We start from the raw sequence: 1,153,433 nt of genomic DNA, 5'->3' as shown, positions 1-1,153,433 counted from the left end.
AGTCAGAGAAGTTGCATGGAGTGATTAGCATACTCGAGAAACACTGGAGTAAACTTTCTAGCAGAGGCAATCCGCCGACCAAGATGGCCTCGCGGTATTTAGGCTGGGGGTGTGGCCAATCCGCCGACCAAGATGGCCTCGCGGTATTTAGGCTCAGTCGGCCGTTCCAGCTTCTACGCATTATCCCTAGGGGAACACTGATGCTATTGCCCTGCGTCCAGTAGCGCTGACTCGCTGCACTCATAGTGAACATGACGCTATAATTTGAAAGCGGAGAGCGGAAAGGCACCCTCTACGACGATTCCCAGTGTTCGGCGGCCCGAGAGGTGGAGTGACTGGCTGCGTAGGCTGGGTCGTCCACCATGCGAGCCTGCGGATGGGAGAGAACACGAGGAAATCAACGTCTGGCAGGGTAGGTGTTCCGCTGTTGCGGTGAGTGCATCTGGTGCAGGTCTGCGGCGGTGCCTTCCCCCCCATGTGCTCCCAGCTATGCTGGGGGGTGGTCGCGTCTGGCTACACCCGACCCCAGTGGCCACGCGGGGACAGGGTCCTCCTTTGAGCTTGTGAGGCACCCACCTGGACGAGGGCGGGTGTGGAGCAGGGGGGTGTTCAGTGACGGCCTGCCGTGGACTTCGCTTGGCTGCCCTGTGCCGCAGTTCACGATCCACGAGCCCCCGGATCCACTGCTAGGCCCGTGCAGCCCAGACGATCCACAGGATCCTGCCTCTGCACCACGCTGTTTCACAGCGATATACCACATCCCTCCAGCTATATCGACATCACTTGGCTTTCCGCCTACTTCCGACCCCCTACACGTTGCTATAGGTGCCTGGTTCTTCCTGGAAATCGGAGGCCTGGGCCCGTCCACTGCATGGCGCTGCGTTTACGAGCCTACATGTATGCCTGCTCAGAGGCACTGCCCTACACCTTGTGCAATACCTGCTGCTGACTCACCTGCTTTCGGTAGGGCCTCATTACCTCTAAAAGTTGAGACCTGAGTCTGGCAGCCTCACCGCTCCTGGACACTCTTACAACTGTCTCTGCTCCTTGGAAGCCCACTTCTCTCTGCTCTGAGTGACACTGGCAGTTTGGCCGCTCATGCCAATGTCTCCCTGAACCCTAGCACTGCTTTCTATTGCTCCTGATCATTGCATTGTGCTCAGGCCTACACTCCTACGGCAACCAGCAAAAGGCTCGCCTTTCCACTGCTCCACTTGGTTTGCCTTGACCGAGCATGGGCCACAAAGACCCCAAATAGAAGACCCTCCACTTTGCAAAACTCGCGGATAAGGCTCGAGGAAAGCACCAGCATGGCCGAGAGTGCCCAAGGTGCAGATCCCTCTGACTACCCCTCGGCCCCATCCATATCGCTGCTACAAGAGATGAGATCTGGCTTCTGGTCACTGGATGGAAAGTATGATGCCCTAGACAAGAGTCTAGCCCGCATGGGTGCCAAAATCGTGGTCCACGCCAGACACCTGGATGTAGTTGAGGCACGCATCTCTGACATCGAAGATGGCACTGCACAGTCCCTCAAAAGGTTGGAGCGTGTTGAGCGCATCCTTAAAGATGTTTCGATCAACAACGAAGATCTGGAATTGCGAAGCAGGTGCAACAACATTCGCATCTTGGGATTACCGAAGACCACCGCCACGGGATGCATGGACCTCTTTGTTGAGACGCTCTTGACTGACCTGTTTGGGAGAGACTCCTTTACCCCCGGCTTTGTGATGGAGCAACCCGCCGGACTCTGGGGTCCCGACCCAATCGAGGTTGCCCTTCTAAACCCATCATTGCATGCCTTACAAACTTTCAAGACTGTGACACTGCTCTGCACCTCGCCAGGGAAAGTGGGGACCATACATGGCAAGGCTCCAAACTTGCTTTTTTAAAAAAAAAAAAATATTTAAATTTTTTATATAAACAAAGTAATTTGGACAGTTTTGCACATATTTGTTTACATCACATAATCGTGCTTCATCAGGCATCGCAGTGGAAGAATGTTCCCTTCTCCCCACAGTTACGCAGGCAGAATTTGTGCGTAGCTTTCCCTATTTTGTATAGGGTCGTCCTAGTATACTACGTACGATGCACCAACTTCAACCTGGAGGGAATAACAGTTTTCCGTGGTGAGGAGAGGGCCTCCTGCCATTCAGAGTCTTCAAAGGAGCCCACCTCCACAGACCAGTTCTGTTTCAATGCGGACGTCACGTCTGGGAGGTTATTAATGAGTTTCCTGTAAATGAAGGAAGTGGCCTTGTCCTGCATGTGTTCTGTCAGGAGTCTATCTTCGAGGGGAGATGACTCCTGCAAGATGGTGCCTGTCGGTATAGTCGACTGCAGTGCATGCTTAATTTGTAAGTATCTAAACCTCTCCGTCTGCGACATCTCATACTGTGTTTGAAGGTGGGCAAATTCCACCACTTTACCCTTCTTCCAGAGATCACCCACCACCAATATATCTATGGCATCCCAAGCCTGGAACTCCTTACTATTACGGAGGAAGCCCAGTTGGTAGGAGTCCCACAGTGGGTGTCATTTGGGTGATGGTTCCCAAGCATTTAAGACGTCTGTTGGCTTTGTACCATAGCTGCATGGAATGCTGTGTCGGACCCATCAAGTCTGGGGGGGGGGGGGCGGCGGCAGTAAAGATTACGAAGCAGTCCCTTGCCCTCCAAAGAGTTTATATCAGCGAGGTATGCCGGTTCGGTTTGTGAGGCGTGCAGCCAGAAGTTAATCTGCTTAAGATGTGCCGCCCAATAATATAGTTCAATATTTGGGAGCGCTATCCCCCCATCATACCATATTCTAGTTAACTTGTCTTGCGCAATTCGGGGTGGCCTCCCGCCCCACAGCAGATGGGATACTGTTGCTGCTATAGCTTTGAAATATGCTACAGGGACCATTGATGGGGTGTTTTCAAGCACATACAGAAAGCGCGGAAGCGCCATCATTTTATATAATGCCGCCTTGCCCAAAAGTGTGAGAGGGAGAGTCTGGTATACTTTAATGTCGCGTTTACCCCTCTCCAGGAGGGGGCGGAGATTTAGAGTGTAAAATTCGTTGGGGTCTGGTGTAATGAAGATATCCAGATATTTGAATGCTGTCGTTGAGGTCCTCAGGGGGCAGCTCAGGGTTTAGACAGGTGGGGGGTCCACGAGAACATAAAGGATGGACTTAGTCCAGTTGATCTTGTAACCAGACACTCTACCAAACTTCTTACAGACATTTAATAACTCGAGAATAGATTTTTTGGGGGAGCTGAGATATAGAAGGATATCATCCGAGTATAGGGATATGCGATCCTCCCATACATCGGTCCAACAGAGGTCTTTGATTGAGGGGTGCCATCTAATCCAGATCGCAAGTGGCTCCAAGATCAGTGCAAATAGCAACGGAGACAGTGGGCACCTCTGTCTCGTGCCTCGGCCAAGAGGAAAGTCTTATGAAATGTGTCCATTGGCGGCGACATGCGCCAGCGGTTTAGTATACAACAAACGAATCCAGGCGCAAAATTTGGGGCCAAACCCCATGTGCTGGAGCACTGTGAATAGGTAAGGCCATTCTACTGTATCGAATGCCATAGTAGCATCTAGTGAGAGGACAACTGCAGGTTCCTTGATATGTGTGGCGCGCGCCAGGACCGCGTGGAGCCGGCGGAGGTTAAGGGCTGCGCTCCGATGTGGCATGAACCCTGACTGGTCCGGGTGGACCAGAGACTCGAGGTGTGGAGTCAGTCGTGACGCCAGCAATTTGGCCAGTATCTTAGGCTCCACATTTATGAGAGAAATCGGACAATAGAAGGCACAGTCTGTCTTTGATCTTCCAGGCTTGTGAATTGCGACAATCGTGGCTAGTCGCTGATCCCTCGGCAGCTCCCCTTTCTCAAGGCTGTCGGATAACATATTCAGGAAAAAGGGGGCCGTCGTTTGCACCGTTCTCTTGTGCAGTTCAACTGGGAGCCCGTTTGGTCCCAGCGCCTTGCCGGACGCGAGTACGTAGGTAGCTGCCTGTACCTCGTCAGTGGTAATGTCCGCCTCCAACAGAAGCGCTGCCTCTGGGGAGAGTTTAGGTATCGTGAGATCCTTAATATAGTCATATTCCTCTGCGATCGTATAGGATGCCCGGGGAGCATAGATTTGTTCAAAGTGGTCAGCTAAGACATTGACTATATCATCAGGGTCAGAGACCATGGAGCCTTCAGGTGATTTTAGTTGCGCAATGACTTTATTCGCTCTTTCTTTTCTATCTAGCCAGGTCAGCGTTTTTCCCCGCCATGTCTCCCAACTCGTACACCCTAGGCCGAGTGGCTTGGATCTGAGTGTGTGCCATTTTTTTTGGAGGGTCAGAACTTCAGTTTGTTTAAGACGAACCGCACGGGCGGTTCCTAGAGAAGGGCGGGCCTCCTGCTCCGCAGTGGCCATGATCAGTTCAGTCTCAAGTCTGTCCAAGTCCACCCGCCGCTCCCGTTTATGACCTGTGATTGAAGCCATTGCCTGTTCCCGAAGGACCGCTTTATATGCCTCCCAGAGCACACTGGGTGAGTCCACCGAGTCCTGATTTTCTTGAAAGAATTGGTTAGTAGTAAGTGTGAGTTTCGATATGATAGGTGCAACCTGGAGGAAACCAGCGTGAATCGGGAACATGCGTCTCCTACAGGTCTGGTGGTAGGTATATTTTAACATTATTGGGTAGTGGTCTGATATGCCCCTAGGGCATATAGTGACCTCCTCTACACCCTGTAGGGCATCTGCGGATATCAGGAAATAATCAATGCGCGTGAGACAGTTGTGTACTGAGGAGTAAAAAGTGAAACGTGTCTCATTTGGGTGCTTAAATCTCCAGCTATCTGTAAGTCCCAGGGCGTCTACAAGACCAAGCAGACGGCTCCCACCCTGTGTGTCCTGTCTAACAGGGAATCTGTCCTGTGTGCCGTCAAGTATATTATTGAAGTCGCCCCCTATCAGAAGTGTTGCTACCGGTAGTGTCAACAGAAATGCTGTGAGAGCTGCATGGGCTTGCGTGTGGAGTGAAGGCGGTTTATAGACAGAGACAAGATTAAGTAACCGTCCTTTCCATTGACAGGTCAGGGCCGCGAAGCAGCCCTGATCATTGACTCGTGTTTGCTGCACGACTAGTGGGAAGTTTTTTCTAATAAGTATACCTGTGCCTCTGGAGCCTGAGGAGAATTCTGCGTGGGCTATCATCTTATACCCCCATCAATCCATAGCCCGGACCGCGGATCCTACCAGGTGTGTTTCCAGCAAGAAGGCCACTGCGGGACCGCAGCGTTTCAGATATTGCAGAACCAGACCCCTCTTCACCTTGTCCCCTAGCCCACGGACATTCCAGGTAAGTAGAGTGAGGGTTGTCAGTGGAGCCTTCAGCTCTTGCGAAGCGGTGTCAGCCATTAGCAAAGGTGAGGTGTGTCAAACATCTAAAGTTACATTTGTCCCGTAAAGCTAAAATAGCATACCACATTGCTGTCCTATCCAGATTGCATTCAACAAAACTAAAAAAGAGAACCACATATGTAATAAAATCAACATAAGTGAGAATATCAGTTACCTTCCCAACCCCAGTCCCACCCACCCTCCCTGCCTCCCTGCTTAGCGAACCTACAACTGCCCGCCACCCCAACTTAGCAGAGTGCTCCTTCCCTCCCATAGCTGCAATACTTGCGTGTCGGGGGAGAGAGCCCTACGAGGCATCAGCCTTTTGGAGTCCCCCAGGCTCGCCCCAGTCCAAGAACACAAGTCAGCTCGAACGTAAATGTCCATATTTCCGCATCAGGTACAAAGAATTGTCTGCAGCACGGCAGATGTCATTCCTCCTCTTCAAGGGGCAATTCGCGGTGGGCCTTGAGGCTACCAGAGCCCATGTCATCTGAGGTATCTTCTCCCTCTCGGCGGCGGTGTGATCTTGGTTTTTGGCCCATTCTGTTCATTGGACGCCATCCCTCCAGCCAGTCACGTGTCGCCTCTGGTGAGTCGAAGAACCAGGTCTGCCCTTGAGCTGCCACCCGTAGTCTTGCAGGGAAGAGCATGGAATACTGTAACTCCCGAGCCAGGAGTAGTTTCTTAACTTCGAAGAAGCTGGGATGTCTCCTCGAAAAGGCCGCCGTGTAATCCGGGAAGAAGGAAAGGACCGAATTCAGTATCCGGATAGGGGGGGAGATCCTCGCCGCCTGTAGAATTGCATCTCTATCCCTGAAATTAAAAAGACGGGCCAGGACCGGTCTTGGGGGGCCCCCAGCTTTGGCCTTCCACCAGGCACTCTATGAGCACGTTCGAATGAGAACAAATGGGAGGGTCCCTTAGGCTGTAACCTGGTTTTTATCAGTTCCTCCACATACAAATCCATTCCCTTGGCCCCCTCCGTCTCTGGAATACCTATAATCCGTACGCTGTTGCGTCTAGCGCGCCCTTCTTGTTCGTCCAGCTTTTCTGCTAGGGTCTTGTTTTCCTTTTCCAGGCGGGTCATCGATATTTGGAGTTCTGGCGTGTCCTGAACCAGGGATTTTGCCACTATCTCTACTTCTTTCACCCTATCCGCCATTTTGTGGAAGTCCGCCTGCAGCAGAGAGACGTCCGTGGAGATTGTTCCGACTGTCGTCTGTACATTTGCTATGGCCTTCATGATATCCTCCAGCGTGACCTACCTTTTTCCCTCAATCGCCCTCCTGCTTTTTGCCATGAGGTGGCGTTGTGCTTGACCCTTTTTCGTAAGCGTATTTGTCCAGCTTGGCCTGGACAGCCTGATTTCTGGGCCCTCTGCCCGCCATGCTAACGTGGATTGTAGGATGCGCAACAGATGTAAATGGAGGTGATCTACAAGTTGAACCAATAGTATCAGGGTACTATATTTGGTGCAAGGAGGTCCGGGATGGCGAGAGTCACTGTGCGGTGGAGGGTGGGGGGGGGAGAGAATGGGCCAGTGTTGGAGTAATTACCCCCTTGGCAACTGTGTTGGAGCCGCTTCGTAACACCAAGGGTCCTGCAGGCTGTCACACTCCGGGCCAGTATTTAGTCCCACACCCCCCGGAGGCGAAGTATGTCCGGCTGCATCAGCAATTCTTGGCAGGTGCACCCCCGTACTTCAGCACCCCCATTAGTCCAGCGTGGGACCCAACGTTACTCAGGGGCTGTATCTCAGGGCCTGTACCGCCGAGTGTAAGTAGACGTTGTGGGTCCCACTCGTTGAGCAGGTGTGTTTTGGGGGACCAGGGTCAGCGCAGTCCAAAGCAGCAGAAACGGGTCGCTGAGAGGCCGGCCCGAAGCCGCTACAGGGAAAGTGAGGGGATAGAAAAGATGCGGGAGACTCCAAGGTGTCTCCGTCTCTCACCCTGGTCTATCCGCCTTGGTGTCGTCAGGCTCACACCGGAGCCGGAGACTGGAGCCGGTCAGTGCAGCAGCACCTCGGAGGAATCTGGCACAAGTAGCAAGGTCTCCACCTCCAGGATTAGGGCAGACACTGTAGGAGGCAGCGACGGGGGCGGAATCACCGTTTATATGCCCCGGGTGTGTGGCGATGTTGAGTTCTGCGCCTCCAGATACCCGCCGCCGACCACCGCCATCACTTTAGTCTCTGGTCTTGTGGGCCCTGCTACACCGCGTGGATTCGGGCGGCTATAACTACAGATGGTGGTGACGGATTTTGATCGGAGTACATCCGATATATGTTGCTTGAGTTCCGATGCCGGGGGAGCCCTTCAGTAGACTCCAGTTCTTCGGATTAGTGCACGGATTTCAAAGTTAGGGCTGAAACGACCTCGGAGCTCCGGGACTAGGCGGCCATTTCCCTCGGCCGGTAGTCCTGCCCCCCAAACTTTCTTTTTACCCGGACTTTACCATCATGGTGCAGGAGGCCAGCCGCAAGTATACTGGTGTCAAGGCCACCCTTAGGAACCTGGGTTTGAGATATGGAATGTTGTGCCCTGCCAGGCTGAGAGAGGAAGTTAATGGAAGGGCTCACATTCTTGACTATCCAATCGAGGTGCAGTAGTTCTGCACACTTACAAACAAAACAACATTAAGGCTGATACAGCGGGAGGCGGTAGTTTAGGAAAAAAGGGGGCCCCTGCCTAATCGAATGAACCCTGGCAAGGAAACAGCATATGGGGGTAAGGTCAGAACAAAAGTGCACCGGGTTATGTGCCTGGTAGAAGAAGGGAAGGAAAACTAACTAACTAATGACTGGAAACACTTTAGTGTTGATTTCTTATGATATTTTATTTTTATAACATCTTTTTTTCTTAGCAATTGTTTTTCTTAATTCATTATACGTACAAATTATTATAGGTAAAAAAGACAAAACATGTGCAAATGGTGAGAGACTAGACAATTTGATTGATTATTAAAAAATACAGAAGTGCATTCCTTTTCATGGGAATGCACTTCTGTATTTTTTAATAATCAATCAAATTGTCTAGTCTCTCACCATTTGCACATGTTTTGTCTTTTTTACCTATAATAATTTGTACGTATAATGAATTAAGAAAAACAATTGCTAAGAAAAAAAGATGTTATAAAAATAAAATATCATAAGAAATCAACACTAAAGTGTTTCCAGTCATTAGTTAGTTAGTTTTCCTTCCCTTCCTCTACCAGACACATAACCCGGTGCACTTTTGTTCTGACCTTACCCCCATACAGCGGGAGGCGGTCCCTCCCCACCTGCACAGCTGCTCCGATGCCAGCATAGATCTTTTTTTCTTGTTCAGGCACTGGCTAACAATGTATCGTTCCTCCTTTTTCTTTATTGTAAATACTGCTTAGGGATAGTGTTCTTCATCCGTCTGTTATGTTTCAAATAACTGGTTGACTGGCGTGGCTTTGCCACCCCTCATGGTGAATACCTTGGGTTTGTTCTTGAGCTTACAGATGTACCGCTTTAGGGGTTACTCACTCAACTGTAAAGTCAATTGGTACTCTATGTTCTGCTTATTGCTCTGGTTTTGCCTCGCCTTTGTCATAGTGAGGTTGGGTGGGGGGATAGGGGGAAGCATCATTGCATAGATGTTTCTAATTGCTTGCAGGTTTGCTCACTGTCATAGCTCTCATCTCCTCATAGTGATGTACAAATGACATGCTCACCACGCCAGCCTGATGGCTCAACTGGGTAATACTGATGGCTCGTCTGGCCTGTCCTTGATGTCCTGGAATGTCAGCTGTCTTAATGACAATCACAAGAAGCGCCATGCTGTTCATTATCTACTCAGATACAAGGTAGACATTGACTTCCTCCAGGAGATGCATTTACCTAAATGGACTCGGCCGGCTTTGCTGCTAGCTGGGGGGCGCACAGATATTTTGCCAACTTTAACAATTATGCCGGGGTACGGCCATCCTTATCCACAAAAGGGTCCCCTTTAGCCTCAGCTTGGTTGTGGGGGAAGGTAAAGGCAGATACATCATCATCGCGGGATCTCTTATGGGGCACAGCACTGCTCTGGTGTGCGTGTACACCCCAAACACGGATTCCCCTGATTTGTTTCACTCCTTGCATGCCCAGCTGTTGAAGTTACAGCCCTGCTCACTCTTAATTGGGGAGGATTTCAACTTGCTACTACACCCCGGGTTAGATAGTACTGCCACTTCTCCTGACTCTAAACCACAAGCGCGCCGCATGCGTGAACAATTGCCTTTCATGGACATTTGGCGGCTGCGCAATCCCTCCCACACTGAATACACAAATTATTCTGGCCAGCACAACACCTGGACTAGAATTTACTTCTGGCTCGTTTCCACTGGTATCTCTAACTGGTTCCACTCACTCAAGACACTCCCATTCTGACCACTCTCCGGTCCAGCTTTTCCTAAAGGTTCCCTGATCGGATGGGTTTGAACGGCAGGGGCATTTCGCTCTTAATACTGGCTTGGTGACACTAGCGCAGTCTTATGGGAGGGTTTCAAGGCATACATCAGAGGCGTTTGCATTGCCAAGCATGCTGGAGATCTTAAAGATCTCCGCAATACACGCTCTCGGCGACCTTGCTGACTTAGATAACACAGCGCTGCACTCCTCCAACCTGACTACGATGGGACAACGATTGGCCCTCCCTATCGAATACAGAGAATCCGCAGACCGCAAGATAGTATTCTTAGGCAAGTATCAACCTGCCAGGCGATACGGAGAGGGAGAATGACCTGGCAGGGTGTTGGCACTTATAGCAAGCCTATGTTACTGAATTGTGCTCTAAAGCAAATCAGACACTCACCTCTACCTCAGAGATTGGTGATGAATTTCTGGATTATTTTACAACTTTATACACTACTAAAGTAGGGCAAGATCCCTCTGCACAAGAAGCTGATTTGTCCGAGATTGTGTTGTTCTATCTGGAAAAAAATATGTAAGACAGTTAGTTGGTAGAAACAATTTCCGAGGCCGACGTCCTCGGAGCCATAGATGCCCTGCGCGGCTCCTCTGCCCCCGGGCTAGACTGCTTTACTGGGTAATTTTATAAGGCATACAAGGACCTGCTGGTGCCGCATTTGATCGAAGTCTATGCAGAGGCCCTTGAAAAACAAATACTGCCCTCCAATCTTCGGGAAGTGGTCATTATACTCCTCCCTAAATCTGGTAAGGAATCATCCTTAGGTGGGTCCTACAGACCATTGTCCCTCTTGAACTTAGATTACAAAATCTTTGCCAAAATCATTGCCAACCGCCTCTCCCAGTTGATGGAATTCATGATCTCCCCAGCCCAATCCGGCTTCGTCCCTTGCTAATCTACCTCTCTGAATCTTAGGACTCTTTTTTCAGTCCTTCATAGAATTAACCCTGCGGTTCCAGGCGCTGCAGTTCTATTAGACACAGAGAAAGCTTTTGATTCTTTAAAGTGGCCATTTTTCATTTCCGTCATGCGACGCATGGGCATGCCCGTCGGATTCATATCCTCCACAGCATTGCTATATAACTGCCCCACAGCGAGACTTCACCTGAATGGCACTCTATCTCATCCCTTTTCATTATCCCGCGGTACACGCAGGGCTGTTCCCTATCCCCCTTATTGTTCATCCTGGCTATGGATTCCTTAATTCACCATTTCCAGGAGAGGCATCTGCAGAGAGGCCTAATGTTCACAGCAGGCCCCCTTCTGGTATCGCTCTACGCTGAAGATACTATCCTCTATGTTAGGGATCACCAGGTAAACTTAGAGCCGCTCATTAGAGAAATTCCTTCTTGAATGGTGTACTAACTCCGTTAAGTATCTGGGCATCCATGTGCACCTTGACACCGCCCCGATTCTTCGCCTCAATTACAGGCAAGTGATTGGAGCCCTTGAAGCTCAAGTGGAGAGATGGCTGAAATTACCTCTGTCCATTGCCGGCAGAGTAGCGATTCTTAAGATGGTGGTGCTTCCCACATTTTTGTATCTATTCAATATTATCCCTGTACCCCTCCCAAACAGTTTTTTTAAATGTTACGCACACATCTTATCAGACTGGTTTGGGGGGGCAAACATGCTCAAATACGTTGGCAGATCCTCACCCTCCCCTATGACAGAGGCGGGTATGGCGTGCCAAATTTATACTTATATTATCTGTTGGCCCAATGCTGCTACGCCTTTGCATGGTTTCATCCTGATGCCAGAATCCAATTTCTCTGCACAGAGGAAGACTTTGTCCTCCCTGAGCAGCTGTCCACTGTGTTACCCAAGGGCGTACCCAGAGAACCAAAGAATATACAGACTGTGTCCACTACCAGCTGGGCCTGGGTTAAGCTGAAACAGATCACTGATGCCACTACATTATATTCCTCTGCCCTGCCTCTCCCCATCGCCTGCTGGCTACCGATTATGGGTGAAAGGCTGGTGCAGCGCACTTTAACAAACTGGGAGATTTATACCCTGGTGGTCACATCTACTCAGTGTCTGAGGATGCCCGTTTCCAGCACGTCACCTTTAGGGACAGCTTCATACTGGGTCAGATACGCTCAGCTCTACGCTCCACACTGCCCTGTTTTCCCATAGAACCTGACTCTTTCCCTCCTCTCTCGCTGATCATTAAGAGTGTTACTAGGGCTCATGTAATATAAAAACTCTACAAAACATTCTCTGGGATGGGACCAGTAAACGACGACAGGGTCCATAAAGACTGCGAGGTTGACCTATGCCGCCCCATCACAGATGAACAGTGGGTTAAGTGCGGAACAGTCACAAAGGAAGTCTCTCTCTACAGTAGGCACAAACTACTCCATTTTAAGTTCTTACGTAGGGTTTACACAACTCCTGCCAAAGCACACAGACTGGATCCCTCCAGACCGCACAAGTGGCATAAATGTGCTGCTCCACTTGCAGATTTTGCACACCTCACATGGACCTGTCCAAAACTCCAGACCTACCGGGAGAAGGTACACGACACACTAGGTGCCATGATTAAGCTATCTCTCGTCCCAATACCGGAAGTGGCGTTACTGGGCTACACGGTCAACTTCCCCAGAAGTGTTAGAAGGTTTGCATCCCTATGTTTGCTGTTGACCAATAGAGAAATAGCGATACACTGGGGCCGCAGATCAGCTGCCACTTTGCAAGGCTGGCTACATAGCCTAGCTCACTGCAACATTAACAGTGAAGTCTACGCCAGCATAATGCCTAGCTCCTCCCACCCTAAAGACATCTGGGGCCCAGAAAGTCCTATGTGGAAACTATTCAACAAGCCACCAGCTCTCAACTCAACCGGAGTATAGTCATTGAAGGTGTGGGTAACTCGATTACAGGCATCTTGCTGCTGGCTATGTATTCCTCCTAGCACCTTCTCTATGTACACGGCTCTTAGACTATGTGAATTTCTATGTCTGGTGATTGCAGATATTCCAGAAGACCTGCTGTTGACTCACTACGGCTACTTGGTGTGGGTTGAGGAGGGCCTATGGGACTGTGTTTAGGTGTTTTGCTGAGCCCTTTATACTGCAAGTCACATGACGTGTCCAATGTATAAAATTAACCTGCAAGATTTTCCATTGTTATTTCAACTGTACTGATGCTGACAGTGAACCTCTATCCTGAAATGTTTTGACATGTACCAAAATGGTAATTAAATGTTTAAAAAAATCCAGTAAGATTATACTGACAGGTAAGAGATTATAATACACAAAGCATCTATAGTGATTATTACAGAGATTGGGCCTCACAGTCATAAGTGATTAAGGGCCAGATGTAGGTAATCCAGATTACAGATTCTTAAATACCGAATCATACCGATTCGTTATTTAAGAACAGGCAAATGGGATGTAGGTAATTTTACCAAACAAATTACCGAATCGGTAAGTTTCGGTAATTACCGAATCGGCATTTACCGATTCGGTAATTGCCATTCATTCCTATGGGCCTGGAGGCCCATAGGAATAAATGGCAATTACCGAATCAGTAAATACCGATTTGGTAATTGGGGGAAACATTGAAGGGTGGCAGGGTGTCACTTTGACACCCTGTTGCACCCCTCAATTGTGCATGGGTGCACATGTTGCAGACATACATGCCCTAAGGGCATGTATGTCTGCAACATGGCACTGTTGGAAAAGCAATAAAAATGCTTTTTCAAGGGTTTTCATTATTTACCACCAACTTCTAGTTGGTGGTAAATAACGAATCCTTAACTGAGGAATGCACTAACTTAAAAAAAAAAAAAAACTCTTTATTTGCGTGACTTATCACATTATACAATTAGGCATTTCCAACAGTGTACAGTCTTTTCTCTTTTCACCCAAAGCAAACTTCAACAGACTTAGATGATAACGGTCACAATACTACTTCTGAAACGTACCGGAGATCACTTAGTCATAATCAGTATAAAAGAGGTGCAATAATTATCTATGAGGTGAACTTTCCATGTACTGCCGTATATTACACCCAAGTTGTATAGCATTGATCTTGGAAAACTTAAGTCTTAACATTTTCCCGTCCCTCCCAACTCTCCCCACCCCATCTCGTACGTCTGCTGGTCCCTCCATCTACAAGGCAACCTTTCCTGGCACGGAAAACAATCTCAACTGGGATAGTGTGCTCGCACTCGACTGACTAACCTGTGCGCTCTCTGGGTCTATTCCTTACATGACATCCCCACAACCCTCCTCCATATGTTCGTAGCTATGGGTTGTCTGCCTGTGATGGCATCAGCTCCATTTCCTCCAGGGCAAGCAGCATCCGCTCCCAATCCTGCACTATTGGGTATTTTTGTTGCCCTTTCTCTTCCTCCCTACACAAAACAGCACCCTCCGCTCTGCCCCACCGCAACAGATCGGATCGCCATACCTCTAGGTCTGGAGGCCTAGCGGACTTCCACCTCATTGTTAAAGCTCTGATTGCCAACAGCAATGATAAATCGAGGAGTTTCGTCTGGGCTTTATGGTGTTTGGGGCGTTTCCGGTGCCCTATCAGGCAATAGCACGCCTCCTCCGGTACCTGCAGGGTCGTGACTGTACGTAATATATGACAAACATCCCCCCAGTATCTGTGTAATCCTGGGCATGCCCATATCATGTGAAGGAGGCCGGCCTCGTCTGCCTTGCAACGGGGACAGCAATGGGGAGAGTCTGGGAACATTCTATGAAGCCTTTGAGGGGTGAGGTACGCCCTATGTGGTACCATAGCCTGTATAAATTTGAACTTAACATTCTGGGACACCTTCCTGGGATGTTCAAGGATAATCTTCCAGGCACCATCTGTTAGAGCCTCTGTCCAGTCCAGTGTCCAGGTGTCTCTGAGTGCGTTAAGAGATATGGCGGCATGTTCCCTGACTCCAGTGTAGAGCCATCGCACTAAGTGTCCTCCAGTTCCCATGTAATGGAGTAGATGTACTAATTCGTGCTGTGTGGGTTTAATCCGTTGTGGGGCCCATGTGTGTCGTACGTAGTGTGATATTGTGGCGTGTAGAATGTATAATCGCGGGGGAGCCCCAGTAAGTTGCAAAAAGGAGTCATGGTCTAACAGTGTGTCATCTCCAAAAAGGCCTCCCACTGTGTCCACCCCCACTTCCATCCAGGGCTGCAATCTACATTGTGTCAGTCGTCCCTGCGGTGTTGGGATACCTAACAGAGGGACATTGTCTGTGTAAGGCTTGGTCTCAGACGTGTACGCCAGCGCTTTCCGCCAGCACATCAGGGCAGTGTATAAAAGAGGGTGGCAATTTCGAGGGATCTTGGTCTTACGTAATAGTAGGGAATGTAGTTCACTGCGTGCCAATCGACCTGTTGTGAAGTCAATCTCAAGGAGATTCCTACCCGCCGCCCATCGCACAAGCCACTGGAGCTGACTGGCATAATAGTAACCACGTAGGTCCGGTACTCCAAGGCCTCCCACTCTGGTGCTTAGTTGTAATTTTCGGAGACTGATTCTCCTCAGTCCAGAGCCCCAAATGATCAGGATCGTATTTAGTGTATTAAAGATTTGTTGTGGGAGGAGAACCAGTAGATTTACAAAGTAGTATAATATGCGAGGGAGCATGACCATCTTGGAGAAGGCAATTCTACCCATGACGGACAGGGGCCAGGACGTCCAAAATCCCACACTGCTACGGAGACTATTAATGGCCCTGGGTACATTGCCCTCAATCTGGTCCTCAGGCAGTCTAAAAACATTAATGCATAGGTACTTGAATGTGGTCTGCGCTATTGGAATCTGGTATCCACCAAATTGAATGCGGGGAGGGTGTTGTATTTCCCTAAAATAAAAGCCTATAGATTTTGCAGGCTTAACGGCCAGGCCAGACACGGCTTCAAAACGATCAAAGATGTTCACTGTAGGCGAGTGGTCTCCGTCCAGGTACCGGAAGTACAATAAGATATCGTCAGCATATATCGATATCAGGTTATGTGTCCCCCTAATGGAGATACCTACCCTATCCGCATGAGCCCGGAGGGCTATAGCTAAGAGTTCCAGAGTCAGGACAAATAAGAGGGGCGACAGCGGACAGCCCTGTCGGGTACCTCTGTGAACGGAGTAACTGTCCGAGATATATCTGCCAGTACGTGCCCTGGCCGAAGGGTCCGTGTATAATAGCCGTACCCATTTTAGCAGTGACTCTGGGAAGCCAAAACGCCGTAACACTTCGAACATGAACGTCCACGACAGGGAGTCGACCACCTGCCGAAGGTCCAGCGCGATACAGCCTGCCCGGGGGAGGCCCTGCGGTGTGGCAGACATGAGGGCATGGCGTCTCCGCGTGTTTTGGGAAGGACTCCTACCCAGGAAGAATCCACATTGATCCGGGTGTATCAGGGCAGGGAGCTGGGTCTGTATCCTCAGAGCAATGGCCTTGTTGAGTATCTTGTACTCTGTGGATAGCATCGAGAGGGGTCTATAGTTAGTCAGCTCCAGGGTATCCCTGCCAGGTTTGGGTATAGATGTAACTAGCGCCTGCATGGTCGAGACAGGTAAATGACCCGACTCACACGATGTCTTGTAGATTTTCTCTAAAATAGGCACCAGGGTTGCAGAGTAGGTCTGGTAAAACTCCACTGGTAGCCCGTCCATGCCTGGCGTCTTACCGCGGTTAAGGGATCGGATAGCCATCCGGATTTCCTGCTGCGTGATGGGCCCGTCCATCCCAGCCTGCTCGTCTCGAGTCAGGACTGGGAAAGGTAAGTCCTGTAAGAAGTCGAATATCCTGCTCATGTCGTCCATGGGAAAAGGGGCGTATAATGTTCACAGGTGGTCTCGGAATGCACTGTTAATTTCAGACTGCGTATGCACGATTCTCCCAGACCCATCTCGGATCTATGTAATTACCGGGGGTTCAGGGCTATCCCGTTCTAGGCGGGCCAGTAGGGCTCCCGACCTGTCTGTTTCGGCTTGCTGACGTCCCAAATACTCTTTATGGTCTATGACCCGTAGTGTTTCCAACAGCTCTGCGTTTTCTATATTGCCAATCTGCAGCTCCCCCTTCCGCCCCGGGTCCACGCTCGCCTCCCTCTCCAAGATTTTCAGACGGTCCTCGACCTCGCAAAGCTTCTTGTGAATTTCCTGCCGGGCCCCCACTAACTGTCCTATGGCAACCCCCGTATTACAACCTTCATGGCATCCCAAACCATCAAATTAGACGTTACCGTGTCCCAATTCTCCCAAAAGTAGTTGTCTAGGGCATCCAACAGTGACGTGCGAAAGGGACCATCCTCTAGTAGCAATGGGTTAAGTCTCCAAGTGGGCACCGGGGACGGCACCTTACCCCATTGCAGGTCGAGTGTCGGTGGCCTATGGTCGGAGAAAGTTTTAGCTAAGTATTCTGATAAATTACACTTGGAAATAGAGAACTAGTGCACAAAAACCTGTCAAGTCATGTATGTAGGTTGTGTACCGGGGAGTAATAAGAGTATTCTTTGTGGGTCGGTTTAATGCCCACCATACGTCCACCTGCCCCCATCCCGCAATCCAGGTCTGGAATGATTCTGCCAGTCTATGCACTCTGGTCCCCTGAAGGGGAGGCTGCGACCTATCTAGGTCTACATCTAATACCATATTCCAGTCCCCTCCCAGGATCCAGGGGATATCTACCCAGTCAGCCAAGGCCCGTCCTACTTTGGCAAGGAATACATCTTGTTCAAAATTCGGGGCAAACATACTGCCAAGAACAAGCAGTGTACCATCTAGTGTGCCTTTTACCAGGACATAACTCTCCTCGCCATCCACTCTCTTCTCCAGTTCTACAAAGGGAGTGCCATGCCGCACCCAAATGGTAGCCCCTCTGGAGAAGGCAGAATAAGAAGTAGAGAATATGGTTCCCCTCCATCTCTTCCGCAAAGTGTGTACTTCGGACACTGTTAAGTGGGATTCCTGTATGAACCTTATTTGGGCATGATGGCGTAGTAAGAATGTGTGGATCCTGTGCCTCTTCTGTATGGCCCCAAGCCCCCGCACATTCCAGTTAGCCAGCCTATACTTCCCTATAGTGTCAGCCATAATCGGACTCAGGTGAAGCAACAAAATAGTGCCATGCTCTTCGCAGCATATAGTGTCAATAACAGCCATGAGACGTACTTCTTCCCACCCAAAAACAAAACTATTTTGGCGCAGCTTGAGAACATTGCTGTGCTGAAGAAGAAGACCTTAAACATAACAAACCAAGTACTGGTGCATGCGCCATTGGGGGGGTGGCCAAGCACTGTTCTAGTCAACTTAACCATTCGTTTCTGCGCTGTCGGCTCAACGGTGCCGCCAGGGATGTAATTATCAGGAGATTAATTCCATGTAGCTTCTGGGGAATCCCAATCGAGGGATGTCAGAATCCATCGGGATCCTGTATTTATATTAGGTCTACCCTCTGTAGTTACTCTTTAGGGAAGTGCATATAGTCTGTTCCTGGGCCCATCACATACATTACAGTGTAAAGATAGCCTCCCGGCCACCCAATTGCCCTCCCATACTGTGTAGGTACTAGCAGCAAACAAGTAACAGAAAAAGGATATCAGTGGTCCTTAGGATATGCAGTTCACATACCATTGGAAGGTTACTCCTGTCCATTGTCCAGTATTTCATCTGCTGCTCTGGGCGTTACAGTCGGGAATAAGACTATGCTGTGTTCTGAGTCCGAGTGTATCGTGCTGTCGTCCGTGTCCGTATTGATTGTTTCCCGATCCTCTCTGAAGTTTCCCACCAAGGGGACGGCTCCTAGCTGATCCTCCTTCTGTTGTTCCCGGGAGGGTCTTCGCCGACCCGGCCCTGTCGCCGAGGTGAGAGATGTTCCATCAGTACGTTCCGAGCCTTTCCGGGAACAACTGGCTGATGCACCTTGGGCCGTTACTTGGTTACCTTCGATGTCCATCACCTCTAGCCACTCCTCCGCGTCAGTAGGGCTTTCAAAGAAATGTGTTTTTTTGTCGTACACTATCTTGAGGCGGGCTGGGAATAGTAAAGCGTAACGTAGCTTGGCCTTCTGGAGTCTCTTCTTGACCTTAAAATAAGAGGAGCGTTGTTTTTGTACCACATTGGTGTAGTCCGGGTACAGAGAGATGCGCCGGTTTTCGTATTCTATGAGGGATTTTTCCCGGGTCTTTTGCAGTAGGATATCTCTATCCCGGTAGTTAAGTATCCGGACGATCAATGGGCACGGTGGTTGGCCAGGTCTAGGCCGTCCAGTGGGGATGCGGTGTGCCCTTTTCACACAAAAGAGTGGTGACAGGCCCTCTGTGGTCACATGGTCTCGGAACCACTGTTCCATGAAGTCTGTTGCGTGGGTCCCCTCACTGCGCTCCGGAAGGCCAATAACGCAGATGTTATTGCGCCGGTTGCGGCCTTCCGCATCCTCCACGCAGAGATGCCACCTGCTGCTGTAGTTGTTGGACGAAGGAAGTCTGGTCCGTCACCGTCGGGGTCAAATCCGCTATCACAACGCCCTGGTCTTTAACTTTGTCAGCCAGTTTATTAGGGTCTGCTTTTAGTAAGGAGAGGTTGGTAGTGAGGGCCCCCAACTGTGATTCCATTGCTGATCTGGACTCTCTAATCTCTTTTAAGATCAGGTCCAATTTGTCCATGTGTTGGACCCCAGTAGGACTCAGTTCAGTCGTCCCTGGTAGGGTCTCCTCTGGTGCATTCTCTTGTGTGGGCACCGTAGCAGCGGGGCCATCCCGGCAATCTAGTGGTTTGGCCCCTTTCCGGACCATGGCTATCGCAAACGGGGTATGTCCAGCACTATGTGAGGAAGCACTGTCGAGAATATGTCCTGTGGCCCAGGGCGGTCCTTGTTGGCTGCGTCCTCTATGTCGTGGCGCCAATCACTTTAGGTTGGGCCCCACTAGGCTATGCAGGGGTCGTCTGGGCACCCCCACAACGTGGTTGTGTGGTCGGTGTCTTACACCCCCTCACCTACTGGCATCTCCGGGTCATCATCAGTGGCCAGGAAGGATAATCATTCAGGGCGCCTGGCTAGCCGGGCGTGTCTCTTCCGGGTGTGGCGTACGGGAGTGCCAGGGGACTCCAATTTGTTTCGGGGCGTCAGCGGTGTCTCCGTAGTGTCTCGGGGTCCCGCTATGTAGCCATCCAATGGCAGTGGTGGCGGCTGGTATCGGTGCACCTCATCGGTTACGGCCTTCCAGGCAGGGGAGGAAGGAGGGGGCTAGAGATAAGGCCACTGAATATCCCCCCAGGTGTCACCAGCCTTGCCCCCCTACCTTCTGGTCTGCGTCACAGGATCCGCGCTCCAGCGCGTAGGGCCACCAGACCTCTTCACTCCTCAGAGCCTGTCGGCCATGTCTCTCGCCGGCTATTGGGCTCGTTTCCCCTGGGCTCCCACTGCGTGTGGGCCTGCCAGTCTGCAGGGCATTTCCGTCGTCTCTCTACCCCCAGAAGGCAATCTAGGAATCAGGGTTTCCCCGACGGCGCTCCGAAGTCAGGCGCCGGCACTTCTGGCGCCAGGCGCCCGGGGCCTCCCGGACACACTCCTAACTTTAGTCCTTGGCTGCCACCGGGTGGGAAGGCCGCATCAGCATCGGGTCCGTCCGCTGTCAGTCGCTGCCCCCCGAGACATCAAAAACGTCCCGGAGCCTCCGGGGGACCTAGCGGCTCGGGAACCGCTCGTAACAGCTGGTGCTGGGCCCACCAGAAGCACTCGACAGGATTTCAACTCCCCGGCGGCTCCGGAGCTCTAGCAGACTCTGTCCGCCATCATGGCTCGCTAGCCACGCCCCCTCGAATGCACTAACTTGAGTGCTTCCTACATCCTGGATTCGGTATTTTACCGAATCGGTATGTTAAGAATTCGGTATTTTACTGAATTCTTAAATTACCGATTCAGTAAAATACCGAATCCTTAACAAATGTCACCTACATCTGGAAAGCCCAATACCGGTCGGCTACCTACATCTGGCCCTAAGTGTTATAGGTTAAAAGTGCATGATTTTTTAGTCATAGATTGAACTCTTTTAAGGAGGGCGTAAGGTGACTGTCAGTCTTAAGCAAACTGATGAGATTTTTATCTAAACTGCAGATCACAATGTGGAATTAAATTTAGACCAACTAAATATGTCATGATTCATTTTTTTTTTTTTAATTTTTTTTTTTAAACCTTTATTCATCAAATGCACAATACACAGCGTCTGCCTACAACCCAATCGGGCCGGCCGCTATGACACACATTCGAAAGATAGAACACAGTATGTATCAGGGGTGGCCGCTTCGCAGTCCATTATGGTGCAGTGCATAACACAACAATCAAAAGGATATTAAAGGTTTAATTTTGTAATTTTGTCGTAATGAAAAACAAAAAAGGAAACAAACACATGGTAAATTAATGACAAGGCTCACAGGAGGGGGGGGAAACGGGAAGCAATGGAAAAGAATGGAAGCAAACTACTATGGGAGGGGTCGTTGAAGGGAATGTAGAGTAAATTAGGAAAAGGAACGCAATTTATGGGGAGGAGGGAATGGCCTCGGCATAATCAAGCGGAGGGGTACAAATATCACCTCGGTAAGCATTCCATTGCGCCCAGATGTTATTCCACTTCCTAGGGTGACCCCGTGCCTCATACACCGTCTTCTCCCGAAACATGCACCAGTCCATGTTTTCTTTCCAGGCACTGAGCCTAGGCGGTCTATTGGAGCCCCAGAGCTGAGCTATGTCTCTCTTGGCGACCATGTTGCCCAGAGTGATCCAAAAGGTCTGAGCAGCCGTACAGTCCGTAGGTTCCCACACATTGAGCAAACAGCGTCGTACCTCGGGAAGGAGGGGGACTCCAGTAACACGTCCCATCACATCATGGACCCTGGACCAAAAGGCGGAGATAACCGGGCATTCCCATAACACATGCAGAAAGGTACCATCCATACCACAGCCACGTCTACACAGTCCGTCCGTCGCAAGCCCCATCCGTACCAGACGCGTACCGGTCACATACACACGGTGGAGGATCTTTAATTGGACAAAACGAAGCCGTGTCGGAATAGCCACCTCCTTAGGGGAAGAAATAGCCATTTGCCAGTCCTCGTCATCTAGTTCAAGGCCATCCGCCACCCAGGAAGCACAAAGCTTTTCCAGCAGGTCAGCCCTGTTGTTGATAAGTTTTTTATATATTAAGGAAATCGTACTGTCGGGGACGTGGCCATCAAGAATGCGGTCCTCCAGCGGGGATGACTGGGGGACGTCAGTCCCGGGGGGAAAAGCGGATAATAGGGCATGTCGCACCTGAAGATAACGAAAATATTCCCTGTCATCTAGTTGGTATTCTACCTTCAGGGCCTCAAAGGATTTCACAGTACCTCTGGCCCAGAGATCCTCCACCTTGCTAATTCTGATCATATCCCATCTATCAAAGCCTTTCGTCCGCCACAGGTTGCCCAATCGTTCAGAATCATACAACGGGGTCATGCGCGTCAGTCTGCCGCCCCAACCTGTAGCCACAGTAGCATCCTTCCAGGCACGCACGGCACATTTCGTAGGACCAGTCAGGAGACGAAGTGGTGACTTCGAGTACAAGGCTCTATTAAAGTTGCCGCCTGGCAAAAGGAGTTTATCCAAGGCAAAAGCGGGAGCGGGCTCGGAAGAATATGTCACATGATTGATTGCACTTAAATGTGAGGCCCAGTAGTACCGTTTAATGTCGGGTAGAGCGATACCGCCGTCATACCAGGGGAGTGTGAGTTTAGATAATGCAATACGGGCACGTCCATCCCAAATCAATTGCCTCTGTAGGCTTTCGATTTCACGGAAATAGCGAGCGGGGACAGGGTCGAAAAAATTCTGTAAGGCATAGAGGAACCTGGGGAGCGACATCATTTTAAAAAGTGCCGCTCGTCCCAGTGGGGACAAGGGCAGTTCACGCCACAGCCGCACGTCCTGCTTGAGGCGGCGGAGGGGAGCATAAAGGTTCCGATCGTATCGCATCGAGGAGTCCATGGAGACAAAGACCCCCAGATACTTGAAACCGTCTTCCTCCACCTGGATAGGAAACCTGCGGGGCAGCGGAGGTAGCACCCCCGCTATGACATAAACACATAATTTGGTCCAATTGATAACCAGCCCGGAGTTCTTACCGAAGGAAGTGAGAACGTCAAAGAGCACGTTCAAAGACTTCTGGGGAGACGTGAAATAGAGAAGGATGTCGTCGGCATAAAGCGAGACGCGATCCTCCAGATCCGGTGCCCACCGGATCCCTTTAATCGAGGGCTCCCACCGAAGCCACGCCGCAAGGGGCTCAAGCGCCAGTGAAAAAAGGAGTGGGGAAAGCGGGCACCCCTGACGGGTGCCACGTCCAAATGGAAATGGATCGGAGCTTCTGCCGTTCACTATGACTTGAGCCAACGGTCGCTCACACAGGAGCCTCACCCACGCAATGAAACCCGGGCCAAAGCCGAACTTGGAAAGGGCCGCCCACAAATACGGCCATTCTATGGTATCAAAAGCCATTGTAGCGTCTAGGGAGGCCACCACTGCAGGCCCAGTAAGAGTTCCGGCTCTCGCGAGAACTCCGTGGAGTCTACGCAGATTAAGGGCTGTGTTTCGATGGGGTATAAAACCGGATTGATCCGGATGGATCAGGTCACAGATAACAGACAACAACCGATTAGCCAGGACTTTGGCAAGAATTTTGGGCTCAGCATTTAGTAATGAGATGGGGCGATAGGAGGTGCAGCGGTCCCGAGGCTTGCCATCTTTATGAATGACCACTATAGTAGCCAGGCGCTGGTCAGATGGAAGGACTCCTGCTTCAAAGGCATCCAGAAACATGGTACGCAGGTGGGCGGCCATTTTGTCCGGTCGAAGTTTATAGAGCTCGATAGGCAAGCCATTGGGCCCCATCGCTTTACCCGACCGCAAGGATCTAATGGCAAGAGCGATCTCGTCTATCGTAAAAGGGGCTTCCAGGGCTGATCTGTCCTCCTCTGAGACACAGGGAAGAGCAATATCACGCAGCAGTAAACGAGAGTCAGCCTCATCTCGGTCACTAACCGGACTGTAAACCTTCCGAAAATGGTCCACGAAACAGTCAACAATCTCACCGGGATCAGATACATTCTCACCAGTCTCGCGGGTAATGACGGGTACAACACGATTCATTCTTTCGGCCTTATCCAGCCATGCAAGGAGCTTGCTAGCCTTGTCACCCACATCATACAAACGGCCCAGCTGATTCACACGCATCACCTTAGCAGCATCAGTTACACAAGCTCTATAGTCCGCCTGCTTCAGTTCCAAGGAGTGGAGGAGCGCAGGCGTATCATCCCCACCTAACTCATTTTCAAGCGCAGTTATTTCGGTTTCAAGGGCGAGTACCGCCTCCCTCCTGACTTTCATTTCAGCAGCAATAAGAGACAGGGCGGAACCTCGTATAACAGTCTTGAAGGCCTCCCAAAGAACTGTAGGGGAAGCTACTGAACCTACATTCTCATCGAAGTAGCAATCAATCGCCTTAACCAAGTCTGAGCGGAGCTGAGGGTTCCGAAAGTGCCAGGGCGGGACAGGGGGAACCCTGCTTCCAAAAATACCTCCCACGGAAACTTCAAGCAATAAGGGGGAATGATCTGAAATACCCCTGGGGAGATGACGAACTCCCCGCACTAAGGATAAGTTAGAAGCCAGCATAAAAAAGTAGTCTATCCGTGAGAGGCTGCCATGGGCACCAGAATGGAAAGTGTATTGAGTCTGAGAGGGGTTTAATGATCGCCAAACATCCGCCAGATCAAAAGTTTCCGTCATGTCAGCTAGCCACGTCTGCGACACTGGCAGAACTCTAGGGGGCAGCCGATCACATTCACCCGACATTACCGAGTTAAAATCCCCACCCATGATCAGCAGGCCATCAGGGAGCCCCAGGAGAGTCCTGCCGAGGTCAGCATAGGTGGTAACCTGCAGCCCCGGGGGAACATAAACAGCAACTATTACAATTAGCTTCCCCTCCCATCTCCCCGAGACAGCTGCATAGCGACCCCGATCATCAAGGGTGACATCATCTATCTCAAGGGCCAAGGAGGATTTTACCATTATACCCACCCCTCGGGAGCTGGACGTAAAACCAGCATGAGCGACAAGCCGGTAACCTCGGTGGTCGAGAGCTTTACAGGCATTACCAATCAAATGGGTTTCTTGGAGTAAAACAACATCAGGGGCATGACGTCTTATAAATTGCAACACAATACCACGCTTAATCCTATCTCCCAAGCCATTGACGTTCCAAGAAAGAACCTTCAACTCACCCCCCACATCCCAAAAAGAGTGTCCCAGCCCGACCCCCTCCCGGAACCTCAAATCAAGGATGTATGCAAATAGTAGAAAACCATGTGTAAAAAGAAACAAAAAACACGCAACACAACCAAGTCCCCACCATCCACCCCCCAACCATGAACCCGTTACAACGCCCCCTGCCCTGCAACCTTGCTGACTAAAGAGCCACCCCAAACTGCAGTGTGCCTGTCGCCCCATCTGATCTACGCAAAGAAACCCCTGAGGAGGAAGGGAGAAACTGCCCCAACCCGCCCCACCCCGGACATAAACAGAAAGCACATGATAAAGTTACTCTGTAAAGATTACGATCCAAAACCGGACCTCAGGGGCCCAAATTCAGTCCTGCGCCGATGCGCCTCCGTCCGCGCCTCCGGGGCCTCCGCTTTCGGTGTCGTCCTTCGGCAATGAGTCCAACCAGTCACTGGCACTGTCCGGCTGATCGAAGAAGTAAGCACGGTCCCTGTATTCGATCCGCAGGCGAGCGGGAAACAACATCGCATATTTTAGTCCCAAATCCCTCAAGCGGCGCTTTACTCCGAGGAATTCAGAATGTTGCCGTTGCACTTGAGGAGTGAAGTCAGGATAAATCGAGACAGAGTTGTTATCGAACTTCAACGGGCCGTGCTTGCGAGCGGCCTGAAGAATGGCGTCCCTGTCTCGAAAGTGAAACAGCCTGGCGATGATAGGCCTCGGGGGTGCCCCCGGCTTGACTTGCCCACCTGGGAAGCGATAGGCGCGCTCGACCGCAAAGAACTTACTAAGTCCTGCGGGAGCGAGTTTAGCAACAATCAGCTCTTCGACCAGTAAATCGGTCGAGGCAGCGCCACTGTCCTCGGGCACCCAGACTAGGCGGATGTTGTTTCGCCGGGCCCTATTATCGTATTCTTCCATGCGTTTGGTGAGCAGGTCTTGCGATGAACGCAGATTCCCAATCTCCGACTGCGCTTCCGCCATGTCTGTTACCAGGCTGGATGCCTTCAGGTCCGGTGCCTTGACCCTCTCATTTGTCTTGGCCAGATCCGCTCGAATAAGGGTAACATCAACCGCCACCGTGTCTATCTTGGACACGATGGCCTCATATTGCTGGCCCATATCAGCCTTGAGCCCCGCAATGGCGGCCAGTAGGTCTTGAAGGGACACTTCCGAAGATGTCGCCATATCCGTCTTTGGGTCCACCGAGCCGTGGCAGGCAGCCCTGGGGGAACCTCTCGGCTGCGTATAGCGATCGATCACGTTAGACTGGACCGATCCCCCACGGGTGGTGGCCTTCCTGCGCTTCTCCACCTCGGGTTTCGTCGCCATATTGAATTCAGCACCTCACTTGGACCTCCCGGGTGCGATAGGATGGCAAAGGTCCTCGAACCCCGAAAGCCTGATTTTTGCAAGAAAAAGTTACAGACCACTGAGCCGGCGCTGCAGAGGAAGCGTGTTGCCAGTGAAAGCACCAAACCAGGTGTATAAAGCAAGTCTCAGGCAGTCAATACAAGGGTGGACCAGAAACCGAAAGTGAAAGTGGCACATCATCGGCGAAGCAAATGCCAGGCAGCCGTTGTTGTTGCATTACTGCTCGGCCATCCGAGGCAGCAGAGTCCCCGGTCCCGTCCGGGGCTAGGCCATAAAGCTTGAGACAACGTAAAAATGGTCCCCGAAGTCCGATCCCGGCCCAAAAAAGTTCAGCAGCATCAGGAAGAGTAACACTTCAAAAGCCCGTCGAAGTGACCAGGGAAGCAGAAGGATAAATCAATAAGGGCGGCGCGGGTCTCGGGATCCCTCTGCTCACGCGACCATCTTGGATGCCCGCGTAGCTCCACCTCCATGATTCATTTTTAACTAAGGCAGTAGATTTTTATTGCAAAATATTTAAAGCTGTTTCAACAAGATATGAATAGCCCATTGTTTTTGTCCTTCAATTTTCCCCCTGCCAAATGGCCTCCTTTTAACGGTCTCAAATTGAGAAAAACCACATTCAACTCAAGGCCCCAACAATAAAAAAGCACGTCTCCTAATAATAAATGTTTGAAAAGAGGGACAGTTTGCACATTAAAATGTAACTGATAGGGCGGCGGAGCTTGGCTGCCGACATAGATGGTTGTCTGATGACGAGTCTCCTGGCCCCCTCTGAATACCAGTGAGAATCCTAGTCTATCCGGGCGTCATCTGGGAACCAATTGACACCCCTGGACGTTTCCCATGGCCTTATGGGACTGACCTTTACCCCACCTCTGGAGATTCAACTTGACCATTGTATCTGCACCCGCAGACCGACAAATAGAGACAAACGCCACCTGATCATAGCACGCTTCTTGAGACACCTAGAGGTCTGAAAAATCCTATTGGCTGCTCACAACCATTCACCCTACAACTACGAAGGTCACAAAATCCACCATACAGAAGCAAATATCTCTAGTGTGATGAAGAAAAACCTGAGGGATTTCTTAGCTTTTCGACCCATGTTGTGCAAATGGGACATTAAATATGGACTGCTTAAACTTGGCTGTGGTGAAACTCACACAAGAATCAGGAAGGGACAAATCTGGCTTGTCGCTGAAAACAATTGGGACTTCCGACAAGGCTAATGACGACCGACATGCTTCCCCACGACACCCCACAGCAGTGAATCAATGAGTACCCCAGTTTCTCTTGTAGTCTCTGTCTCCATCTTTGCATATTCAAGTATAATAGTTTCAAATGTTCTTTGTTCTGTGATGCTGTATGATGCTATGAGTTGTTTACTACTGTACTGTACGATGCTGTGTAGTGTTTACTACTGTACCATATCTTACATGAGGTTTTTCATGGTTCTGTTGTTTATCTACCCTCTTTCAGCTGGTCAGTTTGTTTCGATAACGGCCCGCCCCACCCGCTGTATTCCTCCTGGGAGACTCAAGGCTTCTCATTGATGGAGATCCTTCTGTGCCACTAGCGCTCCTTCCAGGGACGGAAAGGGCGAACTGGCCATACCGGCCATCAGACATTTCCCCGGGATGGTGGGGGCCAGTTTTGCAGGGGGGGGCATGTTTTATTACTGGGATAGGTTTTTCAGTGGTGCTGCTATTTCAGCCCCCAGGAACAAAAGCAGTAAGCAAGCTTTTCCAGCCTACCCGGACCAGGCAGTGCTTCCCTAGGGGCTGGTCTGAGAAAATTGCCAGGGCTGCTTTGGGTTCCTAGTCTGACCCGGGCTCCTTCCCCGGTCAGCAACATTACCAATCACTGAGTCTCTGCCACCTCCATCCCCTAAGTGGGCCTCCCCACCTCTCTTTGACTGCAAATGGTGCCTCCTCGCAACGACAAATAATCTCTTTTATTTCCTTTCTGGGGTTGGCTAGGCACCCAGTAAATTGGCACATGTGAGGTTTTAGCCGGACCGTCTAAAGTATAAAATCCCACACACACCCTTCCCAGCTACCCTGCTTGCCTTGTGACCCTGTATATCTACACCTCTCTCCCCTCCTCCTCCTTTTCCACTTGGCCTTAGTCCACATGCCATCATCTTTACAGGCGGCCCCTCTTTCCCCTACCCCTGCTTGATCCACCACCCATTTGTCATGTCTCCACATTCATGGCGGTTTTATAATGGAACGTCCAGGGCCTCACCCACTATATCAAATGCCAAACAGCCCTTGCCTACCTTAGTCCCAAACACGCAAACATAGCCCTACTGCAGTAAACCCACCTCAGAGGCCAGAGGCAGACAAACTTAACCCTGACTTGGTGGGCAAAGTAGTCCATAGCAGCTGATCTTCCTAGTTGGCCAATGACAATATGCCTACAAGCGAAAAGGTGGAGTGGCCATTCTATCGTACAAATCACTCTTCTGACCCACACTCAAGACATTGACAGATCCTGGGGTGAAGATATGAAATTGCTCGCCTTAAGATCTTAGACAAGATCCTGTGTGTGGGGTCGATCTATGCCTTATGGGAACTAAAGCAACATTTTGCCTTTCCTTAATTGCAGCCTCACAAAACTGGGCACCACGCCTATGTCCTTAGGGCGTACTGAAACATGGCCCCTGCTGCTGTGCTGGACAATACTGGCCACTAGATAGGGTCAACAATGCAGACAGAGAGATCCTGCGAGACATACAAGTGGGCCAGAGCATCATTGACATATAGTGCCTCCTCTATCCGACTGAAAAGTCATACACCTATGTCTCACCTGTACACAGCACCCAGTCCAGACTTGATTCCTTTCTCATCTCCAAATCCCTCATGCAACTGGTGCTGGATGCCTATAACCTGGAAGGCTTGCTCTCTCATCATTTCATGATTAACCTACTGCTTAACCTAGGACTATTGCGAGGGGTGCAAAAGCCTTGAACGTTTAACATCTCTTGTTACAAGATGCCTGAGAGGAAAGTGCGAACAACTTGGCAAGTGAAACTACACATTGACTGTGAAGAGGAGGACAAGGCTGAGATCCTTATAAATCTGGACTGAGGGGTCAGGCAGTATATGATGAAATTCTGTCTTACTAAAATGGTGCAGGGTGGGTACTGGACTACCTCGAAACTGAAGCACACAAGACGCTGACACCAATTGCTATGCCGACGATGCAACCACTTGAGCTGCGACACAGCACATATTCAATATGACTGTGGACCGCAGTGACAGATAACTCAGCAGAATATTGCCTCTTCCCTCCCCTGATACCTCACCAAGTCGTGCTTCTTCATGAGACAAAGGACATCTCCCCAAAGACACACCATGAGCACCGTTTCATTGCTTTGGCATTGTCCTTAGCCAAGCTCTGCTTCCTACACCATTTGTATTCCACACACACTCCCACACATATTGAGTGGCCAACTGAAATGTTTAAGATGGCCTCCTTTGAGACACACATATATATATATATCATCATTCGTAGTCTATATGTTGAGATGTTGCTGCGGAAAGGAATACATAGGCAGCACAAAATGCCCTTTGAAAAAGAGAATACTGGAACACATCCGGGCAATTCAGAACAATGATAATACATATGCCATGGCAAAACATATTAAAACTCATATCGGAAAAACATGGCAAGACATAAAATATCTGGGCCTGGCAACAATCCCAAAACAAGAACGAGGGGGAGACAGACTACTAAAATTGAGAAGACTGGAATCCAAGCTAATAATAAAATTTAAAACAATGCATCCATTGGGTCTGTATGCAGATGAAGAGATGCATGTCCATCTGTAGAAATGGTGAAATGACATTGAAATGACAATACTGTTATAGCATGTACTGTTTGATCATAGTAGGAACTACTGTACGGATTGAAGCACGAAAGTAAAAAATGAAAGGGCCTTAAATAATGAACAGCATATGAGTGGGTAATAGGCGGGGTAAAGGGCACTCAGCCCGAGTAATCTATGCGATATCACCCAGTGAATACTCAAAAAATTATTTTTGCTTAACAATAGCATTGATGATTTTCCATGATCGAACACGTAATAAATATCCTACTAAAGGATTATACGTGTCAAAGAGTATCACTCTAGATAAGCATCCCCACATCAATCCCAGCTGAAACATATTGAAAATGAACTATAACAAATAAAGTTGTGTTGACAAAACTACATGGCCCATAATGCATCACCCTGAAAGCTAAAGGGTGAGAGTATAAAATGTGGAAATTGAAAAGGGACTAATGTAGAACACTGCCGTGATCAAGAACGTTTGTTCGAAACGCGTAGGAGTTTTGCTCTAGACCTGTGAAATAAACGAAATAACTGCTGCCAAGAAGTGTGCTGCGTGCTTTCTTGTTTCTGAATTAGACGGAGACACGCTCCCGGTCTCAGACGCGGGCACCGACAAATTGAGTTCCCTCTGCGTCGGGAACAGTTGAGAGGAAATATATATATATATATATATATTCCAACTTTTCGTCCACAGGTTAGAAAGAACGATGTCCAAGCCTCAGTTGTATGCAAAAATGGATTTAATTCACATCCCACTCGACGCGTTTCGGTAAAGCCTTCCCTTTGTCGTGACTTTGGCACTGAATGGCAGTGTAAAAGCACTCAAAGTCCTAAGGCTAGCACGTAGGTCAGCGGGAAACCAGGAGGGACAAAAGCAAAAAGTCGAAGGAAAGCACCCCAAAAAGGGCCATTCCCAACATCATAGCTTATTAGGCAACATTTATTCTTGAATGTCATGAACTTCCTTTTTTTCGTATGTTTCCTATAATATTTGAATAGGCAAGGAAGTTCTTTGGCGCTAAGCTGATCTGGCCCCTTGCAGCGGCGGGCTTCGGACGGGATCGCCAATCTCACAATACTCCAACTTTTCGTCCACAGGTTAGAAAGAACGATGTCCAAGCCTCAGTTGTATGCAAAAATGGATTTAATTCACATCCCACTCGACGCGTTTCGGGAAAGCCTTCCCTTTGTCGTGACAAAGGGAAGGCTTTCCCGAAACGCGTCGAGTGGGATGTGAATTAAATCCATTTTTGCATACAACTGAGGCTTGGACATCGTTCTTTCTAACCTGTGGACGAAAAGTTGGAGTATTGTGAGATTGGCGATCCCGTCCGAAGCCCGCCGCTGCAAGGGGCCAGATCAGCTTAGCGCCAAAGAACTTCCTTGGAATATATATATATATATATATATATATATATATATATATATATATATATATATATATATATATATATATATATATATATATATATATATATATATATATAGATATATATACGCTCGCTGATGAACTGGACACATATCAACAGGTGTGTGCTCCGTTCTTGAGTGCTCTGCTACCAGAAGACGGATAGCATGGACTGTACCCATAATTTTATTTATTCTCTAATCTGTTTTAGTTTAAGCCCTTTCTTCCACGATAAATTCTTTTTCTCATTGATGAACCTTTAAAAATGTGTATTAGGAGTCAAAGAGCAAGTTAGACATCTCAAAAAACAGTTTATGTTCAGTCAATGATGAGAGTTGTATTGTTGTTTTAAAGGCTTTATTTCCCATTAAGAGAATAGTAAAGATCTTTATTTATTTTTTATCTATCTTTATTCATTTACTTTATCAATCAATATTATTACAGAAATCTCATCAAAGAATAATCTTTTGATCAGTTCATCAAAAGAATCAAATGCCATAAAGCTTGTACCATAAAGGAATAAGTTCCCTATTCCTTAAAACTTTTGGTTTCAAGAACTCATAAAGAGTCCGAAATAAGATGGAAAAAAATGAAATGAAAGGAGCATAAAGCTTCAAAGTCAAATGGAAGTGGCATAACTACCCATAAAAAGCAGTTCACAAGACTCAGCAGAGACTTTATGAACAGAATTAAAGCAGCACACAGTTGCAGTTGCAAGCTGTAGAACAAAAAGCAAAGTAAGGCAAAGAGGGAAACAGTAGGAGCAGTAGCCACCACCATCTAGGATATGGTTCAATCCTCCAAAAATAACTTAACCTCTACCTAGGAACACGCACTAATATAAAGTCAAGAGAACATATCGAAAACATTGTAGCTGTCTGATTTCTTCACAAGCCAATCAGTAGAACGTTCTCCAGTAAGCAGGTTCAGCACCTTTCCTACAGAAATACATATGAAATAAACTTTTTATGGTACAGTTAGCTTCAGACCATTTTGCGTGGTTAGGTTTTGGAAACATCAGGCAAAGTTCCCATAGGCCTTTTTACATCCATTGACCTTCTATATCTCTACGTGTTTCATTGCAAGAACAGTGAACTACTAACTGAAAGACAGATCCTGGTTAGGTAATGCATCTTTTTACAATGACAGTCATTGTTTATATGCACAAGCTTGCCTATTCAAATATTATAGGAAACATACGAAAAAAAGGAAGTTCATGACATTCAAGAATAAATGTTGCCTAATAAGCTATGATGTTGGGAATGGCCCTTTTTGGGGTGCTTTCCTTCGACTTTTTGCTTTTGTCCCTCCTGGTTTCCCGCTGACCTACGTGCTAGCCTTAGGACTTTGAGTGCTTTGACACTGCCATTCAGTGCCAAAGTGCTGTGCTTGTCACATGCATACAGGTGATTGGTGTATACTTGATTGGCTGATTTGAGTTAGCTGTAAGTTCCTTGTCCAGCGGTAAGACATATACCTAGGGTGCTACTCCGTGGGCCTGCAGCACTGGTTGTGCCACCCACGAAGTTAGCTCTTTCAAGGTACCACAGGTTTGGCATGGTGGGGCCTGTATGTATAGGTTATTACAACTCAGCTTGACATTTAAAAGCTACTTGCCAAAGTTCTGCATGTCTCACGCGAAATCTGAGTACTCCCTGGAGGAAGAGGCCACATGTGTGCTACATGCCCTAGTAGTGAATACCAACGGATGGTGTGTTCAGTACTGTGAGGCCTGCTTCTTGCGTTGATTAACATGTGAGATCTATAGAATGGCTATTGAGCTGTATCTCTTATGTGCAGAAAACTATCAGTATGGTGTTCGGTATCAATGGATTAGTAATGTCAAATCCTCTCTGGTAATGAGAGTTGACTTGACATTACTTATGTCAAAATGCCATTTTGGGAAAGTGGACATTTTAATGCTTGTGGCTCTATCTGTGCCAGTCAGCCTGCATACACTCCACATCTGGGTGCGGGGGGACAAATATATCTGTATATTCCTGATAGACTGCCATAAACTAGGGGCACTCAAGGGAAACTGCAGACCTCTGGCTCTGAGGGGACTTCCTATGATGCATAAGAGGGGTAGGATTGGCACCTGCATTCCAAAGGGCCCCACTAAAGATATTGATCAATCCTCCCAGGGTAGCATGGCAGACAGTGCTACATTTTGAGGGGGCCTGTGCATTTCAAAAGTGGCCCTTTGAACTGATCTCATCTTTGATGTCATCAGTGATGTCACTGACCATGTCATGAGTGATGTAATATATGACGTCATTAGCAGTGCATTGTGGGAGCACAAGTTATAGTTAGCTCAGCTGACTATAATGGCTGAATTTATCTGGTTTTGTACAAGGGAAATGTCAGCCTAACTAGAACATCCCTGAAACCTGTGTTTTTTCCAGTGAATATCTAAGGTTTTTTAAATGCTAATTCCCAACTATAATATCCCTGAAACCTCTGGGTTTTTTCAGTGGATTTCTAAGGTTTTTTTAAATGCTAATACTAACTATAACGTCCATGAAACCTGTGTTTTATTTGGTGAATTTCTAAAGTTTTTTAAAATACTAATTTCTAGCTATGCCTACATAGATAGGACATGTACAGAAAGAGGAACAAAGGCACAGAAAGAAGCAAGAGAGGTGCAGAAAGATGCAAGAAAGGTACTGAAAGAGGAATTAATGTGTAGAAAGAAGCAAGAGAAGTGCAGAAAGAAGCAACAGAGGTGCAGAAAGAGGCCTACTTCGACTGTACCTTTCCATAAACTCATACAAAGTAGCCTAATCACTAATCCTTCTCCCAAGATGCCTTAAACCTCACTTTTCTCTTGACGGTTTACTATTCATCGACTGCTCAGAATGTTAGGCCTACCAAATGTAAAACAGCAATCCTAACCATATCACTGTTGTAAGTCTGACCAAGATTGTGAAGGTATACATGCGTGCGTCTCTGCTTTTACCTAGTGACATGTTACATAAAAATAAACATAAAAATACTTGAATACCTGTGTTTCAAACAGCATACTCTAAATTTGTGTACAAAAATGTGTATGTACTTCTTTCTGCTCATAATACAGGGCACATGAGTATTCAATAGTATATTTGAGGGGCTCTATAATACCTATACACATAAAACATGTCTGCCTATGCAACCAAATGGCAGAGCAGAACTGAGAAGATTTAACCATCTATATGAGAATTTACATGCAAGTAGATATGTACCTCAGTCACGAGAGCACGCAGACCTTTAAACTTGACAGCTTGCACTTCATACTTGAGTACAGAATGAGGCAAGAGAAGTACAGAAAGAAACAAGAGCAATGCGGAAAAAAACAACAGAGGTACAGAAAGAGTAACACATGAGAAGAAAGAAGCAAGAGAAGTGCAGAAAGAAGCAAAAGAGGTACAGAAAGAAGCAAGAGAACTGCAGAAAGAGGCCAGAGGGGTGCAGAAAGAGGCATGAGAGGTGCACAATGAGAGAAGATGAGTGCAAAAAGAGGCAACAGGGTTCATAAAGAAGCAAGAGAGGTGTTGAAAGAAGCAAGAGAAGTGTAGAAGGAAGCAACAGAGGTTCAGAAAGAGGCAATAGAAGTGCAGAAAGAAGCAAGAGAGGTACTGAAAGAGGCAAGATAGGTGCAGAAAGAGGGAAGAGGGGTACAGAAAGAGGCAAGAGGGGCGCAGAAAGAAGCAAGGGGTACAGACAGAAGCAAGAGAAGTGCAGAAAGAGGCAAGTAAGTTATAGAAAAGGGTAAAAGAGATGCAGAAGGAGAGAACAGGGGTGCAGACAGAGGAAAGACATGTGCAAAAAAAGGAAGGAGGGATGCAGAAAGAGGCAAAAGGGGTATATAAATTTGCAAGAGAGGTGCAGAAAGAAGTAAGAACAGTGCAGAAAGAACCAACAGAGGTGCAGAAATAGGCAAGGGGGGTCAGAAAGAGGCAAGAGCAGTACAGAAAGAAGCAATAGAGGTGCAGAAGGAGGGAAGAAAGGTGCAGAAGAGCAAGAGGCGTGCTGAAAGAAGCAAGAGAGCTGCAGAAAGAAGCAAAAGACATGCATAAAGAAGCAACAGAGATGAAGAAAGAGGCAAGAGAGGTGAGAAACAGGCAAGAGGGGTGCCAAAGAGGCAAGAGAAGTGCAGAAAGGAGCAACAGAAGTGCAGAAGGAGTTAAGAGAACTGTAGAAAGAGGCAGGAGAGATGCAGAAAGAGGCATGTGAGGTGCAGAAACAGGCAAGAGGGGTGCAGAAAGAGGCAAGAGAAGTGCAGAAAGAGGAGAGAGAGATAGAAAGAGGCAAAAAGGGTGCAGAAGGAAGCAAGAGAGATGTGGAAAAAAGAAAGAGAAGTGCAGAAAGAACCAACGGAGGTGCATAAAGAGGCAAGAGGGTGTAGAAAGAGGCAAAGGAAGTGCAGAAAGAAGCAACAGAGGTGCAGTAAGAGACACGAGAACTACAGAAAAAGGCAAGAGAGGTACAGAAAGAGGCAAGAGAGTTGCAGAAAGAGGGAGGAGAGGTGCAGAAAGAGGCCAGAGGGGTGCAAAAAGAAACAATAGATGTGCAGAAAGAAGCAAGAGAAGTGCAGAAAGAAGTAACAGAGGTGTTAAAGAGGGAAGAGGGTTGCAGAAAGAGGCAAGAGGGTGCAGAAAGAAGCAAGAGAGGCGCAAAAAGAAGCATGAGAAGTGCAGAATGAAGCAACAGAGGTGCAGAAAGAGGCAAAAGGGGTGAAGAAAGAAGCAAGAGAGGGGCAGAAAGAAGTAAGGAAAGTGCAAAAAGAAGCAAGAGAGGTGCAGAAAGAAGGGAGTTGCAGAAAGCAGAAAAGATGTGCAGAAAGACGCACAAGAAGTGCAGAAAGAGGAAGAAAGGTGCAGAAAGAAGATAGAGACATGCAGAAAGAAACAAGAGAGGCGCGGAATGAAGCAAGAGTGGTTTGCACACCATTAGTACCAATTTAACAACCACATTTAGCAATAAGTAACAGGTGACCATTTCAGCTTTGCAAAGGACCTTCCACCACGCTGTAACACTTGTCAGTGCATTTTTTGGTAACGTTGGAGCTGCTTGAGATAGGAACAAGGTTTTTTTGTTCAAATCTGCAGATTATGTGGCAGATGATGAACTATGTGACAAACTCGGAAAATGTCTAATTATGTAATATTCGCTGCGTCTGAACAGTCGCATAATTCCAGTGGCCCTGCTCATACTTCTGACTAGATCGAGAAATGCTCCTCAGTGGTTACTTCTTTTTTGTGTCTCATTGAGTTTATAGTTTAGCTTCTTTGGAAATGAGGAAGACTAAACCTGAGGTTACCACTCCACAACACAGACTATCAAAGCACATAATTACTCTCCATAACACATAATCCCACTCTACGTGATTCCTATACACTAAATACCACATACTTTCTATCTACATAATTTCACTCCACAACATACCACATAATTCCAATACACACAACATACATCCACTCCACTCCCCAAAAAATTAGTAAAAAATGTTTAAATTCACAACGCAAATAGCTCTAATTCTCACAAATGCGAGACCTATTACATTACAAATTCTCCTTTAATTAATAGCCACGTTTGCAGAGTGTCGGAGAATGAGGGCTGGGACTCCGACCAGAGTGGTTTGCACACCATTAGTACCAATTTAACAACCACATTTAGCAATAAGTAACAGGTGACCATTTCAGCTTTGCAAAGGACCTTCCACCAGGCTGTAACACTTGTCGCTGCATTTTTGGTAACGTTTGAGCTAGAAACAAGGTTTTTTTTGTTCAAATCTGCAGATTATGTGGCAGATGATGAATTATGTGGCAAATTCGGAAAAAGTCTAATTATGTAATATTCACTGCTTGTGAACAGTCGCATAAATACAGTGACCCTGCTCATACCTCTGACTAGATCGAGAAGTGCTCCTCAGTGGTTTCTTCCGTTTTGTGTCTCATTGAGTTTATAGTTTAGATCCTTTGGATATGAGAAAGACTAAGCCTGTGGTTACCACTCCACAACACAGACTATCATAGCACATAATTACTCTCCATAACACATAATCCCACTCTACATAATTCCTATACACTAAATACCATATACTTTCTATCTATATAATTTCCCATCACAACATATCACATAATTCCCCTACACACAACATACATCCACTTCACTCCAAAAATTCCACTCCATTAGTAAAAAATGTTTACAGTTACAACGCAAACAGCTCTAACTCTCGCAAATGTGAGACCTATTGCATTACAAATGCGCCGTTAATTAATAGTCCCGTTTACAGAGTGTCGGATGATGAGGGCTGGGACTCCGACCAGTGCTCTGGAATTCTGCTCCGGAAATCTTACAGGATGCACCAGGTGAGCTTCTTCTCCCCCAAAGTCCCTCAGGAGTAAACTGGACTTTATCCCCTAACCAGTAGAGTGCCAGTAGGCATGTTTGCAGAGTGATGGACAAAGTAGGGTGTGGCCTCCATAGACCTCTAAGCAATCCCACTGAGTAGGACTTACTGGAGGTAACAGATGGGGTAGTTGGCCCCCAAGGAAATCCTTGGGGGCCAACTAACCCTCTAACCCCCAACTAAGTCTCACACAGCAGGATTGCTAAGTTTTGAGTTGGGGGATGAAGTCCCATTACCTCTTGAGGGTCCCTTGGGGCCAACTAGCCCTCCTGCTACCTCCAGTAAACCCCACACAGCTGAATTACTGACAGGTAGTCAGAGGCCACACCCAATTTTTACACCACTCTGCAAATGCGCCGTCTGGCACACTGCTGCTTACGGGATGAAGTCCACTTTAGTCCTGAGGTACCCCCCCTGTGCACCTCCCACCCCCGCAACGGGCCCCCGCATGCAATTCCTGCATGCCTTTCCGTGGCGGCAATGCCGCCACAGAAAGGCATGTTTCCACCCCATAGTAATATGGCTGGCGGTGTCTAACAGGCACCGCCACCATATGAAACTCTTTTCCGCCCAGTAGACTTGTTGACCGGGTGGAAAAGCGGCGGAAGGTCTTCAGTCCGCCGCAGCCTCCCCCGCCATATTAAAATGGGTGGCGGGCGGGGACAGGTCTCGGGTGGATCTCCACCGCCATTTTGGGGGTGGTGATCCACCTGAGATCCTAATTACCCCCTTAGTTTTCAAAATAAGCCCCGGATAGGTGGCAGTCACCAGGGCTGCGGGGGCCGCATTTAGAGCATAGAGCCCCAGGGAGGTGGTGGTCCCTTGGACAGTGTGTGGGGGCTCAAGCCCCCCACACTTAGTTTTTAAAATAAGCCCCGGAGAGGTGGCGGTTCCTGGGGCTGCGGGGGCCACTTGGCTACCCGCATTTAAAGCATATAGCCCCGGGGACGTTGTGGTCCCTGGGACAGTGTGGGCGAGCAGTAGCCTCCCCACACTCCATTTAATTAATAAAAGCCGTTGGCAGTCCCTGAGGCTTTGGGGGCTTGCGAGGCCCCCACCCATAATTAATTAAAGCCCTGTGGAAGTGGCGGCCCCCGGGGCAGTGTGGGGGGGGCAGGAGCCCCCTCAAACATTTTTTTTAATAGCCCCAGGGAGGTGGTGGTCCCTGGGGCTGCAGGGGGGCCGCATGCCCCCCATATATCATTAGCATTGGTCCATGGAGGTGGGGCCTCCGGAACTGCGGGGGCCCCGCAGGCCCAGGGATCATAACTAAACATTACCCCCAAGACCTGGACCACCAAGACCGTACTTCCTTTAAAAAAAAACATTTCGAGGATTTGCGGACCCAGCATGACTTCCGCCATAATCATTTAAAAAAAAAAGATTTGGCTGGTCCTTGGGGTCAGGCCTAGGGGGTCAGGGTGTTTCTACCCTTCCGCATTTTCACAATTTTTCACCTTTTTTCTTGTGACTAGCTTCAACAGAGTCACAAGATGGCGTCAACACTTTCTTTTTAGAACTGCTGGCAGCCAATCAGATTGCAAGGCTCAAGATCGGGAGGGTCAGCGGAACCTTCGCATCCATATATAGATATCTGTAAATATTTACATTCCTCAGGACCTACTGAACAGATTTACACCATTTAACAAAAAGGTCACTTTCTGAACCAAGAGCTACCTTTTTACCAAATTTGGTGAAATTCCGTTCAGCCGATTGGGCTTTAGTCTTTTCTAAAGTTTCCTATAGAAAATAACATGCCAAAAAAACATTTTGGGACCTCCCTTTTTTCTCGCCCCCCGCTTGACGAATCACCCCACACTTTCAAGGCAGGAGCTGACCGGAGCGCCTCATTCATTTAGAAAATTTTGCAAAGATTCGTCAAACAGCACCAAAGATATTGGCAAATCAAAAAAACACTTTTCCTATGGAAACTAGGTTCTAACTATAACTACCTACTGGTGAACGCCAGTAGGTTTTATATATATATATAATTTCCTTTTTCATCGCGTTTAGTGCAACCTTTCCTTTCGATTGAAGCAGGCGCGAACCACAAATAAGTGCATCAGTTTCCATTTTATTTCATGTCGGCCATAACGCATTTCGGCCCAGCCAGACCTTGATCACATGACAACACCGATTTGTTTTTCCGCCCCTTTTAAAGTGACAAAGTGCAAATAGTGATTGATACTGACTACTAGACATGGAAAACATACTATCCCCTGTTCTAGCATAGAGCCTCGGAACAACGCAGTTGTTCTATTTGCAATATTGGCAATTACCTTTCAAGTGTAGCACAAATTTTATTCCTCTTCCTGTTTAAATACATTGAAAATAAGAATTGATAAACATAGTTAAAGACAAAAATCATGATGTGATGAATAGCAGCAGTACATTAATGAATAAATACATAAATAGGTACATACACGAATAGTTATTCATTAAAAGGTTTTTTTTTTTTAAATCAAAAAGATTGTAAAAACCAACATCCTTAAATATGGAATTACAATTTAGCACAGGCCATTGGGGTAATGGCCCTCCAGTTTTCTCAGTAATCTTTTCTGTACCGGAAAAGTGGTTGATCCAATGTACCACTTATCACAGGGCCTGTGATAAGAAACCACAAAGTCGGTTTTACACATGATCAATGTAGGAATTTTCCAGTTGACTCTCTCAAGTTTGGTATCTGACACATTGTTGCTGTGTCTGCATGCTTTGAAGGCCCCATAGCTTTTAAAACCCTTTATTTGTTCAAGCCTATTTGTGTTTTTAGGTCTCAAATGGCTTTGAACTACCATGTGTTTGAGTGACATATGCCATTTGTATGTGATGCTGGGGGTTATCCCTATTTTACTCTTCAAAACTGTGTCCTGAGTTAGAATTCCCCATCTTTTCCTGAGAATGACCCTTAGCTTGCCTAATTTGTTGGTGTATTGACAGATAAAACACCCTCCTTCGCTTTTTTCTAGGTCTCTGTTGGGTGTGGGGCGAAATAAAGCCTGTGTTCTAGGGATACCATCTGCTCTCTTTCTGTGAAGTAGTGTGGCTCACTGGTTAGAGGCGGCAGACCCGAGAGCAGAGGACGGCCCGGGACCAGGGTTCGATTCCCGGCGCGGCAGGTTTCTGGACCAGGGTCAGCGGACTCGATAATTCTCTCGCCTCGGTGCCCACTCTGATCAGCGATCACACTCGGCAACTCTGGGCATTAGCTTGCCTCATCTTCACTAACGGCCCCACCAGACCGCCGGGGATGCCTGGTCTCACCCTGGAGATACCCATTAAGGGGCCATCTCTCAGGGAAGCCAGGAAGGGTTTCGCAGCGGTCGAAGCGCCTTGGGACCCTACGGGTAAGTAGTGCGCTATATAAATGCCTATACATTTACATACATTTCTGGCAAAATCCAGTTTATCTCATGGGTAGACCCTTGCATGAAATCTATCGAGCATCTCTGTTTCTCTGTTTCTAGTTCTTAACTAGCTTAGGTCTGAGCTACAGTTTCTCTTAGCTTTGAGGAACTCACTGTACGGAATACTCCATCGGAAACTGGACGGATATCAGCTGCCTGAATGCAGACCGAGTTTCCTGTGGTGGGTTTCCATAATAGCTCAGTTTGTAGGTTAAACAAATAAAGGGGGTTCCCTTGAGTTGCTACTTTCTTAATTTGGACTGGTCAGTCCACTGTCCAATGTATGACCCGCAAGCATTCAGTTACTTCAAACTTACATGGAACCATCAAAAAGAGCACTTACAGTCTAAAATCTTATGTAATACGTAGCCGGAAAGTTTGTATGTTGTAGACAAATTAATTTTTATTGTTATTTATAAAAACAAGCCAAATATAAAAAAGCTTTTTAGTTAAAAACATGTACATACATATATTTCTTATGACAGTTATTCTTATTTGCATCAGTGCACTGTTGGTTAGAAAGCACTCTGTCAATTTACAGGTATATTACTTCATGGCAAAGATTTTTTATAAGCAATACATTCATACACATTCATTTAAAAATTGATTAAAAACCAAGTTGACGCGTTTCGGTGGATCTCTGCTGTGCGCACCACCTTCTTCAGGACAAGATTAAACAGTTCTTTTAGGTTGTCTTTGTGCAACTTTAATCATAGACCTCCTAATCAATTGAGGTGCTGATTCCAGGTGATTTAATAATTCTAGTAGGAATAATGACCCACGTTAATTCATTTATTCGTTCATTAGGGGCTTTCCGTCCCCGTGATGGGTTGAGTCAGTTCTTTAGAGTACAGGAGGGCACCGGTTTAAAAAGGTGATTAGCTGATATAAACAGTTTATTTCTTTACATCTGAGGTTATGCTGGGGGTTGCTTCAGTCTTCACTCTTTTAGCATACAGTTCTGGTGCCTCTCTGTGCGTCTCGTCTCTCATGGGTTCTAGTGGGTTTGGGATTTTATTTCACACCACAACAGTTTGTAGGTTACCAACAATAATGCTTACTCTTGTGCCTAGAAATTAAACAAAATTCTGGCTGTGATGCATAGTAAATTTCAAATTCACATCATTGATATTACATTTCTGTACAAAAACAATCAAGTCTCTCTCATTCCCTTTCCATACAAAAAACACATCATCAATGTACCTCAGCCATATTCTGATCACTGCCCCAGTGTACCTGCTCTTAATCTGACTACAGGTGGATGACCACCTGGTATGTACCCATTAGTGTACACCAGGGGCGGATTGGCAAGGCGGGCATTCGGGAATGGGCCGAAGGGCCGGTGCCTCAGTGCCCTCTGTGGGCCGTTTTTTTTCTCCCCTGTCCCAGTCCACAGAGAGTGGACTAGGAAAGGGGAGAAAAAAAACCGGCCCACAGAGTGCACGGAGACAGAGACCAAGAAAATGAAAGCAGCCTCGCTGCGCGGCCAGACAGCGATTGTTAGCTGTGGGCTCTCCTTCACCCCTACCCTGCCAAGCAATCAAGCTGAGGCTGGGCTGGGGAGGGGTGATTGCTTGCAATAATCGGCCTCCCTGGGGGCAAGGTGTTTCTCAGGCCTTTGAGTCATTTGCACCACGGCCCCCTGGCGCCCATGCAGCCCAGAAACGGTGTTCGTCTTAACACCTCGCCCACAGCCCTTCACATTCAGGGCATAGTGGGCGAGGAAGAATGGGTCTTGCTGTGGGGGCCTAATGATGTTTGGAATTTTTTTGTTTTATTTATTTATTTATGCGATTTTATATAGCACAGACTTTACCCGAAGGTGTCAGAGCGCTTCACACTAGGAACAGCAATAATACATGAGGAGGAAATTATAAGTGGACAAATTACAAAAGCAAACGTTAAGTTACATGAATCAAAAGTGACAATAGTGATCAACCAAAATACAAGAGGAGCAAACGATACATTACAGGAGGAAAAAGAGATGTGTGCAGGTTACAAAAGTATACAAAATATAAGTAGAGGTATAATACTGCAATTAATGGCAGACACTCCAGCACAAGAACAAACGTTACGTAGGCAATGGTGGCACTTGTGCAAGTATCTAAAGCAAACAAAAGTGAGAGGTAGCAAACAGTGTGTTACAAGAGAAAAGTGACTTGTGCAAGTTACAAAAGGGTACCATACACAGGTACAAGGGTAATACTACAGTAAATGGTAAATACTCAAACTGCCAGAACACACTGGGAAGGCACCAGCTTCACCTCAGCCTGACCCCTGGCTACCTGGCTACCTGGCTACCTTGGATGACCCATAAAGCTGTGTTTTGTGCTCCCCTGCCAGGACATTTTCCCAAGGCCTGGAGGGTTGATTAATTTACTAATGGCAGGGGCCTTACCTCTGTTCATGTGCTCCTGAGCTGAAGGTCTTGGGAGGGCTGAGTAGGTTAGTAATAGCAGGGGCTTTGCTGCTTTTCAGGTGCTCCTGTGCTGGAGGGCTGGAATAATTTTGTGACAAAAAGGGGCCTTGCTATTTTTTTTAGTTGCTCAGCATGTAGGCCATTGTCACCTTGGCCCTGTGTTGTGTGCAAGAACAGTATCCTCCCACTTTCATTCCTTGTCTGTGCAAATGGTGTTTCATGAAAGGGCACACCCCTTGAATGTGGGCCACGCCCCTTAAATATGGGCCACGCCTCTTAAATGTGGGCCACTTTTTTCGTCAGTGCCCGGGCCGAATTGTGATCCCAATCCGACCCTGGTGTACACACCCACATACCACAGTACTTAAATGGAAAGAGTAAGTATCTTGATGTGAAATGGTCATGGTATGGGCACGTCCTGTAAATGACATGCAGTACAGCAGTATATTCAAAGACATAGTGCCCAGATTGCACTGCTGCAAAAGAAACATATTGCACGGGGGAGGATATTCGACTACAAAAGTGCTAGCGAGGGCAATGTTATTGCTTTACATAGTCAGGGTTTGCCCTGGGAGTCCTTGTCTGGGTCTTTCATGGAGTTCCCTTCCAAAGGATAACGGTAGAATTGGACCCAGAAGGTCGTTATGTACTAATAGTGGGTCAATTAGATGGCACACCTGTCCTGCTAGGGAGTATATATGCTTCGAATGTACCTCAACCAGCCTTTTTCTCTCGCCTGTCCACTATACTTACACGTTTGGCCCAAATGCCATAAATATTGGGTGAGGACTTTAATTGTCCCATAGACACGCAGTTGGACAGCTCCCACCCACGTTTACTAACAGCCCCAGTGGTGACAGCCACTGCTTACCTTTCTCAATGGCTTGCTCATTGGTCTTTACTAGTGATGGAGCGAGGATGAAAACAAACATTTTTGTATACCCCTCGTAAAATCACTTCTCCATAACAGTAATATGTATTAATCGTGTGGTTTTGAAAATAACCAACATAGAATAGAATGCACACACACAAATACACGTGGAATACTAACTTGCTTATGTTGCGAATCATAATTTACTAATTAAGTGAAATTGTTACACTAATTTTGTGCGCAAATTTCATAATCTAACCAAAATCTGTGTTTATATGCTTTCTGTATGTCTAATTGTGGCATAAATGATGGAGAATGGTGAGTAAACCATGCATATTTGTTGCCAAATATGCTAGGTAATAACTAACTGGGTTGCCTTACAATGGGGGAGGTAAACAGAAGGGCTATACTTCGAAAATTAACGTTTAATTGTGTTTGTTTCTATAATACTTCCCATTATGGCCTATGCGGCCTATAAAAAGATGGAGGTTTTCCGCGACTCCGAGTTTGTGATGATATACGCTTGCGCGACTAAGTTCGAGAGAAGTGCAAGCAGCCTGTGCCTGTACAGCGTGGGTCAAAGACAGCGTGGCCTGAATGTTCGAGCTGGTGCCAACAATTTGAATGTCCGCATCGTGAGCATGGGAAAATAAAGAGAAATAACAAATTAAAGGACACAAGCGGAAAGGACTGCTAAAGGACAATTGAGACTTTATTTTTTTATTATAACAATGACTTTGCAAAAATATGGACAATGAGGAGATGAGGTTATGCTCATCCACCCCTTGATTTAACCAATCAGAATGAATGAAAACCCCAAAAGGTATGAGATTTAGATAGATAAGTTAGGGGAAAAGGGTATAAAAGAGGACGTTTGGAAGTAAGAAAAAAGCGTACTTTTCGATTTTATTTCACACCACGACATGCTGTTGGATCGATTAATTTTTATGGTGCAAGGACTTTAAAATGTTTCTGGACTTTAACTCTTGAATAAATCAAGAAATAGAGAGGTGGTTTTTTGGAACTGTTCTGTCCCTATGCTGATGTCCATGTCCTGAAATCTTGGTAATATAATTTTGACTTATTTTTCTGAACTGGTATGCTAATAAATTTAAATGTTTGAATTTAACTTCTTTTTCTCTCTAGGTTATTAATGTTTAGAATGATCATTGAAACAGAGTGAATACAAGTGGGGTCATGCTAGGACATTTAATCTTTAAAAAAAAAAATTAAATAAATGGAGAATTAAGCTGGTCTTGTTGTCCATTAGTTAACTTTTACTAGCAGATCTATTGACAATAATGGTGGGTTGTTTTAATGTTTCCTGAAATAAAACCATGGTAATATCGATAAACTGCAGAGGTATATAGTGTATAAAACGTTAAGTATGAAATAGGACACTCCGCTAAAATCCAGCAGCTCTCCTCTAGTCTTCACTAATCCTGGGAGCAGGGTGAATGTGTGTATAAATGACTTGTGGTGTTATCCACCCCACTGACGAGTAATGTGAGAATAGCTCATTAGGAGTTCGGTGATGGTTTGCAGGTAATTTCTGGTGCCGCGCTGGATCAGTTTTACTTGGTAGCAGAGCAATGGTTTCTGTAGGTTAACTAGGATAAGTAATGTTTTGGGGTAGAGCCCTAGAACTGGAGCCCTTCTAAACTGATAGACTGGAAGGGATGTAAGGTTGCATTTAGGGGGAATTGTATCTGCGCAGTGGTGGGGGTCAGGGCAGACCTGCAGAAAGATTTAATACATATTGAAAATTTATTGGGTGTACTAGATGCAGAGGCTCAGATCGACCTAGAAACAGGGAGAATTAATAGAGAGACATGCTCAACTGATAGAACAATTATGCTCCTTAGACCTTCGGGTGGATCAAGCCAAAATGCATGCAGAAGGTGTCAATTCAGGCCGCCTATTAGCATGGCTCCAGCGCAGTGCTACACCACCTACATATATCACTATGATCAGAATCACCATGACACTCATGGTTACCAACAAGTGAACATTTATGTTCCATTTACCACTCACTATCAAGCCTTATATGATCCTCCTTTCATTGACCGCCGGGCTGACATACCATTTCTTACGTTGGCTACATTAACCCCTATCGATCCTATGGATATGGAGGAGCTTACTGCACCCATTACACTGCAAGAAGTGAGAGGGGTGATACAAAGTGCAACTCCTAATAAACCCCCCGCCTCCTCCTCCTAAGCTACACAAAACGCGTTCTGGAACCAGGTCCACCTCCTACAGGTGTCGTGCCAAACCAGCTACCTTGGACCAAAAGAACAAAGAGTTTTCCTTACTGAGACCTCCACTTACACTAAACTATGAATGACAAGGCCTCACCTCTGTGCCTTTCGAATTTGTGAAGTTCCTGGAACCTCTCTAGCAGTTCTTCCTGTGGTCATATGTATCACACTCTCCAGCCCCACTCCATCCTGTCACCAGGTCTAAGACATTGTTTGTGTTCAAGGGGTAGTTTTCACACCTCAATAAAGTCACTGGCAAAGCAGCTACTGTGAAACTAATGCAAATTAGCCTCCAGGAGCTTATGACATGGAAACGATAACTTTCTAAAAGTTACTTTTCCTAAATGTCTATTAAAAATCTAACTTTATTTAGACTGGAATTAAATCCATATTAAAATATAGAGCTTGAATAATATTTCTAGCTGATCCCAAACCAGAGGTATCAGAAATAATATTTTAATCTGTACTCTAGTTTTATCATAGGATAGCCAGAGTTTTACACAGTGAGAATAGCTTTTAGAGGGGGTTGTCACTGCAGGGACATGCTAACATTAAGATTCTTTATGTCCCACTTTTAAATAATGTGCAGCCTACCTTGTGTTGTAAAACTCCGATATAGGGGTGACTTACTAATATTTAAAAGGAAGGGTTTTCCTCTGTAAAAAAAACAATTCTTTGTCACACTAGTAGATGGTACAATAAGTGCTGCAGTGCACAGGTGAAATTTGGGCTTTAATGCCACGGCTGTAGCTTCTACACCATACTACGGCCTTACAGGAAAATTAAACATGCCAATCAGAGATTACCCAATTTTTACATGTTTTAGGGGTTAGAGCATAAATACTGGGCACTGTACGGCAGCACCCCAGTGAGCTGAGTCTAAAAACAGCAATTAAGTTCAACAAAAATTAGGGATTACCACGCTAAAAGAAGCATTTTCTCACAGAATACAAATAAGGAGCTACATTTACTAACCATCCAAAGGAAGACCTAACAACTTAGAAAACTTCGTGCTAGACAAGGAAGGATTTCATTCATTTCGAGGTGTATATATAATAATTGAACATACTTCAGACAAAAAAGTTCTAATTTAAACATGGCTGCTGGCTGGCAAATTTGCTCTACAGTGCGAGTCTCCCCAGACTTCGATGTTTGACTTTCTGCTGAGTCAGAAGCCACAGTGGAATACAGAGGACGTATCTCCAGATTAGAAAAAACGAATTATGACAGTGGCTTAGCTTGTCTGATGTGAAGCTTTAGGAGCCTCTCAAGAACTCTGCATCTTCAAACACACGGCAGGATGTACCAGAGGCAGAAACTATCCAATCACCCGGCTGCTGAACCACACAGCTGTGACATTTACTTTCAACAAGACTAGAGATGCTGTATCTGATGGCAGGTCATGATGGATCTTCTTCATGTAAACAGAATAAATGATCCTTGCTCTGTAGCTCCCAAGGTGGTCGCTAAAGCCTAGAGTGGGTAGATGGAAAGGTTTGTCCTCTTGCTGATGGGAGGTTTCAGAGACAAAAGCAGCTCAGAAAGGGGAATTTATAGCACAATGGAAGGGCTGCCGGCCTGGGTGTAGAAGAGAAACAAAAAAATGCATAGAAGCAGTACATCAAAGGATCGCCTAACATCTGGAGACCTCATATAGGCTGTTTCAAACTGCCTACTACTTGAAAATAAAAACACAACTGGCCATTTAATTTAATAGAATTACCCGGCAGTGCAATGGGCCGGGAGTTACTCAAGAGCAGCTGATGTAATCAGATGTGTAGCAAAAGAAAGCCTGTTTAATCCTAGGAAAAATTCTCTTAACTTAAAGACAGATCTCGTAAGCTATTGTGAAAAAGTTGGTATCTCCAGGGGTATTCATCCTGATATCTGAATTGTGGTATGCTCGCGAGGAGCAGCAGTAAACACTTGGGAAGAAATAGTGGAGTTGCCGCTTTTTTAAAATACGGCTTTCCTAATGTTGTGCAGTTTTGGCACTGTTTGGCTGACAGACTAGAATGTGCTGTGGCAGATACCACTAATAAAGTTGCAAGAGTCAACCAGTTTAAGATTTGCATTGATTCCTGGTATGCCGCATATAGCAGGTTGCCCAAACGTTAATAGGAGCTTGACCTGACTGCCATCAAATTGAGTGTGCAGCTGAAAAATATTGGAAACAAGCATTTGCAATGCCATATGTCTCGCATTTGCAATAGTTTATGCTATTCTCATTGTAAATGACAATGCCTTTTATTTATCTGTTTGATAATTAACACATAAATAAAGGCATTGTCATTTACAATGCCAATAACTCAAACTCTTGTAAATGCGAGACCTATTTCATTTCAAAGAAGCGGCAGCCATTATCCAGGGCTGCTCGGAAAGTGAAAGCGTGCATGGCGCGCTGAATGCTACAGGAAAGCACGTTGAGCCTGCAGTAGGAGAAACTCATTAAAGAAAATAGTGCTTACAGATTAAATAAGACATACCATGTAACAACAGAAGTAAAAGGGTCATACCTCATGGGAGGTTACAAATGAAGAGAAGGCGGTACTAAGGAGGGATTAACAAGCCTATTAATGAATGTGAAGCCAGCATTTGCAAAGGATAAAGACACAGCCAATGAAAAATATGGGCGTAGAGCGGGCTGAGCTTCAAGTCCTTACTCGAATACAGCATGCCAGCAGAGCAGAGCAGGTGCTGCACAGGCTCGACCTAAAAATGCTTGATACTAGATGGGGTAATTAAGTTACAAATCTGTTAGATTTGTTTGGAGCTGCTTCCCTGGAGTCAAGCTATCCTGTCTGATGAGGGGTGAAACCCCGAAACTGGTCCTTGGATGCTTAGTTTCAGTCCACGGAGGAATTGGCCTCACAGTTTGGGCTGGACTGTTCCCATTGGGCGCAGGTTCAAAACTGATTTCGGGTTCAAAATGGAATGGCATGGGGGTCAAAAAAACGATGGGTTTAGGCCCAGATCTCTGTACTGGGGTGAATGTATGATATTGTTCTGCATTCTGTCCATCAATTGTTCTTTCTTATCCCTGCTTTTAGCAAGCATTTTGAAAACGCATCTAGGGACAATTCAGGGGTTGTGAGAGACCGTAATAAATACAAAGGTCTTTTTGAAGAAACTGTATCCTGTCCTTTTGTGAAAGATTTTGGGCTAATGTGGGATGCCTCCAGGATCTCAAAGACTTATCACAGCCTCTAGATATGCTGGACATCACAATTGTATGTGCTCAGAGACTTTTCGGAACACCAGCACGTATATTCACAGCAATGAACAATTTGCCTGGCCTGTTTGCTTTGGCAGCACAGAGACCAGAGGATAAAGCAAGAATCAAGAATGCCCCCCTAGCCCCGCTACCAGGGAAAGGGCATCTCTACTAAAAAGTATTTTTTTATCAAAGTATATGGATATCTATGGCTGAAAGAGTCACTCCAGATTCAGATGAAGGCCCCAGAGCCGCCTTCAGTGCACTGGATGTTGAAACATGTCTTATGGTGATGAATGTGCTCTTCAAGGAGCAAATGAAGTCCATACAGGGTTATCAGAAGGTCAGCAGCCAGCAAGAGTGACTATCCAAGCTTTCAGACTGTTTAAAGATGTTGGTAGCAGGAAAATACCTGATACCTTTAGAAAATATGTTCTTTATTCAGAAAACTGCCAGCAAGCAACGTGGACTGTGAAAGGGGCTTCAGCACAATGAACCTTATTGCTTCCCCAGCAAGGGCCTCTCTTCATGTGGACACCATTTTATCATGCTTAGTGCAGAAACGGAATGGTGTTCCACTTCAGTGTTTGAACAAAAGACTTCTATAAAGAGTTGGCTAGCAAAAGAAAGAGGCTATGTGAATGGAGGATGTATTTTCAGTGCCTCGAATGAATGTTAGTAATTTACCCCATGTTACTGACTTTTAAATTGACATTGTCATGTGCTTTTATTGCTTACGACCTACAAAAAGTTTGCTAAGTTGATCAGAGCACTTTTAATGTTAGTGAATAATTGAGGAGCTTGCCCCATATTCAGTGGTGATTAGGGACCTTCTGACACAGTCCAAGGTTATTACAATCCCCTGGTTTAGTACCCTGAGAGATCTGTTGAGGAAATCAGGGATGGAGGTTTATTGCTCAAGTCCTGAGGAGTTGCGTTCAATTCCGAAGAGTAGGGTAAAAACCCTCTATTGGGAGTCCACCCTGGTGAAAGACGTGACAAATCTGGTGGACACTCTGACCCAGGAGTTTATTAAGTTTAAACCTCCCCCATAGTTTAAGGAAACAATCTATTAAATTGTTCCACCCCTCGCACGTGAATTATTCCTCCAACTCAGATATAAGTCCCTTCCTACTAAACTGTTTTGTAATATGTAGCGCACTTATGATTCCTCTGATGATAAGGGTCCAGCTTGTAAATTAAGCCCTGAATCCCTAGTCCATCTGTTATTCTTCTGCCCCCATTATAAGTAGATAATCCCCTTGTGTAGGCATATCGGTCCTGGCCACTACCTCGATGTGCTGAGAATTTTTTCTACAGACACCCGTACAGAAATAGTCTTTGGCTTAGCTAAATTTTTGTTAGCTCTATGGATCACACATTAAAAATGTATTGTAGATTCATTTTTATTGCATTTCTAACTGCATACATGGAATAGATGTTATTTTTTAAAGTTTTTATGTCTTGATGCATCGTTAACTTGTTTCTTTTTCAACCTACTTTTTAAGATTCTTGTGTCCCAGGCCTGAACGTATCCACAGGATCGAACAGATGATCCTAAGGTCCCACCTCTCGACAGCCCCATTTCTGGATATGATTACACTCAGACGTTATGATGGTCAAGCGGGGTAAGGGAAGGATGGGGACCGTGGGGAGGGAGACCTATGAACAAAAGAGGAAATAATATCAGTCACGTTCCTTCAGCTGAGATGACTTTCACCACTCCCTCAATACCTTTATGTACCCAACCTTCCACTAACCTGTAATGAAAGAAAATGCTGCTGGACAGAAATGGGTGGTGAGCAGATGACCTCTATTCCTTACACGGTATACTGCAATGAACAAAACAGAAGATTCTATAAACTTTATATGATCTATCTCACCTAAAGATCCCTGTAGTGTGTGAGGAAACTAACGCTGGGTTTTAACACCTACCCTTGATATCAGTGTAAGAGGACCGGATACATTAACTAAAAGGACCACCTGCATATGACCACCCCTGTGGATAAGTAAACACAATACATAGAAAGAAGTGAAGCAATTTTTGTTCAAAAGAGGTTCAGTCGAAATCATAGGCAAGCAAGGGAGTCATAAACAATCATGTCATGTTTTCCAGAGTGATGGTTATACAGAATATCTTGAAATGAGATAGCAAAGTAAAAGTCATGAGAGTTCAATATCACTCTCTGCATGGTTATAAAGCCCAGTCACTAAGTAAGGCTACAAGAACCTTCCCTGCATGAGTCACTGCCACGAATTTCCCAACAGGGAAGGAATGACGATAGCCCCCAACAGGGTAATGCGTTATTTTATGTGATCAAAGGTTTATGCACCAAATCAATAATACTATCCCCTCGCATGAGTCCCATAAACAGAATAACAAATTAAAGGGCCTGCCAATACAGGGAACATATGTAAACAAGCACCGGAACAACCAGCCACTCTGAGCACAATAGAATAATGACCTCCTCGGTCTCCAAGTACAAATGGAAATAAGCAGTGCCCAGCGGCATTCTTACCCAAACAGGGAATACACGGTCTGCTGCGGATCAAGATCACCAAGAACAGGAAACCAGCAATATTCGGCAGCATCTCCTGCCAGTTCCTATCTCTTCACTGGTTCCGGACGACACTCACAACAGTGTGTCTGATGTCAGATGTCTGCTGATACCGCTGGGAGGTGCAGTTCCCCCGCACGGCGTCTATCACCCGAATCACCCGAATTTACACATAAAGTTATTCTAGCCCCTGTAATCTTTCAAATGCTGTTCCTAGCAATTGATAAAGACCAAAATGCTGGTTTACACCAAATTTGGCAGAAAGCTAGATCGTGGTCCACAAAGAGTGTTTTTTTTTTTATTTGGTGTAAATCCATTCAGTAGTTTGTGAGCAATTAATACTCAAAAACATTATCCATCTAGGGTTGCAGTGCATCCGCGGATCCAACAGATCTCTTGCTGAGATCTGATTGGCTGCCACCACATCAACAACATACGAACCAAGCTACCTTTGTTGTGGTTTTCTATCTGGTGGAATGAGGACGCTCCATTAACTAGGGCCATAATTAGCTATAGCCTGAAATATGGCAAAGGCATGTCAAGCCCATGGTTGGCCTATGTGAAAGGTTCCCTCGATGAGATTGGACGCTTTTTCTGACCGCCACTTCATGAACATCCATTACTAAACAGGAAGTGTCAATAATGCTATTAGCACAAATATATAACAAAAGGGGCGCAGAGTAGTTTCGGAAATTAATGAATGAGAAACATATCTCCTGGAACTCAGAGGTTATACCAGATAGTTACATACAGAAACCCATGAGGATCTGGGAGCGTTCCCAACTATTTAGGTGCCGCTCGAGGCTGCGGACATTGTTTCCTTATCTTTGGCCAATTCCCCAACTGAAGGGACGTGCAATCTGAAGCAGCACGGACATTGCTGCCAATATCCTTTGCCCTTGCTTGCTGACCCAGGATCATCGAATCGGACCTTTTACCGGGCGTGTAGTGGGACTCCGAGGACCAGGGGGCCAAGCAACACCTTGACCGGCCGCACATGGGTCCCCTTCCCGCCCCGCCCCTACGGCCTTAACAGCGCCTCGCGGCCCCCGCTACGCGCGAGCCGCTCGAGGCTGCGGACATTGTTTCCTTATCTTTGGCCAATTCCCCAACTGAAGGGACGTGCAATCTGAAGCCACACGGACATTGCTGCCAATATCCTTAGCCCTTGCTTGCTGACCCAGGATCATCGAATCGGACCTTTTAGCGGGCGTGTAACGGGACTGCGAGGACCAGGGGGCCAGGCAACACCTTCACCGGCCGCACCTGGGTGCTCTTCCCGCCCCGCCCACATGCGGCCACGCCTACCGCCCGCAAAGTATAAAATCAGTCTTTCCCCCGCGCCGCGGGACGTGCGCGGGCGGGCGCCGGGTGAAGCCCGGGCAAAGGGGGGGCCATCTAAGGCCGTCCAAGGATTATCAAGGCCGGGCTGGGCCACTCGCTTTTCATTGACTTTTTCCTGTGTGGTTACTGCACTAAATTAAGTTTTGTTATATTCTGAAGGCCCACAGGTACGAGTGTGATTGCTATTTAAAACTGTGGGCTGGTTCTGGTCATCAGTAGTATGTCTCTACGGTCTGGATAAAACCGTCATGTAGCAATCCCCACTTCCGGTGGGGTGATTACTAGCACTCTGGATAACTTCTTCAAGAGAGCCTCTACCATACTGGAAAAGGAGATTGCCTATGTTGAAAAGCGTCTCTCCCTGGATTTAGTAATGGGGAAGAGCTCGTCTTTAGGGCGCGTAGGCACGAAGGTTTCCCCTGCGCCAATTTACACCGCAGGGGATGAAATTAGGCTGGTGGATGTGGGGGATGTATCAGACAGTTCGAACCTAAATTTATCTTCCCTAAGCCCGGCCCCCAGCAGTGACACCGCTGGGGTGCATAATTCCCCAGGGCCTGTTATCCAATCTGTTCACAGTTTGTCTCAAGGATCCCCATATAGGCTAAAAATTAATAGCAGGAAAAGAAGGGGCAGTTCACTACTGGCCAAATCGCTTAGCAACAAAAGAATTAGATTCGTCCCCGAAAGCGGTCCCCCAACCCTCTATCTCTCCTAGGCCCGGCACAGACGTCACAATCCCCTTTGTCTGTCCAACAGTCCCTGAAGGTGATCTCCTGGGTAAAATCGAGATCCTGATGAAAGCCCTTATGCTGCTACTTCTAGAGAGAACCAGGATGATCAACTCTAAGTTAGATCAGATTGAAAAGCAGGTTGGAGAAAATTCGCTCCTATTAGCTGATTTGGCCAAGGTTAATGCCCATAATAGACCATCGGGATTACCAAAAGGGGCCTGGGCCCCAGTACTGCAACTGCTGGGGCTGTAGCTGAGGAATCTAAAAAATAACCAGACAAAAAAAAAGCAAATACACCTATCCCAAAACCTGCACTGAAGAATCAAGTAGGTACATCAAGGCAGGGTGGGAAGGTAATGGACCCGGTACGTGCAGCTAAGCCCTTATTCAGCGGTTTACCTTCAGACAGAAGGCTAAATAGGCAACCCCAGCAGGATAAGGAAGCTAGTAAAGACCAACTCCCTAGTGTAAACCTACCGCCAGAGGCAGCACCTTATACAATAGTTTTAGTGGGTGTGCGATCTCTGGGGCTGGAAATTTCGAATCGCATAGGGAATTAAAGAACAAGGTGGTCTTTTGGCTAGATAGGAATAGGACCCTTCCTACAGCCTCGAGTACAGAGATATTGGGTGTCAGAAGGGTACACTGGGTGGGCAACAACCCTAAAGACCTTGAAGGGGATTGTATCATAGGGAATTTTAGAGACACTTGGGCTGTAGACTATATTCGGAGAGTACCTAGATTTGTCCGAGAGGGTGATATCCAATCTCTGGGCCTTGAGTACTTTTACCCAAGGGGTATGAACAACGGTCCCCAAAAATCTTTTTCTACTTTCCGTCAGAGAGGATTTCGTGGAGCAAACCCATTCCATAGGCTAGTGCAACCTTTATCGCTTTACAATAGGTTTGATCCTTTAAAGGATCTGGAGGGTGTAGACTGACTCCCTAAACTAGCCGTTGAGAACACTGTAATTAAAAGCCAAATGGGTTCACCGGTCCCCCCCTAATACAAATAGCGAGGATACGATACACCTAAATGGACCAAGTAGCCCACTCGCTATGCAGGCATTACCTTCTCTGGCTGTAAATGGGGTTAAGAAGCCTAGAATAATAGCGAACAAGGAACATGGCTCCCTGTCAATTGTTTCCTGGAATCTGGCAGGAATATCAAATAAATTCGACTTACCAGACTGGGGGTCATTCATTGACTCACAAGATGTCTGCCTATTCCAGGAAACTTGGGCCAAGGACGACAATCACCGCACTAGTTTGCCTCATTTTCTATCGAGGCAAAATGGGATAGGAAGGGACGCCCGTCAGGTGGACTACTCATTTAGGTTTAGAGCAGACAAAGTAAAATAACTACTCTGTTTTCAAACAGGATATCAGCCCAATCTAGACGCAATAGCATGCCCATGTAGCAACAGTGCCACCCAGTCCATGATGCACTTCCTTTTCTTTTGCAAATTTTACATGTTATATACTAAAAAATGTTGGGCCCCACTAATGAGAGAAGAAATAGTGCCCAGGCCATTCTCGTATTACAAGGTCTCTCTGATAATAAAATATGTGCTGCTTTAATTTGCTTTCTTTGCACTGCTGTCCGATATTCAAGAACCATGAATTATGTTTAAAAGATGTCAGATCGGGGGCGTGGCCAAGATGGCGGGGTGAGCGGACGCTTCTTCCCGCAGCTCCTCAAGCCCGACTAGGCTCGAGCCCTTTTCTTCAGCTTTTCTCCCCCCGCTGATGCTCAGCGGACGAGAGGAGTGCAGCTGAGAACCTGGTGCACGCATTGATGCCACTTTGGCCCTGATCGCTCCGGTGGAAGTGCCTTAAAAGTCCGATCGAAGTTCGAGAGACGACGGAGCGCCTGGGAGGTGGAGCGTATCGGAGTGCTGTCCATGCGCCTCGGCTGGGCCTAGTGCTGAAAGTTGGCGATCTAGGTGGGGACCGTCCCGGCGCTTGACGGAGGTCGAGGGAGAGCCACCGCTGGGGAGCCCGCAACGCGGAGGACTCTGAGTGCGCGCTTTGGTGCTTGGACTTGAAGCGGTGGCTCCTGCATGGCGAGGTCCCGGTCCCGGGATTGGAAGACGATTGACTTGAGACCGGGGCCGGATCTGCTGACTCTTCTAAATAACCGAGCGACCCTGGCTGTGGAACTTCTCGGATTGCCTGGTTTCTGGAGTGGCCCGGTGGTGTCACCGGGCTCGGACGATCTGCTTGGCCCCACCCAGCCGCCATTTTGTCCCCGAGAGGTCGGTGTCGCTGGCCTCCTTTGGAGTAACTTGACGGCGGACTCTTGCGCCCTCCGCCTCTGCACAGCTATCTCCCTGTGAGGCGTACCGGCCGGGGTCCCCCCGGTGTAGATTCCAGCTGCCGTCCCGACTGGGCGGCCACGGCTTGTAGTGCCCGGACTGACCCGCCATTTTGTCGTCTGTGGCGCAGATCCCCGGCTCAGCCGGGAGCTCCCCATAGCGAGTACTTGCTGGTGGCTGGGCGTACCCCGGAGCGGTCGGGCCGGTGCCCGCTCTTCAGTTGAGGTGCTTGAGATGTCTGGAAGAGGTGGTTCGAAGAAGGGAGACCGCACCCTGCCGGATATGCTTGGCAGGGCCCAGCAGCTACGGGACAGAGCACAGCCGTCGCCGGGGTCTTCCCAGGCCTCGGCGGACGCGCCTGGAGGAGAACGCCCTGTCACGAGATCTTTCATGGAGGAGCTGTTCAGTTCCCTTAAAGAGGAATTCCAGACGCTGAAACGGGAAGTGGCTAGTGAGGTCCGTGAGGTCCGCAGAGAGGTGGAGGGCCTCGGTGAACGGGTTGAGACGGTGGAGACGGCGGCCCAACGCCGGGACGACGAGATTGTCCACTTACAACAGGACGTCCTACGTCTCCGGGAGCAATGCGTTGAGCTCCAGGCCCACTCCGAGGACCTTGAGAACAGGTCCAGGAGAAATAACATTCGAGTGCGAGGTGTGCAGTCTGCGGACGAAGGGACTGACCTGGTGGGCTATCTGCAGAACTTGTTCCGGGAGATCCTGGGGGAGGCCGTGGACTTCCCTATCCGCATTGATAGAGCTCACAGAGTTGGTCGACAGCGCCAGTCATCGGCGCCCCCGCCGGACATCTTAGCTTTCCTGCCCGACTTCCCGCTGAAGGAGCGCATCATGTCGGAAGCCCGTAGGAAACAGCCACTGACTTTCCGGGAGCGGCCTGTGGCGCTCTATCAGGACCTGTCCGCCATCACACTGCAGAAGCGCAGGTCCTTCAAGATTGCCACTGACTTCTTGCGTGAACAAGAGACGCCGTACTCCTGGGGGCACCCCTTTCGCTTGATCTTTCGCTGGAACGGAGTGCTGCACCAGCTACGCTCCTTGCAGGACATTTGCAGTGTCCTAGGGCTCACGGCTACGGAGGAGGATGGATCCACGCCATCATGGAGACGATCTGAGAGAGGGGGCCGACGGAGATCAGCGAGGAGGTGATCGACGGCGAGCGCTGGGCGTCCTGATTCCCCTACCATCAGGGCGGATATGGCCGATGCCTTGAGGGCGGCGGCCAGGGACTTGGCCGACTCCAATGGCGTGGCCTTGACGGCCTAGACTCACTCCGGGGGGAGATGAACACAGCTTCTTCGATGCCAGGTTTGGGGCTGGGGGGGGACGGGAGGGAGCGGATGGAGATGAGTGGCCGGACGTCCACTTTTCTAATTTCTACGGACTTGCCCGTTTTGGGGCTTGACTGAGACAATGGGTTGTTTGAGTTGGCATTTGGCTAGTTGCCATGGGTGTGTTTGGGGTGGGGTTGGGTGTTGTTCTAGAGTTGGGGAAGTCCCGTCTGATGTTGTCCATGCCCACGCTTGGCCTGCTCTGGCCTGTCCCGCGTGATCGCCCCGCGCCCCCCACCCTCTAATTCCTTGCCCGCAGCATAGCGTTCCTGGTCCCTGGGAGACATGTCATCCCTGAAGGTGGTGACCCTTAATGTTAAGGGTCTGAATAATCCTGTTAAGCGCAGGGCGATTTGTCTCTGCTTGAGGGGACGCAGGCTGACATCTGCCTTTTGCAGGAGACCCACTTATTGTCCCACGATTGCCAAAGATTGCGCTCTGCTAAGTTCCCCACCCAGTTTTTCTCCTCTGCAGCGACCAAAACAGCGGGGGTGGCCATCTTCATAGCGAGCTCCTTTAGAGGGGAGGTGCTATATAAATATGCTGAGCAGAAGGGGAGTCTTCTGGCATATCGCCTCCGCCTGGGAGGTATAGCGTTTACAGTTGGCTCTGTCTATAGCCCGAATGACCACCAGGAACGCTTTTTGGACTCAGTACTGGTGGATGTCACTGCCTCTCCTGATCGACATGTTATTTTGGGGGGGGACCTTAACATCGTCTTTGATTCCATACTAGATAGATCAGCGCAGCGGTTTCCACAGACTGGAGAACTTTCCCAGGCTGTGAAGGCCCGGATTGCGGACATGGATTTACACGACCTTTGGCGCACCATGCACCCCAAAGATAGGGACTACTCCTATTTTTCGCATGCGCACCGAACCTACGCACGGTTGGATTATCTTCTGGTTAGTGGGCCGATGCGCGCCGCTGCTACGGCGACGGACATTGGGGTCCTGACTCTGTCTGACCATGCGCCGGTTACTGGAGCGTTTGAGTGGCCGGCGGCCTCCCCCTCTCGAGGGGTGTGGCGCCTTAGGGACACCCTTTTACACAAGAAAACGGTGGTGAAACGGATTGTAGAGGTCATACAGGATTATCAGACACACAATAGTAACACCGACACTTCACTAGCGACACAGTGGGCTGCATTGAAGGCGGTTCTTCGGGGGAGTTCATTTCCATCTCCTCGGCGGAAAATAGGGAGCGGCAACGGAAGAGGGATGAACTGACTACTCAGGTTCGGGAGCTTGAGCAGGTCCACCGCCGCACGGGTGCTCCGAGGGTTTGGAGGCAGCTGAAGGCAGCGAGGAAGCTCCTGTCGGCGCTGGACCTGGATAGAGCCGCATACTCTGCCTTGCGCTTGACACATGCCTACTACACAGGGGGGGACAGGTGCGGCAAGCTTCTGGCACATCGGCTTCGGGTCGCGCAACAGCGCAACGTAGTGAAGGAACTTTTGAGTACAGACGGAGTGGCCGTTTCCGGGGACGCGGAGGTGGCGGAAACCTTCTGCAGTTTCTATGAGGCGCTGTACGCTGGGGAGCCCTCCTCGTTGCGGGACACCGAGGAATATCTAGAGTCGGTGCCCCTTCCGGCGCTGGCTCCCGCTCAGGCGGAATATCTGGAGCGGGATATTCACGTTGAGGAGGTGATTTCCGCTATAGCTCGGTTGAAACACGGGAAGGCCCCGGGCCCGGACGGTTACACGTCCCTGTTTTATAAGACCTTTTGCCCGGTTGTGGCCCCTGTCTTAACTCGGCTGTTTAATTCCTTCTCCAGCCCGGGAGCCATCCCACCGGATCTCCTGAGTGCGACGGTCTCGGTGATTCCGAAGCCCGGGAAGGACCGGGCTTTATGCGGCTCGTATAGGCCCATCTCGCTACTAAAAGTCGAACTCAAGCTGTACACGGGAATTCTGGCGTCCAGGCTGGCCCTGCACCTCCCCGGTTTAGTTGAGGCCGACCAAGCTGGCTTTGTGCCAGGTAGGCAGACGGTTGACAATACCAAGCGGGTGACGCACGTTTTAGAGAAGGCTTCGCGGATCCCGGGGGAGCGGATGTTGCTGGCGGTGGATGCCGAGAAGGCCTTTGATAGAGTTCACTGGCCGTACCTCGAGCTAGTCCTCAGGAAACTGGGAATTGGCGATAAATTCCGCACAATGGTCTTCAACTGTTATAAGTATCCTTCAGCGTCGGTGCGAGTCAACGGGTGTAGCTCCCGTAGTTTTGCAATTGAGCGCGGCACGAGGCAGGGCTGCCCCCTCTCCTTTTTGCTCTTTACATGGAGCCATTCGCCCAAAGGATCCGCCACAATCCGGATGCTATTGGGATCAGGATGGGCCAGTATGTCCACACGGTTAGCCTCTACGCGGACGATGTCCTGCTGACCCTGGACGACCTCAGGAGGTCCTTACCCGCCTGCATCCACGAGTTGGATGCCTTTTCACATGTGGCCGGCTTTAAAATGAATATGAGCAAGTCGGTGGCTTTGGATGTGTCTTTGGCTGCGGACACTAGAAGGGACCTTCAGCGACTCTTCCCTATGCAGTGGTCTTCGTCCCTTGTACCATACTTGGGGATCCTACTGGCACCCACGTTGCCAGCGATGGTGGCGGCCAATTACACTTCTCTCAGTAAAAAGATCAGGGAGGAGCTCAGCCGCTGGAGCAAGGGCCTACTATCTTGGCTGGGAAGGATCGCGGCGGTTAAGATGACGGTATTGCCCCAGATACTATATCTTTTCCGGGCCCTGCCTCTTCAGCCTCCAGTGGGCTGGATTAGACAAACGCAGGCCGACATCTCCTGCTTTGTCTGGCAAGGCCGCAAGCCGCGGATGAAGCGGGCTCTCTCCACGCTTGCCCCGGAAGCAGGGGGCCTTGGTATTCCGGACCTCTGTAAGTACTTTCAGGCGGCGCAACTGCGATACCTTGTAGAGTGGAGCAGGTGGGAGTCCGACAAACATTGGCTTTTTCAGGACCAGGCGGTGGCGGGCCGCACTTTGCAGGAGGTTCCGTTCTTACGCCGTGCTCACCGCCCCCCCAACCTTTACGCTTCTTTCGTTACGCGGGTTACCTTGAGGGTGTGGGACGCAGTTTGCGAGGCCCGGGACCTTACCACTTTCCCTTCGCCATTTACACCCATAGTGGGTAACCCTGACTTCTCCCCGGGGATGGAACCGGGCGCCTCTTCCCATTGGAGGACTGCGGGCTGCCGGGCGCTCTTTCAGGTCTATGGGCCGGAAGGCGTGGTTCCCTTTCGGCAGCTTCAGCAGGAATTCAGCCTGACGGAGTTGGATAGACTACGTTACATGCAGGTTCGACATTGGGCCCTCCAGCCCCAGGTGCGGGACACCGCTGATCGTCAAATTACACCGTATGAGCGGTGGCTGGTGACCCGAACCTAAATTGATTACTGATCTTTATAAGCATCTACAGCCCCCTCCGTTCCACTATTATAACCCGGGGAGGGAACGTTGGCACAGGGAACGGGGCAGGACTCTCAGCCACAAGGAATGGGACCAGATCGCACACCGGGCAAGACACTCTGCGTACCATACCGGCCTTACGGAGACATTTACCAAGGTGTCCACGTACTGGTATTACACCCCGGAGAGACTGTATGAGATGCATAGGCACACTGATAGAGGGTGCTAGAGAGGTTGCGGGCAGGTGGGGACCCTCACACATATTCTTTGGGATTGTCCCTTGCTGGCTGCCTATTGGAAGGAGGTTCTGGATGAGGTGGATAAGCACTTTGAAATTGAGCTCCCGCGCTTTCCGGCGTATGTATTACTGGGACTCCCTAATGGCCTAATGTATCCACTGAAGTCACGCAGGGGCAGACAGATAGCAATCGCGCTGGGGTCTGCGGTCCAGAATATCCTCGTCCATTGGCGCACCACCACTGTCCCCTCCATCACGGGCTGGTTACATAGACTCTGGCACGTGTTGGGAATGGAGAAACTGTCGCTCACGGTGGCAGGGGGAGATAGACCAATTTGATGAGCTGTGGCAGCCCTTCCTCGCGCTGCTAACCACCGAATTCAGGGAGCTCACCTGCCCGAGGTACCTCAGGCTTCTGAGGTTGACGCCGCCGGCGACTCCGGCAGACTAGACTAGATGGGGGGCGGGTTCTGAGTGGGGGGGTGTGGTTCTGGGGCGGATAGTATTGGCAATGGGCCATTGGACGGGGGGGTTGGGGGGAGTTGGGGAGTTGTTTTTTCTGTGGAGCGGGGGTTATAGGGGGGATGGGCTGTGCTTTTTTGTGTTGATTTCATTGCCTTCTTTGCTTAGATCTGGGGTGCTGGATATGCGCAGAGTGGAGACACGAGTTGCATTTCATTTTTTCATCTGCCATTGCTTCCCCTCTGACTTAACGCCATGTTTCACGAGCACGCTCCTGACACTACGATTCTTCTTTATTGTATTGTATGTAACCCTAACCTCCTGTTCCCTCTCCCCGTATTCTTTTGTCTTAATAAAATGCTTTAAACCTAAAAGATGTCAGATCATGACTATTGGTATGGACTACCGTTAAAAAAGGTAATTTTAAAACCACTTATAAAGAACTAGCAGCCCGTCCCGACGTTGTCCGGGTATGAAATAGAATGTGTGTAATGTGTGTATTCAGATACGGTCATTCGCGTGTTCCCCCCGCTTGAGGCCCAGCTGCAGCCCTGGTTGATGTTAGCAAGCGCGTGTTCCCCCGCTTCAGGCCCAGCTGCAGCCCTGGTTCATGTTAGCAGGCGCATGTAATTAGTGTAGTGATCTGCCGCCTGAGCCCAGCTACAGCCCTGGTTGATGTTAGCAGTCGCGTGTAATTTCGTTTAATGAGAGCGTTAGCAGCCGTGGGTAAATCTGTTTAATTTGAGGGTTGAGTGACAGCGAGTAGGAGAGGCTGCAGTAATTGTCCCAGCAGATACGCTCATTCGCGTGTTCCCCCGCCAAGTTGCAGCCTGGTTGATTTTAGCAGTCGCGTGTAATTAGTGTAGTGATCCCCCGCCTGGGCCCGGCTACAGCCCTGGCTGATGTTAGCAGGCGCGTGTAATTTGGTTTAATGTGATAGTTCAGTAACAGCGCGCATGAGAGGCTGCAGTAATTGTCCCCGCAGACACGCTCAGTCGTGTGTGCCCCGCTTGAGGGCCAGCGGCGACCGTCTAACAATTAGAATTGTGTGAGTCTTGAATGATTGTTTCCCGCTGTTCTTATTTTATTATGACCCACACAGACGCTTGCTTTTTAGATGCACCCAGGCCAAGCCACACACTGCGTTCGGCCCTTTCAGACGCACCCAGACCAGCACACACTGCATTCGGCACCCCCAGTATGTGTGAGACAACGGGCAGTCCCCCAAGGGAGTCGAGCGAATGGTTACTTACCACGCTTCAAGGTGAACTCCTTTGTGATGCCCCCAGCACACAACCACAGCAGACGATCTGATTAATGAACGACCCAGATGGCATGAAGTGCGAAACGTAGCACACCCCCCCCAGTGTTTGTCACGTCCCCAGCGTGCCACTTGATGCGGCGCAAATGTGTAATTGGCGCTTCACATGCATGAAGGGCGGATGCACGTCCACAGAGCGGACACACGCCCACAGTGTTTGTCACGACCCCAGTGTGTCACGCCTGAAGGGCGGAACGTACCACACGCCTCCAGCGTTTGTCACGCCCCAGCACACGCCCACAGCAGAACGCAGACACGTCCACAAGGGACTACTTTGCTGGCACGGTTCTTTTACCTTTTAAATGTTTATAGTGGCCGTCTGCATAGCCTATGTCCTTCTGCTGCAACTGCCCTTTCCAACGCTGTATTGGGTGTTGTGATTGGTGCTGTGGTTACTGACATTACCCGCCTCAAAGGTTTGGGCTCTCTCTTTATAATATTAGTATGGATACGCAATCGGCACGCTACATTCTGACCAGGGTCCTGCGTTTAGCTCTCGAGCTTACAAGGAGGCCATGGCCAGCTTGGGCGTTGCATTGCAGTACTCAAGTCCATTCCATCCTGAGGGAAATTCGGTTGTGGAAAGAAAAAAACGTGACATAAAGCAATCTATAATAGCTAGGGTATTAGGTTCGGGTGGCGGGTGGGTCAAACATTTAACAAGTGTCCAACGTAGTCTTAATAACCAGCCTAGAAATTCTCTGGGTGGAATCACTCCATATGAAATCCTTTTTGGTACTAGAATGATGGTTGAAGACCTCGATCGTCATACTTAAGTGGTGGAACAAAAACCCTTTGATATCAAAGATCGTTTGGCTGTTTTACAGGACTTAAATGAAACAAGAAGAAGTCTAAGCAACACCATACAAAAGCTCCAGAGATTTCAAAAAATCCGGATGCGATACCAACAATTGACAGAACTGCATCTGGCTATTTTATCAACTTCGATACCTTTTCTGAGGATCCTAGTGAACCTGAAACTACACCAGCAAACAAAACTTTCAAGGAACAATTAACGGAACTTGGTCATCAGCTTACAAATACATATATGGTTTCACCATGGGTTGAATTTTGGATTGGGTTAGGTATACTTTTTCTCCTACTTTGGCTCATTCTTGTTTTAAGTTTGGGAAAGCTGATAGATGGAAAATATAGTAAAATGGACACAGCAAGTAAGAACATCAACTTGCTCCTAAGCCGCACAAATCATCTCATCGTGAACGAGACCTGTCATCAGTGAACATCACAGCTGTTCCCCTATCTGGTGGAATAGCATGGGATAGAACTGATTATGACATTTATGGCCCAGTTGAGCTGTTGAAGATTCCACACCAATTTAAGGTTTCCTTGAGTGATTTTCTTTCACCAAGTACATTTTCTGATGATTGGGATTTTGAAACTGTTAATAACATGATGGCAGACTTAGAAATGTCAGCAAAATTTGGAATACATGAATACTTAGAAGGTTCATCAAATAATGAAGAAATGTATTGTTTTAATCTTTTTGGTCATCGTTATTTGCTTATAATCAATGGGAACATTGTCCAACGCCTCTAAAAGGTAGCTCTAGAACATTCTATAGAAAATGTCCATACTTTACAGGTTTTAATTTCACAAATCCAGAAAGCTTTTACTTTAAAAATGTTAATAAGACAGGCATGAAAACTATGTTAACAAATACTAAACAGATTTATTCTGCTGCCTTTTATGCTCAATTTTCCACATTAGGCTTTAACTTTTGGATAGACAACATTGAGACAAAAACTGTTTGGGGCACAAAAGGCTGGCAGGTACAAGGTTTAGAAGCATTGTTCAGAGCCTGCATCATCCCAGAACAAATACTGTTCTTAAATGAAACTGTTCAACAGACATCTTGTCTTGGCCTGGCTAAGATAAATGATTTAAACAAACCATCAATACCTAAGCCCACACCAGCTAGTAATAGAACTATAGATGAGAAGCTAGACGTAAATTATATTTTACAACAAAACAGTACTAATCCTGAATCCTGAATGGGAAACAATGGTTAATCTGACAAGAATAACTGTCAAGAAAGATTCCTGAAAAAGACACAAGGATTTACAGTAACTAGGCCAGATCCAAGATATATCCAGAGAAAACGTCCAGGGATAATAATGACTTACATTGTAGGTAAACTGTGCATTGAGTGGCTGCAAAAATCCACACTCCCAGCAATAAAGCAGCACTTAACTTTACTGAATAATGACATTGATTTATGAGAATTCTTACTTGGGCCTTGCAAACCACTTCATAAATGTTTCATATACGCCGGTATTTCTGCTGCTTACAATGAAGCATGGAAATTCACGCAAATGGAAACTGCAGAGCGAATACGAGAAATTGATCATATTAATTTAGAAAAAGCACTCTCTGTAGTTGACAATGGATCCACAATCTATTCTTTGAACAGCATCGTATCTTTTGCCATAGACATAATGGGACAAGACTTGCTAATGTTACAACATGGCCAGTCTCAATCACGTTCTATAATGCTGCTGGGCTGGATGTTACAAAACCTTCGTTCTGGCTATGTGCCCTGGCGTCTAATCAATACCATTTCATTGCTTTCTGTATTTAACCTTACAGATAAACAAATCTCTTTGGCACAGAAAGGAGCAGACTATACGGTGCGGAGCATAAAAATACTGGAGAGATTACAATTGACCCTTTCTGAGAAACCATCAGTCGAATGGATAATACATGGCACCATCACGATACCAGTGACGATTTTCCAGTTTCAGTATTGTTTAAAACACATACCAGCAGGCCTATATGAAAGGTTGGGTAAGGAGTACATAAAGTGGACTGGGGATTTACCATACACACACAAATGTTGGAGTGGGGGAAAGGAGGTATTTCTTAATGGTAAAAATTGCAAAACCACTTTAAGCGGTACACTTCTATGTCAAGGCATTAATTTACATGGAGCCTGTGAGGGTTCTTCAAACAACTTATCATGCCAACTGCAGGGTTCCCCGGCAGCAGTGATAGATCCAATTTTTAGGCAGCTTTCCAATGGAAGCTACATAATGCTGAATGATCACAGCTGTTGTGGAATGATGCCAGGGACAGCCTATCTCGTTAGAGTGTAAGCCAGGGTCACTTGTTGTATGCAAGTATTGTTTCCAAGAACTAAGACAGACGGGGAGTCGCCACTATGGCCTTCTCTGAACATCTCTTCTATACGAATTGATACTTTAGCAGAATGAAAACCATTCTTTTACAAAAAACTGTGCCACTGACCTCGTCCAGAGAGACGTGTGATCTGCAAGTTGCAAGGTCCTCTGCGGAGATACATGCATTATTATCAACAAACTGCCCCATACATTTCGCAGAAATATTAGGTCATATCTTAAACATGTCTGATACCAGTGGTATCGTACATGTATTTAAGACGATTTTTTCGGGATTGTTAGTCAATCAGTCAATCAATCAATCAGTCATTTGTTAAGTGCACTACATACCCACCAGGGTCTCTAGGCGCTGGGAGGGGGGGAGGTGGGGGCCGCTACTGATCGAACAGCCAGGTCTTTAGTATCCTCCTGAAGGTCAGCAGGACTTGGGTCTGTCTTAGGCTCAGTGGGAGGGTGTTCCATGTCTTGGCGGCGAGGTGGGAGAAGGATCTCCCACCGGTGGTTGTTCTTCGGATGCGTGGGGCGGTGGCGAGTGAGAGGTCGGCGGAGCGTAGCTGGTGGTTGGGGGTGTAGAAGGAGAGCCGTCAGGTGAGGTAGGCTGGGCTGGTCTTGTGGAGTGCCTTGTGTGCGTGAATGAGGAGCTTGAAGGATATCCTCTTGTTGACGGGGAGCCATTGTAGGTTTCTAAGGTAGGGGTGATGTGGCCGTGTCGTGGTACATCGAGGATCAGTCGTGCCGAGGCGTTTTGGATGCGTTGTAGTCGATTGATGAGCTTGGTTGGGGCTCCCGCGTAGAGGGCGTTTCCGTAGTCGAGTCTGGTGCTGACGAGGGCCTGGGTGACTGTTTTTCTTGTATCTGTCGGGATCCATCTGTAGAGCATGCGGAGGGTGTTGAAGCAGGAGGAGACGGCGTTGACTTGCTTGGTCATTGAGAGCGTTGAGTCGAGGATGATTCCCAGGTTGCGGGCGTGGTCGGTGGGGATCGGGCTGCCACCAGTGCCGTTGGCCACCAGGAGTCGTCCCAGGCTGACGGGTTGGAGCTGAGGATGAGGGCCTCCGTCTTGTCCGAGTTCAGCTTCAGACGGCTGATCTTCATCCAGTCAGCAACAGCCTTCATTCCTTCATGGAGTTTGGCTTTGGCGATGATGGGGTCCTTGGTGAGGTAGAGGATCAGTTGGGTCTCGTCGGCGTAGGAGATTATGTTGAGGTCCTGCTGTCGGGCGACGTGTGCGAGCGAGACCATGTAAATGTTGAACAGTCTCGGGCTGAGGGAGGATCCTTGAGGTACGCTGCAGATGATCTAGGAGGCTTTGGAATGGAACGGGGGAGACGGACGCTCTGGGTTCTGTCGGAGAGGAGGGAGGTGGTCCATTCCAGAGCCTTGTCTCGGATCCCTGCGGTGTGGAGGCGTGCGTGTAGTGTGCAGTGTCAGACGGTGTCGAAGGCAGCGGAGAGGTCTGGAAGGATGAGTGCTGCAGTCTCCCCGTTGTCTAGCAGGGTCCTGATGTCGTCGGTGGCGGCGATGAGGGTGGTCTCGGTGCTGTGGTTGCTGCGGAACCCTCACTGGGAAGGGTCCAGGATTCTGTTCTCTTCGAGGTATCGGGTTAGCTGTCTGTTAACGATTTTCTTGATGACCTTGGCCGGGAAGGGAAGCAGAGAGATGGGTCGGAAGTTCTTAAGGTCTCTTGGGTCTGCCTTGGGTTTTTTGAGTAGGGTGTTCATCTCGGCGTGTTTCCAGCTCTTTGGGAAGGTTGCGGTCTCAAGGGAGAGATTGATGACGTTTCGTAGGTGGGGTGCGATGGAGCTGCTTGCTTTGTTGAAGACGTGGTGCTGGAATGGGTCTAACGGTGAACCGGAGTGGATTGTGCTCATGGTCTTGATGGGTTCATCGACGCTCATGCTGGTCCTCTCGGCGTGTGTCCAGCTCTTTGGGAAGGTTGCGGTCTCAAGGGAGAGATTGATGACGTTTCGTAGGTGGGGTGCGATGGAGCTGCTTACTTTGTTGAAGACGTGGTGCGGGAATGGGTCTAACCTTGAACCAGAGTGGATTGTGCTCATGGTCTTGATGGTGTCATCGACGCTCATGCTGGTCCAGGCTAGCAAGGGGATGTGGTCGATGGTGTGCGGAGGGTCTGTTGTGTTGCTGTCTGTTGGGGCTGTCTGGGTGTTGAAGCTGTCGTGGATGTCTGCTATCTTGCGGTGGAAGAAGGTGGTGAGGGGGTCGCACAGGGCTTGCGACGGCCGGATGTCGTTGGTGTTGGAGCTGGGGTTGGGGAGCTCCTTCACGATGTTGAAGAGCTCCTTGCTGTAGTGTGCGTTATTGTCGAGGCGGTCTTTGAAGGAGGTCTTCTTGGCAGCCCTGATGAGGTGGTGGTGGTTGCAAACAGCGTCCTTGTGTGCTGCATGGCTGTCCGGAATTTGTTCACTGTGCCATTTCTTCTCTAGTTTCCGGCAGGCTTGCTTGGAATCTAGGAGTTTTGGGGTGAACCAGCTAGACCTCTTGCTGGTGTCTCTGTGGTGGGGTTTCTTCAGCGGGGCGAAGGTGTTTTGGTGCAGTCCTTGATCCAGCATCTGAGGTTGTGGGCAGCGACATTGGTGTTAGTGGGTTCGGTGGGAGGTCTGAGAGCAAGGTTTGCATGTAGTTGATCTTCGGTGATTTTGCTCTAGCAGCGGCAGGGGATCTGTTGGGTGCGTGGTATGTGGTGGGTTTCTGGAAGGTGAAGTGGATGCAGCGGTTGTCGGTCCAGAGGAGTTTGGTGGTGTGGCTGACGGAGACGTGCGGGCTTGAGGAGAAGACGGGGTCGAGCGTGTGGCCGGCGGAGTGGGTGAGCCTTGTGATGAGTTGTCTCAGTCCGAGGTTGGTGAGGTTATCGATCAGGGTTGTGGAGTTGTTGCGTTGTTGTTCTCAAGGTGAAAGTTCAGGTCTCCGAGGAGGATATAGTCGGTGGAGGTCAGGGCGTGCGTGCTGATGAAGTCGGCGATGGAGTCGCTGAACTGGGGGCGGGGTCCAGGGGGTCGGTAGACGAGGGTGCCTCTGAGGGTGGAGTTAGGGTCTGTGTGGATCTGGAAATGCATCTGTTCGGCGGTGCTGAGCGAGTCGTCGGTGCTAGTCGAGACCCTGATGCGGTTCTTGTGGACGATGGCAATTCCTCCTCCGAATCCCTTGGTGCGGTCTCTGCGGGTGATCTTGTTGTAGCCATCTGGGATGGCTATGGCGATGTCGGGTGCAGAGGAGTTGTTCTATCAGGTCTCTGTCAGGAAGGCGACGTCTGGGGAGGTTGTGTTGAGCAGGGTCCCAGAGCTCGACGGCGTGCTTGCGTGTGGAGCAGGTGTTCAGTAGTATGCATCGGAGGTGGTTGAGGTCTTTCTTGGCAGGTGGTTTGTCGGTTCTGTGGCTGGTGTAGCTGCAGTTCCGGCAGGTGAAGGACCGTGTGTGCGTTTCGGGGTGGCCTTGAAGCAGTTGTGGGTCCGTCCGGGGTTGAGAACGTGCAGAGTGCTGGCGTCGTAGTAGTGGCGGGTGTGGGGGCCAGGGGTTCTGGCGCTGGGCGCGGTCCAGGCGTGGATGGGCGCAGACAGGCATGCCGCGCGCCAGTGGCGTGACCGTGCGGCGGCCGGCATGTGTGGGGAGGTGGGAGTGAGGAGCAGCTGGGATGCGGGGGCAGCGAATGGGCATTCGCAGGGGATGCAGTTGCGAGGGCGGTGAGGGGCGACGAAGGAAACAGAAGGCAAAAGGGCACAACAATTGAGGGGGAAATGAGTGGCATAGAAGGCAAAAAGGTCACAGGAAGGGCAAAAAGGTCAAAGAAACCGGGGGGGAAACGAGTGGCACAGAGGGCAAAAGGTCACAAGAAAGGGCAGAAATGTCACAAAAAACGGGGGGAAACGAGTGGCACAAAAGGCAGAAAGGTCACAGAAAGGGCAAAAAGGTCACAAAAACGGGGGGGAATAGAGTGGCACAGAGGGCAAAAGGTCACAAGAAAGGGCAGAAATGTCACTAAAAACGGGGGGAAACGAGTGGCACAGAAGGCAGAAAGGTCACAGAAATACAGGGGCAGCTAAGCAACAGAAAGCAAAAACGGTCAGAGTGACACGGGGGCCGCGAGGGGAACAGAAGGAAAAACCGGGCAGAGAGACACAGGGACAGCGAGGGGAGCAGAAGGGAAACTGGGCAGAGAGACACAGGGGCAGAGAGGGAGAGAACGGGCACAGGCGGTGCTGTGCAGAGGGGGAGCGACCTACCTGGAAGGGCCAAGGGTCGCTCTCCTCACCACGCAGCGGCCGGCCTATATGGGGAGGTGGGAGGGAGGAGCAGCGGGGAGGCGGGAGGTGGGGGCAGCGAATGGGCAGTCAGGGGGGCAGGGACGCAGCGGCGAGGGGCAACGAAGAAAACAGAAGGTAAAAGGGCACACCAAATGAGGGGGAAACGAGTGGCACAGAGGCAGAAAGGTCCCAGGAAAGGGCAGATAAGGTCACAAAATATGTGGGGAAATGAGTGGCACAGAGGCAGAAAGGTCCTAAGAAAGGGCAGAAAAGGTCACAAAAAACGGGGGGAAACGAGTGGCACAGAGGCAGAAAGGTCCCAAGAAAGGGCAGAAAAGGTAAAAAAAAAGGGAGAAACGAGTGGCACAGAAGGCACAAAGGTCACAAGAAAGGGTAGAAAGGTCGCAAAAAAGGGGGGAAATGAGTGGCACAGAGGCGGAAAGGTCGTAAGAAAGAGCAGAAGAGGTCACAAATAATGGGGGAAATGAGTGGCACAGCGGCAGAAAGGTCCCAAGAAAGGGCAGAAAAGGTCACAAAAAAGGGCGGGAAACGAGTGGCACAGATGCACAAAGGTCACAAGAAAGAGCAGAAGAGGTCACAAAAAATGGGGGGAAACGAGTGGCACAGAGGAAGAAAGGTCCCAAGAAGGGCAGAAAAGGTCACAAAAAACAGGGGGAAACGAGTGGCACAGATGCACAAAGGTCAAAAGAAAGAGCAGAAAAGGTCACAAAAAAACGGGGGAAACGAGTGGCACAGATGCACAAAGGTCACAAGAAAGGGCAGAAAAAGGTCACAGAAAATGGGGGAAACGAGTGGCACAGATGCACAAAAGTCACAAGAAAGGGCAGAAAAGGTCACAAAAAACGGGGGGAAATGAGTGGCACAGAGGCAGAAAGGTCCCAAGAAACGGCAGAAAAGGTCACAAAAAACACGGGGAAACGAGTGGCACAGAGGGCACAAAGGTCACAAGAAAGGGCAGAAAAGGTCACAAAAAACAGGGGGAAACGAGTGGCACAGAGGGCACAAAGGTCACAAGAAAGGGCAGAAAAGGTCACAAAAATTGGGGGGAAACGAGTGGCAGGAGGAACTGAGAGCCGGGTGAGGTGGGAGGGCAGAGCAGGGAGTGAGAGCCCGGGTGAGGGAGGTGGGAGGGCAGAGCAGGGAGTGAGAGCCTGGGTGAGGGAGGTGAGGGGAAATGCAGGGAGTGAGAGCCAGGTGAGGTGGGAGGGCAGAGCAGGGAGTAAGAGCCCGGTGAGGTGGGAGTGCAGAGCAGGGAGTGAGCCCAGTGAGGTGGGAGGGTAGAGCAGGGAGTGAGAGCCCTGTGAGGTGGGAGGACTGAGCAGGGAGTGGGAGCCCGGGTGAGGGAGGTGGGAGGGCAGGGCATGGAGTGAGAGCTCGGCCGTGGGAGGTGGGAGGGAAGCAGTGAGTGAGAGCCAGGTGAGGTGTGAGGGCAGAGCAGGGAATGAGAGCCCGGTGAGGTGGGAGGGCAGAGCAGGCAGTGAGATCCCTGTGAGGTGGGAGGGCAGAGCATGGAGTGAGAGCCCAGGTGTGGGAGGTGGGAGGGCAGTAGTGAGTGAGAGCCCGGTGAGATGGGAGGGCAGCAGTGAGTGAGAGCCCAGTGAGGTTGGGAGGGCAGCAGTGAGTGAGAGCCCAGTGAGGTTGGAGGGCAGCAGGGAGTGAGAGCCCATGAGGTGGGAGGGCAGCAGGGAATGAGAGCCTGGTGAGGTGGGAGGGCAGAGCAGGGAGTGAGAGCCCGGGTGTGGGAGGTGGGAGGGCAGAGCAGGGAGTGAGAGCCCGGGTGAGGGAGGTGGGAGGGCAGAGCAGGGAGTGAGAGCCTGGGTGAGGGAGGTGAGGGGGGAAGTAGGGAGTGAGAGCCAGGTGAGGTGGGAGGGCAGAGCAGGGAGTGAGAGCCCAGTGAGGTGGGAGGGCAGAGCAGGGAGTAAGAGCCCTGTGAGGTGGGAGGGCAGAGCAGGGAGTGAGAGCCCGGTGAAGTGGGAGGGCAGAGCAGGGAGTGAGAGCCCGGGTGAGGGAGGTGGGAGGGCAGAGCAGGGAATGAGAGCCCAGGTGAGGGAGGTGAGGGGGGAAGCAGGGAGTGAGAGCCAGGTGAGGTGGGAGGGCTGAGCAGGGAGTGAGAGCCCGGTGAGGTGGGAGGGCAGAGCAGGGAGTAAGAGCCCTGTGAGGTGGGAGGGCAGAACAGGGAGTGAGAGCCCGGTGAGGTGGGAGGGCAGAGCAGGGAGTGAGAGTCCTGTGAGGTGGGAGGGCAGAGCAGGGAGTGAGAGCCAGGTGAGGTGGGAGGGCAGCAGTGAGTGAGAGCCGGGTGAGGTGAGAGGGGAGCAGGGAGTATGAGCCTGTTGAGGTGGGAGGGCAGCAGTGAGTGAGAGCCGGGTGAGGTGAGACAGATAGAGATAGAGACAGATAAAGACATATACAGACAGATAGAGGCAGAGACAGATAGAGACAGGGACAGACAGAGCTAGATAGGGACAGAGACAGATAGAGGCAGAGACAGACAGCGATAGACACAGACAGTGATAGAAACAGACAGCGATAGAGACAGAGAGAGAGACAGACAGCGAGAGAGAGACAGACAGAGAGAGAGACAGACAGAGAAAGAGACAGACAGAGAGAGAGAGGGAGACAGACATAGGGAGGGATGGAGACCGACTGAGAGAGACAGACAGAGGGAGACAGACAGAGGGAGAGAGGGAGACAGACAGGGGTAGAGAGGGAGACAGACAGAGGGAGACAGACAAAAGGAGGGAGACAGACAGAGGGAGGGAATAGACAGAGGGAGATAGACAGAGGGAGGGATACAGACAGAGAGAGGGTGGGAGACAGAGGTAGGGAGGGAGACAGACAGAGGGAGGGATGGAGGGAGACAGAGGGAGGGAGACAGACAGAGGGAGACAGAGGGAGAGAGGGAGACAGACAGAGGGAAGGAGACAGACAGAGGGAGGGAGACAAAAAGACAGAGGGAGACAGACAGACGGAGGGAGGGAGACAGACAGAGGGAGGGAGACATACAGAGGGAGGGAGGGAGACAGAGGGAGGCAGAGGGATAGAGGGAGACAGACAGAGGGAGGGAGGGAGACAGACAGAGGGAGACAGACAGAGACAGACAGACAGAGGGAGACAGACAGACAGACAGAGGGAGGGAGACAGACAGACAGAGGGAGGGAGACAAAGAGAGGGAGGAAGGAGACAGAGAGAGGAAGGAAGGGAGACAGCCATAGGGAGGGATGGAGACAGACAGAGGGAGGGAGGGAGACAGACAGAGGGAGGGATGGAGACAGACAGAGGGAGGGAGGGAGACAGACAGAGGGCAGACGGAGGGAGGGATTCAGAGGGAGGGAGATGGACAGAGGGACACAGATAGAGGGAGACAGATGGAGGGAGACGGAGAGAGGGAAGGAAAGAGAGGGAGGGAGACAGAGAGAGAAAGAGCGGTAAGACAGAGACATAAGGAGACAGACAGAGGGAGACAGAGAGAGAGGGAAGGAGGGAGCGAGAGAGAGAGATAGAAGGAGGGAGACAGAGAGAGGGAGGGAGAGAGAGAGAGAGAAAGAGAGATGTGTGTGTATGCTGGTCTGTTGGCTCAGTGGATGAACACGTCAGCTGCAGGGGCCTGTGTTCAACTTCATGGTCACAGTTTTTTTCTTTCTAGCCCCTTCTCCCTTCCCCACTGACCCCGCATCCACCGGTGCGGCCCTCGGCCACAAACCACACTGTAAATGTGGCCCCCGAGAGAAAGTTTGTTAGTACCCATGGTCTAACACTTCCATCAGCAATGCCAACGGATGTCGACGCATTACTGGGTCCAGTAACGGCTCATGTATTGTGTTTCCCCCAAAGGCTACCAATCCTGATGACGGCATTCATTGCGATCTCACCGGCAATTCCAGCTGTAGGTGTGAAAAGCGGACCAACAGGCACACAGGTACCATCAACTGCGAACATTGCTAAATGCGACTGACACTGACGGCAATGCTTCTCATCTGTGTATGATTGATCTACTTAATGAAGTGGTTCAACTTTCATCTACTGTGGTAGACGATTTCTTTGCCAGCCTAGACAAATTAATGTTTTCTCCTGGCACAGAGAATAACTTTTGAAGTTAGTACACAACGTTCTTTCAACTCTGAAATTTGACCTTCACTTTCTTAAAACAAAGAGCTCTATTTTTTTTATTTGACTTTTTTCAAAAACACAATGAACTTTGGCACAAAGCAATCTACTTAAAGTAGAACTATTCTTAGAGAACAAGAATTCTTTGAACACTTCCTAGAAACAATATTGAGATAATCGGCAAACAAAAACAACTTGTATATTCTGCTATGGGATGGTCTCGATTTTTCTTCTGTAACCAAGAGCCATTTCATAAATGTAATTTCGTGATTCATTCGGTTAGCATTTCCAAAATGATATTATGTGCTTATGATTAAATCATTGCTCTTAAATACGCTCAATACAAATGCCCATTTCTTCGTGTGCAACCATTTTAAATGAATTTTTTATGTATTTTGGGGTGGGATTGTAAACACATGCTTTAAATTATACGTTTTAGTGATTGAACTTAGTTAAACATGAAAATGTGGAGTGGGTGTTGTATAACATTTTAGGACCCTATTATAATTTTCCCGATTCATGTTCTTATATAGGTGTAAATCACCATATCCTTATATAGGCATAGAAATCATAGCCATATTTAGACATAGCTCATGAAGTCCAATTATGGCAGGGCTACTTCCACTAGTTCCGAAAATCCACAACGATTTCTTGGAAAACTAGGCTTCAGCAGCTAGGGACTTCCCCTTGCTCGAATACTGACTTGCCCAAGAACTCATGGAGTTTTCAAAGAACTGAGGGGCATATTATCAAGGGGGTTTATCTCCGCTTTTTTGGCTTTAACACCTTGGCTGCTAATGGTTTTCCCATCCTAATCGAAGCACATTGTTCATGACGAGCTCAGCTCGTCATAAGCACAGCTCCACTGTGCCTCATGACGAGCTGAGCTCGTCATGAGCATGGAAGGGGTTAAAAGCCAAGAAAGCGGAGATAAAATTATCTCCCTATTACCTAGCTGTCGCTAACACCAGTTAGCGACAGCTAGTAGGAGATAGCGATCATCTTGGGCCCCACTTTGCATGTCAGTGATATTTATCACTAATGACATGCAAAGTGGGCGTGCCAAGATGTTAGCGACTGGAAACAGTCGCTAACATCGCTATCTCCTATTACCAACTTTTGGAGATATTCGCGCTAAGCCGAATATCTCCAAAAGCTAACACCTGCCCTGAGCAGTTCTTAGCCATGTTATCCAATGGGAGGTGGATAACATGGCTAAGAGCATTAGCTCGGTAATGCATGAATATCACTGACTTTTCAGCGATATTCATGCATTGCAGCTGATTTTTATCGCATTTGCGATAAACCTTGGTAATACCAAGGTTTATCTGCGATAAAAATCGCTGCAGCTCAGCTGTAAATCTTTGTCTCTAACCAAGCAATAGCGATAAATATCGCTATTGCTTGGTAATATGCCTCTGAGACTCTTTAATGACGCTAATATGTCCACCTTTACGTCAAACTCGGTACCTTCAAGGCATAAATATGCCCACACTTGCTATAGCAAACACACGGTGGTTTGGAGCAGTTTGACTATCTAGTTGCCCGATGCATCCTGCTACAGCAAGTGCCGAAGGAAGCCGACCCTCCAGCAGACACACTGAGAGAGACGCTGTCTTTTCTCTTGCCAAGAAATTCAGCTCCAGTGTTTCCAAGCTACCCTTGCGGGTTGTTGGGAAATCGAGTCCTGAGACTGACCTTCTTCATTCTACCAGAAAAGTTATGTGTTGGGAGCTACCCTTTCTGTCAGGAAAAGGACTGGGTCAATAACTAAGAAAAAACAGGTTGCCTTTTCCTGAATGTTGTACCTTTCTAGGTGTGCCTCTTCCACTGGAGGTGGCCACCTCTGTATTAACCGGAATTGTGCAATCTTATCTAGGTTACCAAATTTACAACATAGGTTGTCAATCTTCCAATGTCATAAGGGACCATGTATGAAGCATAGATTTGTTAAAAAATATAATTCATTTATTCAAGATAAAGTTTTTGTTTAAAAAGTCATAATGTTACAAAACTGTTGCATTAAAAACCGTTCCACGATATATGTTCAATGTATATAGACAATATTACTAGCACATTTAAAAGACAATATCTAATGAATTTTTAAAAAAATTTCTTATACAACATAATTTTCAAAAGCATATTCATAAAAAACACAAATGTTAGGAACAAAACTGTCGACGCGGCGTTTCGGTGCCCCTGATGTTCTTGCACCTTCTTCAGGACTTGTTCCCTGATTGGTCACATCTACAAAGACATATATCACAATATATTTCATTAGGTCCCGTCTTCTATTATCAGTTACATCTTCTATTATCAGTTGCATTTATTCATTACATCATTTGGTAAATCTAACATTTGGTAACCTATATAGTCTTTTCTGCACACCCCAACTTGAGATTTGTTACAACTCTGTTGGTATACTTATTCCATTTATCTGTAAACTTAGAAGCTTCTAGGCTGTATTTTCTCGCCCACAAGGATAGATGACTGACTCGGTCTTTTATTTACTCTACTGCACATTCTTACAGATGTATCTCGCTGACGGTCAATTAATACCAGTCGTCTGGTTCTAGAGTACGACTCTTTCCACTCTAGTTTTGTTGGTCACTACTTTAGTTATTATTAACTTACCCAGGTTGTGTTCCCTGGGCCCTTTTGATCATATGAGTCTGTTTAACATCTGCTCATATCCTCTTTCCCTTCTTTTAATATGGGACTTCTTCTCAATCAGTTTTTTGGATGTTCTGTAGAGACTGTGGAAATTTAACCACTTCAGTACTGTCAAGTAAAAAGAAAACTGTTATATATCTTCACTTCTTTATGGCTACCTCCTATTTGATTTTAGAAGTAGGTCTAGATGATCCTCACCGGTTTTTATTTCCACTTGTTACTTTATGTTTCAGGAGGATGCCTCTGGGAGCTCCCTTTCTTATTGGTTGGATACTTCCCGCCCCTGCTCCGTCTGAGGATAGGATAATCTTTGTTAGTGTGTCTCTATTATTCATATATTTCATATAAAATTGTTCCTTTCCTGTTATTTCTTACCTTATTAGATCTTTAGAGTTACTCTTAGTTTACTTCACTCAGGTGGCTGATGATCTTTGGATAGATGCCTTTTAACTTGGCTTGAGTTTCTAAAAAAGGGGGGTGAATATTAAGGCTAAGTCAGAAATTGTCTATTTCTTTTAAAAGAGACTTACTTCTCCTAATAGCCTTCCCATAACCCTGTCTTTACTTACTTGCTGAAGGGAGCTGAACTGCGTGGCGTCCTCCTTGCCTCTTGAATGTTCTCGATCTAATGAGACTGACTCCTGTTTGGTATTTATACCATCACTGATTGGTTCATTATCTGTCTTATCCCTCACACCTGGTTGCTGTTTGTGGGTGTTAAAGCATGGTGACCCGATTGTGGCCGCCATCTTGTAGTGGGATTGAGTTATGTTTATTTATTACTATTTCATACTGCTCTCATTCCTGTTCGATCTCTCAGCGTTGTTTACCATTTTCATTCATGTCTGCCTCTTTCGACCTATTAATGGGACTTTGTTCGGTTCCTATGCTGTTTATTTCTAATAGTAATAAATTTCTTTCTATTATTTATAGATATGCCGTGTTTATTTCCTACTAGGTCGTCGCTGGTTCTTTTCCCTGTTTAAGCGAACAACCTTCCTACACAAGTATTGTACCTCCCTCGGTGTCACCCGATCGAATCACGCTCCTTTCGCGAGCGCCATTTTGGATTGGGAAACCATTTATTATTTACTCGACCCCTTCGTGGTTTAGATCTCGGGTCTCTGGTATCCTGCTAAAATGTCCTGGGTTTTTGTTTCCTAACAGGTCGTCGCTGGTTCTTTTTTCTATTGTCGCGAGCAACCATTCTTAACCCGTTTATTTCTCACTGGGTTTAATTAGATCGAATTACTCTAATTCCGCGAGCGCCATTTTGCATCGGGAGACTGATTTTAGTAACTGAACCCTATATTCTTAGCGAGCTCGGGTTTATACTCTATATAACATTAGGTATTATTATTTTAAACACATTTTTTCGATTGGAATGTTTTATGGCATCATATACAAACTTATAAGAAGCTTTTATGAAAAAAACTTATTGTAACCAGTTTAGTTATAGTATTGCCATTTGGATATTCGACATTACAACTATGGTGATAGAGCCTATTATTCCGTTTTGTCCCATGTTTCAGAAGGTTTCTAAGCCTTAATATTTGCACTGATGCTTCGGATTTTCATCTCTGCCATATCCCTTACCTATTGCCCTACCTACTGGGATTTTTAGGTTCTCTTAATTTTTGGTTTTGGTACATAATTTTTCTACAATATTCTTTCCCAGTCTTCTTTGTTATTTAGACCTATTTTATGGGAGTTAAATTTGGACATATAGTATTGTTCTCTTTGTTTTCGTTTTTTGGTTAAGTCTCCTCCTCTCTTATTTATCCTGACTTGTTCTATCACACACCACCGTATGTCTTCCACTGTGTGGCCCATTTCTATCCAGTGGGCTACCAGGGGCGCTGTCAGTTTTTTAGTTTTTTAGTCCGGACTATTTGGGCATGTAAGGTATTGGAGAAGGGGTGTCTCCATGGGGAAAAGTATATCCCCTGTGAAGAAAGAAGTGGGCTTCCTTTTTCCCCAGTGTAGAGCAAGTACACTGTTAAAGGCTCTGTCACCCTCTGGCTGCCATTACGGATCCCTTCTCTTCGGCGGCAGTTTACTCCAACAGGGTGTAGACCCTTAATACACCGCTTATGTTTCTATTCAAGACAGTGTAGGAGTGTTCTTTCCATTGTAACAATCACTCTTGGTCGCTTCCATTCTTATATGTCTTCAGTTACTCTTACAACACGTGTTTGGCTCCTTAGAGCTGTCAAGTCTGTGGCTTTCTCAAGGCTTAATTATGCAGTTCAATATCATCATGTTCTTTGTTAAATCAACGTCACATTTCTGTGTGCATCTGTAACAGCATCTGTAACAGCACTGTAAGCTTTCTTTTTTTTCGCACAATTTTTTCACGAACTTCAGCCTAAAAGTCCCTTGTCCATTAGTGATTTTTAATAAGGCTGTGTGTAAGCGATCGTAGACTCTACACAGCTTGAATAGGATCCCAAGTTAGCCAATCAAATTTTTCCCTGTGTGCAGTTCTCAGCGATCGTAGACTCTACACAGCTTGAATAGGATCCCGCTGATAATGTCTCATGATCCTCCCCAAAATACGCTAGGAACTATTTGCCTGGTGCAAGCACAACATCAGATGTACTCCCTGGTGTATTTCTGTGAAGGTTTCTAGATTCCTGAAATTGGAATATTATGTCCAAGTGCAAGGCTAAGACACGGGTTGAAAGGGAATGGTGTGGATGCTCAGGCACCTCCATATTAGTGTTATCCCCCATCCCCCTAAATACAGGAAGCATGGCTGGCAAGTCGAAAGATTGCTTTCAAAGTATAAATTAGCTCATGTTAACTTTCTTCATCTCTACAGCATGCTAGTTAAAAGTAAAGGCATGCGCTGCATTGTGAAACAAACTTGGAAACATTTCTTTTATTTTCAAATTTCCAAATGGAACTGCAAGTGCACGGTTATCTACAAAAATTATATACTAACTTGTTTTTATGTAATCTTTCATTTATAATCAGCAACTTGTGAAGCACCCAGTCGTTGTCAGAACTCAGCTGTAATAAGTTATTGTAGTCGTGTTGCCTAAGCCAGCAGCCGAGGTGAATGGCAGGGTAGGTCACATAGCAGCTGTTTAAAGCAACAAGACTGAAAGGTTGCTTTTCTTCTTTCTGCTCTATTTTTCTAGCTTGCAGTGACTAGCAGAAATAACATGCTTATTTTTGGAATTCCTCACATAATTGTTGAAAAGTTAGAATCTTTCTGAATGTTTCTATACATTTTAAAGTACTGCAGCTTTTTTTTAAACTGACGTTTATTGATCTGTTTCTAATATTTTCTTCAACAAACATCTCACTGGTTTTTAATATGTTTAATTTTTCACCAAAGGTTCGATTCTTAATCATCTTGTTTGCAAACATTCTACGCACCAAGATTTTAAGTGGTTTGTGGGAATGATGATGGTGTGACCATGTATTATATGGAATAAAGTACCCTATGCCGTACAAGATAAGGATATTGCAAGTCACCTCCTAGTTCTATAACCTTATACATTTTTACCTTTGGCCTTGTTTCTATATATGGTTATGGAACTCCTCTGTGACTTTTATTATCCATGTTTTAGGTCTAGTTTAATTGTTTTATAAATTGCAGAGAATCAGAAAATACCAAATCATATTTGATATTTGGCTGTGATTGATTCCTTTACTGATAGGTAAAATGGCTGGTTTCATTAGAATCTTTCCTAATATTTGCTATCATATTTACCCATAAAGTATGTGTAAAAACCCTTGATACATCAGCCCCCAGTTTCTAGTGAGTCAGTATTGATACAATCTGCATTGCCAACATCTCAGGCTTTAAATATTCAATGCAAGGTATAATGACAAGTATATGTGGAAAGAGTGATATCGCTAAGCATCTGGAATAGTGGTGAAAACAGGAAACCAGGCCTTTGGAATGCTGGTGCTAAAAGGTTATTTCCAAGTTCAACAAAGATTGGAGAGATAGTGATTGAATTTGCAGTGATTTAGCTACATAAGTTGTGTGATGACCTGTCAAAATCGATACCTGAGCTGAAGTGCTTCTCTGTAAGAGATCCTTGCCACTTGTTAGATGGTATGCTTAAAGGGGCATATTACCAACAACTACCGATGATTAACGCTATGTTGGTTTAGCGGCAATATTAATATCGCCGAGCTCAGACGATTTTTATCGCTTAGGAGCCTTGCTATTATCAAGGTTTATCTCCTACGCGATAAAAATCGGCCGAAATGCAAGAATATCGCTGTAAAGTCAGCGATATTCATGCATTACCGAGCAAAAGCTCTTAGCCATGTTATCCACCTACCATTGTATAACATGGCTAAGAACAGCTCTGGGCAGGGGTTAGCTTTTGGAGATAATTCCAGTCACTAACATCTTGGACAAGGTAACTGCCAAGACAGCGCACGATTTAGGCAGCGCGATTTAAGCAGCGGCCAGAAGAGAATGGAGGTCAGTGCTAGGCTAAGGGAGAGACCAAGCAACAGAGGTCTCGGGACAAGGCCGACACCCTCGGCCACACAAATTGCCACACAAATTGCGGGGCAATAACGGGGGGGAACAGGCCCAGGCGCCCAGCGGGCAATACCAAGTTTTAAGCAGTGACTTAAGCAGCGGCCAAAGAGAGCGGAGGTCAGCGCTAAGGCCAAGAAAGAGACCAAGCAACAGAGGTCTCGGATCGGATAAGACCAGCAATCTCGGCCACACAAATTGCGGGACAATAACAAAGGGGGATAGGCCATACCTCAGCACCAGACCAACCCAACTGACATCAGCGCAAAGAAGCTGAAGCAACTAGGAGACCACACTCAAGCAGATAGAGGGGGACCCAAGAGACCGGATCAACTCTGGCGAACGAGACAAGGCAAACGCTGGAGGGGGTAAGGTCAAAAACAAAGACCCGACACATTAAAGCACCAAGCAGATTCCGCCTCAACTTTGCCATAAGAACCACAAACCAAACACAGGGCAGACAGCGCGTTGACACAAGGTCAGCTGACGATTCACAGCATAGACCAAGCAGCCCGAGCAACCATCAACTACAGGAAATGGCTGTGGGAGGAAAACCCCCAAATTACCAGAAAAAACTTAAAAAAGACATTATGGAGTCATCAGCAAAACCTAAGGCAGAGACTGCGACACTAGAAACTGTACTGAAAAGAATAAATGAGGTGAAAGATGTCGCAAAGGAGACAAAAAAGATAATTGACACAATGCAACTTGAACTGGCCGCAATCCGAGCTGACCAACACAGCACAAACACCAGGATGGAAGCGGTGGAAGGAAGGATGAGAGAAGTGGAAGATGCAACAACCATGTATATCAAGGCCACAGATGAACACGCAAAGATTGCAAAGACAATTCAGAAGCAAATGGTGGAGCAGGACGACAGAGCAAGAAGGGGCAACATTAGAATACTGGGGGTCCCGGAGGGCCTGGAGGAAAAGGAGAAATCATGCGCGGCAATGCTGGAGAACATGCTGCCCAAACTCACCGGCCTGGTCTTCGATAGACAGTTTGAAGTTAATAAAGCATACAGAGTACCAGCGAAGAAACCAGCCACAGGGAAGACCCCAAGAGCAATAATCTGCACTCCCCTAAGAGCAGACCACACCGACGCAATTTTCGCCTTTGCAAGGAAAAACCAAAACCTCACATGGGCGAGCAGCAAAATCGTGCTCACACAAGATTATTCGAAACCCACAGCTGAGGCCAGAAAAGGCTTTCTAGCCATGAGAGAAACACTGCGAAAAAGAAACCTCAACTACTCCTTCACAGGTCCTGCCCGCTTTAAGATCACAGATAACTGGAGGTCACTGGTCTTTTTAGGCGATACCTAAGAGGCCCACCGACAGGAAATGGATGCCAAAGGCCAAAGTGCCCCGAAAAGAAGTGCCTCACCAACCGACGAAAGCAAAGGGAAATAGAGCGGAAGGACAACACTAAGTACTCGCCTAAATAAGTCTCTGTGTAACTTCCAGGAAACGAAGCATAAACAACACTAAACCGATTTCTATCTCAAGCTCAAGCGTCAATGAACGTGAAAGGTCTTAACCACCCAGTTAAAAGGAGGAAAGTCCTAGAGCACCTGGCAAAACTGAAGAGTGATATCTATGTGCTGCAGGAAACAAGGCTTGGGGGGGAAGACATAGACCGCCTTAAAGCCAGCTGGATAGGTTACGTATTAGGTTCACCAGCAAAGAACAAAAAGAACGGAGTCATCACAATACTAAGCAAGAAGTCAAAACTCACACCAGACAAAACAAAGACAGATACGGAAGGAAGGCTAGTCATAACAAGCCTGCTAAGGGGAGAGGAACCGATACATGTGGCAAATATCTATGACCCCAACACCGAAGATAAAACATTCTGGGAACAGATAGGGAAAGAACTAGAAGCACTTCCCCTGGGGGAGCTCAAAATAGTGGCTGGAGACATGAACCAGGTTCTGGATCCAGCCATAGACAGACACCCACAAAGGCAGAGTCAAAGTCAGAACACAATGAGAGGCAACCCACTACGGATCATGTGCGCAAAAATAGGACTAGCAGACCCGTGGAGACTACAGAACCCAGATGAAAGAGACTACACCTTCTACTCAAACCCACACAACTCATACAGCAGAATTGACTATATACTCATATCAGACACACACACACAGCTTATTGAACACACAGAGATTGGCCCAAGGACGATCTCAGACCACTCTCACATCAGCCTAACACTAACGGGCAAACACAATGAGCGCCCGGCACGCAGATGGAGGTTCGATGACGACCTTCTTAAAAACACAAAGAGCCAAGATGAAATAGAACTAGCCATAAAAGAATACCTCGAACACAATGACAGCCCAGACATTGAAAGAGAGACGCTTTGGGACGCACTGAAAGCGACAATACGGGGAACAATTATCAGTATCAAGGGGAGACAGAACAAGGAGAGAAACAGGAAGATAAAGGACCTAGAGAGCGAAATCAAAAAACTAGAATCAGGCCACATAGCCAACGTAGAGGACAGGAACACTCTCACGATCCTGACAAAGAGGAAGTACGAGTTGAACAAGATCCTCAGCGAAAGGGCGGGGACATGGATCAATAAATACAAAGCAATAAACTTATGCTCGGCTAACAGGGCAGGGAAAGCACTTGCTGCGTACCTCAAAGGTAAACAGAGACAACACACCATAGCAGCCGTCAGAGACAGTACAAACAAATCACACACGACAAACAAGGGAATACTCGACACCTTTAGGGACTTCTATGAGCAACTCTATAAAAGAGATGAGACGCTAAGTGCAGACGCGGGGAAAAAACTATTGGAGCACATCACAACACCAGAACTGACAGAGGATCAAAGGGAGAGACTAGACTCAGAAATAACTAGGGATGAAATAGAAAGGGCGGTCAAAAGTCTGAAGGACAAAAAAGCACCAGGGCCAGATGGCTTCACAGCCAAGTTTTACAAACACTACATCACCACACTCCTGCCAACGATGACGTCAGTGTTCACAAGCTGTGTAAACAATGGACGCATGACGCAGTCGATGGCAGAAGCCAACATCATAGTGATACCCAAAGAAGGCAAAGATACACAACACCCGAAAAACTACAGACCAATCTCACTAATTAATGTAGACTGTAAAATTTACGCCAAGATCCTGGCGACTAGACTCAATACGTACCTACCCTCCCTCATACACCAAGCACAAGTGGGCTATCTGAAGAACAGGATTTCTCACGACAACACAAGGCTACTATGTCACATAATCAATCACACTTCCAAAAGCAACAATGCTGCGGTCATGATAGCCCTAGACGCAGAAAAAGCATTTGATAGGGTGTCATGGCCATACCTAGACCAGTGCATGCAGAAATTCGGCCTAGGTCACAACTACAGGAGGATGGTGATGGCCCTATACAACGAACCAAAAGCCCGGGTGGTTGTTAATGGGTGTACGTCAGACCTGTTAGAACTAAACAGGGGAACGAGACAGGGCTGTCCGCTATCCCCGGCCCTCTTCCTACTGGCAATAGAACCCCTACTCAACATGATACGATCAAACCCCGACATCAGAGGAATACCAGTAGATGGAGAGTCTTTTAAACTGGCAGCATACGCGGACGATGTCCTAATTGTAACAGAAGATCCGGAAAGATCTATAAGCGCTCTAGTGGACACTATAGACCGGTATGCCCAGGTGTCGGGGTACAAACTTAACAGAGAGAAGTCAGAGTGTAAGCCACTGAACATCCATACCTACAAGACAGTTCTGGGATCCTCGGGTCTGACCTGGCAGAGGAAAGCCATTAAATACCTGGGCCTCCTTTTCGAAAGAGAACTGCGAACAACATTAGACCAAAACGAACTAGCAACTCTAGGCAAAATCAAGGAGAAACTAGAGGGATGGTCGCCCAAATTCACTACGTGGTGGGGTAGGATAGAGACCATTAAGATGATGATCACCCCCATGGTCAACTACATGCTTAACATGCTGCCTCTAACCAACACTTCCGACTTCTATAAGAAGTTAGACAAACTACTAAACACCTTTCTATGGCGAGGGAAGAAACCCAGAATCAGCCTTCAGAAACTGAGACTCCCCAAGGAACTAGGAGGCCTTAATATAACAAATTTCAAGACCTTCCAAACAGCCTGTATGGCAAAACAGGGCTTGTACTGGCTATGCCCAAAAAGCGACTACACCCCGGCCTGGCTCTCCCTAGAGCGCAACCTGCTAGGAGGGATGGAACCAGTAGCACTACTCACGGCGTCAAAGCACCCCGCAATCAAACAAAATGCAATACTAAGGAACACAAGAATGGCCCTACTTAAGGTAGATAAAATACTAGACACAAGCATCAGACAAACTCACCTAGAGTCCCTATGGCACAACCCTAAGCTAAAATACAAGAACAATACACTGAACATGCACACATGGTACCGTCATGGCATAACAACGGTGAGCCAACTACAGAGCAAAGGGAATCAAATAGCCTTTGACACACTCAAAGAACGATACAAGTTTGATAGCACAGAGCTCTACAACTTCCTCAAGATAAGGGTAGCAATCGCCAAAGCAGGATTAAACAATCTCACCCCATCAATAATACAATATGCCACCAGCCTGAACATTATAGGACACCAAGTAGCGCACATATACAGAGCCCTGAGCCCCAAAGCGTCTAAACTAAATAATAAAGCTATAGCCAACTGGGAGGTAGTGGCAGGGAAAGTGCTCAGTGAGGAGGAAAGAGCGGACCTCTGGTCTTCATCATCAAGAAGGAAGGTGACAACGACTCTAGACCAGACAAAATTCTGGCTGTTACACAAAGCCTTCTGGACCCCGGCACGCCTGGCCGCCATGGGAATCAGAGAAAACGATTCCTGCTGGAACTGCAATAGGCAAAAGGGGGACCTGGCGCACCTACTCTTCCACTGCACTAAAACCAGGAAATTCTGGGACGCAATAAACACGTTCATTAACGACCTAACAGGTGCCACACTAATACTGGACTTTCACTATCTGGTACTGGGATACACAGACCCATCAATAACATCTGGGAATGACAGGGACCTGATTGACCTCCTGCTTACAGCGGCGGTCAAGATAGTGCTGATGAATTGGAAGGACTCAGCAAAAGCAACTTTCAAAGCCTGGTTCAACTGGGTCACGTTCCTACGGGCAACCGACACCATAACAACGAACAGCCTACCGAACTCCGGGAAAAAAAGCGAGATGTGGATGTCGCTAGACAACTACCTGTCCTCCCATAAGCCTCCCTGAACACCCAGATTAGGCAACGCTCACAATCCGCATGCATCACCTACTCGGTGACACAATTGCTCTCTACACTCTCCATATCTCTACACCTCTCCTTCTCCTTTCTCTTCGAGCCGCCAGGGGGGTAGAAAGACAACCAAACAGCACACAAGAGTTGCGGGGGAAGTCTAAAGGAATGATAAGAGGATGAAGACAACGTGAGAACATGGACTATGCACTTACAAGCACAGGCCAACAGAGACAGTGTTCGCACGACCCCCCCTCCTCTTTTTTCCCATTCCCAATGTGTTTTACTCTGTACCTTGTATATATGTCTTTTTTCAATAAAAACTACTGAACTAAGAAAAAAAAAAAAACAGTAAAACTTTTTTATTCAAAAAGAATGAAGATACAAATGATATTGTTATTCATATTTATTGTTATTTTAGTTAATTTTTTTTTAAAGGTTACAAGTTGGTCAGTGATCTAAAACATGTCTGTATTGTCCACCACTAACACAAAGATTAGTACAATGAAGAGACAATTGTCTACATTTACAAGCATGGGTATACAAGATTTTACATCTATACTTAACAAGCTCCTTGCAGTATTTTGAAGCATCAGGCAAAAGTGACCACAGAGGATCATATCCAAAATCTTGCCTCTGCCATCCCCACTGAGCTGGATTAGGTATATCAGGATACACATTCCAACACTGAGACCACACATTACTTGCTTGGAAAATATCTGTCTTGCTGTGCTGTAAAAGAGCAACCTCACTTAGTGGCATATTTTCTAGAGCGCAATTAAGTTTGGTCATCATCATTCTTCGACACTCATTAGCAGAATCTGTTTCAATGTTCATATTGAATAATCTAATAACAAATCGCTGAAGCTGACTGAAACAGTTATTTGAAATATCTGGTGGGCAAATGAGAGAGCTCAATAAATGTTTCTGTGACAGCCTGAAAATGTTGCCACGTTTCCCAACCTGTTTACTTGCCACGACCTGCAAATGCAGATACAGTGTCGCAACCTGTAACTGCATGGAAAATAAAATACCATCACGAACACTTTTGCCAAGCTTATTAGCATACTCATGGATAGGCAGTAACCTTAGATGTTTCACAACACTAAAATCAATCCACAAATTTGAAAGATTTAAGCTGCTAAATGCATAAAGAGCGATAACTGCTACATCAGAATCAACAGTATCTATAGCTATAGAATTCTGGCCACTTTCATTAGCATGATTTACATTTGTTAGTATTCGAACTTCTTCTTGTTAACATGGTCTAAATGCAGATATGTTCAGATGTTCAGGAATATTCACCACATTATCATCCTTTGTCAGTACTTTTTACCCTCTGGTACTGAAGACTCAAAAAGTTAGAAGGCCAGAATTGAAACAAATCATTTTTGTTATCTTCATTTAGTAAAAAAGTCATCCAGTTATTTGTTGAACCTTTTACACAATAGCGTTGACCAAAACTTCACCGATTTCTTTCTTCCTTTTTCAGAGACCCCTCTATGTAACGGTCAAATACTATATCTACTCATTTTGATTTGTTAAGTATGTTCATTACATAAGGCTGGAGTATGTATGTGCTGTAGTCTTGAAAATTGCATATGTTGTCGGATTTTATGAAATGGATAATTGTTGATCCATCCATAATAACAAAACTTGCAGTGCCTGGAATGTTATTCATGTTATCTACAGCACTATGAATCTTTTCCAAACAAGAGATTATGTCAGACTTTGTCCCTTTTCTTAGCAATCCTCCATCAGAAAGTGATGGGGGATAATCAATATTCTCATGGGCAAAAAAATCCTTTAAATTGCCTTCTCTATCTTGACAAGCAATATACAGTCTAGTGAAAAGTGAGCAATCACTTGTCAAGTTGGATACTTTGTGGTTCACAGATTTTGGGACCACCTTATGAAATAAACATAGCTTGTTTCTAGGAATTTGTTCAAAAATAGATTTTTCGTAGCGTGCCAAGCATTCTTAAACAAATGTTCCATTTTGAGTTCTCCACACGTCGTCAGCAATGAACACATAATTATTTGCATTATCACTTGTGATTAAGTTGGATGCAATATTCATATGATTTTCACCAATATCACAGGCTTAAGGATTTTGGTTATCATGCAAAACACTTGTGTAAGTTCCTTACCATCATTTACAAATTGAGTGTTGCAAGAGATGTCTTCATGTTGAACTCAGTTATTTTTGTTTTCACTTAATCCCATTTCTTCATTGAATTGTCCCTGTAAATTGGCAATTAGAGGTCCAGACTCCTTGCATTTCATCAATGCACTAGGATTATCAAGAATACCAACTGCCCCGCCGTCTGCTTTTATATCTTTGCTACACTGCTCACTCATCTGTTCATGAGATAAACAGGAATAATGTCTACCACTTTTACCAGCAGCAAAATATGTATTGAACATTCTTCATAAACATCTGGAATTCTTGTTTTCAGCTCCACAAGCGTTTTAATGAACACTACCATCCACCTAGCACAGTGGGTGTGGTCCATTGCAAACATCCAAGGACAGGGCATTTGCAGGGTCACAATAAAGTTCTCAAAATTTGCTGATCGAATGGTATCAAGAAATTGGAAAAGCAGTAATTCTAGTTGAAGTGTAATATACCAATATTTGAAATTAACATACTCTGCAACTCTTCATGTAATCTATTCTTTCATGGATATTTTCCCATCAGTAGATACATCATAAGCCTTCTTAGGTATATAGAGTAATGCAACACTAACTTCTTGTATGTAGCGGGATCATTTTACATGAGACCCTTTTTGACATTGTCCAACTTTACTCTCACTGGTAACATTGGCTTCAAATAAAATATCAATCCAGCCACTACCATCAAGCCAATCTCCTAAAACTTCAAGTAATGATATCTCAATGTGTAATACTCCCATCATGACTACCATTTTGTCATCCCCATACAATTCTGAAAGCAACGACTGTAATTTTTTAGCCGTCGCATAGACTGGTAGATCGCATGTCACTCAGGAGTCTGATTAGGATTAATTGTGGACAGTGTACGCTTTAGTATATCAAAGCAGTGGCATAACATAGGAGAATTTAATGACTCATTTAATAAAGGTAGCAATACAATATGGCATTTTGTGAAAGGACCACTTCTGTTGAAGTGGAAAGCAGTCCAACTGGTGTGGCTTATGTTGGTTAGATAATGGAGATCAAGAGTTTGAATCATGTGCAGCTATTCACCTGATATATAGGTTCATTATGAATAGGAGGAGTCTGGAAGGCATTGATATTACTTACAGGTACGCTTGGCTGTTTTTTTGTCACTGTACATGGTAACTGCAAATACCACTCTGGTAGGGATGAAGTATATTTCTAGGTCCACTCATTGTCTTCAATTTTTAAGAAGGATGATGTACCCTGTGAATCAGATTTTCCCTGTATCAGAGATATGGCTGTTCCATGGAATGACTGAGTGGCTGAAGATGACGAGGGATTGTGATCAATATTGTCTATTGCAGCACAAGTGAAAGTGGAGAGTTTAAGACCTGTTGGACACACTACCCTGTCACTACATAATTGCTTACATTGTTTGTTAGTTATTTTTGCTGACACTTCTCTAACATGCTCATATGACAAGCATGCGCATAATTTGTGCAGTTTGTCAACTAATTCCTGTTTTCGAGTTTTAGCATGCACCATTAATCCAATTTAAAGAGGTAGTGGAGTTTCAATATTTTTTTGGGGGAGTTGTTTCCTTTAGGATTTGCCTTCTTACAGTTACTGGTATGATACTAAACAAGCTGTGAGACTGACAAAGCTGCAATCCTCACATCATTAACTGTGCTGTCATTTGAAATGTTACTATCTTTCATAATAATTTGTATTATATTTAGCATAGCAGTCCCTACTGACTTTTCTTGGCAATTTTGCTCACACTGTCCACTAAATCCATCTACTTCAAGTTGAAACATTTATTTTTGAATAATGGCAGCTGCATTGGCCAGGAAGAGACCATCCTGAAGAGCATTTTGTTTACAGATACTGAATATATTGTCTAATGTTTGCGTATTGGAAGAACATCTTATTGTAACTTGATTATAGCCTCTCCTTTCTCTTGTGCATTTCTTCCCTACTGCTCAGCCAGGATGAGTGTTGGAATGTGTGGTGATGCCATGGAATGCTTGGATGCCTGGGTTATGATTGTGTGTCAGTTGGTGAATGCAGGGAGGCTGCTCCTGGTGGGGTTAGCTTTAATCTTACTTACCATCTTATTTACTATCTACTTCATCTGGAACTGGATTAATATACCTTCTTGAAACTTACTACCTGGCTACATCTGGACTTCTTTTACCTACGTATGAATATGGCCTGGTATCGCTAGATAACCAGGACTCTAGTGCGCACTAGGCATGGGCGGAAAATCCGTTCCGCTCGCGGATTTTGCGGATTTTCGGGAAATCCGCAATCCGCGAGATTTGCGAATTTCCCGCAAAATCCGCAAATCCGCGAGCAGCGGATTTTGCTCGCACTGCTCGCACTGTTCGCGTGAGTTCGCGCCCCGCGAATAAGTGCAAAATTGCAGAAATACGATCTTAGCAAAGCTGAAAGTAACTACTTACCAGGTTCAAAAGTTCAGGCTCATCATTAGTAGCCATTTCCTGGAGTGCTTCCTGAGGGGCCCCTCCAGAGTTCAGTTGCCAGTTGAAACTATTATGTGACCCTGCTCTGAACCTCAGAATAGTTACACATATGCCACAAAGGTCCTGAATTACAGCTAAGGGAGACAAGCAGGAGCCCGGCTGGAAGTTAAAATCCATTAATCAGCCCCTAATTCATTATTGTCAGTTGGGGCAGGGCAGGTGTTGTAACTAATTTTGCAACAATGAAAGCACTTAGCAAGTGCAAAAGATCACTAATCAGGGCGCACTAAGGAAGCAGGTGCCAGCTAAAAAAATATTCTGTGACACATGAATCAGCCCCAAATTAATTCAGGTCACTTGAGGCAGGGAAGGTGTGCTTTGCTTTGCCGAAAATAATGTACACTGGACAACCAGAGGGTGTGGTGATGAAACAGAGGGTGGCATGGGTGGGCCAGAGGGTGGCATGAGTAGTCAGAGAGTGGCAGTGGTGACAGAGAGTGGCAGTGATGAAGAAGAGTGTCCCAAACAGGCTGGACACGTAGAAACAACAAGTTCGCGAAACTTGCGACCCGACAGGTAAGTTCGCAATTTGCGAAAGTGTACAAAACCCTCGCGAACTGGCAGAAACACGGGCGAACACAAAAAAAAAAAAATCCGCAAATTCGCGGGAATTCGCGGATTTTGCGGATTGCGAACCCGCAAATCCGCAAAATTCGCGAACGCGAGATCCGCAAAATTCGCTCATGCTTAGTGCGCACAACGGGTTATGAATTTTGCAAATGAAACCATTTTTCAAAACATATTTTATCATTAGATTGTCATGAATTTAGTGAATAGAATTCATTTTTATCAATTTAAACAATACATAAACAATAGAAAATCATTGCGAATAAATCATATACAATTCTCAAAACAACTGGTATACAACACAGTTATATGTACAACCCAATGCATTTTGGGGTTTATACCCCTTCGTCGGGGGTCTAAAAGAGAAGAAAAAAGAAGAAGGAAACTTGATTAATCTAGATGCTTTGGAGATGTGTGTTCCATGGCCTTAAGTATTTTGTCAATGTCTTACCAAAATTACTGGTTGTTCCGTTGTTGTGTGTGCTATAATGGTATGATAAATCTAAGAAATCGATAAAAAAAGGGGGAGGGAAGAATCAATAACCTGATTCATATGTAAAAAACTCTATGAAGTAGAAAAGGGTAATCAAGTGAATTACCTGTATCCTAAGGTCGAAAAGAACCTATCTGGAAATAATGAAAAATACGTGTCAAGTAGTATCTTTATAGTGCCTATTCATGTAATTTCATGTGGACTAAAACACGAAGCTCACCTGCAGGTCTTGCATGTGTAGCCGCAGAAATATAGAATCTATTGGAATAAATGAATGAAAATTGCTTAAAGCCTATTGCGAACGATTCAATTTGTTGCAATGTTACCAAAGTCTAATAGGACAAAAGTTTACCTGCGAGCCTCGAGTTTAAACTTTAGGGTCCCGCTCGTATCGACGTTCCTCCCATGCTGGAGAAAATGAAAATAAACAAATGCCGAATTTAGTATACAGTTGCCCTGGTCGATGGCCTTCACGTATTAGAGCTTATGGAAGTCGACTTACCGGGAGAAAGGTAAACCGGCTGCGTAGCGGCGTTCCTACTCGAATGTTTGTGCCGATAGCGGATTCATGAGGGAAGTCCTTTTTCTATATCTGCTTGTTTGAACTCAACATTGAAGAAGGACTAATTGAGGGGATGGTAGCGGCCATTACTGAACGGGAGATATCACTTGAACTTAGACGTCTTTTCAAAAAACGTGGGGATTGCAATGGTGTTTATATTGTGAATTAGTCTCTCTACTGTTGTACAAGTGAAAGTGATAGGCATCAGTTAGGTGAAAGAAAGAAAGGGATAAAGATACACTTTACATTGTGGATATCAAATGTTAAGGCATACAAAAAAAACAACGAAATGTCATATTACCATGAATCATTAGTTTAGAAATCATAAACATTCAAAATGTACGGTGAGATATATAACTTATGATGGACAACAGTATTGTGTTCAATGAATGTTGTTATGGCCTGTTTTACTTATACATGTATCACTGTGCTGATGGATCCCTTAAGAACTCGGCTACGTGCAATTGTACCTAAATTTATGTCTATAAGAAACAAATCATTTCTAATTTATCATTCAACTCATCTGGGGCCAAGGTCTGTAATCTGCGAATCCAAAAGGTCTCCATCCTGAGGAGGATTTTGGCATTGTCTAATCCTAGACGTTGCGGAACCTGTTCAATGATTTGAAAGAGAATTTGTGCTATTGTGTGTCCCATTTCAATCCAATGTCTTGCAAGTGGTGATGTTAAATTTTTATTTCGGGTTCTACTCTTGTGCTCAGATAGACGTGTTTTTATTTTACGGTCGGTTTTTCCAACGTATAACAGCCCGCATGGGCATTTTATTGAGTAGACCACATGTTCTGCATTGCAGTTTGCTGAATGTCTTAAGGTAATCCTTTCTCCTGTTCGCGGATGCGATAACGTACTACCAGTGATTACATTATTGCAGTTCTTGCAGTTGAAACACTTCGTTGTTCCTTTAGGGGTGACTGTGCAGAGTTCCATATCTCCTGGTTTATTAAGGAGTTCCTTCAAGTTCCGTGACCTTTTATAGGCAAACAATGGTTTTTGTTTGTAGAGTTCTCCAAAATCACTCTCTATTTGTAAAAATTTCCCACCTATTAGTTACAGTTCTTTTTATGTCCCTTGATGCGGTGGAGTATTTTGAAACAAACACCATTCTTTTGTTTGGGACCTTGATTTTTTTCTGCAATAGTTCCACTCGCGGCATTGTTTGAACTCTTTCCATTTGCATTGTGATGAGTTTTTCAGGATACCCTCTTTCAAGATAGCATTGCTTTTGATGTTCGAAGCTCTTTGCACATTGCTTTTCATCAGATGATATTCTTTTGATTCTCATGAATTGAGATATTGGGAGTTGGTTGGATGGAAACTTCCAAATTGTAATGATGTGTTTTTATCAGTAGGTTTTTTATACAGTTCAGTAATGATAGTGCTGCCATTTATTCCAACTGAAACATCCAAGAAGGGAATTGATGTGGTACTGATCTGACTAGTGAATTTAATCCTGGGATTCACAAGGTTCAAACTGTCAATATTTCTCTTTAAGTCTGCGATTGGTTTCTTCCATATTAAGAAGATATCATCAATATACCGTTTATAGTATAAGATGCCTTCATGCCAGGTACTGTCTTCCAATATGTACTCCAATTCAAATTTCGCCATGAAAATGTTTGCATAGATACATGCTCCCGGAAAGCCCATGGCAGTGCCGCTCAGTTGAGTGTAGTATTCATTTTGCCAAATGAAATAACTGTTATTTAAACAAAATTCCAACAATTGCATGATCAAATATTTCATTTCTACAGGTTTGTCTGTCCTCAAGAGAGCCCATTCCATAGCCTCGAGGCCCAGTTTGTGGGGAATCGATGTATATAATGACACTACGTCGATTGTACAGAGTGTTAAACTCCCTTGTTCTTCCAAATTAAGGGAAGTTAGACTTCTCAAGAAATGCGAAGTGTCCTTCAGATATGTGGGCCAATTTTGCATGAATGCTTTCATGTGGGAATCAATGAAAATACCCACATTTTCAAAGATTGACGAGCAACCTGATACGATAGGCCTGATAGGCGGATTCTGCAATTGTTTGTGTACTTGATAGAATTCACTTTTCGATGCTCTAATTACCCTATGATGACGTGTGAGTTAGCATCATATGACTAACTAATGCATTTCGTATATACACCTATGCTGAATACATATTCTTACTTATTGCTTATATTCAAATGTATGCGTGACCATATTAGCTTCTTAGCTTAGCCTGTGTGCCACCATTTTGTGTAACTCTCTGTGCCTGCGGGCTCTGCTCGCTCATGCCCCTCCCGCAGGAATACAGAAATATACTAAGACAGCAGTTTTCGTTTCTCGGCTTACTGTGGTCGAAACTAGCAAGTTTCGTTATCAGTAATGTTCTCATGCCCAGAGACGCCGAAGCCTGGCTCCCTGGCCTTGAGCAGAGATAATAATGTATCCCTTGCAGGTGCAGATGCCTGCTGTATGAGAGCATTGTCCACTAACTTGAGGCTCGGTAACTTTCCACAAGGGGCGTACCCCATTTACTGTATTGCATTATAATGTATTGCTGTGATGCAGAGAGTCAGTCCTCTCGTTCGCACTCCTAGGAGTGAGGTCGGACAGGGCCCTCTCATATGAGTGTTGTTTGGCCTAATAAAGACTTTTGTTTATACTTCTCCACTGTCCGGCTGACTTCCTATAAGGTAATTATAGGTGAGTGCTTTAAGTCACTCCAGTGGATTTGAGCCACGCTTATCAGATGGCGCCCGAATAGGGACCCCGCGATAAGAATCTTTCTCACCCGTAAGTGGGTAGCAGAAGACCGGGGACCCGCTGGTCGGCACGGTGGGCCCGGGATCCCATTTGATGCCGAGCTTGGTTCTCGCAGCGCTGCCCCACCCTGCTGATCGGGAGAGGTCCCGGTTTGGATCTTACGCCGGGGTCCAGAAGGCGGAACTTGAAGCTGACCGTGTTGGTCCTGGCAGCCGGAGGTGGAGAACGGTAGAGGTCGGTGCCGCCAACGGAAGGTGAGTGGTCCACCTGTGATTGCTGCAGGAACAGGAGTGTTCCGGGAGACTAGAGTGTCTCCGATGGTTTGAGGAGCTGGTGTGCTCCTGGGGCTAGTGTGCTCCGGGGAACTCAGAGTACGAGTTGGTGCTCTGACAGACTTGATGGGGTTGGGGACGTATTTTGAGGTAATTGTGTGTAGTGATCCGACCGGATGGTACTGTGGTGAAGGCGTGGCTCATTGTGGGTAGACTCTGGTGCGCTTACCCTGAACTCCTAGTGTGGTGATTCAGTGGAGGTGTGATCCGGGTCTCCCGCGGTAAAGTGCGCAGTGATCCGCAGTGCCGCACGGGTGGCGGATTCGTTCTCCTTCCTCTGAACAGTTAGTGTACTGTTCGGTCTGCGGTAGAGTCCAGGTTCCCCAGGACTTGGTCGACGGGCCTTGTCCCATTTGGTAACACGTGTTTTGGAGATATTGTATATGTGTACGTGGTTCGTCTATATGTTTATGTGTGAATGAACTTGAGCTGTGATTCGAGATAAAGCAAAGATGCCGTGTTTTAGCAAGTTGCGATGTTTTGGATGCTGTTGTCGACCCTCAGATACCAGACTGGCCGAGAGCCAACCCGCACCCCCTGAAGGGACACCGAGTTTTGATATGTATGTTAAACATGGACTGGTCCCGATCATGTTTGGCACTTTGTGGCATCGATACACTGCTGATAATGTGGATTTACAATGGCCTTTGACGGGTTCTTTTGATGAAGCTAAATTGGATTATTTGCAAGATAAACTGTTTGCTAGGCGTAGTCGCCAGAGTATGTTCGACTCTTTGCGAATATGGCAGAAAGAGGTCAGGAAACGTAAGATGCGAGAGGAGAAAGAGGAGTATAAAAAGTCCACCCAGACTATGGCGCAGAAAGCGAGAGAACAGGTGGGGAATGAGAATGCATTACGCATGGAGCGCGCAGATAGACTTTGTAGGTTGAAGGAAAATAAAAGTTACGTAGTGAGAGAGGACGACCCAGATGAGATGGAGGACATTTTGAATGCCCGACCCCCTCCCCCTTATGCCCCGCAGCCATTGTACCCCTCATTGCCACTTTCGGCCCCTAGTAACGCCATTCCAGGTCCTTCAGCGAGTGCCCCCCAACAATCCCTGCCCTCGACTCCCCTCGTTTCTCTACTTCAGCCCACTTCACCCGCCCCCTCGCCATTTTCTCTAGCACTCCCTACTGTCTCAGCTAGCACCACCCCAAGTCAGGAGATGCTAACACCGAGTCGCGGCGCAGGTAGCGGATTGTTCTCACAGGTACGGAAGCTGCTTACGCGTTCTACTGTTGGTTTGGATGAAAAAAGTTTGGTGGCTAACCAGGCATGTCAATGGGCCAGGAATAATATTTATTCGTTTGATGATATCTGGTCCACCATGAAAGATTTTGAGCCATTAATGCAGCAGCACGCTTTGTGGCACATGGCTAGTGTATTGATACCGTTATGGGAGCAGGGCTATGGAGGTGTGGCTCCGGCGGTTTTGCGGGATATACAGGCTGGAGCGTACAGAACGAACACAGGGGTGAAGGAAGTGATGAGTAGTTTGCGCGCGCTTTTGCAATACAGGAATGAATTGCCCTCTGCCGGTACACCCCATTTCCCAGGTCTCCACCCAATGCGAGAGGTGCACCCTATTTTTCATCCTGAGGTCCCCGAGTTGTTAGACCCACTCACGAGGGCTGTAACAAGGAACAGAATTGATGCGCATTTTCAGGAGCAATGGGTGTATACGCCATGGAAGAGAAGTGAGGTGCTGTCATTGAAAGCTCAGCTGCCGGATTCTAGAAAGAATCCGACCGCCTATTACAAAGAGCTTACGGAAGCGGCGTCTTCTGCTGTGATGACGTTGGCTGATGTTGAATTGTTTTTCGGGCTTTTGGTCCCGGTTGATGTGTGGCGACAAGTGAAAGGTACGGATCATACGGAGGAGCTGGGTGGTACATGGCAGGAGTTGAACGATTGGGACAAGGAGCGTAAGCCAGGGGAGAAGCCGAAGGCTGAGATATTGGCTTTGCCAGGGCGTATTATAAAATATATGCATTCCCTCATCCCCCCGAAAAAGGTAGATTGGGACAAATTGACGGCTTGCAAGCAGAAAAAGGATGAAGCGGTCTCTGATTTCTTTACGAGGTTTGAGGAAACGTATATGGATTTTAGTGGACAGGATGTGTCACAGGATGGAGGGTTACGGCTCTTCGTCAACAGGTTTGTCACAAACTTATTGCCTGAGATATCGGCCAGACTGCAAGCATCGGAGAGCACGTGGACAACGTCCTCTCCTTCGGGAATACTAAGTATGGCGCAATATTACGAGCACAGGGAAAATGAAAATAAGGACAAGCAGGAAAAGAAGGCTAAAGATTTGAAGACGAGGGTTTTATTGCAGCAGGTGGCAAGAGGCAGAGGAAGGGGTGCAGGGCCGAGCCGCGGAGGTGGATTTGGAAGAGGCGAGAGCAGGGACAGGCTGGGACCGAATCAGTGCGCGAAGTGCAAGCAGGAGGGGCACTGGTGGAGGGATTGCCCGCTGCTTCAGGCAAGCGCTGGTGTAGGGCGCGGACGAGGAAGAGGTGGCGGTGATTTCGGGAGACAGGCTGCGCGATCAGAAGGAGGCGGGAGACCGGGAGGCAATTACTTTGACAACGGGACAGATAGACAACAGTCGCAGAGGAGCGGGGGCCAGTATTACAATGATGATTACTCAGTTGATGATTTGACAGGGTTTTCCTACAACTAGGACAGCGTAGGACAGAGCATGGGACCAGTACTTATGGAAGTTGATCAGAGGGGACCTTATGTCGAAGCCGACTTACTAGGGTCTCAGCAGAAATTTCTAGTGGATACGGGTGCAATGAAAAGTTCAGTGGCTCGTTCTCGGGTCCCAGGGGCGGCTCTGTCTGGCAAGAATAACATATCCGTGGGTTTCGCAGGAACTTCGGTGATTAGCCCCATTTCTAAACCACTCACGCTAACGATTGGTCCTTTTACTGTTGATTCACCGTTTTTGTTGACATCAAATTGTGGTGAAAATTTGTTGGGTTTAGACCTATTGAAGAGATTGCATGCTACCATCTATTGTTCCCCGGATGGCGTGTACATTACTCTAGGCCCCAATGTTGCCCGCCCACTACAGTGTTTTTCAAAAGACGACCCGCTGCCACCTGAGTTTCGAGGCATCCCAGACGGCTTGTGGGCCGTCAGTGATAATGATGTGGGGAGAATGGACATTGCCCCGGTGTCAATTAGAGTGAAGGTGGGAGCCAAATTGCCCAGAATACCACAATACAGAATACCTAGAGAGGGTGAGAAGGCCTTGTTACAGATAATTCAAGAATTGATACAGTCTGGAGTTGTAGAAGAGACTGATTCGAATATATGTAACAGTCCTATTTTGCCTGTACTTAAAAGACGGTCACCTGATGCAACTGATGATACTCCTGATGTCTATAGATTTGTGATCGATTTGCGGCAGGTGAATAGGGTAGTCGAGCCACAGTATCCGGTGGTCTCGGACATCACTACGATATTGACAATGATTCCACCCTCAGCGAAATATTTCTCTGTCCTGGATTTGAAAAACGCTTTCTTCAGTATTCCAGTACATGAAGATAGCAGGTACCTTTTCGGATTCTCATTGGCTGGCCGTAGCTTCCGCTTCAAGAGAATTCCTCAGGGGTACACTGAGAGTCCTAGTATATACAGTCAGGCTCTAAAGGCACAATTGGATGATTTGGAACTTCCACCTGGCAACGTGATGTTGCAGTACGTGGATGATATCCTCATAGCATCGGACGACGAACAGGGTTGTCGAGATGCTACTGTGAAATTGTTACACCATTTGGCTAATAGGGGGCATAAAGTGACCCTTCCGAAATTCCAATACTGTCGAACGGAGGTCACCTACCTCGGTCACCTCCTTTCGAAAGTGGGGAGGAGATTGACGCCGGAGCGCATAAAAGCGATCAATAACATGAAGGTACCTAACACGCAGCGAGAGGTGCGCGCGTTCCTAGGCATAACATCGTATTGTCGTCAGTGGATACCTAACTATGCGTTACTAACAAAACCCCTATTGTATCTGACTACCAAAGAAGTGCGCGAACCCTTACCCTGGACCCCCGCATGTCAGGAAGCGTTTGAGTTACTAAAAGAGTCTCTGTGTTCTGCGCCAGTTCTTGGAACACCTGATTACCAGAAGCCTTTTGTTCTTTATGTGCACGAGGCGGAAGGTTGCGCGTTGTCTGTCCTAACTCAGTGTTTTGGGGGGAAGCAGAGACCGTGTGCGTATTTCTCTGCAATGCTCGATAATGTGGCAAGAGCGCTGCCGAGCTGTTTGAGAGCCACGGCGGCCGCTGCGGTCTCTATAAGACAATCGGCAGGGCTCGTGCTGGGAACAGATCTCACAGTAATGGTACCGCATGCTGTGGATATCTTACTAAACAGGACACAGACGCAGCATTTAACAAGCGCTCGTCTGACGGGTTATGAGATGACTCTTTTTGCGCCCCATGTAACAATTAAAAGGTGTGCCACATTGAACCCTGCCACCCTGTTACCTATCCCCACAGATACTGACACTGACACAAATGATGACGACATACATGACTGTTTGTATAGGACTGAGGAGGAGACAAAGGGGAGGGTGGATCTGACAGACAGGCCCATGGAAGAACCAGACGGGGAACTGTATGTTGATGGATCCTGTTTTAAATTACCAGACGGGACATCGACAGCAGCATATGCAATAACGACATTACAGACGGTGGTAGAGACTTCTAGAATACCTTACAATTCTGCTCAGGCTGCTGAGATTATCGCTTTACTGAGAGCATGTGAGTTGAGTGAGGGGTTGGATGTGAACATTTACACCGATAGCCAATACGCCTTTGGCGTGGTTCATAATTATGGGCGACTTTGGGCAGAACGGGGATTCTTGACCTCCCATGGACAGCGCATCCAACATGGTCCACTGATATTACGACTGCTAACGGCACTGACTTTACCCAAAAGATTGGCTGTGATAAAATGTAGTGCACACAAGACGATAGTGGACGATGTCGGACGAGGCAACGCTTTTGCCGACGAGACAGCAAAAGAGACTGCTAGAGACAAATTACCACGAATGTTTGTGGCAGGGCCAGCACGATGGGTCCCAGATAATTATATGTTCACAGACACGGTACAGAGTGTCAAGAACATACAGGGCAAGGCGACGGATGAGGAATTGAGAACATGGAAGGATGGGCAGGGACGACTGGATGCGGATGAATGTTGGACAGATGTGACAGACAAGAGACGATGGATGTTACCGAATGCGTATGTACTCCCAGTAGTGACAATGGCACACGGGCCTGCCCATGTGAGTGCGAAGGGTATCTGCAAACTATTGGACCCGGTGTGGAGCAATAAAAACATCTCTAAGATGGCCACCAATTTGGTTCGTCAATGTATGGTGTGTTTGAGACACAATCCTGGAAAGGGTACCCCTGTCCCAGTGGGAAATTTTGCACCCCCCTCTTTCCCTTTTGAGGTGATTCAGATGGATTACATCGAAATGGAAAGAGTCAACAACTTGAAGTACGTCCTTGTAGTTGTATGCGCCTTTAGTAGGTGGGTGGAGGCGTTCCCAACTAAGGACTGCACGGCTATGTCTACTGCAAAAATGTTGATAAAGGAGTATTTCTCCCGCTTCGGATTACCTAGGGTGATCTGGAGTGATAATGGCATGTCCTTTAATGCTGAATTAGTGAAGAACATATGCAAAGGTCTACACATCACCCAGAAGTTCCACTCAGCCTTGCATCCTCAGGCAGCAGGACTGGTGGAACGGTTTAACGGCACGCTGAAGTTAAAAATGGCCAAAATATGTGAGAGTACAGGTCTCCGTTGGCCAGATGCACTTCCCTTAGCTTTGCTTTCCACAAGAGTCACTGTAAATGCAAAAATGGGCGTCTCCCCGCACGAGGTGGTATTTGGCCGCCCGGCCAATATCTGGGGAGTGCCCCGACCTAAATGTTTCTCAGAAGTTCCTTATCCTCTGTTGACAGATTATCTGTATGCTTTGACTAAAGATCTTCGTTCTATTCATCAGCAGGTAGCAGACACTCTGAAGCCGTTGCCGGAGGGGCCTGGACACACCATCCACCCAGGGGATTGGGTCGTGGTGCGACGATACCAGCGGAAGTCCTGTTTGGAGCCGAGGTGGTCAGAGCCTCGTCAGGTGCTGCTCACCACGCGCACGGCACTACGGGTCGACGGCAGAAAGGCGTGGACCCATGCCTCTCATGTAAAAAGGGTCCCGCTCCCGTTACCCTATGATCAATGGGTACGAGACGGCATCGCTGACCAGGAGTGTGAACATATTCCGAGGTATGTTCCTTTCTCGGATGCTTCATTGATTGGAGAAGAGCAAAGCAGAATTGAAGATACTGAGAGCTCTACCACTCCTGTTGTTGCTAGCAAAGAGATATCGGAAAGTTCAGCATCTGCCACTGATACACCTGCTTTGTTTTCTGACCACGAAGTGCCAGGGAGCACTCGTTACAATTTCCGGCCCCGAAGAAAATAAGTACAGTGCTGGAATATGATGGACTAAATACTGGAAGAAGGGCTTAGTGGACATTTTGAAAAAGAAGATTTAGTGGTAGGGATGGACTTGTAAGAGCCCTGGTGTTTAGCCGAAGATTGTGTTCTCTGAGACTGAAAGCGTGGTGCGGGGCCCGAATTAAGTGCTTCCCTTATTTCAAAGTATTGATGAGCGACGTGGGAGTAGGTATGAACGGTAAAAGCCTGCCTGTGAGGCTTTGAAGGACACAGGGAGAAGATCCCTTTTTAAGGGTTGAAGAACCCCTCTGGCCGGTTGAGGATTGTCTGGGACTATTTTTTTAGTAGTAGGGTGATTTTTATTTTTATTTTTGATTTTGGTGTTGATAAGTATACAGAAGGTATCCCTTTGGGCGGCCAATTATTGATGAGGAGCTGCCTTTTGCAGCCCCCCCGAGACGTGAGCCTGATTCCCCCTGGTTGGCCCTTTCCCGAAAAGGGAAAATTGGAGTGCTAATTATATTTTTAATTGCCTTTTTGGTGACTCTTGGCATACTGTTTTTCGTTGATAAATACTATCCTGTGCACACATTTGCACCCACACCTACTGCTGTTCCGGAACATGCAATGTTAACTGTTGAATATGGTGAAAGAATGATACGTGCAAATTATAAAGATAATGTTTTTATTAAAACACTGCATCATGCACATGCCACTACCAACATGACAGATTGCTGGGTTTGTGGGCTTTTGCCCTCTGCAGCCTATAAGAAAGATAGATTCCTTGCTCTTCCTTTGACTCCGGTAAATAGTTGTGTGGGATGGTACACCCTTATAGGTCTAGTTAAATATTTCCAACAGCCAGATTCCCTCACACCCCGACTACAGAATAGGGGGTGGACAATGACAATGCGAGTACGACCTTTGCCTTCAGCTTCCCTTGGACGGATATACACTGACGGACGTTTCGACCAGACTTTTATACAGACATGTGAGAAAAAGTTGGGTCGCTTCTTGACACCAAATGATACTGATAGGCTAAGGGATAGTTTCATGAAACTGAACGCCACCTTGTCTTATAGGCATCCCCCTAGGAGTAACGACAGCTCCAAAAGTTTGATACCCTTGGCTGTGGTGGGTCCTCCTCCATTTTTCTGTATAGAGGGAAGGGGTCCCATCAAGGTTGGAAATAGCTCTTGTAACGTGACTGCTTCAATACGCCTGCCCGTTAGCCCCTCATTGATTGCCCCACCCAGTGTCTATTTTGTATGCGGTGAAAATGGATACTTATGGTTGCCCGAGGGTTGGGGTGGGGTGTGCTACCTGGCTTATCTGATTCCTCCCGTGTATGTGGCTCCCTCTGATTACCACAGAACTCATCGACGATTCCCCAATACTCCAGAGCAGCCGCAGGGGCAGCGTAAAAGGAGGGACCTTCAGGTAGAGGACGTTGATCAGACAGATACCTCGTATCAGCAATGGACTGATTTTTCTAAGGGTCTGCTTCCTTTCTGGGGTCCTATATTCAATAGTAGAGCTATCAGACGACTCTCTAGGGTAATGGAAAAGGTGGTTCTGGTTGAGGCTGACATTACGACTAACATCTCTGTTGAGGTTCAGGCTATGAGATTATTTACGATCCAGAATAGGATGGTCCTTGACGTCATACTAGCTGATAGGGGCGGGGCCTGCCGCGTCATCGGGACCTCTTGCTGCGTTTATATCCCTGACTCCGCCCCGACTGTTAACTTGGCAGTGCAAAAATTGCATAGATTAGCGACTGAACTGCACCAAGATAATGGAACTTGGTCTCTCCAAGGGTGGCTCTGGGGTGCCTTTTCTTCCTGGGGCTGGAAAATACTGATGGGTTTGGTTGGAGTGGTTAGTGTGATACTGTCATGCTGCCTTTGCATATATTGCCTTCCTCCATGTTGTTCAATGTGTGCTGCAAATATTCGTCCGAAAAAGAAGTTACCAGGTCAATATACGACTTCTATGATTACTGAAATTCCTGCTGATGCAAGTTGGTTAATGTTTATTGCAGAAGATGTTCTAGACTGAAGTAGTAAAGTCCTGCCCCTAGAATGGATGTCGGCACTACCTTTGGCAAATAAATGAGGCTATAGTTAGCCAATGATGCTAAAAGGAGGGTCTGATAGAATTCACTTTTCGATGCTCTAATTACCCTATGATGACGTGTGAGTTAGCATCATATGACTAACTAATGCATTTCGTATATACACCTATGCTGAATACATATTCTTACTTATTGCTTATATTCAAATGTATGCGTGACCATATTAGCTTCTTAGCTTAGCCTGTGTGCCACCATTTTGTGTAACTCTCTGTGCCTGCGGGCTCTGCTCGCTCATGCCCCTCCCGCAGGAATACAGAAATATACTAAGACAGCAGTTTTCGTTTCTCGGCTTACTGTGGTCGAAACTAGCAAGTTTCGTTATCAGTAATGTTCTCATGCCCAGAGACGCCGAAGCCTGGCTCCCTGGCCTTGAGCAGAGATAATAATGTATCCCTTGCAGGTGCAGATGCCTGCTGTATGAGAGCATTGTCCACTAACTTGAGGCTCGGTAACTTTCCACAAGGGGCGTACCCCATTTACTGTATTGCATTATAATGTATTGCTGTGATGCAGAGAGTCAGTCCTCTCGTTCGCACTCCTAGGAGTGAGGTCGGACAGGGCCCTCTCATATGAGTGTTGTTTGGCCTAATAAAGACTTTTGTTTATACTTCTCCACTGTCCGGCTGACTTCCTATAAGGTAATTATAGGTGAGTGCTGTAAGTCACTCCAGTGGATTTGAGCCACGCTTATCATACTTTTGGCAAAAAGTAAATTCTAGGCCTTCTTGGGTATAATTGTCTTAGATATCTTTTTGTTGCAAGGGTGATCCAACCCAATTCCTCAGCCTTATCAAGAATTTGATCCAGATTATGTGATATCTCATTTGTCGGGTCTTGTGGAAGTTTGAGATAAACTTCATCGTCTTGCACATGTTCATTACCTTTCTTGATATACAAATCAGTGTCCATGATGACAAGGCCTCCCCCTTTGTCTGCCTACGACACATCTCTACCTTTTGGTTCAGCTGTAAATTCTGGTATGAACGCAAGAATCTTGTTTTTTTAAATTGTGTGCTGTGTACATATTTGTCTGCATTTTCTACACCAAATTCTGTTATATGATGAACTACGAGTGATTTTATGTTTACTGGCGATACTTCAGAATTTTGAAGTGTATCTTGGAGTTAATGTAGAATTTCTCCTAATACCATGCAATAGATTTATGTCAATTTGTTGTCTTCCCTTTTTTTCTTTGTTCTGTATTTGCAAAAGCTGGTTTTGAAAACTAGAGAGACACTTTTTACGGTACTTCACTTCGGTCACAAACGTATTACCACCACTTAACATGTGGAGTACTTTTGAGTCACATAATGCAACTGCAGCATCACAAACTTGATTACTCAATTAAAGTGTATGCACATTTATAAGCTCTGCCCTGACTCCTCATCACAGAAGAAACACTTATCTTTCAAATCACCAACTATAAGTAAAGCATGCATACACCTTGAAGTACTCTCTTGAAAACTGTCTTGAACTAGTTTAGGTTTTTTTGAGAACGTTCCAAGTTTGTATTCGTCACATATTTTTGTACACGTTTTATGGCATTTTCCACAGTTACATCATGATTTTTTAACAATTTTGTCTTGATGATTGATGGAAGTCCTTTTATTTAATTAAAAACTAGCAGATCGTCACGCAAACTTTTGTATCCAATTCCTTTATCAAAAGATTTACTATTAGCTGGACACATTAAAACTTCTGATAAATCCTATTGACTCAATACTCACAGATCCCAATCAATCTCAGTTCCAACACTGTGTTTCCTACATATAAACTGTTCATTAATAGTTACAAACTAAAATCTTCTTGGTAACATTTTTACTCACTGACGTTGGATAATCTTTTAACAATTTCAGAAACCTACTACTACAAAAATTATTTTGTTAGTTTACAAGGGCAGTACAACATACCTTTTTTTTACATCATAAGGTATTTACTTACTGGAAGAATTAAACATTTCTCATAGTTTGTCAAGGGTCAACTAAAATACAGAATTTGTACCACTTTTGGCATTCCCAACCAGAAAAATGTGTGAAATTATGTGATTGATGCCTACCACTAGATTCATAATCGCTATACAAATAATAGCGATGGCCATCTCCGTTTATGACATTATATGAATAAACTAGCCATACAATTTTTGGGGTCTATATCATCACTCATTTTTCACCTTATTATTAAGCCTGTGCAATGTTTCATGCTGGTATCACATTTTGCACGATTCTAATGCTCAGCTGCCTCACTACAAGCAAGTCGGCTGAACTACTGGACACGAAAACATTCCAGCAGCAAGGGGTGGGTTTAACTCAGATTAGGCCCTTAAGAAAAAGAAAAAAAACATTGACAAAGCCAAAAAAATGGTCCACTTTTCCTGACATTGAGGCGCAATACTTTTCAGGCATCTATGCCCATGTGAGAAGGCCTACTGCGTCACTCACAGTGAAAGACAGCCATAAACTGAACCTTTGCCTCATGCTTTATGCTGCTGTGGGCGGTAGTAAAACGTGAATGACACTTCAACAGGCCAATGGATGAAGAGGGATGATGAAGCCCTTTTTTGTATGCATATGTTTTTTAAAAATTATTATTGAAAAACATGAGGTTGCGAAGACATCTAAAGCTGTCTCTATGCCAGAGCTGAAGACAGGTCACTTTCACTAGAAGGGACAGGCAACACTACATGTACTGCTACTGGTGGCGTTAACATTTTTTACACCAATCCAAAACAGAACACCCTTCTAAATCATGACACTACAGAGACTAATGACTACTGACACTGGCCCTATTCCAGAGCTCAATTTTCCACACCATTTATAAAACTTTTCCCCCAATCTCCACTATAACGTCATATTTAAGAAACATCAGTTTTCACCAGTAACACCGGCCAATTGTGCTTTGGATTGTAGCATTATCCCAATATGCAAAAAGAAAAATTGTGGACAAGAACCTAAAATAAGGGCTTTAAGTGGGATGAAACAATGGGGGTGGGGAGTTTCCCTAAAAACGGCGATGCCTGTGTAACAAGGGGCATGGTTTAAACACAAAAAACTACATGGTGTGAAACACACACAACATCCTGTAAATAGCTAACACGCTTAGGGAATGCAAGAGTAAATAAAAAAAGGAAATATAAAGAGGAACGAAACTGCTAATGTGGATTACAGAAACATTTTTACATACATTTTTCAGAAATAAATCAGTGTTTTGGTACTAAAATTATGACATGGATACAGTCCCCTAAAGGGACCCATTTCAATGTCCTTTTTTAAATACCCCGCCCACTTAAAGCCTGCCTGAAAGCTCCCCTGGAAGGCACTCTTGACACTATAAAAAATTATGATCAATGTAACTGTATCTGTATGCTTTATATTGCATTATGGGTTCTAAATCATCACCATGCAAACGACCTCAAATGGCACCTCATCCTTATGAAGCTGTCTCTTTGCTGAACCCTCAATTAAAAGTTGACATGTGTGCTAAGCAGATCCTTTAAAAGCACTTTAATGACTTTGAGAGCATTTTGGGGCACCGGCCATCAACATGGCCTGGATAGGCCGTCCTTGTCCCTCTGTACTTACAGCCTGGTGCAAGGAGAGCCCCCTCGCTTATCCCATACACTGGTTTGCCTTGCACCAGAGGCTCGAGCCGGAGCTACACGCATATTTTTCAATGTTTTAGGCCACTGAGGAGGGCGAGATTGAGTGGTCTTGGAGACTGAGGCCATTGTACTCAATTGAGGTTAAACAATTATGGAGGCTAATGTAGGTTTCCAGGGTGGTGCAGTGTCCTGCTGGACACGTTCTAGTGCTTTTCTCTGTGTTACACTCACACTAACACCCACCCATCAGAGGAGTCACCAGTCAGGTGACCCTGCTAATAAAACGGGCCGGGCACACGTGCCCTGGGCCAGTTCCAGTACCCTACTACCGTGTGTCAGCTTGACCATTTACCCAGCATGTGGGCCTAGGGCTAGGGCTAGGGCCCAAGACACTACAGGTGGGTTATCCATTTGAATCGCATGGTTGCCATTTTCCAGACTAGGGGCTGCAGAAGATTCCGAAGAGGATGGCACATAGAGAGTTGTTTAGAACCAGGGAAGACTGCAGGTGCCAGTTCCTTGGGCCACCATCAGGGGTGTCTGGTGGAATTTGAAACTGATGGGCCGTATGCAGATGAATCAACATATGTGAGAAAGCGCAGTGAGCAAGGCCGACGGGTTCTCCCCCGTGAAGAAATCTTTTAAAAATTAGCATCTTTTTGGTGCGATTTTCAGCACTATTTCTGTGATTAATGGACTTAAAATTCAGTTCTTCTAGGCATTGATAAAAGAAAACTCATACATTATTTCAGAGAATTCCTGGTTGCCAAGCAAGTCTGACTTCTGAAGAGGGCTAGGGTACTAAGCAAGATTGCTTTGGCTCTACCATTTTCATTTGGAAAACATTAGTTAGCCATGTGAACAAGTTCAATGGACAAACCTGGGGTCTAGGGAGAGTCCCTCTCCTGAGAAAGAAATGTAAAAAAGATTGGCAAATGGTGAATTTTAAAGCAAATGAATGCAGCGATAAAGCAAGGCTTGTTAAGCAGTGGGAGTGTAGAGTCTTGAAATATAAAACACATTAAAAACTACCCCGTATCTTCTTGCAATCATTTGTTCAACAGTTACTGTAATATGTAAATTGTTCTGAATGACAACTTTAGCCCTTTAAAATGTATGCTTGTCCAGTGTCTTGTACTGCAGGCAGCATTACCTTTGGAAAAATATGCTTTAACCAGACTTGCGGAAACACCCACAGCTACTGGCTGTAACCAACCAGTCATATAGAAATATGTGCAGACAGGTCTTTAAGTGAGATGAAAAAAGTGGGTGCTCCCTATAAAGGAACATGCCAAATACATTTCTGTGATTCCCATAGTGTGCCATCAGACCAGTATTTTGGTTTCTCTCTGAGATATAATTGTATCCAGATAAATGGCATAGCAACTGACATACGCCTAAAGCATGTCAGTATGATTGGCTTTATCACTGGGTGTTAGCTATTTAAGATAAATGAGTAACAATGATTTTTTTATAAATAATTAACATTGACAATGTTTACATTCTGAAATTCTGAAATAGTTAGTCTGTGAACTAAATAGCATTGAGGCATGTGGAAGGATTTTTGGCCTTCAATTATGTGTTATTTATGTTAGATATGTATCCTCTTTTTCTCTGCATATCTTGTCCTTCTGCACATCTTCAATCCCCCCTCTCTTTCCTCTTCGGCATCCTCTTTTTACTCTTCCCCGAATGCCCTTCCTCACATCTCTGTCACTTCACCGCCCCCAACATGCACTGCACTCCCTCAAATATAAGCACTTTAATTTCTCTTACTTTTGCCTTGCAAATATTTTGACATCAGTGTACCCCCTCCACACACATTTCCACAGAATTTCAGTTGCAAATAGAACACAAATATTGTGCTGTGTGCTCTGCAGAGAGCCCAACCCTCTGACAGGCACTTTGTTTGGCTTTAGCCTTAGCGCCTGGTTGCTCAATCAAAGCCCCTCATAAACACTTGGCATGGCTCGAGCCTCAAAGTATGCACTGAAAATAATACAGATAAACAACAACTGTGAGAAAGGGGCTCTATATATACTGGACCAAAGTAAGGTACAGTGTGTATAGAGACCACAACCCCGAGAGGTATAACAGAGGGTAAAGTCAGGGCTGACCTTACTCTCTAAAGTGGTAGCTTGGTCGAGCAGTAAGGCAGTACCAGAGGACAGTGTAAAGCATTTGTTGTACACACTCAGTCAGCAAAAGGTTTCACACACTCAAGGACTGAACTCCAGGCCAATTGTTTTTAAATCAAAAGATATAGTTGTTTTATTTTTAGAACCAACAGGTATCAAAATATACTTTTCTCAATATGAGTGATCTCAGATAATTACTTTGCAGAAACTTTGTAAACACAATAGGTACAGGGATTGCAGTAGGCAACACAATTCTAAACACAATTTAACATTGAGCTCAATGGGTTTTTCTACATAAATGCAGTTGATTACTGTATAGATTACTTTTGTAACTGCAGGACTGGATCCTAGATTCAGTCCTGGGGTCTAAGCTGAAAACAGTTTAGTAAAAACGTTTTGGTTATTGCAATGATTTTTAAAGAATATATATAGGTATTTTAAAAGTTGACACTTAGAGATTTTTCAGTAAAAAGCTAGCAATGTTATCCTATGGAAGGAAATGTAAGTCACAGGTAAAGTAGGTTCTCTTTTTTTTTTCATAATTCTTTTTATTGAAGTCCTTTAACATCATCGCAGATTAATAGCAAAATACATTCCACCGTCATTTATTAAACTCAAAAAATGTACATAGGTCTTTTTTGGATAAAGCAAGGTCTATACACCAAACATTATAGCACAGCACTTAATTACAATATACTCAAGAGAAGAAAAAAAAAGAAACTCTCAAACAGAAAAACAATAATTCCTCTCAAATCTAATCGAAGAATGTTCACCAAATCCTATCAAATCTTTTAATCCCCCTACCCGCAGTGCAAAAATCTGCTTACTAGCTTTAACTCGTCTCATCGTTTGTAGCCATTCATACATGCATGGAATTTGTTCTGTACGCCATCGCTGTAAAAGGAGAGATTTGGCCACTGCCATAGCAATATATAATAATTTAGCCATCTGATCGGAAAGCAAAAGATCAGGGTCAAAACCATACAGGATTAGTTTCTCGTTCAATGTGATCGTGATATTACATTTGTTCTGACAATAAATAAAAATTTCTTCCCAAATTTCCCAATCTTAACGCATTGAACCATGACATGTGACCAGTTGGCGGGGGAATGATGAGTACATCTAAAACAGTGTGCTGAATGATTAGAATACATTTTATAGATAGAAGCAGGTGTACAATAGAGTAACCATTTACTAAAAAATAACATTCTCCGCGAATTAGCCCCACGCAGTGTACTAAAATGAAATCTATTAATGACTGACCAAGTATTCAAGGGCATTGCGTGGTTCTCCAGATCCTGCCATTTTTTAATTGCCTTCTGACTTAGCTCAGCCCTCCTATTCTGGGCGAGACAACGCTTCAAATCCCCAGGTTTTTTATCAGATTTGATAATTAACAGTTCATTAATCAATTGACTTGGTTGACCCAGCTGAGTAATCAAAGTCACAGGTAAAGTAGGTTCTCGTTACTTTTGTAATCCAGGTCTGGACTCCTAGGTTCAGTGCTGGGGTCTCTACCTAAGACAAGTAAGTATTTACATTCTAGTAGTTGATATGATTTTTAAGGAATAGTTGTAATTTTCAAAAGTAGACAGAAGAAATTTCAGAGAAAAACAGTTTCCTATGGGAGAAAATTCAGGTTATGGGTAAGTACAGTTCTAATTACTTTTGAGGGTCAGTACTGGGCTTAGAGGTACAATACTGGCTCCTCTCCTGACTCCAGGTGAGTAATTTCAAATGTGTTACTCGGGTGATTTTATAGGAATATTTTAGAGTTTCAAAACTTCACAATTAGAAGTCTTTTCGAGTCAAACCAGTCAAGGTTATCCAATGGCAGGAAAGTGAGTTATCGGTTTCCAGGTGAGTACTCGGCTGGTGAAGCTAAGGTTCTGGGCATAGACTCAGGGTTCTCCCAGGGTCGGGAAGGTACAGTAGTTACACCATCAGCGGCACAGGGGCAGCCGGGTGCCGAGAGAGTAGGCCCAATGCAATCCAATGGCGGGGAGGGGGCCTTTGCTTGGTGGCTGCAAGCAGGTCCCGCGGCTGTGGGAGCTGAGCTTCTGGTCACTTACTCAGGCAACTGGGGAAGTAGAGTAGGGTAGTAGTTGCACCTCTAGCAGCACTCGGACGACTGGGTACAGGGTGCTTTTGAGCTGTCGGCGCTCAATGTTAGCCAACGGGAAAGTTCAAAAGTGAACAAAGGCTGCAGGCTCTGGGACGGAGATTCTTCAGGTGCGACCACCACTCCGAGAGGTAAGTTGGGATCTTGGAGAAGAGGTAGGTACCCCAAAGGAAGAGACAGGGGACCGTGGGGTGCCGGGTGCAGGGGTATCTTTTGGCATTGGGAAAGCTTACCCTCAGCTGGTCGCGGTTGTTGGGGGTCCCTGGTCCTGAAGCTGCAGGTGGTATCTGGGTCATCGAGAAGGATCTTTGGGCACTGGACTTTGGGTCCCAGTCACCGGGGGGACGTCCTCGTGGTTTTGGATCACTCAGGCATGGGCCGGGCTTAGCGGGTGCAGAGTGGGCTGGTTCGCGGTTCCTGGCTGGCACCAGGGGTGTTGTTGGAGCAGAGTCTCAGCTCAGGGGAGTCTCAGTCTATTAGCTGGTCAAGGCAGGCAGGTCCTCCAGGTTGTCCAAGGTTGCTGCCCGCAGGAGTCACCGGGATTAAGCAGGAGCAGGTTCCAGGATCGACAGGCTGGTAGGGTTGGAGCCAAGTCAGTTAGTGTTGTCCTGTTGTTAGCAGCTGCACGGCGGGTCTTGTTCTTGATCTTCTTTCTTCTTTTCTTATTGGGATCTCAGAAAGGAAGGTTCAGGGTGACCCTAAATACTGAATTTAGGGGGTTACAGGTAGGGCATGGGCAGGGACCATGGGTCCCTGTCCTGGGGTGGGTACACCTAGCCTGTTCCTTTCCTGTGGGAGGGGGCAGGAGCCTAACTGTGATTGGGCAGGCCTCCCCATCTTCAAGATGGCCGGAGCCCGGGGTCGTGCTTCAGCTCACCTTTCCCACCTGAGGGGTGGGGTTGGCACAGGCTGGCACACCCCCCTTCCTGACGTAGGGTTTCCCGACAGTATTCCCGCCAAGGTGGGGGTCAGAACTGGTGGTGGCTGAGTACAGCAAGTGGTCTAGTGAAGCTCACAAGGGTGGCAGGTCTTTGAAGCTTCCCCCGGCCCATCATGGGGGAGGAGACTAGCACCTTGCCCAGGATGTTCATTGTTGCAGGCCCAAAAGAGCGGGGGGCTCTCCACCCAGGGGTCCAGCAACATGTCTGCTGTTTGGCAGCCTAGGCAGCCTCTCAGATCAGACGTGGATTGTAGGTTAGGATTTCAGAAGGCCTCTCTAAGATGCACTCTGGTGCATCTTACATTAAATCCCACACTGGCATCAGTGTGGGTTTAATGTGCTTAGAAGTTTGATATTAAACTTGTCAGTCTTCAGTGGAGCCATTATGGTGCTGGGGAGTTTGTAATGACAACCTCCCAGCACCATATACTCTTAATTGATTCACTGCACTTACAGTGCCCAGGAACGGCCCTGGGTATTGTAGAAGCACAGGGCTCATGCACCTGTGCCCACACCACTGGCATAGGGCACCCAGCTAGAGGGGTGACTGAGGTGTGCCAGGGCAGTGGGTCTTGTGGGGATGGCACACAGGGATGTGTGCCATGTCGACTCTTTGTTTAGTTCTGTACTTAGACACTCAGCCAGCAAAGGCAGTATATGGGTGTCAGGGTTCAGGGCCCCTAAGGGTGGCACAATAAGTGCTGCAGCCCATAGGGTTCTTCTCTGGTCACCATGCCCTGGGTACCTAGGGTACCATTTACTAGGGGCTGATAGGTGGCCAGAGATGCCAATTGGGGTTTAGTTTCAACACAGTTTTAGGGAAGGAACCAAGTCCATGGGCACCTGGTTGGCAGGAGCCCAGGGCACACTCAGTCAAAGCACATCAGCAGTTCAGCAAAAGTGGGGGCATACCAATGCAAGAAAGATGGCACGTTCTCACAACAACATTGTAAAATAGCTAACTCGTGAGTACCAGACAGACACAACACAGTGAAGCGCAACCAGTAAAACGCTAGAACAGTGTAATAGCAGCAGCGCACAAAGAAACGAGAAGACGAACACAAGCATGTAATTTGCAGCTAATTGTCTTATGAGTGGAGCTGGACATTGAGCGCTGGGCTCTAACTGGGTTGGCACAGCAATGTCATGGCTGCAGAGACAGACCCCTCCCTGATGCCTGTCACGGTAATCTCTATCCCACTCACCAACGCATCCAAAACGAAAACTTGTCATTTTTACGGGAGGATAGTTTTGAATGAAAGCACATGACAAAAGCGTTGTGGGGTTAAAATTTAAACATGAAACACTTGTCACAAAAATACAACTTTAAATTAGACACTAGGATGAGAGAGCTGAGTATTCCGGAGTTGAATTTGATTGGCATTTGTGAAAAATAGCATTATTACATTTTGAAAATAAAAAAGTCTGACAGCACATAAAGACATAAGGACCACCATTTTGCAACAGGAAAATAAAACATTTCTGGCAGCACACAAACATAGGAGGACCAGAATTGTGTAACGGGGACACAATTGACAGCGCTCAGCTACATAGGAAACGCAGAAAACGAGGAACTGAGCAATTTCAGTGCATCCTTTAAAGTAGTAAGAGCTATATAAATACACGTACTTGCCCTCACAGTTTACCCACTATCTTCTATCAAGGGCACACACTTCCTTCTGCCTGTCTTCCTTCTGTAGGGGTGCCTGCCCCCCACCCTTTATCACTGTGCAAGGTCGGTCTCCACTGTGTGTTGTGTACACTGGAGGGTACACACGCACAGCGTAGACTTGCACTAAGGATAAACTGCCCCCACAGGGGCAGCGTGAAGCACCAAGAGTGCACGTCTAGAGAAAGTGCTGAGGTGAGAGTGTCCTCACAGGATGGGGGATAGAGACTGTAAACTCCAAAACACTGCCAAACCCCAGAACATTCGCATTGCACACCCTGAAAAAGCTCCAAACACGCCCAACAGCCCAGCGCTGTCACTTGTCAAGCATGCAGGCCACAGTAAAGTGCACCAGGTAGTAAGTTTCAATACGATGACTCCACGTCAGAAGCAGGCAGTAAAGCAGGCTGCAGTCAGACACCACATCTGGCAGGGATGCTAATTAGACAGAAATCCTCAGTACTACAGGAACAAACACTAACTGCAAGAAACCCCTTGCAATGGGAACTTTCCAGGGCCCGCCAGCACGTGCACACGAATCTGCCACCCAGGCACCGCACAGCAAACACGTATTGAAGGTCACACAAATGCAAATCAGCCAAGGCTGTATTCGCTATCCCATACCATGCAAGAACTGCCTCTCGATTCAATAATATATGCAGCGACGGCTCGTGGAGGGAGTTACGGTGGGGCAGGAGGGTGGGGAGGGGGAGGGGCAGGGTGGAGGTTGCTAAAAACCGGCATATGGATAATTGCAGGTAAGTAAACAATTTAATTAATAAAACGAATTTCGTAGCTCGCACTGCATTGCATTTTGCGATGCAAGGCGCACTACGAAATTTGTTTTATTAATTAAATTGTTTACTTACCTGCAATTATCCATATGCCGGTTTTTAGCAACCTCCACCCTGCCCCTCCCCCTCCCCACCCTCCTGCCCCACCGTAACTCCCTCCACGAGCCGTCGCTGAATATATGACGGACTTACCCCGGCATGGCACACCAGGATCAGCCGCGGCCGGCATGCTCGCAGAAGGGAGTGGAGGGGGTGTGAGACGCGGGTGGGAGGGAATAAAACATAAAATTTAAAGTTACTGCGCTGCAGGGTACTGCTACCATTCTGCCTCCGCTCCTGGACGCTGTTATGGTGAAGCCGGAATCTGATCCCTGCCTGCGTGTTCTGACCTCAGGAAAAAATAAGCAGGCAGCCTCCCTCCTCCTGCTACCTGTGATTGGCCATACCGCTTCAAGTGTGGCAGTGCTGTGCCACCCACGCGCGGCACCCAATAAATAGCCAGCCCTCAGACTAGCAGTCACTGCGCTGTGTCTCTCACTCCCTCAGCCAATCCTGACGCTGCATTAGCAGCGCCAGGATTGGCCAGACCACAGATGCCCCTCGCCCATTAGGAGACCCGGGAGCCGTGGGGTGGGGGGGCTGCTGCATGAAGCAAGCAACACTCGGTCCCTCGCTCTCCTAAGGGGAAGGCAGCGGCTAGTAGTGCGCATGTTCGGGCTGGTCTTAAAAATGACAATGCCCAAAACCGAACATGCGCACTATTGCTGCTCTCACAGTAACAACAACTGCTTGTTGTCTGTGTCAGTCACCGTCAAGTGGGCGTGGCCCAGTCAGGTGCCGGCCCGGAACAGCTGCGCAGCGCGCCGCGTGACTCGAGTTATTTCAACACAACACAATCAGATAAGATTAAGTAGAAGTGCGAGGACGAATGATGAATGGGCCCTGGGGTCATGGGGGAATGTGGCATTAGTGGCAGGCGGGGTAACGTCCCAGGACCCAAATGGACACACTGCCCCTAGCCCACCAGCCAGATCTTGTTGCCTTTCAAACTGCAGGCAGAACCAGGTACCTGCCTAACATACAGGGTACGATTCAGAAAAGGGGGTGGTGATGAACAGAGTGTCTGAATTAAGCAGACCACTCTTACCCAGTCCAAAGATCAGGGCTTGATCCATCACCATTATTTATCTCACTGCACCATCCCAGCTCAGAACCTGGCTATATGCAAATCAGTCTGTCCCTGGCCCAGTGCATCATGGGAACAGGGCAGACTAAACTACCAAGCCAATTCTTCACCAGAAAGGAGACAAGCTACCGGGGAACGGTTTCTGGCATTTCAGCCGTCTTCGGCCCGGCTTGCTTGAATCCTGATGGTGCAGTGAGAAAGGGACTCATGTCTGAGTATACCCTGCCACACCTATAGTGGCCAAAAACGATTCAGAAAAGGGGGTGGTGATGAACAGAGTGTCTGAATTAAGCAGACCACTCTTATCCAGTCCAAAGATCAGGGCTTGATCCATCACCATTATTTATCTCACTGCACCATCCCAGCTCAGAACCTGGCTATATGCAAATCAGTCTGTCCCTGGCCCAGTGCATCATGGGAACAGGGCAGACTAAACTACCATGCCAATTCTTCACCAGAAAGGAGACAAGCTACCGGGGACCGATTTCTGGCATTTCAGCCGTCTTCGGCCCGGCTTGCTTGAATCCTGATGGTGCAGTGAGAAAGGGACTCATGTCTGAGTATACCCTGCCACACTTATAGTGGCCAAAAACGATTCAGAAAAGGGGGTGGTGATAAACAGAGTGTCTGAATTAAGCAGACCACTCTTACCCAGTCCAAAGATCAGGGCTTGATCCATCACCGTTATTTATCTCACTGCACCATCCCAGCTCAGAACCTGGCTATATGCAAATCAGTCTGTCCCTGGCCCCGTGCATCATGGGAACAGGGCAGACTAAACTACCAAGCCAATTCTTCACCAGAAAGGAGACAAGCTACCGGGGACCGGTTTCTGGCATTTCAGCCGTCTTCGGCCCGGCTTGCTTGAATCCTGATGGTGCAGTGAGAAAGGGACTCATGTCTGAGTATACCCTGCCACACCTATAGTGGCCAGAAACGATTCAGAAAAGGGGGTGGTGATGAACAGAGTGTCTGAATTAAGCAGACCACTCTTACCCAGTCCAAAGATCAGGGCTTGATCCATCACCATTATTTATCTCACTGCACCATCCCAGCTCAGAACCTGGCTATATGCAAATCAGTCTGTCCCTGGCCCAGTGCATCATGGGAACAGGGCAGACTAAACTACCAAGCCAATTCTTCACCAGAAAGGAGACAAGCTACCGGGGACCAGTTTCTGGCATTTCAGCCGTCTTCGGCCTCGGCTTGCTTGAATCCTGATGGTGCAGTGAGAAAGGGACTCATGTCTGAGTATACCCTGCCACACCTATAGTGGCCAAAAACGATTCAGAAAAGGGGGTGGTGATGAACAGAGTGTCTGAATTAAGCAGACCACTCTTACCCAGTCCAAAGATCAGGGCTTGATCCATCACCATTATTTATCTCACTGCACCATCCCAGCTCAGAACCTGGCTATATGCAAATCAGTCTGTCCCTGGCCCAGTGCATCATGGGAACAGGGCAGACTAAACTACCAAGCCAATTCTTCACCAGAAAGGAGACAAGCTTGTATACGGTGGGGTACCCAAGATCAGAAAACTGCCAAAATCCCGGTAAACAGAGGTGTTCGCCAGGGATGCGTCCTGGCGCCCACCCTCTTCTCATTGTTTGTAAACGGTGTTGTCTCCTTTTTATCCGATATTGATGCTGATGCCCCGAGCCTGGCTGGTGTTAAAGTGCCCGCCATGCTCTTTGCCGATGACACGTTATTAGTATCCAAAACACCTACGGGGCTTCAGAAGCTCTTGGATCGGATATCCACATTCTGCAATCAAAGGGGCTTGGTTATAAACACAACAAAAACCAAGCTCCTTTATTTCAACCCTAGCAAGAAAGCCAACTGCACGATTACTCTTGATGATGTGCCCCTAGAGCGTGTTAAAGTCTTTGATTATTTAGGGATAAGGATATCGGATCAACTTAAATGCCAGCCACATATTGAGAAAATGGCCCTGAATCACAAACGTGTTTTGGGTGCCATTGGGGGGGAACACAGAGCCTAAATCTCCAGACCCATAGCTCCGGTACTGGAGATCTATTCTGCAAAAGCTATAGGTAGCGCTTTGTATGGAGCCGAGCTCTGGGGTTTTAATAATGTTGACCCCCTCGTTATGGCTGAAAACAAGTTTTTTAGGGAGCTCGTTTCACTACCTAGGGACACCCCAAACAAACCCGTCCAATATGATCTTGGTCGCCGATCCATTAAAGACCTTATTACCTTGCGCCCGCTTCTCTATTGGGCTCGTTTATGGCGCACACCCAAATTATCTAGCTATGCAAATGGCCTTAGAGAAGTGATGAATATGCAGGGGTCCCATAAAATCGTTTGGCTCACCAGGGTCAAGAAGCTTTTACTCGCTATTGGTTTTAACATTGCTTGGGAGACAGGTATGTCGATGTCCAAATTGGAGATTAAGAGAGCTTATTGGCCATGGGTTGATGCCCAGGATTCTAGAGACACCAACCTGGGCAGGTTTACAGATGAGTTCCGCTTACACGAGTCCGTACATCGTCTTGAACCCTACCTGGATTTCATTAGGAAACCCAGAAATAGGGCTTTATACATTCAATTCAGGCTGGGTACTTTTCCGGTCCGTGAACTTACTTGTAAGTGGAAACCTCCCAACCAAACACCTACCAATTGCCCGTTTTGCACCGACACACCCAAAACCATACCTCATTTCTTTTTTGTATGTAGTGCCTACAAGAATCCTAGGTCGAAATGGTTAAGACCTGTCTGTTAACAAGAAATAATTTCCCCCTTGACCTCAAAAATTATCATGGTATATATCCAACACTGTGACTCTAATACTTTAGTACAATAGGGCAAACAACAAGAAAGAGTTTTTTTTATAACTTTATCATTTTATTCTTTTTTTCTTTTTAGTTGTATTTCTTAGTACAAAAATAGTTTTTCCATTTATCAATTTATCACATCAGTTCATATGTTTTATCAGAAAACACATAATATAAAACACATCATTTTGTAATCTCATCTGTAAAATACTGATTTTATGCAGGGAAGACAATATACAAAACAGACAACACTCTCACAAAAACAACCATTCCTTATTTATCATACATACTACATTCATTCTTAGATTCTGCGTCTGAGGGATCGCAGATGGACGTGCAATTGATACGCAAGGTCGACGCGTTTCGGCAGTGTGGACCGCCTTCCTCAGGACCTGTATTGCAGAATGCTTAGACATAAACAATATTTCTATGGCCCCTGCATAATTAGATATCTTTTGTTTGAAGGAGAGGATTCCTTGTCCGATTTGCAGCAGTGGTCGTCACAATTTTATTTTTGTAGTACTGCCTATTTAATCAGAAATTAAAAGGCGTCCTTGGCAGCGTGAGCAGGAAGTTCTGGACCGGACGACAGTGGATCCTAATACAACCAAACAAAGTCTCCCTGAAACCGTCAAAGGAGGAGCTCTACTTCGTATCGCTTGTTTCCCTTCACCGCTGAATACTATTTCCAATGAGAACATGTGTCAGACTTAAAAAGAAGACTTTGATCGGTTCCACTATAAGCAATATAGCGACTATTAGCGTTTGTACTCAACAAAAGAATAACCCTACATATCAAGTCCCAGATATTGTGATAACAAGTATTAAGCCGGATCCAAAACACCCATAAAAAACAAACCTTTGCACCTACAAGATAAAAAAAAGGAAAAAGATAATTTCTGATTAAATAGGCAGTACTACAAAAATAAAATTGTGACGACCACTGCTGCAAATCGGACAAGGAATCCTCTCCTTCAAACAAAAGATATCTAATTATGCAGGGGCCATAGAAATATTGTTTATGTCTAAGCATTCTGCAATACAGGTCCTGAGGAAGGCGGTCCACACTGCCGAAACGCGTCGACCTTGCGTATCAATTGCACGTCCATCTGCGATCCCTCAGACGCAGAATCTAAGAATGAATGTAGTATGTATGATAAATAAGGAATGGTTGTTTTTGTGAGAGTGTTGTCTGTTTTGTATATTGTCTTCCCTGCATAAAATCAGTATTTTACAGATGAGATTACAAAATGATGTGTTTTATATTATGTGTTTTCTGATAAAACATATGAACTGATGTGATAAATTGATAAATGGAAAAACTATTTTTGTACTAAGAAATACAACTAAAAAGAAAAAAAGAATAAAATGATAAAGTTATAAAAAAAACTCTTTCTTGTTGTTTGCCCTATTGTACTAAAGTATTAGAGTCACAGTGTTGGATATATACCATGATAATTTTTGAGGTCAAGGGGGAAATTATTTCTTGTTAGTATTTTGCTTTTCCCCTCTTTCCCCGACCATTAAAGTAACATTAGAGGGGGTCCCAACTTTCATGCTAAGACCTGTCTGTTGTCAGCTTAAGACCAATGACCATGCCACTGCTCTTAGAATCTTGCAGACGGACCCCAATACTACCCTAGCCTGTGGAGTGGCCAAATTTCTCAGTTGGGCATGGCTGATTAGAATGAAAGACCTTAGATAATCTTATATGGTGACTGCTTCTCTTTTTTGTTCAAAGCTGTAATTGGTTTAATGACTTTTTAATTGTAGTTATTTGGTCTAAGTATTTATCCAAATGTTTTTTATAAATGTATTGTATTTTAACTGCATTGTGCTTTTAAGATATTTCATATCGAAATAAAGCTTTGTGAGACTAGGTGTTACGAAGTACAGGAAACGGATTTGGCAGTTGGACAGTGCACTTATCCAGGCTGTAATTTCCAGCCAACAGTACGCGCTTCTTATTAGTTGAACCCCTTACTATGAAGGGGGCCGGCTTCCGACTCTCTCGTTGGAAATTATTTATAACAGGCGCTAATAGCACTGTTGCCACTAGATGGTAGTGTTGCATCAGTTTTAGTTATGGTGAAGCTCGAAGGTTTCAAAGGAGTCAGAAAAGACTGAGCAAGTGTTCTGTGCTATGCTGCTTTCAATCACTCATGTTTTAGGAATACATAACTTATACACTTGCCCTGAAATGTTTGGGTATGCATTAACACGAGCAAATGTAAACTGCATGAATGCTGTCCTTCGCATGGGCATGCATTAGCACTCAAGGGAGCTAAACTCTCAGCTGAGTGCACGGTGGAAGTACAGATGCGCACGCAGCATCTCATAGATTTTCAGGGAACTGACCTGTGGAATTCTGGTTCTACCCCAGGGGCCCGGCCTGCTGCTGATGGCCCTGTCTTAGGTATTAGCCCTGAGCAGCCCAAGTCATACAGAGACGTCACAGAGGTCCTAAACCATGGCTAACCTTGAGCAAGAGAGGCGTGCAGGCTAATGACGCATTGCATTCAATGGCAACTGGCTGTTGGCGAGGTCCACTGAGCCCCTCTGACCTGTGACTAGAGACGCAGGGAGGCTGCCTGGAAGGCTCACTGTGACCTGTACCGAGCAGACAAGTCACAGTTGTACTATCCGGGCAATGCACATTCAACAGGAGCGACGGTGGCATCCATGCCCCTGAACCCACTGATGAACGTGCAAAGCACAGCTATGCTGGCCAGCGGCTGGAGTATAGGACAAGGGGGACTGAAACAGAGACACAAGATATCTTCATCTCACCTGTGCTGCGGAGACACTGATATCTACAGAACTAATCATTATTTTAATATGTTTACAATTATATTACAGTTCACTATTTCTGCTATGACATCTAGTATACCTTGTCGTAATCTTTGTTTAGCCCATTTACTGGGGTTGCTGAAACCTATGACGTCCAAGAGCTGAAAGATCTAAACAACGTTTTAAATAATGTACAGAACAACCTGAACTGGAATACATTTTCCTGTAAATGCTTTCTGCAATTTGAAATCAAGTCTGTGATCGGAAAGATTATCAGTACACATAGCTCATCAATTGTAACACACTGGATGCTCATTGGTGCCGCGCTTTCACTCGCAGCAGTAAACCTGCACTTCACCACCATTATGGAAACATTACATTGTGATTCTTCACTTTGATACATGTTTATGCAGCAGGACCTTGTAACTGTTGGTGAATACTAGCTATTAATTCACCATCCGCGCTGTGTTGATTCCTTGCTCTTACGTTCTAAGCTTCGCGAATATGATATATTCACAAAATGTCATTTTATTGCTAATGTGTGCTTAGTGTATTTCTTTTTTATTACACTACTTCATTTAGAATTACCAGTTTCCTCAAGAGGTTCCCACTGTCCATGAAGAATACTGGTTTTCATCGCCGCATTACACCTGGTAGTCTCGTACTGTGGGGCATATTACCAACAACTAGCGATAATTTTTGTCTCTAACTTGTTTAGAGACAAAAATTATCGCCGCACATCGGCGATTTTTATCGCAGATAAACCTTGCTATTAACAAGGTTTATCGCAAATGCGATAAAAAACGGCCGAAATGCATGAATATTGCTGAAAAGTCAGCGATATTCATGCATTATCGAGCAAATGCTCTTAGCCATGTTATCCACCTCCCATTGGATAACATGGCTAAGAACTGCTCAGGGCAGGTGTTAGCTTTTGGAGATATTCCCGCTTAGCGCGAATATCTCCAAAGGTTGGTAATAGGAGATAGCGATGTTAGCGACTGTTTCCAGTCTCTAACATCTTGGCACGCCCACTTTGCATGTCATTAGCGATAAATATCACTGACATGCAAAGTGGGGCCCAAGATGGTCGCTATCTCCTACTAGCTGTCGCTAACTGGTGTTAGCGACAGCTAGGTAATAGGGAGATAATTTTATCTCCGCTTTCTTGGCTTTTAAAGCCAAAAAAGCGGAGATAAACCCCCTTGATAATATGCCCCTGTGTTTTTTAACACAGTACTCTGCTCATTTGGCTGTCAACTTGTTTTATGTATGGGACAAACCGCACTTCTGCCATTTATAAATAGGATAAACAGCAGATATTACTATTAACAAATAAATGGTGCTTAATATACTGACCTTGGAAGGGTAAAAGACCAAGGGGCATATTATCAAGGGGGTTTATCACCGCTTTTTTGGCTTTAAAAGCCAAGAAAGCGGAGCTAAAATGATCTCCCTATTACCTAGCAGTCGCTAGGTAATAGCTAAACACCGTGCCCTGAGTTTGCCTTTCCGGCAATAAAAAGTCATGGGGGCATATTACCAACAACTAGCGATAATTATCGCTATGTTGGTTTAGCGGCGATATTTTTATTGCCGAGCTATGGCGATTTTTATCGCTTAGGAACCTTGCTATTATCAAGGTTTATCTCCTAAGCGATAAAAATCGTCCGAAATGCATGAATATCGCTGAAAAGTCAGCGATATTCATGCATTACCGAGCTAATGCTCTTAGCCATGTTATCCACCTCCCATTGGATAACATGGCTAAGAACTGCTCAGGGCAGGTGTTAGCTTTTGGAGATATTCACGCTTAGCGCAAATATCTCCAAAAGTTGGTAATAGGAGATAGCGATGTTAGCGACTGTTTCCAGTCGCTAACATCTTGGCACGCCCACTTTGCATGTCATTAGTGATAAATATCACTGACATGCAAAGCGGGGCCCAAGATGGTCGCTATCTCCTACTAGCTGTCGCTAACTCGTGTTAGCGGCAGCTAGGTAATAGGGAGATAATTTTATCTCCGCTTTCTTGGCTTTTCAAGCCAAAAGAGCGGAGATAAACCCCCTTGATAATATGCCCCTCGATCTTTAGAACACTGCATTTGTCAGCAGTGAGCATTCCAGCTTACTGAGTCATCTTGCTGACTACTGTGAATATATTTTAAATATGAATGGGCTTTAATTATAGTATTGCACCGTTACACAACTCTGACTGTATATTCCTACTTTATTGCAAATGTGGTAACTGTTTCCTGTACCTAGAGTTGACCCACACCTCCCTTGAGTTAAGTCATGGCTATTCATTCACGCCTACCCAAAGAATCTCTGATGCTTAGGTGATGCCCACATTCTGTTGCAGGCTTGGTATTGTAAATTTTGGTTGCTAGGAACTGATTATTTCCTCCCAAAGAAAGCCCAGTAGTTTAAAGCAAATCCACCAAAAGGTTAAAAAAACTATTAAGAAGTTATTGAGTACTACAGAATGAACAAAATAGTGCAAAATGAAAAAAAGGGACGTTCTCATCCAGAGCTGTATTCAGCTATCATCAAAGGAGACATCATGCTCCATTCAAATATTGGGAAAAATCTAAAAATGAAGAGGGTCATATACTTGTGATACAACTTACTACATAAATGTAATCGAGTATCCTTGCGTGAAGGCAAAGGTAGAGAATACAACAAGGAAAGCAAAACTCTGATGAACAGAGAACGCATGTAGCGTCCACAAACGGAACAAATGTTCACCAGTGCTTTTCACCTCATAAAAGAGGCCACATTTTAAATCAAATAAGACTTCAGATCATTGAAGATGTGATCATCAGACCAGATGTGAGGATAGGAAGATGTTATTGACAAGAAGAGAGAAGTAGTGGATTAAATTCCTACACACATTATATCCGGGAGACATCTATTACAGCGCAGGCAATACAACGCAATGCCTTTAGATTACAACCATTACAATGCAGACACCATTGCATCGCAAGCCATTACAATGAATGCTATTACAACGCATTTGTAAGTATCGGATGGTAAGTATATTTGTTTGGTAGTTGTTTTATTATTATGATTATTATTATTATTTGTTTATAAAATATTTTATATTTTTAGAAAAGGTAGATATATATCAGTTTTCTAAAGTTCTAAATATTTCTCTTCAAAGGATAATTAACATATAGGACTACATATAAAAAACACAACAGTTTACATTAGGGAGACACACTGTAAAGTCCTTGTAAACATGGAGACCATCGCTCTGCGCTATCCCTCTAGGACATAATGGTCAGATTATCTGCTCCTCGATCTCTATCAAGTAACATTCTCAATCATCTGACCTTCGTATCTGTGTATAAAGGGCCATGTTCTCACATGTGCCTCATATTACTCCTTGCCAGTTCCAGCTGTGATTCCACTGCTTATCATCTGTAACTGCGGCACCGTCCACTCTGACTGGTCTTTCCCGATCTTGTGGCAAAAATCATAGTTTAATTGACGTTTTCCGTGGGCTATATTTTTCTTTCTCTTAGTCCTTTATTTATTGTGGACAAGAGGATTTCAGCAGCCTTGTTCCATTGGGGCTATGAGACAGAAGGTTTTCTCATGCAAATCCCAGGGTGCCAATGTCAAGAGGAGAAACTATGGGTTAGACTCGCCCTTTTCTCTGCTTTTCTGGTTGCGTCTTGTTATCTATGCATTTCTGGCTGTGTTTTTCCTTACCTACTTTTACTGGCTGTGTTATGTTGCCAGCGGGTCTTCAGTGTGTTCCAAACTCATGTAAAAATTACATTGAGGGCCGTATTTATAAGATTTTGCCGTAGGGCAGCACTGCTGGTCTTTCTGCAACGCTGCCCTATGGCAAAAGAAAAATGCAGGAATGCGCTGGATCTATCAGACACAGTGCATTCCTGTCCATGCGCCATCGCAGGCACCTTTGCGCCATGGTACAAAGGTGCCAGTGTTGCAGGGTTGAATGTTTTTGTGCAGGAAGGAAACCCTTCCTGCACAAAAACAATCACAAGAGGCTTTTTCCCCTTTCTATGTGCGCCTCAGAATGCAGCACACATTCAAAAAGGAAAACATGAGGCAAAATAAAGGTATTTCTCCTCGTTGCGCCTCCCTGGCTCTTCCTCAGAGTTATGATTCTTTATAAATCTGGTGCAGTGTCAAAAAGCCATGAGAGTTGCTGGGAACGCCCACAGCAACACCCATTGCCCACCGCTTTAACTCACAAAACGGCATTAAAGGGAACAATATTTACAAGGCCCCATTAAGCTGTGCAAGGTGGCTCAGTGTCGCCTGGTAAATATGGAACAGACCCTTGCGCCACCGAAGCGTCACAGAAAGTGACGCTCCGGTGGCGCAGCCTCTTTGTAAATGAAGCCCTAAGTTGTTTTATAAGCATTACGGAACCTGGGCCTTTCACTTCCCGTGCCTCAGCTAGGCTTCTTTTCTATGAGATTTCTCTTTTTTTTTTTGTGTCATTATTTTTTATTGAAGTAAAAGCGTACAGCAGGATTTAAATGTAATAGTGAACAAAAAGGAATGGGGGAGGGAAGAAGAGCAAGATGGCAAAGGGGGTGTACCAGACCCCGGCGATGGTCATGGTATAGTGGCCATAGGCATTTCTCCCATTACAATCAGCATGAAGGGTATGGAGAAAGGAGTGGGTATCCGGGGGTCTTTGCGCTGGGCCATGGAGGGGTTAGAGGGCAGGCCGGGGAGGGGAAAGAACGACATCTATGTCTCAAGGTGGAGTGGACCACAAGCCCCAAACCATGAAGAATGGACCACAATGGGGGGAGGGGTAGTGGGGAGTGTTCAAGGGGTTCTTTAAGTGGATCAGAGGGGGGAGTTGGGGGTTCTAGGTCACCTGTTTGTTGGTGCGTACAGTATTCTTGAGAAGAAAAAAAGGGGGGACCATGAGAGGGTATGAATGTACGACATCGGGGGTAACTGCAGAGGGGGAGGATCCGTATATCTGGATGCCCAGAAGGGGTGGGGGGGAGGAGAGGATGAGGAAAAGACAGAGGGATATGGATGGAGGAGGGGACATGGAGAAGGAGAGAGGGGAATACTGCCCAGGGTGAAAAGGAGGGGGGAGATGTCAGTGAGGGAAGTGGGGGTGGGTGTGGGGGCCAGGGACCCAACCAAGAGAAGGAGAGTGGGGCCCATACCACTACGGTCAATGTCAGGTTGTCTTCTGCACCCGTCAGGAATGGGAGGGGGGGGAGAAAGATGGTGTTGATGCGATCAGCCTTAGGGAGCATCTTGGAGGAAGGACGCCCATGTCTCAGTGAACATCTCGGCCTGGTCTTGCATACCATAGATGACTTGTTCAAGGGACGCCGTTTGTATCATTGCCACCATTCAGGCTTCCTGAGAAGGAGGTGTGGGCGAGCGCCACTGGTGAAGGATGCAGAGCTTGGCTCTGGACAAAGCCATGTGCAGGAGGAGGCCCTTCGGTCGGGATAGGTAAGGGCAGCCTCTGAGATCGTGTAGGAGGATGAAGGAGAAAGTAAAGTAGAGCTGGAGAGACGTGGCACCCCCAGGGTGTCCCCTATGCAAGTCCAAATGGACTGGAGTGAAGGGCAATCACATAGGATATGGGTGAGGTCACATTGGTTGGGCGAACACCTCCAGCAGTTCGAGTGGAGTAGGAAGCCAGCCCTTTGCAGCTTTTGCAGGGTCCAACGCCACTCATGGAGGGATGTATGTCGTTACCACGCATGCTTTTTCCAGGCATGCCTTTACAACGCAGGTTTTACAACGCAAGTCGTTACAACGACTTGCGTTGGGGGGCGCTGGATAGTGAATAGTTTAATTTACTATTCCAACTCCAGTCCCCGTGGATAGTAGGGAAGGTTTTGAATAGTAAATTAAACTATTCCCTATCCTACAGCGCCCTCCAGCGCAAGTCGTTGTAACGACTTGAGTTGTAAATCCTGCGTTGTAAAGGTACTGCGTTGAAAAAGTTTCGTTGTAAAGGATGTTTCTCCTCATGGAGCGCCTTGAACAAGCAGGATTTCAATCATGCTTCCCGGGCGCCTCTGTTCAGGGGTTCCAGTTCTCAGGATAGCCCTCTTCTTCAATGGTAATCTGACGGCCGTCCTGCAACTTGGTGTGGAGGCTACGGGAGTGGGGTTGTGAGAAGAGGTGGTTCGTGAGCATGCTGTAAAGCCCAGACATCACGCCCGATGTTGGCCCCACATGAACAAGTGTTCCACCAACGGTGAGGGATGTAAGGTCCCTGGGTGGGGACCCAGGCAGCGCCACAGGCAGTGTTGCAGTTTCAGGGACTGTCAAGCCTGTTGAGGGTGGAGACCAAATTCCTCCTTCAGGTGGTGGAAAGGTTTCAGGTTGCCATCCAGTAGTACCTGCTTCAAGGTATGTATGCCTGCTTCCACCCAACCCGGCCAGAGAAGGGCCCGGCCCACCAATGTTTCTACAACACCTTCGCGTTTCAAGAGGCTCCTCAGTCAAACATCTGCTCATGATGTAGGTCTAATGCCCTGCATTTATCTCATGTTTCCACTGGGTGGAAACGTAACCCCATAAAACCTAATAATGGCACGTCTAAAGGCAGTTCTCAAGGGAAAGCCCAAACCACTTCAGATTGTTTTGATATGCTCTGAGCCTGAATAAGAATTGGTAATTTGGTCTTGCAGCTTGGAGTTACAGGTACCCCGAGCAACCTCCTAGTTCGATCTTAAAATTATCAACCTTTGGAATAGACATGGGGCGCTGGTGGAATGGGTGAGGGGGGGCTGCAGCACCCCAAGATAACCCCGCAGAAGGTCAGAAGGGAGAATGAGCAATAAAGAGGCCTTTCAGTTTAGTTTTCATTTTGTGGAATTTGCTGCGAGTTCAAAGCCATGGATCTAGTACCAGACAACATCTTCTTACAAACTGCAGCTTATTTTACATGAAGATTGGTGTTTAATGTTCCTTTAATTGAGTGGAAAGTGAGCGAATGTTATATTGACTATGTGTCGATCTTGCTTGGGTACATGAAGTATGATAGCAAAAGTTGCAGGATGTTAAATATTTTCGAACAACAAAATGTAAATACTTACAAATGAGCTTGACAATAATTCTAATTATATCAGCAGCAAGAAACCCTACAAACGAGGCACATTTTTTGTAAATCTGAGGTGTGATGGAAACAAGGATTTTTATCAGATGCAAACAAACCAAGGCACTTTACGTGTATAATGTGCAGATGATAAATATGCACAGAAATCCAATTGCTGCATGTTATTGTGTGCGCCCTGCATAGGTTTAACATTAAAGCGGCATGCACATTTAGGCCATTTCAATGGAAAGTGTGCTCAATGTAAAAGTAAGTCCTCTAGCACGTCATGCTTTATTCATTTCTTTAGTGCAGTGTGCTCCAACATGCACCACTGGACAAACACTCCTCACCATTCTCCTGCTGAATGGACGTGGCTCTTACTAGCTTTGTGTTGCACTTGGATTGTTCACAACCCCTATGACTTCATTGTCATAACAATGATGGCAGCCCTCCCACTCCTAAAACTATTTCAGCATTACTGTAATACACTCTATCAGTAACATATTTGCCTTCCACCTGTCACTTTCTATAACATTCCTCGTACTTGAGTTTATTTTAAGTCTGTGCTCTCAATAAATATCTTTTGGGTAGCATTTGTGTCTTACACGAGGGTACTGAGGCTAGAGTTCAGTATATTATCTAAACTTTATTCTGACAGAAGCAAAGAACACATTAATATTCATGATAAATGGGTAGGAACATGTGAACTACATCTTGCAATACATCAGGTCCTCTCCAGCCCACACCTAACCTGGGTGGACGCCTACAGAAAGTCCCCATTATGTCGGACCTTCTCTTTGCTGTTACATCAGTCAAGTAAGTTTGTTTCTATGCTGCAATGTGTGTCTAGCATTCTGAAGGTTTCTACATGTTTCTAAATGTTATTAGTTCTTCAGTGCTTGGAAAGGGACATTTTGTCCCTGTTGATTGGGGCTGAATGGCCTTTGTTAGAATTCCACGTCTGATCACTTAAGACTCGCGTATTTCAGGTCAAGGGGTAGGATCACTGGACGTGCATCGACGCTGACACTTGCCGGCATTCCTAGGGCCTCATTTATGAGAAATGACGCATCGCTGCGTGAAAGCAGCGATACGTCACTTCTCAGTGCGCACTCCTTGCGACATTCCTGATGCGTCATATTTAATGTATAACGCATCATGTCGCAAGGAGTTACAGATACGTCAGTATTTCTGACGTATCTGTAAGCGAAAAATTGACGCATTGCTGGAGTGTGTCACAAAAGTGACGCAACTCCAGCAATGCGTCCTTTCACATGGGACAAGCCCCATGTGAAAGGGCCTGCGTCAGTCTTACGCCTGCTGTGAGGCAGGCGCAAGATTCTGACGCAACGGTGTCCTAAAAGTGACGCTGTGAAATCTCATAGATTTCACTGCGTCACTTCTGCGTCAATACGCCCCCCTTGCATACATTATACCTGGCTCAGGTATAATGTGGCGCAGGGGTTTACAAAGTGACGCATCTACCTAGATGTGTCACTTTGTAAATATGGCGCAACAAGGTGCATTTTTTATGCCACTGGTGCATCACAAAAAGTGACGCACCGGCGGCGTAAAAGTGACGCACGGCCTCATAAATGAGGCCCCCGTTTTTTTGCCCTGAGCTGCGTCCTTATGGCAGCACTTTCTGCAATTCTAAAATTACAACTTTTCATGCCTTCCTAAAGATACTGGGGGGCTTTATAATTTTCCCCTTAATATTCCAAGACTGGAGCTAAAATAGTAAATAAGTCATGGAGTATTTGGGGGAAAGTTGCCCTTTCCCCGAATATTCTAGGACAGGAGTTAGAATAGTACATTTGACCTTCCAGTGTCGGCCACGCCCACTGCCGCCCTGAGGGTAGAGTTCAAGGCAAGAAACATGAAGGAGCTGATTCGTAATGGGAAGAGCCGCCATTTTGTCTAAACCTTGCAGCTGTCGTGGCTTAGGTGGGGGGGAGGTGTACTGTGGTTGAGACTGAGTGGTTAATTACTTTGAATTATTAATATATTTCTTCTTTCCTGTTGAGCAGCACTCCTGAATAAGGAATGGACGTTTTTTCTCAGGTGAGACATATCTATAATAGATGATCCTGCTGAGGGTACTTCAGGGATTTCCTGGCTTCAGGGAATTCCTAATAAATGGTCCTTCTATTTGATGGCAGTTAAATATCTGACTGCTGACTGGCACCAGGCCACTGTATATAACTAATATTTATGGTAAAAACTAAAATGTGAAAATCGAAAAATGATGGCAGATGTCACTAAGAAAAAGGCACTTCATATGAAATGCACTCTTAAAAACATAAGGAAGTTATTCGAGCTAAAAGAAATGGGGTACACACAAATTTAAATATTTATTTGAAAATGAATTTGGTGGGGAAGAGCTACTGTTAATGTGACTATTCCTGCCTGAGAGAGGCAAAGAAGGGAGGATATGTCTTCTGTCTCCTCTGTCCCCAGGGATGCTTTTCTTACTCCACTGGCGTAAGTGGGGTTTATGCAAAGTAGTGATACACACTTCATCTGCTTGCAAAATAATTGTCCTAAGCTTTAGTCGTGTGTGCTTCTTTGAGACACATTGTGTGTCTGTTTCAGGAGTCTATGACGTTCCTTGCTGTGCAAGGATTATTTAGCCCTCTAGCATTCCAGGACCGGGGGTGTATGTAACATGCATGCCTTTTTCTGTTAAATGTAATCATATTATTGTAGTTGGCTCACACATGTATCGCTGAGTAAGACTATGACACAACGTATGCCTTGAAAGCAGTAATATTCCCTTAAACACTCACCCTCCTCCTACACTCATCTTCCCAATTTATCAGTGAATCCATTTTCCAAGCCCCAAAAAAATAAATGAACCACTCCATCCGGTGGTGTAGTATTTGCCAGCTGGGTTTGGTCAACACAACAAGGGACTTGAAGCACGGGAGGCTCAGAGGCCAGGGCAGCGACACACCACTCACAGTTGAGGAGTAAATTAAATTTACAGTGATTCCCATTCACGCCCATAAAATCTGGCGTGAGCCTATGAGGTGGAGTGGGGTAGGCACGAATCTTGTTGGGATTGTTGTTCAGATAATTATTTTGTCCCATATAGCTCTGCTGTCATTCTGGGACCAGAACCATATATCTAGCTCCCAAGTGTGCCATCCTGCAAAAGGGTATCCTTCCGGTGAGGCACAATACAGAGGACAGACAGCTGGTGGAGACAGTTCAGGCATAGTGAGTGTTGAAAAAAGAAAAAAGAAAAGGGTGGGCGGTGCACACCGTTTTACTAATTAAGCACGAGTGTTTTTTAAAAAAGATAAAAAGAATGTTATCTGAATAGAAATGTTGTAGGTGCGCTACACTGTGTATGTGGGCTGCCTGTCCCACACTGGGAATAATTGTGTGAAAATCAAGAGAGCTCTCACTTGATTACCCGTGTGCACCACTGAGAAAATGTCTGTATGATAATCAGCTTTGACCAAATTTAGACATATTCATCCCAAAACAATATATCAATGTACGCAAACAGATGAATGACACAAATTGAATTCAACTTAAATGTGTTATTTGCACAGTTCACAAAATAATGTCCATGACCATATCAATTATTGACATTTGACATTGATGCCAGCAATGTCAATTACACAACGATCTGCACAATATATGCCTGTGCAGGTATTGGCGTAACGAAACTCGAGGAGTCCCCCCAGCAAGGTACATGAAGGCCCCCCCTCTGGACTCAATCAGGAGCTCTCACACCAGGGTCTTGTGCTGAGGGGGCCCCCTGCAGATCCGGGGCTCCCCTGCAACACAAGGGTTGCGGGGGCTATGTTACACCACTGTGTGCAGGGCTACTCTAGCCTAGGGGATATCTTCACCAGTGTTAATCTTGACAGCCAGCAAATTGTGCTGATACAATGAGTACTGTATGTGAAATAACGCTCCCAGGCATATAATCAATTACACAATAGATTAAACAAACAAACTAGTGCAGTTTAGAAAAAATAAATTTTTGATATGATTAAAAAGGAATAATAAAAATCAGTGCATTGATCAGACTTGATAAAATAACAATATAGTGATACATATGTATTCACAAGAAATTAAAAGAGGTTAGATGGCATCCAGTTGACGCGTTTCGACATTAAGAATATGCCTTCATCAGGACTTTAACCATCAATTTCTGTAAAAAAGATCATAACAATGTTTTACTATTTTCGTCTCATATCATCAAATGATATAACTGAACTAGTCTCATGTTTGTTACAAAAATTCTATTGGTAAGAAAAATATTTATATTTATGATATACCGCTTTTTATACACAAATATCAGACACCTATGCGTATACACAATTTTCTAGAACAAGCCATATTGTGTTTTGTATGTGCAAACAGGGAGGTACACTACAAGAAAATATATTTGCATTGGTTCAAACTTGTCCCTTTTCAACAGAAAAAAATCTTAATGTATTTTAACACTGGCAGAGACAATTCTCATATTCACAAATTCAATGAATTAGTTTGATGGTTATTTGTTCTTTTTTTCTTGATACATTTACTCATTTTAATTACATCAGTTTGCATATGACTGTTGTTCTGAAATAAACCCTATTAGCTGTTAAGCACAAGGATAGTAAAAAGATAGAAAAAAGAAGAAGGAAAGATGATCGTAGTATAGTATACATTTCTTCTACGCTGACCCTTACTATGATTGCCTAAACAAAAACATAATTTCCTACATTTTCTTTTCTTACCTAAAGTAGTACTCATGTGCAAAGACAATACTGTTCTCTTGTAATATGGCTGTATTTGGGTTGTATTATCGGATTCCAGACTTGGTTTTGCAACTTTCTAAAGAGATAAGGTTACACGCAGGTAAATACTCTAGATTCCCTATCTGCACTTTATAGATCTACGTGAGAAAATGTATAAAACCGCTCACCTTGCATGTATGCAAATATCTCTATTTATAATATCCAGTGTGGGACATTCATAGCATGGATTTATATAAGGTCCAGAGAGATGAAACTTCCCTATAAATAAAAACATGCATTTTAGCTATTTGCAACTATATTCCTATTTATGTATGGGGTGGGCATGATTAAAATTAACTTACCCCTAAAGAGTTATGGTACGATCTTCATCTGGGGTCTATTTTTCGGTATGGCACCACGACTATGTACTGTTGTACAGAATAAAACCTAATAATATGAAATAAACAAAAAAATGGACGGATGTTCTCAGTAGAGCTACCTCTTTTTTTACAAAATAAATACAGCTATTGTTACCGCTTACCAAGAATTATTCAAGCGCTGTCTCTTAGCGGTGCCACTCCTTCCTCATGATATGGTTAAAAAAATGTATGTGTATATCTTGGGCGTCGTGTCTACTGTTCAACTAGACTGCCGTTCGCACATTGCTCCTAATAACAGAGAGAGAGGGCACGGGGTTTGAAACCGTTTCATTGTCAATTGTATTCAGCTGTTACGCAAGTTTGTTTTAAAATAGCGGGTCTCTGCCGCTGTTAAGCATCGCCACACCTGTTTCTCCCATGACCGTTATCGGTTTAAACGAAGGGACTGATATGGGCAGCTTAACTAAATATGCGCTTGCGGTTTAAAGTACTTCGTGTCCAAAACCCGTTTACCTGTATTTGATGAAGCGTTGTTTGTTTGTAATGCCGCTACCCCTCGTAGTCAAGATTCTTAGTATACGGCGATGGCGTCGCAATAACTACTTTCTTTTAGTGCCGTATGCACGTTACTCCTAAACAAAAAAGGAGCAAAATATTGATGTGCGCATAGAATAGATCTAACCTTATTTTAAGCTACGCGACGGGCGTGATCTCTTACTGGGACAGGCGAGGGAAATGCTGATTACGGATACTCTTCCAGCGAGTCAGCTTTCAAGGAGGACAGCCCTGATTTGCCATTTGGAGGTCCTTTTAAAGAGGGCGGATATTATTGGTTAGCGTAAGAGCTAGGTTCTTAAAGGGGAAGGAATTCATTCCGCATGTTTATTCTTCTGATCTAGTCAGGTCGGTTCCTTATTACATTTTATATTATTGCCTGGTTTAAAAACAATTGCTCCATGATAGTCGATATTAGGGTGTGGATAAGTGTATATTTATTTATTTATGGTTTTGTCATCAGATTACTGCTAAGGTCAAAAGTGACGAGTATTTAAGTGTAGATAGGACCTTTATTTTTCATATCGAGTCGCTGATAGCACCCTAATACTGAATAGAATGTATGTTTTCCATATCACAGCGGTGTTTGGGTAATCACCCAGAACTACTCCACCTATTCTTTCTTGTTACATCAGACCATATTTATTATTGGGACTACTTCATCTATTCTTTCTAGTTAAGTTGAGCCATATTATTTAGAAGTCAGATCTTAGTATCTTTATGGTTTCTATAGTTCTCATAAAATTGCATTTTCCCAAGGCAATTCATTATTGAGGCCATGGCTGAAGGTCTTAAGGGAGAAAATCCAAAAAACTTCTCGTTTTTTTCGTATTTTCTCTCCTCCCTTAGTGCTGGGTGTATGGATCTTTTCCAAAATGCGCCAACGTATATCCGATGGGGCATGCAGAAAATCTATGAAATGTGCAACAAGTGGGGCTGCCAATTTCTTAGTTTTGATTGCTGACCTGTGTTCGGTTAACCGAATTTTAATTGTTCTCGAGGTTTCGCCTACATATCCTAAATTGCAAGGGCATGTGAGCAAATAGATTACATTGCTGGTGTTGCACGTCCACAGCTCATTTGCTATGATATTATATCCGTTCAGTTGAAATGTCTGTCCTGATATTATACCATTACAAGAGTGGCAAGAGCCACATCTTGATGTACCTTTTACAGGGTTCGAACCCTGTATAGATTTTTGTACGAATGGAAGTCTTTCAGGGGTACCAGTATATCTGGATCTAACCACAAGATCTTTTAGGTTTTTGTTTCTCCGATGTGCATACATTGGTTTCTTGAGCTTTGGTTTGGATGATTCTATGTTTAGTAAGTGCCAATTGGCATTCACTACCTGCCTAATAGTTGCATTTAGTGTTGAATGTCGTGTGACACACACTAATTTTGGTTCCTGGGCTTCTTTTTTTGAATATAAGAGTGCATCCCGATCATAATATCGGGCCCTCTTATACGCCTCACGAACTAGGCGATGAGGGTATCCTCTGTCGAGGAATTTTTTCTTCATTCTTTCGGATTGGGTGTCGTAGTCTTTGATATTCGTACAGTTTCGTCTCACCCTAAGAAACTGGGAGAAAGGGATCCCATCTTTCTGAGTCCTAGGGTGATAACTCGAGAAATGAAGCAAGGTGTTTCTTGATGTAGGCTTGGAATATAGGTCCACTTCTAGTTTGTTTTTTTCGTTCCTGATATAAATATCTAAGAACTCAACTTTGGTAGTGTTGACGTGGGCAGTGAAATGAAGGTTTTCATCTGCAAGATTGATCCACGCCAAGAATTCTCCCAGAGCCTGTTCCCCACTGGTCCAGATGAAAAAAATATCATCAATGAACCTGTACCAGTGGGAAACAGACTCATAGAAGGGGGCCATCTCATTGTGTATATTGCGGGCTTCAAACAGAGCCATATATATATTTGCTATGGACGGAGCCATGGCTGCCCCCATGCTCACGCCCTTTATTTGTTGATATAAATGGTCTCCGAACTGGAAGACATTCTCCTGCAATACTATTGAAAGGCACTCATAGACAAACTGTTTGTTGCAGGGTATCTGGTGTAAATCTATAAACCACATAGTGGCATCCAAAGCTCCTTTCTGTGGGATATTACTATATAGCGCTTCAACATCAAGCGTGACCAGTAGGTCATTGTTATCGTTGAATTTTAGGTTTTCCACCTTTGCAATCATTTCTCCGGTATCCTTGATATAAGATGGAGATAGTGAAATGTAAGGTCTCAATATATTGTCCACATATTTTGAAAGGGCCTCCGTCGGGGTGCCGATCGTCGAAACTATAGGTCGGTAGGGTGGGTCCTGTTGGTTTTTGTGCATTTTTGGGAGACCATAAATACATGCTAATTTACCTTGCGATTTGTTTAGAAACTCATATTCCTTTCTGGTTATAATGTTCCTATCTAGTGCTCTCTTTGTTGTCTGCTGAATCTTTTTAACTACCTTATCTATTGGCTTGTTAGTGACTTCTTTATAGAACATAGAGTCATTTAGCATATTTAACATGTTTGCTTCATATGCATTCGAGTCAATGAGGACAATACCGCCTCCCTTATCACTGCTTTTTATTATCAGAGATTTATTATTTTTCAAATTAAGCAACGAATTGTGTTCCTCTTTAGAGATATTATATTTTGGTTTGGGAACATATCTAAGAGCTTGATCTAATTTTGCTAAGACAACTTTTTCAAACATCGCCACCTCCGGGCCAAGTTGGTCCAGTGATGGTGTAAATGTTGACGGAAGGGCTACAATATTATTAGTAGTGTTATCCTGATCTATTTCTATTCTGTCCATGAAGAATTTTTGTAGTCTTATTTTTCTGAAAAAAGAGTGTATATCTTGGTACAATTCAAATAGGTTTACATTAGCATGTGGAACAAAAGTTAAACCCTTTGAAAGTAAGGATATGTCTGAGGCTTCTAGGTTATGCTTGGAGAGATTGAAGATCGGTATCACATCCACTGCCTCTGATATTGCCTGCTGCGAGTTTCCAGGTAGTGTTGGGGCTGAGCTTCCATGGGGTGTTGATACGTTTGATGTTGTCCCCGGGATGACGGCTGAAAGCGAACTCTCTGCCGCCCCCGTTTCGCTCCTCGATACCCTAAAAAAGGTTGGCGCATGTTTCTACGGCCATTTTGAGGATTGTAATGACCATCCTCTTGGTAGTTTTGTTCATTATCAGATTCAGGGTCCGAGGAGTCGGAGAAATTGTTTATTCTCTGTTGGTTATAGCTTCCTTCCCCCTGTTGATTATCTGGTTTATAGAAGTTTTCTCCTAAGTAGGGATATGCACGCTCTAAGGTGTAGAATCTCTTATCCTTTGTAAATTTTTCTTGTTTTCTCTTGGTGAGATATTCAGCGAAGGACAGGATATCTTTGTTTAGAGATTCTAGTTGCTTCTCAGCATCTGTTATTACTGTAGATGTTTTAATCTTATTTTCTAGTTCTTCTATTTCTTTTTTTATCTCCGAAGCCAGTTCTTTAGAGGTGGAGATAATGAGAATCATTAGGTCCCTAGAGCACCTACTAGCTATCATACTCCACTTGTGTAGAAAAGATTTTATGTCTACAAATAACCCCGGGATATTCCTAACCCGTAATCCCAGTGGGATGATAGCAGCTTTCAAGTAATTTAACATAAACTCACCATGAGCTTCAATCCTTATTAGTTTTTTTTTCAAGTTTGATAGCTTCACTAAGTCGCTGTTACTTTGTGGTTTGGACATAAAATTTGAACCAGATGGTACAGCAGTCCCGACCAGGGTGGCAAAATCCTCGTCAGAGAAACCAAATGTTTCCATGTGGGCCATTTGGAATCTAGGACGGGAGTATTGATAATAAAATCAGTAGGAGAGGTAAAGTCAGAAATGATAGAAGAAAACACTAATGCATAGGTATAAAGCAGCGGTAAATTAATACAAAAATAACCAAACCGGTCCCACACGGAAAACCGTGGGTAATACTATGTTAGCAACAAGGACCCCCTGGTAAGGATCAATATCCTGGGACAGGGTAAACAATGTATGTGAAATAACGCTCCCAGGCATATAATGTTTATGTTTATGTTTTGTCATTTATACCGCGCAGCTATCGCTCCAAGGAGCATCTTGGCGCCCACTTGTATGGCTGATCAGATAGAATTCTTACACTAGGGATCTGGCAGTAGTGTCAGGTAGGGTAAAGATCCAGGTTTTTAGTTGTTTTCTGAATTCAGTTTCTCTATCCAGAGCTCTTATTTGAGGTGGGAGGGTGTTCCATGCTTTTGCACCTAATACCGCGAGGGACTTACCTCCTCGAGTCTTAAGCCTGAATGATTGGACTGCCAGAAGATTGGCGTTAGTCAAGCGGAGAATTCGGGTTGGATGATATCTGATGAATTTTTTCCGCAGATACAGTGGTCCACGTTTATGAAATGCTCTGAAAGTGATGAGCAATATTTTAAATAGAATTCTTTTAATGATAGGTAGCCAATGTAGAGTCTTAAGGGCTTCTGTCGCTGATGATCTTCTGGGCCACTTTAATATGAGTTTGGCCGCCGAATTCTGTACCATTTGGAGCCTATGGGTGACCTCCTTATTGGTGCCTGCATATAGTCCATTACAGTAATCAAGGTGAGATGTAACCAGTGCGACCACTACTGTTTTCCTGGCCTCCAAAGGAAGGAGATCGAAGAACTTTCTCAGACTCTTTATAACACCAAAGCACGTACCTGCCACTTTCAGTGCCTGCTGTTTAAAGGACAAATTCCTATCAAAGGTCACTCCCAGATTGCGGGCCGTGATAGCAGTATTAGGTGGAATTTCTGCTTTCTCAGGCCACCACAGTCTGGGTATAAATTCATTGTTTGGGCCCATCGGTATTATCTCCGTCTTCCCGGTGTTACATTTCAAATGATTAGTTTGCATCCATTCAAAGGTCGCCGTAAGGCAGCCCTTGAGTTTCTCTTCCCAGTCCTGGTTGTCTTTGTCCATGGTCAGGATCAGTTGCGTGTCGTCGGCATAGGCTATAGCTTCTATGCCAAACGAAGCAATCAAGCTGATTAGGGGTGCGGTGTAGACATTAAACAATGTCGGGCTAAGACTAGAGCCCTGAGGTACTCCTGTCGTGAGTCTTTTCTCCCCAGATTGAAATTCTCCTAGCGTCACTACCTGTCTTCTTCCACTCAGGAAGTTCTTGAGCCATTCAAGTACCACGCCAGTGATGCCAAAGGATTTCAGACGGTCTATCAGAATGATATGTGAGACCGTATCGAAGGCCGCCGATAGGTCTAATAGAATCAGGACGGCCTTCTTCCCTTGGTCTAGGGCTGTACAGATGGTATCTGCAGTATGCAGGAGAGCAGACTCCGTTGAGTGCTGTGCTCTAAAACCTGCCTGGTTGGGGTGCCATGCTTCACTCTCTTCTAAGAACCTGGTCAGTTGTTGATTGACCATAGATTCTGTGATTTTGCATAGAGCAGGAAGTAAAGAAATGGGACGCAGATTAGATAATGTGGTGGGATCAGGGAGCTGTTTTTTTTGAATGGGTCTCACTGCTGCAATTTTCCACTCTGAGGGGACATTGGCTGTGGCCAGGGAACTATTTACAATGTCATTAATGACAGGGTTGGCAACCTCCACAATAAGGTGCAGGAGTTTAATAGGGCAGGGGTCAAATGGAGAACCAGATTTGGTGCGGAGTATAGTCCGCCGAGATTCCTCTAAGCTGACAGGTTGGAAGCTCGCCAATTGTTTCTCTACCAATCTCTCCTTTTCGTTAACTTCATCACTGGTCAGGCTGGGGATTACGAAATCCTTAGTCAGGCCCTGTACTTTAGCTTCAAAGTACTCGGCGATGGCCTCGCACAGAGTCTCTAAGGGGGGGATTTCTTGTGTTAGGAAGTCAGGTTTGTTAAATCCCCTAACAATGTTGAAGATGGCTTTCTGTTTGTTATTTGCAGCCTCCACTGCCTTACAGTAAAAGGTTTTTTTTGCCAACTTAATATGTTCATGGTATTTTTTTTTAGTAGCGTTATATTTGGTGCGTTCTAACATGCAGTAGTTCTTACGCCATCTGCGCTCTGCTCTGCGCAGTTCTCCTCGTCTTGTTTTAAGATCTTGGTTAAACCATGGGGCTGACTGCTTCTTTTTTTTGCCTTTGGTCTTCCTCATGTTTCCCTGCCCACCCATTCTTTTTAGTACATTCATCCATTCCTTGAACGTATTAGGGTCCGTATTCAGGGATCCTATCTTATTAGGTCTACATTGCATTGCCAATCTGGCAAGGTCTGGGTGGGTTATTAGTTCCTTCCATTCTTCATGGGTGGACTGAAATTGCTGATCGCGATTTTTACATTTCATGTTATGTTCAAGCATGAGGGTAAACGGTAAGGGTAAACGGTAAACGGTAAACGGAATTATTCAAGCGCTGTCCCTTAGCGGTGCCACTCCTTCCTCATGATATGGTTAAAAAAATCAATTACACAATAGATTAAACAAACAAACTAGTGCAGTTTAGAAAAAATACATTTTTAGTATGATTAAAAAGGAATAATAAAAATCAGTGCATTGATCAGACTTGATAAAATAACAATATAGTGATACATATGTATTCACAAGAAATTAAAAGAGGTTAGATGGCATCCAGTCGACGCGTTTCGACATTAAGAATATGCCTTCATCAGGACTTTAACCATCAATTTCTGTAAAAAAGATCATAACAGTGTTTTACTATTTTCGTCTCATATCATCAAATGATATAACTGAACTAGTCTCATGTTTGTTACAAAAATTCTATTGGTAAGAAAAATATTTATATTTATGATATACCGCTTTTTATACACAAATATCAGACACCTATGCGTATACACAATTTTCTAGAACAAGCCATATTGTGTTTTGTATGTGCAAACAGGGAGGTACACTACAAGAAAATATATTTGCATTGGTTCAAACTTGTCCCTTTTCAACAGAAAAAAATCTTAATGTATTTTAACATTGGCAGAGACAATTCTCATATTCACAAATTCAATGAATTAGTTTGATGGTTATTTGTTCTTTTTTTCTTGATACATTTACTCATTTTAATTACATCAGTTTGCATATGACTGTTGTTCTGAAATAAACCCTTTTAGCTGTTAAGCACAAGGATAGTAAAAAGATAGAAAAAAGAAGAAGGAAAGATGATCGTAGTATAGTATACATTTCTTCTAGGCTGACCCTTACTATGATTGCCTAAACAAAAACATAATTTCCTACATTTTCTTTTCTTACCTAAAGTAGTACTCATGTGCAAAGACAATACTGTTCTCTTGTAATATGGCTGTATTTGGGTTGTATTATCGGATTCCAGACTTGGTTTTGCAACTTTCTAAAGAGATAAGGTTACACGCAGGTAAATACTCTAGATTCCCTATCTGCACTTTATAGATCTACGTGAGAAAATGTATAAAACCGCTCACCTTGCATGTATGCAAATATCTCTATTTATAATATCCAGTGTGGGACATTCATAGCATGGATTTATATAAGGTCCAGAGAGATGAAACTTCCCTATAAATAAAAACATGCATTTTAGCTATTTGCAACTATATTCCTATTTATGTATGGGGGTGGGCATGATTAAAATTAACTTACCCCTAAAGAGTTATGGTACGATCTTCATCTGGGGTCTATTTTTCGGTATGGAACCATGACTATGTACTGTTGTACAGAATAAAACCTAATAATATGAAATAAACAAAAAATGGACGGATGTTCTCAGTAGAGCTACCTCTTTTTTTACAAAATAAATACAGCTATTGTTACCGCTTACCAAGAATTATTTAAGCGCTGTCTCTTAGCGGTGCCACTCCTTCCTCATGATATGGTTAAAAAAATGTATGTGTATATCTTGGGCGTCGTGTCTACTGTTCAATTAGACTGCCGTTCGCACATTGCTCCTAATAACAGAGAGAGAGGGCACAGGGTTTGAAACCGTTTCATTGTCAATTGTATTCAGCTGTTACGCAAGTTTGTTTTAAAATAGCGGGTCTCTGCCGCTGTTAAGCATCGCCACACCTGTTTCTCCCATGACCGTTATCTGTTTAAACGAAGGGACTGATATGGGCAGCTTAACTAAATATGCGCTTTCGGTTTAAAGTACTTCGTGTCCAAAACCCGTTTACCTGTATTTGATGAAGCGCTGTTTGTTTGTAATGCCGCTACCCCTCGTAGTCAAGATTCTTAGTATACGGCGATGGCGTCGCGATAACTACTTTCTTTTAGTGCTGTACGCACGTTACTCCTAAACAAAAAAGGAGCAAAATATTGATGTGCGCATAGAATAGATCTAACCTTATTTTAAGCTACGCGACGGGCGTGATCTCTTACCGGGACAGGCGAGGGAAATGCTGATTACGGATACTCTTCCAGCGAGTCAGCTTTCAAGGAGGACAGCCCTGATTTGCCATTTGGAGGTCCTTTTAAAGAGGGCGGATATTATTGGTTAGCGTAAGAGCTAGGTTCTTAAAGGGGAAGGAATTCATTCCGCATGCTTATTCTTCTGATCTAGTCAGGTCGGTTCCTTATTACATTTTATATTATTGCCTGGTTTAAAAACAATTGCTCCATGATAGTCGATATTAGGGTCTGGATAAGTGTATATTTATTTATTTATGGTTTTGTCATCAGATTACTGCTAAGGTCAAAAGTGACGAGTATTTAAGTGTAGATAGGACCTTTATTTTTCATATCGAGTCGCTGATAGCACCCTAATACTGAATAGAATGTATGTTTTCCATATCACAGCGGTGTTTAGGTAATCACCCAGAACTACTCCACCTATTCTTTCTTGTTACATCAGACCATATTTATTATTGGGACTACTTCATCTATTCTTTCTAGTTAAGTTGAGCCATATTATTTAGAAGTCAGATCTTAGTATCTTTATGGTTTCTATAGTTCTCATAAAATTGCATTTTCCCAAGGCAATTCATTATTGAGGCCATGGCTGAAGGTCTTAAGGGAGAAAATCCAAAAAACTTCTCGTTTTTTTCGTATTTTCTCTCCTCCCTTAGTGATGGGTGTATGGATCTTTTCCAAAATGCGCCAACGTATATCCGATGGGGCATGCTGAAAATCTATGAAATGTGCAACAAGTGGGGCTGCCAATTTCTTAGTTTTGATTGCTGACCTGTGTTCGGTTAACCGAATTTTAATTGTTCTCGAGGTTTCGCCCACATATCCTAAATTGCAAGGGCATGTGAGCAAATAGATTACATTGCTGGTGTTGCACGTCCACAGCTCATTTGCTATGATATTATATCCGTTCAGTTGAAATGTCTGTCCTGATATTATACCATCACAAGAGTGGCAAGAGCCACATCTTGATGTACCTTTTACAGGGTTCGAACCCTGTATGGATTTTTGTACGAATGGAGGTCTTTCAGGGGTACCGGTATGTCTGGATCTAACCACAAGATCTTTTAGGTTTTTGTTTCTCCGATGTGCATACATTGGTTTCTTGAGCTTTGGTTTGGATGATTCTATGTTTAGTAAGTGCCAATTGGCATTCACTACCTGCCTAATAGTTGCATTTAGTGTTGAATGTCGTGTGACACACACTAATTTTGGTTCCTGGGCTTCTTTTTTTGAATATAAGAGTGCATCCCGATCATAATATCGGGCCCTCTTATACGCCTCACGAACTAGGCGATGAGGGTATCCTCTGTCGAGGAATTTTTTCTTCATTCTTTCGGATTGGGTGTCGTAGTCTTTGATATTCGTACAGTTTCGTCTCACCCTAAGAAACTGGGAGAAAGGGATCCCATCTTTCTGAGTCCTAGGGTGATAACTCGAGAAATGAAGCAAGGTGTTTCTTGATGTAGGCTTGGAATATAGGTCCACTTCTAGTTTGTTTTTTTCGTTCCTGATATAAATATCTAAGAACTCAACTTTGGTAGTGTTGACGTGGGCAGTGAAATGAAGGTTTTCATCTGCAAGATTGATCCACGCCAAGAATTCTCCCAGAGCCTGTTCCCCACTGGTCCAGATGAAAAAAATATCATCAATGAACCTGTACCAGTGGGAAACAGACTCATAGAAGGGGGCCATCTCATTGTGTATATTGCGGGCTTCAAACAGAGCCATATATATATTTGCTATGGACGGAGCCATGGCTGCCCCCATGCTCACGCCCTTTATTTGTTGATATAAATGGTCTCCGAACTGGAAGACATTCTCCTGCAATACTATTGAAAGGCACTCATAGACAAACTGTTTGTTGCAGGGTATCTGGTGTAAATCTATAAACCACATAGTGGCATCCAAAGCTCCTTTCTGTGGGATATTACTATATAGCGCTTCAACATCAAGCGTAACCAGTAGGTCATTGTTATCGTTGAATTTTAGGTTTTCCACCTTTGCAATCATTTCTCCGGTATCCTTGATATAAGATGGAGATAGTGAAATGTAAGGTCTCAATATATTGTCCACATATTTTGAAAGGGCCTCCGTCGGGGTGCCGATCGTCGAAACTATAGGTCGGTAGGGTGGGTCCTGTTGGTTTTTGTGCATTTTTGGGAGACCATAAATACATGCTAATTTACCTTGCGATTTGTTTAGAAACTCATATTCCTTTCTGGTTATAATGTTCCTATCTAGTGCTCTCTTTGTTGTCTGCTGAATCTTTTTAACTACCTTATCTATTGGATTGTTAGTGACTTCTTTATAGAACATAGAGTCATTTAGCATATTTAACATGTTTGCTTCATATGCATTCGAGTCAATGAGGACAATACCGCCTCCCTTATCACTGCTTTTTATTATCAGAGATTTATTATTTTTCAAATTAAGCAACGAATTGTGTTCCTCTTTAGAGATATTATATTTTGGTTTGGGAACATATCTAAGAGCTTGATCTAATTTTGCTAAGACAACTTTTTCAAACATCGCCACCTCCGGGCCAAGTTGGTCCAGTGATGGTGTAAATGTTGACGGAAGGGCTACAATATTATTAGTAGTGTTATCCTGATCTATTTCTATTCTGTCCATGAAGAATTTTTGTAGTCTTATTTTTCTGAAAAAAGAGTGTATATCTTGGTACAATTCAAATAGGTTTACATTAGCATGTGGAACAAAAGTTAAACCCTTTGAAAGTAAGGATATGTCTGAGGCTTCTAGGTTATGCTTGGAGAGATTGAAGATCGGTATCACATCCTCTGCCTCTGATATTGCCTGCTGCGAGTTTCCAGGTACTGTTGGGGCTGAGCTTCCATGGGGTGTTGATACGTTTGATGTTGTCCCCGGGATGACGGCTGAAAGCAAACTCTCTGCCGCCCCCGTTTCGCTCCTCGATACCCTAAAAAAGGTTGGCGCATGTTTCTACGGCCATTTTGAGGATTGTAATGACCATCCTCTTGGTAGTTTTGTTCATTATCAGATTCAGGGTCCGAGGAGTTTTATTCTGTACAACAGTACATAGTCGTGGTGCCATACCGAAAAATAGACCCCAGATGAAGATCGTACCATAACTCTTTAGGGGTAAGTTAATTTTAATCATGCCCACCCCCATACATAAATAGGAATATAGTTGCAAATAGCTAAAATGCATGTTTTTATTTATAGGGAAGTTTCATCTCTCTGGACCTTATATAAATCCATGCTATGAATGTCCCACACTGGATATTATAAATAGAGATATTTGCATACATGCAAGGTGAGCGGTTTTATACATTTTCTCATGTAGATCTATAAAGTGCAGATAGGGAATCTAGAGTATTTACCTGCGTGTAACCTTATCTCTTTAGAAAGTTGCAAAACCAAGTCTGCAATCCGATAATACAACCCAAATACAGCCATATTACAAGAGAACAGTATTGTCTTTGCACATGAGTACTACTTTAGGTAAGAAAAGAAAATGTAGGAAATTATGTTTTTGTTTAGGCAATCATAGTAAGGGTCAGCCTAGAAGAAATGTATACTATACTACGATCATCTTTCCTTCTTCTTTTTTCTATCTTTTTACTATCCTTGTGCTTAACAGCTAATAGGGTTTATTTCAGAACAACAGTCATATGCAAACTGATGTAATTAAAATGAGTAAATGTATCAAGAAAAAAAGAACAAATAACCATCAAACTAATTCATTGAATTTGTGAATATGAGAATTGTCTCTGCCAATGTTAAAATACATTAAGATTTTTTTCTGTTGAAAAGGGACAAGTTTGAACCAATGCAAATATATTTTCTTGTAGTGTACCTCCCTGTTTGCACATACAAAACACAATATGGCTTGTTCTAGAAAATTGTGTATACGCATAGGTGTCTGATATTTGTGTATAAAAAGCGGTATATCATAAATATAAATATTTTTCTTACCAATAGAATTTTTGTAACAAACATGAGACTCGTTCAGTTAAATCATTTGATGATATGAGACGAAAATAGTAAAACACTGTTATGATCTTTTTTACAGAAATTGATGGTTAAAGTCCTGATGAAGGCATATTCTTAATGTCGAAACGCGTCGACTGGATGCCATCTAACCTCTTTTAATTTCTTGTGAATACATATGTATCACTATATTGTTATTTTATCAAGTCTGATCAATGCACTGATTTTTATTATTCCTTTTTAATCATATTAAAAATGTATTTTTTCTAAACTGCACTAGTTTGTTTGTTTAATCTATTGTGTAATTGATTATATGCCTGGGAGCGTTATTTCACATACATTGTTTACCCTGTCCCAGGATATTGATCCTTACCAGGGGGTCCTTGTTGCTAACATAGTATTACCCACGGTTTTCCGTGTGGGACCGGTTTGGTTATTTTTGTATTAATTTACGGCTGCTTTATACCTATGCATTAGTGTTTTCTTCTATCATTTCTGACTTTACCTCTCCTACTGATTTTATTATCAATACTCCCGTCCTAGATTCCAAATGGCCCACATGGAAACATTTGGTTTCTCTGACGAGGATTTTGCCACCCTGGTCAGGACTGCTGTACCATCTGGTTCAAATTTTATGTCCAAACCACAAAGTAACAGCGACTTAGTGAAGCTATCAAACTTGAAAAAGAAACTAACAAGGATTGAAGCTCATGGTGAGTTTATGTTAAATTACTTGAAAGCTGCTATCATCCCACTGGGATTACGGGTTAGGAATATCCCGGGGTTATTTGTAGACATAAAATCTTTTCTACACAAGTGGAGTATGATAGCTAGTAGGTGCTCTAGGGACCTAATGATCCTCATTATCTCCACCTCTAAAGAACTGGCTTCGGAGATAAAAAAAGAAATAGAAGAACTAGAAAATAAGATTAAAACATCTACAGTAATAACAGATGCTGAGAAGCAACTAGAATCTCTAAACAAAGATATCCTGTCCTTCGCTGAATATCTCACCAAGAGAAAACAAGAAAAATTTACAAAAGATAAGAGATTCTACACCTTAGAGCGTGCATATCCCTACTTAGGAGAAAACTTCTATTAACCAGATAATCAACAGGGGGAAGGAAGCTATAACCAACAGAGAATAAACAATTTCTCCGACTCCTCGGACCCTGAATCTGATAATGAACAAAACTACCAAGAGGATGGTCATTACAATCCTCAAAATGGCCGTAGAAACATGCGCCAACCTTTTTTAGGGTATCGAGGAGCAAAACGGGGGCGGCAGAGAGTTCGCTTTCAGCCGTCATCCCGGGGACAACATCAAACGTATCAACACCCCATGGAAGCTCAGCCCCAACACTACCTGGAAACTCGCAGCAGGCAATATCAGAGGCAGTGGATGTGATACCGATCTTCAATCTCTCCAAGCATAACCTAGAAGCCTCAGACATATCCTTACTTTCAAAGGGTTTAACTTTTGTTCCACATGCTAATGTAAACCTATTTGAATTGTACCAAGATATACACTCTTTTTTCAGAAAAATAAGACTACAAAAATTCTTCATGGACAGAATAGAAATAGATCAGGATAACACTACTAATAATATTGTAGCCCTTCCGTCAACATTTACACCATCACTGGACCAACTTGGCCCGGAGGTGGCGATGTTTGAAAAAGTTGTCTTAGCAAAATTAGATCAAGCTCTTAGATATGTTCCCAAACCAAAATATAATATCTCTAAAGAGGAACACAATTCGTTGCTTAATTTGAAAAATAATAAATCTCTGATAATAAAAAGCAGTGATAAGGGAGGCGGTATTGTCCTCATTGACTCGAATGCATATGAAGCAAACATGTTAAATATGCTAAATGACTCTATGTTCTATAAAGAAGTCACTAACAATCCAATAGATAAGGTAGTTAAAAAGATTCAGCAGACAACAAAGAGAGCACTAGATAGGAACATTATAACCAGAAAGGAATATGAGTTTCTAAACAAATCGCAAGGTAAATTAGCATGTATTTATGGTCTCCCAAAAATGCACAAAAACCAACAGGACCCACCCTACCGACCTATAGTTTCGACGATCGGCACCCCGACGGAGGCCCTTTCAAAATATGTGGACAATATATTGAGACCTTACATTTCACTATCTCCATCTTATATCAAGGATACCGGAGAAATGATTGCAAAGGTGGAAAACCTAAAATTCAACGATAACAATGACCTACTGGTTACGCTTGATGTTGAAGCGCTATATAGTAATATCCCACAGAAAGGAGCTTTGGATGCCACTATGTGGTTTATAGATTTACACCAGATACCCTGCAACAAACAGTTTGTCTATGAGTGCCTTTCAATAGTATTACAGGAGAATGTCTTCCAGTTCGGAGACCATTTATATCAACAAATAAAGGGCGTGAGCATGGGGGCAGCCATGGCTCCGTCCATAGCAAATATATATATGGCTCTGTTTGAAGCCCGCAATATACACAATGAGATGGCCCCCTTCTATGAGTCTGTTTCCCACTGGTACAGGTTCATTGATGATATTTTTTTCATCTGGACCAGTGGGGAACAGGCTCTGGGAGAATTCTTGGCGTGGATCAATCTTGCAGATGAAAACCTTCATTTCACTGCCCACGTCAACACTACCAAAGTTGAGTTCTTAGATATTTATATCAGGAACGAAAAAAACAAACTAGAAGTGGACCTATATTCCAAGCCTACATCAAGAAACACCTTGCTTCATTTCTCGAGTTATCACCCTAGGACTCAGAAAGATGGGATCCCTTTCTCCCAGTTTCTTAGGGTGAGACGAAACTGTACGAATATCAAAGACTACGACACCCAATCCGAAAGAATGAAGAAAAAATTCCTCGACAGAGGATACCCTCATCGCCTAGTTCGTGAGGCGTATAAGAGGGCCCGATATTATGATCGGGATGCACTCTTATATTCAAAAAAAGAAGCCCAGGAACCAAAATTAGTGTGTGTCACACGACATTCAACACTAAATGCAACTATTAGGCAGGTAGTGAATGCCAATTGGCACTTACTAAACATAGAATCATCCAAACCAAAGCTCAAGAAACCAATGTATGCACATCGGAGAAACAAAAACCTAAAAGATCTTGTGGTTAGATCCAGACATACCGGTACCCCTGAAAGACCTCCATTCGTACAAAAATCCATACAGGGTTCGAACCCTGTAAAAGGTACATCAAGATGTGGCTCTTGCCACTCTTGTGATGGTATAATATCAGGACAGACATTTCAACTGAACGGATATAATATCATAGCAAATGAGCTGTGGACGTGCAACACCAGCAATGTAATCTATTTGCTCACATGCCCTTGCAATTTAGGATATGTGGGCGAAACCTCGAGAACAATTAAAATTCGGTTAACCGAACACAGGTCAGCAATCAAAACTAAGAAATTGGCAGCCCCACTTGTTGCACATTTCATAGATTTTCAGCATGCCCCATCGGATATACGTTGGCGCATTTTGGAAAAGATCCATACACCCATCACTAAGGGAGGAGAGAAAATACGAAAAAAACGAGAAGTTTTTTGGATTTTCTCCCTTAAGACCTTCAGCCATGGCCTCAATAATGAATTGCCTTGGGACAATGCAATTTTATGAGAACTATAGAAACCATAAAGATACTAAGATCTGACTTCTAAATAATATGGCTCAACTTAACTAGAAAGAATAGATGAAGTAGTCCCAGTAATAAATATGGTCTGATGTAACAAGAAAGAATAGGTGGAGTAGTTCTAGGTGATTACCTAAACACCGCTGTGATATGGAAAACATACATTCTATTCAGTATTAGGGTGCTATCAGCGACTCGATATGAAAAATAAAGGTCCTATCTACACTTAAATACTCGTCACTTTTGACCTTAGCAGTAATCTGATGACAAAACCATAAATAAATAAATATACACTTATCCACACCCTAATATCGACTATCATGGAGCAATTGTTTTTAAACCAGGCAATAATATAAAATGTAATAAGGAACCGACCTGACTAGATCAGAAGAATAAACATGCGGAATGAATTCCTTCCCCTTTAAGAACCTAGCTCTTACGCTAACCAATAATATCCGCCCTCTTTAAAAGGACCTCCAAATGGCAAATCAGGGCTGTCCTCCTTGAAAGCTGACTCGCTGGAAGAGTATCCGTAATCAGCATTTCCCTCGCCTGTCCCGGTAAGAGATCACGCCCGTCGCGTAGCTTAAAATAAGGTTAGATCTATTCTATGCGCACATCAATATTTTGCTCCTTTTTTGTTTAGGAGTAACGTGCGTACGGCACTAAAAGAAAGTAGTTATCGCGACGCCATCGCCGTATACTAAGAATCTTGACTACGAGGGGTAGCGGCATTACAAACAAACAGCGCTTCATCAAATACAGGTAAACGGGTTTTGGACACGAAGTACTTTAAACCGCAAGCGCATATTTAGTTAAGCTGCCCATATCAGTCCCTTCGTTTAAACCGATAACGGTCATGGGAGAAACAGGTGTGGCGATGCTTAACAGCGGCAGAGACCCGCTATTTTAAAACAAACTTGCGTAACAGCTGAATACAATTGACAATGAAACGGTTTCAAACCCCGTGCCCTCTCTCTCTGTTATTAGGAGCAATGTGCGAACGGCAGTCTAATTGAACAGTAGACACGACGCCCAAGATATACACATACATTTTTTTAACCATATCATGAGGAAGGAGTGGCACCGCTAAGAGACACCGCTTGAATAATTCTTGGTAAGCGGTAACAATAGCTGTATTTATTTTGTAAAAAAAGAGGTAGCTCTACTTAGAACATCCGTCCATTTTTTTGTTTATTTCATATTATTAGGTTTTATTCTGTACAACAGTACATAGTCGTGGTGCCATACCGAAAAATAGACCCCAGATGAAGATCGTACCATAACTCTTTAGGGGTAAGTTAATTTTAATCATGCCCACCCCCATACATAAATAGGAATATAGTTGCAAATAGCTAAAATGCATGTTTTTATTTATAGGGAAGTTTCATCTCTCTGGACCTTATATAAATCCATGCTATGAATGTCCCACACTGGATATTATAAATAGAGATATTTGCATACATGCAAGGTGAGCGGTTTTATACATTTTCTCACGTAGATCTATAAACTGCAGATAGGGAATCTAGAGTATTTACCTGCGTGTAACCTTATCTCTTTAGAAAGTTGCAAAACCAAGTCTGGAATCCGATAATACAACCCAAATACAGCCATATTACAAGAGAACAGTATTGTCTTTGCACATGAGTACTACTTTAGGTAAGAAAAGAAAATGTAGGAAATTATGTTTTTGTTTAGGCAATCATAGTAAGGGTGAGCCTAGAAGAAATGTATACTATACTACGATCATCTTTCCTTCTTCTTTTTTCTATCTTTTTACTATCCTTGTGCTTAACAGCTAATAGGGTTTATTTCAGAACAACAGTCATATGCAAACTGATGTAATTAAAATGAGTAAATGTATCAAGAAAAAAAGAACAAATAACCATCAAACTAATTCATTGAATTTGTGAATATGAGAATTGTCTCTGCCAATGTTAAAATACATTAAGATTTTTTTCTGTTGAAAAGGGACAAGTTTGAACCAATGCAAATATATTTTCTTGTAGTGTACCTCCCTGTTTGCACATACAAAACACAATATGGCTTGTTCTAGAAAATTGTGTATACGCATAGGTGTCTGATATTTGTGTATAAAAAGCGGTATATCATAAATATAAATATTTTTCTTACCAATAGAATTTTTGTAACAAACATGAGACTAGTTCAGTTATATCATTTGATGATATGAGACGAAAATAGTAAAACACTGTTATGATCTTTTTTACAGAAATTGATGGTTAAAGTCCTGATGAAGGCATATTCTTAATGTCGAAACGCGTCGACTGGATGCCATCTAACCTCTTTTAATTTCTTGTGAATACATATGTATCACTATATTGTTATTTTATCAAGTCTGATCAATGCACTGATTTTTATTATTCCTTTTTAATCATATTAAAAATGTATTTTTTCTAAACTGTACTAGTTTGTTTGTTTAATCTATTGTGTAATTGATTATATGCCTGGGAGCGTTATTTCACATACATTGTTTACCCTGTCCCAGGATATTGATCCTTACCAGGGGGTCCTTGTTGCTAACATGATACAATGAGTACTATCAACATTTCCATGACCCATAAACCAAACACAAGTCATCAGCATCTCTCCTGGCCAACTCAGACCAAGGGACAATAAAGTCAGTGGTGCTCGTCATTGCTGAGACGAGAAGTTGTGAATCAATCTTGCTACTTCTGACGAGCAGGCTCTTCAGTCCTATTTTTCTTCAGAAAGACTAAGCCCTGCTGATGATTGGTGAATATATGTGATTTGCTCTGCAGCATTAACCATGGGTGGGCTTAATATAGCATAGCAGTTGGCACTCTTTCTTTTTGTAGGCTTTTATTTTTAATTGATACAAAAGTTCCATTTTGCCTCTTGGTCCACAGTGGTAAAATCAGTTTAAATGAAGATGGGATTCCTCGGCTCAGGTAAAATTTTCCTAACACCAGCTCAATCTTGTGCACTTTTAGTATTTCGTGTTACCCAAAATTCCTGAAATTGCTCTATTACGCCATGTTGCATACTTACAAGACGTTTGTGCCCTGCTCAGCCTGCACACACCAACTGACACTCCACAGTTCACCAAGCACCCAACATTCCATGACATCATCATACATCCAACAATCTAGACATCTTCAGGCACACCAACACTCACACTGGCTGAGCAGTAGAGAAGAGAACCATAGAGAAGGGAAATGCAGCAGTAGATTATAACACATCCCCCTCCCTAAGGAAACCAAACACAATGAAGAATAATAAAAGATGCATGAAAATACACTGAGCAAATGAATCAAGTACATATAACATAAATGAAAATGCACGACAATCCAAAATGCCAATGAAATCACACACCTTGAATCACAATAAAAGAGTTCCCGGAAAGCATTAAACTTAGACAGTATAATAATCAATCCAACATAACACAGGTAAAACCAAAAAAAGACTCATAACCAGGTAAAACCTAAAATTGCTTCAACGCAAACATTTAATAAGTAAGAAACAGAGAAAACTCACAAGAAAGTGTCATCTGCAACACAATCTTATCCAGGATAGCACTTAAAGAAAGTACAGGAAAAGCCATTCACCCACAAACCAAACAGTGAGTGTACACGCGGAGAAACCTCATGTGAAGGTGTTTACTCTACGCAGACCAAACCACAATACTCAACCAGGAAAACCATTCACCCACAAACCAAATAGTGAGTGTACACGCAGAGAAACTTCATGTGAAGATGTGTACTCTACGCAGACCAACATAAAACATTCACTCACCCAATCCAAAAGTGAGATAAATCAACAAACTAATGTCAACCAGGATAAAACAAAAAATGTGAATCATAACACATAAAATGTGAATCCATAACCACAAATAAGTGGTTGATAAACCAAAGGAAACAGGCAAACAAGGGATAAGTACTATACCCCCAAACTCAAAGCAACCCGTAGCGGAAAACCACACCAACCTTAATATGAAGGCAAAAACAACAAAGACCATACACACAACCTCCTCTCCTTCCATATAAATTCACAAAAAACAAACAGAAAGAACCTGTGACAAGTGCAACATGCCCCCATACAATACTGCAACACACCATTGTAAATAGGTAAAAACAACAGTAACACAACAATTAAAACAATAAACGTAGTCACCGTTGTCTATGATCGGTGAGCGATTTCTCACCCGAAATCCTTGTTGCCTCTCACCCGAAGTCCATGTGGTACAGGCCAGATCCAGTGTTTCCAGATGCACGCAATTGCGCCACTAGTACCACAGTCCCAGTCTTGACGACAACGTTCCAATAACATCTTGCTTTAGTGTGACTACCAATGACCATCCTTAGGCGAGGGTGTCCACACCCAACATCTCTCAGAACAAAGTCTCCAGCAGTGGCACCTATCAGTCCACAAATTAAAAACTCAGGAAGACCAGTGTTACAAAGTAGTCTGCAGGCTGAAGTAGTGAGAAGTTGTATTTATTATAACAGCCCCACACTGTGGTGGTGCGTGGGTAAACGGAACATCAGTAATGACAGTTGGTCTCAACGTTATCAGCTGGGGAAAGAAATGGAATGTGGGGGACCAATGGGAAGGGGAGAGTCTGGAGAGGTTCACGCGCAGGGGAAAGGAAGGTACCATGCGCAGGGGTGCAGGGGGGGGTGGCATGGGTAAGATACTACACATCTTCCTCTCTATAGAGTTTTGGCAACAGCGCCACGGGATGTGGTGGCAAAAACAGGAGGGTGCATAAACAGTTGGGTAGTTAGCCACACTCATAATCATCCAAACGTTTAGGTCTACGGATGGTCCTACCAAACCTTCCAGAGGCCGCTGGTAAGTGTGGTGCACATTCGGTGTCCGAATGAGAGTCAATGTCAGATCTGCCGAACCTACCACTGAATCTGTGACCATCAAACACCACTTCAGAATCCGAATGAGGGTCATCCTGACAACTCCGATTACAAGTCGAAGTGCTGGGATGGACACCTGCAGACCGATCTGTCGATTGACCATCATCAGAGTCAGAGTCAGGTTGGAGGTCACGTGTGCTGTTGTTTCTAGACCTATTATTCTCATCAGCACTAGATCTATCGACATCTACCCACAAATCATTGCTAACGGTAACATGCTGCTGATGACCCTGGGCCTTGTCACTGGGATGATAGTTCGCCAGTCTGCTCATGTGCCAGACCTTCCCATCACTGAGTCTTGCCGCATTGTTAAACAGTTCGTCAATGCGAAGTGGGGCGGTAAATCTGCTTTCTCCTTTCTTTACTTTTTTTTCCAAACGAACTTTCACAAGGTCGCCAACCTTGAATGAATGATCTTTTGCGCTGTGTCTAGAATCATACCATTCTTTGTAGTACTTCTGTGCCTTGATGATGTTTTTTCTTATGTTTTCAGGTGACCATTCGATTTGTTTTGATTCAGACATCCATCCCAGATCAACGCTCATGGGCTGTCTGCTTCTCATGAGAATGAATGGTGCTGTGCGTGTGCTTGCACAAGGAGCAATCCTGAATGCCCAGATGAGTTTGTATATTTCCTCTTCCCAGTTTAAGTTTGCATTTCTGGATAGTTGAATGTGTCCTTTCAAGACACGGTTGAAGCGTTCAGTGAGGCCGTTTCCTTCTGGGTGATAAATTGAAGTGGTGTGGTGGGTGATGCAGTTTCTAGCAAGGAATGACTTGAATGCTTCAGAACAGAATTGCCGGCCATTATCGGTGAGGACGGATTTTGGTAAACCTTCACTGAGAAAGAGCTTGTCCAAGAAGTCTATACATTTGGAGCTGTCAATTTCCTCTACGATCTTAATTTCTGGCCACTTGGAGAAGTGATCTATAGCCACCAAGATGTACTTGATTGCTCCATCATGTCCTTCTATGGGCCCCACTATGTCCAAACCTAATTTCTCCCATGCCATTTGTGGGGGTTGAATCGGAGAGAGACTGACTTTTGACGTTTTGAGAGTTTTGTCTGAGTCACAGCATTCCATACAGTTCCTGACCTGGACCTCGATTTGCTTGTCAATACCCGGCCACCAATAACTTGCCCTGACACGCTGCTTGGTTTTGGTGATGCCAAGGTGGCCAACGTGGCACAAACTTAGGATTTTGTCTCTGAGCGTGGCAGGGGCTATGGCTTTACCCATTCTGTACAACACGCCGTTTTCCAAACTGAGTTCATTTCTAGTTTCCCAATACACCTTGACATTGTCCTGTAGGTTGCGCTTATCTGGCCATGCAGAGTTGATGAATTGGCATACCATTTGCAGAGTGGAGTCGCGCGACATGTGTTGACTCCATTCTTCCGCTGATATTCCATCCAGGTCCGTGTTGAAGAGCAGAGCAACCTTCTCCTCGTCTTCTTGAGCGATCATGCTTTCCATGTGAGGCAGAGGTAGTCTGCTGAGGAAATCCGCAATCTTGTTTTTCACTCCTGGCCAATATTCTGCCGAGTAGTTGTAGTCCAGCAACTTGATCGACATTTTGCTGAGTCTTGGTGAAGCGTTTTGTAGACCTGAGGCTGTCAGTATTTTAATTAACGGTTTGTGGTCTGTGCGGAGATGGATTTTGTAACCCCACACATAAGCTCTGAAGTAATTGAGCGCCCACGAACAAGCCAGCATTTCACGCTCTATGACAGAGTACTTTTCCTCCGCAGAGGTGAGCGACCTGGAGGCAAAGGCTACAACCCATTCTTGGTTAGATGAGTCCTTCTGTGCTAGCACAGCTCCAATGCCTTTGTTGCTAGCATCTGTGGTGAGGTAGATATCTGCTTTGGGGTCAAAACCTTTGAGGAAGGGCGCCTCGCTGATTTCCTTTTTGATGGTAACAAAGGTGTTCTGACAGTCCGATGACCAGACAAATTTGGTTTTGTTTTTCAATAATTGTCTTATGCTGTAGGTTTTTTCAGAGAAATTCCTTATGAATTTGGAGTAATACTCCGTCAAGCCGAGAAAGGCTCTTACGTCCTCTTTGCTTGAGGGACATGGGGCATTGAGGATGGCATCCACCAAACCTTGTTTGGGTTTGATCCCATCACGGCTGATAGTGTGCCCAAGGTAAACCACTTTGTCCTGTGAAATTTTACATTTGTCTAATTCTACTGTTAAACCATGCATTTTCAGTTTGCAAAACACTTGTCTAAGGCGTGTGTCATGTTCCGATTGGTTGCTGCCCATGACCAGGATATCATCCTGGAAAAACCTGATACCATCAACACCTTCCAGAATGGATGTCATGACCCTTTGGAAAAGTGCTGCGGCAGAGGCTAAGCCAAATGGTACCCTGGTAAACCGATAGCAACCAAAGGGTGAGATAAAGGTAGTGAATTTTCTACTGTCTGCATGCAGAGGGATTTGGTGATATGCGGATTTTAAGTCAATTATGGAAAATACACACATATCATTGGTGGCACTAAACATTTCACAAATACGTGGTAGGGGATATTGATCAACAATAATGTTCTTATTGAGGTCCCTGAGATCGATGCAGAGTCTGATTTTCCCGTTGGGACGTTTGACAACAACCAAGGGGGAAACCCACTCTGCCGATTCCACTGCTTCTATAATGCCATCCTTGACAAGTCTGTTTAGTTCTGTTTGGACATCACTTCTCACAGATACTGGTAGATGTCTTACCTTGTGAATGCAAGGAACAGCAGAGTCCTTGAGTTCAATCTTGTGTTCGAAACTGTTAAGCAGACCAACTTTACCTGAGAACACTTCGGGGAAGTCTTTTTGTATAGACAGTTTACAGGAATCATTTATGGACAAGACGGGATCATCACTATTGGGATCGAGCATGATGCCTAGATCAGCTTGGTCACTCCAGCCAAGGACAGAGGGGCCTTTTTTTGCAACATACAGACGGCAAAATGCTCTTCGATTTTTAAATTCAAATTCCAGATCACGTGTTCCTAGGAATTCAATGTTGTTTCCCGTGTAGCTTCTAGCAATAACTTTGGGTTTTTCTAGATTAGAGCCAATTTTATCCGTGAATTGCTTCCAAATGTTTTCGTTGATAATCGTGAAGGGAGACCCAGAGTCTGCCATCAGATTGACTGTCACCCCTCCCAAACTGACATCACACATGGGTTTTTTCTTCTTTGTGGGCGTGACTTCTAACACGTCATATTCAATTGAGAAAACATAACTGACATTGTCGGAGTCGGAATACTCCGAGTCCTCTTCGGTGGAATCACTCTCTTCTTGAATTTGTCGTACCTGTCTGCTTTGTTTGTACATTTTTTTGTTGCAAACCTTAGCGATGTGGCCAGTCATTCCGCAAGACAAGCATTTTTGATGTAGAGCTGGGCACTTTTTAGAATCGGCAAGATGGGTTGGGGACCCACAGCGATAGCATTTAAGTTCAGGAAAATCATTGTCTCTTGTATTAATGCGTCTATCACTGCTATGTTTCGATCTGATAGATTCACTTCTCTTGTAATGATCATGACTCATTTCTTTTTTGTTTCCTTTCTGTTTGTATTTACTTGCATTGGAGGATCTAATAGCTTTTATTTCCGCTGGTTCATCAATTACTGCTTTGGCACATCTGCCAGTAAGTTCTGCCTTCTTGACAAGGGCAACAACCTCCTTCAAGGAAGCCTCGCCATTGACCCAGAGTTTATCTTGGATGTTGGGGTTGCTCGCATGCATTATTATTTGATCACGCACAAACTCTTCCTGCAGTGCTCCGAATCTGCAGGTTAAGGCCAAGTTATTCAGAGCAGCCACATAATCCTCCACGCTTTCATCTTTTCCTTGCTTCCTTCTTGAGAACTTGTATCGATCAACAGCAACACACACTATTGGCGAGAAGTGATCGTCCAGATCATCTAGGGCATGTTGGTAAACATCATCACCTGTTCTTACCTTCTTCTCAATGTTATTGTAGGTCTTAAGACCACCAGGACCCAAACAGTACAAAAGTACTTTTTTCTTCTTTACAGCAGTGAAGTCATCATCCTCAACTGTCTCAATGTAATTGACAAAATACTCTTTCCACTCTTTCCAAGGCATGCAAGGTGCACCTTTAAGAGGTAGAAATGCCTGAGGTTGCGAAAGATTCAAGGAACTGAGAGCACACATGACGGTTGATTAATATAGGCTCAAGATTCACACTGCGAGGATTCCAATGACACTTTGTACACTATTCTTGTGAAGAGATCAGGCTAAACGACGTGCTTGCTCACTTGTGTGTGACACTTTTTTTTTTTTTATTAGCACATCTCACAAAGTCAAACGAGTTCGGAGCTTAGGCCAGGCTCGAACACTGACTTGAAGAAAACGAGTGTTTTTTTTTCCAAAATGGCACCCAGCGCTGCGTTCCAGTGACGTCACGCGTCACCAGGCATGCGCAGATGCGAGGAATCACAGGCGCGAAAGCAGCTGACAGGAATTTCCGTTTTGAATGCGCCGGGAAAGAACAGTGCGCCACTGACAGGAATCGTACGTCAAGGGCACCTCAGCCAGGGAAGAGCGTCGAGCACGTACAGAAGGCACACACGGAGGGGAGTCCCCCGAGTACAGTAGCGGTCCTACCTCCGTGTGGCGCAGCAGCCGGTCGTTGTGAGATGCTCAAATCTCGGAAGAAGATACACGGCCACTTCACCCTCGACAGCTGTGCGGTTCACGTCTTCGTTCGCCACGAAGAGAGGGCACAGGAATTCCCCAGGTGAGAAGACTTGCTCCGAAGGATTACCGATTACAGCAAAGTGAAAGTCCATCAGCTGTACCACGGTGTGAGGCTGTAGTTCCGCTGATGACCTCGTCGCCACTGTTACAAAGTAGTCTGCAGGCTGAAGTAGTGAGAAGTTGTATTTATTATAACAGCCCCACACTGTGGTGGTGCGTGGGTAAACGGAACATCAGTAATGACAGTTGGTGTCAACGTTATCAGCTGGGGAAAGAAATGGAATGTGGGGGACCAATGGGAAGGGGAGAGTCTGGAGAGGTTCACGCGCAGGGGAAAGGAAGGTACCATGCGCAGGGGTGCAGGGGGGGTGGCATGGGTAAGATACAACAACCAGTGACAAGGGTCAGCACCAACAAGGACACGACAATCCCACCATCAATAAGCAAAGTCAATCGCTGCATCCCATGAGCAGAACGAATGACGAGGAGTCGGATGAACATCATGAAAGAAAATGGAGCGTTAAAATGACTTGAAGTCCATGGAACAGTAAACCTAAGCGGTTTTTCTTTTTTAAAACAAAAACGTTGTGATCCTCAGCAAACTAGAAAGATCCTTCCCAAAGTGTTAAGATGGCCGCTACAACGTCGTTTGGCGTCGTTTTCTAAAGGAGATGGGTCTCGTTTTTACCCAAGAATCACCTTCACCAACACGCTGATGAACTCCAACGACGTCATCAATTGGACGCCAGCAGGGGAACAGAGAAGAGCTCAGCCGGCCAACCGTCACCGACAACAAACGGTGAGTCAACGAACATGTAGAGATTGCTGCGAGTGCCCAAAACACATTGAAATGTCCTGCTGAGTAGACGAATATTACATTGGCCCATTTTAAATGTAGAAAATCATTGTCACTGCCAAAACACGCTGCAAGTGCACTAAAAAGTCCTTCTGAGTTGACGACATTACATTGGCCTGTTTAAAATGTCCCACTCTCTGTCCCACTGTGATGCTTAACAGTGCGCAGACACCGATCTCTCCACAGGCAGATAGAGGGTGTGCCTCCACTAGTCCATAGCTGATGTCCGATGCACGCTCATGTAGAATCCCTCAGGCTAAGGTCACAAACAAACGAGCACTACATCAATCAGCTGCCAATACAATTTAACTGCGCAGACGTCACGAAGGTGTGAGACGCCTTGGGCAGTAGGATGTCCAAATAACCACAAAAAAAGGAAAGGTCTGTAACAGCACCAATATCCAAATTCCAGCGAATTACACACGGGCAGACACTTTAGTTCACAGGTTACTGGAAAGCCAAACAAACGTCAAACGCTCTGGTCTGCAGGCTGTCCTGTTGACAAAGAACACTGGTGGGGCTTACCAGAGCGTAGTTTATTGAAATCTTCTTTCTTGAAAGTGTAGTTGATCAGTTCCTGTTGTTAATCAAAACCTTAGTTCCAGGGTAATCCAGGGTAGTCCAGGGTAATCCTTCACCAACACACAGTTTCTTTTACCTCTTCGTCAGTATTGTAAATAAGATAGTCTTCAAAGACCAGATGATGAGTAGATATATTCATAGATTTATTGATAAGACAATAACATCAGTAAGTCGCTGGAAGATGATAAGTCCATGTGATGCCCCACCAGGAGCAGCCTCTGCCCTGCTCAGCCTGCACACACCAACTGACACTCCACAGCTCACCAAGCACCCAACATTCCATGACATCATCATACATCCAACAATCTAGACATCTTCAGGCACACCAACACTCACACTGGCTGAGCAGTATAGAAGAGAACCATAGGGAAGGGAAATGCAGCAGTAGATTATAACACAGTGATTGAGTGTTCTGAACGGTTTTTGGTTCAAAATGGGCCCTTCCCTCTAAATGTGGATGTGAGGGTGGATTTAGCTAAAAAATAGTGCCAAATTCAATTTTTTTATTTCGCTTAATTTCACATAACTTCGTGTATTGTTCCAACATTTTGCATAATTGCACAAAACAAATTATGCACATTTTTTACACTTTTTGCACCAGTTAATGCATTCCTCTTGCCACCAGAGCACCAGAGGGTGTGTTTGCTGTACCACATAGTAGCGAGAAACAGAGAATCAGACAAGTGATTCAGTGAGCTTTAGTGCTATCAATTCTTCCATGTTGCCAGAAGTTGCTGATTCTGGTTTACATGTAAGGCTATTCCTTTCCAGCTGGCTTACAGGTCTTCGATTTTAGCCTTGATATTGTCGAGGACTATGTCCTTTTGGATTTTTTTTTCTGCAGTTTGATTCGACCTCTATGTCAGATATTAATCTTACTGTCATCGCTAAGCAAGTGATCTGTTTGTCTTGGTGTACTTACATAAGGTCCACCTCATCCATAATGGACAGGCTTTTCTGCATTCCAGAAGTAGTGTCTTAACATATAGTTCATGTTCTCGTTCCACTGCATTAGCACTCAGTTCCGCAGACTGGTGGCTCTTTCTATCTCTTGTTCTGGTACTGCATCTGGTGTTGCATCTGGGGTGAACAAAAGTTTAGACTGCCCCATGTCTGCTTTCCTACTTCAAGGATGGGGTTTGAGCTTGGATCTGATAGGAGTCTGTTTCCTGCGTGGTAGAACAGCTGCATGGTGCCCTTGAAGCTATGTTCCAAGCACGTTATATATAGTGGCGCATGCTTGCAAAGTGTGTGCTGTGCACTCCAGAGCTTATCTTGCTGCAACAGACCTCTGTTCTGCTGCTTCATTGACTACAGTGTCGCCTTCAACAGGCTGGATCTGAGGAGGCTGTGGGAGAAACTAATGGCATGCGGGGGTCCCCCTTTGCTTCTCAAGGCGATAATATCTTTATAAAAGGAGACCTGGGTCCAAATAAAAACAAGCCCCAGCACGGCCACCACCAAGGAGCCTACTATGACCAACGTGCTCAAACAGGCTTATGTGCTGGCCCCATTCCTTTATAAGCGCAACACTGCGACCTGGGCACTGCATTGGAAGGTGCCAGGTTAATCATGCCAAGACTGGGAAGAGTGTACCTTCTAATCCTGCAGTATGCAGAAGACAGGAGCCGGGTCTGGTGGCGCAGTGGACTAATGCATCCACTGTAGGGGCCGGTGTTTGACCTCATGGTAACAGGTTCTAATCCTGGCAGGTCCACTCAGCGTTTCATCCATCTGAGGTCGATAAAATAAGAACCATTGAGTTGGGTAACAATATACATCTGTTATTCAGCGCCTTGAGACCCTTGGGTGATACGTGCGCTTTACAAATACACATGTTATGTTATGTTTTAAGACATCACAATCCTGGACCACTCCAGAGCTGTCCTACAGAGAGCCCATAGCACCCTCTATTGCTACAAGCAGGAGAACAATCTTCAGGTGAACCATGGAAAAATATAAGTTATCGTTTTGGGCAAATACACACATAGAAAACAAATTCACTGGCAGCAAGAAGATTTCCAAATTTCAACAGCACCAAATACTTAGGTGTTTGGTTCACAGAAGAGGCCAAACCGGCTGCCCACCTAAGGCATCTCAGAAATAAGAGCACCAGAGTCGTTCATAGTCTGAAATATCTAAATGGCCACTTAAAAAAGTCTAACACCTGACCCAATGCTGAAAGTCTGGAGAGCAAAATTTATTTCAGCTTCAAACTGTGACCATTTAACTTTTACTGGTGCTTTTGACATGCACCTCAAGAACTCTCAAATCTCTGCATAAAAAAAATCTTCCTTGCACCCCGGCAGGCCAGAAGAACAAGGCTGACACTGGAGTTGGATCTCAGGAGCCCAGGCCTTACATGTCAAGGGGAGCTAGTAAAATATTACATCTGGGTCCTACGGCCACAGAGCTCACAGTTAAATCCCATCTCAAAACAATCTTTGAAGAGGACGGTGCCCCATGGCATACACAGGTAGCAAAGGCAATCAACAGCCTGAAAATCGAGGCTGCCAATCTGCACGCCCAGGAAATGCCATACTCAGTTTGGAAAAAAGCTGTGAACAGGCAGGACATGCAAACATCATTCAAGCGGGACACTGAAAGGCTTTGGCATAGTCCGATTGCAGTCACTGGATGCTTGTAACACCCTGGGCAGGGCTCAGCCTTACCTTCAACAAACGCGCTCTACCGAGGCACGGAGGAAAATCCTCTTTATGAGGCTCACTGCCCTGCCAATCACGGTCTTTAACCCCGCTTGGGCGAGGCATGATGATGCAATCACATGCAGACTATATAATTATTGCAGAGAATCCTGGGGGCATATTACCAACAACTAGCGATAATTATCGCTATGTTGGTTTAGCGGCGATATTTTTATCGCCGAGCTGCGGCGATTTTTATCGCTTAGGAACCTTGCTATTATCAAGGTATATCTCCTAAGCGATAAAAATCGGCCGAAATGCATGAATATCGCTGAAAAGTCAACGATATTCATGCATTACCGAGCTAATGCTCTTAGCCATGTTATCCACCCACCATTGGCTGACATGGCTAAGAACTGCTCAGGGGCAGGTGTTAGCTTTAGGAGATATTCGCGCTTAGCGCGAATATCTCCAAAAGTTGGTAATAGGAGATAGCGATGTTAGCGACTGTTTCCAGTCGCTAACATCTTGGCACGCCCACTTTGCATGTCATTAGTGATAAATATCACTGACATGCAAAGCGGGGCCAAAGATGGTCGCTATCTCCTACTAGCTGTCGCTAACTGGTGTTAGCGACAGTTAGGTAATAGGGAGATAATTTTATCTCTGCTTTCTTGGCTTTTAAAGTCAAAAAAGCGGAGATAAACCCCCTTGATAATATGCCCGAAGGTTCTGAAGAACTGGGTTTTAGAACCCAGCGGCGCATGGGGCACGCCCAATGTCTTCGTGTTCACCTGTCTTAGAATACAGAGACACGGTATACTTCTCGGTGACGTCAAAGACCAAATTTATTGGCTGCAACCAGGAACAGAGATCTACGAAGCACAACAAGGGTGGTTCGTCAGAGACTGTACAATTGTAGTATTGCGAGACATCGTCTTTTATGCCAAAAATCACATTCCTGACTAGCATCAATTATTTCTGAACTGCCCAATCACACAGTGACATTTCAAAAGATATTGCAGAACGACAAGCCCACTTTCAGTTGTCCAGCCCACCATAAATGACAAGGCAAAATCCAACATTCTTGCTCGGACAGGCCGGACAAAACCCATAATAAAAGGACCTCAACCCAAACCATAAATAGGCCATAAAAGAAGTAACAGAAACAGATGAGAAACAAGATAGAAGGGTGTGTGCATGTACCATAAACTCAGCAATGTCCTGCTCTTTGATCTCTATCTGACCAGCTGCCTAACAAGGAACTGGCTCAACAAGGTCAGCTTCGGGCAATGGAGTCAGTTCGCTCAGGTCACACAGAAGTCAGCTAAAGGTCTACGTGTCCCAAAGACTCGTTCGGCCGTAGTCATCGGCCTATGTGAGGGCAACCACAAAATGGCTGCCGCGCACAAAATGGAACCCGGAGGTTCGAACGAAATCCCTGAATATGCAGTGTATCCATCAATCGAACATGACGAAAACACTCGTACATACCGCACTCGTTATTTGCGGTCCGCTGATACCAAAATCGTCTTGATACGACGACCTTTATTGAACGGGTTCAGAATCATGGAATCTCAGTTCCGTAAGCTGTGTGGTTGCCCCAATCTTCCAGCGATCACCTCCGTCTTCTACTTTCACTATTGTGGGCTAACAGCATCAGACTGTGCAGAGAGACAACAGATCTGTTCTTCTCCAATAACTCAACAAATACCCCAGCTAGACTGGGGAAATTGACAGAGGCCATCCAATCTGCACTCCACAATATATCCACAGGCTGACAATGGCATCGTCGAAGTGCAACTCAGGCACTCTCTTCATTGTGCTCTTTATAGTAAATTCATAGACTGTATTTTATATTTTTATAAACTTTTTTAACAAAAACTGCTGCTTACTGTATTAATGCAAAACTGTAGTGCATGGCCATTTACATGTAATGATGGTAAATAATCGAGCATGAATGAAAATGAGGATGATATTGGCACCGGTATAGGTTATAGAAATAAGAGGAACCACCAGCATCCACAAAGATGATCACACGCACCATTGTTTGAATGGTGTTTACCACTATCGCACACCGGATGAAATTAGGAATAATACAGCAGCCATTGGATCACGGGAGGAAACACCGATTGGGACAACCTATGCCTTGCCTTTAATTAAAGCAGCTAGGAAAGAAATTTGTGAGAAGTGTTGCATCGCTGCGTGACAGCAGAAATGCAACACTTCTCAGTGCGCCCTCATTGTGACATGATGGATGAGTCATATTTACTGTATGATACATCATGTCGCAAGGAATGACAGATATATCAGAATTATTGACTTATGTGTCAGCGCAAAAGTGGCGCATTGCTGGGGTGTGTCTGAAAAAAAAAGCAACTCAAGAAATGTGTCCTTTCACATGGGGCAAGCCCCATGTGAAAGGGCCTGTATCACCCTTACACCTGCCATGAGCCACTGGTGTCCTAGAAGTGGCACAGTGAAATCTTATGGATTTCACTGCACCACTCCCACTACCCTTTCTTGTGGGGGAATTGCCCACCCTGCATACATTTTACCTGATGCAGGTATAATGTAGCAAAGGGGTTTATGTAGTGACGGATACCTCTAGATGCGTCACTTCATAAATAAGGCGCAACATGGCGCATTATTTACATCGCTGCTGAGTCACAAAAAGTAAAAACAACAATTGCAGAACAATGTCATACATTCACCCCAGTACAGAGATCTGGGCCTAAATCCATAGTTTTTTTGCTCACCACGCAATTCCAGTTTGAACCCAGCCATATACAAATCAGTCTTGACCCTGTGCCCAATGGTTACAGTGCAGCCCGAACAGCCAGGCCAGGTCCTCCCTCGACTGGAACCAAGCATCTTAGGACCGGTTTCAGGGTTTCACCCCTCTTCTGCCAGGATAGCTTGATACCAGTGGCATGGCAAGCATGGGACCCACGTCTAGGCATACCCGTCCCACTCGGGGTGACAAATGCAAAAACAACAACTGATGGACAGAATGCAGAACAATGTCATACATTCACCCCAGTACAGAGATCTGGCCCTAAATCCATGGTTTTTTGCTCACCATGCCATTCCAGTTTAAACCCAGCCATATGCAAATCAGGCTTCACCCTGTGCCCAATAGGAACAATTTTGTGTCTTTTGCGTCACAAAAAGTGACACAACAGCAGCGCAAAAGTGACGCAGGAGCTCATAAATAAGGCCCCTGGTATTTTGCATCAAGACCTGGATGCTACAGTTTACTTTCCTCTCACTCCTTGACCGTGGTTGAAGCTTGGATCGGTTCAAAAGGCACACTACTTTCTCCCACATACCTGCCAACAATAGAAAAGGAGGAGGAGTGGACTTCCTCCTCAACAAGACACTTACAAGCACACTTGCTAAAAAGAAATTACTCAGACCTTTCAAACCCACTTGGCAATCCACTTGTCCTTATTCTGCTGTCCAAAACACTCACTTATTCTCTATTTACCATGAGCCCATTTCTCTCTCATGATACCATCATACACAGTTCAGTGGCAATTCCGCCCACCTCGGCCCTCCCACCCAAGAATACCATTGTCACTACATACACTTCTTAAACTTCCTACCTTCATTCCTAAATCAGATTCACGATAGCCTATCACCACTACTAAAGTGCACCTCTTTTGCAAAACTCAATGATGCACATTTAAATCATTTAGGGCCTAATTTATGAGGTTTTGCGTAGGGCAGCACCGCAGACGTTCCTGCAAAAGAAAGAGCAGGAATGCGCTGTATCTATCAGATATGGCGCATTCCTGTCCTTTTCCACCGCACCAGCGCAATGGGCTGCTGTGCGCCAAAGCAGGAACCTTTGGACCATGGTGCAAGGGTGCCTGCTTTGCGGGGATAATAATTTTTGTGCAGGAAGGGAAACCTTCCAGTATAAAAACAGTCACAAGAGCAGAATGCAGCACACATAGAAAAAGGAAAAAGGATGAGAAATAAAGATATTTCTCCTCATTGTGCCTTCCTTACGCCTCCTATTAGCAGGCGTAAGTTTTTGGCGCTGCCTCAAATTTACAATTTCTGGGGCAGTTCAAAAACCCATGGATGTTGCTGGGAACACCAAAGTCATAAAAAGAGTCCCCTTCGGGTAAATTCACACTCACCACACCACTTTGCCACATACAACCTTTATACACCAGTAAAATGAAAATGAACAAAGAGGAAATGTAATCAGACAAATAAAAACATTGGTTAAAAAGATGCAAATGTATTCAGAAAATGGTTGGAGCCATATAGAACACAGTGTTCAATATATTTCATGAACATTTAGCAATCCCAACTTAGCATGTATAAAGATATTAAAAACAACGACAATAAAAAACAAATCAAAAATCTAGTCACATTTATACATCAAAAGTCTTATTTAAAAAAAACTAAATTGTTATACACAATTGGGAACACAAAAAGGAAGACTGATTCCTATTTGCAGAGAAACACTACTAAATGAAGCGCAGATCAATTGTAATCACTGTTATTATTATTCCAGGTATTTCATCCAATACAATTATCCCCTTAGATTTTACATAGTTTTCTCTTCTAAGAGCATCGACGCGTTTCGGTGGGCACTAATATATGGCCAGCACCTTCTTCAGGAAAACAACATGAATTCCCAATAACAATATCAAAATAGATAAACATAAAAAGGAACAATTTAAAAAACACATAATAGCGTATTATTTGCCCCCGCTGGGAACACCCCCGACCACACCCCTTGCACTTCCCTTTAATGCAGAAAACTGTTTTAAAGGGCACGATATTTAGGAGGCAGCATTAGGCCAAAAAAGTGGCTTAGTGCTGCCTCGTAATTTTGTGGAGCAGGCTCCTGCGCCATCGGAGCGTCACACAAAGTGACGTTCTGGCAGCACAACGGGCCTCATAAATGAGGCCCTAAATTAGCACTGTCCTGTCTGTATATTCACCCCCTACAGTGCCTCACCCACTGCATTGAATCACTCCATCTATCGCAGCATTCAACAAATGAAATATGTTCACTTCTACGCACCTGTAGAAAATATCACAACCACTGAACACCTCAGAACCTACCAACAAGCCTTGAACGCAGCAAGATCTTCCCTCACAACAGCCAATTCCTCCTATTTTCGCTCACTTGATGCAAAGTGTTGTAAACAGCAGCATCTATTAACTCTAAAGCGGTAGATATATATAGTGTAGAAAGTAGGTCTTCGCGCAGCACCTAAATTGCTTTCAGCAACTAAGGGCTAACAAACTGGTGATATATGCAAAGGGGCATTTCTGGGGTGATTCAGCACAAACACTCCTAGATTTTGTCACAAAGATCAACGAAAATGACGTAACCTAACTTTGCATCGAAAATCTAATGCCATGTGAAACCAGGCATAAATGATGGGGTAAGTGTTAATTCGAACCTTAAATGTGATGAGTGATGGACTCAAAGTGCATCATCATCAAATACTTTATTCGACTCAACTGAGCCATACAAGTCAGAGCAAACAAAGGAAAACCACATACAGTATTCAGCATCATAAAGCACACATCTTACATGTTTGACCCTTCTACCATTGTCTACACCTCGTAATTGTACTGGAGGGTAGACATCTATTACAATGCACGTCCATTTGTGCCACGATACTAATCTGTAGGCTGTGCAAAGGAGGCCATTTTTAGCACGAGTGCCATTGTTGACATCATCAGCAGGTGACTGGTAACATGGCACTATGTTGCTTTCTATTATTTGCACAATGCAGCATAATAATTTTTTATACCCTATGCTCCAAGTCATGAAGAAAAGTGCATTTGCATCCTAATCTTTTCATAACATCTTTATCCTAAAAGTCTGCCATCAATACTCTTCTCTCCCCTCCTCACTCGCCTGTCACTCATTCCTCTCTCTCTCTCTCTCAGCTAAATTGTTGCATCTTGTATTTTAGTATCTCTTTGCCCACTTTTCCTTCACACTCTCTACCTTCTTTCTAAAAAAACCTTCTATCACTCAATTTTTTTACAAATGTTAAAGACTGCAAAGTTGTCTTTTCTAAGAAAATTAAAATTTGGTTCGGCTGAATCGAAATACACTACAATGTGCTGGCTTCTCTCTTTGAATTAATGTTTATATTGATTAAATAAAGACAAGAACATTTCTGCCATAAAAAGTTTAAATGTTGATATAAAGTCCACACAGAAAATTCAATGTCACTACAATCTTTTCTCTTAATAAGTTCTATGTGAATACTTGTTCCAAGGTTTCTTGTTGACATCTGCAACTGAACTAATACCCATACTTAAAAGCTGCCAAACCATAATGCACAGTGCTGGATTGTTTTCGTACCCAAAGCATACAACCATCAAACTCTATCCACTCAGGTCTCTACATTGCTTGGCATCTCTTGTTAATCACTCTTTCAGCACAAGCACTTATACACCTTGCTTTAAATAAGCAGTACTCACAATTCTGTTTAAAATGACCATCATCAACCCTTTTATTCCTACAACTACCACCCTGTATTCCTACTGCTATTTTTCTCAAAAAAACATTAACTATTTGTTGTAACTACTGTCATATTCCTACTTGTATCCCTATTTTCCCAAATAGTTCATGCCAGCTTTATCACCTTTCCCATTCCCCACCCCTCCTTTCCTCACATGGCACCTACTGTTACAATGCGGGATGGGAGCTTGATATAGAATGTTGGATGAGTTGAGAGCTGGAGTTTAACTGTCCTGGTCTAATAAAATATCTATTTTCCTCGATGACCGTCAAATTCTTCTTCTCGTTATATTGGCGACGAGGATGGGATTTGCTGTGCATCTCCACCCCTAAGAAGTTTTCTCGCCTACCTTGTGGTTCTGGTCTTACAGTGGGATCTAGGTGTAAGGCTCTATATAGCTCCAAATCAGGATAATACTTCACCAAAAGAATACCCAGTGGTCCTTTAATCAGACCTTTGTCTGTGCCCAGTTGAAAGTGAAGATAAGGAAGTTCCCTCCGTGCCTGCAGGTTGCTGTGCCAAACACAATGCAGACAATGTGCAAGTGCTGCTGAGTTGTGTCCCAGTGTCGTAATGACACCAGGACAAATTCAGCATATTTCCTTGCAATAGCTTCCGGAACCTAAATATGAGGGGATTCACCTGCTTTCCAGCACTGAATACTAGTAATATATTGGTAGGTGCAAACAGTTGCCTTTATGTGTGTAAATAATTGGTATTCCCCAACAATAGAAACTACTAATCAGTACATAGGGATCCTTCAAGCCATAGCTACATTAACCCAGGAGCCTATTTCAGTGACCTATGGCTATCATACCCTCTGTTCCTATTCCACAAAGATTCCCATTCTCCCTTTGGGCTCATCTCTGGTGTTACACCTGTCAGCCTCTAGGGTGGTCTTCCCCTCAACTTTTTTGCTTCTTCCTTCACTTGTTTGACCTCCTTCTGCTGGTATTAGGACTCTGAGCACTTCACCACTACTTACCAGTGCTAAAGTGCATGTGCTCTCTCCTCTAAACATTATAATATTGGCTTATCCCCAATTGACATATGTAATTTACAGATAAGTCTCTTTTAAAGTGCTCTGCATGTTCCTGGGGCATGTAAATTAAATGCTACTGGTGGGCCTGCAGCACTGATTGTGCCACCCACCTAAGTAGCCCTTTAAACATGGTTCAGGCCTGCCATTGCAGAGCCGGTGTGTAGTTTTTAACTGCCATTTCATTCTAACATAATACATCTTTTGCCAGGCCCAAACCTTCCTTTTTAATACATATAAGTCACCTCTCGGGTTGGCCTTGGACAGCCGAGAGGGCAGGGTGCAATGTTTTAAAACAGCAGGACATGTACTTTTAAGTTTTAAATGCACTAGTAGTGAAGAACTCTTACATTTGTTTTCACTAAAAGCCTATATTTCCCATAGGATAACATTGGGATTGCCTTGTTACCTCTTATAAGTGTAATTTCCGAATGGTAAGAAAAAACTGGTTCAAGTTTTATGTCTCTGGAATCCTAATTTAAAATCCTAACTTATAGTGAAGTTGGATTTTTATGTTACAATCACCAATGCATCTCCTCAGCTGAGCGGCGCATTCCTGAGTACAACCAATGCATTGCTGCTGATGAGTGGATTGGAACTGCTGCAAAAGACTCACATCGCCCCTGCAACCCACATCTTGGGAACAATGCATTGCCTTCTGAACTGCCACTGTGCAACACATTCCCTGGCGCAAGTCCTCTCATCTCTCAGTAACGGCAACCTAGATAGCGATGACAAAATGCACCATTCCAGCTTCTCTGCTCATCGGAATCAACTCATTGCATCACCGACACCAGACTTTGCATCACAAGCCCCGTCGATGGGGTACACTGTGTTGATGCAACACTACCTCGCACCGCAACCTCATCACATCTCAGAAGCAACGCATCGCATTGGCTGGGTGATGCGTTATTTACATGCATCCTCACAATGCTCCGCAACCAGGATTTAAGGTACTCTGTTCATGGGGCCCAACTGTGCCCCTATAGCCAGCCCATGCTCCATCGCAGTCAGCCTGAACTTCTGACTTTGTTCTGGTCCCGCGTGACCAGATATCCCCTAATAACTCCAGTTCTACTCTTTGTATTTTCATCTTAATGGCCCTGTTTTATTTATTAAACAACGTTCTATTTTTCTAACTAGGTGTGGGATCCTTTTGTGTGGTGTTTTCACTGTTTATTATTTGAAGTGTTGCACAAATACTTTACACATTGTCTCTAAGTTAAGCCTGACTGCTCTGTGCCAAGCTACCAGAAGGTGAGAACAGGTCAATTTAGGGTTTACCTGTAACTTACCCTGACTAGGATTGTGGTTGCTGCTTGGCCAGGGTTCACACACTAGTCAGACAGTAAACTATTTTTTAACACCAAAGATAAATTTTTGATTGTGAATTGTTTAACCCTTTGACAAACACATCAGAAGTAGTGAAGGGAGGATAGAGGAGGGAATATAAGGAGGCTGGGTATTAACTGTTGGGATGTGATGCTATCATATGGATTCCTGAACGCCTTTCAACGAAATAGTGACTCTCAAAAAAGCCATGCCTCAAGTGTCCTGTCTGTATAACATCTGTATGTTAAGGATCAGCAAAATGATTATCTACTATACTATTGTGGGCAGAATAAGGTGTAACAGAAATACAGTAAAGGCAAGTATATACAGCGAAGTCTGGTTTTACTAAAATTATCTCCACATACATGTACATTGATGATCTATGTCTTCAAAGTGGACAGACGCTCAATAATGAACAGTAAATCTATACTTACCAATGTAATATTTGGGCTCTTGATATTTAAAGCACAATAGTTTTCCCCCTCAATAGCCTGAGAAATAACTATTAATATATGTCCCCTAGGCCACTATTTAACTAATGTGACAAATATCAAACCAATGTTATAGTCATTGTAGTTTTATAACCAGATTTCCTATTTTTGGAGTACATGTATTTTTAACTCATAGACTTTGAGGAAGCAAGAAACTGAACCCTCTCTATTTAAAATTTTTAATAAAGATGGTTTCTACATCCTGTTAGGGGGAGGTGTGCTAAAGACTTTGGGCCTGATTGTGAGTGCCACTTGTTGGGCTTGACAATAACCTTAACCGATAAAATCTGACCCATTCATAATTGTGATCTCAGCTTTTTGGCACCCTTCAGACTCGTGGTATTTGTAGCAGATGGAATATGAGATTATTCTTCACATAAGATCATGAGATGTGAGAGACAAAGCACAGCAGTTCAACAACAGCACAAGATATCAACATAACACAATTCCAAAAGCAGATACTAAAAGGAACAAGCTAGATTACAATACCACTTCTGATGATAGGATGATGGAATCAGTCAGTTGCACAGCTGTGCAGTAGCAATAGATGCATCTGAAGTATATCAGTAGTGACATTCTGGAGCAGTGATCAGTTCCGATGGCAGAAGTGAGTAGGGCGCCGCCCATGGCAATAGTCCTAAAAAAGACGTGGGGAGACTAACCAAGTTAGGCAGTATGCAAGTGAATCATGGCATGTAATATCAGAGCACATGATATCCAGCATGCGACATCACACATGGCATCAAAGCTTGCGAAATCACAGATGTGGCATCACAACCCGTGACCTTACAGGAAGTGACATGACAAGAAGTGACATCAGATCTTAAGACCACACACATATGTTTAGCAGGTCTATTTATTAGTACATTTGAGCGCATTACAAGATTCAACGTCAGAGATTTTGCGTCGGAGTTGTGCCAAAAAGTGATGCGACCCTTATGGAAAATCTGGGCCGCAACTTATTTTAAATTAGCAACAATTAGAATTGTGGTAAATCTGTTCTCCTTAAATGATTGCAAAGTCTGATTTTAAAATATCTTATGGGGTCAAGGTACCTGCTGCAAAGATCGTTGTGTGGCCAGTAAACTTCAGGGAATAATAATAATGTGAGATAACTCTGGAGGTTAATGCATTCGCTCAAGAGATCTGTGTTTTGACAAGTTCCAGGTTTGAATTAAAGTAGCATCGAGGGTTAACGTGTCTCCAGCAAAAAAAAAAAAATCATGTACCATTCAGATAACAGATTGTTTTTTTTATGTAGATATCTAATTGGTTTGCTGCTTTTAACACAGATCCTTTTGTTACTCTCAGTTCATAAATTGTAATCCATCTAATATAGCACAGTGAGCTATGATGGACATGTGACACCCTCACTGTTTTATGTAACACATCCTGTACATTGATTTACACACTTTTATGATTTATGGTCAATATATAATGTGTTCGTGTGCTAGGATACTCAACAAAAGGAGGCCTGATGGTCCATTAAATTCAGCCTTTGTTTTGGGCCAGCTGGAATTTAAAATAACAAAGCCCCCTCCCGCCTGTAAATTGCTCCTGGGAACGAAAGCAGTCAAAGTGAGGGCGCTGCTGAATGTTTCCTGGTGTCTGAAAACACACCGGGACGAGTTTAGCATATTCCAATGGGCCCTAGCTTCTTGGCAGAGTGGACGGCGAATAGTGAGTTGATGCCGTCTAACCATGTGTATCCCCAACTTCTGCCCTGGTGCTGCCCCCATAAAAGCTAGTTTTGACCTGGCCCTCATATTTTTCTACGAAATTCAGCTTGGATCGATACAAGAGTATGGAGTTGTAAGTGTTGGATTTTCTGGTTGGTTCCTGCCAAAATTCGTGGTACATGTTGTTGTTGTTGGTTGTTGTTGGTTGGTTGGTTGGTTAGTTAGTTGTTGATTGGTTCCTGTTGGTTCCCGTTATGTTTGGTGGTACTTGTTGTAAGTATTGGATTTGTTGGATTTGTTGCTGGTTGATGAGCATCCACTGTACTGCTAGAAACAGTTCGCATGCTTTTCATTTCTAATTATAAATGTTAATGTGTTCCTTTCTGCAGACAGAGTTAAGTGAAGAGAAAAATGGTGAGATTGATACACAGCTAGATTTTATATCTGTGCCTTCTCTCTCAACCTACTTTACCGTTCGGGGAGGGGTGATGAGGTGTGCAAACCACTTGCGTTTGACATTGACAGACATTTATATTTTAAATTAATTAATGAATATGACAGGCTTTTGCCAAAACCCTTTTTGCTCAAATACCGTATTAAGAAAATGACTCACAGAGTGTATTTTCAGTAGGTAAAGTTTCCCTCTGTTCTCCGATGTAATCATTTCCTCTGCAGAAGAACCTGTCGCGAACTGAGATTAGAATCATTTGATGGTCTTAGTGTTAAGAAGAGCCGAAGACAAAGAAACGTTTTCTAGAGCTTTATCGGCGTACTCAGCAGAGAGTAACTTTTATATTGACTTGCAGCACTTCAGATGAGGAAACAGACAGATCTAACTGCTGATTACTTGGAAGTCTATCTCTTTCTGTGATCACTGACGTACAATCTAAATATGTTTCCAGCATTTTTTTTTGCTTCAGGATTTTGCATGAGAGTAGTAGAACCCCTGCCACCGCCTCTGCTCAGAACTGAATGCCTACAGAGGTTTCGAGGTCTGACTTCTCAGCAGTTGGGTAGAAAATAAAAATGTGTCTTACATACCAATTACAATGGAATTTGCACGAAATGGCAAAGAGAAACGGAAAAAGATTTTCCACACAGATTCCTTCATGTCATTCCCAAATTCCAAGGCATAGGAAACTTGTCACCGGTAATCACCCGCAATAGTTTTCCCGCGGTATTAACATGTGAAGTAATACTGATTTGGCCAAAAACTCCTGGGCCTCATTTATGGAAAGTGACGCATCGCTACGTGAAAACAGCGATGCGTCACTTTTCACTGCACACTCCTTGCGACACCAATGATGCGTCATATTTAATGTATGACGCATCATGTCGCATGGACTTGCAGATACGTCAGTATTTCTGACGCATCTGTAAGCTCAAAAGTGACGCATTGCTGGAGTGTGTCACAAAAGTGACGCAACTCCAGCAATGCGTCCTTTCACATGGGGAAAGCCCCATGTGAAAGGGCTTGCGTCAGTCTTATGCCTGCTGTGGGGCAGGCGCAAGATTTTGACGCAACAGCATCCTAAAAGTGACGCAGTGAAATCTCATAGATTTCACTGCGTCACTATTACGAGGCTTTTTGCGGGGGAACGCCCCCTCTGCATACATTATACCTGACGCAGGTATAATGTGGCGCAGGGGTTTAAAAAGTGACGCATCTACCTAGATGCGTCACTTTTTAAATATGGCTCAACTTGGCGCATTTTGTACGCCGCTGGTGCGTTACAAAAAGTGACACACCGGCGGTGCAAAACTGACGCAAGGCCTCATAAATAAGGGCCCCTGTTTCTAACCAAGTCTGCGCCAGGAGACTACTCAGAATGAGGGCCCTATGGTGTGTATTCTAACAGTGGAAAGAGTGAGTAAAATGGCTTTCCAAACCATGTTTCACTTCTAATACCAGTACTTAACTTTTATGTATACACTCTCCTATCCGGAAATAAGAGACTTTATTGGGAACTGTGCAAACATGTACATACGTTGACTGGTATGGCAGTTGGATAATAGAAATATACAGTGCCAAACAAGTTGAACAGGATGTGTTTGCTCTTCCATTATCTAAGAGAGTGCCTGATCTTACTTAAAGCTTTTAGCTGAATACATTTTAATTAAATCTTAATTAAATTATTTGGTCTATTTTCGGGGGGAAATCTTGATAGTTCTCTCACAGTGGAGGGGCACTGATGCTGGAATAATCGTGTGGCTTGAGTCTGGCCACTGGCGCAGTCGAAACTAGTTGGCAGACAGGGAGATATTTTCAAGAGCAAAAAGTCAGCAATTGCATTCAAACTGAGAAAGTTGTCTGCAAAGTCCTCCTGACCGGTGAGCCTTGAACAGTCTGGGAGCAGCGGGACTCCCAAAGCGAAAGGGTTAGAGGGTCTTGCACATTCATTCCCGAGCAGAGCACACTTGAGATCTGGAGCCTTGGCTCATCTCTTACGGCTCTCTTGAACCCAGAAAGTCTACTTGGAATCTTCATCCAGCACCTCCCCTCTCTTGTAGACCCACCCTGTGTCATCCTTTTTGTTATAATTTGGTGGTCTGCTAGCTGTGCATTCACCCATACACTCAGACAATTTATTTATTTATTTCATATTTTTATATAGCTCAACTGGACTCTGTGCTTTTAGGGAGCTTCACATTGAAAAGTGATCGAGATAAAGATAGACAGACATGGGATTGAACTGCTGCTGCAGGGCTCTGGGCCCATTCTCCTACCATTTATCCTCCAATGGGTCTTTTCTTTTCCAACTTAGAGGTGATGGGAGTTCACATAACATTTGTCGAATGCGAATTAACAGTGTAACCCATTTGGCCACACAATAAGGACCAAAAATCAGTGACAATAATTTAGAAGATTAATTACAAGGTAGCAGTCAAGTTAAGGTCCACGAATCTCAGCACCATGCTATAAAGATGCAGTATAACAACTGGAAAACCCAACTTCCTAAAGAAGTTAAGGCTTGCCAGTATTAAACAAACAAGAAGTTCAGTCACAGCAACACAAAAGATTAGCAGTAGTATCTGGTGCTGGTGCTTAGTCTCTCCTATACATGAGTACTATCTAGAATCATCTAAGTTAAAGCCCAAGCCAAGAGGATGGTTTTGAAACCTAAAGGAATCTCAAAAACCAAGGAACTACAGAAAGTTTGGAAATGGGGAATAAGTTACCGAAGTAGAGGGAAGGTGTCATAATTGCAGAAGCTTAGTCAAGAGTCTTATTGGGTCAAGAAAGTAAGTGTTAGCCTAGCCTAACTCTCAAAGGCCAAATAAAAGTGTGGTTAAAGGGTCTGGAAAGGTTCTGAAGGCGTTCTGAGTGAACACTAGGTTATAACGCAAGAGTCACAAGAGTCTCTTGAGCAACACCCCTCTGTGCGCATCATCAGGGGCACCATTGTCCTTTTTCACTCTCATGTTGTAATCTGCAACATTTGCAAAAGATCCCACCCTGGACATGAGAACAACTTCGTCCTTGCTTCCCCAGGCTATTTTGCGAAAATGCTGAATAGACCTTTCAGATAACGCTCTGGCTCTCCATGTTCTTTCATCAAGGTCTTCTACTTAGGCTCTCTCATTCTATCAATAGTACGGCAATGCATCTATTCTTCAACTAACAGCATGAGAATTGCACTTGCAAGGGAAAGTCATGTAAGCAGAAAATGGAAAACTGTATATTATGCAGCATGGAAAAACATGCCTAGTTATGTCAATTTAAAACGATAACTCAATAGTGCACATTTACTATGAGTTTGCACATTTAAACACAAATAAATGTAAATTGTCAGTACATTAGATTCATCTTATACGTGGCATACAGTAAAATCTTAAAAGTATCTGTGTAAGTATGGGTAAGGACTACAGTTGAATGCGATATATGAAACACTAGTGCACGCATTACATAAATTGATTTTGATTGTATATTGAGTACACGTCTACTGAGTAAGAATGGTTTATTTATCACGACTTCAAATTATACATCATTTAATACGATTAAGGCACACAGTATGAGTAAATTCTATAATCCTACAGTGAATGTACTTTAAAAATGATATCAAGTGCAACGCTTTCCATTAGTCGGTGAACCACACAATAAACTTGTACTAAGAGCACATTTCCAGTATGTAATTGTGACATGTTAAGGTTGGGTCCAATTTATGATGCACCACTGCTAAGACATGATGGTACAGGATGCCTGATAAGGAAGAAGAGGGGGACAATTTGGGGAATCAGTCAACATATATAAGAACAAGTTCAACACACTTAAGACCTCATTGCGACTGTATTAGTAATTCCAAGCGGTAATTATAAAACCACTCACTATTAACTACCTTTTGGAATATGCTCTCCACTGATTTCCACAAAGAGTCACATGGACTGGAATATTCAATTCTGCTCAGCTCCACAGTTCTGGCTGTAACAGGGGGTTTAGCCGATCCCCTCATAGCATCCTGGGGCTACACTCTTGATTGCTACAATACTAATCCAATACTTGCATTAGCAAGGGTTGTATGGCATTACAACACAGGCTTTTACCCCGCATGCCATTACAACGCGGGGATTACAACGAAAGTCGTTACAACAACTTTCGCTGGAGGGCGCTGGATAGTGGAATAGTTTAATTTTCTATTCCAACTCCAGCCCACGTTGACAGTAGGGAAGGTGTTGGATAGAAAATAAACTATTCCCTATCCAACAACGCCCTCCAGCGATAGTCGTTGTAACGACTTTCGTTGTAATCCCTGCGTTGTAATGGCATTGCGGGGTAATCCCTATGCTGTCATGGCTGCTCACCATTAGCAAGTATAACATAATTTCCATTAACATTAGGATAGATCCTATTTTTACTTTGATGAACAATTTTTACAAGCTCCTTTTACAGAAACATGTGCTTTATTATGAAAGAAACTTGGTGCATTAAACCTGAGTGGGCTTGCTTACAAGACGTCCATGATACTGGGATTCCTGCGCACCTATTCATTCCGGGATTTGAATTGCATGTGATGCTATATTTATTGCGATAAAGAAAACCTGCAGGAATTTAATGAGGGGAAAATGCCTGGTTTATTTTGAATGTTTTCATAGAATTTTTAGGTAATGGTCCACAAACCTAAAATTATGCCAAAATGTAATGTCCTTATCATCCACAGTGCCAACTTCTCATGTTTCCTTCTTTTTGTTTTCAGTTATAGTTTTTAGGTCTTGCCTGAGACAGTGTTTGTGCTGTTTGCTTGCAGGACATTTGGTCTACTAAAAAGGGGTTAGAGCCCGCCCATTGCTTACCAGTTGTTAGCTTTATTGTCACTCATATTTGCTGGTTCCTGATTGGTCAGTGTATGCCGGTTTTGGTAACTTATCCCTTCTGTTGAGCATTCCCAAGCACTGGCAGCTTCTTTTTAATTAGAGTCCTTCCTCTGCTAGCACTGGGATTTAGGTGCTCTTCCCAACACTTTGCTAGCGCTGTGATTGAGGTTTTATTTTTTCCTCCCCCGATTGCTCCCTGTCCCCCGACTCATATTTGTATGTGTACCACCACCATCCTACTACCATCCTACTACCACACTACCAACACTCCCTACAACCACCAATCCACCATCTCCACCCTACCAGTACAACACCACATTGCATCACCACCCTACTTTTACAAATAAGATTCACACACGTGGTCAATTAGTAGGATTTAATAATAGTATCTGAAAAGGCTCATGGGAGCTCACCAATGCAGCTGCCAGCTATGACCTGAACTCTTCTGTCTGAGTAGTTACATTCCAGAACAGAGTCTAGAGCTCTACTACATCATAGCACAGCAACAGTGACCAGGAGACCAATGGTGAACACATTATACATAGCATGTAATGAACACATTATACATAACAAGGACGGACATAACACCTATCCCCTCCACCACCATACCTCCATGTGGTGTTGATACATTCCATGTTTGCAATGTATCCTGCATCACCAAGTAGAAAATTGAATTAATGTGGGAAGGGGATTCTAAGTTGGACAGTTGAAAGGATTTTTGTGAAAATGAGCTGGAGAAGTTAGATGCAGTGTTGCCAATAAAGGATTACTTATATACTCATTGTAGTCGGGGGAGATGTGTGGTGTTGATACATTTGATGGAGCAAGATGAAGAACAAAATTTTGTTCAAACCTGTGAAGTTAATCTCCCATAATGATTAATTAAACTAATAAGCTTGTGGTGAAATCATTAATCAACTTAGTTTAAAATTGCAATCATCAGTACATGCGGGATAAAACGAATATGCTTTGTGTTGCAAACGCGAAGAAGAAAAATAATAAACTAACCTTATCTATTGTCTTTGTCAGTATTAAATGTGGCTGTTTAACTAATGGCATGTGCTTATTATGTGTGCTATAGTTATGTCTTTTGTGACAAAAGCCTATGGAGTCCGTGTAGTTTCTGGAGGAAGAGTAAATATAATGCTGCCTACTTGTGCTTCTGCTAGGTAACACAATTAACAGGGTTAATTAGCGAAGGGGGAGGGTAACAGAATGGGACTCAATTCTTTAATTAATTGACGTCTTGTGTTTGTTTAATAATAGTTTTTAAAGTGAGGCCTAAAAGGTGGCTTAGAAATATGGCTGACAGCACAGCGGACGTGAAACCTTGTCCAGAGTGATTTTTGCTGCACTGACATTATTAATTGAAAAACAGTTTTTGGTCAAGATGAACGTGCACATGAAGAATAAGCTTCAAGGACAGGATTTCTAAAAGTCTGCCAATGTTGGGAAGTGAAAAGTACAAGACTGGAAGAAAAGTTACTCTATTGAGGAAGCCAAATATTGTTGAAATGAAAGACAATAGGGCTTATGTGAAGCCGGGACTTGGTCGAGGATCGGAGATGATGTAATTTACTTTATTGTGGTCTGACACAGGACAGCCAATGGAAAGCTTGGATTCGATCTAAAGAATGTGAAATGTAGAAAGTTTAGCTATAGAAAAAGGTATGAAACCTGACACTTGGGGTAGGGAAAAAACTCTCTTGCTTCCCGACTCCTGAATGACGTGACGTGCTGTTGGACTTTTTGGCGCACGTAAGGACAGCAGTCTTTAAATGATATTTTCCTTTTCAGGTGAAGTGAGAAATAGACAGGGAAATAGATTTAGGGTATGGAAACTGTTAATTTGCTAATATTTCATGTTTCTGAATCTGCTTAAATAATGTCAGTTTATTAATTCATTTCCTAATAAAATGCTGCTTTCTTATTTGCTTATGAAATAAAGATTCTAAAACGTAAATGCTCCTTCTTTATGAAGAATAAAGTTAATAAAAATTAGATTTGAAAAGACAAGCTGGTCTTGTTTATTCATGGTCTAGTTACCATCAGTTGATCCAATCGCCTTAAGTGGTCTGATTTATTAAATGACAAACGCTTAAATCCATGGTAAAAGATGATAAACTGCAGTTGTATATAATATTGTAAATATTATGTGAATAGTTTTATAAATCACACCACTATATTCAGTTGCTCAAATATTGTCTCATTGGTTTTATGGGCCTGTATAAGTGTTTCATGATTAATGGTGAGTATTGAGGTGATAGGTAGCATTTGTGAGACAGTTTTTCAATAGGAGCGCTGGATCACATTCCATGTTTGGAATGTATCCTGCATCACCAAGTAGAACATGGAATTAATGTGGGAAAGGGATGCTAAGTTGGACAGTTGAAAGGATTTTTGTGAAGATGAGCTGGAGAAGGTAGATGCAGACTTGCCAATAACAGATTACTTATATACTCATTGTAGTGGAGAATACTTTACACTCCACCACCCTATCACCACTACCTTATTACCATGTTGAGTACAACCATTGCCCTAACCACCACCCCACCAAACCACCATCACTCCCACCATCCCCACCACCACCCTACCACCACCACCCTAACCCCCACACTAACCCCAAACCACCACAACCCTACACTAACTACCACCACCCTATCTGCCACAACCCTCACCACCACACCTCCCTAATCACCACCACTCTACCCTAACTACCACAACCACATTACCATAATCACCACCACCCTAACCTCCACTACATCCTAAGCGCCACCAGCTACCTAAACACCAACACCTTAACCACTAACTAACCACCACCACTATCCCTACCACCCACCACCACCATACTAAGCACCACCACCTTACTAACGACCATTCCCTCCCTACCCTAACCACCACCACCACCCTACAACCCTACCACCCCACCACCCTAACCACTTCACTACCATAACTACCACCATCCTACTCTAACCCTCACCACCTGACCCCAATAACCTACACCCTTCCACAACCACCAACCTAATCACCCCCACCTTCACCACCCTCTCCCCAAACACCATGATCCTAACAACCACCACCACCCTCACAACTACCATCCTAACCATGACTCTAACCACCACCTGAACCATTACCACTACCCTAACCACTTGCATATATTCATCAACCAAACTCCGTTTTCAAATACACATAGCTTTAGTTTGGCTGAGTTATTTTCCAGTGTGAGCCTCAAACAGGCTGCATATTTCTCGACTGCTCAGTCTCCATCACTCACATACTGCTCCGGTATGTTGGAGGTTTGGCCGTTCGACTGCCCGCCTGATTTAGAGTGATGGTTGAATGATCAGTTTTTACTCTACCTTAAAGAGCATAAACGTTTAAATGATCCCCACTCCATGGTACCCATACCGAGAGTAAGCCTCTGTCTCGACTAGTTAATGCTAAAACTGATAGATTACTTGACCTTCTTCCCTGACCTCAAAGTTAATTGTATCATTTTAGCATTGTGCTATGAACACACAACCAGAGGATACATTGTAAAAAGTGGACTTACCATACCCACGGAGACAATTGTTCAACTGGGCTTACGGCATAACAGGCATTTCCTGACCAAGCAGTGTTATGGAGGTGAATACACCGCACGTAAATAGTCACAAAGACAATTTCTGCAAATTATTCCTTAGTACACTGGGTGAAAGTTGGAGCTTGTTTTAAAATTGACCTCATGTTGTTCAGCAATAGTATTTCCTCATGGGGTTTTGCGCACTACAAATATGGCCAAATAATGTCTGTTCTTATAATCAATGCTGCTGTATTCGCTGTGTTTTCATGCTGTGTTGAGAGCTTTGGGCCATATCATGAACGTGTGCTCGCGCAGATCACACCACTGTTCCAGTTTTTGTGCAACTGCATTGTCTAAAGTGTACACATTTACCTTGGAAATTCTCCCAGTTAGTGTAAGAGCTGCCAACAGGACAGTTCCGGAAATCCGGAGTTAAATGTTTGCACTTTACGCTGTGCAGTTGCATAAAAACAGGCTGACAGCTGTGCCTTGAAGGAGTGCACACATTCATGGTATGACCTCTGACGCCAGAAACCCAAGCCACTTCTCTATGTGTAGAATAGATTTATAAATATGTACATGTAATCTTTTCATCGGTTTCCACTGGTTTTTGTCTTGGTGTCTTTACCCATCTGAATGCAAAGAAAAGTAAATAACCACAGTTTATCATCAAAAAGTGTTCTGTGAAGCAGCATCCCTTGTCAGATGGCAACGTGGCTGAGTTTTAATTCAACTTCCTCTTTCGCTGCCACACTTTTAGTTTTGCTCTTATTGGTCTACACATTCAACCACGGACCTTGTTTTCGTACAACCTAGTTGTAATAAATGAAAAAAGAAAAGCAGGTTTTTGACAAAACCCACAATAGCCACAGGGCACGCTAGAGAATGCACTAAAAAAGAATAAAGTAAAACAATACAGAAAGGCAATATGAAGTGTGCAGCATGAACAAGAGGCCACAGACACAGACACGAGTTCCATGATGTGGTTACTCATCCTGGTGCTATGAATCTAAGGTCGGAAATTCTAATTCTAGAGGGTGATCCTCAAAATATACTACCATGGAAGCCAGACACATTAGAAATCCACCTGTGAATGGTAGAAAAAAAGCACGATATTAGCAAATAATAATATAGGCTATCAAAGTGAACAACCTGTAGATTGAACAATAGGGCATCTGTGGTAACGTGGGACTGAAGATGGACTATGCGTATGTCACATTTCAGTGCAATCATGCTGGGAAGGTAATGTTCCAGGGAAGAATGTGTGGTATTCCTGCGTTATGATTCATACTCTATGTTACCATGTCCGAGCTGCTCAGCCTGTGTTTGTTTTTTCTTTATGGAATGTTGGTGAATGGGCCATGAGTGGAATGCTTGGGTGACTGGATGAGTGGTGACAGTTGGTGAGAGGGGCTGAGGATCTAGCAGGCTGCTATACACCTGCTGATGAAGATTTATACTACTTCTGCACTTACCTGAATAAACCTCCATGGATTACAACATACCAGCGTGGTCTTAATGACTACATTAATTTTGGCAACGAGTTGGAGAGCTCCCCATGCTCTACACTTGGTACAAGTAGCCTGAAGAGACTTAAAGATGCCTTCTACAACATGTTGGGAAGAAGCTACAACAGGGAGAGAACAACAGGTGCAGACTACAGGAACTAGATGCAAAAAGCCGGCGCTACAAGATGAAACAAAGAAACTTAAGGAGTCACAAAGGGACCTTAAAGAGCACGCAAGGCAGCCCCACACAAGTGTGCTGTACCTACAACGACAAGAACTATGCTTTCATGTAAAGTATGCCATCACTCTTCTTTCAGGGATGCTATGCTGTGTGTCATTCTCCATGCCAACAACTTGTTTCCATACAATGTGTGTTTTGGAGGGGACAGGTATTTACGGTGTGTACTTGCTACCATTTTGGTAGGTGGTGGTGTTCCTTTGAAACGTCTAGCTACTTGTAATGTAACTTCAAGTGAAGTGTCAACACAACGTGAGTGTAGCCAACAAGGTGGAGAATTTTCTAAAGGGAAGCAACTGGTTTCTTGTGTGATCTTGTTCGGATCGGCTTCAGTTTAACCTCCTCAGGGGTACACGTTCATGTGTTATCACCACCTTGAGGCACACATCCTAGTACCAGCTGAGCCAGTTTCAAAGGACAGGACTCGTGGGCATAGTCAGGTGAGACATATTTTCTGTCCTTGATTTCTGGTCTACGCGGAGACCTGACGTCTGCAGTGTTTATCAACTGCTGTTTCCTAATTTAAAAGTAATTTGAAAAGAGCTCTAGTCAGCGCGTGCAAGCTTACCTCCTTTGTGAATAAACGCTGCCCAGCCTCTTGCCGTTTCTTCGTGGGCTCTTCTGTGACGACATGGCTTATTCCAAGTCTTGGGCTGCTTCTGGAAGCCTGCAGGCAGCGTCACATACGTGTGGCCATCTTGGGGTTGGTTTCCTCATTTTAGTGTACTTTTACCTTGGTTCTGGTTTGTTTTATTGCCAACCACGAGTCACTCATATTTTGATGTGTCCGTTAACGTTGCTTTTGCTGCTATACGAGTTAGTGCACAGTCCTCTATTATTGGACTGCATCGGAGTGGCTTAATATATCGGCTTGCAGAACCTTCACACTTCACGTCTGCTAGGGTAGGATTACCCTCGTCCATTTTGTTTTTGTGTTGTGAAGAGACTTTGAGACTCTCTTTTCGGCTCATAGAGTGATTGTTTAAACTTTGTGCTATTTCCAAGTTGTGTCAATTTCAAACAGGCTGTTCTCTCTTCAGACTTTTACTTCTGTGAGTGAAGAGTACACAACGGTCACAAGTTATTTGGAGAACAATCTACCTCCATAAAGTCTCTGAAATCTTGAGTCCAATTAAGTCAGTGTCACGCAGTGTCCTGAAGTCTGTGCAGCTAGTCATTTTACAGTTGTAGTGCTTGTATGTGTTACAACGTGTTGAGAATTCTTCTAGGGATTGTCATGAAAATGTTTTTTCCACCTACTTTTTTGAGTTATGTTATTATGTCTAGTTCTATTCGGGTGAGAGGTCGCTCACTGGCATGGGTTTTAGCATCAGGATGTACTATATTACGAGTTTTTGCATTTCTTTGAAGAAAGTTTTGTGTTTCGTGATGCCACAGATTTACGTTCTTCTTTTGTATTGGGTTTGTGTAGCATTTACTTAAGCCAGCCTAGTTACCCTTACATGAGGGATGTGTAAACCTTTACACAGGGTATGTTTAGGGGGTTTTCTACATTTATAGTATGTTTAACCCTTATGCAGGGTTGTTTTGTATGGGTCTTGTCCCTATTAAGTTCCCGTTTACTAGGACCTTGGCTTTGGGTGCTCGATAGAGTTCTTTAATCGTTCTTTGAAAGTTTTCTCCCAGATTATATTTTTTTAATATTGCGTTCAAAAATGCCCAGTTCACTCTATCGAACGCTTTAGCCGCGCCTAAGGTTATTATGGTCAGTGGAGTTTTTTCGGCTGTCGCTATGTTTATTGACCTGATAAGTTCTTGAGTTAGGTCTTGCAGATGCCTGACTGTAGTAATCCAAGAGTCAGGTGGATTAAATAGAAGAGGTTTATTTGATAAAATCTACACAGCTCATCATCTGCCAGCATCTTCAGGGTTTGCAGTTTCTCAAGTGTTGAATCATAACATTCTACCATGTACAAGATGCAGATGACATCATAAAATAATGGACAGCTGAGCAAGACCATCCACTTAAAGTGACAGCGTACAACTCAACAAGTTATGAAATATAACATACCTCCTTTCCTTCCGAAGAAAGAAACCAATAAAACAAAAGAAAAGATAAGCAGGTATTAAGCACATATCAAATAAGAAGTGAAGAATTCATTTCAAATGGAGAAACAAAAGAAAAGAAAATAACAACAGTACAACGAAAGTCAATAAAGGAAAATTGCTACTGACGAAACCTACAAGGCAAAATAATAGGTCTAGTACTTTTCCTACGAGGAGAATTCATATTGTTGACATACATATCACATTTTTGAGAAACTCCAAGATTTTCTTTAACTTTTACCACTTTTGAAATGTTCCACCAATGCCCTCCCTCAACTTGAACAGCATTTCCACCAATTCTCACAATCTTGATAGGTTCACTGTATTTACTCCTTCCTTTCTTTGTGTGAGTAGGATTATTTATCTTAACAAAATCCCCCACACACAATGTGACCATCCTGGCATTTTTCTTTTGATCAAACCAGATTTTTTCCTTATTCTGTGCCAAAATGGAATTAGACTTGACTGTTTCTAAAACAGACTCAAAATCAACTAAGGGACAAGACCATTTTGACATCCAACTGGGTCTAAAACTGGTATTGGCTTTCCTCCCTCTTAATACTTCAAAGGGGGAACTTTCGTGGAAGAGTGAGGTGTCGTTCTATAAGACCAAAGCATGCTTTCAAGAGATGCAAAGACATCATGCCTCCCCTCGACTGCCCACTTGATGCAATCACCCACAACACGGTTCATTCTCTCAACAAGACCATTTGTTTGTGGATAATAGAGTGAACTCCTAAGGTGTTTGATTCCACAAGACTTAAGGAAAGATTGGAACTGAAGACTAACAAACTGAGTCCCATTGTCTGAAACGATAGATTCAGGAAACCCTTCTCTCAAAAATGTTTCCTTGAGAAACTTGACCACAGTAGAAGCACTGACCTCCTTTACAACCTTAACCTCAGGCCACTTCGATGTATAGTCCATCAAGACAATAATGAATCTCATGCCTGAGGGTAAAACTTCAAAAGGACCCATAATGTCGATCCCTACCTTAACCCAGGGACTGGTGGGACACTCAATGGGAGACAAAGGAGGAACAACAACTTTGAGTGATTTTTCAGACAAAGAACACACTGGACAGTTTTCAACAAAAGTACGAATCTCATTGTCCATACTTGGCCACCAAAAATCTTGTCGAACTCGACGTATAGTTAGAGAAATACCCAAATGTCCCTCATGAGCTTCCTTCATAATAGTAGGTCTGAGACTATGAGGTGGAATAAGTTTGTCACATCTCACCAATAAACAATCTTCAATTGAAATTTCAGATTCAATCTTCCAATACGGTTGCAACACAGAAGATAAAGACTTCTCCTTGGGCCACCCATTTTTGACAAAATCGAACACTTCCTGCAACACCTTGTCCTTTGACAAAAACTCTCTCCAATCTTCTTCAGACCCCACAGCTAGGACTGGAACATCTATTGACGCCACAAACCAGTCCTCTTCATCTTCATCATTCAAATCATGGAAACCTGTACCTTCGCTCACACCGTCATTCTGAGGAAAACGTGACAAAAAGTCTGCATGCGTGTTTTTGCCACCCGAAATGTGTGTGATATCAAACTGATATTGAAGTAATTTGGTCACCATTCTTGTGATCCTGGGTGTACAACATTTACTAGGACCAGCAGACAAAATAGACACCAATGGCTTGTGGTCAGTGATCAAATTAAAATGTCTACCCCAAACATAGGGTCGATATTTGTCAATAGCCCACACACAGGCTAGCAATTCTTTCTCTATAACAGAGTATTGAACTTCAGCACTCCTAAGAACCCTGGAGGCAAAGGCAACAGTGAATTCTCTCTCACCAGAACGTTGAGTGAGAATAGCTCCCAAACCCACCTTGCTTGCATCTACAGTTATATAACAAGGCAAATCTGGGTGAAATGGAGTAAGAGCATCACCCTTCTTCAAAATGTCTTTTACTTCCATAAAGGCACGATCACATTCACCTGTCCATGAGAATTTTGTGGAAAGTTTGAGCAAATTACTGATGGGTCTAACAATAGACGCATAACCAGGCACAAACCTCGAATAATATTCTAACAATCCAAGTAAAGACTTAACCCCAGACCTATCCTTAGGTACAGGTGCTTTCATAATGGCGTCAATTAATCCTTGTCTAGGTTTGATCCCTTCAAAAGAAAGTAAATGACCAAGGTATTCAATCTCACTGCAACTAAATTTACATTTCTCTGTTTTCAAAACGACACCACTTTCCTTAAAAATTCCCAAGACTTTCCTTACAATGTTATCATGGGTTTCATCATCCTTAGCATAAATTAAGACATCATCTTGAAAAACAAGAACACCCTCAACATCTCTCAATAAATTCTGCATCACCCTCTGAAAAACAGAGGCTGCCGAGGCCAATCCAAAAAGGCATCCTTTTGTAACGGAACGTACCAAGTGGCGACACAAAAGCAGTTAGAGATCGTGATTCAGGGTGAAGTTCTATTTGGTGGTAGGCACTAGCCAGATCTAATTTTTAAAAAATGTTAGCACCTTTGATACTGGTAAAAAGATCCGTAATTTTGGGTAGAGGATGGGAGTCAACCCAGATGTCCTTGTTTAAGGACCTAAGATCCACACAAACTCTGAGTTTTCCATCTCTCTTACGTGCGACAACAAGAGGAGACAACCATAGTGAAGATTCTGTGGGTTCAATGATCCTTTTTCACCAAGCATGGTGATTTCTTTATTAAGATCTTCCTTAATGCTAAAAGGAACACTCCTGAGTTTGTTGCACCATCCTTAACAATTATTTTGTGTTTGAAACCTATGATCTTCCCAAGTTGATCACTAAAAACAGAAGGAAATTCGTTAACCCACCTTGTGTTTTCTTCCTCACAAGAAACAAGTAAAACTTGTTCTTTCATCCCTGGTCTAAGCTGCATCCCAAAAAGACCCTGATGAAACCATCCTAAAATGTTAAGTCCTTCGACAGCTACATAAACTTTACCTCTGATTCTCCTACCCTTAAACTCTAGATAATCCTCGAAAAATCCTAAAAGGGCAATTTTACGTTTTTGATAGGAAATAGGTTTTCTGTCAGGAGGGAAAAGTAATCTACCACCCCATGTCTCACGAAACAACTCATTGGTAATTATAGTAATCCTTGCACCAGAATCTTGCTAAAAGATTACGTTTCTCGTCGCCAAAAATATGTAGTAATCCAAGAGTCAGGTGGATTAAGTAGAAGAGGTTTAGAGGTTTATTTGATAAAATCTACACAGCTTATCGTCTGCCAGCATCTTCAGGGTTTGCAGTTTCTCAAGTGTTGAATCATAACATTCTACCATGTACAAGATGCAGATGACATCATAAAATAATGGACAGCTGAGCAAGACCATCCACTTAAAGTGACAGTGTACAACTTAACAAGTTATGAAATATAACACTGACCTTTATGAACCCTTTCTGGTCTTCTTTTATCAGGTTTCCTGCAATTTTACCTAACCTTTTTGCTAGAATCTGCGTGAAGATCTTGTAATCACAGTTAAGTAGGCTTATGGGGCGGTAGGATTCACATTTTACAGGGTTCTTGCCGGGCTTTAACAAGATGCTTATCGTTGCTTCATTCCATGAGTCAGTCAGTTTTTCCTTCTCTATATAGATTTTATTTAGCAGGTTCGTGAGTGGTGTAGCGAGAACGTCACTTAATTTGGAATATAGCTCGTTAGGAAGAGTGTCCGGCCCGCTGCTTTCCCTCTCTTGGAGCCTTTCAATGCTTCTATTACCTTCTCTTTAGTAATCGGGCATTCAACTCGTCTTTTGCCAGACTTGTTGCTTCCGGGAGTTCCAAGTTTTCCAAGTACTTATTAAGGTCCTCACTAGAGGGAGATATATCTTCCGTGTACAGAGATGAGAAGAAATCAACACATTCTTTCCTTATTACAGATTCTTCTGAGCTTGGGCTTGAGGCATCTTGCGGAAGAATTTTAAGTATCTTATTTCTGCTAGCGTCCACCTTTGTTTTCCATTCTAGGAGCTTGCTGCACCCCTCACCATACTCATAATTAGCTAGTCTGCTCGCTTCCTATCTCTCTCTTACTTTGTTCTCTAAAACACACGTTAGCCTTTTTTCTTGGATTCCCTTATCCACTACCCACTTCTTTTTTTTTTCAGGGTCCAACTCAGCTTCTATTAAGAATTCCAGGTTTTTGATATTGGTTTCTAACGTTCCTATTTCTGGTTGTGTTGCTCTTGTTTTGTTTGTCGCTAGACTGAGTACTTTCCCCCTTATTACCGCTTTGTACGCATCCCATCTGACTTTCTGGGATGTTCCCTCTTTATTATTCTCAAAATACTCAACCAAGTCTATTTAAAGTTGATCCATGATTAACATGTCGTTAAAAATAGTTCGATCCACTGCCCATCTCCCTACGGATTGTCCCTCACCCAGGTGAATTGTAAGTGAGACGGAGGAGTGGTCCGACAGCAGGGCTGGCAGATGTTCAACTTTGTGTATCTTATCAACTAGTATTTTATCGGACAAAAAGAAGTTGATTCTAGATTGTATACCCAGTGTTTTATTCTTGAAGGTGAAGGGGTATCTTTTGTCCCCTTTCTCCTTCCAGATATCCATCAAGCCCAGATATTTCTTTTATACATTCCCAGCCAGTCCCTCATTTTAAGTAAGTTTACTTGTTTCATTGGGGGCCGGCAGTCTATCTTAGGGTCCGGTATTAAATTGAAATCCCCCCCTAGTATCACTAGGGAGGCGAATGGCAACAGCTGAGTAAACAGGTTTTGTAGGGGGATAGGGTCATCCAAGTTAGGCCAGTAGTAGACTGCTATGGTGTATAGGGAATTATGGATCCTTACCCTGGTGATAGCCCATCTGCCTTATTTATCCAGCTCTATCTGCTCAATTTTGGCTTTTACCAACTTCTTAAAAAGTATAGTGATTCCCTTTACAACACACTCCTGATCTGTGCATACATAGCTGTCCACCCAGTGCAGTTTTTTTATGATTCCTTCCCATTCCTTTTTTAACAAGTGAGTTTCTTGTAAAATAATGATCTCACTGTCTGCCACCCTCAAATATTCCAAGATTCTTCGCCTTCTACTTGGTATTTTAAGCCCATTTACATTCCAAGATAAAATATTTACCTTTTTCCCCATCTATTCCCTTTTTATTTACTCACCGCCTTCCTGTATTTTTCCATTACTGTATGAGGCGAGCCCTGATATCTCCTTTTTTCATTTTTACATTTCAAGGATGTTTTTTCAGTATTTTTCCCTCATTTGCTCCCTACCCCTGTGCATTTTTTCTTTTGGTTTTGTCTTAACAGAGAATATATCAATACTTAGAGGGACCCGACAGGGATGCATCTTATCCCCACTCTTATTCAACTTATACATCGAACCGCTGGCAAACAAGCTCAGAGCTCCCACCGAAATAACCCCGTTTACTTACCGCGGATGGGAAAAAAAATAGCCTTGTATGCAGATAATCTGATGATCTTTACCGACAGCTATGCAGGTTCTATCTATGCAATCGAGGAAACTCTAAAATACTTCGGGAAGGTATCAGGCTATCAAACAAATCGAGCCAAAACAGAGATCATGAGCTGGAATACCCAGGTAAATAGCAACTTTTCCAGAGAAAAAATCAGATATTTAGGAATAGAGCTGGTTAAAACCTAGATAAGATAACCAAGACAAATCTAGATAGGGTAACAGCGGAGGTGAGAAAGCTATTAAAAACATGGGGAGGCCCACCCTTGACTTTCCTTGGTAGATCTAATCTAATTAAAATGTCTATTCTACCCAAATTTACATTCCTATTTAGTGCAATACCCTTGGAGTTTAAGAAGGAAATCCTGTAAAAATACAAGGAGAGCTAGCGAGTTATATTTGGGCGTCCGAAAGTACACTAATAGCCTGGGCAAAACTGCGAAGACGCAAAGCAGAAGGTGGATTTGCCAGTCCTGACCTATTTGAATATTATAGGGCCTTTCAATTTAAGCACATGAGAATTCTGCTGGGTAATTATGATCTATATCCGAAACATCTAAAAGCAATGACCGAAAACACCGGTCACTTCCTATTCAAATTTGGGCATCCTAAGTACTTTAAGAAAGTTCAACTAAAGACGTTAAGTTCAGCTGCAAAACTCTGGTACCAGATAAGGAGCACTTGGAAAATACCCTATTACAGTGAGTCTGCGCCAATATGGGATTCTCCAGGAACACCAGAGTGTCTCAAGGATAAGCTCGCTACACCTTTGAAAACATCAGGCTTTCAGGTTTGGGGCCAATTAATGGTGGGTAACAACATAATAGATTGGAAAACTCTGTCTGAAAATACAAACGCATCCCTCTCAAAATTCAAATTCTACCTGCTCACTGGATGGGCAAAAACAATAAAAGAGAAAAACGCCGGAAACAAGTCCATAGAAATAAACAAAGTGTGCCCCGTTGAAAAAAGAAATAGCATTATGGTACTGGGCCCTTATTGAAGCTGGGGAAGAGAACTTCCTAATTCCAGAAGCAACCTGGGGGAAAAACTGCCGTCGCTGGATCTCCAAAACCTGTGGCAAGTATCTATGAGCAAATGTTGGTCCATTGCGAAATCTGCTACTTTAAGGAGAAATCACCTCTTTACTACCCACAGAGCCTACTGGACGCCAAAGCGACTATCCAAATTCAGTGGACCAAATATGAAAGCTTGTCCCAAATGTGGCTTAGCAGGGGCGGATGATGTGCACATGTTCCGGCAGTGCCCCCAGATTGATGGTTTCTGGCAGGAAGTAAGTAAAATCATAGAGGCAGTACTGAGAAGACCAATAATTGTAAGTATGGATCTTGTTATCTTTGGGCTTAGCAGGCATGAGGGGGTAAACTTTTTAACACTTAAAGAAGAGAATCTTTTATTTATGTTGATCTTACTAGCTCGCAGGGAACTCTGTATTAAGTGGATAAAACCGGTTGCCCCTACACATCTAGAATGGGTGGCCTCTATAAACTGAATAAATAAATGGGATAGAAAAGGAAAACCCAGCAGGAAGCATGATTATTGGGAGATTTGGGAAGAATCTCAGTTTGTGAATTAACCGGTTACTAACACCATTACCACGATATGGCCCATATATTTCCAATGATTATGCAATAGCAATAAAAAACACAAACAGTATGCTTTATTGAGTGGCCAGGATGGCCAGCTCCCCCAGTTAGAGACTGAAGTGTTAAGGACACAAGGGGACCTCACTCTGAAAATACGAAACATGAACACCTCCGAACCCATGGGCCGTGATGGAACAGAAAACAGAGAAGCGGGTCCCTGATAACTCCAATTACACTCTATTGCAGAATGAGGAAAAAAAATGGGTCTTGTCCCACTACATTAGGTTATTGGTAGAGGTCCCATTTATGTTAAACGTGTTGCAAGGAGACACTTTCCTTCAGTGTGTAAGACACCTAGTGCTGCACAATCAATTTTGATGCAGGGTTGGGTTCCCTGTATGACAAGATATCTTATGCCCCACGTTATTTGTTTGCTTCAGGGGTGTGTACCCTGTGTGCGTAAGACACCTTGTGCCGCACATTTTTTTGTTGCAGGATATTGTCCTTGTGTGCCTCCTCACACGGAGAGCATATACGCTACAGGTTGTCCCTTGTTAATGGTGGGGGCAGTCCCTTTAGTCCACAGACATGTCTCCTTACATGGAGAGTATATAATTAACATTGTTGTCCCTTGGATAAGTTGGGGGCAGGATATTGGGTTTCAGTCCCTTTGGTCCACATGACTCTTCTCCTTACATGGAGAACTTACATCTTGACGTTTATTTTTCCTTACTAGAAGAGGGGGATGGGTATTCTGTATCCATCTTTCCTTCTTGTCTTTAGTTTGTTACCATCTCATGATGCTGTGTACCCGTCCTCCCCGAGTCTGAGCATTTGACTCTTATTCTAATAGTTAATTTCCACTTTATGATGCGGGCGTTGTTTCCTTCATCTTTGGGTTGTGGACTGTTAATTGTTTCCTGTAATTTCTTGTTTATAGTTTTCCTTTCATTCTCATGTTTTTATGTTTTGTTTTTGTTCTTCTTCTGTTTATTAGGGAAGAGGTATGTAGTATTTCTGTGTTATGATTCATGCTCTATGTTACCATGTCCTAGCTGCTCAGCCTGTGTGTGTGTGTGTTCTGTATGGAATGTTGGTGAATGGGCCATGAATGAATGCTTGGGTGACTGGATGAGTGATGACAGTTAGTGAGAGGTGCTGAGCATCTAGCAGGCTGCTCCTGGTGGGGCTGCCCTACAGCACCTATACACCTGCTGATGAAGATGAATACTACTTGTGTACTTGCCTGAATAAACCTACTTGAATTAGAACAAACCAGCGTGGTCTTGATTACTACAGAATGTTTTTGTTTAAGTTGTGGAATAGGAGACAGCCTGAATCGATGCCTGGAATGGTTCTCCTCAAGTCTGAACTTTGAATAAATGTCTTTACAGCATATGTTCTGGTGGAGACTCTTCTGTATCTGAAGATTATACATTGTAACGTTGGTGACAAGGAAAATTCATGGTCTTAAAGAAAGAAAAGAATAAGGAGAGGAGGAGAAACCATCTCAACATCGAACTGAGTTTCGCGTGCACTGAAGGTGAGATTGCACGCTATGGTAGCAACGCACACTGAAAGACATATGGCAAGTCACAGCATTGAGGATTGTGTGGACACATGCGAGTCTTCAAGGAAGCAAATTGTGGTAAGAAACAAAAAGTGCCCACCTCACACTTCTTTTGAAATTACTTCAACCGCTGCTGTTCTGTGGTTCCCTTGTAGCTGCAGGCTCCAACCACTGCCATTGAACATTACGCTTCCTCTTCATCACCACCCCCTTTTGTAAATCGATTTTGGCCACTATAGGTGTGGCAGGGTATACTCAGACATGAGTCCCTTTCTCACTGCTCCATCAGGATTCAAGCAAGCCGGGCCGAAGAGGCTGAAATGCCAGAAACCGGTCCCCGGTAGCTTGTCTCCTTTCTGGTAAAGAATTGGCTTGGTAGTTTAGTCTGCCCTGTTCCCATGATGCACTGGGCCAGGGACAGACTGATTTGCATATAGCCAGGTTCTGAGCTGGGATGGGGCAGTGAGATAAATAACGGTGATGGATCAAGCCCTGATCTTTGGACTGGGTAAGAGTGGTCTGCTCAATTCAGACACTCTGTTCATCACCACCCCCTTTTGTAAATCGATTTAGGCCACTATAGGTGTGGCAGGGTATACTGAGACATGAGTCCCTTTCTCACTGCTCCATCAGGATTCAAGCAAGCCGGGCCGAAGAGGCTGAAATGCCAGAAACCGGTCCCCGGTAGCTTGTCTCCTTTCTGGTAAAGAATTGGCTTGGTAGTTTAGTCTGCCCTGTTCCCATGATGCACTGGGCCAGGGACAGACTGATTTGCATATAGCCAGGTTCTGAGCTGGGATGGGGCAGTGAGATAAATAACGGTGATGGATCAAGCCCTGATCTTTGGACTGGGTAAGAGTGGTCTGCTCAATTCAGACACTCTGTTCATCACCACCCCCTTTTGTAAATCGATTTTGGCCACTATAGGTGTGGCAGGGTATACTCAGACATGAGTCCCTTTCTCACTGCTCCATCAGGATTCAAGCAAGCCGGGCCGAAGAGGCTGAAATGCCAGAAACCGGTCCCCGGTAGCTTGTCTCCTTTCTGGTAAAGAATTGGCTTGGTAGTTTAGTCTGCCCTGTTCCCATGATGCACTGGGCCAGGGACAGACTGATTTGCATATAGCCAGGTTCTGAGCTGGGATGGGGCAGTGAGATAAATAACGGTGATGGATCAAGCCCTGATCTTTGGACTGGGTAAGAGTGGTCTGCTCAATTCAGACACTCTGTTCATCACCACCCCCTTTTGTAAATCCTCTTCAGGCACAGCATTCTCAGAGTCTCCACCTGAATGGGCACGATGAAAAAAAAGGGAATTGCCTACAGAAAAAGTCGATGAGTGGTGGAGCCTTAGAACAAGCCCTAACTCTTTTACTAAACAGTATTACACAACATCGATGCAGCCATATTGAGAATTTGGGTTTACTTTCATTACTTTTCTGTAGCATTAGTGTGCTGAACCCATTTGTGTAATGTTAGAACCGGGGGTCTCTAGTTGGCACAGGTAAGTACCTTAGACCAAGTAGGGACCCTTGCTTCTAGTCAGGGTGAAGGAATAACCCTCTGAGATAACCCCCGCTCACCCTCAAGGTAGCATGGCGCGAGCAGTCTAGGCTAAACAGAGGCAACGTGGATAATATTTGCACTTAACACAACAATAATCCCCAATCCACCACAAACTGAGACCACACAGGTAAGTATATTTTATAAAAATATATAACTTTATCTAGTTTCAGCATATAAACGAAGCAGTTGCATGATAATCACTTCTGTAGACAACTTAGCCTTTTATCTTAAAGGTTGCACTTAATTCTTAATGGTTCTTGTAAATAGGCAGCAAAACAAAACAGTCTCAAGTCCCTTAAATCAGGTATTAAAAATAATGCCCCTGATTTCTGAATGATGCGCTCTCAAAACGAGCAGTCCAAACAATGCCAGCGTTTAAAAGATATGCCAGTGTTATTGGGTTGACAATGCTCTTCAAATGAGCAAAGAAACAATGCCAGCGTAAAAGAACCTATGCCCCAATGGTCCCCTGGCTTCAGGGACCACAAGCGCTTCAAGCGCGTCTCACCCGGTATCCTGAGGGAGGGGGGACTTCTTTCCCCGTGCTCGCGGTGACGCGGGTTCCCCAGGGGCACCTCGCGGGGGAAGGCTCAGTGTTGCTCCCGCCCGGCCGGTCTCAGGACGCTCTCCGCCCGCTCTGGATCCTTCAAAGAGCAGCGGGGAGCAGAGACGGCAGGCCAGGGGCTGGAGCACTCGCGGAGATCCCTCGGCGAGGTCAGGTCACTTCTTCCCGGGCCCGGCGGTGATCGCGTTGGTTCCTCGGCTTCTTCGGCTGCCTCAGCAAAGGCAGCCAATCCCTTCGCGGCTCCTCAGGCGAGCCTCCACAGCACCCGGGAGTCAGCCAAGGGCAGCGCGGCTCCCGGGCAAGCACACAATGACGATCCGCTTCCTCGGCCAATCACGGCCCACCTCTTCCGATGACGCTACGCCGCACGGGCCAATCCCGTCGCGGCGTTAGTGAGGGGGCTCGGCTCCCTCCACCAATGGGAGCGCGGCGGCTTCGTTCTTCGCCGTTTGAGCTCCGATCGGGATGGCGCTTCACACAGAGGTTCTCTGGCCCCGGGCAGCGGCGGTGATACGGCCAGCAATTGTTTTTCAGCGCTCCTCGCGCTGCAGAGGCTCACAGGTCTCAGGTCTGCCCCACACACGTGTCGATGAACACGTCGACTTTGGCAATGCAGCAGGCTGGGTCAGCGCGGCGCTCTCAAGCAGTAGAGAGCAGCCAATGCGCTAAACAGGCAAACCACACGGTTTCACGATCTCCTCGCCACACAGCAGCTTCAGGGGGGGGGGGCACAGCAGATTCTTGTAGCCTTGGGCAACCTTTATGTTCCTGGGTTGCAGACAGGGAGCCAGCTCTTCTCAGGCCCTTGGAGATTCAAGTTGTAGACACAGCATACAGCAAAGTCTCTTTAGTTTCAAGCAGGCAGGGACACAGCCCACAGCAAAGTCCCTTTCTCCTCCTCAGCTTCCAGTGATACAGCAGAACAGGTCAGCCCTTAGAGCACACAGCAAGGCAATCTTCCTTCAGTTCTCTCGCCGTCCTCCTTCCAGCCGAGGGTCCTTCTTGATTGTAGAATTTCAGAATCTAATCTTCTGTAGTAAGGGTCCTTCCCTTATACCCCTGAACGCCTTTGAAGTTCTTTGTGCAAGGGGGTCCTTGGCTCTGGAATGTTTCTGGTGTTCTTCTTCCTGACAGCTTCAGGGCCAGGGGTGACAGTGGGCCGGCAGGGGAGTTAGCCAGCATGGTGGTCAGGCAGGCACAGCCCAGCACTATCAGGCGCTTCTCTCTCCCCTTCCCCGGGCAACAGATGTCGCCTTTCACCCCTGGGCCGACTCCAACCCCCTCCGGGGCCCTGCAGCTCCTGTCATGCAGGCATTCCACACACACAGGCCCAAGCACACAGAAAGGTTTAAACAAAAGAACAGCCACTTTCTAAAAGTGCTATTCTCAACCCCAGGATCCAAAAACAACCTTCACTAAAAGTTGTGTCATTTAATTCTGAGTCCAGGGATATCTTTCATTGATGTTCCATCTTGTTCCTATAGGGAGATAGGCTGGGGTCCAATGGGACCATCCTCCCCATGTTACCCTAGGGAGCCTTACAGCCCTACAGCAGTTAGCACACAAAGTGGCTGCTGCTCTCCACCAGTGCATGTTACCTGCACTAGTACATGCTCTCCCCTATCCATACACTGCACCCTGCCCAGGGGGGTACCTGGAGCCTTCCATAGGGGTGGCTGATGTGCACAGACAGGGGAGGGTTAAGCCCAGCCAGTGGGGACACTGGCCAGGCGGACATGACAGTCCACTGACTGCACACAGGCCCTGCGCTGGCAGGCCTGAGACACCATTTTAGAGCTACTCATGTGGGTGGCGCAATCTGCGCCGCAGGCCCACTAGTAGCATCTGTCATCACCAGCCCTGGCACACACAGTGCACTTTACTAGGGACTTCATGGTGATACAGATATGCCAATCAGGTATACCCAATCAATATGACAATTTAAAGAGGGAGCACTTACCCTCTGACACTGAACAGCAGTGGCAGAGGGTCCAAAGCATCTAAATCAGCAAAAACGAAATCCAGCACAGCATCAAAAAATACATGAGTCAGAGGCAAAAAGATGGGGGAATAACCACGCCAAGGATGTCAGGTCTAACATGTATCAATGATTTGACTATCATATTCTTTATCCCATTTTACCCTTTGCTACCTCTCAAATATGCTTATCCTTCCGTTGGAGCTTGTTCTGTGCTGAACTGAACTGAAATACTCAGAGGATAGGCATTTATCGAATGAGGACCAGGAATAAGATAATTGCTACATATAATTTTATACTCATATTACTCAGAAAACCCACATTTATAAACAAGAAATGAACATTAGTCAAATGAATTTACCCACAAGTAAATATTGAGTCAGAACCAGTAGAGTTTAGTTGAAATCTTGAAGTTTTAGTATTTCATAAGAAACTTTAAATGAATGGCATACAATCTTAAATTAAGCTTATTCAAGTTTAATAAAGCATTACCAAACTCTGCAAGATTACAAGGATGTAGAAGATGATCTTCCTCAGCCGAGGGAGATTATTATTGAAACAAAATTAGATGTACAGGAAATCAGTTGTGCCTCATACAAACCCTTAGGAGAGTTCAATGAGTTCCAAATGATCAGTTCAAATTCATTTAAGACAGGAAATCTGTCTCTGTCCATTGATGGAACATTAATGTCACAGTAGTATGATTCAAACCCTTTCAGCCGAAAAGGTTCCACTACGCTAACATACCAGCCGGCAGCAGATCGCAGAATTACGTTACATTTCACGTTGTTCTTGGAAGTCCAAACTGTCAGTCTCAGTGCTGCCAAATGGGGAGTAAGTCTCTCTAAATCAGTTCCAAAATCTGTGCTATTATACTTCATTAGTTCCAAGGGGACACCCCTTGACATCGCCGAATTTGTCAGACCAATCTGCCCCATTAGTCATCTTCAATAGGATGAGATGATGTTGTAAGTAAAAAGTATACAACTCGGAAGAATTAATTGATTTAGGTAACGTAGCGTCCTTAAACTATTACAAGGTTAATCATATGAACAATGTGACACTCAGTAGATAGATGAGTTTTTGCTCTCATATTTTGTCTGCTATCTCTGAAGCATTTGCTCTAGCATGTATCTGTTTTTGTTTCCTGTTCTGTCAAACTGTGCTACAAATGTCAAAGGGACAATTGATAGCTAGAACACAATGGGCAACATCACAAAAAGTTCCCATAAGCTTCAGACTACTCAGTTCATAAGTTCATATTAAAAAAGAAGCTAAATTTGAGGCCTCTGTGAAATACAGCTTGTGCACTATGAAATTATGCTAAAATATGAATCTCACATTGCATAGCATGAAATATTAATCTTACACATTGTTTAAATCATAGCATAATTAATTCATGTAAGTATAGGGTACACTTACATTTTTGAGAATGTCTCTGTTACACACATATAGATAATATGAGTTTTTCTTTGCACATATGTTTACAGGGGTAAACAACCCTTACAACGAAACTTTTACAACGCACTACCATTACAACGCGGTCTTACAACGCAAACCATTACAACGCATTGCGCTGGGGGGCGCTCTAGGATAGGGAATAAGTTTAATTTTCTATCCAACACCTTCCCTAGTGTCCACGGGGACTGTAGTTGGAATAGAAAATTAAACTTTTCACTATCCAGCACCTCTAAGTGCTATGCGTTGTAAAGGTATGCGATCTAAAAACTACGTTGTAAAGGCAGGCGTTATAATAGCCTGCGTTGTAATGTCATATATCCGTTTACAGGCACATCAAAATAAATATTTATCAAAAAAACAAATGTAGCTAAACTCTTGTAGCACTTACTTTTCTTTTGCCATTTTCAGTGCGCAAGCTATACAATTTAATTTACTATTTATCTCAAATGCGTGAAACATAACATTTTTACATATGAATTTCTTGGTTACCCCTATCAAATTCTCTAATCACAATATCACATGTCATTAAACTTTTAAAATTCACATCTATTCAGTCAATGCAACATAAACTTGTTCTAACATTCTGCATGCTTTTACAATGCAGTATATAAATCAAAACTACCTTTTGTCATTTCTACAAACATGGAGCTTAACACACGTTGTCATTTCCATGTAATGTTGTGTCACAAATCATTTTTCTTTGTAAATTGTCATAAATTAGTGTGAGGAAAACCTCTACTCTATTACCTTCATTCATTGTGCCTGTCGGTGATCAGGCACAGTGATAGGCACTCCTTAACAAGCATGGAAAGTTCACTGTGTCTACATCCATGCCTTTTTGATGTTGTATGTTGTGGAATGCTCGCAATGATAGGTCAAGTGACTGGAAACTAACACAGTGATAGGCACCCCGTATATAGATGTGTCTGTTGGAATTTTGAATAGCAAGTAGTACCTGTGGCAATGTAAGATGGTGTTAGGTGTATAAATTGTGCCTTTTGGAGAGGAAATTGGTAGCTCAAGATTTTTGGGAGACTTGCTAATTACTGGTATTGGTTGTATTTGTCATATTAGCTGAAGTTTTTTTTGTTTTGATTGTTAAAAAAATGCAGAATGTCACAGCACCCCCATTTTTCTTACTGTCACCTGGCGAACCCAATATAAAATGGAGTAAATGGAGGGAAGTATTTGAGAAGCATGTTAGGGTAAGTGGGTCATCTTTAATTCTGAACGCAAAAACAGCTTTGTTATTACATTGTTTGAGTCCCGAAGGGCAAGAAGTGTTGGATCATCTCTCTTTTTCTGACAGCAATGCGCTAAACTTAAATGAGTATGAATTATATGTTAGAAAATTAGACAACTATTACTTGCCAAAGTTATTATTATACTAGAAAGGAACCGCTTTGCTAGAATGGTACAAAGAAGTGGGGTATCTGTGGAGGACTTATCACAGACTTGAAGAAACCTGCATAATCATGTACATTTTTGGGAATGGCGGAAGAAGGAATAAGGGACCAATTCATGCTGGATTGTAACATAGACAACGTCAGGGATGAGTTGTGGCAAAAGGATAATTCTACACTGGATGAGGTATGAGGCACTGCCAAGAAAACCGAACACTCTTTGAAATGTGTAGATGTTATTAAGAAGGTCTTTGAATTAGATGATAGTGTGGTGAAACAGAAATACAATCGACAAGAATTGAAACCTACCAATCAGAGGAGCTGTTTTAGATGTGGAAGCAAAAACCACATCGCTTTTCACAAAGAGTTTCCAGCGATAAAAGCTGTATGTAGATATTGTGGAAAGAAAGTTCATTTCAAATATCAAAGAGGTGGATGTAAGGCATGAGGAAAGTGAGTGTGAGATTTACTGTGGACAAATTGTTCTACATATTGAGAATGGTGATAGAAAGAGACAGTTGATAAAATCCAGTTAGAAGGGGAGAACACAAGAATGTTGTTTGATTCTGAGGCGAAAATAACATTTGTGTCCAATACATTCTATAATCAAACACTTGAGGAAAAGTTGAAGTTGCAGAAACCTGACAGCAGGCCATATGCTTATGGTGGGGAGCCAATAAAATTAGAAGGTTACTTTGTAGGTGTGACTGAATGCAAAGGAGTGTGTATGTCGAGATTAATATGTTTCATCAAGAGGGATAGCATCCTTAGTTGCTTTCACCAGAAGGATATAGGTCTAATGATGGACTCTAATAAGGATCCCCCAATAATTGTGAAAGAATAGTGCCAGGCAGGGAGGTCCATGGAGGATGAAGTGTTAGATGAGAAATTTGCACTGAAATTGACTCAAGAGTTTCCTTCAGTGTTCAGGAAATGAAATTAAATAAAAAATGTATTTATAACGCCCACTAATACTCAGAGGTGTCTAGGCGATGCTTCTCGATTGGGAGAAAGAAAGTAGACAGAAGCACGGACTTTAAAGAAACCATTAGCTATTATACAACCAGGTTTTTAAAGGTTTACAGAAGGAGTGGAGGTCAGATTCTTTGTTAAGAGCCAGAGGCAAAGAGTTCCACAGCCTGGCTATGCCAGCTACAAAACGTCTACCCCATCACAGGGCTTTTTTAGTCCTGGGGATTAACAGATTTAAAGACAATGAGGAGGGGAGCTTCCTGTTTGGGACATGCCAAAGAGTATGTTGTTTAAATTAGTCCGGATCAAGCCCATGCAGTGCTTTAAAAGCAATGCAGAGGGACTTAAATTCTATCTGTCTTCTAACTGGAAGCCAATGCAATAATGGCAAGGCATGAGATACCGACTGATATTTTGGAACGGAAAGCAAAAGGCGTGCAGCCCCATTTTGGGGAACCCACAGTTTGTTTAAAACTTTTGATTGTATGTTAAGAAAGAGTGCACTAAAGCTGTTAATCTCTGCCAATATGAGTGCCAACATTGCCGACATTGCGTTTTTCTTGCCTGTCAGAAGGGATAATGGGTAAAACTCTCCTAAGAGATTTTATCATGAGAAACCAAGAAGAGGTTATGGCATTTACTTGACCTTCAAAGGAGAGCATGTCATCAAAATAAACTCCTACTGGGGTAGGAAGATCTCCCATTCCCTGCGCCCACCAACTGCATGTCCAGAAAGAAGTGTCCCGTCTAAATAGTAAAACCTCAGTCTTTCATGATTTAAACTTAAGACAATTACTGGACATCCACTTTCCAATTTCATGCACACAATCATGGAATCTAGAAGCTGTGTCATCAGGATTCCGGGCCAGTGATGCCACGATTTGCGTGTCATCGGCATATGACACCACTGTAAAGCCAAATTATTTTATTAGGATGGCAAGAGGGATGAGATAAAGATTGAGAAGTGTTGGGCTTAACGGTGAGCCCTGGAGAACCCCACATGGAAGAAAGAAGAGGGTAGACCTACACCCATCTAGCTCCAGGAGTTAGATTGTTTGAAAGGGTATGTGCACAAGTTCAAGTTAAGGGTAGGCGTGCACCCGGTTTGTGGAGAGGTGCATAATGTGCGATTTTCAGTGAGAGCAGATGTGCAAGCTGAGCTTGACAAGTTGTAAAAAGAAGGTGTGATAGAGGAAATAGAGGGTAAAGAATGGTTAACACCGGTGGTTGTAGCAAGAAAGAGTAATGGTGATAAAAGGCTGTGTCAAAGTATTTTCTTCTATAGACCTACAGTCAGCATATCACCAGATAGAGCTAGATGTAGAATCCAAAGTTGCAACTGTTTTTGTTATACCTTTTGCCACTTTTAGATATAGAAGGATGCCATGTGGACTGGTGCCTATGGCTTCAGTCTTTCAGGGGGCAATAGAAAGAGTTTTGAAAGGATTGAAGGGGAGTCAACGTATACCAAGATGCTGTGCTGTTTTTTTATTCTAATGTAGAAGAACATAATGAACGAGTGAGGGATGTCCTCAGGAGGTTGGAGTGGGTGAATTTGACAATCAAAGGGGAGAAATGTACATTTCGGCAATCTCAAATTGATTATCTAGGGCATGAGATTTCAGCTGATGGCGTAAAACCAAACACCAGCTTGACTGGAGCCATCAATGGACTGTCATCACTTCGAAGTAAGGAGGAACTTCTTAAGTTCTTAGGTATGGCTGAGTATTAGAGCACATTTGTGCAGAATTTTGCCATGAAATGTGTGAGGATGAGGTGACTGCTGAAGAAGAGTTTTGAGTTTTTGTGGGGTCAAAAGGGTGAACAAGAGTTTAAGTTGATAAAATTAGGGCTAGCTGTGGCCCCTTTTCTGAAGAGTTTTGATATGACCATAAAGTCCACCTTGATACCTGATGCTAATGTGGAATGGTTGGGGACAGTGTTGGTACATGGAGATGGAATAAATGAGAAAACTAATCAAGCATATGTTTTAAAACGTACAATATTTCCTAAAAACATGCTTCATCTTAAAATGACAATAAAATGTTTTGTGAGTAAAAAAGACCTATGTGCAGTTATCCTACAATAGCTTTTCTTGCCCGGGTAGCCTATTTCAGAAAGGCACAAACACAATAACAAATTTCAGGCAAACTTAAAAACTGTAGGGAAAGCAAGGCTACTAAACACCGTCGGAACCCTAGTTTACATAACAAGGATTTCAAAAAGTGCTTACGTGTGCAAATTACAGAAAAGCATAAAGTGCAATAGTGTTTGCTCAGATTGATTGTAACAAGGGCAAAATCTGGGACACTTTTAAAACATAATGATGACCCATAAACTGTGCCCGCCCTGAAATGGAAACAAAGTGAATGCAATCATTGTGTACGAACAAGAGACAGATACATAGTAGGCTCTCCAGTAGCTAAATATCTATAGGAATTCAGGACTGAGCATTTGGCTAGTTTGTTTTTCATTCTTTGATCTTCAGATTGTTCCAAGTATGTTGCTTTCACCTTTTATCCTGTCTGCTTTAGAAATGCTTCTAGGCTTAGTGAACAGACAAGACAATCCCAGGGTAACTAAAGTGTCCCGGATATAACTCAGCCATGGAATAGAAAAATCATTTTCAAGGCAGAGGTGGTTGAGAATAATATCCCAGCATACTGTCGCTGCGGGTTTGACCACATACTGACAACCAATGTCCTTTTCCAAAGGTACTGATAGTAGGAGGTTTTCCAAAGGTACTGATAGTAGGAGGTAATGGAATCATAATGAAAGATCCATCGAGAAAATCGTTGTTGGACTTGGCCCTCTTGGCAGGGTCATCCCTGAACTTTTTGCCTTCCTCCAATATTCTCTCTGACCTGTTTTTGTTGGTTTAATGACTCTGGGCACTTTACCACTGCTGTCCAGTGCTAAAGTGCATATGCTCTCCCTATGTAAAATGTAACTGTGATTGATTTCCATGATTGGTTCATTGGATTTACTATCAGTCCCCAGTAAAGTGCACCAGGAGTGCCAGGGCTTGTAAATGCCAATGCTGCTAGTGGGCCTGCAGCGCTGGTTGCACCACCCACAGAAGCAGCCTGTGAAAATGTGTCTAGGGTCTGCCATTGCAGAACCTGCATGCAGTCTGGGACTGTCATGCTGGCTGGGCAAGTGCACACACTTGCCAGCCTCTAAACCTTCCCTTAACTTCATATTAGTCACCCCTATCGTAGGCCTTAGGGCAGGGTGCATTGTAAGTGTAAGGTAGGACAAGCCCTGATGTGTGTGGCATGTCCTAATAGTGAATTACAGCCAAATTCGTTTTTCACTATTGTAAGGCTACCTGTTCCCTTTAGGCAAGATGGGCTGCTGGAATTATTACACTCTATAATCCCAGCAGGCTCGGGGAACATGGTAGAAAATAAAGTTTAGTATGCCTGAACTCAGAATAAGAAAATACTTATTTTAGTAAAGTTTATTTTAATATCCTGTGTTTGCAAATGCTACTTTTAGAAAGTTAGCATTTGCTTGCCTAACCATTTCAGCCCGCCTCTGCTAGTATGTGTATCTGACTGTCTGGGATGTGTGAGTGACAGGGCTGGGGGATGACAGGTGGTGAATGCAATGATTACACCTTAGTGGGAGGTAGTAGTGCCCCTGGACTCTTAATAGGGCTGTGCTCTGCCACCACAATGCTGGCTCCGCCCCCTGGGGAGCGACTGATGACTCAGCCTGCACCTGGTCCAGGAAGGGCGAAGCACTGTCATCAAGGTACTCCTGGCTGCCCCTGGCCACACAATGCTGGCTCCACCTCCTGTGGAGCGTCTGATGTGCCTGCCACTCACACTGAAAGCAGAAGCCAGATTACACCCCACAAAGTGCTCAGAGACTGAAAGAAGGTATGCAAAGGCCCCCCTGGCCTGAGAAGACAAAAGAAATGCTGTATAAAAGTAGGAGCCCTGCTCCTTGTAAATCAGAATCCTGTTTCCCACAACGAACCTCTGCCCAACTAGAAGGAGAAGAAGACGCTGGAAGGACTGGCCTGCTGCTTGCCTTGCTGAGGAAGGAGAGGAGAGGAAAAGACTTGATAAAAAGACTTAGCTGATTTGTGCTGAAACTTTCTCCAAGGGCTTGACTGAGCTTGCCCCCTGACCTGAGCCACAGGACCATCTGGCTCAACTGCTCTCTGCTCGTTTGCAAGGACTTCTGCCCCGCCGGAGAAGTGATCTTTGGTGACCCCAGCCCCTCCGTTAGGCCGTGACCAAACTGTGTTTCCCCGTCCCCGCCGAGGAAGAGCCCCGCTCCGTCGAGTCGCTCTCCCCCCGCTGAGGGAAATCGCAGTGTCACCTCGCCTTGGAGGCTCGCTGCCGTGACCTTTGGTGCCCCCCCAGCCCTCCTCGAGGCAGTGATCAACTGTGTCCCCCTCGTCCCCACCGAGGGAGAGCCCCGCTCCGTCGAGCCGCTCTCCCCCCCGCTGAGGGAGATCGCCGCATCACCGCCATTGGAGGCTCGCTGGTGCACCCCCACGCTCCCGCCTGATGTCTGCACCAGACCCAGAGAACAGACCCATCGAAAGCCCGGACGCCTCGGGCGCCAGCCTCGCTCTGACCGGGAGCCGCTGTGCGCCTCGCATCTGCCTTCGTTGGAATCACCGCCAAGAACCGAGTCGCACTGCCCACGCACGACTCGGCCTAAGAAGAGAACCACTATTCTGAGGTACGTTGCAAGCACCAACGGGCTCGGGCCCGCAACGTTTTATTTCCCCGTTCGCCATCCGCTCCGTGTGGCCGTGAGTAAACTTGTGCTTTGAGCTCTCTTGCTGACTGCCTTGTACGCCCCGCATGTGAGGAAGTGAGCGGGGCGTGTCTGTGCTGAAGAGAGAACAGTACGCTGAGAACTGAATCATTTCACACTGTACCCTTCGCCTATGAACTGTCTTGCTGGACGCTGTGTACCTTTCATTGCAATCCTGTACGCTCCGTGCCCTGCATTTCCCAGCTGTACGCGTCGCATAGGAACTGCCGGACTGTATGCTCCCTAGTGTATTAAGTGAACTGTACGCCGCGTACCCGGCTCACGCGAGATGTGTGAGACTTGGTAGGGCCGCAGGTACGCAACTCACGCGATATGCGTGAGTCTTGGTAGGGCCGCAGGTGGATGACTCACGCGAGATGCGTGAGATTTGGTAGGGTGCCGTGATTTCTCCCGTCCAGAGCGCCCAGAAATGCTAGGAAGCGTCCAGCTGGCCCAAGAGTGGCCCCAAGTAACTAAATACCCTAGAAAAAGCATTTTTAAGGACCAAAGAACATTGTCAAGTAAAATTAACCTGTTGCTAACGGAACTTTGATCTTTTGAACTGTAACTGAAAAGAGAACACTTGCTTATTTATAACCTTGTGGCTATAGAAAAGCGTTACCTATGGTCTTGTGATAAATACTTGCCTGCATATATATTTTTACATAAAGTGAACGTATTTTTATATATAATACTTGCCTGGTGTCCATTTGTGGGGGGATTGGTAAATTTTACTGTGTGTGTTATTACAAGTGCTTAACTCCATAGCGCCTGAGGAATAGCCTTGGCTGCTCACGCCACGCACCTAGAGGGTGAGCAAGGGTAATTCTAAGGGGTCATCCTTCGCCCTGACTTAGAGGAGAGGGTCCCTGCTTGTCACAAGTGCATACTTGCACCAACCAGAGACCCCAATTCCAACATTGGACGCAGCGGTGAGGATTTGCGAATTTGCATTTGTAGTTGACATACAGTGAATTGCTGATCACCACATAGTGAGAGCAGACCTATAACGCAGCCACAGATTTTATTGTTTTATAATTTTGCTGGGAGATCTCCATGTGTTTTTGAAGACGTCATGCCTGGTTCAGTGAGGATGGAAAAAGCAGCAACCAGATGCCTGTCGCCAGAGGAGTTGGCAGACAGGGCAGCAACCAGGGAACATGAAATGGAGATGGCGAAATTAAAAGGACAAATGGAAATGGATAAGCAAAAATTGGCAATGAAAAGCCAAAAATTAGCCATGGAGGCGCAAAAACGCCAAAGAGATCACTACTTGAGGATAAGAGAACTTGATTTGGAGCTTGAAGCCAGAAGGGCTTCTGCCCAACATCCAGAGATTTGTGTAGCTCACAGATTGAGCTTTGCTGAGTTGGAGTCCAGCTCAGCTGGTGGCAGCAGCATTCAGGTATCTAGTGCTGACAGCATAGTGCGCGCACCTAGAGATATGGCACCTGACTTGGAGGGGGTTAACTTACACCAGGAGGTTCAAGGGCATGAGGTAGCTCCAGTAGTACGCAGCGTCCCAGAAGGGAATAGGGTAGCTGGCGTAGGAGTTCATGGTCCTAGTGGTGGGAGGAATTCCCCCATGGTTGAGGTCCTGGTGGGTGAGTGTAAAGACCGCCCAGAAGAGTGTGGGTTGTGTGACAGAGACAGTTCGCTACTGTCTGGCCAGTCTCAGAAGAATGGTGTGGAGTATATGTTTGAGGCACTGGATGGAGAGGTGAAGGATAGTTTGGTTAACCCCGCTAGGGGGCTGTGTAATCCAATTGTGGGAGAGCATACTTTAAGTCCCAGTTTTCCAGAGCTATGCCAACACCTGTTTGAGAGTGAGTTCTCTGACCCCAGGGAGCTCCCGTTGGAGGCAGATCTTGTGGTGGATTCCAGAGGGTCTGGAGAGGCATTGGGGTGTGATCCTGTGAGGAATGGCTCAGGTATATTCCAGCCCAGAGTGGTGGAAGTGGCACAGAGTAGCCCAGCTAGGTCCTGTAGTAGTGAGAGGGGTGTAGGGCCTCACGTCCTGTCCTTAAGGGGAAGGAGTGAGAATGGGTTTTGTCCCAGTAGTGCCCAACCTCAGTCTCAGAGCCTGGATGGTTCTTTAAGGGAACACCAGGTGGGGAGCCTAGGCTGTCCGGATGAGTCACCCTCTGAGGGGGATCCCCCAGTGGCTAGAGAACGTGGAGGCTCTGTAACCAGAGCTCCAGTAGTTCTGGTGTCTGGCAGTACTCCTCCAGTTGGGAGGGTGCGGAAGTCCAGAAAGAGGGGCGAGAGGGGGAAAGAGTCCCCAGTGGAAGAACCAGTGGGTCAGGGGCCAGCCAGCAGGACTGTGTCCCCAGTGAATGCCCATGGGGACACCACTTCTGTCCTGGGTGATCTTCCCACACTGTCAGAGGCGCAGGGGTTGGGAGATCTGCGCCAGGCAGACTGTTGCACAGCACATGAGCTATGTGCCACCCTCAGGGGCGGCATGCGTGCTCCCTGGGAAGTCCTGGTGTGCCAGGCAAGTGTTCAACTACAGGGTTGGGTCCCTGAGTTGGAGAGCCAGGTTCAGGTGTTGTCTGACCTGGAGGGGGGGACCACTGTAATCAGTGTCCTGACCCATATCACTTCTGGGGTTACCACTCCATTGGGGAGTGGGCAGTACTCAGGAAGGGGGTGCAGAGGGAGGGAGTCCTTGCCTCTGACCCTGGTACAGTTTGAGGGTTTAGACCCTAAGATAGAGGGCCAGGTGCAGGGTGCCCCCCTGACCTGGTGCCCCAGTTGCAGGATAGCACCCCTGAACTGGTGGGCGAATTGTGCAGGTCACCTGCCACAGGTGCCCTGACAATTCTGGAAGGGGGTACCAGTCCAGGTGGGAGGGTACAGAGCCCCAAGGAGGAGGACCGGGTGTGGGAGAGCCCACCCCAGTCTTTGCTTCAACCGCCAGGTACAGGCCTGGGGCTGGTGGGTCAGTGCCAGGAGGACATACCTGACCTGACAGGAGGGAGAGTGGACAAAAGGTGCCAAGCACCTGGGGCTACTGCCCCCCCCCCCGCTCCTTAACGCCACAGAGGTTTGAGAGCCCTGAGAGGCATGAGGCCTGGGTCTCAGCCCTGACTACTGTCAGTGGCCACTGTGATTTGATGACTGTCTGTTGGGACACACCTGTGAGCAAGTTAAGGTTAGATGCTGCACAGGTGGTGTCCATAGAGGAAGAGAAGGGTGCCCCATGGAGTAGCTGGGTGGACCCTGAGATTATGGACAGAGGATTTGAAATAGGTTCAGATTGGTGTAGAACTGGAATGTGCCCCAGCTGTTGCGGGCCAGGTCCATGTTCTATCGCCCGAAGCAGGGAAGCCCATCACAGTGGTGATTGGTCTACCCTGCGTTTTGGCTGGAAGGGGGTTGTGTTGGACTTGGCCCTCTTGGTAGGGTCATCCCTGAACTTTTTGCCTTCCTCCAATATTCTCTCTGGCATGTTTTTGTTGGTTTAATGACTCTGGGCACTTTACCACTGCTGTCCAGTGCTAAAGTGCATATGCTCTCCCTATGTAAAATGTAACTGTGATTGATTTCCATGATTGGTTCATTGTATTTACTATCAGTCCCCAGTAAAGTGCACCAGGAGTGCCAGGGCTTGTAAATGCCAGGGCTTGTTGCGCCACCCACAGAACCAGCTTGTGAAAATGTGTCTAGGGTCTGCCATTGCAGAACCTGCGTGCAGTCTGGTACTGTCATGCTGGTTGGGCAAGTGCACACACTTGCCAGCCTCTAAACCTTCCCTTAACTTCATATTAGTCACCCGTATGGTAGGCCCTAGGGCAGGGTGCATTGTAAGTGTAAGGTAGGACAAGCCCTGATGTGTGTGGCATGTCCTAATAGTGAATTACAGCCAAATTCGTATTTCACTATTGTAAGGCTACCTGTTCCCTTTAGGCCAGATGGGCTGCTGGAATTATTACACTCTATAATCCCAGCAGGCTCAGGGAACATGGTGGAAAATAAAGTTTAGTATGCCTGAACTCAGAATAATAAAATACTTCTTTTAGTAAAGTTTATTTTAATATCCTGTTTGCAAATGCTACTTTTAGAAAGTTGCATTTGCTTGCCTAACCATTTCAGCCCGCCTCTGCTAGTATGTGTATCTGACTGTCTGGGATGTGTGAGTGACAGGGCTGGGGGATGACAGGTGGTGAATGCAATGATTACACCTTAGTGGGAGGTAGGAGTGCCCCTGGACTCTTAATAGGGCTGTGCTCTGCCACCACAATGCTGGCTCCGCCCCCTGGGGAGCGACTGATGACTCAGCCTGCACCTGGCCCAGGAAGGGCGAAGCACTGTCATCAAGGTACTCCTGGCTGCCCCTGGCCCCACAATGCTGGCTCAACCTCCTGTGGAGCGTCTGATGTGCCTGCCCCTCACACTGAAAGCAGAAGCCAGATTACACCGCACAAAGTGCTCAGAGACTGAAAGAAGGTATGCAAAGGCCCCCCTGGCCTGAGAAGGCAAAAGAAATGCTGTATAAAAGTAGGAGCCCTGCTCCTTGTAAATCAGAATCTTGTTTCCCACAACGAACCTCTGCCCAACTAGAAGGCCAAGAAGACGCTGGAAGGACTGGCCTGCTGCTTGCCTTGCTGAGGAAGGAGAGGAAAAGACTTGATAAAAAGACTTTGCTGATTTGTGCTGAAACTTCCTCCAAGGGCTTGACTGAGCTTGCCCCCTGACCTGAGCCACAGGACCATCTGGCTCAACCTGCTCTCTGCTCGTTTGCAAGGACTTCTGCCCCGCCGGAGCCGTGATCTTTGGTGACCCCAGCCCCTCCGTGAGGCCGTGACCAAACTGTGTTTCCCCGTCCCCGCCGAGGAAGAGCCCCGCTCCGTCGAGCCGCTCTCCCCCCGCTGAGGGAAATCGCTGTGTCACCTCACCTTGGAGGCTCGCAGCCGTGACCTTTGGTGCCCCCCCAGCCCTCCTCGAGGCCGTGATCAACTGTGTCCCCCTCGTCCCCGCCGAGGGAGAGCCCCGCTCCGTCGAGCCGCTCTCCCCCCGCTGAGGGAGATCGCAGCATCACCGCCATTGGAGGCTCGCTGGTGCACCCCCACGCTCCCGCCTGACGTCTGCACCAGACCCATCGAAGCCCGGACGCCTCAGGTGCCAGCCTCGCTCTGACCGGGAGCCGCTGTGCGCCTCGCATCTGCCTTCGTTGGAATCACCGCCAAGAACCGAGCCGCACTGCCCACGCATGACTCGGCCTAAGAAGAGAACCACTATTCTGAGGTACGTCACAAGCACCAACGGGCTCGGGGCCCGCAACGTTTTATTGCCCCGTTTGCCATCCGCTCCATGTGGCCGTGAGTAAACTTGTGCTTTGAACTCTCTTGCTGACTGCCTTGTACGCCCCGCATGTAAGGAAGTGAGCGGGGCGCGTCTGTGCTGAAGAGAGAACTGTACGCTGAGAACTGAATCATTTCACACTGTACCCTTCGCCTATGAACTGTCTTGCTGGACGCTGTGTACCTTTCATTGCAAGCCTGTACGCTCCGTGCCTTTCATTTCCCAGCTGTACGTGTCGCATAGGAACTGCCGGACTGTATGCTCCCTAGTGTATTAAGTGAACTGTACGCCGCGTACCCGGCTCACGCGAGATGCGTGAGACTTGGTAGGGCCGCAGGTACGCAACTCACGCGAGATGCGTGAGACTTGGTAGGGCCGCAGGTGCGCGACTCACGCGAGATGCGTGAGATTTGGTAGGGTGCCGTGATTTCTCCCGTCCAGAGCGCCCAGAAGCGCTACGAAGCGTCTAGCTGGCCCAAGAGTGGCCCCAAGTAACTAAATACCCTAGTAAAAGCATTTTTAAGGACCAAAGAACATTATCAAGTAAAATCAACCTGTTGCTAAAGGAACTTTGATCTTTTGAACTGTAACTGAAAAGAGAACACTTGCTTATTTATAACCTTGTGGCTAAAGAAAAGCGTTACCTATGGTCTTGTGATAAATACTTGCCTGCATATATATTTTTACATAAAGTGAACGTATTTTTATGTATAATACTTGCCTGGTGTCCATTTGTGGGGGGATTGGTACATTTTACTGTGTGCGTTATTACAAGGGCTTAACTCCATAGCGTCTGAGGAATAGCCTTGGCTGCTCACACCACGCACCTAGAGGGTGAGCAAGGGTAATTCTAAGGGGTCATCCTTCGCCCTGACTTAGAGGAGAGGGTCCCTGCTTGTCACAAGTGCATACTTGCGCCAACCAGAGACCCCCAATTCTAACAATCGTCAACATGCAACTGGCCCACCACCTGGAAGACAACAACATCTTGGACCCGTCCCAGTCTGGGTTCAGACGAAACCACAGCACAGAGACAGCCCTCATCGCCGCCACAGACGACATCAGGCGCCAACTAGACAATGGCGAAACATCAGCCCTCATCCTCCTGGACCTGTCAGCAGCCTTCGATACGGTCTGCAATAGCACTCTAAAGACACGCCTCCTAGAAGATCCAAGAGAAGGCCCTGGACCACGTCCTTCCTCTCCGGCAGAACCCAGAGCGTCCGCCTCCCGACCTTCCGATCCAAGGCCACCGACATCATCTGCGGCGTCCCCCAGGGTCATTCCTCAACCCGACGCTGTTCAACGTCTACATGGCCCCCCTCGCACAAGTGGCCCACCAACACAACCTCAACATCATCTCCTATGCCGACAACACCCAGCTCATCCTCTCCCTCACCAAGGACCCGCACACCGCCAAAACCAACTTTCACGAGGGAATGAAGGCCGTTGCCGACTGGATGAGGAACAACCGTCTGATGCTGAACTCAGACAAGACGGAGGTACTCATCCTCGGACCCACCCCCTCAGCCTGGGACGACTCCTGGTGGCCGACCACACTGGGAACAGCACCGACACCCACGGACCATGCACGCAACTTAGGATTCATCCTCGACTCCTCCCTCTCCATGTCTAAACAGGTCAACGCCGTCTCCTCCTCCTGCTACAACACACTCCGCATGCTCCGCACGATCTACAAGTGGATCCCAACCGAAACAAGAAGAACGGTGACACAGGTCCTCTTCAGCAGCAGACTGGACTACGGCAACGCACTCTACGCAGGAATCCCAGCCAAACACCCACGATGACTACAACTGATCGCCAACGTCCCCTGCCGCAGCCACCTCACCCCCCACCTGAGAGACCTACACTGGCTCCCCGTCGACAAGAGGATCACCTTCAAGCTCCTCACCCATGCACACAAAGCACTCAACAACGCCAGACCAGCCTACCTGAACAGCAGACTCAGCTTTTACACCCCAACCCGCCAGCTCCGCTCTGCCAGCCTCGCCCTCGCCACTGTCCCCCGCATCCAACGAACAACCTCTGGCGGAAGATCCTTCTCCTACCTCGCCGCCAAGACCTGGAACACCCTCCCTACCCACCTACGGCAGACCCAAGACCTACTCACCTTCAAAAGACTCCTCAACACCTGGCTCTTCAAGCAGTAGCGGCACCCCCTCCCCTCAGCACCTTGAGACCCTCACGGGTAAGTAGCTCGCATTACAAGTACTCTGATTGATTGACTGATTGATTGATTGATTGATTGTAAATGAATCACAAATCAATTGAATCTTAGCCAAGGAATTACCTGTAAAATAGGTAAACATTATTGAATGAAATAATCCAAATAATCCATTGAACTAAGAGGAGACTCTAGACAAGACTCTTCATCTGAATCCTCTGAACCATTCACCTTGAAAGGAGGAGGGCAAGGAATAACCCAGATGTTTTCAATTCTATTCTAAAATAAAAAAGAAGGCTACACTGAAAGTAGAAGTGAAAGCATTAGTGATCTCAAAGAATGGAGAATGACAAAATTGACAAGAAATGAAGATACAGATGCAGCCATACAGACTAATTCTCATTTGTCATAACGAAAGGATAACGTTTTACCCCAGTCGAAGTTAGTGCGAACCAACACCCATTTGAGACTAATTATTACAGGAATCATTTTGACCAGGATTTCATTTCAGAAATTTTGAGGAGATTAGCTCCACTTGTTAACTGTAAAAATGCAATTCTGCTGACCAATACCATTGCTCCTACACCTATGAAAAGGGTAGAGAAACTTAAATATCAACATCATAAAGGTCTGGTGGCCATACAAGAATCTGATACTATCGTGTTTCAATGGAAAGAGGGAGAGTATCCAAAAAATACAGTGATTTCAGATCATGATTGTTTCTCTTGAAGTGTGCCTGCTAGCAGTAATGCGGCAATTAAACAAAATTGACTATGAGTTACAAGTAGATGAATTGAAGTTGCACTGATTAAATAACGGTACCAAGAGAGTTGTGAGAAAGCGAGTTGTTGGTTGAGTTGAAGGTTAATCCAACTCAAGTGACAGCCACAATCCCTGTCATGGTGAACCACTAAAGTCAGAAAATTAATCTGTGCTTAACCTTCTGGTGGCTTGACACAAGCAGTCAGGCTTAATTTAGAGGCAATGTGTAAAGTATTTATGTAGCACACAAACAGTAATAAAGTGAAAACACAACACAAGAAAAATCCTACACCAATTTAGAAAAATAGAGTAAATTGTAACAGATTATTTGACACCAAAAATCTAATCAGTAGGCATTGAGTTATGATTTTTTAAAGTTAAAAGTTTCCTACTATGTGATATCTGTCGCTCGCTGTGTTTCCATGTTCTTATCTGGTTTCTGGTTGCGCTGGGACGCCTCGTCGCTGAGGCAGCCATGCGCATTACAAATCCTGTAATAAATAAATAAAAGTAAAATCTTTCACCTAAATGATCAAAGCACCAACCATGGATATCAAGTCGGGTGAGTCTGGGTCAAAGTTGAAAGTTAAGGCCAACTGCGATGGAGCGTGGGTCAGATACAAGTAGTGGATTGTGCCTGGTCATCACTTACCTTCAGACTTAGAAGAAATTGTGTGGAAACATGTCTGAGAAGGTAAAGTTCAGCGGGGTAAGACTGCTGGTGGTGTCCAATGAGGAGGTGTCATGGTCTTGGAGCCGCTGAACAAAGTTACGGTGAAGGTTTCTACATTCAGACATAGTCTCTTTTTTGGAAGTTGAAAATCCACAAAATCGGATAGCCCTTCTGCAAGAGTCCACCGAACAGGATCTGCTGGTGTGAAGAAGAATGTAGTGGGAGCTGCTGCATAGTCAGGTCGACAGATGATGCACTTTGGGTGGATTGACGAGCAGGTAGGTCCGGATCTCCGGTCAGTTGTCAGAACACTTTTTAGCCAAACATTTTCAAAATCCTGAGTTTTGGGTTTTGTTTATCTGGGCACCTATAGCACCACTTCCAAGGGTCCAGGACTGGGGAGGCACTACTTGGAGGGTCCAGACTCACTCAAGCTGGGTAAAGGTGTAGGTTCAAGATAGTTGGAGCCTTTTCTGTTCCTGAGGCACTGATCAGGAGGCCAGCCAACTGGCCCTTGGAATCACACTGGTAGTCCTGATTCAAGCAACAGGGCAGGACAATGAGGGTGCAAGGCAGGTTTGAGGCAGCAAAGCAGTTCTTCCAGGTGTGGCAAAGAGATCTTCAGAAGCACACAGCAGGTCAGAGCCGCAGGCAGTCCTCTGAGAGTCCTTCAGCAGGCCCAGAAATTGAACTGAAGAGTGGGTCTGTGGTTCCTATTTTTATACCTGATGCCTTCTTTTTTTTTTTTCTTGACATTTTCCGTTGAAGTGCTTGAAGTTTCCTGCTTCCCTTGCCCAGGCTCCATTCTGACTACAGGAACAATTAGGTAGAGTTAAGTCCTTTGTGTGAAGGCAGGACACAGCCTTTGATTTTCAAGTGGGGCTGTGCCCAGTTCCACCCCATCATCCTTTCAGTGATGGCACATCCAGGCACACCTAATCCCTCTATTGTGTGGCTGCCTGGGAGGAATAAACAGAGTACAACTGCCAACTACACTTTTATATGTCACCCAAGAACAGGCCGCAGGCACTTAATAGCTAGGAAAGGAAAATGACAACTTTCTAAAAGTAAAAAAAAAAAAATAGAGAATGGAATGAGCACTGCTTCTGTTCGTATGTTTTTTTCTGGTTTACTGTGCTCCACGGTCCACTCCCCACTCAGGAGTGGTTAGGTAACAAAAAATAAAGCAGGCATTGTACGGATGGCGATAGTAAGTAGTATTAATGATTTAAACTTTGTTTCACAGATCCCTTGACAAAGGCGCCTCCGCGCCGAAATGCATTGGGAGGATATCTAATGTCAATAATATAAAGAAAGTCAAGTTGTTGACATATTGTGAAAATTGGATTGATGTGAATTAACATTATGAAATATGGAAAATACCATGGATTACAATGAAAATGAAAATATAGAAATCAATTATGGAATTATTGATTCACTAAATTATTGCTGGAGATCCAGCCCATACTTGTGCCCAGGGAGACAAGTTGAACAAAGACTTGCTTTATTTTTTGTACCTTTCTAAAAGTGCCATTTCAAAACTGTGACTTAAAATCGGACTTTAACATTAAACATAGTTTAAATTCCAACTTCTTAGACACCATACATTGGGCCCGATTCACAATACTAACTTAAGACAAAATCCTAAACTTACTACCATTTTGGTATTCACAGAAGGCACTTACTCATTTTGGTATTCACAGAAGGCACTTAGTCATTTCGGTATTCACAGAAGTTAGTAGTCCTAACTTTAGGACTCCTAAATGCCTTCTGTGAATACCGAAAGTCTTAAAGTTAGGATTTTTCTCAATTTACTACTACTAAATTGAGAAAAATCCTAATTTTAAGACTTTCGGTATTCACAGAAGGCATTTAGGAGCCCTAAAGTTAGGACTACTAACTTTACTACTACTAAACTGCGAAAAATCCTAATTTTAAGACTTTTGGTATTCACAGAAGGCATTTAGGAGTCCTAAAGTTAGGCGTCCTAACTTTTGTGAATACCGAAATTAGTAAGTGTCTTCTGTGAATACCAAAATGAGTAAGTGCCTTCTGTGAATACGAAAATGGTAGTAATTTAGGATTTTATCTTAAGTTAGTTCCGTAAATCGGGCCCTATATTCCCTACCTTCTCCTAATCAAAGGGTATCACCTATTAAATGTAATAAAGCAGCCCGGTGTTATTGTATGGGTGAGGTACGTCTCACAGTAGTGAAAAACCAATTTAGAGCTTTTTCAATATAAGGACAAGAAATGCGTAAACGTACTGCACCTTGCCCGATGGGCTACCTATGGCCTGCTTTAGGGGTTACTTATATGTACTTAAGTGGATGGCACAATAAGTGCTGCACTCACTCATTCGTGTTTCGTGCCCTGAACTTTGGCCCCATGACAGCAGAGCTTGTGGCGGACACTTTAATTTCAAAATGACTATCCTAACCCCAGACCTAAAATATCAAGGGAAAGAGCAACTTTCCCCTTAATATTCCAGGGGGTTATTTACTATTCCACTCCTGAAGTCTTTTTGGAAAAGTTGTACAAACCCCAAGTATTTTTAGGAATAGTTGAAAAGTGGTAATTTTGAACAGCAAAAAGAGCTGCCCTAAGGGCTGATTATCCAGAAACCGGTCCCAGTATGCTTGTTTCTGGTCCAGGGAAGACATGACTTGGCAGTTCGAGCTGAACTGTTCCCATGAGGCACAGGGTCAGACTGATTTGCATATGGCCATGTCTGAACTGGGGTGGTGGAGTGAACTAAAGAATGATGATGGATTAAACCCAGATCAGTTGACTGGGGTGAGTGTTTGATTTGCTCCAACGCTCCGTCCATCATCCCCTTTGGTATCGCTGGGTATATCACTTTACTAGGGACCTATAAGTAAACTAAATATGCCAATATGGTGTAAGCCAATTATACCATGTTTTAGGGAGTGAATACAAGTGCTTTAGCACTGGTTGGCCAGCAAAAATGAGTTCTGAAAAATAGGAGGATGAAGGCAAAACGTGTGGGGGAGTCCACTTTAAGGCTGACAGTCTAACAAGAGTGAAAAGGAAATACAGGAACAAGATGAGTTATTGTTGGCCACATTTGAAAGGGGAAACGTACCTGGTAAAGGCAGATTTACAAAATAAAGTTAAGACCATCATGGTCCTGGCTGACTTGGATAAGTAAAGAAGTGCAATTAATGACTGATACTAAAAGGAAGTGAAAAATTGGACCAGGACTAATTTGTATCCCATAACAAGAAAAGGGGCAATGCCTTTTAATTCCTTTACTCCTAATGATGTGACGGGACGATGCCTATTGACTGTGACAATACAGACAAAGACATTGTCTAATGTCTTCTAAGTAGCTAAAAGATCCTTAATAAAATTTGACGCTATATTTTGCACCATTGGCAGCAGTGCTGCATTCGATCAACAATAAGCTTTACTTTACTGTGCAAATAATCAAGTATCTTAAGAAATTCTGCACATTTCAGTTAACAACAAATCCCATTGCTCAAATTGTTAAATTATCTTCCAGTTGAGAAAGCTGCTACTGTTGTCAGCATGTGAAAAATAAGCAAGATCTATACTTGTTATCTCATGACATAAAGTAGGACAATGCACATAACCCACACTCAATCTGGAATAAGGCACTATTGCCCCATGTAAAGCCAAACCTACTTGACTTTAGTCATCAATGGTTATAGAAAAGAAAGCATTTGCCAATCAGTAACATGCCACTCTACCACTTCTACCACTTCTCTAGTCAGTGTTTTTACGACAATTATAACGTCAGACACTATAGTTGTCAACTCCATTTAGCACATGCAGATCTCGAGCACTGCTCTACCAAGTCACCCACATAATGGGTCTCGCTTTTGTTATATTAGAGTACTTATGACATTCATCATTGTGTCCTTTCCTCTCACAAAACCCTCATAATATCTACCCACATAATATCCCGATAGGCAGGCTCTCAAAAAAGGAGATTGCTAGCATGATTTTCTACATGTAACACCAGTGGCGGCTAGTGACTATTGAAAGTGGTGAGGCTTAAAAGTCATATTCGTCTTTTACTGAGTGACCAGAGCGTGTGACACAAGCTGACTCAAGGGGTTTCTTGTTGAAGAAAATTGTTTCCACATTCACCAGGCAGGCAGATGTATGCACATGGGCCATGACATAACCCACTGCTGACTCCGTCGGAGGAAGAAACTCCCCGGTCGTTTGACACTGGAAGCTATACAAGCTCCACCATGTTAAACTCAGGAAGCTCATAGTGCCAGTTTATGTTTCCCATATGGCACGCTATTTTCGTACTTGATAATCACAGGACGTACACAGTGCCAGCTTCTGCATGGTATTTGACACTCCATTCCATACGTAGTCTGTTGTCCATTGATTCATCTACCTCCACGACTGTGGCAGTTCAAGCACTTTTTTTAACTACAGTGAGAAGCTCCCCTTGTGGTGTTTTCTTCGCCTGTTAGCATTATATATTCGGGGACTGCGAAACCCCCTTCCAAGAGAACACCTCTACTCGTTTATGGTCTTATGAATTCGAGATTCCTTTGATTGTCAAGTTTTTTCAGTGTTGCATTTATACAATTCTATATACTTGAATGTTATGATACGAAAACCCCTTACCACCGCCCTATATAAATTGTTCTTGATCCACTGACAGAATTCTGATTATACAGCAAAATTGTATCCGCTGCGCCCTGACAAAGGAACTGTTGGAAAAGGTTCCACTCCGAAACGCACGTTGGCACTATTCTAAGTCTTGAAATTACTTTTGTATTTCAATTATTTATGTATAATGTATATGGCAATTGTTTTTTGTTTTTTGGTAGTTCATTTGTTATGATCACATTATGTCTTGCTCAGTTGGGATGTGTATGGTATGAATGATGGTTGTGTGGTGCTAAATTGTCTTTGTATATTTTTTGCATTGTTCTTACTTTGGGGTCTTTCTGCTTTTGAATCAAGATTGTTGTTCTTTCTATATTAATGAATTTACATATATATATATTTTTAATTAGATCTTTCATACAACTATAATAGTAATAAAACACTTTATAAATAGCTGCTCTGTGGAACTATGGGACTGTTTTCTCATTTAGGATCTATGACCTATGTAATAATTAATGTTTAGGGAGAGGTTTCTGTTTTTATCTCTTGTTATTCCCTGCTCTCCTCTCCCTATACTTAGAACCTCAGGGACCATCTTTAGTTTTTTGAGCATGGCATAACCCACAACATAAATCTGAAGACAACTTAATTGAGTAAATGTTGGAGCACATTTAGCCTTTTCTCCTAATTCGCCCAGTTACTACATGAATAGGGCACTGTTTATCCTTTCACTTGCACATTCATTGCATACCAGTTTGGCTCCAGAAATCATGGTAAAGACATCGTAAAATACTTTTTCAGGCGTTTACTACAGAAGCCCTTGAGTGACTAACTGACCACTGAAGAAAAGGCATTTTTTACGAGCAGAAATCAAGTTCATGGCTTCTAGGCAGCAGTGTTTTAGACACCCTAAAATAGAAAAGGACATTGGATTGGCATTCATCTGACAGGCAAATGTATCCATACAGGCTTTATGTGCAGTAGCAAGATCACATGTTACTGTTTAGACTTTCTATACATGATGGTGGAATTTAGTTTTGTACCCATATGATGGTGGATAGTGCCAGGGGCTACCAAATAAAATAATGTATGGGCTGCTATGACACAATTATGCCCAGAACCTTGTAGGATCAGTTTGTCCACAGTGCAATACACCAAGTCTCCTTGTGACTTTGAAAAAAGAAATGGTGTTTTTTAAATGATAAGCACAAGGAGCAAGGCCTTCTGTAACCAGAAAATGTTTTACCCTGATTGGCATGTGAAAAGCCTGTACTTACCTACGTTAGCAATGCAATGAGCGCTTCATCCCGCCTCTGCTGTAGAGTTTCACAATAAACGTGTGACCGTCAACATCGTGCGCATTATTTTCTGTCCCTTGGCATGAAAGGTGTTATTAAAGAAAACAATCCTGAATCTAGCCATCATTTGTAAAGGAGTTGGTGAAAACAAGTGAACATGTTGATTTGAAAGGCGTTTCTCAATGTGTCTGTTTCACACACTGTTTATCTGTAATTAGGGCAGTCAGACTCAGCTCCTGCTTTGCAATTAATTGCCACCTCTACCCCAGGGGGACTTTCTTTAGCTCATAAACACACTCCAGGTGTGCACTTGGGGCTGCAGGTGTGCTACCTGCCGCTATGCACTGTCGGGGCTGTCAGCACAGACCAGAGTTTGCTATGGCTTGGCGGGAGCGGTGCTCCTGCCAAGCCATAGCAGACTGCACCCTAGGATACTGCTGGACCTGGGAGAGCAGGCTCATTGCAACACCACAAATCTTGAATGCAGATATCATTCGATGCTAAAAAGGAGCAGGAATCAGCGTCTGTGAGTAGTTTTGAGAGGCCTGTGAAATTCCAGGAGAGCAGAGCGAGCACTTCATGCTTAATATCACGTGACCAACCCAGATGGGCACTCTGGTCATAAAGTGTCTGGCCTTGATTAAGAGCTGTTGTGTGCCAGCTCCAATCCTCGCCCTTATATTGGGATTAGCTTGTGTTTTGTTGAGAATGCACAAGTCTCCCTGTCCTCAGAGAGCATTTCATGGTAGATCATGTATTGGAGAATAGGCAGTGGTAGTGCCTTGGCAGCCTTTAAGGATCCAAGTAGAAGTGTTTTTGGCACTCAAGGACTCATAGCACTGTCATTGATATGTTCAAGCATCTAGCTCGGATTGGCGTGGACATAATGATCCCCCAAAAGTGGAATTTTCAAAACAAGACCTAGAACTTTTCTACTTCTGCAAGTGACCTCTGTGAGGTCTTGGTCCGGAAGGACGACCCTGTCTACGAACTCAGTACTCTCAATATTTAACCGATTTAACTCAGGGAGGTGTTTGGGCAATGTGAGAATGTTCCCTCTATTTACCCTATCCTGTCACCCACTTGTCTTGTACACTGGTGTCAGAAGCAGTACACTGCTAGCTACAGTAGCAGAACCTGGCAGGCGCGGCCGGCACAGGTAACAACGGTGGGGCGGGCGATGAGTGGACAGACGACGGGACAGGTAAAGTAAAGTAATAAATAAAACTACTTACCTTGCACTCGTCGGGTGAGTGTTTAAAAAAAAGTATTCTACTTTCCCTATCCTGTCATCTGACCACTCGCCCCCACCCTCTCCTTACTGCTATTACCTGTGGTGGCTGTGCCTGCTGGTTCATCTTTAGTATTATCTAGAGAGCCTGATGAATCCGATTCCTTATAAAGGGATTTGGAGAGATGGAGCGCTGGAGCGCAAGGAGGGTGAGCCTCTAAAAGTGGGAGAGCTCTCGGGATAGGCAAGTGTGGTATGATGGTGACTGAGTAAAGTGGATGCTGCATGTTGTGTAGAGTCGGATTTCTCGGAGCCCACAATATATTTGACTGGAGGAACATCCACCCTTCTAGAGTTCACCTTTAATAGGCATTGCATTAAAGTAGAGTCAACTAGTCGAATTAACTTGGTTGTTTACCAGGAACCCAAATGCAAGCTGTTTGTTGACTGGAGTGAATGTCAATTGAATACAATGTTGTAACAGTGGCCTCTTGTTTTACCTAAGCCAGAATTGAAAGATTAGGACACTTTGTCCTGTGAGGTTGAATGGGGTTCTAGTAAATCCGGTGAGGCTAAAGTTAGAAAAATAAGAATATCTTTATTTTCAATTGAAATCAATATCTTTTGGGCTTCCTGCCGGGGTTTAGGGGAGAAAGAGAGGCCAATAAACTCTTTAGTGTAGGTATAAGAGATGGTACCTAATTTGCAGGTAGTGAAAATTAGGTATATTTTAAGATTTGACCTCGGGTTTGTTAGAGAGATCAGTAGGGCTTTTGAGCACTTACTGTTTGTATTCTTACTAAGCTTTTTTTTTTTAGTAGTTTAATTGCCTGATGAGTGTGGTGGTGGAAAGCATACCGCTAGGTTCTGCAGTTGGCTCCTATATTTAGACAGCCAATTGAGTAATTGGTGGAGGATCAAAACTTAACTTAGATTGAGCCTCTAAAATGGCAGCCGGTAGGTTGTCAGGCAGCTCCACTACAACTTTTGAAAGCATTCAGTGACCAAAGATTTGAAAGGGGCTGATGCTTCTCACGTGGTTTACCAAGGAGCTAAATAGGAAGGGCAAGCCCACTAACGTATCAATTATGGGACAGCAGTTGTACAACTGGTGTGTGGACCTTGATTCTGCAAGAACTGAAGATATGAGTGAACTCAAATTGGAAATTTTGCTGTCTATAGAAGCAACAAAGATAACTGTTACACCTGCCAGCCTTAAAGTGGTCTTACCCCAAAGTGTTTGCCTACCGTACTCATGTTTGCTGAAATTAGTTTTTATTGGCTTTATAACTCTGTGTACTTTATCACTGCTGACAGTACTAAGGTGCTTCTGCTTACTCCTTAAAACAGGTCCTGTATATTAAATGCTGCCTGTGGGTCTGCAGCACTTATTGTGCCACCAGCTGAAGTAGCCTGGTAAAATAAGACTCAGGCCTTCCATTGCAGCCTGTGTGCAGTTTTAAACTGGCAATTTAACCAGTCAAAATCCCTTTTGCAAGTCTTACAACCCCATTGTATTACACATACGTCACCTCTAACGTATTCCCTACCCAGTCCATAGTGCAAGGTGCATTATATTTTAAATGTTGGACATGTACTTTTAAGTTTTATGTGTCCTGGTAGTAAAAAAAACTCTTAAATTCGCTTTTCACTCCTCTGAGGCCTAACTCTCTGTAGGATAACATTGGGTTACCTTGTTACATTTAATAAGTGATAACTTTTGTTTGGTAACAGGTAGAAATGTCATGTTTGGCTTCTAAAGAATTGTAATTTAAAATCCTCTTTATTGGTAAAGTCAAATTTTATGTCACAATTCTGAAAATGACACTTTTAGCAAGTTGGCATTTTCTTGCCCTAACCATTTGGTGCTTGCAGCCTGTGCTCCTGTTCTGTTGTTCTGTTCTAAGTTGCAGGGACACAAAAAGTTGTAACAGCTTTAACCCTGCTCCTGGACCCTGCCTGGAGTGAGTCCTGCCCTCGAAGTGGTGCCCACCCAGTCCTGGACCCTTCGAAAAGGTGCTAAAGGTGCACAAACCACCTAACCCTTGAGATTTAGAAAATGTTCTGCCAAAAATGTGCCTTGAGAACAGAAGCTAGACCGGGACCTACCTGGTCGTCGATCTGCCCATGGTTCATTGCTGATCAGTCTGATTTCAAAGTAGCTCCAGCTACCTTCTACATCCACAGAAGGAAATCTTGTTCAGCAGCTACTCACAGAAAGGGTATCCAGCCTTGTAGAGCTCTCATAGGCTACAGCCTGCAGCTTCATCTGGCTGGAGATTTTCGACTTCCAAAAAAGATACTAAGTCTGAACGTAGAAATCTGACAGCGACTTTGGTCTCTTGGGCCCATTTCTGGTGCTCTTTCTCCTCTTTTTGTGTCCGTAATTAATTATGCTCTCCGCTTCTCTCCTCACATCTGGATTTCCACCCTCATCCCCCCTCCCTTGGTCTTCCCGCCTTCCTCCCCCACTGTACTTACCTGCTTCTCGTGCCTGCCTTCTCCTGCTGCTTTACCACACCTCCCTAGCCCTGTCTCCCCCGCACTACTCCCCTCCTAGGATCTACTTAACAGCAACCTGTGTGAGACCCCATTGAGCAGGTGCCTAGTGATCAGCTCCCACTTACCTTGGACTTGTTCTCCGACCAGTCTAATGCCCTTCTGGACCCAGCTGTCTGCCTTGAGGCCTCACCTCACTGTGTTCCTCCTCTTTGTTTGTTTTCACTCCCCAATACTCTCACTTTAATCCGGTGTTCTGTCTCTTGTGCATGACTTTTTGTGTCTGTTTGCATCTGTGCTTTGGTTTTTGTGCGCTTTGTCTTGTGTGCCTGCTCTGTTCTTTTGTACTTTTTGGCCGTTTGTGTTTTGTTTTGCTTTGCCCAGTCTTTCTGCCTTGAATTTTGTGCCTGTTTGTGCCTTTACTACCTGTTTGTCCTTTTTATCCATTTTGTCTTTTGTGCTTTTGTGCCTGTTATATCTTTTGCCCAGTCTTTTATACCATTGTTTTGTCCTCTTTCTCCTCTTTTTGTGCCCATGATTGTGCTCCCTGCTTCTCCCCTAATGTCTGGATCTTCCCCTTCTACCACCTCCTGTGCTGTACATGCCTCACTCTTTCCTCCTCCCCCTCTCCTTACCTTCTCCTGCGTGCCTTTTCCTACTGCTTTCCCCCGCCTCCTTAGCCACCCCTACGCTCCTCCCCTCCTAGGATTGACTTAATGGTGGATCCTAGCGTGCCAAAGGCAAGGGTGTCTGTGCTCATCCGTGCCTGGACCGCAACCAGCGCCACGGTTCCTGGTCCACTGATTGCCACCGCTACACTTTAACTGACCAGCTAACGCTCAACACTGGATGCCGAAACAACTTTTGCCCCTCACCACACTACATTGCACGGTAGGACCCTTCTCATGCACTCACTACTGCTTCTCTTGCAGTGTCCCTCCCACTACACTCACCACACACACCACATCCCACAGCCCACGTCACCTGCATGCTCCTCAACATCAGACCACATTGCAAACACGCCATCAAGGTTTGGGACCTCATCGTCACAATCTTCTCAGACATCCTCTTTCTCACTGAAACTTGGCCCAACTCGTTATCCACCCCTGGCATCACTGTGGCCACCCCACCCATGGGCTACGAGATCGTCCATCGTGACAGACTCCACAAACCTGGAGTAAGCCTAGCAATCATCTACAAAGGCACCATCACCTCTACTATTTTAAAGGAATAACCATCTACGCTCATGCAACACTTGTACTTTCAACTGCATCTCAACCACTCCACGACCATCTCAGATAATTCATCTACTGCCTGCCTGGATCCAGCAACACTTTCAGCAGACTCCTCACTTCATCACTCCTATTACAATCAGATCAAATGACTTCTTCCTGCTCGGCGACCTCACCATCCATCCTGAGATCCTACGGACGGAGTCAGGGGTCCACAGCAACCACAGCACGGCAACTGCCCCCCTAGCAGCAACAGATGCCATTTGATCCTTCATGGACAGAGGAGAAACCACCGCCCTCATTCTGCTCGACCTCTAGGCGGCATTCAACACTGCCTCCCACTGCATCCTCATAGCCAGACACTAGGACTTAGGTACCCAAGGGCCTACACTGAGCTGGATCACCTCCTTCCTCTCCAACATGACACAAAGAGTCAGACTCTCAACCTTTACCCCAAACAGAAGCTAGTCTGTGAGGTTTCCTTAGGACTCCTCCCTCAACTCAACCCTGTTCAACATATACATGACACTCCTCGCACACATCATAAGAACCCATGGCATCAACACTGTCTCCTACGCCATTGACACTCAGCTCATCCTGTCCCTCACTTATACGAACGACACCACCAGGACCAACTTCACCACCTGCATGTCCAACGTGACCAGCTGGATGTGAGAGAACGGAGTACCTGATCTTCAGAAATAGGAACTCCCCCTGGAACTCCTTCTGGTGGTCACCTGACCTGGATCCCTCCACCACAGACCACGCCAGAAACCTTGGCATTGTCCTGGATGACAAACTGACAATGAACAAACAGGTCAGTGTCGTGACCTGTTGCCACATTCTTAGAATGCTCTTCCAGATCTTCAAATGGTTTCTCGTGTACACAAGACGCACTGTCACCCAAACCCCCAGACTTTGAATACAGATTCACACACTACGTCGTCATCTCCACCATCTCACACAAGTACTCCAGACCACCAAAAACACCACCACCAGACTCATCCTACACATCCCCAGAAACACCCACATCACTCCCTAGCTCACTAAACTCCATTGGCTTTCCATCTACACTGCAAGTTCAAGCTGCTTATCCACACCTACAAGCCCCTCCACAACACAGGGTCAGCTTACCACAATGACCGGCTCCAACTCTACCATCCAACCAGACAACTACGATCCACCTTGCTCTCCCTTGTATGAATCCTGTACATCCACAGAAACAAGAAAGGAGGGAGCACTTTCTCCTTCATCGTAGCCAAAAACTGGAATGAACTTCCTCTACACATCAACACTCCTCAAGTTCCATAAGAAGCTGAATACCTGGCTGTTCAACTAGGAGCACTGCAGGGCCCATGCTGCTGCTCCAGCCCCCGGATACCCCCCATGGGTGCAAGCTGCACCATACAAACCCCCCTAAAACAACATAATATTTGTCCAGTGGCTCCCTGAATATGACACCTCCTCCACAGACACCGCCAGCTCCCTTACCCTGCTGAGCTTTACCTTCTCAGACTTTCTTCTTCTAAAAGTCTTCTAAGTCTGACTCATATTAGCATTGGTCATATCTACAGGCAATTTACATGAATCTTGAAAAGAGATTTCGGGAGAGACAATAGATCAGTCCCTAAAGAAGTCCCAAAGACCATGGGTGAAGAGTCTGGAAGTTCTGACATCATAGATGATGTCTCTTGGGGTATAGATGTTAGGGTATGTAATGGTTCAATCCATGAACTTCATGGAGTGCTCTCTGTACATTTACCATGGGAATAGGATTGTGTAGCTGATCCATGCATGTTTAATTGAGTAAGTAACAGAGTGCCATTTGAAGGGGGTATGTACCATTGCCTGAACCCCTAGTTTTATTAGCTAGAGGAGCACATGCATCTAGCCCGTTATTCTGCTCTTAACCATCTTATTCCTTTGATACAGAAGCCTCTGGTGTGTGATCCAAAGCAGTTGACTGCAAAAAAGGCAGCCTTTGGTCCAGCATTGGACGGCTGGGGGAATAATTCATTGAGGCAGTATTTGAGAAAATATGTAATGAGGGCCTCTTTACTTATAGAAAAGCCCAGAATCATTGGTGAAATGTAAGAGTCTTGCTTCTGGTTGTTATCTTTTTGCAATGTGCTGGCTTCAAGGATCTTGTATGTTTGGCATGGGTCATGGTGATATGCAGAATAAGGTATATAAACCATTCAAAACGTTTTTGACATACCGCTTGACTCTACGTGTATCTCAGCAGTAAAAAACTCTGTAAGTACTACAAGCAGAGATTGTGGGAATCAAGACAATCTATATAGAAAATATGTGGTTACAAATCACACAAATAGGCAAGGTGGGTCTTCAAAAACGTTTTTGCAGTTCATAAATACATTGGATACACAACATACCTTCAACTAGGGTAACGCCATTTTAGAATCAACTTGGGTTACCCAGATTGAGACATGATATACTGACCAGTCCAAGTGCTGGGTCTGCCCATTCCACCTGCCTTAACAGCCTCTATCGTGGCGTATGGTCTCGTGTAGGCAGAAATTAAACTCTCAAACCCCAATGGGCCACCCAGCCCCAAAAGTCTTTCAAACACTTTATTTAAACACAAGTCTGGGCTTCAGTTCTCACTAGCCTATCCACTTATACGTTTGAAATGCAGATTGTTCCTGCATCGTGGCAGGGGTCTATTCTTCATCCATTCTTTAAGAAAGGTAACCCTTCCATACTATTTAATTAGAGGCTGATTGCACTACTTGGCGTAAAAGACAACTATTATGCCATACTCCTCTTAAAAGAATTAGAAAGTTGGGCAGAATTCAGCAACTTAATCTTGCCCACACAAACATGCTTCAGGGGAATTAGCAATTCTACACATAATCATCCTTAGTCTCTCTGTGTTAAAATATGCATCACTAAAGGTAAAAAGGTGTTGTCTGTTTGCCTACTTTACAGTTCTCCAACTTTTTTGGCAGTAAGAGCTACTTATGTTCAATCAAAATAATCCAGAGCTACTAATATTTAGTCTGGTGCTCACTTCGAACCAGATTACTTTAGTGGCTATCCTATGCAAGTTTACCAGCAGTAAAATAAATGTCTATGCATCAAGCAGAGTGGCCAGCAATAATGTAATAATGGCATTTAGAATGCTTTGTCATGTGTACTGCATAACAGCCATGGCTGCAGTACCCATGACTCCAAGATAGTAATGTTAGTAATAAGTGTCCCCAAATCAATGACAGATTTATATATATATTTTGGAAGTTCTGTGATTTTTCCCTGACAACATCAGTCTGAAAGTACACATTTTTTTGTCTCAAAAACACTCTTTTTGATTTTGGCAGACCTATATTAAAATGTAATTGATCCAGGCAAAAGCTTCTTATTTATTAGGCTGCACTGCACACGGAAGAGCCACTTACAGTAGATTACGAGCTACTGATTGGAGAAACCTGTTATAGATCATTGAAAAGCGTTTCAAGGAGTGTACTCGATTCTTTGGTCCAAACTCCAAAGGTAGGGATTTTACTTTCCCCTCCCCACCCTTGCCCAACTATTGGGAGCCGTTCAGTCTCTACACTGGAACAACTGGGCCCAGATTACACTTGTACACAATGGGCATATTTCTGACAAAATAAAAATCAATAGATGTCTCAAACAGAGCTGTGTGCTGGCACCCCTGCTTTTTAACGTATACAAAGTGGATTTGCCTGATGTGCTTGAGGCCCAAAGGTCCCATCCCCCAAAGGTCACATCCCCCCCTGAAGGACTCCAGAAAGCTCTCAATGGATTGAATACTTACAATTCCATCAGTAAATTAAGAATTCATTCAAAATATCATCTGTGTTAATTTTCAGTGACAAGCACTGTATGTTGAGTAGGTGGCGGATTGGGGAAACTACAGAAGAGAGTCCAAGAAAGTATTGTTATCTGTACATCTCGGTTGACAATGAAGGTTCCCGTAGAGAACCTTAGACACACTTAAAGTCTAATGCTGCCTCAGACACCTACACCATTAACAACTTTATAATAATCTAGCTTCTCCTTTGCCAGCCCCTTCTGCCTTACATTGAGTATGATAATATCAATCAAGAACAAACCCACTGCCTGAAAGTAATTAATGAAAGAGCTAAACGTCACAGATAAAAAGAAGGGAACTACGTAATTCCATCCCCCAGAGGCAGAGATGCAGTGTGCAACAGCAAAGGCGATATACTCTGGACCTTTGTACAGCAGATGATTTTAGTTCCATGTTTTCGCATAGTTTTAGAAAGATCTTTTTAGGATGAGATCAAGCCCATATCAAGGAAAGTGAGTACTACAAGTGTTAATTTAGGATATGCTGTGTTACTAGTTGTGAAGGATGGGGTCATTCAAGTGCAATAAGTCTGCAACCTTCAGTCTACTAGCAACCAAGTAGCCCACTGTAGCACTTGTTTTTTTCAAGTTCTCGAGGCACAGCAGTCAAAGCCCTACTCGAGGGAGGTCGTGTGGGCTAGTACTCTAGTCTGTAGCGCAATAAACAACACCCAATAAATAATTGTCCAGCCAGTGCTTTTACTTATAAAAACGAAAAGTACTTCAGTACACACACTACTTAATACTAAGCATTAATTTACAAATATGTACAAATGGGCATATGACACCCTCCTAACAGTGCTCCCCCTAGCAAGCCCTGAACACTAAACCCACAGTATCCCCACATTTATATAACACAATCTAAAAGGGAATATTTATGAACGCAGCCCTACTAGTTTTGTCAAGGTGTCACTACATTAGTAAGAGCTGAAATATGCCATATTAACTAAAATAAATACCAATATGATGACTAAGGATGATGCCATCTTACATTGACAGTCATGATAGCACCTAATGATTCACTGTTAACCCCACCGAAGGGACTTAGGATGATGTTTGCAAAACTAATGAGGGGGCTCCCTTGGGGCTGCAAAGCTTTTGGTAGCCTTCAGAAATACTTTATGTCACGTTTGTGGTCTCTGGGGCACCACTGAGAGAAGTTATGCAAATTGTTGGGTGCCCTAGAGCCATCTAGGCAGTTGTTAGGTCTCGCCTGGCGTTAGCAATGTACATGTGCTGCCCCGCAATGCGAGGGGTTCTTGGAATCGATCCAATTCCAGAAGTCATGTCTGAGCTCCGCCTGTACTTTTCATTGGTGTACGTCTTTTGGCATCATTGAATATGCTGAACAGAGTGTCATATTGTACCAAAGGCTTTGTAGTCCCCCTTGGTTGCCACCCTGTCAACTTTTGGCCCCGCCCCGGGTCTGGTTCTTTTACTTGCGGCAGAACACGGTGAGTTTTATAATGACTTTTGTCACTTTTTTTAACATTTGTTTGCGTGTGGGCTGTGCCTTTACTCATTGGAGTGCTTTACATGAGACCCAGTTACGTTACACAAGGACACATTCAATTTTGGTAGGCACAGAGTACAAAAATAGTCGTGCCGCGCTGTTTGTGTAGTTTGGCACATTACCCGTACCTTTACTAAGAACATCACATGGTTCTTGACCAATTGGAGCAATCCGCCTGAAAGAGGAACAAAAGCACCAGTAAACACAGTTCATATATACAGCGTGACATACATCCAGGAAACAAAATCACTCACAGCTGTCATACGGGCTCGCGGGCAGCCATACATTCGGCACTCAGTGATACCAGCAGTTAATCTGGGCGCCAATACTGCACTTAGAAACTGAACAATTTTAACAAATCTATAGACCTATTCTTTCATCCCAACCACCATCACCACCACGTCCAGCACCACCACGTTCACCACCACTACCATGTCCACACCATCATGTCCACCACCAACACCACCACCACATCCACCAACACGTCCAACACCACCATGTCCACCACGTCCACCACCAACACCAACACCAGCACGTCCACCACCACCACATCCACCACCACGTCCACCACCACCACGTCCCCCACCACCACCATGTCCAACACCACCATGCCCACCACCACCAGCAGCACATCCACCACCACATCCACCACCATGTCCACCACTACCATGTCCACCACCAACACATCCACCACCACCAAGTCCACCACCACCAAAACCACCACCACCAGGTCCACCACCACCACGTCCACCACCACAACGTGCACCACCACGTCCACCACCATCATCACCACATCCACCACCACATCCACCGCCACATCCACCACCACCAGCTCACCGACCACCACACCCACCACCACGTCCACCACCACCACATTCACCACATCCACCACCAACATGTCCACTACCATCACCACGTCCACCACCAGCAGGTCCTCCACCACCATGTCTACCACCACCATGTCCACCACCACCACATCCAGCACCACATCCACCACCGCCACCACTTCCACCACCACCACTACCATGTCCACCACGAGGTCCACCACCACCACGTCCACCACCACCACCTCCCCCACCACCATGTCCAACACCATATCCACCACCACCAAGTCCACCACCATGTCCACCATCATGTCCACCACCACCACGTCCAACACCACCACATTCACCACCACCAAGTCCTCCAACACCACCATGTCCACCACATCATCCACCACCACCCTGTCCACCGCATCTACCACCACCACCACATCCACCACTACCACATGCACCACCACTACATCCACCACCATCACCACCACATCCACTGCCACCACATCCACCTCCATGTCCACAACCACCAGGTCCACCACCACCACCACCATGTCCACCACCACCATGTCCACCACCACATCCACCACCACATCCACCACCACCACATCCACCACATCCACCACGCCCACCACCACCACATCAACCACCAAAACGGCCATTACCACCACCACATCCACCACCACCCCATCCACCACCACATCCACCACCACCACTACATCCAGCACCACATCCACCACCACCACTAACAAATCCGCCACCACCACCACGTCCACCACCACCACTACGTCCACCACCACCGCATCCACCACCACCACATCCAGCACCACCATATCAACCACCATCATGTCCACCACCAACACCACCACCACATCCACAACCACCACCACGTCCACCACTACCACTATGTCCACCACCACCATGTCCACCACAACCACCACCACCAGCACATCCACCACCACAAACATCCACCACCATCACGTCCCCCACCACCACCATGTCCACCACGTCCACCACGTCCATCACCATGTCCACCACCACCACCATGTCCACCACCACCATATCCACCACCACCACATCCACCACCATCAGCATTTCCACCACCACATCCACCACCACCATGTCCAACACCACATCCACCACCATGTCCACCACCACCACATCCACCACCACGTCCACCGCCACCACATCCACCACCACCACGTCCACCACCACCACACCCACCACCACCACATCCACCACCAGGTCCACCACCACCACACCCACCACAACATCCACCACCACCATGCCCACCACCACCATGTCCACAACCACCATGTCCACCCCCACATCCACAACCACTTCCACCACCACCACGGCCACCACCATGTCCACCACCACCACGTTCACCACCACCACCATGTCCACCACCACCAAGTCCACCACCACCACATCCACTACCACAACATCCACCACTACCATGTCCACCACCACCAAGTACACCAGCACGACTACATCCACCACCACCACGTTCACCACCACCACACCCACCACAACATCCACCACCACCACCCCCACCACCCCCACCACCACCATGAACAACACCACATCCACCACCACCAAGTCCACCACCATGTCCACCATCATGTCCACCACCACCACGTCCAACACCACCACATTCACCACCACCAAGTCCTCTAGCAGCACCATGTCAACCACCACCATGTCCACCACCACATCCACCACCACCCTGTCCACCACATCCACCACCACATCCACCACTACCACATGCACCACCACCACCATGTCCACCACCACATCCACCATCACATCCACCACCTCCACATCCACCACATCCACCACGCTCACCTCACCATGTCCACCACCACCACCACATCCACTACCACAACATCCACCACTACCATGTCCACCACCACCAAGTCCACCAGCACCACCACATCCACCACCACATCCACCACCACATCCACCACCACATCCACCATGTACACCACCACCACCATGTCCACTACATCCACCATCACATCCACAACCACCACGTTCACCACCACCACACCCACCACAACATCCCCCACCACCACCACATCCACCACGTCCACCACCACCACCATGCCCACTACGTCCACCATCACATCCACAACCACCACGTCCACCACCACCACATCCACTACCACAACATCCACCACTACCATGTCCACCACCACCAAGTCCACCACTACCACGTCCATCACCACCACATCCACCAGCACCACCAAGTCCACCACCAACACGTCCACTACCACCACCACGTCCACCACCACCATGTCCACCACCACGTCCACCACCTCAATGTCTACCACCACCATGTCCACCACCACCACATCCAGCACCACCTCTTGGCAGGTCGCTCCCCACGCCGCACAGCACCACCTGTGTGTTGTGACCTTGAGCCCCTGCTGCCGCTGCTGTCTCGCGTTCGAGGCCCTGGTAGGCCATAGGTTTGTTTTGCTTGCACCGTTTTTTGGTCTGCAATCGTTCTTTTATTGTGCTTGTTTTTCTTCCTTCCATTCCCCTTTTGGCTTGTAATTGTTCCTTTATTGTGCTCCTTTTTTTTCCTTTCATTCCCCTTGTATTGTATTTTTGCGGTGCCCTTTTTCCCTTCTGTACCCTCGCCATTCTGGTTTCCTGCCACTGCGTCCCCTGTGGCCCCGCCCCCACTCACATTCGTCCACTCCCACCTCCCAGGTGCTCCTCCCTCCCACCTCCCCTTCTTATGGCGGCCGCTGCAGGGTGAGGAGAGAGACCCTTGACCCTCTTGGCACGTCGCTCCCCACGCCGCACAACACCACCTGTGTGTCACGCCCTTGAACTCCTGCTGCTGCTGCTATCTCTCATTCAAAGCCTTGGTAGGCCGTAGGTTTGCTTTGCTTGCACTGTATTTTGGTCTGCAATCGTTCTTTTATTGTGCTCATTTTTCTTCCTTTCATTCCCCTTTTGGCTTGTAATTGTTCTTTTATTATGCTAGTTTTTCTTCCTTTCATTCCCCTTGTATTGTATTTTTGCTGTGCACTTTTTCCCTTCTGTACTCCTCGTCGTTCCTGTTTCCCGCCGCTGCATCCCCTGCATCCCTGCCCCGCTCCCATACCCTCCACTCCCACCTCCCAGCTGCTCCTCCCTCCCACCTCCCCTTCTTATGTCGGCCAAAGGCGCGCCTAAGGCATGCCTGTCTGCGCCCCTCCGCGCCTGGACCGCGCCCAGCGCCAGAACCCCTGGCACCAGCCAACGCCACAACCCCCATCTCCACTACGATGCCAGCACCCTCCACGCACTCAACACTGGATGAGCACACACCTGCTTCCAGGCCGCCCCGAAGCGCACCCAAGGACTCTTTTCCTGCCAGAACTGCAGCTTCACCAGCAGCAGGCCCGTCTATCCACCCACCAGGACAGCATGCAACCACCTCAGATGCATACTCCTGAACACCCGCTCCGCACCCAAACACGCCGTCGAACTCTGGGACCTGCTCGACACGTCCTCCCCGGACGTCCCCTTCCTGACAGAGACCTGGATGAATGACTCCTCGGCACCCAACATCGCCATAGCCATCCCGGACGGCTACAAGATCACCCAAAGAGATCGAACCAACGGAGTAGGAGGTGGAATCGCCATCATTAACAAGTCCACCCTCAAGGTCTCAACCAACTCCGATGACACCCTCAACATCGACGAACACCTGCGCTCCCAGATCCTCACTGACCCCAACACCACCCTCAGAGGAATTCTGATTTACAGCCCCCCCCCGGACCCAGGCCACAGTTCAGCGACTCCATCGCCGACTTCATCAGCATGCATGCCCTTGTATCCACGGACTACATCCTCCTCGGGGACCTGAACTTCCACCTCGAGAACAACAACAACACCAACTCCACCTGATCGACAACCTCGCCAACCCCAGACTCAGACAGCTCATGACAACGCCCACCCACTTCACCGGCCACATGCTTGATCGCATCTTCTCCGCAAGCTCCCATGTCTCCTTCAGCCACACCACCAAACTCTACTGGATCGATCATCGATGCGTCCACTTCCCCTTCGAGAAGCCTACCACACACCACCACACCCAACAGTTCCCCCCGCTGCTGGAGCAAAATAACAGAAGACCAACTACACACCGCCCGAAGCCCGAAGCCCACCCACAGACGACCCCGACGCCGCCACCAGCAACCTCAGGCGCTGAAAGCTAGAGAAGAAATGGCGCCATGAACAGACAGCGGAAAACCTATCAGCCCACAAGGACGCCATGCACCAACACCATCACCTCATGAGATCCGCCAAAAAGACCTCCTTCAAGGACCGCCTCGACAACAACGCACACAACAGCAAAGAGCTCTTCAACATTGGGAAGGAATTTTCCAACTCCAGCTCCAACACCAACAACATTCCACCATTGCAAGACCTGTGCAACTCCCTGGCCCCCTTCTTCTACCGCAAGATCGCAGACATCCACGACAGCTTCGACAACCAGCCCACCACAACAGCCAATGACACCTCAGACCCCACTGCCACCACCCATGGCGACCCCCTGCTCACCTGGACCAACATCAACGATGACGACACTATCAAAGTCATGAGCACTATCCAATCCGGCTCCCCGTCAGACCTGTGCCCTCACCACAACTTCAACAAAGCCAGCGCCACCATCGCACCCCACCTCCTCAAGTCCATCAACATCTTGAGGTTCTGTGACAATTGTAAGTGGTGTTTTCGACTCGCACGAATATGGTCGAGTCTGGTATCTATGAACCGCAAATGACGAGTTTAGTAAGTGTGCGCAGTTTCGCTGTGCTAACTTAAACCGTTCGTTTGTTATGTGGGTTTTTCATCTGTACCCACGGGTTCCATCTTAGATACGGCATCCATTTTGTCTCTTGCCCTCAAGTAGCCAGCGAACGGACGCTGTCCGCTTCGTGACCCTGGGACTCCCAAGATATTTGCGGAAGACACATGTCCTTTGAAAGTGTCTTTATGACGAGGGGGATGCTACTGTAAAGCAGATGGCGCCGCTCGAGGCTCATCTTGCCGCACGGACTTATTGTCTCAGCCGTGCATCTCATTAGGCACGTCCCTTTGATGCCTGTATCTCGTGTTTCCCGATACCTCCCCTTTTACACCCTTTTCGATCTCCCCACTGTCTCCGTCTTCCTCTGCACCTGTCTTTGTTCCTATTTCGATCTGTTTTACTGCCGATTGGAATGCACTAATGTTGGGAAGATGGGTTTTTGCAGTTGGGAATCAGCAAATGTTTCCGCACATATGTTCCGGACCTCATGTGTATCAAAGTGACCAAAGCGACCCCTCTGGGGGATAATGGTGGGAACCGGGTTGTAAACTTTTGTGTGCCATGTTGTCCTATGGGTAAAAACTGTATAAAAGGAGCGATCCACAGAACCAATTTGAAGCAGTCTCCCCGAACTACACTCGGTGTACTTCCTGTGATTTCTGTGTTCCCTGCAGTAAATAAACCTTGAATCTTTGACGCCGAAGGAAGTGTCCCGTGTCTCTGTCATTCGTACGCCGGAGCAGGTTACCCATGAAGGTTTCATGTGTTGTGCCCTGGCACCGCTGGGTCTTAAAGAACCCAGTCCTTCAGTTGGCGCCCAACGTGGGGCTGCATCAGTGGTACCGGTCCAAGCCCGACGATCGTGAGGAACTTCGTGTGAAATCTCCGAGGGAAGGTGCACTCCGCTTCATCGATCCTGTTGTCGAAATAAGTGGCCCGAAGACTTTTCCCGCGAAGATTCCCGCCTCCTGACGGCTGCGACGGACTGCTGCCCTGACTGTAGACCTGTTTTGGCGCCTGGCGTAGACCTTGGTATAGCGAGACGATTGACGGGCCTTCCTGGAGACGCCATTGATCTTTGAGTTAAGTATTTGTGGGTCGCTCCCAGAGTTCTTGGTTGTTGACACTTTAGCAAGTGTTTTTGTTGTTGATGCTGTGTAAGTGTTTTTGTCGGTGACACTTTGCTAGCGTACTTTGTTGTGTTGTTTGACGACTGCAGCCGCCAAAAACCGAGGGTTTTGTTCTTTGCTGGGACTTGGTAAATCCCGTAACCCTTGAAGTTTGTGAAACTCGGCTAGTGTGCAAGATGCCTGGTCGCAGTACTTTGTTTAGTTGTTTCAGGCCTTGTGGTATGGATTCCCGACTGGAGGACTCGTGTTCGATACCTCCAGTTGGAACTCCCACGTATGAACTATATAGCAAACATGGGCTAGGCCCGATTACTTTTAATGAGTACTGGATCAAATATACGAAGAAAGATGGTGACCTTCGCTGGCCACCACATGGTAGCTTCGAGGCACCGATCTTAGATAATTTAGAGGTTAAATTGTTCGCGAAAAAGTCAAGGCCGGCCATGTTTGATGCCTTTCGGTTGTGGCGTAAATAAGCCCGACAGAAAGAAATCAGACAGACTAAACAAAATCAGCGAGATAGTGCTGGTACCATTGTAAAGAAAGCAGAGCAGTTCCAGCATGATAAGGAGGTTAGGGAAAAGGAAGTGTTTGACAGATTACAGCGTATGACTATAGATAAATGTTATCCTACTTTGCCTACGGAGTCAGAAAAGAAGGAAGAGGCAGTTGAGGATCCTTTAATGTCTTATCTTATGAAGTCGCCCCCTCCGTACGTACAGTGTACCACAGCCCCTGTGATTCCCCCTGTACCTGTTCCTGCACCTATTCTTCCTTTGCCTGTTCCTCAACTTGCACCCGTTCTTCCGACTGTTCCTGCTCCTTCGTCTGTTGCTATTCCTACTGCTCCTCCGCTTTCACATACTCCTGCTCACGCTACTGCTCCTGCTCTGTTAACCCCTGCTGTTGTTTCTGTTTCTACTCCTTCACTTGTTAGTCCTGTGTCCTATACTTCTCCCTCTACTCGTAGTCGCAATTCTCCTCTTGCGTCTAGTTTCTTTCATTCACTCGGACCTGTTCTTGGGTCCGCTGGTTCAGATGGCCCTCAGAGACGTAGTCAGCTTCCTGGTGGAAGGGAACGTGCTTCATTATACAATATGGCGATGGGTTGGATGACGCACCCCCTTAGAAATCCACCTCGTATCGTACTCAACACATTTTGTCAGTTCAATATACCAACCCAAAGATTTGTGTTCGAGGAAATGTGTAAGGTTCTTCGTGATCAGATATCGGCCGACGCACCTGACGAGGTGCTGACCGCGTTGTCTGATCTACAGCTTCAGTTTTCGACTGGACTGATAGTGGATACTAATGTTCGACGTGCTGTTGAACGGTTGCTATCTTTTCGTCCCACTCCTATACCTCAAGCCTTGTTTGTCGAGGATGTCGAAAGACAGACAGATGGGTCTGGTCAATTTCCTATGCGTGAGGTTCCACCAGTGTGGATGCCAGGCGATCCTACTGCTAACCCCATTATTCCTCCATACTTCCAGAGAGTGTGGATACATCTCCCGTGGAAGCGATCGGAAGTGTTGCAGGTGAAACAATCTTTGCCTGACCCTCGCAAAAATCCTGTGGGGTATTATAAAGAACTATCGCAGCTCGTAGACGCTACGGTAATGAATCTTGCCGATATTGACATGTTGTTTGGTAATGTTGTACCGCAACCTGTATGGGCTAAGATTCGTCAGGAAAATCACGCGAACGAATTAGGTGGTGATTGGGCGGCCATTATAGCAGCGGATGGGTTACAAACTGGTGGTGCTAAACCCGAACAGTTGATTATTGACCTTCCTCAAAGAATTATAACGCTAATGAAAACTCTTATGCCAGCTATGAAGGTGAACTGGGATAAATTGTCGGCTTGTAAACAGAAAAAGGACGAGAGTGTTTCCGACTTCTTTACGAGGTTCGAGGAGGCATTCATCGACCATAGTGGCCAGGATATGAGCACGGAGGGTGGTCAAAGGTTGTTCGTGGATAAATTTGTTTCGAACTTACTGCCCGATTTGAGCAATAAATTGAGGAATTCAGAAAGTGCATGGGCCGTTTCTACTTCAGCTCAGATATTGGCTACGGCACAATATTATGAGAATAGAGAGAAAGAGGAGAGCGACCGTGCTGATAAAAAGACCAAAGAGCTAAAAACTAAAGTGTTGCTTCAGCAAGCGTATCCTCCACGCTCAAATCAGAATAATTCGCAACAAAATAGATCGCAGTCGCAATCGAACAGATCTCAAACTCGTAATGACTCCTCCTCCCAAAGATCCTCGTTAGGGTACAATCAATGTGCTTATTGTAGACAGGAGGGGCATATTAAATTCAATTGTCCTGTTCTAAATGAACGTAATAATGGTAACTCGTCTAGAGGAGGTCGGGGTGGTTCGCAGCAGGCACCACGTGGTAGAGGTCGTGGTACTCAGAACGATCGCTCAGATAACTCATCAAATTCATCAAATTCCGATAATTGTTTCGATCAACGTGGATCGTCGCAAGGACGATCTGCGCAGTACAATGTAGACGATTATTACGTCGATCAGGGAACTGACGACTGTAATTACTAGGACAGCCATAGACAAGGAGAGGGAGTGGTATCAGTTCCGGTTGATCAGAGAGGGCCTTACGTCGCAGTTGCTACATCGGGCGTCGTTGAGCCTTTTCTGTTGGACACTGGTGCAGCGAAAAGTTCCATTAAGCATTCGAAACTCCCTGGCGCACCTTTGTCTGGCTTAACAAATGTTTCCGTTGGATTCTCTGGCGCCCCTGTTAGCAATCCAGTTTCGCGCCCTTTGCCCCTTAAAATTGGGCCACGTGAGCTAGAAGCTCCGTTGATTTTGACTACGGGCTGTGGTGAAAATCTTTTGGGCCTGGATTTGCTTAAACGTTTGTATGCGACTTTGTATTGTTCTCCTGCGGGTGTAAAGCTTACGTTAGGAGAGAGGGTTGTCTCTCCCATGTACTTGTCCCTCGATAAGCTCCCACCGGAATTGAGTTCTCTTCCTGCGTCTTTGTGGGCAACGGGTCCCAATGATGTGGGCCTACTTGATATCTCCCCATATGTTGTACAGTTGAAATCTAATGTGCGATTGCCACGTATTCCCCAATATCGTATCTCCCTTGATGGTGAACGAGCACTGTTAGCGATCATCTATGATCTGATCGAGAAAGACGTCATTGAAGAGACTAGGGGAAACGTGTGCAACAGTCCTGTACTACCCATTCTTAAACGTACTGATCCTTCAAAACCCCCTGTTTATCGCTTTGTTATCGATTTACGGGAGGTGAATAAAATTGTGGTTCCTCAATTCCCTGTTGTGCCTGACATCACGGCGCTACTGACTCTGATTCCAGCTTCTGCATCATGGTTTTCGGTGATTGACTTGAAAAATGCGTTTTTCAGCATCCCGATTGCCGAGGAGAGCTTCCGGTTCAAACGCGCTCCTCAGGGCTACTGTGAAAGTCCATCTATTTACAGCCAAGCCTTGAAGGGTCAACTGGATGCGTTTAGGTTGCCGGCCGGTGCGGCCTTAATCCAATACGTCAACGACTTATTGGTGGCTGCTGATACTCAGGACATTTGCAAAATTGCTACGGTGTCGTTGCTGCAACATCTCTGTGAGTTAAATCACAAGGTGTCGCCCTCTAAACTCCAATATTGTTGTCAAGAAGTCACCTATCTAGGTCACTTATTGTCAAAGGAGGGAAGGAGGTTGACCCCAGAGAGAATTGCAGCAATTGCGCGCATGGCTGTGCCAACAACCCAAAGAGATGTGCGTGCCTTTCTAGGTATCACGTCGTACTGCAGGCAATGGATTCCTAATTTTTCATTGCTAGCGAAACCATTGGTGGCTCTTACGTGCAAGGATGTTTCAACTCCTTTACCATGGACGGAACAATGTCAGAAAAGTTTTTCTGAATTGCGTGATTCATTATGTTCGGCTCCTGTGTTGGGTACTCCCGACTACAGCAAGCCGTTTACATTATATGTTCAAGAGAGAGAAGGTTGTGCTTTGAGTGTCTTAACGCAACCTTTTGGTGATAAGCAACGTCCATGTGCATATTTTTCCTCGACCTTGGACCCGGTAGCTAGAGCATTGCCGAGTTGTTTACGAGCAACAGCGGCAGCCGCGGTCTCTATCCGACAATCAGCAGGATTGGTTATGGATAATATGCTTACGGTGATGGTTCCGCATGCAGTCGATACCCTTTTGAATCGGACGAAAACTCAGCACTTGACGAGTGCGAGGTTGTCTGGTTACGAGTTGACGCTGTTGGCAAGCCACATTCAAATAAAACGTTGTAATGTTCTGAACCCGGCAACTTTGTTACCAATTAGCACGGACTCAAATGAAGTAGCAGAACATGATTGCTACTTGAGGACAGAGGAGGAAACAAAGGGTCGAGTGGACCTTAAAAACACCCCATTGGAAGATCCAGATGGTACATTGTATGTGGATGGGTCATGCTTTAAGTTGCCGAATGGCGATGTGACTACTGCTTATGCTGTGGTAACGTTGAATACTGTTGTTGAGACTGCAAGATTAAATCAGAATTCTGCCCAAGCTGCAGAGCTGATTGCTCTTACTAGAGCGTGTGTGTTAGCAAAAGGGAAACGTGTGAATGTGTTTACTGACAGCCAATACGCATTTGGCGTCGCACATAGTTTTGGACAATTGTGGAGAGAGAGAGGTTTCTTGACGTCGCATGGTACGAAGATTCAGCATGGCCAGCTTGTGAATGATCTCTTGGATGCACTGACATTGCCTAAGCAAGTAGCGATTGTTAAATGTAGTGCGCATCGTAAGGTGACGGATGATGTTGGTCGTGGTAATGCGTTTGCGGACGAGATTGCTAGGGAGACTGCCCGGAACCTTAGCACTCGAATGTATGTGACGAGTTCGGTTAGGTGGCCTACAGAATCGAGTATGTGTGAAGACACTATCGAAAGTGTGAAAGAAATTCAGAATGAGGCCACCGAGACTGAGAAGGCGAAGTGGAAAGAAAGTACGGGAAAGTTGGATGCGAATGGTTGTTGGATTGATTTGTCGGATCAGAAAAGATGGATGTTACCGGATGCGTATGTGCTGGCCGTTGTGACAATGGCGCATGGGTTAGCACATATTAGCGCGAAAGGTATTTGCAAATTATTGTCTCCTGTGTGGAAGAATGATGGTATCACGAAATGTGCTGAACGTCTGGTGAAGAATTGTATGGTGTGTATGATGTACAATCCTGGCAAAGGAACCCCAACTCCTCCTGGCAGTTTTGCTCCCCCTTCATGCCCCTTTGAGGTGATTCAATTGGACTTCATCCATATGGAGCGATGCAATAACCTGAAATACGTCTTAGTTGTGGTTTGCGCATTCTCCCGATGGATCGAGGCCTATCCTCTCAAAGACAATACTGCTTTGTCTACTGCGAAAATCCTACTGAAGGAATATTTTCCTCGGTATGGAATGCCTAGAGTCGTGTGGTCAGATAACGGAAGTGAGTTTGTGGGTAGTGTGATGAAGAGTGTGTGTAAGGGCCTTGGAATTAATCAAAAATTCCACAGCGCCAATCATCCCCAGTCAGCTGGTTTGGTTGAGGGGTATAACGGCACCCTCAAACTAAAGCTAGCGAAGATTCAGGCTACGACTGGTCTTTCGTGGCCTGACGCTTTACCTTTAGCATTACTGTCAACTAGGGCGACTGTACACTCCCGAGTAGGGCTCAGTCCCTATGAAATAGTGTTCGGCCGTCCTGCGAATGTGTGGGGGGTTCCTAGGCCAGGAATGTTCTGTGATCTTGAGTACCCAATGTTGATCGATTATCTTCATGACTTGACTGCTAAACTGAGGTTAATTCACCAACAGGTTTACGACGCATTGCCGACGCAGAAGGAGGGTCCAGGCCACCAGCTCCAGCCCGGAGATTGGGTGGTGACGAGAAATTTTTCACGCAAGAATAACCTGGACCCGAGGTTTACTGGACCATATCAGGTTCTCCTTGCCACGAGGACTGCTGTTCGTCTCGAGGGACGCAAGAATTGGGTGCATGCCACCCATACCAAAAAGGTCCCTATCCCTTTGCCGACAGACCCGTGGGTAAGGAGAGGCATTGCATCAACTGAAACCGAAGGATTGCCGGTGTTTGTACCTTTTAGTGACGCGCAGCCTGTTGGAGAATCCCCAGCACAGCAGAAAGACATTGTTGAACAATTATCATCAAAAGACTCAAGACCAAACCACTCAACTGATCAGCGGGACGCTGTCTCTTCAACGGATCCTTTGTTTGACGAGCAGACACGTCCTGGGAAAACTCGATACTTTCTACGATCTAGCACTAAAGACTAATAAAAGATCCTGCTTTTCTGTATTGATAACTGCATTATCCCGTTTTCCATGATCAGTTTGAACATTCGTACCATTGTAATTATTTTTGTACATATATATTGAGTTTCATTCCTTATACTTTTTGCTTTCACAGCTGAGAGACTTTGTTTTTGCATATATACATATTGTGCATTAAAGGCCGTAGGGCCACGCGCGTACTTCCTTCTGGATAGTAGGTCTTGACGCTAGGTTAAAGGCCGTCGGTTCCTGGGAACTCCTAATGATTGACTATTGCTACACAGAACGAAGTGCGTCAAGAAACGTTGCGGACGGTCGTAGGGAATGGCATTCTCGAAGCTGAATGATTTGGAAGGAGCTCAGGCTCATAGATTCAAGTTGCAGCAACTCAGTCGTACCAAATGTTTTATATTCCAACTGTTTGTATTGTTTTTGACTGCTTCTGCATTATTGGCGGGTGGGGTGTATTACACGATGTCTTACTTCTTACCTTCTACTACATCTACTCCTACTCCTGACCCTAAACCTACCTCCACAGCTTCTCCTCATTCCTTTCATATGTTACCGGAACACGAACAGGCTAGACGTGTAGAATTCCGCAACAATTCCTGTATTCAGCTCCTTCATCAGCATCAGTTAGTGGTTAACACTACTAATTGTTGGGTGTGTGGGTTGATGCCACATACTACGGATAAGGGGATTCCATATCTGGTGTTACCGTATAGTTCCCAAGGGTCAGCTCGAGCATTTCAAACAATGTTTCGAAGCGCACTGGGTTTCCACCCCATTCGAGAACCACGTTCCCCCTACTCTGGTCCTACCTCGTATCAAAAACCTTTGTCGATAGCAATAGAGGATTTAGATAGTGATATCTATGATCCCTCGCTTATTCCCGAAGAAGAGGTACAAGCCTATAGGGTCCTAAGTAGAGGTGAATATAGTGTGTTCACTAGCGAAAAGCAGCTTAAAAGCTCGCCTCCGATATGGGTCGTACCCCACACTGGTAATCTTTGTCTTATGGGTCGTGGCCGAAGATCGCAAGCCCGACTTGGAGCGAGTGCTTGCACTGAAAATTACATTCTGCCGATGTTCTCGTCCCCTGTGTTTCTGGCTGCCAAGGGTACATACTTTATCTGTTATGATCGTGCATACGCATGGTTGCCCGCTGACTTCATGGGCTCATGTTTCATTGCAAATTTGTTGCCTCCGACGTTCACTGTAGATGCCGATTATCATAAGACTAGAGTTGTGCGAGGTGTAATTAGCGAAGAGGATACTGCCGGTCAAGAGGCAGGAGACTTTTTCAAGGGTTTCCTCCCGTTTTGGGGACCTATGGTTAATAGTAGGAACCTGAGACAGTTGACTCGAGTGGTAGAATCGACAGCTAATATTACTGCCAGTGCCCTTGGTAATATCACCACAGAACTTCAGGCGGAGAGACTTATGACGTTACAAAACCGTATGGTTTTAGATGTCATCTTAGCAGATCGAGGTGGGGTATGTAAGGTGATCCATTCGAGCTGCTGCATTTTCATTCCAGATAACGCTCCAACTGTCTATCAAGCCATCTCGAGGTTGCATAAGATCTCCGAATCCATACACGTGGATGTAGGGGATTGGACGCTACTTGGGTGGTTTTGGGGCCTGATGTCGACTTGGGGTTGGAAGATTCTGATGATCATCGGAGTCGTTGTAGTGTTCCTGTTCACGTGTTGCCTTTGTGTGCAGTGTGGTCCTGCCTTATGTGGCCTCTGTGCTACAACGTGTATGAGACAACCACCTGTTACCAAGGGGACTCGGTTGGACAGAGCTATGCTACAGCAACATCTAGATGGTCTGATGAATATCGAATATGATTCCGACTAGTGCTTGCCTACATGAGGGCAAAAGGAGCGTCTGAGGTTCTGTGACAATTGTAAGTGGTGTTTTCGACTCGCACGAATATGGTCGAGTCTGGTATCTATGAACCGCAAATGACGAGTTTAGTAAGTGTGCGCAGTTTCGCTGTGCTAACTTAAACCGTTCGTTTGTTATGTGGGTTTTTCATCTGTACCCACGGGTTCCATCTTAGATACGGCATCCATTTTGTCTCTTGCCCTCAAGTAGCCAGCGAACGGACGCTGTCCGCTTCGCGACCCTGGGACTCCCAAGATATTTGCGGAAGACACATGTCCTTTGAAAGTGTCTTTATGACGAGGGGGATGCTACTGTAAAGCAGATGGCGCCGCTCGAGGCTCATCTTGCCGCACGGACTTATTGTCTCAGCCGTGCATCTCATTAGGCACGTCCCTTTGATGCCTGTATCTCGTGTTTCCCGATACCTCCCCTTTTACACCCTTTTCGATCTCCCCACTGTCTCCGTCTTCCTCTGCACCTGTCTTTGTTCCTATTTCGATCTGTTTTACTGCCGATTGGAATGCACTAATGTTGGGAAGATGGGTTTTTGCAGTTGGGAATCAGCAAATGTTTCCGCACTTATGTTCCGGACCTCATGTATATCAAAGTGACCAAAGCGACCCCTCTGGGGGATAATGGTGGGAACCGGGTTGTAAACTTTTGTGTGCCATGTTGTCCTATGGGTAAAAACTGTATAAAAGGAGCGATCCACAGAACCAATTTGAAGCAGTCTCCCCGAACTACACTCGGTGTACTTCCTGTGATTTCTGTGTTCCCTGCAGTAAATAAACCTTGAATCTTTGACGCCGAAGGAAGTGTCCCGTGTCTCTGTCATTCGTACGCCGGAGCAGGTTACCCACGAAGGTTTCAGGTGTTGTGCCCTGGCACCGCTGGGTCTTAAAGAACCCAGTCCTTCAGTCTCCTTCAAAACCGTGACCTTCCCGGAGAATTGGAAGCACGCCGAGATCAACGTCCTGCCCAAGATACCCAAGGCAGACCCGAGGGACCTCAAGAACTTCAGGCCCATCTCCCTGCTCCCGTTCTCTGCAAAGGTCATCGAGAAAACTGTCAACAAACAGCCGACCCACTACCTTGAGGAGAACAACATCCTGGAACCGTCCCAGTACGGGTTCCGCAGCAACTACAGCACCAAAACGGCCCTCATCGCCGCCACTGATGACATCAGGGCCCTGCTGGACAACGGTGAGACGGCGACCCTCATCCTCCTGGACCTATCAGCCGCATTCGACACGGTCTGCCACCGCACGCTACGCACTCGCCTCCACGACGCAGAATCCGAGGCAAAGCACTGGACTGGACCACCTCCTTCCTATCTGGCAGAACACAGAGTGTCCACCTCCCTCCCTTCCGATCCAAGGCCTTCAAGATCATCTGTGGCATACCCCAAGGATCTTCCCTCAGCCCGACGTTGTTCAACATCTACATGGCCCCGCTCGCCCAAGTCACCAGACTGTGCGACCTCAGAATAATCTCCTACGCCAACGACACACAACTAATCCTCTCCCTCACCAAGGACCCTCTAACCGCCAAAACCAAACTCCACGAAGGAATGAAAGCCGTCACCAAATGGATAAGGAACAGCTGTCTGAAGCTGAACTCGGACAAGACGGAGGTCCTCATCCTCTCCTCCACCCCATCTGACTGGGATGACTCCTGGTGGCCGACAGCCCTGGTAGCAGCGCCGACACCCACCGACCACGCACGCAACCTGGGATTCATCCTCGATTCAACACTCTCCATGGCCAAGCAAGTCAACGCCATCTCATCCTCCTGTTTCAACACCCTCCGCATGCTCCGAAAGATCTACAGGTGGTTCCCCACTGACACCAGAAGAACCGCCACCTCATCAGCAGCAGACTGGACTACGGAAACGCCCTCTACGCAGGAGCCCCGGCCAAACAACTGAAACAACTGCAACGCATCCAAAACACCTCTGCACGCCTGATCCTCGACATCCCTCGCCACAGCCATATCACACCCCATCTGAGAGACCTGCACTGGCTTCCCATCAACAAGAGGATCACCTTCAAGCTCCTCACCCACGCACACAAGGCACTCCACAACACTGGACCAGCATACCTCAACAAACGACTAATCTTCTACACCCCAAACCGCCAGCTCCGGCAGCAGATCATTCTCCTACCTCGCCGCCAAGTCCTAGAACACCCTCCCCATCCTCCTACGGCAGACCGAAGACCTACTAACCTTCAGGGGGTTACTCAAGACCTGGCTGTTCGAGCAGTAGCAGCACCCCCCCAAGCGCCTTGAGACCCTCACGGGTGAGTAGCACGCTTTACAAATGTATTGATTGATTGATTGATCCACCACCACATCAACGTTCACCACCACCATGTCCACCACCAGGTCCACCACCACCAGGTCCTCCACCACCAGTCCACCACGTCCACCACCACATCCACCATCACGTCCACCACCACCACATCCACCACCATCATGTCCACTACACCATGTCCTCCACCACCACCATATCCACCACCACCACGTCCACCACCACCATGTACACCACATTGACCAATACCACCACCACAAGCACATTCACCACCACCAAGTCCACCACCATGTCCACCACCATATCAACCACCACATCGACCACCACATCCACCACCACCACATCCACCAATACCATGTTCACCACCACCATGTCCACCACCACCACATCCACCACCACAACCGCCACCACCATGTCCACCCCACCATGTCCACCACCACCACCACCAGGTCCACCACCACGTCCACCACCACCACATCCAACACATCCACCGCCGCGTCCACCACCACCACATCCACCACCATGTCCACCACCACCATGTCTACCACCACAACCATCACCACCACATCCACCACCACCATGTCCACCAACACCAGCACATCCACCACCATGTCCACCAACACCACGACCACCACTACCACGATCACCACCAACATGTCCACAACCACCACCACTTTGTCCACCACCATGTCCACCACCAACACATCCACCACTACCATGTCCATCACCACCATGTCCACCACCACGTCCACCACCAACACCACCACCACGTCCACCACCACCATGTCTACCGCACACAACCATCACCACCACATCCATCACGTCCACCACCACATCCACCAGCACATCCACCACCACCATGTCCACCACCACCACGACCACCCACCACCACGTCCACTACCAACAGGTCCACAACCACCACCACATTTGTGAAAAATGAATACAATCTTGGTGAACATTATCTGCGCCATCTTGCCCCCCCCCCCTTTTCGAGCCCATTCGTGCGCGTAAGCGGCAGCCATTTTGAATGCCATGGCCTCCCTGCCCCTCGCTAATAGCCAGCGTGTCTCTCTCTCTCTCTTAACCTCGCAAGCATCCCCCGCACGCTGACAAACCCCCCGCTCTCTCATGCCTTGGGTCATAAACCCCTCTTCAGCGCAGCTCCACCACTGAATCCCATCCTGTTCCCAGCGCGACACCTCCCCTCATTCCTTTCATGGCCTCAAACCCTTTTGATGCAAACCCCCTTTTTCCTGCGTCCCCGTTTGTCTTCCCTGTTCCCAGGCCGCCACCTGGCTCTGCGGATACTGTTTATTACCCCGTACAGTAGGAAGCTTCCCCCTCCCCATCAAAAGACCCCCGAACCGATCAAAGCCCCCACCCCATGAGATCCGATCAACCCCATGCATTCCGTGAATCGGCGGAATGCCCTGCTGTGCGACAACCAACACCTGTTGTGACCGGGGTGGGGAATCCAACTGTAAATGTATGTGGGAACGGGTCTGAAGGGGAGATTCCGAGGATGTTCTTTCTAGTACTAAAAGTATTGCGAGAATGTGTTATGTGTAATAAAGGTTGTAAACTCCAGTATAAGAGGCCAGGCCTCAGAGATGTGGTTAGAGCACCTCGTGACGATACTTGCTGTCTGAATTGATGTGTTCTCCTCCGGAGAGAATAAAATCCTCGTTTCCCGCCTTCCAGTCTCCAGCGCCTGCTTCTTCATTGATTAATATTGGTGGGTCATAGAGGCGATACTGCCGGGCAACATAAAAGGGTCTTTGGTTACCGGTTGTCTTTGGAACCCTTTTTAACAATTGGCGTCCCAAACGTGGGGCCCATCAGCGACTCGTGGATCCAGTGGGAGAGGTCCCGACGACAGAGTGAACGACTGCAACGATCGGAAGGTACCCTGTCCGATAGACCCTTGTCTGACAGCCGATCATCCGAACTTCACTGGCTCCGAACAGACCTCTCTCGAGTGATCTGCGGTCCTGACTGGGAACCATCAGGAGTGCCACGAGAAGTACAAAGAGAAGAGGACGATCGGGCGCTGGATTCGGAAGACGAGAAACTGTCCATGCGGTCCGGGTAAGGTCGTGTAAACACGACGAATTGCGAAAGTGATAGATAATTGAAAATAATTGATAATTGTTGAGAAAATACTAGTATTACTTTTTGTTAATTTATTGGAGATTCACTGTCTACAAACGGAGAAACAACAGGCTCTCCCTTTATAAACAGCGAAGGATAGGTACGCACCCGTCGGACCTATCTTTCTCCCCCACTGAACAATTGCCCCTTCCCCCTATTGATTAACTGTTATAGATTGTTTTCTGGAGATTCTCTGTCTGCAAACAGGGAAAAATAGGTCCCCTCTTTACAGATAGTGAAAGGGTAGGTGACGCGAACCTTTGCGAGCCTACTTATTCTCCCCATTGACCATATTGATTTTTTATTTTTGACCTAACATTGATTGATTGCTCAGAATTGGTTCATGAGGTATTCACTACGTGCAAACAACGTAGAATAGAAATATTCTGTCTAGTCTTTGCGCGCAGTGATAAGATAGGTAGTGCTGACTATTATCCCATTGTGATCTGTCATGCCTGTCTTCTCCCCACTGGTCAATAGCCTGTTTAACCCGGACCGCTTATTAGAGATGAACCATCCGGCTCCGCTGGAAGGCACCCCTAATAAGGACATGTTCATGAAGCATGGATTAATTGCTATAGCCTATAGTGAGCTGTGGCATAATTATACAAAAAGGGATCGAGAAAGACAGTGGCCACTGAGAGGATCCTTTGATCTCGACAAAATAGAAACAGTAGAAATAGCCCTTCGTAGGAATGAAACAACACCCATTATGCTCGATAGTCTCGGTATGTGGCGCAAAGAAGCCACGCAACGAAGGAAAGACGACGAATTTAGAAAAGGTGAAGGGACACGACGGACAACCCTCCAAACGTCTAGTAGGCAAAGGGAAGGACCAGCGATGGCACTGCCCCGAGGAGTAGACATGAAAAGCGAATGGTGTAAAGGGATGTGCCGACAAGCCAACCCCGGAACACAACGACCCGAAGGTAATCCCCCGACATTACGCACAGGACGGACAGATTTAAAACCAAACCAATGTGCTTTCTGTAAATGTCTTGGACACTGGAAAGCCCAATGCCCGACTCTGCAAAGCATAGGTAAGAATGGAAGGTTGACAGAAAGGACGGACCGACAGAAAGGAAAAAGACGTGAGATAAAAACCAAACAGACTAGTGCAGACAGAACAGACAGGACCACCCCGTTTGATTATGCTCGGTGGCACAGATTTCGTCAGGCCAATTTTAACGACATGTTAGAGTTCTGGGACTGATTGCTCTCTGTTGCTCCCCCACTCTGAAAAACAAACACAACTGCAGGTCAGTGTAAACAACCCCCCGTTAAAGAAAAGACTCAAGGAAGCCAAGCGTCTATTATATAAACTTAGGATTTAATTACGGTAAAGAAAACACACAACCAACGGTAAATAGAATAACTAGTAGAACTCTCACTAAAAGGCAAACTTGACTAATAGGAAAAATACAAAACATGTTATGCTCACTCCGGAAGTCCTCCAATGTAACAGTTCGATGGTCCCGCCCATCCGAAACACATAGCACGTGTGGGGCGGGGCCTGCCAGCAGCCATGAGCCAAAAGGAGATCGCTGGCGAGAAAGTCCTGGAGGCTCCGCCAAGCAGGCAATGAAATGGTCTTCCCATACCGCCCTTCCAGGGATGGCGTCCCCCGGGCCACAGGTAGGGAGGGGGCGACTGCAAATGACCCCCTCCCTCGTATCTTCTGGTCCGGCCATCACGAATTCCTCCATCGAACGGATGCAGGGTGGGCAGGGAGGAAGAGGCGACGCGGACGAGCCTCTTCCACCTCCACAGGTAGGAGGCTTCCCTGCCCTGGTCCGGCGCCGATGTCCTCCAGCCGGGCGACGGCCATATACCTACGCTGCACAGGAAATATAATGTCCGGTTGGTATATTTCCGCAACACAGGACATACAATGCCCGACTCGTATATTTTCTCAGCACAGGACATACAAGACCCGGCTGGTATACTTGCATAGTACAGGACACACAATGTCCGACGGGCATATTTGCGGAGCACCGGATGTACAGTGGTCCCCCAAGAGTCGGAATCAGGGGTGTAGGGTGGTCATCATGTGCGCCCCTGATTCCAAGAGACGGTGTAGGATGCACCGGGAGAGGAAGACGGCACGGTGAGCCTCCCTCACCTCCCCAGATGAAGGCTCCACTGCTGCACCCTGGCGCCCCGAACCAAAATGTCCTGCTCCAACCGCATGATGCTCTGTTTTTCGCCATCACAAGAAGTTTTCCTCCACTCCTGATGGATACGGCAAAGGTTGCTGCAGGGCCTCAAAATGGCGTCTGGGCCCTCAAAAGGCGGGTCTAGGCCGCTGGAGTAACTTTGTCCGAAATTGCAACTCGGGCGCTTGCCCACCTGGGCGCAAGCCCCCACCATCGACAAACATCCCCTCGACTTTGAAGATTCTACCAAAGTCCCAAGAGCCCTCGGCCCCTTCAGGCTTCCGGTGAGGAACAGTTGCATTGATCTCAAATGAAATAACCACGGCACAGCAACAAGATGGCGGTGCTCTCGTGTCTGCATCAGCTTCCGTCTGAACCACCCAGGAACATTATGGGCTAACGAACTCGAGCAAGTTCCGGTTGAACATCAACATGACCCGGTAAGAGAGACTTTACCCCCTCCCTCACTTGATTGACGGTCCACACCACCAGCCCCCTTTGTTAGCACAGTTTTCTTTTGGACTACCGAAAGGGACTCTGGTCCAACCGCCAATTGGCGGGGATATTTTGCCCCTGATGCTACTTCCGGACTAAACCGGCCTCGCCCAAAATGGCGCTGGCATCAATGGAAACTAACGGATGCCTCGTGGTATTCCTTAGCTAATGAAACTGGGTGTACTAAGATATATATATATATATACGAACCATTGCGCACTCGATGTTAAAGGGAGGAGGGTTCACTTGGCGAACATTTAAGAAGGGTTCCGTAAAAATGTTGATTTCAATGAACAATTTATTTTTAATATTTGTTGTAACTGATACATAACGTCGCTCATGATGCACGCCCGCGGTTTTGCATTTAGGAAATGTGATTACGATGAGCTTGACTGTGTTTCCATCTATGAACTGAAATGCCCCTGATTCCTTCGTCACGCAATGAAATGTTTTTGGTTACTTACAAATAATTAATTAGACCTTTTTACATGTTCTTGTACTACAAAATAACCCCCTACTGTATGTGCTTCCATCGACGACATGTCAGGCCAAAATATGAATTGCGCTCTCACATTTTACGTACTGAATAATTCTACAAATAAAAGTCTTAAAAAACTATGGATAGGCATCGCGTACTTTTGTAAATACGGGTATCGGTGGGAGGGTTTTTCTGTGCGCAACTGTTCTGCTCTCTTTTTAAGGTTATCCGAGAAATAGTTGTTCGGCCCTGGGTTGATGGTCAAATCGAAGGTATGATACGCTGCCTCCAAGATATGCGACTAAGCTCAGGAACTGACGTATGAAGAAGGACCTCGACTTCAGGGAATGGGTAAAGTAAAATGGTGTGATTGTTAAATTGTTATAAGGATATGGTGGTCGAAGGTACTAAGGTACAGGGTTGAACGAAGAACTGGTATGCCTTAAGAACATCACAGCTTTGGGAATGATTTAGGGACCCCGATGACCGGATACATCTACGAAACCGGGTACCTCACGCTAGGCACCTCTGATTCCTCTTTTTAGCGTTTTTTACTACACACGATCCTTAATGCCATCCTCGAACCTCCCCATGAACCACCTATCACATTGCCTGCCCCCATGACTTTAAGAAACCAGAACCCTAAGGGATTATATCCCGAAGAGACAAATACGAGTATGTGGTAAGTAAAGGATTTTCTTGCCCTTACATTTGATGTGTTCGAATGTTGTCCCCCTACCTCCCCTATTCTCCCCCTTTTCCCTCTGCAGGTTACATTAGAATCCCGATTAGAGTATCATAAGGGATCTGGAACCACGTCACGCCCGATGCATGAAGACGGACTAACGCTGCAAAATGACACAACAAGGACGCCCTCACGACCTTTTTACCAAATCTAACGCTTTTCTGTCCCAAAACTGCATGCTTCCTACCTCCTAACACAGACCCGAAACGTCTAACGTTAGGTCACGCACTGAATAGCCCAAACAATACACGGTCATTCCCCATGTCACACGTGTACTGTTTGGCCTATTGTCTCTCTCTCTCTCTCTCTCTCTCTCTCTCTCTCTTACTCTCTCTCTCTCTTACTCTCTCTCTCTCTCTCTCTCTCTCTCTCTTTCACTCACTCTTCCACCCCTCCTCACTTTCCCTCTTCATAGCAACTGGCACCTAATTGGCGAACCTGGTGCACCTCCTGATTGGCCCCAAATACCACAAGTATTTGCACAAATTTGTCCTAAATAAAATTGTATCGATACCACGTTACTACCTCTCCTTTTCTACTAAAATATGGATGAAATTTAAATTGGCCGGTAGGAAAGGGACAGGTAAGACGACTAAGGTTCCCTAAATTTGACCCACTCTCAGGGAACTATTTGTCAGTGGCTCCTATGATAGAAATGTGTCTGTGGTAATGCGACCATCCCCATTGAAAATTGTCTCCGTACCCCAAGCTGTAAGAAATGATCGAGACACCCCCATCTACCCAAAATGCCCCCAGTTTGGTATCCATAAGATCCCTCCTTCCCCGAGGATAAGTTTAATAATTATTGCAAACCACCCCTCCCGAGTTTTTGTAGTAACCAGGTTGCGAGGATTTATATAGAAAGTTAGAAGGATGTGTGCAAAGTTGAAAATTAGATTGAAAAACGAAGGAACTTGTTGCAGTAAGCATGGTTGAAAATAAGATGCTTTTATGTAATGCAGACTTGTTTAGCCTATGTTCATCCCTCAGAAGGATGCCTATCAGACTATGGTGAATAGCACGTTGCACTTTTTGTAAAATACAAGGCCCTGAAGACCAGCCTAGCCTTTCAAGACTTGTACTAGGGAAATGGGTCTCTGCCAGAAGAACTGACATCTACTATACTAGACATATGACAAATGAACGAAATAATCATCAAAGCGCCAAAGAATTAGCCAGCGAAAGGAAATTGTAAGGAATCCAGCAAACCCATCATCAATTATTTATACGTTAGCCGCAAGAATCTCTAATGTAGCGAGTGCTTACCCCAGTTGCTTGGTGTTGGGAGAGAAATAGACTTATGTAATTACCTTCTTCTGCAAAATCTCTAAAGACTGTCTTTTCAAACTCATTTAAGGGTATCACTGTCGGAGGAGAAAGAGATCGGATGTGGGAGCACGCGGCCTGACTACGGATCGTGGAACATCAGCAACGGAGGCCGAGGCGAGACCACAGCAGTAAGGAGTCGCAGGACGGGGCACTGTTTCAAACAAAGCTAAGGAAAGGGCTGACCTGAAGCCCCTGCTCTATGATCAACGTGTGCCAAGAGTCCCCGCTCTCTGAACATGGTTACGGACTCGCCTGTCGCAAACTCTCCGCCTCCCCCTGATCTACTCCCGACTTGGCCTTGCTCCATCCCCTCCTCCTCCGACCTACCATAAGGACTGTTCACACCCACACCTTTCCATCCGAACTCCCAAGTTCCTCCAAATCCTACTGAGCTACCCAGAGAAAAGTACTCCCTGCGTCAGAAGGGAGGGAGCTCCGACTAAATAGACCACGAACTATGTTAAACCCCAGAACGGTGACCTAGAACTCCACCAAGGGTCGCCCCCGAAGAAAAGCTAAACAAAGTCTGTGGTTCTGCCCGCTACCAAACACCCTGAAGATGATGGAAGCAACAGGAAATGCCCGCCACAGAGACTCAAGATACGAACAGATCTCACAATTCTGGAACAATCGCATTTTTTATTGCAAATCAATGCTCTGCGCTACAAAAGAAAGTGCACCTGTTCCAAAACCGTAACGCATTGCTCCTATGGGGTCTGGCGAAACTAAGCAAAAAGTACCCCTGCCCGCAGACCTCCAACGACTCAATCCACATGAACATTTTTTGTTGATAGGTAATCCAGGTGCTCAACAGTGCTGACAGAAGACGACAAAGGACAACGAGAACTCTGACATTTTTACTGTATCTCCTTTCTCTCCCAATCACCATTGGACTGACTATGCGCCCGCCGTTTACAAAAAGGACTTACTTATATGATAACTCACCAGTTCTTATTCTATGATCTGTACCCAACGCCCTCACTGCGTAATTCTAGTCTGATATTGCATTACGATGATTTTTTTTTCTGCAACCAACTTAACAATGAACCCGCTTACTAGATGATGAGATTTTTCAATGTGATGTTTATAAAATAATGTGTATGCGCAGTTCCTTTGCCTAAGCCCCTCTCCCTTACTTATGATCGCTGCATATAGGTGTAGATAGGAAATAGGCCAGCAAGATGTCTTGGAAATGTTAAAGGGAGGACTGTGAAAAATGAATACAATCTTGGTGAACATTATCTGCGCCATCTTGCCCCCCCCCCCCTTTTCGAGCCCATTCGTGCGCGTAAGCGGCAGCCATTTTGAATGCCATGGCCTCCCTGCCCCTCGCTAATAGCCAGCGTGTCTCTCTCTCTCTCTTAACCTCGCAAGCATCCCCCGCACGCTGACAAACCCCCCGCTCTCTCATGCCTTGGGTCATAAACCCCTCTTCAGCGCAGCTCCACCACTGAATCCCATCCTGTTCCCAGCGCGACACCTCCCCTCATTCCTTTCATGGCCTCAAACCCTTTTGATGCAAACCCCCTTTTTCCTGCGTCCCCGTTTGTCTTCCCTGTTCCCAGGCCGCCACCTGGCTCTGCGGATACTGTTTATTACCCCGTACAGTAGGAAGCTTCCCCCTCCCCATCAAAAGACCCCCGAACCGATCAAAGCCCCCACCCCATGAGATCCGATCAACCCCATGCATTCCGTGAATCGGCGGAATGCCCTGCTGTGCGACAACCAACACCTGTTGTGACCGGGGTGGGGAATCCAACTGTAAATGTATGTGGGAACGGGTCTGAAGGGGAGATTCCGAGGATGTTCTTTCTAGTACTAAAAGTATTGCGAGAATGTGTTATGTGTAATAAAGGTTGTAAACTCCAGTATAAGAGGCCAGGCCTCAGAGATGTGGTTAGAGCACCTCGTGACGATACTTGCTGTCTGAATTGATGTGTTCTCCTCCGGAGAGAATAAAATCCTCGTTTCCCGCCTTCCAGTCTCCAGCGCCTGCTTCTTCATTGATTAATATTGGTGGGTCATAGAGGCGATACTGCCGGGCAACATAAAAGGGTCTTTGGTTACCGGTTGTCTTTGGAACCCTTTTTAACACATTGTCCACCACCACGTCCACCACCACCATGTCCACCACCACCACATCCACCACGATGTCCACCGCCACCATGTCCACCACCATCACCATCTCATCCACCACCACAATCACCACCACCACCATGTCCACCACATCCACCATGTCCACCACCACAAGCACGTCCAGCACCACCACATCCACCACCAAGTCCGCAACCACCATGTCCACCACCACCAACAATTTTCACCACCACGTCCACCACCATGTCCACCACCACATCCACCACCACGTCCACTGCCCCCACCTCCACCACCACCACCATGTCCACCACCACCACATTCACCACCACCAGCACCAGTACCACTGCCACCACATCCACCGAGTCCACCACCATATCCACCACCACCAGTACCACCACCACATCCACCGCCACCACATCCACCACCACCACTTCCTCCACCACCACATCCACCCGATCACCATGTCCACCACCACATCTATCACCACCATGTCTACCACACACAACCATCACCACCACATCCACCACATCCACCACCATCAGCACATCCACCACCACCACCATGTCCACCACCACCACGACCACCACCACCACGTCCACTACCAACACGTCCACAACCACCACCACATCGTCCACCACCACGTCCACCACCACCATGTCCACGACCACCACATCCACCACGATGTCCACTGCCACCATGTCCACCACCATCACATCCACCACCACAATCACCACCACCACAATGTCCACCACATCCACCATGTCCACCACCACAACACGTCCAGCACCACCACGTCCACCACCAAGTCCGCAACCACCATGTCCACCACCAACATTTTTCACCACCACGTCCACCACCATGTCCACCACCACATCCACCACCACGTCCACTGCCACCACCACCACCACCATGTCCACCACCACCACATTCACCACCACCTTGTCCATCACCATCACCAGTACCACCACCACCACCACATCCACCGAGTCCACCACCACGTCCACCACCACATAAACCACCACTTCCACCACCACCACCAGTACCACCACCACATCCACCGCCACCACATCCACCACCACCACTTCCTCCACCACCATATCCACCCCATCACCATGTTCACCACCACATCCATCACCACCACCACATCCACCACTGCATCCACCTCCACATCCACCACCACCACATCCACCTCTACCGCGTCCACCACCACCACATCCTCCACCACCACCACATCCACCACCCCCACCTCCACCGCCACCACATCCACCACCACGTCCACCACCACCATATCCACCACATCCACAACAACCACATCCACCACCACCATGTCCACCACCACATTCACCACCACCCCCATGTCCACCACCATGTCCACGACCACCACATTCACCATGTCCACCACCACCACGTCCACCACCACCATGCCCACCACCACCTCCACCACCACATCCACCACCACCATGTCCACCACCACCACTACCACATCCACCACCACCACATCCCCCACCACCACATCCACCACCACCACATCCACCATCAAATCCACCACTGCCATGTCTGCCACCACCACATCCACCACCATGTCTACCACCACATCCACCACCACCAACACCAGCAGGTCCACCACTATCACATCCACAACCACTACGTCCACCACCACGTCCACCACCATGTCCACAACCAACACCACCACCACGTCCACCACCACCACCATGTCCACCACGTCCACCACCACATCCATCCACCACCACCACATCCACCACAACCACATCCACCACCACCATGTCCACCACCACATTCACCACCATGTCCATCACCATGTCCACCACCATGTCCACCACCACGTCCACCAGTTCCACCACCACCACATCCACCATGTCTACCACCACCACATCCACCACCCCCACGTCCACCACTACCAAGTCCACCACCACCTCCACCACCACGTCCACCACGTCCACCACCACCAACAATACATGTCCACCACCACCACCACATCCACCACATCCTCCATCACATCCACCACCACCATGTCCACCACCACCACATCCACCACCATGTCCACCACCACATCCACCACCACGTCCACCACCACGTCCACAACCTACACCACCACCACTTCCACCACCACCAACACCACCACCACCATCATGTCCAAAACCACCACGTCCACCAGCACGTCCACAACCAACACCACCACCACATCCATCACCACCACATCCACCACGTCCACCAGCACGTCCACCATCATCACATCCACCACCAAGTCTGCCATAACCATCAACACCACCATGTCCACCACCACCACATCCACCACCACGTCCACCATGTCCCCCACCACCACGTCCACCACCACCACATCCACTGCCACATCCATCACCAGCACCACCACCATGTCCTCCACCACCACATCCACCACCATCTCGTCCACCACCACCACCACATCCACCACCACGTCCACCACGACATCCATCACTACCACCACCACATCCACCACCACGTCCACCACCACCACATCCACCACCACCACATCCCCACCACCACGTCCACCACCACCACGTTCACCGCCACATCCATCACCAGCAACACCACCACATCCATCCACCACCACCACATCCACCACAACCACATCCACCACCACCATGTCCACCACCACATTCACCACCATGTCCATCACCATGTCCACCACCATGTCCACCACCACGTCCACCAGTTCCACCACCACCACATCCACCATGTCTACCACCACCACATCCACCACCACCACGTCCACCACTACCAAGTCCACCACCACCTCCACCACCACGTCCACCACGTCCACCACCACCAACAATACATGTCCACCACCACCACCACATCCACCACATCCTCCATCACATCCACCACCACCATGTCCACCACCACCACATCCACCACCATGTCCACCACCACATCCACCACCACGTCCACCACCACGTCCACAACCTACACCACCACCACTTCCACCACCACCAACACCACCACCACCATCATGTCCAAAACCACCACGTCCACCAGCACGTCCACAACCAACACCACCACCACATCCATCACCACCACATCCACCACGTCCACCAGCACGTCCACCATCATCACATCCACCACCAAGTCTGCCATAACCATCAACACCACCATGTCCACCACCACCACATCCACCACCACGTCCACCATGTCCCCCACCACCACGTCCACCACCACCACATCCACTGCCACATCCATCACCAGCACCACCACCATGTCCTCCACCACCACATCCACCACCATCTCGTCCACCACCACCACCACATCCACCACCACGTCCACCACGACATCCATCACTACCACCACCACATCCACCACCACGTCCACCACCACCACATCCACCACCACCACATCCCCACCACCACGTCCACCACCACCACGTTCACCGCCACATCCATCACCAGCAACACCACCACGTCCTCCACCACCACCACATCCATCTCCACCCCGTCCACCACCACCACCACATCCACCACCACGTCCACCATGACATCCATCACCACCACCACCACATCCACCACCACGTCCACCATCACATCCACCACCACTACATCTACCACCACCACATCCACCACCACCACATCCACCACCACCATGTCCACCACCACAACGCCCTCCACCACCACCACATCCAACACGTCCAACACCACCACATGCACCATCACCACCATGTCCACCACCACCATGTCCACCACCACCACATCCAACACCACCACTACCACGTCCACCACATCCACCACCAAGTCCACCACCACCACATCTGCCACCACCACCACCACGTCCACAACCACCACATCCACTACAACCACATCCACCACCACCATGTCCACCACCACCCCATCCACTACCACCATGTCCACCACCACCACATCCTCCACCACCACCACATCCACCACCACGTCCACTACCACATCCACCACCACTACATCTACCACCACCACATCCACCATCACCACATCCACCACCATGTCCACCACCACAACGTCCTCCACCACCACCACATCCAACACGTCCAACACCACCACATGCACCATCACCACCACATCCACCACCATCACGTCCACCACATCCAGCACCTCGTCCACCACCACCACATCCACCACCACCACGTCCACCAACATGTCCACCAACATGTCCACCACCACCACTATGTCCACCACCATCACATCCACCACCACCATGTCCACCACCACCACATCTACTACCACCATGTCCACCACCACCACATCCTCCACCACCACCACATCCACCACCACATGCACCATCACAACCACATCCACCACCATCATGTCCACCACATCCACCACCACCACGTCCACCACCACCACATCCACAAACATGTCCACCACCATGACCACCACCACCATGTCCACCACCACCACGTCCACCACCACCACATCCACCACCACCACTACCACGTCCACCACATCCACCACCATGTCCACCACATCCACCACCACGTCCACTACAACCAGCATATCCACCACCACCACAACCACCACCACCATGTCCACCACCACCATGTCCACCACAAACGCATTCACCACAACCACCACAACCACATCCACCACCACCATGTCAACCACCACAACCACATCCACCACCACGTCTGCATCCACCACCACATCCACCACCCCCACCACCACTTCCACCACCACATCCACCACCAAACATCCACCACCACATCCACCACCACCATGTCCACCACATCCACAACCCCCATGTCCACCACCACATCTACCACCCCCATGTCCACCACCACATCCACCACGTCCACAACCATGTCCACCACTACCACCATGTCCACCACCACCACCACATCCACCACCACCATGTCCACCACCACCACGTCCACCACCACCAACCGTAACAGGTAAAGTGTCACTGGAGGGCAGGGGTAATAGAAGTGTCAACCCCAGCTGTGCATGGGACATTTAAGGATGCATTGGGTGCGAGAATAAGGGAATAGGGGCTAGAAGTATTACACCAGACCCAAGATACATTTTGAAGAGGCGCAATGTCATAGGGGCTCCTGTAAATGCACTTGCAGCACCTTTACCTCACAGTGGCATACCTGCACAAGGCACTCACTCAAAACAAGCAATGGCATAGCCAATAGGTCTCACCTTTGGGACCTTCTAAATGTTTAGCCCTGCAACACTTGATGTTGTTGCGCCAACGATATTGTGCTGGATAACTAAACACTTATAAGGTCCCAAAGGCGAGAACTATTGGCTATGCCAATGCTTGTTTTTCCAGCTGACGTGGCCATGGAGACTTGTGAGACAATCCCCTGCGGCCATGCTTTTTTTCCTTTGTGTTTTTTCAACATACGGTCTTCTTCTGGGCTTCTTCTTTAAAAGTCAGGTGCTACTTCCCAATTGGGTACCATTTGCTACTTTTGTAAGGGACTGAAGGGGAGACTCTACAGCCCCTATGGTCCCAGCCTTCTCCCCATGAGCGCTACAAACTTCCTGGGAGTTACCCAGAAGTTGCAATCTGATCTTCTTCATCGCCTGACTTTGTCCACTACAGCAGTAGCAGTGAAGGGCTCTCAATCCTGCTACAGCAGCATGAGTGACATTGGTCGTGCTGGGTGCCCTCCGGTCCCACAAACACAGGGAGCAGGGAACGGCACCCAGCGATGCATGGAAATTTGGCTGTACCTGCAAGTCCCTTCCCTTTTTTGGTTCCCAGGCCACTAGGGGAAGTAAGGGACCAGGTTAATATTGAGCACAACTGCGCTCAGTGTCAATTTGGTCCTTTCACTTTTGAAGGAATATGCACACCCAGGCTATTTTCCCCCTAGGGTCCTTGGCCCTCCCCGGGGAATTCAGGAGCTCCACAAAAGGAGCACTCCACATGCCATGTCCTGGTCGGTCCCACCTGGGGAAGCAGGCTTCCTATTTTGTTTTCTCTGGCCCCGTGGGACAATTTACATGGGGCAGGTCTTGTTTTGTTCCTGGTGGCAAGCTCAAGCCAGCAGGAGAGTTTTCTTCAATCTCCTGGCTTTTAAACATGCGTATTCCATAGAGAGCAGCATTTCTCTTTGTTATTGTTCTCTCCCATAGGACCTGTCCTCTGTCTATTTGCCTGGCACCACTCCTTGGCCCAAGGTTTTCCTCAGCAACTCCCCAAGCCCAAAGACAGAGTGCCCTCGTTTAGCTACTTGCAGAGCCCCTGGGAGTAAGGGCCACTCTCCTTCTGGAGGTCACACTTCTGCAGGGCCAGTCCACAGAAGATCCCAGTGGAGCCCTCCAAGTCCCCTCCGGGAGGTCCATCTAAATAAACACTGTCCCTCAGGGGGTGCAGGAGGAGCCAGCACCAATGGCCAGGTGGAACCTAATCAAGTCCCTGGGTGCCACTGAATTTAGTTGTCCTTGAGTTCATCCTCGCCGTAGGGGTCAGGGGTCTTTGCTCTCCTATCTGGTCATTGTGCTGGCATCGCTTCCTCTAGGTCTAGACTGCCCTCAAAAGCTTGTCCCTTGTGCAGAGGTTTTTAAGTTGGTGTGGAAAATTCTAGATGGTATGCGCCTCTGCCCAATTCCTTGGTGACACATCATCATTCCAATCCTGTGCCAACCTGATGTAATATGGAATGTTAGTCTCTGGAAACCACAGTTGGAGAAGGGCTGAGCGCCTTGCTGGCTGCTCCTGGTGGGGCTGTACTACTACTGTATTACTGATCTTGTAACTAACATGAATAAATCTTCCTGAACATTATCTACCTGCGTGGAGTGATTACTACATTTTTATGGGGCGCTCTGCCCTTCTCCAACTGTGGTTTCCAGAGACTAACATTCCATATTACATCATCTCCACAGTGTTCCACTGGAGGAGCAGTGGGTGACATGAAGAGCACTAAAACCAAGATACTACATATCCACCTTTCTTCCGGAAGGAAAACAGAAAAGAGAAATATAGAATCGATGTAGAAGCTAGAACATTGAAATCGAGAGGAGCGTACTAGAGAGAAGCAAAGCAAAGGTAGAGAGAAAGAAACCAACCAAAAATCTTAAAGAAACATATAAACATAACCTGTTTCCCATCCTCCTTTCTATAAATGAGAAAAAGAAATAAAGAGAAGAAAGAGAAATCATCAATGAGTACTCTCTGTACACCAACTGGCCAGGTAAGTATGCGAGAGAGCAATCCACATCAGGAGAATAGAAGATGACAGAGAAGAAGAGAAAAAAATAATAAAACTCATTCTTCTCCATAATATACAAACATTTGAGTTAAAAACAAAATAGAAAAGTACTGGGCTACAGTATAGAGCACAAAAAAAACAAAGTTCAGACAAAAACGCCCAGTCTAACATGAACCAATGCACTATAGTTAATAGACAAGAAGCAAAACCATACACCCTAGTGGGTAACAATATGAACGGGCAGAGGCAACAACAACAACAAAAATCAAATTAATGTGCACTGTAGAATAAAACAAACAACCCACACTAGACACCTTAAGTAAGGTAAGAACGTGCACTGGAGTGAAGGTTTAAAGCATGTAGTGTCATATGTAATGACATGACCGTATAAGGACGCACCTCGACTGGAGGTGAATGTGTATGCATAGCTGAGGACCATCCTGGCTGCTCCTGGTGGGGTCTTGTATCGGATTTAAAAACTGGATGACTTGTACTATCTACAAATAAACACCTAAAGATCCTCTACACATCAGGACTGTTACAACACAGATGTATACACATGTTTGTCACACATTACCACTGACAGAACCTGTTTTCGTTATGAAGTGGTAAAAGATGCCTGCACCAAACACTGCCTTAACTTACCACTAAGCACATGCACAAGTGTCAATCAAAAATGTTTGGTGATCAGGCACCCTGGTGTGTTCTTGGCTTGCGCTTTTGCAGCCACTGAACACACTCTCATCATAGTCGCTGCACGTGACTTCCTGACAATCAGTGAGAAGATGCAGGGAAATAGATAGCAGTTTCTTTGACGAAGCTCGGGCGAGCGGTGGTGTCCTCTAGGGGTTGAAGGAAAGGGCATCAGCCAACCATCAGTGAGACAAACACACTTGAAGGAGTTTAGGTGTCGGTCGGTTTAAGGGGAGGGGTCACGCGTTGTAGGGGAGCGCTCAATATATGCAGCCGCAAACCCGCACGGCGTGGGCTCTCGGTGCACTGGCCAGAAACCACCCGCCTGCGGGAGAGCCCCTGAGGAGAGAACGTGTTTTATTTACTATCATTTCGGGATGTGATTGTAGATTGAGCTGTGTGGGGAGCTGCTGTAATAAATAAAGAGCATCAGACAGCCCGGATGCGCGAGTCGCTGCTGCCCATCACCTCGAGAGCCACAGGTCAACAGTAAGTACACTCGAGGTCGAGGACAGAGGGGAACGCTGGGGCGAGTGTCAGTGCCGTGGCCCTTGTGCACGTGTGAGTGATTTCACCGCATGCTCCCAAACTACGCAATGAGCTGCCACTGGGTATCTATCACTTAACGAACAACCATGAACGCCAAAGAAATTACTGTGGAAAATGCACTTCTTAATGTATGTTATGTACTGTGATGTATTTAAGTAGCATGCAGGTGACGTTAACCTGCATTGGGACGGATTTATTAGCATTTTATTTTTCTAAAGACACCATCCTGTAAACAATCCCAAGACTAAAGTTAAACTAATACAAATATTTCGGACATTTTCATAAATTACATTACGTTTAAGTTAGAAAATGAGACTTAGGAGGATGGTTTTTCAGGTTGGATGGGAAATAATGAAATCATTTTCGGTTAATACTGGTAGATGTTTGACTGTAGTAACGAGGGCTCACGTAGAACATTGCATACATGAATTACATGTTTAAAATTCTCTGTATGATGCCAATTAAAATATTTGCTAGTCTATTCTGCAAGGCTTATGACATGTCTGTAATGTAGTCCATCGTCTCGTCATAGATAACAAGAGTCCCATGTCATGTGTGACACTCAGGTAGCCCTATATTTTTTGTTATCCAGCTACCCTCGTCGTTTGAGACATATTACCTGGTTTTTGCAATGCGCAAAAAAGAAACTAAAAGTCACAGGATGAAAAATGGTGGCTATTAACAGCGCAGGTGAAAGGTTTTACGTATGACATGACTGAACCCAATAGTCTGCGAACCGTTTCAGCCAGGGTCACTTTCCATTCTGGCACTTTCCGGTTTGTTGTCCTCATTTTTAGTGCGATCCCACAAGGCCATCCTTGCTGAGCCTGATTGGATAAAGACAGGTCAAGGTGACAGTATACTTGCTTAGGCCATTCAGTGATTGGTTGGCATCCATAACCGTAAACGTAATATCTCTCACTCTTTTGCATTTGAAGAGCTAAACATTACTGATTCCACGACCCGTTTCAGAATGTGAATGCGTAAGACTTGTATGCTAGTGATTTTGGATTACCGGAGAGGCAAAGATAAACGCATCATTCATTGCCAGTCCTTCTTGGGGTTTGCTCTGTTTTGTCGGAAAGACCACATCACACGTCGCCTTCGCGCCCGCAATGCGCGTGCAACAACACAAGGAAACTAACAGAACACGCGGCTGGCTCGCGCTTTTGCAAAAGGATGCCAGAATGTTAAACCTCGAGGGGCCGGACTGTCACACTTCCAGCAAGCACTGTGATGAAAACGTCACCATTCTCACACAGAAGACTGTGTCAGCGCCATCGGGTGGCTTTTCGGATCCTCTCTTGTGCTGAGGGCGCCCAAAGAAACGGGCCCTGATTGTGTGTCTTAAGGGGAGGTGCTAGTATTTATCAGAATCGGATTGGGAAGACAATTAGACCTAGGATTTCCCCAGAAAAGTGACCCACATCCCCGGACCGTGCCCTTTCATGAAACACCATTCGACGAGTCTCCTTGGACTCATTTATAGAGAAATGTTTGCTCATTTAAATATTTTAAGCCTTCTTTCGCATTGGTGAAAACAGGAAGCGCTGCATGATGGCCAGGCCGGTGAGGTCACATAACAGGCCCGAGGGCCTCAACACCTGATCTGGCTAGCGCTGCCACCTGGCCGTTGCTTTACTGGCATGACCAGTATTGTAATATCCTGGCCGGTACGAAAATGAAGAAAATCACCCAAAGTCAGCACTTCTTCCTCTAATGAGTATGTACTTTAAACAGTAAACGTAAGGCAAAAACACTTTAAAATGTGGTCTAAAGCTGCTCTATAGTTTGACTGATAATAGGGGTGGGCGTAGCTCGCGAAGTAGCGCTACGCGAAGCCACGCGAAGTGCACTTCGCACTACGCAAACTTCGCGTAGCACTACGCGAGCTGCGTAGTAGCATGTTCGGCTGTGCAAGATGCGTTTTCAATGATTGCACAGTGCGGACAAGCATCCGGCACCGTGCAATCATTGAAAACGGCATCTTGCACAGTGCGAGCTGTAGTTTTCTGCTGCTCGAGTAGATTATTACTCGAGCGGCAGCTTTCTCAACGCAAACTGGTAGTTTCTCATTGAGAGCAGTCGCGAGCATGCGCAACCACTCACAATGAGAAACCTGACCTCCCCGCGTTGAGAATCTCGCCGGGATGTCATTTTGCTTGCTCGCGATTGCGAACATGACGTTGAGGACCGCGAACAAGCAAAAAATGACCGCTGCACTACGCTATACTACGCGTGTTCGCACTGTGCTACGTGCAGCTCGCGTAGTGCAAACTTTGCAAACTCCGCAAGCGTAGCGTAGTGCTTCGCCCAGGGTTAATTTAAAATAGACAAAGGCAGAAAAGACATGTTAAAGGAGACTATGGATGTTTTTATATAAATAGTCCACTTTAATTATCATGCTCTGGCTTTTACAGAATCTTAAACATAAACAAATGGACAGTTATTCTTTAATTTTTGTGTGTGTAGATTTATACATGATGAACTCCCCCTAGGGTATTGGAGCTATTTACATGAACACCAATTACACTACATAAGTTCACATTCATTTTTATTTCAGGCATGGGAGATTAAGTGATTTGACCAGAATCAGAGTTTTTTTTAAATGTGCCATTACCAAAAGAAAAGTGATGTTGTTTTAGTTGCAAGCATTCTTAGATGTGCCAGGGTAATTTATGAGATGCCCACCCTGGACCAGATCTTCTGAGGAGTTTGTCAAAACTTTTGAATTTCACCCTTATAGGTTGTTAAACTTGGTCATTCACAAATGAGATTCTCTTATTCATTTAATATTTATTGTGAGGATATTATTTTTCTAAGATTTTCATATTTATTTTTGCTCCATGTATTAGGTAAGCATGTCATGTTGTTATGATAATTGAGATACTAATGTGGTGTGCCGTTTTGACTGCTTTTGTAGCCAAAATAAAGTTTTTTGATACAATGATACAGTATTACTACCTTTAACCGCTTCGCTGCGGCCGTACATGTGCGCAGTTCGGACAGCCCCCGGCCGTCCTCCGCACACGTCCACCGTGACGTAAGACGGCCGGGGGCGCCCGACGCACGGAAGAGGTCAATGCCCACTCATGTGTGACACCTTGACGCACCCTTAATGTTTTAGCCAAAAACAAATACATCCTTGGACTAAGTTTCCTACTTTAAGTATAGTAACTCACATCTCAGAATGTAAAGTGTAGTTGGCTAGCGTGAATCAAATTCCATGTGTTCAGTTCATACTTTATTAATGTTTAGACACCGTCTTTAAAACATACATTCCTTAAAAACAATAACATTTAATATATAATTACACCATATACATACCAATTCATCATACTTCAGCTAAAATCCCCAAACTCATACTATCTAACACTATAATATATATATTTTTTTAATTTAGCCAGTGCACAAGCCACATCAAAGAATTCCATCCTTAACAAAAGTGCCAGTGCGTCATTTCAACAATATGTATTATATTTTTTTAAAAGAGGTTTCAAAATCAAGCAACGGAACCTATAAAAATGACAAAAATCAATTAAAACATGAACACTGAAATTATGAGACGGCAGTCTGCATGGTCAGTTATTCTCTTGATCTAGAAGGGCTTGACATTTCTCAGCTCAGCTCTTACATAACGCACATTTAGTGCAACCTGGAACTTTAGTAGTAATAATCGTAACCGGGCATCTGGAAATGCAGGTATGTACGGAAATACATAAAAATTTTCCCCTGAATCTACCATGTATTTTGCGGAGGGTTTATTCCTTACATATTTCAAGTCCGCCAACCTAGGGTCTTTTTTATAGGCTGTTTTTACTTCTGCCTTAGAGAGTGAGGCTTCAGGTATTTTTAATTCTAATTTTTAGGTTCCTGCATTGTTTTCCACTCTTTTCTTTACCTTCTTTCCCACTGTAAATCACTTCTTTCAATTTCAGTGCCACAACAGGCTGATATCTTCTGAGTGTTCGGGTCCAAAAGTTTATCCCAGAAACCCAGGGTTGATTTATAGGCTAGAAAATTCCAGGCTTACAATTTAGCTTCTAACCTTATTGCCTGGGACATTGCACCTTTGGGGAGGGTCAACAATGTTTTCAGACATTTCCTTTCACACCTCTCCCAACTTCCCTCCGTGACTAACAACTCGGCCCCATAGAGGCATTGCGTGGGGACCATTGCGCTATAAGCAGTTAAAAGCGGAGACCAAGAGGGGCCACCATAAGTCTTTTTAAAATGAACAAGTCCCCCTATCGTGGCTAATGCCCTCGACTCCACCAATTCTTTATGCAAGGTCAGTTGACTGGTAAATGTCATGCCCAGATACTTGTAGGAGGGTACAACCTCTACCCTACAATTGTCTAACTGCCAGTAATACGATTTACTTTTTTCCCCTACATCATTACTTTTGTTTTCCCATGTTTATCTTCAATTTATTAGCCTCGCTATAATGATTAAACTTTGTTAACTTCCTCTGCAGGCCGACTTGGGTCACGTCCAGAATTGCAAAGTCATCTGTATAGAGTAGGCACGGCACATGTCTTACTCCCATTTTTGGGGAAATAGAATGAGTCGCTGCCAGCACTCCTGGAAGGTCAGCTAAATATAGGGAGAACAATGTGGGGGCCAGGACACAGCCCGGCCTTAATCTATTTCCTAAGGAAATACTCCTGGAGAGGGCCCGTCTAAGTCAGGTTCTACTTGGGTCCAATTCCTGGTATGCAATTCCTGCAAAATTGCTATTAAGCAATTAGGAATACCCTGATATATTAGTTTCGTTCAAAGTATACTACGATCAACCAAATTGAACGTTGAGCTGAAATCAACAAAGCAACAGAATAAGTTCCCTGCTGTTTCTTTTGCCTTTTTCTCCAAAGCCCATAAACTGAAACAATGGTCTATTGTAGAGTGCCCGCTTTGAAGCCTCCCAGCTCCATTGGAAGAATTCAGTTTCCTTCTATCCAGTTCTTTAAAGCCTTTAATATTACTTTGGAGTACACCTGTGCACCTACATCCTACAGACTTATCAACCGGTAATTCCCTGGGTCGTCCTTAGCACTTTTTTTACGTACAGCTTTATTTATTAGTTAGTTAAGAAGTTAAGAAGGGGACCCAACCTGCTTCTGACACCATGCATCTTTCTGGAGGGACAACCATACCACATCCCTTCTGGACCAATTTCCAGAATTTTTTCATATCCTTTTCCTGAAGTGTCCTAATCATCACATCCCAATTCAACTCAGATCAAGCCCGCTTCTTTCTCATTACCAGAGCTTCACATTCCCTTTTCTTACAGAGGTAGATATCATCTAGCTTTGCTTGACCTTCTGATCGCCTTGCCCTTCTATTTCCCTTAGCTCCATCCTAGCAGCTGCACACTCCTAATCGAACCGTTGTTGGTTGCATACCCTGCACCATTAGGCTCTCCTATGGCTCTATCCTGGATCATATTATTGATTAATTGATTTTGCATTAACTGCTCCATATATCTCCCATCAATTCTTGTTGTTAAGCGTTTGGGGAAATCTAGTGCCATTGGAATAGCTTGTTCTCTCACTAATGGAGCAATCTCTATATCTAATTTTAGCCCCCAGTGAACACTTCCCTTTAGTCGTAGCACCATAAATCCCCTACAGAGATTAAAATACTATGCCTGTATGAACATGTAGTCAATGGGGCACTGTTGTTTCCTATATAAAAGCGTTTGGTCTGCTGAGTCGTCCTCTTTGAAACAGCCATTTAGGCATAAAAACCCTAATTCTGCTAAAAACTTCACTATAATCCTAACAAACTTCGACACATTTTGGAAAATTATGATAGGAATGCTGTAACACTCTAACATATCTGAGATAACAGAGTCAGCCTTCCTTGTATCTAAATGAAGATTAAAGTCCCCTAGTAACAAAATAGGATATTCCACCAGGAGCTCTATTCGATTTACCAGGAACATTTCCCATGCCTCTTCCTTAGATTCCTTCAGATTTTTGTAAACATTCACAACCAACAGCTTATTTTGTTGCAGACCACCCTCATTGAGATCCAGTAGGCAAGCTAAGACAAATTAAAAAAATGTTTGCCCCCTTACTGGATTTAGTAGATATCAGCGTCATTAGGCATCCTTTCACTCGCCTCGTACCCGATTTGGTTCCATCTTTCCTAAAATGTATGATACAATTTTGATGAAAATCCTCACCGCCAACCTGGAAGCAAATTATCTCGTTCCCCTCCCATATCTCTACAAGCTCTGTTGTTCTTATTAAATTGTTTAATCCATGTACATTCTAGGAGACAACCCCCAAGCCGGCGGGTGTGTCGGCTCCCTAATCTACCTCTTCCGCCCATGAGAAAGTTGACTCCCCATCAATGCTTAGATCCGCAAACCTATTGTGTACTGAGATCAGATCTGACAAACACTCTCTTTCCTGAGAGGATATAGTAGTTCTGGGACAGTCAGTATGCTGAATGGGTGCTGGTGCTGATGACTGATATTGAATAGCCATGTTATTCCCTCTGGTCACTTGTCTTTCTAGGGATGGCAAAGTCAGTTAGTAACTCTAGGAGGTGGTAGGGGTTGGAAACAGTAATGCAGCACCAGACAACAAATAAACCTAAAAAACCCTCAATATTTAGCCAGTACTACAACATCTATCTAAGGACTAAGGTGCTGCACAAGCTGCATGTGCCCCACAATGTTCCTGTATTCCCAGAACTTTTCCTATTCTTTTCCATTTTATGTATGGACAACAGTTTGCAATGGTTCTAATGGTTTGTAAACTGTAAATTGGTACTATCAAGGTCCCACTTAGCCTCCTTGGATGTATTACTTTAATTTTTTGAGACTCACACATTATCACTTCACAAACAATTGTGTGTGGGGGTAATATATGTTGATACAAAGAGTGTAATGTGTTATTTATTACAAATGGTAGAGAAGAGGCGCCTTCATTTATGAGAGGTAAAGCCTCAAGTCGGTCATGAATTACATGTTACACTCAGTAAATGTGCATGTATGTATAGCTAATCCAAACTGTTTTTTTTTACACGAGGCACTATTAAAATACATATACTGACTCATTTGCAGGAAACAAGGGTTTACTTCTGCTAAAGTAAGATTGAATAACCATAGCTAGACCTTGTGACTGAGGCCCCAATAATGTTTTGTAAAGTGATTCTAGAATATGATTTGTGAAGCTTTATGCATGGAAATCTGAAATTAGTTAAATTACAGTTTGTTAATAACAGATTTAAGCCGTTCGACTGTACTAATAAGTAGGTGAATATGCATTTATAATATGTAGAACTCTGCAATCCAAATATAAAAAACCAGTCTCAAATTTCCTTAATACAGTTAAGTTCTTACATCTCTAGTCACCTGTATTATGAAGATTACATATAGGCTGACCTTGGTCAACACGCCTCATTTAGACAAAGGAGGACTGTAAGCTTTCCATTGGCAGAGCCACCATAAGCCCTGTTGACCAAAAGCTTTCTCCAGGGTAAGCATGAGCGAATTTTGCGAATCTGGCGTTCGCGAATTTTGCGAATTTGCAAACTCGCAATCCGCAAAATCCGCAAATTCGCGCAAATTTTTTTTTTCTGTTCGCAAGGATTTCTGCCAGTTCGCAAGGATTTCTGCCAGTTCGCGAGGGTTTTGTACCAGTTCGCAATTGCGAACTTACATGTCGGCTCGCAACGGTCACAATTATGTTGTTTCTACGTCTGGTTCATCATCACAGGTTCCCAGCACCCTCTGTTTCACCCCTGCCATCCTCTGTTTCACCCATGCCACCCTCTGGTACATCAATGCCACCCTCTGGTTCATCATCACTGTAGAATATGGGGGGAAAAAGCAAGCACACCTGCCTGCTTCAACTGACATGAATTAATTTGGGGTTGATTTATTAATGTGTCACTGTTTTAAAATTCCAGTCTGGCACCTGCTTCCTTATCTGTAATTTGCTTTCTTTTGCAGTGAAATTTTTTTTCCAGGACCTTTGTGGCCTACTTGTAGCTATTCTATGAGCCTGCTGTGAGGGTCAGAGCAGGGTCATACAATTGTTGCAACTAGCAACTGAACTCTAGAGGGGCCCTTGTCAGGAAGCACTACAGGGAATGGTTACTAATGATGAGTTTGAACTTTTGAACCTGCTAAATGCTTTCACTTTTGCAAAACTCGTTTTTCTGCAGAACAGCATTACAGCAACTGTAATGCCCCAAACAAGCTTATATGAGAAAGTTGATTTCTAATCCAAAAGTTATCCAAAGAAAATCAAAAGGCCTCAAATCCAAAAAAGTGCAGGCAAATGTCAACCTGAGGAGTTATTCTGATAAAAATCATCATTTTCAGACGGTCTATGCTGCTTGCTAGTAGATTTTTTGTGCAGATTTGCAATTTTTGTAATTTCGCGAGTGCGAGATTGTTGCTGCCCGCCGCACCTACATGTTCGCAATTGCGAACTTACACCGCAGGCCGCAAAATTGAATCACCAAGAAAAAAAAATCCGCTGCGTGCGAATTTGCGGATTTTCGGTAAATTCGCGAGCGTTCGCGGTTTGCGAATTTACCGAAAATCCGCAAAATCCGCGAGCAGAACGGATTTTCCGCCCAGAGTACAGCTCTCATTCCATCTGCTCTATTTAGAGCTGACAGTGTGATATCTTTTTGTAGGTCGAGCCTGGGCAGCGCATGCGCTGCTGCGAGGCATGCTGTATAGAGGTATGGCATACAAGCTCTGCACATTTCCCGCCCATCTTTTTATTTGTCTCCTGCTACTGTCCTTCCTAAGTCATTGCTTTTCATTTGTGAATAGGCTTGTTAGTCCCTCCTTGGTACCGTCTTGTCTGCAATTGTAACCTCCCATAACGACTAGAACTTTTACTTGTTTTGTTACACAATCTGCTTTTTAAGTCAGTGAGCACTATTTTGTTTAATGAAAAATAGAGAAAATGGCTGGCTGCTTCTTGTATTTGCAGCATGCCCACAGAGCACTTGCTGGACAATGTTGGCTGCTTCTTGTTGGAGTGCTATGTGCGCTTTCACTTTAAAAGTGGCTGCCCCACCCCACCCCCTACACAGCACACGCGGGACAAAGACAGCCGCTTATTGTGTTTAAAACTTGGAAGCTGAGCGTAGCGCTAGCTTCAAGCACACTGCGCTTTTTAATTTTTTTTACTTTATTGCTGAATGCGGCACCCATTTCAGGGACACCACGCTCTGTTTCAGCTTTTTTTTTGTTACTTTTAACTTTAATGGTGAATGTGGCATTACAGTTTAAGGTAAAAAAAATCGCTAAAACAGATTGAGGTGTCCCTGAAGTGGGACACCGCGCTCCCTGCAATGCAATAGGTCTTGCATTTTCCAAAGCTTGACCTATTAGTATTGTAAAGGACAATGCCTTTATTATTCCAGGTTTTTAAACCCATAAATAAAAAAACATTGTCATTTACAATGCCAATAGATCAAAATCTCCATTGCAAATGCTTGTTTCTGTCTGTCACCACCATGAAAAGCCTGGTGCTGAGAAACAGAGAAAAGCAATAATGCCCTCTACCTCCCGCACAATTGGATGTTGTGTTCATTAGTTTTTTGTTTTTCAGAAACAAACTCTCCATTTGGCAGTTTGTTTCTGGAACAAAACAGGCTAAAAGTTTGGTGAACTGGAACTGTTCCACCCACTATACCTTTTATACCTTAAAAGGAACCAGCGTGAAGGCAGTGCTTTTAACACCTTGGCTGCTAGGTGTTTTCCCCTCCTGTGCTGACTTTTCATTATTTCCTTTGTTTCATGACGAGCTCAGCTCGTCACCAGCACAGCTCAACCGTGCATCATGACGAGCTGAGCTCGTCATAAGCATCGAAAGGGTTAAAGGTACTGTGATCATCACTGGGGTGGCATTCATCTCTAAATTTGATGGGCAGAGTACAGCTGTGATGGTGAACTTAATATCCTCTGTCGTCCCAGCAGATACTACTCCATCCATTAAATAAAAATTCGGCCTATAGCGCTTCAGCTAAATTGTAACCTCATAATGCCTGCTCCAAAGCAAACAGTCAGGGTGAAAGGCATAATTGCAGCTGCACTTTAAACACTTTTCATTATTATGATCTACTTTTCTAAACTTAGTAGAATGGTGAGATGTATGGCAGTAGGTGTTTATTTTTCCATTCAGAAAAGAATGAATTTCTTTACACGTTACTACTCATTCTGAAACGCTGCCTTTTTAATCGAATTTGCATTAAACTACTTCAAATGTGTTTTTATAGCAAATTGCTAACTGTACCTTTTTGTGTGTTTCATTTTTCATTACAGATCCTGTTTTATTAATCATGTCTGCAACAATATTATCTCTTTCATGATATGAGAAAGACACAAAGAATTTAAATGGTTTGTGGGATAGGTGACGGTGTCACCATGTATTATAAGGAATAAAATACCCTCAGCAGTACGCAAAAAGAATATTACATGCCACCACGAACTTCCATGCCCTCATAAAGGAACTCGTCCTACAAAGACAGAGAAGAAGAACAAGAAAGAGAGACTGGAAAAATCTGCGGTACGAGTAAGGTGTGTTTTTTTCTGCTTATAGCACTTTTCTAAATGTTTTAAAAGCCTCAGAAATGTCATTCAAAAACTACAAATAATGTAATGCAAACCATACCAGGTGTGCCTGATGCTGTCTAAAGGGCCATGCTTGGCTGCATTTTAGTAGGAGGCCCATAACATTAAGGAAGGCTGGGACCATGGCCTGACGCCATCCCTCCAGAGATGGTTGAATTGTGTGTTCAGAATCCCCTCTCCAGAATCCCAGTGATATATCCTTTGTACACCAAGTCTCCGGCCATCTAAAAGCCAAGCCTAGGCAGCTCAGGGGACATAAGGCAACAGTTCATGTTCCAGGTACATCGATTAGTACTTATTGAGCTATTACATTGACTGTCATCATTTTTTTACAATTGTCTTAATGGTGCCAGGTATGTTAGTTGGAAGTGCCCACTGTTTCTCAGGGCACAAGTTGTAAAAAAAGAAGTGGGGGGGACGCTGTCACGGAAGTGACGTCACGACCGGAAGTGGCGTCATGGAAGGTGCCGAGCTCCTCGTCCCAGAGAGGCCAAAGAGTGAAGTCCAGCTGTTTGGCAGGGGGGATTTTGTCCCCCCGGTAAAATAAGTGGGGGGACGCCGTCCACCCGCGTGGTACTGAGACTCGAGCCCTGCTGTTCCTTCTACCTTCAATCTACAGCATATTTTCTTTTTAGAAGATGCTATTAAACTTCACCAAAATCCCCCACACTTTTAAAAGTAACAATACACTCTGTCCCTCCAGTAACATCCAAGTATACCTCAGACAGTGCTTGGACATAATCAATCAATGAAGAATGTAATCTGTCCTACATAATTCAAACTAAAGAAAGTATCACTTTATATGACATTTATTGATTTGAAAACAGCACTCAACTCAAGTGGACAGGAATCCATTTATTATTGGAGGCCCTGCAGACATGAGGATGAGAATGCATGATTGGGGTCTTCAGATCTCTCCATTCAAGCACGTGATTGAAACATACAGTTTCCAGTCCTTACTGGGGTTCGCCAGGGATTCGTGGTAGCGGCCCTCTTGTCAAGACTATTTGTAAATGAAGCGGGAACATACCTAGAAGCTTTACACCTAGATACACGGAAAATAGAAGAGGTAAACCACATCATATCTTAATTTTTGCAAACTTGGGCCTATGACTCTATGTCACACATTCAACAACTATATATTGTGCAGTGGCTTCATACATTTGGGCAGTGCTTAGGGTCATGGAGGAAACAACATAGGAGCTTAAGCATATTTTAAGTATTCTCTAGATATGTTTTTATTAATATTTGGTATTGTAATGGATAGTGACAAACCTTTACCCCGTTTACACATGTATTGTATATATTTTTGTATGACTTTTAGTCGAATCATAAAGTGCTATATCAAATGTACTGGTTGATACACACGAATACACTTTGATACTTTATTGATTGGAAAATAGAACAATACTCCAGCTAAAAAATATGAAAATAATACATCTGACAATAAAAATCTATGCACCTAAAAGTTCCTCAGTGTTTCTATTTTTTCATGATTTATGCTTATTTTAGATTTGTCTGGCGATTTATTTAGTCCAGGGTGAATGCTGACTAAAATGAAATCAGGGTAAACATTTACTAATTATGTAAGTAATTTCAGTCTGAACAAATGTCACACTAACCTTATGCTCTATTTTTAGGGGGCAAGATGAAGCTTATCCTGTCTCTCCTGTTAATGACCTGGCTAAAAGGAGGTACTGTGAATACTGGAATACACTTTTGTATTTCTTCATTTTTACCATATCATTATCAACTGAAGTTAAACTTTTGATCCGTTAAGTTTTACTTCTATTTATGTGGTAATAATGTTTCTTTCAAAAAATGATTATTCATCATATTTAAGGTCATCATTTCAGAGGGCCATGACACACATATGCACGTAAGATTCAGTAGGCCTTTTCTTGAAAAGTAAGGTTAGCTTTACAATATGTTGATTTTCTGAGCTGTCATTGACATCGTTATTTTCCTATTGCCTTCTCGGCAGGCAGTGTATCAGGTGTCTCTATCTGCAGTAATGGAGGTGATTGGTAAAGGCTAGTCCCTGTAGATTCGCAGTGCACTACACTCCATGGCAAGCTTCCATGACCAGCAGATACAAGCTGGGACTGTCAGCCATACCTGATTCCCAGTACAAGCAATTTAGTCAGTACTTAATTTGTAAAAAAAATAAGTGCCAGGGCCCTGGTCAGAAGGTCACCCCTGCCTACACCACCCACAGCCCCTGTCAGTGCTGCCAATGACCGCGCTGGCAGGGGCTGTGGGTGGTGCAGGCTGGTGTACGAGTTCCACTCTGTCTCAGAGCAAGACTACACTAGCATTAGGGACAGACTATAAAATGACAAGTGGTATTCAGAAATATTTGGCTACCCGTGCTAAGGTAAAATATTTTTCTTCATTTTGGAATGGAAAAACAAAGGGGTCCATTCACAAACTGGATTTTGCAATACATGAATCATTTCTATGATAGTACTGCTGACGTACTACTAAATCCTGCTCACTAATGTATGGGGAGATCATGACCAATGTGGCAGAGATTTCTGCACACATAAGTATACATTTTGTAGTAAATGTGAGATAGACGAGATGGAGTGTTTGGAAAATGGTGAATACCTACTACAAATAGGAAGGGTTTAAGGGGAAGTTAGAAGGGGTTTAAGGAGACTGGTAGGGAGGGACATGTGAATTCAAGCAGCCACCCAAAGAAGGGTATGCCCATAACTATTCACAAACTACACTTCTGAAGTTACAACGGCCCAGAAGGCCACAAAACAGCAGAAAACGTACTTCATCAAGTTTAATGGGGCTACCCAGTGACCCTCAGAACCTGGGTATCTGAAATCTAAGGTAATGTAGGTTCTGCCAGGAATGGAATAATTACTTTAACTATATCTTAAACATTTATACATGAAAAGAAAAAAAGGACACACACCTAGATTGATATAATCAAGAGGAATTGTATTAGCAAATTAATTCATTTTTCGTTTTACAATTTTCTCTGGTTGTGACGCAGTCAGGCTGTCACAGAAAACAAAACATTATTAAAAAAAGACGCAACATAAACTAATCTGTGATAAGGTGATCTAGAAGTGACAAAGTGCTTTGGGTTAATAACATATATACAGTGCTGTACAAAACATATATAAAATGTTCATTCGATAGACATCAATCCCTATGCACTTGTATCTCCAATCCATACACATGTCTGCTATTAGGTGGATTGGAGAGAGTAGGAATGGTGGCATGTCGACGTTTCCACCCAGAGGGTGCGTGATTCAAATGGAGTCACAGCGGGTCTTCTTCAGGACATGGCGGGACAGCCTAATGAGAAATGAACCATAAGTCTGGTGTGATACATAATGTGAAATGATTGACAGGTGGTTGTGGAAACCTACTAGTTCAGGTAACAATCAAAGGCCTGATGAGTGCTTCAATTGATCGATCCACTAGGAGTTGGATTCTGGAGAAATAACAATAGGTCAAGAATGAGATTAGGCTCCAAGGAATGGAAAGAAAATGACCAGACCGAAGTAATGGTCGATTACCTAGTTAAGGATGTCTAAATGTTTTAGATATAGTTAAAGTAATGTTCCATTCCATACCGCACCTACCTTACCGTAGTAAATATACTGCAGCCCTGCCTTGAAGTAAGTCTAGCACCACACATGGCGACTCACAGGTACTGCAACAAGCTCTCATAGAAAATAATGGAGCTAACAGAAAGAGCAAGGAAGCAGAGTCTAGATTGGCGCGGGAACAGCCGGGTGAGGCTGGACCTGGAGAAAGGTTGCTGGTTCCTTGCTCGCGGCACGCCTGGCGGCAAAGTCACGAGTGTTCAGAGTCAGACAGCGCCGAGAATACGGAGCGGACGGTGGGTGTTTTAACTTTTATTCACACGGGGTGAAGAAGGGCCTTTAAATTAATTTCAGGCCCTCTGACAAGACTTGTCAGTAACTACTTGGGAGTATAGAAGAATGTCTGTTGTGACTGACTCTGTCACAGGCATACTAACATTTGAAGGCACAGAACGGAACTGGAAAGCGATCAACCTTTCAAAAGCATGCACCACTCAGAAACATGCTTCAGAAATTCTTAGCTCCCACTGGTCTTACAAGGGCAGAGATGTCCGAAAAGTGACTGAGTGTTACACCGCCACAGCAACATTTGTTCAATGGTGAGAGAGCGCAATTTGAATGCAAAGTATATCATAGCCATATCTAGACGTATATGTCATAAACGTAGGAATGAAACGCACATTGTAATGTTAAGTTGGCGATTATAGCATAAAGGCCAACGAATGTGATAACATGGTATAGAAGATGTAGATGTATTTACATGATAAAATGCATTAGATTTAGAAGGCCCGTATACATGATGGGTAATGTAGAAATGCTTAGGAAACGTGGAACGTGCACAGTAGAATTCGTGTACGCGTGTAACTTTAAACATGTGTAACTTTAAATGGAGAAACGTGGATAAATGTATAAGAGAATTCACATAAAGATGTAACCAAGGAAAATGCATAAGTTATATTCTATGCAGTCGTATTCTATGTATTACTTATATTTGATGTAGAATGTATTTAAGTATAACGAAGGCTTTTGCAAAAATACGGATATATAAATGTATGCCAAAGGTTGTACTGTGTAGAGGGTTTCTGTAGGAATGTTGGAAGAGTTTAGGTCATTTGTGTTTGTAACCTAACTGGTCAAGAGTTCGCAGGAGCATAGTCAAATGTATGTAATTTAGTGGGCTTGTAAAAGTCGTAAATAGCTTGATGTGGACGTGAGAGCCAAGAAGTCTAGCACTTGTTAGATTTAAGGTGACAATGCCGGACGGAGCTTATTGCTCGAACGTGAGGAGAGACACTTTTGAATGTGGACTATGTTTTGACAAGACCATTCACAGGACCTAGCAGGGTCAAGCTAAGAGACATAGAGTTAAAGCCTTGTCTAAATTCGTATGATACCTGATCTGAAAGAATCAATAAAAGTCGACGATGAGATGATGAAGATGACATCTAAGAGAAGGGTCAACTTAACGAACGACGCAAGGAGTGGACCAATGGAAGAAGCAGGAAGTTGACATCATCGGGGAAAGTCCGTGGTGGGGGTCAAGGGGCGTTCCACCCACACTGTGATTGTGTATTTTAGGGACAGCACCCCGGGGAGGAGGTAGCAATTGGGAGATTAGGAACAGCGAGACGAATTGCTCAGAGAAAGGGCGAAGGTAGATGCCTTGAGCAGATGTGCTGAGACATCAGAGCACGAGGGAGCAGTAAGCCGAGGACCCTTAGAGAGCGGATGGGTAGGCAGATAGGGTACTGCTTCTGAAACTTAAGATTTCCTTTAGAGGCTAAAGAGAGTTTGAACTTCTTTGGAAGTCAAACTGCTGACACCTTTTTAGGGAAGAAACTTGCGAAGTAGGATTGTCACATAGCATAGAGTAGGGACAGATTAACTTGATGATTTTTATCTTACTGCAGATGACGCAGAAGGAACCACTTCACATCGAAGCTTGAGCAGCTGATATTGTAACCGATTTTGTATTTTGTATACTTTGAGATTTTATCCTGAGTGGATTGTAACGCATTCAAAATAACTTTATATAAAAACTCTTAAAACTTTATCAGTTGTAAGTGGTTCTTCAGAGTGGCGTCAGTTAATGGGGTTTGTCTAACCAATGCGGGGGTGGTCCTTTCCTCAATGACAGATACAAGCGGTCCAAAACAGATGAATGGGATTCTTTATTAAATTTATCATAATCATAAATTGATATCAAAATCTCATTCCCCGCAGTTGGTAGCAGAGAAATGATGGTTATCTTCTTGAGGAAGACGACCTAGGCCAGGTTAGTTTACCCCAAGGTCCCTAGTCATCGTCGACCAGAAGAAGAATTGCAGCTGGAGACGGTGCTGATGGTGCGTCGAGAGAAAAGCAGCAGAGTCGGTCGAGAGTGAGTATAAGGGTCATGCGTTGTAAGATTGCGGTGTTTTATGTTGTTCCTGTGTTGTAATGTCAAGCGGAGTTGAATGCCTGTAGTGTGATTGGGGGAAGGTTGTGAGCGCGCGCAACCGGATGAAATCTTATGTCCAGAGGACTTAAGTGGTCCGGGTGTATCGAACACCCAGAGTAATTTGACTACCATTGAAAGGGGGTCATGAGGTACCATTGATTTCCCGACAGACCGATGATAGGGGGAGCGTATGTGTGAGTGAATGAGTAGCGGACGCTGGTCGTACGTTTACTGTGTGTAAGTAACCTATCAGTTGAGGCAAGTGTCCGACCGTAAGAGGAAAGACGCGGTGCCAGTTGAGGTAGCAATTACAGTTAGGCTGTGGCCGTACAGTCAGAGAAAAGTGATCGCTTGGACGGAAGTAGTCATTTTTCAATGTATGAATGAAAACGCATGTGAAATCGTGAGACGAGTTGAGAAACGAGGGAAGCTGCTGAAGAAGAGACGAGTGACGTCAGCATAGAACCGCGCTGAGATTGGTTAGTTTGTCAGACGTTAGCGAAGAGTCGCACTGAGATAGGCTGATTAGCGAGAGTCGTACAGGGATTGGTGGTTGTTATCAAGACGCAAACAAGGAAAAGAATTAGCAAGGATCAAAATGAAGTGTTTTAAGGGTTTAGGAAAAATCTTTAAAAAGAAAAGGAGAAATTTATATGCCGGAGAAGAAGCTCCACCAGAAGGCACACCAGCATATCAAATGGCAGTAAATGTAGGCTTACACTCGATATTATGGATTTCCGAGTGGCACAGGCTAACTGAAGGGCAGAAGGAACTGGCGTTTCCAAGATTCGGAACGTTTAAATTAGAAGTGTTGAACCAACTGAAGGCGACGATGCTTTCAATGAGACCTCTACCGAGGCCAACACAATTTGAAGCTCTTGGTGTGTGGTTTAGAACAGCACACGAAAGGGGCGTAAAGAGGCGCCAAGAAAGAGTGAGAAGATCGGTAAAAGCAGTGCAGGATGCTAAATGGGACGATGAAGCTAAGAAATGGAGGGTGCAGAAGATAGAAGCAGATAAACTGTACCCGATGTTGGAAGTTACGGGAGAAAGGAAACCTCTAGAACAAGAAGACGAGGAAAGCGAGTCGGAGGAGGATCTGATAGAGAGGCTATTGACAGACAGACCACCTCCATACAGCGGTGAACTTGCGAGTCCCATATTACCGCAAACGGACGGAGCTAGGTGGGGGGAGTATAAGTCGATCCCGGTAACAGAGTGGGACGCTAACAAGACTGAGGAAATACCCCAAACCAGTTCTGAACAGAGAGTAGTGGGAAGATTTGTGGTCCAGAAGGTGCCGGAGACGCAATGCGCTAGGTCATACCAAATGCCGGACGCTTTGCAGGTCCCGGTCACCATAGGCCCTATTGTGTCAATCTACAACCCAGAAGGGGTCCAGCAGGAGGAACAGGCACGATGGGACAATGAAAGAGCAGAAGAGGAGAATAGGAATGCCACAATGAATCCCCACAGGCAAATACGAGCACCAATAAGTCGGAGTACCCCATTGGATTCCGCAACGGGTCCCAGGGTAGAACAGGGAGGTCGAAGAGGACCAATGGATTTGAGGGGTCCTAAACCGAAAACCCATAAGGAATTAAGGGAATACCTGAGAGAATGGGACGCTGCCGAAGAAGCTCGGAATAGAAGTTTAGAAACGGGATCCGAATGGAGAGAGCAGGATAACAGGATTCTCTCTCATTGTGGAGCTGGCGAAAGCAGCCCCGAGTGGGAGAGAGGAAGCCAAGAGAGCAGAAGAGATACTTATCCCACTGATAACAGCAATAGGCTAATGTGCGAAGACAGAAGTGCAGGGTGTGGCGAAGTGCCTCGCGTCACCTTCAGTGAAGGGGAACGTAGGACACAGGAGTACCAGAATACCTTTAGGTGCACACACCATGCCCCAGGTGAGAATGTGAGACATTGGAGTCACGGAAACATGGAGAGTCGCGAAGCGTCTCGACATGCATCCGGGGATAGTGGAAGGAGTCATGAGAATTTAGGGAGTCGCGAAACGTCTCGCCATGCATCCGGTGATCACGAAAGAGATCACGGGAACGCGGAAGACCGGCGAGGGCCTTTCATTTTATTAAGCGACACCAGACAACAAGCAAGTTATAATGGGTTAGAACCGAACGGTGGATCTTATCTCACATCTGGAGAAACCGAGCCTAAAAATCGGAACATAGGGTTGGGGGACGGAGCATTATTCCACCATACCCCACGTGGAGATGGAAAGGCTTGGGATCTAGAAGGGTGGGAACGAAGAGATGGAAGGAAGACTCCTCATAACTCACCTGTGCTCAGGCGTAGGGCGCATAGTGGAGGTGAGAGGGATATGAGAGAAGAACATAGAACTGAAATGCTGAAAGCTGAAATAAAAGCAAAACGGCTTGACGTGATGAGTTTGAAGGCAGATCTGGATGAATTGATTGATGGTACAGTGCCATTGGAGAGATTAGCCTCGTATACACCAGATGAGATACTGTTCCTATCCAAAGATATTACTCGGAGGGCGAGGTCAGCTCATGAGAACTTATCTAATTTGGCAAACAGGTACATGGTAGACCTGTCACGAACTAAGGCTTTACAGAGTAACCATAGGCTAACTTGCACGGATCAGGATTTGGATGATCGCAGAACAATCGCACTGAAAGTACACATAAGGGAATTGATCGTAAGTATCAGAATATGGAGGGATTTAGATAGATGGGAGGAAAGATGGTCCAGAAAGGGCTCTGCCAGACGGAGTGTGCTTGAGGAGTCCCAGGACGCAGGCTTGATGCGAATGGAAGCCTTCCCTTTGCGAGAAATCGCGAATGGAAGCTACGTTCATGTGCCCTGGAGTAGGGGGGATTTGGCGGCATTCACCAATTCCTTCCCAAAGCTTAGGGATAATCCCGTCGAGTGGTACAAGCAGGTAGAAAGATTCGTGAAGATCTCGAAGGTACTGTGGATCGATTTGAACACACTGTTCGATATCGTAGTACCCGGAGATTTGTGGACGGCGTGCAAGCTTAGTGTTGAATGGCCTACTTGCGAGCCTCCGAGAGATACCCGGACGAATGGTCCATCAGTCAGAGTCATGGAAAAATACGAGAGAGTAATAACATGGCTAAAAGAGAAGGTGCCGGTGCAAGACATAGACTGGGTAAAGATAGATCGAACTACTCAGGAGCCGAAAGAGACAGTTCATGAGTTCTATGAGAGATTACTGAAAGCGTTCAAGCAATACAGCGGGTTGGATGTGATGGATCCCAAGGACATAGGACAGTTTGTTTCGAAGTTTGTCCTCGGATTAAGACCAGAAATATGTCTAATGATCCAGCAGCATCTGATCTGTTGGCAGAACAAACCTTTAGATGAAATTCTGAGGTATGCAAGGTACTGTAGTGACGAAATAGACTCTAAGGCAAAGAAGCTTAAAGAAAAGTTAATGCTAGTGCAAATGCAAGCTGCTGGAAAGGATAAACCGCGGCAGCAGGGAACAGGAACGCAGGCAAAGAAACAGAATAATCAGAGCAGAGACGAGGAAGAAAGACCGAGACCGAGAATGGATATCGCGACACTGAAAAAGACGACGAGATGCCATCAGTGTAATGAGGTGGGACACTGGCGACGCGAGTGTCCTTACAATGTTGAGTCAGGGGAATTAGAGCAAGAGGAGGAAGAGGTTCAGAACAACGTGGTTAAGGGAGCCACAGTCCCGAAGGGCAGGTTTGTCAAAGGGGGGACTCAGACTCCTCGAGCCCCGTTTCCTCAACCACCTCGCATCTCAAACGGAGGGAAAACCTACAGACAGATGCCATTGTTTGTAGGAGGAGAGGAATGCTACTACGTTGATCCTCTTACAGGGCAGCGGGCGAATAGGGAGGAAGATTGTACTCTAGGAGCCGCTTTGGAAGTAGATCAGAGAGGACCATACGTAGAGGCGGAAATAGCGGGATGTCCTACGACCTTTTTGGTGGATACAGGGGCCACTCGATCCACGTTAAGATCTGCGGTAGTCCCGGGTCTGCCAATATCAGGAGAAACGGTTCAGGTGGTAGGAGTCGCGAACAAAAGGATGACAAATCCCTTGACCGAACCAGTGTCAGTAAGGATAGGGAATTACAGTGACGAACATCAGTTTGTGATCTGCGATTCTAGTCCTGTGTGCTTATTAGGGAGAGATTTGCTGTGCAAACTGAATTGCACAATACATTGCACACCTGAGGGGGTAGAAGTGCAGACCAATGATGAGGACGCTGATTTTAAAGTTGTAAACTCAAAGGAGTGTGTGGAACTTTATCCTACCTTAACAGTGGAGGAGCTTCCACAAGACTTGAGAGAGAAAGTCTCAGCTGAGGTATGGGATTTTACTGGGGAAGAAATAGGATTGATCAAAGGAGTGGAACCGGTAAAAATCTTGGTAAGACCCCATGCTGAGTATCCAAGAACACCACAGTATAAGCTAACGCCAGAGACGATTGCAGGGATCAAGCCTGTGATCGAATCCATGATTAAGCAGGGAATACTGAAGGAGATCGTGGGTAGTCCATGTAACTCCCCGATCATGGGTTTGCAGAAACCTAGTGGAAAATACAGAATAGTGCAAGATCTTCGAAAGATTAATAACATTGTTGTCTCATGTTGTCCAGTGGTACCGAATCCATCAGTGATATTATTTCAGATACCGTTCCAAGCTGAATGGTTTACCGTGATAGATTTGTGCCAGGCTTTCTTTTCGATACCGTTAGACGAAGAGAGCCAGTATCTTTTCGCTTTCAAGCTGGAAGATCGCGTTTTAACATGGTGTCGTATCCCTCAGGGGTACACAGAAAGCCCGTCGATCTTTAACCAGTTATTGAAACGAAATCTTGAGAGTCTAGTACTGCCTAAGAAGTCAGTTCTGGTCCAGTACATAGACGACCTCCTAGTTGCGTCAGAAACTGAGGAAGCTTGCAGAGAAGACACCATCACCTTGTTAAATCACTTGGCCGAGAACGGACACAAGGTGTCTCCAAGTAAATTGCAATATTGTAAGACTGAGGTGCAATACTTGGGCCACAGGATTGAAAAGGGAAAGCGGAAGGTGTCTCCAGACAGAATAGAGGCGATTATGAAAATGAACGCGCCTACGACACAAAGAGAAGTCAGGATGTTTCTAGGCATGGTCGGTTACTGTCGACAGTGGATAGCCAACTTCTCACTGAAGGCAAAACCGTTATTACAACTGACGCACAAGGGAGTAAGTGATCCGGTACCATGGGACAAAGATTGTTTGATGGCGTTCTTGCAGCTGAGGGAGGACTTATGTCGTGCCCCGGCGTTAGGAATGCCAGATTACACTAAACCTTTTTTGCTTTACTGCTGCGAGAGAGAGGGATGCGCTTTAGCGGTATTAGCACAGGTCCATGGAGATGCGCGCAGGCCAGTGGCGTATTTTTCGGCTACATTAGATCCAGTAGCCGCAGCGTTGCCCGGATGTCTCAAATCCGTAGCTGCAACGGGTGTCAGCATTGAACGATCTGAAAGCGTAGTTATGGGTCATCAGTTAGAAGTGTATGTACCACATTCTGTAGAACTGTTAATGACCAGGACTAAGACTCAGCATCTGACGAATAGCAGGCTCACACGCTACGAGCAGGTCATACTGGCTGCCGAGAATGTGACCCTAAAGAGATGCTCTGTCTTGAATCCTGCAACCTTGATGCCACTTCCGAATGAAGTGGACGACGAAAATTGTACAGAACATGACTGCCTCGATGTGACTGAACTATGTACCAAACCGAGACCTGATATCGTAGATGAGCCATTGACAGACCCAGACGAAATTTTCTTCGTTGATGGTTCATGCGTAAGAAACGATGTCGGTCAGCTGAGAGCCGCTTATGCAGTATGCACGATTACCAGAGTTATAGAAGCCGCTTGCCTGGAAGGAGTACACTCCGCACAGGTAGCTGAAATTGTGGCTTTGACTCGTGCTTGTCTAGCAGGCGACAGACTTCGAGTCACTATATACACCGATAGCCAGTATGGTTTCGGCGTAGTTCATGATTACGGGCAGTTATGGTCTCAAAGAGGTTACATGACCTCCTCGGGTTCTCCTATTAGGAATGGAGAATTCGTGAAACTACTGTTAGAAGCTTTGCAAAAACCTATGGCCATAGCTGTGGTCAAATGTGTAGCACATACAAAAAATACGGACTTTGTATCACTAGGAAACAAATACGCAGATGAAGTAGCGCGTTACTGCGCAGAGCAGGGATATTCTCACACTGATGCAAAAGTGGGGGGAATCCAGGAAAGAACGGAATTGACCATGTTGTTAGACACGGTGGATACGTGGGATGAATTGAGAGCTGTACAGGAAAATGAACCAAATGATGAGAAAAAGAGCTGGGAAACAGCAGGGTGTGAAAAAGGTGAGATGAATTTCTGGGTTTCTGCCGATGGGAGGGCAGTTTTACCAAATGAGCTTGTTAGTCCAATGGCAAGGAAATTGCATGGATCAGCACACATAGGAAGAGATGCTATGGTGAGAGTATTCAGACAGACGTGGTTCAATCCTAAGTTTAGAGTAGCGGCAGAAGCAGTGTGTCAGCGATGTACGATCTGTCAGCAACTAAATGTGGGAAAGAGAACACCAGTTACCTTGAGTCACATAGGAAGGTCTGGGGGGCCTTTCAATAGGATGCAGATTGACTTCATAGAAATGCCTCCATGCAACAGACTCAGATACGTGTTAGTGATTGTCTGCATATTTTCTAGATGGGTTGAGGCTTACCCTACACGTAGGTGCGATACACTTACAGTAGCAAAATTGTTACTTAGAGAGTTGATACCGAGATTTGGGGTGCCATCCTCTTTGGAATCGGACAGGGGAACTCATTTTAATAGCGAAGTGGTGAAGATGCTGTGTTCAGCTTTGAATATCGATCAGAAGTTACACTGCAGCTATCGACCAGAAGCTTCAGGGATCGTAGAGCAAATTAACAGTACTATCAAGTCCAGATTGGCTAAAGTTTGTTCATCGACATCCCTGAGTTGGCCAGACGCACTTCCAGTAGTTCTTATGAGCATACGTAGCACACCTGATAGAAGAACAGGCCTCTCTCCACATGAAGTGCTAATGGGGAGAGCTATGAGATTGCCATCGGTTCCGACTGCAGCGCTAGTGAACATCACAGACGATTTGATCTTGGACTACTGCAAGGGACTATCTGATGCCGTAAATTCTGTGTCCCTCCAGGTCCAGGCTGCAGAGGTTCCATCAGTACAAGACTTGTGCCATGACCTGAGTCCAGGAGACTGGGTCCTGGTGAAGAAGCATGTCAGGAAGAACTGCTTAGACGTGCGTTGGCGAGGACCGTTTCAAGTCATACTTGTAACGAATACCGCAGTGAAGTGTGGAGGTCTGCCAAACTGGATACATGCCTCACACACCCGAAGAGTACCAACACCTCCAGAAGAAACAGCTCCTCTCTCGGATGAGAATCCGGCGGGAAGCGGAGAAGCCATAGAGGGGGAAAGCCAAGCTGTGGAGGTGATCGAAGAAGCTGAAACTGTGTTGGAACAGGACGACGGAGGTCAGGACATTAGTGAGACCGAAGTCGCCTCAGGAGAAGAAAGTAATTGGGAGTCCGACACAGATATCGAGCAAACTGGGAGTGACCAAGAGACGGGTCCTGGAACAAGGAGCGGAAAGACGGAAAGCAACGAAGCCAGTTGGCCGGAGAGAAGGAAAAGGCCAAGTTCGGAAAGGAAAAAGGAAAGAACTCTTGCCCCGATCGCTGAAGAATCGGATCAGGAGGAAGAGACGACAGATTCAGGAACTGAGAGTCCACGAAGATCGAGAAGGGTACGTGTGCCCTGCAGAAGGTACGCCACCCCAGAGTGGACTTATCTAGCAGATGTATTGGGGACAGAAATCTGGGAGAGTGAAGAGCGTGAAAGTAATCGATCTCGATCCATTTGTGGCAGTGGAGATATGGATGTTGGCGCCTGGACTCGAGACTGAGGGGTTACTGACTTTCACACTTCCTATACCCCCACGTCTGAGTAAAATCCAAGATTTAGTGCTAAAAAGACTACAATTTCCAACAGTTGGTCAGCAAATGACAGAAGAAGAAGAAAAAGTTATTCGCTTTGAACTGTTAATAATTGTTGTGAAAGCTGCAGGTCCGAAAATAATTGTTGATGCATAAAAGACTTTGTACGTATGTCATAAAGGAGAAGATAACCTAGCACCGAGTGGAAAGAAGAATAAAATTAGGGATTACATTTAGAGGACGGAGAAGGGCTAGGGTTGTCTGCTGCTAAGAAGAGAAAAAGACATTGTGGTGAAAAAGATACCTGTTGACAAAAAAAAAGGCACTTTAAAGACTGTGAAAGCAAACAAGCAACCAAAGACTGGAAAGAGAATTTTCGCTAGAGAACGAGGTACGCTGTTTTGATAACATGGAGAACGGCAACCCAAACAGGAAAGCTAGATGTATAGTAGGTACACTTATAGCAATAGTGATATTTCTCATAATCATAGTAGTAACAATATCTTACATGGCAGGACATGAGAATGATAAAAGAATAGCAAATGTAAAAATTGTAACGACCTTGAAACCTGCTCTTGTGGGAAAGAAGGAGGAGAGCAATGTTATACGTGAAAAGGCTTTACTTACAGATGAAGCTCGTAGATTACACATAGACGAGTCACAGGGAAACTTTAGGTCAAATGCATATGCTAAATTATTGTACGAATATATCGATGCCATGGAGGCCAAAGATTGCTACGTTTGTATGCAATTGCCGGCTTCTGTAGACGAAGGCATTAGATATCACCATCTCCCATTGACTTATGGGATAACATGTAGTTTACTGCTTAGTATATTTTATGGTAGAGAAGGATTTGAGTACTACTTTTCAAATTATGATTCGGTACTGCCTGAAGTTCCGAATTATAAGCAAATGAATAAGTGGGACTACTACAAAAAGGAAGATAGACTGGCTAAATTCTTTCTTCCTTGGGATACATTAGATACATCATATGCACGGAGAAATAATCTGACTTGCAAAGTAGCAGAGGTAGAGAAGAGGTTTATAGCACAAGTAGATGATCGATGCAGACGGCAGAAGATTCTAAAAATGTCAGGACAATGGAAAACAGACTGGACAGAAGAAGAGAAGGCACATAAAAAGAAAGGTAGCAATGGTCCAATAGCATTGGATAGAACGCAGAAGGGAAAGTTATGTTTAGCTCGAAGTAAGACGTATTATGAGAGCGAATTTGTAGGTGAAGTTAGTTGCGAGCACTCTTTTAAACTAGAGTACTACACGAAAGATTTTATGAAAGGGATGCAAGCTATTCCGAATGTGTATTTTGTTTGTGGGAGAAATGCCTATGTAAAACTTCCAGACAATTGGTATGGTTCGTGTTACTTGGCAATTGTCTTCCCCAAAATATATCATGCAAAGGATTTAGCGATCATAGAAGGAAAGGCTTCGAGGAGAACGAAAAGGGAAGTAGGAGATGCAGAAGTAGTAGGAGATGTATTTGGAGCGATGTTTCCATTGTTAGGTTTGATTCTTAACGATGTTAAGATTAGAAGGTTAGCGACAGTCGTCGATAGATTGTCTGCTAGTACTGCAAGATCATTGATGTTAGTAGAAGGTGAGATGCAGTCGATTAGAGCGATGGTTTTACAGAACAGACTTGCTTTAGATGTGATATTAGCAAAGGAAGGCGGAGTTTGTAAAGCTTTGAAGGTTCAGGAATGTTGTACCTATATTCCTGATAATTCAAAACCACTTGAGAAAGTCATACAGAACATTACACAGATTCATCAAGAAATTGAAGATTTATCAAAAGTAAATGTTTGGGAAAAAGTAGGAAATGGAGTGGGAAAGGTTGGAAGTTGGTTTGCTAATCTAGGCAAAGGTATAGTTTGGTATATTTTAAAGCCTGTATTAATAGTATTAATTTGTATAATTACATTATTGGGATTAGTAAAATTGTATAAATGGTATAGGTCGAACCAGTTACAAAGATCGATGAGAGACCAAGAAAGGAGACTAGCTGTTCTACAAGATCAACAGTATAAAAGTTTGAGAACACTTGAATCGATAAAAAGAGGAACTGATGTAACTAGTTCGGTATAAGAGATGTATTCAAATTGCTTTTAGTGATGACTCCTAAAAAGTCATCAAAGGGGGGAACTGAGAGAGCGCAATTTGAATGCAAAGTATATCATAGCCATATCTAGACGTATATGTCATAAACGTAGGAATGAAACGCACATTGTAATGTTAAGTTGGCGATTATAGCATAAAGGCCAACGAATGTGATAACATGGTATAGAAGATGTAGATGTATTTACATGATAAAATGCATTAGATTTAGAAGGCCCGTATACATGATGGGTAATGTAGAAATGCTTAGGAAACGTGGAACGTGCACAGTAGAATTCGTGTACGCGTGTAACTTTAAACATGTGTAACTTTAAATGGAGAAACGTGGATAAATGTATAAGAGAATTCACATAAAGATGTAACCAAGGAAAATGCATAAGTTATATTCTATGCAGTCGTATTCTATGTATTACTTATATTTGATGTAGAATGTATTTAAGTATAACGAAGGCTTTTGCAAAAATACGGATATATAAATGTATGCCAAAGGTTGTACTGTGTAGAGGGTTTCTGTAGGAATGTTGGAAGAGTTTAGGTCATTTGTGTTTGTAACCTAACTGGTCAAGAGTTCGCAGGAGCATAGTCAAATGTATGTAATTTAGTGGGCTTGTAAAAGTCGTAAATAGCTTGATGTGGACGTGAGAGCCAAGAAGTCTAGCACTTGTTAGATTTAAGGTGACAATGCCGGACGGAGCTTATTGCTCGAACGTGAGGAGAGACACTTTTGAATGTGGACTATGTTTTGACAAGACCATTCACAGGACCTAGCAGGGTCAAGCTAAGAGACATAGAGTTAAAGCCTTGTCTAAATTCGTATGATACCTGATCTGAAAGAATCAATAAAAGTCGACGATGAGATGATGAAGATGACATCTAAGAGAAGGGTCAACTTAACGAACGACGCAAGGAGTGGACCAATGGAAGAAGCAGGAAGTTGACATCATCGGGGAAAGTCCGTGGTGGGCGTCAAGGGGCGTTCCACCCACACTGTGATTGTGTATTTTAGGGACAGCACCCCGGGGAGGAGGTAGCAATTGGGAGATTAGGAACAGCGAGACGAATTGCTCAGAGAAAGGGCGAAGGTAGATGCCTTGAGCAGATGTGCTGAGACATCAGAGCACGAGGGAGCAGTAAGCCGAGGACCCTTAGAGAGCGGATGGGTAGGCAGATAGGGTACTGCTTCTGAAACTTAAGATTTCCTTTAGAGGCTAAAGAGAGTTTGAACTTCTTTGGAAGTCAAACTGCTGACACCTTTTTAGGGAAGAAACTTGCGAAGTAGGATTGTCACATAGCATAGAGTAGGGACAGATTAACTTGATGATTTTTATCTTACTGCAGATGACGCAGAAGGAACCACTTCACATCGAAGCTTGAGCAGCTGATATTGTAACCGATTTTGTATTTTGTATACTTTGAGATTTTATCCTGAGTGGATTGTAACGCATTCAAAATAACTTTATATAAAAACTCTTAAACTTTATCAGTTGTAAGTGGTTCTTCAGAGTGGCGTCAGTTAATGGGGTTTGTCTAACCAATGCGGGGGTGGTCCTTTCCTCAATGACAGATACAAGCGGTCCAAAACAGATGAATGGGATTCTTTATTAAATTTATCATAATCATAAATTGATATCAAAATCTCATTCCCCGCAATGGTAAATGACTGCATGTAACTGGCCTCGTCCCAGCCCAACCTTCAGATGTAAAGGTCTGCCATGTGATTCCACTCATGTTGCAATATGTCTTGAAGTACGTGACTGTGTCTCAGCCCTCCTGCTAAGAGGCATCCTCATGGGATGTGGCTGAGTTTCGCAAGCTCTACCGCCCTGATATGTGAGATACAAGCCGTGCCTGCCCGCTGATACTTCAATTGTCACCACAGTCTATTTGAGCCCAAGTTCTGCACATTACATAGCAAAGCTTTTCATCAGGAACTGTACCCACTGGTCTATCACTCAGCTGCTGTGTATTCAATGCCAGAGCTCTCCCCTGCCCCCAGGCTGGCTCCCTTCCGAGGTAGATGAAAGGAGTACTGTCCGGCCCGTCCGTAGTCGTCACACAGTGTCTTCTTGTTTGAAATAGGCACAGGCATCAGTTGTAAATATGGTGTGAAGTCGGAGTCGAGGGGTGCACATTTTACTGCTCCACTGTTTTTTTGCAGTGTTATTGATCGACATTGAAAATTTGAAAAATGAAAGTCTGAACTAGCCAGCTCTTCCTTCATTCGAACCTGTCACCCAAATGTTAGCGCATGTCTCAGTCGCAAATGCTTAACCTTCTGAGCTATCCTGCTTGTTTGGCAAATTTTTTTTATTTGAGAGCCCTCGTCTTCTGTTTTCTCTACTCTCTTCCACCTTTAGCTCCAATTTCATTGCACAACTGACTGCCATGGTTTGGACATGCTCCTCGTGGTTCTCGTTCGCCTGCAACCTGGCACCCAGCAGGAGGGGTTACCTCTATTGTTTAAAGTACCAGACTGCTCATGGTCAAGAGGTTTTGGGGTGCTTGGGCACGCCCTGGCCGTGGGTCTTGAGGTGCATTTAGTGGGGGAGCCACTAGGGATGTATGGAGCACAGTTGAAATGGGCAGTGACCTGGCACCTTAAACCTGGCACTTCACACCCACGCTTCATCCTAGCACTGCCTGCCTACCTATCAGCGTGTAGAGAGGTCGCCTTACCTCACTGACACGAGTCCTTCATTAACACATCCTGGGTTAATAGCAGCCCTCCTTCCACCCCTAGTTTTCGCTTATAACAGTTTAGACACTCTGCTCCTGGTCCTTATTGCTCAAATTCTCAAATCATTGTACACGTCAAGCGTCCACATAGATTTCCCAGTCCTATTTTATTACATCCTTTGCCTTGTGATATACGTACATATCATTTCAAAGTACATGTATGACTAGATGTTGTGAATAAATAGTAAATGACCAGCAACGACAACTGGAGGCCTCTGAGTTTCTGACGAAAACCCCATACCTTCTGGTTTATCATAAGTGAACTTGACATGTGAATGACTCTTTCAGATCTTTCAGGATATGTAGTTTTGTGGGTGTGAAACTCTGTTTTTTTATTACTGCCAGGGATTTTTAGTTCTGATTTAGTTAGATTTTTAGTTTCGTTTTAGTTCTGGGACCAGAACTACTGGTCCCAGAATGCCAGACTGAATGAGTTACTCATGCTTGGAACTAGAGAACGTGAGAGCTCTGCGTTTTCAAAACCCCGCTGTTCTGACAGATGCGACAGACACCGTACTGCCCTCCTGGGTTTACAGAAATAAGTGCCAGTTATGTGACTGACTCTATACCAGGCCCAACTTGGGGGAATTCACATTATTGTCTAATCTAACTGACTCCACCCGGAGCCTTCTGGCATTTCAACTGCACGGGCCTGTGACTTACTTTTTAGGTCTCGCCTCAGCAGCACATGCGCTGCCCTGCGAGACATTTAGTAAGTGGGTTTTGAAAGTTCTACCACAGGCTTTTGCTAGACTCAAGCTTGCGGATACGCACACGTGTGCAGCGCGCAGCCACCATCTGTCTTTCCTCCGTCACGGGTTATTAAGTGCATCGCGATCACTTTCACTTTCGCGGCCGCGTCACTTTCACGGCCGCGCGGCCAATGCTTGTTTTCTTTTAGCGCACGCGCACACAACTCCCTGGCTTGTTTCCCAATGGAATCCAAATACAAAAGTAAAATAATTGTGTAAAGTAATTGTGAACCTCTCGAACATTTTTATTTGCTTTCCTGTAATTTAACCATCCTGGTTTCATTAATGCTTTTTACTTTTCTCTTACCTTTCTTTTGGGCTTTCATTTTCCTTTGCTATCCTTTATTAAGAGAACCCGCCCATGCTGCACAAACAGTGACTACCCACACTGTAGTGGCCAGAATGCCTAGCTCCACTGTAGTTTAGAACACTGTACATCATTTTAGGTACTGGGGAACGGCCTACATGATGCATTGGACACATGGGTCGCAGATGCCTCTTGAAATGTGTGTCTCATTCGTGCAAGCCTCACAAATGCCGTTTTCCATTGGAATGTTACTGTGCAAAGACACAACACCTCTGTCTCTACGGCCTGCATGATAAAAATGGTTTTCTTCGCACCTATTTGCTCTAATCATGCTAGAGCTTTTGTTCTAACAAACGTCTTTAAGACTTCGAAACATAGATCAGCTTTTGATGTCTGTGAGTTAATCTCAATGTGGGGTCATAGCCTAATCGCACCAATGAAGCATTGAGTACTAGCTGTATTTGCCACTCGTGCTCCAAGTACGCAAATATTGATTTCCAAAATTCTTAGATAGCTGCACATTGCCATATGAAGTGGGGTCAGTTTGCTACTCCCCTCAATACCCATTTTAAACAGCATGAATCTAATTTGCGACCAAATCTTTACTGCTCAATACTAGACTAATATCAATCGTCTTTAATTTAGAAATTCTGCACTGTTCACACTTTAATTTCTGACCAACTTTTCCACCTGTCCCCGTTATAAACTCAGTCACCTTGGTAAAACCAATGCACCATTTCAAAACTATACTCTGATCCATCTTTTCCCTGGGACCCCAGGCTAAATCCAAACGGCGTGTGACAGCATTAATGTAGGGCTATAGAATCACACTTAGAGATCCAATTGCTCTCACCACTTGCATTACCGAAGTGCTTGGTTTTATGGCCCATGAAGCAATTGGCATATCCATGCTCTGTTCCCTCAATGCCTTGGTTTTCTCCCGGCCGGGACAAATCAAAAAAATGCAAAAAACGGAGACCGGCAGCACCTGCACTGTTGCCATCTGCAGCAAGGGTCCGAGTTCTGAATCTGGCATCATCAGCTGGAAAGAAGCGGGTGTTGCCACGTGTCCCTCACTTTTAGTTACCAGTTAGTGAGGCTGGCTCAGCCTAGCAGAGGCCACCATGAGATTGAGCAGATGAAGAAGAGGGTACAGGAGGATAAAGGACTCTTGCTTCTCGATGTATTTGGGTCCTAAACTGGTAGTAGCATGGTGAATCCTGTGCACATACAGAGTCAATGTGTACAAATGTCAATATAATGAAGTTATAGTCGCAAAACAAGATGAGAGCAGCGATGTTTACAACAATGCTTTAGGAGCAAGTCAGGTGAACAAGTTTAAATTAAAAAATGGAAACACAAGCGCTCATGTCTAAAATGACTCAGTCTTTAACTAGCACTAAGGGCGGAGTCACAAAGCAGTCCAGATAAAAACAGCCTTGCTTACAACGGCACTCTCAGAGCAAGTCGGGTGAACGTGTTTAAAAAATGAAAACACAGGCTACTCAAAACGCAAGCGCCTGTGTTACATCCAGAAACCAACCAAAAACAAGCATTGGTATAGCCAATAGGTCTCGCCTTTAACTTAGTATTATTTAGTTATCCAGCGCAATATCCTTGGTGCAACAACATATACTGTTGCATGGCTAAACACTTATAAGGTCCCAAAGGCGAGACCTATTGGCTATGCAAATGCTTTTTCAAGTCGCTGCCAGCCTTTCAAAGTCCAGCCTCTATTACAACAAGCCTGACAGTCAGAGGAACTAGCCTAGCTGACTGACTAGATCCAGCCCTGCCTGCCTTTCTGAAGTACCAAATTGCTGCACAATCGTCTTTTCCCTATGAGCATATGGCGTCCTGTCCTGGAAGGTTTTGGACTCGAGGCTGGTAGCACCGGTCTGCACAGAAAGCCTTATAAGGAAGGGCATAAATCTACCTGATCTAATGATCCTGTCTATAGCTCACTGGGTTAAGTCTCTTGCTGCATTGAGCTGTGTAGAAAACAAGCTCTAAATTGGTAGAGCTGTCCAAGACTTTCATCTTTCCAAGGCAGATAAAATGTATACAGCACAGTGCACACTTTATCCAGATTTTATATTGTGCATCACCAGGTTATTTAAAGTGGTTCTGAGTTGTGTCTACTCCTACAGCATTGAAAGCAGCCTGTACAAGCACATTATAAGCCAACTTCTGCTGTTCACTATGTTGCTTTCCATTGTCCTTGGACTGCATTTTTCATTTTTATCCCACTGGGTAATATAGTTCAGCATTTAGCGTGTCCCTTTAAAGTTGAAGCATTTAAGTACTGAGTCCACTTTTCATCTTTATGAAGTCAAAAGACTAACAGTGAGTTAGGAAATATTAACCCCATTTGTTGAAATGTGTTAAAATGATGCCATGTTATGTTATCTAGGATTCCTATAGAACATAACTGTCACCACTAGGGTATCATGGCAATTAAACTCTCAGGGGGTGTGGGGAGGTAATTACAGGCGGACATGTATGTGCGGTTGGAGAGGCCTGTGGTTTTAATATGTTGTATGTGGGCAGATTTTGGTGTCACGAATATGGTCACCTTCATTCTGTCCTTCTTGTGGGGACACTCCTGTCCTTTTTGACAACGAATATGGGCGTAAACATTGGCCTAGTTTGTTGTGGCAAACTTGTGGCTGCCTGCATCTGCGTCCATTTTTTTAATAAAAATGTATTGGAAAAGCTTCGATCTGGGACATACACACATAGTCAACCATTTCACACGCACCGCAGTTTTTGTTATTTTTGCATGTGTATAGTGTGTTTGATATTTGGATTCTTGTCACACAGAATATTGCAAGCTATACTCAAGCCCAGGCAAGCATGCCACTCTAGGTTTTCTGTGTTTACATAATAAGGAACAGAGGAAATATTTTTGTCACTATTAAAAAGGAAAAGAATTAGACTGTGTTTGAGGCAATTTTTTTATTTTTCTTGAATGAGCAGTTGAAAATAGTAAAAAAAATATGTTTAGTACAAAGAGTTATTGTGAGTTAGGGTTTCTTTGCTAACTTCTGTTACTCATTCAACTTATTACTAGCCACGGATGTGGTAATTATGTTTCAGAATCGGTTTTCTCGATTGTTTTGCTTGAACAGTGTTTTTCTGTGTTGTAAGCCTGAGCCAATTTTGTTTATATTCTGTTTGGATCAGCATCAAAATGTGTGCAAATTTATTATTTATTTGACCTGTGTTTTTTTCTTTTTTTCAACTTCCTAGAGTTTCTGTAATACTGCCTTAGGGTGTTAGTTGATTTATTGGAGAATATTTTGCACCCACAGTCACTCTGTCTATCACAATCATTTAAAAAGTCCTCTAGAACTGAAATGTCATTAACTGCCCATGTTCTGTCTGAACTGGCACTCCCAGCTATGGAAGTGCAGTGTAATGCAGCTCCTACCTCTTCTCTCAAAACCACTGGAACTGAAATGTATTTAACTGCTTGCAATACTTGGCCTGTATCTATATCTAATCTACCAGGACTGAGATGCAACTAAACTGCAAGTGACCTGCCAGAACAGCCCATGTTCTATGGTTACAGACCTATTCCCAGATTACAATAGTATATGGTAGCTGTATGATGGCCTGTGCATGACGTAATGCACTTTCACAATTGCTTTATTAACCTTCTTGCTTTCTCAAAAATACTTCAAAATGTCCTATTACTTATCGGTATTCTTCAATACTTCGGGTCCCGTTGTCCTCGTCCCAGTCCTTAACTAAGTGGAAATGACCATCTCCGTGACAGAAAAAAAAGAACAGGAGCATGCTGGGATACCCAACCCACTCCCCCCCACTGGGAGTACATAAGCGGTACCAGCCCAGCATGCAGCCTGGAAATACAAAGCCAACAACCTGAAGGCTAGCCGCCAGGGAGGGAGGTAGGGGGCGTAAAGAATGGGATGAGGACAAGTATTAGGACATTACCCCCAGGTCCCTCCAGTCCTGGTCCCATTCCTTAACTAAGTGGAGAATACCAAAGCAGAGAACCCGGCCTTCCGGAACCCCACCAATGCCAAGGGCACCAGACCGAAAAACGGCCCCCTACAGAAGCAAAAAGGAGCCCACATGAAGGAGAAAAACGCTGGCAGGAGCACACAACCAAGCATGCCCCCAACCCATCGGACAGAGCTGAGACCCCAAAACCATCAGGGGATGACCAGAGAAAAAACACAAGAACCCCCCCAGGCAAGCCAAATGGGGGCCACACACGCAGAGCCAAGCCCTGAGGGAGCAACCAGAGGGGCCAAAACCAAGCCCCCCATTACCCGCCGAATGACCAAAGGAAGTCTGGGAGAAACCGGCGCACCCCAACGGAGAAACTGAGCCAGAAAAGGCAAGCGACCAGGGAGAAACCCCAAAGGGCGAAGCCCACTGACCCAGGCACCTCCAGGCAGCCACCCAACCAACCAGGGACCAAACAGGCCAACCCAGCCCAATGGCCTAGAGCAGAGGAGAACAGACAAGGGCACAACCAAGAATGACAACAACAGAGCCCCAACACGGAACCGGGGGAACTAAAACCCCAGAACCGGAAACGAGGAAACAACACCAGCCAATAGCCGACCAACCGCCGGGAGGAGAAAGGAGGACACCAAGGAACCACCGAAGGTGAACCCCGAGAGGTAGAAGGGCAAACAGGAAAGACCAACAAGGAGGCCAACAGCCCAACCCCGTAGGAGACCAACAAGTCCCGAAGAAGCCAGCCGGAGAACCGGCAGGCCAACCAGCCAGCCAGGAGGCACACAACACAGTACAACCAGGACCCTGACGGAGAGGCAAAAAGAACCCCCAACCAAGAAGGGGCACAGGGAAAGGCACAACAGCCAACCACAATACAATGAAAAAAACTCCCTCAGGACCTATATTTCTTTTTACTGATTCAGCACAAATTGAACATGGGCTGCGCATAAAGTTTAAACAACAGCAAAGTGCAAGAACCTACACATATTCTTAATATTGTTTATTTATTTTCTTTCTTTTATCAAAATTGTTTTTATCATTTCTTTTATCAACTTTACACATAAAATTACTCTAATAGACATATACACATCTTATTACAATATAATGACATTGTCATTTATCAACATCGAATATCCCCAGGTAAAGAGACAGTGAGCAACCTTTCAACAAATGTTCATTCATACACACCCCTACCGCTAAATTTGTACCACATTCATAACTACATACATCTGGAAAGTGGGAGACAATAGATTGTTTTTGGTCTTCACGACCATTTAAGGCTACTGCATATAGCAGGATCTGAATAGCATTGGTCGACGCGTTTTGGTGGCTTGAAGTGTAAATAGACACCACCTTCCTCAGGACATGCCAGATATCAGACCAAGGTCACTCTACTCAGGGGGAACTCACAATCTTACTCCACCAGCAATTGTTTAATTTCGTCTCCTATGCCACAAGTATTATTTTTACTGCATTCTAAAATTCTCTAATTTGTTGTGCGGCAAAAACAATATAAACAAGCATTTGCAATGCAATAGGTCTCACATTTACGCGGGTTTGAACTATAACAATGCCTTTAATTTTGTTTTAGTTTTTAAAAAACATAAAGTAAAGGCATTGTCATTTACAATGTCAATAGCTTAAACTTGCATAAATGCGATTGCATTGTAAATGCTAGTACACTTTGTGATCCAACAGGAGTTTTGCGCTCCCTGAAGTATTCACATTTATGTCTTTTACGGGTGGGAGAGATGTATAATTTACTACACTTAGGATGTCTGTCTCATCTGGTGGGGTGGGCCTGGGGCTGTTTGAGGAGGGGGATTATAGATGAAATACCGCCAGAGACAGACATGCGAGGGACCTAGGTGAGACTTCACATATTGGAAGTAAAACCTAACATAGTGCCTAAAGTCTGAATATTGACAAGGCGCTCTATCGTTTCCTCAGCCAGTGAGTGGGATCACGTTCAGAGTGGGCTCTTTGCACTGTTATCTGCCTGCTGGGGCACCTGATTTCCATGCCGGACTTTCATTTTCCGAACTATTTCAACCTCGTCAGGTTGGTTAATGGAAGCGAATCAAGACTACAACTCCCAGAATGCATTAGGATGTTGGCTGAAAGAACGGGACTGGAGCCAGGCTCTCTATACTGGAAGGAACTATAGATTTTTTTTTTTATATTTGCATGGCAAAAATAAAGTTGCCGGCCAGTACCGGTCCACAGACACCTAAAGGCTATTTTTGGGCACTGCCACTGGGTAGCGCTCTAGTGCAGCTGCCTTGCCTTGAAAACTACAGACGTAATTTGGTGAGTGTTTAAAATCATCTACTTCACTCTCTAATCTTCAAGGCGACTGGTGGGTTCAATTACTTGGTATAGTTTCCTGTAGCGCTTGCCGTGCGCTCTGGTGCCTATGCCTCTCCGTTTTCCTTCGTTAGCCACACCGTGTGATCCTGGGAATAAAGGTTAATTTCACGTTGTTTCAGGAGACCATATCTGCAGCAGTGGGAGTGCTTAAAACACAGGCTTAGACCTGCTATGTTGCGCTGTTGGAGTGACTGAAAGTTCACTTAAGTAGACAGTGCCCTACACCACCAGGTGCACTATGTACAGAAGATGCCACTTCACCCGAAAAATGCATTTTTGTGCAGGAATACACTTTATATTTTCACTCTTTTATGGTAGCTTTAAATATGCGGCGTGAAATGCCCGAACTTCCAAATCCTTTCTAGGGAGCTCGAGGGGGTGCGAAGGAGCAAACATCAAGCATTACACAGAAAGTAAAGAAAAGGGGAGAAGGGTGGAGAATCCGTAGCATATTCGAAGAGAAGAAAAAGAGAAGAGACTGGAGCAGACCAAATATTGAAAGAGGAGGAGATAAAAGTAATATAAACGCACGGAAACAAAAAGGTATAGCATTCGGTACCACTCATTTTATCTACATCAACTGGTTGAACAACTATGTCCTTGTGCATGATTTCGAACCCGCAGCAAAAAAATGCCCGCACTAATCTGCCACAGCTGCATTAACTCGCTGAGCTATCTTAATGCGCTTTGATAAGCATGCGCGGCGCAGAATGGGATGCACGCCCCTGCAGGGCACGTGCGGTATTGGGGGGGTGTTCATACCCGCACGTGGATGGTTGCGTTAAAGCAGAGGTCTTCAAACTCTTTTGCTCAGAGCCCCCCCTAAGTAAAATGTTTTGGAGTCGGGCCCCACTCCAAAAATTATGGCAAGGATTATCTCTCTGAAGAAACGGTCTCTAACCATTTGTAAGCATACAAATGAGCCCCCATACAGTGCTCCCTATTCTAAGCCTTCTCTTTGACAATATCTAGTATCTCAATCATTTCCTCTGTCTCAAAGACCATTACTGTGAGGCCCCTGGGGTTGAGAAGAGTAGGGCTCTGCATCTGAATGCAACCCTGCTGGCCTTCTACCTGCTACCCATGGACTCCGCTTTCACACGAAAAATGGCCCCTGAATGGTTGATGCTAACTTTGAGGAGGCTCTGCCTGAAAGTGAAAGGTGGGGTGGTAGTGCACAAAGTTAATGAAGAAACCAGCCTTCTTACCAGCCATTAATTGATTAAGTCCCTTAAAGTCAGGGCCACAGGAACTATGGGGTTCTGCAGCAGCAGCGTTTTCCACATAATTATTAAGCTGTTCTTACATTATTTTATGCTCACTTAATTCACTGTGAAAACACAAAACACTTTGTATTGTAATTGCATTTACATAGCTTTTGCTACCCCTGGTGGGGCGTTGAAGTGCTTTTTTGGCGAGTAGCATGCTACTCTGGAACCCATACAGTATAAGTGGTGAATTATGAAATTAATTTGAGTGGTAGACATGTTAGTCTGTTTTTTGGATTGAAAATAATAGTGGAGGTATAGAAGAGGGAAGAATTGAATTTTCTTTTTTGTGTGGAGCTCATAGCAGTAGGAGGCTAGGTATGAGTAAAAGGGAGGCGAAGGGGGATGAGGGTAAAGACATGCTCCAGTAGAGAACGCAATAGTCCACCAAGCCACTAGACCCAGCATTGCTTTCCGGAGGGAGCGATTTGAATTTCACATATTTCTAAACCTACCGATTTCCCCCCCACCCCCCCCCCCCCCCCCCACACACACAGCTCCCCCTTGCTATGTTACTCGTGGCAAGAAACAATCAGAAGTTCCCCTGGTGTGCACCCAATGTGCGCCAGCTCTGCCAGTTCCAATTGAATACACTGTCGAGTGTGGTAATATCAAGGAAAATTCACGCTTGCTTAGTTTGCATTCAGATGTGGAGCACTGTAAAAGGCCTAGTGTTGTGACAGATGTAGAAGAGCACCTAGAGAAGGCGGTATTTAATTTGACAGAACATTGAATATAATATTACTCTGTTTCGGTCATAAACATAAAAAAATGAAAACATTTTACATAGTACAGACACTGGTGATACAAGCAGCAAGAAGATGGAAGCTTTGGCGTTTCAAGAAAGAAAGCCGGTAAATATTTAATATTCGTTTTCTACCAGCAAATTTGTATGGTGGATGCAGCTCATTTTACTCAAGTCTGTCATTTTCTAGGTGAGTTTAATCACACTCCAATTATTCCATGAGTCAAATCTTTTCTGTCACGTTTCATTATTTTAGCCAATACTCAAAAAAGAATATTTCTTTTCTTTGAAGAACCCCAAATAATGCTAATAAATTAGGGCAATGAGCTCCCAAACAAAACGCAGTGGCTAGAATATTCTTCTTATGTAATAACAATCTTCCAGACTCTCACCAAATAACCGTCGACACATTTGCTGAAAGAAACACACTGTTTTTCAGAAGTTTTCAAAATGTGTTATTCACATGCAACCACTGACTGTGGGCCTGCTCGTGCCCTCCAGTGCTGGCCCTCTGGAGTGAGGCAGAACATGCAGATGAGGCCTCACGGTGGCCCTGGGACTCGACCTCATCCTGCTGCCATCCAGCTGAACACATCAAGCTAATATTCTACCTTTTTCAGAGCGTGCCAATATAAAATTAGCCTACAATGCTACAGCTTGGAGGCTTTTTTTTTTTTAGCAACTTCTTGACCCTGCCAGCACATTCACTGACCCCCGCCCCCACTTCACGCTTCTTGGCTCCGAGTAAATGAAGACAGCCTGGAAATGCAGCAAATAAACATTGCTTCACTTCCAGGCCATCTTCATTTACATATATTTGCAGAGGTATTTGCGCCCCCCTGGGAACCCATCGACGGCCCCCCAGGGGGGCGTGCCCCACAGTTTGAAGACCTCTGCGTTAAAGGGTAGGGGGGTGTCTTCTGGTGCGTCTGGTGCGGCCCATTTTGCCTTCTGCTCAGGCGGCAGCGCTTCCCAATGGGTGGGTTGAAGCCTGCCCTGATCTTGAGACCCGGGAACAAGGAGGGTTTTGTTTGGGTGCTCCTCCACTCTGCGAGAGGGAGGTTCGGCGGATGATTTCAGGGAGACCGCTTCCAACAAGCCATCTGCTCAAGAATGCGGACACGTCTTGTGTGCAGGGTGCACAATGGGAGGTGGCAATGGGGGGCTGGCACGGTGCATGGACCTGCATCAGCACGTTGTCTGAAACCTTGACCAAGCAGGATTACATAAGGCTGCAGTTGGCATGGGCTCTGGCGGGGGTGGGCCTGGAGCTGTTTGGGAGGGGGATTATAGATGAAATACAGCCAGAGACAGACACGCACCGCCGTTTGGGCGGGTTTGGTTCTGGGGTGGGTGCCCTGTCCGGTTTTGGCCGCCATATTGGAGTGGGGTGAGTGGATCGAGGTGTCTCTAGCCTCCAGCGCTTCAGTGCGCAGGAGCAGCCTGGGAACACCTACTTAAAGCTCCTCCCCTAGCGCAGCGGGATCGCGCAGCGGGCGTGTCCTCGCGTGGCCGGAGTCGTGCCCGTCTGCGCCCGTCCGCGCTAAGGACACGCTGGACGTCGCGGTGCTCTGGTTAAGGACTATTATTCCATCTTGGGGCCACCATGCTGACTTACTCTCGGGAGTGCCTGTTTGCCATCGGTCAGGTAAGCCGCTGCTGTACCTTACCACCGGTACACCCATTGCGAGGCCCGTATCATTGCCCTTGTAATGGGTGGGATCTTGACTCTCCGCGTCCTCTCCCAAGGATTATTTCCCTGGAGACTCGCCGTATTACAGACATTCCTTCTACCCTGCGGATCCTGAATCTGAATGTCAGGTTTGCGCTGAAACACCATCAGAACATCTATGACCTTATTGAGGAGGAAGCACCGGACATATTTGCCATGACCGAAACATGGCTACAGGATGCTGACACCGCTATTACAAATCTAGCCTGCCCACCCGGCTATTCTATGTACACCTTGAATAGGCTGTCTAGGGGTGGGGGTGTAGTGTTAGTGGTTAAGTCCATCTATTCCTGTGTCTGGAGTGCCCTAAACATCTCTGGGTGTGAAAGTGCCTTGTTTAAGGTCTCTGTCAGCCCTGAGTTTACCCTGTCCGGGATGGTCGTTTATCGTCCGCCCGGCAGTGATGTGGCGTTTAGAAATGCTTTCCCCGATGTTGTTGGCCCTTTGGTCGCAGACTGTGCCAACTTTTCTATCATGGGCGATTTGAATCTGCATTTCGACACCCTCTCTGGCTTGACAGTGCGTTCCATCTCTTCTGACCTAGAGGCCTTTCAACTTCCCCAGATGGTCTCCCAGCCTACCCATTTGGGGGGGCATATTCTGGATCCCTTGTTTACTAATCTGCCGGGGACTCAAATCACCTCTATTTCTCCGGTGGAATGGACAGACCACTTCTTGGTGTCCATCCTATGCCCTGTCTCTGCCACCCCTTCCATCTCCACGGCTAGACGGGTCCAGAAGAGGGCCTGGAAAAAGCTTAGGTTAGAAGACTTCCACCGTCTTCTACTAGAGGAGCCGCTGGGCCCTTTGACGGATGTAGAAAAGGGGTGTGACCTCTTCTGTTCCTGGATCACTAGGGCCCTGGACTCTCTGATACCTATTGTATCAACTAAAATCAACTCCAGAGAGTCGAGTCCCTGGTACGATGGCGCACTTCGGGCCCTAAAAGGTGCCTGTAGACGGGCTGAGAGGGCTTGGAGGAAAACCTATGGGGCTGATCTAAAAGCTGCATACGCAAGGTCCGTCAAGCTCTACCATCGTGCCATCTGTCGAGCCCGTGCGGCTTTTTATGCCACTGAATTCCGGAACAGCTCGAATCCGTCGAAAGCCATCTTTAAGGCCGTAAAAGATCTCATGACGAAGCGGACTACCTCTATGACCGTAAGCTCCCTTTCCCACTGTGAATCCCTTGCCTCCTACTTCTTGGGGAAAGTCCAAGCCATCTATCGGACATTCCCTAGCATAGGGTCCAGTCGGGAAAGTACTAATGGGACCCACCATCAGACTACTCTGCTTGTCTTCCCCCCCCTTACCTTGGAAGGCTTTGACAAACTTGCGTTGCAAGTCAAATCTGGATCTCCATCCGATCCAGTAAGGCCTGCTCTCTTCCGAGATCAGGCTTTTATGGGACATCCAGCTGTATGTTCCCTTGTCAATCTTTCCCTGGAAACGGGAGTTGTTCCAGCTAAGTGGAAGCAAGCCGTGGTGTCCCCAATTATTAAAAAGCCCACCCTGGACCCGTCCAAGCCTGAAAGCTATCGCCCCATTTCGTTGCTACCCTGGCCAGCCAAGATTACTGAGGCCCATGTCAATCTGGCCCTGTCGGAACATCTGGTACGGACCAATGCCCTCGACCCCACACAAAACGGATTCCGTGCTGGGCACAGTACGGAAACCGCGTTACTTGTAATGGTGGAACATCTCCGGGCAAGGTTGGATGCTGGTCAAACGGCGGCGCTTATTTTGTTAGACCTCAGCGCCGCCTTTGACACGGTAGATCACAGCATCCTCCTGCATCGGCTCGAGGAGACTGGCATTGGCGGTCAGGCGCTGCAATGGTTCCGCTCCTTTTTAGATGACCGCTCCTTCTGTGTTGCCATCCCTCCCTTCAAGTCCAATTACCAACCGCTGGCCATGGGGGTTCCGCAAGGGTCCTCGCTGAGCCCCACATTGTTCAACCTTTACGTGAGACCGCTGGCTGATGTCGCTAGGCAGTGGGGCCTAACTTTGGTCTCATATGCCGACGACACACAGCTGGCGGTTACTCTCAGCGGGGATGCGGAGGTTGAGGCCCCCAGGTTTCAGTCTGGACTGAAGGCGGTGGCTAGCTGGCTGACAGGCAACTGCCTTCAGCTAAATGCCACAAAAACGGAGGTGATGGTTGTCGGTAAAGGAGTGGAGCTGTGGGGTGACCACTGGTGGCCCTCAGAGCTGGGACCTACTCCGGTCTCGGTATTGGAGGTGAAAAACCTGGGGGTATGGCTGGATGCGGGCCTCTCCTTTGTAGGGCACACTAAAAAAACTGCGGCCTGTTGTTTTGGACTTCTAAGGGGCTTGAGACCTGTTCTCAAGTTCTTTGACGCCCCAACCAGGCAGCTGGTGATCCAGGCTACTATCATCTCTCGCCTGGACTATGCCAGCTCTCTCCTGGCTGGGGCTAACCAGGCCGAGCTAACCCGTCTGCAACGGGTTCAGAATGCTGCGGCGAGGGCGATTGTTGGCCTGCCCAGATTCAGCTCGGTGGCAGGTGTCCTTCGCTCCCTACATTGGCTTCCTGTTAGGAAGCGCATCCTCTTTAAGGTTCTCTGCCTTTCCTTCAAGATTCTGAGAGGTATTGGTCCGGAAATCTTATCGAGTTGTCTTTCCTTTTATGTTCCCTCCCGTAACCTCCGTTCCCAGGGTTTGGCCCTTGCGGTGGTCCCCAGATTTAGGCTCAGTCGCATGGGAGGCCGCTCGTTTAGGGTAATGGCCGCGTCAGCATGGAACTCCCTGCCTGTCGAAATCCGGCTGTTGGAGGACCTCTTGACCTTCCGGAGGGCTATAAAAACCTTCCTGTTTTAGCTGTTTTTTGTTCTTATTCTCCTGTTGTGTTATGGTCTACCTTGTCTCTGCGCCGGGACGCTCCTTGTCTGGAGTATCTGTGCGCACAATAAATTATCGTAACATAACATAACATAACACGCGAGAGACGTAGGAGAGACTTCACATATTGGGAGTAAAACCTGACATAGTGCCTAAAGGCTGAATAGTGACAAGGCATTCTATGCTATAGACCTAATTTGGTGTGCGTTTAAAAAAAGTCTACTTTACTACTCACTACAGTCTAATCTTCAAGGTGACTGGCAGGTTCAATTACTTGTTATAGTTTCCTGTAGCGCTTTGCGCGCAACGCTACAAACCTCACAAACACTGAATTAACCAGTAGACATTAGACATTAAAAGTAGCAGTCAGCCAACAAATGTTTACGAAGCTTTTAAAATACTGTAAGACTTGTGTGTTTACAGTTAGGCAGCCTCATACTGACTACGACGGCCGTGGGCTTAAAATGTCTAAAGCTGGAGTATTTAAAAAAACACAACGTTTTGTAATTGGCCTTCGGTCAAGCCCTGCAATGGAAATAAAAAGGGCGGCTGCAGAAGTGAAACTCGTGCGGCAACATAATTAAATAAACGGCAAGTGCGGCAGCAGACTCGCACGGCAAAATAATTAAATAAACAAACTGTTGCCACGCAATCCAAACAGAGATAAAATGCTTACGGCAAGGATGTTGGCAAATTAACATGCATTTAATCAGTAAGACGCAGCAGTTCATATCTTTAGGCAGGTATGTAGGGTGTAAAATAGCTGATATTCTTTAAATGAAAGATCATGCAGTGAAAGATGGCTGCTCTGTCGGTCAGTACAAAGTAGTAAAGATGACAACATTTCACAGCAGTCTGGCTACAGGAGTAAAATGAAACAAGAAAAGCGCTCGCGCGGCAGCAGGGGGGAGGGATTCACTCGCAGGAGCGATAATTGGGACCAGCAGGGCCTCGCGCTCCCGCGAGTGGATCCCCTGACTTGCACGTGTTACCTTTGAAGGCAATGGCAACGCGTGCACGTGCTTGGCTGAAAAGCCTAAGCGCTAGGAAAAGGTTGTTTTCCCTTGCAGCGCATGCGCTGCGAGCGCTCCCACGAGTGGATCTCCTGACGTGCACGCATTGCCATTGAAGGCAATGGCAACGCGTGCACGTGCTTGGCTGAAAAGCCTAAGCGCTAGGAAAAGGTTGTTTTCCTTTGCAGCGCATGCGCTGCAAAGGCTCGACCTAAAAATGGGTGTTTAATTGCAAAAGTACTTTATTTGACGTACCATGCTATGGTTCCCCTATTGTGAAGCCAGTCAGGACTTTAGACATTGTCTCACGCATTTCCATATTTAAGATGTTGCCCTAAAAAGACTGGTGAAACACATGAACTTAGGATTTAATGATCCTCTGAAGTGACGGCTAAAGGACTGCTCCTTTTGCGATTAAACACCCACTTTTGATATTGTTTTTGCCAGCGGCAGACCCACAGGGACCGACCACAGCCCAGACGCTATTGTTTTTGCCAGCGGCAGACCCACAGGGACCGACCCCAGCCCAGACGCCAACCAACAACAAGCGCTGAGCAAGCGAAAAGCCAGAAGGCCAGGGAACACACAAACCCCGGAGGAAACCCCGAAGGACCCCCCCCAGGCAGAACACCCCAAAAAGGGCAGTGACCCGGGGAAACCATGGCCCAAGACAGGACAGCGAAGGTAGGAGAGCCCACGTCGCAGGCAGCCAAAGATGTCGAAGGACCCCTAGGAACCCGGGAGCAGATGGCAGCAGTGGCAGAGAACCAGGCCTGAGACACTAAGGGCTTAAAAACAGAACTTAGAAAGCACTTAAATAGCTGACTGGAAGAAAAGAGGGCTTGTTTGCTATTGCCTGGAACTTTATAAACTGGGTTATACAGTGATGGATTGTTAACGAATACATTGTAGTCTAGTTCCAGGTTTTCTTGGTAATGTAATCTATTCTTACTTTCAAAGTTTAAAACTACACAGTTCCTGGATGTAGGAGTATGCATCTGAAGAGTTACAACTCTATTGAGATTAATCAGTAAAACATTGTTATTTTATACTTATATCGAGATGCTGCCTATTTGTGTTCTTTGTTGCTTGCAGTTGATGAGCTCTGGATAACACTGAAATATTACAATTCCTCAGATTTTGAAAGTGTGTGACTTTGAAGGCATCCACTGAAAATCTTCTCATAACTGTTACACTGTCTATTATTTTGATACCCTGTCTCAATATGTGATGAATTGTCACACCGAACATTCATGTTTTTGAGCACCTAAGTTTAAATTAAGGGCACAAAGAAAATAATTTGCCTTGGTAATTTCAAATCCTTTCACAAAGTCATAGTTAACTGAATTTCGCCCTTACAGATGTCCTTTGACCATGCAGACATTGCACGAGAATGGTAAATTTTGAACATACTCAGGAGGCGGGGTGGACTTGGGACTTTCCTGTGTTGGAGAACCTGCAAAAGCATGTGAATCCACAAAGAAGTGTAGGCTTGTGCATTAGCATGCCCACCCCTTGCATGTAGTTGAATACCTTCTCTGCCCATACCTTCTGATCACGGGCAGTATGCTTTCAGATTGGGAGTAGGAAGAGAAACCCACATATTTAGGCCAGATTTACTAAGACTTTGTTCAATTTTGTGTTATGTTTGTTACACAAGCCGGGCAGTGTTCTGATGGAATTTACTTTATAACACAAATCATGATTTGTACAGGAATGCTGGTCAAAGTTATGCAAAGTTTATGCTACTTTGCACCAAAGGGGCTTTCCATGGTACATGGACATTCTCGTGCATCCACCCATGGGTTTGGTGCAAATCCCTTCCTACTAAAAAGTGTGCCACAACCTAATTTCACCTCAAAGCAGGCGTAATGGAGGAGAAATGTCTGAGTTTCTATATACTTTTCAAACTTGCTTTGTGTGGTGCATTGTACAGTACACAAAGTAGCAAAAGTATCATGTCTTATTTATTGTTTCACAGGATGCGCTCTCCCTTGCCATATAGTGCAAGTTTATGTGTGTTTGTGCTAGGCAGTCTAAAGATCTCCAGCACTGGGGGAGAGAAACAGCACCATACATTAATACATGTTGTTTTGCACTCTCCTTTTGGCACAACACTGCAGAGCAACTTTAGTTGCTGTGGTGGATTGCACCACATTTTAGTACATTTCCCCCTTAGTGACACTATAAGAAATAGGAAAGTAAAATGTACTAAAGACTAGTTGCATAATATGCCCATAGGCGCTGGAAGTAGGGTGTGGGAGTGCTCAAGCACCCCCAAAATACCTATGCTAGAGTGCTGAAGGTGAAATAGCAATAAAGATCCCTGTACATTTTATTTTTATCTTCTCACATTTGCTGCGCTTCAAAGACAGGTCAAATCACTGCTTAATTTAAGCTGGTAGTTTCCGGTGCTCAGCACCGGCACTTAATTGTCAACACCAGTGCATGTGACAGTCTGCCACAAGTTGGCGCTGTCTCGCTAATTTAGAGATGACCATAACAACAGTAATCAGATGTATGTCTGATATTTTTGATGAAGAGGATGAAAGTACGAGATGGAATACAAACTTAGCTGTAGTCTGGTAAGAGACCACTTTCTAGCTTTCGAAGCTAAGCTTTTGTGCATCGGGGCAGCAGCGGGGTGGGAGGGGGGTCGACAGACGACAAAATAGGGAAAATTAAATAAATAAATACTATTCCGTCATCTGTTGATATCCCCACCGCCCGACCTGCCTCACCACACTTACCTGCACTGTCCGCTGTTGCTTTGGGCAGAAAGTTTGAAACATTAATGCAATGGGAACTTTTTTCTGAAGTACAACCAGTCCGTAAATGCCAATTTTACATGAATAAAACCTTAGTGATCACCTTCTTTTCTTGACCACAGGTCCTTTGGCTTGCTCAGAGTGTGATCTTCAAGAATGCAAGCAAGACCCAGGTAAATTACACTTTTTCTTTCATTTCACATTGCCGTGGCTGCTATTTGACCTCTCAAGTTGGATCTAAACATAGTATGTCCTATTAAAGGAAATAAGTTATACCATGTTAACTTTTATATCAGTGACACGAATAATACAAAAATGGTAATTGTTTGGTATTATCTACATTGAATTCTCTATCTAACCATATTTCATTGACTACCAAATTCTTTTTTTACTAAGGCTTGTATTGTAGGGAAGCATATTTTTGTCCTTTTTATATTACAGAACTGGATGCTACAAAGAGTTAGCATCTCGCCGCCTTTCTGGATGAGAAATAGGGTGGTTTTCCCTTACATTTCATCCTACTTGCTTACATATATCTCTTCAACTCCAATGCTCTCTCACAAAGAGCATTGACTCGTGTACTGATCCCTTGAAGCCATCCCCATGTCAAGTGCAGGATCTATCAGCAGATTTAAATAGCGTGAACAAGACTGAGTCTTTACAAAAGAACTCCTTCAGCGAGAGGAAAGTGACCATAATGCCCTATATTATGAATTAACGAGGGGGCCTTTAAAATGTTGTGAAAGAGTTCTTCCACAGACTATGTCATATACAAAACTTCTGACTACAAAAATTAACAGATGAATGTCTAGCTACATTAGCAAGCTTCCAACAGAATGTAACCTTGAAGGAAGTTACTGATCGGAAGATTTTATGGTTTGAGGATAAAATTAATCAGATAGTACAATGTCTTAGAGTTGACCTGAAAGAGAAGGAAACGGAAGTTAAAAACAAAAGATCACCTCTTAGAAGGCAAGCTGGTTGGTTCGATCCTGTGTGTAGGGGGAAAAAAAGGATAATAAGGAGAGTAGAAAGGTCCCTACGGTTAAGGTATGATCAGGAGGGTCTAACTAAACTAAATAACTAATGAAAGAATATCAAATGCTGGTAAGGACTAAGATGAGAATTTTTAAAGAAAAATGTTGGGAGAATTTACTGGAAACAATAGAAATAAAAAATGTGAAAGGGTTCTGGAAGCTGATCTAGGATGCCTCAGGTCGGACCCCTGTAACCCTGAGCTGTGTAGTCGACGAGGCAGTATGGGAGGAGCATTTAGGTCAATTATATATGGCTAGTAATGTGCCAGTAATAAGCAAGTGTAGGGTCCTTAAAGGAAGGGAAGTAAAAGAGCTAATTCTATCCTTCTCAGTAGAAAAAGTGAAGGAAATAATCAGGAAGCTATATCTAACTCGAGCTCCCGGCCCAGATAATTTGACTGCTGTGATAATTAAAACTCAGCTAGACTGGTGGGCACAATTTCTTTCCTGGTTTTAGCTGTTTTAGAGTCAGGTACTATCCCAAAATCCTGGAGGGGGGCCGTTATTAGGCCTCTGCACAAGAAAGGTGATAGGAACGATCCTAAGAACTATAGATTAATTAATCTGCTAGATATTGGAGTGAAAGTATTCTCAAAAATAATACTGGGCAGATTAAAAGACTGGGTGGACTCACATTCAATCGTACTGGTCGAACAAGGAGGCTTCAAAGAGGGGCACTCAATGATAGATCATTGTTTTGCCTTATGGGCATTAGCACGTAAATCTATGGAACAGCAGGGTAGATTATACTGCTGCTTTCTTGGTTTCCGTGCAGTATTCGACCTTGTGGATAGGGAGTGCCTTAGGAAGACACTAAGAAGTCATAATATTCCGGAGCATCTCCTAGCAATAATTCAAGACTTGCATAGACAGTACTGGGGACAGGTCATTAAAGATATAAGAGGGGGTTTGACTCCGGAAATAGCTATAAATAATGGCCTTAGACAGAGTTGCGCATTGGCCTCACTTCTATTTTCGATCTTTCTCACAGACCTACCATCTTCCTTGATGACCGATAGAAGTGCAAGCCCAAAAGTTAATGGGAAGCATGTATCTTGTTTGTTGGATGCAGACGACTTAGTAATATTAGATCAAACGGAGTTGGGTCTGCAAAGAAAGTTAAATGCGTTCAATACATATTGTGCATCTAAAGGCCTTATAGTGAATATGGAAAAAACAAAAATTATGTGCTTCGGTAAGATAAATCAAAAATTTACTTTGGGCAAACGAAATTAGAAATTGTCAACTATTATAAATATCTTGGGATTTGGTTTGACAAGTCTCTAACTCCTACTTGCTTACATATATCTCTTCAACTCCAATGCTCTCTCGCAAAGAGCATTGACTCATGTACTGATCCCTTGAAGTCATCCCCATGCCAAGTGCAGGATCTATCAGCAGCTTTATATAGCGTGAACAAGACCGAGTCTTTACAAAAGAACGCCTTCATACAAAAAGAGGAAAATAAAATAGTAAATACTGCAATATATAATATAATACAGTGCAATATTTAACAAAATGCAGTTATATTGGTCCATAGATTATACGGTGTGAGTAGCAAGCGGTAGGACAGGATATTGTTATGTAAATTACAGCAAGAACAAGAAAATTGTCTTTCAACGTTGGAAGCGATATTGAAATAGCAGGTCTTTAGTTCTTTCATAGGCAAACGTCTAACTATCAATTGTCACAATCTCCCTCCTCCCCAGAGGAACAAGCACACACACGCACATGCACACACACGCACACATTTGCTTGCTTACTTGTTATACAGAGAACCAGGGATGGTGCCTCTATAGTTATGGCTAGGTCTGACTTTTCAATTGAAAAGGCATTTTTGTTTTCTTAATAACTTTGATGCCATTAAATCTGCACAAAACTTTCCCATACATTTTTTTTGTGCCAATTTGTGTTCGGCATGGCAGGCTTCTTGCAGATCTATAAAGTTGGGGGCCAAATAACAGGACAGGCCCACAAATAAAAGGGCAAGGCAAAAAAATGGCATTTGCCATATCAATTGCTTTAGGATTCTTTACTCTCCTGAACAGGAAAAATGGCTGTATCGAATCATACCCAACTTGACATGAGCTTCACCCGTGGAAGTCCATTTGCTTGGGTTGGTGTAATTGCATTCAGTAGTTTGGGAAAATTAGCGTTTAAATGTTTTCGGGTGGACTTGAAAGCATTACAAGGTAGTGAAGTGAACCTGGTCAGTTCATTTGAGGATCCTTAATGGCTTTGCGTATCCAACAGCGGCGGCTGGCACAGCTAAACGCTGTAAGGCGGGGCAGAGGCGGGGCGGGGTAGGAGCAGGGGGAAGTCAACAGTCAACTGAATAGCTAAATAAATAAATAATGCGTAGTCTATTGGCTTCCCTCCAGCCGCTACCTGCCCGGCCACACCACGTTTACCTGTGCTGCATGTATCCAAATAGGATTTGCAATCCAGTTAAAAGAATAAAGGCACACCAGTCGACAAGGGAACTTTTTCTCTTGCTGTCATTTTAGGATTCACAAACTGACTGCAGGTTTGCGTATCTGCTGTGCTCTGATTGACTGACTGCCACAGAAAAATTTCTCTTGTGGCTGCCATTATCTTACACAGTGCACCGAACACAGTAATGAGAACAAGCTATTGCTTTTTTTTGCAATTTTATGTAGCGCGAACTCGACCCGAGGGTATAAAGCCCTTTACATGAGCACCAGGTCACATTCGTTTTTCAGGTACAGGGAGATTAAGTGATTTGCTCAGAATCACAGAATGTTTGAGCATCCCTGCTCACACTCGAACTCGGTTCCCTAACGTCAATGTCGGCCGCTCTGGCCGTTACGCCACACCTTCTCTGCGACCTATGTACCTGACGCCCGCATGACAGCCCGTGTCCCAGCTCTTCTGACACTCAATGGAATAGACGTGGATCGTTTCTGTGCATCCATTTCTCTCCGGCCCCCGTCTCCATGTCTGGCTCTCTCTGTTTGCGTTTCCAACCCTAAGCCAGTTATTATAATGCGAAAAAGTCTGTTTCGGAGGAGGGGAAAATGTGACGGAACTGGTGCGGCGGGGGGCTCTGAAAGGAGCGCAGTCCTCTCACGGGCAACAGCGCACAAAAATGACGTTGAGGCTGACAAAAAAAGGTGACTGGATATTGTCTATACTGGGATAGTTTGCCATTATTGTGTTTCTAACTGCCTGCCCGTTTTCTCTCACCTACATTTATATGTTTTTTGGGCTCTGCGTTGTTACTAAGGCCAAATTCATCTGGAATGACAAGATTGAGTTGCATTACAACGAAGGTGAACAATTTCGCAAAAGAAAATCTGCGAAAAAGGGGAAAAAAAGTAAACTGGAATGAGTCAACTATTAAATTTGTGAGCGGGCGGAGCCAGGCATCTCCAGCACGGCGTGTTTGGAAAGGAGAAACGGAGAGAGAGCTGGTTGTGGGGGCCACGCCAAAGGTAAATGCCGCCTCGCTCGCAGATCGCCTGTTTCAAACAGCTGTTAAAATGCTCTAAATTACGTAGCAAAAGAGCCCAACAAAACTCCCTTTTAGGAGGGAGCCACAACATAAAAGTTTTAATTTCAAATGCTCTCGCAGCACACGTACACTTTGCATCCTATACAGTCAGTTCGCTGCGTGTCTCTATGCAGTCTATTGCTTGCTCTGGCTTAATCGTGCTACAAATGAGGAGAGCCCAGCATTCGTCAGGGAAATCATTCTTGTCAGGAAATAATTACGTTCTCAACTCTTCGGTTTGTTTGGTTGTGGGGGAGAGGTAGGCGGCTGTGCTTGATCCGGAGCTGCTGCTGCTTCGGACTCCATTTCGTCAGACTTTGTACAGCGCTGAGGCTATCGCGTGCATAGGACGACTACGGCTCCTGTCTGTGCTGGATGTGAAGTAGAGACTCTCTTTTGCTTCAAGTCATAGACGTTGATTGGCTGATGAAATATTTACAGAAACACAGTAATACCCACCTTTATTGAAAACCAGCCTCCCCCGCCGCCCTCGGTGGAGATACGAGAGGAGGAGGGAAGGCGACGGATAAGGCTGGAGGAGAGAGCGAGATGCGAGGGGAGGAAGCAGAGGTGACGGCAGGAGGGGGTGAAAAAGAGGAGGAGTGGGTCACAACCAATGATGTACCGTCTCCTTGCAGTGACAGCAGGGCTGCCGCACACCTGCATATGAAAGTCCTGGGCGCGAGGCACAGATCGCCCACAAGGACCGGCCATTGTGTCGGGTGTTAAAGCGGACCACGCCATGAAGGCTACTACCCGGCCGCCATCTTCAGAGAACTGACCAAAAGAAACCTAAAAAAACACACAAAAAACACCGCCCACCGCCGCATGACATACGAAAAGGGGTGGGCTGAGTAAAAACCGTGGGAACGCCCACGAATCTGCTCCGGCAATGATGGACAGATCGCTCTTCCAAAGGCTAGCCTCCATTTATGGAGCTAGCCAATGGAAGAGCAGGTGGGACAAAGCCCCTGTACTGTTCTGGCATTAGATTTCGCATGCGCGAACGCTGCTGCGCAGCGAATCGCCAGGCGAAACCTAAAAATGAGGGTGAGCCTCCCCTGACCCCACACGCCATGGGTATTGAAATAAATGTTACAAAATGTATTTATTTTTATTGCAAAATGTAGACTTCCTGTGCGAGATTTGCAAATCCCAGATCCAGAAAAAAACATAGAAAAAAATTCATTTAGTTGTCGACAGTTTCGCATCAGCAGTTGCCCTATGTGAGGGTTGGCCATAAGATCAGGTTAGGCACAAGGCCTTTCCTTCAGCTGAGTGCAGTGATGGTTGGCCTCCAGCAGATCGTTGGCCCTTAGGTGGAAGGAACCCTGTGACTGTGCGCAGTGAGATTAGCCACCTGCAGCAGTTTGGGGAAGGGTTTTGTTCTGTACTTTAATATATCTAGGTGGGGAGAATCGATTGACTAGAGGTTGGTGTGTGTGGGTGTCAGTAAACACCAGGTTCTTATTCTAATGTGGGTGTGGAAGGGTGGTAATTACAGAGGGCGGTTAGGGTGGGACATTAGGCACTTTTTAAATATTGGACGAACTGCTGAAGGTGGTGAATGGGCGTGATGTCAAGTAGCCTTCTTGGGGAAGAGGGTCATGATGGTCAAAGGGTTCCACTGCTGTGTGGCAGGACAGCAGGCATAACACGGGTAAGGGGGCTTAAGCAGGGTACACCATGATCTGTATGAGTCCCTCATGAGTCCTGAAGACTTTGGTGGGCCATATATATTATAAAATTGTATGTGGGTAACAATGAGTAGTGGTTATGCTTTCCCTTGGGGTTCTGAGTGACATCATAGACAACTGGAGCTTGCTCTCATAGTGTATCTGTCTCTTTTGAAAAGAGAAATCATGGATTCTTCTGATCATCTAACGTTACCCTGTGGGTTAGTAAATCTTATAGGATATATGGCTTGAAGTGGCTGGGAAAAGATGTGGAATGTCCTGCCAAAGACCGGCATTAAAATTTCCACATCGTTATCTTTTTTAAGACTAGGGTGAGAGCTTATATGCATTCACAATAGAATTCATCACATTATTTCAAGTTTGGTGAATACTCTGTTGAAAGGTAGCAGATATCCCATCTGCCCTACTACAATTGCCATAGACTATAATGCACTTCTAATACAGTGAACGAGACATGCATCATATTTGTGATTGTGTATCCTATCGGCTAAACACTAAATAAGACCCTGAGATTTCTGTTGTGTCAATTTTCTAGTTAGTTAGCTCTAATCTACCTTGTACTTTTTTTTTTTTTTTTTTTTAGCAAACCTTTATTTGACATTTCAACCAAGTACAAACACGGGCCTACAACCCCCAGGGCCGGCCGCTAAGCAGTTGCAACACAATAAAACAATCAAAACCTAGACTCAGCATCCCGGGGAGCAGATTTGCCACGTCCACCATACGTACTGGTTGTAAAACATATCAAGTTGGTAACAGGATAAAAAGGTTCCATTTTATAATATAAGATAGAAGGATCAGGTGCCATACAATATCTCAAGTTGCGGAAAAAAAAGGGGGGGGGGGCGAAATAGCAATATGTCCACAGTTAAATCATCCTCGTGTAAGTCAGTGGCGTTAAAACATACTATTCAGGATTAAGCGAGCGTGCAAATACAGTTCGCGCCAGCTGAATGTCCACCCAGTAGCACTGAAACATCGCGAGAATTGAGGCACATATGAAACAGCAGAAATGGCCATAAAAATGAACCCATTACACTGACCCGGAAAGGAAGAAAAGAAAAGGGCAAAGAAAGATAAGAAGAAAAAAGGCCATAGAAATAAAACGAAAAACAAAACACCCATCCTCCAACCCCCCACCCTGCATCCCTGCAGATGACTACGGCCTACCCCCCTAGCAGCGTGCCTGTCGCCCAAGAACTGAGACCCGAAATATAGAAAGACCCAGAGAAAGACAGAAAGAAATGAAACCCCACCCAAAGAGGGGAAATGCAGGAGGGCTATCTTCTACGTGCTCCCGGTCTCTCCCCCCCCGCCCTAACAAAGGGGTCCCCCCGAAACTGTCACATCTGAATATTCCAAACTGAGAAAACATCCCGGGGGGAACCACCAACCCTGTCCCGGACTCCGTTAAGCTAATGAAGCAGTCCCGTTACCGATAAAACCACAATGAACAACCCAAACAACAGTCTCAGCCTTGGCCCCGTCGATCGAATTACCTTGTACTTTTAAATTATTTTATTCTATTGATGTTTGATTTGTTTTTTTGTATAGTTGTATTTATTGAATTATTTTTGATGTATGTATGTTATTGTTGTAGTTTTGTTATTTAAAACACCTTGTATTTTTGGGGCTTAGGCAGAACAACATAGTGGGGCAGACGTGTGTTCCTAGGGATCTCGCTACTGCTCTTTAATCCTGCAGAATCCTGGCGAGGGAGGCCCAATGTAGCACTGTTGAATGCCACTAGAGGTGCTTCATAATGGGGATGACTTCCGCTGAACTGTCCCATTCGCAGAGCGTGGTATGCCGAGAGGCATAGCATCGGGCTAGTTGCAGCCCTGCTTTCTCGAGGGTAGCCGGCAACTGAAGTGACAGCTTGCCAAGTCAGTGGAGGTGCAGTGGAAGTGGATGTGTGGTGAGGCATTGCAAAGAGCTGGGCTGGTACCAACAGAAGATCTGCTGGGCAGACTGTTGACTGGAGGGCAGCTGAACATTGTACTACCCCCACCACATTTCTGAAGGTGGGGTGGTGGGGTAGGGGAGGGGTAAATCGAATGGAGAAAAAAAACTGTACTTACCTGAAATGGACGACAGCCGCCTCTCCTCCGTCCTCTTCATCTTCCGGTCACAGTACCGGCCGGCAGCTGCAAAAGGAAGCACCCGGGCAGCAGGATTTCCTGAGCCAATCACAATGCTGCAGTGCAGCATTGTGATTGGCCTTTGTAGCCAATCACAATGCTGCAATATATTGTTGTGATTGGTATGGGCACCGTGGTTCGGTGCTTACATGGGTACAGGGAGGCTTTGCATGATCCTCACCAGGCTCTGCAATGCAGTCTGGTGGGAAACATGCAAAGTGCTTCAGGGCCAGCCCAAGCACTTAGGGAGTGCGAACCACTCCTCCCCCTGTGCTGCCCAGACCTCCGACGAGCCACTGGATTACCAGTGAGGCGCCGTTCCTCTGCCTTAGTGGAGGAGCCGCCACTGCTGGTGGGTGCAGTTGATGGTGCTCCTGCTGCTGCCCCAAGATTGAATACTGTGTAGCCCTAGGGATCCCAGAGACAGAGGAGCAAATGAATGGTAAGAAATGGTGGATGTCAATGGACCTCCCTCCAATGCATGAAGAGGCATATGAAGACCCACAGCAAAGCTGTGCGGGCAATGGTGACCTTCTGGTTGTGACCAATGGTGTCGCCTGGGTTCCACCTGCTGGGACTGACATCTCAATACTCCTGAAAGTGGCTTCCTGGAGAGTGTTTAGGGACACTTTTGAACAGTGCAGAAAATAGGATGGCGAATGGTGTATGGTGGCCCGCATAGTGAAGGTGAGCAATATACTGTACCTGTGGAAAAAATACTAGAAGAGGCCTGTTATACTGTCCCCATTGAATTTGGCAATTCACTACTGTTGTGAGTGGCTAATTGGGGAGTATGTGACTTTTAGTTGCACACTGGTGCAGTCCCTCTCTGACACTTGCAATTTAGCAAAGTGGCACTACCAACGGGGGCAGTGTCATTTGAGGGACATTTGAACTGCCATCGACTGAAGCATGCTGATTTTGGCCCTTGCTCTTTACTCCCTTAGAAGGAGTGACAATGAGTAAGCAGGAACCCATGTCTACCACCTATGGACGATTCAGACCACCCAAAACCCTGTAAATCAATATGGAATAGGTGGGACATGAGCCTCCATCTGCAGACAAATTGGATCCAAATCCGGCCATGATTAGGGAAAAAACAGAGGCCCTGGAGTTGAAAATTGATTAAGTGACCACTGATCTCGGTTTTCTGGGGGTGGACTAATGCAAAATAGCTAAAAGAGTGGTCGACATAGAGTCATCACTGGCCACAATGCTACCCTCAAAGCAAGAACTCCGTGAGCATGTCAGGAAACTGCAGCAAAGGGTGAAGTGTATTGAATATAAGGTACAGGCCAGGTTCAGAAGAAATAGCATGTGCCTAGATGGGCACCTCAAGAGGACAGACATAGACTTTGACCTGGTGTTAGTTATGGCTATCCAGGGTGGCACCAGAAGGGTTGTGCAAATTCCTTCCTATATAGAGAGAGCCCCCAGATTTCCTGCAACACGTCCACATATCCCTTTCTCCTGGTGGTGGCAAGCCTACAGAGATAAGAACAATCTACTACAGCTTCCTGGCATGATTACCCAAATGTGGTGCGCTGTAATAAGGAATCCCTGGTCCTGGATTTCACTACCAATGTGTAACAACAGAGAGGTAAATCTGGGAAGGTCATGAAAGTCTTCTGTTCCCTTAAGCTGAAATACATACTGCTGTTCCCTGCTGTTCTTACCTGTGAAATGGATAATTTTGGATAGAACAGCATAACATTCTTCATGGATCTCTCCATAGTACACACATGCGTGGAAAAGTGAGCTAAACAAAATGCAACTGAAACATTGCAAAGAACCTATCATGGAGTAGCAGATGGAGAAACACAGGACTGAGGTAGAGATATGGATGCAATCCATTGGAGGAGCAGGTCATGGAGGTACACCAGTATCATCAGAGAAACTGTTATTTAGCTAGTTGTTGGTTTTCTGTGTTTTTGGAGCAAATTTGTCCCACCCTATATTTCTTTCATGTGCCAAACACACAGTCTCCTTGGCACTAGACCCTCTGGGGGTTAACTCACCTGTTGTTCTTATGAGAGAGGCATTCCATAATACACTGACTGAGTGCCCAGTACTCAATAAAACCTTGACTTACCAGATCAGGTGGTAAGGTAAGATGATCTCAAATAAACGGATAACCCCCACATGCATTCAGTGTTCCTCAGGGCACTGCAGAGGACTATAATGTTTTCCAGGCAGCGGATTGTTGTTTTGATTGTTGTGCTAGCTTGGATTGTGGTGAAAGGATGTTGGGAGAGGGGCATTGACATAGGGTGAAGCATTTGCTCCTATGAAAGACCAGTGGGCTTCCAAAACCTGTTGGATAAATTCATAGTATTTTGTGGGACCAGTGATCTTGAGCTGAATTGTTCCAAAACAAAATATATGATTTTTCTGCAAGGGATTATCTAGAAACAACTTTGTAAAAGCTGGAGCTGATAAAAATTGACAGGGTATTTAGGTTTGATTATTTGGGAGTTACTTTATCAGACAAATTTAAATGGAAGCCCCAAAAAAACAAGACTCGAAGTACTGCATTGTTTGGAGCTGAAATTTGTTGGTTTAATGACACTCATAATTTGGTAGTCAGCTGAGAACATTTCATAAGGGAATTAGTTGCAGTGCCAACTAGCACCAAATCCACTCTGTTATGACCTAAGTATAGAACACGTTTCCGATTTGGCCCAACCTAAGCCACTTTTATTTTGAATAAGTATTTGGTTGACTCCGGAGTTATCTGATTATAGAGACTTCTTACGAGGTTTAACGAGACAAAGGTTTCTTGATTGAGGTCCATTCATAGTTAGTGCAAGAAGTTAGGCTTTTCCAATATTAGAGATGCCCCTGAACAAATCCATAAGGCGGATGGGCAGGTCTTAAATTCAATATATCGGTGTCATGTATATGAACAACAAATGAGAAAGGGGAATTTTGGACAATTGACTGAATGGTGTCTGGAGGTTAGACCAGTTCTGGCTATAGAACACTTCCTAGATACAATTACACCACCCCTTGCCAAAATCCGTTATGTAAGGTTCAGATTTGGCTCTTTACCCTTAAGAACATTTAGCAGCAATTGGAAAAGGCTTCTGTCATCTGCCCTGCTTGTGGTTTGGACCGAGAGAAAGTGGAATATATTATGTCTGCTTGCCCTGGGTACCGTGGATTGCACCAACAGTGGTTACGGCCATTCTATCTGAATATGGGGCGTACCCATAGCCATAAAACACAACGAATATTGCAAACTGATACATATGGCCCCATTGTGTTCTCATTCACTCATTTCCTACTTAATGTTTGGTTTAAATGTAAGAACTTTTTAAAACAAATTTTAACTACAGGAGTATAACTCGAAGTATGCCGCTCTGTTAGCTACATTCTATGTATTATGCATCTTGTTTCCTGAAATTAATCCAAAGCATTTTAGCTAATGCTCCTCCATTGGAAATAATCAGATAGCATTAGAGTTTATACGTTAAGATTTTATTTTTCGTAAACAACAAGATGTTACTATTATTTCTGCCATAACAAGTATTAAACCTATACATTTTTGAAACCAGATGTGTCAAATTTGTTCTATTTTTTTATCTGCTGTAAGACGCAGGATACTTTATATGCATTAGGTGAGTCGTTTGAAATGCAAAAAGTGTGTGGCATCTACTTACTGTACTATTGCAAAAATGTTAGCAGTTAATGACTCTGTTTTTTTGTTCGAGCCTGAGCAAAGGCGCATGCGCTCCTCTGCAAGGCTTCTTGTAAGCATTCTCAACAACTCCGTGTGGGTCTGGCTCCTCCCACACACAGTATTGGCTTTTGCGTGTGTCTTTCAGAAATGAAAGCACGCAAATGGCTGAAGGCGGGTGCATATCCCACATTGTTGTTTAATGTTCACTCCCACTGCGTTTTGCTCTCAGTAGCGAGCAGCGGGGCATAGGGTAGCAGCTGCATTCCTCGTGGCTCAGGTTACCCACAACGCGCCGTGCTTTCGCTTTTGCTTGTTTTCCAGCAACAACGGAAGCTTGACTGCATCCCCTATTTTCTTAAGGTGCAATCAATTTCAGGAGCAAATAAAGGAAATGCTGTAGATGGTAAAACAAGTGTCTTGGTCGGGGACCTTTCTCATGTGACAAACTAGACATAACACTGATTTCAAAGAGTAACCCTTTTCCCATATATCTTGATTCTTGAGTTAGGCATGTGATGATTATGGCCATCAGCTAAGGTTTTAATTGCAATAGTTAGATACAACTCGGATGTGAAATAACCCTACAGAGATTTCATTTCCCAGATTTACTTTATATTTGGTTTATATCGAAACACAGCCACTCCTTTCTATTAACTGAGATTTTGTATATGCCAAGCAGCATTGTTAAAATCCATAAACAATGCACAGCTGCAGGGTGTATATTTTCTTTAAAAAGTAACACATGTCATCATCTGTATTACTCAGCTTATGATGGTCACATCCTTCTGGTGTAAACAAATACAGCTCTCTCCTGCTACTCTGGCTGTTTTTGTTATGTGTGGCTACTGATAAGCGAACGAGAACCTCAAATGTCAGTCACGAAACAGCAATGTGTGCTACCGCATAGGTGGCAATATACGCAAATTTCCAAAAGAAAACATTCGACAGAACACATTGTAACCATCCAACACTGCAGAGATGTGTCGTATAAACTGGACTATAGTCGGTTCATTTAACTGAGATATGCGCGATAACTTCAGTCAACCCTAAAGGAGGTGGGGCTGGCTTTATAACGAAAGGCTGGCGATGTGGAAAAATGAAACTTATCATAAACAAAACTTACCAGAGGTATATAACCCCTTCGATGCTCATGACGGAACGGTTCCGTCATGAGCGCCGGTTGGCCTGTGTTCATGACGGAACCGTTCCGTCATGAGCCCGTTGGCTCATTAGAACCTTCAGCACAGCGCGAAAATTTGCGCCGCTCTGAAGGTGTTAAGGCTGTGCTCCAGGGGTTCCAATCTGTTTGTCCCCTCGGACCACAGACTGGTTACAGGAGCATCATCAACCACCCACCCACCCGGGAGAATGGTCAAAGCTTCACGAAGGCGGAGCGCTGACAGTTTACAACAAAGGGGGATGCACAACAATGGAGGTGCAGCCATTCGTTGGACATCTGGAAGGAGTAGATTCCATGAGTGCAGTGGGTAGGCGGGGAGGAGGACTGACCTGACGGTAGTCTTGGACTCTACTGACCTAACCCACCACGTTTGGACTCAGTACAATCTTCTGGAGGATGCCTGTGTTAAGGTACCCCGGAGGGCCGGTGCGGTATGCGGTGCCCGGGATGTCAAGTAATGCAACCGTTGGTTGTAGCGCATTGGGGACTGACGGCGCAAGGTGCGCAGCTCAGTGGGACTTTGGCGACCTAGACGGCCAAGTTCAAATGTATGGCCAAGTTCTTGTGTTCAGCCTAGTTAAAAGTTAAAGTGTAAGTTTGAAATGTACAGCCAAGTAGTTCTAGTGTACGGCCGAGTTAAATGCTAAAGTGTAATGTCGCACCTAATTCCCTAACTGCTCTTGACATGTTGATGTAGAAAAAGTGTGATGCTGGGAATCGTTCATATATATCTAAGAAGGTTACTTTTCCTTGGTAATGGTCTATGGTGATTCACTTGGATTGATGTGAATGAAAGGCTACGCCGTAGACAACATATCCTGATTCCGAGAGTTGTTGGGCGTAGCGGGTGGTAAGGTGAAGGAATTTGAGGAGGAGGCAATGCCCCGATGTGCGCATACTAAGAACCAGGCTGCAGACAATTTGGAAGAATAGCCCACTTGAGGTAAGGAGTATGCACTGAGATTAGGACAGGAAAAACTGCCTTGAAGGGGTGTCAGTCAGAAGACACCAAGTCATGCAATACATAAAAATTAGAGCAGGCCTCGCTGCCAGCGCCTCACCTTTTTCATCAATGCCTTGGGTGCACACATGCCAACAGAGACGTCCGCAGGGCACTTGATCCGTTTGCAGTTTTATATTGATCTTATTTATTGCGAACTCTACCCAAAGATGTACATTAGTGCTAGTAAGTATTATCTTCACTCCTTCCTACCTTCAACCTAGGCTTCCCAGAAGTGTCAGACCTTGTAAAGATAAATTGCCTTAGAACAGGCTGAATATGTTATCATTAAAATTGAAATTAATTTGTAAGCGCACAGCTTCAAGCACAAGTGGTTAAACAATTGTCCAGTGCAACTACCACTTTTAAACGAAATGTGACAGGTTGCTCTGTCTTCTTTCTGATGTTTGTAGTCTTGCAGCTTGTGTGCTGCATGGCTAACCACTTATAAGGTCCCAAAGGCGAGACCTATTGTATATGCCAATGCTTATTAAGTAGTATGGTGTAATATTATTTTTTCTGAAAGTTTCATTGCTGTACTTTGATGGTGTAGTATAATAATAATAATAATAATAAACAAGTTTATAAAGCACATGTCTACACTAGCTAGTGTGTCCCTGCGCTGCAGCAGAGAGGACCAGGTGCCGGGCAATAAGGACAGAAAGATTAGACGTGGGGTCTTACAGATGGAAAAAGCCAGGTCTTAAGCTTTATCCGGAAAATTGTCTCTGAAGACTCCAGCTGGAGCCCTATGGGGAGTTTATTCCAGTGTGTGGCAGCTAAAAAGCGGAAGGAGCGATCTTCCATCCAAGCTCTTCTGATTGTCGGCATGCTAACCTGCCCGTCCCACTTGATCTCAATCGGCGGGTAGGAGCATACGGGGTAAGTAGGTCATGCAGATAGGTGGGCCCTTTCATTTGTAGGATGCGGTGGCTGACACACAAAGCTTTAAAAAGAATGTGTTCCCTAACCGGGAACCAGTGAAGGGAAGCCAGGGCCTTGTTTGAGGGAGCTCTCCTAGGAAGCATTAGAACGAGACAAGCCGTTGCATTCTGAATGCATTGGAGTCTCCGGACAAATTTCATCTTTGCTCCTAAGTAGAGGACATTCCGGAAGTCCAAGTGTGATGTCACCAGGGCATGGACCATCGTTTTCCTCGCTGTGACAGGGAGTAAATCTAAGGTCTTCCGGAGTCCTCGCAGAACCCCGAAACAACTACCCGCCACCCGCCTGGTGTGAGTTGCAAAGGAAAGTTTGGTATCCAACCACATCCCCAGGTTCTTAACCTGATCCCTAGTGGGGAGGGTGAGGGGGGTCGGTCCCAACATCTGAGGCCACCATGCTGAGGACCAGATCGAGGGTGATTTGCCTATCACTAGTACCTCTGTTTTATTGCCATTAAGGTTAAGGCAGTTATAGGCCATCCACAACACCAGTTCTTGTAGGCACGTTAAGAAATTAATGGCTGCCATATCATAATCTTGAGTTAGGGTCACCACCAATTATGTGGCATCAGCGTATGACACAACACTGACACCAAATTTCCCAATAATCTCTGCCGGCGGTGATGTAGAGATTGAAGGGGTTAGGGCTAAGTATGGCTAAGTATGGCCAAGGGGTCCAGCTTGATGCTTTTGGAGTAAAAAGGTTCCTGCGACACCTGGAAGCTACAATCATGTAGGAAGGACCTTAACCATTCCAAGGCTCGGCCCGCCATACCTACTTTCCTGAGACGCTGAAATAGCATATGATGGGCAACAGTGTCAAAAGCGGCACAGAGGTCTAATAGGACTAAAGCAACCGTCTGTCCCTCACCTACATGTCTGCGAATGATTTCTGTAGATAAGAGCAGTGCCGATTCAGTAGAGTATGTAGCACGAAAATCCGATTGAGTGGGGTGAAGTAGATTATGTTTATTGATGTGAGCTATCAATTGGATGTTAACCACCTTCTCTGCTATTTTGGCGAAATAAGGCAGCAGTGAGATGGGACGTAAATTTTTCAGCTGGCTCATGCTAACGTTCGGTTTCCTTATTAAGGGGTTGACGATCACCTCTTTCCATATTTTAGGGACTGTTCCAGAGGTAAACGAGAGCTCAAGAAGGTGTCCAATATAATGCTCTAGTACATCCAGACTCCCTCTTAGAACCTTAGGGGTGGCCCGATCTCTAGGTGAGCCTGACTTGATACTTAACCCCTTCTATGCTCATGACGAGCTCAGCTCGTCATGAGTTACGCCTCTCGTACACTTATGACGAGCTGAGCTCGTCATGTAACGCAGGTTTTTCAAAAACCCAGCGCACAGCGGGAAAACCGCTAGCGCGCAAGGTGTTAAGGCTACGTCTTTAAGCAGGTCACCTGTGGGGGCTACAAATTCACATAGACATTTCGCTTCTGCTATGTTGGGTGTCCCCTCACTATCCGAGCACCTGTTTCGTGCTGTGTCAGGGAAGGTAGAATAGATCTTTCCCACCTTCTCTGCAAAGAAGTCTGCCACCAGATTGCAGGAGTCAGCTGAGCTGGTATTAGGAGCTGTGACTCTTGCTAGTGAAGAGATCTCTTTAAAGATGGTAAAGAGTTCCTTCAAAGAGTTCTCCGTTGTCCCGCTGTCCCAATCCTATCATTATAGTAGGTGGCCCTCGCTTTCCTGATAAGAGAGTAATATTTTTTAAGACTAGATTTATATTCAATTATCCTAAGCTCTGAGAAATTTCTCCTCCACGCTCTTTCAAGGAGCTTAGAGGTTGATTTAGCTATTCTGAGCTCACTACTGAACCATGGTGCGGTTTTTAATTGCCTACCCGATACTCTCGAAGACCATGGAGCATTATTATCTAATGCCTCCACGATTCGTTTGTCAAGTATACTGAATAAAGTATTCTTGATGATGAACCGTTCCACACAGAACCTTTGTTGTACATATATTTAAACGCCCCTGGTTCCAGGTGGATATGGGCTGTCCTTATGCATTTCATTATTTGTTGTATTTGGCACAGTCTGTGCTTGATGCAGGCAGTATGACAACAAGTAGGGTATTACATTCCAACCTTATCACTCAAAGTCTGCCTAATCTTTCAAGAGATGTGGACCTAATCCTTATTCATGAGGCAGCTAAAGCAGCTAAAATGTCTAACTGCAAAGCACTTAGGGCACCAATCCATTACATGCCTCACTCCAAGCATTGAGGGCATACTTCCGTTACACGCCTCACTGCAATGCATTGAGGGCACCCTTCCATTACAACCCTCACTCCAAAGCATTGAGTGTACCCTTCCATTACATGCCTAACTCCAAGCATTGAGGGCACGCTCTGTTACATGCCTAAGTACAAAGCATTGTAGGCACTCTTCTGTTACATGCCTGACTGCAAAGGATTGAGGGCACCCTTCCATTACACACCTCACTCCAAAGCATTGAGGGCACCCTTACATTACATGCCTCACTCCAAGCATTGAGGGCACGCTTCTGTTACATGCCTGAGTACAAAGCATTCAGGGCCCCCCTCCGTTACATACCTCCCTCCAAGAATTGCTGGCACCCTTCTGTTACACGCCTCACTCCAAGCATTGAGGGCACCCTTCTGTTACATGCCTCACTAAAAAGCATTGAGGGCACCCTTCCATTACATGTCTCACTACAAAGCATTGAGGGGTCCCTTCCATTATATACCTCACTACAACGAATTGAGAGCACCCTTCTGTTACATGCCTAACTGCAGAGCATTGAGGGCACCCTACCGTTATATGCCTCACTCCAAGCATTGAGGGCGCCCTTCCGTTACATTCCTAACTATTAAGCATTGAGGGCACCCTTCCGTTACATGCCTCACTCCAAGCATTGAGGGCGCCCTTCCATTACATGCCTAACTTTAAAGCATTAAGAGCACCCTTCTGTTACACGCCTAACTGCAAAGCAATGAGGGCACCCTTCTGCTACATGCCTCACTACAAAGTATTGAGGGCACCCTTCCGTTACATGCCTCACTCCAAATATTGAAGGCACCCTTCCGTTACATGCCTCACTGCAGAGCATTGAGGGCACCAATCCATTACATGCCTCACTCCAAGAATTGAGGGCACCCTTCCATTACATGCCTCACTGGAAAGCATTGAGAGCACCCTTCGGTTACATGCCTCACTCCAAGCATTGAGGGCACCCTTCCGTTACATGCCTCACTAAAAAGCATTGAGGGCACCCTTCCGTTACATGCTTAACTCCAAGCATTGAGGACACCCTTCTGTTACATGCCTCACTCCAAGCATTGAGGGCACGCTCAGTTACATGCCTCACTACAAAGCATTCAGGGCACCCTTCTGTTACATTCCTCACTACAAAGCATTGAGGGCACACTTCTGTTACATGCCTCACTCCAAGCATTGAGGGCACCCTTACTTTACATTCCTCACTCCAAGCATTGAGCGCACCCTTCAATTACATGCCTCACTACAAAGCATTGAGAGCACCTTCTGTTACATGCCTCACTACAAACCATTGACAGCACCATTCCGTTACATGCATAACTGCAGTGCATAGAGGGCACCCTTCGGTTACATGCCTCACTCCAAGAATTGAGGGCACCCACCCATTACATGCCTAACTACAAAGCATTGAGGGCACCCTTCTGTTACATGCCTCACTACAAAGCATTGAGGGCACCCTTCTGTTATATGCCTCACTCCAAGCATTGAGGGCACCCTTCTGTTACATGCCTCACTACAAAGCATTGAGGGCACCCTTCCATTACATGTCTCACTAAAAAGCATTGAGGGGTTCCTTCCATTATATACCTCACTACAACGAATTGAGAGCACCCTTCTGTTACATGCCTAACTGCAGAGCATTGAGGGCACCCTTCCGTTATATGCCTCACTCCAAGCATTGAGGGCACCCTTCCGTTACATGCCTCACTACAAAGCGTTGAGGGCAGCCTTCTGTTACATGTCTCACTCCAAGCATTGAGGGCACCCTTCCGTTACATGCCTCACTACAAAGCATTGAGGGCACCCTTCTGTTACATGCCTCACTCCAAGCATTGAGGGCACGCTCTGTTACATGCCTCACTACAAAACATTTAGGGCACCCTTCTGTTACATGCCACACTACAAAGAATTGAGGGCACACTCCTGTTAAATGCCTAACTGCAAAGCATTGAGGGCACCCTTCTGTTACATGCCTCACTCCAAGCATTGAGGGCACGCTCTGTTACATGCCTCACTACAAAGCATTGAGGGCACCCTTCTGTTACATGCCAAACTGCAAAGAATGGAGGGCACCCTTCTGTTACATGCCTCACTACAAAGCATTGAGGGCACACTCCTGTTAAATGCCTAACTGCAAAGCATTGAGGGCACCCTTCTGTTACATGCCTTACTCCAAGCATTGAGGGCACCCTTACTTTACATGCCTAACTCCAAGCATTGAGGGCACCCTTCAATTACATGCCTCTCTACAAAGCATTGAGAGCACCCTTCGGTTACATGCATTGAGGGCACCCTTCCGTTATTTGCCTCACTCCAAGAATTGAGGGCACCTGTCCATTACATGCCTCACTACAAAGCATTGAGGCCACCCGTCTGTTACATGCCTCACTGCAAAGCATTGAGGGGACTGTTCCATTATATACCTCATTACAAAGAATTGAGAGCACCTTTCCGTTACATGCATAACTGCAAAGCATTGAGAGCACCCACCGTTACATGCCTAACTGCAGAGCATTGAGGGCACCCTTCCGTTACATGCCTCACTGCAGAGCATTGAGGGCACCAATCCATTACATGCCTCACTCCAAGAATTGAGGGCACCCTTCCATTACATGCCTCACTGGAAAGCATTGAGAGCACCCTTCGGTTACATGCCTCACTCCAAGCATTGAGGGCACCCTTCCGTTACATGCCTCACTAAAAAGCATTGAGGGCACCCTTCCGTTACATGCTTAACTCCAAGCATTGAGGACACCCTTCTGTTACATGCCTCACTCCAAGCATTGAGGGCACGCTCAGTTACATGCCTCACTACAAAGCATTCAGGGCACCCTTCTGTTACATTCCTCACTACAAAGCATTGAGGGCACACTTCTGTTACATGCCTCACTCCAAGCATTGAGGGCACCCTTACATTACATTCCTCACTCCAAGCATTGAGCGCACCCTTCAATTACATGCCTCACTACAAAGCATTGAGAGCACCTTCTGTTACATGCCTCACTACAAACCATTGACAGCACCATTCCGTTACATGCATAACTGCAGTGCATAGAGGGCACCCTTCGGTTACATGCCTCACTCCAAGAATTGAGGGCACCCACCCATTACATGCCTAACTACAAAGCATTGAGGGCACCCTTCTGTTACATGCCTCACTACAAAGCATTGAGGGCACCCTTCTGTTATATGCCTCACTCCAAGCATTGAGGGCACCCTTCTGTTACATGCCTCACTACAAAGCATTGAGGGCACCCTTCCATTACATGTCTCACTACAAAGCATTGAGGGGTCCCTTCCATTATATACCTCACTACAACGAATTGAGAGCACCCTTCTGTTACATGCCTAACTGCAGAGCATTGAGGGCACCCTTCCGTTATATGCCTCACTCCAAGCATTGAGGGCACCCTTCCGTTACATGCCTCACTACAAAGCGTTGAGGGCAGCCTTCTGTTAAATGTCTCACTCCAAGCATTGAGGGCACCCTTCCTTTACATGCCTCACTACAAAGCATTGAGGGCACCCTTCTGTTACATGCCTCACTCCAAGCATTGAGGGCACGCTCTGTTACATGCCTCACTACAAAACATTTAGGGCACCCTTCTGTTACATGCCACACTACAAAGAATTGAGGGCACACTCCTGTTAAATGCCTAACTGCAAAGCATTGAGGGCACCCTTCTGTTACATGCCTCACTCCAAGCATTGAGGGCACGCTCTGTTACATGCCTCACTATAAAGCATTGAGGGCACCCTTCTGTTACATGCCAAACTGCAAAGAATGGAGGGCACCCTTCTGTTACATGCCTCACTACAAAGCATTGAGGGCACACTCCTGTTAAATGCCTAACTGCAAAGCATTGAGGGCACCCTTCTGTTACATGCCTTACTCCAAGCATTGAGGGCACCCTTACTTTACATGCCTAACTCCAAGCATTGAGGGCACCCTTCAATTACATGCCTCTCTACAAAGCATTGAGAGCACCCTTCGGTTACATGCATTGAGGGCACCCTTCCGTTATTTGCCTCACTCCAAGAATTGAGGGCACCTGTCCATTACATGCCTCACTACAAAGCATTGAGGCCACCCGTCTGTTACATGCCTCACTGCAAAGCATTGAGGGGACTGTTCCATTATATACCTCATTACAAAGAATTGAGAGCACCTTTCCGTTACATGCATAACTGCAAAGCATTGAGAGCACCCACCGTTACATGCCTAACTGCAGAGCATTGAGGGCACCCTTCCGTTACATGCCTAACTGCAGAGCATTGAGGGCACCCTTCTATTACATGCCTAACTACAAAGCATTGAGAGCACCCACCGTTACATGACTAACTGCAGGGCATTGAGGGCACCCTTCAGTTACATGCCTAACTGCAAAGCATTGAGGGCACCCTTCCATTAAATGCCTCACTAAAAAGCATTGAGGGCACCCTTCCGTTACATTCCTAACTATTAAGCATTCAGCGCCAGGAAACCCACGGTGTCAGTGCGCTTTATAAATCCCATTTAATAATAATAATAATAAGCATTGAGGGCACCCTTCCGTTACATGCCTCACTCCAAGCATTGAGGGCGCCCTTCCATTACATGCCTAACTTTAAAGCATTAAGAGCACCCTTCTGTTACACGCCTAACTGCAAAGCAATGAGGGCACCCTTCTGCTACATGCCTCACTACAAAGTATTGAGGGCACCCTTCCGTTACATGCCTCACTCCAAATATTGAAGGCACCCTTCCGTTACATGCCTCACTGCAGAGCATTGAGGGCACCAATCCATTACATGCCTCACTCCAAGAATTGAGGGCACCCTTCCATTACATGCCTCACTGGAAAGCATTGAGAGCACCCTTCGGTTACATGCCTCACTCCAAGCATTGAGGGCACCCTTCCGTTACATGCCTCACTAAAAAGCATTGAGGGCACCCTTCCGTTACATGCTTAACTCCAAGCATTGAGGAAACCCTTCTGTTACATGCCTCACTCCAAGCATTGAGGGCACGCTCAGTTACATGCCTCACTACAAAGCATTCAGGGCACCCTTCTGTTACATTCCTCACTACAAAGCATTGAGGGCACACTTCTGTTACATGCCTCACTCCAAGCATTGAGGGCACCCTTACTTTACATTCCTCACTCCAAGCATTGAGCACACCCTTCAATTACATGCCTCACTACAAAGCATTGAGAGCACCTTCTGTTACATGCCTCACTACAAACCATTGACAGCACCATTCCGTTACATGCATAACTGCAGTGCATAGAGGGCACCCTTCCGTTACATGCCTCACTCCAAGAATTGAGGGCACCCACCCATTACATGCCTAACTACAACGCATTGAGGGCACCCTTCTGTTACATGCCTCACTAAAAAGCATTGAGGGCACCCTTCTGTTACATGCCTCACTACAAAGCATTGAGGGCACCCTTCTGTTACATGCCTCACTCCAAGCATTGAGGGCACCCTTCTGTTACATGCCTCACTACAAAGCATTGAGGGCACCCTTCCGTTACATGTCTCACTACAAAGCATTGAGGGGTCCCTTCCATTATATACCTCACTACAACGAATTGAGAGCACCCTTGTGTTACATGCCTCATTCCAAGCATTGAGGGCACCCTTCTGTTACATGCCTCACTACAAAGCATTGAGGGCACCCTTCCGTTACATGTCTCACTACAAAGCATTGAGGGGTCCCTTCCATTATATACCTCACTACAACGAATTGAGAGCACCCTTCTGTTACATGCCTAACTGCAGAGCATTGAGGGCACCCTTCCGTTATATGCCTCACTACAAAGCATTGAGGGCACCCTTCCATAACATGCCTCACTACAAAGCATTGAGGGCACCCTTCTGTTACATGCCTCACAACACAGCATTGTGGGCACCCTTCCATAACATGCCTCACTACAAAGCATTGAGGGCACCCTTCTGTTACATGCCTCACTACAAAGCATTGAGAGCACCCTTCTGTTACATGCATAACTGCAGAGCATTGAGGGCACCATTCCATTACATGCATAACTGCAGAGCATTGAGGGCACCCTTCCATTGCATACCTCACTACAAAGCATTAAGGGGACCCTTCCATTATATACCTCACTGCCAAGAATTGAGAGCAGCCTTCCGTCACATGCCTCACGACAAAGCATTGAGGGCACCCTTCTGTTACATGCCTAACTACAAAACATTAAGAGCACCCACCGTTACATGCCTAACTGCAGAGCATTGAGGGCACCCTTCCGTTACATGCCTAACTGCAAAGCATTGAGGGCACCCTTCCTTTACATGCCTCACTACAAAGCATTGAGGGCACTCTTCTGTTACATGCCTCACTACAAAGCGTTGAGGGCATCCTTCCATTACATGCCTAAGTACACAGGATTGAGAGCACTCACCGTTACATGCCTAACTATAAAGCATTGAGATCACCCTTCTGTTACATGCCTCACTCCAAGCATTGACGGCACCCTTCCATTACATGCCTAACTGCAAAGCATTGAGAGCACCCGCCGTTACATGCCTAACTGCAAAGCATTGAGGGCACTCTTCCGTTAAATGCCTAACTGAAAAGTTTTGAGAGCACCCTTCCATTACATGCCTCACTCCAAAGCTTTGAGGGCACCCTTCCATTACATGCCTAACCATAAAGCATTGAGGGCACCCTTCTGTTACATACTTCACTGCAAAGCATTGAGGACACACTTGCATTACATGCCGAACTGCAGCCGCGGTATCGTGGGTGGCTGGAGGTGTCACGTCGATCGTTAGCTCAAGGACAGGATAATACTACCCTGAGATATATATGACCAATGCGCAGAGCATCTTTGGAGCAATATAAACATCAGGTGATGAATTCTGCGATAGATACCTACAGGTTCTGACCAACTAGTGAGCACACCATCTATCCAGCACCCAGCCCCCTGTGAGAATTGACAAAGATGCTACATCTAACAAAATAGATCTATCGTGTACTACAACACTTCTAAGAGAATACTGCTTTTTGCAGATTATATTATCTAATCCAACAAAGCGTACTTCAGTAAACTGCACCAAGGAAAGCGGTTCTTTTATTTATAAAATGTAAAGGACCCCCTGATTTTAAATATATGTGTATTAGCTTTTGTCTCTTGTCGGCCCTGATGAAGGTGATAAAATAAGCTCACCGAAACGTACGTAGGCCATATACACCTGAGACCCCTACACAAAAAGATAAGAAGGAGAAAGAAGCTTATGATTAAATGACTCATAAACTGGATATGATCAAGAAAAATGAAATGGACACTTAGCTACAAAGAATCAATTGGGATCTCAGATGTACTGTTGTCCTTTGTTTGTTTCCATTGTACTTTGTTATAAGTGTGAGTATGCAAGATTTAAAATTAATGATGTGGAATGATTGATGGATGTTTTTGACAGCACTTTATAGTTTTTCTTTGTGGGGTTCAAATCAAATTTCTTATTGCCAATAATGAATTTCTTACACTGTAGTATTTATCTGTTTTTGTCTTAAAAAACATGAAACATGTGATAAAAAATGTTTCTTGATCTCAAGGTATGAAAATTAAGATATATGGAAAACTAAAGTATAACATGCCTATGTGAATATTTCCACCCATGTAGCATCCTCTGTGAAATAAATTAGATTTATTCTATGTTTTGAAAAACAAATAGGTCAGTTCAGAGGTTCTATTTCTCTCCCTTGCATTACATGCCTAACTGCAGAGCATTGAGAGCACCCTTCCGTTACATGTCTCCCTCCAAGAATTGAGGGCACCCTTCCATTACATGCCTCACTACAAATCATTGAGTACACCCTTCCGTATTGAGGGCACTCTTTCATTACATGTCTCACTGTAATGCATTAAGAGCAGCTTTTTGCTATATGTCTCACTCCAAGCATTAAGGGCACACTTCTGTTACATGCCTCACTACAAAGCATTGAGGGAACCCTTCCGTTACATGCCTCACTTCAAGTATTGAGGGCATGCTCTGTTACATGCCTAAGTACAAAGCAATGAGGGCACCCTTCTGTTACATGCCTAACTGCAAAGCATTGAGGGCACCCTTCGGTTACACACCTCACTCTAAAGCATTGAGGGCACCCTTCTGTTACATGCCTCACTCCAAGCATTCAGGGCACCTTTCCGTTACATACCTCACTCCAAGCATTGAGGGCACGCTCTGTTACATGCCTAAGTACAAAGCATTGAGGGCACCCTTCCGTTACATGCCTAACTGCAAAGCATTGAGGGCACCCTCCCTTGACATACCTCACTCCAAGCATTGAGAACACGCTCTGTTACATGCCTAAGTACAAAGCATTGAGGGCACCCTTCTGTTACATGCCTAACTGCAAAGCATTGAGGGCACCCTTCCGTTATACACCTCACTCTAAAGTATTAAGGGCACCCTTCTGTTACATACCTCCCTCCAAGCATTGACGGCACCCATCCATTACATGCCTCACTACAAAGCATTGAGGGCACCCTTCCTTTACACACCTCACTCCAAGCACCGAGGGCACCCTTCTGTTACATGCCTCACTAGAAATCATAGAAAGCACCCTTCCATTACATGCTTAACTGCAAAGCTTTGAAGGCACCCTTTCATTACATGCCAAATTATAAAGCATTGAGGGCACCCTTCAGTTACACGCCTCACTACAATGCATTGAGGGCACCCTTCCGTTACATGCCTCACTCCAAGCATTGAAGGCACCGTTCCATTACATGCCTCACTACAGAGCATTGAGGGCACTTTATGATACTTACCTCACTGCAAAGCATTGAGGGCACCCTTCCATTACATGCCTCACAGTAGTGCATTGAGGGCACCCTTCCATTACATGCCTAACTGCAGAGCATTGAGGGGACCCTTCTTTTACATTCCTCACTCCAAGAATTGAGTGCACCCTTCCATTACACGCCTCACTAGAAAGCATTTAGGGCACCCTTCTGTTACATGCCTAACTGCAAAGCATTGAGGGCACCCTTCTTTTGCATGCCTAACTGCAAAGCATTGAGGGCACCCTTCTGTTACATGCCTCACTACAAAACATTGAGGGCACACTTCTTTTACATGCCTAACTGCAAAGCATTGAGGGCACCCTTCTGTTACATGCCTCACTCCAAGCCTTGTGGGTACCCTTACATGACATGCCTCACTCCAAGCATTGAGGGCACCCTTCCATTACATGCTTCACTACAATGCATTGAGGGCACCTTATGTTACATGCCTCACTACAAACCATTGAGAGCACCCTTCTGTTACATGCATAACTGCAGAGCATTGAGGGCACCCTTTCATTACATGCCTAACTTCAGAGCATTGAAGGCACCCTTCCGTTACATGCCTCACTCCAAGAATTGAGGGCACCCTTCCATGACATGCCTCACTACAAAGCATTGAGAGCACCCACCGTTACATGCCTCACTCCAAGTATTGAGAGCCCCCTTCTGTTACACGGCTCACTCCAAGCTTTGAGGGCACCCTTCTGTTACATGCCTCACTCCAAGCATTGAGGGTACCCTTCCGTTACAGGCCTCACTACAATGCATTGAGTGCACCCTTCCATTACATGCCTCGCTTCAAAGCATAGAGGGCACCCTTCCGTTACATGCCTAACTGCAGAGCATTGAGGGCACCCTTCCATTACCTGCCTCCCTACAAAGCATTGAGGGCACCCTTCTGTTACTTACCTCACTGTAAAACAATGAGGGCACCCTCCCATTACATGCCTCACTAGAATGCATTGAGGGCACCCTTCTCTTACATGCTTAACTGCAAAGCATTGAGGGCACCCTTCTGTTACATGACTCACTCCAAGCATTGAGGGCACCATTCCGTTACATGCCTCACTACAAAGCATTGAGGGCACTCTTCTGTTACATGCCAAACTGCAAAGCATGGAGGGCACCCATCTGTTACATGACTCACTCCGAGCATTGAGGGCACCATTCCGTTACTTGCCTCACTACAAAGCATTGAGGGCGCTCTTCTGTTACATGACTCACTCCAAGCATTGAAGGCACCATTCCGTTACATGCCTCACTACAAAGCATTGAGGGCACTCTTCTGTTACATGCCAAACTGCAAAGCATGGAGGGCACCCATCTGTTACATGCCTCACTCCAAGCATTGAGGGCACCCTTCCGTTACAGGCCTAACTGCAAAGCATTGAGAGCACCCACCGTTACATGCATAACTTCAAAGCATTGTGGGCACCCTTCTGTTACGTGCTAAACTGCAAAGCATGGATGGCACCCATCTGTTACATGACTCACTCCAAGCATTGAGGGCACCATTCCGTTACATGCCTCACTACAAAGCATTGAGGGCACCCTTCTGTTACATGCCTCACTCCAAGCATTGACGGCACCCTTACGTTACATGCCTCACAACAAAGCCTTGAGGTCACCTTCCGTTACATGTCTCACTACAAAGCATTGAGAGCACCGTTCCGTTACATGCATAACTGCAGAGCATTGAGGGCACCCTTCAGTTACATGCCTCACTCCCAGAAATGAGGGCACCCGTCTATTACATGCCTCACCACAAAGCATTGAGGTCACCCTTCTGTTACATGCCTAACTGCAAAGCATTGAGGGCCCCCTTCCATTACATGCCTCACTACAAAGCATTGAGGGCACCCTTCCGTTACATGCCTAACTGCAGAGCATTGAGAGCACCCACCGTTACATGTCTAACTACAGAGCATTGAGAGCACTCTTCCGTTACATGCCTAACTGCAAAGTATTGAGGGCACCCTTCTGTAATATGCCTAACTGCAAAGCATTGAGAGCCCCCACTGTTACATGCCTCACTCCAAAGCATTGAGAGCACCCACCGTTACATGCATAACTGCAAAGCATTAAGGGCACCCTTCTGTTACATGCCTCACTACAAAGCAATGAGGGCACTCTTCTGTTACATGCCTAACTGCAAAGCATGGAGGGCACCCATCTGTTACATAACTCACTCCAAGCATTGAGTGCACCATTCCGTTACATGCCTCACTACAAAGCATTGAGGGCACCCTTCTGTTACGTGTCTCACTACAAATCATTGAGGGCACACTTCTTTTACATGCCTAACTGTAAAGCATTGAGGGCACCCTTCTGTTACATTTAACAACAAGGGGTGTTTATGGACAGAGCTTCTGAATTAAGCAGAATACTCTGACCCAGTCAAGAGATCAGGGCTAGATCCAACACCGTTTTTTAGCTCACTGCACCATCCCAGCTCAGAACCTGGCTATATGCAAATTAGTCTGTTCCTGTCCCAGTGCATGATGGGAACAGGGCAAACCAAACTACCAATCCAATTCTTACACTGGGAAGGAAACAAGCTTCCGGGGACCGGTTTCTGGCATTTCAGCCGTCGTCGGCCCGGCTTGCTTGAATCCTGATGGTGCAATGAGCAAGGGACTCACATCTGAGTATACCCTTCCACGCTTATGGTGGACAAAATATTTAACAACAAGGGGTGGTGATGGACAGAGCTTCTGAATTAAGCAGAATACTCTAACCCAGTCAAGAGATCAGGGCTAGATCCAACACCGTTTTTTAGCTCACTGCACCATCCCAGCTCAGAACCTGGCTAGATGCAAATTAGTCTGTTCCTGTCCCACTGCATGATGGGAACAGGGCAAACCAAACTACCAAGCCAATTCTTACACTGGGAAGGAAACAGGCTTCCGGGGACCGGTTTCTGGCATTTCAGCTGTCATCGGCCCGGCTTGCTTGAATCCTGATGGTGCAATGAGCAAGGGACTCACATCTGAGTATACCCTTCCACGCTTATGGTGGACAAAATATTTAACAACAAGGGGTGGTGATGGACAGAGCTTCTGAATTAAGCGGAATACTCTAACCCAGTCAAGAGATCAGGGCTAGATCCAACACCGTTTTTTAGCTCACTGCACCATCCCAGCTCAGAACCTGGCTATATGCAAATTAGTCTGTTCCTGTCCCAGTGCATGATGGGAACAGGGCAAACCAAACTACCTTGCCAATTCTTACACTGGGAAGGAAACAAGCTTCCGGGTACCGGTTTCTGGCATTTCAGCCGTCGTCGGCCCGGCTTGCTTGAATCCTGATGGTGCAATGAGCAAGGGACTCACATCTGAGTATACCCTTCCACGCTTATGGTGGACAAAATATTTAACAACAAGGGGTGGTGATGGACAGAGCTTCTGAATTAAGCAGAATACTCTAACCCAGTCAAGAGATCAGGGCTAGATCCAACATCGTATTTTTAGCTCACTGCACCATCCCAGCTCAGAACCTGGCTATATGCAAATTAGTCTGTTCCTTTCCCAGTGCATGATGGGAACAGGGCAAACCAAACTACCAAGCCAATTCTTACACTGGGAAGGAAACTGATCTGTTGACTGGGTACGAGTGTTCTGCTTAATTCAGATACTCTGTCCATCACCACCCCCTTTTTCTGAATCGTTTTGTCCACCATAAGGGTGGAAGGGTATGCTCAGACATGAGTCCCTTGCTCACTGCACCATCAGGATTCAAGCAAGATGGGCCGAAGACGGCTGTAATGCCAGAAACCGGTCCCCGGAACCTTGTTTCATTTCCAGTATAAGAATTGGCTTGGTAGTTTGGTCTGCCTTATTCCCATGATGCACTGAGCCAGGGACAGACTAATTTGCATGTAGCCAGGTTCTGAGCTGGGATGGTGCAGTGAGCTAAAAAACGGTGATGGATCAAGCCCTGATCTGTTGACTGGGTCAAGTGTTCTGCTTAATTCAGATACTCTGTCCATCACCACCCCCTTTTTCTAAATTGTTTTGTCACCATAAGCGTGGAAGGGTATGCTCAGACATGAGTCCCTTGCTCACTGCACCATCAGGATTCAAGCAAGCCGGGCCGAAGACGGCTGTAATGCCAGAAACCGGTCCCCGGAAGCTTGTTTCCTTTCCAGTATAAGAATTGGCTTGGTAGTTTGGTCTGCCCTGTTCCCATGATGCACTGGGCCAGGGACAGACTAATTTGCATGTAGCCAGGTTCTGAGCTGGGATGGTGCAGTGAGCTAAAAAACGGTGATGGATCAAGCCCTGATCTGTTGACTGGGTACGAGTGTTCTGCTTAATTCAGATACTCTGTCCATCACCACCCCCTTTTTCTGAATCGTTTTGTCCACCATAAGCGTGGAAGGGTATGCTCAGACATGAGTCCCTTGCTCACTGCACCATCAGGATTCAAGCAAGCCAGGCCGAACACGGCTGTAATGCCAGAAACCGGTCCCCGGAAGCTTGTTTCCTTTCCAGTATAAGAATTGCCTTGGTAGTTTGGTCTGCCCTGTTCCCATGATGCACTGGGCCAGGGACAGACTAATTTGCATGTAGCCAGGTTCTGAGCTGGGATAGTGCAGTGAGCTAAAAAACGGTGATGGATCAAGCCCTGATCTGTTGACTTGGTACGAGTGTTCTGCTTAATTCAGATACTCTGTCCATCACCACCCCCTTTTTCTGAATCATTTTGTCCACCATAAGCGTGGAAGAGTGTGCTCAGACATGAGTCCCTTGCTCACTGCACCATCAGGATTCAAGCAAGCCGGGCCGAAGACGGCTGTAATGCCAGAAACCGGTCCCCGCAAGCTTGTTTCCTTCCCAGTATAAGAATTGGCTTGGTAGTTTGGTCTGCCCTGTTCCCATGATGCACTGGGCCAGAGACAGACTAATTTGCATGTAGCCAGGTTCTGAGCTGGCATGGTGCAGTGAGCTAAAAAACGGTGATGGATCAAGCCCTGATCTGTTGACTGGGTACGAGTGTTCTGCTTAATTCAGATACTCTGTCCATCACCACCCCCTTTTTCTGCACCCTTCTGTTACATGCCTCACTCCAAGCATTGAGGGCACCCTTACGTGCCTCACAACAAAGCATTAAGGTCACCTTCCATTACATGTCTCACTACAAAGCTTTGAGAGCACCCTTCCGTTACATGCATAACTGCAGAGCATTGAGGGCACCCTTCCGTTACATGCCTCACTCCCAGAATTGAGGGCACCCGTCCATTACATGCCTCACTACAAAGCATTGAGGGAACCATTCTGTTACATGCCTCTCTCCAAGCATTGAGGACACCCTTCTGTTACATGCCTAACTGCAAAGCATTGAGGGCACCCTTCCATTACATGCCTAGTGAAGTAGTGTGGCTCACTGGTTAGAGGCGGCAGACCCGAGAGCAGAGGATGGCCCGGGACCAGGGTTCGATTCCCAGCGCGGCAGGTTTCTGGACCAGGGTCAGCGGACTTGATAATTCTCTCGCCTCGGTGCCCACTCTGATCAGCGATCACACTCGGCAACTCTGGGCATTAGCTTGCCTCATCTTCACTAACGGCCCCACCAGACCGTCGGGGATGCCTGGTCTCACCCTGGAGATACCCATTAAGGGACCATCTCTCAGGGAAGCCAGGAAGGGTTTCGCATCGGTCGAAGCGCCTTGGGACCCTACGGGTAAGTAGTGCGCTATATAAATGCCTATACATTTACATTTACATTTCACCACAAAGCATTGAGGGCACCCTTCCGTTACATGCCTAACTGCAAAGCATTGAAAGCACACATCGTTACATGCATAACTGCAGAGCATTGAGAGCACCCACCGTTACATTTCTAACTACAGAGCATTGAGAGCACTCTTCCGTTACATGCCTAACTGCAAAGGGTAGGGAGACAAAATATCAAAATTTAAATATCGATATACAATAATATCGATGTTTTAATTTCGATAGTATAGAATATCGATGTCCAGAATATCGACAGACAGAATATCGTTTTTATGGTATGTATGTTACTAATATCGAAATTTAATAATATCGAAATTACGTTTAGTGTTTTGTATTTTATTATGTTGTTTATATGTTTGTTAAATATGTTATTAAATGTATGTTTGAAAATTGGTAATTTTGTTTACATTTTGCGTTTTAGTATCAGAACGGGTTGTGGGTTTATAGGGGAATAGGGTGGGAAGTAATTTAATAATAATTAATTAATTAATACATATTTTAAAATATTTTTAAATAATAATTAATTGCTAATTGATTAATAATAATTAGTTGATTACATTAATTAGAGTTAATGTGCTAGTATAATTTTTTTGTTATTGCTAATTCATAATTAATTGGTAATTGTTATTGGTAATTAATAATTATTGGTATTAATTAATATTAATTAGTTAATTACAATAATTAGAGTTAATGTGCTAATATATGTTATTTTTTTAATGTTAATCAATAATTAATTAGTAATTAAATAATATTCATTATTTAATTAAATTAATTAGAGTTGATGAGCTAATATATTTACATTTATGTTATTGTTAAATAATAATTAATTGGTAAATCATAATTATTAAGTGATTAAATGATATGATTTATTTATGTGTAATGGGTTGTGTGTTTATAGGGTAATAGGGTGTCATATAATGAATTGTAATTAATTAAAGAGATTGTATTTATTTATTGGTATTTATTGTTAATTAATTGGTAATTAATATGTGTTAATAGTTCAATTTAAATTAGATCAATTTAATATAAATAATTGTTATTAATTGATTATTTGATATTTCTGTTAATTGTGTTTTTTTGTATGTGTACTCTGTTGTGTGTTAAAGGGGGGTAGTGTGTGAATTAATTTTTACCCCCATGCTATCCAATGCTTTCCCTACTGTTGCACCCTCTGGAGTGGGAATAGTAATTGTAACCCCTATGCTATCCAACCTTTTCACTACTGTTGCACCCTCTGGAGTAGGAATAGTAACTTTTACCCCTACGCTATCCAACGCTTTCCCTACTGTTGCACCCTCTGGATTGGGAATAGTAATTTTTACCCCTACGCTATCCAACGCTTTCCCTACTGTTGCACCCTCTGGAGAGGGAATAGTAATTTTTACCCCTACGCTATCCAACCTTTTCCCTACTGTTGCACCCTCTGGTGTAGGAATAGTAATTTTTACCCCTAGGCTATCCAATGCTTTCCCTACTGTTGCACCCTCTGGTGTGGGAATAGTAATTTTTACCCCTACGCTATCCAACGCTTTCCCTACAGTTGCACCCTCTGGAGTGGGAATAGTAATTTTTACCCCTACGCTATCCAACGCTTTCCCTACTGTTGCACCCTCTGGAGTGGGAATAGTAATTTAAACCCCTACGCTATCCAACGCTTTCCCTACTGTTGCACCCTCTGGAGTGGGAATAGTAATTGTTACCCCACGCTTTCCCTACTGTTGCACCCTCTGGAGTGGGAATAGTAAGTTTTTACCCCTACGCTATCCAACCTTTTCCCTACTGTTGCACCCTCTGGAGTAGGAATAGTAATTGTAACCCCTATGCTATCCAACCTTTTCACTACTGTTGCACCCTCTGGAGTAGGAATAGTAACTTTTACCCCTACGCTATCCAACGCTTTCCCTACTGTTGCACCCTCTGGATTGGGAATAGTAATTTTTACCCCTACGCTATCCAACGCTTTCCCTACTGTTGCACCCTCTGGAGAGGGAATAGTAATTTTTACCCCTACGCTATCCAACCTTTTCCCTACTGTTGCACCCTCTGGTGTAGGAATAGTAATTTTTACCCCTAGGCTATCCAATGCTTTCCCTACTGTTGCACCCTCTGGTGTGGGAATAGTAATTTTTACCCCTACGCTATCCAACGCTTTCCCTACAGTTGCACCCTCTGGAGTGGGAATAGTAATTTTTACCCCTACGCTATCCAACGCTTTCCCTACTGTTGCACCCTCTGGAGTGGGAATAGTAATTTAAACCCCTACGCTATCCAACGCTTTCCCTACTGTTGCACCCTCTGGAGTGGGAATAGTAATTGTTACCCCACGCTTTCCCTACTGTTGCACCCTCTGGAGTGGGAATAGTAAGTTTTTACCCCTACGCTATCCAACCTTTTCCCTACTGTTGCACCCTCTGGAGTAGGAATAGTAATTTTTACTCCTATGCTATCCAACACTTTCCCTACTGTTGCACCCTCTGGTGTGGGAATAGTAATTTTTACCCCTACGCTATCCAACGCTTTCCCTACTATCCACCCTCTGGAGTGGGAATAGTAATTTTTATCCCTACGCTATCCAACCTTTTTCCTACTGTTGCACCCTCTGGAGTAGGAATAGTAATTTTTACCCCTACGCTAGCCAACCTTTTCCCTACTGTTGCACCCTCTGGAGTAGAAATAGTCATTTTTACCCCTACGCTATCCAATGCTTTCCCTACTGTTGCACCCTCTGGTGTGGGAATAGTAATTTTTACCCCTACGCTATCCAACGCTTTTCCTACAGTTGCACCCTCTGGAGTGGGAATAGTAATTTTTATCCCTACGCTATCCAACGCTTTCCTTACTGTTGCACCCTCTGGAGTGGGAATAGTAATTTTAACCCCTACGCTATCCAACCTTTTCACTACTGTTGCACCCTCTGGAGTAGGAATAGTAATTTTTACCCCTACGCTATCCAACGCTTTCCCTACTGTTGCACCCTCAGGTGTGGGAATAGTAATTTTTACCCCTACGCTATCCAATGCTTTCCCTACAGTTGCACCCTCTGGAGTGGGAATAGTAATTTTTACCCCTATGCTATCCAACGCTTTCCCTACTGTTGCAGCCTCTGGAGTGGGAATAGTAATTTTTACCCCTACGCTATCCAACCTTTTCCCTACTGTTACACCCTCTGGAGTAGGAAGAGTAATTTTTACCCCTACACTATCCAACGCTTTCCCTACTGTTGCACCCTCTGGAGTGGGAATAGTAATTTAAACCCCTACGCTATCCAACGCTTTTACTACTGTTGCAATATGTGTAGTAAGTATATATATTAATTTAGATGTACACTTTTTAATTTATTTTAAATGTATATGTATTAGTTATTATTTTTTAAATATGTTTTAATGTTTTTATGTAATAGTAGTAAAATTATATGTATTTTAAAATTATTTTTACATTATTATTAATACATTAAAAAACGATATATTTAATTTCGATATCTTTGTACTACAATATTTTTTTTCCGATATTTTTGTACTTACCTTTATGAAGATATAACTCCGATATTTTTGCTGTCGATATTTTTGTGTCAATATTTTTGTATGTAGATATTCTGTCTGTCGATAATATGTCAGACATTCACTGCAAAGCATTGAGGGCACCCTTCTGTTATATGCCTAACTGCAAAGCATTGAGAGCACCCACTGTTACATGCCTCACTCCAAGCATTGAAGGCACCCTTCCATTACATGCCTCACTACAAGCATTGAGGGTACACTTCCATTACATGCCTCACCGCAATGCATTGAGAACAACCTTTTGTTACATGCCTCACTCCAAGCCTTGAGGGCACCCTTCCATGACATGTCTCATTCCAAGCATTGAGGGCACCCATCCGTTACATACCTCACTCCTAGCATTGAGGACACCCTTCCATTACAAGCCTCACTCCAATGCTTAGAGGGCACCCTTCCGTAACATGCCTCACTCCAAGCATTGACGGCACCTTTCCATAACATGTCTCACTCCAAGCATTGAGGGCACTCTTTCTTTACACTCCTCACTCCAAAGCATTGAGGGCACCCTTCCATGACACACCTCACTCCAAATCATAGAGGTGCCACAGCTGTTGCTGATTGAGTGGAAGGAGCATCAACACTAGATTTCTCCTCACTTCCACCAGGACACCTAGCAGACGCCATCTTGAGAGGGAGACGGTCTAGTATCTGCATAGGTGTACCTAACTCACAGTACAAGACAGGGGAATGGTGCCAACGCGCAGAGGATGCGTGCAGCGGATGCGCCGCTTGTGTGCCAAAGGCGTACCAAAGGCAAGCCCGTCCGCATCTGGACCATGGCCAGAGCCAGTCATGCTGCCGGTTTCCATCCAGATAATGTATTTTCGTCGACTCACTTAAGACATCTAAATAATAACAGTCAATGTATCCACCACATGGACGTAGACAAAATCAGAGGCCCTGTAACTTGCTGGGGATGTCGAGCGGAGTTACCTTTCATTGAAGTAAAACACACAATGGTAGGAAATAGAGCAGCCAACCATCAGGTTCTAATAAAGGTGGGATTAATCAATGCACGTTCCTTAGTCAAACATGCACTTGATATCAGAGAGCTAATCGTAGAACAAGAAATAGATTTTTTATGCATAACAGAAACTTGGTTAAAGGAAGATTGTAACCCAGTATTGCAATTGCTCTTCCCCCCCAACTATACGATCTTTAGGAAAGGCAGAGAATATATTAGGGAGGAGGGTTGGCCATTATCCACAGAGACTCAATGCAATGGAAGCATTTCGACCTGCATACCCTTAAGGGAGCAGAAAGCCTCAATTACTGCTGTGCTATAAATGGCTCCCTTTCATTCTCTGGGGCATTAATATACTGCCCTCCTGGCCATAGTAGTGCCTTTCTTGACTCATAGGGGAAACACTCAGTGACGCCCTGCTCAGATACGCCAATTTCACCATGATCGGTGATATTAATCTGCACCTAGAATACGGTAACAACCCGGGGGTCGCCACCTTTCCGGAAATAACTACTCCCTGGCTTAAATCAACTAGTTAGGGCGCCGACACACCGGGCAGGGCATACACTGGTTGGAGTTTGTTCCAACTTCACCTCACTCATTACAGATATGCCTACTCCTCAGGCCGGGTCAGATCATTGCTTTATCCCCTTGATCATCTTGATGCCTAATACTGCACAGCAGCTAAGAATACTCCTTTGGCGGTGCTTAGGAGCAAATGGCATCTGTTAGCTGCCAACCCCAACCTGCCCAAAATTGCCCTAGAAAACAAGCAAGTTTTTACTGGTGATCCCATAAAGGATTCTTACCATTTCCAAACATGGATGACGGCTATAAGTGAGGAATTAATCCCATCTAAACACGCTACTAGAAGGGGCAAAGCAAAATTGCATAAGGACCCATGGTTTACAAAAGATCTAGCGAAGCAGCACCTACACTGCAAACAACTAGAACGTAGATGGAGAAGGGCTTTGAGTTAGCCGATTTGCATGTTTTTAAAATTCACAAAAACAATATCCTACTGCTATCAAATTAGCAGAAAAAGAAAATTTTTCTAACAGAATAGCTATTGCCAAGCACAATCAAAAAGAGATATTCTAAATCGTAAAATCTTTTATTGACCCCAAAGCGGTTCTCCCCTCTCAGACCCTCTGCAATGATATTACAATATACTTTGAGGACAAGATTAAAAATATCAAAAAGGATTTTAGAACATTAAGTTCACAAGAACTCGTCAACGATCATGAATTGGACCATATGCACAATAGGCCCTCCTTGCATGCCTTTCAACCTGTCACTCTTCAGCTTACACAGACAGCAATTTTAGCCTGTAAATCAGGCTCACCGTTGGATGCATGCCCCCCTGTGATATTACTCCGAATCTTGTATATAGTAAATCCAGTGATTAACCACATTGTGAACACCTCTCTTGTCTCCGGCACGGTACCTGATGAGTGGAAACTCGCCATAGTGAAGCCACTAAAGAAAAATCAAAATGTGGACTCATCCAACTTTTCCAATCTTCAGCCAATATCCCTACCGCCAATTTTGGGTAAAAGAACTGAAAGAATGGTCTATAATGAGCTCTCAAACTTTTTTCAAACCTCTCAGACCTTCCACCCTCGCTAGTCAGGTTTCCGCCCCCAACACTCCTCAGAATCTGCACTGCTAGAGATAACAGACATTCTGAAATTCATCACAGATAATGGCAGGAAGGCAGTGCGGATTCTGCTTGATTTGTCTGCCGACTTTGATACCATCTCACACTTCATACTTATGTCCAGACTAAAATCTTGTGGCATTTCTGACACTGCACTGGCCTGGATCAAGTCTTTCCTGACCAACCGGAGGCATGCGGTCTCTCTCGGCCCCTTCCTGTCCTCAGAACGCACCATTTCTGCAGGAGTCGCACAGGGCTCCTCACTCAGTCCACTTCTATTCAACATATACATTGCTCTACTTATCTGCCTTATTTCATCATTTGGAATTGAAATAACATCTTATGCTGACAATAGACAGCTGATCCTGTACCTTGATAAAAATTCTACAGACGCAGAAGAAAATTTTAAACTCTGCCTTACGGAGGTCATTAAATGGATGAAAAACAACCACCTCCGATGTAATACAGACAAGACAGAAATCCTGCTGATAGGAAAAGACAATCCCTTTCAACCTAAGGCCTGGTGGCCTGAGGATGTAGCAGCCCACCATCCACTGTGGAAGTGGCTAAAAATCTGGGAGTGTTGTTCGACTCCTCTCTCTCTTTTAAACCCAATGCACTGAGGGTGGCTGGCACCTGCTTTGGTTTAATTAAAACCTTGAAAAAAATATTTGATCTTATTTCTCTCACAGCCAGTAAAATAGTTGCGGTGGCCGTGATACTTTCGCGCCTAGACTATTGTAACAGCCTTCTGGTAGGTGCCAACAAATCAACACTGAAGAGGATACAGGTAGTGCAGCATGCAGCAGCCCGATTGGTCTTGAAACTTCCTCGGAGCTACTTGCCCACTGGGGACAGTATATCTTTAATCAAAATTCACAAAATATACTACAATGAGGCTACTTAGATCTTCGTCAGCAAACCTCCTCAAACCGCTGGGAAATCTGCAGCCTTGTTAGGTGCAAAGGCCTGGAATCTAATGCCAAATAAATTGAGATCTGTAGAACCTGAAATTTTAGGAAGGCCCTTGTTATGAAGTTAGCATACTAGTAGTTGGGAGTGGGCGGAGCTAGGGGGCCAGAGGAAGAGGAGGAGCGGACACAGGAAAGGGGCAGTTAGAGTAGGGACAGGGTAGAGATAAGTAACTGTGAATAAAGCTCCTTTAATTAAGAACCTGTGTTTGTGGTTCTTTGTAGCAGTTTTATATTGTTCGCCACCATTTTTATACATGCTTTTTTGTATAAATGTGTTATGAATATAGTACCTATGTATTATTGATTGTTTTTTATAAATATTGAGTTCACATGTTTTTGCACTAATTGTTTTTTAATATGACGATGTACATTTATGAATAAATTCAACTTGTGCTTTTTAATCGGTTGTTGTGCTTTTCATACTGTTCCTTTCCCTGGTTATATTATCAACTGTTTTTTCACACAGGGTCAAGATATATCACCACCTTTGCAACCCATCTGGGGTTGTTTAGATATAAAAGACTGAGCTTCAGCGTTTCCTCAGCGGCCGAAATATTTCAGGAAACCATTAGGCAAGTCATTCAAAACATTCCTAACACGCTCAACTATAGCGATGACATCCTTGTCTATGGTTCTGATGTACGAGAACACGATATCCCACTCAATTGTGTCTGTCATGCCCTATTGGAGGCAAACCTGACTCTGAACAAAGAGTAGTGCGAGTTTCACCAGGCCACACTGAAGTTCTTTGGACATATCTTTTCTGGAGCTGGCATGAAGCCTGACCCTGACAAAATTGTGATCTTAAACAACACCAAGAGTCCCCAAGATGTCAGTGAACTCAGGTTGTTCCTTGGAATGGCCAGCTATTGTGCTCGTTATATTAGGGACTACGCAACGATCAGCCATCCCCTCCGCATGCTAACCAAACAGGGTCAACCGTTTGAATGGACTCCCCAATGTGAGCAGTCATTCAAGGAAATCAAGAAAGCGGTGGAATCAGCGGATCACCTGTCATACTTCAACCCAAAGCGAAAGACTGAGATAACTGTGGATGCCAGCCCGTGGGGCTTGGAGCGATCCTGGCACAATATGAGAATGACTCAGATCAACGCCGTATCATTGCCTACGCGAGTCATAGTCTGACTGACCCGGAACGGGCCTACTCACAACCCGAAAAGGAGAGCCTAGCCGTAGTATGAGCATGTGAACATTTTCATGTTTTCATATATGGCAAACATTTCACTTTAATTACAGACCATCAAGCTCTTATCACCATTTATGGAAACCCACGATCCAAGATGCCCCCGAGGATTGAAAGGTGGGGCCTACGGTTACAAGAATATACTTTCACCATAATCCACAAACCGGGGAAGTCTGAAAATCCAGCGGACTACATGTCCCGGCACCCACTTCCATCGTCAGCTTCCAATTCATCCATCGCAGAAGAGTACATACATTTTGTGACTGACCGAGCTCTACCTCCAGCTATCCCCATGGATACCATTCGGGAGAGTACGGCACAGGACGTCATCCTGCAGAATAGTCCTTCACAGGGTTCGAAACAATCGATGGAGACACGACCCTCAGGATGAGAATACCGACTCCTCTGTCCAACGTGAAATGCAGGCCTTCCGGCATGTGAGTGGCGAACTGTCGGCCACCACTGATGGCATACTGTTGCGAGACAGAGGATTGTAATCCCCACTCAACTGAGACAAGGAGTGTTTGCTCTTGCACATGAAGGGCATCGGGGGATTGTGTCAACCAAACGAGCACTATGGGAACGAGTGTGGTTTCCATACCTCGATCAATTGGTGGAAGCCACCTTGAAGGATTGTCATCTCTGTCAACTCACTAGCAAGAGCGATCCCCCGGCACCATTACACATGACCACCCTACCCAGTGGTGTGTGGCAAGAGATCGCTATTGATTTCTATGGACCCCTGTCATCGGGCAAATATGTACTGGCCATCATTGATGAATACTCTAGATATCCCATTGCATGCTTTGTACCGTCCACAAACGCCTCCAGTACTCTTAAAGTACTTGATGAAGTCTTTTCAACGTGGGGGGTTCCCAAGACAGTTAAATCAGACAATGGGCCCCCTTTCAATGGGAAAGACTTTGCAGCCTTTGCGAAACACCTAGACTTTCATCGCCGTAGGATTACACCCCTCTGGCCACAGGCAAATGGGACAATTGAGAGATTCATGGCCACGCTCAAAAAGACCTTCCAACATGCTACTGCGGAAGGAAGGGATCTTCAAGCAGCACTCAATGAAGTCCTCCAAGCTTACAGCACAACTCCTCACGCAACGACTGGCCAGTGCCCAGCGACACTCATGCTGGGACGTCCCATGAGGAATCGCATTCCAACGTGGGATGGAGCCTTGAAAGCATCATCATCTGCAAAAGATCCACATGAAATAAGAGCAACTGACGAACGCAACAAAGGAAAAATGAAGGCCTACGCAGACCACCGGAGAAGAGCGAGGTCACTATCGTTACATGAAGGGGACCATGTTATCGTCAAGCAGGAGCCACAGAAAAAGACCGACTGTCTATTCAAGGACGAACCATTGGTGATCACGAAAAGGAAAAGAACTATGTTGACGGCGGAGTCCGAGCAGCGGCGAGTCACGAGAAACATCTCGCACTTTAAGAAACTGCCACAAGATACCTCCAGAACCATGATGAGTGAAATGGACACTCCCAGTTCGGCAGAACTGCATTCAGATGATCGTGAGAGCACTGCTCCGATCATTGAGACACTGAATACTAATAGTCCGAGAGCCAGGTCGCCACGACCTCATCGTGACGTACATCCACCCAAGAGACTGATCGTAGAGATGGACTGAGAAGTCAGTATGTTTTGTGTGTTTTGTCACAAAGGGGGGAGATGTTATGAAGTTAGCATACTAGTAGTTGGGAGTGGGCGGAGCTAGGGGGCCAGAGGAAGAGGAGGAGCGGACACAGGAAAGGGGCAGTTAGAGTAGGGACAGGGTAGAGATAAGTAACTGTGAATAAAGCTCCTTTAATTAAGAACCTGTGTTTGTGGTTCTTTGTAGCAGGATGCTACAGCCCTAAAGACCTGGATCTTTGGAGCATCAGATGAATTCTGTCAAGCCCTCATCTAGGTCTCTATACTCCACTGCTAAGCTTGTCTCTATCCGTATAGCGCCAGGAGACTCCTTCCGGCGTGACAGTTTGCGCTTTATAAATATCCCATTTCATTTCATTTCAGAGGGCACCCTTCAATTAATGCATAGCGACTCGCTGTACAGTGGTAAATTGAAAAAGGTATGGTAAACGAGGGATGAATTCAACAGAAATGATAACAAACATATCAAGACACTGTTTGGGTAGTTCACTCCCATCTCCCAGACTAATGTTCGAAAAAATAACAAATGGTGCTCTTTATTTGTGGTTGCACGTGCGTTTTCCTTCGCCCACTTTACATGTCGTTATTGACCCTTATAGAATTATAAATGCTACACTGTGCGCATCATTAAGTCACCTTTCTTCCACCCAATTTATCATGGGAACTTGTGCACTCCCTGCATTGGTGCACAAATTCTTAACCTAGCAACTCTAGCTGTGGTATCTAAAAACCAAAGCTAACGGAAACCCACAGCAGTCAGTGGTCACCGAAGACAGAAACATAAACATTGTGGTGCGATGAACTCCCACCTGCTCTGTCTTCTGAAAGATGAGTGCTGTTTTATGTCAAAGCAAACCACTGCAACCGTCCTGTTCCGCCCTGACCCCAGATGTTGGGTCTAGTAAACTCAGTGCCCTTTTTCAGTAGTGTACTGTCTGTAAAGTCGTGAACTTAGGTAAAAAAGCACTATATTTGTGCCTAAGGATTATGTGCTTAAGTCACAGTTGCGTGGGAGCGTGTGCCTCCAAAATAGATTAAATCTTTTGGCTGTGCCAATGAAGCCGATGTCCGTTCGACTTTTTATAGACCTTCCCTGCACGAGGAGGCATCTGTGTCTCTGTAGGAAGCAATCATAAAAGAAAAAGAAACAAGTGGGTGCGGGAGGGCACACCATACAGTAGTGGAGGCCAGAGGGCACAGAGTACATCAGTGGAGGCGGTAGGGCAAACAGTGGATTAGTGAAGGAGGGAGGGCACAGAGTACATTAGTGGAGGCGGTAGGGCACACAGTGCATTAGGGAAGGCGGTAGGGCACAGAGTACATTAGGGGAGGCCAGAGGGCACAGAGTACATTAGGGGAGGCCAGAGGGCACAGAGTACATTAGTGGAGGCAGGAGGGCACGCAGTACATTAGTGGAGGCAGGAGGGCACAGAGTACATTAGTGGAGGCGGTAGGGCACACAGTGCATTAGTGAAGGAGGGAGGGCACAGAGTACATTAGGGGTGGCCAGAGGGCACAGAGTACATTAGTGGAGGCAGGAGGGCATGTAGTACATTAGTGGAGGCAGGAGGGCACAGAGTACATTAGTGGAGGTGGAAGGGCACATAGTGCATTAGTGAAGGCAGGAGGGCACAGAGTACATTAGTGGAGGCGGTAGAGCACACAGTGCATTAGTGAAGGCAGGAGGGCACAGAGTACATTAGGGGAGGCCAGAGGGCACAGGGTACATTAGTGGAGGCAGGCGGGCACGCAGTACATTAGTCGAGGCAGGAGGGCACAGAGTACATCAGTGGAGGCGGTAGGGCACACAGTGCATTAGTGAAGGCGGTAGGGCACAGAGTACATTAGGGGAGGCCAGAGGGCACAGAGTACATTAGTGGAGGCAGGAGGGCACGCAGTAAATTAGTGGAGGCAGGAGGGCACAGAGTACATCAGTGGAGGCGGTAGGGCACACAGTGCATTAGTGAAGGCAGGAGGGCACAGAGTACATTAGTGGAGGCAGTAGGGCACACATTGCATTAGTGAAAGCGGGAGGGCACAGAGTACATTAGTGGAGGCCAAAGGGCACAGAGTACATTAGTAGAGGCAGGAGGGCACGCAGTACTTTAGTGGAGGCAGGAGGTCACAGAGTACATTAGTGGAGGCGGTAGGGCACACAGTGCATTAGTGAAGGAGGGAGGGCACAGAGTACATTAGGCGAGGCCAGAGGGCACAGAGTACATCAGTGGAGGCAGGAGGGCACGTAGTAAATTAGTGGAGGCAGGAGGGCACAGAATACATTAGTGGAGGTGGAAGGGCACACAGTGCATTAGTGAAGGCGGGAGGGCACAGAGTACATTAGTGGAGGCGGTAGAGCACACAGTGCATTAGTGAAGGCAGGAGGGCACAGAGTACATTAGGGGAGGCCAGAGGGCACAGAGTACATTGGGGGAGGCCAGAGGGCACAGAGTACATTAGTGGAGGCAGGAGGGCACGCAGTACATTAGTGGAGGCAGGAGGGCACAGAGTACATTAGTGGAGGCGGTAGGGCACACATTGCATTAGTGAAGGCGGGAGGGCACAGAGTACATTAGGGGAGGCGAAGGGTACACAGTGCATTAGTAGAGGCGGTAGGTGCACACAGTACATTAGTGGAGGCGGGAGGACACAATACATTAGTTGATGTGGGTGGGCACACAGTACATTATTGAAGATAGGAGCGCACAGAGTACATTAGTGGAGACGGGAGGGCACACAGTGCATTAGTAGAGGCGGTAGGTGCACACAGTACATTAGTGGAGGCGGGAGGGCACACTGTACATTAGTGAAGATGGGTGGGCACAGAGTACATAAGTGGAGGCGGGAGGGCACACAGTACATTACAGAAGGCAGAAGGGCACACAGTACATTAGTGGAGGCGGGAGGGCACAGAGTACATTAGTGGAGGTGGGAGGGCGCACAGTACACTAGTGGAGGCGGGAGGGCAAACAGCACATCAGTAAAGGCAGGAGGGCACACGGTATATCAGTGAAGGCAAGTGGAGGCAGGAGGTCACACAGTCAGTTGGTGGAGGCAGGAGGTCACACAGTACATTAGTGAAGGCAGGAGGGCAAACAGTACATTAATGGAGGCTGGAGGGCACACAGTACATTAGTGGAGGCGGGAGGGCACAGTACATTAGATGTGCAGGAGGGCACACAGTAGATTAGTGGAGGCAGGAGGTGACACAGTACATTAGTGGAGGCGGGAGGGCACAGAGTACATTAGGGGAGGCCAGAGGGCACAGAGTACATTAGTGGAGGCAGGAGGGCACGCAGTACATTAGTGAAGGCAGAAGGGCACACAGTACATTAGTGGAGGCGGGAGGGCACAGTACATTAGTGGGTGCAGGAGGGAACACAGTAGATTAGTGGAGGCAGGAGAGGGACACAGTACATTAGTGGAGGCGGGAGGGCACAGAACATTAGTGGGTGCAGGAGGGCACACAGTAGATTAGTGGAGTCCACAGTACATTAGTGGAGGTAGGAGGGCACACAGTACATTAGTGGAGGCAGAAGGGCACGCAGTACATTAGTGGAGGCGGGAGGACACAGTACATTAGTGGGTGCAGGAGGGCACACAGTACATTAGTGGAGGCAGGAGGGGCACACAGTACATTAGTGAAGGCAGAAGTGCAAACAGTACATTACTGGAGGAGGGAGGGCACAGTACATTAGTGGGTGCGGGAGGGCACAGAGTACATTAGTGGATGCGGGAAGGCACACAGTACATTAGTGGAGGTGGGGGGGGCACACAGTACATTAGTGCGATGAACTCCCACCTGCTCTGTCTTCTGAAAGATGAGTGCTGTTTTATGTCAAAGCAAACCGCTGCAACTGTCCTGTTCCGCCCTGACCCCAGATGTTGGGTCTAGTAAACTCAGTGCCCTTTTTCAGTAGTGTACTGTCTGTAAAGTCGTGAACTTAGGTAAAAAAGCACTACATTTGTGCCTAAGGATTATGTGCTTAAGTCACAGTTGCGTGGGAGCGTGTGCCTCCAAAATAGATTAAATCTTTTGGCTGTGCCCATGAAGCCGATCTCCGTTCGACTTTTTATAGACCTTCCCTGCACGAGGAGGCATCTGTGTCTCTGTAGGAAGCAATCATAAAAGAAAAAGAAACAAGTGGGTGCGGGAGGGCACACCATACAGTAGTGGAGGCCAGAGGGCACAGAGTACATTAGTGGAGGCAGGAGGACACAGAGTACATTAGTGGAGGCGGTAGGGCACGCAGTACATTAGTCGAGGCAGGAGGGCACAGAGTACATCAGTGGAGGCGGTAGGGCACACAGTGCATTAGTGAAGGCGGGAGGGCACAGAGTACATCAGTGGAGGCGGTAGGGCACACAGTGCATTAGCGAAGGCGGGAGGGCACAGAGTACATTAGGGGAGGCCAGAGGGCACAGAGTACATTAGTGGAGGCAGGAGGGCACGCAGTACATTAGTGGAGGCAGGAGGGCACAGAGTACATTAGTGGAGGCGGTAGGGCACACAGTGCATTAGTGAAGGCGGGAGGGTACAGAGTACATTAGAGGAGGCCAGAGGGCACAGAGTACATTAGTGGAGGCATGAGGGCACGCAGTACATTAGTGGAGGCAGGAGGGCACAGAGTACATTAGGGGAGGCCAGAGGGCACAGAGTACATTAGTGGAGGCAGGAGGACACAGAGTACATTAGTGGAGGCAGGAGGGCACGCAGTACATTAGTGGAGGCAGGAGGGCACAGAGTACATTAGTGGAGGCGGTAGGGCACACAGTGCTTTAGTGAAGGAGGGAGGGCACAGAGTACATTAGTGGAGGCGGTAGGGCACACAGTGCATTAGTGAAGGCGAGAGGGCACAGCGTACATTAGGGGAGGCCAGAGGGCACAGAGTACATTAGTGGAGGGAGGAGGGCACGTAGTACATTAGTGGAGGCAGGAGGGCACAGAGTACATTAGTGGAGGTGGAAGGGCACACAGTGCATTAGTGAAGGCGGGAGGGCACAGAGTACATTAGTGGAGGCAGTAGGGACTGAAGGCGGGAGGGCACAGAGTACATTAGTGGAGGCGGTAGGGCACACAGTGCATTACTGAAGGCAGGAGGGCACAGAGTACATTAGGGGAGGCCAGAGGGCACAGAGTACATTAGTGGAGGCAAGAGGGCACGCATTACATTAGTGGAGGCAGGAGGGCACAGAGTACATTAGTGGAGGCGGTAGGGCACACAGTGCATTAGTGAAGGAGGGGGGGCACAGAGTACATTAGTGGAGGCGGTAGGGCACACAGTGCATTAGTGAAGGCGGGAGGGCACAGAGTACATTAGGGGAGGCCAGAGGGCACAGAGTACATTAGTGGAGGCAGGAGGGCACGTAGTACATTAGTGGAGGCAGGAGGGCACAGAGTACATTAGTGGAGGTGGAAGGGCACACAGTGCATTAGTGAAGGCGGTAGTGCACAGAGTACATTAGTGGAGGCGGTAGGGCACACAGTGCATTACTGAAGGCAGGAGGGCACAGAGTACATTAGGGGAGGCCAGAGGCACAGCGTACATTCGTGAAGGCAGGAGGGCAAGCAGTACATTAGTGGAGGCAGGAGGGCACAGAGTACATCAGTGTAGGCAGTAGGGCACACAGTGCATTAGTGAAGGCAGGAGGGCACAGAGTACATTAGTGGAGGTGGTAGGGCACACATTGCATTAGTGAAGGTGGGAGGGCACAGAGTACATTAGTGGAGGCGGTAGGGCACTCAGTGCATTAGTGAAGGCGGGAGGGCACAGAGTACATTAGGGGAGGCCAGAGGGCACAGAGTACATTAGTAGAGGCAGGAGGGCACGCAGTACATTAGTGGAGGCAGGAGGTCACAGAGTACATTAGTGGAGGCGGTAGGACACACAGTGCATTAGTGAAGGAGGGAGGGCACAGAGTACATTAGTGGAGGTGGTAGGGCACACAGTGCATTAGTGAAGGCTGGAGAGGCACAGAGTACATTAGTGGAGGCGGTAGGGCATACATTGCATTAGTGAAGGCGGGAGGGCACAGAGTACATTAGGGGAGGGGAAGGGCACACAGTGCATTAGTGGAGGTGGTAGGTGCACACAGTACATTAGTGAAGGCGGGAGGACACAATACATTAGTTGATGCGGGTGGGCACACAGTACATTATTGAAGATAGGAGCGCACAGAGTACATTAGTGGAGATGGGAGGGCACACAGTGCATTAGTAGAGGCGGTAGGTGCACACAGTACATTAGTGGAGGCGGGAGGGCACACTGTACATTAGTGAAGATGGGTGGGCACAGAGCACATAAGTGGAGGCGGGAGGGCACACAGTACATTACTGAAGGCAGAAGGGCACACAGTACATTAGTGGAGGCGGGAGTGCACAGAGTACATTAGTGGAGGTGGGAGGGCGCACAGTACACTAGTGGAGGCGGGAGGGCATACAGCACATTAGTGAAGGCAGGAGGGCACACAGTATATCAGTGAAGGCAAGTGGAGGCAGGAGGTCACACAGTCAGTTTGTGGAGGCAGGAGGTCACACAGTACATTAGTGGAGGCAGGAGGTCACACAGTACATTAGTGAAGGCAGGAGGGCAAACAGTATATTAATGAAGGCTGGAGGGCACACAGTACATTAATGGAGGCGGGAGGGCACAGTACATTAGATGGTGCAGGAGGGCACACAGTAGATTAGTGGAGGCAGGAGGTGACACAGTACATTAGTGGAGACAGGAGGGCACGCAGTACATTAGTGAAAGCAGAAGGGCACACAGTACATTAGTGGAGGCGGGAGGGCACAGTACATTAGTGGGTACAGGAGGGCACACAGTAGATTAGTGGAGGCAGGAGGGGCCCACAGTACATTAGTGGAGGCGGGAGGGCACACAGTACATTAGTGGGTGCAGGAGGGCACAAAGTAGATTAGTGGAGACAGGAGCGGCACACAGTACATTAGTGGAGGCGGGAGGGAACAGTACATTAGTGAAGGCAGAAGGGCACACAGTACATTAGTGGAGGCGGGAGGGCACAGTACATTAGTGGGTGCAGGAGGGCACACAGTAGATTAGTGGAGGCAGGAGGGGCACACAGTAAATTAGTGGAGGCGGGAGGGCACAGAATATTAGTGGGTGCAGGAGGGCACACAGTAGATTAGTGGAGGCAGGAGGGCACACAGTACATTAGTGGAGGCGGGAGGACACAGTACATTAGTGGGTGCAGGAGGGCACACAGTACATTAGTGGAGGCAGGAGGGGCACACAGTACATTAGTGAAGGCAGAAGTGCAAACAGTACATTACTGGAGGAGGGAGGGCACAGTACATTAGTGGGTGCGGGAGGGCACAGAGTACATTAGTGGATGCGGGAGGGCACACAGTACATTAGTGAAGGCACAAGTGCGAACAGTACATTACTGGAGGAGGGAGGGCACACAGTAGATTAGTGGAGGCAGTAGGGGCACACAGTACATTAGTGGAGGCGGGAGGGCACACAGTACATTGGTGGAGGCGGGAGGTCACACAAAACATTAGTGGAGGTGGGAGGGCACATAGTGCATTAGTGGTTGCGGGAGGTCACACACTACATTGGTGGTTGCAGGAGGGCACACAGTACATTAATGGAGGCAGGAAGGCACACAGTACATTAGTGTAGGCGAGAGAGCACAGTACATTAGTGGAGGTGGGAAGGCACACAGTACATTAGTGGAGGAAGTAGGGGCACACAGTACATTAGTGGAGGCAAGAGGGTGCAGTACATTAGTGGGTGCAGGAGGGCACAGTACATTAGTGGAGGTGGTAGGGCCACACAGTACATTATTGGTTGCGGGAGGGCACACAGTACATTAGTAGAGGCGGGAGAGCGCACAGTACATTAGTGGAGGCGGGAGGGCACACCAAACTTTAGTGGAAGCACTATGGGCACACAGTACATTAGTGGAGGCAGGAGGGCACACAGTACATTAGTGGAGGCAGAAGGGCACACAGTACATTAGTCATCGAGTAGCCAAAAGCCTTTTGGCTACTGGATGAGTTTACTTGGATGATTTGAAGATCTCCATATCTGTTTGTTAAGAAGATTTTTCTGACTGGAAGAATAAAATCAACACAAAAGAAGACTGACTGAACTTTACATTCACGGTGGAGTTGTGCTCAGGACATACACAGTACATTACCTGAGGCGGGAGGGCACAGGGTACATTAGTGGAGGCTGGAGGGCACACAGTACATTAATGGAGGCAGCAGGGGCACACAATACATTAGTGGTTGTGGGAGGGCACATAGTACATTAGTGGAGGTAGGAGGGTAAACAGTACATTATTGGAGGCTGGAGGGCACACAGTATATTAATGGAGGCAGTAGGGGCACAAAATACATTAGTGGTTGCGGGGAGCACACAGTACATTAGTGGAGGTAGGAGGTTCAGTACATTAGTGGTTCCGGGAGGGTACACAATACATTGGCGGAGGCGGGAGGGCACAGTACATTAGTGGTTGCGGGAGGGTACACAGTACATTGGTGGAGGCAGGAGGGCACAATACATTAGTGGAGGCAGGAGGGCACACAGTACATTAGTGGTTGCGGGAGAGCACACAGCACATTAGTGGAGGCAGTAGGGGCACACAATACATTAGTGGAGGCGGGAGGGCACACAATATATGAGTGGAGTCGGTAGGTGCGCACAGTACATTAGTGGAGACAGGAGGGCACACAGTACATGAGTGGAGTCGGTAGGGGCACACAGTACATTAGTGGAGTTGGGAGGGGCACACAGTACATTAGTGGTTGCGGGACAGCACACAGTACATTAGTGGAGGCTGGAGGGTACACAGTACATTCGTGGAGGCGGGAGGGTATGCAGTACATTAGTGGAGGTGGTACAGGCACACCGTACATTAGTGGAGATGGTAGGAGCACACAATACATTAGTGGAGGCACGAGGTCAAACAGTGTATTAGTGGAGGCAGGGGGCACACAGTACATTAGTGAAGGCAGGAGGGCACACAGTACCTTAGTGTAGGCAGGAGGGCACAGTACATTAGTGAATGCGGGAGGGCACACAGTCATTAGAGGAGGTGGGAGGGCACACAGTACATTAGTGGAGGTGGGAGGGCACACAGTACATTAGTGGAGGCAGTAGGGGCACACAGTACATTAGTGGAGGCAGGAGGGCACCCAGTACATTAGTGAAGGCAGAAGGGCAAACAGTACATTAGTGGAGGCAGGAGGGCACAGTACATTAGTGGGTTCGAAAGGCACACAGTGCATTAGTGGAGGTGGGAGGGAACACAGTAGATTAGTGGAGGCAGTAAAGGCACACAGTACATTAGTGGAGGCAGGAGAGCACACAGTTCATTAGTGAAGGCAAGCGGGCACACAGTACATTAGTGGAGGCAAGAGAGCACAGTACATTAGTGGAGGTGGTAGAGCACACAGTACATTAGTGGTGGTGGGAAGGCACACAGTACATTAGTGGAGGAAGTAGGGGCACACAGTACATTACTGGAGGCAGGAGGGCACACAGTACATTAGTGGAGGTGGGAGGGCCCAGTACATTAGTGGAGATGGTAGGGGCACACAGTACATTAATGGTTGCGGAGGGCACACAGTGGATTATGGGTTGCGGGAAGGCACACAGTACATTAGGGGAGGCGGGAGGGCACACAGTAGATTAGTGGAGGCAGTAGGGGAACACTGTACATCAGTGGATGCAGGAGGGCACACAGTACATTAGTGAAGGCAGGAGGGCACACAATACATTAGTGGAGGTGGCAGGGCACACAGTGCATTAGTGGAGGCAGTAGGGGCACACAATACATTAGTGGTTGCGGGAGGGTTCACAGTACATTAGTGGAGGCAGGAGGGCACACAGTACATTAGTGGAGGCAGGAGGGGCACACAGTACATTAGTGGAGGTAGGAGGGCACACAGTACATTAGTAGAGGCAGAAGGGCACGCAGTACATCAGTGGAGGCGGGAGGACACAGTACATTAGTGGGTGCAGGAGGGCACACAGTACATTAGTGGAGGTGGGAGGGGACACAGTAGATTAGTGGAGGCAGTAAAGGCACACAGTACATTAGTGGAGGCAGGAGAGCACACAGTTCATTAGTGAAGGCAAGCAGGCACACAGTACATTAGTGGAGGCAAGAGAGCACAGTACATTAGTGGAGGTGGTAGAGCACACAGTACATTAGTGGTGGTGGGAAGGCACACAGTACATTAGTGGAGGAAGTAGGGGCACACAGTACATTACTGGAGGCAGGAGGGCACACAGTACATTAGTGGAGGTGGGAGGGCCCAGTACATTAGTGGAGATGGTAGGGGCACACAGTACATTAATCGTTGTGGAGGGCACACAGTGGATTATGGGTTGCGGGAAGGCACACAGTACATTAGGGGAGGCGGGAGGGCACACAGTAGATTAGTGGAGGCAGTAGGGGAACACTGTACATCAGTGGATGCAGGAGGGCACACAGTACATTAGTGAAGGCAGGAGGGCACACAATACATTAGTGGAGGTGGCAGGGCACACAGTGCATTAGTGGAGGCAGTAGGGGCACACAATACATTAGTGGTTGCGGGAGGGTTCACAGTACATTAGTGGAGGCAGGAGGGCACACAGTACATTAGTGGAGGCAGGAGGGCATACAGTACATGAGTGAAGACAGTAGGGTACACAGTACATTAGTGGAGGCGGGAGGGCACACAGTTCATTAGTGGAGGCAGTAGGGGCACACAATACATTAGTGGTTGCCGAGGGGCACACAGTACATTAGTGGAGACTGGAGGGCACACAGTACATTAATGGAGGCAGCAGAGGCACACAATACATTAGTGGTTGCGTGAGGGCGCACAGTACATTAGTGTAGGTAGGAGGGTACACCGTACATTAGCGGAGGCGAGAGGGCACACAGTACATTAGTGGAGGCTGGAGGGCACACAGTACATTAATGGAAGCAGAAGGGGCACACAATACATTAGTGGAGGTAGGAGTGCACAGTACATTAGTGGTTTCGGGATGGTACACAGTACATTGGCGGAGGCGGGAGGGCACCATACATTAGTGGTTGTGGGACGGTACACAGTGTATTGGTGGAGGCAGGAGGGCACTGTATATTAGTCGAGACGGGAGGGCACACAGTAAATCAGTGGTTGCGGGAGAGCACACAGCACATTAGTGGAGGCAGTAGGGGCACACAATACATTAGTGGAGGCGGGAGGGCACACAGTATACGAGTGGAGTCGGTAGGTGCACACAGTACATTAGTGGAGGCAGTAGGGGCACACAATACATTAGTGGAGGCAGGAGAGCACACAGTACATAAGTGGAGGTGGTAGGGCACACAGTACATTAGTGGAGGAAGGAGGGTACACAGTACATTAGTGGAGGCAAGAGCGTACACAGTACATTAGTGGTTGCAGGAGGGCACACAGTACATTAGTGGAGGCTGGAGGGTACACAGTACATTTGTGGAGGTGGGAGGGTATGTAGCACATTATTGGAAGTGGTAGGGGCACACCATACATTAGTGGAGGCAGTAGGGGCACACAGTACATTAGTGGTTGCGGGTGGGCACACAGTACATTAGTTGAGGTGGGAGGGGACACAGTACATAAGTGGGGGTGGAAGGGCACACAGCACATTAGTGGAGATAGGAGGGCACAGTACATTAATAGTTTTGGGAGGGTTCACAGTACATTGGCGGAGGCGGGAGGGCACCGTACATTAGTGGTTGCGGGAGGGTACACAGTACATTGGCAGAGGCGGCAGGGCACAGTACATTAGTGGTTGCGGGAGAGCACACAGCACATCAGTGGAGGCAGTAGGGGCACACAATACTTTAGTGGAGGCAGGAGGGCACACAGTATATGAGTGGAGTCAGTAGGTGCACACAGTACATTAGTGGAGGCAGGAGGGCACACAGTATATGAGTGGAGTCGGTAGGGGCACACAGTACATTAGTGGAGGTGGTAGGGGCACACAGTACATTAGTGGTTGCGGGAGGGCACACAGTACATTAGTGGAGGCTGGAGGGTACACAGTACATTCGTGGAGGCGGGAGGGTATACAGTACATTAGTGGAGGTGGTAGGGGCACACCGTCCATTAGTGGAGGCGGTGGGGGCACACAGTACATTAGTGGAGGTGGTAGGGGCACACAGTACCTTAGTGGAGGTGGTAGGGGCACACAGTACATTAGTGGAGGTGGTAGGGGCACACAGTACATTAGTGGTTTCGGGAGGTAACACAGTACATTGGCGGAGGCGGGAGGGCACCGTACATTAGTGGTTGCAGAAGGGTACACAGTACACTGGCGGAAGTGGGAGGGCACAGTACATTAGTGGTTGCGGGAGGGTACACAGTACATTGGCGGAGGCGGGAGGGCACAGTACATTAGTAGAGGCAGGAGGGCACACAGTACATTAGTGGTTGCGGGAGAGCACACAGCACATTAGTGGAGGCAGTAGGGCACACAATACATTAGTGGAGGAGGGAGAGCACACAGTATATGAGTGGAGTCGGTAGGTGCCCACAGTACATTAGTGGAGGCAGGAGGGCACACAGCATATGAGTGGAGTCGGTAGGGGCACACTGTACATTAGTGGAGGTGGTAGGGGCACACCGTACATTAAGGGAGGTGGTAGGGGCACACCATACATTAGTGGTTGCAGGAGGGCACACAGTACTTTAGAGGAGGCGGGAGACTACACAGTCCATAAGTGGCGGTGGAAGGGCGCACAGTACATTAGTGGAGACGGCAGGGGTACACCGTACATTAACGGTTGTGGAAAGGCACACAGTATATTAGTGGAGGTGGGAGGGTACACAGTACATAAGTGAAGGCAGGAAGGTACACAGTACATAAGTGGAGGCAGGAGAGCACACAGTACATAAGTGGAGGCGGTAGGGCACACAGTACATTAGTGGAGGAAGGAGGGTACACACTACATTAGTGGAGGCAGGAGGGTACACAGTACATTAGTGGAGGCAGGAGTGCACACAGTACGTTAGTCGAGGTGGGAAAGGAACACATTACATTTCAGAATTGTGTCACTGATACGTTCATAAGCAAGTCAAAGAAAGGCGCAAAGGTACAGCAGCAGGCACGCAACACCCATATGGCTAAAAGGGCTTCAGCTATCTCCCCTTCGCCCTCCCCCGGCCGTCATGTCTCAGCCCAGGCGTCTGCTGGTATGGGTCGGCTGGGCAGTGTCTGCAGTCTTTACTCTGGCACGCCCGAGTTCACCGGTCTTTAGAGACCATTTGCATATTTACATACCTTTGTAAACTGGTTTCCAAGGTTTCGTTTTTTTTTTTGGTTTCAAACCCCCTGGGCCCCCCACTCTGCCTTATTTTGTATTTTACATTTACTGCTGTAGTGTGCAAATGCAGTTCATGAAAAGGAATATAAAGTAGGGTTGCCATTAGAAAAATGCCAGCCATGTGTTTAAAGAGCCGGCAAAGACCTTGTCTTGACCCTAAATAGCGTTATAAATAAAAAAGTATGTAGTAATTTGTAATGTGACTTTTCTGTGTTTGCTCCTTTTATTTATCAGTCAAGGATCATTCAGGCAGCCCTAGCGCACAATTATAAGTGCTTTCTATTTTTATTTGCTGTCCGAACTAGGATCAGATAAGTGGTGAAAATACGGCTTTAGGCGACTGCTTATTTTTATACCATCTGTGACATCAAAATAATGAGCTGGCAACCCTAATCATAAAACTGGAAGTTTGTTGCAGGATGAGCACATTATTTATTTTCTCCAACCTCAATCCCTGATTAATGCCATAATAGCAATAGTTTAACCTATTTCTGAAACCCTACACCACTGTCAATAACATGCTGAGTTACTTCGTGTCAGGGAATGCACCCTGAATTCAGCCAACTCACCCCTCATTCCCGCCTTTCACTTGCACGCTGACCCTGCACTCACAGCGATCACAATGCACTCACACTGATCACCATGCACTCACACCATTCACCCGCTCACCCTGCACTCACAGTGATAATGCTGCACTCACAATGCACTTGCTCTGGTCAACCTGTACTTCACCCTGCAGTCACACAAGCACACTACTCACCCTGCACTCATGCGACACTTCACTTACCTGTCCCTCTCACTGCTCAATCTGCAATATCAATCAAACAACCCCATCACTAACCATGCATTATTTCGTCCCACTCTGCATTTACATCTGCACCCAAATTCCTATGGTCACCCCACTCAACCTGCAGTCACTCCTCTTACCCTACTCTCACACTGTCCCATCTCTCACCATGCACTCACATGGGCACTCCTTTCACACACACGGCGCAGAGGGTTAATGGTCCTACAATGAACGTGGACCATGCAGATCACAGATCTGAGTGTGAATAAACTATGAGTAGGACTATAAAAAAAATGAAATGTTTGTCAGAAAGGTGCTATAGAGAGATGAAGTGCATTGTTGGTGATTGGTAGTGAGGGAATTCATGGGGAAGGAGAAAATGGGGGAGGGGGTGCCAAGAAAGACTTGCAACCAGTGCTAGGGCTAGCCCTGGCTAGGAGTGTTAGGCCCCCCCGCCCCTCCTCCTCCGATGTTCGGGGCTAGTTGTGCCCCTGAACAGCAGTAACCACCCTGTCCGTCGCATGGCTCGGTGGCATTAAATGATTAATGGGCACTCACAACACACCCCTAGCATTACATGTCCATTTTACAGCGGAAATCTGCCAGGCGAGGAAATCCTGCCACCCTCCTCCGCGATTTCATAGTGGCGCCTCCCATGGTGCTGTGCGCTCATCACCGTGTGCTACTTTCTGAAATTTACCAACCTCTGTAAGCTAAAATGCTCGGGCGCCCTCGCTAGGATTTTAACTCGTGGCCTGCAGCTCAACGCACGTGTAGGCAGCAACAGCCTGATTCATCATACTCCCGTTTTGCGAGCCCCTAATAGCGATTCATAGCGAATCGCTATTAAGGACTCGCTAAACGGGATGCATGTAGGAATATGCAAAAAAAATGCGATTCCTACTAATTCCTTATTTGCGATTAGCAAATTGCTAATCGCAAATTAGGAATAACTCCCCATTCATTCCTATGGGCCAAAAGGCCCATAGGAATGAATAGGGAGTATTTCATTCATGTTCCCATTCTTCAAGCACCTGCATAGGTCTAGGATTTGATTTCAACAAATTCATTTGTCTCCTCAAACTCTCCTAAATTCTCAAATTAAAAGTAACATGCTCTGGTAATGCTAAAACGCCATCATCCTGTGTATACCTCACTCAGTTCTTCAACCATGTACACGCATAATACCCACACTCTAACATCATAAAGGAAGCAGGCGATCTTGGAGGAGGTACAGGAATTCCCTCTCTAGTAACCATCGGCGTATCTTTTTTGAAGAAATCCTGAATCGCTTTTATCAACTTCATTTTCAACTCTCTCTTTTTATTAAATATTTCAGAAATCAAGGAAATCCATCCGTATTTCTGCTTACTCTATTGGTTCGCACTCATCCAATAACAGCGTGACTCACACCAACCAACCAATCACTGAACAATACACAGCCGCTATTCTGACAAATGCCAGCGCTGCTTTTCGTGACGTCAGTATAACTCCTATGACTGACCCTCCCTTCACCAAATAATACGGCAATGTACTACAACGTTTTTCTAAACGAATTCTTATTAGAAACAACACAAAATGCTGCTACTTTGTCTGCTCCACTAATAAAGAGTTAGTTCTATTAATCAAAAAGATTCTTTTTACTTCCAGTAAAATAGCGAACAGCGCCACTCTACTCTACTCTCAAGTGAAAGAGGTCTTGGTACTCCATTGGGGATACTAGCCAAAGTTTCGGAAGAGAACCTTTAGAAAAGAGGTTTTGGTACTCTTTCGGGGATGTAAGGCCAAAGTTTCAGAAGCGGAGTTTCACTATTTCATACAATCTTCTTATGACAGAATAGGTCCCTTACTATAATATCAACAGCATTTCACTGTTTGATATTACCACAACAGACAAAGTACTTCTGCAGTGTGATATTTCTTCACACTATGACTCTACCACAAGGGCTTAAATAAACATCCCGGAATCTTAGGCAACTCCGTACCCGTATTTCCAGACAACATGAAGCAAAGGCGGAAACTTTTCATATTAGTAACCAAAATCAATAATTCAACTATTAATTTGCCAAAATAATCAACACTAACCACAGGCTGCTACCAAAACTGATCTAGGACTAATACATTTCTTATAGACAAGGCCAAATTTCATTACCCCATAAGTCTCTTCACGCTGGGTTAGTGGATTTCTTTATATGTACCAAACTTACCCATCACCAATTTGTATCTTCATTTTAGTATACCAATTATGGCTACGCTATCTTTTTATAGTTGACAGGGTTTGGCAAACTAATTCTTAGGTCAAATAATAATACTCATAATCTAAATATATACACCTCTAAATAAAGACAGACTCATATGTATATTTATAATGTTTATCTAAATAACGTGAAATAATGCTCATCAGTACCAACATACAGTACAAATCATAGATTGTCACAGATCAAACAACATTAGAAGAGAAAATGACAAATTAATATCAATGACAACACAAATAGGAGTGGAAAGGTGTAGAAACAAAGGTTTCAAAGACAAAAAAAAATTTGCAAATGATTATTCAAATTCAGATTTCAGTCTATACTAACCCAAAGAAGAATAGGAAATCTACTCTCGGGCCATGAGAGCAGCAAGGCCCCTCAAAGAGATTTGAAGCGGCAAAGACTAAGTCAGGAAATGAGGTAGACAGGAACTAGACAGAAAACTGACGACAGCAACGATCTCCCAAACAGTCTGATCACCTCAACCATCAGAACGTAAAAAATCTAACCCCTCCCTCCAGTCACCTCAATTATACCCGAAAACCCAAATGTCCTATGGGCCTTTTGGCCCATAGGAATGCATGGGGAGTTATTCCTTATTTGCGATTAGCAATTAGCTAATCGCAAATAAGGAATCAGTGGGAATCGCAATTAATATTGTGATTCCTACATGAATACCGTTTTGCAAGTCTCAAATAGCGATTCCTTATGATTCGCTATTTGAGCCTCGCAAAACGGCCCGTTCATGAATCAGGCTGTACATCTTTTAGTTGAGTTTCATTCAACCTGCATTTCCTTTTCTGAAGTCATAATCACTGGTGCTTGGTGAGACACTATTGTACCTCCTATCATTTAACTCATTACATCTTTATCTTAAGCATTGTGTATCAGAATGTATTCTGCCCAGTTTTATAGACCAGCATAGTTAGTGAGAGAAAAATCACGAATCGCTGTGAGTGGGATAAGATTGTCCCAGAAATCCACAAGAAGGCTCTGTAGAAGCCTATGCCTGTCACATGGCAATCACCATTTCAGATAAATGGTGAAGCTCTCCAGGCACTGTTAAAATGAAATCTTACACCATTTTTTTAACAAGTGTTGTCTCCATCAAGAAGTTTTCTCAAGAGCATAAACTATTCGTACTCTAACTGTGATCATAATCTGCATTGTTTAATAATTACACGGCTCGTTTTGTAGGGAAAATGTCCATTTAGATGTATTGCTTCCCCTAACTTTGCAGAATAAAAAAGGAGAAAGAAATCTACTGATCGTAGCACTTACACAGGTTGTCAAGTTACACTCTAATAGACATTTATTTAAGCAACGCACATATCAACCTCTTGAAACACCTCTGAATTATCTTGTGTTTGATTTCTTTGCCTAAACCCCTTATTAAAGTTCTTCATTAACTAAAAATTGAGAGCAACAATTTCTTAGCCACTTCCAGGACTTTGGTAATGGTGGAGAGACTCTTGGGATTTTATGAAATCCCTGTGGTGGACCAACGGAGCCTCATAATCATTCATTTTACAACTCAGGCAAACTCAATAGAAATACAGGACTGTGCATGAAGAAGGCCACAGCCCCAGGCAAGAAGCGAAATACATGTTTTAGGCTCACCTTACTGTATGTCTTCGGACACAGTCTAAGAACTACAACACTATCTGCAGGATTCATTTTGTTAGACTTACCAAACATTGATAAGAATGTACAGTTCACGAGCTTTCAAAGTCATAAACACATTATGTTCAAATAGGTCATTTCACTGAGAAGCACGCGGCCTGACAGATCCTGTTCTAAATTCTGGAAGGGTGATTCCAACAATGTTTGTTAGGTTGTATGTGTCTAATTGGGACAGATCCCCTCGAGAACCTGTTCTACTGAAAAATGTCAGGCTCATAAGACAGAAAAATATGACTTGTGTATATGGGGCATATTATCAAGGCGGTTTATCTCCGCTTTTTTGGCTTTAAAAGCCAAGAAAGCGGAGATAAAATTATCTCCCTATTACCTAGCTGTCGCTAACACCAGTTAGCGACAGCTAGTAGGGGATAGCTACCATCTTGGGCCCCACTTTGCATGTCAGTGATATTTATCACTAATGACATGCAAAGTGGGCGTGCCAAGATGTTAGCGACTGGAAACAGTCGCTAACATCGCTATCTCCTATTACCAACTTTTGGAGATATTTGCTCTAAGCGTGAATATCTCCAAAAGCTAACACCTGCCCTGAGCAGTTCTTAGCCATGTTATCCAATGGAAGGTGGATAACATGGCTAAGAGCATTAGCTCGGTAATGCATGAATATCGCTGACTTTTCAGCGATATTCATGCATTGCGGCCGATTTTTATTGCATTTGCGATAAACCTTGGTAATACCAAGGTTTATTTGCGATAAAAATCGCCGCACCTCAGCGGTAAATTTTTGTCTCTAACTATCGCTATTGCTTGGTAATATGCCCCTATGTTTTTTGAGCCCACACAGTGAAAAACTATTTCCAGGGCTCTGGGTGGATCTGTTCTGCATTCAACCTGCCAACTCATTAAACAATTGCCTTTTTTCAGGCGCTGTCAAGAATGGTGTTAGACCTGACCCTTTTGACAGGTTTATTCCTAAACGTTTTGCCTTTCGCCTCCTATTTTCTGACCGTGTTTTCATTGGCTATTGGATTCTGGGCACTTTACCACTGCTGATCAGTGCTAAATTGCATATGCTCTCTGTGTAAATTGTGAATATGATTGGTTATCCTTGATTGGCATATTTGATTTACTGGTAAGTCCCTAGTAAAGTGCACGGTGTGTGTCTGGGCCTGTAGATCAATTGCTACTGGTGGGCTTGCAGCACTGGTTGTGCCACCCACATGAGTAGCCCTGTAAATGTGTGTCAGACCTACCACTGCAGTGTCTGCACGCCCAGTTGTTAACTGTCATGTTAACCTGGCAAGTTCACCCATTTGCCAGGCCCTAACCTTCACACTCCTTACATGTAAGACACTCCTTAGGTAGGCCCAAGGTACCCCCATGTCAGAGTGCAGTGTATGTGAAAGGTAGGACATGTACGGGTGTGTGATATGTACTGATAGTAAAATATTGTGTATTTTGGTTTTCACTGTTGAAAGGTGATCATTGGGGCTGCACTGTAATATTTTACATGTGTAACTTTCAATAGAGACAAAATAGAAAAATTGAGTTTAGGCTCTGTGAACTCAGAATTTATTAACGTACCTTTTGGAAAAGGTGGTTTTTAAATTGTGTGTTTGAAAATGCCACTTTTAGAAAGTGGGTATTATCTTGCTTTACCATTCTGTGTGCCTCTGACTATTATGTACTCAGCATCTGGTTTTGGAATGACATGAGCTGGGGGGGGGGGTGCATTCACTCTAGACAGTAACTGGGGGGTTGAGGTGTGCCCTGCCTTGCCTGGGTGACTCTTAACTAGGCTGAATAGACCTGGTCTGCATTTAAAGTGGTGGCAGGAACTTTGCTACCACCTGAATAGGCTGTGTCTCTTTTGCACAACGTTGTCTCCACCCCCTGTGATCATGCTGCTCCAGGGAGGACAGGACTGGTTTGAGAGACGCTTGCCACAAAGAGAACAGTGACAAAATGGACTATAAGTATGAGACCTAAAGCCCCAGGCTGTGTCATCAGGAAGCCAGTCAAGGGAAGATGTTGGGTTGATGCCGTAGCTGGGAGGCAGTACAAAAAGATGTGGTCACTGTAGCAAAGAACTTCTATTCAGACAGTATATAGTAGCAATCACTAACTATTCGTTATGGCATGAGTCCAATTTATTTACTTTTGAACAGAAGCCTCTAATGCAATTATATTCAAAGCATTAGCAGATAATGGCAACACTGTTGCTCAATATGATTACAGTGCATTATATTACAGTGCTCTTGGCGCGGAAAGAGGAAGGGAATGGATGTTAAGTGGTAACATGTGGGTGGAGGACAGGGAAAAGGTATTTGTGACATATATACATCAGTTATGCATGATGAGAACTTTTCCAGCCTAGGGTAGGTTAAATGTTCCTAAAAGTACACATAGCCTAATGGACAAACACTTTTTATAACATTGTCGCCAGAGTTTGTGTTGTATGATGTCTGTGTGTTGTTGACGTTTCGACCTCTAGGTGCAGGATTAAATGGTATCCTCACGGTGGAGTCTTCATCAGGACTGGACTGAGAAGAGCACTTAAATACAGCGGCAGGGATCTTCGCCGTGTAGTAGGAATGTGTGGGCTTGGTTTAGCTCTCATCCATGAATAGGGAGAAACATGCAGCGGTATCTCAACAACTTGCAAAGCGGCGGGAACCAATCATGTGGTATCTGTCTCTAGGCCGGAATGCTCGGAAAGGGAGAGGCAGACACACAGAAGTCTCCCGAACACCAGATAATGGAGAGATCGGAAGAGTAGATGATAGCTGTGATTTAAGGGATGTAGGATATAGGTGAGACATAGTGGAGATTGAAAACTGTTGAGAAACTGAAAAGATACTCTGCGGCACCTAAGGGCGGATGTCAGCAGCGTTAACGGTTGGAGCTGAACAGCTTCTGTTCATCTCTGGTGCACTGAAGACGGTTGAGAGAGGCGCACAAGTGGTTTGCATGCCGGCAAATACTGGAGGTTGCTCTGCAGGTGGTACCGATATCGGTATCGGTATGGATATGCCACGGGCAGCGAGGGGGACGACCGCTCTACGAGGAACTTCAAAAGTGAGTAAGCCAATGTTGAAATTGCTTCACTTTGGCAAGGCTGTGGATCTGCTTTCAGCTGGTAGATTATTAGAGCCTACGGGCCAAGAGAGCAGGTGCTCTCTTGGAGGCATTCCCAGACATTCAATCAAGGAGGATCAGAATGTTGAGACAGGTGATTCTGAACATATCTTGGCCCCTCAAGGAACAACAAACACTGACTATAAGATACAACAAGCTGAGGATACAATGAATCTGCATGAATCACTAATTAAAAATGGAAACATTATAGCAGCCAGAACGGGCCTAACTGGCAGAGACAAGCAAAAAGAGATGGCTACCAATTTAGATGCGGAAAGCTCTGCAGCTGGAAAACTAGATAAGCAGGCAAGCTATCTAAATGAAGGAACACCTATCCTTAGTGAGGATCCTCCCGCACAGCTGACACTGCAAGCCTCGTCTTTTAGCAGCAGGGATGAACTGTGTGATGAGGGATGTGAAGCTCAAAGTAATGACAACCCTGTACTGGCTAAGCAGCAACATTCTATACAGGTTTCCACAGTCTCACCAGCCTCGCCAGTCTCGACAGCTGTATCTAACAAATCGGCAGACAAGGTCTTTATCAAGATTCCTCTGAGCTCATCCTCAGCGGAAAGGAGGAAAATCTCAAATAACTAAGGCCGTAAAGAAGACCCCTGAAAGTTTTGGCACACAATGACATAACAGTGCTACGTTACGTAACAAAGCCCGCTCAGATGGCAGTCCCCTTCACAAGTGGGCGCAAGCGAAGAGTGAAGTCAAAGCAATGATCTTCCGGCTCTCGGGCGCAAGACTTACAGACAATACAAGAATAAGCAACAGAACAACCATCAGCCCGGAGCCTATAATGCCAGCTACCGAGGCACCTAGCTCTGGACCATAGAATCTACCACCTATAGCTGCAATCACAAATGAGGCGGCAGAGAAACAGAATCCTAAAATTATACAAGATAGTAGTGAACCAGTATTTTCTCTAATTCTGCAGGCCCTACACAACCAAAGACTGAAAGCACAAGAGCACTGCGCACAGGCCAGGGAAGACAATGCTAGTATCCAGCAAGCACTTAGTGAAGTAACAATGAAGATTGGGACAATAATAAGTGACATATCGGAATTACAACAAAGGGTTTTCGAAATCGAAGAAGCAACTACTTCAACATCCAGTTCAGTACAAACGCACCTGATCCAGATAATAACCTTGCAGTCCAAGATAGAAGATATGGAGAATTGGCAACGCCGTAATAATTTAAGATTATTTGGGGTTCCGGAGGGTAAAGAGCGTTCAGATCCTCGTCCGTTTGTAATTCAGGGATTTCAAAAAGCTTTTCCCGACTTTGCGGATTGGGACTGGGATTGCCAGCTACAATGTATGCACAGACTACCAATGGATGTGCACAAGCAGGGGTCTCAATATCCACAGCCTCTGCTAATTGTTTTGGTCAATTTCTTACTCCGGAAAGCTTTATCTCTAAAGGCTCGTCCTAGCTCTCCTGTAAGTGTTGATTCTTTATCTATCTGTATGAGATTGGATTTATGCAGAACGACTATGGATAAGCGCTGGAAATTAAGGCAGCGTATAGATCTGCTGAAGGCTGAAGGTGCACAAGTCTTCTTACAAGAACATGCATGATTAAAAGTCATTGAAAGGGGGACAATCTTGCTTCTTTTTCACGGAAGAGGAAGCCAAGCAGGCACTACTTAAATTGCAAGCAGAGACAGCAGGGACAAAGAGCTAAAATACTGGATTTCTAAAGACACGGAGCTATCTCTTTGCTGATGGCAATTAATGCTATTGTCTTCTGAATGTTTTTCTTATCTCTTATCATTTTTATTATTTGCTTTCTTCATTCTTATCTCTGTTCCTTTTCTTTAGGTTTGTGACACATAGGGCTATACTGGTGTGTATGGGCTAATGTGGGGGTGCTGCTTCCCCGCAGCTACCTATTGATCGGCAACGTATAAAGGGATAGATTCCGTTGGCACAATACAGGGTGGAGGGTGGTCGAACAGGGGGTGGAGGAACTGGGTGGGAATGAGGGAAAGGGGGTTAAAGAAAATGTCAGCAGGGGTATACAAAAACATTAGGAAAAGAAGGCATTAGATGGGAGGAGGGACGTCAGTACTTTAAATGGAGGGAATGGACATAACAGGTGGGGGTTAGGAGGTGTACGCTATATATAAGTTTCGGTGATACGAATTATACTTATCATGCTACAGATTAGATGTATGGCCTGGACTGTAGCAGGCCTGAATAATTGAACTAAAAGACAACTTGTTCGAGAGGAATTGAAAATGTATAGACCTCAGGTTGTTATACTTACAGAGACACATTTAGCCTACAAGGATCGTGGTCTTCTTAAACATTTGGAGTATAAGACAATCATATGTACAACACAGAATGCTTCTATAAGTGCACAGCTATCTTATTTGATAAGAAGTTTGAGTATAGAAACATCAAGACTTTAGCTGATCAACAGGGGAGATGGGCGATAACACACTAAACGATAAATGGAAGAAAATATATTTTTTGTGTAATATACAGCCCTTATGTCGATGACCTCACTCTGTTTAATTATTTTACTATTTAATTGCTATAATGTCAGGGGGAATACTTAATTATGGGGGATTTTAACTGTGTCAGGGATTATTCCATTGATTCAATGAACAGAGCATCCATTTCAAGAATGGGGAAAGTCAGGTCTGAAATATTAGAAATAGGGCGGATACATGGCTTACGGGACACATGGCGGCAACTCCACCTAACTATCCCCGGCTATACTTATTACTCTCCTCCACATAAGCAATATTCCAGAATTTACATGGCATGGGTCTCGGAGAAAATGATCTGCAGATATTGAAGTGAGTCCCAGGATTACTTCCAACCATAATTCTATTTTACTGTCCTTTCAGGTTGAAGCGGCTCATAAGACAGCTAGATCCTTTTCATTCCCATGCAACTTATTTGGCTAGTATTCATAAACAACTAGAAGACTTCTTACTAGATAAAACAGGGACGGCTTCTCTCTTAGTTGTATGGGACGCCATGAAGGCATTTATAAGAGGGGTCACCCAACAATATATTTGGCAAGAGAATAAGAAGTGGGAAACTTTAAGCAGAACAGCTATTCAAACTTTACTTGTTGCTGAGATACAACATGCAGAAGCGCTTCACAAAGGGCTGCTATCAAGACCAATTATATATCTCTTTGGTGAATGCAAGCATAGGTATGAGTCAGACATTAAGGGAAAAAGTGACTGCGAATTATAACAAGTATATGTTTTTACAATATGAATATGGGGAACAAATTGGGAAAGTGCTTGTTCACCAGGTAGCAGTAAATAGGGCTAAATAAAGGCTGTAGAAGGGACACATGGAACTTTCCTTACATCGTCGCAGGCAATTGTGGATCAATATTCTAAGTTTTACCAAAAACTATATGCACAACTTACATTACCAGAGGAGGGTGATTTACAACAGTATCTTCAAGGTAGCTCTCTACGGACTTTGAGACAGGAGGATTTGGCTCCATTGGAGAAAGAAATCTTGCAAGACGAAATTGTTGAAGCAATATCTTCTCTTCCCTCTGGGAAAGCAGCCGGGGTGGATTCTATTCCTGCCGAGTTCTATAAAACTTTTAAAAGCCTCATAGCTTTACCTATGTTTGTGGTCATACAACATATCTGCTATCATGGCAAGATACCAGAGTCCTGGAACATGACAAATACAGTCTTCTTTTTAAAGAAAGACACATCTCCTGAGGAGTGCGGTTCTTACCAACCAATCTCACTTACCAATTCAGATGCAAAGGTCTTTGCTAAAATCTTGGCTTCCCGTTTTGCCCCATTAATGCCCGGATTAGTATCCAAGCAACAACATGGCTTTATGCAAGGCTCATGTTAACACTGCTATTGGGGCCATTGGCCTGGCCAAGAAGTCAGCCAAAAGCTTAGGCATGGTCCTCTTAGATGCCGAAAAGGCTTTCAACAGGGTGGTGTGGAGTTATCTGTGGACAACACTCATCGACGTTGGGATTAGAGGGAAATTTAGCCTATGGGTAAGGGCTTTGTACAATAAACCTCAGGCAGAACTGCTTTAACTAGGCTTACAAGCCACAATTTTCCCTATATTAAGTGGCACCAGACAGGGGTGCCCTTTATCTCCCCTTTGGTTCGTTCTACATATGGAGCCATTTATCCGGGCACTACAGGCTAAAATACAAATTACACCATTGATTTCTGGAGACAATCAAGTGAAAGTAACTGCTTACGCGGACGATATCGCTGTTTTCACTACTGATCCAGAAACAGGTATTAGCCTTATTGAAGAGGAAGCGAGCAAATTTGGCCTCCTGTCAGGCTATAACCTGAATGTTAAAAAGACGCAAGTGATCCTTAATTTCTGGCCTTCCAGAATTATAGCAGGTTTGTGCTCTGTAGCCACATACCCTGGGGTGCGTATTTCAGCACAGATTGAACGTATAATTACATTGAGCTATGAGCCCTTGTTAAAACCCACAGATAAACAATTGAAAGGCTGGCATAAGCTCCCCATTGGCATTGCAGGGAGGTGTAATATTATACAAATTAAAGTACTGCCTACGTTTTTATACTTATTTCGTTCAATTCCTCTTCTTGTACCCAATGTTTTTTTCAGGCAACTAGAAGGTGTGCTAGGTAGCTTTATTTGGGTCTACAAAAATGCACGACGAGCAATAGATTTATTGACACACCCGTATAATCAGGGGGCTTGGTATCCCGGATTTTAAAATGTATTTTTGGGCTGCATTCGCGAGTCATCTTCACAGTCTCTTAGATTCCGAAGATCAACTTTTTTTTCACTGATTGGTCTTGGGACCTGAAGGTCGAATGTTTTTATATAAAACTAGTGACACCAAATACTTTAAAAGAGTCAGGTTCAAGACTATAGAGATAGTATGCACATCTGCTGAACTATGTCTGCTAAGTTTAGTCTCTCATTCTTTCATGAAAAACTTCCACAATGGGGTAATCCCTTGTTACCAGAGGTATTTCATGATACTTCCAGTAGGCGCTGGTCTAGGTATGGGATCCAATGTCTGGGTGAACTGGACGATTATAATGGCTTCAGTACATTCGAGAACTTGCAGCTTCTTTATAACCTCCCTGGTAACATATGCTCACGTATCTTCAAATTAGGCACTACTTTGTAAAACACCTAGCCTTAATGGCAGTATCTAATTCAGAAGTATGATACTGTTTGTATAAGTAAAAATAAAAATCAATAATTAGTAGGATGTATCAGTGTTTCAGCAACTTTAGACAGAACGGGTGTCAAAAGTTGGCGGCAAGATGGACTAAGACCCTGGGTATAAATGTTACTCCTAAAATCATTGCTCTGGCATTAGGAAATACAGGGGACTCAGTTCGCTCTGTTAAACTCGGACTAAAGCAATTCCATACAATTTGCATGCTTTACTATACTCCAGGGAAGATTGCTAGCTGGGCTCAGGAGACTCGGCCTAAAAGGAAAAATGGCCTAAATGTGGAATGTATGCTGCAGACCTAATACACATGTTTGCCACTTGTCCAGAGCTAGAAGCTTTTTGGCAGAAGATGTTAGACCTGGCTCCGTTGGCGTGAGTCTCCCTTCCATTGTTGACGGATTGCCTCTTCTGTTTTGATATGTTTTTGCTGGTCATATGCTTTGGGCAGTGTGCCACTGCTATTCAGTGCCACAGTGCAAGTGCTCCCTATGTTAAATTGATGTACTAATTAGTGATTCCATGATTGGGTTATTTGATTTACTTGTCAGACCCTAGTACAGTGCACCATGTGTGCCCAGGGCTTGTAAATCAAATGCTGCTGGTGGGCTTGCAGTACTGGTTGTGCCACTCACAGAAGCAGCTTGTAAAGTTTGTCTCAGGCCTGCCATTGCAAGGCCTATGTGCAGTCTTGCACTGCCATGTCGACTTGGCCAAGTGCACCCACTTGCCAGTCCTTAAACCTTCCCTTTGCTTCATATCAGTCACCCCTATGGTAGGCTCCGGGGCAGGGTGCATTGAAAGCATAAGGTAGGACATGCTCTGGTGTGTGTAGCATGTCCAAATAGTGAATTACAGCCATTTTCGTTTTTCACTATTGCAAGGCTACCTGTTCTCTATAGGCTAGAATGGGCAGTTAGATTATTACATTCTTATAATCCTAACTGACTCAGGGAACATGGTAGAAATTTGAATTTAGTATGCCTGAGCTCAGAATGATAAAATAAATATTTTAGTGAAGTTGGTTTTAACATTCTGTGTTTGAAAATACAATTTTTAGAAAGTAGGTATTTTCTGGCCTAACAATCCAGGCCAGCCTCTGCTAGGTTGTGTATTCCTTGTCTGGGTTTCTGAGTGACAGGGCTGGGGATTTCCTTGAGACAGGCTTGGGAAGCCCAGTGGTGAATAGAGAGATCTGCATCTTGATGGGAGGGAGGAGTTTCACCTGTGACCTGATAGGGCTGTGCCTTCCCTCTACAATGCTGGCTCCACCTCCTGTGGCATGTCTGATGTGTCTGCCCTGCATTGTGAAAGGAGAGAAGGAATCCTGTCAACAAAGTGCTCCAGAGCTGTGCCTTTCCTCCACTGTGCTGGCTCCACCTCCTGTGGGGCAGCTTATTTCTCTGCCCTGCACAGTGAAAGGAAGGAGAGAGTCATGTAAACAAAGTGCTCAGGAAATTGTTTGGATTAGGCAAAGGCCTCTCTGCCTTCAGAGAACAAAGGATTTTGAGGTATAAATAATATAAATATTGGGACCCTGATCCCAAGAAATTAGATCACTTCTGGAACAAGAAACCTTTTGCCAAGGAGAAGAACCAAGGAAGCTGCAGGAGTTTGACTGCCCCTCTGCCAGTATGCTGTTTGCTGGGTTGGTCTGCAGTGGTTGTTTCATTGCCAAGGAAAGGAGAAGGAACTTTTTTTGGATTTTCATTATCTACAGAATATTCTCCAAGGGCTTGAACTGTGCTTGCCTCCTGCTGAAGTCTCAGGGACAAAAGATTTCATCTCCAGCTCCCCTCTGAATTTCCTTGCTGGGAATTCTGACTACAGACATTTGCATGTCGCCTCGGAGCTGGAAGCACGACGCATCTAGAGGAAGCGTGTCGCCGATGCAGCTGAAATCATCGCATCGCCGGAGAAGCGAGCCTTCGCCGCTGTTGCATCACCGGAGAAGTGTGACGCCATCGAGATAGTCGCCAGTGCATCACCAGAGAAGCGTGTCGCAGGGCCTGTCGCGGCTCCAAAGTACAGTCATATTTACAACAAGGGGTGGTGAGGGACAGAGTCTCTGAATTAAGCAGAAAGCTCTCACCCAGTCAAGAGATCAGGGCTAGATCCAGCACCGTTTTTTAGCTCACTGCACCATCCCAGTTTCAGAACCTGGCTGTATGCAAATTAGTCTGTTCCTGTCCCAGTGCATGATGGGAACAGGGCAAACCAAACTACAAAAGCCAATTCTTACACTGGGAAGGAAACAAGCTCCCGGGGACCGGTTTCTAGCATTACAGCCGTCTTCGGCCCGGTTTGCTTGAATCCTGATGGTGCAATGAGCAAGGGTCTCACATCTGAGAATACCCTTCCACGCTTAGGGTGGACAAAAATATTTACAACAAGGGGTGGTGAGGGACAGAGTCTCTGAATTAAGCAGAAAGCTCTCACCCAGTCAAGAGATCAGGGCTAGATCCAACACCGTTTTTTAGCTCACTGCACCATCCCAGTTTCAGAACCTGGCTGTATGCAAATTAGTCTGTTCCTGTCCCAGTGCATGATGGGAACAGGGCAAACCAAACTACAAAAGCCAATTCTTACACTGGGAAGGAAACAAGCTCCCGGGGACCGGTTTCTGGCATTACAGCCGTCTTCGGCCCGGTTTGCTTGAATCCTGATGGTGCAATGAGCAAGGGTCTCACATCTGAGAATACCCTTCCACGCTTAGGGTGGACAAAAATATTTACAACAAGGGGTGGTGAGGGACAGAGTCTCTGAATTAAGCAGAAAGCTCTCACCCAGTCAAGAGATCAGGGCTAGATCCAACACCGTTTTTTAGCTCACTGCACCATCCCAGTTTCAGAACCTGGCTGTATGCAAATTAGTCTGTTCCTGTCCCAGTGCATGATGGGAACAGGGCAAACCAAACTACAAAAGCCAATTCTTACACTGGGAAGGAAACAAGCTCCCGGGGACCGGTTTCTGGCATTACAGCCGTCTTCGGCCCGGTTTGCTTGAATCCTGATGGTGCAATGAGCAAGGGTCTCACATCTGAGAATACCCTTCCACGCTTAGGGTGGACAAAAATATTTACAACAAGGGGTGGTGAGGGACAGAGTCTCTGAATTAAGCAGAAAGCTCTCACCCAGTCAAGAGATCAGGGCTAGATCCAACACCGTTTTTTAGCTCACTGCCCCATCCCAGTTTCAGAACCTGGCTGTATGCAAATTAGTCTGTTCCTGTCCCAGTGCATGATGGGAACAGGGCAAACCAAACTACAAAAGCCAATTCTTACACTGGGAAGGAAACAAGCTCCCGGGGACCGGTTTCTGGCATTACAGCCGTCTTCGGCCCGGTTTGCTTGAAGTCTGTTCATCACCACCCCCTTTTTGTAAATCGTTTTTGGCCACTATAGGTGTGGCAGGGTATACTCAGACATGAGTCCCTTTCTCACTGCTCCATCAGGATTCAAGCAAGCCGGGCCGAAGAAGGCTGAAATGCCAGAAACCGGTCCCCGGTAGCTTGTCTCCTTTCTGGTGAAGAATTGGCTTGGTAGTTTAGTCTGCCCTGTTCCCATGATGCACTGGGCCAGGGACAGACTGATTTGCATATAGCCAGGTTCTGAGCTGGGATGGGGCAGTGAGATAAATAACGGTGATGGATCAAGCCCTGATCTTTGGACTGGGTAAGAGTGGTCTGTTTAACTCAGACACTCTGTTCATCACCACCCCCTTTTTGTAAATCGTTTTTGGCCACTATAGGTGTGGCAGGGTATACTCAGACATGAGTCCCTTTCTCACTGCTCCATCAGGATTCAAGCAAGCCGGGCCGAAGAAGGCTGAAATGCCAGAAACCGGTCCCCGGTAGCTTGTCTCCTTTCTGGTGAAGAATTGGCTTGGTAGTTTAGTCTGCCCTGTTCCCATGATGCACTGGGCCAGGGACAGACTGATTTGCATATAGCCAGGTTCTGAGCTGGGATGGGGCAGTGAGATAAATAACGGTGATGGATCAAGCCCTGATCTTTGGACTGGGTAAGAGTGGTCTGTTTAACTCAGACACTCTGTTCATCACCACCCCCTTTTTGTAAATCGTTTTTGGCCACTATAGGTGTGGCAGGGTATACTCAGACATGAGTCCCTTTCTCACTGCTCCATCAGGATTCAAGCAAGCCGGGCCGAAGAAGGCTGAAATGCCAGAAACCGGTCCCCGGTAGCTTGTCTCCTTTCTGGTGAAGAATTGGCTTGGTAGTTTAGTCTGCCCTGTTCCCATGATGCACTGGGCCAGGGACAGACTGATTTGCATATAGCCAGGTTCTGAGCTGGGATGGGGCAGTGAGATAAATAACGGTGATGGATCAAGCCCTGATCTTTGGACTGGGTAAGAGTGGTCTGTTTAACTCAGACACTCTGTTCATCACCACCCCCTTTTTGTAAATCGTTTTTGGCCACTATAGGTGTGGCAGGGTATACTCAGACATGAGTCCCTTTCTCACTGCTCCATCAGGATTCAAGCAAGCCGGGCCGAAGAAGGCTGAAATGCCAGAAACCGGTCCCCGGTAGCTTGTCTCCTTTCTGGTGAAGAATTGGCTTGGTAGTTTAGTCTGCCCTGTTCCCATGATGCACTGGGCCAGGGACAGACTGATTTGCATATAGCCAGGTTCTGAGCTGGGATGGGGCAGTGAGATAAATAACGGTGATGGATCAAGCCCTGATCTTTGGACTGGGTAAGAGTGGTCTGTTTAACTCAGACACTCTGTTCATCACCACCCCCTTTTTGTAAATCCAAAGTACAGTCAGCGCAAGGCTGCCATAGCACCTACGCATCCTGATCGCAGCGCCATCGCATCGTTGCATCAAGGGCACCATCTTCTCGCATCGCATAGCAACCAGATCATCTCATCGCATCAAGGTGCCATCTTGCGCATCGCATCATTTCCCCTCGATCACGGAATCAACGCATCTCCCCTTATGCAAGCCTTTTGTTCACTTTGCGTTAAGCATCCAGGTTCTTTGTTGAGAACTTTGTCGCATTTATCATCAACTTGAACTAAGCAACTTTTATCATCTTTAAGTCAACTTTAAGTATAGTATTGTGTATTTTTGTTGTTTGGGGTCTTGTGTTAAGTCTATATAAAGAATACTTATTTTTATAATACCTGTGTTGTGTCCATCTGTAGTGTTTTCACTGTATTACTGTGTATATTCACAAATGCTTAACACACTGCCTTTGAGATAAGCCTATCTGCTCGTGCTAAGCTACCACGGGGGTGAGCAGGGGTTATTTAGGAGTGTAATCCCATTATCCTGACTTAGAAGTAAGGGTTCCCATTTGGACAAAGGTGCATACCATTGCCAACTAGAGACCCCCAGATCTAACAGAAGATAATTCAGGTGATAAGGCAATGATTTGGGGTTGTTTCTACCCCTACAGTCAGTGAAATTATGGTGGGTTATAAGGAGGAGGATCAAGGTTTTAAGTGGCTTACTTCAATATTATTGGTTACTGCCCGACTCATCCTTGCCAGGCTTAGATCTCTCCTAAACCCCTCACCATAAATAAATGGTGGGTTGCAATAAGGGAAACTTATGAAATGGAGAATGCTCTAGCTCGAGTGAGAGGAATTTGCTCTCTTGTAAAACTATACACGATATGGGGCCCTCTAGCATTAGATATATAAAGCTTAACAGATTAGACTGTGTAAGTGTGTAATATATCATTTGAAGGGAAACCCCCCGGAGGAAGGAATTGGAATTTATTAATGATTTGATTTGCACTGTACTTTACTGCCTCTCTTGGAAATGCTTATATATTTGTCTAGATGTATTTTTTTAATGAAGACTTCTATTATTTAATTTGTAATGTTGTTCCCTTGATGAGAATAAAAATATTCATTAATAAAAGAGACCTAAAACCCCAGGACTGTAGATTACTTCAAGAAACAAGAGGACCCTGCCAAAAAGAAGAGTGTAAGAGCTATGTGAGGGGCTGCCTTTTCTGTATGATGATTGGGTTGACCTGCAGTTGCTGCTTCTGTCTGTGGTGGCGGAAAAAGACTGCCTTTTTTTGCTCTGCTGTGGTATCCTGCTTGTAGAAAATCTTCAAGGGCTTGTGTGTGCTAGCAAGGGCCGGAATGGCCATGGTGGAAACAGGGTGATTGCCCCGGTGGGCCGAAAGGGTGGGAGACAGTTTTGTAGGGGTGGTGGGGGTTTTTTGTTTTTGTTCCTGGGGCCGGTTTTGCAGCAGTCCTGCAATATTGGCCCCCTGTAACAAAAGCTGCAGCATTGTTTACCACCAGCACCACACCCATCCCCTCCCCCTACTCCGGGCCGGTCCGACTTAATGTCCAGGGCTGGTTCTTGTTTTAAGTCAAGCCATGGTGGCGGCTTCCTGTTTTGGAAGACTCAGGGATATCAAAGTCTTCCTCCATTGTACTATACCTTTACTGGAAGTTCCTGGTGATTATTAGTACTTCCCTGTGCTTTTACCTTACTAGAGGTTCCTGGTGCTTATTGGAACTTCCTTGTGGTTCACATTTTCCTTGTGAACTTCCTAAGTGCTGGTCCCGTGTGCTGTGCTGGGCTAGGATCTTTGTATGCTTGCTGGGAGCTCCATGTGTTTTCACCACTGGGGAGGCTCATTGGCACTCCTTTGATTACACTGCCGTGGACCCGAGTTCTGGGCTGAGCCCCCACCCGCTGTGCACCGGCCCGAGAGAATGGAGAAACCAAGTGCGGCCGCTCGTCAGCTGAACGAGTGCCGCAGGAGTCCAGGCGTTACTTGGCAACCGCCCAAGATGAAGAAGCGGCCAGAAGGAGGACTGCATGTCGCAGCCCCTCCTCCTCTGCGAAGGCCGACTAAAGCGGGATGCTCTCTGAAGAAGGGAAGCCTGAACCTTGCAGCCGCACCACGTCTGCGTGCTGCAGCCCCGCTTGCCACAGGAGAGGCTACTTGGGACCAGAGTAGGTCTCCACCATCAATGCCCTCAGGCGTTGAGGGCCGACAAGCACCGGGCAACAGGAGCTGCACTGCGTGTTAGCCGGCAGCCCCCTTTGGTGAGTCCTGCCTGCAGAGGACCCTGCGAGGTCTCCCCGCCAACAGTGATGGGGCGTGCCTGTCTCCTCCGCGCCCTAGCCCGTATCTTGGGAGCCAGGATTAGTTGGACGCTGCATCACGTGGCGGCGGGCAGCTGCCGGGGCATGATTCATCCTGCTGGAGACTCAACTAGCTCTACCCGCCAACAGGGTCCTTATTTTGAGTAAATTACTGCATTGTGATTACGGCATTACAGGGGTACGGCTGACCCCATTAGCCTGAGCAGAGTGGCTGGGCCCCTGTTGGCCCCTGCTGGGTCTCTACGGCTGTGCCACATGTCTGTGGGCAGCTGCCTTTCACTGTTGGTGGCATTTATTCAGATGACCGCATTTGTGTTTTAGCTCTGCCTGCAATCACTGCATGTGTTATGAGTTATGCCAGTTGCACTTGACAAGGGTAGCATAACATGTCTCCTTCTCAGAAACTGCATGGTATATACAGTGATGCTGTAAGAGGTTATTTTCATAATGTTTTATGGCATGTGCAACTTATATATGACAATTGCCTTATGGCAAAGTGATTTATGATCTATGTATTGGTATGACAACTGCCTAGTGGCAAAGTGGTTTATGTGATTATGGTATAATATGTTTTATGTATAATGCAAAGGATATTCCTACAAAACCTTGTTTGGAGTCTCTTTTTGTGTTGTGCCTAGTTTGTCACTGGTGTGTGTGTGTGTTTGTGTTGCACAACCGGTTTACACATTGCCTCTGGGATAAGCCTGACTGCTCTTCCAAGCTACCAGGGGGGTGAGCAGGGGTTATCTTCGGTGTGTAACTCTCTTACCCAGACTAGAGTGGTGGGTTCTGCCTGGCATAGATGCATACCCTAGCCAACCAGAAACACTATTTCTTTCAACAGGTCAATGAAAAGGTCTTTTGAGAACCCTTCTAGACTGAAATGTCGACTCCTCCCAACAGAGAGGGTGCCACCATGCACAGAATATTATATGTAAATTGTCTCTTTTAGAGTGTCACCATTAGGAGGAAATCCCCACAAAGGACAAAAAGCTCCTGTGGCAATTTGGTAATTCTCAATTGAAGATGGAGGTACAGTAAGAGAAATCAGCAATGCCCCAAACTACGCCTGTCATCAGGAATGAGGAGAGAGGTAAGTGCTGGGCTATGCCAAGGGAAGATTCCACAAAGAAAACGATTCAACCTGCTTAAAGCAAAAATTAGGAACAAAAGTGGTAGCAGGGGGCGAAGATTTTGACGAAAGATATTGAAAGGAAATGCATTGTGACGCATCTTCCTCTCATAAATCCTTTTTAACACATACTTTATGCAGAAACTGACACCACAGAAAAAGTCTCTATCACATCTTAGATTGGGAGACTCTGACACCCTCCAATGAACTGACTGCCGTTTTAGGAAGGTATATTTTTAAGGTCTGTTCCCACCCTTTCCTAGGAGCACATGGAATTGTTTCAACGCTGAAGAATCAGCCCAGGTTTGACATACTTCACACTGAGCAGTCATCTAGAGTCTCACTGCCACCCTTCAAGCCTCTCTCTCCCCGCGACTCTATGAGACGCCCTGACCACAGAAGTGCGGGACCATACCAGGTGCTGGGAACATTCAAGAGCGGTCAGAGTCATATCTGACAGCACACTGATGGAGCACTTGCAATGCATCTTATCCATATGAATCTAGGAATACACTAGAGTGCTCTTTAGACTGTTGTCTGCATGGATCCGGGCAGTGGCCGCCATTACTCCTCCTAATATGGACATTTTGTCTCTCACAAGACATACTTTCAATGCCTCTCAGCAGACATCCCTCATGCCTAGGGGAGGGGCGCACTTAGTTGCGCCACGGGTCCCAGACTCCTCCAGAGGCTAGCAGCTGGAAGGGGATGGATCCCTGCTGACGCTTCAGTTCGTAAAGGAAACCGAAACTAAATGATGCTATTTAAGGCGGCATCCCGGGGTCTCGTCCTCTTTGTCTTCTTGGACGCCAGAGAAGCCGCAGGAGCGTTGTAAACCACCCACCCACCCGGCAAAAGAGCAAGGTGGTGCGCTGACAGATAACAGAAAAGGGGCATGCAAATCGATGGATGTTCAGGCACTATATGGACCCCAGGAGAAGCTAGGGTGGAAGTGTGCAGAGGGTAGGCGTGGAGGGGACTGACCTGATGGTGGTCCTGGACTCTACTGCCCTAACCCAGTAGGCGTGGAGGGGACTGACCTGCTGGTGGTCCTGGACTCTACTGCCCTAACCCAGTAGGCGTGGAGGGGACTGACCTGCTGGTGGTCCTGGACTCTACTGCCATAACCCGCAATGCATGGACTGAGAAAAATTTTGGGGAGGCGGCCTGTGTGCAGATACCCCGGTTGGCCGGTGCGCTTTGCAGTGCCCAGGATTTCAAGTAATGCAACTATTTGCTGTAACGCATTGGGTCCTGCTGGCACAATGTGTAATGGAAATGTTTGCTGTAGCGCTTTGGGGCCTGCTGGCACAAGGTGCGCAGCTGAGTGGGACGGCCGAGTCGGCCAAATTCAAGTCGAAGTGTACGGCCAAGCAGTAGTTCAAGTATAATGTATGGCCTAATTTCCTTACTGCCTTGACATGTCGGCCGAATTGGCCAAATTCAAGTTGAAGTGTACGGCCAAGCTGAAGATCAAGTGTAAAGTCTGGCCTAATTTCCTTACTGCCTTGACATGTGGATGTCGCTAGTGCAATGCTGCGAATAATGATATATGCACAAGTGGAATACATGTACTCTTGTGTTGGTTTGTGGTGATTATTGGATTTTGTGAATAAAAAGTCTACGCCTTGGCAACATAACCTGCTTCTGAGAGTTCTTGGCCCCCGCGGGGGCGGTAGAGTGTCAGAGGTGGGGGAGGAGTGAGTGTTACGTTGTGCGCACACTATCACCAAGGTTGGAGTCCAACTGCATTGGAATAACAGGTTCTGCGGTGCATTGCAAAGTGATGAGCTCCCAGGCAGAAGATGCCAAGACACTCTGTTTGCCTGGAAATGTCCTAGTTTCAAAGTTGCACTCCGTGTTTAGTTGATGTGGGACTTTAATAATGGGTCTAGGCAAATAAATCAAACACCAGATAATGCAGAGGTGTTGTGAGAGGTTGCTGTATTCATTGCTTTAACCCTTTCGCTGCGGCGGCTATTCCGCTGCAGCGCTAAATGGGCGGGGCGACCGCGCGGCGGCCGCATGCTGGTGACAGAACCGCTCCGTCACCAGCCGCGGTTGACCTGTGCTGGTGACGGAGTGGTTCCGTCATGACCCGCCCAGCTCAATACAACGGCCGCGCAGGCGCGAAATCAGCGCCGCGCAGGCGCGGCAGCCGGGCCATGACGGAACCGCTCCGTCATCAGCACAGCCCAACCGTAGCTGATGACGGAGCGGTTCCGTCATCAGCAGGGGAGGGGTAAATAAATGGCTATTAGAGTGTAACTGAACAAACCGTGAAAGTGCTACGATCAGCAGACTTCTTCCACTTTGTAATTCTAAAACTTGATGGGCAATTAATAGGTAAATACCTAAAGTGGTGTTTTATGCAAACTTCTTACAACTTTTTAAAAACTAACTGATCCCCGAGGCTTTTTTGCAGGGTTCCGGATTAAACCAGTCTTTAATATATGCAGTTTTCTGCGGTTTGTCACTTCACCATCATGGGGCTCAAATACTTTACGATAGCACGTGCCCTGTTAAAGTCTTTCAGCGCACGGAATACGTTCTTTCTAAGTAATTTTTTTGCATGCCGAATGGTGGGGTTGCTCATCAGCAAAAATATTCTTTTTTTCATTTTTCACAGGAACCGCAGAGAGGTGGAGGGAGGAAACCGGTGTTTCCACTCTCACCCCCGGCCACAGCCACCAGCCTTTCACGGTACCGCAGATATTCAAATAAGCCGCCCACCACAAGCAAACATGAAATGCACCCTGATGAACCGGAAGTACTGTGATCTCTTGAAGTCAGAATGCTCCAGCGGTTAGACATGATTAGCTCTAACGTAACTATCCTGTATCATAACATAAGGATGCATAATGGGGGCATTCTTAACCTTTAATAATAAAAAATAACACATTGAATACGAAAATCCCTCAACCTCTTTTTTATTTTTTTAATTTGTCAAATCTCCCACACATATTTTGTTTTCAACATCTGATAAAATTCACGTTTCTTCCACTTTCTATTCAAAAAGTACCAGAAGCACTTGTTTTTATGTCACATAAGAAACACCCTGCACTTCCAGTACACCCTTGACTGTGTTTTTGCACTCGAGCTTTAGCTCTTTTGCACCGTGCGACAGTCTTTACCACTTCGTTCTCTATATTTCTCATGCCTGTTTGTCTGTTTTTGTTGTATTTTAGTTTTCACATTGCGCGAACCCGACCCGAAGGCATCTATGCGCTTTACATGACCAACAGCTGCGTTACAGACGGACACGTTAATTTTATTAGGATTCGTTAGGCACAGGGAGATTGAGTGATTTGCCCAGAATTATAGGATGTTGGGCGCCCTTGCCGAGACTCGAATCACCTGCCGCCCGTGGTGTTAGAAGAACGTCACAGAGACCATATTATAGAGATCATAGAGCGCATAGATGTCGGATAAGTTATTTGACGTTTGTTCTTGGATGCCCAAAAACTCTCCGGGCCACCGTATGTGTGCGCTTTGGCATGTTTAGTCTTTTTCATGGGCAGATGCAGAGCCCTCTTTGACAAAACAATTGTGTCCGGCCCCAAAAGTAACATAAATATGTAACTGCAAACGTTTCCACAGACTGCATAAGGAGTGTGTGTGGCTAACGGAGGGCCCGATTCACAGAACTAAGACAAAATCCTAAACTTACTACAATTTTGGCATTCACAGAAGGCACTTACTCATTTTGATATTGACAGAAGGCACTTACTCATTTTATGTATTCACAGAAGTTAGGAGTCCTAACTTTAGGACTCCTAAATGCCTGCTGTGAATACCCAAAGTCTTAAAATTAGGATTTTTCTCAATTTAGTTGTAGTAAAGTTAGGACTCCTAACTTTCGGACTCCTAAATGCCTTCTGTGAATACCGAAAGTCTTAAAATTAGGATTTTTCTCAACTTTACTACTACTAAACTGAGAAAAATCCTAATTTTAAGAGTTTCGGTATTCACAGAAGGCATTTAGGAGTCCTAAAGTTAGGACTCCTAACTTTACCACTACTAAATTGAGAAAAATCCTAATTTTAAGACTTTCGGTATTCACAGAAGGCATTTAGGAGTCCTAAAGTTAGGACTCCTAACTTCTGTGAATACCGAAATGAGTAAGTGTCTTCTGTGAATTCCAAAATGAGTAAGTGCCTTCTGTGAATACGAAAATGGTAGTAAGTTTAGGATTTTGTCTTAAGTTAGTTCTGTGAATCGGTCCCTCAGTGCTTAATTTGTAAAGGATCCCATGCCCATAGTGCCAATATTGGCAACAGACCCCACCCACACAACAACAGAGCATGCATGCTGAATAAATAAAAATACATCACAACTTTTGTTTGGAAAAATATTGCTGCAGGTTTATTCCATACAAAAGTATGCAATATGGTGGGTTATCTTATCGGCGATCAGGGCAGGCAGCTGTAACCAACCTCTGCTGCCATGCCTGCCTGATGAGCCAAGCACTGTGGAGAACCCCCCAATCAGTGCTGCACCTTATGGGGTGATCCTCTTTCCGGATCACGTGACACATTGGTCCCTTATTACTCATGCCCCTTTCAGGGCGGAGCGTAGCAAGGCAAGCCCCATGTTGTTGAGGCACACAATAGCCTGAAGGACTAACGGGGCGCTGACGCGGTTTTCCAGGAACATGCCATGAGGCTCCTGGTATTTGGCTCTGGCTTCCTGATTGTGCAGCACAGAGGTACCCTTCTGTACCCATCTGCTTCCAGATAACCCTGTAACTCCGCATGCAACACAATAAGGAAAACATTACAAAATTCTATGAAACTTGCTTGCCACCCTCACGCCGAGTAAGAGGTAGGTTGGGAGATGGCATGCCTGGTGCACCAGAGGATGCCAGGATGGCGGGGGAGCAAATATACACTCCCCAGTTTCTTGTTGCACAGGAAGTGACGTGCCTAGCGAGCCACAGGCAAAGGGAGACTCCTCCCTGTGAGGTTCCGTGATTCTGAACCCGTTTCATAAAGGTCATGGTATCGTTACGATTTTGGAAGTAGCGAACCGCAAATGACGAGTGCGGCAAGTACGAGTGATTTCGGCATGTTCGATCGATGGAATCACTATGTATTCAGGGATTTCGTTCTGAACCTTTAGGTTCCAATTTGTGCACGGCAGCCATTTTGTGGTTGCCCTCACATAGGCCGATGACTACGGCCGAACGAGTCTTTGGGACACGTACACCTTTAGCTGACTTTTAGATGACCTGAGCGAACTGACTCCTTTGCCTGAAGCTAACCTTGCTGAGCCAGTTCCTTGTCCGACAGCTGGTCGAGATAGAGATCAAAGAGCAGGACATTGCTGAGTTTATGGTACACACACACACCCTTCTATCTTGCTTCTCATCTGTTTCTGTTTCTTCTTTTATGGCCTGTTTATGGTTTGGGTTGTGGTCTTCTATTATGGGTTCGTCCGGCCTGTCCGAGCAAGAATGTTGGGTTTTCCCGTATAATTGATGGTGGGCTGGACAACTGAAAAGTGGGCTTGTCGTTATGCGATACCCTTTGCAATGTCACTTGTGATTGGATAGTTTGTAAATAATTGGTGTTTGTCAGGAATGTGATTTTTTAGCATAAAAGACGATGTCTCGCTCTACGAAAATTGAGCAGTCTCTAGCGAACTACCCTGTAGTATGTTGTAGATTTCTGTTCCTGGTTGCAGCCAATAAATTTGATCTTTGACGTCACCGAGAAGTATCCCGTGTCTTTGTATTCTAAGACAGGTGACCCCGAACACTTTGGGCGTGCCCCTGGCGCCGCTGGGTTCTAAAACCCGGTTCTTCAGTTGGCGCCCAACGTGGGGCGACTTCGGTGGTACCGGTCCAAGCCTGAATATCGTGAGGAGCTTTGTGAGAAAATTCCGGAGGAAGGCCAACCACTTAATCGACCCCTGTATGTCGTTGTGGTCCGAAGGTTTTTGCTGCGAGGTTCCCCGCTTTCCAACGGCTACGAGGGACTGCTGCCCTGACTGTCGCCCTGTCTTGGACCCTTTCACGATTTGTAGAGCGAGACGATAGACAGGTCTTCTGGTGACTTGATCGATACCTCAGTTAAGTATGAGTGGAGCGTCTTCCAGTCCTTCGTTTTTGGTATCCTTCGGGATCTTTGATTTGGAACTTGCAAGTGCCAAAGCCGAGGGACTCGTATATTTGCGAGACTATCGAGTTTGGTAATCCCTTGAAGTTGGAAGCTAGACTAGTGAGCTAAGATGCCTGGTCTTAGCAGACTTGGAAAGGTATTTTGTTGTGGTTGTAATAGGGATTTATGATTGGAGGATTCGTGTCCGATACCTCCGGTTGGAACTCCGACTTATGAGTTCTATTCGAAACATGGTGTGGGCCCCATTACGTATAATGAAGTGTGGATCCACTACACTAGGAAGGATGGTGTCCTAAAGTGGCCCCAACATGGTAGCTATGACACGGAGATTTTAGATAATCTGGAAGTTAAACTATTCAAGAAGAAAGCCCGGCCGGCGATGTCTGACTCTTTCCACCTTTGGCGAAAGGAAGCCAAACAGAAAGAAATTAAACTAGCAAAGAGAAATAAAAGAGAGAAGGGTATATCGATAATGCAGGCTGCTATACAGTTTAAAGATAATGAAGAAGAACAAGCGAGTGAGCAGTTGCATAGGCAACGTAAAATGGCCATTGATAAATGTTATCCAGCTTTGTCACCTCTTCAGCAAGGTGCAACGAAGGACCTTGAAAAGGATCCTTTAATGTCACATTTGTTGAGTTCTCCACCCCCTTATGTGCAGAGTGCTACAGCACCTCCGCAACCTTTAGTTGCGCAACCTCTAGTTGGGCCTCCGATTGTTGTTCAGCCGCCAGCTCCTCTTCAGTTGGCTCCTATTCCTTTGACGCAGCCTTCTCAAGGGCTGCCGACTTTGCTATCCGTTCCGCCTCAAACTCCTACGACTTTTTGTCCTGTACTTGCTATTTCTTCTGCTACTACTCCTACGTTTGTTTCATCTCAGAATACTTTGTCTCCTGTCCTTATGACAGCTTCTCCTTCTGTTCGACAGAGAATGACTGATACTGTTACTGATTTTTTGTCTCCTTTCTTTGGGTCATTGAGTATGACCCCTGTTTCTGCGCGTAAACAGTTATGTAGTCAATTGCCTGGTCCCGAAGAGCGGGCAGTGTTGGATCATTTGGCGCGTAAATGGGTTACTAATCCTTTGAGATATGATTTAGAGTCGGTTATGGATGTTTTCCATCAATGGGAAGCACCAAAGCAGAGGTATGTCTTTGATATAATGTGTACTTTCCTCCGTGAGGAATGGGAAGATGGTGAGTTGGGACACACTACGTCTGAGTTGTTCGGTGTACAGTCCGAGTTTGCGAAAAGGACGATAGTGGGTCTCGAAGTTGAAAAAGCAGTTGCAACATTGCTTTCGTTTGGGAGTGAGCGTCCTTCTCAGTCGTTGTTTGAGCCTGATTCTTCTGTTGGGAGAAAAGTGCGACAGTATCCAATGAGAGAGGTTCCTCCGGTATGGAAAGATGCAGTTCAGGCCGACGCCATTGCTGGTATTCAAGCTGTACCGGCCCATTTTCAGCGTGTTTGGGTACATGTTCCGTGGAAGCGAGCTGAAGTTTTGGCCCTTAAGCAGATTTTACCTGATCCCTGTAAAAATTCTGCAGGGTATTATAAGGAGTTGTCACAGACAGCAGACTCATGTATTATGAATCTAGCTGATATAGATATGTTGTTTGGGAATGTGGTTCCTTAGCCCTTATGGGGAATGATTTGCCATGTGGATCATGCGCAAGAGCTAGGTGATACATGGAATAATATTACTGCAGCAGATGGTCGACAAGGTGGTGGAGCTAAACCTGAACCTTTAGTTGCAGAACTCCCTGGTAGGATCATTACTTATATGAAGACTTTGATGCCTGCTATGCGAGTGAATTGGGATAAATTGTCTGCATGTAAGCATGTAAGCAGAAGAAAGATGAAAGCGTGTCTGATTTCTTCACTAGGTTCGAAGAGACGTTTATCTACCATAGTCGTCAAGATATGAGTACGGAAGGTGGCCAACGGTTGTTAGTTGATAAGTTCGTGCATAATTTGCTTCCCGAGTTGTGTACTAAGTTGAAGGATTCAGAGAGTTCATGGGCTGTTTCTTCGTCGGCGCAGATGTTGGGTACTGCACAATATTATGAGAAATAGGATAAGGATGAGAAAGATAAGGCAGATAGAAAGACTAAGGAGTTGAAGACGAAGGTTATTTTGCAACAAGCGTATCCGCCTCGTAACAATACGCGTGATTATCAGCAACCTCAGCAGTTTCAGATAATTCACAAAGGTTCGAGCCTTCTCAACAGCGTTTTCCTGTAGGCCCTAATCAGTGTGCATATTGTAAAGAAGAAGGTCATTTCAAGAATAGTTGTCCGGTTCTGTTACAGCGTACAAATGGTGCTTCTGGTGTGAGAGGTTGAGGTGTTCAACAAGTTCCTAGAGGTAGAGGACGTGGTGTGTTCCCCCAGAATGCACGTTCTTTTCCTCCGCAGAATACGATGAATTGCTTTGATCAACAGAATGGTGCGTCAGGTAGGACGACTCAGTATTATGCTGATGATTACTATGTCGAAGGTGAGAATATTGACGGTAATGATTGCTAGGACAGCCATAGACAAAGAGAGGGAGTTGTGTCACTTCCAGTAGATCAGAGTGGACCTTATGTTGAAGTGATTACATCAGGTGTGTCAGAGCCTTTTCTGTTGGATACTGGTGCTGCAAAGAGTTCTATCATGCACTCTAAACTCCCTGGCGCACCTTTGTCTGGCTTAACGAATGTTTCAGTAGGTTTTTCTGGCGCCCCAGTTTGTAATCTGGTTTCTAGTCCTTTGTCTCTTTCTGTTGGACCTTGTGAATTTGAAGCACCCCTCATCTTAATGACAGGTTGTGGTGAGAATTTGTTGGGATTGGATTTGTTGAAAAGATTGTATGCAACATTACATTGTTATCCTTCAGGAGTACAGCTTACATTGGGTAAGAGAGTGATTTCTCCGATGTATTTGTCAAAAGATCGACTTACAGTTGAATTCCCTGATACTCTTTGGGCTACTGGTCCTAATGATGTGGGTCTTTTGGAGATTCCACCATATGTTGTGACGCTGAAAGCAAATGCTAGATTGCCAGGTATTCCCCAATATCGGATTTCTAGTGATGGTGAAAGAGCACTTTTAGCGATCCTCTATGATCTCATTGAGAAAGGTGTGATTGAAGAGACGAGAGGTAATGTGTGCAATAGTCCAGTTTTGCCTGTTCTGAAATGCACAGATTCTTCTCAGCCGCCTGTGTATAGGTTTGTGATCGATCTCCGCGAAGTGAATAAGATCGTAGTGCCACAGTTTCCTGTTGTTCCGGATATTACTGCTTTGCTGACTATGATTCCAGCTTCTGCTACCTGGTTTTCGGTTATTGATTTGAAGATTGCTTTCTTCAGCATCCCGATTGCCGAGGAGAGTAGAGATATTTTTGGCTTCTCTTTAGGAGACCGAAGTTTCCGGTTTAAGCGCGCTCCTCAAGGCTATTGTGAGAGTCCAACTACAACACATACAATTATGAGGGACCCTAGGGCTAATTTAATGACCAGCTCTGAGTACATGCCCTATCAAATACTCATCACAAAAAGGGTATCAGAGGATCAGAATTTCTACAAGTGATTATTGGAGACAATAGTAGTGAGTTATTACCACTAGCCATACAACAGATCTTTTGGGTGAAAATAACAAGAGCCAGGACAGGTCAGTGTCTGGTCTCTAGCACCCATCAGTCACCACTCGGAACCGCCCTTCATCAATTGGGGCTCCGAGGACCAACACAGCGCCTGATCTTATCTCTAACAGGAAAGGGCTGACCTTCCTGTAGGCAGGGCGCGGTCGCTTTCAGTTGGAAAGATATGTATGAGTGATGTAACTGACGAGGTGAAAAGTGCAGTGCAAAGAACAAAGTGATATCAAAGGATAAAGAAAAAGTGAATAAAATTGGTTTAGGAAGCAAAAATTTTTTTCATTGGATATAGCTCCCAATACCAATATTAAAAATAGCCAAGACAAGGAAAAATATATAAACTGTCTAGTGGTGGAACGTGGTCAACATGTTTCAGCAAATAATGGCCAAGTGGCCTTGCTTTCTTCAGGACCTTTAAATGACGCTACTGCAAACAAAAAAACCCCGAAGTGTGAAGAAGTGTTTTTAAAAAAAATTTTTTGAACAACTTAGATACTGATATATATGTCACATGAACCTCCTAGGTGTACTTGTTCCGTATCTTCTCACAATTTCAGTTGTCCACTGATTTGTAAGAAGTAGAGACCTCACCCCACCTGGCTGCGGCTCAGGACATAGGTGAAGCACCGCTCTCTCCGTCGGTACTCCAACGCGGCATCTGTGCCGTCTGGGGATATCTTTCCAACTGAAAGCGACCGCGCCCTGCCTACAGGAAGGTCAGCCCTTTCCTGTTAGAGATAAGATCAGGTGCTGTGTTGGTCCTCGGAGCCCCAAATAATGAAGGGCGGTTCCGAGTGGTGACTGATGGGTGCTAGAGACCAGACACTGACCTGTCCTGGCTCTTGTTATTTTCACCCAAAAGATCTGTTGTATGGCTAGTGGTAATAACTCACTACTATTGTCTCCAATAATCACTTGTAGAAATTCTGACCCTCTGATACCCTTTGTGTGATGAGTATTGTGAGAGTCCATCCATCTATAGTCAGGCTTTGAAAACATAGCTTGATACGATTGTCTTACCTGATGGTGCTGTTCTTATTCAGTACGTCGATGATTTGTTAGTTGCTGCTGATAATGAGGAGATTTGTAAAGAAGCTACTCTTTCTTTGTTGAGACATTTGTCTGACTTCCATCATAAAGTGTCACTTTCGAAGTTGCAGTATTGTCGACAAGAAGTGACCTACTTAGGTCATCTCTTATCGAAGGAGGGAAGAAGATTGACCCCGGAACCAATTCAAGCGATTGCGAAAATGAATGTGCCAACCACACAGAGAGAAGTGCGTGCTTTCTTGGGTATTACTTCGTACTGTAGACAGTGGATTCCACATTTTTCGCTTCTTGCGAAACCTTCGTTAGCACTTACTGTTAAGGATACTCCGAATCCTATTCCTTGGACTGACGAAGGCCAGAAGAGTTTTTCTGAATTGCGTGATGCGTTGTGTTCGGCTCCTGTGTTGGGTACTCCCGACTACAGTAAGCCTTTTACACTCTATGTTCACGAGAGAGAGGGATGTGTATTGTCAGTTTTGACACAGCAGTTTGGCGATAAACAACGTCCTGGTACGTATTTCTCGTCGACTTTGGATCGGGTAGCTAGAGCATTGCTGAGTTGTTTGAGATCTACAGTGGCAGCAGCTGTTTCTATCTGACAATCTGCTGGTTTGGTGATGGATAATACGTTGATTGTGATGGTTACACATGCAGTGGATACATTGTTAAACAGGACTAAGACACAGCACTTAACTAGTGCTCGGTTGTCAGGTTACGAGTTGACACTTTTGGCGAGTCATGTGCATATAAAGAGATGCAACACGCTGAATCCAGCTACGTTGTTGCCAATTTCTGTAGAGACAGATGTTTCTGAACAGCATGATTGTTTTCTTAGGACAGAGGAGGAAACAAAGGGTAGAATAGACCTTAGGGATACTCCTCTTGCAAAGTGTGATGGTACCTTATTGGTAGATGGTTCGTGTTTTAAGCTTTCGAATGGGGATACGACTGCGGCATATGCTGTTACGACTTTGCAAACGATTGTTGAAGCTGCACGTATCCCACAAAATTCAGCTCAAGCAGCAGAATTGATTGCACTGACAAGAGCGTGTGTGTTGTCGAAAGGAAAACGAGTGACTGTGTATACCGATAGCCAGTATGCGTTTGGTGTGGCTCACAGTTTTGGACATTTGTGGAAAGAGCGTGGGTTCCTGACTTCGCATGGTACGAAAATACAGCATGGTCAGTTGGTGAATGAACTTCTTGAGTCGCTTACGTTACCGATACAAGTTGCGATCGTGAAATGCAGTGCACATAAGAAGCTTACCGATGAAGTTGGTCGTGGTAATGCGTTTGCGGATGAAGTTGCGAAAGAATTGTATGGTTTGTCTGATGTATAATCCTGGCAAGGGAACTCCAACTCCAGCTGGTCATTTTGCGCCTCTGACGTATCCGTTCGAGGTTTTGCAATTAGATTTCATTCACATGGAGAGGTGTAACAACCTGAAGTATGTCCTTGTGGTTGTTTGTGCCTTTTCAAGATGGGTAGAGGCATATCCCCTGAAAGATAATACTGCCTTGTCCACAGCTAAAGCCCTAATTAAGGAATTCTTCCCTAGGTATGGTTTGCCGAGAATGGTCTGGAGTGATAATGGGAGTGAATTTGGGGTCAAGTGATGGAGAGAGTATGTGATGGTGTAGGTATTCGGCAGAAGTTTCACGCTGCAAATCACCCCCAGTCAGCTGGTCTGTTTGAGTGCTATAATGGCACCCTAAAACTGAAACTAGCCAAGATTCAGGCGAGCTCTGGCCTCCAATGGCCCAATGCTTTGCCATTAGCACTTTTGTCAACTAGGACGACAGTACATTCTCGAGTGGGACTTAGCCCTTCTGAAATTGTATTTGGCCGCCCGGCCAATATATGGGGAGTGCCGAGGCCGACAAAGTTTAGCGAAATTGAACATCCTGTTCTGATTGACTATCTGTATGATTTGACGGCTAAATTGCATGTCTTACACCAATAGGTTCATGAAACATTGCCACAAGCATTTGAAGATCCAGGACACGCCATCAATCCTGGTTCATGTGTCCTGGTTCGGAATTTTCAGCGGACGAAGAACGATCAGCCCCGCTGGACCGGACCCCACCAAGTTTTGTTGTCGACACGAACTGCAGTGCGAGTGCACGGTAAAAAGAACTGGATCCACGCCGTACATTGTAAGAGGGGCCCCTTTGCCTCTGCCGTACGACTGGTGGGTCCAGGAAGGTATTGCCGATTCAGAGACTGAGACCGTGCCCCATTTTGTGCCGTTCAGCGATGCACGTTTAAGTGGGACAAGTTCTGAGTGTGAAAGCGACAACCTTTTGCAAGAAGCTGTGCCTCCATCAGTTCGGCTGGACACTACTGAACCTGAACTGTTGTTTCGTGAACAGACATTGCCTGGTAAAGGCCGCTATAATTTACGACCGAGAGTCGATGGACAAATAAACAAATACATTATTTTCTTGCTATTTTTGAAACTAAGCCCTCCCATCTGAGAAACTGTTTTGATCGATTTTTGTTTTTCGAACCGCCATCCGGGTTCAGCTGTAGGGTCGCGGTATAAAGACTTAGAGGGTACGGCCGTGTAGACACAAGGTCAACGGTTCTGGTTTGTTCTAGGGCGTTCCCTGGGACATTCAGAGGTGCACTTGAGCGAATAGAACCAACTGCCGCGAACAGCACAGTTAGAGGATGGAGTTTTTCGAGATGGAGAGAGCCGTTGAAGAAATGAGTTTTAAGACACGAATATGTAAAATAATGAGTAGAAAATGTTTTCTGATAATATGTCTTTTAATGCTACTTAGCATAACGATGTTTTGATGGGATATGTTATATTCTCTTTTCAAGTGACATTTGCACCCACTACACAACCTATGCCTTTTCCGACTATTTCTTCGCATTCTTTTCACCCTTTGCCTGAACATGAGTCCATTAGAAGATTGGAATTTGCTAATAACTCTTTTGTTCAACTACTACACCAGCATCAGCTAGTAGTTAATACCACTAATTGTTGGGTGTGTGGTCTAATGCCTCGCACTACTGATAAAGGCCTGGTCCTGCCATTTAGCTATAATGGTTCTGTGTGGGCATACAGAACAATGTTTATCTATGCTCGTGAAGTTTACCCCATGCGTTCTGTGAGAGACAATCCAAATAATAGTGCTTTAGTTAAGGTAATAGTAGACATGATTAGAGGAATTGACTCCTATGAGACTAGCCCGAAAGATGAGACACTAGCGTATATTGGATGGAACGTGACTGGATATGATGTTAGTCTGAGTGAAAACCAGCGAGCAAAAAGATCTTCTCCGATTTGGATCGTACCCCATCGTGGTCATTTTTGTCTACAAGGTAATGGCAAGAATCCGAGGGATCAGTTAGGGAAGAGTATTTGCACTGAGACGTATCTTTTTGTGTCCCAGACTTCCCCATCGTTTTTAGCAGCTAAGGGTACTTATTTTGTCTGTTACGATAGAGCATACACATGGTTGCCCCCTACGTATACTGCTGCGGCAGATTACCATAGGACGAGAGTTATTAGAGGTGTCTTCAGTAAGGAAGATACTGCAGGACAAGAATTGGGAGATTTTCTGAAGGGTTTTCTGCCGTTTTGGGGACCTATGGTCAACAGCAGGAACATACGGCAATTGACGAGAGTGGTTGAGTCCACCATAGTTGAGACTGCTGGTGCCCTTAGTAATTTGACTGCTGAGCTTCAGTCGGATCGTCTTATGAGATGTCAGACTTGCAGATAGAGGAGGGGTAGGCAAACTGATTCAATCGAGCTGCTGCGTTTTCATTCCAGACAACGCTCCGGCAGTGTACCAAGCCATTTCCAAGCTACATAAGATCTCTGAGTCTATACATGTGGAAGAAGGAGATTGGTCGTTAATGGGATGGTTTTGGAAATTGTTATCCACTTGGGGATGGAAGATTCTGATGATCATTGGGATGGTTTTAGCTATTCTTTTCCTGTTCTGTCTTTTGTACAGTGTGCTCCTGCTATATGTGGCCTTTGTGCCACTTCGTGTGTAAGGAGACCTGTCCAGAGAGAGTTACTAAGTAATAGGATGATGCTACAGCAACATCTTGATGATCTGATGAATATAGACCTGGATTCAGATTGACGTGAGTTTAGGTTATTGCCTATGTAAGGGCAAAAGGAGAGTCTGAGGTTCCGTGATTCTTAACCTGTTTCATAAAGGTCATGGTATTGTTACGATTTTGGTAGTAGCAAACCGCAAATGACGAGTGCGGCAAGTACGAGTGATTTCGGCATGTTCGATCGATGGAATCACTATGTATTCAGGGATTTCCTTTGGGTTCCATTTTTTGCACGGCAGCCATTTTGTGGTTGCCCTCACATAGGCCGATGACTTCGGCCGAACGAGTCTTTGGAACACGTATACCTTTAGCTGACTTTTAGATGACCTGAGCGAACTGACTCCTTTGCCTGAAGCTAACCTTGCTGAGCCAGTTCCTTGTCCGACAGCTGGTCGAGATAGAGATCAAAGAGCAGGACATTGCTGAGTTTATGGGACACGCACACACCCTTCTATCTTGCTTCTCATCTGTTTCTATTCCTTCTTTTATGGCCTGTTTATGGTTTGGGTTGTGGTCTTCTAGTATGGGTTCGTCCGGCCTGTCCGAGCAAGAATGTTGGGTTTTCCCGTATAATTGATGGTGGGCTGAACAACTGAAAAGTGGGCTTGTCGTTATGCGATACCCTTTGCAATGTCACTTGTGATTGGATAATTTGTAAATAATTGGTGTTTGTCAGGAATGTGATTTCTTTAGCATAAAAGACGATGTCTCGCTCTACGAAAATTGAGCAGTCTCTAGCGAACTACACGTGTCGTACTTCGTAGATTTCTGTTCCTGGTTGCAGCCAATAAATTTGATCTTTGACGTCACCGAGAAGTATCCCGTGTCTCTGTATTCTAAGACAGGTGAACCCGAAGACTTTGGGCGTGCCCCTGGCGCCGCTGGGTTCTAAAACCCGGTTCTTCACCTGAGTCCCGTCATCAGAGGGGGTGGATTGGTGCCCAAATGGCACTAAAAGGGCAGTCCACTTAGGGTGGCCCCCTGCGTGGGCCGCCGACAGCCGCATAGTGCCAATATTGACAACACACCCCACCGACACAACAACAGAGCATACATGCTGAATAAATAAAAACACAACACAACTTTTGTTTGGAAAAATATTGCTGCAGGTTTATTCCACACAAAAGTATGCATTATGGTGGGTTATCTTACGGACGATCCAAGGGCAGGCAGCTGTAACCAACTTATGCTGCCATGCCCGCCTGATGAGCCAAGCTCTTTGGAGAACCCAATCAATGCTACACCTTATGGGGTGATCCTCTTTCCTGATCTCGTGACACATTGGTCCCTTATTACTCACTGCCCTTACAGAGTGGAGCATAGCAAGGCAAGCGCCCAGTTGTTCAGGCTCACAACCGCAAGAAGGACTAAGTGGGCGCCGATGCAGTTTTTCAGGAGCCTGCCTTGAGGCTTCTGGTATTTGGCTCTGGCACCCCTATTGTGCCGTGCAGAGGTACCCTTCTGTACCCATCTGCTTCCAAATCACCCTGTAACTCCGCCACAGCTCTGGAGGTGGCCCCCGTCAGCACCAGAGCCCCCCACCAAAACAGCTCATTTATCACCTACAACCTGCTTTCTAGGGCCTCTTGCATGTCCAGTGGAATGTGTCCATGCCCTCCTGTGACAAATGCACCCCATGTTTGTCAACTTAACCTTAGCGTATACCTGCATGGCCCGTGCCACCAAGACAGCTGTCTTATCACTTGCCACCTCTCATTTCCTGGGCCCCCACATAAAGCTGGGAAGGAAGTAACACCACCGGTGATAGATTCCATGCCTACTCAACCCTGAGTTACACACACTGGTAGGATGTATCGTACCGATTTTTTGAGCGTTTAAAAGATTTTTTTGCACAGTTGATTTGTAGTAATTGCAGTAGCGAAGTTTCCATCTGGTCCTGAAGAAAGCCTGGTTAGTGACACCTTTTTGGCTGAAACATGTAGACCTTTGTCTCTATTGCTTTAGATAGTTATTTTTTAAAACTATTAGGATTGTTTTTAATCTTGACACTAAGACAGCGTTTATTAAAGTTTTTTGTTTCTTAGTAGTTAATTTTAGAATGTTTTTTCACCTTTTGCTTTACACTGTTTAGCACTGCAAATCATCAGCACCACTGAATACAATGTAACTGTGGTTGGAGGAGTAACTGGTAATGACTAAAGTGTAGCCGCCTCCCTGGAAAGGTGTGGGCCACACCAGTCATATAGTTCATAACTACTCCCAAATGACGATGCTCCGCCACTGTGGTGGGCTGATGGGATTTAATTTTCAGTGATTATGGGTTTACATTGTCTCTGATGTTACATGTTCTAGTCTTTCTTTGTCTTGACACTTACAGACCGGTAGTTCCCTTGTTGTTGTTGCAGCTACTATGCCCCTTATCCGTGATACTTGTATTAGATCGATAAGTGTAATTAAATTATATGTACGACCTTCGATAGAGAGGGCTTCAAGGAAAGCCATCTCTCTTGAGGGGGAATGATGCACAGTAGAACCGGTGGCCATTCATGTTACTACTGACTGCATATATTATGCTCAGGAGAGGCAACCCTTGACCTATAATCCCCTGTACTCTTGTCTGGCATTCTTTTATGCCCGGATATACCAAGCGATAATGCTCTACTTGGTCATAATGACCCAAAAGACACCTCAATCCAGCAGAGTTCTGGCACTTAAACCCTTGGTTGGACAGCCCCGGGTGAGAAACCTTCATCTAGAAGGGCTGCCAGCCGGCAGACCACCTCCAACACTAGAGTGTCACTCTAGTGTCACTCAGCCACACCTTAGCCTGTATACTAAACCATGTATAGTTGATATTATAATTGACAGAGGCACATTGCAAAACCTATTAGAACTGTAAGCTTGCCCGCGACTCCCAGGTCTATATTTGCGCTCCCCTCTCACCACTGGCTTAGGGTGTATCAAGTGCATTCAGAGCCAGCTTCACAGGCTCAGCGAGATCCCTTGAGAACCATTGATAGGAGTGGAGCAGTGCCACCTCTGGCCTGGCGCTTTATGCCATTGGGGGGGCGAGGGGTTCAACACTACCTTCACACCTAGTCTGCAAATTGTGCCCTACTGCAAACCTATAAATTGTTTACAAGCCTTTGCTACTCGGGTTGAGTTACCACTTTTTGCAATCCTAACTGACAGTAGCCTATTTACTACTAAGAGTTATTCTTGTTGGTTGCTTAGTCTGCACTGCGCACTAACCATAAACCTGCTTGTGAATAGCTGGCACTGTAGACAATGAGGCTGTGAAATTATGTAACAGAACAGTGGTCATTGTGCTGTGCCCCCGCATTGTACGAACCCTACTGCACTATTGACCCATTAGTTGACTTCTCTATTCTATCGGGCTGGCGAAATAGAAATCACACGCCGTCTCGACTGTCCTGGGCCAAAGAATTATTTGGCTTCCAGCACTATCATCATGCTTACAGAGTGCGAGCCACCTGCGAGTCACGAAGCAGGCTGTGCTTTGCCAAACCAGACTGATTAACACATACCAGGTGAGCCTTGGCAAGAGCACCTCAGAATGTCTCATCACACCAGCCACAGAGATTAATGCAATGCCCAGTGTGAACCTTTCATGAAACAAGACATGTTTATGATAATGTATCCTATCTAAATATACCTTGCGAATACCTGTTAGTTCGTCGTCAGTGCAGCTCAATGTAAAAGTTTTCCAATTAGTCAAGTAGCCCAGAGGTTTGCACAGGGCAGCTGTAAGCTAATGCCCCCGGTGAACCCCCTATTGGATTCCTTGGCCCAGAGTGCGCAAGTCCTGTTTACAGTGGCCCAGTAAGCACTCCATACATCGCGAGGCCGGCTCCCACGAAGGGACAGAGCAGCATAGGAGCCAACACACCACATGGAATGCCGCCCCCCTCAGACCCCCCGGGCAGACCGACAGGCCCACCAGCAAGTGGTAGTAGGAGCAGGGAGGCTGAATCGCGAATTTACGTGCAAGGAGTATCGTGCTAACATAAGGAAGCAACCTTTAACACAACGTCAATTGAAAAGGTCGTGTTAAGTTGGGGATCCAGTAATTCAAATTCTGGCTCTACAGAAAACCCATATCGGTGGCTCCTACTACTAGAGCGCAAAATCAGTTCATGAAATTACAAGGTATCACAATCACGTAAAGACATATGTCTATACCTGGTAATATGCAGCATTTTTGAGACCCGAAAAGTATATCTGGGCAGAGAGTCCTCCATGATTTATCTGGATGACAGTTTCTGATAACTAAGAACTTGGTCCTGAAGAAGGTTTTAATTGTTTCTCCAAAACTGAAACGCCGCGTCGACCCCTGTTCTTGTGAACTTTTTAATCATGTATAAACTATTTGCTTATTGTGTATGCCAATGATTTTGCAATGTTTTTAAACTTGTTACTGTAAAAATTGTTTTTATTACTTGTGCTTATTGCGATTTACATGCGACTCTGAAATAAACACACAATGTTATATTTTTCTAAAAACTTAATGTCCTGTCCTCTTTAAGCTTGATAAAATCAAGGAGAGTACGAGTTTAGTAGGTATTAAATACATCTGATATTTGTTGCATCACTATGTTGGCTGATATATAATCTAAGAAAGCTACAAATAAGATTTGGTAACAGTATTGTTTGATTGGTATTAGTAAAAAATAAGACTTTGGGCACCTACAAAATAATACTAACCAACTAGGGTTACTTGTGGGACTTCCCTGTTTTTTCAGCTAATCTCCCCTGTCCCAGAACTGACAGATAAGGGGGCCTCCTCCATTTTTCCTTGTTTCCACCAGCAAGTGGGCCATCTGTAACGACATGTTAGTGGTGGGAAGTTTGCGCCGGCTACCCGTCAATCCACCACGCAGAGCATTAGTGACAAAACACTTCCAGTATTTGAGCGTGATTTTACTTATGCCTGCATTACCTTTAACGTTTCACAAGAGATGCAAGTTCAATATTCATGGCAAGGAACATGGAACCCTCTTAAAACATCACCTACTGCAACCACTTTACATGAGTGAAAGTAGTTTGTGAAATATCACATCGCACAAATAGCTCGACAAATACTATAAAGGGACATACCGAACCGCTTTAGCCTTAGGTGCCACAAAGGATTGGCCAGGCCCCATCTGATCGTCGTTAGCGAATACCTGTACCCAATAGGCCCCAACCAGGGCCCCAATGCACTGTGGCCGACATCTTGGAACATGCGCTTACCCTAAAAGGTCTGTACCTCTGCACCCGTAACAATGCCCTGCCTAAAGTGCCCAAAGCCCAAGGTCAGCGGCACCAGTGAACCGGGACCACCACCACTGCAGGATGCTCCATGGCACCTCCACCCCCGACATAGGGCCCCCCGGTAACCAACTGCGTGCACCAGGCACCGTAGCTCGGCCCAACAATTACGCACCATGCCTCCCCCTAGTGGCACAGAACAGGGAAATACCTTGATTTTGACCGCAAAGCACCCATGCATATACCAGAGTGCTGCTTTCCGCACTGTTGCCACCACTGATCAGCGCCAGGGTGCTTCTGGCCCGGAGTCGCCCCGCATTGTGATAGTGTGCCCCAAGAAACCAATGAAACACCAGGAATTGAACACCCAACTCTGAAGGTAAGAGACTAATCTCATAACCACATGACCACAGTGGTGCTGAACAAAGTAACATTGCCTTTTTATTTTGGATTGATGACTCACAGCCATTGAAACACCAGGTTTTGAACCCAGAACCTCCTGTGTGAGAGTCCGAGACCTTGGCTGCTAGGCAATGGTGACCTACGAGATGCGGCCTCCGCCCAGACAACCTGCTCGCCGCTGCGACGAGACCTGCACACCGACCACGCCAGACCCAGAAAACAGACTCGCCCCACATGTGTCAGCACAACCAAAACCGGCAGTGGCACACACGCGACATACTGCCCAGCGGAGAACCCCCACCGCTGCTCACTCTGCCATGACCCCCACACTTGCTCAACGAGAGCCACGCGCCGAGTGGCCCAGAGGAGCCAGCCCTGCGCATCAGGTGATTGGCGTCGGAGAACATAGACACTTCAGGGCAACAGGACCCCCCACCCCACACTTAGCATGCATCCCGCAAATAACACACTAGACACCAGTGTTAGATTGGGGAAAAATTGCTGCAGGTTTATTTTATTACATACAACGTTATGTAATCATAGTGGGTTATCTTACGGGCAATCCAAAGGCAGGCCGCATTCTCGCCACCTGCCCGCCTGATGAGCCAGGCAGCACTGTGGCGAACCACCATGTGCTGCCCCTTATGGTAAACATAATACTCACGCCCCTTGCGGGGCGTTCATCGGCAAACCTCCGGTTGCACAGGCCCACAACCGCCCGAAGGACAAATGGGGCACCGACACGAGTTCCTTGAACCTCCCATGAGGCCCCAGGTCTTAGGCTCTGGCACCCCTATGTGCCTGCTGAGGTCCAGTGCTGAACTTCTCTGCTTCCGGATTGACCTGTAACTCCGTCTGCAACGAAAATAAGAACATTAAAACATTCAAACTGTCCTCCACAAGCTGACACACAGGGTGAGAGGTCGGGAGGGAAAATGTGTGTCCCACCACGAGGACACTATGACGCGTCCGGTGCGGCAAAGAGGCAGAGAAAATGGCGAGGGGGGCTTAAGTACCCCTCGCCCCCTGCCTGCCGCGCCGGACGTGACAATCCAGCTCCTCCTAGCTCCCCTCGGGCTCCGCCTGCCCGGGGGAGGAGAGAGGCTAGAGAGGGGCGGGTGGAAGCCCTCAGTGTCTAAGGGGCCGCCCTCCTGATGGCCACTGCGTGGCCTCGGGCAGACGCATAGACACTTCAGGGCAACAGGACCCCCCACCCCACACTTAGCATGCATACCGCAAATAACAAACTAGACACCAGTGTTAGATTGGGGAAAAATTGCTGCATGTTTATTTTATTACATACAACGTTATGTAATCATAGTGGGTTATCTTACGGGCAATCCAAAGGCAGGCCGCATTCTCGCCACCTGCCCGCCTGATGAGCCAGGCAGCACCGTGGCGAACCACCATGTGCTGCCCCTTATGGTAAACATAATACTCACGCCCCTTGCGGGGCGTACTAGGCAAACCCCCGGATGCACAGGCCCACAACCGCCCGAAGGACAAATGGGGCACCAACACGAGTTCCCGGAACCTCCCATGAGGCCCCAGGTCTTAGGCTCTGGCACCCCTATGTGCCTGCTGAGGTCCAGTGCTGAACTTCTCTGCTTCCGGATTGCCCTGTAACTCCGCCACAGCCCGGCCGGCGGCAACCGACGCTGGACAGGCCCCCCACTACTTAGCCTCCTTCCTACCTGCAACCTTTGTACGTATGTCTATCCAATAACCTTTCTCAGTTAGCAGTGCATCCTGCTTCCTGCTGGTCAGAAGAAAGGTCCCTCCCACAAGGGGGGAGAGAACCTATCCCTGCAAAATAGGCCGAAGCTGTTACCCAGAACATTATTGCCGGCCAAGGCCACTCAAGCTGACATAGAAGGACTATGTAATCCTACGCTGTGCACACTTTATTTACTTAAGACTGAAGGGTGAATGCTATCCTTCTGCCATATGAAGTTATGCAGCTGAGTTCCATAAGGATCATACTCTGACCCCGTGAGAAGTGTGTAGCACACCCTGTCATCTCTAACATAACTGTGAGGTATGCGGCATAGCCTACATTTAAACGTGATTGCCTGCACAGGCATCTCACTTATTCCAAGGCAAACGGCATAGTAAGCCCAAGATATCTGTCAGTCTGCGAGAGCCGGGGCATTATGTACTCCTGCTGTGCTCGAGCCTCGTACACATCAACTGCCCACAATGCTTGCTTGATTCCTGTAAACCCGACATAATCGCCGGCCAAGGCCCAGACACAACTGCCTCAGGTGAGGCTGTCGTACACAGTGCTTTGGTTTAAACGCTTGTGCTTCTATACTCAAGAATACAGGCGAATATTGTAGGGATAAATACCAGAGTATTTGATAAAATAACTCGTGAGGTGTATCTCCCTTATATAAAACAGGATAGAAAGGAAAAAACAGCTGGCTCCACATGCCCTCTTGAGTTTCGCCTGAATACTGCTTAGTCCATGCTACCTCTAAGATAGCTTGTCTAAAGTTGACTTACAACCACCCACGTAAGGGATTGCTTAGGCTGGTACAGGGTGCCTCCAGGAATTGGAGACATCAAACATCAGGCCAACAGCTCACATTTGGGAGGGGCTCCATTAGAATCTAAGGGTACTCCAGTATACACACGAGGCTGTTCCGACACAAGCCAGGGGAGCCCAGCCACACGTAAACGTGTTTATGACGCCGAGCGTCCCATTCCTGAAAGAAACACTCTGAGCAGAACCACCCCCCCTCTGAGTTAAACAGGCAAAAAAGGTGAAAAGTTACCCGACCGAGCAATCAGGTCCCCCGCAAAAAATCTGGGAAAAGTGTGAGGGCCACTTTCCAATGAGCGCCACAGGCGAAAACGCCCTGACGGCAAGTATGTTAAATGTATAATTTCAGGTGGCCAGGAAATTATCGCACAGCAGTAAAGGCTGCCAAAAGACTGATAAGGCAATACCAATAGCTAAATACACAGGAGTGTCCAGCAATAAATGAACCTCCTTGTACACCTAGGAGAAGACCGCGTGGTGTCCTAAGGGATTTACAGGTCCAGGCTGGCCTCCCGTCTGCTCGGGCAAGGATGCCTCCACATCCGGCCATCTACCATTACTTACTGTACGAGCAGACAATTACATGTGCACCATCCCTGACGCATCCATACCCCGGATAATGAGACTGTATAGGAATAGTTCCCCCATTCTTAGTCTTAGGGATTGGGGAGGATTGGGCACTGATGTGCTCATAGTGACTGCTCTGTACAGCGTCCCTTACTTTGTTCATGCTGCTCTCAGCCATCTGCTGCGAGTATTGTCACCTCGCAATGGCCCCAGGGCCCCAGGCAAAATTGCAGAGATCCAAGAGTGAGGCTGGCCCTGTTGAGGGCTGAAGTGAACACCAGAAAAGTGTGGACCCACTGACACAGAAAGTGTTGCTGTGCCGGAAAGGCAGCAGCATCTGACTAGGTTACACTATCTCCTCATTGAGGCGCAGCAGGACATCCAGAGCCCCTCCTCCAGGCAGTCAGAATGAAGCAAGATCCCACTCCCACTGGGCAACAATGGCCATGCCATATGGAACAGGGGCACCATGCCCGTAAGTCTGCAGTAGGGAACATGAAAAGTCCCTGCATCCCCTGTCCACCACCACAGGTGGTGATCCTTAACCCCCTACGCCCATGTATAACCTACAGGGCCCATGCTTTAAAACACCGGGAGCAACCAAGAAACCACTAAGTGGTCGAAACCACTGAATAGGGTGAAAGACTTTGCGTGCCGGGGCGATTAATTCCCATGCCCTCATCCAGAGTCACTGTGCAGCCCACTCACAAGCCTCGCGCTTGCATGTAAGCTCCTATTTCTGTCAGCCCCTGTGCAGTTCTCCCTATCCCGTGCATCACTATTGCCCACAACCCAAGGAGGTTCGAGCCACCGCGTCCCAAAAGGGGAAAATAGGGTGGGGGGGTTGCAGTTTAAAACCTGCAATGGCTCTTCCTGGCCCGCACTCACCGCAAACCAAAACGAGTTGAACCCGTCAATGCCGATACCAGCGGGACTGGACCCATGTCCAGAGGGGCACATCGGCGGTATGCTCAAAGATGGCATGCCTTGCGCAACAGAGGACGCCAGGATGGCTGGGGGGGGCATATATACCCTCCCCAGTTCCTTGTCGCGCAGGAAGTGACGCGCCTAGCGCACCACAGGCAAAGGGGGCTCCTCCCTGAGTCCTGTTATCAGAGGGGGTGGATTGGTGCCCAAATGTCACTAACGGGTGGCCTCCTGCTTGGGCTGCGGGCAGCTGCAAAGTATTTCCTCAGAAGCCCATGGCCGGCGCTCCTGGAGGTCGGGTGCTGAATACCATAACTATGTTCTCTGATTCCACCTCATGCCTCTTTAATCCACAACTAGCCGCTCCCCTTTTGTGTCATCATGATGGAATTTTTTTCATCCCTGTTTTACCCCTTTTGTCACCTTTTCTCTCTTTTTCTTCCTCTTTGTGTTTTATATCTTTCTCGAACAAAGTATGTTGAGGAAACGTGCTGCTTGTCAGTGGGCCTGCTCAAATTAAGCACTGGTATATGTTGAAGTATCATAACAAATATGTTTTCTGGGGGTGCTTGTACCCACCTTCCCTCAAATAATTTAATGTAAAATGTGTCCAACGGTATATACAACAACTGACTGCAGTTCAAGCTTCCCTCACACATATACGTACACACACGCATTATCTGAACTATTAGTGCAGCAGGTGAAATGGCACTGGGGCCCACTTCCTCCTATTATCCCTCTCCTTTACGATTCAAGTTGGGCCATGAGTCCCTCATACAGATTTTAACTCCAGTGAGGTAGCTCAGTGCATTTGTTTCAGAGATCATTGTGTGACAACTGCTCCCGAGTTTCAGTCTTGGGAAACAGTTCAGTATATTATGCACATGCTTCAAACATCTGCATGTGACCAGCTTGGCTTAGGTTTGAATGGTCATTGACCTAATTAAATATCATAACCGTTGATAAAGTTAATATCAATGAGTAGGTTAGTAATATTATTAAATACCAAAAAATACAGTTTGTAGTGTGTACTTTACAAATGATCACAATTAAATTAAGGAAAGCCGCTCATCTCTTCTCTGGTGTATGACACTACTTTTAAAGCGCTATGACATTACCGCAGCGCACGTAGCTCTCACATTTTATCAACTCCCCTGGCTGATACAAACTCATATATGACAAATAGTTGTTATCTTCCCGGAAAATTGCATCATTTTGGAAGCTATCAGTTATGATTCAGGCAGATCCTCTAACTGACAGACATTTTGACACAATATATGCTGAGTTTAACTCAACCGCTCACCCTAGTTCTTTATCTAGGTTGGGTTATAACCTCCCAGATTTGCGGTACATATGAAACTGGTCCTCTTGAACTGGACATTCTTGGCAGGGTTTTCCCCACCTTTTTGCCTTCAGTCCTCCTGTTTTTGATGACTTTGTTTTTGCTTGCCTTAGGACTCTGCACACTTTTCCACTGCTAACCACTTTTAAGTGCCTGTGCTCTCCATCCAATGGGCACATTTAATTTACATTAAGTCCCAAGTAAAGTGGTATTACATGTACCCAGGACCATATTTAAACAAAATGCTACTAATGGGCCCGCAATTCTTATTCTGCCTCCCACTTAGTTAGCCATTTAAACATGTCTCAAGCCTGTAATTGCAGCCTGTATGTGCACTTTTGACTGCCATTTCGACCTGGCGGAATAATTCAACTAGCATTTCTACCTGGCCGAATAAATCTTTTGCCAGGCCTGAATCTTCCCTTTTAATACATTTAAGTTGCCCATAGGTTAGGCTCTAGACAGCCCATAAAGCAGGCTGTAGTGTATTTAAAAAGTTGGACATTTATTTTTAACTTTTACATGTCTTGGTAGTGAAAAGCGAATTTTTTTGTTTTCACTACTGCAAGCCCTACCTCTCCCTTAGATGATATTGTTTTACCTTATTACATTTAATAAGTGTTAACTTTAAAATGGGGGCAGGTAGGAATGTTGAGTTTGGTGTCCAAAGAATTCTACTTTAAAATCCTCTTTAATCGAAAATAGGATTTTAAGTCACGATTCTGAAAATGCTACCTTTAGAACATTGGTATTTTCTTGTCCTAACCATTTGGTGCCTTCAGCTTATATCCTGGGTCACATGCCTAGGTGTAGTTGGCAGTTGGGCTTTGTGTATTGCTCACAGACAGTGAGAAAAAGGGGGAATAGGTATTGTCCTGATGGGCCACCTCTGACTTTATGGAGGATGGAGCTCTCACCTAGCACACTTGCACAAAAGCATCGCCTGACCACACTGACAAAGGGTTTCACACTAGTCTTTTGTGCCCCCAGACAAGCTGGGTCCAGGGCTGGGAGGGAGGAAATTTCAAACACCTTTGGCGGAGGAATTCTCTGGAAACTGCAACTACTTCAAAGCTGGCACCAAGAATAAATAGTGGACCCTCCGACCCAACTCTTCAGTTCACATCTGGACCTGTGGACTGCTCAGAAGGACTGCCTGAGCAAGAAAGACTGGACCTGCATCTTGAATCCAGGAACACCAGAGTGACTCCAAGGGCTTGTTGGCTGGCCTCCTGATACGAGCCCAGAACAGAAAAGGCTTCATCCAACATGAACCATGCATCTGGACTCAGTCTTCTGTGAGTGTTGTGCCAGAAGTGGAGCCACCCCAGTCCTGGACCCTTAGCAGTAGGCCTATAGGTGCTTTGCCAACCCAGTTGTGGTGTTTTTGGCTGAATCGATGCAGCGCGGTGCATCTCCTTGCAGCTCTGCATCAGAACTGCCACTGCTCAATGCATCCCTGATTCAGGACCCCGCAGCTCTTCAGAATCACCACTGCGTGACCCCTTTTTGAGGCAGGGCCTCGCATCACAGGTCTGTAGCTCCTCGGATACATTCTCGAAGCAGGGTCACGCTTCACTGCCCGCAACTCCCCAGACTCACAGTTGCACTATGCATCCTTGATGCGGGACCTCGTATCGCAGGCACAATATTTACGGAACCGCCACAGTACAATGCATCCTCGAAGCAGGACCTCGCATCGCAGTCCTGCAGCTCTCCGAAATCGCCACTGCACCACGCATCCTTGACATATTGCTTTGCATCATAGCATGCAGCTCATCGGAACCGAGAAATCTCACAACACTTCTCAAACAGGATTTAAGGCACTTTGTTCAGCTGGCCTAACTTGCTCTCTGTATCCAGCGCACGCTCCATCGCAGTCAACCTGAACATGTTCTTTCATCCCAGTCCAGCACGACCAGATGACCACAGGTGGCACTTTGTACTTTTAAGTACTATTTTTGTTTAAATCTTTAAAATTGCATATCTCTGGTTTTACTAATTGGATTTTTGTCATTTGGTGTCAAATAATTTATGAAATTGTACTGTTTTCTAAATTGATGTGCGATTTTTCTTATGTTGTGTCTGAGTAAATACTTTACACAGCTGTGCAAAGCTGCCAGCTTGTTAAACACAGGTTGATTTGGGGTTTGCTTGTGTTTCACTGTGTCAGGAATTTTGGTTGCTACTTGAGTAGGGTTTCACCCCGTCCACCAGTAACCCAATTTTCTACGGGTCCTTTCTGTGCTTCCTGGCATGTCTGAGATTTACATATTCTCCCTAAGTAAAACTGTAAAATCTGATAACCCCATTTGATCCCTGCCCCATCATAATATCCCTTGAATACCATTGCTCCTATACTGGCATCACTAATAAGTGCTTCCTTACATTATCAGTTGCTCCCTCCAGCTTGACAAAACTCCAATCATTCCTTTATTTAAAAAAGCATCTCTGGATTCAACCACACTTAAGAACTATAGATCTATGTTGATACTTCCATTTATGGCAAAGGTTGCAGAAAAAATTGTGAATGTGCAGCTAACAATATCTATTGCAGCTAATAACATCTTGGAAAATGAGCGAATTTAGAGCTTCTGATCTCTCAGCTGCATTTGACACAGTGTCGCACACCGTGATGTTTACCCGTGTAGTGTAATCAAGGTAGATATCAAGGTAACAGCACATGACAGGTTTATCTCATATACAGTATTGCAGATGCTATTACTCTGTCATCCACATCTCATTTTAAGGAGTGGCCTCACGGAGCTCCTAAGGGTTCATCACTCAGCGCTAACTTATTAGTATCTACCTGGCTCCACTTATGAAGCTAATACATTCTTTTAGTATGGAACTCATGTCGGATGCTGATTGCATCCAAATCATACTCTGGTTGGATGGAACATGCGATCTAAAAAAAGCCAACATTAAAGCATGCATGACTGCTGATGCATGTAGTATGCAGAAATTAATATTTAATACTTAACTCGGAGACAACAGGGATCTTGATTATTGAGGGGTCTGTGGTGCCCCTCCCTTTGCGCCTCTAGAATTCTGCTTTAAGGTTATACGTGGTACATTTAGCTCCACAAGGTCCAGACTACAGAAACTCCAGATAATACAAACCTTAACTGTTAGAAATCTCTTAGCACTTTCAAGCTAAACATCATTATCTGACCATTTGAGAACGCTACACTGACTGCCTATTGAGGAAAGAGTCAAATTTAAATGTCTCTGCATTTGTCACAAGGCTATATATGGTCAAGCAGTTGCAATGTAATAGGTCTCGCATTTAGGAGAGTTTGGGCTATTGGCATTGTAAATGACAATGCCTTTTTTATGTGTTGTTTTTAAAACAGGTAAATAAAAAGCATTGCCATTTACAATGTCAATAGCTTAAACTCTCGCAAATTCCAGACGTATTGCTTTGCAAATGCATTGGTGCTATAAAATTCTTTAAAAAGCGTGTGGGAGATCATGTCCTGGGCAGGACAACACTATTTGAGAAAATAGTGCTCTGAGGCTGTAATTAAAGCTTGCGAGTAACAACACAATTAACAGGGGGTGTCACCATGGGAGGTTACAAAATGAGACAAGGCAGTACTAAGGAGGGACTGCTAAGCCTGTTGACCAATGAACAGCTACAGTTTACAGTGTACAATGACACTCGCCAATGAAAAGTATGGGTGGAGCTTCAAGTCCCTAACTGATTACAGTATGCCTCGCAGAGCAGCGCACGTGCTGCCCAGGCGTGACCTAAAAAACACCCAGTTAATGCACAACATAAAATCCGTAATGCACTTTATGTTGGCTCCTATGGGACTCATGACTTTTTTTTTAATTACTTCATCCAGAAGCAGTAGCTGTGCGTTCTCATATGTGGCTACCCGACTCTGGAATTCACTTTCTTAAACTGTTCACCTCCGTGAGATTCATTTCAACTTCAGTATTATAGTTGCACTGTCTGTCTGTGTGAAATTGCGAGTGATGCAGATACAGGAGTGAAAATATTAAGGGTGCTTTTTGAATAAAGTCTGTGGTCCATATTCCAGTTGGTCCTAGGAGTAGGTTTTGTTTACTGCACTGAATACTATCCAACTGCCCGGGTTTCGGAATTTATACGATGCAATAAATGGGATTTATTTTGAGGTTATGGGTATAACATGCAGATTTTGCCTAGCACACCAAAATACGTATGTCATGATAAAAACTCTATTGTATTTCCCTGTTAAATTCTGGCATAGTTTGGCTTGCAGATATTTAACATAGAGGGTGAGATATTTAACACTTCTGGTAATTAATTACCAGTGTGGTACATACTGCCCAACTCAGAATTCCAACGCCTGAGCAAATGGGTTTGCACCAGGGTCAGAAAACTCTGACGAGTTCAGAATCAAGTCCACAGTGTTTTGTATGTGCCTCACAGTGCTAGAGATGTCCTGTGAGGACATTTGCATATGCGGGTAATTCTTTTTATTCAATGGTCTGTGCAAGTTCCTTGTTAAATCTGGTGCCTTACAAGATGATTGATGTGCAACCCAATGCAGTCATATGGAATGAGGGACATTTTGGCAGCTGCAGTGTGTCAGAAGAGAAGAAGCAGAGTCAGCACCGCTATTGCAGGAGAATGCAGTGTGCCCGGATGTCTTTTTAGGTCTCGCCGACCCAGCGCCCATGCGCTGCATAGGCAAAAGACCTTTTGCAATCGCTTCAGCTTTTCAGCCAAAAACGTGCATGCGTTCCATTGCCTTCAATGACAACGCATGCACGTCTGACGATTCCCTTGCGGGAGCGAGCAGCTGGTGCCATATGTTATCAATTAGCGCGTTGCTACTCGCTCCCGTAAGATATTCGTGCAGGCCCCCTCCTCTCTCCCCTCCTCCTGCAGCCGCACGAGGCGCGCACGCTTGTTAAACAAGCCCAGGACTTGCTGTTGTTTTTAGGCACAAGCTAAAACTCGCGGCACACTATTTTTAAGGCATGTTCATTAAATATGTTTTGAGAATCTGCTCATTTGATATACATATTTTCTGGTATTATTCGATTTTCGATTAAATATTTATCACTTGCAAACTTTTAAAAAACGGAAATTCCCAGTTACAGGACAAAAAAAACATACTAAAGTAGCTACACTCCTTATTTCAACCCCATACTAGAGAGCTCACTTCAAGTCACGGAGACAATGTCCAAATCTGACGGAATATTCATGAGCCACTTCCTTGCCTTTTAACCAATTAGCAGCCAAGTCTAGATCAGGTGACCCGGAGAGCTAACCGACAAAATAGCATAAACATTTATTTTGGGAGAGTAATGCACATTCAGCAAAAATGACTGGTGTTACCAGCTTTCAGTAAATGCTTTTACGATGGAATAAGCAACTTAATCAAACAAAAATGTGTAATCAAATTCTATTGTGAATTTGGCCACTCGTTGTATTGTAATTTGTCACCTGTACAGCGCACCACTGCCGCTAGTGTGGCATCATGGCACTAACTGTCCATAAAGATTGTAGATGGCCTGCATGTTTGGTTGCAGAAGTATGTGGCTGTTGCATGATCTATGTGGGAAGAAAAGTTGAGTGAGGAGCTGACACATGGTTTGACAGTGGTTTGGCGCCGTTACATGTGTGCTCATAATTAAAGGGTACATGAGAGAGAACTCTTGTTTAATGCAGATCTATTTTAACATAAAACTATTTGAGTACTTGTCTTCAGGAAATATTACGCTTTTCTAATTTTTTTATCTGAGTGGAAATATTACGCGTTTCTAATTTCTTTATCTGGGTGGAAATATTACACTTTTCTGATTTCTTTACCTGGGTGGAAATATTACGCTTTTCTAATTTCTTTATCTGGGTGAAAACATTATGCTTTTATAATTTCTTTATCTGGGTGGAAATATTACGCTTTTCTGATTTCTTTACCTGGGTGGAAATATTACGCTTTTCTAATTTTGTATCTGGGTGGACATCTTACGCTTTTCTTATTTCTTTATCTGGGTGGGTCGAGTGTTCCGTAACTTTTTTTAATATGACGCAGCTTGGGCTTTGCCACAATTTGAAATGGCAAAGTTGAGTGCAGTGTAAACAAGCCTTGGCATAGCCAATACGTCTCGCCTTTGGGTCCTTATAAGTGTTTAGTCATGCAACACTAAACACTTATAAGGTCACAAAGGCGAGACCTATTGGCTATGCCAATGCTTGTTCTTAATGTAAGTGCAGCAAATCCACTTCCCCAGGGGGTTCTTTCTCAGTTTGAAGACCAGTGCATTATGCGCATACCTTCCTCATACTTGAGATCAGAACACATTTTTGTGAGTTTTTCGTTCTTTTTCATGTGTCAGGGGTTTCAGGTGGTTTGCACTGAATCTGACTCGCTTTGAATTTTCAAATGTTTGCACTCTTTCCTCCATTTATGTTACATGTCGCACTCCTGCATGGTCCAAACATTGAGACGTTTGCTCATCTTTTGTATCGTCAGAGTGGCTTGATACTATACAGTCCAATCTAAACATATCTTCTTGGTTTGCTGTTAAATGAAACTATTGTTGTCTACCAATTTATTCCAAAAAGGAAGTCAACTTGCCACAGGCAGAGGAGCCAGAAGGACCACCAGCAGCATGTGTCAAAAGGGCACCTTCATGATCATGCGCCCTATGGCCAGGCATTTGAGGTCAAGGGGCAAACTAACAATTGCAGCCTAAGGATGCAGAGGCACATGGAAAGGCTGTCATGAGGTTTGATTCACCAAGATGCCAGGTGTAGCAGAAGGTACATCTGGCACACTTTAATATCAATACCTTTATAGGAAGTGTAGTCAAATGGCAGAAATGTCTTCCCAGGACATCATGCCATGGTTTATCCGGCCCTGATGATATTACAGCTGTAAGAAATTGGGTTACTGGTTGAGGGATGTGAATGCTATAACTATAATCCTTGTCTGGGTGAACCACAAAATGCACTAAATGAACCTGTGCTTAACCATCTGGTAGCTTGGCACCAAAGCAGTCAGGCTTAAATTAGAGGCAGTGTCTAAAGTATTTATGCAGCAAACAACCTGTAATAAAGTGAACACACAATGCAAGAAAATCCCAAACCAATTTAGAAGAATAGAGAAAAATGTAATAAATAAATTGACAGCAAAATAATTGACATCCAATCAGTATAATAGGGGTTATGATTTTTTACGTTGTTTAGAGTAAAATAGCATCCACCATGGGCTTCTGGTCGCACAAGTCCGGAGGCAAGTCGAAGGTTAAGGCTGACCACGATGGAGCGAGGTTCAGATACAAAGGGTGTATCGGGCCTGGTCTCAGCTTACCTTTAGACTTAGAAAATGTCTTCAGGGAATGTCCAAGAGAAGATAGAGTTCAGTGGGGCAAGGCAGAAGGCTGTGTCCGAGGAGGAGTACTCGTCACTGGGGAGCCGCCTGACAAAGTCTTGGTGAAGCCATAGCTGATGGTGGGAAAAGGCTCTAAGAGGGAAAAGCTGGATTTTGAAGCCAAGGAGGTTGTCACTGATGGGGAGCTGTTTGCCATTAAGCTCAGTGAATATTTGTACCTTTGTACTTAAACAACATTTTTGAATTCAAAAACTTCCGGGGATGGGGGGGCGAAGCTGTAGGCTGTAGCAGAATAGGGCTTCACGAGGCTGGATACCATCGGCGAGAGTCCACGCTGAACAGAATTTACTATTGCAGAGAACGTAGCAGGAGCTACCATAAAGTCAAGCCGACAAGCGATGCACTTTGAGCGGATTGGCTGGAAGATAGGTTTCTTTCTTTAAACAGTCCTGTTCTTCTCTTGGTTCTCCTGGAAGTTTGTGGTGAACATTTTTCTAAGACCCAAATTTTAGGATTAGGCTAGAACAGCACCTCTAACACCACTTCCAAAGTCCAGGACATGATCTCCGGATCTTATGTCTCTATATCTCACACAGGAGTCCAGGCAACTTTCTCTTGGAGTCACTTCTGGTGGTTCTGGGTTCAAGGAGTTGATCCAGTTCTTCAAGCAGCATTGGGTCCTTCAAGTATCCGGGTAGTCCTCTGGTCGCAGAAGCCTGTCCTCTGGGGTTCAAAGCAGTAATTCTGAAGTCTTCCCCAGATCCAGGAGTGTACTGAAGAGGTGGCATAAGGGTCTAATATTTATATGTGGTGCCAGCCTTTGAAGTGAGGTAATTCCCTAAACTTTCCCCCACATTTGGTTATGGAAAGTTCTTCCCTTTCCCTAATAAGGCTCCACGAAGTATGGGTGACAAAAGGCTGTGTTAGAGTCTATGTGTGTTCTGGAGGCAAGTCCTTTGAAGTGTAGGTGAGGCAGCAAATAACTCCACCCCCATCTATCTTGGCAGGATTTCCCATCCTGCCCACATTTAGTCCCTCATTGTCTCACTCTCTGGGAGAAATACATAAATCCCAACAGCAGAGCCATTTACAGTGATATGACCTAGGACATTGACAGAGGCACACATGGTTAGGGCAAGAAAATGCCAACTTTCTAAAAGTGTAAATTTTACAATTGGTATTTAAAATGAGAATTTACCATTAAAGACTGTTTTACCTGCCCCCAATCAATAGTTAGCATTTATTTAGTGTAATAAGGCAACCCAGTTTAAGTCTATGGAAGAGATAGGGCTTACAGTCAAAATCTAGCCAGCGCTATATCAAACTTCTTAAACAAATAAATAAATAAATAAATAAATAAATAAATAAATAAATAAATAAAACTAATTTAGTAATTTTTTACTACGTGGACATGTAAAACTCAAACCCACATGTCCTGCTTTTTTTTAATACAATACACCCTGCTGTGTGGACTTTTAGATCCTATGTGAGGGGGTGATACATATGTATTAAAAAAAGAAGATTTAGGCCTTTCAAAAGATTTTTTTCCAGGTCGAAATGCCTACCATCTGCAATGGAAGGTAGGAGACATATTCTAAAGTGCTAATTTAGTGGGTGACACAATGTGTGCTGCTGACTCACTAGTTGCATTTAATTTTGAGGCCCTGGGTACATGTACCATATACTCATTGGTGTAATAAAACTTGAGGGACCCCCCTACAAACTGCATGAAGGGGCTCTCTTCCGAACGTACTCGGGAGCTCCCAGGCCAGGCTACTGCCTTGATGGAGCCCCATGGAGCTCTGGGGCCCCTCCGCACTGTTGGTGTCCTTTGTTGCGCCCCTGCATATGCTAAGGACTCATAGGTACATTAATTGTGCCTAACAGGTGTAGGCCAATTTAACCAGGTTTTAGGGAGAGGGAACAAGCACTTTCATACTGGTTAACAGTGCTAAAGTGCAGAGAGTCCTAATACCAACAAAAATGGATTTTCAAAAACAGGAGGGATGAAGCCAAGAAGTTTGGGAGAATATCACACCAAGGATGTTGAGTCTATTTGGACAATCAGCTCTCCCCCGTCGTACAATCTCTTATCAATCTCTCTCTCTCAGAGGGCCATGTCCCACGGGAATGGAAGGTTGCCCAGGTCAGACCCATCCGCAAGAAATCTAATATTCCGTGAACTGACTTCTCTAACCTCTGTACCATCTCACTTCTTCCATTCTGGAGCAAGATAATGGAGAAACATGTGAATATTCTTCTTTCCAACTATGTCAAACTGACTGGATGTTTAGATCATTCCCAGCCCGGTTTTAGGCCCAAATACAGCACCGTTGCTCCCGTGCTCCCTGCTCCTCTGTGGTATTGTTTTTTTTATTTTTTTTTATTTTTGGTAAACCTTTATTATCACATAAGGCAAATACAACATCAGGCCAGAATAAGCACAGCCGGCCATTATTCCAGAGACGGTCAATGCAAATCAATAAATCCAAACATATACATTCCGCCTCCTCAATTCCCCTTCGACGCCCAGGATACTAGAGGTTTTTTTTAAAAAGTTTAAAGGTAGAACAGGATCCGATGTCATACAATCTAATAATACCAGAACTGGGGGATATCACAAAACAGGATATTCACATTCGGGACCACTGCAGGCAGGGCGTTGGCGCTAACGCACATTAAACAGGATAGACAGTAAATAGTACATTACGCCCCCCAATACAGCACACGCCCGCCGTATCTAAAAGCTCTATTATAACATCCCCCATTACGGTTTGAGACATAAGAACATCCGGCAAGCCACCTACCACTCGGAATCCCAAAGATAAGAAAAAGGAAGAAAGGAAAGAAAAAGCCAAGCAGAACAAGAGAGGAAAAGGGGCCCTAGAGACTGAAAAAGGGAAAGAAAACAGAGAATACCCCTCCCCCCAACCCCCCTCCCTGCACCCCTGCCTCCGGCTACGGCCTCCCCCTCAGCAGCGTGCCTGTCGCCCATTGTATGAGACCCGAAATTTAGTAGAGAGAGAAAAGGAACTACCACCCACCTAGACTAAAAGAAGAACCCAAGTGAGGGAAGGAAAAGAAGGAAATGAAAAAACGGAGGAGAGCCCCCTAACAGTCCCCCGGCCTCTCCCTCATGCAAGTATCGTATGTGGACAGGACGTAAAACACTTCTGCTAAAATCAGTACAATAGAATAGTGCACTAGGCACAGGATCAGCCCAGTATGTCAATAAGTAAAACAATATGCCGCACATCCCTCATAAACCCGTAAACAGAAAGTATCAACACGGAGGAAACAGCATTTATCTTTTTCCAGTCCTGCGCATATCGTGATGGCCCACCAAATTGTTGCACTCCAAATCAACAATCGTAGGGAATCGGAATACCAGAGCAAACCCAGACAGCAGCAAGTCTGCAGTGCTGCGATGTGACCGGACCTCATCCGAGCCCGCTTCCTGCCAGCGTGATGAACCCAACCTGGCGCAATAACATGACCGCACCATTTCGATCGGCAAAACAGGGCAGGGGAAGATCATCACAATGTCAAAGCACGGTTGGAGCAGAACCAGAGACACTAACAGCATGACGTGGAAAGGAAGTCCATCGCTCGGTTCCAAGCTAGGGCCCACGGACAGTTCTAGATCACCGACGTCACTAACTGGAGATGGCTCGAGAGTCTGTGTCCCGGATTTTTCGGTGTCAGTGGCCGACGCCATATTGTTGCGTCTGGGTAATAAGTGAGGCATCTCACTGTGCGTCCACGAACCACCCGGTCTCATAAGTTCCGCCACAAAGACGACATCATCCAGTTTATCCCCCATTGATCGGGCATCCTGCTCCAAGGTGTCGCGAAGGTCAGCTAGGGCAGCCAGGAGATCGCCAAGGTGTAGTTCTGCTCCGTGCCCCCCTTTTGTCAAGCTCCCTTTCTCCATATGATGTACATCAGGTCGGGACTCGGTCTCCCAGAAGCTGCACTCTGGCCCCTCGCTACGTTCCGGGGAAGCACCATCATGGATAAGGGCCGGAGCACACGCAGCGGGGCGTCAGGCGTCATGATACCACCAGCAGGTCACCTAAACAGTTAAGGTGTAGCCAAAACGCAGCCGCCGATGGAATCCGCGCTATTAAAACGCGGCTGGGCACAAATTCGGGATTCTCCCGCAGTTAGCGGGACGGGTCTCACCACGGTTCCCGGCGGCAAGCGAGCAAAGTTCCAGGAAAGACACAATCCACTCAGGGGAACTATGAAAGGCTGATCCCCGACTCATGCCCCCAATCAGCCAAGCGAATGATCCCAAAAATCAGCCGTTCCGCTTTGATCCGGAGCCGACCGGCCCCTCACTGCAACTGGTGGCCGCTGTTGTTCACTTGGTGACCGGCCCTGCAGTCCAGACGAGTCCCCGGTCTTTGAGCTGCCGCGGGCCGCAAACGCCGCTGGCTGTTTCGGTATACAACGTTTAGCACGCATTTTTTACCACGCACTACCCTTACAACGCAGGCATTACCACGCATACCATTACAACGCATTGCGCTGGGGGGCGCTCTAGGATAGGGAATAAGTTTAATTTTATATCCAACACCTTCCCTAGTGTCCACGGGGACTGGAGTTGGAATATAAAATTACCACTATCCAGCACCTCAAAGCGCTATGCGTTGTAACGGTATGCGTTGTAAATACCGCGTTGTAATGGTATGCGTGGTAAAAGTATGCGTTGTAACGTCATACATCCGCTGTTTCTCCCCGTGTGGAGCTGGTACGAACCTCGGGGACGCGCCATCGATCGCCGGAACTGGTCCTGCACCCGTGTGTGCCTTTTCAGGTCAGGATATCAGACAGAAGGTACCCTCGGGAGGAGATGGTACTCGGAGCCGAGGGACTGGGCGGCCATCGTGGACGCCGGCTTGGCTCCTCCATCCTCTGTGGTATTGTTGGCTGCATCCACTGCAGTCTCATTCTGCAATTGTGTCCGCTAGCTGCCACTTGCTAAAGCGCTACACTGATTGAAGATTGCTTGCCATAGCGCTATAATTGCATAACTGTATCGAGTGATTCTTTTTTACTGCTGTATGTTCTGCGCAGGCTCAGGCTCATTGTCCAGTGTTCATAAGCTCGATCCTAATCTAGCTCCGCTCGCTTGTACACAGTGAAAAATCGTAGCGCTTTGTTGTGAGAGTGTTTACAGATCCCCCTTTTGTCTGTGTGCCCCTTCCTGCGCCCGATTTGTTATTGCGGCCATCTTGTTGTTATTGTGACCCGGAGCCCCGTCCTCTTAGCCTCGCTCCCGCCTCCCAGCTGACCCTCCCTCGCCCCTCCCCCTCCACTATCCACATATGACAGATGCCTCTGCGTGCAGCGGTAACGCGCAGCGATCGCGCCCCATGCGCGCCGAAGGTGTGCCAAAGGTAAGCCCGTCTACGCCCGTCCGCGCCTGGACCGCGCCCAGCGCCTGTCCCCCTGGTCCGCACAGCACCCACACCCACAGACCATGCACGTAACCTCGGCTTCATCCTAGACTCCTCTCTCTCGATGTCCAGACAAGTCAACGCAGTCTCGTCCTCCTGCTTCAACGTACTTCGCATTCTCAAAAAGATCTTCCGCTGGATCCCCCTCGAAACAAGAAAGACTGTCACCCACGCACTGGTCACGAGTCGACTGGATTATGGTAACACACTATACGCCGGAATCGCAGCAAAATTACAGAAAAAACTCCAGCACATCCAAAACGCGTCAGCGAGACTCATATTAGACATCCCTCGCCAAGATCACATCACCGGACATCTAAAAGACCTCCACTGGCTTCCCGTCAACAAAAGAATTACTTTCCGCCTTCTCACCCACGCACACAAAGCCCTCTACAATCTAGGACACGAATGCCTCAACACTCGACTGTCCTTCTACAAACCCACCCGCCAACTAAGATCGTCCAATCAAGCCCTCGCCGCAGTCCCGCGCATCCGAAAATCCACCATGGGTGGCAGATCCTTCTCCTTCCTGGCTGCCTAGACCTGGAACTCACTCCCCACCCACCTCCGCCTTACTCCGAACCACATCTCCTTCAGAAAAGAACTTAAAACCTGGCTATTCGACAAATAATGAACCCCTTCCCCTAGCGCCTTGAGACCCTCTGGGTGAGTAGTGCGCTATACAAATGCCCGAACTTGAACTTGAACTTAACGGATAACATCAGAAAGACCCTAGATAAGGGCCATTCTATGATTCTGGTGCCTTTGGACCTATCCGCGGCCTTCGACACAGTTACCCATGGTGTCTTGCTCAGAAGATTGGAGGAAACTGGGTTAAGAAATTCAGCCCTATCTTGGATGAAAAGTTTCTTGTCGTATCGCTCTCAGATTGTTCATCTGGGCCCGTATCAGTCGGCTCCGATGGATTTGACCAAGGGAGTACCTCAGGGCTCATGTTTGAGCCCAACTCTTTTAAACATCTATATTGCTCCCTTGGCCAACCTCATGAGGACTTATGGGTTTATCCACATATCATATGCCAACGATGCCCAGCTTCTATTCCCATTCAATACATTTTCATCCTCTGTGCAATTGGCCTTCTCTAATGGGATGAGGGCCATATCGCACTGGATGCGGAATAATTTCCTCCAGTGCAATGTAGGAAAGACTGAGATCATGCTTTTTGGAGAGGCTCCCCTCCTGTGGACTCTGGATTGGTGGCCAACGGACCTGGGCCCCCTTCCCTCTCCCAAACTCACAGTTAAAAACCTGGGGATTTGCTTAGACCAAGACCTTAGCCTGAAGGAACAGATTACCCAAACAGCTGGTTCCTGCTTTCATGTAATCGGTCTGCTCCGTCGAGTCTTCCCCTTGCTCCGGATTCTGCCCATAAAACCCTAGTCCAGGCGATGGTATTAAGTCGCCTGGACTACTGCAATGGTCTGCTGATTTTGGCAAATGATGCCTTGCTTGGCAAACTGCAGGTGGTGCAGAACACGGCGGCACAGCTGGTCCTTAATGTTCCACCTCGGACCCCATCCCTTCCCCTTCTTGTGAAATTGCACTGTATCCCCATCCGTCAACGGATTAAATTCAAACCATGCTGCATCATTCATAAGGCTCTGGTTAATCCGGGCCCTTTCTACCTTGCCGAAAAATTTCTGCCATATGTTCCCCCCCCAGATCCCTACATTCAGGTGCTAAACACCTTTTGGTGGTACCTCGAGTGAAAAGGGCCAGATTAGGAGGGCGAGCGCTCTCTTATCTCAGGCCCCACCTTTGGAATGAGCTTTCGCTCCCCTTAAAACAGTGTTCCGAACATTTTCAGTTCAGGAAGATGCTTAAGAGCTTCCTCTTCTGTCCCTGCTAATCCTGCTGGAATACGTTGCCTCTCCTCACAGTTCTGCTTAAGCGCAGAGATACCCCTTCGGGGGTCGATTCTAGCGCTATACAAACAAATACAAATAACAGAAAGTACATAAGAATTGTTAAGAATTCTTCAGTTAGTCCAAAATTAATACAATACCACAACAATTACCAAAGCAAATGTGTATCTAATGCCAAGAATAATTAAACAAATTTGCTGGCATGATAAGTAAGGAAAGCACCTTTCACCTGCCCCCTCTTTTTTTCCAGTTATCCTCACCCTCATTCATGCACCTTTATCTCTAGTTGTCGCTTGTTCAGCTACATCTCTCCACTTTCCCTCTCAACTCCTCCTCTCTTATTCTCAAATACATATTCCATTTTCCTGTCACCCGCAGATCTTGAATTCTCTCGACCCAGTCCTATTTCATATTAATTCCTTTCTTTGACCGCTAATTACCGCTCTCTCCTCCTTTTCCCTCTTACTCCCACTTTTAACCCCTTCATGCTATAACCTTTATTGTGAAAGTCAGTTTCTCCTTTGTTTTTATCCCTGTAATCTTCTCACCTCTAGATCTCTCAGTTTCCCAGTAACCTCACCTTCATTTCTAGTCTCTCTCACATCAGTTTCCCAGATTCCATCCTCCCTATTACAATGCTAATTTATTGTCTGCCCTCTTATCTCAACCTTTCTCATTGTTGTCTCAGCTCACTGAAGCCCTGCTCTTTCGGTCCCTACTTTCTCTTTCATTTGTCCGCTTCCCATCTGTCTCCATCACTCTGTCCCTCCCTGTGCATCACTCCACTCAGCTTGCTACTTTTCTGTTCACACCCTCATATCTCCTTATCCACATTGCACTGGATGGCTCTCCCCTTTTCTCTGTAGGTCTACACTCTCTTGGCATCCCTTTCTTGGTCTCAGTCTCTTCTGGGTTTGTGCCCCTCAGAAGGAGGGAAAGAAAACTATTTTCATATTACCCGAGGTTCGAAACTCAGAATGGTTTGATAATTGCACACTCATACTAAAATGGTAAAACGAAAACAACAAGCCCCTGAATTATCCGAATATATGTTTTTTTACAAGCTAGGGCTACATGAAACTGTAACATATAACACAGGCCCATTAGACGACTTTCTCTGGCCATGCAACATCTCTGAACGATATCAGGCATCAATCCTTAAAAGAGAGAATTAAAGAATGACTCACTGCAGTTACACTCAGAGTGGCATCAAATATTTCAATTCTGATTTTCAGATTTTTAAAATGCACTTTTAGGCCAGTAGGGGATCGTTAAGAGCTTCAACATATACGCTTCTCACCCATCTTCAGGGCTGACCAGGAGAATTTCGAAGAACCTTTTTTGTATTTTATTGATCTTTGGAGTAGGCATTTCTGCGAGTCTGGACCACGAACAAGAAATGTTCAGCCCACACAGGATTATTCAACTATAGGAAATTAAACATTTACAGTGAGCAGAAAGCCCTGTGGTCTAGAGAAACAGTTCAGCAAGATGGCCTCACTGTAGAAGAGACACAGAACACCAGACAGCAGGGGGAAACAGTATTTACAACGCAGCATGACCACACGCTAAAGTTAAACGCAGGCGTTACAAGAAATGCGTTTTTAATACGCATTCCTTTACCACGATTTTCGTTATTTAAAGTCCAACACTTTCCCAACTGCTGTGCAGACTGGTATAAGAATAGTAAATTATACCACTCCAGTACTTTCCCTAAGGCATGGTGTTGTAACGATATGCATGGTAAAGGAATGCGTGGTAAAGATGCATTCATTGTAAAGACTGCAGAGTAACGGCATGCGTGGTAAAGGCATGCGTTGTTCTCCCGTACAACTGGCAGTAGGACCTAGATTCACCATAACTTCATGCTAGACCAGTGGTAGAAGTGGGCTGGATCGGCAGGGCACGGCGTGCCCTTACTGCTCTAATTTCACTGATTCCGTTCCCCTACTTTCTTATTTTAAACATGCCTCCCAACAGGGTCGGATTGGCAGGGCGGGCAATCGTGCCGAGGGGCCTGTGGCAAAGGCAAACGTGTGGCCGATTTTGTTAGTCCTGTGGCTCAAGCAACTTTGTATAACTGGGTTCAACTTTCCAATCTTTTTCCAGCTTCAGGGTAATTTGAGCAGGCCATTAATTGTTACTTGTGGAATGACAATACAGCATCAGGAAGACGGGCATCATGTGGTGCACCTCTCTCCATCCTGGGCCCACAGAAGGTGTCAGTGAGCCTTTGAGAGAGGTGTGTCTTTGGAGCAGTGCAATTAACAAGTCGCCAGTGTGAGGAGGAAGCTTTTGTCCCCCACAGCAGGTCCCAAGGATCAGACAGACAAGCCTCAGGTCCATCAGACAGACAAGCCGCCGGTGCCTGCTGCCAGTTTTCGCCCATTGAGGTTAGGAGTTTAATTCAAATACTGTGCAATGGAATGAAGCAATGGAATGAGAGCCCAGAACAAGAAACACAAACGTTTTGTTCAACTTTTCAATTTAAAAACAAATCTGACTCGAAACGGATGCCTTTTTTTTTGGCATGAAGGTTTGCAAATTGCAATTGTGGGCCACTTTTTTTCGGGGTGCCCGGGCCAATTTTTTATCCCAATCCGACCCTACCTCCTAGATGCCAGAAATTCGAAGGCCGATAGTTCAGCCTCGGCTTTTGGGGACGGGAGGAACGGGCAGAGAAGGAAAAATAGACTGTCTTTTCATTCGTGCCAACAGAAGACTAGGACAGTGTCCAGTTCTCCTGCTGCTGGCAACTGCCCCCCACCCCCTCTTTGTTTCCCCTCTTCCCTTTCTTTCTGTCTCGCTTCTCATCAGTTAGTGAAAACCGAGACTTCAAGAAACGGGTATTACCCTCTTTACTCTTTCCTCCTTTTGATTATTTGCTCCCCTTTGAAATGGATCCAAAAAAGAAAAATATTTTTGCTGGAAACATTGTCTTTTACTCACATTTTTCAAAATCTAAGTGCAGTGTCGGGGTGCAGAGAAATAAAACATTCCAACTATGAAAAATAACTAACTAACTAAATAACCAACTAATTAAAGCAAGACAGATTCGTTGCAAGGTGGCCAGATTGATGTATTCCCACCTAAACACATTAGCGCCACTTTACAGTGTTTGCCAGTGAAGCGCTACTTTTGTTTTCTCCGCTCTCTTTCAACAACGTTGTTTTCCCTGGGTGGGAAAGTGCACCTTTCCTGGAGGTACTGAAATACCTGCTTGATGAGTGAATTGGAAATCAAAATGTGTACAACGGCTGTGTGATCACGAATGTGTTTTTAAAAAAATTCATACTGCCTATGTATTGAAAAGATATACGCAATGGGCACTGAAACGGGTCACTTCCAGGCCATGTAGTCATGGCCTTAACTTGTCATGTAAAAGCACTCACTAATTTCTGAATAATGCGTGGAAAAGGAAAAAGGTAACCATGTTGTTCCTGCTTACATTTCACATGTTTACTTAATCTTGAATTCCCAATGAGTGTTTGCTTTTTCTAGGATGTTGTTCATTTTTTTAGGCAGCAGATAGCTCTTGTCTAGTGCGCAATTTGAATTGAGTCATATCCAGTTGTTTATAGCGGGTCAGTGAAGTGCAAGTTTCTCTAAGTGGGGCAGTATGGTGTTCAGTGGAGGAGAGGATGTGGCACTATGGTCAGAGCTGCTGAATTTGGAACTGGGGATCCAGGTTCAGCCTAAATGACCAATCCACCCGACCACTCTCCTGAGAGAGTACATTTCCATGCTAGACCTTAGAAGGCTTTGCAAGACCTTAGAAGCCCTGTTTTTTCAGCACCAGCAGGTGGACCCTAGCGGTGGCAAGTGTGTTTTAACCTTGAAGGCCTGTCCACCACAATCCATGAAGTTCACCTCCTGTCTTGGGGACAGACCTAAGAAGCAGCACACCATAGAGTGACAGTGACTCTGTCACTGAGGTCACAGGACTCTTGAGCAGGGTGGCTCTAGGGCAGTGCGACCACGCCGGGGACTAACTTCGGGTGGGGGCATTGTGTTTGTAAATATAATATGGTTTTAAAAGCACTTGCTGCCACCTTCCTGGCCTCCGACAATTTTCTGAAAAAATAAAAATGTCATGATCACTCTGGTGATTAATGTTCTTAGTAGAGAAAAATGGTGTTTTGTCTAGTGGAAGTTTTGACTCTTGAAAAGGAACGTCAGAGGTTTCATGTGCCTGCTGCTAAGAACTTTTACCATGCAGATCACAAAGTGCACATAATGTGAATAGGTCAGTGGGTTACTTCTTTTGTCAGTGAGACCCTATTGTTACTTGCAGGTAAAAGGTTAAAATCCTAACATAGAACAGTGAGCTATTAACTGTCATGTAAAAGCTGCATGCAAACTCCAAGGTATAAATTAGAGCGTTAGAGCGTTTTCCACAGTCTTCGATTATCCTAATGTTGCAAAAAAGGGTTCATTTCAGTAGAAATCAATTCTGATTATTAAAGAGAACCCCCAACCATGGTATTACATTTTAAATTCTGAGTTTGTGTTTCTCCAGACTAATCACTATTAAACTATGCTGCCTACTAGTATGGTTGTTATGTGACTCCTACACCTTGTAGTCCTTTGTCCTATGTAACATTTCCTGAAGAGTGATTTACACACGTATGATTGATTGTCTCTGTGTAATATGTGTGATATAAAGTGCTCTGACACCCTACACTGATATTAGTGGTGCTGTAAATTTTCTGATACTTTATTATTTTGAAATTTTTACACATGCTAGCAGTCTCTGCAAAGATTTTTCCTTATTAGTAGTAGTAGAACATACAACTGCAGCAGTGAGAAAGGTGACCAGTCAACCTTTGCAAAGGGCCCTCCACTTCACAGCAGCACAAGTCACATTTTTTAGTAACTTTTGATCAGTTTGAGCTATAAACTTAAATTATAGTTAAAATCATCAGATTATGAAGTGGATGATGTATTATGTGGCAAATATGGCAAACCAATAGGTATGTGGAAAATATTTTGCAAACTAGGATATTTTGCAATTCATTTGCTGATGACAGAAACTCTATGGCTAAGAGACAAATGGCATGCGATTCCATTTTTAAGGATCTATGGGACATTCTGTGATTGAAAACGTATCCCACTTTGTGAATGTATTTTAATGTCAATAACTCATATTAAACCTTAAATAAACATGTGTATCTATTGGTTAAATTAAATAACGTAATAAGCTGTAACTGGTTGGTAAAATGGGAAAAAACTACTAAAAAGTGGGATATTTTGCTCTTTCTGACACACATCTGACTCTGCCCACTGACCCAATCCACTGGTTATTCCCGCCCTCTGACTCTCCGCCCACAGTTCCCCTACTTCCCCCCCCCCACTTCGACCACTGTGCTAGACCCACTCCTATTTCCAGGCAAGTGACAGATCTGGGGATCAGTTGTCTGCTGGGCTTGTTTTTCTCCTCCTCTCCTGGGGGCCTTGCTTTGCAAGGGCACGTGTGACCTACAGCAGCAAAGAAAGTTAAATACATTGAGCAGCTGCGGTATACCCCGGAAATATACTGGGGTGTTTCTTATGCCCCTACAAGAAAACCACATTGTAATGTATTTGATAGTTCATGCATGCATTCATTTTGCATTCTTAAGTGTATTGCACGCTCCGATGAATTACAATTCCCTAGTTCTTGTGGAGAAACAGAAAGTAAACAGGACTTATGAGACCCTGTTTTGCTCAGGTTCCGGTCACCTCCTCTGTGATCTGAGGTCAGAGGTTGCAAGGGCAGTGGCAGGAGTTCCACGGGGCACACCAGGGGTCTCGACCCTTATCGACTCCCCAATGATACCCATGCGGGCTGTGGAGGCTGGTAGCCATTAAAACAGAGGTGGAGAGGAGAAGCGAGCAAAGGTGACTAATAACTGATATTTGCTACTGCAGATAGGAGCAAACTGGCACTCAACACTGTTATACAGTAAAGCCGCACGTGGGAGCAGTGTGACAGTGAGCATCGGGTTAAAAAACAGTTTTTAAATTCCCTGCTATATCTAGCACTTTTAGAATCACACTGTGTTAAGTAAGGAATTATAGTCAGAGATTGCAGTTGTTAAGCTGACAATTAGAAGGTAGAGGTACCACTTGTCAGAGAGTTAGGCTCCAATTATGATTAGGGGGGGGGGGGGGGGGGAATGCTGAATTTCGCATAAGAACTCTGCAAGGTTCTGCGGAGTTGCTCGTGCTGTAATTTTAGTTCCAGTGGAGAGTTTTGCGCTGAAAAATCAGTGCAAATGACACCATGCTATTTTCAAATTGATTTTGCTGCTGTTGAGCAGAAAATCTACTTGGGTAGCAGCCACGACCACTCACGTTTGTAAAATCTCTCGAAGTCCTCTTAGCTACCGAAAATCGCACTAAGAGATGCCAAATCTTACTCACCAGCTAGCATTCTGAAGTCTCGCTTTGTTCCCATTGTCATCACTTTGCAAATTCCGCCACACGGCGATTGATGGAATTTGGCGGGAACTCCGCGTTACAAGAGTAACACAGAGGTGACAACTTCTCCAATTCCGCCCACGGAATTAAAATTCCGTCCGAGCCTAATTATTATAATGTTCCTTCCTTGCCCCCACAGCATACACTTGAGCCTCTATATCTTCGTAACACCTTTATTGCATTTAATACATCTTCCACTAACATAGAGCGCCGAGCGTCTTATTCCGATCAGCTCCGGTCGCCAACTGCCGATTATCCTTTCGCGCCTTTGCCTACATCATCGTCTGCGCAGGCGTGCGCCTGCCGCTCTCGTCTACGGCGTGACGCGTCCTCGCGTACACGCTCGTAGACTAGAGCGCATACCACATATCTCCCCCCTTTAACAATAACAATAAAACAATGTTCATCTCCGGTCTAATGTCCACTCATTTCAAAGTCTCTATATCTGGAGGGCATGGTGACTGCCCTCCCGCTGCGGGTGTACCTTACCGGTGTGTTGTCTTCTGCTTCTCTCTCCCCCTGTACTCTCTCACCATCTCTCTGATCTTCTCCTTGTGCTTCACCAGCCGGTGTGTAGTCCCTGTTGTTGGACTCTGTGATGGGAGATTCCATTTCTCTGTCCTCTTCTACACCTTCACATTGTTCGTTGGTGTTATGAACCCGGGCAGGTCTTATTTCTCCGGACTCCTCTTGTATCTCCTTTTCCTCTGATTTGGGCCACCTTACAATCTTGTTGACTCTAGCCATGCGGTCTTGGGACCACACCTTGCCGTCGCTGAGGAGAGCTGCCCTGCCTCGCACCTCCTTGACCTGTAAGGGTTGACTATATTTGCTTTCTCCTTTCTTTTGTAGTGTGGGCAATTTTACCTTGACCCATTCTCCCTCTTCCAGCTCTGTATCCTTTGTGTTTCGTCGTTTGTCATAATGGGCAGCATAAATCTTCTGTGCGTTTCAAGATTGTGTTTAACCACTGCCGGGGACCACTTGCTTGTGATGGTCTTCTCCCTCCACACGACATTGTCCCGGGTGAACGGGAGTCGCCCTCTCAGCACTTGGAAGGGGCTGTACCCCACCACCGTGGGGGTGATCCTGTAAGCCCACAGCATGCTCATTACTTCTGTCTCCCAGTCTTCTCCCTGCGAGATGGCTGCTTGTATGGAGCCCATTAGCACACGGTTGAACCGCTCCGCTTGGCCGTTGCACTCTGGGTGGTAGATGGCTGTGTGCTTTGATTCGATCCCGTTCCTCTTCATAAATCGTGTCCACTTGTCCGATACAAATTGCGGTCCATTGTCACTAAGAATGGATTTAGGTATACCTTCTCTTACGAACAAGGACGTCAGAAATTTCAGTACTGTGTCCGTGTCCATGGATTCTTGTATGTCCACTTCAGGCCATTTTGAATACTTGTCTATCACTACACATAGATATTTGTTTACACCTCTGCTGTCCAGGACAGGTCCAAGTATGTCGATGGCCACGCTCTCCCAGGGGTTTTGTGGAGTTTCGAACCATCCCAAGGCTGGTCTGAGTGGTCGTAGAATTTTGTCCGCTCCTTGGCATTGCCCGCACTCTCTCACTTGTCTTTCAATGTGGGCATCCATGCCTGGCCACCAATACATTTGCTTGACACGTGCCTTGGTCTTTACGATGCCCAAATGTCCTTCATGTAGTTGTTTCAACAGTCTGGGTATTAGTATTTCCGGTGGTACTACTCTTTCTCCTCTGTATAGGAAGACTCCAGAATCACTCAGGGACAGTTCCTCTCTCATCTCGTAGAACCTCCGCACTCCTTCTGTGAGCTTCTTCTTGTCCGGCCATCCAGCCGTAAGGTGTCTTTTTACCTCTACTTTCTCCGCATCCTGGTCGTAGGCAGCCGCCCACTCTTGACAGCTGATCGTCATCTCATGGTCTTCCATGCTGGCTACCATCTACTCTTTGTCCGGGCCGCCTCCGGCGCATCCTCCATCGCCGCAGCTCGGCTGAGATAATCCGCCACTCTGTTTTGCGTTCCCGGTAGGTATTCCACGTCGTAGGTGTAATTCAGTAGTTTTAATGTCATTTTAGCAATTCTTGGGGTCACAGTATCATGGCCCGAAGACGTCAGGACCTTTATCAAGGGCTTGTGATCAGTTTGGAGTTTGAATCTTGTACCCCAAATGAACTGTCGGAACTTGCCCATGGCCCAAGTGACTGCCAACATCTCCTTTTCAATGACACTGTACCTTTGTTCCGTCGGAGATAGAGCTCGTGAAGCAAAACTGATGGTTTCTATGGATCCATCCTCCCTCTCCTGTGCCAAGACTGCCCCTAAGCCTTTGTCACTTGCATCAGTCGTCACTATAGTTTTTTCTGAGGGGACGTATCCTTGCAGTGGAACTGCTTGGCTGATGCAGTCCTTTACCGTCTCAAATTCATTTTGCGCTTCTGAGTCCCACTCAAACTTCGCCTTGTCCCTGATGAGTTGACGCATTTTGTATGTTCTGGTGGCAAAATGCCTCACGAACTTGCTATAATACTCGGCCATTCCAAGGAATGACCGCACTTCCTCTTTGGTACTCGGGGCTTTGGCATTCCTGATAGCCTTCACGTTTTGTTCCTTCGGGGAAATACCATGTGTCCCAATTTCGTGTCCTAAGTACGTGACTGAGGGCATTCCGATCTTACATTTGCTCCACTCTGCTGTTAAGCCTTTGTCTTGCAACACTTCTAGGACTCTGGTTAGTTTCTTGTCGTGATCCCTTTTGGTGGAGCCCATCACCAGAATGTCATCCTGGAAGTACTGCACCCCTGAGATGTCCTTAAACAGCCGATGCATCAGCTTCTGAAATACGGCTGCTGCAGATGCTAGACCAAAGGGCATCCTTCGAAATTGATAACAACCAAATGGCGTGATAAAGGAGGTGTACTTCCTACTCGTGGGATGCAGCTCAATCTGGTGGTATGCCGACGTGAGGTCTATGGTGGAGAAATGGGTGATACCTTTAGTTCTTGCCAGCATCTCCTCAATTCTGGGAAGGGGAAACCTCTCCACGATGAGGCATTTGTTGAGCTCTCGGAGGTCCACACAGAGACGAACCTTCCCATTAGGTTTCTTGACTACCACCAAGGGGGATAGCCACTCCGAACTGTCCACCGGCTCTATGATGCCCTGTTTCTCCAGCCTCTGAAGTTCTTGTTGCACAGCTTCACTTGTTGATATGGGGATGTTCCTGACTTTGTGTACTACTGGTACTGCCCCCTCCTTGAGGACCATTTTGTGGACAAATTTGTCCAGTTTTCCAACTGTACCCTCAAATACCCTGGGGTATGCAGATTTCCAGTCTCCTTCTTTCGTGAGGGGCCACTCATCCGTTAATAGTATCTGTTCTTTCCCTCCCGGGTTGAGTATGATTCCTAGATCCCCTGCGTCTCTCCATCCCAGTACCGACGGGCCTTTCTCTGCGACGTACAGAGTGCATGTAGCTGACCTCCCTCTGAATTCGAACGTGAAGTCTCGGCATCCCACCAATGGAATGGCGTTCTCTGTGTACGAGATGGGCCTGATGTCCGGCGGCAGTAGGTCTGGCCCCACTACCGGTGCGAAGTCTTCATCCCATATAGATCTTTGTACGATGGTCCATGGCGAACCTGAATCGACAGCCACGTGTACTTTCACTCCCCCTATAAGCATGTCTGTGCGGGGCTTATCTCTGCGCTTTCCTGTCACCTCCAGCACTTGGTCCTCAATACACAGCACCATTTCACCGTCTTCTAGGTCGTCATCCTCGCTGATTTCCGCAGTCGCAGCTTCCACACACTTGACCGTGGACCTCTTTCCCTTCTTGCGGCATACTTTTTCAAAATGGCCGACCAGGCCGCAGAACGCGCATCTGGCGCGAAACGCAGGACAACGTTTATCCTGCGCAGAGTGCGCTGTGCTACCACATCTATAGCACGAGAATTTGCTTTCTGTGCTGGTGCGGCCCGTCTGTTTCCCGGTCCATTTTGTCTCCTTCCTCTGTTCTCCATACGTTCCTTTTTGTTTGCTGGATGTTGAGGCCTCATCTATTTTGTTAATCATCTGCCTCTGCGTGTTTTCTCTTTTGGCCGCATCTGCGCCACGTTTTGACATTTCCGCCTTTTTTACCATTGCCATGACTTCCTTGAGTGAGGTCTCATTCTGTGCCCATAGTTTGTCCTGGACTGCCCTGCTGGTGGTATGCATGACAATCTGGTCTTTGATGTACTCATCCTGTAGGGCACCATATTGGCACGTGATGGCCAGGCGACGGAGCGCAGCCACGTAGTCGTCTATGGACTCGCCTGCCTCTTGCTTCCTTTGTTGAAAATTGTAACGGTCAATGGAAACAAAGACCGCTGGGCGGTAGTGGTTGTCCAAGTCTTCCAGTGCATTTTTGAAGACATCCGTCTCTGTTGCACCCCTTTCCTTGGGCACTATGTTTGCGAACACTCTCACCCCTTCCGGGCCTAGATTGTGGAGTAACAGTCTTTTTTTTCTAGCTGGGGTGTATTCCTCTCCATTTTCGTCCTCTAGTGCCTCAATGTAGTTCTTAAAGTATTCCCTCCAATCCTCCCATTTTAACTGGGGTTCCCCTGGTCTGGGTAGGAAGGGGATGGGGGCCAACAGGGCCGATGCTTGATTCGCCATTTTGGCTTCACCTCTGTGGTCCACCTCTTGAGCTATGGGTTGGTTGGGCCCCCTGGATGCTCCTGCACTCCCTGCCGTGTCACTTTGACCCCTGGGGCTCCCTGGGGTGTTGTCCCTTATTGCCTGCGTGAGGTTGTCTGTTTGCGCCCCCTACTCTGGCTGTTGGGTGGTGCCTTTGGTTGCCAGGGTGCTGGGTGTGTGCCCTTTTCCTCCTGAAGCACTGACCTGGTTCTTTGTGGCTTGTGTCCTTGCATGGGCTGCCTTTGCGCTGCTGCCACGCTCTATGCTTGTGCCGGTTTTCGAGTTGCTGTTCTGTCCCGCCGACTGGTGTGGGGCTGGTGAGGTTGGTTGCTCCTCTCCACTGTGCTCGGTGGTGTCCGTATCCCACCCTCGTCACTAATATAATGTTCCTTCCTTGCCCCCACAGCATACACTTGAGCCTCTATATCTTCGTAACACCTTTATTGCATTTAATACATCTTCCACTAACATAGAGCGCCGAGCGTCTTATTCCGATCAGCTCCGGTCGCCAACTGCCGATTATCCTTTCGCGCCTTTGCCTACATCATCGTCTGCGCATGCGTGCGCCTGCCGCTCTCGTCTACGGCGTGACGCGTCCTCGCGTACACGCTCGTAGACTAGAGCGCACACCACAATTATGAGATGAGTCTGATTTTTTGTGTGGAATGTGGCCCGATTACAAGCCAACATAGCGGGGCCTTCCTGGCCTTTCAACTCATAGTTACTGCTCTCTTAGAAAGTTGGAGGGCAAGGTCTGGGAAACAGGCTGTTACTGTATCCTTCTTGGAGCGCTCAAAGAGACCCTGCTGTTCAAATTAGTTTGACCTGTGATCGCAGTTAACTGGTCGGTGATGTCTGTCCAGAAGTGCATTAGAGGTCTGCAGTGCCAGAGGGAGCTGAGCAGCGAGAGCAGGAGGCATTAGTGCCAGGAAACATTGTGTCGATTTTGTGGGGAATAAATAAGCTCTGTGTAAAACAATACATTGAATATATTTGAAACGTGCATTGTGGGAGATGGCATGGGGGTGTCTTCTTCTACTCCTTATCACCGAGCGATCTCCCCAGTTTGGCTTCCCACATGTCACATAGAACCTGCATACTTGTGTATGAGCATGCAAGGTCCTGTTTATTCACCTAATGTGCCTTCTACCCTTCACCTTTCTGGATAAGACTTGTACCAGTGTGTGGCTTTGAGGTGATCAGTAATGATACTCCACTTCACCCGAAGGGCATATGCCAGACTCCATAAGTCAGAAATAAGCCCCTGTGGATGTCATACTCTTCCTTGAGCATGGCAAAGTTGATGAGCTGTCTGTTATGAAACATAGTCCACACTGGTGTGAGCGCAGCCTCCAGTGTCTCAAGTCTCCAGGTGTAAGATGTCCCCGGTGTTAGGCAAGGCCAAATAAGGGATAGTGAAAGTATACGTTGTAATGTGTCTGGTAATCAATAACTTATGAAGAAGGAGTTCAGGGGTCTGTTTAGTAGTCGGGACTATCCTGACTGGGGTAAGAGAAAGGGCTTGCGTAGATTGCCCACTTGTCCAGTGCCAAGGAAGTGCCCCCTAGGGAGAGGCCCAAGAACCAACCACACATCCACTGCAGTTAAGCCTCTAGATAAGACTTTTCAAAATTCAGGGCTTCCAGCACACCCTACTCTGCTTGGAGACATAGTTTAAATAATGCCACCCTGCCATTGCACCATACTAGTTGGCCAAGCATTGGGTTCAAATTCCAGAAACTAGTTGCCCAAGCATTGGGTCCAAATCCCAGAAGAATTTCCTTGGGAGGAGCAACGGAAATTTGGCAAAGGAGTAGAGTAGATGGGGCAGCATTACCATTGCCATCTTTGATAAAGCGATGCGGCCAATGACAGAGCGTGAAATGGTCCCACAGATTGTTATCTGCACTTGCAGCACAGACACAGCTCTGCTAAAGTTCCTGTCAAGCGTATCACATTCGGCTTGATAAATCCTGATCTCCAGATATCATAAGGGTTTGCCCTCCCATTAAAGAGTACTATCCCCATATGTATCCACACCACAGTAGCTTTTGGATGAAGCGTGAACAATCAGGACTTGGGCCAGTTAACTCTGTGTCTGGATACCGTATCAAATTTCAAAAGTTGGGTGCTAGCATGATCTGCACCAAGGTTTCTGGCATAGATAAACATATTGTCAGTATATAACAATATCAAATGGGTTCTCTGTGCTAGAGGAATACCCCAAGCTTCTCCATCTATGCGCAATCTGGTGTCAATTTGCTCCATGCCCTGGGGATGTATGGCACTCCTGTCAAATCCCTGTAAGATTTTGGAAGGGGACAGACATAAGGTTGATGACTCGGACTCTGGCCGCCTGCAGGTGTAAAGCAATTTGGTCGTTCAGATTATACGCTCTAAGTCTGAATTTTATCACCACTTGAAACAAATAGTTCCAGTCTAAGGTTTCAAATACCTTCTTCTCAGTCATGGACCTGAAAGGCTGAACAGGCCATAGAGTGGGGGCCGCCTCCATTATTTTATGGATCCTCCTTATATTTAGGGAGGTGTTCATCCCAGGAACAAAATCATTCCGTTCCGGGTAAATGATATTAGAAGTTTTCTGCAACATTCAGCCCACAATAAATTTGCTAAGTATTTTATAGTCAGTATTAAAAATCACCAATGGCCTGTATAAAGAGGGCTCTGTAGGACTGTGTCCTGGTTTAGGCATAGAAATGAAATAAGGAAAAGTTACCTAACTGACATAGGGAAGTTTCAGTGGATACCTGCTTCTGTGGGAGTATTGTACTTGCTAACAAAGATACTCACTAAAAAGTCACTGCCGCAATAATAGGATAAAGCGTGTGGGGAGGTGCGATCAGTTATAACTTGTCTGAATTAACGAGAACAACAACTTCAATACCAAGAACAGAGAGCAAACAGCCAACTGCCCAGGCCTCCTGATTATGCTATTGCATGAGGCACAGGGTCAGACTGATTTGCATACGGCCATTTCTGAACTGGGGTGGTGTGGAGTGGATTTAGGCCCAGATCTCTGTACTGGGGTGAACGTATGACATTGTTCTGCATTCTGTCCATCAATTGTGGTTTTTGCATTTGTCACCCGAGTGGGATGGGTATGCTCAGACGTGAATCCCATGCACTCCACACCACTGGATTCAAGCAAGCCGGGCTGCAGACGGCTGGAATGCCAGAAACCGGTCCTCGGTAGCTTGTTTCCGGTCCAGGGAAGGCATGGCTTGGCAGTTCGGGCTGGACTGTTCCCATGAGGCACAGGGTCAGACTGATTTGCATATGGCCATGTCTGAACTGGGGTGGTGTGGTGTGCAAAAAAACGATGGATTTAGGCCCAGATCTCTGTACTGGGGTGAATGTGTGACATCGTTCTGCATTCTGTCCATCAATTGTGCTTTTTGCTTCTGATTAGTCTAGACACCATCTTAAGGGCTGGGTTATGTTGCTGGCCTCTATGATTGCCCCTGCCCGGGAGCTCCAACACAAGCTGAGTTGACCAGACAGAGTAGTCGGAGCCAGGGAATGAGGTAGCAAGCAAAGAAAGCAAAGCGTATAGTTGGCGGTATGTTCAAAACATGTGTGCCTGCCGTAAGGACACAGGAGTCAGACATCTTATGATAGAGGTATATTTTAGTTAGAAGGGCAGATGTTAATAGTAAAAATCTTTAATATGGCTCTAGCTGAGGCATTTAGTCCTGCAACAACTTTAGCCCTGGCCTCAGGTGGCAATCCTTTTATAAGATTGTCATCAGTCTGAGTGTACGAATTTGGGTTTCTGGTTGAGGGAGGTAAAACCCTACTCGAGCAGAAACCACAATCTGTTTCAAGGAGAAGTCGATATCAGCCCTCTGGAAGATTGGCACAGAGCAGTCAGGCTTAACCTAGAGGCAGTGTGTAAAGTATTTTGTGCAACACTTCAAACAGTAAAACTGTGAAAACTCACCACAAAAGGATCCCACACCAGGTTTAGAAAAATAGTTTAATCTTTAATAAATAAAACACAGCCAAACAACAAAAATCCAATCAGTAGAAATAAAGATATGCAATTTTAAAGAGTATAGTGAAAATAGCTCCCAAATCACAAAGCGCCAACTGTGGATATATGGTTGCACCAGATGAGACAAAGTCACAAGTTCAGGCCGACCGCGATGGAGTGTGTGCTGGCTACAGGGACCCAGTTAGGCTTGCTGAACAAGAGACTGTAAATCCTGGTTGCGGAGCGTTGCGAGGTCCCGCTTTGAGGATGCATCGCGCAGCCAAGGCGATGCATCGGTTCCAAGGGACTGCAAAGCTGCGATCCGAGAACCGGCATCCTCATCAAAGATACCATCGGTGAAAGATCTGCGATGCAAGAGCCTGTGTCGAAGAAGCTTTGCATAGTTACGGTTGCTAGACAGGTGACGAGATCGATGCAGAGTCCTTGTGCTGAGAGAACAGGGAAGCAGGGGCGATGTTTCAGTTCTGCTCAGGATTGCCCTGTGCAGCAGAGGAAATGCATTAGTTCTGCTGAGTCCACAGACGGGCTGGCAGAGCACCATCAGGCCCAGTTCCGAGGGTCCAGGACTAGGGTGCCACCACTTGGCAGGGTGGGACTCACAGATGGGGTCCAGGTACTGGGTACAAGGTTGTTGGACCCTTCTGTCCCTGAGACTCTAGTCAGGAGGTCCGCCAACTAGCCCTTGGAGTCACTCTGGCGTCCTGGGTTCCACAGACGCTGGTCCAGTCCTTATCACCCAGGAAAGAGGGCAGAAGGTCAGTTAACCAAGGCAGCAGGTCCTCACACCAGGGCAACAGTCATTCAGAGCAGCAGTCCAGCAGAGTAACAGTCCTTTCGGCAGCACAGCAGTCTTTCTTGCTGGAAGAGTATCCACAGGTCCAGAAGTGTACTGACAGCCACTATTTATACCTGGGCCTTCCTTTGAAGTGGGAGAAGATGTTAGAGGCTTCCCATTGAAGTCCACAGGCTTCTTGCCTTCCCTGAAAACTGCACACACAGGCTGCAGTGGCAGACTTCGAGACCTGTTTGGGGCTACATAAGTGTATGGAAGAATAAGTGCTGCAGGCCAACTAGTAGGATTTAATTTACAAGCCCAGGGTACATGTAGTGCTACCTTACAAGAGACTTATAAGTAAATTAAATATGCACATTAAGGATAAGCTAATGTTAACATATTTTAAGGAGCAAGTCCATGCACTTCGGCACTGGTTGGCAGAGGTCAAGTGCACTGAGTTCTAAAGCCAGCAAAAACTGGATCAGCAAAAATAGGGGTGAAGGCAAAAGGTTTAGGCGAAGACCACCCCAAGGTTGACAGGTCTAACTATGAGAAATTAATTTAGGAAGCGTTTCAAAGCCCCATGGAGATGTCGACGATGAAGAGCTTTTGTCTTCACTGGTGGTGGTGTCAGATTGAGTAGTGAAAGAAGCCTCTTTTGTCTATTATGATCAAAGCCACCGCCATGAACGGCTAATTTAGACTGTCTTCGCCCTGTTTTTTGGATGGAACCATGAACTGAATTAGAAGCGACTCTGGCTTCTGTTTGGCTTTTTTACATTGAAACTTATTTGTCTATTGCTTCCATTTTCATGGTGTGTCTCTCTGTGACAATGTCTCTTGTCGCCCGACCCAGTGCTTGGCTATTACTGGCTCACTAGTGGAAAAGGTGTTTTGGTTTGTTGCAACCTTAAGTATGGGGTAGAGTAAAGAGTACTTTAATCCCATCTCCTTAAGTTTGTGCTTAGCTACCATGAAAGAGGCTGGTTGGAGCTAGACAGCTCAGGTGTAGCAGGTAAGACAAGGAGCTGATGGTTATCTGTTTCTAATCAGGCCACTTGGCTGACCTCCTGGAAGATCTTGTCCTGGTCTTTGCAATGCAGCAGATTTACAATGATCAGTAGGAATAGAGCCCTCTGGGTAGCCACTGCCCTAGAACCTGGTGGGTTTTCTCGATAGAGAAGAAAGAGGAGAGTTTGTTGGGAGGCAAAAAGGTTTTTATCCAACTTTCTAGAAGTTCTATCATGTCTTGTCATTCGTCGGAGCCTTCATGCATGTCACCAATTCTAAAATTATTGTTGTTGCGGCCTTCAGCATCCTCTACCCTCCCCCATAAGAAATGCATGCAGTCAGTTCTTGAAGCTGTTGTTGTATCTCAGACACCTGTGGCTCCTGTTTCAAACATTCCCAGTGGATCACTTTCTCGGCCACTTTCTTCTAGTATTCTCTCACGAGACCACATCAGTGGCTGCAGTGTCAAAGTTTGCCATGAGAGAGGCGCTGGTCATTGCATTTGCCTCCAAGATTGCACAAAGTTAGTCAGGCTGCGGCTGCGCTCCTTTGTTAGAATACTGAGGGGGTCAGTCATTTATTGATCGAGGCATGCATGGTCTTCCTGTCCAACTTGCTGTTGAGGATACAGAGGATAGTTAGTCTGTTTTAAGTCTCCTCATTCCAGCTAGGTGCCTAAGTGTCGAAAACTGAAGACGTGTAGTGCTTAATAATAGGTAATCAGTAACACTCGAGGTTGCAACCAGTCTCACGATTTGTAGTTAGTAACTATCAGATTAGCTTACCATTGCAAGCCAGCCCACTGGGGAGTGACCGGTAATCGCAGGATAAGCAGCCTGATGGTACTAGGGTAGACTATCTTCGAGGTCGGTGAGTCAGTGTTTATTGCGGGCGTGGACCCGCCCATCAGATATTTCTTCCCCCCCCCCCCTTTATTATGGCTGGTGGTTTCGTTCCTGTAGCACTATAAATTACCCTGTAACCAGGCCTCTGCAGCAACAACGTGCTGCATCTGCCAGTGCCGCAAAGTTGTAACATAGGAGAGGGTTGTGAGTGAGTCAGGGGGCTCTCCAGTCCAAAGCAGCAGCACTTCCAAAGGGAGGGAACTGCAGTAAGGCCAAAAGTTAGCCATTGTCCATCCTCAGCTAATAAAGCGGCCGCCCCTGCATCAAAGGTTCTAGATAGCAGTGCTCCTGATGACTAAGCCCACCTCTGGCGGGTCTCAAGAGATGTGCTCGCCCCGTCGCCTCAGGCCTCAACTGGAAACACCTTGCTTTGCAGATAGTTTCGATGCCTGCTCCCTAGCACCAGCCTTAACACTTAGAGGTAAATATTGTGTTGCAAAGGAACGTCCATTCATTGCCATACTACTCTATATTATTGAATCAAAAACAATGCCTGAGTGTGGACCTCCTTCCCTCTTCTGAGGACTAGGGCTTTGATTGCACTGCTACCCTGTAGACAGCGCGCACTGCTGCCCTGTATACAGCGCGCATTAAATAGCGTCCCGGCCTGGTAGGGGTGGCAGGAAATATACATTTACATGTTGTACTCTTTCTTTATCGTCCACAACTTGAGGAAGTGTTAAAAATGGCACACAGTGGATGAAGATTGTATGCTGTAAATGCTGCATTCATATTTTATTAACCTTTCTTGGGACCTTATGGTGATAGGATAGCGTAAGATCCCGTTAGGACCCTACTAGAGCCTGAGTTCAGTATCCAGTGCGCTGCAGTGGTTAGTAAAAGATGGCTAAGACAAAAACACATGTGACTATTGCCCAGCACAACATGTGTTGCTCTGAGAGCCAATGTGTGTGGTGTGACCACCACCCTGTATCGTGTCACTGCTCCCCATGCATCAGTTTGATAAGCCACTCTGCGTGACCGTGATGTGCATGAAGGCCCTTGGGACCCCGCGTCCTTCGTATCGCCCTGAGAGGAGTATATGTGCAACCACAACCCTGAGCGAAGGACTGTATGCCTCCATATTTGTCATCTTCATGACACTGCATGAGGGTCTGTGTGGCTCCGCATCAGTCGCTTCTCTCCCTGAGGAAGTGTCCATGTACCCGGGAGGGTCAGTGTGGGCGCCCTGAAATCCTGCTTGTCAGCCCATGGGGCCACTCCTTCCTTGCTTTGTCCCTGAGACACCAATAAGCAGCTCTGACTTTTCATCCTGACATGAAGGTCAGCCGTGCCAAGGGTCAAGCATTTTAATGCTAGTGTCCACATCACAGCCTTTAAAATGCATTATCACGCATAATAATGAAAAGTTCCTTTGAACAAGGTGCTGTAACTCTATCCTCAGAGCACCCAGTGCCCTTCTGTGTATGCTGCCCAGGACTGTAAGGCTGGGCCCAGGTCGTGCAGAAGGTAAGTGGCTGCTGTGGATACCACCTCTCTGCCTGGGCCCAGCTTGTTTACTAAGTGTGGCACACAGTTATGCAACAAGATTACTGGCAGAGGAGAGGGGCTTCCCCAATCAATCAATCAATCAAGACACTTATAAAGCGCACTACATACCCGTTAGGGTCTCAGGATGCTGGGGGGGGCGGGGGGAAGGGGTGCTGCTACTGATCGAAGAGCCTGGTCTTGAGGAGTCTTCTGAAGGCCAGTAGGTCTTGGGGCTGCCGTAGGTTGGTGGGGAGTGTGTTCCACGTCTTGGCGGCGAGGTGGGAGAAGGATCTGCCGCCGGCGATCGTTCTTCGGATGCGCTGGACTGTGGCGAGGGCGAGGCTGGCGGAGCAGAGCTGCCTCCGGCCCTCTCCTCATGTGTCAACCTGATCTGGCTCTGTGGGCTCTTGTGCCTTTTGGTGCCCTAAATAGAGACGTAAATGTCTCTTCCTGTCACTCCACTGGCCCCGGGATCATCCATGGAAATGTGAAGAGTGATCAACAACATTCTTTGTGCATTGAATTACTTTATGGATTCTATGGCTTGCTTACTGTTACCATTTACAGTTCCAGAGAAGTTCTGATCAATTTCTCAAGATTGACTAACATCCCTAAAGGTATTCTATGTCAGCAATGCAGCCCATTTTACATTTCTGATGCTTTATTTCATCTTTCTGTCCTGAAGAGTATTTGCTTTTGCCAGATGTTGTGTTTCAGTAGTTCTTTTCAAGCAACATACACTGCATTCTATGACCAAGTCACTTCTAGTCGTCTTGGTGTGATTTTCTCACTGTGCCTTTCAGAAGGTCACACCACCTGTTCACAGGCCCGGTGCAGTGAGGGACAGAGGAAGGAGTCCCATGGGCCTTCCATAGCTGCCAAGATTTTGGATGGCTTTTGTGACATTTCTATGGTTTCAGAGTGTACATGAGTGACATTTTACGGTTTTCCAGTGTATTTGTGATATTGTGAATTCTGAGCCCAGCGGGTTTCCAGTATCTTGTAGACACACTACTGCCGAGGTGAAATTGTGCTCTTGTTTTTTTGTGATCATGGGCACTTTCACTCCCATTATAGGTCTTTTGTCTTCAAGGAAACTTATAAATGTTCAAAGAAAAGCTGTAAACATTTGCATCAAAGATTACTTTCATTAGAGTACATGCCAAGAATAGCACCACTGAGTTTGTGAAGGGAAAGAGAAACTGACACTGTGCAGAAGGGATATTCTGCCGTCTTTTGCTTGTGTGTACTTTTAAAAGGAATTGTTCTCAAGTTGTATCCTTTTGAACTTTTTTTTGTAAACAAGGAAGGAACCAACTGTAAGTAACACAAGCACCCACGGTGGTCCCACCAGCGCCAAGGAGCCACAGCTGGTCTGTGGGGGAATAGGCCACTTCTGCAGTGCCACGCCGGCACAATGGTTAGAGAGCGTCATCGCTGTTGCCTGTGTCCCCCTGTTGGTTGGTCACAAGTGTCTCCCAAGCTCGTGAGGATTCCATATCCCTGCTGCCTGACGCACTTCCCACATCAATGCACCTCCCTCCCAGTCCGTCCACTGCAGAAGGTCTGCACCCCAGCACTCGATGTTAGGTCCCGTCAGCTATTTCCAGTGCATTGTAATTTTACGCTTAGCCTAAACTAGGGCCATATTTATTAACCATGCTGTGATTTTAATAATTATTAATTTTAATAGTGATTTTGTGTTTAGCCCGTCGGGGGTAGAGGTCTAGTAGGCAGAATTTAGGCAAGGCGGTCAGGGAGCGTTCGGTGACCTCAACTAGCGTGTCCACCACTTCTGTCCAGTAAAGGGATTAAACAAGTAGAACTCCATAACATGTGCAACAGATCCCCAATACCAGAACTGCGACAAGGGCATTCAGGGGAAGCTGGCAGGAAATAGACGCCTAGCTTCTAGGAATGAGGTAAGTTTGGTGCAAAATATAATAGTGGATAAGCTTGAAATGGTCATTGCAGGGTATTTTGGGGGCGGCCTCTCATATTTTAGTTCAACAAAAGGAGTACAGAGTTCCCCAAAGGAGGTGAGCTTAAATGGCTAAAGCAATCCTATCTCTTTGTGAGCAAGTAAGAAGGGCATATGGTGATCCCTTGACGGAATTAAGGATGCCTCACACAATGCAAAGGTTGGACGACTGTTGTCATCCCACCCGATGATCGTATCGTGTCATCATTGGCTTCCTGCTCCCACGGCAGGCTGGCGGTGCAATGCCTGTCGGGTAGCACAGGGCGCTACACTTTTGCGGAGTTCTTTTATTCCTTAAGCCAATGGGTGCATGTGTGTGAGGGGCCAAAAAACAAAAATGATGTGTAGTAGTGAGCGTGAGTGAGATTAAAATTAAAAAAGGTCAGCAAAGTCCATTTAGGAGACCTTTAATAGCATGGCTCGCTGCCTTATTAAAATGGGTGAGAATGAGGGGTACTGAGGCGCAACAGTTAGGGATGATATGGCCTCATTCAACCCTCAATTGTGGTATGGTCGACATGTTTCATGCCACTAGGGCAATTCTTCAGGACCTTAAAGCTCATCAACTTATTCACGCTCCCCCTAATATTAGGAGAAGCGAATATACGACCTGGGGCGTGTCGTGGGATCAATTCCTACGTTGATTCCCCCTAAAAGGAAACAAAGAAGAAGAAAAAAAAAGTACAGTCAATATTGTGTCTGTGTGGTTTACAGGTATTCAAATAGGTGTTACAGGCTAACAGAGTTATGGTAAGATTTTTATAACCCCTGTGAGGTGATAGTGCTTAGGAAAGAGAAGGATTGCTTTATCAAGTGAGGAGGGAGTTGTTTTGGGAGGGCAACAATCATGCTGCAAATCACGCATGCCATTAATGGTAGTGAAGGCCTCATTTTTTACATCTATGGCATACTACATCACGTCACATTACACGTGTGTGTCATGCAGTAGAATAATTTTTGTATTTACTCTGTGATGGTTCTGCCGATATTTGACCGCGTGTTAATTCACACACGCAGGATCTACTGCATGACACACACGTGTAATGTGACGTGATGTAGTATGCCATAGATGTAAAAAAATGAGGCCTTCTCTACCATTCACCCCTTGAGTGCATTATAGTTGATTTTGTGGAGTTAGGCACAGTTATAAAAAGATGTCTTACCATTACCAAAGGCCAAATCAAGAAGGAAAATGTGGGTTGGTTTGATAGTATGTGCACTAAATCTCTACTGGAACTTAAGCAGGCACTCACTAAACAACCCAGAGACAGGGAGGCCATTATATCCCTCAGACTGACATACAAAACCCATCTTATACGCAGGAAACAAGAGCTAAGGGAACAAGCTTGGGATGCTCTTAACAAAGCAGCTATATTGCATGATAGTAGGCTCTTTTGGACCACGGTTAATAGCCCCTTTCTTGTAAAAGAAGACTTCCCTATATTGTCAGCCCAGGTTAGTGAAGCGAACTGGGTTGCACACTTTTCCGGAATTTTTAATCCAACCAGGGAGGATTGCGCCAGTTTCTCCCCTCCTATGTTCGAAACAAAGTTATCTCTGCACATTACACTACAAGAAGTGGATACTGCTATTAGTCAGAGTAAAAGGGGAAAGGCATCGGGACCTGACGGGGTCCCGGTTGACCTGTATAAATCTAACCCGACACTTTGGAGTCCACTCCTAACACAGGTGTTTAACGCCTCAGTCATGGAGAGTACACCACCTACCTGGAGTGAATCCATAATCCTACCCATCTACAAGAAGGGAGATAGAGGAGAGGCCAAGAACTACCGCCCTATCTCCCTTCTGGATTCCTCCCTTAAGATTATGAGTAGGGTTCTCCTGATGCGTTTGGAGGAATGGGCGGAGGAAAATAAAATCCTGGCCGTGTCCCAATACGGCTTCCGCAAAGGCCTCAGGACCACAGAGCAGTGTATCAATCTCGACCTCCTTATCGGAAAATACACGAAAGCGAAACAGAGCTCTCTATTTCTCTGTTTCGCTGATCTCTCGAGTGCCTTTGATTTAGTGGACCATACTTTGTTATGGTCCACTTTATTGGACATGGGAGCCCCCCCCAGCAATTATATACTTCCTGGCCAGACTCTACAATAATTTATCGGCTCAGATCCGTTACGGCCAGGCAGGTGAATGCACTGGGAAAATTAGGGTTAAGTCAGGCATAAGACAAGGCTGTGTGCTGGCCCCTCTGCTTTATTCCCTTTTTTATAAATTCCATGGAGTCCGAATTGAAGAGGGTACAGGCTGACTCCCCGCAGGTTGGTGGCTACCCTGTGCCAGTCCTGCTATATGCCGACGACATGGTTTTACTCTCGCGTACTCCGAACGGGCTCCAAAATATAATGAACTATTTTTATGACTTCATTAAGAGGAGAAAACTGAAAATCAACAACTCCAAGACTTACATTATGGCCTGTGGTAAACGGATGAAACTTTCCAAGCTGTTTCATTTTAATAATCACAAAATTGAGGTGGTGGACAGATTTTGTTACCTTGGAGTAACATTTAATAACAGAGGGACTTGGGCACCTGAGATATCAAACGTGAATGCTAGGATGGGCAAAAGCTTCTCCGGAGTTTTTCGCTTTGCATCTAAGTTAGGTAGTCGCCGTATACCAGATATGTTAAATATCTATAGGAATAGATGTGTATCTATTGCTCTATATGGTTCTGGTATATGGGGCTATTGTAAGCACAGGGAACTTCAAGTCACCAAGAATCGGTTCCTTAAAAGACTCCTTTGTTTACCCTCCTCAGCACCCAATGAACTGTGCCATAGCCAGGTGGGCATGAACCATCTTACAGACCTAATGGGAATGAGACCTTTAATGGTCTGGAGGTCAATCCGGGCTAAAGATGAGACTAATTTCACCAGGCGGATTATTTTAGATTGTCTCAATTTGGACAACGCCCGCAAGATTCCCTGGTTAAATTACGTTTCATCTTCCTATAGTGAAATCTTTAACCTGGACATTGTTAATGACCCCCATAGTGCTGTTATTGTATCAAAAAAAGAACTCAAAAATGTCTTTATTGGGACCAAATCTAACTTGCGCAGGGCGAAATGCAGCCTCATGTCAACTCATGTATTTTATTATTCTAATATGTTGGAAGACAGGGGCATGCCAATGTACCTTAAAACTATTACCAAGCAATCGCACCAGTTTGTTCTCACGAGGTTGAGACTTGGTATTGTACATAATCTAGTGGCTTTTCCAGTGATGAAAATTCATAGCCAATCCCCCTGCCCCTGTGATGGTCTATCCAGGCAAAGCACCTTGCACTTTATGCTTATTTGCCCTCTTTATATGCACCTTCGTCGTTATTATCTCAGACCTGTTTTTAAGAAATATTCTGTGTATACTACAGCCCAAGCATTGAAACTGTTATTTGCACTTGATACCATAGATATGTTTTTTTACTGCTACCTTTTTACTTAAAGCTGTTTCACATAGGAAAAGCTTGGTGTTTTAATCCTTTCTCCCATTATTGATGAGTTGTTTTCTCCACTGAAATGTATGTTGCCTGTGTTTTATATATTGTATGCTTTTGTGATTGTTTTTAATAATCGAATAAAGCCTTGAAATTGAATTGAATTGAGTGCACGTCAGCACGTATCACATTGTGTAAGCCCGAAACCAGCCTGTGGGTGCTAGTAGTATTGCAAAGAACTTGGCAACTATGGAGCGGCTGCAGTTCTTCCTCCCCCATATTCACACGCCATCGCCGTAGTTAGGGTACCATACAAAAGGAACTGCCCTGCTGGGAAGCCAAACATCTTGTGCAGATCATCAAAGGGGAGCAGGATGCCATCTGCATAAAGTGCGCCCACCAAATACAGGCCTCAGCCCAGTCCATTAGTCAACCACTCTGAACTCCTTCGACAGGGATGACCCGAAGTTGGAGGTTCAGGGGTTATGGGGGATTGAATTTGCACCCTTTAAAGCACCCTCAACTAGCAGGACCGAAGTACCAGCAGGTCTTACTTTCCCAGAGAGGGGGCTCGCTTGAGATGAAACATGAGGGTCCATAACTGAGCTTGGTCAGGAGGGTCCTGCTGTTCTAGCTGCCCCGGGGCTTCCCGCTTGCTAAGCCATTTCATGACCCACTGCAGCTGCACCTCCAGGTAATAATCCTCAAAATCTGGTGGATTCATCCCCCGTGTGAGGAAGGTCTTTGTAACTTAGCCAAAATGACGCACCGTCAAACCTTGTTCCAGATTAAATGAAGCAAGATCGTGTTGATGTCTTGAAACTTACTCCGCGGTGCTACAATACAGAGGACAGCAAAGAAATAGAGGCAAGGCAGCTCTATCATCTCAGCCATGGCTTTCTTACTCATGACCGATAAGGACAGCATCTTCCAGAAGCTTGAGCTTGCCCAGAATGTCACCATTACTGACGCCACCTTGCCCTCCAAGTGAGGGATCATATGGTATGTCTGAACCCTTAAACACTTTACTGCATCTTCCTCCCAATTCATGCCACAAAAAGCTGGGGGCTCAGTCCAACCCTGCGAGCCGGGATTAGGTTGGTCAACAGCCAATCAATGCTGAGGCCGGTAACCTCCCCAAAGGATGTGAGCCGGCATACCACCCTGTCAGGTTCTGTGTGCAGGTCCTCTAGGTAAAGCACCAGGTCATCAGCATAGAGAGTGATATGGTGCAGTAGGCCTCCTGATGTTATTTCCATGTGGCGCTAGCCATTAACCAGGCCCTAGTGACGTCGGCAAGCAGAGGACCTATTATCCACATGAGCGGTTGGAGAATCCCTTAGAGGAGGATGGGAGTGATCTAGGTCTACATTAGAGACACCGTTGAAGTTGCCCTCATTAAGTAGCATGTGTAGTAACAAAGGGGCCAGCGCGAAAGTCAGCATGTCAAAGAGCAGAGGTTGGTCAACATTGCGCACATAAACATTGACAAAAGAGATGTCCTGGCCATCTAGGAGGCCCATAAGAACGGAATGGTTCATCTCAGGGTACACCCTCTAACTAGTAACCTGGAAGGGGACTCCCAGCCGTTCCCAAAAACAAGGTCCCTCTAGCAAAGGTGGAGTTTGTAGTATAGACCCCATGCCCTCTCCATCGCTCACACAATGGCAATCTCCTTCTTGGCAATTAAATGGGTCTCTTGCAATAGCGCTATGTGAACACCTCTGCGCCGGCCGCAGATAAGCCTTCACTTTATAACCCCTAACCTTATTATTCAAGCCCTAGACATTCCAGGAGAGAAGCTTGTAGGTAGGAATGTTATCCACCTTTGTAAGGCAGTTTCTCCAGCAGCAGCCCCCACTTGGTGTATGAAGGCAAAGGACGGTGCCACCACTATAGCCAGTCATGGACAGGGATAGAACAGATTCAGTGCAACCCATACTATAAGAACAAGAGAAACCTCCACTATCCAAAGCCCTCTACCCAGGACCGCAAGATATCAGCCCTCATCCAAACAAGAATACTCAATCAAACAAACCAACATGCCAGAAAGTCACATACACTTAAGTACGGGGGGTGATAGGAACAAGTCTGAACCATCGAATAGAAATGAGCCCCTGTGGGGTGGACCCACACCTGGTCCTGGAAACAAAGGAGAACACACCCCTTCACCCTAGGGTCCCTGTGGACAAACAAAAAGGGCAGCCAACACAGGGGAGGAAATCAGGCCTCCTCCAACCAGTTGTGTTCATAAAGCCAAAGCTAGTTCAGGGAAAGATATCAGCCCTATGTGGGGTGACCTGGGGTAGATGCCCACTCTGGGCAGTGTGAAGCATGGAGTTGGAGTTGTGGCCCACATCCCAGCCAACCGCCCTGTCCCCAACGGTACACAGTCAAAATATCGAGTATTAAATATCGACCTACCAAAATATTGTGTTAGAAATTTCGAAGGTGCAGAATATCGATGTCAAGAATATCGTTGGACAGAATATCGACACTAAGGTAAGTAATATCGAAATTCTTTATATTGATGTAAGTAATATCGAAGTTAGTAATGTCGATAGCATATATATATCGATGTTACTAATTTCGATGACACTAATATCGATATTTATATTATTTTTTTGTTTTTTATTATGTATGTGTTATATGTTTTACTTAAGTATTTAAAATAAATAATATTATATGTGTATTCATTATATATATTAATAAATTTATTTATAAGCAAATTATATGTTTTAGTATCGGAGCGGGTTGTGGGTTTATAGGGGAATAGGGTGGGAAGTAATTTAATTATGTTAAATTGATTATTAATTAGTAGGATTTATTAATAAATTGTAATTAATTGGAAATTATTTTTAATTAATTGGAAATTTATTTTAATTAATTGATTAATTGATAAATATGTTCTGTAGCGGGTTATGGGTTTATAGGGAAATAGGGTGGGAAGTAATACAATTAGGTTAAATTAATTAATAATTAGTAGTTAATATTAATTAATTTTAAATAATTGGTAATTACATTTAATTAATTGGTAAATCATTTTAATTAATTGATTAATTGATAAATATGTTCTGTAGCGGGTTGTGGGTTTATAGGGGAATAGGGTGGGAAGTAATTTAATTATGTTAAATGAAAAATTAATTAGTAGTTATTATTAAATAATTTTAAATAATTGGTAAATAAATTTAATTAATTGGTATTTCATTTAAATAAATTGATTAATTGATATATATGTTCTGTAGTGGGTTGTGGCTTTATAGAGGAATAGGGTGGGAAATTACTTAATTATGTTTAATTAATTATTAATTAGTAGGAATTATAAATTATTTTAATTAATTGGTAATTAATTTTAATTAATTGGTAATGAATTTTAATTGATTGGTAAATAATTTTAATTAATTCATAAATAGATAAATGTATTCTGTTGTGGGTAGTGGGTTTATGGGGGAATAGGGTGGGAAGTAATTTTAATTTAATTAAGTAATAATGTTTTTAAATTAATTTTTTTGTTAATAATATAATTGTTAATAAATTATTAATTGGTAATTAAATATTATAATATGGTATTTTTTATATTTATTTTTGGTTAAATATATTTAGCTAATCATGTTTTTTTTAATTATGTATAGGTATTGTATATGGTTTATATTTATTTAATAGTTTATATTATTATAATTAAAAAAAGCTTTTATTTATAAGTATGTTATTTTAACCCCTACGCTATCCAACACTTTCCCTACTGCTGCACTCTCTGGAGTTGGAATAGTAATTGTTACCCCTACGCTATCCAACACTTTCCCTACTGTTGCACTCTCTGGAGTTGGAATAGTAATTGTTACCCCTACGCTATCCAACATTTTCCCTACTGTCGCACTCTCTGGAGTGGGAATGGTAATTTTTACCCCTGCGCTATCCAAAGCTTTCTCTACTGTTGCACTCTCTGGAGTGGGAATAGTAATTTATACTCCTACGCTATCCAACGCTTTCCCTACTGTTGCACTCTCTGGAGTGGGAATAGTAATTTTTACCCCTATGATATCCAACGCTTTCCCTACTGTTGCACTCTCTGGAGTGGGAATAGTAATTTTTACTCCTACGCTATCCAACAATTTCCCTATTGTTGCACTCTCAGGAGTGGGAATAGTCATTTTTACCCCTACGCTAATCAACGCTTTACCTACTGTTGCACTCTCTGGAGTGGGAATAGTAATTTTTACTCCTACGCTATCCAACGCTTTCCCTACTGTTGCAATCTCTGGAGTGGGAATAGTAATTTTTACCCCTACGCTATCCAACGCTTTCCCTACTGTTGCAATCTCTGGAGTGGGAATAGTAATTTTTACCCCTACGCTATCCAACGCTTTCCCTACTGTTGCACTCTCTGGAGTGGGAATAGTAATTTTTACTCCTACGCTATCCAAAGCTTTCCCTACTGTAGCACTCTCTGAAGTGGGAATAGTAATTGTTACCCCTACGCTATCCAACACTTTGCCTACTGTTGCACTCTCTGGAGTTGGAATAGTAATTGTTACCCCTACGCTATCCAACATTTTCCCTACTGTTGCACTCTCTGGAGTGGGAATAGTAATTTTTACCCCTACACTATCCAAAGCTTTCTCTACTGTTGCACTCTCTGGAGTGGGAATAGTATTTTTTACTCCTACGCTATCCAACGCTTTCCCTACTGTTGCACTCTCTGGAGTGGGAATAGTAATTTTTACTCCTACGCTATCCAACAATTTCCCTACTGTTGCACTCTCAGGAGTGGGAATAGTAATTTTTACCCCTACGCTAATCAACGCTTTACCTACTGTTGCACTCTCTGGAGTGGGAATAGTAATTTTTACTCCTACGCTATCCAACGCTTTCCCTACTGTTGCAATCTCTGGAGTGGGAATAGTAATTTTTACCCCTACGCTATCCAACGCTTTCCCTACTGTTGCACTCTCTGGAGTGGGAATAGTAATTTATACTCCTACGCTATCCAACGCTTTCTCTACTGTTGCACTCTGTGGAGTGGGAATAGTAATTTTTACTCCTACGCTATCCAACGCTTTCCCTACTGTTGCACTCTCTGGAGTGGGAATAGTAATTTTTACCCCTATGATATCCAACGCTTTCCCTACTGTTGCACTCTCTGGAGTGGGAATAGTAATTTTTACTCCTACGCTATCCAACGCTTTCCCTACTGTTGCACTCTCTGGAGTGGGAATAGTAATTTTTACTCCTACGCTATCCAACGCTTTCCCTACTGTTGCAGTCTCTGGAGTGGGAATAGTAATTTATACTCCTACGCTATCCAACGCTTTCCCTACTGTTGCACTCTCTGGAGTGGGAATAGTAATTTATACTCCTACGCTATCCAACGCTTTACCTACTGTTGCACTCTCTGGAGTGGGAATAGTAATTTATACTCCTACACTATCCAACGCTTTCCCTACTGTTTCACTCTCTGGAGTGGGAATAGTAATTTTTACCCCTACGCTATCTAAAGCTTTCCCTACTGTTGCACTCTCTGGGGTGGGAATAGTAATTTTTACCCCTACGCTATCCAACGCTTTCCCTACTGTTGTACTCTCTGGAGTGGGAATAGTAATTTTTACTCCTATGCTATCCAAAGCTTTCCCTACTGATGCACTCTCTGGAGTGGGAATAGTAATTTTTACTCCTACGCTATCCAACGCTTTCCCTACTGTTGCACTCTCTGGAGTGGGAATAGTAATTTTTACCCCTAGGCTATCCAACGCTTTCCCTACTGTTGCAGTCTCTGGAGTGGGAATAGTAATTTGTACTCCTACGCTATCCAACGCTTTCCCTACTGTTGCACTCTCTGGAGTGGGAATAATAATTTTTACCCTTACGCTATCCAACGTTTTATATAATTAATTGTAAAAATATTAAAAGTATATTTAATTTTTTATATTTTTTACATTTTATTTATGTTATTGTTTTATGTTTGTAAATGTATTTGTAATTTAGAATATACTTTATTAATTTATAAATTAGTAAAATAATTATTACAACTTATTGTTCAGTACATATATATTATTTATTTACTGTATATATTTAATTAATGTTTTATTATTATATATGTATTATTTATTAATTTTAAACATTATTAGATACTTTTAACTATGTAGATTTTATTTATTAGTGTTATATACTTTATTTTACATTTATATTTTAAAAGAAAAAAAAACGATATTTTTAACATCGATATTTTTTACATCTATATTATTTTTTCGATATTTTTGTACTTACCATGTTGTAGATAGGATGTCGATATTCTTGCCCTCGATATTTTTGACTCGATATTCCTGTAGGTCGATATTTTAGAGGTCGATATTCTGTCAGTGATCCGTCCCCAACAGATGGCGAAAACTGCTTCATCTCTGAAGCTGTGAGCTTGTCCGCCACCTCCACCACACTCCTCTGGACACCTGTCCGGGCACCTCCCTGCCCCGACAGGTCTGGATCGTGGGCACCTGGCAGCCCTCCTTTCCTCCGAGCTCAGCTTAAGCCAGTCCAACACCTCCTGATACTCAGAGAAGGACACAGTACCATGAGCAGTAATAACCCACAAGCGCGTGGGGTATAGCATGGTGTATTTATTGTTCAGCACCCTGAGATACCACATGGTTGCCAGAATTGAGGCCCTTTGCCTCTGCACTGCAAAGATGAAGTCTGGGAAGATTATCACCCTGACTTGTCAACATTGATTTCCTCCAAGTCACTGGCGCATTTCAGGATGTGGTTGCGTTTCTGAAAATGCAAAAGGCAGGCTACAATGGAGCAGGGTGGCCCGCCAGGTGGTTGAGAACATGCCTGTAACCTGTGTGCCTGCTCCAGGGCGAAGAAAGAGGAGAGGCCCTTTGTGGCCACAATGCAGTGGAGCCAATCTTCAAGAAATGCAACTGTGTCCGTGCCCTCCGCTGTCTCAGGGACCCCACCACTCGAATGTTGTTTCTGCTGGCCCAGCCTTCTGAGTCCTCAGTCCGCTCTTACATTATGTGGGCCCTACTTGTTACATCCTCCAATCTGGCTTGAAAGTCCCTCATCATTGGGGCTATTATCCTGCAGGGTTGACTCTGTTGTTGCGATGCGGTCAGCTAGTTTACGATGCCGGCTCTGATCAGGCATAGGTCCGTCACCACTGTATCAATCTTTAGCTCCAAAGTTTCCTTTGAATCCCTGTTGACTAGGAGGATAAAGCCCAGCTTGTCTTGCGTGACTTGGACAGCCCTCCAAAAGGGGCAAGCACATGTCCAACTGTGGCATGGTCCTTCACAGCCTGTACCAAAGTTTTCTCTAGTGATGTTGGCGCCACATATTTGAGAGGGGGGGACAACAGGGCAGCATGATGGTCTGGGCGCCAAGTATGGAGGAGGGGGTATGCCCCATCCAGTGCAAAGCCAGAGAGGCTCCACCAGGGCAACCCTCAGTGTCTCAACCAGGAGAGATTGCCAGAAGTGTCATATAGTGATGGGCAGAAATATACGGGGGAGCTGCACATAGTGCAGGAGCACTCACACAGAGTGGTCTCAGGGAAGTAGGCAGGACGTGCAGGGAAAAAGGAAGGTCCAATTGCAAGGGTAGCCAGCAGGATGTCACACCAGCCACAGTGTTTCCAGTCTTCTCAAAAGTAGCAAAACATAGCATAATACAACAAACCATAGCATAACAAAACATAGCATACATGACAAAATATAGCATAGCAAAACATAGCATAGCATAACAAAACACAACTTAGCATAGCATAACAAAACACAACACAACATAGCATAACAAAACAAAGCTTAGCATAGCATAACAAAACACAACATAGCATAGCATAACAAAACACAACACAACATAGCATAACAAAACAAAGCTTAGCATAGCATAACTAGCATAACAAAACAGAGCATGACAAAACATAGCATAACAAAATATAGCATAGCATAATAAAACACAACAAAACATAGCAGAGCATAACAAAGCATAGCAGAGCAAAACAGCATAGCATAAAAAACATAGCATAGCAAAACACAACAAAACATAGCATAGCATAACAAAACAAAGCATAACAAAACAAAGCATAGCATAGCATAACAAAACATAGAATAGCATAACAAAACATAGCATAACAAAACATAGCATAACATAACAAAACATAGCATAACAAAACACAACAACACATAGCATAACAAAACACAACAAAACAGCATAGCTTAACAAAACACAACAAAACATAGCATGGCTTAACAAAACATAACAAAATATATAATAGCATAGCAAAACACAGCACAGCATACCAAACACAGCAAAACATAACATAGCATAACAAAACATAGCATAGCAAAACAAAGCATAGCATAATAAAACACAACAAAGCATAGCATAGCATAAAAAACATAGCATAACAAAGCAGAGCAGAGCAAAACATAGCATAGCATAACAAAACATAGCATAGCATAACAAATCATAGCCTAGCAAAACACAACAAAACATAGCATAGCATAACAAAACACAACAAAGCATAGCATAACAAAACAAAGCATAGGATAGCAAAACTAAACATAGCATAGCATAACAAAACAAAGCATAGGATAGCAAAACAAAACAGCATAGCATAACAAAACATAACATAACATAACAAAACATAGCATAACAAAACACAACAAAACAGCATAGCTTAACAAAACAGAACATAGCATGGCTGAACAAAACATAATAGCATAGCAAAACACAGCATAGCATACCAACACAACACAACATAGCATAGCATAACAAAACATAGCATAGCAAAACAAAGCATAGCATAATACAACACAACAAAACATAGCATAGCATAACAAAGCATAGCAGAGCAAAACATAGCATAGCATAACAAAGCATAGCATAGCATAGCATAACAAAACATAGCATAGCATAACATAGCATAGCATGGCAAAACATAGCATAGCATAGCATAACAAAACATAGCATAGCATAACAAAACAGCATAGCATAGCATAACAAAACACAACATAGGATAGCAAAACAAAACATAGCATAGCATACATTATCACTCAGCACCACCACAGCATCACTCAGTGGCACCACAACATCATTGAGCTCCACCACAGCATCAATCTGTGCAACCATTCAACAACAACTGGTTCAAATATGTTATCTCAATGTTTCAAGCTTTATTACAAATGTAACAAAAAGATGTTAATATTTGACATATGTTCTTGGATTTTCGTCACAATAAAATACACTGAACATAATCTTCACAAATGTTATTTACAAAAGTTTAAGCTATTGCCGTTATAAATTATAATAACTTTTATTTAAGTATTAATTATTTAAAAAAAATTAAAAACCATTGTTATTTGTAATATCAATACATGTAAGTCACGTAAATACAAGACATATTGCATTACAAATGCTATAGGTGTCACATTTGCGAAACTCATAACTATTGGCATGGTAAATGACAAAGCTATTAATTTCGATATTTTCAAAAACAAAACCTAAATAAAAAAATTGTCATTTACAATACCAATAGCTCAAACTTTCCTAATACGAGACCTATTGCATTGCAAATGCTTGTTTTTTAAAGAGTCCTTTTATAGTCTTTCTCTTTTTTTTTTACTATGCCTTTGTTGTTTTTATTCTCATCTTCGTCTTGCCAGTACTTTTATCATTTTTTTAAATGATATCTTGCATCCTCTATATCAGTAGAAGTGAAGGGTGTGCTGCCTATTCTATAATTCCATGGGTTCACGTGTTGGTGCTCATCGCCTGTAGTAATGACTCTTGAAAATAGTGTTTAAGAAGTCAATAAAGATGTTTATTCCTCAAATGGATCCCATCCAGATAAGACCTCCTAACAGCACTCACAGCAAGCTTCAACTTCCAAATTTGAACACGCAAGTCAAGGCCTGTTGACCTAGCCAAATCAATAGTCTCTTTTAACACACGGTTAAACCTCTCAACCATTCCGTTGGTTTCTGGGTGGCATAGGGAAGATTTTTTGTGTTTAATACCATGCTTACACAACAAGGACTCCATCTCTCTGGACTCAAATTGGACACCATTGTCCGTAAGAATAGTAGAGGGTATGCCTTCCCTGGTAAATAGTTTTTCTAAGAAAGAAATGACATGTTTGGTTTCAATTCCTCTAGAGATGCCTATCTCAGGTCACCTTGAATAAAAATCAACTAAAACAAAAACATGCCATTCGGAACCAGAAGACTGTATTGGGCCACGAATATCTAGCCCAACTTCTTTCCAAGGTGCATTAGGTCTGTATCTAATAATCATGGGTTGTACCTTAGGTTTGACAACTCTCTCACTCAGAGCACATTCAACACAGTCTCTTATTTTGCGCTCCACCTGTAAATCCATTCCTGGCCTCCAATATGACATTCTGAGTGTGTCTTTCGTTTTAGATATGCCTAGATGTGTCATATGTGCAAGGGAGATAAGTCCTTCTCTGATAGAAAGGGGTGGAATTAGACTCAAACCCCTAAAAAGGAAGCCATCACACTCAGGCCCGGACTGGCCGTTGCGGGTACTGGGCAATCCCCCGGTGCGCCCCATGGGTGGGGGCCGGTTTGGGGCCCCTGGGGGCCGTTTTTGTTACAGGGCCGTAATTGCAGCATAGCTGGAAAATCAGCCCTGTAACAAAATCGGCTGAAAACCGGCCCTGGCAACGAGCTCAGCCGCACCCCCGGACCACCCCTTCGGGAGGGGCGAGGGGGGGCCGGCCGGAGCACTTTGCCAGGGCCGGTTTTGGTTCCCAGTCCGGCCCTGATCACACTCAGATAATTGCTCTCTGACGTGCCAATATTTCTCCATATGCTCATTATCCTTGGGTTTACTTTTCCAACCCATGTTAATGTTCTGTAGAACTCTTGTCAAAACTCCATCCTCTAATAGAGCTTTTTTCCCATTTTTCTTTATCAATTATGCTCTCATCAATGGCACAAACCGTTTCCTCATCCTCCTCAATGTCATCATTCTAGTGCATTTCTTCTTTAACAACTAGCCTAGACAACGCATAAGCTACGTTTTTTCTACACCAGGCAAGTATTTGATGTCAAAATTATAGTCCTGCAAACTAACAACCCATTTTGTTATTCGACTTGAGACAGCATCTATGCCTTTCTTTGTAAAAATCTCACACAAAGGCTTGTGGTCAGTTCTGACCTCAAACTCAGTGTCCCAAAGAAAAGTCTTCAATTTTTTAATTGACCAATATACAGCAAGAGCTTCCCTTTCCACTACTGAGTACAGTAACTCACCACCTCGCTAACCTCTTGATAAAAAAAGTATAACACATTCTTGGGAGTCATATGTCTGAACAAGCACAGCACCAAGCCCTTTTAAACTTGCATCTGTAATCAAAATGGACTTCTTTTCTGGGTCAAATCTACATAATCTGGGAGCAGCTTTTAACTTGTCCTTGATCGTACAAAATTCTTGTTCACATTCATCATCCCATAGAAATTAACACCTTTTACGGAGTAAAGCCCTCATGTGGACACACAAAGAAGCAAATCCACCAATACATTTACTGTAATATTCTGACATACCTAGGAAGCTCATTAACTCCTCTTTATTAGTGGGAGGTGCCATCCTCTGTATTGTGGCAACCAAACTATCTTTAGGCAAAACACCACCTTCTGAAATTGTATGGCCTAAATATTCAATTGAACTCCTCTTGTATTTGCATTTTTAAATTTTTACTGTTAGATTGAATTCATTCTGTCTATCCAACACTGTAAAAAGTCTCCCATCATGTTCACAGTCATCCTTCCCAAAGATCAAGATATCGTCTTGATAGACTCTTACACCTACCAGTTCTTTTAAAACATTTTCTAAAGCTCTTTGAAAGACTGAGGCCGCTGAAACTAGGCCAAAAGGTAGTCTAGCAAACTGAAATGTACCAAAAGGGGTAACAAATGCTGTTAGGTCCTTTGAGCTTTCATCTAGCTTGATCTGGTGATATGAGGACCTCAAATCTATGGTACTGAACACTTTCGCTCCCTTCAGCAACATCAACATATCGTTGATTTTTGGAAGCAGGTATCTATCTAGCACAACATTTTTATGCAGTTCTCGAAGGTCCACACACAGACGAAGAGATCCATCCCCTTTTTTAGCTGCGACTACCGGAGCGACCCATTGGGTAGCTTCAACATCTTCCATAATACCTTCTTTTTTCAGCCGCTCTAACTCAGCTTTTACTTGTTCTCTAACTGCAATAGGTATATTGCGAACTTTGCTACATATAGGTTTACCATTGTTAAGCAAACTAATGTGATGTACATAACCCTTGAGACATCCTAATTTGTTTGAAAAAACTTTTGGAAATTTACTCTTAAAATGATTAGAGAATTCTAAATTACAATTGTCAGTTACAACAGAACTCAGACTTGACTGGAAATATTTTTTTTTAAAAATGGAGATGAATTTGGATCTAACATCACACCCAGATCCCTTAGGTGGAACCAGCTCAATATGCTGTCACCATTTTGCGAAATATACATTTTTGCGCTAGCTAACCTTTGTTTATAGTCAATCAAACCCCAGAAGTAGCCAAATAATTTAATGGGTTCACCCACATATGCAAAAGGTCTTATGTCTGGCTTAACATTTTTAACTTTGCCTTGTATTTCCTTGATGTAAAATTCTTTTGAAATGATAGTTATTTTGGCACCTGAGTCAAAAAGGACTTTTTTTTGAGAGGCAAGATGGCGTCCACGCGAGTGGACGTGTAGGCTGACCGCTCCTCTGCACACCTGCAAGCCTGAAGAGACGGTCTGGGAGAGACGAAGCCAGAGCCAGAGCAGGCCGAGCACGGAAGAGAGTATTGGCCGCGAGCATCAGAAACCAGTGTAGCGGTCTTCGTCAGCCCGGTGGGGCGACTTTTTCATTCCAACAGAAGCCGCTGCGGCTGTGACGGCTCTGGGCACGGCGTTCACGGTTACTGGGGAGGACTACGGTCTCCATTTGCTGCGAGTGTAGTGGCTGATCGGCGGACTCGATAAGCGGCTGGGCGGTGAACGGCGAGCTTGGATAGCGGAGCAGTAAGCGTGGTTGCAGGTAGAAAATCTGCAGAGCGCCGGCTATCAGTAACACCTGGCCGGAAGTGTGAACTGCTGCAAAGCCGCCGAAAGGTAAAAGGGGTAAGCCGCGGATACTCGAGGAGCAAGGAGAGAGTGGCACCCCTGCTGAGGTGAGCAGAAATACAACTACCCCTACACAACTAACTGTTAAGAACGCCAAGGGTCTCTCTGATACAGTGAAAGCAAAGGGAGGGGCACCCGACAAGAACAAAGTTACACCGGGAATTTTCGCCACCGCCGCATTAGGGAAGGATAAGTCCAAGGGGGGCCCTGCAAAAGGGGTGATAGACGCATCTGCCCCCAAAGTCATTCCGAATTCTGCAGAGACTCAACAGTTTAGGGACAGTTTATCTGCAGATAAAGGCGCTCCCTTGCTATCAGGAACCTACAGTGGGGGTAAAGATCAATTAATACAACAGGATGCAGACTCTGGAGATTTTTACTCCATGTCGGAAACTTCTTTACCCTCATCTCTGAGGACTTAGTTGCCCAATATGCCCAACATATGAGCATGGAAGGGGAAGGCGGCTGCCCAGCCAGCAGTATCTGCCTGGATGACTCTGTGGTTATAACGGAGGATAGCTCATCTACTGTCCGTAAAAATGTTGTTAAAACCCCAGGCATTTCAGGCGAAATGGGGCGCTGTACCACTCCCAGGAGGACTCCCCTAATGCTACAATGGGGATATTTCACTAGCCCTGATTTATGAGTCCATAATGTCCCTTCGTGATGAGACAAGGGCAGAAAGTCAACGGGTTCAAAACCTTTGTCGCAAGCTCCAGAGCTCGGTTCGGCGGATTGCGAAATCGCAGGCGGATTCTGCAAATAGGTTTAACGAGGCTGAGACCCGTATCTCCAACTTAGAAGACATGGCTGATCAACAGAAAGGGGTAACAGATGCATTACAGGGAATAAAGGAGGACACTCAATGGAAATTAGCGGACTTTGAAAACAGAGCACGTCGCAATAATTTTAGGGTCCTCCAAGTGCCAGAAGGAAAAGAGGGGCAGGATCCGCTTAAATTTATAGTAGACTTATTTAAGGATGCCTTTCCTGAGCTAGGCAAATGGGATTGGGAGAGGGAAATCAAAAGGGCACACCGTTTCCCTTTCCATGCTCAGGAAACCACTGGTCAAGTCATTGGCAACTCAGGAGAGAGAAATCGGGGTAGACCCAGGATATTGCTAATTTCCTTCAACAGCTTCTTAGCTCATGAAGACGTCTACAGACTAGCTAGACCAAATAAGCGGAGACCAGGTCCTGGTTTTGATTTTTTTGTCACCCCAGATTTTTGTAAATACACCATGGAAAATCGCTGGCAGCTTCGTCAATTAATTACCCTGTTCCAACCCAAAGGAGCACAAGCCTATATTCTGAACCCTGCAAAGTTAAAGATCATATATATTGAAAGTACACGATATTTCACCGCTACAGGGTCAGCTAAGGAGTTCTTGAATAACATGTAGGAAACTATGGTTCTTCTGGCTAACATGGTAAAAAGACTAACGGGGCTTCAATATGGACTGTAATATCTGTATTATTTGTAAGGACATCTCTCCAACTTGGTACTCATTCTTGTTGGCTCGATGTAATTGGAAGTGTTTACCCTTTTCTCTTTTTTTGTTTTTGGTCTTTTGATGCTTGTATTGTTTTTCTCCCAACTAGGGGTGAAATTAGGATAAGAGAGGGGGTTTATGCTTAATCTACTTTGCATATGTAGTCTAGTCTCTCCTGATAATAAGGAAGGAGTTTTCTTCTTGTTTTTTTTATTACTATAGTGCATCAGAGGGCGTGTGGGTGCGTATGAGGAAGCGGGCAGCTGGCATCTGCAGGACCATAAGTCCTAAGGCCTCGTTATTGGTTTGGAAGGGAGGGGTTAGGGGTTAGGGGGGTCGAGCGGGTTTCTGGGTGTAAGGGAGGTGGGGGGGTACAGTGGTGGGGTAAAAGGGGACAAAAAAGTCCACACTTTCAGACAAGGAAAAAAATAATAAAATGAAAAGAGATTTAATAAAAAGTTTTGTATGCAGCGGCAGAGAAAGGTTATTTATGGGACCTGTACTGCTTATTTGTGTTAAACATCACTGGGGAATTTTACTAGGGAAACATGGCTGCTAGGGATATTCGAATACGCTCCTTAAATGTGTCAGTTTTAAATAATTTTAATAAACGGAGAAGGATAGCTGCTGAACTACGGTATTTCTCCCCGGATATTGTTTGTGTCCAAGAAACTCACCTTCCATGGAATAAGCATCATTTGTTAGCAGAGCTGGGGTTCTCTGTTTTAGCCTCTTCACAACAAGCAGTAATGACGCGAGGGGTGGCTATCTTAGCTAAAAAGAATATGTTTACAGCACAACGGAAATTAGCCGTCAAAATGGGTCGATGGGTGATAGTTGAATGTATGGGTCGGTCTGGCATCTTCACGCTATATAATATATACGGGTCAAACTTAGATGAGCCTATGATTTTGGAAGAACTTCATATCGTGCTTGCATCCTGGCCCACCCCCTTAATTATATGTGGGGACTTGAATATTAATCTCACTAGTTTGGATATTGAAGGAGGGATAAAACAAATATAAAGGGCGGAAACCACAGGTGTGTAAAGCGCTCTTTAATATTTTAAAGGATTATGGCTTGGCGGATGTCTGGAGTACTTTATTCCCTGCAGATCCTGGATTTACTTTTTATTCCCACCCCCATAGAAAGAAAGTGAGATTGGATTACTTTTTCATAGGCATCATGCAATTATCTAAAGTTAAAATGCATATCTACCCTAAAACTGCATCAGATCACTCGCCTATTGTCTTAATATTTCCGGGGCTGGGGGTATTGGGTACGGCTAGAAAATTTTCATTTGATTGGAAATTGTGTCTGAATGATAATTTTTTTTTTTTTTAAAAAACCTTTATTGAGGAACATGAAGATACAATAGCAATCATACAGCCACATCGGGTCGGCTGGCAACAGGTCCAAAAATACATATCGGGATGAATAAATACACAGCCCATCAGCCGACAACCCTAGGGCCCGGCGGCAATTAAACAATCATGTTGTGTCGTACATTACATCACAGGAGGAATCAGGTTTTTGTTTTTTGTTTTTTAGAAAAAACCAACCAACCAAAAAAGAGAAAATAACTGCAGAGGCTATACTGAAGACCGAGACATAAGTGATCCTTCTGGGGAGGGAGTACAACATCCTCAACTGTTTCATAGTCTATAGGAAGAGGAGACGGGAGGGGGGGGGGGGAAGAGAGATAGCCTGCGATATATAGACAAATCCAAACCAGAAGGAACATCACGCTAGGGGGAGTGAAGCACTTCCGGTGGCGGCTCAAATGGGGGGGTACAAATTTCGCCACGGTATTGATTCCACTGATTCCACACCCTCCCCCATTTCTTGGGCCTGCCCCAGGCGATGTAAACTGTTTTTTCACGAAACATGCACCAGTCCATGTTTCTAGACCAGGCCGACAGGCTGGGCGCCCTAGATGATCCCCACAGTTGCGCAATGTTGCGCTTAGCGATCATATTTCCCAAGGAGGCCCACTGCGTCTGCGCCACATTATAATCATTAGGCTCCCATACATTCAATAGACACCTTTGGGCCTCGGGCAAAAGCGAAACACCCGTCACCTCAGTCATAACACCATGCACACGATTCCAAAAGAACGCTACCGCAGGACATTCCCACAAAATATGATGGAATGTGCCCTCCATGCCACGCCCACGCTTACACGAAGCATCAGAGACATACCCCATCCGCAACAGGCGAGGACCCGTCATATACACTCGGTGTAGGATTTTTAACTGCACCAATCTCAGACGGGCCGAGATCGCTACCTCCTTCGGGGAGGTTACCGCCGCCTGCCAGTCCTCATCATCAAGTTCCAGTCCATCGCCGGTCCAAGCCGTACGGAGCCGTAGAAGAAGGTCCGCTCGATCGTTTATCAGCTTCTTGTATATAAGAGAGATTGTACTATCCGGGACGTGTCCATCGAGTACTCTATCCTCCATGGGTGAGGATTCTGGAACAGGCGTGCCAGCCGGAAAAACAGAGGAAAGGGCGTGTCGGACCTGTAGGTACCGAAAGTATTCTCGATGACTGAGTTTGAATTCTAGTTGCAACTCTTCAAAAGACTTTATCTTTTCTTTCTGCCAAAGGTCCCCCACCAATAAGGTCCCATTTATCAAAACCCTTGGTAGTCCACAGATTGCCCAACCTCTCAGCAGCGTAAAGTGGAGTCGCTCGAGTAAGAGCATCCGACCAGCCCATAGCGGCATTAGCGTTGTACCAGACCCGTACCGCAACTCTGGTAGGCCCGGTCAAAGCCACATCGGACCGGTTGGAATAAAGCGCCCTGAATGATAAATTTAGAGAGCATATGACAGGATGGTTAAAGGAATTTTTTGATAATAATGAGGACACTGCTAATATTAGTATTGTGTGGGACACCTTTAAAGTCTGTTTTATGGGGGAGGTTTTAGGTTTTGGGCTAGCCAGCCAAAGAATTTTGAAATCTGAGATGGAGAGGTACTATGTGGAGCTGCGACTGGCTGAGGAGAATCTGACTCTGGGAATAGCCATGCAGGGTAATAAAGATAATTTAGAGGAGGTGGCCAGAAAAAGGGCTAAAATTCTGGGAGTATGGGATACTGAGAACGCGAGAAAATATGTGGCACAGAGGAAAATCTGTCATGAATATGAGGAAACTGTAGGAAGATCTTTAGCCCTAAAATTGTGTATGAACGAAGCAAGTCAAAACATTGTAGCCTTAAAAGATTATACTGGGGTGTAAAGGTATGATACAAAGGAGATCTTGGCCATCTTTCATCAATTCTATTCTAATCTATATACTACTGAACAAAGTGCTACTGCGGAATTAAATCTCGCCTCATTCGGGGAGCTCGCCAAATTATATCCTGAAACAGCAGATATGCTGGATACTCCGATAACGTTGGAGGAGTTAACCATCGCAGTAAAAACGTTGCCAATGGGGAAAGCAGCGCGCCCGGACCAACTACCCGGGGAGATTTATAAAGTTTTTTTTGATGAGTTAAACGAGGTGATGCTGGCCACGTTCAGGGCGGCTCAAATCTGGGTAGTACCAAAGACATGGAATGAGGCCTCAATAGTAGTTTTTAGTAAAAAAGGTAAAGCGGTAGAACTTCCGGGTTCATATCGGTCAATTTCACTTTTACATTGTGATGGGAAAATATATTCCAAGATCTTAGCTAATCGGCTTTCTAAAGTCATATCTTCCCTAGTATCTCAAGATCAACACGGCTTTATACCGGGTAGGGGGACGGCGACACATATTAATAAAGTTATCACTTTGTTCGACATCGCTGAGGTAGAGAGACAGTAACTTGGGCTAATTCTGCTAATCGCAGAAAACGCGTTCGACCGTGTGCAATGGCAGTACTTATGGCAGTACTTATGGTCACTAATGGAGAGTATGGGATTTCGTCAAAAATTCATGACCGCAGTACAAGCTTTATACGAAACACCGATAGCTAGAATAGCATCAATGGGATTAACATCAGAGATAGTGCGAATCACTAGAGGCACGAGGCAGGGGTGCCCTTGCTCTCCCCTACTCTTTGCTTTATACATAAATCCTTTCATTGAAATGCTCTCTAGTACTCGGTTCATTAAACCCTTTGTGGTACGTAGTATCCCCCATACAGTATTCGCATATGCGGAAGACATTGCGATAACATCAGAGGATCCGGCCTCCGCATTGAAGGAGATTGAGCGGCTAGCAGGGGAATTCGGTCGTATTTCCTGATACAAGTTAAATGCCATGAAAACTCAGCTTGTTTGTACTGACAGTGTGGTAGTAGATGATCCAAGAGTTGTTGTGGAGGCTACATATCTGGGAGTTAAGATCGGGCATCAATGTCTGCCGTAGTGGAGGTAAATTACGGATCACTATATAGTAATATCGCAGATTCTTTAGGGAGGTGGGGGAGGCTGCATTTTACCCTGATTAGTCGAACGAACATATTGAAAATTAATATTTTGCCACGAGTGCTATATCTTTTCAGATCAATGCCATTAGAAATCTCGGCAATTCAGCTTCAGAAACTACAGACTTTATGCTCTAAATTTCTTTGGGCTCCTGGGAAGCCGCGAAGAGCAGTGAAACTTATGACATAACCAAGATCCAAGGGTGGTTCAGCAGTACTTGATTTTGTTTTATATTACTATGTTTGCTTTCTTCAAAAAATGGTAGGTTTATTATGTGGAGTGGATGATTACAATGTAACAACAAGAATTTCTAGTAGCTCCATTTATCAATTAGTCTTAGGAACTGAAGTTAATCGTAGTTTATTCCGGGAAATTGATTGGAGCTACTTCAAAAGAACCAGGTTTAAGACCGTAGATGCAGCAATCAAAGTCTGGAAAAAGTGCGTAAAATTTAGGGGCACTGTCTTATTATACTCCGATGAGTGCGACAAAATTGCTCCCTTCCATATTTGATGATAGGGCGGGGAGGGTTTGGCAGGAAAAAGGAATCGGGCTACTAGGTGATTTGTATGATCAGAGGGGAAATATTAAACAGTTTGAGGACCTAGCAAAGGCTTATAATCTGCAACGGGCACAGTTTTCTTAAGTTTCTACAAATGCGTGACTTTTTGCTAAAAAGAAAATTAAAATTAATTTCCAATCCCTTGATTGGGGCTATAAAATCTCAGAGCAAAATAGGGGTGCTATGCAAGATTTTAAGTTTGGGAAAAAAGGATGATCTGGAAAAGCATACTTTACAATGGTCAGTGATACTGGGGGAAAACGAAGCTGATATACCATTGGACGAGGCTCTCATAAGATCAAAAGAAGTTCTAATGTCGGCAAACTTAAAAGTTCAATTTTATAAAACCTTATTTAGATTATATTATACACCAGCACGGATGGAAAAGTGGGGTAATCGGTATAATGGTAAATGTTTCTGCTGTGACGCAGAAAAGGCCGATATGGAGCATATCTTTTTTAGTTGTGCTAAAGTGAATTTTTTTTGCGTGATATGGAACGTTTCTCAACTATTTTCTTAGGGAACCCACTCCGTATCACTTCTGCCTTGATGCTTTTAGGGATGGGGCAATCAGTCTCAAAAGGGGGTATTATGCATAAACATAGAATGTTTCTATTTGTTGCTATGACGGTGGCCCATTTATGTATTGCAGCGGATTGGTTACGCCCTGAACTGCCAAGGTTTGAAGTTTGGAGGGCGAAAATGTATAGATTAGCCAGCCTGGAATTTAGTTTATATTCATTAAAGGGGGTAAGGAAACGAAAATTAGGACTGATGGTATGGGAACTTTTTCTTTGCTCATACAAATAATTGAGTACATGATTATTTAGGTATATACGATCGTATGAGTGTCAAATGTGTGTCCTTTTAAAAAAGCTTCCCTTTCCACTACTGAGTACCGTAACTCAGCACCTTGCAAACTTAAAGTATAACACATTCTTGGGAGTCATCTCTCTGAACAAGCACAGCACCAAGCCCTTTTAAACTTGCATCTGTAATCAAAATGGACTTCTTTTCTGGGTCAAAGCTACATAATCTGGAAGCAGCTTTTAACTTGTCCTTGATCGTACAAAATTCTTGTTCACATTCATCATCCCATAGAAATTCACACCCTTTACGGAGTAAAGCCCTCATGTGGACACACAAAGAAGCAAATCCACCAATACATTTACTGTAATATTCTGACATGCCTAGGAAGCTCATTAACTCCTCTTTATTAGTGGGAGGTGCCATCCTCTGTATTGTGGCAACCAAACTATCTTTAGGCAAAACACCACCTTCTGAAATTGTATGGCCTAAATATTCAATTGAACTCCTCTTGAATTTGCATTTTTAAATTTTTACTGTTAGATTGAATTCATTCAGTCTATCCAACACTGTAAACAGTCTCCCATCATGTTCACAGTCATCCTTCCCAAAGATCAAGATATCGTCTTCATAGACTCTTACACCTACCAGTTCTTTTAAAACATTTTCTAAAGCTCTTTGAAAGACTGAGGCCACTGAAACTAGGCCAAAAGGTAGTCTAGCAAACTGAAATGTACCAAAAGGGGTAACAAATGCTGTTAGGTCCTTTGAGCTTTCATCTAGCTTGATCTGGTGATATGCGGACCTCAAATCTATGGTACTGAACACTTTCGCTCCCTTCAACAACATCAACATATCGTTGATTTTTGGAAGCATGTATCTATCTAGCACAGCATTTTTATTCAGTTCTCGAAGGTCCACACACAGACGAAGAGATCCATCCCCTTTTTTGGCTGCGACTACCGGAGTGACCCATTGGGTAGCTTCAACATCTTCCATAATACCTTCTTTTTTCAGCCGCTCTAACTCAGCTTTTACTTGTTCTCTAACTGCAATAGGTATATTGCGAACTTTGCTACATATAGGTTTAACATTGTTAAGCAAACAAATGTGATGTACATAACCCTTGAGACATCCTAATTTGTTGGAAAAAACTTTTGGGAATTTACTCTTCAAATGATTAGAGAATTTTAATTACAATTGTCAGTTACCACAGAACTCAGACTTGACTGGAAATCTTTTTTTAAAATAATAGATGGAGATGAATTTGGATCTAACATCACACCCAGATCCCCTTGGTGGAACCAGCTCAATATGCTGTCACCCTTTTGCGAAATGTACATTTTTGCGCTAGCTAACCTTTGTTTATAGTCGATCAAACCCCAGAAGTAGCCAAATAATGTAATGGGTTCACCCCCATATGCAAAAGGTCTTATGTCTGGCTTAACATTTTTTAACGTTGCCTTGTATTTCCTTGATGTAAAATTCTTTTGAAATGATAGTTATTTTGGCACCTGAGTCAAAAAGGACTTTAGTGGGTTTTCCCTCTACCAAAATCTGATCCAAAGGACAATTCTTTCCTTCCACATTTTTAACTACTTGTACTTGAATTTGTTCACAATCAACATCTTCTTGAGATTCATAAGTGTCATCAATATCATAAAACACTTCATTAACTTTACCTTTGTAATTCTTACCCTTGCAAATAGCTGCAAATTGTCCTTTCTTTTTGCATTTAGTACACATGGACTTCCAACCAAGACATGCTCTGTCATTTGCAAAATGACCCATTCTGCCACAATGAAAACACCTTACTTTTGTAAAATCACATTTTTTAGGAGGGTCTTTATGACTTCTTTATAATTTGAGTTCACTGGGGAAAACGTTTTGACAAGTTGGATAGAACCTTTCTCTTTAGACTCCCCATTTTTCTTTATAACATCAACACATTTGAGAGAGTGCTCAATTCTCTTTGCAATTACAATCACATCCTCCAGTTCTTCCCTGACATGTTCAATGCTGCAACCCAGCATAAACTGATCACGTATCCTTTCATCTAAGGTCACCCCAAATTTACAGGATGACGCCAACTTTCTGAGTGATGTGACATACTGTTCAACAGTCTCTTCTTCTCACTGTGCCCTGCGTCCAAAATGATATCTCTCAAGGATCGTACTCACCTTGGGTAAATAATGTTTGTCTAATTTGGCTATGCAAATTTCAAATTCATATAGACTACTATCATCAAGTTCAGGAAGGTGGTCAAAAACTTCTTGACCTTCCGATCCCAAACAATGTAAGAGCAAAGCTGTTTTTCTTTCTGCGCTTAAAGAAGATCCGCATACACATGGGTATCTTTCAAAGACTTTGCGCCATTTTTGCCACTTAATAGGAGGCTCTCCTGGAGATGAAAAAAAGAATGGTGGTGCAGTGACATTCTGCAAGTTGCTGTTTTTAAATTAATAAATGTAATTCACTAAGTGGCCGCCACGTCGACGTGCAAAACGTTATGATGTCAGGTGCGTCCCAGAATGCACCACAGAAGTGGCGTGCAAGAGGCGGGAAGACTAATTGAAGTGCGGCGTTCGAGTGAAGATCGGCGTTCCAGAAGACCACGAGCAGGCTGACTCGGGCAAAGAACTTGCTGGCTCGTAAAGAATGAACAAAACAGTTTGCCAGTACTGTGAACTGGATTGACTGGATTACCTTTGAAGAGCTACCAATCGCTCTCTCAAGCTGACCTCTTTTTCCGTCACTACAAATTCAGCCACAATAACTTTCAGAATCAATGTTTATTAAATTCAGCATATAAATTTAAATCTATTTTTTATTTTTAGATTATGTTTTTTGTCATTTGTTTTTTCAGATCATCTTATTCACAAGATCATGCAATATATACAATGAACAGTCAGTTGGGAGGAGAACCAATTGAAAGTTCCAGGGAAGGGTCAATAGCACAATTAGGGCAACACTTAGACACTTGACATACAGTTAGACACTAGACAACATATATGAGTGATACATAGAGATTAGGGTTGGTAGAGGTAAATGGCATTATTTACAACTTTATACAAAAAAGCAGCTGTATTATATTCCCCTAGATGCAAGTTGTTCATTGGAATGAATAAAGCACATTGATAATTTTCTTGTCACTCAATACATGAGCAGTTTAAATAAAGTTTCAACAAGAAATCAAATTTTTATAACGCCTACAATTGGCCTTAATATTCACAAAACAGCCATCATACTGGCGCCACCATACATCTACCACCGTAATGATATATAAGTCAATAATTCATAGGTCGACGCGTTTCGAATCCTATCTAATTATGTAGGATTCTCTTCAGGACCAAACCAACTCAATCTGTGAAAAATAAGTGAGAAAAAACTTGTGTCAGTGAAAACTAAAGAAAGACTCTCGTGTCACATTCAACATCCAACCACTCTCAATGAATTACCTGTCATCCTTTCGACCTTGTTTATAGGCGTGATTGGTATCGCGCTTCCCAAACCGTCCGCGACCCATATTGGAGGAGAATCACGAAGCCTCAAGGTAAACAGAACCCGCGATCTAGCTAAGAAACGCGAGCGGAGTTGCACAGTAAACTGGTGCTCTCTGGCTCGCTCATCAGATCGGTCTAGCGATCACAACGGAATAACCATCTCCGTTGTTTTTCAATTCTAGATTGAGTACACGAGGCGAACTCGACCCCTCATTTGAAACAAAAAATCAACCAATTGGACATGTAATCAAGGGGGAGGCTTTTTCCTTAGGAATATGTAAGTACGAATTCGACCGTCACTGAGTTGTTTCTCAAAAAAAATTTTAACTTATGTGCACAACAACTTACTGAAACACAATGTTTCGATTCTTTGCAGTAAATTCATCACGCCTATAAACAAGGTCGAAAGGATGACAGGTAATTCATTGAGAGTGGTTGGATGTTGAATGTGACACGAGAGTCTTTCTTTAGTTTTCACTGACACAAGTTTTTTCTCACTTATTTTTCACAGATTGAGTTGGTTTGGTCCTGAAGAGAATCCTACATAATTAGATAGGATTCGAAACGCGTCGACCTATGAATTATTGACTTATATATCATTACGGTGGTAGATGTATGGTGGCGCCAGTATGATGGCTGTTTTGTGAATATTAAGGCCAATTGTAGGCGTTATAAAAATTTGATTTCTTGTTGAAACTTTATTTAAACTGCTCATGTATTGAGTGACAAGAAAATTATCAATGTGCTTTATTCATTCCAATGAACAACTTGCATCTAGGGGAATATAATACAGCTGCTTTTTTGTATAAAGTTGTAAATAATGCCATTTACCTCTACCAACCCTAATCTCTATGTATCACTCATATATGTTGTCTAGTGTCTAACTGTATGTCAAGTGTCTAAGTGTTGCCCTAATTGTGCTATTGACCCTTCCCTGGAACTTTCAATTGGTTCTCCTCCCAACTGACTGTTCATTGTATATATTGCATGATCTTGTGAATAAGATGATCTGAAAAAACAAATGACAAAAAACATAATCTAAAAATAAAAAATAGATTTAAATTTATATGCTGAATTTAATAAACATTGATTCTGAAAGTTATTGTGGCTGAATTTGTAGTGACGGAAAAAGAGGTCAGCTTGAGAGAGCGATTGGTAGCTCTTCAAAGGTAATCCAGTCAATCCAGTTCACAGTACTGGCAAACTGTTTTGTTCATTCCTTGATAGGCGTAGCCTTACTGTGTTGTACGCCAGACCCTACTTGTTCCTTAGGCTCGTAAAGAAGGCAGCGCTCACACTTAGACAAAGAAACTTGGCTTGAAGGTAGGCGTTATTTAAAAAATTCAAATGATGCTGACAGACACCTTTTGGACTTGCGAACAACGAAGGGCTTTCACTGTTTTCCTTGGATCGAAACAGCTCAATGCTACACGTTTAATGTTCAGCAGAAGTTAAATGTACAGCATAACCAATAAGATAAGCATATTTTCGAGTAAAATTACCAAGAAGACTTCAACTGTAGCCATACATTAGAGTCAATTGTACAGTTGGGCATCAGAGAAAAACTCAATCACTCGAAACCGATCCCAAATTGGCATCCATAGATAAAATCACAGTCAGAATTTTCTTGTAAAGATGGTAAAGATAATCAATAAGATCGCTGTAGAGAAAGCAATAGAAAAACGACTGCCAAGAGATTTATCCTTCAATAAAGGTGCTATCCTTGAAATAATCGTAAATGTTGTTTTCTGTATCTCATAAAAATCGTAGTTATAAATCCAAAAGTAGTACAGAACATATGAACAGTACCTTAGGCTTGTAGAGATGAAAATTAGATAGTTGGTCCAATTCCTAATTGTAGAGGTAGTGTTGAGATCCTTCCATTGAGGCCATCCTCTGTCGCCAAAATGTAGTAATGACTCTTGAAAATAGTGTTTAATAAGTCAATAAAGATGTTTATTCCTCAAATGGATCCCATCCAAATAAGACCTCCTAACAGCACTCACAACAAGCTTCAACTGTCCAGTCACAGTTCTAATACAAGCAACTTGTATGACATATAACAACACAATAACATTCTGAAGCAACTGGCAACAGGAGTAGAGAGCCAGGATGGAGACATCTCAAGATGGAGACATCTTAAGATGCCACATCGCCAAAATGTGTAAAGAATTCAGGCTTGTATTGTGGTAAATAAAGTATTACCCTGTCATAATTTCTATAAATAAACAAAGGGTCATGCATAAAGTGAGAGGCAGAGTCCGTGATGTCCGATTCAAAAGGGCTTTATTTCAATAACTCGAGTTAGGGGAGAATCGGTTCCATCACCACTAAGGTTCAGGAAGGGTCTTCTAAACTTTTTTCACAGAGTACAATATTTATACATTCAATTTCGCATATAGGGAGGAGCGCTCCAGGCAGAGCAAGAGAAAGAGAGATAAGAACATGTGGGCGTGCATGTGGGCGTTCACTTGAGGAGTCATAGGTGAGTCATAGGTGGGTGGATACATGAGGGGGGTTGCATGGCCAGCTGGAACTTTGCCCTACTTGTGTGCGCAACTTGATCATGACGTGCAACTGACGTGTAACTGGGGGGAGCTGACTTTTGGTCTGGTAGGGAGGCCTTCAGTGTCAGGACGACCAGCACGTCTGGTATTATCTGATATCTTAAGTCCGGGGATGTATTATCTGAAGCAAAGGTCGCTCATCACCAAGAGCCAGTGTGGGCATCTATTTCTTCGTTCATTGCGTGGGGGTCTTGAGCTTTCTACGGACGCGAGCTCTGCAAATCACTTAAACGGAGACAGAAAGGCTATGCCATATCTCTGCAGACGGGTTCTGTTTACCTCCTTCACCAGGCAGGAATGTGATTCTGTAGAGCAAGCGGATAACTGTTGTGCACAATACTGTCTTGGCACCCCATGCTGGGCCCCTCTCGGCTTAGCCAAAAGTATGCGAGGTCAGGGATACGTAGATGCAGCCCTCAGAGTGTCTGGAGGCATGAAACCTCAATTCGGGGACTGGCTGAGCCACCAAATGGAGAAATGGGTTCTTCGCGATATATTAAAAGTGCACAATGCAAACACATGGGCCACATGGGCCTCAGTGCAAAAGTAACGTTTCTTTTATGGAAGACTTGGTGACTGGCATCCTAATGTGGGACGTAAATGCAGAGGCATCATTAATGCAGGCCAGAGAGGGAAAATGCATGGGTGACATGCACGTACACTAAACGTTGGGGTACACGCAGGGGACATATTGGCCATGTAAAATTTATTTTTCCTCATTCCCTCCTTGTCCCCTACTGTACCCTTCAGGTCACATCTATTCTCATGAGACCGTCGATTTGTTCATACAGCATCATTTGTTCATTTTTGATCCTTTGTATATGTGGATGTGGAACACAGGCAGTCGCACACAGGCCGCAAATGGCCGGGCCACACTGCAGACAGAGACAGCAGCCGAATATCATAAGCAGTATCATTCCTAGGAACGACAACACTTTCCATCCCCATGCCGATATTACACCCCAGAGCCAACTGGACCAAGTCTATGTGCCTGGGTCTTGATGTATATCGTGAGCAATCTTGTGGAGCCTTGTTATTGCTGCGTACATAGATGGCGCGTTATTAGGTATGAAAATGCAGCAACTGGAGCCGATCACCCTACAGGCCCCGCCCCTATCCGCCAGGATGACGTCAAAAACAAGGCGGTTCTGAAGAACAACCAGTCGTATGGCAGACTGTTCCTGGGTCAAGTTCGCCAGGGCAGATGCAGTCTCATTCACAACTGCTTCCAGAGTCCTTGTTAACCTGCGTATGAGTTTACTGTTTTGGACGGGACCTATGAAGAAAAAGAATCCTTTGTTGAAATCTGTATATTGCTCCCAGGCTGTCTCAGTCTGATCAATCTCTGAGGCATCGGTCTCTCTCCTGTGTCTAACATGCTCTAGACGTGAATCTCGATAATAATTGGATGGGACCAGAAAGACGGGTGGCAGCAGGAACGCTATATAGCATGTCCCACCCCAGTCTAAGGGCAGATGTACATACGCTGTCTGACCGCAAATGAAATAGGTATGGCGAGATGCTTTGAAAGAAGACTTTCCTTTATCATTAAACTCTACTACAGCATTACACTTGCTGTGTCCCATATGTACTGATCCTATCTTTCTAACGCACAAAACACCTTTTACTGGTAGGACTGAAATAGACGGTGGACCCGCATTTTGCATGGGCTGAACATTCAGCATTATAAAGCTGAGGGAAGCATTTCCTTGTTCGTACTCTTCATTTTCTAGATCGGTCCCCTTCCTTTGGGGAAGTCCGTCTTCGTCTGGAAAACATACCTCATTCATTACTTTATTCAAGTTTCCCCATATCCAGTCACCCTGGTAAACTGTGGACTTTTTGTCGATTGATGTCATTAAGGCAAACCATGCTCCGCACGAACTATTGTGGGAGAACGGAAAAGGGAAGAGAGGCAGAACTCCCTTCATCTTTTGATAAGGTGGGAGTCGGCCACATACCCAGCAATCTGTCGCATTGCTGGTCTGATGAGAACGGTGCAACATTCGAATAAAAGTATTGTTGCACAGGGTCAGTCGATATGACAGTTCATGGGGTGGCAGATCACTAAATGTATGCTCTACGGTGTCATTAATGGAAGAGTGTATATGTGAGGCAATAGGAGGAAAGAAAACATGTAGTATTAAGCTGACACAGATTATAGTGATGCACAGAAGAGACCGAAAAATCTGAGATACTATACATCTACTACGTAATATCTTGCAGTATTTTTCTTTCATTTTGCTCTTTGTACTATTATTGTCCGTGATCTTATGCATGGCAGAAATCTTGTTCAACCGATTCACCACCTAGTGGACTTAATTGATCAAACGTAGTCTGGCTTTCTAGATCGTAATTTGGACCTGTACTCTTGCTGTGGAGTCTTTTCTAGCAAAGGGGGCTCAAAGTCTGTAATGTCTTTTTTCTTTACTAAAGTTCCAGAGTCTCCAAAGTACCGTTTACAATGATGGGCGTGAAGCCACCCTTTTCTCCCTTCGACTTTGATGGCTGTCCTCGTCGTCAATAACACTAACTTCGGCGCCTTCCAACGTGGCTCAAGGGGGCTTGATCGATCAAAATTCCTGATGAGCACATAGTCCCCTGGGGCTATGGCGTGCTCCTTGACCTGGGTGTTGTCAGGGAAGGCGGCGGCAACCTGTGAACGACAAGAGAGTAGTGCAGACATCAAGGAAGCCAGGTATCTTTAAGCTTGTTACTGTCAACATCAGTTATTTTCTTAGGCATAGGCGTACCCCACATGTTCGGCGGTCTACCGAAAACCACTTCATATGGTGATAGGCCTGTTCTTGAATGGGCTACCATACGCATGTAAAAGAGGGCAACCGGCAAGGCTACCATCCAATCCACGCCTTTGTCTGCACAGATCTTTGCTAGTTTTGTCTTTATTGACTGATTATGCCTTTCTACAAAGCCTGCTGCTTCAGGGTGTCGCACACAATGGAACTTCCAGTTATATCCTAACAGAAGAGACACTTGTTTCATTAATTCAGAAGAAAAAGGCTGACCATTGTCTGAGTAAACGACACGGGGCAATCCGTATCTAGGAAAGAATTTGCGCACCAATTGCCTGGCGGTTGTCACAGCAGTATAATCTGGGACTGGATACGCTTCTGTCCATCTAGTTAGTGCACACACAACTACCAGGACATACTTGTAACCTCTACATCTGTCCATTTGGATATAATCCATCTGGAGGACCTCAAAAGGGTGGTCAGGAGGATGAAATCCGCCTTGTTCCACCGGGATGCCTTTACCTGGATTGAACTGACAACAGATCATGCATGTTCTTACTTTTTGTTTCGCTGCTGCACGCAGGTGCTTGTTAAACCAGATATTCTGTAAGCTGTCCATCATTGCCTTCTCTCCCAAGTGTGCTGGACTATGTGCTGTGTTTATGATCACTTGTACCATTGAATCAGGAAGAAACCATGTTGCTTTGCCCTTAGTCATCCAACCTTGGTCAGTCTGGACCCCTCCTTGTTCAGTCCATTTCTTTATTTCATCTGAAGTGGCATGTGTCTGTATGTCGAGTACATCTTGAGAAGGATCCCTGACTGTCATACTTTTTGTCAGTAATGGTACCTCTGTCTTTGTCGTGTCTGTTTGCGTCTGGGCTGTAAGTTTAGCAGTTCGGTCTGCCAGGTCATTACCCTGGGAAATGGTGTCTGTAGCTTTGGTGTGTGCTTTGCATTTCAGGATAGCTATGGCTGCAGGTAAATGTATTGCTTCCAACAGGGCCTGAATAAGTGGGCCGTGCTGAATTTTGGCCCCATGAGAGGTCAAGAAACCTCTCTCCCTCCATAGTACTCCAAAATCATGAACTACGCCAAAAGCATATTGTGAATCTGTATAAATGTTCACTTTCAAGTGCTTAGCTCTTATGCAGGCTGGTGTCAGAGTGATAAGCTCTGCTGCTTGTGCTGACAGTATGTCTATTCTTTGTGTCTCTATGACTTCAGTAGCAGTGGTCACGGCATATGCTGCCACTAATTCTCCCGCCCTCGTCCTCATGCATGATCCATCTACATAGAGTGTTAGGTCAGGGTCTGGGAGTGCAACATCTGTCAGGTCTTGTCTTGGTTTCGTCACTATATTCATTATTTCCACACAGTCATGTGGTGCGGTGTCTACTGTACTTGAGGGCAAAAGTGTAGCAGGATTTAGTATGTTACATCGTCTGATCTCTATGTGTGGTTGAAATAACGTCAGTTCATATCCTGTTAGTCTCGCTACGGTCAAGTGTTGTGTCTGTGTCCTGTTCAAGAGAACTTCCACTGCATGCGGTACCTGTACTGTCAGGGGGTGTCCCAGCACTATTGAGTCACTTTGTCTTATGGCTAGGGTTGTTGCCGCAACCGATTTCAGGCACGCAGGCAGAGCCTGGGCCACTGGGTCCAGTGTACTAGAAAAATAAGCACAAGGCTTGTGTTTTCCTGCTTGATCTTGTGTGAGGACAGATAATGCTGTTCCATCCCGTTCAGTTACGAAAAGCATAAAGGGTTTGCTGTAACTAGGAGTCGCTAAAACTGGAGCTTGACATAAGGTTCTTTTTAATTCCTCAAATGTCAAGGTGTGTTCTTGTGTCCAAGGGAGGACAGTCGAAGACGCTGCCTCCTGTGTTGTCAACTGTATGAGTGGTTTGGCTAGATAGGCATACTGGGGAATCCACTGCCTGCAGTATGAAGTGAGGCCTATGAAGGCCCGCACTTCCTTTTGTGTCTTGGGCTGTGAAAGGTTAGAAATTAACTGCCTACGTTCTTGTGTCAGCTGTCTACCCTTCTTGGACAGCAAGTGCCCAAGGTACGCCACTTGCTGTGCACAGAATTGTAACTTTGAAGGGGACACTTTGTGCCCCTTGTCTGCCAGAAAGTGTAAAACCGTCAGTGATGCATCTTCGCAGTCTGTTTCTGATCGTGCTGTAATGAGAATGTCATCTACGTACTGTATCAGTGCTGTGTTGGTAGGCATATTAATACTGTCCAGCTGTCTTTTTAACGCTTGACTGTAAACGCTAGGACTCTCTGTGAAGCCCTGTGGTGCTCTTGTAAATCTAAAACTGCGTCCTTTTAAACTGAATCCGAAAAGATATTGGCTGTCTGGATGAATCGGAACGCTGAAAAAGGCATTCTTCAAGTCAATGACTGTAAAGAACGTTGCCTCAGAATCAATAGCAGTCAGTAATGAAGAAATGTCTGGGACCACTGGGTATTGTGGGACTACGCAGTTATTTAATTCTCGAAGGTCAACAACTAGTCTGTAAACTGGTGGTGCTGAGGTTCCGTGACGATTTGAACCCGTGTTTTCAACATTGTCGTAACCCCATAATTTTGGTACCGGTGAACCGCAAATGGTCCATTTAGTATATCCTGGTGTTTTCGCCATGCTACGAACAAGAGCACTCCTGTTATAACCACATTTCCGATACACCGATGGCATCCATTTTAGATTATGGCATCCATCTTGTATTCTTGCCCTCACATAGTCAATGGACACGCAGTGACCTCTGATCAACTCATTTCACTAAAGGACACGTAGGCATTAGCCGGCGATTCACCTTGCTAGTGACACGTGCACCTTAGGACAGAAACGCTGTGGCCGCATGACTCGGCAGAAGCTGCCTCCTCTGCCCGAGGACCAGTCCTGCTATACTGGTTCTCGTGTTCGTTGGCCTGATCATGATTAGGCGGCCGAAGCTGGTAGCCTTGCCCATTTACGACCCACAAACATCTCTTATCCTGTTTTTCTATCTTCTGCACCTGGCTCTGCTCCTTTCCTTCTGGGCCTTTATTAGGAGGAGGTAACGAAATTTACGATGAGGCGGTCCGGCTCTTGAATGAAAAGATGACATGGGATTATGATGGAACAGTGGGAACCTCTCGTTCGTAATGTTTTGACATCAGATATTGTTGACGATTCCCGTGTAACGCCAAATATTTATTGTTTAGGACATAAAGGTTAAGAAATGTACTAGTATGTGGAGAATGTTGCCCCCAGCTAAATAATTTGTATTTAAGAAGCAACCAACTTAGTGCAAATTGAACAGGCTCCTAGAATCTGCCCGTGCGTAGTTTCTGTGACTTCTGTGTCCCTGCAGTAATAAACCTTTGGTCTTTGACGCCACCATCGAGAAGCCCGTGTTTCTGTTCATTTGTGCACCGAGACAGGTAGAACTCAGGGGTCTTCGGGTGTTGTCCCTGACACCTCTGGACCTTAATAAAAGTCCAGAACTCCAATTGGCGCCCAACATAGGGCGACGTCATTCGGTACCGGTCCAAAAGCCTGAAGAGTTCGAGAAGCTTCGTGTGAAGATTCCGGAGGGAGGCGCCCCACTTCATCGATCCCGGCATATCGCAAAAGTGGCCTGACGTTCTCTTCCACGAGGGTTCCCGTTCAGACGGCTGCAGTGGTCCGTTGCCTTGACCGTCACCCTGTCTTGGACCCGAGGTGCAGACCTTAGTACGGCGAGACGTGACGGGTTTCTCCTTGGTGACGTCTTCAGTGCCTCAGTTAAGTATTAAGTGGCTGCTAGTTGTTTGGTTACTTTGTAAGGGTTTGGATAATCCTTTTTAGTTCCTTGGTTTGGTTTGGTTTCGTAAGATTATCACTGGTTGTTCTAGTTACGATAATCTTTTGGTTTGGTTTGGGTATCGATACATTTGTTCACTTTGGTAGGCCTAAGTTCTTAGTTCGAGTGCGCACCTTTGTTTGTGTTTGTTCTGTGTTCCGGTTTATAAAATGGTAAGTCGGAGAAGTTGTATGTTTTCATGTTTTGGTTGCAACAGGGATTCCCGGTTGGAGGACTCGTGTTCGGTTCCTCCGATTGGAACTCCTCTTTATGATCTTTATTGCAAGTTTGGTGTGGGCCCTATATCTTATAACGAGGTATGGATCCGCTACACGGAGAAAGATGGTGTCCTTAGTTGGCCACTACATGGTAGTTTCGAACCTGAAATTCTCGATAATTTAGAAAGAAAGTTGTTTAAAAAGAAAGCCCGGCCGGCAATGTTTGATTCTTTCCGTTGTTGGCGAAAAGAATCCAAACAGAGAGAGACTAAAAAGTTGAAGAAAGAGCAGAAAGAGCAAGAGTTGACTTTAGAACAGTCTGCTAAGCAGCTGCAACTCAATGAATCTGAAAAAGCGATAGAGGTAGCCGATAGAGAGCGTAATTTAGCGATAGACAAGTGCTACCCTGCCTTGCCATCGAGTACAGCTAAGATAGTGGAGGACCCTGAAAACGATCCTCTGTTGTCTTACTTGTTGAGGTCACCTCCACCATATGCACAGGGTGCTACAGCTCCACCTCTGCCGAATGTTGTGTTACCGGTTGCTGGACAGCCTGGTATACCTGCCCCTGCTCCCCTGAATCAAGCTCCTGCATTTCCTGTGGTTAACAATGTTCCTCCGGCACCCCCTCTTCCAGGGTTGCCAGCTCCTCTGCCTATGCCTGTACCGCTGATACCTGTTGTTTCACAAGCTACTTTGCCTCCTACACCTACTGTTGCTGTCTCTTCTGTCCCAACTACCACTCTACTTCAAACTTCCTCTAGCTATATGACTCCGCTTTCTGTTCGTCGGAGAATCACTGAATCTGTTTCTAATATTCTATCTCCCTTTTACAAAACTCTGATTAAAAGTCCTGCCTCTGAATCAGTTCAGAGACGTAGTCAGCTTCCTAGTGTTGAAGAACGAGGAATATTAGATTCCACTGCTCTTAGGTGGATTTCGAAAGTTGGAAGGTATAATGTACGTGATGTATTAGATACATTTATGCAATGGAATGAACCGACCCAACGCTATGTGTTTGATGTTATGTGTTCCCTTTTACGTGAGGAGTGGGAAGAGAATGATTCTGAACAAATTCCAGACGAATTAATTCATTTTCAACAAAAATTTGCTGCAGGTATGATAGTTGGTCAGGAGATAAAAGAAGCAATGGAACTGATTCTAGGTTTTAGGGTTGATCCTTCCCTCCATTCACCAAGAGATTTAGAGAAAGGTAGCGCAAAGAAAGGTCGTCAATATCCTATGAGGGAGGTTCCGCCAATATGGTGCGAAGCCGTTCAAGCCGATGCAGTGAATGGTATTGTAGCCGCTCCGGCCCAATTCCAGAGAGTGTGGATACACATTCCGTGGAAGCGAGCTGAAGTGTTAGCAGTAAAACAGGCCTTGCCAGATCCGCGTAAAAATCCCGCTGGATATTACAAAGAGTTGGCTCAGACGGTTGAAGCTTGCGTAATGAATCTAGCGGACATTGATATGCTATTTGGCAATGTAGTACCGCAACCAATTTGGGCTAAAATTCGTAGAGAAAATCATTCAGTTACCCTAGGTGGTGATTGGGCAGCTATAATTGCGGCAGATGGTCAACAAATTGGGGGTTCTAAACCTGAACCTTTAATTGCTAATTTGCCCGGTAGAATAATCGATTTAATGAAAACCCTGATTCCAGCATTGCGTGTTAACTGGGACAAGTTGTCGGCATGCAGGCAGAAGAAAGACGAAAGCGTCTCCGACTTTTTCACCAGACTTGAAGAAACTTTCGTAGATCACAGTGGTCAGGATATGAGCACGGAAGGAGGCCAGAGATTATTTGTTGATAAATTTGTGCACAATCTGTTACCAGAGCTCAGTAATAAATTAAATAATTCTGAAAGTGCGTGGGCTGTCTCTACGACTGCACAGATACTTGCAACTGCCCAGTACTATGAAAATAGGGATAAAGAAGAGAAAGAAAAATCAGATAAGAAAACAAAAGATTTAAAAACTAAAGTCCTTTTGCAACAGGCATATCCGCCTCGCACGAATCAAAAGAACACACAGCAAGGGCCATATCAGAGGACCGACTATGGTTCACAGAGACCGCAGTACCAATGGAATCAGTGTGCTTATTGCAAAAAGGAAGGTCATTATAAGAATGAGTGTCCGGTACTGGCACAAAATAATGCTTCAGCAGCTCAGAGAGGTCGTGGTGGTTCTATGCAAAATTCTAGAGGTCGAGGACGAGGTGCTATGCCTCCACAAACGAATGATCGCCCTTCTAATTATTTTGATCAACGGAATGGTCAATCTACACAGCCAGCTAGATCTCAACAGTATCATGTTGAGGATTACTGTGAAGTTTGTGAGGAATTTCAGCAAAATGAGTACTAGGACAGCCATGGACAAAGAGAGGGAGTAGTATCAGTTCTAGTAGACCAGAGTGGGCCTTATGTCGCAGTAGCCACATCAGGTGTAGTCGAACCGTTTCTGTTGGATACTGGTGCAGCAAAAAGTTCTATCATACATGCAAAACTCCCTGGCGCACCTTTGTCTGGCTCAACAAATGTTTCAGTAGGTTTTTCAGGCGCCCCTGTTCACAACCCTGTTTCTGGTCCTTTGTCTATTTCTGTTGGGCCTTGTAAATTGAAAGCACCTTTGATTTTGACGACCGGTTGTAATGAAAATCTGCTTGGTTTAGACTTGTTAAAACGCCTGTATGCGACATTGTACTGTTCTCCTTCAGGAGTACAGCTTACATTAGGTAAGAGAATCATCTCCCCGATGTATTTGTCAATGGATGCGCTCCCACTGGAGCTGCGTTCTCTCCCTGATACTCTTTGGGCGACTCGTCCTAACGATGTAGGTCTTTTGGAAATCCCACCTTATGTAGTAACGTTGAAAGAAAATGTCAAATTTCCACGAATCCCTCAATACAAGATCTCTAGTGAAGGTGAACGTGCGCTCTTATTGATAGTGCAAGATTTGATCAAGAAAGACGTAATAGAGGAACCTAGAGGAAATGTCTGTAATAGCCCTGTACTGCCTATTCTAAAACACACTGATCCCTCAAAACCTCCAGTCTATAGATTTGTAATCGACCTTAGAGAGGTTAACAAAATTGTGATTCCACAGTTTCCTGTGGTTCCAGACATTACTGCATTGTTAACGTTGATTCCTGCTACAGCCACGTGGTTCTCAGTGATCGACTTTAAGAATGCCTTTTTCAGCATTCCGATAGCCGAAGAAAGCAGAGATATTTTCGGCTTCTCTCTAGGAGGCCGAAGCTTCAGGTTTAAACGTGCTCCACAAGGCTATTGTGAAAGCCCATCCATTTACAGTCAGGCATTAAAAAGTCAGTTAGATTCTTTTGTACTTCCTCCTGGTTCTGCTTTAGTGCAATATGTCGATGATCTTCTAGTGGCTGCCGATGACAAGGAAACTTGCAAAGCAGCTACAATTTCCTTATTGCATCATTTGTCTGATTTAAATCACAAGGTGTCACCTTCCAAAATTCAATATTGTTGCCAAGAAGTGACCTACCTAGGTCATCTCTTGTCAAAGGAGGGAAGAAGGTTGACCCCAGAGAGAATAAAAGCAATTACACAGATGAATGTTCCTAGCACACAGAGAGAAGTGCGTGCGTTTTTGGGTATTACATCATACTGCAGGCAATGGATCCCAAATTTTTCACTTTTGGCAAAGCCGTTGGTGGCTTTGACTGGGAAAGGTGTTCCGAGTCCGGTGCCATGGTCTGACGAATGTCAGCAGAGCTTTTCTGAGTTACGAAACGCACTATGTTCAGCTCCTGTGTTGGGTACACCTGACTACAGTAAGCCATTTACACTCTATGTTCACGAAAGAGAAGGTTGCGCGTTGAGTGTTCTGACGCAACAATTTGGTGATAAACAACGCCCTTGTGCGTATTTTTCATTAACATTAGATCCGGTAGCCAGAGCGTTGCCTAGTTGCTTGAGAGCTACAGCAGCAGCTGCAGCGTCCATTCGACAATCTGCTGGTTTGGTCATGAACAACATGCTAGTGGTCATGGTTCCACATGCCGTGGATACACTCATGAACCGAACAAAGACGCAGCACCTTACCAGTGCTAGATTATCAGGCTATGAGCTGACACTGTTAGCAAGTCATATTCAGATTAAAAGATGCAATGTATTGAATCCAGCAACATTGTTGCCGACTAGTCAGGAGTCGAGTGATTCTGAACCACATGACTGTTATTTTAGAACTGAGGAGGAGAAATAAGGACGAATTGATCTTAAAGACACTCCGTTATCAGACCCAGATGGCACGTTGTATGTTGACGGGTCTTGTTTTAAATTGGAGAATGGTGATGTAACAGCTGCTTATGCAGTAACAACTTTGAGTACGATTGTGGAGACTGCAAGAGTGAGTCAGAATTCTGCCCAAGCTGCAGAATTAATTGCATTGACTAGAGCGTGTGTTTTAGCTAAGGGAAAGAGAGTGAATGTGTTCACAGATAGTCAGTACGCGTTCGGTGTAGCCCATAGTTTTGGCCGATTGTGGAAGGAAAGAGGTTTTATTACGTCCCATGGGACTAAGATCCAGCATGGTCAGCTAGTCAATGACTTGTTGGAATCTCTAACCTTACCAATGGAAGTTGCGATTGTGAAGTGCAGTGCTCATCGAGCAATTACGGATGATGTTGGTCGAGGAAATGCCTTTGCTGATGAGACAGCTAAACAGACAGCTAGGAATACGATGAGTGGGATGTATGTTGCAACGTCTGCAAGATGGGTTACTGATTCGGGAATGTGTGAGGACACAATGGAAAGTGTGAGAACGATTCAGGAAGAAGCGACTGAAGAGGAAAAGCTTGCATGGAAAGAGAAAACGGGTAAATTGGACTCGAGTGGATGTTGGATTGATTTGTCGGAACAGCAGCGTTGGATGTTGCCTGATGCGTATGTGCTTGCGGTGGTAACGATGGCGCATGGAGCAGCGCACATCAGTTCTAAAGGGATTTGTAAGATGTTGGCTCCAGTCTGGAAGAATGATGGAATTAGTAAGTGTGCAGAAAGAGTGGTGAAAAATTGCATGATATGCCTGATGCATAATCCTGGCAAGGGAACCCCCACACCTACTGGTCACTTCGCTCCTCCTTCTTGCCCCTTCGAAGTGATCCAGTTAGATTTCATTCACATGGATCGATGTAACAACCTTAAATACGTTTTAGTGGTAGTCTGTGCTTTTTCAAGTTGGATTGAAGCAAATCCACTAAAAGACAATACTGCCTTGTCCACTGCCAAAATTCTCCTAAAAGAATACTTCCCCAGGTACGGCATGCCACGGATTGTATGGTCAGATAATGGAAGTGAATTCGTAGGGAAAGTTATGCAGAGTGTGTGTACAGGCTTGAGTATTAAGCAAAAGTTCCACAGTGCGAATCACCCCCAGTCAGCAGGTTTAGTTGAAGGGTACAATGGTACCCTCAAGCTGAAACTAGCAAAGATACAAGCCTCCACGGGCTTGTCCTGGCCAGACGCATTACCTTTGGCCCTGTTATCCACAAGAGCGACTGTGCATTCCCGAGTAGGGCTTAGTCCCTATGAGATTGTGTTCGGTCGCCCTGCCAATACCAAGACCTAGGGAGTTCAAACAGCTGGAATACCCAATGCTAATTGATTACCTTTTTGACTTGACTGCTAAATTGAGTCTCATTCACCAACAGGTTTTCGATGCATTGCCAAAGCCTCCGGAAAGTCCAGGTCATCAGCTGAAACCCGGCGACTACGTTGTCATCTGGAACTTTGGACGGACCAGAAATCTCCAACCCAAGTTCGTCGGCCCGTTCCAAGTACTATTGGCAACAGGACTGCTGTACGTGTGGCTGGAAGAAAAAACTGGGTTCACGCGACACATACTAAACGTGTTCCCCTTTCCACTCCCTTATGATAATTGGGTTAGACAAGGAATTGATGCCTCTGACACAGAACCGGTTCCGAAATATGTTCCTTTCAGTGATGCAGAACTGATAACTGATCCACCGAACTCTGACTCTTTTTCTGATGCTGCTCCTTTGATCACTGACCAGAACACTGCATCAAATGAAAATTTGCCCTCTGCGAACTCGAACATTGTCACTCCTGCTGAAAACAGACTATTTCCGGATCAAACTACGCAAGGAAAACTGAGATACAACCTACGTTCTCATTCTAAGGACTAATAAAGCAGGAAACTGCCTATTTTTTTCATATTTTGATCTAATACATAGCCTCCAGCCAGGAAGTTTGCTGAATATTTTGTATTTCTCTGTATATTTCTATTGTTCTTATTACCTTTCCGTCTGGGTAGCCGTAGGGTCGTGGCTTTGTGCCTGGTTGAATCTGCGGGGGCCATACACAAGGTCGGTCTTTCTGTCAGTTCTGGGATCTCCCAGGGCTGGTAGAGGCATTTTCAACTACGTACATACCATCAGTGGTCGTGACGGTTGTAGAAGATGGAGCTTCCTGGGCTGCACCGAGAGAATGTAATTTATGTTCGCAGAAATAGATTATACAAAATTCTTCATAACAAATGTTTTATGATGCAATGTGCCATTACGTTTTTGATTGTTTTAATAATGTTGGTGGGTGGAATCGTCTTTGGTATCCATTTAATTTTTGCACCGATAACAACTACAGTACCTCCCCTTGATCTTGTTTCTTCTACTGTTGCTTCTTTTCATTCCTTTCATCCGTTCCCCGAACACGAGCAAGCTTGACGCTCAGAATTCATAAATAACACTTTTGTACAGCTCTTGCATCAACACCAACTGGTAGTTAACACAACAGACTGCTGGGTATGTGGTCTGATACCACACACTATGGATAAAGGCATTCCCTATCTGGTCTTGCCTTTTAGCTATAATGGATCATTTCAGCCCTTTCAGACTATATTTGTTTATGCCCTCGAGACCTATCCCCCGCGTCCACCACGTTCCGCTAAGTATAACTCCGCTAATAAAGCTTTAATCAAGGGAATCATTGACATGATTAAAGACGTCAATAACACCCCATCTTATCCTAAGGATGAGCTACGAGTATATCTGAGTTGGAATTCTACGGAGTATCGCATTAGTTTGGGTGCAAGCAAGCGTAAGAGCTCCACTCCAGTTTGGGTCGTACCTCACCGAGGTCAAGTCTGTTTGCAAGGTAATGGGAAAAATCCAAGAGCTCGGCTAGGGAAGAGTGACTGTGTTGAGACTTATGTGTATCCGTCAAACTCTTCCCCTGCCTCCCTAACTGCTAAGGGTACTTACTTCATTTGCCGAGATAGGTCATATACATGGTTGCCTACTGACTTTTCAGGTTCATGCTATATTGCTCAACTGTTGCCTCCAACATACACTGCTTCCCCAGATTATCACAAGACCAGAGTAGCAAGAGGTGTTTTCAGCAAAGAAGATACCGCTGGTCAGGAAGCCGGAGACTTTTTCAAAGGTTTCCTTCCGTTCTGGGGGCCTATGGCCAATAGTAGAAACCTACGTCAGCTAACACGGGTAGTTGAATCTACTATTACAGAAACTGCGGGTGCCCTTAGTAATTTAACAGCTGAGCTCCAGGCGGATCGTCTCATGATGTTACAGAATCGTATGGTTCTTGACGTAATACTTGCAGATCGAGGTGGGGTATGCAGAATGATCCAATCAAGCTGCTGTGTTTTTATCCCCAATAATGCTCCGACCGTATACGAAGCAATCTCTAAGCTACACAAGATTTCCGACTCTATTCACGTAGACAAGGGAAATTGGTCCTTAATGGAATGGCTTTGGACTCTACTATCAGCGTGGGGATGGAAGGTTCTGATGGTCGTTGGTATTATCTTAGTATTCCTATTCTCGTGCTGCCTTATTATCCAATGTGGTCCCGCTTTGTGTAGCTTCTGTGCTGCAACCTGTCTTAGAAAACCGCCTGTATTTGGAGACAAGGTGCGAGAAAGGATGATGATGCAACAACATATCACTGGCCTAATGAACATTGAGATAGACTCTGACATAGACTGAATAATTGCCGATGTAAGGGCAAAAGGAGGGTCTGAGGTTCCGTGACGATTTGAACCCGTGTTTTCAACATTGTCGTAAACCCATAATTTTGGAACCGGTGAACCGCAAATGGTCCATTTAGTATATCCTGGTGTTTTCGCCATGCTACGAACAAGAGCACTCCTGTTATAACCACATTTCCGATACACCGATGGCATCCATTTTAGATTATGGCATCCATCTTGTATTCTTGCCCTCACATAGTCAATGGACACGCAATGACCTCTGATCAACTCATTTCACTAAAGGACACGTAGGCTTTAGCCGGCGATTCACCTTGCTAGTGACACGTGCACCTTAGGACAGAAACGCTGTGGCCGCATGACTCGGCAGAAGCTGCCTCCTCTGCCCGAGGACCAGTCCTGCTATACTGGTTCTCGTGTTCGTTGGCCTGATCATGATTAGGCGGCCGAAGCTGGTAGCCTTGCCCATTTACGACCCACAAACATCTCTTATCCTGTTTTTCTATCTTCTGCACCTGGCTCTGCTCCTTTCCTTCTGGGCCTTTATTAGGGGGAGGTAACGAAATTTACGATGAGGCGGTCCGGCTCTTGAATGAAAAGATGACATGGGATTATGATGGAACAGTGGGAACCTCTCGTTCGTAATGTTTTGACATCAGATATTGTTGACGAGTCCCGTGTAACGCCAAATATTTATTGTTTAGGACATAAAGGTTAAGAAATGTACTTGTATGTGGAGAATGTTGCCCCCAGCTAAATAATTTGTATTTAAGAAGCAACCAACTTAGTGCAAATCAAACAGGCTCCTAGAATCTGCCCGTGTGTAGTTTCTGTGACTTCTGTGTCCCTGCAGTAATAAACCTTTGGTCTTTGATGCCACCATCGAGAAGCCCGTGTTTCTGTTCATTTGTGCACCTAGACAGGTAGAACTCAGGGGTCTTCGGGTGTTGTCTCTGACACCTCTGGACCTTAATAAAAGTCCAGAACTCCAGTGCATTAGGGTCTGATCGTTTAAGGATAGGAAGGACAGGTGAGTTACACACATTCGAGTCAGTCTCCACCACCACCCCTTGTGCAATGAGTTCGTCAATAATTTTTAATAAGGCCACTTCGGCATCAGGTGGTATTTTGTATTGTCGTATACGCGGTAGTACTACTCCTGCTTTGAGAGTGACCTGGTGAGGTGTTATGTTCATGTAACCTACGTCAGTCGGACCTTGTGCCCATAGGTGCTGTGGTACATTCTGGAGTCTGTGGTCAAAATCTGTCAACACATAATGACCCTTAAAATCACGTAAGAACAATCGCACACCCTCCGGAGAACAACAGATAACTGCTCCTAGTACTTTTAATGTCTTTATACCAAGTAAGTTTTCTGGACATGATTTATTAAGTAGCAAGTCTGTGGTACGTGACAGTGGACCAACCACCAGGGAGACTGGTTTCGATACTTCATTAATAGTAGGCTTTCCTGAAAATCCCAGGGAAATATTCTGTGAGCCCGAGAGGGGTGCCCATGGAACCTCGTCATGGCTGATGGTAGTTCTGCTCGCCCCTGTGTCAATCAGAAACTTTCTGTCCTGTCCCAGTACACGACCATGTACATAGGGACCCTCTTGATCTACAGGAACCGGAATAAGGGGCAAGTCATCTTCCCTCTCAAGGCTGTTTCATGAGAATGATTGGTATTCTGGATAGTCTGGCTGCGTGTTCTGATACATTTGTGGTGTGGCATGAACAGGCGGTGGTGGGGGTGAAAAAGTCGCTATTGTCTGTTGTGTGCTCTGTTGGGTGCTTTTTTGCCTAGGAGTGTGTGGTCGTTCTTTTGTTTTGCCTGTAGCTATATTGTGCTTCAGGACAGCACATTCCTTTACATAGTGACCTGGTTGTTTGCAATAATTACAGTTCCCCTTGACAGGTGTCGTGCCATTTTTGTTCGTGTTTGCTGGTACCGTTTGGGCAACCAGCACCTTCATTTTTGTCTCTTTCATGCGTCTCTTTTCCTGATCCTGCTCTTCTCTAATCCTGTTCTGGTGATATTGTAGCATCTGCAACATTTGTGAAGGGCTGTTTGCTTGCCAAGTACTCTCAACCTTCAGTACTCTATTCTTGATCTGGGGTAGGGAGTTCTCTACCAATTTGCTCACGAAAAGATGGGGATATGATTCGCTGCCAGGCTTAAGGCCACTATTAATAGCAAAGCATTTCTCCGATCTAGAATAGAAATCGCTTGTGTCCTCTTCTTGTTTTTGTTTACAGGCTGAAATAGCATCCCAGTCTTCCTTTTTAGTAGTCAATAGTCTCGGCAAAACCTGTATTAGGAGTTCAGGTAGTTCTTTAGCTTTGTCACCCAGACCAACCCCGGGGCTCTGCCTTTATCCTCTGTTTCCAATTCTTCCCAGCTTAACTTTTTCTCTCCCACCTCCCAGTCTTTTTCCTTAAGCTTTTCATAAATGCCTGCTGGCAATAGTACTTTCAATAGTTTCAGAATGTCAGCGTACGTATAATCTCCGATGCGGAGAATGTCTTTTAATTCTCGGTGAAACCCCCCCGGGTCTTTATCATGGGAGGGCAACATCTTTTTCATTTCCAGTATTTCTAATTTCGTCAAGGGGGTGTAAACATACACCCGTTGAAGCTCATTGTTTGCATTTTTGACGGGATGTACCTCTCGTAGGGGGTTCTGTCTGTCTACGTATAGGTGCTTTCTGTCGTGGTATGGGGCGGGAAGCATGCATGTGGTCAGAAAATGTAAGTACTTATGTCGTTGATCCAGGATGACGTTAATTAATTCAGTACCCAGGCCTGTCCATCTGTCTAGAACTATGTCGTCCAGTAATTTATACCATTGACCGGGATCGGAATATTGATTTCCATGCAACGTTATTAAATGTTGGACCATGTAAATACCGGCCAAACGCTGTTCGTTCGGCGGGAGGCTCAAGAACGTTTGGGCCACTATATCATTGCTATATATATTAGAATTGGACACCCACTGGGTAGCTGACGGGGCCAACTCCATTTCGTGTGGGGTGTGAGATCGCTCGTTCTTTATCCGTCGGTCCAGTGTTTTTTCTGTAGCTTGGAATAGATTTTCAAGGGAATATCTTTCTTTTATAGCCGGCCCCTGTTTACGGTAGTTGAGGCACTTAGGCCTGTCAAACCGTCGTGCATTGCCTACATAATTTATCCTGTCCTTCCCCTCGTCTACCTCTTCCGTTGATGACTCATCCTTATCGGCAGGCTCTACTTTGTGTGTTGCCATTATTTCCTTTCGTATTTTGTTCATCATGCTGTCTGTCTGTCCCGTTTTATCATGCCGACCGGCATCTATGTGATCACTCATTCTATCAAACCAGGCTCTACATCCCCTGTCTCCTTCGTCTTTTTCCCTGATCAGGCAGTTAATAATAAAACGGAGGATGTAGTTCTTAACCCCCACCTTTCTGTTTTGCATGGCCTGTGCTATACTCTCGGGTCCCTCCCCCGTCCTAATGAAACTGTATATTTTATCTAGGTGGTCTTTCATATCTGGTAGTTTGTCCAAATATGCGACGGCCTGTCTTAGTCTTAGTGAAATCACGAGCATTGAGCCCTTTCCCGTATATACAGTGGGGGATTGCTACATCTATAGTAGGCCCCCCTCCCCCTACTGCCCCGGGCCCCTGGTCGTCTTTCACGAACAGCTGGAGCTGTTCCGCTGGTGGGGGCGGAGGGAAATCTGGGTTTGCGTAGTCCGGTGGGGACTCTTCAAGATAGGAGGAAATAAACGCCTCGGATGCTGTCGGCTTTATTCTACGTACTCTATAGGGTACAGGTGGTGGCGTTCGCGATCTACGGGGTGTTTCTGGGGGGGTCACTCTAGCTCGTTCCTCTGAGAGGACGGGATAAATACCAGTAATGACGGCATTTCTTTCTCTATCAGCCTGTTCTGCTTTGACCCGTTCCCCCTCCTCCCGCAGCTTTTTTTCTTTGGCTTTTTCCGCTGCTTGTTTAGTTCTCTCTGCTTGGTTGAATTCTTTCTCTGTTCTCCTATGTGCTTCTTTGCGCCATAACTCAATGGCATCTTTCTGAGAGGGTCTTGATTTCTTTTTCCATAGCGCTTCCTCTACTCTCATAATGCATTCAGAATCCCACGTTCCCGAGACAGGCCACCTGTACTTCTCCTCCAAATCCTTTGTGTAATCTACCCATAAGTCTAAATACAATATGGCATCTAGCCCATGTTTGTTATACATATAATGTGGAGAAGTGTGGCTCACCGGTTAGAGGAGGCAGACCCAGAAGCAGAGGTCGGCCCGGGACCAGGGTTCAATTCCCGACGCGGTAGAGTTTGGAGCCCAAATGTCCATGGACCTGATAATTCTCGCTTCGGTGCCTACTTGAATCAGGGGTTCACGCTCTGCAACTCTGGGCAATAGCTTGCTCAATCTCCACTATGGCCCCCGCGGCGGGATGCCTGGCTTTCACCTTGGGGGTGCCCAGCTGGGCTATCCCACAGGGAAAAACCAGGATGGGTTCCCTAAGCAAGCGCCGAGATACCCTTTGTGGTGATACGTGCGCTATATAAGAAACTACACTACCATTTACCATTACATTTATATAATGACCAGGTGTGTCTCTAGGCGGGATGTTAACTGGCTCTTCTAGTATACCTTTCCTGGTCCCTATCTGACGTAATTTTGAAAACAGTGGCATGTTGAAACCAACTTAATGAAAACACAATACACACCAAAATAGTCTGACTGAAATAATCATTAACACTAAAACACTAAAACAGATACAGTTTAACTCTATGTACGTGAAAACAGTTAACTTTATGCACTGAAATACAGCACAACCATACCGGTCTCGTAAATGAGACACGTCTTTACCGTGTTCGTGTGAACGAACCCGTCTTTACCGTGTTCATGTAGATGAACCTGTCTTTATCTTTATGCGTTCCCAATAGTAGTACTCACCGGGAAGCAGAACTTGAAGGCCTCGGATACTTGATACTGCGCATGCGCGGAACAGGTGGACCTCTGGAAACCTCGGACCTTGCTCTCTCACGGGTTGGGCTCTGGTTGGGATGATCCGCGATCCTCACCGCCTCGTGTGGATGCCTGGTCGCAGTCCGTCCTCCTCCGTGGGCCTGAGGGAGTAAGCGGGAAGTCCCGCTGGCGTGTACACTTTGAAGTCCGTCACAGCTGTAGTAGGGGGCAAGGGCTGGACCTACATCTCTGGCGCGTGGGGAAGGGGATTTGTCCCTATTCGGGCACCATATTTATGTGGTAAATAAAGTATTACCCTGTCATAATTTCTATAAATAAACAAAGGGTCATGCATAAAGTGAGAGGCAGAGTCCGTGATGTCCGATTCAAAAGGGCTTTATTTCAATAACTCGAGTTAGGGGAGAATCGGTTCCATCACCACTAAGGTTCAGGAAGGGTCTTCTAAACTTTTTTCACAGAGTACAATATTTATACATTCAATTTCACATATAGGGAGGAGCGCTCCAGGCAGAGCAAGAGAAAGAGAGATAAGAACATGTGGGCGTGCATGTGGGTGTTCACTTGAGGAGTCATAGGTGAGTCATAGGTGGGTGGATACATGAGGGGGGTTGCATGGCCAGCTGGAACTTTGCCCTACTTGTGTGCGCAACTTGATCATGACGTGCAACTGACGTGTAACTGGGGGGAGCTGACTTTCGGTCTGGTAGGGAGGCCTTCAGTGTCAGAGCGACCAGCACGTCTGGTATTATCTGATATCTTAAGTCCGGGGATGTATTATCTGAAGCAAAGGTCGCCCATCACCAAGAGCCAGTGTGGGCATCTATTTCTTCGTTCATTGCGTGGGGGCCTTGAGCTTTCTACGGACGCGAGCTCTGCAAATCACTTAAACGGAGACAGAAAGGCTATGCCATATCTCTGCAGACGGGTTCTGTTTACCTCCTTCACCAGGCAGGAATGTGATTCTGTAGAGCAAGCAGATAACTGTTGTGCACAATACTGTCTTGGCACCCCGTGCTGGGCCCCTCTCGGCTTAGCCAAAAGTATGCGAGGTCAGGGATACGTAGCTGCAGCCCTCAGAGTGTCTGGAGGCATGAAACCTCAATTCGGGGACTGGCTGAGCCACAAAATGGAGAAATGGGTTCTTCGCTATATATTAAAAGTGCACAATGCAAATACATGGGCCACATGGGCCTCAGTGCAAAAGTAACATTTCTTTTATGGAAGACTTGGTGACTGGCATCCTAATGTGGGACGTAAATGCAGAGGCATCATTAATGCAGGCAAGAGAGGGAAAATGCATGGGTGACATGCACGTACACTAAACATTGGGGTATACGCAGGGGACATATTGGCCATGTAAAATTTCTTTTTCCTCATTATAAAGAAGTAGTGAAGTTAGTACTTCTTTATTTGAATAACCCAACACAAGCTCCGCGGAGTGCAGAGCCTAGGGGACACAACCGCTCCTTGAGTCACCAGCTGTCAGCTGTCAACATTCCAAGACTGACAGCTGGTGACAGGGAATGCATATATACGGTGTCCGAGAAAGGACACAAGGATGCAGATCACAACAGTATGCTTTGGCAGTGGAGATAATTTTAGTGAGAGCGACCTCTCTTTTCACATTGAGACCAAAAACAACAGCTTACTTTTCCTTTAATTCACACAAGCTCAATAGTTTGAAAAGATAATCGGCATTTCTATCTGTGACACTTGATGTCATAACACCTTGTGGCCTTTGTTAAACCTTAAGGTTTTTTGGGATTTCCAGAAGTTTAACCCTTGGCCTGCCTATACACATCAGGGGCTTTACTGATGTGGCAAATGTCTTTGTTCCGTTGTCACAAATGAAAGAAGGGGTATCCCAAAGCATTCTTTTGGTCTCACTATTCCACTCCAGCCCTGTGGAGAGATGACCTGCCTCTCCTCTACTACTTCACTTACTTCTTAGAGGGCTAAAGATTGTGTCCATTTGTTGCCACAATAAGGAATACGCACATTGTTGTGGACAACACCTTGCTCCGCCCACCAAGCACTGTTTTTGCTCTGGAGCTGTTCATTGGCTGCCCTAGGCTTTGGGTGGAAGGTGAAGCTCAATGAGTGGTCCATAATGACATAACAGTCTGTCTATATGTTGGGGTTGTTGTGCTTGTTGTCAGCCGGCACTCTCTCTTGTGGAAGATGTTAGACGTAAAAGGGTTTGCTAAGAGCTCTTCTAGACTATTAAACTGCAGGGAATACTAAACTCCAATGCGCAAGGAATTACAGCAGTGAGGTAACTTATCATAGAAGGTCTTATGTACTAATCTGCATTAAACTGGAATGGGCAAGCGGCAGTGAAGCAACCTGCCCCTCTGGTCCTCTGGGTACTGCATCCATTCTGCCTGCCACCTTGAGGAGGCCTGATTGAAAATCAGCCCTCTGGCCTGAGGCTAATGTCCCTTAATAAGAGAGTAGAACCCGAGGGCCTATAGTAGGAATTTATTACGCCCAATATTATGTCCATCTGGAAAAATACTTGCTGTGCCACATCTACGAATGACCAAATTATATTCTTCACTAAGCCAATGTGAGAAGCTACATACAGAGACACTCTCCAATGCTTACAGTCATTTAGGGTCAAGTATGATGTTGGTTTTGCTTGCATTCAGGAGCCGACCTCTTTCTATACCTGCTTTGTGTCAGACAGGCTTACGTACATCAGAAGATTTCCATTGACTGTACTAACACTTTGCCTTATCACAAATTCCACTTCATGTATTCTCTGAATATTCTGGAAGTCAGCCATGCTTAAGATCATGACCAGCCTGCCAAAACCTTGATTCATACCAAAAAAGAAGTTGTGCCTCAGTTGCGAACATCTCATGAAATGAGACCTCTGAAATTCAAGGTCTTCTTGTGAATCTGAAAAAGTAAGCTTCTGAGTTTAGAATACCACATCTTTTACCTGTTTAACACCAATAAAGTACCACCTGGAAAAAATGTGAAGATTTGTATTCTGAGGAAGGCATGTACCTGCTCACAATGGAGTCTCATCTGTTAGCTTGTGATCCTATTGATTGGGACAAAGAGCTTGGATGCCCGGGCATACACCTATGAAGCTTCCCACCATATAATAGTGCAGAGTTGTAGTCTCCCCCACAGCTGATTTCAAAGTGCTACAAGCTGGGTCTGACTGAGAGCCAAAGAGACGCTCATTAAAGACAAGGAGGTGAGATCTAGAGGTCCATCTTACAGAGACAACAATCATGTGAAGTTTTACAAAATGTGGCCATTGTGACTCATATGACCCTGCCCCTTCTCCCCACAGTAAACTTATGAGAATATACATGGTGTAAGTAATGATGGTAATGTTGCAAAACACATTGACGTTTTTGAAAAGAAACCATTTTACCTCTCCTGTGCAATCCATGATGAATAAGGGAAGGGATAGATTTCCTTTGACACAAATATTTCCTCTTATCTAAACCCCATTCTCCACTCACAGTTCAGTAACCCAGCTGATATCAGTGGGTAATTCCTGTATTAGACAGACAGCAGAGTTACAACAGTTAGCATGTAAACCACTATATTGGACAAACATAACGTTTCCAACTAACAAATCCAGTGAAATTCACCAAGTATCGCAGGCAACAATAATTTGTGCCCTAAAGTAACTTTAATTCATGTCCAGCCACACACAGTGATGTTATCAATTTGGAATTTCAGATGTCATTAGGGAGTTTATCAGTGCAGTCATTTAACATGTACTGAGTTATGTAATATGCAAGGCTATAAGCAATGCATGCGAAGGACGTGAGCTATAGTTACTTTAGGACATGAGTTGTTGCTGCTAGATATAACTAAACCGGTGAATTTCAGTGGTTTTATTATATTAAAATGTTATGTTTTGACAGGGATTTTCACCTAACTATTACACCACTTTAATGTGTTATTTTTTTTCAGTGGTTTTCTATGTTTTTTTCTTTTTTAACTTACAGTAATGTGTCCATTCCCATGCGCTGCATGGGGTTGGTGCCCAACCCTCTGTCGCCCACGGAAATTGGCCGTGTGAAGCGGGGATCTGGCACATGGCCAGGCCCTGCGCTCTAACCCTCACTGGCAGCCAACCCATGCTGTGCGTTACTTGATGTTAAGCATCCAACCCCCGTGCAGGCAGGCAAGCCCAGCAGGTGGATAATGTCTCGACTTTTTAAAATATTTTTTTTGCTGCTGTTTGATAAATCTTTGCAAATATTCCCCAAAAAAGTTCAACCACCTCAGCTCCTTCTTTGAAAGTTTCTGAGTGGTCTCTCAAGGGGGGGCCAAGAAAACAAATGTAATTTTGCTTTAATGCCCATTAGAAATTTTGGGAAGGGATATGGGAAAAATGACTGAACAGAATTAAGCCAAATTTAGCAGGAAGTTAGAATTATACTCAGTAAGTGTACTTTTTGTTATTTCATGTAAATCTGTTCAGCTGTTTTTGAGAACTTTGGGGCATATTAACAAGGGCTTTATCTCCGCTCTTTTGTCTTTAAAAGCCAAAGAAGAGGAGATAAAAATATCGCCCTATCAACAAAAGTGTGCTAACATGCAAATTCACATGTTAGCACCCTTTTTCACTACGCTTCCCTTTGCATCTTTAATGAGATGCAAAGTGGGCGTTCCAGCGCAAAATAATAGGAGAAATGTTGCTAAGCGACATTTCTCCTATTTTCAAGCTTCACGCTAACCCTGTTAGAGACAAAAAAAGCAGCACTAACCACGGTTAACGCTTCTTTTTTACGTCAGCTAATTTTCAGACTTAGTCATGTCATCCAATGGGAGGTGGATTACATGGCTAAATCCACCATGGGCTATCAACAAGGATATCCCTATCCTTGTAGTTTTATCGCTGCATTACCAGCGATAACCTCCCAAAATGCCGCTATCGCTGGATTTTTTATCGCCTAGGCGATAAGCGTTTTTAATAACGCAATAACCAGGTGATATTATCCAGCGATAGCGGGTGTTAAAAAAATGAACGCTAAGCGCCCTTAGCGTTAATTTTCCCTGTTCCTTGTTAATATGCCCCCTTGTGTTTAAAGAGGTGCTTAGCTGGTCATGAAGAGGTTAAAAAATGGCTATAACTGGACAGTTGGTCCCGCCGTGTGCTGCAGGTTGTTGGCCACCCACGAGAGGTTGGACGCAGGCACTGAGGCCCGCTTCACACAGTGCATGACCAAATGTAGTATACAGCAGTGGAGTTGTCGGATTGAAGGCCATCCCTGGTGGGGGTTTGGCCACCTGCTGGGGATTGGTGCAGAGCCTGTCTGCAGGGCAAGCCCAGAACCGAACTTACTGGTGCTTACACGTAAACAGAGTCTGCCGTGAAAGAAAGTGCAAATATCTGTACATGTAAATCAAATGAAGAGCCAGCACAGACTCTGCACAGGTAGAAAGGGAAAGAGAATCTGGCACAAATCCTCAAAACATCATCTTTAGTAGGGTTGTAGGCAAATAAACCCACACACGTTTAGTTAATTCTAATGGGGGGGGGGTGATATAACAGTGCTACATTAACTAGGATACATTCATTTAAATCAATCACTTTTCAAATACATAAGATACATCAAATGATATACATCTAGTAAACACCTGCTGTGCTGCTTATTAATTAAGATGTGTGCATAGAATATGAAGGAGATGGCAGTAAATGTCTATAAATTAGCAAACAATAGCCCATTCAGTTTGAAAGACTCTCATTCAAACATAGGAAAAGGGCCTTGAATGTTATGAAAGCAATAACATGCTGGAAATGTTTTCCTAAAAGGAAGGCACATTAATACAATTACCTTTTATAAAATGAACATCTCCAATAACAAATCTTCTGTTTTTCTGATGTTTCTTAAATGAAAAAGCACACAGTGAAACCCAAGCATGTGGGGAATGAATTGCCCTTTCTTTTTACAAATATAAAATTATTTCAATGTAAGATGTTCGAGGCCTTGGGAGGCTAACATAAACACCTCTACATTAAGTATTGTTATCAAATTGATTAAAAACACTTTCAGAGCTTTAACTTGAGCCCCCATCTTGCACTGCTTATGACCTCACATATTACCTTAGAATTCGCAGTACCCATTTGTCATTTTAAAAATAGCGCTCTTTCATATTTAGGTGGCTCCTCTTTTGGGTTCCTCGGTGCTCAGGCCTGGAATGCGCTTCCCGCTTCATTGAGAGCGGTGTCTGACTTAGCTACCTTTAGGAAGCTCCTCAAAACTCTACCTTTTAATCAATGATTGAATTTCCCTTAGCTTCTTCTTTTTTCCTTCTTTTCTCTTTTTCTGTTCTGTAATCGAAGTTGGTGTAGTTGGTTGCTCTCTGGGACTTTGATGCGCCAGGACACTCTTTTGAGTAGCTGTGCACTATTTAAATGCCTTTATTCATTCATTCATTCATTCATTCATTCATTCATTCATTCATTCATTCATTCATTCATGTAAATTAGTATATCATGAATGATGTCAAGTGGGATCTTTAGCAGTCCCTAATGATGGCACAAATGATAGTTAATTGACTAATTTATAACTGACCTATTGCAGTGTTTTGGGGTTTTTAACGTTAGATTGTGCCTCATTTCAACACTGAACTATAACAACACTTTATTTTTAGTTTTTGTAGTCAGTTTCTGCATTTTTATTATCATATTGTAATTTGGCCCACTGAGCGCCGAACCAGAGAGCGCCAAGCATGTGTAAGGCCATAGGCGTGCCCAGTGGGTGCTGGCTTCAGGGCCTGTGCCGAACCCATGCTGAAAACAACAGCAGCCATGTGCAGTGGGGGTTGCCCACTGAGCCTTTGCCCAATCCTCCACAGGCATCTATCTGCAAGCATCCAACCACCACTTATGGGAAAGAGCCCATGTTTGCATGGTTGCCCCCCACTTTTTGCCTAATGTTGATGCACTTTGACTGAGTGTGCCCTGGTTTCCTTTCAACCAGGTACCTATGGCCTATGTTCTTTACCTAAACTGTACAGTTGCAAAACCCAAATGGCAACTCTCTAGCCATATGTAAATTACTTGTAAAAGGTGCCATAGGTACCAAGGGCACTGTGATCAAGGAAGGCCTCTAAGGGCTGCAGAACCTATTGTGCCACCCTTAGAGGCCCTGTACCTTTACACACACACACACTGTCATTGCAGGCTGCATGTTTTGGTGCAGAACAAAGTGAAGACTCGACATGGCACACATCCCTGTGTGCCAAGCCTACAAACCACTACCCTGGCATAGGTAAGCCACCCCTTTAGCTGGGTTTGCTATACCAGTGGTGAGGGTACATATGCATGAGCTCTGTACCACTGCAGTGTCTGAGTCCATTCTTAGACAATGTAAGTGCAGTAATGACATAAAGAGTATATGGTCTGGGAGTTTTTCAGTACGTATTCCACAGCTCTATAATGTCTGTACCGTAATCTGGGAAGTTTGATTTCAAACTTCTCAGTACATTAAACCCACACTGATACCAGTGTGGGATTTAATGAAAAATGCACGCAGAGGGCATCTTAGAGATGCCCCCTGAGAAACAACCTAACTCTAGAGTCCTGGCTGAGTGGCTTGCTGTCTTTGTGAGCTACCCCAGCCATTTGCTGCTCCCAGCAACTGGCTCCCACCGGTTCTGACCCCCACCTTGGGTGGGAGAATCGTGGGAAAACCATGTTAGGACGAGAGGTGGGCCCACCTTTGCCAGTCCCATCCCTCAGGTGGGGGAGGTGAGGTGAAACACAACTCTCAGTCCCAGCCAACCAGAGTGAGGCTTATGCCCCCCCTCCCTCTGGAGGTTGGCATAATATTGGGTGTATCTCCCCAAGGAAGGGACTATTTGTCCCGACCTGTACCTACCTGTAACGCCCCTAAATTTAGTATTTAGGGGCAACCCTGAAACTTGCCTCCTCAGACAGGAAGAAACAATAAGAAGAAGGACTGAAAAGCCATGCTGAAGAAGAAGAGGTGGACACCAACTGACTTGACCCGAACCCTACCGGCCTGTCCCGACCTAGACCTGCTACAGAAAATTCCTGGTGTGTCCTGCAGGCAGCAGCCCCTAAGAACCTGTAGGACCTGCCCTTCCTTCCCAAACCTGACTTTGTCTCCCGTGAGCACCGAATTTGCTCAACTACAGACTCTGGCTCCGGCCAAATCCATGAGTCTGCCCCACTCTGCGCCCGGCACCCACAGCTTGAGTACGAGTGGCCCAACACCATGAGGAGGTCTTCCCAGCGATCCTGACCTGGAATGTGGTGATCCCTGACCCACCTCAAGTCTCTAACCAACACCTGCAGCCCCCTTCTGGAGGATCCCCCCAACAACAACCAGAGCCAGAAAGAAAAACCTGACGCAAAAAGGCACCTCTGCACCCGAAGTTGTGGCCCAACCGACGGTGTTCCAGCGTTCCAACTTACCTGTCCAGCCGGTGGTCGCCTCCAGAAGATCTTCGTCCTTGAGACTGCAGTGTTTGTTGCAACCGGACAATCACCATTGAAAACAACAGGGCACCAGAAGCAAAACAGCACCCTGCACTTCGCCGCCCCTGTGCTGCTGTGCGTGCACCTTGTGTGCTGAATCGGACCCCCCTTTACCCTGAGCCTAAGTCCAGGAGCTTTGCTCCCACAACCTTGTGGCCTGCTCGTGAGTAGCCACCAACCGGAGGCCCCCTATCCCCTATTGGATAACATTGGGCCTCAGCACTCTGCACCCCGCCGCCCTGGTGCCACTGAGGGTGCTTTGAGAGTGCATCCTTGATTGTGGGGGAACCCTAGGTCTAACGCCAGAAAACCAACTCCAAACCTAAGTACTTACCATTAAGTCGATAACATTGTTTTCTCTCATAGGACTGCATTGACTGCTTTATTGTGAAAATTGTTTTAAGTGTGGAGTTGGTTTGTATGAAACCTAGACAAACTGAATATATACAAAAACTGATGTACTTACCTTTTGTCTAGGAAATGCCCCAGTGTTATATCTAGGCATATCACAATGACTAGAAGAAGTAACTAAAAAGTAATCAGAAAAGTGATTCAAATTGTTTTAGAAACAAATTACTTACCTCTAACCAATCCAGTTGCATTCAACTGCATTGAAACTGTATTTAACTGCATAATTCTTGCAAAGTATTATTATACTTACCTGTACCAGGTCTGCCTTGGTTCTAGAAAAATAAAACACAACTCAATAATATTTCTATACAAACAAATTGGTCTGAGTTCAGTCTTTGAGTGTGTGACATCGTTTCTTGCCTGAGTGTGTACAATAAATGCTTAACACTACCCTCTGATAAAGCCTTACTGCTCGCCCACACTACCACAAATAGAGAGTAAGGTATTATCTACTTTAGCCTCTACCTACCTTTTGGGATCCACTGGACTCTGTGCACACTATACCTTACTTTGGTATAGTATATACAGAGCCAGCTTCCTACACCACTACACACAAACTGCATTGGGAGGGTTGCCCACAGGGCTTTGCTTTACAGCCAGACCATATGGCCAACCCTCGGCAGGCAGCCAACACCCACTGTACGCAAACTTTCTCTACAAACATTCTTATTATTTTACACTTAGAGAGCCATTAAGGGACTGAAAAAAATTGGGTAAGCTGATTAAAAAAGATTTGGAAAGGGGATTCTGTACTCCAGCATATGTCTCCCATAATTATTTGTATCCCCTTTAAATACCCAATACCTTTCCTCTCATTTTAACCCCCTGATTCCATACCTGCAGTAATATCTCAATGCTCATTTACTGCAGTCTGCTCCTCAGGAAAGACTTTAAACTCAACAGCTCTTTTCACAACAAAATAGCATTCAAGAGTATATCACTTTCATGTTGAATAGAAAATGTTCACTGTCTAGTTGTTCTTTAGAACTTTGTGGTGAAGCTGCAGTTGGTCACTACAAGTTGACTGACAGGTTGCTGTTGGTGTTGGAAGTACATCTTTCATTCTGTATGCCAGAATGTTTTACTGACATGTATGAGGAAGCTAATAATTACTCTGATGGCGATTATCGTTAGGTCACACTTCCCATAGAAAAGCCATTTTTTGTGTTCTTAATAACTTTGGTCCAGTTCAACAAATCTGCATGAAACTTACAACACAAAGTTTATCCGCTTCCTGAAAAGTTTTGTCTCCATTATATTATATTATTTAGTTTGATTTGAGATTTTCTGACATCCCAGTCCATATACGTAGAACAGATATTATTTCAACAGGTGGTAAGTCCATGTTAATCAATAGAAGACCTCTCTGAAAAATGTATCCTATATGAATAGCAACTTATTTTTTGATAATTCAGAGTGCCTTGCTTATTTTGCATGTGGGCTCACTTCTTTCTGAGAGAAAAAATATTAGAAGCCAGCAACATTCAACGGTCTTTTATATAGGATCCAATTTTCATCTTTTACTCAGCCACATAGATATTTTACTCCAAACACTAGTTTGGCACAGAGATTTATTTGCTAAAAATCTATATATTGGGGTTGAACTAGAGGGTTGAACTAGAATAAGATTTAGTAGTACACACAAGGGGTCTGTACATAGCATTTAAGAGATTTATTCACAATATTTCTGTAGGTACTTTGTAGGGAATAATTTGTCAGAATAGTTCTTAGTTTTAGGAGTAATACATGTTTCAAACTTTAGATGGCAAATATGCCTTTGTTACAACCTAATAATAATTTGCTCTAAAGATCCAGATGAGGAGGCAAGAAGATTATTCTAAAGGTTGGAAAATCATGCAGCCAAAGTAATCTAAGTGATTTATTGTTATATAGCAATTTCTGTCTATTGTTTCAAAATATGGATAACTAGTTTTGTAGATGGAGCATGGACAGATGGCAGTTCTTTCATAGTGCATGGCTCTTTATTTGAATTGTCTGGGTTTCAACATTGGTTTGAACTGTGTAAAAAATGTCTGGAGTAATCCATATTACCAAGCATCACTTTTGGTTGTCACATTACATACGTTTTCATGTGGTAAATACTTTAGAGGCTTTTAGCAAAGGGATCTTAGAGTTTGGTAAATCTTCAAGAAAGAGATGACAGTCATCTGCATATAATCCAATCTTCATGCCCAATACATTAGAATTATTACATATTCACTCTCCTGTACTGGAACTGATAAGGGCCAACCACATTTATGAATGATAAAGAGAACCCATGCCTTTATTATGCCTTAACCTGTAATGGGAAGATCTCATTGTATTTATCAAACTCAAACTAAATTAGGAGCACTTTTGCTATATTACTATACAGCCTAACCATTGTACAATTTATCTCAAGCCCAGGAAAAACGAAATATGGCAGATAATATACAACAGTGAAATAACAGATCCTGTTGTTAAACACATGTGAGAAATATCTTAGTACAGTACAAATTTAACAGACTTTTAAATGGTTCACAATACACAATATTTGATATTCATATATACTAATATATTATTTATTCCTTTTGCAGATTGGCATGATCAGTTGAAGTGCTATTCTGAGCAAATTAATACTTCTATTCGCTACATGATTTGCTCTTGGCAGCCTTATCTTTTCAGCAAAGAAAACACTACATATACACTACATTTAAAGTGGTAAGTATTAAAGATATTAATAAAATTCAACAAGTCGAGCACTGTCACTGAGATCTAGTGTGGTCTGCAGTTCACTGGTTCCAATGCAGCTTTGGTTTGCACAGCCTTTCACCCTATCAAGTGTTCTTAATTTGTACTTGTTTTGACTGAGTAATAATAATTGCATATGAAAGTTCTTTAAATAATCTTCTACACTTTATTGTTATCTGATAGTCTATTTCTCTTCCCGATGCGATGAAAAACAGCTATAATGTATTCGTTTGTGCTATCCCATAAATAGATGTAAGGTTCTGGCAGGGAACTGCAAGACAGCTTTGCACTGAAATTAACTTCTACCTTGTCTTATTTGCAGATATATTTTTCATAATCTGAGAATGTAAAGCACATTTGTTAGGTGTTTATTCACATTTTTATATTCTGCCTGTTGAGAGCCATTAGATTTTGAAATGAGATATCCAAGGCATAATGGTGTTATATGCATTGTTTTCATGTTATAATTTGTAAGTTTAAATGTTTACTTGTTTGAGTCTTCCAAGAAACACCAATGATGCACTAGAAAATTACAGCACATTACTGCAAAGAATGCAACATCATGTAAATGTAGTCTGATGGGATCCCAGTGTTCCTTTAAAGAATGCCTCGAGGAGCACAGATTAAAGAACTAATTCCAGTGTCATTGTACTTTGAACAGATAACATTGTGTACTTTATGATTTTGTTCGTTTTAATAAAGGTTAATTAATGTGCTTTCTGCCCACTTATGCTCAGCTTGAAACTGAAAAAAGAAATACAAGTTCTACGGAAGTACAATTAGGTCATATCTTTAAGTCTATGCTGAGGGACTCCTTTGTCAACCAGTCAATGAGTTGTGGCCTAGCCAAGAATGGTATACAGGGTGGGTAAGCATTTATTGGTAGAGTTTTTCAAATTGGTCCAGTAGTTCTGGTCACAATGTATAATAGATTTCAGACGGTCGACATGTAGTAACACAGTTTGGATCTTTTACAACTGCAGACCTCAATTCAGATTGTCAAATGCTGCATTCATATGGAACATAAGATTTACTTACCAGTCAAACCAAGAAAAGATCAAGCATTATAGGAGACTGAAGACAGACCTTTAGGATTTGAGAAAGTAGGCTATGTTTCTGGGCACATTTATCTACTTATTCAGAAAGAAGTAATGGGCATATTTTGAGTAGTTTAGTTTAGGAGGGATACCAACTTGATATTTTCTAAGTTGCTCATATCTTATATAGGAATCATACCACTGCCCTTAAAGCAATGCATATGCAAGGCATCTACTGTGCAACAAAGTTAAAAGTTCTATCATCCACCAGAGTATAATCTTCAATTATGAAATAGCTACATAATTAGTTCTAGCTGCTAATAAAACACTCGAAATGAAGCACAATCTAAGTAATTGTGGGAAGGAGCAAGCTTGAGAAATGCTGCTCCTGTTCCTCCAAACTGGTTAATTATAAATTGCGTCAACGTTGCATGGGTAGCTCTTTTTTGAAAGAGGGAGGTGAAAGATCAATAACTTCTGTAGTATCCACACATTTTTGCCCAGTTCTTTTAAAGTTTTGTGTTCATAAAATATGTTTGCAATGACAACCCTGATTTTCCAATAAAGAAGAAACTTTTTTGCATCTCCAATAGCTGGTCTTTCTTTGTGACATTAGCTCCTCTTCCGTTGCAATCTACATCAAACTGTGTTTCACACGAATTTCAGACATTGCTTTCTTAAAATGAGTACACAAGCCTTCTCATGACTTTTAGTAGTGATGATCATGAGGTAGCTGTAAGAACGTGGAGAATCTAAGGAAATTTGCAAATTCACTGACTTCCCTGAAAAGTCCATACATGAATCGTAATAAATCAAGTACTTTACATCGCAATTACACAAACTAAAACAGGGGTCAAAAGAGCGATAAGATCACCTAGCACAAGTCCATTTACAAAACAAGGCAACTAAATATCAGTTAATTCACTGCATAGATCCAGGGTCTTTCCTGTCAAAACTCCAGCCTCTAAACTGTAGTAGAGAAATATTATCCCTTTAAAAAAAATGTTTTATTGGTCATTATATTTGGTCACACATAACCTTGTATTACATATATTGTACCTTAGGCAATACACAAAGCAAGATGAAAAAAAAAAACATGAAGAGATACACCATAAATGCAGAGGAGGACTAAAAAACACAAGGGAAGAAGAACGCATACAGTGGAATTCATACAACAGAAGTGGGCTAGAGGCAGTCTTTTCATATTAAGAAGAAAGCCAAGAGCTATAATTTATACATTAGGTCAATATTACATATTGATGATAAGAGGGATCCATCTAAATGTATTCCAGATCTTTTCAAATATTTTCAAAGAGGCGTTACCTCTGGCCTAAGCCAAGGCCAGCTCCGCCTCATAAATGTGACGCACAAGGACCTTCCATTCTGTAACCTTAGGGGCATCTAAGGAGATCATTGCCCTGGCTATACTTAGCCGTGCACACACCAGCATGATCGTTAAGATACATTGAGTACCTCCCTCGCAATCATGCTTGACCCCCGTCATTTTTTCCTTAATAGTTAATGTGCTCAAGTGGCCCAGGCTAAAAATCATTGCCTGGCTCACCCCTACCCAGAATTCTTGAAGAGCAGGGTAGAGTTCAAATATGAGTATTATGTCAGCAGCCAGAAGTTTACATTTCGGGCATTTAGTCTTATGTAGCACCATTTGTTCCCCATTTGAGTATTTTCTTCGGGGTATAATATAGAAGACAAATGGTCACAATTGCTGCAGTTTTAGACCTACTGAGTATATGGAATGATCTAAAATGTTAAAGGAGTTGTGGATCTCAGAAGCCGACGTTTCTACTGAGACTAGTCAGCTCCATTTGGCTGCTAGTGCCGTAGTATCATCTGCATTTAGACAGGAGAGACCCCGGTAGGCGGTGCTAATTGATAGTTTAATACTTTATTTAAAATAGTATAGTGAAAGTACAGCACCCTCAATATCTATTTTATATTGGCAACCTAACTGAATATAGCCTCTCACTTAATTTAAAAAAAAGATGTCTTGGAAGCCCATATATTTTCTGCAACCTCAAAAAGGGCCTAAGGCCATTTGCATCATAGAGCAGACCCATTGTTACAACACTGCTCCGCGCCCAGACCCTGCAAGTTGCATCCTGAAAGACCAATAGGAATGCTAGATTATTCTAGAGTGGTGTTTCTTTGTTTATAAAGGTCAATGAGTATTTAGAACCTATCTCCTTCCATATATGTATGATGTCCCTCAATACCTTAAACCGTACCATCTTGTAGTAGTTGGGATCTCCTGGTCGATATAGATAAAGCCTGCACTTTGCCCCTGCGGCTAGTCTGTAGAAGTTAGATGCTAAACCGGGATTGTCACGATACAATAAGCTGCGTAGACAGGCAGTAAACGCCGCCCACAAACATAGCATAAAATTTGGGAGTTAGAGTCCCCCCTGCTTAAGTGGAAGCTTCAAGCATATGGCTCTCCTTGCACGCCTATATCTCCAAAAGAAGCTGCTGATAATCCTCTCCAGGCGCTTAAAGAAAGAGTCTGGGACCCTTAAGGGAATGGCCCTAAACAGATAGAGGAATTTGGGGAGAATATTCATTTTAATAATATTGGTTCATCTGATAATTTTCAGAGGTAGTTTGTTCCATGATTTTAATTTAGAGTTAACCATAGATTACAGAGGTTCATAGTTCAGTCTAACAATGTTGTATACTTCTGAACATAGCTTGATACCTAAATAAACCACAGTATTAGTTACCCCTGGGGTAAAAGAATCTGGTTTAAAATTCAAGAGGAGCTGAGTTTTCGATATATTACGTTTATACCCTGCGATCTCATCAAACCTGACCACCTCTTTAGAAACTTGTTTAATTGCCGCTGGAGGATAGCAATAGAAGACTGCCACGTCGTTATCATATGCTACTAATTTCGGCTGTTGCTGTTCCCTGGTGTAATGTCCGGGACCGCGGAGTCAGCGGTCTAGTTACTCGCGCACCATGAGGTGCGCATACGCGAGCGCGTGACTTAACGCGCTCGCTTATAAAAATAAAGGAGGCATGGCCGGAGTTAATCCGGACCACGCGGTGAACCAGAGCCCATGTGTCCCGAGTGTCTTTTACGCAGCTGCGCGCTTATCATCCTGCGCCTGCAATCCAGAGACACGACAATGGCGACGAGAGTCTAAATAAACAGAACCCATGCTCAGCCCCCAGGTAGCTCTCTGGCGACTGATCTCGGCGGCGCACGGCAGTGCGTTGCCCCGTCCAGCGGTTGGGCCTAGTGCGGGATGCTACGGCGGTGTGCCGACTCCGCGTGCAACCCTGGCTTTGGGCGGAAGACTCGCAGCAGATCTCACAGAGCCGCTGGCAAGACGCCCACTCGTCTGAAGTACAGTGCCTGCTCCTAGAGGGCAGGAAAGAAGGTTTGAGGCCACCGGCTGATTTCCAATGGTGTGAAAAGGAAGGGGCAGATGAAGAGAAGAGAAGGTGGCACACCCAAGCATCATAGCCCGAGGGGGCGGACGGACAATAAGCCACGGCGACGGCAGGTCAGTGCCAGTGCGTGAATGGACCAAGCTGAGTCACGAGCTAAAGCACATGCCCCCCTACTCCACACCAGCACATGAGGCAAGGCTGCACCTGTTCAGAACCGGGGCTACGCTGCGTAGAGTGATCCAAGCACCGAGCTAGGCCCCCTCCACCTGCCAAAATGGCGGCGTCCATTCCCGCCATTGAGCTGTTCGTGGTAGATGGCGCCCCAGCATCCCTAGCGCCTCGCTGGAAAGACTGGACAGATCGTCTGCAGATACATTTCGAGGGCGCTGGGACAGCGAGGAAACGCCGCAGGGCCCTTCTCCTGCACCTGGGTGGGAAAGACATACACAGGATTTACAAGACCATTGTAGAGGCCACTCCAAAAACCTACATAACGCTCCTCAATGCTCTCAATGCACACTCCCATGGCCAGCAAAGACTATGAAAGGTTCATCTTCCGACAGGCAAAGCAGGAGGCCGAAGAGTCACTTGATGCATTCCACGGCAGGCTCAACGAATTAGCCAGCAAGTGTGGATTTCGCGATGAGCAAGAGGAAATTCGAGGACAGATCATACAGGGATGCTACTCCTCAAAGCTGAGAGTGACGATATTACAAGAAGATGGGAAACTGCTGGCGGATATCCTGAAGCTAGGGCGCTCCAAAGAGTTATCCCAGGCAAGGGCGTCGCACATGGAATCGGCTCTCCACCGTCCAGTGAAGGCAGAGCAGGTCAATACGGCCGAACAAATCAACGTCGTAAGACCCAAGACGCGCCAATATGGCGGAAAGAAGCCACAAGACAAACGCAGCAACTGCGGATACTGCGGGGGTCAACCACACCGCATACAAGATTGCCCGGCACAAGGAAAAAGATGCAGCTCGTGTGGGTGGATGAACCACTTTGCGGCAGTATGCAGGTCGACTAAGTCCAAGAAAGAAGCTGCTCACACCATAAACGAAAGTCAGGACAGCGAAGACATGGACGACGACACTAATGCCTATCCCGTCCACTACGTTTTCGCCATCGATCAACCCCTGCGGAAGAAGAGGCACCTCCCGAAGTGTCGCATCAGGATACACAACTAAGAAGTGAGGGCTACAATCGACACCGGAGCATCCATAGAACTCATGGCGGCGGATGTGTACAACCAGCTGAGAACCAAACCACCATTGCAAGCCGCGAAGATCAGGGTATTCGCATATGGACAAAAAACACCGATACCACTGATAGGCTGTTTCCGGACAGAGCTGCAGCACCAAGAGTTGAAGGACCCGACGACCATATATGTCACCAAAGAGGGCAGCGGCATGCTTATTAGCAGGTAGGCGGCAGAAGAACTCAGACTAATCTCTTTTGCTATGGCGGTGCTGACGGAAGAACTGGATACGATTTTGGAGGATTTCGAGGATGCGTTCCGGGGCATTGGATGCCTAAAAGGGAAGGAAGTATCTCTTCACATTGACCGGTCAATCCAACCTGTCGCACTCAGGCACTGAAGAATCGCTTTTCACCTCAGGAAGAAAGTGGAGGAGGAGCTGGAAGCCCTTGAATGACAGGGCATCATCGAAAAGGTCAGCGGACCGACACCTTGGGTGTCCCCGATCGTTATAGCACGCAAGCCTAAACAACCCGGTCAAGTCCGCATATGTGTGGACATGCGCCTGCCCAACGCAGCGGTCAAGAGAGAGAGGCATCTGACTCCGACAATCGACGATATCTTAGGAGAGTTAAATGGAGCGCGATGGTTCTCTAAAATGGACCTCCGGTCAGGCTATCATCAACTTCCTCTCCACCCATACTCCCGCTACATCACCACGTTCTCCAAGCACGTCGGCCTCAGACGTTACCGACGTCTCAACTTTGGCATATCCAGTGCCGCAGAAGTCTTCCAGAACACCATAAGGGAAGTGTTGAGTGGACTCCCAGGCGTCCTGAACGTCAGTGATGATCTACTGGTCCACGCCAACATCATCGAGGAGCACCACCAGAGGCTAAGGGGAGTGTTGCAGCGGATCAAAGAATCAGGTCTAACATTACACAGAGAGAAGTGCCAATTCCTCCAGAACAAAATCAGTTTCTTTGGATACACTTTCTCCGACCAAGGGGTAGCGCCAGACCCGACAAGGTGAAGGATGTGCAGAATGCGCCAGCCCCCTCCAACATATCGGAAGTGAGGAGTTTCCTGGGCATGGTAAATATCTGCGGGAGGTTCATGCCCGACCTGTCAAACCTCACCCGACCTCTCCGGGAACTGACCAAATCGGCGACCCCCTGGCAATGTGGTGAACAGCAAGAGGCGGCATTCAGAGACACCAAAGCGGCGCTGTCCGCAGAAAGAACTCTGTGGTACTTCGACCCGGCTAAACTCACCAGCATTGCCGTTGACGCCAACCCCTACGGCCTGGGAGCAGTTCTCACACATCGCCAAGGAGATGAGGAATGGACCCCCATAGCCTACGCCAGCCGATCGTTGACAGACACGGAACAAAGATGCTCCCAGATAGAACGAGAGGCTATAGCAATCCACTGGGCCTGCCGACACTTTCATGTCTACGTGTACGGACACCCGTTCTCTGTGTCAACAGATCACAAGCCGTGATGGAGAGATCGAGAACCCTGCCCATGAGTCTGGAGATGATCATTGATGCCACTAAGAATGATGAGGTGTTACAGCTGGTGGCGAACGCCATCCAATGAAACGACTGGCGAGCGGTTCAAGCCTCAGTGAGCAAGTGAACACCACAAGCCAAAACCTCCATAGAAGCATTTCTCAAAGTGAAAGAGGAATTGTCGCTTGACAATCAAGGGTGCCTGTTAAGAGGTCTGAGGATCGTGATGCCCGAGAGCCTCGCCCAGCAAGCGGTAGAGCTAGCCCATCGAGGACACCAAGGCATGGTCAAAACGAAGAGCAGGCTCCGGGCCAAAGTGTGGTTTCCTGAGATGGACCACATGGTGGAACAAACGGTCAAAGCATGCCAGTGGTGCCAAGCCGCAGGACAGCCGATAGACCACCCCCAGTCATCACGGTAGACAATCCACAGAGGCCGTGGGAGTGTGTCAGCGCAGACTTCGTGCACCTCCCAGATGGAAGATATGTACTTGTCATCATCGATGATCTCACCAAATACCCTGAAGTGGAGGTTGTAACAACCCTTACTGCCAAGGAGGTCATTGCAAAGTTCGAAAAAACCATAGCCACGCATGGCATTTTCGAGAGCGGAGACAACGGACCGCCTTTCCAAGTACAGGAGTTTGCGGAGTACCTGAGAAGCTGGGGAATTCATCACCGGAAAGTGACCCCCCGCTGGCCCCAAGCCAACAGGGAGGTAGAAAGATTCACACGCACGCTGAACAAGGTAATCAGAATTGCCCATGCAGAGGAAGTCTCGATGGAAAAAGCAATATACACCTTCCTGAGAGAGTACCGCCTTATGCCACATCGAACCACCGAAGCGGCGCTAGGCCCATCCGCTCTAGGTCGAGTGGTCAGAGACACCCTTCCTAGTCATCCTAACTGGACTCCGAACCAGGCAGGCCCGAAAAGGACACTCTCCAGAAGGACCCGGTCCAACAACTACGCCAGCTTTAGGCGAAGGGCCAGAGAGCCAGAGATTCATGAGAGAGACCGTGTATACGTGAGGGACAGATATCCAGTTAGCAAATTCCGGCTCCCATTTGAACCTCGGCCATGGACTGTTACACACCGCCGGGGTACCATGGTAACAACTCAACGGGGACCTGAAAAGGTCACTCGAAATGTATCCTTTTTTAAGAAAGCTCACCCGGATACTCCGAGCTCCCCAGTACAGGAACAGGAAGAAGAAGCCCCCAGCCAACCGGACGAACCCAATGGAGCTGAGGGGGAAAATGATCACAACACCTAGGATGGAGGCGGTGAGGCAAGTTCACCATCATTCAGAACCCCCAGACCCAGTCCCCACCGATCCTCAGAGGAGCCCAGGTACATATCAGCACCCCCTCAAGCGATCCCACGGAGGGTCCCTGCCCGAGGAGAGGTGGCGGGATATTGCCTGCGAAGAAATCCGGCTCCGTCGTCCCAACTTGCAGACTTTGCTGTGGGCTCACCGTGAATAGTCTTCTCATCATGCTGGTACCTGGCTGTCCGGCCATTTTCAATTCATTATGACTCTATTGACAGTACTTTTGTTTTGCTGTTGTTTAAAAAAAAAAAAAAAAGTTAGAAGGAATGTAATGTCCAGGACCGCGGAGTCAGCGGTCTAGTTACTCGCGCACCGTGAGGTGCGCAAACGCAAGCGCGTGACGTAGTGCGCTCGCTTATAAAAATAAAGGAGGCGTGGCCGGAGTTAGTCCGGAGCACGCGGTGAACCAGAGCCCATGTGTCCCGAGTGTCTTTTACGCAGCTGCGCGCTTATCATCCTGCGCCTGCAATCCAGAGGCACGACAATGGCGACGAGAGTCTAAATAAACAGAACCCATGCTCAGCCCCCAGGTAGCTCTCTGGCGACTGATCTCGGCGGCGCACGGCAGTGCGTTGCCCCGTACAGCGGTTGGGCCTAGTGCGGGATGCTACGGCGGTGTGCCGACTCCGCGTGCAACCCTGGCTTTGGGCGGAAGACTCGCGGCAGATCTCACAGAGCCGCTGGCAAGACGCCCACTCGTCTGAAGTACAGTGCCTGCTCCTAGAGGGCAGGAAAGAAGGTTTGAGGCCACCGGCTGATTTCCAATGGTGTGAAAAGGAATGGGCAGATGAAGAGAAGAGAAGGTGGCACACCCAAGCATCATAGCCTGAGGGGGCGGACGGACAATAAGCCACGGCGACGGCAGGTCAGTGCCAGTGCGTGAATGGACCAAGCTGAGTCACGAGCTAAAGCACATGCCCCCCTACTCCACACCAGCACATGAGGCAAGGCTGCACCTGTTCAGAACCGGGGCTACGCTGCGTATAGTGATCCAAGCACCGAGCTAGGCCCCCTCCACCTGACAAAATGGCGCCGTCCATTCCCGCCATTGAGCTGTTCGTGGTAGATGGCGCCCCAGCATCCCTAGCGCCTCGCTGGAAAGACTGGACAGATCGTCTGCAGATACATTTCGAGGGCGCTGGGATAGCGAGGAAACGCCGCAGGGCCCTTCTCCTGCACCTGGGTGGGAAAGACATACACAGGATTTACAAGACCATTGTAGAGGCCACTCCAAAAACCTACATAACGCTCCTCAATACTCTCAATGCACACTCCCATGGCCAGCAAAGACTATGAAAGGTTCATCTTCCGACAGGCAAAGCAGGAGGCCGAAGAGTCACTTGATGCATTCCACGGCAGGCTCAACGAATTAGCCAGCAAGTGTGGATTTCGCGATGAGCAAGAGGAAATTCGAGGACAGATCATACAGGGATGCTACTCCTCAAAGCTGAGAGTGACGATATTACAAGAAGATGGGAAACTGCTGGCGGATATCCTGAAGCTAGGGCGCTCCAAAGAGTTATCCCAGGCAAGGGCGTCGCACATGGAATCGGCTCTCCACCGTCCAGTGAAGGCAGAGCAGGTCAATACGGCCGAACAAATCAACGTCGTAAGACCCAAGACGCGCCAATATGGCGGAAAGAAGCCACAAGACAAACGCAGCAACTGCGGATACTGCGGGGGTCAACCACACCGCATACAAGACTGCCCGGCACAAGGAAAAAGATGCAGCTCGTGTGGGTGGATGAACCACTTTGCGGCAGTATGCAGGTTGACTAAGTCCAAGAAAGAAGCTGCTCACACCATAAACGAAAGTCAGGACAGCGAAGACATGGACGACGACACTAATGCCTATCCCGTCCACTACGTTTTCGCCATCGATCAACCCCTGCGGAAGAAGAGGCGCCTCCCGAAGTGTCGCATCAGGATACACAACTAAGAAGTGAGGGCTACAATCGACACCGGAGCATCCATAGAACTCATGGCGGCGGATGTGTACAACCAGCTGAGAACCAAACCACCATTGCAAGCCGCGAAGATCAGGGTATTCGCATATGGACAAAAAACACCGATACCACTGATAGGCTGTTTCCGGACAGAGCTGCAGCACCAAGAGTTGAAGGTCCCGACGACCATATATGTCACCAAAGAGGGCAGCGGCATGCTTATTAGCGGGTAGGCGGCGGAAGGACTCAGACTAATCTCTTTTGCTATGGCGGTGCTGACGGAAGAACTGGATACGATTTTGGAGGATTTCGAGGATGCGTTCCGGGGCATTGGATGCCTAAAAGGGAAGGAAGTATCTCTTCACATTGACCGGTCAATCCAACCTGTCGCACTCAGGCACTGAAGAATCGCTTTTCACCTCAGGAAGAAAGTGGAGGAGGAGCTGGAAGCCCTTGAATGACAGGGCATCATCGAAAAGGTCAGCGGACCGACACCTTGGGTGTCCCCGATCGTTATAGCGCGCAAGCCTAAACAACCCGGTCAAGTCTGCATATGTGTGGACATGCGCCTGCCCAACGCAGCGGTCAAGAGAGAGAGGCATCTGACTCCGACAATCGACGATATCTTAGGAGAGTTAAATGGAGCGCGATGGTTCTCTAAAATGGACCTCCGGTCAGGCTATCATCAACTTCCTCTCCACCCATACTCCCGCTACATCACCACGTTCTCCACGCACGTCGGCCTCAGACGTTACCGACGTCTCAACTTTGGCATATCCAGTGCCGCAGAAGTCTTCCAGAACACCATAAGGGAAGTGTTGAGTGGACTCCCAGGCGTCCTGAACGTCAGTGATGATCTACTGGTCCACGCCAACATCATCGAGGAGCACCACCAGAGGCTAAGGGGAGTGTTGCAGCGGATCAAAGAATCAGGTCTAACATTACACAGGGAGAAGTGCCAATTCCTCCAGAACAAAATCAGTTTCTTTGGATACACTTTCTCCGACCAAGGGGTAGCGCCAGACCCGACAAAGTGAAGGATGTGCAGAACGCGCCAGCCCCCTCCAACATATCGGAAGTGAGGAGTTTCCTGGGCATGGTAAATTTCTGCGGGAGGTTCATGCCCGACCTGTCAAACCTCACCCGACCTCTCCGGGAACTGACCAAATCGGCGACCCCTGGCAATGGGGTGAACAGCAAGAGGCGGCATTTAGAGACACCAAAGCGGCGCTGTCCGCAGAAAGAACTCTGTGGTACTTCGACCCGGCTAAACTCACCAGCATTGCCGTTGACGCCAACCCCTACGGCCTGGGAGCAGTTCTCACACATCGCCAAGGAGATGAGGAATGGACCCCAATAGCCTACGCCAGCCGATCGTTGACAGACACGGAACAAAGAGGCTCCCAGATAGAACGAGAGGCTATAGCAATCCACTGGGCCTGCCGACACTTTCATGTCTACGTGTACGGACACCCGTTCTCTGTGTCAACAGATCACAAGCCGTGATGGAGAGATCGAGAACCCTGCCCATGAGTCTGGAGATGATCATTGATGCCACTAAGAATGATGAGGTGTTACAGCTGGTGGCGAACGCCATCCAATTAAACGACTGGCGAGCGGTTCAAGCCTCAGTGAGCAAGTGAACACCACAAGCCAAAACCTCCATAGAAGCATTTCTCAAAGTGAAAGAGGAATTGTCGCTTGACAATCAAGGGTGCCTGTTAAGAGGTCTGAGGATCGTGATGCCCGAGAGCCTCGCCCAGCAAGTGGTAGAGCTAGCCCATCGAGGACACCAAGGCATGGTCAAAACGAAGAGCAGGCTCCGGGCCAAAGTGTGGTTTCCTGAGATGGACCACATGGTGGAACAAACGGTCAAAGCATGCCAGTGGTGCCAAGCCGCAGGACAGCCGATAGACCACCCCCAGTCATCACGGTAGACAATCCACAGAGGCCGTGGGAGTGTGTCAGCGCAGACTTCGTGCACCTCCCAGATGGAAGATATGTACTTGTCATCATCGATGATCTCACCAAATACCCTGAAGTGGAGGTTGTAACAACCCTTACTGCCAAGGAGGTCATTGCAAAGTTCGAAAAAACCATAGCCACGCATGGCATTTTCGAGAGCGGAGACAACGGACCGCCTTTCCAAGTACAGGAGTTTGCGGAGTACCTGAGAAGCTGGGGAATTCATCACCGGAAAGTGACCCCCCGCTGGCCCCAAGCCAACGGGGAGGTAGAAAGATTCACACGCACGCTGAACAAGGTAATCAGAATTGCCCATGCAGAGGAAGTCTCGATGGAAAAAGCAATATACACCTTCCTGAGAGAGTACCGCCTTATGCCACATCGAACCACCGAAGCGGCGCTAGGCCCATCCGCTCTAGGTCGAGTGGTCAGAGACACCCTTCCTAGTCATCCTAACTGGACTCCGAACCAGGCAGGCCCGAAAAGGACACTCTCCAGAAGGACCCGGTCCAACAACTACGCCAGCTTTAGGCGAAGGGCCAGAGAGCCAGAGATTCATGAGAGAGACCGTGTATACGTGAGGGACAGATATCCAGTTAGCAAATTCCGGCTCCCATTTGAACCTCGGCCATGGACTGTTACACACCGCCGGGGTACCATGGTAACAACTCAACGGGGACCTGAAAAGGTCACTCGAAATGTATCCTTTTTTAAGAAAGCTCACCCGGATACTCCGAGCTCCCCAGTACAGGAACAGGAAGAAGAAGCCCCCAGCCAACCGGACGAACCCAATGGAGCCGAGGGGGAAAATGATCACAACACCTAGGATGGAGGCAGTGAGGCAAGTTCACCATCATTCAGAACCCCCAGACCCAGTCCCCACCGATCCTCAGAGGAGCCCAGGTACACATCAGCACCCCCTCAAGCGATCCCACGGAGGGTCCCTGCCCGAGGAGAGGTGGCGGGATATGGCCTGCGAAGAAATCCGGCTCCGTCGTCCCAACTTGCAGACTTTGCTGTGGGCTCACCGTGAATAGTCTTCTCATCATGCTGGTACCTGGCTGTCCGGCCATTTTCAATTCATTATGACAGTACTTTTGTTTTGTTGTTGTTTAAAAAAAAAAAAAAAAGTTAGAAGGAATGTAATGTCCAGGACCGCGGAGTCAGCGGTCTAGTTACTCGCGCACCGTGAGGTGCGCAAACGCAAGCGCGTGACGTAGTGCGCTCGCTTATAAAAATAAAGGAGGCGTGGCCGGAGTTAGTCCGGAGCACGCGGTGAACCAGAGCCCATGTGTCCCGAGTGTCTTTTACGCAGCTGCGCGCTTATCATCCTGCGCCTGCGATCCAGAGACACGACACCTGGGTGAAGGATGATGGCGGGTTGGGTCCGCGATGGAGACCGCTCGTCCCCGCCATTCTGTGTAGGCCACCGTCAATGATGCTAAAGTGACTGATGCCGAGTACCGAGCTGCAGATTTCCGGTTTGCGCTGACCTGGTCACGGCCGCTCCGCTCCACTGACTGCTTGCTTCTGGGTGTTTCTACCTGAATGCTGCAGCTTTCTGGCCGCCGTGTTCTCAGCTGATGCAGAGCTGTTCACAGCTCCTGGCTGCTCCATTTTTAATTCCAAAGGTACGGGGGCAGCATCTCAATGGCGTCTGAAAAAGAAATCCCCCCGTGGAGCCAGAGGGGGGATAAGACTCGAGTTACCAAACCACAAGGGCAGCAGGAGCAACAGATGCTGGTGGTGGGGGAACCAGATACCCTTTTATCTGGGCTGGAAAATACATAAGTTGAGCTTCCAATATTAAAACTACTTCGGTCCGGCGTTATTAGGGAGATTATACAGTCGAGTCGGCAATTTCCGATAAGGGGCTCTCGTTGGTAGCAGTCACAGCAGGAGCTTCACCCGGCGCGGAGGATAAGACTGATGGCGAAGCAACACTTCATCTTTTGAGAAATATTTTCCCTATGAGTAAATGAATAATCTATAGACTTTGCTCTCTCAAGGCCAATGATGCTGAAAATAAGCATCAAAAATCTGTTCTGATTATTTCAATGTCTTTGTCCAAATACCTCAGTGGCAGCTACAAGCTAAAAAACATTAGTTTCCCTTTATCCATCCAAAGTTTCCCCTCAAGACCATATCAGCAGCAGATACAAATGAATTCATAAAGACTGTGTAATTTCTTAGCATACCTTGAGGATTCCTCAATAACAGACATCACTAATTCCCCACTTGGGCATAGTGGAATTTCATGCAGCATTATTCCAAAATCGGCCAAACTATAGTCATTACTTAAGCAAGGCTTCATGTAACACGATCATGAAGTACTGGAAACAAAAGTTAATTAAAATCAGAGTCTTCTGAATATCTTTTGAAACCCTATACTATTTCACAAGAGGAAAGTTAGATTGGGGGTGTGGCTAACGAGCAAATGGCGATGGACGCGTGAGCTTGGAGCTCCGTGCCGGCTTGCATAGTTATCCTGTTTCATTGCTCTGGGGCTAAGCTGAGCCATCTTATCGCTGCAGCCTTTCCATTGTATGAGCTGCCGGTGGGGGCCTTACTTTCGCTGAGCGGCCCAGAGGTCACTCACTGCTGGCAGGGTTGGTGCATTTGGAGGCAGGCTCCATTTTGCTGATAGTGCGGCGGGCTGGGACCCACCTCTGCGACACCACTGAAGCTCTTGTACCCACCTTGGCAAGCTAGAACGGAGGTTTCCTATGGCAGGTGGTGAATGGAGGTGGGGTATCACACTGTGTCCCTGCTGGTGTGAGTACTGCTGCTCCTATCGGGGGGCAGGAGATTGAGACTGAGATTCCTCACCTGTGTGATGTGCACCCCTTCCTGCTGCTTGGGGCTCAGCACTGCGGACTTTGAGCATAAATCCTCGGGGGTCTCTGACTCTGTGAATCCACGGACTGAAGAAGAGAGCGGCCGTGGTCCGGTTGTCGCTGCGAGATTCCTGGTCCTCTTGGGGGGAGAGTGTTTGATCCTGCTGAGGAAACGGCCAAGCTCCATCCCTGCCAGTGTCGCCCCATGCTGGGCTTCTTGCCCAGAGAGAAGAGGGGCACGTGTCATCGAAGTGCACCTTGTCTCTGGCCTTGGACCGGCTCGTGGTGACTGGACACTGGTGCGTGGTCATTCGTGCTCCGCATGGACAACAAATAGGGTTGATACCTGGACGACACTATCACCCCGATAAGTGGGGGCTGTAATACGCACCGGTTCCGGTGACTACGCTGGTGGGCACCACTGTTCATCTATACTTGGCTGGTGGTGTTGCACCCCCGGGGGCATGGGGAAACCCAGGGGCAAGCAGATGGGGGTTTCCAGGACTAGGATGAGTCGGCTTTGGAATGCAGACAACAGGATTCACCCGAACCGCCAGTCGACAATTTAATACAGCAGCAATTGGCCTAGATCTTGCAGGCTATAGCAGATACCAAAGACACTCTAAATCAGGATACTGCCAATGTGGTGGTGGGGCTGGAACTCCCGCAAGCAGAACACACCAAGCTGGCTGACTGGGTGAAGCAAACAGAGGCCTTTCTGGTGGACATGGAGCCAGTGCAGCAATCCTCCTCTGCCCAGATGGGGGATATCTCCCACAGAGTTCAATCACTGGAGAAAAGAGCTGAGGATGCTGAAGAGCTTAACCGCAGAAACAAAATAAGTGTGCTGGGCCTGCCGGAGGGAGTGGAAGGCGCTAATATGATCGACTACCTGGAGGTCTGGCTTCGGGATGTGGTGGCACCTGCTAGATTGATCCAGTTCTATACCCAGCCCGACCCCAGGCGCCGGGGAGGCCCCCTTGACCGGTGGTCCCTCTACTCCATTACAAAGACAGGGATTTCCTACTTCAGAAAGCGTGCTCATCAGTGCCCTACACAGTGGATAATAGCAAGGTGTCGATCATCCCTAACTATACGTTGGAGGTCCAACGCCGCAGTACGTCCTCTTTAGCAGTCAAGAGGGCCTTGCGCGATGAAGGAATCCTGTACTCCTTGATGTTCCCGGCTCAAATGCGGATAGTCTTAGACGGCAAGACTCACTTTTGTGATGATCGCAAGGAGGCTTGGGACTGGATTGAAGCCTAGATAACTGGCCGTGGACCGTCGGAACGCTGAAGCACGCCTCCCCCCGCGGAGCAACGTCCGCAAAGAACTCGACGGACAAGGCATCGTCGCAACCCCATACGAACGCAGAGTGCATCCCAGACGGAGAGAGAGAGAGGTCCGATGCTCTGTGGGTGGTATCGGAATTATTGCAGGACCATAAAATGCCGTCTGGAGCAGAAACTGGGTCAGAGAAGGCATCCAGTGGTTCGGCCTCAAATGAGTCCCAAGCTGACAGTGTTAAGTTACCGCATGTTACTCCGGGAACAGCTGATGATATTTTTTGCCTGCTCTGCTGCCTTATACCAGCTCTGCCTTGCTCTTTCTCCTCCCTCTTGTCTGCTGCTTTTTCGTTTCCCAGGCCTCCCAGCTCTGCACTGTCTTTTCGTACACCATTGAGGTGGCGAGGGGAGACATCCAGGTTCATTGTTATGCGCCCCTGGATATGGAGCAATGGGTGCTGTTAGAGGCATAGGCGCTGCATTGGGTGTTGTTTACGTTGCAAAGCAACGCCGGCTCGTAGCCGCTTTACCCTCTGATCCTCTGTAGTTACTAGAGGATACCGAGCGTATAGTTACTTTGGATGGGGACTAGTGTTTTAGTGCCTGTTATGAGGAGAGAGAGTTGTGTTTTTTTCCGTTTTGTAATGGGATGTCTTTGGGGCCTCGGCATGTCACATTAAGAAGGTTACTCGGGTTCATCACTTGAATTAAAATGCATAACATGGAATGTCAGGGTCATGCATACAATGGTGCGCTACCACAAGATACATGCATACTTAGTGGGTAGAGGGGTCAAAATTGCCTTCCTTCAGGAAACGCCCATCATACGTCAAGAGGGTCTCGCCCTGCAGCGTAGATGGCGGGGTCAGGTTTGCTATACAATTTACTCTTCCTTTGCGCGGGGAGTATTAATATGGTTCAGGGCGGGGATTCCTTTCCAGCCTACGCAGCAGCTAACAGACCCAGAGGGGAGATATGTAATGGTTGCAGGTCGACTCAATGGCAGGGATGTAGTGCTGAGCAGCATATATGCGCCCAACATGGAGCAGCCGGCCTTTTTCACCCAGTTATCCAGGAAACTGGTGTCACACCTGACTGGATCAGTGATCATGGGAGGGGACTTTAACTCTGTTCCTTATATTTTCCTGGATAGGTCTCATCCACCTCTCTCTGATGCACCCATTCATAAGATCTCTAAGGCTAGAAGTGATTGGCAACATAGAAAGGGGGTTAGTTGATACATGGAGGGCACATCACCCGGGAGTTCGTGATTATTCCTTCTTTTCAGCACTGCATGAGCTCCATGTTCTTTTAGATGCAATACTGTGTTCCCCAGATATCCACGCAGCAGTAAAACATAGTTAGTACCTCATCAGAACACTCCCAGATCATAACCCATTACTCCTACGGATACATTGGGCCCAGGCGCGTCCTAAAATCCCAGAATGGCGCTTGTCTCCAGAACTGTTAGAAGACCAGGCCTTTCGCGAGGTGGTGGGGGCTGGCGCTACACAATATTTTCTCGAGAATACTGGCACGGCGTCCTCATCTGCTGTGCAATGGGATGCCTTAATACAGTGCTATGGGGTCACTACATTACCAACATGATGGGGGTGCATAGGACGCTATTACAAGAAATAGAGACCGCGGATCAGCGCCTGCGTGAAGCAGAACAGGAACGACCCGGGCAACCCAATAGACAGGGCTTGCTGGAGGCAAGGGAAGCAGTAGCCACGCGGATTGGGAGGCTGCGCTGTTTCAATATTAAAAAATAATTAGCGTGTGCTCATGCTGAGCGTGACATATCCGGAGCGTTGTTGGCTTGGTTAGCCAACCCCAATAGACGGGGGACGGTCATACTAGAATTGTGTAGCCCAACGGGAGAAATTTGCTATACCCAGCAGGGGGTTAATAATCAGTCCCTCGCTTAGTATACGGATCTCTAGCAGAGCAAGTTGATGTTGAATGATGATGTCCTTGGGGAGGTTCTCACTGCAGCTGATCTTCCAAAACTTGACAGGGCAAGATATAACAATTGGAGAAGTTCGGGGAGCAATCAAACATATGGTGCGGAAAAAGACACCTGGGGCAGATGGCCTGCAGACTGAGTTTTATCTGACCTACATTGATCTTCTGGCTCCTAGGTTAGTGATACTTTATAATAAGGTGAAGCGCACGGGGCAACTGCCTGCCACCACTGCCACCACTCGCAAAGCCATAATTAATCCACTACTGAAGCTAGGGAAACTGCCTTCTGATAGGACCGTTTATCGCTCGCTATCCATGCTTACTGCTGATTATAAGATTTTAAGTCTGATCTTAGCAACCTGGCTGCTCCCACACATGGTCCACTTAGTACACAGGGATCAGGCGAGATTTATCCAGACAAGGAACACAGCCATAAATGTGAGAGGACTGATTCGTATATTAGAAGCTGACACTTACCAGAAAGCATCAGCTGCCATTTTCTCGGTAGATACAGGGAAAGCATTCAACAATTTAGAATGGCCCTATTTATTTCAAGTCACACGCAGTTTTGGCTTGGTGATACTTTTGTAGCCTGGACGGCATTATTATACAAGCATTCTACTGCTCGGTTTAAAACAGGTGGACTGATTTTGGATGCCTGCGCTGTGAGCCATGGGACAAGGCAGGGCTGCCCTCTCTCCCCTCTGTTATTTGCCCTGGCCATGGAACCCCTAGCGGCCCAGGCCAGGACGGGGCTGACTTACTGGAGGGTAATGTGGGTGGAGCATCCGAGGCCTTAAAAGCAATCTTGAATTTTGGGGAACCCTTGCCTCTCTCAGTGGCTGGCCGAGTGGCTCTCCTTAAGATGGTGACCCTCCCCAGGCTGCTGTACTATTTTAGACCCCTATCAGTCTGGATACCTGCGTTGATTTTTAAACAGCTTCAATCGATGATTACGGGTTTTCTCTGGGCTTCTGGGAGACGGAGGGTGGCGTTGAAAACACTAATGAGACAGAAGTCTGAAGGTGGTTTGGCGGTTCCTGACCTTGAAACATACTGCTTGGCGGCCCAATTACAGTGGCTTACCCAAGCTGTAGCATTGGAATTTCAAGGGCGGTGCGAACGGGATGGAGGGCAGGCCTATGGGCAGGTACTCTCCCAAATCATTTTACAGCTGCCGCTGTCGCTCAAGGCACTCACTAACGAGTTGCTGACGTTTCAGCTTTGCTGGAACAGGAGCCAGAAGAGAGCGCAGATCGTGCGTCCTTATGCCCCTGAGATCCCTTTAGCCATGTGCACTGCTCTACCCCATGGGGGCAACTGGACTGCGCTGACAGACTGGAAAGAGAAGGGTCTGTATACACTAGGGGACCGGTATGAGGGTAACACCTTCCTTCCCTTCGGTACATTACAGGACAGGTATGACCTGCCTCGCGGGGACTTCCTATTCCACTCTGCCCTCGTTGAGGCCATCCAAAAGCATTGGAGAGAAGGGTTGTCTGAACCGCAAACCTCAATGGCCTGCCAGTATGGAGTGTTATTGGCGGGAATCTTTAAGGCTGTTACCTGCCTATATAGTTGTATGACGCACGAGGCACTGACTCTGTTGCTGGTGCTACGACAGAAGTGGGAAGAGGACTTGGGTGAAGAGATTCCAGAGAAAGTGTGGGCGGAGCTAGTTGAACGGCGTGGAAACGTTCTAGAAATGGCAGTTTTCAACTGGTGAATTTTTTTATTCTGCCCAGGGCGTACCTCACGCTGGCAAAAATTAATCAATACTTCGACACGGATACAGCAATGTGCCCTCGATGCAACACAGAGGGTGCGGATTTCCATCACATGATGTGGGACTGCCCCCAGGTTGGGACATATTAGGAAGAGGTGGTTACGCTCTTGTGGGACATTACTGAGAGAGAATTAGAGCCCACCATAGCCCTTTGTCTGCTTCACTGGTTCCCCCTTACGTCTAAGAACAAGATCACTAGTACGTTTTTGGACTTGGGGCTTCTCTTGGCTAAAAGAGACATTACAGCACATTGGAAATCCAAGAAGGGCCCAAGTGTTCAAAGATGAAAGGCTGAGCTGCTTAAATGGGCAGAATGTGAAGGCACCATTAGATTACAGCTGGCTAACCGAGAAAATAGCGAGAACGCTTTGTAGGCAGCAAAGGCTTGGGAGGCATTAGTAGTCTTGCTGAAAGTTCCAGAGGTTGATCTGGATGCAGACTCCACGATTGAAGACCCGGCTATTTTGCCCTGACCAAAGTATATTCAATAATTGGCTGTCTGCACTTATTGTACCCCTGACTACATCTGCCTCTGACGCTGCAGAACTCTCTGATATTAGCTACAGTATACCTGTATTGTGTTCCTTTGTGCTACACCTTGCTATTGCCATAAGTTTTGTTATGTGAGATACCCCTGGGAGGGGGAGGGATAAGAGGGAGAGGGGAAAGGTTTGTTTTGTATTCTTAAATGTGCAACACAGGTGTCTCTCCCCTGTTTCTCATAAGTAACTGGTCGCTATTAATATGTTTGCTTGTCAATGATCTTGTTAACAGTTAGTACTATTATAGTGAAGAACGGAACAGGTATCTGTTTGTCTTTGTATTCTGATCATGAGTGCATACTTCTGTTTTAGAAATAATAAAAACATATTTTAAAAAAAAAAGAGGAAAGTTAGATTGGTCAATTAATGATTTAAGCCATATCTTGAGTATCCAAACTAACCAAACAATGTAGGGAATTTAAATACCACTAGTCTTCTTGAATCCAGCACACCGGAATAATCTTAAGTAGGGTTTCTTAGCAATTGTCAATTGCAATTGAGTTTAAAGAACTAGTCTTCATGGCACTCCATTCCCACCATGAAGTGGTATGAAAGGAAGGCAGTTGCACAACATGAAGTGAGTTTTAACATAATTTTAAAGACATGATTTTGGCATTCATTCAGGCCTGGCTTTTATCTAATAAGTATGTATTACTAATTGAGCCTTGCAACACATGACACCGTTGTCAGGATACATCTTAAGCTTTTCACATAAGATATGGGCCGCAGTAATTTCACTTCCTGCTTCCCTGCTTGTTTTACGCAAATCTGTAATGTATTTACATTGTCACAGTTTCAGAGTTGCTTCACATCTTGTGCAGTACTGTTTGTGTAGTATCGAGGCACTGAACACAGGACACCGCCTCCAAAGTTCAACACAAAAACACCGGCATCTCGGGTAGGGCAGGAGAGTCCTGGACCACCAGCAGGTCAGTCCCCCCTCCAGCCAGCCCGGAGCCCCCATTGAATACTCACCCTGTTCCAGGGTCAGACAGTCCATGCAAAAAAGAGTCCACACCATTTTGGTGCCCGGGACCCAACCAATCTAGTCCTTATTCTTAGGGATGGATGGGTGGGTAACTTGTTGCTGGTCCGCCGCCACAGGAGCTCCTGGAAAAGACAAAGAGGGCTTCCTTCCCCCTCGGCACGGCTTTTATCCTTGTCACTTTTCACTTCCGGCCTCCCCTCGTGTCCCTCCTACTGAAAAGGACAGAAATAATACAGGCTCCTGCCCGTGAAGCTACTAATGGCGCCACTCCCCTAGGTGAGGGTGGCGCCGCTTAGAATCCCATCATGTCTATTCTAAAAGAATCAAACTACAGCTGGGTCTAACACATTTAATGTGAACTCTAAACCCAGAGACATTCTAGTCAAATTAAGGTTTGTTTAGCGATTTGGCATAAATCCCAGTTGATCTTAGTGGATCAAGGTGCTTAAAACCACAAGCAAGCTATTGGCAAATATTTTGGCCAAAATTCTGTCTTGTTTGCATTAAGCAATGATATAGGCTAATAGGAAGGAAGGTCTCTTTTTTACTTTAATTCCTTGTAAATTACACTACAGTGGCCGGTCAAAAATCACAGGGTACCTTTCCTGGTTTTCTACATCATAAATCAAGCAAGGGATGTGTTAAAGACTTGGCACCAAACATTGAAAAATGTCAATCTAAAATCCTTTAGAACTTGATGATTTCTTGGTATGCAGTTGGCCAATTGCTTTTGTCCCTTCATGAACTGATACTTCCCCTTCTTCAGTTGTTTATCAAATTCTGACAGTCAAGGTAGCCGTAGCCCATCAAGGGATGATTCCAATTCTGTTTCAGTTAAGCTTACCCTAAAAGTATACAAGGACCAGCAGAAGGTACCAGACGTTTGCCCTATATCTTTATTATCTTATCTCTTTCACCATTGTGCACCTTGATCCTACCAGTCCATCTATCTTCCACTTATTGGGTTTGTTTGTTGGTTAATATTTGTTATATATAGAGTTGATATACCCTTTGAGCAAGTGGATTAAAAGAGAGTGAAATCTCACCAATCAAATTCCAGAGTCTCACCAGTAAGTTTCTAGGAGACTTTCACCCAGTAGTTCCAGTCAGTGGTACATATAATCTCTAGTGGTGTACATCATCGGGTCCCCTACCTGACCATGGGATCGTTCAGGTAGGTAACACCTCCACCAGGATGAAGAGTTTCTGGATATAGAATAAGGTAGGATCTGTAGAGATGGTTCAAAATACCTCCTATCCTGGAACAGACAACTTTAATACAAAATTGTAAAGGGGTAAGGTTAAAAAACCATGAGATGCATGGGGATGCATTACTAGTCCTTCACATCTCACATCGGAGTTCGACACGTTTCATCCATCTATGCCCTTTTTAGTCAGTAGGCTTTCATCAGGACCTTTATGAGGCAAGATCCCTTTTACTGTGTAAGGACAGTCCCTACCAGTTCTATCTGCAAGTATTAATTTAAGTACATTCTCTTTTGTATCTTCAAAAAAAAAGTGATTGTCGCCGATATCCTGGGGAGACAAGACAAAAACTGTTGAAAAATGCACAACCCTAAATGTAAATTTTACAAGCGGTCATGTTCAGTGTCAGCCCAATATTTAGTCCACCTTTTGAGTGCCCTATGGCGAATAGTGAAATAGTAAGTAACAAACAATCAGTACTAGTGACAATGACAAGCTTTATTGTATGTGTTGCATAAAGCATTCTCACAATGAAGAGGCTGCAATGATGGGGTTGGAGTTGTAGTAGTGCTGGTTCTCATCATTAGTCTTAGTACTCCCAAGGTTTCTTTCTCTATTAAGGGTCTTATTCTGATGTGGTTAGGAAATCTTCCCAACCGAATGGGTTTGGGAATGGTTTCCAACCCACTCGAGTCGGGAGAGACTGATCGACCGAGTACGGTACATCTGGAGGCTTCCAGATACGATTGGGTTGGACTCCCATTGACTTCAATGGAAGCCTATGTTCCGACCGAATGCATAGGCTCCTATAGAAGAAAGGGGTGGCTGGGGAAAATCAGGCAACCTGTAGCGGACACCCCCTGGTGCCTGCCACACTGTGCATAGCTGGTAAGGGGGGACCCATGGGTACCCCCACAGGCCTGATTGGGAAGGCTCTGGGTGCAGGGGGGCCCGCTACGGGCCCCCAAAGTCTGATTCCTACTGCTGATTCGAGTCGGATGTCACGATTCGGAAAGGCTGTCCGAATCCAGCATCGTACTCGGTCGTTTGGCAACGCGGCCCGTAGAAATGTACAATTCTGCTCAGTACAGCTCGGTCATTCCGAATGCTGTCAGGTTCGGATAGGGATAGTCCGAACGCCTAACTCGCATCATACTCGGTTGGTCGAAACCTTTCCGATTTGGTTGCAAAGACACGTTCCCGATCCAATACGGAAGGAGAAAATGCCGTTGGTTTGGATTGGTCTGCTTAATTCAGACACTCTGTTCATCACCACCCCCTTTTCTGAATCATTTTTGTCCACCATAAGCGTGGAAGGTATACTCAGATGTGAGTCCCTTGCTCATTGCACCATCAGGATTCAAGCAAGCCGGGCCGAAGACGGCTGAAATGCCAGAAACCGGTCCCCGGAAGCTTGTTTCCTTCCCAGTATAAGAATTGGCTTGGTAGTTTGGTCTGCCCTGTTCCCATGATGCACTGGGCCAGGGTCAGACTAATTTGCATATGGCCAAGTTCTGAGCTGGGATGGTGCAGTGAGCTAAAAAACGGTGATGGATCAAGCCCTGATCTTTGGACTGGGTAAGATTGGTCTGCTTAATTCAGACACTCTGCTCATCACCACCCCCTTTTCTGAATCGTCAGGTTCGGATAGGGATAGTCCGAACGCCTAACTCGCATCATACTCGGTTGGTCGAAACCTTTCCGATTCGGTTGCAAAGACACGTTCCCGATCCAATACGGAAGGAGAAAATGCCGTTGGGAGGCCTTCCTAACCGCATTGGAATAGGTCCCTAAATGTCAAATGAACCTAAGTACTAAGTGGCACAAGGCCTTTGCAAAAATTCCAAAATGCATCATACAATATCAAAATACAAGAGGTTTGAAAAATAAACAAATATACTTCATACTTGAATGCTGCAGACTAGGCTTGATGGAGAACTATTTTGAATTTGAGGGTCCATTGTTTCTACAGACCCATAGAACATCAATGGGCAGTACCTTCGCCCCTAGCTTGGCAGGACTACATGTCAGCCATTTCGAGGTAGAACACATACTGACTGACTCCATCCCGTACAAACAAAGGATTATCTTTGAGAAACGTTACATAGACAATATACTCATCATTTGAGAAGGAAATGTAAACATTGTGCAGAAATTTCAAGCATGGCTGACACTTTTTACAGCTTACTGAAATGTAAATACTCTATGAGCAACACCATGCTACCATTCCTAGATGTCACCATCTAATCAGAAGGAACATGGTTGAAGACAAAAACATATTACAAACCAATCAACAAAAACAGCTTGTTGATGTTTAACAGCTTCCACCCACCTCCCCTGAAAGAGAACCTCTGAAGGCTGTACGCGGCGGCAGCTGGATTAATGTGTGGTAATTAAATATTACCTTACGTTAAAAATAACACAGAAATTCACTAAACAGAGGTTATAAGGATGTTATAGTTACGTTCAGATTTTGAATACACAAAACCATATAAATTCAACAGTTATACTTATCTCAAGGAACTATAACTTGCGCCTCAGTGTAACTGTAACTCACGCCCTCACCATGCACGGCCAATTATCCCACATCAGTCATGACATCTTCTATGACATAATTGATAATGTCACGATAACATGTCCAATAAATGTATTGATAAGAAAACTGTGTATGGCGGGGCTCGAGATATCTTAGGGCAAGAGTTATAGTTTCTTGAGTAAAGTATAACTATAACTTCTGAATGTATATGGCTTTGTGTGTGCAAATTCTAGACTTACCTATAACATCCCTGTAACCTTTGGCTTTTTTGGTTATATATTTTTGGTATATATATATATATATATATATATATATATATATATATATATATATATATATATATATATATATATATATTACATTTCAATAGCACCACAGTAATTTTTCATGGAGTGGCATGCCCTAGAGGGGCGTGGAGTGGACTGGATTGGCGTAGAGTGGTATGCAGGGAAGTGGAGTATAGTGGGAAGTGAGGTAGAGTACAGTGGTGTAGAGTGTAGTGGCATTGTGAGGAGTGGAGTGAGGTAGAGTGGCATTGTGTGAAGTGGATTGGCATGGTGTAGAGTAAAATAGTGTAGAGTGCAGTGGCATAGAGTGTCTTGGAGTGGCATAGAGTGAACTGGCATACAGTGCCGTGGCATAGAATGCAGTAGAGTAGTGCAGAGTAGAGTGCAGTGGTGTGGAGTGCAGTGGCATTGAGTGGTGTAGAGTAGAGCCGTGTATAGAGCATTGAGGAAGAGTGACATGGAGTAGAGTGGTGTAGATTAGAGAGGTGTAGAGTGCAGTAGCATAGAGTAGAGGGGTGCACAGTGCAGTGGTATAGAGTGCAGTGGCATACAGTATAGTGCAATAGCACAGAGTGCAGTGGCACAGAGTGGTGTAGAGAGGCGTGGACTGCAGTAGCATATAGTGGCACAGAGTACAATAGAGTGGCATAGAGTGCAGTGGTGTAGAGTAGAGTGGTGCAGAATAGAGTGGTGTTGAGTGCAGCGGCATAGAGTAGAATGGTATAGAGAAGAGTGGTGTAGAATGCAGTGGTGCAGAGAAGAGTGCAGGGGCACAGAGTTGAGTGATGCAGAGTAAAGTGGGATAGAGTTCAGTAGCACAGAGTGGTGCAGAGTAGAGTGCAGTGGTATAGAGCGGTGAAGAGTAGGATGGCATAGAGTACAGTGGCATAGAGTGCAGTGGCGCAGACCAGTGAAAAGTATGGTGGCGTAGAGTGCAGTGGCATTTTGTGGGGCAGAGTAGAGTGCAGTGGCGTAGAGTGTAGTGGCACAGAGAAGAGTGTTACAGAGTAGAGCGGTGCAAAGAATAGTGACTCAGAGTGCAGTAGTGCAGAGTGGCGTTGAGTGTAGTGGCATAGAGTGGTGTACAATAGAGTACAGTGGCATAGTGTGGAGTGGTGTAGAGAGGTGCAGAGTAGTGTGCAGTTGCATAAAGTGCAGTGGTGTAGAGTCCAGTGGCGTACAGTAGATGTCAGACTCCATGCTGCAGGATCCGGATGATGCACATAAAACTCCACCTCCCGATCTCACCAACACACTGGTAAAAAACACAGTGGGTTCGAGCGATAGGGCGAGGGAAAAAACAGGAGACCAAGGAAGGGAAAGGAAGGGGGCAGCTGGGAAGGGAAGGCTGAAAGACAAGAAAAACAGTGTACTGGTTATAACTGGACACTTCGAAAACCCTATCTCTCTTCCTCTTTCTCTATTATGATAAAGGGTTCACCTTTCTTCAATCAACGCTCTCCACCTCCTCCCTGTAACCTGGGTATGTGTATAGCTGCACCAATAATTCCTATGGAATATAAACAACAATTATTTGTAATTCACCCCTAGAAGAAAGGTACAATTATTTGTAACATGGCTATACCTACCCCTCCTTGAAAAGAATGTGCTTTAAATTAAACGTGTGAATTTCCACCAACTAAGTGTTCTCAAATCATAAATGTTATGCTCTTCCAATGAACATGTCTGCGATGCCAAAATGTACAATATATTCCTTCGGGAAATACGGCAAGATGTAGCCTCCTACTACTGTCTTCCGCTCCCTTTCAACAACTCCAAATGTCTCTCAAATGAACACGCTCCAAACACGGCAAGATGTAGGATTTCCCACTATCTTCCGCTTTGGCAATTAAATCTGGAGACACTAGTGCCTTACTTCGTAGGGGCAGTGCGCAGAAGGCTGGCCCCACTACACTCCGCTCTCAGTGTGAACACAACAAGGATTCCAATACTATTCTAGGCAGTCATTAGGTCACAGTCTAAGCATCACAGTTCAACATTTCCAAGCAACGCGTTAATCTCACGCGTGCGTGTAACTCACAGCACTGGAGACACTTCCTGACGGTCCGCTCTTATTCCTTGGCTCGTCCCTCTCCTTTCAGCCAAGATGATAAATTGACGGCATGAAATTCAGGCGAACAAACAAAGGGACAGGAAACACCGTTCCCGCTTCTAAGGCAGAAGTAATAAAGCACTCTGCAATAATAGCGCGTTCCGAATTAACTCGCGCTGGAATCAAAAACAAAACGGACAAAACTTCTCTGATCCAGATTCCAGAGAAGACAAGAAACCAATTTCCTCTATGAAGCAAACTGCAGGTCACAAAATCACGAACAGGAAGCAATGGGTCCACCCAGCTTATATAGGACCACGCCCCCTGTATAGGCATTCTGGGAGTTGTCGTTTTTTAATGTTAGGTAGGCGCCTTGGCAGACCCTGACAGTATGTCCCCCTCCCTAGCGCCTCCTAGGGCCAGGTTTAGTAGGGAATCTCCGGTGGAAAGAGCGCACCGCCGACGGAGCATGCACATCCGAACACAGCTCCCAGGAATCATACTCAGCGGTATACCCCTTCCAGGAAACTAGGTATTTCAGAACACCCCGGCTCCATTTCGAGTCCCTTATGCTCCTCACCTCATATTCCATTCCCCCATCACACAACACTGGCGGAGGGGCCGCCCTACGAGAGGAAAGAGCAGGTTTCAGCAACTGTACGTGGAACACAGGATGTATGCGCAAGGAACCTGGCAATTTCAGCTTGTATGTTACAGGGTTCACTTGTTTCACGATGGAGTAAGGGCCGATATACCTGGGGTGGAACACGCTGCGCAACTTGAACTTAATGTTCCTGGTAGACAGCCAGACCTTATCGCCCACCACATACTGACGACTCTCTATCCTGCGGCGATCCTCCCACCTCTTGTACACTTCCTTTGCCCTGTTCAAATGTACCTGCACTCCCTTGTGTACCTTTCTCAACATCAATACCCTTTCCTTAACAGAGGGCTGGTCTTGGAGATCGGGGGGTATGTCAATCGGCAATGTTTTTGCATCAAATACGAAATTAGCCTTGAATGGCGACATTCCCGTTGAACTGTGCCAGGTGTTGTTGTAGGCAAGCTCTGCCATCCACAAAAGATCTACCCAGGATTCATGAGCTTCTTTAGAGAAACATCTCAAATATTTCTTTAACGTCTGATTTAGACGTTCGGTTTGCCCGTCTGTTTGTGGGTGGAAGCTGGTAGACAGATTAGACTCAATATTCAGAGCAGGACACCACATGCGCCAGAACCTGGCGATGAACTGGGGTCCCCTGTCGGACACTATCACCCGAGGAATACCATGCAAACGGACAACGTTGCTAGCTAGAAGTTGTGCCGTTTAGCTGGCATTCGGAAGGCTTTTACAGGGGATGAAGTGTCCCATTTTGGTGAGGCTGTCTACTACCACCAAAACAGCGGAAAACCCCTTGTCCAACGGAAGGCCAGACACAAAATCCAAACTTATATGCTGCCAGGGTTGATTGGGAGTAGGCATGGTAATAAGCTTCCCCACTTTTTTAGAGGTTACTCCCTTTGCTCTAGCACAGATATCACACCTAGCCACCTATGCCTTGACATGCTTAACCAGGTTAGGCCACCAGAAATGCCTTTGGACAATCTCGAGGGTTTTACGAACACCAGGATGTCCCGCCAGCTCTCCCTCATGACCCCAAACAAACGCCTTTTTCTGCAACGGTATTGAGGGCAGAAATAATTTATTCTGATAAAAAGGCAACCCATCTCTCACCTTCCTCTCTGCTACGCCATGAGCCCATGACATCCAACCTCCAGGATACTGATAAGTTCGTACATCATCCAAAAAGGTCTCAGCTCTGACTATGCATAGGACTTTCCCTTCCGGAATGATGGCCTGTCTCTCTTCCACACTATCTGCTGGCATAGACTGTCGTGATAGGGCATCTGCCTTTCTATTTTCAGACCCTGGACGGAAGGTGACCACAAAATTATATTCGGCAAAAAAAAGCATCCATCTCATTTGCCTTTGGGTTAAGTGTCTAGCAGATGACATAAATTGCAAATTCCGGTGGTCTGTATACACTGCGATGGTATGAAGGGCCCCCCATAGATACTGCCTCCACTCCTGAAAAGCCCTCTTGATCGACAACAACTCTTTCTCAGCTATAGTATAGTTGAGTTCAGCCGAACTCAACTTCTTTGACAGAAAGGCCACCGGGTGCAACTGCCCTGTACCCACATCTCTCTGTGACAACACCGCCCCGATAGCTTCATCCAAAGCATCAGCCTCTACAATAAAGGGATGTTCTAGATTGGGATGTGACAACACAGGGGCTGTAATGAATGAGGTTTTAAGCGTTTCAAAGGCCTCACCTGCTTCCCTGGTCCACTCGAAGGGCTTACCCTTTCTCAAAAGTCTGGTAATCGGCACAGCAGTCAACGAGAAATGCAAAATAAAGCACCGATAGTAATTCGCGAAGCCCAGAAAACTCTGGACCTCTCTCACATTTCTCGGAACAGGCCAGTCACGCACTGCCTCCACCTTACGTTCTGACATTTGCAACCCCACTGGACTGATCATTACTCCCAAGAACTCCACACTATACACTCCAAACTCACATTTGCTGAGTTTCACAAAGAGGCTATGTTCTCGCAACTTGGCCAGTACCTTGCAAACATGTTCCACATGACAGTTTTCCTCCATCGAGTACACCAGGATGTCGTCTATGTACACGACTACAAACAAGTCAATGAACTCCTTCAGCACATCATTAATCAGGAACTGAAACGCCGCAGGGGCATTACAAAGCCCAAACGGCATGACTAGATATTCGTATAGTCCATACCGCGTCTTGAAAGCCGTCTTCCACTCGTCCCCCTCTCGAACCCTGACCAAGTGATAAGCCCCTCGCAAATCCAAGCGAGTATAGATCACGGCTTCCCTCACTTGATCGATCAACACGGTAATGAGGGGGAGAGGGTAACGGTTCCGGATGGTATTTTTGTTCAAGACGCGGTAGTCCACACATGCCCTCAAATCACCATTGGCCTTTGCTATAAAGAAAAGTGGAGAGGCTGCAGGGGAACGTGACGGTCTTATGAATCCTATGCTCTCATAGTGATTGATGTACTCCTTTAAATGAGCAGTTTCGGGTACAGACAACGCATATATACGACACGTAGGAATCACTGCCCCATCAATCAAATCGATCCTACAGTCGTAGGCCCTATGAGGCGGTAGCTTCTCGGCTCGGCTTTCGCTAAAAACATCCTGAAAAGTTTCATAATGTTTCGGAAGCACCACCTCCTTCTCGGCCGCTGTAGCCACCATAAATTGCAAGGCTAGCACTGCCCCTGGAGAAGATACATAAGGTACCAAATGTTCCTTGCAGAACCCTGAAGCGAAATGCACTGTACAGGATTTCCAGTCAATGGAAGGATTATGGTATATAAACCATGGCATTCCCAAGATTATTTCATATTGTGGAGCATCTATGATATTCAATTCCACTTTCTCCACGTGTCTCCCTTCTGATACCTCTATGGACAACTCCACCTCAGCAGTTTTCTCGGTTATGAGACCCGATTTAATGGGCTGCCCATCGACTGCTAAAACCTCCTCAGGATTGCCTCGGGGTACTCTAGGTAACAACAGACGGTTCACCAACCCGTTGTCGATGAAATTTCCGGTCGCCCCTGAGTCTAACATCACCATTACAGAATGGATTTTTTGCTCGCACTCTAAGGACATCTCTAACACCAAATGGGACTCAGTTTCCCCTATCCCAGAGGATGACAAGGAGGTAAGTTTCCAGTCGGGAATCTCTTCCGCCTTAGTCAAGGATGATTGCACTTCTTCCGTCTCTCTTGCCGTGCTAGAAGCCGCCACCCTTTGATTCTTATTCCAAGTATTTGAGGTCTTGGGTTTTGAAGGGCATTCTCTTACATAGTGTCCCTTCTTCCCACAATACATGCAGAGACCTTGGACTCTTCTGCTTTCTCTCTCAGTTTTTGATAAAGGGGGCCTAATAGCTCCTATTTCCATCGGTTCCACCCCTGCCTCTGCAGAACCCGTAGCCCTAGAAGGAAAACTTACATTACGGGCATAGCCCCTGTCCCATTTCCTTCTATCCCCACTCTTCTCAGTCAACCTACCATCCAACCGCAATACCAAGTTCACCATATCTATACAAGTAGTGGGCTGCGGGTCTATGTGTGCTACTGCATCCTTCAGTTCATCCCTTAAACCCTGATAAAACAGGGACATTCTTTTACCCTCTGGCCATTCCGTTTCAGCTACTAAGCGATTGAAAGTAGTTAGATAGGTTATCAAGTCGCTTCTCCCCTGTCGCAATGATAACAACTCCTTGTCCGCACTGAAATTAGTGGCCCTTCTGTCAAAGACTTTCTCAAACTCCTCCCTGAACACATTCCAGTTGGACAGCATGGCATCGTCTCTTTTGACCAAGGGCACAGCCCAATTGGCTGCATCCCCCACCAAATATGACATGGCAAACGCAACCCTGGAGTGATTCGTAGGAAAAGACGCAGGCTTACAAGAAAAATGCAGCAATATCTGCGTCATGAAAGCCTGTGTTTTGCGTCGATCCCCCCCATACCGTTCGGGAGTAGCTAAAGGGATAGGGGGAGGAACAGTTACTTGAATCTGTGATGCACCTGAAGAAAAAGGGTTCTTGGATAATTGTTCAACCCTATCCTTCAGAGCAACCGCCTCAGCCTTGGACGCTACTAGTTCTTGTTGAACCAAAGCCAAAGCTCTCAACACATCATCCAAGGTGGCCATATGTACACCAACCGGACCAGGCAGAATGCAATTCGTGGGTTCGTGATTCTGTCAGACTCCACGCTGCAGGATCCGGATGATGCACATAAAACTCCACCTCCCGATCTCACCAACACACTGGTAAAAAACACAGTGGGTTCGAGCGATAGGGCGAGGGAAAAAACAGGAGACCAAGGAAGGGAAAGGAAGGGGGCAGCTGGGAAGGGAAGGCTGAAAGACAAGAAAAACAGTGTACTGGTTATAACTGGACACTTCGAAAACCCTATCTCTCTTCCTCTTTCTCTATTATGATAAGGGGTTCACCTTTCTTCAATCAACGCTCTCCACCTCCTCCCTGTAACCTGGGTATGTGTATAGCTGCACCAATAATTCCTATGGAATATAAACAACAATTATTTCTAATTCACCCCTAGAAGAAAGGTACAATTATTTGTAACATGGCTATACCTACCCCTCCTTGAAAAGAATGTGCTTTAAATTAAACGTGTGAATTTCCACCAACTAAGTGTACTCAAATCATAAATGTTATGCTCTTCCAATGAACATGTCTGCGATGCCAAAATGTACAATATATTCCTTCGGGAAATACGGCAAGATGTAGCCTCCTACTACTGTCTTCCGCTCCCTTTCAACAACTCCAAATGTCTCTCAAATGAACACGCTCCAAACACGGCAAGATGTAGGATTTCCCACTATCTTCCGCTTTGGCAATTAAATCTGGAGACACTAGTGCCTTACTTCGTAGCGGCAGTGCGCAGAAGGCTGGCCCCACTACACTCCGCTCTCAGTGTGAACACAACAAGGATTCCAATACTATTCTAGGCAGTCATTAGGTCACAGTCTAAGCATCACAGTTCAACATTTCCAAGCAACGCGTTAATCTCACGCGTGCGTGTAACTCACAGCACTGGAGACACTTCCTGACGGTCCGCTCTTATTCCTTGGCTCGTCTCCTTTCAGACAAGATGATAAATTGACGGCATGAAATTCAGGCGAACAAACAAAGGGACAGGAAACACCGTTCCCGCTTCTAAGGCAGAAGTAAAAAAGCACTCTGCAATAATAGCGCGTTCCGAATTCACTCGCGCTGGAATCAAAAACAAAACGGACAAAACTTCTCTGATCCAGATTCCAGAGAAGACAAGAAACCAATTTCCTCTATGAAGCAAACGTACTGCAGGTCACAAAATCACGAACAGGAAGCAATGGGTCCACCCAGCTTATATAGGACCACGCCCCCTGTATAGGCATTCTGGGAGTTGAAGTTTTTTAATGTTAGGTAGGCGCCTTGGCAGACCCTGACAGTAGAGTGGTGCAGAGTAGAGTGACATTGCATGCAGTGGCATAGAGTAGAGTGTTGCAGAGTGCAGTAGAGTAGAGCTGTAATGCTATACCCGTTTATGCAGCAATGTGTACAAAAGAAGCTTGGATGATGTCATCCGTGATGTCATCAATGATTTAATTTGAGATGTCATCAGTGATGTCATAAATGATGTCATAGAACATGTCATGAGTGATGCAATATGTGAGGTCATAAGCTGTGCATAGTGGGGGCGAAAGTTATTGTTAACTGGTGAATTTGTGTTTTTTTTTTACTTCAAACGTTAATGTTGTTACTGACATATTCACCTAACTATAATGTTACCTTAACATTTGATTTTTTCAGTAAATTTCAAAGTTGTTTTTTAAACAAAAACAGATCTTTTATTACACCTAACTATAACGTTATTTTAGCCTTTTGTTCTTTTAAGTGAATTTCTAGATTTTTTTAATGTAAAGTAATATGTTATTACCATACGTAAAGCCAGTCCCTGCTGTGGGGAGGTTTTCACAGGGCCTTATGGTTTTTAATGGGGTGGGGGCCACGTGGCCCCCTCCCCATCCAAGCCTTATTAAGCCAGAGAGATTCCATCCCCTAGGGCCCTTCTTTTTCAATTGAAGGTGAAGGGGCCGTGTGGCCCCCCCTACCCGAGCCTTATTAGGCCCTGAGGAACCCAATGCCCCAGGGCGTTTTATATTTGAATGGAAGGGGAGGGGTTCTGCGTGGCACCCCTCCCTAAGCCTTAGTAGGCCCTGGGGACCCCATCACTCAGAGCTGTTTTTTTATGAAAGGGGAAGGGTGCCACATAGCCTGGCTAGTACCCTATCCCCCAGGGCTGTTTTTGTAATGAAAGGGGAGGGGTACCGCATGCTCCCTGTCCCTGAGCCTTATTAGGCCCGGGGGATCCCATCCTCCAGGGCCATTTTTATAATGAGAGGGGAGGGGGCCATGTGACCCCCTCCTCAATCCTTATTAAGCCTTGGGGGGCCCATCCCCATGACTTTTTTTTATATGAAAAGGGAGAGGGGCAGCGTGGCACCCCTCCTAGAGCTTTATTAAGCTCATGGGACTTCATTCCCCCAGGGCCACTGCTTAAATAAAAGGGTGGGGGCGCACAATTTTAATATGGTGCTCCCACAAGAGTCTCTTATGTCTCTCAATGACCCAACTGCCTTAATATACAATTATGTTTTTGTTTTCCCCTAAATTTCTTTAAAATGGGAGCAGAAAAAAAAAGGAGTGTTCCAAAATGCAAAATCTCCCTGCATTTTCCATAGACTTCTTTAATACGGGCAACAGCAAAAACTGCTAAATGGAATTTAATGCAAATTCAGCAGAAAACCTAGATCTTGGTCCACAGATTGTGCATTTTGTGATTTGGTGTAAATCCGTTCAATAGGTTTTGAGAAATTTGGGATAACAAATAATTGTCTTGAGACTCTTGCAGGAGCACCAGCTTAAAAATAGTGCTTTCTGATTGGCCCAGGGAGCTTTATTTCCCTTGGGACGTCTTGCTCCCATGGTAGTCGAGCCTTCTGATTGGCTGCCAGAAACATGAGAAAAATATTTCTGGCAGTCATTACTCTGGGATTTAATTCCCCTGTCCTGAAGCTATAAAAATATAAAGATATATGGGGGCAGGTTAGGGATACCCAGACTACCTAGGCCTCTGGGGGGAAGCCAGAGACCCTCCCCCGACCCCAAAAATAAAAATTGGCAAATAATGCATTGAAAAAAATTAAATGGCTGTCAGGCCGCATTTATAAACTATAAGCCCTGTTGAGCCCACATTCCCACTGTATTCATAAGGGGGAGGGCGGCTGCATGGCCCCCTCTCTGAGCCATTAGAGGACCCAGTGGTCCACTGCCGGGGCAGACATATTTTGTATGGGGGTGCTCATCCCCCTCCCCAAGCTTTGAGAGGCTCCAGGGAACTCAGAATATTCTTTATATGGGAACGGGGCCTCCCTGAGCTATTAATGGCCCGGGGACCCCCCTCTCCCGGGCCGGCTCAAATTGCCCTAAAAAATATCAGCCCTGGGGGTGGGGTCCCCAGGCCCTAAAGAGGCTCTGGGAGGGGGCCACGTGGCCTGACACCGCAGGCAGCCCCTGCCATACACGGCCAAAGGTGAATATTGATTCTGCCCTGCACTGTCCTTTGTAGACCAAGCTAAAACTGTGACAAAGAGCTGTTTCTTCCAACTCTTCTCCTTCAGAAGCATTCTATTCAATTTCGTCTACCGATCATTAAAGCCTTTGTCTCCTTTTGATTATTGTAACTGTTCATATCTTGGGCTCTCTGATAATCTGCTTTGTAGACTTCAACTCATCAGAACCTTGCAACCATACTCTCGCTTCGATTGAGGATAAGAGATCACATTACTTCTACTCTGATCTCTTCTCATGGCTGCCAGTGAAAGCACACATTCTGTTTTAGTCTTTCTGTTTGCAGGGGCAGCTTTAGGCTCATGGCGGCCCTGGGCAGGGAGCGTGGGTAGGGGGCCCCCGAAGGAACGCAGGCACGGAGGCCAGTGAAGAGGGGGGAGTCATGGTGTTTGGAAATGGAACAGAGCCGGAGGCCCCAAAATCCCTGCCAGGGGCCGCCACGCAAATATGTATCCATCCTCAGAGGATTATAGTATTAAGGATATATATTGGCGTGGTGGCTCCTGGGGTTTGGCGGCCCTGTGCAGGTGCACAGCTTGCACATGCCTAAGGCTGCCCCTGCTGTTTGGAACATAGATCCATCTTCTCACTAGCAAACTCTGTCGTAAGCGCTCCATTTTCTCCATGTCACCGGCTACAATATCTTAGCTCAAAGAACACGTTTCTCCTTTTAGTCCGTAAAGTTCCCTGTCAAACTTTTAGAAGCCGATTTTTTTACGTGATAGTTTAAAATGGACCTCTTTAACTCAGCAGCTTAAATAAAATTGCAGATTCAGGAAAGAGCTTAAAACGTGGCTGTTATAAAGATATTTGTGGAAATTCCTGCAGTGGGCCTGTGGTTGAGATATCGGCTCAGGGTGGAGGTAATTTGTAGCACCATGATACCCCTCTGGGGTGAACGGTGTGCTCTTTGAATCCACAAACGAAAATAAACTAAACTCCTCTGCCTTCCGACCCCTGCTGCGTATAGCCTTTTTTCAACCTTTGTCTGTCCATAGTCGTCTGGCTTGCAGGGCCTGGCCCTGCACCCCACACTTTGTGGGTGTCTGATCCCTGCTATGCCTTTGGCCTGGTGTGGCCTATGGCAGGGGTGGTGGTGGTTGATAGGGCCTGGCATCCGACCCCCTTTAAGCGAATGCAATTGGGAATGGACTGCAAGGCCTGGACTCCAGCCAGTATCTACATCCCATGCTCCAGCAGAGGGTGGGGTGCAGGGCCTGCTCTGTGAGCAATGCAAAAGCAACAGTTGATGGACAGAATGCAGAACAAAGTCATACATTCACCCCAGTACAGAGATCTGGGCCTCAATCCATCGTGTTTATGCTCACAATGCCATTCCAGTTTGAACCCAGCCATATGCAAATCAGTCTTGACCCTGTGCCCCATGGGAACAGTCCAGCCCGAACTGCCAAGCCAGGTCCTCCCTGAACTGGAAACAAGCATCCAAGGACCGGTTTCGGGCTTTCAGCCCTCATCAGCCTGGATAGCTTGAATCCAGTGGAAATTTGCAGCATGGGTGGGTTATAGAGCCAAGATTCTGGGCAGGTCCTACATCCCAACCACCAGGCAGATAACTCACCACTGCACACCACCGTTAGCCGTATGCAGTGGTGTGGGTTAAAGGGACTGCACACAGTCCAGTACGTGCAGCTTATTTTTTATGTTTTGGGAGTTTTTTTGTTCTTATGTTGGAACTTTATTTTGGTGGGCTTTATGTTACATGTTTCTAGACATTATAATTATTTGCTTTTTTGGTAAACTATATTAAGCTATTTTTTTACTTTTTGTTCTTGATTCCCTCATTTATTACACCTTTTGTAAAAAGATGTGGGGAATTTTCTTAGATGGGCGTTCATTGCCTGAGAGATCTCCTGCCTGTTCATTTTCTCCTGCACAAATAATTGTATTGCTGTGGTTGCAAAAGGTGGAAAATACTGGCGTTGGTGGTCTTTCTCGTTCTCTACCTCTTGCTGGACAGTTCGTGGCAGAGTTTCTTCTTCTTTGTCCTCTTCCTTCCTCCACGGTCTTTGAATCTCAGAATGGACAACTTAATTTGGTGCATGGCCCATAGGCGTTTCCTCATGCCACTGGCCCCAAATTAGTACATCACCGGACAAAGGTTACATTCTACTTTCCAGGCATTTACTTTTTTTCTGCCCTGCTGGGTGGGTAAAGAATTGCCACACCAGTGAATCCCTCTCAGGATGTGTGGCAGCACAGGCCGTCAAAGTGGTGGCAACCTCCACAACCTCATCGTCTTTTTGTGGTTGCAGAGTTGATGGTCCTTCTGTAGCCCTGGTTGCATCCTGGATTGCTTCTATGGGCTGAGATGCTGTGACTGTAATGGATGAGATGTGGATGGCTCTTTCAAAAGACATAGGCTGAATGGTGTCCTGAGGAAGGTCGATGAGTGTTCAGACTGGTGGTAAAAAGGTGCGCGGTGGAAAAAATATTGTCTACTGTGCCTTTGTTTCCAATAGCTGAGAATGAAAGATTTTTTATGGGGTGGCAGGAGGGCGTATGAGACTATGTCAAACTAAAGGAAAGGCCAGTAAATGTCAAAATGGACGACAGATACGAATAAACCTGTGGGTACCCAGGCTAGGAAAAATAAAAACACAGACCGGACTTTTGATGCCTCTGGTGTCAGAGTAGCTACAACACGGTGTGGTGTGGCAAGTTGTAAAACAACAAAAAATCGTAGAGGATATAAACCCTCAGATGGACAACAGGGAAAATATTTGTAGCTTGATAAAAATTCCTTTCTTCACAGGATGGTCACGGGTATCTAATCATTGTGGTGCCAGAGGAATGCCATAATCTACCATGTCTTTCACAGTTCAACACCACATAGTGCAATGTGTTCATCAGTGGTTCGGGCAGCTAAGGGCGGTGGGGCCAGGTTGGGGGAGGGGTTGGAGGTGATTTGGAAAGACGACGACGAGGGAAAATTATTTATTTAATGTTCCCTCGTGCTCGTCTGTTGGATTCCCCCTAACCCGGCACACGGCTCCACTGCTCTTACCTGCAAGGGCCTCTCCTGAATGTGTTCTGTTGCAGACCCTTTGAGTAGCTGCATTCTTTTGTACATGCATTTTTTTCTTGCATCCTCTATGCTACCAAATTTACTACTTTACATTTACACCTGACTGTTTTTTTTTCAACTTAGGCTATCAGTTGATCCAACACAAAATAACTGTATTCAGGTTACTACAAATAAAACATTTCAGAAAATTGATAGAAGTCAACTTCGAGTGAGTAAAAATGCGACGGTCTGGGTATCAACATGTCACCTTAAAAATGCATGTTCAAGAACCATGAATATCTACATTATACCTGGTAAAATAGGTAAAGTTATTTTCATTTACTATATCACTTGAAAACTGCCTGCTCCTGACTGAAAGATATTTTGTTTAGAAAGTGTTTCATTGTTGTCTACTAATTAAAGTAAAAGGGTTTGTTTAAAGTTGTACCTGATCCAAATATGCACTTGTGTGTGAGAACTTGGAGTTACATTAGATGTGTTCCAGAAAGTGGCTCTCACCCATTCAATTCAGGCTTACAAGTATAGCTTGATTGTTACAATCAAGGATATTTCTTTGAAGTGTAATGTAAAGTTATGTTGTTATGTAATGGTAATTTGTAGAGCTCATTCACACCAAATGGGTTCTTGGCACTAAACTAAACAACTGTGAGGAAGTTAACTGAAAAAAGCCTGATAAAAGAGCCATGTTTCGAGAGACCATCGAAATGCACGGAGGTTGGGTTCCTTGTGAAGTTCAGAGAGAAGATTCCACAAGCATAAGGGACAGATGGAGAAACTGCTACCACCACTGATGGTTTTACGAAATGTAGGGACAACCAGATTGGTGTCTGAAGAGGAGCGGGGAGCGCCATTAGCCAATCAAACGGAAATGAAAGCAGCGGCAGTCCCATGAACTGCTTTCAAAACAATGCAGAGAGATTTAAGCTGAAACCTGTGTCATAGTTAGGAAATACAACTTTTGCCGTAGAGGGCGGGCATAGCAAATCTAGGATCATTTAATATCCGCTGTGCAACAGCATTTTGTACCATTTGAAACCTGTTAAGGAACATGGTAGGGGGCCACACCTTCTCATACCTGGTCCCCAAAACCCAGAATGGCCCCTCACAACACATTAAAGCCTCCTCTTTTCTTGACATTCGCGAGAAGCTGAAGACCTCGCTTGGCGAGTAAGCTCCCTTTTCCAGTAAGGGCAGGTTTCGCTCACCTATGGAGCGCCTGGATAACCTCCCGGGTGATTGGTACTCTATGAAAACCCCAATAACTTGACATAACTTAGGGAAGCGGGATAGAGCGAGTTGGCATAATATAATCAAGAGAAAGTAATCACGGCAGCTGTAGCTTTCTTTCCATATTTCATTCTAAAAGGAAGTCCTTTCCTCAGAGCCCTGAGATGGATATTCAGGGGGAGACCACCTAAGACACCTGGTTAGACGATCGACAGGGGGCTGTCGATCTTCACACCAACCTTTTTCATTACAGCAGAGGGCAACAGCAAAGGACCCATGTGCACTGGCTTCTAGGTGTCAAACCCGAGATCAGATTTGCCATTGCTTACTAAATCCTCTGGTTTTATTTACATGCAACTGAGCACTGTTACTTCCCATCCAAGCTCAGACAAAGGACATAAGTCATCAAAATGCTTCATGGGAAGAGGGATTGTTGTCCTGACGCAGCATGATTTGTTGTTTAGTCTGACTGCATGTATATTTTACAGGCCATGGTGGCTAGGGCTTTTGCCAGGGAAATACATACTTATTGAACAAATGAGGGGAAAACGCGAAGCATTGAGGCTCCCTGCACGGTACTAGAGTATTGCTAATATTGAAACAGGTAACTTTCATTTACAGCTTGAAAGCGTTCCAATAAAAGGCCTGAAAGAATTTAAAGCCACTGCTCTGGAGCCCTCCTGCAACTGAAAAGTTGAGTAAGATGGTGCGATCAGATGATACGGTCTGATGACGGTCAGTGCATGGCATGGCCGTGGCCACGGTCTAGTTTTAAATTGTGCACGATTGACAAAAGCACAGATTCAGTGTTATGGGCTGTCTGAAAACTGACTTGAAAACTTGACTCTAGTAGATGGTTTGTCACAGGGGTTTACCCATAGGTTTGTTGATGATTTTTGTGCTGATGGGACTAAAGGAATCTGATGATAAATGTTAAGCTTGGGCTTTGTCAGCAATGGAAGCAACGCTGCCACTTTAAATGAGCTTGGAACTAATCCTTGATCTAAAGTAAAATGTTTAAGAGAGGAGAATAGGTGCAGAGATGGTGGCTGTGAATTGTTAAATAATCTTGTACATGCAAGGGACAAATGGGAGCCAGACTTAAGCACGACAATGGGTGAAAGCAGGTCATCTTTTTGACATTTGGTTTTAAGGATTGCAATTTTGTAGACTAGATTGCAGAGTCAATGAGAGCTGGTGAAAAATGCCCCTTATCAGTTTCTTGCCCAATTTTAAAGATCTTATCCACAAACTACATATTCAGCTGACCACGTAAAAAGATGGAATGGGCATCCTTCCTGGGCAAATATTGACCATATCTGTAAGCCCCTTCACTATGGCAAATACCTTCTTCTCCATATTTAAAGAACAATTATTTTTTTTATTATAATAAGCTTTCGTGCCATTAAATACATTTTTTTTGTAGATAGGCATCCCTGTGTTAAACTCTATTTTAGTGAGTCGTCATCGTTTTCCAGCTAGTTTAGTAACCCATGTAGAGATCATGGGCGCCTGACTATGGGCTATCTCAATAACCAAATGGAAAAGGTTTTCCATGAAAAAACTTGTGTCCTTAGAGATGAAGCCAGAGCCGTAAAGTTGCCTTTGCCCCACTTCCAACACGAGGCCATAAGTCTATTAGGGGGTGCCTTGTGTAAGAATATAAAAATGTGATGATGTAATGCCACGACCAAGTGCAGGGATGAAATGTCAGACTACATAAGGGCAAATTATGAGACTGTACGTGGTACAAGACATGATTGTTGTCTTATGTTAGTTGGTGAATCATTTGCAGTAAATTAAATGAGATCATTAATCAGAAAAGTCCCTGTCTTTGGCTGTCTCATAGATATTCTCCTCTCAATAATTAGAATCTCCAACAATCAACAGAGGGGAACAATGGCAATTAGCCATCAAAATAATTCATAACATTCTAACGGGAACGGTGGGCATTTTATGAGGATGTGAATAAACAAAGTAGGATTAAAGGACCCATGTCAACACAAATGAATTTGCTTCCATGTCCTTAATGAGACTCACAGTTGTACTGTCAAAGAGAAGCCATTTCACACAATGATGACCTCCTCCCATGTAATGTACAGGGTTGTAGGTTTCTTATATAAACAACTTGCACATATAGATGAAATGTGCTTGTATCTCTCATACAACCAACATCGCGCCAACATCGAAACCTATACTTCCATGACATATTTCTGGCTCATCAAAGAAATGTTGCCACTCTTTCTAACTAGCAACAAGAACAGGACATTAAAGAGGTATCTCCTACTATGTGCAAGCCACAAAGCAATATATCAGTGGTATATATAGCATTGCAAATGTGGTCGGAAATCATCAACAGTTGACGACTATGTGCTTCGGTGGTAACTGATTGACAATGGGACAAAAAAACTATTCCCATTCAGAAAATGAGAAGACTGTGATGAAGGTCTGCTGTCCTTCCTAGGCCTTCATAATGTCACAGCCATTCAAAGGTGGATTAAAAATGTATTCTGCCTCATTTATTTTCAAGATGAAAATACATTTTGCAATGCAACTGATTAGTACATCAGTCAAATTGCAAAATGCTGGGTAGCTCGCAAAAAGTTCTTGTAGTTTTTGCACCCACTGTTTACGCCATTCCCGATTGTACAGGAGGCCCAACAATTCAAGATCTTAAGAAATTGACATTGCACTATATCATGTGTAATGGCATACGTGTCTGCTTTTCAACAACTTGTTGGCATGTGTTATCCCATACATGCATCTATCCTTAAGTTGCTCAATGATTGCTTGGAACATTATACCTGACAGTGTGCGATCTAGCCCAACCAGGTAGAAGAATATGGATCTAAATTAAATGGTTCTGAAAGTATGCGGACTATTTTATGCCACTTACACACTGCTAAAAATGTCACCCTTCTGAAGCTAAGTAAGGTACTAATGTGCCCCCATTAACCAAAAATATGAAAATGGGATGCTGGGTCAGCCTCCAACCCCATTAACAACAGGATTACAAAAACAGCAGAGAAGGGTGTAGCCATGGGTGACACTTCCCATTTAAGAAAAGAAGATGGAAGGAATTAGGAGGGTGGTCACTTAGCCAAAAATGGCTTCATATCTGCACTGCGCCTGCCTCCATTTTAGCATGGCCTACCCCACTAAAACACGTGGGTGAAGATAAAACAAAAAGAGTATGTGGAATGGAGGGGATTTTTAAAGAGTAACATGTGTTTATGTGAGCTATTGAAGTGAAAAGTCCAAAAACAACATGTGCTAATTCCCTATTAATTGGCACATTACATTTTGGCTAGCTACAGTAAAGTTAGCCCATGTTCTTCCATATGCCACCCAATATTTTTTAAAGTGAACTATTGTAATGATAGAGCGCGCAGGTCACCCGACTAACTTTATTACCAAATATTCACACTTGGGCCCATAAAATATTTTCATTACACTTTAATCAGGTAACCTACACTCTACTACCAGCAATTCAGTTCCTTTCTATTTATTCTGTGTACCTGATTTACCAATCCTCGTCACAGGTACCTAAGATCACAATGGATCAAGGAGCTAGCTGTGAAATAAGTAGACAACACAAAAACCATATACAAATTAAATAATGTTTGTACTCCTTATAATAACCACAGACTCAGGAAGTTTTGAAAACCTTTATCTAATCATCATCATATGCCATGAGCAAAAGATTTACACAGATCAAACTATCTATAACTAGAATTAGAAATATCGTATAGCTATGAATGAGGCAAAGAATCATTTAGAAATCGAAAATTAAAGGGAAGGAGAAAATAAGGAACACGCTATTTTAGATCAACAGGCTTTCACAACTTCACTAAAGGCGGGTAAAGAAAGGGAACATGCTAATCAAAGTAGACTTTCGAAATTCACTAACGGTTCAAAGGAAATGAAACTTATGAAATTTGGTTAATCCAGATGTGCTTAGTCTCTTTGGGGAGGGTAAAAATGGAACATTCTATATATACAAAATGATTTAGCATTTAACTAAAGGTAGGTAGAAAATTGGAACATACTAATAGACAATTAATGCATGAAAATCTCATTTATAGAGAGACAGGGAAGAAAAGGGAGCATTTGCAATTATGCTTTATTAGAGATGTGAGGAAGGCAAGTTTTAGATAAACAATCACCCAACAGACTTTATATTTACTTAGGATAGAGTGAAGACCAACCCTGGCCACGGGTCAGTTTGGAAAGACGGGAAAGGACCCTCAAGGACTTAGATTGCCAGTAGGCAAGCAGGTACAGCTCATGAACCTACTTCTATCTTTGTAGAAGCCCCTCCTTCCAACCTCTGGGTACCCGTTTGAGACGGTAACAATTTAGCTGATGAAAGGTATGTACCACGAGTATAATTTTGGCATGTAGGGGCACTTTTATCAAGAACGAATCACAACAGTTCCCTTTTTCTGTTGTTACATATGATAACAGTTTGAAACCCCAATAAAATAGCGGTGACCATACAGACAGCTATACAAGTAATAACAGTAAGCATTACTACTTCACAATGACTCCTTTTTAGTCCAGACCTTTGTACACCTTATTAAGCAACACGCTTTGAGAGAACTCTAGGAAACCTCACAACTTTAGAGTTACCTCTACCTCCTGCTGTATATCATTGGAGGTTCCCATTTCATTGTTTGTTTACCAGTATGAGTATGTGGTTGATGTCCCCTAGAGATAGGGAGTCCTACAGCGAAGTTTTTTACTTTTGACTTAAAACTTTTTAAACTATATTTGACTCGTGCACAAATCCTTATGACCCACACCCTAGCAATGCAATTTGTGTTTCACCCACAGGTCCAATTTTGACCTTCATTAAAGAGTAGACTTCTGTCACTCTCTACACAGAACTCACCTGGTCCTGAAGAAAGCCGTACCGACCCCTTGGGCAATAAGGCTGAAACATGTCGACCATTGTTTGAACACTGGAGGATTGAATATGTGTGAAACGTAACCATTTCTTTAACGTATTCTGTCATATCCTCAGCCACCAATTCAATCCCGGACAATAAAATCATATTCCTCCCGGCATGATTGGATTGTTTTAAATATATTCACTCACACTTCACCTATAATCACTGATCACTACTGTTTTAACCTAGGGTGTTCTCCTCCAGGTGGAGGGTGCATACCAACTGACCCCATGATTCTGCACAGACGTGTAAACGAAGGCGGAGAACCAAGATATACCGCCCATACCACCATGACTACACCATGACTACACATGTATGAGGGTCTTTTACCAAGGGTCATTCCAGTTAGAACTGTACCCAGGTTACACAGGACAAGTGATCCCCCCTCCCCCCTTCTTGATTAGCAGTATTTAAAGCCAAGGAACTTGGTGGGATCACTAACATTCCTTCTCCCTATTCTTGATTGCTACATGTTCAGCTGCGAACAGCAGTGGGAGCTACGTAGACACACTACCTCTGTAGGTGTCAACAAAAACTTTGAACTTTGAATAGTAGGACCAATAATACCATGGCGTCCAATTTTGGCCTGAGCTATTCCATTGAGGAGATCGATGAGATACTCGCTAGACCCCAACTTCTGGCGGACGCTAATCTGACTCAGACCCTGGTGAACAAAGATGAATGGGACGAACTTACAGAGCTGAAGAAAGAACAAATAAGAACCGCGGTACATGGTATCATTATGACAGAATATCTACGTGTGAATGCTGCACCCAGAGGCCTTTGGGTGACAAACAGTCCGCGAATTTTCCTGAAAGACCTAGCCTTTAGGAAGGACTGGTCGTCAATTTCGTGGAAGTGTACTAGGGACTATCTAGAACTTATCATCAAAACAGCCACACGGCTAACAGATGAATTGAGACCAAACTAAACACCATGGTAGACATAAGAATCTACAAACAGAAATTAGATGAAATCAACAAGGAAATGAGCGACAATCAAGAATACCTCACACAATCAAAACTCCAAAAATTATCAAAGGAGCTAAAGAGGTTTTCTATTGAACGGATACATCCGTACAGCAGTAAAGATTTCAAGAGCAATGACAATGCTTCCAATCACAGCACCAACAGCGGCTCTTCAGTGGATGGGTCTGACAGTAGTGGGGACGACCAATACAGCAACAGAAGAAGAGGCAACTTTAACAAGCGGGGTAACCGTTGAGGTAACAATATGTGGCCACACTACCAAATGGGTCCCCCCATGCCTTTCCAGCCGTACAACCCACATTTTCAGAACTGGATGAACCCTTATTTCCAAGGCCCCCCTATGAATCACCAGCAACAACAACAGTTGGGACCTAATTTCAACCAACGTCCTTTTTTAGGAGGGGGCCGTACACCACAAAGACAAAGAAGAAGAGGAGTGACCTGGTCCGACCAACCACGCCAGGTACAGACCAGGAGTGTCACCAAAGCCAAAGCGGGGCCGAGTACAGCGACCTGATTGTTAACTTAACAGAGAGAACACTTACTCAAGATCAAGTGAGAGTACTCAACAAGGGCCTCGGGTATGTACCCACACCAAGCCTGGACATTTTTAAAACCAAGTGCGAAATATCAGAATTTTGTCGGAAATTGAAACTGAAGGCCTTTTTTGGGGAACAAGAAATGCCTACTACGGATGGTGATACCTCGCTCAGAAAAAAGTCAAGATTCTGTCCCTTGAACTCACAGATACCAATTGAAATACAGACATTTGAACAAGCGGTGATGCATGAACTTGATGATCTAACAACTCTGGTAAAGAAACCATTCCAGAACATTTCAAAGAAAGAACAACAAGCTCTTCTAGAACTGAAAAATGACAAGGATCATCTGGTCATAAAACCAGCGGACAAAGGTGGAGGGATTGTCCTGCTCACAAAAGAGAGATATCATGAACAATGTTTGGAACTACTATCTGACAACACCTTCTATGAAATTATCACTGTAGATCCTACACCCAGGCTACAACAAACAATAACATTGTTGATCGAAGAGGCTGAAGCACATAACTGGCTTTCTAAAAAAGAAGCAGAGTTTCTACGAACTGACACCCCAAGAACACCATATTTTTACTCTTTACCGAAGACACACAAAGCTATGAGTCCACCTCCGGGACGCCCCATAGTGTCCGGTATTGGGTCAGTTCTGGAGCCCTTGTCCCAGTTTGTAGATGAGTACTTAAAACCTTTGACCCAACAAACTCCCACGTACCTCAAGGATACTAGAGACCTTCTTAACCACCTCTCCACCGTGACTTTTTGTGAAACAACCATGATCCTTGTAGGGTTAGACGTGGAAAGTCTCTACACGAGTCTCCCTCAAGAGAAGACACTAGATACCCTGGAGAACATATTATTTAATATGGATTGGAACTTCAAAACACCAAGACATTTCATACTGGAGTGTTGCAGACTTGCACTAACAGAAAATTATTTTCTTTTTGAATCAACCATGTATAAACAACGACACAGAACCTCGATGGGCAGCACATTCGCCCCGAGTGTGGCCGGGCTGTATGTCAGTAATTTCGAAGAAATGTTTGTCAACAACCAGTGTAACCCCTTCCAGAAACAGATCCGTTTCTGGAAGCGTTACATAGATGACATTCTCCTCATTTGGGAAGGGAGTGCTGACAGCCTGACACAGTTTCACAGGTGGCTAAATGACCAAGCTCAATGGCTTAAATTCACATACACATCAAGCAAGGATAGTCTAGATTTTCTGGACATCACCATTTATGTGGAAGAAGGCATACTACACACAAAAACTTTTTTTAAACCTACGGCTAAAAACAGCTTATTGTCGTTCAATAGCCATCATCCACGACCGCTGAGGGAAAACCTCCCCTTCAGCCAGTTTCTACGCTTACGGAGGAACTGTAGCAAAATCGAAGAATATCAACTCCAAGCAGATGATCTATGTGCTAAACTCTCGGCCAGGGATTACCCCAAGAGAGTGATTAAGAACTGCAAAAAGAGAGCCAGGAACCAAAACCGTGAAAGTCTTCTGGAGACCAATCCAAGAGCTCAAGATCAAGATCTAATGACCTGTGTCACGACATATAGTCCGGCTTCCAACCAAATCAAGAAAATAATTAATAAACATTGGCGAATCCTAACCTCGGCGAACCTGTCATGGCCTAAACCGAGATTTTCCAACAAACGGACCCAGAATCTCAAGGATATTTTAGTCCACACCAGACCTCAACCTGAGCAACGAATGAAACAAACACAACTTTGGGACCTTCCACCTGTCCAAGGTCACTTCCCCTGTGGAAGTTGTTCGGTGTGTCATTTGACAACTACAACAAAAATGATTCAACTATTACCAGATCTGAAATGGTATATTAAAGCCCACACAAATTGCAATTCCAGTCACGTGATCTATATGATCACGTGCCCCTGTAGCATGCATTACATTGGAATGACATGCAGGAAGATACGACAAAGGATCTGTGAACACAGAAGTAATGTGAAGTGTAAGAAAGCTATGACAAAAATGGCCAATCACTATCTGGAGAAGGGACACACTGTGGAAGACCTCAGATGGGTTATCTTAGAGACTCTGAGCATTAAAGATCACAATGCGGAACGCATCTTGTTCGAAAAGGAACAGAGATGGGTTCACCGTCTGAGAACAGACCAATGGGGACTGAATGACAACGTCCCTTGGCTGAGCTTGAATAGATGAACCATTCCCCTATAAATCCTTCTGGATACTGTGATTATAGCAATAGTCTAAATGACCTTCAACATCTGAATACAATCAGATTAATTAAGAATACTGAAAGTTCTAATAATCACAAACCACCATTTCATCATCCTTTATGAACTCGTAAAATAACCCCCACCACCCATAAAGTTGTTAATCACAACAATACGGGAGTCTTTCTTCACCAACAGTCCCTTTGGTGATATCAATCCTCCCGTTAAAAAACTACTGCTGGTCTGTATAAATTCACCACTGTTCTGTGCAATAGGGTTTCAATGTTAAATTATACCTCACGATTAATATCGCATTAATTACATTTGCCATAATCTCTGTACATTTACCAAAATCCTTTTTTTATACCAGCGGTGATTCCGCGACTTTCCTCACAGTCTTTCTCCTCTTTCCACACTGAGAGTCGAGCATTTAACCCGGTAACGCTGGCTACTGCCATATCCGGGACCGCGAGAGGAAGAGACAGCACAAGCTGCGTGTTCGAGAGCGGAGCAATGAGGTATGGCGCAGATAGACCAGGCGACCAGGATACTGAATGGAGATAAGTACTCACCCGCTCCCTTACTTAAAAAACCTACTTCTATCTTTGTAGAAGCCCCTCCTTCCAACCTCTGGGTACCCGTTTGAGACGGTAACAATTTAGCTGATGAAAGGTATGTACCACGAGTATTATTTTGGCATGTAGGGGCACTTTTATCAAGAACGAATCACAACAGTTCCCTTTTTCTGTTGTTACATATGATAACAGTTTGAAACCCCAATAAAATAGCGGTGACCATACAGACAGCTATACAAGTAATAACAGTAAGCATTACTACTTCACAATGACTCCTTTTTAGTCCAGACCTTTGTACACCTTATTAAGCAACACGCTTTGAGAGAACTCTAGGAAACCTCACAACTTTAGAGTTACCTCTACCTCCTGCTGTATATCATTGGAGGTTCCCATTTCATTGTTTGTTTACCAGTATGAGTATGTGGTTGATGTCCCCTAGAGATAGGGAGTCCTACAGCGAATTTTTTTACTTTTGACTTAAAACTTTTTAAACTATATTTGACTCGTGCACAAATCCTTATGACCCACACCCTAGCAATGCAATTTTTGTTTCACCCACAGGTCCAATTTTGACCTTCATTAAAGAGTAGACTTCTGTCACTCTCTACACAGAACTCACCTGGTCCTGAAGAAAGCCGTACCGACCCCTTGGGCAATAAGGCTGAAACATGTCGACCATTGTTTGAATACTGGAGGATTGAATATGTGTGAAACCTAACCATTTCTTTAACGTATTCTGTCATATCCTCAGCCACCAATTCAATCCCGGACAATAAAATCATATTCCTCCCGGCATGATTGGATTGTTTTAAATATATTCACTCACACTTCACCTATAATCACTGATCACTACTGTTTTAACCTAGGGTGTTCTCCTCCAGGTGGAGGGTGCATACCAACTGACCCCATGATTCTGCACAGACGTGTAAACGAAGGCGGAGAACCAAGATATACCGCCCATACCACCATGACTACACGTGTATGAGGGTCTTTTACCAAGGGTCATTCCAGTTAGAACTGTACCCAGGTTACACAGGACAAGTGATCCCCCCTCCCCCCCTTCTTGATTAGCAGTACAGCTCATGGACAGTCAGGACAGGATAACCCCAGAATTTGGATCAGGACATGGTTCACCAAAGGGTACGACCAACACCCGCAGCTTCGGTTGCCATGCCTGCGCTACTCCCTCTCTGCAAGGAATCAGCCAATAACCCCGATTGGGTTCTCGACCTCCCAGCAAAGTGCTTCGCCAGCACTTAAGGTTTCCCAAAACCCCGAGTGGGTCTGTGGAAATTCGGACAGAGTGCTCCGCAGCTCTCTGTATCAGTCACCTATAGAGTACGTTGGGTCAGTGACAGGTCAGCTATTTGGACAAGTCGGACAATTTCTCTAGCTAAACCTAGGCTAGTTATACTGTTTTTCGGGTCAGTGTACCACCCCCAAATGTTGCAAGTGTAAGGATCCCCAATGCTGATTGGACAAAGGAGGAGGTTAAGTCATCATACTACCTACATTTTAGACTTTCTCAGGCTTAATATTCAGTTTTCTTACCCACCCCTTAAATTCTAGTTTCCCATAGCATATGTTTTACAGAGAACAATAGAGCATACAGCAGTCTATTACAAATGTAACAAATTCAGGTACAGTTCAGCTTCGTCCTGCTGGGTTACAGGTCGATTCCCAGGAGCATCTTGGGCGAGGCTGCCAGCTGGCTGGGTTCCACTGCATGGTTTTCTTTTCCCCCAACACGTGACTGGTACCATACGGGCTTCCAAGATGGGGTAGTAAGCACCTCCCAGGCCCAAAGAATACGATACATGAAAAGTAATCGAAAACAATTTAGAAACACAGAATAAAAGATTACACTGTATACCATGAAATGGCTATACTATATCCCTTACTTTATAATATCTATTGCATATGGGTAAGTTCAGAACAAACAGCTTTGCGAAAGCGGCAATACAAGCTTACAGCATGTGAGAACACAAAGCAGCCATTTTAGCTGTATTGCGCCTGAGCAACAAATTCCCACCAGAACTGCGAGTACGTCACATCACATGGGTAGGACCGACGCATGTGCAGACTAAATTCCTGCGTAGCAGCGGCCATTTTACTGCAAGCGTATTACAATTTGTAAACACATAGGCAAGCTTCACTGGGACACATCATGTACTGTCGAAATGTGCAAAATTAGTAAGACAAACATGTTGATTAGTTAATTAGAGTTATTCGAGGTTCATGAATACAAGCAAGTCGCCTAATGTGCGAATCCTTGCTCCATCAGTAAGACATTACTGTTTTAGCTAATCAATTTCGGACTGTCAGGGTGAGCCCTCAAAGTCACTAAATTAACCTGAGGTCAACCTCCTTGTAGCTATGGCATAGAGGAGACAGGTTTAATTTGCAGCAATGTGTATAGTTTATATGCAGTAATAAACAGTAAAAATTTGAAAATGCTATAATTATTAAAATTTCAAAATGAATTAGAATAATAGAGTAAAATTTCATAAACAACACCAGCATGACCAAACTCCAATGAGGGGAACAGGAGATATGATTTTTTTTTTAAAGTAGAAATAGTGTCAAGGAGCACAAAGTACCAATGATAGCCAATGGTTGTGGTAGAACAGAACCTAGGCCTGATTTGACACTGACTGCTTTGGAACCTGGGTGGATACACTACCAGGTTCATTATGGCCAAAGATTTTACCTTCTGACTTTAGTCCTTTCAAATCTAAATTCACCACAGGAATACACTTCTAAAGCCCCAAGCACCAGTTTATATTAATTTTATGCTGATCAACTGGGGAGTTGCAGGAAAAGACCCCTTGTAGCTTGTTGTAACCCCGTAGATGGAACAGGAGGCCAGCCTTGTCACCCTTGGTGTACCTTTCTTTCTCTTGGGTACAAGAGAGAAAGCAGGTCCAGTGCTTCCGGGCTCTTCTTAGATTACAGATGGCAGATTCATTCCTCTTCTGATCTTGCTTAGGTCCATGAGTGTTCTGAAGAGAGTTGGATGGAATGCTTGAATTGATCTTAGCCACTGGTAATTACTTGGGAGCGTCTCCCAGTCTATTGTTATTTTCCACACCTAATAACTCAGTTTGGACCCAGCCATATGCAAATCAATATTGACCCTCTTCCAATGGCAACACCCCAACCCGAACTGCCAGGCCTGAAGCAGAACACATGCAGCTCAGGTCCGCGTTTGTCATTGTTAGGGCTCATCTGCCAGGAATAGCTCGGTTCCAATGACACAGTGTGCATGAGACTGACGTATGGGCTCACATGTCCCACTTAGGGTGGCACTCTAACAAATACAAAAAAGTTACAGGATTATTATTTCTCAGTAATTCATATTTTACTGAAATATACTTGTAATGCATTGTTACACTTAGAAAACTCAACACTGATTACAAAAAGGAAACAATCCATAGTGTGGCAATCTCTAACAGCATAAACCATTCAAAAAATTAAATTAATCGACATAATGGGATATGAAGAATTACGAGCAGTAGGTTACGTCTATGAATTTCCCATGCCCAGCTCAGAATAAGTCACACGCCTTTTAAAGTAAAAAAGTGTTCCTTGCAAAAGATATCTTATGTTACTTTTAAAATGGTTCAGTTGGGCAATGGCTTCAAGTTTGTGCTGACTATATGTGTATTTCTTGTATTACCTGTTTTATTTTATTTGGTGTCTATGTAAAACACTACACGCTCTTAATACCTTCAAGCAAACGGTCCAAAGGTGGTGTTGGCCTGTATATTCCTTGGCTGATCAGCACAAGAGAGCTCCAGCATTGAAATAGGTAGACGAAGAGCTGGATACCGTTCTCTCTGAATCTTCCAGCAGTCCATCTGGTAGAGGGTAGCATGATATGAAAGCCTTTGTGGAAATAGTCATAGGGTGTAGTGCCGTAGCCAAAGCATTGGCTGATACTGTGAAGTCGTCTTATGTACCTAGCCAATGTTGATGCATTTAGAGCTGGTGCAATGTATTGATTATATGTATTTTAGCACCGTGACCTAAATCATATACAAGAAGAACAAGTAGATTTGTTCCTATTGATAAATCCCATTCATGTGTTTTAGTGAAATGTGATCCGCCTGCCATATCTGGCCACCAATCTTCAAATAAACTGATATTTACATGGAATCCAAGTAAAACATTACATGAATTACGTTACAAGGAAATATCATCCTTCTCCTGGAATTATGTAAGTAGATATACTGATATACAACTTTGTTTTACAGAAATGTATTTACCCAAAGCAACTGTACAATTATACAAAAGTAAGATAAATAGAAATGTAAGTAATCATAATTACCATTTTCAGCTAATTATGATTTGAACCTGGGTGTCTCTTTTCAGTGTTCACCCTGTTGACATTCAAGTGCTTATCTGGCTCACCAGTACTCAGACTTACTCTACACTGACCTTTCATTCCTGTCTAGTCTCCAATGCTGACTGGATGGCTGCCAATAAGTTGAAACTCAAATCTAATAAAACTGAGTTGGTGTATTTAGTATCTCCTCTCCATCTGGATGACTGTTTGGTGGTTGGCATGTCTTGGCTCTCTCCATCTGTATGATTGCTTGGTGGATGGTTTGTCTTGGCCCTCCGCCAGCTCAGTTCCTACTGCTCGCAGTCTTTGAGTATTGCTGAGTACACTCAAACACAGCAAGAGTGCTAAGTATGTCCCTTGTTAGTTTGCTCTGTCATTAATGCTAGTGCTTATATATTAATGAGCATTCAAGCTCACCTCATTGTGCTGCATCACTTATTATTCCAGAAGTATGCTGACAATACCCATTGCCACCTCAAACCAGGCTGCATAATTCTAGGAATCACTTAACAGGCATATTCTCTAGACCGCTACAGTAACTGTTTCACTTGAAGACTGTTATTTTGCTAGGAGAATGTATAGGAATGTGGCATCATGGTGCCTCTTAATCTTCGGCATGTGTAATTGAATATCACCAACCTAAACTGCACATTGGTGGAGTATATGATATGGCATGCATTTTTTAATGACAGTCTCTTGCTCCCAAACACAGAGATTTATGTTACTACAGTTGCACATGATACGTCAATGACAAGACACTCTGAGAAATGTAGTGTGGCATTATCTTAACTTTATATATAACATTTCTCATGTAATTATTGGGAACAGAATGTATACTATATTTTGTTGCTTGATGCCCTGGCCTTGATTTAGAATTTAGAATGTGGTGATGACTAAACAAATTGACTATTACTTTTATTGCTAGTGTTTCTTCTACTGTCATGCAATTGCAACTAGAGTTTTTGTTGTATGGGGGAAAAACAATACATTATTTTTTATAATACAGATTTTTTGGGTAAAGTTCAATATTGGTTAGAAAGTAGAATTTCAATATAGGGGTTGATTACAATGCAGTCCAGAAAGGCTCCAAACGGGATTGGGATTTGGCAAATCAGATTTGGAACCTATGTTTCTGACCGAATTTGACAACTTTCCGGACGGCCGATTACAATCCAAGGAATCCATTCGGACTGTCCGAATTGGTTCCGAACAGCATTCGACAGCCCGAGTTGTTCAGAGCCGAATCGTACAGCTCTACGGACACGGTTTACAAACGAGCGATCATGATGACTGATTCAGAGAGCAGATCCAAATCGGTCTGACCGAGACGAAAAGGCTGTTGGAATCTGACTTTGGGGGCCTGTAACAGGCCCCAATTCACCCAAAGCCCTCCAGTTGGGGCCCGTGAGGGTACACATGGGACTCCATCTTTACCACCATGCAGAGTGTGGCAGGCACCATGGGGTGCCCGTCACAGGGTGTATGGTTTTCCTCAACAACCCCTTTTTGCAATGGGAGCCTGTGTTTTTGTTCGGAATACAGGCTCACAGTGAAGTCAAAGGGAGCCAGACCGAACAATGTACCAAAGCATTGTAATCGGTCGGTCGGACTCACAGAACCCGATTCATTCAGAAATTATTCCGAAACTGATTCGGTCGAAAGAGTTTCCAAACAAGATCGTAATCGGTCCCGTAGTCTTTAAAGATAATCGATATTGAAGTCTGTTGTTTTTGTCTATACTTACTTGTACATTTATTCTAATAAAATGATGGGCACATTGTTCTGTCTCTGAAAAGGCTTGGAGAATCCAAGGCATATTGACTTCTGTCTTAAAACACGATGAGAAGTGAATTTTGAGTTCTCCTCTACATTTCAATATGAAGCTGGTGGTAATATATAGGCGTAGTTTTAGTTAGGCCAGCAGTTCCATAGGAAATACCTTTTTTGGTTTAAATCACCTTGCCACCTTAGACCTTGTGAGGGGGTCCCAAAATTAATTTGAAAAAATTTGAAAGCTGCCATTCTGCAGGACTCCTGCAGGATCGCGGTTTTAATAAGAAAGCGCTGTCTGCATATACGTCCACATCCATTAGATTGAGGGCAGATTGTGCAGAACTCCTACAAGATGCTAGCCTTCCCACATTAGCATTGGAGGACCAGTAGAAGCTGGACAAAGATGTCTCCGCCGAGGAAATAGCGGCACGATTAGAGCCCTGCAGTCGGGCAAGGCTGCCAGACCTATGGTGCCTTAGAGCACATGAGTATTTTTGATTAATTCGATTAATTTGTTGAGACATTTGTGTCTGTTGTTGTGCTCCATGTAGGTTGTGGTTATCCATAGCCTTCACAGTTTAATAGACCTAATGGTCTGCCAGCTGAACTATACAAGGAAGTCGCAACGTTGGTGGCTCCACATATTCTTGGTATGTTCCGGGAGTCATTTGAACGGTGCAGTTTACGAGTAGGCCAGTAGCTAGCCACGGTGGTGGTCATCCCAAAGCAGGGCAAACCCCTGGCGGAATGTACTTCCTATAGGCAAATCTCACTGCTAAACAGTGAAGCAAAGGTGCTGGCCAAGGTTTTAGGGACCAGACTCAAGAGAGTGATAACTTGCATAATTCACCCCAAACAATTGGGCTTTATGCGCCATAGAATCACTAGACTTAACTTGAGATGCCCATACTGGGTATTGCACATTACTAGGTGTAAGCTGGAAGAGTATGAGGTGCTCCGGTCATTAGACGCTCATATGGCATTTTATAGTATCGAATGGCCATACCTGTTTGCTGTATTGGAGCATTTTGGTTTTGGTCCTTGGTTTTGTGCTTGGGTTATGAACCCTATGGCCACGGTGAGGGTGAGCGGAGTGATGTCTAGGCAGGTGGTGCTTTACAAGGGTACAAGCAAGGGGGCTCCCTCTCCCCCATGTTTGCAGTGTCCAAGGGAGCCCACCCCTTGGTTCCCTGCCCAACGTGGCCCCTGCAGGTAAGAGTGGTGAGGCAGGCTGGGAGGGATTTCGAGAGACGACCAGGAGAGAAAATTAAAATATTTATTTAATTTTCCCTTGTGATCGTCTCTCGAAATCCACCCCCAGCCGGCCCCACCGCTTTTACTTGCAGAGACCACGGCAGTTTCTGCCAGGGAGAGTGCGGGCATTCCCTGCCCAAAAACTCGAGGTCTGGGAATTCCACTTTACTCCCGTTCAGCAGTAGCAGTAGAAAAATGCTGCTCATGCTGGGGCGAGAGCACAGGAAAGGTGCCAGCTCCTGCAGCACCCATCTACCTGGGGAGCTGGCAGGGCTGAGGGGGGCCATTGTTCTCCCCAAGGCCCACAATCTAGTGTTTTGTTGATGCCCCAGTTGGGCATTGGGGCTTCCACATGAGACCACACAGAGTCCTAATGAACACCTAGAGCATTAAGTGATGTTAATGTTAGGTTAGACACATGAGACCACACTGAGTCCTAATGAACACCTAGAGCACTAAGTGATGTTATAGTTAGGTTAGACGCTAAGATCTTAACCTTTGTTACAAGAAAACCTAGACATTCACTGAAATTCCCAATGCTTTAAGTGACGTTATTGTATGGTGTTAGAATGAGACACAAGCTAACCTTAAAAAACAAAAAACACTGAGATGCAGCAGTTACAGTTTAGTGAATTAACTCTAACTTGCACCCCATCATGCACTGCTTATGACCTCGGTGAGTATATATCTATATCTACATATATAGACATGGTTAGGATTGTTTATAACACCATAACGTATGTTTTTAAAAAATCATCTGAAATTCACTCACAAAATACAGACTGATCATACACATAAGTAAGATGTTCATGCTGCATTGCAGCAAACACAATACGGTGGAGGGGGACCTGGGGGAGATTTAAAGACCAGGCTCTGGGTACTATCCCCAACAGAACCAATAAACAACAAAGGTACCAGAGGGTCTCAGGTAAAAGTGCCCATAAACACAAAAAAAACAGTCAAGAACTCACCCTTACAACCAGGTTATGTCACAGAGAGCTCTCCGTGGATGAGGAAAAATACCCATCAGTCACCATTCGGATCCGCCCTTCATCATTTGGGATTTTATCCGTACCACCCGTCAGAGAATTTTGGTACTCTCCTAGGAGGTCAACCCGGTGGTAGGGGGTAGCCTCACTAGAGTAGAGAGATGACAGTGTGGTATACCACTCGATGTAGGTGAGTGGTGGAAAAAGATGGGACTGGGGTGTGCAGTGCAATAGAAGGTGTAAAGAAGATCTAAGCAGACAACTTGTGGCTCGCAACTACCCACCCAAACTAGTGAAGAGATCTATGAAAAGGGCAAAGAACAACAACCGGGAAGCCCTTTTGGAACCGAGACCTCCCAAACCTGATCTAGATCGGCTCACGTTTGTCCATACATTTGGGAGTCTTTCAAATGGCATTCAGAGGGCGGTTAAGAAGCACTGGCCTATATTGAACTCCGGGCGCCTTACGCTTCCCCGCCCGCTTGTCTCTTTTAAGAGGGGCCCAAATCTAAGGGACCGACTGGTTCACACCAGGCCACGTGAGGAAATGCCCAGAGCGGTTGGCACATTGTGGAACCTACCTCCTGTTCAGGGGCATCACCCCTGTGGCAGTTGCCAGGTCTGTGCACAGACTAAGAAGTCGCTGGAAATAGATATAGGAACCACCAGACCGTGGAAGCAAGTTAAGTTTACCAACTGCAACAGTGACCACGTGATTTATCTTATTACCTGCCCATGTGGTTACAGGTACGTGGACATGACAACAAGGAAGGTCCGCATACGTATTTCGGAGCACAAGAGCACGATCCGGTGTGCGAGACAAGCCACCAAACTGACTGCCCATTTTCTTGAAGCCAAACATCAAGCCACAGAATTTCAATGGACTGTCCTCGAACAGCCGTTCATCCCCGCGCACACCACAGACGTGGCTAATTATTTGCTCAGAAAAGAACAGAGATGGGTCCTCAAACTGAAGACACACAGAGAGGGACTGAATGACGAAATTCCCTGGTCTTCTCTGTGATCGCAATACTGTCTTGCCAGAGCTCTGTTTAATACTGTACTGCTTGTATGATTTGTAGCTAGAGGGAGATAGTTACACCAGTCCCTCGGAGAATATTACATCAAGCCCTTAGGCCTCTGTTCATATGGGTGAATCATGGGCCATCTTATGCATCTTTCATACTTGGCCTCAAACCAACACCCTAGGGTGATACTCTGTTTTCTGCTAGGTCTTCAGCTGAAACATGTTCTGTAGCTCTAACATCTGCCCAGTAACTATAGTATGTTGACTAGACATCCTGTAATTTAGCTAAATACCCTGTCTGTCTTAGGTACTCAGCGCTTTAAGATTGTTAGCGCCTATTTTTTGGTTACTAATATCATGCCCTCGTTACAAGTGTTAGATCCCTCTTTACCTGCAACCAGTATAGGTTGACTAGACACGCTATTCCTGGACTAGATACGTTATAGTCCATTAAGTGCCCCATTCGGTCTGAGACAGATAGCGCAATTACATCATTAGCGCATTGCATCTACATCGAATGTAGTTAACATCTCTGTGCATTTCTAGCACGTGTCACTACCTTGTTTGTGTGTTTCTGTTTGCCCCCGTCGCTTTGGAGACGGAGGCGGGCCTGGTAACGAACAACCGATATGACACCCAATAGACGTTAAGCTCATTTGTCATCCAATAGGAGCAATGTCCTAGACGGGGTTTTGCCCAATTGGAACACGCGAGTTATACGCGTCACACCGCCGCGCTCCCAATAGCGGCGCTGGTGTGATTGTACCTTCGCCTTGTCTGCTGCTGATTGGGCTAACTCGGCAGCACACAGTTGCACCATTTTACGGGAACAAATGCCGATCAGCAGACACGAGTGAGTACCCCACGTGACCTTTTCTCCAATTACGGCAAGGTTTATTAACACTCCCCCACCACCTGTCGGTACCTCCCCAGATGGCCAGGACGCCGGCCAGGAGTACCGACGGTTAGGTGAGGTGAACCCACACGCCATTGCTATCATATTTACAACAGGGCTGTCTACCTACGCTGGGCTCGCCTGTTTTAACATCCAGTTACTCGGATTGGTCTAGATGACCATTTATTCTCTGCTATTGTTAGCTTTGGGAGCCTTGTCTATATTGCGTGCATTTTATGTGTTAATGTGTGTATTACATGTTTTCTAGAGCGGTGCTTCATTTTCCCCTGAGCCACAGCCAGGTGGGGTGAGGCCATCTGACCTTACATGTTAAGGTAAGAGTTCACTAGCATTTGGTATAACAAACTTTTGACCCAAATGTACCTAATTCTCGTTTGCATTCAGGTAGTGCATTTTTTAATAAATAGTTTAGTTTAAATCCAAATCATACTTGATGGTTGGACCACTCAGCCCATATATCATTTTAAAACCTTCTCCTCACTTTCTTCCCACAGTGTCTTGCACAGATAGTAAGGACACCCAGAACGTACAGGTGACTGTATGCACTTGTTTTGTTTCTAGGGTGCGACTTTGTTCACTTGGTGTAGTAGCTTTTATATTTTAGTTTTTGGTCCTGAAGAAAGCATTGACAAAATCAGTCCTTTAAATGCTGAAACTAGTCGACCATCTCTTGTCCTGAGGCTGTCCACATAATTAGACAGTCAGCGGGCGCACTGTTTTTAACATTGGTATGGCAAGCACAATTGAAATAAATCTTTGTTTGGTGCTTATTCTTAACCAATTTTAAACCCACTTCTTTTGGTTTCTCTCCTTTACACCTTCTATTGCACTGCACACCCCAGTCCCATCTTTTTCCACCACTCACCTACATCGAGTGGTATACCACACTGTCATCTCTCTACTCTAGTGAGGCTACCCCCTACCACCGGGTTGACCTCCTAGGAGAGTACCAAAATTCTCTGACGGGTGGTACGGATAAAATCCCAAATGATGAAGGGCGGATCCGAATGGTGACTAATGGGTATTTTTCCTCATCCACGGAGAGCTCTCTGTGACATAACCTGGTTGTAAGGGTGAGTTCTTGACTGTTTTTTTTGTGTTTATGGGCACTTTTACCTGAGACCCTCTGGTACCTTTGTTGTTTATTCATGCTGCATTGCAACAATTCCTGATACAACAATAAAGTAGACTAGAGCACGGTAATTATCCCCACTTCAGGTGTCATTTTTTTTAAAATATGTTTTTATTGATTTTAACCCTCACAACAACAAACAGATCCTACATCTTTACCAATTCCTCATAGTCCTTATGGTCACAGTCCCATTAGTCAATCCAGTTTCAATACAGTTTCGAATTTAACTTGACTCTATTCTGTGGTTCATCCCCGCGGTTTTGATACGCATACATCCTGCAGTATACTAGCAAATATCTGTAGTAGATTATTAATAATGGTTACGCAGTCCATGACCATTAAACAATATAACCTAATAATAAAACAGCCACCCCCCTCCCACCCCACCCACTGCCACCGGTGTGTCCCTACTCTCAGCTGCTGTTGCAATTTAGAACAAGAACTTCATTCAGCAGTAATAAACATGTCACCATTAATACGGTGTTTCTCAATCTCAATTTGCATTATTTTAAGTACCCCACATCATGTTTGCGCCCGGGGTATGCTTCGGGGTAAGCCCGTTGATGCACTCAGGACCGAGTTGGTATCTGTATCCCTCTCTGACGCCTGCAGTGACTGTTCCAAAGCCTCCCACGCCCTTGCAGACTCCAGCACCTTATCGTTATCCATCCGTTTTGCCTGCTGGTGTCTGACTATACTTTCACTTGTTGCCCATTTAATTAGTTCTGCCTTCCATCTCCTAATGCTAGGCTCTCCACTCGATTTCCAGTGCGCTGTAATATCCCTCTTTGCCAACAATAATCCCAGGTCCACCCACTTCAGGTGTCATCTCCCTCAAATAACAAAAGTAATTTCTTATATATTATAATGACACTAATAGATCCCCAGATACCTGTGGATCACTAGGTTCTTAACACCTTGGCTGCTAGGTGTTTTTACCTCCTGTGCTGATCTTGGATGATTCCCATTGTTCATGACGAGCTCAGCTCGTCATCAGCACAGCTCAACCGTGCCTCATGACGAGCTGAGCTCGTCATGAGCATGGAAGGTTAAATACCTTTAATGTTGCAGATATCAGGCAGGCCTTTGATTCAATGTGTATTAAAGCTGGTCAGTGTCAGACTATCTGGAAAAAGTCTGCTTTTGGAGATTTGCAGCTTGACATCCTGGAGATCTGGGAGTAAAATAGCTTCTTGAAAGAATATGTATAGCATTCAGGTTCTTATTCTAAATTACAATATATTGGTGATTGGATTCCAGTACTGTCAAACATGTGGTTTGCGTTGTTTTCCAAGTAACCTGAACAAGCAAAGATGATCAAAGATGACCCAGGCATGAACAGACAATCCAGCTACCTTTACAGATTTGTGGCCACAATGATGCTTGGCTTGGATTACATGAAACTACAAGAGCACTATCTTCTAGACCTTTCAAGGTTTTGACTTGACAAGACTGAATTTCGCACTGCTTCCATATCCCACCACAATCATTCTCGGCCAGCTACACATGCCTCAGAGCATGAAAAAAAATCAACGCAGACAGCACCGTAAGTGATAGAGTGCCGTACCTACGAGAAGGCAAGACTTTATGACCTAGCTTGTAACAATGGTGCTGGATTAGGATTTGTAAATGTGTTTCGTAGAGCTGCAATCTGAGTGGTGCATGGAGTGACGAGTGTTATCTACAGAACTAGCCCCTCATTCGGAGATGCATGGCACAGGCTGCGAGCTAAAATCGAATGTGATTTTACTCTAACTGCAACATTCGCACAGAGCAAGGTGGGACATGCATGGACCCCGGGGTGGAGTAGGGGAGAGTGCCAAAGGGTGGAGGAGCAGGGCAAGGTTCTTTCTGGCATTATGTGCTCCCCGTCTGACAAAAAACGTGGAATGAGGCTTGACTGCTGCAGCAGGCAGCCACAGCTTCATGCAGTTTTACTGTGCAGAATTGCCCACAGTGTAAAATTGGGTCTAGTTCTCACCCACCCAGAACAAACTGGGGTGGAAAAACTCTCCCAATTGAAATTAGGCAGAACAGAATTCCATAAATTAATTCACTCCGCCTAATTTTTAATGAGAACCTTAATGCCAGTTTTGGGAATTGGATGCCCACATTAAGGACTAGTGGCAGCTTGCCCTGCTCTGCAACCTTCTTTGTTGTATTTTTTATTTGCAGAAGTGGAAGACACAGTAAGGAGTGGGTAGCCAGTGCACAGTTATTGTTGTTATATGACCAGTCAGAGGGCTTCATTGTCATGCAGCTGGATGTGAATGTCCATGATGCCGAAGACACGGAAAGTCAGATTGGGTCAATATGAGATTTGTCCGGACATACCAAAGCACACATGTGAATGGGTGAGGAAGAGAAAGTAAAGTGAAAAGGGAAAAGCAGCAATGGCTGCTGAACATTGCTTTGGCAGCTAAGAAGATACACACATCTAGTTGTCAACAAAATACAGTTATTTCTCGTCAGGACCGAAGAGAGCCAATAGTGTGAGTAACTCTGCTCACAATCTAGTTACTCACAACATCACAAACAAACTTTCTTCACTGCTGTGTCCATTAGCATGATTAACCAGATTCAAAATTAACTTATTCACTGCAGTGGGAAACAAATGTTGTCTCCCACTAAAGTAATTTCATAAAGGAAAGCATTGGCTTATCCAGTGCCAGTAACATATTCCCCCGTTAGAGCAGGTCTGGAGAACGTACAAATTTAGGTGCACTGGAATTTACATGTCTTAGCTCATCCTAGAATGAGATGCTGGTCCACGGCCTAGGCAACGCGTAACATGCTTCTATAGTTTGTCACATTTTGTGGGCCCCTTGCCAACTCCCTCGCGAAAAGCCTATGGTAACAGTGTGTTATACCATACACACCACCCAGCTCTCCATCCAGTCATGGCAGGAGGATTGCAGCAGTCAGACTCATACGTGTGTCCAACCACTCACATGCTGTGCTTTCTAAAAGCCACTTGTAACACTCTGCGCGTTATTTCATACCTCAAAGGATGTTAAACACCACATTAGAAGCTCCCTACTTCAAAATCAGCTTCCAAAGGATTCTCGGATTCGCCTTTTTTGCTCGTGACTGTAAAACTTTACTATCACAAAATTGCTCCTATTCAAGCTTTCTATTAAGAAATAGGAAGTGACACATTTGGTTCCTCCCAAGACATCATGGTCACACGCACAGTCTGCACTGTTGTCACTTCCCAACCTATCATGGCAGCATGCCTTTCTGTACATCTCTTCCCTTTTCACCTCCTTCCTGTTTCACAGTATAAAAGGAGCTGGGACTCTCACTACCATGTTTCACAATTGCTCCAGAAACTGTGGTGGTGATTTTCCCTCCTGGTTACTTACTTGATCCCGGTTACCTATGTTGTCCTGCTTCGTCTCCCGGATTTCTGCTCTGTCTCCTGTGCTCATGTCTTGGAATCCTTGCTTCATCTCCTGGAAGTCTACTCCTGCTTCATACACTCCTCATCTAGTCTGCTCCAAGTGTTGTAAGTGCCAAACACAGCACTGCTCTACTTTGGATACTCTGTCTGCCGTTTGCATTCTGCCTCAGGGCTTTTTCCTCCAACCAGTGACTCTTCAATGGCACTCTGATTGTTTACAAGTGATATTATTCCTAAGTAGTGAGCATCACAGAGGGTGAAGGAAGGATCACCTTTGTTTCCGGGGCATGACGAGAAAGAATGTGCGACCACTGTGTCCAGCAATTGACAGAATGGTATTTCGGCACAACACCATTAAGTCAATGATTCCATAGTTGAACAATATTACAAAAATGACTTCCCTGCCTAATTTTCCTTTGAGTGGCAGACACAGACAACCATAGCACCTGAGACTGCAGAAGAAATAGGTCTGATGGTGACAACTTCAGCAAAGGCAATCTACTCATGCATGCTAATTCAATGTCACACCTATATTTGTGGATGTGTGGGAGCGAGACTTTATACCCCCCTCTCCCACTAGAACCGACTAGATAGAAGGAGACGGACATTGGGAAAACCACCTATACCACGAATGACTCCAAAATATTATTTTGACTCTTAAGACTCAATTCCTTGCATCACAAAAAACGTATAAAGGAAACTCACTCGATTTAAACTTTGAAAAGGCCCCAGTTCAGCCATCCGCATGAGCAAATCGCACGGTGGCTGTACAGGGATCAGTAAGATAAATTGTCTCCAATGGTTGTAAGCCTAGAAGAAAATATACGAACGTCAGTGAACTCGAATATTGGTGTTCACCCTCAAGCAAGCAATTTGAATTTTCTTGAATGAATGATAACAAGGAACATTGATCAGGATGTAGTCATGCATACGAATGAAAAACAAAGGTTCAATATAGATGTGCTACGGACAGATTAAAAACTTTGGTATTGTGAGAATCTAAAAAGTTTATATTAGAGGAAAACACTCATTTAAAAAAATAATTAAATTGAGTTTTAAATTGAGTTGTAGATGTTGCCTGACCGGTTAGCTCATAAAAACCTGTTTGGCGAGCTTTAGAATTGCAAATTGCAATGAAATATCGAATCATACCTTGCTGCCTAGTTAAACACCATTTTTATGAAAAAACGCGGCTGACCCTGTGTCCCTCAGAACCTGGGTAGTTAATGATTAAATATAAAGTGGTTCTGTCGGGTGACAACACAAATAATTTGCAAATGCTATTACATTGCAATGAAGAAACCTCCCTCTGACAAAAACTCACAACAGGTTCTTACAATGAATGGAAAGAAAGCCTGTGTAAAGCTATAAATTAATTCAAAACAATTCAAAAATGACTGTCAATATATTGATAAAAGTGCAAAAAGTGACAATAGTGAATAGTGATCACGTGACAGAAGCAATATGTACAATAATGATGAGTTTCAATATAAACAATCTATACAAATATATACAAGTTTGATTTTCATAAAGGCCATCAGCTAGTATGATTTTTCAGAATCCTATTTGTTTCTGTCAGTTTGTTGGGATTCTGGAATTCTAAGGCCTCTAGGGAAATGTAAGAACCTGTTGTGAGTTTTTGTCAGAGGGAGGTTTCTTCATTGCATGTAATAGCATTTGTAAATTATTTGTGTTGTCACCCGACAGAACCACTTTATATTAGTTAAACACCATGACATCCTAATCTATGCTGCTCAGCTGATAACCTGCCTACGGTTCTCTAACCACACTTCTCCTGCTATTATATCTCCTAATTGGCTCCAAAATAGAGAATTCATTTTGTTTAAAATCATATGCCTTGTGGATTAAACTCTACATGGTGAAGCTCCGTCCTATCTCACCAAACTGCATCTGCCACATTGACTGACCAGATGCCAAAGGTCGGCCACTCAAACACAGCTTGCTCTACAACTTGTGAACTGCTCTGCTTTGGTGACAGATGATTCCACGCTCAAAGTTCTTCCTTTGGAATGTGATTATTTCTTGAACATAATTTCTTAAAATCCAGGTAAATTCTTACAATCTTCCCTCTTCCTATATGCTCTTTGTCTGCTTTTGTGATGGTAATCTGACTTTTTGCAGCTGCTCTCCTTTAAAGTGACAGTGTTAGCTGAACAGAGTTATGCAAACATAATGAATAAAATAGATTAAATAACAAATCTTTTTCTCTCTTTCCCTCTTAGGATAATAGATGTGTTTTCATCTGTACTATGTAGGATAGAGGGTTGAATGACAGTGCTACTGATTAATGACTTGTCAGATTCACACAGCGTAGCAGGGATATTGTTGTACTGTGTATGTGTATATTTTTTCTCAGGCTGTTTATGGTAAGAAATAGATCTCAGTGCAGCTGCAGGATAGACGGTGTTAACATCTGCATATGATTGACAGACAAGAATCATTGTCTTACAAATCAGTCAGGACTCTAAACCTGTCTCCAAGAGGCCTTATGAGGATGTTGACAAGAAGGAATCACATCCAAAATGTTTATCCTTCATGTAGGATTTATCTTGGGGAGGCCGGCAAAGATTCATGTCCATTTTAGATCTGGTGTAAACTCTTTCAATATAGATAGACACCAATCTTATTGTACTGTGTGACAGTTTACTGACCCCAATTTACAGGCTTGGTAAGCTCCAAATGGAGACACATTGCCCATGAGATGACCTTTTCTAGTTAGTCAGAGACCACAATAGTAGACTTGGCAAGAAGACAGGAGTAGGCAGTTCTGCAAATCCACCCTGCACCCTAGGAATTATTGAAGGGGAGGTGTTTGCAAGAATATCTACGAGGGTAACAGGCTACAGTATCCAACTTAGTCACGGTCTGACTCTTTCTTTTGAAACTTGTTCTTAATCTTTGAATACTATTTGCACCGCTCACCTGCACTGTTCTGAGTATTCCCTGGACCCCCGCGGCTGGTGCCGTTTGTGCAGAGGGGACTGACTCCGCCATTTCTCCCTCACAATCCCAGCTTGAGGTTAGTGCTCCAGACACTGTGCCAGTCTCGCCCACCTCCTTGCAGCCAAAAGGGAGTGCCCCAAGCGGACGCGCAGCTGACAACAGACACTATGAGGGTAACAGGCCACATTTTCAGACTCAGTCACGGTCTGACTCTTCTTTAGGTCTCGCCTATGCAGTGCGCATCCGCTAGATAGGAAAAAGATCTATAGCAATAGCTTCAGCTTTTCAGCCAAAAACGTGCACGCTTTGCATTGCTTTCAATGGCAATGCATGCATGTTTGGCGATTCCTTTGAGAGAGCGAGCTTTGGCAACATATGTTTGCTCGCTCCCACAAGGGAATCGCTGTGTGTTCTCTCTCACTCTCTCCACCCCTCCCACTTGTTAACCCAGTACTATTTCACTTTCTGCGGCCTCAGGGCAGCGTTTGTGTTTCAGCGCTTGTTTTTAACTTTAGTGCGCTTCACCTTACGTTGTCATGTGAGGAACACGCTCAGGAGGAGGAACGGACCCGAGACCAGGAACACAAAACTGAGGGCACCCAACAAAACGATAATTTCTACACTACCGACGAAGATCCGGCACTAAATACGTCTGCTGCAGTCAGAATGGGCTTATCTGCACGATGTATCCCTCCGCTTACCGTGGTTCTTCTCGCGCAGCTACTTTCGGCTTCACTGGCCGGTGGGGACAGCTACGAGCCTACATGGGAATCTCTAGACTCCAGACCCCTCCTGAGCTGGTATGACTAAGCCAAGTTCGGGATCTTCATCCACTGGGGGTGTTCCCTGTACCCAGCTTTGGAAGCGAGTGGTTCTGGTAAGTCGGCCTCATATGCATCATGGGAAGTGTAGTCCGGGGTGGGGTGGCACTGGCGCGATAGTGATGTGCAATATATTATTTTCTTTGACGTCCGCTATATAACGCTCTAGATATTTGTACAAAAGTGTAGTGTGAGTAAAACGGTTGTACATAGTCAGATTAACAAAAATTACAACATTAACATTAGGGCCGTGGTAGCCACGGGCGATGTGGCAAGCGGTGCTAGCCCAGTCATTAGCGTGGCCCCCCTAAATGCGATGCAGTTTCGAACTTTCCAAATCTGGCATGTTTCATTGCATTGCTGTTAGCTTCCATTCCTTCATGCTTATGTAGTCCCAATCTCTGGCTTGAGAATTAAACAGTCCGCTGTTATGCCTCAGGCACTAGCTTGACACGTCTGAATATGGATTAGTGGAGGCTGATGGGAGCATCATCATGCCTGACAATGCTTGGCCTACATGTTTAAGTTTGGCCAGCTTCGTGCACAGCGCCCAACTGCTGCCAGCATACTGGAAAGAACAAAGTAAACCACTGCAAAAGCTGAGGCTGGTGTTGGTTAGTGTTGTGCCCTTATCTTTCTCATTTATTTTTTTTTTGGCCCAGAGATAGAGTCAGAGAGCCCTAAGAAGCTGTGAAAACAGATAATGGCCCCATGAAAAATACGCTGACAATTGCGCGTCAATTAACACGAAGTATCAGCGGTTTCTTGCAAATCCACCGCCAGATGTTGGCAAAACCGGCGGCCCAATGTTGTAAGGAATACCTAAAACAGGCTGAATAACCAGGAAATGATTAGTGAGCACTCAACTAAAGAACGTACAGGATAAGAAAAACAACCCCAGAAAAAGAAAATAAAAGGTGCAAGCACACGCAATAAGAGGACTGCCTGTGTAAGAGACATCAAAGGCAGGTAGCAGAATAGAAGGACATCCTTCCCTCATAGAAAAGAAAGCGAATCTGTGGATCGACTGTTGCTGGAAAACAGACAAGTTAAGAACAGAGCCCTGATGAGAACCCGAAAATTTACATGAGAGGGTTCGAAACGCGTCGGCACATTGAGAAGCAATTGACTTGGAAGTCCTTTAGACTAATTAATTCATGTGTGGTCTTATAGAGCGATTTGTTGCTCAGAGTATTTTTTACTTTTTCCCTTGCATTAAGTTGTTATGGATAGTAAATGAACTTGGTGTCAAGATAGGGCACCCCACAATAATTGATGTCTGTTGATGAAATTGTCTCTATGTGATGAATTCTATCTCTATATATTGTTTAATGTTGTAGAATATATATGTTGTTTTGTACAAATTGTAAATATGTATGTATAGTGTTTTTTCTTAGTTGAGACAATACAGAAACATTTAAAAATAATGAAATAAAATAGGTATGAACAAAGTATACCTTACAAACTCCAATTGATATTGATTTGTAGTTCTTAAATGTGAGACATGAAAGAAATGTGCAGCTGGTAATTCTTTGTATAAGTACTTATCTTTCTCATAGCACTCCATCAGTGGTTTTGGGATAGCAGAATGAATTAGGCTGGAATAGAAGCAACGGTAGGGTGACCACAATTTTACTATATCCCTTCTCCCTGCCCCGGCCAAAATGCTTGAGGCCCACCTCAACTTCCACCCCAGCGCCTTTCTTGACAATGCTAGTCTGCTTGATTCTTCACAGCATGGCTTTTGAAAGGCGCACAGCACTGAGTCTGCGCTCACAGTGGTGGTCAACAACATCCGCGCTAAGGTCGACAGAGGTCATTCTACCATCTTGATCCTGCTCGACCTTACATCCGCTTTTGACACCCTGTCCCCCTCCATCTTATCCAGGCAGCTCGTGAGATGGGAGTTGAAGGACCAGCTCTCGGTCTCTTGACATCCTTCCTTAACCATCGTGCCCAACAGGTCCAGCTGGGTGACTTCCTTTCCTCTGCCAAGCCTTTGCATTGTGAGGTCCCGCAGGGCTCCTCTTTGAGCCCTACTCTGTTCAACATATATGTGGCCCCACTTGCAAGGCTTGTCAGATCTTCTGGAATGGAAGTCCTTTCGTACGCCGACGACACCCAGATAATGGTCTCCCTATCTTATTCTGTGGAGTCCACGGCCCTTAACTTTAAGAAATGCATGGAAGCCGTGGCAGGTTGGATGTCTTAAAACTTCCTCAAGCTTAACGGGGAAAAGACAGAGAATCTTATCTTTGGTGCCAAACAAGATCTATGGTCGGATGACTGGTGGCTCCCCTCCCTTGGAACCTGTCCCAAGCCGTCCCTGGCCGCCAGATATCTGGGGGTCACCTTTGACACCACACTGGCATTTGATAAACAAGTGAATAAAACTGTTTCGACCTGCTGTGGAGTTCTAAGGATCCTTAGAAAACTTGTTCACTTCCTCTCCCCTGAGGCTCGGAAACAGGTAGCAGTAGCCCTCATCTCACCTCGCCTGGACTATTGCAATGCCCTTTATCTTGGCATTTGCAAAAAGCTTATTCAGCGCCTTCAATTCATTCAGAACGCTGCAGCCAGGTTCGTGGTGAATGCCCCTAGGTGCGCCTCTGTTACAGAAATCAGAAAAACTCTGCACTGGCTACCGGTCCAGGCCAGAATTAACTTTAAGGTTCTGGTTCTGACCTATCGTGCCTTACACGGCCTGGGTGCCGAGGACATTGGTTCTCTCGTATCCTTCTACATCCCGGGCAGGTCCCTGAGATCGGCTCACAAAAACCTGCTGGCGAGCCCCCGGATCCTGAAGGCCAGATGGGGAGGGAGAGCCTTTTTCTCCCTCGCCCCGAAACTGTGGAACGCTCTTCCCGCTGATCTTAAGGGACAGCCAACTCTTGCCCTTTTCCGGAAGAATTTATAAACTTGGCTATTCGCAGAATCCTACCTGTAACATTTGCTCTCTCCTCCTGCCTCTGATCACTCAGTTGTATATTTTCCATCTTATGCGCCTTGATGCCTCCGGGTTTATTTGCGCTCATACAAATCCCTTTTCATTCATTCATTCACTATCCTAAAACCGGGATATTTCATAACAAGCATTGGCACAGCCAATAGGTCTCGCTTTTGGGACCTTATAGATGTTTAGTTATCCAGCACAATATCCTTTGTGTAACAACATTAACTGTTGCATGGCTAAACACTTATAAGTTTCCAAAGGCGAGAACTATTGGTTATGCCAATGCTTGTTGTTATTAGTGCTTGCCTGCTACAAATTAAATACACCCAGGCTAATTTGCCCAGATTGACTACCCAGATAAGTGGGTAGCACCTGGTCTTTAGCCAGAGATTAAACCCCCCTGATTATCCTGTGAGCCTTTGCCAATCCGGTGAATAGATGTAGCACATCCTGGGCAATGTGATACTGGCAGTGCAATGTGCTGACATGCTACTTCATTTAGATTTAAGGAGAACCACCCTAGTTCAAGGCGAATTGTCATTTCATTGCCCAGCATAATGCAAGTGTTCTGGACAGTGGTGTAACGAAACTTGAGGGGGCCCCTCTGTAAAGTACCTGGAGGACCCTCCTCCGTACTCACTTAGGAACTCTCAGCCCAGGGTATTGTGCTGAGGGGTCCTCTGGAGCTTGCCGCTCCCTGCACTGTGGGGGTTGTGGGGGTCATTGTTACGCCACTGTTTCTGAAAACGGTTTGCAGAAACTGGTCATAAGGTCTTACATTTCCTTGCCATTTCTAAAAACAATTGCTCCAATTTCGCTAATCTCCAGTAACAGTTTTACAGCCATGCTGCGACGACCGGCTTCCCATTCTGCAGCCTAACCCACTGACCAAGGCAAACAGAACACACTACCGATTAGCATCTTGTTTTCTATTTGTTCTGCATCTTATCATCAACCTTTTATGATGTCATGCTCATCCTACTTTGGAGTGCAACGCTGGGTTTCACCCTTTCAGCTTGAGTCCTGGAGGACATCTCCTCTCCCATCACTGTAATATAGGGCACCTCTTCACAACAGGCGTCAGCCACCAAAGCCCAGCGTTCATGATTTTATTCCTTTTTTTTAGGGTATCTGCAACTTCTGCCACACATCGCAGAGTACCAGGGGTACAGGGGGGTGAGGGGGGGTGCCCAAAAGAGCCATCTTCTTGATTCAGAGGACAGGTTCAAATCCACAGATACGTGGAGTAGGACTCCACAAACTTGTTTTAGAAATATTAGTCTTATAACCATTCACAGCTCAAACATTTGTTAAAGATCCATATAAACATATTTCTTCTTTCTATAATCCTTACAGAAAAATAAGGAACATCTGCATATAATAGTAATGTTCCCATATTCTCTCCTTCGATATTTATCTGATACCTCTTTTGTCCTAATTGTGAGGGGGTTAATGTAGAAGGAGAACATCATGCAGTACAGGAGGCATTCTAGCTTTCATTTCTTCCTCATTTCAAAATCGCCTGGCATCTATTGATTCTTTAGCATTCTTCTACATGGCCTTCAGTACATTACCAATGTGGTTTCAATACACAAACGAGGCAAACAATACCTGGCAAAGATACACACAAATACTGCTTGGCCACACAGTTAATTGCCTTCTGAACATTAATGCTTACTGTTATATCCTTGGACAAAAATCCAGAGCACACTTCGTATATCAGATTGAATTTCAAACCTTAAGCGGTCAAATGGTTAAATCGATTGGATAGCTCAAAAACGCATAAGTAAATCAAAACGAATTTTATTGTTCCACAGTGTTCTTTCCTCAGAATCACTGTATGTATCACTCTAGCCTACACGTGTTTCATCACAGCATGTGGCTGTGAATCTTCAGGGCTGATCTGAATGATCAAGGCGCGTTATCGGGAGACCGGTGATAATTCCGTCCCGGTCCTAATCGGGTAGTTTTTTGTGGTTAATGGGTGAGAACGGTACCGTGAGTAATCGGTAGCCGTTTCTTCAACAATATGGATCGTGTGTAACAGTTCACACAGCGTCGGTGTTAATCGGGCTGTTCGCCCGTGGATTGAGCCGAAATGCAGCTCCTGTTTCCGCATTTCGGAAACAGGAGCTGCATTTCGGCTCAATCCACGGGCGAACAGCCCGATTAACACCGACGCTGTGTGAACTGTTACACACGATCCATATTGTTGAAGAAACGGCTACCGATTACTCACGGTACCGTTCTCACCCATTAACCACAAAAAACTACCCGATTAGGACCGGGACGGAATTATCACCGGTCTCCCGATAACGCGCCTTGATCATTCAGATCAGCCCTGAAGATTCACAGCCACATGCTGTGATGAAACACGTGTAGGCTAGAGTGATACATACAGTGATTCTGAGGAAAGAACACTGTGGAACAATAAAATTCGTTTTGATTTACTTATGCGTTTTTGATCTATCCCATCGATTTAACCATTTGACCGCTTAAGGTTTGAAATTCAATCTGATATACGAAGTGTGCTCTGGATTTTTGTCCAATTACATTAGAGAGAGGTCTCTGAACCTCTTCTCTCACAGAGGTTAAGGTTTTCCTCCGCCAAGAAGCACCTAATTCTATACCACGAGATATTAACACTTACCGTGAGAAGCTGAGCGCCACACTCCTGAACACTTAAAAACCTAATCGCTGACTTTACTGTTATATCCTGTTGTCTCCTAGTTCCTTTTTGCTCAGCTTGTGAGAATGTGATATAATAGAATGTTCATGAGTGCATGGTTTGTATGAGTGGTCCGTTGGAATGGGTGGGGCTGAGCAGCAGGATACTGCTCCCGGTGGGGCAACTTTCTTACCATCTTACTTGTAACTGACTAAACCTACTCATATAATCTACACTACTGGCTACTGGACTGATTACCTACAAGGGCCTTACCTAGTTTACAAAAGTGGCGACAATTGGAATAACAAACCGCACATGAAAAAGCTAAGAAACTACAAAAGAACCTAAGAGAAGCTCGCTGAGTCTGAAGAGAAAGCTGATCAACTCTCTGGATGACCCACTGGTGTCCACTACAACAGACAACTTACAGAATTAAAGTTAAGGGTGTTTGACCTTGTGACTTAGACCAGACAGCCTACGGAATCAAAAATTAGCTAGCTATCATGCCAAGAATTTTCAATTCTATTAAGGACACGGAGGCAAGGATTATGCTTCTCTTTCTTTACTGTTAAAATCACAGCAGCCAATAAACACAGAGTTCAACATGAAAAAACGACATTGTCCATGATGCTTAGCCTTAGCCACACCTCCTTGGCCCTCATAAGAACCCTGGTAACATTCCCAGCTTCCTCTTTCTTTGCTCGAACTTGCAGAAAAAGTCCAACAACCAAACAGTCTTAATATTCTCCAACATGGAAATAACTGGAATTCAGATCCAACTCAAATCTTCAACGTAAGAATCTTCATTCTTTTTGCTTGTCAGCGCCTGGAAAAAACACATATGAACTACCCGTAACTTCTGGTTAATATCAGCATAAGCTACATCACAACGGGCGGGTAAGCATGATCAACATTGAACATCCTCGCCTCCATGTCCTTAATAGAATTGAAAATTCTTGGCGCGATAGCTAGCTAATTTTTTATTCTATTACAGGACTGGAGGCTTCGGATTATGCTAGTTTAACGCTTTATCAAAAACAACAGATCTAATGTCTCCCCCCGGCTTATGATAAAATTGTTTGAATGTCGACTCAGACGACCAATCTGCACAATGCAAAATATCTTGAATGTTAGCTCCTAACAAATATGACTTGGATGCCAGGGCACCACGTACCGAATGTGCCCCAAACAAATGAACATCAACACCAGCCTCTTTCATGATAAATTTAAGCCACTTGGCAATGGTGGCAGCTGACACAGGTTTGAATGGTTTCTGCACAGCAATCAAAAGTTTGGTGACACCAGTCGGTCTGAGAGAACGAGTACATTCCTCGTAAGTCTTCAAGCATTGGACCACACATAGTTTGGTATTATTGGGAAAAGCATTATATTCAACATGCCTAGATAGAGTTTTTGTACGACCAGTAATAGTAAAAGAAACTTCCTCTGGAGTAAATACTCTACCTGTAATCTCCAATGCGCGAACAACTGACGAACGTCTGCAAGCTGACAAACATAACAGCATAGCTAACTTTGCAAACAAGAAGGCCAGGAATCGAAGACATTGATTACTAAGGAAACATCCCACCACCCAGAATACTTGGGTTTAGGAGGATTTGCTACTCGTATGCCCTTAAGTAGTTTGCATATCAAAGGGTGCATACCCACCGGTTTCCCGTCAATGTGGAAATGGCCGACCGGAAATTATTCACCGATCTATAGGCCAAACCACCTGCCGCCTTTTCCGACAGAAAATTTGCAACATGGGAAAGTCCTGCCCCCACGGGATCCAAGTCCCGTTCCACGCACCAACCCATCCAGCTCTTCCAGGCTGATGAATAACGCTTCCTGGTGGATGGGGCCCAAGCCTGTTTGATGAAATCAGAAGCCGTTCCCGAAACTCCAGGCAAGTCCCACTGTTGCCTGAAAGCCTCCATGCCATCAGCGACAGTCGCTGTGACAGAATCAACTGGTGCTACTCCACGAGAGGTCCCAGGAGAACAGACTCCGACCAAGGGAGCATTCTGGGGAGATCACAACACATCCCCAACAGAACCGGGAACCAAGGCTGGGACCTCCACAGAGGCGTCACTAACACAATCTCCGCTCTCTGCTTGAGAACATGAGAAGTCACTCGCGGAATAAGAAGGAAAGTTGGGAATACATAGTTCACTGCTCCCGACCAATCCTGCAGAAATGCATCCGTCGCTGCAGCCGCTGGGTCCGGCCTCCAACTGAAAAACCTGTTGAGTTGGCGGTTCAGCCTGGATGCAAAAAAGTCGATCTGGAACGGACCCCACAGATCCTGCAACCATTGGAACATTCTGGGAAGAAGCTGCCAATCGCTGTAATCCCTGAGATGTTTTGAATTCCAGTCCACTACGACATTGGACTGCCCCAGAATGTACTCCGCTATCACCGTGATCTGACGATTGAGGCAATAGGGCCAGAAGTCCTTGGCTATCTCCACTAACATGGACGATCTCGTCCCCCCCAATTTGTTTATGTACCTTACCGCAGACACGTTGTCCATTCGAAGGAGAATGCAACACAAGGTCTGCTGGGGGGACAGGGTCCGAATCGTGAACGATCCTGCGAGAAGCTCTAAACAATTTATGTGTAAATCGAGCTCCTGAGGCGACCAGCTGCCTCCTGTGGAAATCTTGCCGCAGCGCGCTCCCCAACCCAAATGCTGGCGTCGGACTCTATAACCACCTCGGGTTGAGAGCCGAAAATGGCTCTGCCGTTCCATGCCTCTACATGGCTCAACCACAAACGCATCTCGTCTCTCACCTCTTGCGACAGAGGAACTAGATCTGTATAAGCCAAACCTCTCTGAAGATGTTGTATCTTGAGCCTCTGAAGCGCCCTGTAATGAAGGGGGGCCAGGAAAATTGCCTGTATGGTTGACGCCAACAACCCCACTACTCTGGCTATCGTCCTGAGTGAGACCGTCTGTTTGCCGAGAAGAGAGACAATCTCCTTCTTCAGGTCCTTCAACTTGGACTTTGGAAGGCTCAACTGAGCCGACAGGGAATTGATCACAAAACCCAGAAAATCCTTCGACTGCGACGGGGTCAGAGCCGACTTGGCCTGATTGATCACAAATCCTAGACTCTGAAGCAATGAAATGGTCATCTGCAGATGTTGGGATACCAGTTCCGGACTGTGGGCCATGATCAGGATGTCGTCCAGATAAATTATCAAACGCACTCCCTGTTCCCGGAGATGTGCGACCACCGGCTTCAACATCTTGGTGAAGCACCAAGGAGCCAAGGAAAGCCCGAAAGGAAGGGCCAAATACTCGAACCACCGACCGTTCCAGTGAAACTGAAGAAAACGGCGGTGAGGAGGATAAATGGGAATGGACAGGTAAGCGTCCTTGAGATCTAACCTGACCATCCAATCGCCTTGCTGCCGCAAATCTGCCAACAGATGGATCCCCTACATCTTGAAATGGTTGTAAACCAGGAAATAGTTGAATTCCCTCAAATTAAAAACCTGTCTTTGAGTCCCACCTTTCTTCTGAACAAGGAAGATATTGCTGCAAAATCCGTGTGGACTGTAGTCGCACACCACTATGGCGTGTTTTCGAAGCAATTCCTTTACTTCGTTGTCTATAAAAGCTCTCTCTTGTTAGGAAAAATGGAGATCCCTCTGTAGTACCTTCTGCCAGGGCGTTTCGTAAAAATCTTAGTGAAATCCCTGAACTGTCTGCAAAACCCACGCATCTTGAGTAAGAAGACTCCAGTTGTGAAGAAAAAACTGAATGCGACCCCCCAATAGTAAAAGACAACAGTCTAGAGCGCTCATTTGATGAATTCTGGGTGTGGAAACCAGCCCTGTTGCTACCTCCTTGGAACCTGCCTTTGGAAAATCGGCGCCGGGTGAGATAAAAGGTGCCTCCTCTCGTAGAGTCCCAGTCTCCTCTACCACATCCATATCCACCTGTGGGGGGACCCTGATTGGCGAAGCGGCCTGCCGAGCGTCCCCTGCCTCGCCCGGCCCTGTTAAAAAGGTCCTGCTTGAATACGCGCTCGTATCAGATTCGATATCTGATTGCGCTTTTTTTAAAGGGAGGTGAAGGTGCCCACATACTTAGATACATCCTTCACAAAGCGCTCCCCGAACAGGTTGCCCTCGGCCAATGGTCCTGGTTCCGCTGCCGCTAACTCAGTCAGGTTAGCGTCCATTCGCATAAGTAAGGACTTGCGTCTCTCAGTATTGAGCGCACAATTGGCATTGCCAAGCAAACAAATGGCCCTCTGGGTCCAACCAGCGAGAATGTCGGGGTCAATCGGAATATGAGCTTCTTTGGCCGCCAAGGCCATCTCCAAAGTCTTAGCTAAAGGACCCACCACATCAAGCATCTTGTGGTCTATCCCCTTTTTAGGGTCCTTGGCAAATTTCTTTAAGAAGGTGAGCAAACTGACATCGATCTCAGGCGTCTCAGCTACCTTATGAGCCCGATCTGGTCGAGGACACTCCGACCTCAGCCGGTTCCTAACCTCCTTATCAAAACCTTTGCGACGGTTCTCTTGAAGATACTCTGCCACTTCTGGCGCAGGAACCCAGTCCGAAGATCTGGGATGAATAATGTCACTGGGATTAAATGTAAAAGGGGTGTTAAGAGGAGGAGCAGAACCTGAAGAGGCAGTTTTCTTCACCTTCTTTTTCGGAGGAGCCTCCTCATCGGTATCAGTAGTGTCAGTGCCTGTCGTGGTGGTAGTATCCGTGTCCACACAGACCTTCTGTTTGCTTTTCGCCTTGCCGCTGGAAGCATATGCATGATCCTGGCCCGATGCCGGGGGCAGTGAACCTAAGGCACTGGCGTGAGGCCATTGACTAACCTTCCCTGACTCTGTAGCTGGTGGAGCATCTTTGCTAGCCCTAATCTTCGTAAACCCATGACGTTTTGCAAAACTTTCAAGCTGCTTGGTGATCGGTTTCAGAGCAGCTGCCAATGCTTGATGCACAGTCGCAGGCACTGCGCTTTCAATTGCCTTATTAACTGAGGATTGGACTGAAGCGTCCAGAGCCTCCACAATCTTATCCTCAACAACAGCCCCAGGTTGTTCCTCATAATATCCATCCTCTGCCTCCTCATCATAATACACCCACTCCTCCATAACCTACACTACAGTGGGGCAAAAAGTATTAACAATGCTCACGGGAGGGAGGCAACTGGAAGAGTAATGGGGTGGCCCAACTGCACACAATATATAATGAACCAATACCAGACCACCTCAGCAAAGCTGTAATCAAATTCTTGCAGCCCAATAGGGCGTAGGAGCCAAGAAAATTAATATAAGGAGCGTGTGCGCACTCCAGAATAGGCAAAACTACTACTACAACCAGTCAGGTGTCTTTCTCCACCAGCTTTATATAAAACGCGGTGAAAAGTGTGTAAAAACGGGCAAACCAGCGTGTGCAGCCCAACTCGCGCCCAAATCCTACCAAATGCAAGCCCAATGGGTGCGCGTCATGCTGCACGCGCTGGCCGGGTGGTTTGCGGCTCCAGGAGCGCTTCGGGCGATTAGGGAGAGCCCACGCGCCACCTACTAAGCGGGGGACCCGCTAGAAACAAGGAAAACGACCTCACTGCGGCCCGGTACTGTACGCGCTGAAGCGCGACCCTGAGGGAACAAGCACAGAGATCGGAGCGCTCGTTAAGAAAATGCCACACCCGGCAGCCCCCACACCAGCGAAAGGTAGATAACAGCGCGTGGAGCGCTCGCAAACAAACAGTGAGTAAACACAGAAACCACAAATGTGTAATAATAGCCAAACATTAATATAGCAAAGCAATGTCAAGTATAAGCGCAAAGCGCTAGAATCATACCACATAAAGCAGCATGCCAAGTAGGATTATATAAGCAATAAAGAGTCGAGCACTTATCTCTTGCTGTGAGCAGCAAAGAAAGAGGTAGCTGGGAATGTTACCAGGGCACTTATGAGGGCTAAGGAGGTGTGGCTAAGGCTAAGCATCAAGGACAATGTAGTTTTTTCATGTTGAACTCTGTGTTTATTGGCTGCTTTAATTTTAACAGTAAAGAGAGAGAAGTATAATCCGAAGCCTCCGGTCCTGTAATAGAGTTAAAGTTATGGGTGTTTGATCTTGTGACATGAAGACAGACTGTCTGCTGAATTGTTTTGAGCATTTCATTTTGGTGGCAGGAAGTCAGAGAAGCCAGCAGTCATCATATATTTGAAAACCAACCCGTAGCATTGTATTAGAAAGCGCACATTCAAAGAACCGGCAGCGTCGTTATATAAATAAAACTTGAAGTTGAGAAAAATACGAGCCATGGGTTGGCTTTTGGTCCTGTGACCTGTTTTGGCAATCAACTACAAGCGAATATGTTTGGCAAGAGGTGTTCACGTGGGGCCAAAGTGCAGTCTGGATTCAACTCTGATGGGAGCAATGGGTGTAAAATACATTTTGTACCTGTGAAATGTAAAGGACACACTCATGAGTCCTTCAACGGCAGCATGGACTGTGGCATGTGAGCGGCGTTATGAAGACTTCACTGTAGGCAAATTCCTGTTGTGACGTTTGGACGCTGCCAGGTTACACTTTGATGAGCAGGTGTGCTACTGTTCTGAGGTTGGGATCGAGCCTCAGTAACGCGTGTGCAAACATCCATGTTATGCTTTGAATTCATGTTGCGCATCCCTTACCTTACTGGAGGCATTCTGACCTACATGCAGGAGTTCATTGCGGGCGCCATACAGTCTAAGGATTCCCCTTTGTTTTCTTCTTGTTCGCAAACACACTACATGAGTGTCTCGCAAGCACACTTACGTGGGCGTGTTGAGGTTGTTGCCCTGACAACGAGGAACATTTCGATGTGTTGGCTGCATATCTAAGCTGGGAGGATTGTGGTGGAGCCTGAGAGCATCATTCCTCGAACATGGTGTTGATTTCAAGGATCGAAGGGAGAATAGAACTGAGGAGAAATTCCATCTTCATTTTTTTTTTCCTGGGTCAGAGGTGATCTTATACTGTACTATTCTGGCAGTGGCCCGGGTGAGAGGTCACGCACCTATAGTTTGACTGTCATTGGTTGCGGCTGTCCTGCGACACACTATGTATTTCGTTTTCTAATACTATGCCTATACATATTGTTATTAAGGGTTTGTTGAATTGTTTGTTTACCATGCGTAATGGGCTGTTGTCTGCTGTGGGTGCGTGGATGAGGTTGCGCTTTAGGATGATGAGAGGCGGTCATTGTCAAACTGTAATACGCAGAACGTGATTTACACCATTGAATGTCCATGTCCTAAACTGTATGTGGGGCAGACCACACAGAAAGTGAAGACCCGCATCTGCCAACATCGGAGTAAAATCAGGTGCCACACCGTCAATGCACCGCTTGTGGATCACTACAATGAAGCAGGGCATAATGAGAATGACATCAAATGGACTGTGTTGAAAGTCGTCAAACCACCACCAAGAGGCGGCAACCTGACTCAGATGCTCAACAGAGAGGAGCTGAGGATTATGATTCAATTTAACACCATCCGCAATGGTCTAAATCGCGCGGAGGACTGGACAACATTATTGTGAATGGTCTAATTTGAAAATACAGAAATCTCAATGGACTGGGCATCATGTATTTGTGAATGAGGAAATGAGTTTGCCCTATGGCTACTAATTCTTTATATATGAAAATTTCTTTATATATGAAAATTAATGAACCGTATCTATTGTAAATAGCCTATGTTTTTAAAAAAATTTTAATCACTCTATCACTGCGCCGATAACTATAATCACTTGTGCACAATTTCACGCTCTAAACCCTTGCTGCAGCATATCCCAATGAACATTACCCCATTCAAAGATGGCGCCCATGTGCGTCTAGTCCTTTTTCCATTTTTTAAGTTGCACGCTTATCTAGCGTTCTGACCGTCTGGCCCCAGTGACTGCGACTCGGCAGAGCACCCAGGGACCAGAGACACCGCGGAGGCATCGCCTCCCATTGGTAAGCATATTGAGTAATTGGCGACTAACGCTATGCTGGCCCCCCGCATTCTGATACTAAAACTGAGTTTTTATTGTAGACTCGTTTTGAGTATAACCGGACCTATCAGGCCGATCCCCTCCGTGAGGTAAGCTCGCTTTCTCCCCCTTTTTATAAAAACGGCTGTCTTGATTGCAAATCCTTTGACTGATAGCAGCCCCTGTAAACATTTATTTCATAGATAATTTTGCCCTAACGAAAATTGAGGTGGACATAACGGTACGACCTGTACCATACAGGTAATAGCCCTTGCTGTTGCACGCGATCTTTAAACCTTAGGCAAATGAACCCCTAGCGCTCATAAATGGCTTACCACTTGTTATCCCCTTCCAGGCGAATACCAATATCAAAACGAGGACCCATTTATTAAAATCCCTGTAAACCCCCCGACCCATATGGGTAAGTGTTCACTCTAAGAGGTGTTGAGTGTGTGAGCACGAATGTGCATGATACAACAGCTAAAAAAGCGGACAAGAGTGCACATAAATGCTGAATAAATGTGAGCGGAATTGGCCCAGTAATATGTATATAATTCTAAATGAAATTGTTAATCACAGTGAAGTATGATCTCCCACACACACGTGTCACGCACCTCACCACTTGTATGATTCAAGGCTAGAGACACGGACTACAACAACCACGTGTTCCAAGGCTAATGATACCACTTGCATGATTTAACGAACACGATAAGTCGGTTCCGATTATAATGCATTGTCAGTTCTTTCAGAGTACACCCAAGTGGGTTTGTGCATATTTATTTCTCATTTATTCTTTTTTTTCTTTTGTTTCCCAACCTGTCTCCTTATTCCTTGTTTCTATTAGGCGGTTGTGTGTTTAACTTTTTATACCAGGCAAGCAAATGTATGTATTGTTAGTCCTGATGATGGTCCCGCAACATTGAGCATATGGGATCGAAACGTCGACTTGTTTTTAGTGTTTTCACAGCCCTACTATTATGTCTAATTCATGCTGTGTCTAGCACTTTTATTGGCACTACTTTCAATGTCTACTGAAGTATAAGTGGCCAACTATGCTCCTTCTTGCCTAAAAAACTCCCCCTGTTTGTTCCTGGAAACGGTACAGGACTGTGCCCTTCCACACCCCAGTATTTTTCTCATTGTAAAAAATAAACTACCCTGTCCGGCTGGACAGTGGCCAATATAGTTCCCATTGTGGACTATTATTTATCAGACTTTGGATTTATATACTCTTGGGGACCACTGTTGTTTCTAGACTGCGCTTTAGGATGAGGCATGTGATTTTTTTTGCGGTGTACGGTAAATTAGTTTTTTGTGTAGGGGTGTGTTTTGGTTAGGTCTTGTTTTGTGACCATGTGTGGAAGATACCTATAATTTTGCAGTAGTGGAAACATGAGGGTTCCTTTGTCCTGCAATGTCTGCAGTAGTGGAAACATTAGGGTTCCTTTTCCTGCAGTAGTGGGAACATGAGGGTACCTTTGTCCTGCAGTGTGTGCAGTACCGGGAACATGAAGGTTCTTTTTTCCTGCAGTGTGTGCAGCAGTAGAAACGTGAGGGTGCCTTTGTCCTACAGTGTGTGCAGTAGTAGGGGTGTGGGAGTTCGTCTGTCCTGAGAGGTGAGAAATGATATATGTACAAGTTGTTTCCTGATAGTTTCAGCACGTTATAGTTAGAAATTAACATTTAAAAAAACTTAGAAATTCACTGAAAAAAACATTGGTTTCAGGGACGTTATAGTTAGTTGGACATTTCACTCGTACAAAACCATAGAAATTCCCCCGTTATAGTTAGTTCAGCTAACTATAACTCATGCCCCCGCAATGCACTGCTGATGACATCATATATTACATCATTCATGACATGGTCAGTGACATCACTGATGACATCTCAAATGACATCACTGATGACATCATCTACGTGAAAATCTGATGCACCTCCTCACACTTTAATATAACCTTTAATACACCCACTGTAATATACAGAGTACCATTTTCGAACCCATCAACACACCAATACCAGTTACCAGATACGCACTCACTGATTCCCAGGTCTACACACACATCCACTCATTCACCCATACAATCACTCATACATACAGTCACTCATCAATGCAAAACTATCATACACACTCATACACCAATACAGAAACTCACAGAACGCCACTCATCCATGGAGTTACTCACACACCTAGTCAGTCATGCAAAGAATCAATAAGTACAGGATGCTGGATGGCTGATTTGAGGATTGCATGGGTAGTGACAGAGGGATTTCTGGTGTGCATGGGTACAACCTGGATAATTGGAGGAGGGAATCACTACTGTGTAGGTGGTTAGAGGTCTGCATGGGTAGTGACAGGGGATTGTAGCAGTGCAGGTGTTAGTGCGTGGGTCATTCCATGAGTACATGGGTACTGACTGGAAGATTAGAATACTGTAAGGACAGTGCATGGTGAATTTATAAGTGCTTGGGTTTTGATGGAGTGATTGGATAAGTACATGGTGCTGGTTGGGTGATTGAAAGAGTGCATGGGTACTGACAGGGCAATGGCTGGACTGCATAGGTAGTGCTAAAAGGATTGTAGCAGGGCATGTGTTAGTGCCTGGGTCCTTGCATAAGTACATCGGTACTGATTGGATGATTAGTGTACTGCAAGGACAGTGCATGGTGAATTTATAAGCGCCTTGGTTTTGGCGGAGTGATTGGATAATTACATGGTGCTCGCTGGGTGATTGGAGGAGTGCATGGGTAGTGACAGGGCAATGGCTAGACTGCATGGGTACTGCTCAGGGTATTGTCAACTCTGATTCACTCGGACACAGCCCCGCCAGCTCCATTGTAAGAGATTGATTCTCCCGCCACCGATCACACTCGGATCGGAGCCGCAAACCAGCCCCGTGGTATTTCCCCTACCATCCCCCATTTGCCTAGCCTTCAGATTTATCCTTGTGCCCATGATCACCACTGGATCGGATTCCTGATCGCGCCCAACGGGACATCCTTTACTATCCCTGATTCGCCCTTCCTTCAGGCATTCTACAGATCACCCTGATTTATCTTACTTCATAGTGAACACCGCCAGGAGTTTCTACCAGCACTGATGACAAACCAACCCAGTCCTGATGAAGATCCCAAATTATGAGGATCGAAACGCCGTCGACCACTCAGCGCAATCATAGGTGCAACACACAAGGTGGTTCAACCAAACTACAACCAGCCCAAAGTAGAACCATTTTTACATAGGGAAGGGTAAACCCAATGGTACTGGGACCTGGGTGAAAATTGGTACGCTATAGAGTGGCAACAGTAACTAAGGACAAAGTAAGGTTAAAAATGAAGAGACATGTAAGTGAACATATGAATCTACAAAGAGTCCAGCATGAGGGAATGTTATTTAATCACATTACCACATTAAAAACCATTTGACATATTTATGCAACCTTCAATCATCACAGTTTAAACAAGAGGTGCCCAAAAGACAGAAAAAAGAAAGGGAGGGGGTGAATTTGATGTGAGGATCGTGGTCATATAGGAAAAAATGGAAAAGGAAGTTAAATCAATAAATCATTTCGCTATTAGAGTTCAGTCAATAATTACAAGCCAAAGCTACATGAATTCGTATATACATTTGTACACCACTATGCCCTATTCATGGAACACAGTAAGAAATCTCTGTTGATACAAGGGCTAGTTGTTAGAAAAGGAATGTCGACGTTTCGACCCCGTAGAGACAACGTAGGTTTGTAGACACCTTAAAATGGGGTCTTCATCAGGACAGAGGTGTGTGTAGGTGGGCACCAGAAGACCTTCTACTAGGACACTGTATGGAAGCAGGGCCAGGTGGCTCCTAAGGCGTAGAGGGCGACATCAACCCTAAAGGGATCCCGTCTTAGACTGCGGCATTCTGGTGAGTAGCGATTGGTGCACCGCTTAAGTTTTTGGATGCTCGAATTTTGAAGTTTGCTTATCCATTGACTGGATTTACGCAACGTGACTTAGAAGGCATCCTTTTGGATTGAATTCCATGTTTAAGCGGCAAAAAGTCTTTTAAGACATTTGAAGTTGAATTTGATTTATACTAAGAAGGGACAAGTTGCTTGTCCCACACACTCTAGGGTTAATGTCGCCCTCTACGCCTTAGGAGCCACCTGGCCCTGTTTCCATATGGTGTCCTAGTAGAAGGACTTCTGGTGCCCACCTACACACATCTGTCCTGATGAAGACGCCATTGTAAGGTGTCTACAAACCTACGTTGTCTCTACGACACCCTGTATATATTATTGCACCAGTTACCTTGCGCTGTTTTTGCTGATCACATTGTCACTTGCGTCGCCACCGTGTATATGACTTGCACAAACAGAGCACCAAGTACAATTAGGGTTGTATTATTTATTTAACTACCGTGCTGCTACAACTGTAACTTGTTCATTCCTTGTTTTGGATAAATATAATGCCATGAGTACAATTATAACTAAGAAAGAGTCTCCTTATTTCCTTTCTGATAATGTTTATAGCATATCCACTTTAACTGTCTTCTAATAATACCAGTTGGGATACTATATGTTGATATTATATTATTTACCCCAATTCCAACGTGGTTGATGGGTCTTTGCTCCTCTGGTTTATACAGGGTATTGTAGCAGTGCATGAGTTAGTGCATGCGTCATTGCATGAGTGCAAGGGTAGTAACTGGATGATTAGAGTGCTGCAAGGAGAGTGCATGGTGAATTTATAAGTGTTTGGGTTATGGGTGAGTGATTGCATAAGTACACACATGTCATATCAGGCCCGCCCCCTCCCTTCACCACTGTGCAAACGCCCCCCTAGCAGGTTTTAACTTGCTGGATTAATTCCCCTTGAATCCTGAGGGTCCCTGGGGGCCAACTAGCCCACCAGGTACTGCCAGTAAGTGCCACAGAGCTGCGTTCTAGAGAGGTGGTCCGAGGCCACTCCCCTTTTTATACATCTCTGCAAAGCAACTCTGTGGTGCTTACTGGACATACCTGGTGGGCTATTTGGCCCCCAGGGACCCTCAGGATTCAAGGTGACTTAATCCCCCAACTTAAAATGCGCCACAGGGCGTGTTTGCACACTTGTCACATCAGGCCACGCCCCTCCCAGCACCACTGTGCAAACGCGCCCCCTGGAGCGTTGTAAATTGGGGGATTAAATCCCCTTGAGTCCTGAGGGTCCCTAGGGGCCAATTAGCCCACCAGCTACCTCCAGTAAGCACCACAGAGCTGCATTGCAGAGAGGTGTAAAAAGGGGCATGGCCTCTCAACACCTCTCTGCAGCAGCTCCCTGGTGCATACTGGAGGTACCTGGTGGGCTAGTTCGCCTTCAGGGACCCTCAGGATTGAAAGGGACTTAATCCCCCAATTTACAATGTGCCAGGGGGTTGGTTTGCACTCTTGCTATGTCAGGCCCCACCCCCTCTCTTCATGACTGTGCAAACACGCCGCCCTGGTGCGTTTTAGTTGGGGAATTAATTCCCCTTGAGTCCTGATGGTCCCTGGGGCCAACTAGCCCACCAGGTACCGCCAATAGGCGCCACAGAGCTGCGTTGCAGAGTGGTTTAAAAAGGGGGCGTGGCCTTGGATCACCTCTCTGCAATGCAGCTCCCTGGTGCTTACTGGAGGTACCTGGTGGTCTAGTTGGCCCCCAGGGACCCTCAGGATTCAAGGGGACTTAATCCCCCAACTTAAAATGCACCACAGGGTGCGTTTGCACACTTGTCACATCAAGCCATGCCCCCTCCCTGCACACCTGTGCAAATGCGCCCCCTGGAGCATTGTAAATTGGGGGATTACATCCCCTTGAGTCCTGAGGATCCCTGGGGGCCAACCAGCCCGCCAGCTACCTCCAGTAAGCGCCAAAGAGCTGTGTTGCAGCGAGGTGTAAAAAGGGGCGTGCCCTCTCAACACCTCTCTGCAACGCAGCTCCCTGGCACATACTGGAGCTACCTGGTGGGCTAGTTTGCCCCAGGGCCCCTCAGGGTTGACGGGGACTTAATCCCCCAATTTACAATGTGCCAGGGGGTGCCTTTGCCCACTTGCTATGTCAGGCCCGGTCCCTCCCTGCACCACTGTGCAAAGGCGCCAAAATAAAAAAAATAAAAAATGTTTTGGGCCCTGGGGGTCCTTCTGGGACCCCCTGAGGATCCTAGGGGACCAGGGGGTTTCTACCATGCCCCCTTCTCTTGTTTTATACCTTTGATTCTCTGTTTTCTGGTGACTCACTTCTACGGAGCCACAAGATGGCTGCCAACATTTTCTGGTTTGGACTGTTGACAGCCAATCACAGTGAAGCTCATGCATGGGAGTTAGGCTCCGCCCAGATATCAAAACTTTTATTTTTCAAATTTCTCAAAAACTACTGAACGGATTTACACCATTTAAAAAAAAAGTCGCTTTCTGAACCAAGCTCTACCTTTCTGCCAAATGTGGCGTAATTCTGTTCAGCAGTTCAGGCTGTAGATCGTCGCAAAATTTCCTATGGAAATTAACATGGGGAAAACATGTTTTAGACCCCCCTTTTTTCTTAGCCCCTGCTTGATGAATCACCCCCAAACTTTCAGGATAAGAGCTGACCTGGATAGACTTTTTTTTGGGAGAATTTCGCAAAGATTCCACAAACGACGCCAAAGTTATTAGCAAATCAAAAAATGCTTTTCCTCTGGAAACTAGGGTGTAACTAGAACTACGTACTGGCGACCGCCGGTAGGTATTATATATATATATATATATATATAAATATATATATATATATATATATATATATATATATATATATATATATATATATATATATATATATACATATATATATATATATACATATATATATATATATACATATATATATATATACATATATATATATATATATATATATATATATATATATATATATGTATGTATATATATATATATGTATATATATATATATATATATATATATATATATATATATATATATATATATATATATATATATATATATATATATATATATATACACATATATATATATGAGGTACGTGTAGTTCCCAGTACGGCGCAGCGCAGCGCAGTCAGCCACACTGTCAGTCAGGAACAGGCAAGACCCAAACGTGGTGCAAATGAATTTATTTAAGTTTCAGCCCAGCACCAATCCGCTATATATATATATATATATATTTATATATATATATATTACCTACTGGCAATAGCCAGTAGGTATATATAGTTAGGATTAATTCCCTATGGGATTTCTGAAAATTCTATGCCTAATAACTTTGGCGTTTGAGGACGGAATCGGCTGAAATTTTCAGGAAAATGGCACATTTTGTTTCTGAGCAGCCCCTGAAAATTTGGTGGAGTTTCGTCAAGGGGGGGCTGAGAAAAAAGGGGGGTCCCAAAACGCGTTTTTTCCATTCATTTTTCCATAGGGCGGTTGGACTCACTTTTAGCTCGAACGGCTGAATGGATTTGCACGAAACTTGGCAAAATTGTAGGGACTGTTAGCCCGATGTGCCTTTGCTAGGTCTCAATATATGTGCTCCAGTAGTTTTTGAGAAATTAACGTTCAAACCAAGATATATATCTGTAACAGCGCTCCGGGCAGCGATCCGGTCCGCTTACTTTTCGCTTATCGGAACTTTGCGCGCAGAAAGCTGATTGGCTCTCCGGTGTCTGTCAACATTCTAAACAGTCCGGAGCGGCCGCCATCTTGTCTCTCGGTAGGATCGAGAGAGAAGAAGAGGTGGAAAACGAAGGGGGAATTTAATGAAAGGGGGCAAGGTATCCCCCTCTTGACCCCCTAGGAATGTTGTTGGGGTTATTAAAGGGTCCCGTGGGGAAAAAAAAAAAAATGATTTTTCACGGTAGAAGCGCGGCCGCGAACTGGTAGCGAAACGGGAATTCGCCATTTTGTGCTTCGTAAATTAAATTACTAGTTATAAGTGGGTGCGGGAGACGTATCCTAATCCCCTATGTTTCCTGAGGGTGGCTGAGGAGGCTGATATATGTTGATACATCTCTTCCAGCGGCTGTGCGTGAGCTTTTTTTTTTTTTTTGCTGCGTGACAGTCCGGAGCGGCCGCCATCTTGTCTCTCGGTAGGATCGAGAGAGAAGAAAAGGTGAAAAACTAAGGGGGAATTTAATGAAAGGGGGCAAGGTATCCCCCTCTTGACCCCCTAGGAATGTTGTTGGGGTTATTAAAGGGTCCCGTGGGGAAAAAAAAAAAAAATGATTTTTCACGGTAGAAGCGCTTCACGGGCCGCGAACTGGGCCGCAAACTGGTAGCGAAACGGGAATTCGCCATTTTGTGCTTCGTTAATTAAAGTACTAGGTATAAGGGGGTGCGGGAGACATATCCTAATCCCCTATGTTTCCTGAGGGTGGCTGAGGAGGCTGATATATGTTGATACATCTCTTCCAGCGGCTGCGCCATCTTGCCTTTTTTCGAATGCCACAATTTTGTCGTGCACGGCAGCCATTTTAGATGCCAGGCTGGTTCCAGGCTATCACCTAACCCTGCGGATGTAGTTTATGGCCCCAGCTGTAGAGAATTCAGACATGCCAATCCTCCTGATTCAGGCGTGTGAGTACTGATTTCAGTGCTAGTCTCCCGCCTCCCGATTTCTGCAAGCAAAAACCCGGGGGCATATTACGAACAACTAGCGATAATTTTTGTCTCTAACTTGTTTAGAGACAAAAATTATCGCCGCACATCGGCGATTTTTATCGCAGATAAACCTTGCTATTATCGCAGAAAAGTCCGCGATATTCATGTATTATCGACCTAATGCTCTTAGCCATGTTATCCACCTCCCATTGGATAACATGGCTAAGAACTGCTCAGGGCAGGTGTTAGATTTTGGAGATATTCGCGCTTAGCGCGAATATCTCCAAAAGTTGGTAATAGAAGGTAGCGATGTTAGGGACTGTTTCCAGTCGCTAACATCTTGGCACGCCACTTTGCATGTCATTAGTGATAAGTATCACTGACATGCAAAGCGGGGCCCAAGATGGTCGCTATCTCCTTTTAGCTGTCACTAACTGGTGTTAGCGACAGCTTGATAATAGGGAAATAATTTTATCTCCGCTTTCATGGTTTTGTAAAGCCAAAAAAGCGGAGATAAACCCCCTTGATAATATGCCCCACGATTCCTTGGGGGTTTCAGCTGACAGGGCTTGGTATTGTGTTACATGGTAATTTTTCCAGGAAACGTCAGAGGGTCGATGCAGGGGTTCTAGAAGAGGTGATAAACCATTTAAGCCTCATGAACAAGCGCATGGTCTTTTAAAGATTTGTGAAGTACTCGGGGCGGCGGTGTGTGTGTGCCCTTTTTCAGGAGCGGGCGGGGGGGCACTGCCAGCAACTTGCCAGGTCAGGTAGTGTTCAACACGTGCATCACCCTTTCTCTGCCTGCTATTGCGCTCCATGCTTCGGAAAGGTAAGAAAAAGAACGTGCATTTGAGTTTGAAATGTCCGATCCTGCAGCAGCACACTTCCAAAGCCCACACATGACAATAACCCGATTCAAGGCCCCATTCACCCGTTTTTAAAAAAATAGATAACACTCCAACAAAGTAAGGTTATAAAACTTTATTAACTACTAACTTTAACAAACGGAACAAAAACTAAAAACATTTAAACATTTCTCAACACAAAAAGCAACAATAGTTAGAAGCTGTCTTTTGTGCGAATAGTCCCAAGGCAGCACAACGTGCAGAGTTCTGGACGGCACCCAGGTGATGTCGCCTGGGTGCCGCACTGGTTTAGGGATCCTACAATGCAGCTCCGAAAATTGGCGTGGGGCGTCCCGGGTGGGGCGGGGGGAGGCCTCGTCAGTAGCGGTCTGTTGTGCGAATAGTCCCAAGGCAGCACAACGTGCAGAGTTCTGGACGGCACCCAGGTGATGTCGCCTGGGTGCCGCACTGGTTTAGGGATCCTACAATGCAGCACAGAAAAACAGCGTGGGGCGTCCCGGGTGGTGCGGGGGGAGGCCTCGTCAGTAGCGGTCTGTGTCCAGTGTCACATGGCTGACACAACATGTACGACAGGCACCCAGGTGATGTCCAGTAAACTGCCGCACTGGTTTTGGTATCCTACAATGCTGCTCCGAAAATTGGCGTGCGGCGGCCCGGGGGGGGGGCGTGGGGGAGCCGGCGTGAACGGGCCTCCCCAGGTGGCGGCCATCTAGCTGAGTTGCGCTCGCTCTTGCGGCCACAGCGTCTCGCTCACCATGTTGTTGAGTTGCTCCCACTCTTGCAGTGCAGCGATAGGCGGCTGCCACATGGCTCTTAAAATGGCGGACAGCTCCTCGGTTTTAGGCCTGGTCCACTAAAATGGTCCTGGGACACTTTGGAACTCGGACGCTTGCCTGCTAGGGCTTGGGTTCCATTCTCGAAAAGCGTCCCCTCAGCCGTGAAGATTGTATAAAAGTCTTGGGGGCCCCCGACTCCCGCAGGCTTCCGGTGGGGAGCGGCTGCCATGATTGCTCGCGGAATGACCACGACGGAGCCACGAGATGGTGGTGCTCTCATGCTGACGCCAGCTTCAGTCTGAATGATCCAGAAACAAGGTGGGGCTTTCATCGTTTGGGAAAAAAAAATGTTCTAAACCAATGAAAAGTGTTATTTTTAGGTCATATGACCAAGCCTTCCATCTTTAGGAAACCAAAAGTAAAATGAACCAATGAAAAGTTTTATAAACAAGTCACATGACCTGTTATGCGACATAGGGCTACAAAAAGCGTAGAAAATCCGTTGGCACGTGAGGCGGCGTCAGTAGCGGACCGATGTGCGAATAGGCCGAAGGCAGCACAACGCGCCGAGATCTGGATGGCACCGAGGTGGTGTCCAGCAAATTGCCGCACTGGTGTGGCCATCCTACAATGCTGCGCCGAAAGACGGCGTGTCCAGCTGAGTTGCGGTCACTGTTGCGGTACAGTGACTCGAACGCGCCGAGATCCGGATGGCACCGAGGTGGTGTCCAGCAAATTGCCGCACTGGTGTGGCCATCCTACAATGCTGCGCCGAAAGACGGCGTGTCCAGCTGAGTTGCGGTCACTCTTGCGGTACAGTGACTCGAACGCGCCGAGATCCGGATGGCGCCGAGGTGGTGTCCAGCAAATTGCCGTACTGGTGTGGCCATCCTACAATGCTGCGCCGAAAGACGGCGTGTTCAGCTGAGTTCCGGTCACTCTTCCGGCACAGTGACTCGAACGCGCTGAGATCCGGATGGCACCGAGGTGGTGTCCAGCAAGTGGCTGCACTGGTGTGGCCATCCTACAATGCTGCGCCGAAAGTCGGCGTGGGGTGCCCCGTTGGCTTATGAGGTGATGTCAGTAGTGGACTGATGTGTGAATAGGTCGGAACCAGCACAAGGCGCCAAGATCCGAATGGCAAGTCCTGGATGTTGAGTGCCTCAGTTGAGATTTCTGAGCAGTGCTTGTAGGACTGTCTGAAGCTTATTTGCACCTGTTGCAGCTTCACTAGGTCCGGCGGAACTTTTTGCCTTTTCCTTTCTGCTTCTTTTCCTACAATGCGTTTCATCTGAAGACACGACCAGGTCCCTGAATGTGTGCAGGGGGACGCTATTGATTGAATGAACACGCCGAGATCTGGATGGCACCGAGGTGGTGTCCAGAAAATTGCCGCACTGGTGTGGCCATCCTACAATGCTGCGCCGAAAGTCGGCGTGGGGTGCCCCGTTGGTTTATGAGGTGATGTCAGTAGTGGACCGATGTGTGAATAGGTCGGAACCAGCACAAGGCGCCCTGCACTGTTGAGCCTTTTTCAATGTCTCTTTTTTGTTGTTTCCCCTCCATCAAAAACAAAACAAAAATACAAGGCGCCAAGATCCGAATGGCAAGTCCTGGATGTTGAGTGCCTCAGTTGAGAGTTCTGAGCAGTGCTTGTAAGACTGTCTGAAGCTTATTTGCACCTGCTGCAGCTTCACTAGGTCCGGCGGAACTTTTTTCCTTTTCCTTTCTGCTTCTTTTCCTACAATGCGTTTCATCTGAAGACACGACCAGGTCCCTGAATGTGTGCAGGGGGACGCTATTGATTGAATGAAAATGGCGGCTTGACACAAAGCTGACTCAAGCGTTACTGTTGGTGCTATACAGACAAAAATTGGTTTTCAGTTTGTACATTCTTCAGGTTTTTTTTTCTCCATCCAAGTCTGATTGAGAGTTTGTAGAAAAATGGCTTCAGATTTTCCACATACTACTCTTCAACATTCTTCCTAAATGTAACAATGTGAAACTCACTAGGAGAACGGCTGTTTCTGTTTCCTTTCAAAATGCTGCCACCAATATTTTCTGAATGGAAGACACCATCTTGTAGCATAAAGGGCCGAAAGGGGTTCTGGTCTGGCCGATGGTTGGTGGAGACATTTTGACTATATCTTGGACCTGCCCGGCCTCGCCCAAAATGGCGCCGGTATAAATGGGACTCGTAACTCTTTGCCCGCAAATGTATATCTAGAAAATGTTATTGTAAGTGGCCCTGTCGTATTTTAATTACAAAATGTACGTCCACCGATTCCGCAACTGTTAGACACCTTTGTTCTTGTCACCTAATGGCCCGCTCGTTACGTTCTTCTACAGTGTAAATGTCTCCTCATCATATACGATTTCAGTTTGCTCCGTGGCCGGCCCACGTGGTTATAGGCCCGTATTTGTATACTGACATTTTCACAATAAAGGTTTTTAAAACAAAACACGGTAGTAGTATTTTCATTTGTAAAGTTTTTACTTTTAGTGACTGTTTTCGAATCAGTAAAAGGCAAGTGAAATAAAGCAGTCCAATTACATGACGGATAAAAGGTATAATATGTAGGAACGCAGTAAAGATAAATGGTGAAGGGCAGTTGTGTTTTTCATGTCTGCAACATAAAGTGATCGATAAGAATCTGATAATCAGGCGTATCGGCGACTAAGACAGCAGGCCGAATCTCTTTTACTCAACGGCTCCGTCATGGAAGGAAGAAACGCCCTCTTTCTCGAAAAAGGAATATATTTTACTTGCAAGACAGTTGGAAATTTTCCGGGAAAGTACATTAGCCTGGAATATTATAACATATGTTTGAAAAAAAAATATTGTTCGAAAATAATAAAAAGCGTAATTTTTAGGTCATATGACCAAGCTTTTCATCATTAAATTAACAAAAGTAAAATGAACCAATGAAAAGTTTTATTAACAAGTCACATGACCTGTTATGCTTACGTTACGCGCTGCGCGCCGCGCCTCGGATCACTTCCGGGTGCGCTAACGCGGCGTGTCATAAAACGCATTACGCGACAACGTAGGTCAAGAATATAGTCTAAATGTCTCCACCAACCAGCGTTCAGAACACAACCCCTTTCAGCAGTCCAAAAAGTTCTGTTAAATGACAACAGAGGGGACAGGCAACAAGAACCATCAGTCAAAGAGGGGAGGGCAAGTTCTTCTCTTCCGGGTCATGTTGGGGCGCTACCGGAACTGATCGAATTGGTAGTCTACAGTGTTTCTGGATGTTTCAGACTAAAGCTGGCGTCAGCATGAGACCACTACCATCTCGTAGCTCCGTCGTGGCCATTCCACGAGCAATCATGGCAGCCGCTCCCCACCAGAAGCCTGCGGGAGTCGGAGGCCCCCAAGACTTTTGTAGAATCTTCACGGCTGAGGGGACGCTTTTCGAGAATGGGACCCAAGCCCTAGCAGACAAGCGTCCGAGTTCCAAGGTGTCCCAGGGCCATTTTAGTGGACCAGGCCCAAAACCGAAGAGCCGGCCGCCATTTTGAGAGTCCTGTGGCAGCCGCCTATCGCTGCACCGCAAGAGCGGGCGCATCTCAACTACATGGTGAGCGAGACGCTGTAGTCGCAAGAGCGGGCGGAAAACAGCTGAATGGCGGAAGAGGCACAGTGTAGCAAAAGCGGGCGGAATAGCAACTAAAACGATAAAGGGGCGCACCACTACAGCTTGTCTTCAGGTCAAACGGATTGTGGGACAAGGTCCAGAATTGAAGAGTCATCAAAAGGCAAAAAGTTCCGCCGGACCCCGGGAGCCGGCCGCCTATGTCGGGGGCGATCTCAGGCTACACCAGTGCTATAAGACTTGGGGAGGGTGTCGGAGCCAAGCGTCTTCTCCGAGTCCATGGCCATCACACCGCCCCTCAGGGGCCTCCGTCAAGCTGTTTAGGAAGGTAACATATCACATTGTTTTCTAATGCAGTCAGGTCCACAAACGACACTCACTTACTTTGAGAATAGTGAAGCTGCAGTAGGTGGAAATAAGCTTCAGACAGTGTTACAAGCACTGCTCAGAACTCTTAACTATGGCACCCAACATCCAGAACTTATGCTATTTGAGAATGGTAGTGACATCGAAGCATCTCAGGGACCAAAACCATTAACGTACTTTCACGTATGAAAATCTTACTTGGGGAGGGGGCAGGAGCGAAGCGCCCCCTCCCAGTCAGCGCCACCACACCGTATGTTGAAAATCTGAAGCCATCGTTCTACAAAGTCAACCAAACTTGGATTGAAAAATCTAGAAAAATGTACAAACTGAAAACCAGTTTTGGTCTGCATAGCATCAGTAACAACGTTTGAGTTAGCTTTGTGTCAAGCCGCCATTTTGATTCAACAAAGCACAGGCATTCAAAAAGGCTGAAATTCAGAACTCTAAACTATGGCACCCAACATCCAGGAGCTTGCTATCCGGATCTTGGAGCCTTGTGCTGTTTTCGATCTATTCACACATCGGTCCACTACTGACATCATCTTATAGACCAACGTTATGTAAATAGTTTTTTAATAAAATGTTTTACCCTGTTTCTTTGCTGGTGTGTTGTCTATATTTTTAATATTTGCATAGGGTTTGTCGTTATTTTGTGCGGGATGGGTGATGGAGCCGAGCTGTCTTGCAGCCCTCATGGTGTGGAGCTCAGTTCATCTCACTATTTTCGTATTTCTCAAGAAGGGTTGTTCCTAATATTTCTATTTTAGCGAGGTCAAAAAGAGATCCAATTAGTGGCCTACTGATTTTGTTCGATTACTTTTATTTTTTTACACGATTTTTCACTATCTGCAAAGACTAAACAGAGTATTGCGACTTTGTGCTTGTTTGTAAATAGAGAATGATCCAAAGAGAACCAATTCTAAAACAGTAAATGCTTGGACAACAATCAATCAAATGGAGAGACAAGGAGGCACGACGGATTACAACGGGGGTAAAGGCCTGCGTTAACTACCCTTCAGTATCTGCAAAGAGAGAGTACTACTAAGGCAAAAGAGGGGAGGGGGGGGGGGGCAGCGTACAAAGCACATCAGCGTGCATAAATACGAAAATGTTTTTATCTATCACGTACTTGACATTTTAAAGCTTTTCATATTTGCTATTAAAAAACCAATGAAATTCACAGAAAAAACCATAGGTTATAGTGGATATATAGTTAGGAATTTGCATTTACAAAACCTTGAAAATTCAATGAAAAAACCATAGGTTATAGGCCATATATAGTTAGGAATTAGCATTTACAAAACCTTATTTTACTCGCATAAAACCATTGAAATTCCATATATAGTTAGCTAACTATAAGCGCTAACTATATATCGCGCACCCGCAATCCACTGCTGATGATGTCACATATTACATCATTCATGACATGGTCAGTGACATCACTGATGACATCACTGATGACATCTCAAATGACATCACTGATGACAACTCAAATGATATCAATGATGACATCTCAAATGACATCACAATTGACATCACTGATGACAACTCAAATGACATCACTGATGACATCTCATTTGTCATCACTGATCACATCACTCATGTGATAATACAATGAACCTCTTCAGACTCTAATATAACCTTACATACACTCAGTATAAACAGACACTCACAGACTGTCACTCATCCATGGAGTTACTCACACACCTAGTCAGTCATGCAAAGAATCAATCACACCTCCATTTCCTCAACTATACAGTTATACACATCTTACTTATTCAAACATATAATAACACATATTTACTCTCTTATATAATCCCTGATACAAGCTCACAGTGATCGATACAGCCACTCACACATTCACTGGCTCTTATGTTCAGTTATTTATATATCTCAACTCTCACATGTATTGTGTTTTACATACGTACTTACTTGCACATGTAGCAATGAGAAATCCATTCACTCACCAACACACCCATGCACAGTCAACCGCCCATATAGCTGTTTCCACATGCACTCTTGAACTCATACTCCTAGTGAATCAACTGCTTACACATCTATGCACAGAGTCACGCACCTCCCAGCCACCCACACACACACTCAGCCTCCCATTCAAATACTTGGGCAACCAATCAATAACCCATATGGCCACTCTTATAGCTACTGATCAACACATGCAGCAGCTTACACAACAACAAACATACTGATGCACGAATTAAGACAGTTTAGTCACTAACCCATGTACTCAGTGAGACACATTTAATCACTCACTCATACAGTCAGTCATGCACCTACTAAATTCTTCATCCAGACACTTATACATCCACTCATTCTTCAATATGTGAAACATATTTAAACTTTACAGACACATACAATCACTGGATGTTGTGATCAGTGATGTCACTGACCATGTCATGAATGATGTAATATGTGACATCATCAGCAGTGGATTGCGGGTGCGCGATATATAGTTAGCGCTTATAGTTAGCTAACTATATATGGAATTTCAATGGTTTTATGCGAGTAAAATAAGGTTTTGTAAATGCTAATTCCTAACTATATATGGCCTATAACCTATGGTTTTTTCATTGAATATATATATATATATATATATATATATATATATATATATATATATATATATATATATATATATATATATATATATATATATATATATATATATATATATATATATATATCACTTAAAAAACCATAGGTTTCAGGCCTTATATAGTTAGGAATTAGCATTTAAAAAACCATTTAAATTGCTCCTATATAGTTAGTTGAACTAACTATATTTCACGCACCCGCAATCCACTGCTGATGATGTCACATATTACATCATTCATGAGATGGTCAGTGACATCACTGATGACATCACTGATGACATCTCAGTTGACATCACTGATGACATCACTGATGACATCATCCAGTGACTGTGTGTTTCTGTAAAGTTTAAATATGTTTTACATATTGAAGAATGAGGGGATGTATAAGTGTCTGGATGAAGGATTTAGTAGGTGCGTGACTGACTGTATGAGTGAGTGATTAAATGTGTCTTACTAAATGCATGGGTTAGTGACTAAACTGTCTGAATGTGTGCATCAGTATGTCTGTTGTTGTGTAAGCTAATGCATGTGTTGATCAGTAGCTATATGAGTGGCTATATGGGTTATTGATTGGTTGCCCAAGTATTTGAATGGGAGACTCAGTGTGTGTGTGGGTGGCAGGGAGGTGTGTGACTCTGTGCATTGATGCGTGAGCAGTTGATTGACTAGGTGTATGAGTTCAAGAGTGCATGTGGAAACAGCTTTATGGGCGGTTGACTGTGTCCACGGGTGTGTTGGTGAGTGAATGGATATCTCAGTGCTACATGTCCAAGTAAGTACATATGTAAAACACAGTGCATGTGAGATTTGGCATATATAAATGACTATACATGAGAGCCAGTGAATCTGCGAGTGGCTGTATGGATCATTGTGTATTTGTATCAGCGAATGTATAAGAGAGTAAGTATGTGTTAGTATATGTTTGAATAAGTAAGGTGTTGTGTGTATAACTGTATAGTTGAGGAAATGGAAGTGTGATTGATTCTTTGCATGACTGACTAGGTGTGTGAGTAACTCCATGGATGAGTAGCAGTGTGTGAGTGTCTGTATAGGTGTATGAGTGCATATGATAGTGTTGTATTGATGAGTGACTGTATGTATGAGTGATTCTATGGGTGAATAAGTAAATGTGTGTTTAGAACTAGGAATCAGTGAGTACGTATGTAGTAACTGGTATTGGTGTGTCAATGGTTTCAAGAATGGTAGTCTGTATTTAACACTGGGTATATCAAAGGTTATATTAGAGTGTGAGGAGGTGCATCGTATTATCACATGAATGATATCATCAGTGATGTGATCAGTGATGTCAAATGAGATGTCATCAGTGATGTCATTTGAGATGTCATCAGTGATGTCACTGACCATGTCATGAATGATGTAATATGTGACATCATCAGCAGTGGATTGCGGGTGCGCGAAATATAGTTAGTACAACTAACTATATAGGAGCAATTTCAATGGTTTTTTAAATGCTAATTCCTAACTATATAAGGCCTGAAACCTATGGTTTTTTAAGTGAATTTGCAAGGTTTTTAAAATGCTAATTCCTACCTATATAAGGCCTGAAACCTATGGTTTTTTAAGTGAATTTGCAATGTTTTTTAAATGCTAATTCCTAACTATATAAGGCCTGAAACCTATAGTTTTTTCGGTGAATTTGCAAGGTTTTTTAAATGCTAATTCCTAACTATATCAGGCGTGAAACCTATATTCTTTTCAATAAATTTCAAAGGTTTTGTAAATGCTAATTCTATTAGCGGATAACGTTTATATATGTTATTATCCTTCTGGGACCACCTGAGCAGCCATCTTGTTTCTCAGGAGAAGTGAGGCACAAGAGAGCACAAAACAAGAGTGGAAAACGCGAAAAGGGGGCAGGGTAGAGACCCCCTGACCCCCTAGCCCTTCTCAGGGGGGTCCCAGAAGGATCACCAAGGGCAAAAAAAAAAAAAAAAAAAAAAGATTTTTTTTTAAATCGCGGGGTACGCGCACGGTACGTGTACCGTACGCGTACGGTGTGCGCACCCCTCGATTCTTTCGAAATTTTTATTTTATTTATTTGTCCTTGGGGTTGGGGGGTCTCTACCCTGCCCCCTTTTCGTGTTTTCCACTCTTGTTTTGGGCTCTCTTGTGCCTCAGTTCTCCTGAAAAACAAGATGGTGGCCAACACTTCCTGGTTTGGACAGTTTGGAATGTTGACAGTCGACTGGCAGCCAATCAAAAACGCGCTCGCGCACGTAAGGGTACGCACACGTACGCGTACGGTATGCGTACCGTACCGTACGCGTATGGTGCGCGTACGGTGAGCGCATATAGATATATAATTTGCTCAAATTCAATTTTCTCAGCAACTACTGGAGGGATTTTCACCAAATATAGAAAAGGCACTACTGCATACCTGTCCCTACCATTTTGCCAAGTTTGGTGTAATTCCGTTCAGCCGTTCGGGCTGTAGCCGTGTCTAAAGGTCCCATAGAAAATGCCATTTGAACAATTTCAAATTCAATTTTCTCAAGACCTACTGGAGGGATTTTCACCAAACATAGCAGAGGCACATGTGCATACCAGGCCCTACCATTTTGCCAAGTTTGGTGTAATTCCATTTAGCCGTTCGGGCTGTAGCCGTGTCTAAAGGTCCCTATGGAAATTAACATGGGGAAAAACGTTTTGGGACCCCCCTTTCGGCCCCTGCTTAACGAATCCCCCCGAAACTTTCAGGGAAGGAGCGGAGCGGAGCTGGCCAAAATTCTGGGAAATTACACGCAGATTCCTCAATCGGCGCCAAAGTTATTCCCAATAGAATGTTGAGCGCATACAGATATATAATTCGCTCAAATTCAATTTTCTCAAGAACTACTGAAGGGATTTTCACCAAATAAAGAAAAGGCACTACTGCATACCAGTCCCTACCATTTTGCCAAGTTTGGTGTAATTCCGTTCAGCCGTTCGGGCTGTAGCCGTGTCTAAAGGTCCCATAGAAAATGCCATTTGAAAACTTTCAAATTCAATTTTCTCAAGAACTACTTGAGGGATTTTCACCAAACATAGCAAAGGCACATCTGCATACCAAGCCCTACCATTTTGCCAAGTTTGGTGTAATTCCATTCAGCCGTTTGGGCTGTAGCCGTGTCTAAAGGTCCCTATGGAAATTAACATGGGGAAAACACGTTTTGGGACCCCCCTTTTTTCTCGGCCCCCGCTTGACGAATCCCCCTGAAACATTCAGGGAAGGAGCGGAGCATAGATGAGCAAGTTTAAGGAAAATTACACGCAGATTCCTCAATCGGCGACAAAGTTATTCCAAATAGAATGTTGGGGATTTCCTATGGTATAACTAGATCCTAACTATATATACCTAATGGCGACCGCCAGTAGGTAATATATATATATATATATATATATATATATATATATATATATATATATATATATATATATATATATATTATAGATAGATATAGAGAGAGCGAGAGAGAGAGTTAACTAATATTTTTATTACTCATTTAAGATAACCCCCACACACCCCATATATATATATTTTGCAACAACTTCTCAACAAAAGAGAAAATGAGCCGCTACTCCTCCCGGTTTAAAATTTATTTTTCAGTCGGCATGCTGTCTTTCTGTCTAATGCATTTCGGTCATGTCCATGACCTTCCTCAGAGACGACGCTTCCGCAGCTCATAGTGAAAGGCAGATCACTTCACCTCGACCGTAGCTTCAATGTTCGATTGTTAATTTATGCCACCTGGTGGATGCCGAGTCAGGCGGTTGCACTGCATGCTGGTCTATGTAGTGAACAGTCCCCTCTAATATGTTTTCCACGATGATTTTATTGCCATTCCGGGAACCAGGGATAAAGTCCTTTTCACTTTTAACAAAGTTATTAGCAAATCAAAAAATGCTTTTCCTATGGAAACTAGGGTGTAACTAGAACTACCTACTGGCGACCGCCAGTAGGTAATATATATATATATATATATATATATATATATATATATATATATATATATATATGTGTGTGTGTGTGTGTGTGTGTGTAAATATATATATATATATATCTGGTGTTCTCTTGCGATAGCAGAAGATATATATGTGATGTTTATGTAATGTAATCTTATGTCGTCTTTCTTTACAATTCAAAGAATCTAATGAGTCATGCAATGTGATCTTATGTAATATAATTTTACTATACAATCTAAGAAATTGAATCATTTATGTAATGGGATACTACATTCTAATTTAAGGATTTAGTTACTTATATTTACAGGAGGTGTGGAATGTGTATTTTTCTTCCTCTTAGCTTCCTTTCATTTCTTTTGTTCTGAAGGTAGTATATATGTTCTGTCCTATTGACTCCCCTAGTTCCTTTCTTCTCAACCTGTGAGAATGTGATGTAATAGAATGTTCATGAGTGCATGGCTTGTATGAGTGATCAGTTGGAATGAGTGGAGCTGAGCAGCAGGATGTTGCTGATGGTGGGTCAACTTTCTTACCATCTTACTTGTAACTGACTAAACCTACTTGTATAATCTACACTACTGGCTACTGGACCAATTACCCACAAGGGCCTTACTTTCTTTACAAAACTTACTACATTCAAGAGTAACTTTTCTTGCTTAACATTGCCATTGATTGATGCCGGTATGTAGGTATGACCTGTTTGATCGCAAACAGGCACAAACGTGGTTGATCCAAACCATTTATTCTAAGTCTTAACTCAGCCAGCCTATTTAGTAAGAAATACAAAATGTTAGATGGTTACTGTTAAAAATACTTTCAATTTTAAAATTGGAATATAAAAGAACTCAAATTGTCACTATACTGCCATTAGTCCACAGTATCATAATAATGAGAGGAGATCCGAAGGATGCCTCCAAAGCCTCAGATGGATTAAAAATATATTCATGTGATGTGACGAGCCACAGAGTTAACCTTTAAATTCATGCTGTTTAAATTAACTATGGCCACACAATCATCAAATGTGTCTGTTGTTGAGCTTCATACCAGTAAAAAGATTGTCTAGATGCAAAATCTACAAATTTACAACTGGAATAAAGGTATCTGAGTCTTCAGCTCAGGCATATGTCTGTTAAAAATTCAGAAAATGTCCCATCATAAGATTTGCAAAGACATGACTGTGCTTGGACCACACTGCTACAGTTAGATTTGAACAAGGCAAATTGCCTCATTTAGAGTTTGGCGGACACAATACTTGTCCACAACTTTTTCAGAGTACCCTGTCTGCCAAAATGGCTGTTCTTTTTATGGGCATACGGACCATCATGTTTCCGCCAGGAAGGAAAGATCTCTTAATAGGGCAGGCAGTAGTCCACCAAGGCAGCAGTGGTCAGCAGGACACCCACCAAGCTCTAAAAGAGGGCCTTAGTTATTGTCTAGTGTGAGTGATGCTATCAGTAGAAGCATGTTGATTTTTTCAAAATGGGCAAAAAAATAGGATGCTGAAAGAAAAAAAAACTATGACACTCAAAACAACAATATGCTCAATAATGGTATATGATCATACTGAATTCATGGTTAATAACAACCAGTCTTGTTCAGTGGCCAATCCATCCAGTTTCATAATGATATTTGGTGTCTCTACTCCAGGAGCTGAGAAAAAATTAAAACAACAGGACTGTGTTTAAATATTTGGCTATGTTCTCTGTCAAAGAACCAATGGAGCTGACGATGAGTCTCCGGGTGTTGTCTGAAGAGTTTGCATATTTTACGTAAAAATACAATACAGGTATAAAAGAGGGAGCGACTTTGAAAAAGTTGTATTCCATATTCTCTCATAAATCTGAATGTGCCAAAATTCCTAAGTTTATTCAATTTTACTATTAAGTGGATAGTGGGATCATTATAAAGGGCCTTATTACGAGTTTGGCTGTCCGTGAACTGCCATACACGCAGTCGCAGTCTGGCTGCTGTGAACTCAGTGGTCCGACCACCGTATTACAAGATAGGCGGATTGCTATTGCAAATGCTGCAGCTGAACCTCTGACACCGCAGCACACCGCAGACCGCTAGGTTTGAGGTCGGGGAAAAGCAAATGCAATAGGGTGATACAGAGGAGTTTCACCACCGTCTGTATTATGAGTTGGCTTTCCGATGAGCCGACCGCAGTGATGGGACCACCAGCTACAAGTCAGCAGAAATGAAGGATTTGGGTTGCATACTCACCCCTTTCCTGTTATTTCAGTCAGAGTCTATGTGGATCCCTTTCTTTAGGTCCCCTTTCACAGCAGCATTTTCACCCTAAGGATTACGACCCTCTTTGCGGCGATATACAGGTGAGTCCTTTTGTACCACATACCCATTGCCTGGACTGCCCACATATAGAACAGACTCCGGCAATGGGTAGGTGGTATTTTTCCACATGTATCATGCTTATCTGTGCATTCGACACATATGAAGTGGAAATGTTGACACTATCATCAATACATAAGGAAAACTAATCTCCACTGTCGCAAGATCTCTGCAGCCACACCGTCGGCATTGTGGTAAGTGCGTAATACAGTTGTCAGAAGGCCCCCTGGGAGGTGGTCTTCTGGCAGATGCCGCGTTCAGGCGATCAGACTTCTACTCTACTCTAACATGTAACCTCCCTGTTGTAAGTCTGCTTTATCCAGGTACACCTCTAGGATTATCACCACTTTTACCTCATTGTCAAAGGGTTGAGTCTGAATTCTGGTCCTCAATTGCATTAAACTGAGGTTTAGTTATATGAGGACTCCCTTTAGAATATTTAGTAAACATGTGTCTACAACCTTCACATACTTTTCATTCAAAAAGTACTGCTCAGTTAATCATGAACTAAATACAAAATGTGGATATGAACGTAATGTCACTCTCTAGATATTTTTGAATAATGCTTCATTGTCCAAAGGCACCCATGTTAGCCCTAAATTCTAATTCTATAGTACATACTAGAGTCTCTGAATCATACAGGTTTAAATTATCTTTAGGATCAATGGCAGGATGTGTTATTCATAGGCATCTTCTGAGCAAAATATTTGTATGACCGTAGCTTCCTGGAAAAGTTTAAGAGATCAGACCTTAAATCTGCCAAATTCATGTTCCGACAAGAGCTAAAGGTTTTAGGGCTAAACAAAACACCACATATTAGTATAGATAGCTTATGTTAATTTAATTATCTAGAGGAGAGGGTAACAATTTGAAGAACATCATATCCATCGCCTATTTATTTCTGGTCTGTCTCTTGAGTTAACTAGGAAGAGCGATCGCTGATATGGTGTGGCACAGCAGTTTATTGAGTTCACAAAAAGCACAGGTTGGCGACTCCAGCATTCTTACCCCAAACTAACTGCCACCTGCAAAACCTGCATAGAATACATGCTTTTTTAGGTCTCACTGGTGATGCAGCGCGAAACGCTGTCGCCAGCAAGACTTATTGTGATTGTGTTGCCTTCCAAGTGGAACAGACCGGTGCATGAGAAGATTGTGGTCTGTGGACGCGCACGTACAGCCACGCGCACATCGCCAGCATACAGTTTCACTTTCGCGTTCGCGCTACAGCCATGCGCACATTTCCTGCCCAGTGTTGTTCACTTGTAATCTTCTCCTCATTACTGTTCCTTTTGTGAAGCACTCTGACGCCTTCAGGTAAAGTCAGCTCTACATAAAAATGCATAAATAAATAAGTGTAACTTTCGGGCTATTGACTCACCCGGACTACGGGGGTGCTCCTAAACGGTGGCTGGCTGCAGGCGGAGCACTCCAGCTCTTCTACAGTTAATGCTGCACAACGAGGAGCTCTCTCCACAGGCATGGGAGCCACGCACTGCTATATCCTGCTCTTCACCCGGGTCCCCTCCTGGGAACCGGGACTTCAGCCCCCGCACTTCCTCTCTGGCGCCGGAGCTCTCTTTGAGCATGGCATGGGAGCCCCGGAAGGGCCAGTCGCTGCCTGCGCGAGCCCCAGGGCACGCAAAAGTTGCAGGACAGCGCATGTGCAGGCAGCCCTCCCCCTCCCAGGTCTCCTCCCCGGGCTGGATGTCAAGCTGCTTTCTGTTTTGCTTCTTTCTAGTCCATCGTAACTGGGCACAGCGGACTGAGTGCATTGCGGGCGACGCGCTCCCAGTCTATATGCTGGGTCTGGGATGAGGAGCCTGGGGTCTTGTGACTCCGTCTATCCTCAGGCCGTTGATGAGCCACTGGGCCGGTATCTGAACCTGCGGCCAGTGTAGGGTGACACGCGTTTCTGGGAGACTGCACATTTTTGTCCTGGTTAGAATCTTGCAGGAACCTGATTTTTTTACTGGGCTTACACTTGTACTGATATAACTTGTTGCTGTTCCCTTTCTAGTTCTCTTTTCTATCCCTATTTGGCTCTCCTTATATTCATCTACTTTTCAGACAAGTTTTCTTCTCCTCTTTTTCCTGTTTTCCGTTACTATCCTTCGTTTCCTCTCTCATATCCATTTCTAAATACTCCTCTATCATTTCCTCCCTAACCCTTCCACCCTGCACTCCTACCGCCACAGTAAACACATTAACAAACTTGTGAACTCTTAGCTTGTTTTCCTATTGCGCGTTGACAACAGTTTAATGCCCCCAGGGGCTAAACATGGTGCTAATTTCTGTATCGCGGGAAGTAAAAATTTGATTGTTTGAATTGGCCCCTCGCCCTGACGATTATTGTTCGATTACGGATAACCTCCCGCCTCACAAGTTGTGGGTCTGCCTCCTGTGACACATGACGTGTGATCTGACATGCCTCGTTACCAGAGTCTGTGTTCTGTGGGTTAACGTCCTGGAGGAAGGGAGGCACCTACATTCCTAAATAATGACCCCAGCGGGGAGAATAGATTCAGGACTTCGTACCTCGCTCCCCCAGATGCCCAGAATGCCCCTGCTTCGCCTCCATGTTGGATCTGGGCCCAGGGAGATCTGTGCCTAGCGGCGAGGCAGAGGGGGAGAGAGCCGGGGTGAGAGGGCAGCCGGAGACCACGGGTGTTGGTGCCCTATCTCAGCCAGAAGGTCACACCCACAAGCTAGATATAAAATTATACAAGGGGAAGCGATAACGCCCCCTCTGAAGATATGCAGTCTTTGAACACCTCCATCCCTGTCATCTCCAGAACTGTAATGGGTGCAGCAGACATTCTGAAAGCGCCTCGGTGACTTGCACCTGGTAGAAGTGGGCTACACAGATGTATGTAACTCAACAAGGGACCCATTTACTTGCAGTTAATTCAAGTGTAAGACTTTTGCGCAGTAGGTGTTTTCCGCTACATGTGGCCCGGCTCCAGCCCTCGTGGCCCAATGCTGGACATCCTTGGTGTGGGTCCTGGAATAATTGTGGTTTGACTGCGAGCTGCAGGTAGACTTATACACGGTCGGCACACCAGTTGAACAGGATGACGTGTCTCATGATTTTAAATAAGGGTTTAGAAGGCATATCTGTTTTTTACAGCAGAAGTGATCTGTGGGGTGCGCTCACGTGACCTCGATCTAGCTAGTGATGAATAATGTTGAATGAGCAGCCGTCAAGGGAGGAGGAAATCTAGGGAAAGGCTGGTTTTGAGATGGTACCAACATGGGAAACTCATTAGAAGAGGCTACTATCAGGGCTCGAGTCGGGGTCCCACGCGGGTGGATGGCGTCCCCCCAGTTAATTTACCGGCAGCTCGATAACTGGAGCAAATGGAGACAAACATTCACTCTTTGGCCTCGCTGGGGCGAGATCAGAGCCCATTCAGAACGCTGCTCACGCAATGATCCTCCACGCAAAACAAGTTTCAGACCCCGCGCTTCAACAAAGCCAAAATGGGCGGTCGCTCGTTTGCGCTACTCGCACCCTCTCTATGGAACTCCATGCCTCAATTCCTGCGATCTGAAATTTGCTACCTGAAATTCCGCAGAGGAATTAAGACTTGGCTTTTTAATGTTTAAAATGCGTGCTCATTCCTTCTCAGCTTAGCTTACCTTTTGTTTGCTTTTAGCGCCGGGAAACCTCCGGGTAGCTGTGCGCTCAATAAATGCAATTATAATAATAATAATAATAATGGCTTTTCTGATGCAATCGCATCAAAAGGGTGAGCAAGGGGAGGCAATGAGTCCGATGGTGCAAGCCACCTTTCGTGACATCGCTTCCTGTTGTGACGTCAGCGTCAACCTTTTTTTATAAAGGTTCCTAAAGAAAAAGGAGCCAAACCCGGATTGTTCATAACCCGAAACCATTCCCAAGCAGACCGCTGTGCACTGTCCTGTGCTGAATAAGCTACTGGTCTCAGCTCAGTTACCAGCACACCAGAGTTCACATCACTGAAAGCACCATCACAACTGACGTTAGTTGGAGCGACGGCTCGGTTTCCTTCATAAAATGCGCCTACCTCGAGACTTGATTGGCCATCGTTTGTGTCTACATATCCGCCTACCAACAAATGTCAGTGCACACTTTTCCACCAGGCAAACACAACACCAGCCTTCAGTGCATGCTTCCAGGCACACACACCACGAGCTGTCAGTGCACGCTTTGCCACCAGGCGCACACACCACCAGCCGTCAGTACATGCTTTCAACAGGCACACACACAGCACCAAACGTCAGTGCACGCTTTCACCAGGCACACACACACACCACCAGTCGTCAGTGCACGCTTTCACCAGGCACACACCACCAGCCGTCAGTGCACACTTTCACCAGGCACACACACCACCAGCCGTCAGAGCACGCTTTCACCAGGCATACACACCACCAGCCGTCAGTGCACACTCACCAGGCACACACACCACCAGCCATCAGTGCACAATTTCTACAGGCACACATACACACAACCAGCCGTCAGTGCACTCTTTCACCAGGAACACACCACCAGCCGTCAGTGCACTCTTTCACCAGGCACACACACCACCAGCCGTCAGTGCACGCTTTCACCAGGCATACACACCACCGGCTGTCAGTGCACACTCACCAGGCACACACATCACCAGCCATCAGTGCACAATTTCTACAGGCACACACACACACCACCAGCTGTCAGTGCACGCTTTCACCAGACACACCCACCACCAGCTGTCAGTGCATGCTTCCACCACACACAACACCAGATGTCAGTGCATGCTTTCACCAGGCACACACACCACCAGCTGTCAGTACACACTTTCGCCAGGCACACACCACCAGCCGTCATTGCACGCTTTCACCAGGCGAAAACATCACCAGCCGTCAGTGCACGCTTACACCAGGCACACCACCGGCCGTCAGTGCACACTCACCAGGCACACACACCACCAGCCATCAGTGCACAATTTCTACAGGCACACACACACACACCACCAGATGTCAGTGCACGCTTTCACCAGGCACACACACCACCAGCTGTCAGTGCACGCTTTCGCCAGGCACACACCACCAGCCGTCATTGCACACTTTCACCAGGCACACACATCACCAGCCGTCAGTGCACGCTTACACCAGGCACACACACCACCAGCCTGCAGTGCACACTACCGACAGGCACACACACCACCATTCATCAGTGCACGCATCAATTGTTAACGCATCCACAATTAACTATTGTAGCAATCGCAGTATGGAACACTTTACTTTTAAACATGACAGTGCACGCTTTTCCACCAGGCACACACACCATCAGCCTTCAGTGCACGCATCCAGACACACACACCACCAGACATCAGTGCACTCTTTGCCACCATGCACACACACCACAAGCTGTCAGAGCACGCTTTCAACAGGCACACACACACCACCAGCCATCAGTGCACACTTTCACCAGGCATACACACCACCGGCCATCAGTGCACACTTTCACCAGGCAAAGACAACATCTGTCGTCAGTGCACGCATTCACCGGGCACAAACACCACCAGCCATCAGTGCACGCTTTCACCGAGCACAAACACCACCAGCCGTCAGTGCACGCTTCCACCAGGCACATACCACCAGACGTCAGTGCACGCTTTCACCAGACACACACCACCAGCCAATAGTGCACGCTTTCACCAGGCACACACACCACCAGCCATCAGTGCACGCTTCCACCAGGCACAAACACCACCAGCCATCAGGGCACAATTCCTACAGGTACACACAACACCAGCCATCAGTGCACACATCAATTGTTAACGCATCCATAATTAACTATTGTAGCAATCGCAGTATGGCGCATTTTACTTTTAAACATATTCATCTAAAGCTCAGCATGCCACCATTGCTACAAAAATAAATACACATGTTTTTGGCCTACAATGTATAGACTTTTGTTGCAATTGGTGTTGCAATATTTCGCAATGCCAATGGCTCAAACGTAATTAATGCGAGACCTATTGCATTGCAAATGCTTGTTTAAACCTACCTCTAGGGTCCAGTTCACTCAACAGCTATTTACATGCTTAGATTTTTAAGACACACCTTTATTGATTTAAAACAAAAACGTACAAGTCCCAGAACTCATTGGGCCTTGTTATCTTCGCAGGAAGATACCGAGCTGGATTTAAGGATACCAGCCAGTGTCTTCCTGTGATATAATGGGGTTTTGAATGTTTTCCCCTACAATGGGAAATATGTGTGGTACTGACAATACCGGGTACGGTTCTACATGTTTTCCAACTTCCATGAGAAATAACTAGACCCTATCGACAGACATGTACCACCTCCTTGGAGTAGGTGCTATATGTTTCAGGGTTCTGTTCTAGGTTGGGGGTTAGCCCTGGGGTGGGGGAGCAGGAGGGTAGAGATCCTGGCACTTCAGCTTGGGAGAGCTTTTTATGTTCCCCTTTTTTAGGTCTCACCTACGCAGCGCACATGAGCTGCATAGGAAAAGACCGTTAGCCATCGCTTCACTTTTGCAGGCAAAAATGTGCACGCGTTGCATTGCTTTGAATGGCAACGCATGCACGTTTGGCGATTCCCTTACGGAAGCAAGCTTTCAAAACCATCTTTTAGTAATTAACAGATGGTTCCTGCTCGCTCCCACAAGGGAAGCAGGTGTCGGCCCCCTCCTCTCTCCCCTCCCCCTGCTGCCTCCTTTCAGCGTGAGGCGCGCACGCTTGTTATTGTTAAATACCGTCCATTCTTTTCAAAATATGTTCGTTTTGGGCTTTGATTAGTATAACTTGCGCTTGTTTTGGGCTTCCTTTCATGAGGAGCTCATGCTTGCTTTCGGATTTCAGAGCTGGAATCACCTAATATACAGTTCGGGGCTTGACAACGCAGTCTGTCTGATGAGCTTGCACCTAGTGTAGAAAGCAGTTGGAAGCCTTCAGTGACTTGCGTGAATGAGAGTAGTGCTGGTACGTTGTCTTAGGTTGACGCAGTTTCATTTGGCTCAGGTTTGGATCACCTTCTCTTGGCTTTCTTCGTCACAGGAGTGCCACCCGCCCTGTGCATATTCATGAGCGTGTCACCTCCTGCTCCACTCTTGCTTACTCGACCTCTGCCATTCCCCACTTGTACTTGGGGTCTCCAATTGCATCTATCTTAATCTGTACCAGCGGCTGGAGGAGGTCTTCAGTGGGTGCGGAATGTTCTCCTCAGCTCCCTACTAGGCAGGTATCTCTCCTACTCAGTTCCGCCAATCTCAGTCTGCTTCAGGCTTGTGCCAATGGCCTCTGTCACAACAAATGATATCAGTATATCTTGTCTACGGATTTTCTTTCTCCTTCCCCTGCCATCCTTGTTGCATTCTTTGCTGCTGCATGCTGGTCATCACGGTGCGGAGGAGTGTGTACAATCTTCTTGTATGCCATGTAAAAGGCATGTCTCTCATTGCCGATGGCAATCCATAAGTCATTTGGAGGACAGGCATTTCAATGTGCAGCACACATGGGACTAAAGCAGGGCACCCTTGCCGGCCGTTCTTTGCATCGCTCATTGCATCGCTCAAAAGGCAGCCAATTCAATCCAGGGGGGCTCACAGAAAGTAGCAAGCATTGTTTCTTATGCTCGGGTGATACTTGTGAACAATGGTGCTGGGTGCTGTCTTATCATAATTCTGCTTAGAGCTCTTTAAAGAAAGTGTAAATGTTTTGGTAAGGGCCTTTACAGAGCTTTTTAATATGCTTGCTTTGTTGTGCTTCTTATTGGAATTTATATGGATCTCAAGTACTGGTGTTCATTTCCAAAGAAACTGTGAATTGAGAGTGAAGTGCTGTAGAAGTCCTCAAGTGGTGCCTTTGTTTTATTTCCCTAGTGCTGTGAAGTGCTCAGCAGATTGAAGGCGCCTGACTTTTCTTTTAACTATTTCTTATTGCGGGGTAAGAAACCAAGGAATCTATAAGGGATTATCAGGCAGCAAAGACCTGCTGTGTAGGGCATAGTTGTGAAACATTTCCTCTGATTTGTGCAAATGGCGCAAACAACAGGTTGCCAGCTATCATAATCTAGTCTTTGCTCTAATAATGTCTTATTACTTGCATAAATATAGTGGGCTCCACTGCGTCGATGCGCTAATGCATTACTTCTATTCGCTTCTATTTTTCGACAGAATGTGTGCTAAAAGCTGGGTGTTAGTGTGCATTTTGTTATTGGGTCGTGTTTCTGCCTTTCACTGAGATTTGGTTGTTTACATATTTGTTCCAATTTCATTTTACATTTCTTTTGTGACGGTAAAATTGTCCAGATGTGTCCAGTTTGCTTCTTTACTTCGCGTTGCTTTGTTCTGTGAGGGAAGATGTTCACGATGTGCTTAAAGGAAACAGGCTTTAAAATGCAGAGAGCGATGTACTCGAAAGCCTGTGGTTTGATGAACTAAAATCTCAGACTTTAATACAGCAGGGAGAATGGGTGCCCAGCTCCGCTCTCACTTTAGTTCTTTCTATGCTTGCACGCTGGTTCGATCGTGAAGTATTGCAGGGATCTCGAAAATGAGGGGAGCTTCAGTATGTGGCCATGATCTCTTCTCCCAATTAGGGTCACAGATTATCATTTTGACAGAGGCCTGCTTGCAGCAGCATATGAGGAAGATCGTTTTCCTGCTTTGATTTTTGTTTTAAAGGTAGTGAGTTTGAAACATTCAACTTTTATTCACAGGTCCATTAACAGTATTTATACTGACCACATCTTTAGCCTTTTAAGTGTCAAGAATTTCTGCTGATATCTGTTTTCAGGTAGGAAGCGTTGAAACATTATTGTTCTTGTCACATTGCCCGACAATCAGGACTCAGTGCCACTTTTGAGACGCTGCTGTATGTTTTATAAAGTATTTACAGGTTGCCGTGCTCCGCGTACTGTGGGTGGGGAAACTGTATTTACTGTGTTTTGCAGGTTCAGTCACCACATAGCTATTTTCTTTGAAACACATTTTTCAGGGGGTTAATTTTAAAAAATGACTGCGTCCATAATTTTTGAAGGGACACAATTCACTTTTTATCTCTTCTTTCTACCAGTTGCTTCTCCCCCTTCCTCTCCCAATTCGTGTTGCTTCTTTCTCTCCCTGCCACGTACATGCTGCTCCTTCCCATCCCATGCCCCACGTCTGTGGTCTGTGTTACCTGTAATAGGTCTCGCTTTGGGACCTTATAAGTATTTAGTTATGCAGCACAATATCCTTGGTGCAACAACATTAACTGTTACATGGATAAACACTTACAAGGTCCCAAAGGCGAGAATTATTAGCTATGCCAATGCTTGTCTGAAATATGAGGGTGGATGGGCTGGGCATAGGAGCTGCTTTAATCCCCCGAGAGGTCTTTGGCTCTGGTGTGTCGGGCCTGGAATTATCTGGTCCAAAGTTTGAGGACTAACTAATTTCAGCCCTGAGGCACTAGCTAGAAAACTTGTTGTTACCTAGAACAGAATGCTCCCAGAGGTTGACCACATCCTGAAGACGCCACTGGAGATATTTTGGCCCTGGGATTCTGTAATCCCATATAGCGACTAGTGATTTGCTCAGTGTGTTTCATAGTACAAGTAGATGTGATTATGATATTATTTGTATTTTGATGCTGCGTGCTTGGTTAGATGCACCCATGTAAGATATAAGATTACATTCCTCTTGCTACACTATAATTCTCGGATGTTTCCCCCACTGCTTTATAACACTCTACTCTACTGACATCTCTTGATTGCATTGCTCTTTAGGTGAACATAACGAAGCCTCAAGTAGAAGTCACAATCCCACAGTCCAGCATGTCTTCATCATTCAGTGCTCAAGTGAAATGCATCCCAGACCAATCATGCTACCACTGTGTTTGGGGAACCGAAACTGTAATTATTCACAGTAAGTTCTTAGTTATATTTTCACTCGATGAACCTCTTTTAAACAAGTATTCATTCTTTTTTTTTGCCTACTATTTTATTTTTTTACCAGGGCTCACAGAAATGCCAAATGTGACCAAGCCAGTCATTGAACCTCTGTCAGCAGGTAGAAGGGCAGTCTCCGTCAGCTGGGAGGTAATTATGAACTTACTTGATCTTTTATGAGCATCAGATAGTTTATTGGTCGAGTCGTGTTTTCCTGATTCAATAACCTCTCCTTCACAGCATTCTTTTATTTGAAATGGTTTATTTTGAAATTGATATGTGATCTTATACACAGGAATGGCTAATGATGCACCACCTATGAGGCAATGTGTTCTTATATGACTAGGAGCTGTTCTGGTGCCTGATTGACTGACCACATATGTTCGAGCAGCTGTAAGTAGAAGATTTTGATGCTTTAAATTATCTGAGAAGTGGTCTTAGGAGACAGCAGACTGGCGATTCCGGGTGCTGACCTTGTGGCAGCCCTACAGGGCACCAGTCATGCCATCTGTGGCAGGCACCTGCCATCATCCCTGAAAAGGGAGTGCCCCGACTGACTGAAACCCCAAGCCTGACATGAAGGAACAGACTCTATGAGACCAAATGGTTGAACAGACCGGCTTTGGGTCGCACTCAGCCACCAATGTGAACATTTTCCAAGACTCTTTGTGTTCTAGTGTCTGTCCTTGCCAGGTTTGGAGGCAAAGAAAATAGAGACAAGTTGCTGGATTCTGACCCACAGTTTGGGTATTAAATCAGTGATGTGCACAGAGTCACCACAATGGACTACTAACCTCCGGGTTTGGTACTGGGCACCAGGTGGGTAGAGGGGGTTATACAAAGGATCGTCTTCCCTCACAGGCTCTGACCAACAGCCAGTCATCGCCCTGCCTTTGTTTTCCAAGCGAAGGAGCATTGGTAAAGCTCGACATTCAGGTGGAACCAGAGAGTGATGGTGAAAGGAAGAGTCCTACTTCTATTTAAATGAGTTGTTCTTCACTCCACTTGCAGTTCACGAACTAAAGTAGATGTGGAAAAATGGTGGGAAAGATAACTGCCACTCAGGAAGGGTCGAGGTGCCCCTACCTGAGAGGGAGTGGTGAGAGAGGTTACCTTTCTAGACAAAGTGAGTCAGTAGTGCTCCCTACGAGTGAGGGGCCATGTGGTGGCACCTCGTAGGTTTAGTTATAGTACGCCCAGCTTTCTGGAGACCCAATCCCACAACAATTTCACAAAGGGCATCTTTTTGAAATAAACTATTGTCATCCATACAATGCTTCAGACTAATATATTGAAAATATAAATAAATCACAAGAAAGATATGGCCAGTAATAATCCAAAAATAGTTATTTAATATTCTTACAATCAAGTGAACACACAGTGCTTGTGAAGTGCATGTGGACGGCGCAAGGTTATAGACATAAAGTAAGATAATGGCGAAAAGTTATAATGATCCTGTGCATGAGTAAAAATCGGTGGCCTCATTTATGAGAAATGACGCATCGCTGCGTGAAAGCAGCGATGCGTCACTTCTCAGTGCGCACTCCTTGCGACATTCCTGATGCGTCATATTTAATGTATGACGCATCATGTCGCAAGGAGTTACAGATACGTCAGTATTTCTGACGTATCTGTAAGCGCAAAAGTGACGCATTGCTGGAGTGTGTCACAAAAGTGACGCAACTCCAGCAATGTGTCCTTTCACATGGGGCAAGCCCCATGTGAAAGGGCCTGCGTCAGTCTTACGCCTGCTATGAGGCAAGCGCAGGATTTTGACGCAACGGTGTCCTAAAAGTGACGCAGTGAAATCTCATAGATTTCACTGGGTCACTTCTACGACCCTTCCTTGCGTCAATACGCCCCCCCTTGCATACATTATACCTGGCGCAGGTATAATGTGACACAGGGGTATACAAAGTGGCGCATCTACCTAGATGCGTCACTTTGTAAATATGACGCAACAATGCGCATTTTTTACGCCACTGGTGCGTCACAAAAAGTGACGCACCGGCGGCGTAAAAGTGACGCAAGGGCTCATAAATAAGGCCCCATGGAATAAATGTTGTCGTATGTGCCATTCTACAATAAATATCTTTGTCAGCCGGAAAGCTTCCGCAATTGATCTAGTCATTATCGGGACAAAATGGAGCTGTGGGATTGATTGCTGCCTGTTTGAGCTCCGAAGGATAAGAAAGATCAGAGGTGTCCGCTCAATGAAGGGCCGAGACAAGAGAGCCTCCGTAAACCAAGCAGGGCTTCACATCTTAGCTGTGAGTTAAGCTGTAGATAAGGATTCCACGCACAGCATAAGCAACGCCGAAAACCCTAGCACAAGCATTCGTGTCAGCTTTCTGGAGAGAGGCAGCCTCTGACGTCTGCACTAACTTCCACTTGAAGTGCAAAGCCCAGATGACTTGTTCCCATTTTATTGAAAACTGCACAAGGGGATAGCTATCAGTTACTTAACTTATGCACTTAGTCTTCTTCTACCCTACTGGACTGCTGTAGTTAATTCATCACTTGTACAGCAGAGGTTAACTTTCTGCTGCAAAATAACACAGATCTCTCCATTTCTTAAGAACTTGTCAGTGATGCTAGTTACCCAAACAACGTCGTCCCTGTGTGTCAGGATTACCTTTGATTGGGAAGGTGATTGACGGTGGTGCGGCTGGTCTGCTATTTCGTCATATACTTGTTAACTAATTCCTAGCTAATTTTCTATCAGTCATGGCAAAATCTCTTCTACAGGTTGAAGGTGATGCATTATGGTTTCTTATTAACATCCTTAAAGATCGAGCCTCCTACTTATCAAGCTAATCCCAATCACTTAAAATCATTAATTCTTTATCCAGCCATTTCAGTCAGCAAAAAGTGGGATTCTCAAGACTCCACACAGTCTCCTGCCCTTTTCAATGAATATATGGGACGACTTTTGGCTACTCTTATTAAATCAGGGATCCTTTATTGTCTGTATACTGATGGTATACAGTTTACCTCATGGTATCTTCTCTCACTGATACAGCACTCCTCTCTAATTTCCTGGAGACCCTTCCACAATGGCTGATTCTTCGTTGCTCAGAATTCAATGTTTTAAAAGCAGGATTTATGTTAACCTCTCTTAAAAAAAATAACTACCTGTTCAACGATGGAAGGACTCTTTTAATATCTTAGACTGCCAATCTGCTATTCTTGATAACACACAATCGTTGTCTTTTCACTGATAATTGACATAGCCTAAAATATCAAATAAATGCCATGGCAAGGAACGCAAAATTATTGCCTTATTGCCCGCCGTAGCAAGCTATACCGGCTATCAAAGGCCCGTTGCAGCGTTAATGGTCCTAGCCGAAGGCGAGGGACTTTAACAAGGCAGCGGAACTCTAATAGCTGGTATAGCCCAGCTACTAAGTTTGTTAGAGCATTCGACAACTAGACGGCAGAATCCTCTAACAAATTAAACAAAGGCTTAAGAGAGCGCAAGGGGATTGAATTTCCATCGGGCTCCCTGAAGCCTTAGTTCAAATGTGGTAAATATTTGATTTACCGTCCTAATTTCTATGCAGGTAAGTACTTAACAAAAATAACTCAATCGGAAAGAAAGAGGCAGAGTCCGTGGTGTTAGAGTTTCTTAGGGGTTTTATTCCTTAAAAAGGAATGGTCATGGTACCAGATCGGATATCGGGTTCCTGCCACCACTGGGGTGCAGGAAGGGATAGAGCATACTTTATTGACAAGACATAACTTTTATACTTAAACCATAGAATGAATACCAATACAGTAGGCGTAACAGCTGAGAGAAACAAGATAACAGCATACACGTGTTAGCAATACGTAATCAAAAGGCGTGAACTAGGCGTGGGCATAGAGGTGTGTGCTAGAAACGTCACATGTAAGTGTCACGAGTAGGTGGGTACTTAGCAGAATTTGGCAATGTCAGCAGAAATCTGAGGCCTGGATGCGCGCGCAGCTGCATGACGCGTGAATGACGTGGAACTGGAGGGAGCAGGGGACTTGACATTTACACTAGCGGAAAGAGACAGAAGTCTGGCATGTCAGATCAACTCGTACCTATATCATATCTGATATCTAATGTTTGGGAACCATATTATCTAGAGGAAAAGGTCTCTTGGGCAGAGGCTATTCTATACTGACTGTGAGTGCGTGTATAAGCGTCTAAGTGTCTGCATGAGATGCGAGGGGGCATGGGCCTACCATGGTAACAGAGGCTATGAATTACTTGCACGGAGACAGTGAGGCCGGGCCCTTTGCTCTGCAGCTGGAAGATGTTTACTTGAACTAGTAGGCAGGAATGTATGTTTGAGGAGCGGAACAGATAATTCGAAGGTTGAATACAGTGTTGGCAGGCAGCAGGCTGAGCTAAGCGCCGTTAGCCGCACAGGGAGTAAGGCAGAGGTCACGGGTACAGAGACAGCCCAGGCTGAGGCGTTCAGAATCAAAAGGCAGAAAAAGGCTCGATGGCAGAATTCAGGGCCTACTTCGCCAGAGCTGAAAAACGTGTAAAGTACACCACAAAAAGACGTTGGCATGGCATACTTAGGAACGGAATATTCAACCCGTTCAGGGTGGATCTGAAAGAGGACATGTTAACGTTGGACGCAAATGTATTTGCGTCTTCATAGCTGGCACAGGAGGGAAGTTACATGCACTTTAAGCTGGTACATGGAGACGGTGGGGTACACGTTAGGGAACATTTCTCGACCATAAAATTTATATTTCCTCATTCCCTCCTTGTTCCCTACGGACCCTTCATGATATATCGATTCTCATGAACCGATCAGTCTGTTCTTGTAACATTATTTGCTCTTCTTTCTTCTTTTCGCGTTTTAAGTGAAAACTGGAATGTGCAATACATGAAGTGGCGCACAGACCACAAATCGCTGGCCCACACTGTAGGCACAGGCAGCAACTGAATACTATGACAAGGGCAATGCCTAGGAAGGATAGGATCTTCCATCCCCAAGCGGTCAACGTTGTCCAGAACCAACCGGACCAAGTCCAGGTGCCTGGATTCTGATGTATCAAACTTGCAATCTTATGAAGACGTGTAATAGCTTTATATACTGTAGGCGCGTTTTCTGGAATGAAAACACAGCAACTTGACCCGATGACCTTACAAGCTCCGCCCCTATCTGCTAGGATGACGTCAATAACAAGACGATTCTGGAGAACAACAACCCGCATGGCAGATTGCTCCTCTGTTAAGTTGCCTAGAGCGGAGGTAGTTTCATTCACTACTGCTTCGAGTGTTCTAGTTAATCTTCGTATCAGTTTACTATTTTGGACGGGACCTGTGAAGAAAAAGAATCCTTTATTGAAATCTGTGTATTGCTCCCATGCTGTTTCAGTATAGTCGACAATCGGGAGATCTCTTCGGAGTCTATTCTTTACTAGATTTGTATTTCTGTGATAATCAGGAGGGGCTAGAAAAACAGGTGGCAGAAGGAATGCAATGTAACAGGTACCATCCCAATCTAGAGGTAAGCGTATGTATGCGGTATGGCCACAAACAAAGTAGGAATGACGAGTAGCTCTAAAGGAAGATTTGCCTTGATCACTGAATTCGACCACGGTAGTACATTTGCTATGACCTAAGTGTACTGAACCCTTCTTTCTGACACATAAATCACCTTTGACTGGTAATACTGACATAGCGGGGAGAACTGGTGCAGCTTCGGATTCGACAGTAAGAATCATAAGGTTAATTGTATAATTACCTAATCCATATACTTCATTTTCTAGATCAGTTCCTATTCTAGTGGGAAGTCCCTTTTTGTCAGGATAACAGGCGTTAAGCAGAACTAAGTTCAAGTTTCCCCAAACCCAGTTTCCTTCGAAAACAGCAATATCAGGATCTAAGGAATTAATTATTCTAAACCATGCTCCACAAGAGCCATTGTGTGTGAACAGGTACGGAAAGAGGGGCAGAACTCCCTTGTATTTCTGATAGGGAGGGAGTCGGCCACATATCCAACAATTCGTAGCATTATTAGTCTGATGGGAGTGATGTAACATACTAATGAAGGTGTTGTTGCGCAGCGCAAGTCTGTAAGATAGTTCATGGGGAGGTAATTCGCTAAAAGAATGTTCGGCAGTGACATTGTAAGCAGATTGTTCACGCTTGAAGATAGGGTAGTATATGGGAAGCAATATACTGGCAACAATAATCAGAAGACTTAGAAAAAACATAATCAATAATGTCACTATACAGTGACTACGGAGTGATTTACAATATGCATGTTTCTTGAGTTGTCTCTCTCTCTCTCTCTATCTTGATCTAGGGGATACATGTCAGAAACTATTTAACCGATTCACCTAGGGGAGGACTTAAACAATTAAACTGTCTGACTTGCTAGATCGAAGTTTTGTTCGATACTCCTCTTGGGGAGTTTTCTCTCTTTTTGGAACTTTGAAGTCTTTAGTATCGAGGCTGTCCTTTGAGGGGGTGGACGAGTCAGTTTCTGGCAATAGTTCATTACATTTTTTAATATGACTCGTGTGGATCCACCCCTTTCGGCCTTCCACTTTGATTGTGGTCCTCGTGGTAAGAAGGACGATCTTCGGCTCCTTCCAGCGGGGCTCCAGCGGGCTTTTCCTGTCGAAGTTGCGAATTAAGACTGTATCCCCGGGACGGACATCGTGTGGCTTTACATCAGTGTTGTCGGGGAAGGCTGCAGCAACCTGTGAACGACATGATTGGAGTGCAGACATCAAGGAGGCAAGGTAATCTGTCAGCATATTACAATCAACATCGGTTATTTTCTTAGGCATGGGCGTCCCCCACATATTCGGTGGTCTGCCAAAGACCACTTCATACGGGGATAGTCCTGATCTCGAATGGGGGACCATTCTCATATAGAACAGTGCAACTGGCAGGGCGACTATCCAGTCGACCCCTTTCTCTTTACAGATTTTAGCAAGGCGTGTTTTCAGTGTCTGGTTATGCCTCTCTACAAGGCCAGCGGCTTCGGGATGTCGGACGCAGTGGAATTTCCACTGATATCCTAGCAGAAGGGAAACCTGTTTCATGAGCTCGGATGAGAATGGCTGTCCGTTATCTGAGTACACGACACGAGGCAAGCCGTACCGTGGGAAGAATTCTCGAACCAGCTGCCTGGCAGTGGTCGGGGCAGTGTAATCTGGGACTGGATATGCTTCGGTCCAACGGGAAAGTGCACAAACAACTACGAGGACATACTTGAATCCTCGACAACGGTCCATCTGGATATAATCCATCTGGAGGACTTCAAAAGGGTGATCGGGAGGATGGAATCCACCTTGTTCTACAGGAACGCTTTTACCTGGATTGAACTGACAACAGATCATGCAAGTACGCACTTTCTGTTTCGCTGCTGCTCGTAAATGTTTGTTGTACCAGAGATTCTGTAAGCTGTCTAACATAGCTTTTTCTCCTAGGTGTGCTGGACTATGTGCTGTATTTATTATGACTTGAACCATAGAGTCGGGGAGAAACCATGTAGATTTTCCCTTTGTCATCCAACCTTGATCTGTCTGGATCCCTCCTAGTTCAGTCCATTTCTTGATTTCATCTGGAGTAGCATGTGTCTGAATATCGATTACATCTAGTATGGGATCCCTAACTGTCATACAATGTGTCGGTACTATTGTCTTTGTCATATCAGTTGTCTGGGTGTGAGTCAATGCTGTATGTTTTGCTGTTTGGTCTGCCAGGTCGTTACCCTGGGAAATGGAATCTGTAACTTTAGTATGTGCTTTGCACTTCATGATGGATATGCCTGAAGGCAGATGTATTGCCTCTAATAGTGCTTGAATGAGGGGACCGTGTTGGATCTTGGCACCGTGAGAGGTCAGGAAACCTCGTTCTTGCCATAACACTCCGAAGTCGTGTACAACTCCGAAAGCATAACGTGAATCTGTGTATATGTTAACATTTCTGTTCTTGGCTAGTATACAGGCTCGGGTCAGAGCGATGAGCTCTGCTGCTTGAGCGGACAGTGTATCAATACGATATGTTTCTTTAACTTCAGTTTCAGTGGTCACTGCATAGGCGGCCACTAATTCTCCTGTGTTTGTTCTCATACATGAACCATCCACATAAAGTGTCAGGTCTGGATTTGTCAGTGGAACATCTGTTAAGTCTCGTCGGGGCTTTGTTACTGCATTAATGATCTCTATATAATCATGCGGGGCTGAATTAGTCATAATCGAAGGTAACAATGTTGCGGGATTCAGGATGTTACAGCGTCTGATTTCTATGTGTGGCTGGAATAGTGTCAGTTCATAACCTGTCAGTCGTGCTATAGTCAAGTGTTGAGTCTGAGTTCGGTTTAGAAGAACCTCTACAGAATGTGGAACTTGTACTGTTAATTGATGTCCTAAAACAATTGAATCGCTCTGTCTGATTGCTAGGGCTGTCGCTGCAACTGACTTTAAGCACGCAGGGAGTGCCTGGGCTACTGAATCCAATGTACTTGAAAAATAAGCGCAAGGCTTATGTGAACCTGCTTGATCTTGAGTGAGGACAGACAACGCTGTACCATCACGTTCTGTAACAAAAAGTGTAAAAGGTTTGCTGTAACATGGTGTTGCTAAAACTGGTGCTTGACATAAAGCTTTCTTTAATTCCTCAAAGGCCTGTGTATGTTCCTGAGTCCAAGGAAGGGCAGTCGAAGTCGCTGCCTCCTGTGTTGTCAACTGAATGAGTGGTTTAGCTAGAAATGCATACTGGGGAATCCATTGTCTGCAGTACGAGGTGAGGCCTATAAAGGCCCGCACTTCCTTTTGTGTCTGGGGTTGTGGCATATTTACAATTAACTGGATGCGGTCAGGAGTGAGCTGTCTCCCCACTTTGGACAGCAAGTGACCCAAGTACACAACTTGCTGAACACAGAATTGTAGCTTCGAAGGAGACACCTTGTGTCCCTTGTCGGCCAGAAAATGTAGAACTGTCAGTGATGCTTGTTCACATTCTGGTTCACTTCGTGCGGTGATCAGCAGATCATCGACGTATTGTAGTAAGGCGGTGTTAACTGGCATTTGGATACAATCAAGTTGTCTTTTTAGTGCTTGACTATAGATGCTGGGGCTTTCTGTGAATCCTTGAGGTGCGCGTGAAAATTTGAAACTTCGTCCATTTAAACTGAATCCGAAGAGGTATTGGCTCTCTGGATCAATGGGCACACTGAAGAAGGCGTTCTTGAGATCAATTACAGTAAAGAATGTTGCTTCTGAATCAATAGCAGTCAATAGGGAAGAGATGTCGGGAACCACAGGGTACTGTGGAACAATGCATTTATTCAGTTCTCGTAAATCAATCACCAACCGATATACTGGCGGTGCATTGGGATCAGTACGTTTAAGAATCGGAATGATAGGGGAATTACAGATATTGGAGTCGGTCTCTACGACCACTCCTTGGGCAATGAGCTCTTCAATGATTTCCAGTAAAGCCACTACAGCATCGGGTGGTAACTTGTATTGTCTGATTCTTGGTAAAACAACTCCTTGTTTGAGTGTAACACGGTATGGTGTGATGTGCATGCAACCTACATCGGTCGGGCCTTGTGCCCACAGGTGCTTCGGTACATTTTTCAATCTGACATCAAACTCTCGTAATACATAGTGACCCTTAAAGTCACGCAAAAAGAGTCTAACTCCTTCCGGAGAACAACATATCACAGCTCCTAGAGCCTTCAATGTTTTGATACCTAACAGGTTTTCTGGACATGATTTCGTGAGTAACAAGTCTGTAACACGTGATAATGGACCCACAGCCAGGGGGACTGGTTTCGATACCTCATTTACAATAGGCTGTCCTGAAAAACCAAGGGAAACCTTCTGTGAGCCTGAGAGGGGTGCCCCTGGGACTTCATTATGGCTGATTGTTGTGCGGCTTGCCCCTGTATCAATTAAAAACTTTCTGTCTTTTCCCAATACTTGACTGTGTACATAAGGACCCTCTTGATCTACAGGAATCTCAATAAGAGGCAAGCCAACCTCCCTCTCTAGGCTGTTTCATGTGTATCGTTGATAATCGGGATAATCAGATTGGGCATACTGGCACATCTGCCGTGAAACTTGCTGCGTTGCGGCTATGGGCTGTGACTGTGGCTGTGATACCGCTGCTGTCTGTGCTGTATGTGGTGGAGCATGCATAGATTGTGAATTCTGTGAAGTCTGTTGCTGACCCTGGTCTTGTCTAGGCGGATGCGGTCTTTCTTTAGTTTTACCTGTTGCTATATTGTGTTTCAGGACTGGGCATTCATGTACGTAGTGACCTGGCTGCTTGCAATAATTGCATGTCCCTTTAACGGGAGCTGCGGCATTACCTGTCTGGGTCGTACCCTTTCTCTGGCCGTCGGCTGGAACCGACTGGGCCACTAACATTTTCATTTTCGTGTCTTTCATACGTCTCTGTTCGTGATCCTGTTCTTCTCTAATTCTGTTCTGATGGTATTGTAACATTTGTAACATCTGGGATGGCGTGTTTGCTTGCCATGTACTTTCAACTTTATATACACGGTTTTTGACTGCTGTCAGGGAATTCTCGACTAACTTTGATACAAAAAGATGCGGGTACGACTCGCTACCTGGTTTTAGGCCACTATTAATAATGAAACATTTCTCGAATCTTGAATAGAAGTCACTAGTATCTTCATCGTGTTTCTGTTTACAGGCTGAGATTGCGTCCCAGTCTTCCTTTTTAGTGGTCAGTAATCTTGGCAGAACCTGTACTATCAAACCTGGTAATGCTTTAGCTTTCTCCCCAAGGCCTAGCCCTGGAGTACGAGTTTTTTCCTCGTCTCCTATTTCTGTCCATATAATCTTTTTGTCTCCCACCTCCCATTCTCTTTCCTTGAGTTTCTCGTAGATGCCGGTGGGCAGCAGTACCTTTAACATTTTCATGATATCTGTATATGTGTAATCTCCCATGAGTAACATGTCTTTAAGTTCTCTGTGAAAACCTGCAGGGTCTTTATCGTGACACAGTACTAGTTTCTTCATCTCCAATAGTTCTAACTTGGTCAGAGGTGTGTGTACATACACACGTTTCAAGGTATTATCGGTACCCATAACTGGATGTACTTCTCGTAAAGGGTTCTGCCTTTCAAAACGCTCCATATGAAACATTTTTCTTTCTGGGGGCGGAGCGGAAACATATTGTGGGCCTAAGAAAGTGTTGTATCTGTGCCGTTGTTCTAGAATTATCTGGATTAACTTGGTACTTAGGCCTCTCCATCTATCCATGAGTAGTGCTTCTAATGTATCGTGTAAGGGACCTGGATCAGAATGTTTATTTCTGTATAACGTGAGGAGGTGCTGAATCATATATATACCTGCTAATTTCTGCTCGTCTGGGGATAGGTTCAGAAATGTCTGCGCTACTGTGTCATCATTGTATATATTAGGATTGTCAGCCCATAGTACTGCTGACCGGGCTAGTTCTTGTTCATCCATAGAATTGAGTACATGGTACCCCATTCGTTCTCGAAGCATTTTATCAGTGTCTTGAAACAGATATTCAGGAGAATTCGGTTTTGATATGCCAGAGAGAAAAACTCTCTTGCTTTCTGGACGAATGCCTTTCCTAAGGTAATTTCCCTTACCTACATATGCTATCGTATCTGTAGTCGTTTCTTGTTCTTCAGGTCCTTCCTCCTCCTCGGAGGAGGCATTCTTGTCACTTTCTTTTTCTTTTTCATGTATTTCTATTACTGCCTTTCTGATTTTCTTGTACATACTAGCTATACAATTCACTTTATCATGTTTTCCCTCGGCTATATTTTGACCCCACCTGTTTAGTGCTTCCATTTCATCCTGGTCTGTCTCAGGCCTGTCTCGATCTCTTATTAAGCAATTTATGAAAAAACGTAATATATATGCTTGAGTGTCAACTTTCTGGTGTGCCAGGGCCTCCTTAATACTATCGGGATTTTCTCCAGTCTGGACAAAATGGTATATTCTATCTAGATGATCAGTCATCCCTGGGAATAACATTAGGTAATCTGTAGCTTGTCGCAAGCGTAGTGACGCTATCAACATTCTATCGTCTTTGCCGGGTACTGGATCGTATCTGCAAACTGGAAGTTGTTCTTTGAGTATGTCGAGACGGGGTGATTGGAGTGTAGGGTGCTTCTGCATGTCCCTAAGGTGTAATCTGTGTGTTGCTGGCGGGGTCTGGAAACCCCCGGTCGCACCTCCTGAGGCGGAGGCTTGGGCATTATCCCTCTGTGGAGTCTGTATGTGTACTTGAACTTGTCTCTTAATAGGATCAGGCAAAAACAGATTTGGTATCTTAACCTTAGGTGTGGGAAGTGGTGGAGGTGGAGGAACAAGTGGAGCAGGCTGTCGAACGGGGGAACCTTGTTGCGGTAATGGCGGGGTATGGTCTGTAGGCGGGTTGCCACCTCCGTCCCCGTCACCGTCAGTAGGCGGGGCGCGTGAATTGGTGTAAGCGGGTGCTACATCATCTAGATAGGAATTCAGAAATATGTCTTTAGTAGTCCTGTGATTTACTTTAGTTGGAACCAATGGTGACGGCAGATCTTTCGGTATTTCTGAAGTGGCTTCAGGCGAACCCTCGGCCACAAGATACATGCCATTTACAAGATTGTTTCGTGCGCGGTCTACTTGTTCTGCTTTTACTCGGATTCCTTCATTAACTAATTAGTTCTCTCGGGCTCTATCTGACTCTTCTCTATGTCTGTCTTCTCTACGGAGCGCTCTTTCAGCACGTTTATGTGATTCTTTACGCCAAAATTCTATGGCGTCTTTCTGAGATTGTCTGGCTTTCTTTTTCCATAGCGCTTCTTCTACCTTCACGATGCACTCGGCATCCCATGTTCCTGTAACGGGCCATCTGTGTCTCTCGTCTAGATGCTTAGTATAGTCAGCCCATAAATCTAGATACAATACGGCATCTAAGCCATGCCTATGGTACATAAAGTTTCCAGGAGTGTCCCTAGGGGGGATAGGAATTTCTTCCTCTAGTATCCCTTTCCTAGTTCCTATCTGTCTTAGTTTATTGAAGAACGGCATCTTGTTACTTAGTACTGGATACTTGGTACTGGTTACTTATTCTGAACACAGCTAGTTACACAAAAACACAATAATGCACATTAAACAATCACTCATACCACGACATTAATCACATGAAAAACATTTTGAACATATTTCTCTACCCTAGATACTGGATGTACTGCTAAACAGCACAGATACACTGTCGAAGACAGTGCAAGAACTTGAATAACTGATATACTGCTAAACAGTACAGATACACTGTCTAAAACAGTGCAGACCGCGTTTGTGTACCCAAACACGTCTTTACCGGATACATAACAATGCACCCGTCTAGATACGTCCCAGCAATGGTACTCACCGGGAAGCACGGAACAGAAGGCCTCGGAAAACTCGACTGGACTGGACCGGACTGGACTCGACTCGACTCGACACGTGGATACTTCGGAAACTGGTGGGCCTCTTGACACCTCGGGCCTTGCTTCTTTCGGCTAGGCTCTGGTCGGGATCCTCCGCACTCCTCACCGCCTCGTCTGGGTGCTGATCGCAGTCTCCGTCACCTCCGTGGGCCAGAGGGAGATACAGGAAATCCTGCGGGTACGCGTAGTTCCGTCTTGACTGATGGCAGGGGGCAAAGCTTGCAACGCACCAACCGGCGCGTGGGGTGGGGGAGGGGTCCCTATTCGGGCGCCAAAATAATGTGGTAAATATTTGATTTACCGTCCTAATTTCTATGCAGGTAAGTACTTAACAAAAATAACTCCATCGGAAAGAAAGAGGCAGAGTCCGTGGTGTTAGAGTTTCTTAGGGGTTTTATTCCTTAAAAAGGAATGGTCATGGTACCAGATCGGATATTGGGTTCCTGCCACCACTGGGGTGCAGGAAGGGATAGAGCATACTTTATTGACAAGACATAACTTTTATACTTAAACCATAGAATGAATACCAATACAGTAGGCTTAACAGCTGAGAGAAACAAGATAACAGCATACACGTGTTAGCAATATGTAATCAAAAGGCGTGAACTAGGCGTGGGCATAGAGGTGTGTGCTAGAAACGTCACATGTAAGTGTCACGAGTAGGTGGGTACTTAGCAGAATTTGGCAATGTCAGCAGAAATCTGAGGCCTGGATGCGCGCGCAGCTGCATGACGCGTGAATGACGTGGAACTGGAGGGAGCAGGGGACTTGACATTTACACTAGCGGAAAGAGACAGAAGTCTGGCATGTCAGATCAACTCGTACCTATATCATATCTGATATCTAATGTTTGGGAACCATATTATCTAGAGGAAAAGGTCTCTTGGGCAGAGGCTATTCTATACTGACTGTGAGTGCGTGTATAAGCGTCTAAGTGTCTGCATGAGATGCGAGGGGGCATGGGCCTACCATGGTAACAGAGGCTATGAATTACTTGCACGGAGACAGTGAGGCCGGGCCCTTTGCTCTGCAGCTGGAAGATGTTTACTTGAACTAGTAGGCAGGAATGTATGTTTGAGGAGCGGAACAGATAATTCGAAGGTTGAATACAGTGTTGGCAGGCAGCAGGCTGAGCTAAGCGCCGTTAGCCGCACAGGGAGTAAGGCAGAGGTCACGGGTACAGAGACAGCCCAGGCTGAGGCGTTCAGAATCAAAAGGCAGAAAAAGGCTTGATGGCAGAATTCAGGGCCTACTTCGCCAGAGCTGAAAAACGTGTAAAGTACACCACAAAAAGACGTTGGCATGGCATACTTAGGAACGGAATATTCAACCCGTTCAGGGTGGATCTGAAAGAGGACATGTTAACGTTGGACGCAAATGTATTTGCGTCTTCATAGCTGGCCCAGGAGGGAAGTTACATGCACTTTAAGCTGGTACATGGAGACGGTGGGGTACACGTTAGGGAACATTTCTCGACCATAAAATTTATATTTCCTCACAAAGCCAGAGCCGTGAACAAAGAAGCATTGGAATGATGAAGCTCCGGGCTTATACCAGCCATTATAAACCCGGAGCTACTCCATTGTTTTCAATGGAGCTCCCAACATTCCAATGTTCTAATCGTCCTTCGTTGTTATAGATAATGGCTTTAATACAAGCCCTTGTTCGCTTCAGACTGGATTAAGATAACTCAGTCCTGACTGGACTACCAAAATTCCTTCTCAGCGAAAGCATACAGTGGCAGGGTCTGTAATAACCTGTGTGTGGCGGTATCGCTAGTGGCACCAAAAAACGTTTTGCTTTTAAATAATGATCATTCTTATTCTGCACTAAAGCTGGAATCTGATGCCGGATCGTTTTTAAAATATTGAATCTGCACTGAGTTGTTGGGGGGGTTGTGCGACTGCTGATACTCACGGCTGGTAGCTCGGCAAGGCAGCTGAGCCACAGTTCGGTTTCCCGCCCTGGTCCGTCCCGGCGATCTTGTGCCGATTGTACTGAGGGCTGGGAACAGCAGCAGAGCGCTTCCGGTTTCCCAGGCAGAGCAGCAGTTAGGGCTCTAGTGGGGAGGTGGAAGCACCTACTTAAGGCGCATGCCGGAGCGAGCGCGCAGCAGCGAAAGCAGACAGTGGCAGGGTCTGCAATAACCTGTGTGTGGCGGTATCGCTAATGGCACTAGAAAACGTTTTGTGTTTAAATAATGATCATTCTTATTCCGCACTAAAGCTGGAATCTGATGCTGAATCGTTTGTAAAATATTGATTCTGTACTGAGTTGTTAGGGGGGTTGTGCAACTGCTGATACCCATGGCTGGTAGCTCGGCAAGGCAGCTGAGTCACAGTTGGGTTTCCCGCCCTGGTCCGTCGCAGTGATCATGTGATGATTGTACGGAGGGCTGGGAAGAGGGGCACAGTACTTCTGGTTTCCCAGGCAGATCAGCAGTTAGGGCTCTAGTGGGGAGGTGTAAGCACCTACTTACGGCGCATGCCGGAGCGAGCGCGCAGGAGCGAAAGCAGACAGTGGCAGGGTCTGCAATAACCTGTGAATGGTGGTATCGCTAGTGGTACTAGAAAACGTTTTGTTTTTAAATAATGATCATTCTTATTCTGTACTAAGGTTGGAATCTGATGCTGAATCTTTTTTTAAATATTGAATCTGCACTGAGTTGTTGGGGGGGTTGTGCGACTGCTGATACTCACGCCTGGTATCTCGGCAAGGCAGCTGAGTCACAGTTCGGTTTCCCGCCCTGGTCCATCGCGGCGATCTTGTGCCAATTGTACGGAGAGCTGGGAAGAGAGGCAGAGCACTTCCGGCTTCCTGGGAAGAGCGGCAGTTAGAGCTCTAGTGGGGAGGTGGAAGCACCTACTTTCGGCGCAGCGAGCGCGCCAAAGGCAAGCCTGTCTGCGCGCGTCTGTGGCCGTCCGGGGCTAGGGGCCAGAACTCCTGCTCATTTTATGGAAATTCTCAAATACTCCTCAGAACAATTGCATACATTACACCCTCACATCACAGACATATGTATGCATAGTATAAAAGTAGGACATAGCGCGCAGAACTGCAGCCACTGCCCTTACATGATGAGGAATAACCTAGAACAGGGTAGGCAGGAACAGAAATTCAACTTAATTCTGGCTAACTGTAGATCACCTAGTAGGCATAAACATGAGATTCATGATTGCCTGGTTGATTGTCAGCCAGATATCATGTTTCTCACCGAAACCTGGCTAAATGAGGAATCTGCACCTGAAATTCTTGAGGCCTTTCCCATGAATTTCGTGATTATCAGGCTGGATCATAAATTGAACAGGGGGGTGGGGGGGTAGCCATTATTCATAAATCTAGCAGTAAATTGCTCCTTAGATCTGGTGGAAATTGAGGCTAGTGAGGCGGGCTTCTTCACAATTAGGGCAACCGAGAGTTACATCATTAAGTGATATCTAACTTATAGTCCACCGGGGCCGAGCATACTGTTTACGTCTAGCCTCAGAGAACAAGTCATATAGCCGGCACTCCGGTGTTCCAAATTGCTGGTGCTGGGGGACTTGAACCTACCTTTTGAAGATAAGGATAACCTCGCAGCACAAGAGCTCTGTCAGGAACTGGCTGCAGTACAGCTGGGACTGCAATCCTCCCTCCCTACCCACCAACAGGGCCACTTATTGGACCCAATCTATGCCAATTTTGGGGGGGCTAATAATTGAGAGATCTACAGCGGTTCCATGGACAGACCACTACCTGATCCCATTTAGTGCGGCAGTACTCAAACCCACTCCCCGAAGGAAGGTGGGCACTGGAAGTCTTAAGAGGAAATGGGCGAAGTTCTCCCCGGCCAACTTCAATTATGCCCTTCAGATGGGAGGACCACCAGGTAGTAATGATATCAATCAATCATAGCATTTGTAAAGCGCACTACATACCCGTGAGGGTCTAAAGGCACTGGGAGGGGGGAGTGCCGCTACTGTTTGAAGAGCCAGGTCTTGAAGAGTGTTCTGAAGGTCAGCTGGTCCTGGATCTGCCGTGGGTGGACGGGCAGGGTGTTCCAGGTCTTGGCAGCGAGGTGGGAGACGGATCTGCCGCCGGAGGTCACTCTTCGGATGCATGGAACAGTGGCGAGGGCGTGGTCGGCGGAGCGGAGCAGGCGGTGGGGGTGAAGAAGCTGAGTCGGCTGTTGAGGTACGCTGGTACGGTGTTGTGGAGTGCTTTGTGTGCGCGGGTGAGGAGCTTGAAGGTTATCCTCTTGTTGACGGGGAGCCAGTGCAGTTCTCTCAGGAAAGGTGTGTTGTGGCTGCGGCGAGGGATGTCGAGGATCAGGTGTGCGGAGGCGTTCTGGATGCATTGGAGCAGTTTCAGGAGTTTGGACGAGGCCCCTGCATAGAGGGATTTTCCGTAGTCCAGGATGCTGCTGATGAGGGCCTGGGTGACCATCCTTCTTGATTCGGTGGGGTTCCACTTGTAGATCCTGCGGAGTATGCAGAGGGTGTTGAAGCAGGAGGAAGAAACGGCGTTGACCTGCTTCGTAATGGAGAGAGTGGATTCGAGGATGACCCCTAGGTTGCGTGCATGGTCGGTGGGTGTTGGAGCTGTTTCTAGTGCAGTCGGTCACCAGGAGTTGTCCCAGGCCGAGGGGTGGAACCGAGGATGAGGACCTCCGTCTTGTCCGAGTTGATCTTCAGTCGGCTCTTTCTCATCCAGTCGGCGACGGCCTTCAGTCCTTGAAGGAGATGTTGATGGCTTTCCAGGGATGGGGTGCAATGCTGGTGCTGGCTTTGTTGAAGATGTGGTGTGGGCATGGGCCCGACGTCGATCCGGAGTGGACAGTGTTCATAATCTTGATGGTGTTGTTGTTGTTGATGTTGGTCCAGGAGAGCAGTACAAAAGGGGGTGGTGATGGACAGAGCATCTGAAACAATCAAACACTCACACCCAGTCAAAAGATCTGGGTTTAATCCATCACCGTTCTTTAGCCCACTCTGCCACCCCAGTTCAGAAATGGCTATATGCAAATCAGTCTGACCCTGTGCCTCATGGGAACAGTCCAGTCCGAACTGCCAAGCCATGTCTTCCCTGGACCGGAAACAGGCTTCCGAGGACCGGTGTCTGGCATTCCAGCCGTCTTCAGCCCGGCTTGCTTGGTCCAGGAGAGCAGGCAGTTGGTGCGGGTGGTGGTCGTGTGGGCGGAAGTCTCCTGGTTGCCGAAGCTGTCATGGATGTCTGCGATCTGACAGTGGAAGAAGGTGGAAATTATCAAGAGTGGATAGGACACTTGTAACCACTTATACCAAGAGAAATAATGTAAAACCCTCATTAACGTTGTGTATATCGAGAAGCGGTATATCTTGTTCTCCGCCCCACACAAACGTTATGGCAGCAATCATTGGGTTTGACAAATTGTATCTTGCCAGCCTCACCCGAGGCGTTCTCTGGTTTTTTCGTGGCAGTCTCCAGAGAATTACGAGTCACCCCACAGAAAAGGCACAAAAAAGAGATAAAATAGTTTCCAGTCGATATGGGTACTTTTTATTAGTATCGCTGGACTACTAATTAAAAAGTTCGGTATGCTCATTGGAAATTTAGGAATCCATAGCATGTGTTAATAGTATTGAAAGAACGTCGACATGTTTCTGCTCTATTGGCCAAAGGAGCATTCGTCAGGACAAAGACAACACTGAACATTGAAAAATTAGAAAAATTAGAAAAATTGCATATCACCATTTGTGATGTAAAAGGGTAGAATCTTAATATTCACAGTCTTACCCTTATGAGGTTCTATGGAGTCACCTCTAAGTTGGGTGAGCTTTGAGTGAACCTTAAATATGTTAAGAAAAGGTTCCCTCAGGAGGTATGGACAAACTGTCCCAGGCCGCAACGGAAGCGTGTTCCGCGTCTTGTGCTGACTCTGCCTCCTGGAAGAAGGTGGCCAGCGAGTTGCAGAGGTCTTGTGAAGGTGGGATGTCGTTGATGTTGGTGCTGGGGTTGGAGAGTTCTTTCACGATGTTGAAGAGCTCTTTGCTGTTGTGTGCGTTGTTGTGTAGGCGGTCTTTGAAGGAGGCCCTTTTGGCAGATCTGGTGAGGTGGTGGTGTCTGCGGGTGGCGTTCTTGTGGGATGTGTAGCTTTCTGGTGTTCATTCACGGATCCAGTTCTGCTCTAGCTTTCGGCAAATTTGCTTGGAGGCCTGGAGGTCCTCAGTGAACGAGCTTGCTTTCTTTCTGGTATGGCTGTTGGAAGGTTTCTTGAGTGGGGCGAGGGTGTTGGCACAGTCGTCAATCCACTCTCTGAGGTTGCGGGCGGCAGCGTCTAGGTCGGTCGGGTCTGCGGGTGGGCTCTGGGTGAAGGTGATGGTTAGCTGGTCTTCGGTGACTTTGCTCCAGCAGCGGCAAGGCATTGTTGGGTGCGGTGGTGCGTGGTGGGTTTCTGGAACATGAAGTGGATGCAACAGTGGTCGGTCCAGTGGAGTTCAGTGGTGTGGTTGAAGGAGACGTGGGAGCTAGCGGAGAAATGGGGTTGAGCGTGTGGCCGGCGGAGTGGGTGGGTGTAGTGACAAGTTGTCTGAGTCCGAGGTTGGCGAGGTTGGCGATCAGGGTGGTGGAGTTGGTGTCGTTGTTGTTCTTGAGGTGGTCGAAACTGCATGCACTGCACTTGGCAATAGGATTACAGAGGCACTAGATTTAGCTGCTCCCTGGTCGGCTAGTGCCCCCAGGAGACAGTCAAAAACTGCTCCATGGTTCAATGATGAACTTAGGAGAATGAAGTCCTCGTGTAAAAGCACAGAACGGAGAGACTCCTCCGAACATAAGAAGGCCGAATATAAAACAAGACTGAAAGCCTATCACTTACTAATAAGAAGGACTCGAGCAACTTATTATAACTCGAGAATAGTGCAGGTGAAAAACTCGCCCTGAGAACTATTTGTAGTTTTTAAGGACATATCGTCACTAACTAGAACTACGATGCCTAATAGTTGCTCAGTAGAGTCCTGCGACATGAGTTTTTTTCAGAGAAGGTAGCAAAAATGTACACCACCTTCCCGGACAAGGCACGCAACGGAGGTGGGGAGGGAGTTGATGGGCCTATCATGGAGAAGGCTCAAGGCCTCTCTAGCTTTGTTCCCCCATCATTTGATGAGCTTAAAAGCATTGCCTTTGTCATTAAGTTCGGCTCACCTAAGGACCCAACAAAACCCCAAGACCCTGAGAGAGAGTATGGAGATCTTGGTACCCTACATTGGACACCTCCTGAAACTCTCCTATGAATTAGGGATTGTCCCAAAGCAATGGAAGGAGACAGTTGTCATCCCAATCAAGAAAAAGCCAGGGGTGAAAGCAAGCCAGTTGGATAACTACCGACCAGTCTCGCTCCTTCCATATTGTGCAAAAATTGCAGAGTAGATGGTTAACATGCAATTAACCTCGCACATGAATAAGCATAACCTGTTACCTCCCACTCAGTCGGGCTTCCGGGCTTCTCATTTGACAGAGTCAGGACTGCTTTTATCTACTGAAACAATACTTAGGCATGCAGATGACAGCCAGACCGTGGCGCTAGTACTGCTGGACCTCAGTGCCGTATTCGGCACCGTCAACCATGCTCTGCTCCTACAACGCCTCAAAAGAGGAGGGCTGGATGAACGGGCCTTGGAATGGATGAGATCCTTCTTACAAGATCGGAGTTTTCAAGTGTATTAGAGTCTGTTCTACTCGAAAAGCATTAGGCTGACTCAAGGAGTGGCCCAAGGGTCTATCCTTAGTCCCACCCCTTTTAACTTATATATGGCCCCCTTAGCTGACATAATTGTGAAATACGACATTAGTGTTGTGTCATACGCGGATGACACGCAACTAGTGGTATTGCTATCGCAATCCCATGATAAGGCAGCCATCAACTTTTCCACTTGCTTACAGGAGCTAAATGTCTGGATGGCAGGCAATTGCCTTAAATTGAATGGAAACAAGATGGAGGTTCTGATAGTGGGCAGGACTCCATCCATATGGTCCTCAATGTGGTGGCCTCAGTCCCTGGGTTCCACCCCCGCCCAAAGGACCAGGTTAAGAACTTGGGGATGTGGCTGGACCCAAAACTCTCCTTTGACCATCACACCAGGATTGTTGCCGGGAAATGTTTCCGAATAATGAAGGGCCTCCGGAAGACACTCGATGTGCTCCCCGCAGCCGCCAGAAAAACTCTGGTTCATGCACTGGTAACATCTTGTGGACTACGGGAACGCGCTATATCTTGAGGCAAATGGGAAAGTGTGTTCAAAGGTTGCAGTGCTTTCAAAATGCAGTGGCTCCCCTTGTCTTGAGGTTACCCAGAAGAGCTCCATCCAAGAACGCCCTCACAACCCTACACTGGCTCCCGGTAAGGGAAAGAATTGTGTTCAAAACACTATGCATTAGCCACCGCATCTTGCAGGGAAAGGGTCCTAGCTACCTACACAATCTACTGACCTCTTATACCCCTACCAGGGCTTTGAGATCTGTGGGGACAGGAAGGGTAAAACTACCAGTAATTAAAAGAGCAAGACTGGGGGTAAGATCTTTCAGATGGCTGGCTGCTAAACACTGGATTGACCTTCCTCATTTACTCAGGTCTGAACCATCGGAGAGGACTTTCCGAAAAAATTAAAAACCTGGCTCTTCCACATATAGGGCCTCTGTGTTGTCAGGTGCATCTTCTGATACCAAATCATTATGGGGGTCTAGCTGCAGCGCGGGGACATACTAGGTAGTATAACCAGGCGCTTTAGAAACTCATTTATTATCATTATTATTAAGGTACTTTTAGACATAGAAGCTCCCAATATATCTGGATGCAAAACATTTCTACCACATTAATGATGCCACAATAGCTTCCAAGTAAAGCTAGAGCTCAGTTTAAGGCCTTATGCATTATCCATAAAGCAGTTCCTGTCAACTCCTATTTAGTTGACTACAATATGAAAATTCTAGATGTCAGTGGATCTATGCAATGCAGATACTCTTCTCATAGAGCCACGAGTCTTCAAACAAAAATGTCCAAGGACACAATGGTTTGTAGACAGCACAGTTAAAGTTTGCAATTCCCTTCCATGCATTGTGCATCATTCTCCATGGATAGTGGAATTCACAATTAAGCTGGAATCCTCATGTGCTGAAGGCATATTTTGGTCATGAATAATCACTAGCCCACAAAACTCTACATCTCAGCTGCCCACAGCTCTGCACACAACTCACTATTCATACAACCTGCTAACCTTACCTTTCCTGTATTTGCTCTGAATCACTGTTGTCTGAGCAGTCTTAGCCTCTATAACTCAAAGGTATATGGTAATCTAATAAAGTTCCACTCATTGACTATTCTTGCTTCTAGTGCCTGGCTTTATTGCGAACTGATTAGTGCTTCTGTTTATTGTTGCTATATGTCATACCCATGTCTACTACACTTTACTGGTTTTGTTCTTTTATTTTTGTTAAGTTATACTGTAAAACTTGAAAGTTTCAGTTGGGCAGTGCACTAGCACTCTTGGGCCATGTGTGCACTATAGAAAAAATCATGAATCAATAAATAAATGGTTGTGTTTTATTTACATTTACATTTTGCTATTCAGTTGCAAAAATAAGTTTAATAAAATGATATTGAACAATACAGCATAATAACATACATTTAAGTGTGGTTATGAGATAAAAAAATTATCCAAGTAGAAGGTTGATTATACATGGTATAAAAGAAAAATAAATTGTCTGGAAATATATATAGAGTTATAGAACTATAAAACAATTAAATACAATCAAGTATTCATAGTAATTAGAGTAAGGAATGCCAAGGAGGCTGTAAAACATCTTGTTGCAGGGGAATAAAAGAATGTTTTGCATTATTATCAATAAACTTTATGACAGAGGACCATAAAAGTAAACATTTCATAGCAAGATAGATAGGATATTAAACTGCCTAAAACAATTAGTAATAGAAAAAGAAGCCGTAAAATGAATTATTAAGTTAGTCTGAGTCCAAACACATTTCCAAAAATCATGAATGAAAGGACAAGCAAAAGGTAAATGCTTTAAATCAGCGTACATTGAGGAGCATGTCCAGCAAGTTTCAGAAATACTAATATTCATCTTATGTAATTCAGTAGGGGAAAGAAAAAGTCTATTAGATATAAAAAAAAAGTGTCTGTATTGCATTTTATCGCTCTAGAAGTTTTCCTAATTTTGGTCTATGTTTTATTCCTTATGCGAATAGACCATTCCCCACCTAAATCCCATTCCCAGGTTATCTCTACAGTAGTTTAGTCACTAGTAATACTGGGCATGCACAAATGAGAATATATAGTGGAAGCCATGGGGCAGGTATTAAGAATATTGCGTAACTGACTAACATGTGCTGGAGTAGAGAGGGTATGTGAATTAAATTGGGCATATGCGAGATATAAGACATTTTGTAATAATTGATATTTATTCCGAGAAGAGGAGGGGAGGTCAAATAAAAGGCAGGCATGAGAAAACAATTTAACAGTATTATTATGGGTGAATCAAATAATTGATTCACCCCAATTAGACCTCTTTGTCTCCAAGCTTTCCAGTAAAAAGGTTTACTACTAATCAATATGAATTTATTATGCCATAGAGCAAAGAAAGGTTTCAGAATCTGCAGGCAGAAATAGCAAAACAGATTCTAGTAACTTACTCAAGCACGTAAGAGTGGGAGTAGATAAAAGTTGTGGTTTACGAGTAAACAATAAATATTCTTGAAAAGAGAAAGGAGAAAGATAAGATTGTTCAAGCTCAACCCAAAGTGGATAATCTAGTGAGGAGTCTGAAATCCATTTAGAGGACTGACAAAACAAAAACACTTTATGATAGTTAGAGAAATCAGGACATATTACCTCTCATTCTGATTTTGGACGCATGAGTTTTGATAATGACATGCAGGAATTTTTATTACTTCATAGGAAGAAAGATAATATAGAATTATTTTTCTTTAAAAACTTAAAAGATATAGCTATTGGTATGTTAAAAATGGGGAGCATGGCCTGATGGGAAGGAGAAGGGAGCTTTAGCCCATGCTCCCTTCTATGATCTTCCATCCAGTGCCATCCTGACAAAATTGAGGGGTGCTGAGGCAAGCATAAAGAGGGACCAGACCCCCACTAAGGTGCAGACACCCATAAACTAGCAGCGGGGACTATTAGAGTGAAGAAAGCCATTTGCCAGGGCCATTTGCCATGCCTGAAAAGCAGAGCCGCGCGGAGAGGCAAGATGGCGCCCGCGATGACTGACTAACACAATATAAGAGACCCCAAGGCGTAGCGGACACACTGATTGGAAACCGACAGAGTGGGGCAACGGGCTTTCCGGAACCCCCGGAAGACTGAGCTGGGGGCGAGCATCAAAGCCCGGCTTCTCCACTCCAGAGTAAGACTATCAAACGAAAAAGGCGGCCACAGACTGAATCTAAGCCGCAAGTGAGATCGGCACCCGACTACTGTACACATAGAGGGAGAAGGCTGACGCTGGAGCTGGAGCTGGCGGACCCGAGGGAGGCGGACGGACGGGCGAGTCGGACCCTAAGAAGGAAGAGCAGTGGGGGTCTTTCTTGACATCCGGACCTCTCCCTCAGAACTGAAGATGGCCGCAAGTCCTCGGAGGCCGGGGCCTGGAAATAAGCCACAAGGACGGCCAACACACGACTTCTTCACAGCACAAGGAAAGAGGCTGCTGCCGGGGCATGTGGTCCCAAGCGGGGCCGACGAGCGGCTCAACCCCAGAAGCACTACATATAAGGTGAGCCTTGCTATCTGGGCAAGCCCCCTGGGGGTATAGGGAGGACGCATGATCATGGCACCTGAGGCCGGGTTTTGAGCCACGACCACTCGCATTACACAGGAACACAGGAGACCCACAGAGGGGCCTAGGGACCAATGAGAGGCTGACGTGGCACCCCGCGAAAAGAATCCAGACACGGAGGGGGTGCAATCGGAGAAGGAGAGGAACATCACGGATCGCAGCCTTGCTAAGGGTGGAGAATTCAGCACCACGAGTCACATAATAGAGAAGCAGACAAAGGCAAGTGCCGGATAGTGCAGTGCTGCGAGTGGCAAAGGTGACTCTCAGCCAGAGAGTACAGGTACAGTGGGGGAGAGGCGCATGTAAGGCAAAACTGGCAGCGGCCCAAAGGTGGAACCGATACCCTGCAGGACAGCACAGTGAAGAGGGGCTCATCTAGGTGGAACGAGAAAAGGAGTGGGGAAACTAAATAATTAAGGCCCAGGCCTCTATTGCTGAGACCCTCTGGAGCTGTGACCCAAAAGGACTTGAGGAGCACTGCATCGAAAGGAGAGAAGAGAGGAGCCAGTGCGCTCCGGCCGCCCTGGACACAAAGGAGCCCGCCGGGGCACACCACACCGATAGTGAGTCTCCCAGAGTGGCGACAGACATTGTAGGTACATAGCCTCCTGGTAACTAGACTCTAGACCCCAAACCGGCCTGGGCTGCGGGACGAGACAGCAGAACAAGAAGAGGGTGAAGACGTAAGGAGAGAGAAGTGCATGTACAAAGGTAACCCACCATGGGGAAGGTGTCCAGGAGAAAAGACCCAGAACACCAGGAGCAGACGACCGATCCCTGACATACATGCCCTAACAGAAGGGGTGGAGTACCTAACATGTATGATATCGGACAACAACCCCGTCTTGATGAGGCTAAAATAGGGAATGAAATACCCCCCCATCCCCAAGGTTCTATTCTCAGTCCTTTATTCTTCAACCTTTATGTTAGACCTCTTGCTTTTCTTGCTGAACAGGCTGGACTTTCTATTTTTTCTTATGCTGACGACACTCAAATCATTTTTTCCCTTTCTTCTAATCAGCACTCCCCCTCCTCCTCTCTTTGTTCTGGACTCACTGACATCGCCAACTGGATGCTGACGAACAAACTAAAGCTAAATGGCGACAAAACAGAGCTTCTCCTGTTTGGGCCGGACTCTACTCTCTGGGGCCCGCAACATTGGCCTCAGCAAATGGGACCATTGCCGGCCCCAGCAACCACAGCACGCAATCTCGAGGTCCTCTTTGATAATCAGCTATCCATGAGACAACATGTGGTCAAAGTCTCAGCCACCTGTACTACCATCATCAGGTGGTTGAGGAAGATCACATGGATGCTTCCTCCAGACACCCAGAAGTCAGTGGTCCAGGCCCTAGTGACATCTCGCCTGGACTACGGTAATGTACTTCTTCTGGGTGCCTGCAAAGAGGTCACCCGGAAGCTCCAAGTGGTTCAGAACATGGCTGCCCGTTTACTTTGTAACTTGCCTAGAACTACCTCAGTCTCCTCTTCCCTGCGCAGCCTGCATTGGCTGCGCATAGAATCCAGGTCCAAATTTAAGGCACTATGCTTTATGCACCGTATCAAAGCTGGAAAATCCCCTCACTATCTATCCACTTTAGTCCAACAATATCGTCCTTCCCGCACCCTTAGATCCTCCACTCACTGCAGATTCTCTGTCCCCCGTTTCAAGCGTGCTAGAGTTGGTGGGCGCTCTTTTTCATACCTGGCACCCACGCTCTGGAACTCGCTTCCCATCCCTTTGCGGTCTGAAACATGTTACCTTAAGTTCCGCAAAGGAGTGAAAACCTGGCTGTTCTCTCTGTAACCTGTTCCTTATATTCCCATTTGCCCTCTATTACTTCTGTTCTCCTAGCGCCGGGAAACCCACGGGTAGCTGTGCGCTCTACAAAATCAGATATAATAATAATAATAATAATCCCTACATGGCGCCTCAAGCCGGAAGCACTAGAGGACCAGGTCTTCCTTCAGGAGACTAGGGAACACATAACTTCATACTTCACTGATAATGCCGATTAGAGAAATGCTCCATTAGGATTTCAAAATAACTTATATCTATACGTATAGAAACAGGAATTATTTGCCCATCATCTTTACTTCATATGTATATAGCAGGTTTGTGGTTTTTATCTGCTAAACTGCAGAGTCAGATTTCGGCGAGGGATTTGCCTGGACACGTTTTATCTTCTCTAAAGTGGATCTGTGTGTACACTGGTCAGACAAATGACGAGTGTACACACAGATCCATTTTAGATAAGTAAAATATGTCCAGGCAAATCCCTCGTCGATGATGGGCAAATAATTCCCGTTTCTAGACCTACTAATATAAATTATTTTGAAATCCTAATGGAGTATTTCTGATCCGTCTTTAAAAGGAGGTATATATATGTTTCTACTCACATATTGAATGTTGAAGTGATGATAATCGTGTCATTTTCACCACTGTTGTACACAGGAGCCCTGACGAAAATAAATATATTGAACAAAACACATTGGCTGGATGTGTTTTATGTGCATGGACTACGTATGAAGATTATATAAGAAAGAAGATAAAAGAAATAAAAAGGAAAATCTACTAAAATTGTCTGATTTACTTCTGTGAAGAGAACCTTTGCCCAGTGCACCATTCCATTTCGAATTCTAAGCTTCTGTGAACACTTTTCTATGTTGAAAGAAATTGAGGTTTTGAATGATGAGGAAAAGTATAAAACCAAATACTTTATATGTTGGGCATTCCACACAAAATTGGATATATCAAAATTATCTTTGTAAGTACATTTAGTTAAAGGCATTATTGCACACTTATCATTATTTAATTTGTAACCAGATACAAATGAGTATGAAGTTACATCTTGTAAAAAGGCAGGAAGGGAAGAATGGGGTTGTGAAAGAAATAATAAGATATTCTCAGTGTATGCTGCTAATTCAATTTATGAATTATTAGATTTATAGCCATAAACAGTTGTATTTTAGATAAAAAAAGGTTCCAATGCTAAATTAAAGAGAAAAGGGCATCCTTCTCGGACTCCGCACCTAAAGAAAAATGTGAAGAGGTAAGGCTATTAGCAAAAATTGCCACTTTAGGGTTTGAGTAAAGAAGAGAAATCAAAGTTATAATATTTGAACCAAAACCAAATCAGTTAAGTGTTCGAAAATAGAATGCCAATATGAATATACCCTGTCAAATGCTTTTTCTGGGTCCAGGGCAACTGCAGCAATAGAATCAGATTAACGGGAAATTTTGGATATAATCTAAAAAAATAAACAGTATTATCTGTAATGAAACATCCTTTACAAAACGATATTGCTCTTTACCAAGTAGCTCAGGGAGATACGACTCCAGCCTCCAAGCTAAAGCTTTGAAAAAAATATTATAATCAACATTTACTAGAGATATGGGCCTATAATTTCTGCAATAATGTAGGTCTGTTCCTTCTTTGGGGATGAGGAAAATCAAAGCATCTAAAAAAGAACCAGAAGATTTACAAGAATGTGAAAAGGAAGTTATGAGAGCATGCAATTTTGGAAGAAGCAACTGAGAAAAGTATATGAAAAATTCCACAGTAAACCCATCCGAGCCTGGTGCTTTATTATTTTTGAGGGTATGTAGTGCAATGCTTAATTCTTCTTGTGAGCCATCAGATTCCAATGGTGCAAAATCAAGTTGTGTACCAATGGATATTTGAATAGAAGAGAGGTAGCGTATAACGTCAGTATCTGAAGGTAATGCCTCCGGCGTATATAAAGACTTATAAAACCGAAGACATTCCTCTAAGGTTTCTGAATCTTTATATTTGGGTGTTTGTTGAGCATCTATAATTGATTTAATATTACATTTATTGTGTTTGACCTTAAGATAATTCACCAGCACTTTGCCTGATTTATTCTGACCAGCATAGAATTTTGCACTAGATGTTAATAAATATAATAAAGCATTGTCAGTCGATTCCTTGTTAAACTGAAACTTAGGGACTATAATTTCAAACAGACATTCTTTCCATTTGGTAGACTGATAGAAATGTTCCAGTCTCTTTATTTTTGCAGAAAATTCTGTGGGGTGCTTGTAAGCAGTGTTTCGATTTTTAGAGACGTAATTAATATTAGAACATTGGAATGTTGGGAGCTCCATTGAAAACAATGGAGTAGCTCCAGGCTTATTATGGCTGGTATAAGCCCGGAGCTCCAACATTCCAATGCTTCTTTGTTCATTGCTGTGGCTGTGAACAAAGGCTTCAGGGAGCATTAGGGGGATTTGAAACCCATCGCTCTTCCTTAAGGCGTTGTTTTATATGTTAGAACATTCTGCCCTCTAGTGGCAGAATGTTCTAATAGACCAAAAAAAGACATAAACCCTGTTGTGAAGTATTTAAGAAAAGGAGAAACCTCCTTATTAAACACAACAGTTTCACCTGTATTTGGACGTGGGATAATATCTACTTTCTCAACCTTATCTTTCATTACACAATGCGTTTTACCACTATATAAAGTATCACAGTACAGTACAATAGAAATGTTCTTAATACAGTTGTAAGAATGTTAAAACTTCACTTTATTCATTAAAACCACAGTATATATTCATGTCCTCATTCGTATACCTCCCTATGGGTTACAATCTAATTATACAGGTATTTCAACCATACAGAGAGAATTTATTAAAAACAGTCGACGCAGCGTTTCGGTGTTGGGCGAATACTTTCACCTTCATCAGGATGAGAAATTATTATTTTATTTTTTTCCTGCCACTAGCGATACCGCCACACACAAGTTATTGCAGACCCTGCCACTGTCTGCTTTCGCTGGGAAGGAATTTTGGTAGTGCAGTCAGGACTGAGTTATCTTAATCCAGTCTGAAGCGAACAAGGGCTTGTATTAAAGCCATAACCTATAATAACGTAAAGACGATTAGAACATTGGAATGTTGGAAGCTCCATTGAAAAAAATGGAGTAGCTCCGGGCTTATAATGGCTGGTATAAGCCTGGAGCTTCAACATTCCAATGCTTCTTTGTTCACAGCTCTGGCTTTGAACAAAGGCTTCAGGGAGCCTGAGAGAATTTCAATCCCCTCGTGCTCTCTTAAGCCTTTGTTTAATTTGTAAGAGCATTCTGCCCTCCAGTGGTAGAATGTTCTAATAGCTTTATCGCCCTTCGTAGCAGGGCTATACTGGCTATTACAGTTCTGCTGCCTTGTTAAAGTCCCTCCCCTTTGGCTCGGGCCTTTAACGCTGCAGCAGGCCTTTAATAACTGGTATAGCCCGCAACGGTGGGCTATAAGGCTATAATAAAATCTAAAGCATCCACTTAGAAAACGTCCCAAATAGTATAAAAAGATACGTTTTCAGTTTGATTAAAATGAAAATATTCACTGAAAAAAAGAAGTAAAGGAGGAGGTAAATACAGGATCTAAAGGTAGGGAATTATTGAAACACGAGTGTTTACGGAGATTAGGCTTATTAAGTATATCAAATTGAATGGAAATGGGAGCATTATCAAATATTAGTATAGAACTTATATCAGCAGACTGCAAGGACTGAGTAATATTGTGTGATACAAAAAAAAAATAGATTTTTGATTGAGTCTGATATACAGGGGAAAAGTTATCTCAGGTTGGGATTACACAATCGCCAGGCATCTATTAATTTGCGCTTGGTATTGGTTTGTACAAATAGCTTATGAGCTTTATTTGGTGTGAAGAAAATCAAAGAATTACCATCAATAAAATGATCAATAATCTTATTGCAATCAACCGCTAGAATAAGGTTGTCATCAGAACACTGTAAAGGTTTCTCGGTGAGGTTAGACAAACTTTTATAAACAAAATGGACAAGCTTTTCTACTGGTTTTTTGCGTCAATGGTCTTGACAGAAACCTTTTTGAAGGAAGTGGAAATCGCAAACAACTGCAAGTAGTTGTAGGAAACCCCTCACCCACCTACCTAGTAGGTGGCATGCTTCATCATCGGGGGCCCAGCTGGATTACCTAGCGCAATCCAGCTGTGCTTCAACTCCTGTGCTACAGCGGAGCGGGTTGTTGTGTGAAGAAAGTGAAGTGCTAAGTGAGGTTAGACAAATAAAAGAATCACCAGTAGTTGGGGCATATATATTAAATAAAGAGACTGGAATCCTCCCAATCATCATCTCAGTAAACAACCAGCAACCGGAATCATCAGAATTTAGAGAAATTAACATAACACAAAGCGACAAAGAGTACCAACTCCATTTCTTTTACCATCCCCAGGAGAAACGAAAACTGCACCTACCCAAACCCTTTTTTAATGTGAAAGATTATTTTTCCTTAAAAAGAGATTCCTGGATTAAAGCTATATCAGCTACTAATTTAGATACGTTCCTCAAAACATGGTGTCTCTTAATAGGAGAGTTCAAGCCTTTGACATTCCATGAAATCATTTTTAACGTCATAAAAATCTTGCCATACAGAAGAGATACGTTAAGCCAGACATTTTATAAAAGTAGCACACTGTAAACCATGCAACCGCTAGTATAAATGTGAATGTAACAGAGAACATTAGGAACAAAATGAGAATTAGATAAGGATAAGGAAACAGGATAATATACTGAGGTAGGAAATACATCAAGAAAAGAGGGGAAAGGGAAAGTCCAAAAAGAGATAGAGGGAAGAACAAAAAGGGAACAATAAGAAGGGGATAACGCATACCTAAAATATTCCCAAAAAGATGGGGGAATGAACTCACATCGACAGATGATATGTCCAGACTCGGCGGAAGGGACACATGGATGATCGCAGCCTGTGAGGCATGAGAAAAGGGCAAGCACAAACAATAGGATGTCTAAAAGGGAGGAGAAAAAAAAGCAATTTGTAAGGGTTAACAGCAATAGGAAATCTGAAAAGTCACAACATTACATGAGTAAATAATAGCATAATGATAAATGAAACGCAAACAAATAGTCATGGATATCAAATGGAATCCAAACTTAAAATAGATTGAGATGTTGAAGCTCTTGAATTGTCTATGTTTTCTATCTTGCAAGAGTTTATGAAACTCTTCAATTTAACAGGATCCTAATAAGTGGTTGTCTAAATCTTATATGTGACTTTGAAGAGGCAAAGACGAAAAAGACCATATTGAGCACCTAGAGACAAAGGTCTGGTCTCATCCTCAAGAATTCTCTGCATCTGTCAGCTGTGCTTTTGGTGTTGTCTTGAGAGAAAAACAATGCATGACCTGACCAGGAAATATGCTTTGCTGATTTAAATGGCGGAGAGAACTTTAAGGAGATGAGTATATTCTAGAAAATACAGGATCACACCTCTTGGACGCTTTGAAGTGGAAACATTGGCTGGTGGATGACCCAATCTGTGTGCACACTAAATGTTAAGAGAGGTATCTTCTGACAAATGTAATAACTTGAGAAGAAAAGATTTGAAAACAAGTGAGTGGTTCTGATCCCTCTGTGCCCTCCGGTAATCCGTATATGTGAAGGGTTTTTTTCTGTTACTATTTTCAAGGTCCTCAACTTTTTCCTGAAGTGAGGACACTTGAGATTGAAGGGAACTAACTTTAATGTCAGTTTTACCATAAGAAGTAATATTCTGCTCTACTGAAATCAGTCGTTCACCCATCTGAGACAATCTGTCAGTAAGGTGTTGTAATTTGGCATTTGTTTCCTCCATGTAAGGGAGCAAAGTTTGGATCTATTCAAGCAGCAAGTACATAGGAGCAGGAGGAGGCGATTTTGCAGGAGAAGGTGGGTCTTTTTTCAGGCCTTTAGTATAAACGTTCCCAGAAGTCACTGGGACAGAAGCCATGTTCATGGTTGAGCCCCTCTTAGACGTACACGCTAAAGAGTCTTCCATTGCAGCAAACTTTGAAAAAATGGTGGAATTTTTATTAAACCTATGTGTTGAGGACGACACAGAGGAGTCAAATATTTTCACTCTTCCCATAGCTAAAGCAACAACTCAGAAGAACCTCCAAAGTTAGCAATAGGACCTGTGCTGAATCAGCTGAATAGGCAAACAAGTCTGAAGCATATGAATAAAAAAAGTAGAGTTTGAAGCTGAAGAAATATTATGAAGCACAAACATGGAGAGAAGAAAAAGAACACTCTTGTTACCATATATTTGAAAAAGGAGAGATTAGCAGTGGAAGTAAAAATAAAGAAAAGAAACAAAATTGCCTATGGAAATCCATAGTGACCATGTGTCGCAATGAGCTTTATGAGACACTCTTCAGTCCTCCAGAACATTACTTATCAAAAAGTCAAGAGAACTCCTTGAAAAAAACAAATGAGGCATACCCTTGTGTACATTATCAACAGAAACTGCTGCTGACAGAAGCCTTGCCAAGCGCGTCACTTCAGTGCTGAGCTCCAGTGAAAAGAAGCAGCTGCATCCTTAAATGGCACTGCCTCTGAGGGGAAACATCACTACCTTGAAAGGAAACAGTTCTGTGATGGCAGGAAAGTTACGAGTGAAGAAAGATATGCATATGACTTCCCACAGCACTGGACCAGTATAGAGGCTTGGCAGGAGGTCCAGATGTCAACTATAGTCGCCTCCGTTCCACACCGATCCGACAGGAGTCACATAGACAACGCCATCTTCCTTGGGCATCAAGCCACGCCCCCTAAATAAACTTATAAGTATAGCACCCGGCAAGCTCATGAGTGTTGTCCTCGGGTTTGGATGACTTTAGATGCCAGTATAGAATTGATATTATACTGTTGTAAGTAAACAAATGAGATACACTTGACTACTTGGAGACAGGAATCTGTTCTTGTAGTGCCAGGAAACCTGTTAACCCGCTCACTGACAAGATGTTGGATTCTGGAGTGCTGGTTCAGATGCTTTAAAGTATGTGAGAAGAAGGGCTATGGGTTACTGTGGACTCAAGTCCTATAATTGGAGTGTGAGCGACCTGGTAGACCTAATAAAATTATAATAGGGTCCGTCCAGCACTCTGTTTTTATATTTGTATTCTTTTCAATCTGATCCTTTCGTTGTTGTGCAACATTACCTGGTGTTTTAGTCTGAAAACACTTAATGAATATATTGCCAAAAGTGAGACACTGGGAAATCCCGTTGTCTAGATGGTAATGATCTGCACACTTTAACTTGAACCACTTGGTTCTCCTCAGGTATACTTATAAACGAAAATAATAATGATGATCCATGAAGTACTTCTTATTTCAAAGATTTCTGTTTCTTTTTTCTTTTTTATTTCATATAAATCCTTTAGTTTCCAGGACAATTCAAATTAACATCTCCCATTTACCCAATGCATTTCGGGTCTATGGTGACCCTTCTTCGGGGGTCTCGTTGACATCAGCTATGAAGTAGACGTCAAGGGTCAAGCCTGGCAACGCAGTTCAGCCTTCAGTCATCATCCCGTTGTTTGTAAACTGGATAATATTAAATAACAGCGACTAAAATATAAAACACAGTGCCGCTCTGAGAAAGTTCCCTTATATCAGTCATTCGCCGACGCCGTTCCTGCTGTCCTGCCCAGGCTGTTCGGGCCTCAGGACAGCATATCCAGTTATCTTTGCCTGCGGCACCGCTACTGCAGCCATTTAGGAACAGCGGTGCCGCAGGCAAAGATAACTGGATGTGCTGTCCTGAGGCCCGAACAGCCTGGGCAGGACAGCAGGAACGGCGTCGGCGAATGACTGATATAAGGGAACTTTCTCAGAGCGGCACTGTGTTTTATATTTTAGTCGCTGTTATTTAATATTATCCAGTTTACAAACAACGGGATGATGACTGAAGGCTGAACTGCGTTGCCAGGCTTGACCCTTGACGTCTACTTCATAGCTGATGTCAACGAGACCCCCGAAGAAGGGTCACCATAGACCCGAAATGCATTGGGCAAATGGGAGATGTTAATTTGAATTGTCCTGGAAACTAAAGGATTTATATGAAATAAAAAAGAAAAAATAAACAGAAATCTTTGAAATAAGAAGTACTTCATCATTATTATTTTCGTTTATAAGTATACCTGAGGAGAACCAAGTGGTTCAAGTTAAAGTGTGCAGATCATTACCATCTAGACAACGGGATTTCCCAGTGTCTCACTTTTGGCAAGACCTAATAAAATTACATGCTGCAATGCAGATATTAAAGTATTACCTATATGCGGATTTGACTAACGACATACTAGATGCTGCATAGAATTAAAAGGTCCTGAAAAATATTGATTAGTTGTGTGTTTTAATTTGGAACTTGTCTGGTGTGGAATAGCCATTATGTTTATTATGCACAAGAATAGGACATAGGTATGTGGATGCTTGGTTGTACATACTGACCTTATACGTAGGTAGACCTTCATTTCGCAGAGAACATCACATGTATAGGTCATAAATGAGAGGTCTGTTAGGCATGGGCAGAGTCGGATGAATGTGGGATTTGTGGACCAAAGCGGTTTCCAGACAATTGTGTTAGCACAGGCATGCTTCAAATAAGGTAGCTGGTATCTGCATGTGTTAATGTGGATACATAATCAGTCCAGAGGCTGGCTCAAGATGCGTAGGAGAGAGTATGTTAGTATGCTCTAACCTTGTGCTTGGAGTTGAATGCAATGCAATGGAAACAATGCACTCTTCTGTCTGATACTGGCTTCACAAATGACTACATACCCAGTTGATTCTTGATGGGCAGTAAATCGCCAACTTCCACCTCGAAGGGCTACTTACTAATCTCTGAGGGCGAGCACAAATCAAATGTATAACTAATGTTTTTCAGACAAAACCTGAGATAGTTATTCAAGTGCTAGGGAGAAATGTTAGTGAATATATATTTAAGGTGCTCATTTTTTAATTTTCCCACACACACTGTGCCCTATAAATCTTCTGGGGAGAAATAGCCACTAGTCAGCGAGGCATGCTACTACTAACATAGTGCTGTGTGTAAGGGACAGGCAGTATGATTGTGTTTATCCACTGAATGTATTGTTATGTTGCATTTGGCTTTTCAGTGAGTTATATGCTTTTTTAATGTACCCCACTGTTGAGTTTAGGAATGTATTTCCACTTTGCTTAGATCTTCCAATGCCTCAATGCAACACAGCCTTTCTATGCAGTTCCTAGGTACTATTAATGAGAAATCAGTGTTTGCAGTTCAATATTTTTCAGTAAAAATATTTTGCAAGAGGAGCTCTTTGGATGCTAACAAAATACGATATATAGAAGTTAAACCTACAATTATCACATATTTATCAAGCAACTATAATTAGGGACAGGGCTTGGTTGTATTAATGGTATATATACATGTATGTATGTTTTTTATGCAAGTATGTATGTATGTGGTATTTGTATAACTGAAGTGCAGCGGGTGCTGTACTAGATCACAGGCAAGGTTGCACTCAGGGAGTGACTGGGTGAATAGCTAGGTGCTGAGTGTGCGGGTCAACTGCTCTTTCCCAAATTATAGCTGGTTTGAGGAAGTTCTGGTGTATATGAGATGTCATTCTAGACTCCAGGAAAATAAATGGAGAATGCCTTTTGCATAATTTCTTTCTTTCTTGCACTTCTGACGATGTCCTGGCTGTGGGTACGCCAAGATCCTTCATAGGTGGTGACCTTGCCAGCCAGAATGCATGGGTGCCACATGTAGTGGCTTTGTAGATGATGTGGCACGTTGTTCAGATGTTGTGGGCAGTAAAGAGAGCCACTAGAATTCCATCAGAAAAGGAGGAAACAGGCATATTTCTAATCGATGTATGTTTTTAATTAGCCAGAATTTAGTACGCATTTGTAAAGCACAAACCCAAGGAGAACACTTACACAGATGTTACTGAATTGTCTGATAAATGATGGTCACTTACCATAGCTAGAATAGATGTCACTTTGAGCTGTGGAATGAACTAAAACATAGTATTGGGCTCATAATATTCTGGCCAGGTTGGGCCTATTTGCAGGCGATATGCATACATGAAAATTGTGCGTACTTCCTGTCTTGATCTGGAGAACTTAACTCAATCTCATAGTTCTCAATTTGGTGTTAGGTCGAATGTCAATATTAAAGTGAAAGTCTATTTCAGGGCAATGAAAAGAGAATGGGCTAATGCCAATATCTCATAGGTATCTTGTGCCTTTTAGGGTTTAGTTTTTATAGCTGGTGCACACACATTTCGAAACAAAATGGATAAACAAACCTAAAAAGGTTACCACAAGTAACTCACTTCAGATTCACATATTTAATAAGCAATGGCTTAAGGATTCACTTTCAGAATCGTAATCTATCATTGTGTTTCAACATGTCGTTTTTTAGGTCGAGCAAGACCGGCTGTAGACCCGCTGTAATCGGCTCTATTCCCACCTGCTGCTTACCCATAGGCTCAGTGAAGGGTCAGTCTTCTTTCCTGCCTCCTAATTGGTTCCTGGAGCCAATGCCTCACTTCCGTTTAATGGTGAGGAGCACCGGCCAATTACAGTTTCCCTGGGCCATCATTCTTCATGTGCTGTCTGCAAGAACTTTCTTTTTATTAAGGTTACTTTCCGCCGCTCACTGCTAAAGCGCGGTGCCCCTGGTGATAATATGAAAGCAGGCGCCGTGCAGCAGCATCGAGTTTCATAAAGATCATACTTCACCCTTGTGCACGCTTTCATGTTATCAACATGGGTGCCACGCTTTAATAAAGTGCGGCATTTGTACTGATAATACGAAAGCGGGCACTGTGCTGAAGTATAAACGTTATGAAACTTGATGCTGCTGCACGGCCCCCACTTCTATATTATCAATACGTGAACCACGCTATATTAAAGCATGGCGCCCATGTTGATAATATGAAAGCGGGTGCCGTGCTACAGCATAAAGTTTCATAAAGTTTATACTTCAGACCGGCGCATCCTTTCGTATTTTCAACACAGGCTCAGCGCTTTTGCCCCATTTCAATTATAGAAATGTAGGAGAGCAAAGTGTGAGAGCTACAGGTGGGTCGTGAGTGTGCTGCAGCTCAGCAAAATAGATTTGTTTTCATGACTTATTTTATTGAAACAAAATCATAGCCACATATGTTTCAGCTGAAACCGATAGGAGGGAGGGGTATCCCAGCCCGAGAGTTTCCTCACCAGCTGACATCAGGCAAGCAAACAGCAAACTGAAGCCAGTATGCCGGCCATGGCGTGGAACCACCCCCACAGTCTGGCATAGGATACAGGCAGCCCACAGGTTTGAGCAGGAAGCCTCTCGACCAGTAAACACTGGCATTTCTCCTGCGTTTCCTTATATGATGTCAAATGGTACGGGGTGTGCAGTCTGTTCATAGACCTCGTAAATGGGGCAGAGTGGGGGACGGCTACATTTTGCGCAACCGACAACACCTCGCCAAAGAAAGCTGTTGTGGGGGAGGGAGACTGCAGGGTGCTATCGATTGTTTTTCGTGAGGAGTGGTCACATTCTACACTATATTGATTTCCTATCCCGAAGTAGCATTTTCTTGATTTTTATTCTAGGAGGAGGTGATCATTGATTTCTTTTCCTGTGGTTTGCCCTTTTCTGGAGTAAGTTGGGGTCTCTCCTGATGCAGATCCGATAGCATTAGCTTATTTCGACAATAAAGATCCGTATATAGTCCTAACAATATATACAAAAAGACTTGCTGAGTATTCACTTTAAAAGACTAAGGGGCATATTTATGTTAACTGGCGCATCCCCAGGGATGCGCCAGTTAACATGCGCCACAGTGCGCCACAGCTCCGCCAGCCATGGTGCGCCGCATTTATAATGCGGCGCACCATGGTGCAAAAACGGCACAGATGCGTGACGCATCTGTGCCGAAAATGTGGCGCATTGCTGGAGTTGCGTCGCAAGCGCGACGCAGCTCTAGCAAGGCTCGGGGGTGCCCCATTTTAACAATGCTGCGTCAAGACCTACGCCTGCTTCAAGCAGGCGCAGGCTTTTGACGCAGCATTGGCTTAAAAGTGACTGAGTGAAATCTCATAGATTTCACTCAGCCACTTTTGCGAGGCGCACCTGCCCCGGAACGCCCACCCTGCGCCGGAACGCCCACAAGCGGCGCAGGGCTTTACAACGTGACGCATCTGCCTAGATGCGTCACGTTGTAAATCGTTCGTAGGGATGCGCCACGTTTACGCCGCCTTGCGTGACGCAACAGCGGCGTAAACGTGGCGCAAGGGCCTCATAAATCTGCCCCAATATTCATAACAAGTACATTGTGTGGTTGGGGTCACGCATTTGGTCCCACCTTCTTTGGTGAGAAGGGAGCACAGCATTGGTTGTTCCTCTTGGCCCTGGAGAGGTGGGGGGTGGAGGGGTGGAGGGTTTTGGGGTACTCCATTGATTCCTTGCTTGGGGTTTCTATTGGTCACACTCACTTGATTAAGACTCGCCTTTTCGGGAAGGTGCTGGGGTACTACTGTTATGTATTTCCTATTTCTGGGTGCCAGAGCACACTTTCTGCTGATTCCTACAGGTTGCCCTTAGTATTGACTCTTACCTCGAGGCAGCTCTGTATTGACACCTCTGTTCTTTGCGGACATTGCTTTTCCCACGGGTAGGGTAGTAGGGACCATACTCTACATAGATCAACCTATTTTACACTTGTTGTATATTGCCTTTTGTTATGTGAAATTTCACTCTGCATTCGATTTTCTTACGTGGGCTGTCGGTCACTTTCTAGAGTCACCCGTTTCTCCTAATTACCTAATTTCCTGTGAGGGGTCTCACTCAGCCGGAACTCGTTTTACCGGAGGACAAGGTTGTGTTAATTACCCCTTTGCTGTTCAGGGTGGGGGATGGAGATGGCCCAGAGGACTCTACTATTTCATTTTAGCTCTCTTTAAATAAATTGTGGGAAGTTGAGAAACCTCTTTCCTTCTTTAATTTCTCCCCTCCACCTCAATTTCCTTCTCTACTCCGAATGGGCACTTAACAATTACGAACCCCAATATTAAGCGCAACGTAAGTAAGCACATCACAATTAGCGTTGTTGTGTCACTGCCCTCCTCCCCCTACTCTGGTAGAGAGATGGACCTTCCCCGAATTGCCTCTGTTGTGTTACAAGGGTTGGACAAATATCAGAATGTTTTTAGCGTTCCTGGGCGAGACAACGAAATCTACAACAAAACTTTCCGACTAGCCGAAAGGCTGCATGTTCACATGCCAATTTCAGAAGGGAACTCGTGATGAGGGCCACTGGAAAAATGCAACATAATACAACCATATTATTCGGCAGGGTTGACTAAATTTTGCAGCTAGAAAAGACTAATTATGCAGTGTAATCCAGCACATTTTTTATAGTATTTATTAGTTTTTGTCATTTATTGTTATTGTTGTTATTGTTATTGTCAGTTTGTATAGCGCCAATTCACCTGCAGGTCTCAGGGCGCTTTGACCGCAAAACACAACAACCGAGTTAGCCGAAAGGGAGTGGAGGAACTGGGCAAGACTATGCTGTTCTGAGCGTTGCTCTGAATAGAATTGTTTTTAGGGCTTTCCTGAAACGGAGTAGATTGCCATCCTTGTGGAGGGCCTCAGGCAAATCGTTCCAGAGCTTAGGTAGTAGGACGGAGAAAGATCTCCCGCCCCTTGTGGCCAGTCTGAACCGGGGACATAGAAGCAGTTGGGCGTCGGAGGACCTGAGACTTCTTTCAGGTCTGTAAATCTCCAGCCGTTCATTGATGTACGCCGGGGCTTATCCATAGATGGATTTGTGGGCTATACAGAGGCTTTTGAAGACTGACCTTTGCCCAACTGGCAGCCAATGAAGGCTCTGTAATAGCGGGGAGGCATGTGCTCTTCTTGGGAGTTTGAAGATGAGTCTAGCAGCGTCGTTTAGGACCACCTGCAGTCTGTTAATTAAAGTTTTTGGTAGGCCCAGGTAGAGCGCATTTCCGTAATCAAGCCTCGACAGTATGGTGGCAGAAACTACTGTGCGAAGCATTGACTGGGAGAGGAGTGGAACTAATTTGCGCAACTGCCTTATGAGGCCAGTGCAGGTTCCAACCACAGTGGAGATCTGGCTGACCATTGAGAGGGCACTATCTATCTTAATGCCTAGACTTTTGACCGCGTCAGCTGGCTTAGGGGTCGGCCCAATTCCTGAGGCCAGTACAGATCACTCCAGGGCGAGCAATTTGATGAAACTATCAGCACCTCAGTTTTTTAAGGGTTTATTTTTAGGAGGTTCGTGGACATCCAATGGACTGTGTATCTGAGCACCTCCTGTGCATGTGACTGAGCCTGTATAGTGTTGTCTATGCTCAACAGCAACTGTGTATCGTCGGCATAATTGAACACATGGCAGCCCATCTCAGCTAGTGTGTTTATCAGAGGTTGAAGATATAGGTTGAACAGGAGTGGGGACAATGCTGAGCCCTGGGGGACTCCACATGTCAGGTCTCCCACTCCTGATATCCTGTCTCCCAGCTGAATCCTCTGTGTTCTCCCGGATAGAAAGGATTCCAACCATCGGTAGGCATAATCCCGGACCCCAAAACCGGCCAACCTGTCCAAAAGTAGGGTGTGGCTGACAGTATCGAACGCCGCTGAAAGATCTAATAATATCAGGGCGCTCGGTTTTTTCTGTCATCCATCCCTCTGAGCTCGTCCAGCACCGAGAGCATGACTAACTCGGTGCTGTGATGCGCACGGAAACCTGCCTGCATCTCATGGAGAAGATGGTTGGATTCCAGGAATGATGCCAGGGATTTCAGCACATGTTGCTCGAGCACTTTTGACAGGAACGGTAGCTGGGAAATGGGCCTGTAGTTTTTCAGGACCGGCTTTTTTTAGTAGTGGTTTCACTCGCGCTTCTTTGAAGCTAGTAGGAAGCCGTCCAGTATCTAATGATTTATTTAGTAAAGTCAGTATGTGATCCTCTAGACTGGGGCGGGCTAAGCAGAACACACTTGGGGGGCATGGATCTGCTGGGGAGCCAGACTTTGTCTTCCTCATCAGGGATTCAAGGATTAATGGGTCAATCGGGGGGAAATTTGACATAAGAATTCCTGCCGGATTTATGACAGCCTGTTGCTCAATGGGATCGGCCACCGTACTTTTTATTTCTTGTAGAATGATGTCGACCTTTTCCAGAAAGTATTTCTGGAAGGTGTCGCAGCTAATATTGGTTTCCGTATCTTGCGTTCTTTTGGTTAGTTCCGTGAGGATTTTAAATGTTTCTTTCTTGACATTGCCCGCCTTATTTATGCGGTTTTCATAGAATGTGGCTTTGGTGTCCTGAATTCACATGGGTATACTGGTGGGGCAAATATTTCTCCTCATTGGTACCAGTTTAACAAGCACATACAGACATAAGCAACTGAACAATCTGCAAAGCTTTGCAAAGGGCCTTCCACTGCACGCAAACACGTTGGTACGTTTTTTGTAACTTTTGATCAGTTTCAGCTGGAAATAAAACTAGTTTTGCTAAAATCTGCAGATTATGCAGCATAAGGTGAATTATCTGGCAAATGTGGTGAATCCATAATTATTTTTAAAAAGCTGCAGAATCACGACTCCAGTGGCCCTGCTCATTATATATCCAGAGAATCGAGAGAAGACAAGAGAAGGATAGAGTGTCCCCTCTCACAAGCACACTCTAGCATTCTTTGAAGCCTTCAAAAACATGTATAGAGACTGCTATGTCCTGTCAGTTGAATGAAGGCTTTCGACTAGAAAGTATCCAATGCAACAGTCCAAACTCACCATCACCCACAAAATAATTTCAAAGTTCCTATTATTCCCAGACGCTCCTAATCTGAGATTTTATTCTCTTTTATCCTAATCTTTGTCCTAGCTTTGTTAGTTTCTGCCGTTTAAGGGACAGTGCATTTAAGATTGCCATACTTCGCTCTTTATTTTCACACTTTAAATAAAGGAAACTTTTGCTATGTTCAGAGACTAATTAGGTCAGCTCACTTTCTTTTACTGTCTTTCAGCGCCCAATCCTAAAATTATATTTATCTCAACAAGCTTACTGTTTCGGTCGAGCCTCTGCGACGCATGCTGTATTGGCGTACAGACTTGAAGCCCCGTCCACTCTCAGCCCATATTTGTCATTGGTTGTGTCATTCTCCTTCGTAAATGCTGGCCTCTGATTCGTTAATAGGCTTGTTAGTCCCTCATTAGTACCGCCTTGTCTTCATTTGTAATCACCCATGAGGACTGGACCTTTTACTTCGGTTGTTACACAGTACGTCTTATTTAGCCTTTAGGCACTATTTTCTTTAATGAGTTTGTTCTACTGCAGACACGACATGCTTTCCTGCAACATTCAGCGTGCCATGTGTGCTTTCACAAGGCCCTTTTTAAAAAAAATACATTTGTTTGACAACTTGACAATCAAATACTTTTTCTGGTAAAAGCATCCCATACCGCGCTTTCACTTTAATGGCGCCCGTTAACCTTTCCTTAGACACGGCTCGGCTAAAGAAAAGGCATCTATTAACGTCAAAGCACAGCATGGGGTGCATGTAAACAACAAGCATTGCGTTTGCAATGCAATAGGATTCGCATTTTAGAAACTTTGACCTATTGGAATTGTAAAGGACAATGCCTTTTATTATTGCAGTTTTTTCAACACATAAATAAAAGGCATTGTCATTTATAATGCCAATAGCTCAAAATCTCGCAATTGCGAGACCTATTGCATTGCAAATGCTTGTCTTTATAGTTTTGAGAACTAGGTTTAAAGGGGAGGGGGCACGTGCCCCTTAACCCAGAGCCAATATTGGCCCTGGGGACCCAATGCCCTAGGGCCTTTTTTATTTTAATTGGAGGGTGGTGCATTTCCCCCTCCCCAAACTAAAATTGGCCCAGGGGACACCATCCCTGAGCGGGCACGCAGACCGCATACCCATGCCTCATTGACAGGGCTGGACTGGGAACCAAAACCGACCCAGGAAAAGTGCTCGGACAGCCCCCAAGAGGGTTCGGGGTGCGGCCAAGCTGTTTGCCAGGGTCGGTTGCTGACGATTTTGTTACAGGGGCCGATATTGCAGCTATGCTGCAAAAATGGCCCTGTAACAAAAATGACCCCACTAGGGGCCTAAAAACGCCCCCCACCGGGGAAATGCCTGGTGCCCACATGTGCCAATCCGGCCTTGCCCATTTAGGCCCCTGGGAACCCTTCCCCCAGGGCTGAAATCAAATGAATGGGTAGGGGACACCTAGAGTGGACTAGGACCCTGGGGGTGAGCCATTTAAATATATAGTCTGTCATGATCAGGAGGAGCAGAATTCCAAATGATAATTCCGCTCCCTCTGACTCATAATCAGGGTCTCAGAGTTGATGGTGCTTTGGACTGCTTAACAGGATTTTGATGGTTTATGAATCTTTATATTCGAGATTGCCAAATGCCAATGAGCCCCCAAAACAAAAAAGACTGTTTTTAACAGTCTACTTTGATGCTATGAATTTAAGCATATATTCCCCAAGCCTCATCCAGAGACCACACTATGTTTAGTATATGAAGGAAATTACTGTCACAGATAAGAATCTTTTAAAGATACTGCTGTACCTTGGCAATCATTGTGTTTTCTACAGCTCTGGAAGAACATTACAGCATTATCTTGAACTTTCTATTCATAAACACAAAAACTCTACCAGTCTTGGATTAATATCCGGTTTCCCCAGAGAAGTGCCATGCAGAATGCATAGCTGTTGACTTCACCAAAGAAGAAGCACTCTAGAGATGGCCAATGGACCTGATATAGCACTGTGCCCTCCATCAAACTTTCCCTGCGAATAACCATTTTTAGGAGCCAAAGGAATAAAAGGGGGTTACATCATTCACAAGCTCAATTTACAATGCAACCAATTTGGCCACACAGTGAGGACCCAAAGTCGGTAAATAATATTAAGTGTGGTTTTATTATAAATTCAAAGCCAAACTGATGTACACTAATCTCAAACATACATTGTAGAAATACAGAATTACAACAGGCAGACCAAATCACCAAACAAAGTTACGTTTCAGCAACAAGAAACACTCGAGTAACTCCGTAATGGCAATGCAGAAAATGAGAAACAGGATCCAATGATCAGAATATGATTTGCCTTCCTCTCGCCTAGAAATGAGTAAATCCAAGTTACCTAAACTGAGCCTACTCTGTGTAGCACTAACTGGGGAACCCCTAAATAAATCCAACAAAGCAGGAAGTTGTCAGCATTACAGAGACTTCTGTAGAAGTTGTCCAAAATCAGTAGTTAATGCATAACATAAAGCCACACAGCAGAGGAAAAACAAAGAGGTCTGTACCCCTCTGGGCCTAAAAGGAATGTTACTAAAGCTGAAGTGTAATCACCAATTAAAACCACGAAAAAAATTCAAGAATCCCATATCATACGGTAAACCTGGCAACTACACTAGAAACGCCTTACCTTTGGTCCGCACATCAGCACGTCTTTGGATTCCTTCTGAATCCCAATTCAGCATGGACAGTAGTCCTCCCTTTGTTTAGTAATGCTTCTCGTCCTTGCAAAAAGTACTCATCCCAAGCGTAACTATCTCGCGTACACAATGTGCCTTTCTCTGTTCATGAGGTCCAATGATTGCACCTGCAGAGGATAGAAAAACATTGCACCCAGAGCAAACATTCACATTGAAGGTTAAGCATAAAATCCAAATGCTAAGGCCTTTGGTCAAGTTAACGTGGCAAGCACGTTTAAATGCATGGTTATAGATACATATTTGGTTATAAAATAAATGCAGAATACTGTTCAAATGAGTACCTGAATATTTAAGAATTAACACTATTATTCGAACCACACAAGTCCAGATATATATGAGAACTACAAACTGATCACACTGTAAGGAAAAAATTAGTATGCACACTCATATAAATGTCGAGGTTACACAGTAAATGCACTTTCAGTATCTGTTCAAGTGCACTACATTAGGTTAATGATATTAAATCCAACAATTGCATTAAACCTTGTGTACATATTTAGTATGGTCAAACATATTAGGGTGGAGCCAAAATTATGCTTCTCCAGATAGTACTGCAGATTTTTCCAGATTTGTTAAAATATGCAGATCTTTCTTCAGCTTGACCAAAGGATATCCCCCACTATAACAATGCATGAAATGTGATAATTAATCTGAAATATCTTACTTCAAATTACATGATCCTCTTAGTTTCAGATGTGTGTTATAATTATAGCAACTCACCATGCTTATCAAGAATCTACTACTCCTCTTGCATTGACCTATGCACATCCACAATTACCCTACATTCTCTATGGCAATGCTTGTCAAGATGATCTACATGGGACTTTATATGAATGGGGAGATTACGAAGTAGGACTAGTCTCTGTCCCCAGGAAAGAATTTTCTGTTTGAAAAACCCCACAAACAAGAGTTCTTGGCACTAAAACCGGTAATAACTGAGAAGTTTCATGGCTCACTGCATTCTTCTTTATTATTCTGACTGGTAGAGCGCATGGCTGCCCCATCACAGCTTCCTAGCGCTGATGCAACTCTTGGCGCAGAATGTTAGAACATAAAAATGGGGCTAGAATAGCTAGGTTTTTAAAAGCTTCCTGAACCTCTCATGGGAGGTGCATATTCATAACATAGGAAGAAGGGAATTCCACATCTTAGGTCCCAGAAAGGCAAATGAGCACCCTTGTTGTCTAGCTAATTTAACTCGGATAATCACAGCTTTGACTGCCAGAGCACAGGAGTTGGTCAGGAGAGTAAGCATGGACAAGACCCCTCAGAAACTTTGGTCCATACCTTGTCATAGCTTTATGCATATAGCAAAGAACATTGAACCCAATACGCTTATCTATCAAGAGCCACTGAACATTCTGAAGATGAAAAGAAACAGAAACATACTTTGGTATGTGTCATAAAAGGCGAGCGAGCTGTCGTATTCAGGATAATCTGAAGCCTTTTCACAGAGGATTTGGCAGCCCCCAAGTATAGTCATTGCCAAACCCAGCCAGGAGACAATTAAGGCCTCGACATTTTAGTTAAAGAGGACATTAGCCGTAAGATTTTTCTTGGGCATCTAAGTAAACAAAAAGGCTAGCAGCTACCTTACTTACTAGATTGTCCATGGAGAGTTTTTATCCAACCAAATCCCAGGGCTTCGACAATTTGATTTGGACTGAAAATCTTCAGGCCACCATTTGTGAGCCCCAAAAATGAGATTGGTTCCCAACCACTTGAACCTCAGTCTTGTTGCTATTAAGTTTTAAACAGTTTTTCCCATCCACGGTACAAATTTAGCCAGCCAGCCATCCACTGTGCAACAAGGTCCTATCCAGTGTCGCGCTTTCTGCTAATCTCCATAGAAGCAGTGGATGAGATACCACATCGAATGATGTGCTCAGATCCAGACCAATAAGGGCTGCAGCTCAGAATCAATCTAATGCACTCTGTTGCCCCTAAAAGCACAGATTCTGTGCTATGACCAAGAAAAAGGGCCGATTCTAAATGCTCTGACAATTGATGATTAATATGTTTTTAAAGAATCGTCATACATATAGGCAGCATCAAAACTGGATGGAAATTTCCTGGCTCAAATCCATCCAAGTCGGTTTTGTTTAGCAAGGCACCCACCACAGCATGTGTCCAGGCTTTAGGGACCATGCAATCTGTCATAGAGGTATTCAGCAATTTCAACAAGGCAGGGGTTACAATGTGACTAGCCATTTTTAAAATCCAGGTGGCATAGGTCCAAAGGAAATCCGGACTTAATAGCACCTAGAAGAGCTAGAAAATTAGCTTCATCAAAGAGTTTAAACTTGGTATCAACACAGTAGCCAATTCCTCCACCGTAAAACTATTGAAGGAGGCATGAATGTTGGCCACCTAAAACAAATCTGCAAGTTCATTGCGTCTTGCCTGTGAGAGAGAAAGGGGTTGAGAGACATTAGTAGGATCCATGAGTAACTTCACTATTTGGAAAAGTTTTTTTAGTACAGTTGTGGGCCTTGTAATATTTTTCAACATAAAAAGCTGCTTGGGCAACCTGGCAAGCCGTGTTATATTCCTTAGTGGCAGTTGTGAGCTTATTGTTGTCAACCTTGAGTATCGTGCCTGTACTAGACGCGCACCAGGTGTTTGCAGTTTTTCTTCAGAACTAAAAGGGAGTCACTAAACCAAGGGACTGGTAAGTAGTCATTATACTTGGTGCCAGGTGACAGAAAAAGCAGAGTATCTAATGTGGAATTAATTCAGTTGTCGACTGCACTTGTGCAGTCAATCCAGAGCCTTCTAAATCAGGAATATGGTCCTAAAGATGACTGCAGGAAGCTGTAAGGTTAAGTTTAGACCACTGCCTAGAATAAGCAGTGGGCCAAAAGAAACAGACCCTTCTGCCTCAGAAATAAGTGGAAAACCGGAAAGGCAAACTGATCAGACCTTATTGAGGAACAGGAGAGTCTAAAGTAAGAGAAGGCTTATTTGTAAAGAGAGGATCAAATGTGTGTCCCGCCATGTGAGTAGGGACATGGTCTAATTTCTGCAGTGGAGCAAAGTTCACTCTGAGAACACCCCATTTATCTATGTGCTCAAGAGAATCACAATGATTGAAACTGGATATAGATGGCTCAATTACTCTCCTGTATGATATCTAAAATCAGGATTATGTGGTGTTAGACCTGTCAGCCTTAGGGTGACTTTTCCCCAAACATTTTGCTTTACTCCTCCATTTTGGCTCATCTCATTTTTATTGGCCTTAGAACTCTGTGCGTCTTACCACTGCTAGGCAGTGCTAAACAGTGTGTATTCACTTCCTTAAACATAGTAAAATTGGCTTCTATCCAATGGGCACTTTTACTTGTAAGCCCCTAGTAAAATAGCCCACACATTAAATACAACTAGTGGGCCTGCAGTACTGATTGTTCCAGACACTTAAGAAGCCTATTACACATGTCTCAGGCCTGCCACTGCAGCCAGTGTGTGAAGTTTTAAACTGCCATTTCTACCTAGCATATAAATCTTCAGCAGGTCCTTTCTTTTTAATAAATATAAGTCATTCCTAGGGTAGGCCCTAAACAGCTCATAGGCATGGTGCAGCGTACCTAAAAAGCTGCAGATGTACTTTTATCTTTTACATGTCCTGTAGTGAAAAACACTTACATTTGTGTTTCACTACTGCAAGGCTTGCCTCTACCATAGGATAGCATTGAATTACTGTATTGCATTTCATAAGTGATTTGGAGCAGGTATGGATGTCGAGTTTGGTGTCTAAAGAGTTATAATTTAAAACCCTCTATAATGGTAACGTCAGATTTTTAGTCATGACTCTGAAAATGCCACTTTCAGACAGTGAGACAAAGGGGGAATAACTGTTGGCAGTAAAGGCCATCTCTGACTTGATAGGGGAGGAGCTGAAATCTACAACACTTGTATATCACAAAGGCTCTGCATCAACACACTCGCAATGGGTTTCACACTAGTCATTTGTGCCTCCAAAGAAGCTGGGGCCATGGCAAGGAGGCAGGAAATTCCTAACACCTCTGGGGTGGAAACTTCAAGAACCTTCTTCTACTTCAAAGCTGGCACTGAGTATAAATATTGGAACCTCAGATCCAACTCTTCAGTACAACTCTGGACCTGTGGAAGACTCTGAAGAACTGCTGTGCCACTCTGCTGTAAGAAGGACTGCTACTCTATTGCCCTGCTTCTCTGATGCCCTGCTGCCTGAGTGAGAAGGACTACACCTGCATCTTGAACCCAGGATTACCAGAGTGACTGCAAGGGCTGGTTGGCTGTCCTACTGATCAGAGCCTTGGACAGAAAAGGCTCCAACTACCTTGATCCCAGCACCTGGACTCAGTCTGCTCCTGCTGTACACTAAATGTTGCCAATAATTAAATTAGTATTTTAAGAAAACATTGGTTCTTGCAGGGCCGGATCGGTCCCAATAAAACAAGAGCAGTTGGGTTTAAAGCAGTCTTAATCAATATGCTTGTACCAAAGGGCATACACAGGCAATTAATGCCGGACAGAGCAAGAACCAATGTTTTCTTAAAATACTAATAACCATCCCAGGTTTGAATATTGGAGTTCCCTTGTTTTCTCCATATACAATCATTCAATCAGGGCCTCATTCCGATGTCGGTGGTGGTCCACCCGACATCTAGTGTATTGGTCGGACCACCTGATTACAATTCCGGTGGTGGGGATGGTTGGGGCGATTTGGACAGTGGGGAATTACCGCGGCCTTCGACAGGCTCAAGGAGCTCATTGGGTTGGCAGTCCGAGCCTAATCCCCATTCAGCATTAGGACATCCCATTCCTTCAGCCTTTACATGGTTGTCCCAACAACCTTTAAAGGAACTCTTTTGGTTTCCCGGCTGTTTCTGAGCTTTTCTCTTTCTTCTCCTGATGTCTGTTCTTTGGATGCCTGCCTGGGATCTTCTCTGGTCCTACATGCTCCTCAGTCCTCTTCTTTTGTTCCATTGTTGACTGTGGACGTCAAATTCTTGTCTTTCAAGGTGGATTTTCTGGTGGCCAATACTTTAGCCCAGTGGTTAGAGAAAAATTCTGCTTTGCGTTATTCTCTCCCTTTTTTCTAGTTTATGGAGGAAGCTGTGGTTTAGCTTTTGGATTCTTGTTTTCTTCCTAAAATTCGTATTCGTTCTACGTTTCTTACCTCTCAGGAATTGATGTTGCCTTCTTTTCTACCCTTCACCTTCTTCTCCTGAGGAAGACTTTTTGTACTCTCGGGATGTGAAGCATCTTTTGTGTGTGTATTTGGACATGTCTGCTACCTTTCGTGCTTCGGACAGTCTGTTTGTGACTTTTAGGCTGTTGGGCCATGGGAAGGCTGCTTCTCAGCTGACCCTCGGTTGGTGGATCATGTTTGGCTTATCAGGGCTCTGGTTTGCCGTGTCCTTCGGGGGTCCAGGCCCAGTCCACTCGGGGTGTCTTCTGCTGAGACTTGAGCTTCTGAGTCTACCTTTATTCAACACTACAGATGACTGCTTGAATGTTTTTGGTGTGGTGTTTTGCATGCTGTGGAGCCAGTTGCTGCTCCTTGAGTCAATTTTCATGCCATTAAAGTTAACTGTGGTGTGCTGCTGTCCTGTGAGTTGTCTGGGTTTTCTGCTGGTGTTCCATAGACCTTTCTCTTTGGAGGGGTCTGCTTTGGTATGCCTCACGTGTTATGACTGGGTCGAGGACGAGGGACTTAGAGGTACTGTCCAGATTACTTACCAGTAACCCTCATTACTCTTAGTCCTACTTGTCCGTGACCCAGTCATCTTTCCCACCTACCCTCCCTGGCTCAGGACTTTGTTGTGCTTGGTATGTCAGGGAGTACTTTACACTGGCTATATTATTATAGCCCCTGGCAGGAGGGTGGGTGGGATTAGCAAGCGTTTCCTGTTGTATTTCTTGTCAGTGAATATTACCTCATGTGTAATAACTGGGTCAAGGATGAGTAAGACTAAGAGTATTGAGGATTACTGGTAAGTAATCTTGACATCAGCCACCATGCCTTTACTTTGCCCATCCATATTTTCCAAAGTTTTTTTATTTTTCAAAAACAAACTCTCAAGGGGTAAGTTTGTTTGCGGAAAATAAAACCTAATGGTCCCAACGCCATGGTAATTTCCTTCCATGGTGTGGGGGTATTTTTTTTTCTAGTCCCTCACCATCTGGTTTTACCTGGTGGTAAGAGAGGAAAAGAATTCAATACTGGCGTCCGCCATAAAAAGGGTAGATCATGTTGTGTGCCTCCATCTAAGACCCCCACACCATTGATGGATGGTTATGATGATGGAGTTAATTGTATTCAGTCTGCGTAAACCTGGCAATCTGCCTGATTCAAAATCGGATGGAGGATTGGGAGTTTGACAGAGAGAGTACTCTTTTGCCCTTGCAATGGAGTACCCTCTCTGCCAAACTGTAAATCGAGCCCTACATTTTGTTTACTATGTTATAGCATTCAGCTTATATTATAACGTCTGCTTGATGCAGGTACTACAACTGAAAGAGGCTGTATGGATTATATGATCATTGAATATATATCGTTTAACAGGTTTCTCAAAGAAGGCATGTTGAGAAATACTGCATCACTGCTGGCAGACTGGCTAAGACAACACGGTTACAGCCAATAGAAGTCAACGTAACAGAACCTCAACTGCAATTGCATCTTTCCATGGGATATTATCGGATCACGGTCAGAGCCTACAACAAAGCTGGATACTCACCAACAGCCAGTGTTATTGTCCCAGGCACACCCCTAAGAGGTGTAGTACTTTAACGTATTTATGAATTCTAGTCTCAGATCCATACTCACTTAACATGCAAACTTTAGCCACCAAATCCAAGCCTTCCATGAACACATCTGAAAAACATGTATGCGCTTGCACCAACATGGAAGGCTTTTAGTTAAATCTTAATAGGGAGCAGTCTAAACAGTTTGTGTACGTAATATGAACATGTTAATGCAGTAATGTTTTGAAAATAGCCATAGGTACTGCATACATACTTTGCATCTGAGTTCAGTAAGTTCTACCTAAAAAAAATGCTAACATTTTGCAAAATGCATAACAGGATAAAAGCATAATATTAAACATTTGAACCAACAGTAGTCATATATTGATCATTGGTTGTGGTTTTACCACTATTTGTTATGCTTTTTATTTACATATGCATCCTTGTGTTTATGACGAGTGCTAATTTCTAACATTCTATTTGATGAAATGTACTTTCCACATTTGAAATTTACTCTCGATGTTTTGTCTACAAGGTAGAAATTAAAAAAAATAAAGGCTGGACATGTTTCAATTAATCTTAATTTCTCTGGGCAACATTCCATGTTATCTTTTTTTTGCACACCGTACCATTAAGAATATAGATATGTTAGTCGAACTCAAAATGATATGCCAGGTCTATTCTGAATGGGAACCCAATCAAACATAGACATGCATACTGCGTGAGCAAATAGTGGTTTGAATATTTATTTTGGTTATTTTGTGTCTTACTTTGCATGGTTGCACTCTTTTTTTTTTATTTATTTTTTTTTGAAAACCTTTATTAAGCTCTTAGTACAATACAAATACGGGCCCACAACCATCCGGCCGGCCACAGCACTTCTGAAGCTTGATAGCAAAGTATACGCCCACTCGGTGGCGCGGCAGCACAGTACATCATACAATCCACTTTACATCAGATCTACGTGCACCGAGTGGCAGGAGACATTAAGGTTAATTTTAAAAATTTTGTATGTAAGGAGAAATAAAAACAATACGGATCAGTGTACAGTACAGACGGTCATATGACATATGGGTAACAGCCAACAGGAGAGTCAATTAACAAGAAACACATCTAAAATGGCGGCACGATACAGTAACATCAGGATAGAAATACACAGCGAAACGTGCCTCCCAGCCACTACCCTTCTAATACCAGTCCCCACCACTGACCCTGGAAAAGATAGAAGAAAAGACGAAGAAAGAAAAAGAAGGCCCATAGAAATAAAAACTTACTGAAGAAGACCCCCCACCCTACACGCATGCCGAGGCTATGGCCTACCCCCCCCCCCTAGCTACGTGTCTGTCGCCCCAGAAGAACCCGAAATGTAGGAGTAAGAAAAAGAAGGAAAAAGGACCATAAGATCACGATTGAACCCAGGGAGAAAGAAAGAGTACATTACCCTACTACTCCCAGGAAAAGGAAAAGGGAAAAGGGAAAAGGGAAAAGCGAGGAGGAGCCCACCCAACAATCGAGCTCCCGGACTCCCATGTCGCCCATACACCCTGCGCCAAGCACAATACAGCAACAAGTGACCCCCGTGGACCCGGTGATTCCGAGTCAATACCACCCAACACCTCAGCTCTGCATAGATCCTCGACCCAACAGGAATAGGAAACAGGAGAGGAGATCAGTAACATGTATTACAACCCAGGATATCAAAACACTACTCAGCCCATATTACAAAACGTGTGCCAGTCCAATTCTCCGCCAGCCAGTCCAATCACAGCGACACCGGTCATGTCGTCACCCCTGTCCGGACCGGCAGATGTGATGCAGGTCTGTCCATCGCTGCGAGCCTCCTCCAGCCAGGACAAAGAGGCAAGATGGCCGCTCTCGAGGGAGGGGGACAAAGAATACGTGTCGCTCCACGGGGCCCCAAACACAGCGGTAGCATGCCACTGAAGTTCCACCAGTAGGTACAGCCAGGGCAACGTCGGGCAAGCGGCGTGGAAAGTCAGGTCTCGACAAGTGGTGAAGAGGCAAGGGCACAGCATCCAGAACAAAGGGTGTCTCTGCAACAGTTTCCGTGTCGACAGGGTGACGCGACACAATGTAGCCAAGAGGACTCCGCACCACCATCTCTCCGCTCTGCAACAGTATTTCACCCCCAAAAGAATGCGTGGGCGGCGGGGGATCCTCCAGTCGGGAACGGCCCGTTGCAGCCAGTGCCTCATCGAGGCTCCGAGTCAGCACCCGGCCAGTACACTGCATCTCCGCTTTCAAGGCCACGAGGGCGGTCAACACCTCTCCACAGGTCGGGTCCCGCAGCGCCGAGCTGCGATCCGCACGCTCCCTCTGCTCCCTCGATACGGCACTCAGCTCCGGGGCACAAGGGCGCGCAGGCACTACGAAACCAGGGGCAGTCCTCGTCCCGGCAGGATGAGCAGGCGCCATTGTCTTCTCCGATGCGGGCGAGTAATGGCGAGTGAAAAAGCCACTTGTTCCGGAGACACTAGTGTGCAGTCCCCAAAGAATGTCCGTGCGCCCCTCAAAAGATGTATAGGGCGAGAGAGCCCCCCGGGTACATGTAAGCCAGCAGTGACCGCAAGGGATACCCCAAAATGGAGTCCGCTCGCTTTTCGACGGGGTGGCGGAGGAGAGAGAGCATCAGAGGACTCCAGCGTCGTCTATGCCACCGCCGTCACGGGGGGTCCGACCCGGGTGGAAGGGTACGAAAGCAGTCGTGCAGCAAGCGTGGCCACCCCCGCGATCACCCACCGTACTTCAGCCCAGCGTACCGTCCACAGCCTGCGGCATCCGGTGGCGACCATCTCCGTGGGGACAAAGGAAAGCATCGGAGGTTGAGGTAAACACCATCAATCCAGCCGATCAAGGTGACAGAAGAACGCCGGTCGCTTCAGCGCCGGAAATCCACGGCGAGAGGGCGGCGCAGTACAGGAGAATCGTGCAGGATAGACAAAGAAAGCCGGACGGTCCACGGAGCCGGGAGCTCAAACGTCCGTCCCGGCCGCCATCTTGGCTCCTCCCATGGTTGCACTCTTAATTTGAATCACAGAACTGGCTATGAGTTTGTAGGATACTACAGTATTAATCAGATATGCACTTGCTTCCCAACCTTGTAGGGAAATCCACTAGAAGGCTATATATGAGAGACATCACAGTCTTGATGTGAGCTATGGCTGAGCTGTTATACTACCAAATACTTAGAGCCACAGCAAGTTTAAGTAAAAAAATAAAATGAAACTAAGACAAGGGGTTCGAAATGTTTAAATATGTACGGAAAAAAAAGTATTGTTAAAAATAGTCCCCTGGAGATCTGAGTGGGGGTTCGATATCAAATATGGCCCACCCACAAGTGCACTAAGTCAGATCAAAGGTTTGCCTAAGATTTCAATTATGAGGAAATAACTTCTAGTTTAGAGTCCATCGCAAGATGGAGGGTTGGAGGGTACTTGGGGGGAAGGGTGTTAAGTTCCTGGAAGTCCAGGTTCCTATATGTGGTCAATCTTATGGAACATAATGCCAGAGAAAATTTGTGTGATGGTGGTCTATGGTACTTGGTTGATTTGATGTTGGATACCAAAATATTTTCTTTGCTAGAAGGTTAGTGCAATAGGTAGTCAAGTCAAGTCAAGTCAAGTTAAAATTTGTATAGCGCACTACTCACCAAGAGGGTCTCAAGGCGCTTGAGGGAGGGGGGGAGCTTTACTTATCAAATATCCAAGTTTTTAGTTGTTTCCTGAAGGAGAGGTGGTTCTGTGTGAGGCGGAGGTGGGTGGGGAGGGAATTCCAGGTCTTGGCCGCCAAGTAGGAGAAGGATCTTCCTCCCATGGTGGATCTTTGGATGCGTGGAATTGCGGCGAGGGCTTGATTGGACGATCGAAGTTGGCGGGTGGGGGTGTAGAAGGACAGGCGCGTGTTGAGGTATTCTGGTCCTAGGTCGTAGAGGGCTTTGTGTGCGTGGGTGAGGAGGCGTTATTCTCTTGTTGACGGGGAGCCAGTGGAGGTCTCTCAGGTGACCGGAAATGTGAGCTTGGCGGGGGATGTCTAGGATGAGTCTGGCTGAGGCGTTTTGGATGCGTTGGAGTTTTTTCTGTAGTTTAGCTGGGGTTCCGGCGTAAAGGGTGTTTCCATAGTCCAGTTGGCTTGTGACCAGTGCATGGGTGACCGTCTTTCTTGTTTCGGTGGGGATCCAACTGAAGATTTTGTTGAGCATACGTAGGATGTTGAAGCATGATGATGAGACGGCGTTGACTTGTCTGGTCATCGAGACGGAGGAGTCCAGGATGAAGCCCAGGTTACGTGCGTGGTCTGTTGGTATGGGTGCGGTTCCCAGGGCCGGTGGCCACCATGAGTCGTCCCAGGCGGAGGGGGATGATCCTAAGATGAGGACTTCCGTTTTGTTAAGTTAAGTTTTAAACAGCTGTTCTTCATCCACTCGGCTACTTCTTTCATCCCTTCGTGTAGGTTGGTTTTGGCGGTGTTTGGGTCTTTGGTGAGGGATAGGATCAGCTGAGGGTCGTCTGCGTAGGAGATAATGTTGAGGTTGTGTTGGCGCGCAATGGATGCGAGGGGACTCATGTATACGTTGAAGAGGGTGGGACTGAGTGAGGATCCTTGGGGTACGCCGCAGATGACTTCGGTGGCCTCTGATCTAAAAGGGGGGAGGCGGACTCTCTGGGTTCTTCCGGCGAGGAACGAGATTATCCAGTTCAATGCTTTTCCTTGTATTCCGACGTTGCTGAGGCGTTGTATGAGGGTGCTATGACAGACCGGGTCGAAGGCTGCGGAGAGGTCAAGTAGGGTGAGGGCAGCAGTTTCTCCGTTGTCCAGTAGAGTTTGAATGTCGTCTGTTGCTGCGATGAGGGCGGTCTCGGTGCTGTGTTTGGCTCGGAAGCCGGACTGTGAAGGGTCGAGGGATTTGTTGGATTCGAGGAAGGCGGCGAGTTGACTGTTGACGGCTTTCTCAATGACTTTGGCAGGGAAAGGGAGGAGCGAAATGGGGCGATAGTTCTTAAGTTCAGTGGGGTCTGCTGTAGGTTTCTTCAAGAGGGCGCTGAGTTTGGCGTGTTTCCAGCTTTCGGGGAAGGTGGCGGAGTTAAGGGAGCAGTTGATGACGTCTCGGAAATGGGGTGCGATAATGGAGTCTGCTTTGTTGAAAATGTGGTGGGGACATGGGTCGGTTGGCGATCCTGAGTGAATGGTGTTCATCAGGCGGATGGTGTCTTCAGTGGTGATTGGGTTCCAGGCGTAAAGGTTGTTGAAGGGGGGTTTTAGTTCGGAGGTAGGTGGGGTGGGCTGGTCTCCAAAGCTGTTATGTATGTCAGCGATTTTGTTGTGGAAGAACAGTGCTAGAGAGTCGCAGAGGTCTTGGGATGGAGTGATGTCGTTGGTGCCGGCGGTGGGGTTGGTAAACTCTTTGACGATGTTGAATAGTTCTTTGCTGTTGTGGGCGTTGTTGTCGAGTCGATCCTTTAATGCTGATTTCTTGATGGATCGGATCAGTTGGTGGTGTTTGCGGGTGGCGTTCTTGAAGGTGGTCAGGTTGTCAGTGGTTGGGTTTTTTTGCCAGGCTTTCTCGAGGGTGCGACAGATCTTCTTGGATTTCTTAAGGTCATCATTAAACCAGGGGGCTTTTTTGCTGCCTTGTTTGATTTGATGGCTTTTCAGGGGTGCTAATTCGTCAGCGCTGTGGGTGATCCATTGTGTGAGGTTGGTGGCTGCTTGGTTTGGGTTCGATGATTTTGCAGGAGGGTTTTGGTGGAGTGATGTGAAGAGCTGTTCAGTGGTTATTTTATTCCAGTTTCTCCAGGGAATAGGTTGTGGGTGGTTGTGGGTCGTGGTCTTTTTGTAGTTGAAGAGAACGCAGCTGAGGTCCGTCCAATGTAGAGCTGTGGTGTGATTAAAGGAGATGTGCTTGCTTGAGGTGAAGATTGGGTCGAGCGTGTGCCTGGCAAAGTGGGTGGGGGTGTCGACAAGTTGTTTGAGTCCGAGATTGGCGAGGTTGTCCAAAAGGGTGGTGGTGTTGCTGTCGTTGTCCTTGGAGGGGAGGGCGTGAGGGCTGATGAAGTCAGTGATGTCTTCGCTGAATTGTGTGCGGGGTCCGGGTGGTCTATAGATGAGGGTGCCTCTGAGTGTGGTCTTAGGGTCGGTGTGAATCTGGAAGTGAAAGTGTTCGGTGGTTGTGAGGTTGTCATCGGAACTGGTCGTGATGCGGATGGTGTTCTTATGAACGATGGCGATGCCTCCTCCTGTTTGGTTGATGCGGTCCTTTCGGATGATCTTGTAGCCGTTCGGGATGGCTTTGGCGATGTCGGGTGCTGATGAGGCGTTCATCCAGGTTTCTGTGAGAAAGGCGACGTCCGGCGATGTGGTGTCGAGTAGGTTCCAAAGTTCAATGGCGAGTCTGTGGACCGAGCGGGTGTTGAGTAGGATGCACTTCAGGTGGTTAGTGTCGGAGCTCTGTTTGGAGTCTTTGGATTTGGTGTGGGTCCTGATGCAGTCGAACTTGAAGGAGTGGCAGGTGAAAGGTCCATGGGTGTGTCCTGGGGCGGCTTGGTAGCAGTTTGGGAGTCGGCCGGGGTTAAGTGCTGAGAGGGTAGCGGAGTCGTACGTTATGCGGGTGGAGAGGAGTTTGCGGGGGCCAGGGCGTCTGGCGCTGGGCGCGGTCCAGGTGCGGACGGGCGTAGACGGGCTTACCTTTGGCGCACCTTTGGGGCGCATCCGCTGCGCGTTAACGCTGCGCGTCTGTTGCATTGACATATGTAGATAGTGGAGGGGGGCGGAGCGAGGGAGGAGCAGCTGGGAGGCGGGAGCGGGGTGGAGAGGCTGGCTACGAGGCACAACAACAAATATGGCGGCGAAAGCAAAACTGAAACAGGACGAGATTGGGGGCAGAAAGTTGGATGTCGCTATGGGCAGTGGCACCGGCACAATCAGGCAATAATTGGTAATTTTAAAATCAGGCAATGCGAGCGCTCCAATCTGTTTATTCGCACCCCAAACTAGAGAGAGAACAACTACGGTCCTGGTAATAGGTGGGATTTTAACCTAGTGATGGTGAATGGTTGGACCATTATCTAGCAGCTAGGACAGGGACATCATATTCAAGGGAAGCATCAAAAAAGCCCCGGGGGTGTCTGAATTTATGGAGGGAACTCATGAACAGAACAGCAGTTCAAATACTACTCAAATACACACATTTTCCTCTCATGGTTAGACTGCTTCATTATACTCTGTAAAGATCATGGTATGTTTGAGGACCTCTCGCTAATAGCTAGGGTGGTTTCAGACCACTCACCAGGTGCCTTTGAATCTTTGAGATTCTTATGGAGCGTCTGTCTTTGGGTTCAAACACTAGGTAACTGCCTAGAGTGTGTCACTGTGTTAAAGGCTAGGAGTCAAACTCAACTTTCGTCTCCAAATGTCACCTCAGGACCTTCCAGTTGTTTCATCTTCTTCATTTCAGATACATTGCACCATTGTTTCTCTAAGCTGCTTCCTCTGGATAGCCAAACACCAGTGGTGCTAGCCTTGATGGTCAAGGTTGGACTACTGTAATTCTGTTAAGATGGGTATAAAGTTCTCATTACTGGCCTAACTCGTAATTCTTCAGAAACAAGCTGCTTGCTTAGTCTTCGCTGCCCGAGAAGAAGCAATTCCATCTCTTTGCTCTATACTCTGCATGGGCCTCCTATTTACCAATGTGTTTCTTTCAAAATAATGTGCCTAATACATAAATCAGTGCATGATAATCTAACTTTTTTCTAAATTGTAGCTAATCTACCTCCCAAACATACTCTTCTGCAGATTACTCACTTTAAAAGAGATAGATTTGGTGGGAAACGTTTTTGCGTTCCCCTTAGAATTATACACCTTAGGTTCTCATTTACACTTCTGGAAAAAACTCAAAATTCACATTAATTGATATAGCTGATTTATTCTTCCCCTGCATCTTCAGTAAAAGGAGGCTTTGTGAGGTGACAGAGCACGTTATACATGTTCCTATTGCATAACATTTCAGGTATCAAAAGAGATGGGTAAAGTTAGATGCTTGAGAGATGGTTGGGAGTGTAAAATCCAGAGACGTTAGCCTGATTGTCACGAGCCATGGCCAATCACTTCCAAGAGAATGTGGGATCTGCAGATTCACACATAGCAATTTGATAATCATACAATACACTGGTTAGGCGGCCCGCCATATTAAATAAGTCAGAACTAAGAAAAGCCCAGCATGAGCAGCCAGTTGAAATGCAGGTAATGAGAGACTTAAGGGTTAAAGAGCATTAATAAAGAACAACAGCAAGGATTTATATCTACGTAACACAGACATTGTATGAAAATGAGAACAAGGTGAGTAATGTCATGACATGAGACAACAGAAGGGACACGGCTGTGAAATGGATTTGTAAGCCCATAAACACTGAGAGGGTTGAGAACAATAAGGGATAGGGCAATAGCAGACACTTTAACCACTTGGCTGCGGCGGTAATTCCGCCGCAGCGCTGGGGGGGAGTGGGGACACGCGGCGCCGCCATGCTTGTGACGGAACCACTCCGTCACGAGCCACGGGCGGGCTGTGCTTATGACGGAGTTGTTCCGTCACGGCTCCGCCCACTCACTAATTCGCCCGCATAGGCGGGGAATCAGTGCCGCGTGGGCGGAGCGGCCGCGGCATGATGGAACCACTCAGTCATGAGCACACGCCAACTGTGGCTCGTGACGGAGTGGTTCCGTTACAAGCATGGAATAAGTTAAATGCCTCTATGGAACAAGACCATCATGCGCTTACCTGCTGCCTGTTCATTCCGCCAGGGCCCCTGTCCACCACGGGTGTTCCCGATTGCTGTGGAGGGAGCCGGCGAACAGCTGCAGTCTCTGCCCCCATTGGCCTCTGCGGGTCACATGGGCCGCGACACTCAAGCCCAGCACTATTTCAGTCTCTATGGCTCTCTCCGCGCCCAGTGGACGCGCACAGCGGACTCGCGCCAAAGTCGCGCCCAAGGCCAGCCCGTTTGCGCCCGTCCGCTCTGAGTCAGCGCCAGGGGCCATGCAGGCTGGTTCCCGGTTTTCCATCCGCCAGGGAAGTAGCCTCTATTCTACTGATTTTCTGCTTTCCTTGAAACCGTCTAAAAATGCCTGCCACCATTCCGTTCTACCCGACGCCCTCCCCTAACTGCACTGTGGCATATGTCATCCTGCCCCCTGCAGGCTATGGAAGGGTCGGAGGGGCTTCTCCAATGTCGGGGTGCTGAGATCTACTATCCCGGAGAACGAAATAGGTTTTCTGATAAACGCTAGATCCCTTATTAAGAACAACATTGCTTTCTGGGACTTTGTGTCATTAAGGAAACCCTCTTGGGTGTTCATCACCGAGACTTGGATCTCGGCATCATTCGGCCCGGACCTTGTTGAGGCTATCCCTGGGGGCTATGTTTTGACCAGGATGGATAGATCTGGACGTAGAGGAGGGGATCTGGGTATTTTGCATAAAGGCTCTTCCATCTGTCGAATTGAGCATCTTTCCACTCCCGTAGATGCCTTTGAGGCCTTGTATTTTTCCATCAACTCCACTCCTACGGCCTCTTTCTCCAGCATCTTGGTTTACAGACCCCCAGGCCCCAGAACATCCTTCTGTCAGGATCTAATAAGGATTTTAGAACCCCTTATTGACAGACCCAACCTCACCATCCTGGGAGATTTTAATTTTCACTTAGAGAACTCGACTTCTAGGGACACTCTGTCCCTGATTGAGTCCCTGCAGGCTTGTGGTCTTATGCAACTTGCGGAGGGTCCCACTCACCTGGCCGGTCATACACTGGATGGGGTTTTTTCTAACGATCATAGACTAATGGTCGGTACTCCATTCCCCTTAGCGTGGTCAGATCGACTGGCAGTCCCTCTTGAGCTTAAGTGTTACACTAATTCCTTCCCCTTCTCTGACTCAAAGAAATGGCAACTCAGAAGGAGCTTTAAACACATTAACAACGAAGCGCTTGCGCCGCTTTTGAACAGCTTCAGCCCCCTTATTAACAAGGACACTGACTCTGCTGCTGCAGGCCTTTTCAACACCATTTCGGGGGCTGTAGACATCTTAGCCCCCGTCAAGCTTCACTATTCTGCCAGGAAGAGTCCTTCTGCATCTTGTTACTCCGACAGACTTAGAGGACTGAGACAGGGTTACAGAAAGCAGGAGAGGCTTTGGCGCGCCAATCTGAGCTCTGTTGAGAATAAATGTCATCATAAACTCCTTCTGAAAGAATATAAATTGGCTATCATCAAAGAAAAAAAGTCCTATTTTCTTAACTTGACCACTTCTTTGTGTCCCTCTAGGGAGCTTTTCAAGATCATTGATTCCCTCTCGACCCCTCAGAAGGTGGACTCCATAGTAGAATCCCAGGAGCTCTGTAACAAGATCTTTACTTTTTTCTACGCGAAAATCGCGGATATCCACAGCTCCCTGGAGCTCCTCAATCAAGGACTCACTCAGGGGTCAGACTCCTCCTTCCCTTTTGTACCGGTTAATGCAGTGTCGGACCGTGTTGCTCCCAGCCCGAGTCTGCTCACTTTTCCTCTCCTTACCCTTGATGAGTCAAATCATCTCCTTGACAGGATCAAATCGGGTTATCCTTTGGACCCCTGTCCCCTGAAAATTCTAAAAAGCTGCAGGGAGGTGATCTTGCCCCCTCTTTTAGAGGTGCTCAACCTTGCCATTACTGAAGGGGTTTTCCCTCTTCCCTGGAAGATGGCAGTGGTTAAGCTGCTTCTGAAGAAAGCCTCACTGGACCCTGGGGTCTTGAAAAACTTCCGACCCATTTCCTTGCTTCCGGCCCCTGCTAAAATTCTGGAAGCCCACCTTAATTAACATCTTACCACCTTTCTGGACAACTAGAACCTTTTAGATATCTCACAGCACGGTTTTCGAAGACCCACAGTACCGAATCAGCTTTGACTGTGGTTGTTAACAACATCCGTGGGAAGGTGGACATGATCCAGATCACCCTGCTGGTGTTACTGGATCTGATGGCGGCCTTTGACACCCTTTCCCCCTCAATCCTGTTTCCAGGCTTGGGGAGATGGGTGTCGGGGGTACTGCCCTCAGACTCTTAGCCTCCTTTCTCCATCAAAGGGAGCAGAGAGTTAAACTGGGTGATTTCCTGTCGCCTCCCACCCCTGTGCAGTGTGGGGTCCCCCAAAGGTCTTCTTTAAGCCCGACCCTTTTTAATATCTATGTGGCCCCTCTTGCCAGGCTGGTGAGATCCTACGGGTTCGAGGTTCTATCTTATGCCGATGACACCCAAATTATGGTCTCCCTCACCCAGTCGGTAAAAGACTCTGCCCTCAATTTTAAAACCTGTATGGAGGCAGTTTCCCACTGGATGGTACAAAACTTCTTAAAAGTTAACAGTGAAAAGACTGAACTTTTGATTTTTGGGGGCGGCCAGGATATTTGGTCCTAGGATTGGTGGCCGGACTCCCTCGGGGACTGTCCGCTTCCCTCTCATTCGGCAAGAAACCTGGGGGTGCTGATTGATACTTCCCTTTCATTTGATCCTCAGGTTAGTAGGACAGTGTCCACTTGCTGTGGGATCATTAGGATCCTCAAAAAGATAGGTTCCTAGCTTTCCTTTGAGGCGAGGAAGCAGGCGACAGTAGCACTGGTCTCATCGGGACTGGACTACTGTAATGAGTTATACGTGGCCATGAATAAGAGCGCTGTCCATCGACTACATATGGTCCAGAATGTGGCGGCCAGGTTGGTGCTCAATCTTCCCAGACTCTCCTCAGCTTCCTTGGCCAGGAAAGATCTGCACTGGTTGCCTATTCAGGCCAGGATTTCGTTTAAGCTTCTCTGCCTAGCCCATGGGGCCATTTATGGCTCTGGGTCAGAGGGCATTAGGTCTCTTCTTGTTCCCTACCTCCCAAGTAGAGCTCTTAGGTCCTCCACTAAAAATGTCCTTCAAGTGCCAAGATTTGCCAAGCCAGATGGAGGAGGGGGGGGGAGGCCTTCTCCGCTCTGGCTCCGAAGCTTTGGAATGCCCTTCCGCCCGATCTGGTGGGTCAACCCTCGCTGACACTTTTTCGTAAAGAGCTAAAAACGAGGCTCTTCCGGGAGGCTTATTCCTAATTTATGTACCCGGCTGTTTGAGACCTGTGATTTCTATCTCTGTTTTGTCAGGCGCCTTGATGCCCTTGGGCTAAGTTGCGCGTTAAAAATTTAATTTAATTTTATTTCATTTCATATGATGAGACTGAGGCCAAACAGTTTGACCGACCTGAGTACCCCTAAACAAAGAGCCGTATTACGAGTTTGGTGGTCTTCGGCGGGGACCACCATTGCAACAGTGCAGGAAGATTGCCAAGCCTATGGTGCACTGAGACATGGGGTGGCATGGCAGCATCTTTGTCACATCCTTCATACCATCGCAAGGAGTAGCAGGCGTGTTGAGCTAGTGACTTATACCCAGAATTCTGTCGTTCGTCACTTGAAATTGTAGATCAAAATGGCTTCACTGGTTTAAAGAGTTTCAGAAAAACACACTGCCCTGGCTGACAGTTATTGTTCAGTTAAGATACCAGTGCCCTAACTATTCTCACAAAAACGTGTTTGCATGCAATAATGATGACTTAATAGAAGCCGGTGGCAATCTGTCTTACAGTGCAGTGCCAGAGAAGTGGGAATTTACAGTAACTCGCGCAGGTGATGGGGGGGACAGGCAGTAGAAACAGGGATATAGTATCAAGGGGCTTTATAGTGGGGAGGGAAAGAGGATTGGATAGGGTCAGTGAGGGCAGTAGCAGAGATGCAAGAGGAAGAGGAAGGAGGAAGGGAGTGCGTTGGAATGACTAGCAGTGGAATTTTGTTGTGGGTGGTCCACCATTTAGGTGGTGAAGCCGCACCCAGGGCTGCTTAAAGAGATACACTTTCATTTCCACACAGACGTGGAGAAGTGGTAGAGCCTGTCGAATATGGGCTAGGATGGCATTCTAGGTCCTATTGATGGTCACCAGGTATGGATGTATACCAGTGCTGACTGACTTGTAGACGACAGCGGTTCTTCCAGGCAGTGCAAGCAGCCTCTGGGCATTCTCTGAGAGTTGTCTACTCACAAAGACCTTTGCGCAATAACTACACTCCACGCTGTTACTTGAAGCGTAAAAGGCCATTTTTTTAGGACAAGGTTGCAACAGTTAAATTTTAATAACAATACTTAACTGCAAATATATAACTATATCATAACGACACAGCCCATTCTCCCCAGGCATTCTCAACCCATCTGACCTGTTTCACTCCTCCTTCATATGCCTGTTCTATTCTTCACTTGCCCTCCACACACCCTCTCTTGAACTTTTTCTTTGCTCATTGCATCCTGCGCCCCCGCCATCAGTCACATGTGTACCCTTCCACACTGAGGGCGGATCTGCCTGTATGTGACTCACCACCTCTCCAAAGTACTGCCAACCAGGGAGCCCCCGTAGAGCGTTTACCTACACCCCCCACCGATGCTGTGCACCTTTTGTCCTCCTTCACTATTCCCTGAGACACCGGATGGACTCATTCCATAACTTACTAATCGCACCCCACATTTCCATCATATAGCAAACGTGTGCCGGAGGGCAGAACTGTTTGGTTTTTAACATTGCTGCTAACTGAGGGCATTTTTAAGTATTGTTTCCTACCTCGCACTCGCACATTAGGGCTTAGTGGGTCCCCGGTCCACCACGGTCTTCGCGGACCGATTGAGTGGAGGGACATAGCTCCTCCCCTTGACTGCATCACTTCCGGGGGCATTGGGGTTAAAGGGGGAAGGCTGCCGGCTGCGCAGAGACAGCAAACGCGAGTCGGAGGACAGACCTGTTTGGTTTTTTAACATTGTTGCTAACTGAGGGAATTATTAAATATTGTTTCCTACCTCGCACTCGCACTCGCACTTTAGGGCTTAGTGGGTCCTCGGTCCACCGCGGTCTTCGCGGACCAATTGAGTGGAGGGACATAGCTCCTCCCCTTGACTGCATCACTTCCGGGGGCATTGAGGTTAAAGGGGGAAGGCTGCCGGCTGCGCAGAGACAGTAAACGCGCGCCGGAGGGCAGACCTATTTGGTTTTTTAACATTGCTGCTAACTGAGGGCACTTTTTATAATACTGTTTCCTACCTTGCACTCACACTTTAGGGCTTAGTGGGTCCATGGTCCACCATGGTCTTCGCAGGCCGATTGAGTGGAGGGACATAGCTCCTCCCCTTGACTGCATCACTTCCGGGGGCATTAGGGTTAAAGGGAGAAGGCTGCCGGCTGCGCAGAGACAGCAAACGCACGCCGGAGGGCATACCTATTTGGTTTTTTAACATTGCTGCTAACTGAGGGCATTTTTAAATATTGTTTCCTACCTCGCACTCGCACTTTAGGGCTTAGTGGGTCCCCGGTACACCACGGTCTTCACGGACCGATTGAGTGGAGGGACATAGCTCCTCCCCTTGCCTGCATCACTTCCGGGGGCATTGGGATTAAAGGCAGATGGATTGCCGGCCACGCAGTGGACACGTACAGCGGGCTTGCCGCCGGCGCGCCAAAGGCAAGCCCGTCTGCGCCCATCCGCTCTCGGACCGGGCTCAGGGCCAGTCCCGCTGGCTCTTTTGCTCCAGAGAGGATATGTTACTCCAGAGTCTTTCTTTTGGACCTTAACCCTTTGTGGGAAGTGGCAAATTGCCCTCGGCTGTCTCCTGACAACTACCGGAAAGGTCTAGTAGCCCTCTGTACTAATTGCCTATCGCCTCTCCCACAGAGTATATCTCTCTTACGGTCGCCCACTCGGTTTTTAAATAGCCACACCCAAAGTAATGATGGACTAAGTGAACGGGTCCCAGACAACGTGGTTGGGATGGCCCGCCCCACTGGGACATGGTGCTCTAAACTGTGGTCTGCTTAATGTAAGATTTCTCCCCAAGCACTCCACAGAAATGCAACTGTTGGTAGAGACACATAGTGTAGACATTTTGTTTATGACCTGGACACCGGAAGGGCTGGAGATGGAGCTTGATCCGGCATGCCCAGTGAGATACAGAGCCTTTCATAAACCTATATCTAGATCTAGGGGTCGGGGAGGTGGGACTGGAATTATATTCAGAGAAACCCTAGATATCTCCCCATTAGACATTGCTGATGTCCCTGGCGCGGAGCTCCTAGGTTTTTCCGTTAAAGAACCAACAGGACAGCCCCTCACGGGTATGGTCTGTTACAGACCACCGGGGGTAATGAACGCACAACAACAGCATGAGCTGATCAATGTAATTAAAACTATGGCCCTCACCCATACTAGACTTATGGTCTTGGGGGATTTCAATCTGTGGGCTAATGGTAGGCTGGATACAGCATTTAACAACCTTAGGTCTTGCGATAACATGAGCCTGAGACAATGGGTGTCTGAACCGACACACACGTAAGGGCACATTTTAGACATTATGGGCCATATGTTTTAAGCTATTTAGCATTCGCAAAGGCCGAAATTCTGCGAATTTCGGCCTTTGTGAATGCTAAATACCTAAATGGCATGTATCAAACATTTTTGCATCAAAATAAGGAATCGCAAAATTTGCTATTCCTTATTTTGCGATTGCACTTAAGGAATCGCAAATTAAAATTCGCTATTTTGGAAATGCAAATTGGTTTGATGATACATATGGCCCTATATTTGCTGAGGAAGGCCTTATCACCATGGAGAAAACCCTGTTAGTGGGATGGACGGACCATCATTTGGTTAATTTTAGTATGCAAATCTTAAATCGGATGAGGCCTGCTAAGGGGCATGAAAGGACTTTCCGTGGTAGAGACTGGAAAGGATTGCTGAGAAAGGCAAAAACGGGCCCTCTGTTGGATCTAGGATCCCTGTTTAATCCCGAGAAACAAGACGCAGAAAATTATACAGCTCTCTGTGAGCAGCTCACCAGGAAGATTGACCAACTTGCTCCTTTAAAAGATATTAGAAAAAGAGGGAATCCCTCAGCCCCCTGGTACACGGAAATCCTTAGGAACCTGAAACTGGCCTGCAAAATGGCTGAAAGACAGTGGAGGAAGAATTATGGAGAAAGAGATAAAGCTAGCTGGAGGCTCACTTTAATTTATACTACTATTATAAAGAGAGAACTGTGAACCTTTGAGGCGGGTAAACTCGGGAACCACAGCGCCAATCCAAACATCCAATACATCATTGGAATTGTCAGGGCCTGCAAAGTGACATAGGCTATATACCCAAAAAAATATACGTTCTTTAAAAAATATACGTTAAAAAAAAGTAGCCCCTTAGAAGTAGCGCTGGCCGTGTGCGCTAACGACGTGCGTGATGACATCATCAGGAGCCCGGGGAAGATCGGCGGACAGGAGCGCGAGGAGGAGCAGCGGACAGGAGCACAGAGTTTAGCACACAGGACCTTGGGGAGGAGGGGTGAACTTTTGCCGACTGCGCTGTGGGCTGAGGTAGGTGAGAGGCGCCCGCGGTGGGCTGAGAAGGTGGTTGGGGGCCTGGGTTTGGCAGACTGCAGCGGACAGGAGCGCGGGGAGGAGCGGTGAAGTTTAGCACACAGGCTCTTGGGGAGGAACGGTGAACTTTTGCCAACTGCGCTGTGGGCTGAGGTAGGTGAGAGGCGCCCACGGTGGGCTGAGGAGGTGGTTGGGGGCCTGGGTTTGGCCGACTGCAGCCGACACGAGCGCAGGGAGGAAAGGTGAAGTTTAGCGGACAGTAGCGCGGGGAGGCTGTAAGCAAGCCTGATTGCCCCCGGACAACGCCGGGACGGGCTGCTAGTAAAATATAAAAGTGAAATAGCCACTGCAAAAGCAGAATATTTCGCCTCTACTATCCTCAAAACTGCCAATAAATCAAGGGATATCTTTAGGATTGTGAGAGATATGACTCACCCTAACTCTATTAACAGTAAAATCAAACCCACACAGGAGCTGTGCGATGGTCTGAATCTTTTCTTCCAAGAAAAAATCAATACGATCATGGAAGGTCTGAAAGATATGACCCCATCTAGGCAGCCAGTCCAGATGAAGGGTGACAGTTGTGATAGTTGGGACAAGGACATCTGCCCGGTAGTCTCTACGGTCATCATGGATATTTTTCCGATACCCTCGAAAGAGGAGTTCACCCGAACGGTAATTGCATCTTGGTCACCCTTGAACCCCATCCCACATAAGATAATGAAAGCACTCGAATTAGAGCTGTTCCCCATTCTGCATCAACTGTGCTGCCAATCGCTCATCAATGGATTGGGACCGTTCAGTTAGAAGCAGGTCATTATCCCGCCACTTCTGAAAAAACCCACCCTAGATCCTGGATGTTACAAGAACTACAGGCCCATCTCCCTCTTACCTTATCTGACCAAGATCGTGGAGTGTCTGGTTAGTAGGGCACTGTCTCTCTTTTTGGAGACAAATAATAAATTGGCTGAGGAACAATTTGGGTTTAGACCGGTTCATAGAACGGAGACAGCCTTGGTGACCGTCTTGGACAATCTCCGAATGCGGGCGAACAGGGGGCAATCGGCAACTCTAGTATTGCTTGACCTGTCCGCCGCATTCGATACGGTCAACCATGATATTGTTCTGACAAGGCTGGAATCCCTAGGAGTGACAGGTGTGGCACTAGGATGGATGCGTTCCTATCTATCTGACAGGTGGCAAACAGTAGCGCTCCCTCCTTTCCAAACGCAATTTGTAAAAAACAAATATGGAGTTCCACAGGGGTCCTCCATCAGTCCAATTCTGTTTAATGTGTACTTGCAACCATTGCTGGGGATCATCAAAATGTATAATATCAGTGTGATTAATTACACCGATGACACCCAGCTCATTGTGTCCCTGGATGGTGAACAAGCAGCTTCATTGGAAAGCTTTCATGCCTGCATGTCTAAAATGGCAAAATGACTGAAGGGCAACTCGCTTAAATTTAATAGTGAAAAGACAGAGATTTTACACTGCAAAGTGGGAAAGATCTCTCGAGGATTGCCGAATGATTTCTGGCCAACAAACACAAACGGCTCGCTGGCACCAGTAAGCTCTGTACGCATTCTGGGGGTCAGTTTTAATGAGAAAATGAACTTGGAGTCCCACGTTAATAAAGTAGTAAGAGCTTGTTTTACTCTTATTCGAGGACTGCGTAAAATACTACCGTTGCTGCCTGTCCAGGCAAGAACTACAGTAGTCAGGAGCATTATTTTAAGCCGACTAAACTAATCCCCTGGGTATTTGATTGCTAGACTCCAGATTGTCCAGACAGCTGCAGCCAAGCTTGCGCTGAGCCGCCCACGTCGCTCCTCAACAACACAGGCTTTAGCGGAGCTTTATTGGCTCCCAGTGGCTCAAAGGATTTTGTTTAAATCCTTGTGCGTAACGTTTAAAGCACTGCGTGGACAAGGACCAAAGCCGATCCAAGCCAGATTTCAATGATACGTACCCACTCGCAACCTTCGCTCTGCATCTGCCTATTTGGTCAGGATACCAAGGAAAAGAGAGCAACTATGGGGGGAAGAGCCTTTAGTGTGGCGGCTGCCCACCTTTGGAACAGCCTTCCCTTGGAAATTAGGAGCACACAGAACCTAATGCCGTTCCGCAAGAAAGTAAAGACCTGGCTCTTTCCCAAAGTTTGCTCCCTGAGTCTTTAACTCTATATCAGTGGCGCCCAGCTAGTTTATCTGACTAGTATTCCGGTCCTTTTTTTGCTGTCTCAGCGCCAGGATGCCCACAGGGTTACAGTGAGCTCTACAAATGGTAAAAATAAATAAAATAAATAAATATAATATGCGTTCCCCATCCGCAAAAGGTGCATCCATCATCATTGCAGTCGTGGCTCTTCCAACTTAGTCCCACATGGGCAATCACTTTTATACCTTTTGCTTGGCAGAAAACCCTCATCGACCTATTCAGTTTCCTGCGTGCCTTTTCAATGGCTGCCTGCTTGACAGCCATACTCACGAGGCACAAACTCCGTCCATGTTAAGCATGTTCCTCTTTAATGCCTCCAAATTCCTCTGCATGTGCTGCAGAAGTGCCTGTCCTGACTGACATATTAGATAATTCTCCCCCGCGGTGTATCACCAACATGTCTGTGCAGCCCCTCTGTGGAACTATCTACGTCAACCAAGGCAATAGTGCCCTCCATCGCATCCCACCTTTTCCCCACCAGAACACTTCATGGTGGCTGCTCCTCAAACCCAGGTTGCGTCTATACACCTGCTGGTCCGTGTATTTGGCTGCCCGGTCGACGAAAGAATGTCCCACAATCCAGGTAACAGTCTTGGTTCCCGGGCCTCTAGCGCATCCTACAATATAAAAGAAAAATTAGCTTTGAAGAGAAAAAAAACTTTCTTCGTGCACTAACCTCTCCTGTCCCCTTACTCTAACCCAGTTTTGTTTCCTTATTTACGCACATATCTCTCGTAGCACCTAGACCTCCATCTTCCAATCTGGTGTATTTTGCCCCAGGACCATCCCAAACGCGCTGCCGCTGTAGCAGCACCAATTCGAAAGGAATGTGTACCAAATTAAGCTGGTTCCCTGCCCACCTTCCGTAGCACCCTGTACAAAACTGCCAGCAGCTAAATCGCTCCGGACGCATGGCAAAAAAACCCTGTTAGGGCCCATCCTGGTCTAGCCACATAGTCCCACCAATCACCCACCGGGCTCACGCCACTGCAGCCACTCTCCGTCAACCACACCCATGTTCCCCTGTCCGCCTGATCCGTCTTGGAGTGTACCTCCCCATAGGACACCGCCACCTGCCATGCCTTGCCGTCTGAGACCCAAAAAACATCCAAATCATACATAGTCTAAATATTGACTCCCCAAATGAGTCGTAACAACACTCCGTTAAAACATCTAGTAACTCTTACAACAGGTCAAACCTGATAGCCTCCCTCAGCACTCCACTCCATCCCCCACATTCTCGTCCCCAACCTTTCAACATTGTGCTCGGAATCTCATCTGTGGTGGGATCAAAATCAAAATATAACTTGCTTTAAAAAGAAATCCCAGCTAACTTCCCCACTATTGTTGTCTATGATAAATCTGTGTCAATGCAACGTAAAACAAAACCCAACACTCCCTGTTCAGCGTCTTGATACCCCATGCTCTGTGCAGCCACGGATTGACCCATAAACTCCCTAAATTCGGACTACAACAGTCTGTAGCTTTGTCTTGTGGATTCCACCAAAGACATTTCAACCAGGCCTATCACTCTCACTATCTCCAGGCCAAGATGTCGTCCGGAAGTTCTGTCTTGCATTTCTATGCTCCAGGCACCAGTCCGCAGAACCGCTGCCACTGCGAATGAGACAATGCATCCACAATGTCTTTGCTGGCCCCAGGTATATGATTGGCACGAAACACAACATTCAACCGCAAACACTTCAGCATGAACCTTCGCAACAGCTGTAGGACCCTCACATCCCTCGCTTTTTGCCTGTTCACCAGCTACACTACTGTTATATTATCCACATGGAAAAGCACTGTTCTATTTTCCAGTTCTGCTCCCCAGACAACTAATGCCACCAACAGTGGAAAGAACTTCAGAAATGCAATGCTTCGTCCCTGCCTCACCAGTGAGCCAGCCATTTCTTAGTGCACCATCGTCCATCCCAAAAGAGTCCAAAACCCAAAGCTCCTGCCGCATCTGAAAACATTTGTACCCGCCAGACTGTGTTCTCTTAAACAAATCCAATGACACAGCATTGAAATCAGCCAAAAACTTCTGCCACACCCAAATCTGGCCTGACCCCCATCGAAATCCACACCCTGTGTTGTGGCAGTACAGCGCATGATATAGCCATGCCTAGGCGCTGGCAGAAAGTTCTCCCGGCTCTCACTAGCTTGCACGCAAAGTTCAGAAAACCCAGCAACTTCTGCAGTTCTCTCAGCTGTATCTTTCTCTCACCCACCACCCGCAGCAGAAAGGCCTGTATATCCTCCATCTTTCCTTTAGGCAGCCTTGCCACCCAGTGTACAGAGTCCAGTTCAACGCCCAGAAAAGTCAGTCTCCAATTGGGAACAGCCCTCTTCTCTGGCACCAAAGGCCCCCCAAAAGCCAGTGTCAGTCCCTCAAAGTGCTGTAATGCCCTTTGACACTCCCCGGAAGCTCCCTTCCCTAAGAACACAAAATAGACCAGGTAATGTGACACCCCCTGGTGACCGTTGCTCTTCGTGAAAACCCACTGCAAAAATGTACTAAGCATTTCAAAAAGGGCACAAGATATTGCACAGCCCATATGCAAAACTTATATGGCTCCCTCAAATTGCATCCCTAGTAGCAGAAAATCCACTGGGTGTATGGGCAGCAAATGAAAAGCAGATTTGACATCACATTTTGCCATATTCGCTCCCTGTCCACACACTGCACTAGGCGAATGCCGTTATCCACAGAGGCATAAAGCACCCTAGAATCTTCTTCTGCAGTGAAGTCATGGACTGACTCCCCTTCTGACCAAGATAAGTGGTAAATCATCCTTAATTCCCCCGGGTCTTGGGCACCACCCCCAAAGGTGAGATGGTCAAGTTCTCCAAGGGCCACTCTAGGAATGAACCCGGAATCCTATCTTCTTCAACTTCCTTTTTACATTTCGCTGCTACCACCGGTGGCAATTCTTTAGCTGATTTCAAGTTGTCTGCCCATCGACACCCCCTAGGACTCTGATATCCTACCCGGAAGCCCTTAATAAATCCCCAATGTATGCGCAGCGTTGCCTCCTTGTCAGGATAAATGAAGAGCCACAGGCCCATGGCCTCGATCTTAACTGCGGTAGGGGCTCTTTGGCCCAGACTGTCCCCTCCCCTTGGTGGCCCTCCACTGTTCTGCTGGGGGGCCAGTGTAAAACACTGTGTGTGTGGATGTCTTCCTCTGCATTTGGAGAATTCGTGCTCAAACTTATAAGGGTGCCTGGAACAAAATCCTTTATTAAAGTTCCAACATTCCCCTGTGGTGGCCCCTGTCTGTTTTTGTATAAAACCTGCCCCTCCTGCCCCAAAATGTGCCCCTCCCACTCCTTGAAGAGTGGGATGTGCCTGAAAGGACCGGTATGTCACTGGGAGGCCGCTAGCTGTATGTGTGGATGCTGACGATTGTGTAGAGGACATCCACTGCATCCATAGCTCCTGATCTACCTCCCCCAAGGTTTATCTGAATTGATGCTCACCCTGGCCCTAAATTCTTCATCATAACTCAGCCAGGCGAAACGCCCATAATGCATCTGTGCCTTGCGAATAATATCCATGTACTTCAGCAAGGTAATTGCACTCTCTAAGTGCTTCTTGTGATAAATGCTGGTATACATTAATAATGCGGATGTCCAATTTTCCATGTTAATGGGCACCCTCTGCCTCCTTGTCAACTCCCACTCCTCTTCCTTTGATCCCTCCTTCGCCTATATCTCCCTATGTAGTAGTTTAAAAATGTCAACATATTTGTGCTTCCATATTCTGTTTCATATTTTCTCAGATAGATGCAACCCCAATTTCATCGGCAGCTCCATGTATGGCATCTTTTTGTGGTATTTATCATCTGATTTATCATCTTTTCCTTCATTTCCTTCCACTTTGTCCATCCGGAAACTCACGCCTACCAAACATTTGGCACCATTTGTTCCCTTGTCTAATGCAGGCGCCGCAGCTGCACCTGTTTTTGTCGCCAGATCCCTCACCGTCCCATCACCCACACCCACTATCCGGCAGGGTTTCCCTTTTGTACCATTGTCCCCACCTTCCCATGCTGTCTACCAATGCCCATTACCTGAGAGTCCACCATCGACCTCCATGTCCTTTTCCCGACTGCTGCTGTTCTTTTTCTTCCCCGTAGGCTTTAACATGTCTGTGGTCGCACTTGCCTCCTTTAAAACATCAATCTTTCTGGTTGCCTTCACTGCTACCCCAGAGCCTCCGGCAGCCACTTCTTCGTCATCACGCACTTCCCCTTCTTCCCATTCATCACTCTCATCCGCATAATCGAGCACTATCTCTGCCTCACTCTCCCCTGCCCCCCACACATCATCACACCCCCCTTTCTGTCCTTCCACACTCATGCCACTCTTTCTGGCTAATCCTTCACCGCTGCAATTGCTGCGCGATTCCTCGCCGGGGGGTCGGCCACCGCGGACCCCCCTTCTGCTTCCGACCAGCATCCTGGGGCTGTTGTGCACCCCACTGGCATCCCACCCTTCCTATCGGCCTCACCTGCCGTTCCCGATTCCCCCCACCAGGCTGCTCCAACCTGGGGGTCCTGTGCACCCCCGGGCTTCACCGCGGTGCTGGCGGTCCATCTCCCTTTCTCGGTGGCCCGACTATTAGTTACCCAGACCCACGGCCCCCCCCCTAGTCTCAGGCACCACCTCCCAGGAGTCGCTGGCTGTGGGGTCCTGACTCCCCCACCTGGGGGCTGATGCTGCCGACCACTCCCTGGCCTCACACATCTTTGAAGGAACAGCATATCTTTTGTATCTTCATTATTGTTCGGGCATATCTGCTGGACCTGTCTTAAGAGCCTTCAGCCCCTCCTTTGTGATTGCTCACACATATTTTCCCACCACTCCTCAGTCTCCTGAATTATGCGGCGCTGCTGTTTGATGCACACCTCCAAATCCATGCACTCTCATCTGGGCAAGTAAGCGGGGGGAATCCCCCTCTCCCCGCCACTTTTGCCGTGGTCCTCTGTTAATGCACCCTGTCTGTATTGTGGGCTTTGCTGTGTTTGACATGACTTGGGCCCGAGCCTACCTGGACTTTTTTTCCGAGGGTCCCAGGCTGCCTGATGCCTGCTCTACATTGCTCTCAGGGGCGGACCCCTAGAGAGGTCCAGGGTGCCACTCTCTCCCGGGAGCTCCAACTCACTTGCGGTTACATTTTCCTGCTCATCACGGAGTCGCGCAGGCTGGCTCTTCCTCCTGCCTCCACGCTTGGCTCCAGCATCCTTTTTCTGACACGCCCTCTACCTCCGGACACCCTCACGGTTTGTGGCGACTCCGGCATACAGGCCGCCACAGCTGCAGCTACTCCGCTCGATGCGGACTGCGTGGTGCTACCATGCCAGCTCACGCCTGTTCGAGGACCCCAGGCTGCAACAGGTCCGCATGTCCCGCCCGGCCCAGGACTAGCAACGCGGTCCTAATCGCCTCATTATCTGGTAACGCCATCTCCGGGAAATCCCCTGGTAGGCAACCTAATCTGCTGCAATGACAGGGGAACGGAGATGAGCCCTAACTAATTCCCCCGGGGAGCACTACTAGGCCTCAAACCAGGAAATGTTAAATCCCCAATACAAAATCACTCCTACCCTCCCGATGATGCCAGGTGTAAGGAAGAGGCTGACTCCCTCCTTCCTGACATCTTAATACCCCACCTTACCTCCCCACCCTGGCCTTCCGGCCTTGCGCAAAGACTGGCCTGCGACCCTCAATTCCCCCAGGCAGGGGCGGATTGGTAAGGCGGGCATTCGGGAATGGGCCGTAGGGCCGGTGCCTCAGTGCCCTCTGTGGGCCGTTTTTTCTCCCCTGTCCCAGTCCACAGAGAGTGGACTAGGAAAGGGGAGAAAAAAAAACAGCCCACGGAGGGCACGAGACAGACAGAGAAAATGAAAGCAGCCTCGCTGTGCGGCCGGACAACAATTGTCAGCTGTGGCCTCTCCTTCACCCCTGCCCTGCCAAGCAATCAAGCTGAGGCTGGGCTGGGTAGGGGTGATTGTTTGCAAGAATGGGCCTCCCTGGGGGCCAGGTGTTTCTCTGTCCCCCTGGGGCCCATGCAGCCCGGAAACGGTGTTAGTCTTAGCACCTCGCCCACAGCCCTTCACATTCAGGGCATAGTGGACGAGGAAGAATGGGTCTTGCTGTGGGGGCCAGGTGATGTTAGGAATTTTTTTATTTTATTTATTTATTTGTGCAATTTTATATAGCGCGGACTTTACCCGAAGCTGTCAGAGCGCTTCACACAAGGAACAGCAATAATACATGAGGAGAAAAATTACAAGTGGACAAATTACAAAAGCAAACGTTAAGTTACATGAATCAAAAGTGACAATAGTGAGCAACCAAAATACATGAGGTAGCAATCGGTACATTACAGGAGGAAAAAGTGATATGTGTGCAGGTTACAAAAGTGTACAAAATACAAGTAGAGGTATAATACTGCAATTAATGGCAGACACTCCAGCAAAAGAACAAACGTTACTTAGGCAATGGTGGCACTTGTGCAAGTATCTAAAGCAAACAAAAGTGAGAGGTAGCATACAGTGTGATACCAAAGAAAAGTGACGTGTGCAAGTTACAAAAGGGTACCATACACAGGTACAAGGGTAATACTACAGTAAATTGTAAACACTCAAACTGCCAGAACACACTGGGAAGGCACTTCCCATGCACCAGCTTCACCTCAGCCTCCCCCCTGGCTACCTGGCTACCTTGGATGACCCAGAAAGCTGTGTTTTGTGCTCCCCTGCCAGGACATTTTCCCCGAGGCCTGGAGGGCTGATTAATTTACTAATTACAGGGGCCTTACCTCTGTTTATGTGCTCCTGAGCTGAAAGTCTGGGGAGGGCTACGTAGGTTAGTAAAAGCAGGGGCTTTGCTGCTTTTCAGGTGCTCCTGTGCTGGAGGGCTGGAATAATTTTGTGACAAAAGGGGGCCTTGCTATTTTTTTTTTAGTTGCTCAGCATGTAGGCCATTGGCACCTTTGCCCTGTGTCCTGTGCAAGAACAGTATCCTCCCACTTTCATTCCTTGTCTGTGCAAATGGTGTTTCATGAAAGGGCACGCCCCTTGAATGTGGGCCACGCCCCTTAAATATGGGCCACGCCTCTTGAATGTGGGCCACTTTTTTCGTCAGTGCCCGGGCCGAATTGTGATCCCAATCCGACCCTGCCCCCAGGGGCTGGCATTAATGAGGTGTGCTGCTGCATATTTGTTTCAGGACAACCGTCTCCATAGTTGGCAAATATTTGGGGTACTTTATGTGTATTTTTACTGTCCTGCCTGCGCATAAGTGGGTGAGGTGTCCCTTACAAGTTGCCCCACCCGCACCACTGCAGGGGTTGCAGAACCCTTTGTTGAGTCTCTGTGCCTTAATGCTGCCAATAGGCCCCAATCCCGTGTGTAACACTTGTATTGCGTCCTTGCTTTTTAGCCAGCAATACTTTACGTGCTGGAATGTTTCAGTACATGCTTAACATTAAAATTAATTAAACTGCATGTCCAAGAATGCACGGTCCTGGCTGAAGGTATAAGGCATGGCATGGGGCATTTTCTTAACTGCTATAAGACCTGTTAAGGAGATCAGTTACGAAGATGGCACTGCATAAAGGGTGGCATCTTCTGTTGGGAGCAAAAATTAAAGATCAGCGTTTATACATTTCTGCAATTGTTGCCGCTTTCTAGATCAGTTGCTTAGGCGCTATGTATTTCTCTTAATGAGGATCCGAGAGTGTCTTGGTTATTAGGCTGAACAAATTGTTATCTATATTTTCTCCACTAATATGCTCTGTAAATCTTGCACCCTCACACAGATCTACCTGGTCAACTTTATGCCACATCCAAAAATGGAAACATCTTCCTGACTTGGAACCCACCAACTTCTTTCAAGTGTTTTGTGATTGAATATGGTTCGAACGTTTCCAATATTAAAATTAAGTCAGGGAGGAAAAGCAGCCATTATACACTTAAAGGTAACTTATCTATCTTCCAGGAGTGCAACATTGGTTAAAAATTCAAAGGTAAAAATAAAGTTTGATGCCATTTTTCGATGACTGAAAGGTACCTAAGATGAAATAGTGACTTAACTTGTAGTCAGCAAGATCAGACATTCAGGCGCCAGTAACTTCAACAATATTTTTTTATTGTCTACATGAACAGTAGCAATTATTATAGTTAGAATATAATGTTTTTTTTACATAAAGCATGTCATTGGCATATTTAAATACATTATTCTTAATAAAATTATAGAAAATGCTGACTCGAAAGTGTTATGATGCATTTACAGCTACGTCTTTTGTTGCATTTTTGAGGCAGAGCAAATGATGCCCACTTGTGGGTATCAACACCTTTCACGTGGGAACCCAGGTTACTTACAGTTAACATAATGACGCAGGAGGCCGGGTCCTGTACCCTACAGACCTTGTGCTTCAGTGTAGGCCCTTTGCTTGGCTCAGCAGTGGGTACAGCGATGGGGCTGGGACTGCTGTCTTTGTGTAGTCCCCATTTCTTGCCTTGTTGGCTCTCTTCTGCATACAGCTTCCGCTATGTGGTCGAAGTCTAGACTAAAATCGATAAAACAGAGGTGGAGAGGCAGCTTGGAGGACTTGAACATGTCTATAAGCATTGACATGGCCAGAAAGTTTGTTGATGTACCTGTTGCTTTTTAGATCTTGTCTACATTTATTCATTCATAACGTTTTATATAGCCCGAACATGATCCCGAGGGATATCAGAGTGCTTTACAATTGAAGGGATAGGAAGGTAACAGTTGCGTTACATGTACACAGCTTCAGCAATCGGTCGAGAGCATAAAGTACACAACATACATACACACAGACTTACAGATTCACAGAGACAGGGACTTTTGCACAGTTCCTTTCAGTGATTGGTGGCTGTGGTTCAACTGGCCTTAGACAATGTTAACAAAGATTCCCTTATCACTCGTGTCAGCCCAAGCTATTTTGTGGGTGTGAACATTGTAAAAAAAATAAGTACACACACATACACTTTTATTTTCACCTCTGTTTTCCCATAACCCACGCCAACCACAACACGTCCATTGCTCCACGGGTGGCTTCTTGACCCCCACTGTTTTTTAATGGGTTTTTTTCTTCGAGCCCAGCAACTGCACATTGCAACTGGCCTCCTCTCTACTAGTTTTGCACTTGTTTGCCTTTATTCTTTTTATCTTTACTATCTTTACTTTACCATTCTAAAATTGTCAATTTTGGAACTGTGAAGTAAAAGAACCAAAAATGGCCAAAAGTGCATCAGGGCGTTCATCCTGAAATGGATAAAAGCATTCCAAGATGGCTACTGTGTGCAGCAATGTGTGCATATGCATCGCAACACATGGCCATGCCTAAGTCATGAAGGGCCTGCAGTCAATATGTTCCAGTACAGTTGATGGCCAGTTTAGAATGTTAAAATAAAAATAAACAAGACTTGTTCAAAGGTACTAAGTTGGCACTCATATACTAAAGGTGAGACCTACTGCCTTTGCAAGTGCTTCTCTGAAGATCTACTTACTTGCAACTGAGATTTTAGTGATTCTCTGCTTATTGATTATGTGAACCCCGAGATGAATCGATGAACACTTTGTGAGATAGAAAACATTAAAAACGTTTGGAAGCTTGGTTTACTGTTGAATCAGCCACTACAATTTCTTTTATAAGTTAGATGCTCTGCAAGGGATAATAGTCCCGGTTTGCAGTTTTATTTCTACTTCACAATGGTTAAGATGGACTCATATTTGTCGGTAAATTTAATACGCTGTAAAACAGAATGTACAACACTCTGGGGCATATTAGCAAGAACCTCGTTAAAATTATCGCCGTTTTAGCGGCAGGAAACTGCTGCTAAAACGGCGATATTGGGCTTGCTAATGTACGTTATGGAATTCCAATAGAAGCCCAGGTTAGATGTGCAGGACATCTAACCTGGGCTTCTATTGGAATTCTATAACGCATATTAGCAAGCCCAATATCGCAGTTTTAGCAGCAGTTTCCTGCCGCTAAAACTGCGATAATTTTAAAAAGGTTCTTGCTAATATGCCCCTCTGTATTTAAAAATGGCTTGTTATTCAGTAACCTTCCTTTCTTAATAATGTCCGAACTTCAAACATATCCTTTAGTGAGCCTTAGTGAATTTGTATAAGCAATACTCTGCGCTCCTTGTACTGTGTATAGTTCACTGGTCATATAACTGAAGCTGTCATACGTGGTGTAATCTGTAATTTAATGGTTGCACATTTTACCATAACTGGCATTTTTTTGTTGTTGTTTAGGTTTTGAAAGTTATTTCGATTATCAGTTAGATTTCTGTATAATCTAAGTAGAGAAACGTAACATCCCTGTAACAGATTTTAACTTTAACATGCTCTAACTTTTATCTATTCTTCAATAATAATTGGTTTTCTACCAACTTTTTCCTAAAGGGCCCTTTGAAGAGGGGAGTCAGTACTTTATACTATTGCACACATTTGAAAATTGCAACACAAAGAAAAATGAAAGTACATTTGGAATAACCTATATATATCCAGTTGAAGGTGGTATGTATAAACCTTGTTGAAGATGCTTTTAATGTAATGCTTTTTTTCTGGCGTGAGCTCACAAGAAACCTATTTTAAACAAAGTAATTTTTATGAGGTAATCTAGATTTGTTCATGTGTTCATTTTCTGCTAATTACTTGAGTTAAAGCCTCATTTTAAAACACTTCTCACTCAGGGTGAATTTTGACTGTTTCTTTTTTTTTTAATGAAGTTCAATTCATATGTTTTATTGCTTTCCAGCCTTTTGTAGGCAGTTTAATTGGTGTTAAGGATTAATTTTCCTCAGCTTAAAAGAAAACCCTACCTTTGTTTGGAGGTTGTTCAAGCTTGAACGTTTAAAAGGATTACCCCTCTATAGTATTTTCCTTTCTTTGAATTCCATGCATTAATTATGGTACTATTTATATTCGAAAGACATTTCTTTATATAGATGAGAGTTTGTGATTGAGTAACGAAAGCAAAAGACTTGAGGCTATTGTCTAATGTAGTTACATAAGATTACGTCTGCCTTAGTGTATTCCAAGATTTTAGGTTTCGCATGAACAGCACGCATGCATTGTCAGCAAAATGTATTGTTAAAAAAACTTTAAAACGTGCTTTGGAGCCCTCCCATTACTTACCATTGGTTGGCTGCCACGTCACTCTTGCTCCTTTCTGCTCCCTCCAGGTGCTTCCAGTATTAGTCCCTGCCATGGACCTAGTACAGCTTCCTGTCAGGGGCCAGTGCCCTTCCACAGGTCACTCAGCCCTGCAGGTACTTTTTTTTTGTCATGCACTATCGAAGTGTGCATGTCTGCATTCCGTCTTCTGCAACTCTACCTCATGTTGCTTGTCCTCCCCACCTTGTTCACACTGTGCTTTGTTTAGCTGCTCCCTTCTTCTCCCCGTTGCCTCCCCTCACTGCCCATTGTTGCTGCTCATTCCCCTTCACTTCTCTTGTATTGCTTTTGTTTTGTTTGCGTTTACTTTAGTTTTTTTGTAGGGTGAGCTCAACCTGAGGGTATTAGAGATCTTTACCGGAGCAACAGTTATATTACACAATGACACATTCATTTTTTAGGCAGGGGGGATTAAATGCACGACCCTCCAATTGTTGCTGCTCCCACTCTCCTTCCTGCTGTGCAGTGTGGCTTAAAGTAAAAAAAAAATAAAGCGTTATAATACATCAACGCTGGTCATTTCTTATCACTATTTTTCTCTACTTTAAGTCATGTTGCACAGTAGCCCACTCAGCTGTGCAGCATAGCTTAAAGTAAATTATAAAAAGACCAATGACGCATCAACGCTGACCGCCTCATATCGCTTTTTTCTATTTACTTTAAGGCATGTTGCACATAGTGGGCACCATCGTGTGCGATTCACCCCTCCATAGCATCTCCCCATACCTTCCATTACCATCCCCTTTTCGACTCTTTGGCTGCCTCTGTGACGGATCGCCTATGCCGTATCCAGCATTGAAATTAATCGACTCGGTAGCGGACGGACACTTTATTGTCCTGACCCTGTGAAACTTACTCGGTGGGACGCCAGATCCGGCCCGGAGGGCTCTCCTATTGTGAATCCACACTTGCCCTGCCTAATCTTCACTTGGGCTGTGCGCTCTCAACATCTGGGAGCTCTTTATTTGTTCTTTGTACCGAACATCTGAACGTTCAAGACCTGTTGGTGACCTGTGCCCTTCCCCCATTCATTTGGATTTTAATTCAGGTTACTCCTCTATATAAGGAGTGTACCCCCGCATAACCAATTAATTGGAATTTGGACCGGGTATCCTAATATCCAGAACAAGAAACCCTTATATGGAACCCATGATCTATTTGCGCCCTGACAAAGGAGTTTAGGACCATTAAGTTCCTTTTCCGAAACGCGCGTCGGCGCCTCTTTTTGCTCTTTCTTATATTTTTGTATTATTGATTGAAATGGATTGTTATTTACAATATACCTTTTGAATTTTGTGTGTAGTGAGTTTGTGATTGTGTTGTAACTGTATGTGCAGATGGAGTGTTTGAGTGGTTTTGACTGACTGAGTATGTCTGGTTGTGTTCATGATCCTTGGGGGTTCTTTTGTGTGTATATAGTACAAATATGTATATATAGATAATTTATTGTGTACTGTGGTCACGAATATGAATGTATACTGCTATTATGTTTGAAAATATTAGAAAAATATGTAAATAAAAAGTGACAATATTTTTTGAATAACTTTTGCTTGTGGGACAATGTTTCTTAATATATGTATCTAGGGTGTACCACCTAGTTGAAAATATTATTAAGTGAGGGGGGCTTGTTCTTGCTTTTTTCCATTTTTCCCTGCCCCCCCCCCCTCACTTTATCAGTTTTTCAGGGACCCTCTGTTGTTACTATTGAAGCCCTCCCATTACTTACAATTGGTTGGCTGCCACGTCACTCTTGCTCCTTCCTGCTCCCTCCAGGTGCTTCCAGTATTAGTCCCTGCCATGGACCTAGTACAGCTTCCTGTCAGGGGCCAGTGCCCTTCCACAGGTCACTCAGCCCTGCAGGTACTTTTTTTTTGTCATGCACTATCGAAGTGTGCATGTCTGCATTCCGTCTTCTGCAACTCTACCTCATGTTGCTTGTCCTCCCCACCTTGTTCACACTGTGCTTTGTTTAGCTGCTCCCTTCTTCTCCCCGTTGCCTCCCCTCACTGCCCATTGTTGCTGCTCATTCCCCTTCACTTCTCTTGTATTGCTTTTGTTTTGTTTGCGTTTACTTTAGTTTTTTTGTAGGGTGAGCTCAACCTGAGGGTATTAGAGATCTTTACCGGAGCAACAGTTATATTACACAATGACACATTCATTTTTTAGGCAGGGGGGATTAAATGCACGACCCTCCAATTGTTGCTGCTCCCACTCTCCTTCCTGCTGTGCAGTGTGGCTTAAAGTAAAAAAAAAATAAAGCGTTATAATACATCAACGCTGGTCATTTCTTATCACTATTTTTCTCTACTTTAAGTCATGTTGCACAGTAGCCCACTCAGCTGTGCAGCATAGCTTAAAGTAAATTATAAAAAGACCAATGACGCATCAACGCTGACCGCCTCATATCGCTTTTTTCTATTTACTTTAAGCCATGTTGCACATAGTGGGCACCATCGTGTGCGATTCACCCCTCCATAGCATCTCCCCATACCTTCCATTACCATCCCCTTTTACAAAGAAACACCAAAGCAAGTATATGGTCTTTACTGCATAGTCTTTATTAATTTCAAGTAAACGCAATCCTTACTTGGTTGATGCTCTATCAACCCTTCAACATTTATTAGTTTTTAAAAGTTCCACACACATGATTATAAGGCCATAGGATTGTGCAATATATACAATACAGCCACCACCTGATACATTTTGTATTTACAGTAGAAATCTCCAGAAAGGCACACTTGATGCGGGTTGCGCCAGCAGGCCACAACCAATTCTTTGTGGGGTTGCGTCAACAGGCCACAACCAATTCTTTGTGGGTTTGTGCCAGCAGGCCACAACCAATTCTTCTCAGCTCTCCAGTGGAGTAACTACCCGCTGTCTATCTCCTAGATGCGGCCACTAAATTCCTCAGCAACAAGCGCCACCCGCATCTCTGGTAGAGCTGGAGAGTCCAGGACCACCAGCAGGTCAGCCCTCTCTCCCACCAGCCCGGAGCCCCAGCGAACGTCCGCACTGCTGTTCCAAGATCAGACCGTTCCCACCAACCCAAATTCCCTGCCATTTTTCTTGCCAGGGACCCCGCCACAGGGCGAAAAGCTTCCTGGCGCTCTCGCCCTCCCCTCACCAGCCGCCAACCCTTCTTTCTCCAAAGCTATGGCACCTAAGATGGTTTGTATGAACAATTCCAAACCTGTTTCTGACAGATTCACTCCATCCGCCAAATATAAACCCCCTTGTGCTACCTGTATCAAGTTATGCCTGATGGCCCCTATCGGTGAGACTCTCAAAAGTTTTGCCACTTCCTGGTTTAACTTCTTCACTGACCTATTCTCTGCCCCTGCTGGTGCATTATTGGGCCAGACCGTACGAGGGATCATTTCTGACCAAAATATTGTGGACATTGGAAAAGCCTTCTGCGCCTTCAACAGCGTGTAAAAAAGCTCATCCTTCATCCCTCTCCGACCAGCTGGGATCATGTCATTCCCCCCTGAGTGTATCACTAGCACATCTGGGATGGGCATGCCCTTATCCAAGGCCCTTCCCAGCTGCCCTATGACATCCTTCAAACGCAGCCCCTCTGTTCCTAGCCAGTGGTGATTCATACCTTTCCCCCGCGGTGCCCATTTCTCCCTGGCTTTCACCCAAAAATACCCTGCTTTTCGTATATGAGAATGGCCGCACCAGCATACCTGCGTCCGCCGCCCCGAGACCCCTGCAGTCAAATGAAATAAATTGAGAGAAAAGAAAAGATGTCTTCATTAGCCGACTGGCCCTTAGCAGGGGCTGTCCCCCACCCCTATCTTAAGTTAGCTGCGGTCTCACGTATCTCTCAAAACAGGATGACTTCCATCTGCCTACCCGCTTGATGGTATCTACGGGGAGGCCTAATGCGACCGCAGACGTCGCAGCCCCGATACGGAATGCAACGTGAAATGTGCGTATCCTCGCCTGACTTAGCCAACGATCGTTTGCATAGGCTAGTAAACTGAAATCTTGTGAGGGGAGAACCATCCTTGTGCACCAGCAGTCTACCGTCAGCCTCCCTCGGACGTACCTGCATGAACTCTTGCCACGGAGTATCGGAACAATAGACCGTCCCTGGTGCTGCTCGCATTCGGACCCAGACCCCTTTTCCCAAGGGATCTGTCTTTGATCTCCTCACTCTCCCCTGCAGAACTCCTCCCGTGATTAGCACATCCGTCCATCTGATCCCTCCCTTTTGATCGACTTTGGAAGCCGGAACCAGCTCTGATATACAGAAAGCCCCAAAGAAAGCCAAGGTGTACGCTAGTAGCAACAGTCGCGTCTCATAGGTGGAGCTGCATACTTGCGGCAATACTTCCAAAATCCTCATCAATCTATTGGCATCTATAGGCCTACTGTGTTATCGACCCCTGGCACATGTTTAGCTGTAAAGTAAAGATTACGCAGCAGGCAACCCCGGACCAATTCCTTCAGTAAACGTAGTACCCATGGACATCTAGCTCTCTGGTTATTCACGGCCATAACTGCTGACATACTGTACGACCAGAATGTAATGCGCTTATTGGCCAAGCACGGGCCCCAAAGTTGCAGAGCCATCACAATAGCGAACAGCTCTAAAAATGTGATATTGCGAGACAAACCTGTTTTGACCCAATCTGCTGGCCAATGCTTCAAGCATCACTTTGACCCTAGAACTGCCCCAAAACCCACGCTGCCAGCCGCATCTGTGTAAAGTTCCAATTCTACGCTGGACTGAGTTGGTTGCTGCCAGATCACTGTGCCATTAAAATCTGCCAAAAATTATTTCCATCTGCATAATTTGCTTTTGACGTCCGGTGATAACCTAGTATGGTGATGTTTTGCCCTCAATCTCGACATTGCCCTGGTGATGCTACATGAGAAGGCCCTGCCCATGGGTATCACTCGGAGCGCAAAATTCAATTGCCCCACCAAGATTTGCAGCTGATGCTGGGTCATCAATGGATGCCTCAAAAGCTCTCACTTTCCCCTGCGGGAGGCAACACACTCCCTCCACGGTGTCAATTTCTATACCAAGGAAGGTTAAGCAGGTGGCTGGACCTTCAGTTTAGTCCCCCGCCAACGGTACTCCCAGAGCCTCCGCCAACCGTTGGAAGCCCAGCAGAGCCTTCCCACAAGCCGGCGAGCCCCGTGGACCCATGAAAAGAAAATCATCCAAATAATGCACCACATCACATGACCCAACTATGTCCTGCACCACCCAGTCCAGGAAGCGACTGAAGGTTTCAAAAACTGCACATGCGATGGAACAACCCATTGGCATACAGAGGTCCATGTAGAACTGCCCTTAAACCTGAAACCTAATACCCTGGTGTCACCTGGGTGCACCGGCAGGAGGCGAAAGGCTGCTTACACATCCGCTTTAGCCATTAACGCACCCACCCCCAAATTCTGCAACTTCTGAATAGCCGTGTCGAATGTGGTGTAATGCACTGCCCAAAGTTCTGGATCCAACTTGTCATTAACTGACGAACCAGGAGGACTAGACAGTTAATGGATTAGTCGATATTTCTCCACTTCTTTCTTTGGCACTAAGCCCGAAGGAGAGCACACCAGATCCTGCCTTGGTGGGTGCTGGAAAGGTCCTGCCACTCTCCCCAAAGCTAGTTCTTTCAGGATCTTTTCCCTCGCCACCTCTGGATTCCTCAAAACTGACCGCTGATTAGGCGGAAAGACTGACGAAGGTGGGGCAGTGGAAGGAATGTGGAAACTAAATTTAAAACTGTGATATAGCATTTGCACCTCTTCCCTTTTTTTCATAACGACTGAGCAAGTGCGCCAGAACATTGAAGCGTATGGGTGTGGGCAAAGCATAAGGATGATTGGGCAGGACGACCTTTGGCCTGCACCTGGGCTGGAGTGCGCTGCTCTTTGGGTTTCCCCAATTTTTTGAAACACCTGATCTTGGGGTGATCTTGCACTCTGCAGAAAGCGCATATGTGCTTGAACTTGCACGCCAATCCCCAATTGCACTCATTCTTGTTGAACTGCCAGCAAGCTTGTCTCTTATTCCCCGCCCCTTTGTCCCCCCGAAAGGACTGCGAGGGTTTAGAAACGGGTGTTGACGAGTGAAACTCAGCGTACCATATATTGATCTCTCTCTGGACCCATGCCACCTCTGGTCTTATCGCCTTCATTTGCCTAAATTTATTGTCGTATTGCAACCAAGCCAAGCCCTGAAATTCTGACGCCGCCCCATGAATCATTGACATATAGCTTATCAACTGCGCCGCTAAACCTTGGATGCACTCGACCATGATTGCTGCATATATCGGGAAACCTGGAATCCAATTCTTGATCGACCATTCCACCCAAACTTTTTTCTGCTTAACCTCCCGCTCCTTGCCTACCCTGTCCCTCCCAGGTACCACGCCAGCATTGATTTTTTTTTTTTTAATTTTCAAAAACCTTTATTAACATTTGTGCACATACACACAGTTCGCCCCTACAACCACAGCATGGCCGGCAGCATGTTATTCCAATCACTGAGTTTCGATATGTGAGATATTTTGAACATTAATTTAACACAGCATGCCGCCTACAACCACTTCGGCCCGGCCGCGTATTGAGCTAGGTCCAGTTTATTCTACAAACGCAGGTATGGAGAGGTCGGAACAACATGGATACAGCAATATAGATGTGTGGATTATATATTTAGCATGCAACACATATCCCACCCTTCTTGCCTAGTACCCTCATATATGTATGTCTCACGTATATCCACAGTAATTGCATGCTTCCCAAACAGGCGAGAAGTCGATTTCAGTGTTACTAATAAGTAAAATTTAGTGTCAGTGCATCTCACCAGGACCAGGGTGTCTCTCTAGGAGAGTCGCAAGCGTGTTACACCTGCCCGGGACCGTGTCGTCCCGGCTCTCATTAAATGTGTAGGCGTCCCTTCCTAATTAGGTCTCAGGAAATGCTCTAACTGTAAGTTCTCCACATTGCCCGGTGCAGGTCATACGAGAGGGGGCGTATTAAACCCCATAGTGGGCCTATTACGTGGGCCTAGCATGTATCAATCAGGACTAGTGATTATGTTTGGGTGTGGTCTTTCTCTAAGTCCGACAGGGCGCTATCCGTCGACTGAGTCGCCGTCTCCATAAGGTCGGTGTGAAGTGGGCCCCAGATATCTGCCGGTTTAGATGTCATCGATTGCATTTCTGCATATATCCCATATTGCTCCTGACAATGCACAATGTCCTGCATCCATTCCTTAAATTTGGGGGCACGCCCCCTTCCCCATCTGCACGCCAGTTGTCTTTTGGCCAATAACAATGCCACATTGGTAAATTTCCGGCTACTCCTCGGGATTTTTGCCGTATAGCCCAATAAAAACAGGAGAGGCTCCATCTCTATCGTGTCTTCTATCATAAGCTCCAGCGCCTCGTGGACCTGCCCCCAGTATAGCTTCACCTGCGGACACTCCCATGCCAAATGCATGAAACCAGCGTCAGGATGCTTACATCGTTCACAATAGTCTGAGTCTGTGAGGTGAAACCAACATTTTTGGGCCGGGGTGTAGTACATTCTATCTAAAAACTTATAGTGGATTATTTTAAAACGGCAACTGAACATCATAGTCCCCGCAAGCCCGCAGCTGTACTCCCACTGTTCATCTGTCACCTCTCTGCCAAGATCTTCAGCCCAGCGCACCCTGGACGTACCCACAACTGCCGGCATATTGCCTCGTATGCTGCTGTATATACTAGACACCAAATGAGCGCCATCTGCGCTATCCAGGACCACGTTAAGGGGAGCTATGCAAGGGGGTTCATTGGGGTAATCCGGGAGCACTGTTTCCAATCCTTCTTGTAGCCGAATATAATAAAACACCTCCAAAGGGCTAGGGGGTGTTTACCAAAGAACTGCTCCCGCGAGCGGAAGACTCCTCCAGGGAAGAGGTCGCCCCATGTACCTATATCGAGGCGACGACACATATTGCGGAAGCCCACTTCTTGAAATAACGCTATCTTGGGGATGGTAGGAGAGAGATAGGCATTCGGGGTGCGTAAAGCATCTGTGCACGCAGTCGCTGCCCTATTCTCCTCCATGCCTCCACTGTGCACGTCACCGTGGTTGGCGGGGCATCCAGAGCACTAGCAGGACCGTATACAATACCAGTCAAGGGCAACGGATGAACAATCCAATCCTCAACCGCTATCTGCGGCATAAAGCTAGTGGGTTTCATCCAGTGATATATATAATGCGCCTGTGCGCTCAAATAATAAATCTCAAAGTCAGGTATATCAAAACCTCCCACGTCATAAGGCTGTGCCATAACAGTCCATTTGAGTCGTGCCTGTCTACCCCCCCCCATACCAATCGTATCAATTCAGACTTCAATCTTAAAAAAAAGGACCCTGGATAGTAAGGTATATTGAGAAAATAATAAAGAAATCGAGGCAAAACTACCATTTTAATCAATGAGACCCTGGCAGCCATCGATAACGGAAGTCTAATCCAGCGTGAGACCGAGTCCGACAGTTTGGTAATGGCCGTTCCATAGTTTAGCCGGAGTGTCTCATCCCTATCTCTGGATAGTTGGATTCCTAACTATCGTAGGTCAGTGTGGCACCATTCCAATGGGTAATCCAGTGGAAATTCGGACACAGCAGCTGTTAATGGAAACAACTGTGACTTCCCCCAGTTTATCATTACGCCAGACAGCCCACCAAAGGCGACAAACTCTCTCAATAGTGCATTTAGGTTATTTCGAGGGTCCTTGACATATAGCGTCACATCATCTGCGTATAGCGAAATCGAGAGCGGTCTCTGAAAACAACGAAAGGAGCTGTCTTTGTGTAATTGTTGGATACGGCAGGCCAACGGTTCTATCGCTATAGCGAACATAAGAGGGGACAGTGGGCATCCCTGGCGGGTGCCTCTGGTAATTGCGAAGGCCTCCGACAAGTGACCATTGGCTAGCACCTTGGCAGTGGGAGCAGTGTATAATAAACGTATCCACCCAACAAAGACCATAGGAAAGCCCATCTTATGCAGGACAGTAAACAGATATCGCCATTCCACAGAATCAAACGCCTTAGAAGCGTCCAGAAATATTGCAGCCAAGGGAAGTTCCGGGGCCACTGTTTGTATGAGTGAAAAGACGGTTCGTAGGTTATGGGAGGTCGATCTTGTTGGAACAAAACCCGACTGATCGGGTAAGATGATGCTGGTCATGAGCAAGGAAAGTCTCGTAGCCAACACCTTGGCAAGTATCTTTGCGTCACAGTTAAGTAACGACAAGGGTCGATAAGAGTCACATTGTGTTGGGTCTTTATTCGGCTTGAGGAGGGAGGTAATCACTACTTCTCTCATGGATCGGGGTAACACCCCAACCTCCAATGAGTCTTCAAACACTTCTTTTAACACTGGAGCATTATATCAATATAGTATTTATAAAACTCAGCTGGGAGTCCGTCTAAGCCGGGCGCTTTCCCATTACTGAGGGACATTATGGCCTCCCGGATCTCATCCAATTCAAGCGGGGCGCCGAGGAACATTCTATCAAAGTCGCTCAGCCAGCAGAGCGCTAGTTCTCCCAGACTACTCTCAAGATCAATGTCATCGGAGGTGTACAACTGCTTATAGTGTGCCTGGAGTGCGGCCAAAATACGATCATTGCCCCTACAGGCCTTTCCGAGTCATCCACTAGTTCTAATGGTACACAGTCAAAATATTGAATCTTTAATTTCGACTTACACTTATATCGAGTTGCTAATATCGAAGGGACAGAATATCGATGTCCAGAATATCGATGGACAGAATATCGACCCTAAGGTAAGTAATATCGAAATTACTTATATCGATAGCATATATATCGATGTTAGTAATATCGACATTACTTATATCGATAGCATATATATCGATGTAAGTAATTTCGATTTACTAATATGTGTTAGAAATTTTAGTTAAGTATTTAAATTATTTGTTATAATATGTGTTTAATATTTTTTATATAAAAATCATATATAAAAGTAAATTATATGTTTTACTACCAGAGCGGGTTGTGGGTTTTTAGGGGAATAGGGTGGGAAGTAATTTATTTGTAATTAATTAATTATTTTTTAATGAATTTATTTTGTAATTAAATATTAATTGGCAATGAATTATTTTAATTGATTAATTGATTAATTAATTGATAATTTATGTATATTTATAAGTAAATTATATGTTTTACTACTGGAGCGGGTTGTGGGTTTATAGGGGAATAGGGTGGGAAATAATTTAATTGTAATTAATTAAATAATTTTTAAGCATATTTTAATTTGTAATTAATTATTAATTGGTAATTAATTTTATTAATTGATAAATTAATTATTTAATTGGTAATTAATATTTTTAATTGATAAAGTAATTATTTAATTGGTAATTAATGTAATTTTAAATTAAATGTTATGTGTTACTACTGGAGCGGGTTGTCGGTTTATAGGGGAATAGGGTGGGAACTGATTTAATTACAAATAATTTATTATATTTTTATGTATATTTTATTTTTTAATAAAAAAATTATTTGCAATTAATTAATTCAATTGATTAAGTAATTATTTAATTGATAATTAATTTTCAATTAAATGTTAGGTGATAGTACTGGAGCGTGTTGTGTGTTTATAGGGGAATAGGGTGGGGTGGGAATAGTAATATTTACCCTTACGCTATCCAACACTTTCCCTACTGTTGCACCCTCTGGAGTGAGAATAGTAATTTTTACCCCTATGCTATCCAACACTTTCCCTACTGTGGCACCCTCTGGAGTGGGAATAGTAATTTTTACCCCTACGCTATCCAACACTTTCCCGACTGTTGCACCCTCTGGAGTGAGAATAGTAATTTTTACCCACCCGCTATACAACGCTTTCCCTACTGTTGCACCCTCTGGAGTGGGAATAGTAATTTATACCCCTACGCTATCCAACACTTTCTCTACTGTTGCACCCTCTGGAGTGAGAATAGTAATTTTTACCCATCCGCTATACAACGCTTTCCCTACTGTTGCACCCTTAGGAGTGGGAATAGTAATTTTTACCCTTACGCTATCCAACACTTTCCCTACTGTTGCACCCTCTAGAGTGGGAATAGTAATTTCTACCCCTACGCTATCCAACACTTTCCCTACTGTTGCACCCTTTGGAGTGAGAATAGTAATTTTTACCCATCCGCTATCCAACGCTTTCCTTACTGTTGCACCCTCTGGAGTGGGAACAGTAATTTTTACTCACCCGCTATCCTACACTTTCCCTACTGTTGCACCCTCTGGAGTGGGAATAGTAATTTTTACCCCTACGCTATCCAACACTTTCCCTACTGTTGCACCCTCTGGAGTGAGAATAGTATTTTTTACCCACCCGCTATTCAACGCTTTCCCTACTGTGGCACCCTCTGGAGTGGGAATAGTAATTTTTACCCCTACGCTATCCAACACTTTCCCTACTGTTGCACCCTCTGGAGTGAGAATAGTAATTTTTACCCACCCGCTATCCAACGCTTTCCCTACTGTGGCACCCTCTGGAGTGGGAATAGTAATTTTTACCCCTACGCTATCCAACACTTTCCCTACTGTTGCACCCTCTGGAGTGAGAATAGTAATTTTTACACACCCGCTATCCAACACTTTCCCTACTGTTGCACCCTCTGGAGTGGGAATAGTAATTTATACTCCTACGCTATCCAACACTTTACCTACTGTTGCACCCTCTGGAGTGGGAATAGTAATTATTGTTAAGTAAGTATATATTATATATGAATTGTTAATTTGTATTATTTTTTATTAAATATGTATTATTATTTTTTTTACCATTATTAAATATATTTAAATATGTTTAAGTAATTTATAAGTATTATTTACAGTATTTTTCATGTTTTTTAAACCCAAAAAAAATCGATATATTTAACAACGATATTTTTAACATCGATATTATTTTTTCGATATTTTGGTACTTACCATGTTGTACATAGGGCGTCGATATTCTTGCAATCGATATAAATGCCCCGATATTTGTGTAGGTCGAAATTCTGTCTGTCGAAATTCTGTCATAGATCCAGTTCTAATATGGTGTTGGTCCCCCGTGCATCCCACACCGCCCCTGACAACACTCTACCCTGCCTATCTCCCTCATTATATTGGCGAGCTTTCCAATATTTGTCCCTGAAATGCACCTCCCGTTGCGCCTCTGCCTCATATTCCGAAAGTTTGGTTCGAAACTTCTGTTGCAATAGTCCCGTGCTTTCTCCCAGCATCTGTCGCTCCAGCCCTAGTAACTCCCCTTCCAATTTCCGCATTGTGCGCTGTATGTCCCGTAATACACCAAAGCTCTTAGCTATGCACCAACCCCGGACCATAACCTTAAAGGCCTCCCAGAGCGTCTCCACACTGTCCACAGTATCCTTATTGCGGGGAAAAAATTCCTCTGTCTGTCTTCAGTTCTTCACGAAAGACAGTGTCTAACAGGGCAGTGGGCTGTAGCCGCCAAGGACACCGGGGGCGAACATATCCTGGTATAGCTAGTGTAATCAACACCGGGCAGTGATCTGTCTGGGTCCTGGCCAAATGTCTTGCAGCTATTATATAGGGAGCCAGTTCTTTGGACATAAGACAGTAGTCTATTCTTGCCCACGTTCCTGTGTAGGAAGTAAAATGTGTCCCCTCTTTAAGTCCAGGGTGTGAATGTCTCCGCCATCTACAAGTCCTCCATTCTCCACAATACCTCTCAGTGTCTCCCTTGCCCTTGGATGATACAGTGTCTGTCCATCTTCCCTATCCAATCCAGGAGTCATGGCTCATTGAAGTCCCCCCCCATACGACGTGGCGCGATCCAATATCTGATCTCACTCCCCATAGCATTGTAAAACATTTGGGTGTGTCCACATTGGGAGCATAGCAATTAGCGAAGGTAATAGTGTCTCCACCTAATCTCCCCCATAACACAACATATCTCCCCGCTTTATCTATCCGCTGACCCAGCAGTGTGAAGAGAACAGTGCGATGAATAAGGATAGCAGTGCCTCTGGCACATGACGAGTAGTTTGAGAACGCTCTGATCCCAGCCCACCTGCCAGCAAAAGTAGGGGTAACCTGAGGGGGGACATGTGTTTCCTGCAGCATCACCACATTTATTTTATGCCTATCAAAATAAGATAATATCTGTCTGCATTTACGAGCATCCTTTAGACCACGCACATTCCATGACAATACAGTACATGCATTTGAGTCTATGTCACCCATTGGAGATGATTAGTATGTATCCAACAAGCGCCCATAACAGCCCCATTTATCCCTTCCCACCTCATCGGCCCGATCTGCCACCTGCTCTCTTTCATGCCGTCCTTTTGTATACCATTGTGTACACATCATTGGTCACTGTGTAGTCACCCAGCACTTCTCACCTGAAGGCCATTTGAGTAGTCCCGAAGCACACCTGTGCACTCTGTCCACATTCAAACTGTGCAACCCCCCCTGTTTCCCCCACACCCCCCACCCACTGAAGCAACCCTAACCTGCCAGTATCATCACCCCCCATCCCACCCAGAAAGTCCCAAATAACAGGGGCCAAAATATGCCCTAATTAGAAAGCAACAGTAAGGGCATTTCCCATCAATGGTACAGCCCAACATCAAACAGGCGCCAAACAGAACCATCGGGGTACACCCTATCGGGGTCATCTGGGAACCAAACGTAGCCACCCCCTACACCTTGCCCTTCGCACTGTGCGGCCTCTTGGGGGCATAGTCTAAGGGAAGGGGTGGTGCCTGGAATACGTTACCACCAGCATTCCAATACCCGTCCACGGTATTCGCGACCAGCAGCGGTGTTCTCACACGGCAGAGACATCTCCGTAGACGTCATGGTGAACTCCATCAGGACATAACAACACCCCTATATTCAATATAAGCTCCGGGTTAAATGTCTTTGTTCATCTATTGCTCATCCTCCTGTCGCTCATCATCTTCATCTCTACGTCCCGGCCCTGTCCGTCGGAGAGCTTTCAAAAAATCATCCACCTGCTGCGGATTCGTGAAAAAATGTTTTTTTGCCTGATGGGTCACTCTCAGTTTTGCAGGGTACAGGAGCGCATAGTCTATCTGTAGTGCCCGGAGTTTTTTATTGACATCAAGGAACTTACGTCTCTGCTCCTGTACTATGGGCGTAAAGTCTGGATAGATGGAAAATTGGACCCCATCGCATGCCAGTTTTTGGTTGGTACGCGCCGCCCGCAACGCCGTATCCCGGTCTCTGTAATTTAGGAGCTGTGCGATGATGGGTCTCGGCGGAGCTCCGGGTTTAGGCCGCGGTCCAAGCGAGCGGTGCGCCCGCTCGACTATAAATTGTTTGGAGAACGCCTCAGGCCCAACCGCAGCAGGAGAATCTTTTCCACGTACTCTTCCATACGCCCTGAATTTGTGGACTCCGGCACACCCGTGACGCGAATGTTGTTGCGCCTACTGCGAGCCTCCAACTCCTCATTTTTCGCTGCAATGACTCTAAGGATATTATCCATTCTCGAGAGTTGAGTGGTGTCTGAGGCTGTGGCGTCATCATTAACCGAGATTCGTCTTTCAGTCTCGGTGATTCGCTCTTCATGTACATCTATTTTTTGTACAATGGCGTAAATGTAAATGTAAAATTGATACTTGTATAGCGCACTACTCACCCGCAAGGGTCTCAAGGCGCTTGTACGAATACCGCTGTGGAACCCATCATGGCTTTCCCTGTGAGGCGTCACTCCTGGGCACCCCCAAGGTGGAGGCCAGGCATCCTTAGCGTTGTGGGGGCCGTTGTGGAGATTAAGCAAGCTATTGCCCAGAGTTGCAGAGTGGAACTCCATGATTGGAATAGGCACCGAGGTGAGAATTATCAGGTCTGCGGAATTTTTTTGAGCCCAAGACCTGCCGAGGCAGGGAATTGAACCCTGGTCCCGGGCTAGACCTCTGCATCAGGGTCTGCGGCTCTAATCATTGAGCTACACTGTACATATCATTGGACGCTGTGGCGTCCATCCTGGACGACATGCGGTCCACTTTATCCACTATTGTGGCAAAACCTTGCCTCATTTCCTGCATCATCTGTTGCATATCCGGCGTTGGTGAGCTAGACCACGCACCAGTTGTAGTTGGGCTTTGCAAACCCACTGTGTCCAGTACGCAACCCTTTTTTGGGTCGTCGAGGATTCAAATGTCAGCTTCGGCTATCTATTGTCCTGTTTCCCCATCGTGAGTCTTCTGTAGGGTTTTGAAGCAGCTAGCAAGGGCCGTTACCCACGTTCTTCTCTGGACAGATCAGAGCCTATATTCATTAGCACAGCGCAGCGTGCCCGGACAATTCCGCTATCAATGGAAGAGGCCACTCAGGGCGACGGGCCTTCAGGTACAACTCCTGCGAAAGTAATAGCACAACACACCACCGTCAGGAAAATGTCAGTCACCTTCCTTCGCCCTGCGGCAGCTAAGTGTTGGTCCACAAATAAGGTGAGGGCATGTAGGAAGCTACTTGTCTGGTCGCTGGTGCTCCTTGCCGTTGAAATTCAGCTGCCTCGGTATCTTCTGCCCGCCCAGTGTCACAGAACAGGCCCGTGTACGTGTCCCAGGCCCCGCGCGGTGATTATGCGCTATCCGTCCGCCATGCAGGTCGGGGGGTCCGCCGCCCGTCTCGAGCCTCGGAGCGATGGTAACAGCGTAGTTTTGAGCACAGCGCTGAGTGATCCCGGACAGCACAGTCTAATATGGGCCGCACAGCGCACCGTACAAAGACGCTTAGGCGGGCACAATCACATCAGCCACATACGTGCAGCGGGGAGGAGGAGGGGGTCTATGTCTCGCTTTGAGCTCCGGCCACAATTGCGGTTCACCCCGGTGCCGCGCTGCACTCCGTCAGTCTTCCCGCACCTCCGTCTCCTGATAGCCAGCACGTCCAACCGCAATGCCTAGGCTCTCTTCAGCAAACCTGTTATCTCACCACCATCCGATATCCAGGAGCTCCGCCGGGCCGCCACAATGGTTCGAGTAGTGTCCACGATTGCCCCGGTGCTGCACTCACTTCGGTTCCGCCACATCAGCGCAAGGCGGGCCTTCTCCGGCGGTCTATCTCTTGAGGCCTATATGCCTCGTGCGCCGCCGTGGCGTAAAGTAGTCTCTTGTGCCCCGCAGCTCGATCCAACAGGCTCCAGCGCAGATCTCGGTCTGTCACTCCGCCGCATATAACCCCGGCCTGCAAGGTCCTATCGCCCTCAAATTTTCACCGGATCCGCAGTCCGATATCCTCGACACCCTGGCAGGGATTGAGACAGGTTAGGTGCTGATAAGTCAGGATAATTGAAGGATCTTCTGGCCAGGCTGCAGGAGCCTCACTACAGTGCGGCCATACTGCGTGCGCGCCCTCTAGCGCCCCCACCACGCCCGCATTGATTAAATCGAACACAACTAGGAACTCTCCTCTAAAAATCTTCTCTCTGGTTTCGGCCGGCACATGCCACCAAATCCCCGCTGACGGTGACAGCGCAAAAGACGATGAACCATATATCACAAGGCTTTGCGTTAGGGGATGTTGTACTGTTACCACCGCTCCTTGGGAGCCCGGTGCTACCGTTGGGATCGGCCATGGCAATCCTGCATTGTTAACTGGACTCTGCAACCCCGCCTGACTGGACCCAGACTTACGCCATCCCACTACCTTGATGTGCTACCACCGGAATGGGGACACCCTGATTGGGTGCGCCAGGGGCTAGCGTCGCCAATACTGACGTTGGTGCTATGGGGAGTACAGAACTGTGTTGTTGCCCTTCTACCAGCGCAGGTTCCGCAGTCCCTTGATCCTTCTGCGCAGCAGCGCCAGAAGCGTTACTTTTATTATATGTTTTGTTTGGCTGTGCTATGTTTTGTTAAGCTATGCTATGTTTTGTTGTGTTTTGCTATGTTTTGTTATGCTATGTTTTGTTTTGCTATGCTGTGTTTTGTTATGCTATGCTATGTTTTGTTGTGCTATGCTGGTGAGGGTGTGTGAGGGTGTGTGAGGGTGAGTGAGGGTGTGAGAGGGTGAGGATGTGTGAGGGTGAGGGTGTGTGAGGGTGTGAGGGTGAGGGTGTGAGGGTGAGGGTGTGAGGGTGAGTGAGGGCGGGTGAGGGAGTGTGAGGGTGAGAGTGTGTGAGGGTGAGGGTGTGGGCTTGTGAGGGGGAGGGAGTGTGAGGTTGAGGGTGACAGGGTGAGGGTGACGGGGTGAGGGTGACAGGGGTGTGAGGGTGAGGGGGTGTGAGGGTGATGGAGTGTGAGGGTGAGAGGGTATGTGAGGGTGAGAGGGTGAGTGAGGGTGTGTGAGGGTGAGGGGGTGTGAGAGTGAGGAGTGTGAGGGGTTGTGGGGGTGAGGGTGAGGGTGAGGGGGTGAGGGTGAGGGTGTGTGAGGGTGAGGGGGTGTGAGGGTGAGGGGATGTGAGGGTGAGGGTGTGTGAGGGTGTGTGAGAGGGTGTGTGAGGGTGAGGGTGGGAGGGTGTGTGAGGGTGAGAGGGTGTGTGAGGGTGAGGGGGTGTGAATGAGAGGGGGTTTGTGAGGGTGAGGGGGTGTGAGGGAGAGGGGGTAGTAGGGTAAGGCAAATGCTTTATTAAATTGTTGCATTGAGGACATATGTCACACACTCCAGGGTATACTTAACGCGGTTCCTGTTTATTTTGCGCTGCTGGTTTGACTCTGCATTCAGAGAAAGTGTCAATGTCTAGGGGGCGGGTGGGGTGGAACACATAACATACGGTGTTTTGGGGGCAAGGTGGCTCAAATTGAAATAGGGGCATTATAAAGAGACCACAGGAGCGCAGGTTTCAGGGTACGGTCTTTGTACAAGGGGGAGGAGGAATACATGCCAGTAGATGTACTCAGGACAGGTGCCAACTGCGTGAAGGTCAGGTTGCAAAATATGCAATTTTGCCTGCATATGACTGCCCCAAGATCATGTGGCAAAACTGCCGCAATTCCAAAGAAAGTAGTGATAGAAAGTGTCTGGCGGTACAGCAGGGATTACCTCTTTCTACAAGGGTCGGGAGCCTCCACATTCTGTGCTGGGACAGGCACCCCTTCAGGGCTTGTCACGAGACTATCATCCGGGACGTAAAAGAAACAGCGCTCATTGCGTAAGCCGCACAGCCATAGAAGGAAAGGGGCGGCTAGAGAGGTCAACGAAAGCGGAAAGAGTGAGCAGCTCGGTTAGAGTTAGAGACTGGCCAAAATCCGAGATGTAGACACAAAAAGAGGACTTGATAGAAAGATCGAGCTAAGGAGACGAACATATCGGATGCAGATTTATAAATATTTACTGTACGAATTATTCTGGGGTGAAACAAAACACTTGACTCGGCTCCGTGTGAAGTGATGCATTGGATTAAAGATATTTCTAAAGTAACTATTTCGATCCTGATCGTACGTGTGAGAACGGCAATGGCTGCGTAGGGAGCACGACGTTATCTTTTACCTTCGTCCCCGCTTCTCTCTTTACTGCTGAGCTGTTGTCTTTGCCAGTGCCTGTTGTCCTGGAATGATTTAGTGAAAGTATTTTTAAAACAATCCCAGATGGGCATCCACGCTGATGCACTGGCATGTATTTTTTTAATGTTCTTTTTATGAAAGGTTTCAAAAACATGGACATCTTAGCATTCAAAAATAAGATTTTCCCAAAAAAGATTTAAAGATGGCTGCCCATGCATACACCTGCCGAAGAGGTTTAAGTTTAACAAGCTCTCGGCATTGCGGGGGCGGGGCGGGAGCGCATTCCTATGAAGTCTGATACCAAGGCTCAGACAAATGGTGGTGAGTGATGTGCACGCGGGGGGGCGGGGGAGCGGCAATCTTTGAAGTCTGATGCCGAGGCACAGACAAATGGTGGTGTGTGACTTGGCTGGCGTTGTGCACGCGCCTGTCTCACATGAACTGCATCTAATCCCCAGTTTTGGTATAGTTTTTGCACTGCCTGCTATAATCTCGCCTATCTATCACTGCAGGATAGAAAAGTCGAGATCTAAAAAAACATGGACAAAGCCACTAGACATTACATAGGCAAAACATATTGGGTTTGCTAATGCTTATTTCTTTAATGGGAACACTAGGTTTTGAACCTCTGCTTTGTATTCAGGCCAACTAAAGAGGGCCTCAACCACTGTCTTCTCTACATAAAAAGGCACTTCAGCTTCAATGTAGCCATACTACTGTGTAAATAACGTGACATCAAGTCAGTCTTAGGTGGAGGGAATATTGATAACCATTATGCTCACTGTAGATCACAGCTTTTCTTATACGCTATATATATGCATGGCTTTTTAGTGTGGGGAGTATGCTTTTAATATTCAGTATACAAAAATGTTTCTCTGTGACCTAAAATGCTAAAATACATGCTGACTCCCCAGCAGCAGCGTTCTTCCTAGTGACAAGAGCTCAATGAAACTGTAAATTCATCATTTGAATGTGTGGCAGAGAATGTTTTGTTTTGTAAGTGCATGGGTACTTTTACCCAAAGCGACAAATCACGGGACAGATTTTGAACGTTTCCATGTATACGAATGTAATTGCAGGGATAATTGCCTCTCTTAGGCTGGTGATAACATTCATTTCAGCAAGGCCAGCTGCCCTGCTCCGAGCTCGGCTTGTGTCAGAGTGCAGAGGGTTCCAGTTCCTCGGAGGAGGACCAGGATGAGGGGCTAAAGCTAATGAGGATTAGTCTGCTTCTACCAGAAACCTTTGAATGGAACACTTGTTCAGGTCATTTTCGGTGAGGAGACCTTCCTAGCAGCGCAGGTCCATGTATTCCTACCAGTAGTTTCACAGCTTGGTGTGGATGCCTTCGTTCTCTTGGATATCAGGGTTGGCGGCTCTCAGTGGGGCGAGGGAGGGATTAAGCCTAGGGGGATCTTTCCATCATCTTTGTCATTTGTATTTCCCCAGATTCCATCTGGGAAACTAGCCCACTCTGACATCTGATCTTGTAAGACTTTAGTTACAGGATATTGTTAAACAAGCAGGAGTTTTGAGTGTGGAAGATGCTGGATGGTTTTCTAAGATATTACTTCACTTACCCTTGCTGATCTCCCGTCCTCTAATTGTGAGACGTAACTAGACCCTAAAGGAAGACATCGCTGCCTAGGATTGTGCATAATTCTTAATTAATGAAAGAATAACAGTGGTAAATTGTTTCCACTCTTGCTTGCTTTCCAGCACCAAGGCCATGCACTTGAACTGGGGATCCTAGTTTCCTGATTTGGTCTCCAAGGTTAGTGAGGTCTGTGTGGATACTCTGAACATGCGTGGAAGAAGTGTGACGCAGCGGCCAGGGTGCCTGACTCTAGACTATGGGGTTCATGGTTCGATCCCCAGTGCCTGGCTGCAGGTTAGCCCAGCACCCTGTGACTCTGGGCAATAGCTTGCTTACTCTTCCCGAGGGCCCCCAGTGCCGGGACACCACTTCGGAGGTAGCTGTGCGCTTTACAAATACTGGTATTTCATTTCATGCCTACTGGAGTGCTTCCACCTGAACTCTGTGTGCTAAAGTGAAGCCGTGCGCATAGAAAAGCTGATGGCATGTAAAGTATTCACAGTTGGCAGTACTGAGAAGACTGTGTGAGTTAGTAGCGTGGTGGGACAATGATATGGGTTTGAATGGTTGGTTCTTGCTGTAGAATGGATTCTCTGTAGTATGAAAGTAACCAGAAATTGAGTAGGTCCTAGATTAGAGGAAACCAGAGTAGCTTGAATGATATCTATGGCCTTGCTTCCAGTGGTCGGTCCTACCTCAACTAACAGGAGCCTTAGGGGGATGAGAAGCAGGCCGCCCCCCACTCAAATAACTCTTACACAAAGATGGCCTCCCCCTAGTAGGCTCTATAGCTACAGGGAGTTTTTTCTCTTGTATTGTGGCAGAGGATGTATATACCTTCTGTCTACAAAAGTTTGCACTCTGTTGCAAATTCAGTCTGGCAGAGTTGCCTACATGTGTGTGTCTAATGGCTCGCGGACTTGGAAAAACAACAGTACTTCAACAAGCGAAGTAATATGTCGAAAACTGATTGGATGGCAGTAAAGTCACTGCAAGACAAAGATCTTATCACCACATAGATACATGCCAGTTTATGTTTTACCAACCGCTACAGGTACAATAAGGGAAGATTCAGAAAGGTGCATGCTATACGCTGACCCAAAAACCCTGAAGAAATCACTGAAAAGTAAGATAAAGTGATGGAACATGTCGGTTGACTTTTAACAGAGTGAGCTAACAGCACAGAATAAAGTCAGTAGTTGCCAGTTAGCCTTACTCTTTTTAACGTGGTATATTTGTTTTTCACCACTTGGGGCACGGGTATATCACTGCGGGTCCTAGCACATACAACACTTGATGGCTGTCTGATCTATATGCACTTTCTTTATTGTTTTTTTCTCCCATTTCTTTTGGGGTTGACAGTAGCCGATGATGAGAAGTGAGGAATCAGGCGAGTACCAGTCTGGTAGAATCCTCCCCTTGGTGTTGCTTCCGTGAGGCACTGTCAACCTTCCCTCCCCCTTTTTTTCACGTCTGGAAGATAGGGGACATATATAGCGGGGTGGTGGAGCCATTAGAAACACACATGTAGGCAACTCTGCCAGACTGAATTTGCAACAGAGTGCAAACTTTTGTAGACAGAAGGTATATACATCCTCTGCCACAATACAAGAGAAAAAAACTCACTGTAGCTATAGAGCCTACTAGGGGCAGGCCATCTTTGTGTAAGAGTCAGTCCTACCTCGTCAGCCTTCTGTTGAGTACTGGATCATTAAACAGCATTTTAGCTGCCGAAAGTAACAATAGTTCTTCTCTTTCTCCTGATGCGTACAGGGTTAGAGGATTGCATTTTAAAGACTGTTCTTATTGTGGCCTTTGAACATGTATGATTTATTATTATTTTTTCTGCTATTGTTAAGTCATATTGTTCTCAGTGTTACCCTTTAACAGTTTTTCCTCATTTCTACTTAGCTTTTCTTATTTAGATTTTTTAAATTAAAAGTGGTGTGGACTTTGCTGGTTCCGTTTTTCGTTTTGAAAGATTTTCATGTTAGTTGGGTAATTGAGCATAACGTCTTTGCACATTTACTCTGAGGATTACCTTGGTATTCAAACCCAGGTGCCAAAGGTGAGCTAGGACTTATTTGCTTTTGATTGTTCACTTGTATGGCTGGCGTGGGAGCTAAGCTACAACCATATTAAGACTTCAACCTTTCTGCCACTCAGAACCAGGCGTAGTGATTCACTTCTGTAACAATCTATTTGGATACAACAAATGAAAAAAACTGAACCAGTTTGCGAAATTCAGTATTGTTAGCTGTTGTTTGTGTTTAAACCACTAGAGATGTACAGGGGGTAATTACTTTAATTGAATAAAGAAGTGTTTTTTCTGGTCGAAGCACTTGTGTTACCAGTTTTCACTTCCTTTGAGACTGAATTAGTTATTCAGGATTCACAAATTAAAAATGGTGTCTTGATTTGCAAGAGTTCACATCTAGCAGAGTTTTTTTGTGCCAGGTAAATGGACTTGCCTTTTACTTTCTTGAAATTAGCTCTAGGCGAAATTTCAATTGAAATGGCATAATGATATGTAATTTAGCACTTTCATGTTATTCTTGTTAGGTGAAATTTCCAAAATTCAGGGGACTAAAATCTTTGAGGACGTCAGTGCTCACTCTGTGCCTTCTCACTGTAGTTGCTCGCTTCAGCTCTAGATGGTGTCTCGCCGATGAGGCCATAATGTTTTAGACTTGTCCAGCGCACCTTGACACTTATTCATTGGAACTGGGGGTCAAGCCAGTGGGGGCGGAGACCACCACCCAGAGAGGTAGCCTGCTTCTTAGAGGTTGGAGGTCCCGGCACCTAGAACAATGGATATGGAGCACAGAGGGTTGGGGTCCTGAAATTCACCTGCGTCAGTCCGTGGTTGGTGAGGACAGAGGCAATCCCACTGGGGTCTGCACTGGACATACATAGGTGGTGCTGGAGCTCCTGTCCGGGCACTAGTGGACTTGCTCTCCAGGTAGGCCCAGTCTTCATTTGCCCCACACATTGAGGAGCAGTCCCACTTCATGGTTTCAACAGCGGGGCATGAAGTTCATCCCCTGAGGATGAGCTGTGGTACAGGGGCCATCCTCCTGAATGTGAGTCATTGATGCCACTCAGCTCTCTCACATCTCTGTAAGTGGCGCCCCCCGTCCCCCAAGAGAGATTTGGGAGGCTCTCGCCCTACCCCACTCTTGCACTGGGGAACTTTCTGGTGGTGGACTTTTTCTGGGTTCGCTGGCCTATGCAGCGCTATGTCTGGGGGGCCGTTCGCCTTCTTTGATGTCTGAGCTCCCCGCATGCCTAGGAAGGTTCAGGTCTTACATGAACTAAGGTCTCATGAGGCAAGGCAACTTCCACAGTCAATCAAGAAGCTGAAACTAGGAAAAATCAATAAGTTCCTTCGAAAACAGCCTGCAGGACCAGCCCAGATTTACTAAAAAAGTCACCCATCACAATTCAGCAAGACAGCTTACTGAGATGAGCTGCGTGACAGAGAGAGAGAGCAGGAATGTGCCACACCTAGCAAGATATGACACATTCCTGCTCTCTCCCTGAGCTGGCTCACTATGTGCTGCCCAGCGTCAACGTAGGCATTCTTGCACCATGGGGCATGGAGGCCTGTGTTACAGGCAAGATTGTTTTGTGCACAAAGGGACACCTTCCTGCACAAAACCAATCCCCACTAGCATTTTCGTCTTTCTACACGTGCTGCATTCAGCAAACCACAAGAAGTAACCATATTTCTCCTTGTTATGCCTTTGTTGGGAGGGTTTTCTAATCTTAGTAAATCTGGGAATGTGTCAAAACTAAGGGTGGATGTGTAGTAACACCCACACTGAACCAATGAATCACCTTCACAACGCAAAGTAGTGCTAGGCAGTTACTTGTGTTGCCATGCGTAACTCCAGATTAACAGAGCCAAACAGATTGTAATTGTATTTATGTAGTGCTTACTATGCTTGAAGAGACATTGAATTGCTTTTTGGCAAGTAGCACGTTACTCCGGAACCCACAGGATTAGTGGTGGATTAGTATAGGGAAATATAACTTGTTAATTTGAGCAGTGGATATGTGAGTCTGTTAGTTTGATTGGATTGGATAAAGGAGGGATAAAGGATGGAAGTGTCTAGATAGTGATGTTTGATAGATCGTATTAGCTAGATGAGGTTTGGGATGACGCAGAGGAGGGATAGAGCAGAGAAGAGTCTACAAAGGGTTATTAGGGAGAACATAATAGTAAAATTAGGTTTGGGATAAGTCAAAGGGGGAAAACGTCTAGGAGGTGTTATTTTGGAGAACCTCATTGTAAAATGAGGATTAGGGTGAGTCAAGGAGGGATAGAGAAGGGAAGAGTCTACAAAGAATTATATCGGAGATCATAGTAGTAGAATGAGTTTTGGGGTGAGTTGAGGATGGATAGAGGAGGGAAGAGCCAGGAAAGGGTCATAGGGAGATCATGGTAGTGGATTAGGGTTTGGGGTGATTTAGATAATGGAGGTAGAGGATATATTCAGAGAGGTATAGGGTAGCGCATTGGGGGTGTAGAAGGTTTTTTTGTTGCTTTTTCTCTGTACAGTTGGAGTAAAGTAATAAATATATTGATACATAACTACATAGAAAGGGTTTACACGTATGGGGAAAATAATAAAGAGATATACAATTGTATTGTATAAAGTTCCATATGTCCAGGTATGAATTGATACTTAGAAATACAGACTTTCCGGTGTTGCTGCAAGCAAAGCTAATTTACTTGTGTGTTTTTTAATCGTATCTATTTTATTTTTATGTTTTCCTCCATATTTCTGTAGTGAAGCATTTATAGATACAATTGTTATGGTCATATTTACATTTTGTAATAGATAAATAAAATAAACAGAGACCCATAAGCATTTAATCAAACATCGTATATGAAAACTATGCAGGCAGTGACCTATAAACATGTTAAGCATACAATAATGTATAAATATATATTTATAAATATATTTTTTAAACATAAGTAAAATATACATTTATTAAGCATACCTAAAGAATCTCTATATATTTTTAAACCATAAGTAGTATATATATTTGTACATAGAAATGTACATATCTAAATACATACATATAATCAAATTAAACATTTTTACATGCACATGGATATGCTGCACATTTGTAATTGAGTGTGGTGGTCATGAAGGAAAGAGCCAACTCTTGAGTAGTCTTCTGAAGTCTTTGCATTATAATTTCATGGTCAATTGTGTTGAAGGCAGCTAAAAGGTCCAAGAGAGTAGTGCAGCGACCCCCTACCGGTCTACAGCGTTTTTAAGGTCATACCAGAATACGAGGAGGGCAGACTCTGTGCCTCCTGAATCCTGTTTGGAAATTGAAAAGTATGGAGTTATCTTCATGAATTGTAAGATCTGAATGAATGCTTCTTGTTCTATCAGTTTACCCAGGAAAGGTCCATTTGTAATAAGTCTGTAGTTTTTGTTCCCTTGTTTGGGAAGCACTACATCTAGGCCAGGTTTCACGATGCCCCAGTATGCAAATAATAAATAATATGAAAAGACTGGCCATCGCCTTACCTGTCCTGTTATCATCCCTGCTGCAACAATCAATGCTGTCAGGGAAAGAATGGGGACCCGGATTGTCAGTGGTGTTATGCTCCAGGGCCTGACACCCCATGATGAGAACTGGCCAATGAGGCCGCAGTATGAGAGACTAAAATTATGCTATGTGCCACATTATTTAATTAGGAACTGTTTGTGTCAAAATGTTTATACAAACAAAGAAACAATTCAAATAATCAGAACGTAAGCTGCTGCTCTTTTGGACGCTTATGTTTTTTGTGCTATTTTATTTATCGTCGAATGTGTCCTGCAGCCATAATGTATGCAAAGACGCATTTTGTACAAAAATCAATTTGCATGATTACACACAATCTCTCGTAATTTTTCCGACATTATGCAAAAACACATGTCACACTATCCTACTTAAAACAAGATGCTCCGGTTACATATGTGTTGGATGTTTTGGGTTCAAATAGGATACTTGTTTTGATGATGATAGTATCAGTTTGTGAACCTGAATGGTCATACATATTTGTAACAACTCTAAAATATTTAAGTAGTCTCAAGATAATGTGGCTTCATTTTCATGGAAAAAATTTTATCCTCTAAAAAAACATTGTGCAAAGCCATGTAAGCAAGCATCTAATGATAATCCACTCCTTGGTTATTAAAGGCCTGATCATGAGTTTGTTGGTGTTGGAGCGGGACGGCACACCACCGCTCGTTCCCACAACACCAAACCTCACCACTGGCCACCTGCCAGATAACAAGTTTTCTTAAGGTCTGACAGGTGGTCCTTTTGCGTTCCCACAGCGGTGCCTATTAAACAGGCACCTCAATGGGAACGCCAAAGCCTGTTCCTGCACAGCCTGGACTGTGCAGTTCATGCTGTGCAAGAAAGGGAGTGCATGAATACAGGGAGGCACAGCGGCACACCATGTGCCCCCCTGCATGCATCCTCGGGCCAAGAGGGAATAAGGGGCCCAGTAGGGCCCCCTTAGTTTTCTTACCACCACATGTTTCAAGGTGGGCTCACTGCAATGAAATCTGTGTCAGTGAGGAAACTCGTAATATGCTTGGCGGTGCCAACAGCATATTGAGGCCCTCAGAGCACCATGCCACCTCCAGGGATCTCAGATCCCTGGTGGTTGTGGCGGTCCTATGGTGAGCCTATGACCGTAGTTATAATTTGCCAGTCAGACCACTGGTGCAGCGGTCTCAGACCGTACCTCCATTGCAAATGTAGCAGTCCTTTGGACCGCCAAACACATACTTTAGGCCCTTAATATCTTGTGTGAGTAATTTTATTCTGTTTTAGCTTCCTAGCAAATGACCCAACAATCATTATCATTCAACGTTTGGCAAGATTCACTTTTGGTAGAACTGGGGAAAGTCCATATGCCATGTTTTTGAATCCACAATTCTTTTACATCTTCGAAAGAGGAGTCCTTTGGGGATCAGAAATGCCATATATTCTTCTATGTATCTAAACCAGGGTGTGTGGCCAAGTAACATGGCTGACAGGACGTGAGCCTTTCGAGCTCCCAGTCCGTTCGCCAGTAAATCCTTCAACATCCTGCATTTATCGCCTGAAATCAGCCGAAATCGAGCCTCGCTGGGGTGTGCTGACCACCTGCACACGTGGAGCTGCCCCGGGACATTGGGGGTGAAGTGAAATGCCGTGGCCGACAAAGGTGATTCAGAAAAGGGGGTGGTGATGAACAGAGTGTCTAAATTCAGCAGACCACTCTTACCCAGTCCAAAGATCAGTGCTTGATCCATCACCGTTATTTAGCTCACTGCACCATCCCAGCTCAGAACCTGGCTACATGCAAATTAGTCTGTCCCTGGCCCAGTGCATCATGGGAACAGGGCAGAACAGACTACCAAGCCAATTCTTCACTGGAAAGGAGACAAGCTACCGGGGACCGGTTTCTGGCATTTCAGCCGTCGTCGGCCCGGCTTGCTTGAATCCTGATGGTGCAGTGAGCAAGGGACTCATGTCTGAGTATACCCTGCCACACCTATAGTGGCCAAAAACGATTCAGAAAAGGGGGTGGTGATGAACAGAGTGTCTGAATTAAGCAGACCACTCTTACCCAGTCCAAAGATCAGGGCTTGATCCATCACCGTTATTTAGCTCACTGCACCATCACAGCTCAGAACCTGGCTACATGCAAATTAGTCTGTCCCTGGCCCAGTGCATCATGGGAACAGGGCAGACCAGACTACCAAGCCAATTCTTCACTGGAAAGGAGACAAGCTACCGGGGACCGGATTCTGGCATTTCAGCCGTCGTCGGCCCGGCTTGCTTGAATCCTGATGGTGCAGTGAGCAAGGGACTCATGTCTGAGTATACCCTGCCACACCAATAGTGGTCAAAAACGATTCAGAAAAGAGGGTGGTGATGAACAGAGTGTCTGAATTAAGCAGACCACTCTTACCCAGTCCAAAGATCAGGGCTTGATCCATCACCGTTATTTAGCTCACTGCACCATCCCAGCTCAGAACCTGGCTACATGCAAATTAGTCTGTCCCTGGCCCAGTGCATCATGGGAACAGGGCAGACCAGACTACCAAGCCAATTCTTCACTGGAAAGGAGACAAGGTACCGGGGACCGGTTTCTGGCATTTCAGACGTCGTCGGCCCGGCTTGCTTGAATCCTGATGGGGCAGTGAGCAAGGGACTCATGTCTGAGTATACCCTGCCACACCTATAGTGGCCATAAACGATTCAGAAAAGGGGGTGGTGATGAACAGAGTGTCTGAATTAAGCAGACCACTCTTACCCAGTCCAAAGATCAGGGCTTGATCCATCACCGTTATTTAGCTCACTGCACCATCCCAGCTCAGAACCTGGCTACATGCAAATTAGTCTGTCCCTGGCCCAGTGCATCATGGGAACAGGGCAGACCATACTACCAAGCCAATTCTTCACTGGAAAGGAGACAAGCTACCGGGGACCTGTTTTTGGCATTTTAGCCGTCGTCGGCCCGGCTTGCTTGAATCCTGATGGTGCAGTGAGCAAGGGACTCATGTCTGAGTATACCCTGCCACACCTATAGTGGCCAAACACATAATTTAGGCCCTTATTATCTTGTGTGAGTAATTTTATTCTGTTTTAGCTTCCTAGCAAATGACCCAACAATCATTATCATTCAACGTTTGGCAAGATTCACTTTTGGTAGAACTGGGGAAAGTCCATATGCCATGTTTTTGAATCTACAATTCTTTTACATCTTCGAAAGAGGAGTCCTTTGGGGATCAGAAATGCCATATATTCTTCTATGTATCTAAACCAGGGTGTGTAGCCAAGTAACATGGCTGACAGGACGTGAGCCTTTTGAGCTCCCAGTCCGTTCGCCAGTAAATCCTTCAACATCCTGCATTTATCGCCTGAAATCAGCCAAAATCGAGCCTCGCTGGGGCGTGCTGACCACCTGCACCCGTGGAGCTGCTCCGGGACATTGGGGGTGAAGTGAAATGCCGTGGCCGACAAAGAGCAACAATGGCCTTGCTGGGAGCTGATGGCCCGGGCCTGTGAGGAAGTGTGGCACGGAGCGGACGCTGGGTGTGGTGTCACCCAACAAAGGGGGTCCGAGCGTTTGAAGGGGGAGGGGCCCACATTGCTGACAGGGTGTGCTTACCCAGCTGTATGGTGGGCATAACCGACTGAAGAAGCACAGGAAGTAGAACATAAGTTGGCCTAGAGGGGCGAGAAAGCACTGCCCAGAGGGGAGAATAGCCTGAACCACCCGCTGACAGGCGGTCTACGTGGTTTGGATTTCCTGAACAGCGATCAACATGCTCAAGGACAAGGCGCTGAAGAGAGCTGAGGCCAACACAATTACTCAGTACACCACCCGAGGCATGCCCCTCAGTGACTGACCAGGCAAACTGTGGAAGCGGGCAGGAAACAGAATGAGAGGATCCTGAGCCCACCAGAGCGGTACTCATGGCCGCCATACAGGGGTCCAGAGGCACCGATGGACCGCATAGACACTGTCTCAATAGATGTCAACCTTCTAAGGGCGCACCTGCAGAAAGTGGCAGACAAGGTAACGCACGCCGAAGCAGACATAATGGAGCTGAGAGGGGACGTGGTGACGCTCAAACAGCAATTTGCGCTGATGACAATGGCTACGAAGGCATTGGAGCGTTGTGCAGATGATGCAGGAGAAAGGGCTTGGCGTAGCAATATTCGCGTTCTGAGAATCTCTAAAAATGCAGAATAAGGGTCAGGCGAGCAATTGTTAGAGCAGTGGATCCGAACGCAACTCCGTCCCAGGGGCTTATCAGCTTTGTTCACATTTGAGAGGGCTCATTGGCCCTAGTGCCACCTCCACCCCCGGGTGCACAGCCCTGTACAAAGATAGCTAAAGTCCTCAACTATCGTCACAGAGCCTGCATACTGCATACAGGCAGGGAACACCAGAACCTTCAGTATGAGAACTACAAGGTCTCTGTATATCCAGATTACACAAAACAAGTGCAGGAACATCGGAAATCCTATTTAGGGGTCAAGCGTAATCTGCAGTGGTTGCAGCTACAGTACATACTCCTGTACCCTGCCAAGTTAAAGGGCATGTCGAGGGCAGGTTGCACTTCTTCGACTCGCAGGAGGAGGTCTGGGAGTGGCTGGAGATTCGGGGAGATGGTCTCCCACCCCGGGAGCCACAAGGGCAGAGGCAAAGATGAGGAACAAGATCAGCCAAAGACCCTCGACAACGAACTGATCGACCGGTAGCACAGGACTCAGTTGAACAATCTGAGCAAAGGATCACGGTGGGGGAGGATATATCCCTACAGTTGGATGCACCTGAGGCCGCAGGCAACATGGACTCTCTCCCGGTGGTCACTCCTGCTGAATTGGAGTCAGAGGTTCAGGACTTAGGCCTAATGATAACCACTGTGCCTGAAACATTGATGGATGTGACGCTGGGGCAGGAGGGGGACTAGGGGATGGATGCATGCTTTGCAAACAAGAACTACAGTCCGGGTCCCAGATCGATGTACGGTAATGTTGTGGAGTGGACCTTATGGAACAATGAAACACTGTCAGTGTGTTTGGTCCGAATGATGTAGTGCGAGATAACCTGCCTGAAGGAGAGGTTGGGCATGAGTGGGAATTCCGGGAGACGTATAACTGATGTACGGGAGGGGCTTGTGCAATGCGCATTACCCTGGAATCTCAGTGCAGCTGCTGAACTGTAATGGGTGGGCAAACTAGAGAAACAAAGTTACTTGTTGCCCCTGTTGGGCTCATTGGGATGCTGTGCACATCCTGGCACGAGCATAAGGTGGTCAGTATCAACTGTGAAGTTTGCAGAGGAGGGTAAGGTTTGGTCCTTGTTCATGGACCAACATATGTTATGTTACCAAAGTGGAGTGGTTGGAACACTTAAGCAGTAACTTCTGTGGCACAGGCTGGAAGAAAAGTCAAAAAAGATGTCATGGCATGGGAGGTAAAGTTTCCTAGCTGGAACGTAATGGGGCTAGGCACCTACACTAAACGTCATAGAGTCCTTTCTTTCCTTAAGAGGCATAATATAACATTTGCATGCCTGCAAAAAACCCTTCTGGATGACACAGGGGCTACAAAGGTAGCGAAAAAGTTGTGAGGTCAGGTGTTTTATTCCTCCTGCTCTACTTACAAGGGGGCACACTGATATGGGTGGCTCCGGGCACTCCATTCACACTCCAGTACATGGAAGCCAACGCTGAGGGTCGCTATGTGTGGCTCAAGGGAACATTTGATGGCAGAGACATATCCATGCCCAGAACACAGACGAGCCTGCATTTTACACAATGCTACAGGATCTAATTACAGTGGACCTGGATGCTCCTCTCATATGGTGGGGTGAATCTAATTGTATCATAGGTCCTGACCTGGACCGACACCCTCCGGGGGGGGGGGTACTAAGCCACGTATGACTAAACAATTAAAGAATGTGATGCAGGATCTGGGACTAAGGGATGTGTGGCAGATGCAACACCCGACACAGAAGCTATACACGTGTTTTACAACTATGCTCAACAAGCACAGTAGACTACACAGGATTTTAGCAACTGAACTTCTTGTCTTACTGGCTGCCGAGATAATTCTCTTGGCTCGAATCCTTTTGGATCACGTTCTTGTATGCTGCATAGTACAGTGGAATGTCAAGGAGCGGGGACCCCACTCCTGGCAAATGCCTTCAGATCTAAAAGATCAGGGAGGCAGAGATTTGCTTTCCCGATCACTGGCAGACTACATGTCCCTTAACTGGAACACCACAGGCAACAGAGCTACTGAGTGGGATGCAAAGAAAGCAGTAGTCCGCAGGGCAGAAATTGAATTGATGTATGGGGTGAGGAGGCATCTGCAGGATGAGCTGTGAGACAGGGAAGCTGCTCTTGCTGAACTTCAGACAGGTGCCCATGGACAGACTGACACCCAGGGGCAGGAGTGCACACTGCTGGAGCAGGTCACTGACACTTGGGACAGACTGGACAAATACACACTCACTTGATATTGACAGAGGTTACAAGCAGAGGGGGACAAGCCCGATCACCTATTGGCCTGGATTCTGCATAGGGAACAAGTGCCCCCATCAATTACATGTATGCGAAGTGCGATGGGTGGAATGCTGTACTCCAGAGTTGGAATATGGGAGCAACTCAAGCAGCAACTGCAGAGGGTGTATACGTCTGACCCAGCAGTTCAGGCGGAATGCTATACTCCATCCCTTAGGATCCAACTGAGAAGGCTCCCCTTGGAAGCTAGGACAGTACTAGAGGCGCAGCTCACAAAAGAGGAGATACTAGAGGCAATAGCTGAAATACCTAAAGCTTAAGCCCCGGGGGGATGGATTCCTGACTGAATATTATCAAGCTTATTCAGCTAAACTGGTGCAGTCATTGCTACAGATATGTAACGAGGCCTTTGAGAGGGGAATATTGCCCTCTTCAATGCACAAGGGAGAAATTTGTATGCTACTAAAGCCGGGGGGAGACGGTCGGGACCCTGCAGCATATCGCCCTCTCACAATGATAGATCTAATGTTAAAATACTATGCAAGGTACTGCCCAAGTGGCTGGGCCCGCACATGAGTTACCTTGCTCACGACGATCAGTGTGGGTTTATACCAGGTCGCAGCACGTCTATGAATGTTTGATGCTAACCCACATTATGCATGAGACACAAGGTAATGCAGAGGAGATGGCTCTGATCTCCATTGATCTCGAAAAAGCTTTTGATACAGTAGATTGGGGTTACCTTCAGGAGGTGCTAAGGGAGTCTGGGTTTGGGCCACGTTTCCATAGGTGGGTCAAAATCCTGTATACAGAGCCGTGTGTTAGGGTCCGGCTGGGACAAAGCAGATTGGGAAAATGGTCACTGGAGCGTGGTACTCGTATGGGATGCCCGCTATCCCCACTGCTATTTGCCTTGGCCATAGAGCCCATGGCGTTATGGGCCAGGCGGGATCTTATTCCATGGGGGATATAAATTGGGAATAGTACCCATTTAGCATCGCTTTATGCGGATGATGCTTCTCCCCATATACCAATCCCCAAACTCCTACAGCTCCTGAATGAGTTTGCTCACTGGTTTGCGCCTTAATAGGCATAAGTCCTTGATATTCCCATTGGCAGGGCTAGTGGCGCACAATCCTGAAGATCAGCCTAGGCTCGGGTTGCGACGGGAGACTGGTCACTTCCGTTATCAGGGCATACAGGTGGCACACGGGGATGCACAAGTACTGTACTTAAACATGACTAAGGTGCTTGAATCCCTGAAGCATCCAGTGACCTTTTAGAACATGCTTCCATTGTACCTAATGGGTAGAATAGCTGTGGCAAAAATTGTGGCATTGCCCCGGTGTGTATGTCCTACAAAATTCATTAGGCGGTATTCCCATGTCAATCTTCAGACAACTGAAATCAATGTTGGTATCTCTATACTGGGCAAGGAAGCATAGTAGGGGTGTGTTGCAGGTCCTGTAAAGGCAATACAAGGAAGGGGGCGTTGGAAGTGCCCAGATTAGATCTGTACTACTATGCGGCACAGCTGCAACAAGCGGCTCGGTGGCTGGATAATGGAGATAATTGGGAGAAGCGTTTACTCAGTGGGCAAATACAGCCAGAAAACCTACCTGCAAATCTGATGGAAGGAGTGGGTGCACCCGCGGACTTGCCATATGTTATTAGGCAAACTGCATATATATGGCAAATGTTCATAGAGTGTGTTCTTGAACACGCGCCATTTCACCAGGAATTAAGCATCTGGATTTTAGTCCCAGTTCAGAATGGTTGAAAATATGTCCTTTCATGCTTGGAGAGGGGGTGGCTGCCTGGTCCTGGCGGATCTGTATAGTAATGACACTTTTGTCACTTTTCAACAGGCATGTGAAGCATGCGAGGGGTTTGGTCTGGGACAAGGGCAGTATTTGCAATATGCGGGCCTTATGGAGCAGGGCAAAGTTATATGGCCTACATATCGAAAAGCACCGCAAAGGACCGAGACACTGGATGTGTTGCTCACATATGGCAGTGGGCGTAGATTGGTGTCACTGTTGTGCTAGGCCATGAGAGCAGATTTGGGGGCAATATCTCTCAAGGCATGGGATGCATGGAACGAGGACCTACGAACGCCCTAGCTGGAGAAAACATGACACGCACAGTATTATGTAACACCCACTTAAAACTAATCCATTTAAATTTCCTACAAAAGGTGTGTATGACCCATATGAAATTACATTGCATAGACCCGACTCGTTCTCACGAGTGCCCCAGATCAACAGGGCGTAATCAGGGTTTCTGCATTCAGCATGGGATTGTGCGGAGGTGCAGCAGTATTGGGCGCCGGTGGTTGTGAAAGGTGTGTGCGGGAATTGGTATACATGTGGAGACTAGCCCTGCTCACTGTCTCCTGGGCCAAGTTCCGAGGCCTAGGAAGCGCAAAATGGCATATAAATTACTGCAAACGACCATAGTGTTAGCAAGATGCAGGGTAGCCATAGTTTGGATGAGTACTCGCGCTCCGAAAATAGAGAGATGTATGCGAGTGTTCCATTACTGAAGAGATTCATATGAAAGCAGTACAAAAGATGAAAAGCTAGAGGAGGATATTAGCACCTGGAGAGAATTATGTAGGGAACTTCTCAACCCAGAGAGAAATGTGAACGTGCAGAATGAATCAAATGGCAGTGATAGCGAGACGTAAAGTAAATATGTAGAATACTGCGGAGTGTGTGGCACCTCAATATCTGATAGTAATGTAAGTGCATGATCGAATATGCGGTTGTCAATGGACGTTCATGATTATTATGTCACTGGAATGTACTATCTGATGAAACTCATGTTGATTTATTACTGCTGACATATGTGTACAACCACTTAGTTGTTGTTATAAACTGATAAAATAAAGTTTAAAAAAAACTATGTATCTAAACCTGTCTCCTCAGAACATTCTGTCCTTTGCTCTTACAATTATTTGTGGCATTCAACGATATTGATTACCCAACACTACTCCCGATTCTTATCTCACTTAACATTATCTACAAAGCAATAAATTAGCTTTCCCCTCAATCACTGGCCATTCCTTGTCTGTCTCCTGGGGCTCTTCTATCGCTCCATCAATATCCCCTACACCGGTGTGTCTCCTAAAAGGAAGTCCTCTAACTGTTCTCTGGGCATAAGCACCCACATGAATCATTGTTACATTTTGCGATTTCTTAAGTGCGAAAATTAAGGAATCGCAATTAAGAAATCGCAAAATGCTATGCATTAAAAAATCGCAATATTTTTTGCGATTGCCTAATTTTCCTTAATTGTGATTCACAATTTGCGAATCGCAATTAAGGAATCCCTTCCCATTGATTCTTATGGGCCTAAAGGCCCATAGGAATGAATGGGAAGCCATTCTCATTTTGCGATTCGCAATTAAGGAATCGCAAAATGAGAATGCTATTTCAAGGGTGCGGGGGGGTCCCAAGGACCCCCCCCTGCACCCCTGAAATTTAACTTTAAGAACATTTTTCACATACACATGCCCCAAGCAGGACCGGACTGGCCGTTGCGGGCACCGGGCAATCCCCCGGTGGGCTGCACAGGTGGGGGCCGGGTTGGGACCCCTGGGGGCCGTTTTTGTTACAGGGCCGTTTTGCTGCAAAAAACGGCCCTGTAACAAAATCGGCCGAAAACCGGCCCTGGCAGAGAGCGCGGCCGTCCCCCCTCCCCCCGGGAGGTGGCCGGTCGAGCACTTTGCCAGGGCCGGTTTTGGTTCCCAGTCCGGCCCTGGCCCCAAGGGCATGTGTGTGTGTAAAATGAAACTTTCAAAAATGCACTTTTGTGCATTTTTGAAAGTTTTAGAAAATTACCATGAAGTTCAACTTCATGGTAATTTACCTCTTCCTATTTGCGAATTAGCAAAAAAAAATTGTCATGCATTGCATTTAAGAAATCGCAAATTGCGATTTCTTAAATGCAATCGCAATTTAAGAAATCGCAACATAATTGCGATTCCTTGAATTGCGAAAAAATAAAAAAATATGATGAATCCCAAAAAAGGAAATTGCATTCGAAAACGGACGAATTTTGCGATTCGCACCGTTTGCGAATGCAATTTACCTTGTTGCATGTGGGCAAAGGTCCTTATTGCGTTTCTATCTCCATTGCAATGACTCTCTTTTCGATGTTTATCCCACCACCTCCAGGTCTGTATCTCAGGCTGCCGAGCAGCTTTAAGCAACTACAGTGTTCCCATTCCCTTATGTTAACATCATTAAAAACTCAAATATGCACATGAGCGAATTTTGCGGATCTCGCGTTCGCGAATTTTGCGGATTTGCGGATTCGCAATCCGCAAAATCCGCGAATTCCCGCGAATTTGCGGATTTTTTTTTTTTTTTGTGTTCGCCCGTGTTTCTGCCAGTTCGCGAGGGTTTTTACAATTTCGCAATTTGCGAACTTACCTGTCGGGTCGCAAGTTTTGCGAACTTGTTGTTTCTACGTGTCCAGCCTGTTTGGGACACTCTTCTTCATCACTGCCACTCTCTGTCACCACTGCCACTCTCTGACTACTCATGCCACCCTCTGGCCCACCCATGCCACCCTCTGTTTCATCATCACACCCTCTGGTTGTCCAGTGTACATTATTTTCGGCAAAGCAAAGCACACCTTCCCTGCCTCAAGTGACCTGAATTAATTTGGGGCTGATTAATGTGTCACAGAATATTTTTTTAGCTGGCACCTGCTTCCTTAGTGCGCCCTGATTAGTGATCTTTTGCACTTGCTAAGTGCTTTCATTGTTGCAAAATTAGTTACAACACCTGCCCTGCCCCAACTGACAATAATGAATTAGGGGCTGATTAATGGATTTTAACTTCCAGCCTGGCTCCTGCTTGTCTCCCTTAGCTGTAATTCAGGACCTTTGTGGCATATGTGTAACTATTCTGAGGTTCAGAGCAGGGTCACATAATAGTTTCAACTGGCAACTGAACTCTGGAGGGGCCCCTCAGGAAGCACTACAGGAAATGGCTACTAATGATGTGCCTGAACTTTTGAACCTGGTAAGTAGTTACTTTCAGTTTTGCTAAAATCGTATTTCTGCAATTTTGCACTTATTCGCGGGGCGCGAACTCACGCGAACAGTGCGAGCAGTGCGAGCAAAATCCGCTGCTCGCGGATTTGCGGATTTTGCGGGAAATTCGCAAATCTCGCGGATTGCGGATTTTCCGCCCACACCTATAAATCCCTAACTACATTTTACCTTGCTGTCTATTTTGCTTCAGCCACTCTTCCAGAAGGATCTGTGCATCATTTAAAAAGAAGTATTGTCTGGATACTTTGTTCTCTATGACTGCTACTACAGCTTTGTAGCAAGTGCTGAACATAATCAAAATATGTTTGGGGGATGGACGGATATCTTGCAAGTGTCCAGGAAGTCCAAGCCCCGGAGAGTGAGGCAGGGAATGTACCTTTCTAGGAGGCCACGGGGTGCTGCTATCAGAAGACCCTATGCCAGGAGACTACTAGGAGCTGTGGTTGGGAGGACAGGGTCGGAAACCTCTTTGTGAAAGAATCACCAAAGAAAACCCCCCAAAAAGTTTGAGACAAGAAGGCCATAAAATAGCCTCCTGGTGGATGGAGCCCACTTTTAGGAGCAGGAAACAGAACACCATGTGTGGATTTGCCCACTAGGACCAGATAAACTTGTTTTAAAGGGTCCAATCATGCTGCCTAGCAGTTCCTTTGAGGCCACCAAGCACATCAAATCGTGGCTGGCAGGTTAATTGATATATTTCAGGAGCTCGTGAGCTGTAGGTGCCCGATCATGCTTTGCCTAGAGCTTCCTTCTATATGTGGTAGACCATACACTTCAGTTTCCCCAGGGAGCCCACCTGCAGTGGCAAGAGGCCATGCAGCAAGGGGTCCCTCAGGTGGCAAGAGCTCCAACACGTTCCATCAACACACTCCACTCCTCTCACTTTTCCCAGCTGAGTAGGAGAGTGGGAGCATTGCAACAATCATCTGTGCATTTAATAATGTGCTGGGCAGGTGGGATGTTTAGGACGGAGCGGCTCGGGAGCTCGCCACACTGTTCAGAAGGGCAAGCAACACATGTGGATTTCCAGGACGGCATATGCCACCATGTAATGTCCTCACCAGCTGGCAAGAACTTTAAAAAGTAAAAAGGACAACCTCAGACAAGAAAATGAAAACAGCCTGAGGTCGCATTAAAGGAATCTCCACTGGATGTAAGGGTTACAACATTATTTGTATATCAGGGTCTTTGGTGCCAGGAGCCGAAGGGCACCAGACAGAAATCAGCATGTTGGGGACTGCGAGGTGAGTGGTAGGCTCCCACAAGAGTGCATGTCTTTTTATTTGTATTTGTGCCACTCCAAGTCTTCTGAGGTTGGTAAAGAGTGATCCCAGGAGAAGCTTGGTTAAATGCAAAGCCCTCTTGCAGCCTGGGATTTAAATGCTGTGTTGGGATGTTTCTTGATTGAAAGGCTGGTGTTCTGCCAATTGATTGTGTGGTTAGAGCAATACAAAGCAAGTAGTCTAGATTCCTTCTCTCTCATTTTACCCACTGCTAAGCACCGAATCAATGTATTGTCATTGCCAAGATGTAGATGAACATCCTACGATCAGTTTAAATAGGTTTTTGTAATACACTGGATGTCTTTTGTAATACTGATCTCTTTTCAGTACCCAGCAAAGGTCCCACAAATGTTACCGCACGAAATGTGACAAAGCACTCAGCTGTGGTAGGATGGTCTGAAATTCCAGAAAAAGAGCGCCTTGGATTTATCCACGGGTACAGAATATACTACACAGAAATTGGAAGAAACATGACTAAAGGTAGGTGTTATAATAAGTTAAGCGACACCATAACTTGATGGCTGGGCTAACCCATTCATATTTCTGGTTACTTTAGAACCAGCAACCAAATTGTAACTTGGAATTATAGCTGACATTTTCTAGTAATTCAATTTAAAGGTCCATTCTCCTTTCTGTGACAACCGAAAATGGTAATTAACATGAGAAAAAAAATTAAATATAGTGTGTAAAACCATTGCAATTAAGCTCACACACATATGTGGTAATTTGCTCACCCAGGTCAAAAGCACTCCAGGACAAATAACATTTTCACAAGACACCATGGGCCGTATTATGGAAAGGGTGCACTGCCCTGTTCTGCACCATTGCACTCCTTTAGCAAGGTCTGCTGGCACACACCCAGCCAGTGCTCACTATTACCATCGTTACGCTGCTTGCAGGGCCGCGGCAAACTTGCTCCTGCCCTGGGGGCAGCACATTAGTCAATGATGGAGCGGTTGCTTGAAACAGTCACAACGTCTTTCACAGTGCAGGCTGCGCCTGCCTGCACTTCAAACTGGCGTCAAAGATTCAGCCAATACAGTGAGTGACTGCACACACCTGCAGGGGGATGTATGGGGGTCCATGGGAATCCCTATATCCCCTCAAGAGGGCTGCATTTAGGGGGTGCACTGACGGTGCACATCCTTTTTGTGGCAAACAGTCAATACTCCTCCTTCCAGGCTCTATGCCTCTGCACTTTCATCCATAATATGACAGGGTCTCAGAAGGACAGTGTTTCCCTTATTTGCATGGGCCCAAGCCCTATGCAGATGGTGCTGGCACTATGTGTTGACCAGCGCTATTTGTATTACTGAAGGCGCTTCTGTAATGCATCATTGCCCCGGGGTGCAGAAAAGAAGCGCACGTGCTCTTTAAACCCCAGGGATACTGTCTGTAATGCAGCCCCAGTTGTGTTTTTGCAACCAACTTCCACATAAGTTATAAGAATGGACATCCTCAAAGTGCAAATGGCTTTTTGCTCAGTTTGTGTGCATTAATACATCATTTTTGCAGTTTGTTAGGGAGCAGTTACCATCATTCCAACCTGGTGATAAGTGTCTGTTCAAAATGGAAGTGCAACTTGCATTCATCCAAATAGTGTCAATGTTAAAAGGGCTCAAATTCTGTTTGTGCACATTTTAAAAACAAGTGTATTGATGTAAATGATTCCATTACTCAACCTTGTCCATTTTATTATTTGTTGCCCTGCCTAATTGTGGGAATTAAAAAGCGTCATGAACAATATACTGTTATTAGTAAAAATGAAAAGCATTGCGTGCCACTTTTCAATACTCATCAAGGCCAGTTGGACACAATGCAATCTTTTCAGTTCCATGGAAATTGCACATACTTAAGTCTGTATTTCTTTCAAACTCTCTTTAACGTCAGTTATTATTTCTGATGCCCAGCTGTTGTTCTAGATGCTGTCCTCTCTATTCCCTTCTCCACTGCATTGTAGCAGAACATGGAAAGCTGATTGGATTATTACAGTTCGGTCTTTATCAGTTTCAATTCATTCCCATGGTTTTCTTGATGGGCAGTGTGCACCCAGCTGGATGGCACAGCTATTTGCTGCTTTCACAGCAAGGAAATGCAGAGTGATAAACATGATTATTCAGTGTAAAACCAAACTTTCTACACAGTGGTAATGTGAGTCAAAGGAGTGAGCTAAAACGCCAGTAGTTCCTGTAGAGTGCCACCCGGCATCGACTATACTTCGTATAGCATCCACACCCCACGGGCCGGTCGTGGCCAGAGGGTCCAAGTAAAGGGCAGAGTGGCCACTCGAGTTACCGCTGTGAGAGCTGCTAGTGGAGCTGTGTTTGTGCATCAAGTTATTCACTTGGCACCTGCAGCTTAAGCAACACAAATTACACCGGACGCCGCACTGGTGATGAGGACGTACATGCTGGGCCACTGCATCCTGCCACACTGTGCAGCACCATGACGCCACAGCTGAGGCAGCAGAGTCGCTGGCTGCGGCAGAAGCCGGGAGGCAGCACATCTGCATGTGCAGGGCCCCCGCTTGAGGAGGGAAGCGGCGCTCCTGGCCGGTGTGTCATTTAGGTCCCACGAGGCACACCTCCAACACCTGACCTTACCCAGCTGCACAGGGGCGGATTGGCAAGGCGGGCATTCGGGAATGGGCCGAAGGGCCGGTGCCTCAGTGCCCTCTGTGGGCCGTTTTTTTTCTCCCCTGTCCCAGTCCACAGAGAGTGGACTAGGAAAGGGGAGAAAAAAAAACCGGCCCACAGAGTGCACGGAGACAGAGACACAGAAAATGAAAGCAGCCTCGCTGTGCGGCCAGACAGCGATTGTCAGCTGTGGGCTCTCCTTCACCCCTGCCCTGCCAAGCAATCAAGCTGAGGCTGGGCAGGGGTGATTGTTTGCAATAATCGGCTTCCTTGGGGGCCAGGTGTTTCTCAGGCCTTTGAGCCATTTGCACCTCAGCCCCCTGGCGCCCATGCAGCCCAGAAACGGTGTTAGTCTTAACACCTCGCCCACAGCCATTCACATTCAGGGCATAGTGGGCGAGGAAGAATGGGTCTTGCTGTGGGGGCCTGGTGATGTTTGGAATTTTTTTGTTTTATTTATTTATTTGTGTGTTTTTATATAGCGCGGACTTTACCCGAAGGTGTCAGAGCGCTTCAAACTAGGAACAGCAATAATACATGAGGAGAAAATTATAAGTGGACAAATTACAAAAGCAAACGTTAAATTACATGAATTAAAAGTGACAATAGTGAGCAACCAAAATACAAGAGGAGCCAACGATTACAGGAGGAAAAAGAGATATGTGTGCAGGTTACAAAAGCGTACAAAATACAAGTAGAGGTATAATTCTGCAATTAATGGCAGACACTCCAGCACAAGAACAAAAGTTACGTAGGCAATGGTGGCACTTGTGAAAGTATCTAAAGCAAACAAATGTGAGAGGTAGCAAACAGTGTGTTACAAGAGAAAAGTGACGTGTGCAAGTTACAAAAGGGTACCATACACAGGTACAAGGGTAATACTACAGTAAATGGTAAATACTCAAACTGCCAGAACACACTGGGAAGGCACTTCCCATGCACCAGCTTCACCTCAGCCTCCCCCCCTGGCTACCTGGGATGACCCAGAAAGCTGTGTTTTGTGCTCCCCTGCCAGGACATTTTCCCAAGGCCTGGAGGGTTGATTAATTTACTAATTGCAGGGGCCTTACCTCTGTTCATGTGCTCCTGAGCTGAAGGTCTGGGGAGTGCTAAGTAGGTTAGTAATAGCAGGGGCTTTGCTGCTTTTCAGGTGCTCCTGTGCTGAAGGTCTGGGGAGGGCTAAGTAGGTTAGTAATAGCAGGGGCTTTGCTGCTTTTCAGGTGCTCCTGTGCTGGAGGGCTGGAATAATTTTGTGACAAAAGGGGCCTTGCTATTTTTTTTAGTTGCTCAGCATGTAGGCCATTGTCACCTTGGCCCTGTGTCGTGTGCAAGAACAGTATCCTCCCACTTTCATTCCTTGTCTGTGCAAATGGTGTTTCATGAAAGGCCACGCCCCTTGAATGTGGGCCACGCCCCTTAAATATGGGCCACGCCTCTTGAATGTGGGCCACTTTTTTCGTCAGTGCCCGGGCCGAATTGTGATCCCAATCCGACCCTGCAGCTGCAGGATTCTGTGGCGTGCGCTCTCCGGCCGAACCGCATGGCCTGCTGGTGAACAGCCTGGCGCTAAGATCGGAGTTACAACAGTGCCACCTAGCGCTGTACAAACACACTGCATCGTGCCTATGGCTGACAGAGTCTAACGGTGGGTGGGGGCAGAGTGTCAACGAGGAGGTCGCTGTTGAAATCAGTTAGTAACAGGTACCACATACCCCTGGGCTGATGCCACAAGGCGGAAGACACAATAACTGTACAGCCTCTCAGCAGGGAACAGGTGAATATGTTCAGGTACCTTCCATCGATTTCTACACCCATACTCTCTCTTACTGGACCAGGCTAGTTAATCTCTTCCTTAGTCAAGGCTCCCTCCCAGTCGCCCTTAAATCAGGTCAGGTTACCCCTCTTCTAAAAAAACCCTCACCCTCAACTGATGCAACAACCTCAACAACTTCCGCCCTATCACCAACCACCCTTTTCTTTCGAAAATCACAGAAAAATGTGTTGCAAAACAACTTGCCCTACATTTTATGGACAATAATCTCCTCGTCATTTTCCAATCTGGCTTCATCCAAATTTGCAGCACTGAAACAGCCCTGCTGCAAGTGATTGATGATGCGCTGCATATACTCGACTCTGGGGAATAGTGTCTTCTGATTCTTCTAGACCTCTCTGCAGCCTTTGACACTGTTAATCATAGCACCCTCCTCAACACTCTTCAACAGAGAATGGGATTGGATGGCACAGTGCTGAAATGGTTTGCCTCTTTCCTCTCAGACAGATCCCAAATGATTAAGATAGCGAACAGTCTTTCATCTCCATTGGCCTCAAGGTTCTATCCTGGCACCCACCTTGTTTAATCTCAACCTGGAACCATTGGGGAACCTCCTAAGCAAATCTGGAATCCATTACCATCGTTATGCGGATGACACTCAAATCTACCTCAAGGTGTCTTCCGCACAAGATCTCTCACTACTAAACTCTACTCTCAACTCCATTCACAACTTGTTGTTAGCTCACCAACTCATTCTAAATCCCAGCAAAACTGAATTCCTCCTCCTTTCTAATGCTCTCTCACCTCCTCCCATTCAATCGTGGATGGATCAGCTAAACTTACTCAACAACAAACTCATCATTGTTGACAGCGCGAAATCCCTAGGTGTCATACTTGACAAAAGACTCAACCTAAACTCCCACATCAACTCTATTGCAAAGAACGCACAATACCAGTTGCGCCTTCTGTGGGGGATCCGTCGGGCTTTCCAGGAGAAAGACTTAAAAACCTTGGTACAATCGCTGGTTCTCTCAAGACTCGATTATTTCAATTCTCTTCTGACGGGCCTACCTAAATCTCACCTCTCCCCTCTCAAATCCATCCTCCATTCAGCAGCTCGTTTCATTACATGGTCTAAACGAAGTGACCACATCACTCCTATCCTGTCCTCTCTTCGATGGCTTCTGATCGAGGTAAGATCTATCTACAAAACTGCCAGCATCACGCACAAAGCCTTACGCAAGTCCTCCCCTTGTTACCTGGCAAACAAACTGAAATTGTCCGGAGGCTTGCGACCCTCGCGCAATGTGGAAAAGCTTCTGCTTGAGCCCCCTGTCTTCAAAAGGGAAAGATCGATGGCACAATCCTTCTCAGGCAATGCGGTGAGAATCTGGAACTCACTTCCCCCATTGCTACGTGACACCTCCACTACCCGGATCTTAATCGCTCCTCTTTCAAAGACACTTTCAGAACTAATACTTTCATGCTCAGGCCCCTCTTGGAAGTTCACTCCTCATTTTAAATTTGTTTTTATTTTTTTCCTGTACATTCCTCACTCCTGTGTGCTTTGTTGTATTTTGTGTCGATGTGGCCTTCATTTTTAGTCTCCTGTTTTTTAGGGCTCGTCCTTTCCTATTCCGCAGGAATAGGAAACGAGCCCTAATGCAGTCAAACCATTTCTTAAGGCCAAGGGCTCTCAGAGGATTTTGGGAAGTGCGCGCCGCCTCGTGCACGAGCTTGCCTGAGCCTTCTGCCTATCAGCCTGCCAGTTATCCTCCCCTAATTATTCACTTCACTTGTGACTCCCCACATCAAAGCCTCAGCCTCCCTCCCTTGCCATTTGCTTAATTGCATCAGACCCGACACTTCAAAGGAATGCGCCCCGAGAGCCACTTTCACGGCTGTGCATTTCTCTTCCCCCCTCCCCACAGCAATGCCAGGAGCTTGTTTTTTTTGATCACTGAAGCAACTGTTTATGATGTTGAGTAGAGGATGCAGCGCTGATTCTTTTGCAAAATAACTGGATGTTCACAGCCATCTTGAACTGCTTTGCTTTTTGGAAGCAGGAGGAGAAAGGTGATTTTTAAAACTGTTTGCTTTATTTTCTTAATTACTTGTACAATCCTAGAGGTGCAGATTCATAATAAAACTACACTTTTGCTACATAACTTGAATGGCGGTTGTCATACGTTGGCAAAACGGAGCGCAAGATAAAAACACGCCTAAACGAACATAGAAGCAATATCAGAAATGGCAATCTTAAATCATGCGTATCTGCACATTTCACTCAAGAAAAGCACACGAACAGTCAAATCCGTTTCCTAGTTCTGGAAATTGTACCCAAACCAGAGGGCACTGACCCCAAAAAACATTTACTACAAAGGGAACTATTCTGGATTTTCAAATTGAGAACGATTGCGCCACAAGGCCTCAACGAACGTTTGGAGTATAGTAGCTTCCTTTGATACGACTAATTTATATTGATTATTTGCTGTTTGCTGGCTGATCAAACTTTTGTGCATGCCTTTACCCTTTCAGGCGTTTAAAAAATGTGTGTATTGATCCTATTCCTTTCCATGTACCAGCTTTGGTTCATTTTTTCCTTCTTTTCTTGCATGCAATCTTAATTTCCATTTCATATTCTTTCCCCAGTTTTGTTCCCATATTATTCCTGTGACTTCATTCTTCCATTTATTTTTCACCTCCCATGCCACTTTGCTTAGATTTTCTGTTCCGTTTAGACTCTTTTCATTTCGTCTTTTTATCCACTTTGGCTACATGTTCCACCTCTGGGCACTCTTTCACCGCTTTTAACTATGTCTATTAACTTTCCCGGAAGGCTTGTTCACCTCAGTCCTTTTTTGGTGTTCACCTATGCGGCTACACTACGCAGTCCGTTTTCCATTGCCCTCACTATCTTAAACTTCATCGCGTCTGCCGAGACCTTCTACACCCGCGGGTTCTGGCATTTTCCGCCGTCGTTTCACCTGGTCACACCGGCGTTTGTACTTCTTCACACATCTTTCCTCGGTAAGTGCACACGGACTCGGAGTTAAATCTATGAAGGTATAGGCGTAGTTTAAACGGGTGTTCAGATGTTTGGTCACATCACCATGTTACTGCAGTGCACCAACGGATAACGGGAACCTCATAGAACACACCGGCTATCCTTTCCACACTTATAAATCTTTTGAACTGTGGGTAATGTGTACTCTTTAATTTCTGTGCACCAACGGTCACCGTAAAACATCCGACGACTTTTTATCTCAATTCACTTCTTCGTATTTTCATAGCACCTTCTGTTTATAGCATGCGCCCACGCTCACTCACCTTCTTTCATTTTTTATTTAACGTGCGAGCACAACACGGTATCCGCTAAGATTTCTTTTCTTTTCCCTTTCTTCATACTTGTTAGTAGACACTCACCTCCGGCTCCTGACTTATACCTCTTTTTTTACTTATTTACAGTATGTACCCCCTGACGAAAAGCCCCTCGGCTCGAAATGCATCGGGGTGAGGACATATGTATTTGATGTCACCAAATTGAACTTGATCTACTTTGGAAAAGTCATATGATTTGAAAACATGATCTTCAGTTCTTACTATTTGCTGAACATTTTGAACATTAATATGAAGATATCTACATAAATGAAAAAGTGAATAAAACTTTTTTGCATTTCTACTTTGGATCACTCTGTGCTCATTATAGCATATAGGTGTGCTCAGGTCCACCACCTTGTGCCTACAAGGTTCCCCCCTCGCGGTTGTCACAATGTACCAACGATGTAATGCACATATTACATGTTTATTAATTAAAAACGTTGCATACCTTGGTTTTTTAATGTATTTATTTACAAGTCATAATATTTCTCCCAGAAACCTTTTACATACGTAACGTTACCAAGCACCAATTTAAATTGCTAAACAAGCACTCTAACTTGAATACGTACTTGCCCGTGAAATACCTATTATGCTGCATGTTTTAGCCCAACGACTCTAAATCGGAAATTTCAGACGCACGTTTATTTAATGCTAAAATTAATATTGCCTATTAGTTTTAAGAGAAAAATCAGTACTGCCTAATCCTAATCTATAAATGTAATGAAACTGATTAATGAATATTCCCGTACCTCATATCATAAAAGTGTAAAAAAGAACCAGACCCCATAGCGTTGAGGTCTACTGCCTGCTGCCGACCCCCTGATGTACATGTTTTTTAGTTAAAAGATGATCAACACCCTCACCTCCTCCGTGTTTTTCCGCAAATACATAAGATTAAGAAATCTCGCACCTTCCCTAACTGAAGTTTCTAAATCTTGGCACAGATACTTTTGTATCTTCTATGCAAACACCGCAGTGCCACGTCTGCGTTCAAAGTCCATTAGTTATCTAAACGCATGATAATTTTCCCAGAAAAAGCGCTCCTTTTTTTGCTAATTTCTGATCATGAATAGTATACACATGAAAAAGCTGTACAATTGTTGTAACGCGGCACTGAGTCTTCCTGTCTCAGCGCTACAGCGAAAGCCGCCTCACGCTTTGAAGCCTGTGCATCGGCCATAATCTTTCGTCTTCCTTCTCTCTCACTTAAAATGGCTTTCCAGTCACCACGGGTGGCGGCAACACGAAGCGCAAGTCTTTTGTTGCTTCGAACGAGATATGCAAGTAGCCATCCTGCACGTCTCACCCCGGATTCCTCTGTTTCTACACGCTTGATAACTTTTATTCCTGCAGTATTTGTTAGGCTTCGGTGGAACAAATTACACTCATTTCCCGTAAACAAATATGTTTTTCTTGAATCAGAGCATATTTATACAGAAGACCTTGTGTTGTATGGAAATGAAGAAATTAAACGTGTATTACCACCTCCGAACCTTATTGTTTTTTCTTTCTTTACTATTTGCCTTGTAAAACGCATTTTGCACCTTCAATACAAGAACTATCGCATATGGCTACACGTCTAGTTAAGTTACGTTCGAGAATGCCATATTGAATCGCATTACTTTGTCATATACCATGAAGTCGGTGCAACTCCCACGGTCTGATTCTCAGTTACAGTCCCCAGGGGGTTATTTCTCCAAAAGAGCCTGTTTGTGGTCTTTGCAGATGTGTCACACGTTTATTCGGCTTCTGTGTATGACTCCGGCGTCAGTCTCTACCCGGGGGAGGGGGTGGGCTGGTCAGCTCGGTTCTCCTGCCTGTGAGTGCCACACGCACTATGCTTGTTGCAGCTCTACAAATTTCATGTGTTTGTGTACATCTCACGCCCCCTGAATATCGCACAGGCATGGTACCTGTGTTCACCTCACACACTTTGTTTTTGAGAGTCACACACAACACGCTTATGTTTCCGAGTATCTCACACTAGGATTCTTGTCTGTGAGCATCTTCCACGTTCTGCTTCTCGGGCGAATCACAGGCACACACCAGGCGTCTCGAGAGCGTTAGACTCGCCCATACTCGGCGTCTATCTCTCACCCGTGTGTGTGAGCCTCCCGCGCTCTCGGCTGCCTGTGAGCGGTTCACACGCACTGTACACACTCGTATTCTCACACCGGGGTTACCCTGTGTGGTAAAATCACACACAGGGCTCGTTTGTTGACCCCTCACACCAGTTTCCCATGTTAAACGATCTTTTCCCACCTCACGCTTCTGTGTGTCTATTCCTTCTCCACACGAGGCTTCCCGTGTGTGTGTGAGGAGCACACACCGGACAATGCGTTACATACAAAATACTTCGTGTTTAAGTCTCCCACATACTTGATTTTGTTGTGCTTGTGTCGTGAGCATCGCACGCACTGCTCTTTTGTGACCTTGTGCGGTGTACTCGCTTAGAAATGTTTCTCTCGGTTTACAAGTATCTCCCTCGGGCTCTCGTGCTGTGTTCATCGCAAACACCACACTTCTTTGTACCATCTCCACACACACATCCACCTCGTTCTGTATATCTAACTATGCTCATCTTTGTGCATTTCCCGCTCCACTACGGGCTTCTCGCGCGTGTACCTGTATCACACGCGCGCACGCGCATCCTAGCATCTGGCATGCTGCAAGCTCTTCACATTTGTAAGGTTCACGCACCGTGCGTCTCGTTTTGCACCTCACTACAAGACTTTTTTTTTTACAGGCTTCTCATAACTGGGCTTTTCATGCTTGTGCGCATATTAATGTACTCGGTTTGCAACAATGTGATAACATCGCCGCGTCGCGCTGCTAAGTAGAGGCAATACCTAAACAACATTTTGTGGACATCAAACAATTCAAAATGTCCTTCTGCACGACCTGTCCAGGCGAGTCGAGTTTGTGTTCCACACTACAGGCAGCGGCCCGAGGAACGCTTATCCCGTTCCCATATGAATACTCGATACGATTTATTAAAACACATAAACTATACTTAAAGGCACTTTTGATACAATGAGTACTTTTGTCTTGGTGACCGTCTTCACATCTACACGAGGGCATTATGGGGCGATAATGTGTTGCTACCTGTTATGTGTTATCTATTTTATGGACACGTATTGCTTGCAAACGATTCGTGTTTCAGAAGTATGAGTGAATCTGCTCTGTGCTTCTTGCTCGCTAATCATTTCCAGCGCCTTTTTAGGGCTCGTCCTTTCCTATTCCGCAGGAATAGGAAACGAGCCCTAATACAGTCAAACCATTTCTTAAGGCCAAGGGCTCTCAGAGGATTTTGGGAAGTGCACGCCGCCTCGTGCACGAGCTTGCCTGAGCCTTCTGCCTATCAGCCTGCCAGTTGTTATTTGTAATATCAATACATCCAAGTCACGTAAATACAAAACATGTTGCATTACAAATGCTATAGGTGTCACATTTGCAAAAGTTAAAATTATTGGCATTGTAAATGACAAAGCTATTAATTTCGCTATTTTCAAAACCAACACATAAATAAAAAATTTGTCATTTACAAGACCAATAGCTCAAACTTTCCTAATTCTTGCCTTCTGCTCCCCTGATTGCCCTTGTTTTCTTGCCTTCTGCTTCCCTGATTGTACTCGTTTTTTCTTGCCTTCGGCTCCCCCACTCCATCCATCCATCCCCCCACTCCATCCATCCATCCCCCACTCCATCCATCCATCCCCCTACTCCATCCATCCTCCCCACTCCATCCATCCATCCCCCCTCCATCCATCCATCCCCCCACTCCATCCATCCATCCATCCCCCCACTCCATCCATCCGTCCCCCCACTCCATCCATCATCCATCCCCCCACTCCATCCATCCATCCCCCCACTCCATCCATCCATACCCCCCACTCCATCCATCCATCCCCCCACTCCATCCATCCCCCCACTCCATCCATCCATCCCCCCCACTCCATCCATCCATCCATCCATCCCCCCACTCCATCCATCCATCCCCCCACTCCATCCATCCATCCACTCTATCCATCCATCCACCCCCCCCACTCCATCCATCCATCCCCCCACTCCATCCATCCATCCATCCATCCATCCCAATCCATCCATCCATCCATCCACCCCCCCCACTCCATCCATCCATCCATCCCACTCCATCCATCCCACTCCATCCATCCCCCCACTCCATCCATCCATCCCCCCCACTCCATCCATCCCCCCACCCATCCATCCCACTCCATTCATCCACCCCCCACTCCATCCATCCATCCATCCATCCCACTCCATCCATCCATCCATCCATCCCATCCCACTCTATCCATCCATCCCCCCACTCCATCCATCCATCCCATCCCGATCCATCCATCCCCCCCACTCCATCCATCCATCCCCCCCTCCATCCATCCATCCCCACACTCCATCCATCCATCCATCCATCCATACCCCGCCCCACACTCCATCCCTCCCCAGCCCCACACTCCATCCCTCCCTGCCCCATACTCCATCCATCCCTCGCCCACACTCCATCTCTCGCCCACTCTCCATCCCTCGCCCACACTCCATCCTTCGCCCTCTTGCCCTGCCTCTATCTCTCACCCTGCCTCTATCTCTCACCCTGCCTCTATCTCTCGCCCTCCCTCTATCTATCTTTCGCCCTCCCTCTATCTATCTATCGCCCTCACTATCCATTTCATCACCACAGCATTACTCAGGGGCACCACAACATCACTATGCGCTACCACAGCATCACTGAACGCTACAGCATCACTCGTCGCCGCCACAACATCATTAAAAGCCACCACAGCATCAATCTGTGCAACCATTCAACAACTGATTCAAATATGTTCTCTCAATGTTTCAAACTTTATTACAAATGTCACAAAAAAAGTTAATATTTCACTTCTGTTCTTGTATTTTCATCACAATAAAATACACTAAACATAATCTTCCAAAAAGTTATTTGCAAAAGTTTAAGCTATTGCCATTATAAATTACAATAACTTTTATTTAAGTATTAAATATTGAAAAAAATACAACCCATTGTTATTTTTAATATTAATACATCTAAGTCATGTAAATACAACACATATTGCATTACAAATGCTATAGGTGTTACGTTTGCAAAAGTTAACTCTATTGGCATTGTAAATGACAAAGTTATTAATTTAGCTATTTTCAAAACAAAAACATAAATAAAAAATGTGTCATTTACAATACTAATACCTCTAACTTTACTAATGCGAGCCCTATTGCATTGCAAATGCTTGTCTTTGTAATGTTTTATTGTGTTTCCACTGTTCTCTTGTAAAGTAACTGGCTCTATTGTACAGTCCTCTGGCACCTTCGGGTAATGCCCGCGCTTTATAAAAATGCACTGAATAAAAACAGGAAAAGAACATTGAATGAAGCTGTAATTATTGAACACTACTTGAGTGCTTCACTGTTGGTAAAATACAGGATAGTAAGAAGTTCATTGAGCTGTGTGACCTGGACAGTAATAAAGCGAATGGCAAGAGGTGCTTGGTAGTAGATACACCCGATGACGGTGTGAAAAGTGTGAGCATTGCCTGTGCGGCCATCATAGATAGCAGACACTAGGAACAGGGGAACACACAAACACCCCCTAACCTGTCCCAAAGGCAGAGCCCACGCTGAAGGTTACTTAAGGGAGAATAAGAAGCCATGCACAATGTCCCAACAACAAAGCAGAACACTACAATGGTGGCCACAGCACACAATTCCCACTCCTCTGTCACGGTGATGCTGCTCTTTTGCCAGCTGGTAGACCCATTCACGGCCGCCCTACGATTGCACCAATGGATCAGGTGTCTGCATTACTACTTTCACGCCATACGCGAAACCTATGGGACAGTGAAGAGGACACGTGATGCTCCATGTCGGCGGTGCGAACTATGTGACCTGTTCAGACACCTCCCCAACACTGGTGAGGAAGTTGATTTTGAAGCTGCGATACCAGCACTAAACTGCCATGTTGATCCCCAGCTCAACCCCAACTATGAGAGATACAAACTGAGGCAAGCCCAGCAAGCGGAAGATCAAGTCTGTGGATGTAATCTGTGTATGACTTAGAAAGTCGGCAAACACCTGCACAGATATCAACCAGCCAGATGAAATCTGAGCCAGCTGATTCAGGGCTGCCGGTCGTCGGTCTTTAGGAAGCTCATACTGCAACAGTTAGGCATCACACTAGACAACATACTGATACTAGTGAGGTCACATGAGCTGGGGAACAGCAGAGCTGAAGACATGGAGGTGACATTGATGAGATGCGTGACCCCGGCTGGCACAGCCCGGGCAGTAAATGTGAAAGCGGAGCCGGTAGATGCCATTATAGAGAAACCCTGCTTTATATTGTGCCGCAAATGCACCCCAGCCACCTGAGAAGGGGTGCGCAATTGCAGTCTCACACACCGGACATCCAACGTATGCCCGGGGAAGGAAAAGAATGCTTGAGGTGGGTAAGCATGAATCACTTCACCAAGATGTTCCAGAGCAGTGGGCAGGGTGCAGGCATGAGGTACAGAGGATGAGGGGAATTAACCCTGCCACAGCTGTCACTTCAAGAGGAGGCAGCAGAAAGCCCAGCAAATCGTTCCCCACTGATGTGCACAGTTGACATAAGAGGCACCCAGATCAAAGTGCTAATTGACACAGGTGCCTCTGTCAATGTTCTGGACTCAGCCCAATTTGGCAGGATTATGTCACGGCTGCGGCTAGCACCAACCAGGACTGCACACGAGCAATAGGTTCCCCCTGCCTAGCTCTAACTGGATAAAGGCCTGGAATAACGTGTGGGGACCACCGTTTTTCCTTTGTGAAATTGTGCATCCAATTAGAAGTCAACCATTGGAGAGTTTTTGGACACATCATTAATAGGTGGCCCGTCCAGTTTTATTGACGTGACCCCTTCTCATTACCTGTGGTCCCCTCTCCCCTATTTCTGACTACTCCCCATCCCTTCCTGAACCCAGTCCTGAAGAAGACCAGCAGCAGAGGCCTTGAATTTCCCTTATTGCGTTAGGGTTGAAACGTTGACGGTTGTGCCCCCTTGTTTGGAGGCCTATACCTTAATTTTCCCTGCCCTTGTCCTCATTTTGTATGTTAAATCTATACTACTATTCTAAAGAGAGAACAGAAACCTTTTGGCAAGGTAAACTCGGGAACCACAGCACCAATCCACACACCCAATACATTGTTGTAATCCTCAGGATGTGTAGATGGACATAGGCTGCATAAAATAAAATAAAACGTAAATTAAAAAATTAAACTTTAAAAACAAAGTAGTCCCCTAACAGTAGCGCCGGCCGCGACGTAGTGCTGGCCGCGACCTAGCGATGTCCACAACGTGCGTGATGACGAAAGGCGGGGAGGAGCGGTGACGAGCAGCGAGGAGTGACAGTGAAGTACGGAGCGCGGGGAAGGCAAAGGCAAAGGCGAGGCGGTGAGGCGGGAGGCGGGAGGCAGGCGGGAGGCGGGCGGGAGGCGGTCTGGGCAATGTCGGGGCGGGCGGGGGCCAGGGCGGGAGTGCACCCTAGCCTGAAATGTTGCCCCCAGCCCCCTTCTGCCCCGGGCAACGCTGCCGCAATCCGGAAATGCTGCCCTCAGCCCCCTTCTGCCCCAGGTAACGCTGGGGCGGGCTGCTAGTTATGTATGTATAATTGTATGGGTAGGCCGTTTTTGGTTGTTCAACTGAAAAATTTGTATTTTTAGTTGTACATAATAATCTCAATTTTGTTCTTTGAACTATTTTCCCTTTCAATTCACTTGAGCACCCCCTTTTCTTATTCTTACTACATTCTGCAGTTTTCTTTCAATTTGTAATTATTTTATGAATATGTAAATTTGTAATTTGTTATATATGAGAATGATCAAACAAGATTGACTGTTTTTCGATTTAGTTTGTGTTGGGTATGTTGAATTAATACCATATTTGGATATACCTTCCCTCCTATTTCTATCACGGAATTCCACAGCCTCCTCCACAAAGTCAGCTCTGGCTCCCCCAGGGACTGCTGCCCTCCTCACATCTTTAAAGAAATCTTTAGGCTCTGCCCTGATCCTGCCCTGGCCCTCCTCAACTCCTCGCTGACATCAGGGGTTGTTCCTGAGGCTTTTAAGCAGGCCATTGTGTTACCTATCCTGAAGAAGCCTAGCGCAGACCCCCTTGTGATGAGTAATTATCGACCCATCTCTCTCCTTCCCTTTTTGGGAAAGATCTTGGAGACATATGTCACCAAGTGCCTCAGCTCCTTTGTGGAAACTTCCTCCTTCCTGGACCCTCATCAGGCGGGCTTTCGCCCACGACATTCCACAGAGATGGTGATTGCTGCAGTGACGGACACTCTTAGAACCGGCGCCGACAATAACATCCCCCAGGCTCTTGTCTTGCTAGATCTGTCGGCGGCTTTTGACACGGTCGATCACACCATCTTGATCGACCGTGTCAATAACGCCGGCATCCGTGGGATCGCCCTTGAGTGGGTTCGCTCCTTCTTACACGGCCGCTCCCAGGCTGTCCACCTCTCCACTTTCTCCGCCCCTTTCTCTCCCCTCACTTGTGGTGTTCCCCAAGGTTCAGCCCTCTCCCCGCTCCTTTTCAACTTATATATGCAACCACTTCTGGCATCCCTTCGTCACTCCCCAGCCACTATTTACAACTATGCTGATGATTTGCAATTGATTTTTCCCCTGGACACTTCCCCTACCTCCTGTCTTAACATCCAAACCACAATGTTACGTATTTCTGACTGGATGGCTCATAGCCAACTTAAGCTGAACCCGTCCAAAACGGAACTCGTTCTGGTGGGCGGTTCCACTAACCCCTGGAACGACAACTTTTGGCCATCTTCCCTTGGTGCCCCCCCCCGTCCAGTTAGTACTGTGAAAAGTCTAGGAGTGATCATCTCAGAGGATCTATCCATGAAATCTCAGATCTCTGCCATCACATCGTCGTGCTTCTTCCAGCTGCGCAGGATTCGCAAGATCTGTAGATTCTTAACCAGAGAGGCACTCATTCTTACCATCTTAGCCTTGGTCATTTCCAGGGTTGACTTTTCTAACATCTTGTATGTGGGGATTCCCGCCTACCAGCTTCAAAAACTCCAGCTCATCCAGAACCAGGCGGCTCGCCTGGTGTTTCGTCAACCCAAACATCAGCACGTCTCCCCTCTCCTGAAGAGCCTTCATTGGCTCCCTGTGGCCAAACGGTGCTCCTTCAAACTTGGCTGCACCGTATTCAAGTCCCTTCACAACCACGCCCCCGAGTTCATTTCCTCCAAATTCAGGCGATACCTCCCATCCCGCAACCTTCGATCCTCTGCCGACAATCTCCTTTGCATTCCTTCGATTCGCCGAAAAAAACACGGTGGCCTCCGGTTCTCCTTTCTGGGCCCTACTTTCTGGAATTCCCTTCCTGTGCCCTTCCGTCACTGCCCTACTTATGATTTGTTCCGTAAAACCCTGAAAACCCACCTTTTTAAGCAGGCCGTTGAGTAATGCTCCCTGCCTCAGTTTGTTATGTCTGTTATGAGCGCCAAGAAACCGTATCGGTGTACGTGCGCGGTACAAATTTTTTAACATAACATAACATACATATACAAAGAAATACATCTCCTTCTTTCCGTTGTGGATTAAATCTTCTCATTCTAAAAAATAAGGTAAACATCAATTGGTGTTTTGAGTTATGTATAGGACCACTTTGTCTATATACTAATTGATACCCAGGTCCTTTGACTCACTGGGTTAACCCCATTGTATTAATGAACCAAAACACAAGCATTCCAGGATAAGTTTCGCCCTTGCTATGTGTTCACACAGTTGGCTGTTAGTTCTGCAGAGTGGTAAATCATTTGTGACTACTGCTGTCACCTATGCATGGATGTTTAGTTGTCTTTCAAAAAGTGTGAATTTACTTGTATAAACTGACTTGTTTTTCTACATTAGTCTGTATCTTTCTCATATTTTTCCATATACGTTCATAAGATTGCAGCTATTTTGTCATTCATTGAATTGCACTGGAGTTTGAAAAGATATTCATTGGTGCCTCTGACCTAACTTGCTGCTGCTACTCCCTGCTTTTTGCTTTCTTTGTGAGTTTCCACAGTCAATGAAAAGGCAGCGCACCTAGAGAGGAGGTCAACGGTCACGTAAGTGTATTGCATTGGTAGACAAGATAAGCCAGCTACCACCCATAACAGAGCGCTGCTTCTGGTGTCTTTATTCATGATAAGGTGGCAGAAACCTGTGACAAACGTCGCTTAGGATGGCTGTCATTTTTTCTTGGTGTGCATTGTTTACGGTAGTTTCAAATCAGAACGCAGGATCCTCATATGAATATGGAGTCCCAGAGTCAATTCTCTCAAAAGAATTTTGAAAGAGAGAAATCTTTCAGTTTGTTGTCCTTCTTTTATAAATCGGAAACATTCTCAATGATTATTAATCCATCTAAATGAGCTCAAGAAACCTAGAATGCAAAATGTTATGTTATGTTATGTTATATTAATTTATTATGCGCACAGATACTCCAGCCAAGGAGCGTCCCGGCGCAGAGACAAGGAGGAACATAACACAACAGGAAAAGAAGATGTAAAAGAGGCAGCTAAAACAAGAATGTTTTTATTGCCCTCCGGAAGGTCAGGAGATCCTCCAGCAGACGTATTTCAACAGGAAGGGAGTTCCAAGCTGATGCAGCTTTTACGCTGAAAGAACGACCTCCCATGCGGCTGAGTCTGAATCTAGGGACTACAGCGAGGGCCTGGCCCTGGGAGCGGAGGGTACGGGTGGGAACATAGAACGAGAGACAGCTAGACAAGATTTCAGGGCCTATACCTCTCAAGATTTTGAAGGTAAGACAGAGGACCTTAAAGAGAATACGCTTCCTTACAGGGAGCCAGTGTAGGGAGCGAAGGACATTTGCCACCGAACAGAATCTGGGCAAGCCAACAATAGCTCTAGCCGCAGCATTCTGGACCCGCTGCAGGCGAGTTAACTCAGCCTGGTTGGCCCCAGCCAGGAGAGAGCTAGCGTAATCCAGGCGAGAGATGATAGTTACCTGGATCACCAACTGCCTGGTTGGGGCATCAAAGAATTTAAGTTCGGGTCTTAAACCTCTCAGCAAACCGAAACAACAGGCAGCTGTTTTCTTGGTGTGCCCTACAAAGGTAAGGCCCGCGTCCAGCCAGACTCCCAGATTTTTCACCTCCGACACCGGGGTCGGAGTGGGTCCCAACTCTGGAGGCCACCATTGGTCACCCCACAGCTCCACTCCCCTGCCGACAACTATCACCTCGGTTTTAGTGGCGTTGAGCTGGAGACAGTTACCTGTCAACCAGCTAGCCACCGCCTTCAGTCCAGACTGAAACCTGGGGGCCTCTTGCTCCGCGTCCCCGCTGAGAGTAACCGCCAGCTGTGTGTCGTCGGCATATGAGACCAGAGTTAGGCCCCACTGCCTAGCGACATCAGCCAGCGGTCTCACGTAAAGATTGAACAATGTGGGACTCAGCGAGGACTCCTGCGGAACCCCCATGACTTCTGGCAAACACTGGGTCAGGGTCAGACTCAAAGGTTTTGCATTTTTTCTTCGGAAACTCCGGCAGATGGAAAACATATACTGGACAAGTACTGTAGGTCAACTAAATTTGGAAAGCAGAAGTTGAACTTAATGCATTTTCCATGGACTCTGTGGCCACTTGTTAGACCCCGATTTTATTTTTACACTGGACAATATCTTTATTGTTAAGTCCTTCCCTTTAAATTGAACGGACTACGTCGCAGATCCTTTTACCATCTATTACAAGGACCGCCCACAAAATATTGTCCTAAATACACTACTATTCAGCGCCTCTGCAAACACATGTTCCACCGGACCATATTGGTGGTTTAATTGAAATGAATCTTAAAAAAGATCTGAGCTGGACCAGTGAAACAATTCCTGTCATTTTACCAGATAAATTAACTCTACAATACTGGTCCCTGGTGAAGCCTTGCAACCTCATATGTGCCTTCCAAAACAAAAAGAAGCAATCTGTGTTTTTTCTCAGAATATGGTACAATGAAATTGGAATTGAGGCAACTTGAGCGCCAGTGTCAGAAAACCTATGAAATAAAAAATAAAGAGGCTATATAAGTATAGTATTCTAATAGTAAAACTATCCACTTTCTCCTCCAAAACAGTTTTTTTTTTACCAACTCTCAAACTTTGTTGAGGCTAACCATATGCCGAATCTTCACCAGCAGACTTTAATCAAGGTAGGAGCACCAGCCTGGGATGACCTGAGTAGGCTTATGGGCGTCCAAAGTCCAACGGCTTGCCCACTCCTTGACCTCTAAGATACCTTTAACACCATGGACCATAAGATTATTGTTAGAAATGGGATTTCTGGTTGGCTAAGGCTTGCGCCAAAGCCAGACAGAAACCACCACTCTAGTCAGGGCAAGGGAGTTACACGCGGAAGATAACCCCTGCTCAACCCCTTGGTAGCCTGGCATGAGCAGTCAGGCTAATCCCAGAGACAATGTGTAAAGTGTTTGCGCAACACACACACACACAACAGCAACACTCGGCACACCACAAAAGGAACTACACACAAGGTTATATATATAAATAGCCTTTGTATTATCATAAACACGTTAGAATAGTAATCACACAATATACACTGTGCCAACAGGCACTAGGCAATATTTACTGGGGATTATGTACAGCTGACAGGGCCAATTGGCCCACTGTCCGAACCATCACAAACACAAATAATAGATGTAGAGCACAACCAGTAATTACTGGCCAAACACTGTACTCAGCATCATATCCTGCAACATAAATCATATTATGCAATCAGCATCATATTAGGCGTGAAATACATTCTGCACCAACCGCATAAGCGTAAACACATTATGCCATAAACTCATAAGCCTAAACGCATTAGACCATACCCTCATTAGCATACACACATTATGCAATAAACCTCACCAGCATAAATCTCTTATTAGGGAATAACCTCATAAACATAAATACTAGAGGCATAAATCACATTGCATAAGACACATAAATCACATCAGAGGCTGGCGCCCCACCAACCTCACACAATCCCCCTGGCCAACTGGCCTTCTCAGAGGGCTCAAATGCCCTATGTGCCAAATGTCAGGGTGGCTACCACTGCAGCATAATCCAAGTGCACAATTGTGCTGCTGGCACCACTGTGCCTCCTGGGTCCCCACTGGGACTCCTCAAGATGCTCTGGCCTAGACGTAGCAGCTGCCGCTAATTGCCGTGCAGCTGTGATCATCACGGTAGGTATGACACTCACTGTGCCTTCTGGGCCCCCACTGGGGAACTCTCAACAAAGGGGTGCCATCGTCACAGCTGCCCCCACTGGTACGGTGCAGCTGGAAAAAGGAATCAGCCCTGGCACCGCTGTGCCTCCTCTGTCCCACTCAGGGACTCTACCACAAAATGCCCCCTAAGGAATTAACATGGGCACTCACTGTGCCCTCTGAACAATTGTGCCCAATCATTGCAGCTGCCCGCTCTGGTGCGGCGCAGCTGGGAAGAGACAAGACAGGCACGGGCACCTCATTGCCCTCCGGCCCCATCCTGGGGCCCTAAGAACAAATATGACCCATGAAGCAGCTGCCTCCAATTGCGGTGCAGCTGTAGGCAAAAACCCAGACTGGCACTCGCAGTGCCTCAGGGGTATCCACCATGGAGAATCCCTACTCAAGGGTTTTCTCTGGCCTCACTCCTCCCGTTCTCCTCGCTTCACCCGGGCCCCCTTCTGGAACCAGGGACTGTGATGTGGAGCCCGTGAGGGTCCGGACTGCCGACTACACTGTTGCTGCACACGGGGCCCGCTCAGGGAGAACACCGACCTCCGGACTTCCTCTGGCCTGAAAGCAGGCCCGGCAATCCTGCAACATGGAGCGGGATCTCCGTGGAGGCAGGCCTCGCGTCACGCTTCTCCCGGCCGGCACTTCCTTTGGCAGGCCCCATGCACAGTCAGGCGCGGGTGCCTGACTTCCTGTTCGGCGGCCTTTCTCGCGCGGCATGCGGCAGTGATTTGCTCGGCAACAGACCACGGGGGGCACCCGCAAAAGGGCAGCATAAGGCGGGGTGGGCACCCGCCATTTATATACTCATAAAGCAGGGTGTGCTCCCGCTCGGCAGCCAATTTCAAAGGCGGCAAACGCGGAATGGGCTCCTGCTTCTCTCCCCTCCCTTAGGGGGAATCCCCAAATCAGGATTCCCTCTGAAAAGATTGCAGCGCTGCGGAGCCCTCATGCTCCTTTTCTCTGGCAACATTAAAAATAAAGTACTCACAGGGCACAATAAGCAACAAAAAGTCTTTGGAGATTAAGGGGCAAGGCTGGGCCCAGGGAGGCAGCCCTTGTGGTAGTTCCTCCTGGGCCCCAGCAGCAGTACGCCCCAGCAAGTTCAGGAACAGCACCAGCACAATAACCAAAACATGGGGACACAGCCCCTGCATTTATACCACTTCCCTCCTTTGTCTGTATTGTAGGGTTTGGGGGAACCAGATGCAATTGTTTCAGGGGAGATTTGGAGCTCTTTGTTTTCCAAGATCCTCTTCCCCTTTGTTTGGTGGGGGATAGGTGATCAGACACACCACAGGGGGCAGAGCCAGCATTGTACAGGCTGGGCACAGTCCTATTCAGAGTCAGGGGATTACTCCTCCCACTATTCCAAACACAGAAGTATAATTCAGCCTAGTGCTGACTCACCCTGCCCTCCTTGAGCCACACACCCCTCCCAGCCCCTGTCACTCACAAACCAGATATGCAATTCACGTCAGGCAGGCAGACACATAGCACCCAGAAATGCCATCTTCTAAAAGTGGCATTTCTAAAATAGTCATAATAAATCTGCCCCACCATTGTGCAGCATTTAATATTACAATTCTATACATACTAAACTCAGCCACTCTGCTCCTCCCATATCAAGAAATACAACTGACACACTGATCAAGGAATCCTCAATGCATTCTTATGGGAGGGGAGGCCAATCTCACCAATGTAACACAGAGAGCGCACGCACTTTACATTGGACAGCAGTGCTAAAGTGCCCAGAGGCCTAAAACCACCAACACCATGTCAGAAATAGGGTGGGGAGAAAGGCAAAGAGTTTAGGGATGACCCTGCAAAAAGGGCCAAGTCCAACAATTATGATTTTGAGACTTAATGAATTTGGCTCAAATGGCATCACATTGTCATGTATCATGCATTTTTTAACCAACTGCCAACAATTAGTTTGAATCCTGCCCTTTTGTTTAGAACCTAAAGCCATGAATTGTGGCATACCTCTTGGGATCCATTTTGTCACCATTTGTTTCTGGGAACTTTTATATAGCGCGAACTAGACCCAAAGGTATCGGAGCGCATTACCAGAGCACCAGTTGTGTTACAGACGTCACCAGTTGCGTTACAGACGCACCCGTTGCGTTACTGTTGGACTTGGCCCTTAAGGCAGGTTCACCCCTAATCTTTTTGCTTTAGATCTGTGATCTGTGTGGATGATTTTCTGATCTGTGCGCACTTTTTCCCTGTACTTCAAAACCAGCTGCGACTGGTTTTCCCCCCACCCTGCACCCTGAGACAAAGGGATTTTACAGTATAAGAAGGGGCTGTGTCCCCATACAAATTGGTCCTTGGTTCTTCTTGTGGATCCTTGCCAGAGGGGGCTGCTGCTGCTGGGGCCAGGAGGACCGCCACTTGGATTGTCTCCCTGCCTGGAGACTCTGTCCTTCAGCGTTGGGGAGCGCTGGAATCCCTTGCCTAGCGCTTGAGAGCGCTTTATTTGGCTCCTAGCGCTGTGAGTGCTTTATTTTTGTCCTGTGGCGCTTGGGAGCGCCTGTCCTTCATTGCTAGCGCTTAGAAGCGCTTTGTGTGCCGCCGGTGCCCACCCGGCATCTGCCCGTTCTGTTTTGCCGATTTTCGGCGTAGCGAGTGACCACCTCGCTTTGTATTTTATTTCAAGGCCGGAGCCCACCCGGCATTGCCCCGTAGTATTGTGTGAGTTACGAGCCGGTGCCCACCCGGCATTGCCCCGTGATCACCGCCGCAGCACCGGGCCGAGAGGAAGCAGCCTGCCGCGTCATAGCCCGGCCGCGCTGGGATTAGCCCAGGCGGTCGAGCCTCCCGCCGCGTCATCGGGGGAAGAGAGCGGAACCAGGAAGCAGCTTGCCGCGTCTCGCCGAGGCTCCCCGTGAGGAGAGAGGAGCCTCGAGCCGCCGGAAAGGAGAGCCGCCCCAGCGAGACAGCCGGTGAGTGGGGCTCAGTGTTAAATCGGGAAGGAGGGCGTCGGGGCACATTGCCGGTGCCTGCCCCTCCCCGTCAGTGTGAAGAGCCCTGAGGCTCCTGGGGGCATTGCTTGATTCCTGAGTCCCCCGTGAGGGACTCCAACGATCCGGGCACTTCTGTTTACGAGCCTTGAGAGGCTCTGGGGGCAAGTGGTGTTCTGAGCCCGGCGAGGCTCCAACGAGGCCTGCAATTTAGATTGGAGCCCCGAGGCTCCTGGGGGCCATTTGTTCATTTAGAGCCCGAGAGGCTCCCCCCCCGCCCGCAGTTGCCTTACGAGCCCAGAGAGGCTTGAGTGCACATTTCCTTCTGTGAGCCCACGAGGCTCCTGGCCACATCGATTTAGAGCCCTGAGAGAGGCTCTGGGGCATTTCATTATGTTGAGAGCGCTGAAGCTCTAAGGCGCCACATTTACTTTGCGAGCCCCTGAGAGGCTCCTTGTCCACCTTGTTCTTGAGCCCACGTGGCTCCAACGTTTGCCCAGCTATTATTCACAACTGTCCAGCACTTAGTGGACAGTTGCTACGTTTAGGCTTTGTGGTTTGTGCTGCCTGCGCAGACCCCCTGACATTGAGACTCAGGGCATTCAGCCACTTGCGAGGCCAGTTGGCCTGAGGGACAATCCTAGTGTTGTGCGATGTGCACCCTGCGCATTGTAATTTACTGATGTATGTGATCCTTGCGCAAATGTTCTAACCTGCACCTCTGAATGTGTTTAATGCCTCATGTGCAATTGTTGATGTCCCATTTTATGTTTATCCCCTTTGCTAAGAGTGACCTGCATAGAGGATTGTTGATGTCCCATTTTATGTTTATCTCCTTTGCTGACCTGCTTAGGTGATGGTATTCCTTCCTTAGGTCCTGCGGATAAGGTCCTAGTTCCCTGCGTGATTTTCCTACAGTGTTTAGGGTGGCGTAGGAGGTATTTACTCTTTACCAGTGATTACTGGTTGTGTGCTGCATGTACTATTTTGGTGCTAGTCATTATATGTTTATGTGCTAAGTGTATACCTACAAGTATTATTTCTAACAAGTGCCTACCCCTGACAGTGGTCCATGTGGCCCTGTCCTGTACATAATCCCTTGTAAATTATGCCCGTGCCTCTGGCACATTGTAAAGTTTGTGTGTTATCTAATGTGTTTTTTACTATAATACAAAGGCTATTTTTATATAACCTTGTGTGGAGTTTCCTTTGTGGTGGGCCTTGGGTGTTGTTGCTGGGGTGCGTGCGCAAATACTTAACTCATACCGCCTCCAAGTTTAGCCTTGCTGCTCGCTCCACGTAACCTAGAGGGTGAGCAGGGGTTATCTTGGCGTGTAACTCCCTTGCCCTGACTTAGGAGTGGTGGTCTCTGACTGACTTTGGCGTGAGCCCTGGCCAGCCTGGGACCCCGTTTCTAACATTGGCGGCAAGCGGTGGGATAAGGATTTGTGTTTGCGTTGTACCACAGTGGCGACAGGCCACACTTCAAAGCTCTACATTTTTAGATAACCACATTTTGGGGATTATTGTTTTTTAGGTGAGGATCAGTATTGCTTCTCCTGAAAGGTGTCATTTTGTGATTTTGTCCAGTACCTGTTTCCCCGCCCTGCTCCCAGAGTTTGGTACCTGTGTCGCTTGCGGTCAGGTTGAGAAAATCAGGGGTGGTAGAAACTGCCTTACCAGTCCGAGGGGAGGGTTGTGTGTGAATGAGTGTGTGTTACACTGGACAGTGGAGTGCAAGTTCTCTGAGATAGGAATCTTGCTGAATTTTGTTAATTGTATTCTCCTGTTTAGCTCAGACCCCCAGGTTCCCTGTGTCAAACTTTTCTTGAGAACGTCCGCCAAAATGGAGCCAGTTTTTTATCTCTGTGGTCTTTTTAGATACAGTAGGTTAGAGCTGGTCAGATTCTGTGAAAAGAGAGGCATAAAGGTGAGTGAGTTGGTTACTCAGTCCCAGCTTAGGGACAGCCTGATCCGGTGGCAAAAGGATCAGTGGGATCATGAGCACAGTGAGAGAGATAGGGCTCGGGCCGCAGGCCATGAGGGTGGTGAGTCTGTGGGGAGCCCTGAAGATTCTGATGAAGAATGTGAGTTGGATGGTGATGACAGTGGATGGATGTCAGCAGATAGTGAGGACCCCATAGATAGGGAGTCCCTTGCTGGGTCCAGTATCAGTACCAGCGCCCCATCCCTTTCCCTGTCCCCAGAGGAAACCCTAGAGAGTAGGTTATCCCCTGAGTGCAATTGTAATTGTCTGGATTCCCCAGGGAGGGTGGAGTCCAGTGGTGGCAGCTTTTTGAATGTCAGTGTAGACAGTCCCCCTCCCAGTTCCCCGAGTATGGTTCCTGTTTCCCCAGAGGAGGAGAATAGGTTGAGGTTCAGGAACTTTAGAAAATCACCTCACCAGGAATGGGGGTATTTTGTGGATGACTGTTCAGATGCAATGTGGGACTGGCTGAGGGCTAACTCGGACAATGAGGTGGACGGTGTGGTGAATATGTTCCTCAAAGAGCAGTTGCTCAGTGTTGTTGTCCAGAGTTGCGCCAGCACCTGCTGAAGTTGAAGTGTTTTTGTCCTTGGGACCTTGCGGAAGAAGCAGAGCGCTGGGAAAGTGCAAGAGGTTCCTTACCGTCGCTAGTGAGTGATTCCAACAATAGTGGGTCAGGTTTTCTCCAACCCAGTGTGGTGGAGGAGGGTGAGAGTAGCCCAGCTAGGTCCCAGTATAGTGAGGAGGGTGTAGGGGCTTACTGCCTGTCTCAGTGGAGCGGGAGTGAGTGTGAGACTGAGAGTCCCCAGACGCCCGAAGCCCTGCCTCAGAGCCTGGATGGTTTCTTTAGGGAACACCAGGGTGGGGACCTAAGCTTACCTGTTAGTCCACTTGAGGAAGATCTCCTAGTGTGTGGAGGACCTGGAGCATCTGTGAGCGGAGCTTCTATAGTTGTAGAGTCTGGCAGTACTGCTCCAGGAGGGAGAGTACAGAAGTCCAGTGAAGAGAGTGATTGGGGAGTGACATGTGAGTCCCCAGAAGTCCTGGAGTGCCAGGCAGTGATGCCACCAAAGGTTTTAGACCGGAGGTTGGAGGTCCAGGTTCAGGGTTTGCCTGACCTGAAGGGTGGGAATACTGTAATCAGTGTCCTGACCAGTTCTTTCTCCAGAGGTACCGCCCCGGTTGGGAGGGAGAAGGACTCTGGAAGAGGGTGCAGAGGGTGGGAGAGCCCACCTCTGACCCTGGTACCACCTGAGGGGTTAAACCCTAGGTTGGTAGAATGGTGTTTAGAGGGTACCCCTCGCAGGAGGAGGAGGAACCCTAGGAGAAGAGGTAAGGGGAGGAGAGCCTTCCCTGAGACTCCTGGTCCACCTAAGGTTGTAGACCCTAGGCTGGAGAACCAGTGGCAGTCTAGCCCTGTCTTGCAGACAGGAAGAGTGGAAAATGGCTGTTATGTGCCAGGGGTTACTACCCCCCACTTTGTGAGTAGGCAGGAACCAGTGGCACCTGGGTGGCCTAGGGCCTGGTCCTGGCCGAGGGCAGCTGGAGAGTACCAGTGGGGTAGCCCAGTTAGTCCCTACCATAGTTTTAGAAAGAACCCCAGGGGTTCACCATGGCGTAAAACAGGAGGGTGTCCCTGCAGTTGCGGGCCCGCGTCCGTGTTTTATCACCCCAAGCAGGGAAGTCCATCACGGGGGTGATTGGTCTGCCCTGCGTTTTGGCTGGAAGGGGGTTGTGTTGGACTTGGCCCTTAAGGCCGGTTCACCCCTAATCTTTTTGCTTTAGATCTGTGATCTGTGTGGATGATTTTCTGGTCTGTGCACACTTTTTCCCTGTGTCCCAGAGTAAAGTGCGTGCATGTAGTTAGGCTGGCCTGCTCTCCTATAGGAATGCATGGGGAATGTCTGTGTCCCTGGTAGTTCCTGATGCGTGGGGAGTGCATGCTCAAATTTGGTATGTGCGAGCTTGTGGGAATGAATGCTTCGCAACGGTGTATGTGGCATGTGTGTGTCATGTGTAGAAATGCCACTTCTAGGACTTGGCATATTAATGTAAAATATGCCTGCCGTGTGATTGGCTGGAGCTGGCTGGTGAGCCTGGCTCCAGGAAGGCTGGATGGGTCTGCCCGGTGGTGAGTGTGAGATTAGCATGTTGATGGCTTGGGAGGAGTGCACCTGGTCCCTGATGGGCCTGGACTTTCCCCACACAATGCTGGCTCCACCCCCTGTAGTGCGACTGATGTCCCTAGCCCTGCCAGTGAATAGAAAGGGTGGTTGAGGTAAACAGAGTACTTCAAAACCAGCTGCGACTGGTTTTCCCCCCACCCTGCACCCTGAGACAAAGGGATTTTACAGTATAAGAAGGGGCTGTGTCCCCATACAAATTGGTCCTTGGTTCTTCTTGTGGATCCTTGCCAGAGGGGGCTGCTGCTGGGGCAAGGAGGACCGACACTTGGATTGTCTCCCTGCCTGGAGACCCAGTGAGCTGGCTCTGGCCCTGCCTTGCCCCCCCTGCCTGCCTAAGAGACGTTGTGCTTGACTTTGTGCTTAGAGAGCGCTGCTCTCTGTCCTTCAGTGCTGGGGAGCGCTGGAATCCCTTGCCTAGCGCTTGAGAGCGCTTTATTTGGCTCCTAGCGCTGTGAGCGCTTTATTTTTGTCCTGTGGCGCTTGGGAGCGCCTGTCCTTCATTGCTAGCGCTTAGAAGCGCTTTGTGTGCCGCCGGTGCCCACCCGGCATCTGCCCGTTCTGTTTTGCCGATTTTCGGCGTAGCGAGTGCCCACCTCGCTTTGTATTTTATTTCAAGGCCGGAGCCCACCCGGCATTGCCCCGTAGTATTGTGTGAGTTACGAGCCGGTGCCCACCCGGCATTGCCCCGTGATCACCGCCGCAGCACCGGGCCGAGAGGAAGCAGCCTGCCGCGTCATAGCCCGGCCGTGCTGGGATTCGCCCAGGCGGTCGAGCCTCCCGCCGCGTCATCGGGGGAGGAGAGCGGAACCAGGAAGCAGCTTGCCGCGTCTCGCTGAGGCTCCCCGTGAGGAGAGAGGAGCCCCGAGCCGCCGGAAAGAAGAGCCGCCCCAGCGAGACAGCCGGTGAGTGGGGCTCAGTGTTAAATCGGGGAGGAGGGCGTCGGGGCACATTGCCGGTGCCCGCCCCTCCCCGTCAGTGTGAGGAGCCCCGAGGCTCCTGGGGGCATTGCTTGATTCCCGAGTCCCCCGTGAGGGACTCCAACGATCCGGGCACTTCTGTTTACGAGCCTCGAGAGGCTCTGGGGGCAAGTGGTGTTCTGAGCCCAGCGAGGCTCCAACGAGGCCTGCAATTTAGATTGGAGCCCCGAGGCTCCTGGGGGCCATTTGTTCATTTAGAGCCCGAGAGGCTCCCCCCCGCCCGCAGTTGCCTTACGAGCCCAGAGAGGCTCGAGTGCACATTTCCTTCTGTGAGCCCACGAGGCTCCTGGCCACATCGATTTAGAGCCCTGAGAGAGGCTCTGGGGCATTTCATTATGTTGAGAGCGCTGAAGCTCTAAGGCGCCACATTTGCTTTGCGAGCCCCTGAGAGACTCCTTGTCCACCTTGTTCTTGAGCCCACGTGGCTCCAACGTTTGCCCAGCTATTATTCACAACTGTCCAGCACTTAGTGGACAGTTGCTACGTTTAGGCTTTGTGGTTTGTGCTGCCTGCGCAGACCCCCTGACATTGAGACTCAGGGCATTCAGCCCCTTGCGAGGCCAGTTGGCCTGAGGGACAATCCTAGTGTTGTGCTATGTGCACCCTGCGCATTGTAACTTACTGATGTATGTGATCCTTGCGCAAATGTTCTAACCTGCACCTCTGAATGTGTTTATTGCCTCATGTGCAATTGTTGATGTCCCATTTTATGTTTATCCCCTTTGCTAAGAGTGACCTGCATAGAGGATTGTTGATGTCCCATTTTATGTATATCTCCTTTGCTGACCTGCTTAGGTGATGGTATTCCTTCCTTAGGTCCTGCGGATAAGATCCTAGTTCCCTGTGTGATTTTCCTACAGTGTTTAGGGTGGCGTAGGAGGTATTTACTCTTTACCAGTGATTACTGGTTGTGTGCTGCATGTACTATTTTGGTGCTGGTCATTATATGTTTATGTGCTAAGTGTATACCTACAAGTATTATTTCTAACAAGTGCCTACCCCTGACAGTGGTCCATGTGGCCCTGTCCTGTACATAATCCCTTGTAAATTCTGCCAGTGCCTCTGGCACATTGTAAAGTTTGTGTGTTATCTAATGTGTTTTTTACTATAATACAAAGGCTATTTTTTATATAACCTTGTGTGGAGTTTCCTTTGTGGTGGACCTTGGGTGTTGTTGCTGGGGTGCGTGCGCAAATACTTAACTCATACCGCCTCCAAGTTTAGCCTTGCTGCTCGCGCCACGTTCCCTAGAGGGTGAGATGGGGTTATCTTGGCGTGTAACTCTCTTGCCCTGACTTAGGAGTGGTGGTCTCTGACTGACTTTGGCGTGAGCCCTGGCCAGCCGGGGACCCCGTTTCTAACAGTTACAGATGGACATATTCACGTTTTTTTTTCTTTTGTTAGGCACAGGGAGAATAATTGATGTTGAGCATCCCTGCCAAGACTCAAACCCGGTACCCCAGCTTTGAGGTCAACTGCTCTAGCCATTTGTATGAGAGCCCTGGCTAAGTTAATTTGTCGCACAGGTGCTAAATATTATATGTGTATGATACTAAATTCATCTTTGACCTCTCAGCCCTATCAAAATCTGTCTGGCATCGAAGGTCCTTGTTGTCCGATAGTCTTACCGCCACTCATTGGTGGATGTCAAATAACTACCTCAAACTGAAACCAAGCAAGACAGAGTTACTTTTAACTACCTGACCGTCTAAGTCTGCTCTGGGGAATGAGAGAGGATAAATACTAATAATCCGGTATTGTATGTTGTAATGTGATACAAATAATACAAGTATAATGCATGCTGATCTCGTTAATTTTTCACATTACACCAAAATGTGAATTTCAGACCATATGTCATAGTTGAGTGCCACATGTGCTCCATTTTAACACAGCTTGACACCGAAGTATGCAAAAAAGTGATGGGTGGAATGTTTGTATTAATCTCAGCCACCAATATTTGCTCAGGCCATATCCCAGTCCGTTGTTATTTTGGACACCGTTCCATATCTCTTTGGACACAGCTATTTGCATATCAGTTCAATTCAATTCATGACACTTGTAGAGTGCAGAACTGCCTCCAAAGAGACGTCCTGGTGCTAGTGGGGAGTTCTTGAGGAAAGGAGAAAAAAGCTGCCAGTCTACATACCCATTAGACAGGTGTCAAAAAGCAGTGTTTTGAGGTTATGTCTGAAAACTGATTCCGAAGGACTGCAATGCAAGCTAAGCAGCAGATCGTACTACAATTTGGAGGCCAAGTAAGTGAAGGATCTCCTTCCTCTTCTGCCTTTTTTGTGTGCAATGAATTTGGAGCAGTTTGAGATTGTTAGATCTCAGGGATCTGGATTGGAAGTAGGGCTTGAATCTTCTACTCAGGTTGAAAGGACCTTTATGAGTGACGGCCCTGAAGTTAAAGGTGAGTGCCTTAAATTGGATCCTCCTGATGACAGGGAGCCAGTGAAGATGTTGATGAGACACAGGTGAATGCGGGGGAATCTTCAAGATAAGGAATGCATCAGAGTTCTGGATTGTTTGGAGCAGTTGGTTTAGAAAAGCTGGCAGTCCCAAATATAAACTGTTGGCGTAATCCAGTTTGGCCGTGACCAAGTCATGGACACTCGTCAAGAGTGAGATGCAGCATCCTTCTGCGAGATCTAAGGGTAGCAAAGCAAGTAGCAGACAAAGATTTGATTTGAGATTGAAATTGAATTTTGCCCCTAGGTTCCAAGCTATCAGTGCTGGGTGTGAGCAGCACCCTGTTTGGGTGACCACCATAAGCTAGCCCCTGGAGAGGCCTTGGAGCCAAAGAAGAGGATATACGTTTTTCTGAGTTAAGTTTGAGACAGCTTCTCCCCATCCATTCCACCACTGCCTTCAAGCGGAGCTTGAATGAACTTAGGGTTACTGGTGCATTTTCATGGAAGGCCAGGAAGAACTGGGTGTCGTTCGCATAGAAGACTGTCTGCACCCCCAGGTCTCCACAAGTTTCCCCAGCAGCTCAAGGCAGATATTAACAAGCATTTGCAATGCAATAGGTCTCGCATTAGGAAAGTTTGAGCTATTGGTATTGTAAATTACAATTTTTTTATTTATGTTTTGTTTTTGAAAATATCGAGCTTTGTCATTTCCAATGTTAATAGTTATAACTTTCGCAAATGTGACACCTATAGCATTTGTAATGCAATATGTGTTGCATTTACGTGACTTACATGTATTGATATTACAAATAATGGCTTTTAATTTTTTTAAATAATTAATACTTAAATAAAAGTCATTGTCATTTATACAATAGCTTAAACTTTTGTAAATAACTTTTGTGAAAATTATGTTCAGTGTATTTTATTGTGTCGAAAATCCAAGAACAGAAGTGAAATATTAACATCTATTTGTTAAATTTGTAATAAAGCTTGAAATATTGAGAGAACATATTTGAACCAGTTGTTTAATGGTTGCACAGATTGATGCTGTGGTGGCGCTGAGTGATGTTGTAATGGTGAACGAGTGATGCTGTGGCGTTCAGTGATGCTGTGGTAGCGCATAGTGATGTTGTGGTACCGTGAGGGGGGTGAGGGGTGTGAGGGTGAGTTTGATGGGGTGAGGGTGGGTGAGGGGGTATGAGGGTGTGTGTGAGGGTGAGCGTGTGTGGGGGTGAGGGTGACGGGGTGTGAGGGCGACGGGGTGTGAGGGCGACGGGGTGTGAGGGCGACGGGGTGTGAGGGCGACGGGGTGTGAGGGCGACGGGGTGTGAGGGCGACGGGGTGTGAGGGTGATGGGGTGTGTGGGGGTGGGTGAGGGTGAGAGGGGGTGTGAGGTGAGGGATGTGAGGGGGAGGGTGTGAGGTGAGGGGGGGGTGAGGGGGAGGGTGTGAGGGTGAGGGGGTGGGGGAGGGTGTGAGGGTGAGGGGGGGTGTGAGGGTGAGGGGGGGTGTGAGGGTGAGGGGGGTGAGGGGGGGTGAGGGGTGGGTGAGGGTAAGGGGGTGGGGTTGTGAGGGTGTGGTGTTGTGAGGGTGAAAGGGTGAGGGGGGTGAGGGGGGGTGAGGGTGATGGGAGTGAGGGTGGGTGAGGGGGCTTGAGGGTGTGTGTGAGGGTGAGGGTGTGTGGGGGTGAGGGTGAGGGTGTTGAGGGGCTGTGAGGGTGACGGGGGTGAGGGTGACGGGGGTGAGGGTGACGGGGGTGAGGGTGACGGGGGTGAGGGTGACGGGGGGTGAGGGTGACGGGGGGTGAGGGCGACGGGGGGTGAGGGCGACGGGGGGTGAGGGTGGCGGGGGTGAGGGTGACCGGGGTGAGGGTGACGGGGGTGTGAGGGTGAGGGGTGTGAGGGTGTGAGGGGTGTGAGGGTGAGGGGTGTGAGGGTGAGGGGGTGGGGGTGAGGGGGTGGGTAAGGGGGGATGAGGCAGAGGGGATGGGGTTGTGAGGGTGTGAGTTTGTGAGGGTGAAGGGGTGAGGGGGTGTGAGGGTGAGGGGGGGTGAGGGTGAGGGGGGGTGAGGGTGATGGGGTGAGGGGGTGTGAGGATGAGGGTGTGTGGGGGTGTGAGGCTGAAGGTGTATGAGGGTGAGGGTGTTGGGTGTGAGGGGGTGAGGGTGACGGGGGTGTGAGGGTGACGGGCTGTGAGGGTGACGGGGGTGTGAGGGTGACAAGGTGTGCAGATGAAGGGGGTATGGGGTTGACAGGGGTGTGAGGGTGACGGGGGTGTGAGGGTGACGGGGGTGTGAGGGTGACGGGGGTGTGAGGGTGAGGGGGTGAGTGTGTGAGGGGGTGAGTGTGTGATGGGGTGAGTGTGTGTGAGGTGGGGGTGTGAGGGTGAGGGTGAGGGGGTGTGAGGGTGAGGGGGTGTGAGGGTGAGAGTGTGTGAGGGTGAGGGGGGTGAGGGGATGTGAGGGTGAGTGAGTGGGGGTGAGAGCGTTGTGAGGGTGAGGGCACGAGGGTGAGTGAGGGTGTGGGGGGTTGAGTGAGGGTGGGGGGAGAGTGAGGGTGAGGTGTGAGGGCAGAGGGGGTGTGAGGGTGTGTGTGGGAGGGGGGGCTAGGTTGTGTGTGGGAGGGGGGCGAGGGTGTGTGTGGGTGGGGGTGTGTGAGGGTGGGTGAGGGTGTGTGAGGGTGGGGGTGAGTGAGGGGGTGTGAGGGTGAGTGAGGGGGTGTAAGGGTGATTGAGGGTGAGTGAGTGTGTGAGAGGGTGAGTGAGGGTGTGGGGGCGTGAGAGTGAGGAGGTGTGAGGGGTGTGAGGATGTGAGGGAGGGTGAGGGTATGTGAGGGTGAGGGTATGTGAGGGTGAGGGGGTGAGGGGATGTGAGGGTGAGGGGTGTGAGGGTGTGAGGAGTGTGAGGGTGAGTGGGAGTGAGGGGAGTGAGGGGGGTGGGGTGTGTGAGGGTGGGTGAGAGGGTGGGGGTGTGTGATGGTGGGGGTGTGTGATGGTGGGGGTGTGTGAGGGTGAGGGTTTGTGAGGGTGTGAGGGTGAGGGGGTGTGAGGGTGGGTGAGGGGGTGGGTGAGGGGATGTGAGGGGATGTGAGGGTGAGGTGATGTGAGGGTGAGGGGATGTGAGGGTGAGGGGTGTGGGGATATGGGGGTGAGAGGGTGGGGGAGTGTGAGGGTGTGAAGATGTGGGTGTGTGTGTGTGAGCGTGGGTGCTCACCTGCCCCACCCAGCTCGCGCCGCGACGTCCTGGCTGAGGAGACTCATCTCAAGAATTGAGATGAGTATGCGAGCGAGGGGGCACAGCAAATGTAAAATGTAAGCATCGGAAAGCCTGCTGCCAAGGTGGACAGCAATGCAACAACCTCCGGTGCCCGAGGAAGAGAGAAAATCGTGGTGGCTCCTCAGAAAAGAGGGGAACGAGATGCAAGACCAAAATGGTGGTCCATCAAAGCCGAAACCCAAGAGAAACACAGCTGTGAACCAAGAGCTGCGCCAGACAAAAGCGCACGCTGAAAACTGCGTTTGATTACTGGAAGGTACGCTACAGGTTCGCTCCCACAGGAGGGCTTGAAAAGCTTTGAAAGTTCAAGTCGGCGGTGTGATCTAAACTCGGCTACGGGTACCGAGAGCAAGGCAGCCTGATGTCTCTCACCAAAGGGAGGGTCACTTGGCGGTCTATATCTCGGAAATAACCCGGAGCGAATATGTCACACAAAATGGTGACTTAGATTGACTGAGCCCAGCACCAGCTCCGATACACAGTTAGAAAGCGCTGTTAGAAGATGATGTAAGCTTCTGGGGGCTGTTGGGAAGCGGAGGGCGCATAGGGCAACAAAACAGTCCTGCATGATCAGGGGGTCAGAGATATCTTAGGACCCTCGGTGCGGGCAGCCGAGGAAGCAGGTCACGGGCATCACTTGAGAACAAGGCCTGGTTACTGGTTCTATCGCCGACGGGAAGCTGGACTGTTCGACGGGCTGAACTGGAATCACTGTCTCCCAAAGGTGCCTAGAAGAGTTCCATACAGCGCTTCACGTAAGGAGCGGTGCCCCCCACCTCACTGTCTGCAGCCGCTGTGTGGCTGGGGTCCCGCATGAAGTTTCTGGAGGTACGTGCTACTTAAACACTATTCCCGGAGTGTGGGCGCTATATTGCTGTGGTGACCCCTGCACTTTTATCGGGAAGGAATCTACGTGGGCGCTATACTGCAGGAAGGCACTGTACACGAGCTCCAGCCACAGTGCCGCTTTGTTGCCGTGGGAAGGAGCTATGTGTGGCTGGGGTCCCGCATGAAGTTTCTGGAGGTACGCGCTACTGAAACAGTTTTCCCGGAGTGTGGGCGCTATATTGCTGTGGTGATACCCTGCACTTTTATCGGGAAGGAATGTACGTGGGCGCTATACTGCAGGAAGGCGCTGTACACGAGCTCCAGCCATAGTGCCGCTTTGTTGCCGTGGGAAGGAGCTATGTGCGCGTTACATTCGACGTGTGGGCGCTATACTGCAGTGCCGGGCTCCAATTACTCGTCGATCTCCGCAAAACGACCGAATTCTGCCGTGATACAAGCGGAAGCAAAGCGGACGAAGACAGGAAAGGGGACAAAAACGGTAACACAAGGAAAACGAACCCGCAAATGCAAAGGGGGGAAACAGGCAGTGAAAGTGAAACCACAAACAAAGGGTGTAAGGTGTCTAACAGCGACGCTGGACAGAGCTGAACAATTTACGTACTTACGCGTCTTTATAGAGCGCGGACTTTCCCCGAAGGCGTCAGAGCACTTCACAATAGGAACAGAAATGTACAAGCGAGCAATTAACAACAAGTAATTTTCCCGCAATCACAAGTTACCGGTCTAGGTTGCTGCACGCTTTCATGAAGCAGAGTTGCTGGCGGGGGCGAAACCAGGAAGTCAGGCATCCTTGCCCGTGACATGGGCGGTGCCTGTGACGTGGCCGGAAGAGGCTGGTGTTGCTCGTTGCGCCGGAGAAAAGGAGCTCAGCGAGGCGACGCCACAAAAGAGCACGGTGAGTGGAGGGGGGGATATGTGTGTCTGTGCGCGTGAGCCCCGTGAGTGGTGGGGCAGGGGGGTGCGTGTGCGTGTGTGTGTGCGGGGGGGGGGGAATGTGTGTGCGCAAGCGTGAGTTTGCCTGTCTGTGTACGCGCGCGATGGCCAGAAGCTGACTTGCGGTGAATGTTGAGAACAGGAGATGTGCACGGCTCCGGGCTGGGCGTGCGCGCCCACGAGGTGAAATCGCCGATGGGAAGCTCGTGCACATCCCCTGTCTCAAATTCATCGGAACACGCCAACAAAAGATGTCTCGCAGACAGCAGGCTTCGCCTGCTTTTTACGTCTGCGAGACCTAAAAATGGTGAGACTGAACGCCGAACCCTGGGGCAAGCTGCAATCAAGTGGTTAGGATGAAGAAGTAAAGGGCGGAAAGAAGACTGCTTGACAGCGATCTGTGAAGAAAGATTTGAGCCAAAGCAGAGCACGGTCTCTGATTCCAATCAGATAAGGATAAATTATCCTGATACAGGAGCCTGGTCTCTGAGTTCAATCAGATGAGGATTAATCATCCTGATACAGAGTGGAAAAAGTATGACGGTCTAGGGTCACTATTTGAGAAAGCTTGTGTGAGAGTTCTTGTTTTCTTGAAGGCTGGCTTTTTCATGAGGAGAGAGCCTGTGCTCCGGGGTTTATGTGGCCTACCTGAGATGACCATCTGTCAGATAGCCAGCGAGGCATCTAGTAGAATTCTCGTGTGCATGCATAGATATATGGGTAATGCACGTTAGTTTGAATATACCTCTCAACTCTTAGGGATGGCAGTTCACAAGAAAATAAATGCTTTGATGTGATCCAATCTGCTGTCGCCATATATCAGTCAAGCTAAGGTGTTGCGAGGTGCTTCCAAGGGATCAAGGTGTATTTTTAAATTTTCGAAAGGAGAGAAATTCCATAGTCGACTTTAGCGAACAATGTGGCTTGTGCTGCTAGTTAGTGGTCATCAGGTCTTACGTCGATTTTCAGTCCTTGTATGAGTGTGATTTGGTGCTGAGCACTTAACTGGACTTGTTAATGAGGACCTGAATCTTGAATTTATTTTGAATTGAAAATACATTCTAAAGATTTTGCACTCTCTATAATTGTTGGCTTGCAGTTATTGTTATTGTTATTGTTGTTATTGTTATTTTTGATTTGTAGCGCGCTCAATCACCTACAGGCCTCTAAGCGCTCGGGAATCGATGGTAAACAACAACTTTGACAGCACAGAGGGCATCCACTAGCCTACGTGGCTCACAGGGCTCTCCTGAACAACAGCGTTTTCAGCCCCTTTCTGAAACGTAGGAGGTTTCCTTCCTTTCGTAGTGGCTCAGGTAATGTGTTCCATAAATGCGGAACCAGCACCGAAAAGGCTCTACCGCCCTTGGTGGCAAGTTTGTACCGAGGGCAGACTAATAGCTGAGAGTCTGAGGACCTAAGAGCTCTCTTTGGGCTATACATTGCCAGGCGATCTTTGATGTAAGCAGGTGCTATGCCATAGATGGCTTTATGGGCGATGCACAGATTTTTAAATTCCACTCGCTCCTTAATAGGGAGCCAGTGGAGGCTTTGTAGCAGGGGGGATGCTTTAGTGTGTCTTGGCTGTCTGAAGATAAGACGAGCGGCATCATTCATCACCACCTGTAGCCTATTTATCAAGGTTTTTGGTAGGCCAAGGTAGAGGGCATTTCCATAATCTATGCGTGAAATCACAGTAGCTGCGACGATGGAACGTAGCATAGATTGGGAAATGATAGGCACTAATTTCCGTAGCTGTCGGATGATATTAGTACAGCTGCCCACCACTGAAGAGATTTGGCTGACCATAGAGAGGTCACAATCCAGTTTGATCCCCAGGCTCTTCACGTTCAAACTGGGTTTTGGGGCTGGACCTAACTCTGCGGGCCAGTAGAGGTCACACCATGGTGAGGTGGTAGATGAAATAACCAAGACCTCAGTCTTGTCTGGATTGATTTTTAGGAGGTTTCCTGTCATCCACTGGACCCTGTGTCTCAAGATATTCTGAGTGTGGAGTTGGGCGGTGTTTGTATTGTCAACACTCAGCAGCAGCTGCGTGTCGTCTGCGTAGTTATATACTGTGCAGCCCATACTCGCCAGGGAGGCAATCAGAGGCTGCAGATATAGGTTAAACAGCAGTGGGGATAGGGCCGAGCCCTGAGGTACCCCACATTCTATTTCTCCCACTGCGGAGATTTCTTCTCCGAGTTGTATTCTTTGTGTCCTTCCTGACAGAAAGGACTGCAACCACTCGAAAGCCCGGCCTTTGATGCCAAAGTCACTCAGCCTTTCCAGTAGCAGCGCATGACTGGCAGCGCAGTCCAGCAAGTTTCTTGCATCCAGCCAATCTTGAACTCAAGCAGAGCATCTCGTGGGTAAGAAGATGAACTTGATTTCAGACATCTAGCACTGAGACATCTTGAAGGTGTTGGCAAGTTTTGTTATGTCAAGTCGGAGTCGACTTTCAAGGAGAGCTGTGAGTCTTGGAGATGTTTGACTTTGTGATGGGCAGCATCAGTTACTGTGATTGGCTTAATTTGCCATGCAACCTATCTGGTACTAATTTTGCAGCAGGCTGTGAATTTTCTGTGGAGAAAAGTGCAAGGCCTTTGAAAATGTGATTATGTTTTGGAGGTTCAGACAGATATGCACTGCCTGGCCATGGAACTGTGGATTCAGTTTAATTTTGTTTCCCACATAGAAACCTTAATAGCTTTGAAACATTGGAGCTAGCTGCTGTCTTTTTTTCCTTATTGCCCATCATGGACACTTTCATCTGCAACATTCCTCAAATCAGAAGAGCCAGGACTGGAGTGCCTGCCTGCCTTTAGGTATCTGGTTCTTGAATATCAAGCATCATATCTGCAAAGTGGCATCTCCTAATCCCACTTCCTCTGGCATGTCAAAGGGAGTAATCCTCCATATATCCCCCCTATCCTCCTCCGGAATATATTATGGAGACAAGGAGCAGTGCCACAAAAACTGACGTAACACTGTAGAAAAGTGGTTGCTCTGTTATTAAGTAACTTATGGTGCTTGCTTGTGAGCAGTTGTTTGGTGTGTTGATGGGGAGTAGCTTGGTATGAGTGTGGTTCTGGTGTTGTCAATAAGCCTCCACCCCTTGTAAGTAAATATTTTTAAGTATCCATCTTGTGCTGCGTTACTGTTTTCTAAGTATATGTTTTTCATTGTTTTCCTGTACGTTGCTTTAAGTTGTTTGTTGTGTGTCTTCAAGCAGCCAGTTAGCAGATCTCTATTTTGTAATTAATGATACATGTGTATTTACAGTTTATATAGTTTATCTGGTAACGTTTTTCATATATATATTTTTTTATATTATTATTATTATTATTATTATTATTATTTATTTTTATAAAGCGCATAGTCACCCGGAGGTATCCCAGCGCTAGAGAACCCTAAAACAGTAAATCTGAGGACCGGGGGCTTACACTGTCCATCTGGTGTGCACATATTGTATTGTATGTATATGATATTTCTACAGCACAAACTAAGCTAAAAGGTAGTGAAGTGCTGTACATGGAAAAAGGCAACCTTAAAGTTGGTTAGCAATGATAGAGAAAGCTGAGTAGTGGAGAGTAAATTCATTGTGGTATAGCGCTTTTGAAAGAGGTTAGCCATCAACTCTTTCCTAAATTGGAGCAGCATTGGGACAGTCCTAATTCATATTGGGATGTTGTGCTAGATCCTAAGTGCATAGATGGAAAAGGCTTCTTGTCCTGTTTTTTTTCTTTTTTACACTTCATAGTCTGCAGTCTGGTGGTGTCCAGGCTGTGAGTGTGCCAAGAACCACCTGAGATGGTGAACTTGTCTGTAAGATATATATTAATAATTGTGATGACGATGTGTATATTGTTGTCACCTGTCCTTTCATTTAACACATTTCCCTTGACCTGGTAGTGTTATTCCTTGCCTTTATTAATTTCTATGTGATTTTAATGCAGATTCCAAAAGTAGCCTGTGTGTAGCGTGTGACTTGCTGAAAGGCTGTTTGGGTCCTGTTCACATAGCCATTTTTCCATAATAAATCTGTGTTAATTTATCATATGTATTAAACATTGTAATAGATATTTAATTTCTTTATTTTAAAATATATATATATATATATATTTAGATTTGTTATATTTAAATATTTATATTTTTTGTTATTTAGTATGTTTCTGAAATTATTTTTTTCTTAGGTGAATTAGTCTGTTTCTAATGTTGCAGAGAGTACAGTGGGAGTGGTACATGTTACCACTTTGCAATCCAACACTTTCCCTACTCTTACACTGACTGCAGTGGAAATAGTAAATTCGATCCCACCACAATCCAACACTTTCCCTATTGTTGCACTTACTGAAGTGGGAATAATAAATTTAACCCCTCCGCAATCCAACACTTTCCCTACTGTTGCATTGACTGGAGTGGGAATAGTCAATTTACCCCTCCGCAATCCAAACTTTTCCTACTGTTGTACTGACTGGAGTGGGAATAGTAAATTTTACCCCTCTGCAATTCAACGCTTTCCCTACTGTTGCACTGACTCAAGTGGTAATAGTAAGTTTTACCCCTCTGCAATCCAACTCTTTCCCTACTAATGCAGTGTTTGGAGTGTGAATAGTAAACTTTACCCCTCCACCATCCAGCACTCTCCATACTGTTCCACTGACTGGAGTGGGAACACTAACTGTTACCCCTCCATAATCCAACACTTTTCCTACCGTTGCACTGACTGGAGGGGGAATTGTAAATTTTACCCCCCTGCAATCCAACACTTTCCCTACTGTTGCACTGAGTGGAGTGGGAATTCCTAATTTTACACTGTTGTATAAATTGGAGTGGGGATAGTATATGTATTGTTTGTAAACATTTTATTGTTTACTTTATATTGTTTACATTCATGTTATGTTTTTGTGTATTTAAAATTATAATAAATAATGGTTTTAATATATGTTTAGTTAATTGTACTTTTTTGTGTTGTTTACTATTTTATTTGTAATTAAAATGATTTGATTTGTAATTTATTTTATGCTATTGGATTATGATTGGGGGCCACGCTCTTGGTATGCAAACAAGCGCACTCAGTGGGAAGACAACTCATAGGATTAATGACTGCGCTGCAAACCGAGGTCCATTGGAGGATTTTTAATTCGGACACAGCAAGATTAAAGTGCATCCATTCAGGACTTAAAAATGGACACACACTACAATGTCCACCAGGCTGTGCGTTTCACTCATTCAAGCAGCCCACCAGAGGGCTTTAAATATGTGGGTGTGTCAGCAAGCACAATTAGTCACACCGAGCCTCTGAGGAAAGAGCGAAGAGCTCTGAAAACACGTCAGGCTGTATTCGGCACCCTGGCTGTGATAGTGATTGGAATGCTGTGCAGTTTTTACCTTATTAAATGCCTTGCACAAGTTTCCTTACGAGTGCGTCTCTGCTCGAGGGCAACTTGGAGCTTATATTTATATATATATATATATATATATATATATATATATATATATATATATATATATATATATATATATATATATTTATATATATATCCATTCCGTCTGGCCCAAATTCGGAGGCTCTCGGGCGCTCTGGGGCGGTGCACGCGAGGCGCAGCAGGACCCGCTGCGGTGATACTTATTCAGCTTTTCCCAAAGGAAGGTTTTTCCTCGTGCACTCCCGTGTGTCAGGATCAAAAAAACCACACCGGGTTTAGAGTTGATTTTCAATTTCTTTCTTTATTTTCAGCATCCAGCAAAACCTAACGCGTTTCGGTCTCTACGGAGACCTTGCTCACAGGTTAGTGTGTTGTGGGAACAGTTCGTGTTTAATAAACAAAAGAGAAAAGGGGTAGAAACCAATAGGGTTACGTCACTTCCTGTTTATGCTACAGGCATTCTGGGACATGTAGTGTTTGTTAATTAACAAAAGGCGCAAAACGTTGATTTGTGTGTATTTTAACAAATATTAACAAAAGGGCAATCGTGTCCAAGTTGATCATGGATGCATTTTGGGCATATTCAATTCTTATATTACTTAGACAGAATTCATTACTTTCCCACCTTTTTTTATCGAGCGCTTACCGGTGCGCTCCCCGGTACGCGAACCGGCAGCATTACGGGAGTCCTCCATTTTGAGTATCGGTAGAATTGAGACACAAGATGGAGGATAAACAATGTTCGGAATGGGTAGAAGGGGGAACTGTATACACTTTGTGACCCTCTAGGTTTTCGGAGGGGGGATTAGGATGCTGATACATGCAAAAATAAAAAATAAAAAAATTAAAAAATTTCGCGGGGGGGAGCGCCCGGTACGCGCACCGGTAAGCGAACGGGGGAGTGTACTTTGGTGAAAAAAAAAACGTAAAAAAAGATAAACGTTTTGAATAATCAGAGGTAGGGTAGCTCTGAAAAGAGCTATTGGGTTCTGTCGCTAATTTAGGTACCTACAAGTATGTTCCAACGCACACTTTTAAATAAAGGACGAATATTCTATTCCCTTCATCGGGGAAGTGCACACCATCTCTTCTGAAGATGTCTTGAATGTTGTAACGCAATAATATTTACTATTAAAAAACCATTGAAGGGGGCGTGGCCAAGATGGCGGGGTGAGCGGACGCTTCCTCCCGTAGCTCCTCCGGCCCAGCTCAGCTCGAGCCCCGATTCCTGCGCTTCTCTCCCCCCGCGGATGCACTGCGGGCGAGAGAACTGTGCCGGAGTTCTTGGGGCACGTTTTGATACCACTTTGACTTCTGTTGCCCCGGGGGAAGTCCCTGAAAAGTTTGTTCAACGATCGACCCGAGGAGGGGAGCCTGGGTCGCCCCGAAGAGAAGGGCCTGGAGGCGGAGCGTATTGCGGCGCTGTCCGGCGGAGTCGAGTGCTGAAAGCTGGAGATCCCGGGGGACGGACTAGACGAACTCCGCGGAGTGTGGAAGCTTCCCGGCCGGCGCCCTGGTGGCCGGGACCATCGCTAGACGACAGACCCCTGCCCTGCGACGACGATCTACCCCCCTGCCATGAGTATCGGAGTGTGACGCCTTGCGGACCCCGAGCCTGGAGGAGTGGAACGGTGAAGCCTGAACGGAGCCCGGACCGGGCGTATTGGCCGATGGTACTGGGAAACACTGGGTCCGCACTTCCCCGACCCGTTGCCATTTGAGGGTCGCCCTTAGACTAGCTGGCCTGGGCTGGCATCCTGGGTTCCGCCCTCCCGCCATCTTGTCTTTGCGGAACTGATGCTGGTGACCCTCGCCCGCACCCTGGTTATACGAGCGCCTCGGTTTCTCCTGGTGCCTACACATCTGCTGCCCTCCCTGGGAGCACACAGCTGAAAGCCTCCGACTTGGACATTGCTGACCGCCCTGCCTGGCCCGGTGGTCGTCTCGCCCTGACCCGGGCCGCCATTTTGTCGCCTGTGACGCACTACCCTTGTCCTCGCCGAGGACTTCACACCTGGTGCCCACGAGCGGCTGGACGCGTCTGCAACGGCCGGCTCTAAGCTTCGACCACCGCGGTGACCAGGATGGCCGGAAGACGAGGCGCCGCACGGGGAGATCGCACTTTGCCGGACATGCTCGGCAGGGCCCAGCAACTGCGCGACAGGGCGCAACCATCCCCGGGGTCCTCCCGGGCCTCAACGGACGCCACCGGGGGCGAACCACCTGTCACGAGGTCCTTCATGGAGGACTTATTCAGCTCCCTCAAGGAGGAATTTCAAACTCTCAAGACCGAGGTGGCGGGTGAGGTCCGTGAAGTGTGAAGAGAAATCGAAGGCCTGGGCCAGCGAGTCGACACTGTGGAAACGGCGGCCCAGTGCCGCGACGAGGAGATAGTTCATCTCCAGCAGGACGTCCTCCGCCTACGGGAGCAGTGTGTCGAGCTCCAGGCCCACTCGGAGGACCTTGAGAACAGATCCAGGCGGAATAATATCCGGGTGCGGGGAGTTCCGTCCGCGGATGAGGGTGCGGACCTAGTGGCCTATTTGCAGGACCTGTTCCGCGACATCTTGGGAGAAGGAGCGGACTTCCCGATCCGCATAGACAGAGCACACAGGGTGGGCCGACAGCGCCAATCTTCGGCACCCCCGCCTGATATCCTGGCGTTCTTGCCGGATTTCCCCCTAAAGGAGCGCATTATGACAGAGGCCCGCAGGAAACAGCCGCTGTCCTTTCGAGAACGACCCGTGGCGCTCTATCAGGACCTGTCCGCCATCACGCTGCAGAAACGCAGGTCTTTCCGCATCGCCACGGACTTCCTGCGAGAGCATGAGACGGCCTACTCCTGGGGTCACCCCTTCCGTCTTATTTTTTGATGGAATGGGGTGTTACATCAGCTGCGCTCCTTACAAGATGTCTGTGGGGTACTGGGACTCACAGCTACGGAGGAAGAAGGAGCCACACCCGCATGGCGGCGCCCCGAGCGGCGGGGCCGACGGAGATCGAGGAGGCGCCAATCGTCAGCGACGGCGAGTCGCCCTGACTCCCCTACCATCAGGGCGGATATGGCGGAAGCCCTGAGGACTGCGGCCAGGAACTTGCCCGATTCCAACGGCGTGGCCCAGACGGCCTAACTTTACTCCGGGGGGAGAACTCTTAGCTTCTTCGATGCTGGGTTTGGGCTGGGGGTTGGGGGGGAGTGGTTGGAGGTGTGTGGCTGGACGTCCACTTGACTGTTTTCTGCAGACTCGCCCATTTGGGCTAGACTGAGACTATGGGGTGTTTTTTCTGGTTTTTGGTTTTGGCTGGTTGCCATGGGTTGGTTTTGGGGGGGTTTCACAGTTGGTTTGGTGTTGTGGGGGTCCCGTCCGATGTTGTCCGAACATATGCGGAGCCGATTCTGGCCTTCCCTGCACCCCTGCCCCGCGCGCCCCTTCCACTGATCCCGAGCTTGCTGCACGGCGCTTTGCTTCCCTGGGAATGATGCCGCCCCTGAAAGTAGTGACCCTTAATGTTAAGGGTCTGAACAACCCTGTGAAGCGTAGGGCGATTCTTTCCCTGCTAGAAGGGTCGCAGGCGGATATCTGCCTCCTGCAGGAAACCCATTTACTCTCTAAAGATTGCCATAGGCTGCGCTCTGCCAAGTTCCCCACGCAACTCTTTTCCTCGGCTGCGACTAAGACTGCAGGGGTTGCCATTCTTCTAGCCAGCACCTTCCGAGGTGAGGTGCTGTATAAACATGCCGAGCAGAAGGGGAGGCTCCTAGTGTATCGCATGCGTCTAGGGGGTGTAGCCTTTACGGTTGGTTCCGTATACAGCCCAAATGACCACCAGGATCGCTTCCTGGAATCTGTGTTGGTAGACGTTACTGCCTCGCCCGACCGCCACGTCATCTTGGGGGGAGACCTGAACATGGTCTTCGACTCCACCTTGGATAGGTCGGCCCAGCGCTTTCCGCAGACGGGGGAGCTTTCTAGAGCGGTACAGGACCGGATCGCAGAGATGGATCTACATGACCTCTGGCGCATAATGCACCCCGCCGATAGGGACTACTCATACTTCTCTCACGCACACCGCACTTACTCACGGTTGGATTACCTCTTGGTGAGTGGACCGCTCCGTTCAGCCGCCACGGCGGCTGACATCGGGGTTTTGTCCCTGTCCGATCATGCGCCGGTTTCCGGAGTTTTTGCTTGGCCGGTGGCCCCCCCCTCCAGAGGGATGTGGCGGCTTCGGGACACACTTCTCCATAAAAAGTCGGTGGTGAAGCGAGTGGAGGAGGTCATTCAGGAGTACCTCACTCACAATAGCAACCCCGATACGTCCCTGGCAACGCAATGGGCAGCTCTGAAAGCGGTCATCAGAGGGGAGTTTATCTCCATCTCCTCGGCGGAGAACAAGGAGCGTCAACGCAAGAGGGAGGAATTAACGGCGCAGGTCAGGGAACTTGAGCAGGTTCACCGCCGGACAGGGGCGCCTCGTGTTTGGAGGCAGCTGAAGGCGGCGCGGAAACTTCTCTCTGCGTTGGACCTGGACCGGGCGGAGTATGCGGCGTTGCGCCTGAAACATGCCTTTTACACCGGCGGGGATAGATGCGGTAAGCTCCTGGCCCACCGGCTCAGGGCTGCGCAGCAACGCAACGTCGTAAAGGAGCTAGTGGGAGCAGATGGGTTCCCGGTTTCCGGTGACGCGGAGGTGGCGGACTCCTTCCGTGCCTTTTACGAGGCGCTGTACGCGGCAGAGCCCTCCCCACCGGGAGAGGCTGAGGCCTATCTGGAATCAGTAACCCTCCCGGCCTTGGACCCCGCCCAGGCGGCCCACCTGGAGAGGGATATACACGTGGAGGAAGTCATCTCCGCTATTGCACGGCTGAAACACGGCAAGGCCCCGGGCCCGGATGGCTATACGGCCATGTTTTACAAGACCTTCTGTCCCACTGTCGCGCCTCTCCTGGCTCGCTTATTCAACTCCTTCTCCGAACCGGGAGCTATCCCGCCGGACCTTCTTTCGGCGACCGTGTCGGTTATCCCGAAACCGGGAAAGGACCGGACTCTGTGCGGCTCGTATCGGCCCATCTCGCTTCTGAATGTGGACCTCAAGCTGTACACGGGGATCTTGGCGGCCAGACTGGGTCTACATCTACCAGGTTTGGTGGAGGCGGATCAGGCCGGCTTTGTACCCGGTAGGCAGATGGTCGACAACACCAAGAGGGTGACACACGTGCTAGAAAAGGCCTCACGCGTCCCCGGGGAGCGGATGCTGCTATCGGTAGACGCGGAGAAGGCCTTTGATAGGGTTCATTGGTCGTACCTCGAGCTGGTTCTTGGGAAACTGGGGATCGGCGAGAGGTTCCGCACTATGATCTTTAATTGCTATAAGAGGCCGTCAGCATCGGTGCGTGTCAACGGACACAGCTCTGGCAGCTTTGCCATTGAGCGCGGCACGAGACAGGGTTGCCCCCTTTCACCGCTCCTGTTTGCCCTCTATATGGAGCCGTTTGCCCAGAGGATCCGTGATAACCCGGACGCCATCGGAGTGAAGATGGGGCAATACACGCATACTGTTAGCTTGTATGCGGACGATGTCTTGCTGACCCTGGATGACCCTAGGCGGTCGCTCCCTGCCTGCGTCCGGGAACTGAATACCTTCGCCCGCGTGGCAGGCTTCAAGATGAATATGTCTAAGTCGGCCGCCCTGGACGTGTCCCTCTCTGTTGACACCAGGCGGGACCTCCAGCGTCTTTTTCCTCTGCAATGGTCCTCCTCCACAGTGCCTTACCTGGGGATCTTGCTTGCGCCTTCCCTGCCTGCAATGGTCGCTGCTAACTATTCCTCTCTGGGCAAAAAGATCAAAGAGGAACTCGGCCGATGGAACAAGGGCCTGCTCTCGTGGCTGGGCCGTATCGCAGCGGTGAAGATGACCATACTGCCTCAGATCCTGTATCTTTTTCGCGCCCTACCTCTCCAGCCCCCTGTAGGTTGGATACGACAGGCGCAGGCAGACATCTCCCGCTTTGTGTGGCAGGGCCGTAAACCTCGGATGAAGCGGGTCCTTTCCATGCTTGCCCCGGAGGCGGGGGGTCTCGGGGTCCCGGACCTCCGGAAGTACTTCCAGGCGGCACAACTTCGGTATCTGGTGGAGTGGAGCCGGTGGGAATCAGACAAGCACTGGCTCTTTCAAGACCAGGCAGTTGCGGGCCGTACACTCCAGGAAGTCCCGTTCCTGCGGCGCGCTCACCGTCCGCCGAACCTCTACGCCTCTTTTATCACCCGGGTTCCGCTGAGAGTGTGGGACGCGGTGTGCGAGCTTCGCGAGCTCACCACTTTTCCATCGCCGTTCACTCCCATTGCTGGCAATCCAGACTTCACTCCGGGCCTGGAACCGGGGGCCTTTTCCCACTGGGTGAGCGCCGGCTGCAGGGCGCTTTTCCAGATCTACGGACCGGAGGGCGTACTCCCCTTCCAGCAGCTCCGACAGGAGTTTGGCCTGACGGAGGGGGACAGACTGCGTTATATGCAAGTCCGCCACTGGGCTCTTCAACCCCCGGTGCGCGACGTCGCTGCCCGTTCGATTACGCCCTATGAGCGATGGCTGGTAACCCGGACCTCGGATGCCAAGCTTATCACCGACTTGTACAAGTTTCTCCAACCCCCGCCGTTCCATTACCATAACCCAGGGAGGGAGCGCTGGCACAGGGAATTGGGCAGGACCTTGAGCCACAAGGAGTGGGACAGGATTGCGTATCGGGCGAGGCACTCTGCGTACCACACTGGGCTGACGGAGACCTTTACTAAGGTGTCCACCTATTGGTATTACACCCCGGAACGGCTCTACGAGATGCGCAAAATCGGCGATAAAGGTTGCTGGCGCGGCTGCGGACAGGAGGGTACCCTCACGCATATTCTCTGGGAGTGCCCGGTGCTGTCGGCCTATTGGAAAGAGGTCTTGGATGAGGTGGACAGGCATTTTGAGATTGAGCTCCCGCGCTTCCCTGCGTATGTCTTGCTAGGCCTCCCCAATGACCTGATGTACCCGCTGAAGTCCCGCAGGGGTAGGCAGATTGCGATTGCGCTGGGCTCCGCGGTTCAAAACATCCTGGTGCTCTGGCGTACCCCCACTGCCCCCTCTATCACTGGGTGGTTACACAGGCTCTGGCAGGTACTGGGCATGGAAAAGATGTCGCTGACGGTGGCTGGGAATGTTGACCAGTTTGAAGAACTCTGGCATCCCTTTTTGGCACTGCTATCCACGGAATTTCGCGAGCTCACATGCCCACGGTACCTGCGGCTTCTTAGGCTGACGCCGCCGGCGGCTCCAACGGAATGAATGTGCGGGATTAGGGGTCTGGGGCTGGGGGCGGGGGGCGGGGTTATATGCTTCTAATGCTGACCTTCGGACGGGGATGTTGGGGTATTGTTTTCTTCCTTTTCTTTCTTTGCTTCTCTCTCTCCTAACTTTCCGGGGTTGGGGGGCTGGAGGGATGGTGTGTGTTGTTTGCTGTGTTGCGGGACGCTATTTCAGCTCGGCCTTGCTGAGGGAGTGGGGGTCTACTAGGGGGTCATTCACGATGCCTTATTGCTTTAAGACTTATGCCTTGTTACCCTCTGGGGCTTCCTGTCTCCCTACTTTCTTTCTGAACCTCTGCAAACCTCGCTTTTTGTACTGTATGTTCGTTTGACCTCCTATCCCCTTCCCCATGTTTTTTATACCTTAATAAAATACTTTAAACCTAAAAAACCATTGAAATTCACTGAAAAAACTATAGGTTATAGAGCATATATGGTGAGGAATTAGCATTTACAAAACCATAAAAATTCACTGAAAAAACCATAGGTTATAGACCATATATAGTTAGGGATTAGCATTTACAAAACCTTATTTTACTCGCACAAAACCATTGAACAACAACAACAAAGGAGTTTATAAAGCGCCTGGTCATGACATGGTCAGTGACATCACTGATGACATCACTGTTGACAACTCAAATGACATCACTGACAACATCACTGATGACATCATTCATGTGATAATACGATGAACCTCTTCAGACGCTAATATAACCTTAGATACACTCAGTGTAAACAGACACTCACAGACTGTCACTCATCCATGGAGTTACTCACACACCTAGTCAGTCATGCAAAGAATCAATCACACCTCCATTTCCTCAACTATACAATTATACACACCTTACTTATTCAAACATATACTAACACATATTTACTCTTTTATACAATCCTTGATTGAAGTTCACAATGATCCATACAGCCACTTACACATTCACTGGCTCTTATGCACAGTTATTTATATATGTCAACTCTCACATGTACTGTGTTTTACATATGTACTTACTTTGACATACAGCACTGAGATATCCATTCACTCACCAATACACTCATGCACACAGTCAACCACGCATACAGCTGTTTCCACATGCAGTTTTGAACCCATACATCTAGTGAATCAACTGGTCACACATCTATGCACAGAGTTATACACCTCCCAACCACCCACACACATACTCAGTCTCCCATACAAATACTTGGGCAACCAATCAATAACCCATATAGTTACTCATATAGCTACTGATTAACACATGCAGCAGTTTACAGAACAACAGACATAATGATGCACAAATTAAGACAGTTTAGTCACTAACCCATGCACTCAGTGAGACACATTTAATCACTCTCTCATACAGTCAGTCATGCACCTACTAAAACCTTCATCCAGACACTTATACATCCACTCATTCTTCAATATGTAAGACATATTTTAACTTTACAGAAACATACAGTCACTGGATGATGTCATCAGTGATGTCATCAGTGATGTCACTGACCATGTCATGAATGATGTAATATGTGACATCATCAGCAGTGGATTGCGGGTGTGCGATATATAGTTAGTGCAACTAACTATATATGCGAATTTCAATGGTTTTGTGCGAGTAAAATAAGGTTTTGTAAATGCTAATCCCTAACTATATATGGTCTATAACCTATGGTTTTTTCGGTGAATTTTTATGGTTTTGTAAATGCTAATTCCTAACTATATATGCTCTATAACCTATGGTTTTTTCAGTGAATATATATATATATATATATATATATATACATATATATATATATATATAGCTGCACGTTCCTGTGGCCCAATGATGGTATCAGAAAAAGATTGGCTGGCACACTGGTATCCGGTTCACAGATTTTATGACACCAAACCCCCTTCACCCCTTACAGACGCGTTTCGCCTATGCAGGCTTCGTCAGTGTAACGTTAGTGCATAATTGAAGTCGCCATTTAAAGCCGTTGGCCCGCTATACATGTCATAAACATAAAAGAAGGACATTATCTGTTTAACATTTTGGCGGCCATCTTGTAATGTGCAAATTACATTAGAATATCAGGCTAAAAAATGGTGACTGACGTGAAAGTGCATTGTGCTCATTAAAAACTTTTAACGTTATTATACAAAAATATGTTTTCAGGAATTCATTAACACAGCAAAATTAATATAATAAGCAATTGAAATATTTACAACAATTATTTTTTCAATATGCCTAATGTTGGTTATTCAGCCCTGAATGGGCGATTTCCTCGACCGTGCAAACAATATTATTAAGGCATGACAGATTGTTGGAAAAAATGGAGATGTTATATGGTTTCGACTTTATCTTCTTCCTATTTTTTCCATACATTCGGGACAATTCACAGCTTATAAATGAACCCAAAGTTCTTCATTATTATTCAAACCCCACGGAGTCATGGTTTTTAAACTAATAATGTGTTTGGACTCCAAGATACGTAGGGACTTGTCTCTATCACCTCCTCGTTCTAATTTGGGGGCCTGATCGATGCAATAGAAACTAAGTTTTTCCCACTTGCTCTGATGGTATTCGGCAAAGTGGCGGGCAACAGGATACGATTTATCTTTGTTTGTGATCGCCCGCATGTGTTCAAGAATTCTTAGTTTCGCTGGTTTAATAGTGCTGCCGATGTATCGCAGCTTGCAAGGACAGGTGAGACAGTATACGGTATACTCTGAGCTGCAATTGAGCAACTGCTTGATTTTTATATTGGGTTTGTTGTCGCCTGTGCCATTTGGGTATTCAGATATTTTGCCACTAAATCTGCATGCCTTACACTTAAGACAGGGAAAGAAACCAACCGATTTTGATATTTTGATGGGTTGAGCCAAAGATCTAAAATGGCTATGCACCAAATAGTCTGCCAAAGATGGACATCTTTTGTGAGTGATTAAAGGCCTCTTTGGCAGATTTTTCTTGAGGACTTTGTCAGCAGTGAGTATATGCCAGTGTTTCTGAAAAATACTCATTATTTCGCCTGATTTGGTGTTAAATTCCGTTATCATACGGACCTCATCAGGTGCCTCTGTTTTCAGTTTGGGAACGAGGAGATCCCTCCTATTTCTTCCAGAGGCTTTAACACTGGCTTGTTTAAGGATGTTGCTGTTATATCCCCTACTCTCAAATCTACCCTATATATGCATATATACACACACACACACACACACACACACAAACTTCCGACCCACAATTCATGGAATTCATGGAAGGAATCGCACTCATGTAGATCTAATTTGCAGTGGATGATTTATTCCAACAAAAGGTAAAAGAGCAATATTAATATATATATATATGTGTGTTTTATTTTTGAAAATAAGTATAATTGTTATATTTCTTTTAAAATCGATTAAATATATTTCATTTGTATTATACTATTTTTCTTTTTAAATATTTTTAATGCTTACAACGTAAAAATATATATATTTGTAAAAATATTTTAGACAACGATATTAGTGACATACATATTTCTTTCCAATATTTTTGTTATTTACATGATAACTATAGTATGATTATATTTTTATATCAATATTTATGTCTCAACTTTGTATAAAAATATTTTCAGGTTCGATATTTTGTCAGTGAACCAATTATTGCTATCTAATTTTATAGCATGACCTTGAACATTATACAGTAGCAAATCCCACTCGAAGAGAAGAATGGGGGGATTAAGGGCCTTATTATGACTTTGGCGGTGTGGGCCGCCACGCCATCATCCTGCCCTCACAACGCCAACGCCATATTTAGACCGCCAGATTCCGACTGGAATTCTGGTTGGGGGGTCCTGCGACGGCTGGCCCTGGGCGGTGCTTGTTTAAAGGCTCATAGAAGAGCCCTGCAGTAACTGGTGTGCATGCAGATACAGAGGTACACCATGTGCCCCCTTCATGTATCCTCTGGCGTAGAGGCAACAGACAGGCTCACTGGGAACTTATAGTATGCTTGGCGGGGCTGCAGTGGCCCCTCCAAGTATAATGCTGCCTCAAGACCTCCATAACACCACCAGGGATCTGTGATCCATGTCTGTTGCGGTGGTGCAGTGGCAGGCGGTAGGTTTGGAGGGAGGGGCCGAACGGGACACACATGCACACATATACACTCACAGCCATGCATTCACATGCACGCACACACACAAACACATCCATTCACAACACTCATTAACAAAGATTCATACATGCATGCACGAAACATTAATTTAAAAAAAACACACATACTTACTTGCAGCTCTGCCTCGGAGGTCACAAAAGGGCTTGGGACTCCTGCCTTCCCTCATTGGTTGACTAAGGTCAGCCAATGAGGGAAGGCAGCAGTCCCAATGTCATCACAGAGTGGGATGGAGTTAGTGAGACTGCTGAACCCACCCCACTCTGTGTTGAAGTGTCACTGATTGACACTCAACCCTGGGCTCTTCAGGGCTTAAAGCTGAACTGCCAAGGTGTAAGGCAATTAGTGATGCTACCCCTCGTCACTGAGGGGAGAGCCTCAGGGATCTACACTGAGCTGAGGAGGTCACAACCACAGGAGCTGTGACTTCTTCAGCCCAGCAAAGTTCAGCTCAGGCAGCCAGAAGACTGCCCATTTAGCACATCTGGCTCCTGGCTGCCTGACCTGGAAATGAACAGTGCCTGTCAGGCTGACCTTTGTTGAGTCTAGCAGACACTGTTTGTGAGGGACAAAAGTTGGGGGTGTGTGGACCTTCAGCCCCAAGGACCGGCCGTGGCTGCGGTGGTACCAATGCAGTCCGGCCACCCAAGTCGTAATGGGGTGATCGGAACGCCAGTGTGGTGGTGCCAACACCGCCACCATGGCTATGGCGGTGCAATGGACCGCCGTAGTCATATTAAGGCCCCATGTCATGAATTGGCGTGAAAGTTTTGGAACTGCTACAAACTCACAAGCTTGTGGGCATTCACAAACTGCTCTCGGATCCCTTTTCTACACTGGAAATGGTTGGATATTCTGTCCTGGAAAAGCGCTTGAGTAAATTGATTTCAGTTATTTTATTAGTATTCGCTCCAGCGGAGTCCAGTCTGACCAGCCTCCTTAGACACAGTAACACAAAATATGTATTTCTAACACCTCTAAACCCGGCCCAGACTGGAATTTTCCAGCCTGGGCACTAACGAACAACGGGAATATAAAAATGCCAGCTACCATCTTGAGAACGGGTACCTGTTATCTTAGTTTCAAGGTTACTTTGCGCGTGCTCGTATCTCTAGGGTGGGGGGCAGGGCTTACTCAAGAGGAAAGGTATGCAGAAACAATGATCTAGAACTCAACCTTGGATAGCACTAAAGGAAACAATCAAATCTGCTTTTCTGCTGAGTCAAACATTATGAGGCAGGAGCATATTATATCAATCATGGCACAACATGGCAACTGAATACAAAATGGTGCCGCAAATGATAACTAACTTGCATAATGCTAGAAGGAGTCGGCTAGATCCATTGTCAGTCCAACACTACTATGCATAGGTTTACAAATGATTTTTGGGAATTGCAAATTGGCATATGCTGTATACGTATACCAGGCTATTATATGGAACTGAAGGATCAAGGAAAAAGCCTAACAAAGTTGATGACAAAGGTTTTCAATGTAAACAAAAGGCAGGGGATTTTGGTTAAAAAAAACAAAGATCCAAAATTGATGGTTAAAGGTTAAACAGAAGTACAGAAAAGTAAACAATATTTTGGATCTTTATAGCACTTGAACCTCCTACCGCAAAGGTGCACACGTTTAAAATTATGTGAACAATTAGGTGCGTTGTTACTAACAAATCCAGTTTCCGATCAAACCATGTAAGTAAGTGGTTGTCTGGTAGGCAAAAATTGATTGTTTATGATATTGATAATCTGAATTTAGACATATTTCATATGTGTGATTTTCATTAGTCTCAATTTTGGCCCACACCTTATATATTACATGGCAGAGATAAAAATATTAGATAGTAATAAGGACTGCATTTGTGAGTTCTGTAAACTTAAAAATGAGTATTGACTATTTCAAATGCTATATTTAAAATTGTGAGCAACCGTTCTCATCTGCTGAACTTAAATTTTCATCCTGTTTATTTGTTTTTATTGCAGCAATATATGTGAACTCTTCATCTGCCAATAGCTGTTTACTAACAGGACTTTCAAATAATGCTGTGTATAACGTCCAAATTGCGGGAATCACAAATACAGGAGAAGGATCAAGAAGTCCTGAACATTTATTTCACACAGGGATAGATGGTAATAATTTTGAATTCTGATTAAGTTTTTCTTTTCACTCCTGTAGTAATGATGAACCCATGCACAGGGGAGGATTGAAGGGGAGGGCACACATGTTTCTCATTGAATTAAACCCCTCATTCTAATATATTTTATTTAAACCTTGTTTATGGAAATTTTAAGCTTGCACTTGGAAAATCTGAAACATGTATCAGCCAGTATAAAACAGAAACGTACAGGAAACAAAGAATAGAGAAAGAATAAAAAGTTCAGGAGTAACAGTCTTAGTACAAGTGTGCAATAGAATAGTCTGATGAGGACCTCCACTTTCTCCATGGTTATTCCTCATTTCCCTACAGTGTTCTTAAAGGGAACTCTACTGCTGTTACTGGCCCTAACGGTATTACAGGCCAATTTGAAATTAGCCCCTGAGACCAGATTATGATGCATTTTCTAATTGTATTCTCTTTTCACATGAGATGTGGATTTCTCCACATGTTTCAGGGTATTCTGTGCGAGGCACCCGTTTAATAATTCGAGGGTTTCCATTGCCATATATTCTATGATCTAATTTCATAACACCTTATTGAAAAGCATATAAGAATAGCCATTTTTATGGCATATTCTCCAAGTATTTTGGTTCCACTTTCCAGTTCTGTTCTGCAGCGAAGATGCAGTCTGAGTGTGAGTAATTCAATGGAAATCAATTCAAGTCGTTTGTTTGCATATTAGCTGTTTAAGATTTATTTTTGTTGCCTAAACCTGACTACCTGGAGCTCTCAAAAGCCTAAGATGATTGGGACCAGTCCTGCTTTCCATAAATTGGCAAATGTAAAGACTGTATTTGTCGATTTCCATTTCATTCCTATTCCTTGGAGATTTTTAATTTAATGTCACATTACCAAAACAATTATTAACCTCTGCATGACTCTTTTATGCTTTCTCAAAATTTTGCTACAAAAATCTGGAGCAGTGCGTATATTAAATCCACTCTCTGAGCCATCTGCAATTTACAAAAACATACTTTTATTTGGCTCATGAAAGCTTTCCAGTATAAATGCATATTTTTAGTCAGCAGATGAATGTGGTCACTTGATTCTAAATGAAAGAAGCTCATCCGATGCCAAAGTGTCTTTGAGATGGTGTATACATGCAAGATTTCAGTTTACCCATTGTATTGTTTTGCAATCTTTTTCAAAGTTTGGAAGCAAGGGTTTATTTGTCTGAAACCTCCAACTAATTTATCTAGCAAAAAATGGCAATTGATAATTTTTGAAGTGAAATAAGTTAAGCCTACCATCTTCTTTGTAAGCAGTTATGTGGTTTGGCTTATATTGGGGTTTTGGGTTTATTTCTGCTCTGGAGTAAATTTAAGGGCACATATGTTTGAGAGTTTGGAAGAAGGCAAGAAACCAGAGTGGAAACACTTACTGTAGTGTTTACTAGTGAGACAATGTTCAAAGTCGACTTAAAATTATGGTTGACTACACTATTGTGGTCAATATCGTGTGACTACACATTATATTATAGACAAAAATCAAAGGTAAATGTTCAAAGTGGACTCAAAATTATGGTTGACTACAATATTGTAGTCAATATCTTGCGAATACACAATATATTATAGACAAAAATCAAAGGTACATGCATCTTATTTTAAACTTTTTTCCAATAATATTTAAGTTTAAAATATAGGTTACTATATCATTCAATATTATGTTGTTTTATGTTTTATTTGATAATGTATATTAATACTAAATATATTTTTAATGTTTTTAAATAATATAATATTTTGTATTTTCTTCAGGTTGTTGGATTTACTGTAGGTTTGTGTGGGTGATGCTTTTCTAAATCATGTATTAATGTTAATTGAACTTTTTATTTAATTGTTTGGACTTGTTTACTTGTTAATTACGTTATTTATTACATTTTAATTTCACGTTTTGGAGTTGATTGGGTGGGCAGTGTTAAGTTAAAATATTTTCAAATTTATAATAATTAATGTATTGATTGTGCTTTGTTTATATTGTACCGTTTTTATGTATGTATTTGAATATTTTACTTGATAAAATGTATTATTCTGTATTTTTGTAAATTATTATGTTACACACTATTTATGGATACTATTGTGTATTGAGTTTTAGTGAGCATTTTGTTTTTACTGTATAATAATTAATGTTTCTTGTGTGATTGTTTAACATTTTAATGTTTGATATTTGTATATTTAGATATTTTTTTAATCTGGGGTACATTGGAGAATGATTGTTTAATGTTTTTGTTTTTTTTTAAATGGAAACTATTGGTAAATAAATCCAAGACAGGTTTCACACTGATTGGGGCTTGTCAGTCGGGTGTAGCTTGGTTCCAGTGGCACAGTGAGCATGGGTCCAGCATCAGGATGAAACAAGTCTGGGGTTGCTTCTGTTCCAGTTCAGGGACGACCTGCACTGGGCTGTTCCTATTGGATCAGGGTCAACACTGATTTGCATGTGGCTGGGTCCAAACTGAGGTAGCATGGTGGGATAAAGAATAAGGGTTTTAAATGTTACCCCAAGCAATTTCTAGTAGTTAGACAAATTGTAAGTATTCCTCTCATCACCTTTTGTGTATTTAATTAAACCTAACAGTAGTCATACTTGCTTTTGCATCTTTCAGAGCCTTCGCAGTGTGCCAATTAATGGTGGCCCACTGGCTATAATTTTCAATATTGTCAAGCATGTGAGACTTAGACACCTTCTCCTTGTCCCCCAGGGGCAATAGGGTAACCTCTGCACTACTGTTAGGTATCATCTAGTGTATTCAAAGAAGATAGTCCCGAATGAGGTCCATTAGGTTGTGACAGCAGAAAACCAGATGAGCCGCTATCTAGTGGCTCTAGTTCCCTTTAAACTGGGGTGGGCTCAGGTACCTTAAGTTAGCTGCGTGTCTTGCCATGCCTGTTGACTGTTTGTTAAAGAATGACCCAGAGCACACTGTCTAGAAAGAGCACCTGGAGATGTTGGGATTGCCTGTGTGGGTGTGTCTGACCACACATACATGGCAGTCCATCAGGGGAGTAAGTGGTATCTGGAAGCTGAAAGAGTGATCCATATGCCTTTCAAGGACAGGCAGGGTCCAGGAGGAGGCAGAGCCTGAGGGTAATGGCCCGGAACCTAGAGGGAAGGCATTGCCACCCTGGGAAATGTACCTGATTTAGCTTGGTGGTTAACTGAAGGAAAGCCATCCCAGGCAGAGCTCGGCAATGCACATTGGGAGTGCTGTAGTTTTGAAGGCCCAGGTAGCGGACAACACCTATTGTGATCACCTCATTTACTGACAGAACTGTCTGGTGTATAGCAAGCCTAAGTTCACTGAGCAGGAAGCAACCCATGTGTTGGTTGTCCCACATTGCTACCCAGCATTCCTATTAAAGTTGATTTATGATATCCTCCTGAAAGAGCATCTGGGGCAGGGCAAACCTTTGACTGACTGTTTAACCACTTTTATGTGCCTCGGATGAGGATGCAGTCAGATGCATTCTGCAGGTCCTGTGTAACCTTCCAGGCAAGTGAGAAGTCAAGGGTAAAGCAGAAGGATCTCCTTCTTCCATTTCCTGTGGTGTGACAAACACTCTACAACATATCAATACCATTACCATCCAAACTAATGGGAAAGGAATAAAAGCAGTCATTAACATATGTTTTGCTCTTACTAGAGCTCATCAGAGAGACATAGGACCTGATTACGAGTTTGGCAGTCCTCCAGCGGTGTCGCCACCACGCCGTCCTATGGAGGACCGCCAAGGCTGTAGTATGAGTGCCTGACGGATTCCGAGTGCTGAGGCGGTGTCACGGCGGTGGGCTGTTAAGCTCATAGGAGAGCCAAACATGCAGCCCACCACGTGACAGTGCCTGCAGCATGTTCCTGCTCGGTATGGCATGCATGCCACACTGTGCATGAACACGGGTGCAATTACAGGGGGGGCACAAGATGAGCCCCCCCTCATGCACCTCCAGCCTCAGATTCGGCAGAGGGCCTTGCCTCTCCGCCACCCTTTTCATAGCAGGCTCACCACTATGAAAAGGCCAGTAAAAAGGAAACTCAGAATACACTTGGCGGTGCCGGGCAGCAGTGCCGCCATGCATATTCATGCTGATTACAGACCCCCGGCCCAGCGGGAACCTTGATCCCAGCGGAGCCAGCAGTCTTGTGTCAGCCCGACTGCCACACTCAGAATACTGTGGGCACACCTGCAGTGTGGCGGTGCTCGGATCGCCACCACAAGTACTGGGGTCCTGTACACCTCCATACTCTTAATTAGGCGCATATTGCTGTTCGGACACAAGGGTGCAACAGTGACAGTGTTGCTTAGACTGGAGTGGCAGTATTAAATCTGACTGCCCCCCGAAGTCTAATGCTTTCCCTACTGTGGCTTAGGTAGCTGGCAATAGTAAATATAACCCTCCAAAGTACAACACTTTCTCTGCTGTAGCTTAGGGTGAAGAGGGAATGGAAAATTATAACCTTTTAAGGTGCAGAACTTTTCTTACTGTTTTTGAATTTATAGTGGGAGTGTTATTCATCTAAATTAAAATGTCTTTGACTTTTTGTGTTTGGTTTTATTATTATTTTAATGGTGTTTAAATATTTGTGAATAAAGGATTTTAAAAACATATAAATTATTTAAGCATAACCGCGATGCCAAATTTCTACATGGTATGTGGGATGAGCAATCAATAATGTCAATGGATACGATAGGTCTACCATAATGAGAATATGTTTAATCCGCTTTTACTTAAATTCTGGTTTATTGTACCATAGCTTGAGATTTTTTATATTTTATTGTGTTTTTAAATGTGTTTTACACTAATTTATTGTATATTTGTATTTATTGATGGAGCAATTATGGACTTATTTCTAGTGTAATTTTACTATTTAATGAGGATGGAATGTTAGGACATTAATGTTTTAAATGTTAATGTCTTTTATGATTATGCATCGAATAAAGACTTTCGAATTGATTCAAATAAAGTGGATGTAGAGTGTAAAATATATTTTCCTTTTTGTTTATTTAGATATCTATTTGTATTGTTTGTTATAGTTTATTAGTTTAACTTTTTTTTGTTTGGCTGTGTTTAGATTTTTTGTGATTTTATTTTACAATATATTTCTATTTTAATTTAATATTTGTAGTTTATTTAGGATTTTTTGTGATTAGTATTCATTTTAATATGTGTTTGAATATAATTTTGATTACACAATACTTACATTATATCATTGTAATTTATTTCAATTTTTATTATAAATGTACATTACATATATTTATTGTTTTTTAAATTGTTTAGTTATTATTAGTATTTGTATTAATTTTTTCAAAACATAATTTTATTTAAATATATTTTAATTATTTTTTTTTTAAAACCTTTATTAGTTTCGTTCAACACAGAGTCATGACAGTTACAGCATCTGCAGTTCAATAAGGCAATTTGTACGGTACATTCGGTAGAGAGAAAAAAGAAAGAAAGAACAATGGAAACATCACATGAGCAGTGGCTAGTACAGTGCAAATAAATCCCTCAGTGTCCCACAGTGGGAGGGCATGCGTCTATGGACCTTCCATTCTATCCAACTGGGGGGGTCATAGGGAGAAGGGGGCCCCCTCCCTCCGTATGCAGGTGGAATATCAGGTAAGTAGGCGCGTTAGCGCGGTCCACCCCGATCCTAAATCGTCTCTGTCCCTAACAGTCCACTAAGTGCTTTACCTTGCGTAGTGGCGCATCTCTTGCGCAGCTAGGGTGTGCCGCTCCGCCCAGCACCTCAGCTTGAGTTATGTGCAAGGGTGATCTAGTCGAGATTCAACTGAATGTGGTGTGCCGTATTCTCCCACTCAGGCGTCGCCTACAGCTTCACGCTAGTGCAGTATTCATTGTGTATACATCCCCAACAGCCCATAGCGCCGTAACGGTGGGAGGGTTAATAAAATCTATCCCTAAAGTCGTATCTCATGGATCTCAATTATCCCAGTCTCTCCCTCAACAGTCCATCATCAGGCATGTTATCCCCTCCCGAGTTAGGTGGATCCAATTACTACCTATAATGTGGGATGTGGCAAGGTGAGTGCAGTGTGAAGCACTGATTCGCTCATGGGCCCGGAACCGGCTCGTCCTCTCCCGAGGAGTCACTTTGCGTCGCCTGAGAGAGCCAGTACACCTGTAAGGGGGACCAGAAGTCACTCGGAGCACAGCGGGCGGGTAGCAGTTCCGCATAAACGCCATGTTGTTCCTGACAGTATTGGAGGTCGTCCAACCATTCCTTAAACTTCGGCGCCCTCCCCCTTCCCCACCTACAAGCAATCCTCCGCTTGGCAAGGAGTAACGCAGTGTCAACAAATTTACGATCTGACTTGGGCACATTTCTGGTATATCCTAGTAGCATCACTATCGGATCCAGAGGGAGAGGGCCAGCAATCATTATCTGGAGGGCAGCATGTACCTGTTCCCAGTAATTTTGTATCGCTCCACATTCCCAGGCGAGATGTAGGAAGCCTGCGCCTTCCGCTCGGCATCTAGCGCACCTATCATCCTCCGAGAGGCGAAACCTCAACTTTCTGACTGGCGTATAATAGTATCTTTGCACAAACTTGTAATGAATGATTTTCAATCGACAGCTGGAGGATATTCTAGCCGTGACCGAGCAGCAATACCTCCACTGTTCGTCCGTGAGCGCAATAGGTAGTTCCGACTCCCAGTCAGCACGCGCTTTAGACAGGACAATCGGTCGCTGCTCACGAATGGCGGCATAGAGTTTAGACACCAAGTGCTTGCCATCCGATACTAGCATGACATGCAATGGCAGCGCCGTCCCTGGTTCCTCCGGGAAGTCAGGGAGAATGTCTCGCATACCCTGCCGGAGTCGAATGTAGTAGAACACCTCCATAGGTGTCGGGGGAGAAGTCTGGAACATCTGATCTTTGGTACGGAACAGTCCATCCCGGAATAAGTCGCCCCACGTATTAAGGTGTATGCGGTTGCACATGGACCGGAATCCCTTTTCCAGTAAAAGTGACAGTTTCGGGTGGTACGCAAGAGGCAGTGCCGGTGAGTATAACATGGGAGCGTCCAGCAGTTTAGCTACTCTCCGCCAGGCATCGATCGTACAGGTTACAGTGGTAGCAGGCGTCTCAACATCCCCAATCACTCCCATCAGCATGCCCTTGAGCGGGAGTGGGTGCACTATCCAATCCTCCGCAGCAACCTGTGGCATAAAGGGGGCGGGACTAACCCAGTGATAAGCATGCTGCGCCTGTGCACTGAGATAGTATACTTCCAAATCGGGCACATCAAATCCCCCCCTATCATACGGCTGTGTCAATACCGCCCAGCTAAGGCGCGGTTGTTTACCTCCCCAGAAAAGGCGAAGCAACTCAGAGCGAGGTCGTTTGAAAAAATAGGTGCCAGGGTGATAGGGTATGTTTTGAAATAAGTATAAGAAGCGTGGGAGGACGACCATCTTTGTGAAAAATTGCAAACCATCTTCCCATCGATGCCCAGGCTGCTGGCGCAAACCGCCTTGGTTCCCATGTTGAGTAATTACCAAAATAAAGAGACGGGCGCTGGAAGCAGGAATCAAGAGCAGAGTTTATTACTCATGAGGAGAGCCAGTCATTTCGGACACGAAACACAGTGTCTTTCGGGAGGTGCTCTAACAAGTGAGCTGAGACTCTGGCTTTTTATACTCTACAGAACACATGATAACACAATCAGAACGGTGTGACGCAAAAGGAAAGACATCCCCATAATCCTCGTGGTGATCCTACCCATATACATTCACAATGGGGGCCCTTGACCTGCTGATAAGAGGGGAGGTCAATCACGCAACTGAGTGTTTTGCAGGATGTGTACGCCTGATCATAGCCCAAGGGGTGGGGGTGGCTAAGACCAATAGAGGATCCTTTTGAAGAGGAGTGACTTCATACAATAAGGGCAGTAAATGGTATCTCCTGGCTCAGGCGATGGCCTCGGACATGTGTGGTCAGTCGGACACGGGGTGAGGGGTCATAAATGGAGTGGTATTCATGCCGCATGAACAATCCAGCGCAGAGGGGAGGTTTATCAACAGAGGGGCATTCATGGGAGGAAAGGAGGTGTTGGTCAGGCGCTGGCGTGACTTCCCAAGGACAGGGTCATGCAGAAGGGTTATGCTCATAAAGAGGAGGGAGGGGGAGCCAGGGTGCGCGGAGGATGCTTGCTGGGTCACAGGGGCGCGCTGGTGATCGATCGTGGGCAGGGAGGCCATGATATCTAAGATGGCTGCCGTGCACGTAATGCATAAGTGACAAGCTGTATGACTTGTTCATGTGAGGAGAAGGGAGGGTTTGAATACACGCGGAAGGGGAGCCAGTGATTCTAATCTTAGGCGGGCAAAAGGGCCAGGGTGCCTAAAATGGCTGTCATGTATACACAGGTACAGGCCTTTGCCGGCAGTAGGATGTAGTTAAATGCTTTACGGTATTTAGGATATGCGCAGGAAGAGGAGTGGGAAAAGGGAAATGAACGTTGCTTATGTACATCAATATGTCTATTTTTCTACAGTCGCCCCTTTTTACATAGCAAAAGTTCATTTTCGTGATCGATGATGGTACATATAAACAGGGATGGTCGCAGAATTAGCATTGTCAATATTAGCATATGGTATATAATCGTGGACAGTTGATGTGTTTGGCAGAATACGGCACATAGGAGATTGCATTTGTCGAGTTCCTATCATTTCAAAGCACTACATAGCATAAATGTCTCTGACTAAAAATGTAACCAATGAACAGTTTTGACCAGGTTGATGAGAGCGGAATTCAGCTTAAATACAATATTTCTTCGTCCCAGTGTCTTTCTGTCAGTGAGCCATCACTGGTAGGCTCTAGTCCAAGTACTTTCGTTGGCGCTGTTGAGCACCGGCGGTGGAGCTATGGGTCCAGCTCTGTTCTATCTTCTCGCGTTGCAGGGTGCGGTCAGTCTTCTGCTGTTAGACCACAGTCCTGTTCCCTAAACAATCCGGTTGGCGGCGCCTTATGCTCAGCGCCCACAGTTCTACGGCAGCACCCTATTCCCAGTGGAATGCAGTTCGTTCCTTTGGCAAAAAGTTACGTGGAGAAGAGGGTGAGTGTGGTTCAAATAGTCGATAGGGGAGAGGGTGGAGCTGGGTCAGAGTTCCTGGGACACGCAAAAGGGACCAAGGGAGCAAAAGGATAACAAGCAGGCAGGCCCGTCAATCGGGCCCAAAGAAGGGGGACGGAGACTCCAGGCACGCGTGGGTTCGGCAGACGGAGGGCTTCAAGGTGGCCCACCGTTTTTCGTTTCCCACGTTGAAATTGCGGTCTCGTCCCGTATCCTGTTGCTCTGCGGCTCCACCTTTGGTCGAGGTCACACGAGTCCCAAGATCCGCAGCCAGGCTGTACGTCACTTCTGACCCATCTCCTTCGGTGATCGTGAATCTTTGAATAGGTACAAGACAATGTTTCAGTGAAATGGCAAAAGAAGATATCTATGCATGTGAATTCCTCCCTCAATTCTACGCATTTGGGAGATACGCTCATTGGTCACAGTCAGAGGTCCATTACCAAGCAGTGCATGTGTCAGTATTCCTACTGTGTTCATGGCAGGTCTATTCATAGTCTTATTTATAAATCAAGTGAGGTTCCCATCAACTGTGCATTACATCATATTCAGCATTTTACAGAACATTTCCCATCAGGACTGGCTATCCTTTTTGAACAGGGCGGGGGGTGCTATTATCGGGAGTCAGGCAAAACAGGGTCTTCTCGAGGGTCAACAACTACTCATGTGTATCAAGTTTATATTCGGGACAGCAATTGGGGTTTACCGAAAAATGGGGCGGGGATGCTTCGGGCACTTGCGCTTGGGTGCGAAAACAAACAAAAAGGGGGTGGGGCAATCCGGGCGCTGGGAGTTCAATCTGGTCGTTGGCGTTCGCCTCTGAAGAACAGACATAACGTGCCATTGACATACAGTTCCCCCTATAAATGGCCAGATTTGGGGGACTTTAGTCGTCTTACCTGTCCTTTCCTTCTCAGCCAATTCAAGTTCATTCATTTTTTGCAGAAAGGAGAGGCAGTAATATGGCGAGATACAATTATTTTAGTTTCGGCCAATTTCGCTGAACACCTTCGCGTTCAATATGTATCAAATCGGACTGGTGCCTGTGGGGCACAATTTTACAAATGAAAGAGAGAATAGGCAGACTCTCATAGAGAGTGAGAGTCGTCCGCAATCTAAACGAGCCATTCGGTACACGTATGACATGTAGGGAGAGAGAGAGAGAGAGAGAGAGAGAGAGAGAGAGAGACGTGTACAAAAATAGGTCATTTAGTGCGCTCACAAACATGCAGATACAGACAGAGGGAAGACATAAATCCGTACATTATACACAAACTCAGACAGGGAGGACGGCACATGTATTACACATATATAAGACATTCACGACAAGACAGGAAATAATTGTTAGCCTACAACATCTGTTTTTATCCGTATATCCTACGTATCTTTACTATCCTGTTTTATCTATGTGCTTGCTCTTTCCACCCTTCCCCCCTTTCCCTTTCTCGCTTGTCACGCCTGCGAGCGTTCCCAATTACCAATACTCACACCTCGGCTGGTCGATCAGTGATTAACCTGGTCGTGCTAGTTACCCATGGTTGGATCTTAAGCCATTTTTCTGTCCCCTCCTTTGGTGGGAAGTTCTTCAGGCTGAGGCAACGGCTAGTATTGATCGGGAAAACAGTCGGACAGCTTGGCTATATCTATAAGAGTGTGAGAAAGGGGGTAGTGCATTTTGAACATCAGCAATATTTCTAACTTCCTAGACGGGTGGTGCCGTGGCAACCCTTACCTGTATAATTTTTCTTTGTCCTTTCCCTACCTAGTCAAACGTCCAGTTACATTATTTAGCACGTCATTTCTAGTCAATTTTTCGTCATTCAGTACTTGTCCAGTTTCTATGTCAGTCCATCCTTTCAGTCGCTATGTCCTAAAGAGGAACAGTCACGTTAAGCCTACGTCTTTAAAAAGTTTATCTGTTATAACGACTAAACACAGTTTTCCCCTTTTCCCTGTTTCGTCGGTGGTCCGACCGTCGCTCTTCCATACTCCAGTCGACATTCTGACGTGACCTGCAGAAGGGAGGAAAAGAAGGGGTAGGGGGGGGCAGCATTCAAAGCACATCATCATGCAGTAGTTCGGAAAATGCTTTACCTACCATATACTCGCCCTATCTCCTCGTACCGCATTCCCTTGCCCCCTCGGCATTTCAGCCCAGAGGGACCAGTGGTGTCATATAGATAATCATTGACGATCTGAGTATCTACATGAGCCACCCGGTCGTAACCGTCTTTATCGGGTGCAAGGGTGACGGTCAGAAGGCATTTTCTGTGGTGTCATTTTTAAGGGTATCTGAAAACACTTTTCCGGCTGCTTGTGGCACATAAGGTAGCTGCCAAATATCTGATCCCTTTTGATCTACATCCATCATCATACTTAATCTTCGCTCGCAGTAGTAAGGCTTTACAAAACTTATTAATGCAACTGCAACGACCATGCTTTCTCCTTCAGAATACTTTTAATAAACGGAATTGGTAGCAGTTCATTTCATAAAGTGCAGCAGTGCAAATAAGATCGTATTGAAATTACCTTACAGAGCAGACATGATGCATGTCAAAAATTCATTATTAATCAATTCATAATTCATTATCCAACACTCATTCTTTATCTAAATTACACCAATTCATTTTCCAACTCATACTCAGTACCCACCCTAAGTCAATTCATTGTCCAAGCACATGCTCAATATCCTTCATTTCTACTTTCATTATCAAAAACGTTATATATATATATCTCGGGGTTAAAAAGTTGCAAGGTCATGGTACAATAAAGTTCATTCAAAAGAATTCTCATTTTGTGTCGGCGCCATTTTGGGTGGGGTCAGGCGAGTTCCAGCACAGTCAGGATGTCTCTTAGTCTTGCATGGTTGGCCCAGAGCCTTCCGTTAGGAATTCAAAAAGTTTCGTGCTATAAGGTTAACAGTCTAACAATATGGACCATGAGTCAAAGAGTGGGAAGGGCGGCAACAATTTTCCTACCGGGTCATCCTGGTGTTCCTCCGGAACTGAACAAGTCTGTGCCGTGGCTGCATTTTAGCCAGTTCTAATCCAAGGCTGGCGCCGGCAGGAGTTGCACCGATGTCGTGGTTCCCGGTGAAGGGGGCGGGGGCACCCATGCAGGGGGTCGGGGGCCCCCCGGCTCTTATAGAATCTTCAAGGTCGAGGAGAGGCGATATGGAGCGAGTGCCCGTCCTGGGCAGAAGACCGCTTTATGATGTTGACCCTCTTTAAGTAAGAGTATTGGGGTGTCGCTGGAAGCCTCCACCTGGAGGGAGGTGGGGGAGGGTCGTTCGCGCCGCCTCCCCCTTCCAGCGACCCCGCGCCGTTCCCCGGCTCCGTCGTCTTCGATATCGGCCATGCCAGCCATTGATGATGGGGGGGGGTGGTCGGCGGCTGAGGCAAGACAGCCCCCCCCCTCCCCCTTTTCCTTGACATGTGGCAGGACTACCTGTGCCTATGCAGGCGGCGGCATGCGGTGAATTTGGCATGTGGCAGGACTACTTGATTTGCTGCCGTTTTCGCCTTGGCTTCGGCCTTTGAAAAACAGGCGATGGCATGCGGCGAATTCGAAATGTGGCGGGATTACTTGATTCGCCGCCGTTCTCGCCTTCGGCTTCTGCCTTCTTCGTGGGTCCGACCAGGCGAGAGACAGAAGGGGGGGGGGTGGTCGGTGGCTGAGGCAAGACAGCCCCCCCCCCGTGGCCTGCAGGGCAGCGGAAGAGGAGAGAAGGAGAGGACTCTGCCATTCTTTGGCCCGCCTGCCCAACATCATCTCCTCCCAATCGTGGTCAGGCGGGACCCTCGTACCTCGAGGCCTCGCCTTCCGGATGGGCGTAACTGCGGACCTGTTGCACTTCGGGAGTTTTCCGGAATGGGGGTAGGTATCTATTTGATTGTTTCTATTTCATGTGACCGTTATTTGGGCGTGGCGGGCAATGAGGCAGGCATGTTGGGAGCAGGAACAGGCAGTGAAGCCTGGCTGCCTCGTGGCTATTTTTGCTGTCAAACTTTTCGCCATTTTATATTTCTTGTTACGAACTATCTCTAATGTTTCTTATTTTTAGTGAAGTCAAAAGCTCATCAGGGGGTTACTGACTTAGCCTGATTTCCTTTTTATTTTTCTTTCTCTTCCTTAGCGTGTTTCGAGCTAAAGCTTTCTGTTAGTAGGGAACGGTGATCACTTCATATTTTTATGTGTCCTTTTCACTGGGGGGGGGGTGGTACATCTGGACGGACCAGACGAGTCCCCTCCAATAAATGGTCCGGGGTGGAACGAGATTATCGATCAAAAGGGGAACATATATTCCTTCATTAGGGTATCATCCTGGACGGACCGAGCGATGTACTTCCATTTACCAGGGTAGCCTCCTGGACGGACCAGTCGGTCTATTTCTACTAAATGGCCCATGAGTAGAGAGCATATGTCCTCCATAAGAGTAGTCTCCTGGGCGGACCATGCGAGCTACCCCACAATAACCAACCAGTGGGGAGTGGGTAGGACTGACGAATTCACAAAGGGGCATAACCTACCCTTTTCTGCTTGCAAAGACTAGATAGAATATCTCTATTCCACGTTGTTTGCAGGCGGAAAATACCTCAAACGAAACAATGCCTGGAACAACAATGTCCAGGTTTTCAATCAATCAGTGGGGAGAAAAACAGGCATGACGGATTACAACGGGGACAAAAGTCTGCATTACCTGCCCTTCGCTATCCAAAAAGGAAGACAGAATATTTCTACTCGTCTCAGTTTGTAGACAGGGAAGATCTCAAAAGAACAACAATCGATTATTAATCGACTTCAAACAATCCAGTGGGGAGAAAGGTAGGCATGACGGCTTAATACCGGGGACAAAAGTCTACATTACCTACCCTTCTCTATCTGCAAAGAGGGACGACGTTCCTATTCGCCGCTGTTTGCAAACAGAGAATGTCTCGTTCTCAAAAGAGAACCAATATGTCAAGTAGCCCTCAGAGCTAAATGAACCAATACCAACAATGCCAGTATACAAATACCGGTTTTCAATACAAACAATCAATCAATCAGGTGGACAGAGCCACCCTACCAATCAGGCGTAAAAACACCCTACTTAATCTTACCCGGACCGGACCATACGGATAGTTCTTCGACTTCCTCCTCCAGCGCCCGATCGTTCTCTTACTCCATGTAGCATTCCTGTGGGATTCCAGTCAGGACAATAGGTCACTTGAAGAGAGGTCCGTTCAGAATTGGTGAAGTTCTATCGATCGGCCGCCGGGCGAGGGCCCTCTCAAGGCAGGCATGCCCCGATCATTTAGACGTTCACTTCGTCGTCTGGATCTCTCTTACCGAACCCTATGTCACTGATGGGCCCCGCGTTGGGACGCCAATTGTGAAAAATTGCAAACCATCTTCCCATCGATGCCCAGGCTGCTGGCGCAAACCGCCTTGGTTCCCATGTTGAGTAATTACCAAAATAAAGAGACGGGCGCTGGAAGCAGGAATCAAGAGCAGAGTTTATTACTCATGAGGAGAGCCAGTCATTTCGGACACGAAACACAGTGTCTTTCGGGAGGTGCTCTAACAAGTGAGCTGAGACTCTGGCTTTTTATACTCTACAGAACACATGATAACACAATCAGAACGGTGTGACGCAAAAGGAAAGACATCCCCATAATCCTCGTGGTGATCCTACCCATATACATTCACAATGGGGGCCCTTGACCTGCTGATAAGAGGGGAGGTCAATCACGCAACTGAGTGTTTTGCAGGATGTGTACGCCTGATCATAGCCCAAGGGGTGGGGGTGGCTAAGACCAATAGAGGATCCTTTTGAAGAGGAGTGACTTCATACAATAAGGGCAGTAAATGGTATCTCCTGGCTCAGGCGATGGCCTCGGACATGTGTGGTCAGTCGGACACGGGGTGAGGGGTCATAAATGGAGTGGTATTCATGCCGCATGAACAATCCAGCGCAGAGGGGAGGTTTATCAACAGAGGGGCATTCATGGGAGGAAAGGAGGTGTTGGTCAGGCGCTGGCGTGACTTCCCAAGGACAGGGTCATGCAGAAGGGTTATGCTCATAAAGAGGAGGGAGGGGGAGCCAGGGTGCGCGGAGGATGCTTGCTGGGTCACAGGGGCGCGCTGGTGATCGATCGTGGGCAGGGAGGCCATGATATCTAAGATGGCTGCCGTGCACGTAATGCATAAGTGACAAGCTGTATGACTTGTTCATGTGAGGAGAAGGGAGGGTTTGAATACACGCGGAAGGGGAGCCAGTGATTCTAATCTTAGGCGGGCAAAAGGGCCAGGGTGCCTAAAATGGCTGTCATGTATACACAGGTACAGGCCTTTGCCGGCAGTAGGATGTAGTTAAATGCTTTACGGTATTTAGGATATGCGCAGGAAGAGGAGTGGGAAAAGGGAAATGAACGTTGCTTATGTACATCAATATGTCTATTTTTCTACATCTTGATCAGGGAGGCTCTGCCTGCCATCGAAAGCGGGAGGGCCAGCCAACGGGACACATTGTCTGTCAGTCGCGAGATGGCCACACCGTAGTTTAACTGGATAGTGTCCTCCCTAGTGAGCGATATTTCAATGCCCCGATATTTCAAGTCCGAGCTACACCATTCCAAGGGGTAATCCAGCGGGAATCGGGTGACCGAGGCAGTGAGGGGGAAGAATTGCGACTTTTTCCAATTAATATGCACCCCGGATATGCCGCCAAACGCTACAAATTCCCTCAGAAGCGGGTTGAGGTTTTCTTGTGGATGTCGCACATATAGAGTGACGTCATCTGCATAGAGGGAAATACCAATCTGCCGCTGGTGACAGTTAAAGGCACTGGCCTTGTGTAACTGTCGAATCCTGCAGGCCAACGGTTCTATTGCCAGGGCGAATAGTAGTGGTGATAGGGGACACCCCTGTCTAGTCCCTCTTGTGATCGGCATCTGTGTCGACAGCACCCCATTAACGACGACCCTAGCGACCGGAGCAGTGTACAGCAACGTCACCCAGGCGATAAATATTCGGGGGAACCCCATTCTGCCCAAGATAGCCAGTAGATAGCCCCATTCCACTGAATCGAACGCCTTGGTGGCGTCCAGAAACACGGCAGCAACCGGCAATTCGGGTGAAATGGTAGGAATGAGGGAGAACAGCGTGCGCAGATTATGAGACGTGGCTCTCCCTGGGACAAAGCCAGATTGATCCGGCAGCACAAGAGTAGTCATGAGTAGGGACAGTCTAGTTGCTAGCACTTTCGCAAGAATCTTCGCGTCACAATTCAGCAACGATAGGGGTCTATAGGCATCAGTGTCCGTTGGATCTTTTCCCGGCTTTAACAGCGAGGTGATCGCCACCTCCCTCATGGAACCAGGCAGTATCCCTACTTCTAGCGAGTCCTCGAAGACCTCTTTCAGTACCGGCGCCATAATGTCGATGTAACATTTATAGAATTCGGCCGGTAGGCCGTCCAACCCTGCCGCTTTGCCATTACTGAGGGACATGATCGCTTCCCTAATCTCGTCAAGCTCGAAGGGACACCCCAAGAACGCCCTGTCGCCATCGCTTAGCCAGCAAAGCGCTATGTCCTCCAGGAAGTTACCAAACTCTACCTCGCCTTCCTGCTGTGTGGAGTATAGGCTTTTGTAGTGTTGTAGGAAGGTGTCTTGAATTCCCTTAGAATCCTGGTGTATCCTTCCATCCCTATCAGAGATTTCCAGTATATGGGTGGCAAAGCGCTGGTGCCTCGTGAGTGCCGCCAGCACCTTTCCTGGTCAGTCCCCTTCGCAATATCGCCTAGCCGTCCAGTATTTACCCCGGAAGTTCACCTCCCTGGCTGCCTCCTCCTCATAGGTCGTCAGTTTGGCTCTAAATTGTACCGCTAGGTCAGGGCTGGGATTTCCGACCATCTCCGCCTCAAGCGCCTTAAGCTCTGCTTCGAGTGTAGTTAATGTACGCACTATGCCTCTCAGTATTCCGCAGCTTTTCGAGATCGTGATTCCCCTTACAGTGACTTTGAAGGCTTCCCAAATGGTCTCGACCCTATCGACAGACCCCTTGTTCCTAGGAAAGAAGGCTTCGATCTCTTCCCCGAGTTCACGTTTAAAGACAGGGTCCAGCAAGGCCGAGGGGAAGAGCCGCCATGGCGGTCTTACCCTAGTATGTCCCGGCAAGTCCAGGACAGCCAATACAGAGCAATGGTCCGAGTAGGTACGGGGCAGATGTTTCACCTGAGCGATCCCTCCAGCTAGGCCCCGGGAGACAAAGCAGTAGTCGATCCTTGCCCATGAACGCGCATGTGCTGTGTAGTGGGTACCTTCCCTAGCTGCTGGGTGTGAGTGCCTCCAACTGTCCACAAATCCTGCCTCTGTTAGTATTCCCTGAAGAGCGTCCCTGGCCTTTGTGTTGTACTGTCCACTACCGTCCGATCTGTCTACCATAGTATGTAATGATAAGTTGAAGTCCCCCCCCCCAGATGATGTGCGTGACTTCGGTCTCCAACATGTGGCCCCACAATGACAAGAAAAACCCAGGAGTGTCGACATTAGGTGCGTAACAATTCACAAGCATGACCACATCAGTTCCCAGCCTTCCCCAAAGGATGACATACCTCCCCTCCTTGTCTACCCGCACACCCAACTTCTGGAATGGCAGCCTCTTATTGATCAAAATAACAGTCCCCCTAGAGTACGTGGAGTAGGAGGAAAATTCTCTCACACACGCCCATCTGCTCGCAAACTTGGGGACACTACCCGGGCTAAGGTGGGTTTCCTGGAGCATCGCTATCTGCACATGGTGCCGATCTAGGTACGCAAGTACATTTCTGCATTTCCGGGGGTCATTGAGTCCACGGACATTCCAGGACATTATGGCGACCGTAGCCAAAGCATCATCACCTATGTGCGTCAACATATCCCTGAATGAAGCCAACAGCTGATGTTCCAGCACTCAGTTGAAACGTACCAATTGTCAATCTCTCCACTGTCCAGTGCATTCTCTCCAACCGAACAACCACGCATTCACTCACACGCCCTCCAGTATCCGTACACTTGCCAACAACGCCATACGCAGCAACCTCATCACTTCCAACAACAAGTATCCCAACAAACGAACATTCTCCCTGTCTCCATACAAAACTACCCAACCCAGGCTTTCCATTCCCTCCCCCCACCCACTGAAGCAACCAAACTTGCCAGTACCATGATCCCCCCCCCCACCCCAATCCCTGCACTCAAGAACAACAGAAAAACCATGTGGGGAATTCCCTCTTGGGAACATCAGAGGTACGCACAAAAACACCCCAACACTCCCCTCTCGACCCGCATGCATCATACGGGAAAGACAGAGAAAGTGGGGTGGCGCCTGGCATGTATCATCCCTGCGGGTTAGAGCCCTCACAATAAACCTGCGTCTCTCATCACCGCCCTCCAATCCGGAGATGTAACCATATAGTTCAGGTGAGCCAGCCATGCAGCAGCCGTCGCTCGTCCAGGTTCCTGCTCCGCCGTCTGCCTGCCCAAAACCAATAGCAATCCCTGCAGTGGGGCAGAGCACACCAAGCCAATCATCGCTCCACAGTAAATCCGCAATGCAACATATCCACAATCCACGCCATCCCCGGCCGGTCATGGCAACCCCGCCGGTTGCAGGCCACAATTATCCAAGTCCAGCCTCAGTAACAGCACAAGAAGTCAGCGACCAAGAGCAAGCCAAACTGTCATCAGGACTCCTCGTGCTCGACAGGACTCCCACCCGCCTCATCTTCCTCCTCGTTTCGCCCGTCTCTCCTAGCAGTGTGGAGCCTCTTAACGTATTCCTCAGCTTGTTGTGGGTTCGTAAAAAAATGTTGTTTGCCCTGATGGGTCACCCTAAGGCGGGCCGGGTACAGAAGCGCGTAATCCACCTGCATATCCCTTAGTTTCCTCTTCACATCCAGGAATTTCCTCCGCTGGTCCTGCACCATGGGCGTGAAGTCCGGGTATAAGGAGAATTGTACTCCATCACAAGCCAGGTTTCTGTTCGTGCGAGCCGCGCGTAGTGCCGTGTCCCGGTCGCGATAGTTAAGCAGCCGGGCGATGATGGGCCGTGGCTGCGCCCCCGGCTTGGGAACTGGACCCAGGGAGCGGTGCGCTCTCTCGACAATGAATTGACTGGAGAAGGCCTCCTTGCCCACGGCAGTGATGAGAATGCGCTCTACATAGTCTTCCATGAGGCCCGTGTTGGTGGACTCCGGAACACCCGTGACGCGGATGTTGTTGCGTCTGCTTCTTGCCTCCAACTCCTCATTCTTCGCAGCTATCACTCTCAGTATATTGTCCATTCGAGATAGGCGCGCATCGTGGGCAGTTGTCGCGTCTTCCGAAGTAGAGATGCGTCTCTCTGCTTCTGTCAAGCGCTCCTCGTGGACCTCAAGTTTCTGCGCAACACCATCCATCCTGGATGATAGACGGTCAACCTTGTCCACTATCGTGGCGAAGCCCTGCCGCATCTCCTCCATCATCATTCGCAATTCCGGGGCCAGGGGCGCAGTGGGGGGTTCAGTGCCTGATGGTCCTGGGGCACCACCGGTTCCCGCCGTGCTGCGCGGTGGTTTTCTGGCCGTCGCCGGTTCAAAAGATAGCTTGGGCTGTTTATTATCGTTCTTGCCCATTGCGCCTTGTAAGTGTGCACCCACTGGGTCCTGAGAGTGAAAGGAATATTTGCGCACACTTCCCACAGAGAGGACTGTTCGCCAAAAAAAACCCCTCGCGTGGCAGTCTCTTCCGAGGCGGTTATACCTCGCCGAGGGACCAAGCCAACAGTGTTCCAGTGGCCCCCCCGCCTCCTCGAGCCCTCACTACAGCAATAGGGCTGGTCAATAATGTCCGCAGTGGAGGGCGGTTGTGGTAGGCTGCTTCTCATTTGTGCATGATAAGCCTGTAACAAGTTCACTTCGAATCAGGAAAGCATGTGTATGTAGAGTTGCACTTTTTGTCATTTCAGACGCATCGGAATTTTATAGAACTTTCAGACAATACAGTTGCTGGTTCTTTCTCTAACCTAAAGAACAACTTTGCATGTTATCCTGTGATTCCTTCAGTGTGAATATATTGCGACAGTTCTCATGATCATTGTAGGTTGACTCAAATGTAGGGTATCCCTGCTGGGGAATATTGAGTGTAGGGTGAAGGTGCAGGTTTGTGGTTATTTGTCAGTGGGTACAAAGCTACATTTTAAGCTTGACTTTTTCCTCTTTTTAAAAAACTGGGATCCTCTGATCAGATCAGGAGCCAAGTGATGCCAGTGGGGGGGTGACGGGGCGCGCCACTTTTTCAAGACAGGAGTTCGCCGTACTGCCGGTAAAAGTGACCCCCAGCGGTCCCCTGTCGCTCCGTGTGTAAAAGTGCCCAGATGCAGCAGGGTCGGGAGCCGATATCGGAACCTCCGCGATGTTGCGCAAGTCGGGGCCAGGGACACGGTCACTCCTCCCGCCGGGACAAGCCCAGCGTTGCCAAGTCCGATCTGCCCCCTCAGCGGACCCCCGGGGCAGTGCACAGTCTCCCCTCACGCTGCAGCAGGTCTGGGGGGGGGGGGAGACTCACCCCCGGTGCTCCTCGGCACGCCTCCGGGCTATCGCGCACCCCTCAGACCGAGCTCCGGCAGGTCTCTCCCCTCGCAGCACGAGTATCACGACTCCGGGGCCCAGTCGCCTCGTGGAGAGCCGCGGCCTCGCGTGGCTCAGTGTCCGGGGCAGATGAGCAGGTGTCCGCAGGCTCCCTCTCCGGTCAAAGTTCCGAGCCGTATAAGTCAGGCTCCAGGCGTCGGAATTTCACCAAACTCGGGCAGACGCTGCAAAACAGGGACGTCCACCAGCGTTATGATTTCTGGACGTTCACCCGCAGAATCGAAGGATATTTTAAGGATAGTGCTGGCCAGGCCGCCAGAGCCTCACAGAAGTGCGGCCATTAGCGTGTGCGCCCTCTAGCGCCTAAATATATTTTAATTATACATTGATATCCTTAAGTTAATTTTGAAGTAATACCGTTTTTAAAAAAATGTTTACCTTTATTTTTACATTTCTTAACAGATATAAATATAAGTTAATTGTTTGCTTAAAAGCTTTTATAATCTTAAATACTTTAAAAAATATATTTACCTATATAATCTCAATATTTAGTACCACAATAATTTTGCTGTGATATTTGTGTACAGCAATATTTTTGATGTCACTACTATGTCATAAATGCAGTATGACTGAAGAAGAAAAAATAAAAATGGAATCAGAAGTGTGAAATTAAACACACCTAAAACCAGCTTGTTTTAGAATCAATATAATGAAAGGTTGAAGGCATGAGCGAGTAGTAATTTGCAGAGATATTCCTTCTTTTCTGTAAGGAACTATAGCATACAGAATATAATCATTTTGCCTAAATCTTTCATTCACTCTGATTACTGTTCATTATAGAAAAGAAAATCAGAAGTGTGAGAATGTAAATTATTAGTTGTGGAGGATATGAGTCCCCATGAGTCCCCACCAAATAATGTCACAATTTCATACTAGGTCAAGTTAGGTCTCATTAATTTAAACCTTAGCTTAGCCCTAGGTAGCTCTAGCACATAGCACACAGGCTTAACTTGGGAGTAATGGCAAAGCAAAAGACTTAAAAGTGTACCACTCAACACAATAAAAATGGCTCTCCAATGTATAAAAATAGACATTATTTTAAAGAACAAAATGAGAGAAAAACCACAAAAAATTCAGTAAGTAGAATCAGAGATGTGAACCTTTTAAGTCTGAATTACATTTTAGCACAAAAAAAGCACTCAGTGCCACTGGCGGGCAACTGGTTGCGCTAGACCAGGTCAAAGTCAAAGGTTAGGACTAACCATAATAGAGCCCTGGTTCATTACAGAGACCAGGTTCGATCTGGTCAGAAGTTTTACCTTCCGACATAGGGCCCGATTCCGATGTCGGGCGGAAATCCCTCCAACAGCTAGTCAGAATCTTTCCACCTGAAATCAATGGTTTCCATTCTATCACCGTATGACATACTGGCGGTCAGAGGAAAACCCACAGGGGGATCTTCTCCACTTCGGATAGGCGGAGTGCGGAATCATAATCCCATAATGACGGCGGAGCCTGCCTCAGGTCCGCCATTAGGTTTACGAAGTCACTTTCCAGACTGAAATTGACTTTGGGGGCTCCTTTACCCCTGGCCCTCTGCTATGGGACCTGGGGGGCGCCTACCGCGTGGTGTTTATCACACGGGGCAGGGATTTTTGTAAACATCCATTTTTCAATTGTAGCTTGTGAAGCCCCTTTTCCGTCTGTTGCCCAAGCTGCAATTGAAAAATGGATGTTTGCGACCACCCATAGGGCGGTCCCATCCAACTACAGCGGGTGGAACCGCCGACCTATGGTTCCATTCCGCAACGGTGTCGGTCAGGCGCTCATCCCACTGACTTCGTAATTAGGCCCATCGTCTCTAAAATGGAAGTCAAAAATCCTCAGCGGGGTAAGAAAGCAGACTGTAACCGAGATGGCTGCTACGAGCCTCAATAGCCGTTGGACAAAGTCCCATTGAAGCCGTTGAGATTTGGCGGGAATAAACCAAGCAGAAGAAGGTCAAAATTTGTGCCCAGGAAAGGTTGCTCGCAAGCTGGATACTTTTGGTGCCTTTGCCCGATGAAGATTTCTACTTTTGGTCTTGGTGACTTTTTTTTGGTTTCACAATACTGGATAACTTCTCTGCGATGTCTTGCTGAAATGGATTTGCTGCTGTGGAAAAGCTCCGAATGGAGCAACCTGTATCTTTGTCGGTTCTCCAGGCAAAAGTTCTTTCACATTTTTTTTAAGTCCCAGTATTTAGGTTTAGCTGAATGAGTACATTCTTGCACTTATCTCAGGGCCCCAGGAAATGAGAGACATAATTGGGGAGTTAGGACTCACTCCAAGAGAAGTCACCAGCAGGTTCCAAGACAGGTCTCATTGGAAATGGTTAGCTGGGCTCTTCGGGAAGGTGGCTTCATGCAGAATTTGTGTCCTTGTAGCTTAACAGGAGGTTTGCCAACTGACCGTTAAGTCCTCTTTTCAATTTAGGGTTTAAGTGGAAGCAGGTCCAGCCCATGGGGTCACTTTCCTCAGGTTCAACAGCAGGTGCAGTGTTTCTTTAGTCTTCCACAGGTCCAGATGTGTTCTGAAGAGGGTTCTGAGGGTGCCACATTTATGCCCAATTCCAGCATGTTGGTTAGGGAAGCTCCTGGCCACTTCCTTATCAATGGGGTTATAGTTTCGAGGGTTGCCTCTAGCCACCTTTGTAGCACTTCTTGTGTGTTTTACTGTAAACTATCCTACAGTGCCCCTCACTTTCTGAACTAGCATGGCAGAACATTTCTTCCCTTGGACATAGCTCTCTGTGCCCACCCAGAGGTGTGGCTGTGATAATGGACAAACCCATCCTTGTGGTCACGCAAACAAGTTCTGACGCAGGCCCTCAGCCTGTGCTTAATTTGTGCCGGTGGTTTCCGGTGCTCAGCACCTGCACTTATTTCAGAGGGCCAGGACTATAAATTTCTTCTCTTGCGTCAGAATTTCTGATAACTGGCCCACCCTGTTCAGGCATTATGAGTGTGTATTGTTATTATGTAAGTAATGTAATCATGCCTTCTTGTCTTGGTCCTCATCAATCCCTGTAAGTAACATTTTATTTTATGATTCATAAAAATCTTACAATTAGAACAATCTTTAAAACACACCCTTTAAAACATAGCATATGTAATGTATGTGTTCTTGTAAAGCACACTGCTGCCCTGAGGCGTCGTGGCGCTGTAGACCGCTGGGGAAGCCATCCTGGCTATCCCTGTGAGATGGTCCCTACTGGGTATCTCCAAGGTGAAACCAGGCATCCCCGGCGAATGTGGGGGGCCGTTGTAGAGATGAGGCAAGCTAGTGCCCAGAGTTGCCGAGTGTGATCCCTGGTGAGAGTAGGCACCGAGGCGAGAAGTATCGAGTCCGCTGACCCTGGTCCACAACCCTGCCGCGTCCGGAATTGAACCCTGGTCCCGGGCCGTTCTCTGCTTCCGGGTCTGCCGCCTCTAACCAGTGAGCCACACCACTCCACTCATATCAGTTTAAAATTCATAATAGTCCTATTCGGGCAATTTCCTCAAATACTACCTCAAAAAAGATGTTATAAGCATCAATTCAGTCCATCATTTTTACAAAACATATAGGTAAAACGTAACATGGTTAGTAGCCATTAAGATTTCATTGCTTACGTGCAAATTCATTTGTATAGTGCAAATGTATCCCTAGCTATTTAGAACTTCCAAATTTACTGGGCTCAACTCACAGGCGTGCAGTTTCTTTTTTGCAAGTATCAAAAATCTTGTAAAATTAGAGTGCATTATAATGTCCATTGGCCTAAAACAGACTATCATTGCATGTCTACATGTGCGAACACCTCGATCAATGAGGCAGTTTTTCAGGTATCGCTTTCTTTCTGCCGCTATTACTGCACATATGCAAACCAAATGAATAATGTTTTCTTCCCCTTAATTGCATAATCTGCAGGGAGTCGACGTAGATGATCTCAGCCAAGGCATCGCATGTTCTAGGCCTGGCAAGTTGCCGAATCTTGTTTTAATAGATATATTTTTGGTTTGTACTGTCCAGGGTATTTCTAGATATGGTTGAACTTTTGGACTTGTATATTCATTCACTGTCATCCATGCATGCGATCACTTAATAAACAGTTCCTTGTCTTTCAAAGAGATAGATGTTTCACTGATTTATTCATTATTTTCTTAAAAGCTTCTTGAGTTATAGACATTTTCAAGATCTCAAGAATTGATAGTTCTTTCAAAGCCGTCTGAAGATATTTATAAAAGGATGACTTTTGATTCCATTGCCTCGCTTGTGCCACAGAAGACAGCACATTGTATTATTAATATTAGTTTTAATTTGTTTGCAGGTCTTTACATATTGACCCACCCTTGCAATTTGTTGATTGCAGAAGACTAATTCCAGCCGATCTGAGCAGGCGATGCGTTGGGTGGAAGTCAAAATAAATGTTTAACATTTTTAGTAATAGCATTATCTAATAATGTAGAGTCCATACCACAGAGAACTTCACTTCCATAGATAAGGCTAGGGAGCAGTTTTGCTTTTATTACTTTTAGTAATGGGACATAAGTTGGACCTCCCAAGGAGCTGTAAAGTAAACGAAAGGCCCCTTGTAAACTGTTGCCTCTTATTTCCATAACTGTGTTATGCTATGAAAAAGATCCATTCTCATCAAACAATATGCCAAGGTATTTATAGCATTGCACCTTTTCAAGCTGTCGCTTTTGCAGACATTGTTTATGTTTACTGCGCTTCATTACCTTGTTGCTGACTTCCATTACTTTAGTTTTAGTTTAATTTATTATCGTTTTATTCTTAATTGAATACTTTGATGTTTTATTTATTATTCGCTGCAACCCTATCCTTGTTTGACTTAGCAGGACGACGTTGTCGGCATATAATAAATTCGATATTTGTTTATCTGCCGCTTCGGGGAATGTGCTAACTCGTTGTCCAACTCTTCCGTGATGTCTAACAAAAACAAGTTAAATTAATACGGTGCTAAAACACAACATTTCTTTAAGCCTTGGGATGTATCAATTTTCTTAGAAAGCCTTGAGGCGTTGCCTAGTCGAACCCTAGTCCAGGTCTCAGTATATAACAATTGAATTGCTTTTAAAAGGCTGGGGCTAATACCATAGTGATGCAATTTCCTCCATAAAATTTGCCTATTCACATAGTCAAAGGCGGATTTAAAATCAACAAAACATAAATATAATGGCTGTTTTTTCATTTGATATTTTTCCATTAGTGTTCCCAGTATTAAAATATTTGTTGACGTCCCTTGGCCTTGTACAAAACCTGATTGATTTGGCAGAATTAAGTGTTTGTCTGTTGCCCAATCTATTACCTCTTTGAGGAGAATTGATGCAAAAAGCTTAGCTTCAATTTCTTGTAGCATAACTAGTCGCTAGTTGGCTGGTAGTGACCAATCCCCACTTTTATAGATAGGCGAAATTATAGAACCCTTCCAGGACTTGATTGGAGTGCTTGATTGAATAAATACTGTTGTTAGATTACTTGACCAATATAATGTTTTCACCTTATAAAACATGGCTGGAATCCCATTTGGGCCAGAGGCACCATTGGATCTCTGTTTATTGATAGGATTGCATACCTGGCGTTCCGTTATAATTATATCAGTATTCTTATTATCATCTGCCTCACATATGCTCTCAGTAATGATATTCATACCCGTGCATGGATTGTGATTCAAGTGCGTGTCTAAAAATTTGACCCATTCTGTTACAGTGATTGTCGAAGAGGTAGATTTCCTACTAGCTCTATTCAATTTATTAACTAATACCCAGAAATCTCTAGCGTTACTCCTGTTACAAGTATATAAAGCTTTTGCCCATAGCACTTGTTTTGCTTGCATTTTTTCTTTCCAGGTTAATTTCCTTACTTTTGCAATCATCCCTTTAAGTAGGTCACCATAGATTCGATTGCCTGGTTACTTCTTTACCAGTCTTGGGGTTCTATTACACTCTGTTTTTAATAGATGACATTCAGAAGATATTTTAACCATTGGTAGTGGTTTTCTTTTCTGTTGCCCTTTATTACCATCTTTTTGGGTCTGAGTGGAGATTAATTTCTCTGTAAAGAGGGACCATTTTCAATAGCATTAGAGATGTCTCCTTCAAAATATGTTTCTGCCATTGCTTGTGCGTTTGCTATGAATGAATCTTTAGTATTTTCTGACCAATAAAGTTTCTTAAAATTTTCTGTTGTTGTATCTCCCGGAAGTATCCTGTATTTTTCATGCCTTATACCATTTAAGTTTAACTCTATTATTTGTTGATTATGATAACTCCTGTCTGTTCCAGCTATCTAGTCAATCACGGAATAAACAGTGCAGTGTCCACTCATCCAAACATCCATGCCCTTGCTTGATGCAGCCTATCTTTCCCCTCGTATTGGAAGATTTCAGATGAGGGCTGGCTCATTGCTAAACCGAGGCAAGTTAGGCTCTGAAAGCATAGGCAAACGTAACGGAAGGGCATGTGAAGAAAAAATAAAGGCGCAAACTTTGCTTTCGCTGCCTAGCACTGCCAGTGAAATGTCATGCTCATGGCTCACAGTACCCAAACTCCTCCTATTAGCACTGTTCTAAGGACTGAGCCTGCTTATACCTGCACAATGTCTATGCCCCCCCCCCATTCAGCTCTATGTCGAATAGAAAATCTGTAAAATATGGAAGACCTGATGGCCCTCGTTGCAGATTCTGCAGTCGGGCCCCATCAATTAATTGGGCGTTAATTGCTGAGCTGCATGATTCTGATAGCATTACTATGATAGCTACCATGCAGCATGCAAGGCAGCTGAGCAAGGGGAACAAATATTGGACATCCGAATACCAGGCCTGGACTGATTAATTACATCACCAGTGCCACACTACAACTCTGTGGTACTGTGAGAGCGGGGGTGAACAGAACAGCAGACGGCACGAAACACGGAAAGCAGCGGTCCGGGGAATTATAACAGAGAGACACTACGCCCAATAAAACAGGATCAGGAACGAGGGCAGCGGAGGGGGAAAAAGTGAGGCATCGGTGGGCGCCAGAGGCAGTAAAAAGTGGGCGGAAGATCCCACGAACAACTGCGCGCACCAAGTAACTCTCCCACATCGCCTATCCAAGAGCACATCAACAAAGTGGTAACGGCATATAAGGCACCCTAGCTAAGATAGATAACACAAACCATAGAACCTATGTCATAAACACTACACAGTTCTATGCTGAGCACGCTAGACGCTATGCCTGTAATCAGAGTATCCGTGGGTGCAGAGTGTGGGACCAAACCAAGCCCAGAGGGGCTTAAGCGGACACCAGAAAGCCAAAAACAAGAGGGGTTAATGTTTCCGTATTGCCAAGCAGTGCTGGCTGCACAAGGACAGGAGAGAAGTGCAGCAAGCACGGCGAAGCTCAGGAAAAGCTCAGGAAAAGAGGTGCTTAAGACAGATGCAGGCTGTTCACACATCGGAAGTGGCGCTCCCACAGACCGCAAAACGCGACAGAGGGCTAGTGAAAGAAGACGCTAAACCCGAGAAAAGTCTGACCAACAACGTAAAGCGCTGCCTTCACCTACCAACAGGCACAGTGCCCAAGGTAAAGCCGACCAGCACCCCAAAACGGAGCCTAAGAAAACAACAGAGGCTAGTGGGTGGAAACAAAGCGCAAACAACCTCTAGTAAGGGAGAGGTCAGATTCGAGCTCTACCAGATAAGAAGAGGGCTAGCGACAATGGCAGGGAATGAAGGAAAAAGCCAACAACAACAACAGCAAAAAAGGAATAAAGGAGAGCTACTAACCGACTCTCCAATCAAACAAAAATCAGACGTGAACAGCACCTTGGAGTCGATCCTCAAAAAAAAGCTGACATCCACGACCTAGCCAAAACGACGAAGCAAACCACCAAAGTCATTCAGCTTGAGCTAGCAGCGGTAAGAGCGGATATCCACACTGCGAACAACAGAATCGCGATTGCGGAACAGAGAATCAGTGACATTGAGGACGCTGACCAAAATATGTGCAAAAAAGTAAAGGCAATCGCTTCGGCAACAACAGCCCTACAGAGACAAACAGCTGACCTGGAAGACCGGCAACAGAAGGGGCAACATACGAATTTTGGGAGTGCCGGAAGGCAAGGAGGACAAAGCAGGCTCCTGCCTGGCACTGATCGAAGACATCATTCCAAAGATCACAAACATCAAATTTTATCAATCGTTCGAACTGGATAAAGCCTACAGGGTTCCAGCTTTAAAAACTTCCACGAATAGGAGACCACGACCGATAATTTACAAACCTCTGAGATCGCACCAAACGGAAAGTATCTTCGCAGTGGCAAGGAAGAACCAAAACATTGTATGGGATGGACAGAAAATAATACTGACCTAAGACTACTCTAAACCAACAGTGGATATCAGGAAGGGGTTCCTAGCCCAAAGGGATAAATTGAGGAGGAGGAACATCCTTTTCTTATTCACGGGCCGACGAGATTCAGGATAAGCGACAGGAAAGACATGGCTTGGCAGTTCGGGCTGGACTGTTCCTATGAGGCACAGGGTCAAGGCTGATTTGCATATGGCCATGTCTGAACTGGGGTGGTGTGGAGTGCAAAAAAACTATGGATTTAGGACCAGATCTCTGTACTGGGGTGAATGTATAACATTGTTCTGCATTCTGTCCATCAATTGTTGTTTTTGCATTTGTCACCCCGAGTGGGATGGGTATGCTCAGACGTGAGTCCCATGCTCTCCACACCACTGGAGTCAAGCTATCCTGGCTGAAGACGGCTGATAGCCAGAAACCGGTCCTAGGATGCTTGATTCCGGTCCAGGAAAGACATGGCTTGGCAGTTCGGGCTGGACTGGTCCCATGAGGCACAGGGTCAAGGCTGATTTGCATATGGCCATGTCTGAACTGGGGTGGTGTGGAGTGCAAAAAAACGATGGATTTAGGCCCAGATCTCTGTACTGGGGTGAATGTATGACATTGTTCTGCATTCTGTCCATCAATTGTTGTTTTTGCATTTGTCACCCCGAGTGGGATGGGTATGCTCAGACGTGAGTCCCATGCTCTCCACACCACTGGAGTCAAGCTATCCTGGCTGAAGACAGCTGATAGCCAGAAACCGGTCCTAGGATGCTTGATTCCGGTCCAGGAAAGACATGGCTTGGCAGTTCTGCATTCTGTTTTTGCAAGCGACAGAGGAAGGTCACAGACCTTTGACGACCCGCAAGCCCTGGCAAGATACCTGGACGGCCAAACGCACCAAGATATGGAAACGTCACAGGCCACAACAACCAAGAGAAGAGTGTCTCCAGAACGGACAGGGGAATAAATAGAGAGAGACCACATGGACGCACTAAGAAGACACCAGACAGAAATAGCAGAACTGTGTCACTCAGGACTATACAAAAAGGCTACCTCAGCACGACACACAAGCTACCTCAACCAATCGACGGCACTCAGGAAAACTCAGGAGTACAGCAACAAACATGTCCCTGTACCTTGGATCCAACCCTCATGAGTACAGCTGCTACAAACGCAAGAAGGCCCCACAAAGGAACCAAGCTTATCTACCTTGTGATGCGAAACGAGCACAATACACAAAGATACCTCAGCTGCTCCACCAGCAGGAGACCGAGAAGTCTGGAAGCGAAACGAGCATCAGCAACAAATGGACTCCATATCATTTTGTACAAGCAAGAGGGAGGGGAAGAGCGTATTGAGAGGGGAGAGAGACTTACAAAATCAAGGACTCAAGAATGTTAGTCAGTATGGGGACAACAGCCAAGAAGCAGGGGAAGCACAGAGACCTTAACACAGAACATTCTCCCGGAGGACGGTGCAGCGATCTTGCCGTCGCACATTCTACACACGAGAATATGTACATGGGGGTGGGGGGGTGGGAGGGTGGGAGGGCAAGTAGGTAGGTGGGGCGGTATCTGTTCTGTATAAATGTCCAACTTCTTTCTATTCTTTTCTATACTTCTAACACCCAACTGTCTTTATGCAGCTGCACAGGGGTAAGCACTACGAACGGGGCAAAAAGAGGGGCCGCAACCAAACATACACAAAGCGACAAAAGGGATCAAACCTGCCAAAAAAGCAAGGAGGGCCAGAACGGGGAAAGGTCACACAGGAGGCACATAAGGGGGAGCACAATACAAGAGAATATAGCAACTACGCCAATCATCAATGACACAGACTAGCACACAAACCCTGGCAACAAGCTTAAAAATAGTCTCCCTGAACATAAAAGGCTTTAACCACCCAGTCAAAAGGAGGAAAATTCTAGAATACCTGGCTAAGACCAAAGGGGATATTATTCTACTGCAGGAAACTAAACTATCCACAGAGGACTCAGAGATAATGAACGCAAAGTGGATAGCCCAGGTAGCATGCTCACCAGCAGTAGGGAAAAAACGTGGGGTGTTCACCCTAGTTACAAGGAACTCTAAGCTATCTATTATAGCTCAAGACAACGACAAAGAAGGGAGAACTCTAATAACCCATCTGAAAAGGGGGGGGGGGACATACACGTGGCAAACTTATATGGCCCGAACACAGATAACACCAATTTGTGGGAGGGAATAACACGTAAGTTTGGAAACATTCTGCAGAACAATCTCATGGTGGTTGCCGAGGACTTCAACATTGAGCTTGACCACACGGTAGACAGGCAAACTCAAAGCCACTCTCAGCCCCCGACGGCACAAAATACGTTAGGAACGTGTGCTCCAACCTCAACCTCTAAGACCCATGGAGACTCCAAAACCCGGACACTAGGGACTCCACCTTTTACTCTACCCCACACAACTCATACAGCAGGATAAACTACATACTAATTACAGAAACACACACTCATCTGATAGAGGACACATCCATAGCCCAAAGACTAGTCTCAGACCACTCTTGCATCAGCCTGAAGCGGAGTGGTTGCCACAACGAGTACGCCCCCGTAGATGGAGGTTCAATTGTGATGTCCTGAAGGACCAAGGAAACAAAACTAGAATAGAAAAGGCGATACAAGACTACCTATGGCATAACGACACCAAAGACACGGACCCTATGGTTGTTTGGGACGCCCTAAAAGCGACAGTAAGGGGGACAGTAATAAACATCAAAGCAAACATCAACAAAAACACAAACCAATACTTATCCGAACTAGAGGCCTAAATCAAAAAGCTAGAGAGGATACACGCAGATGACACACAAGGCATAACAACATTACAGGAGCTCACCAAAAAGAAATACGAATACAACCCACACCAGGCACAAACAAATCCTGCAGACATTCCAGGATTTCTACCAAGACCTCTACAAGGCAGACCAGACCCTTGACCGGGAAGGATGCGCAGACTACCTAGACAAACTCAGTCTCCCTAAAATTAAGAATGACGAGGCACAGGCACCGGGGCAGGACATAAACACAGCAGAAATAGAAATGGCGGTCAGGTCCCTGAAAGATAACAAGGCGCCAGGCCCGGACGGGTATACAGCCGCCTTCTACAAGGCGATACTACCAACTCTGCTGCCATCCATGAAAAAGTTATTTAACCACTGCGGCGAAGGAAGAAGGGCTAGTTTCGCAATCCATGTCAGAGGCGAACATCATAGTGATACCAAAAGAGGGCAAAGACCCTCTACTCCCCAAGAACTACAGACCCATATCCCTAATTAACGTGGACTGCAAGATATACACAAAGATTCTGGCAACAAGATTAGCTAACATTCTGCCCACGTTGATCTCAAACTCACAGGTAGGCTTCCTAAAATCGTTCATGTCACATGATAACACTAGGCGCCTGTGCCACATAATTGCACGCACATCCGTATCAGAGGAACCGGCAGTGGCAATCACGCTAGATGCTGAGAAAGCATTCAACGGTGTGTCCTGGGACTTTCTGGAAGAATGTATGCAGACATTTAACCTGGGTGAGGCTTACACTAGGAAGGTAATGGCACCCTACCGGGGTTTCTAAAGCACGAATAGTAATAAATGGAGCTGTCTCAGAGCCCTTCGGCCTACAGAGCGGCACAAGACAGGGATGCCCCCTCTCTCCCTCTCTCTTCCTGCTCGCAATGGAGCCTTTAATCAGGGACATCAAGGGTAATAAAGAAATAAAGGGGATCTGCATAAACGAAGCAGAGGTCAAGTTAGCCTCAGTCGGCAGACGAAGTCCTCATTGTAACAGAACGGCCAAAGAGATCCATCGAGGCACTGATTGGCGTAATTAACACATACTCAAAACACTCAGAATATAAACTGAATAAAGACAAATCAGAATGCAAACCCTTAACATACACACACATAAGGAAACCATGGGTGAATCAGGGCTAGCCTGGCAAAAGGGGTCCATCAAGTATCTGGGGATCCACTTTGACAATGACCTGAAATCAACACTAGACAACAATGAGGCCCGCCTGTTATCCAAGGTAAAATCCCTGCTGGAATCCTGGTCGCCCAAGTTCACCACCTGGTGGGGGAGAGTGGAAACAATAAAGATGATTATCACACCGCTGGTCAACTATTTAGTGAGCATGCTTCTGCTTACACTTACAGATGATCACCGCAAGCTAGACAAGCTGATCAACAAATTCATATGGAGAGATAAGAGGGCAAGGATTAGCCTAAAAAAACTAAGATTAGACAAACAGCTGGGGGGACTGATTTGGCGGACTACCGATCCTTCCAAACTGCACACATAGCGAAACAGGGAGCTTATTGGCTGACACCCCGTCAAGAGTATACACGCCGGTATGGCTACAAATAGAACAAGCAATCCTGGACATACTTGAACCAATGGCATCACTCACAACCAATAAACACACGCACAACACCAACCCTATATTCAAGAACTCAAAGGCGGCCCTGCTCAAGCTAGACAAAAAGATGGAACACAGTATAAAAGGCTTGAAGTGGGAATCGTATGGGCAAACAACAAGATTAAATACAAGGGGAAAGCCCTGGACCTAGAAGTATGGAAAAAGAGTGGGATCTCATTCCCAGCACAACTAGAAAAAGGGGAAACCCCAGCAACATTCAGCACACTAAAAGAGAAGCTTAACCTTGCAGATATTGAGCTATACAGCTTCCTTAAAGTAAGAACAGCTACAACAAAGGCTAACCTAGGCAAGCACCCCCCCTCAATTATACAATATATGTCCAGGCTAAACAGAGTAGGACACCAAGTCTCACACCTCTATAAACTACTACGCCCTACTTCTACCAAAATCAATGACAAGCTAGCGGACTACTGGACAATACAACACAACTCCACACTGAACGAACACGAGCTGGAGACCCTCTGGTCCTCCCCCTCAAAGAACATGATAACATCAGCACTGGCCCAAACAAAATTCTGGCTACTGCACAAGACATACTGGACACCCGCTCGGCTAGCATCAATAGGCCTTATTGGAACCTATGTTGGAACTGCGAGAGCGAAAAAGGGGATCTAGCTCACCTTATCTTCCATTGCTCTGTAGTTAAAAACTTCTGGGCGGAGATATTTATGTTTATTAAAAAACTTCTGGGTTGCACACTAAGACCAGACTTATCAACCCTCACTAGGCATTTATAAACACTAACCTTAAATCACAACAAGACAGGGACCTCCTAGACCTCCTCTTGACGTCGGCAGTTAAGATGGTGGTCTCCAAGTGGAAGGATACAGGGAAGGCATCATTCAAGGGATGGCTCAACTGGATAATATACCTGAGAGGTGCGGACAGCATCGCAATCCGCAACTCACCTTGGAAGCCGGCAACCAGGGGTATGTGAGCAACACTAGATGAGTTCCTGGGCCACTACGAACCCCCGTGAACACCGGAGATGCAACCCAACCCTCCAAAGCAGGCTTTGTCCACACATGAAGGTGCAAGCACTAGTAGACAAGCCCTTTGTACACACCCCTTTTTGTCTTCTTCTTCTTTTCCCTTCCTACACACACTCTTTCTCTTTTCCATCTTTTCAATTACCTTCACTCCTATAGTAGGACAAAAATAAGGAAGGGGGGCATCCGATCATGTATACTGTATCATGTACCGCAAGCAGGTATGCCCAGCTGGGGATGCTACCCCATGAAGAGCGATGCTTAAAATGTATGTGTAAAATTCTTAATAAAATACTTTGAAATAAAAAAAAATGATTCTCAAGCAGTAATATTCTTTTGATTTTTGCTGCTTTTGCTTTGCCCATGTGGTCAACGGACATGACAAATGATGCAATTTGATGATGCCAGGAATATATGAGGGCGGACACCTGGAAGAAGTGGCAGCAGCCTCCTAAAAATGTAGCGCCCTGTGACTTCTTTTTTTTCTTTTACAAATTAAGCACTGAATTGATTACAATTTTGCTTCTTTCAAAATGTTAAATTCTGTGTTACTTCCATATATGGTCGCTTTTCCTTCTATTTCATGAATTTACTACACCCTTGCATTCTATTAGTCAAAACTGCCTTCTCTTTAACCGTTGAAATGTTGGGCATCTTGGTCTAGAGACAAATATAATGCAGGAGGGGGGAAAAGGGCAGATTGGGAAGAAAGCTTACTTATGTGACTTTACTAGTTCTATGTACCCATTCTTGGATAGACCATTCCTGTAATGTGAAGCAAAATGTAATTGCATTGGCAATTCCAATAGTTCTGGCTATAGTGTGGAAACCCATGCAAATACAGTCATGCACAGAGTGTTTGAGCTCTGTTTCTGCACAACCCACCCTTTCTGCACCTTTTATGACTGTGTCCTGTATTCCTTAAGCTTGTACCTCTGCATGGCAGCATCCCTGCAAGCGTAGGAATAAAAAAAAACATTGCACAGACATAAGCAGAAATTTGTCAAGATGCACAGAGACAAGGATAAAGAGTTCTGAATGCATGTATTTGTGCCTTGAAACCACACCAATTGGTTTTCCCAAGGCTTGGTAACATGAGATCTGAGAGATGGCGGTAGTAGAATTCTATAGGACCTGTAGTAATAGCTTATGGTATTGCCACCTGCTGCAGCAGGCATTGTTGTCTGACGCAAGGGACATCTAGTGACAGATTATGGTACTGCAGCGTGCCACAAGGTTCCTCTAGTAATAGTTTAAGGTACTACAGCATGTTACAGCAAATACTTCTCTGTCTGACTGGAGGGACCTCTAGTAATAGCTTAATATACTGCAGCTTGAAAGTGCTAAGTGCAGCTTTTCAAGGGCATATGCTTGTGTTTTAAAACACCTGTTGGCTTTGCCAATGTTTGTCTACACTGTAAACACCTTACAATGAATGCAGCTTTAAAGATCTGTATTTGTACAGGTGCACTGTTTGACAGTTATAAACTTAACACAAAAATGAATTGATTAATGTTACAGAAATGCCCAACAACTAAGCTGCTCTGAACTAAACAGCTCCTCCAATAACAGTTAGTCTGTGGACATGCTGGTTCTCAGTAATGAGCAATCTAGTTGTAAATATCTGCCTTCCTGTAAGAGAGCTGTTACAGCACAGCACTTTATAACAGACATAGCTTACACATGCAGTAATATTTTTGTATGGTAAATAATTATTTTTCATTTGCCTTCTGAGAAATACCAAGAAATAATAGGACTGCTCTTTCTAAAGAGTAGAAATAATAGGACTGCTCTTTCGAGAGAGTAGCTGCTTTTAATTGTTTATTTTGTAAATTAGGGTCAATAATCAGTGCCTTGCACAAATCAATTTTATGAGTAACACAAAGAAATGTTATCATACATGATAGTTGATATCAAATATCCATTGACTGTTAATCTGCACATATTCACTAAGCACTAGACTGCAAAAAAACATTCAACCTGCAAATGTTTGAAGGTTTCTGAAGGTGGTTTACCAAGGCTATGATGTCACCCATTGGGGGGTGAAGAAGCATTGGCCTTCCGGACGAACAAGCTGAATGAAAATATTTGTGACAAGGTGGGTTGGGGCATTTGATGAGAAGGTCCTTTATTTGCAGATGAATTTCAGCATTTGGTGTTGTCTTCTATTTTTGCAATAGATCCTGGTGAAAATATAAGTATTAAAACAGGACTTGGTGTTGGAGTCGGCATTGTCCTTAGCATCATTGGATGTGGTGGCACCTGCTTTTTTGGGGTGAAGAGGTAAGAAACCAAGTTTTCAATTCCATTAGTAATATGTTCTAATCACCCCAGGAATTAAATCCAAAGTGGCACAGTTTAGGTGCAGACAGAGGAATACTGAAAGACAATTGGCCAACCATCCTTTTTTACCCACATCCAGTCATTTATTGACCCCCACCAAAAACTCTCCATGGCTCTCAGTGTGGAGCAGCGAGAGCTTCTTACCTTGCAAACCAGTTTATAAAAAGTACTTCTCTCATCACTTTCTGCTACTCAGTCGTTTGACACCCTTTTCAACTAAAGAGATCTGAAAACAAATCTTCATTTCAAGTTAAACAGCTGCCTGGCTGACACCCTAAACTCCACTGGGAAGCCCCTTTAGAAATACAAGACATAGTATTCCTTGGTTTATTTCAAGGCGCAACTCAAAACACCTCCTGATAACCAGTAGCGGCTGCTACCCAAAAGGGGTGCTGAGGCGGTGGGACCGAGGGATGGGGGAATAAATACAATTTTAACATACCACTTACCTTCATAACGCCGACTGCCGCTTCTCCACCGTCCTCTCTGGAGCAGCCTGGAACCAAAAAGCGAAGCACACAGCCTCCCAGAGCGCCATGGTTCGGCACTCAGACATGGGCTGGCACTGGCAGGCTGGACATGTTCTCTACTCAGGCTGTAGTGCAGAGTGGGTGGAGAGTATACAGTGCGCATGACGATATGGCCAGTCTGACATGGTCGGCCAAATCGTCATGCGCCCTTTTGGTGCTGTCTCCACTCCTCCTCCCTGTGAGGCCCGAGGAGCCCAGCCCTCCCCATCAACTGCTAGCTGAATACAAAAAGTCAAATGATAATGGAATGTTTTTATCATTTTGTCTTTTGTATTCAGCTTGCAGCTGAAGCAGTGGGGCGACGCTCCTCCAGCCTTAGCGGAGGATCCGCCACTGCTGATAACCCATCTCCACAAGCCCTCACCTACATTCCACAGTCTCCCTCCTTTCTCTGACCTCAGAGAGGGCCCATGCTGCAGAATTTAGTGTTTAGAAACATTGGACAGTTATAGATGTTCTCGTTTGTTTAATTTAATGAATATGAATTCCAATGCTCGTTAACTTGCTTTGTATATACTGATTTTAATCCTCCTCTACACCTCTTATTTAAAATGTTAGGGACCATCCATTGGATTATGTTTTTGTAATGTATCCCAAAAAAAATACAAATAAAAGATAGGTGTGTACTAGGCATTGCAGCCATATTTCACTGCTCAGAAATGCTTCAACCCAGTCGCCTATAAAATATCAAACCTTATTCAAGTTCTTAATTAAAGGGTACAAAGTTTAACACCCTCCACCCCTATAGCATCTATTCAGAAAAACATTCACACTACATCTGCCCATTAAGATTCTTCTTCTGCATGAATTACTTTTTCATTTGTTAGTGGCATAAGGAAACCGAAGGGGGGAGCCTGCAAGGAATGGTGAGGGGGCCTCTTGCAACGCCTATACCCTCAATCTGACAAGCTGAGGGGGCCCCCTTTACGTTTAGATAAGGGGGCCGCACCGTGGGGGATGCAGTGGTGTCCTTTATGCCCATCATGCAGTGAAACTTCCCTCAACTGACACCTAGAGAACTTTCTCAAATTGTGAAACTTGTGCTGCCTTTTGACACACCTACTCATTGTATTATATTCGTTACACTAGATACTCCCTCCATGCCCATGACCATCTAAAATATCCATGGAAGATCCTCTCTGATATTAGGACATTAATAATAAGCCCGAGACAAAGAAACGAATACATCATAGCTTGGAATACAGCTCTGCACCCAAGTCACAGCATGAGCACTTTATAGACACTGGCAGAATAATGGAATCATAACAATCTGAATGACAATGAAGAGCAGATTTCCTGCACAGTTACTAAAAAACATGAACTGTAATCATTTGTTTTCTAATATATGCCTTTTATATCCATTTTTTATTTGTACTAAACATTGTTGTCAAACAAGGTCCGTAGTCCCCCAACTTATAAGGCTTAGAACTCAATTTTCAATTTAAGTTCTGCAATTTTCTCTGTCACTCATTGATTGATTGAATGTGTACTCTGCAGCCCTTCCTAGCCTTACAGATTATAGGAACCTCAACAAAAAAGGAAGACGACCAGGGTCCAGGGACAACCATAAGGACAGTATTTCTGAAAGTAGAGTTGAAGATAGCAAGGATGTGGAGTGAATGATCCGCAAGCAGAAGAGGCGGCCTCAAAAAGACAATGAGTTTGCAAAGGAAGCCAGTGAAGGGAGCACCGATAGGTAGAAACTAAGATTTTTACTTAAGCCTAGAATCAACTGGGCAGCAGTGTTTAGAATGATCTGAAGGCGTCAAATCAGGTTCTAAGGGAGTCCCTGGTAGAGCGAGCTATAGTCTTGCTTTAAGAGCATAAGGGACTGCACACTCTTTCTCTAGTAAGATGGAATAAGGGGAAGAATCTATAGCCCAGATTTATTAAGAACATGCGTGGTCTTTTGGGTCATCTAAGGCTGTGCAAGGCAATACTATCCCTAAAGACAGATGTATTATGACCCTAGATAGCTCTGCATGACATAGTAAATCTGGAGTAACACATAGCAGCGCAAGTCGCTGCTGTGCGTTACTCTGTATGGAGAAGGCGTTGCATGGGTGGAGTGTGGGTCTTCCCATGCATCCACCCATGGTTTTTTGCGCATTCACTGATTTACTAAGACTAGTAGACATGGGAAATGCATCAAAATGCCTATGCCTTCCAAGATGAGATGCAACAAGGAGAAATATGCGTATTTTCTCTTGATATTTCCTCTTTCTACTTGTGCTGCACAGCGCAAAAAGAAACAAATACCTCTGGGGAATGTTTTGTTGCAGGATGGTGTCCCTTCCAGCACAAAATCAATTGTGGCTGTAATGGAGGCATGCTTGTACCATGGTTCAAGTGATAGAGCGCGCAGGTTACCCGATTCTTATTTTACCAAATAAACACTACTGGGCCCATAACATGTTTATCACTTATTTCATAAACGAGGTATCCTACACACCGCTATCAGTAATTCGAGTTTTTCCTTTTTCTATTTATTTCCGTGTACCTGACTTACCAATCCTCGAGAACAGGTACCTTTTTTTTTTTTTTTTTCCAAAAGTTCTTTATTGACAGCAAAGCCATTGACATCACCAGCAATAACACATGAACACGGTGTAACTCCGGAAGCGGCACCAAGTTCTCATAAACAGCCAGTAGCAGGTCATACACAGCCTTAGTGCCAGCATCCCGGAGGCCTGGCGGCGAGATAATGTAGTAGCAGTACAACAATGCCATTCAAGGGTTCACAACGCAGGCAGCATACTGGTGTGGTGTGGCAACTGGCAATCAACTTGACCATGTGATATTCAGCGATCCAGCGTCATGGCTACAACAAGAAATTAAACAATACCCACCAAACTCCCCCCCCACCCGCTAGTGTGTGTCTGTGTGTCCGCCTATCCTGTCCCAACTATAAAACCTCCCGAGTGTGCCTACCCTGTGTCCCCCCCCCCGTCCCCCATATAGAACAGCCCTTACTCAGTTACCCTCCATCAGGCCATCCCCGGATTCTCACAGCTACCCTCAGTCAACCAGGAACTTCCCCACTCCCGCCCCCCCCACGCCACAGTGTTCAGTGTTAGCTTCGAGCTCCTCTACTCTATCTTGCAATTCCACCGCCTCAGCGGTGTCGGAGCCGTCCTCCTCACCCTTCTGTATGTACTCCTTGTAAAGATCCCAAAAATTCTTGGGCCTGCTTCTGGGCGGAAGTAGGTCGCTATACAGTTCTGTCTGGGTACAGCAGTACTGCAGGTCCCTCAGCCATTTAGCCTTCGTGGGGAGGGGCCCCCTCATCCAGCAGGTCGCTACCGCCCGCCTTGCCAGGAGCAACGCCATGTCTGCTAGTCGACGCGGTCCCGGGGCTAGTGGCTTCGAATAACCGATTAGCGCCAAGGCAGGAGTGCGAGGCAGAGGATCCCCTAGTATTTGATCGAGTTCCGCGAAGACCTCCCCCCAGAACGCCTGCACTCCAGGACATTGCCATGCCAGGTGATAAAAATCGGCTATCGGAGTCCGGCAGCGTTCACATTCGGCCGTGGCGCGGAGGCCATAGCGATGGAGGCGTGCAGGAGTATAATACACTCGCTGTAAATATTTGAAATGCACCAAGCGGTGCCTGCCGTTCAGGGATATCTTGCGCGTGCTTGAGCAGCAGTAGCGCCACATCCCGTCATCTATGGGGGATTGTAGGTCTGCCTGCCAGGCCTCCCTGGCCTTCGACGGCTGCAGACGCTGCTGCGACACACCCAGCTTATTAAGCTGTGCAATGAGCTTCGCCGCAGTGGTGGACTTCAGTATATATGTCAATTCCGGGATCTCCTCAGGTTCCTCCAGGTCTGGGCCCAGTATTTCACGAAAGGCTGAGCGGAGCCTGTGGTATTGGAACTTTTGTAACAGAGTGTGGTCTGCCTCAGCAACTAGTAACTGGTCCCAAGTTTTGAGTACGCCTCCCTCAAACAGGTCCTCCATTTTCGTTATACCAAGAGAACTCAGTGCCTTGACCATTCCCTTCTCACCGAGTGGGTCAAGCCATAGGGCCCACTCCACAGGCAACAACGGGGAGTAAAGCAGAGTGCAGCCCCGAGAGCGCACTAAGCAGTTCCAGGCGTGATTGGTCGCCTTCAGCGAGACCATCCGGCCAATTGCGCGGTCTGTGGGCAGGCAGACAGTTGCAGGCAAAGGAAGCGGGTCAGCAAACAACCGCTCCAATATGAGGTGCGGGGTCCGAGGGTCACCGTGCACCCATGAGTATAAATGCGACGCCTGGGCGACTCTATAATAGCGTTCTAGGTCCGGCGCTCCCAGCCCCCCCATCTCGCAAGGGAGTATCAGAGTCTTCCAACTAACTCTGGGCTGCTTTCCCCCCCCAAGCCAGTCTCACCAACACCGAGGTGAGCTGCCGAAAGAAGGTCCTAGATAACACCACAGGCAGATTCAGGAAGAGGAACAGAAATCGGGGAAGCACCACCATTTTCATTAGTGCTATCCTACCCGAGAGTGAGAGCGGGAGCCGGATCCACCTATCTACGTCGTCCACTAGGTTGTTATAAGCTACTCCGTAGTTGTCTCGAACAAGGACCTCCGGGTCCGAGTGGAGTTGAATGCCCAGATAGCGAACTGAGTCGGTGGACCATTGCAATGGGTATTCCATTTCGAACTGTCGTGTCACTGGGGTGAGTGGGAACGCAATCGATTTGTCCCAGTTCACCTTCAGGCCCGACAACGAGCCAAAGCGGACCACCTCGCGAAGCACCGCAGGCAAATTAACTTCCGGTTCTCTGACGTATAACAGCGTATCATCTGCATAAGTTGATATCCCAATCTTATAAGTAGGGAAGCTAACACCCTCCAGGCTGTGGTACTCCCGCATGGCGCACGCCAGGGGTTCCGCCACCAGTGCGTAAAGCAACGGCGACAGTGGGCAGCCCTGTCGAGTGCCTCTACCTATGTTAATCGGGTCTGTCACTCTATCACCCAGGCGCAGCCTAGCAAAGGGTCGATGGTACAGTGCCCCAACCTGCTGAAGGAACTGTTCGCCCAATCCCAGCTTGCGCAACACGCGGACCATAAAGGGCCACTCAACCGAGTCGAACGCCTTTTCCATGTCAAGGAAGATAGCCAGCGCGCTGTTCTCCTGCTTGATATGCTGCATCGCACCTAACACTGTGCGTATATTGTAGGTTAAATTCCTGCACGGGACAAATCCGGACTGTTCCGGAGCGACCAACCCAGGCACTAACAGGGCCAGACGAGTGGCCAGAACCTTAGCATAGATTTTGGCGTCTACGTTAAGTAGACTGAGCGGTCTATACGAGCCACAAAGATCGGGGGGTTTACCCGGCTTAGGTATAGTGATGAGCAGCGCCTCCCGCATGGTGGTCGGCATTTCACCGTTCTCGCAGATGGCGTCAAACAGGGTGACCAAGTGCGGCAACAGCAAATTCTTAAAAGCCTTATAGAAACCAACCGTGAGGCCATCCGAGCCCGGCGCGCTTCCCGAGCGCATACCTGCCAGTGCCTCTAGTATTTCGTCTTGGTGGAAGGGGGCCATTAAGAATTCCCTGTCCGAGTTCTTGAGGAACGGCATGGCTATATGGTCTAAGTAGTCCTCCATCTCTCCCTCCACTCCCTGTGTTTTAGACCGGTATAACTCCGCATAATAGCTCCTGAACGTCTGAAGTATCTGTTCCTCGTCCGTCACTGTGTCTCCCTCCGGAGTCCTCAGTTCCTCAATGACTAGCGGGCGTCTCGTGCTGCGGACCATGCGTGCAAGCAGCGCCCCAGGCCGTTCACCCTCCCCATATTGTCTTGCCGTGGCGTATTTGCCCATATAGAGGACCTCTCTGTCCGCCAGCGCCTGAAACTCAGACAGGAGTTGGGAGAGCTCCCCTCCTCCCGCTTCGCCGCCTAGCCGTAGCCGCTCTGCCTCAAGCTCCGCCATCTTAGTTTCCAGAGTAGCTAGGTCCCGCCGAATGGATCGTAACACACTAGAATGTTTCGACATCGCCACCCCCCTGATGTAGACCTTAAATGCCTCCCAGACCGTAAAGAAGTCATCCACTGTGCCTATGTTTGTTGCAAAATACTGTTCTATGTCCTCAGCTAGTTCCCCCCTGAAGGCCTCGTCAAGCAACGCAAAAGGCGGGAACCGCCAAGTGAAGGCCGGGATCCCCCTCCTGGACGTTGCGAGGTGGAGAAGAATAGGGGAGTGATCCGAAAGCGTGCGTGGGAGAACTGCACATGAGCTAACGTTGTTAAGTACCAGGGGGGGCGCCAACCAGTAGTCTATCCTGGTATGCACATCGTGGAATGCTGAGTAATGTGTAAACCCACCCGTCATTGGATGTTTCTCCCTCCAGACATCCACCAAGTCAGATTTGATCATTTCAGCTGCCATGTACGTGGCCGAGGCCACAGGTCTCCGAGCAGGGCCCGCAGAGCGGTCCAGAGCTGGGTCAAACACAAAGTTAAAGTCCCCGCCCCACAACATCCAAGGCTGTGCATGTGTTCTTGCAATAGCAGACAGGGTCACATAGAATTCAGGGTGGTCATAGTTAGGGCCATAGACATTCACTATCAGTAAGTCCATCCCCTTACCCACACATCTCGCTAGGACGTATCTACCTTCCGGGTCTGAGTGCACCGGAATGAGCCGCAACTGTGACATTGGCCCAAATTAACACCCCGCGGGCATGCGTAGTGTAACCCGCAGCCACCGTGTTCCCGGACAAACCCCTGGATTTTAGCATTCTGCTGGAGAGTGGCAGGTGTGTCTCCTGCAGCAGAGCTATGTCAACATGATGTTATGTTATGTTATGTTAAAATGGGACTTTTATAGCGCAACGGCTACTCCAAGGGAGTGTCCCGGCGCTTTAAGCTCCAATCATAGGGAGAGCATGAAACATAACAGTAGCAGAAAGGGCCTAAAAAAGAAAGAGATTATCCAGCAAACAACCAGGTCTTCAGGTCTTTCCTGAAAACAAGCAGGTTAGAGGTGTTTCGTAGGGACAACGGTAGCGAGTTCCATATCTGGGGGGCGAGGAAGCTAAAAGATCGGCCGCCTAGCCGAGCCTTTTTAATACGTGGTACCCGCGCCAAAGCCAGGGCTTCTGACCTGAGGGATCGTGCAGGTCGATAGAAGTCCAGCCTTCTCTGAAGATACTTGGCACCATTGCCATGTAAGGCCTTATGGGCAAGAGTCATGGCCTTAAACAGTATCCTCTTCCGCACCGGAAGCCAGTGGAGGGATGCAAGAAGGTTAGAGGCGCTGGTGCGACGATGAAGGCCAAAGATGGCACGCGCAGCGGCGTTCTGGGTAATCTGCAGGCGCTGGAGGAGATATTCAGGCAAGCCAAGATATAAAACATTGGCGTAGTCCAATCTGGACCCTATAAGGGCCTGAACAGTGATCCTCCGATGTTGCTCCGATAGAAGGGGAAAAAACTTGCGCAACATTCTAAGTATCCCAAAACATGTTCCCGTGAGAGTGGAGACCTGGGATTTGAGCGAGAGCTCATTATCGATTTTAATTCCCAGGTTTTTCGCCCACATAGAAGACTGTGTGGGAGGGAACATGTCAGCAGGCCACCATCCTCGCCAATCTGGTTCTGATGGACATCCGAAGAATAGTATTTCGGACTTGTCCGAGTTGCACTTAAGACTGTTCTGTGAAAACCAGCTAAAAACAGCCCCAAGGCACTCGCGAATCCCTTCACCATCAAACTCTTCACCCTTGCGACAGGTGAAGAGGAGCTGAGTGTCGTCAGCATAAGAGACGATCCGGGCCCCATAGGACTCCGCTAATGTCGCCAGAGGGGTCATCAAGATGTTAAAGAGAGTGGGGCTCAGAATAGAGCCCTGAGGCACTCCAACTCCCAGTGGCGGCATCTCGGCGGATCCGGGTGGGACCCAGACCGTCTGGCGGCGGTTGGCCAGAAAGGAAGAAAACCAGTTGAGCACCGTCCCCCCTAGCCCGATGTCACGGAGCCTGGTGAGGAGATCCTCATGGGGGACGGTGTCGAACGCCGCCGACAGATCTAACATTACTAACAACACCCTGCCTCCCATGTCCAGCACCTCTTTTACGATCTCCGAGACTTCCAAAAGCGCCGTCTCGGTGCTTAAGTTGGAGCGGAATCCCGATTGGGATTCATGGAGTAGATCATTAGACTCCAGAAAGTTGGAAAGCGCGCTGTGCACGTGTTTCTCCAAGATCTTGGTGAGTGCTGGAAGGAGCGAGATTGGCCTGTAGTTGGAAGGCACCTCTGGGTCAAGATTGGGCTTCTTAATCAGAGGGATGACCATAGCTTGCTTCCAGGTCTGAGGCAAAAAGCCCTCGCTCAGGGAGAGATTGAGAATGGGGTTGGCAATAGGGTTAATGACATCTGCCATTTTTGCCAGAAATTTTGCCGGGCACGGATCTAGAGGTGAGCCCGACTTGAGGTTCCTCATCAAGGCTAAAGATGTAGCAACCGTGAGAGGAGGAAAGTCAAGCAGAACTGGGCCTGAGGGAGACAGAGACGTTGTCTCGATCGGCATTGCAGACACAACCTCTGGGGCTCTCAGCGAAAAGGAAACCTGGATTTGCCTGATTTTGGCGGTAAAGAAATTGGCAATAGTGTTAGCCCAGGTCTCTGCTGGAGCATCCCGAGTAGAGATGGAACGAGGGCTAGTAAATTCGCGCACGATGGAGAAAATCTCCTTACAGGAGTTAGCAGCATCATCAATCCTTTTGGCAAGATAGCGCTTCTTGCTCTGAAGGACAAGTTCGTGGTATGACTTTAGCGTGGTTTTATACTGTTGTTTAGCCTCAGGTTCATACTGGACTCTCCAGGCCCGCTCCACCACTTTACATTGCCTACGGGCATTGGCTAATTCCTCCGTGAACCAGGGGGCAGAAGCCCGCCGGGCTGCGGACCTGGGTGGCTGTAAGGGAGCGAACTCATTTAGTCTGGCAAGAAGCCAGGATTGCAGGTTCTCCAGATCTTTCTCCAGGTCACCAGTACAGGCCACAGGGTGATCAATCAGAGCATGTGTGAGCATATCTGCGGTCACCCGATGAAGTGCCCTATAGCTGCTGCTCTGCTGTCTTGTAGCGCTGGCAGGAGAGGCCAAGGTAGAAGGTATTTCAAAATGGGCCAGGAAGTGGTCGGACCAGACGATTGGCGAAAGTGTTACATTCATGACAGGTATGGTGGAAAAGACCTGATCGAGTGTGTGGCCTTTATCGTGGGTCGGGCCAAAAAGATAGGGAGAGAGGCCAAGGGTGGAGACAATCTCCAACAGTTTGATGGCATTTTGGTCATTGTGGTCGTCCATATGGAAGTTAAAATCTCCCGCAAGTATACATTGCTCCGATCTCAGGACAAGGACCGATATGACCTGTTGAAGATCGTCGAGAAAAGAGCCCACAAGACCAGGAGCTCTGTAGACAATCAGGCCCTTCAGTGCTTGTTGCGGCGATAAAGAAATGGTAAAAGCTAAAGAGTCAGCCCCTTCAATAGTGTGAGTATGCATGACCGTGCAGGGGAAGGTGTTTTTAACAACTAAGGCAACTCCTCCTCCTCTGCCCTTGTCCCTATCCTGCCGATGGATGGTATAATCAGTGGGAATGGCAGCCACAATGTCCGGATGGGAGGAATCATTGGCCCATGTCTCAGTGAGCATCAAACAGGTGGGACTAGTAGTTGATAAGAGATCAAAGATCTCTTGAGTGTGGCGATGCAACGACCTCGTATTAAGGAGTAGGCAGTGATGTTTGAAGCCGCTCTCCTTAACAGGATCAGGGGAGTAGAAGGTGCGGACAGGGTGCCAAAGACAAACAGGGCACTTATGCTTACCCTTATGTCGGCTTGGGAAGACTGACAGACACGACTCATTGCAATTGCGTAGCGAAATGAGCTCCTGAGCAGAGTAGGAGAGCATAGTGGCCAGAGGTACCTGCCTCGCCGAGCGCCTCCGGGACGCTGACGGGCGCAGACGGGCAGGACTCTGGCACGACTCCGGCGCAGATCCGGCGCGGCCGCTGAACGCGTCCGCTGCGCGGAGGAGAGGTGAGCTTTTTGTAGCGCTGCTAGAGCGCGAGGGTGAGTAGTCCTACCCCCAAGATGGCGGCCAAAATGAGATCCCAGCCCTCGGCGTCAATGCTCAGCCGAGGGCGGTCTCAGAGTCCCAGGCAAGGGAGGGGGGGGAAGCGAAGCGCTTACAAGCGCTGGGAGATTAAATGACAAGCAGCGCTGTGCTCCTACACGCTTTTAACACAAGCGCGAGCACAAGCTGCAAAGGCACACAGTAAAATGCAATATTAAAATTACACGAGCGAAATCTCACAGGCAAAAGAAAAGTAAGGAGACCTCCCGGCTTCCGCCTCAGGAGGGGAGAGGTATGATGGTAGCAGATGTTGTCTACTGAGATAGTTAAGGACCTTCCTCACTTTACGGAAGTCATTCAGGCCCCGTACATTCCAAGTCATTAAATTCAGTTCATGCGGGGCACGTGTATGCAAGTTCGGAATGGTATCAGCCATTATTAAGTTGCTTCAGAGCATGGTCCATAAGGATGGGTAATTCAGGACACAGTGGGACACCCCTTCTCATAGTCGCCATCCGGCGCTTGCGAACAGGGACAGCGGTACACTTCAATTCACACACTCCGCAGACAAACCCCTTCAACAACCCCAACCAAACACCCCCCCCAACCACCCCGAGTCTCGCTCCCACCCCTGTTACAGCAACCCACCCACAGCCGACCTCCCCCAACCTGGTCAGACAGACCCCACTCACCCCCCCTATGGACCCCCAACAGGTGTAGTGTCAAACAGTCCGACACCAACCCTTCAGAGAGTAAAACAACCAAAAGCACCAGGGCAGAGCGCACCAATATAGTACACCACGAACTTTTCCGAGAGAGTGTCTGTACCGCACCCCTCCCAGCTCCATTCGAGAGTCAATGCTCGAGGCTTGGCAAAAAGTACTACCCAGTCCCACTCTAACTGCCCCCCCCGGGCTCTCGCCGCTTGTCCAATGTACTCTTCCACGATGCACACATCACCTTACCAGTACCATTGTGTATTCAAGGTGTCCTTCCCCAAACCGTGAGGCAGGTGCTAGGCCGGAGCGCACATAACATCCGGGTCCGTGATCCATCCGTTGTGTAGAGGGTCAGTCCCCTCTTCAGCCGCCGTTTAGTCCTGTTCCTCCATAGACACTCCCTCCTCGTCCTCCTGGCCACTCCGGTTCTCCTTCCTTTCCCGTGTCCAGGTCTTGAGGGACTTATGCAGTTCTTTCGGGTCTGTGAAATAGTACGACTTCCCACCCGTGTTGATCCGGAGTTTGGCTGGATACATCATTGCATAGTCCAGGCCTAGTGTCCTGAGTTGCTTTTTGTACGGCGCGAACTGTCGCCGTTCCTCCTGCACCTTGGCTGTGAAGTCCGGATAGAGGGAGATGTTCATGCCCTCATGTTGGAGTTTGCCCTTCTCCCTCGCCACTCTCAAGGCAGTGTCTCTGTCGCGATAGTTGAGCAGTTTCGCGATTATGGGGCGAGGTGGCATGCCGGGTTGAGGCTGTGGGCCCAGTGTGCGGTGGGCGCGTTCCACAATGAACATGGAGGAAAAGACTTCCTCACCCAAGAGTATTTTCAGGAGTTTCTCCACGTATAGTTCCATTTTCCCTGTTTGCGTGGATTCCGCCACTCCTGTGATACGGAGGTTGGATCTGCGAGAACGTGCTTCCAGGTCCTCTGTCTTGTCCCTGATGACAGTCAGGAGTCTATCGAATTGCTTGCGTTCTTTGTCCCACTCCATCTGGGCTTCCTCAGCCTCAGTGAGCCGGAGCTCCGCCATGTCGAGGCGCTCCGCATGTTTGTCCACACGTTCTGCCATACGGTCCATGCGGTAGGACAGAGCGTCTATCTTGGTGCCCACCGCTGCAATACTATCCTGAATGCCTTTCTCCATGGCTGCTAACATGTCCCGGAGCTCTGTTGGCGCCTGGGTCGGCGCCGCCGCCGCACCCTTCGGCGACGTGTCCGGCGCTGGCACCTCCGATCCCTTCAGACGGCGCCGTTCAAAGGAGATCTTCCCCTGGGTTGCATCGTTCTTCCCCATGGTATACTCCGATGTGTGACAGCACTGAGCAAGGAGGCTCGCCGATCAGGCCGTGTAAGGGTCTGCTCCGTTTCTCGATACCTTGCCGCCAGTGGTCGGGTATCCGGTGCGCCGAAAATGGCGACAGCAATGGCGGGCAGTACTCCGTTGTCCGCAAGTTTCAGAACGTCCCAGTGCCAAAGGTGGCCAGGTCCTCCTCAACAGCCCTAGGCAATCTGGTCCTCAACAGTATAAGGGCAGGTGGAAGAGCCTCATGCGACCGCTGTAAAACAGCCAGGCTGCGACACCGGGCTCGTTGTCGCCCCACCACGTGGCGCGGTGCTTCGGGTTTATGTGCTTCACCGCTCCGCCGCTTCTCCAGTCCCCTGTCCCACAGGGTCCGTGTAGAGTAGGAGGTAGAGGCCTTTGCGGTCCAAAATTTGTCTCAATCATGCATCGGCCTGCACGTTGTCCGACAGCCGCCGGTGTTGAGGCCGCACGCACAGTGACGTCGCCTGGCCTCTATTCCAGGATAGTGCGCTGCTTTCGGCCTAGCCCGCCACTGCCGCGCCACCAGGCACAATGCTCCGGAATGTTCAGGAATTCATGCCCTGCAGTCGGCCAAAGAGGTCCTCAATCGCAGCCCGGGGTGCCAGCAGATGTTTCTGGGCGAGCTACAGCCAATTCGAGCACATCAAGGATAGTTAAGCAGGATAATTCTGGAGCTTTGCGAGGAGCCGAAGGCTCACGCGTCCGCCATCGACGCCGGCTAGCTCCGCCCCCCCCCTCGAGAACAGGTACCTATGATCACCATGGATCAGGAGCTGAATTTGAGATTCAAGTAGATAAACACCAATACCATATACATTTAAATTTTGTTTATACCTTGTAATAACCACAAACTCAAGAAGTTTTTTAAGATTTATCTAGTCAATAAAATCATCATATGCCATGAGAATGAAATTCACACAGATCCTAGAGTTTGTAGGGTCAGTGACAGGTCAGCTATTCCGACAAGTCGGACAATTTCTCTAGCTAAACCTAGGCCAGTTATACTGTTTTCGGGTCGATGTACCACCCACAAATATTGCAAGTGAAAGGATCCCCAACTTCGGATTGGACAAGAGAGGCGGTTAGGTCATGACACCACCTATAATTTGAACTTTCCCAGAATTAATATTCAGTTTCGAACCCACCCCTTACATTCCAGTTCCCATGGCATCGAAATTTAAAGCACAATAGGGCATACAAATATTATCGCAACATGTAACAAGTTCAGGTACAAATCGAAGTCTTCTCCTGGAGCAGGGGTCATTATCCCAGGAGCATCCTAACTTCGGCAGCCAGCTGGCTAAGTTCCACTACTGCGTGATTCATTTCTCCTTCATCACGTGGTTAGTACTACACGGGCTTCAAAGATGGAGTGGCTCACCGCTCCCAGGCCCACAATGGTCGATACATGAAAAGTAAGCGAAAACAATTTAGAAACACAAACAAAAATTGAAGACACTGTATACCATGATTGGCTTCTCTAACCCCCTTACTTTATAATATCTATAGCATTAGGAGTTAAGCAGAATGAAACAGCTGAGCAAAAGCAGTGGTGGCAAGCGAAGAGCATGTTAGAACAAAGCGGCCATATTAGCAGTACTGCGCATGAGCGAAAAAATTCCCTCCAAAACTGCGAGTTCGTCACATCACATGGGTATGACCGACGCATGCGCAGACTAGAATCCCGCATAGCAGCGACCATTTTAGCTGCAAGCGTAGTTAGGATTAGTAAACACATAGGCAAGCATCATTGGGACACCCGCGTGTAATGTAAAAGTGCAATGTTAATAAACAAAACAGGTTGATTATGATATTACCTTATGCGAGGTTCATGAGTTCAAGCAAGTCGCGTAACGTGCGAATCCTTGCTCCATCAATCCCCTCTTTGATGATATTTACTATCATCACTATTAATGGAACCAGATGCCAACTTTCTCTTTCACATCTCACCCATCTCAATTTCTACAAACTTTTTGTTCGGCCTTTTTTCTGCATCCTTATTAGGATGGTAATTCTTCATTTTTTTATATATATGATTATTCAGCTCTTCCAATTCAAGCTCATCAACATTTCATTTCGTTTCACTCCTCTCTACTACTTCTTTTTGCATTTTTGACATTTACAACAAATTATTATTATTAACACAATCAGACTTATTCCTGCTATTGGCATCAGTATTTTACTCACGAGACTTTTATCTATGTTAGAAAACCAACTACCTACAGAGGAGAGACCATCAGTTAGTCTCTTCCAGGCACTGTCAACCTCCAGTGGTTTGAGTTCCTTTTCCAAATTAGTTATGTTCCTCACATATTTCTTAATTTCAACACTTTTATCAGGAATGTAAGTGCAACAATGTTGCGCTTTCAACATTCTACAGACTCCGCCCTCTTTTGCCAATAAGGTATCAAGAGCAAGTCTATTTTGTAAAACCATTGTTCTGATCGCAACCATTTCAGTATTGACCAGTAGGAAACCAGCAGCAGTGTCGGTAGATAACCGATCCACTACTGTAGACAGTTTGCAAATTCGGTGTGTATTCAGAACCACTCCCACTCCAGATATCAGTGCACTAAATATATCACCTATAATTTCTCCTACACTTTCTCTTCTACTACGCACTAAACCATTAGTATTTTCATTGCTTCCAGCGGCGTCATTCACATGGTATATTTTCGGGAAGACAATGCCAAAATAGCAGCTTCCTTACCAGTGATCCGGCAATTTGAAATAAGCCTTGTTTCCACATATATAATAAATTACGGGAAACACAGGTTCTGACCCATTTTTGAAACCCCAACCTCCAATTACCTTATAATTATGTTCGCATTCACTGGAACCGATGAATATATTATTATAATAACTAGTCTGTTCTCTATGAAGACAAAGTTTCCCCTTTCTTTCGAAATCCAGTAACAGTGCAGCGTTCTCTTCACCATTTGAGGTGCTTTCCATGTTTTCTGCCCATTTAGGAGTTTTCTGTCTTTTATCATTTGCCTTTCTTTGGAAACTGTCCCTTCTTTTCTCTGCCATATTTAAAAACATTTTCTCTTGTTCACGCAATGAACAGGTCAAATTATTTATGTGTGCTTCACCTAAATCTATGTCACCTATAGTCAGAAAGTATTCTCCCATATAACGAGTCACATCACTCTTAGTGTGTACAATGTTCAGATTTCCCCGAATAGGAAGTTCAGAAAAAATTATGTCAGAGTTAGAATAGTAATACTGCAAAGTTCCTCTATAAAATAAGCTTGCTAAAATGCTACAGGAAATTCCATAGGTTAGGGGTAAATGGTGATAGGTCACACCTTCAGCTACAGAAGTTGGTAGCTTCATACAGACATAACAGTCTTCTATTTCCATGGCTTCTACATAGTGTACTAACAGGTTTGCAAATACATTTAAATGTGTTCTGTTTTTGATTCTGTGATAATGTAGTCCTCCCTCATCTGGTGCATCTACGTCCATTTTTGTCTGTCTAAGACTAGAGGTTTTCTCGCGTCTTTCTACACTTCGTGGTGCTTCTTCTGTCGGCAGAATTTCCGAGTCTTTTGCCACTTGTTGAGTAGGATACAGGTTAGAGTCCTTGCTTATCATGAAAGGTATTGAGATTGTTAGTCCTATCCATATTATCAGTACTATAGCTACACTACACAAACATGTTTTACAGCATGTTTTACAGCAATTCTGTCTAGGTCATCCATTCACATTTGAATCAGACATTTTGGCTTAAAAGAAGTTTTCCAACCCCTCTTTGCAACTTTACACAGGTGGCTTACGCAGGTTAACTTTCAGGTTGGGTCTTCTTCTTCGGAACCCTGATCAGCAATCAGTTCTTCGTCACTCCCGTCACTTATCTCGAGGTCTTCAAATTCCTCTAGTACTAGGTAAGTCCATTCAGGACTCCGATATTTTTTGTTTTGTCTTTTTATTCTGTCACTTCTTCTTTTAGGCTTGGCTCCAGCCTTTTCCTTTTCACTGGCAGCCCTTTTTCTGTCTTCTAGCTTTTCCTCTACAGTTTTCAATCTCAGTTTCAGTCTTTTTATGAATCTTGGTTCACTTTTCTTCTTTTTAAGTCTTTTAACTGGCACTGTAATTTGGCTTTCTTCACGTGCCCTTTTGTTTTCGTTCAGTTGTGGCACATTTATTTCTAAGTTTCCTTCTTCTCTTCCTGTCTGACTAGTCCCAGGTCTTACTTCAGTTTCTTCCGCCTGGTTTCTAAGCTGGGCTGGTTCAGGTGTATGCTGATTTTGACTTTCGTTTGTTTCAAATTCTGTTTCCTGAACACGTTCGTCTATTTCTATCTGATCCTGTTCATGCACTTTGAACCCTTGATTTTCTTCCGCATGAACTTCCGCCCTATTTTCTAACTGTCCCTTTTCAGTTTCTGGAGTTCTTGGAGGTGTGTCGATGACCTGTCCTGTCCCTATCTGACCTCCCTCCTCATCAGATCTGTCATGGATTTCGATTATCTGATTCTCTCCTCCTAGTCCTGTCTCGTCCTCACTATCCCACTCTCTATCTAAGTAGGTGTATCTTCTTGTTCTTATTGGATCAAGAGCCAGATCATCTGCTGGGAACCATTCGTCTTGACTGGTACTTGGTTGTTCGTCATCAGCTATTTCAGGACCAACGTCAGGAGACCCTTCAGCTGCACAACCTTCAGCTTCAGCCGCTTCTTTTCCCGTCACCCTCTTGGTATGACTTGCATGGATCCAATTTGGCACACCTGCACACTTCACCGCAGTTGTGGTGACAAGAATCACTTGCCTCGGTTTCCCCCACTTCGGTGCTAGGCAACTCGACTGGGTGTGTTTCTTAAGCACAACCCAATCACCTGGGTTCAGATTATGGACTGGAGTTGTTGGCCTGGCGACGGCGTCTTCCCCAATCTGATGAGAGATAGAACGCACTTGGTCACCCAGCTGCTTGCAGTATTCTAGTATCAAATCATCAGAAATACTTAGCAGTTTGTGTCCTGGTACCCATGCCTGCCGCATCACTCATCCCATTAGTATCTCATGGGGGCTCAGGCCTGTTTTTCAGTCTGGGATGCTTCTCAGTCCCATCAGGACAAGGGGTAAAGCGTCTATCCAATTCAATCCAGTAGAGTTACACATTTTTCCCAGTCTTGATTTTATAGTGCCATTCAGCTGTTCTACTACTCCAGAAGCCTCTGGATGATATGCACAGTGTAGTTTTTGGGTAATTTTAAATGCCTCAAAGAGCTGTGTTATTACGTCATTGGCAAAATGCCCACCTCTGTCTGATTCAATTGTGACCGGGAAACCGAACCTAGGTATCAGTTCCCTTAGTAACAACTTGGCTACAGTAATCGCATCATTTTTCTTAGCTGGGTAAGCTTCCACCCATTTTGAGAATAGGCAGACTATAACAAGGACGTACTTCATTCCTTTACAACGGGGCAACTGTATAAAGTCGACTTGTAGTCTGATAAAAGGACCTTCTGCCTTTCCAATTGTACTCGGTAATACCACTGTTTTCTTCCCAGGATTAAACTGCTGACAAGTTAAGCACCTCTGTCAAAGCGCCTCTGCAATGTTCCTGAACTTCGAATTGTACCATGCTCGTTTGAAAACAAGAACCATCGCATCTCTCCCTATGTGTGAGTCTCCATGTATCAGTCTAGCCATAGGAGCAACCATGCTGTCTGGTAACACAGGCATACCATCAATATAGACAATGACACCATCTCTATTCCTTGGTTGACAACCATCTTTCTCCCATCTTTCCTTTTCTTCTGGTTCTGCTGCCTGTTGCAACCCTTTCAGTTCCTCCCAAGTTGATACATCCTCAAACACCATAAGTTGGCAGCTGTTTCCGACTCCCCCCAAAGTGATGTTCAATGACATTCTGTTTCGTGCACAATATTGGGCTATTTGGTCAGCATATCTGTTACCAGCTGTCACATTGTCATTGCCAGATTTGTCAGCAGCACACTTGACCACTGCCAATTCTTTTGGTAACTGGATTGCTTCCAGTAGGTTCTGTACCACTTTTCCATTTCTGATAGGGGTACCCGAGGAAGTCATGAATTCTCTTTGCAGCCACAATTGGCCGAAGTCATGCACAACCCCGTAACAATACTGACTATCAGTGTATATGGTTACTCTTTTGTTTTTCCCATTTTTACAAGCTCTTGTCAATGCAACCAATTCGGCTACTTGTGCAGATTTTACTCCAAATAAGTAGGATGCTTCTATTGTTTTTTCTAGAGTGACCACAGCATAGGCAGCACTTAGACCTCCATCCTCATGTCTTAAACATGAGCCATCTACAAACAATTCGCTGTCTTCTATGGGCAGAGACGTTTCCTTGATATCTGGGCGGGGTTTTGTGCTATATTCAGTCAGATCAATGCAGTTATGCTCAACCTCTTCCCTGACTTCTGCAGCCAGTATATTTGGTAATAGAGTTGCTGGATTCAGTATATTACATCTGGTGATAGTTACGTTTGCTGCACCCACTAAAATTCTTTCATACTTAGTCAGCCGACTAGGTGTGAGGTACTGAGTTTTGGTCCGGGTCAGTAGGATTACAACTGCATGTGGAACATACACAGTTACCGGATGTCCCATGACAATGGATTCACTATGTTCAAGACTCATGCAAGTTGCAGCTACTGCTTTCAGACATCCAGGCAATCCAGCAGCCACTGGATCTAAGGTAGCAGAAAAGTATGCCACCAGACATCTAGTTAGACCATGAATTTGGGTCAGGACTGAAAGTGCACAATTGTCTCGTGTGTCACAAAACAAGGCAAAGTCCTTTGAATAGTCAGGCATTCCCAATGCAGGAGCTGAGCACAGACAGTTTCGTAATTTTATAAAGGATGTCATGCTTTCATCATCCCACTCGACTGGATCCTTAGCTCCTTTCTTGGTCATTTTTATTAATGGGTTTGCTAGGACTGCAAATCCCACAATCCACTGTCTACAGTATCCTACTGCTCTCAGGAACATTCTGATGTCTTTCTGAGTACGAGGTAATTCCATGTCTCGAATTATCCTAATCCTTTCTGAAGTAACTTTCCGGATACCTTTTTCTATCTGCTGCCCCAGATATTTCACTGAATTTTTACAGAACTGTAATTTGTCCGGCGATACCTTATGCCCTCCTTTTCCTAGATGATTCAACAATGCAATGGTGTCAGTAACACAGTCGTTCCGACTTTTAGACGCCACCAAGAGGTCGTCTATGTACTGGACCAAAACTGATTCTCCAGGTAAGACTAATGATTCAAGACATCTTTTCAAAATCTGATTAAAAATAGAAGGACTTTCTGTGTACCCTTGAGGGACACGATTCCAGACATAGACATGACTGTCGAATTCAAATGAGAAAAGAAATTTGCTGTCAGGATGCAATGGGATAGAAAAGAATGTGTGACATAAGTCAATGACGGTAAACCATCCAGCATTCCATGGAATTTGGTACAAAATCACTGCAGGGTTTGGCACAATGGGACAACAAGGAACAACGATCTTGTTTACCTTGCGCAGGTCTTGCACTACCCTGTACTTCCCACTAGGCTTTTTAATTCCAATTATGGGCAAATTACAAGGACTGCTCATTACTTCCTGTATGATGTTTGCTTCTAGCAAACTTTTTATTTCAATGGCAACTCCTGCCTTTACTTCTGCATTCATTCTATACTGTTTGGTATTTGGGTACACTGCATTTGGTTTTATGGCTATTTGAATCCGGTCTACATTTGCCATTAATCCTACATCTTTTCCAGTGAAATCCCACACTTCTGGTATCACTGTCTGTTGGAGCTCTTCAGGTAAGTCTTGCATTGTCAATTTCTTAATTTCTGAGTCAGGCCTTAGCAACATTAATTTGTACAGTCCATCTTCATCTGGGGTCTGAATTTCAACGCCTTTTGGTGTGCAAAAGATGGCGCAGTTCATTTTGCACAGCAAATCACATCCCAATAAGTTCACAGGACTAGAATCACAGACAACAAATCTGTGCATCTCTTTAAAATTCCCTATTGAGATCTCCATTGGTTCAGTTACTGGAGTACTAATTATCTGATTTGACACGCCCACTACTTGGATAGCTTCTCCCGAGAGGGGTAGGTTTGGAACGTCTGCTGTTCTCACAGTAGAACGGGTAGCACCAGTGTCCAACAGAAAGGTGACGTCATTTCCTTCAACCTTTCCTTCAATGTATGGCCCTGTCTGGTCTACCGGCAAGGAGGCGCCAATTACGCACTCCTCGTCCTCCCCCCTCAGGCCCCGTCAGTAAGGTTCATCACAGAGGAATGTATCATTCAACAGGAATTACGAGGTTGCTGTATTTCTATCCTCTCTTCCTTCCCATACCTCGACCCCCTCATTCTGCTGAGTTTTGTTCCTATAGTTAGGTCTAGGTGCGCGAGGCAACTGATTCTGTTTTACCTGCTGCTGGGTCTTTCGTGGCCCCTCTTTCTGCACCTGTGGATTTAAATCATTAATTTGGACATTACCATTCTGTAACATTGGACACTCGTCTCTCCAGTGCCCTATCTGACCGCACCCATGGCAGGGAAATTTCTTCATGGCTTCCTCTCGACTCATTTTAACTCGGGGTTTCCCTCCTCCCCCAGAGCTTGTGTTCGGGGTATTATTATTCATTTTACCTAACTGTTTTTCTTGCTGTTCCGCCAATTTCACTTGAGCCCACATGACCTTTTCCTTTAATGCCTTTCGTTTGTTTTCCATCTCGTCTTTGCAATACTTGGCGTACTTCAGGACCTCATCTATGGGTTTTCCCTGCCAACAGATTTTACTATCTCTAATCCACTGTGAGATTTCAGGTCTCAATCCCAACACGAATCGATAAATGAAATGGGTCATATCCTTCATTTCAATGTTATCAATTCCACTGTAGGTTTTGAATACCTGTAACAGTTGTTCATAATAGGAGTGAACAGTTTCATCCCAATTTTGGGTAGTTCTATCTATGCGGGTCCAATCAGTTTCTTTGGCTGGCACCTTCCCTTTCAAATATAGTATTACTTTGTCATACTTTCTCATCACCTCCGTTGAGGTAGCTCCGGTTCTTGAGTCTCTTTCATACTCCTCACTGGGCCAATCAACTGCAATTTTACATTCTGTCCATAAATCTACAGGAACTACAATGTCGAAGAACCCATCTAGGTCCTTCAGGAGACACTTTTGGACTTTGGCAAATCTCTCGAACTGCCTATACCACTCAACAGGCTTTTCTCGTAATTTCGGGAAGTCATTTGTAAATGATACGATATCTTGTCGGGACCATGGTACATGTACATATTTCCCACCTGGCACTTCTCTCATGGGATACAAAGTCTCAGCCTTATCGGCTTCTTTTAGGACATATTCAGAAGTCCTTGGTCTGGCCTTACTGTCTTCCTTTTTCTTTGCCCATCTGGCTTTCCATTTTTCTAAATCTCCCCATTTCTGTAATAGATTCAACAATTCTCTTATCTGTACCTTTTTCCCTGACACATTCATGTTTTCTAGATCCTTATCCGAAAATTCTGCTCTGTAAGGCTATTGTAATACTTTGGATTTGCTAACATCTATTCCCATATTTGCTGCGGTGTCCATTAGTTTCTCATGGAACACTCTGGTGTTTCGGGTAAGGCTTTTGCATATAAACAGCAACTCTTCCTCACTAAGAGTGTTCAGCCTGTCTAGTCCCACGTTTCCAGCCATTAGTTCTTCCAACTCTATTCTTAGCTTGTAAATATCTAATGGTTTTGGCTGGGGAGTTATCTTTTCTAATTCTCTGGTCCATCGATATATTTCTTCCGGAGTCACTACTGTGGCACTTCGAGTACCTGAAGCTGTTTCTATCAGGACTTCCCATGCACTAGTCTGAGTTCTCGTCCGAGGTACACTGCTTTCCGGTTCCCTTATGGGCATATCCATCAGGGAGACCACAGATTTGCATTCACTTGCCTGATCATCAACTATGAGAGGCTCTTTTCTGGGTTGTGCTACAGCTGGTGTAATAACTGGAGTTTTTGGACTAGCCTGTCTATCCCCATAAAGAGGAACAACTGGACCCATAGTTACTGGAATTGTCAAAGCTTCAGGACTGGGATTCAACAGGGATATTTTCTGAATGAGTTCATTCCGCTGTTTAATTAAGGCTTCCTTTTCTTGTTCCTGTAAAACCCTTTCAATTGATGTTTCATGTATTACTTGTGGAACCAAAGGAGGGTATAGACTTAAGGCAGTTGGAACTGTCATACCTGATCCCTCATCACCGAATGGCCTATAATTTGGGACAGTTGTATCAGGTCTACAAAACCCCTCTTTACTATTTGGCCTATTACCTATACCTGTTGTATCTGTTTCACTGGCTCTTCTATTTCTGGGAGGTCTGAAAAAGGGGTTTTTCGAACCCAGGGACCTGGATTCCTCATCATATGGCGGTGGATTTTTCATAAATAAATCCTCCAGGTATTCATCTTCTGAATCACCTGCAGCCATTAGGTGTCGGGTTTTCTCCGTGACTTTTCCTCCTACAGGTTCGTCTGCTGAAAATACTGGAAATAGTCCCTCGACCATCATATTCTGTCTCCACTGTTTCATCTTTTTCTCTTTGGTTTCTCGCTGCAATTTCGGGTACCATTTACTTATTCCCTTATCCATTCTGGGTATGTCTCGTTCTAAGGCCTCAATCTCCCATTCTTCTAAAGCCTCATATTGCGTTAATCTTGGTCTGGGATGTAAGTCATTCATTCGGGTCCTCAAATTAAACAGAATTCCACTATTAAAGGTGCCATCTAAGGGGAATGCTAAGATTCCATCTTCTTGGGTATACTTTACCCAATTCTCCAACCATACGCAGGTATGATAACCTTTGTCAAACATCATAAATGATGCGGGAGTATTAGGTGGTGGAATAATTACACCTTCTCTAGTTTTAATGGGCTTGTCTTTCTTGAAATAATTCTTGATCTTGTCAGCAAATGACATTTTCCTCCTGCTTCCGTACATATTGTAAGTTCTGCCTCTTAGCATCTGCTCCTTACGGAAACCTGAATGTTGTGGGTCAGGTAAAAATTCGGGATACCACATATACTTCGTAACCAGAAGCTCCGTGGTTAACTACGTCTTTTGTTTACAAATCCTCTTCCAATGCTAGCGCATCTTTTAACTGTTTCAACAACCAATCAACACTGTGATTGCAAATAATTTCGACCAATGGGTGCACGGCCTTTTCGCGAGATGCGGTCTCACGCTCCGGCACTCACCCCTCCCTTACAAATACCAGCTCCGTTACACACCCGCTGTTTCAACCAATACCAGCGCGGCACGGAGTGACGTCAGCGCAGCCCTGCGACTGACTCCCTCCTTCACAAGGTAACGGAAACTTTGAATTTTTCTTAAAGTGCAAGTGCTCAATTTAGTTTACAACGTATAACATTCGCCACTGTACTCGAGTGTCTATAAAGAACGCTTTGTTTTACTGCAAGTAAACCTCTTCTGTCTACTTTTCATACACTACGGATAGACCCTTCTGCCTACCCTTCACACAAGCATTAGAGAACCTGTTACTTCTTTTGACTCATCCACTCTTTCCGGGATATATACTAAGTCTAAAGTTTCACCAGTGAACTCCCCTGCTATCACTCAAGCTCCGATGAACCTACTACTCCTTCCTCGTGTGACCCTTACTAGATAATATCACAACTGAAGTTTCATTATCGGACTTGTTGCTACCATTTATTCAACTGCTCACTCAGAAAACCCTAATTAGCGCTTCCAGTTCTACCTAACCATGCACTAATTTTCCTCGAGCCACTGACCTCACCGCAAGATGGATTCTACTCACCACCCGCTATTCTATCCCCGGGGATTTTTCCAGACAACATATAACAGTCACTAACAAATTGTTAATCCAAAAACATCATATAGCAGCATTTCATAAAAACAATTCAAACATTTCATAACATTTCAAACCAATATTTTTTCAGTCGATCGATCTTAAGGGGAAAAAATGATTTTTAGCAGGACATTTAAATTTTCACGGTTTATCAACGATTAACCTATCTACCTGTCTTAACTAGTCCTAACCATCATCTTGCTACCAGAAAATTACTGATAGAGCGCGCAGGTTACCCGATTCTTATTTTACCAAATATACACTACTGGGCCCATAACGTGGTTATCACTTATTTCATAAATCAGGTATCCTACACACCGCTATCAGTAATTCGAGTTTTTCCTTTTTCTATTTATTTCCGTGTACCTGACTTACCAATCCTCGAGAACAGGTACCTATGATCAGCATGGATCAGGAGCTGAATTTAAGATTCAAGTAGATAAACACCAATATCATATACATTTACATTTTGTTTATACCTTGTAATAACCACAAACTCAAGAAGTTATTTAAGCTTTATCTAGTCAATAAAATCATCATATGCCATGAGAATGAAATTCACACAGATCAAAACATCTATAACCAAGATTAGAAAAATAGTATAACTATGAATCAAGGTAAGAAGCATCTAACATTTGGAAAAATAAAGGAAATGGGAAAGAAAAGGAACACACTAATTTTGTTTCACGTTACTAAAGGTTGGGTAAGAACAAGGGAACATTCTACTAAAATGCTGATTTGAGTATACTAAACGATATAAAAGAAACAATACTCTCAGGATGCGTTAATTTTCTATAGGAAGGGTAACAGTGGGACATACTAGATATGCAAAACAGTTCAATGTTTGAGTAAGGGTAAGGGGAAGATAAGGAACAAACTAGAAAAATACTTTCGTGAAAGTCAGATGTCAGAGATAATTCGCATAGGCAAGATTGCTTTATTAAGGAAAAAGGAGAGAAAGATTTAGATAGACAAACACCCACATATATTTATATTTACATAGGACAGAATGAGGACTAACCCTGCCCACGGGTCAGTTGGGAAAGGCGGGAAAGGACCCTCAAGGACTTGAAATGCCAGTAGGCGAGCAGGTACAGCTCATGGACAGTCAGGACAGGATCACCCCAGGATTTGGATCAGGACTGGGCTCACCAAAAGGGTCCGACCAACACCTGCAGCTTCGGATGCAACGCCTGCGCTACGCCCTCTCTGCAAGGAATCTGCCAATAACCCCGATTGGGTTTTCGAATCTCCCAGCAAAGTGCTTCGCCAGCACTTAAGGTTTCTCCACCCCAGACTAAGTTTGTGGAAATTACGGACAGAGTGCTCCGCAGCTCTCTGTATCAATCACCTATAGAGTTCGTAGGGTCAGTGACAGGTCAGCTATTCGGACAAGTCGGACAATTTCTCTAGCTAAACCTAGGCCAGTTATACTGTTTTCGGGTCGATGTACCACCCACAAATGTTGCAAGTGAAAGGATCCCCAACTTCGGATTGGACAAGAGAGGCGGTTAGGTCATGACACCACCTATAATTTGAACTTTCCCAGAATTAATATTCAGTTTCGAACCCACCCCTTACATTCCAGTTCCCATGGCATCGAAATTTAAAGCACAATAGGGCATACAAATATTATCGCAACATGTAACAAGTTCAGGTGCAAATCGAAGTCTTCTCCTGGAGCAGGGGTCATTTTCCCAGGAGCATCTTAACTTCGGCAGCCAGCTGGCTAAGTTCCACTACTACGCGATTCATTTCTCCTTCATCACGTGGTTAGTACTACACGGGCTTCAAAGATGGAGTGGCTCACCGCTCCCAGGCCCACTACGGTCGATACATGAAAAGTAAGCGAAAACAATTTAGAAACACAAAAAAAATTGAAGACACTGTATACCATGATTGGCTTCTCTAACCCCCTTACTTTATAATATCTATAGCATTAGGAGTTAAGCAGAACGAAACAGCTGAGCAAAAGCAGCAGTGGCAAGCGAAGAGCATGTTAGAACAAAGCGGCCATATTAGCAGTACTGCGCATGAGCGAAAAAATTAACTCCAGACCTGCGAGTGCGTCACATCACATGGGTATGACCGACGCATGCGCAGACTAGAATCCCGCATAGCAGCGACCATTTTAGCTGCAAGCGTAGTTAGGATTAGTAAACACATAGGCAAGCATCATTGGGACACCCGCGTGTAATGTAAAAGTGCAATGTTAATAAACAAAACAGGTTGATTATGATATTACCTTATGCGAGGTTCATGAGTTCAAGCAAGTCGCGTAACGTGCGAATCCTTGCTCCATCACAAGGGTGTCTGCGTTGGCACTTGGCAGTCACAAGTGCACCAGCACAGAGAGAGCAGGAGTGTGCCATATGTTAGCAATTATGGTGCATTCCTCCCCTGTTGTCTTGTGTTGCGCAAAATGATAATAAATCGGGCTCTAAGTGTTCTAACAAGTAAGAAGCTCGGAAAGGCAACTTTCTGAATTTGATTGACAAAGGAAAGTCAGAGTCAGCAACTATACCTAGTTTCTGTACAGTTAAAACGGTTTGGAGCAGGGTCCAGTTCAGATGTCCACGAACTAGAGCTTCATGAAGTAGAAGAACCAAACAGAAATATTTCAGTTTTCACTGAATTCAAACAGAGAGTTCAAGTCTTTTCATGGAGAAATAGCCACCATACAATTGTTACATTTGCTTTGAGGCAGCAAGTAGTTTCCTTCCAGCCAAAGAATTAGTTGAGTGTCATCTGCATAAGCAAAACAGTCAAATCCAAATGATTAAGGGTGGGATTGAGGGAGGAGCCTTAGTGATTCAATGCATGATCCTTTTAAAGCAGAATCATATTTCAGCACAATAAGGGCTTGGGATCTGTCGTCATAAAAGAGGCCTATCAAGTGCAAATTACAACTCTCCACTCTCACCATCTGCAATCTTTGTAGAAGAGTGGATTGGGAGACTGTGTCAAAAGCTGCAGAGAGATCAAGCAAAACAAGTACCACAGAGGAAGTGAAGACCCCTTGTCTAGGGACATATGGAGTTTGTTAAATACTAATGCGAGGACAGTTTCTGTCCCATAGCCAGGTCTGACACCAGATGGATAAGGATCGAAACAGAAAATAAACAAAAAGGTGAGTACTGACCCAGCCTTCAACAATCTTGGTAGCGAAAGGAAGTAAGGCAATAAGCCTATAATTAGATAGAATAGCAAGGTTCCCAGACAATTGGCATAGAAATGCAACAACTTGAACCCGTTTCCATATTTCTGGAACTCGACCACTAAGGAAAGAGATAATGGTATATGTGTTGAAGCTGGAAAGTATTTTTTGCAATTGCATAATGTGAGCTGAACAAGTGTCAAAGGGAGAAACAGGAAATAGAAGACATATTTGAAATAATGTTGTCAAGAGTGAAAGAGGTACAATTTCTCAGTGTGGATTTAGTCAGATTAGCTTCTATTGGGAAGGAGGAAAGATGCATTGCCTTTTGAGTGGAGAAGGAGAAGAGAGTGCAAAAAGGTTTTGAATTGGAAGTCGGATAGGGTCATGCATAGGTCCAGAGATGGCTAAAGAGGGGAACTGTGACACTTAAAGAAGATAAAGAGTCGGCCATTTTATAGAATTTTTAAGTAGGAATCGAAATTTGCCTAGCTTACGTAACGGTAAGTTTCAATTCTATTAAGGACACGGAGTCGAGGATTATGCTATATCTTCCTTCGCTTTATTAACATAAAGACTCCACAGCAGCTTAGGAAAAGATATATAATAGTAACAAAAAATGCTTTAAGGCCTAAAGCATTTAACGGAACGTTTAACAGATCAAAACAACAACTCCCAAGAGTCTCTTTGCATATTGGCAGTCCATAGTCCTTCCACTCTGTCCATCATTGCTATAAATCCGACCTTCTCTTCCTCTTCCTCCTCTTTCTTCGCCCAGATCACGCCTAAACCTCATTGATCCTGCTTAGCACCCTCGTTGCCTGTCGAAAAAAAGAACAGCGTAAGCGAGGTGACCCAGGAATGCAGCAACAAGGCGAGGAGCATTCAGTGACTAATACAGTACAGACAATGTAAAGGAAAACGCTTTACTTACTGCCATACGGGTGGGTAGAGGCACCACTGTGTAGCCTGGGTGCGATAATCCTCGCCTCCGTGTCCTTAATAGAATTGAAACTTACCGTTACGTAAGCTAGGCAAATTTCGATTCTATGTCAGGACCGGAGGCTTCAGATTATGCTAGTTCAAAGCTTACTTACCACCAACTGGGCCAAATCCACCACAGGCTTAAAATAAAACCTCTTAAAGGTGGAATCCGAGGACCAATCCGCCGCTCGCATTAGATCCTCCAAACGAGCACCCACTGAGAACGCCTTAGAGGCCATGGCCCCTCTGGCAGAGTGTGCTCCAGAGAGAGTCGTATTGATGCCCGCTTCCTGCATGACCCACCGCACCCACCGAGCAATAGTGGGGGAGGAGACAGCTTTGTGTGGCTTCCGCAGGGCAATCAACAACTGACGTTCGCCCGGGGGGCGCAAATTCAAGGTTAGGTCTTCATATGCTTTGAGGCATTGCACAACACACAACTTAGGAGTGTCAAGAAAAGCTGGATAGGAAATGGACCGCGACGACGTTTGGTGCGTCGGCCCACGGTAAAAGTGACCCCATCCGGGGAAAAAATGCGTGCAGATATATCCAGCGCGCGCACGTCAGAGACGCGTCTACAAGAAATCAAACATAACAACATGGCTAACTTAGCCGAAAGTTCCTTAAGAGACATATATGAATTAGCCGGCCAGGACAGGAACAAGTTCAGAACCAAATTGACGTCCCAAAGGACGGAGTACCTGGGCTCAGGGGGCAACGCGAGACGAATAGCCCGCAGAAGCCGGCAAACAAAAGGATGCTCCCCTACAGGGTGGCCATCGATGTTATCATGGCCTGCCGAAATCGCCGATCGAATAGCATTGATCGTCCTGTAGGCCAAGCCCTTGTCGGCTAGGTGAGCCAGGAAGTTCAGCACGGGAACGAGGCCCGCGACCAAGGGATCCAAATCCCTTCGTAGACACCAACGCATCCACTTAAGCCAAGCGGATCTGTAGCGCATCGTCGTACTATCGGCCCACGCTTTGGAGAGCAAGTGCTCAGCAGACCCCGAAAGGCCTGGGAGCGACCAGCGTCTCCTGAGAGCCTCCATGCCACGAGGCGGAGAGAGCTCTGCGTGATGAGAGGATGCGGTTCCCGATCCGGATTTGTCAGGAGCAGAGGAAACAGGGGGAGTAGGATTGGAAAATCCCAAGAAAGTTCCAGAAGAACCGGAAACTACACTTGAGATCTCCAGAGTGGTGTGACCAACACCAACTCCGCTCCTTGGCGGCGTATGTGGGCCGCCGTTCGCACTATCATGGAGAACGGGGGAAACGCAAACGGCCGCTCCCGACTCCAGTCCTGTAGAAAGGCGTCCGTGGCTTCCGCCAGAGGGTCCGGCCTCCAGCTGAAAAAACGCGGCAGCTGGTGGTCGAGACGAGACGCAAACAGGTCCACCGAAAAAGGACCCCAGAGAGTTTGTAACCACCGGAAGACCCCCAGACCCCCAGATCCAGTTTCTACTGACTGGCGTCCCTGAGGTGTCTGGAATGCCAATCCGCTACTTGTTTGGCTCGACCCGGTAGATATTCCGCCGTCTGCGCAAGCAGACTCCACGGCGCGGCCCCTGCGGAGGCGTGCCGAGGGGTCGGCGAGACGCGAGGGCGCCCCCCTGGTGGCTTACTTACTCACCGCACACAAATGGGAAAGAAAGATCGCATAGGAACGACAGGACGTTCCCGCGACCGGGGACTCTGTAATGGAAAAATAAACCATGGGGAGAGTCCCCCAACGATCGTACATACAATACAACCAGTAAAAAACTCATAAAGGAAACATGAAAAGCACTTATCTGGCTGCGGGAGCAGCGAAGAAAGAGGAGGAAGAGGAAGAGAAGGTCGGATTTATAGCGATGATGGACAGAGTGGAAGGACTATGGACTGCCAATATGCAAAGAGACTCTTGGGAGTTGTTGTTTTGATCTGTTGAACGTTCCGTTAAATGCTTTAGGCCTTAAAGCAATTTTTGTTACTATTATATATCTTTTCCTAAGCTGCTGTGGAGTCTTTATGTTAATAAAGCGAAGGAAGATATAGCATAATCTGAAGCCTCCGGTCCTGACATAGAATTGAAGATTAATTTGATTGTTTTTGATGGCGGGGGCATGGGCATTTCAAACACACTTCTTGTAAAACTGGAAAAGCTCACAATAGGTGGTTTACTGTGCTATGTCACATGAAAGCTGCGTTTATCTTTCCAGATGTTTATATTCTTTTTTATATCATTAAGTTCAGGGGAGAAACGGGGCCCAGAGAATATGCCTCGGTAAATAAAGACTTTCAAGGGAATTTTTGCATTTACAGCCTTTGCTGTGCATTACAAATGTTGAAAAACCACATTACCAGTAACGCATAAGGATAGGAAGAACTGGTAACCATAGGTATTGAAAGGTTTGACCAAGCTCCTTTCAAGGAAGGGAGAGGTGATGTTGCAGAGGCCTAAACACGGTAGAGTGAGAAGAAAGCAGAACGGTCACTCCAAATCAGCTTAATGTTAGAAAACTTCTCTTGCCCTTGTTTCATGATTAACAGAACATTGTCCCTTCCTGTTGCAATAATTTCTGCTGTTCAGACGACTTTTTGGAGATTCTACCCACACCTTGGCCCCTGGGTTCTTGTCTGTAGAGAAAAACCCTCCTTCCCTTCACATGGTGGTTAGGGATGGGGCAGTTCCCCTCTGTATACTGGCTTAAACTCTATTTGAACAATTCTGTCTCCAGTTTGTATTATCAAATCAGCGTTTCCACTGTTCAGTAAGATAATCTTGATCTCACCTTGATAGTCTGAATAAACCACCCCTCACAGCACTTGAATGCCTTTGAGAGCCAGCCCAGATTTTGAGGAGCGATCAATCCAAAGTGCTCCGGGAGAATCTGAACACCCACTTCTGTCTTAATGAGTGCTACATGTCTTGGTTTAGGTCTGTACAGTTTTTAAGCATGCAAATCAAGACTTGCAGACTCTGGTGTCCCCCGGTATGAAGCCATGGCTCCGGGAGTTGTTTCCCTGTAAAGAAATGTATTAGTGGTTCAATCTACAAAGCTGGGGATAGTATCCGCATCAAAGAGGTCTCTGCATTTGCCAAGGGTATATTTTTCAGTATATGTAAAGCTTCATTCTTTTTTTTTTTATATTCTTTATTCGGTATGTGAAAATACCATAAAAGTAGCAATTTATCCAAAGAAGTTACAGGTACAAACATAAAAAGAATTAGTAATTCATCCATCAATCTAAAGTCTACATAATACAATTTCAATAAATAGGTAACCAAAAAAATACACATTTCATGAAACCTGTCCCCCATAAGTCTAATTCATCTACAGGCATGGAAACCATTTTTAAGACAATATAGAGGATAATAACTTCCGCTACTCCTTGTGTTCCTTAGTCTAAATGCAGCCCTTAACCGCATCGCTGCTGCGGCGATTTTCGCGCTGTGCAGCAATTTTAAAATTACCGCGATACATGACGAGCTCAGCTCGTCATCAGCACACGCCACCCGTGGGTGATGACGAGCTGAGCTCGTCATCGGCATCGAAAGGGTTAAAAAATTAGTGGTACAAAAAAGTGTAAAAGCTTCTGGGGCCAATTTGAAAAATAACAAGGCCACCCTCGCCAGTTTAAATCTGGCTTTCTTTAAAATGCCCTTCAGGAAAAGGATCCTGGGATGTGAATAAAATGGGCATAATAAAATGAAATGGAGGGTGTCCTGTCTCTATAGACAGTGTGAACCCTGCCGGTTCTGCTAAAACATGATGCAGAAGATTCAGCCTAAACCCGGTCATTAAGAATCTATCATGTGCACTGCTTAAACAAGACAGGTATGGTTCAATGCCCTGGGCACTCTTAACTACTAAGTGTTCTCTCACCGATGGCTTGGCTAACTCTGTGTCTTCCCGGAGCATTGAGACATGTTTAAAGAACCGATCCTTAGCCAGGGCCTTATCTTGCATACTCACTTTGGAAGGATTGGTGAATAGATCTGCAGATCCAATTTTCTCAAAAGACTCCTTCACATATTTGAGCCAGGGAATTTTTAGCCCGTGATCTAGGGAAAGACCATCTTCTTTAACCTGCCTGCTGAATGCCGCCTCCTCATTTGCCCAAATCTTTATCCAACAAACTAGGGGTTTGATTGCTGTCCTGTCCTTGATGTAACGGACACCCAATTCCTCAAGAACAATATGAGCTGGCGTGCTCTGGGGGACTTTTAACAGGCGCCAAAAATACATATTCTCTTCAGCTTGTAGTTGGTTGGCCTCAATAAATCCCCACACCTCACTTCTGTACAGCACTTTAGCACAGTACATGGAACTGTATATTCTCAGGATCTGCTCTGGGGACCAACGTCCTAACCTATGTGCAAAATTCATTATAGACCCGGTGCATCTAGTCATGGCTCGGCGCTTCTCTTCTAATACATATTAATCCCCAGATACGAAATGGACTGTACCTTTCCTAGATGATGAGATCCAATTGTGTCATTATAGGATTTACCTGTTTTTCCCCACTTTCAATACATACAATTTTGCAAGGTTGGGGGATAAGTCCAGATTCTCCATAAACGACACAAAATGATCGATTAAGAGCTGCAAGCCTTTGGGGGTGTGGGCAAGAAGTACTGTGTCATCTGCATAAAGCAGAACAGGGATCTCCTGAGTACCTGTCCTCCTGTAAAGTGCTTAGTGCATGGTCCAACCCATTTATATATAGTGTAAACAAAAAGGGAGCGAATATGAAACCCTGTTTGACCCCCCTAGAGCATGTAAAGGGTTCTGTTATTTTTCACTCCTGACTGTATCTGACCGCAGCCGTGGTATTCAGATGCAGGGATTTTAAAATGTTAATGAGGCCCAGGTCCACACCGAGCCCACCCATAATTGCCCATAATTTCCCTTGTATGACTGTCAAAGGCCGCAGTCAGGTCCATAAATGCCAGATACATCGTCCCTTGGCTAACTAATGTGTATTTGGCCGAGATAAGGTACAGGTTAAGGCATTGGTTGGTGGTAGATTTTCTAGGCCTGAAGCCAAATTGGACGTCAGTTACGACCCAATGCTCCTCTGCCCAGTCAGTCAACCGGCTCAAGACCACCCACCCTAGTACCTTCACTGACACATCAATGAGGGAAATCGGGCCGTAACATTGTGGGGTAAGCAAATTCTCTGAAATTTCCGTTTATAGAGTAACCATTGCTCATTCTCAAATTTAGAGGATAGGCCTGCTATATTCAAGGAGGCTATTTTTATATCTCTACTGTTTAGCCTTTCTGCACTAACAATTGCCTGGGGGTTATGAGACCTGTAGGTTATCTTACTTACACCACTAACCACGTGGGCGTTTACAAACTGAAGGTCGCAAGTATCTTGGTCTTCAGCGGTCCCCGGGATGAACTCTGCTCCCCTCCCCACTAGGTCTGTGTTAGTCATGGGGGTATCACGGGCTCTGTCTACTTCCCCCATCCGACTTAGTCAGTCAATGTCATTTAGATCTCTAAGTGGAGCTAAGGTGTTACTTATCAACACTGTGTTGGCCCGCCAAGATTCGCCCTCCTGTCTACCCACATATCCATATGGCTTATTGGGATCCATAGAGTGTCCATAAAAAAAGCCCAGCGGGAGCAGTGTAATACTTGAATCCACTTCGGCTGAATAAAGCCCTCTACTCTGGGAATTAGTCTTACACACAAATTCAGGGAACCTAAGTGTCACAATCACACAGTCACCTGAAAACACTTTCCTTGATCCACCTATCCAGGATACCCTCCTTGCCATCAAAATGTGTCTATGATCTCTAATATTAAACCCCACATTTCTACACATCCAATGCGCCACCTTATTGATCAGTTGTGTCGTGGGTTCTCTTTTTGGTTGGTGTATGCTTGGATATCTGTTAAAACAACTGTATACAGGCATGAAGCTGGGGGTAGGTCTAAAACTGGTAGGCCAGGAGTACTCTGCATAAATTGTGAGACCATCTCTTTTGGTTGTTGTCGCACATTATCTCCCCTTCCTGACCGTACGTAATCCACTGGCTGTGATGGGGGATTACCTGAGGTCCCTTCCCAAGATTACCTCGGCCCCCCATTAACAATGTTTGCATTTGGTCTCGATGCTTCCGGATATGCACGTGGGACTCTATTAACCCCAACACAATCCACTGATACCTGATCACTATCCCCATTTTCCCTCCTCTCATTCTCATTTACCGGAAATGGGGCTGGGGCTTATGCACACCTACATGGCCCTATTAGAGTTCTGAAGTAGCAACAGTCTTTCTTCTATTGCTTCTAATTTACACAAGAGAGGTCCCATGAGAGTAGTCATCATAGTCTCCAGTCTTTGTCCATAGCTCGGGGTCATCCCTAGGCTCCACTAGTGTGCAATTGCCGCAATTTGAAATACGGTTCTAGGCCAGTCCATTGTTAGGTTCTGTGACCAAATTGTCACACACTCCCGGCATCTGCCTGATGTAATGAGTAGAGGCCTATGCTGGCAAAACAGGACCTTAACCGAGCCCCGAATCGAACAAACAGCAGAGCAGCAGGACGGACCTCAAGCAAAGCGAAGACCGGCCTACCTGGCGAGGCCATGGCGACGTGATCATCTTTCCAGTTGGGAGAGGCCCTCTACACTGCAGCACTGTGGACATAGCGTTAACTGCGCTGGCCTCCCGACTGGCAGAGAAGTGGGATGCTGAACCGGAGGGCTGCAATTGAACTCCCCATTGAGGTGGAGCCGCACCGACGATCTGGCTCAGACCGGTGAACTGCAGAGCTGAGGTGAGAGGCATGAAGCTGGGGCAACCGAGCGCATCGGGAGATAACTATAGGGGAGACTTGACCTCCTGCGCTCATCTCGCAAAGTGCAGCGGCTCACAGGACAACAGGAACAGCATGCTACATAGTGGCTGAAATGGCCTCCACATAAACTAAAACACTAACAAGGGAAACTCCTAATGTGTTTCTACAACGCTTAAGGTAAATTGACTCGGTGCAGGATATTAAGAGAATATATGGGGCCAGAGACACGCACAGGGGATTACAGACAGAGAGCCGCATAAAACCAGGGCCTAGATGTATCAAGCCTTTTGCGATTCGTTAAGGTCGAAATTCGCAGAATTTCTGCCTTAACGAATCACAAACGGACATTTTGCATCTTTTGGATGTATGAGAAATTAGCAAAATAAGGAATCGCAAATTCCTTATTTTGCTTAAGCATTTAAGGAATCGCAATTTTGCGATTCCTTAAATGCCATGTATGAAGCAATTTCAATTTGCGAATTCATGTTAAGAAATCGCAAATTAACACCAATTTGAGGTTGGTGTTAATTTGCGAATTCCTTTCAAAATTCACAATTAAGCAATTTTGAAGGTGGCATGTGACACACATACATGCCCATAGGGCATTTATGTGCGCCATATGCACACACATGTAAGTTTCAGGGGTGCAGCAGGGTGTCCATGAGACACCCCTGCACCCTTGCAATAATTCTCAAATTGCGATTAGCAAATTGCGAATTCGCAATTTGAGAATTATTTCGCAATCATTCCTATGGGCCTCCTGGCCCATAGGAATGAATGGGAAATTATTCCATATTTGCGAATTCGCAACTTGCGAATTCGCAAATTAGGAATAATAAGGAATCGCAAAAAAATAGCGATTTTAAACATACATCCCATTTTGCGATTTCTTAATAGCGATTCGGTAAAAATCGCTATTAAGAAATCGCAAATAGGAACGATGATACATCTAGGCCCAGGTCTGATCATGAAAACTATTGCAACCCTGATTATATAAGAGACTGGCCACTATATAGAATAAACACAACCACTGAGGCGAGAACATATGCCAAGAAAAGTATCAAAGCTGTGACGGAGCTTGACGGAGATCGGGCTGGACTGTTCCCATGATGCACTGGGTCAAGACTGATTTGCATATGGCTATGTCTGAACTTGGGTGGCGTGGTGAGCAAAATAACGATGGTTTAACCCAGGTCTGTGACTGGGGTGAATGTTTTGCCAATGTGCAACATTTCGTCCATCACCTTGTGTGTTTTGCTGTTCGCCCTATGTGGGAAGGGTATGCCCAGACGTAGGTCCCTTGCTCACTACGCCGCTGGAGTCAAGCTATCCTGGCTGATGACGCCTAATAGCCATGAACTGGTCCTAGGAGGCTTGATTCCGGTCCAGGGAAGACATGTCTTGGCAGTTCGGGCTGGACTGTTCCCATGAGGCACAGGGTCAAGACTGATTTGCATATGGCCATGTCTGAACTGGAGTGGCGTGGTGAGCAAAATAACGATGGATTAAACTCAGATCTGTGACTGGGGGTGAATATTTTGCCAATGTGCAACATTCCGTCCATCACTTTGTGTGTTTTACTGTTCGCCTTGTGTGGGAAGGGTTTACCCAGACGTGGGTCCTGTGCGCACTACGCCACTGGATTCAAGATATCCTGGCTGATGATGGCTGATAGCCAGAAACCGGTCCTAGGATGCTTGATTCCGGTCCAGGAAAGACATGGCTTGGCAGTTCGGGGTGGACTGTTCCCATGAGGCACAGGGTCAAGACGGATTTGCATATGGCCATGTCTGAACTGGGGTGGCGTGGTGAGCAAAATAACGATGGATTAAATCCAAATCTGTGACTGGGGGTGAATGTTTTGACAATGTGCAACATTCTGTTCATCACCTTGTGTGTTTTGCTGTTCGCCCTATGTGGGAAGGGTATGCCTAGACATGGGCCCTGTGCTCACTACGCCACTGGAGTCAAGCTATCCTGACTGATAGCCAGAAACTGGTCCTAGGATGCTTGATTCCGGTCCAGGGAAGACATGGCTTGGCAGTTCGGGCTGGACTGTTCCCATGAGGCACAGGGTCAAGATTTATTTGCATATGGCCATGCCTGAACTGGGGTGGCTTGGTGAGCAAAATAACGATGGATTAATCCCAGATCTGTTACTGGGGGTGAATGTTTTGCCAATATGCAACATTCCGTCAATCACTTTGTGTGTTTTGGAGATTGACGGAGGGGCACATCTTGGAGGTACTGGCTTACATTAAAATACATTTACTGGATTAACAGGACTCCCCGCTCACCTACTTGAATCGAAGTCCTGCAGCGCAGCGAGCACAGAAAGACATAGGTAGGCTGGAATATAATTGCATGAGCTATTACTAGATCGTCGCGCAGCTCCGCCTGACTCTACATGGTCTAAGATTAGGTTGAATGGCACACGTTTGAAATTATGCAGTGAGCTAGCCCAGAAACGACAATTGCACAAGCAACATAGGAATGCAGTAACCAAGTGAGGCTTGTGCACTCACAGTAGTGGCATGAGAGCACACAGAGAGAACATACACTACATTACCCTACGAGGGCAATACAGGGACCCCCTACAACAAGCGGTCAGCATGGGGAAAGTAGGCAAAGCGCATGCCAAACTACAGTTTGAACAACGCAGAACTGCTAAATCCAGAGATGTTGATGCTGGCGCCCTGGACTCGGGCCCCGAGACAAGTGACCCCCTCCGCAGATGGAAACCTAAAGCAAATACTAGAAGCCATGCAAAGAAATGTAACAAATGGAAGTGTGATCCAGGCGGAATAGCATACGCATACTGGGTGTCGTAGAATCTGCCAGCATAGTGAATATGGAACAATTTGTGGAGCGCATACTTGTGAACATAATGGGCAGAGACACATTTTCAGAAATCTTTGTGGTGGTGTGCACCCACTGCACTAATCCCTGTCCAATAATCGTAAAACTATAGAGAACGGGACACAGCTCTACAGAAGGCTATGGAGCTACCGATACTGCGCTTCTAAGGTATGGAGTTATCCATTTACCCAGACTTCACACAACAGGTCCAAGAAGCTTGCCGCTAGTTCGTACCAGTGAAGAGAAAATTGCGAGAGCTAAAAATAGAATACAGCATGATGTGTCTGCCAAGCTACAAGTCATGTTGGAGGGGAAGGCTCTTTTTTTTCACGGACCCCAAAATGGCACTTCAGTTTGTCAAAAAGAGAGGGGGAACAGGCAGCAAGAGGAGTCTCCCAAAAAAACTCCTAACAAGGATGAAGACACAGCAGGCCTTGAGGAACAATGAGGCGGTGGACGCCTCCTGAATCTTGCCAGAGAGCCCTAGTTTCAAAAGGAGGAATTTCCCCCCTCTTTTGTTGACCTACTGTAATACGTTGCCAGACATTACTAGCTTTGGCATTTTAATGGTGACAAATATTTCACCTAGGAACTTCGTACTCCGGGGCCTATTAGCAAGAAATAGCTATATTAATTGCTAAACGTGGTTAGAGACTTTTTTTTTTATCACTGGCTATCGCTAGATATTTTAGCGGGGAAAACATGCTAATAGCAACGTTTTTCTCCATTGTGCTAAAATATCCAGCGATAGCGGCGAAATGCGAGAATATCTCTGTAAATCCAGCGATATTCTCGCATTAACGGCAATGGGAGCTTAATCTGATAATCCACTCCCCATTGACTATACAGGTAAGTCAATTTTTTGGTAGACGTTAGTTTATAGCGATAATCGCGCTTTTTTTATCGCTTTGCCCGCCTTACTAATAGGCAATAGCTGTGTTAGCGACTGTTTTCAGCCGTTAACAGTTTGGGTACGCCCACTTTGCATGTTATTAGCGATAAATATCGCTGACATGCAAAGCGGGCCCCAAACCTTTAGCTATCGCCTAAAAGCTGTCGCTAACTGCTGTTAGCGACAGCTTGCTAATAGGGCGATAAAAATATTGCCGCTTTAGCGGGAAACAGTCCCGCTAAAGCGGCGATATTGCCTTGCTAATATGCCCCTCCTTTCTTTGTTTAATGCATCTTGGGCATGTTTGCTGGACCTATTAAAAGCCCACAAATTGGTCCCTCTCCTTTGGAAAAGTGTGGCTCAATGGTTAGAGCGGCCGACCCTGATGCAGAGGTCTAGCCCGGGACCAGGGTACAATTCCCGCCTCGAAGGGTCCTGGGCTCAACTTCCTCGGACCTGATCATTCTCGCCTCAGTGCCTATTCTAATCATGGGTCCAACTCTGCAACTCTGGGCAAAAGCTCGCTTAATCTCCACAACGGCCCCAACAACGCTACGATTCCTGGCTTCACCTTGGGGGTGCCCAGTAGTGGGCACTTCACAGGGAAATGCCAGGAAGGGTTTCTCAGCGGTATTCGTACAAGCGCCGAGATGCCTCATGGGTGATTTGTGCGCTATACAAGTACCACACATTTACATATAACACAAAACACACCCCACATAAACCGGTGCTTAACCCTCCGATAGATTATCACAAAGTCAATGAGGCTTACCTTTGAGGGAATGTGTAAAGTATTTATTTAGCACTTCAAACAGTAATAATGTGAGAACAAGACACAAGAAAAATCCCACACCAATTAAAAAAAATAGAGTAAAATGTAATAAATGATATGACACTAAAACAACAAAAATCCAATCATTTAATTTACAGGCCCCGGATATATGTAATGCCACTTTCAGGTGACTTTCAAGTAAATTAAAAATGCCAAATGGGTGGAAGAAATTTTTACCATGTTTAAAGGAGAGAGCACACACATTTTAGCTCTGTTTATCAGTGGTAAAGTGCACAGAGTCCCAAGGCCAACAAAAAAGAGATCAGCAACAATAGAGGAGTAAGTTAAAACGTTTTGGGGAAGATCACCCTAAGGCTGACAGGTCTAGCAGGTTACCTCGGAGCTAACCTTTGCCTGAATGATAATAATGGTTGCTTGTTTTTCTATGTATATATTGCTTTGTACTCCACTTTGGCTTCTAAGCACTATAAAATAACGTGTTAGCATTCCTCAATTTAATGGTACTCAAATTATACACCCCTTAAGGGGAGACGGCTGAGTTGCCTTTGCTGGGTTCCAAATGTGTGGATCATAGATGTCAGCAGCAGTGTTTCATTTTATATTGTATTTTTAAACTCAAATGATACTCAGGTGATCTTTCCTTTTTTTAAATATTGTTAAAAAAGATGTTAACTATTCGGGAAAACAAGTATCTGGAATGAAATAACAGATGATTTCTAATGGGAAAGTTATGTTACAATGTAATGTGAGTTCATCGACAACTGTATATGGTTGCCATTGTAAATGTTATTGCAAAGATATTGATATGGTTCATCTGTACTCATTTAATGGAAGATGTTGAAGTCACATGGAATGTATTGATTTAAATCTAGAATTAGTTTGTGGGACAATTGTTGTGTAGCTGACTTGTAGAAAGGACCTAGGTGGTGGGGTTTCACTTTCAATAAAAGCTATATATTCTAGCATTATAGGTCACTGCTGATTGCGATACCGGTTTTTAAAGGCCCAGAACCCAAGGCTGGAATTGCAGGGAATGACCTGAAAAGAGGGAGAGAATGTTAAGTAATGATGGTCAAAGTCCAAATGATATTTGAAGATGTATTGAAGTTTAAAGGCATCAAACAGAGCACACCACCTTCTGTCCTTCTTCCTGGCGCACCGCATTTCAGAATACTGGTTGCCAAGTAAAAAGACTGGAGAATTGAACACATAGTTGAATGAAAACAAAGTAATACACATAACATACAATCCTCGCGCAATGACACAAGGTATACAAAATACTTAAAGGGAAAGAAGACATCTTCGCCCTTAATAAATAAACAAAATAAAGCAAAGTCAAAATCAAATTGCATGATTATCACAAACATAGTCATCCAACCATTTGGATTTAGTGTGAGTGCAAGCACAGCGGTCACTTACACCATCAACATCAACTTGCAAATCATTATTGTTGTCACTTCCCATTCCTGAATCAACAATACCTACGCTTGCACAGGCGTTAGGAACCATCCCAGACACCTCCGCACTAGAACCAGACACACTACCAAATCAGCTCCTGTAGCATAAAAAACAAACTGGTTGGTGTCTCCACTCACTGCGCTCTTTGGCATCCCATCATAAGCTGTTAACCCTCCAGGGCCCACTGAATGCAAAAAGAGAATTTTTTTCCTTTTAGAAGACATTTTATTATCTTCATCAACAGCATTAATGAAGTTTAAAAAATATGCCTTCTATTCCAACCAATGCAAAAAGAACTATTGATGGACAGAATGCAGAACAATGTCATGCATTCACCCCAGTACAGAGATCTGATCCTAAATCCATCGTTTTTTTGTTTGCTCACCATGCCATTCCAGTTTGGACCCAACCATATGCAAATCAGTCTTGACCCTGCGCCCAATGGAAACAGTCCAGCCTGAACTGCCAGCCCAGGTCCAACCTGGACTCGAAACAAACATCCTAGGATCGGTTTCGGGGTTTCACCCCTCTTCAGCCTGGATAGCTTGATTCCAGTGGCATGGAGAGCACGGGACTCACGTCTGAGCATACCCATCCCACTTGGGGTGACAAATGCAAAAAGAACTATTGATGGACAGAATGTAGAACAATGTCACACATTCACCCCTGTACAGAGATCTGGGCCTAAATCCATTGTTTTGTTGCTCACCATGCCATTCCAGTTGGGACCCAGCCATATGCAAATCAGTCTTGACCCGGCACCCAATGGGAAGAGTCCAGCCCGAACTGCCAAGCCAGGTCCAACCTGGACTGGAAACAAGCATCCTAGGACCGGTTTCGGGGTTTCACCCCTCTTCAGCCAGGATAGCTTGATTCCAGTGGCATGGAGAGCACGGGACTCACGTCTGAGCATACCCATCCCACTTGGGGTGGCAAATGCAAAACCATTCCAACCAAGCCAGAAAGGTTGAGGAGGCTGAATTGTAAAATTTTGTGTTGCCATAATAAACTATGAAAGGAAAAAAATGCTCACAAACAATAAGTCTGAAAATTTTAGAAAACCAGAATAAATACTCCATTAAAAGAGTTAGAAAAATATACAGTACCAGTAGTGGTGGTGTGCAGGGTAGAAGAATTAGCGGTGAAATCATCAGCAGCGTTGAAACTGAAGAATTACAATGATCAAAGAAAAACAAAATGGCGTCAGGCAATTGCCCTAGTACGTGACCCTGAATGGCGAGAAGAGCAAGAACGTACACAACAACACACGTAACGTAGCGATGCGTGTGAAGACACGGCACCGTAACCACGATGCTTTGTGAAGACGCTGATGTTCCAAAGCAGCTCAACGTAGCGATGCGTGTGATGACACAGCACCGTAACCACTACGCCTTGTGTTGATGCTGATATACCAAAGCAGCTCGCGTTGCTGGCTTGTGCAGTTGGAGCCTGATTCAAATGATGCTCCGATGAAGGAAAACAACCTCAACTCCATTAGAGGTCAATTTTGCGCCGAAAGGAAAAAATAATACTCAGCACAATTATGAGGTCAGAGAAATCCACAATCGTTGTGAAGAAATTCAATAATAATCTAGTGTTCCGCGAGTTTTGGTTTTTAAATTTAAAATCGTGGGTTCTTGATGTTGATGCCTTCGTTAAGATCGTCGCCAAAATTGTTAAGTAATGATGGTCAAAGTCCAAATGATATTTGAAGATTTATTGAAGTTGAAAGGCATCAACGGAGCACACCACCTTCAGTCCTTCTCCCTGGCGCACCGCAGTTCAGAATACTGGTTGCCAAGGAAAACGACTAGAGAATTAAACACATAGTTGAATGAAAACAAAATAATACACATAACATGCAATCCTCACGCAATGGCAGGAGGTATACAAAATACTTAAAGGGAAAGAAGACATAACACAGAAGTTTTAACAACCAGCACATCCGAAGGTAGGGGGGCTACTGAGAGTGGAATGTTATATATTAAATAGAGAGACACAAAGACAAAAACTGGAACATTGGAGCAGAAGGCACGCCATTGTCTTAATTGATGCACTCAACAGTCCAATGTTCTGAATTTTAGTGATGCCTCATCTGTGACATGTACAAAGCGAGTCAATACATAACAATTTAATATATGTAAAAAGGTAAAGTGCTGACTCCTAATGTATTGTATCTTTTTCTTGACCTGAGTTCCAACGCCCTCTTCCAACCGCTTTCAATAAAAAATATAAGCATATTCGCCTTGAGTGAGTGTTAAAAGAAATATCTAACAAAATAGTTTATGTGTCCACACAACCATCCATCTCTATGAATTTGTAAAGTGAAGAGTGTGGGATTTTTCTATTGATTTGTCAGTCAAAATGTAAATTTTTCTTTTTGAGCTACATTTTCAGTTGAAATGCTGACCTTTCCCTGTTCCCTAGTCTTGAGGAACATGAAGTGAACTCCACTGATTAATACGCCATTTTAGCAGACTATGGCTTTAAGTTAATGGACGTCAGATTTACCAACATAAAGTGAGCAGCTGGTAATGTTTGATGTATATTCACAAATGCTTTCTGTGTGTACTTTGTAGGAAACTAAGAAGTTTGTTAAAAGACACCCCTACTCCAGAAGACAGCAACGTAATTAAAAAAATACATATAAGAGTTCCAGAGGTATGAACAGTGATTTTGCATTACACTTCTGTACTTGAAAGTTACATGTCAACTCTTCTATTAGTCACCTAGAGATATTGTGCTCTACAAAAACGTTACTCATTACTGAGATTTTACCTTTTATTTTGCTACAACTTTCTGAACAATAATAAAACAATGCAAATGAAAATTGTTATAGTTCTGTATTATGTGGCTATTGAGAACATCTGCTTAAGTGCATGCTTAGGTCACCCCTATCTTAGACATTTGTTGCTCAAAGACTATTTACTCATACCTTGTCTGAGGCAAAATATTAGCATATTGGGCCAGATTTATCAACACTTTGCAAATTCCCTAACAGTGATGCAAACCAGTTGCATAGTGTTGGTTTGCTATTTACATTCCAGTGCACAACATGTTTTGCAGTGGAAAGTTGTCCAAAAGTAACACAAATCAGAGCTTTGCGCGGGATTGGTTTACTTTTAATCAAGGGGCATCTAATAGGTGGAACATGGCCTTTCCAATGCAACCATCCATGTTTTTTTAGGTCAAGCTTTGTCTACTGACATTATAAACAGGGTTTTGCGCCAAAGGATTATGCATTCTTGAGGCATTTCTTTAAACTTTTCTGACTTTGCATGTGTGCTGTATTCTACAACACTGTAAACACATGGTATTCGCGGCATTGTATTGTCCACGGTAAAGACTTTCTTCCAGGCCCTATGGAAAAAGCTCCAGAGTTTAATAAAATATACTACACACATTCCTGAGATGGGCATAATGCCATACAACCTTACAGTCATGCGTACAACACAAGTACGACATAAACCACCTCTAAGAAGAACATCCCATCATTCTACATCAGTCCATATTCTACAAGGCCTCAAAATCTTCAATGAAGTTTTGGAAATAAACATCCACACTTTTATATAGTACTGCATTGCAACTTTGTAAAATAGGCATGTGCTCACATATGCATGGGTGAATTATCTTTTGTCAACAGAAGGTTTGGTGTTTCTCACAGATTTAGTGGAACAGACAATGGCTTTGAGACTCGATCATTTCTAACATACACTGCAACCCACGTTAGATGTAATGAACCTTTATCTTTTTAACAGGGAGTAATACTTCTACCTCAAACTTGTTCTGTGAACAATGCACCACGTAACTTTCAACATGCAAAATTGTGCTTGCCTCTAGTGCTTATGCTATTTCCATGTAAACTCAGTAATTCTATGCTGTACATGACTATTGTGTTATCAGTGATGTCATCAATGATGTAATTTAACATTTAATGAGTGATGTAATATGTGATGCCTTAAGCAGTGCATGGAGGGGACATACATTATAGTTAATTCAGTAAACTGTAACTGGTGAATTTCAGTAGATTTTTTGTTTTATAGATTTAAAACTATAGTTTTTATATTATTACAAGGCCTAACTATAACATCAGATGTGTGTGTGTACATATTTATATTTATATGCATGCGTATATATATATATATATATATATATATATATATATATATATATATATATATATATATATATATCGAAAGAAACCCGACCGCCTCTAGTTGCGGTCACAAGCGGGCGCAGACCTCCTCTCCTCCAGTATCATTAACATAATGTCACCAACGCCATCACACGATTTATTGCTGTCTCAAGTCAGAGCAAGTGCCCTCCCTGGCGCGTTTCGCTCCGCAAACCGAGCTTGGTTATGTATATATATGTATCTAAAGAAAATATACATATATATATATATTTTTTATCCAACAAACGCCGAAGCTTCACAAGATGCACTCGACAGTGCGTCTGCCTTTTGGCATCACGGTTCAGCCCGCCCCAGCCATCCAAGTTCGTTGTACTGACTGATGCGTTTCTGAGGCCAACGTACCACTTCATCAGAGGCATTTCTCCTGTACGCTTAGGAGCACTCTTTATACTACATGCTGATTGGTTGAAAAACCCCTCATGGGTTCAACTACGTATTTGGTTTGTTCATACAGCATGCTGGGATGTGTAGTCACATCGAGCTTTCATTGAACACTTATAGTAGGTTCCAATGCACACAGATTTCAGAGAGTCAGTTAGAATCCTTGGTAGGATCTGGATGTGATGGGAGCAGGCACTTTTCATCAAGACGCACTGTGCTGGAAACCGGAGCAGGAAGGTTCCTCTCTCTCAGCCTCTCATTCCTTCAAGATGGTGCATCATTCACGGTACGGCACCGTGTCATAATTTTATCCAACAAACACCAAAGCTTCTCAAGATGCACTCGACAGTGCGTCTGCCATTCGGCATCACGGTTCAGCCCACCTCAGCCATCCAAGTTCATTGTACTGCCTGATGCGTTTCTGTGACCAACGTACCACTTCATCAGAGGCATTTCTACTGTACGCATTGGAGCGCTCTTTATACTACATGCTCATTGGTTGAAAAACCCCTCATGGGTTCAACTACGTATTTGGTTTCTTCATACAGCATGCTGGGATGTGTGGTCACATCAAGCTTTCATTGAACACTTATAGTAGGTTCCAATGCACACAGATTTCAGAGAGTCAGTTAGAATCCTAGGTAGGATCTGGAGGTGATGGGAGCAGGCACTTTTCATCAAAACGCACTGTGTTGGAAACCAGAGCAGGAAGGCTCCTCTCCCTCAGCTTCTCATTCTTTCGAGATGGTGCATTTTGCATGGGACGGCACCCGTGTCAAAATTTTGTCCAACAAAAGTATGTTTAATTATTGATTTATAAAACATCTTAACTTATGTTGAAAGCAGTGCATTTGGTGTCTGTAGCTTGGTTTTCATGAATAAAGTGCATGTTATGGTATGTGTAAGTAACTATAACTAGCCAATTTCAGAGGGGTTATGGATTTATTTTATAACCATAGCTGCATTTTAAAAGTAGTTTTTAAGGGAATATCTAGGACTTAAGAAAGAAGGCAGGGGTTAAGTGTATGTTAGGTGTTATGAGCTGAAGAAATCATAACTTCTGTTTATCACATTAATTTCAATTAATTTATTATTTTATAATATAATATAAGAATCATCTAAGAAAGCAATTCCACGGTTCACAGTCTTCAGCTGTGCAAAACATGAGCTGGTGGCAGTTCCTGGGAACAGCCAACAACCGCTATGCACAGAGGGTGGTGGCACAGGACCTGGTCTATGGCAAGTCCTTTCACAGTGGGTGTCAAACCCATGCTGCATGTGTCCAACCCATGCAGTACTTGACCTTCAGCCATGCTCAATATTTCAAAGAAACAAGAGTGACCCATATGTCCACGCAAACTGGGTATTGGCTACTACTACAATTGTTCACATGGAACTCATTTTCAAGAATAATCTTTTTTGCCACTAATTCTCATTCTGTGTTGGTTTAGTCAGAAAAAAGGTTAAAACAACAATAAGGCAGAGTCTATCTGCCGTAAATCAATTGCAGTAATACAATACAGTTATTTGTTTTGGGAAGAAAGTTGGCAAATGCTCAGCAGGGGTTTGCCAGAGGGCCCGGGCCATGTAAGGACTACACACTAAGGGCTTAATACGAAAGAAACACCTAAAAGTGCTTTTATGCTGTTTTTTTAAATTCACAAATCAGGTCAGAAGCAAGCCTGGCACAGGTTTCTAAGTGTACTTCTGAAACTGTCGTGCAGCTGTTTCTAAGGCTCCCTTTCAACATGTGCAGTGTTCTCCATAGTGAAGAACTCTGTACAGGAGGAATAGTAGCCTCCGGTGAGAATATTTTTTTTTTCTGCTAGAAGAATACTTTCCCTTTTGAGAAAACCCTTACCCTAAACCCTACCAACAATCATTCCCCTTACCTTCCTAGAAGGGAAAGTACATTTCTGACCATTTCAAGGGACGAATAGGGTTGGATCGGAGTTTAGGAGTGCCACAAATGTACATGTCTGTGGGCATTCCTAATCTTCCAAGAGAGAGCACTCCTTGGAAAACCCGCTTCCCATCTCTACAATGGGATTTGCCATTGCAGATTTTTGCACATTTACGTTGTCGAAATCCGCAGTGGTAAATCGAATTACACCTGCAAGGAATCCCTATATAGATTCATAAGTGGCTTAACTTTATGACCAAATTTATCTTTGTGATTAGGGCCCATGGCTGCATTTTCCAGATACTTTTATAACGCTGACATACATAAACAAGCATTAAAAATGCAGTAGGTCTCGCCTTTCATTAGGTTAAAGCCATTTGCTTTGCTATGCAATACCATTTGCAAAGCAAATGGCTTTATCTTAATCAAAGGTGAGACCTATTGCATTTTCAATGCTTGTTCTGCTTTGTTTCTGACATTATCGACCTTCCTCTACCATGCAACTCTCTCGTGCTCCTCTCTTCATCACCCACTCCCCTCCTTTCAACTTCTGTCTACAGTCTCCCCGATTTCTGCGCCTCCCTCCTCTCTGCCCATCCCCCACCGCTGCATCTCCTGCCGATCTCCGTATCTTTCTCGCCTCTGTGCCCCTCTCCCACTCTGCCTCTCTCTCCTTTCCCTCTCTGCACCTCAATCGGCCTCTTCCTCTCTTTGCCTCTCAACTCCCCTGTCTGTCGCTGTATTCCTTCTCTTTATCTCCCCCTACATTATCCTCCTTGTCTTCACATTTCCCCTGTTCTTCTATATATCAACCCTTTCCATAATTCCATATCTTTCGCTGCCCCCCCCCCCTATATGCTGCCCTTGCCTGTGAATAATGCATGGATGCCACTGCTCAATTATGCACTCTGTTGTCAGTGTGCTGTGTGTTCGTTTAGGATTATGCGGCCCCCATGGACCTGGGGGCAGAGGAGGCGCAGGTGTAACGGGGACGGAGGTGGGGTGGTAGAGGGGTCTGGCTGGGCAGAGTCCTGTCTGTGCTCACGGAGAGTGATTGCATCCGGGAAGATTACAAATGAAGTAAGGATAGACAAGAATGGATGTAAGGCATGAACCCACGCCCTGCCAGCCAGTGTTTGCTCTCTGACAGCTCTGAGTCCCATAGTCGCACACTTGCCACCGTCATTGGCCAGAATAATTTAGCTGGTTTACAAGCTTTAAATCTATTGACTAATATGATCACTGGACTGTTGGCCCCGTGATGACTTCATAGAAATTACAGTAGGGCAGAGAAAATAACCATGTGGTGTCTGACCCGGACAACATCGAAGGAAGTGCTTCTTAGTGCATAAGTAACTGACCTTTGAGCTTTAACCTCCATGAGACATCTGTTCATCAGCAGACATATCTGCGTGGTGGACTGATAGCATGGCAGTCATTATCTGCAGCAGCGAGACCTACATAGCAGAGCACCTCATGGCTTTGCAGACCCCTGTTTTCAATCCCTTCTTGTTTTGCCAGCTGGTTTACCTTTTCCCAAAAGCAGTGGGAAGACTGGGAAATCTGTAGGCTGTAGTCCGGGTGAAAAAGACAACCTGCCTCCTACATCAGTAGGTTTGGAAATTAATAGTCAGGCAGGGTAAAACCTCACTAAGCGGCCTCGACTCCTCTGTTCAGAAGAGTTAATCGTGCCCCTCTCTGGGACTTGGAACCCGTATCCGAGGTGTATTGCACTATAAAATGGGTGCCATTTAATTGTCAATCGATAGTTCCATTATTCAAGTGCCAGAAGCGCAATAGGTGGTGTATTCCATGTCATACACGTTTATCCTCACACCCTCCCTTGCATGTATGATGTATAGGCTGCACAGTCATGGTACAGTACTTTGCAGTGCCACAGAAGTCTGTATCTTGCCAGTTTCTGCAGTTCTAATTCACTGTAGATGGCTGACTGCAGCAAGCGGGGGAAGGGGGAAGCAACGAGTGGGCAGGGGACAGAGAACTACATGCCCCAGAGCACACTGAAATGCTTATGAGGCGGAGAGGGTCAGCAACTGGCCTGTCGGACACTTCTTAAGCAACTTAAGTGCCCGACAGGATGCCTCTCGGCACTTCCAACGTAACGGACATGCACTAGCACAATATAAACAATTTTTTTAACTAGCGTGCGGGCTCAAAAGTGTGCCATTATTACCAGTGTAGCTCAACATGAAAAGATAACATTACAAAAGCGCAATATTAACAAGACAAGGAAGAAAGCAACAAAAGGAAAGAGTAACACAAGAACAAAGAAAGGATTAATGGCAGGTGGCTACCGCTGAAATTAGGCAAACAAAACATGAGCCGTGAAAAAAGATGAAGCACGGTGTCCGGAGGAGTGTTTCACCAGTAGACGGCTGGGGAAGCTTCAGTAAGCACGAAAGTGAAAAAATGTTGCTCTCGCTTGGAGCTGAATGCCAAAGAAATAAAAAAACATGCTGCGCCAGAGAAATGAAAGGCGCATCGGCCATTGTTGAAGATAAAAGCGGTAATAGCAACAAAAAAAAGTACTTTGCGGCTAATTAAGAGACGCTGTCTCCCGCCGCAAGTTAAAGATCCAATCCCGGTAGGCGGAACCAAAATCGGACTTGGTGGCAACCAGGAGGGATTATAATGCCTCTGGTGCGATCATTTCACTGTGTTTTGCAAACTCCATGACGCCAAATGACACGCACAAATGAAAATTGCAGGAGGAGCAGAGACAGGACTTCTGGACCCGTATTGCTTCCAAGAAGTCTTTGCATGGCGAGAGCAGCACATGCGCACTGCTAACGCCAGGCGAGACCTAAAAAGAGTGTAACAGGCAAACAGACAGTGACTACTATGATGTTTTTGGAATAATTTCTACTTTTTGACAAGTGCTAGTGGTTTTAAAAAGAACGCTTGTTTATAGCTGTGTGTTTTGTGTGTTGTTCTTTGTTCTGTGTTTAACTTTTTTGAGTAGTATTAAACAAATAGGGGTGGCTCAGTGCACAGCTAAGGTTAAACAGATTAATTAAGCGTGATTTTCAAGAGGGTAGGGTGCTCCAGCAGGTAATGTACCTGTCCGCCTACGTTCTTGAACTACTATAAAGAGAGTGCACCCATAAACTATGAATGCATCCCTGCCATAGGGCACACCATTGGTTCTTCACAGAAGACTCCGCAATTATTATTTGAAAGTATCCTTTAATAGTAAGTATCAGGAAATGTTCAGTTCGATATTTCAATTCATATCATGAAATGGTTTCAGGCAATCCTTTTGATAACAAAAACAGTCCATTATATCTCTAAGCGCTCCGATGCATTTCGGGCCCCATAGCCCTTTCTCAAGGAGCTCTACAAACAAAAATCACATATAGTCCGTCACTAAGATATACGCATAATGGTAACAGATAAACATGAATGTACATCTCTTACTAATGTGTGAAATGCATGCTAAAAACAACGAGTGAAGGGTAACCGTAAACCAAGTGCTCAAAATGGTGGGTGAACCGAATCAAGTGCATGTGAAATTGAGTTAGGGAAGTGAAACGCGCGGGCCAGTGCCGGCTACACTAACGTGAGACGATGAAGAAAAGTGGACCAGCTGAAACACAAGAATGGGGCACTAATTAGATGAGCATCACAGTGCTCGAACTCGCTCACGAACGTGAGGGAGGCAAGGTGACTGCGGTCAAACGGCTGACTTACTTGAAAAGTTAAAGGTGCCTCAAGCGCTCTCGAGGGGTGAGTCTCGGGGACGAAGTTCAGGCGCAACAGCGATACCTCATCTCGGGAAGTGAGTACTAGCCGGGTGGGATGACGCCATATTAAAACAAAACGCGGGGTGAAAGGTGAGTCGCCGCGAGTGGCTCGGCGGGATCACGTGGGTGATAAAGATCAAAAACGGACTAGGGAGGCGGATAGGTGGTGCAGGGATCGTGGCAATGTTAGGTGTATCCGGGGGAGTTAAATGTGACTAAAATGAAGTGTATAAACAATGTCGGACAGGTCAGAGCTTCAAAATAGCGATACACTATAGCATACATTATAACATTATGAAATAAACAATGTCAACGCAGGCTGCAAAAAAGCATTATACATCAGATCACCACACCTAAGGTGGTTAAAGCACACTAAAGTAAGCAACTTAATTCAGTCCTGTCATTACGCCCAAAGGGCTTCCTGGCCTTCTGGGAACGCAAGCTTGTAACATTAGAAAGCAAATTGTTTAACATAATTACATACTATATTCGACAATCTGACCCCAAGCAACAGCAAAATATTAAATCTAACTAGTAATGCATGTATTTACAGACTTTTCAGTTGTTTTTTCTATGATGTAAACTCATGAACCCGGAAGCACGCAAGATCGGGATAAGGCGTCCTCCCTATGCCAATGTCCTCTTAAGGCAGGACTTCCTGTTTTCAGTTTACAAGCATCTGCTTTCATGTTTATTGTAGGAAAGTGGGGTAATATGCCGTGAGGCTGGTTAGGCTTCACTATGCAATATCTTCACGTTACCCCAAAAAGGTCCTTATGATTCATACTAATAAGTCCCTAGCTCAGTCCTGGTAGTCCGGAAAAGAGCAGCCAGGCTTTACTAGAGGAACATGTATTAGGCATTTCAGAGTACCAACATGGGCGATAAATAATTGACACGACTCAAATTAAATCTGACACAATTTATAAAAATTGAGCAGATTTGTATATAATTATAGATACCAAAACAAAGACAATTGGATGAGTATAACCGGAGGTATGGATTTTAAAAGGAAAAATGAATCAGTGCATTTAACTCTTACAAGAACATAACGTTGCGGTCAATGGGAAAACACACTAGTGACACTTGGTCACTTGCAGGTCGAGTCCGGGGGAAACCATTGGGGGGTAAGGTGATGCGAGTCCCAGGACTAGGCTTTGACAGTCAGTTGAATTTTACTTGGCTCATAGGGCCCGGTTGAAGAGTTGTCCTGGCTGTCCCTGGTGCTGAACACGGGAGCCATGGGTGGTGGTTTCGCTGCTTTGATGGTGCTGGTGAAGAAGGTGATACAAAAACTCAACAAAAGGGTCAATGAGGTGGTAGGTTGAAGTTGCTGCAAGGTTTCCTCGAGTTTTAGTGTTGAAGGTAATGGTAGTCCAACTTGCCACCAACAAGACTTGGCAGTAGCAAGCACTGCTTACAGGTACTTTGACATCCTGGAGTTCGGGGGGAAAAGTATCTGCCTGAAACTTGCTAGAGGTCAGGACTACGTTTTCCACAATGCACTAAACCATTTAATTTTAGGTTACCTCTCGGCGGGCCAGATTGTCAGTCATTCTTTTGGTTCTGGTAGTGCGATTTGCCTGCGGACTGCAGGAGACTAGTACCTCTAGTCCATGGGAGTTCTGGACTTGCATTCGTCTTGCTGAGAGGTTCCTCTTTTTTTTGGAGCCGATCTCTGGTCCTGGAAGAGTCATGCAGTTGCAGTGTGGTTGCCACAGGTGCATATTATTGTGCCTTTGCTTCGTGGAGTTCCTGACGTCACAGCCACTGGTCTCTTCTTTGTCCTTGGTCACAATTTGAGCAGATCTGAGGTTCTGGTGACAGGGGTGACCCTTAAACCCTAGATTTAGGAGTCTTAAGGTTGTGGGTGCTAATATCCAATAGGTTACTAGCCCCAGCGGCACATCCGCCCCTGAGGTGACCACATTCAAGGGTGTGTGCCACCTTTTCTACCCAGAATCCTCTATTCTACCACTTTAAAAAAATGGCAGAACCCATCCTCGGCTGTACACACCAGGTAGCCCACCCTAGGGGTGAGGCTAGCCTTTGGGGGTGTACGTTTCCTGACTATCAATTTTTCTGCTTGCCTGGCTGAATGCAAATGTGCCTGAGGCAGAGGGTTGGCTGTTTCCTCCATTGTCAGTTAGCCTAGTTGTATATCAGAGGTAGTGGAGCTTTGAAGCTCACCAACTTGATGTGCCACTTCACTAGTCATCCAGTCAGTGAGGGTGGTGACACCTCCTTCCTAGGCAGGCATTTGTTTCTGACTCATGGAAGTGTGTGCACCTCTTGGCAGGGAGTCAGATTCCTGTCTTGGCGGCAGCAGCTGCAGGCCGTCTGACAGGGCACAGGAAAGGCTTGTGCACCAGGAGGGCAAACTCTAAGGTAGCCACCTAGTTGTATGCCACATCAAATCAGACATGAGAATCATGTCAGATTTGATGAGACAAGTTGTTTGATACCAAATATTACCCTTTCAGTGGGACCATACAGGGGCTGGCAACCTCTGGGTGCCGGGGTGCCAGGCCCTGTTATCCAATGGCCTTCTGAATATTTAAAGTAGCCCTTAATGGAAATAGACTACATAGGGATATATAAGCTTGCACTTATGTATCTGTATGTGTCTGCACCATTGATATAACGCATCCTGCCTCCTGGGCTCAAGTGAGCTACCTTAAGGGTGACTGGCTTATATTAAAAACAGTGCTTTGACTTTGCCACTCATGGTGAGGGTAAAGTCTAGTTAGACAGTTTGCACTGCTCATGCAGTCTGCAATGGCACGACTGCTGTCATCTGTTTACTTAGGTCACTCAGGGTAGCACAATCAGTGCTTCAGACCCTGGTGAGACCTTTAACTGCCATGCCCTGTTTACCAATGGTACCACTTAACCGGGACTAATAAGGGAGTTAAAGTCCTTGCCAATTCGGGTTACCAATTTACATGCATCATATTTTAGGGAGAGAGCACTGGCACTGGGGCCTGGATAGTAGGCTCCAGTGCACTTTCAAAGTCATAATCATCAGCATTGGGGAAAAACGTATGGCGGTGACCATACAAAAATGGTACTTTCTTACGCTCATGAATTTGCAACGTTAAAAGGAAGTATCAGTTTACCATAATTGCCCTCTACAACCAACAATTTGACCTCAGGTATCATCTAAGAGCATAGTTGCAGAAGTAATCCAAGTGTTTGCTCATTTTAAACAGCATTTTTCAACAACTCAAGTTTGCAGTCTTCATAATGGGTTATCCCACCCTCATCCAATGTGTGTTTTCATAGGTTTACAAACAACCTTGCAGATCTGTTTTTTTTTTTCAATTGAATAGTTTAATTATATATATTCTTGGTTTTTATTGCTTAATGCATTGTTCTCATTGTATCTCAGTTGTTTCTAACTCAAAAGAGAACTGACCATCAGTCAAACTTCTGAAAGTACGCAGGGTTCATCATATAATAGCGAATGGATGGAATCGTGTTGGCAAAATATGTACTTCAAAAACCTGCAAGCCGACCCTAATTTGGCTTTGGTAGCTGTAATGCAGTAACTATTTTGATTGATTGCTCGGTTGATTTTGGGGTCTCATAAAGCACAGTGATTACCCAAGAGATTCCTTGTGTGGAAGAAACAATCATGTGATACCATAAGGACGAAGAAGCAGTCCCAGATCTTAGCAGAATTTAAAGGTTTTCAATGATTTCCTGAAGTGAAAATGTGAGGACATTTCTTGGAGCTGAACAGTCAAAGTCTAGGACCCAGTAGCCTAAGTTTCGTAGAAGGTATTTTGAACCAAACAGAGACATTTAAATTGAATTCTTTGTTTGTTAGGAAACCAATTAATTTTTTTCTAGGCATTAGAAAAGTGATCACTTTTCTTAACATAGTAAATTAAACATACCTGTGTAAATTGAAAGACCTGAAACATATTGTAGTAAGAGGAAAATAGTGATAAATAGCCAATCTAAAAGAAAATGCATTAGAGATACCAAACAAATAGATCTGCAAGAATTTCTGAATGTGCCATCACTGGTTTCCCAAACAAGCATCTTTAATGAGAGAAGCCAGGCAATTGTACTTTATACCTTAAAATCTATCTCAACAGGAGGTGGCTTTACTGCATTTCCTATCATCTACCTCTACAAACAGTGATAGGCCTGTTTACCTGCCAAAATCATCTTTAAAAAAAGAAAGCGAAGCTCGGTTCTTGCATCCATCTCTGCAGGAAATTACATCACTTCATTTCCAAGCATCCATCTATACAGAAAGTAAAATCACTAGTTCCCACCTAAAACCTCTTGCCTGCACTTCTCCTCCAGTCTACTCCTCAGTACACCACTATCTAAGTACTAGCGCAGAGAAGGATGTTACCTATTTGCGCAGACACAAACAAGAATGTCACAAGGGTACCATCTGTTTGGGGCCCCTAGGGCCAGGAAGGACCTTGGCCAAGAACTCTTGTTTGACTGCAGGCACATAAAAGGTAATATTTCATCATGTCTTTAGCTAGCACTCCACAATGCCCATTGCTACAATCACTCCCAGGCCTAGGTCACATACACAACATCTCATGACACATAGCCTAAACCTCATGCACATCCTATTAGCCACCACATGCCCTCAAAATACTGAAAACATATTTTATTACCTGCTCCTTAATGCATGCTCAGTAGTACACATCTCTCCAGACATTGCTGACCTCATCAACTATCACAACAGTGATACAATCGTAATTACAAAACAAGCATTTGCAATTAAATAGGTCTCGCATTTATGAGAGTGTGAGCTATTGGTATTGTAAATGACAAAGCAAACACAAGTAGATGGTGGCCGGAGTGCTGAAACCTTTCAGACACTCACCCCCAGTCACAGATCTGGGCTGAATCCATCATCATTCTTTAGCTCACTTCGCCACCTCAGTTCAGACCCAGCTATATGCAAATCAGTCTTAACCCTGTGCCTCCTGGGAACAGTCCAGCCCAAACTGCCAAGCCAAGTTGTCCCTGAACCGGAAACAAGCATCCTGGGGCAGGCTTCGGGTTCCTTGTGTTTGCTTTGTTTGCCCTAAGTTGGCAGGGTATGCCCAGACGTGGGTCCCTTGGTCACTTTGCCACTGGATTCAAGCTAGCCTGGCTGATGAGGGCTGTTAGCCCGAAACCAGCCCCTGGATGCTTGTTTACAGTCAAAGGAAGACATGGCTTGGCAGTTCTGGCTGGACGGTTCCCATGAGGCACAGGGTCAAGACTGATTTGCATATAGCTGTGTCTCAACTGGGGTAGCGAAGTGAGCTAAAGAACGATGATGGATTCAACCCAGATCTGTGACTGGGGTGGTGTCTGAAAAGTTTCAGCACTCAGTCCATCATCTCCTTGTGTTTGCATTATAAATGACAATGCCTTTTATGTATGTGTTGTTTTTAACACCTTCGATGCTCATGACGAGCTCAGCTCGTCATGAGGTATACCTCTCGTGGGCTCATGACGAGCTGAGCTCGTCATGAGCACACCCATTTTCATTATGGCCCAGCACAGGAGAGGAATAAGACCCGCATCGATGTGGTTAAAACAGATAACAACAGTTTAAACTCTTGCAAATGCAAGACCTATTGCATTGGAAATGTGTGCTATTAATTTTTTCAAAAGCATTAGAAGAAAGCGTGTCCTGCCTGCAGGCAGAACAACGCTATCTGAGAAAATAGTCCTCGGAGGCTGTAATTAAAGCCTACCGGGCAACAACACATGTAACAGGGAGTGGCGCCATTCCTAACTATAACATGCCTGAAACCTATTTATTTTTAGTGAATATATATATATATATATATATATATATATATATATATATATATATATATATATATATATATATATATATATATATATATATACATGTAGGCGATATACATCACGCTACTACTTAGAGGCGGAGTGACTAACCAGGAAGCAGGATGGGGCGGGATATTTAAATCCGCCATTTGGAGCCCGCATCCTCACAACACCTCTGGCACTGAAGAAGGCGAAAAGAACATGCCAAAATGCATTTGCCATGTCATGTGTTCCGAATAAAATGCCTCCATGTTTCCCCGTCTGTGGCCTCTTCGTCTTTCTTGGGAGAAGTTTTTTGGACATTTTGCTGAGTGATTGCCAGCATCACGCTTAAGAGGACCCCGCATCCTCAAGTTGGCTACGGACTTGCTGGTTTCTGCCTCGGCGGATTTCCTTTGGTTTCCAGGGAACTGGATTTCCGTGGCGCACCACCAGGCCCGGGAGGAGTTGGGGTGGTGATATAGTCATCCGGCTGTTCGTTGGGTGAAGTGGACTCTTACCTTGCCCCCGCTCACTTGGGGGTTGATGCGGTCCAGGGGACTCGAGGAGGCATGGACCTTCGGGGGATACACGGACTTGAGGATTTGAATTTTCCATGGTTTGTATCCTTCCCCCGCTGTTATGCCTTCCCAGAACATTGCATTTTGGTACATGTAGGTGATATACATCACACTACTACTTAGAGGCGGAGTGACTAACCAGGAAGCAGGATGGGGCGGGATATTTAAATCCACCATTTGGAGCCCGCATCCTCACAACACCTCTGGCCCTGAAGAAGGCAAAAAGAAGATGCCGAAATGTATTTGCCATGTTGTGTGTTCCGAATAAAATGCCTCCATGTTTCCCCGTCTGTGGCCTCTTCTTCTTTCTTGGGAGAAGTTTTTGGGACATTTTGCTGCGTGATTGCCAGCATCACACTTAAGAGGCCCCCGCATCCTCAAGTTGGCTACGGACTTGCTGGTTTCTGCCTCGGCGGATTTCCTTTGGTTTCCAGGGTACTGGATTTCCGTGGCTCACCACCAGGCCCGGGAGGAGTTGGGGCGGTGATACAGTCATCTGGCTGTTCGTTGGGTGAGGTGGACTCTTACCTTGCCCCCGCCGTACAGATCCCGCTCGCTTGGGGGTTAATGCGGTCCAGGGGATTCGAGGAGGCATGGACCTTCGGGGGATACACGGACTTGAGGGTTTGAATTTTCCGTGGTTTGTATCCTCCCCCGCTGTTACACCTTCCCAGAACATTGCATTTTGGGACATGTAGGCGATATACATCACGCTACTACTTAGAGGCGGAGTGACTAACCAGGAAGCAGGATGAGGTGGGATATTTAAACCCGCCATTCGGAGCCCGCATCCTCACAACACCTCTGGCACTGATGGAGGCGAAAAGAAGATGCCGAAATGCATTTGCCATGTCGTTTGTTCCGAATAAAATGCCTCCATGTTTCCCCGTCTGTGGCCTCTTCTTCTTTCTTGGGAGAAGTTTTTTGGACATATATATATATATAGAGAGAGAGAGAGTTAATTAATATTTTTATTACTCATTTAAGAGAACCCCCACACACCCCTCTGTCTCCTGTCCGTAGCCTTTACACACGCATTTCCTTGGGACAACTTTTTATTTATGCAGTAGGTGCAGTGCCAGCAGGACACAGAGGAATCAAGGATATATTGAGCACAGACTATTGCTTCATTTTATTTGTCAAACAGGAGCCAAGGGGCCTGTTTCCTTCCTCGCACTGGAGCCATCATATACTGTCTGCCCCACTTCACATTTCCACATATTGTCTACTTGGCTCAGTTGTTAACTGCAAGTATTGTACCAGCACTTTAGTGACATTCCCAATACCGTTTACCATTCTTTACTGCCCAGCCACCCCTAACACACACCCCCTCCTCTGTCCGACATTTACTAGACCTTAGCTTCCATTTGTGTCGTAGGTGCAGAGCACAGTGCCCTACCTACACAAACCCATTCAACCCAGATTATTACTTTATTTTCTACATAGTCCTCTCCCATCCCTATCCTTCACCCCTTGATCATGGTCGTAGTTTGCTAGTGCAGCAGGTGCAGTTGCTCCGGGACAGTATTCTCTCTTCTCTGTGCATTTCATCACCATCCACATGATTTTTAGCACCCTGCTACTTGTAATCATCTAGAAGCCCACTTGTTGTTCTCTTAGCCACCCCCCCATGCACCTCTCCCTCTTTCTGTCCCACTTTAAAGCTCTACAGCCCCCCTTCATTTCCTTTTACCCCTTTTGCGGCCTCTACTTGCATGTTCTTATCACTCAGAGGCTGCCTGTGCTCCTGGAGTTTACTTTCAGCATTTGTGGAATTCTGGTCTGTACCAATTACACTACATCCTTTATGCCCTTCCAGCTTTTTCTAAAATACAAACTGTGCTTGTTTTGTTGTGTGGCTTTTTTGGCTCTGATTGCATTTTCCCGATTCATGCCCTTATATAGGTATAATTCATATAGCCCTTATATAGGCATACAAAATCAAGCCCTTATTTAGGCATAGCCCATGCTACCCAAATACAGGCATGGCTACTTCCATCCGTTCACCAAACGTCACAACGATTTCTTGGAAAACCAGCTTAAGCCGTTAGGGACTTCCCCTTGCTTGAATATTGATTTCTCCAAGAAGTCAGTTAATTTTACAATGAACAACTATTCCTTAGGGGTTCATCCATGACGTTCATATGCCCGACTTTACGTCAAACATGGCATTCCTAGACACCTTCAAAGTATGAATATACCTTCACTTGCTATAGAAAGATACAGTGGTTTGGAGCAGTTCGAAGACCTACTTGCCGGACGCAGCTCGCTACAGCAAGTGCTGAAGGAAGCCGTCTCTCCAGCTGACGCACTGGTCAGGTAGCTGCCCTTCTCTGCTGAGAATCCAGTTTTAGTGTTTCGGTCTCCACTTGCGGGGTGTTAGGAAATCGAGTCCGAGAAAGAGATACCAGACCTCCTTCATTCTAAGGTATGGAGCTGATAAGAACCTAGAGAAACCTTTGGTAGATTCTTGGCAAAAAAACTAAACCTATGCTAAAGACCATACTTACTTCTTACCTGGTACTAGACCTAGGTTAGGTACATTGGGGTATGCATATTTTAGAAGCACCAGTTGAGTATTTTAGTCTATGTTATTTATGTATGTATTTTTATATGGCTTAGAAACCATACAATGCTCTTACAGTATTATTTCATATTATTGTTTACGCTGTACGCATTATACTTTGCATTCTGTCTGATGATTATAGCAGTTCACCTCTCTTGCATGGGAAAGAAGACTATTCGATAAACCTTTCTATTAAAAACGCCTGTCTCACTATTTCTCTGCAACTCTGTAGAAACGAAGCATGGACGATTGATTGAGCGAAATACGTATCTATTGTTTCCATGACTCTGAGAGATATATTCTTATCCTTGGGAAACAAAGTTGTCATGTTTATGCGGTTGTCAGAAACTAATCCCTTCTTGTGTATTCCAGAAAGTTTCTAGTGACCTCTGAGTTAGCTGGCAGACACACAATTAAGTTTAGTATATTCGACAGAGACCTATTGACATAAGTCCTACGTCAAATCTATAGGATATATTATTCCAATGCGCAGAGCCTATTGGGAATATAGGAACTACACTACAGTTTAAGCCTTATCCTTTACTTACAAAACCACCTAAGCGAGGTATGTTCTTGCCTCCCCCAAACACGCCTCCAAGTTTTCCTTTCCTGTCCTTGTCCTACACAACTATACTTACAGCGCCATAACTTTATGATGTGCAGCAGGTGCAGTGCCACTGTACCCCAAAAGTAAAACCATCCGTTCTTCCCGTTCTACGTCAAACCTTCACAACCTTCCTTCAGATTCTTTTTGCCCATTAGCTGCCACCACATCCGTTTTCATTTCAACAACATTCAAGAGCGCACAACCACCTAGGTTTGTCACCTAAGCACTCGTTATAAATCCTGTTAATCAGTTTTTGGGTGCTCCTTGGGTGGCGGTTTCCGTCTGGGGGGAGATGTCTAAAACATAATATCATACAGTGCTTCCAACCTAAATTGGTTACATCCCCTTGGGGACACCTGTGTTCCTATTATGTAGGACTTCAATGAAGTTTTGTCAAACAGTTCTTTTAAAAAATCGTTTGTTTTATTAGATTATTTGTTTATCTGAATTGTTTTGTTTTTCTTAACAAGGCGGCCAAGCTAATAGAACTTTCGGAACGCCGTAAGTTGTTCTAGATCTTAAACTTAACACAGGCGGTATGAAACATGGGTAAACGCGGGTCATATTAATTTTAGCACATATGCATGCTTTTGAAGTTATATGGAAAGGCCATGAAAAACGAGTTTTATTAAAACACACATGGGCATGGATTACACTATTGTAATACCGGACCTTGCATGACTGAGATGTACCAGAATGCATTGTAATGGATATAGTACATGTTTAAATGTTCATGATATAAAACAACTTGAATGCTATGATCTTTTTCACAGTGATGCTCCCTGAAGAAGGGCTTTCAGCCCGAAATGCATAGGGGCTTAAAGGGCTATGTTAAAGAAGGAATACAAACTTAAGAATTTGTTGGAAATTAAATGACAAAAAAAATTCAGATAAACAAATAATCTAATAAAACAAACCATTTTTGAAAAGAACTGTTTGACAAAACTTCATTGCAGTCCTACGGGGATGCAACCAATTTAGGTTGGAAGCACTGTATGATATTTCAACAACATTCACATGCTGCTTATGGCCTTTGTTGGATTCTGTTCTATACCGATTAAACTCCATCATTCGTGCCCTTCCAGTTTATTCAAGAATACAAGCATTGCTCTTTCATACACAGTGTCCTCTTCATACAAAACCAATAACTGAGATATGTTGTTCTTTACCACCCTGGCCCACACTACTACACCTACTGGCCTATAAGTTTATCATCATGTGCAGCACGCACAGTGTCACCGTATCCCAAAAAATACAATACTTTAAAAACAAACATTAGCAAAGCCAACAGCTCAGCCCTCACATTGGAGGGCTGAGACCTATTGGCTTTGCCAGTGTTTGTTTAAATGATGGAGTGTTGGAACAAGGACACAAGACTACATATCTCATCATTTACATAATATTTCCCTTGATATGACAACCCATTACAATTTGACACTTATGAAAATATGTACAACTATCATGGCCCAAAACACTAGTGTAAAATAAGTGTTTTCCTACATAATTTAAGCCATGAATCAAATATTCATATATATGAAAACTGATTATGTCATGGTATGATATGTCTCAAGGTAACACAATAGATGCTACAAATAGCTGCATAAACTACCTAGCTAACACAACATAGCTAAATAAACTACCTAGCATTAGTACAAACATTGATAAAACTATACAGAATACAATACAATGCACAATATATAGACATGTTTAAAGGTATAGGACACATCTAAATTAATTAATTAAATAATCCATAGTCCCAAATATTTGGGTTATTTGCAGTAGTCTGAATGAGTACGAGACACAACAGATTTACTATAAAATGTTGGACACATCTTTATTTAAGTTCAAACCTTCAGGCCAAAAATTGCCAATTTTATTATAATCTTGGATGCCAGATGATGCAATGTTAGTTCTCTGTCACTACCTCTTATATTTTCCATTGGCAACAAATTTCCACCAATATGTACAAAGAAGGGATCACTACTGTTGTATTCATTGTAATTGAATGCTATTAGATATTTAATGCCGTCCCTTCTAATTGCACCAGTATGATCCAAAATTCTAATCTTAACTTTCCTGATGGCCCTACCAATGCATACCAGGCTATGTGGGAATCACAATACATACATTACATAGCAACTTTTGCAACTGAGTAATGTCCTTTTCATGAAGAGTTTACCATTACTCCCATATATGTGTTTACATATGCTATTTGTGAGTTCGTTTCAATTTTTCAGCTCTTAGGAAGGACATTCTGAGACTAGATGATACTTATCCCTTCAGAATCCAGTCTGATTCAAGTAAATGCCTGTAGTTATATAGGATTACCTGTAGTCCACACCGTTGTTGGAAATACTTGGTCGGAAAACATATTTCTTTTGTGTAACGTTTAGTCTCCCTCATATTATTCTTTCCTGATGTTACAAGATCACGTCTATCTTTGATATCGACTCTCTTTATCTGGTTTTTGTGATGAATTGTGTGTGGAGCCTCTCTTTTCAAACCTAGAAATCATGTAATCTTACTGTATTAATGTACTCTCAGGTTCAGTACAATTTTTCTTAGCAGCTGATCATACAGCACTGATGCAAATGTACTATATGGGTAGGGGGCAGTTCTCTGCCATTAGTACTGAATTTGACGATGTTGGTTTCCTAATAATACTGTATGTAAGCTTTAAAGCCCACGCAGTGTAATTAATTTCTTATTTAGATTCTCTACTAATCTATCTTGTGAGAAACACCAAACCACAAAAAGGTAATCTATGTATCGGATCCTGATCTGGATGTAACAGTGATATTGATCCAGATTCTGAGCCCAAGCATGCTTTTCAAAAGAATCCAACATCATATTAGACAATGATGGAGCAAATGCTGTTCCTATCGCAGTACCTTGATAATGTATATAATAATTATCCTTAAATATGAAATGATTATTGTTTGGAATGAAGTTGACCCTTTCAAACAGCATGTTAGGATGTTTAAAGGAAGGGACTGATCCATCAGACAGGAAAGATGTTGCAGCTTAAATTGTTGACGGTATCCTCTGTCACAGATGTATGATAGTAGCAATGTTACACATGATTGTAAAAAACTATGAACATATTTATATAGGTAAAGCTGCCTATACAAGTGTAAGTCTCTTAGTTGTTTTTTCCAAACATTTGTGTATCTTAGGTAGAAAATAGATTACAGAAGCTACTGGTTGTTCAGAACGCAATACATTTCCTTCCATTCTGCTGATAGTACCATCATCTACCCATTTAATTACCATTTTATTCAATTTGGCTTGCAAATATATAGAAAAGTTGCCTGGTAGGCTCTTATACCAAGTCCTATCATTAAACTGTCTATGTCTCTCCTAACCCCCCCCCCCCCCCCCCCCCACCCCCCCTCCAGACATGACTACAACGTCCCCCACTTTATCAGTGGGCTTAATAGAAAAGGAATTATTTTAAGGTAATCTACGTAATCTAATCATTGCATTTATTTCAAGATTTAGATGGGTTTTTATGCCTTTTGCTGTTGGATATGTATTTGTTCTATACAAATATAATGATGAATGATACACAATCTTTCATAATTGTTGGATGCATTTACTGCTATTTAGAAAATTAAATCTTGTTTTTAAAGTTATAAAGTGATCTTTGAAAGAAGATCTTCCTCTTATCTGCCAATAATGAATGTTCCTCCCTGCAACGTTCAGGAAACAAAACAGCAAAAGCTCTTAGAAAGCACATTTTACGGGGACATTTAACTTACAATAAAATAATATGAAGCAAAGGAAACTGCAATCATATTGGAATGTTTCAAACAAATACTGCAAAAAGACACTTATAAGTTTAGAACTTGTTACTTTACTATAAATGCTGCAGTTTACATGAGCTAACATGATGAATTGAGGTGCAGCACGTGAAGTGAACAATGGATTAAGAGGGCTAACCAAAATCCTCTTTCTTTATGTACCTGCTCAATCCAAATAGCAAGCCCCAAAAAGATGGGTTATTTCACTGCCACTGCCATTGTCATTAATTGTTCTCCCCTTGTTACACAACTGTGGCATTTGAAAAGTAATTTTTCAGATAAAGCGCTCTAGCCACTAAACACTTCCATTGCAGAAGGGTAATCACATATAGTAATCATGAAAAGGTATGGCAATGCAACAAAGGACATTACACCATGTGAAGAATATACTTTTCAGGCCTGGTATCATGTGAGGTGGCAGCTATTATAAATTGCAGGAAATTATGTTTATATTTATGAAGTTTATTTGGTTTGTATTCTGCTTAAATATTTTGCCTGGACGCCCCCTCTAATGACTCTGTTACTAATAAAATCATGTTAACAGATAAAGTAAGTAGAATGGTGGCAGGTTGTATTTCCAGTCTGGAGTGAGACATTAAGAATCCAAGCACAAACACATGAGGTCTTGTCAGCTCAATTCTAGCCAGGAGCAGGTACCTGCCCTCAATGGAATATTACTGTATTACACAGTAATTGAACCACGTCTCATGTAATCCTAGTGATAAGTGCTTGAATTTTGATTGGTGGATTTTAAGGCATGACACATTTGAGGTTCCTGGTTTCTGTCGAGACCCCCAGTGAGCCATTCATTACTCTACATGTGTGTGTTCATGTGTTAGTCCTAAACTGCACTAGGAGACAATGAAATGTTATTAAGGCAGCTGGAAATCCTCTCCCTTGAGATTCTCACAGCACCGTAGATGAAGAGGTAGCCTCTAACTCCTCGAACTCCCTGCATGAAGTACTTGGCCAGAGTTCTGTTCCTGCTTCAGTAGGTTGTTCGCCATCTGTGTGGCACAGACTCGGATCCTGGCAGGGGTAGGTAGGTTGTTCGCCATCTGTGTGGCACAGACTCGGATCCTGGCAGGGGTCAGGGCCGGTCCTAGGCATGGGCGGTATGGGCAGCTGCCCAGGGCCTCGCGCTCAGGGGGCCCCCTGCCGGCCCCGCAGAGTAGGGAAAAGCGCACTCGCGCAGGCAGTAAGGCACTTAGAGGGGCCTCACATCTTCCCTTTCGCCCGGGGCCTCAGAAGGCCTCAGAAGGCCTAGGACCGGCTCTGGCAGGGGTAGCTCGGCTTTTCACCCTGTGGAGGTTGTTAAGATGAGTACAATTGCATTGGATATTTTTGAGATAATATCAGTGACCAAGAAATAATTCCGGTGGTGGTGTATCCCTTATACAGTGTCGAGCTGGCAAGCTGTATCACGGTGAGTCCAGCAGAGACACGTGTAACATGTCTTCATTCCAGAGGGAGCTGAGACGTGACGCTGCTTGGCTCCCATAGGAAGGAAAGCTTATGAAGGACTCCTGACATAACACCACCTCCTGATATTCCAATGTCTGTCATTTGACCTCGGTGGCATGATTTTAATACATAGAAATAGTCCCATTTAGCCCACAAGCTCATTAGGCAAGGCTACTGTAGTTTGTCCAAATCCCCCTTCCCAATTTCCTGTGGCTACCACCATGCATGTTGCTAGGCTCAGAAAAGGACACAGCCGTGGTGTATGCAAAAATTTATTTTGCCCAATTGTTAACCTTTGCAGTGTTTCCAGTTTGCCTTACCACATAAAAAGATGTTCAACAAATTGTTTACAGGACAGCAAGATAATTATCGATCTAATCCATTAATTGCGGGTTTCTAACGTGCTAGAATTGACTCCTGGGGAACCCGTCCTGGCTTTCCCTGTGAGATGGTCCCTACTGAGTATCTCCAAGGTGAAACCAGGCATCCCCGGCATATGTGGTGGGCCGTTGTGGAGATGAGTCAAGCTAATGCCCAGAATTGCCGAGTGTGACCCCTGGTTAGAGTAGGCACCGAGGTGAGAATTATCGAGTCCGCTGACCCTGCCGCATCAGGAATTGAACCCTGGTCCCAGGCCGTCCTCTGCTCCCGGGTCTGCCACCTCTAACCAGTGAGCCACACCACTTCACAGGACAGCAAGATAATTATTAATCTAATCTATGCCACACAAATTAGAAAATATACGCAGACATTCCATGTGCAAGTTACAGGGATTTTCTATGCACAATGGTAGTGCACAGGAAAAGAATAATAACAGTTTTTTGCAAAAATATCTCTTACGCAGAACCATTTTGTTAGTTAAGGATGTATGCAACACAAATTGTTACAAAAGTAATATTTTTCATGCAAATATGGCAAAATGAAACATGTTAAACTTTCCCAAATGTGCCTTCAATGAGGTAAACTGGTGTCTGTGAGGAATTCCTTGGTAGCGTGGTTCATGCATAGAGAAGTGGATGAAGTTTATGCCCAAACACGCATTCACTAGAGCAGCTTCCTAGTGTTAAAGATTCAAAAGAAAGGTGGGGCCACATCTTTCTACACCTCTTTGAGGCAGTGAGAAGATTTTCAGTAGAACAGTATAGTAGTTCTGCTCTAGTCATCTCTATGCTAAGAATGTGTCAAGGAGCTAGTGCTTGGAGGTGACATCTAAGCAGAGCACACTGAAATGTTCCAATCACATCTTGGGGTGCACTAAGATCCAGCTCTTTTCCTTAGGATATACTTTGATGCAAAAAGTGACCCAGCAGTCCCTTTCATCCCAAAAAAAGGCCATGGTAGCCTACGCTTTTTCTTGTGATAATAATTTTTCTCCCCCAAACTTTGGTGTAGAACTGTTATTGCCACAAATGATGAAAACAAATCTAGGCAGATAAGGGTCTGAGGGGCAGCTAGTTGCTTCATTGACTTAGCGATGCTGCAGGCAAGGCTCAAGATAGGGATGAATTGGAAGGCAGCAATGCTCCCCGGGGCCCCACATTGGCAAACGGTTCTGAGTATGTGTGCAGCAGTGGAATCGCTGGCACTTTGGCGGGAGGAGACCTGCAGCCTACATAAGCACCCTACAGAAGCAGATTGGGACAATCTAGTGCATAAGGGCATTAACTTACTTGGGAAGGGACCCAGCAATAAAAGGAAGGAAGGAATAAAAGGCCAGCTACCTAACAGCCCATTCACCACGGGATACTCACCCTATCCCCTGTCCAATTTCCCTAACACACTTCTCAGACACACAACAGCATCAACATAAGCTCATAGTTCAAATTGTTGGTTTATGTTCATCTTCTATTAGTGTTCTAAAGATGTCCATACTATTCTACACAAATCTGCTGTATTATCAGCACCGAATACTGTACATTGTTACTACAATTGATTGTAATTGCGCCTGAAAAATAAATGCGTGCTTTCTGTGATATACTGCAATCAATTCCAGTAAAGATAGTTTAAAACAAAAAGAATAAGGAAAATCGTAATTCGAACACTGGCTCCCATGTGGCATTGGCACCTGGAGTCTAAGACTATCTCTGAGTTCCAAAGAAGGCCCAGATTTACTACATTTTGATGCAACATAACCAGAGCCGGACCGGGAAGGCAAACCAGTCCTGGCAATTAAGTTGGACCGGCCACAAAGGGGGGTGGTGGGGGATGGTGGGGGCTGCTGCTTTTTGTACAGGGGGGCAATATTGCCGCTCTGCACGACACAAGAGTGCCACTATTGTGGTCAGAATAGTTTTTATGAAGGAAGGCACAACTTCCTGCACAAAATCAATTCTAAGAGGCGTATTCCTTTTTTAATATTGGCACCATACTGCATCACTTGTACGAAGAGAAAGTAACAACGAGAAAAAAATTAATTTCTCGGAGTTAAACAGTCTCAGGTTGGTGCACCATTTTGGCTCAAACCCATCTTTACTAACTTTAATAAATATTGGTTTGCTTCAAAATATCAAACAGCTGGGAGGAGCTTCGCGGGCAACCAAGATGGCCGCGTGAGCTCGGAGCTCCGAAGACCCTCCGATCCTCCGAATTAATCCTGTTGTCTATCCTGCCCCACGGAAGTGGGAACATGTTGTTGAACTGCTGCTGATGCGGGACTCGTTTTCCGATTGAAGATCCGAGATCCCTAGGTGGAGTTACACCGCGTTGAATATTGGGGACGACGTCGCCATCAGTGCCCTGGCTTGCATGGGCGACTGCGGCGCTGCTGCACGGTGGCAGTCCGAGGAGTGAGAGACTGCCCCACCTCAAAGTGTCACCCGGGTTACTCTGGAGACTGATGTAACTGACCGAGCGGTGGACGCGGCTGCTACCGCCTGCCGACTTGGGGCCCCGACGAGGACCAGGGGATCTTCCCGACCGAGGTGGCTTCTTGCCCAACATGGCTGGCAGAGGCGATTCCGACAGAGGGAAACCCCGGGTCAGCAGAAAATTATCTTTTTCTCAGTCCACCAACTCCGATCGCTATGCCCACCCAAAGGGTTCGCCCGGAGTCACCGTGAGGCCTAAGGACATGCAGCGGGATGTGTCGCCGGACGACTCGGCTCCAACCCTCCGGGACGTCATGGGCGCTATTGCGGGCATCAAGGCAGAGATGCACAAGCAACATGAGGTGCTGACGCACAAGGTCGACACGCTGGCCATCGAGATCAATTTGATCAGAGCCGATCTCGGCAAGACTAATGACCGGGTCAAGTCACTCGACATAAAATCGTCGAGCCTGACCTCGGACGTAACGGACCTGCAATCGGAGATCCGCGACCTAAAAGCTGCGAACTTGCTGTTTGCCCTCAGGCTTGATGATTTTGAAGGGCGGGCCAGGCGCCAGAACGTCCGCATTGTTGGTGTCCCGGAAGGGGCCGAGGAGGACGCCACCGATCTCTTTGTTGAGGACTTGGTCCAGAATCATCTGACCCCCGGCGGCCTCAGCAAGTTTTTCTCGGTGGAGCAGGCTCATAGACTGCCCGAAGCTGGGGGCCCCTCCGCGTCCTATCATCGCCAGGGTATTCAACTTTAGGGACAGGGACGCTATCCTACAGGCATCGAGGAGAGGTGGGCCGCTGAAGTTCCAAAAGGCTGACGTTAACTTTTTCCCGGACTTCACCCAAGTGGTGCAGAAGCGAAGGCAAAGTTTCACGGGCGTGAAACGTAGACTGCGTGAGCAGGGGATGAAGTACTCCATGCTGTTCCCTGCGAAATTACGCATCGAACATGATGGCCGTGCATTGTTCTTCGACATGCCAGAAGTGGCCGGGGACTGGCTGGACACTTTGCCTCAGCGCCGGGACGTACCCGAGGAACAGTCGGAGGGGGCAGCTGGTGGCCCCGATCTTCAGGAGTAAAAGGTCCTTTTGGGCCATTTTCGGATGATGAGTCTGCTCAGGCAGTCAGTCACAAAATACTGTACTTTTGCTGCTATCCTTTATCTATGAACGGGGGAAGCGGGGGGGATAGGTTAGCCTCCTTTCTCCTCTAGGGGCTTTTCGTAGAGTAGTTTTTGGGGCGACAGGCACACTGCTAGTTGGGGGGGCTCTATAGTCTAATGCAGGGGTGCAGGGTGGGGGGTGGATGGGTTGTTTGTTCTTTGTGTGTTCTCTCTTTCTCTCCGTTACCTATTTCATGGCAAGGTAATTATTCTGCTGTTGATTCTGCTGTAGCGACTCCTCCCTGCAGGGTCGGCATGGGCCTCTACATTGACGATTGGGGGTAAGAAGTTAAATGTTCTGAGTTGGAATGTTAATGGACTGGGTGATCGCATTAAGCGAGGGGTGGTGCTGCAAATGTTTAAAAGATGCATGCCTGATGTCATCCTGTTACAAGAAACACATCTGATGGGGGCGTGGCTTGGACGCCGATGGCGATGGTCGCCTGAGAGCTCGGCTCCGGGACTGAGCCCGCTTTTATCCTGCAGATCGGGGATTTCGGGGCACCCCGACCCCCACAAATCGAAGATCGGGTTGAGGCCGACCTGGTGAGGCACCCGCAGGCACCCGAAAACTGGCTGTTCTGACGGAAAAGCGAAGTTGCGGAGGAATCGGAGCGGAGCCCAAGATGGCGCCCGGACCCTCTCGATAGCCTTGCCGAGACCCCGGGCCCGGAGAAGCTTATCAGATCTGCATGATTCGTCTCCACGTCTCATCTTCACGAGCAGTGACCGTCCGGCTGCCGGTTTGGGAGTGTCTGGGCACCGTGGTCACCTCTGGACTGATTGTTGGCCACCTTCCGCCGCGCGCCTGACTTCGCCAGAGCCCTGAGAGCTTTATGGGCGGCATGGCGACTTGGCGCCATAGGGATTCCGGCCACACTGGTGATTCTAATTCGAGGTCTTCCTCGACCCGACGGGCCTACCCAGATCGGCGCCAATCGCCCCGCCTCCCCCTTGGTGGCCCCCGGGGACACAGAGGTGGTGCATCCCGAAAAATCGGAGAGGTGGTGGGACTTGGCGAGGACGATCGAAGGCCCTCTTCAATACGAACACCCGCCAAGGGACCTACAACCGACGCCCACACTTGGTGGAGTGCCTACAGAGCTTCCTCCCACGAGGCACATCCGCCATGGGGAAGCCAAGGAGCCTAAAGGAACAACCCCGGCCGCCTCGGACACGGAGGCGCCGGACAAGGACGACCGAGTTGACCCGGAGTTCTCTGGTGGTCCCCACCTACAACAGCAATTCGACCGGGTCCTGGAGGCGATCGCAAACACGAGATCTGCCCTACAGCAAGATATCGCCCAGGTTGCGACTATTTTGGACCTCCTCAGGGCGGACCACGGTAAGCTCTCGGAGAGAGTCAAAGAGGTGGAGAGCTCAGTGAAGGTCCTGGAGCCAGCACAGAAGACTCTGGCTGCAACGATGAAGGATGCCCTGTCCCGGATCGATGCCCTGGAGAGACGGGCAGAGGACGCTGAAGGGCGTAACAGACGGAACAATATTCGTGTAGTGGGCCTACCGGAAAAGATCGAAGATGGCGACATGGTGGCCTATCTAGAAGATTGGCTCCGGAACACGGTGGCCCCGGAAGGTCTGTCCTCTTTCTATACCCTGGAACGGGCACACAGGGTACCGGCGAGGCCACCGCAACAAGGTCGCTCCCCACGCCCGGTGGTAGCGCGTTTATTGCATTTTCAGGACAGGGACCTACTCCTCAACGCTGCCAGGCGTAATGGTCCCTATCAGGTGGAGAATAGCCAGGTGAACATTTTTCCAGACTATACTTATGAGACCCAACGAAAGCGGACCTCTTTCCTGGCGGTCAAGCGTGAACTTCGGAGCGAGGGTATTCAATACTTGCTCCTCTTTCCTGCGAGGCTCCGCATTATCCTGGACGATAAGACTCAGTTCTTTGATACCCCGGAGGACGTCTGTACTTGGCTTGAACTATATAGGGCTGGCAAGGATGGTTTCGGCTCCGCATCCCAGTCAACTACGGAGCCCGGACAGCAACGACGATCCAAGAGACTCCGGAGCCGCCGCGGTAAACCGGGCAAGCCCTCGACTGTAGAGACTATGGCGGAGCGACGAGGAGTGCTGGAAATGGTTTCTAACCTGTCTAGTTCACAAGGCGGCCACATTGTTGAGGAATCGGAACCGGGCGGTGAGGGGGCTCGTACGGACACAGAAGAATCGGAGACTGATAGTGTTCACTTGCCAGTGGTTACTCCGGACTCGGCTGAGGGCATGTTGGACGGGCAGGGATGATTGGGTGAGCTACTTCCATTTGGGCGGGGGTTTGCCGGGGGGTTGTGGAAGATGCGGTTAATGCCAGGACCCATTGGTGGGGTTGGGGGGCCCTGTTCTGACTGATGCTTTTGACCTGGGGCTCGACTTAGTCTCGGTAGACCGGGACTCGATGACCCATTACTGGCGCCCGGCCCGCACCTAGCCCTTAAGGCTTTCCTGCGGTGGCGACCGCAGGATTAGTAGGGGGACGGGGGGTTTCTGGGGACACGGTTTGGATGGGAACTAGATGGTGCTATTTGAGTCCTGTTCTGGGGTGGGTGGGGAGGGGTTTGTTTCAGACGGGTGTTGGGTTGTTGTTGGGGAAAATGGCCGCCATCAGTGTTGATTTGACTGTAGCTTGTTTTTTGTTTGAGCGTTGGTGGGGGAGCCCGGGAACGACGATGTGGGACAATGGCTGAGATCGCTAATGTAAAATGCATCACTTGGAATGTACGGGGGCTCCACACTATGTCCAGATGTCACAAGGTCCACGCTTATCTAGTGCGTAGAGGAGTGCAAATAGCGCTGCTGCAGGAGACACATCTCACCAAGGCGGAAGGGGTGGCGCTGCAACGTAGGTGGAGAGGGCAGGTCTACTGCACTTCATACTCAGCTTACGCGAGGGGGGCGCTAATATGGATAAGAGCTGGGGTTCCCCTGCAGGTCTCGAAATCGGTGGTGGATCCGGAGGGTCGCTATGTAGCTATCTCTGGTACATTGGGGGGTAGGGCTCTGAATATTTGTTGTGTTTATGCGCCTAATGTGGACCAGCTCGCCTTCCTCTCCGGGTTGTCGGGCTCCCTGGCCTATTTCCTCTCGGGAACCCTCTTGCTAGGAGGTGATTTTAACTCGGTGGTGGATGTGGATGCCGACCGCTCACACCCCCCACTCCCGGACTCTCCAGTCCGGTGGGTGGCTAAAGGTAGGAAGGAATGGCAGACGCACTGGGGGCTTACGGATATCTGGCGAGCGCAACACCCCATCTCTAGAGATTACTAATTTTTTTCTGGCCTACACGAATTACATGTGCGCCTGGACGGTTTTCTGGGGTCGGCGGAGCTGGTGTCGGCGGCGGTCCGCTCTGAATATTTGACTAGGACCATCTCTGATCACAACCCCCTCCTAGTGGACTTCCGTTGGTTCCCCGGGACCCCTAGTGTGCCTACTTGGAAATTGCGCCCAGAGATATTAGAGGATATAGTCTTCAAGGTGGACCTGGAGGACAAAATTTCTGATTATTTTACGACCAATGGGGGCTCTGCTAGTTCGAGAGCGTCAGAGTGGGATGCGTTCAAGGTAGTGGTCAGGGGCTATTATATCTCTAATAAAGTGGGAATGCGACGCGTCATCCTTGATGACTTGACCACAGCTGACCGGAAACTCCGCGAGATGGAACTTCGCCGTCCCGGCCATCCGGAACTTCAGGAGCGTACTGCTGCGGCGAGGGAGGCGGTGGCAGCGGAGGTCGAAAGACTGCGCTGCTTCGATTACAAGGCCTACACCACCAGGTCGCTTACGGAAGGGGATAAGTCGGGGGCGCTTTTGGATTGGTTGGCCAATCCCACACGCCGGACCTCCCTGACGACGTCCATGCGCACCGCGGAGGGTCTTGAGGTGTACACCCAACCGGAGATATTAGGTTGCTACCAGCGTTACTACGAACGGCTGTATCGCAGTAACCCGACCGGTGACCCCACCCTGATTGATGATTATCTGCAACCCTTAGAGATTCCTGCGCTGGAGCCTGACGTGGCGAAGGCCCTGGGCTCCGATATTGAACTGGGGGAAATCCGTAGCGCCATTAAGGGGATGGCGAGAAATAAGACCCCGGGCCTTGACGGACTCCCGGTCGAGTTTTACTCCACCAATGAAGACCTACTGGCGCCCCGACTGCTGATAGTCTACAAAGAGGCGAAGCGCTTAGGACGGCTCCCCGGCTCGATGTGTGAGGCCTTAGTAGTTCCCCTCCTCAAACCTGGTAGGGAGTCAGCTGACCCGGCGTCTTACCGACCATTATCAATGTTAACGGTCGATTATAAGATCCTAAGCAGCATATTGGCATCGAGGCTGCTAGGACACATGCGCTCCTTAGTACACGAGGGCCAGGTGGGATTCATACCCAAGCGCAACACGACCATGAATATTCGCAGGTTGTTTCGCTTGCTAGAGGAACCGCACGCGGAGGCCATGTGCCCGTTGATCCTTTCGGTTGATCTCGAAAAGGCCTTTGATAGCCTAGAGTGGGATTACCTGCGCAGAGTGCTGCTGCGCTTTGGTCTGGGGGAGGGCTTTGTCAGGTGGACCACAGAGCTTTATGCCTCGGCGTCGGCCAGGGTGAGGGCGGGCCCGCTGATCTTCCAACAGTACCCAGTAGAACGAGGCACGAGGCAGGGATGCTCGTTATCCCCATTGCTCTTCGCGTTAGCGGTGGAGCCACTGGCGCTGTCAGTCCGGTCCGGAGCTTTTTTTGGCGGCTTGCGGACCGTATCTGGCCAGCACTATATCTCGCTGTATGCTGATGACCTACTGCTCTTCCTTGAGAATTCGGATACGGCTTTGGATGGGGCTGCTGAGGCTCTGACATCTCTCGGGCCTTCGGGTGAATTGGGCCAAGACCTGTCTGTTCCCGGTTCGTAAGGGAGCACCCAGACCCGACATTAGCAGAGAGATTAGGTGGGAACCTAGCTGCCTCAAGTACCTGGGGGTATACGTATATCATGACCCCGCCGACCTTCTGGACGGCAATATAGCCCGCTGTACTCGCGCGTTGCGAGGTAACATGGAGTTTTGGGCCACTCTGCCGCTTTCGGTGGCGGGGGGGATTGCACTGTTGAAAATGGTGGCACTTCCCCGGTTGATATTCTACTTTAGAGCGCTTCCGATTTGGATCCCGCCGGCCACCTTTCGGCTTTTGAGATCCATGGTGGTTGGGTTCCTCTGGGGTCCGGGCCGCCAGAGAGTGGCTCTCAAGACTCTGATGCGACCAAAGTCGGAGGGAGGCCTTGCGGTGCCAGATTTTGAGAAATATTACCTGGCAGCTCAATTGCAGACCTTCACCCAGGAAGTTGCGAGGGAGTTTCGTGGCCCGGAGGTTGGGAGGGGCAGGGGAATGCCCAGGCATGTGATTTCCTTCATCGCACTACGCCAACGGCTGGTCCTGCAGGACCTGACGCTCGAAGAAAAGACTATTAGGCTATGCTGGAACCGCGCCCACGCCCGGGGGGAGCTACGGCTCCCATATGCACCGGAAATACCGCTGGGGATGCTGACGGCCTTGCCTCACGGGGGAGACTGGTCGCGCCTAGGACAGTGGGAAGATGCAGGATTACAATTGGTAAGGGACCTTTACGAAGACGGGGTGTTACTGCCCTTCCAGGAGATCCTGGACCGCTTCGACGTTCCCCGAGGCGATTTCCTCCTGCACACGGCTCTGGTTAGAGCGATCCAGTCGCACTGGAAAAGTGGCCTAGAGGAACCGCCCACGTCTCCGGTGTGCCAGTACGTTATGATGTCCGCGGGGACGGTCAAGGCAGTCACGTGCTTATATACTAGATTGATTAACGAGGGTTTGCCCCCGCTCACCACACTACGGACCCGTTGGGAGGCAGACATAGGGAAAGAGATACCGGAGACGACGTGGTCACAACTCATGCGCAGAGCCTGGAAGGGAGCACGCCATGCCCGGTTTCAACTGGTTCATTTTTATGTACTCCACAGGGCCTATTTGACCCCGGCGAAAATTCAGCAATACTTCGCCACGGACACAGCGGATTGCCCCAGATGCCGAGCACCTGAGGCTGACCTCATTCACATGCTGTGGTCCTGCCGGGCGCTGTCCTCATACTGGCTTTTGATCGAGGACACTCTTAATAGGGTCACTGGGAGAACCTTGTCGGTCGATGCGGCGGTGGGACTCCTACACTGGTTCCCGCATACCCCTAAAAATAAAATTTAGAGCAAATTTATTGATCTAGGGCTCGTTCTGGCGAAACGGGAGATAACTAGGAATTGGAAGGCAAGAGTTGGTCCAACAGGAGCTAAATGGCACAACGAGCTTTTGAAGTGGGCCACAGGGGAGAGCACTCTGCGATACCAACTGGCAAGGCGGCAGCACAACGAGAGGGCACTAGAAACAGCACTGGAATGGGAGACAATAGTGCAGGCCCTTAGAGATTACTGCGCTTCCAGCGATTCCGAGGGTGATGATGCAGCACAGCTTGAGTCCTGTTAGGCGTCTACGGCACTGCTCTCTACACAGTCACCTGGGGTATCTTTCCACAAGCTCTTCCTGCACGTACCACCACACACTGATGGCCGGGATGGGTGGGGGGAGGGAGTAGAACCTAGAGACTGTTGGGCGGGGAGTTTTTTTTACTGTTAGGTTGATCTAGAAAAGCAGATGAAGGCCGTTGGATTATCCGGAACAGCTTCGACGTCATACCGGTTCCCCACCTGTGTTCCTTATCAGAAGACGCCGCCCGACCCTCGGGTTGTGGGCTGAATGGCTGTGTATTCCAGATGTTTTCTTATGGGGGATCGGATGTTTTTACCTTTTCTTCCTGCAGATGTGTTGCTGATCTAACATGCAACTTTGGCTAATTCCTGCAATAAAAATATATTTAAAAAGAAACACATCTGATTGGGAATACGTGCCACGCACTCAATAGAAAAGGCTTCAAAATGGTGGCACACTCGGGGTTCTCTTCGGGGTCCCGTGGGGCGGGGATCATGGTGCGCATGTCTCTCCCGTTTGAGGTGGAATCTAGCGTGATCGATGAGAGGGGACGCTACGTCGCCGTCACGGGTAGGTGGGAGGGGCGTACCCTGGTCTTGGTCTCTGTTTACGTCCCCCCTGGTTTGCAAACGACTACGTTTCAAGATCTTGGGGGCGCCATTTTGGGTTTGCCCGAAGGTTTGCTTATAGTTGGTGGGGACTTCAATGCAGTTGGATCTGGGACTTTAGACCGTCATCCATCCAGAGATCTTCGAAATGCGCAGTCCTGGCTTCCTGACTTCCTGGATACCATGGGGCTTATTGATTGCTGGAGACTACTTCATCCCGTTCAGCGACAGTATTCCTTCCACTCGGGAGCGCACAGTAGCTTCTCCAGGATTGACTATGTTCTGGCATTGGCTGCCCACGCGTCGTCCGTCTCTGAGGCCCGTTTGATGGCCAGAGGCATTTCGGACCATTCCCCGGTCTGGGTGTCCTTTGACTTTGACATCGTAGTGGCCTCGAGAGTAGCGCCAGTCAATCCGTGGTACTTCCGTAACCCTAAGACTCGTGTCCTCCTGGCTAAAGCCATTGAGCTTTATTTTTCTGAAAATACGGGCTCAGTAGCGTCAGCCATGTCCCTATGGGAGGCCTTTAAAACTGTCCTGAGAGGAGAGGCTTTCTCCTTAATAGCCGAGGTGCGCAGACGTAGAGACGAGGATGTGGTGCGGCTGGAATCAGAGATTGGGGACCTTGATTCCCAATTGGAGACTGGTCCGACGCCTGCCCTGCTCCACGCTCTCTCACTTAAGCAGTCGGAGTACCGGGCCACTGCTACTGATGCTGCCAAGGCAATGGGCAGAGAACAGCAAGGGAGGATCTACGATGTCGGGGACAAGGCAGGCAAGCTTATTGCGTGGCTTGACAAGAAGGAGATGGCCTCCCGGGTGGTTCCCGAGGTGCTGGGGGAGGACGGACTGGCCGTCACCGACCCCAGCGCTATAGTCATGGTCTTCGCCGATTATTTTGAGTCCGTATATACCTCGGCTTCTGTCATGTCTGAGGCGGACTCTGCCGCCCTACTTGAAGAGGTTGACCTTCCGTGTCTGTCGGGCACCGAACGCGACGACATGGACAGAGGTATAACGGCGGACGAGGTCGCGCTTGCGATACGCTCTTTAAGGTCTGGCAAGGCTCCCGGCCCTAATGGCCTCCCGGTGGAGCTTTATAAAATAAAGGCTGGCACCATTGCTTCGCCCTTGCGGAACATGTTCCTTGAGGCGCGCGAGATAGGTGAGCTCCCCCCGGACCAAAGATTGGCCACCATAGTGGTCATCCACAAGGAAGGGAAACCCAGAGACCTCTGCCGGTCGTATCGCCCAATCTCTTTGTTGAACGCCGAGCCTAAGATCCTGGCTAAACTATTGGCCAATCGGTTGGTGGGTGCGATTAGCGATTTGGTCCATCCGGACCAATCGGGCTTTATTCCTCATCGCAACACTGGCCTTAATCTTAGGAGGCTCCATGCGGTCATGGCAAGGGTCAGTACGCTCCGGGAGCCGACCATCTTGGCGTCTCTGGACGCGAAGATGGCTTTTGATTCCCTGGAATGGAATTACCTGTGGGCGGTGCTGGCGAAGTTTGGGTTTGGCCCTGAATTTATTAGATGGGTCAAGCTCCTATACGCTAACTGGCTAGCCAATGTTACGGTCAATGGCCGAGTGTCTGCATCTTTTGCCCTTCGAAGAGGCACCAGGCAGGGTTGCCCCCTGTCACCTCTGCTATTTGCATTGGCGCTTGAACTCCTTGCTGCTTGGTTACGGGCCCAACTGATATCAATCGGATACGGTGGTCGTCTGGCTTCGAAGACCGCGTGTCCTTATACGCGGACGACATTTTGCTCTACCTCACCTCTCCTTGTAGATCCCTGATTGCGGCTTGTGACGTGCTGCATACCTTTGGCAGATACTCGGGCCTGGTTATTAACTGGTCAAAATCTCACCTTTGTGTATTGAGTGGTGAGACTCCGCGTCTTCCCAGGGGCTGCGCCATACAGATCGCGAGGCAGGGGTTTAAATACCTGGGCATTTATATTTCAACCGATGCCCGGACACGATATGCGAACAACTTGCTTCCCCCTCTTGCACGCCTTTGGCGCGACGTGGAGGGGTGGCGCAAGCTACCGCTTTCCCTGCTTGGACGTGCGGCATTGTTCAAAATGATGTCTCTGCCCAGATTCTTGTATGCGCTTCAGAATACTCAGGACCCAGTCCCCTCTGGGTATTTTAGAGAGGTCGAAGGTTTGCAGCGGACCCTCCTCTGGGAAGGTAGACCACGGATTGCTATAACCAAACTGACGCTTCCGTGGTACGATGGCGGCATCGCTCTGCCGGACATTCGACGGTACTACTGGGCCTCCCAATTGGCCGCCCTTAACCATGGTTTCTACGGACCAGCTGATAGTCCGGGGTACGCAATGGTTCGGTGGCTCCTTGATGGAGGGAAATACTACAGGGCGCTGTATTCGAGATCTCTGGATGGAGGAATGACGGGCCCCACTAGGACAGCTGTGCACATATGGAGGGCAATCACAAAGGCACAGGGATGGAAGGGGAGGCTTACCTTGGCCACCCCGCTTTACGACTCAGACCTATTGGGCAAATTGTGGCACACAAAGGGGTTTGAACGGTGGGACCTTATTGGCATCTCTAGGGTAGACGACATGATGGCTAAAGGCGAGATAAAGTCTTTCGCCGCTTTACAAGCGGAGTTTCAGCTGGGAGCGACGGAATTCTTTAGATATGCCCAACTACGACACGCCCTTATGGCAGGTACTGCCGGAAGGTGAGAAAGTCCCTGAGTCATCCCCGCTAGAAGACAAAGTGTTGGATCGTCATATGCCGGACAGCGCCATTTCGTTGGTCTACAAAAAATTGATCAAAGTCCGAACAGACCTTCTGCTGAGTGTGAGGGACCAGTGGGTGCGTGATGGAGTCGAACTGGATGATGAGGATTGGCAGTATGCGGTGTCTTCTCCCAAGGAAGTGGCAATCCCAGCTAGATTACGCCTGGTCCAATTGAAAATTCTTCATAGAGTGTATGTGACCGGCCCCCGGTTGATTCATATGGGACACTCGGTGGATGGTCTTTGTAGGCGCGGATGTGGTGAACTGGCCACATTCATGCACATTATCTGGGAGTGCCACGCCATAGCCTCTTACTGGAGGCGTGTCCATGCGGTGATGCATGAGGTGACTGGTGTGGATTTGCCGGCGGAGGCCCGGCGTTGCTTGCTGAATGTGTGGGGCCCCACGGATTACAATAACGCGCAAACCCAATGGGTCACCCTGGGAAACATGGTGGCGAAACATGACATCGCTCAGAAGTGGGGCGCCCCGTCGCCTCCCTCTGTGGAACTGTGGAAGACCAACATGGATTGGTGTATGGTTCGCGAGAAAATGGTGTACGCGGCCCGGGGCAAGCCCAAGAAGTGGAGTATGATCTGGGGGGCCTGGAACGAATACAGGGGAGATATCTGTCTACCTCCCGACACTGCCCCATTGGACATACGACTTTCCCCCTAGCCCTTATTTCCAACCTGCTCATCATTTCATTGCCATCCTGGTTTTCTTTCCCCCCATTGTCGTCCATTTTGTACTGCTCAGGTGCACCCTGTGGAGAAGTGGAGAAGTGTGGCTCACTGGATAGAGGAGGCAGACCTGGAAGCAGAGGTCAGCCCGGGACCAGGGTTGAATTCCCCGCCTCGGCGGGTCTTGGGCTCAAAATCACGGACTCGACAATTCTCGCTCGGGTGCCTACTCGATTCATGGGTTCACACTCTGCGACTCTGGGCAATAGCTTGCTTATTCTCCACAACGGCCCCTCGCGGTGGGATGCCTGGCTTTCACCTTGTGGATACCCTGCCAGGGTAATCTCACAGGGGAATACCAGGATGGGTTCCCTAAGCAAGCGCTTAGATACCGGGTCGGTGATTTGCGCTATATAAATACATGTACATTTACATTTACATAAGGCCCTGCCCTCTCCTGCGTTGGGTATTGTCGCATTTATGTACTTATTCCTTGCCTTTTCACACTGGTTTTGGTGTTTCTTTAGATTCATTACCTCATAGGTTTGTCGTTATTATAACATAAAACTAAACCTGATACGATTTTATAACATGTACTGTGTGCACTAAACATCCTTCTTCTAACAATGCTGCCTAGCCTCCGGGATGTAAGGCTAAATAGCGGTGTGCCTTGATTTTTCAATAAAGGTTTTCCCAAAAAAATATATATATATCAAACAATCAATCAGTCAGTATTTGTTAAGTGTAACTACTAACCCGCAAGAATCTCAAGGTGCTGGGGAGAAGAGGAGCAGCAGGTCCTACTGGATGCTGAGGTTCAGTCGAAGAGCCAGTTCTAGAGATCCTTCCTGAATAGGGTTAGCGACGGGGGATAGCCTAAGGTGGAGAGGTAGGGTGTTCCAGGTTTTGGCGGCGAGATAGGAAAAGGATCATCCTCTGGTCCTGGTCTTGCAGATCCGAGGGACGGTGGCAAGGGCTTGTTCGGCAGAGCGGAGGCGTCTGGTGGGCATGTGGAATGAGAGGCGGTGGTTCAGGTATGCTGGTCCGGCGTCATGAAGGGCTTTGTAGGTGTGTGTGAGTAACTTGAACGTGACTCTTCTGTTGACTGGGAGCCAGTGGATTTCTTGCAGGTTCAAAGATGTGGCTGCATCAGGGGATGTTGAGGACCAGTCTGGCTGAGGGGTTCTAAATGTTCTGTAGTTTCCTGAGGAGTTTTTGGGTGATGCCTGCGTAGAGTGCATTCCTGTGTTCGAGTCTGCTGATGATGAGTGCGTGGATGACCATCTTTTTTGCCTCAGTGGGATCCACCTGAAGGTATTTTGAAGCAGGTGAAGAGTGTGGAAGCATGATGAGGAGACATCATTGATCTGATGGTTCATCAAGAGCAAGGAGTCCAGTATGATGGTCAGGTTTCGTGCATGGTCAATGGGTGTCTTCCCAACGTGGCGGGCCACCAGGAGTTTTCCCAAGCTGAGGTGTTGGGACCCAGGAGGAGGACTTCGGTCTTGTCCAAGTTGAGCTTGAGGCACCTGTATCTCATCCAGCATATGAGACGATGTTGAGTCCGTGGTTTGTTGCAGAGGTCATGGGACGGTGGGACTTCTGTGGTCTCACTGTTGGGTTTGACGAACTCCTTGATAATGGCGAAGAGTTTTTTTGCTGTTGCGTGCCTTGCCGTTGATTCTGTCTTGAAGGGCCATTTTCTTTGTAGTTTTGAGGAGGAGGTGATGTGCGGTGTGAAGGCTGCGTGGGCTTCTGGGGTTTTGTTGTTCTTCCATCTCTTCTTGAGCCATCTACAGGTGCGTCTGGACTCATGGAGGGTGGCAGTGAACCAACTGGCCTTCTTGAAGTGTTGCTTGCTGGGTGTTTTCTTGACAGATGCCAGCGTGTTGGAGATCCATCAGTGAGGTTGGGTGCTGTGGTATTGACGTCTGTGGATGTCGGCGGTGTGGTTGTGCTGAGTAAGGCGGTGGAATGTTCTTCGGTGACCTTTTCCAGTTACATTGGTGGGGCAGTGGGCGCGGTGGTGTACATGAGTGAATATGCGGGAACACCCAAGCTCCACCCATATAATGCCTCCTAGGACAAGGTAACACAAGGCAGCAAAATGTGCTTTTTTTACAAAGCCACGCTAATCAGAATTTGCTTTGCTTTTTAAATCCCAAAATAGATTTTACATTGGGCAACGCAAAAAAAAAGGATAAAACCCTTTTGCAAAATCTTAGTAAATCACAGCCAAGGGGTTTGTTTCATGGGATATTCACAGTCAGGGATGACTTGCAAGCCCTGCCATTCCTACACCTACTGTGTGGATTAGTTGTAAACAACAGCAGACCAATCATCAAAATGATTGGCTGACTCTAGTAAATTGCAATTGAGACTATATTTAAGACATCAAAAGGATTTGCACCTTGACTGTATGAAAAATGCACTGTTTAAAGTATATTTTTTAATATTGGTACCTCCAAGTGTAAAAAGTATTCCTTCACTCTTGATCCCCATATCTAGACTATGTACAACTGCACAAAACCTTTGAACATGTATACATCTACCAAAGTGTCAGGTTTAGCAATGTGAGATTAAAAATGAGGGTTCTTTTAGACTAAAGCACAAATATGTAATGCGTGGGCTACAGTCCTCAGCTGTTCCAGAAGTAAAAAATACTAAATGCCTAAAGCAAAAAATTTGTGTACAAACACAGAAAAAAATATGTATTTGTTATATCTAATAATCTAAGACATCTTTGTTTGTCAAAGACAAAAGGTCAAAACAATATGTACTTCAAATACCATTTAAAAGAACGCATGTAGGGTACCTCAATGATCATCACATTTCCTCATGTGTCCAACCTATAGCTCTGATCCTAGAACCTTGGAAACCCTGGGTGCAAAAGTACCCACGTAATACTCAGGCACACCTAATACTGTGGAGAATCAAGTAAACAAATATGTAGGGTGTGGAAAACATATTTGTTTGAGTGAAATAGAGTTTGCATTGTCTAAGTTGGGAATGGAACATACATAAGATTAAACATATTGACAAAAGTACTATCTTTATGACTGCAGAGTCTCTGCTCAAAAAAAGATGTGACTGTCTTAACTTTTTGCGTGTGGAGATTCCACACTCTTAAAGTTTGCTACTCGTAAAATACTTTTGTGAATAGCAACAATCATAGACTTACAGAAAAGTGTATGTTTACCTTTATGAATCAGGCCCACAGTGATCTGCTCAGATCCCTGTTTATTCCATGATTGGACTATTGTATTATTATTGCACAGAGTAGTCAGGCTTAACTTAAAGGCAATGTATAAAGTATGTATGCAGCACATAAACAATAATAAAGTGAAAGCACAACACAAAAAACAATCCAATTTCGAAGAATAGAGTAAATTTTTATAAATAAAATGTAAAACTATCTCAAAAAGCACAAAGCTCTAGCTGTGGTTGTCTCGTCGTGCTGGACCGGAGCAAATTCAAAATGGGGCATAGACCAGATACAGGGACCAGGTTAGTCCTGCTGAGAGTCGTACCTTATTTCCTTAATGTGCACCTTTGGTATGAGTTCCGATCAGGAGCTGTGCGGTGCTGCAGTGCAAAGTCCTGCATCAAGTTGTGTTGTGTTGCTATGTCAGTCCCGATCCAGAGCTGCAAGGGATGTGATGTGAGATCTTGCATAGAGGTGTGTCACCCTGCATCAGAATCTATGAGGGGCTGCGATGCGAGGTCATGGTTTGAGTTGTATGGCACTGCATCAGTCCCGAAGAGGCGACCAGTCAGGTGCTGTGAGGGGCTACGATACGAGGTGCTGTATCAAGCTGCGTCACACTGCATCAAATTTGATGGAAGCCTCAAGCAGGGAGGAGTACACTCTGATGCCAGCCAAGGGTCCAGGCAAAGGCCAGCAGCAGAGCTCAGGAAGGTCCAGTTGCAGTTCCAGGCTGGTCTGGTGCAGCAGGTCACTGGTCAGTTCCATGGATGCCTCTGAAGCTTGTTGTGTCTCTGTAGCTAAACAGGAGGTCAAGCAACTGACCCTTGGAGTCACTCTGGTTAGCATGGGATGAAGGCAAGCAGATCCAGTCTTTCTTCGCAGACTGCAAGGCAGTCCTTCAAGCAGCAGGCAGTCCTCTGGCAACAGAGCAGTCCTTGTGTAACTTTCACAGGTACAAGTGTGTTGTGAAGAGTGGCTCTGGAGGTCTGATATTTATATCTGGTGCCAGTCTGTCTGTGATGGTACTGTCTGTGCTTCCCCCTCATCTTGTTCTGGAAAGTTCTTCACCTTCTCCTGTCAAGGCTCCAAACTGTCTGGGGGTGACACAAGGTAGGCAGGCCTGGTGTTGCATTACTTTGCATGTGCAAGAGGCAAAGCTCTTTAAGGTGTAAGTGGCATTGGGTATGATCCCTCCCAGTCATCCTGCCAGCAGGGTCCATCCTGTCCTCATCCAACCCCCTTTTGTGTCACTGTCTGCGAATAGCTCAGCTGTTGGGGTTTCTGATTGCTTCCAGTCATGTAACCCCAGAGATTGGCAGAAGGCACAAATGGTTGGCAGAAGAAAATGCCAACATTCTAAAAGCGTTGTTTTCAGAATTTTGATTTGAACTCCAACTTTAGCATTGAAGAGGACTTTACATTATAATGCACTTGAGTGTAAACACCATATCCCTATCTGCCCCCAATCCAAAGTTATCACTTATTAACTCTAATGAGGTAACTCAGTGTTAGACAATGGGAGAGATAGGCCTTCCAGCTGCGAAAAATAACCTTAAGGGTTTTTCACTGCCAGGACTTGTAAACTTAAGTACACAAGGCCTATTTTTTAAATATAATGCACCCTACCCTAGGAGGCTTTAGGAACTACCTTAGAGGCACTTATATGTATTAAAAAGGAATGCTTAGGCCTCTTTACATTTTAATTTTGTCAGGTGGAAATGGCAGTTTAAAACTGCCCACAGGCTGCAGTAAAGGCTACTTTAGTGGGTGACACAGTGAGTGTTATGAGCCCCCTTGTATCATTTTATTACATGCCCTGGGTACATGTTTTACCAGTTACTAGGGACTTATAAGTAAGTTAGATGTGCCAATTAGGTGTAGTTCATTTTTACCATGTTTGAAAGAGAGCACAAGCACTTTAGCAATGGTTAGCAGTGGTAAAGTGCACAGAGTCCTAATGCCAAAAAAGATTAATTCAGCATAACAGAAGGAGTGAAGGCAAAATGTTTGGAGGAATACTACGCCAGCAAGGATGTCAAGGCTAAAAATCATCTATGCAGGTCTTTTCAAGAAAAAAATGTATGACACTCCATGTAATGCAACACCTGCTCTGAAATGTGTCCACTGGAACTCATTAAAACAAAGAATCAACATTCAGGATTTGTGCACCAAAGCCTTCTTTTCAGGAATAGAACTCAATTACACTGCACCACATTATGGGGTCGATTAGGATCGCGGACGGACTTGAGTCTGTCCGCGACCCCAGAGTATGAGGGAACGTCCGCATGGGCTGCGGCGTTCCCTCATGTGCGATTAGGATGTGACCGCCACCCTGGCGGTCACATCCTGGATATTTAACATTGCGGCGGGTGCTGCTTGAAGCAGCACCCGCCGCAATGTTAAAAGTGCATGTGTAACATTTACATGCACAAAGCGGCAGGCACCGCGCGGTGCCTGCCGCATTGTGCATGTAAATGCTGGGGGGTACCATAGGTACCCCCCATGTGCACCCCCCACCCACCAACACCCTGGGGGCCCGCAACGGGCCCCCAAAATCAAAAGTACACATGCTTTTCCACGGCGGAAAAACCGCCGCGGAAAAGCATGTTTTCAAATGCTTCCTAATTTGGCCGGCGGTGTCTGATAGACACTGCCAGCCAAATGAGAGCTTTTCCGCCGCGGTTGTAATCCGACCGCGGCGGAAAAGCAGCGGACAGAAACCAAGACCCACCAGCCATCGTAATGTGGCGGTGGGTCTTTGGTGAGCCCACAATGGATTTTCCGCCTCCTCCGGGCCGGAGGTGGCTTCCGCCGGCCCGGAGGAGGCGGAAAATCCTCCATCCTAATCGGCCCCTATGTCCTGACCTGGGCCCACAGATTCAGCCATTCCTCATTGTTCCTAACAGATACAGCTAAGGGAATGAGAAGGAAAGACTTTAAATATTGTCACACTCTATAGGGACCTCTATATGATTTAAAAATGCCCTCACCCACTAATAGTGGCATGCTTCATCATAGGTTGTGCTACAACACCCCCGCTCAGCCAACGCTAGAGGTGGAGCAATGTTTTTTTGGTAGTTACAATCAACAGTATCTTATTAAAACTACCTTAGGAGTGTCCCTCTCTATTTTATTTTGGACCCCCTAGGCAGGGTTAAAAACATATCATGAGATAAACTTGGGGTGTTATTACCCTGTCATCTCTTATGTTGTCATCTATCGTCACTCAGGGTCGTTGGCATTTAACAGGATAGTCACAATCACCAATCCTCGTTACCGCTAGTATGTAAGATATGCGGTGATTTAATATCATGCAGTGATCTTACTTGTCACCTCTGTTTATAAAGCCAGGAGTTTCCTATAAAACAAATGAAAACAACATACATCAAATTCCACAAGAGGGTGACTATATGTGGTCCTCGTATCTAAACAGTGTAAATTACGGTCAAGTGCTCATGTAGTAAAGCATACTCATACCTTCTGTGCCCAATATTACTTTTTCAATGTGAAGCACCAATCGCCACACGTGCATTAACATAGGTGGGGTTAAAATGTATACATCTATCAATGGAATCAGGCTATTGTTTCTTACCCTGGTAATTATCTCATCTCTCTAAAACTGGAGTAGGAGTGGGACCGTCACTCTGCAGTCACACACTGTGTAAAAGCAAAGTTTATCAGCCCCACTGTCATTGTTTGTCTCATTAAGTGTGTTAGTTGTTGGTATATTTAAGGCATTTTTATCTTTGAGTCAAGGGGTCATCCGAAACGGGGAACTAACCTGTTATTCAATGACCATTATGTCCGATGTGGACAAAACTGGGTCTAATCAGTGTAACTTAACTTTTTGAATTGGAGAGGCTTCAAAATTGCCAGCCTCTATTCTTTCAGCTTTTTTAGTGTCTCCGTACTTTTTGTGTATATTATGGGACAGTAGGTCATCAAGTAAAAATGCAAAGTCATTTTAATGTTAATGGACCATGACGTGTTATTTCTCCTTTCACTTATGTTAATAATGATCAAAAGAACTACTACTAGTGTGTATGCCTCCCCACATATGTGATTACATATGTTTGGAGGCTCAGAACCTGCCTAAGGATATCTCTATTAATTATACACATCTTAGAGCTCATCTCTGCAGCGTATTTACAAATCTCTAGTGGATCTATATGTATATGGGATGTCACAGTGGAATCTGGTCAACACTGTATGGGGTGTACCCTATAAACCCTGGGAAAGGATGTTACCACACTTAAGTATCATGAAAGTGTGCTGGGTAACCCCTACAATGTATGTCTCATAAGCAATTGAGTTGGTGCCAGGGGATATCATCGTTCAATCCCTTCTCGTGGCTCCATATTCTGTAAATCCATCTCTATTCTCGTTGGGAAAAAAAGCTCTTGATGTCTCTCACATTATGATTGATATTGGGTTTGTCTAAGACTGTCCACATGAGATCATTCACCAAATGGTTCATCTCTAGGAACTGTGTGGTTAGTTTTGTCATGTTTTTCTCACACTTCATATTGCTCTAATGTTCCATGATCTTTATCTTGACTTTCCTTTTTCTCATAGCCAGGTTGCAAGGGTAGGGGATGGGGGAAATGACATTATCGGAGTTACAAGTACCCGCGGACATTTTATAACCACATCAACAGTTCTTGTTGTCCCTGAGAGGGACATGCTTTGCATGAGCCACATGAATTGTGATCCACTACCAGGGGAAGATCTTAGACTCTTAGTTCCACCCTGGACCTATTCTCCTGTGGTCTAGTGTGAATCAGCATTCTCCTAATACTGGCACTTTTCTTGAATGAGAACATTGGAGGCTATTACCCAAGCCATTGGAGTTCAAGATGCGCCCTTTTCTAGTGACAAACCTCTTAATGTGATTAGAGCCATTGCTGAAAAATGTTACAGAGATATTTCTATTTGTGGTCTGTCATTGGTCTCTAATTGAGTGTATCTCGTGTTCTTTCCCGCTTTCTTGCGTGTTCTGGCACCCACCTGATTAGGATAGCGTCTCTCCCATAATTTGTTCCTGAATCTGTCTGCCTCTTGGTTAAAAGTGTTAATATCTGAACAATTCCTGTGAAGATGCAGAAATTGGCATAAGGTAGATTCTGTCTCAAAGATCTTGAATGGAACCTTTTATATGACAGCAGATTATTCCTGTCAGTGGGCTTGTGTAATCAATGTCCCATCTTGAGCCATGATTCTTAGGTAAAAGAAGGGAAGTGACAGATTTGCGATGGGTGAAATAAAATGTAGAAAGGGATTTCTGCTATTCAACCGGTCCAAAAATATTTGTACTGATTGCATGGCATAGTAAGACTGAAACGTTATCAATGTTATTCATTCCAGTTTTAAACACACAGCCTGAAGTTCCGGAAATATTTGCAGTGTGTAGGATTCACGAAATAATTAAGGAATAATTGTGAGTACCAATCACACACTCCCCCTTCTTTGTCCCCTGAACTGGACAGGACCCTCATTGTAAGTGAGAGCCGGGGTGGCCAATCCTACCGACACTCTTCCACTTTCATCACATATTACCTAACCCTATTCATTCAGACAACATTGCATGAATTTGTGAACCAACTCAGCGCAGAACATGGTACTGAAGCTCACCCAAACATTAGCAAGGGGGCATCTTTGAGGGATGTTGCACAGCATGCAGTGGATCTGATGATCTAGACACCATTTTACAAAAACCCTGAACCCTCCATATCATCCAGCAATATAGTGTATGATATATGAAATCTGAGTCACTTTTTCAATAGCTCAGTAGCTCTTTATTAAAATCAAGTTTTATATCTTGCAGTTATGAAGCCACATGTGTTTTATGTCTGAGAACTTGCAAACATTCTTTAGATCTGGCCACAATTGAGGGATTCTTCCAAATATTATACCAACATCTTCTTCCACCATTCGAGTCAGTTGCTGTATTGCTGCTGCTGACTTTGTTTTATATTTTTGATTTTCCTTTTCTTGTGTTTTTTTTACCTTACTATCAATAAAACTTGTAGTTTGATAATTTATCAGTGGATCAAATTATTGGTAAGCACCAATCACCAATGCAGAATATCTCCACCTTTGAGCTTTTTTTGTTGGGATGTTCATTCCACTAAACAAATTGGGGTAATTAATTCTCAAGTCACCTACAAAAGTATCACTGGTGATGGAAAATCTATACATTCAGCCGAGCAAATTGGGATCCTTTTACCCAATAAACTCTCTACCCAACAGAAAGTGACAGTGTTATTCATTCTGCTTGTCATTCTCCAACTCAAATAACTAAGCTCCAATAGTTTGGTGACTCGTGCCACTATTCATCTTGAAACATAATAGAGGAATTAGCACTCTAGAGTTCCTTATACTATGTTCCCTTCTTCATCTGTCATATTCTTTGAGTTAGGGACGATCAGAAAATAAGGTCACAAATCACTTCAGCAGGAAAACGTGTTTAGGGAGCTTTTTGCAATGGGTGGACCAGGCCAGTTTCCTATTGTATCTAATCTGTGGATAAAGGTCCAAATCCTATCCATCTATCAGGTAATTCTCAAAAGAACGAAACATTGCATGTATACTGCACTGCACTGCAAAGAGCACATTCAATGCTTGGGACCCTTCTGAGGTTTTATACTCACAACCAGAAGTGACAAGAAACTATGGGCCTCATTTATGAAAAGTGACGCATCTCTGCGTGAAAACAGCGATGCGTCACTTTTCACTGTGCTCTCCCTGCCACACTAACGATCCGTCATTTTTAAAGTATGACTCATCATGTCGCAAGGAGTTCCAAGTACGTCAGTATTTCTGACGTATCTGTAGGCGCAAAAGTGACACATTGCTTGAGTTTGTCACAAAAGTGACTCAACTTCAGCAATGTGTACTTTCACATGGGCAAGTCCCATGTTGTTAGTGCCTGCGTCAGTCTTACGCCTTCCATGAGGCAGGCGTAAAATGTTGACGCATTAGCATCCAAGAAATTGCGCAGTGAAATCTTATAGATTTCACTGCGTCACTTCTATGACTCTTTCTTGCGTCAAAACGCCCCCCTTGCATACATTATACCTGGGGCAGGTATAATATGGCACAGGGGTTTACAAAGTGACGCATCTACCTAGATGCGTCACTTTGTAAATATGGTGCAACAAGGCACATTTTTTACTCAGCTGGTGCGTCACAAAAAGTGACGCACCAACGGCGTAAAAGTGACTCAAGGGCTCATAAATGAGCCCCTATGCCTTCTCTCACTCTCCTGAGAGGTTTATATTACTCACACACCGAAAAGGACATGAACATAAAACGAAATCAGACTAAACATCGAGAGAGGAGAGAGAAACAGAAAATAGGGAAGAATAAGACTGGGCAACTTAATTCCTGGCTATAACTACTCAAACTGATAAACACAAAAGCGAGTCACTTTGGGAAAACCCTATGGGTTTTTAAAAATGCCCTCACCTACTAAATAGTGGCATGCTTCATCATAGGGCTGCAGGTACACCCTGGCACAAGCCAACGCTCAGGGTGGAGCGATATTATTTTTGAACAGTGTTTATGAAACAGAATCATTTCAAACTAGGGATCCCAAGTGCAGAGTACAAATAAGATTAAAACTGTCTAAGTGGGTACACGCTTAGACAGTTTTGGACTTTTCACACTCCAGCATAGGCTAAATTAGGGAAAGTGTTAGTTTTCGGAGGGGTCAGATTTACTATTTCCATTCCTAAATTGTTTTAAATATTTAAATATAGACCTAAAAAATGTAGAAATATTTAAAAGAATAACCATATTTAATCAATAGAAAATATTTCAATTGAAATCACAATTTGTATATTACAATTTAAAAAATAAATTGTTAAACAAATATTAAAAATATTTTAAAATAAAACACTTCTGTCCCTACAATGAACACAACTGCCAATTAAAATAAAAAAGATTATAAAAATGAAAACATATTAATAGTATAAAAATATATAAAAGACAACTTATTCTGAATAAATTATTAAATAAAACAAATAGAAATAAAATATGACATCAAATTAATTAACAAAATGTAATAATTAAATACACTGATCAATGAATCATCAATGATTTAATAGTAATATAAAATGTAATACATTAATACATTTTCATAAATCAATACATTTAAATTACATTTAAACATGTATACATTAAAAACAATAATTTATATTTTAAAAATCTTTCAACCCTACTCCCCTACAAACCCAACTACCTGCAACTAAATTACCGATCCTATAAAAACTTAAAACTATAATAAAATGAATTAAGCACAAATATTATTATACATCTAATAACTTAAAATACTCCTCTCTGAAGAACCTTCCCTGAGTATATACAGATATCATGTCTCTAGTATTACTTCAACCTAATTACAATACTATGGAAATCACCCACATGTCCAGAAGAGTTTGTGAAAATCTAGTGTCTTTAATATAATATAGAATCTCTAGCTGTGGTCCTACCTCTGCTAAAATACATTCTACATATACTTTCACCCTGGAACAGAAATCATCTGGAAGCTAAGGTCCACGTGACGTGTCCCTAGTAAGGTAATTCCCCTAAACCTTCACAGTAAATGAAATCCTTTATCTAACATCTCTAGGATAACTGCTCTACATGAATAACAACAGATACCAGCATGCTTTGCGAATCAGGCCCAAGAGCTATAGCTATAGTGCATTAAAACCCAATTACCTGCAACTCTAGAACTGCGTTGAAGTACAATATATCTCTGAAACAAATGCAGCCCACCCTGTCTGTGGGAGTTTAAGCCTTTTAAATTCTGACGAAATGGGCTGTGTGCGAAAGTAAATGAAAGTGAAGTTCAGACATGTGTTACATCAGAATAGGCACATCGAAAAAATTGATTACCACATAGAACAAAGTTCTAATATACCATCATATGAGTTACAACACAACTGCCTTGCCTTGGTAGGCTAGCCTATTCAGTTAGTAGACAACATGACAATGGGTGTGGTCAGCTGAGGGATCCTCTATTTTCTGCTTGATGCAAACCTAAAATGGGTCATCATGAGAAATGAGCATCACATGGAATTCTAAATCAATAGTAAGCAACATAGCTTTTGTTCTGTTATTTCTAATACCCATTGAGGGCTAATTTTAAAGGTTATTTCTTTCATTAATCCACAAAGCAATCAGACCGTATTAATTGCCATTGCATTTCTCACAGTAAGGAGTTGGGCTAATTCTGTTGTGGGTTAAAGGTTAACAAACAAAATAAGAAGCTTAGACTAGTGTTAGTTAGGAACAGGAAGTGTTAGTGGTTTCTCCAAATGATAAAATAATGTACCAAGGGGGTTTAAACATGAAATTTGCTTTCAAGGGTATGATGTTGAACGTTAAATCAACCTTTGGCTACTACACGGCTTCCCATCCAACTCTTTTGACCAACTTCTAATGCGGAAGAGGCAGATTACCCTAGACTGGCTAAAAACGTGTCTCACATTCTAGTTCTGGATAAATTTCACATGTGAACTTCAACTTGGCTGTAATCTACAGATAAGTAGTCAAGAACCGGTGATCTCCAGAACTCAGACAATGCTATAATATAAACACACTAGTGCTATTGAAGATGTATTTATTAACTGTGTCCGCAATCATGTTCATTGACAGGGCCTTTTTCTTTATCTGACCACTTTCCACGGAAGACAACAGTATAATACAAGAACTTGATCATTTGCTATGAAAATGTATTTATTACCCACCTTAACAAAACCACAAGAAAGGTGATTTCAGATCTATTGAGGGCGACCAGCAAGCATGTAAGGTAAACTTGAATGTATTATAGAATGAAAACCATTGAGAATCAAAATGGAGTTTCTGTACATCAAATGTCTCTCATATTGACATGCAATCATTTCGAATACATCTCATGTTTGAAACCAAATAGAAAAAGGATGATGGCCTCAAAGTAACTATCATATTACCCACTAGATAATTGTTAGATTTCCCTTAAAAATAATGTTTGTTTGCCACTATAGCTCCATATCCTACCACATAAATAAGTGGATGATCGTTAAAAAAACAGTAGTTACTAGTTTTCACTCCAAAGTAATGACCAAAATAAAAGACCTCCATTCTGTGTGTCGCGGTAGAGCAGGAGCGATGAGAGAAGCTCATGTGCCTGGACCAGCCGTCCAAGGGTGAATTCATCTGATCCATTGATGATATGTGCTGTTGCAAGCTTGGTTGTGTGACTGTGGTTGTCCCACAAAATGGCACTTTTTGCTCCACCCCTAAATCATCTCATGCATAATTGAGGAAGGAGGACAGAGGAAGGCCGGGCCCGTTCACCAACCTAATTGCTCATTGAAATGCAGCATGCATGGAAAGGCTATGCTGTCTCCGCCCTGTAGAGCAGAGAGGGCCTGTGATTGTTTGTATACATAAGGCTTCCCTGTGGAATGAAGACACACTCATTCCTTCAATGGATTCCCTTCTCATATAGAGAATGTAGAGCCTGATGGGCACAGCCGCCCATGACTGTATCATAATGGCAGATGTTACTACTACACTGTACTGATAAACAAAGGTTAGTTGGCTTTTAGTATACACCTTATATATTAGCATTGTATCCCTCCCACAGTGTGCACTATATATGAATCTTCAAGGGAGATACCCCACCAGTTAACACATTGGAAAGCTTCTTCTGGTACATATTTTTCTCTAACCATGATGAATTCTGAGGACTCTGTCTCATCATAGGAACAGTAGCATTCTTAAAATCGATATACAGAGGGTACAACTAACTGGATGGTTGCTTGGTGGCAAAGTAATATCTGTTACCAAAGATCAAAAGTTGGGTGAGGGATCTTGGATTAGTACTTGTTGGGGGTACATATTATTCTTCCATGTATCTGTAATGTTTCTGTGTATTCACTCTCTCTCCTTTATAGGCTGAAGAGGTGTATGTGTCTAGCCAGATGCTTCTGGAAGAATCAGATGGCCATAATAGCCTTTGCGTTGTTGAAGAGGATTCAGATGTATCCAGGATGTTGAACTCGCCAATTCAGGACCCTACGGAAAAGGAGACAGAATTAATTTGCCCTAAAATGATCAATTGCAGGAGAACAACGCTTGATGACTCCTATATCTCCGATGCGACAATCCTGAGTGAGGGGCAGGCAGCAGAGATTATCATTAGGGCACCCAGTGCTGTGCTCAAGTATGACTACTCAACCTTGGACTTCTTTCAGATGCTCACGCAGACCCTTCCAGCCCATTCCTCAGAGACCTGCCAGGTTGGCTTTGAAATGGATTTAAACCCAAAACTAGCAGAAGAGAATCAGCAAGGGCTCCCACAAATTCATGACTATGTAAAACAAAGCCAACTACAGAATATTGTGTTCACAAATACCCCAGGATGCGTAGAGCAGAGCTTTAATGCATCTCAAAGCCAAAATACTTTCTTGGTTGGCAACAGATAAAAGAACTGTCCTAAAGTTTTAATGTATATTTTTTTAATATTCAAATATGGACATCTAACACAGCTGTGCAAAGAAATATTGTACATGTGATGTAATGTAAACTTTTTATGTAGTTTTATTTTTGTACATGCACAACTTGACTTTTGCTTTTGCAGTTACAACATGCGTAGACCTCCAAATGCCCTAAGATGTGGAATTCAAAGTGTTTTTCATGAAAGTAAATGTGCTGAAATATTTTGGTGAGGTCATAACCATCACATTATTTTCTTTATACCTGTAACAGAGCAATGTACAGTAGTTAGGAATATACAATGAACTTGTACTAGAAGCACCAAATAAAGTTGGTTGGACGTTAAGCATAGTTAATTATCGTGAGAGAAAATGGGTGTCAGCAAAGATTATAAAATCATAGAAAATAAACTTCATTCTTAGAAAATGCCCACAAAGTTATAGAAACGTACATCTCACATCTGCCACGTTATTAAAGCATAACTCTTCTTGCAAACTGAATACTTTCGACTCTGCTTTAATTTATACATCACTATATTATACTTTTCCCCAGGACATGATCAGGTGGCTATTGGCTCCAAAAAGATTGAAACTACATTTTCTTTTATGTCCTAAATCCTTTCCATTCCGAATACATTTGTACCCCACACAGAGGAAGAGGACAGGCGCTACAGTTTCTAGTGAGCACATCACCACAATATAACGAAAGATCATATCAAATCACAAGCTACAAAAAAAAACTGCATATTACCACAATGCAAACTGTGTAAGGTTGGCCTGTATTTTTGAGTCCTGATGTGGTTTGTTGTTGTGCTTTTGTTCTGTTTTGTTGAGTTGTTTTGAGCACATTCCTGTGCTGTTGAGTGTGTTACGGTGTAATTGTGTGGCGTGTCATCATTTTGTTTTGCGCTACATTGTTGAGCTGTTTTTTGTTTTATTTCTTAGTTTTTCATTTTGTTATTATATTAGTGATGTGTTTTTTGTATTGCATTTTGTTGTGTTGCATCCTGTTTTGATAGTTTTGTATATAGTGATTTAAGACTGAATATATTTTGTTACATTTTTGCTGCACTTACCTATTGACTCCCCCGGTCCACCGCTGCCCGCAGTTTGAGTGGAGGGAAGCCAATATCGGCAATCTGCCTCACTTCCGGTCCCTCAGCGCGGAGGTTAGCAGGCTAGTCTGCAGTTAATCCTCCATAAAAACACACCGGCACGGAAGCTCGCCCTTGGACAGAGCTGACCACCAGGTGATTCATTTAACGTGGACAGCCACATACTAGGAGCTCCATCATTACGCTCCAGACGCATGTTTGACTGAATTGGGTGTTTTTAAAACTGTATATAGTGATTTAAGACTGTATATATTTTGTCACATTTTTTCTGCACGTACCTATTGACTCCCCCGGTCCACCGCTGCCCGCAGTTTGAGTGGAGGGAAGCCAATATTGGCAATCTGCCTCACTTCCGGTCCCTCAGCGCGGAGGTTAGCAGGCTAGTCTGCCGCTAATCGTCTATAAAAAACACCATGCCACCAGTCACGCACAGCGGACGTGCGCAGCGGGCGTGCCAAAGGCAAGCCCGTCTGCGCCCGTCCGTGCCGGGACCGGGCCCAGGGCTACCCCCCTGGCAGCTATCCACCAAACCCTTTATCTAATAGAGTCCAGTACAAAGCTGAGCAACTAAAAGCCTTTAATAAGTTACCACACACCTGTAACTCTATAGACTTAGGTCAATTGAATTACTCCCCTTATACGTGCCCCACTTGCCCTCTCCTTTTCATGGAAAACCCTCATTTACAATCTTCCGCCAATAACAAACAAAACAGGCCACCAAACATAATCAAAGCAGCACTTATCAATGTAAGATCACTGCCAAAACACAAATATGAAAAATATAACATCATTGAAAACTGGAATTTGGATATTCTCTTCCTCACGGAAACCTGGGGAGGCCATTCCTGTGGTCCTGATTTCACCACAGCTTCTCCCGAAGGTTTCACGAACATCAGACATGACAGGCTCTTAAAAAAAAGAGGTGGTATAGCCATAATACATCGCAAGAACTACAAACTACGAATGGAGCCCATATCGATTATTACATGTGAAGCGATCAACTTTACGTTTTTTACTGCTTACTCCAGCTCATTTAGAGGCATCCTGCTATACCGACCCCCAGGTCCACGCTCAGCATTTTTATCATCTTTCAGCCACCTTTTAGAACCTATAGCAGGGGAAAATAATTTTACCATCATGGGAGATTTTAACTTCCACTTGGAAGCGTGTGACGACCCAGATACGACCATTCTCCTTACAGAAATGGAAGCAGTAGGGCTAACACAATTAGTTCACTCCGCCACGCACTCTGCTGGACATACGCTGGACGGAATATTCTCTAATCTCAATTCTCTTTCTACAGAGAAAATACCCTCTTTAACCTGGACTGATCATGTAGCTGTATACTTTAACATCTCCCCTCCTACTCCTCCTCCCACCACACCCCCAAAACAAACACTTTTAAATCAAGGAAGAGTATTAAGCTCGCGGAATTCAACCATAAACTGCACACTATGCAGGAAATCATCATATCGAATCCAGACACAGCAGCCGCCTCATATACTAACTGCCTCCGGAATATATCGGACGGTATAGTTCCTACCAAGAAAAGATCCACAAATAGAATGTCCAATTCAGCCACCTGGTTCAATTAGAGCCTTAGGCTAGAGAAACAAAGCTGCAGACGGCAGGAACTTAAGTGGCGTAAAAACTATGATCCTGATGAAAAAATCTGCTACAAAGAATAATTAAGTAAATATAAACAAATGATCATTTGTCAAAAAAGTACATACTACAACAATCAAATCGAGTCAGCACAGGACTCAGTTAAACAACTATACCAGGTTGTCACACATCTAACGGGACAAGATAAACCCACCACTAGAGAGGTTTCTCAATCTATGTGTGGCGGTCTAGCTACTTATTTTCAAGATAAAGTTTGCAATATCTATTCCAAATTTAACAAATACACCACTTCTGTCTCTAATTCTAAAACACTTCCTGATTCCATCAGCCTTACTATGGACATCAATAATAAACCCACTTTTTAATCTTTCGACCAGGTTTCGTCGGAACTAGTTTGCGAACTCATGATGACCATTAACTCAGGATCCCCAGACGATCCTTGTCCTCCTTCAATATTCAAACTAGCTCCAGATATTATCAACCACACACTCACAGACATTTTCAACGCTATGGTCACATCAGGTGTTTTTCCATCGATAAGGAAAAAAACGGTAATCAAACCACTCCTCAAAAAAGTCAAACTAGATCCCTCCAATGTCACTAGCTACAGACCAATAGCATGTCTCCCTTTTTCAGCAAAAATTGTAGAAAAAATTATGAACACCCAGATCTCTGAATTCATAGACCTTAACAACTGCCTCGACGACTCACAGTTCGGATTCAGAAAGTGTCATGGCACAGAGACTGCCTTGATTAAAGCATCCGACGAAATCAGAATGATTTTGAACGGATTAAGTGCTGCGGTGCTTATATTGCTCTACCTCTCCGCGGCCTTTGACACGGTTGATCACACCACCTTAATCAACTGTGTCATAGAAACTGGAATATCTAAGAGTGCCATCTCCCTTCTCTCTTCCTTAGTGACCAACCGGGAACAATCCGTGGCCATGGGCAGTTATTCGTCTTGCCCCTTTGCTCTCCCCTGTGGTGTCCCCCAGGGATCCTCGCTAAGTCCAACGCTTTTTAACATCTATGTGGCCGACTTAGCGAGGATCATCAAAGCTCATCGTCTTGCAGTAACATCCTATGCTGACGACACACAGCTCGTCCTGGCAATTAACAACAATGGAATAGAAGTAGCCAACAACTTCCAACAGGGAATGCTTGCTATCAGCAAATGGATGAATGAAAATTGCTTAAAGCTAAACTCGGACAAAACCGAGGTTATGTTTTTTGGCAAACTCACTCCAATATTGTCCCCCATTTGGTGGCCACACGATCTCGGACCTCCACCCACTCCAGTGAACAAAGTCAGGAATTTAGGAGTGATTTTTGACAATAAACTATCATTTGTACATCAGGCAAATACAATGGTCGCTGCATCAATAATAATATAATAAAAATGATCAGGAAAATCCTGCTGCATCTTCCCACAAACACAATAAAAACCTTAGTCAGCACCCTTGTAATGTCCCGAGTTGACTATTGCAACGCCCTCCTGATCAATGTGCAAGAAAAGGTTCTAAATAAACTTCAGCTGGTACAGAATGCGGCCGCCAGACTTATCACAGGAACACCTAAATTCAAGCCAATTTCAAAAACCATTCGAAAACTGCACTGGTTGCCAGTGAGACACAGAATCAAATTCAAGGCCCTATGCATAGCTTTTAAAACCATCCATGCAAAAGGACCAACTTTCCTAAAGCACTCCCTTTGCCCCTATAGACCAGCACGTACACTACGATCCTCCACGGCTAATCTCCTTGAGATAACAAAAACCAAGAAATCTACATGGGGCGACAGATCCTTTTCAATTGCCACCGCCAAACTGTGGAATTCATTGCCAAACCAAATAAAAAGCACCACAACTTTAACCCCTTCGCTGCTCATGACGAGCTCAGCTCGTCATGCAGTACACTGGTCGTGTGCTCATGACGAGCTGAGCTCGTCATGAAACAATGGGAAAAAGAAATCATCCGCACAGAGGGGGAATTGCCTTAGCAGTCATGTGATTAATACCCTTTCACAAACAAGTAAAAACTTGGTTGTTCAATCAATAATCATCTATTCAGTGATTACTCTGTCCAGGCGCAGAGACACCTCTGGGTAGTTGTGCGCTTAACATGTCTTATAAATAAATAAAATAAATAAATAAATAGTTAAATTGTGTTGTTTCTTGTTGTATTTGTGTAGTGCTGGTATTTTACTTTTGTTATGGTATTGTGTTGCAGTCTGTAGTTACATTTTCTCTCAGAAGTTTTTTAAAGCATGAACCTGGCCAGAGGGTATTAAAATACTTTACAAATAGAACCTTTTTCTTTTTTAGGCACAGGAAGACTAAGGGCTAAGTGTACAAATATTCAGAATAGCGTTCTAAACGTTAAATTTTAAAATAGTGATTCCTAGTGGGTCGCAAATGGACTTACCTCATGACTATTAAAGAGGTAGGTCACTGTCTATGATCCATAAGGAATTATAGCCATTACAGGGAGGGTGCCCTGCTGGGGTCAGCAGACCACCAAATCTGTGATTGCTTTTAAATAAAGTAATAATTTTTTGTTAGAAAGACATCCTATTTCCTTAAAGAAAAGAACAGATTTTTTACATTCTCAAGGGGGAAGGGGTATCCTGTGGTACCTTTCACATTTGCGAATGGTTACCACTACTACTTTTTAGTAGTCAGTAACAAATTAATGTTTTGTAACCATAATTTGGATGGAAAACAATAAAACATACCTCTACGATTTGGTATTCGGAGGGGATGCTCTAAACAAGCCCCTTCCAAATACAGAATTGCAAACCCAGATTTCGATTCTCTAGAATTGCAGTTTGGTGTTTTTATATAAAAAAAAATGTTGATGTCGCAAATGGCCCGATTCTGCGAATCAGGTCATTTGTGAGCTCAAAAAAACTTCGTACATGTGGCCCTAAGTGATTTGAACCCATGTTCCAAGGTCAGCAACTTTTGCCATAAGGCAATGTCTCCTCCCTTTTAAACATGTTTAGAAATTGTGCTATAGTTTTAGTTAAAAGCTGCATATTTCTTTAATTTGCTAGTGACAAACAGCAATTTACCACTAGTTAACAGTGGTAAGATACCGTTGCTCCAACTACTAAAATATTGAATACACCCAAAACTTTGGCAGGGACCATGCCTTAAATTCACACTTCGAACACACAAGTCGCCAGTGTTTTCAACAATTGATACTATGGCTCATAACTAATATTTCAGTAGCTGTCATCCCTTCACCTTATTTGTCAATGCCACCACTTTCAGCATTTACCTGACCAATGCTTCTGAAGTCAGGACCCTTTAGGGTACCTCTCCAGTGTGTTCGTAGTTGTTTCAACCTTTGATGACAGCCATGTTTCTATGTTCAGAATTCTATAGTAGCTTGTACATTTGCTGGTTTTACAGCAATAAAAAAGCACTCAATTACACCCAAAGAATATTGAAAAGGGAATAAAAGCTCGGCCTTAGTCTCAAATTGAACAGTATACATTTTTGAATATTTTCCGAAATATTTCTGAGTGCAATCTGAGATGGGGGAAAAACATCATAAATGTATTAATTTATAAAGTATTATATAGCGCCAACATGATCCACAGGGGGTATCAGAGCGCTTTACAATAGACAGTTGTTGAGTGATAGGGGGTTCAGGTAGTATACATACATTCGATATTTGTCATTAAATACAAAAGAGGTAGACAGTTGTATAAGGGTAGCATAGGTGACTGGTAGACATCATAGAGTTAAAGTCTTAGGATATGTATTTGTTCATTAGAAGCAGTTCTACTACTTTTTTGAAGGAGGTAAAGGAAGTGATTCTGCGTACCACTGGAGGTAGGAAGATCCAAATCTTCGGAGCGATCCTTGAGAATGCTCTGCAACCAGTTATCTTTTTGTGGAAGTATTGTGGTTTCAGTAGTAGTGAACTCACACTACGCAATTGTCTGCATCCTCCTGATTGCTGTAGCGTTTGTGCTAAGTAACTGGGGGTATTGCTATGCAGGGCTTTGTGGGACATGCAGGCGATCTTTAGGTGTATTCTTGCCTCGTACGGTAGCCAGTTCAGAGCTTTCAAGGTAGAAATATGGTTATTTCTTTTAGTTTCTGATACCAGTCTGGCCGCAGCATTAAGCGAAGCCCTCAGCGGGGCAAGCTTGTATATGGGGAGACCGCATAGAGGGGTGCTTCCATAGTCCAATCTTGGTAGCACTAGGACTTGTACCGCCAATTTTAAGTCTTTCTGTGGGAGGAAGGGTTTACATTTCCTTAGTATGCTCATCTGATGATTAGCTCACTTGGTGGCAATATTGATTTGCGCCTGCATGTTCATGTGTTTGTCTATGGTGACTCCCAAGGATTTCGCGGAGTCAATGAAGTGGGGAGCACAGTCAAAGGAAGTTAGATGCTTCAACCATAAGTCTATCTTGGATGTGTGATTGGGAGGAGAGATGTGAAGGAATTCAGTTTTTTTGGTGTTTATGCATGAGGTGGTTGCCAGTAAGCCAAGTTTGAGTATTCTGTAGAATAGCGTTGAGGTAGATGAAGTCTTCTGGTTGGGAAATTTTCATATACAGTAGAGTATCGTCCACACACAGGTGATATAGAATGTTCACAGAGTGCAGTGCGTTTGCCAGGGGTTCCATGAGTAAATTGAAAAGGATGAGTGAGAGTGCTGAGCCCTGTGGAACCCCTATTGTGACCATGGAGGATTGAGTGAGTGAATGCTTTGTCTTAATTCTTTGTGTTCTGTTATTTAGGAAGGCGGTTATGCTACGTTGCACCTTGGTATCAGGGTCGCAAAAGGCATTGGAACTCAGTTTTGGATCAGTCTTTCAACTTCTTTTTTGTTTGTAATATTTGTACCATACAGTTAAACCAAATGATTTGTCCAAATTCCAGTCACTATGGTAAATGCACAAAAGCATCAGAGGCGAGAGGGGAAAAATCCAGAATAAAATCCAACGATGTTCAATCAGAAAGCATCAGTGATGGGGAAAAGGAAAATGAGTGAGAAGCATATATTGTCAATGTCAAAGGATTGCTGCAAGGTATTACTAAAGTGTCTACTCGAAAGAAACAGGGAGGAAAACGTAGCTGATTATTTGACCGCATTGTCTTTGCAAATGCAAATGAATGTGCATTCTATGTAGGGGTTTTGCAGGAAAATATTTCAAAATAAACGGCATGGGAGAGTCTTGAAGGTAGCTTCCTTGCTTTACTCTTATCTGCTGGACAACTCGTAGTTGCCCAAACAGCGGACCGAGATCACGCATCAGTGCCTCTGGCAACAGGTAGGGTAGGTGGGATGGCCTCATTATAACCCCAAGGCATTCCTTGCAGAGCTTCTGGAGCATTACTTCTGCTGCCTGTTAGATGTGTGTTTTCTATCTCTATCATCCAGATAAAGTCACCTAGGCTGGGCACTGGTACTCAACCACAAGGCTCAGAGATCAGCAAAATCCAGGGGAAGGTTTTGGAGGATAGTGTGGCACTGCTGCCATTCAATTTCATGGGTGACCTCCTCCCGTTGCGGTACTCACTATCTCACTGGCCCTCTTTCCCCATCCATCCCTACCACTGTGGTGCACCACAGGGTAAGCCATGAAGTTATATCTAAATGTTGCAGTTATTCTGGTCATAAAGAACTATTTAGTTAGTGGGAAATGTTAGCCTAGATGTCCATGAATGTATGGTCCTTTCATTATGTTTTCTTTCCATAGTGAAAAACAAAAAAAAGAATTGAGCCGGCTAAGTTGCAAGAAAGCAGTCACGATAAAAGACAAATGCTTCAAAGACTAAAAACAAATGAAGCTGCGTATCAGGCAAACAAAGCATGGCAAGCGTAGCCCTGGAAGGGTGTAAAAGAGGTCTAATGCAGGCATACAAAATGGGAAGTAAAGAAGATGCAGAAAACGTAAATAAAATGAATAATCACTGCTGGCACTTAACTTTTCGTTGCCTGGATCATCGCTTTGTGAGCTATGTGTGCTTGACATGCAGCAGTAGCCACCTGCCTCAGCACGCCGGGGCCTCAGCACATGGGAGTTTAATTACAAGCAATCTGACAGGCAGCCAGTATGGTGCTAGATAACATCACTTGCTGCTTTTTCATGTCTATGTCCTAGGGCACGTGATGTACCTTCCTTTGAGGGTGAACTGACTACCAAACACCAAGACTTCCACAGCACAAGGACTTCGAGACATGTTTCGGCATTGCATGCACATGGATGACATTGAAAGTTGGATAGATCAGCCCACTTACATACAATACATTTCAGATGTGCAATACAGTTGGGTATCACTCTGTTACCAACAACGCTAACCTTCATGACACGTCAAACACAAATATAAAATAGAACAAACTAGACAGAGCCCCTAACACCGACAATCGCCTCACTCAAATAACAACATGACAATTAGCATGGCCATATAACTTAAAGTTAGATGATGTGCCTTCCCCAAAAGTGCACAGGTGTGCATGCACTGTGTGGCATGCACAACATGGTCCATGCCACACCATGCACAGACAACCTGGAGGCCTTGTCATAATGGTGGTATGCTTTTAAGGCTGCCCTATGGGCCAAACATACCGCTGCCGTGACACCACTGCCGCTGCACCGCCAGCCCTGGATTACACTTGTAATCCAGCGGGCGAGAGACCGCAGGCTTGTCGGTTTTCCTGGGACCGCTGCATTGAGTCGGCGTTTCGACGGGAAGACCTACAAACTCGTAATTGGGCCCTATGTTTCTTGTTTTGCTGGAACTACTTTTTCCTGTTGGTATTCCAAGAAATCTCTCTCAAAATCCAGATGCTTGGATTTTGTGCAACCTTCTTACATTTTAAGTGAAGAAACTGTTTGATCACCATTTGCAGCAGAAGCAACCACCCATTAGGAGTTGTGGTTGGACTCAGAAATGTCATTTCAACTGGAGGACCTATCCAGAGACGTGAGATTTGCATTGTTAATGCCGCTTGAGGTCTGTCTAATCCTATTTGTGATAGTGACTTATCTTGTGCAACAAAAATAATGTTTGCCCATAAAAGCTACTTTAAAGTGAATTACGTTTACTTTCTACATTTTGAATACCTCAATATTATCACAATCCTACATGGCAGAAAGTAGTCCTGAAATATAGTAAGTGACTAAGCCACCCCTTCTCGGAACTGTGGTTTAGAAGGGCCAGTTGGTAAAGGTCAGAGGTCCACCCAATCCTGGCATCGGATTTAGACACCTATTTGTATTTTTTGTCGACTGTAGGAATGAATGTGAAAGGATCGCTCTTCAAGGATGAAAATGTGAGAGCATAAGACGTTTATTGTAAGAGTGTCTGAAGCCTAACAGTGCAAACTACAGACACTCCATCTTTTCCCAAGCTAGCAAATGTGAGGGTATATTCACTAAGGTTTTGCACTGTTTTCATCAAAAGTGTCGCAAATCGATGCAACATTTTTTTTTCCAATTTACTTTCCAGCGCAAAAGTTGTTTTGTGCAGGAAATTCTCTCAAAAGTACCACAAAGCAGCACCTAGCGATTCTTTACATTACTTAGCTCCAAGGGGTTGTTCCATGGGTGTTCCATGGGCGCTCCCATGCAACCAAAGTTTTTGACACAAAACCCTATCTACTAAAAAAAGTAGACAGGGTTTTCCATAAAACAATAATGCCCTTTTGAAATAGGCGCTATCAAGGAAAATGCTTTTATTTCTCCTTTTCGTAAAATTGCCTGTGTGCGGCACTGTACAGCACAAATGCAAAGTAGGAAAGGTTTTTAAGTTACTGTGATCCTAGTATTTTGTACTGGAAGGATATCCTTCCAGTCCCAAACCTATACTAGTCTTACATGTGTGCATGGTGCTCATCAGCCGGATTGTGGGCTGGTGCTGGGGAGAGAGAAAGTGAGTGCCACATCTCTGTACATATGGTGCTGTCCTGCTCTCTCCTCATGCAGCATACCATATTTGGCTGCTGCGTTGCATTGCATGAGATACTAGTAAATAGACCCAATACACCAGCCATTGCCGTCCAAATTCCAGAATCCCACATAGATAGAACTCTCAGCTTCACAACTTGTGCTGTGCACAGTTTTTTTCATCTTTAGAGAGGCTAAATCTTTCTCACCACAGTGAAACATTAAAGTAAGTGCCCATAATGCTTAGGCAGTTGTATGTCACAATATTATATAAAGAAATATAATTTGCCATAATCATTGTGTCCTAAATATCAACAGAATCATCCCCCTAGGTGTAGATTTACGTTTGAATGATAATGTTTGTAGACAATATATAGGACACAACACATATGGCATGTTATATACTGGTACCCCACTTATTAGACAGTGGCCTGTTGTCTTGTTGGTTTTTTCAAACATGATTCCTAGTAGGTGTTGGACGGTGGTTTATTAGTAGGTGTAGGTAGGTACCTACAGCTAGTAATAACACCAAAATCACAAATAAGGTCCAGCCAAGTCTCAATAAATTAATCCTTGCTCAACCCTTGGTAGCTTGGCTGATAAACAGGCAGGCTTAACTTAGGAAACAGGGATGTAAAGTATTTAATTTCATCAAAACAGTAAATAAGTAAAGCATACAACACAATGGAAATCCAACACTAATTTTTAAACATAGAAGACTTTTGTATCTTCAAAAGGACACCAAAATGACAAAACTCCAATGTAAGGAACCAGAGATATGATGTTTTAAGTTTAACTTGAAAAAATGCTTTTAGCACCTATAAATGTAGAGACCCCAACCACAGCAATCCTATCAAGCTGGACTGGAACAAAGTCAAAGTTTCAGGCCGTACGCGATGCAGCGTGGGTCTGATCCAACGAGTGGTTGGGCTCAGTCAAGTTTTTACCTTCTGACTTAGTCAGCTTTTTCTCTCAATGGCGAGCAATCGGGTCCAAGGATCCGGATTTCGTATGACAGCGATGGACTGCTGCAGCACGATGCCTCAGTGAGTTCAGGAGGTCTTTGTCTTCATCTTCAATGACGAGGTGCTTCAGAGCTTTCAGCTGGGCAAACCTGCGCAGTCAGACTGAGTTGCAGTTCGACTTCGCTGGCTTGGCTCATGTCGTCCATGCCAGTTTTTGTCTGGAGCTTGTTCACAAAAGTTGACAAAAAGTTCCCAAACTTTCAGATCTACTTCTGAAAGGTTCTTCTTTGAGGGTCAGAAAAGGTCCACAGCACCAGCCAAGGGTTCAAAAGCTCCGGTTTGCCTCTTGGGGGTCTGGGACTCCAACTCCCACAAAGCCCCTGGTAAGTCCAGGAAAATCCAGGTGAAGCAATCGTCAGCTGAAGTGGTCCTTTTAATGGATGTTGCTGGTTGCTTCTTCCAGCACTATTCTACCTGCTGGAGTCCACTATTTATCCTTCAAAACAGGCAAAGTCCTTCTTGTGTAGAGAAGTACAGCATGTGCATTCCTTATGAGTGCAGTCCTCTGTTGTGCAGTCCAAGGGCCCAGCAGGACAGTCCTTCTTCAGATGTTTCAGGCAGTGATCTTAGGTGCTCTTGCAGCTCTCCCATATTTATTCCACATGCTCAGCTGGCAAGATGGGGGGGACCACACCAGTGAGGTTTAAGTTGCCACCCTCCGCTATGACAACTTCCTGGGAAGTGTGGCATGTTTATGTCCCAAAATACACATTTCTCCAAAAATCTAAATAGAGAAAATGTTCCCTTGGAGTTCAGGTCTGGCTAATCTAACCCACAAGTGTGGCTAATTTTTCTCTACACTCCCCTTCCAGCCCCTCTCTTAATCTTATTTGAGGGGCTCTCATCCGGCTGGGAATGAAGGAAGTGGGGGCTGGCCTGGGTCCCGTGACATGTGTGCTTCTACCTTTGAAGTCCAGTTTATCTCCCCAGCCCCCTTCCTATCCATGGCTTCTTCGGGAAGCTTATCTGCTCCCACCAATTGGCTGTATTGTTTCAGCCTCAGGCCTCTTCCCATCTAATCAGGTAGCAACTTGGCTCAAGCTGTCCGAGACCGGCTAATCAGAAGTCGCTGCTACAGGGCTGTTTCAGGTAACTTCAGGAAAGTAAGTTCTAAAACTACTTTCCTGCGATAGCTATAATAAATCCAACCTTGGCAAGGTGTTGGATGTATTGTAACTAATATGTTGACACTTTGAATTAAGTTGCAAACTAAATCCCGTCAAAAGTTAGACTTTATTAAAGTTTAATAAAGCCTTCCCATGTTAGCCTAAGGAGCTAGCAGCACTACAATGAGGAAAAATTACTTTAGATGTTTTTCCCTCGCCAGGGCATATAAAACATACTTTATAATATCCCTGATTTTTATTACAGGGCAACCTACCCTTGTGACACCTTGGGCAGACCTAAGGGGTGACGTGTAAAAAAAGGTAGTTTTGGACTCTGGAAGTACTTTTAATTCTAAAGTTGAATTAGGTCACAGTTGTATTTTAAACCCATCCTGCAAGGCAGGGATAGCTTTAAAATTATACCAGACACCACAGCAGTGCACAGTTAAGTGCATTAAGTCCGCAGGAGTCTCTAAACCTACATTCCCACATTTAGGGCCTCATTAGGATGGCGGACGGACTTGCGTCCGTCCGCGACCCCAGAGCAGGAGGGAACCTCCGCATGGCATGCAGAGTTCCCTCCTGTGCAATTAGGATGTGACCGCCACCCTGGCGGTCACATCCTCTATTTTTAACATTGCGGCGGGTGCGGCTTCAAGCTGCACCCGCGGCAATGTTAAAAATGCAGGTGTTGAATTTGTATGCAGAAAGAGGCAGGCACTGCACGGTGCCTGCCGCTTCCGCATACAAATGCAGGGGGGTACCATAGGTACCCCCCATGTGCACCCCCCACCCCCCTTCACCTAGGGGGCCCGCAACGGGCCCCCGCAGTGAAGTTACACATGCTTTTCCACGGCGGAAAACCCGCCGCGGAAAAGCATCTGAAACAGGTCATCCTAATATGGCAGACGATGTCTGACAGACATTGTCACCATATTAGAGCTTTTCCACCGCGGTTATAAGCCAGCTGCGGACGGAAACCAGGACCCGCCAGCCATCCTAATGTGGCGGTGGGTCTTTGGTGGGTCCGCTGCGGATTTTCCGCATCCTCCGGGCCGGCGGTGGCTTCTGCCGGCCCAGAGTATGCGGAAAATCCGCAATCCTAATAACCCTTATAGTAGGGACTTAGAGGTAGGTTGTCTGAACCAATTGTAATTACATCAATTACCATTTACCTTTTAAGGACAGAGCACTGGCCCTGGACTTGTTTAGCAGAGCCCAGTGCACTTTCAAAGTCCGTAACCACCAGTATCTTCCCAAAAATGGGGGTGATCAGGGCAAACTCAATGGCTTTCCTACAGTAGAAAACTCATTGTTCAAACAGGAGGAGTTTTGTTTTTAGATGCATGAACATAAAAGTGTCTAATTTTCCATATTGTGGTTATTGCGAGTGACTTCTTGGATAGTCATGCTTGGTTGTTATGGTTTAATATCTCTGCAACAGTTCATGGTCAGACAGAATTGGAGCCCTCCCAATCATTTTTCCGAACAGATAAGTACCTGCCAATCTATGAAAGTAGTAAGCCATGTGGTCTGCAAATATGTACCTGGTTTCATGTAGCAAAATCACATTCGTCTGCACTAGAAAGCTGCAACGGTCTGCAGCAATCATGTTGCTCCAGGAACATGCATGGTCCAAAATAAGCATTTCAGTGGTTTCAGCGGATGTACTTGTACTTCTAATCATGCTTGGCCAGAAGCACCTCTAGGTTTCTAAGAACTACATTGGTCTGCTACTTGCACTGTAGATAACCTGGACTCAGGTTCTATAGGAAATATGCCCTTGGGTGTCCTTGAATGTCCTTCCTCTTACACACTTGAGAACCTAAAGCTTTATTGTGCCCGATGCTGCTGGTACGTTCTTAAAGTGTGTGAACAGGATTGCAAGTAGAGGTATTTACTTCAATAAACAGATTATTGAAACTGCCTCAGTGTGCCCCGATACAGTCCTCCTTGACCATTTCAGATTTTTCATCCTTTGGGAAATGTGATATCTTGCCTCATAATGACCTCTCTCACAGTTTTTTTTTTAATGTAAATGTACTTTATTTAGGTTAGAAAAATATATAACCATAAAAGTACAATAAAAAGAATCAAAGAACAAGTCCTGATCACAACATCATTAGGCATGTCTGTCGAGCGTCCAACAATTGTACATAGTGACACATGCTGCAGTTGCATAAAGACTAGTGTCGTGATGCAAATTCACTCTAACCTAAAATATCGAAATGCTACATGGCTAAAAAGTGATACACACTATTTCCTGAGTACAAGAGTCAGGAGTATTAAATTTGAGCAAGAGCTGTATTCAGGTTCTACCCGAGCCCTCTTATGCAATGCAGTCATAAGCATTCTAAATTGAGGAGTGCAGCAGCCTGGCAATTTCTGGAGCAGAGAAGATTTCCAAGTACCCTTGTGTATCATAAGTATTTTGGTGAATTTTGATGTGGTTATCAGTGAATAGAGCCCAAGGAGCTTCATATATGTGAACGAACGGATCTCTGTAGGAAAGCTAGGAGGAGAACCACTGATGGAGGTTGTCAGTGAATCCCATTTGACACTTTAGGGTCTGGATGTGGGTGGAATGGTCGATGGTGTCAAAGCCAGCAGAGAGGCCCAGCCATGTAATAAAGCAAACACAAGGATATGATGGACAGAGCGCTGAAACTGTTCAGACACTCACCCCCAGTCGCAGCACAGATACAGTAAAAGGCAATGTCCTGACTACTGAAGATGGCCCCTGCCTTACTACATGGCTGACACAAGGAGATGATGGACGGAGCACTGAAACATTTCAAACACTCACCCCCAGTCACAGATCAGGGTTGAATCCATCATCATTCTTTAGCTCACGTCGCCACCTCAGTTCAGACCCAGCAATATGCAAATCAGTCTTGAGCCTGTAACTCATGAGCAAGGGACCCACGTCTGGGCATACCCTGCCAATTTAGGGCGAACAAAGCAAACACAAGGAGATGAAGGATGGAGCGCCGAAACTTTTCAGACACTCACCCCCAGTCATAGATCAGGGTTGAATCCATCATCATGAGGCACAGGGTCAATGGGGGGCGTGGCTGTGACTGAGATGGAGGCAGACGTGTCGGGGTAGAGCTCCATCGGAGGCTCCCCCAAAACAGGCCTTACACTCCGCTTGTTGGCACTGGAGGCGGCTCTCACCAGGCGTCACAGCTTATCGGGAACATGGCCCGGGCCCCCAATGCTGTTTTTGCCCTTTCCGCACCCCACGGGCTTTGCCTGAGTGGCCGCTCAGTGCATAATCCCAGCAAGCCGGGCCAAAGACGGCTGCAATGCCAGAAACCGGTCCCCGGAAGCTTGTTTCCTTCCCAGTGAAAGAATTGGCTTGGTAGTTTGGTCTGCCCTGTTCCCATGATGCACTGGGCCAGGGACAGACTAATTTGCATATAGCCAGGTTCTGAGCTGGGATGGTGCAGTGAGCTAAAAAACGGTGTTGGATTAAGCCCTGATCTCTTGACTGGGTGAGAGTATTCTGCTTATTCAGAAACTCTGTCCATCACCACCCCCTTTTGCTTAATTGTTTTGTCCACCATAAGCGTGCAAGGGTATACTCAGACGTGAGTCCCTTGCTCATTGCACCATCAGAATTCAAGCAAGCCGGGCCGAAGACGGCTGCAATGCCAGAAACCGGTCCCCGGAAGCTTGTTTCCTTCCCAGTGTAAGAATTGGCTTGGTAGTTTGGTCTGCCCTGTTCCCATGATGCACTGGGCCAGGGATAGACTAATTTGCATATAGCCAGGCTCTGAGCTGGGATGGTGCAGTGAGCTAAAAACGGTGTTGGATCAAGCCCTGATCTCTTGACTGGGTGAGAGTATTCTGCTTAATTCAGAAACTCTGTCCATCACCACCCCCTTTTGCTTAATTGTTTTGTCCACCATAAGCGGGGAAGGGTATACTCAGACGTGAGTCCCTTGCTCATTGCACCATCAGGATTCAAGCAAGCCGGGCCGAAGACGGCTGCAATGCCAGAAACCGGTCCCCGGAAGCTTGTTTCCTTTCCAGTGAAAGAATTGGCTTGGTAGTTTGGTCTCCCCTGTTCCCATGATGCACTGGGCCAGGGACAGACTAATTTGCATATAGCCAGGTTCTGAGCTGGGATGGTGCAGTGAGCTAAAAAACGGTGTTGGATCAAGCCCTGATTGCTTGACTGGGTGAGAGTATTCTGCTTAATTCAGAAACTCTGTCCATCACCACCCTCTTTTGCTTAATTGTTTTGTCCACCATAAGCGTGGAAGGGTATACTCAGACGTTAGTCCCTTGCTCATTGCAACATCAGGATTCAAGCAAGCCGGGCCGAAGATGGCTGCAATGCCAGAAACCGGTCCCCGGAAGCTTGTTTCCTTCCCAGTGAAAGAATTGGCTTGGTAGTTTGGTCTGCCCTGTTCCCATGATGCACTGGGCCAGGGACAGACTAATTTGCATATAGCCAGGTTCTGAGCTGGGATGGTGCAGTGAGCTAAAAAACGGTTTTGGATCAAGCCCTGATCTCTTGACTGGGTGAGAGTATTCTGCTTAATTCAGAAACTCTGTCCATCACCATCCCCTTTTGCTTAATTGTATGACTAGACCGTTACATGCTTTCGGAAGAGCTATTCCCACACATGTCGGCAGTCTATTATTTTGGCAGGACACATTCCGACCATAACCCGCATATTTTGGGGGTTTCATGAGAACACCCTCAGCTGTCGATCCCAACCTGGTGGCTGAATCCAGATATGTTATTGGATGCACCCTTCCGAGGTCTGCTAGCCACGAACATTACACATTATTTTGAAGAAAATACTGGCACAGCCACGACGCCTCAAGTAGAATGGGACGCGTTTGAAGTGGTGGTCAGGGGTGAGTGCCTCTGTGTACAGGTGGGCATGCGGAGGCAGTTGGAGACTGAACTCCCACACCTTGAAAGTGACCTGCTTCAAAATGAAACAGAGGCGTTAGAAGGCGATGATGGGTCCTTGGTGTGAATCAGAGGGGAACATTCCAGATTCTTGGACCGGCTCCGTAATTTGAACTATATGGCACATTTGGCGCGCACCCACCATATGGGAGACAAACCTGGCAAGCTGCTGTCGTGGCTGATACGACAGGATGCAGTCACCACACCTGTGATGGCATACGAAACACACACGGTGACATAGTATGTACCCAGAGGGCTATACACAATGCCTTTGTAGAACACTACTACACGATGTACAGGTCTTGTTTGTTGGCTACTGACACGGCCATATGTGAATTTCTCTCTGCCCTGACACTGCCTCTATTGACAGAACATCAGCAAGAAGAACTGGGTTCTCCTTTGCTACCGGAAGAGATACGTGATAGTATATTTTCCCTATCAAATGGCAGATCGCCGGGTACGGACGGACTACCGGCTGAGTTTTATAAAGCCTACTCAGATATATTAATACTGGAACTGTTGCGAGTATATGCAGCGGCCATTGATGATTCGGCCCTCACACTCATGCAAAATGAGGTTACACTGATCTCCCTCTTAAAGCCAGGCAGGTACCCTGAAACCCTTAGTTCTTATCGTACACTGGCTCTGCTGAACACGGATTATAAAATACTTGCCTCCGCCCTAGCTAAACGAATAGCCCAGTTCATGCCAGATCTGATCCATAGTGATCAAAACAGATTTGTCCCAACCAGGAGCACCTCTCAATATTCCTAGATTGTTTAGAGTTCAGAAATACGCAACGCAGGCCTGGCCACTTTCTGGTTGCTTAGTGCTAGACCTAGAGAAGGCGTTCGATTCGTTGGAGTGGCCTTATCTTGCAGCAGTTCTGCGTAAATATGAGCTAGGAGATGGGTACCTGCAGCTGGTACAGTTACTATATCAGCAACCCACAGTGCGGGCCCGCACTGGTAGGCTTATCTCTGACACGCTCAGGGTCAGACGTGGAACAAGGCAGGGATGCTCTTTGTCCCCATTGCTTTTTTCCCTTGCCATGGAACCCTAAGCATCTCTGCTCCGGGAGAGCGGCGTGGACTGGGGTATACCCCTGGATGATGGTCTCCATACGGTGTCCTTATACCCTGATGATCTGCTGCTATACATAAGGGACTTGCATGCTATACCGCCGGACATATCCGTGATATTCCGTAACTTCGAGGAAGTGTCGGGCCTTAGGGTGAATTGGGCTAAATCGGGACCCTATTCTTTCCACGAGGATGTGGCCGTGACAGATGTAGTCATCAACGGAGCTGTGCTTGCCTGGTACCCGACCACGTTCAGATAATTGGGCATGTATATCTACAGATCCCCAGCAGACATCCTGAAGGGTAACCTGGTGCGTGCCATCTCCTCTGTAAGGGAACAGATACAATGCTGGAAGACCCTACCGCTCAATGTGATGAGCTTTATCACCTTAACCAAGATGATAGTATTGCCAAGACTGTTGTACTATTTTGCAAACCTCCCAGTATATGTTCTGGTGCGACTATATCGGGAACTGGAGGGATTGGTAAGAGGTCTAATCTGGAATATGGGATGGCCCAGGATAGCACTGCAGAAACTATATGCACCACCAGAAAGAGGGGGCTTAGCAGTTCCTCATTTAGAATGATATTACCTTGCTCTGCAGCTACAGTGGGTTGCGAAAGGGTTGAGTGGCATGAATCTGATGGATACTGCGTCTGAATCATCATCCTGGACAGAGACTAAAATCTACAGTTTCTTTCACCCACTGGCAAAACTTCCCCGCCTGACACCGATACATATTGAAATGGCAGACAAGTGTTACCGAAGGAGCCTTCAACTCACAAAAGACACCATCCCTTATGCCCCTATACTGCCACTTGTCGGAACACCCAGAGGCAGAGCTTTTGTAACGGATGTAGTGCTGACCCCTTGGGTCGAAGCAGGGGTGGAGACGCTAGGAGACCTGTATGTGGACGGTGCCCTGTTGCCTTTTACGACCCTAACTGCGGACACCAGTTTGCCGGTGGGTCAGTTCCTCCTGCACGCAGCCATCATGCGGACGCTGACACTAACATGGGGAGACTTGGGAAGCGAGCCACCGACACATCAGTTGTTGCAATATCTACATGTGATGGGGGAGGGGTCACATGTGATCCACTGGCTGGTGCAGGCATTGCTTACGCATGTGTTAAAACCACCACAGAGACTCCGTGCATGGTGGACTGAGGACAGAGGTCGGCCCTGGACTGATAAAGAATGGGAACGTGTCTTAGCAGGTGGCACACACATACAGCTCAATTCACGGCTTAAACTCATACAAACATTCATACTACACAGAGCGTACCTCTCGCCAGACAAGATTAATAAATACTTTAACACCACCGCCTCTGATTGCCCAAGATGCCATTTACCAGGTGCTGATTTACTGCATATGTTGTGGTCCTGCCCTCTTCTTCTGTCCTACTGGCACACGATAACGGAAACACTCAGTAGCAGCACTGACTCTGAGGTACCGGACACGTGGGAGGTTTACAAATTGGGATTTTACAAGCGTACGAAAGCTAAAAAGGTAAGCTCTAGATTTCGGGATCTTGGCCTAATAACTGCAAAAAGATTGATAACCAAGAGATGGAAACATAAAGACCCTCCGGAGGTACCCCACTGGTTAAAATCCCTAGAGATCTGGGCGCAGGCAGAGAGCACCATTCTCCATAGAGAAGAAATGGCTGGGTTGCGCAAGTTTCCATTCGCACAGGTCTGGGATGACAATCTGAAAGCCCTTACACAGACCAATGCTACATCACACACACCCCCCACTCAGCGGGTGGTAGATGATGCCTAATAGGTTGGCTGGGTGGAACTGCTGGTATATACTTACGAGACATCTTGGCTGTGGCTGCCGGGTAGGGCAATGACCCCACATTCCATCATGATACTTCATAGACATAATTTCAAACACGAGATACCTCAGCGCCCAGGCGACTATATACGGTACAGGACAAGTAATTTGCGTCCGTCATGAACGCACAGCCCTTGGCATGACTTCCTTTGAAAAGCGCATATAACACTAGAAGAACATTCCTTCAAGTATTAGATATCTCCTTTTCTTTTGCTTTTATTTTATCCCCCCTTTTTTATCATTTGATTGTGGTTAGAATGTTAAAAATGAAGATATCTTGCAATTAGTTGTGACATTCACTTCCCATCGCCCATGCACTACTGTCTACTGTAATCCTAATGATTAAACTTTATATGGGCCTTGTATCTCTGTAACACTTGTCATGTCCGCATATGGTTAATCGCTGATGAAAAGAGCCACATGCGATAAACATGCCCTGCTCCTCAATTAGAGGTAACAGTATGCTTGGGTTGCAGATAGGTATGCTAATATGCAATAGCACGTGAACTCCTGAGATACAGATGCTGCTTGTGTTGTAAACATGGGATGTTAATACCTAGAAGTGTGGATATGGCGACATAGTATCGTTGATGTTGTAAAAGGTGCATCATGTACAATTGCTTAGATTAGATGAAGCACATGGTCAAAACTGATTTGCATATAGCTGTAAATCAGTCTTGACCCTGTACCTCATGGGAACAGTCCACCTGAACTGCCAAGACAGATATTCCCTGAGCCAGAAACAAGCATCCTGTGACCGGTTTTGGGCTAACAGCACTCATCAGCCAGGCTAGCTTGAATCCAGTGGCAAAGTGAGCGAGGGACCCACGTCTGTGCATACCCTGCCAAATTAGGGCGAACAAAGAAAACACAAGGAGATGATGGACGGAGCGCTAAAACTTTTCAAAGACTTTCCCCCTGTCAAAGATCACGGTTGAATCCATCATCATGTGGCACAGAATAAAAGACTGCTAGATTTGCATATAGCTGTGTCTGAACTGGGGTGGCGAAGTGAGCTAAAGAACGATGATGGATTCAGCCCAGATGTGTGACTGGAGGTGAGTGTTTGAAAAGTTGCAGTGCTCTGTCCATCATCTCCTTGTATCAGCCATGTAATAAGGCAGGGGCCGTCTTCAGTGGTCAGGAAATTTCCTTTTACTGTATCTGTGCTGCGACTGCAGTTGTGCAGGAGATGGTTGGCATTGTGTGCAGGAGATAGTTGGCATTGATGTGATCTTGTAGTTGTGCTTAGACTGCTTGTTTGATGGTCCTGCTGATAAAAGGGTAAGTGAGTGATAGGCCAGTAGTAAGTGACATCATTAGGATCTAGTGAAGGTTTCTTTAGGGGTGGGAAGATCTGGCCAGTCGCAAGAACATCATGGAAGATTCTTTACTGAGGTAGGTGAGTAGGGGTGAGATGCCTTTTGCTTGGAGTGCTTTAATACAGAAAGAGGGTAAGATATCAGCTTCACAGGAAAGGCCTTTGAGGAAGATGAGTATGTTAGAGAGAATTATGAGAAATACAGCTTTGAAAAATGATGATTGCAGAATGCTTCGTGAAGTGGTGGGTCTAAGAAGTGATGATGTGCTGTCAAATTTCGTGCATTTTTCACTGAAAAAGAGGTTGATGGCATTGCGCTGGTCTGTGGAATTAGGATTAGGAGGGTTAAGCATGAAGTTGATGTAGTGCTATATTATAGTGACAAATTTAATGTTTCTGTTTTGATGAGTTGTTTATGTATTATGTGGACTGTAGAAGTATGAGGACATCGGCACCAGGGTGCTGAAGGTTCAAGCTGGCACTTATATATTTTAGTTGGAGTATGGGTGATCACACAATGTTCCAAAAATTGTTAAAGTCATTTACAATGGTGTTGAAGTCAAATGTGGAGTTGGCAGGGCAAGCGATGAGTTCAAGCTTTAGGTTGTCACTGGACAAATCTTTGAGTGAATCAGACGGTTTGGTGTTCTCTTTTGGGTCTTTTGAGTTGACCACAGTTCGTTGATTGGATGAGCAGGGAGAGAGAGGTGGCCAGGTGCTTTATCCATTCCTGGGAAAGGGATGGTTTGCATTGAATTGCTGGTGATGTTGCCAAGACAAATTGAGGATGTGACTTTGAAGTGTGCTGTTTAGTTGATTGTCTGAACCATGTAGAGTGTATTGATGAGGTTGATGAGGGTGTCTCTTGTGTTTTTTGGGTTTGTATTGTCTGGAGGTTGACATCACCTAGGAAGGTATTGTATGCATGTCGGATGGATGGGATGAGATGGTGAGGAGATATGAGGATTTGTCAATGAAGTCCTTGTTCTACCCAGGGAAATGAGGATTTGTCAATGTTCTGCCCGGGAGTCCTATTGATGAGATGGAAGATGGTGAGATGAGCTGAAGCACAAGTGGCATGAGAGGAGCTCCATGGATTTGATTCTCCTTTGCCTAAGGTGTAAGACCTGTAGGATTGACAGCAATACCTCTTCCCTTCTTATGTGCACGGGCAGTGCAATGATGTCACTTTCTGTGAAGATGAATGATGGAAAATGAAGTGTGTTTGTCCGGATTCTTCTTTTAAAGATGGTTTTGGCAGGACACCAGCATAGAAGGGATAGACATATTATATTGAGTATAGACATATTCATTAAATGATGATACAATTGATCAGAAATCCTCACCCGGCTTTGAAAGAGGACAGGTAAGTCCTTTAGTGTAAAAACCTAATAAAAACGAGTAGAACAAAATATCCGATAAGTGCAAACAGTACTTGATTGTGTAAGCAGATAGAACTGAGGGATATATCTAGAGGAATAACATACTCACACTAAGCTAATTGCGATATCTATATTGTTCAGATTGCAAATATAGATAAAATCCAATCCAGTGAGTTAAAATAGTTTATGCAGTCAATAAACAATTGAGGCCAACCAGGGCAGAATAACCCATCAATGCAGCACCGAGAAAAAATGAACAGTCGTCACATGAGTGTTTCGTAACATTGGGAAAATAAAAAGGAAGTCTAACCCGCACATGTCTGGGTTGGCAGGTAAGTAAGTTACACTGTATTAAAGAGATGCATCTATAATCGTGAAAAGCAAAATCTTCATGGAAGAGTTCCCAGATGGAAAGGGGAAATGTAATAAAAAGGGTTAAATGCATAGGGATGCTTCGCTAAAAATAAGAGTCAAGAAAACCAAACGAAAAGCATTAAATATAGCGCAAGGCCAATAAGCTGAAAAATCTGCTGCATGTCGAGTCCAGTGCACCGACCTCTGAAGTCTGAGATCAGCGCCTGACTCTGACTCTGAGGCTGCTTTGCGGTGGAAAGAATCGACGCATCATGGGACCACGGCTGAAAATAATTCCACGCAGTGACTGTTTGCTGCTGCCTCGACCTCCTGTCATGTCCGGATTTCCATGCATCGCACATGTGCCCCATGCATCGCAGCACCTGCAGACCGGAACCATCTCGGAATCAACACCTCACTTCGCCCTGCAGTCTAGATTCAATGCATCACTTCTCCTGCATGCAGCAAAACTGTTGCATCGCCTCCCCAAGAACTGAGGAGCTGACGCATCGCCATGTTTTCTGATGCTTCCCGTCTCTGAGGTTTTTTGGCCTTGTGGATTTTGAATCATTTGAAGTACTTTGTGTAAAAAAATCACGCATCCATGGTTTTCTATGGACATAATTGCTTGACACAAAAGGAACCACCTTAAAGGGGATTATTGTTAGAGATGCAAGGCATACACAATGTTTGTCAAAATACCCCTCACACACCAAAAGGTGTCATGCTTCATCATCGGGGGCTGCGGGACGGGGCGAGCTGCGACTGGCGACTACGCTGGAGCACTGATATTGTAAGTGCTATGTGAGATGTATTCGTTGTGTTGTGAGTGAAAAAAGGGTCAGGGGTGGATGAAAAAGTGATGCTAAAAAATACCTGGCCGTATGGATACAAAAAACTTTATTCGGTCCTAGGCTGATATTGTTAAAATGTGTGGTTGGAGAGATCACGCTAGTAAGCTCGAAAAATTTCACACTGAAACAAATCATTGCTTATTTTGAAAAGTATTTGCCATTATTCCAGACATTGTGCTCTCAAATCTTCATAGGGTTTTTCTGTTTTCATACAAACGACGCAGTACTAAGTGTGGTCTCGGCGATAATTTATTTTTAGACCAAAAGATGAATGCATTTCCCATCTTTCTTTTGATAATATCCATTAGAGCTGGTTTGTAATGTCCATCAGACATACATCCTCGAGATATATTAGAAAGTGGGTATCCGGTACATCGACATCTGTTTAACACCAACGACCCAACTGGTGTAAAGGGTAATACACTATCAAGTATTTGAAACGTTCTTATAGATAACCCCTGGACAATATATTTATGAATGTTGAATTAAAAATGTTGCCTTGATATTCTATGTTCAATACAATTTTTTCAATGGATACACCTGGGTTAATAATTTGTCTTTTTGATTTTGAATATGCTATGTTCATTGCATTTATATTGCATTAGATTTAGATGCAAGTGACAGGCATCACTGAATAGGTGAATATCATAAACAGAGTGTTTCATAACAATATCCCTAGTTTGCACCGTTACCTGTTAAGGTGAAAGTAATGCAAAGCAGCAACAAATAACTCCTTTTTAGGCAGGCGTAACATGGAGAAATGCTTTTATTTCTCAAACTTTCCTGACTTTGCATGTTACTCTACACTATACATCACACATCCAAAGTGGGAAAACTTTTGAACCTTGTCTATGTTTAGTATTTTATGCTGTAAGGTTACCCTTCCAGTACAAAACCTATGCTAGATGTGGAGTAGAAACCTTTGTACTATGGTTTAAAGGTGTTGTGGCGGCTGTAGACAGCCTGATTATGTGCCAGAGCTGAGAGGCCAGGACAGGGCCACATTTTAGTAGATATGGTGCATTCCTGCTCTCTCACTCTTGTGCAACGCAGCAACATTCGATGCGTTGTCTGACTTCTTTGTGAATCTGGACCTTAGAGTGTGCAGACAAATATATACCACTGCACACCCCTGGACAAATTGGATGATCTGCATTGGAGGTAACCAAATAATCTGGCAGCAGTGGCTGAAGCCAACATAATGCCTCTCTACTACTTGCTCACTGATCGCAGACTGAAATCTTTGGCTAAAGTCCATATAGCATTCGCTATTGATGCCTCTTAGCAATCGACAGCTATCAGCTAGCACATTGTTGGTGGAATGTTCTAGTTAATGAACTTTACACTCTCATGACCTTGCCTCTCAAGTGTACTTTCAGGCCTATACTGTACGCTAATCAATGAAATCTACTCCACGCCAACTAAAAATGCTACCAGAACACACTGGAAGACATCTTTGATCTGTGAGCAAATATAAAGAAACCTGGTGCGACCTTCTACAGCCCTGTGATAAATGCCATATGTAAGGCAGACTGAAGTTGTGTTACTTCAAAGTTCACCATCAATGGTATGCTCGCTTGAAAGTTTCTGTCTTCCCCTAGTCTCCTGTTGGAGGTGTAGCAACAGGATATGCGATTTGATACCTATCCTGTGGTCATCGTTATGACTTGACCCTTATTGGACTACAATATGTTGACTATGTCCGACTGTAGTGCATATACACTCCAGGATAATATCATGCAGGTACTTTAATATGACACATTGTAGTGTAGTTCCTATTTTCCCAATAGGCTCTGCGCATTGGAATAACATAAACGATAGTTTAGACGTAGGACTGAGGTCGACTAGGTCTCTATTGAATATGTTAGACTTAATTTAGGTTTGCCAGCTAGCTCAGAGGTCACTGGAAACTTTCTCGAATGAACAGGGAGGAGTGAACTTCCCTGATAAGACAAGAAGGGATTCAGCTTCTGACAACCGCATAAACATGACAACGTTGCTCCCCCAGAATAAGGAGTATATCTCCAGAGTCGTGTGAAAACAATAGATAGCTATTTCACTCAGTCAGTTGTGCATACTTAGTTTCACCAGAGTGCAGAGAAATAGCGAGACGGGCGTTTTCAATAAAAAGGTGTTATTTATTGAACAGTCTTCTTTCTCATGCAAGAGAAATGAATTGTTATGATTGCAATACTTGTTATAAAGTAAAGTGCGTACAGTAAAAGGAGTATTACGAAATAATACTGTAAAAGCATTGATATGGTTTCTGAGCCATATGATACTTAAGGTATAAAATATATACAGTTACATACAAAGATAAAAGCTTGACTAAACGTACTCAACTGGTGCTTCTAAATACGCCTATCCCGGTGTACCTAACCTAAGCCTAGTACGTGGGAAGGAGTAGATGGGCTGCAGTTGAAGTTAAGTTAGTTTTTGCCAAGTATCGGACCCAAGAATTCTCTAAGGATCTAATCAGCTCCGTACCTTGGTTTTTAGAATGGAGGAGGTCTTATATCTCGCTCTCAGGACTCTATTTCACAGTAACCCGCGAGGGTGACTGGAAACACCGGAGCTGGATTTTCTCGGCAGGAGAAAAAGACAGCGCCTTTCTCAGTGCGTCAAATGGGAGGGACGGCTTCCTTCGGCACTCGCATCAGCTGGGCTTCGGATAAGTAGATAGCCGCTCTGCTCCACACCACCGTGTGTTGCTTAAGGCAAACGTTGGTATATTTATACCTGGAAGGTGCCGTGTTTGACGTAAGGTTGGACATAAGACGTCAATTAAAGATGTCACTAAGAACTGACTGTTCTTTCAGTGCTTGCAGGAGTTCTAAGACAAATCAAAACAAAAGCACGGGGAATTCCCAGGTTGCTGGAGGTTTGGTATGTTGTAAGAACTCGTTGTGCTTTCTAGGAGTCTAAGGAAGTAGCCTTGTCGCATTTGGTTTGCATTGGCTATTACTAAATATGAAATACTTAATTAGGGTCCTATATAAAACACAACACCCACAGCACGTATAATGTCCATCATTACTAAATACTAAGCAATATATAAACATATAGGTATGCATGTGTTTTTTCCATCCCACCCCAAAATACTTTAAAAGCATTTGAAACGGTATAGATACACGAAAATGAGTATTATACTGTACGCATTCAAGCAGTGGTGTCATTCAGATAATTCAAACATAAATATCAGCTGAATGAATTGCGAAAATTACATTTATGAAATGGCTCTTAATACAGAAGAGAAGGCAGAGACCATTTCATCACATATTCATACAAGATTGTAAGTGTGCTGAGGTTGAATCAAAACATTGTCTCTAGAGTCTCTAGAAATAGAAGCTCTGTTCTCTAAGAATAGTTCTACTCTAAGCAGAGTACCTTATGCCAGAAAAAAAGGGTAAATATTTTGGAAGTTGGGAAAAATTATTTTTCTTTCAAGGGAAAAAAATAGCTCCAAGTGTTTTCAGCAGTGTTGTTTTTAAAAAAAACAAAAAAACTGAAGGCCGAATTCAGAGTTCAGGGAACGCTGTGCGCTCACTATTTCAATTATTATTCTCGTTGTTAGGAGAGAACATTACCTCAGATAGACCAGCAAAAAACGCGTCTACCACAGTAGGTGAAAGTTGGGCCAACTCCGAAAAAGTTGAAATAGTGCATATATGAGATGCATTGCCATCATCGGTGTCTAGATCAGCAATGTTCACAGAAGGTTGTACCTGTGTGCTGCCGCTTTCATCTCGTACTTCACCGCCACTTACTCGTAATGGTGAAGTCTCAACGAATGCCGTCATCAGAATCGGTAGCCGCTGGGGACAACACGTTGCATGAGTCGTTACTGGACAAAGCAAAGCGTCGATATCCATTGGTACTATTGATGGTAGTGTAAGACAAACATCCAACACGCATTCTTCTCCGCATAGCAGGCATCGAAGCACATGTAAGATGCAATTTTGCCAGATCGGTCTGAATGAAAGAAACCAGGTTGTATTCAGATCTCTTGGCCGGGCCAATCCGAGGACCTTAGTGATACGGTCTCGGTATCGTATTGCTAGGATCGTTTCTTCCATCGAAGCCTGAGTTTTGTTTGTGACTAGGCTTGCCATATCGGAGCAGAAGGAGCAAAAATAAAATTCCTGCTACGAGTCCCAAAATTAGTGGCAGGCCACCAAAAAGAGAGTGCACAAAATTCGGGAAGATGCGCAGGACTGTCTCAAAGGGTGTTAAAAGTCCCGAAAAAATTGTCTTAAATACATGTGTGATGCCACTGGTATCTGACATGTTTAAAATTTGGCTTAACATTTCTACGAAATGCACGGGGCAGTTTGTTGATAAAAGGGTATGTATCTCTGCCGCTGTCCTTGCAGCTTGCAGGTCACACGTCTCTTTGGACGAGGTTAAAGGCACAGTTGTCTGTAAAAGAATAGACTTCATTCTGCTTAAAGTATCAATTCGAATAGAAGAGATATTCACAGAAGGCCAAATTTCCGCCTCCATGTCTGGATTGCTTTTTGGATACAATACTTGCATACAACAAATGACCCTGGAAGTGAGGCTCACGAGATAGGGTTTTCCTGGCACCATGCCACAACAGCTGCGGTCACTTAATATAACGTAGCTACCATTGGAAAGATGTCTGAAAAATGGCTCTATCTGTGTAGCCGGGGTTCCATGCAGGTAACATGAAAGGTTATTTGATGAACCCTTGCAAGGTTCATGCAGGTTTATACCTTCGCATAGGAGTGTACCGCTCAGTGATGTTTTGCAGTTACTTCCACTAAGAAATACCTCTTTCTTTCCCCCGCTCCAATATCTGTGTGTAAATGGTAAATTCCAGGTCGATTTGATGTACCCTTTACCCAACCTTTCATACAGGCCTGCTGGTATATACTCTTGGCAGTATTGAAACTGAAAAGTCGTTATCGGGATTGTAATCGTGCCTTGTATTATCCATTCAATGACAGGTCTTTCTGACATTGTCAATGGTAATCTCTCAAGTTTTTCAATGCTTAGCACCGTATAGTCTGCTCCTTTCTATGCCAATGAGATTTGTCTATCAGTAAGGTTAAAGATAGAAAATAATGACGTTATGTTGATTAGACGCCATGGCACGTGACCTGAAAGCAGGTTTTGTAACGTCCAGCCTAGCTGTACAATAGAACTCAATTGGGACTGACCATGTTGTAACATTATCATATCCTGTTCTATTATATCAATAGCACATGATACAATGCTATCCAGTGAAAAGATTCTGGAGGACAGAGTCGTTAACCCATTGTCCACTACAGAAAGTGCTTTTTCCAAATTAATACGATAAATTTCTCGTATTTTTTCAGCAGTTTCAATTTGATTTAATTTCCAAGTTTTATTGTATGCTGCGTATATACCGGCGTACATGAAACGTTTTTGACGCTGTTTGCGAGGTCCCAAAATGAAATCTCGCAAGTCAGCACCTTCTTTAAGTAAAGTTAAGTGTTGCTTAATTTCTGGAAGTGTGGATTTCTGTAGTCATTCGAGGCATAGTTTTCCGACACTGTATGTTGTAACTATCCCTGGATGTTGTCTTTGAGAATATCTCAGGTCTGGCCTGTTTTGTTTGAACCCCTGTATTTTGTTCAGGAATCTATCATGACAGTTATTAGTGTCTGTGGGCCAGATTAACCATTTTTTCCAATCAGGAAGTGTTCTGTTTTGTTTTAAAATATAGGCCACGTCTAACCCCTCATCTGTAGTGGTGTTTCTATCAGGTGTTGGCTTTGGTATAGACGGGTTGTTTAAATCTTTTATCTTGGCTAAACCAAGACAGGTTGTTTGCTGAACTGTGTCATTCAGGAACATTATTTGTTCTGGGATCATGCAGGCTCTGAACAATGCTTCTAAACCTTGTACCTGCCATTCTTTTGTACCCCAGATGGTTTTTGTCTCAATGTTGTTTTTCCAATATTCAAAACCAAATGTAGACGTTTTTTCATAAAAATTTTCGGAATAAATCAGTTTAGCATTAGTCAACATATTTTTCACCCCTGTCTTATTTAACATTTTAAAATAGAATGTTCCCGGATCAGTGACATTAAACCCCGAGATGTATGGGAATTTTTCAAAAAATGTCTTTGAGCTGCATTTTGGCAGGGTCGGACAATGTTCCCATTGATTATAAATGAAAGTATTTCTAGGATTTGCGGATTTATGCAGATAATGATGCCCGTAATGGTTAAAACAGTACATTTCCTCATAATTCGACGAACCCTGTAAATAATCATGTGCAGTAAATTTTGCTGACATTTCTAAATCTGACATCATATTATTAATATTTTCAAAGTCCCAATCATCAGAGAATCTACTAGGTGAAACAAAGTCACTCAATTAAATCTTAAATTGGTGTGGTAATTTCAAAAGCTCAACCGGGTCATAAATTTCATAGTCAGTTTTGTCCCATGCTATACCACCAGGTATAGGGATGGCTGTGATTTTCACTGATGACAGTTCTCTTTTTTCGATGTGTGATGATCTGTGTGGTTTCAGGACCAAGTTGATGTTCTGACTTGCTGTGTCCATTGTACTATATTTTCCATCAATAAATCTACCCAAACTTAAAACCAAGATGAGCCACACAAAGAGGAAAAGTACACCTAACACAATCCACAATTTAATCCATTGAGGAGTTAGATATATTTCTTTGAGCTGATGAAAGACTTCTTTTACTTTTTCTTTGAACATTTTCGTTGCTGGCTTGTCTCCATGTTCACTTGGATCATCGGAAAAATCATCAAAGTTGATAAAATAGCCAGATGCAATTCTGTCATGATGGGATTGCTTCCGAATTTCCATTGATCTTTGCATTTTCTTTAGTTACATTTGTATAGTCCGAAGCTACATCGTTATAGACTGGTGTTTCTTGTTGAACTATAGCAATTTGGGTCTCAAGAGGCACAAGTTCCATGGCTTTGTTACATAGTCCTTTCCTAATCACCGTTGGTTTATCAAATGTGATTAGTCTCTCAGTTTGAACCTCTTGGATTGTAGCAAGATTTGGTCTTCAGCTATTTCTTTGGAGTCCACTGGGCCTACTACTTATTATTGGCCACATGGTTGTGGTTTCACCAGGTCGATTGATACAACTCGGTTCTCCTTTTTACCAGCAAGAGGCGGTAGCACTACTGATCTTGTTCCGCTGACAGCTAAGACAGGTACTGCTTTTCTGTAAGAGGGCCCAAATTCCTTCTTTACCGCGATCTTTTCTCATACCAGATCCCCAATCTTTGGAATCCAGACAGGTCTTGCTGGGACAGGTGGTTTTTCTTCAGTCGTAGTAGGCTTTAATTTATCATTACTCAGACTTTTTCTTGTTTCATTTAAGTCCTGTAAAACAGCCAAACAATCTTTGATATCAAAAGCTTTTTGTTGCACCACTGAAGTTTGACGATCTAAGTCCTGAATCAGCATTCTAGTTCCAAATAAAAGTTCATACGGGCTGACACCTCCTAGAGAATTCCTTGGCATATTATTAAGACTATGTAGGACACTTGTTAGATGTTTGACCCACCCATCACCCGAACCTAATACCCTCGCTGTTATAGATTGCTTTATGTTCCGGTTTTTTCTTTCCACAACCGCATTTCCCTTATGATGGAAGGGAGAAGAGCACCGCAATGCAATGCCCATGCTGGCCATGGCCTTCTTGTAAGCCCGAGAGCTAAACGCAGGACCCTGGTCAGAATGTAGCATGCCAATTGCGTATGTGCCGATAAAGACTCGCAAATCTTTTATAACAGTTCTGGCGTCAGCCGAGCACTGGGGCCACATCCAAATGAATCTCGTACAGGAATCCACTGCGACCATGATATATTTATAGTTGCCGTCCCTTTGTTAGGGTCCACAGTGGTCCAGGTAAACACATGCTAATGGTTTGTCTGAGATTAGAAGGGGCGTCTGCGCTGGTCGTTTCACAGTTGACACTTTCATTTTCTGACATATTTCACATTCTAGAACATAGTTCCTAGTCTGTTTTCTCATTCGTGGCCACCAATATCTCTGTTTTAATAATGATATTGTGGCGGAAACACCAGCGTGTGCAGAGGCGAGACCTTCGTGTGCCGCTAAAATTAGTCCTAACCTGTGCTCAGTGTTTGGAATTGCTCTATCCCCCACTGCAGGGATTTGAGCAAACGGAACGTTGTTCGCATCAGTTTTGTATGAGTACTTTACTGGAAAGGGTGTATGAATCACATGAAGACAGCCAATTCCAATATAAGGTGAACACTATGTGTATAGGAAAAGCCAACACAGCACATATCATTCATACATGGCTGACAAATCCAGAGCAATTAGTAAAGGGTTTCCATCAAATTGACTCAATGATCAGTCCTATCATTTGGCCCAACCCAGGTGCATGTCAGGCTGGTCCCCTGATCATTGGGACAACAAACACTGCACCATTTATTGCTGGTTAAGGATTTGGTCCACCAACATAAACGAACCGTCAGTGATGACTGATCTTTGATGGTCAAGTGAATGACAGTGCAACAAAAAATATATAGTGACTTTAAAATAGGATGGAGCGTTCTCCTACTAATAACTTTATTCTGCCGACGAACCACACCTCCTAATTAAAACCCTAGAACAGTGCAAGAGAGACAGTCAACAAATATATGTCTAGTAACGGGCCAACATGTTTCTGCCTATCGGGTATTAAATCCCATGGCATTCGTCAGGGCCTCTGTTCTTTCAATAGTTGCACTAGTAGTAGTGAGACAAAAGAAACACCACCACCAGCAAAGTGGGAAAAGTAAAAAGTAAGAATGGTTGAATACGGTACAACCTGTAACAACCGCAGACATTAGCCCTCCATGTCAATTAGGAAATACGAATTCTATGGAGGAAAATGAATAGTCATTAATTATAGACTGGCTTTGTCAGTTACCCACACACCTTGTTTCACCAAAATTAACTGAAGAAAATAATATATTCATGCTCACCCTCCATGGTAGGGAAATGGACCTCTGAATGAGGTCGTATACTCCATCTTTGTAGTTCATTTAATTTCAGTTGCTATGGGTGATAGAGGGCGCATTAGGTATTGCGATCAAACCCGACCATACTCAGTGTTCATGATTCTGCCAATGTTCTTGTCTAAAGCACAAAAGTAGAGCGCTCGACATTGCGCTCGGTGGAAGAGCGAGATCGCACGCGTTTGTGGCTCCCAACTCGCGTGTGATCAAATCACGCCCGGGACTACTGAATGAGATCATCTACTCCATCTTTGTAGTTCATTTAGTTACAGTTGCTATGGGTGATAGAGGGCGCATTAGGGCGCATTCGGTATTACGATCAAACCCCGATCATACTCTGTGTTCGTAATTATGCCAATGATCTTATCTAAGGCACAGAAGTAGAGCGCTCGACATTGCGCTAGATGGAAGAGCGAAATCACATGCGTTTGGAGCACCGCGTTCTAAAGTGCAGGATGCTCTATGTTGTATTACAAGTCTCACGGGATCTTGACCGATCTGAACTACACGATGATGTCATCTTGCCCATTGTGGTAGTTTGTTTCTATGGCGATATCGGCAGCAAAACTAAATTTTGTCCAGTCAAGTATCTAAATACCCCATCTTTGTTTAAAGGATAGAACATATTTTTAGGTTAATTGTATAATCAATATTCTATGCCTGTGAACCGGCTATAAGTGTTGCTGCATAGAATCTTTGTATCTACAATATTAGTTCTTGCTCACGGTGTATTACAAATACCACAGGCTAACAGTAAATGGAGGAATAATAACGGTACAGAGTCCACTCCACCTGAGGTGCACATACACTTATTTTGAAGGTCATATTTATAAAGTGTGTGTTAATCATGATAGTGCATGCCACAGCAACACTTTGCCTCGGTCCTCTTTGTGACAGTGAAACATATGCCAACCCGCTTGTATAGTTATATTTGTTAAAGTATAACATCTATATATAATCTAAGAATATATATCTCAGTTCATGTTAGAATATATATAAGTTCATGTAAAGCGGGGGCGGGCTACACCCGAGAGTGGATCCATATAGCAGGGTCGACGGAATATCATCGTTTAATCCATTATTCCGTGGATCCTGCTATAGGGATCAACTCTCGGGATGTATTCTTAGATTATAAATAGATGTTATACTTTAACAAATATAACTCTTAAATATAGAAGCATTCCGAATCAGATGAATTATTAACTGGAATTAGAAATTCTACCGGAAGAGCCATTTACAGTCTGAATATGCCATTACATCGGGACAAAGTTATAATAAGCCCAAACTTAATGGCCCATCGTCATATATCATATTACTCATTCTTGCTGTAGAAAGGGATAACCGTGCTGGTAAGAGTGTATATTTAAATAACAAGTCTATATCCATAAGTGGGTGTTAATGACATCAGCGTCATAGGTGGAGACCATGAATAAGCATAAGTGGCAAGGGCCAGATGACCAATCATGGACCCACAATGATTTCAATATATTGGTGCATTGCTGGAGTTCAAGCGTGTGATTAATAACAGTCAATCCATGTTTACATAGTTTATACGACTATAACACAGTAACATCCTGCCACACCATAATAACCTCATAGTGACATCCAAGGGATAGGCTCATTAAGGCCATCTTTGTCACTGTTGAGCTTGTAGACCCATTTCTGCTCAATTTTGAACAAAAATTTGCCTACATCTGGACAGTGATCTGGTATGCAGGGGCAGGGTGGGGGGTAGTAATGTATGGATTACAGAGTTTTACAGGTAAGTAAACATTTTTTAAAAAAAAGAAATTGTTGCACGCACTGCATCGCATTTGGAGATGCAGTGCACTCAACAAAATTTGTTTTATTTATTTAAATGTTTACTTACCTGTAAAACTCTGTAATCCATACATTACTACCCCCCCATCCTGCCCCTCCCCCTCCCCACGTCACCCCCCCCTGCAGGTACTCCCACTGCCGGCCGCGGCTGCGCATTGGATGAAATGCGTTGGCTGGATTGATTTGATTATTGACTGGATTGTTTTCATTTCTTCTGTTGATGCTTCATGGATTGAATGAAATTTGAAATTTGATAAATCGATTGAAAGACTCCCAGGAGACCATTTTATGATTGGATGACCAAGAGCGCATGGATTGAGAGTACAGCTCTGTTAGCAATTACATGGATTAAGGATTAATAAATCGCACGCTCCTTTTCTTTACGTTTGCACTGTAGTTTGGACATGGCACAGGGGCAGTAGGACCACATTAAGTTGAGCATGATTGGAACTTTACAGATTGCATACCAGTGCGTCCAGAGTCTAGCCCTCACTGCCAGCGAGTTGTGTTTTTACAGCAATGCACTCTACACAGGCGTCATCCAGAAACTCCTCTAAAAACTACAGAACATTCAAAACGCAGCAGCCAGACTGGTCCTCCACCTCCCCCGCTGTAGTCACATCTCTGAACACCTACAAGAACTCCAGTGGCTCCCAGTCAACAAAAGAGTCACCTTCAAGCTCCTCACACATGCCTAGAAAGCCCTCCACAACACCAGACCAGCATACCTGAACTACTGTCTCTCATTCCACGTACCCAACAGACACCTCCGCTCAGCCCAACTGGCCCTTGCCACTGTCCCTCAGATCCATAAGACCAGGACTGGAGGGAGATCCTTTTCCAACCTCGCCGCCAAAACCTGGAAAACCCTGCCTCTCCATCTCAGGCTATCCTCATCGCTGATCCAATTCAGGAAGGATCTCAAGACCTGGCTCTTCGACTGAACCACAGTCAGACCTGCAGCCCCCACCCAAGTGCCTTGAGATCCTCAAGGGTGAGCAATCTTGCTTAACAAGTACTGATTGATTAATTAGGGTCTCTTGCCAGGATAAATGCAGTTCAGACAGGGGTCTGGTCATCCTCACAGTGTCCCTGTAGACCGTGCTGCTGGAGAGCCTGGGGTGTGCCTGGAGCGCGCTTGGAGCACATTAGTAGAGGGTAGTCCCACCCCCTTGCAGTTGCAATGTAGCACCTGTGGGCGCTAGGGCTTGTGAAGGTTGGGGACCCTCTCCAGGAAGATTACAGCTTAGACAGGGGCCTATTCTCCCTCACAGTGTCCCTGTAGTCCTGTGCAGCAGGGTAGCCTGGGGCATACTTTGAGCATGTTGGTAGAGGGTGCCCCACCCCCTTGCTGTTGCAGTGCAGCACCTCTGGGTGCTGTGGCTTGTGCAGGTTGTGGTCCCTTTCCAGGGAGAATGCCGTTAAGACAGCAGTCTGGTCCCCCTCACAGTGTCCCTGTAGTCCCGGTAGTGTAGCTGCAAAGGATGAGCTAGGAGCCAAAGCATCCAGTGGAAGCTCATAATATGCATTCTGTAGCAACGGCATTCGCAAAGGACAACACTGAAAATGAATTCTTAGTGGACACATCAGAGAATCCAAATTTATAGATTGCATCTCAAGGCATATATCCAGAGCATAATCGAAAGTGCACAGTAGACAGCAGAACACAGGGTGAATGCAATGTAAAGATATAGGTGGAAAGGACAAAGAGCAGTTGTCATGGAGTACTTGAATCAAAGATGCGCCAGAATACTGCATCATAAGTTCATGACACAGCAGAACTTATGGCAGTTCCATCTTCATTTTTACACGAGGTGGAACATCCATTGCGGAACAGTAAACATAGGACCAAATACCTACAATCAGAAAAAGATAGAGTGGCATACCTCAAAAAATGCTGGAGACCCGATCATGAAAGATGGAATCACTCTGAAGACAGTCTGGAACATACTAATAAAGCCAGACCCAATCGCTTTAAAAAAGTGTACTACTATTGCAGTATTAGATGCATTAAATATGCAGTGCAACAGTTCTCCAAAATGTTGAGAGACGTTAGTGAGTAGTAGTGATTTCATTTCAGAGGAAGACTTGCAATTTAGAGGTCAAAAGTCTCTCAAGCAAAGTTAAGGAAACCTCCGTCATGGACCAATAAGGCTTTCAGTCTGCTCAACGTATCAAAGTTTACATTAAAAATACCTATAAAAGGCCAAACCGTCACCTCTCTGACTGTAGCCGCAGGTTTGAATAACACATTATTACAGTAAGTCACGGCCCTGGAAACTAACACTACATAGAGTATTCCCCATTTGATCACACAGCAACATTGGTCATTCCGCATCAAATAACTTCCATTTGAAAGCAATCTGGATGCCAGCTGAATCTAAACCGGTTTTGGTACCATTCAGATAACTTGTTAAGTTGGCCACAGACACATTACAAACGCCATGAAGCATGACCTTCTTGCAAACGAGAGAATGGGCAAATGAAGTTTACCATTAATTTCTGCTGAGAAATACTCCAATTTCTCCATTACTACATCTGAAATCAAAAGGTAGGATCCATATCTCATTTACAGATCTTTCCCCTAACACCTCATATCTGCCTACATGAAAAGGTTTCAGGCAAGACATGAAATGAAATGTAGAAATTGGTAGCGAGACAAACCCATGTATTAGCCATTCGGCAGATAGTGTCTCGGCCACTATAAACAATAATTTCTCTAAATGCTCTATATTTAACTTTGTGTACATCAAGTTCATTTTTGCCATATTTTTTGTGTAAGGGTTAAATTCTAAGGAGAAAATAAATCGCTCACATTTAGGTGTTTCCATTGTATGTGTTCAGCTTTAAAGTCTAATGTCCAGCTTAATTGCATAATTGATCTAAGCTGACTTTGCCCAAGTTGTAAGTAGGAAATGTCACTTTGTATGATGCCAATTGCTGAAGACACAATGTAATTCAGAGAATAAATCCTAGTTGATAACATAGTCATTCCGTTATCAACAGGTAACACCTTTTCTAAATTAGCTCTGTCAATTTCATGTATGAATTGAGCAGCTTCTTGCTGGGAAACTTTCCAAAGTTCATTATATATAATGACATATAAAAAATCCTGTTAGTCCATGTCATCAGATAGGAGAGACAAGTGTTCTTTCGCCTCATCTAAAGTGGAATGTTGCAACCATTGTTGGCATAACTTTCCAAAACTGTATGTAGTGACAATTTCCGAGAGTTGTATCTGTACATAACATGAGTCTGTTCTATTTGTTTTGAAACCCTTTGCGTTGTTCAAAAAGTGTGCATGACACCATTAGTATCTAATGGCCACACTAGCCACCCAGATGAACCAGAAAGCGAAGAATTGTATGTACCATTCTGTATCATGTGGATGATGACCCTTCTATTTTAAAGAATTACCACCCAATCTCCCTCCCTCCTCCCCTACCTAGCCAAGATCCTGGAAACTCATTCATTAAAGGCACATCATTTTTAGACTCACACCAGCGAGCTTCTGGCCCTTTCACTCCACTGAATCTGTAATTCTCTCTATAATAGACAACATGAAGGTGTGCTCTTGGATTTCAGTGGGCAGGATTTGTCAATGGAGGGAGGTGTTTGATTGTTCGTTAACAGATTTGTTACGAACCTGCTCCCCAAGATCGCAACTCAGTTGCAGGCTTCGAGAGCATTTGGACTAAATCCTCCCCTTCAGTGATCTTGAGTATGGCACAGAATTATGAGCATAGAGAAAATGAGGAGAAGGAAAGGGTGGAGAAAAAAAATAAAAAGTTGAAGAGGAAGGTGCTGATGCAGCAGGCAGCTAGGGGGAACGGTAGGGGACTTGGCACTGGGTCGGCTCAACAGTTGCCCCGCACTAGCAGGAATAATGCACCTGTGGGGACCAATCATTGTGCGTATTGTAAAAAGGAGGGGCATTGGCGAGTGAGTGCCCAGAATTATTTCAGAAAGTTGCGGCCCCCAGAGGATGGGGTCCTTGCGGACGGGGTCATGGTGGAGGTGTTCGTGATGGGGTCCAGGTGGATGAGTCTTCGCAGTGTTGTGCTGATCAGAACTATTTTGGTGACCCTCGAGGAAGGTCTTACTATCACGATGATTAGGATATGGATGAGGCAACAGGGATGTGCTACAGCTAGCACAGCCAGGGACATGGTGAGGGACCAGTTCCGATACCTATAGATCAGCGTGGTCCTTATGTCACAGTGGATTTGCATGGCTCTGAGAGATTTTTAGGGTGGATACAGGAGCAATGAATAGCTCTGTTTCTCATTCACTGGTCCCCGGGGCAGCTCTGTCTGGCCAAAGTAACGGTTCAATAGGTTTTTCAGGCTTACCGGTCATGAGCCCCCTTTCTAAACCCCTTGCTTTGACTATTGGCCCTTTTACCGTAGATTCGCCATTCTTACTGACAACAAATTGTGGAGAGAACTTAATTGGACTAGATCTGTTGAAGAAGTTGCACGCTACAGTTTGTTTGTGCCTTGATGGTGTCTATATGACGATAGGACCAAATGTGACTAGTACCAAACAGTGTTTTTCCAAAGATGCACCACTCGCTGTTGAATTCAAGGATGTGCCGCCCACGATGTGGGCTACAGATGATACGGACATATGGTTATTGCAGATACTTCTAGTCTCTATTAAGGTTAAAGACATCTCAGTGTTGCCTCGTATTCCCCACTACAAAATACTGCAGGCAGGGGGGCGGCTCTGTTGCAGATTATACAGGATTTGATTAAGTCGGGAGTTGTTGAGGAGACAGCAGCAAATGTGTGTAATAGTCCTATTCTCCCCATCCATAAGAAGGCATCCTTGGATTCCTATGATGCTCATCCTGATGTCTATCGTTTTGCGATTGATTTGCGGGAGGTTAATAAAATAGTGGTCCCTCAGTTCCCAGTGGTACCTGACATCACCGTCCTTCTGACAATGATTCCTTCCACTGCCAAATTCTTTTCTGTGATTGATTTGAAAACTGTTTTCTTTAGCATTCCCATTCACCCTGATAGCAGGCACCTTTTGGGTTCACTCTTGATGGCAGAAGTTTCCGATTCTGTAGCGCTCCTGAGGGGTATAATGAAAGTCCTAGTATATATAGTCAAGTTTTAAGAAGACAGTTGGATTCCCTCACACTTCCCCCGGTAATCTATTGCTATAGTATGTAGACAACCTCTTGATAGCTTCTGACACTGAAGAAGGTTGCAGAGATGCAACGGTCAAATTATTACTGCATTTGGCAGAGCATGTTCATAAAGTGTCCCTTTCAAAGTTCAAATATTGTCGGCAGGAGGTCACCTATTTAGGTCACCTACTGTTGAAGGAGGGAAGGAGACAAAAACCTGAGGGTATAAGTGCTATCGTTAACATGCCCATCCCTAAGACTCAAACTGATGTGCAAGCCTTTATTGGCATTACTTCTTATTGTCATCACTTGATTCCTAACTTTTCTTTACTAACAAAGCTGCTGTTGTAGCTAACCACTAAAGATGTGCATGAACCCTTGCCCTGGATGCCTGAATGTCAACAAGCTTAAGAGCAATTAAAAGATATGCTTTGCTCTGCATCTGTGCTTGGCACCCCAGATTATGCTAAGATGTTTGTGTTGTATGTACACGAGATGGCTCTCTGTGTTAACACCAGCCTTTGGTGGTAAGCAGAGGCCATATGCTTAGTACTCTGCTCTACTTGATAATGTTGCAAGAGCCCTCCCGACCTATCTAAGAGCGGTCATGGCAGTGGCTGTCTCTATTCAACAATCAGCAGGGCTCGTCCTTGATACTGATCTCAGAGTTTTGGTACCTCATGCTGTGGACACACTTTTGAACAAAACCAAGACACAGCACCTCACCAGTGCACGTCTGACTGGTTATGAACTGACCCTCTTTGCACCACACATCACAATAAAAAGATGAGCCACTCTGAACCCAGCCACGTTACTACCCCTCCCTTCTGAAAGTGAGGACAGAGATATGCATGATTGTCTCTTTTGAACAGAGGAAGAGAGGAAGGGGCGGGTAGACCGGACTGATGTTCCCCTGTCCGACCCCCAAGGTCAATTATATGTTGATGGCTCTTGTTTTAAATTACCAGATGGAACTGCCACCGCAGCGTAAGCTGTTACTACGCTGCGTACTATAGTCGAGACTACGCCTACAGGGCCGCCCATAATTTTGGGTGGCACTGGCCAGAAAGGGGATTCTTGACTTTGCATGTATGAAAGATCCAGAATGGTCCGCTGATACACAGGGTTTTGTCAGATCTGACACTTCCCAAAAGTTAGCAATTGTGAAGTGCAGTGCCCACAAGGCAGTTACTGATGATGTGGGAAGAGGAAATGCTTTTGCAGATCAGACAAGAAAGGAGGCAGCCGGATCTAAAATTAAAAGAATGCTCCTTGCGGGTTCTGCTAGATGGGTACCCGATTAAGCGATGTTCGAAGATAATTTGGAGAATGTGAAAGAAATCCACAGCGAGGCGACAATTGAGGAGTTAGTAATATGGCAGGAAAGAACAGGACGTTTAGACGATGAAGGGTGTTGGACTGATGAATCAGAGTTGCAGAGGTGGATTTTACCAGATACATATGTACTTCCTGTAGTCAATAACACTACCACCACCACCACCTCAAATACCACCAATGCCACTTTCAATACCACCACCACCAATACCACCATCACCAATACCACCAACACCAATAAAAACAATACCACCACCCCACCAATACCACCACCACTACTACACCACCACCAATACCACTACTACCACCACCAATACCACCACCACCACCAATAGCACCACCACAAATACCACCACCACCAATACAACCTGCACCACTGTAGTGTAGTTTCTAGTTTCCCACTAGGCCCTGCGCATTGGAATAACATAAACAGTAGTATCGACGTAGAAGTGCGGATCTTCCAGGCCTCCACTGACTATGCTAAACTTAATTGGGTGTGTTACCAACTAGCTCAGAGGTCACTGGAAACTTTCTTCTCTGCATGGGAAGTGATCAGCTTTCCTGGCACAGACAAGAAGGGATTCAGCTTTCCAACAACCGTGCAACATGACAACTTTGCTCCTCAGATCAAGAATCAATCTCTAGGTTCGTGTGAAACAATAGACAGGTATTTCACTCAGTCAGATTAGTGCAGTTTACTTTCACGAGATGTAGAGAATAGAGAGACGGGCGTTTGTCAATAAAGGGTTAACATTTATTGAACAGTCTTTCTTCTCGTACAAGAGAAATGTATTGCCACAATTGCAAGACTTGTTATTATAAAAAGTACGTACAGTAAGATAAGTATTGCGAAATAATACAGTGTGCCTGACCTAAGCCTAACACGTGGAAGGGGAGTAAGTAAGTAGCTTTAAGTTAAGTTGGTTTTGCCAAGGTTTGCTTCAAGAATTCTCATCTAAGGGTTTAGTCAACACCATACCTCTGAATAGAATGATGGAAGTCTGGTATTTCCTTCAGGGGGAACTCGGTATCCCAGTCACCCGCGAGGGCAGACTAGAAACGCTGGAGCTGGATTTCTCTGTTCAGCGCGTCGAGAGGAGGAGGGGGGACAGCGTCCGCGGGCAGCTTGGCATCTGCTGGGCTCTTCGCAGAGGGACGGCTGTTCAGCTCCTAAGCTCACCACACCATTGTTCGCGCTTTAGCAGCGATAATGGTATCAGTAGCTTCACCAACATCAGCGGGGCAGCAGGCTGCAGCAGCAGGGTGCATACAGCATACAACAGCTAGCAACAGGCAACAGGCTGCAGCAACAAGCTATTGCTTAAGGCAACGTTGGTAGTATTTATACCTGACAGGTGCCTGGTTTGACGCAAGTTTGCTGGACATAAGACGTCAATTAAAGATGTCACTAGGAAGTGATAGCTATCAGTTGCTCATTAGAGTTCCATTACTAATCAAAACACAGCAAGCGGGGATTTCCAGGTTTGCTGAGTTTTTATCTTGTTGAAGAACTCGGAGTGTTAATCTAGGAATATCAGATAGTGACTTCTGCTCTGTCATTGCACTAATTGGTTGCAAAGGAAGTGGCAGAAACTATTCTGGAATGTGGATCTGTTCGTGTGAGGCCAGAGATGACTTTCTGAATATCGCACTTGAACGGTTATGCCAATATAGGGAATAAATGGATTTATAGCCGAATAGGGGCATAAGGTCGCAGTATCGATCAGGAACCTAGATAAACACGCAACACCCACTCCACGTTTTCATGTCCATCAAATTACTAAAACTAGAGCAATAGGATGCATGTGTAACATTGCCCACCCCAAAATACATAAATGCATTCGAAATAGGCGTATATTGTAATACGTGAAATTTAGGTACTGTACGTTTTTTTGAAGCATAGAAATCATTCAAAAATTATTGCATATGAAATAAATGAACGATTAAGCAAAAAGAATTACACATGAAATATCTCTGAACAGAAGAAGGGCGAGATAAATCATCACATATAAATGCATTGCAATAAATGTGCTAGAGGCTGATGTAAGTTTGTTATGTCTCTAGATGTGTTTAGAAATAGAAGTTTGAAGCTTCTGTTCTTTAAGAATAGTTTTTACGTTAAGCAAAGAATTGGTTGTGCCAAAAGAGGTCAATATTAAAAAATGTCCAATTCAAAAGAATTAATGCTTGAACGGGGAAATAGAGTTCCAACGCTTTTAGCAGTTTTTGTTGATCAAAACTGAAGGCTGAATTCAGAGTTCATGGGAACGCTGTGTGTCGCAAAGCTTCTCAAAAGTTATTGTTTCTGTACGGGTGAGAACATCATATCAGACAGGCTCTCAAAGAATTGGTCTACAAAATCAGGTGACAGTTCAACCAAATTTGATAGTGCTGTAACTTGGCAGGTGTGAGAATGATTGCTGTCATCATAGTCAGGAGCAGCAATGCTCACAGAAGGTCGTACCTGGGTGATGTTGCTTTTGTCACTCGCTCCACTGTTACCACCTAGTCGTAGTACAGGAGTCTCAACGAATGCCGTCATCAGGATTGATAGCCGCTGGGGACAACACAATGCGTGAGCCGTAATTGGACTGAGCAAAGTATCGACGTCCATTGGTACTGCTGATGGAAGTGAAAGACAGATGTCCAACACGCATTCATCTCCGCATAGCATGCATCGAAGTACCGGTAAGATACAGTTCTGCCATATAGGTCTGAATGAAAGGAACCAGGTCATGTTTAGATCTCTCAGCCTGGCCAATCCGAGGACGTTAGTTATCCTGTCCCGGTAGCGCATTGCTAGGATTGTCTCTTCCATTCCCATGGGAGCTATGTCTGAGTTTTGGCTTGCCATAACGAAGCAGGAGGGTCAAAAATAAAATCCCTGCAACGAGTCCCAAAAGTAATGGTATGCCGCCAAAAACAGAGTGTACAAAATTAGGAACGATTCCCAAAATTGCTTGAAAAGGTGTTAGCAGTCCCGTAAAGACTGTCTTAAATATGCCTGGGATGCTTGTGGCACTAGACATGTTAAGGAGTTGGCTGAGCATTTCTACGAAATGCACGGGGCAATTTGTTGATAAAAGTTCATGAACTTCAGTAGCTGTCCTTGCAACTAGAAGATCATACGTCTCTTTTGATGACGTTATAGGCACTGTTGTCTGTAAAAGCACAGACTTCATTTTGCTTAAAGTATCAATTCGTATAGAATAGAGATTCAGACGAGGCCAGATGGGAGTCACTGTGTCTGCAGGCCCACTCGGAAACAATGCTTGCATACAGCATTTGACCATGGATGTTACGCTTACTCGATAACTTTTCCCTGGCACAAGGCCACAACATCTGTGATCCGTTCTAAGAATGTAACTCCCGTTTGCAAGTTGCATTAAGAAGGGCTCTATCTGAGTTGCAGGTGTGACTAGCTGGTGGCATGAAAGGTTGTTAGAATTTCCATCACATGCTCCGTGTAAATTAATACCTTGACACAAAAGTATACCGCTTAGTGAATGTTTACAGTTGTCACCACTAAGAAATACATTTTTGTCGCTGTCACTATAGCAAGAATGTGTGTATGGTAATTTCCATTCTGATTTTACATATCCTTTACCCAATTGTTCATACTGGCCAGTAGGTATGTATTCAAGGCACTTTTTAAATCGGAAAGTTGTTATCGGAATAGTGATAATTCCGTGTATTATCCATTCAATGACAGGACTCTCTGACATTGTCAATGGTAATCTCTCAAGTTTCTCGATGCTCAGGATTGTATAGTCTGCTCCTTTCTGTGCCAAACTGATCTGTTTATCAGTAAGGTTAAAAATGGAAAATAATGACGTTTCGTTGATTAAACGCCAAGGCACATACCCTGAACGAAGATTTTGCAGCGTCCAGCCTAATTCTATAATAGAACGTAATTGAGATTGGCCATGTTGTAACATTAGCAAGTCTCTATCTATCACATCAAAGGCAGAGGATGCAATATTGTCCAACGAATATATTCTGGAAGATAGAGTCATTAACCCATTGTCCACTACAGAAAGTGATTTTTCCAAATTAATACGATCAATTTCTCGTATTTTTTCAGCTGTTTCAATTTGTTTGACTTTCCAAGCCTCGTTGTACGCAGCATAGATACTGGTCGCTATGAAACGCTTTTGACGCTGTTTGCGTGGTCCAATAATGAAATCGCGCAAATCAGCACCATCTTTTAGTAAAGACAAGTGTTGCTTAATTTCAGCCAGTGTGGATGATGTTAGCCATTCAAGGCAGAGTTTCCCTACACTGTATGTTGTTATTATCCCTGCATGTTGTCTCTGGGAATATCTCGGGTCTAGTCTGGTCATTTTTAACCCCTGTGTTTTATTCAGGAATCTATCTTGACAGTTGTTTGTGTCTGTAGGCCAGATTAACCCCTTTTTCCAATCAGGATGTGTTCTGTTAAAATGTAAAATTTGTGACACGTCTAACTCAATATCTGTAGTTGTATTTTCAGGTATTGGCTTTGGTATAGACGGTGTTTTAAGGTCTTTGATCTTAGCTAGGCCAAGACAGGATGTTTGGTGTATTGTGTCATTTAAAAACAACATTTGTTCTGGTATCATGCAGGTTCTAAATAGTGCTTCAATGCCTTGTACCTGCCAATCTTTTGTACCCCAAATTGTTTTCGTTTCAATGTTATCTTTCCAATAATCAAAAACAAATGTCATCATTTTGTCATAAAATGCTTCTGAATATATCAATTTAGAATTTGTCAGCATTGTTTTCATTCCTGTTTTATCTAACAGTTTGTAATAAAACGTTTCTGCATTACTGGTGTTAAACCCTGAGAAGTATTTGAATTTCTCAAAAAATGCTTTAGAACTGCTTTTAGGTGGTGTAGCACAATGTTCCCATTGATTATACATAAAAACATTTCTAGGCTGTGCAGATTTATGCAAGTAATGATCACCATAGTGTGTGTAACAGAATAACTGCTCATAACTAGATGAACCTTGTAAATAATCATGATCTGTGAATCTAGCTGACATTACTAAATCAGACATCATGTCATTAATACTGTTAAAGTCCCAATCATCAGAGAATGTACTAGGTGTTACAAAGTCACTCAAGGAAACCTTCAGTTGATGAGGATACTTCAGGATTTCGACCGGACCATATATTTCATAGTCTGTTTTCTCCCATACTACCCAACCAGGTATTGGAATTGCTGTGACATTTACTGTTGACAGTTCTCTTTTCTTCTCGTGTGATGATCTGTGTGGTTTCAGGACTAGGTTGATGTTCTGACTTGCTGTGTCCATTGTAATATATTTTCCCTCAATGAATTTTCCCAAACAAAGTACCATGATGAGCCAAAGCAGGAGGAAAAATACACCTAGACCGAACCAGAACTCTAACCAAGGGGAAACAAGGTATATTTCCTTCAGTTGATGAAAGAGTTCCGTTGCTTTTTCTTTAAAAGTCTTTTTTGTTTCTGGCATCACTTCGGGGTCGTCTTGATCTTCAGAGAAGTTGTCGAAGTTGATGAAATAACCAGAGGCAGTTCTGTCAATTGATGGGATTGTTCTTTCAATCTGTCTCTCGGTAGCATTTTCTGATGCCACATTAGTGTAGACTGGTGTTGTTTCTTGACGAACTGTTTCAATTTGTGTTTCAAGAGGCACGAGTTCCATGGCATTATTGCATAGTCCTTCACTGTGCACTGCAGGCTGATCGAATGTGATTAGTCTTTCAGTTTGAACCTCTTGGATTGTTGCAAGTTTGGGTATTCTGTTGTTTCTTGGGAGTCCACTGGGCCTACTGTTGATTATAGGCCACATGCTTGTGGTTTTACCAGGTCGATAGACACGACTCTGTTCTCCTTTTTACCAGCAAGGGGCGGTAGTACAACTGATCTTGTTCCGGTGACTGCCAAGACAGGTACTGCTTTTCTGTAAGAAGGCCCAAATTCCTTCTTCACCGCGATCTTTTCTCTGACTAGATCCCCAATCTTTGGAATCCAGACAGGCCTTGCTGGGGCTGTTGCTTGTGGTGCCTCGTCAGTGGTATCTGGCTGTTGCTTTAACTTTATGTTGCTTAAGGATTTTCTGGTTTCATTCAGTTCCTGTAAAACAGCCAAACGATCTTTGATGTCAAAGTCTGTTGTTTTTTCTTGTACCACTGACATCTGACTGTCGAGGTCCTGAATGTTCATTCTAATTCCGAACAATAGTTCGTATGGGCTGAAACCTTTTAGAGAATTTCTTGGCAAGTTATTAAGACTAGTCTGGACACTTATTAAATGTTTGACCCACCCAGCGCCTGAACCTAATACCTTCGCTGTTATAGATCGCTTTATGTCCCAGTTTTTTCTTTCAACCACACTATTCCCTTCGGGGTGCGACGGACAAGAATACCGCAACCCAATTCCCATGCTGGCCATGGCCTCCTTATAAGCTCGAGAGCTGAAAGCAGGACCCTGATCAGAATGGAACGTGGTAATTGCGTATGTGCCGATAAAGACTCGCAGATCTTTTATAACCGTTCTAGCGTCAGCCGAGCGCTGGGGCCACATCCATATGAACCTCGTACAGGAATCCACTGCTACCATGATATATCTATAGTTGCCGTCGCTTTGTAGGGGACCACAGTGGTCCAGGTAAACACATGCAAATGGTTTATCCGAGATAAGAAGGGGTGTCTCCGCTGGTCGTTTTACTGTTGATACTTTTATCCTTTGGCATATATCGCATTCTAATACATACTTTTTAGTTTGTATTCCCAAGCGAGGCCACCAATACCTCTGTTTTAATAGTGATATTGTTGCGGAAACGCCAGCGTGTGCAGAAGCAAGCCCTTCGTGTGCCGCTTTGATTAGTACTAACCTGTGTTCCCTGTTTGGAATTACTCTATCCCCCGCTCCAGGGATTCGAGCAAAAGGAACATTATTCGTATCTGTTAAGTACAAGTACTTCTCAGGAAAGCCTTTTGGGAGTGTTTTCTTATCATTTTTTACTGACGCACTGACAGCTTGTAGAATATCGCTGTCTATTTTTGTTTGTGACCGAGTTATCGCAGCTACGGAAGCCGTTTGTACAGCTGCCTTCGCGGCTTCATCAGCCAATGAATTCCCTGCAACGTGAACGCCATCACGTTGATGACTCAGAGTGTGTATCACGTGAGTCTTTTGTAGTTTTTTTTGTAAAAGAACTACCTGTTCCCAAAGCATTTTATGCTTTATTGTGCCACCTTTTGCATCTTTGAAACCATTTTCCACCCAATTCTGCAAGTATTCATTATAAGATTGTACGCAATAAAAAGAATCGCACACTATTAGTGTGGGGAATTCGCGATCGGTATTTTCTAGCGCCATCTTAAATGCTACTAATTCAGCTTGTTGAGCCGAGCAATCTCCTAGAGATTGTGTTTTGGTGACCATTGGTCTAAATTTACCTTTGTGCCAGCGACCTTTTACAATCGCGCACGCAGCACTGTAAGCTTGCTTACCCCCAACTGCGGGTTGTGCTGATCCGTCAGTATATATAATACTTCCGTATTCTTCGAGAGGCAGGATTTCAATTGGCAGAGGACATTCATATTCATATTGTAAAAATTCCTGTGTTTTTAAGTTAGGATCAAATTCGTAAACTACGTCTGTTGCAGCAAGAGAATTAACCCACTGGATCCATCTCGGATGCAAAGCCTTAGCATTAGGAATGCTTGCTTTAGTTACCGCTTCTAAAGCCGGTATAGGTGTTACGATTATTATTCGTTTACCTTGTGCTAGGGGCCTTTCTTTTGCTACAGCAGTCTGAACCGCAGTTAGAATTTTCTCCGTTGAACTGAATTTTATTTCAGCCTTTGTGTACAAATGTGATTTGTATGCTATTGGTACTTTTTCTCCCTCATTAGAGGTTAGGTACGTGAATCCGCATCTTCCTGGGATGACTCGGATTACAAGATCACGGGGGTTGTCACGTGTATCTAATTTTGTTTTTGCTAACATGTCTGTTTGCAGTGATCTCAAATTTTCTGTGTGTTTTTAGTTCGTAGAGAGGTTTAACCCTCTCTGCGTAATTTAGAATGTAAGTTCTTCCGAAATTCAGAAAACCTAGAATGGATTGTAAATTCTTCAGCGTTTTAGGAGCTTGGAGTACAGCGCACTTCTCTAAGAAGTTGTCCGCTAGGCTTTTCCCTTCACTTGATAATTCGTACCCTAAAAATAGTACTGTCAGATGGGCAATTCGGGACTTTTTAAAGTTGAATTTGTAACCCTCTGCTGCGAACCCAAGTATAATGGTGTTCACTCTTTTCAAGTGAGTATCCAAGTCGTCGTCTGTGAGATAGATATCATCTACGTAAGATAATGCCTCATCATCATATATTTGTAGTAACTCTGTTACCCTAGCTGAGAATAGTCCTGGGCTGTTCTTGAACCCCTGTGGGAGTCGACAGAATTTTTTCTGCGACCCAAATGCAGAGAAAGCGGTCAAATATCTGCTTTCCGGTGCAATATTTTGACAAAAGAAACCATTAGATATGTCTAATGTTGTTTTATATTTTTTCCTAACTATGTTATTCATTAGGGCTGCACTATGCGAGTTTTGTACTGCAAAAGTTTTGCAACATGTATTAAGGTGTCTGTAGTCCAAAACTAGACAATATGAATTGTCTGGCTTGGAGACAGGAAACAAAGGATTGTTCATTTGAGAGGTGCATGTTTCAATCACCCCCTGGTACTCAAGTTGATCTAAGATCTCCCTGACTTGTTTTTTAGCTTCTTGCTTAATGGGATACTGCCGTTGGGCAGTTGGTTCACTTTTTAGTTGGATTTTGTGAGGAGGAGAGTCCTCATCCCATCCTACATGATTTTTATATAATGCAGGTGCCTGGGCCACTGCCCATTTCCTAGCATATGTATATTTTTTGTGAATCGGAATGTGATTCGAGAAGGCAGGCATAATCACTTCTTCGCCACGAGGGCACTCCCTGACAAACTCCGGGGGCCAATCTTTTTCAGATAACAGAATATCATAGCCTTTTGAGAGTTTATCCCAAAATAGACCCCTTATTTTCCTAGTCTTATCACCCTCTATACGCAATGTTATTTCGTATATTTTATGGGGCTCGCTAAGTCTGGTGTCGGCAGTTTCAACCTGAATGTATTCATTCGTGTCCACTGTCTCCAGATGACTCATCAAGATATTGCGCGCTATACTGATTTCTGCTGCACTGTCCAACATTGTCAATGCCCACTCCCCGTTTTTCAACTGTGTCCTCAGTATTCTCGGCATGGTTGATTACTCTAATACTGGCTACCTTCTTTTTCTGAAATTGAGATTTTTTACTCTGAGCAGGTTCCTTGTCTTTGGACTTGGTGTGCTCTCCTGGGTCTGACTGTCCTCTTCTTTCCGAATTCTGTGGAAAAGATCGAGAGGGACGTGTATCAATACTTTGATATCTATCAGGTTTTTTCAGATTATCCCTATTTCTAAGGTTATATCTTTTCTCAGAGGGCTCCCTCTGGGGAGACTGGCGTTCTCGAGTCGGAGTTCTTTCCCTCCGTCGAGGAGACCTTCCTCTGGACTGGAAAACTTTTTCCTTGGGAGTAGATTGTTTATTTCCATCCCAGCTCTTTTTAGGAGTGTTTGAATTATTTTTAATAAATAATTTTTCAGGATTTTCGAGCAGTTGGGGCTTAACTGGTTTTCCACCCAAGCTGTCTCTACCTAATTCTTCATAGCATTTTTCTATGATTTTGGCAAGCTCAACAGGATCTTTTATATCTGTTTCCTTCAACTTCTGGCGAATCGCCACAGATGCTGCTTCTCCCTTTATATTGGCTGATAATATAGCCGAGACCTGCTTGAAGTCTTTCAGTAATTTCATACCTAGATTTAAAGCGGGCTCTGGACCGTATTCATTTTGAATCTGTTTTAGCACTTCTGGTATTACCGCCATAGACGGAACACCGTGTGTTTTTGTGTAAATGGAAGCAAAGACTGTACCCCAAGTGTCACAGTCCTCCATGTGTGGTGCAATTCCCATAGGAAGGCAGATGGTCAAGATTCTGTGTTTCTCAATAGGGGTAGTATCAGGAAATACTGCCTCTATTTGAGTGATTTTCTGTGCTAACCAGAAAGGAATTTGTTCCCGTTTTACGGGTGTTTTACCAAGACATGACTGTATGTTCTGTGGTGTAATTTTATTAGTGTTCCCCTGATGAGGGGTCAGCTGTGGTACATTAACAGCTGGCTGGACTGTTGCAGTCAGCATTACATATTGGACTAATTGCCTATGTATTTTTATTAGTGCTTTTAGCTGTACTAACAGCTCTTCCTTTGACATTTTTACAATGTCAGGATGTGGTGTGTAGCTGGGTAGAACCGGCCACGTTGCTCCTGGTCTTCCTAGTGGACCGAGCCTGGTAATGTGATCATTATGTTTTAGGGCGCCATTAAACCAGAGCAGGTGCTCTTGAAATTTAAGTGGAATTTCAATCTCCTCGAAAGGAGCGTACTCTTCCGGAGGTTCCTCTATTTTGTAATAGTGAAACTCTTTTGTTGTAGCGTTTGCCGCTGGAAAGTTTATCCATGAATAGAATACCTCTGTCTGCCGATATTCGTGAGCCTCTATCACGAAAATTACTGTACCACCTTGTGGTGTCAGTCCGTTTTCTATAAGTTTTAACGTTATAGACTTTCTTAAGTGGACCGGGATGATAATAGCACCCGGGTCTGTGTGTTCGGGACCCTGCTGAGTCGCATCTGCTGCGGCCCCAGTGGTTCCGTTTTCTCCTGACATTGTTAAAATGCAAGGTTTGCAGAGTTGGTCTCCAAGGAGACAAAGATTAGGTGCACAATATTTTGGAACACTGTATCCTTCAACGTTGAATAAACCAGAGCTTTACATAGGAATCTCTTCCTACTGAGTTCGGGCGGATTTTAACCTTTCACCCACTCCAGACGTCTATTGGAGTATTTACGGGAGGAAGGGGTCTGTGTGAAATATGCACGACTGAGTTACTCTAACGTCTTGCGTTAGTTAATCGCCTTACCAAACATTGGGCGCCATGTAGTGTAGTTCCTAGTTTCCCACTAGGCCCTGCGCATTGGAATAACATAAACAGTAGTATCGACGTAGAAGTGCGGATCTTCCAGGCCTCCACTGACTATGCTAAACTTAATTGGGTGTGTTACCAACTAGCTCAGAGGTCACTGGAAACTTTCTTCTCTGCATGGGAAGTGATCAGCTTCCCTGGCACAGACAAGAAGGGATTCAGCTTTCCAACAACCGTGCAACATGAGAACGTTGCTCCCCAGATCAAGAGTCAATCTCTAGGGTCGTGTGAAACAATAGACAGGTATTTCACTCAGTCAGATTAGTGCAGTTTACTTTCACGAGATGTAGAGAATAGAGAGACGGGCGTTTGTCAATAAAGGGTTAACATTTATTGAACAGTCTTTCTTCTCGTACAAGAGAAATGTATTGCCACAATTGCAAGACTTGTTATTATAAAAAGTACGTACAGTAAGATAAGTATTGCGAAATAATACTGTAAAAGAATTGATATGGTTTCTTAGCCATACAATGGTTTAAAAGTAATAAAACATATATACAGTCATATATACATTAGGCTAAAATACTCAACTGGTGCTTCTAACTACGCCTACCCCAGTGTGCCTGACCTAAGCCTAACACGTGGAAGGGGAGTAAGTAAGTAGCTTTAAGTTAAGTTGGTTTTGCCAAGGTTTGCTTCAAGAATTCTCATCTAAGGGTTTAGTCAACACCATACCTCTGAATAGAATGATGGAAGTCTGGTATTTCCTTCAGGGCGAACTCGGTATCCCAGTCACCCGCGAGGGCAGACTAGAAACGCTGGAGCTGGATTTCTCTGTTCAGCGCGTCGAGAGGAGGAGGGGGGACAGCGTCCGCGGGCAGCTTGGCATCTGCTGGGCTCTTCGCAGAGGGACGGCTGTTCAGCTCCTAAGCTCACCACACCATAGTTCGCGCTTTAGCAGCGATAATGATATCAGTAGCTTCACCAACAGCAGCGGGGCAGCAGGCTGCAGCAGCAGGGTGCATACAGCATACAACAGCTAGCAACAGGCACAGGCTGCAGCAACAAGCTATTGCTTAAGGCAACGTTGGTAGTATTTATACCTGACAGGTGCCTGGTTTGATGCAAGTTTGCTGGACATAAGACGTCAATTAAAGATGTCAATAGGAAGTGATAGCTATCAGTTGCTCATTAAAGTTCCATTACTAATCAAAACACAGCAAGCGGGGATTTCCAGGTTTGCTGAGTTTTTATCTTGTTGAAGAACTCGGAGCGTTAATCTAGGAATATCAGATAGTGACTTCTGCTCTGTCATTGCACTAATTGGTTGCAAAGGAAGTGGCAGAAACTATTCTGGAATGTGGCTCTGTTCGTGTGAGGCCAGAGATGACTTTCTGAATATCGCACTTGAACGGTTATGCCAATATAGGGAATAAATGGATGTATAGCCGAATAGGGGCATAAGGTCGCAGTATCGATCAGGAACCTAGATAAACACGCAACACCACCACTAATACCACCACCACCAATACCACCACCACCAATACCACCACCTCCACTACCACCAATTCCACCTCCATACAACCACCAATACCACCAATAAAATATTACCAATACCACCATCATCACCACCACTACCAATACTACCAACACTACCCCACCACCAATACCACCAACACCAACACCACCACCACGAATACCAACACCACCAATACCAATACCATCACCACCAATGACAATACCACCACTACAATACCACCACCAATACCACCACCACCAATAACAATACCACCACCAATACAACTAATAGCACCAACACCACTAATACCACCACCAATAACAAACCAAACACCTCCAATACAACCAGTACCACCATTATTACCACCACCAACAATACCACCACCTCCACCACCACCAATGCCACCTCAATACCACCACCAATACCAACAACATAAATACTACAAATACCACCATCACCAATACCACCACCACTACCAATACCACCCCACCACCAATAGCACCAATACAAATACCACCACCACCACTTCAATACCACCACGAATACCACCATTACTGTTGTGAACGTATCTAGGACCCTAATTAAATATTCCCCGATTAATGCCCTTATGTGGTTATAACAAATTATATCCTTATAAAGGCATAAGAATCATATCCATATTTAGTCATAGCTAATGCAGTCCAAATACGGGAAGGCTACTTCCCTAGACTCCTAGAAAGTACAACGCGTTCTTTAACACCTTAGCAGCTATGGTACGTCCAGCTCCAGTGCTGGACGTTCCATTGCGCAGGTACAGTTGGAACGTTCAATGGCCGACGGCAGCACTCCCGAGGTAGTGGTGCCGTCGGCCGCCGAACGTTCGAAGCACTTAAGTGGTTAAACAAACCAAGCCTCCAGCAGCCCGGGAATTCCCCCTGCTTCTGTTTTGATTTGTCCTAGAACTCCTGAGCGCCCTGAAAGAACTGCAAGTTCTTAGTGACAGTTCTCAGTGATGTCTTATGTCCAACCTTACGTCAAACACGGCACCTTCCAGGTATAAATATACCAGCATTTGCTTTAAGCAACACGCAGTGGTTTGGAGCAGAGCAGCTATCTACTTACCCAAAGCCCAGCGGATGTGAGTGCCGAAGGAAGCCGACCCTCCCATTGACGCATGGAGAGAGAGGCTGTCTTTTCTCCTGCCGAGAAATCCAGCTCCAGTGTCTCCAGTCACCCTTGCGGGTTGCTGGGAGATCGAGTCCTGAGAAAGAGATACAAGACCTCCTTCATTCTAAAACCAAGGTACGGAGCTGATTAGATCCTTAGAGAATTCTTAATTCAGATTCTTGGCAAAACTAACTTAACTTAAACTGCAGGTCACTTACTCCTTCCCACGTACTAGGCTTAGGTTAGGTACACCGGGGTAGGCGTATTTAGAAGCACCAGTTGAGTACGTTTAGTCAACTTTTATCATTGTATGTATTGTATATATTTTATCAGTTTTTAAGTATCATATGCTCAGAAACCATATAAATGCTTTTACAGTATTATTTCATAATACTCTTTTTACTGTACACACTTTACTTTATGACAAGTATTGCAATTGTGGCAATTAACTTCTCCTGCATGAGAAAAAAGTCTGCTCAATAAATAACACCTTTTATTGAAAATGCCTGTCTCTCTATTTCTCTGCACTCTGGTGAAACTAAGCATGCACGATTGACTGAGTGAAACAGCTATCTATTGTTTTCACACGACTCTGGAGATATACTCCTTATTCTGGAGGGAGCAAAATTGTCATGTTTATGCGGTTGTCAGAAGCTAATCTCTTCTTGTCTATTCAGGAAAGTTAACTCATTCCTGTTCACTCGAGAAAGTTTCTAGTGACCTCTGAGCTAGCTGGCATTCATAATTACGTCTAACATATTCAGTAGAGACCTAGTCGACCTCAGTCCTACGTCTAAACTACCGTTTATCTTATTCCAATGTGCAGAGCCTATTGGGAATATAGGAACTACACTACATTACCAACATCAACACCACCACCACCAATTTCAATACCACCACCACCACCTATACCACTAATACCATCACCAATAACAATACCACCACCACCAATACCACCACAACCACAAATACCACCAATACCACCACCACCAATACCACTACTACCACCACCACCACCAAGCCCAATACTATCAAAACCTCCACCACCAATACCACCACCATATACACCACCACCAATACCGCCAGCACCACCACTAATATTACCACCAATACCACCCCCATCACCACCAATACCACCACCAATACCACCACCAATGCCGCCACCAATGCCACCACCAATACTACCAGCACCACCAATACCAATACCACCACCAATACCACCCCCACCACGAATACCAATAACACCACCAATACCACCCCCACCACCAATACCACCACCATCAATCCCACCACCACCAATATCAACATCAATACCAATGACAATGCCAATACCACCACCAATACCACTACCACCACCAATACCCCCAATACTAATATCACCAGTACCACCAATACCATCACCAGTACCATCACCACCACTAATACCAACATCAATACCAATGACAATGCCAATGCCACCACCAATACCACAAACACTACCAATACCACCAATACCAGCACCACCACCAATGCCACCAATGCCACCAATACCACAAACAATAGCACCATCACCAATACCACTATCAAATACCAACACCAATACTACCACCACCAATAACACCACTAACACTACCACCAACACCACCACAATCACCACCAATACCACAACCACCAATACCACAACCAATGCCACCACCAATACCACCCCCACCACCAATACTAAGACCAATACCACCCCCACCACCAATACCACCACCACCAATCTCACCACCACAAATACCAATGGCAATACCACCACCACCAATAACAATACCACCACCAATACCATCACCAGTACCACCATCACCAATACTACCAACACCAATACCACCAAAAAAACACCAATACCACCACTAATACCACCAATACCACTACCACCACCATCAAAACCACCTCCATCAACACCCCCACCATCAATACCACCACCAACAATAGTACCACCACCAATACCACCACGCCTCCAATACAACCACCAATACCAACACCAATACCAACACCACTCCCAAAACCAGCACCAATACCACCAAAACCACGAATACCATCACCAGTACCACCACCACCAACACCACCACCGCCAAAATCACCACCAATACCACCACCATCAATACCAGCAATTCCACCGCCACCAATACCACCACCACTGCCTCCATCAATACTACCACCATCAGTACCGCAATCAATACCACCACCAATTCCAGTACCAATAGCAACACCACTAATACCACCACCACTACCACCAATACCACCACCACCAATACCACCATCCCAATACCACAACCATAAATACCACAACCACAAATAACACAATCACAAATACCACAACCAACAATACCGCCAATACCATCACCAGTACCACCATCACCAATACTAATACCACCACCACTAATCCCACCACCACTAATCCCACCACCACCAATACCACAACCACAAATAACACAAGCACTAATACCACAACCAACAATGCCACAAATACCACCACCACCAATACCACCACCAATACAGCCACAACCAATTCCCCCCTCAACAATATCAACACCAATACCCCCCCACCAATACAGCCACCACCAATTCTAACACCATCAATACCACCCCTACCAATACCACCTCCAATACCACAACCACCAATACCACAACCAATACTACAACCACAACCACCAATACCAAAACCACCAATTCCACAACCACCACCAATACCACCACCAATACTGCCACCAATACCACCACCACCAATACCACCACAACCAATACCACCAACACCAATACCACCAACACCAGTACCACCACCACCAATACCACACCCACCAATACCACCACCACTAATACAACTACCACCAATACCACACCACCAATAATACTACCACCATCACCACCACTACCAATACCACCACTACCAATACCACCACCAATACATCCACCAATACAACCAATACCAGTACCACCACAACCAATACCCCCACCACCAATACCAGTACCACCACCACCAATACCAATACCAATAGCATCACCACCACCAATACCACCCCACCAATATCACCACCACCAGTACCACCACCACCAGTACCACCACCACCACTAATACCACCACCAATCCCACTAATACCAATACCACCACCACCAATACTACCACCATCACCACCACTTCCAATACCACCACCACCAATACCAATACATCCACCAATACAACCAATACCAGTACCACCACAACCAATACCCCCACCACCAATACCAGTACCACCACCACCAATATCACTACCAATACCACTACCAATAGCATCACCACCACCAATACCACCCCCCAATATCACCACCACCAATAGCACAACCACAAACACCACCAACACCAATAGCTCCACCAATTCCCCTACCACCAATACGACAACCACAAATACCACCACCATAAATACCACTACCACCAAAACCACCACCACCAATTCCACCACTATCACTAATACCACCCTCACCAATACCACCACCCCAATACCAATACCATTACCACCATTGCCACCACCACCACCAGTACCACCACCACCACCACCACTAATTCCACCACCACCAATACCGCCAATACCACCACCACCAATACCACCAATTCCACCACCACCAATACCATCACCACCAATACCACCACCACCAATAACATCACAACCACCACCAACACCACAACCACAAATGCAACAAATACCACAGCCCTAAATACCACCACCACCAATACCACCACCAATATACCACCCAACCAATACCAACCCCACCAATACCATCACCATCAATACTACCACCACCACAACCACCAATACCACCACAACCACCAATATTACTTCCACCAAAACCACAACCATCAATACCACAACCACAACGACCAATTCCACCACCACCAATACTACCACCGCAAATACCCCCACCACTACCAATAACACCACCAATACCACCAATAACAATACCACCAGTACCACCACCAGCAATATCACCAATACCACCACCAACACCACTACCACCAATACCACCACCGCCAATGCCACAACAACCAATACCACTACCAATACCACCACCAATTCCACCACCAACAATAAAACCACCACCACCAATACCACCACCACCAATACCACCACCAATACCTCCACAATACAAACACCACTAATATCAACACAATACCACCACCGCCAATACCAATACCAACACCAATACCACCACCACCACTACCAATACCACCACTACCAATACCACCACCACCAATACCACTAATACCAATACATCCACCAATACCAATACAACCAATACCAGTACCACTACCACCAATACCCCACCACCAATGCCAGTACCACCACCACCATTACCACCATCAATACCACCACCAATAGCATCACCACCACCAATACCACCACCCCCAATATCACCACCACCAATACCACCACCACCACTAATACCACCACCAAGGATACCACCAATACCACCACTACCAATACCACCAATACCACCACCAATAGCACAACCACCAATAGCACAACCACAAATACCACCACCACAAATACCACCACCACCAATGCCACCGCCTCAAATACCACCACCACCAATTCCACCACCATCACCAATCACCATCCTCACCAATACTGCCACCCCAATACCAATACCATTACCACCATTACCACCACCACCACCAGTACCACCACCACCAATAGCACCACCACCAATACCACCAATTCCACCACCACCAATACCATCACCACCAATACCATCACCACCAATACCATCACCACCAATACCACCACCACCAAAACCACCACCACCAATACCACAACCACAAATGCCACAAATAAGACAACCACAAATGCCACCAACACCAATACCACCATCACCAAGACCACCACCACCAATAAACACCACCAATTCCAACCCCACCAATACCACCCCACTAATATCACCACCACCATCACCAATACCACCATCAATAATACCACCACCACCAATACCACAGCCACCAATACCACCGCCACTAATACTATCACCACCACAACCACCAATACCGCTTCCACCAATACCACAACCACCAATACCACAACCAGCAATACCACAACTACCAATTCCACCACCACCAATACTATCACCACCAATACCCCCACCACTACCAATACCACCAGCAATATCACCAATACCACCACCAATACCACTATCACCAATACCACCACCACCAATGCCAGTATCACAACCACCAATACCACAACTACCAATACCACTATCAATACCACCACCACCAATACAACCACCACCAATACCACCACAATACCAATACCACCACCAAAACCAGTACCACCATTAATACCAGTATCACCACCAATATCACCACCACCAATACCGCAACCACCAATACCACCACCAATACCAATAGCACCACCACCACCAATACCACCACCCCAATACCAATACCATTACCACCACCGCCAGTACCACCACCACCACTAATACCACCAATAATACCACCTCCACCAATACCACCTCCACCAGTACCACCTCCACCAGTACCACCTCCACCAGTACCACCTACACCAATACCACCTACACCAATACCACCACCACCAATACCACCACCAGCAATTCCACCACCAGCAATTCCACCACCACAAATACCACCACCAATACCACTACCACCACCATACCATGCCCGCCACTACCACCACCACTACTACCACCACCACCAATAGCACAACCACCAATAGCACAACCACCAATACCAATACCACCACCATCACCACCAATACCACCACCAATACCACCACCAATGCCACAAATGCCTCAACCACAAATACCACCACCAATACCACCACCACCAATATAAACACCAACAATACCAACCCCACCAATACCAACCCACCCTTATCACCACCACCACCAATACCACCAACACCAATACCACCAATACCACAGCCACTAATACCACCACCACCACCAATGCTACCACAACCACCAATACCACCACAACCACCAATACCACTACAACCACCAATACCACATCCACCAATACCACAACCACCAATCCCACCACCACTACCAATACCACCACCACCACTTATGCCAATACCACAACCACCAATACCACAACTACCAATACCACTACCAATACCACCACCACCAATTCCACCACCAACACCAATACAACCACCACCACCAATACGACCCCTGACCCTCCTGGTAGGTCACTCCCTCTCCACGCAGCTCCGCCTGTGTGCCCCTCCTGCCGCTGCCGAGAACCCGCTGGTAAGTGTGCTCTACCCCCGTTTCTGTGCCCCGTTTGTGCCCTCTGTGCCACTGTTTTCTCCCTCTTTGCGCCCCCTTCTGCTTTCTGTCCCACTGTTTCCCCGCCCCCTGCCCACTTACTGCTCCTGCCTCCCAGCTGCTCCTCCCTCCCACCTCCCCATATATGCCGGACGCTGTGTGGCCGCACAGCGCCACACACAGCAGGCCCATCTGCGCCCGTCCGCGCCTGGACCACACCCAGCGCCAGAACCCCTGGACCCTGCGAACGCCGCAACACCAGATTCCGCTACGACGCCAGCACCCTCCACGCACTCAATGCCGGGCGAAACCACACCTCCAAGGACTTGACCCAGCCACTACTGCTGCATAGTCCTCAACACCCGCCCCGCACGCAAACACGCTGTCGAGCTCTGGAATCTGCTCGACACTTCCGCCCCAGACGTGGCCTTCCTAAACGAGACCTGGTGGAACGACTCCTCAGCGCCCGACATCGCCATAGCCATCCCAGACGGCTACAAGATCACCGCAGGGATCACGCCAACGGAATCGGAGGAGGAATAGCCATCGTCCACAAGTCCACCCTCAAGGTCGCCATCCACGCACACGACACCCTCAGCACCGCCGAACACCTGCACTTCCGGGTCCACACCAACCCCAACATCACCCTCAGAGGAACACTCGTCTACAGACCCCCCGGACTCCGGGCTCAGTTCAGCGACTCCATTACCGACCTCGCCAGCACCCACGCACTCGCCTCCACGGACTACATCCTCCTTGGGGGCCTGAACTTCCACCTCGAGAACAACGACAACACCAACTCCGCCACGCTGACTGACAACCTCGCCAAACTCGGCCTCAGACAACTCGTCACCACACCCAGCCACGCCGCCGGCCACACGCTGGACCCCATCTTCTCCACAAGCTCCCACATCACCTTCGACCACACCACCGAACTCCACTGGACCGACCACCGCTGCATCCATTTCACTTTCAATAAGCCAACCACGCACCACCGCACCCAACAGCCGCCTCGCAACCTCAGACAGTTGATCGACGACGGTGCCAACACCCTCACCCCACTCAAGAAACCCTCCAACAGCCACGCCAGCAAGAAAGTCACCTGATGCACCGACGAGCTCCAGACCTCCAAACGCGCATGCCGGAAACTGGAGAAGAAATGGCTCCACGAGCACACACCGGACAACCATGCAGCCCACAAAGACGCCACCCGCAGACATCACCACCTCATCAGATTAGCCAAGAGATCCTCCTTCAAAGACCGCCTGGATAACAACGCACACGACAGCAAAGAGCTCTTCAGCATTGTAAAAGAACTCTCCAACCCCAGCGCCAACTCCAACGACATCCCGCCCTCACAAGAACTGTGCGACTCACTGGTCATCTTCTTCCACTGCAAGATCGCTGACATCCACGACAGCTTCAACACCACGACCGCCCCGACTATGCCAGACTCCACCTCCCCTTCTAACACCACCAGCGCCAACCGCCTGACCTCCTGGTCCAACATCAATGACGACGAGACACGCAAGGTCATGAACTCCATCCACTCAGGATGTCCGTCAGACCCGTGCTCAAACCATGTATTACACAAAGCAGACGCAGCCATCGCACCCCAACTACGAAAGGTCATCAACATCTCTTTCGAAACAGCGACATTCCCAGAAAGCACGTCGCAATCAACGGCCTCCTCAAGAAGCCCAAGGCGGACCCCAAGGACCTCAAGAACTTCCGGCCCATCAGACGAAACCACAGCACCGAGACAGCCCTCATCGCCGCCACAGACGACATCAGGCGCCAACTAGACAACGGCGAAACATCAGCCCTCATCCTCCTGGACCTCTCAGCTGCCTTCGACACGGTCTGCCATAGCACTCTAAAGATACACCTTCAAGAAGTTGGAATCCAAGAGAAGGCCCTTGACTGGACCACGTCCTTCCTCTCCGGCAGAACCCAGAGCGTCCGCCTCTCACCCTTCCGATCCGAAGCCACTGACATCATCTGTGGTGTCCCCCAGGGCTCATCCCTCAGCCCGACATTGTTCAACGTCTACATGGCCCCCCTTGCACAAGTGGCCCGCCATCACGACCTCAACATCATCTCCTACGCCGACGACACCCAGCTCATCCTCTCCCTCACCAAGCACCCACACATCGACAAAACAACCCTCCATGAGGGAATGAAGGCCGTCGCCGACTGGATGAAGAGCAGCCGTCTGAAACTGAACTCGGACAAGACGGAGGTCCTCATCCTCTGACCCACCCCCTCAGCCTGGGACGACTCCTGGTGGCCGACCATCCTGGGAACAGCACCAACACCCACCGACCATGCACCCAACCTAGGATTCATGCTCGACTCTTCCCTCTCCATGTCTAAGCAGGTCAACGCTATCTCCTCCTCCTGCTACAACACCCTCTGCACGCTCTGCAGGATCAACAAGTGGATCCCGACTGAAGCAAGAAGAACGGTGATACAGGCCCTCGTCAGCAGCAGACTAGAGTACGGCAACGCGCTCTTCGCAGGAATCCCAGCCAAACACCTATGACGACTACAACGCATCCAAAACTCCTCCGCCCGACTGATCGTCAACGTCCCCTGCCGCAGCCACATCACCCCCTACCTGAGAGACCTACACTGGCTCCCCGTCGACAATAAGATTACCTTCAAGCTCCTCACCCACGCACACAAAGCACTCCACAATGCTGGACCAGCCTACCTGAACAGCAGACTCAGCTTCTACACCCCCACCCGCCACCTCTGCCCCGCCAGCCTCGCCGCTGCCCCCGCATCCAACGAACGAACTCCGGCGGCAGATCCTTCTCCTACCTCGCCGACAAGACCTGAAACACCCTCCCTACCCACCTAAGGCAGACCCAAGACCTACTCGCCTTCAAAAGACTCCTCAAGACCTGGCTCTTCGAGCAGTACCACAACCACCAATACCACGACTACCAATACCAGTACCAATACCACCACCACCAATTCCACCACCACCAATACAACCACCACCAATACCACCACCACCACCACCACCAATACCACCAGAATACCACCACCACCAATACCACCACCAATACAATACCACCACCAATGCCAGTACCACCACCAATACCAGTACCACCAACAATATCACCACCACCAATACTGCAACCACCACCACCAACACCAGTACTACCACCACCAATACCCATAGCACCAACACCACCACCCCAATACCAATACAATTACCACCACCACCACCACCACTAATACCAGTACCACCAATACCGCCACCACCAATACCACCACTACCAATGCCACCATTGCCAATACCACCTCTACCAATACCACCACCACCAATACCACCACCACCAATTCCACCACCACAAATACTACCACCACCAATACCACAACCACCAATAGCACCAACACCAATACCACAACCACCAATACCACCACCACTAATACAACCAACACCAATACAACCACCACCAATACAACCACCACCAATACAGGTACCACCACCAACAACAACAATACCACCACTGCCAATACCACCACCACCAATATCACCAATACCAATACATCCACCAATACCAATACAACCAATACCAGTACCACCACCACCAATACCCCACCACCAATACCCCCAACACCAATACCAGTACCACCACCAATACCACCACCAATATCAATACCACCACCAATACCACCAGTATCACCTCCACCACTAATACCACCACCAAGGATACCACCAATACCACCACCACCAATTGCACAAACACCACCACCACCAATACCACTACCACCACCAATTCCCCCACCACCAATATGACAACCACAAATACAACCACCACAAATACCACCACCACCAATACCACTACCTCCAATACCACCACCTCCAATACCACCACCACCAATTCCACCAACACCATCACCAGTACCACCACCATCAATACCACCACCCCAATATCAATACCATACCACCACCAGTAATGCCACCACCACCACTAACTTCACCACCACCAATACCCACACTACCACCACCACCAATACCACCAATTCCATCACCACCAATACCATCACCACCAATTCCATTGCCACAAATACCACCACCAATACTACCACCAATACCACCACCACCAATACCACAACCATAAATGCTACAAATACCACAACCACAAATATCATCACAACCAATACCACCACTCTCAATAGCCCCAGCCCAATACCAATACCACCACCACCAATACCACCCCCACCAATATCACCACCACCACCATCACCAATACCACCACCACTACTACCACCACCACCAATAACACAGCTACCAATACCACCACCACCAATATTACCACCACCACAACCACCAATGCCACCACAACCACCAACACCACAACCACCAATTCCACCCCCACCACTACCAATACCACCACCAATACCACCACCAGCAACATCACCAATACCACCACCAATACCATCACCACCAATGCCAATACCACAACCACCAATACCACAACTACCAATACCGCTACCAATACCACTACCACCAACACAACCACTACCAATACCACCTACACCAATACCACCACCACCAATTCCACCACCACCCACCAATACTACCACCACCACTACCACCACCACACCACCCCCACCAAAACCACCACCACCAATGCCACCACCACGAATTGCACAACCACCAATACAACACCCACCAATACCACAACCACCAATATCACAACCAATAACACCACAACCACCAATACCACCACAACCACCAATACCACAACCACAACCAATACCACCACCACCAATACCACCAATCCCAATACCACCACCAATACAACCAATACCGCCACCACCAATACCACCCCTACCAATACCACAACCACAAATACAACAACCACCAATACCACCATCAATACAACCACCACCAATACCACCCCACCACCACCAATACCATCACCTATACCACCACCAATACCACCACCAATGCCAGTGCCACCACCACCAATACCACCACCGCCAATACCACCAGCAATACCACCACTACCAATACCACCAGCACTGCCACCAATACCAATACCACCACCAGTACCCTTACCACCACCAATACCCTTACCACCACCAATACCACCACCACTAATACCAGTGCCAGTACCACCACCACCAATACCAATGCTGCCATCATCAATACCTCCCCCAATACCACCATCCCAATACCACCAATGCCACCACCACCACCAATATCTCCACCACCAATACCAATACCACCACCTCAGAGACTCTCGCTCACTGGTAATAGCAGGGGCACTGTAAGAGGCCGGAGCTGCAGCCGAGAACATCCCTCCCTCCCTCCATGCCTGCCATAAAGCACAGCCCGCCCTGCACCAGGAGGTAAATCCAGGGCCCTACTACAGCTGGAGTGTTTTTTTTTATTAGGCCAAAGATAGCAATGACATTATGCAATGCCACACTGCACACACAGATCTCAGAGAGGGCAGGAAATACCCTCCCCGCTCTGCCTCCTGAGCCACGACAGTGTAATCACAGAGCGAAAGGAGTTGGGGCACTTTGTTAGTGTTTATAGCTCGTAATATATGTAACTCTCACTTCACACTTTGTGTCTGTGTAATTTACAACACTTACACATCTTCTTCACTGCACTATTTATCACTAGTTTGAAGACGTCGCAGACCGAGCTCTTCCTCTGATATGTACAATCTAACAAGCGGACGAGAAGGCCCTTTATTGCAATTCAATAGGTCTCGCATTTGCAAGAGTGTAAGCTATTAGTATTGTAAATGACAATACCTTTTATTTATGTTTTAAAACCCGAAAGATAAATAAAAGGCATTGTCATTTACAATGCCAATAGCTCAAACTTGCGTGAATGAGAGATCTATTGCATTGCAAATGCTTGGTTTATTGTGTTGGGGGGTTGTAGGAGTGCATATTTCTCTTAGAAATGCGGAGCCAGGCTTTCGCCTTCTTTAGACAACTCATATACCAAGAACAGGACACTGAGATAGGCAATTTTGTTTTTTGGGAAGTTACATATGGAGCCAATTTCGGCAAATCCCATGACAACATAATCTACTCTGGCTAGGTGTGTGTTGAGGTTATCATCCATATGATATTTATTTATAGGCTTGTTACGCGCCGGCATCACACCCGAAGGTGTATCTCCGCGCGGTGCTGTGAGGTGAACAGGTCGAAGAGCTCCTCCTAGAATAGTACAGTCTTTAGACGTTTCCTGAAAGCTGAGTGACTCTGGCATTCTCTGAGGGAGAGGGGGAGGTTGTTCCATAGACGAGGACCCATGATGGATAGGGCACGGCCTCCCTGTCTGGTCTTATAATGTCTAGGAACTTGAAGCAGCTGTTGGTTGGAGGACCTGAGGATGCGGGATGGACGGTGGTAAACAAATTTGTCTGTAAAGTAGTGTGGTCCCAGATTGTGTAAGCTTTTGTGAATCACACAGCTGATCTTGAATTCTATCCGTTTCCGGATAGGAAGCCAATGAAGGGCCTTGAGGAGGGGGGGGGGACGGTGTTCTGGGGGGGGGTGTTGGTCACCAGCCGTGCTGCGGTGTTCTGCACCACCTGTAGTTTATTAAGCACTCCCTCATTGGCAGCTAGGAGTAAGCCATTACAATTGTCCAGGCGGCTCAAAACGAGGGCCTGGACCAGGGTCTTCCGGGTATCGTCAGGTAGAAGGGGGAACACCTTCCGAAGGAGGCCGATAATGTGGAAGCAGGACCCTGCAGTGGTGCTGGCATGGTGAAAAAGGGTGAGGTCCTGGTCTAGACGCACCCCCAGGTTCTTGACTACCTGTTTGGGGAGCGGGGCCTGTCCCAAGCTTGAAGGCCACCAGTCTGGGGTCCACAGAATTCTCGCCTCTCCGAATAACATGACCTCAGACCTTCCCACATTGCACTGTAGAAAGTTTTTGGCCATCCAGCTGGCGATTGCAGTCATGCCGTTGGAGAAAGCTTGTCTAATCTCAGGAGTAAAGGTCTTAAAAGTAAACAGCAGCTGCGTGTCGTCAGCGTAGGAGATAGGCATGAACCCAAAGGACCTTGTCATGTCCGCCACATATATCAACACTGGACAATGCTTCTGGATGGCGAGGCATCGTTTAGCCAATAACATCAGGTCAAACCTGTGTTTCATCTTGGACCTTACTTTGGGGTTGGGAGTACTCCCAAAAGGCAGTGTTTGATCGAGGCCTCCAACCAGGTATACATGATCCCCTGCAGCACCTACAATACCTCCTCCCAATAACTCCATAGCCTAGTGCACTCCCAATTCAAGTGCAAGAATGTCGCCGGCTCTACTCCGCATCTGGGAGACAAGGGGTATCATGTTGCATTTAGCCAGTGTAACTGCTGAGCTGTTAAATAGGTGCTGTGAAAATAATAATGAAATTGGGTGAGCTTGAATCGTGTGTTGCTGGCTACCTCCCTGACCAGAGCGCAGGCTTTCCTCCACTCACCCTATGTGAGAGGTTCAGGTAGATCATTCGTCCACCCGTCACAGACCTCCGTCATGTCCGTCTTGCAGTCAGCCTTCAGGGCCTTATAAAATAAATGAAATACCAGTATTTGTAAAGCGCACAGCTACCTCCGAAGTGGTGTCCAGGTGCTGGGGGCCTTCGGGAAGATTAAGCAAGCTATTGCCCAGAGTCACATGGTGCTGGGCTAACCTGCCGCCAGCACCGGGTATCGATCTGTGAACCCTGTAGTCTGTAGTCAGGCACCCTGGCCACTGCGCCACACCTCTTCCACGAGGGATGTCAGGCCTTTGGTGCAGCTGCAGCCTGTGCAACTCCACAGGGAAATCTATGCAGACCTCCTGCAGGGCAAGACACTTTGGCGTATTGCAGAAACTGGTCTGGCCACAGCAGGAACAACTCCTGCATCTCTCTCAATGCGAGGAAGGTGCCATTTAGGTACCAATCATCAGGAGGGTGCAGCCCCCATCATACCATTGCATAAGATCCATCACCAAGTGTATCTGTCTGAAGCATGGCAACCGATTTAGGGGCAAGAACTTGGGGTATGGAGCTCTACGCAACATGTGTGTGACTGCCTGCTCCCAGACCTCCACTACCTGGCAGACAATAAATGGCCAGCCTTCCGGGACTGCATTGAGCACCCAGGGACGTCTCTTCTGGCACCCCACTCCTACAGCAATGCCTTTTCCTCATTCTCACTTTCTGCACACCACTGTCCTGCGTATTGTAATAATCCGGCAAAATAGTGTATCTGCAGATCCGGCAGATCCAGCCCTCCCAGCTTTGTGTCTGACTTCAGCACCTACAACTTCACCCTACTACTCTTGCTGAGCCACACCAGGGATATCAGAAGGATGTTCAACCTTGTAAAGATGGATCTTGGTATACGACATAGGGAGTTATGCAGGATGTATAGGTAACACTGTAGTAACACCATCTTGCTCAGAGTTAACCTTCCCATCACAGAGAGAAGCAGGTGGTTCCAAAAACAGATAGACACCTCCAGGTTCTCGAGTACCCTACTTATGTTGAGGCCATAATTAGCCTCCAAAGTATGGGCCAGTTGTATTCCTATGTAACGGAAGTGATCACGCTCCCACTGAAGACACGTCACTAGGAGAGCAGCATTGTCTATCCGTACCAGCTGGGCCATAAGGAAAATCACTGACTTCTGTTCATTGATGAACAAACCCAATACCTCCCCAAATTCAGTCATGATCTCTAACAAAAGCATTGATCGATCGCCCCGGGTTGATAACAGAATCAATGCATCGTCTGAGTATATAAAAAACAGATGGGTGCGTCCTCCCACCTTAACATCACATCAGGTCATGTTGCGCTGCAACCAAACTCCAAGGCAAAGAGTAGCGACAGAGCCACCCCTCCCTCATGCTCCGTTCAATGGGCAGACACTCAGACACCACATTCCCAGTCCACTGGTCGGCTAATAGCAACCGCACCCACAACATAGTTCCATTATCGGCGCAAGATGATCCACACCCGCACCAAAGTAGAAAAGGCATGCATAAATAAATAAACAACAGAACTTTTTTGTTTGGAGAAAATATGGCTGCAGGGTTATTCCATACAACAGTATGCAAATTATGGTGGTTTATCTTACGCGTGATCCAAGGGCAGGTAGCCGTACTAACCTGTGCTACCCTGCCCGCCTGATGAGCCAAGCACTGTGGAAACCCAATCAACGCTACCCTTATAGGGGTGATCCCCTTACTGGATCACGTGACACATTGGTCCCTTATCACTCACCCCCCTTTTAGAGCGGAGCGTAGCCATGCAAGCCCCCGGTTGTTCAGGCCCACACCGCCCGAAGGAGTAACGGGGCTCCGACGTCATTGTTCCAGCACCCTCCCCTGAGGCTCCTGGGATTTGGCTCTGGCACCCTTATTGTGCTCTTGCAGAGGTATCCTTCTGTACCCAGACTGCTTCCAGATCGCCCTGTAGCTCCGCCACAGCTTTGGAGGCGGCCCACGTCGCCTACTGAGCCCCCCACCAACCAAACAGCACTTTCTTCACTTGCAACCGGCTCCTTCCAGTGTCTCTTGCATGTCCAAGAGGATCAGGTCAATTCCAACCTGTGACTAGTGAACCTCATCAGCATCAAAATAGCCTCCCCTTCATTTGGATCAGCTCCTGTCTGAAAAACCCAAAACCTCTTTGGTCTGAACTTGCTTATAGCACTAGTCACCCTTTGCGGGAATGCTCCACTGCTTCATTAAACTTGGCCCCGTGCCAAGACAGGCGTAGCCCATGCCTGCTGAAGCCTAAGCCCCTTGCTTAGCGAACTTGCGCATGGAGCGGGTTATTCTTCTCTGGGAATGTACCAGTGTCTCACATGTCCTGCAACACTGTGATGGCTTCCCAGGAGGGGGCTCTCTCTTAAACATTGCTATGTCACCCTGCAAGCTGATGTGGCTCCCACCTCCTGTAACCTGTAGTTGCAGCCCTTCTAGCATTTTGAGCTCCCTAACGCTTGTTTCCCTAATTTAGGGAACAGCAGCACACTTGCTAAGTAGACCGCTTCCACAACAGCCTATATACTCTGGCTATGCGGACGAGGCATGTCATGCATCACTGAAGCAGCCAGTAACCTGCCCGGGAGCAGAGTGCACCTACTTTGTTGGGGTTGACCAGATATGTGCACAAACCTTTGCGGTTAATAAACCAAGACTGTTCGCATAGCGCACACTATCACAGTCACAGCAACCATATGGAGTGACAGTTACGCCAACTACCAGGCTTGCTTAACTAAAGCTTGATCACAGAAACCCACATACCTGCTAACCAGCTGTGACCCTTGATGCTCTATAGGTCTTGCCCCCACTCTATACAGATTCCTGCAATGTACCCTTATGCCCCTGTATGGGTGGGGAAAATACCTGTAGCAAATTCCACTGCATTCGCATTCGATTTTGGCCGTTACCGACCGGTATTTGGGATTTGACGTGTAGGTGGGCTCATATTTACAGAATCGGTATATTTACCGATTCGGTAAATTTGCAGATTCTGTAAAATACCGAATCGGTAAATTTACCGAATCGGTAAATACAGATGTAGGTGGCACTTCAAACAGTGCCACAGGCCATTACCGATTCGTTATTTACCATGTAATACAATTGCATCGTAAATAACGAGTTCCAGTGTACATGCACATCTGTGCATGTACACCTGTGCCATGCGGCACACAGACATGCCCTAAGGGCATGTATGTGTGTCACACGGCACACAAGCCAGTAACAGGGGTGCAACAGGGTGTCAAAGTGACACCCTGTTCCCCTTGCAAATTCTGTATTTTTACGGAATCGGTAATTACTGATTCGGTAATTGACATTGATTCCTATGGGCCTCAAGGCCCATAGGAATCAATAACAATTACCGAATCGGTAATTTCCAATTCGGTAGGTAAAATATACCAATTTTTTAACTACATCTCATTTACCGAATCTAGAATACGGAATTGGTAAAATTCGGTATTCTAGAGTCGGTAAATGAGAATTACCTACATCTAGCCCAAGGTGATTACCTCAAAATTATTACTTGGAATTGGATTTTTTTACTTCTATTTGTTATACATATATGGAAATATCCGCAAATTTCGGTTCCTTGAGGATATGACATTAGGACTCAAATTGACTCTTGCTTAATGGATAAAAATACAGGAAGACTTTGAAAATATAATTACCGCAACACGGTATATGTTTTGGATTTGTATTGGCATTTCACTCTTAATACGGAGTACGTCTTACTGTTTTTTTGACAAAAGGATCTTTGGATAAGACCGAGTTCGACATAACATCGCCCTGAAGAAGTTCTGTTGTACAGAACGAAACGCGCCGGCTGGCTCTCTCCATTTTTTTCTAAGGAATATTAAATAAGCATTGAAATATACATCAAGACTCAGCGTGTCAATAAGGACTTTAAATTTGATATCCTTGGCTGTTTGGACTCATTCTTTAAGCTTTGCTATTCCAAATTCAAGGAGAATTTCTATTTACCCTACTGAAAGGGTGGTGCTCTTGGACAGAGGGCATTTTAGAATTGGCACGCAGAACGTTAAAACATTGTTGGTTTGCTCAAGCTTAGGGTTGGTGCCTTTTCTGTTGCTTCATGGGTCCACTGTCCAGCGAAAGTGTACAATAACAAAACAACACCTGCTTGAAAGTGCTACGTTGTACGCAATTAAGTGCCTAACATATCTCTTCCCCTCGAAAAGATACCACAAACCGCACTGTTCATTAGAACCTTAAGCAGTTCACAATTTTCCATGGGCATACCTCTAACTGAGAAAGGCTTTACACCGCCATAAGGCCAGAACACCCATTTTTTACATATTTGCTGGGTTTGCCACTTGGCACCCTTCTGGTTGGTGATAAGGAACCTCCAACCCAGCAAAAGCTGACATCCTCCTGTGCAATAGTCATACTGCTAAGTGGGCAATCGATTCAACATCCCTACTTTCATTTCAAGATGTTGCCTGTTCAGTTTAAACTGTGGTGACTGCACCCAGAATCCCCAGGCAGCTTGTTGCTGACCATGTGACAATTTGCTGAAATTGAGGAAATCTCACGCTTACCACTTGCCACTAAAGCGATTATCTCAATTAATACGATATGGTGTATCTGTGAGAACTATGAACAGGGAACTGACACTCTCCCACATGCCGTTGCTGTGGAACCTTTGGACTAGTCCATCAAATTCATCCAGCCACCCCCCAGGTGGAGTTTTGCACTCCTAAACTTCTGCTAGTGTACACCACGTTCACGCCTCTTGCCAGCCCGCCTTACTTCCTTCCCCAGCTATCTGTGTATAGCGCTTGTTGGAGCATGACGATTGTGTATTTTCGAAGTGCAAGAGTTCCCGCAGGCAAGTTGCCGCTGAATTAGAGATCTTTCTTACACCGCTACTGATATTCATTTTAACAACCACGGAAGGAAGGTTGATTGAAACCCGAAAGTGACCAATTGGCTGACACTCCAGCGGGACCTGGCAGTCGTATTTAAACTTTATATCCTTACAGCATGGTAACACTCACCGCTGCTTGATGCCTTGGTGCGTAACGCCTGGTGGTTGCACTACTCCATACAGCGATTATTTAAATTAATAATACTGTGCATAAGAATAAAACTATGACCAGCGGCTGACAACTTTCCCCTCGTTAGTAAATGTGAAACATATTGGATTTGTTCATCGCTTTAAGCAGTCACCCCCTTAGTGAGGTCTTGCCCTCCAAAACTTCCGCTAGTATATCAGGGAGCAGACAAGACAATGGGAACATGAGGGGAACAATATGTATCAATACCCGCCCTTACTTGAATACTTGGAATGCCAAATGTTCTTAATACATTGAGGCCTATTTGTGCATTAACTTATTGCCTCCACAGTTTTACCCAAAATCTTGGGACAACTTTAAGTGCAACATGCCCTTAATAGTATGTAACATTCTACAAATACTGTGCATAAATCTCTCTTTGACCTGCTCTAGCCTGTGGCCATTCAGCTGACAACCCTGTGGGCCTGGGGGAGGGGAGTGTTACTAACTCTCAAGTCTTAGGCAATCAGGAAGTATCCCTCACTGCTGCAGGTGCCCCAGAGCATTCATTGTTGGTAACCAACCATCAAACGACAGAACCTGGGCCTGGGATCCTTAAATCCTAAGTAAAACCATAAACATCCTGCACCATTAACAGATGTGGTTAGGTTCTAGGTTCTATCCTGTCCCGCTATTCTCCCACTAGGAATCTACGGTCCTCCGGCAGACTCCTGCTAGCGACCCCCCGTTTCAGGAGAGCGAAATGGGGTGGCAGGGCCTTTTCCACCCTGGCCCCTACGTGGTGGAATGCTCTTCCCCTGGAAATAAGATCACTGCCCACCCTTCAGGCTTTCAAAAGGGCCCTGAAAACTCACCTTTTTACACAAGCGTACCTGTAGCGATGTAGCTAATTTCTTTTTGAGTTGTTCTGTTAGGCGCCTTGACACCTTCGGGTTATTGTCTGCGCATTATAAATTTTACTCATTCATGTGCCATATGCACCCATGCTCTAACGACCTATTGCTGCAATGGGCAGCCACCCCCCTGGGAGCAGTGGTCTGTCCACTTATCCTCTGAATTCTCAGCATGGAGGCTCCAGATAAACTCGTGTGTGAGAAAAGGCCTTCTAACGTAGCCAACCAATGGTTTATACGCTACTTAAGTGCCGCCCCCCTACTAGTACTACCAAAACAAGGCTGAAGCAATGGGAGCATGAAGCCTTAAGCAATGGGTATCTTTGTGGACTGGAAACATTAATTCATCACACAAAGAACCATGGACATCCCCTTAAATGCCAGTCACCAGAATGTCAATGAAATATTGATGGATTTGCGACAATGGCGCCACCCAAACTACTGACTTAAAATTGGCAAGAATAGTTCCTTGAAAGAAAGGCATTGAGTGAATCGTTCCTCAAAGTCAAAGGAAATATCCACAGCTTTGGTCTACCTCGCTGAGAGGGATGGAGCAGTGGCCATTATTGGTATTGGTGAATGCAGACATTCATCATTCATGTGCAGCCAAGTGAGAAACACTGCCCCCAAGTGGCCTTCCCCTCTCATGGCACCCTGGCTGTGCAAATTGGTCCAACACACCAATAATCAACCCTAACATGATATACTGTTTTGCCCGACCCTGGGCACCCTGTCCGGTTACTGCCAAGGCAGACGCACAGCAACCCAAATGAAGGCAGGGGAAAACATCAGTTTAGACCTAGAGCTGTTCACGGCAGGACATACATCTCAACACCCAATATTGCGCAAAACTAGAATCAGCATACACCCGCACCACATACAGCAAGGCAGTTCGATGGAAAAACTTCACACGTGTACCACTAAATGCCAAGACTCCCGTCAGGCGGCCCCTTCCTTTTGCACCACACCTTGCTCCTGCCATGCTGCCAACCATAGTAACATCACAACTACTAACCCTTACACGCCTGCAAGTGTGACACTTGCGCCTATTCCAAGCCCCCAAAGCTATAAGAATGGCTTAGGCAGCGGGCAAAAGTGATTTAATGTAAAATGAATAAATCAATGCCTGTTGTGGTCATCTCTAAATAGACAGACAGCGCCAAATCCTGGCAGGCTGTCACAAGCGCCGATGTGACAATTAAATGACGTGCAGCACACCAGAAACCACCCGGTCAACTTTACACACGTAACTTGATGCTGTAATTTTGTCATTAGTGGCCCATTGCCACACTATCACCGGTAACATTACCCCTAGAGCATAGAGCAAGCTGTACACCAATGCTGCCTTCTGCACCGGAGCTGTTTTATGGCAGCAGGCACTGTTCCTCTGGTGCCCATACCCCAGAGCCTTGAGTACACTCAAAAGGGGGGGCTCCTTCTATTCTGTAATAGAGCCCACCTCTGGCTCGTTACTTAAATCTGCCTCTATTCCCCAACAGGAGGCATATATTCCTCAGGAGGGCATCTCTAATTCTTGAACCAGAAAGCCACTGTTTAGTAGTCCAAGCATGAACGGAAAGCTCAGCAAGGCCTGCTCAGTTTGACTCCGTCACACTGGCAGTTCCAATACTGACACTTCTCACCCTAGCATGTAAGCAGCATCTGCCTCCCTGCAAAAGGTGTGAATTCTTAAAGACAGTCAATTCCGTGTACCAGCGGGGTCTAGTGCGAGTCACCCGGGTGATCGTCATGCAACTGTTAATTTTAAATTCAAATTATTGACATTCAATTACCCGGCGGTGCCTAACTGCTCAGAAAAGTATACATCGGCCCGTGCGGGAATCGCACCCGCGACCTAGGTGTAACCAGCACCATGCCCCAACCAACAGAGCTAGTCGGCCTCGGGTTGGGAGTACACCCAAAAGGCAGTGTTTGATCGAGGCCTCCACCCAGGTATGGGTGATCCCCTGTAGCACCTGCAATACCTTCTCCCAATAACTCCATAGCCTAGTGCACTCCCAAAAGTGCAAACATGTCTCCGGCTCTACCCCTCATCTGGGAGACAAGGCAGATCATGTTGCATTTAGCCTGTGTAACTGCTGAGGTGTTAAATAGGTGCAGTGTAAATAATGAAATTGGGTGAGCTTGAATCGTGTGTCGCTGGCTACCTCCCTGACCAGAGCGCAGGCTTTCCTCCACTCACCCTCTGTGAGGCATTCAGGTAGATCATTCGTCCACCTGTCACAGACCTCCGTCATGTCCGTCTTGCAGTCAGCCTTCAGGGCCTTATAAAATAAATGAAATACCAGTATTTGTAAAGCGCACAGCTACCTCCTAAGTGGTGTCCAGGTGCTGGGGGCCTTCGGGAAGATTAAGCAAGCTATTGCCCGGAGTCACATGGTGCTGGGCTAACCTGCCACCGGCACCGGGGATCGAACCCCGTAGTTCGTAGTCAGGCACCCTGGCCGCTGCGCCACACCTCTTCCACAAGGGATATCAGGCCTTTGTTGCAGCTGCAGCCTCTGCGACTCCACAGGGAAATCTATGCAGACCTCCCGCAGTGCGAGACACTTTGGCGTATTGCACAAACTGGTCTGGCCACAGCAGGAAAAACTCCAGCACCTCTCTCAATGCGAGGAAGGTGCCATTTAGGTACCAACTATCATACCATTGCATCAGATCCATCACCAAGTGTATCTGTCTGAAGCATGGCAACCACTTTAGGGGCAGGAACCAGGCGTATCGAGCTCTATGCGACATGTGTGAGTGTAACTGCCTGCTCCCAGACCTTCACTACCTGGCAGACAATAATTGGCCAGCCTTCCGGGACTCTTGCCCTTGCATCGGGCACCCAGGGACGTCTCTTCTGGCACCCCACTCATACAGCAGTGCCTTTTCCTCATTCTCACTTCCTGCACACCACTGTGCTGCATTTTGTAATAATCCGGCAAAATAGTGTATCTGCAGATCCGGCAGATCCAGCCCTCCCAGCTTTGTGTCTAACTTCAGCACCTACAACTTCACCCTACTGCTCTTGCCGACCCACACCAGGGATATCAGAAGGATGTTCAACCTTGTATAGATTCATCTTGGTATACGACATAGGGAGTTATGCAGGATGTATAGGTAACACTGTAGTAACACCATCTTGCTCAGAGCTAACCTTCCCATCACAGACAGAAGCAGGCGGTTCCAAACACAGATAGACACCTCCAGGTTCTCGAGTACCCTACCCATGTTGTGGCCATAATTGACCTCCAAAGTATGGGCCAGTTGTATTCCCATGTAACGGAAGTGATGACGCTCCCACTGAAGACCCGTCAGTAGGAAAGCAGCATGGGCACCCCCGTACCAGCCGGGCCATAAGGAAAATCACTGACTTCTGTACATTGATCCACAAACCCAATACCTCCCCAAATTCAGTAATGATCTCTAACAAAAGCATTGATCGATCGCTCCGGGTGGATAACAAAAATCAATGCATCATCTGAGTATATAAAAAACAGATGGGTGCGTCCTCCCACCTTAACACCACATCAGGATTCAGGCCATGTTACGGTGCAACCAAACGCCAAGGCAAAAACTAGCGACAGGGGCACCCCTACCTCATGCCCCGTTCAATGGGCAGACACTCAGACACCACATTCCCAGTCCAAAGAGGCGCCACTGTTCGGGTAATAGCAACCGCACCCACAACATAAATGCCGGTCCCAGTCCCATACTCCACAGCACCTCCTAGAGATATTCCCAGCTGAGTGTGTCAAAGGCTTTTGCAATATCCAACGCCATCACCGCAGCCTTCAAATCCAGGCCCGGTTCTAGTGGGTGGGCCGGGTGGGCCAGGCCCACCCTAACATGAGCCTGGCCCACCCAAAAAGAATCCTTGGCCCTTGCAGTGAGGGCTTGAAGGCAGGCGCACAACGCCTTTGGGATCAAAGTGTTTCAACCCTCCCCTGTCGTGTGTCAGCCCGGGCCGAGACAACTTCCCTGGCACACACACACACAGACAGTTTTAGAGATTATCGCAGCCCCACCCAAGTACTTCACAGGTCTTTAAAAGACCATGTCCATGTTAACGAGGCTTTTTTTCACCCCTTCATCTCTGCATGGTGAGCGACAAATCCTTTCTTTGACAAAGGTAACCTTTGGTAACCTTTGCCTACTCTCCTGCTGCGTTGACATTTCTTTTTCTATGCAGCACAGGAGAAAAGAAGTTTGTTTATTCCTATTCACCTTTCCTGACCCCTGCAGTGGCTTATCACATAAGGCTGTGACACAAAGTTTGACTAATGGAGTAGGTAAAAGAATGTGTTACTGCATTTTTTTCTTTTTAAAATCTGCACAGGCCCAGCAGGACACATACTTCGTGTGTGCTTCCTTTAAACAGTTTTTATCATTATCATGGCCGATGCAGTACAACAATAAGAATACAAAATGCCCAGATAATGCTGGTGATTACTGAAGCTGCTGGAGACCAATCATTTGTCTGTTAGTAGTTTTTAAATGCAGATGAACTGTATTTTATGTGGATAGCTCCAGGGCTTTAAGTGGGATAAAAAAACTGGGGGGTCTCTCAAAGGGGTGTGGCCAATGTAATTGAGGACGCGGCTTAAAAACAGTACGTTAAAAATCTGTGTTTAGCAGTGTGCGGGCCGACTATTATTTTGCTGTTTCTGTCATTGCATCCAGGTATATTTTTTAAAACAATTTTTATTGCAGCATCAAAGTTATACAGCTTACTCATATCATTGCCCATCTCCGTACTTCGCCCACCCCCAATAGGTCTCCCAGCATCACACAGCCATTCAGCCCACATCCCAGAGGCAGGGCGGCAAAAGTCTACGACCTGGGATGGCGCTAGGTGATAAAGTAACAATGCGAACAAAAAAATTCGACATCAATCAAGGTAGGCCTGTCGAATGTCGCTGCTTTTTTAATACCTACTCCCCCCCCACCCCCCCCCCCAACCCCAAACCAATAACACATCCCTGCCAGGAAGCCTCGAGGTACAAGGATTCGGGTCAGTGCCTTCCCTCCACCCAAGGAAACTGGGCCGAGTCGGTCCGCCTACTTGCAGCAACCCGTGTCCTACGCGCACTGTGATCCTCCTCAAGCCTCCCCCGGGGCCCCCCCTATGCCTGCCCTCCCCCACCCTTTCCCTGAAGTATCGCTGGTGTGTGCTGACTCCCGGAATGTAATCTGTCGTGCAGGAGTCAAGGGGACAACACTCAGGCAACCGTGCGCCATCCAGGAATGCACCATTTGCTTCACTCCTCCTCATCCTCCTCCTGTGACATATAGTCCTCCAACGCTTGCACCAGACACTCCCACGCCCGTGCCACTTCTAAACTCCTCTCATCCGCTGCGCGCGTTGCTTGCCTAAGCAGGATCAAACTTTCACTCTTGGCCCATTTACTCAATTCCATCGCCCACCGCCTACTAGACGGGCCCTCCGTCGACTTCCAGCGCCATGTGAGCTCTCTCTGGGCCAGTATTAACCCCAGATCAATAAACTTGCTGGTAACCTTCGTCTTCTTCGTGTGGGGAAACCAAAGCTGCAGGCAGGAGGCCTTATCAAAGGTCACCTTCCTCTCTGTTACTTCGTTCAGGAGCTCACCTACGTCAGTCGAATAGGATCCCAGTCTTGGGCAGTCCCAGAACATATGGTCCAATTCCGCCCCCGGGAGAAGACACCTGGGGCAAGCCGCCCCCGCCACTCGGAAATGTCTCTGAATCCTGCCCGGGGTTAGATAGGCCCTATGGACCACAAAGAAATGCACTTGCTGAAAGCGTGCATTCCTGCAACCCTTCCGCACCCTCTGTAAGAGTTGACCCCACGTTGCATCCGGAATGGGTTTCCCTATACTCTCTTCCCACTTCTGTTTCAAACCAATAAGGGGTGTCAGTCCCTCCCGAAGCATTCGCGATTGGAGACACGTAATCGCTTTAATCGTCCCTGCAGCCATCACTACATACTGGCACGCCAACGTGGTCACCGGTTCTTTCTGCCCTTCACCCCAGTGCCTCTTAATCGCTGCCGTGACAGCCATGTGCAAGAGGAAGTTCCCCGCCGGTATCCCAAACTGATCTTGTACTGCTTGGAAGGGCAGCAGTTCCCCCTCGGCGTACAAATCGCCTATCACCTGGAGTCCCAACTCCTCCCACTCCAAAAGGGGGGTCCAATCCCCTCCGTGTGGCAGCGCCGTCAACATGCGCAGAGGTATCTCCGGGGCATATGGGTGTACCACTCCCGCACGTTTCCGACTTCTATTCCAGCATAGTCGCAACGTTCTTTCCTCGAGTGTCTGATCCCGCACATCAAGCTGCTGATTCATTACAATGTAAGATAGGACGTGTCTCGGGACCCCCTTCCCTCTGTGCTGGTCTGGTCCCCGAAATTCCTTCGCCACGTGTTGCGTGAGGATCTGCAGCTGCGCCGCCAAATAATATAGTTCGAAATCCGGGACCGCCATCCCTCCCTCGAGTTTTGGCCTACGCAACGTGTCTAGTGCCACTCGCCTCCTCCCGGCCCCCCATATGAACCCAATGGTGAGGGTCCGCAGGTCCCTAAAGAACCTAGGTAGGACCCATATAGGCAAGGTCCTAAAGTAATACAGGAGACGTGGCAATGCCACCATTTTGAGCAGTGCCACTCTTCCTACCACCGATAGTGGGAGTGTGGCCCAAAAAGCCGTTGAGCCCCGCAGGGCTCTCATACACCGGCCTAAGTTCCCTTCCAGCAACCCCTCGGATGTATGATAGATCCTGACCCCCAGATAGGTGAAACAGGAGTCCTCCCATATCACATCTGCCGGTAACGATGATTGTGGTGTCCCCTCTCTCAGCGGGAAAAGGCAAGTCTTACGCCAATTCACTTTGAGACCCGACAGGGCTCCAAACCCCGTAAGCGCATTCACTGCTACCCTCAACGCCCCTTCCGTGTCCTCCAAAAACAGCAGCAGATCATCTGCATAAAGCGATATATGGCGTCGCTCGCCTCGGCAGACAACCCCCCCGTGTACCAACCCCAACTGAGCTCGTATTGCCAGGGGTTCTATAGCTAAGGCGAACAACAGGGGCGACAATGAGCACCCCTGTCGCGTGCCCCTCTGGACCGGGTACGCGGAGGAGCTCACCGAGCCCAATCTCACCCTGGCAGTAGCCGAGGAGTACAATACTCTTGTCCAGCGCCTGAACCCAGACCCGAGGCCAAACCTCCTCAGCACCTCATCCAAATAGCCCCACTCTAAACTATCAAATGCTTTTTCTATGTCAACGGATAGTACTGCAGGCCAATTGTCCGGGTCCAGCTCACTACCTAATACTCGCACAAGGCGGCGAATATTAGCAGGGGTATTCCGAGTGAGGATAAAGCCAGCCTGATCTTCGTGTACAAATGACATCATGTGCGGCAGCAATCTGGTGGCCAGGATGCGGCTCAAGATTTTATAATCCACCGTTAACATAGACAGCGGCCTAAGAGAGGTCACATCCGTACTATCTTTTCCGGGCTTCAGCAGGGGCACAACCAGTGCCTCCCTCATCGAGCCGGGCAGCCGGCCCTGTTTCAACGCTTCATTATAGACTTCCAACAACTGGGGCGCCAATATGTCTACGAACTTAGCATAAAATTCGACTGGAAGGCCATCCACCCCCGGCGTTTTCCTCCGTGCCATGTGGACACCACCCTCCGTCTCTGAGCGACTCTGGTATAGGGTCTCATAATACCCAGTGAAACGTGAGAGGATCGCCCCCTGTGAATAAACGGTATCCCCTGATTCCAACTTCACACTCAGTATTGCACCTCTCCGCGGTTCCGGGTTTGCCAGCCGCGCCAACAGTGTGCCCACTTTGTCGCCCTCTGCATGGACCCTCTCTATGTATTGCCTGTAGTCATAGCATCTCAGCCTCTCTGTCACCGATGCCACTAATTCCCTTGCCTCCAGGACCTGTGTCTGCAGTGCCCCCCGTTCCGGCCTCTGTCTCTCCACCTCCCTTAACGCATCCTCTGCCTTCCTGACCTCCTCCAGTACCACCTTCCTTTCTCCGGTGTGTTTCCCAATACATAGGCCTCTCATACCACCTTGAATGAGTCCCATTCTAACACCCTAGTGGAGGCTGTTCCCTTATTAATCGCAAAGAATGACTCCGCCCCCTCGCGGACCTCTGACTGGAACACCTGATCTTCTAATGTGTCCGGGTTCAGTCGCCAATTGGGGATCGCTGTCCTCACTCGCTGCCACTGGAGGAAAGCAACTGGGGATTGTGGTCAGATGGTCCTAGCTAGGTACTCAGTGTGCCTTGCCAAAGAGGCAGTGGTGGGGTCGCAGAGGATCGTGTCAATCCTGACATGCAGCTCGTGGAGTGCCGAAAAGAAGGAGTAGTCCCTGTCCCCAGGATGTTGCCCTCGCCACACATCAATCAGCCCCCACTCAGCCTGCCAGTCACTCCTCTGCTTCGCCACTCTGCGCACCGGGGATGCAATCAGTGGGGGGTGGGATCTATCCAAGGTAACATCAGTAATGGAATTAAAATCGCCTCCCAGTATGACCTGCCCCGCTAGATACTGAGCCAGGAAGCCCGACATGGAGTCAAAGAAGCGTGGCTGGTCGGAGTTCGGGGCGTAAATACAACAGAGCGCCACTTCCTTACCATAGAGCCTCCCTGCTACCCCCTACATATCTACCTTCCGGATCAATCATCTGACTCGTCACCTGAAAGGGAATCCATGCCCGCACCCAAATCAATACCCCCCTCGCAAACGCAGAATATGCTGTACCAAACACTTGCCCTCTCCACCGTTTCTGAAGTGCCGCACATTCCAGCTTAGTAAGGTGAGTCTCTTGGAGCATCGCAATCTGAACCCCACGGCGCACCAGGTATGCATGCACTTTGTGGCGTCGGGACATGGTGTGGAGTCCCCGCACATTCCACGTGACGCACTTCAGCTCAGGCATCGTCCCCATTGCTATCTTTCAATCGCAGCATCTCAACCCCAGACCACCAGCCCACACCAGCTTCAAAAGTGCCCACCCCCCAAACATCCCCCAGAAACCCCAACACCCACTCCCCCAGGACAGGAACCAGCAACTGCGCCATAGCCCCCATCCAAACCTCACACATCAAACAAACAAATCTACCCTGCAGTAGCCACTGCAGGCTGCCTATGGGGCAGTAGGAGCGTGGTCGTGCCCCGACAAGCGGCAGCCCTTGCCCCAGCCCCCCGCCCCATAATCCCCCCCCATTGGCCTGGTACCACTACCTTGCTCTAGAAGGATATCATGAAGTCCATCTTCTACCATAGGTGGTTGTGCCCCCCACTGCGCTCCGGAGGTCGTGCAGGTCACAAATCGTCCGCCGAGCGGGGAGTCACCTCCTGCCCCAAAGTACTATCCACATCTGAAATCTCAGTCCCAGAATGTCTCTTGTCGTCCTCAGACGCCGAACCTTCTTCCAACACCTCTCTTCGCGACCCCGTGATTGCCGCCGTCGCCGCTAGGGCCCCCTGTTTTATACTGCTAGGATAGTGGTAATTTTACTAGGTGTTGGCGCCACAGAGGAGTGTACACTTTTCCTAGTTATAGGCAATCGGTTTTATAGCATTTCAACGGTGCTACAAGGAGAAGAGAACCACTTTCCCTCTTCTAGTTAGGCAAATGCCACAAGATGCTTGATACTCCTTAGCACACATTTTTTATACACTATTGCAAATATATACATGTGTTTCCACCATACATTTCGCACACAAAAATAATTTTCATTCCTTTTATTCAGGGTTGGTTGTTGTTTATTTCAGGAGACGTCACAGCCGACACGTGTTTCGTCGTTTTGGGGAATGTAACCCCCGACTTTTTCAAGGCTGTTAGATAAAAAAGGTGATGTTGTAAAACGTTGCTTCTGATCTTAACATTTTTTCTCATCTTTTGTTTGTCATCATTTCGTGATTATCAGATCTGAACTGGTGGTGTGATTTAAAATTACAACAGTTAGTGCGTAGTTACATTGATAGTGCATAGATTACTTTCATTCAGTGGGGATCGTTGGTTTTTAACATTTTAAGGAGTATGAGCCCATTAAGAGAAATGGAGAGACCGGTGAGTGTGTTTTGCTAGCGTTATTTTAGGGATGGCATGCAAGTGATTTCTCAAGGACAATTGTGAATAATAGCGGTGTTTTTAAGGTTTGTGAGTTCATGCATATTTAAGAACCATGCATTCGGTACCTATTCTCCGATATTTCGTTCGTTCTGCATAAAAAGAGAATGTGGAAAAGGACTGTCAAATCTTTGTTGTCCCAGCTAGTAGTTTATGTTCATGATTTACATGGTCCTTATTATGGTAATGAGTATTACTTACATTTTTTGAGGTGATAATTCCAAACCTCAAAGGGGTTCTTGTGGGGATGTCGTAAGTATAAGGAAATCTTCATCCATGTAGTAACCAGAATATTGGTTGAATATTTGACAGCTGTAAATAATGTGTAGAACTTAGTGTAGGCTCTTATGCGATACACGTAGTTTCTTAACCCTTCCATTATCATTATGGAAAAGCCACAAATATTTTTATAATTATTTTTTTTAACTATTTAAACAGAAAGAAAGGCTCAGGTATCTTGTAGTGCTCCCCCTTATTCTGCCCATGTGTTTGCATTCGAGTTGCGATCTAGTTTTATATTAAAGATCGCTGTATTTGTTTAGTGCTCCCCACGTAATCAACCCAGTGTTTAACCCACATTACCGGATCCGATTTTAGCTACAGTCATATTTATAGAAATTAGTTTAAATAAAATAGATAGTCATTCGTACAGAGTCCCACATTATCAAATGCGGACTATGTTTTTATAGTCGTACTCTAAGACTCTTCGTATTAACCAATACCCGTAACAGTTATTATCGTTACCTTTTCGCTGTTATCTTCTCAGGAGAATTATTCGCCCCTTCTGCTACTTCTCAGTTGCAGTGTTTGTCTGTTTTGTTTGGTGCCATATATTTTGAATAGGAAGTGTTCCAAGCGCAACGTCCTGGTTCACTTCCGGTTCGCTACTGTTACATTGAAGCCCCATCCCAAGGGTTTCACGTTGTAAGTTTGGCGGCCATATTAGCCTACCTATTGTGTGTAGTAAGATATAGGCCCTTACACGTTATTTTTGAAAGTGAGGTTCGGGGAATATGTCTAGAATTATCTTAAAAATATTGTCGATTGTACACTTTGTTTTAGATGTATTTTCATAGTGTTTTCTGTAATTTTTGGTTTGTTTACATTATTAGATTTCTATACACTAATATCAACGATTGATTTGTTATGTGGGGATTTATTAATTCCAGGATATTAGGTACGGTGGTCATCTATTATTGATGATTATCGTTCTTCACCATATTCCACGCTTCGAGATTAATTCCAGTGTGAATGTATATCAATGTTTCTAGCGAGGGTTTCTAATTAATAATTATACGGAATTATGGCATGGTGCTCCCCATGGTGTGGGTGTGTTTTGTGGTCCCCCAAGTTCGATACAAATTTTATTTTGGGCCAGTGTCTATTTTTCTGATTTCTCCATCCAAAATGGGCTCAGAACAATGTCATTTGCCATTAAGTGGCCCACATCAAAGCTCAATAATACAGGCATATAATGCATTTTGGCAGTATTCTTACATAGTAATGATTGTCAGTCGACGCATGCACAAAATATTCATTAGTCACAGTTAATTCTGATTGGGTTCAAATGTTGTTCTGCTGTGAGTTCGTGTTTTGCTCATGTGCCTAGAAAGTAGTGTAACTCATGCTCGATGTTGAGGCCCAGTTCCACACTTTTAAGTGTCATTATCCAAATGGCCTCCCTCCTTCGTAATGCAAGTTCTCTATTTCCTCCTCTAGGGTGGATAGGTACATGTTCAATTCCAAAGTACTGGAATGAGTGACTGGATGTTTGTGCAGGACAGATGGACATGTGTGCTGCCACTGGGTAGCGCATGTCACCCTGTTTTACTGCCCTGATATGTTCATTAATTCTGTCTCTCAATGGTCTCTTAGTACTTCCTATGTATCGTTTGCCGCATTTGCAGTCTAGAGCATATACCACATATTTACTCAAACAGTTAATTGTAGTGTAAATTCGGTATTCTTTGTTGTATGGTCCTTTGAATCTCTTCATTTTTTTGTATGCCTATTTACAGGCTACGCATATTCCACAACTAAAAAAACCTGGTTCTGTCAGCCAGGTGGTCTTTGTCGTTGTTTGAGCGTAACTAGGGCTCAATATGTTTCTCAGTGTTGTCCCTTTCCTGAATGTTAGTGTTGGTCTTTCTGTTATGTGTTTATTTAGTGTAGTGTCTTTGCTGAGTAGATGCCAGTGTTTGTTCAGACTCTTCCGTAAGACAGTGGCCAAGTTGTTATAACCCGTCACTAGTCTGATCTTTTCTTGTTTGTTTTTTTGTTTAGGCTTCTCTTTTAGGGTATCTATTCTGGCTAGTTTTTCTATTCTGCTCTCTGCTTTCTGGAGTTCTTTGTGTTTGTATCCTCTGTTTATAAATCTTTTGATCACTCCCTGTTTTTGTGTTTCAAATTCTGCGTCATTGCTGCAATTGCGGCGTGTTCTGACTAGTTCCCCATAGGGGATAGCTTTTTTTTGGTGTTCAGGGTGGGCACTAGCCGCGTGTAGTAAAGAGTTACATGCTGTACTTTTCCTATATAGTCTGCTTTGGATTGTCTTATTTTCAATAAAAAATTCGACATCCAAGAATGGAAGTCTGACGTTGCTGTATTCCATGGTAAATCTGATGTTTTGATCATTATTGTTAAGATAATTATGGAATTCTTGTAACTTGTCTGATGTACCTGTCCAAATCATAAAACAATCGTCAATATATCTTCCCCAATATAGTATTTCTTTATTCCATTCTGAGGCTGGTGGACCCCAGATTCTCGTTTCCTCAAACCTCCCCATCACTAGGTTGGCATATGAGGGCGAAAATCTGGAGCCCATCGCCACTCCTTGTTTTTGCCTGTACCATTGTTCCTTGAAAAGGAATATGTTGTTGTCCAAAATTGTTTCAATCATTTCTAAAATCATCTCCGTGTGTGACCATGCGCTAGCAGGTCTCCTGTTTAACATATGTTTAACAGCAGTCAGTCCTGTGTCTCTTTTAATACACGTATATAAAGAGACTACGTCTAATGTGACCATTATCATGTTTTCATCCCATGATAGGTCTGCCATGGTCCCTAGAATATGTTTGGTGTCTCTTATGTACGAAGGAAGGTTCTGTACTAGTGGTTTCAGAAACACGTCCACATACTCCGACAATCTTTCTGTTGGCCCCCCGATGCCCGATCTAATGGGTCTTCCTGGGGGGAAAGTGTGGGGTTTATGTACCTTGGGTACTGTGTAGATGCATGGGTATCTGGGTCTGTCTATTCTCAAATATGTGTGTTCATTATCATCAATTAGGCCCCTCCCATGCCATTGTTTTAAGAGTCTGTTGATATACTCTGTCAGTCTCCACATAGGGTTGGCTCCTATTTTTTCGTAGCATTCGGTATTTTGCAATTGGGTGAGAATTTCATGGTCGTAGTCCTTACTTAGCATTATTACCATGTTTCCCCCTTTGTCTGCCTCTCTAATTGTTAGTTGTTTATTTCTACTCAGTTCAATGAGTGCTTTCCTCTCCCCCCCTTGTTAGGTTGTCTCTGTGCATGTGTTCTACAGTGTTCTTGAAGTTGTGTTGGTCTAGGTCAGCTGTTACTGATTTAAAGAACTGGTCAATGTTGTTACCCGCTGTGAGTGTAGGTGTCCATTTGGATTTGTCTTTTAACCCACTTGTGATGTTATAATCCATGTTTATGTCAAAATCTCTCATGATCCTCTCTGTGAGTATGATTTCATCTTCACATTCTGTTATTGACAGTAATAATCTGGTATCTAAAATATCTTGAATACAATAATTGCCATTAGCCATCATACCCAAATTTTGCTGCAATTCTTTATTTGTCGGTTTAGTCATTTCAAAGTGTTTTTTCAAATTCAGGCGTCGGGTAAACTTAAACAAATCAATTTTTGTACCACACAAATCACCAACATTATTCGGGCAAAAAACTCATACCTTTTTCTAACACAGATATCATGTCTTTTGTGAGGTCTAAGTCACTCAAATTCATAACTGTTACATTATTTATTTCTTCTGATTCCAGGACCTGGTTCTCATTCCTTGTCTGTTTTGACCGGGTACCTGCTCTTTTGCCTCTCCTTGTTTTCCTTGTTGACCTGGTTTCTTGCTTTCTCTGTTCCCCTTTTTTATTCTGTTGATCTCTAATAAAAAACTGTTATTGGGGTCAACTGCACTTGTAGCACCCATCACTTCTATGCTATTTTCACTTGAATTGATGGTGTCTAGGGATGTTGTGCTAGAGCCAACCGAGACGGTTTCACTTGGAGTTTGAGTTGTGTTTTTAGGGACAAGATGATCATATTTTTTGGCGAAGGTGAATACCCTCCCGCCCAGATAGTCACGTTCATCCCTCTTAAGTTTCTTACTCTTCTTTAATTTAATATCCGTGACATGTCGTTGTAATATGTCGTTTAGGATCTGATAGTTTTTGTTGGTCACATCAGGAAGGTTGAGCTCTTTAATTTCTTGCTCCAGTTTGTCTATATCTACTTGTAGTTTGGCCACTTTCCTTTCACAGTTTTCTATTAATATCATTATCAGATTATTGGAGTTATTGGTCAATTCTTTCTCCCAGGCTAGTAAAAGATCCGGTTCAAGGTCCTCGTATGTTGGCATAATTTGTGACCTAAGGCCCCTTGGGATTCTTTTAACCTTTATATATTGTTTTAGGGTAGCTGCATCCCACCACCTGGATGACTCAGTGATTTTAAGTTTTTCTAATCTGAAGAATTTCTGTTTGTCCGCCGTCAATTGCGCAAGCAGAAGGGCCTGCTGAGTCTTATGTCGTTTTCGGAGACGCTGCGACTGGCGTACCCTCGCCAGCTTAGGTCGGTCACTCTCAGCTTTGTGTCTGCGATCAGTACGCGCTCTGTATGTCTCTAACCAGGTCCAGGCCTCATCAGGCGTCATAAAAAACTGCGTTGTGTCATCCAGGATAATCCGTAGTTTAGCTGGGAACAGTAATGAATATTGAATCCCCTCAGTTCTGAGCACCTTTTTGATCGCAAGGAAAGAAGCCCTAGCTCTTTGGATTTCCTGGGTATAATCCGGGAAGATGGTCACCGAGCTGTTCTCCACTTTGAAGGGACCCAGCGTCCGCGCATTTTGAATCAGCAGATCCCTATCTTTGTAATGGAGGAGACGAGCCACCACCGGCCTGGGAGGGCGCCCCAATGATGGTGGCTTGGCCGGGACTCTATGCGCCCTTTCCAACGTGAAGAAGGGGGATAAACCCTCCGGGGCCACTTGCGGCTTAAACCATTCTCCAGGTATGCAATCATGTCCGCCCCTTCAATTTTTTCTGGCAGGCCGACCACTCGCACATTGTTGCTCCTGTTCCTACTTTCGGCATCCTCCGCCCTTTTCTCCAGCGCTGATAGCCGTTGCAGTGCTCCCTCCAACTTCCGTTCCACAGTCACCACCGCCGGTTTCAGTTCTTGCACCGTCAATTCAGTGTCCTTCACTCGGTCCACCAGCTTCGAATGATCGGCCTTCAGGAGGCCCAGCCCCGTTGCAACCTGCGCTATGTCGTTATGGAGAGATTCTTTGGTCGCCGTAATGGCTTCCAGGATCTGGTCCAGTCGTTTGCCCAATCTTATCTCTGCCTCTGAGCCCCCCATCGCCTCCTCACCCGTCGGCGCGGTATTCTGCGGCATCTCGCCTCCTTCTGCCGTTCCTGGCTTCATCGCACAGGCCGCACCACACACTGCCCTACGTAACAACGCCCTCCGGCGTGAGCCTCCGCACCTGATGCCCGCAGGGCTTCGCCAGTTCTCGGCAGTACGTGCCAACAGCTAAGTAGTAGATCCTCCGCAGTCACCTCCCCTTCATTTAGTACGGTCCAGGTAGCCCCCGCGGCTCCACTACAGTCATAGGTCCCCGAGAGCCGGGCAGACACAGGGACCCCAGGTCGTTGACAGGTGCCCAGCACTCACTCGGCTCCTAGTCCACCAGTCCGCTTCTGAGTCCCAAACCCTGGCACTGTCCGGTTTCCAGGCCAATCCCTTACCATCTCGGCCAGCGGCAGGAGCGCCAGGAAGAGGCCCCCCCGTCCCAGCCAGTCCGGGACTCGCACCTGTAGTCCCCCAACAAGCCCCCTCCACAACCAGCCGGTGGCCCCCTGCCTGGGATCCTCCCGTCGAGGCCGGACACCCCCCTGGCGTTGCCTCACTCTCCGTGGCCTCGCGGTCCTTCTCCGCGATCTAGCGCTCCCGATTCCCCAGGGATAGGTCCGCTCGCGACCGAGTCCGCCCGGTGCTCCGCTCCACACACCAACAACCCTGAGGACTGCTCCAATGGGGGGCCGTGCAGCAACCGTCCATGCACGTTGCGTGGCGGGGGAGGCAAGGGCTGCTGTATGTGCTCGCGGGTGGGCTCCGCGTAGTCAATGAGCGTCCCGCAGCTCTCCACACGCCGCGGGCACCTTCCTGTGGCTCTGTGCAGCGAGGTGGGCTCTCGCCGGCTCTCCGCTTCTCGGGCCCCTCCTCCGGGCCGGCAGCCAACGCGGGTGGGCTCCGCTCGGCGTGCCTATCTATCCAGGGGCAATCGTGGTCGATGCGGGTGGGCTCCGGTCGAACTGCGTTCGCTCAGGGGGCACCCCTTATGTTCGGCGGCCCTCTTCTGCCCGGCGGGGCGCTACATGCAGCTACAAGGGGGGGGGTCGCTGCGGGCACGCGCGGCCCTCCAGTCTCCTCCGAGCGCTTGGACTCACCACCGGCCCACGAGCATCACGCACAGCTCGTTCTATGCTGTAGTTGCGGCCGGTACAGGTGGGCTCTGGCCAGTCCGTTTTTACTGCTCTCTCCCAAACGGGCCCCGCTCCGTGCCTCCGCAGGACCCCGATCCTCGCCCAGGGGTTATTACTGCTCCTCGGGGGTCTGCTCGGTATCCGCCATCTTAGGGCTCAAGTCCGGCCTCGCCCATCGCTGGCCGACAGCGGTCGCCCTCTGCGGCGGCTCCCCGGGGGGTGCAGGTCTCGGCGCCTGGCAGCCGCCGTCCCTCTTCGGCCTCGCCGTTGCTATCTGTTCCGCCGGTCCCCAGGACAAGTCCGCTCCCCACAGAGCTATCAGGGAGGATCAGCCGCCATCTTAGGATCTCCGTCACGGGCTGCCCGGCCCCAGCGCCAACAAAGAAAACTCCGGCGCCGGAACTCCGCCAGCCAGGATGCCGGGTCCCAACTGCGCCGCTGGTGTTCCGACACCGTCTCCACGGTCCCAGGCCACCGTAGACCCCGATTTTCAGGATAAATCGGGGGATCGAGCGCGGAGCTACCGGCTCACGCCGCCTGCTCCATCGGCGCTCAAGCCACGCCTACAACAAGTAACATCATACCTACAAGTCAGGACTATCGGCCTTGCCAATGGTTGTTAGTTGCATAAGATAAATAACAGCAACTATGGCTTTTATATAATATTGCAAAAGCTTCCACTTAAAGCACTGGTGACATCACACCAATGTTGCTGCTCCTGAGTTTCAAAAAGAGAAGGGAAATCCAGAGAGAAAATGACTCTCTTTTAAGGATTTCCCTTCCCCCTACAACGCTCACCTGGCATGACGTCATGCAGTAACTTTCCATTTGTGAGTAGTGTGAGCAGGGTACACCGATGTGCCTGCTGTCTCGAAACGGGTCTCTATCGGGCTCTGTTTTGTGCTGGACTGCTGTGAAAGCAGACTGCTGTCACTGCAGTTTGCAAAAAAATATACTACCTGTGACCAGCGCACAAAACAGAGCCCGATAAAGACCCGTTTCAAGGCCCCCTTACAAAAACTGCCGGGGCTCAGACCCAGTGAGACCCGGCCCACTTAAAGCCCTGGATAGCCCAGTGGGTTACTGCCTTTGTCACAGAGATCCTTGTGTTACTTGCAGTTCCGAGTTACACACTCCTAACATAGGACAGTAACCAATGAACTGTCATCAAAGAGCTGCATACAAACATGATTGGTATAGTTAGAACTTCGCTTTTTTTGTTCTGTGATATAGTTAGAACTTCCCCAGTCTTTCATATTCTAATGTTGCTGAAATGAGTATATTTGGGCAGATATCCATTTTTATCAGTAAAGCTGACCCCCATGGAATACTCTTTAAATCCTAAGGTTGTGTTTTCCCAGACCAAACCCTCTGAAAATATCCCACCCACCAGTATGGATGACATGTGATTAATACACTTTGTATTCCTCATTGGCTTATTTGACATTCCCTTTAGACTGATTTACATACTTCTATGATTCATAGTCTCTGCATAATGTGTGCGTGGTGTAAAGTGCTAACACACACTACACTGATATGAGTAGCGCAATACAACAAATGAAATGCGTATGAGAGAGGGGCTACACAAAGATAAGGCACACTGTTGGAGGGAGGGAGTGAGAGAATCCGAGGAGGAGGTAGTGGGAGGGGCTATGGAGAGATGAGGGGCACTGTTGGAGGGTGGCAGTGAGGGAATTCGTGGAGGAGGTAGTGGGAGGGGCTATGGAGCGATGAGGGGCACTGGTGGAGGGTTATAGTGAGGGAATCCGAGGAAGAGGTCATGGGGTGGAGGGGGGAGTTAGGGAGAGATGAGAGGCACTGGTGGAGGGTGGCAGTGAGGGAATCCAAAAAGTAGGTCAATAGGGGAAGGGGCTATGGGGAGATGAGGGGCACTTGTGGCTGTGAGGGAATCCGAGGAGGAGGTCAATAGAGGGGCCATTGGGAGGTGAGGGGCACTGTTGGACGGTGGGAGTAAAGGTATTTACGGAGAAAGAGGTTATTGGTGCGGTGCCAAAAAAGACTTTCGCATCAGCTCTGAAGCCGGCCTCTCTGTTTTTGTTTATTTAATTAGCAGTCGGGTCATAAGGGGTACTGTGGAACATAATTTAAAGTGTGTGCTAATTATATTTTCTGCTATATTCAATGTTTTAAGTTTGAAGGTGATTTTACTAATGTTTTTAGCAGGAAAAATGAAAGTGGAGCCCCATGGTGCCTGATATAGGGCTGGGGCCTAAGGTCATCTGTAAGATAATGTGCACTGGAGAGGAGTAGTGGATAATCAAGCCTGTAAGGGAGTGCGTTGCAGAGTCCGTGGTCAGGTGGAGGTAGTAATGAAGAGGGATTCTCCCTGAAGGCTTGCACAGAGGGAGCCTGAGAAGTGTCCCTTGCCTGATACTCCGACCTCTGCCCGGCTGCCCCGGGCCACCGAAGGGGGCCACCTAAGAAGGCTGCCACCCTTAGTGCCACATGATGGCACAGCCCCCAAGAAGCGTTCTAGTGTCTGAGACCTGGAGGGTCCCCAGTGATGTCACTTCCGGCGGGGGAAGGGCGGGGCCGAGGATATATGGCCTGGGGAAGCGGGCCTGGCGCCCTCTTTGATCCTTGGTCAGCCTCGTGGATGGATCCTCCCCCCCTTGACCGCGGTGAGCGGTGCTGCCCGGACGCTGTTTTTCTGTTGAGGTGAGTGATTTCCCTCCCGGTCTCTCCCCTCCCCTCTCTCCCTGCCCTGGGTTCCACCTCTGGGTCCTCGGTTCCGGGTGCTGCCTGGCTGGGTGTGGGAGGTGGGTTGTTCTTCCTGATGGCCGTGTGCTGCTCGATTGGAGGCGGGGGTGGGCGGCGGTGGCGGGGCTGGGGCCCGGGGCGGGTGGGGGCCGGGGTGCTGTTGCGGTGTCTTGCGGGTCTCTGGGCAGGGAGGTTTTTGATCTCAGGCTGCTGGGTTGTTTTCTCGAGGCTGCGAAAACGGTTTAGGCTTTTAACCAATTTCTCAAGCTATTATAATAAGTTTCTTTGATCGTCTCAAAGCGATTGTAGAAAACTTTCCCTCGGCTTCCTGTAAGCAGAAATGAGTGAGTAATACTTATGGTGGGCTCTTGTGGAGCCACGATTTGGTGGGCCCTGCCGCGGGACTGGGGCCCCCAGTGCGCTCCGAGGGATTCTGGACGACTGCGTGGCGCATCGGGCTCACGCTGCTGCCTCCTCACCCCTTCCCGGATCACCTGCGTGCCGCTGTGGCCATTGCTCCGGGCACCCGGTGGGCGCTTCTCGGGCCCGAGGGGTGCATGTGCGCCCCACAGCTCCCACGGCAGTGCCCACAGCGTTGTGCTGCTCCTCAGCACCCACGGCAGTGCCCACAGCTTGCTGCTGCCCCTCTGGTTGGGTTGGGGCTGTGGCCGCTGTCAGATTGTACAATGTGGTCTAGTGGTTGGGGTGGAGTTGAGAGGGAGGAACAGGAACAGGAGGGGCCAGGGACGGGAACCAGGGCAGTTAGAGTAGGGACAGGGATAAAGATGGATGCATAGTAATAAAGCTCCAGTAATTATAATTGATGGTGTCTGTAGTTATTGTAGCAGGATGCTACAACTGGCGACGAGGATGGGATTAGCAAAACCCACAGACCCCAGCACCTTGTGAAAATACCCTGTCCCGAGCAGCAGCCTAAATCGAGCTGTCGAGCGTGACTGAACTGCTGCTTCGACTGAAGAGGCCATCAGCAGGCAACTCGACCCCTCTGCAGATCGTGAGGGAGCCGAGAGGAGCGACTGAAAAGAGCGCTGAAACGCTCGGTGCCAGAGAAGAGCCCTTCGCGCTCAAAACGCGAATCACGCCGGCGGTGTGTGCAGTGAGTGGCCCTCATAAAGACAGGAGTCGGGAGCCCACTCCGACCCTGCTAGACCCCAGAGACCTGGAATAGGTGCCCAGCGGTGGGAGAATCGCTCCCTGAAGGACCGGCTGAGGAGCGCGACTGAGCGCCGGAGAACTGGGGCCTGAATGCCCGTGATCGGAAGGAGAAACCCTCACGCCAGATGCGTGTAATTTGGCAGGGTGTCGGTGTTGAGAAGCGCGAAGAGCGCTGAGTAAGGCGGGAGCCCACCCCGGCGGCAGAAGTCAAGGAAAGCTGCCCTACCTGAAGTATTGACTCCAGCGGTGGATCCTGGCTGCAACCGGTAAGTGGAAGCACTGAGAAATGCAGTAACTCCGGTGAAGAAACGAAAAACGGCCGAAATCCCGTCGAAAACGAGATTCCCGCGCGGCCATTTTGGAGTCAGGCAGCAGTGTCCAATCCCCTGCGAGGGATCATCGGCGGCCATTTTGAGGTCAGGCAGAAGACCTGAAATTGCAAATAAACATTGGCGAGTGCCACAGGGCCCAAAACAAGCACTGGTAAGTGCAAAACAAGCATTGGCAAATGCAGGAAGGATGAAAGAAAACAAGCACAGATAAGTGCAAGAGGTGCACCAAGAAAACAAGCACGAGTGACTGCAAGAGAAAGTCATCAAACAAACACGAGCAACCGCAAGTCTTGAAGGAAACAAGCACTGGTGGATCGAAACGAACAAACGTTGATAAATTCAAAGTGGCAGCAATCCACCAAGCATTGGTAATTGCAAGAGACAGATAAAGGCAATAGTAAAACCGCAATAGCACAACAAGCAGAAGCAAGTGCAAGGGTTCACAATAAATAATCATGAACAAAGGTAAAGAGAAAACAAGCACGAGTCGACGCCCGAGACTAAACAAGTAAACAACCACGAGTACATGCAAAAAGTGCAATTTGTAGACAAGCACAAGCAGATGCCGGAAATACAAATGAAACAAGCACGAGCTAACACAAATAACAAACGAAGACTATCTTGAGCACAATTGAGCACTGATACAAGCAACAAGGAGTGTGATGAATCGAAGTGATTTTAACAAACCAGCACCAGTAATAGGAATGAAACAAACATTGCTACCTACAAATGAACAATAAGGAATCAGTCTTAGCAACCTTAAATGAACGGATGTTGGCAAAAGAGGAGAAGCAAACATTGATCCACACAAGCGAACAAGCCGTGGCAGGCGTAATGAAAGAACACGCATCGGCCAGAGGAAATAAACACCAGCAAATGCCATAGCCAAGCAAAGTAAACGGTGAACACAAACACGCACTAATACCGGTGACAAGGAAGCGAATGAATAAAAGCAACTGTCAGCAACAAGCACTGGCACCTACACGATTCACAGCGCGCCAAGCACAAGTCGGTATCGGTAACAAGCGAAGACTGCACTGAACATAAACAAGCACGGACGACCACAAGCTCTGAAGTCAGCGAGCACAAACAAACGCAGATCTCGAATGTAAGAAGTACGAGCAAAGACAAGCGCCAAAGTAGACATTTGGCACCAAGTGAAGACAAACAATTGAGCAGAGTGAACAATCCTGGAATCAGAGTCAAGAATCTTCCTCCCTCATGGCAGCGGGAAAAGCAACTCAACGGTCTAATCCCTGTATTGAAGTGCCACCCCCAGTGACACAGACTGACACTCGGAATCTGGGTCTTGAATGGAATCGGTGGCTGGACTCCCTGGACGATTTTCTTGATGCAATCGATGAACAAAGGGATGGACAATGTCTGACACTACTCCTCCAGCTAGTCGGTCATGAGGGCCGTCGCCTAATCAGATCATTTCCCAAAAGGGACACAGAGAGCTATGGAAGACTCCAAGTGAAGCTACGTGCCCATTTTCATGCACTGGTGGAAGTGGATCATGCTCGCATCGCTTTCCATACAGCGCGGCAGGAACCAGGAGAACCACTGCCGAGATTCATTACCCGGTTACTAAGTCTGGTACCCTGTTGCCACTTTAACACATTTACTAATGAGGAAGCAGTTCGACTCCGAATAATCGAAGGTTGTTCAAGCGCAGACACGAAGCGCAAGATTCTTCAGGAACAATGGTCGCTAAAGAGAATCATCAGAGGGGCCGAGGCTGGAGTGCGAATAAAAGCAAAAGACTTCTCGAAAGACGTGCAATCAAATGCAAGACGCATGGATGTCTGGAAAGAGGCACCCCTCATGCCTAAGGGAGAGGCCCAGGAAACAAACAAAGCTGAAAAGAGGGAGGGTGAATCAGAGTCAAGAATCCAGAGACAGAACGTCATGGAACACTCCAAGTCACCATCACAAAAGACAAGGATGAATCAGGATCGCGAAAGCGGTACGGATGCAACCTCATGGAGCTATTCAACCTCAAGGAGTCAGTCAACAGATGAGGACACTGATACAACCTCACAAAGTTATTCAACCTCAAGGAGTCCGTCAACTGATGACGAGAACGATTATGAAACAGATGACGTGTCAAGCAGGACAAATCACACCCATGGACAAGATGGCAGATTGCTCAACAAGAAGGTAAGAAAGATGACCCACGGAAGAAGGGACCTATCCCGTCAATGCGGGGAACCAGCACGCGGACAACCCCGGCCATCCTCCCGCCATGCACTAAAGTCTACAGATGAGTCCGAGGAAGAATCAAGCAGTGAGACAAATCACCCCAATGACACGGACGTTAACACAAACAACAAGCGAGGAAAAGAAACCAACCGCACGAGGAGTAGCAAGCCACTCAGACACCGGAAAGGGAGAGGCACGTGCACTACAGACAGTTGTGTCAACGAGAAAGCGGAGAAGAGACAATTGATGTCCCGTGGAAAGGGTGAAGACCAAATGCTCCGAGACCAAACTAATGACGTAAACGATCCCCCCACAGCAACAACACAGAGGACACAAAAGGAAACATACCCACGGAAATGCTCCGTAAACAACTCCGACTCCAGGAGCATGTCATCACAGAATGCCAACTCAATAAACATATCAGTCACGACGCCCTCGAAAGAACGTTCTCAGAGGAAACCGGCAACCGACTCCTCCGAGTCGGAAGACATGTCTGTCCGATCATTTGGGTCAACAAAATCACGGTCCCGACCACAGCCATGGCATCAATCACCCGGACGCACAACAGAACCAAAGGACAACACGTCACGTCAGACATCGCCACCTCAAGACATGAATAAGATACCGTCACCCCTGATGGGGTCAGAGAGGTTGACTAAAAGAACTGATGGAAGGAGAACAGAGAGATGGGACAATATCTATTCAGTGGCAAAGGACTATCCCGTCACCCTACGGGGAGGACCGAACGTGGTGACAGAAACAAACTGCCACCAAATGAGAGACAAACAGACACATGACCAGGTGGTCAAGGGTCTCGCCAGCCTCAACCATGAGCGAGAAGGGAAGAAACGAACAGTGGCAGCAAATGAGGCCAAGAATCAAGACAGGACACCCACCTCAGATAGTACATTGACGTCTGGCGTGCCCGACGGTGTACAGATGAACAGTGTTGCTCCCAACCGGACGAGACAAAGAGAGATAACCTTACAGGAGGAAGTTTGGAAGAAGACCGGAACATTATCCACTCCTAAAGAAGATCAACCGTCAACAGAACAAGAGTCACCAAGGCACGCAGACTGCCACTGCCGAGTTGAGCCAGCAGCAGTCACACAACATGAAAGAACCATGACAACTGCGGAACTGGATAATAAGCCGCCCATATACAATGGGTCACACTCTCAGAAGTGCAATCCGGTAGTCAAGGATGTTTTGGCTAAGACGCCGGAAAGAGTGATCAACGTCAGGACCCCCACGGATTCGACGCTACTGATACTCGAAGAACAAGTTGTCCGCCAACCCGTGTGGTGGACTGAAGAATTGCGAACACTGTGGAAATTAAGTTCAGTTTGTTAAGAAGGGGGGAGATGTCAGATTGTACAATGTGGTCTAGTGGTTGGGGTGGAGTTGAGAGGGAGGAACAGGAACAGGAGGGGCCAGGGACGGGAACCAGGGCAGTTAGAGTAGGGACAGGGATAAAGATGGATGCATAGTAATAAAGCTCCAGTAATTATAATTGATGGTGTCTGTAGTTATTGTAGCAGGATGCTACAGCCGCCTCGCTCCCCCAGCTGGACGGCTAGTGGCGCGGACCGCCCCGGTGTGACCCTGCATGGCAGAACTTTATACAGGTCCAGAAATCTAGGAGCGGCGATTGAATCCAGTGGAGGACATTTGTGGCTGACAACTGCATCGCAGGGCAAGTGTGAAACAAAAACAGAGCGAAGTATAAGGTGTTATCTGGACAGTGAGCACTGACCGAGTAGCCATCATAGAGGCTCATGGGAAGGGAGAACTGTTACATAGCCAGTGATGAGGCTGATTGCAGCTGTGGGATGACAAGGGGCAGGATAGAAAAGGCACTGCGTGCATTCATAAACATGGGGCATTTATAAGATGTGTTTGAAGAATGTCCCCCTTTGAGCAAGATCTGCAGTAGAGGAGTTGGGGAAGGTATGCACGAATTAATGAAGGAATTCCTAAATATTAGGCGATTCCTGGTCATGATACAAGTCGCTCTCTCTCCAGTACATGTGCTGGAAAATTATTCACTCCAGGGAGGGTGACAAGGCTGCTCCTATCTAACACACTGATTGATGCCCTGGTGGAATTTGTATAGAGCGCGGACGTGACCCGACGGGGTCTGAGCGCTTCACAATAGGAACAGAACTGAGGCAGGAGGAGAACATTGCAACGGAACGCATTACATAAGCAAATGTGAGGTTACATGAGGCAAGAGGACATTTGTGATGAACAAAATACAAGCAGAACAAATGGTACAGTGGTAGTTCATAGAGGCTGAGTGCTTTTTGACAAGGGTTCAAACACCAGCTGGGGAAAATCGATTTTTGTGTGCAGGTTACTAAGGCGTACTAAGTACAAGGAGAGGTATAATACTGCAGTAAATGGCAGACGCTTGAGCGCAAGAGAGAACGCTACGTAGCGATGGTCTTTAAATACGTTTGTAATTAGCGTGAACATTACCCGATGGTGTACGAGCGCATCTAAGAAGTACCTGTTTCAAGTTGCGTAACCCATGTTTACTGCCTCCCTCAACATGTTTGGCAGGAATTGTGACTATATCTTGTTAAATGAGAGTGTATATAGCGCGAACTGTACCCGAGGGCGGCGGAAGCGCTTCACACAGAATTGTGGATATCATGGGTGCAAAAGGGGAATATTATGCTAGAGTTACTTATGGACACGAGGCTAGGGGAAGTGTTTCTATTGACACTTGCAAGGTGCATTTTCCCCTAGCCCGTCCAGCCCCCCCAGGGCCGGGTGTGATGTCTATGTTGGGCGGGGTTGGGGATAATTTCACGTTTTGTTCTATGTCCATTCAGGCTACCATGCAGAAAAGGATGCTGGGGCACGCCTCATTGAAAGTCACGGGAGTGACCATGGGTAAACAAGTGTCGGCACACTGGGGTCAGTGCGCCCCTGGTAACGGACAACAGGTCTGGTTTGAGGCTAACGTGTTTTTCTAATTACAGATTGTCTGTTGGCAAAGAATTAGACGACAAAGAGGACTTTGGGATTTCATGGTTCGATCCCCGGTGCCGGAGGCAGGTTAGCCCAGCACCATGTGACTCTGGGCAATAGCTCGCTTAATCTTCCAGAGGGTCCCCAGCGTCGGGACACCACTTTGGAGGTAGCTGTGCACTTTACAAATACTGTTATTTCATTTTACGATGCCCGGCAACCGACATGCATACATCCTGTGATTCGGGGGTAATCATGTTCTTCCTGTGTCATAAATTAGATGCCCCCTTGTAAAGCAACTGGTGCTATCATATTGGGGCGGGGACACGGACGACCGAGTTAGGGTCTGCGTACCTGTCAGCTGCCTACATGTATTTTGCGTGTAAACTGAGTCTTAGTTTACTGGGGCTATGGCGTCAGGGGTCAAGGGCCCGCAGCCGGATTGTGCCGGGATTAGGAGGCTGGATGCTATGGGCGTACACACAATGCAGTGCGGTTCCGGCACAGCTTTTGTGTGTGACTATGTACAGCACTTTTAAATGGGAATGTGAGGTGTGTGTATGACAGCCTCTGCTGGTGGTTGAGTGCACCACTACTGTTTGCGAACTGTCGGTGTGTGGGGTGTGGGGGTTTGTGTGACAGCAATGTGCCAGGGGAGCGTTTGGTATCTCTTGAGCACGTCACCACTGTGCGTGAATGCACAGCATTGGTGTTTCACAGATGTTTTATATACCATCATTATATACCTTCACTGCGAGTGTGTGCAGGGTCACAACCTTTTGAGTCTCTGTGGTTCTAATGGTGTAGGTTTCTAAGCTACCCCCAGGAATAAGCAATATTTTAAACCACAGCACGGGGCGAGAGCTGGGTGTTGGATTTATTGTCCAATTAACGGTGACTGCATCGTGCTTTTCCTACTTTTGGTAGTGTGTAGAGTTATTTGTTCGCCCATGGACAGGCCCCGTGAACAATTTGACTGGGATCAAACAATTAAGAGGTAGCAAATGGTGCATTACAAGTGGTAAGGTGAAAAGTATGCAAGTTACAAAAGCGTACACAGTACAAGAAGAGAAGAATAGTAAGGGTATGAGTTAAGAAGTGACTCTAAATCACACACTCCAAAGTGCAATGGTCATTATCTGACTTAGCATGGGAATAATTGACTTAGTTTCAAGACACTACACTTCTGCATCTGCCGCTGGAAGGTACGCAAGTATGTGCCCCACCCAACTCCTTTCGAGAATGTATTGTGGGCAAACTAGTTCTCACAACTGACAAACAAGTTAGGCCTCGGTGGCATGGGGGGCATTGATGGCCCGGTCTCATTGCAGAGAATACATTTTGTTATATGGAGGGGGGCAGGGCTTCTAATGGATGTTTTATGTCTCAAGTGCAGGAACCGCGCTGGATAACCGCCCTACTCACATGGAGGTCCACCTGCACTATCAACAGGTAGAAGGGTCATAGCACGCTGGGGGCAGTGTGCTAGGGTCTGGGACACTCAGGTCCTCCCCAGGTGTCAGGACTGTCCCTGTTGTGGGGCACACAGGTTACACCCCATGGAAGTATTACATTCGTAGTCAACTGGTGAATCTGAACTTAGCAGATAGCTCCTGTACAATAATTGGAGGTTTTCTCTTGTAAAACATCGAATGAACCTGGGCAATTTGTTGATTTAATGGGCAATAATTGGGGTGTTCTGTCAAATGCGTTTTCTTTGACACATGTGATGCATCTGGGCATATCTTGCAGCCAATGTGCAATAATGGAATGTGTTCTTTTGTACAGCAACTGGTGCGCAAGAAAGGGGCTCTGATCCTGGCGATCAAGTTAGCAAACTAGTTCTCGTTTCCAACAAACAGGCTTGGCCTTAGTAGCGTGGGGGGCACTGATGGCCCCTGTCTCTTTGCAGGGAATCCATTTGGTAGATGGGGGGGCATGGCTTCTTATGGATGTTTTATGTCTCAAATGCAGGAACCGTGCGAGTGAACCGCCCTAGTCACATGGGGGGCCACCTGTAATATCAACAGGTAGAAGGGTCATAGCACACTGGGGGCAGTGTGCTAGGGTCTGGGATTCCCAGGTTCTCTCCAGGTGTCATTACTGTCCCTGTTGTGGGGCGCGCAGGTTACACCCCATGGAAGTATTATATTGCTAGTTTACTGGTGAGTCTGTGCATAATAGGTAGCCCCTGTGCAATAATTGGATGTTATATTGTAAAAACAACTGATGCGGCTGGGCAATTTGTTGTTTTACTGGGCAATAACTGGTGTGTTCTCTCTGTAAGCCGTGGCAGAGTCTGGGCAAATCATGCATTCCCTGTGACAAAAAATGAAATACGTTTTCTTTTACACAGCTGGTATCTGGACATATCACGCATCCCATGTGCAATAAGGGAATGTGTTCGTTTGTACAGCAACTGGTAAGTAAGGGGCTCTGATCCTGGCAATTGAGCGAGCAATAGGCTTACCTGTCAATGCTGGTTAGGGGCTGTTTTCATGGATTTGTTAATTCTTCCAGAAACGCACGGGTTTCGTTCTATAATGGTCAAAACACGCCTAGCAAGCTGGCCTGCCAGGGCTCAGAGCAGGAACAGGGGAAGATGACACTGGGGCCAGTGTGTGGGGTTCTGGGTCAGCACATCCAGGATTGGAGTGTAACCTTTTTTCTAATTTCAGGACAATCGGATTAAGTACACAGGCACCACTCTGAGAAAGACAGGTGGGAACGGAAGCAGGAATGGCCATGGGAGCTCCGGGCTCGAAGCCTGAATGCTGTTCCTGGTTAAGTGCTCTTGGGGGGCAAGGTGACAACCTGGTTCTGACTTCTTGCAGGGGAGAGTAAAAGCAGTGTTAAGGGTAGAGGTTGTGCAATTACCATGCCCCCCTTACACATCAGCCTCAGTTGTGCTCAAGTACCTATGCAACTGCTGGCCTCATCTTATAGGTGACAGGAGGGGTAGCCACGAGGGGAGATGGGCAGAAAACTGGTATGGTTTTCATTAGGGGGTGCCCAGGGATCTTCTCCATAAATTACCTGTAGGTCATTACTTGTGTCACACTATAGGGTTGGCACGCAGCAGGGGAGAGGGCCTGCCCAGGTGGTCAGGGGCAACGGTATTGTCAAGTCTAGACTTCCGTAAGCGCGGCTAGGGCCCATCAAAAGGCATCCTTTTAGCCGTAAGGGCGCCTGGTTCGCTTCTTTTGACACACTGCTGTGGGTTACAAATGGGTCAGTTCTGTGGGACGTATGCTCCGCTGGGTAGAGCTCCTTAAAGTAAGGCGTGTGCAGCATGGACCTGGGGTCAAGCTCAGGCTTGCTCCTGGGTTGTAAAGTTGATGTGATGGGCCAAGGGGTGCTGCACCATGTGTAAATGATATGGTACAGCATCTAGTTTGCCAGTTCTGTATGGGACCATCATTAGCAACAGCAGCTGCTTATATGGATAGCAGTATAGCCTCTTTTAGTTAGCCCAGGGTTGGGGCGGGCAAGGTCAGCAGCTTGGCATCCGGAAACAGAGTAGAGAAAATCATATCCGGGACGGAGCAATGTGCAGTCAAGCATACTGTTTCAACAGACACCTGATACACTGTTGGGAATAAATGCAAGGTTATGGGCTACACATAAATAGGCCTTTCTGTGTGCAGGGGGGCGCGAGTGAGCCATTCCCAGGGGGGTGCGAGGGGCCTTGACAGTGCTGAAATGGAGGGGATGTAGCACTAATACGGACATCTCCAGAGCAGTTTGCAGTGTTAGTGGAGAGGTTCAGGAACATTACTGATACAGTTCTCAGTCAGGAGGAGCGGCAGAACTGATAAGGGATTTTGGTTGCTGGGCAGCACTGCTGTCCAGAGGAGGAGAGGACATGTCCTTGCTTGAGCCGAGGGAGGCTTCTGAATGAACAGGCTGTAGGTCAATACGTCTATAGGGCCACTCACTTCGCTTTTGGAGCAGCTCTCTTTTCAGCAACTTTTGTGCTGGCTTTCTTTGGTGCATTTAGAATGGGAGCTAGTGGCGAGATCCAAACAGGACGCATCAGGAGTAGCCTTGTGCAGACGGGATGCTGTCCTGACAGGTGAGGTCCTGACTTTAAGGTTGAGGGGATATAAAACGGACCAGGAAGGGGCAGGAAAAGTTATATTGTTGAACAGGTTGGAAGTTGCCAAGTACTGCCCGGTGCGCCTAGCTGCGAGATGCCTGGCGCTGCGCCCCCCTGGCGAAGGTTACCTCCTGGTGCATGCTGATTGGACCCCCATTTGACCATATACCAAGTACAGCGCATAATGGAGGTGTGTTTGGAATTCTCAGGCAAAAAAGTCCAGGGCAAGCACTTTTGTAGCCACTCCTTTAGAATAGGGGCATTAACCCAGGCTTTCCAGGCAGGCTTGCCAGTGGAACACATAAAACTAGTGGGGCGTTGGGAGTCAAGTTGCTACAAGAAATACATACGTTCTTAAGAGGCAGGTTTAGGCACTGACCTCGAATTTTGATGTGCCGTTCTTGTGCGACCTGGAGTCGGTGTAATCATGTTTGCAGTGTTTGAAGAATTTGGTTGGTGTACATAATAAACAATGTGTAAAACATCTGCCTGGAGCGCAGGGGCCTGCTGCACATGATGAGGAGCACTTTGAGCAAATTGAGCAACTTGCTGGAGACCTGGGAGATATGGTGGTCCGAAATTACCCCGAGGCTATCTTGGCGGGCCGCAAGGTCAGGGGAGGCAATGGAGGCCTCACGCAGGCGGGTGAACAGCGCAATGCGCAAATTCACCGAGCAAAGAGGATTTGGTTTTGTCAGGCATGGGTTGCTACATGTAAAATGCACAGGGTGCTTTGAAGAAGATGGCATACACCTATCCGAGTGGGGATGGACCTCTTCCTGCTAGATTTAGCGGAGGCATTGGTAGTGGCAGGTTGTAAGTAATAGAACAGTATAAGGTGGGGGACTCTGGGGCGGTGGGGGCCACACCCAGAGCCATGGCGGAGTTATAGGGTGATCCAACGCTGGAAGGTACAGAAGGGTACCCTCTACAGGAGCACAGTAAGTGTGCAAGAGCCAATTATCCCCAGGGAGATCCCCGGTGGGATCCTGGAGGAGTGACGGTGCCCCGTTAGTCCTTCGGGCGGTTGTGGACCTGAGCAACCGAAGGTTGCCTGCAACGCTCCGCCCCCCGTAGTGGGGAGGGGCGTGAGTAAGAGGTGGACTGGAGGTCCGCTGGGGGAGGGGCTAGCCCTTCCCCCAAAATTGACAACACCCCCGCGGTTAACACCACAGGGGGTTTATGGCTCATCAGGTGGGCAGGTGGCGAGGGGCGGCCTGACCCTGGATCGCCCGTAAGATAACCCAACATGTTGGCATAATGTTTATACAAATAAAGCTGCAACAACTTTCTCCAACAAAACATTGTGTGGTGCCTGTTATTATGGGAAATTGTTGTGAGTGGGCTGAGGTATGGGCCGATGTTGGCACTATGCCAGGCTGCCCCAGGCCACCGAAGGGGGCCACCTAAGAGGGCGGCCACCCTTAGTGCCACATGATGGCACAGCCCCCAAGAAGAGTTCTCGTGTCTGGGACCTGGAGGGTCCCCAGTGATGTCACTTCCGGCGGGGGAAGGGTGAGGCCGAGAGTATATGGCCTGGGGTCGCGGGCCTGGCGCCCTCTTTGATCCCTGTGGTACAAAAGGGGGTGATGATGGACGGAGCATCTGAATCAATCAAACACTCACACCCAGTCAAAAGATCTGGGTTTAATCCATCACCGTTCTTTAGCCCACTCTGCCACCCCAGTTCAGACATGGCTATATGCAAATCAGTCTGACCCTGTGCCTCATGGGAACAGTCCAGCCCGAACTGCTAAGCCATGTCTTCCCTGGACCGGAAACAAGCTTCCGAGGACCGGTTTCTGGCATTCCAGCCGTCTTCAGCCCGGCTTGCTTGAATCCAGTGGCAAAGTGAGCAAGGGACTGACGTCTGAGCATACCCTGCCACACTTATGGCGGCCAAAAGCGGTACAAAAGGGGGTGGTGATGGACGGAGCATCTGAATCAAACACTCACACCCAGTCAAAAGATCTGGGTTTCATCCATCACCGTTCTTTAGTCCACTCTGCCACCCCAGTTCAGACATGGCTATATGCAAATCAGTCTGACCCTGTGCCTCATGAGAACAGTCCAGCCCGAACTGCCAAGCCATGTCTTCCCTGGACCGGAAACAAGCTTCCGAGGACTGGTTTCTGGCATTCCAGCCGTCTTCAGCCCGGCCTGCTTGAATCCAGTGGCAAAGTGAGCAAGGGACTCACGTCTGAGCATACCCTGCCACACTTATGGCGGCCAAAAGCGGTACAAAAGGGGGTGGTGATGGACGGAGCATCTGAATCAATCAAACACTCACACCCAGTCAAAAGATCTGGGTTTAATCCATCACCGTTCTTTAGTCCACTCTGCCACCCCAGTTCAGACATGGCTATATGCAAATCAGTCTGACCCTGTGCCTCATGTGAACAGTCCAGCCCGAACTGCCAAGCCATGTCTTCCCTGGACCGGAAACAAGCTTCCGAGGACCGGTTTCGGGCATTCCAGCCGTCTTCAGCCCGTCTTGCTTGAATCCAGTGGCAAAATGAGCAAGGGACTCACATCTGAGCATACCCTGCCACACTTATGGCGGCCAAAAGTGGTACAAAAGGGTGTTAGCGGGCTGGGGTATGGGCCGTTGTTGGCACTAAGAAACCTCCTCTTCCCATCAAAGGGACATTACATGGACAAAAACACTTTTTGAGAGTGATCACATTTTTAAAGAGATTTTGGAAAGAGTGCGTTTTACTGGGACTTGTAAGACAAAGAAGGGATAAAGGAGGGCCCTGAAGTAGACCTGCCTAGACATATATGTGACAAATCGAGCCCTCAGTGGCCCACCCGAATACACCCTTGGCCCACCCAAATAAAAATTCCTGGAACTGGGCCTGTTCAAATCCATGTCTGCCACCGCGTGTAACAGGTATGGCAGCCTCCGCAGCTTTATTTGCGTCCTCCTACCCGGCATAAACTTGCACTGGTCTTCGTGTACCAAATTGGTCTCCACCCCCACCTCATTGTGTCACCAAGGCCATTGCCAGGACCTCGGCATTGACTCCCAGCTTAGAGACGCCGAAACGAACTCAGGTCAGTCAGGTCCTTACTATGTTTTGGGAGCATGACAATTTGAGCCTCCACCATGGATTGCAGGAGCAAATCGTTGTGCCTGGACTCCTGAAGAGACTCCGGTAGGCGGGGCACCAACAGCCCTGTAAATATCTGGTTGTACTTTACTAGAAGCCGTCCGGGCTCAGAGCCTTGAGTCGTGCCATGTCACGGACCGCCTCCTGCAATTCCTTCACCGAGAGCTCCTCCTCCAGTGCCTGCCCCTCTGTGAGACAAGGGAGTTCCAAGTCATCCAGGAATTGCCACGCTTTTCTACCAGGCGATCCTGTGTCCCGCACTTTAAAACGCCAGGTGGTCCAGGAGGACCGAATTGATGCCCGTCTGTGTTCCAACCACGGTGCTGCCCTGTCACTTCAGTAATAGGATTAGCGGGGGTGGGCGTGCCCTTATCAGCAACAATGCCAGCATCCCCTCTGACTTATCCCCTTTCAATGTAGCCGCTGTTGGTAGGCACGCCGGACTAAACAGTCCAGCCTATTCCATATTTCCCCAATTCATCACTGCGTTGTGAGTAAAGCCTACTGCTGCTCCCCACCCATATGTGCATTCCATTGAAGGTCCGCCAGAACCCTCTCCTTCCCAGTCAACTCCGTCTCAAAGCAGAGTTGCCAACCACTAATGCTGGACATACATTCCCCACATGTCACCAACTTCGGGATGTCCCACTCCAGCCCTTTCCTTCCCGTTGACAACCAGTTAGTCTCAAAGTAGCAGCTGGTCACATTCCAGAGTTCCTCACAAAAAAGGGTCTTTCCCAGCACTTCTGGGCAGAGGCGCCACAAGGGGACCCTCATTCTAGTTACATTATGTCCCACTCCAATAATAGCGATGCGTGGTCCGAAAGGAATCTACCCAGGATATGAATATTCAGTATGGCAGCAGCCAGGTATCCCGACAGCAGAACACTGTCAAGACAACTATACGTCTCATGTGTTGGTGTGTAGCATGTGTATTTATTTATTTATGTAATTATTTATTTATGCGTTTTTATATAGCGCAGACTTTACCCGAAGGTGTCAGAGCGCTTCACAATAGGAACAGTACTGATACATGAGGAGAAAATTACAAGTGAACAAATTACAAAAGCAAACGTTACGTTACATGAGGCAATAGTAACAATTGTGAGCAAACACAATACAAGAGGTAGCAAAGGTACATTACAGGAGGAAAAAGTGACATGTGTGCAAGTTACAAAAGCGTACAAAGTACAAGTAGAGGTATAATACTGCAATAAATGGCAGACACTCAAGCACAAGAACAAACGTTACGTAAGCAATGGTGGCACTTGTGCAAGTATCTAAAGCAAACAAAATGTAAGAGGTAGCAAACAGTGTGCTACAAGAGAAAAGTGATGTGTGCATGTTACAAAAGAGTACCAAACACAGGTAGAAGGATAATACTGCAATACATTGTAGACTCTCAAACCACAAGAACACACTGGGAAGGCACTTCCATAGTCAGGGAGAATAGAATTTCTATAATGAAAGGTCTTCCTTCAGATAATAGAGAGGACGTGAATTTAGATTTGTAAGTGTCTTTGAAGGAGGAGAACTTTGAGGTCAGTTTTGAAGGACTGGGAGGAGGGGATGATCCGGAGCTGAGGCGGAAGTGAGTTCAAGATTCTCACCGCATTGCCTTAAAAGGATTGGGCCCTTGATCTTTCCTTCTTGAAAGTGGGAGGTTCAAGCAGTACATTTTCCGCATTACGTGATGGTCTAGAGCCCCCAGAGAGTTTCAGTTTATTCGCCAGGTAGCGAGGAGAGGAGGAATGCAAGGATTTGTGGGTGATACAGGCAGTCTTGTAGATAGATCTTGCCTCGATGGGAAGCCAGCGGAGGGTGGATAACATGGGTGTGATGTGGTTGCTTCTTTTGGTCCCATAAATGAAACAAGCTGCTGAATGGAGAACAGATTTAAGGGGGGACAGGTGGGATTTGGGGGGGGACAGGTGGGACTTATCAAAGCTTATAAAATCAAGATAATAAACTACGCTGACGATACTCAGATGGTCCTTTCTTTTTAGCGAGATGAAGCGACACCTGTGGAGGTATTCCATAACTGCTTACGGGATACGTCATGGTGGCTAAAAAACAACGCGCTCCAGTTTAATGCCGGGAAGACGGAGGTGCTTTTTAGCGCTGGTAACAAAATCTCCCGTCCACTTCCTGACAATTTCTGGCCTCCGAAGACAGCGACTAAATTGCGGCCAGTGGACTCAGTCCGTAACCTTGGGGTCATGCTTGACCAGAAGCTTAGTATGGAAACACACGTAAAGAAAATGACCGCCTGCTGTTTTTCTATCTTACAGTCCCTGCGGAAGATTCTTCCACTCCTACCTTTCCAGGCACGTGCACAAGTGGTAAGATGCACTGTCGCGTTCTAATCTAGGACCCCGATCAATACTGTGACCTTATGCCCCTATACGGCTATAATCCATTTGTACCCCTATAATGGCATAAACGATCAAGAGCGATATTTCAGAAACTCGTCTCTGGCCTAACACGATCAGAGCCACATTTCAGAATCTCTTCCTCTGCAGCTCATTAGAGCAAATGACACAGCAGAAGCCACTATCTAAGATTCCTAGATTACACTCCGAGTTCTTCAACAAGATAAAACTCAGCAACCTGGGAAAGCCCCGCTTTCTATGTTTTGATTAGTAATATAACTCTAATGAGCACTGAGAGACGATCCCTTCCTAGTGACATCTTTATTGACGTCTTATGTCCAAAAACGTACGTCAAACAAGGCACCTTTCAGGTATAAATATTACCAACGTTGCCTTAAGCAAACGCTGCCTCAACGACATCGACGATAGCGATGGTGTGGTGAACACAGGAGCAGAACAGCTGTCCCCTGCAAAGCCCAGCAGATACAAGCTGCCCACGGATGCTGCCCCTCCTCCTCCTCGACGCGCTGAGAGAGACGCTGTCTTTTCTCCTGACGAGAAAATCCAGCTCCGGCGTTTCCAGCCCACTCTTGCGAGTGACTGGGATATCGAGTCCTGGAAGGAGATACAAGACCTCCAACATTCTATTCCAGAGGTATGGTGTTGACTAAACCCTTAGAGAGAATTCTTGAAGCAAACCTTGGCAAAACCAACTTAACTAAAACTGCTACTTCCTTACTCCCTCCCAAGAACTAGGCTTAGGTCAGGTACACTGGGGTAGGCGTAGTTAGAAGCACCAGTTGAGTACGTTAGCTAAATGTATATATGAATGTATATATTTTATTCATTTTAACCATTGTATGGCTAAGAAACCATATCAATGCTTTTACAGTATTATTTCGCACTCCTCATTTTACTGTACGCACTTTTTATAATAACTAGTCTTGCAATTGTGGCAATTCATTTCTCTTGCATGAGAAGAAAGACTGTTCAATAAATAATACCTTTTATTGAAAACGCCCGTCTCTCTGTTCTCTGCATCTTGGTGAAAGTAATCTGCACAACTGACTGAGTAAAATAACTGTCTATTGTTTCACACGACTCTAGAGATTGACTCTTATTCTAAGGAGCAAAGTTGTCATGTTTATGCGGTTGTTGGAAAACTGAATCCCTTCTTGTCTGTACCAGGGAAGCTGATCACTTCCTATTCAGTCAAGAAAGTTTCCAGTGACCTCTGAGCTAGTTGGTAACAAACCCAATTAAGTTTAGCATAGTCAGTAGAGTCCTGGAAGACCGCACTTCTACGTCCATACTATTGTTTATGTTATTCCAATGCGCAGGGCCTATTGGGAAAATAGGAACTACACTACATGGCGCCCAACGTTTGGTAAGGCGACAAAACTAACGCAAGACGTTAGAGTAACTCAGTCGTGCATTTTTCACACAGACCCTTTCTCCCGTAAATACTCCAATAGACGTCTGGAGTGGGTGAAAGGTTAAAATCCGCCCGAACTTAGTAGGAAGAGATTCCTATGTAGAGCTCTGGTTTATTCAACATTGAAGGATACAGTGTTCCAAAATATTGTGCACCTAATCTTTGTCTCCTTGGAGACCTGCTCTGCAAAACCTGCATTTATACAATGTCAGTAGAAAAAACGGAACTGATGCCGCAGTAAATGCGACTCAGCAGGGTCCCGGTGGTACAGGGACTACTGAACCGGGTGCAATAATCATCCCGGTACATTTAAGAAAATCTATAACGTCAAAACTTATAGAAAATGGACTGACCACACAAGGTGGCACAGTCGTCTTCGTGATAGAGGCACACAAATATAGGCAGACAGAGGTATTCTATTCTTGGATAAAATTTCCAGTGGCAAACATTGCAACACACGAGTTCCACTATTACAAAATAGGGGATCCACCGGAAGAGTACGCTCCTTTCGAGGAGATTGAAATCCCATTAAAATACCAAGAGCACCTGCTCTGGTTTAAAGGCGCCCTAAAACACAATGATCATATTACCAGGCTCGGTCCACTAGGTAGACCAGGAGCAACGTGGCCGGTACTAGCCAGCTACACACCACATCCCGACATTGATAAAATGTCAAGTGAAGAACTCTTAGTTAAAATAAGAGAATTAACAAAGGCATATAGATAGTTAGTTCAATTGACAATGGAGGATAAAACGATTCGCCAGAAGTTGAAGGAAACAGATATAACAGATCAACCAATTGAGCTTGCCAGAATCATAGAAAAATGCTATGAAGAATTAGGTAGAGACAGCTTGGGTGGGAAACCAGTAAAACCCCAACTGCTCGAAAATCCTGAAAAATTATTTATTAAAAATAATCAGAATACTCCTAAAAAGAGCTGGGATGGAAATAAACAATCCACTCCCAAGGAAAAAGTTTTCCAGTCCAGAGGAAGGTCTCCTCAACGGAGGGAAAGAACTCCGACTCGAGAACACCAGTCTCCCCAGAGGGAGCCCTCTGAGAAAAGATACAACCTTAGAAATAGGGATAATTTGAAGAAGCCTGATAGATATCAAAGTATTGATACACGTCCCTCTCGATCTTTTTCGCAGAAATCGGAAAGAAGAGGATGGTCAGACCCAGGACAGCACACCAAGTCCAAAGACAAGGAACCTGCTCAAAGTAAAAAGTTACAATTTCCAAGAAAGAAGGTAGCCAGTATTAGAGTAATCGAACATGCCGAGAATACTGAGGACACAGATGAAAAACGGGAAGTGGGCTCAGACAATGCTAGACAATGCAGCAGAAATCAGCATAGCTCGCAAGATCCTGATGAGTCATCTGGAGACAGTGGACACGAATGAATACATTCAAGTAGAAACTGCCGACACCAGAGTTAGCGAACCTCATAAGATATACGAAATGACACTGCGTATAGAGGGTGATAAGACCCTCTATAAGGGGTCTATTTTGGGATAACCTCTCAAAAGGCTATGACATCCTGTTAGCTGAAAAAGACCGGCCCCCAGAGTTTGTCAGGGAGTGTCCTCGTGGCGAAGAAATGATTATGCCTGCCTTCTCGAATCACATTCCGATTCACAAAAAATATACTTATGCAAGAAAATGGGCAGTGGCCCAGGCACCTGCATTATATAAAAATCATGTAGGATGGGATGAGGACTCTCCTCCTCACAAAATCCAGTTGAAAAGTCAACTGACTGCACAAAGGCAGTATCCCATTAAGCAAGAAGCTAAAAAACAAGTCAGGGAGATTTTAGATCAACTTGAATATCAGGGGGTGATTGAAACATGCACCTCTCAAATGAACAATCCTTTGTTTCCTGTCTCCAAACCAGACAATTCATATCGTCTAGTTTTGGACTACAGACACCTTAACGCATGTTGCAAAACATTTGCAGTACAAAATTCGCATAGTGCTGCACTAATGAATAACATAGTTAGGAAAAAATACAAAACGACATTAGACATATCTAATGGTTTCTTTTGTCAAAACATTGCACCAGAAAGCAGATACTTGACCGCTTTCTCAGTAATGGGGTCACAGAAAAATTTCTGTAGGCTCCCACAGGTATTCAAGAACAGCCCAGGACTATTCTCAGCCAGAGTAACAGAGTTACTACAAATGTATGATGACGAGGCATTATCTTATGTCAATGACATCTATCTAACAGACAGCGACTTGGATACTCACTTGAAAAGAGTGAACACCATTATACTTGGGTTCGCAGCAGAGGGTTACAAATTCAACTTTAAAAAGTCTCGAATTGCCCATCTGACAGTATTATTTTTAGGATACGAATTATCAAGTGAAGGAAAAAGCCTAGCGGACAACTTCTTAGAGAAGTGCGCTGTACTCCAAGCACCGAAAACGCTGAAGAACTTACAATCGATTCTAGGCTTCCTGAATTTCGGTAGAACTTACATTCTAAATTATGCAGAGAGGGTTAAACCTCTCTACGAACTAATTAAACCTGATTTTAAACCAGTCAACTGGACTCAAAAACACACAGAAATTTTGAGATCATTGCAAACAGACATGTTAGCAAAACCAAAATTAGAAACACGTGATAACACACGCAATCTTGTAAACCGAGTCATCCCAGGAAGATGCGGATTCACGTACCTGACCTCTAATGAGGGAGAAAAAGTACCGATTTCTGTTAAATCTCACTTGTACACACAAGCAGAAAAAACATTCAGTCTCACAGAAAATACTGTCAAAGCAGTGCAAACTGCAATAGCAAATGAACGAGAATTAGCACATGGCAAAAGGATCAACGTCCTCACAGCGGAATCCGCCTTCGAGGCGCTATTCAGCCCAGTAAACCTGCCTACAGTGTCACTGGATCCGAAATGGATACAGTGTGTAAATTCTCTTGGAGCGGAAGATGTGAAATACTATTTTGCTCCGCAATTCGAAAAACTGAATGATTTAACTTATGAAGAAGAATATCCTCTGCCAATCGAACTTCTGCCTCTCCCACAGTACGCCTGTATAATCTATACAGATAGATTTGTACAGCATTTCAAAGTAGAGAATAAATCCTACGACGCAGCCTGCGCGATTATTAAAGGTCGCTGGCTGTGCGGTAAATTCAGACCGAAAATAACAAAAACTGAATCAGTAAGAAACTGTTCGGCTCAGAGAGCTGAAATCAGATCTTTAAAGATGGCGCTTGAAAATGCAGAACGAGAATTCCCGACACTAATCGTGTGCGATTCGCATTTTTGCGTCAACTCTTACAATAATAAGTTACAGAGCTGGGTTCAAAATGATTACAAAGATGACACAGGTGCCACAATCAAGCATAAAATGCTTTGGAAACAGGTAGCTCTTTTACAGAAAGAACTACAAAAGACTCACGTGATACACACTCTGAGTCATCAACGTGATGGCGTTCACGTTGCAGGGAATTCATTGGCTAATACAGCCACAGCGGAAGCAACTAAACCGGCTTCCGTAGCCACAAAACAGCGTTCAGAAAAATACATAGACGGGGAAACCATGCTGGCAGTAAAAACGTCCGTAAAAGGCGACTGTGCAGCACTACCCGTGAACTATCCACTCAATTATGCATACGTAATTGATGCAAACTCCGTTCCTTTTGCTCGAATCCCTGGAGTGGGGGATAGGGTAATTCCAAACATGAACAGGAGAAGATTCCTATTACAGGAAGCACATATGGGGTTGGGTCCGAGACACCAAACAATCAGGGACTCTCTGAGAGAATTGCAATCAGAGTACTGGTGGCCGGAAATGAGCGTAGGTATTCATGATTTTGCTAAAAATTGTGAAGACTGCAACAGAGATCGCAGTGGAGAACCGGCCAGCGTAGTGTCAGGAACCCTTATAGAAAGCATAAGGCGATCTATACGCATAATCAAAAAAGAGAAATGCGTCCCATTGTATATCATTTAAGACTATATTCACTTAAGAAAATGTGGCCCCAGCGCTCGGCTGACGCCAGAACGGTTATAAAAGATCTGCGAGTCTTTATCGGCACATACGCAATTGCCATGTTCCATTCTGACCAGAGTCCTGCTTTTAGCTCTCGAGCTTATAAGGAGGCCATGGCCAGCATGGGCGTTGGGTTGCGGTATTCTTGTCTGTCACACCCCGAAGGGAACAGTGTGGTAGAAAGAAAAAACCGGGACATAAAGCAATCTATAACAGCGAAGGTATTAGGTTCGGGTGATGAGTGGGTCAAACATTTAATAAGTGTCCAGTTAAGTCTTAACAATTTGTCAAGAAATTCTCTAAAAGGTTTCAGCCCATACAAACTATTGTTCGGAACTAGAATGCACATTCAGGACTTAGATAGTCAGGTATCAGTGGCAGAAGATAAGAATAAAGACTTTCCAATCCAAGAGGTTTAAACTAAAAGACTAATCACATTTGATAAACCTGCAGTGCACACAGAGGGACTATGCAATAATGCCATGGAACTTGTGCCTCTTGAAACACAGATTGAAACAGTTCGTCATGAAACACTAGTCTACAATAATGTGGCATCAGAATGTGCTACCGAAAGACAAATTGAGAAATCAATCCCAACAATTGACAAAACTGCCTCTGGCTACTTCATCAATTTCGATACCTTTTCTGAAGATCAAAGCAACCCTGAAGTAATGCCAGAAACAAACAAGCACTGCCGTTGCCAATAGGTTTCGCATTTGGAAAGTTGGAGCTATTGGTTTTGTAAATGACATATTATATTTATATATCGTTATTGGCATTGTCAATAACAATATATAAATATAAAATGTAATCTACAAAACCAATAGCTCCAACTTTACAAACGCGAAACCTATTGGCAACACCAGTGCTTGTTATGTTTTCTTTCCTAATTTTTCCATTTTGTTCAAAGTAACAAGCGCTGGCAATGAAAATCCGTCCGGCTTTTGTATTGTGAACAGGTTTCATGATGCTTCAGCATCACAGAACTGAAGTGCAGCACGAAGACAGGTACAGAATAAATGGCAGCCGTGCAAACTTTCCTAACAAGCAATCCCCTGCAAAGACAATGGGCCTGGGTTTACTGTGATAACGCTGCAAACACTGGCATACAGAAAATATGTTCAGGCAGAAGGATATTGAAGATAGACCTGCTGTCTTTTCCAGTGCTTGCTAGTGGTGCTGGTTGCGTGGTATTGGGAGTGTAGATATTGGTATTTGGGTTGTCAGTGCTGAAATTAGTGGTGATGTGGTGTTACTGGTTGTGATATTGGTGGCAGTGTAATGTTATTGGTGGTGTTAGTGTAAGTTGTGTTAGTAGTGGTAGTACTGGTAGTGGTACTGATGGGCTGTACTGGGAGTCTGGGACTGGTGGTGGTGTGGTATTCATGGTGATAGTTGAATTGTGATGGTAGTGGAATTGGAGGTGGTATTCTGGTAGTGGCAGTGGTGGTGTGGTATTAGGTCATCCCAGTGTGATGAATAAAGAGCAATTTTGAGGTGTGTGTACGAGACGTACACTTTTGAATATGCAGGCACCTGGTTGGAACCACCACTTAGGCCACACCACCAACACCACGTACATTACCACCTTAGTAATGACACAACCAATACATAATAAACCCTACACAGTCCTCCTATGTGATAAAAAAAAATACAATTTGAATGTCATGTTTGATTTAGGCTTGCACTTGAGTCTTGGCATAAACAATCAAAAAGTGTCCGATGCAGTAAAATAAAGATTGCTTTCTGCATGCAACACATGTATCAGACAAAGAATAGAAAGTAACAAACATATGATGGTTGAGTGCACATTGCTATCTATATAGAATTCCGGGGCAGATTTACAAGCCCATTGCGCCACTTTTGCGTCATTTTTCCCATGTAAAAATGACGCAAAAGTGGCGCAAGGGGCTTGTAAATCTGCCCCTCCATGTTCAGTTTCTCTATACTTCCATTGTACTTTGATTAACCTGATTTGGGGCATTGTCGGTTTTAGCAGATCAGAAAACAGAAGCAGATGGAGTTACTGGAAGTTGCTCAGGGTCAAACACCTTGGTAGGGACGCTGGGATTTAACCTCAACTCTCCTTTGTTAAACAGTCAGCTGCCTAACCGCAAGACCTCATCCACCTGCCCTGAAATCCCCGTTGTAATACAAAAAGGTGTAATCGTTTGTCTGTTGCGCAAATACACGGTCTGTCCTATTGGCGACCTCGACATATTAGTAATGCGGTGGGGTACATGTTGTACCAAAGTCGTCTCTCCCCGAATCCAACTTAGGGAGGGTGCTTGCTTAGAAAGCATTTGTTTTACATTTCACAAGTATAGCTCGTGAATAAATGAACGATGACTTACTGTTCCAGGCGCTCCGTGGAATCTTTGTATAAATTGGATACTATTATCGCTCTTTCTCTGCCTCCGTTTGACCGCGTCTCTCTCGGTGCGTCCAAGTCCCCGGTATATATCACTGGTGCCGCGCGCTCCTCCGCTATATAGGCGAGGCTGACTCTGCGCGTGACGTCACTATGTTTGGAAGATGCCCGCGTAAGGAAACGAAACTCATCTCTCAGGAGGAAAGCGGAGTTTTGCTTTCCATCTTCCCCTCCCTCCTCTGCTACCTTTTACTTCGTTTTGTTCCCCGTTCCCACTCCTGTGCGGTATCATATTTGCACCATTCAGTCCTCGAGACAAACAAGCGTCAGCGTTGCTACTGTGTCTTTTCTGGACTGTCTCAAAGAAGGAACTGAAAATGCTGAACCACGGTTATAGAGATTGCGTATTTATTTTTGTTGGCCTTGTCTACACATACACCGAAGCAAGGAAGTAGACAGAAAAATAACACTGAAGCAAGGAAGTGGACAGAAAAATAACAAGTCAGGTCCCGGGCCGTGCTGTGATTGGCTGACGTCACGGGGGTGTCCCGGGCGGCAGCCAATCACAGCGCGGCCCGGGAAATGACGTCACTGGGGTGTCCCGGGCCGGCAGCCAATCACAGCGCGGCCCGGGACACACGACATCAAGGGGCGGGATTTAAAAAAATAGTCAGAAACGCCCACGATTCGCGTTCTGACCGGGAGAAAGGGATTGACGCTGATGTCTTCCAATGGCTAGCCTCCATTTATGGAGCTAGCCAATGGAAGAAGGGGAGTGTTCAATTCCCCCTAGTGTAAACAAAAGCTTTCGCCCTGGGCGTAGCACCTGCGGTGCTACGGCTAAGGTCGAAACCTAAAAAGACTTTTAAAGAAAAAGCAACAGAACTCTTTCAACAAATCAAAGAAGCATATCTGGATGCACCATTGATTGAGCATTGGATTATTTCAGGGGTATTTATACTCCTACTGTGCCTAATTTTAGTTTTAATTTTGGGAAAGTTTATCACAGTTCAATGGACACAGCAAGTCAGAACATCAACTTAGTCCTGAAACCACACAAATCATCCCACGTGAAGAAAAGAGAACTATCAACAGTAAATGTCACAGCCATTCCTATACCCGGCAGGGTAGTATGGGACAAAACTGACTATGAAGTATATGGTCCGGTCGAAATCCAGAAGTATCCTCACCAGTTCAAGGTTTCCTTAAGTGACTTTGTAAAACCAAGTACTTTTTCTGATGATTGGGATTTTGAAAGTATTAATAATATAATGTCAGATTTAGTGTCAGCAAGATTTACAGATCATGATTATTTACAAGGTTCATCTAGTTATGAACAGATGTATTGCTTCTCACATTATGGAGATCATTATTTACATAAATCTGCACAACCTAGAAATGTTTTTAAATATAACCAATGGGAACATTGTGCTACTCCACCTAAAAGCAGTTCTAAAACATTCTATGAGAAATTCAAGTACTTCTCAGGGTTTAACACCAGTGATGCAGAAACGTTTTATTATAAACTGTTGGATAAAACAGGGTTGAAAACAATGCTGACAAATTCTAAATTGATATATTCAGAAGTATTTTATGAAAAAATAATGACATTTGGTTTTGATTTTTGGAGAAATAACATTGAAACAAAAACCATCTGGGGTACAAAAGATTGGCAGGTACAAGGCCTAGAAGCATTATTTCGAGCCTGCATGATCCCAGAACAAATAATGTTCTTAAATGACACAATTCATCAAACAACCTGTCTTGGCCTAGCTAAGATTAAAGAACTTAACAAACCGTCTATTCCAAAGCCAATACCTGATAATGCAACCACAGATATTGAAATAGACGTATCACAAATTTTACATCTAAACAGAACACATCCTGATTGGAAAAAGTGGTTAATCTGGCCTATTGACACGAATAACTGTCAAGATAGATTCCTGAATAAAACACAGGGGTTAACAATGACCAGACCAGACCCTAGATACTCCCAGAGACAACATCCAGGGATAGTAACAACATACAGTGTAGGGAAGCTGTGCCTTGAATGGCTAGAAACATCCACACTGGCAGAAATTAAGCTACACTTATCTTTACTTAAAGATGGTGCTGATTTGCGCGATTTCATTCTGGGACCACGCAAACAGCGTCAAAAACGTTTCATAGCGACCAGTATATATGCGGCTTACAACGAGGCTTGGAAAATCACACAAATTGAAACAGCAGAAAAAATACGAGAAATTGATCGTATTAATTTGGAAAAATCACTTTCTGTAGTGGACAATGGGTTAATGACTCTGTCCTCCAGAATATATTCACTGGACAGTATTGTATCATCTGCCATAGATATAATAGACAAAGACTTGCTAATGTTACAGCATGGCCAGTCGCAATTGCGTTCTATTGTACAGTTAGGCTAGACGCTGCAAAATCTTCGTTCAGGCTATGTGCCTTGGTGTTTAATCAACACAACGTCATTGTTTTCCATCTTTAACCTCACTGATAAACAAATCAGCTTGGCACAGAAAGGAGCAGACTATACAATCCTGAGCATCGAAAAACTTGAGAGATTACCATTGACAATGTCAGAAAGTCCTGTCATTGAATGGATAATACACGGGATTATCACAATTCCGATAACAACTTTCCGATTTAAAAATTGCCTTGAATACATACCTACTGGCCAGTATGAATGATTGGGTAAAGGGTACATTAAGTCAGCATGGAAATTACCATACACACACACATGCTACAGTGACAGCAACAAAAATGTATTTCTTAGTGGTGAAAATTACAAACATTCACTAAGCGGTATACTTTTGTGCCAGGGTATTAATTTAGACGGGGCTTGTGAAGGAAATTCAAATAAACTTTCATGCCACCAACATGTCACACCTGCAACGCAGATAGAGCCTTTCTTTAGGCAACTCTCGAATGGGAGTTACATTCTAATAACGGATCACAGCTGTTGTGGCCTTTTGCCAGGGAAAGCATATTTTGTACAAGTAACTTCCATGGTCAAATGCTGTATGCAAGTATTGTTTCCAAACGGCCCTGGAGACACGGAGACTCCCTTATGGCCTCGTTTGAACGTCTCTTCTATACGAATTGATACTTTAAGCAGAATGAAGTCTGTGCTTTTACAGACAACAGTGCCCATCACGTCATCAAAAGAGACGTATGAACTCCAAGTTGCAAGGACAGCTTCGGAGATACATGACCTTTTATCAACAAATTGCCCCGTGCATTTCACAGAAATGCTTAGCCAAATTCTTAACATGTCTAGTGCAATAGGCATCCCAGGCGTATTTAAGACCATTTTTACGGGTCTATTATCACCATTCAGAGCAATTCTGGGAATTATTCCCAATTTTGTCCATTCAGTCTTTGGCGGCATACCCCTACTTTTGGACTTGTAGCAGGCATTTTATTTTTGACCCTCCTGCTCCGATATGGCAAGCCAAGACACAGACATGACTCCGGCAGGAATGGAAGAAACAATCCTAGCAATACGCTACCGGGACAGGATAACTAGAGTCCTTGGATTGGCCAGGCTGAGAGATCTAAACATGACCTGGTTCCTTTCATTCAGACCTATATGGCAGACCTGCATCTTACCTGTGCTTTGATGTATGCTATGCGGAGAGGAATGCGTGTTAGACACCTGTCTTGCACTTCCATCAGCAGTACCAATGGATATCGATACTTTGCTAAGTCCTGTAACGGCTCACGCATTGTGTTGTCCCCAGCGGCTACCAATCCTGATGACGGCATTCGTTGAGACTCCTGTGCTACGACTAGGTGGTGACAGTGGAGCGAGAAACAAAAGCAACATCACCCAGGTAAGACCTTCTGTGAGCATTGCTGATCCAGACTTTGATGATAGCAATCATTCTCACACCTGCCAAGTTACAGCACTATCGAACTTGGTCGAACTGTCACCTGATTTTGTAGACCAATTCTTTGAGAGCCTGTCTGATATGATGTTCTCCCCTGAACAGAAACAATAACTTTTGAAAAGCATTCCGACACACAGCGTTCCCATGAACTCTGAATTCGGCCTTCAGTTTTGATCAACAAAAACTACTGAGAAAAACGTTGGAACTCTATTCCCCCGTTCACCCAAAAAAAATGTTTTTGAATTGAACATTTTTTCAAAATATTTGACCTTTTTTTCTGGCACGAAATTCTTTGCTTAAAGTAGACCTATTCATAAAGAACAGAACTTCTATTTTAGGTACTTCTAGAGACATAATAACTTTACATCAGCCTCTAGCACATTTTACAGCAATGCATTTATATGTGATGAAATTATCTCGCTCTTCTTTTCTGTATTAAGAGATATTTCATGTGTAAATTTTTTCGCAAAATCGTTTATTGATTACATATGCTATAATTTTGAATGATTTCTATGCTTAAAGACGTACAGTACCAATATTACCATGTATTTCAAATACGTCATTTCAAATGCGAATATGTATTTTGGGGTGGGTAATGTTACACATTCATCTTATTGCTATAGTTTTTAGTAATTTGATGGACATAAATTCGTGGAGTGGGTGTCGCGTTCTAATCTAGGACCCCGATCAATACTGTGACCTTATGCCCCTATACGGCTATAATCCATTTGTACCCCTATAATGGCATAAACGTTCAAGAGCGATATTTCAGAAACTCGTCTCTGGCCTAACACGATCAGAGCCACATTTCAGAATCTCTTCTTCTGCAGCTCATTAGAGCAAATGACACAGCAGAAGCCACTATCTAAGATTCCTAGATTACACTCCGAGTTCTTCAACAAGATAAAACTCAGCAACCTGGGAAAGCCCCGCTTGCTATGTTTTGATTAGTAATAGAACTCTAATGAGCACTGAGAGACGATCACTTCCTAGTGACATCTTTATTGACGTCTTATGTCCAAAAACTTACGTCAAACAAGGCACCTTTCAGGTATAATTATTACCAACGTTGCCTTAAGCAAACGCTGCCTCAACGACATCGACGATAGCGATGGTGTGGTGAACACAGGAGCAGAACAGCTGTCCCCTGCAAAGCCCAGCAGATACAAGCTGCCCACGGATGCTGCCCCTCCTCCTCCTCGACGCGCTGAGAGAGACGCTGTCTTTTCTCCTGACGAGAAAATCCAGCTCCGGCGTTTCCAGCCCACTCTTGCGAGTGACTGGGATATCGAGTCCTGGAAGGAGATACAAGACCTCCAACATTCTATTCCAGAGGTATGGTGTTGACTAAACCCTTAGAGAGAATTCTTGAAGCATACCTTGGCAAAACCAACTTAACTAAAACTGCTACTTCCTTACTCCCTCCCAAGTATTAGGCTTAGGTCAGGTACACTGGGGTAGGCGTAGTTAGAAGCACCAGTTGAGTACGTTAGCTAAATGTATATATGAATGTATATATTTTATTCATTTTAACCATTGTATGGCTAAGAAACCATATCAATGCTTTTACAGTATTATTTCGCACTCCTCATTTTACTGTACGCACTTTTTATAATAACTAGTCTTGCAATTGTGGCAATTAATTTCTCTTGCATGAGAAGAAAGACTGTTCAATAAATAATACCTTTTAATGAAAATGCCGTCTCTCTGTTCTCTGCATCTTGGTGAAAGTAATCTGCACAACTGACTGAGTAAAATAACTGTCTATTGTTTCACACGACTCTAGAGATTACTCTTATTCTAAGGAGCAAAGTTGTCATGTTTATGCAGTTGTTGGAAAACTGAATCCCTTCTTGTCTGTACCAGGGAAGCTGATCACTTCCTATTCAGTCAAGAAAGTTTCCAGTGACCTCTGAGCTAGTTGGTAACAAACCCAATTAAGTTTAGCATAGTCAGTAGAGACCTGGAAGACCGCACTTCTACGTCCATACTATTGTTTATGTTATTCCAATGCGCAGGGCCTATTGGGAAAATAGGAACTACACTACAGCACGATCCTTAGCAGGTTGGACTATTGTAATGCCCTACTGTTGGAGTCCCCTGGCTTTTTGCTGGATAGACTCCAAAGAATGCAATCAGCGGCAGCCAGATTGATTCTGGGGCTTCCTAGGCACATGGGCCAGCTACTTTGGCTAAACTGCACTGGCTCCCTTTGAGACAGAGGATCCAATTTAAAGCTCTATGCCTCGTCTTCAAGGCCCTCCATGGATTGGGCCCTCTTCCCTTACAAGCGAAATTTGCTTGGTATACACCAACCAGACTGCTTCGCTCTTCAGCGGCGAGGCTGGTGAGGGTGCCCAGATTCAGAAAGGTTAGATCAGGGGGTAGATCTTTCGAGGTGGCCGTGGCCAAGCTTTGGAATCTACTCCCGTGGGAGATAAGGCAAACCAAGGAGCTTCTCCCCTTTAGGAAAAAGGTGAAAACCTGGCTATTTCCCAAACAACTTTAACTTGTGTACTCCATTCTGTTCTGCCTAACTCCGTCCCGCCCCTTTTGAGCCTCCAGCGCCAGGAAGCCTGTAAGGTGACAGTGCGCTCTATAAGTCATATAAATAAATAAATAATAAATAAATTTGGGGAGGCCAGTAAGAGGAGAATTGCAGTGGTCCAGTCTGAAAAGAACCAGCAATTGGACCAGGGTTTTAAGGTCATGCTCCGGGAAGAAGCGACGAATCCCCCAAAGAAGGCGCTGTTGGTATCAAGCAGACTTTGCAATTGAATTAATGTGGGAGAGTAGATTGAGTTTTGTGTCGAGTATGACATCAAGGGATTTTGCGCTGTCGACAATGATGGGTTTATTGTTCAGTAGATTGATCTGGTTCATCCATGATTGAACCGGGGGAGGAGAAAGTGAGGAGGAGAGGAGGAGGAATTCAGTTTTGGAGGGATTCAGAATCAGTTGATAAACAGTTTTGAATGGAGTCGAGAGTAGAGCTTAGGATGGAGAGATCATGAGTGGAGGCAACCTTGAGGTAGATTTGAGTGTCGTCTGCATAGAGATGATAGTGGATCCCGGATTTACTTAGGAGATTTCCCAGTGGTTCTAAATAGAGATTGAACAGTGTCGGTGCAAGTATAGAGTCTTGAGGAACACCTTGACCTACCGCCAAAGGAGATAAAAGACTTCGCTATTTTGATCATTTGGGATCTATCAGAGAGGAAGGAAGCAAACCATTTAAGCACAGTGCCCTCCATGCCCATTATCTGTTGAAGAGTGTTGAGGAGAGTGTTGTGATTGACAGTGTCAAAGGCTGCAGAAAGGTCAAGGAGAATTAGAAGACAAGACCCCCCCAAATTGAGTATCTGCAGCGCATCATCAATCCCTTGCAGCAGGGCTGTTTCACTACTGCTGTTTTGGATGAAGCCGGACTGAAAATTGTCAAGAAGATCATTGTCCTTGATATGATGAGAGAGTTGTTTCGCTATACATCTTTCCGTGATCTTCGCAAGAAAGGGTAGATTAGTGATGGGGCAGAAGTTGTTGAGGTCATTCGCATCAGCAGTGGGTTTTTTAAGCAGAGGGGTGACCTGCCCAGTTTTGAAGGAGACAGGAAGGGAGCCTTGACAGAGGGAGAGGTTGACCAGAGTGGTCCAATAGGAAAGAGAATGGGTATAGAAGCCAGTGGCAATGGCACTAGGGATGGGGTCAAGAGAATGGTTGGAGGGCTTTGTTTCGAGGATGCAATTCAGGAGGGCATCTTCAGAGATGGGGTCAAAGTTCTGCCAAATGGCTAAGGATTTGCGCTCCTCCGCAGGGGTAGGATGAACAACCTGATCTACAAGTGATTTCCCTTTTTCGTCAAAGAATATAGCGAAATCCGCTGCTTTCTTTGTAGAATCCTCCAACTTGATGGTTGGGGGAGAGCAGCTAGTATTCTTGATGAGATCGAATAGTTTTTTGGGTCTATTTTTGGCTGAGTCAAGGAGAGTTCTGAAGTGAGACGCTTTCCCAAGGAAGATGTGCTCGTGGTACTTGGATCTTGCTGAACGAAGCGTGGCCAAATTATCGATGGAGGGCGCTTGCCTCCATTGTTTCTCCAGGAATCTTAGGTGCTTCCTTTCTTCATAGAGGGATCTGTTGAACCAAGGTGCTGAGGGAGTGGGTCTTTTCTTTTTGCTTTGGAGAGGAGCGACATTATTGGTTTCGACTGCAAGGACTGTGAGGCATTGGGAGGTGAGTTCGTCAACATCTAGGTTCGGGTCTAGCCTTGGAAGTGATAGCAAAGCTGATTCACAGAAGGAACCGATGTCAATATTTTTAGTGTCACAGAACCAGGAGGTAGCCCTCTTAGGTTGGCCAAGAGTTATAGAGTGTGAGAGGGGAAGAGAGAATGGGATGAGGAGGTGGTCAGACCAGTCTACATGAATAGGGGTAGCGATAGAAAGCATGCCTGCTTTAGAAATAACAAGGTCCAGGATTGAGCCCTTAGAGTGTGTTGATTCTCTGCAGTGTTGGATAAGATCGTTTGCAGAGAGGAAGGTGGCCAGCAAATTTGCAGAAGAGTCTTGCGGTGAGCCCCAGTGGAGATTGAAGTTACCCACGAAGGTCTTATTGTCACCTTGCGAGTATTGGCCGCTGATAAAGTCAGTGAGTTCCTCCATTAATGAAGGGCCGCTACAAGGCAGGCGGTAGATGGCATGGAATCTGAGGGGTGAGCGGTGGTGTAATTGAAGCTCAAGAGATAGGCATTCAAAAGTGCAGAAGGAGCTGATAGGAAAAGCCTTAAGTTGAAGGGAGTTTCTAAAGATGACTGCAACATCTTCCCCAACTTTGTCAATTCTGTCATTCCTGAATATAGAATAGCCTGTGGGTAATAGGAGATCAAACATAGAGTGAGAGGTATCATTGAACCTGGTCTCTGTGAGGAAGAGCATGTCAATATTGTGAAGGGTGATGGTATCGGAGATTTCAAGTTTGTGTTTTATTGCAGATCTGCAGTTGTGGAGCAGACAGCGCAGCTCTGTCAAGACTGTTTTGGTGCCGGAGCACTTGGGCTATGAAGGGGTATAGGGATATTGTACTTATACGGGGTTGCTCGGGAGGGTTTGGGTGGATGCCTGGTTCTGACAGAGGAGATGGTCCGAATAGTAAAGATAGTAGGGTTACTAGGAGATGCAAGTTTAAGAAGGGTGGCGTTCAAGGGCTTGTGTGAGTTAACAATGTTTGCAGACAACAGATTATGCTTGGCTATGATGGGGTGAGGGGGCGAGGTGCATCTTGTGGGAAGGTGAGAGTTTTCCAAAGGAGTTGAGGTGAATGGAAAAGTGGAAATCTTGGAGCTTAAAGGTGAAATGGTAGCTACAAGCTGGGAGATGGAGGTGATAAGAGAGCTTAGCTTATTTTCAAGAGAAAGTAGGGCAGAGCACGGCAACAGGTGGGGGTGAAATTGGTGGTGGAAGGCAGCGAGACGTGGGGGGACAGGAGGAGAGTTGGGGTATAGGGTTCATAGGTGGGGAAAGGTAGAGGTTGAGAGCGGGAGTTTGTGTATCAGAGGTCAAGGGAGAGTTGTCTTTGTTGGCGTTGCACGAAGGAAAGGAATTAAGGACATTTTTAGGGGGAGATGGGTGCGGATCAAGGCAGTGGGGTATAAGGAGAGGGGAGGACTGTGTGGAGTCATAAGAATGTAGGAGGTTTGGGAGGAAAAGAGGGGAGGTGGTTGGACAGGTCCTGTCAGCTAGGAGAGGTGGCTGCGAGGGAATCAGCATCTGACAGAGTGAGGGGGGTTGGGAGAAGGGGAATTTGAAGAAAGGGAATGGTTCTGCTGGGCCAGAGGGAGGGAAATGGAAAGGGTTACCAAGAGGGGAAAGGGGGTTGCACATCATTGATGGAGGAGTGGGGGGAAGGAGAGAGATGCAATGGGTTTGTGGAGAAATCGGGGTAAAACGCGAGGGGAAGAGGGGGTAGAGAAGAGGGTGAGAGGTAGGAATGAGGGGGACATAAGGAAAGTTAACTGGGGGAGAAGGTTGGAGGAGAGGTGGACTAAAAAGGGGGGTGGCAGGTAGGAATAGGAGGGAGGAGATGAGATTGGAGTACCGGGATGGTGCAGATTGGAGGAGGAGCGTATTAGCTAGTGGTAAGGCTGAAGTGATGAAGGGGGGGCATACTCTGAGGTGGGAGGAAAGGGAGAGGAGGACACAGGGGAGGGGGAGGGAAGAGGGTCGACCTGTGCTTCTCGAGGGTGCAGCCTATTGGAGTGTACGGGGGTCAGGGGAGGTGAAAGGGAGTAATGGGTGGAGCTAGATGGAGAGTCAGGGGATAACCCGGTCGCAGAGGAGGGGAGTAGGGAGGGGAAGAGGTGGTCAAAGAGAGAGAGACAGGTGTCTTTGCCTTGGATCATGACAGTACCGTTGTTATAGAGTGAGATAGTGAGGGAGCCATTGAAACACGCAGAGGGGGAAATGTTTTGTTGTTTCCCAAGAGGGATAGAGGAGGAGGAGGTGACGTTAAGGGAATTATATAAGCTGGTGGACCAAGAGGGGGTGTCGTGAGTGAAGGAAATTAAATCGTTTTTGAGCCTCCCAAAACGACCATTGTAAAATTGATCAACAAAAAGGGAATCAGGGAAACGTTCAATAGTATTATGCTTCAATCATTTTACTGAAGCTTTAATCTGGTTGGGAGGATAAATGATTTTGTAGCAATTAATTCCAGCCTTAACTCGACTGGTGGCCATGTTGGGAAAATGAGGAGGAGGAGGGTGGGAGGGATATGAGAAGGGTGTTACTAGGAAAGCGGTGGTGAAGAGAAGTATAAGAACAAAAAGGGGGTGGATATTCCAGACGTCGGGTGAGATTTGAACTAATGTGCCGTCCGGGAAGCGAGGTGGAGATTTGTTGGGCCCTTCATTTAGGTATACATGATGCCACCTAGCACTAGATAATATTTACAAGGGAATTGTTTACATATGATAGGACCAACTGGACCACTCTCAGAACCATCACAAAGCAAATTTAGTCAATGTAAAACAGATTATAAACGAACACCCAGTGACCACTGGGGATCACTGTACTTAGCATAAGCCTGTAACAGAACCACATTCAGCACCAACCACATTGAACACCCATAATCTCAACAGACTACTATTGGACCCTAATCTCCTGAGAATCACTAACATTAGGGGCAAAGAGCATAGGGTGGAACAAAATCTGACTAGCAAAATCCAAATATGCACAACAACCTCGTCATCATAAGACCACCTTTAGAGGTACTCAGAACAGGGTGCGTAAATCATACTACATGAAAAACATTTCCTAGCACCACATATACGTAAAAGGGCCTGGCGCCCTACAAATCTTGCAGTCTCCCTGGCCAACTGGCCATCTCAGAGGGGGACTCAAATGCCCTGAATCCATAATGTCAAGGCTGCTGCCAATGCAGCGAGAGTCCTAACTCAATCAGAACTGTCCCCACGGATAAAGTGGCCTAAACCGGGCAGTTGGCACTACTTGCTGCACAGCTGTAATGGCCTAAACGGTGCAACTGGCACTACTTGCTGCACAGCTGTAAAAGGCCTAAACGGTGCAGCTGGCACTACTTGCTGTGCAGCTGTAAAAGGCCTAAACTATGCAGCTGGCACTACTTGCTGCACAGCTGTTAATGGCCTAAACGGCGCTACCTCCCCTCGATGTCTGAATTGAAGCCACAAATGTGAAAGGGATCCTGTGGGACCACCCGCGTACCCCACTGGCATAGTTGGAATATGTGGCAGAGTACAGCTGCCCCCTCATTTCCGATGCACTTTGTGTACTTTACTCCCCATCAAATGTGTTTCTTGTAGCAGTGCAAAATGTATATCCTGCCTGTGCAGATAAGTCTGTATCCTATAACGTTTCACATCCAAACTGAGCTCATGGACATTCCTGATCACCAAATTAAAGTTTGTCATCATCCTACTGCAGTATGCTCCCCAACCCCCATTCTCCCTCACACCACTATCCCCTACATTTACCACAACCATTCGACTTCACTGCCACTGCTGTCCAATCCCAACTGTAACAATACACCTCAATCTCCATAAGACCCACCCCGTTAACAAAGCCTCACTCACCCACTTCACATCAAAGAAGCCAGCAAATAAGTAACTCAACTATCTCACTCAAACACACCAGAAACACACAGTCTCAATATGTATCTGGGGAATGTACACCTGGTGCTGGCCACAGCCACTCCCAAGCACCTCACTTTCGGACGCACACTTGCCCACTCACTCCGCACTCACCTACCCAAATACCAAATCCACTACAAACACATAACACTACCACAACTAATCACTTAAAAACATACTCAGTAATTACCAACAGGTAAGAAGTCCACTGTTGGGGAGTGGCCTGCCTGTTTATTAAGCATCTACTGCTCACACTAGAATGCCAGCACGGTTTCCATGAAATGTATAGTTCAGAAAAACAGGCTGTGTGTGTGAGAACCCAGCTCAGACCTGCAGGCTCTACGGCTCATGAGAAAGACCATTCCAGTCATACCTCCAGGTAATGTCCCCTCAGCATTTAGTGCATGGCACTGCAGCATCAGGACACACCGTGGCCGGAATCTACTTTACCATGTCTGCCACGCTTTTGTCCAAATTGGTGGCAGTCATCGCCTCCACAAGCTCCCTTGCCTCCTCTCTCTGACCGCTGATCTAGCATACCATTGCAATGGGCCACCACCCAGGTGGAGGACCGGGAGGCCACCCCACCACGTCGTCTGCATTTCCTCTCTGACCTCGAGTGGTGTGTGTGCTGGGCTCAGTTCCTGGAGCCTCGGACGTGGAATTCGACCCTCATCCTGTACTTCCGACCAGTCTCAAACTGCTTTGGGAGTGTCAAAGAAATGCATACGGTCAGCATGGAGCACCTCTATCTTTGCTGGGTAGAGAAGCATGTAGCGCAGGCCCATCCCTTCACTTTTTGTTTGACCCCCCCTAAAGCACATCCGCATCAGCTGCACCTGCCACCTGCCATGTATAGTCCGGATAAAAAGCAGGTTCTCGACGTGGTTCTCGAAGGTCGGATCTCCAGCCTCTTGGACCACCCACAGAATGGCATCCATGTCCCTAAAATTGAGTATTTTCACAATTATCATGTGCGGGGGTGGCCTCACGGGTGGGCTCGGCACCAGGGCACGGTGAGCTAGTTTGATCACAAACAGGAAGGACAATTTGGCAGATGGGATGGTTCCTGTAATCCAGCGCAGAAAGAGTTCCAGGGTCTTACCCTCCACACTCTTTGGAAAGCCAACAAACAAGAGATTACAACTTCTGGAGTGATCCTCCACCTCCTTGGATCTATGTTCCAGCGTGACCATCTTTGCCTAAAGGCCAGTCAGTGCAGTCTTCAAGGTGGAGACTTCCCGCTTGGGGTTGGGTCACATCCTGTTCTTTGTCCAGTGAACCTTTCTGCCACTTTACGCAGGTCTACGCACAGCAGGCCACTGTCCAGAGAGATAGCATCTATCTTGGCTTGCACCGCTGAACTGGATGCCTCAGTTGCATCAAGGATTTGAGCTCTGGTGGGACCCTGCGGCTTTCCTCGGTCCTCTGCATGATACTCCTGGAAAGGTTCTCCCCTCACACTCGTCCCAGAGGCCATGAATTGGTCCATCTAGGTCTGCTCCACCCCTCGCTGTGGCCTGTCCTTTTTCACTGCACTCCAGTGACTCAAGGTGAGACCCTGCATCCCCTGCCACTCATCCACGATCACGCTTAGCTGGCCACTAGTAAGTGTCTCTGCAGGCAACGCTGCGCTCACCGATCTCACACAAAGCAACGAGGCCGAGAAGTGCCCCCAGCACCAGTCCTCCAGCTTCACCAGGATAGGGTGGGTCAGGCCTCAACTTTCCCTACCCATAGGTCATTCCAACAGGCAATGCACCCCCAGGGGATTCGTCAGCAGTCTCCCTGTTGCCACTGGGCATTCATTTTACCTTCAACACCCAGTGAGGGATAGAAGTGAGCACATTCCTCAGCTGGTCCCTGCCTCACCAGCTGCAGTCAACATCCGACAATAATGCAGAAAGAAGGGGGCGCAAGGATAGTCTTCCACAACCTTGGCATGACCACTATTCTCAGGAGGGGATGGGGTGGATAGACACGGACCAGTTGTAGCCCTCTGTCTTCCAAGTAGCCTCCTAGCAAAATGCAAAAAAAAAGCAAAAAGAACAGATGACGGATGGTTTGCTGAACAAATCAAACATTCACCCCCAGTCAGAGATCTGAGTTTAATTGGTTGTTTTTCTCACCATGCCACCCCAGTTAGATATGCAAATCAGTCTTGACCCTGTGCCTCAGGGGAACAGTCCACTCCGAAGTGCCAAGCTGAACAGGGGCATCGAGCTCAGATGGCAACAGTTCAGCCTGAACTAACAGGCCAGATCCTTCCTTCATCAGATACAAGCACCGTGAGACAGGTTTCGGGGTAGCACCCCATATCAGCCAGGCTAGCTTGAATCCAGGGGCACAGTGAGCACAGGACCCATGTCTGAGCATACCCTTCCCACTTAGGGTGAGAAAAGCAAAAAGAACAGAAGACGGACAGAATGCTGAAATGTGATAGGCTCCCCGACTCACAACATCTGACTCCGAGGGACCACTTCAGTGTCCCCCAAATGCTCCCCGGCTGTTTGCTAGTCATCTTGCGGAGAAGATATGGGGCACCCCCAGTCTGCATCAGTAGGGAATCCGGGGATATCCCTCACTGGTGCTGCAATTCCCACCATGGGGCCGCCAGCCGAAGAGTCCATTGCCCCCTCCAGTGGGTTGACCAAAAGGCTATGCAGGGCAGGATGGGCACTCCTCACAGGGCCAATGATACAGGGCCCTCCAGTTGCAACCTCTAGCTCACGGTGCCACCCTCCGCAAGCAGTGGCACAATAGCACGCAGCAGGCAGTATTTAGAGGGCTCCGTACTGCAAGGCCAAGCTGTAGGCACCACCAGTTTCTTCAAGGGTCCTGCACCGAGGGTTGGGGGGCAGAGTACGAGCTGATCATCAACCACGGAAAACTAAACTTGGGCCTCGCAGGATGGGCACTTTCCAGACTGCCACAGGCTCTCAACTGCGTTTATCAGTGGTCCTGCCACCCCCTCTTCTGCTTCCGGGGATCATGAGCCACCGCACCCTGTTCTGGGGTACCTCCTCAGCACTCGTTTGCAGTGCCTCTCTCTGGCTTCAGCATAGCAAAGGTGCCTGGGGGCCTCCTCCCACTACAGTCCGGCCCTTAGCAGCCAAAATGCACCAGCCAAAGGTGGTTGGGCCGTCAGTCCTCACAGTTCAGCAGCACCTCGCGGCCCAAGGATCCGTCTGTAGCACGGCCACATGCTGCAGTGTCCATGGCCTTGCATATGACTCACAAAGCTTATCACTCCCTCAAATGGCACAGGGACCCGCCACTACAGCACCACCCACAAATGCATCCGCTGGTGCCCCATGGCATCAGAAAGCCATGAGGAAATCTTCCATGCAACAACAAACCAGGATTAGGGAGGATTTTCATGGGCTAGTATGGGAGCTACAAAAGCTACCTCATGGTGGCCACCTTGCCCGGTCACGCCCCCTGCCATTTTAAATAGCTAATGTTGTTTTGTATTTTGTAACCATTACGTCATGAGTACAGGGGCACTAAATCCATCTGCTGCAGACAGAAGAGGGATTTCCTTTTGTTTTGTTGGCCTCAGGAGGTGCAATGGTGATATAGCGCATGGCGCGCTGACATAATTGCATTCAAAATAAAATTAAAACTTAGTTTGTTTCATCGTTTTGATGCTCTTGAGGTTATCTCAGCCCACCGAGCACCAAAACAATTTGGAGAGTCTTGATAGGTTTCGCTAGATGGCAGCAAGCCAGGGCCAAAAAACCAGGTGCCCCCCTTGCAAAACGAGGTCATTTTATGATAGGTAATTTTGAAGTCTCAGTCTTGTGAGGTACCTCACAAGTGAGGTACCATTTTTATCGTATGACTTTGGGGAATGTGTAGTAGGTGGAATTTTGTGGATCCACGCAGATTCCCGAATTTTGCATCACAAAAATGTAGCTTATTTTACAAAGTTTGAGATTTGCAAGGAATTCTGGGTAACAGAACCTGGTGAGAGCCACACAAGTCACCCCATCCTGGATTCCCCAAGGTGTTTAGTTTTCAAAAATGTATAGGTTTGCTAGGTTTCTTTAGGTGCGGCAGAGCTAGGGTTCAAAATCTACAGCTAGGCAATTTGCAAAAAAAAGGGTCAGTTTTCACTGTAAAGATGTGGTGTGTCCACGTTGCGTTTTGGGCCATTTCCTGTTGTGTACACTAGGTCTACCATAGAACTGAAGTACTATTTTTATCGGAAGACTTTGGGGAATGCGGGGTGGGTGGAATGTTGTGGATCCACGCAGATTACAGAACTTTCCATCACAGAAATGTGAGGAAAATGTTCTTTTTTTTATTACAAAGTTTGAGGTTTGCAAGGGATTCAGGGTAACAGAACCAGATGAGAGCCAGACAAGTCACCCCATCCTGGATACCCCTGGGTGTCTAGTCTTCAAAAATGTATAGGTTTGCTAGGTTTCCCGAGGTGCCGGCAGAGCTAGGGTTCAAATCCTACAGCTAGGTACTTTGGAAAAAAAAAGTCATTTTCCACTGTAAAAATGTGGTGTGTCCACAAAGCGTTTTGGGTCGTTTCCTATTGTTGGTACTAGGCCTACCCACACAAGTGAGGTACCATTTTTCTTGGAAGACTTTGGGAAATACAATTGTAGAGCAACTGTTATTACCTATTGACTTTTGATGCATTTCTGCCTCCCAAATGTAAGACAATGTGTAAATAAGAAGTCAATTTGAAACATGCCCTATAATTCACATGCTAGTATGGGTACCCACAATTTTGGTGATGTGACAATAGCTATTGTTTCTAAACTCTATATTTTGTTCCTTTTTCGAAAATACATAGGTGTCTTTCATACCGATTTTTCACTGTTTTTATTTTCCCAAATGAATTGCTATATACACTGTACACCACAAAAAAACAATTCCAAGACGCTGACCAGTTATCGGCTCTGGGTTCCTCGGGTTCCTGGTGAACCTACTAGTCCTATATATCCCCATAATCAAAAGGGTTTGGTAGATGTAACAGCATATTGCTTTAAAAAATCTGTCACACTTAAAAGTTACAAGTGAAAACGTTGGCACAAATGGCTATTTTTTTCAACTCATTTTCAATTTTTCCTATTTTCAGATGTTAGTTTTTATTAAAAGAAATATGAAGGCTCTAAACAAATGAACCCATTGCTGAATTCATAATTTTGTCTACTCTCCGGAAAAGTATAACTTTCCCTGATCCATTATTGCTTTCATACCCATTTCTACAAGTAACTGGAAGGAGGTTGACAGCACAAAAAATAGCTTAAATAGGCTATGTTCCATTAAAATTCCAAAACTTTGTAAAAACGTTTTGGTTTTCTGACAAAAGTCTGCCAGTCCCTGAAGGCTAGGAAGATGGTGATTACAGCACCACAAACCCTTTGTTGATACCGTTTGCAGGGAAAAATCCAGATCCTTTCTTCTGCAACACTTTTTTCCCATTAAAAAAAAAAACATTTAGCTGTATTTTGGCTAATTTATGGTTCCTCTCAAGGGGAATCCACAAACCGTGGGTACCTTTAAAATCCCCATGATGTTAGAAGAAAAGGACGCAAATTTGGCATGGATACTTTATGTGGTCAACATTTTACAGGAGCCTAAGCGTGAACTACCCCAAATAGCCAAAAAAGGCCTAGCAAAGCAGGGGGGGAGCAGGGGGAGGGGGGGTGGTCGCAGCGAAGGGGTTACATGTCTGTAGTCGAAGACTAAGCAATATGAATGATCTGGTTTCGCCACTGGAAATAATGGATTGTTCACTGGTGAGGTGCAAGGTGTAATTGTGCCTTGCTATTCAAGTTGTGTTAGAACTTCTCTAACATGTCATTTAGCTTCATGATCAATTGGATATTGTGGTTGCACTTGCGGGCTGGACCTTATTGGTGTATCATAAGGTGAATCTTGATACCAGCCTACATGGTTACGGTATAATGTTGGGGCTTGTGCCACAGCCCACTCTTTGGCATACGCATGTTTAACTCAATCAGGAACGAGGACAGAGGACAACAGTATATTATTCCCCATGTGAGACTTTTCTAACAAACTCAGGTGGCCAATCCCTTTCAGCCAAGAGAATATCATATGTCAGAGAAAACTTTTCCTAAAAAGAAATTTAATGATGAAAGATATATCACCTTCAATTTGGATGTCCAAATCATATAATCTACCTGGAGACTTAACTCTCTGATCTGGTATTTCCACCTGAACAAAATCATTAGTTGCTCTCATCCTCATCATAAAAATAATTACTCGGTTGTCCAAAAGAACCATAAAAGAGCACAATAAATAATACAGGTAAACACATATACGATACAAGATAAGATTCCAATGAATCAGGATAAAACACCATATACAGTAAATCGGTAATCAGTCAAATCTTGAACGACTGGACATTCAGGCAGCCAGTAAAGAACTGACCACTGCAAATAAAGTGTGATCATTAGTGAAGCATCTGCAAGTACACGACGGCTGGGAGTACCTGAGTAAAATTAAAAGTTTTTAACTGAGGAACTAAAAACTGCTTTCTAGTCCTGCTGAAATAATCACAGAACATAACAAAATTCAAAATACGGATTTCCATTTTTAAGGTGTACTGCGGAGACAGATTGTCATAGTAGCAGGGCAACTTGCATCTTGATTTAACCCAGCCAGAAGGTGAAACCAGGAGACAGATAATTGACCGAATTGAAACCTTGACAATAACAATTTGTCTTGCCTGTTGTTGGCCTGAGGTGGACAGTGCTCCACACCCTGGACTGTCTTTAAAATCATGTGGTCTCTCACTGAGGTTTCATTAATTCAGCCTCTTCACGGGTTAAACAGGCCGCTCAAGAAACAACTCTTTTACTACCTTTAATTCTCAAAGTGACAATAAATGAGGGCTCAAAAATATGTCCACTCTCCCTATGGAGGCAAAATCTGTCTTCACATAGGCTAACCAAAGGATTGTATGTGCGGAGTCAGGTGACAAGCATTCCAATAAAATCAGTCTATTGAGCTGTAAATCCACCCTTGTCCAGATCTTTTTCAAGCAAAGTAAAGTACTGAGAGTGATTAAAGTCTGCTATACTATAGCAGCCAGGTTCTAAATAGACTGAGAAAGCCGGGATACATTTTGGGGCCTGGACCAGTCACCTCAACATTTTTAATTTTATTGCCTGGATTATGCCCATCTTTGCGTACCCCCAGATCTTGCTTCAATACCAAGCCTGAGACACACTTTTAGCTTGGTAAATCTTAAATTGGACATGGTGCGACCATGAGCCCAACCTACTTGCAAAATTAAAATGGTAGTAGTGGTTTAAAAGACTGCACATCTAAATCTAAACAGTAAAGGGAATGTATATCATATTCTTTGTCCTTCTTACACAGATATGAATGGTGCTTTAAAAGTACACAAGCACCCTACTACCATAGGTGCTTAGAACATGGTGGTATAAAATACCTCCCTGTAAACATAAGAGAATTAGTACCCAAGCACTCAGAAAGAAGTCCAAATAAAGTAAATTGAGTTATTTAGATTGGCTTGTCTTGAACAATGTAGGTTCAAATGAAGGACAGGATTCAGCAAGATGCATTGTTCAGTAGCATATATTCCACAGAGAAAAAGCCAACACGTGTTTGGTCACAGTGAGGTGACTTCTGCAGGGCTGTAAATGTATGCATACAAAGATAGTTTTTACTTTCAATGTATTACAACATTATTCATAACATGTTTTTCATGTAGTGAAAATGACCGAATTAAAATATCCCAAGACAAAGAATGAATCTTTCAAATCCTCTACGTGGTTATAGGGTAAGGACTGAGACCACAGAAACACAACGAACACCCAAAGGAAGGGGGAGGGATTTTGAAAAGAAGGGATGTGACCACAAAAATATCAAAGTCCCTAAAGTAAAGTGAAGGTTCGCCTAGAAATGTGTGCCCCTTTTGGAAACACCAACAAACTGTGTCATAAAGTGAAGTAGAAGGAAAACATATGAAAGACTATTACTAACCTAACATGGAGTTCAACCAACAGTAAATAAACCTCCAAAGTAGTCAATAAAGTAGTCAGTGCAGTCTAGGTTTAGAATGATGAAAAATCTTTGTTCTTGCTGTCCCTGCCCACCCAACTGACTATGTGCCATGATACTGGACTTGGAAATTCTCATGCTTACATGGAAGTGCAGGTTAAACCAATGCACCACCTTATTTTGTAACTCCTGGATAGATTCAGGTACAGAACTAGTGTGTGAATTCCTCATAACCACAAAATATGGGGGTCACCTCAGAAGGCAAATTAAGTACATCCCAGTTAGAAACTGGGACACAAGAAAAGCCCACCTCCGTATGAGACACTTGGGTCTGTGGAACCACAGAGATATTCTTAAGAGGCTCAGTATAACACACTTAAATGATAGGTACAACCTGGGCCCCAATGGTGCTATGGTATGTCCCCCTGGGACAGGGGTCCTGGGGGGCTAACTCCGAGGAAGAGGCTGACCCAGACTGCAAGGTTCTTGCTAAATCAAAAATAGGCACAATTCCAGAAACTCAGGATTCAACATGAAATCTGGACAGAATTGGGTAAAGCACTGTAGTTAATGCCGCCTTAAACTTTGAAAGCACATCCGTGATGAAGAGGTCCCCTTCTAAGGGAAAAGAAGTGTTAAAGATTGGAGGAATCTGTTAGCATGAGCTGAAAGCCATTTTGTACTTGGCAGACATTTAAGTTAGCCATGTGCTTGCCATGTGCTTTCTCCCTCTTCCAGAGCCTTGCACATGCTCAGAGGGGCCTAGCTATTAGAATGCACCTGTTCCTAGAATAGAAGTGTCAGACTATTCTTGCTGATGTAAGGAGAACTGTCTCTCCTCCCACTTTGTTGCGCAAGCACATTTTGTATACCGATATTAGTCATTTTGCATGCTGGTATGTGCCAGGACCTCCCCTTGGTTTTATGCTGACTATGTAAACCTATACATATATAAGGCCCCTGTTCTCTGTACTCCTTAAAATGCTTCCTACCATGGCCTGAGGGTACCGTATGATGCAGTCTCCCTCATCTGAGGTTAATAAACATGTTATTTTTCTATTACAGCTTCTGCGCCAATCTTTTCTTTGTTGGTTAAAAGAACCAGGTGTATCAGTGAACCCATATAGGAGGTTTATATTTCTTCAAATGGTGCTTGACGTGGACCTCATCAGAGAAGCGACTATCCAAGGGAGTGGTCTTGATGAGAGACAGGAACCTACTGTGGAGGACAGGACTCTACTAAGGAGGTACCCTGCGCACGGAGGTTCTCTGTCTCTGCAGCCCAGTATATTCCTGGTCTTCCTGACTTGACTACTCCAAATGTTTACCGCTCCTGACTGAGGAACATTTGGTGTGAGTATTCTAAAACGACTGTTAGGTCACTCAGAACTTGCCACTGAGAGGTTGGAGATTTGCGCTTGGTTAGGTAGTTTGTTACGACGCTTTTTGCTTGTGGTATTGTCCGGAAATTGGCCAATATTTGGAATTTGGAAATATATAAATTGCAATTTGTGTAGGCAGGTAATAAGGAGACTTTTCTCTATTTTTTTATAAGACTTTAACGGTACACCGTAACTTAAGTGCTACTTTGCGTATAATATTGTATATGCTGCAATATTTTTGGCATGGCTGTTCTTAGCACACATCGTAGAATATGTTGCTTTCTTGGAGGTACCATTATGGAACTTGCATGGAATTAGCCGGCTTCCCTAGAGGGGATACCTAAATAGGTTTAGGTATAAAAAACGTATTTCTTCCTTGGTGACTCAGTACCCCATGGAATTAAATTATGTACATAAAAGGATCCTAATCTGCGCATGTTTATGAATGGTGATATGCAGAGTGTTTCTTTCTGGTGTTCTGCTAGCCAAAACTAGCGAATATGGTGTATTTTGGCTTCTTGAACATGGAACAGTCTTTGGACTGTTTTTTAGCAGTCTTTTGGGCTACTTTTGAGAGCTTTTCTTGTAAATATGACTTACAACTAGTATTTACAAATGGTTTGGTTTACCCTCATAGGAGCGTCGAACGTTCAGCGCCCAGTGTTATGTTATGTTATGTTAAAGTACATTTTTATAGCGCTCGGCTACTCTAAAAGAGTGTCCCGGCGCTTTCCACAGGCAACTTACAGTATAAAATCAACATAACAAGTAAAACAGAACCCAAAAGAGAAGGAAAAAGAAACCCACCTAAACAGAGTGATTAAAAAGCCACGTCTTCAAATTCTTCCTAAATTGAAGCAAGTTGGGGATGCTACGAAGTGCCAATGGAAGCGAGTTCCACAGCTGGGAGGCCTTAAGGCTGAAAGAGCGCCCCCCAATGCGGGCCTTCCTCACGCGTGGAACCACAGCAGTGAAAAGGGATTCTGAACGCAGTGAGCGAGCCGGGCGATAGAAAGCTAATCTTCTCTTCAGATATCCAGCGCCTGAGCCAAACAAAGCCTTGTGCATCAGCGTCATAGATTTGAAAACAATCCGCTTCCGGATTGGAAGCCAATGGAGCGTCTGCAGCAACACAGAAGCCCGAGCTCGTCTGTGCAGACCAAAGATTGCCCGGGCTGCTGAGTTCTGTGCCACCTGCAGACGCTGAACCAAATAGTCCGGAAGGCCTAAGAAAAGGGCATTAGCATAGTCAAGCCTGGATCCGATGAGCGCCTGCACCGTAATCCGTCTGTGCTCCGCAGACAGTAAGGGAAGAAACTTGCGGAGCATTCTGAGGATGCCGAAGCAGGTGCCGGACAGGCCGAGGATGTGCGCTCTCAGAGAAAGTTTGTTGTCAAGCTTAACACCCAGGTTCTTGGCAACCAAGGATGATTGTGCCGGAGGACACATGGCGGCCGGCCACCACTGCCGCCACTCGGGATCGGAGGCACAGCCGAAGAATAAAACCTCCGACTTGCTGGAGTTGGCCTTCAGACAATTTAGCTGGAACCAGCTGAAGACCCTGTCCAAACAGTCCCGGATTCTCTCCCCATCAAATGTCTGGTCTTTTTCACATGTGAAGAGGAGTTGTGTGTCATCGGCGTAGGACACGATCTGGGCTCCGTAAGCCTCAACCACAGCCGCCAGAGCTGAGCGTTCGAAGAACGAATGCTGGCCCATCTGCCAACGGTCGTGCGCAGCACTGGCAAGGTAGTGCTTACGACGACCGTTGGCCGACGGCAGCACTTAAGGGGTTAAGTACAGTCTGCGGGCTGTCTCTTGTTTCTGTTCTAAGTGTTGATTTGTGGGTTAATCGTGTGTTTAAATGTCTATGTGGGTTGACATCAGTGGTACTTGTGTGAGTAAATAGCGATTGCGCTCATTGTGTAAGAATGGCTAGCCTTAAGGGCGCTGTATTCTGTGTTCTGAGTGTATGACCCCCTTCTGTAAATGTCTGGAATGAGCTCAATGTTTTTGTTTGTTTTGTTGTCATCATTCGGTTATGCAAAATGTTATTTAATTAATATCAAATAAAAAATCCAGAAATTAATTATATGACATATGCTAAATAGCTGCATGTTACTATTAAATTGACAGAATAAGAATCTATACGTATGTGCAAATTGCCACAATGCTAAAGATAAAATTAGAATTCACATTCAATAGGAATAAAATAGGCCTCAAAAATGAAATTGTGTACTTTGTAATAATTGTGACTAAAATACAAAATGTAACAGCATGTTCCTTAAATACATTGTATTAGATATTAAAAGGCATTCACATCATCTGAGTGAGTTGGTTGCTGAACTAAACACCCATTATTGAACGATAGATTTTGACTGCCTTGAAATGTCTGACTTTTAAATAGACTGTCACTGTGCTTACATTTCAACATTAGAAAAAAAGAAGCTTTCCAACAGCTGTGTTTAAACTGTCTCACTGAGAAGTAGCTGTCTGATGCAACAAATGGGGATTAAACTATGTCAAGACATTACAAATACAAAAAAAGGGTTTTATCCCCTGAGAAAGGCGCGAGAATTTGACGCCTGCTGGTCAAGCAACAGCTGCATCAATAGTACATGGCTATTCCTGATCGCAGGCCACAGTAGGTAACTGCTGAGTCAACTAGATTTTAAGTCAGTGTAAACCTGGTATAAAGGCCTGCATTACATACTGCTGTTTTAAAAGTTAGAAATACAGTTTCATTATTTTGGATAACAGAGAACAAATTGAAAGTAGGAATTTTCCTTTCTTAATGCCTTTTTACATAAGCACATCCGTGGGTTTGATATTAAATAATTGTTCTTTAAGAAGTGGCTCAGAATTTTCATGTTTCAAGTAAGGCTTCTGGGCTTGAGGTTATAAATGAATACATTTTGAAGGCATGAAGAATGAAGCTTGCTTTTCATATGTGCAACCATCAACAGGGTTGGTGTATTAAAAATTGTTTTTTTTTTAAAGGGAATTTTGATTATATAAATAAAAAATGTTAATTACAAATAAGTGCACTAAAACGTTTTTTAATCTCTATACTGCCTAATAATCATTGTGTGAACTCCTAGCATCAACGTTGAATTTAAGTAGCGTTTTACCGCAATGGGGGGAATTACCATGCGAAATGTCACTTCACCCAGGCATACAAAACTCATTTTTATGAGGGTATACCTTATACATTTCTGAATCCCCATCTCTGGAATATGTAGGGAACATTCTGGGGAGGACTAATATGCCAAAACATTGTAGGTTATTCATTTTTAAGTGCCCCAAACACCACAGTCGAAATTGGGGAAAATGTCACTGTTTAAAAGCAGTTCTGCTACTCAGAGCAGCTTTCAAACTGCTCTTAGGCTTCAGTAAATGCACACATGTACGTATAGAATGAACATCTGACCTCTATACGGCTAGGAAAGCACACCGCACACTGAGCACAAATGAAACTAAATATGAAAAGCCAGCAGAAGTTATTAAGCGCACCTCCAGATTACTGGAAAAAAGGAATGAACAGGACTGCTTTTCAGCTGTGAGTCTCCATAAGTCACTTTGAATTGGAAAGCCGCATGGAAAGACTTGCACACAAAATAGGACAGCTGGTAAGGGTTAAAGCCCAAAGTCTGTTTTTAGAACTAACCAACTGAAAGTGCAATTTCCACGTAGGGAGCCACTGTGACAGTATGTGATTTCTTTGTATTACTTAAAAATCCTGCTCATCACAATGTAGGGTAAAGCACTATAAGTAATGTTCTAGATAATATTAGCTAAAGAAATATTGCATATTTTGTTAGGAGCACATGGGGATATCACTGTTTTCTTGATATACAATACAAGTGTAGGAAATGTGCAGATGGGGTTATCCTATTGAATAACATTATCAAGGGATAGCAGTATTTGTAAGATAAGGAGGCAATGGGATTTAGTTTGAATTCATGTGCCCTCGTGTTACAACTAGTATATTTGTTAAATTAATTGGTGGTTGGTTATTAATGTTTTCTAGCTAGCTACATGTGCTATTTACATCCTACAAGTGTATTTGTGCCTAGCTGCCACAGATAGAAGTGGATAGTGTCGACAGAAGTAAAACCTGTTTCAGGTGTTCCTACTGTCGTAATGGGGGATGGAGGCTATCTCCTCTACAAATTAAGGATAGGTAAATTTATGTTTTCTCTCTCTTTTTCTCAATCTCTTTTGAGCCTGTCTAAGCTGTCTATGAAATAGCCATGAGACATTTAATTTGCTATTCAGTAATACTGTTTTAAACATTGTTAGCATTGATAAAATGAATACATAAATATGCTATGTTACTGCCCATCCTGTCTGATGAAATTATGAAAGGATGAGTAGTCTAGATTGCTGTTCCCTTTTTTGACCTTTAAGGGGAACTAGATGTGGGTAGTTTGTGTCCTAAAATTCTCAGGTGATAACACCATTATTGTTAGCTAGTCTATGTAAATAAGCTGACAGTCCTTATTAGAGCTGATGTTGCATAGTCTGGATCATGAAAAGTAGAATTTAGGAAAGATGCCCATGTGATCCTCAGCAAACATTTTTGAAGAAAATATTGTTTTATAGGAGTTTGTCACAACATGTTCTGCGTTTTTAGTTATTTATGTAATAAGAATCCCTGTTAAATTAGCAGTTTTAGATTTTCCTGCTGCACCTATAACATGAGAGCATGGCCCTAAGTGTACAATGTAGGTGTTTTTATTAAAGAAATCATTTTAGAAGTGTCTGCAGTCCTGTACAAGTAATGAAAAGTCTATGAGTGAAAGTGTAGAACATTTCCTTTTTCTTGCAGGTCTTCAGATTAGTAATATAAGAATACACAGATATAAGGATTTAGAGGATGTCTGTATTGTTTTTGTCTTTTCCTCAGAATTTAGTAAATGAACACAGACTTCCTTAGCTGCTTCAAATAGAGTAATAGGTCCAGGTTTTTTTTACTCTCAGATAGATGAAGTGGTTCTTGGATGTCTTGCTAATATATGGGGCGTCCCAATACTAGGAAGTATTCTGAGACTATCCTCTGTTGATAGATTATTTCTGTGCCTTGACTAAAGATCTTTTTTTCTGTCCACCAATAGATATTTGCTGCCTTACAACCATTGCCTGAGGGGCCCGGACAACAGATCCCGCCTGGGGAATCAGCACCAGTCCAGCTTGAAGCCAAGGTGAAGGTAAGAAGCACAGACGTGCTGCCAATTAGGACCTCAGTGAAGGTGGAAGCACTGGGATGTGAAGTGTGTACCCCTGCCACTGTCTTGTGCGAACGACGGGGTCACAAATCAGAAAGGAGAAATCATGGATCAAGTTTTTGATGCCCAGCTGAGAGTCACAGACCGACCAGAAGGGCGAGGAGGCTTCGCTTGAGGTGACCCTTTTTGAAACAAGGGTTGCTTCAGAGATCCCAGCATCAGGTCCCTGAATCCTGGTCCCAAAGTGAATGCAAGTTTGCGCCTTTGTTTGTTGATCAAGAGTATCTGGGCATACTGGATAATTTGTGGCCCCAACAAAAGAGCAGTGCGCCTGCAGAGCAATACAGAAGTTAGGGAAGGACTTGAGTTTTGGGTACAGGTGCTGTGTCTCAGGTACCTGTTAGATCAAAGTGAAGAAAACTGGTGCACTACCTGAGACACTGGACAAGGATCGTTGAAAGACTTCTCCTTCTTAAACTGGGCCGTAATTCCGGATTTGAGAGTTGTGCAGCTCCACTGTGGAAACAACAAGAGCCTGCCTGTGAGGCTCGAACGGACACAGGGAGAAGACTCTCCTCTGGCTGGTTGTACAGCGGCTTCAATTTCCCAAGGACTTCTTTTTTTGATAATAATGTACCCCTTTGGCTGTCCCATTTTTGAGGAGGAGCAGCCCTTTGCGGCTCCTCGTCCTAACTCCTATGACCCTGTGTGGTCCTCCTGGTCCCCTGGAGCCAGGATTGTTTTTGTAATAATCTGTCTGACTGCTTTAATATTTGCATTAGTTATAATGTTTATTCTAAACGAAAAACATTGATTAATATTCTAGCCCTCATAAAAAAACACTGGGAAAGTCTATTGAAAATGTTTTTATTAGCGATGTGCTGTTGGAGATTCTGAAATTGAAATAGATGGTCACTGAAATGCACAGGAGCCCTGAAAATGTTTTTTTTACATAGAATTTGACTAGATGATTCTAGGATTTGCTTTTTGCTTAGGGCTAGAAATATTGATAAATTCTGTTTGTGATAATAGTCATTACTCTCTCATGCTATCTGTATGTTAATTATGACCCTGCTCGTACCTTATATATACCCACTTAATGAAATGTTTAGAATGAAAAATGCCCACCTAGCAATGAATTAGGATATTGATACATTTATGAAAATAAATGTGCAAAATATTTTCTATGTTCCTACTAGATCATAGGAATGTCTTTAGCTCATGTTAAAAGGACTATCTGTTAAAGATTTTAGGAATCTGTTAGCATGAGCTGAAAGCCATTTTGTACTTGGCAGACATTTTAGTTAGCCATGTGACTACAGTGGCCTGAGGGTACCATATGACAGTCTCCTTCATTTGAAGTTAATAAACATGCTATTTTTATATTACAGCTTCTGTGCCAATCTCTTCTTTGTTTGTTAAAAGAACCAGGTGTATTAGTGAACCCCTATAGGAGGTTTATATTTTTTCAGAAGGGTTAGGTTTGTCCTGAGCATCCCCATGGACTTGGGGATTTCTTGGAACCTCTGCACCACCACCTCTCCTCTGCTTACAGCGAGGGCTGATTGGGCAGGGAGAGATTAAGACCTGATCTGTGTACCCTGACCCATACATAGGGGTAGGCCTCGGTCCTCAAGGAGCCTACCCAGGTCCCCCCCCTAGATCATAGGAATGTCTTTAGCTCATGCTAAAAGGACTATCTGTTAAAGATTTTAGGAATCTGTTAGCATGAGCTGAAAGCCATTTTGCACTTGGCAGCCATTTTAGTTAGCCATGTGCTTGCCATGTGCTTTCTCCCTCTTCCAGAGCCTTGCACATGCTCAGAGGGGCCTAGCTATTAGAATGCACCTGCTCCTAGAATAGAACTCTGTCAGGCTATTCTTGCTGATGCAAGGAGAAATGTCTCTCCTCCCACTTTGTTGAGCAAACAAATTTTGTATATCCATATTAGTCATTTTGCATGCTGGTATGTGCCAGGACCTCCCCTTGGTTTTATGCTGACTATGTAAACCTATGTATATATAAGGCCCCTGTTCTCTGTACTCCTTGGAATGCTTCCTACAGTGGTCTGAAGGTACCATATGAGAGTCTCCCTCATTTGAGGTTAATAAACATGTAATTTTATATTACAGCTTCTGCGCCAATCTCTTTGTTGGTTAAAAGAACCAGGTGTGGGGGCGTGGCTAGCAGCCGGAGGGAATGGTCGCTTGTTAACGCGACTCCTGGCCCTCGCCCGACTATCCGCCTAACAGATCCGCTGTGGGACCGGGGACTCCTCTGCAATTGGGAGACCCCCGTCAAGAACTGCCTGTGCACGCCCTGAGGAAGTGCTGGCCCGGTCGGTGCCGCCGTATTGCAGATTGAACCCGCGGGAGCGGGGTCCCCCGGCGCTCGCAAGATGGCGGCCGCGTCGGAGCTCCGGCCCGACTGCTGACAGTTTCCTGCCGCCGGGGATGGGGCCAAGCTAGCTGGGGCCCCTCTCGCCCTGTCGCCTGCCATCAGACTTGTGTCAGACCCTTCCGAGGCTCTCTGGGTCCCGCTGCATGATCACGGAGCTTGTGTGGGACTGGCCGGGTGAGTCCGAAACCATCGCCTGCCTACCGGATGTCATTCACGCGACGCCCCGGCTTAGGGGCCTACCGCCCCCGGAGCTCCGCTACTATCTCCTCTTGCCCTGAGCCGGGTGGCGGCCCTTCTGCCTAGTGCCCATACTCCGTTTGCGGCTTGGGAGCAGGGGAATTGACTTTCAGCCTAGCTTGGATTGCTGAGTTTCGGACCTTCCTGCATTGGTCCTCCTGCGCGGTCCCACGCCTACGGTGCAGGTCCCAATGGGGGCTCGGAACATTCATCGACCTACATAGGGGCCAGATTGTCACGTGAAGAGTGAGTGCCCGGTAGCAAACCCGTCTCTTGGGTCAAAATCTCCGCTGCGACTTGGATTCAAGGCCCCGGCTCATTAGTACCCTGACGCAGGATCCTTCTGCCCCGGACCCTGGTGGCGGCCCACTCCTCCTGGCCATACCGGGGACCTCCCGCTGCACGGCTGCCTCGATACAGTCGGACGCTCTCCAACCTTGGTGGTGCTTGGACCCCCCTTGACGCCAATCTACAGGCCGCAGTGACCCTCTGGAGGCGCTACGCACTCTGCGACCAGATCTTGGGACCTCGTGCCAGTTTGCAGCATCGGGGGCCTTAGGGGTGAGTCGACTTCTACGCGTGGTCTTGCTTGCCCTGGCGCTGGGGGTGCCGGAGGTGGTGTGGCTGGGAGACCTGGCGCGAGATAACCAGGATTGGTGTGAGGGACTGGTCCCCATCTTATTTCCGGTCCCGCTCTGTCCCGACCACTCCGGGGGCCCGCCATACAGTTCCAAATGGCATCTAACAAGGGAACAAAGCCCTCGAACCAGCGGCAAATAACCAAGAACTCCTGGGGCTCTAGAGGTGAAAACAAGGACGCTGCCCCCACCGGGGACCCAAAACTCGTGTCCCCATCGCAGGGAGCGAAGGCTCTTACCTTGGAGGATGTCATGGAGGCTATTGCTGGAGTCTGCTCCTCCTTGGAAACTCGAATCGACTCTGTAAATATTAAGGTGATCCTCTTGCGAGCGGATCTGCGCAAAATGGACACTAAGGTTAAGGACGTTGAGGTTAAAACTGCGGCCCTTATCGACGACACCTCGACGCTCCAACAACAAGTAGCCCAGCTTCAGAAACAACAGAAGCAGATGAGTGACCTGCTCGATGATTATGAAGGGAGGGCGAGAAGGAATAATGTCCGTATTTTGGGAGTTCCGGAGCGAATGGAGGAGCCATCAGCAGACCTGTTTGTGGAGAACCTAGTTACGAAACACCTTCAGCCGAAACAACTCTCGAGTTATTTTTCCATCGAACAGGCGCACAGGGTTCCGGGGGGAAAACCGAGGCCCGGCCCCCCTCCCCCTCCCCCGCCCCATCATTGCGAGGGTTTTCAACTTTCGGGATCGGGATGCTATCCTGCAAGCAGACCGCTCTGGGCCGCCTTTTCTACTGGATAACACTCGCATCTCGATGTTCCCGGACTTCACGGTGAAGGTGCAGGCGAGGCGACGCAGCTTTCTGGGGCTCAAAAAGACACTACCTGGTAAAGGCATCAAGTACTCCATGCTCCTCCCTGCGAAGCTGCGCGTCGAAATGGATGGCAAAGCTTGGTTATTTCTTTACCCGGACGAGGTGTGGGACTGGCTGAAGGGCTGGCGCCGGGTCGGGGGATCTCCACAAGACCGAGTTGTACCAGAGGAGCATCCGCGTGGGGACCACATGCCGGGAAGCCAAGAACTGTTCACTGGACCAAACAACGATGAGGAGTGACATCTCCCTACTACGTGGGGAATACTTTTAGGCTGCTGTGGAGTGTTGTTTTACCGGCCCTTTTCTGTTTGCTGCTGCCATTGGGGGCGGCGGGCTTCCGTACTTCATTGATCTTTGCTCCTGAGAAGTCTTTCCTTCGGCCCCGATCGGGCCGCACCGGCTGACTGACAAGTAACTTTTCTAATATGTGGATGTTGCACGTAGTTCAGTTGTAGTCTTACACATATATATTATTTACACTGGCTTTAAGTGTCGGGTGAGTGGCACTAACAGCTCACCAGGTACCCGATCATGGTTGGGAAGGCGACAGGCACTCTGCCTAGTTGGGGAGTGGATAGTTCTGAATCCGTGGGGGGGGTGGGGTGAGGGGTGGGGGGGGTTTGGAGTTGTTTTGTTACTGTATTGTTGTTTTTTTGTGTTTTCAGTAGAGTCCTCTCTAGTCACACTGTCTTGCCCATCTATGGTCCCTTACGGATGGGTTGGCCGCCTTGGCTGGTCTCCGGCCCCCGAGGGATCCTTGGTCCTCCTGCTCATATGCCCCGATATGTCCCAGGGTCTTGCCGATACGGACGGTCCGTCTCCGGGTGGTCCTTCTGTCTGTTCCACCAATTCCACCGTCATGATGCAGCTCTTCTCTAGAATCCTTACTATCCTGTCTTGGAATGTCAACGGTCAGGGGCACAAAATAAAGAGGGGCGTAGTTCTCCAGTTTCTCCGGCGCCATTCCCCCGACATCGTCTTGATGCAAGAAACACACTTGGTGGGTAATACTTGTCAGGCACTCCAGAGAGGGGGTTATAAATTACTGGTCCAGGCGGGGCTCACCTCTGGTGAATATACGTCCCGTGCCTGCACTGGTCACTACGCTGGCCAGGAATCTACATCATTCAGGTGGAAGATCACCGGAGTGTGAAGTGGTGGAGGTGCAGTAACTGCAGTTGGGGGCTTGTGGAGTGGGGAAGGAATCGCCCGCCCGACCCCCTCCCGTACCGGATCATTACCCTGGAACTCCAGCGCGTATTTACAAATCTAGATCCAATACTTTCAGGACTATTCCCATTGGCGGCGGAGATCTTCTTCGAGAGTGCAGAGTCAATACCACCAAGGACTGAGGCATTGCGGAGACCCCAGAGCATCTTTTGGTGGCCGCGGAGTTGGCTTGCCGGGGTTGGTCCTAGATGCGGCGATTCTGAGTGGACTAAATGGCGCTCTTCTGGCCCTGTGCTTCCCTTGTGATTGCGGATATATACCTTGGAAGTCTGAGTGGCATTTGGGGACCGCATCTTTGTGATTGTGGGGGTCGGCCTACCTGTATGAGGGCCAGAGCTGATTAGTGTACCATCTGACTGTCAGCCCTCTGGGTGATCAGTGAGCTGCTGTGACGTCCGGAAGGGGTGAAGTGGCTCGGAGTTTACTGAAACTGTGCTCGTAATGGCAACCAAATCCGAAGGTGACAGGCAGCAGTCAAGAACGTCTAAAGGGTCGCGGCAGGTCCAGACCAACAAACTTGATCGGTACACAATACCTCGGGGATCCCCGCCGGATCCGAAATGTCTTTCCTCGGCCGGTGGGGAGCCTGCTGGCCCATTGGTGGAACCGACCCTTCTTGATGTGATGGCGGCAATCGATGGGGTAAAGACCTCTTTGAGGGGGCGAAATGGAGTCGCTGGACCATAAATTGGATGCGGTCACCATCGTGGTCAATCTCATACGGGCAGATCTCACTAAGGCGAAAGTTAAGAAGAAAGTTAAGTCTCTAGATATTAAGACGGCCAGCTTGACAGATGACGTTGCACAGCTCCAGCAGGAAGTACGAGATCTCAAGGCCTCCGGCGCCATGACTATTCGGAAGTTGGATGAATATGAAGGGAGAGCCCGTCACAATAATGTCCGCATTGTTGGTGTTCCCGAGAAGGCGGAGGGCCTGGGCCCGGACATATTCGTCAAAGATATCATCCTAAATCATCTAAAGCCTAAGGGGCTGGGCAACTTCTTCACAATTGAGCGAGCACACAGAGTGCCAGGGGGGAGACCCAAGCCTGGGGCCCCCCCTCGTCCAATGATTGCTAGGGTGCTAAACTTTAGGGACAGAGAAGCTATTCTGCAAGCTTCACGATCGGGAGGTCCCCTTCGATATGAAAATACTACTCTTTCCTTTTCCCGGATTTTACCCAAGTTGTTCAGTAGCAGCGCCAAAGTTTCCTTGGAGTGAAGAAGAGGCTCAGGGATGCAGGGCTAAAGTACACAATGATGTTCCCCGCTTGATTGAGGGTGGAGGCTGATGGGAAGGTCTGGTTTTTCGAAATCCCAGAGGTGGCTTCGGACTGGTTGGAAAGCCGCCTCCCAAGTGAACCAAAGAGCCAAGACCGAGATGGCAGTGACGAACCGCAGGATGAGGAATGATGGCGACCACGGATTGCCTAGGACTTTTATGTGGCCAGGTAGTGGGTCTCACCCACATGTACTGTGTGGATTTGGTATCAGGACTCCTGGCGGGTATGAACATAGAATGGGGTGGTTTTCGGAGCGGTGGGGGGGATGGAGACGGAGGTGACTGGGTCCAGACTTCCTCCTCTTTTCTACTTTTAGTTAGTTCATAGTTTAGAATATGGGGCGACAGGCACACTGCAAGTTGGGGTTAGGCGTCAGCCAAGAGCAGGGGTGCAGGGAGGGGGGGAGGGTTGGGAGTCCTCTCGATTTCCATATTCAAGGGATTCTTTGTGTGTTGTTTGGTTTTGTTGTCATCAGGTGACAAGGAGGTGAGAGCTTTGTTTCCATATCAGAACGATGTCGAAAGTTAGACGGGGATCGGGGATAAGTGTGCTTAGATGGAATGTAAATGGCCTGGGGGACAAGATTAAGAGATGGATGATTAGCCAATTTATCCGTAGGCATTCCCCAGATGTGGCGCTGCTGCAGGAGACACATCTTATTGGGAACAGTTGCATGGCCTTGCATAAAGGAGGATATAAACTGGTGGCTCATGCAGGGTTCACTTCAGGGTCAAGGGGGGTTGGCATTCTGATTAAAAACTCCTTTCCTCTGACCATTCAGGCTACGTGGGTTGACAAGAGAGGCATATACATCGGAATTATAGGGCAGTGGGAGGTGAGGACGATTACCCTAGTTTCTATTTATGTCCCATCAGGTCTGCACTCTGAAACGTTTCGAGATTTGGGCTCCATCTTCTTGACTCTACCCTTAGGCCTCCTAGTGATGGGAGGTGACTTTAATGCAGTCATGGACGGTGAGGTTGATTTGCAACCCGCCCGAGTGCTGCAGCCAGCGCAGAGGTGGCTCCCAGACTTTCTCGAGACGACAGGGCTGGTGGATGGTTGGCGGATACGCAATCCGACTGAGGTACACTTCACACATGTTTACGCTGCACACCGTAGCCTGTCTAGGTTAGATTACATGCTGGTGCCAGCGGCCCAGGCTCCCAATGTTCGAGAGGCGCGCGCCACCTGGGGAGAAGCATCTCGGATCACGCACCGGTTTGGATCCGGTTAGAGATAGACTATTTTAACGTAGGTAGACTTGCTCTTATTAGTGCGTGGCATCTGAAAGACCCCTCTACCAAGAAGGAATTGATTAAAACCACTGACAGGTATTTTCAAGAAAATAAGGAAACTGTAGATTCGGCCCAGACTCTGTGGGAAGCATATAAAACGGTGATCTGGGGGGAGGCCTTGTCCCTGATAGCCTAAAAGAAGAAGGAAATATTAGCAGACCTAGAAAAGGCGGAGGAGAAGGTGTTGAGATTAGAAAGAGAGCTGGTCCAGGCAACCACACCAGAGGGACTGCTCCGGTTAAAACTGCGACAGGATGAGTTCAGGGGCCTCGCCAGGGACAAGGCCAAAGCACATTGTGAGGAGACACAGAGTGGAGTTTAAGAACAGGGGGATAAGGAGGGGAAGCTAATAGCTTGGCTTGAGAAGGGAGAATGGGCATCGCGGCTAGTACCAGAGTTGTTGAAGGAGGATGCCTGTAAAATTACAGACCCACAGGCAGTGGCAGATAGTTTCGCAGAATATTATAGGGGGATATATACCTCTGAGGTTAGATACACAGAGGCAGATAATAGAGAAATGATCAGAGAAATCCAACTACCCGAAGTCTCGGACGAAGACAGGAAATATCTAGACTCGCCATTCACGGATGACGAAGTGGCGCAAGCCATAAGAGGTGTGCAATCAGGGAAGGCCATGAGCCCGAACGGAATTCCCATAGAACTGTATAAATTGAGCGCCAATCGCCTCGCTCCGTTTCTCCACTCTATGTACGAGGAGAGCAGAGAAAAGGGACAACTCTCATACGACCAGCAAGTGGCCAATGTTGTGGTTATACACAAGGCGGGAAAATCTAAAACTAATTGTTCGTCCTACAGGCCCATATTTTTATTGAATGTCCAGCCCAAGGTCTTGGCGAAGTTGTTGGCAACGAGACTGCTCAAAGTTATCACTTCCCTGATACATGCGGATCAGTCTTGCTTTATGCCACGCCGCAATACAGCCCTCAATTTGTGCTGCCTACATGGGGTGCTGGGCAGGTCATCCACAATACAGGAGCCGGCGGTGCTGATATCCTTACATGCCACTATGGCTTTTGATAGGGTTGAATGGCGATTTGTATTTGCGGTGTTGGGGAAGATGGGTTTTGGGTCTGAGTTTACTACTTGGGTGCGTCTCCTGTATGCGGACCCACTAGCCAGAGTTGTCGTTAACAATTGGAAATCCGCTGATTTCCCGCTCAGCAGAGGTACGAGGCAGGGTTGTCCCCTGTCCCCGCTCCTTTTTGCCCTAGCCCTCGAGCCGCTCACTGCTTGTGTTCGGTGAGACCGGTCGATTCGTGGCCTGCACTGGACGCTGGAGTGGGAGGACAAGATCTCTTTATACGCAGACGATATTCTGCTCTATCTCACTAACCCGAGGGGATCACTGAGATCTTTTCTAGATGTGCTTGCAATTTTTGGGAGATACTCAGGCTTTGCAATTAATTGGTCGAAATCGGTTCTCTATGTACTCAGGGGGGATCCGCCAAAAATTCCTCATACTTGCCCGATACGAATCGAACCAGTAGGGTTTAAATACCTCAGAGTTTACATAACGCTTGACCCAAAGCTACGATTTGCCAACAATCTGGGGCCTCCACTGACTCGGTTAAGGGTAGATGTGGTGCGCTGGAAGGCGGTGCCGCTCTCCCTTTTGGGTAGAGCAGTGCTTTTTAAAATGCTGGCCCTTCCCAGGTTTTTGTATGTTCTCCAAAACGCGATGGACCCAGTCCCAGCCTCCTATTTCAAAGATATAGAGTCCCTACAGAGGCAGCTACTGTGGGATGGAAAGCCTGTGTAAATATTATTGGGTCTCGGTGAAACAGAGTTGGCAATAAGCCAAATAAAATCTGGTAAAGCCCCGGGTTTAGACAAGATTCCGGGAGACTTATACAAGCACGACTTAAAAGTATGGGTACCTTACATTAATTATCTGTGCAATAAGCTATCCCGTAACCCAGACTTTCCAGAAAGTTGGAAGGGAGCCGAAATTGTTTTAATTTTCAAAAAAGGAGACAGGATGGACCCCTCTAATTATCGGCCAATCAGTTTAATGGATATACTCCAGGAAATGTATGCACAACACATCCTATTCCGTGTCAGTGATTGGCTGGAGGAAAATGCAATTCTAACCAGATACCAAGCTGGATTTAGATCCAAAGTCAGCACAATAGACCAGATCTTCAGATTTTGCTGCCTTTACTGGAAATACGTAAAGATCAAAAGGGGCCAATTATACGTCGCCTTTGTCGATTTAAGGGCAGCATTCGATTTAGTGCCTCGCAATTTACTATGGGAAGCATTGAGTGCAGTAGGGATGCCTAACAATTTAATAGTTCAGATTAAAGAGCTTCATAGAGGTAACTTCGCGAGAATTCGTTGGGGCCCAAATGGAGAACTAACCCCAAAAATCCCCTTTGAGCGTGGTGTCCGCCAAGGGTGCGTATTGGCCCCTACGCTCTTTTCTATTTTCGTGAATGACATCCCCTCATACCTCGTGGGATGCGAGAACGATTCCCCTAAACTGAACCGCGAAAAGGTAACATCCCTATTAATTGCTGATGACACTATCTTGATTTCCCAAACTAAAAGAGGTCTCCAGGCACTATTGAACTCCTTCAGTGAATATTGCAGCAAGAAGGGACTGGAGATAAATGGGAAAAAGACCAAATGCATGGCCCTAAATTCTACTAAATCAGACAAAGGCTGTTTAACCTTAAAAGGAGCAAAATTAGAATCGGTCCCCCATTTTTCATACTTAGGGGTGACATTGGACTCCAATTTTTCCTGGAAAGCTCTAATGGAAAAAAGTAAGTTGACATTTTCCCAGAATGTAAAACCCATCCTTAGGGAACAAAGCCTGAGCACTAGCAAAGCCGTGTCCCCGGCGAATGAACTTTATAAATTCAAAGTACAGCCAGCAGTGCTTTACCGTGCAGAAATTTGGGGCCCTGGGTCCAAGGGCACTTTCAGTGTCCTGGACAATAATTTTATGAGAAGTTTGGTAAGGGTCCCGAGAGGCACTCCCCTAGTGCCCCTCCAACTTGACCTAAACCTCAAAAGGACGGACCACCACATTATAATACGGCCATTGCTGCTGTGGGTTAGGCTATGGCGGGTACCTGAATTACAAGATTACAGGGACGGGCTAAAAGAAATTATGGAGCTTGATAACCTTAAAGTTATCCCGTGGTTCAAACATGTTAAAACTTGGTTTATTAAATTAGGTCTGAAACATTTTTGGGAGAACCCGGACCAATTACCATGCAATTCGAAACAAATATTAAAAAGGGCCTTCTGGACCTTTATTGTCAACATGATCAAAAGTGCTCCAACTGGTGGGACCTTAGTAACAAAGTTCCTCACTTTTAAGGATGAACCATTATTTGAGACTTTTTTGGATGAAATAGAGCCCCCACTTGCCAAAACTTTATTTTTAAAATTTAGATATGGAAATCTCCAAATAAGGTCAACTTTGGCACGTTGGGCTAGGGGCTCAAACATTTCAACCACAGTGATAGATGAACTTTGCCCCATGTGTGGAAGCCACCAGATAGAAAATGAGCAGCATATCCTCTTTTTCTGTCCAGTATATGCACAGGCCAGGAAAAGATGGATAAAACCAATATGCCTAGTGTTAGGCGTGAGATCATGTACACAGGCCTTGAGAATTCTTTCAACTAACACATCTCAACCTATAATATTTAGTGTTAGTAGATTTTTACATTGTATTTTTTTCCGAAGGAAAAAATTGGGATATCAATTGTAACCGGGATCAACTCCAGAGATAGAATTGACAAATGTTTTAGCTATCAGTGGGGGGCCCACCACAGAATTTTATTGTTGTTTGTGTATTGATTGTCTCTAATATGAAAGGAACTACTTTTAGCCAATGATTTTTTTAAGTTCCATGCTGTATTGTTCTACCCCGTTCTTTTTTATCTGTAATGTATATGCATTGTTTCTTTTATGGCAACAAAGCCGAAATAAAGAATCATTGAATTGAATATTGGGCCTCGCAGCTGGCTGCGGTGAATCACGTCATCTACGACCCCCCCGGGAACCCGGGATACGCCATGGACCGCTGGCAAGTGCCAGGGGGTGACTTTACGAGATGGCTCTATGCCAAACCCTGTCTATTCCCCATAGCGGGACCCACGGCAACACGCTGTTCAGGTGTGGCACGCGACTAACAGATATCTGAAATGGGAGGGGAGACTTACACTGGCCACCCCGCTGTGGAGCTCGGCGAAATTGGGAAGTCTGTGGAAGTCTAGGGGATTTGATAAATGGGATCTCATTGGGATCACACAGATTAAAGATGTCTGGGGAGGGGGCACAGTTCACACATTTCAATTTCGCCAGCAGCAGTACCACCTACACGACCAGGAACACTATCGCTACCTTCAGATTAGCCATGCGCTGCACGCACATATTCCCAAGGATACGTCGCTTCCCGATGCCTCCCACCTTGAAGACCGGGTGCTAGATGGTCATCTCCCTGAGAAGACCATCTCTTTAATTTACAGGAAACTCATAAATAATATGAGGGATCCCTTGACCCTTATTAAAGCGCGTTGGAGTGAGGATGGGAGGTAGCGATACAGATGCGGCTCAGACTAGTGCAGTTAAAGATTTTGCACAGGACATATGTTACGGGGTCGAGTTTGATCCGTGTCGGCCGTTCGGAGAGTGGGGAGTGGAGTAGGGGATGCGGAGAACTTGGAACGTTTATGCATACTTTGTGGCACTGCACTGGGTATACAGACATACTGGGGGAAAATCCACGATAAGATGCAGGAGGTCCTGGGGGTGGAGATGAGGCCTGAGGCCCGCAGGTGTATCCTAAATATTTGGGAGCCCACAAATCTGAATACGCACAGGAAGCAGTGGGCAACATTAGCATGCATGATCGCAAAGCGTAATATTTCCCAGCTATGGGGGGCAAGCCAGTCGCCCCGAGTGGAGAAATGGGCAGAGGATTTGGACTGGTGTATGTTTCGAGAACGCGCAGTATATGCGGCTAGGGGATTCCGGCAAAGTGGGGTAAGATTTGGGAGGCTTGGAATCACTACTTTGGAGATATCTGTGAGCCCCCAGTGCGCCAAGAGGATGAAGAGGTGCACGAACCCCCCTGATCCACTTTTACTAATCTGTATTGTAACTTCTGATGTATGGAAAGAAATGATTAAACTTACAACAGTTTAACTGTCACCTGATGTTTATTTATCATTGATGGTTAATAAAAAGATTTTTTTTTTAAAACCCTCAACTGTGGAGACATGGGCTGCAGTGGGCAGGGTAGATTTCTTAGGTGCAAGAGCTAATATAACCCCAGGGATGCACAATTTAACAAGCTGCTAGGAACAAAACCTGCCCCCCTAGTGGTCAGTTGCCAAGGCCACAAATGTCAAGGCAGTGAGTCAATCGTGTGCAAACCCCGTAAAGTATAGGAAAGAATTACAGCGAAAATGCTATAGTTGTACCCAGTCCCAGACGATAAAGCTTAGCAGCAAACTACAAAGTGCACTAAACCGTTGGGAGTCATGGATCAAAAAGGGCGCTCAGCTTGCCTCAAGAATACAGAGGAACTCCAGGGCAGGGAACATCTAACCCACACCAGGTCAACTCCATGGCGGGATCCCTCCAGGGCACCAACGCAAGTCTTGGAAGACGAGTCAAAGGGGGGTCTCCCGCTCTGCTTTTGCCTGGCTCTGACGGGCGAAGGATGGGCCCGGGCTTTGCGCAGTGGGACTGCAGGGCACCTTAAGTAGTGCAGATGCGCCTCAGGTGATGTGGCAGAAGGGGTTGTGGGACATGTAGTCCACATCTGCAGCGGCTTCCCCCAGGTGGAGCCGGTGACCTTGATGTAGACTCCCTCGAAGTGGCAGCTAAAGAGCAGGTAAAGTCTCACCCCAGAAGCAAATAACAGGCCAGTAAAATGCAGCCGCCAGTCATCAGAAACTCTTGAAGACTCTGGTGAACTCTTGTGACCTCTGCCACGTTGTCTAGCAGAGTCTGTGCCCACTCCTGGTTTCGAAGCAGCATTCTCATATGAGTGGCATATTTAAGGGAAATACCTGCCGCCTTCTTTTTGACTTGTGGCTTCTGTTGTGGACGTTTCTCTTCCTTTTTCATGATGATGTCAGAGGAGCATTGCGTGTCTATTTTTGGTTCGGTTACATATCAGGCTGTTTAATTGTTTCACGATTACACGAAGTAAAGCTTTTTTCAGACGACTCCGGGTGCAGCGATTCTCCCCTGTGGCTTTGTTTTTTCTAAATTGTTTTTGTGTATCTGAACTTTTATAGAAGAGAGTGGTGCCTGTTTTGAGTTATCCTTTTCAAAATTACTCTTCAGTTGTGGTTTATTAGATCTAGCTCCCAAACGATCTCGACCTATAGATGTGTAGGTTTCAGTAATAATTTCTGGTAGTTCGCGCTCCTGCTCCACTAACAGAATCTGTGTGAGGCTTTGGCATACTGCCAAAGCTGCTGCTTCCCCTTTAATGTTGCTTAAAATTATTGAGGCTACGTTGGCATAATTACCAGTAACTTTCATCCCCAAATCCAGGACAGGGGCCCCCCCGTATTCATTTTGAATCTGCTTCAGCACTTTAGGCAAAACCGCTATGGATGGTGTACCATGTATGATGGCATATATTGCAGCAAAAACTTTGCTCCAAGTGGCACATCCATCTACTGGGGAAACCATTCCTAAAGGTAGGCACATTGTGAAAATGTTGTGTTTATACTGGAGTCTCATAGGGGGAAATACTGCTTCAAGCTGATTTGTTTTTGTGCAATCCAGAACGGAATTTCTTCCTGTCTAGTGGGAACCTTACCCATTATTGCATTAATAGTAACTGGAATAAATGCAGGTATTACTATATGCAGCTGTGCAGCTTGAACAGCCCTTGCTGAGTTTGTTATTGTTTGCATAACGAACTGTGTTAAGGGTCTGTATAGTCTAACTAGACCTGTGTAAAGTGTAGAAGGCTCTACTACTGTCACTGCTCCTAATTGTGGATATGATGTGTAGTCGGCTAAGATTGGCCATGTTGTCATGTCATTGCTAGGGGAACCCAGTCGTACATTTGCTAGTGGATGTGGTAGGCACCTTAGAACCAATTTATGTGTACCTGACATGTTAATGGTATTTCTAGGTCTTCATAGGATCTGTATTGGCCAAGTATAGGAGTGTTGGCATCTGCTGCAGAAAAGGGGACCCATTAATAGAATACCTCTATTTTATATGTTTTGTGGGCCTCTACCACAAAGGTAAAATATCCTCCAGTAAGAGGAAGCCCTTGCTGTAACATCTGTATTACTGCATGTACACAATGCAGTGAAATAACCACAAGTACTGCATTCACATTTTTAATGAATGGAATTCAGAGAAGGGAAAATATGGTGGGGTGATCCTTTTTAAAGGTTCAGGCTTGAACAACCTAAAGACAAAAATAGGGTTCCCTATTTAGCAGAGGCCAATTCTTCCCCAATACTACAGATGTCTCCTTATAAGTTGACTAGCAGCTTTGGGCACACATAAGAACTACTCAGGAGACCAATTAAATAAGTACCCGACCTATAACGTTGGTGGCGCCATGTCATATGGTTCCTACTAATCAAGCAAATTATTGAGGCTACTGTTGCATAATTGCCAATAACTTTCATCCCCAAATCCAGGGCAGGGGCAGCCCTTTATTCATTTTGAATCTGCTTTAGCACTTCAGGCAAAATCGCTATGGATGGTGTACCATGCATGATGGTATATATTGCAGCAAAAACTGTGCTCCTAGTGGCACATCCATCTACTGGGGAAATCACCCCTAAAGGTAGGCACATTGTGAGAGTTCTGTGTTTACCTTGGATCCCATAGGGGGAAATACTGCTTCAAGGTGATTTATTTTTTGTGCAATTGAGAACAGAATTTCTTCCTGTCTGGTGGGAACCTTACCCATTAATGAGTTAAAGGTAACCTGAATAATTGCAGGCCTTGTGTCAAAATATGGGGACTGAGTCCATGCATATCATCAGAATATGTTGGCCAAATTCCTGGCTAGCTCACAGTGTGCCAGGTGGACCCCTAAACCTGACATTGTAACGGATAGCATCTGCAACCTTGGGACATGAGCACTGACTCCCCCAAGAAAATCGTGGGCATTCCCAAAAGAAAACCTCCCAAAAAAACACAAATTGGCATTTCAAACATTTATTGAAGCTATTAGATTCCTGTGTAAAAGACATGAGCTGCAATTATCAGTAGAAAGAAAAAACCATTGTTACCAGCATTGCAAGAATGGTGAAGATAATGTTCTATTACTTACCGGTAATCTTCATTACTCCAGGTCCCATTGTCCTCGTCCCATTCATTTACATATTGGAGATAATCATCTCCCGACAGAAAAAAAGAGTAGAGGCATGCTGGGACCCTAATACTGCCCCTCCCACCGGGAGTACATAAGCAGTTCTTACCCAGCATCCCGTCTGTACAACCAAGCCCAGACAGGAAGGCCGGCCGGCCAACCGGGAGGGAGGGGGGGCGCATGAATGAGACGAGGACAACGGTACCTGGAGTAATGAAGATTACCGGTAAGTAATAGAACATTACCCCCAGGTCCCTTATGTCCTCGTCCCATTCATTTACATATTGGAGAATACCAAAGCAGAAAACCGGCCTTCCGCACCCACAAGCAACCCAGGAAACCACCACAAAAGCAACAGAGCGCAGGCACAAGCATAGAGACCAACAAGGAAGGAGGAAATCATAGGCCAGAAACAGGCCCACCCCACCAAAACAATCAAACCATTCCCAGAGCAGGAGCCGAACAGGAGCAAGACCCCAATCGAACAGAATTACTGGCAAGGGAAAAGAAAAACCAAAAACCCCAGGAGGCCAAAAAACCCCACCGGGAAGGAGGCCACCAGCCAAAACAGGAAGGACACCAAGCCCATAATAGCAGGTAATAGGAGGCCAACCCAAAGACCACAGGACAGAGATGCGCCCTAGAAGGAACCAGCCGAGCAGCCAGGAGAGGATAACAAGACCGAAAACTAACAACGAACAAGCCCAACAAGGGCGGGGACAGAGCCACCGGCCACAACCCCCAGAAAACCCCCGACCCCAAAAGGGAGGGAGAACTGGGCATGAAGGAAGGCCAGAGCAACCGGGAACAACTAGCAGCCCCCAAACCATGAACCACAGAGTGCAAAAAAACGATGGATTTAGGCCCAGATCTTTTGACTGGGATGAATGTGTGACATTGATCCACATTCGGTCCATCACCTGTTTTGTTCCCAGACCATGAACCACAGAGGGCAGACAAAAACAGATGCCAACATGGCAGAGAACCGCACAGCAACCCACACCCAGGTCAAGCACGCAGCATGGCCAGGAGCAGCCGAAAAAAAGAAACGGCCCCAGGGCGCTCAGCACCCAGACCAAAAGGCCACAAGGCCCAACCCCAGCAACACCGGAGAGGAGCTAAGAAAACAGCACAAACCAGGGCAACAAACTCCCAAAAAGAGCCAGGAAGCCAGGACCAGAGCTCAGCAACCCGACAACACAGGAAGACCCGCAGGCCCAACAAAACCCAGGAAGGAGCCCACACAGGGCCAAGGCCAAAGCAAAGGGCAGGGAGGAACAGAAAACCCCCAGCACACCATCAGAAAACAAAACAGAGGAAACCGCCAAAGCGGAAGCCGCAGAGAAGGCAGAGGGACAAGCAGCAGGAAAACCCCGGACAACCTGCAGCCAGGAGGGAGGACCCCACAGGGGCAAGAGCACCACAGAACCGCACGCCAACCAGATGACACCCAAACAGACACACCCCGGGAACAAAAGCTCGGGCAAGCAAGAGAGAAGTGAGCCAGGACACTAGAACCAGGAAAGAACCAGGAACGCCCAGCAAAACACACCCCAGAGTAGGCCGAAAACGACAGCACAGCCACAAAGCCAAGGAGGCACAGCTCAAAGCCACCCCGAACTAGCAGGAACCCGCCCAGAGACATAGGACCCCATACGGGCCCCAACGCAGGCGAAACAAGCCCCGGAAGAGAACCGACGGCAGGAGAAGGCCCCGAAGGACCCACCAGGACGCGGCCACAACCCCACAGTGCCCCGCCTGGACACAAAAGAGAGCCCAGGCAAAGACGCAGGAGCGGAAATGCCCCAGCAGACACCCAGCCAGGCACCCACCACGGGAACCAGAGGAGACCAGAACCACCCTGGCATCAACGCACCAGAGCGCAGACTGACCAAGAAACCAACAGCACCCAGAAGCGTCTTCGGGGGAACAGCAGAACAGAAGAGGGGAAACAGGCACCACACCAAGGACACCACAGCAGCGTAAGACAGTCAGGCCCAAACAGCAGCGGCACGAACCCCAGGGACCAAAAGGCGAACCGCCACCGGAAACAAAACCCGGGGGGGGGGAGAACGCCAAGGAAAGGAAGAGCAGACACTCAGCCACACCAGACAGAAAACCAGGCGGGCGGACAGGAAACACTGGAAACAAGCCAATGTCAAGCACAGGGAGAGCCAGGGCAGGAGCAAACAAAAACAGAAGCAGCCACACCCCAGAAGCAACCCAAGCACACAGAAGGCCCCTGGACAAACCCCTGAAGCCCCAGGCCAGAGCAAGGGAGAACAGAACAGCTGCATGCACGGCAGCACGAGCCACCCAGGCGCAGGCAGAGGAGGCAGAGAGCCCCAGAGAACCCCAGGCACGACACCAGGAAGCCACAAGAGGAACCAGGCACAGCCCAAGGGATGGGGGAACCAGGAGAACCCACGCACCAAACCCCAAGCAGAAGCCAGGAAGCGAAGGCGAACACCCAGAACCCAAAGCGGAGCCAAGGCCACAACACAACAGCGAGCCCGCAGCGGAGGCAAGGCCACCCAAAAAGGGACGGACAGACATACGGACCCAACACACCCAAGATGAGGCCACGACACATGCACCCGTGTCACCCCGAAGCAGGGCTACAGAGGTGCAGCAAGGAAAGCGAGAAAACCCCAGGCAGGACAAACAGGAACCCAGGGGAGCCAACAGTGCCCCCGAAACACTGCACCCGCCCAAGGAGCAGGAACCCCAACTCACCACCTACCTACCAGGGGCAGGGAGCTGCAGAGAAACCCAAAGGAGAGTGGACGCGAAAAGCAACCCGACACAAGAGCAGCAAAGGAAAAGGCGCAAGCAAGCAGGCAGGGAGACCCCAGCAACACAGGAAACCCCAGGAGCAAGCACAGACAGAGCCAGCAAAAAAGGAACTAGCCACCACAGAAGCAACAGGAACCCACGCCAACCCAAGGCAGGCCACCAAACAGAAGAGCGAATGCAGCACACAAACTCAACAGAGAGGAGAACCCTCCTAACAAGGCCCAAAACAAAACGCAAAAGCACGCAAGGCCAGGAGCAGGGGCACCACCCGAAGGCAGCGACCCAAAGGAAGAAGGCCTGTGGTAGAAACAGAAAACACCCACCACGCAGACCACGAGAGGAGAGCCGAGAAGTGGAGCCAGAAGAGGTAGTGGCAGGCCACACCACGCAAGCCACCCGACCGAGGGCCGCCAACAACCAGGAATAAAACCGCGACCACCCCCAGACCACACACCGTAGGCGGGGCGGAGGCCAGAGCCTGGAGCAACCAGGCAGAACAGAGAAGCACAGCCCCAACCAACGGCGCACCCGAACCGGGCAGAGCACGCCAGGAGCAGCGCGAGGGAGAGGAGCCTGCAGCATGCAAATCAAGAAGGAGGAGGAGAGCAGCCCCGACAGGACGCTCACCGAGAGGAGCAGCGTAAGCAGAACACGCACCCAAAGAAGCACAGCCCCCACCAAGGTGCAACCGAACAGGGCAGCAGACCCCGGAGACCGGGGCAAGCCACCAACGAGGAGCAGACCAGCCCCAGCAGGAAGTACCCCAAGCATAGCCGGCGGAAGGCACAGAAAGCCGATGCCAGGCCCCAACCCGGAAAGCAAGCAAAAAAAAAAAACAGGCAGCCAAGTGGCAAGGCAAAAGCCTGAAGGAGCGCCCCACTGCCATAGGCACAAACCCCGGTAGTAGGAGAAGGACCCGGACACACAGTCGGCAAACCGGCAGAAGGCAGAGCAAGGAGCCACGCACCACAACACCACCGGAGCCGGGCAGCCCAAGCGAAGAGTAAACCAGCAGCACAGCGCCAGCACGCAGGGAAGCCGGGAGTGCTCTGACCGGGATGTAGCTCAGAGGCAGAGCTCATGCAACGCAAGCATGGGGTCCCGGGATCAAACCCCGGCATCCCCAGGGGCCTCCTGCAGCCCAACAACCAGAAGGGCCAGGAAGAAAGTCACCAAGCCATTGAAACAGAGAGGCCACAATCAGCTATGAGCACCTCGTTGGTTCTGTACAATGTGCGCAGTCTCCTTATAATACAAAAAGTACCAGCATAGAATAGTGCAACTGTATTGACAGGAGCCGAACCCAATCCTGAGCCACCAGAGGCACAGAAACACTATTGTGCTAAAGCTCAACACAAAAAGGCAGAAGAAGGATCCACGCCACGGAGGAAACTGGCCCACACTCAAGACCAAGAAAGGAGCCTGTGAAGGGACCCGAACCAATGTAGCGCAGGGGCCCCCCCACACCAAAGCCACAGGACGCTGCAATGTCGGGAGCCGCCAACAAAACGTAGCAGGCACCAACAGCGGGAAAAAAGAAAAGAACGACAACCACACACAAGGTTGTTATTTTTAGCATGATTGCAGAAGCAAAGAAAAAACGCTATGCGGGACTTACCCAGGAGGGAGGCCGGTGCAACACACTCCACAACGCCAACAAGGCCCCCCTCCCCCAAGCACCAGCCCAAGTCGCACCACAGGAACCACGCCAGAGCCGGGCAGACCGTCAGGAGCAATCACAGCGCGACTTCCTCACAGCCAGGCTCCAGGAAGACACGCTCCATGACCAGGAAGAGACCCGGAGGCCGGCGCACCAGCCGCAAAGGGCCGGTGCACCCAAGAATCCACAATCCAGGAAGAAACCAGCCTCCCAGCAAGCCCGGCAGGCCAGGAGGCAGGACAGCCAACACCCGACCGAACAGCCAGGCAGCCGGGCGGGGAGTACCAAGAGAGGGAAGCCACTCAAGCCCAGCAGGAGCAGCACCAGCAACCACAGCAAACTTCTGTTGACAGACAGAAAAAAAAGAACAGACGGGATGCTGGGTAAGTACTGCTTATGTACTCCCGGTGGGAGGGGCAGTATTAGGGTCCCAGCATGCCTCTGCTCTTTTTTTCTGTCCGGAGATGGTTATCTCCAATATGTAAATGAATGGGACGAGGACATAAGGGACCTAGGGGTAATAATAATTAAACCATTATAACATTGCAATGATTACAGGGGGGGTGAACACTGTGTCTCATCCCAGCACAGTTCACCCCATTGCATCCTGGTAAATGCAGTATGCTTACATTCAAAGTTGCTGTAGGCTTTCACCAAAGTTGGTGCAGGTAGTGTGGTTACCTTTAAAAGTAGTAAGGAGCAGGGAAAAGTCATCAGGGGTTGCTGAAATGGTGCCCAAGTCTTCACGGGTCACAATACCTCTCCACAGGCACACAGGTGCATCCCAGGAGAGCTTGTCAGCTCGTTGGCTCAAGGGAGCCTTTTGAACACAGGGGGAGGGAGCACACTGTGTCTCACCCCAGCACAGTTCACCCCATTGGATCCTGGTGCAGTATGCTTACATTCAAAGTTGCTGTAGTCTTTCGCCAAAGTTGGTGCAGGTAGTTCTCTTATCTCTAAAAGTAGTAAGGAGCAGAGAAAAGTCATCAGGGGTTGCTGAAATGGTGCCCTAATTTACCTTTAAAAATAAGAGATTAGGCCACGATTCCAGAATTGACTTCTTCTTAGTCAGCAGTTGTCTAACTGAACATATAAAAAAAGTAGAACATACACCAGAACATCTCTCAGACCATTCCGCAGTAAAGCTCAACTTGACGCTAATAAACTCTCCCATCCCCCAAAGATGGACAGTAGATAAGAAGATCTTTCTGGACCAAGCCTGCATAGTTAATCTAACAGAAGAAATTCAACAGTTTTTTTTAACTAAACAAAGAAGGAACAACAAAGCAGATAGCTTGGCTTGGGATGCTTATAAAGCATGTATAAGGGGGAAAATCATGAGCATAATGGCCGACAAAAAATAGAGCGAAAATATCTTTTATAAAAAACATTGAGAAAGATTTAATGGAATTCAATACACAGCTAAATAGGGCCAGGACCATTAAAGAAAGAGAGGAACTAGAAGTCAAAGTAAAAAGTAAGAAAATGGAAATGAATGACTACTTGGAAACAACAGTCAGAGAAAGATGGGAGGCCAGCAAACTCTCGCACTATGAGTACGGTGAAGGGTGCGGTAAGATCCTAGCATGGAAAGCAAGAACTGAGCGAACCAGGAATAGGATTAATAAAATACAAAAAGTGAGCCAGCAGGGTATTCTCTGAGAAAACCATGAAATAAGGAAATCATTTGCAGAATTCTTCACAAATTTGCTCCAGTGACGAAATACAGAGCCTACTAGAAGGGATTGAAATTCCAAAGGCATCCCCAGACCACAAGTTAGATCTCAATGAGGAAATTACTGAGAAGGAAGTCTCTGAGGCAATGAAGGCTCTAAAAAGGCTTCAGCGCCTGCACGAGAGGAATTAAGCGCCTCCATTTGCTTTGGAAAGAAATTGTTCTCCACAAGAATTGATTGGCATTTGTGCCACATCGGTCTCAGGCTGAGGCTGCCCGTTCTGACCCCTAAACTGTCTCCCTTCTGTCTTGATAAAGACCCGTCGCGACCACCAATCGGGGCGCATCAGGGTCGAAACGTCGACGAACATCATAGGCCCAGAAATACCAGGATCCGGGTAGGAACTCTAGGAATCCTTGGTTCAAAATCGTTATCTGGCCAATGAGATATTTGTATATACTTGTACATAAATTGCACTGTATATTTCGTCATTCACTGAGCACCTTTCACTGAAAGTCACTTCATATTTGACAGTCACTAAAAGCATTGAATGTTATCTAAGAATGATTACAATTCAGATACCAAATGTTTGGAATTTTTTAATACAATTGATTGATTACATGACTTAAAGCTTTTGAGCATTTATTTCTCAAATTGTTGGACTTGTATCAGAGAGTTTGTGTTCTCATTAATGAGTGTTCCCAAAAGTAATTGGTCCGACCCAACAGAACCGTTTTTCATTTCATTTAAACTACAAATGCCCAGGTTCTGAGGGACACAGGGTTACCCCTTTTTCTTAACTAAAAGGGGGGAAGGCGGCAGGCCCAGACTCTCTACCAAATGACGTTTCTTTGGCTCTTCAAGCAGCTGTTGTGACTCACTCTCACCGAACTTTTTAATGAAATCTTTCTTAACAATAATGATCTCCCCAGATCCTGGAATGAAGCAATAGTTAGTATCTTGCTGAAGCCAGGAAAGGATCCAACTAAATGCGAGTCCTATAGGCCCATCTCACTCTTAAATTGTGACTATAAGATCTACACACAAATTTTGGCAAAAAGATTAGGGGCTGCGGCAGGGTCCACGATCCATCCAAACCGAAAGGGCTTCATTAAGGGCAGGCAAATTACGGAATTATCACATGAATTGATTGCCACTATAGACATCGCGACCCATCATCAAACACAGTTGGCAGTTATAACATTCGATGCTGCCAAAGCCTTCGATAGGGTCAGTTGGCCCTTTCTGAATGCCACTCTGGCTAAGTTTAACCTAGGGGACAAGTTTGAGAACGTGGTAAAAAACATCTATAAAAGACCAACAGCAAGAATTTTGGTAAAGGAGGGTCTCACTGACAAGGTTCAGATAGAAAGACGAACTGGACAGGGATGCCCCCTGTCCCTCTATTGTTTAATTTCTATATAGAGCCTCTTGCATGCCTACTAAGGGGAGAAGAAGGGATAGTACCTTTCACGCATAAAAGAGGGGAGAAGAAAGTTGCATTATTTGCAGATGATTTAATGATATTCACGGGCAATTTAACCAGCTCACTGCCAAAAATAGAAAATATTATGAGTAAGTTTGGGGCAGTCTCAGGATACCAAGTAAATCAAACAAAATCTGAAATAATGGAATGGAACAACCTGTCGGGGAACCCCCTCGTGAAGAACAAAATAAAGTATCTGGGGATAGAATACATCAAAGATATTGAAGGGATAGCCGCCTTAAACTTTAAGAGAATATACAAGGACATAAGAACTCTCCTTAAGGCTTGGGCTGGCCTACACCTTTCCTTCCTAGTGAAGTCAAATTTAATTAAAATGACAATAGTTCCAAAATGCACATACTTGTTCAACTCTCTCCCACTTGAATTTAACAAAATAGAGATTAAAAAAACTGCAAGGAGAGACATCCAGCTTTATTTGGGCCTCAAAAGGAATAAATATCGGTTAGAAAAAGCTGAGAAGAAGCAAGATGCAAGGAGGCATTGCCAGTCCAGACGTTTTGGAATACTGTAAAGCTTTCCAGTTCAAAAATATAAGGGCCCTGTTGGGCATTTGCGAAAAATGGCCCATGCACTGGAAAGCCCTAATCGGTCCTGGGGAGGATAATTATTTATATAAATTTGGACACCCAAAATTTTTCAAAAAAATTAAACTGAAGATGATAAGATCAGCAGCAAGAACCTGGTACGATGTTAGAACTACCCTGGCAATACCCTATTATAGTAAATTCTCTCCAATCTGGGACTCCCCTGGCACTCCGGATTGCTTAAAAGACACCCTAATAAACACTTTAAAGGAAACTAAAATAAACTACTTGGGTAACTTGATAAGTGACAGCAAGATCATAGAATGGGAGATACTAGACAGAGAAACTAAGGGAACACTATCCAGATTGAAGTATTACCAACTAAATAGCTGGATCAAAGGAGTAAAGAAAATATGCAAGGGGATGAAATCATCGAACAAAAACTTCTGGACACAGAACCTTTCAAAAAAGAAATAGCTTACTGGTTCTGGGCATTGATAAGATCTGGTGAGGAAGAATACAAAGCCCCCCATGACATCTGGGGTAAATCTATGCCAGAGCTCGACATTACAAATCTCTGGGAATCCTCAAATAACATTGCTGGTCAAGTGGCAAAATCAGCTCCTCTGAAAAAAAATCACTTATTCACAGTTCACAGAGCATATTGGACACCAAAAAGAAATTTCAAAATTCTAAAATAATACAGTAAAGAAGTGCCCCAAATGTAGAACAGAAAGAGCAGACGACCTCCACATGTTTCAAGATTGTGCGATGCTAGAGGAATACTGGAGCCAGATCGGTAAGACACTCTCAGAAGTATTAGAACAACCAATAGAGGTAAGCATTGATTTGATTATTTTTGGGGTCAGAAATAACTTGCATGTCACTAACGTGTCGAAGGACAAAGAAAGAATCCTCTTTTTATTGATTCTCTTAGCCAGGAGGGAAATTTGCATTAATTGGATAAAAGAAACTCCACCAAGATACCCCAATTGGCTTGATTCAGTATTTAGGGTATACAATCTGGATAAAAAGGGAAGGCAAAGTAAGACAAATAGGTTCTGGAATATTTGGGAAAAATACAATTTGGCAACTTCTAAGGGGTCCAATGATTAAGGCAAAGGTAACAACGATTTCAAGTGGAGTCTTGAATAGAGTAGTCATAATGACTAGCTCCCCCCACTTCCAAAAATCGTGTACCTAGATATGGAAAAAAGGGGGCCCCAGAGGACAAGGCAAACCGCTTCCCCAGAGAGATAGAAGGAGGTCGTTCTGGAACGGATCCAAACGAGATAAAGGGGCCTCTGACTCCTCCATACTCTAAGAAATCTTATTGCTTGATGAGGACTAAAATTAAAAAAAGGAGAAGAGAAAAGTCATCAGGGGTTGCTGAAATGGTGCCAAAGTCTTCACAGGTCAAAGTACCTCTCCACAGGCACACAGGTGCATCCTAGGAGAGCTCGTCAGCTCGTTGGCTCAAGGGAGCCTTTTGAACACAGGGGGAGGGAGCACACTGTGTCTCAGCCCAGCACAGTTCACTCCATTGCATCCTGGTGCAGTATGCTTGCATTCAAAGTTTCTGTAGTCTTTCACCAAAGTTGGTGCAGGTAGTTCTCTTATCTCTAAAAGTAGTAAGGAGCAGAGAAAAGTCATCAGGGGTTGCTGAAATAGTGCCCAAGTCTTCACAGGTCACAATACCTCTCCACAGGCACACAGGTGCATCCCAGGAGAGCTCGTCAGCTCGTTGGCTCAAGGGAGCCTTTTGAACACAGGGGGGGGGGGAGCACACTGCATCTCATCCCAGCACTGTTCAACCCATTGCTTCCTGGTAAATGCAGTATGCTTACTTTTAAAGTTGCTATAGCCTTTCACCAAAGTTGGTGCAGGTAGTGCTGTTATCTCTAAAAGTAGTAAGGAGCAGAGAAAAGTCATCAGGGGTTGCTGAAATGGTGCCCAAGTCTTCAAAGGTCACAATACCTCTCCACAGGCACACAGGTGCATCCCAGGAGAGCTCGTCAGCTCGTTGGCTCAGGGAGCCTTTTGAACACAGGGGGGGAGCACACTGCATCTCATCCCAGCTCTGTTCACCTCATTGCATCCTGGTAAATGCAGTGTGCTTACTTTTAAAGTTGCTATAGTCTTTCACCAAAGTTTATGCAGGTAGTGCTGTTATCTCTAAAAGTAGTAAGGAGGAGAGAAAAGTCATCAGGGGTTGCTGAAATGGTGCTCAAGTCTTCACAGGCCACAGTACCTCTCCACAGGCACACAGGTGCATCCCAAAAGAGCTCGTCAGCGCTTGTTGTGCCCAGGCTCCTGAAAATGTCACAGTGCACCTCCTTTTTGTGGGAAGTTTTTGCTTGTCTAATTAGTCTGTCTTCTTCAGTGTTCTTTTCTCCTGGGAAGTGTATCACCATCAGAGTTATGTTTCACTGGAGTGCACACTTATCCCCTGTGCTAATTAGGAGAGTTGGACTGATTATGCTCCCCCTTGTTTGCTGCGGTAGAACATTTTTCTCATGTTGTCCATCTAAATCAGCACTGTCTGACCCTTTATGTGCACCTGGAAGGCTTGGAAGACTTTCTTGAGTTTCAGCAGGTTTGTGTATTTCACTGCATCCACTGGGCTCCAGACCGCTGACCTTTAGGTTGTCCATGTGCGCTCCCCATCCCTTATGGGATGTGTTCGTTGTTACGGTCACAGTGGGAGTTGGTAGCTTGGATAGTCTCCCTATAGTTACATTCCCTGTGCTCCACCTGTTTACTTCTTTCTGAGCCTTTACAGTGACAACCACTAGCTCCTCCCACCTTCCTGTGGCTTGAGATAATTTAGTCTAGAGCTATTCTTGTATAGGTTGCATGCATTGTCTTGCCAGGAGTAAGAGGGATGCAATATGCCATCATGCTCATTAGTTTCATAACTTCTCTCACTGTCAGAAATAAACCCTTCTGGTAGAGGGTGCTTGTTCGAATTCTGCCTTCGCACTCTTTGGCTCCCAGAAATACCTACTCTTGTTCTGGGGTATGATTTCTCGTGGTTTATGGTGAATTCCAGCTGTTGTAGTGCAGAGATGACAGTTTGTATATCGTGTTGTTACTTCTGTCTCAAACTTGCCTTTACTAGCCAGTCATCCAGGTATGGGTAGACATGTATACCTTATCTCCTCAAGCTTGTGGCCATTGCCGCCAGGCATTTCGTGAACACCCTTGGTGCCGATTTTATGTCGAAGGGTAGCATACTGAACTGATAGTGTACCTTGTCCAAAACAGACCTGAGGTACCCCAAATGTGCCTTGGTTTGTTAGTATGTATAGTTTGGCATCCTTTTAGGCCTATGTTGTCCATGTAGTCTCCCTTCCTCAGGAGTGGTATTACTTCTTGAACTGTTGTAATCTTGTGTTTGTATGAATTTGTTTAAATAGCCATGATCTAGTATTGGTCTCACTGTTAGGTCCTGTTTTAGTAGTAGGAGGTACTGTGAGTAGATGATTCTTCACATCTCAAAACTTTTTAAGGCTCATTTTTGGTGAGCCCTTTGCTTCGTGCCGCAGTTGAATGAGTTTGTGCTACCTTAATGATCTTCTTTTTAGGGGGATGGTGTGTAGTTTCTTCATGAGTTCTATACAGTTACAGTGCTTTATCATGTTTAGTATCCAATTATCTGTGGTGATTGACCTCCACACCTGGAGCAATCCTCCTATTCTTCCCCACCCAGTGCTGCTCTGTGGTGGGGGTAGTGGGCAAAAACTAACACGCTTGCTAGACCCTACTGTGGGCTGGCCTCTTCCTCATGGCTTTCCACAAAAGGGCTTTCTTGCCAGGTGCTGCCACTGCTGGTTGGTGGCCTGGTGCGCAGTCTGCTGGCTGAAGACTTGCTGTTGTTGGGTGGGTGGAATGAATCCTCCTCTGCCTGTTGATCTCCTGATGGGGAATCCTCCTCTCTTGAATGACTGCAATGCATCCAGTGCTTTTGCAGTTCTATTGTCTTTTTTTTAACCTGGTGTATTGCCTCAGCTACAGCCGGCCCGAAGAGGGCTTCTCCTGTAAAGAGCATGCTGATTACTGATGCTTGTACAGCTGCCTTGCATCTTGAGGTTCCTAGCCAGGCATACATCCTGAGGATTTATGCCCATGAACATCTGCTTGCTTGTCATGTCCACAGCATCCAGTGCTGACTCAAGGCAGGAATTTGTAATGTTCTATCCCTCTTGCATGACTGTCTTGTTTCACCTGTTTAACCTCCGATTTCACCACGGAAAAATATGAAAGCCACTTCAGCAGCAAGGGATCGGAATACGTGACTGAGGTAAACGATAATCAATTAGCATGCCACCTCTACCCAGCAAGATATTTAGTTGCCGACATGCACCATTAAAATAGTCTCCTTTTCCCACAAATTGCGATCTGCGTTCACGATAGATAACTAGGAGAGCACTATTGTGTTTCGGATTGTCACATTGGGCATGCAGAAGCTCTTTTCTAGCCGTGGCATGGGTGAGGTCCAATAAGGGATCGTGTCAGTTACCCTCGTCAGTTATCTAGAACAATAAAGGCTGGAGCTGTATAAATATAACAGCCAGAAATTCAAAAAAATGTGTTTTGAACAACAAGAAGCACACTGTCACAATAAAAGCGCTATGGGGTGCAGTTACACCCACGATATCAGGCCCAGGCGTATTATGTGCGAGGTGACTCTTTGACCTTTTATACCAATTAGGTAATTACCACCAGACAGGAAAGAATTCCCTCCCCAACTCTGGATAATCCTTAGTCCACTGACTTAACCAGGTGTGTCTGTCGCTTTATTTTGTCCAAAAGGATTTTACTGTTAAAAAATCTTCCAACACAAAAAACATAAAAAAATTGATTAGAAGTATCCTTTCCTCTTATATCTAGGGTCACATTTTGAATTCATACATGACAGACCCATAAAAAAATAGAACGTTTGTCTCGATTGCAGCAGCAGGAAGCTCCTGTATTAATGGTATGTCCCAACAAAAAAATACTCCCTTGTGGGAAAATCTCCCATTTTACAATAGATTTAAGAAATTCAAGGATATTTAACATACACTATCTGTTTAATTTGAAATTTCACACAGTGTCCCTTCAAAAAGTCCAACAGGTCTGAAGAAGACCTTCATTGAAAATCATTCCTGGCCCAACACAAAGGTCAAAACGTGTCAGCGTGCCTAAGGGTGTAGCTAGGAGCTATCATCAACTTTAAATATTATATATTGACTCGTGCAATATTGGTGACGTAAACCACTGTAGTGTAGTTCCTATAGTACCCCTGCAGGACCTGCAGTTTTAGATAACATACACTGTGGGTCTGGTAGTAGACTGACTCTGTGCACCCCCTGAATGTTAGCCGTGTTTGCATTAGCTAGCTCACAGTGCCACTAGAATCTCCTTTTATCAGAGAGATTACTTTTTGGCAACCTCAGAACACAACAAACCACGATTCCTCAGACTCGTGGAAACAATATACTACTTTTCACTCAGTCACTCGTACTTGCTAATTTGGTCTGAGAGATACACGGAAGGAACAGTCAAGCGTGTTTACAATAAGAATTTATTGCACCGTTGTTCTTCTAGTGTAAAATATATGTGCTGCTACAACTGTTACACAGTAGCAGAGCTATAGGATCAGCCATACAGTGAATAAAAAGGAATAGTACAGCTCTACCATTTTGCAATAGTCATGAACATGTACATGAATATAAAATGCATTTATAAAATAAAGAGCATACTTCTACGATGCCTGTCTAGATGTACCTAAGTGTACCTAGCATGTGAGTAGGTGCAAAAGAGCTAATAAGCCTAGGAGCCAAGAATCCCGCTGGGATTTAGTTGAACCCGGTTACCTGAATAATGAGAGTGTGGGACCTTGTCCTGGTCTCGAGTTGGACACTCCGCAAGTGATGTTTAGACCACTGTCAGCTGGAACGACTGCATGCAGGAGCTTCAGCGTCTCTGGTCAGTGTGTCGACCTTGAAGTCTCGGTTCCCTCGAACTACTGATACCAAGAGGTGCTGTATTTATACAGCCTTGTGCGTGTGTTAGCCATTGTTTAGTATGAGGATGACGTATGGGATTAAACCTTGTGCATAGATAGGAGAGGTGAAGTATACCCCCTGGGTAGTGTCCTCATAAATTATTCATGTGTGCTAAGGATGGCGTTTTAGCATTATTGATTGGGAAAATCCCTCCCTCAGCATGGAACTAGATGAAAGGTTTAGTCCATAAAAGGCGTCAATCCTTATAAGGGGTTCTGTCCCCACTCCTCCTAATACTCAAAAATAATAATACACAATTGAGATACACATTTTAACTAGGTGTCAGTGCATAACATTTTCAATGAGCCATTTAAAATGTTTCTAAAAACGTAAAAAATATATTTAAAAACAGTTTAAAAAACAAGGAGAGAAAAATGTTCTCTTGAAATATGATTTCTGTTTTAAAGTTCCACAAATCACAGTCCTAAATGAGTTCGATCATACACGTTGAAGCGTACTTAGAAGGCCATGCTTTGTTATTGAAAGTGTCAGTTTGAGGAATTATGTTGAAAAGAAAGGGGAAAAATCTGAATTTGTTCCCAGCACACGATGAGCCAGATTTAGATTAAATGTCCTGGCTTGGAGACACAACATTATAGCTGCCTGCAGCCGCAGGGGACAAACATTGTAATACCTTGGACAGCACGTCAAGGGTGCATAGATGAAATTCAGTGCTGCCAACAGCTGGTGGCGAGGCAGCCGGTGCTGTTGTCGATACCTTGGTGCCAATGGTGGCGCTGAAGTTGAAAAGGGCACCTCTGGCTCCTTGAGGAATGCATTTGTCAAAATGGCAATACCCTGAGATCATAGTCGAGCATGGGACTGCAGTGTTTCCAGCCTGGAGTCTAAGTCCGCTGGCGTCTCCATTAGAGATGTCAGACATATGTCCAACTCGCATTCTCCTCCGCAAAACAGGTATCGGAAAAGAGGTATGATGCAGTCTTCAAAGACTGGTCTGAATGATAGGAACCAAGAAGCACTTAGTTCGCGAAGGCGAGGTGCACGCAGATGTTGTACCATGCGCTCACGGTAATATCTCTCCAGGAGAGCTTTTGCCATCTCGCTGATGGCTGGTCCGTCCATTTTGTAGCAGGTAAACGACAATCAGAATTCCAGCTATTGCAAGCAGGATCAGAGTTATTCCCCCAAAAATGCTTCTGACTACGGAGTGTATAAAGTTAGGAATAACTCTGAGGATTGTCAGAAAGGTGTTAAGGAATCCTGACCTTATGGTCTTAAATCGGTGAACAATACCACTCGTATCTGACATATTAAAGAAACGTTTCTGACGTTATTTCCTGGATCCTTGTAAAAAGTCCCTAAGATCCATGTTGTGTTAGAGTAAACATAAGTGTTGTTTCCCTTCTGTAAGTGTTGAGGTTTCTAGCCAATCGAGGCAGAACTTCCCAACACTATAGGATGTCACTACCCCTGGATGTTCTCTCTGTACATAACTTGGGTCTGGCCTAGGGATACGGAGTCCCTCAGTGATGTTCAGGAATCTTTTATGACATATGTTTGTGTCTAAGGGCCAAACCACCCACTCCTTCCAATTTAAGTCTGTTCTATTGTACTGTAAGATGTCATCTACTGTTGCCCCTTCTGTTGTAGTTGAGTTCTACCACCCTTATGTTGGTGTTGGTAACCTAGGAGTGTTCAGGTCCTTGTTCTTGGTTAGCCCAAGACAGGATGTCTGTTGCACAGAATCATTTAAAAAAGATCATCTGCTGTGGAATGAGGCATGCTCTAAATAGTCCCTCGAACCCCAAATTGATTTCGAGTCAATTTCGTCTTTCCATAGGTTGAAACCCTGTTCAGACAATTGGGCCAAAAATGATGCAGAGTAAATCTGTTTAGTGGGTGTCAACATAATTTTCAGTGCTGATGTTGGTGCAACCTTATAGTAATATGAGGCTGGATCTGTTGTGTTAAACCCTAAAAAGTATGAACATTTCTGTGCAAACGCTTGTGAACTACTTTATGGTGGTCTTGGGCAATGTTCCCACTGATGGTACTCAAAAACACTCATAGCTGAAATGGATTTGTGCAAGAAATGATGACCATAATGTTGGTAACAGTACAAGGTGTCATAATCTGAAGAACCCTCCAACATTTCATTATTAGAAAAGGCATCCGTTTTCTCTAAATGAGACAGCATGTTATTGATTGTTTCGGTGTCCCAATCATCAGAAAATGTACTTGAGGTAATGATATCACAATTCCATTTTAAATACATGATTAATTTTTAAAAGTTTGGTCGGGCCGAATATGTTAAAATCAACCTTGTCCCACACTGTATCATCCGGTATAGGAATTGCTGTAATGTTCACAGTTGACAAGTCTCTTTGCTCGCGATGTGATGATGGATGTGGCTTCAGTAGGATGTTGGCCTTTTGGGCTGTGGAACTTTCTTGAAGATAGTGTCCATTAATAAGCATACTAAAAATTAGCACTAAGTCTAGCCAGAAAAGAACAATATCCCAGAAATCACCCAGTGTTCAATCCAAGGTGATACCAGGTATGTATTTTGAAGAAAGAGAAGAAAGTTCTTTAATAGTTGCTTGAATGGTATATTGGCTGGCTTCGTTTCTAACTCGCTTGGATCCAGAGAAAACGTATCAAAGTTCATGAAATAGCCAGAAGCAGTTCGATCAATTGTAGGAATTGCATCTGGATTAGTTGAAATGTTATTTTCCTCTCAACGAGGCATGTTGATGTAGACTTCTGTATCAGGTCGAATTGCAACTTTTGAATTATTCTGATGTTCATTTTGAATTTTAATGTCTGATTCAAGTGGAACAAGTTCCATAGCATTGTTGCTCAGTCCTTCATTCCTTACAGGTGGTTCTTCAAACGTGATGAGTCTTTCTGTTTGAACTTCTTGGATTGTAGCGAGAGGAGGGGGGTCTGCTACAGCGGAGTCCACAAGGCCTACTGTTTAGTATCAGCCACGTAGTGTGGTTTGATTAAGTCTATTGAGACAAAACTTTTCTCCTTTTTTCGTCAAGAGGCAGGAGCAGCACCATCCTTGTTCGATGTACTGCAAGGACTGGTACAGATTTTCTGTATGAAGGTCCAAATTCCATTTTGTCTGCAATTTTCTCTCTGACCAGATCCTCGACTTTGGGATCCAGACAGGTCTAGCTGCGACTACCTTGACTTTCTCAGTGGCAGTCTGCTTTAGATGTACATTGCTTTGTTTTTTCCTGGATTCATTTAGATCCTGTACAACAGCCAAACGATCATGGATATCAAATGGTTTTTCATCCGCCACTGTGCCTTCACAATCAAGATCAGGTAACCACATGTGTGTCCCAAAGAGGACTTCATATGGAGTGACACCCTTTAGAGAGTTTCTTGGCTGATTGTTTAACTCCCACTGTACCCCATAAAGGTGTGTGACCCAAGTACTGCCCTTGCCTGATACCTTAGCTGTTAAAGATTGCTTTAAGTCCCGTTTTTTCCTCTCCACAACCGAATTTCCCTCAGGATGGTACGGAGAGGAGTACCGCAATGCTATGCCCATTTCTTCATGGACTATTTGTAAGCTAAAGAGCTAAGCGCAGTGGTAAGAATGCAACGTGCTAACTGCGTATGTGCAGATAAAGACTCGCAAATCTTTGTTAACAGTTCGAGCGTCAGACGAGCGCTGGGGCCATACCCATAGGAATCTTGAGCATGAATTCACTGCAACCATGATATATTTGTAAGCCCTGTCCATTTGTAAGGGGCCGCAGTGGTCCAAGAACACACATGCAAGAGGTTTGCTTTTAATAATAGGGTCTGCATGGGTTTTGCTGTCGTGGAGCCTATCATCTGCTGGCAGATGTCACAATTCAAGACATAGTCTTTAGTTTGCTTAGTTAACCCTGGCACCAATAGTGCTGTTTCAGTAAAGAAATAGCTGCTGTAACGCCTGTGTGCACAGAGCCCAAACCCTTGTGTGCACCTAGTACGAAAACTTGCCTACGATCCATATTTGGTATTACTCTATCCCCCACTCCAGGAATCTCAGCATATGGAATGTTTTGTGCATCTAACTTGTAGGAGTATTTGAGTGGACATTTTTTAGAGACTGCTTGCTGCCTTTCCTAGGGTGAACAAATAAAATTTGGAACCTCCTCCCGATCTCTATCAAGAGCAGTACGTCGCTTATGTCGTTTAGAAGAGCTTTGAAGACCTGGCTCTTCACAAATAGACATGGTGCATAGTTTGCATTAAAACAATCCTGTCCTACTGTCCCTAGCGCCAAGACGCCCCAGGGCATTTGTGCGCTGTATAAATTATCAAATAAAATAAAATCAAATTTTGCATGATTTGATGACAGCTACCATAATATCTCCGTCTATTCTCCTTTTTGAGCTGCTGAGTGCAGCTACGGAAGCCGTGCGAACAGCTCCCTTTGCGGCTTCATCAGCCAATGAATTCCTTGCAACGTGAACGCCATCTCGTTGATGACTCCGTGTATGGATCACGTGAGTCCTTGGTAGCTCAGTTTTTAACTCTGCTACCTGTTCCCATAACATTTTATGCCTCATTGTGCCACCTTTCGCATCCTTAAACCTGTTTTGTTGCCAATGATATAAATATTCATTGCACGGCTGTACATAATAAAAGGAATCATACACGATTAGTGTGGGGGATTTGTGATCCGTATTTACAAGTGCCAGCATCAGTGCTTTTAATTCTGCCAACTGAGCCGTGCAGTCTCCTAGAGATTGCATTTTTGTGAAACTAAGATGGAACTTGCCATCATGCATGCAACCTTTAATGATAGCACACGCCAAGCTGTATTGCTGCTTACTTCCTATGGCCAGTTGTGCAGATCTGTCGGTATAAATAATGTATTCATACAGATCGAGAGGTAAGATTTCATTTGGTAGAGGATATTCTTGTTCGCATTGCAGGAATGTCTGTGTTTTTAAACTTGGATCAAATCTGTATTCAACGTGGGTTGCAGTAAGAGAATTAGCCCATTGTAACCATGTTTGGATGGAAAGCTTTTGCATTTGGAATGCTGGCCTTTGTAACAACTTCTAAAGCTGATACGGGGTTTACGACAATAATGCGTTTTCCCCTGAGCTCTTTCTCTTGCTACGGCCGTCTGAACAGCTGTCTGGATTTGTTTTGTTGAAGCGAAACTTTTTTCTGCATTTTTGTACAGGTGTGATTTGTATGCGATTGGTACGGTTTCTCCTTCATTGAATGTCAAGGAAGTGTACCAGCATTGACCTGTAATAATACGGATCACCAAGTGGCTTACGTTTACACATGTTTGTAAGTGTTTGGAAGCAATCATGTCTTCCTGGAGTGAACGAAGAATATTAGTATGTTCTTGTGTCCAATTTCTGGCTGAAAAATCAGGTTTTATTAAGTCGTGGAAAGGTTTTACCCTTTGTGCGTAATCTAAAATGTATGGTCTGCCGAAATTTAGGAATGCCAGTATTGATTGTACATTGTTTAATGATTATAGAGGCTGGAGCAGCGCACACTTTTCCAAAAAGTTTGCAGCCAGACTTTTCCCTTCACTTGACAGCTCATATCCCAAAAATAGGACATTGAGGTGGGCTATTTTTGATTTTTTAAAGTTAAATTTGTAGCCCTCAGTGGCAAATCCCATAATAATGGTGCTTACCCATGTCAAATGCCTCTCTAAGTCGTTGTCCATTAGATAAATATCATCCACATAGGACAACGCTTCTTCATCACATTTTTTAACTAACTATGTTACTCTTGCTGAAAATACCCCGGGGAAATTCTTATACCTTTGGGCGAGTAGACAAAATTGTCGCTGGGACCCTAACACACTGAATGCGGCCAGGTACCTGCTTTCAGGCACTCCAAAGTTCTGTACTTTTTGCATGTATCGACCGCAGTTATATAGGCAAACAAAAAAATTATTTCTCCTAAATCGGATCGAAATGGCGGCTAACTCAAAGAAGGTCCTCTATAAAATCTTAAAAGAATTTACGAGGCCTCCAGCTCAGACACACGCCCATATCTCACAGGACTGGACAGATTCTCTTTCCAAATTCTTTGACGATAAAATTGTTGCAGTTCTTAACTCTTTTCTGCCTCAAGACAATATAAACTTCTTAGGTAACTATTCCGCTATATCTACAGGCTCTCCTATTTTGGAGGAATTCTCCCAGTGTAATCCAGAGGAAGTGTCTAGAGCCATGTTAAAAATCAAATCGGGTTCACCTGAGGACAAGGTGCCATTGCGATTCCTCCTAATCATCGCTTAGGTACTGCTCGACAGTCTCACTGACCTATTTAATAGGTCACTGTCGTAATCCGAGGTCCCACAGATATGGAAAGCAGCCAGAGTCAGGCCATTCCTCAGAAAACCACCCACAGACCCTAAAATCCCCACTAACTATCGTCTTATCTTGTTGCTCCCTCACTTCAGGAAGATACTCGAGTCACTTGTCACCCAAAAGCTTGTTATCCATCTCGAGAGCCATAGACTACTGGACCCATCATAATCAGGCTTCAGGGCCGCCCATAGCACAGAAACAGCTCTGGTAGAAGTAAACGATAACATCAGGTTAGCATTGGACAGAGGGCAGTCATCTATTCTCGTCCTGCTAGATCTATCAGCAGCCTTTGACACCATCTCCCACAGCAACCCTGAACTTCTGATTGGTGTCAGAGGAAAGGCCCTGAAGTGACTCAGAAGCTATTTAACGGACCGAGCTACCACAGTACAGATAGGCAAAACCGTCTCATGTAGTAGGCCAGTCAGGATGGGAGTGTCGCAGGGCTCCATTTCGAGCCCTACGCTCTTCAATCTATACGTGACTCGACTGGCCAGGGTGATCAGATCTTTCGGCTTTGATGTTGTGTCATATGCCGATGATACTCAGATCCTGATCACCCTTGGTCCAGATCCAACTGAAACAAAATCATGTTTTAAAGACTGCATGTCCCATGTTGACAGGTGGATGAGCACAAATCATCTGCAACTACACTGAGGCAAAACAGAGATCGTACTGTTTGGCAAGGCTCACGACCACTGGTCTAGCGACCGGTGGCCTTTAAATCTTGGCCCCTCCCCAGTCTCAAGACACAGTACCGAACTTGGGAATCTAAATGGATAACCAACTATCAATGAAAAATCAGGCCAACAATATAATTGGCTCATGTTTCGTCATCATGCGTAACAACCGTATGGATTAAGGAAATGCCCTGCTGTCCTCAATAAATGAAGATCTTCTCTCCAGGCTTCAGGTTCTGCAGAACACTCCCAGGCGTGTCCTTGACCTCCCATCAAGATCCCTCCACTGGCTTCCTGTCAGGAAGCAAATTCATTTTAAGACCCTTTGTTTAACACATATAAATATGTATGGTAGAGGTCCGGGTTATTGGGCCAAAAAACTACGCTGGTACAAGCCTTGCAGGACTCTGAGATCCAGCAATAGATCACTTCTAACACCTCTCATAATCCGTACTATTAGAAATGGAGGAAGGTAATTTTCTTTTCTCGCACCCACCCTTGGAACAAACTGCCCCGCACCTCCGCAACATCACTGATCATAACTGTTTTCGCAGAGAGCTGAAGACATGGCTGTTTGACAACTAACTAGCCCTCCCCTTCCAAGCTGACCCCCGAGCTGTCCGCAAGCGCCATGAGACTTTCGGGTGATTTGTGCGCTCTATAAATGCCCCTTGATTTGATTTGATAATGCAGCACTATGTGCATTTTGAACAGCGAATGACTTTGTGCATGAGTTTAACAGTCTGTAATCTAAAACTAAACGATATGTATGGTCTGGTTTAAAGACGGGAAACAAAGGATTGTTCATTGAAGAGGTACATTATTCAATGACCCCCTGATATTCAAGTTGATCTAAGATCTCCCGGACCTGTTTTTTAGCTTCTTGCTTTATTGGGTATTGTCTCTGAACATTAGGTGACAATTTTAACGGGATCACATGGTAGGTTGAATCCTCATCCTACCCAGCATGATTTTTATACAATGCTGGAGCTTGGGCTACTGCCCACTCCCGTGCATATGTATGTTTAAGGTGAACCGGAACATGATCGGAAAATGCAGGAAACATACTTTCTCCCCAGGGGCACTCCATTACGAATGCTGGCAGCCAATCTTGTTCTGCTAACAGGATGTCATAACCAGTTGATAAATTCTTTAAAAAAAAATACCTTTTACTTTGCTGGGCTTGTCCCCCTCCATCCGGAGTATTATTTCATATAACTTATGTGGGACGCTCACCTTGGTGTCTGGTGTTTCCACCGTGATGTAATCATTCTAGTCCGCTGACACCAGAAATTCCTTCAGGTTCTCGCAAGCTATTGTTACTGCTGCCAAACTGTCTAGCTTCGTCAGAGCCCATTCCCCATTCAGAAGTTGTGTCCTCATAATTCTGGGCATGTCGGAATGTTCAGACCAGCAACTATCTTTTTCTTAAATTGAGGTTTTGATTTTGCCTTATCTTCTTTTTCAGAAGTAAAGTCTTGAGCGCGCTGCTTGTCTCTGGACTGTGTGAGCTACTCTGTGTTCTGACCGCTCTCCTCTTGGAGCTTTTCTTCTAGCCCTAAAAGGAACGGGAGGAACGTGCATCTGGATACCTGTCACGTTTCCTAATGTTATCCCTATTCCTAAGGTTGTACCTCTCTTTAGAGGGCACCTGTGGAGGAGACCTACCGCGGGACGGATATCTCTTGTCTTTAACATTTCGAATTTTATTATCCCACTTCTTTTTAGAAGAAGTCTCTGTCTGCCTAGAAGTGTCCTTTTCGGGACTGCCCATTAGTTGAGGTTTTAAAGCTTTCCCCCCAAACTATCCCTGCCTAATTCAGCATACGCAGTTTCAATTATTTTGGGTAGTTCTTTCTCCTTGAATTAATGGAGAGAGCTCCCGTAGGCGTTGGCGGATTGCCACTAATGCTGCTTCCCCTTTAATGTTAGCTAGAATGGTTTTATACCTGGTTGTAATTAGTTAATAACTTCATCCCTAAGTTTAGAGTAGGCTCTGCACCGTACTCGTTTTGTATTTGTCTTAATACATCTGGTATTACTGCTAATGAAGGAATACCATGAGTTCTGATATATATGGCAGCGAAGACTTTACCCCAAGATGTACAATCCTCTAATTGAGGTGTAATCTCCATGGGCATGCAGATAGTTAACAATCTGTGTTTTTTACATGGTGTTGTATTTGAGAATACTGCTTCTAACTGGGTTATTTTTTGAGCAACCCAGAAAGGAATTTGTTCTCGTTTTGTGGGCAATTTACAAATTACCACATGTAATGTTTGTGGAGTAATTTTAGTAGCTGTGCTCTGTGAAGGAGCTGCATGTGGTGTAATTACTGTAGGTTGGACCGCTAGTTTCCTCGTGATGAATTGTGTCATGTTTCTGTAAAGTTAAGTTTTATGAACTCTTTTGTTGAACAAGCAATTCATCATTTGGCATTGTGTCAATGTTAGGATGTGGTGCATAGGTCGCTAATATCGGCCATGTTGCTACTGGTCTTCCTAAAGGACAGAGTCTTGTTCTTTTTCTTGAGTGGGATAGGGTGCCATTAAACCAGAAAATATGTTCCTGGTAGGTAAGCGGGATTTCAATCTCCTCAAAAGGAGTGTGGACCGCTGGGACTTCTTCATGGGTGTAATAATGAAAAGCTTTTGTTACAGCATTTGCTGCTGGGAATGTAACGCATGAATAAAACACCTCTGTTTGGAAATCTTCGTGTGCCTCTATTACGAATATTACTACACCTCCTCTAGGTAGTAACCCATGTTTGACAAGTTTAAGTGCCTGGTCTAAATCTCCTATTTGGGTAGTCATTGTGTTTAAGACACTGAATAACTGTCCAAGGAAATTAAGATTAGGTGTTTTGCACAATTTTGGTAAAAATGTCCTTCAAGCTTAGTTAACCAATAGCCAATAAATAGGATCTTTCGCCTACTCAGCTGTGGTGGAGCTTTGTGCCCACCCACCTTCGTTTTTGTGAGTAGGGGTCTCTTGAGAATAAGCAAGACTGAGCTACTCAGATTCTACTGTTAAATAAGTACCAAATGTTGGGCGCTATGTAGTGTAGTTCCTGTAGTACCCCTGCAGGACTTGCGCTTTTAGATAACATACACTGTGGGTCTGGTGGTAGACTGACTCTGTGCACCCCCACAGCGTATGTTAGCCGTGTTTGCATTAGCTAGCTTACAGTGCTACTAGAATCTCCTTTTATCAGAGAGATTTGTTTTTGTCAACCTCCGAACACAACAAACCCTGATTCATCAGACTTGTGGAAACAATATACTACTTTTCACTCAGTCACTCATGCTTGCTAATTTGGTCTCCGAGAGATACACGGAAGAAACAGTTGAGCGTGTTTACAATAAGAATTTATTGCACCGTTGTTCTTCTAGCGCAAAATATATGTGCGGCTACAACTGTTACACTGTAGCAGAGATATAGGATCAGCAGTACAGTGAATAAAAAGGAATAGTACAGTTCTACCATTTTTCAATATTCATGAACATATACATGAATATAAAATGCATTTGTAAAATAAAGCGCATACTCCTACGATACCGGTCTAGATGTACCTAAGTGTACCTAGCATGTGAGTAGGTGCGAAAGAGCAAAGAAGCCTAGGAGCCAAGAATACCGCTAGGATTTAATCAAACCCCATTACCTGAATAATGAGAGTATGGGACCTCGTCCTGGTCTCGAGTTGGACACCCTGCAAGGTATGTTTAGACCACTGTCCGCTGTAGCGACTGCATGCAGGAGCCACAGCGCACCTGGTCAGTGTGTCGACCTTGAAGTCTCGGTTCCCTCGAACTACTGATACCAAGAGGTGCTGTATTTATACAGTCCTTGTGCGTGTGTTAGCCATTGTTTAGTATGAGGATGACGTATGGGATTAAACCTTGTGCGTTGATACTAGAGGTGAAGTATATCCCCTGGATAGTGTCCTCATAAATTATTTATATGTGCTAAGGATGACATCTTAGCATTATTGATTGCGGAAAACCCTCCCTCTGCATGGAACTAGGTGAAAGGCTTAGTCCATAAAAGGCGTCAATCCTTATAAAGCTCTCTGTCCCTATAAGGCATTCTGTCCTTATTAGGAGTTATGTCCTTATAAGGCTCGTTCATGTGAAATGTAGGGGAGATGATGTAGGGAAAGGGTACGATGTTTCCTGGACCTATATTAGAGTACCGATGTGAAACCTAACACAACAACATCACCTCCAAACAGATAAAAGTGCTCCAACCACCACTAGAAAAAGCATAACAGTACCCTTTTACTGTATAGTAGAGTTGAAACATATTACAACCACATAGATTTAAACTTGATGTTGTCTTGATATTTTAATCACGTTTAAATATTGTTTTGATTTAACATTAGTTTATGTATGTTTGTTTTTGATTGACTTGTTTATATTGTATACATATATATGTGTGTGTGCATCTTGTCCTAAACAAACCTGAGGTACCCCAACTGTACCTTTGGTTTATTGGTATGTATAGTTTGGCACCATTTTAGGCTTATGAGAGCCATGTAGTCTCCCTTCCTTATGAGTGGTATTACTTCTTGCAGTGTTGTAATGTTGTGTTAGTATGAATTTGTTTAAATATCTAAGATCTAGTATTGGTCCCACTGTTAGGTCCTGTTTTGGTAGTAGGAGGTATGCTGAGTAGATACCTCTTCACATCTCAAGACTTTTTAGGGCTCTTTTTTGATGAGCCCTTTGCTTCCTGCCACAGTTGACTGAGTTTCTGCTACCTTAATGATCTTCTTTTTAGAGGGGGGTGGGTAGTCTCTTCATGAGCTCTATGCAGTTATAGTGCTTTAATTTGTTTATTATCCAATTTTCTATGTGGCTTGACCTCCACACCCGGAGGAATCCTTCTGTCCTTCCCCACCTAATGGTGTTCTTTGGTGGGGTTGTGGGCAAAATTTAATGCGCTTGCTAGACCCTACAGTGGACTGGCCTCTCCCTCTCAGGTTTCCACAAAAGGGCCGTCTTGCCAGGTGCTGCCACTGCTGGTGGGTGGCATGGTGCACAGTCTGCTGGCTGAAAACTTGCTGTTGTTGGGAGGTTGGAAGGAATTCTCCTCTGCTCGTTGATCTCCTGATGAGCATTACTTCTCTCTTGAATGACTGCAATGCATCCAGTGCTTTTGCGGTTTGTCTTTTTTTTTAACCTGTTTTAGTGCCTCAGCTACAGCTGGCCCGAAGAGGGCTTCTCCTATGAAGGGCATGTTGATTACTGATGCTTGTACTGCTGCCTCTCATCTTGAGGCTCTTAGCCATTCAGGTCTCCTGAGGATATGCCATTGAACATCTGCCTGCTGGCCACGTCCACAGCATCCAGTGCTGACCCAAGGCAGGAATTTTAATGTTCCTTCCCTCTTGCATGACTATCTATCGACAAACATAATCCCTTGTTTATTTCCTTGAGAATATGGTTAATTTTGCAGACATGATAGATTCAGTGTACGTCAGTTGATATTGTTTAAATCAGTAGTCATTCAATTGGTGGTCAGAGAAACAATGGCAATGTTTTCTATGTGAGATGATGTAAGATTGATGGTGTAGGGGGTACCCCTTGAGATAGTGCATCCTGGGGGAGGAGGCATGACACCTCTGCCCAAGATGTGCTTTGTTTCCAGAGCGGAGGGCTCTCTACCCAAGGGTCCAGACACCTGTCTGGTGGTGGCAGATGTCTAAGAGCCAGTCAGAAACATTTCAAAATGGCTTTACTTATAATGTTAGTGAATGGCAGACATTGTAGGGGCATATTGCTCTTGCAGCTATTCCCTCACCTGGTTATGGTGCACCCTGCCTTTAGGGCTGCAAGGCCTGATAGAGGGGTGACTTACCCATGTCATTGGCAGTGTTTTTGTGCATGACACACAAGAATGTGCCATGTTGACTCTTTAGTTAGGTCTGCAGGAAAACACCAAGTTTACAATGGCAGGGTGGGGGTGTTAAGGTGATGGGTCTCGGAGGGTGGCACAATACATGCTGCATGCTGAGGCCAGAGAGGTCCTCTCTGGCCACAAGGCCCTTGGTACCAGGGGTGCCTGTTACAATGGACTTACATGTGGCCCAGTGGTGTGCCAATTGTGGGTACAAAGCAACAGTTTTAGGAAAGGACATAGGAGCTGGGGCCTGGTTAGCAGGATCACAGCAGACACGCAGTCAAGTTGCATCAGGTACCTGTCAAAACGTTAGGGGGTAACCATGCAAAAAGGGGACTTTCCTACAGGTAGTTGCAGACACATTCCTCTGAAGGTTGGGCATCAAGATCCTGCCACATATCAAGTTAGCCCTGGCCCTCAAGTGCAGTTGATTTATATTGTCATGTTTTTCCTGCATGGCCCATTGACGTTCTCCCTATGTTAACCTAACTGTGTGACACTTTGTACTTTTACATGGAACCTGCTTGTTTTCTCGTTCTGCCTTTTCCTGGGATTTAGTCTGAACACCACCCACAAGGTCAATCAACAATGTCCTTTGGTATTCTTTCTAGCCAGGCACTAACATCTAGACATTACACAAGAATGCAGCTGTTCTTTATGTGCACACAGGTCTTGTCATATAGATGAGCAAAAGACCAAAAACACACAAGGAATGAGTTCTGAGACAAGAGCACTGGCTCTGCTGAGATGTAGACAGTCCATCTGTGTATGCTAAGGTAAGAGGTCGGCCAGTACTCCCAGAGATCTTTGATATATATTTAGTCATTTAGTTTTAATAGCAAGGGAGAAGGATTTAGGTTACCCTGTCCTATAAAGTGACAAGGCTTTTTCATGGTACACAAATTATTAACCATGCAAACAGTATTTTTAGTATGCCTTCGTTTTCTAATTGTGGCATGCATACTGCATTTCAGAGCACAATAGTTTAAATAAATAGTCTAAACGTCCTTTGTGTCTCCTGGTTATCATATTGGGTACAAGTATGAGTGAGAGCGTGAAAGGGTGTGTCCTGTTACTGCGATCTCTGAGAAGGTCAAGTGTTTTGTTCTGCGGTGCCAATTCACGTGTTCCTCTGGTAAGGTTAGGAAGGCAAGTGCGGCACTGTAGCTAGTCGGACACAGACCTGTAGATACTGAGGTGGTATGGAGACTTAGTCCCTGCACCTTCTTTTGAGGTGGTCGGCTGTGATTAGTTTTTATCTCCTTGACTTTGTCCTCCGCCCTTTCGTGTGCCTCCTGGCATCAAGGGTTGGCTAGAAGGCTTGTCCCCATCGGGCCCTTTTGTTCAGACCACATAGAGCTCTTTTTGTTTATGCCAAACTTCAGCCATTAGGAGTTTCGATGCCGACGTCGAGCTGGTCATCAAGGACTTAAGAGACAGCGTGTTTCACCATTTTGAGTAGCTTTGGCTACTTTTTTTGGGTGTTTCTCACCGTCCTCCTCGCAGCCACCAGCTTTTAAACAGCGATGACATTCTCCCAGCATCAGACTTTCCTCCATCTGCTAACTTCGCCATCAAGGTTTCCTTCATCCTAACTGGAGAGGCCCAGTTTCTGCAAGGACTCCTGGGTCCTCTGGGTGTTGGCCATGGCGTGATGTGCCAGACGTTGTTTGAGCCCTGCCTTCAGTGTCTTTGAGACTGATTCTGAGCAGGGCCGCAATCTTCTGCGCTATGATTCTTCAGGAGAAATAATTCGCAAACTTTGTAGGGATATCTCAGCACAAACCTGTGGTGGCAGTTGGGGCAGAATATAAAAAGGGTGTTTTCTATGCCTCTACAATTTCCGACCATGTGGAACTCACTGGCAGGGTCCCCCATCAGGGTTAAAAAAAGCTCCCATTCTCTGTTATTTGATCTTTCGTATCGTCCGGTGATCTTTGGTGGGAAATCTTTCAGGGCTTTTAGTTGTCTTCAAGTATTCTTCTAAGCTCCTCGGTTCTGCTTCCAGACTCAACAATAGAAAAAAAGAATTGGAGGTTGGAGAGCACGCACAGGAACTTTTGGGTTACTCATCTGACATCACACAGGGGGTGGGCTTACCATTGAATAGTGGTCGATGTTGCCCAAAAAAAACATAAGAGGAAAGAAGAAAACACTATGCCAACCGTACCATTAGATAGCGGAATAGATACACAGCATGTGAATCCAGAAAAGGATTCAAGCAACAAAACCTCTCATCTTGCCTTACAATTCAAAAGAGGATTTTCACCCAGCGAAGAAAAAGCACAGAATGACTGAGAACAACCATCCTGCCATTAACCCAGCTGCCAACGCGATCACCCGTACAACTATGGATGCAATTCACCAATAAGTCCCCCATGACCCCCTCCGAGGTTGCAGGCACCAACCGGATACACACCAAATCCAATATCCAACTCAATTTTCCAGGACACCAGCAACAAGCCAGAATTGTGTTCCTGCTCCCCTCCTAAATTTACATGCGGACGGAGCCTGGCAGCCTTTACCAACAATCAACCGTGACTTGCCAGTAAAATTTCAGTCCACGTCCACACATCTAGCAGCCTCATCTACTGAAGCTCTCTTGCCCATGCCTCAAGCGCCCTCTCCCTACTGGCCATTAATTGACCTGGATTCTCAGCACTGAATCCCAAATTGTAACCTGATGATGGCCCAACATTATATAAAGGCTGAAACTCCGTCGACCCCCACAGCATAATTCAAAGCGCCTACCTTGTGATTGCCCAGAAGAATTAATTTATCCATAATGTATTGAATGTAAGGCCATCACAAATGACCACATTGTATATATCACCTTGTTTGCGCCACCTTCCCGTTCTATATATTTTCTTCATGTGTCACCAGCGCGGTTTACCTTTCACGAGCACTTGTGCACAGTATCACACGTTACATGACATTTAATTTAACACAGTGCATTAATGATTGTTTATTTCCTCATGTCTAGACGTATAATCAAAGACGGCTTGCAAAAAACTGAACTACAACTACCAAGACGCTATGGGGGTAATGGCTCTGTTACATGCATGCAGTGTGCTCCTACCCACTTTCACTGATAAAAGGCTCTCCTGAGACACCCCCAAGCTGACAAGCTTTGCAACGCCTGCACACTATGAGTGGGATTATACCTGAGAAAATTGTCAGCATGTCCGTAAATATTCTCTACTGACGAGGGAGGAATCCCGAATCACTGGTGTCTACAGATACAATTTCAAAAGACTGCATTAGTTGAAAAATAATATAAACTTTGTGTGAAAAACTGAACTACAACTACCAAGCTATGGGATAATGGCACTGTTACATGCAAGCAGTGCGCTCCTACCCACTTTCACGTATAATCAAATATATGTGGAAAGCAATTTCTTCATCTTTTCGCTTTACTGTCTTTTGTTTCCCAGTTCCCCTTTCCCCGTTCTTGGCAATTTATTGTGCTCCTTACGAATTTCCCTACCAAACAACATCCCTTGAGACACCGTCATATGCTACATAAATATTTAGTAACAGTTCGCTCTGCGATTTCAAAGTTATGAAAGTAGAAAAATCTCCCATGGGAAATCATGGAAGATAAAAACTATTTCGTGATTCTCCATTCTTATAACTTGTGAGCCGTTTCCCCATCGGTGTCAAATTTGGCAATATCACTTTTGTCCACCTATGTACTTTCTTTTGCAATTTTGCAATGGAGAAGTGTGGCTCACCGGTTACAGGAGGCAGTCCATGATGCAGAGGTCAGACCCGGGACCAGGGTTCAATCCCTGACGCGGCAGGGCCTTGAGCTCAAAATGTCCACGGACTTGATCATTCTCGCCTTGGTACCTACTCGAATCGTGGGTTCACACTCTGGGCAATAGCTTGCTTAATCTCAACTACGGCCCCACCGCGATGGGATGCCCAGTAAGGGTAATCTCGCAGGGAAAGGCCAGGACGGGTTCCCAAAGCAAGCGCCTTGAGACCTTACAGTGAAAGGCGCTATATAAGAACATATGATTTACGATTTATTTATTTACGATTTCATAAGGAGTTCTCAAACTTAACTATGCCACTGCGCTCCCATAAAGTATATACCAATGTAAAGGGGCACACACAAAAATATGTAGAGCATCTACCTAAAGAGCAAATTACTTACTCTATGGCAATGCCTTATTTGGTAGAGACTATATAGACGCTGATTACTAACCTTAGCTTTCGAGCAATACCACTGCACGATGGTAGTTGGCAGCACTCGGGCCGGCAATTACGTGTGCAGTACCTATATAAGTGCCACCATGGATGCGGAAATCAGTTATTTTAGTGACTTTCCATGCCAGGAGATCAGAGCTACTATGAAGACTGACAACAGATGTAAAATTCTAAGGCCCTTACACCAGCTCAGATCAGAATCAGCTCAGAGAGTGGGGAGGAAGGGAGGGCCGGTAAGGAATCTGCAGCTAGATAGAGTCTCTACCAGAAATGGTGCTCCAAGAGGTAACTTGTTCATCTGATAGAGACTTATAGCCATAGATTCCTTACCTTACCTTACAATGGATACCCAACAATCTCTCCTCAGAGGTAGCCTGCGAGGCCGATTTAAACCAGAAAGTCCTGCAGAACTGAATGGGCGAAGTGCCCGTCTCAACAGACCTGATTGTCCAGGCAATAGTGCTAGGTAAATGTGTGCAGAGATGCTCATGAGCGGTCTGACAGCAGGACAGGGATTCTGCGGGCTAACACAGTGGGCGCTGCCTCAGCTCTGTTGGAATGAGCACGCAAGCCCTCAGGAGGTTGCTTCTTGGCCAATGTGTAGCAGATCTTGATGCAGAGTACTATACATCTTGAGAAGGTCCGTTCCAGCACAGTCTTTCCTTTCTTGGCCCATATACCTCACAGAGTTGATTGTCCACCCGCAACTCTTTTGTTCAATCACGGTAGAATGCAAACCACCTTTCAAGTTCAGATGGGGGAGTCTCTCTTCCTCTCTGGAGGTGAGGTGAAGCAAAGCAGGTAGGCAGGGTGACTTTCTGGCCAACATGGAAAGGAGTCACAACCTTCGGACAGAAGGAGGCATGTGTCCAGAATACCAACTTGTCTGAATAGAATGTGGTGTTGAGAGTGTGTCGAAAGTGCCTGCAATTTCCGGACCCTCCTGGCCAACACAATGGAAAATGGAAAAACAGTCTTGATGGTCTATTACCAAAGAGGGCAATTTTGCAGAGGCTCAAAAGATCACACATTAAAAACAAAGTCAGGACAAGGTTTAATTCCCACTGAGGGATGATGAATGGCATGGGAGGAAACATATTACAAGCCTTTGAGAAACCTAGCCATAACAGGTGGCTTGAACAAAGCAGAAATCGAAATAATGCAGAAATAGGCATTAAATAACCGTTAACCTTACCCCGAGCCGATTCCTGTTGGACAAGGACAGAACAACCAGGACCTGAGAAAGAGGTGCAGAAATTGGATTAATGTTCCTAGATGCACACCATGCCACAAATTTATCCCAGCGGTAGGCGTATACTGATTTGGTGTACGGCAGGCTGCCAAAATACCCTCATAGACTTCGGGAGGAGACTGTTGCCACTAAATCTCCACTCATGAAAGTGAAGGGTGCACAGGTTTGGGTGCAGGACTCTCTCCTGTTGCTGCAACAGAAGATCCTCTGATCAGGGAACGCTCATGCTCAACAGCTCAGGATACCAGATTCTATGTGCCCAATGTGGAGTGACAAGAATAACTTGTGCCTGGTCATTCCTGATCTTCTTGAGAAATCTGCCCAGGAGGGGTATTAGTGAAAAGACGTACAGGAGGTTGGAGGTCCACTTGAGACATATAAGCGTCTCCAAGCAATAGCGTCTTTGGAAACTCCATCACGCAGAATTGCGGCCATTGCGCGTTCTCTGGGGTGGCGAACATATTTAAACAACGGTCTCCTCATTCTTAAAGTAAAAGTTACTTACCTGTGGTAACGATGTATCTCCAACAGAGATAGGTTAGTTATCGATTCCTTACCTTAGAATTACCCCCAGGCATCAGACTGGATCCAGAGAATTTTTCTTAGCAGTACCCCTGCGTGTCAGGATGACATTGCGGTGCCTACTTAGACGCCGCCCCTGCGCACGGTCGTCAGTTCTGACATGACTTCCCACACCAGGAGAGCAGACCCATGAAAGACACTGGCGCGCCGCAACAAGGGCCCTGTAAGGGAGTCCCTATCCCTAGAAGTCAATTCGCAGAGTGGGCAGGATGAATGGAGCGGTAAGGAATCTATATCTAACCTATGTTTCTTACAGATACATCTTTACCGAAGGTAAAGAACTTTTACATCTGAAAGAGACAGTTATAGATTCATTATCTTAAAATAGACACCCCGGAGGAGGGTCTGTGTACCATGTTCACACTAGAAAGTCCTGGAGGATAGAACAGGCAAAATAGCCATCCCCCCGGACTTGACTGTCCAGGCAGTAATGTCTGGTGAACGTGTGCACATTGCCGCCTGGCAGATGTCAAGGAGTGGGACTCTGAGTGACAATGCAGTAGTTGCTGCCATTGCCCTAGTATAATGAGCACGCAGCCCCACTGGAGGCTCCATTTTCACTAAAGCGTAACACATTTTTATACAAAGGACAACCCATCGGGAGATGGTATGCGTTTGGACAGCCTGGCCTTTCTTGGCACCCATATAGCCAACAAAGAGTTGATCGTCCACCCGGAAATCTTAGTGCGGTCGAGATAGGACAGCAAACATTTAGGGTCCAGACAGTGGAATCTCTCCTCCTCCTTGGAAGAGAGCGGAGATGGGAAAAATGTGGGCAGAGTAATAGTTTGTCCTATGTGAAAAGGTGTAACTACTTTAGGAAGGAACGCAAGTCTCATCCTAAGCACTAATTTGTCAGAATGCACAGAGAAGAAAGGAGGCTTAGAAGGAAGAGCCTGAAGCTCACTCACTCTGCGAGCAGAAGTGATGGCAAAAAAAAAGTCAGTTTTCAGTGTGAGGAGCCTGAGAGGACAGTTGTGAAGAGGCTCTAAAGTAGCGCACATAAGGTATGTCAAGACAAGATTCAGCTCTCACTGGGACATTATTAAAGAAGATGGGGAAAAAAGATTAATAATGCCCTTAAATATTCTATTCACAATAGGGGACTTGAATAAAGAGAGCGGATCTGACAGCCGAAGGAAAGCAGAAGTGGCTGAGTCCTGCTGCTCCAAAGAAAGAATGAACAAGAGAACCTCAGAAAAAGGGGCAGAGAGGGGATCTGCAACCTTTGCTGTGCACCATGCCACAAACTTGTTCCATCGACAGGCGTATACCATCTTTGTGGAGGGACACCTGGCTGCCAAGATGACGTTACAGACTTCGGGTGGAAGGTCAAAAGCGGTCAACTGTCGCCGCTCAATTTCCACGCAAGGAGGTGGGGACTGGACAGGTTCGGGTGAAGAACCATCCCCAGCTGCTGCGACAGAAGATCCTCCCAAAGGGGCAGCATGATCAATGGTTATGCTCAGAAGCTCAGGGTATCAGACACTTCGTGCCCAGTCCGGAGCCACGAGAATGATTCAGGCCCAGTCGCGCTTTATCTCAGCACTCTGGGCAGCAGTGGTACAGGCGGGAAGGCGTACAGAAGGCCGCAGTTCCACTCGCGACGAAAAGTATCAGCGAGCAAGGGCCGCCTTGGTAACTCAAACACGCTGAACTGCTGAAACTGCACGTTCTCTTCGGTGGCGAACAGATCTAACTAAGGCTCCACCTTGCACCACCTCTGAGTGAAGAAGCCATCCGTGATCCACCAGGCACCGACGGCTGAGTTTATCCGCTCTGGTGTTCAGTAACCTGCCAGATGTTGAACCACCAGGGTCATGCCCTGATGTTCCAGCCATATCCAAAGGCAAAGATCCTCTTGACATAGGGCCCACGACCCCACCCAGTTTGTTGCAGTTCCACATGGCGGTGGTGATGTCTATGAACACCTGCACTAAATTACCCTTGAGGGAGGGAAGGAATACCTTCAGTGCCAGAAGGATCACCGAAGCTCTAACAGGTTGATATGGAGCCCGGACTACACCGAAGACCAGACTCCTCTGATCTCGGCCTCTCCCAGATGGCCAGCACATCCCAGAAGTGATGCATCGGTCACCACGGTTAGCTCTGGTTGGGGAATGGAGAGGGATCTGCATCTGACCTAATCCTGGTCTGTTAACCACCACTGCAGCTGTTGTGCACTTCCCTTAGAGATCTAGACGTAGTCGGAAAGATTCTCCTGATGCTGCGCCCACTGGAACTTTAGGTCCCACTGCAGAGCCCGCATATGCCACCTGGCATGATCCACCAGCAGGATGCAGGATGCAGGAGGCTACGAGGCCCAGGAGCCTCAGGGTAATTCCCAACAAAATCTGGGATAGAGGCTGAAACATCGTTATCCTAGCCCGAATATCACTGACTCGCTGCTTGGGAGAATAGGCCAGAAACTGCACCATGTCCAGAACCACACCAATGAAAGGGAGGGACTGAGAGGGTGAACTGAAAATGCTTGGGCCTACCGTGAACCGTAGGTAGCATCTGTGGGCTGGCAAGATGGGTATATGGAAATAGGCGTCCTGCAAGTCCAATGCCACCATCCAGTCTCCAGGATCGAGGGCAGACAGGACCTGAGCCATTGTGAGCATTTTTAACATATACTTCCGGAGGAGGCGGTTGAGGGCCCGGAGGTCTAGATTAGAATGCAGGCACCAGAAAGTAGCGGGAAGAGCAACCATTACCTACTTGTGGCGCAGGGACCCTCTCAATAGCTCCCTTGGCCAAGAGAGCTGAAACTTCCTGGCAAAGAAGTGCAAAATGATACTATGACATGCGATCGAAAGACGGTGGCATGGTGGGAGGAGAAGTCTCGAAGGGGAGGGAGAAGACCCTTCAGACTATCTGCAAAACCCACCTCTCCGATGTGATGGATTGCCAGTGTGGGAGGTGATGGCGAATCCTGCAACCCACTGGCCGTTGATGGCCCTGAATGGTTAGACTAGGAAGGTTTTGAGGATGCCACATGGGGGAAAGGGTGGACTGGCTCGCCTGCTGGCTTCCCAGGCCCACAAGATCGATGGGTCCCATGTCCGTTGCCGCGTAGAGCCTGGGCAGCTTGCATGAGCCGGTGGCTAGACTTGGCTGGACGTGGTGGGGTGCCCCTTCCGTAGCGACGAAAGGGGCTAAAGGCAGATTGCGGTGGACAAGGAAGACACAGCGAGGCCCAAGGATCTTGCCGTAACGCGAGAATCCTTGAAGCACTCCAGCGCCGAGTCTGCCTTGTCAACAAAAAGGCGACAGCCATCGAAGGGCATGTCCAGCAAGGACCCTATTTGGCTGTGGGACAATTCCCTGAGTGCTCCAGAGTTACTGCCTGGAGCATCTACTTCATTGCACTATTGCGTCATTACTGCTCAGAGTTTGTACATGTTTACATCACTGATGGATAGAACTTGATGTCTTATTTTTGAGAGGGGAATCAGGACATCCATATTACTGTTGCTGTATTAAGAAATGTGGTCATTGGATTTTTGCTTGCTTCAGATTTTAAGAGATATTGAATTTTGTTTGTTTAACCAGTTGATATTTGGTTAAATTTGTATTTCTCCTTCGGAAGGGCCATTGCCCCAAGAAGCCCTGACGCAGTTCTCTATCGAGGACGAAACGCGTTGGCAGAACTGTTTTGATTCTTAGTATAAGTCTGATGAATAAAGAACTTGGAAAAATGTTATCATCAATTCTTGGACTTCTGCGCACGCCCTTCGTCTATCTGTTCAGGATCTGGAGCACTGAGGCATCACAAGACGGTTGTTGCCTGTGATTGTGCGTGGGATCAATACCAAACGGTGAAACTGGTGTAGAGGTGCAGGAACAGTGGTCCACCGTCTGTTCTATTTTGTTGCAGGTCCAGCAAGGTTGCCTGCACATCCCCTGAAAAGCCAGAAGTTCTCAACCAGGCATAGCGCAGAAGGGCTACTGACGTGGCAATCGTTCTGCCCAGTGAGTCAGTGGTATCCAGTCCTCATCGAATCATGAATTTTGCCGCGTCTTAACCATCTGCCACCACTAGAGAGAGAACGGCCTGGGCCTCCTCCAGACACCGAGGCAGCACTTGCACAACCATATCCCAGATTGTATGAGTAGCAGCCCAAAAGGCATGCGGTACGCACAGACCTCAGTGCCAAGCTGGAGGTAGAGAACATGCGCTTCCCAAGATGAACCAGCTTCTCGGATTCCTTGTCTGGGGGAGTAGAAGGGAATGCGCCCTTGGAGGAAAAGGCTTGGACCACCAAGCTCTTGGCATGGGTGTTGGGTGAGGAAAACTGGGTTGCATGGGGCCCAGCGGTGGCAGCGTGCCCTTGTGCTGGGCTTGGACCAGGTGGCCAGAATGACACCAGAGAGAGCCTCGCTGTAGGGCAGGAGGGGTTCAGAGGAGGTTGCCGCAGGCTGAAGCACCTTTGTCAGGACATTAGTCCTGACCGATACTTCTGAAGCATGCTTGATTACTCCTTTAATCATTGGAAGAATTTGAGCAGTCCGCTAAGAGTGCTCAAAGGTATCTAGAAGAAAATCCTCTTCAATATCATCAGAATGCATAGGGACTCTGTGATAAACAGCAGCTCTATTTAACAGATGACTAAAACTAATTGGCTCTTCTGGAGGGGAAGGCTTTGATGGGTATGAGTGGGGTTCTGGAATGTCAGGCATACCCTGTGGGTCATATATAGGTACATCTTTTGGGTTTGAATAATCCCATATATCCTCATCTATGTGATATGAGCTAGGCTCTTCCTCGTCCTCCCATCCCTCTAAATTATATTCACCATCATTTTGCGCTGAGGAATGTGATGATAATGGAGAATGTGCAGGAGATATCTGAGGTGATATGTGAGGATGTACAGGAGAAGGAGGAAGAAGAGGTGTAGGAGAGGAAGGGTGCATAGGAGATGTTGCACAGTCCTTCTTTGCAGGCACCACAGGTGTGGGTGGTGTATCTGCTGGTCTCTTCTTTTGAGGTGTAGTACCCACACGTCCTGTCCTTGGGTCTATATAGATCTTCTTTTGTTGTGGATCTGGTGTAAAAAGTTCCTCCTCTTCTACAACCTTCCTGGGCTTAGATTTTTTCGGCTCCTGTGGAGGTTGTGGTCTTTCTTTAGCATTGGGAGGTGTTGTAACGTCCCCTGGCATAGTTTTCAGTGCTGAAGGCGTTATTTTCAGCTTCATAGGCATGTTCGAGGATTTGGGCACCTCGGAATCAGGCTTTTTTGTCTTCGATGCCGAACATGTAGAAGTGGACGGCTTCGGAGACGGTGCTTCTTTATGTTTCGGTGCCGGTACAATTTTTTACTTCGAAGGGTCTTTTGGCTTCGAAGTGTCTTTATGTTTCGATGCCGATGGGAGAGTTTTACTCGGTGTCGAGGCACTAGAAGGCTTGGTTTCTTCGGAGCCGGGCTCGATGGCGAGGCTGACAAAGTGGATTTTCGGTCTCGACTGGGCCCCTTGGGCGGAGTGCTTACCTTTGCCTTCGGTTTGGGCAGAGTATGTGGTGCAGGGGCAGTAGTACTCACGTGCTGACCCGATGGAATGGAGTCATCTGAGTTGTCTGCCTCTGATACGATCTGGAGATCAGGAGAGTCTTCTTCGAGAACGAGGGGAACCGCTTCGTCGAAGATATCCTCCGGTGCTGGGGCTGATCTCATCTCGTGTCGACGGGCCCTCCGATCCCGGATGGTTTTCGAAGGACGCACAAGCTGTTCAGGTCGACTAGTCGTGTTCCGGCGATAGACAGAGGTTGCAGACCTCGTGGTGATCGCTATGTGGGAATTTTGCTTGACATTTCGGGCAGTTCTTGAACGGAGTTCTTTCCATGTGGAGTAGGCTGCACAGCGTCAATAGGCCTAACGGCCCACTTCGATGACCGGTATGGAAGTTATGTCGTCGAAAAGCCTTGTCTTCGATGTCGAAGGTAGTTTCTTGAAGTTTGTGGAAGTTTTGCGCTTCGAAGTTGCTGAAGTCTTTTTCTGGCCGGAGCGGAAAAACTTTCATCCGAACTCAGTGGCGGAAAAAAACAATCTAAGGATGGAGTCGATGCCCATGCGCAGTATTGTCCAAGGGAGGAGTCACCCATCTCATGACTAAAAAGACTTCTTCCAAGACAACAACAACCTGCAATCATCCGAGCCTAACACCAGGTGGCGGTCTAATGCTAAGGTGTACAATCTGCAGCTCATATGCCTCAAACATACAGATCCCTGGATATTCCTTATGTGGTGTGCTAATGGAAAAAGTATATTGCAATGAAGCACAGCCACAATACCTTTGCTTCTTGCCTATTTCAACAGACTGAAGTCAACCTACTCTGGCGTCATGACGTTATTGCCGTCACATGATCGCTGTCACACACTCACTGTCAATACAAGTGATTCAGGCACAATCTTTGAATGCCCAAATGTTCAATAAAATAGTGTATGCAGATCCCTGGATCTTCCTTCTGTGGTGTACTAATGGAAAAAGTTTCGCAATGTGGCGCAGCCACAATACCGTTACTTCTTGCCTAATATACCACGAATAAACCAGTACGGACCCACAATTCATATCTGTTATATTATACAGTCAGTATGAGAACATGTAGGCCATCTTTGGCAATTCAAATTTACATAAAAGTCTTCTTAAACACCTCCAAATCACACTCGTATCGACCAAAGTGCAAAAGAAGTCTCAATGAGATATTTTTGTCCTGCGTCCAGAGTGTGTGTTCATGGACCAGGTGTAGGGGTATTCACATTCACGGGCCGCCATTACCTCTGAATGTATTAACAACAGCACATTGATACAAACCTAAAACTCACAAAAGATGTGTTGTGCACTGACCCTGCCTAGAGCAAACCCTGTGCTTTCTTCATGACAAAGTAGTGTAGATTCAGTTTAAAATATGTTCATAATCACTGTCAGCAAAGGAGAACAGCCAATTCTTCACATGGTTCTTAGATCATCTCTATGTCACTATTTACTGATCTTGTTCCACTCAATTTGGTCATTGAGACCAATCTGGTCTGCTTTCTCTGAAAATATCCAGCGGGCTCCTTAGGTAGCAAGTATCTTGTCCAAGTTACTCGACTCACCAACTACTTTCTCTAGCACCACCCATTTTAATGCTCTATGGTTATGTTGATATTCCTGATAGTGTAGTACCAAACATGTGGTCAATTTCCCTGATTTGATCGTGCTAAGATGCTCCTGCACACGAACTTTAATTTTGTGAGATGTCAGACTCTGCTTTTTGGCCTTTTGTTTGGAGCTGGTTTTTCTAGCTCTATACAGTAACCGTATTGCATTTGGTTTAGTATACATTTGTCTGATGTGATCTTCTTCCACTCCTAGAAGAAGTGTTTTATCCTGCCTCCTACTGGTGGTGTGTGCTAGAGGAACTGTTTTTGGTCTTGAGTTAGTTCATTTCTTTGTGTTATCTTTTGCTGCACCCCTACAGATGTTGACTGGGTGTGCGTTGGTCCTACAGCAGAGTCACTTGGATGTGGGTTGTTAACCCACTCTGTCAGTTTCCTCTTCCTCGTGCGTGCCCTTGAAAGGATTGTCCTAGGGGCTGGTGCTGCCAGTTTTTCTGCAGCTGTCTCTGCTGTTGGCCTAAGTTACCTCCTTGATAACCCTGTTGGAAGGTTTGGTGTGGTGTGAAATGAAATGAAAGAAAATTTATAACGCGCAAACTAAGCCCCAAAGGGCATCAAGGCGCCTAGCTCAATATTGATAGAATATCTGTCCCAGGAGCGGATTACTGGTAGGCTTTCTTAAAACACCATGTTTTCAGGGCCTTTTTGAAGAGGGAAAGTGAAGATAGAGACTTAAGTTCCAGAGGGAGTGCATTCCAAAGACGGGGGGCGACTGTAGAAAAGGCTCTACCTCCCCATCTGGTCTTCTTGGTCCTAGGGATAGCCAGCAGATTTTGTTGCCGTGAGCGCAGACATCTGCTGGGGACATAGCTGGATAAAAGTGCACCCAGCCCAACTGATGTTTCAGTTTTAAGAGCGCTGTGTACCAGACAAATGATTTTGAAAGAAATACGATGCTCTATAGGAAGCCAGTGTAAATTCTTTCTGGCTAGTGTTGCCGAGGAGGATCGGGGAGTGTCCAGGACAAATCTTGCAGCCGCATTTTGAACAGTTTGTAGTCACTGTATTAGTCCCTTGTTAATCCCTGCATACAGTGAGTTGCAGTAGTCCAATCTTGAACCAACAAGTGCAACCACTGTCTGTTTCCTGGCTTGCGGGGAGAGATAATGTACTATTCGGCGGAGAATTTTAAGAATTCCCCAACACGTAGCCACTGTTCTATTAACCCGAAGGGTCATTGCCAGCGAGGTGTCGAACATAACCCCAAGGTTCCTAGCTGAATGGGAGGGGACCGGGCAGGTTCCCAGGGATTGCGGCCACCAATCACTTGACCACACATCCTGGTCCTTTACAAAGATCAGCACCTCAGTTTTATCGCCATTCAGCTTCAGGGAGTTGACTATCATCCAGTCAGAGACTGTTTGCATGCAGCTCCTGAAGCTGGAGGCGGAGGTACTGACCGGTTGGGCTAGTGACACCATAATCTGAGTGTCGTCTGCGTATGATGTTACTTCCATACCCTGGGCTTTTACCAATCTCGCTAGGGGGGCCACATAAATGTTAAATAGGGTCGGGCTTAGAGCCGACCCTTGTGGTACCCCACTTTGCAGAGATGTAGCAGGGGAGAGGTACTCTCCTAATTTAATCCTCTGTTCTCTAAGATCTAAAAAAGAGGACAGAAGGTCCAGGGCTGACCCCTCCACTCCCATCTCCCTCAGACGAGATGTTAAAATTGAGGGAGATAGGGTGTCAAATGCTGCGGTCAGGTCGAGTAAGACCAGAAGTGTTGTCTGACCCTGATCTACCTTCATTCTGATGTTATCAGTAACCATAGTGAGTGCGGATTCTGTACTATGGAGTTTCCTGAACCCATGCTGGGTATGATCTAAAAACCCAGAGGAGTCCAGGAACGCAGACAGATGCAGATTCAGGTGAGACTCAAGCATTTTAGCGGGGGCAGGAAGTAAAGATATGGGCCTGAAGTTTTTCAGGATTGTGGGGTCAAGTGAAGGTTTTTTAAGTAATGGCCTAACAATGGCTTTCTTCCAGACTGACGGGAAGATCCCATGTAACAGGGCACTATTCATTACTTCCAGCAGTGGGGGAAGTAGTGTGTTCCTACACTCCTTCAGCACATTAAGAGGACATGGATCCAAAGGAGAGCAGGATTTAGTCCTATTCAGCAGTGTGTTGAGATTATCGAGTGTGAGTGATGGGAAATTGGAGAGGGTCTTGGAGGGGTCTTTATTCCAGGCCTCTAGGATTGGTAATGCCTGGATAGCATTGGTCTCAAGGGACTTTTTCTGCGCTTCTAGGTTAATAGCTATCTCATCGATTTTGTTATAGAAAAAAGATGAGATCTTATCACAAAGCTCCTGGGAACCCTTCACAGGGTCTGGAACTTGTAGTGTACAAAGAGAGTCCACTATCTTGAACAACTCCTTTGGTGAGGTAAGAGAGGTAGTGAGTTTAGAGAAATATTCTTGCTTGGTTTTAATGACTGCGGCTTTATATTCACCCAGCAATTGCTTATGGGCCTCTCTATCAGTGCAGTCCCATGATTTTCTCTCCTGTCTCCTGCAACCTTGTCTCAGTAGCCTAAGAGGTTCAGTGAACCAGGGAGCCGAAGGCCTACATCTCGCTGAGTAGCGTCGAATGACAGGGGCTAGTGAATCTACTGCCGCAGAGATGGAATTGGCGAGATTTTGTGCTGCCTTCTCAGGGTCTGGTGGCAGATAGACAGAGCCAATGATGGGGGCCAGTGAATCATTTGTGATATTTTTATAATTCCTTTTACCCTTTCCTTGAATAAGTTCTTTGCTAGGGGGGGGCTAAGTGGGGGAAGGTCAGGACTAACGGTACTGCCAAATGGTCTGTCCAGACCAAAGGTTCTGGGGTCCTAGTTTTAACTCTAGGATCATTGGAGAAAACTCAGAGTGTGTCCTGCTCGATGTGTTGGTCCTTTAACCAATTGAAGAAAGCCACACTCCTTAAGGGGATCAACTAGGGAATAAGTGTCTTTAGAGATGAGATCATCTAAATGAAAATTTAAATCTCCTAGGATAGTAAAATGGGGCTTGCCAACATATGGCTCTAGAATTTTAAACAGGTCACTGCAAAAATTGGATCTAGGTCCTGGGGGCCTGTAAACCAGAAGGCCCACAAAGGATGTTGAAGGAGATGAGGAAATAACAAAATGCAGGACCTGGAGAGGCTCAGATGGTGACGTCAGGGCATTAATACGGCAAGACAGATGCGACTGATAAATAATTGCTAATCCTCCACCTCTTCGCTTAGCTCTGTCGAATCTCTGCAGAGCATAGCCCTCTGGGATTGCCATTAAGAGGTCGTGGCCTGAAGTCTTCGAGGCCCAGGTTTCGGTTACAAAAACCCATGTAGGCTTTCTAGCCGACACAAAATCATGGAAAGCTATGTTATTTTTAATTATAGATCGAGCATTAATGAGATATCCTTTCTCAGAGTAAGTACTTTTATCTGAGGAATAGTTTTCTTGGGATGGGTAATTAGACAGGGGGGAGGTGTAAGGACTCCAAATACCTGTCTTAAGTGGGGCCATAAGTATCAGATCCTCCGGGGTATATCTGTGGTGGCACGGGGGGGATCACCGGTTTCCACTCTAGCATTTCCTCAGCAGTGTAGGAGTATGATAGCTTGGAGGGGGGGTCCGGGAGCCCAAAGCGCAGCCCGTCCTCAGCGCGGACGGGCGCAGACGGGCTGAACTCTGGCGTAACTCCGGCGCTAATACGGCGCGTCCACTGATCGCGTCCGCTGCGCAGAGCCATGTCCATCTGTATTTATGCAGGTGACTCACCCAAGATGGCCGCCGCTCTCAATCCACCGGCTTCCCAGGTGTGTCAGCTCTCGAATCGGCTGTACACTCCGTGGGGAGGCAGTAGCGCAATTCTAATGCTGCCAAAACAATTTAAAAACCGCTATTTACAATTACACAGGTCACAGGTTGGTGGCTCCCCCTACGCGTTGGTCTTCTTGAAGGTGTTCCCCTTCTCATTCCTCTGAACTGCAGTGCCCCAATGGATCTAGCAGTCTCATTGTCCTTCTTGAGTTGATTCAATTTCACGTCAACTGGAGCTGTTCCCCGTTGAAGGGTGTGTTGAGTATGTTGTTTTGTACTTCAGTCTTGGAGCCCGAAGCACAAGTTACTTACCTTCGATAATGCTATATCTGTAAGAAACATTAGTTAGTGTTAGATTCCTTACCTTAGAATATCCCCAGCCGTCAGACTGGATCTGGAAAGTTTTTTTGTCAGCAGTACCCCTGCACGTTGGTAGGCGTCGTCTTGCGGCTCTGCGTCCATCGTCATCATCGTGATCGCCGGAATGAAGTCGCTGGAGTTCTTAGACGCCGCCCTCATGCTCTGACGTCAGTTCTGTACATAGCTTTCCGCGCCAGGAACACAGAGTCATGCAAGAAACCGACACTGGTGCCATGAAACTAGGGCCCTGACAGGGAAATGCCTTAACCCTAGATATCGGTTCGCAGAACAGGGAGGATGGGTGGGGCGGTAAGGAATCTAACATTAACGAATGTTTCTTACAGATATTTCCTTACCGAAGGTAAGTAACTTGTGTATCTGAAAGAAAGACGTTGGTGTCAGATTCCTTATCTTAGCAAGGATACACCAGCAATACCAACCCCGGTGGTGGGTCTGCGAACGAAGATCACACCAGGAAGTCCTGGAGAACCGAACAGCCAAAGAAGCCGTCTCTACAGACTTGGCTTGTCCAGGCAGTAGTGCTTGGCAAACGTGTGCAAGGAGGACCACGTGGCTGCCTGACAAATGTCCTGCAAAGGGACTCCAAGTCCCAGGGCAGTAGAAGCCTCCGTTGCCAGAGTGGAATGGGCGCGCAGCCCCACAGGAAGTTCCTTTTTAGCCAAGGAGTAACAGATCTTAATACACAAAACGACCCACCGAGAGATGGTTCGCTTGTGCACCGCCCGTCCATTCTTAGCGCCCACGTAGCCAACAAAGAGTTGGTCGTCCACCGGGAACTGTTGTGTGTGGTCCAGGTAAAAAGAGAGCGCACGTTTTGGGTCCAGACGTGGAGCCTCTCTTCCTCTTTTGAGGGATGCGTAGGCGGAAAGAAGGTGGGCAAGGTAATCGTTTGGCCCGATGTGAAAGGGAGTAACCACCTTGGGTAGAAAAGAAGGACGAGTTCTCAGAAAAACCTTGTCCGGATGGACAGAGAGGAAAGGAGGCTTAGAGGAAAGAGCCTGGAGCACACTCACTCTTCTAGCAGAGGTGATGGCAACCAGGAAAGCAGCCTTTAGAGTCAGAAGACGTAAAAGGGCAGTTATGGAGTGGCTCAAAGGGAGCACACATCAGAATGGTTAACACCAGATTCAAGCCCCACTGAGGCATTACAAAGGGAACAGGGGGAAACATGTGAGTAATGCCTTTCAAGAATCTATTTACAACAGGGGACTTGAAAAGAGAAGGCTGATCAGGAAGCCTCAAGAAGGCTGAAACGGCCGAAAGATATCCCTTGATAGTGCCCAGAGCAGAGCCCTTCTGGGCCAGGGAAAGAAGAGAACCTCTGAAAGAGGGGCAGAGAGGGGATCCACAGTCTTTGCTGTGCACCATGCCAAAAATTTGTTCCACCTGCAGGCGTATACCGTTTTCGTTGAGGGACGCCTGGCTGCCAGAATGACATCACAGGCTTCAGGAGGCAAGTCAAATGGCATCAACTGTCGCCACTCAATCCCCACGCATGTAGGTGGAGGCTGGACAGGTTCGGGCGGAGGACCGTCCCTGTTGCTGCGACAGAAGATCCTTCTGAAGAGGCAGTCGAATCGGGGGATCGATTGACATACTGAGTAGCTCGGGATACCAGTATCTCCGGGCCCAATCTGGAGCCACAAGGATGACTTGGGCCCGGTCGCACCTGATCTTCAGCACTCTGGGCAGAAGTGGTATAGGCGGAATGGCGTACAACAGATCGCAACTCTGCTTGTGACTAAAAGCGTCTCCGAGCAAGTGCCGCCTTGGAAATTCCAACGCGCAGAACTGAAGACATTGCGCGGTCTCTTCGGTGGCGAATAGGTCTAACCAAGGCTCTCCCCACTGCTGAAAGAGACCTTGCGCCACATCCGAGTTCAGACGCCACTCGTGATCCATCATGCACCGACAGCTGAGTTCAGATGCCCTGGCGTTCAGGGAACCTGCCAGGTGTCAAACCACCAGGGCGATGCCCTGATGTTCCAGCCATGTCCAGAGGCGCACAGCCTCCTGACATAGGGTCCACGACCCCACCCCGCCCTGCTTTTTGCAATACCACATGGCAGTGCTGTTGTCCATCAACACCTGCACTACACTTCTCCGGACAGAGGGAAGGAATGCTTTCAGTGCAAGCCGGATCGCCCGCAGCTCCAGAAGGTTGATATGGAGCCGGGACTCTGCCGGAGACCAGAGGCCTCTGATCTCCGCCTCTCCCATGTGGACCCCCATCCCAAGAGGGATGCATCCGTCACCACTGTGTGCTCAGGTTGGGGAAGGGAGAGGGATCTGCCACTGACCCAATCGCGGTCCGTGAGCCACCACTGCAACTGTCTCGCAGTGCCCTCCGAGATCAGGACGGGTCAGACAGGTTACCCTGATGATGTGCACACTGGAACTTCAGAACCCACTGCAGAGCCTGCATCCGCCACCTGGCGTGATGTACCAGCAGGATGATGCAGGATGCAGGAGGCCATCAGTCCCAGAAGCCGTAAGGTCATCCGGACCGAAACTCAGGATAAAGGCTGAAAGTCCGGAATCAGAGCCTGAATATCCCGAACCCGCTACTCGGGAGGATAAACCCGAAACGGCGCCGAGTCCAGAACCGCTCAGATGAAGGGGAGCTTCAGAGAGGGACTCAGGTGTGACTTCGGCACGTTGATGAAGAACCCCAGCGAATGCAAGAGGTCGGCCGTAGTCTGGAGGTGGGAGACAACTGTCTGGGGGCGAACCCACCTTCAACAACCAGTCATCGAGATAGGGGGAAGACTAGAACCCCTGATCTGTGCAGATGAGCTGCGACCACCGCCATCACTTTCGTGAACACCTGAGGGGCACTGGTGAGGCCGAAGGGGAGCACAGTAAACTGAAAGTGCTGGTGGCCTACAGTGAACCGCAGGTAACGCCAGTGGGCCGGCAGGACTGGAATATGGAAATAAGCATTCTGCTACTCCAACGCTACCATCCAGGCTCCAGGGTCTAGGACAGCCTGAACCTTAGCTAAAGTCAGCATCTTGAACTTCTCCTTCCGGAGGAAGACGTTAACATGCCTGAGGTCCATGATAGGGCGCAGGCCCCCTTTCCCTTCTTGGGAACTAGAAAGTAGTGGGAGTAACAAACACACCCTACTTCTGGCCCAGGAACGCGCTCGAAGGCCCCCTTGGCTAAGTGGGTCGTAACTTCTTCCTCCAGAAGTTACAAGTGATCCCCCGACATGCAGTGGTACTGTGGTGGCATGGCTGGAGGGGTTGTCTCGAAGGGGCGGAGTAGCCCCTTCGGACGATTTG

At 45.8% G+C, this 1,153,433-nt stretch overlaps 1 protein-coding gene across 1 annotated transcript; it reads left to right on the top strand.

Moving 5' to 3' along the window:
* The first annotated feature begins 271,648 nt into the window (after nucleotides 1-271,648).
* On the top strand, nucleotides 271,649-944,119 carry LOC147726646 (interleukin-31 receptor subunit alpha-like). Its single transcript, XM_086960699.1, has 17 exons — nucleotides 271,649-272,029; nucleotides 282,396-282,650; nucleotides 284,345-284,398; nucleotides 319,558-319,608; nucleotides 519,187-519,310; nucleotides 558,659-558,837; nucleotides 573,135-573,259; nucleotides 634,188-634,326; nucleotides 634,417-634,499; nucleotides 686,549-686,759; nucleotides 713,257-713,415; nucleotides 715,881-715,994; nucleotides 755,472-755,624; nucleotides 810,740-810,886; nucleotides 847,625-847,727; nucleotides 891,864-891,945; nucleotides 943,082-944,119. Exons 3-17 carry the CDS (start codon nucleotides 284,353-284,355, stop codon nucleotides 943,610-943,612), a joined length of 2,247 nt encoding a protein of 748 aa, XP_086816825.1. The 5' UTR covers nucleotides 271,649-272,029; nucleotides 282,396-282,650; nucleotides 284,345-284,352; the 3' UTR covers nucleotides 943,613-944,119.
* The last annotated feature ends 209,314 nt before the right edge of the window (nucleotides 944,120-1,153,433 follow it).

Source organism: Lissotriton vulgaris, chromosome 3_1 (assembly GCF_964263255.1).
Source record: "Lissotriton vulgaris chromosome 3_1, aLisVul1.2, whole genome shotgun sequence".
In the NCBI taxonomy this organism is placed as follows: domain Eukaryota; kingdom Metazoa; phylum Chordata; class Amphibia; order Caudata; family Salamandridae; genus Lissotriton; species Lissotriton vulgaris.
Note: the sequence above shows the minus strand (reverse complement) of the source record. Positions and strands in the feature narration are given on the sequence as shown.

What these genes read in the sequence shown, in the direction of transcription:
- LOC147726646 (XM_086960699.1), top strand. Translation starts at nt 284,353, where the DNA reads ATGAAGCTTATCCTGTCTCTCCTGTTAATGACCTGGCTAAAAGGAG. An exon ending in AATGACCTGGCTAAAAGGAG is followed by an intron (nt 284,399 to 319,557) that starts GTACTGTGAATA and finishes TCTTGACCACAG; the next exon opens with GTCCTTTGGCTTGCTCAGAG. An exon ending in AGAATGCAAGCAAGACCCAG is followed by an intron (nt 319,609 to 519,186) that starts GTAAATTACACT and finishes TTCCTTTTGCAG; the next exon opens with ATTGGCATGATCAGTTGAAG.